Source organism: Trichosurus vulpecula, chromosome 3 (assembly GCF_011100635.1).
Source record: "Trichosurus vulpecula isolate mTriVul1 chromosome 3, mTriVul1.pri, whole genome shotgun sequence".
NCBI lineage: Eukaryota > Metazoa > Chordata > Mammalia > Diprotodontia > Phalangeridae > Trichosurus > Trichosurus vulpecula.
In genome coordinates, this window is record NC_050575.1 from 12,065,016 (window position 1) to 13,063,905 (window position 998,890).

The 998,890-nt window shown below is 40.8% G+C and overlaps 7 protein-coding genes, 1 long non-coding RNA gene and 1 other non-coding gene across 26 annotated transcripts; 6 read left to right on the forward strand and 3 right to left on the reverse strand.

Moving 5' to 3' along the window:
- The first annotated feature begins 27,598 nt into the window (after nucleotides 1-27,598).
- Nucleotides 27,599-340,312, forward strand: EML1 (EMAP like 1). 7 transcript variants are annotated; one of them, XM_036750594.1, is made up of 24 exons: nucleotides 27,665-27,802; nucleotides 185,185-185,367; nucleotides 197,039-197,171; nucleotides 214,486-214,542; nucleotides 218,901-219,035; nucleotides 238,831-238,859; nucleotides 240,157-240,183; nucleotides 243,644-243,773; nucleotides 255,780-255,929; nucleotides 258,208-258,277; nucleotides 273,027-273,137; nucleotides 273,909-274,004; nucleotides 276,236-276,370; nucleotides 279,874-279,973; nucleotides 290,068-290,222; nucleotides 299,517-299,642; nucleotides 301,056-301,187; nucleotides 312,965-313,032; nucleotides 316,651-316,739; nucleotides 329,673-329,770; nucleotides 329,887-329,974; nucleotides 332,750-332,845; nucleotides 336,957-337,087; nucleotides 338,518-340,312. In XM_036750594.1, exons 1-24 carry the CDS (start codon nucleotides 27,772-27,774, stop codon nucleotides 338,641-338,643), a joined length of 2,496 nt encoding a protein of 831 aa, XP_036606489.1. In that variant the 5' UTR covers nucleotides 27,665-27,771; the 3' UTR covers nucleotides 338,644-340,312. The 7 variants fall into 7 exon arrangements, with proteins under 7 accessions (XP_036606493.1, XP_036606489.1, XP_036606488.1 ...); XM_036750592.1 differs by lacking the exon at nucleotides 27,665-27,802 and adding an exon at nucleotides 116,317-116,388; XM_036750593.1 differs by lacking the exons at nucleotides 27,665-27,802; nucleotides 240,157-240,183 and adding an exon at nucleotides 116,145-116,388.
- An 11,580-nt stretch (nucleotides 340,313-351,892) lies between these two features.
- On the forward strand, nucleotides 351,893-627,000 carry EVL (Enah/Vasp-like). Of its 9 annotated transcripts, XR_005009982.1 has the most exons (15): nucleotides 428,590-428,775; nucleotides 520,842-521,010; nucleotides 535,210-535,387; nucleotides 596,948-597,011; nucleotides 604,313-604,374; nucleotides 607,857-608,089; nucleotides 608,985-609,106; nucleotides 609,481-609,541; nucleotides 615,080-615,143; nucleotides 617,608-617,674; nucleotides 617,799-617,861; nucleotides 622,168-622,234; nucleotides 623,261-623,363; nucleotides 626,332-626,453; nucleotides 626,775-627,000. XR_005009982.1 is itself a non-coding variant. In XM_036752868.1 (14 exons), exons 1-14 carry the CDS (start codon nucleotides 352,265-352,267, stop codon nucleotides 626,367-626,369), a joined length of 1,251 nt encoding a protein of 416 aa, XP_036608763.1. In that variant the 5' UTR covers nucleotides 351,893-352,264; the 3' UTR covers nucleotides 626,370-627,000. The 9 variants fall into 9 exon arrangements, 8 of the variants coding, with proteins under 8 accessions (XP_036608763.1, XP_036608766.1, XP_036608761.1 ...); XM_036752868.1 differs by lacking the exon at nucleotides 428,590-428,775 and adding an exon at nucleotides 351,893-352,269 and having other exon boundaries at nucleotides 623,261-623,318; nucleotides 626,332-627,000; XM_036752866.1 differs by lacking the exon at nucleotides 428,590-428,775 and adding an exon at nucleotides 351,916-352,269 and having other exon boundaries at nucleotides 626,332-627,000.
- On the forward strand, nucleotides 375,023-375,129 carry LOC118845122. The gene has a single exon (XR_005010006.1). It is a non-coding gene; the product is annotated as a U6 spliceosomal RNA (small nuclear RNA).
- On the forward strand, nucleotides 468,927-470,005 carry LOC118844864. The gene is made up of 2 exons (XR_005009983.1): nucleotides 468,927-469,008; nucleotides 469,688-470,005. It is a non-coding gene; the product is annotated as an uncharacterized LOC118844864 (long non-coding RNA).
- An 11,281-nt stretch (nucleotides 627,001-638,281) lies between the features above and the next one.
- On the reverse strand, nucleotides 638,282-666,289 carry DEGS2 (delta 4-desaturase, sphingolipid 2). The gene is made up of 2 exons (XM_036751549.1): nucleotides 665,549-666,289; nucleotides 638,282-638,725 (listed from the first exon to the last, which is right to left on the reverse strand). The coding sequence occupies exons 1-2, from the start codon at nucleotides 666,263-666,265 to the stop codon at nucleotides 638,579-638,581; spliced, it is 864 nt and encodes a 287-aa protein (XP_036607444.1). The 5' UTR covers nucleotides 666,266-666,289; the 3' UTR covers nucleotides 638,282-638,578.
- Nucleotides 666,290-794,059: 127,770 nt separating this feature from the next.
- Nucleotides 794,060-835,997, forward strand: YY1 (YY1 transcription factor). Of its 3 annotated transcripts, XR_005009822.1 has the most exons (7): nucleotides 794,060-794,863; nucleotides 802,903-802,977; nucleotides 818,557-818,719; nucleotides 825,127-825,187; nucleotides 827,238-827,396; nucleotides 828,313-829,783; nucleotides 835,429-835,997. XR_005009822.1 is itself a non-coding variant. In XM_036748126.1 (6 exons), the coding sequence occupies exons 1-6, from the start codon at nucleotides 794,167-794,169 to the stop codon at nucleotides 828,493-828,495; spliced, it is 1,338 nt and encodes a 445-aa protein (XP_036604021.1). In that variant the 5' UTR covers nucleotides 794,060-794,166; the 3' UTR covers nucleotides 828,496-835,997. The 3 variants fall into 3 exon arrangements, 2 of the variants coding, with proteins under 2 accessions (XP_036604021.1, XP_036604022.1); XM_036748126.1 differs by having other exon boundaries at nucleotides 828,313-835,997; XM_036748127.1 differs by lacking the exon at nucleotides 802,903-802,977 and having other exon boundaries at nucleotides 828,313-835,997.
- Nucleotides 835,998-848,249: 12,252 nt separating this feature from the next.
- SLC25A29 (solute carrier family 25 member 29) lies at nucleotides 848,250-873,202 on the reverse strand. Of its 2 annotated transcripts, XM_036752139.1 has the most exons (5): nucleotides 873,139-873,185; nucleotides 858,736-858,779; nucleotides 856,117-856,151; nucleotides 853,667-853,750; nucleotides 848,250-850,520 (listed from the first exon to the last, which is right to left on the reverse strand). In XM_036752139.1, exon 5 carries the CDS (start codon nucleotides 850,485-850,487, stop codon nucleotides 849,783-849,785), a length of 705 nt encoding a protein of 234 aa, XP_036608034.1. In that variant the 5' UTR covers nucleotides 850,488-850,520; nucleotides 853,667-853,750; nucleotides 856,117-856,151; nucleotides 858,736-858,779; nucleotides 873,139-873,185; the 3' UTR covers nucleotides 848,250-849,782. The 2 variants fall into 2 exon arrangements, with proteins under 2 accessions (XP_036608034.1, XP_036608033.1); XM_036752138.1 differs by lacking the exon at nucleotides 856,117-856,151 and having other exon boundaries at nucleotides 873,139-873,202.
- Nucleotides 873,203-952,014: 78,812 nt separating this feature from the next.
- On the reverse strand, nucleotides 952,015-952,516 carry LOC118844106 (biogenesis of lysosome-related organelles complex 1 subunit 2-like). Its single transcript, XM_036751927.1, has one exon. The coding sequence runs from the start codon at nucleotides 952,406-952,408 to the stop codon at nucleotides 952,109-952,111; it is 300 nt and encodes a 99-aa protein (XP_036607822.1). The 5' UTR covers nucleotides 952,409-952,516; the 3' UTR covers nucleotides 952,015-952,108.
- Nucleotides 952,517-956,788: 4,272 nt separating this feature from the next.
- Nucleotides 956,789-976,938, forward strand: SLC25A47 (solute carrier family 25 member 47). The gene is made up of 6 exons (XM_036748579.1): nucleotides 956,789-956,938; nucleotides 963,046-963,089; nucleotides 965,033-965,104; nucleotides 966,785-966,967; nucleotides 973,438-973,717; nucleotides 975,731-976,938. Exons 1-6 carry the CDS (start codon nucleotides 956,911-956,913, stop codon nucleotides 976,009-976,011), a joined length of 888 nt encoding a protein of 295 aa, XP_036604474.1. The 5' UTR covers nucleotides 956,789-956,910; the 3' UTR covers nucleotides 976,012-976,938.
- Nucleotides 976,939-998,890: the final 21,952 nt, after the last annotated feature.

Genomic DNA, 998,890 nt, shown 5'->3' on the forward strand with positions numbered 1-998,890 from the left:
GACTCAATAAGAGGGAAAAAATACTTTTTAACTATTACGGTGGTCCAGCAATGAAATGGGTTGCCTTGTGAAGTAGTGAGCTCCCCATCACTGTAGCTGTTCACATAGGGGCTGGCTGACCACCTGTCAGTGGTGTTACTGAAGGGCTCCCTGTACTGGATGGTATGTTGAGACTTCAAAGCTTCTAAGACCCCTTCCAGTTCTAAGATTCCATGATGTCCACTGCCCATCCTAGCCCTCCTATTATCCTATATTGCCCCTCCCAGGGATTCCAGCTCAGCTCCTTCTGTAACACGTAGGATTTAGTGATGCTTACTCCTTGCATTCCCTAGATATTTTCCTTAGTTTTATTACTCCTGTGAGTCAGGCTATGCCAAAGACTCAGGCTCTGACTTGTCTCCTGAGCCACTGAAAAAGTAACGGCCGACTGAAATGGGTTTTCTGCCCATTAAGAGGGCACAAGGTCTTCTAATGGGACATTAGGAGATTGATGTGTACACCGTGTGATGCATTCCTTTCAGATATGGCCCAAAGTCTGCCAGCGACCTCACAGAGGGGGAGAAAGTGGAAGCTGTAGGGTTGTTGTGGTGGTGGTTGTTGTTTAATATGATACCAGCCAAATTTTGTCCCTCTCCTCCCACCAAACCTCTAGTAAGAATGTCACTAATCTGAAAAACAGCCTCAAAGGTAAGACTTGATCAGGAGAATCTCATTATGACAACAGTGAGACCATGAATTTGGGGATAAAAGACTTGATTTCAATCCCAGATCCACCATTTACTGGTTGTGTTACCTTGGACAAGTCCCTCTGGGATTCTGTTGTTGTTGTCGAGTCATTTCAGTCATGTCCAACCCTTTGTGTCCCCATTTCTTGGCAAAGTTACTGGAGCGGTTTGCCATTTCCTTCTCTGGATCATTTGACAGATGAGGAAACTGAGGCACAAAGGGTTAAATGACTTGCCCAGGGTCATACAGCTCGTAAGTGTCTGAGGTCAGATTTGAATTCAGGGCCTCCTGACTTCAGGCCAAGCCCTCTATCCATTGTGCCACCTACCCAGGATTCTGTTTACTTATCTGCAAAAAGAAAAATCTAAGCTAGATGATTTCAAAAATTCCTTCTAGCCCTAAATCCTGTGAGTCTATAATCCCTTTCCTCAGTTACAATCAATCGATGATCACCTCTCTTAATCTTCTTATTAGTAAAAACGGCAATAATAATCTTTGACCTGGTTGCAGCATAGAACTCCTCTGAGAGTCAGGTGCAGCAAAGGAGCTGGAAGCTCAGTAAAATATATACGCATATACACGCAGCCTAACCTCATGAGAGTGTGGAGGTGTCAGACTCAGGGGAAAACTCTCCAGGGTAGCCTCGAGCAGATTAAAGTGTAATTTGGAAATGTTTAATTAAAAAATACATATAAAGAGATATTGTTAATTTGTGGTTTTCTAAGGCAATAAGAATCTGCTACTATTTGAATTTGTCACTTTCAATTTAACACCACCCATGGAGAGGATAGAACACTGGGCCTGGACTCAGGAAGACCTGAGTTCAAATCCCACCTCAGATACTTACCAACTGTGTGACCCTGGGCAAGACGCTTAGCCAAGGGAGGAGAACCTGTAGCCTTGAGACCACATGTGGCCCTGTGGGTCCTTAAGTGCAGCCCTTTGACTGAATCCACACTTAAGGACCTAGAGGGCCACATGTGGCCTCTGGGCTGAAGGTTCCCCACCCCTTCACTTAGCCATTATCTGACTCATTTTCCTACTCTGTAAAATGGGGCTGGTAATACCACCTACCACCCAGGGTTGTGGAGAAGATCAAAATGCAATGACACCTGGAAGGCATTTGGCAAATTTTCAAGTGCTGGATTAATGTTAGCCATTGTTAATATTATACATAATTGATTATATCTGCTTACTTTCTGGTGGCCCTCAGTAACATTTTCTTCAGCAGGGCTCTGGAGAACGTGTCCAGGCTGGGCCTGGAGCGAGCAAGCCCTGAATTCAAATCTAGCTATAGACACTAACTAGCTGCATGACCCTGGGTGTGTCACTTAACCCTGTTTGCCTCAGCTCCCTCATCTGTCAAATGAGCCAGAGAAGGAAATGTCAAAGCACTCTATCATCTTTGCCGTGAAAACCCCAAATGGGGTCGCAAAGACTTGAACACGACTGCAGAACACCAGTGATATAGGGTAGTTTCTGATTCAGTTAATTAGAATTAATTAAATGCATACTGGACTAGTTGCTGCTGCTGGGCATATAAAGAGAAAAATGAAACAGTCTCCACCCTCAAAGATCTCACATCCTATTGGAGAGTCAGCATATACACATGTGAGTGTGTAGAAAATATACGCACAGTAAACACAGGGTAATTTCAGGAGAAGGTACTGGACTGTCTCCAACCAAAAAAATCACTGAGCTCACTTCTAAGAAGACTGTGGCCCATTTGGAGGGCACTTGAGCAATAAATCCATGATTAACTTAAAAAACTAAGATTCTACATTTGAAGGTAACATGGTGAAATAAACACAGCATGTGATTTGGGCACAGATCAGCTAGAGAAGCCCCATTGTTATTCCAAGGTGAGGCAGGGAGAGATCAGTCCATCAATGGCTTTCCTTCATCAAAGAACTCAATTGATTAATCAATAAATATTTATTAAGTGCCTACCTTATGTCAAGTACTGTACTAAGCAATGGGGGACGGGGATTCCAAAGAAAGCAAAAGACACTCGCTGCCTTCAAGGAGCTTGCACTCTACTTGGGGAGGCAACATGCAAACACATCCGAAACAAGCTATTCACACCATAAATAGGAAATCATTATAATTAAGAGGGGTTAGGGAAGACTTCCTCGAGTAGGTAGGATTTTAACTGAGATTTAAAAGAAGCCAAAGAGGTCAGTAGTCAGAATGGAGGAGAGAGAGAGAGTACTAAGCATGGGGAAGAAAATGCCGGAAGCTGAGGTATGGGGCATCTTATCCATGGAACAGTCAGGAGGCCAAGGAAATTGGAAATGTAGGAGGGGACGAGCCTAGAAAGGGTTTTGAATGCCTAATAGAGCATTTTGTATTTGCTCCTGGAAACAATAGGGAGCCACTGGAGTTTGTTGAGCTGTGGGAATAGGGGTGACATGATTGGACCTGTGTTTTAGGAAAATCACTTTAGTGGCTGAATGGAAAATGGATTGGGAAGGGGGAGGGCTTTGAGGCTGGTGGACCATCAGCAGACATTGCAATAATCAAGGCATCAGATGACGTGTGTGTGTGTGTGTGTGTGTGTGTGTGTGTGTGATGGTAGAGTAAATAACACAAATTGAGGGCAATCAGTTGGGGTTTTGGACAGGGAGCAGAGGAATATTGTTCTTTCGGGGCCTTTATGGGGAAGAGGACAAGGTATAGCATGGGGACCAGAGAAAAGCAAAAATATAAACAGATAGAGTTGGACAAGACTGTTCATTTTGCAACGTAGATTAATTTAAAGATGGTGACACCTATGCCACGAGAGGGGTAATGTGGGACCTCTATTTGACTTCATAAAGCTATCCAAGTTACCTCAGAAACTATCCCCAGGACTACGACCAGGACCAGGCCAGGACAATCCAAGCCCCAGAGAACAGGGAGCAAAAAGAAATGTTTAAATGTGGTTATCCTTGTGGTAGATGAGGGCTGCTGAGTCACGTAGGGAGCACCTATGAAGCAATTTTAGGTGCTCATGTCTGTGTGGGATGAGTATATAGGGAGGAGAGGAAAAAAGGAGGAGAAAAGAACAATTGACAAAATCACAGGATCATAGATTTAGAAATGGAAGGGAAATTGGTGGCAATCTGGTCCAATCTCCTCATTTATCAGGTGAGGAAACTGATGACTTTTTATGGCCATGTAAGTAGTGTGTCAAGGACACATACAGAAACAGAGACTGATGAAGCAGTAAGGGATGTTAGAAATATGTAACCCTAGAATGTCACGACTGGAAGGGATATTGTGATCACCCAAGGATCTCATTTTATTGTGAATAAACAGAGGCCCAGCAAAGGGGAATCACCTGCTGAGATGGAACTAGGCCTTAGGCCTCCAGGTTTCCAGGAATTCAAAAGCAATCTTACAAATCACTGACTAATTTGAATAAGTGTCATTGTGGTATAGTAGCTAAAGGAATAGACCAGAAAACCTGGGTTCCAAATTTAGATATTAACTGTGGGATAATGGGCAAATCATTTCACCTCTTTGGGCCTCAGTATCATCGTGTATAAAATGGAGATAAGCTTCAATACTTTGGCCAGATAATGAGAAGACTGGACTCATTGGGAAAGACCCCGATGTTGGGAAATATTGAAGGCAAAAGGAAAAGGGGTGGCAGAGGATGAGATGGATAGATCATGTCATGGAAACAACGAACATGAACCTGGATAGACTTCAGGAGATAGGGGAGGGTAGTGCAGTGGTCAGTGGGACCACCAGGAGTCAGACGCTACAGAACAACAACACCACTTTATAAGACTTAAATATATAAATATGCATTATTACTGATAAAAAACTCTGAGATGTACATTTCCTTTGCAACATTTTTCTCCAGTAGAAAAAGAAATGCCTCTGTTAGGGGACTGTGCCTATGCATAAATTATTTTCAATTGCCGTAGAAATATAGAATATCCAAGCTGGAGGGGGTTTCAGAAAGCATAAGCATTGTGCCCAGTGTCCTTAAGAGGGAGTCATTTGTCGTATCTGAAGACAATCTATAAAATTACAGGAAGCCAATGAAGCCACACCTTCTGTTCTTAAAAGCCTCAAGATAAATAGGCTGCTCTCCAGAGAGCAGCATCATGCCCCAATCTTTGGAGAAAAACACATTACCCCTTTTCTGCTGAGAGATAGAAGGGGGCCAAAGCTAAGGAGCTTTTTTACTTTACTGTTAGTAACCCAGCCTTCTCCAAAGCTCTTTAATACATTAGCTAATTAATCCTGCTGATCTTAAACTATTCAGGCTGTATGGAATCCTTTCCAGCTCCAGGAGAAATGCTTTCGCCAGCTAAAAGGGTTTGGTTTTTTGTTTTTTTCCTTTTCACAGCAACCTGGCTGTTTCGCCATTTGGGCATTTTCCCAGGAAGCACAAACAGCTGGCAATGTGGTGGTTGTCTGAGACAGTCCGGCTGCTTTTCCAGTGGCAACTTCAGCTTTCTGGTTTCTAAGGCCTCTCTGGCCTCAGATTCTGGCTCACTAGGGCTGGAGAGAGAGAATCTCTTAATCTCCTAATCTCATCTCTGTTGTTATGCAAAGGAGGGGCAGTGAGGGTGTTCTGGGAGACCTTTACTCTCCCCAGGAGCCGCCAGAAACAAGAATGCTGCTTCTCCTCTGACCCATGTAAAGCCGAGAAGGCTGAGTGGTGCTGGTGTCGAAGAAGGTCAGGTCCCCCAGCTATAAAGTGTTGGCTGCCTCATTAACCTGCTGCCTCATACTGAGTTTACAATCCGCTAAAGCCCCCAGATCCTTTCCATGTGAATGGCTTTCTAGTAGATCATCTATGTGTGGGTGTACACACACACACACACACTCACACACTATAAGAAATACACATGTGCACATGAGCGCACACACACACACACACATACGCGGCAGCTAGATGGTGCAGAGGATAGAGCGCCAGGCCTGGAGTCAGGAAGACTCATTGTCCTGAGTTCAAATCTGGCCTCAGATACTTCCTAGCTGTGTGACCCTGGGCGAGTCGCTTCACCCTGTTTGCCTCAGTTCCTCTTCTGCAAAATGAGCTGGAGAAGGAAATAGCTCCAGTATCTTTGCTAAGAAAACCTCAGATGGGGTCACAAAGAATTGGACATGGCTGAATGACAACAACAACTACACACACACGTACATATATATATATATATATATATATATATATATATATATATATATATACACATATATGTGTGTGTTATATACACACACACACGTATAGTGTGTATGACAATTTATATATATATAGTGTGTGTGATATCATATATTTGTAATATATGTGCATATAAAAGCGTTTATGTAAAACTGTAAGGTTTGCCAGGCATTTTATGTATTTGATCCTTACCACAACCTGGGAGGAAGGTCCTATTATTATCCCCATTTTACAGATAAAAAAAACTGAGGCTGAGAGAGGTTAAGTGACTTACCCAGGGTCACTGAGGCTAGATTTTAACTCAGATCTTCTGACTCCAGTCCCCGTGCCCTATCCAGCATGTCACCTAGCTGCCTTATACAGCAGATTGGAAACAAAGGCCTCCCTGGCTTCCAGAGTCCTTCACCACCTGGGTCCGTGCTATCTTTTCCAGGCTTTTTTATACGTTATTTCTCTTCACGCATCCTGGCCAAGCTGAAGTGTTTGCCTCGCTGCTCCTTACATCTCCTGTTTCTGGGTCTTTCCTCTGCCTGGCCCTCGTGCCTCTGATGCACTCTCTCAAAGCTTGACTCCAGCACCAAGCCTTTTCATATCCCTGCCACGCTGTTAGTACCCCTGCCCTGCTTCACATTATAAAGGTTGTGTTTATTTTGCGTACGGTCCATATGGGCTTCTCTGTCTGCGTGCTGTCTTGTCTCTTCCAACAGAACATAAATCCCTTGAAAACAGGGAGAGTTGTCATGTTTCATTTTTGTACACCCAGTATCTAACCCAGTGTCTGGCATGTAGCAGCCTTTTAATACCTAATTACTGATTGATTGTAGTGAATTTTCTGAACCCAGGTACAGGACTTTTCATTTATTCATATTACATTTTCCACCGAAATCCTCTTCCACGGCTTTATTGTAACATGGAGGTGACAGTTCTCAAAAGCTATGGCAGGTCCTGAAAATGGGGTAGCCCCAAGTGTGGGCCCAGTGATGAATTGTTGTTTAAGGAGTGGACCAAGTGCAGAGGCTTATCCTAGAAAGGCTGGCAACCAAGTGATGACTTGGGGGCCCATGGAAGGTCGCTGAAACCATCTAGTAGGGTGTGGAGGAGAGGCTGCACAGTAAGTGGATGGAGGGCTGCCCTGGGAATCACGAAGACTCGTATTCAGGGCCTGCCTTTAACACTTGCTAACTCAGTGACCAAAGACCAGTCTCTTAACTTCTCAATGCCCAGATGGCCCTCTAACATTTTATCTTATGGATTCATTGCCAATCTGCTTCAATTTAGAGAATCTTCACTCTGGTAAAATCACAGGTTTGAACCCAAAACAAAGATATGGAAGGATTATAATCTGTTTGAATTATGTATTTGCATAAATAAATTCTAATTTTTTTGAAGTATTAAAGGAACTTTATCTTCTAAGCTTCAGCCCATCATTCTAGCCTACAGAGATCTTTTTATATTCTAAACTTAAAAAGCATCTACTGTGGGCAAAATGAGACTAGGTGCTGGGGAAGCTATGAACTTCAGCTGTCATGATCCTTGTCTGCTTGGAAGTTACCATCTAATCATCCATTTTATTGGCTATCTGTCCTAGCTTTGGCTCATTTCAGAATTGGATAAATATGGTATTTATGCCATCGTCTAAGTCTGTGTTGTCAAACTCAAATAGAAATGAGGAACAAGAGTAGCTAGGTGGTGCAGTGTACAGAGTGCCCAGCCTGAAGTTAGGAAGACTCTTCTTCCTGAGTTCAAATCTGCTACAGACACATACTAGCTGTGTGATCCGAGTAGAGTCATTTACCCTATTTGCCTCGGTTTCCTCATCTGTAAAATGAGCTGGAGAAGGAAATGCCAAACCACCCCAGTATCTTTGCCAAGACAACCTCAAATGGGGCACAGAGAGTCAGACATGATTGAAATGACTCGACAAAAAAATAACCACTAAACCATACATAAAGACACCTGCAGGCTACAAACTGATTTAGTTTTGAAATGTAATGTTATGTTGTATTTTAATTTATTTTGTTAAATATTTCCCAACTACATTTTAATCAGTTCAAAGTGAGCACTGGTACTGGGAAGTGTTGTGGGCAGGCCTCATATTTGACCCCTCTGACTTAGGTCACTGATAAAACTTTGAAGAGAATATTTCCAATGACCAATGACCAAGGCAATGACAGGGCTCTGAACTCCTTAAATGGAGATTTCTCGGCTGGCTAATGTCAGTTTGCTGTTGACTGCTCTTTGGCTTGGGTCAGGGGTAGGGAACTTACAACCTTAAGGCCGCATGTGGCCCTCTAGGTCTTCAAGTATTGTCCTTTGATTGAATGCAGACTTCACAGAACAAGTCTTTTATTAAGGGAATTTGTTCTATGAAGTTTGGATTTGGTCAAAGGGCTGCACTTGTGGACTTAGAGGGCTGTATGTGGCCTCGAGGTCACAGGTTCCCCACCCCTGGATTGGGTTGTTCAACCAGTTTGGATGCTCTCTAATAATACTGTCACCCAGCCAACACTTCTCCACTTTGTCCACAATGGTATTATGAGGGATTTTGTCAAATTCCTTGCTGAAAGGCAGATGTGCCATGTCCAAGACATTCCCCTGATCTATCAGTCTAGTTAACTTGTCAAAAAGGAAATGAGGTTAGTCTAGTATGACTTGCTTTTAATGCTCCTGTAGGGATCATTGCTTCCTTTTCCAAGTGCACAAATGCTACTTCTATGGTAGCACATTCTGGTGTTCCTACCCCCACCCCCAAGGAATTGACCATAGAATGTCAAAATTAGAATAGATTGAATTCAACACCTTTCCTTATTACAGATGAGGAAACTGAGTTGCAGAAAATGGACATGATAATAAATTCCCAAAAGGACAGGGAACTTGCTCATACAAATGTATCCAAATGTGGATATTTGCATTCTCTAAGTCCAATCTTGGTACTCTGAATTTAGGAGCTTAAAAATCTTACAATTGATTCTCACAGCTCATTTGGGGCAGAGATGGGACTCAAACCCATGTCTCCTTATTCCCAGACCAGTGGGAATTTCATTGATACCATGTTACTTCCCACTTACTTTGAGCGTGACTATGGATTACAATAAGTTACAGAGTGATAGAGCCAAACATTGTCCAAGGATTATTAAATTCAGGTCGGAATATTCCTCAGTCAAAGCCTTGTTTAGGGGTAGTGGCAAATGTAGTGAATGCTTTGAGTTCCCATATGTTGGTTGATCCCTGGGTTGCTCATGGGTATTTGGAGGAGATGTGGCTCTAGGCAGCTAAAGGTGAAGAGCCCTGAGACCCTTACATTACATTAGCCCCTAATACATGTGTTAGTCATAATAACTCGTAATTCTGTAATATTTTACAATTCATTCATTCATTTAGCAAATGCACATTATGTACCTATCTGGATTGAGTTTAGATAAGATAAAGTCCCTTGTTAAATTTTATTTTAAAGTTTATTTAGTTTAAAGTTTATTTAAAATGTTTATTTTATTTAATTTTTTTTCAACTAATAAATATTTATTTTCTCACCCTCCAAAATGGGAAAAAATAAAGCTCTGGTAAAAAATTTTCATAGTCAAGTAAAAAAATAAAATTCTACATTAGTCATGTCCAAAAATACAGATCTCATTCTGCACTTGGGTCTAGCACCTCTGTTAGGAAGTAGGTGGTATGCTTTGTTATTTTTTGGTCCTCTAGAATTGTGGTTAGTCAGATTAAGTCTTTCCAAGTAGTTTATCTTTACAATGTTATTTGTATTATTTAAGTTAATCTCCAAATTCTCCTTCTTCCATTGGGCATTAAACCATACAGGTCTTCCTAGGTATAAGGTGGAGGCCAGTACGATTTCCATAAAAGTTGAAGGTCTGAAAGAACAAGAAAACAGACTTGAAATGGGATGGCCATACAGGAGGAACTTGCTTCCTTGTGATCTTCCAGTGCCATTGAAAGAGTCAACTTGGAGGTGCATAAATAAGCAAATAAGCATGTGTGGCATTTAAACATATTGATTACCGTGCAAATGGTTGTAGATGAAGTGGTTTTAATCTTGAATAGCAAATATAGTTTGCTCTTTTTTTAATAGGCTAGAACCTTCCCCTTGTGGTCTGTCTACAATGCTAATGTTCAGGAAAGCTTTTTATTAGGCAAAGATAAATCAGCCTACCTAATAGCTACCATTTATATAGGCTTAAAGGTTTGAAAATAATTTTGTATCTAGATTATCTAATTTTATCCTTATAACAATCGTTAGACTTCTCACCCTTATTTTGTAGATGAGGAACTGAGGCAGGTGGAGGTTGAAGGACCTGCCTAGGGTCACCTGGGTAGTGATTGTCTAAGATAGGATTTGAACTCATTTCTTTCCCAACTCTAAGCTAATTACACCTAGTGTCACAGATTCCAGATAAATATTGGTGGAAATAATAAAGTGAAAAAAAATTTTAAAGGAAAAAGAAAAAAAATGTAAGGGAAAACCCTGAAGACAAAAAATAGATGTTCTTCATTGTAGAAAAATGAGGCTCACTTGCATATGAAGAGGCCAGTGTGACAACAAACTTCCCTCCAGGGTGTAGACTACATTGCTACCTCTGTCCCTTGGCACTCATCTACCAAAGTTTCACAAAAGAGGTGTTGTTTTTCATCCTTATTATTATTTTGGGTTTTTTTTTTTCCAAAGAGGACCAATGACCTCATGGCGCAATGTCTTGACTTGCCAAGAATTGGGTTTAAGTGAGGCAGAGTTGCACAAAGTCATTAGTCTCACTCTCTCTCCAGAGCCATCAAAGTGCAGTGGCAAGACAAAAGCCAAGGCAGGGGGGATGGCCCAGGATACAGTGGATGAGCTCGGTGCCTTTGATGTCTGCCCAGGCTCTCAGTGCTCCACGGCACCTGCTCCCACTGCCTTCGTGACCCTTGGAACAAATTGTTCTCATCCTCCCATTCCGATGGGGGAAGTCTTAACATTCTTGGTGTAGATACGCCCCTAACTCACTGACAGGTTTGAGGTCTGTTGGTTACCCTCAACCTGGTTTAGGAATAGATAGCAAAAATGACTGAACTGAAATTTTTACTTTAAAGCAGGGTTTCTTAACCTTGTGTCCATGAGCTTATTTTTTAAAAAAATATTGATAACTATATTTCAATATAATTATAAAATATAAAATATGTAAATGAAAAATAAATATTGTAAAATAAAATAGATATGCAATAAATTTATTTTAAATAAATAAAATATTAAATAAGAATTTGAAAAAATAAAAATATGAATTTAAAAACATTTTTTCTGAGAAGGGGTTCATAGAGTTCACCAGTTCACCAGGGGTCCATGACATAAAAAGGTCAATAACTCCTGCCCTAAAGCAATATGGATTGGCTTACTAAGGAGAGGGACTTATGAGACAGGAAGAATTTGTCTATAAGAGAGTCAAGACTTCTCCCATCTTCTACCAGGCGATGTCAAATATCTCAGAGCTGAGCTCTGAGGAAGGCCAAAGAAACAAGCTTCTAATGATCCTAAGCTAAGGGTTGTTGCCCTAGCTGAAAAAAGCATGTAACACTCCAGCTGAAGAAGATTGTACAATCTAGCTTAGCTATTGGCCGAAGGTGGTGAAAGACTACAATTGCCTATTAAAGAGTGAGCCTGAGAGACCAGTGAATTGACCCTTTCAGAAGAGACGCTGTGCCCTGAGAAGAACCCAGAAACCAACCAACCTATCTGACCCAGCCTGGTATGGCAGCCTGCCTGGCACCACCCAGAAGCCTCCCTCTGTCCAGTGACTGCCCACCTGAATCCAGCAGCAGTAGAGTGTGGTGAGGAGCCATCACAGCTGCAGAGTTCCCTCGAGCAGCAGCAGATTGGCCCATACAGCTGAAATACCACACCCTAGGAGTACTAAGCCCAGATGAACTGCTGGTCCATTGGAGACACTGTGCCTTACAGTGAGCTGGCTCAACTTAGCCATGGAGTAACCCATAGTAAATGTTGTGGGGATTCTCTAAAGAGAAGGACATTGGGGCTGTGCAGTTCTAGGATTGCGACATGTCTTGGCCATGTGTGTTCCCTACTTGTGTGTCTTATGTTTTTAGTCTGTGCCAACTTTTCCCTACCCCTGGACTCTAGGTAAATACACACACACACACACACTCACATGTGTGTGTGTATATATTTATATGTATGCATACATATGTATATATGTATATACATGTATATATATATATGAGTTTATGCCTCTGGTGTTGGGGAAAATGGTTTGTCTCTACTATTTTTTTGCTATGCCATTTGAGTTAATTGCCTTTACTATAGAATGAAGCTGATCATTAAGGGGAAGCACAATGTTTGGGTTTATGAGCTGCAAGGATAGCCACCCACCCATAGGGTTTCCCCTAGAAACCTAGGAGTAGTAACATCCGCCCCTCTGGGGACACACCCTGCCAGCAGCAGCGTGGTGGCATAAGTGAGCTCCAAGGGGGCATCTCACAGTGTCTCCTGAAACCACTGCCTTCATCATATCTTACAGCCAAGTAATAGAAAGGTTTTCTTGTAGGTAAACTTGGTATAGGGTAAGAGCATTGACTCTGGAGTCAAAGGTCCTGGGTTTGAATCTCACTTGGGACATTTAGCAACTAAAAGTAAGTTACATAACCTCTCCCAACCTTGGACAAGTCAAGTTAACAAGCATCTATTAAGTACTTGCTATGTGTCAAGTGTTTCACTAAAACCCTGTTCTGAAAGAGCTGCCAGTCTAGTGGAAGAGACAACGTTCGCACAACTGTGTAAAACAAGAGATACAAATGATAAATCGGAGATAATTTCAAACTTAAGGCGCTACTATTAAAATGGACTGTGAGAGACTTCTTACAAGATGGGATTTTAGGTGGGACCCGAAAGAAGCCTTAGTTTCTTCATTTGTAAAATGAGCATAAGAATAGCTCCAGTACTTACGTCATGGGTAGCTAGATGGTGCAGTGGATAGAGTGCCAGCCCCAGAGCTAGGAAGACCTGAGTTCAAATCCAACTTCAGACTAGCTGTGTGACCTTGCGCAAGCTACTTAACTCTGTTTGCCTCAGTTTCCTCATCTGTAAAATGAGTTGGAAAAGGAAATAGCCAACCACTCCAGTATCTTTGCCAAGAAAATCCCAACATGGGGTCATGCCAAGTAGGATGTGACTGAAACAGCTCATTAACAACAGTAATAACTTATATTGTCATGAGGCTCATTAAGAAGTGAGGTACATAAAGAGGACTTGCCATACGAAGATTAGTTGAAGGACCTGGGGATATTTATTCTGGAAAAGGGAAAACTTGGGAAGGGCACATGGTAGTTGTCTTATATAAGCATTTGAAGTATTAAGTTGTCTTTAAGTCATAATGGAAAAAAAGATTCATTTTTCTCAGTCTTAAGAGGTCATAACAAGAAGTCGTGGCTAGATAATGAAGCAAATTTAGACTAAAGGTAAGGGAAGGGTCCTAATTCCCTTGGAAGCTAGTGGGTTCTCTTTCAGTGGAGATCTTCGTAAACAGGCTGCATGTCCTTTGTTGGTTATTTTGTAACGTGGATGGCTGCTGAGGTGACTTCTGACTCAGATTCTGTAATTTCTTGAAATTTTTTTCCACTTTCATCAAACACCTTTGTTTTTCAGCAGATGGCCTCACCTGAAATAAGGTTGAGAAGGTTGAAACCATCCACTGTGAGCTTCCTTACCTTCCTTCTTTTAAACCTTAAAACCCTTTGACATATTCATCCATCCCCTCCTTCTTTGCTCTGGTCTCTGAGGAGGAGGTGTTTCTTCCTCTTGCCAAAGCTAATCACTCCTAAGTATTAATCCTTTCTGCCTTTTCTAGGAGATGGCTTCATCAATCATTCCCTCTTCTTTCTTCTCCAGTCTCTCTTGATCTACTGGGTCCTTTCCTGATAGTAATAATAGCTAATACCTTCTGGCTGAGTGGAAAAGGGGTCCAACCACTCAGAGAACAATTTAGAACTATGCCCAAAGAGCTCTAAAACTGTGAATAGCTTTTTGACTCAGCAGTACCACTGCTGGGTTTGTATCCCAAAGAGATGAAATAAATAGGAAAAGGTCCTATATATACAAAGATATTTATAGCAACTCTTTTTGTGCTATCAAAGAACTAGAAACTGAGAGGATGTCCATCATTTGGAGAAGAGCTGAACAAGTTGTGTACATGATTGCGATGGAGTACTATTATGTCATTAGAAATGACAAAGACCACGCTTTCAGAAACACCTGGGAAGACATATTAATCTGATGCAAAGTGAAAAGTGAGCAGAACCAGAAGAACATTGTACATAGCAATACCTATACGGTACTGCTAATCATTTGTGAAAGATTTAACTACTCTGAGCAATACAATGATCCACAAGAATTCCAAAGGACTCATGATAAAAAACAATGCTGTCCATCTCCAAAGAAAGAATTGGTAAACTCCTAGTGCAGATGGAGGCATATTCTTTCACTTTATTTTTCTTGCTTTTTTCCCTGCAGCATAGCTAATATGGAAATATGTTTTGCATGACTTCACATGTATAATGGATAGCATATTTTTGCCTTTTCACTGGTTGAGGGAGGGGCTGGAGGGAGGGAAACAATTTGGAACTCAAAATAAAAAAGACCGTAAAAATATAAAAATGGATAAAATAGCTAATATTTATGGAGTACTTATTATGCGCCAGGCACGTGCTAAGTGCTTTACAACTATTGTCTCATTGGATTCCCAGCATAACCCTGGGAGGTAGGTATCATTATTACAGCCATTTTACCCCATTCACAAAGGGGTCATTGTTCATCCTTATTCCCCCATTTTTTCAAAGAGGACCAATGACCTCATGGGGTGACATCAGGACTTTGTAGGTAACACACGTAGCCAAGGCAAGTCACAATCTTAGGACTGCACAGCCGTAATGTTCTTCTCTCTGGAGAATCCCCACAACATTTACTATGGGTTGCTGCACTGATCAGTTGAGCCAGCTCTCTGTAAGGTCTCCAATGGACCAGCAGTTCATCTGGGTTTAATCCTCCTAGGGTGTGGCATTTCAGCTGCATAGGCTAATCTGCTGCTGCTCAAGGGCACCCTGAAGCTGTGATGACTCCTCACCAGACTCCACTGCTGTTGGATGGGCAGTCACTGGACAGGAGGAAGCTGCTAGGGAAACTGAGGCCAAAAGAGGTTAAGTGACTTGTCCAGGGTCACACAGTAAGTGTTTGAGGCTAAATTTGAACTCAGGTCTTCCTAGCTCCAAGACCAGCACTGTGCCTGTTGCAATGCCTCGATACCCTGATGCATATGAGTGTGGCACTCTTCCTGACAAAGCTTGGACTGGCTGTCATGAGAAGGGACCTACATCTCTGAAGATCCTGGGGGCCGCATTTCAATTCTGGGCAGCAAGAGAAGTGGTCGTGGGGCCCGGAGGATGGAGTTTTTAAAAATCTCATGGGAGAGAGAAGTGTAGAGAGAATTGGAGAGAGAGAATGATAGAAAGAACCATAGCAACGGCAGGGGGAGGTTGGTTTCCAGGAGAATGATTCTAAACCTTGTAATGATCGAAGCCTTTGGTCTGCCACTAGTTATTAGGAGAATCTAGCAGGGAGTGACTAAATTGTGACCATTAGGGAAACCACTGGAATATTGCTCAATTTACTCTACTTTCTGTCCCTCTCTTCTGTTTTATTGCTGCCTGTACCAGGTGAACTCATTCATTATTTAGTGCTTCTTGGCTTTTAAAATTCTTTCCTTACTGGTAACTTGCATTTTTTAAACAAAGTTTTAGTAGAAAAAGATAACTTGTGTTCTGATTTAGTGTTTTTGTTATAGAGAATGTGATAAGGGGTTGGGGGTGGTGGTGAGAGGAATCTATGGATAATTGCTAACACCAAGTTTTACTGGCGGGGAGAACCACTCTCTGGATTTGGCAATTAACGGGTTACCTAAGAATGGGAGCACTTCATGAACTTTGTTTATGATTTATACTTTAAAACTTCCTAGCTTTGCACAGAAAGGAAGCTGCAAAGAACTGGGAAATTTGCCCTCTACTAAAACTCTCATGAGCTAATATTATTATTTCCAAGGACACAGGAACCTTTGTCCCAGAGGTCTCTGCAATTTTCTCCACTTTTCTCCCTACCCCAAGGTGGGAGACAAGGAGGAGGAGAGACCTTGAGAGAAGGTCAGTGGATGGAGATGATAATGATCAAGGAAAATCAATTATACCCTGAGTAGGCCACCAGTGAATGGAGATAGGTATGAGCAATTCTGCCCACTCCCCACAAAGGTAAGCAGATGAAAAGTGCTCTTTATCCAAACTGCCCTGCACAGTGACTTCTGCTGGGTCTCACAAATACGGCCAAAACTTCTCTATTCTTATAAAGCCTTCACTTGGTCCTACCATCCCCTCAAAATGCAGCCCTTTGTCTCTTTAGACTTTCATTGCCAAATTCCTAAACGGTCAGCCATTTCAGATTCTTCATGACCCCATTTGAGGTTTTCTTGGCAAAGTTCCTGGAGTGGTTTGCCATTTTCTTCTCCAGTTCGTTTTACAGATGAGCAAACTGAGGCAAACAGGGTTAAGTGACTTGCTCAAGGTCACACAGCTAGTAAATGACTGAGGCCATATTTGAACTCAGGAGAACAAGTCTTCCTGCTTCCAGGCCCAGCACTCCATCTACTGCCTGAAGTTCCTCAAAGGAATCTTCTATTCTTGCTGTTTCCACTTCCTTACCACTCACATCTGAATTTGGCTCAGAACCCTCCTCTACTAAAACTGCTCACTCTAGCAGTTCTACCAACAATCACTTATGTAGCCGACCAGTGATACTGATAACTACACACTCATGATAACCACATTTACACTAGCAGTTTGTACAAGTCCCATTGAGATGAGTCAGTGCCATGTTTTCTGTGGTGACCAGAGTCTCTCCTCTCTGTGGGGTAGCGTCACTAAAGGTATATGAATTGGAGGAGGTACCCAATCAAAATTAATTCTGAGCCCCCATCCACTGGCTAATCTCATCTTATTTTGACCTTTAGTATTTCAACTAGTCGGTCAATAAACATTTATAACCACCTACTATGTGCCAGGCACTGTGCTAAATGTGGAAGATATAAAAAAAAGGCAAAAGATAGTCCGGGCTCTTAAGGAACTCACATCTGATGGGGGGTAGGGGATAATATGTAAACAACTGTGTACAAACAAGCTAAATACAGGATAAATTGCAATTAACTGAAGGAAGGCACTAGCATTAAGGGGGATTAGGAAAAACTTCCTGCAGAGGGTAGGATTTTAGTTGGCACTAGGAAGCCAAGAGATAGAGTTGAGGAGGAAAGCATGCCAGGAATGGAGATAGCCACTTAAAATGCCCAGAGTCAGAAGAAGGAAAGGAAGCATTTTTTGCATAAGCATTTTTAAGTGCCTACTAAGTTCTAGGCACTATGCTAAACTCCTTACAAAGATCTCATTTGTTCCTCATAATCACTCTGGGAGGTAGAGTATCTTGTTCTAGAAATGCAGGGAGGGTAGTGGTGGTAATGTATAGGGCTGGAAAGGTGGGGGGAGGGGAGCAAGTTATAAAGGACTTTGAATGCCAAGCGGAGGATTTTATATTTGATCCTGGAAGTGAAAGGGAGCCAGCCATCAGAGTTTATTAAGTAGGATATAGTTTGCTCAGGATGCTTTACTCATATTTCCCATAGTATTGGTCATTAGGTGCAGATGGAGGAACTTTGGGATCAAGTCAACAAACAAAGTGTCTACTATGCAGCAGGCTCTGTGCTAAGTCTGAGGATACAAAGGAAGGCAAAATCAGTTTCTGTTCTCAGAGTTCACCATCTAAGGGGTAGACAACATGCAAACAAGTATGTGGGGGTCTCAGCTCACTTAATGCCCAGGGGCTGGAACACAGTATCCAGTAGGAATTAGAACTCAGGGGGGCTGGTGACTTGTTTGGTCAGTGGAGGGTTCCTCCCATCGCATCTGGTCACAGCCAGCTGCATTATGGAATGTGGTTGGTGGAATAAGGAACATGGTTGCCACTGTCCTTACATCCATTTTACCTGGTCCTATTTTCCTCCTTGCTGCCCAAAGCCTCTATTGCAGTAAGGGTGGAAGGGTGGCTGCAGGGTGAGGGGCACTACATTTAATTGCCAAATCTGATAGCTTTTCCTTAATCCACAACCTCCTTGAGAGCTGTCAATGATCTCTTCTTCCTAGATACTCTCTCCTCCTTTGGCTCCCATGACACTTTTCTCTCCTGAATCTTCTCATACTCATCCGTAGAGACTAGGTTGGAATACAGTCCCAGATCCTAGAGTCAATGTTTCCACAGCCACTGCCAGTAATGCAACATTTTCAGCTTAGTTTCTATGACCACACAGCCTAAGCTAGTTTTACTTGTGTATGGTACACATGGAGTGAAAAAAAAATCATGGCCAAGTCTACAACCCAGCACTGCATGACCCTCGATATTTGTTATCGTTAGATTTATGACAGTCAGACGGAGCCTGATGCCGCATTGACCTTTGTTCAGCAGTACCCCTTTTCTGTGAGTTATTTAAGATTCACAGACCATAGATACACACGGCAGAGTTTCCAGGATCCAGGAGATGTGAAGCCCTGCAACTGGAGATCGGACGATCCTGTTTGCCCATAAATTGCTCCCAAGTCCTTTTGTGGCAATCTTTTGGGATTAAAACTGCCCATGTCCTGCTGTTGCTCAGATGGGAGATGGGAGAGTTCTGATGAGATAAATATCATATATTGAATCTCCAGCCTCGTAGGAGTCTGAAGAAAGTGAAAGCAGATTGCAAACTGCAAGGGAGGTTATACTTTGGGGAACTGACCTCGAAAGGGATCAGAATGCTGCCCTCTGTGATGCATGTATCTAATGCTTTTTGATTTGATCGTGGTCTTGCCAGTCTAACTAAATGGTTTAACTATGTGCTTGGCATTTGAGTGAATGTTAATAGCCACATGGATCTTCTCGTGGGTAAAAGGTGACATGAATCAATGAATGATTTATAACCATAGATATTGGCTTAGGATATAGCAGTAGGAACCACAAAATGCCTCAAAGCTGGGATAGTTTTCTGGGGTCCCACACCTCAAGGGTGTGTTAGCCTATCATGTCTGCTTCCACGCCATCTCCTAGATGCATCATTCACGCCTCACCCACATAGTTTACACCCTAATTCAGACCCTCATAACCTTTCCACCCATGAGGGGTTATGTAATACTTCCTACTTGTTTGCCCAGCTTCCAGTTTCTCCCCCTTTGCAATCCATTTTCCACACAGCTACTAAAATCATTTTAATGCAATCTCCTCAGATCAAAAAGCTTTGTGCACTCCCTCATACCTTTAGGATAAAATGCAAACTCTTCAGCCTGGAACTTAAGACCTTCCAAAAGCTGGCTCCAGTCTATTAATTGTGTCAGTAAAACTCTTTGGGCCTCAGTTTCTTCATCTGTAAAGTGAGAAGACCAGGGCAGGTGATCAGTCAGGACCCTTCTTTGTTGTTGTTGGGTCATTTTCAGTCATGTCTGACTCTTCGCGACCCCTTTGGGAGTTTCTTGGCGAAGATATGGGAGCGGTTTGACATTTCCTTCTCCAGTTCATTTTACAGATGAGGAAACTGAGGCAAATAAAGTTAAGCTACTTGTCCAGGCTCACAGAGCTAGTCAGTGTCTGAGGCTAGATTTGAGATCATGGAGATGAGTCTTCCTGACTGCAGGCCTGGCACTACACCACCCAGCTGCCCCCAGGACCCTTCTAATTCTAGAATTATGATCCTATGATCCTACGGCTTCTCAGTCCTTTCATATTATCCCACGACACGCACTGTCTATTCTAGCCAAACTGGATTACTAGTCACTTCCCCAAATTTCACAAGAAGGTGAATTCTTTGAGGGCATTCATTTATCTTTGCATCCAGCAGACCAGCACAAGTGCCTGGCATACAGATGGTGCTTAATAAGTGCTTGTTGATGTGCTGGCTTAGGGAATGACTAAATCCCGTGTTCTTCCCACTGAATTAAATTTAATTGCAACAGAGAAGTTGCTAATGATTTTTTTTTTTTTTTTTGCTGGAGAGAGGTGTCAAGATCAAAGTTATGCATTAAGAGGATTACTTAGGAAGATCGCTGGAGCAGCTGAAAGATGAATTAAGAGGGTGGGGCAGAGACCAAAGGCAGAAAGATGAGTTGGGAGGCTTTAACAATAGGCTAGGTGAGAAAAGATATGTGCCTGAGTAAGGTTGGTTGCTGTGGGAATGGAAGAGGGAGGCTGCCTGTGATACATTATGGAAGCAGAATCCCTTAGGACTTGGCAATTAGATTAGATTAGTGAGGAAGAGGGAAGAATACAAGATGATTTCCAAATTATGAGCCTGGGTGACTGGGAGGATGCTGGTGCTAGTGAAGGAATGAATGAATGAATGAATGAGCTATAAAGTGCTATAGACATGTGAGTAACTCCTATGTCCTGGAGTCTGAGGTCAGGAACCCTGCTGGGAGTGGTATCAGGGCCTGGATCCTGTGAAATCTCCAAAGAAAACTCTTTCTTCTTTGGAGTTGAAAGAGTCATGGTGAAATTAAGAACCTGAAGCATGAAATTTCTGTAATTTCTATGACTTAATTCTGCCCTTCAGAAATGTAACTCTCTCTTTGTTCCTATGATTACTTGGTCTCAGAACCTAAAAGTCTATATTCTATACTTCTGAATAAAATTCACTAGTTCGTGTAACACACTCATCTAATCTGTAGAAGACAACAAATTACATGGATGATTTGAATATTTTTGTGCTTAAAACAGGCTTTTGAATGGTATCTATTAAATTATAGATTGGTATTAATAAAACACAAGTAAAGGGTTTTTTTCCCCAAATGCTAACAAAGCCTATATTTTTAAAGGAAATTTTTAAAGGTTCTATTAAATCTTTTTGTTTTATTATCAAAGCCAGAAGGACTTGTTGACAGAAGGCAGAAAAATAGGGTGCAGGAAGGCATCAACTTACAGAGAAATAATCACTAGTGGGTGAAGAAGTAGGGAAAAGATGGACAAGAGTTAGTGGGACAGTTTGTAAGCTGAGGGGGTGGGGCGAAGCTCAGGCAGAATGACCAAATAAGTACTGAGATCAAAGTGTCATTGACTTTTAGGAAGGTTAGACCAGAGGAGAGAAGACTTAGGAAGAACACAATATAGTCTAGACCAGGAGCGATGAACCTGTGGCCTTGAGACCACGTGTGGCCCTCTAGGTCCTCAAGTGTGGCCCTTTGAGTCCAAACTTCACAGAACAAATCCCCTTAATAAACAGATTTGTTCTGGACTCAGTCAAAAGGCCACACTTGAGGACCTAGAAGGCCACATGTGGCCTGGAGGCTGCAGGTTCCCCTCCGCTGGTCTAGACTATATATTCTAGTATTTGAAGGACTGTCATATAGAAGATGGCCTCAGAGGACTAAACTAGGGATTTGTTCTACTTAGCTTCAGAGGACAGAATTAGTCACAGTGGAGGATGCTATAGGGAGACAGGTTTCAGTCCTGTAGATGGAAAAACTTCCTTGTGACTAAAGATCCTTAAAAGTAGAATGAATAGCCTTGGTCTGCAGGCCTTTAAGCAGCTGATGGCACAGGATTTGGGATCAAGAAGATCTGGGTTCATATCCTGCTTCAGACTTTATTAGTTGTGTGACCCTGGGTAAATCACTGTCTCCCTTTCCTCAGCTATAACGTGAGGATAGCATCCTAGATTTTTTTGTAAGGATCAAATGAGAGAGTATTATAAAAAGCACTTCCTGACACATGGTGAATGCTATATAAATGCTTAGTCCCCTCTCTTTCCGCCTCCCCTTTCAAGCAGAGGCAGAGGGAACACTTGTCGGAAATACTTAAGGAAGGAATCCTATGCAGGTATGTGTTGGACATGATGGCCTGTGATGATTCTGAGATTCTGTGATTTTATGAGTCACATATAAGTTAATCTGCCCTTCATCTCTGCCAACAAAGGGACCTCTGAAAGAGGCAAATCAGTCCAAGGAAGCTTTTTTGATGGACTATTTCCTCTTATCTTGTCAAGTAAATGGTCTGGTCAAGTATCTGGTCAAGTAAATCAAATTACTTCGAATATTCCAATTAATTAATTTTTCCAATTTTTATCTTTTCTTCAATAATTTTTAAAATTTTAGTAGTTTTTTATTTTTTCCAACTACATGTAAAGAAATTTTTAACATTCATTTCTCATTCTTTTTTTTTTTTTTTGGAAGGAGGAAGGTAGGGCAATCAGGGTTAAGTGACTTGCACAAGGTCACTTAGCTAGTAAGTGTGTCAAGTGTCTGAGGTCAGATTTGAACTCAGGTCCTCCTGACTCCAGGGCCAGTGCTCTACTCGCTGCACCACCTAGCTGCCCCAACATTCATTTTTAATAAAATTTTGAGTTCCAAATTTTTCTCCTTCCCTCTCTTCCCTTCCCCCTCCCTAAGATGGTAGGCAATTTGATATAGGTTATATATATGCAATCATGTAAAAAATCTTTCCATATTAGTCATGTTGTATTATTCAACAATCATTAAAGACAGAATCAAATGCAAAGTTGTTATTTCAGACGGTACACACTGAGAGTTATGCATGGCTTCATTTGCTTACGATTGCAAATCACATATTTGACTCACTCTTCTATATTGTATACTATGACCATTATTTTAGGAACCTTATAAGAATGACCCAGTAATGGATTGATTCCTACAAGGAGTTCTAGGAGATAAAATCACTTTCATGAGACTTGGGTCTAGTATCAGTTCTTGTGAATGTCAAGTCATATGTAATAACTAGGAAAAGAGCATTTACTGGCCTTCGATGAATTCAAGCCACCTGGCCTAGATGAATTATCTGTTAGGGAACTGACAGAACCAGCCAGTTGTAATGGATAAGCCAATGTTAGTGAGAGCTAAAAGATCATTGCCAACAGGAGAGGAGCCCTGGGCCTAGAACAGAACCAATGTCCATATTTTTAAAAATAAATAAATAAAAGGAAGATGTGGGATTTTGCAGGCTAGAAACTAGTGATCTTAACTCCCATTCCTCGCAAAAGTCTAGAACATTTTAGTACAGGGTTAGTTTATGAGCATGTAGAAAATAAAGCAGTTATCACTAGAAGCCAATGTGATGACATCAAAAACAGGCCGTACTAGATGGACCACATTTCCTTTTTTGACATGGTAACTAGATTGGTAGAGTGTTTTAGGGAGTGTTTTAGACCTGATATACAGGCGTACCTCATTTTATCGCTCTTTGCTTTATTATGCTTCACAGATACTGGGGTTTTGTTTTTGTTTCTTACAAATTGAGGGTCAGTAGCAACCCTTCAGTGAGTGTCTCTTGTCACCATTTTTCCAACATCGAGTGTTCCCATTGTGTCTCTGGGTCACATTTTGGTAATTTTTGTGATATTTCAAACTTTTTCATTTTTATTATATCTCTTGTGGTAATCTGTGATCAGTGATTTTTAATGTTACTATTTTAATTATTTGGGGGCACCACAACTGAGCCCATATACTGCTCTAGCAACCAGCCATTCTCCCATCTCTCTCCCTCTCTTCAGGCCTCCCTATTCCCTGAGACAAAACAATATTGAAGAATAAACATATTTGATAAAGCAGTGGCAGTGGTTTTGAGAGGATTGACTCCAATTTTGAAAGAAGTGGACAAATTGGTGGCATCACACACTGCAGAGAAATCCTTCATGAAAGGAAGAGTCACTCTATGCAGCAAACTTCATTATTGTCTTAGTTTAAGAAATTGCCCCCAACCTTTGGCAACTACCACCCTGCTCAGTCAGCAGTCATCAACATGGAGGCAAGACTTTCCACCAACAAAAAATAACTCACAGAAGGTTCGGATGATAGCATTTTTTAGCAATAGAGTATTTTTTAAGTTTTTTGGGGGGCGGGCAGGGCAATTGGGGTTAAGTGACTTGCCCAAGGTCACACAGCTAGTCAATGTGTCAAGTGTTTGAGGCTGGATTTGAACTCAGGTCCTCCTGACTCTAGGGCTGGTGCTCTACTCACTGAGCCACCTAGCTGCCCCAATCAAGTATTTTTTAATCAAGGTGTGTACTTTGGTTTTTTAGACATAATATTGTCACATACTTAATAGATTACTATAACAGCAATGCTACTTGCCACTACTATGGCCAATAACACCAGCACACAGGAGGGCTGCTAACACAGGTTCTTTGATCTGCTTTTCTAAGGAAAGCAACTTTAAGGGATTAACAATCTCACTTTAAATAAACATACATATATCATTCACTTAGTTCAGGGGAAAAAGTCAGCACCCTGAACTTCAGAGCAAATACAAACAGAAATTACAAGTATACATTATACAAACAGAGCAAATAAACACAAACCAGTAGACAGGCTTCTAGCTGTCTGTCTAAGCAATACATAAACAGTTACCGGAGAGAGAAGCAACAACATCAGGGTTTTTCAAAGCAGGGCTGTGGGGGGGCCTCCATGATGGCTACCCAGAGTCTCGTCTGGTCAAATCACATGACACTCTTCCAGTGAGGGAGAGCCTCAAAACAAAACGCCAACTTCAGATCTTATATACCCTTCTCAGGGTGGGAGGGTGTCACAACCATGTGACTCAAACCTATGTGAACTAGGCTTTCTTGTTTCTTAAGCAGGTCATCAAAGACTCTTGATTCAATCAAAGAGACAAAGGCAAGACTCATCAAAGACACTTGATTACCTCAGTGCTCAGAAGCACTCAAACGAAAAACAGCAAAAAAGTCCCACTTTGCTTGGCATTACATTTGGAAGGCAAGACTCAAAGGTGCTTGATCACCTTAGCATTCCAAAAGAGAAAACAGTAAAAAAAAAATCCCACCCTCCTTACCATTACAACTACAGAATAGTGTAAATATAACTTTCATTTGCACTGGGAAACCAAAAAATTCAGATGGTTCACTTGATTGAGATCTTTACTTTATTGTGGTGGTCTGGAACTAAACTTGCAATATCTCCAAGTTATGCCTGTAGCTAGATTTCAGGAAAGCATTTGGCAAATTTCTCATGCTCTTCTTGAGGATACTGTAGAGAGATATGTACTGGATTGTAATATAGTGAATCAGATTCAGAAGTGTTTAAAGGATTGGACAGAAATAGTAGTTAACAAGGTAGTCAACCAGTATTTCTAAGAAGCTGAGATTGGTCATCAATGGGTTAGTATCCTCTAATAGACTGGCCCAGGGATCTTTCTTTGACCTGGTGCTCTTCAAACCTTTTGTCAGTGACTTGGTTAAAGACAGAGAAGATATATTTGTCACGTTTGTAAATTACATGAAGCTAGGACCATTATCAAAAATATCGTGCAACTCCTTAAAGCACTCTACAAATATGATTTCATTTTATTCTCACAACAACCCTGGGAGGTAAATGCTAGAATCATCCACATCTTTACAGTTGAGGAAACTGAGGCATGCAGAGATACAGCACTTTATCAGTGTACCACCTAGCTGCACGAATATGACAAAATCAGATTTCAAAAAGATCATGTTAGAACAGTGAGCCACATTTAAGAGATGAAATTTAATAGGAATAAATATACAGTTCTACTTCGATTCAAAAACACTACCTTTACAAGAAACTAGATGAGAATTTTTGTGAAAGACTGGGGATGTGAAAGACTGTCAGATCAATAAGCGCCAATAGTGGCAGCCAGAAAAGTAATTATGTATGAAAACTTGGGCTGCGTTAAAAGTGCCCAGGATGAGGGAAGAAGAGCGTTCCTCTAATCCGTCCTGGCTAGACTGGTTCTGGAGTCCTGTGTTCAGCCGTGTGAGACACGCCTTATAGAGGACACGGACACATCCAGAAGAAGGCCAAGCAAAATGCTAAGACCATTGGAGGCAATATCACATGAAGATCGGCTGCACAGGATATTCGGCCTAGAGAAGAGAAGACTTAGGGGAGATGTGGGAGCAGTCTTCAAGGACCTGAATGACTGACATGTAGAAGAAGGGTTAGTCTTGTTTTTTTCTGATTGGCCCCAGAGGTTAGAAGTAGGACCACTGGCAGCCATTAACAAACAGCTCTTGGCAATTCCATGCCTCCCCACCCCCACTCCCACCCCATCCACCTCAGGATCACAGTCTGATCTAGTTCTTTGTAAAAACAAAAGGACAAAAAAGGTCAGTTTCTTCCACAAAGTCCATCTCACAGATTTCTGAGCCAGTCAGCATGGTTAGCATCAGTGAAACCCATTCTCTGGGAGGCACCAAGGCTCATGACCACACCAGCCATAAGGAAAGGCAGTCAACATTCGAAATAAAGACATTGGTGTGACAGGAGGAACACTGGCCCTAGGTCAGGGGTTGAAATCTCACCCTCTGCTCTGGGGCAAGGCACTTAACATCCCTGGATGGATATCAGTATCCTCATCTGTAAAATGGAACTAGATAACCTCCAAGGTCCCTTCTAGCTCTAAATCTCTGATCCTAAGAAATCAAGATCAGCAAATGCTTTTGACTCACTCCATATTATAAGGTAAATTTCCCCACAGGCAGTACTGTCCATAAGTAGGATGTCTTAATGGGGTTTGCAGGTGTGTAGAGGGGATTCCTTGTGAGGGCTGAGTTAGGTCACATGACTTATAAGCTCTTGCCCCAACCCAAAATTCTGTTGCAGTGGTGGGAGTGGGGGTGGGGGTGGGGGTGGTGTAGTCATGTCTAATTGTTCGTGACCCCATGTGGGGTTTTCTTGGCAAAGATACTGGAGTGGTTTTTCATTTCCTTCTCCAGATCACTTCCCAGATGAGGAAACTGAGGCAAACAGGTTAAGTGGCTTGCCCAGGTTCACACAGTAAGTGTTTGAGGTCATATTTGAACTCAGGTCCTCCTGACTCCAGGACCAGCACTCTATACATCGCATCAAGATTCTGAAGTCTTATGAAAACAATTTGATGGGGGGTGAGGGGGAGAGGCGGGGCCATTTCCAGTCATCCTGATAGCTTGCCCTGGACCCAGATGTCTCTGGAGGAGAGAGTGAGGCTAGTGACTTTGCACAGCCCTGCATCACTTAAATCCAATTCACTCCCAAGTCATGGCATCACCTTCCTGATGTCATGGCCACGTTCAAGAATGAAGGGCAAAGAATGCATGAGTATAACCTTGAGATTTCCGCTTTTCTCTTGGATCTCAGTTTCCTAATGTCTACAGTGTAGGGGTTAGTTTAAGATAATCTCTCAAGTTCCTGGGAGCTCTAAGTCCTGTGATCGCCTATGAATGAGAATTTGTCTTTCCAGCGTCTCACAGGACTCTTGTGAAAAAAAAAAAAAACAACACGAGGTCAAGTTTGAGCATTATGGACATGTGAGTTACTGATATTGCTAATGGTAGGAATACCTGTGTGATTTCAGCAGAGATGGCCCAGATCTTTCAGAGCACTTCAGATTTGTTAGGGAACTTGGATCTCTGCGGGGTGCACTCCCCCCCCCCCACAGTCTCCTCTCTCCTTTAAAGGACATGGGTGCTCCTTTAGAGTCTTTTTCCATTCTAAGGGGTGGCCCTTCTCTCTGAGTAATGCGCCCCTGTGACATTAAAGAGGAAACAGAAGGGGAGGGAGGACAACCGGCTTATCCACCAATAGCCTGCTCTTTTGGCACAAAAGCGCATTCTTATCTTTCCATCCCATAATGAGAAGGCAGATGGGAATTGTTGCTTGAACTCCCTGGGCGGGGATATTTGTGGCCAGGGCAGCTGGAGATATTCAGCCTTTCCCCCCACACTTTACTCACTGGAGAAGTTGCCTGCAGCCGGATTTTTCCCGTGATTTCTTCCCTCTCCAGCTGGGTCCTGCCCGAGACAACTTTTTGCATGATGTCAGACTATGAAGGGCTCCCTGTGGGTGAGTGCCAGGTTTATATTTACCCCGTGGCCCCCAGGCCTTCCCGGGCTCAGGTTGCAAAGTCGAACACCCAGGCTGGCTCAGGGGGTCTGGGAAGTGAACTGAAGGGGGACCAAGGTGTCCCAGAAAGCAAACGGGAGCAGGGGGTAGCATGGATCTTGCAAAGGTTATTTCTTTTTTGTGGTGGGGAGGGGTTACAGTTTGTCTGGGCACAATTCAGGCCCGGGTGCTGTCAACGGCGAGCCGGAAGAAGCTGTTGGAACCTGTTCACTGAGGGAGACGGGCTGGGTTCTTGGTGGGTCTGATTGGGGTCAGAAGGGGGTTGTTTCATCCAGGAGGCTGGGAGAGACCTCCTGAGCAAACACCGCTCTCATATTTGGGATGGTGACTCCTTCTCAGAGCCTCCAAACTGTCATCGAAGGAAGCTTTGATTTAAACCTCTGCCCCACTGCTAGCTGAGTGGGTACTCTATTTTGAGACTATGTCTACACGTTCAAAGGGGAGTAGAGAACTGAGGGCAGTATTAGAAACATTCCAGCCGCACCCCCACCCCCCAACTTCTGCCTGAAATGCTCAGGTAAATGAGACAAACTTGGGGTGGATTTATTATTTGTGTTTGCTTCTTGCCTGAATTATTCCAGATAACTTCAATTATCTAGTTTATCTTTACACGTAAGAAATGGACTGTGTGCCTTGTATATTATCTGAAATAGACTATAAATTCTTATTAGGAAACTTGAAGATTTATAGACCACTTCCTCCAGTTTAAGTACTTTTTTTTTTTTACTGGACCTATGATTTCATCAATATAGGGAACTCCCAGTAGTGAAATTCCCTCTACTGATGCACATTTCTACCTTTTCCTCATTGCGTTGTAAAGGAGTTCTTTATCTGGGGTCCACAAACTCCTAGGGGTGATCAGTTTTCAGGGGTTCCATGAACTTGGTGGGAAAATATTACTTCTTTGTTTCAATATAATTGATTTCCTTTGTAATCCTCTGTATTATTTTTCATACATTTAAAGACATTTTTTTTTTCTGAGAAAGGATCCATAGAGTCCACCAGACTATCAAAGGGGTTCACGACACAGAAAAAGTTAGGAATCCCTGATTTAGTCTTAGAGAGTTGCCTGGGGCACCGAGAGGTTTAAGTGAATGGCCAGGAGTCTCAGCCAGTATGTGTCATGGGTGGGTCCCAAAGCCCGGTCTTCCCAACACTGAGGCTAATTCCTCTAGCTAATATATCATGTTGACCCTTAGTTTAAGTATTATCACGTTTTTACAGATGAGGAAACTCTCAGAGAGGTATTCCTCTCTCAAGGTCAGGTGACTAGAAAGTGTCGGAGCCAAGACTTGAACCCAGGTTTTCTGACTGCAAGTCCAGTGTCCTTTCCACTTTACACCCTTTCTCACAATGACAAAGAGGAAAGCACTTGTGTAATGTCATAGAAAGCCCTGAAAAGGACTGGAAGGCACTGAAAGGTACCATCAGAGGACAAGCGTCATTCAGCCTCTGATTATATACCTCCAGGGGTGAGAAGTTCATTACCTCTCAAGGCATCTCTGTCCATTTTTAGACATTTTGATTGTTAGGAAAATTGTCTTTATTTTGAGCTGGAATCTGTCTCCCATAACATCCCTGCTTTGGTCCTAATTCTGTCTTCTGGGGACAAGAATAAATTAGATCCTTCTACCCTGGGACATCCCTTCAAATGCTCAAAGACAGCTATTGTTTCCTCCCCAAGTGTTCCCTTTTTAAAGTCCAAACACCCCTGAATCATTCAAGCGGGGAGGCAGTTCCTAAGGAACCATGCTCACCTCGGGAACACTTTATAGGGTGTTTGCCCTGCCAGCATCCTTCTTTTAGAACTTACAGTAGATACACTTAGTACAGCTGTAAGATACAGAGTGACAGAGACAGGTTGCTTCTGTTAAGCCCCAGAACGACTACAAAAAACAAACCCAACCACACCAGTCTCATGGGCACTGCAGAGAGGCAGCCTGCTCTCACTCTAGGAATTGATCAGTATAATTGTATTAAGAATGAGAAATTGTTCAGACAGGCCCTTTCCGGCTTTATCTCTCATCGAGCTGACCTAGCAAAGCAGAAAACTCTCTTGGCTTTTTTTGCAGTTGACTTGGCTCAGGGCTTTGGTAGTCTGGGCTCTTGCTAATAAGCGCTATGTTGAGAGGGATATTTCAGGAGTCCTGGACAATATTTAGCCTCCATCTGATATGAATAATGAAATGGATATCAAGTGTGGGCAGCATCATATACCCTGTCTAGCAGCTCCCATGCTTCTCTGTCCTGTTCAAACAGGGGGACTGGAGAGGGCAGTGGGGTGTCCTTTGGGTAACACTGTAGTATAAAGGAAAGAACAGTGCCTTAGGAGCCAAGAGTCCTCTCTGCTATTCCTGGTCCCATCACAAACTGGTTGTATGGTGCTGGGCAACTCACTTCCTGGGCCTTGGTTTTCCAACTCATAAAATGAGGGGACCAAAGGACTTCTAAGGTCGCTTCTCACTCTAACACAGTCTCCCCAAAACCTTGGGGCAGTTTTAAACCAGTTTAAGCTAGCTTAAAACTGCCCTAAGACTTTTGGGACATATGGTGTCCTACGGTTTTGTAATTCAGACTAGTTTCTATTGTAGACACACCCTATAAACAGAGAGATTTGTTTATTTTTATTAAAGGGGGAAAGATTACAAAGGAAATACATGTCTCAGAGTTTGTTGTCTAATGCTTAGTGTTTCAAAGGACTCCACTGGAGGAAAAAAATAATTGGTTCCCAGGAGGGTTGTATCATGTGAAGCATAATTTGTTTCTGGAATTATCTAATTGTTAAAGGGGGTCTTTTCTTCATCATGGGGCTGTGAAATAAGAAAAGATTGTCTGTCATACTGGTCATTTGATATTGTCTCACCCAATTATTGTAAGCCTTTAAAAATGTAGTGCCTTGTTAGTCTGTCAGAAAAAAAAAAGGTAAAGTCAAAGGTATAAACCCAATAGGAGGCAAGGCCACTGAGTTTTGCTGGATTTGATGGAATAGCACGACTAGGGTCATGAGGAAACTAGCATTCCATTTCTAGTAAGAAACATGTGTAGATAGAAAGGTCACTTTGAAATGTAAGCATAAGACAACATTCACAAAATAGTAGAATCCTAGAGTTGTAAGGAAATGAGCAGTAGAGAACATATGTTTACGAAGGGCCTGCTGTGTGTATGTCCCTGAGCTAGCCACAGAATGGGCTACAAAGTGAAATAAGGCACTTTTCCTTACCCCTAGCAGTTTATTAGACAGCCAGGTGGCTCAGTGGTTAAAGTGCTGGGCCTGGAGTCAGAAAGACTTGAGTCCAAATCTGGTCCTCAGATACTAGCTGTGTGACCCTGGGCAAGTCACTTAACCCTGTTTGCCTCAGTTTCCTTATCTGTGAAGTGCGAAATGGCAAACCACTTTGGTATTTTTATCAAGAAAACCTGGTAAGGGGGCGGGGTCATGAAAAGCAGGACACAACTGAATAACAGGATCCTTTTCCGTTAAAACAATAGCCTTCTGTTGTTGTAGGCTGAACCCTGAGCTCAATTCGTATTCAAATTCTGCTACTTGCTGTGGGACCCTGAGTAGATCATGTTACCTCTGGCTCCCAGTTTCCTCCTGCAAAATGAAATGGGTGAACTAGATGACTTCTGAGGCCCCTTCCTGGTCTGACAGTCTATGTTCCATGATTCTAAGGTTCCATCTAGCGCTGGCATTCTATGATTGTCATTTATTCTACTAAGTTAATATAAAGGAGGAAAAACACCCATGGGATGGGTAACCTTCCACTAAAAGGCAAATGGACAGCTCTCGGATGATTCAATTCTATGAGGACTTCAGATTCAGTGGCTAAACGGTATCTTCTCTGTCAGCTTAATCACATACATGAACACATAAGACGCAGTAATTTATCATTCCAAATCTTCTAATAAGTTGAAATGTTTGCATGTAGAAGGAACTTAGTAAGATACTAATGTCTTTTTAACTCGGTATTTTTTTCTGCCTTGGTCCTTTCTTAATGTTGGTCCAAGGGTTATTGTGCATCGATCTGGGTGCCTCTTGGATTCTGAATAGTGGAAAGGATCTGAAAAAAGAACCTGATGAGAAACGAGGTAATGCAGAATAAATCGGACCTCGAAGGGAGCTCAGAGATCCTCCAGTCCAGCGGTTATCAAACTTTGGGTCTCAGGACCACTTTACACTCTTACAGATTATCGAGGACCCCTCCCAAGTGCTTTTGTTCATGTGGGTTATATCTATTAATATTTACTGCATTAGAAATTAAAGCCTCTTCATACTGTTAGAAAAACAGTTTCTTTCTCATGATTGGTTGTAATTGGTTATTGGTTATAATTCTTCTTTACAACTAGACTATTATGTAAATAAGTTTGATGCGAAGGCACATGTATAACCTATGTCGGATTACATGCCATCTTGGGTGGGGAGGAGAGGGAGGGAGAGAAAATCTGGAACTGAAAAACTTGTGGAACTGAGTGTTGTAAACTAAAAATAAAAAATAAAGAAAAGAAAAAGTTTCAACTTCATAGACTTCTTGAAAGGGTTTTGGGGACCCCCAGGGGTTCCACAGGCCATGCTTTGAGAACTGCTACACTAGTTCAATCCCTGTATTTTAATTTTAAAGATAAAGAAACTGAGGCCATGAGATGGAAAATGACTTGCCAAGGTCATACAAATAATTAGGAAAAGATTCAGGACTAAAGCCCAAGTCTCTTGACTCTTAGACTCAGTCTTTTTCCATCAGTGAGGTTGTGTAATTTAGTGGAAAGAGCCCTAGCTTGGAAATCAAGAGACCTAGGCTCTGACCTGTCCCAAGTGCTGCCACTTATTAACCATGTAATTTTGGTTGAGTTACTTTGAGCCTCAGTTTCCCCATCTGTGCAGTGAGGAAATGCCTTCCCTCCAGCTCTGCTATTCTGTGATTCTATGACCTGAATTTGCTCACATTGCCACTTTCTAGTTGCATGATTGGGCACGTCTCTTTGTGTCTGAGCCTCAGGCTTCTTATCTCAAAAATGGGGCTACAACTACTTCTAGGGTTATTGTGATGAGTAAATGTGATAATGGATATGAAAGCACTTTGTAAGTATAAGGAGCTGCACGAATATAAATTATTGATTGTTACGATTAATATTTTATTCCCCTGCTTTCTCTCAACATTTATGTCTTAGAAATGTAGAGGGGGAGTTAAGAAAAGAACACTTGGTTTGAAGTGACTTGACTTAGTGACACTTAATAACGGTGACCCCCTCATTAAGAGGTCACTCGACCTCTCAGCCTCTGTTATCTCTGTGTAAAGGGAAGACAATGCATAGTTGTAAGGAAAATACTCTTTAAGCCCTAAAAGCACCCTAGAAATGTTGGGTACTGGATGGCATTTTAGCCTAATGTACTCATTCATTCCACATCTGTTGCAGAGATGAAAGCTGGTCAAATTCTTGACAGGAGATTTTAATTTCATGTCACTCATTCCACTCGTATAGGTGAATGGCATCCCAGCCACCCCTGAAGGCTGCCTTTGGTCTCTTTTGTTAGGGAATATTGACAGACTGCTTCACTCCACCAGGACCAGCTACATAGATTTCCTGTCATTCTTACATGTAGATGAAAGCAAAACATATCAATTATTTAAGGTCTTCTTTCCCTAGCCAGGAAGATTTCCCTTCTGTGGGAGAGAGAAAGGTGGAGAGTTGGAAGGATGGGGTGGTTCAGTCTGGCTCTAATATCTTATCTGGATACGTGGGAGGTTCTAAGGTGTATTTCCTCACTGTCGCCTATGATTTAGGCCACAGGAATGGGGAACCTGAAGCCTGGAGGCCACATGTGGCCCTCTACGTCCTCAAGCGTGGCCTTTTGACTGAATCCAAACTTCACAGAACAAATCCTTTAATTAAGTCCCTAAGGGTCTACCTGAGGACAGCACCAAATAGCAGTTCTAAAAAGTCAAAGGGAGAAGGAAGCTAGTATGGATTTCTCACCCTGTTTAGTGATCTATAATGTAATCACAGATCTAGTGATCTGTAACGGTCTGGATTCTCACTGGTGGATCTCAGATGTCAATTTTGAATGAGGTTGTATTTGGAAGATGGCAGAACCATGGGGTTCAAACATAGGAAATTCTCCATATTATTGCCTTATCTTTCTTCTTCTTATTTTATTTAGTGAAAATTATGGTTTCAGAAAGACAGCAGAAGTCAGAATCTTAAAGCTGGATGGAGCCTTGTTCGCAGATTGTCTAACTTTTATGAGTGAGAAAACAAGTGCAGAGAGGAGAAGGGGTCCCGAGCCACACAGTGAGTTACTGACAGTCTGACCAATCCACATCTCCCCAAGCCAGGGATATTTCTGCTATGTAAAGCTTCGGTTTTCTCTTAAAAAGCAGAACTCCCTGGAAGGGAGCATTGGTAGCCAAAATGTTAACAGTACTCTATATGCCCTAGGGAGTACGAGCTTATGGAATCCTCCCCTGTGATTTGGTTTAAATCAGAGCAGAGCTGAGAGAGAAAAGGACAGAATGGGGAGAAGAAAAAAAGAGCTACTGAGGGGAGAAGAATGTGAGGTGGGGAGACGGGGGTACCAAAGCTCATCTTTAGAGGAGGGTAGATTTAGGGTGACCTTAGAGGCTACGCAATTCAACAAGTCCATTTTATAGTTGAAGAACGTAAGACCAAGATCTTGTGAACTGTCTGGGTCCTAAGGGCAGGTAACACCTACAGTGACGAAGGAGGGAATGTTCCCTGAGCCTTTAGCAACCCTAGATATTCTTTTTCTGAGGAGGAAGGGAGCTATTCTGCCCTTGCATAATACTGTAAGCCCTTACACATCTAGGATAGGAGTTCTTTTTCTTAGATTAATTAATTTTTAGTTTTCAACATTCACTTCTATAAGGTTTTGAGTTCTAAAATTTCCCCCCCCCTCTCTCCTCTGCCCTCCCCAAGGTGGCATGCAGTCTGATATAGGCCATACATGTGTAATCATATTAAACAGATTTCCACATTAGTCATGTTGTGAAAGATGAATCAGAACAAAAGGGGAAAACCAAGAGAAAGAAGAAACGAACAAAAAAAGAGAAAATAGTCTGTTTTGATCTGCACTCAGACTCCATAGTTCTTTTTCTGGATGTGGATGGCATCTTCCATCATGAGTCCCTTGGAACTGTCTTAGATCATTGCCCTTCTGAGAAGACCTAAGTCTATCAAAGCCAGTCATCGCACAATGCGGCTGTTACTGTGTACAGTGTTCTCTCGGTTCTGCTCGCTTCACTCAGCATCAGTTCATGTAGATCTTTCCAGGTTTTTCTGAAATCTGCCTGCTCATCATTTCTTATAGAACAATAGTATTCCATTAAATCGTATACCCTAATTTGTTCAGTCATTCCCTAATTGATGGGCATCCCCTCAACTTCCAATTCTTTGTAGGGCGAGAGTTCTTAAACTTTGTGTTGTCTTGAACCCCTTTGGCAGTCTAGTGAAGCCTATGATCCCTTTCTCAGAATAATGTTTTTAAAGGCATAAGACAAAATACACAGGATTACATGGTAAACCAATTATATTGAAGTACAGTTGTCAAAATAGTTTTCTAAAAACAAGTTCATGGGCCTCAGGGTAAGAATCTCTCATCTATGGGAAGATGGGCAGCTGGGTGGTACAGTGGATAGAGTCCCAGGTCTGGAATCAGGAGAACCTGAGTTCAAATCTAGCCTCAGACACTTACTAGCCATGTGACCCTGGGCAAGTCACTTAATCCTGTTTGCCTCAGCTTCCTCATCTGTAAAATGAGCTGGAGAAGAAAATAACAAACCACTTCAGTATCTTTGCCAAAACAAAAACCCAGATGGGGTCACAAGGAGTCGGACACAACTAAAAATGACTAAGCAATAAATGGGAATATGGCGTGTGTCAGAGGTCTTGCCCAAAGGTCACATGGGTAGCAAGCGGAAGAGCGAGGCTACTCTATGCAGGCTCTCTGACACCCACGTCCATACTACATCATGCTGCCCACCTCCTACAACCTTGTATTTGAGCATCTAGGATAATGAGGGAGCTAGAGGCCAAGACACAGAAGTATCAGTGGAAGGAACTGGGGAGGTTTACGCTGAAGAAGAAAAGACTTAGGGCAAGCATGAGCCATATCTTCAAATACAGGATCATAGAATTTAGAGCTGAAAGCAAATTTTGAGATGATCTGTTCCAACTAGACTCCACTTACGAGATTCAGAAAGGCAAAGTAACTTGTCTAGGACTATCCAGTGAATACCTAACACGACCTGAACCAGAGCCCAGGTCTTCTGTTTCCCAGTCCCGTATGTCCTCTGTCTACTGCACCAATGCTGCTCTCAAGGGTCATTGTGTGTAGAAGGGATTGTTCTCTTGTTCCAGGAAACAAGACTAAGATCAATAAGAAAAAGTTCCAGAAAGAAAGATTTTTGCTCAACCAAAGGAGGTGTATTCTCACGATCAGGGCATGCAGAAATGGAATGGGCAGGGAGGGGCAAACTGGTATATCAGGAGCCAGGAGAAGATCTGAGCTGTAATCTTGGTTCTAATATCTATTAGCTGCATGACCATGAGTAAATAAATTGACCTCTCTGAGCTTCATTTTCCTCATCTATAAAATGGAGATGATCAGATTTGTACTGCCTGTCAACTGCTTTGAGAGGAAAACACTTTGCAAACCTTAAAGCACTATTAAGAAAATGTGAATTCTTATCCTCACTCCCAAGGTTGTGAACTCTTCCCTGAATTCCGTTCCCTTGGGTCACTGCCAAAACAAAGGCTTCAGCAATGAAGATTCAGAACAAGAGGAATTCAAGCCTTTTTAAGGTGATAGGAGAGGCAGGAGGGGCTCACTTAGCTCCTCTTGGGACACTCCTGCTACATATTAGACAAGCTGTCAGTTTGTGGCCCCCCACGCTCCCTGTCCCCACATCTTGTTTCTTGACCTTGAATCTTAACTCTCCACAGCTTGGATCTCTTTTCTGCATTCTTTTGCATTTCTTTTCTTTCTGTATTTTACTTTCTTGTACCTGATTCCTAATTCTGCCTTATCCCCTTGGATTTCCAAAATCCCCAACACCTTGGTATCTTCTCCACCTGACCTTTGATCTATGCTCACTTGGGTTCCAGCTCGCACCCTATCCTCCCTTCCTCGGGAAGGCATTATCTGCCTTCTCCCATCCCCAATCCCCAACTGCAATGATTGCTCTAATCATCAGCATGATGAGCTAAGTATTACCCAGACCAGCTGGTTGTTGGAAAGGACAGTTGTATTACCTGGTCCTTTGACGAATAGTACTTAGCCACTCTAATGCACCTTGATAATATAACGCTTCATTATCATTAATTACAAGACAGATCCATGCTCCCACTTGAAGTGCTTTCTGAGTGAGCTAGTTGGAAAGCTGGCTAATGCACTGGGCTTTAGTAAGAGGCATGAAGGCAGCTCTTCAATATTTATTGAGGACTCACCCCGAGTGAAGCACCACAGGGAAAAGGCAACCACTTAATTGTGTTTCTGCTGGGCATTTTCCCAGTGGATCTGAGTGACTTTGGAGAAGTCATTTCACTCCTGTGGATCTTAATTTCCTCATCTGTCAAATAAGGAGGTTGGGGTAGATAATCTCTAATGTCTCTTCCAGCTCAAAGTCCTGTGATCATGCCATAGACTTCTCTTTACTCCAGGGTGGGAAGGACTATCAGAGGCTTTACGATACAATGAAAACCTCATCTAACCGTGTTGTCGAGTTTGGGCTCTAATTTGCCACTAATTTGCTGGAAGTCTTCAGGCCAATTACTTAGCCTCTGGTCTCAGTTTCCTAGTCTATAACATGGGAGCAATAATATTTGTACGCCCTAATTCTCAGGGTTATGAGGGAGGGAAAGTACTTTGTAATCAGCAAAGTGTTTTATATCATCCCTGCTGGGAGAATGCAAGAGGAGCTGATGGAAAGAGACCTGGAATGGGAATTTGAAGAATTGTGTGGTCTTGGCCAAGTTACTTTCTTTCTCTGGGCCTGCTCTCTACTATTTAAATAGAGGGAATGATGTTTGCCCTTCTTATCTCACAGGCTGTGGGAATGATCAGTATACACACCCAGCGTGGGCATCTTGCAGCCAGTGCTGGTTGGTATTCCACACCCTTTCTGCCACTCCCCACGTGCCCTCAGCCTTCCACATCTTACTTTTGGTTTGGGAGTTGGCTCCTAGAGCACCATTGCCATAGGAAAGGACCCACCATTCTACTGCCCAGTAGTTCCATTTCCCAGACCAAAAGCGAGGCTCTCCTATCTGTGTCCCATCTCCCCATTAGAATTGAAGATGCTTAAGGGTAGAGACTGACTCATTTTTGTATTTATATCTTCTCTGCTTTGTGGCTGTGCCTGGCACAAAGCAGGCACTTAATAGACACTTGATCATTCATTCAAACAAGGCCTCAACCTCCTTTGGGTCATAGACCCCTTTGGCAATTTGGTGAAGCCTGGGGACTCCTCAGAATATTATTAAGTTTTAAAAATCCAATATATATGATTATAAATGAAACCAATTATATCAAAATAGCTTATTAAATTATTTTTTAAAATTCTATGGACCCCAAGTTAAGAAGCTTTGCTTTTAAAGTTGTAGGACCTGGAATCTTTATATCCTAGAACATTAAAAGTGGCCTTTGAACTGAAAAATGACTTAGAATCTTAAAACGTAGAATATTGGAGCTGGAAGGGTCCTTAGAACCAGAACAGTAGCCATTCCAAGCAAGTTCCACCTTCCCCCCACAGCTCGATCATTTATTCCACCACTGGATAATATGATAAAATTTCCTGAGTTGCTTGTTGTGGTTGATATTGTGAGTCAGGGCTGGCTCTGAATCAATAAGGTTAAGAGCCGTAGGAAAAAGCAGACCCCAAAGATGCCGTGCCCAGAGGGCTCCGGAGGGAGGCTCTTGAGCACAGTAAAAAAGAATGCCCTGGACAGTTAGAGCTTTGCAAGGGAGAGTCTGAACCAGCTGCCCCCGCTCCCACGGGACAAAGCCAGGAGCCATGCCAGCCGTCATCCCATAAGTCTTAGCCAAACTGCCAGGCACAGAATTTGCTACAGCAAATGACCTCATTTCTGAATAAACATTTCAGATCATAAGGTTTTAAATCTAGAAGGGACCTTCCAAGAGCATCCAGTCCAACCTTCTCTTTTTAACATGAGGAGACTGACACCCAAAAAGGAGAACTGAGTTGCCTGTGGGATTTAGACACAGGCTTCCTGATTCCAAACCCCACACTCTTTCTACTACAGCAAGAATTCTTAGCCTTTTTTTTTTCTGTCACAGACCCCTTTGCAATCAAGTGAAGCCTTTTCAAAATTGCTTTTAAGAGCAAAAAAAAAAAAAAAAGAAATAGATTACAAAGAAAACCAGATATATTGAAATAAGGTGCATTTTTCCCCATCTGATTTCACAGACTCCATGAAATCTGCCTGTGAGTTTATGAACCCCCACATTGAGTCCCTGTTCTATACCACATTGAGAATGGTCTGGTTTGGAAAATTCTGACAGCAGTGGAATGGGATGAGGGCACAGCTAGCAGGCAGGGCCAAGCATAATAGTACCCGGTTTGAATCTTGACTCTGCCCTTTCTAGCTAAGTGACCTCCATCAAGTCACCTAACATCTCTGGGCCTCAGCTTTTTTATCTGTAAAATGAGAAGATTGGATTAGATGATTTTTAAGGCCCCTTCCACCTCTGTTGTGGGGTATTAGGTAAAATTAGGAAGATATGGGTCACAGAATCCTAGAAATAGTTGGAAGGTACCTCGGGGACTGCCTAATGCAACCAATACCTGAAGAATTCTTTTTATCACATACATGACTGGTGGTTATTCAGTCTTTGCTTGAAGGTCTACAATGAAAGAGAACTCATCAACATCCCAAGGCAGGCCATTCTACTCTTGGGGGAACTCCCAGGGTTTAGGAAGCTTCTCCTTATTTCAAGCTGAAATTTGCTTCTGTGAAATTTCTACCAATTGTTTCCAGATCTGCCCTCTGGGGCCAAGCAGAACAAGTTCAGTCCATCTTCCATGCATATAACAGTCTTTCAAATACCTGAACACAGCTAACATGTCTGCCCTAAGTCCTTTCTCCTCTAGGCTAAACATTCCTTCAATGTTTAGTTCCTTCAATGGTGTCCCATTTGGCATGAATTCAATGCCCTTCACCTTCCAGTCACCCACCTCTGAATACGTTCCAACTTACTAATCAACATTCTTCCTAAAGTATGATGCCCAAAACTAACCAGGATGCTCCAGGTATTGGTCTATTCCTAGCAGCTATGCTTTTCTCCAGGCAGCCTAAGACTGCATGGGCTCTTTCAGCTGCTATGTCAGGCTGCGAACCCAAAACCAGCTTGCAATCCACTAAAACCCTCAGAGCTTTTTCAGACAAACTGCTGTACAACCATGCCTTTCCCATCATGTGCTTAGGAAGTTGATTTTTTGAATAGGAACAATATATTTTACATATATCCATATTAATTTTTATCTTGTTAGCCCAGTATTTTGTCATGTCATTTTTTAAAAAAGCTTTTGTCTTTTGTGTTTTGGCCATCTTTCTGAGCTTTACATCATATGCAAATTTGACACAAATGATATGAAATTTATGCCTTCGCTCAGGTCATTGAAAAGCATTTTAAGTAATATTTAAATAACACAAATAATATTTTAAATAATATCTGTGGGCATAGATTTTCAGGGTGCTTCACCAGAGACCTCCTGCCAAAGCATTACTGAATCACAAATGACTACTCTTTCAGTCCATTTATTCAACCAGTTAAGAATCAACCTACTTGTGCTATCGTCCGGTCTCTATCTCTCTATGCTTTCCACAAAAACAGCACAAGAATAAAAAGAATTATGTTTTATAAAGCATATAGAATTAAATTCATGATCTTGGTGACATCAGTTAGCAGCACACTCTAGCCAATCGAGCTAGTGGGCCACTCAGTCACATCCTTCCAAGTAACTGGTAGTGCATGACCATGGCTAAGTTAATATTTCCGAGTTCCAGTTTCCTCGTCTACAAAAAAGAGATAATACTACTTGTAGGACCCGTCTCACTGGATTGTTGTGAGGACTAAATGAAACAATATATGTAAGGCCCCCTTGTCACTCTCGACTATTACTGTCATCCTATAAAGAAGTCTTATATGGTCTTGATATGTACATTGAAGACAACTTCATTTTTCTTCCAAAATGTTTTATCGATACCATTTGCTTTTACATCAGGTATTTCCAGATAAAACTCTAGCGCCACCACCCCAATCAGCATTGAAGGTCTCCTTGTAACAAGGAAAACCAGTTCATTCAAACCAGTTGATATACTGACTATGTCTGCCAATGTGTATACAATATTCTATACTCATAGTCCCTCACCTCCCTGCAAAGAGGAAGGAGTCTGTCTCATCATCTGTCCTTAGAGTCACTTTCTTGGAGGAAGTACTTTAAAGCTATCAAGTTGAATACTTAAAAATAAAACATACAGTAAATCTGATGGGATCTTGTGTTCTCAATAGCTTTCAGTCAATTGTATGGCTGTGAAGATGGGTCTGACACATTTCATCTAGGAACTTGTATAATGCTTTTATCGATACTAGGCTGTCCATGATATTAAAAACTCATCTTTTTTAGCACCAATAGTCTTCAGGTATTTGAGAATCATGAAACATCACAAGTTCTGGGGAATAAATTTCAGGTAACCCAAAGGGCAAAGAAGAAAATCATAATGGTATAAGCAGGTCATATAGCATCACTGACGATCACTTGTGCACAGGAAGTGACATAAAAGTTATCATGAAAGAAATGAATGAGCAGCAGAATGAGGTAGGTTATTCATGTAGTGAGATAATAGGTGGACAGTCCATGAACTAGAGGTCAAGAGGATGACGTATTGGGGCAATTTTTTCTGAGCTTAATTTGTGGATGTGTTGTGGTCTACGCAATCGGAGGGAGTTCCCACATGAATAAAATCATGCATCCATTGAAGAATGGAAGTCTAGACTCATCAAATTTACAGATGGCGTAAAGCTCAGATAGTTAACATGTTGGTTGGTCAGTAGAGTCAAGATCCAAAAAAAAAAAATGTCAACAGACTAGAATGATGGATAAAATCTAATAGAAGGACATTGACTTAAAGATTTTGATGGATTTTCTCAGTGTGGGCAGTCCCTCTTTTTGTGCAGATTCCAATTTATCCATGTTTTATGCATCTTTAATGATTCTTTAATGTTGTTTCTGGAGTGCAAGTAATATGTGGCTTACACCCAGAACACATCTTTCCATCGACCTTTTGTTCAGTCTTTTCAGTTGTATCCAACTCTTTGTGGCCCCATGTGGGGTTTTCTGGGCAAAGATCCTGGAGTAGTGTGCCATTTCCTTCTCCAGCTCATTTGATAGATGAGGAAGCTGAGACAAATAGGGTTAAGTGACTTGCTCAGGGTCACATGGCTGATTTGTGAGGCCAGATTTGAACTCAGGTGTTCCTGACTGTAGACCCATCTATCACACCATTGACCTTTGGGTAACTTACAATTCTGATTCTTATTAGGTTGTAGTATTTCATGATTTATAGCCGTATAGCATTACCAAGAGAATACTGTTGCTAAAAATGTGCTTTGGCGACAGACATGGGAGAATTTCCCAAGAATGAACTAAGGCACTCTTATCCTCTTACCTGATTGATATGAGAGAAGCCTGAGTAGACAATTGGTTCATTTGGTATGTTTGATGCTACTAACCATAAAAGGTGTTGGTTCAACCTCTATAAAGGCCACAGAAGTTCATATATTTTTACAGAGGTGACATATTTTTAAATTGTACCTCTTGTAGGTAACTAACCTTGTGAATAAATTAATTTTAAAAAACAATCATGAAGTGCTTTTTAGTGCCAGGCACTATGTTGAGCTCTAAAGACTAAAAGAAAAGACACTTCCAAAGCTCTAAGACTTTATAGTTGAATAAGGGAAAACAGTATATAAGGTACTGGTGGCCAAGAAGGGGTGCTTTGGACCAGGAAATCATAGGAATGGTGAATGGAATCCTAGAACAAATAGTCTGTATGACCTTTCCAATAATGGTAGCGTTGATTTGATCACAATTCCCAAAATAAGAGGTAGAAGGTGGAGAATTTGGAGAAAGCATATGTGGGCAGCTATATAGCATGAAGAACTCCAGAGAGCATCAGCAGGGGCAGAGGGTGGTGGGTCTGGGTGGGGCTGGTTATGGAAAACTCTCATGAAGCAGAGCGCAGAGCTCTGGTATGGGAGCTGGAGAGCCAAGTAGGAGGCAGGAGATGTGACAAGGAGATGTCTGAAGGGACCCTTGTTTTGGGTCTGAGGAGGGCCAGCAGTGTTCTGAGGCTCAGTTTGGTCAGCATAATGTCATTCACAACTACAACCATCTGGAGGACATCACCATCTATCAGAAATCTCTTTGCTCATCATAGACATCTGCCATCACTGTCAAACAGTTTTAGCAAGTATGTGTATAGCCCATGTGCCAGTTCACACTAGCGCTTTCTGGACTCGAGTTGATGTTTGGGAGGTATGTACCCCATGTGCATTGAGCCCCCATTCCTGTAAGAAATGGTTACCTCTAACGTCAACTTGGGTCTAAATATTTAGTTGTTAATATGTTAATGGAAACCTAGGAAAACCACACTATAGAAGCAGCAAGAGTATTTAATTGGACAGAGAAGGAAACAAAAAACATTCTCAGGAACTATTTCCCAGATAAGTACGTTCCTATTGTCCTTCTTCTTTCCTAGTATGATCAGAGGAAGAAGCTTCAGCCCAAAGACTGGGAAATCCACTGTTTATAACTCTTACTCTGCAGCTTTCTTCAGTCTCTATCTGCCACTGGCAGACCTTGAAAGTTTCCACAACATGGCTAACTCACCCATGTTGTTGACGTTTAGTTGTTTTCAGTCATGTCTGACTCTTTGCGGCCCCTTTTGGGGTTTTCTAGGCAAAGATACTGAAATGGTTTGCCATTTCCTTCTCCAGATCATTTTACAGATGAGGAAACTGAGGCAAACAGGGTTAAGTGACTTGCCCAGGGTCACACAGCTAGTAAGTGTCTGAGGCTGGATATGAACTCAGGTCCTCCTAACTCTGGGGCTAGCACTCTATCCACTGCACCTTCTAGCTGTCCCTAACTCACCCATATCATAGCTCAACCAGTCCCTGTTCATCTAGTCAATCCTTGGCTCTATATTTGATCGGCTCTAGGACTTAGGGACCCTTGTCATTCCCCCTTTGTGCTTCTATTCCCCTTTCTCTTCCTTCCAGCTGCTTGCTGTGACATCTCCTTGCTGCCATGTAGCATCTTGTGGGAATTTGAAGTCTCTGCCCTTGTCATAAGGGTCTGCAGGGGCTTCATGGGGAATATGATTCTCAAGTCTGTATTTGCTACGCAGCACATGGGGAAAGGTCACAGGACTAAGAAATCCTGAAAGACCCTCAGAAGCCATTTAGTCCGACCCCCTCATTTTACAGGTACAAAAACTGATGTTGAGAGAGTTCACACAGGTCATTAATGAGAAAGTCAGGAATCAAAACTTACTCCAAAACCAAATGTTCTTCCCTTTGTATCAGGTGCCTCTAAAGCTAGGTTTTCCCTCAGCTTTCAGTTTTCCTGTTTTATGACTTACGTAAGATTGATACTCAAAGGATTCTTGAAAAAACTAATCACTCTGGTCGCATCATTCATATATGATTTTAACATAAGCACAGTAGACATCTTTTTAAAGAAGCATTTTACTCTACCGAATTAAATGTTAAGTGGGTTTCTGTGGTCCGTGTACCTCTTAATTAATGGCATGATTGTGAGTGCTTTACAGAATTATCCACAAGAGCTTCCCTGTTTCCTTTCCTTTTTGTTCCCAGGTATACTCTTGATATATTCATTGACAGTTCTCACAAAGATTTTGTAGAGAGGGGAAAGTAGGTTTGGGGTTGGCAGTTATATCTTATGGGTTGCCTTCTAAAAAAAATAAAGGTACCATTGCTGATCTTTTCCATTCTTTTGGAATTTCCCCCTCATCGATATAGCTTAAAATCAGTCTATGAACGCCTTTAAACTACGTTGTCTCTAAGCTTCCCTGTATGTATTTATTCAGGTTTAATCACTTTATAGAGGAGGGAACCTAAGCCCAAGGTCTAAACTCAACTCAACTCAGTGCTCCTCCCATTACACTATAAAGCCTCTCTTAGATCCCTCTTCCGTGTTGCATCTGTTAATGTACCCAAAGGCCCCAGTCATGTTGCACCTAAGTTTTCTCTTTTTCACACTAGACGTTTGAGGTTCCCCCAGCTCATCCTCACATCCTTCAACGTCTGGCTCTTCATTGAGCCAGAACCATTTTCATCTTGGTCACTTTCCTCCGCTCTAGTCTGTCAATGTCTTTTCTCAAATGTGGTACCCTAAACTTTTTTTTCCTCTTTTTTTGGAGGGGGGAAAGCAGGGTAATTGAGTTAAGTGACTTGCCCAAGGTCACACAGCTAGTAAGTGTGTCAAGTGTCAGATTTGAACTCAGGTTCTCCTGACTCTAGGGCCAGTGCACTACTCACCCCGCCACCTAGCTGCCCCAGCACCTAAACTTTTGTAAAGGACATTATCATTCTATATATTCAGCTCAGTTAAACATTCATTAAGCCCCTACTCTGTGCAAAGCACTGCTGATAGAGAGAAAGGCACACGTTCACCTCTCAAGGAGCCAACAATCTGATTATTTAAAGGGGCACAGGGGGAGCGGAAAGGCTTTGGTTCAACAACAGACCACCTAGGTTCAGTCCTGGTTCCCATAGTAATCAGCCGTGTGACCCTTGGCAAATTACTTCATTGTTCTTCGTCTTGATTCCCTCAAGACTAAAGTGGAGGTGGAGGGAGGGGCATCGGGCAGCTGGGCGGTGAAAGTCACTTAACCCAGTTTGCCTCAGTTTCCCCATCTGTAAGATGAGCTGGAGAAGGAAATGGCAAACCGCTCTGGTATCTCTGCCAAGAGAACCCCACGTGGGTCATGAAGACACGACTGAGCTGAACAGCAAAGGGGAGATAATGAGATTTATACCCTTGAGAGGGTTGTCATTGTTTGTGAATTTTAAGGCACTATAATTTATTTTTACAATGGGGAGGACAAACAAACAAATAACGATGAAGGGAAAAGGGAAAAAGGATTTATTAATGTGTGCCAGGCACTGCGCTGAGAGCCTCACAAATGGCATCTCGTTTGGTCCTCTCAAACCTGTAATGTAGGTACTAGAATTGTCCCATTTTACAGATGAGGAAAACTGAGGCAAACAGGTTAACTTGCCCAGGGTCACACAGCTAGTAAGTGTGTGAAGCTGGATTTGAACACAGATCTTCTTTACTCCCAGCCCAGCCTTGTAACTGCTGAGTCACCTACCTGCCTCTAACAAGGAATAGGGATCTATGTGCAGAGGAGAAGTCTGAGCCAAGTGCTGAGGGGAATTTGAGAAAGGAGAGATGATTTCTCACTTGAGGTGCTGGGGGAGGGTTTCAGGCGAGGCTTCTTAGAGAAGGTAGCAATTGAGTCTGGCCCTTGAAGGAACCTCAGAGCAGCTCCAGCTGATAGAAACAGGTGTGTACAGAATCCATTCCAGGTGTGGAGGACGGTGTAGGCAAAGGCCTGGAAGTGGGGAAGGGCAGAGAGAAGACAGAGACTGTGGAGTATTCCAATTTGACTAGAATGTATGGGTATAGATATATACATATGTGGAGATATATCACATATATGGAGATGTATGCAGACACAAACATATCCATATACAATATACATATGCATATAAATATACACATGTGAACACATGAATTTTAAAAGCTGTATACATATATACATGAACATGTATACGTGTACAGATACATGTATATGGCATGCATATGCACATACACATACAGGGTGTTCCTCAAGTCTGGACACACAGGCAAAAATGCATATTTTCAAGAAATGAGATGAATGAAATTTTCAACATTTTATTTAATTGGAATATTAACAAATAACCTCTTCAGTATCATTGCCATCATTTGTGATGCAAAGGTTGATGCACTTTGCAAGATTCATGTGAACTCGATGCAGTAACCCTACATTGCTGTCAGTTACAGCCCATTCACTTGGACTTGCGTCCAAGCAAGTGGGTCGCATCTGTGATTTCCATGGAGGACACCTTCTCCTTTAGCATACCCTAGAAAAAGAAGTCGCTGAACAACGCAGAGTCTTTGGTGAAATGGTTAATGAGATGTTAATGAGATTTCCTATGTGTCCAGATTTTAGGGACACCCTGTATGTATATATCCATTTTAGAAATTCAGATTTTCATGTAAGACTTGCATAAAGTAGGGCTTGCTCAATGGTGGGATTCAAATGAATTAACAACTGGTCCTCCACAGAACCAAGCAGAGGCACCTCTGACATGGCTAGTGCAGGCTTCGCCCCTGCTAACAACCGGTTTGCCGAACTCAACCTAAAATTAGGTACCGGTTCTACTGAACCGGGGGGAGCCGGCTGAATCCCACCACTGGACTTGCCTCTATTTTAGTGACTAACTTTAGATTTCTTCCAAAGTTGGTACAAATTCACTTTTTCTAAACCAGTGATGTCAGGCTATAGTTTAACAAAAATCTAATTATCACCATCTTGAGTGTCATAGATAATTTGAAGTTTTCAAGTATGTGAAGCAAGTGATGACAAGACTCAAATCTATTCCTCATGGGAGGGGGAAGAAAAAAAAGCAGAGGTTAGAGGGGGCAGGAAGTCCGTCCTGCAACACAGACTGACGACACAAAAGAGGGAAGAATAAGTTAGACCATGGCTAATATTAAAGAATAAATTTCAAACCCTCTTCATTAAAGGCTCCAGTTCAGGCTGTGGCCTTTCCAAGACAAAAACAAGCCCCTCAGGTTTCATTATTTTTGCTTTCAGTTGTCAGTAGACATTAGTGATGGAATTTGAAGCCATAGACAAGGTCTCTACCCTGTAATTCCCATATGAAGTGTCTGTGAGAAACCCACCCCCACCAAGGGACTTAACCTGAATTTGATTCCTCTCCCTCAGCAATCTGTTCTTATTAGTCACAGCTTAGTAGGCCTTTTTCTATCTTGCTCTGTTCTTAAGACCTAATCCCCTACATCCTGTCCCTTTTCTCAGCTACCTCCCTTCCGGCCTTGGTCCAAGAATTGGAGACAAGGATGGATGACGTCCTGCTGAAACCCACCTTAAATCCATCTGTTAAATCCAACTTACAAACTGATTCATTGAGGTATAATGAATGGGGGCAGCCAAGTAATGGCAGTGAATAGAGAACACCAAGCCTGAAGTCAGGAAGACCCAAGTTCCAATCTGACCTCAGATACTAGCGGCATGACGTTGGGCGAGTCACTTAACCCCTGTCTGCCTTGGTTTCCTCAACTGTAAAATAAAGATCATAACAGCACCTACCTCACAGGGTTCTTGTGAGGGTTGAATGACATAATATTCATAAAGCTCTTAGCGCAGTGCCTAACACATAGTAGATGCTTAAGACCTAGGTTCAAGACCTGACATTGACATTTATGAGCTGTGTGACCTAGAAAACAGTCAGTTCCCCTTTTTTGAGCCTTAGTTTCTTCACCTGTAAAATGGGGATAATACTTGTACAACCTACCTCATAGGGCTGTTGTATCATAAAGTGCTGTAGAAATGTGAGTTATAAAAAAAGTTTTAATTTAAAAATTTAAAAATAAAGAATGTGAGTTATTATCTCACCACCACCATCACTACCACCTTCTTGCTACAAATAAATCGATCTCACTTTCCTCTGACCTCTGGCATTTAGAGTCTGTGCTGCATAGTTTAGCTCCATCTTATGTTGAGGGAAGGGAATGCCTGTGTCTTTTACTTTACGTGTATTCTCTATAGAGTCTAACACTTACATGGACATGTGAAGCAGGGGGTGTGTAAGGAAGAGCACTGACTTGGGAATCAGAAACGAGGGTTAGTCTCAACTCTGCTAATGACTCCCTGGGCCGTGATTTGGGGCAAAGTCATTCTCTGCACCTCCACTTTCTCCTTTGGCAATTGAGGGGGCTGGAGGTTATGGTCTGATTCTCAGATGGCTCTTAGCCTTGACAGTTTGTGTTCACGGATTCCAAGGGCCCTCACAATTCTGACAGTCTATATTCAACCAAGTACCTCTTATATGTGCCCTCTGGGGAGGCAAAGACAGAAACAAGAGCCCTAGCCCTCAAGGAACTTGCATTTTACTGTTTTAAGGGGCTTTTTTAGGCCTAACGTTAGAATCTCTAATAAAGGCAGATTGGTGGTATAGTGGATGGACCACAGGGCCTGGAGTCAGGAAGATCTGAGTTCAAATTCAGCCACAGTCACTTCCTAGATGTGTGACCCTGGGCAAGTCACTTAACCCTGTTTGCCTCTGTTTCCTCATCTGTAAAATAAGCTGGAGAAGGAAATGACAAACCATTCTAGTATCTCTGCCAAGAAAACCCCAAATGGGGTCATGAAGAGTTGGAGATAACTGAAATGACGGAGCAATAACTGCTGCCCTTTGGTAAAGGTCCGCAGAGCTGCTCCCAGCCTCCATGTGCATGACCATCTACCAGGGCAGCCAGAGGTGAGACCCATCTTCAGCCCAAAATGGGAACGCTGCCTCCTCTGTCTCCTCATGGATAATCCCATCCTTTATAAGGAGATAACAGGACATAGATTCATTTTTGCACTAAGTTTAACACCTTAACCTTGTCTTTACTGTTATCCCCCCTTACTAATCTTGGAGGGCTGGAAGGGAATATGGGGTCCAACTACACTGCTGCAGTAGGGGAATCCTCCTCACACTACTATGTCTTAGTCCCATAATAGGCACTGGGGAAAATACAGAGAAATATAGATAGATAGATAGATAGATAGATAGATAGATAGATAGATAGATAGATAGATAGATAGATGGGTGGATGGGTGGATGGATAGATAGATAGATGGATGGATTGATGGATCAATGCACGGATGGATGGATAGATGGATGAATAAATAGATACATAGACACATATATATTATATATTATAATATTATTTATGTAATATATTACATATCATAATATATATTATTTATAATACTTATAATTATATGTATATATATATAAAATATTCCTTATCCTCAAAGAACTTACAGTCTAGTTTGAAAGAGAAAATATAAATCCACAAAAGAATTGACAAAACTAAGGCAGTCCACAAATATTAAGAAGCCACTGTGCTAAGTTCTGGGGAGACAATGGTGAAAGAGATAGAGTTCTTGTCTTCGATAAGGTTATAGATTACTAGAAGAATATAATACAGACAGATTTATATGTGTACGTATATATGCATATATATATGTGTGTGTGTGTGTACGATAAATATAAGACAAGGTGTTCTGGGCTGGGCCTAAATCAGTCCAGTCCAGTGGTTCAGCCTCTGGATTTGAAGAAAATGAGACATTCTATAGATGATCAAACATTTAACAAAGCAAAGTTCATTTAATAAAAGTTCTGAAAGGATAGTCAGCAAGGCTATAGCATTGGTTCTGTTGGGCATGGCTGCCCACACCTCCATTTTGCTCCAGTGTGCCTGGTGAGAATTGTGTTTCAGTGCTAAGGAATGCCCAACTCCTCAAACTCCTGGGTTTTTATACTTAAGTGACCAGGAATCTAGATCAGTAGTTAGAGGTTTAATCCCCTGGACCAATAGTTTCAAGGATAATTCCTTTGCCTTTTAAGGAAAAACGAGCTTACCTACATGGAATAGAAGTTGCTCCTATGGTGCAGTATATGACATTTTTCTGAAGACCATTGACCGACTGCAAAATTTCTTAAAAATGGTGGTGAGGAGGGTGAGCGAATTAGAAACCATGCTATCTGAGAGTTAGTTGAGGTAATTAAGGACAGTTAGCCTGGAGAAGAGAAGACTAGGGAGACAGGAGAGATAGTATCATTGGCTTTAAATGGCTATGACAGGGAATGTGGATTAGACTTACCCACACAGCAGAACTAGGAAAAACGGTGGTAGGGAAAGGGGAGGGGGTTAGAGAAAAGCTTCTTAACAGTCAGAGCTGCCCACAGGTGGAATGGGATGCCTCGCCTCATGGGAAAGTGAATGAATTGCTCCCCATGGGAAGGTTTTCAAACAGGGGCTGGGTAATCAGCTGTTAGACATGTTGTAGGTTAGATTCCTGTTCAGGCCCTGCTTGGACTCAGGTCCTTTCTGACTCTGTGGTTCTCACATTTCTGTGGATTTCTTCATTTTACAGAAGAGGAAGCTCAAGCCCAGATGCTCAAAGTGGTTTCCTTAAGGTGACGCAGTCGATTAGCATTCGTGGTTCTAAATTATTTTCTGTTTTTCACTCTACCATTATGCCTTTTAAATAATTTTACCTAACAATCTAATCTGAGATCTATAATTAATGCCTTGCTTTTTTTTCTGTCTCTGATGAATCCCCATTTCTCTAACCTGCTCCTTGACCCACAGTCCCTTCCTCGGAGATGAATAATGTTCCTCTGTCACCTATTTAGGCTTGGGGTCAGGGACTGGGCAGTCTTGGTGAAAAGGAAGACAAAGTGATGCTTTCTCTAACAACAGGATTGCTTTGAAATGTTTCTCTATTGAAACAAATGAGGTGAGATTCCTGAAGACGTGTTTAAATTAGACTGAGAGGCCTCTAAACAGTTTGCTCTAGGGAGACAGAGACAAATTGCTATCTCTCCTTGAGTGTGAGGCCCAGCCAAACAAAATGTTCACTTACAACTTTTTGTTCAGGGTTTTAATCTGCCCTGGGTCTACTTGGCCCCTATATTTTAGCCACAGTGACGTTCAGCTCCCTCTCTAGCATCAGGTGACTATGAAATATGGTTCCCAGGCAATGAAAAGTGAGGAGAAAGAAGGAGCTTGGGAGTGGAAAAGGGCACCCTAACAGGAAAAATTTATTATAGAAAAAGTTGACTAGCTCTGACGTTCCATGTTCTATGATTCTAAGGCCCATCCAGCTGTGACATACTGTGTTCTATGATTCTAAGGAGCCTTCCAGCTGTGACATTGTGCTCTATAATTCTAAGACCCTTTCCAGCTGTGACATTGTGTTCTCTAATTCTAAGACCCTTCCAGCTGTAAACACTGTGTTCTATTATTCTAGGGCCTCTTCTAGCTGTGACATTGTGTTCTATTATTCTAAGGTCCCTTTCAGTTGTGACATTCTGTGTTCTATGATTCTAAGGACCCTTCCAATAGTGACATTCTGTGTTTTATGATTTTAAGTCCCCTTCCAGCTCTGATATCCTATTAGCCCCTGTTGGGGCAAGTAGCCAAGTTGATCATTATAGAGTTAGCTGAAAAATGTACCCCCAGATAAGTAGGCTGAATTGACTTATCAGATGGGCTTATCTAAGACCAACAATTTAAAGCTTAGGAAAGGCTACAAACACATAGGACTCAGTTTGGTACAATTTTATGAGGAGTTGCTCATATTGGTAGTAACTTGCCAGCAAGTTCAAATGCTTCTTTAGTCTGGTCCTTGTTGAAAGAGAGAGAGAGATGGAGAGAGATGGAGAGAGAGAGAGAGAGAGAGAGAGAGAGAGAGAGAGAGAGAGAGAGAGAGAGAGAGAGAGAGAGAGAGAAACAGCCAAGCTCTACAAATGGGTCTGGATTGGTTTTTTTGGTTAGTTGTGTTTTCAAAGAAGAAGTCAACAGGAACAGAGATTGTTGATAAAATTATTACCAAAAGCAGGAGTGAGGGGTTCTGGACTGTTTGCTTGATCAAGGTATGACAGGGGTTAGTAGTTTTTCCTGACTGTGGCTTGTTCTCCTCTCCCCTTCCAGGCACAAGATATATTAAATCCTTTGGGGTAATGACCCCAAAGTGAGTTTGTGGTAAAGGGCCAGAGCCTAAGGTCTCTCTCTGCCTGTGGTTCTTCCTGGTAATAGAACGTTAGAACATATGTTGGAGAATAGTGGGAGAGACATCAGACAATACAGTGGTATGTGAGTTAATTGGGACAAGGCAAAGCAATCAAGTTGTTTGACTTATACAATAAACCATATACCTTTTAGGGTTTTGAAAAAAAACTTGCAATATATCATTCTTTTTCTGCAGGCACTTGATTTTTACCTCATTCAGCACTGAGTTCACAAGATTTTGACTTATTCTCTAATTCTTCATCATGAAACCACTATCATGTTGGACATTAAACTTACCTTTAACAAACATTCCATTTTCCCAAGATTAGCTTTGATTATACCCCATAGGTTTTCCAGAATTTCCAGATCACTGATTCATATTTATCTCTATCTCCATTCCTTTCCAATTTTTTCAGTCATGTCTAACTCTTTGTGACCCCATTTGGGGGTTTCTTGGCAAAGATACCAGAGTGGTTTGCCATTTTCTTTTCCAGCTCATTTTATAGATGAGGAAGCTGAGGCAAACAGGGTTAAGTGACTTGTCCAGGGTCACACAGTCAGGAAGTATCTGAGGCCAGATTTGAACTCAGAAAGATGAGTCTTCTTGATTCCAGGCCCCATATTCTATCCACTGTGCCACCTAGCTGCCCATCTTCATGACTGAATTTCTCAGAATGTTGCTCTGCATGGGATTGTATAAGGTCACACCGCATTATTCCATCTCTATTTGGGAATTTCTGTAATTATGACATAATTTCACTTTCAAATATATTGATACACTTATCAGATTTCATCATTCCCTCAATTGTATTAAGACTTCCAAGCTCATTGGAAGTGAAAACATCCCCCAAACATTCATAGGAGTGTAAGGATGTTTTACAGTCTGATGAAGATCTTATAGGCCCACTGGGACTTCTTCTAATAATGTTTAGCATAAACAAAATGAGACAAGATGGTGGAGTCATAGATAGGTAGCCTGTTGTCAGGAAAAGATCTGAGGATTTCAGTGGACTAAAGCTCAAAACAAGTAGCAGTGTCATGTGGCAGACAAAAAAAAGCCAATAGACCACGGTGAACAGCCTTACTGTCAGATATAAGGAGATGATGTTCCTTTTGTACTACACCTAGGTCAGACCGCAGATGGACTACTAAGCTCAGTTTTAGATGCCATAGTATAGGAAGGACATTGATAAGCTTGAGAGGTTTCAGAGAAGGGTAACTAGAATGGCAAAGGCCTTCAGGTTCATGTTGCGTGATGATCACGCAAAGAATTGGGGATGTTTGATCTAGAAAAAAGAACAGGGGTGGGAAAGGGAGTATTTTCTCTTTCCAGGGCTGTTAATTTCCCTTAATCGTATCAGCCTCTTCTTCAGAGAAGTATAATGCCTTGGCTAAGGTCATGGTTGGGACTTGAACTCAGATCTCTTGACTCCAAGTCCAGTATTCTTTGGGGTTTGAGCTCATTGATCTATTTTCCAATATGACTCAGAACTGGTCTTTTAAGTCCTAGTTTCTGGGACTAGCTCCTGCTCAGCTTTGTTGTTTTGCCTGAGCCTCAGTTGTAGAAAGCTCTTTAGTCAAGTCAACAAACATTTATTAAACACCTACTATATGCCAGACACTGTTCTAAGCACTGGAGATATAAAGAAAGATAACAAGACAGACCCTGCTTGGAAGGAACTCATTGTCTAATGGGGAAGACAACACATAAACAGCTATATACAAACAAGATATCTCTGGAAATAATGCTCAACTTAATTGATTAATTTTTATTTAATATTCACTGTCATTTAAGAAGATTGGGAAAGGCATTTCAGAGGGGGTAGAATTTTAGCTGTGACTTGAAGGAAGCCAAGGAATAGAGGAGGGAGAGATGAAATAGAAGAGAATTCGCAGCATGGGAGACAGTCATTTAAAATGCCCTAAGTTGAGAGAGGGAGTATTTTGTATATGGAACATCAAAGAGGCCAGTGGCACTCAATTACATAAGTACATAGAGGGAAATAAAGTGTAAGAAGACTGGAAAGGTAGGAGGGGGACAGGTTATAAGGGGCTTAAAAGTCAAATAGAGTAATGCATATGTATATATATATATATACATATACATACATATATATACATATACATACATACATATATATATACATGTACATACATACATATATATATGTACACATGATTTTGGTAGTAATATGGAGCCACCATGAATTGAATGGGACGGGATATCCATACTTTCACTTTAGGGAAGATCACTGGCACGGTTGAATAGAGGATGGACTAGAAGGCAGAAAGAATTAAGACAAGCAGACCAAACAGAAGGCTACTGCAGGGATGGTGATGATGATGAGTGAAATGATGATGGTGGTGACAGTGAATGAGGAGATAAGGGGACATATTCAGGAGATTTTGCAAAGGTAGAATTGACAGAATTTAGCAACAGTTTGGACATGCGCAATGTGACATATTGACGAATTGAGGATTATAACTATGTTGTGAGCCTGGTTGACTGGGAGGATTGTGGTGCCCTTCACAGTAAAAGGGAAGTTAGGAAGGGGAAAATTTGGAGGGAAATATGAGTTCAATTTTCGATATGTTGAGTTTAAGATGTCTAGAGGACATCTAGTTCAAGACGTCTAGTAGGCAGTTAGAGGGATGAGACTAGGGGTCAGGACAGAAGTTAGGGCTGGAGAAATAGATTTTAGAATCATCTGCGTAGACATAGTAATTGAATCCATGGTCAGAAAGGTAGGGAGAGAACCAGGATAGAGTAGTGTCACGAAGATCTAAAGAGAAGAGAATATCAAGAGGGAAAGAGTGATTTGACAGCGTCAAAGGCTGTAGAGAAGTCAAGAAAGATAAGGACTGAGAAAAGACCATTCAATGTCTGTTGTAACTTTGGAGAGCAGAGTTTCAGTTAAATGATGAGGTTAGAAGGTAAACTATAGAGAATTTTGAGAGGTGAGTGAGTGGAAAGAAGTGGGAGCATTAACCGTAGATGGTCTTCTCAAGGAGTTTAGCCACCAAAGGGAGGGGAGACATTAAGATGATAGCTTGCAGGGATGGATGAATCAAGTGAGGGGTTTTGAGGACTAGGGAGACATGGGAGTGTTTTTAGTCAGAAAGGAAGTATCTAGTAGATAGGGAGAGATTGAAAATTACTGAGAGAACAAGGATGATAGAGTGGGCAACCTTTAGGAGAAAATGGAATGGAATGGGATACTTGTGAATGTAGAGGGATTTACATTGGCAAGAAGGGCCACCTCTTTATTTGAAACAGGGGTGAGGAGGAGATAATGGAAGAAGGCACTTAAGTGATATGAGACAAGGATGAGGGAAGGAGGAAGCCCTCAGCAAATGGCCTCAATTTTTTAAGTAAAATGAGGCAAGGTTCTCAAATGAGAGGGCAGGGAATGGGGAGTAACGGGAAGTTTGAGATAAGATGGAAAAGTTTGGAAAAGCTTTGGTCAATGAGATAGTTTTGTTAGTTTTCCAACAGCCCATGTAGGAACAAAGTCAATGTGGGGGAAAGTGATCCAAGACTGAGGTTTGGCAGAGCAAGATCAGTAGTATAACTAAGGGGCAAGGGACTCCAGAAAAAAAGATAGTGTAGAGTTGAACTGGCCCACCAAGAGGTAAAGATGAGGAAGGTAAGAGAGTTTCTAGTGCAGGAGTGAGGTTCTGGGAGAGAACTGAGGGGCTGAAGGATTGGAGGTCATGATGCTCTTAGGCCTTCATTGGAAATTCCAGTGGTGGACTCTAGGTCTCATCCCTACTTCTTCCTTTAAGTCTAATCTGTATCTCCTATTGTTATTGATTTCCTCCAAGTTAGCACCATCAGTGAGTGAAGATTGGAAGATGAATTTGGACATTTGGGTGGGAGCAAAGGATGAAAGACAAATGCAAAGGCAACTTGATGTCTAGGCAGAGCATGTAGCCCTCAGTGGGGAAGGTTATATCAGGATGACTGGCAAGCCTCTCTGACCCACCAAATCCTTGCCCCAACCTTAATTAATGATTCCTGAAATTCCTTCAAAGGAGACAAGGTCTTCTATTCTATAGTGAGAGCCCAAGCTTATTATGTAGACTCAGATAGAGTTTAATACATAAGGGATTTGAAATATCTATTTATTTCCTTTAATTCTTGTTTTGTTCTATTTTGGTTTTTTGCTTGTTCGTTTTCTCAGTTGGCCCTCTTTTAATCACTGTAGGACGACTGTGCTGCAACTTGGGATGTCACCTCTGGGAGTTGCTGTGGTCAAAAAAAATCCCCTTCCACTTTCTCCTTTCTTTCCTTCCTCCCTTCTCTCCCTTCTCTCCCTTACTCCTTCCCTCCCTCTTTCCTTCTTTCTTTCTTTCCTTCCTTCCTTCCTTCTCTCCCTCCCTCCCTTCCTTCCTCCTTCCCTTCCCTCCTTCTTTCCTTCCTTCCTTCCTCCCTCCCTTCCCTCCTTCTTTCCTCCCTTCTCTTCCTCCCTCCCTTCTCTCCCTTCCTTCCTTCCTTCCCTCCCTCCTTCCTTCCTTCTTTCCTTCCTTCCTTCCTTCCTTCCTTCCTTCCTCCCTCCCTTCCTTCCTTCTTTCCTTCCTTCTCTCCCTCCCTGCCTTCCTCCCTCCCTTCCTTCCTTCTCTCCCTCCCTTTCTCCCTTCCTTCCCTCCTTCCTTCCTTCCTTCCTTCCTTCCTTCCTTCCTTCCTTCCTTCCTTCCTTCCTTCCTTCCTTCCTTCCTTCCTTCCTTCCTTCCTTCCTTCTTTTCTTCCTACAGCCAGCCTAGACGTGCTCAGAGTTAGAAGAGAGCTAGGCTTGAATCCCAGTTCTAATATTCACTAGTCATAAGGCCTCTCTGGGTTTTAGTTTTCTCATTCGTATAATGGATTTAATAATTCTTCAATTCCTACCTATATTGGGAATCAAGATGGGCTCTTAGCACTTATTCAACCAAGCATCCTTGAAGAATTTGGCCTTTGTTTCCTTGATTAAATTAGGAGTCCTTGATGACCTCCTTGCCTCAAGGGAAAACCTAGTTTACATGGGTTTGAGGACATGTTTGTGACATCAGAGGCTTTTGGACCACGTGGGTTTAAGTCACATTTTTGTGACAATTTTAGTTCACGTGGGTGAGTCGCATGTGTGACTCACCTTTGGCCCTGAACAGGATATATAAGCACAGAGGTTGGCTTTCTCTTTCGGAGATCTGAGCCACAGCAGGAGTGGAGCGTGACTCTGAGCCAGCCATCGTCAAGCTCCCGACTGAACTCAGATGTTGATGGTTCCTTGGTAACTATGAATTGTATTTAGTCTGTTCATAAATGTGTTTGTAATTTGTGTTTGCTCTGAAGTTCAGGGTGCTGGCTTTTCCCCCTGAACTGAGTGAATGATATTTGTATGCTGGATTAAAGGAAGATTGTTAACCCCTTAACATTGCTTTCCTTGGTAAAACAGATCAAAAGAACCTGGGCTTGCAGCATTCCTGCTGTTGGGCTTGTGTTGGTTTTTCACCCCCACAGCAGCTGCTAGCCAAATTGTTGACACACTACCTCACAAGACTTTGGGAAGAAAATGCTTTTGGGGCCTTGGATCAGTATAGAAATACGAGCTGATAACTTTGATTATCTTTTCCCAAAAGCAGGGTTTGATGGGGGAGGACTGAAGTTTGAGAAGAAGGAAAAGCACAGAAGGGGTGTGAGTACAGAATGGGCAAAACATTTAATCTCAGAGCTGGAAGAAATCCTAAAGATCATCTAACCCAACCTCATTTTCCATATGAGGAAACAGAAATACAGAAAGGGAAGGTGACTTGTTCAAGTTTTTACAGAAAGTGAAAACTAGAGCTCTTCTGCATAGATCTTTCTTCTCCTTCTCCTTTCTTTCCTCCCTTCCTTCTCTCCCTCCCTCCCTTCCTTCCTTCCTCCCTCCCTCCCTTCCTTCCTTCCTTCATCCCTTCCTCCCTCCCTCCCTCCCTTCCTTCCTTTCTTCCTTCCTTCATTCCTTCTTCCCTCCCTCCCTTCCTTCCTTCCTCCCTCCCTCCCTCCCTTCCTTCCTTCTTCCCTTCCTTCCTTCCTTTCTTTTCTCCCTCCCTCCCTTCTCTCCCTCCCTCCCTTCCTTCCTTCTTCCTTCCTCCTTTCCTCCCTTCCTTCCTTCCTCCCTCCCTCCCTTCCTTCCTTCATCCCTTCCTCCCTCCCTCCCTTCCTTCTTTCATCCCTTCCTCCCTCCCTCCCTTCCTTCCTTCCTTCTTCCCTTCTTTCCTTCTCTCCCTCCCTCCCTTCCTTCTTTCTTTCCTTTCTCCCCTCCTTCCTTCTATCCCTCCCTCTCTTCCTTCCTTCCTTCTTTGCTTCCCTTCCTTCCTTCTTTCCCTCCTTCCTTCTTCCCTTCCCTTCCTTCCTTCCTCCCTTCCTCCCTTCCTCCCTCCTTCCCTTTCTTCCTTCCTTCCTCCTTCTTCCCTTTCTTCCTTCCTTTACTTCACTCCCTCCTCCTTTCTCCCCAAGGTACTCTGTCCTGGTTCTCTTCCTACCTTCCTGACCATTCCTCAGTCTCCATGCAGGTCATTCAATATGCAGGTCACTCAACAACAAAAATAAGCATAGGTCAAAAAAGGAGTTGCCAGGTTCTCAGGTGATCCAGGAGCTGCTCTGAATGATGGCAGCACTGTTTTCTGAGATGTGTTTATCCCCCATGGCAGTTCTAAGCCCCATCACATTTGTTTCTTCCACTGAGAGTAGTGCTGACTACTCAGTGTTTATTCAAAACCAGAAAGACAAGCTCAGATGCTGTCATGGGTAGGAAAAGAACAGGGTAGGGCCAGCATCTCTCCATATTGTGACAGTCTTAAATGATTGTTAAATTAGGAAAACTGTGTCAAAGAGAGACCAGAGACGCAGCACCGGGACCAGCCGATTCAGTGATGTTCCCATCTTGTGAATCACACATACATCCTAGAGCTACAGAACTAGTGGAACAAGCACTAAATTGACAATAAATCGATAATTAGACTGCTTTACACAAATTGTTCCTCCCACGCCCACTTCAATTTAATGCTCTGTGCAGAGAAACAGCATAGTGGCACGAATATAGGAGCTGGTCTTGGAGTCAGGAAGACCTAGTCTTCAAGCCCTGTCACATAAAGCAAGCCCAAGCAAGCAGTGGGTGACCCCAAGCAAGTCACAACCTCCTAGTGCCTCCAAGCAACTCTCTAAGACTATAAGTTATGGAAGGCTTACCGATAGGTGCCCAGGAGGGGAACTTCCCAAACCAGTGAAGCCTCAATCCAGATCCTCCCCACGTTTTCTCCTCTTCTTCTTCCACCCCCAAGATCACAGTTTTTCTGTTCCTGTTACCTGTGAAATTTGATACTATAGCCCTTTCATTAGGAACCTGTAAATGACACTGAAGTCTCCACAAAATTTTAGGATGTCAGAAGCAGAAGTTTCCTTGGGTCTCCTTAGAAACCACCCACCCAACCTGTTCATTTTTAGAGATGAGGATATCGAGCTTCAAAGTAACAAAGTAGTATGTCAAGGTCATAAGGTAGTCAGCAGTCTATTTTAAAGTGTAGAAGATATGTGGAAATCATCTGGTAGAGGAGACTAGGAGATCCTTCTGAGGAGCACGTATTTTCTTTTTTTAAAGTTAAAATTATTTTTTAACATTTTTTTTAATTTTGACTTCCCAATTCCCTCGCCCCTCCAACTTCCTACTCAGCCCATTGAGAGAGTAAGAAATATGATACCTATTAGATGTGTGAAGTCATGCAAAACATATTTCATATCAGCCATGTTGCAACAAAAAAGCAAGAAAAATAAAGTGAAAAAGTGTTTCAACGTGCACTTATTTTCATCAGTGTTCTCTGGAAGTGGATAGCATTTTTTTCATCATGAGTCCTTTGGAATTGTCTTAGATCATTGCATTGACCAGAGGTGCTACATCTTTCACAATTGATTAGTGTGCCAAAATTGCTGTTACTGTGTACAACATTCTCCTGGTTCTGTTCACTTCACTTTGTATCAGTTTATGGAAGTCTTTCCAAGTTTTTCTGAAACCATCCCCTTTGTCATTTCTTACAGCATAACAATATTCCATCACATTAATATAGCATAACTTATTCAGCCGTTCCCCAGTTGATGACCATCCTGTCAATTTTCAATTCTTTGTCACCACAAAAAGAGCTGCTATGAATACATTTGTACACAGAGTTCCCTTTCTTTTTTCTTTGATCTCTTTGGGATTCAAACCTAGTAGGGGTATTGCTGGGTCCAAAGGGTATGCAGTTTTATAGCTCTCTGGATATAGTTCTAAATTGTTCTCTAGAATGTTTGTGTCAGTTCACAACTCTACCAACAGTGCATTAGCGACCCTATTTTTCCACCTCGCTTACAGCATTCTTCCTTTTTCTTTTTGGTCATGTTAGTCAATCGGATAGCCGTGAGGTGGCACCTCAGAGTTGTTTTAATTTGCATTTCTTTAATCAGTAGTGATTTAGAGCATTTTTTTCCCGTGACTATTGATAGCTTTAATTACTTCTTCTGAAAACGGCCTGTTCATATCCTTTGACCATTTATTAGTTGGGAATGGCACTTATTTTTATAAATATGGCTCAATTCCACAAATATTTAAGAAATGAGACCTTTATCAGAAAAACTTGCTGTAAAAATGTTTTCCTAGTTTCTAATCAGGTACTTTCTAATAATCATTATTTTAACCTACCAGCCACTCACCTGCCACAAAAGATGGGGGTATGTGTGGGTGGGGGTGTCTGACTTGCTATGTGACCTTGGCTAAGTCACAGCCCCTCTTTGCGTCTTAGTAGTTTCTTTATCCATAAAAATGAAAGGCTTGGATTAGACCATCACTGAAGTCTCTTCCAGCTATGATATTCTTTGTTCCATGACTCTATGAAACTTTCCAGCTCTGATTTTCTATGACTTCAGACAGCCAGATCAGTAATTCTGGCTCCAAAATGAGAGGTCAGAATTTATTTTGTTTGGGGTGGGGTTTCTTTTGGGATTTGTTTTGTTTTGAGTCTCAAGTTAATTGTTTGACAGAATTAGAAGGCAGGAAAATACTTAAGGTTGCCTTAACTTTTATTTCCCTGTTTTTTTTTCAATAGTCTAACCTTGCTGAGATTCAGCCTGTGCTTATGTTGGATTGATAGATTTAAAAATAATCACTAGGTTTTCTCCTTTGAGGCCCAGGAGACTTAACATTCACCTCTTCGGAAGTTCACAACTAAATACCCAGATAACTGACAGGTATTACTGATACTCTTGTATGCAATATAATACAGGAGGTGCCCGCATAGAAGATAAGAGGACTGTGGGTTAAGAAGTACAATTGGAGCCTTTCACTAGCTAGAGGGAAATAAACCTATTGCTGGACTCCATTTGTGTTTGCAAATTCCAGGGAGAAAAATGAAGATTCTACTTTAGAATGAGAATGCCAAAGCAGACTCAGAATAGACTCGTAAGACATAGAACTTCAGAGCTAGACAGGCCCTTAGAATGTAAAACATGGACTTTCAGAACAGGTAGTGCCTTAGAGATCTTCCACTTCACACCTTATTTTACAGACTAGGAAACTGAGGCACAGAGAAGGGAAATAGTTGGCCCAAGGTGACATGGCACAGTTTAGTGACAGAACCAAGACTAGAACCCTAGGTATCCTCACTCCCAATCTAAATTTTTTTCCCTGTGTATTTTCTCTTTAATATTTAGTTATTCTGGTAATTTAAGGGAGACAGACTATATCAGGGATGAGACTACTAAAAAAACCTCAAAGCTTTGGAATGTAATATTCAGAAAAGAAAATATTTGGCAATATAATTAGCCTGATTAAATGGCCCTCCTATTAAAATAAGAGGTGATCTAATTGTGATCATCAAATGACAACTATTGTTCCCCAGGTGGCGGATAAAGCTTCCAGAGCTTTCGGTTACAACATAAAATGTTAATATGTCCATTTTCAAGTGAATCCTTGAATTGAAAGATAAAGGGCGTCGAGCATGAGGTGTTATTACAGGCATTGGAAAGAGCTGTTAATCACAGTATCACAGACTCATTTCCTCAGGAGATTTTATTAAGTGACATGATGAGTGGCTTCTGATGTTGAAAATTCTCTTATCCGTATGCTGTTTAGTTCAAGTACTATCTGGAGTACTGAGTTCTTTGCCTAAAGACAGCTCAGTCTGCATAATACAAAAGCAAAGCAATTTTCTTTCTTTTTAAAAAAATAATTTAAAAAAGATTTTAAAAATATAACCTGCCCCTCCCATTGCCCCTGCCTTGAGCAAATCAAACACACACACACACACACACACACACACACACACACACACACACACACATAAAACCTTCATTACAGACATGAATAATAGTCCAGCCAAACAAATCCCCATATTGGGTATGTTTGAAAATGTTATGTCTCTGTATTTTAAGTTCATCTCTTTTGTGGCAGGAGATACATGGTATGCTCTGTCTTCAGACTTCTGGACTTGATCAGCGTTCTTTACTTCTGCAAAGAATTGTCTGACAATTAGTTTCTTTAAAAACCTTATAATTGTGGGAATTTTCACATTACAAACAAAAGATCAGTCTCAGGACCATCTCGAGGAACCTCAGTGGGAAGGAATGTCAGTTGTCTCTGGACAACTGTTTGAGAGTGATTTTGGCTACACAAATTTCTGAAAGTTGTGAAATATTAAGACAAAATGTTATTATACTGATGACTAAATAGAACCTAGCTCCCCACCTACTGCTTGCTAGAGAAAAAATATCCTTTTAAAGAATGATAATAATAATAATAATAGCTGGAATTTATATAGTGCTTTAAGGTTTGCAAAGCTTAAAGTGTGCAACATATCTTAACTCATTTGAACCTCACCACAACTCAGAGGCAGCTGCTATCGCCATTCCCGTTTTTACAGATGAGGAAACAGGCTCAGGGAGGTTAAAGTGACTTTCCCAAGGTCATAGAGGTAGGGAGGGACTGAGTAGAATTTAACATCCCACAAACTAGTCAATGGGAAAGCCGGGACTTGAGCACATCTCCCAATCCAGACCTCAGAGCCTATATGTCTGACCTCTGGAGTCTCCACATGGGAGAGTAATAGAAAGGTCCAAGAGGACTTAGAATTCGGGCTGTGGGTGAAATCATTGACAATAATACAACTGCTAGTGAGTTCCTGATGTATCATCTTATTTCTCATTAAGATAAAGAAACTGAGCGCCACAGAAATTAATGATTTATCTAAGGTGGGAAGCCAGGATTTAAACTCATGTCCTTTGATTCCAAATCGGGCATTCTTATCAGTTTAAATTTTATGATTATTTGGCCAAGAATAGACTGAGTTTTAGGGGCAGCTAGGTGGCGCAGTGGATAGAACACAGGGCCTGGAGTCAGGTTGATTTGAATTCAAATCCAGCCTCAGACACTTGTTGGCTGTACAACCCTGGGCAAGTCACTTAACCCCTATTTGCCTCAGCTCCTCATCTGTGAAATGGGGATACACTGGAGAAAGAAATGGCAAACAGCTCCAGTATCTTTGCTAAGAAATCCCCACGCACAGCATGCTATGGTCCATGGGATCACAAAGAATCAGAAACAACGGAACAACAACAGCATTGAAACTCAATGATTTTCATTATCCATAAATAAATAAATATTGTACACCAAATAGGAGGAAGGTTGATAACACACCTATTTAAGAAAATAAATAATCACTTTTTTGCTTGCATAGCTCTGCCCTTTATGGATATTTACCAGTTAACTAACTAATTACAGGATATCAGAGCTGGATGAGATCTCAGAAGTCTCCTAGTCTAACCTCTATCTGACTGAGCATCCTCTCCACTGGGTCCCTAACACTTGGCCAACAAGGCTTTGCTCCAAGATCTTTAGTGAGGGGGAACCCTCTCTATCCCAAAGGAGATCATTTTGCTTTTCTAGAGCTCTAGGTGTTGGGGTTTTTTCTTTATATCAAGCCCAAATCTGCCTCTCTGAAGTGTTTGTTCTCTCCCCCTGTTTCCGACCCCTGAAGCCAAGTAGAATAAGTCTTGTGCTTCTTCCATATTCTTCCCCAATCTTTTCTTCTCTAGGCTAAATATTCCCAGTTACTTTAATAGATGGTCAGATGGTATGAGATTGAAACTTTTCCCTGTTCTGATAGCCATCCTCTGAATGCTTTCCATTTACCAATGCCATTCCTAAAACCGGGAAGTCAGCACTGAATACAACATCCTCCTTGGTGGTCTGACCAGAACATAGTACACCAGGCCCATCACCTTTCTTGTTCTGAATACCACTTGCGTTAGCCTTTGGAAGTGCTATATCACACTATTGACTCCAATCAAACTGAATTCAATAAACATTTTTAAGCAATTCCTATTTAAGCATATCTTTTGGGGATATAAAGACCAAAAAAATTAATTCTTTGCCTTCAAAGCATTCTACTAGGAAAATGCAACATGTAAGCAGATAACCAATCAATTAATAAACATTTATTAAGTGCCTACTTTGTGCCAGGCACTGTGCTAAATGCTGGGGATACAAAAGGAGCAAGAAAATGCCTGCCCTCAAGCAGTTTATAATCTAATGGGGGAAACAACTTGCAAATAAATATGCACAAAACAAGTTACATATAGGATAAATAGGAAATAATTAACAAAGGGAAGACACTAGAATTAAAAGGAGTTGGGGAAGGTTTCCTGTAGAAAATAGGCTTTTAGTTGGGACTTAAAGGAAGCCAGGAGGCAAATAGAGCAGAGGAGGGAGAGCATTTCAGGCATGAGGTTCAGCCAGAGGAGCATAGAGATGAAGCATCTTGTTCACTGGATTAAAGAAAAGGATAATGTGAGCTGGGAAAGAGCAGTAACAAGTAGGGGGATCAGGAAGGGTTTCCCATAGGAGGAAGGCCATAAACTGACCTTTAAAGGAAACTAGGGATTTAAGAGGTGGAGGTAAGGATGGAAGGCATTCTATTTGTTGAAAGACGGCTTATACAAAAGACATCGAGCTGGGAGATGGAATGCCAAGTTTAGAGAACAGCAAGTAGACCATATTGATTGTCATGGAGAGTGCGTGAGCAGAAAGTAACAAGAAATAAACTTGGAAAGGTATTTATATGCCAAATCACAAAGTCTGCATTTTATCCAATTCATTAGGGAGCCTCTGAAGGCTCTGGAGCATGGGAAGATTCTTTTGCCAATCATATGGAGGACAGATTAGAGAGGGGAGGGACTGGAAGCTGGGAGTCTAATTGGAAAGCAATTACAGTAGCCCAGGCAAGAGGGGACTGACCCTCATCACTAATGAGGATGGTGGCTATGAGTAGAGAGAAGAGACGTATGCGATATGTTGTGGAGACAGAACAAATAAAGTTAAAAACTGGCATCGTATGTGATGTTGCACAATTGTGGAAGTCCCCCTCTCTTCTTCCCCCACCTCTTCAAAGAAGTTGGGGAGATGTTTTATATCTCTTCTTAGGAACCAAGCTTGTTTTTGATAATTTCACAATACTTAGTTTTGGTTACTTTGTGATTATTGTTCCTTCCATTGGCATTGCTATAGTCAGATTGCCTGGCCCTGCTTACTTCATTTCAAATCAGTTCATGTAAGTTCTTCCATGCTTCTCTAAATTCATCATGTTCTTCACTTCTTATAGCATAGTAAGATTCCATTGCATTCACGTACCACAATTTGTTTAGCCATTCCCCAATCAATAGCCATCCACTTTGCTTATAGTTTTTTGCTACTGCAAAAAGTGTCATTATAAATATTGTGTTGCATATGGAACCTTTCTTTTTACTAATGACCTCACACTATTCTATACCCATAGTCTTGCACTGCTACAAAGAAGGATGGGGGAGAGTACATCCTCATACACCCTACTTCAGGGCTGAGCTTAATCATTATAATTACGTACTATTCGATTTCAAATCTTTGTTTCATTTACACTGTTGTAGTTTGGATGCATAGTTTTCCTGAATCTGCTTAATTAACTTTACACCAGTTATAAATCTTCCCATACTTCTGAAGGATTTTTTTTCATATGTAGATTTCAGGAGTCATTTTTTTTTCTTTTTATAGTTATGGCTGGAGAATCTTGTCTTTTTTAAGACTTATATCCTTGATGGAAGCTGTGTGTTCTGAGTTCTTTCATGCGGACAAGGCTGTCTCTAAGAACCTTTGTTCTTTTCAGCACCTTTATATAGCTCTTTGCCTATCAGTGCTCCCCTCCCTGCCCCCTCATTCCTCTTTGGAATTGATTCCATTAATGTTGGGAAAAAAAACCCAAAACAAGGCCAAAACTTCCTTCATTACCCAGAGCAGGAAGATTTTCCTTTCCAGTCTTCTCTTTTTGACAAATTATGGAACATAAGTAGTTCAGCTGGTCCAATATTCACAACTACTGCTGGGAAATATACACAGGGAAATCTCATTAGGGGTGAGGTAGAGGGGAGGGATTGTAATGCATGACTTCTTTCTTCCTATATTCTTTGGCGCTTCCCTCCTCCAGAGCCTCAGCTCCCTTGAGATAAAAGATCAGAGACTTGCCAAGGGTAATTATTTCCACCCTAGGTTTTCTAGATCCTTTTAAGAAAATGATTTATAGCATCAGGTAAATGCATGTATTGGAGGTGGGGATGTGGAGGTAGGAGAGAATTATCATTTCTAATTTTTTTAAATTATAAAATACTTTTAAAATTTTATAATTACATGAAGGTTGTAAACCCCTACTCCACCCCACCCCCACTCCAAACTGGGACTTACTGAAATAGACATATAAGTAGGTAATATGTTTTTAGGATCATAGATTCAGAATTGGAAGAGACCTTAGAGATAATTTAATCCAATCACTTTTCAGATGGAGAAACTGAAGCTCAGGGAGGTTAAGTGACTTGCCTAAGATCACACAGTTAGTAAGTGTTAGGGATAGGATTGGAACTCAGGTCCTCTAACTCCAAATCCAGTACAGGTGAGTGTGTGTGTGTGTGTGTGTGTGTGTGTATTTTTTTCTTTTCTAAAATGTATTTATTTATTCTTAATTTTTAACATTTACTTCCATAAGATTTTGAGTTTCAAATTTTCTCCCCCTCTCTTTCCTCCCTCCTCCTCAACACAGCCTGTAGTCTGATATAGGCTCTACTTATGCATTCATATTAAATAGATTTTCACGTTAGTCATGATGTAAAGAAGAATTAGAACTCATGGGAGGATCCACAAGAAAGTAGAAACAATGCAAAACGTGTGTGTGTGTGTGTGTGTGTGTACGTGCGCGCATGTCTGTGTCTTTAAAGGGAAAAAAACCCAATGTGACTCAGCATGGTCTAATGGTGAGAGAATTGGATGTGGAATCAGAATAAATGGGTTTGCACTACTTATTAACAATGACTTTGGGCAAGTCATTTCCTGTCTATGGGTTTGTTTCCTCCCTTGTAAAATAAAGGGGTTCTATAGGGTGATCTCTAAGGGCCCCTCAGCTCTAACTCTATAACTTGTGATCTAGTTTTCCTAAAACTGCTGAAATTCCTTCAAAAATCTTTCACTTCCTTCATACATCATTTTCTCCCAGGTGCTTATCTAGATATCTTCTCAACAATGTTTAGTAACAAAGGCTCTCTCTCTCTCTATGTCTCTCTGTCTGTCTCTCCCTCTTTTTCTCTGTTTCTTTCTCTGTCTTTGTCTCTGTCTCTTTCTCTTTATTAAGGCAGATTCTGACAGAAGAAAAAAAATCTTACCCTGGTGATTGCTCACCTCCACTCTAAGACGAAATGACTTTGTAGCTAATAAGAATTCACATATAGTTTTACTGTTGGCTAATTAGTCAAGCAATAAGAATTTATTAAGAGCCTACTCTGTGCCAGGTACTCTGACAAAAGAAATGTTTTCAGTGGCATGTTGAGGAGTCCTTGCGTATAATGTAAAGAACACTGAAATTAGGGTCAGAAATCCCCACTGAGGCATTTACTTGCTGTGTGATCCTGGGCAAGTAATTTAGTTTCTCTTAATCTTAGTTTTCTTATCTGTCAAATAGGATTAATACTTGTACTACTTAACCCAAAAAGTTTTTTCTCTTTTTTTACACAAAGAAAACTTTTTGTAAGCCCTATAGCATTATAGAATCATGAATTATTATTATCATGCTTCTTGGTTTTCCCAGAGATTAGTGTATATACCTTCATGATTATACAGAGTCTTTGACCAAGAACAATTCACTAATTTGATACAGTCTTTTCTCCTGTTGACAGACCTGATCATTTGCAGTGTGGTAGGGAGCAGAAAAAAGACTTATTCAATTTGGTGTGAGACAGGTTTGGGTTGAGATGGGATACTGACTTTGGAGTTAAAGACTTTGGCTCAGATCCTACTTGTGTCACTAGCTATGTAACCTTAGGCCTCTCTGGCCTCAGTTTCCCCTTTTGTAATTAATTGAATGGACTTATAATGACTAAGATTGACTCTAGAGAAGAGATGGAAAAATATACTTCCTTCTTCCTGATGGTGAGATGGAGAATTATTAGTGTGACATGTGACATATGCTGTCGGACACGGCAGTATATCAGTTAGTTTTCCTTAACTTTTCTTCTCCTTTGTTACAAGGGACAGAAAATCAACTCTAAGATTTCTTTGGGGCCTAATTCTTAGAATCTTGAAGTGGGGATAATAATATTGGCTCTACCTGCTTCACAGTGGCATTATGGAAGGGGGACAAAAGCACTTTCTAAGAGCTATAGAAATGTGATCTGTTTTCCTGGTAGACTATCACTTCTTCAAAGATTCCCAGTTGTTCTTTGGATTGCTTTTCGTTTGGTTGTCATAGTCAATCTTTTCAGATGTCAAACATCCAGCAGAAGTGGCTCAAATTCTAAATTGGCTTATTTACGGGAAACCAATTCTCCCTTTGGGGTGACCTTGGAGTCCTAAGCTGGTTCTTATGACATCATCTTAATGCTGTGGCTTCAAGGAAGCTTAATCAGAGTAGCAAGTATTTCCAGTGGGCCCCTGCTATAACCTTCACAGGAGAAAAGAGGAGCTGGGGGAGCCCAGCTGTCTCCATCGCAGCGTTCTTCAAATGCCAAATGATTTAGCCGCCAGTTTCTGAAGCAAGCATCCCGATGCCTATGGTGGCTATTCCTGAAGAACCGGATCAGCTGAGCCCCTTTGGAACTTTGGGATCCTTTGCAGGTCATTGCTTCTAAAGCTTGTTTGGGTCAGGAGTAGTTCAGTTGCCATGTTAGCCCCACCCTTTGTCCCCCTGCTTAGAGGTCTCAGGCAACACGAATCCAGGGACTGAATTATTTAGACCTGTTTCGAGAAAGGAACTTGTAAAACAGGAGCAGGTGTGACAGTATAATATTCAGGAGGATCTCAAGTTGCTTTATGTGCTTCTACAGAGATCTTATCATAATAATGGTGCTCTTCCATATTTCAGGACTCTGTGATTTCATCAGTGCAGGCACACCACAGATGCATACCACAGTGCCTTGATACTTTAGTAGATCATCTTTGGTGGTAGCCATGACTGGGAAATACTTCCTTCTATAGCTGGCCTGGTAATAAACCTCTGCAGACTTAGTCTGGTTCTCAGATGATAGACACAGTGGGCTGCTGCTGGGCTCACGCTCAAAGCATTCCTAATTTAGTAGAACCTGTTCCTATGAAAGCCAATGGCGGCATTCACAAGAGGACTTTAAAAGAATAATGATAGCAGGAAGAGGGGAAGAAAGTCTATTTTTATAGCACCAATAGTGCCATAAAAACTCCTTTTCTGATAACAGAGGAGTAGTCTGGGGTATAGCAGGAAAGAGAGCAAGATTTGGAATCAGAAAATGTGGGTTTGCATTCTGCTACTTATAACTTGTGTGCCTTGGGCAAGTCACTTCAGATTTTTCATCTGTACAGTTAGGGAGTTAGGCCAGATGATTTCTAAGGTCCCTCCAGGTCTACTATGACCCTACAGATCAGTGATGCAAATAATAACTCATATTTTTATCAACAGGTTGGAGGGAAATGCATGTGTTTCTTGTCTTGGGGTCATGAGATCTAGGTTCAAATCCTAGCTCTAAGCCTTGATACAGATTACAGAACCTTACAGGTTAACTCAGAGTTAACACGTTTACCTGAGATTTGGTGACCTATGAATCCTTGGCTTTGTGACTTTCAGTTTCCTGACCTATAAAATGTGAGCCAGAATCCATACCTGTTAGAAACAAACATACTTGTACTATGTGCCTCATACATAGGGGGTTATAGTGAAGAAAGTGCTTATAAACCTTAAAAATGCTATAGAAATGTAAGTTATTATTTTATGATGGCTGTAAGGTTTGGGTAGAGAAGCAGGATGCCAATATTTCTGGAATTCATAGTGCTTTCCTCTGAAACAAACCTGTGAGGTAGGTAGCCAAAGATTATAACTTTCCAGAGGATGAAACTGAAGCTCAGAACATGGAAGCCATTCACCCAGGACCATATGGGAATCTAAGATCGTTGCTCTTTCTAAGAGAGATCTTATTCCTGTATTAGGATTTCTATTGAATATGGATTAGGTAAAGATAAAAAAGGAGTGCCCAGGACGAATTCCTTATTTTTGGTGATATTTCACAGCTATATCTGTTTGTGAGTTTCTCAAAAGGATAAACAGTTTTGTTTGACCTGAGAGCAGTTGAGGCTTCTCCAATCTTGTACTTAATTAGGGAAGAGGGACAGGTGGTTCTTAGGCCAGGGCTGTAAATCTATACCCGGCTGCAATTGCATTAATGGTTTAAGTTAATTTAAGAAGAAGGAGGATTGTTTCAGTATCTAAGGTCAGGAAACAGCAGCACTTGTTATGCAGGAGGAAAAGAGGAGAGGAGCCATTAGAAGAAGAAAAGAAACAGTATTAGGCTCCTTTCTTTACCTATGCTAGCTTGCCGTGGCACCATCTGGCAGTAAAGTGAAAATTTGAATAATACAAGCGATGAGCAGTGGGGTCTGGGCTCACATGCTGTCACTTAGACTAGTAGCCAGGCTTTGGGAGTCACCCCACCCAGGCACATGTGTGCAAGATCTCTGGAAGAAATGCAAGCCAAAGAAAATTAGCCAGTGATGCTAATTGGGGAAAATGAGGGCTTTCTTTCAACTCTCCAGCTTAGCTTTTGACATTTGTTGGTCCATCTAGTCCAGGAAAACTATGCAAGCAGTTGATTTCTTTTGACAAGCCTGGCATGTATTTGTCCTGATTCTGTGTGATCTTGGGTAAATCGCTGCCCTTCTCTGGACTACAGCTTCCTCCTTTGTAAAAGTGATGGCGTCAAATTAGATAAGCAGCAGCTTAGGATCAGTGAAAGCAATATTTTCTAAATGCACCTGCCCTGTTTTCTCCTTTTCAGTCACAAACCCAAATAGCTGTCCATCTTCAGCATCTGTGCATGATCTTGGTCTTACTATACCGGGAGGGAACATTAGAAACAATATATAGTCCAATCTCCTCATTTTGGAGGCAAAATGGCCTGTGGCCATGCAGGGTAATAAATAGTGGAGTCAGAATTTGAACCTAGGTTCCAGAGCACGGGGCAAACAGGCCTTTGTCCTGAGTTGTCTTCTGGGGCCAAACTTCCTGAGTGGTAGGAGAAGGGGAAGTGAGGAGTGGACTCTTCTTTACGGTCGGTACCTAGCCTGGAAATCCTCTGCTGGCAGCTGTGACTGGGAAGTACAGACACTCCTCCCCAGGTCTTGTCATCCCATCCCTCCCCTCAGGGGAGATTTTACTCTTGCATCCCCCACTTATTATACTATTTGTAAGATCTCAGCTACACCAATTACCTTCTCTGGGCATCTTTTCCCTTCTGTGAAAAATGAGAGTGGGCCAAGATGAACTTTCAGGTTCCTTCACTTTGGTATTCTGAGATTTTGAACTACAAGGTTCTATGAGAATTTCCAGTTTGCAAAATTTTGGGCCAAATTGACTCATTTAGCTGAGTGGGTGGAGGTGGTGGCAGGAAATTCAAATATTTTCTTTTTCTTTTTTTTCTCAAATGGCCTCAAAGCCAGCATTTTAAAGAAAACGGATAGTTTGGATTTCACTGAAATATAAAGAGTCTAGAAAGTTGACTAAGGTAATTCTTCTATAAGTAGTCAATATTTCCCAGCAGAAATTTACAGTGTCCAGTTAGCTAAAATCAGGCTGGAAGATCCTGTTCAGTTCAGTACAACATACATTTTCTAAGCACCTTTTACATATAAGTTATTGTTTTAAGTGCCGGAGATACAAAGATATAGAAACTAAAAACAAAAAAACAGAATTCCTGCTTTCAAGGGGTTTTAATCTACTGTGGATCTGGGCTGGATAATAGGTATGTGTACAATTAAATATGATACAAACAGATACGGAGAAATTCAGATGAAATACTCTGGGTAAATCTGAAGAAGGAAGGGTTGTTTACATTTGGGGGATCAGCAAAGTCTTCATAAGGTAGTGTTCCTCAAAGACAAAGATCACAATGGGCAGAAATGAGGAGGGAGCATGTCTCAAGTACAGCGGGGGACCTTCTGTGTTTTTAGGGTGATGGGAGAGGATAGGAAAAAACTGGAAAACAACTAGTCTGGAAAAGGGAAAGCCTGGATTATAAATATGTGAATTGAGGCTTAAAGGGAAGGTTGGAACAAGGCCATGGAGGGTTTTAAATGTTAGGCTAAGGATTTTGTATTTTTATAAGAAAGTTATAAAACAAAGTTTTTGTCTAGCAAACTCTCCCTCTCCTAGTCTGGACTGCCTCTCTCCAAGGCAAAAGCCCCTCCTATCACTCCCTGCTCTCTTTTTTCTTCACCTCAGCCAACCTATTTCCCATCCTCCTTCGGTTGTACCCTTTGGAATCCCTGTTCTACTGTGAGCAACCTCCTCTTCATCTTAACCCCGCTTCTCTTACATTCTTTCTGTCTTGCACTTAGACAAGCTTGGCTTCCTACAGAAGATACTACCCTTTCTAGCACTAGGTGTTCCTTCTGTTATGTTTCTGACTTACTGAACCAGGAGTAGGAAGAAGCATATTGTTCCTCATTGCCACTTCGGGACCCTTCTTTTTTTTTTTTTTTTTTTTTTTTTTTGCTGCCATCACCCAGCAACTTCTTCTGAGAGTGAAAGATTTATTCCATCATTTTTGTCAACTTGTTCAGATCCTTGTTGCTGTCTTCCAAATCAATCTTCTCTTTTCCCTTCCTTTCTCTTCCCTTCTCTTCCCCTCCCTTCCCTTCTCCCCTCCTCTCCCTCCTCTCCCTCTACCTCTGTCTCTCTGTCTGTCTGTCTCTAGCTCTCTCTCTCTCTCTCTCTCTCTCTCTCTTGCTCTCTCTGTCTCTGTCTCTCTGTCTCTTATCCACACACTGACTCCAGTTAGTTTAACTATCACCTCTGTGGAGATGACTCTAAATATTACCACAATAGTCTAGGTTAGAAAAAATGAGAACCTAAACTAGGGTGAAGCAGCCATATGAAAGGAGGGGAGGAGAGGATGACGGAAATAGTGAGGAAATGGAAATCTTACAACTTAGCAATTGATTGCTGTTGGGGAAGGGAGGAAGGAGAAGGAGAAATAAAAAAAAAAATTATTCCTGTTAGGGGCCAAGGTTAAATGTCGTTATGATGAAAGAAAGAAGTAACCAGTGAAAGACATGTTAAAGAGAAAGAAAGAGTGATGGCTCAGAGTCAGAGGACCTGGGTTCAGATCCTGCTTCTGATGCACACCATTGTGTAGCCACAGAGGTCTATCATGATGAAGTAGAGAGAGTTCTGGACTGGAAGTGAAAAGACAAAGAAGCCTTGGAGTGCCAGTCCTGCCATGTACAAGCTAAGCGACTTTGGGCAAGTTATTTGCCTGTGTAAACGTGGGGATGTCCCTTAATCTCCTTTGGCCTCGGTTTTCATCATCTGTGAAAGGAGTAAGCTGTGCTAGATGGTGTCAGAAGTCCCTTCGCACCCAAGATCCATGACCCTATCAGGTAGAAAAGGCAGTAGTCTATTCCTTCCTGGAAAATGTTCCTGGCAATGGTATATACCAATTATGGAGACCATTCCTTAATAATAATAACCGCTGACACTTATTTAGCACTTTCAGGTTTCACAAATTCCTGTTACGTGCGTTGTCTCATTAGAGCTTTACAATAGCCCTGTGAGGTTGGTGGGACATATTATGATCTTTGTTCTCTATGGGGAAATTGAGGTTTAAAGTGGTCATAAGCAACCTCACTGTGGTCACATAGCTAATAAGGGTAAAGATAGGACTCAAACCTGGATCTTCCTGACACCTAGTCCAGTATCTTATCTACTAAGTCACACTTTCTCTAATTCCCTGAAATGCAGCTACACAGTAAACAAAACAGATGCTATTCACAGAATCTTTTCGCTTTGTGACCTCGACCCCAGGTCCTCTACCAGGAAGCTTATAAGCTTACTGACATTGTTCTCATTTGACATAAGGAAATATGCTGATTATAGTGGGCAGCTGGGTGGTGTAGTGGATAGAATGTTGGTCCTGCAATCAGGGAGATTCATCTTCCTGAGTTCAAACCTAGCCTCAGGCCCTTACCAGCAGTGTGACCCTGGGCGAGTCACTTAATCCTATTTGTCTCTGTTCCTCATCTGTAAAATGAGCTGGAGAAGGAAATGGCGAATCACTCCAGTATCTTTGCCAAGGAAACCCAAATAGGGTCCTGAAGAACTGGACACAACCGAACAACGACAACTGATTATAGTACAATAGGCAATTGGCTAACAAAATGCAAGATGATTCACGTTTGTGTTGCTTATAACCAAGAGGTGATGTAGGATTTATTAACAAATCACTGTCATGGGTTTCATATGTAATATTTTAATGTTGTCATTAGAAAAAAAACCAACATTTTATGTTTAAAACCCCTGAAATCCAAATTCACAGAAAACTAAAATGTCAGAGCTAGACAGGACCTTAAAGGTCATAAGTCCAACTTCTTTATATGATAGATAGGGAAAGCAAGGTCCAGAGATGAGAAATGAGTTGGTTAAGATCCCAAGGCAGAGCCTGATTTCTCTGACTCCTCTTCTAATGCCTTTTTCCATACACCAGAGTTTCTTCCCATAGGGTAGCATGGAGATCTGCCCAAACCTCAGACTTGCTGATTAAGGAGAGCATTTTTTAAGGCCACACACAGCTAAACATAATAATCAGAATGAAAAAAAATATAGCTACTTTTTCCTGGAAGAGATTTATCAGGGAGAAAGTCAGAGTAGTTGATAAACTGGACCTAGGCCTCACTCAGAGTGGAATAAGCCCAGATTTTCCAAATCCTGTCAGTTCTTTTTTGGCATGTACTAGTAACTCAGGCCTTCTTTATCCCAAAGTGCCTATATCATGGGGCAGCTAGATGGTGCAGTAGATAGAGCACCAGGCCTAGAGTTAGGAAGACTCATCTTTGAGAGTTAGATATGGCCTTAGGCACTTAGTAGCTGTGTGACTCTGGGCAAATCATTTAACCCTTTTTGCCTCAGTTTCTTCACCTGCAAAATGAACTGGAGAAGAAAATGGCAAACCAGTCTAGTATCTTTACCAAGAAAACCCCACATGGGTCAAAGTGTAGGACACGACTAACTGGAACAGAACAGCCTATATCATAATGTCCTGGTGCATCCAACCATTGCGTGTCCACAGAGACATCATGGTGAAGTGGAAAGAGGTCTGGACTGGAAGTGAAAAGACTAGGCTTAGAGTCCCAGTTCTGAGTCAATGTCTCTGAGCATCACGTAAATGTAAATTATTCTCAGTAAAATAAGGATAATAATACAATACCTATTGGGCTCTTTTAAGGCTCAAATGAGTTAACATATGCAAAAGTCCTTTTGTAAACTACAAAGTGCTATATGCCACGAGCTCATATAATTATTTGGAAATCTCTGATTTTTTATTTTTGAGTTGAATGTGAAATCTATTTCAATGAACTTGTGAAAATGCTGTGAAAAATCGAAGTGTTACATGTATGTATATGCATTCTGAGGACATCTAGAGCTGTATTGTAATGGGATTTTCCACAAAGGCATGAATTCCAGAGGGTTTTCATTAATTTGGTTCTTCAAACATATGGCTGGCGCTAACTGTCAGAAGTAGACATGCGCAATTGTGCACTTTTTCTGAGGAAATTTATATGTATGTATATATATATATGTATATATACATATATATATATATGTAATTTAAAAAAAGAAATTACCAAGCAATGCTAAGTAAGGGGATGCAGGCTACACTCAACTCAAAGCCATAATCTAGTATCTTGTTTCTCTTAAGTCCTTTAGCTCTGTCTAGATCCCGTCCTTTTCTGAGGACTATTTTTGACAGACTATAACAGAACTCAGAAAGCAAGGATTATTATGAATATGCAAATAAGTCTTCCGAATCCATTATTTATGATACATGGAGGTGCTCTAAGAAGTAGGACAACATAGAAGAAGGCATGAAATGTATTTAAGCTAACAGCAACAAGGTTCGCTTAAGAGGCTTTCTTTTAAATTGGTGATTTGCAACCTCCCCATTCCCCCCTTAACATTAAATCGTGTCATTTCTAGTGTGGCTTTTGTTTGCTAAATGTCAGGCTCATTTTTCAAAGAAATGAAGAGTTTCTCTTAGAAAGCTGATCAGTGCTTGGTCTCCACAACAAATGTCGAACGCTCAGCATGAGCTAATTGCAGCACCGAATGGCCAACTTTGATGTAGCATTATTTTGAACAAGAATTGTTCAGTGGAAATTGGTGGGATTCTGATTCAGTCTCAGTCCTTGCTCCAAGCATAATAGCTTACTGAAATGAGCTGCCAGACATTTCCCGAAGTCCCTAAAAATAAAGCTGGCACTCTCAAAGGGCCAAACCCAAACTGGCCTTCCTGGGTTTTAAAATTTGCTGAAATAAAAAAATATTTTGCCTAAAAATTTCAATTTGGGTTCATTCTAAGACATCTCTTTCTTTTTTTTTTCCTATCTAATATATTGTCTTGAAAAATAAATTAATAATCATTTACAAGTTTAGAAAAAATCCTTGGAAGGCTATGGAAACCTCTTTAAAAAGCACATTAAATAATTATGAGGAAAAAGACATAGCATTGTGGAATGTTGGCCTTATATTCTGAGAAAATAGAATGTCAGAGTTGGAAAGAACCTTAGTATCATAGAACATAGAATGCTGGAGTTAAAATGTATCTTAAGATCACAGAACATAGAACGTTAAAGCTGGAGGTGGCCTCAGCATTCAAGTGGTATAAGAGTACAACAATCAATATTCTACAATGGGGGTGGGGGTGCTAAAAATGAATGAAGTGATCTGCCCAAGGTCACACAGCTAGGAAAGGAGAAAGTCACTCCTGTGAGACCACAACCAGGACTTCAGAAGCTGACTTTTGAGCTCTGTTTCCATTTCTGCCTTTGAGGGGCTGTGATCTTGGACACATCAGAAACTCTCTGCACTTTGTGTTGATGGTCTGGGAAATGGAGATAAAATGGCCTCATGCTTCCCCATTGTAATGTCATGCAGCATTTTTAATTAATGCTTCTAAGAGACTTGGAGATCTCTTGGCAGAGAAATGATGGAAATAAGAGTGTTTCATTGATATGAACGTATTTGATCCCAAATGTTATTCATTTTATATCCTGTACTGCTTGACTTTGCATTCATTTCTTAAGCCTTTTATTAACGTTTACAATATTTATGTCAGGAACATCTCAAGTAAATACCGATCATGGGTGTCTGTGTAGGAGTTGTCCTTCACTCTATAAATATCCTTATCTACATAGTAAGGGAGGCAGGAATGGGTAGGGGACCCAGGCATACACTGCTAATAGATTCCAAAAGGCCTTATGGTGCCCATTGGAACAAGCCTCTCTTTCTTCCTCTTTGTCCTGGGCTTTGGCTTGCTTGTAAAATATCTTTTCTTGTTAGTCTAGGAAAATAGGACTGGCTTCAGGTTATTAATCATTCTCCCTGCTTGTTATTTCTCCTGCTTATTGCCTTGGGCTGACTAAGGAAAATAAAAGATCTCAAGTTGATCCAGTCTTGTTTTGTACCAGGGACATGACTTCATACCTTTCAACTCCTCAAGGTGGAGGAAATAGATATATCTACCATTTTCATCCAGACTGTTTTTTCTTTAAATTTCTATTGCAGTAATATGTGTGTACATATGTACATATATACATACATACATGTGTGTATTGTGTGTGTATGTATAATATTTTATGTAATATTTATCATGCACAAAATAAGAGTTAGTGGCTGTTAATTTCTTTTCCATAACAATGCAGTAACAGTAGTGAATGAATTAGACAGAAAACCCAGCAGGAAGAGAGTACAATTTATTGGATATTACAATGGCCACTGTAAAATGCTTCTGATTACAGTTATCTAGGTGGCTTTCCCTATCCAGTCTCTGCCCCTTTCATGGGGAAGAGAGCAAAGGGATCTCAAAGAAGTTGCTCAGTTCCTAGAGTAAGTCTGTTTTGACTTGGGGGCAGGAGGGTGGAGGGTCTCACCAATCGTGGCCTGGTATGTTGGTCTGCCAGCATGGCCACAGCCCCACCCACCACTCCAGCTGTAGCTACAATGTGGCTCTGAGCAGCAGCTGTCATAGTCTTTGTAGAGAGGGGTAAAGGAATTTAAATGCTCAACTTTGCAAGGTCCTTCAAGTGTCAAGATGGAAGATGACCTCAGACTTGCCTTGGCTTCCTCTCTCCTCTTTCTACACACACACACACACACACACACACACACACACACACACACGTATATGTATGCATTCCTAGCATATATATTATATTCTGTGTGTGTGTGTGCGTTTGGAAAGCATATCTATGGCGATGCAGAGCTACATTTATTTATAAAAGGGATAGGAATAAGGACTGGGCCAGTGGTTTTCATTGGTATAGGGGAAGCTCCTGGTGAGAAACCTTATCTCCCAATGTAGGCCATTGCTTTCTCTACAGTTCACAGCCATACAAAGCTGCCCAGAGAACTCACAAGTTAAGTAACTTGCCCAAGGCCACCGTATCAGTAAGGTAATAATGACGATATAGATAATAATTGTCAAAATGCCTCTGCGGCTCTGTATCGCACAGTAGACGAGACTCTCCACACAGAAGGCAGAAGAAGTAAACCATTTATTCAGACACCAGAGACCCAGATCCCATAAGCCATCCGCCCCATCCATCATAACAGCAAAGAACTCAATATACAACATCACAGCATGGAGCCTCGTTATCCCCAAACCATCCGCCCCCTGCTGGGGCCTTCCCAGGAACAAACTCACTCACAGCCACCACACGTCTGCTCTCTTTCCCTCAGCTCTAACTGTTCTAACTGCTCTCTCAGCATTTGCAGTGACACACTTTCCTTTCCCTCTCAGCAAGCTCCTCCCACCACACATGACTTAGGCTTCCTGTACTAATGGATGGGAAAGATCTTCAAATCTAAATTGCTATTGCAGTCACACAGCCTCAGAGTTGGACTTTACCCTGTATCTTCCTGACTCTGGGCCCAGCTCTCCAGACATCGTACTAAATTGTCTCTCAATATTCTCTTATGGTAACACTTAAAATTATTGATTTTTTATAATAATTTTAAACTTTCTAACCCAACATCCATTTATTAAATATTTACTATGTGCAAAGCACTATGCTATGCTGGGAATACAGGGACCAAATATGAAAAACAGGGCTGCCATCAAAAAGTTTATATTCTGATGAGTAGGTTTATACAACATATTTGTGCGTGCACGCTTACACACACACACACACACACACACACACACACACACACAGAGGTAAGCAAATACAAAATAATTTGAATATTGAGCAAGCACTAGCAGCTGGAGAGGTTAATCCAAAAAGTCTTTGTGTAAGAGGTAGACCTGACCTGAGCCTTAAAAGAATCCAGGGATTCTAAGAGGCAGAAGTGAGGAAAGAATGAATTCCAAGCATAGGGACGGGGGTGGGGGAAGTGGGAAACAAACTGTACAAAGGCCCAGAGAAATGAGATGATATGTCAAATCCTGGCAAAAGCTAGTGGGCCAGATTGGCTGGAAAGTAGAATGTGAAAGAGAATAAAATTAAATGTCTGGAAAGACAAGTGGAAGGCAGATTGCAGAGGGCTTAAAAAAGGAGTGTGTTTTATCCTAGAGGCAATAGGGAGCCACTGAATATTTTTGAGTGGAAGTATGTGATATAATCAGATTTGTTTCTGGGGAATATGGGAGAGGGTCGTGGCTGGAGACAGAGCCATTAGGAGGCGATTGCAGTAGTCCAAGCCTGACTAGGCTTATTGACTGTATGAGTGGAGAAGGGGAAAGGTGTCAGAGATACTGTGGAGATACGATAGATGAGACTTGGAAACTAATTGTATATGGGAATTGAGGATGACTCCAAGCTTGTGGACCTAGATAACTGAGGTGGTGTTACCCACAACAGAAATAGGGAGATTTGGGGAAAAAAGTATGAGTTTTAGAGAAAATAATATTGAGTCCTTTTTACATGTGTCAAGCTTGAGATCCTAATGTAATATTCCAATGAAGATTTCTATCAGGAAATTGATGCTTAAGTCCAGGAGAAAGATGAGAAATGAATCTGTTGATCTGGGAGACATTTGCATAGAGATGATAAATGAATTATCAGAAACCGATGAGAGCACAGAAAGTGTAAGACAGGAGAGAAGAGGGCCTAGGACAGACCTTGGTGGGTGTCTATGCTCATGGGTGCCAGACAGATGATAATATAGCAAAGCAAAATGAAGAGAATTCAGACAGGTTGGAGAAAAACCAAGCAAGAATAGCATCACAAAAGTACAGAATGAGGAAATATCCGACAGAAGGGGTCTTGAATGTCCGAAAAGTTGCAGACATCGATTAGAATGAGAACTGAGAAAAGGCCATTGTATTTAGCAATATTCATACAGACATACATTATAAAACACAATGGGCTCTAATGTAACCTATTCTTATTACAAATATTGATCAATCAATAAACATTTATTAAGTGCCTACTATGTGCCAGACACTGTGCTAAGTGCTGGAGACACAAAAAGAGGCAAAACATAGTCTCTGCCTTAAAGGAGCCAACGATCCAATTAATGGGGGAAACAATATGCAAATGAGTAAATATTGAGCAAGGTATATACAGGATAAATAGGGAATCGTTAACAGAAGGAAGGCAGTAGAATTAAGAGGGGTTGGGGAAGGCTTCCAGTAGGAGGTGAGATTTTAGTTGGGACTCAAGAAAGCCAGGGAGGTTGGTAGTCACAGCGGAGGAAGGAGAGTGTTCCAGGCGTGGGAGATGGCCAGAGAAAATGCCCGGGGCCGAGAGATGGAGGGTCTTGTTCATGCAACAACCCGGAGGCTGGTGTTGCTGGACTGAACAGTATGTGGTGGACTAGGCAGAGAGATTGAGAATCATCAGCATAAAGACAGTAGTTAACTTCATGGGAGTTGATGAGCTCACCAAGTGGGGGAGTATAGAAGGCAAGGAGAAGGGGCCCTTGGCAGAGCCTGAGGGGCCCCTGCTTACCACTTGTATGACTTTGGGTAAGTCACTTAATCTTCCTTGTCCTCAGTTTTCTCATGGATAAAATGAGGGGGTTGGACTACATGGCCTCTGATACCTCTTCCAGCTCTAGATCTATCTAGATGAACATCAGCTATGATTCCGCTTGGGTCAACTGAGGCCCAGACAGGAAAAGGGTCTTACCTAAGTTCACACGGCAGGTTAGTGACGTATCCAGGACCAAAGGGCAGGTCTCCTGACTGACTCTCGTGGCTTATTCTACAAGGTAAGGACTTACTAATATCACTGGAAATCCTATGGATAGAGCCCAGGGCCTGGAATCAGGAAAGCTGAGTTCAAATCCAGCCTTAAGCACTCCCTAGCTATGTGACCTCGGGCAAGGCGCTTAACCTGTTTGTCTCAGTATCAGGAGATAAAAATAGGAGTTACCCCCCAGGGTTGTTGTGGGGATCGTGTGAGGTCATAAGTGCAAAGCTGCTTAGCACTGTGCCTGGCACGTAGTAGGTACTCTATAAATGAGAGCTATTATTATTATCTGCAATTATATTTTGCACGAAAGCCTAGGAGTAGTCAAGTTTGAAATCATTTTTTGCTGTGGTGGTTACTGCCAGCTTCTGCCTTCAGAGTGTCAGTAGCCTATTTTATCTGGCCTTTCTCTAAGATGTGCAATTTATGGGCTCAGATGTAGTCACTGATTCTGCCAAAAAGCACAGATGCCGGCTTTCCATTAAATTCTTCAGGAGCGGAGCGACAGTGATTTTATATCATTGTTTAGCATGTAAAAGCTGCTCATGGCCCACAATTCTGAATTAAGCATTTATGTATCATTGCCCAAATTTATGAGAAAAGCCTGTCAAGACTTTATAGCCTGGCTTTGCACAGAATAGGGCTTCCATAAATATTTATTGATTTGGTTTGATCTTTTTTTGCCCCAGTTTTGCTCACATTATGCCTTCCTCCTGAAATGACCACCTCACCCTGCCTATCCTGAGCTTACTTACCCTTCAAGGCCTAGCTTGAGTCCTTTCTTGACCACTGTAGTTCCTTCCTCCATTAATTAATAGCTCACATTTGGAGAATACTTTAAGGTTTCCAAAGCACCCCAGTTACTACTCCCCTATGACATAAGTGGTTTTAGTATCCATTTCTACAGATGAAGATACTGTCACTCAGAGAGGTAAGGTCACTTTCTCAGAATCACACGCAGAGTTGGAGCTTTCAAACTCAAGTCTCCTGAGGTCAAGTGCACTCTGGCCACTACCGTATGTTGAATTTCTTGAAGCAGTATTGAATGACAGTAGTCTTGAGTGTTGTTTCCTCGCATAAATGTCGATTTCCTAACTATATTTTAACATCCTTAATAGCATGGACTATTTATCTCTTTAATTATTATTATCATAAAGTGATAATAACATTATCATCATAGGATCATAATTAATATTATCATAAAGTCATACTTTAATAATATTTTAAATTATTTTTATTATAAAGTTCTTGAAGGTTAGGTCTATGTCTTATACTTCTTTTATAATTCATCTCTTCCAATGTCTACCACAGGGGTGGGCATACAGTAGGTGCTGAATAAATGAACCAATAATTCTTTTTTTTCCTTTCTTTATTAGATTTTTTATTTTTAGTTTACAACACTTAGTTCTACATGTTCTTGAGTTTCAAATTTTCTTCTCTTCCCTGCCCTCCCCCCACCCCCCCAAAATGGCATGCAGTCTGATATAGATTCAACATAAACCTACGCATTAAACTTATTTACACAATAGTCAAGTTGCAAAGAAGAATTATGACCAATGGAATGAATCATGAGAGAGAAGAAACAAAACCAAAAAGAGAAGAGGAAAAAAAAGAGAGCGAATAGTTTGCCTCAGTCTGCATTGAGACTCCATAGTTCTTTCTCTGGATGTAGATAGCTCTCTCCATCATGAGTCCTTTGGAGCTGTCTTTGAACCTTGTATTGCCGAGGAGAGCCAAGTCTATCAAAGTTACTCATCACAGAATCAATGTCTGTGGTTGTGTACAATGTTCTCCTATGAACCAACAATTCTTATGCTAGATCACTGATGATGGATATCCTTGTGGACAAGATGGAGAAATGTGGTCTAATGTCTATAGTTCTGTGGATCCATTACTGGCTGAATAACTGGACCCAAAAAGAGGGTTGATTAATTTAGGCTCAGTATCGCCTTGGAGTTGTTTCTAGTGATGTGCCACTATAGGGGTCTGTGCTTAGCTCAGTTCTTTCTGATAGTGCTGTAGAATAGAGAAAAGAGCAGATGTGGGTTCTAATCCCCCAAAATCTAAACCTATATTAGTAACACTAGAAAAGGCAGCCCAGAGAGTATCACTAACTCCTAAACTCCATAACTTATACCATTATGCAAAGTCTATAGGAGTATCATCAATACACAAACTGAGGGGGATTAAAATGGAGCAAATGGGCTTTTGCAGATAATACTCAAAAAAGAACCACATCTTTACCATTTCATGATTGACAGAGAGATATAGAGAATATAAGAGCCTACAGTGTTGGCTGATTATTAAAATATTTCATTCAATAGAAGAAAATGCTAGCTTACAGGCTCTTTTACAACAAAGTATCTCCTGTCTATATGTGAAAATCAGTTAAGATTCCTTGGAAGATAGAGAAGAAATAATCCTGTTCAATACCCTTCTGATACTAAATATCAGGCGAGTCATAAATGATGGATATATATGTCAACCAAAGATAACCATAACTGCGATGGAGGAGATCCAATGTAGAGCCCCAGGTTGGACAACAAGCTGGTCCAAGAGTTGAACAACAGAAGGAGAATGGGTTATATTGCCTTTGGCAAATTGCAAAGGCCATTTAATGACTCTAAGCTTCCCATGAAAACACAGGCTCGTCTTTTCCACACAAACAGGCTGGTGTTACCATATCCTATGCAGACATGGAATATAACTGCTTCTGAAAAAATAAAAGTTATTATCATCCAGAGAGTAATGGAGAGCAGTAGAGTGAAGGTCAGCATGTTGCTGCATATAATGAACTAGGCTCTCTGAAGGACAGGAGCAAAAAGTCAACATGGTATATGATAGAAAAAGAAAATGGGCTGCTCATGTTCCAAAAATGAGGGGTGATAGAGGGTCAGAGTACTCCACTGGTACCTTCACAATATGGGAGAAAAAGAGGAAAGCCTCTGGGATGTAGAGTGGGCTTTCTGTGACAAACTTTGGGGAGAACATGAAGAGTCACACAGTATGGGAAGGAATGGATAACTTGTGATGTGTATCATTAGAGAAAATTCTGGAAGTAATTAGAGCACAGATTAACTTCTATATTCAGAATTATGGATTTAAAAACAGCAAACACTCTTAAATTCTCTCTGGAATCTTCCAACAGTGAGAAATTCTTCTGACTATATATATATATATATGTATGTATGTATGTATGTATGTATGTATATATATATATATATATTACACACATACACACACACACAAACACACATACACACACACATATAACATACACACACACAAAAATATACAAGCACATTTTGTTAGTGTTGCTGCTGTTTAGTTCAGTTGTGTCCGATTCTTTGTGACCCCAGGCCCTTCTGTTCTCCACTATCTCCCAAAGTCTATCCAAGTTCATGTTCGTTGTTTCCATGGCACTGTCTATCCATCTCATTCTCTGCCATCCCCTGTTCCTTTTTCCTTCAAGCTTTCCCAACATCAGAGACTTTTCCTATGAATCCCACCTTCTCATTATGTGGCCAAAGTATCGAAGCTTCGTCTTCAGTATTTGACCTTCCAGAGAACAGCCTGAAATCATTTCTTTAAGTATCAGCTGATTTGATTGTGCTACCACAGACACATATACATGCATATATGTCTATATAATGATTAATATGTGATATGTGTGCGATGGTGGATGCAGGCAGTGTAGACTTTCCCAAGTGTTTTCTGCAAACCTCCAGGAAGCAGGGTATTGCTTTAATTAATTAACCAGTGAGGGAAGCCTTGACTGACCTAGCAAATAGGAGGACAAGGAGTCACCATGTCCCAAGACCCTGGGCAAGTCATTTTATCTCAGATTCTTCATCTGTAAACTGAGAATAGTAATAGCACCTAGTTCCCATAATTACTGTAAGGATCAAATGAAATAATATTCCTAAAGGGCTCTGCAGACCTTAAAGTGCTGTATGTGTATACATGTTTATACATACATAGTGGCAATTATCGTATGGAGCGGGACATAGATGATACAGAATTACTTTAGTATCGTTAATTACTAAATCATATTAGTATCATGAGTAATAAAGTATTAATTAGTAGTCTAATACTAATTAGTATTATGATGCTAAATTACGTTGGAATCATACTTCAGTATGATTACCAAAATTACTAAAATGGGAAAATCTCCAGGGGCAGCTAGGTGGCACTGGCCCTAACGTCAGGGGGACCTGAGTTCAAATCCAGCCTCAGACACTTGACACATTGTCTTACTAGCTGTGTGATCTTGGGCAAGTCACTTAACCCCAATTGTCCTGCCTTCCTCCCTCAAAAAAATGGGAAAATCTCTCATCTCTGCTCTCAAGGCTGTATTTTCACTTTTGAAGTGAAAGTGCCTTTCTTATTCATGCCTCTGTATTGTTGATGATGATGCAGGAAATGCACACCATTGCTACACACATTTTATTGTTTAAAGAAAAAAATGAGGATGCTTGTTAAAAGCTATTCTGTGGAGTGCTCAGTCCAATGGCCTCTCGCCAATTTTCCTGACCATATGCACCATATTTGGGGCAGAGGAAAAGGTTTTCGGGATTAGTTATGTGTCTGGAACCCCTTTTAGGAGGTCAGTATTCTATATGAATTGGAGGACAAATAAATGTTGTGGAAGAGAAATTTGTTCTGTCTTAGCAGATGATTTAGCTCTCAAACACTGCTTTGCACCAGACTTGACTCTCCCTGGCAGCATTGACTCCTGTGGTTCTGGGCAGAGTTTGCATCTCAGCTCTTGGCCTGGGTCTCAGCTCTGGCTGGTCCTGTACACATCAGATAGAAGCTCTCACAACTGTTAAAGACGGCCCTGCTGCAAGTGACAGCCTGAGCTCCACTATGGCTGCTTGCTCTCTGTGGCTGGGGTGTCCAACAGTCAGGTGCCCGTGGCTGTGGTTCAGCATCTCTCCTCTTGTAGAGCTCTCTTTTCGTTCTGACACCACAATCTCATAGCAAGAAGTCTTTTCCAGGGCAAAGAATGAGGCGATCTTGGGAAATATATACCTGAAAACATTTGCCCATTTTCTCATTGATCTATTTCTTTCAGTCAAAATTTCTGGGTGGAGTGGGGCTATCAGGAACACTATGGGTGCGTGCATTTTTTCTGAAGTTGGCAGCATTTAAAAGTAGATCCCAAAAGATAAGCAGCTGACAACTGCCATCATATATCCTCTGTTTCTAGAACTACAGCCAGAAAACATGGATATGTGATAAGTGAATTAATCATCTCCTCTCCACCTCACTGTCTTTGCTCTGCTCAAGATATAAGATATGGCTTGGCAGCACAGAAAGTAAAAATAGGAAATTAAGAGTAAATCTGCTAGCACTACTTTTTCTGCCATCAGTGTAGAACATTAAACTAAATTTCACTTGACAAGTGTAGCAAAGTACCACAGATTTTTTTTAAATTGAGGCATATTTTTTAATTAACAGAAAACTATATTCTTTCTCTCCCATACTCTACTCTATTGGGAAAAAAAAATAAAAGAAAAGAAACTCATATAACAAATGCTCATGGCTGGGGGAATCAATTGGATGTGCCCAAACAATATCAGTCTCGTTCTGTACCTTGTGTCCAACACCTCTGTCAGGAAGTGGATTGGATGCTTCACCATCACCCATCTGGAATTGTGGGTGGTGGTATCAATCAGTCTTTCTGGCTTTCAGAGCTGTTTGTTTTTACAATGTTGGTATTGTATAAATTCTTCTCCCTGTTCTTCCCATTTCATTCTTCATGAGCTCACACAAGTTTTCAAAACTGTTTTATAATATTCATGTTGTAGTATAAATTGTTCTTCTGATGCACTTACTTCGCTCTGCAACAGTTCATACATCTTTCCATGTCTGTTTGAAATTATATTTTTTCTCATTTCTTACATCATAATAGTATTCCATTACATCCATATATCACAATTTGTTCAGCTATTCCTCCAAAAGAGCTGCTATAAATATTTCTGTACACACAGGACCTTTTTCCTCTTTCTTCAATCTCTTTGGCATATAGACCTAGAAATGGTATAGCAAGCAGGATTCACTTTTTATGCAGACTTTCAAATTGCTTTCCAGAAAGATTGGGTCCATTCAAAACTCCACCATCATTGCCTGTTTTCCCACAGGTCCTCCAACACTCATAATTTTTTTGCCAGTTTGATGGGTATGAGGCAGAACCTCAGAAGTGCTTTAATTTCATTTCTCTAATTATTAGTGATATAGAACATTTTTCATATGGTCATAGATTTGTAAGAATGAAAATCCATCTTGCGATCATAACTGGAAATCCCACATAATTTTTCATGGGAAGAGGTATTTGGGGTTTAGACTTTTTCCTTGTTCTCCAATAACATTTGTGGGATAAATGGGATAAGAACTTTGAAGAACCCTATGTACCTACCACTTGTCCTAAAGAGGAGGGGAGCATCTGAAATAAGCACTGGTCATTGAGACAGAAGGCCTGAATTTGAGTCCTAACTGGCATTTACTAGCTGAATGTTTTTGAGCAAGTTATTTCACTTTTCTGATTCTCAGTATCTTTATCTGTAAAAATGGGGATTATGAAAATTGTACTTTTTATCTCATGGAATGGTTGTAAGAAAAGTGCTTTCGAAGCATTAAAGTACTCAAGAAATGTATTATCATCATTGTTATTACATAAAGAAATACATTGGCAGCAAAACTATAAAGTTGGCAAACTGTATCTTCAGATTCTCTCATTCTATTCCCTGTGCCCATCCACTTTGAAGACCCAGCATTCTCATGCTCTTTCCCCAGGAATGGATTTGACATGAATCATTTATACCTTGGCATGAATATAATTCAGTGAGATTCTTTGCCTTAGGCTGTTTATACATTAAGCCTCATCTCTTTGCCTCTATTAATAGAATTTCAGGCATGGGAGAAGCTGGAGGGTGTTAAAGGATGGAGTATAGGTCTGACAAATTCCATAGAATAAGTGGGCATGCATGGGTAGAACCATTTCTTGAGGAGAGTGAATTATGGCAGAATCATGGCAATCATACCAGGCTACACACTACTAGCAGCTAAGCAGTGACTCAGGAAGGTGGCTAACAAAAAAAAGAGGCTACAGTATCATTAGTGCTAATAAAAAGACCTGGAGGCCATATATGTGTAATCAACCCAGTAGGCCCTATGTCTGATCTAGGCAAAGGCATAGGGTTCAATTCACCACCTTCAATTGTCCTTTTGTGGCTTCTTTACCCTAATAAACTTTGGAATCAGAAGACGAGCTCTAGTCTAAGTTCTTGCTCTAATAAGGAGAGATAATAGCTGATTTTTATATTGCACTTTAGGATTTAGAAAGCACTTCTTTTTATCCATCATGTCTTTTGGTTTTCACAAGCTGGAAAGTATCAGATAAGGGATTGAAAATAAAGTATTTCTGATTCTGGTGCTTATCAGGCCACAAATTCACATATGTGTGTATGTATAAACATAGAAATATGCCTAGGTATAAAAATATGTGTGTGTGTGTGTGTATACATACAGAGAGAGAGTTGTTGTGAATCCCATTATTGTGAGAGTCAAATGCCTTAGGTGGCAGAGAAGTGGATTTGGAGTCATCTTGAGACCTAGGTTTGAATCTTGGCCCTGCTCCTTACTCACTGTGTAACACTGGCTTTGAACCTCAGTGTCCCCATCTATAAAATGAGATGTTGGACTAAATGATCTCGGGAGTCCTTTACAATGCTAAATTACATAGCCCCAAGTCTGCCTTTATCTGAACTTCCAGAATACATCAGGATGCATTGTAGCTTCAGCTTCCACATAGAAATAATGGCAGCAGGTGGGTAAGTTGACAGACGGGTAGCGTTCCACTTGATGAGCATGTTTGCTGCCACCCAAGAGGCATGCCAAATGTAGTGTTGTAAGAGAGCCAGAGCCGCCTATCACTGTATCTAGGAATCCATGACACTGAAGCATGAGAAAAATCCACTTCTCAGAGCTGCGGTCAGCTACCTTTTTGAGCACCAAATGCAAAAAAAAAAAAATTGACTAGAAGATTCTTTTTGTGGGGTTAGATGTGATGCAAAAGAAGTAGAAGAAATAGTTTCAGCTTTCCAGGACCTGGCAATCCGATGGAGTGACAGAACACACACACACACACACACACACACACACACACACACACACACACATATCAAAACACAATAAAACACATTAACAAATACAGATGAAGGTAAATTCTGTTCGACATAATAGCTTCTGTTGATTTGGGACTTCACATGATCTTATTTCATCTGCACAACGACTTTGTAAACGGGTAGCATATGTTTTGGTGTAGATAGCGAAGAAAACCAAGGCTCAAAAGACTTACCTGATTTAATGAGTGATGAACTTAGATTAGAACCCAGGTCCCCAGACCTTGCCCAATGCTCTTTCTACAATATACTGCTTCTTTAGAGATACTGTTCTTCTGACAGTGTAGTATGGAAAACTGAGTTTTCATTATGGAATCAGGGAGATGGATTCAAAACCTGCCATGATATAAGCTGGGTGATCAGAAGCAAGTCATGCCATTCTCTGACCCTGTTTCCTCCTGGGTAAATCGGGGATAATAACACTTTTTGTCCTTGTTGCATGAGGTTGTTTTAAGTCTAGAACAAGTAAATTTTTATAAAGGCTCCTGCATGATTCTGAATAATGAGTTCATTGCTCTGGTTATTCCCTCCACTGATACTGATTTTAATTCTCCCCCACTGATGTGCTGCTGTGGCTGAAAATTAATTTCCTGAGAAGGCAATATTTTGCTTAACATGAATCTCTCCTTAGCTGGGCTGGCTTTTGGACAGATGACAGATATACAGTCTACCACTAAAACCATACTTTCCAGCTTATAAAACCCTCCTGAGTGGGTGAAGAGCTTGTACTCTCCTGGCATAGCTTTGCAAGCCCTGGTGTACCACCCTGAAGGAGTGTTGTTGCCGCTATCATAATCAAAATAGAAAGGTCTTTCCTCAAAACAACCTTATGAGGTCCTCCTGGTGGGAAGAGCTAAACAAATCATGGTATATGAATGGAATGGAATATGATTGTGCTATAAGAAATGATGAAATGGACAGTTTCAGAGGAAACTAGGAAGACCTTTATGAACTCCTGCAGAACCAATTCAGCAGAAATAGAATGGTCTATACAGCGATAACAACATTAGCAAGAGAAGCAACTTTGAAAGACTTTAGAAATCTGATCAACCCAATAATAATCAAATAATAATCCACAAGTCCGAAAGAATGAAGATGAAACACGCCCCTCACCTCTTGACAGGCGATGAACTTAAAAAAATGTAGATGTGTATCTTTGGATACTACTAATGTGGGAATTTGTTTTACCAGACTATGTATATATAGAGAGAGGGATTTGTTTTAAGTTGCTCAATGGGGCAGGAAGGTGGGAGGAGGGACAGATTAATAAAAAATACTTGTTACCTGAAAAATAAAAATAAATTAACAAAAAAGAAATCTCTAGATAGGAGTTTCTGTACCTCTATGAAGTTCAAAATTTTCGTTAAAGGAGATGCTTATTAAATCTGCAAACTTGTTTCCTATTCCCCCAAACCCCACTAAAAACAACCCTAAATTGCTGACATAGGTATTACAAATACTATTATGAATCTATTATCACTTTTATAGGTGAAGAAATCAAAGCTCAGAAAAACAAAGTAACTTGCCAATAGTCACAAAGCTACCATGTGACAGAAGAATTCGAGCCTAGGTTATAGGATCATAGGATTTAAATTGGAAAGGAAGCTCAGCTATCATTAAGTCTAACCCTCTCATTGGACAGATCAGGAAGCCGAGGCTTAGAGAAATTGCCACTTGCCTGGGATCATACAAGTAATCAGCAGCAAAACCAGGATTCAGATTCAGGCCCTCTGACTGGTGGCCTAATGGTTTGTTTTTTAAACAGCTTGTTATCTCTCATGATGATGGAATCAAACTTTTGAGTTGAATGTGTTTTTCCAAGTGTGTCAATAACTCGTTTTAATATTGCTTGAATGAGCACATTTATGCTTGCGGAGTCTTCCTCACAGGATTCTTGGAAGTGCTTTGTTAACCCTAGATTGATGGAGAAATGTTCTTTATTAATGTTGTCATTGTTCATCACCATCACCATCATCATCATCATCATCATCATCATCATCATTATTATTATTGTAGTAGGTTCAACTTGGTTGTTCCGAAAGCAAGAAGCATCTCATCGATCATATTTCTGCTTGGAGTCTTCTGTTCCTTTATATGTGTCCCGTACAGCTTCTCTGGAAGGCTTGCAATCATATTAAATGAACTGATAATTGAATTTTAACACTGTTTATGTTTAATGAATAGCTCTTTTGTCGCACTAGACATGAAAATGGGCTTTATTTGCTATTGAGATTCTATTTAACATGTTAACTATACACAAAAATTAACATCAATAATTTATATCTGTTGGCAAAGAGGGAAAAAACATTTAAAGTTTAATGAGGGCAGCAGTTTCCCATAATTCCCTTCGACTGAATAAGAAGACTGCTAATAGATGGTCAAAGTTTTTAGGAAAAACAAAGAAAAGGCCAATGTCTGAATTAAGAAAAGTGGTCTTGTTCTGCAGCAGATTGATATAGGCCCTTTAAGGGACTGACAGGTTGTCAAGACTAATACATCACTTTGGTAAATTTACTTTGAATGTGTAATGTATTTCCATTGGAAGGCAAGTTTTTCAAAAGGGCTTTTCAGTGGTTCCGCTGAGCTATAGACTCCTAAGTCCTTCAACTTATCTTATCTTACCTTTGCCTGGATATGAAATTAGCTGTCTGACTTTGGGCAAGTCATTTAACCTCTTTGCACTGTCATGTATCAGTTTGTCAAGAAGGTAGAACTGAGAAACTTCAGGAGGTTTTGTGTGAACGTGTACACACAAGATGAGAGTATATACACATATTCCCAACATATCCACCCAGTCCAGGCTAGATCTCTACTTCATTTTGTATTGTGTTCTGAGACAAATGGGGACAGTTCTTCCAAGTGTTTTCTTATTTTAAGGGACCACCAAATAAGCACTTTCATAGAGTGTGTTCTTCTAAGGGAGACCTGCACAACTTGGCATTGGGCAGGGGCCAAAATTAAAACAGGCTAAACTTCTTCGGGCTGCAGATGGGTTCTTAGAGGCTCACTTTCCAAGTAAAGGTATAATTAATGATTAAACTATTTTACAAATAAACCATATTACAAAAGGGGAAATTTCAATTAATATCAATTAATTATACTTATTACTTAAGATTTTATTTATCGTGAAATTACATCAATGTTAAAAAATTACTTTGCTAAGTGATACAAGTTATAATATATTTTTCAGGTTTCCTTACCATTTACACTTAGGAGCAAAAAAAGATAAGACTCTCCCTCTTCTCAGACTAGAGACAGACTGATGATGGTTGGTTGTCATGGGTCACATGACAAACAAGAGAAAGTGTTCAGTGGCAACCCACTTGCCAAGTTACATGACAGGCACAGTAGTGACTAGTAGAAGGTGGGTTAAGCAGGCACCGACAAAGCACTAGTTACATCTTTTTTATTTACATCCTCTACATTTTTCTCCAGCTGCCCGAAATCCTTTGGCAGGCAGCAAGTGGCCTGTGAACGGTATGTTGTGCAGGCCTGTTCTAGGACTTTCTTGGTACCATACCAGAAAAATGGATTGGAAGTGAAAAAGTTTACTTACAGAATCTGAGAGTTATGAAAAGAGCTTCAACAATCTCTAGACCATCCTGTACCCAAGCTGTAATATCCTCCGCGACACCCGACATATGACCAGTGTGGTATACTAGAAGAACACTAGATCTGGAGATAGAAAACCTGGCTTTGACTCCTAATTTACTACCCATGATCTTGAGCAGAAACTTCCCCTAGAGGTACTTCTGTTTTGTCATCTGTAAAATGAGGAAGTTGAATTGTATACCTTCTATGGTCCCTTCCAACTCTAAGATTCTATTATTTCTCTTAACGCCTTCCTTCTTCTTTTGAAGACTTCCAGTAAGGGGAGGTGAGAGAGAGGGGGCTTACTCCTTTATCTCCTGAGCTAGTCTGTTCTGCTTTTGGGCAGCTTCTAATCCTAAGGAAGTTTTTCTTCAACTGGAAACTCTCACTATAAGATGAGTTCGACTTTTTTTTTGTCATTCGATTGATCAAAGGATCATAGATTTAGAGCCAGAAGGGACCTTAGGGGTCATTGGGTCCAATACCCTCCTTATACAGATGAGGAAACTGAGTCATAGAGAGGTGAACTTACTTGTTCACAATCAAGCACTATGTCCACTACTCCATGCTGCATCTTGATCAGTTGAACTGGTTGTTTTGGCATTGTGTAAGTGCAGCTAAAACAAAAATGTGTCTGCTTTTGAGTGAGCAAACAGCCCAGAGGATTCTGTTCCTCTCTCTCTGCTGCTTAATCCATTTTCCCTCTCCAGCCTCCTTTACATGTTTTGTGTCTTTATAATTATGCAAACCAGAAGCGAAAGATGACAATTTTAAACCATTTCTGGAGTAAACATATTCCGCACAGAGTTTTTAGCAGGAATGCCATTTATTCCTAGGGTACAACGGACAAATGAGCAGATGTCTCCTCCTATTCTTCCACCAAGGCAAGTGAGCCTGTGTTGCATTTTGCAAAGGTTAAAGTGCTTCTTTGTAAAGGAATTCTTCTCAAAGCTTCCAAGAAAATCCCATTCCATAAGAGCCAAAGAGAGGTTGACATTCAATTTTTTCTTCTTCTGCACACAGTGCCAATGCCATGTGGGAGGGTGAAATCAACATTTCTGGATTGCTGGGTGATAGGGAAAAGGAAAATAGAAGGAACCATATTGGGGCTGGCCCAAGTACAAATTGTTAGATGGAATCTGTCCAAATTTGTACAAAATGTTAAGAATTTTACTTAAAGTTTTCTAACTCAGTTTAAGTGTTTTTAAAAGTGATAGATAATAGGTGACATTTATTTCAAGTTTGTAAAGCATTTTACTTATATTAGCTCATTTCATCCTATCAAACCTGAAAAGTAGGTACTACTTTGTCCCCATTTTATAGGCGAGGAAAGTGAGACAGACAAAGGTTAAATGACTTTCCAAGGGTCACAGAGCTAGTAAGTATCTGAGGCAGGATTATTGTTTTAAATCCCCAAATTAAGTTGTTATATGCATAGAAAAGAGAGACAGCTGGATGGCTCACTGGATAGAGCACTGGGCCTGGAGTCGGGAAGACTTGAGTTCAAATCCGGCCTCAGATGCTTTCTAGCTGTGATCCTGGGAAAGTCACTTAACCTCTGTTTGGCTTATCCACTGGGGAAGGAAATGGCAAACCACTCCACTGTCTTTGCCAAGAGAACCTCACGGACAGTATAGTCCAAAAGAGTTGGGACACAACTGAATGAGTCGACAACATTTATATTGGAAAACAGTAGGATGTAGCAGTAGAAGCAGTGGACTTGAAGTTTGAAGGCTTAGGTCTGTACCTGGTCATGAAACTATTGACTGTATCACCTTGGGCAAGTCACTTAACATCAGTTTCCTCCTATGTCAGGAGAGGATAACGACACTTGTACTGCCTACTTTACAGGGTTGTTTTGAAGGGGAAAAGGCTTTGTAAACCTTTAAGCACTATAGGAGGTAGCATAGTATACATACTACTTATTCACCTTAGATGAATTGTTTCACAGGCCAGAATTTCATAGGTTTGGGAACTGCGAAAATCTTTAGACAGGATATAATTCATCTTTCCTTATTTTACAGAGGAGGCAAATAAGCTCTAGAGAGGAAAAGTTACTTGTCCAAGGTCACACAGCTAGTCAGTGTTAGATCCAGGATTCAAACCCAGTTCCTCCGACTTCCAATCTAATTCTCTTTCCATGACATCTCTACCTCTAAGTGTTTTCATCTGTAAAATAAATGTTTTGAATTAGATGATCTTTAAGGTTCCTTCCAGCTCAAAATTATATAATCCTGTATGTTGAGTCATTTCGGTCATATCCAACTGTTTGTTATCCTATTTGGAGTTTTCTCGGCAAAGATACTAGACTGGTCTGCTATTCCCTTCTCCAGCTCTTTTTTCAGATGAGGAAACTGAGGCAAACAGCATTAGGTGACTTGGCCAGGGTTACACAAGTAATAGTATCTGAGATTGGATTTGTACTCATTAAGATGAGTTCTTATTGATTCCAGGCCTGGCACCCTATCTATTGCACTGCTTAGCTACCGATAATCCTATATAAATGTGAGTTAAGATAATCCTTCCGTCTGAGACTCTCATGATACAAAGAGCCCAAGGATACTTTGGAGAATTCTCATGCTTTCTTACTGTAACAGGCTACTGCTTTCATAGTAGCTACTACCCAGGAAACCAGTGGCAATATTTGCATGGTACTTCCAGTGAACTAAGGTTGGTTTTCTGCTTGTATAGGCACCAGTTACAACATTATAAGAATAAGTGGTATGAAAGGGAGGAAAACAAAACAGAAATCCTTGACTGGGAAAACATTAATCCCCAAGATGTATGTAAATTTCCAGTCACTGACAGTTCCTAGTACGAGGGTTCCTCTTGCAGAAGCCCTATACCACAATCCTTGAATAAGCCCATAGCTCCCACTAATTGAAGGGGAAGGGGGAGCAATGGTGGCATTTCTCTCTCTTTCCCCAACTTTCTGCTGATCTTCAAGGTTCTCTAAGTACACCCCTTTTTCAGTTGAGGTCTGTGGGTAGCTGTTGAGTCTTCTCATCTTTAAATGCCATCTCCCCAGTGTGAAATGAAGACAAAAGGCTATTCAGTCCCAATGTGAATCTGCAGTGTGATGTGGCAGCCAAAGAAGCCAATGTGATTTCAGGCAGCTCTAAAAGAGACTTTGCTTCTAGGAATAAAGAGGCAATAGTTACTCTGTACTCTGCTCTGGTCAGACCCCATCTGGAGCATTGTGTTCAGTTCTGTGCATCACAGTTTAGGAAAGACACTGATAAAATAGAAAGCATCCGGAGGAGCACAACCAAGATGATGAAGGGCCTTGGTTGATGTCGTATGAAGATTGGTTGAAGAACTGGGGTTGTTGAGCTTAGAAAAGAAAAGCTGGGGGAGATGTACTTGAAGGGCTGTCATGTAGAAGAAGAATTAAGTTTGTTCTAGTTGGCCCAAGCAGGCACCACTAGGAGCAATGGGAGAATGTTGCTTAGAGGCAAATTTAAGTTTGATATCAGGAAAAACTCTCCATCCATTAGAGATTTCCAAAAGTGGAATAGGATGCTTCAAGAGGATATTTCTGGGCCACTCATTCCCTAAACCTTTCCAGCTTGGTAGGACCTATCAGAACTCGAGTTACATTGATAGTCTTTGAAAGTACAGTCACCTCCATGCCCTGGAGAAGCATCTCAGGAGGAAGTTTGAGGGTCCCTATTATTACAGGGGCTGAATAACTTGGCCTAAGTCCCATATTTAGATAGCGATGGAGGTAGAGCTAGATACCTGACTCTTAGAGTGGTGCTCTTTTGAGTGGACTCTGCTACCCTTCTAGTTCTTTGTCTCTCTCTTTGCATGTCTGTCATTGACTCTCTGTCTCAAAGTAGAGGATGTGGCTCAAGGAAGGAGAGAGAGATGAAAAAAAAGTGTGCTGAAGTGATATCTGCAGCCACCGTAGATATTATTAGCAGGCTCCTGTCAGGGAGTGTTCTCTCCTTCCCTAGAAGACTTCTAAGCCTTTTGGTGCCCCCTTTCTCTTTGCACTCTTCAAGGGATTTAAAAAGCTGCAGGTTTCAGATGTTCCAATTTGGTCAAGCTAAGGCCTGAAAGCTAGCAATCTATGTGATGAAAAAGCAGAAGTATGTCATGGCCAAAGAGAGGCCTATCTCTTTTCCTTTAATAAAAGCTCTTACCACATGTATATCCACAAACAGATGCAGGCCATCAGAAGTTTTAAGGCCATAGGAGCAGGAAGCCAAGTCTGGCCTTTGTCTTAAGGATCTGGAGCTTCTCCCTTCTGTCTCTTGCCTCCTACGAGGGCCAAGTCTTGATGGAACAACCAGATCCCTTTTTCTTGGTCCTATTCTCAGTAGTTTTTAGTAGAGGTAGTTTCTAGAGCATGGTGGTTCTAGCTTTCATCAAAATTTCATGCCCAATATTCTCTCAGATCTTGATTCTAAGTCTTTCTTTAGCTTCTCCTGCCAGATAATCCAGGGTTTCTTTAGGGCTATAATTTGTTCACTTTCTTCTGTCTTTGGCAAATGACCCCTTTTTGAAGGCTTCAAACTTCTTCCCTTGAGCCATGTCTATACTTCTGATGGCAAAAAGGAGCTCTAGTTCTCTTTATACCAGAAGTTCTTAAGCTGGGGTCTGCAGAAAGGTTTCAGGGGGGTTGTGAATTTGATTTTATTTAATATTTAATGACTATATTTCAATATAATGTATTTCCTTTGTTACCTTATGTATTTTATTTTATGCATTAAAAAATGTTATTTGGAGAAGGGATCCATAGGTTTCATCTGCCTGACAAAGAGTTCCACGACAAAAACATTAAGGTTAAGGACCCCTGCTTTCAACTAACCAAATGGAATTTAGAGAGTGAGAACTCATCTCATTTGGTTTCTGTAGACCTACACATAAGTCAATATGATTAGCAAAGTCTGTAAGTTAAATCAATAAATTCATTTTGTTGAGTGCAATTTGACAAGGGATAAAGACTGAGAGGAAGCAGAATGCTCTGAGTATACAAATCTAAAATCTTAAATCGGAATATAACTAAGCACTGACCCACAGCAATCTTCTTTTTTCCACATCATCTGGTCAGTACTCAGATTGTTGACTCCAATCTTTCCTTGATTCTCCTCCAATCTTTGACCACTCCTTAAGTCTCCTTTGCTAAATCATTATTCAGTTTTTACTTGGAGTATATTTTGCCCTACAAATTGGTGTACTATAGGACTCTATTGTTTTCCCTTCTAAGCCCTCTCTTGATAATCTCATCAGTTCCCCAACAGTCCTATTACCAGCTCTAAGCAGATGGCTTCCAAATTTACATGTCTAACTTTATCTCTCTTCTGACCTCATCTCATATCACCAAGTGCCTGCTATATATCTTTACCTGGGTATCCCATATGCAACTCAAACAACTTAAAACGGAACTTAAAGTCTTCGCTCTCCCCTTAAACACACACACACACACACACACACACACACACACACACACACACACATTTCTTTCTTTACTCCTTTCTTCCTTACTCCCTGTTTCCATCAAGGGTACCACCATCCTTCTAGCTACAAACGTTTTCGATCTTGGATTCATCCTTGACTCTTAACAGCCCTTCTTGCCCCAATCCAATTAATGGCCAAGTGTGGTTGATTCCACATCAATAACATCCAAGTCCCCTCCCTTCTCTCTACTTACATGGATACTACTCTAATATACGTGCTCTCCAGTGGCTTCAAAATTGGTCTCCCTGCCTGCACTATCTCTCCTCCTGAATCAATCTTCCACACAGCTACCACATTAATACTCCTAAAGTGTATTTTATCATGTTAGTATCCTATTCAAGTTGCTTCAATGACTGCCCATTGCCTCTAGAATAAATTATTAACCTTAATTGGTACTTAATGCTTTTTGCAAACTGGCTCCACCCTGCCTTTCTAGAATTATTTAATATTTTCCCCTTCCTTTTTCCTTGACTTTACATTTCAATCAAACTAGTTTACTTGCTGTTCACTGTACATGACATTCCATCTCCTACTTTCAGGCATAATTGTACCCTGTGCCTGGAATGTATTACTGCCATTGTTCCCTCAAGGTTCAGCTCAAGTGCAGACTCCCACATGAGCCCTTTCCTGCTTGGTACATTTGGTAGTTTTCCTCTCCTTCTGAAGTTACTTTGTATATATTTTAAATTTACTCATACCTGTAGATGTTTGTGTATGTGCATCTGTGTATATTTTTACACGTATATGCCTGTGTATTTTTATCTGTTGCTACTCTTCCCTCACAGGCCATTGTAAGAATAAAATAAAAAGGCCCCATGAACTTTCAATTCAGCAAACATTTTGCACCTAGAGAGGCAGTGTGGTACAGAAGAAAGAGTGCTAGATTTGGGTTTATATTTTGCCTCTGCCACTTAATACTTGTATAACCTGAGGCAAATTACTTATCCTCTCTGGACCTCAGTTTTACCATCTATAAAATGAAAGAACTGAACTTCCCAGGTTCCTTGAGCTCTAAATCTATGATCCTGTGACATGTGCAAGGTCTTGCATGAGGCACTGGCATATAAAAATGAATAACAAATTCCCTGCCTCCAAAGACCTGAGAGATCTTAGAAACATGGAAATGCTCTACAACTATTTCTCTTTGGTTATGAATACAAATATTTGCCTTAGAGCCTTTCTTATGCAGAGGACTCACTGAGAACAATGAAAGCCCTGAATAAAGCTTTTTCTTTCTGTGGTCTGTCCTCTCTAGGATTGGTCCCTCTAAAAGCCTTGACCGCTAAATATATCTAGTACGCCACCATTATAATGCTGCTTTATGGAATTGGGAAGCAAGTCCCTACCTGTCACTTGCTTCATAAAGGCATCTGGTGCATTCAGTTAAAATGTTGCTCATATGGAGAACTCATTGTGTTTATCATTGTGAAGAAAAAGATTGCCAAACTATTTTAAGGAGGAGGTGGGAGGAGAGAATGTCAGAATCATAGAAGAACAGAAAGAGAACTGAATCTGGATTGAAAAGACCTGTTTAGGATCAGACCCTGCATCTGACCCTTGTTACTTGTGTGACCTTCAGCAGGCCACTTGGGAGCTCCCTGAAGGACATTCCTTTATATGTGAGATGAGTATATTGGACTACATAGAATTATGAGTTCCCTTCCAGGTCTAGATCTATGATCCTGTGAATATCAGAGCTGGAAGGGACTTTAGAATCCTTGAATCATAGAATATCAGAGCTATAGGGACCTAAGAATTAGAGAGCACAAAAGGATTTAAAAAATTGATATCTTTTTGGTTTTTTAAAGTCATTTTTCAGTTGTGTCCAACTTTTCGTGATCCCATTTGGGGTTTTCTTGGCAAAGATACTGGAGTGGTTTGCCATTTCCTTCTACGGATCATTTTATAGTTGAAGACACTGAGGCAAAATAGGGTAAGTGACTTGCCCAGGGTCACAAAGCTACTAAGTATCCAAGACCAGATTTGAACCAAGGCCAGATCTTCTCAGGAAAATGAGTCTTCCTAACTCCAGGCCTGGCACTATATCCATTGTGCCACCTAGCTGCACACCTAGTTTATCTTTTGTTTTTAAATTACCTATATTTCCCAATATATCTACCTTATCTCTCTCAACAAGGAGCTATCTCTTATAACAAAGAATAAAAATAAAAGACAGAGGAAAAAATCCAGAAAAATCAACCAATACATGATGCCAGCACTTAAAGGGACCCTAGAATCATAGAACAGAGAATGGCAGAGTAGCTAGGAACCATAGAGATCATCTAGTCAATTCAACGCGACAAATATTTATTAAGATCCTCTTATATGTGCCTACCATTGAAGCAACAGGAAGAAACATTTGTATCGCTTTGGCTCCCAGTTTCTCATCCATAAAATGAAGGGTTCCATTCAGCTCTATGATCCTGTGGGACTTAATGATTGGGACAAAGGAGTGATGTGATCCGACTTGTGTAGGTGGAAGACTGATTTGGTAGCTGTGAAGAGAATGAGGAGGAGCAGTAGGATACTATTATAGTAGCCCAGTTAAGAGTTGAAAAGGACTTGATCTGGAGGAGTGACTGTGTGAATGGAGAGAAAGGCATAAACGAGAGAAATGTGTGGAAGCAGACTTTAAATGATAGCAACTAATCTGGATGTGGTGAGGGTGAGGGATAGAGAAGAGCAGATATCCAAGGTTTTGAGTCTGGTTAACTACGCTGATGGAGCAATAGCATTCAACAACTGGCAAAGGAGGGTGGGAAAGTGCAAAGGCTTACAGAATAGGGAAGAGGATGAGTTCCATTTTCGACATGTCGAGTTCGAGGTGTCCCAGGACATTCAGGTAGAAATGTCCAAAAAGTAATTGTAGAAACAAAGCAGGAATTCATTGGAAAAAGTCCAACTGCTTCATTTTTCAGAAGATTAAACGGCAGAGCCATAAAATGACTTTCAAAAGTCACAGTTTTTTTAGTAGCTTTGTGTACCTGCTTCTACTAAAGAAGAGAGAACTCTTTATTACTTTTTAAAATATATGCATCAACTCATATGCAAATCTAGGATGTCATTTAGAAGAGCAGATGATTTCCCAAATTAATCTCCTGAAGTTGAAGCCCCTCCCGGAGGTGACTGATTAGAGTCTTTGTTTTTTATAATTTATGTGGCAATGAACCTATTCGACAAAATGTGCCTGGTTCCCTGGAGATGGCCCTCTTCACTTTAATTGCATTGGGTCCCAGTAAGGAATTTATTACAGCAAGAGAAAGAAAAATGAATGGCTCAAAGCCTCCATTGTTGTTGAGCAACAACCCCTGACATTATTGAGCTCCACTCCCGATCCTGGAGCTGTCCCTGTACATCTGCCTGCTGAAGGGATAGAAACAAAAATGCCTGGATTTCCCTCTATTTAGAGCATCGGTAATTGGTGCTTCTTTTGCCTTTCTTGAACATTAATTGACATTTTGCTTAATGGCCAAGACAAAAATTCAGGTGATGCACTGTTTATATAGTTCAACTGATGTCCCTTACTTTGAATAAGGATTAAGGCCTTTGGGAAGATTGTCTTGGAAATAAAACAAAAATTTTCATTTGGAGGGAAACTTAAAGATCATTCTATTCAACATGCCCAATTTGGAGATGGGGAAACTGAGGCTCAGAGACAGTTTTTATGGGTACATTCTTCCCCTTTGTTTCTACCAAATCACACAGATGCATCTAGCAGTATGATTTAAAAACATCACCTTATCCGTTTTTGTCACTGTTGTTGTTCACTTGTGTCCAACTCTCCAGAACCCCATTTGGGGTTTTCTTGGCAAAGATACTGGAGTGGTTTGCCATTTCCTTCTCCAGCTCATTTTACAGATGAGGAACTGAGGCAAATGGGGTTCAGTGACTTGCCCAAAGTCACAGAGCTAGGCAGTGTCCGAGGCCAAATTTGAACTCATGAAGATGTCTTCCTGATTCCAAGGCCAGTGGTTTCTATCCACTGGGCCACCTAGCTGCCTACTCTATCCACAATCCTATTCAAAAGACTACTTCATTTAGATGACAGGAACATATTGCTAGAACGGACCTTAGAAATTATCTTAGTCCATTACCCTCATTTTACAGATAGAAACGTTTGGACCCAGAGAAGAGACACAATTTCCTCACTTTCAATCATTGTGCAGGTGATATTTTTATTCTAATTGATTCTTTTGACCATCTGTGACAAGAAAATATTTCATTACTGTCAATATTCAGTTGTACATTAATTATCACTTTACCCTAGCTTACCCTACATTTAATTAAATTAAATTAAAAATCTCATAGGCATTTATCTCAACACCTATACTTACCAGCTGTTTGACCTTGGGCAAATCACAGCTTCTCTGAGTTTGACTTTCTTTTTCTGTAAAACAAGAAAGTAAATCAGAAAGTATTTTTTCCATTTTTCTTCTTTTATAGAAAAAAATGGAAGCAAAAACCTTTGTGCTACCTACCTTACACAGCAAAATGCTTTAAAAGCCTTAACGTTCTATACACGTTAGCTACTATTATTCAAGGCCTTTATAGACATGGGTTGTTGTTATTAGTGGTTTACATCACTCAATGAGTAATTGGCAAACCTAGGTCACTTTACTCTCCGTCTACTAGTCTTTCCATCATACCACACTGCTTTCCAAAGCAATCTTTTTTAATTTTACCTACAACAGGTAAGTACATAGCTTCTTATCTTTTTTCATCGCACCTACCCTGGGGGGCTGTGATGCACACAGCAACATAATACTTCTATTACCCACCCTTTCAACATGCCTTCATTCCTCACAGCAATACATACTGGACCAGGAGCAAAAATGGTTTGAGAACCACTGCTTTAAGTAGAATAAGTTGTTGATATGTATCAATGGAGGAGATTTTCTCCTTGGGACTTCCCTATACCCATGAAATCATAGAACCAGACTCCTATCCTCAAATGTGCAAAATATTGTGGTAAGGGTGTATGGGAAATAAAAGAGTAATTAAGAAAATTTAAAATATATTTTAAAAACCTATAGAATTCATTAAAATAATTTGGTATTATGGAAAAAGCACTGGATTTAGAGTCAGGAAATCAGCTACTTGACCTTGGGTCATCCTTCTGTGGTCCTCAGGTTCTCTCTCATTTGTAAAATGAAGGAGATCAGACTAACTGAAATTTAAGGTCTCTTCCAGTTATAAACTGCTATACTGTGGTTTCGTACTAGGTTTTGATATGTTTCTTAGCATTTTATGACCACATTAAATGGTTATTACATAATACATAATTAATATAATCTTACATAATTTAATAAGAGAATACATAATGTACTAATTTTACTCTGAGGAATTTAAATTAATTTTAATTTGCTGTCATTATTAATAATGGACATAAGTAAGTCTATCCCTTTTCCAGGTAAAAATGGCTTTTCTACAGTTATTTCCTAGGTATCTTATTTAGTTAGTGTTTGTCTTTTTCAGGACTATGACATAGTTTGACCATATATAAGTATACTTTGTTTTAAGCAAACAAAAAATAAATACACAAAAATGTCAATTTTTATCTTGACAAATTATAAGTCTTCACTTTGGAGAAAGATTTATAAGATTTCTTTGCTTTTCTTATGCATTGTCCTGAGATGTGAACTGGATTATAAAATTTTGATTTGAATACAAATTTTCAGGCACTCATTTATTATTCAAAAGTCATCTTATTTATTTATAGTAAGAGACATTCTGTATAAAGAATCCTTAGCACACTTAAAAATATCTTTTTCTTTGACTTTTCTACCTCCCTTTCTATTTCAAAGAAAGTACTATTTCTTTCTTTCCACCTTTGCCCTTAATCCCATCCCATCCCATCCTGTCCTTGCTCCTATAGATGGAAGGAGAAGGGAATGAGAATTTACATAGAGCCTACTATGTGTCAGGAACTGTGCTAAGAGCTTTTTCCAAATATAATTTCATTTGATCTATGGAACCTTAGTACATAAATTATCTGCTCTCTCCATTTCATTTTTGATTTATTCCTCTCCAGTGACTTCAACAAATATGTTCAAGCCTCTCCTATCTTTCAAAAGCCTTCACTTAACTATAATACTCCCCTAAGTTACTATAAAATCTTAGGTTGGAAGTGGCATTGGAGATCCTATTTTTTTACATTCTTTTACTGCAGGAATCCCTTCTAAAAGTATCCTTTTCAAGTAGTCAAATAGTTTGTACTTCAACACTATCAGTAACAACTTACTTCCTCACAAGGTAACCCATTCTATTTTTGACCATTCCACCAAATTCTTATATTGGACCGAAATCTAATTCATTTGTAATTTAGGAACACCGTTCCAGACTTTCAAGAGATCTGAGAAGTAATTTAGTCTAATCCCCACATTTTACAGTTATAGAAACTGAGGCCCAGGAAGGTTAAGTGATTTGTCCAGGGCTGCAGAGGTAGTATTGGGATGGTTGGGATTTGAACCCAGGTTCTTTGACTCCAAAGTCATGCTCTTTCCCCTATACCATGTCCACTCTCCTTCTTTCTATCCATTAGTTCTACTCTTTGGAGCTCCAAAGGATAAGTGCAATTGCTTTCTTTCCCACAACAGCCCTTTAAATATCTGAAGACATCTATCACGTTCCCTCCTCTCTCTCCAGTCCAAAAGGTTTTCTCTTCTCCCAATTATATAGTCTTAGTTCATTCAACCATTCCTTATGTAACATAGTTTCTAGATACCTTGCCTTCCAGGAGATCTTTCTTCAGAAATGCTGATTTGGTAACATCCTTTCTAAAGTGTATAACCCAGACTGAATACAGCATTGCACTATGACCAGGGCAGAGTACGATGGGATCATTAGTTCCCTTGCTTTTGGACTTTGTACTTGATCAATACAGTCTGAGATGCATTAATATTGGGGGTAGCCAATTATACTCAAACATATTGAATTTGCAGTTCTAAAATAGCAGTTTCACATGAACTATTGTTAAGTGATGATGTATACTTGTGCTGTTCATTTTTTGAAACTATGCCCAGGATTACATTTATTGTTCTTGTTGATTTATAAATAACTTTCCAGAAAATCATCAGTTTTGATTTCCTATCTCTTCCCTTTTCACTGCCAAATTTCTTCAGAGTATCCTGTACTTCCTTTTCAATTTATTCAGTATCGCCTTCGATTGCTTGGCTATTGCTTCACCTTCTCCTAATTCTGCTAAAAGCCCAAGATTGCTATTACCATTTAAATCCTCCATGTTTTGGTATCTATCTATTTCTCAACCCTTATTTGCCAGTCCTCCTCTTGTGAGGCAGAACACCACAATGTAAAGAAGGTTGGATTTAAATTCAAACAACCTGGATTCAAATTATGCTGCTTCTAATTACTTTCCTGTGTCACTTAACATCTGGGGCCCATTTCCCTCATTTGTAAAACTTTTAAGGTTCCTTCCAATTGCATCAATCCAATTGATTCCTATAGCAACCCTCCACCTCATCCAAACAGGCCTATTCAATATACCTATCCTATCTCCATGCTTTTTGCTTTCATTATCCCACCATGTTAAATTGTTCCTAGTAAATAGAACATTGAATTGGGATCAGGGTTTGAATTCTGGCTCTGTTACTTATTACTAGCGTGAACTTGGGCAAATCACTTTACTTTACTAGATCATAGCTTCTTCAAATGAGGTTGCTGGGCTACATGATCTCTATTGGTCCTTTTGAGCTATAAATCATCTGATCGCCTTTTTTCCTGACTCATTTAAATCCTCTCCTTTTCTCAAGGTTCAACCCAAGACCTACTTGCTAAGTAAAGCTTACCACTCTCTTCTCTAAACTTCTGTAGTACTTACTGTGGTACTCTTTTTGGCACTTAGCTCATACTACCTTTTAGTTATTTATATGCTTATGTGAATAGCCTTATCTTTTTAATTCTTTCAGAGCAAGAACCCCATTGTATACTTCTTTGTATTCAGTTCTGTATATATTAATAATGATGATAACAATGAGGTATAATTTCTAAACTTTAAGAAATAGAATATATGTCTGGGTTAGCATCATAGCTAGAATTTGAGACTAATAAACACAAACTTCAGAAAGGGTTTCTTTAATATTTGTTAATTTTTTTTTGGAAAAACAGATCAATGATGGGGGCTACTAGAGTGGTAGAAAAAAAGAAAAGAAAAAAGGTAATCTCAAGGGGGCTTTTCTTTAAATTTGTTCACTGCCCATTCTTTTCCCACTTCCCTTAGTAGGTTGATCAGAGACATATGAATCAGGCTGAATAACTGAGTTTCAGAGAAAGGCTTAGAAAGTATCCTTGAAGATTTCAAGGTCTTGCCTGAATGAATGTTGTCTTGAACAGAACTAATAAAACTCTAAAATCATCCTTTACTAGAACCTGTAGATAGAGGCTATCACTCTAGCAATGTTAGGAAACTCACATTCATATTATGCTTTGAGGTTTACAGAACACTTTCCTCACAACAATCCTGTGAATATTACTACACCCATTTTATCAAAAAGGAAACTAAGAAAAAGAAATTAAATGACTTTCCTATTGTGCTATGGCTGAAGGAAAGATTTAAACTCAGGTATTCTCACTTCAAGTCAAGTGCTCTTTCAACTTCCTAATGTTTCCCTTTAGGCTTCTTTCCTTCAAACATTACTTGTTTATTACTTTGAAATATCAAGTGGGGTCCCTTGGCACCAAGACTTGGGAAGGCTTTCCTTTTAGTTTGTAAAATTTAAGAAAAAATAACTTATACCAAAAATCATTTTGAAAGTATATATGAAAATACATTGACTCAGAGGACATCAAGAGTCAGTACTACTCAAATAAACTAGTCCAGTTTGTACATAAAGAAGAATCTCTCCTATAACCCCAACAAATGATGGCCCAGTCTCTGCTTGAAGACTTCCAATGATGATGACTTCACGACCTTACAATCAATTACACCTTTTTGACATTCTAAATATAAGGAAGTTTTCCTTGCATGGGCCTAAGATTGACCTTTCTTTGATTTCCTCCCCCACCCCACCTTTATTCTACCCTCTAGGGCTAAGCGAAACAAGGTGAATCTTTTCATATTCCAATCCTTCAAATACTTAAAGACTCTTATTATGCCCTCCCTCAAGGATTTTTCTTCTCTTGGCTAAAAACCCCTAGTTTTTACAGATGACTAACATACCATAGGAAGCTATATAATGCTAGAAAACGATTTTGAGTCTTCTCACCATTCTAGTCATTATCATCCTTTTAAGTGGAAAACAGGAACATTAGTGCTATTTTATAAAATTAAACTTATATTTTAACATTAGACTATAAACCATTAACGCTGTGCTATTAAAAATAACAAGCACTTATAAAGGGTGCAAAAGAAAATCAATTAGGAAAATACAAAATTTGATTATAAACCTAACAAAACTCTCCCAAATATAGTATTTGAAAATTTGAAAAAGCTGATAATCAAATGAAGCTTAAAGACAAAATAATGTATTTATTTCTGAATACAAAAGGAATAAAGTTTTATATTAAGTATAATTACATAAGGTAACCTGCTAGAGCTCATGAGTTAGATTGAACAAAGAGAGAAGTTCTCCTCAACTGATATCTCACCTGGGCTTGGGGTCCAGGAAGTGGTGTGGGGTTCAAACTTGGTAGGAGCTAGGAAGATTAGGGAGACAATGGCTTCCAACAACACTTACTACAAAGAAAAGTTATTTGTCCACAAGCATTGTACTATGTCAGGAACTATCCCTCTTTGTCAAAAGGTACAGGGAGGATGTGGGTGTGGCCAGCATGTAAACAAGCAGTTTGAAAAATGGACTTTTACCATGGCTTTTATGACCTGAAACGAATTTACTTCTGTTTCCTAATCAATTGGCTTCCACTAGCCTCGGGAAGTTAGGTATGTTCTAACGTTAGGGAGTCTCAGGCATGTATATATTGTACCTCCTGAATAATCTGGTACTAGCTACACTCATGGCCTACCTAGCTCATTTAAATATAGTTCTCCTAAAAGTAGTATGGTAGAATTGATGTCTTGAGGGGATTCCTGACACAGAATTTTTGGATTCTACTTCTTTCTATAATTTTGGGCATGTTTGGAAAGCAAAACTTTCAGAGTGCATCAAGTGAACTGCAGAATTTTTCTATTTTTCAATTTGTTATTTATTATTTCAAAACTGGTCCAGATATCAGATTCAGTACATATTTTCCCTTTACTTTTAGTCTATCTTAGTCCTTCTTTAAGCATAGTCCTTTAAAATGTGTTTTAGCATTTTAAATTTGTCTTAGTAAATGTCTATATTTAGATACGTAATTACAACAGAAACTACATTTTTTCTATTAACTTTTCTTCATAGTGTATCTTCAGAGTTTCGAGTATTATACTGTCATTAATCAATCAAACAAAAGCATTTATTAAGGAAATCTAAAATATAATATGAGGGAGTAAAAGCAAGTATTCTTAAATATTATGCTAAAGATATATAAAAAATTTTGTAGTTGAATAAGCATTTTGAAATCTATTAATTTATACTTATATCTGTAATCTCATTGGTGTGGGTACTTCTTGTATCCATGCAGATAGCAGTCCCTTTGATGCTTTTTCATCTTGTGGATTCCTTCTCCATGTCCATTTGTAAATCCTTCCTAGATCATCCACCCTGGAGGCCTTTCTCTGTTCTATAAAAAAAAGTTTTGGGTGCACCAGAGCAGCATTCCTCTGTTGTTACTCACTCTTGATAGGTATCTTTTTTTTTCTCACATGGATCTTTTCATATGTCATCCTGAGTAAATTAGAAGCAATGATAATGTCATGTTTACTCAATTGTGAGGTTGCCTGCTGGCTAAACATTTTGAAAGATAAAAGAGCAACAATGATTGCTTTGAATTCGCCACTTCCCTCTAGTTACTATTAAAATTTATAAATTCTATTTTTAGAACCATATTGTCTTATCAAGAATAGCTTACTGAAAATAAATCTCAGTTTATTATGTAAGAACTTTTGTATATATTGAAATTTTTACAAAGTTCAAAAGCTGTGTTTTTCTGTTTCATACTTCTGTTTTTTAAAAAATAAAATTATAGTTGCTGCAGAAAGCCTTAACAAAACTTAAATTGTTTTTGCTAGTCTCCTCATTTTCTCTGCTATGAAGAAGGAGAAACATCCTATAAGAATCCAAGCTGGAAGAATTGAGAGGGTTTATAACAAGGACAAAAATTGTTCCAACTGCTTTCTTCCTTGCCCAACCATCACACATACTCTACTGTCATACAATCCTAGATAGGAAGAAACTTTAGAAGCATTCTAGTCCAATTCCTACGTGAAGTTTAGCTTCTCTCTAAAGATACCCCCAACAAGTGGTCGCTTGGCCCCCTGCTCCAATAATTTCAGAAACAGGGAACTCATGTCTAAGGCTGAGAATGGGCAATTCTGGCTATACACCTAAGCATATACATTAATGTTGGAAAAGATAGCAGGGACGTGGATGAAAGTTACAAAGGAACACATTGGCTTGAGGTAAGGAAAAACTTCCTAAAAATTAGAGCTTTACAGAAGTAGAACAGTGTGCCTTGAGAGGTGGCAGTTTTGCCCTCACTGGAGGTCTCCAAGTAGAGGCTGGATGACCATTTGTCAAATATGTTACAGTGAGAATTCTTTTTGTGTATAGGTTGTTCCAGATGGCTGCTAAAGTCCCTTCCAACTCTAACATCTGTGATTCTGTGATTAGGATTCTCTGAGGCATTGTGTCCAATTCTGTGTCATGGTTCAAGAGGAACAAATTAGAGTGTGTCCAGGGTATGGTTCCTAGCATGGTAACTGGCCTGGGGAAAAAAAAGTGCTAAAAGTCATGGTCGAGAAAATGAAGAAGCCTGGAAAAGACTTGGTGGTGAAAGGTGAGGCAGCATAGCTGTCTTCAAATAACTGAAGGACTGTCCCATGGAAGGGGTCAGACTTGAGACTGATAGGTTTAAGTCACAAGAAAACAAGTTTCTGCCTGATATACAAACATATGTAAATGTACATGTATATATATATATATATATATATATGTATACATACACACACACATGTGTATATATATGCATTTGCTAAGCATTTGAACTATCCAAATATGGAACTGGTTACTTCACAAAATCCCTATCCCTGGAAGTATTTAAACAGAAGCTGGAAGGGATATTTTAGAAAGAATTACTTCATCTGATGAGAGGTTAGCCAAGGTAATCTCTAAGTTTGTATGATTACTTTTAACTTCATATGATGATGCTATCATATGAATTATATTGTTAACAACACATATAGTATAATGACAGATTCTAGTGAATTAACTTTAAGCACTACACTGACTGAAAATTTTGGTAGCGTTCACTTAGATGTTTTTACATTAATTTTCATGTCTCTAGCTTCTCCCCCCCTACTACTTTTCTTCAAATAGGAACTACATAATTGTATTCTTTTTCCTCCTTTCATATGTTGCAAGAACACTGCTATTAATGCCACTGCAAAGCTGTGTTTCTATTGTGCACTGTCTCAGACAGTATGAATCATTTATTACAAAGATAACATTTTTTGAGGGTAAGTAAACCTTAAATTATTTCAAGCTGACTTGAGTCTTCAGTTAAAATGTTTGGGCTTCTAAATCACACATTATTAGTGAAGTTTTCATAGATTTTTCTTGAAAGTTTTCCACAGAACTATTTTTATGCTGTGTAGATTATACTTAATTAATATAACATGAAGATCCTTATAATTATGCTAAATTTTGCTCTTTTAGAGCAAGAGATTAGTATTGTGCTAAAAACATTTCACACTCTCGATTTAGAGGATAATAATACTTTCTATTTTAAAGGCATTTGAACTAGGTGCTTAAGTGCTTTGTGCTTTGTTTGTAACTGTATACTAGTAAAAAATAATTCTCATATAATACTTTTCTGTTTCATTCAGTAGTAATATATTTTCTATCTTTCATTCGTGAATTTCCATGTTAAACTTTCCTAGTGGCAATCTATGTACCCTGACATCACTATGAAAAACTAGTGACACTATCGTGTTTAAATGATATAGTATCTTAAAGAGTTGATCATTCAAATCTTTCATCTGAAAAATTCAAATATGATACTTTGAATTTCCTTATAGTGAAGATTCAACATTTCTTCTATATTTTACTACTTCATTGGATCTCTGATCCCATGAATTTCAGCAGCTTAGTCTATCCATCTTTTTTTCATTCTCTGTGATTCTTCTTCATAGATCAGTTACCAATCCACCTACCTTGTTTTGTACATTTCTTTGCATTTCAGTTGTACTAGTAAAGCTCTGTGTTTCTTAACCCCTGCTTTTACATCTACTAAATGTTGTCTCTTATACTACCACTAAGTCACAGCCTTCTTGTATACATCATTCTTTTCCGTTGTTCTTTGGGTATCCTACAATTCTGATTTTTTTGGATGGTGTCCTAAGATTCACAGTCATAAAGTATTTCTGGGAGAACATTTTGATTGAAGGGATAGGTCTTTGCACTAGGGATTAGCTTACAATAATTAAAAGTACTGCATGATTTCCTAAAATGCAATCCTAAATGCTCTCTTCCTCCTATTCAGTCCTGAACCCAAATAGACATCATTCGGAAGTAAGTGGATAAATTGGCCATCCAACTGTGTATGTATAGGTTGGTCAAAAGGCAACTTTTGGTACCCCTCTTGTCACTGATTTCCATTCGGTAAATTTTTCCAAGAATAGTTTACAATCAAGGTAAATATCTTTGTCTTTTTTTTCCTCCATTTACCCCTTGGTAACTCATTCAAGCTTGTTGATATCACAAATGTTAAAAGTGCAGGCTTCTTTTTTTCTATTTTGCTCTAATTGATGGTCTGACTACAAATTCTGCTTCTGATATGACTCCCAAATCACTAATCAGTCATTTCCTGCATAAGACTGTTAATTCCCTTTTTTTCTGATATTGTCTAGGGCTCACCACATAAAGTATTTTCTGATCCTCCTTGAAGAAAGTATTCATTCTCTATAAATGTTAAGGTTACTGAGTAGTCTTTAATCATTTGGCCTCAATCATTTGAGCAACATGGCCAAAATATTTCTCACCATCCTCCCCTGTGCCTACATTTACACTGAAGTTACTGAATTATCAAAAAATATTGATTTGGGTTGGAGCATTTTATGGCTCTTCGTAGCACACTAATCTATCTGTTGTCTCCCTACCTCACAAAATGGCCAGAAGCTTTCCTAATATTCTTTATTTGCTTTATTCATTTTACTTCCAGTTGTTTCGACCTTGAGTTGAAATCTTGCTGGAGGGCACCTCCTCACCCCCACCCCCACCTCCAAAGCACCCACTACACACTTCCTCCAAATTTTCTTAGTTGGGTTGCAGGCACTACAAAGTCCAGTTACCCAGGTTTGAAACCTCAATCCTCCCTGACTCTTTCTTTCAGTCACTCTTCATAGCCAGTGGCCTTGAAGATTTCACCCAAACATCATCTCTCCATTTGTTCCTTTTTCTCCTTTCACCTCTTTCCTGGACTATCTCAACAGTGTTTTTGGTATTTTCCTTCCTTCCATTCTCTTTCTTCTCTCTCTGTTCCACAATTACAAATTAATATTTCTTTAAACATATGTCTAATTAACTCACTTCCCCCAACCAATTAAAAAAAAAATCTTTGGCAGTTCTTTATTACCTCCAGGATAAAACAAGACCTATTTAGTCTGGCACTTACTTTACAACACTTTTCTAGCCAAACTAGCCCACTAGCTGAGCCAGAACTCAACAATTCCAGCTCTCCTTCCTGGGCCTTTACCCAGGCAATACTCCTAGTCTGGAATACTCTCCCTCCTCACCTTTGCCTCTTAGTAATTTCCTTAAAAGTTCAGTTCAGAGGGAATGCTTTTAAAAAAAGAATACCTAGAGTTATTCTAGCTCTCTCCTTTCTCAAATTATTTTCTATTTACATATCTGCTCAGACTAGATGCAATGCTAATACATTATATACAGTCAGAATATTACAAAATGATTAGGAGGTACTGTTTTTCATTGTCTTTTTCCTTTATATCGTCCCCCACCCACCTAGCACTTTGAATAGAGTAAATCTGTCCTTTATCACTCTTTGCACAGTACTAATTCGAGTTTTACAGTTAACACGTGGTTGCCCATTTTGAATGAAGAAATCTGTAAGGGCCCAGGAATCGGGACCTCGGGAGATTGATGTCAGAGGGCCCTTCTCCAAAGCATCATTTCTGCAATTTACACCCCTCACCTCTTTCCCCGCCCCCGCCCCCGCCCCAGCTTCAAGAGGCGATGCTTTGCAAGGAAGATAACCTTGCAAACAAGCAAAGGCCAGCTCCACCCGACTTGGCCAAGGCTAAAGTTGGGCTAAACTCGTGAGAAAAGCATCTTAGGAGGCGTCTGTTTGTGTCCATGCTTGGTGCTGGAAACGATAAAAATGGCTTCCAGGCTGGGACTGGGGCTCTCGGGGATTTTGGTTTTTTAAACAAAGTATTTTTGTACGAAGAGGAAGGTCGGCCACCGGTGCTCCCAACTGGGCTCTGGGCGGGGCGGCTCCCGGGCCCCGCCCCACCGCCGGGGGCCTCGCGCGCGGGCGGGCACGTGCATCCCCAACGGTCCCGAGGGCCCCCTCCCTCCCCTGGGGGGCGGGGCAGGCCCCGGATCCCAGCGCGAGACCCCATCTCGGACCCGCGGCGCTGAGGCGAGGCTAGGCTCGTGCTTGGCCGTCCGCCCTTTGTCTCGCCGCCCCCTGTACGGCAGTTCCTCCAGTCCTCGTAGAATGACTGAGGGTGTCTTCACCCCCTTTCCTTTGTTCTCTTCACACACGCTCCCCTCAAAAAAGGGGGGGAAAGCTCGTTCCTACTCCCAGCCGCCATTTGCACTCCTCGCCCGGGGCCGGCCAGGCTGAGGCCGCTACTTCACGCGAGACATTCCCCAGCGCGCGATCGGCCTCGGGCCGTTACTCGGGGAGAGAGCCCGGGCCCAGCGCTGCGGGCTCTCGTGCCCCCTTCAGTACCTGCCGCGCCCCAGGGGGAGGAGGCCAGGGGGTCATTCGGGCCCCCTTCCCCCTCCCGCGCCGTCTCCTCACCCCGTACGTGCCCACCGGGCTCCCGCCTACCCGCTCCATCTCGCCTCCTAGTTCCCCCACCCTCTCGCGGCCACCCCGAGCCCGCCCCCTCCCGGGCAGAGCCGGTCTCTTCCCAGCCCGGGCCGGCCTCGGTCCTTTCCTCGTTCACGAGGCGGGCGGGCGGGCGAGCGGCCGCAGCTGCCCTGGGAGAGCGCGCGGCGGCAGCGGCGGCGGCGCCGGCGGGGTGAAGGAGGTTGCCATGGTAACCGGCAGCAGCAGCCGCCACAGCAGGGCCGGCCCCAGCCCCAGCCCTAGAGCTCAGTGTGTGGGTGAGAAGCGGCGAGAGCGGCAGCAGCGGCGGCGGCGGCGGAGGCGAAGGCTCGGCACCGAGTAGATCGGGAGCTGCCCCAGCTGCAGGATGGAGGACGGCTTCTCTAGTTACAGCAGCCTTTATGACACTTCCTCGCTGCTCCAGTTCTGCAACGGTAAGGAGAGAGGAGCCGGCGGAGAGCCGCGGGGGACTCGTGTGTTTGTGTACACAAGCACGCGCGGGGAGGGGTGGGGGGTTCTCCCTTTGCTGCCCCCGTTCCCCGCCCTTCCACACCCCGCGAACCTCTTTTCCCGGATCCCCCATCCATCTCTCCCTGCTGCGGTGTCCCCCGGCAGGGCGGGAGCTGGGAGAGGACGGCGATCTCTCGGGGATTCTGGCTGTAAACCTGGTCTTGGGAAAGAAAAAAAAAAGAGGGAGGGAAGGCGAGCAGGAAGGAGCTTGGAAGCTGTTGCGGCGGCGGCGGCGGCGGCCGCTGCTTGCTTCTGCTCCAAGACTGGCTTCTCTGGAAAGGGAAAGGAGCCGCTGAAGGAGGTTAGTGGGGAAGGGAGGAATGCTCCTTGGGCGACTCGGGGGAGTGCTAACTAACCCGTCCCACCCAGGGAAAAAGCAGAAACTTCTTCCCCGTGTCCTGGTTAAGGCAGAGGGAAAGTTTCGTTCACTTCAGTGGGAAAAGAAATGTTGGTTGCCCAAAAAAAAAAAAAGTTGCATTTGGCTCTGGCGTTTTGAGGAAAAACTTGGAATTTTCTATTAACACTTTTACTGTCCAGCATCCCAACAAGTGACCGCTAGGCATTGTATTCGTGGTGTTGTGTCGAACTGCAGGAGATAAAGTTCGTGACATCCTCTCCAGCCCCTCCACGGCCTGTGGAATAACCAACCACTCCATCCCCGTGACGTGTAAAAAGCCACTGCCCACTCACTAAATCTGGTGCATTTGACACGTGTATAGTTTATCCAGTCTCATAAGGGGGGTGAATTCTTATCTGAAGTCTCATAGTACAACTGTCATTAGTGCCTTAAAAAAAAAAAAAAGCATAAGTTGCCGGTGATATCCAGTTCTGTTCTTTGAAATTCCTTCGGTATTTATCCCAAGACTTTTTGGTACTGAAACTTTAATAAAAATAAAAAATATAGATACTCAGTATCCTGGCATATTTCTTAGCAATAATCCTTTCAGAGTGTAATTGACGCACAGGAAAGCTAAAATAGTGATTTGGAAAATTGGGGCGGGGGGGGGCGGATTAATAGAAAAGAAAGTTCAGGGCATAATGTTACTGTTTTAACAAGAACATGTTGCTTTTTGTGTATTTTATGTATATTCATTTGGAAACTACTGTGGTAAAAGAGCAGAGAAACAAATCATTTAATATTAACAAAAAATGAATGCAAGAATTAACTTACTAACCAAACTTCAGACAAATCTATTTGGTTACATTGTTCTTCATGAAATAACCCTTAAGTAAGTCTAGACGAGCATTCAAGTGATTTTTGTGCAATAGATTCTGTTTGATTCTTAGAAGCATGGAAAAATAAATTATAATCTATTGATACTGTATGTTTTTGAAAAGTGATCTTAGGCTCTTGAAGGATAATTTAATAATGAAAAACATGTTCACAGTACTCTGCACTTTTCTGGAACATTATGTGTGAAAAAATATATATAAAGAAGTGTCATGCATATTTTCTACATTTGATTTATTGCTTTAGAAATGTTTCACAGAGTGTTTGTGGGGTTTTTTGTGGCTATGATCCTGTAAATCTTCCTTGACTATGTAGAGCAATGAAAACAAACCTGATTCCCAGCTTTCTTGGATTAATTTGTTTTATTTTTATTTCAGTGACAGAGAACTTTCTCGTTATAAAGTAATTTATGTATTCAATTTTGACTTCTTTTATAAGCACTATCATAATTAATCTCTAGATATAAGAACAAGTATTTTTTCTGCATATATATGTACACATATAATCATATAAGTATATACATAATATTTATCTACGGGTCAGACTTCCATATCCTTCTGAGGAGATTCATCATGATTGCGTTAAAAAATGGCTAGTTAATGGGTAACCCAAGTGCTTCAGTGAGTTGTGAGAAAGATATTTTTGTAAACTTTAAAATATATTAATTATTATAATTACTTCCAAATAGTAAAAGAATGAATGAAAGATTTCCAGCAACTCAGGTGGATTATTAATAGAATATTTATGTAAAAACATCTGCAGGAATTCCACAAGATGAAAGAATGTGCAAAAGTTGTGATCAGTAGTGAGAGAGTCCCCAGACCAATGAGGTCACAAAGTTCTATCTAAGGCTGTATGCTGCATAATGTACTAAGCTATTAGTACATCATTTTCATATTAATCACATGTTACCTCCTAAGTGATTTAAGGAGTTCCTGTTTGCTCTGTAATGGAAGATAAGTTTTTATTTTATTCTAACTTAATATCTATTCCAGTGCAGTAGATTCCATGTGTGGTTTCAACCTTAAAAAATGAGGGAAGCTTGAGGAAGGTTAATAATAGTTGACATTTATCTAGCTTGCTCTGGTTCTTAAGGTCCTGGAGATAGAAGAGTTAGAAGGGACTGCAGAGATCATTTGATCAAACCTCTTCATTTTGCAGAAGATGAAACTGAGTCCCAGAGAGGTATTCATTTGCTCAGAATCATATAGGTAGGAAGTGTCAGCTAGGATTGGAACACAGGTTCCCTTGATTAGCCTGATGGTGAAGTGCCAGGAGTCAGGAAGACTCATCTTTCTGAGTTCAAATATGGCCTCAGGCACTTACTATCTCAGTGACCCTGGGCAAGTCACTTAATCCTGTTTGCCTCAGTTTCCTTATCTGTAAAATGAGCTGGAGAAGGAAATGGCAAACCACTCCAGTATCTGTCAAGAAAACCCCAAATGGGGTAATGAAGACTCAGACAACAACAATTTATATCCTTAGTAGACATAAATACATTCCTTGGTAGCAATCAAAACTATTTATCTATGAAATTTTGTGACTTCTTAATTTATTGACCAATTAAAAGATTTACCACATAAACTGAAAATATATACATTTTTTACTATGATGAAACTATTATGGCCCTTCCTATGATGTGTAAAAATATCGCTAGAAAATTATACATGTGTTATTTCAGGTAAGAAGGAAGTTTTGCTGTCATTAATATCTAAGTGCAGAGGCAGTATGTCATAGTAAAGAACTTTTCTTGAAACCAGGAAGACCTGCGTTCAATCCCTGCTTTTGAAACATGCATTATATGTTATCTTGGACAAATCATTTAACCTCTCAGTGCTCTCTGTGTAATTCTCTAAGATCCTGTGTTTCAGAGAAGGGGCTGAGGACTTACATTGGTAGAGGATGTTTCCTCATCCTGGGGTTTTTTTTTTATACCGGTGAAATCACTGGTCTAGTCCCTATCCTTAATATGCCAGCATACTAATTGAGCAGTGTGACTTAGAACATGACAATGAGATGAGATATTTTTCTTGAAAGTTTTAAAAAATCTTTCTTAATATTTTTGCCTAATTACATGTGAAACAATTTTAACATTTTTTCAAATTTTGAGTTCCAGATTCTCTCTTTCTCCCTTCCCCCCTACCTTTAGAAGCCAAGCAATTTGACATACATGTGTAGTCATGCAAAACACATTTCCATGTAAGTCATTCTTTGCAAAAAAAAAAAACCCCACAGGAAAAAACCCCAAATAAAGAAAGTAAAGAAAAAGTATTTTTGATCTGTATTCAAGCTCTACCAGTTCTTTCTCTGGAGATGGACAATACTTTTCACCATAAGTCCTACAGAATTGTCTTGGTTCATTGTATTGCTGAGAATAGCTAATTTATTCATAGTAGATCATCATACAATATTGCTGTTAGTGTGTACAGTGTTCTCCTGGTTCTGCTCATTTCACTTTGCATCAGTTCATCTAAGTCATTCTATGATTTTTCTGAGAGCGTCGTGTTTATCATTTCTTAAAGTTCAATAGTATTGCATCACAATCACATCCAATAACTTGTTCAGTCATTCCCCAGTCGATGGACGTCCCCTCAATTTCCAATTCTTTGCCACCACTAAACGAACTGTGTGCAGCTCCCCAAAATATTTTTGTACACATAGATCCTTTTCCTTTTTGTTTTTTAATCTCTTTGGGATACATTCCTAGTAGTGGTATTGCTTGATCAAAGGGTATGAATGGTTGTGTAGCCCTTTATAGTTCCAAATTGCTCTCCAGAATGGTTGAATCAGTATACAACTTCACCAGTAGTACGTTAGTATTTTAATTTTTCCACATCCCCGCCAACGTTTGTCATTTTCCTTTTCTGTCCTGTTAGCCAGTCTAACAAGTATGAGATAGTAGTTCAGAGTTTTTTCAATTTTCATTTTCCTCATCAGTAGTAATTTAGAGCATTTTATATGACTATAGATAGCTTTGATTACTTTGTCTGAAAACTGCCTCTTCATGTCCTTTGACCATTTATCAATTGAGGAATGACTCTTACTTCTATAGATTTTACTCAGTTTTCTATAAGTTTGAGAAGTGAAGTCTTTATCAAAGAAACTTATTGTAAAAAAATTTTTTCACAGTAATGATTACCAACTATGTATTTCCCTCCATCCTATTTTCCTTTTCCATTCTCAATAGTGTTTTGCTTCTGACTTTCACCTCCCCCAAACTTCTCCCACCTTCTATGAGCTCCTTCCCCTTCTCTTATCCCCTCCTGTTCCTACTTTCCTGTATGGCAAGATAGATTTCTGCAGCCAACTGAATGTGTATATTATTCCCTCTTTGAGCCAATTCTGATGAGAGGTACATGTGCTCCCCTTCCTGCTTCCCCCATCTACCCCTTCACTGTAAAATCTCTTTCAGGCATCTTTTATGTCCAATAACTTATCCCATTCTACCTCTCCCTTTCCCTTTCTCCCAGTGCATTCTTCTTTCTCATCCTTAATTTTATTTTTTTAGATAATCATACCAACACATTCAACTCCTTCTAAATACCCTGATAATGAGAAAGTTTTTAGGAGTTATAAATGTCATTTTCCCATGTAGGAATATAAACAGTTTAACCTTATCAAATCCCTTACAATTTCTCTTTCCTGTGTACTTTTTAATGCTTCCTTTGCATCTTGTGTTTGAAAGTCAAAGTTTTGTTTAGCTCTGCTCTTTTCTTCAGCAGTGCTTGAAAGTCCTCCATTTCTATTTTTTCCTCTGAAGGGGGAATGTCTATTTTTTCCTCAGTTTTGCTGGGTAGGTGATTCTTGGTTGTGTTTCTAGCTCTTTTGCCCTCCAGAATATATTCCAAGTCTTCTGATCCTTGAATGTAGAAGGTGCTAAATCTTGTGTTATCCTGACTCTGGTTCCACATTATGTGAATTGTTTCTTTTTAGCTGCTTGCAGTATTTTCTCCTTGATCTGTGAGGTCTGGAATTTAACTATAATATTCCTGAGAGTTTTCATTTTGGGATTTCTTTCAGGAGGTGATTGGTGGATTATTTTAATTTCTATTTTACCCTTTGGTTCTAGAATATCAGGGAAGTTTTCCTTGATAATTTCTTGAAAGATGATGTCCAGGCTCTTTTTTGTCATGACTTCCAGGTAGTCCAATAATTTTTAAATTATCTCTCCTGGATCAATTTTCCAGGTCAGTTACTTTTCCAACGAGGTATTTCATATTTTCTTCTATTTTTTCATTCTTTTGATTTTGTTTGAATGGTTCTTGATGTCTCATAGAATCATTAGCTTCCACTTGCCCAATTCTAACTTTTTAGGAATTATTTTCTTCAGTGAGCTTTTGTACCTCCTTTTACGTTTGGCCAAGTCTGTTTTTCTTTTTGTTACTTATTTCATTTTAGTTTTACACTTTAGGGTATTTTTTTCCAGTTACTTGTAAAGATAGTTTTTGATGTTCACTTTTGTAGGATTTTGAGTTCCAAATTGTTCTCCCTCCTTCCCTTCTCTCCCTCCTCCCCAAGACAGCAGGCAATCCGATATAGGTTATACATGTACAATCATGTTAAACATATTCATATTGGGAAAGAAGAATCGGAACAAAGGGAAAAAACATGAGAAAGAAAAAAACAACAAAAGAGTGAAAATAGGATGCTTTGATATGCATTCAGATTCCATAGTTCTTTCTTTGGATGTTGATACAGCATTTTCCATAGTGAATCTTTTGTAATTGTCTTTGATCATTGTATTGCTGAGAAGAGCTAAGGCTATAGTTCTGTCCCTGGTGCCAGCAAAGGGACCCCTGTAAATCTCCTTCTGACCCATTGTCTGATCCCTTTACCATCAGTATGCTCAGAGGTCTGGAAACTGCCACTGCTGCCATTGATTCTATTGCCCCGAGGCCTGCCTTTGGTTTGCTTGGGCTGGGTCTGCACTGTGCTGGACTGTACTCCTCCCTCACCCTGGTGCAGCAGACCTCTCTTGCCAACCTTCTGAGTTGTCTTGGGCTAGAAGATTGTTCCACTTCATCTTTTTGTGGGCTCTGCTGCTCTAAAATTTGTTTAGTCAGTACTTAAAGGTATTTTGAGGGGTTTGTGAGAGAGCTTAGATTATCCCTGCCTTTACTCCACTATCTTGGCTCCATCGGCATTCATCTTTTCTGAATTATTTTTGTTGGACTTGGTGGTCAGTTGAGTAGGAGTAAAATTCTGAAATTCACTTAGCACTGTTCATGAGTTTTTTGTTTTTCTTTTCCTCCTCTTTAATGATACTGTCAATGCAGTTTTATAAGAATATATAAACGATGATGTCTGAAAGTCCAAATTATTTCTGCTTATTATTTGTATATAATGTACATAAGTAACAGTGAAGTAGAGAAAAATCACTTAAATTCTTTCAGTAATAATATATTTACTGTCTTCCATGTGCCAAGCCCTCCCCTAGGTACCGGGGGAGAAGTAATACAAAAATAATTAAGATACCTGAATATAAATGCCCTCATGGAACTACTGATCTTGCATGAAGATCTGAAAATGCATAAAGCACAATAATTATATAGCAGAATAGAATAAGATCCTAAAAGAAATAAAAAGTTTTGTGTTGGGTCCAAAGAAGGAAAGGTAAAAATAGCTAGAAGTTCAATTTAATAATATTGAATTCTGATACAGAAATTCCAAGGATGAAACTAGACATGTCTATGAACACAAAGAGCTCACAGCTTAGTGTGAAGAATAAGATTTGCATACATAACTATAATACAAATTAGAATATAATAGGTTTGCTGGAACAATCCAAAGAGAATAGTAAGAGATTTGAGTCTTAAGGAGTGAATCATTCCTGGCTGAGGGGAAGGGAGGAAAATAAGCTTTCACGAGGGAGGTAGTACCAGAACTATCGCTTGAGGAAAAGAAGGATTTTGGCAGGAGAAATGAGGGGAGGAAAGGAGCCCATTCCAGGAATAGGGGATGAGAATTATGAATGAGATTATGAATAGTGTCTTTTTTGACTGAAACATAGATTATGTAAAGGGGAGTTGTATGATATAAAGCTAGGAAGATGCAAAATGAAGATGCAAAATTCAAGCCGGATTGGGAAAGGCCTTGAATACCAGGCTAAAAATAGTTTATTCAGCAGGCACTGGGAAGCCATTGAAGTTTTATGAATCTGTGAAGCGATATGATTAAAATTATCCATTAGAAAGATTTTTCTGGCTATGAATTCAGGATGAAGTTAAGAAGGGGTACCTAGAGGCCATGAGAGACTAGAGGCAGGGAGAATAATTATTAAGCTATCATAATAGTCTACTCAACATGTAATCAAGTCCAGAACAAAGGTGGTGACAATGACCAGGAAAGAATGGTGTAAATGTTTTTGACAGTCAACAGGCATTTATTAAGTTCTAGGCACTATGCTAAGTGCTGGGGATGAAGAAAGGGCAAAACAGTCCCTGTGCTTAAGGAGTACACACTGTAATATGAGAGACAACACGTAAATAATATATTTTGTGTGTGTACATATGTGCATATGTTATGTACATTATATATTATATACATATATGTGTGTAGGTATACGTGTCTGCATAAATATGCACATATACATACAATAGTTGGAAAGTAATCCAAGAAGGGAAATGCTAGGAACTGGGTGGGGGGACCTGCTGTAGAAGATGGGACTTAAGCTGAGGTTTAAAGGAAGGCAGGGAAACAGAGAGGCAAAGGTGAGGGAGCTAGGGACAGCTGGCGTAGAGTAATATATAAATGCTAGCTATAAAGAACAAGGGCAGGGGTTGAAGTGTCATATCTGGAGAACTTCAATAGGCCAGTGTAGCTGGATCAGAGAACCTAGAGAAGGTTAGAAAGGTAGGAAGGGTTCAGGTTGTACAGTGTTTTAAGTGGCAAACGCTGGAGTATCTATTTGATCCTAGAGGTAAGAGTGGTTTGCTGGAGCTCACTGAGCAGGCAATGACATAGACCTTTGGTTCAGGGAAAACAACAGCAACAAAAACTGCCTTGGCAGCTAAATGGAGAATGGGTTAGAGAGGGAAGAAGCAGGGAGACCAATTAGTCGGCTATTTCCATAGTTCAGGAAACAATGAAAGCCTGAACTAGGGCTGTGGCCACGTAAATGGAGAGGAGGGGATCAATAGGAGAGATGTCAGGAAATGACGAGTTTTGGCACTGGATTGGATGTGTGAGATAAACAAGGGTGAGGAGTCAGGGATATCACCAAGGTTGTGAACCTGGGTAACTGGTAGGATGATGGTGTTCTTGAAAGTAATTGGGAAATTGGAAAGAGTGGGCTTTGGGAAGAAAGATGAGTTTTGTTTTAGACATGTTGAGTGAGAAGTGTCACAGCAGGTAATTGGGGATATAGGATTATAGCTCAGGAGAGAGACTAGGGCTAGACATATGAATCTAGGAATCATCTTCATAGTGATGCTAATTGAATCCATGGGAGCTGATAAGATCACCAAGTGGAATAGCATAGAATAAAAGAATGAGGGATCTAGGACAGAGTCTTGGGGGACATACATGATTAGTAGGTATGACAGGATGAAGAACCAGCAAAGGAAACTGAGAAAGAATGATCGTGCAGATAGGAGAGCCAGGAGAGAGATGACTCACGACTCAGTCAGGAAAGAGTACCAGGAAGAGAAGGTGATGAATAAGGGTAAAAGGCTATGGATAGTTTAAGATGGACGAGCACTGAGAGAAGATCATTATATTTATCAACTAGTAGATTGCTGGCAACTTCAGAGAAAGCAGTTTTCTTGAATGATGAGTCCAGAAGCTAAATTACAGAGGGTTTAGAAGAGAGTGAGGGGCAAGGAAGTGGAGATGCTTAGCACAGTGGCAGGCACAAAATAAGTAAAAAAGCGCTTAATAAATGATTATTTGTTGTTGGCAGACTGTTGACTCTCTTAAGAAGCTAAGCCATGAAAGGGAAGAGGAATATAAGATGACATCTAATGGGTAGAGTAAGATCTAGTGAGGGTATTTTTTATAGATAGGATCATAGGTAATTCATAGGCAGCTGGGAAGGAGCCAGTAGATACGGAGTTACTGAAGGTGAGTGGGGGCAGTTTTCGAGAGAAGGTAGAAGTAGATTAAATCAAAGGTTGGCCTTTGCAAGACATAGGGCCATCTTTTCATTTGAAGCCTTAGTTAAGGAGGAGATGTTGTATTGTGTGGGGGTGGCTTGTCTGCATGAGATGAGATGAAGAAAAGGGTAGAAGGGGAAGCTCTTGGTGAATGATCATACATGTTTTTGGTGAAGTATAAGGTGAGACCCTCAGCTAAGATGGTGTGGGGGGAAGGGGTGCTGTGAGAATCTTAATAAAAATGAGAATGTTTGGAACAGCTGCTGTGTGGAGTGAGTTTGCAGATTGATTGGGAGGGAATAGAATGATTTGCCTCGCTATAGTGAAAGCCCAGTCAAGATTAGATAACATAAATTTATAGTGGACCCAGTTAGCATGGTGTTTATCATTTCCAACAGCTCCATTGGCAGCATATGAATCAGAATGAAGATTGTAGATGATAGGAGTAATTCAGGTTTGGGGTTTGGCAGAGTGGGGTTAGATATAAGGGTAGGGGATAGTATAGAGTGAAGTTGGGTCACCAGTGTATTATGACAGGGAATGATGGACTAGGGAAAAACTGAGGGGTGGAAGGAATAGAGGTCACGGTGAGAACAAAGAACAAGGTTAGGGGGTTGTAAGGCATGGGGAAAGATGCAATGATAAAACATAATCAGATAAAGGAATTCGGAGTTTTCGAACAAGTGGAATACTTGTAGGCAGTAGCCTTCAAAGGTCTGGCCTTCTCTGTGTGTAGCTTAGTTAGAGTTGAAGAATAAGTTATGAGAATTGAGTAGATTGAGGAGCTTGAAATTTAGCTATTTGAAGGAGTATCCATATGTAATTTGGAATCTCCTATTATGAGGGCAGGAGATAGGGAAGAGATGAAAGCTATGAACTTGTTCAGGAAGTAAGGAGATTGCTACAAACAGCCACCAGGAAGTGCATTGGGTGATAAACTTGAATAGCATGAAATTTAAAGGAGGAGAGGGTACTTAGTGAAGAGAGTCTGGTAATGGGGAGCAAGGAACATTTTTACTCCCTTATCACATCAGGAGGAAATATGAAATAGTGTATCCTGTACTGGAAAGGGTGATAGTGAAGATGGTGTTATTAAGAGGGAGCCATTTCTCAGTGAGGGCCAGAAGATGGGGGGAACGAGAAAAGAAGAGGTTTAAGATGAAAGGAAGTTTGCAGGAATTTTAGAAGGTACAGTGTCAGGGGTAGGCAAATCCGGAGTGGGCCCTTGGTGGGGTAGGGTTGAAGTAGATAGATATGAGGTAGGTATGAGTTGAAGGTGGGGAATAGGATTTGTTTATAAGCAATCAAGGGTTTAGAATTATTGAGATGGGAAAACCATAAAGGAATGGCAGTGTGTTAACCATTGAGTAGTGAGTCTAGGCAGAGTGTCAGCAGTTGGAGAGAGAGTTATTTATAGAGGCCCAAGATTAGCCCAGGGTTCTCACTTGAGGTTCATCATCCTGAAAAATGTTGATATTGTGTCTTGTGAGATCCTAGGAGTCTTACCTCACAGTAAGCAGGAGCAGGTGGAGGTATAGGAGCCCATTCAGAAGGGTGGGTGTGCTTTGCTTGTCCCAGATAAGACCCTGAAGGGCAGGAGATGAAAGAGGTCATTACCTCAGAGAGCAGCCCAGACTAGAGTTGATTCTGGAGTAGGGGCTCATTGAAGCAGGCAGCTACCCCTGGTTTGTGGCACTGGAAATGTTCCCAGAAGTCTGCAGGGACACTTTCACATTGGAGGTTATAGATAAGTCAGAGATAGGTTGATAGACTTGGCAAACTTACTTTACATATTTTTCTACAAATGAATTAATTTTAAAGCCTTTCCCAAGTGACATTTAGTGGTGTGCTTAGTTTATGCAGTTCATCTTATTCATAGGATAATTTTAAGAATCAGAGATAGGATGGAACTATAAGAAAAAGTTTCCTTTGGGGCAAAAGTGAATGCAAGGTGATGATTCCTTTCAAGAGTGGATCCTTTGGTGTGATCCATTGAACTGTCACATCAGGAGAATGCTGTACTCAGTTAGAAGCTGAATATTGATCTTGATAATACCTGTGAATCATCAAGTGCAGTTCAAGCTAAGCAGATGATCACAGAGAATTAAGCCAAACACTTGGGAGTTTTGCTATATAAAACCAAACTTAAATTTGTTCATTTTTTTATTTGAATATTTACATTAAAATGATATGACTAAAAATAGCTCAGTTAGCTATCACATTTCCATACATTCAAAATGATCTGTAGAGTTTACAGTGGTGGAAACTACAAAGGTCATGGTATGGTTTGGTGGAGAGAGCACTAAACTTCCTAGAACCCAGGCAGAGCTGGGGCTGAACCCTAATTCCAACACTTATTAATAGGAGGGGATTAAGGCAAGCAGATTACTTCACTGAGCTGAGCCACAGTTCCCTCACCTGGAAAATGAGGATAAAAATATTTGTGATATCTGTTTCACAGGGTTGTTGTGAAGAAAATCTTTTATAAATCATGAAGCACTATAAGCAAGGTGTCATCATCGTTACTTGTTGTTACATTTGAGTCTGGATCTTTAACTTCATTGGCGTAGGGAACTTCCAGTGAGGAAAGTCCTGCCAGTGCAGTTGTATTTATCATCTTAGAGAGTTGCCTAAGGCCCTTAGAAGTTAAGTGACTTGCCCAGTGTCAGCTAGCTAAAATGTACCAGAGGTAGGTCTTGAATCCAGGTCTTCTTCATTCTGAGGCTGGTTTTCCGTTATACCGTATTGCCTCTCATTGCTAATTAATCAATTAATGATAGCTAAAATTAATTGTACACTAGAAATTTGCAATCGTTTATAAGTCAACAGACAATACATAATACAGATACTGCCCTTTCCTCCCCGCCCCCGACCATATGCTTGAGAATTCAGCACATTACCTGTACTGGAACCAGAACATCATTACCGATAGAACTAGTGCCCCTAACTACCTAACCATAAACCTAATCCAGAAAAATTTAAGAACAGTGTTTCTAATAGATATTCCCGTGCCAAACACTCATAATCTCCAAACTATATGAAAGGAAAAGGTTTCAAAATACAAAAATCTAGTGGAAGATATTAGAACCACATGGGAGCAGAAGAGGTACATATCATCCTATGAAGATGCTTTCAGTCAATTTACAAGAGATGCCCTTAAATTCCAATACTCTTATCAGTTATGAAAAGCAGATATGCATAATAGTCCAGAGTTTTAAATATAAAACAATAATAACAAAATAGCAACTTCTCTTCAAACCATTTCTATCCAAACTTCATCAAAAAAGATTTTAAGAAGTACTGCTCCTCTGCTTAACAATAAGCTTAAATGCATACTCTTACTGAATTAGTTTTGGCTCCTGCAGGAATTATTTTAATGTCAAGGCACAAAGCAGAAGGCCATATGTCAGACTTTACCTCATGTGCATTAGTCCAATTCTACACTGGCTCCTGTTTCTCCCGTTTAAGAGAAAAATAAAGTTCAGTGTAGTCATCTTCATTAAATCACCACCATTATTTAATTTTATTCTGTGATATAATAATCTTGAACCACTAAACTATAATTTGGGAATCTAGAGCTAGTACAGTGAAATATAATAGAAAAGCACTAGACAGTGCCTTGGAGAAGACCTGGAACCAGGGCCGTATTTTGCCATTGACTAGCTATGTGAGTTTAAGTAAGTCGTTTAACTTTTCTTACTTTAAGCTTTGTTGTCTGTAAAATAGAGATAGAGACTACACCTGTGATTTCAGGTTCCTAAGAAATTCCTAAGGAAACTCTATCAGTGTATATTGACCCCACCTTTGCAATATACATATATGTGTGTGTGTGTGTGTGTGTATGTATATATACACATATATGTGTGTGTGTGTGTGTGTGTGTGTGTGTGTGTGTGTAGTCTTAGAGTTGCCTGCTGGAGGTTAAGCAATTGTCCAGAATCACACAACTAGTGTATTATTTTGAGTCAGTTTGAACTTGGGTCTTCCTAGCTTTGATGTGAATTCTATAGCTGCCATGCTGTGCTGTCTCTTTGTCTATTAAAGAAAGATACTTACACTACCTACCCCTTAGTGCTTTTGTAGTGAAAGTGCTTTATAAACCAAGATTATTATTTTCACAGATTTCAGGATTGATGATGGCTTTTCATGAAAACAAATAGCTAGAAAGTTATTCAATAGATTTAATGAACTTAAGTGAAGAAATAAGCATTCAGAACTCAAAATACTACGCACTCACCAAACTTCTCCTCCTCATCCACATCCTTCCCATCCTGGAGAAAACTACCCCTTACACTCTGTCCTTATCCTTTTCTTCTGGTCGCTGCCTCCCTCAACCTGCCCTCCCTCTTATTGCCACCCTCCCTTTCTCTTAGCCCCTTCCCCTCCAACTTCCTGGGTAAGATGGATTTCTATACCCAACTGGAAGTATGTATATATATAAAATTCTCTTTTTGAAAGCATTGCTCACTCTACCCCAAACCTTGATTTTCCCCTCCATTGTAAAATCTCTTCCTTGTGTGCCTGTTTTGTGTGAGAAAGTTTTCCTCACTCTTCCTTTCCCTTCCTCTTTCTCTTAGTACATCCCTCTTTCCCAGCCTTTCAGTTTTCTTTTGAGATGAACTCAACATGATAGATTCACGACCATGCCCCCTAAGTCAGCTCCTTTTAACTGCCCTAATAATGATAAAGTTCTTGGAACTTTATCATCATGTATCATTTTCCCATTTGGGAATGTAAACAGTTTAACCTTTTTAAAGTTCCTCATGATTTCTCCCTCTTTTTTTAATGCCTGTCTTGGGTCTTGTATTTTAATTCCCATCCCTTTGAAACTCCCTTTTACGTGTTGTTCCCCATTAAAATCAAAGCTCCTTGAAGTTGGGAGTTATCTTACTTCCTTATATTTATCTTTCAAATTCTATAGGTGCTCAGAGGAATGGGGGTATCAGATGAAGTCTGGAGGGAAACAGGGAAGGCTTCATAGAGAGTGGGACTTGAGCTGGGTCTTAAAGCTGAGTTTACAAATTCAGAGCACTATTTTTGTACCAGAGGATGTCGGGGTCACAAAGAAATATGATTTAGCTAAAGTCCTTGAAAAAGATGTCACTCTCTTGAGCTCCATCCCCACATCACCAGATCCCTTCTTGGACATTTTAAAGTGTATATTCAGGAGGCATCTCAATATACCATGTCCCTAATAGAAGTCATTGATCTTTTCCCCAAAACCCACACCTCTTCTACTACTATTTGGGCATCACTATCCTCCTTGTCACCCAGATTTGAAACCTTGATGTTGTCCTTGACTTCTCACCCTACCTCCCTCCACATATCCAATCACTTGCTAAATCTTGTTGATTCCGTCTCTGCAACTAATCATCTCTTGCCTGGTCCGCTGCAATAGTCTCCTAATCTGTCCTTTTGCTTTAATACTCTCCGAAGTCCAGTCCACACAGACACCAAAATAATTTTCCTGAAGCATAGGCCTGATCACATCACATTCATCACCCGTCCATTTTCCCCTGTCCCCACTCTTGTATGCTCAATAAAAATCCTATGGCTCCTTGTTTATTAGTCTAGGATCAAACTCATCTGTTTGACTTTTAAAGCTCTTTACAAACTATCTACATTTCACATCTTACACATTAATCCTATCTGCAATCCAGCTATATAAATACATCTTACAAATTTCATTTGTAAAATGTTTGTCAACAAAGAAGCATTTTTATGTGTTTAGAACTCTGTTGTGAAGTTTATTATACATTCTGATACCCCTTATAATGCTAAGAACAGTATAATGAGAAAAGGAGAGACAAGGAGAGAAAGAAATTAACTTTCCACTGGTTGTTTATCTGCTGAAATATCAAATTCCAAATGCTCATCCATTACATGATTAAAGTGTGAAACAAGCCCCCTATGAATTATCAGGTTGATGTGGGGAATTTAAGATGAAATAACTGAAGAAACAAGGTTCAAGCTTCCAAGTATTTCCATTTATTAACCAATTCATGCCAATTTCCTAACAAATCAAGGTCAGGCCCCTTTCACAGCTTAGAACTGGAGCCTGCATACAAAGGGAGACAGATTTTTATGCTATTAAAACAATTAATCAAATAAGATCAATTAATTAAAAGGAAACACTTAACTAGGAGACAACATAAGGTAATTGAGTTCTAATTGGAGGAAAGATTAGGGACTTTCCAAGTAGGGAGAGTGAGAGTGAACAAGAACAATTCCCTGAAATCAGAAAGAGAGGTGTCCCACTCCCCTCGAGTGTCTGTGAAAAATCAAAGGAACATGGAAACAATAACTGTTTGATCAGTATGGAGTCAGTTTTCAGATAAGAAATATGGGTTGCTTGAGACATACAATTGTGAGAAAACTCCTTGCATCAATCTTAGGATTTGATCAGTTTTCTGGTCAACATAACCAAGTCCTAGGTCCTTAGTTAAGGGTCTCTAAACAGTAGGTAAAGGTAGTTCAGCTTCCCAGCTAAGCTTCCCAGGGCTAAGTTCAAACAATGCAATAAGGTTTTATCCCAATTCCCACAATTGAATAAAATTTTCTCATGAGACAGAATTTGGGCTAGAGCAGACCCATGATTGAAGAGAAAGGGAACTGAGATAGCTCCAAAACAAGATGGAGTCAGTGTGGTTCATTCAATTCCCACAAATAACCACTTGCTGTCCTAATCGCCTGAATTCCCTCAGATATGTGATAAAGATGATGATTTATTAACAGTATATCACTGAATGAGTCCTTTGGAATGTCATCACTCAAATCTCTATTACTTTCGATGATTGAAATCCCTGCTCCACACCTTAGAACCCCTCTATGCTTATTTGCTTTTCTTTTGCTCTAGGCTCTGATGGGGAGGTAGATCATCTTGTGAAGACCAATCTCACTATTTGTGCTCATGATTCCACTCCTGTTTCTTCTAGTTTACCTCATTCCTTCTCTCATCTTCAGTTTATTCCTATATATTGCTCTTCCTACTGCTTCTACAAACATACCCTCTTGGGCTTTCCTTGTCCTTAAAATAATCTTTATATCAACCTGCCATCCCTTCAAACTGTATACAGTTTTGTGTATCTCCTTCCATTCTCTGCCCTGCTGAACCCTTGGAAAGAGCTGTTTATGCTTGTTGCCTCAATTTGCTCAGCACTACTCAGCCCCTTACTGTCTGACCTTTGACCCTACCACTCACAAAATTGGTCTCTTAAAGGTTACCAATGATCTCTCCAAAATATTGTTTATATTGGTTTTCTGTCACTCGCATTTTCTAATATATTCCTCCCCTATTCTGACCCAGCAAACCATCTTTTGAAAAAAGAAACAGAAAGCAGATTGACAAAACCAACTAACTTAAATCAACCATGTGAAGAGTATTTTTGAAAATAGTCCTCCACGTCTTTTAATTTCTCAGTATTGCTAGTTTATAATTTTGTATTTTGATACTATTTTATAATGATTTTACCTTGTTTTATTGTATTTTTTCCTTTATGTTCTTTTTTATCATTTTGTCTGGTTTATTGATTTTTTGTTAAATGTGTTTTGAAGAATCACCTTTTAGCTTTGCATATCATTTCTATAGACTTATTCTTTTCCATTTTTTTCATTTCTCCTCTGATTTAAAGATTTCCTCCTTTCCATTTCTTTTAGATTTGCTTATTTAATTTCTAATTTTGAAAAACTGAATACTCAGTTCGTCAAACTTCTCTTTTTTCTTAATGTGTATTTTCAGAGAATTTTTCTTCTGATGAATGCTTTGGCTGCATCCCATTTTGTTTTGTCTTGTGGTCTCATTGTTATCATTGTCTTTCACATAGTTATTTGTTGTTACTATGATTTTTTCTTTGATTCCCTCATTATTTAGAATGCTATTCTGAAGTTTTCATTTGGATCTTTGTCTTTTATCTGTATTCTCTGTATTAATAACTTTCTTGCATTAATGTCTATAAAAAGGTATGTATAGTTTTGTGGAAAATTTTGCTTTTTGTATTTACTCATAATTTCTTTATACCTTAGTAGATGTTCTGTTTTTGTAAAGGTAACATGAAGTGCTAAGAACCATATATTCTCATCCCCATTCAGAAGATATCTTAAGCCTTTTGGCTTTAACTTCTCAAAGAGTTTTTGCAGTTCTATTTTCCATTTGTTTTTCTTTCTATCATTCAGTTATATTTCTCTAACTTTAGCAGAGGAGTATTAAAGTCTCCTGCTATTATTGTTATTAATGTGTCTTTTTGTAATTTGTGTAACTTTTTCTGAATTTGGATGCTATGCCATTTAATCCATATATAATTAATTTGATAATGGTTTATTGTCTATAGTTCCTTAAAGCATAATGCAGTTTCCCTGTTTATCCTTTATTACGGTAAATTCTTTTTTTTTGCATTGAATTAATTTATACACTAGTCAAGTTGTGGAGGAGAATTATGACCAATGAAATGAATCATGAGAAAGAAGAAACAGAACCAAAAAAAAAAAACCCAAAAACAAAGGAGAAGAGAAAAAGGCGAGCATGAAGTGTGCCTCAATCTGCATTCAAACTTCATAGTTCTTTCTCTGGATGTAGATAGCATTCTCCATCGTGAGTCCTTTGGAGTTGTCCTTGCACCTTGTGTTGCTGAGAAGAGCGAAGTCTGTCAGGGTTGGTCCTCACGGAATCCATATATCTGTGGCTGTGCACAACGTTCTCCTGGCTCTGCTCCGCTCGCTCAGCATTATGTCGTGTAGGTTTTTCCAGGTTGTTATGAAGTCCGTATCATCCCCATTTCTTATGGCACAATAGTATTCCATTACCTTCATATACCACAGCTTGTTCAGCCATTCCCCAATTGATGGCCATCCCTTTGATTTCCAATTCTTGGCTACCACAAAAAGAGCCGCTATAAATAATTTTGTACATATGGGTCCTTTTCCCGCTTGTGTGATTTCTTTGGGATACAACCCTAGAAGTGGTATTGCTGGGTCAAAGGGTATGAACATTCCTGTGGCCCTTTGGGCATAGTTCCAAATTGCTCTCCACAATGGCTGGATCATCTCACAACTCCACCAGCAATGTAGCGATGTTCCAATTTTCCCACATCCTCTCCAGCATTTATCATTTTCCTGTTTTGTTATTTTAGCCAATCTGACAGGAGAGATGTGGTATCTAAGAGTTGTTTTGATTTGCATTTCTCTAATCAGTAGTGATTTAGAGCATTTTTTCATATGCCTATAGATAGCTTTAATTTCTTCCTCTGAAAACTGCCTGTTCATATCCTTTGACCATTTCTCAATTGGGGAATGGCTTGTATTCCTATATATTTGGCTCAGTTCCCTGTATATTTTAGAAATGAGGCCTTTATCAGAGATACTAGTTATAAAGATTTTCTCCTAATTTTCTGCTTCCCTCCTAATTTTTGTTGCATTGGCTTTTTTGTACAAAAACATTTCAATTTAACATAATCAAAATTATCCATTTTGCATTTTGTAATGCTCTCTATTTCTTGTTGGGTCATGAATTCTTTTCTTTTCCATAAATCTGATAAGTAAACTATTCCTTGCTCTCCCAAATTACTTATAGTATCAGCCTTTACTCCTAAATCATGAACCCATTTTGACTTTATTTTGGTATGTGGTATAAGATATTGGTCTATGCCCAGTTTCTGTCCTACCATTTTCCAATTTTCCGAACAGTTTTTGTGAAATAGTGAATTATTCGCCCAGAAGCTGGCCTCTTTGGGTTTATCAAAGAGTAGATTGCTATAGTTGTGGACTTCTACACCTTGTATTCCTATCCTATTCCACTGATCCACACCTCTGTTTCTTAACCAGTACCAGGTAGTTTTGATGACTGCTGCTCTGTAGTACAGTTTAATATCTGGTATGGCTAGGCCACCTTCTCTAGCATTTCTTTTCATCAATACCCTAGATATTCTAGATCTCTTGTCTTTCCAGATGAATTTTGTTATTACTTTGTCCAGCTCAGTAAAATAATTTTTTGGTATTTCGGTTGGTATGGCACTGAATAGATAGATTAATTTAGGTAAAATTGTCATTTTTATTATATTAGCTCCGCCTAGCCATGAGCAACTGATATTTTTCCATTTATTTAGATCTGACTTTATTCGTGTGAAAAGTGTTTCATAGTTATGTTCATATAGGCCCTGGGTTTGTCTTGGCAAATAGACTCCCAAATATTTTATGGTGTCTACAGTAACTTTGAATGGAATTTCTCTTTCTATCTCTTGCTGTTGGGCTTTGTCAGTAATGTATAGGAATGCTGAGGATTTATGTGGGTTTATTTTATATCCTGCAACTTTGCTAAAGTTGTTTATTATTTCAAGTAGTTTTTTACTTGATTCTCTAGGATTCTCTAAATAAATCATCATATCATCTGCAAAAAGTGATAATTTAGTTTCTTCTTTTCCTATTCTAATTCCTTCAATTTCTTTTTCTTCTCTTATTGTACAGCTAATGTTTCTAGTACCAAATTGAATAGTAGGGGTGATAATGAACATCCTTGTTTCACTCCTGATCTTATTGGGAATGCATCTAGCTTATCCCCATTACAAATAATGCTTGTTGATGGTTTTAGGTAGATGCTATTTATAATTTTAAGGAAAGTTCCACTTATTCCTATGCTTTCTAGTGTTTTTAATAGGAATGGGTGTTGTATTTTGTCAAAGGCTTTTTCTGCATCTATTGAGATGATCATATGTTTTCTGCTAGTTTTGTTGTTGATATGGTCAATTATGCGAATAGTTTCCTAATATTGAATGAGCCTTGCATTCCTGGAATAAATCCTACCTGGTCATAGTGTATTATTCTCATGATAAGTTGCTGCAATCTTTTTGCTAATATTTTATTTAAAATTTTTGCATCAATATTCATTAGAGAAATTGGTCTATAATTTTCTTTCTCTGTTTTGACTCTACCTGGTTTGGGTATTAGTACCATATTTGTGTCATAAAAAGAATTTGGTAGGACTCCTTCTTCACCTATTTTCCCAAATAGTCTGCAGAGTATTGGAATTAGTTGTTCTTTAAATGTTTGATAGAATTCACATGTAAAACCATCTGGCCCTGGAGATTTTTTTCCTAGGGAGTTCATTGATGGCATGCTCAATTTCTTTTTCTGAGATGGGATTATTTAGAAATTTTGCTTCCTTTTCTGTTAGCCTGGGCAGTTTATGTTTTTGTAGATATTCATCCAGATCTCTAAGGTTGTCAAATTTGTGGGCATACAATTGGGCAAAATAATTCCTAATTATTGTTTTGATTTCCTGTTCGTTAGAGGTGAACTCACCCTTTTCATTTTTGATACTGGTAATTTGATTTTCTTCTTTCTTTTTTTTATTCAAATTGGCCAAAGGTTTATCAATTTTATTGGTTTTTTCATAAAACCAGCTCTTTGTTTTATTTATTAATTCAATAGTTTTCTTGGTTTCAGTTTTATTAATCTCTCCTTTGATTTTCAGTATTTCTAATTTGGTATTTAATTGGGGATTTTCAATTTGCTCTTTTTCTAGCTTTTTCAGCTGTATGCCCAGATCATTGATCTCCTTTTTCCCTATTTTATTCATGTAAGCATTTAGGGATATAAAGCTTCCCCTAAGAACTGCTTTTGCTGCATCCCATAAGTTTTGGTATGTTGTTTCATTATTGTCATTCTCTTGAATGAAGTTATTAATTGTTTCTCTGGTTTGTTCTTTGGCCCACTCATTCTTTAGAATTAGATTATTTAGTTTCCAATTAATTTTTAGCTTATTTTTCTATGGTTCTTTGTTACAAATAATTCTTATTGCATCATGATCTGAAAAGTGTGCTTTGACTACTTCTGCCTTTCTGCACTGGATTGTGAGGTTTTTATGTCCTAGTACATGGTCAATTTTTGAGTATGTGCCATGTACTGCTGAGAAGAAAGTATATTCCTTTTTATCCCCATTCAGTTTTCTCCAGAAGTCTATCATATCTGCCTTTTCTAAAATTCTGTTTACCTCCTTAACTTCCTTCTTATTTATTTTGAGGTTAGATTTATCAAGTTCAGAAAGGGGGAGGTTGAGGTCTCCCAATATTATAGTTTTGCTGTCTATTTCTTCCTGTAACTCCCCCCTCTCCTCTAAGAATTTGCATGCCTTACCACTTGGTGCATATATGTTAAACGATGATATTGCTTCATTGTTTATGGTGCCTTTTAGCAGGATATAATGTTCTTCCTTATCTCTTTTAATTAAATCTATCTTTACTTTTGCTTTGTCTGAGATTAGGATTGCTACACCTGCTTTTTTTACCTTAGCTGAGGTGCAATATATTTTATTCCAGCCTTTTACCTTTACCCTGTGTGTATCCACCTGTTTTAAATGTGTTTCTTGTAAACAGCATATTGTAGGATTATGGTTTTTAATCCATTCTGCTACCAGCTTCTGTTTTATGAGAGAGTTCATTCCATTCACGTTCAGAGTTATGATTTCTATCTGTGTCTTTTTCTCCATCCTATTTCCCCTGTTTATGCTTTTATTTCTCCCTTTCCCCTTCTCCTCCTCAACAAAGTTTTGCTTTTGACCGCCGCCTTCTTCAGTTTACCCTCCCTCTTTATTCTCCTCCCTTATCTTACCATTTCCCACTTGCTACTTCTCCCCTCCCTTCTGGCCACCCCCCTCCCTTTTTCCCCCCTTTCCCTCCTACTTCCCATAGGTCAGGTTAGATTTCTAAACTTATCAGGGTATGTTATTCCCTTCTTGAACCAGATCAGATGACAGTAAAGCTTAAATACTGCTCTTCTCCCTCCCTTCTTTCCCTCTACTATAATATGTTTTTGTGCCTCTTCATTTGGTGTAATTTACCCTTTTCTACTACCTCCTTACTTCTTCTCTCATAGCCCTCCCTTTACATCTCTTACTTATGTTTTTTTTATCTTTACATCAGTTAATTTATATGGGCATTCACAATCTATGTGTATCCCTTTCAATTGTCATAATAGCTGTACCATTTTCAAGACTGATATATATATGTATATATATATACATATATATATATGTATATATATAACATACATAAGATGATGTAATTCCACGTAAAGATGCAAACAACCTGCCCTTATTTGTTAATAAGGTTTGTGGGGGTTTTTCCCCCTGGTTGCTTTTTTATGTCTCTCTTGAGTTTTGTATTTGGAGATCAAATTTTCCATTGAGTTCTGGCCTTTTCATCAGGAAGGTCTGGAATTCCCTTATATCATTGAATGTCCATCTCCTTGCCTGAAAAATTATGCTTAGTTCTGCTGGGTAGATGATCCTTGGTTGTAGTCCCAGCTCCTTTGCCCTTTGGAATATCATATTCCAATTTCTCCTGTCTTTTAATGTGGAAGCTGAGAGATCCTGCGTGATCCTGACTGTACTTCCACAATATCTGAATTGCTTCTTTTTGGCTGCAGTATTTTCTCCTTGAGTTTATAGTTCTGAAATTTGGCTATAATATTTCTTTGTGTTTTCAGTTTGGGATCTGTTTCAGGGGGTGATCGGTGAATTCTTTCAATGACTATTTTGTCCTCTGGTTCTAGGACCTCTGGGCAGTTGTCTTTGATAATTTCTTCGAAGATACTATCAAGGCTTTTTTTTCATCGTGGATTTCTGTTAGACCAATAACTCTTAAATTGTCTCTCCTGGATCTATTTTCCAGGTCAGTTGTTTTCCCAATCAGATATTTCACATTTTTTTTCTATTTTTTCATTCTTTACTTTTTGTTTTGCTACTACTTGGTGCCTCGTAGATTCATTAGCTTCCACTTGCTCAACTCTAATTTTTAATGAGTTAGTGTTTTCGTTTACTTTTTCTTTATCTGATAGCAACTCCTTGTTTATAAAAATCTGTAGCATAGTAAATTTTATTCCAGTCTCTTGCTTTTATTCCATAGGTTTCTTTTTTTAGTTGTGTTTCTGTTGTGCAACAGATGATTGTTTTTTTGTTTATTTTTTCATTCTGCCACTCTTTCCTTATATCAAATTATTTAATATATTCACATTTAAACTTATGATTGTAGGCTTGTGTTTTCTCCATTATTTCTTTTGTATTAATTTTTATTACTTTTAAGAGAGTATGTTGTCCCTATGATTGGTTTTGCTTTTACTATTTAATGTTAGTCTGTTCCCACAAACTCTTTGCATTTACTTCCCCGATCAACCAACAGGCATGCATTAAGCGCCTACTACATGCTAAGTATTCCACTAGACACTGAGGATAAGAAGACAAAAATGCACCAGTTCCTGCCTTCAGAGAGGAGACAATGTGTACTATGTATGTGTATAGATATGTTTGTATATGTGGGTATAGATGTGTATATGTATATATACATATATGTCATATGTATTTAAGGAAATAATACAAGGAATAGTAATATAAGGAATGCCTTATTGTAGAAATTGTTGCTCGAGCTTGATCTTTATGGAAATAAGTGATTCTACAAGATGGAGAGGAGTAGGAGTATATTTCAGTCATGTCTCTCAATTAAAAAAGGCAATTCACGATGAAAGTAAGTTGAATGGAAGCAGTGTTATATGATAGGAGTCACTGTGTACCCTGAGTTATGAGGCTTAGCCTTGTCCCTATCCTTAATATGACTGATTTCCATTCTCAAGACTGTTTTGTTGTATCCTTGTTTAATGTCTCTTCCCTCATCGCTCTGAAGGCTGGCTGCTCTTGAAGTCTCATGCATCCTTTCACTTGGGATGGGACAGTGTGTAGGGAGGTGTACTTCTTTCTAAGGGAAGGTATTCTTCTAATGTGCTGATTCCTCCCAGACAAAATCCATCCCAAGCTCTCTTTCTCATACTACAGGCATACATTTTTTAACTATAGAAATATTCTTTAGTTAGCATCCTTTCTTTTCCTCTTTTAGGGCATGAACATGTTCCTTGTACTTCTTTTATCCCAGTTTACCCTATCTGTTGCTTTTATCCTATTCTCTAATAGCCATCACTACCGTTGCAAAACTAAAGAAATTGCTATTTCTTTCTCGTTCTCTTATGGACTTGGAGGAGGTAAATTACCCACAACTTTCTGTCACTTAGCTCCCCATTCATACAATTTCCTATTCTCATTACCTGCTACAAAAAATAATGTGTCAATTATAGGATCACAGGGGATTTAGAACTTGGACTATTCAACTCCTTTTTTTTGCTTTCCATCTCCGATTCTTTCTCTTTCAGTGTATAGCCATTTAGATGCTTTTTGTCCCTCAGTGATCTGTCTTTGTTCTATTTCTGAATAGATCCTTCTTTTAAAAAAATGCCTTTAAGCCAGAAAGAATTGGATTCATCACTTAATTATTTTCCCTTGGTAATTGTACTTTTCTTTCTTGTGTTTCTGTTATTGGTAAATTGAATAGTCTGCTTAACACCAGGGAGGGTGTTTTGGGAGTGTTTTGAGAAATTGTTCTTTTGGGCTGCAGCTTATGTTCCTTGCTTTTGGGATTATACTGTTCCACGCTCTTCTCTTATATTTAATGAATATGGAATAATCCTTGATTATTTGAATTGACTTTCTTTTGACTACTTGACAAATTTGTTGTTCAGAATGTTAAATTTAACCATTTTTTTAAACCTTTCAGTTGGAAATACAGATTTTTTTTCTGGAAGTGACTTGTGGATTCTTTTAGTCAGTTCTTTGTTGTTTGTATTAAAAATTGTCAAATATTTCTTGTATTGTTTCCTGTAGAATGATATTGATAAAAATGAGATTTTTAATATTTGTTTTATTCTTCTAGAAAAACTGTGATCTTTAAAGTATCTATGCTCATTTAATCATCAAGGTCAGTTGACTTGAATTATGTAAAATTCAGGTCTTCTGCTAACTTTGTTGTCTTTTTGTTCTTATGCAAAATTTCTTCCATTTCAGCATTTTTGTGTTTCAAATCTGCTATTTTTCCTCTCAGTGTCTGCTTCTTTGAAAGGATTTTCTATTGTGCATTTAATTTTTCTTCCTCTGCTATTTCCGTTTTTAATTCTGCATTGAGAGCTCTGATTTCTGAGTTAAATTCATTCCTCATTCTTTTAAAAATCTTATTTCTCTTTTGAAATATTCCACAGTCTCTTGAAATTTTATGATCTTTGGGAGTATCTGCAAGATTCTTTCTCAACAGTCGGTCAGTCAGCAAACATTCATTATGTGTCTACTACATGCCAGGCACTGTGCTAAGTGATAATGATACGAAGGAAGGCAAAAAGAAAGTCCTTGCTCTCAAAGAGCTTACAGTTTAATGGGGGATACAGTATGATGCAACTATATATAAACAAGATACATACAGGATAAATTAGGGGGAGGCTCAGAGGGAAGGCACTAAGATTAAAGAGTAGTAGAAAATGCTCCTTGCAGACTGTAGGACTTTAGATGAGGCTTGAAGGAAGCCAGGGAAGCCAAGAGATAGAGATAAGGAGGGAGATAGTTCTCAGCAAGTTAAAACATTCAGAGTTGAAATATAGAGTAGAAGGAATAACAAGAAAGCCAGTGTCACTATATTGTAGAGTATGTAGAATGGAGTAATGCATAAGAAGACTAGAAAGATAGGAGAGATTTAAGTTATAAAGGGCTTTAAAATCCAGAGGATTTTATATTTGATCCTGAAGAGACTAGGTACCACTGGAGTTATTGAATGGGGTAGGGCAGGAACAGGAAGAGGAGGAATATGGGGATGTGGTCATAGCTGTGTTTAGGGAAGATCAATTTGACATCTGAGTGGAGGGAGACCAACCAGTAGGATATTATAATAGTCCAGGTTTGAGGTGATAGCCTGCAATGGGGTGCTGTCAATGTCAGAGAGAAGGGGACATATGCATGAAATGTAACAAAAGTAGAAGTGATAGAACTTAGCAATAAATTGATAATAGGGGGTGAGAGAGAGAATGATGTGTCAAGGATGACACCTAAGTTGTGAAAGCCTGAGTGACTAGGAGAATGGTGGTACTGTCCACAATAATAAGAAAGTTAGGAAGGGGGGAGGGGAAGGTTTCATAGTGAAGGTAATGATATCAGTTTTGGATATGTTGAGTGTAAGATGTCTGAGATACAGTTCAAAATGTCTAGTAGGCAGTTTTCAGATATTTTTGGTTCATTTTTCATTACAGTATAATATCTGTTCATAGTGCTTTGTACTCTTTTAAAAAAATTATCATTCTTTCTTCTTTTTTATGCTCTTCTCTGCTGGGTCTCTTGAGCTTTTGGTCTTTTATTCTTTCTTTTATATTCCTAGTCACTCTTCTTTGGTTTCCATACTTATCTGGCTCCTTTCTTCTTCCACTACTTTACAGTTACTTTAGTCTGAGCTTTTGAGTTTTCTCAGCCTTCTTCAGTTGGGAGTGTGGGTGGATCAGTCCACTTGGGTCCCTCCCCTGAGAATATTCTAGGGAAAGGGGGCTAGCTCTAGGTAATGTCACAAATTCTTTTCCCCTCTAGTTTGTGGATCTGAGTGCATTTTGGATCTTATACCTCATGTATCTTCCCCAACACCTCTTTTGGTCCAATAGCTTTCTTTCCTTTTTGGAGCTAGGATAAATCAGTATTTGCTCCCTTTATGAGGTGAGGGGGAATTCTAACTTAGTCATTGCAAAAGGAGTGGTCAGGGAAATGGCAAACCGCTCCAGTGTCTTTGCCAAGAAAACCCCATGGACAGTGTGGCCCACAGGGTCACAAAGAGTCAAGTACAGCAACAATTCTGAGTCATAAGGAAGTTAAGTGATTTCCTTGGGATCACATGACTATAAAGTGGCAGAGCCAAGATTTTAACTCAGTTGTCTGATACTAATATTCTTTCCATTATACCACATAGTTTCCCTAATAAGTTAACTTACTTCTGTAGCATCTTAAGGTTTTATGAAATGCTTCTCACCCCAACCAGCACTATGGGGTAGGTGGTCTAAGTATTATTATCCCTATTTTACAGAAGAGGAAACTGAAGTTAACAGACTTTATGTGTTTTGCTTGTCCATCGTCACACAAATGGTACATTTTGCAGCTGAGATTCAAGTTCAGGTCTCTTGATTTTAAGTCCAGCACTCTGTCTTTTAAGTTCTTGAAATAACAATTGCTTGTTCAGTAACCAAAATACAGTGGGTATGATAGTGAAAGGGTGAGATTATGATGCTCTCATTTTAGCTCTGATACTGTAATTGATGGAATCAGACAATCAGAACTGAGTGGGAACTGGGCTTGTATACCTTCTTGAATCAGTGCCATTACTATACGCCACTCACTAAGTAATTTGTATAAAGGAAAAAAGCTGTCTCAGAACTGGAGAGAGATTCTTAATGGCATGCATTGGAGCAAGCATGGCATTTTCAGCATATTTTTGAGGAGTAAAGGGAGGACTGAGCTATAACAGAGAAGGGAATTATTGAGGAGAGTTATTGGTTCTACAGGCAAGACAGTCTTGGAGCAAAGGACGTAGACTAAGGGACATCCCAAGAAAAGGTTAGTTCTTTCCCCAACTTCCCCTCCCAAAGTCTGTTGACCCACAGATACTACAGTATAATCTGCTATTTTGTTACCCAAACATTCTCTATAAACTGACTTTTACTTCAGCTGCAGAGAAGGGATTAACTAGAGAGCAATATAAATTTAAGATTAGGCAGAGAGCTCAACCTCTGCCTAGGTGTTAGGAATTTTTCTAACTGAGGTCTAAGAGCAATTGAGTGAACTTAGAACTTTTCCTTTAAAATAAATTCCCCAGAGCCGAAGAGGAGGGAACTAAATAACTTGAGAAAGGAAACAGCAGGTACAATAAAAGCCTTGATTTTTCAATTATATGAACAGGAGGCTTAGAATATCTTCTATACTCTTTAATATGTCTGAGATTGCGCATTTGGAACCATTGACTGATATAAATGTTTGATGACAACATCTCATTCACAATGATAAGAGTAATAATCAGATAGTTATTATCTTGAAAGCATTATATGTAATTTTTTTTCTTTTTTGAGGGAAGGGAAAAAGCATTTGAGAAATATACAGGGTTGGTTAATAAATATATCTTGAAAATCAGCATGAAAGATAGGTGTTTTTTTATAATTAATTATCAGTCAGTAAACATTTGTGAAGCACCTACTAGATGCTCCCCATAGCCAATCATTTGTCATTTCTACCACTATAACATCTCACATATATGCCCCCTTCCCTCTTTTCTGACACGACAACTGCCCTAGTGCAGGTCATTATCACTCATGCCTAGAATATTGCAGTAGCCGTGTAACCCTGGGCAAGTCACTTAAACTCTCATTACTCTAGGCAACACTCTAAGACCATAAGTTATAGAAAAGAGCCCAGCCTGCACTGATAGAGGGAATTTTTCTTCTAGGAGTTCCTTTTACCAAGTAATAAAGGTCCAGTTCCTAGTTTCTGTCTTACAGAAAATATGGTGCTACTTGCTGAGGGAAATAAAAAGGTATATAATGTACTGTCTGCCCTCATGGAGTTTTCTCCATATAGGGCATTCCCAAAATCTGAACGCGCAGGCAAAAATGCGTATTTTCAAGAAATGAAATTTTCAGCAACATTTTATTTAATTGGAATATTAACAAATAACATCTTCAATTCATTTGTGATGCAAAGGTTGATGTGCTTTGCAAGATTCATGTGAACTCGATGCAATAGCTCCACATTGCTGTCAATTGCCCATGTGTCCATAGTTTAGGAACACCCTGTATTTCAGGGAGTTTGTAATCAAGTAGGTGCCCAGCCTTGAACTTTTTCACCGGTCCAGTGCTACAGTGAAAAACACAAGGATTAAAAGTTGTACATCTTTTGGCACCCTGGCTTGTACCTTTCAAGATACATACTGGGTTTCCTGGTGTTTGTCAGACTTAAGTGTTTAGTCTGAAATTCCTACATTCCCTAGTTAGATACACAGCCTTTGGATGGAGAATAATAAGGGTGAGCGAGATTCTCTGATATGGCTTTGGTTTGCAGCAAGTGTCCCTGAGTCCACTTGGTCCTGAATCTGCGTGTTCTCCTCGTATATCTCAGTTATAGCATACTGTATGTTATATTCACTTGGAAAGGATACTAGAAGGGGTGGGGAACCTGCAACCTTGAGACCACATGTGGCCCTGTAGGTCCTCAAATGTGGCTCTTTGACTGAATCCACTTAGTAAAAGGATTTGTTCTGTAAAACTTGGACTCAAAGACCATACCCAAGGACCTAGAGGGCCACATGTGGCTTTGAGGCCACAGGTTCCCCACCTCTGGAATGTGTATGAGAGTAATGTGTGTACTGGGCACATTAAGATGATTCAGTTATATGGATCCTTTTTGATGTTCAAATGTTACAGTGACTTTTAAGTTTACCAGACTGTTACTTTAACGTTCTGATGAATCAGCTGTCTCATCTATGTGGGTACTTTTGTCAGTGATGCAGATTGCAGCCTATCTATACTGTCTCATCACATGCTACTTTTTTTCCATGTCTTCCTTTACATTTAACACAGAAATTCTCTTCCCCCCACTCCACTTGGGGAATCTTTGGCTAGCTCTTTTAACATTGTGTTAACATTAATATTCAGATCCTATCTTTTGTAGAAGCCCTTTCCTGGCCACTGCATCTTCCTAGGTGCTTATACATCCACTAATGCATGTGTGGTTTATTCCATTAGGCTCTTCTTGTTGGCAAAGTACCAAGTGTTGATTCTATTCCAGCTGAGTTTTATGAGACTGGGGGTCCACTGTTCATACAAAAGCTAACTGAAATTTTCTGGGTTATATGGCAAGAGGATGTTATCCCCCAGGAGTTCAGGGATGGCTTTGTTGTCCATTTCTATAAAAACAACAGAAATAGATTGTCTTGTGTCATTGCTGGCAAAATTCTTGCCAGAGTCCTCCTTAATAGGCTGATCCTTTACCTGGAATATGGTCATCTATCTACGTGAGAGCCAGTGTGTCTTCAGAAAGGGCTGAGGAACAGTTGATTTGGTGTTTGTTGCCTGACCACTCCAGGAGAAATGCCAAGAGCAGAATAGAGGTCTATACAAAACATTTGTCAATCTGACCAAGGCCTTTGATACTGTTAGTCATGAGGACTTACGGAAAATTAGGGCAAAATACGTTTGCCCAGAAAAGTTCATCAGTATTATATGTCAGTTTCATGACAGCATGTTTGCCTGGGGTTCCGGATAACGGACAGTGTTCTCAGGCTTTCCCAATCACCAATGGAATGAAGCAAGGCAGTGTGCTTCCTCCCATACTTTTTTAGCATGATGTTTTCTGCGATGTTGTCAGATGCCTTCAATGAGGACAAACATGTCATCAGGTCAGCTACCGCACTGACAGTAAATCACTTAACTTGAGAAGGCTACAAGCCAAGACTAGAGTGGAAGGAGTTAGGGCATGACTTTTGGTTCACAAATGATTGTGCGCTCAATGCAGTCTCTGAAGCCGAGAAGCAACAGGGTATGGATCAATTCTCTGCTGCTCGTGCTAATTTGGCCTCATAATTAATACCAAGAAAACAGAGCTCTCCACCAGCCAACATCACACTAGCCAATGTGGAACCATTGGTTACAGCACACGGAGAAATCTGTGGTTAAGTTCACTTACCTTGGCAGTACACTTTCCAGGAATGTCCACATAGATGATGGAGTTGATGCACACGTTGCCAGAGCTAGTTCATGTTTTGGAGGCTCTGAAGGGAAGTGGAGGAAAGAGAAATTGGACTGCCTCCCAAACTGAAGGTCTACAGAGCTGCTGCGCTGATCTCATTGTTGTATGCTTATGAAACTTGGATAGTCTACCATTGCCGTGCCAGGAAATTAAATTGCTTCCATTGGAATTGTCTTAGGAAGATTCTGAAGATCACCTGGCAAGATAAGGTACCAGACACTGAGGTCCTTTCTTGAGCTAAGCTGCCAAGCATTCAAACTCTCCTGCAGAAAGTGCAACTCTGATGGGTTGGCCACATTATTCAAATGACAAACGTACATTTGCCTAAAAGTATATTATGGAGAAGTTGCGAAAGGAAGGTGCTTCCATGGTTGTCAGGAGAAGTGATACAAGGATGCTTTCAAGGTCTCTCTGAAGAATGCTGAAATCAGTTGTGTAAAATTGGAGACACTGGCAAGGCCCACATTAAAGACGGTGCTGTGCTCTTATGAGTGATGCAGAATTGCAGTAGCTCAAAAGAAGTGTAAGATGTGCAAATTTAGAGACCTCTCTACTCCAAGTGTTCATATGGACTGTTTGTGCACAGCCTGTCGCAGAGCATTCTGAGCTTGTACTGGTCTGATTAGCCACAGTCAGACACACTACCTTGACTCCAACATAGTGATGTCATTTTGGTCCTCTTTGAGGATGAAGAATAACAACCAACCAAGTTTATTCTCATAAAAATTTGAAGTGATGAGAAAATACACATATATGTTAGTAGTTAATGATACTTTTTCTCTTTCCTATTTTTATAATAATAAGATATGAGATTTTTTTCTACTTTATATCTTGAGAACTGATCCTTAAGAACTTTCAGCAATTGTGTTACAGCATGGACCTCTCCATATAAATTTGTTCTAGTCAAGTTGCTTTTACCATCTATGTTTTCTTCAATGACATTTCTATTTCCACATCGGGGATTGTAATGTTAGAGTCCAAATATCATAGCTTTACCATCATTAACAGGGGAAGAGTTTATTGTAGAAATTATTGTGGTCCTTTTTTCCCTTTTTTCATCATCCTTTCATTTTTATTCTTTAATACCCTCAGGATGATTTTACGTGGCCAAGTATCTTGTCAAGTAAACTTGATTTTCAGCAAACTTATTTATCTTCCACTGCTACTTATTTTTTGGGGTAGTACTCTTCAAATCTTCCATTATCTTCCCCTCTCAGATCTTACACATGAGTTCATATTCAAAACCAGTGTGAATTTTGCCTGTCATGCCCTTTCATTTGACAGAATCAGCTCTCTACTGGTTGAGGTGGTTTCTAGACTCTTGATCTTATTTTTGCATTGATTTATATCAGTTAAATTTCCTTTTAGTAAGTAGTAATAGCCTCTGTTGATGTATACTCTTTTATCTACTTTCCATCTTCCTATTTTTACTATTTTCTTCAAACATACTATTGATTTTTTTCTTTTTTTCTAATGAGATAGTGATCTGATTACATAGGCAGCTGATTAAAAAATAACTTTACATCAGTAATCAATCATTTTCTGTCTGTTACATATACTTTTTTAATTTTGTGGTGTTATTTGGTGTCTAACATCCCGATTCTCTTTTGAAGGAAGTATTCATGATGTATAGGTGTGAAATTTTGATGTAATCAAGACCTAGGCACTTCTTATTTCTTACTCCTCTTTCTCACCATATTTTCCAATACTTTTATCATCCTTTCCTATATTCATCTTTGGATCAAAATCATCCAGCATTAAAGTATATGTTGATGTAAATTTGGCACATAATAAGTGAATCTTTCCATTGAATTTCTCTGCATTTGTAATAGATATTGGTACGGAAACTGCAATTGTGTTCTTGTTGATTATCAACTCCTTTATTTGCCTCTCTAAGGATAACTTGTGAGCTGTCCTGCAACTTCCTTATATCTTCTGATTTCATTTATAGTGAAAAAGTCAAGACTGATACGACTCAGCTCCTCTGGAAGTGTGTTCTCTCAGCCTTTGGACCAAGATCTCATATTTAAAGTAGCAGTGCCTTAGCTTGTATTTACAGATGGTCTAAAAGCTTTGCGGTTCTTTGTACCCCTCGTTCTGTTTCCCCCACTGTCACTACACATGCACAGGGGGACCTTAGGGGGGGTCATTTTGTATTTTTCTTTTTTTTCATGAGTTGCCTGCCATAGCCAAAGAATTCATTGCTATGTGGCTAGCCCATTGGTGATGAGCTACTCTGTACTTAGCTTGGCAGTTCCTCAGAAAGTATTCACAGCCATATCCAGATTGTTAGGCAGTCAAATAATAGTTATAATGATTGATAAGTCTGTAGTGTTTTAAGGTTTACCAAGAGCTTTCCACATACAACGTGAGGTAGGCTATGTATCCCAGTTTGAGAAAGAAACTGAAATAAAGCAACTTCAAGGAAGTGAATTAACTTGTCCAAGGTTGGACAACTAAAAAGAATCAGAGCCACAATTCAAATTCATGTCTCTTGACTTCAAATTTGGTACTCTTTCCTGGCCATATCCACACCATGCTGCCTGAATTGTGGTCATCGTCTTCATTTTTCACTTTCCCTTACTTCCCCTAAAACCTTATACTTCTACTGCTGGGATTCTAGGCTCCGATAAGCAAGCCTTTATCTTGCTGGGAGCCATGGTTCCATGCCATTTCCCAGTCATCTCTATACTATGTTGCCATAGGTTACCTTCCCTTTTTCTAGCTTCCTTTATGTATTGTCCTCCCCCATGAGAATATAAGCTTCATGAGGGCAAGAATCTTGTTTGCTTGCATTTTTGTGTGTGTCCCCATTGTTTAGTGCAGTGCCTAGAATGCAGTAAACACTTGGTAATTGCTTTATCCATTTCCTGAATATATCTATCTCTGCACAGCCCTACCAGAATTAAATGTACAAAGAGAAATTCAGAATTTTTTTTGCAAGAGTTAGTTATTAATCAGTTAATTATTAAGCCCCTACTCTGTATAAATTCCTGTGGTAGGTAGTATAATCACAGTCCTTATCCTTATCGAGTTTGTTGACTTTATTATAAGGAATAAGTGAAAGATAAATTTCAAATCTGTTTCATGTACTAAAAAAATTTTGATTTTTTAAAAAAATTAGTATTTTGTGATGGTTATTAAATGAATAAGACAGAAGTTCTGCTTGTATGCTTTTTTCTTCTCTCAAAGGTAAAATCAATGAAGCACAGGGTCTGGCAGGTTCTACCATGCAGTAAGGGCAGCTAGGTGGTACAGTGGTTAGAGTACAGGACCTGAAGTCAGGAAGATTTGCATTCCTGAGTTCACATTTGACCTCAGATACTTACTAGCTGCATGACCCTGGGCAAGCCACTTAACCCTGTTTGCTTCAGTTCTTCATCTGTAAAATGAGCTGGAGAAGGACATGGCAAACCACCCCAGTATCTTTGTCAAGAAAACCCCAAATGGGGTCACGAAGTCAAATACCACTGAAAAATGACTTAGCAATATCACTACTAGTCCTATACCCCAAAGAGATCAAAGAGGGGGAAAGGACCTGTATGTACAAAGAATATAGTAGCTCTTTTTGTAGTAGCAAAGAATTAGAAACAAAAGAGAGTACCTGTCAATTAGAGAATGGCTGAACAAATCATGATATTCAAATGTAATGGAATATCATTGTTGTAAGAAATGATGAGTGGTACAGTTTCATGAAAAAAACTAGGAAGACGTGTATGAATTGATGCAGAGTGAAGTGAGGACTAGGAGAATAATTTATACAATAACAACAAAATTGTGAAAACAAAAAACTTTGAAATACTTAACTCCCATAAACTCAATGATCAACTAGTATTCCGGAGTAGTGGCCTCCAACTCAAATAGAAATAGGCTACTAAATAGTACATAAAGATCCCTGTGGGCACACATTGACTTGGAAAAGCACACATTAAAATTATCTGTGTTTTACTGTATTTTATTTATTTTGTTAAATATTTCTCAATTATATTTTAATTTGATGTGGGGCTGCACTTGAGAGCGTTGTGGACTTCATGCAGCTTTCAGGCCGTGTATTTGATGCCCCGATCCACAGACCTGATTAAATACTCTACTTATTTCGTGACAGAGGAGATGGAATCAGAGTGCAGATTGAGACATACTTTTTCTTGGACATGGCCAATGGGGGAATTTTCTTTACTTGTCGTGCATATTTGTTACTGGGGTGCGGGGTGGGGAGGGAGAGTGACAAGGGAAAAAATAGATTTTGTTAATTAAAAAATTAAATTTTTCTATAAATATGGATATTCTCTTTATGAATGAAAGCAGAAAATATAAGCAACTTGCAGCTAGGATAAGGATATCTCACAGGCTTTCCTTAGAAAGGCAAATAAAGGAATTGGGGAAGATGATTTTATTACGAATCCAAAGTAACATCATTTCAGGGACATTTGATCATTTTGCCTTGTAATGCTAATGAGCGTAACCAAGACTGTCTTAAAAATAATTATATATTAATTACTAATATTCATTTTATAAGATGTCATCTTATTTAAAAATCTATGAAGAACTTGATTAGTGCTTCATTATGTTACTGAAAAAGTGGATAGAAGAGAGATTAGTGAAAAAATGTGGCCCAGAATCAAAAAATGAGTGGCTAGATCTAGGCTTATAGAGTACATAGAAACTTTTTGTGCCATGAATACGGTCTTCAAGAAGAGAATTATAAGGTGCTAGATATTGTGAGCCCTAAACTATAGAACAAAAAGGAAATGTATATTATACAAGAAATGACAAGTTACTGATATGGAAGTCATTTCCAAATCAGTTGTATATAGTCAAACCATTGACTTGTTAGAGGAAAAATGGAAATAAATACCAAATTAGAAGAAAGGAAAATGATGAGAATATATACCATGCAATTAAAATATTTTCAAACTGACCGATTTAAATGGTCCATTGACAATTAAAAATGGATGACATAATAGACTGATGTAGCCTATCAGCATTTGCTTAAGAAAAAGTTTAACTGATATGAAGCAGCCACTATGATGAGGTTGCCACAGGATGGTATGAACTCTTTCATCCAGTAGAAACACTTGATCTTTGTGCTAAACAAAGAGATATTGGCAACATTGATTTAAATATAAACTCAATGTTAAATTTTTATGAATGAATGCCATGAAGGATTCTGAGCAGTATCACCCACTGCCATGTCCTAGAGCAAATCATTTAACTTTCGGGAGCCTCAGTTTCTGTATCTATAAAATGATGATGTTGGACTAAATCTCTAATTTCCTCTCTAGTTCTAAATCTATCATCTCATGACTTCCAAAGACAGTGAGAGGTGATGGAAAGAAAAAATGGATTTTCAAAAAGTTTGACATGAAATCCAATTAAGCAAGATCATCCCAAGCTAATTGAAAGATAAATTAAAAAGAGGGAAATATAGAGAAAAAAATAAACGATGATTTGTCATCATTCTTATAGCAGGCTATTTTCTCCAAATATGAAGATACCATATTTGAACTCTTAACATCACAGTGTCTAATTTACTACTTGAGCAAGTAGAAGTGACAATAAAGAAAACAAAGATGGAAAGAGCAGTTAAATTGTATCAGGAATATGTATAGGGCATCTGTGCTAGAGGAAATAAAAATTTAAGGGCATCAAGATTTAAGATTTCTGAAAAAGATAAAATAACAAAAATTTGGAAAAAATCTCTCTTGGCAATAGTAATTTTTTTAAAAAAGCATTTGATTTGTTAGAACAAAATGAAGCCTTGAAACTCTCCTCCATCAAGGTGTCTTCCATGCAAATTTCATTAACATAGGTGAGAACTTAATTAAATTCTCTCATTAATATCAAGCAACGGCAATAAAACAGGTTGACGTTTGCTAAAGGTATTTGTCACTGTCATGTAAAGTATTCTGTAAGGAATCCAATTACAAAAGAAATTTGTAGATTGTGTAGATGTCAAGGCCTTCTAGGTAATGTTTTTGTAGATGACATTGCACTGATTGTACCAAACCCTGGAACTTTGCAGAGCTCCTAAATATGATTCACAAGCACTTGAGACTGGTTTGACAATTCATACAGGAAAAAAAAATAGTGGATGAAGAATACCTATTGTTCAGACAATGACATAAAGTTGGATAGATGCCTATTTTGTTGGTCCAGTGTGTGGCAGCACATAATAAATGTTTAATAAATGCTTGTTGATTTCATTCATTGGTAAATATATCTTGGATAGGTAGTACATATGGACAAATTAGAAATCAAATTCTTATGTTATCTCCTGGTTAATTGTTTGCTTTTAATTAATTGGTCTTATTTGATTAATTGTTTTCAAGGTACAAAAGTCTGTTTTCCCTGTATTTGGGGTCCAGTCCTAAGCTGTGGAAGGGGCATGGTCATGATTTGTTAGGCAATTGGCATGAATTGCTTAATAAATAGAAATGCTTGGAAACTTTAACCTTGTTTACTCAGTCATTTCATCTTAAATTCCCCATATCAACCTGATAATTCCTAGGGGGCTTGTTTTACACTTTAATCATGTAATGGATGAGCATTTAGAATTTGATATCTCAGCAGATGAACAACCAATGGAAAGTTAATTTATTTCTTTCTCTGTCTCTCTTTTTCTTACTATACTATTCTTAATATTATAATGGGGATCAAAATGTATAATAAATCTCACAATGAAGTTCTAAATACGTTAAAATACTTTCACATCTTGTATTAAAAAATCCAATTTTCTATTCAGCTATTCAATTCAGAATTTGAGTTCAGCATTACCCTATAGTTGGCAAAATAAAAACACACTGCTTTCTACAGTTTAAATAACTTGTGTCCAACTATCAACCACTCTTTTTGGGTATTGAATTTATGCAAGCATTTTAGAATTACAAATTCTACATTAATTAGCTAATTTGCTCCTCACAGCTGCCCTCTGGGTTAGGAAATGTAGATGTTATCCCCATTTTAGGTGAGGAAATTGACAGTGAAATAAAGTGACTTGCCCAACTAGTGTGAGTAGTAGGGATGGAATTTAATGCAGTCTTCCAACTCTAAGTTCAACGCTTTTTCTACTAACAAATTATAAGCTACTAAGTGTCCTACTACTTTTAAATGATTTATAAAGCAAACAGACTCAAAGGCTATTTTGAAATAGAATAATTTCCCCTTTCTAACCAATGCTAACATAGCAGAGAGTAGGTTTTGGGGAGGTAAGCCAAAGAATCCCTGTCATTCTTTGCCAAAAAACTGAGCTATAGTCACCTTTTCGGTGATTGAGTAAATTAGGTGCCACACTTAAAAAAGGAGGTATTCTCTAGTTAGTCTAGCCGTATCCTATTTAGATATATATCTTTATAGAGGATTAATCATACTGCACTTCCCAGGATTGTGGTTATTGTTTAAACAATCCAATATGTTCTAAAAATGCCCATTCCTTTCCATCATGTGTTTCTCTACCAAAAAAAATTATAACAAGTGAAAACCTGTTGTAAGAAAATATTTGAATTTTGATTAGGTAGTTCAGGGAAGGTGGTATTAAGGATAGGCATATTTATTGCCTCAGCATTGTTTTTTAGATATATATTGTTTATTTTATTTTTAATTTACAACACTCAGTTCCACAAGTTTTTGAGTTCCAAATTTTCTTCCACCCTTTACCCTCCCCCCCTTTCCCAAGATGGCATGTGATCTGATATAGATTCTACATATACCTTCACATTAAACTTATTTTCCCAGTAATCAAGTTGTAAAGAAGAATTATAACCAATGAAATGAATCATGAGAAAGATGAAAAAAAACAAAAATAAAATAAAATTTTAAAAAAGAAGGAGCATATAGTGTGCTTCAGTCTGTATACAGACTCCGTAATTCTTTCTCTGGCTGTGGATAGTCTTTTCCATCATGAGTCTTTTGGAGATATTTTAGTACCTTGCATTGTTGAGAAGAATCAAGTCTATCAAAGTTAGTCATCACAGAAGCTATGTCTGTGGTTGTGTTAAATGTTCTCCTGGTTCTGTTCCCTTCACTCATCATCACATCATATAAGTTTCTCCGTGTTCTTATGAAGTGCATCTGCACCTCATTTCTTATAGCACAATAGTATTCCATTACGTTCATATACCAGAATTTGTTTAGCCATTCCCCAATTGATGGGCATCCCCTTGATTTCCAGTTCTGTGCCCCCACAAAAAAGCTGCTATAAATATTTTTGTACATGTGGCTCCTTTTCCCCCTTGTATGATCTCTTTGGGATATAGCCCTAGAAGTGGTATTTCAGCATTGTTTTAAACAAAAACTCAAGGAGTTTAAATTTATAATTGAATTATTTTTCCTTATTGTGGGAAAATGATACTTTTTCTAAGTTTGAGCAAAATTATATCAACTTCTTTGGAGCTTTAAAGTTTGCAAAGTGTTTTATTCATAAGAACATTGTAATGTGGGTAGTGAAATTATTATTATTCCCCATTTTACCAGTGGGCAAAATCAGTCTTAAAACAGTTAAGTGATTTGGCCAAGTGTATTAGCAAGGCAATAAACACAACATCAGCAATACTTGTGAATATCCCTGTGCATTTCTGTATCACAAAATATGAGAGCCTCTCCATTTGGAAGGTAGAAATAAAACGTTTATTCAGATACCAGAGGACCAAATCCCACAACCAATAATTCCAACCCATCCAAGCAGCAACCAACTCCCCAAACCAGTAAGCCCACTTTAATCATAACAGCAAGGAACTTAAAACACAGTATCACAGCATGGAGCCAAGCCATCCCATAAGTCTTCTGCCACCCTGCTGGGGCCTTGCCACCAACAGTCACTCACAGCAGAGCCACCACATATCTGCTCTTTCCCTCTTTTCTAACTGCTCTCTCAGCATTTCCTGTGACACACTTTCCTTTTCCTCTCAGCAAGTTCCTCCTACCACATGTGACGTAGGCTTCCTGTGATGTAAGCAGGGCACATGGCCTATTAATGGGTGGGAAAAATTTTCAAGTCTAAATTGTCATTAGATTTGGCCCAAAGATCTTTCTTATCTACATAGGTCCATGGGGCAATCAATACGACTTTTGGGATAACTCGTGTCAACAGAACTTTACAACAATATAACAGGGATAACACAAAATAAGCATATAAAACAATATCATCATTCCCCCCCTTGAACAAATGGGGCTCAAAATCTTGGGATAAAGGGTGAAGGTCTCATCCTCCATAGCTTCTTCCTGCTAAAATTGGACGTAGAGCTGTCTCTGCCCCAAGAGATCAAGAGTCTCATTTGAGAAGTCAGTTCTTTAGCTGGCATGCAGAGCTTGATCGATGCCAGGTCCAGGGATGACACATCACAGTCATGGACAGGTCCAGGGGTGACATCCAGGGATGACATCTGGCTTAAGTGATCAGGTATCTGCAGTTGGATGATACTAAGCCTGCAGGAAACAAATCTCACAAACAAATTTAACAGACAAAAGCCAAAAAGAAACAAGGAAATTATCATAGCCTCATTCCTGATAGAATACATGAGTCGAGAATACAATTCGATAATCATTTTCTCCTGGATAAACAGTTGTTACAGTATTATCTTTCCCATGTGCTATAATTTCTGCAGCCTCTGGAACATCATCCGGATTCCTTTTTACCCAGACTTTAGCTCCCAATATTATTCTATAAGTAGAACCAAACCCTTCATTTCCTCTGATAGTTATCTTGGAAGGAGGGTCAGTTTTCGCAAGGGGTGTTGTTTTACAAGGACTAATAATCACTTGAATTATTGTATCATTTTTACAAAACTATAGGTTCTTTGCCCAAATTCTGCAATGTCACAATAATTTCTCCTTCATAATTAGAATCTATTACTCCAGCCAATACATGTATTCCCCAAACTGCTAGTCTTGATTTAGATAATATCCATCCAAAATGATTCTTAGGGATTCTCATACATATTCCAGTAGAGATTTTTCTTATTTATTTCCTATCCAACCAAAAGTCCTTTAAACAATGTAAACCATATCCGGCCAAACCAGGTGTTCCTGGATACAGTGGTGGGACATGTTGCTGGGTACAGTGGCGGGACATCTTCCTTCACAGTCCAATACTCAATATTTGAGATCTTATTTGTTCACTGTTTTTTAATTTGCAGATTTGGGGTCATCATTCTGGCTAGAAGTATACATCGTCCTAATGGTCTGTTATTCAAATTATGTAAAGCAGTAAACAAATTATCCTTCTGATGTTCATACAAATTATTAGAACTTCACTTTCTTAACTGTTCTTTCAATAATGCATTCATTCTTTCAATTAACCCAGATGCTTGTGGATAATATGGTATATGATATATCCACTCTATATTGTTTAACATACAATATCTCTTCATTTCATTACCTTTGAAATGTGACCCATTGTCACTTTGAATCTGCATTGGGGTTCCATAATATAGACTTATAATATCTAGAGTTTTACAGGTGTTCTTCTGAGTTGCATTCTTATAAGGACAAGGCACTAGTATACCTGAATAGGTGTCAACACAAGTACATATAAATTTATATCCTTTGTCTTGGGGCAGTGGTCCAATGTAATCTATCTGCCAAATCTGAACTGGAACTTTCCCCTTGATGTTTCTCTAGTTACTACCCTGGGAACAGTTCATTCCTTTTCCAATTGACATATATAATATTCCTCTGCTACTTGTTTTAACAATGAATGAGAGATACGAATACCTTGATCTTGTGCACATCTGCATGTGGCCTGGACCCCCAAGAGGCCTGCCATTTGGTGGACCCATTTTGCTAGGACCAGTTCATCAGGTGGTGTCAGAGTAGGGACAATATGTTCAGTAGCTATCTTTGCTAGTTGATCAGCATATGCATTATACTCACGTTCTGTTGTGGTGAGGGCCATGTGAGCATCTACATGAAAAACCGACAAATTAGCAAACAAAGACATGTCCCATATATCTTCCCATAATTCTTCACCCCCAACTTGTTTACCATGAATTTCCCAATTTTGATTTTTTCAGATTGGCATCCATGCAGCTAACCCATTAGCTACTACCCACAAATCAGGGAATATATGACACTGTCCTCCTTTCTCTGTTTTAATAGTTTGATGTACTGCCATAAGGTCAGCATATTGGCTACTTCCACCTATGTCAGTACTTTCCAAAGTTCTCTTAGTACGTAGGCTACTGCTTTCCAATGTCTTTTATGGCCCAAATACTTTGTTGTCCCATCAGTAAACCATGCATGTTTCTTCTTTTCTTCAGTTAATCCATCATGTCCATCATTCCATTTTACCCAAGGATTGTACCAACTATTTATTGCCTTGGTTCAGGGGGTTTATCATTTCCCACATGTTTGCTATAGATTCATGTAGAGCAGAAACTCCACTTCTACCTGTTTTTGACCTATTCTGAATATACTATTTCCATTTAATTATGCTAGCCTTTTGTGCATGTCCAATTCTGTGAGATGTTGGGGTACTCATTACCAGGTCATAATCGGAAGTCCAGGCCTTAATATCACTTCATGGCCCAGAGTCCGTTGTCCAGTCTCTTCCAAAGCCCAATATACAACTAACAATTGCTTTTTAAAAGGTGTGTATTGAACTCTAGATGAAGGAAGTTTCCTAGACCAACATCCTAAGGGTACATTTCAGCTTTGTTGTTCTTGCCGTAAACTCCACTTCACATAGTCATCTTGTACAGTCACTTGTAATTCCACTTTGGACCATTTTGCATAGTCCGTAAGTCCAGAGCCAATTGTATAGTAGCCTTTGCTTCTTCAGAACTTTACTCTGCTCAAATCCCCAAATTCATACTTTTTCCTAGTAACTTTATATAAGAGTTGCAAAAATCTGTCCCAAATGTGGAATATGATGTCTCCTATATCCAAATAGTCCTATAAACTTTTGGGCCTCTTCCTTATTGGTGGGAATAGGAAAATCCTGAATCTTTTGTTGGGCTTGTGGGAGAATTTCTCAGAGTCCTTTATTCCATTGTATACTCCAAAATTTTACAGTTTGAGCTGGCCCTTGAATCTTTGCAGGGCCAATTTCCCATTCTTTGCTTTCCCATTCTTTGATTTTCATGTGCTCAACTAAAGTGTCAAACTCTTCTCCACTTCTTTTACATTTTCTCCCTGTAACATGATATCATCTATGTAGTGGGTAAGCTGTACACCAGATAACTTTAATTCATCCAAATGTTCAGCCACCATCGTATGACAAATATTTGGGCTATGCAGATATCCTTGTTGCAGGCATGTAAAAGTATATCGTCAGCCCTGCCACAAGAAAGCAAACTGGTCCCATCGTTTAGAGTCTATTGGGATCATAAAGAAAGCATTGGCCAAATCAGTACCTGCATACCAAGTCCCACCATATTTCTGGATCCTTTCTATTAAGTTAACAGTATCTGGAACAGCAGCATACAAGGGAGGAATCACTTTGTTCAGTTGTCTATAATCCACTGCCATTCTCCGTGTTCCTTCTGACTTTTGGACTGGCCAGACAGGGTTATTCCATTGAGTGGTTGTAGGGACTAACACTCCTGCCTTAGCATATTCCTTTATAGTACTGGCAATTTCATCTTGCCCACCTGGCACATGATGCTGCTTCAAAGTAATTACTTTAGAAGATTCAGGTAAAATGATTGGGTCCATTTTTACTTTTCCCACTAAGACTATATTAATTCCCATCTTCCTTACTGCAAATTGATATCTCCCTTCAGGTAAATTCAGAGTCACAGGGAGCCAAGATGGCGGCTGGTAAGCAGGAACTAGTGTGAGCTCCGTACCGAGTCCCTCCAAATGGCTCTGAACCAATTCTAGAATGGCAGAACCCACAAAACAGCAGAGGGAAGCAGGGCTCCAGCCCAGGACAGCCTGGATGGTCTCTGGGTGAGCTCTATCCCACACGGAGCTGGGAGCTGGGAGCTGGGAGCTGGGAGCTGGGAACAGAGTGGAGCAGAACCCAGCCTGAACGGCATGGACCATCCAGACCAGAAGCCAGGCGGAGGGGGCCCTAGCGCCCTGAATCAGTGAGCTGCAGCAGTTACCAGACTTCTTAATCCACAAACACCAAAGACTGCGGAGAAGGTTAGTGGGAAAAGCTGAGGGAGTAGAAGGAGTTGGAGGTTTGGCTTCCAGCCCCAGGGGCAGCGGAGGTGGGGCAGCTACAGCTGTTGTTACTTCAGGCTCCAGGCCCACCTGGTGGGAGGAATTAAGTGGCGGATCAGAGCAGGAGCGCATGGCCTGCTGAAGATCTAAGCCCAGTCCGGGTTGGGGGTTGGGGAAGGAGCAGTGCTGGTGTGGCAGAGCTGGCACCTCCCCCCCAAACGTGGAACATAGAACTCTGTAGTCTACAAGCAGTCATACCCCACTGAAAAACTCAAAGGTCAAGTTAGTTGGCTGGGAATATGGCCAGGCAGTGAAAACGCACCGAGATTCAGTCTCAGACTTTGCATTCTTTCTTTGCTGACAAAGAAGACCAAAACATACAGCCTAAAGAAGACAACAAAGTCATAGAGCCTACACCAACAGCCTCCAAGAAAAACATGAACTGGTCACAGGCCATGGAAGAGCTCAAAAAGGATTTGGAAAAGCAAGTTAGAGAAGTAGAGGAAAAATTGGGAAGAGAAATGAGAAGGATGCAAGAAAACCATGAAAAACAAGTCAATGACTTGCTAAAGGAGACCCAAAAAAATACTGAAAAATACACTGAAGAAAACAACACCTTAAAAAACAGACTAACTCAAATGGCAAAAGAGCTCCAAAAAGCCAATGAGGAGAAGAATGCCTTGAAAGGCAGAATTAGCCAAATGGAAAAGGAGGTCCAAAAGACCACTGAAGAAAATACTACTTTAAAAATTAGATTGGAGCAAGTGGAAGCTAGTGACTTTATGAGAAATCAAGATATTATAAAACAGAACCAAAGGAATGAAAAATGGAAGATAATGTGAAATATCTCATTGGAAAAACCACTGACCTGGAAAATAGATCCAGGAGAGATAATTTAAAAATTATTGGACTACCTGAAAGCCATGATCAAAAAAAGAGCCTAGATATCATCTTTCCAGAAATTATCAAGGAGAACTGCCCTGATATTCTAGAGCCACAGGGCAAAATAGAAATTGAAAGAATCCATTGATCACCTCCTCAAATAGATCCCAAAAAGAAATCTCCCAGGAATATTGTCGCCAAATTCCAGAGCTCCCAGATCAAGGAGAAAATACTGCAAGCAGCCAGAAAGAAACAATTTGAGTATTGTGGAAACCCAATCAGAATAACCCAAGATCTGGCAGCCTCTACATTAAGAGATCGAAGGGTTTGGAATACGATATTCCGGAGGTCAATGGAGCTAGGATTAAAACCTAGAATCACCTACCCAGCAAAACTGAGTATCGTGCTCCAAAGCAAAATATGGATTTTCAATAAAATAGAGGACTTTCAAGCTTTCTCAGTGAAAAGACCAGAACTGAATAGAAAATTTGACTTTCAAACACAAGAATCAAGAGAAGCATGAAAAGGTAATCAAGAAAAAGAACAAGAAGAAGAAATTGCAAGGGACTTACTAAAGGTGAACTGTTTTGTTGACATTCCTACATGGAAAGATGATGTGTATGATTCATGAGACCTCAGTATTAGGGTAGCTGAAGGGAATATGCATACATATGTGTTTATGTATATATATGGGTAAATGTGTATGTATGTATATATCTATGTGTGTATGTGTGTGTATATATATATGTATGTGTGTGTGTATATATATACATATATATATATATATATATATATATATATATATATATATATATACACAGAGAGAGAGAGAGAGAGAGGGAGAGAGTGGACACAGGGTGAATTAAAGATGAAGGGAAGATATCTAAAAGAAATAAAATCAAATTAAGGGATGAGAGAGGAACATACTGAGAGAGGGAGATAAGGAGAGATAGAATGGGATGGATTATCTCCCATAAAGGTGGCAAGAGGAAGCAGTTCTGTGGGAGGAGGGGAGAGGGCAGGTGAGGGGGGAATGAGTGAACCTTGCTCTCATCAGATTTGGCCTGAGGGGGAATACCATACATACTCAGTTGGGTATCTTACCCCACAGGAAAGAAGAGGGAGGAAGATAAAAAAAATGGGGGGGATGATGGAGGGGAGGGCAGATGGGGGTGGAGGTAGTCAAAAACAAACACTTTCGAAAGGGGACAGGGTCAAGGGAGAAAATTCAATAAAGGGGGATGGGTTGGGAAGGAGCAAAATATAGTTAGTCTTTCACAACATGAGTATTGTGGAAGGGTTATACATAATGATACACATATGGCCTATGTTGAATTGCTTGACTTCTTAGGGAGGGTGGGTGGGAAGGGAAGAGGGGAGAGAATTTGGAACTCAAAGTTTTAAAAACAGATGTTCAAAAACAAACAAAAATGTTTTTGCATGCAACAAGAAAATAAGATACACAGGCAATGGGGCGTAGAAATTTATCTTGCCCTACAAGAAAGGAAGGGAAAAGGGGATGGGAGGGGAGTGGGGTGACAGAGGGGAGCACTGACTGGGGAACAGGGCAACCAGAATATACGCCATCTTGGAGTGGGGGGGAGGGTAGAAATGGGGAGAAAATTTGTAATCCAAACTCTGGTGAAAATCAATGCTGAAAACTAAATATGTTAAATAAATTTTAAAAAAAAAGAAATTAAAAAAAAATTCAGAGTCACACCTTTCAATATATCTATTCCAGTGATGTATTCAGGAATAGGTACAGTGACCATGGCATATTCTTTCTTAGACAATTGTCCAATTTTCATTGTTAGTTTGACTTATCTGCCTAATTTTTCAGCCCTTCCTAGTCCTGTGATAGTAATAGGAGTTCCATGCCTGAACTTGTCAAGATTTCCATAAATCAAGGTGGCCTCCACCCCAGTGTTGATAAATGCCCTAGTTATATTATTTGATCCATTTTTCCAATATGTAGTCAGATTAATATGGGGTCTGTAATCCCTTTTGTGCATTTCTTTATTCTGAGTTGGGGCTCAGCCTATTTCCTAGTCTCCCTGAAGATTCATGATTCACTTGGATACAAGGGTTCAAGATCTGTAGGATTTGTAGGGGGCAATTCTTGCTTCTCTATTCTGTCTGCTATTAAGCCCTTTATCTTTGTACTTTTCGCATAGTTCATTAGTTGGAATACCATCTATCATTCCAAAATCTACCCCTGCTCTCAATAGAGCAGTTAACATTGCCTTTCTTGTCACTCTATTCTGCGTTTGCATGTGGGGGCTATTTACTCTTTTCCCTCAAGGAAATTCATCTTTTCCCCAGTCTTCTAAGTCACTTGACTATGAAATCTTATCTAGCCCCTCTGAAAGAGGGTACACTCCTTTCCCAATTCGTGGAGTCAGAATTAGGTTTTTATAAGTAGGAAGACCTGTCTTACCTATTAAATTTCTATAAGAGACTCCCAAGGGAGTATTGTAGTATGCATCTGCATTGCCCATCATAATAGCAGTCTTCATTACCACCTCCTTTAACTTTCTTATACAGCTCCTAAGTGAATACCAGGGCTTATCTGCACTGGACTTCATAGAATCAGTAGGATACTCTCTGTTACATCATTCTGCTGCTAAAGATAACAGACTAACCATCCTGTTACCCCTTGCAGATGATAATCCCTAAAAGTTTGCTGTACAAAAGGATTCTGACTAATGCTTATAAATATCCTACAGTCCAGGCTGTCCGCAGATATTCCTATGGCCCCTTCATCACTGATTCTCACAATCCAAGATATTAATGATTCTCCCATTCCTTGGATAAGCCCACTCAAGATGTCTGTGATTTCCTGCTGTGTAAAATCCTCTAAAACCTGTCTGAACACTTATTTTCTTGGATTTCTTGACTCCTTTGCTGTGTGGGGCACACCCCTGTCTGAGGAGCTGGATCTGATATTGTATCATCCTCTGACTCAGAAGCATCATGCCACAAAGTGTCATTTTGTGCCTCAGCTCCCAATATTGTATCATTTTCTCCTGACTCTTCCCCTGTCACCATGGCAACCAGACTGGCAGCTAGATGACCTGGGCTGAACTCAAATGCCTTTTTTACTTCCTTGGCTTCCTCTTTCTTCTAGCCAAATTAACAGCAAAATCAGTCGATTCCTGAACAATAATCTGTTCTTCTGCCACCCGAGATTCCCTGTCTTTCTGTGGTACAGAAATACTCTCATTAGAGCTAGATGTCTCTCTAATTGTGAATTCTCTCTATTAACAGTCTTTCTCTTCTTTCATATATAATACGATATGCTGTGAGCAAAATCCAGTCTTGTCTAGAGAGTGCTGTTGGCAATTCTCTCCCTGGCTTAACTTTAATTTCTTGCAAACATCTTTTTAAATCTCTAGGTTCTCCCCTCTGTAGCTTCTGTTCCCAGTTTTCACACAGTCCTGTTCCAAGGGACCATTCCCTTGCTAGGGAGGAATAAGGTACCTCATCCCATCCTGGGATAACCATTTCTTCCTCTAAAGCCCTTCCACCTCCAAATAGAGATCTTATATCTTGAAATCCCGTCCTCCTAGTCACCAAATGTATCATAAGGCCATAAACACAACATTGACGATAACTGTAAATATGCCTATGTAATTCTTTATCGCAAAATATGAAAGACTCTCCATATAGAAGGTAGAAGAAGTAAAACATTTATTCAGATACCAGAGGACCAAATCCCATAACCAGTAAGTATTGCCCATCCAAGCAGCAACCAACTCCCAAAACCAGTAAGCCCACTTGTAATGGTAATCAGGGCAGGATTTTTTGCTGTTCTTCTCTTAAGTGCCTTTGAGTTTGGCCTTTGTTTGAATGGGGCAGGTAAAGTGGGATCTTTTGTCTTGGAGTGCTTCTCAGCACTGGGGTGGTCGAGAGTCATTGATTTGTTTATGATTTGGTGCTGGTGGTTGGAGCTTTCTCATATTCTAAATGCTAAGTTGGCCCCAGTCCCCAGGGTCCTGAACAGGGTATATGTACTGGACAGTTAGCGTTTGATTTTGGGGGGTACACTCATTGAAAGGGTGACAATACTCTGGGCAAGCCATTGAAACAGCTCCCCGCCCCGGCTTTGTAACCCAGATAGATGTTGGTGTTTCTCTGGTAACTATGTATTGCTGTGGATAGACTGGTTTGTGTGATTTGCTCTGTTTATAATGTATGCTTGTAATTTCTGTTTGTATTTGTCCTGAAGTTCAGGGGGTGATCTTTTCCCCCTGAACTAAGTGAATGATATATACATGTTTAATTAAACTGACATTGTTAACCCCTTAAAATGCTCTCCTTGGAAAAGCAAATCAAAGAACCTGTTTTGGCAGCCCTTCTGTGTGCTGTTGTAGTTGGTCTTACACAGCCATAGTAGTTGCCAGCTACATTGTTGTTACACCACTTTATCGTAAGAGCAAGAAACTTAAAACACAATATCACAGCATGGAGGCCTTCCCAAAAACACACTCACAGCACAGCCATGTCTGTTCTTTCCCTCTTTTCTAACTGCTCTCTCAGCATTTCCTATGACAGACTTTCCATTTCCTCTCAGCTAGCTCCTCCCTCCACATTTGACTTAGGCTTCCTGTGATGTAAGCAGGTCACATGGCCTATTAATGGGTGGGAAAGATCTTCATATCTAAATTGTCATTACACCAAAGTCATATGATTAGCAGGTGTTAGAGCCAGGACCCAAGATGACATGTTTCTGATTCCATGTCCATTGTTTATACAGTGCCAATAACATGAAGATAACCAAGATGATGACTGAAAATTCTTGTAGATAATTCCGGTTATTCAAAGTAAATTATTTTCCATTTTAAGGTGGTGATTTGAGGCAAGTGAAATTGAATTTATATGAATTGAATATTTTGCTTTATGTTATGAAAGTCAGTTCAACAAATATACATGGAAATATAGAGATAAATAAGACAGTCTTAGTCCTCATAGATCTAATACATAGTAAAACGATATGACACAAACCCAAATACTTCGACCAGGATCAGTGCATAAGAGAGTTGAAGTGCCATGCTAGATCTGAGCAAGAAGAGATCATCTCAGGTATGACTTATAGAAAAAGTAGCAGTTTAGCTGCATCTTGAAAACTGTATGGAAATTCAACAGTAAAGGCATTCTATATGACATGAATGGCATGAGCCTTTAAAGATATTGGGGTAGGAAAGTCCAGAACATAGAAAAGGAGCAAATAATTCAATATAGAGTTCAGAGTATGTGATTGAAATTAGGGTGGGCTAAGGCCAGAAATCAGGATGGCATCTGACTGAAGAAAACTTTGAGTAATAGGACTTTTTCCTTTATTCACTAGACAATAAGGTGCTATTAGGCCCTATGAAAAACAAAAGCTAAAAAAATGAAACCTGTATAATTGCTAACCTGATCAGCTGCCTAATTCAAAATTTACTAGTCACAGAAACCTTCCTTAGAAAATTAAAGTCATAAGTTATCAATTTAAAATTAATAATTATCTATCCCCAACTATTAAAAAAGAAAACAAAAAAATGAAGAACAACCCCCAGTGTATTTGTTGCATTCATTTCCTTGAACAATGTCTTGTCTTATTGCGGCTACTTCTAAGGGGTTAGGTGCTCCAGTCCTGGGAAACTGGAAAGTCCTGGGAAGATGAAGCCGTTTTCAGTTTCATCCAAATCCTCAAGGTCTGAAGACCTTTCATGAGTTATGGTTTATTGTAAGTAGTATATAGCAATAAAGACAGGTTGACTACATGTATTACAAAATAGCTATTTTAAGTGGTCAAATCGACTATTTATGTTTTGTATAAATAACATACTTCTAAGTCCTGTTGCTCTCGGTCTTATTTAACTTTGTAGATACATTCTTCTTTAGTCAGCAGTTGACAATTATAATCAATCAATCTATAAATAAACATGTATTAAAGTACCTATTGTGGATATATGTGTGTATATGTACACACAATAAAGTATATTTAGTATATATACTACTCTATTTTACTATATGTACTATATATAGAGTAGTATATACACTACTCTATATTACTGTATTCTGATGGAGAATACAGGATACATACACACACACACACACACACACACACAAAAGAGAATAGATACAAGCTACTTTGGGAGGAGGGGCACTAGCAAGTAGGAAAGATTTCATGTAAGAGGTGATCCTTGAGCTGCATTTTGAATGGAAAGAGGGCTTCTGTGCTGTGGAGTTGAGGAGGGAGTACATTCCAATCATACAAGATGGCCAGTGGCAATGATACTGAGCTGGGAGATGGATTGTCAGATGTGAGGAACAGAGAGAAAGCCAATTTGGCTAGATCTCAGAGTGTAGAGGAGAGTAGTGAATCTGGGGAGATCGGTGCCAGGTTGTAAAGGGCTTAAAAACTGAACAAAGGAGTTTATATTTTATCCCAAAGAAAATAGAGAGCTATAGGGGCTGATTCAGTAAGGGATTGAGTTATACTGTGGATCATCCGGCTCAAGCGTAACAGAGCACAATGCTAATGGACCAAGGTTGTGGATCATATTGCCAAATGGTCCACTTAGCTGTGAATAAAGGAAAACCCTTAGTCTTAGGGCACAAGACTGCACCAGAAATTTCATAGTTATCTTAGAAATTCATGTCCTTTTTCCAGATGATGAAGGAAGGAAGGAAAGAAATACAATTAATGAGCACATATTATGTGCTAGGCATTGTGCTGTTATTATCCCCATTTTAGAAATAGAAACTGAGGCAAATAAGTTAAAGGACTTGTCCAGGGCTTAGTATCTAAGACTGGGTTTGAACTCATATTCCTAGCCGCAGGTCTAGAACTCTGTCTACTTTACCACCAAGCTGCTTGATAACTAGGAAAGAACATGAGATAAAGATGGTTGAACGTGACTCATCACTGGTGTTTGGAGAGAGGAAGAAACCTTATAGTTCATGTCCAATTTTATGGTGACTCAGTAATGTTTTTGAAAATTACCATATAAATAAAATTACTATATATTACAGTGTGACAGCAATATTCTTCCTTATTATAATCATTTACATATAATAGTTGCTAATTATAAAGAATTTAAAGTTATCTTAGACTGAATTCTATGGAATCCTGGTGTTCCTTTAGGTATAAGTAGGCATTCTGTGAGAAATATTCTATACTAGTGATATGATATGAAATTTCATTATGTGAGACAGCATTTTGGTTTGAAAATGGGATTAATTTTTTCTATCTGCTCCAAAGCTTGTCTGATTCTATTTTATCCTATTCCCCTGGTCTCCCTGGGACTAACATTTATGGGCTGTAGCAATATATTATTAGTACCAAAGTGTTGTGTCAAGATTATTTTGGGAAACACTAAAGATTCTACATGGATGTGTTTATCCCTTCTCCCTTTTTTAGTATGTAAATATTTTAATCAAGGTCATATGTTTTGCTTTGTAGTAACCTTGAATTATGAAAACATATGTTTAATGTACTTCAGGTACAGATTGGACTGGATCTCAAGTTCCCTCAAGCTTTAACATTCTGTATTAAAAGGTTCCCTTCTGCATTGGCATTCTATGGTTCTCTAATTCTATGAACCTTATCCATTGAAATTTGTTTTCCTGTGGTTAAACTTGGCTCTATAAGTAATGTGTGTGTGTGTGTGTGTGTGTGTGTGTGTGTGTGTGTGTGTGTGTCACAAGTTAATTAATTTAATAAAAGTTAATGAACTTGTGAATAGTTACTTAACTAGTTATTGACTGAGCCAGTACTAGAACCCAGGTCTTCACTTTGTCTCCTGTATTTTCTACTATGTCAAACTGCCTTTAGCTGTGATTTTTGTGTTTGTATTGTAAATTAGAAATTTGAGTAGCACCATATCTGAGCAGTAATCCCTTAACTGCTAAATCTGATCACCTCCTTGATTTCTATTCAGCTGTTCCATGATGTCCTCCTTTGGCTTTTGTGACATTTGTTGCTCTCTCTCAGTTTTTCTTCCATCTGATCTCTCTTTTTCAGTTTCCTTTGTTGGATTATAATGTATTTTCTATTCCTTTAACATGAGTTTTCCTTGTCACCATCCTGAGTTCTCTTTTCTGTATATAGCTCTCCTGGTTCAGTGAAAAATCTCCTCACAAACAACTGGCACTAATCTGTCTCCTAAACTCTTAACCTACATCATCCACTACCTGTTCTTCACCTCCTACATGTGCATTTGGCATCTCTAATGTAGTGTGTCCAAGCCAGAGCTTGTTATTTCTGCCTTCCAACTATCTATGGTTTTTCTCCCTATATGCTGTCTTGCTTGGTGATCTCAACAACACTCACCAGTTCAATTATCATCTGCATGCAGATGATTCTCAGATCTGACTTCTAGTCTCCTATCATAGCTTCCTATTGAACATCTCAAATTGGATGTCCCATAAATATCCTTAAACTCATCCTTAAACCCTTAAACTCGCCATAAGCAAAACTGAACTCATTATCTTCCCTCACAAGTTGCACCACCACCATCACCCCAGTTACCCTGGCATGTAACCTAGGTGTCATCCTCTCTTCTTCACTCTTACAAACCTTACATCTGTTGCCAAATCTTGTGGCTTCCACCCTTCACAACATGTTTTTTACATGTTACCTTCTCTCCATTTACACAGCCACCATTACAGTATAGGCCTTAATCACCTCATGCTCATACTGTTCCAGTAGCTTTCTGTTTGGTCTGTCTGCCTCACGTCTCTTCAGTTCCTGGAGGCCTCTCCCTCCTCACCTCTGCCTCCTGACTTTTTGAGCTTCCTTCAAGACTCAGCTAAAATCCCACCTTCTACAAGAGGCTGCCGCCCCTCCTGCCTCTACTAGTACTTGCCTTCTGAGATCTTCTCCCACTATTTCATACTTAACTTGAGTCTCAGATGAAGTTACCATTGTTGACAAAGCTAACCCTCCTACATGCCCCCTCAATCCCATCTACTCCTATCTTGTCTAACAGACTTCCCCAACTGTTAATTCCTACTCTCTCTCTAATCTTTAGTATTTCCCTCTTCTAGTTCCTTCTCTGCCGACTACAAACATGCCCGTGTCTCTTGTATTCTTTAAAAAAAATTCTCACTAGATTCCTCTGTCCTGCTAGCTGTCCTCTACATCTGTCCTGAGCTAAATTTTTAAAAGCTGTCTGTACTCAGTGTTCTCATTATCTCCTAAACCTGTGGTGTGTCAAACTTAAATAGAAATGGATTTCTATTGGTCCATAGTGACTTAGAAAACTACAAATTAGCATTTATCTGTTTTATATTTTTATTTGCTTTATTAAACATTTCCCAAGTACATTTTAATTTGTTTGAGGCTGAAAAACTAGAAGCTATTAGGAGGATATTAGAATAGTACAAGCAAATAGCCCTCCATACTTCATCCTTTCTTACCTAATTCTGAGGTCTTAATAGCATCACTCTTTTATAGCATAATCAAACAATATTTAAAATGATCCTGAATCATTAAGTAAAAATTAGATTATCTTGATTGTTGTTCTCTATTTCAAGAAGTCAGTGATATCTATATTATGTTTTAGACAGATTTTCTTCCAAAATGTTGAAAATTTTTAAATTTGCTGCTTAAAGGGCAAATTAATTTGGCAGATTCAGCTATTCAGATTTACATTTTTTTCTTTATTGGTTACATTTTATTGTATGTCTATCGTCAGAATTAGTCCTTTTTTCTATTCTCATATCTTCCATGAAAGCAAAGGATCATCTTTTCAATAGTTATGTTTTTCCAGTGTTGCTATATGGCAGAAAGATGTGGAATACCATTGCCTCCAAAGAACTAAGGGCACAGAGGAGATATAAGCAATCTATAACATATATCCAGTGAGGAACAATGAAGAAGCTTTGGAGTAAAAGATGTCATCGAGAAATTGTATGATAGGAAGAAAGGATGGGCTGGTCACATGACAAGAGCAGGGAATGATAGGTGGACAGCCAGAATGCCCCAGGGATACTCTGGAGATATCAGGAGAAAGGGAAGAACACTTCCACCATAGCATGTTGAGTAGATTTCCCACTCCCGCATGGTGAACTTTGGGGATAACTTGGATAAGAATTGCACAGAATGGGCTGACATGGATGTGTCACAGTCTGCATTGTTATAGAGAATTCTTGACTTTATGAGATCATAGATCTATCTGAGTATTGAGCATATGTTCAAATTTGACTTTTAATGGTGTTGCATAGGACAAGAAGCAGGACTGAAATCAGAAAATGTCACAACTAAAATAGCACTTTTCAAGTAACTGCGTTTCCAAGAAATTGAAGAAACATGTCTGTGAGTTTGCAATTCTTTGCAAATATTATTAAAAGCCAATAATATGTAAATATACTTTGAACGGGGGTGGGGGGCAGCTAGGTGGCACAGTGAGTAGAGCACTGACCCTGGAGTCAGGAGGACCTGAGTTCAAATTTGGCCTCAGACACTTGACACACTTACTAGATGTATGACCTTGGGCAAATCACTTAACCTCAATTGCCCTGCCTTTCCCCCTTCCCCCCAAACAAATATATTTTGAACACTTTTCTTTTTTAGTGTTTAAGAAGTGTGTCAGTCGTAGAGGCCAAGTATTTTAAAATGTTTGGAAATGTGGTTTACATAGAGCGAAGCAGATACTTACCAAGTTAAATATGAGTGGTAAACTATTGGAGTCATGTTATATTGGTTCATCGCCCACTCTAGCATAGACTGAGCATATTTACTCTGAGCATATAACTAGAAAAAGGTTTGTATCAATGATACAAACATCAGTACGCTACCTTTGGAAAAAATATGAACCTCTAGTTGTTACATTCAAGCTTTCCTCTATTGCTTACTCGAGCAGTTTTTGCTGATGAAAAACGGGTTCTGAATTTATTTTGGGGAGGATCACATTGTACTTGGTAGGTGGCAGAGTAATTACAGAAATTGCTCTGACATGCTGAAGAGGAAGTTTAAGGAGAATTTTAGAGAATGTCAAAATTACTCCCATGGCTACTAGATGAAAGTCCACCTTCTTTATCAGAAATGCTTTCATTCGTTCAAATGAATCTTTTTTGTTTAAAAAAAAAAAGCTAAAACAAGCTAGAGAGGCAGTACTAGATTGAAATCAGGACAATTAACAATACAGTGGGGTGGAAAGAGCACCATATTAATAATCAGATTCGATTTCAAATCCAAACTCGAGTATATACTAGGTATGTGACAGATCATTTGGCCTCCTTGAGTCTCGGATGCCTTACCTGTAAAAGGAGGGTTGTAGCGCCCCGCTTCCCAGCGTATTTGAAAGGCTTATCCAAATGTGAGCTGTTATCCTTATTCACCCCTTTCTTTTTCCAGACTGAGGATTATGTGGCAGTTTATCTTGCCTATGAATAAGTAACACAGTAATAACTACTTTCTTTGATTTAAAAATGTTTTCCAAAATGCCTGCTCAGTCCTATTGAAGAGGGGTAAGAGAAGTTTATTGTACAATACCTAAAAAAGGAGCAGAGAGTAGTTAGACCTTGTAGAAAGGTTTTGTAGATTAGATAATAGCTCTGTTTCTTTCCTACATACTTTACTTCTGAAAGACACACATAAGCTGCATGTTTTAGTTCTTAAATAATATATATTCACTTATATAAACAGACCTCTAAATTCATATCACAAAGAAAGCTTTCTACTTTAAATATTTTAAGGATCGATACCTTAAGGATCCATCCAGTACTTTAAGGATCCATGATTTCATTAGTAAGGCTACTCTTTCTAGTGGTAATACAAATCACAGCTTCCATTTGCTCCAGGAGATAGCATTTATTTGGTTGTGTGGCTCTACCCCTGCCCCAAATCAACTGGTGGCCAACTTCCTGATGATGAGCCTCTCTAAACTTAACCAAACTGTCTTTACATGATAGATATACTACCTTTTGCTGGACCTGTACTCAAAGCCTTTCCACCTGTGTAAGACCTGCCTGAACTTGAGCAGTGCTCCAATTAATTTGGCACTCCTCTGAGAACCCTAGGTCACTTGTACACCATGAGGAGACATTAGAATGGGATTTTAATATGCTTTAGTAAGCTCTAGCTTAAATATGATTTTCTGGTAATTTCTCTTAGACATGTAATAATCTATGAGAATTTGTAAAAATATTCAAATAACAGTTTTGGAACTTTTATTCTGACCTTTAAAAAAAGGTTAGTCTCTTATAGAAGGGAATAGAGACTGTAACAAACAAAACTATCATGTGGAGTAATGGAATTGTTTTAAATGGAAATTAGCTCAAGAGAACTTCATACAAAAATGTTGTGGGGGTTTTTCCCTAGTGAAACTTAAGATCAATTTTCCTTTATTATTTCTCTCATTTTTTTATTGAGTTCAAGCAAAAATGGCTCTGGAACAAAGCCCTGTACTTTTATTATTCTTTTATTTAGTGTGGACTATTACACAGGTAAATAAATTAGCTGCTTTTTTGTAATTGAAAGAAAGTTTTGAGACTTAAATTTATTTTCTTTAGGTTCACTGAAGTCATCTTCAGGACAACTCCAGTAGCAGATAGGACAATGGAGATAATATGTACTTTATCCTATTTCTACTTATAGGCCTCTCTCTTTTGAAAGTCTTTCATTCTACATAGCTTGATGATTGAGTGTTTGGTATGGAGACGTCTATTAAAAGCACTCTTCTTAAATTTTTTATACTTTAATGTTATGTCTAGGACATTATTATTGTCTCTGTTATATATTATATACATAATATCTGTTTGTTGAGAAATTCTTTAAACAGCTATCCTCAAATGAGTACTAAATGCAGGAACATCTGTTTCCAAATACTAGTATTGATTTATACTTAGAAGTTTATAAATACATCATCTGGCAATAAGCTGGAACCAATGACAACTATAATAGTTCCAATATAAAAATGACAGAAATGTAAACTAATACTTCAACCCTAATATATTTCCCTAAAGGTATTTCCTTAAGTTTTTTCCACTCAGAACACTCCTCTTGCCCATACAAACACCACATATACACCAGTGAGTCTCATTTTTACTTTTTCTTCCATCATGGCCACTCATTGATTCTTTTCTTAAATTTTCTATAGAAGGCCTGGAATGCTGGAGACCTTCTGTCTCTCTAGATATATAGTATGTACCACTGTAGCATTCTTTGTTGTTACATAAACATCCTGCATTGTTTTCTCGTCATAAAGGTCTTGATTATGGCTCTTATACCATTCATCTTGTTCAGTTTATTAGGTTTCATTATAGATGTGGATTAGTTCCTCTTGTAGTTTTTCAGTTTATTGCTAATTGGACAAATATCAAACATTAACAGCACCAACAGTTAAATTAAGATTTGAAGATAGTCTAAGCACTGTAAGATTCTTAGCACCCTCTACTCCTTTTTCTGCCACTTTGCTACCATTGATACCTTTGTGGAAGAAAAGAAAGAAGGAAATAAGAAAGGAAGGAAAGAGGGAAGGAAGTAAGGGAGGAAGGGAAGAAAGAAGGAAGGGAGACAGGAAAGAAGGAAGGAAAGACGAAGGAAGGAAAGACAGGAGGAAGGCAGGGAAAATTTACATTTTAAGTACTAGTAAGTACCTGCCAGGAACTGTACAAAGTATTTTATAAATATTATCTCATTTGCTCAAACCCAGCAAGATGGATTCTATTATTACCCGATCTAACAGATGAAGAAATTGAGGCAGGCAGAGGTCAAGTGACTTGCCTAGGGTCACATAGCTATTAAGTACCTGAGTTTGGATTTGAACTCAGGTCTTCCTGACTCACGGCCCCACACTTTATCCATTGTACCTCTTAGCTGCCTTTGTGGAGCAAAGCCATAAATTGTTTTGAATTCTAATTCTGTCTTCCACAGGACCGTGATCATATCAAGTACTTAATAAATGTTTGTTAAATTAATAGACTCCTAGAGTAGGTAGTGATTTCATTGCCACTGGGAATTTTCAAGGTAAAGCTGGATAATTTATAATAAGTAAAACATATAAGTACATAAATAAAAAATAATTTGTGTCACTGTATCAAAACAAGAAAAAGCACTCCACCCATTGCCTAACCTTATGGTTATAAGACTTGCCTTAAATAGAAAACACAGTTTATTGTAAGGTCCATACTTAAAACCTTCCAGTTTGATGGAACCAGAACAAAGCTTACACTCCACTGGCAAGTCTGAATTTGAGGGGAAAGTTAAGAATTTGTTGCAATATGTTAGGCAGTACAGTATCTTTCCTGGAATCCTCGCTCCAAGGTCACTGCAGTAAACAATGTGAAATAATTATGTCTGAAAAGGTAGGAAGGAACAAAATCATGGAGGACATTAAATGCCATTTCAAACTTCTGGGTTTGTTGGAGATTGCCACCTATACCTGAAACTTGGGACAAACAAAGTAGAACAAACCCTGGGTTTATTTCTTGGTACCACAGGGTAAGAGTAGAGAAAGTATCTCTTCTTCCTGGTTCAGTTCATGGTACCCACACTGCGGCTGAACCATGATTTTTCATTGTCTGGACATAACAGGAAAGAGTATGCAGGAAAGAGAGTAAGAATGCCCCAGTGTGGTAGTTTTAAAAATCTTAGGTTCTTTTTTTATTTTGTAAAATGTTAAAATTTTGGTAGAATATACCCAACCAAGAGTTGGCAGGAGAGCTGAAGTGTCACTAGCTGATTGATGTCCGAGCGAAGTTACTGTTTTCGATTCTACATTCTCATAAGAAAGAGGTCATATCTACCTTATATACTTTATGGCATATAATGTTTTGATATTTGTTGTAATTCTTTAGTTTCGAAAGACAAACAGGTCCCAATGAGAATGTCTATTTCCTCTTATACATTCTCTGCAATTCCTGTTATTAGTATTTAATAACCTTTAATATACATGTGTTGGCCTGCCTGGTTGGATGCCATTGATGTGGCTAATTGAGATGTGATGTGATAGAGCCTTTATTTCCACAGTAAATTTATATTTGTATCTGAAAATTAAACATTATGTATCTCTTGTGCTTTAAAAATAGATAAAATATGAAGGTTTGGGAGGCATAAAGGAATTTTTAAAGAAATATTAGTACCTGAAACAAACAAATTCATAGAATAATAGAATCTTAGATTTGGAGAGGACTTCAGAAGGTATTTACTCCAAACCTTTAACATACCTGAGAAGTGATTATCCAGCTTCACCTTGAAAATTCCCAGTGGCAAGGAAATCACCACCCACTCTAGGAGTCTACTAATATAACAAATATTTGTCAAGGACTTGATATAAGCAAGGTCCTGTGGAAGACGGAATTAGAATTCAAAGTAATCTCATTTAATTGATTTCAACCAAAAAGAGCTATTTGGACAATTATAATTTTTAGGAAGCTTTGAACTGAATTCTTCCTTATAGTAAGCCAAAGTCTTCTTTCCTATAGATTCTACTTATTCTTTCTTGTTCTTCCCCATGGAACCAAGGAGAATAAAATTGTGATTCTTCATCAACAAGACAGCCCTCCATACATTTGAAGTCAGTCATCATCTTCACATAAGTCTTTTATTTTTAGGTTAAACATCTCTGCTTCCTTCCTTGTGGAATAAGGTTTTTTTTTAATATTCTCACTAACTTTGTCATCATCCTTTGGACTAACTATAGTTGATTGGTTTCTCTTCTAAACATGTAGCACCCATACCAAGTCACAAGATATGTAGTGACCAGACCAGAGTATATATGGATTATCATTTTTCTCATTCTGTGCACTATATTTTTAATGATGAAGTATAATATTAAATTACCTTTTTGATTGCTAGAACTCATAATTTACTTTCACATAAACAGCCACATATCTCCTGTCTTCTGCTTATGGAGTTGATTTTCAGATCTTTATCTCTGTTCAATTATAATAAAAACTAGCATTTATTTAACATAACTCATTTGATCCTCAAAGTAGGTGCTCTTGTAATCCCCCTTTTACTGGTCTTCTTGATTCCAAGCCCAACACACTATTTACCATGCCACCAGTTCTATCTTGTTCAAGTTAGCTCACCATTATTATGACTTATTGAAATAACTTTGGACTCCAATTTTGTCATCTGCAGTATTTATATATGCTGTTGTTGCTCAGTCATTCAGTCATGTCCAGTACTTCATGACCCTGTATAGGGTTTTCTTGGCAAAGATACTACAGTGGTTTACCATTTCATTCTCTAGTGAATTAAGGCAAACAGAGGGTAAGTGACTTATCGAGGGTCACGCAGTTAGTGTCTGAGGCAGGATTTGAACTCAGGTCTTCCTAATTCCAGTCCCAGTACTCTATCCACTGAGCCACCTAGCTACCTCTACCTTATACATAGTAGGTACTTAATAATTTTTTTAAAATTTACATTTTAATTAAATATCTTTTTTGAATTATAAAATATTTTCTCTTTTTTCTACCTCCTCAATGAAAAATTATAAGGAAAACTCTTGTAACAAATATGACAGTCAAGCAAAACAAATTCCTACATCAGTCATAAATGTTCATTGAATGCTGTGTTTTAACTATCCCCTTCCCTAGCTTCTTGTCATCTAGAATTTAATATAGAATCAATGCTTTCATCCAAGTGACTGATAAATATGTGGAGCAGAAAAGAGTAAAAAATCAGAGCCCTGAAAGCACTCTAGGATGCCATCTAGTAGCATACTGGATACAGTAGGATACAGTAAGATACATCATTACATTTTTGGCCTGCTTAGTAAATCAGCTCTTAATCCACCCAATAGAACTATTTTCTGGCTCATATGTCTCCACTGCATTTGCAAAAAAAAATCATGAGGAATTTTCTTAAATTTTTTTATGAAGTCCATATATTTTATGATCATGGCAAGCTCCTATTTTACCAACCTAATCAAAATAGGAAATGAAGTTGGTGTGATATGCTTAATGAAATATGTATCTTAAAGGATGTATCTTGTGTATTTTAAGGGATGAATCAGGCCCTTTTTAATGTTTACAAAATATTTCTTTAATAATCTATTTAAAAAATTTATCTAGAATTGAAGTAATTTCAGTTAACTTACTGGCCTATGTTTTGAAATAGTCACTTTCTTTTTCTGAAATTGGGACATTTACCTACCTTCAACTGCTTTAGGGTATCTCTAGTCTCCCATGAATTTTTGAAACTCCTAGCAGGTATTCTGCAATCACATCTGCAAGTTTTTTTGTTTTTGGTACCATCTAATGCTGTTTGCTTATGCCAGAAGACCTGAATTCATTAAGGGCACCTAGGTATTTTCTTATCTTTTTGCTTAGCTTGAGTTTCAAAAGGGCCATCCCTTGACTCACTTCTTAAAGAGGCATATTCATTGAATGGCTGTTACCTCACTCTAAGTGAGTACATGAAAAGGCCTGAGGCTAAAAGGGTCGGGGTCTCCCATTGCATCCTGAGTCATCTCCAGTCATCCTGATGAATATCAGGTCACTGGACCCAGATGGCTGTGGAGGAGAAAGTGAGGCTGATGACCTTGCACAGCCTTCCCTCCCGCAAATCAAAGTCAACTGCAAGTCATGTCATCATTTCCCTGATGCCATGGTTCTCTTCGAAAATGAAGGAGAAACACAACTACTTTATTTAGCTTTATATTTTTCAATTAGAGCACTTGTTTCAGTTGAGGGAAAAAAGAAGAAAATAAATGAGTGAAGTTGTGCTGTCAGTGTTATCTCCCCACACATCCCAAGCAGGGAACCTATCCCTTCATCTTCCTTTTGACCCCTGCATAGCTTAAATAATTTCTTTTTGTTGTTTCTAGCATTATCACAAGCCTTAGATCATGCTGGACTTTAGTGTTCCTGACACTGTTCTTCACATATATGAATATGTATATGTGTGTGTACACATGTATTTGAATATATATACACATATACATAGCATTATTATTAAGAATTAACAGTCATCAACAAACTTGAACCTTTCAATATATGAGGGACAAAAAAGAGGAATGTGTAAGAAATCATAAACTTCTGTTACATACTTTGTTTTATTAAAGTATGTATTAAATTTAATACAGTGGTAAAACAATTGCACTATTTGTGTCCCCTTCTGAATTTTTTTCTTTTGAATATTTTAAATGTTTTATAGCTGCTCTTTTATTTCTCTTTTCTTTTGTTTCTCTCACTACCCTCTAACTTCCCTGCCTTCCCCCCACCCCCACCACCTTTATATCAATCAATCAGTAAACCAGCAAGCATTTATTAAGTACTTAATATGTACCAGGCATTGTGTTGAGCCTTGAGAATACAAAGACAAAAGTAAAACAGTCTCTGTTCTCAAGGAATCTATATTCTAATGAAATTATACACATACATAAAGTCTCTACAGAATTCCAACAAAGTCAACACATTGGCCATATCTGAAAATGTCTCATTCTGTGCTTCTAGCCCACTATCTCTCTAGTCAAGAGGTGGGTGGCACAATTCATCATTATGAGTCACAGCATTCTGTAGTCTTTTTAAGTTAGTGAGTCCTTCAAGTAAATTCTTCTCTTGGTTCTACTCATTTTCTTCTGTACTATTTCACATAAATCTCCCAAGGTTTTTGAATCCTACCTGACAGTATTACTATCTTTTGAATATTAACATCATAGCTTTTTAAGAATCCATTAAGCTCTTAATGCTTAAAATTGTGCAAAGACTTTTGGGCCATCTTGCATTTAGTTATATTCATGCACCACAATTTCTTCATCCATTCCTCAATTGATAGGTACCACCTTTTAAAGTTCTTTGCTATAACACATTTATATTGCAGTTATTTACCTTATCAAATGCTGCTTTACCCTCTGTCTTTGATCTCTTTGAAGTATATGCCTAGTGGCAGTACTGTAAGATTAAATCAATCAAAAACATTTATTAAGCACCTGTTATGCTCTACACACTGTGCTAGGTGCTAGGGAATACAAAGACAAAAGCAAAAATAAATTATTCCTTCGAAGAGTTTATAGCCTGCCTGGTTGGGAAAATATGTACATATGTAGGTATGTGAAGAATAAATACAGGGTGATTGCATGGCGAAATAGGGAAAGGCCACATACAAAAGGTGCTGCTTGAATTGAACCTTGAAGGAAATTGGGGGTTTTGAGAGATGAAGGGAGGCATTCCAAATAGAGGAGGCATCTAATGTAAAAGTCAAGGTTTTATTATTCATTTGTATTCTTCCTTAGTCACCTGCCCTTCCTTCCATCTCTTGTATGTGTTCTTTTAAAACCTGAGTTGGCTGAGGAGTAATATACCTGGTTGGCCAAAGTAGTAGGTTTGAGTTCTCATCAGAATCTACAATAACTACATTGCCAGAATCTTGTTCTTAAGTGCCTCCCTTATCCCCCTTTAATTGACTTGCCTTTTAAATTATTAGAGCTCATACCGGTATTATCTGTTAATTCTTGAAAATCTATGGAATATGTAATTATCAACTATGTTGGAGGTTAGAATAGATGAGTTGTATTGTCCCATTTAACTCTAAAATTCTGTAATTCTGTGATGCTCTGGAACTCGATGGCCTAAACCTAGAGTAAGGGGGTTGGGGATAAGCATTAACATACTACCTACTTTGTGCCAGACACTGTGCTAAGAACTTTACAAATATTATTTAATCCTCTCAATCACACTGGGAAGTAGGGGCTGTTTTTATCCCCGTTTGAAGAAACTAAGGCAAACAGAGGTTAAGTGACTTGCCCAGGGTCACACAGCTAGCAAGTGGCCAGACCATGGATGGATAAGCCATTTCACCTCTCTGGGCCTCATTTTCCTAAACTGTAAAGTAACACGATTAGGCCTAGATTGCCTCTAATTTTTTTTTAATTTAAATTTATTTATTTAACATATTTGGTTTTCAGCATTGATTTTCACAACAGTTTGAATTACAAATTTTCTCCCCATTTCTACCCTCCCCCCCCACTCCAAGATGGCTTATATTCTGGTTGCCCTGTTCCCCAGTCAGCTCTCCCCTCTATCACCCCCCTCCCCTCTCATCCCCTTTTCCCTTCCTTTCTTGTAGGGCAAGATAAATTTCTACGCCCCATTGCCTGTGTATCTTATTTTTTAGTTGCATGCAAAAACTTTTTTTTTGAACATCTGATTTTAAAACTTTGAGTTCCAAATTCTCTCCCCTCTTCCCTTCCCACCCACCCTCCCTAAGAAGTTGAGCAATTCAACCTAGGCCACACATGTATCATTATGTATAATCCTTCCACAATACCCATGTTGTGAAAGGGTAACTACATTTTGCTCCTTCCCAACCCATCCCACTTTATTGAATTTTCTCCCTTGACCCCGTCCCCTTTCGAAAGTGTTTGTTTTGATTACCTCCACCCCCATCTGCCCTCCCCTCCATCATCCCCCCCCTTTTATTTTTTTTTTATCTTCCTCCCTCTTCTTTCCTGTGAGATAAGATACCCAACTGAGTATGTATGGTATTCCCCCTCAGGCCAAATATGATGAGAGCAAGGTTCACTCATTCCCCCCTCACCTGCCCTCTCCCCTCCTCCCACAGAACTGCTTCCTCTTGCCACCTTTATGTGAGATAATCCACCCCATTCTATCTCTCCCTATCTCCCTCTCTCAGTATGTTGCTCTCTCATCCCTTAATTTCCTTTTATTTCTTTTAGATATCTTCCCTTCATCTTCAACTCACCCTGTGTCTGCTCTCTCTCTTTTACATATATATATATATATATATACATATATAAAAACACACACACATATATATATATACACATACATACACATACATACATATACACATAGATATATACATACATACGCATTCACCTATATATATATATATACATAAACATATATATGTATATATATATATGTATATATGCATATTCACTTCAACTACCCTAATACTGAGGTCTCATGAATCATACACATCATTTTTCCATGTAGGAATGTAAACAAAACAGTTCAACTTTAGTAAGTCCCTTGCAATTTCCGTTTCTTGATTACCTTTTCATGCTTCTCTTGATTCTTGTGTTTGAAAGTCAAATTTTCTATTCAGTTCTGGTGTTTTCACTGAGAAAGCTTGAAAGTCCTCTATTTTATCGAAAATCCATATTTTGCCTTGGAACATGATACTCAGTTTTGCTGGGTAGGTGATTCTAGGTTTTAATCCTAGCTCCATTGACCTCCGGAATATCGCATTCCAAGCCCTTCGATCTCTTAATGTAGAAGCTGCCAGATCTTGGGTTATTCTGATTGGGTTTCCACAATACTCAAATTGTTTCTTTCTGGCTGCTTGCAGTATTTTCTCCTTGATCTGGGAGCTCTGGAATTTGGCAACAATATTCCTGGGAGATTTCTTTTTGGGATCTATTTGAGGAGGCGATCGATGGATTCTTTCAATTTCTATTTTGCCCTGTGGCTCTAGAATATCAGGGCAGTTCTCCTTGATAATTTCTGGAAAGATGGTATCTAGGCTCTTTTTTTGATCGTGGCTTTCAGGTAGTCCAATAATTTTTAAATTATCTCTCCTGGATCTATTTTCCAGGTCACTGGTTTTTCCAAGGAGATATTTCACATTGTCTTCCATTTTTTTCATTCCTTTGGTTCTGTTTTATAATATCCTGATTTCTCATAAAGTCACTAGCTTCCACTTGGTCCAATCTAATTTTTAAAGTATTTTCTTCAGTGGTCTTTTGGACCTCCTTTTCCATTTGGCTAATTCTGCCTTTCAAGGCATTCTTCTCCTCATTGGCTTTTTGGAGCTCTTTTGCCATTTGAGTTAGTCTGTTTTTTAAGGTTTTGTTTTCTTCAGTATATTTTTCAGTATTTTTTTGGGTCTCCTTTAGCAAGTCATTGACTTGTTTTTCATGGTTTTCTCGCATCCTTCTCATTTCTCTTCCCAATTTTTCCTCTACTTCTCTAACTTGCTTTTCCAAATCCTTTTTGAGTTCTTCTATGGGCTGGGGCCAGTTCATGTTTTTCTTGGAGGCTTTTGTTATAGGCTCTATGACTTTGTTGTCTTCTTTAGGCTGTATGTTTTGGTCTTCTTTGTCACCAAAGAAAGAATCCAAAGTCTGAGACTCCATCTGGGCGCGTTTTCACTGCCTGGCCATATTCCCAACCAACTAACTTGACCCTTGAGTTTTTCAGTGGGGTATGACTGCTTGTAGACTAGAGAGTTCTATGTTCCACGTTTGGGGGGGAGGTGCCAGCTCTGTCACACCAGCACTACTCCTTCCCCAAGAACCCCCAGTCCGGACTGGGCTTAGATCTTCAGCAGGCTGTGCACTCCTGCTCTGATCCACCACTTAATTCCTCCCACCAGGTGGGCCTGGGGCCAGAAGCAGCAGCAACTGTAGCTGCCCCACCTCCGCTGCCCCCGGGGCTGGAAGCCGAACCGCGAACTCCTTCCACTCCTCCTTCCACTCCCGCAGCTTTTCCCACTAACCTTCTCCGCAGTCTTTGGTGTTTGTGGGTCGAGGGGTCTGGTAACTGCCGCAGCTCACATATTCAGGGCGCTAGGGGCCCCATCCGCCCGACTCCAAGTTTGGTTGTTCCACACCACTCAGTCTGGGCTCTGCTCCACTCCGTTCCCAGCTCCCAGCTCCGTGTGGGATAGACCTCACCCAGAGACCATCCAGGCTGTCCTGGGCTGGAGCCCTGCTTCCCTCTGCTGTTCTGTGGGTTCTGCCGTTCTAGATTTGGTTCAGAGCCATTTTTTATAGGTTTTTGGAGGGACTCGGTACGGAGCTCACTCTAGTCCCTGCCTACCAGCCGCCTTCTTGGCTCCGCCTTCGATTGCCTCTAATTTTAAGACTGAATCCTATGATAATCCCTTACATCTTATAATATTTTATAGTTTCCAAAGTCCTTTCACACATATTATCTCATTTGATCCTTAAGAATATTCATCAATATCACAGTAACTCATATGTTGCACTTTATGGTTTACAGCACACTTTACATCCATTTTAACATCTATGTGACCCAGTAAAGGTAGGAGTAATTATCTCTGTTTTATAGATGAGAATACTGATGTTCAGAGGAATTAAATACCTTGCACTAAAAATCTAATAATAGTATAATTAGAATTCTAGTTAACTAGCATTGTAGTAATAAGAATTCTAGTGATAGAATTATTAGTAATAGAATAATAACATCCAGCTTTTCTGACTCCTATTTCAGTGTTCATTTACAATATCATGAATGGTAAATAACTCAATGGCAATGACAGAAGCAAGTGTGAAAATGAAGTAGATGGAACAAAAATTTGAAGTCCTACATACCTTAATCTCTTCATGCAACGGAAGCTAAAGTGATTTATGTCATATGATTTTAGAATAAATCTATTTTTGCATTTCATTTTTATTTAATTTTCCTAGTTTGAAAGAGGTATATGAATATAATTAGTATAAATTTCTTCTATTTTCATGTCATAGAACTGTGACTTTATTGGTTTGGATACTGCCTACATCAACACAGATTAAAACTTCCCCATTCAATGTGTTAAATATTCATTAAATAGTGATTATTTAATGAGTTTGTATGACCAGAAAACCCCAAGAAATTCATTACCAGGTTGCCAATTTCCCAATGACAAGTCTCTCCAAACCTGACCTAGTCTTTGCACAACACACATATAGCTAAGCCTTTACTCAAAGCCTTTGTAGCTTGGTGGGACCTGGTAAAGCTTTTGTTCTGCTGGCATAATATTAGAGTGCCTTGGACCATCCCCAATGTAGGCTGAACAGTAGGAGGAAAATTTAGTAGAAGAAATATTTCTTGGTCTAGTTTGGGGACATTTTGTCATATTTTTGTATATCATTTGATGTAGATGACAGTGCTTCTGCTGCAAGTAGCATGGAAGTAACTGATCGGATTGCTTCACTGGAGCAGCGGGTCCAGATGCAAGAAGATGACATCCAGCTGCTCAAGTCAGCTCTGGCTGATGTAGTCCGACGCTTGAATATTACTGAAGAGCAACAGGCCATGTTGAACAGAAAAGGCCCTACCAAAGGTAAACATTTCAGATATATGCATTGTAACATAATTGGTCTGTATGGATTCTTGCTGTATTTTGAATGGACCATGCTTTTAAATTGGCAAATTATTAAAATGTCAAGCGCTCTATATTTAAAACCCTCTAAAAGTCCCCAATGACCAAAGTACAGCATGATTTTGTTTAGATTTAAAGTGAATTCTAGCTATTATACATACCCTTCATCGTGATAAGTGTACCATAAATAGGTCTGTCTCTTTGGGGAATATTGTCTTGTCCTCTTAAAAAGGTGAGCTCCAACTTTACCACCTGCAATAAATCTTCCTGATTAATGTCTACCAACTCTAGGGATGATAATAATAAACATATTTTAAGTTTCACAAAAGCACTTACCTTAAAACAATCCTGTGAAGTTGTTTATGCAAGAATTGCTAACTCCACTTCACAGATAGGGAAACTGAAACTTAGGTAACTTGCCCGTAGTCACATACCCTAGCCTCAGGACTCAAGACAAAATGATCTGACTCTGAATTCCATCCTTTTTCATTGTACCATAATCATTCCCTTACTATGGTATGTCCATTGAGCACTTTATGTGCTCATTTTATATTGTAACTTTCTTGTCTTACTTGTCTTTCCCATGTTACTCTGCAACTGTTCTCAGGTTATTTCGTTTGTGTATAATTTGTCTCCATGTCTAGCTTATAAACTATACAAAGTTATTTTCTAGGATTTAGGTGGTTTTTTTTTTAATCTTTGAACTCTTGTCAGCTTTTCCTTCCTTCCCACCACAAATACCTAATAGGGTATTCTGCAATTTTACAAGTTTTCAATGATTTTTAGTGACCATTTTCCACCCTTGAGTCTCCTAGAATATAACACATAAGGAACACCATTTTATACTTAAATAATTTCTTTTACACTCTTACTGAAAAATTTGAAAATAGGATTTTATAAGAGGTCTGTCCTGTTATTACCGTACGATCCACTTTTTATTTTATTCATTGTAAGAATTTTGCCAGAAGAACTGTCCAATGTAACGTCCCCAGAGGGGGAAAGGTGAATATTAGCTCACAGATAATTTATGGCTAAGAATTTTTAAAATTCAGGCAAACAAATAAATATAAAAATGTTTAATAAATTATTTCACAGAATATGTATATATATGTTGAAGTTTTATTAAAATTATTGGCTCCATTTTTACATATTTGTAGTAAATTAATTCTTTCTTTCAAGGTAATTATTACTAGGTACACAAGGCATATTTCTAAAATTTCAACATTTCTTTTAAGTTTTTTGATTTGCCGTACCAAAATATAAAGTAATGTACAACCTGGGCTATTTTAAATGCTTTTGTTACTACTCAACACTTCAGGAACAACATATAGTGATCATTGCTGCTTTGCATACCACATATACGCTTGGATTCTAAATGCTTATATGTCTTTCGTCCACAGTTTTTCCTTTAAATTAATCTAAGAATTAGCATAAAATATTAGTCCTAGGAGGGTTGTTTGAGGAAATTGCTCAGATATTTCTTTGAGTTATGAGCAAGTTCTCATTTAAAAAAGAATACTTCTATGCAAAATTATTTTTTAAATATTTTAACATTAATGAATTCAAAGTACTTTGTCCAATTTAGCCTTGCATAAATGGAAGTGAGTTAGACAAAATGTAAAAATATTATACTAGGCAATAGTATATTGGCAATACTATAAAAAAATATGAAGTGATGGTGATGTCTCAGTGACTTAGAAAGTAGAATGAACTGTCTTACAAAGTAGTCATCTCCCCTTCACTGGAGGCATTTAAGCAGAGAGTAGATGACAGATTGTTAGGAACGTTACAGAAGCAGTTCATGTTTCAGGTAAAGGTTGTTCTAGATGACTTCTGGGGTCCTTTCCAACTCTAAGATTTTATCGTTCTCTGAGTGGAGCATGAATGTTCTTACTTAACCACTATATGTTAGTACAAATTAGGAAGAAAGAGAAGGTTCTTACTCAGCAGAAACTTTTTCTTGCTTTTCTTCCTGATAGAATACAGACAAGTTCATTTGAAGAGAGCTTTGCTCTTCTGGGAAGCTGATAGCTATGATTTTGCTGCCTGATCTATCAAATAAAAGAGAGGCCTTTTCCCCCTACTCAAGGGAAAATTTAGAAGGACTCGTTATTACCACTTTTTATTGTTTTGTGATATGTAGGCTGTACTTTTGTGATATGGATTTAAAGCATATTACATGGAGATTTTTCTAAGTTTTCAGGCTCTGACCTGAAATCCATAGTAGCCAAAGGGATCTGAAATGGAGATTATATGATATAGGGGCAAAAGCATTTGATTTAGAGTCACATGACCTATATTCAAGGTTGAGTTCTTCTCCATACTGTCTGTGAGTGTGGGCAAATCGCATCACCTCTCTTGAGCCTCAGTTTCCTTCTAGCTCTAACTCCTATAAGCCTGTGATACTCAATCCTTAGAGTTACATGGATTCCTTGTACAGAGGTATTATTAACTTTAACTATACAAACAGTATGGGGTTTTATATCATAAATAGGGACTTTATAACTCAAACAGAAGGGGAAAATATTGCATTATTCCTCACACCACAGTGTGTCTGTTTTTGGATTTATTGTCCAAAAAGATTTTCTAATTTTTCTTGCTTTATATAAGTTCATTAAAGTTTGGTATGGCTTCTTTCCTTTCTACTTATACTTCCATTTACAAATTATCTGTTGCTGTTAATATTAATAGCCACATTAACTCATAGATCAGAATATGACTAAAAAAGCATCTGCTAGAGAGGCCGATAAACATGTCAGTCCTGCTGTTTAGGTAAGACAGCAAACCAGCACAATCTGGAAAATACACTAATAGCTGCTGACCACAGCGTAACATAACTGATCTAGTAGCTATTACGTTAACATATAACTCATTACTTGTCATATTTTAAATCATATTTTAAAAGAATTATTAAAGTTAATCCAATTATAAACAATATAATTAATAGGCAAATAAATTAATAAATAAATAGGTGCTCCGGCTAATTCAGTCACAACTACAATTTAACAGATTCAGTTCAGCAGATAATTTGATTCCTGCCATATGTAAGGTAATGAAATCAGTCCTTGCTCTTCCTTATATTCGATTGTGTAAATATAAGGGACAACTTCCTAATGATTACAGGCGTCCAGAAGTGGGATGAGTGGCCTTGATTAATGGTGAGTTTTCCATCATATGAGGTCTTCGCATGTTTAAAATTTTGAGTGAGGGGCAGAGTTCCTGTTTAGATATGGGCTTGACTAGATGGCCTCTAAGATTCCTTCCAGCTGATTCAGTCACTTGAAAGGGAGGTCCCTTTTATTCAGGATTAGATTTGACTTTCTAACTAGTCTGGAGTATAATATGATGCCTTTAGCTTCACACTTCTATGAGATGCTAAGCCCACAAGGCTCTACCAGAATTTGTTAGGTCAGAAGACAAGACTCAAGTCTCCAGCTCTTTGCTGTAAATGATATTGAATGTTTAATTTATTTTTGGAAGAGGAAAAGGTGAAGATTGGTGAGGAAATGACTCATGCTCCTGGTTAACTAAAGTAAAGGCTTTATGACAAAATGCAGTGAGGGCCAGACTTTTCTTCTATTTTTTTAACATTATTGTCTTCCTCTTTCCCCTTAAACTAAATCTTTTGAATGAAAAATAATGTTCCCTTTTTCTTTGTTACCTTTATTTGGAATGCTAGATTTTTATCAGTTTTTTAATCATTAGTTGCCTCTCTGTTTAGGTAACGGCAGCTCTATAAGGGACTATTTAAGTACTAGACCTGTTACTTCACTGATGTAAAGAATTTCTCGATGAGGACGCTTCTTCTGGATGAATACATGTCATAGTCTTAGAAAGTTGCCTAGAGCACTGAGAGATTAGGTGAACTTGCTCAGAGTCATATAGTCAGTATGTTTCAAAGGCAGGTTTATACCCAGGTTTTCCTGACTTTGAGACCTCTTGTATCCACTATACCATGCTGGTTCTACAGGAGACCTATATTGAAATATAAAAATATTGTTGATAACAGCTAATAATCATTTTAATAGACCTAGACAATAGATATTTTTTAAAAACTTAAAATTCTTATATAGCTTTTTAATGCAAATTTAAATGTCAAATTTCAGAAATTGAGAATGAATTTAATTAACATGTTTATGTTGTTGACATTAAAATTAGTTTTATATATTAGTTATTATATTATTAGTTATTATATTATATATTTATATTAGTTTCATTGTACTTTAAATTACCATTTCTCCACCTAATCCTCATCCATTTCAATTTCATAAAATCATTTTACCTCGGACAGAGTATCAATGTAGGATAAAAGTTCTTAACATGTAGAAGAGATATGAATCTTTGTGAAAGGGCTAGACCTAGGTCTTTTATATTTAATTTGACTTTAACAAGGGTGTCACATGAGACTGTCATCGTCTGACCTGCTCCTGGATCCTCACCACTCATGTGACTTAAACAGAAAACATTTTAGCATCAAATTTCTGAGTCAAAACTCTATCACAGAATGCTAAAACCCAGAAAGATTTACTAAAATGTCCAGTTGTTCTGGTCCACTACAAATATTCCACACTGCCCAAAATCCTTAATGCTTTTTCAAATGAGGTTGACCATAAATGCATCTCCATAATCGCAAAAACAGAATGTTGGCATTAATTTTGAGAAATACTTACTTTATTACACCAAGGATCTGTGATTTCATTCATGTGGGTACTTCCATAACTGATACAGATCACAGGTCCTCAGTGACTTTAGTAGATGCAGGAGTTCCATCAATGTTCCAGCTACCTCTGTATCTTAGCTGTAAACAATCTATTCTCAGGAACTTAAGTCTCCAACCTGTGTTCAGAAAAGGAAAGGGAAAATCAGAAGTCACTTCAGAATTGAAGGTCCTAGGACTCCACTTTTGGACTTATCATGGGCTTCTATGAATCACTATTATAGCTTATCTTAGGGCAGGATGGAGAAATTATTCTTTCCGCCCTCCCACTCCTTCCTGCATATACCTTGCTGCATTCTTATCTGGAAGCCTAGAGAAGGGAGAACACGGGAAACTGGCATCTCATCTCAGCTTTACCTATCATGAAGGAGGGATAGTTCTTCTGACCATAGTCCGTTTTCCCTGATTCTCGGGGAACATCACCAGTCACAGGGAACCAATCAGATGAGCTCCCTGTATCTTCTTAGCGATGTGCAAGAGTACATGCATACCTTCATTAAAGATGATCTCCCAGCCAACACCCGTATCCAATAATGTATTCACATTGCTAAAGTTACTGATCAGATTGATCAGGGGTTCCCATAATCTCTCTTACGTTAGGAAATGTTGACAAGGTGGGGCACATGCAGAACAATGGCACCAAAAACCATGCCATTTGAAGATCAGTTTAATGATGATAATAATTATTGTAAAATAACAGTAATAATAATGATATAGCGCCAGTAGCACCTGGGCCTGTGTTTTCGCTGGTGCAGGCAGCTCAGAGGCAAGCAAACTTTCTTTACAGTACAGGTTAGCACTTTCTCTGCACCTTGAGTCATGTGGAGTTGCCTAGAGCGCTGAGAGAGTTGACCTTGCCCAGAATCACGTAACCCACTGTGTGTATATCAGATCTTCGGGGCTTCAAGTCTAGCTCTCTATCTGTTATGCCCTTTGTTGTTCATTCACTTACTTCAGTTAAGTCTGACTCTTCATGACTCCATTTAGATAATAATGTGGTTTTCCATTTCCTTCTCCAGCTCATTTTACAGACTAGGAACTGAGGCAAACAGTGACTTGCTTGTGGTCATGTAGCTAGTAAGTGTCCTGAGGCCATATTTGATCTCAGGGCTTTCCAACGCCAGGGCTGGCACTCTATCCATTGCACTGTAGCTGCCCCCATGCATGCCCTACTATGCCATGCTGCCTTTCAATACTACTATATTAGTAATGGGTAACATTTATATAGTGCTTTAAGATTTGCAGAGTTCTATACATATGTGATCCTGTTTAATCCTCATAATTTCTGTGGGGAAGGTGTTATTATTTTATCCATCTGCAGATGAGGAAAAAGAATTTGAGAAATTAATAGACTTGTCCAGGGTGCTGAACTAGTAAGTATCTGGCGCTGGTTTCTAATTCAGGGTCTTCGTAACTTCAAATCCAACCTCTCCTTCAATTAAAGGAACTAAGGATATTTAACCTAGAGAAGAGAATATTAGGAGTGATTTCTAAATATCTAAAGAGAATTCATGTTTAAGAGAAGGAGATTAGGCTTACTGTGTATGTCTCTAGTGGATAGAACTAAGATCAAAGAGAGATTATTGGTTCAAAATAAGGAAAAGCTTCCTAACAATTTGAGCTTCTAAATGATTTGAGCTGCCTAGAGAAGAAGGAAATTCTCTGTGACTCAAGGTTTTCAAGAACTACCTTTCAGACATCTTGAACTAGATGTCCCTAGACATCTTAAACTCACTATGTCCAAAATGGAACTCATTGTCTTTCCCCCTATGACCTCCCCAACTCCTACCTTCCCTATTGCTGCAGAGGACAACAGCATTTTCGCAGTCTCTCAGGTTTGCAGCCTAGGAATCATGCTGGGTTCTTCAATATCTCTTGATTATATCCCCTTCCCTACTCTGACACTACCACTACTTTAGCATAGGCCCTCATCGCCTTATACCTGGATTATCGCCATAGCCTGCTGGTGGGTCTATCTACGTCAAGTCTCTCCAAATTCCACTCCATCCTCCATTCAGACACTAAAGTGACTTTCCTAAGGCACAGTTCCAACCAAGTCACACACACCCCCACCACTCTACTCAATAAACTCCAGTGACTTCCTGTTGCCTCCAGGAATAAGTAAAAAATACTCTGGCCTTCAAAGCCCTTTACAACTTAGCTCATTCTTATGTTTCCAGTCTCCTTACAGTCTTGCTCCTTGATACACACTCTTCTGCCTAGTGACACTGGCCTCCTGGCTGTTCCACAAATAAGAGACTCCATCTCATTGCTTAGGGCATTCTCTTTGACTATCTCCCATGCCTGGCATGCTCTTCCTCCTCCACTCTGACTACTTGCCTCTCTGTCTTCCTTTAAATTCCAACTAAAATCCCATCTTCTACAGGAAGCCTTCCCCTCAACCTCTCTTAATTCCAGAGTCTTCCTTCTGCTAATCATCTCCTGTTTATCCTGTATATCACTTGCCTTGCACATATTGGCATCCCGTTTCCCCCAATGGATTATAAGCGTCTTGAAGACAGGGACCATTTTTTGCCTCTTTTTGTATTCCTAACACTTAGCACAGTGCCTGGCACCTAGTAGGCACTTAATAAATGTTTATTGATTGTTTGATTGAAGAGGCCAAATGACCATTTGTAGAAAATGTTGGATTAATTGATTAAGGTTTAGTTTATATGGCCTCTAACATTAAGAATCCTAGTTTAGGTATAGAAGAATTTATTAGTCTGCTTTGGATCTTCATGATTTTTGCTGCCCTATTACTTTCATACAAATGAAATGAATAAAAAACATTAATTACTCATTATATGCCAGGCATTCCTTAGCTCTGGGTTTATTGATACAAAACCAAAGATAGCCCTTGCCATCCAGGAGCTTATGTTGTGATGGGAGAAACAACACACATGGGGGAGTGATATCAAGGGAGAGATACTTGGTTCAAAAAGTTATAAGTACAGAGAGTGAGGTCACAGGGCTGTAGATTGACACAACCTTTTTAATTCATTTGGTCATAGTTCATTGTTCCAGACCTAGAAAGCAGGTGAAGAATTCCTTCTTAGATATGGGGAAGAAGCAGGGAGAAGGAAGAAGGGAGAGGATGGTGTGAAGAAATTCTTGTAGTGGTAAGGAGGCTTGGAGATGACCAGAGAGGACGGAGTGAAGTGAAATACGACTGGAGCTTTCTTGAAATAGGATTTTAAGAAAGGCAAGTCAGCAGTCAGGGGAGTGAAGTTCTTCCGAAGTTCTTCCAGGGCCTGGTCTCAGGCGTTTGGTGAGGAGGCTACAGACAAAGTAACCAGATAGGAATGACAATCTCATTTTTTAAACATATAGTACTTTCATTTGATAGAATCCAAATATTAGAATTCCCCTCTCCCTTTTTTGGATTACCAGATCCTGGACCCTCAAGAAACAAAATAGCACCTAAAAACTTAAGTACTGAAAAGAACAATTATTTCACTGGTGTTGGTACTCTCTTCACAGAAGCAGATCAAAGTTCCTCTGTGCTTTAATAGGTAATCTTGTTAAGTTGTTGGGGCTAAAATCTTTCTGTGACTTGTTGCCCAGGTCTCTGGTGATGAGCCTTTCTGGCCTTAGCTAGATTGGTTCTTCAATAAGCACATCACCTAGCCCATATTTAACTAGGCTGGTTGTTGGACACAGGAATACAGCCTAGTCCACACTCAAAACCTGTCTTGGCAGGATCTACTAAAACCTGTGCTCTGCTGACATAGCCTTCAAAAATTCATAATAAGATAATATTATAATAATTCATAAAAATTCATTTAAAATTTCATAAATAAATGTCATAATGAGGCACTGGAGTAGGACAACAAAGCTTCCTTTAAATAAAAAATTCAGAAATCAAAATAACCCATAAGATCTTAGAAACTAATACTTCTTTAATTTTAGCTGCTTCTGATAAGTAGGAAACTGAGTTTTGTGCCTTTCATAATGGTTTTTTGCTCTGTAAAGGATTGATCCCTAAAACATGATTGTTCATGAATAAATCTTTTTACTCAGGTATGTATGGTACTTGTTCACATTTGATACCCTATGATATTTTTAGATCCTTCTATATTTGAGATTCTTCCTTTTCAGGAAAAAACCTCTGCTTTTGGTGGTGAGATTTTATGAATTAAATGACTTAATATTTACTTATTTTGATGATAATGATTGATAAAATAAAAATGAAGGTAAAATTGTATATCTGATTAAAATAAAAATAGTGGTAATGGTTCATATTTAATAATAATAATAGTGCATTTTAGATGATGATTAATTTCAAAATTCTTTCCTTATAACAACCATATGAATGAACTAGATATTGCAATTACAATTTATTATTTACTATTTTGCACATAAGGAAACTGATGCTCAGAACCATTTTGTCCATAGTCACATGACTAATGAGTTCTATATCAGGGGTTTGAACCAATGTTTTCTAACTCCATGTACAGTTCTCTTTCTACTGGACTATAAGACAGAATAATTAGGCCCTGCCCCAGTGGGAGCCTTTCCAACTTCATTGTTATTCTGAAAGTGTTTTCTAGTAAAAAGGCTCTCCTTCCAAGCAAGATGATAATGGTCTTCAGAAAGAGAAATAAGACTAGAATCAAACTGTTCACTTCCCCTGTTTCCCTTCTCCCGGAGATAATGTAAAAATTTTGAAAGGGAGCCACTTTTTGATATTTGAAGATTACACATTCCATCAGAAGGTGTTAACAGTCCAAACCATGGCTGTTTATCCATCTCTGATTGTTTTGTACTCACTATTTCTTACTAATTAAACATCTTGTTCTTTCTCTTTGTGGCTCAGAAATTTAACCTGCAATCTAACCAATAAAAAATACATTAAAATGCATCCTTTTCTGGAAACAAGATTCTATTTCCTAATAAAGTGTCATTGCCCTTTTTTAATGTGATGTCTTCTCTTTAAAATTATAAAATTATATAAAATTGTAAAATACATCCTTTTGATGTTAGTGGGCAGCTTAACAAAGAAAACTAAACAGAAGGTATTACAAATATATATTGTATGCACATATTTTCATGGCTTCAAAAGTCTTATTCTTTTCATTTCTTTATTTTCTTGGGTGACTACAATTAGGATGCATTCATGCTGTCCTTTCTTGTTTAAAACTGTTGCTGGGTGCCCCTAGGATTTGGAATAGTGCTTATATAGAATATATATTGGATTGAGGAAAAGACAGATGATGATCAATTGGTAAATCTCTAAAGAACCAATTGGAAGAGTAGGTATAAACTTCATAGGGTATCATTAACTTGCCTGCTTTAATCTATGTAAACTATCTAGGAACATTTTTAAAGTGTAGGTTTTTTTGGATAAAGCAAGAATGGCATTTTTTCTCCTGGCTGTGAATCTTAAATTTTAATTCAGGGAGAGATGTTTCCAGGGAAATTGGCTTCTGGAAACCTTCCAAAACAAGAATTATTATTTGTAAATAGATGGAAATGCAGCATAATTATTTTTAACATTTCCATTTATAATCGGTACATTTATAAATAAAAATTTGGTTTGTAGATTTCTGTTTACTTAATTAAATTAAGGTCTCTTTTAGTTTTGACCTTATATGCTTTATGATTTTAGTATTCTTTTTATCTCTTATAGTCAATTGTCCGTGATCCTAAGGCTCTTTACATTCTTAGATGCTATGTTCATGATTCAGTTTATCCTAGTATAAACTTATATGCATTTTCTAGCTTGGACAAAAAAAAGGGTTTGGGAAAAGTGTGCTGAATGATGCAGTGTGTAATTTCTTTCTTTTGAGACTTCAGTTCATAGTTTTTCAGAGAGGAGCCTCTGTTTAAAATTTAGAATCAGTTTTATTTATTTTTGTTTTCCACATTATGTGGAAGGTGAGTGCCCACTGAATGTATGACACTTAGCTAAGTCTTACTTTCTTTTCATTTACAACAATTTTGATTAGAATCCACTTCTGTTTCCTTAGGTGATTCAAGTAATCTCCATATTTACTCCATATTGTTAGTTTTTTAGAGCTAGTTATAGAGATTTGTAATCAGTCATCAGATATTTGCAGAGCATTTAATACATGCTCGGTACAGTGCAAAAAGATAAGAAAAGGAACGTTATCACTGAGTGCACAGAACAGAAGTCTAAGGTTTTTCTTGGGGTGGAGAACCTAAGTCCTTGAGGCCACATGCAGCCTTCTAGGTCCTTGGGTGTGGCCTTTTGGACTGAGTCCAAATTTTGTAAAACAAATCTTTTTATTAAGGAGATTTGTTCTGTGAAGTTTGGATTCAGTCAAAGGACCTAGAGGCCCACATGTGGCCTCGAGGTCACAAGTTCCCCAACACTGTATATGCATAGGGAATGGAGCATATGTGATGATCTGGAAAATTAGACTGAGAAGGAATGGTCAGACAGGTAGGAGGAAAATCAGAGGGATTAGTGACATGAAAGCAGAAGAAAGAATCTGGGAAGGAGGGTTGGGAAGAGGGATGGTCGACAGTATCTAAAAATGCAGAAGGATCAAGGAGAAAGAATGAGACTCTGGCCTTTCCTGAGTACCTCTTATCATGTACCCAAAATGGTTGGTGGTACCCTCACCTTTCGGAATTTTAAAATTGTGGCTTTATAAGAATTACCCTGTTGGTTCTATAGGACATTTACCATATTATACATAATAATGGATTTATGAGTTTAAATTGAAGCAATTCTGTCTATACAGGCAAAACTCATTTCAAACAACTCATTTTAAATGTGACACTAAATTTATTCTGAATTATTTCTAACTCAGATCAATGAGATTAATTAAACTCTTCTGGTGTCTTTAATGTATATATTTTTTGACCTCCCCTATAACCCATATAAAAAATATATAATTACCTTCATGCAGCAAGCTCTGATTTTATTTTCTGCTTATATTATAGTAAGACCCCTCGTACACACACTGCCTTTAAGAACTACTGTTAATAATGGAACTGTGTTACCAAAGAAACCAAGTGGCTCTCTACCTTCCCCTTCAGGGGCCAGGAAAGAAACCGTTTCACCAGCAACTAAAAGGTAGGCAAAAACCAGAATTATATATCAATGCATTAAATGCTCCTTGAAAAACTACTAAATCTATTAAATTTTTAATTGAGTGTTATTTTCTCTTTTAAAAAAATCACACCTTAAAAATAATAGTCTAATAGTTAAAGCTTATAAAATGTTTTAAATATTCAGTGATATGTCTTCTTCAGCAAGTATTAGAGTATTTCCTGATCATCCAATTCTTCTTTTTAGAAATCATTATTTACCAATTAAATATTGTCCATTTAAAGCTTTTCTTTATTTTTTACTTCAAATTCTCTTTGCAGAAAAAGGTATGCCTTATATATGAATAACCTTAAAATTAAAAATCAATTTTTTTACATAGTCTATATTTGGAACAAGCCATTCTATCTAAATTATGCTAGTATTTGGTTTTTACCTGTGTTAGTAGGTAATTGGAGAGTTTAAAGTTGTACATAACAGCTGAAGGACCAAACTCCAATATTCTTAGCCTGGATCTAGTATATATTTTCTTGTGAGTCCTTTTATTATGTCATAAGTTATTTCACTACAAATTTATGTTTTATGAGCCCATTTCTCTAAATTTTGAGGGTTTGGAAAATTAAGTATGCAATGAATTGTCACTAATACGTTATATATGTTAATAATGATATTGCATAGCCATAATAATATCAATAGTAGCTTATATTTATAGAAGACTTTATGGTTACATAACTAACCTTACTAGGTGGGACATGTGAAGAACACAATGATATCACATAGGCATGTTGACGTTATGTCATTTGATCTTCACATTAGCCATTTAAGTAGCCAGTATAGATATAATCTCCTTTTTTGCATTTTAAGATATGAGCTTCAGAGACTTAAAACCAGGTCTTCTTCTACATCAGTAATAATGCCTCATGTATTTATGTAATGGTTTAAAATTTAAAAGACTTTCTTAAAAAAGCCTATTAGGTTGAAAATAATAAATAGAATTAACCTCATTTGTAGAGGAAGAAACTAAAGTTCAGAGTTTGTGGCTTGATCAGGGCCACACAGCTAGGACTCGTCAGACTGGATCTTCTAACTCCAGGGTTCTTTCCATGATGTTACAAAACATCTAAAAGTCCTCTACTGCAGTTCTGTTTCACCGAGTAGTGTATGTTAAGAACACAAGTGAATTTGCAGAATCTGTCAAAGGGAACTCTTTATTGACATTGACGGTTTTGGTTTTGTCGTTATATCCCCAGTGCCCAGTATAGTATTGGACTCAGGTACTTAAATGATTGTTCAATTGAAAATATTTATCAACTGCATAGAGTATTCACATATAGTGCATGAATTTCTGTTTCAGTGAACCAAAAGGTACCCTAATGGCTTGAAGAAGTTGTTTAAGTCCTTGATTGAGGAAATGACTTAGACCCTGGAAAATTAGAACCTGGCTCAATGATTGCATTTTCTGAACATAACAAGCTACTACATGAAGAACTGTTCTGTGTCAAAGAGTTTTTGAGCATACAGGTGCACGTCTTGAATGAATAATACACACATTTTAAAGAAAGTCACTTGATCTTAGATATGGATAGTCTTGCCAGTTAGTTTTCTAAATGCTTATTAAGATGTACTTTTTGGAGTAGCATAACTAATAAAAAGATGAGCTTGCCTCTGTAAGAATGGGCAAAATGATTTGAAAGTAACTCTGAACTCTTTTGGGAGACATTTGGAATATGTAATAAAGGAAAAAATCTTTTTTTGAGGATAAGGAATTAAAGCAAGGCAATTTCTAACTAAAAGTGACAATTTAGATATTTATCATGTTTTGGTATTAATGGTCGTTTGATATCACATCTTACTGGCTTAGGCACTAGTAGATGCTTTAGAGGCATATTTAATCATATAATATTTCCAGCCACATGGCATCGTGGTAAGGGCAATGCTTTGCAAACTGTAAGGAGGAATATAAATGTTAATCAATATCAGTCAGTAAACATTTATTAAGTACCTATTATGTGCCAGGCTTGTACCAACCACAGCTAAATGTGAGTTTACTTTGATAAAGGCAGTTTAGCATGATAGAGAAAGAAGTAACCTTGGAGTAAGAAAGACTAAAATTCAAGTCCTGCTTCTGCTAGCTTTGTTAATACTGGCAGGGCACCTAACTTCTGGGGCAAAACTATAAATTACCGATGAGTTATTGATCCACATTGATGAAAGCAGATCTGTATTTGGAATGTTGGAACTGTCTTGTATATATTCTGTGTGTGGATGTGTACTCCTTACTTCAAGGCTGCCTCTGCACTTCTTGGGCCATACTGCCTCTGTTGAAACAATAATAACTCACATTTATATGGTGCTTTGTAGTTTATGAAGCACTCTCCTTACAACATTGTTATGAAGTAAGATGCATGATTAAATACACCTCGGAAACACTATCGTTTAAGACAACAGGATATGAGATTAAATGACAAGGGTAGCAACACATGATGCCTTCCTAAACTGTGACTTTTAGTTGGAAATTATCTTATTTTAATTACCTGCTTTCAAAAATATTTCTTTACCGCAGATTTTAAGTTTAGAATCCTGTGTTTTCAAATTATAATGCTCTTCTTATAATGGCAAAGAATTGCATGTTTATTTTTATTTGTATGTTTATATATGTTTATGTGTATACATACACATGTATGCATATACACACATGTTTCAGTATTTCTGTGATCTCATCAGTTGTGAATATTACCTTCATTGGTGCACTGAAGATTTTTGAGCAGAAAATTGACAAAGGGAGTATTACCATAAAGGAATACATTTTGTAAAAAACATATTAATGAAGAGGAGTGTGCTGGAGTAGTAACTAAGTATGACTTTAGAGGGTTTTCATAAACCTTTTCCTTCTTTCTTTCATTTACCCTGATGTTCATGGATTGTCTTGAGGACTCATGTGTAATTGCAGTCTGAGAGTACAGCAAGAGGAAAAGGCAGCAAGGGGGATGAGCTAAGTAATACAGTGGGTTATTTAGAACCCTTCTGTGACTTTCCCACATGACCATTCAACCTTTTCTTGACCCTATGGTAGCCATCTTCTCTGCCCCTTATCAATTGGCCAGTCTTTTAATGTCACAGAAACCTAGATTTCTCCTGAAGACACTTTATCTCTTCTTACCCTCTCCAAGGTTAACTTCTCCATCTCTCATCTCTCTTGATACACAGGTGCTGGAGGCCATAAATTTGGTTCTTATAATTCTCATTTTTCTTTTAAACCACTCAAGAACCACATGTTGTTATTTCTACATTCTCCTCAAATTCCAACAAGTTCTCTGTCTCATGTTGGATCTTTTTCCTTAGTTTTGCAGTATTTATTCTAAGATGCCTAAACTCCTTTATTAGATCTGAAGACTTTATTTCCTTTTGCTGTTGATGTTTTCTATTGATTTATCTGTTTATATTCAAGGTCTTTGAATTTTCTTCTTAGATCTTTAGTAATTTCAGCCTTTTCCCCTTATTTTCCCATATTGCTAGTTTTCTAACTCCTCCCCCCTCTGATGGTGGTTTCCCTGGAAGCTGTATCTCAAAGCCTTTCAGCATCCTTCTATACTGGACAATTCATGGTTCGCTAGCCTAGATCTCTACCACAAGTGAATTTGGGGGGGTTCAGAACTGAGCACAGCTGGATACAATAGTGGAGGGCCACATAACCCCCCCTTCTCAAATGCACTTGAAAAAGGAAGACCGGGGTGGGGGGCAGAGCCAATATGGCACTGTAAAAGGAAGGAACTACTGGAGCTCTCTCACAAATTCTGTCAGATAAACCTAAAAAAGTGAATCTGAGTAGATTTGAGAGAGTTAGAAGCCACTAGTAGACTGAGAGGGGTAGGAGCATCAGGAACATGGATCCAGCACCAGACCAAACCAACCGGGAACAGCAGAGGAATCCAGCCAGCACGCTGGTGAGCGAAAGCCAGAGCAGGAACAGGCCCAGGGAGGAAGTACTGGCTACGGCCTGATCAAGCCCCAGGCCTCTCAGCCCAGGACAGGAGCGCAGAGCCTGAAGCTGCGGGAGCAGCTAACCCCGAGGCCTCCAACCCCAGGCAAACGCAAGGGCACCAGACCAAACCAACTGTGAATGGCAGAGGAATCCGGCCAGCCTGTGGGCCTGGGAGAGCTCTGGGTGAGCGAAACGCCAGAGCAGGAACAGGCCCAGGACAGAAGTACCAGCTACAGCCATGATCAAGCCCCAGGCCTCTCAGCCCAGGATGGGAGTACAGTCGGAGTGCAGATCCTGCAGCCGCGGGAGCAGCTAGCCCAGAGGCCTCCAACCCACAGTCTAAAGGTTTGAAACTCACCTTCTTGGATTCCCTGTAGCCAGGATGTACAGGTAAAACGGCTCATATCCCTCCCTTGAATAAACCCAGAGAATAAAACCTCAGGAGAAACAGAGGAGCCAGAAGGGGGGCTTCAGTAGTGAGAGAAGTGGGTGAGAGGGCCCTTCCTGTGGTGGTGGAAGGAGACTAGTGCAGGAGGAGAGGTGTCCCAGCAGCCCTAAGCAGAACAATGAGAGTAACTGAGCCCCAGGGGGTGGAGCTAACTAACATCAATGCCAGGAACCCAGACTTGGCTTTTCACAGCCAGGGGAAGTGGCAGACACCAGAACAGACAAGAGATGAGACCACCCATTCTGTAGAACAGTTCTGGGGAAGAGGAGACCCCGCAGCAGTCAGACCACCCCTCCCCCATGCCGCCCAAAACCAGAGGCCATAGCCCATAAAGGTAGATCCCAACACAAGAAACTTGGGACGGAGCCCCCTGAGTACCAGGAGCAGAGATCCAATTCAGAAACCAGGAGGGGAAAAAAAAAACCACTGTGAAAAGGAATAGCAAGAAGCTTTCAAAGATGATAGATTCATATTATGGAGACAAGGATGATTAAAATACCATTTTAGAAGAGGACAGCATGTATACTACACCCACATCTGAAACCTCAAAAGGGAAAGTGAACTGGTCTCCAGACCTAAAAGTATTATTGGAAGAACTCAAGGAGGACTTTAAAAACAAAATTAAGGAGGTAAAAGAAAAAAATGGAAAAAAATTCAATGAGGAAAACAAATCTTTAAAAGGTAAAAAAAAATCAGGGAACTGGTTAAGGAAAATCAGAATATAATTGGAGAAAATCTCATTGAAAAGTAAAATCGAGGGAGGAGGAGCCAAGATGGAGGCTGGAAAGCAGGGACTTGCGTGAGCTCCCCACCTGGTACCTCCAAAAACCTGTAAAAAATGGCTCTGAACAAATTCTAGAACTGTAGAACCCACAAAATAGCAGAGGGAAGCAGGGTTCCAACCCAGGACAGCCTGGATGGTCGCTGGGTGAGGTCTGTCATGCACGGAGCTGGGAATGGAGGAGAACAGAGCCCAGCGTGGGCAGCAGCAGGACCAACCATACCAGGAATCAGGCAGAACAAGCCCTAGTGCCCTGAATCAGTGAGCTGTGGCAGTTACCAGACTTCTCAACCCACAAACACCAAAGACAACAAAGCAGGTTAGTGGGAAAAGCTGCGGGGAACAGAGTGATAGGAGTTGGTGGTTCAGCCACCACCCCGGGGCAGTGGGGGTGGTGCAGCTACAGAACTACAGCTGCAGTTGCTTCTGGCCCTAGGCCCACCTGGTGGGAGGAATTAAGTGGCAGATCAGAGCAGGAGTGCAGAGCCTGCTTAAGATCTGAGTCAGGTCCAGGCTGGTGGTTTTGGGGGGAAGAGTAGTACAGGTGTGGCAGAGCTGGCTATATAGAAATAGCTCTGAAAACAACAGTGCATCCCCTCAAGCTAGGAACAAAGTACTCTTTACTCTACAAGCAGTCATACCCCAACGAAAAACTCAAGGGTCAAGTAAGTTGGCTGGGAACATGGCCAGGCAGTGAAAACACACCCAGATTCAGTCTCAGACTTTGGAATCTTTCTTTGGTGACAAAGAAGACCAAAACATGCAGCCAGAAGAAGTCAACAAAGTCAAAGAGCCTACATCAGAAGCCTCCAAGAAAAACATGAACTGGTCTCAGGCCGTGGAAGAGCTCAGAAAAGGACTTAGAAAAACAAGTTAGAGAAGTAGAAGAAAGATTGGGAAGAGAAATGAGAAGGATGCGAGAAAACCATGAAAAACAAGTCAATGACTTGCTAAAGGAGACCTAAAAAAATACTGAAAAAACAATACCTTAAAAAATAGACTAATTCAAATGGCAAAAGGGCTCCAAAAAGCCAATGAGGAGAAGAATGCTTTGAAAGGCAGAATTAGCCAATTGGAAAAGGAGGTCCAAAAGACCACTGAAGAAAATACTACCTTAAAAATTACATTGGAGCAAGTGGAAGCTAGTGACTTTATGAGAAATCAAGATATTGTAAAACAGAACCAGAGGAATTAAAAAGTGGAAGACAATGTGAAATATCTCTTTGGAAAAACCACTAACTTAGAAAATAGATCCAGGAGAGATAATTTAAAAATTATTGGACTACCTGAAAGCCATGATCAAAAAAAGAACCTAGATATCATCTTTCAAGAAATTATCAAGGAGAACTGCCCTGATATTCTAGAGCCACAGGGCAAAATAGAAATTGAAAGAATCCATCGATCGCCTCCTCAAAAAGATCCCCAAAAGAAAACTCCTAGGAATATTGTCGCCAAATTCCAGAGCTCCCAGATCAAGGAGAAAGTACTACAAGCAACCAGAAAGAAACAATTTGAGTATTGTGAAAAGATAATCAGATTAACCCGAGATCTAGCAGCTTCTACATTAAGGGATCAAAGGGCTTGGAATGTGATATTCCGGAGGTCAATGGAGCTAGGATTAAAACAAAGAATCACCTACCCAGCAAAGCTGAGTATCATGCTCCAAGGCAAAATATAGACTTTCAATAAAATGGAGGACTTTCAAGCTTTCTCAGTGAAAAGACCAGAGCTGAAAAGAAAGTTTGACTTTCAAACACAAGAATCAAGAGAAGCATGAAAAGGCGAACAAGAAAGAAAAATCGCAAGGGACTTACTAAAGTTGAACTGTTTTGTTTACATTCCTACATGGAAAGATTCATGAGACCTCAGTATTAGGTTAGCTGAAGGGAATATACGTGTGTGTATATTTACACACACACACACACACACACACACACACACACACACATATATACACACACACATTTGTATATATGTATATATACACACACATTTGTATATATGTATATATACACACACACATATATGTACGTACGTATGTACGTATATGTATATGTATGTATGTGTAGGTGTGTATATATGTGTATATATATATATATATACATATATATATACACACCTGTGTGTGTGTATAGATAGATAGACAGAGGGCACAGGGTGAGTTAAATATGAAGGGATGAGATCTAAAAATATAAAATCAAATTAAGGGATGAGGGAGGGAGAAAGGGAGAGATAGAATGGGGTAAATTATCTCGCATAAAAGTGGCAAGAAAAAGCAGTTCTGTAGGAAGGGAAGAGGGGGCAGGTGAGAGGGAATGAGTGAATCTTGCTCTCATCAGATTTGACCTGAGGAGGGAATAATATACACACTCAATTGGGTATCTTACCCCACAGGAAAGAAGGAGGAAGAAGATAAAAAGGGGGGACAATAGAAGGGAGGGCAGATGGGGGAGGAGGTAATCAAAAACAAACACTTTCGAAAAGGGACAGGGTCAAGGGAGAAAATTGAATAAAGGGGCATAAGTTAAGAAGAAGCAAAATATAGTTAGTCTTTCACAACATGAATATTGTGGAAGGGTTTTATGTAATGATATGCATGTGGTCTATGTTGAATTGCTTACCTTCTTAGGGAGGGTGGTTGGGGAGGGAAGAGGGGAGAGAATTTGGAACTCAAAGTTTTAAAAAACAGATGTTCAAAAAAAAAAGTTTTTACATGCACCTAGGAAATAAGATACACAGGCAATGGGGCATAGAAATTTATCTTGCCCTGCAAGAAAGTAAGGGAAAAGGGAATGGGAGGGGAGTGGGGTGACAGAAGGGAGGGCTGACTGGGGAATGGGGTAACCAGAATATATGCCCTCTTGGAGTGGGCAGGAGGGTAGAAATGGGGAGAAAATTTGTAATTCAAACTCTTGTGAAAATCAATGCTGAAAACTAAATATATTAAATAAATTAAATTTAAAAAAAATTATAAGTAATAATCAGATTTGTAATTTCTCATAACATTCACATATTACATCATATTAACATACCACAACTTATTTAGCTATTGCCCAACAGATGAATACCTAATGGATTTCTAGGGCTTTGCTACTAAAGAAAGTAGTAGTATAAATATTTTGGTGTATATTTCTGTTTATAATTGACCTTCTTCAGGTTTATGCCTGGCATAGGAATCTCTGGGTGAAGGGTATGGACATTCTAGTCTCTTTTTCTCACATAATTCCTAATTGATTTCCAAAATGGTTGGACCAAAACACAGATCCAGCACTAGTGAATTAGTGTGCCTATCTTTCCACATCCCCTTCACCGTTCACTACTTCCATATTTCATAATCTCTCCCAATTTGCTGGGAGCATGGTGAGATCTCAGCATTGTTTCGATGTTCATGTCTCTTATTAGTGATTTGGAGTCTTATTTCGTATCATCATTAATAGTTTGCATTTCTTCTTTTGAGAAATATATATGCTTTGATCACTTATCAGGGAATGGCTTTTGTTTTTATTTATTTCTCTTAGCTACCTTTATGTTTAGGATATCTGATACAAAAGTCTGATAGACTTTTATCAGAGATATTTGATTAAAAATAGTTTTTTCCTCTTCAGCTGCTTCATTTTTATATAATTCAGTTCCTGGTTGCATCATTTTTATTCATGTGAAAGCTTTTAAATCTCACGTAATTGAGGTATATTTTATGTTTTATGATTGCCTTTATTCTTTCTTTGGTTAATAAGTCACCCCCTAGCTATACTTGAGGAAGGTACTTGATCTGCTTCTCTTCTAAATTTTTAGGGCATGACATTTAATATTAAGAACATATCCAGATTGAGTTTGATATGTAGTGTGAGATATTGATCCAAAACCAGAAGTTTTTAGCTTTTTTTTTGTCGTGGACCCCTTTGGTAATCTGGAGAAGCTTATGGGCCCCTTCCTAAAATAATGTTTTTAAATGAATAGAGTACATAGGATTAAAAAGGAAACTGATTATGTTGAAATAGTCACCAAAATATTTTTTCAAAAGTTCATAGACCCCAGGCTAAGAAACCCTTGTGTAAACTTAATTTCTGTCAGACTGATATCCAGTTTTTCCTGAAATTTTTGTTGAGCCTAGTGAATTCTTATCCTACATGCATTCCTTCAGTGTTTTGTGCTTTTTTAAAGACTTAGGTATTATCAGCAGGAGATTTTCTCTTTCTGTCCTTTCCTTTGGGCTGTGAGGATAGGGATTCTTTACTATTAAACATTTTCTGCTCAGTGCTACTACGTAAATATAAATTCAGCTGAACAAACGTTTATTAAAATATTCTCTGTGTACAGAGCATTGTGTTTTGTTGTGGGGAGAATACAAAGTTTAGATAAAATGAAGTTGATTAGAATACAAGTTTGGTGATATTTAAACATTAAAAAAATCTGTACTGTCATTGTCACACATGAGCTCTTGTAGACTACTATAGTAAGTAATGTGACCTAGCTATTTACTTAAGGGAAAAACTGTGGCATCTGGACCAGTCTTGCTTGCAGCAGGTAGAATTAGGTGATTCCCTTTAAGCAAAGACTTCAAACAAATAGCTAGCCCAAGAGGCAAATTTGCAAAAAAGAATCAATCAGACCCTAAGAGAACAGACAGTGGCTGTGGCCATAAATCAAATAGGATACATGCATAGTGCATACAGACTATTATATTAGTCTTACTGCATAGTTCTCTTTAAACTACATTAGCATCTGTTAATCATAAACACTTTTAGCAAAATTAGTCATAGGATAATAGATTGAAAGTTGAAAAAGGACCTGATTGGTGATATCAACCACCTTCCTCATTTTTCTTAAAAGGAAACTAAGGCCCAGAAAGAGAAAGTAACATACTCAAGGTGACACTGGTGGTAAGTGATAGTGGTGGAAGTCAAACCAAGCTCCTCAGGCTACAAGTCCGTGATTCTTTCCATTGTGCCATACTATAAAGGAAAATGAATTATATTTAAATAAAAAATAAATAATAATAATACTTTAAGTATATTTAATTTTTTCTTCATAAAGATTTTAAAGATTGATACAAAAGACTTTTTTAAGACAATAATAAATTTTATTTAATCTGGCATGATAGGCCTCTGTGGTACTTTTCTAGTTCTAAAATGCTGTTGTCAGTAGATTAGAAAGATAGAAAGCTAACATTCATGTAGCATCTTACAGTATACAAGGCAATTCACATATATTATTTTATGTAATCCATAATGGCTGAGGGAGTCTTCGAGCTAGGTCTTTGGATTTCAAATCCGCTATTCTTTTCACTTTATCATAGATCCTTCTTGATATATTAATTGCCTATAGTAACACTAAACAATTTTAAACCAAGAAAGAAACAAAGGATTCAGTTTGTAAACTCAATGAAAACTATGCCTTCATTTGTAGAACACTGTACGTAGGTATGGAGTGAAATACAAAGTTTAGCTTAGTTATAGCCCCTACTCTCATAGACCTTACTGGTTGGCTATTTAAGGTCATGACATTCATATATTATTTTGTATTATGTTTATTTGTATATAACTCTAGAAGAGAAGTAGAAATTAATTACAATCCAAACTCTTCAAAAATCTGTATATCCAAGATGCTTAGTTTTCAAATAGTAAATTTTTATTTTCTTTGTTTTCACTGACTTCTCTGGGACTTTCTTTGATTTGAGTTCCCAACTTTTCTGAAACTAGGAAAAAACAAATAATTTACTACTATTAGCTTTATGGAATTCTACAGTTAACTCCCTTAAAGAATTAGAGAAAAATGGATCAGATGATTGTTCTTGACCTAAATTGCCTTATTGTGGTTGATATTTAGAATATGGCAAGAAACAGCATATGCATTTTGGATGTTAGGATTAATTTATACTATTGCCCAAAGCATTTAAAATATATTAATGCACTTGCTTGCTATAATTTTTCTGTACTGGAGTACTCTAGTAGACGCCAAGTGTGTGCATGCATGCATGCTTTATCTTCAATGTTTTCTTTAGTGCTTGTGAAAAAAAATCCATTTGGAAACAGTCCAGGGCACGGTGGTTGTGCTTTGTGTTGCCAATTGTGACCTGGATTTGACTTGGTATCCTTGGGAAGATGTTGTTTCCATTAGTCAAAAGGAAAAAATCCCGGGGAAGATACTGCAGGTCATACCTTGCTCAGTGGGGATGTTGACACAGTCTATAGAATAGCATATCCATTGGCTTTTCTATTTTAAAAAAGAGAAAATCAGTCATTCTCACAGCTTAGAAATAAAACATCACCATAGTGCAAAACTATACGACTAGAGGATAAAGAAGAAACTGATACAAAAGATAGCATTCTCTAAAAAAAAACAGCAGATCTATAAAGAGTATGAAATAGTATGTTAAATTTCTTTTTGAGACAACCAACCAAAAGTTCAGCTTGTGAGAATTATTAAGTCAGATCATGTAACTATAGAAAAACCAAAATATTCCATTTGTCTTTTTTGTTGTTGTTTCCAAATTACTTCACTAATGAAAGGGTTTTTTAAAATTTTTTAAATTATTTTGAAAAATAGATGTTAAATTTGGCTTGTGAATATTTTCAAGAGTCACTTTATTGAAGAAACGTTTAGTCAGTGCATGAAGGATACAGTCCCTGCTCTCATAGAATGATATACAAATTATTGTTGTTGTTCAGTCATGTCTGATTCTTTGTGACCCCATTTGGGGTTTTCTTGGCAAAGATACTAGAGTAGTTTGCCATTTCCTTCTCGAGTTCATTTTACAGATGAGGAAACTGAGGCAAACAAGGTTAAGTGACTTGCCCAGGGTCACACAACTAATAAGTATCTGAGGCTGAAGTTTAACTGAGGTCTTCCTGGCTCCAGGGCCAGCACTCCATCCACTGCCACTTAATTGCCCCAAGTACACATAACGAACTATTAAGAGTGTTATAGAGTGTGTAGAGAGGTGGAATGTGCTATGTGAAGTCCCCGAGGAAAAGGTCATTATAGAGAAGGCAGGAGTGAGGATAGAGATCAAAAAAGGCTTCATGTAGGAGGAGGCATATAATTTGGGCTTTAAAGATGGATCTGAATCAACAGGTCTGTTATCTTTTACATGTGGGTAAGATGAATTGAATAATTGAATTCAAAACTGGTTGAATAACTTGACCCAAAGAGTAGTTCTTAATATGTTGATCGATATCATCCTGAAAGGTCTTCTAAATGGTGCCACCAGGGATCTGTCTTGACTTGTCCTTAATCCTGTGTTGTTAAGCATTTGTATCAATGATTCTAATTGAGACATCCATAGATACCAGGCTTACCACATTTGAATTTGATAATTTTGTAAATGATAAAGATTGGAAAGATAGCTAATGCATTAAATGACTGTATTAGAATCTAAGTACATCTATAGGTTAGAAGAATGGGGGTAAATCTAATGAGATAATATTTGGTAGAGATAAAAGGGCCAGAATGTGAACTCAGATCTGTCTGGTGCCAAGAGTAGCTTCTGTCTGCGAAGCCACATTTCTTGGAGAATAATGGTGTTTAAAAATGGATCTTGGTGTCAAGAACAAGCTTGGAATCATGGAAGTTCTATGCCACTTTCTTAAAGGCAATCCATCTTCCTCTCTTCCTCTTTACTTCTAGGCTCCACTCATTGTTTGTTTATAGCTTCTGTCCCAGCTACATATGCTGGTTGAATTACTAAATGGATTGCCCATCAGACTGTGTGTTAATATGAGTAAGTTTATTTTTACTGCATTTATTGCAATGAAGCAATCAGAAGCATTTTTTAAAGCCTGCTATATGCCAGGCACTATCCTTGATACAAAGACAAATGGCAAAAATAAAACAATCCCTATCCTCAAGGAGCTACATAAATAGAAGCATTACATAGCTTAAAGATTTACAAAGTATTTTCCTCCAAGAATCCTATAATATAATACGTATATTATAATCCCCATTTTATATGTGGGGAATCCAAGGCATGGAGAAATTAAATGAATGGTCCAATTAAAAAAACTGCCCAAGGTAATTTAAAGGTAAAGCCAGGACTTGAACTCAGAATCTTCTGACCAAGTCTAGCACTCTTTCTACTCCATGGCCAACCACGCAAGGAGAGAGTGTGTCAGGTATCTCTTGACAATGCAAGATATCAACTTGCATGAAAAATACCAGCAGTATGAAGTGGACTTTAAGCTCAATGTGAGCAAGATCAGAGTGTGGTATTTTTAAAAAAAAATTAATAGGATTTAGTAGAGGCACAGTGTAAGGGAGCACTAGCTCCTTCTCTTAGTCAGACTGTATCTGGAATGTTATGGTTCAGTTCTGGATGCCATATGAGCAGCCAGCATGGTGACATTATTGAGAACCATGCCATACCAATTGGGATGTTTAGTCTGGACAAGAGGAATCTTAGATGGAATGTGAAAATTGTTTTTAAGTATTTGAAGGACTGTCATGTGGAAGGAGGGATTAGATTTTTTCTGCTTTACTACAGGATAGAATTAGGAACAGTGGGTGGCAATTAGAGACAGATTTTAAAACTCTGTAAAGACTAACTTTCTTAAAACTAGAACGGATTACTGCAGGTGTAATGGACTCTCTGTTTTTGGATATTTTCAAGCAGATCTTTTAGATAATTTGGAAAGAGTTCGTAAAGGGGACTCCTATTCAGAAAGGTGTTAGACTAGATGGCTTCTGAGGATTTTTCCAATCCTGTGATTCCAGGAGGGAGGGAATCAGGCACAGGGAACATTAAAATCTGCATGTGTCTATCTCAATATGTGTGTCAGAGTAATAATATAGAATTCTCAGTTCCTCTCTTTGGGCTGAAAAGATTGGCAGTATAGCCCTATGTTTCAGCAATCCAGCTAGCAGCTGCTGTGGGGGTGAAAGACCAACACAACCCCAACAACAAGAACGCTACCAGCACACTGCAAAAGCACAGGTTCTTTTGATCTGCTTAACTAAGGAAAGCAACGTTAAGGGGTTGACAAGCTTACTTTAATTCAGCATACAAATATAATTCACTTAGTTCAGGGGAAAAAGTCAGCACCCTGAACTTCAGAGCAAAATACAAACATGGACAGTCAGACCAAATACGGATTCATAGTTACCAACATCTAGGTTCAGCCCGGGAGCTCATAACGAGGGCTGGCCCAGAGTCACGCGCGCCACCACTGCTGTGGGTAAGAGTTCCAAAGTAGAGAAAGCCAATCCCTGGTTTTATATATTTTTCAGCGTCAGGGGTGAGTCACACATGCAACTCACTCATGTGACCTAGAATTGTCACAGAGAGGGGACTTAAACCCACATGGTCTAAAAGCCTCTGCTGTCCCAGATGTGTCACTCAAACTCATGTGAAAACTAGGCCCTCCCCTGAGTTAGCCCCACCTTGGGCCCCACCTTAGTTACCAAACCACACCCACATAGGTTTTACACCGAATAGGGATTTGGGCCTGGGACTTAGCACCTAGTAAGGCTCAATGAAATACACTGAATTACTCAAAGGAAACAAAAGCCAAACTCTTCAAGGGCTCTTGGTTGAACTAAGTGCTAAGAGCCCATTTTGCTTACCAACACACCCTGTGAGTTTCTTATCAGAATTTCTCGTACAATTCTCTAGAGGAACGAGGCTTTCTGCTAAATCATTTGGCTTGGGAAACAGTGTGGTACAATGGGAAGACCCAAAATGCAAAGTGGAAGAGCTGGGCTTCAGATCCTTCTTCTGACCCTTACTTTCTGGGACCTTGAACAGGCATTGAATCTCTCTAGGGGTCGGTTTCCTTATCTGGAAAATGAGGGGTGTTCTCTGAGGTTCTCCAGTTCTAAATCTATGATCTTACTGCCATAGGCACATCCTTAGATACGTGCTAGATAAGAAAAGCCCTTGATACAAGCCTAAGATCAATCCTTGATACTTTAGGAAAATAATCTCATTGTTTGACACTAGTGCCAATTACCACTGCTTTTATTAACAACAAAATCAGGTTCCTCTTTTTTGCTGAAAACTTGGAAAATGGCCTATTGCCTTAATTTAACAGTTTATCAAGTTTTAGCTTTAGTTTTTTGTAACAACAGTGTTGCTTGCAGCTGCTGTGGGTATGTAAGATCAATAACAACAGCACACCAGAGTGCTGCTAGCGGAGGTTCTTTGATCTGCTTTTCTAAAGGAAAGCAACTTAAAAGGGATCAACAATCTTACTTTAATCAAACATATATACCATTCACTTAATTCAGGGGAAAAGTCAGCACCCTGAACTTCAGAGCAAATACAAACAGAAATTACAAACAGAGAAAATAACACAAATCAACAGACAGGGCTTCTGTCTGACCAAAAGCAATACATACATAGTAACTAGAGAGAGAAGCATCAACATTTGGGTTTTCAAAGCCAGGGGGCTTCGTAATGGCCACCCAAAATCTCATCTGGCTACATCACATGAACACTCTTCCTATGAGTGAGCCCCAAAGCAGAATGCTAACCTCAGAGTATATATACCCCTGTTCATGGTCAAAGGGCATGACAAACAACCCTCACGACCCAGGCTTATGTGATTCAGGCTTCCCCATGACTTAAGCAGGTCACATGGGGCTATTAATGGATGAGAAGATCTTCAAATTAAGCAAAAATACATTAACAATACTGTTTTATGTTTTCAATTTCCAGTTATGAAAGTTTGAGATATTTTTCTAAGAGTTTTGGAAATACAGATTTTGATTCAAAATTATCAGAATGAAAGATATAGTGTTTCATATAATGTTCATTATGGTTTGTAAGTAAGAATTTTCCTCTATCTTCTGGTAGTTAGCTTCTCTTTTGTTGGTATTATAATTTATTTTTATGTATAACATTTAAGGGAAGGAAGAGGAATGGAATAAGCATTTATATAACACCCATATGTGCCAGGCACTGTGCTAAGTGATCTTTATAAATATTATTTCATTTGATAAAAGCCTTGCAAGGTAGGTGCTATTATTATCTACATTTTCAGTTGAGGAAACAGAGGCAAAGTCGCTTGCTCAGGTTCATGAGGCCAGGTTTAAAGTTTAGACCCAGATCTCTATCCACTGTGTGACATAGGCTGTTCTGAATTGGCAAAATCCTTGAAAATTGATACACATATAACAGTGTGATATGGCAAAAAGAGCACTGGACTTTGGAGTCAAGTGAGGCAGGTTCCAATCTCAGTTCCAACATCATTTGACATTGGAAATGTCATTTTACTACTCTAGACATGGTTATCTGTATGAAAGTAATTCTTGTACCCTTCATCTCACAAAGCTGTTCTAAAGAAAATGTTTTGTGAACCTGAAAGCACTCTCTAATTGTGGTGTTATTGTTGAAGTGGATAGAACCCTGGAGTTGGAGTCATGGAGATCTGAGTTCCAATGCCATTTCAGACTAACTCGTGACCCTGCACAAGTCACTTAAACTCTTATAAGCCTCATTTATAAAGCACTTTGTGCAACACTTAAAAAGCTGTGTAAGTGCCAATTGTATTATTATTATGTAACATAAAATATTGTAATAAGTACAAGAAGTTATATATTCAGGCCTTTAGAAAATTAGTTTTTGTGAGGAGGGATGTTTTCTCCAAGTTTCTGTAGCAAAAATACTTTACTTTAAAACACTAATGGAAATTTATTCCATTAATCTGAAATTTTTCACATACCTATGCTTCTACTAAAAAAAAGAAAATGACAGTTCACCCTCTTGCTTTCCATAGGGAAAATAGCTTTTCTGATATTCCCTGCCATTTATTTGATTTGGCTTCCTATAATACTTCTTACTTGCTACCTTTGTCTAAGATGTCCTCTCTTGAAGCTTGATTTTCTATTCTTAACTTTGAGATTTAACAAATCCTTTTTGATTTGCAGGAGACTTCAATTGCAAAAAGCTGTTATTTTGTTTCCAAAAGATTGGAGGGGGGAGGGTGCCTTGAACATTTTAATGCAGGTGTTTGCATGATAAAAATGTATTTGTATTGCATTAATATGGTGGATCATATTTAAGTCTGTGAATTCAGGCCAATTCTTTTTGTTTTCATGTTTGTGTTTTGTGTTACTGGAATTTATTTGTACCTCTCACCTTTTTATAGTGTTACTTACTTTATTTCTGCTTTGTTTCTGTGCCTCTTGAACATAGATTAAACAGATCTGTGAGTCTTCTCAGTGCATGTAAACTGAATAAAACAACTCCAAGGTGAGGGCTTATTAGATGTATGGTAGTTTTACCTCCTAGCTCTTTAGATTTTCTTTACCTTTTAATTCAGTAATTTGAAGTAGCCCTTAATGAACTATTTCATCACATAGCTGTCCTAAGTATTAACCTTTACTGTTTAAGAAATTTTAAATGCAGCTATCAAAATAAAGGTTTTTTTTCCTATATGCTACAAAAATTACAAGTGATATTAACTTAATAATAATATTAATATTCCCTATTAAATTTCTTAGGTATTATATATTGATTTTTCATGATTATAAAATAGCTAAATATCATTTTTATCTACAAGATATAGTTTAGAGTTTTAAATAGTAAACATTTGCTACAATTCTCAGATTTCCTGTGAATTAACAAATGTTTATTACAAACAAGAATACTGGTGAAACTAACTCAGAAAGTCTCCTTTAATTCTTAATGTTCCGCTGATAGAAGTGGCTTGTCCAGTGGTATACTATAACTAAGATTCACCTTATGGAGTCTTTTGCAGATTATATGTTTTTCTTAAGTTTAATTCATTTCTCTTCAATCTTTTCTATAATAACAACTCATTTCTGTAGAGCTTTAAGGTTAAATTAGAAAGTACTTTCTTCCCAATTAAGCAGGTAATGTAAGTATCATTATCCTCACTTTACAGATGAAGAAACCAAGGCTTACACAGGTGAAGTGACTTGCCGAGGGTCACACAACTAGTAAGTATTAGATCCAGAATTTGAACTCAAGTCTTCCAACTCTAAGACCAGTACTCTTTCCACTACATTATTCTTCCTATCCTGCTATTTATGATTCCTTAGAACCAGAAATTGCCTCAGGGCAGTTTGCTCAGGAGATGCCACCACGAATTAGAATCTAAGAAAACCTAGATAAACTCTTTGGTGGAGCTCAACAGATCTTGCTCAATATTTGTTTTAAATATTTATTGGCAAACCATCATATTTGAGTGTCCAGTGTTGTAGTAGGGAATATAGGTTTTAAAAAGAATAAGAACCTGACCTTGCTCTCAAAGAGCTTATGGTCTTGAACAAAGCGCAGTGTGGTGGAAGAAGTGCTAGGCTTGTAGTCAAGAGACTTGAAGTCCATTCCCTGCTCTGACATATTAGCTGTGGATCATGGATGGACAAATCACTTAAATTTTCTGAGCCTCAGTTTCCTCATGCCTAAAATAAGGATAATGATCTTTGGGACATCTACCCCATAAAGTTGTGAGGGTGATGCCAAATAAACCTTAAGGTGCCATTTATTTGTTGTTAAAAGTTTATACTTGTCTGTTTCTATTCAAACATTAAAATAAATCAAGCCTGTTTTCTGTGACAAGAAAACAGTGTTAGCTATCCATTCAATAAATGTTTTGGGTACATGTGTGGTGGTGGAAGGAACACTAGACCCTGGGAGCCAGGAGGCCCAGGTTCAGTTCCTGGCTCTGCTACTTACTAGCCATGTGACCTTACTTAAAGACTTAGACTGCCTGAGTCTTAGGTTTTTCATCTACAAATTAGTGGAGTAGTAGAATAGGACCAGATGATGGATGATAATATATAGAATCATAGACTTAGAACTCTAAAAGAATTTAGAACTCATATAATCTTGCTCATTCATTCTACATATGAGTTAGTTGGGACCCAAAGAAGTTAAGCGACCTAAGGTCACACAGTGTGACCCTGTGGCCTCAGGGCCACGTGTGGCCTTCTGGGTCCTTGGGTATGGACTGAGTCCAAGTTTTACAGAACAAATCCTTTTATTAAGGGGATTTGTTGTGTGAAGTTTGGATTCAATCAAAGGGCTGCAGTTGATGACATAGTGGGCCACATGTGACCCCAAAGCTGCAGGTTCCCCACCACTGGTATAGACAGTGGCAAAGGAAGAATTTCAGTTTATACCGTTTGATTCCAAATTCATTATATTTTCATTCTTTGTTCATTCGTGCACTACGCTGACCACTCTAACATTTTGTGATTCTTCTACATATAGCTCTCTGCTAAGTGCTATGAAACATACAATTTTTTGCCCATAAGCATAAGATGCTCAAATTAGAAGGAGAAATGCAACATACCCACAAATAACTATAAGGCAGTATTTAATAAATTGTAAGTTGAGGTGCATTTAAAATGTCAGTTCAAAGATCACTTTTCACATTCCCTACCAGTCTCTAACCTATTGAAATTGTTCTCTCCCCTCAAGAATGAACTTAGGGGCCATTGCCTTCATAAGGCTTTTCCTTCCTCTAAATCTTCCTTAGATGAAAGTGATCTTCTCCTACTCAAATTTTCTAGAATACTTTGCTTTGACCTCTTCTTTACCTGTAAAACTTTCTAATTTGTATCATACTCGTGTTTATATCCATTCCTTTCATCATATGTCACCTTTTATCTTTGAATCCTCAACACCTAGCATAGGACTTTGCATATAGTAAGTATTTAATAATCATTTTTACATTTAATTTAATGTGATGAGATGGCATGTTTTTGATTGTCATTACTCTCAAATATTATGTGGTCATCTATCAGTTCAATCTGTATTCTTTGTTATTTTTATACTTAATGACCCTAGATAAGCTGGTTCAGTTGAACCCTTCCTACATCTCATACAGGTTTCAGTACTACTAAAATCTGCTAGGCTGAGCTTGGGACAATTGTCCCTTCTGAAACCTGCTTGCTGCCCAGTGTGAATAACTGTATTGCACCCCAGCTTTATCACTTGCTTACAAGTTACCTCTTTCTTTCTCTGAGTTATTACACAGTTAATTCCTCTTGCCTTGAGTGCCCTCCTTCCTCCTCTTCACAGATATATCCCTCTGGTCCTCAGATGCTCAGTGTATAAAATATCGCTTATTTGTAAAGCCTTCCCAGCTTTCCTAGACTCAACCCCAGCAATTCCAGGAACCTCAATTACTGTTGGTGCTGTCCTTAGCAGAAATCTCAAAACTCTAGATTGTGAGTGCCGGAAGGTACCTTAGAGATTATTTACTCCAACTGCTTTATTTTACATATGGTAGGATCATAGATGTAGAATTTTAAAGGACTTCATTGAGATCATTGAGCTCAGCCTCCTCATTTTAAAACTGATGAAACTGAGACCCAGAGAAGTTATGGAGAAGTCGTGTGACTTTCTCAGGGTCATAGCAGGGTCCAAGACTGGACTTAAATCTTAGTCTTCTTTTCCCTATGTTCAGTTGTCTGTCTGTTATACCATGGAGGAAATGAGGCTTTGAGAGTCATGAGTCATGTTTTTAGAGTTATAATTTAAATGTAGGGCTTCTGACTCCAAGTCCAACTATAATTTCCGCTATACCAACTTTACAGATATATTTTATGTAAGGAATATATTACATATTGATATGCAACATTTACATGATTATGTTTGCATTTTAGTCATTCTATTTGTGTTTACCTTATACGTCTTCAGTGTATACATGGCTTATTATTAACAGCAAATAATAATTTATATTTATGTAGCATATGAATGTTTATAAAGCATTTTCCTTAACCCCTTGAGGTAGATAGTCACAAAGGGGTTAAGTTGTTTCAGGGTAGTACATTTCTTCCGAAACTTCCCGTAGCATTTCATATACATTGTGTCCACTCAATAAACAATGAGGATTTCACCTGTCCATTGGCTTTTTACTGTAATAACAACATTACTGTCATTACACAGAAGGCATTACATACCCATCTTTTTCACGGGAATTCTGGAAAGCACTATGTCCCTGAAGTTTGAGTTTTAGAATGGCATCCTAGTATTTAGAGCTGGAAGGCACCTTGGAGATCATCCAGACCAAACATCTTCTTTTATAGTTCAGAAAACAGGTGCCCAGAGAGATGAAGCAGTTTGCTTAAAATTAAATAGGTAGAAACTAAGGAGAAACTATGATCACACAGGATCTATCAGCAGTTCTGTTATTGGTTTAAAAGTGCCAAGTATAGGATATTTATACTCTTAATTCCTATAAAAAGTATTAAGATATTTCAAGGTCTTCTTTCAAGAGATTAATCAGAGAAACAAAATTAAAGAATTACGTAAGGGTCACTTTAGTATCCAAACATGCCAGATGTTCATAGCAGTTCAGTTCACATGTGCATTCTAATGTTTGGACTGTATCATTAGCTAATTGTAAGTGGCAGAGATGGGTCTTCTGATTTCCAGATCGGTCCTCTGCCCCACCATGTTTTAAATGTTCAGGTGGAAAACATTCTGTATACCTACATATAAATGCCAATCATCATTATTTGATAGTATTTTTTAATGCTTTCTTGCTTTCAGAAATCAAACTAATGTAACCCACTTAGTCTGTTGTAGATGCCCCTTTGTGTAGATTTTATTATAACTTGCCTTCCTCTTTTTAGCACCATCAAAAGAACCAGCTCTAGTGAACGAGTATCTCCAGGTGGCTGGAGGGAAAGCTATGGAGATTCCAAAGGGAACCGTCACCGCACAGGATCCACCAGCAGCTCTTCTAGTGGTAAAAAGAACAGTGAGAGGTAAGGGACCTCTTTGCTCCTGATTCCTATGATTAATCAGAGAAATAACATTTTGGGGCTACATCAGAGTTGCTTTAATATCCAGAGGCTGTGTGCTCTTCCCATCGGCAAGCTGGCTTGGGACAGGTTACTTAATCTCTCTGAACTTTTTTTCTCCTATCTAAAGTGATTAGGCCATGTGGCCCTGGCAAATCACTCCCGTGTCCCAGGACAGTCTGTAAGAGTGCAAATTATAGAGCAGATGTCATTCTACACTGGTAGAAGGAATATCCTTTTCAGGAGTTTTCTACATCAGTGAGAGAGCCAATCCAAACAAACAAAAATCAGTAAGTCAATAAGAATCTATTAGGCTACTGTGTGATAGGCGCTGTGCTAAGCTCTAAAAATACAAATGCAAAAATCAAACAACTGTTAAGGGTCTTACATTCTTTTGAGAAACACTCCATTTGGGGCAGCTAGGTGGTGCAATAAGTAGAGCGCTGGCCCTGGAGTCAGGAGGACCTGAGTTCAAATTTGACCTCAGACTCTTGACACACTTCCTAGCTGTGTGACCTTAGGCAAGTCACTTAACCTCAATTGCCCTGCCTTTCCCGTTCCAAAAAAAAGAAAGAGAAACACTCCATTGTCAATATCAAGATCAAATATAAAGTCCTCTGGAGTTCAAAACCATTCATAACATGGCCCCCTTCATCCTTTCCAGTTTTCTTATATCTTACCTTTACATACTCTAAGGCACTCTATCTCCTGACTTCCAGGCGTTTTCTCTGGCTCTTCCTCATGTTTGGAATTCTCTCCCTCCTCATCTCTACCTTCTGGCCTCCATGACTTCCTGCAAATCCCAGCTAAAATTCTACCTTCTCCAGGAAACCTTTCCTGATTTCCCTTAATTTTCATGCCTTCCATTATTTCCAATTTATCCCACGTATATCTTGTTTGCACACAATTCCATGTTCTCTCCCTCATTAGACTGTGAGCTCCTTGATTGCAGGGGTTGTGTTTTGCCTTTCTTTGTATCCCCAGTATGTAGCATAGTGCCAGGTACATAGTAAGTCTTTAAAAAATGTTTATTGACTGAGTGACCTATACATATATAAGTTTATATGGAATAAATTTAACATAAGTAGTTTAGGGAGGTGTAGAGTCTTAGCAGTTTAGGACAATCAGGAAAGATTCTTTTGTTTTAAATAAGTTATTATTGATTTTTTTTACATTACTATCATTTTCCCCAATGACAGTCATCCTTCCCTTTCTCTTCCAGAGAGAAAACAAAAAGGGAAAAAAAGACTAGAATTATCTCAGTAGAAATAGGGAAATTCAGAAGAGGGGTAGTTTTTTGCTGGAGGATGGGGGGAACAGAGCAGAAATGATAAGGATGAATCTCTAAGGTCCCTTCCAACTTTAATGCCTATGGTCCTATAAATCTGTGACTTCTGTTATGTCCGGGCTGCTGACAACAAAGAAAGATCCAATCAAACAAATTTTTTAAAAAACCTCATATTTTCAGCCTGCAGAAATATGTTTAATAAGAGAAATATCTGGTTTTAGTTGTAATATATATCATCACTGTATATTTGCTTAAGTGTGTAGAACTTTGCCTTTTTTTCCTAAATCAGTGTTTCCAAATAGGGTACCATAATTGTTCATCTACCCTATTTTAATTTGTTACTAATTTGATGTAAAATTTAACAGATTATTTTAAGTTTAATACTAGAAATTCAAATTTATGTTCATTTGTTATAGAAAACAAAATGTTATGAAAATGGCAATTTTGACAATTAAAATAAATGAAAATTGTCCAATTATGTAAAAACCACTGCATAGTGGACTTCTTGGTGAAACTCCATTAGCCTTGATTTTTTAGTATTTTTCCACTGGAACCATTTTTTTATAGACTATGATAAACACATATAAGGTTTTGTTCTAATAGCAGTATCTATTGAATAAAAGCCAAATTGGGGTATTTCTAATAGCTTGCATAAATATTGAATTTTTGATGTCATTTAATTGGCATAAATATAACTGTAGCACATTTCTTATGTAGATGAGACCAATTTCATTATGTACATCTGGGATGATGCCTAATTGCTTTCTCATTTTAAATGATAGCCACATGTACCATTGATGAAAGGATTTCATACACATAGACTAGACATGTGTTTTTTTTCTTCAAATGTTCATGTCGAGAGAAGGCAGAGTCATAAAGCTATGACTCTAAACCACAAGCTGTCAGATTTCCAACTTTGCTAATCTGTTTCGATATATTCCTGTAAAAGATGTTTATAAATGTGTTCACTTTTATTCCTAGATGATACTTATAGACCACTTTTGCAGAAATTTTGAAGCTTGGCTATCACTTTTTCTGAGTGTTGGATATGATTTATTTGTATATTGTATCAATGCTTCATTAGTAAGCTAAATAATTGGAGTGGTCTAAATACAACTTGCTTTATTAGTGTGTTTCTTATCAGAGGATTATGATAACAAGATGGAAATACCGTGTGAAACCTCTTAGATATTGGTGTAGTTGAAATGGGCAAGTAAACATGAATTAACATGGGGTATTGTGTGACTGAAAGTCGTTCTCTGAATTCAAAAGGAAATTTTGAAAGGTGGACTTTGAAACATCTAGATCCGGGTAGTTTTTATAAACTTGGCTCTTTTTTCTGCGCAGCTGATTCTTATTAAGGATTTCCACAGGAATCTCTGTATTGTGCAGACTTCAGTTCTGTTTTATCTTTGAAATCCCACAGCTTTTGCAAATGCAGTGAGTAAATATTTCCATTAAAGATCTTTATAAGAGGATTTAATTAGATTTTTGAAAAGTATACTAAATTAGGAAATTTTGATTTTAGGATGATGAGCTTGAGGAGACTAAAAACAATTCAAGCAGCCTAAAGTTTGTTTTGAAACATAGTTTCTCTTTTTCTACCGGTGCTGGGAACAACTGAATTGTTGTGCAATTGTTACCCATGGTTGTTGTAGGTTGATCAGGCTACTTGCCTTCAAATACTTGCACCAAAAAAGAGTTACCTTCTCCTGATATTATGGTCATTAATAACATAGTTTTTACCTTGATCATCATCATCCCCTGAAGTCTTACTTAGATTCCTCATCATGGCTTGGAGTGACCTTGGTTTCTCAAAAGCAGTCTTAATAGAGTACATGCTCCAGTGGATTCCTTTCAGCTGGAAAGGTTTTGAATATTGCCTCAAAAATGGGACATGTGTCTTATCATCCAGGGATCAGACCAGCAAGCTCATCACCAGAAGATTGGCCACAGCAACTTGGAAAGATCTCCTACTAAGATGTGGAGGGTTTGCAGTTTTCTTTGGTAGATGGCTTCCCCATATTGATTAAATGTGAAAACCTCATAGTATTAAAGTAATGATGATAATAGCTAATGCAAAGAATTCTTTAAGATTTACAAAGCACTTTTCTCACAAACTCCCTGTGATGTGATATGCATGACACATAGTAAATGCTTAATAAATGCTTGTTGCTTAATGAATAGTATAAGCATTATTATATCCATCATATCCGTGAAGAAACTAATGCTTAGTGAGTTCGAGTGGCATAGCTAGTAGATGTCAGAGCCAGGTGTTCTGACTCCAGTTCTTGCACTCATTTCTCTCCATCACTGCCCAACATCACTTCTTATTTATGGAAGATTTCTAGAAATCACACTGAGGTGGCACTTGGAACCCAGGACTTCGTGACTCAGAGACCAGCTCTCTATACATGCTATCCCTATAAAATAATGATATAGTATGTAATCAAATTAAAAGCAGGTTAGAAAAAGATGCTTCACTTTTTTTTAACTGACTGGGTTATTTTTCATTTTTTTATGTTTTCACTCAGTTAATAAGCATTTGTTAAATGCCTGCTAAATGGCATACACTCTACTAAGTTCTGAGTGTACAAAGAAAAAGTAAAACAGTCCCTGCCTTCAAGAAGATCACTTTCTAATTGAAGAGACATCATGTATGGTGCACGTAGAAGTTTTTACAAGCAATATATAAATCAGATACAAGGTTACGTGGGAAAAGAAGCCATTAGCAACCAAGAGGAACAAGAAAGCACTCCTGTAGAGGTTAGCATTTGAACTGAGTATTAAGAGAAACCAGGATTTCCAAAGGGAAGAAATAAAGAGGGGGAACATTTTGGGTATTGGGTGTTAAGTGACTACAAAGGCATAGAGACTGGAAATGGAATGTCACATGTGTAGAACAGCAAATAGGACTTTATGGATGGACCATAGAGTTTAATGGGGAGAAATGTGTAAATAGACTAGAAAGGCAGGAAAGGGCAAGTTTTTGAAGAGTTTTAAATGCCAAGGGAAGGAGTCTATATTTGATCCTAGAAGTAATGGGAACCACTGGAGAACTTATTGAGTGATCAGACTTGGTTCTTTAGGAAAATAATCTTAGCTCCTTGGAGTGGCTACCTGGCACAGTAGATAGAGCACTGGGCTTAGAGTCAGGAAGACCTGAGTTCAAATACAGGCTTAGACACTTACTATCTGTGTGACCCTGGGCAGATCACTATATTAGCAAGGCAATAATTGCAATATAGACAATAATTATGAATATGCCTATGTGGTTCTGTATTGCAAAATATAAGAAACTCTCTGTATAGAAAGTAGAAGAAGTAAACCATTTATTCATATACCAGAGAACCAGGTCCCAAAAACCAATAAGTCTGACCCATCCAAGCAGCAAACAAATTCCAGAACCAGTAAGTCCACTTTATAATAACAGCATGTTTTATAATAACAATAAAACATGACATCACAGCAGGGAGCTGAGCCATCCCATAAGCCTTCCGCCCCCCTCCTGGGGCCTTGCCACCAACAATCACAGCCACCACAGGTCTGCTCTTTCCCATGACATACTTTCCTTTTCCTCTCAGCAAACTCTTCCCACCACATGTGACTTAGGCTTCCTGTGACATAAGCAGTTCACATGGCTTATTAATGGGTGGGAAAGATCTTCAAATCTAAATTGTTATTACAATCACTTAACCCTGTTTGCTTCAGTTTCTTCATCTGTAAAAAAGAAAAAAGAAAAAAAGAAAAAATGAACTGGAGAAGGAAATGGCAAGTCACTCCAGTGTCTTTTCTAAGAAAACCCAAATTGGGTCACAAAGAGTTGGACACAACTGAAACAACCAAACAACAACAACAGAATTGGAGCATGAAGATACTTGAGGCAGGGAGACCAAACTGTAATGGTAATCAGGGTGGTGCTTTTTGCTGTTCTTCTCCTAAGTGCCTTTAATGATTCTGGCCTTTGTTTAAATGGGGCAGGTAAAATGGGATCTTTTTGTCTGGGAGTGTTTCTCAGCCCTAAGATAATGTAATGATAATCAGGGCAGGACTTTTTGTTGTCTTCTCCTTTGAAATGCTGAGGTAATTAAGTACCTTTGATGAGTCTTGCCTTTCAAATGTAATGGCCAGCAAAAGGGGACTTTTCACTGTACTTAGTTTGAGTGCTTCTCAGCACTGAGGCAATCAAGTGCCCCGGGGGCCCTGAGACAGGGGCTCACTCATGGAAGGAGTGTTGAGACTCTGGGCAAGCTGTAACTGCCCCCCAGCTTTGTAACCCAGACAGATAAGATGTTAGTGCTTCTCTGGTAACTATGAATTGTGATTTGAGTCAGACAAGATCTGTTGATGTTTGTAATTTTTGTTTGTATTTGCCTTGAAGTTCAGAAGGCTGATCTTTTCCCCCTGAACTAAGTGAATGATATATGTATGTTTGATTCAAGAGAGTTTGCTTTCTTTAGTAAAGCAGATCAAAGAACCTGTGCTAGCAGCCCTTCTGTGTGCTGGTGTTATTGGTCTTACACACCCCTACAGCAGCTGCTATCCACATTGTTGTTACACAAATAGGAGATTATTTCCAGGTGAACAGATGATTAATACCTAAACTAGGATGGTAACTATGTGAGTAGAGAGAATGAAATGAAAGTATGAGATTGATGTTGTGGAGATAGAATCAATAAGGTTTGGTCTCAAGCATTAGACTTGGAGTGAGAAAGACCTGCTTTCACATTCTGCCTCACATATTTACCAGTTGTGTGGTCTTGGGCAAGTCATTTGACCTCTCCAAGCCTCAGTTTCCTCATCTGTAAAAGGGGTCATTAGGCTTGACAGCCTTTCAGGTTACTTCAGGCTTAGATCTAAACCTATGACTATATATGTGGTACAAGTAAGAGAGAGAGGTCAGGGATAACATTGACATTACAAACTTGGGTGATTGAAATTATGGTGGTGCTCTCTACAGTAACTGGGTATTTTAGGGTACTAGCTATCCTAATAGATAATTTACTCTGATCACTCTCATCATTCCTTCAGCATTTATACCAGATTTTTTTAACCCAGGATCCATGGACACCCAACGTAGATTTCAGGAGGTCCATGAACTTAGATAGGAAAACAATTATATCTCCATTTTCACTAACCTCTAATGAAATTTAACATTTCCTTCAATTATGAATGTAGGCAACAAACTGCAGTAGTATTGGGCTTTACCAGACTGCCAAGGAGGTCCATAATGCATAAAAAAGGTTAATAAGCCCTGGATTACACAATATTCTAGGTAATGATGCAGGCAGTTGTTTATGATATCCCAAATATGGGGAAAATTCATTGAGAAAGTAAGCAATTAGTAATTGATTAAGGACTTCATATATGCCAAGTACTGTGCTAAGTACTGAGAATACACAGACAGAAGTGAAACAGTACTTGCCTTCAAGTCAGTCAGTCATTAAGCATTTATTAAGCACCTACAGTGTACCAGTGTGCTAAGCACTGGGAATGAAAAGAACATCAAGACCCAGTCCCTCTCTCTCAAGGGGTACACAGTGTAATGGGGAGACAACTGTTTACTGGCATTGTGTATACATGATAAACTGGAGTTAATCCATGGAAGAGAAGGTCTAGAATTAAGGGGCTTTTAAGAAAGGCTCCTTCAGAAGGTGACATTTTAGCTGGAACTTGAAGGAGAAGAGGAGGGAGGGCATTCTAGGCATGGAAAGCAGTGAAGCTGCTGAGTCAGGAGATGAAGTGTCTTGTGTAAGAACAGGAAGGATGCCAGAGTTCGTAGGGATAAGGTATAAGAAGCCTGAAAAGGGTAGGAGGAGGCAAAATTATAAAGAGCTTTGAATGCCAAATAGATTTTATATTTGATCCTAGAGAGAATAGGGAGCCGCTGGAGTTTATTAAATAGGGAGGTGATATGGTCAGGCCTGTGCTTTAGGAAGATCAATTTGAAATCTGAGTGGAAGATGGATTGTAGTGGGGAGAAATGTACATAGAAAGGAAATTCTAGATAACCTTGCAGTCGAAGGCACTAGGAGCTGAGAGAACTAGGAAAGAACTCCTGCAGAGAGAAATGCCTGAACTAAATCTTGAAAGAAAACAGATTCCAAGAGGCAAAAATGAGGAGGGAAAGCATTCCAGTCATAGGCAACAGCCACTGCAAAAGCATGGAGACTGCAGATGGAGTTTGGGAATGACAAGTAGGACATTGTGGTTGAATTATAGAGTATTTTTTAATTTTTCCCAAGCTGTTAGACTTGTTTATATAAGTCTTCCAGTGAAATGTAAATAACCATAATAGATCATGTTTTAGAAAGTAATTGCTTTTCTTACAACCAACGAAGTAGGTAGGTACCAAGGTACAGAGAAATAACATTATTTGTGTAGTTACATTTCTAAAATGTTGGTGCCAGAACTAGTGGCCAAATCTTCTAAGTCCAAATCTAGTATATTATCATTGTACCACTGTCTCCATATAGAGTAGGAAAGTGTTGAGGGGGAGGAGGGGGTGAATGTCTTTGTATCCCTCTCTCCAACAAAAGTAGGGCAAAGTTATCTAGCTAATAGGCAGTCATTAAATGCTTCCTAAATAAAAAAAAAAAAGATTTTTTTTTTTTACATGATAGAGAAATGTAAAAGTTAATCTGCAAAGTTTTCCATTCACTTCTCCAGTTTTATTCTAATATATAGCTTAGGCCTACTTTAAAATTAATATTAACTACATCTTAAATAAATAGATCACAATTCTATTTTTCCTCCCCTCTGAGTACATTATATACTTTTATCAGTTGGCTAAAATTAAAATTAATTTAAAACTAAAATCACCTTTATTAGTCTAAAGTCCTCCAATTTTGCATTTGAAGAAAACATTACATGAAAGAATAATGCAATGAATATCTTCCCCAAATTTCAGAAAAATAAAGTTTTGAAAAAATATGAGTTCTTACCAAATGACAAAGTATAACAAACACATATGATAAATATTAAAGTTTTATAACTAACTTATAAGTAACACCCAAAATGTATAAAGCTAAATAGTACCACCTAGTGGCCAGTAGTTTTAAATTATATGTGCTTTGACATGGCATCAAACTATCAGAATAAGAAAAGATCATAGAATCAGAGATTTAGAACAGAAAGGGGCTTAGATGTCATCTAGTTTAAACCTGGACATGAAGCATAAATCCAAATATTCCTTTACCCCCAAATCTGAGTTTAAGATCTATGGAAACATGTTTTCTCAGTAAACATATGAAAGTATTCCTTCGACTTACGAGTTTTTATAATTGACTCTTTGTCCTATAATCAACTATTGATTGGTAAAAAATGAAGCTTTTGTTACCTTTGATAATAATAGTTTTAATGCTTTAAAAAGTGGGTTAATTTAAGTAAGTCAAAATTAAACTATTCTAACATTCAGTTATGAGCAGAATTCAGAGCATGTAGTTTTATCCATTAAAAAGGGAAATATTCACATTGGAATTATTTGTTTGAATAATATATGTATAGAAGCTTTTGTATCCATTAAGAATCTCTATTATACGGGGGTGGAGCCAAGATGGCAACTGGAAAGCAGGGACTTGCTTAAGCTCTCCTCCAGATCCCTCCAAACACCTGTAAAAAATGGCTCTGAACAGATTCTAGAGCTGCAGAACCCAGAAAATAGCAGAGGGAAACAGGTCTCCAGCCCAGAAGAGCCTAGATTGTCACCGGGAAGGGTCTATCACATGGTGCTGGGAGCGGAGCACAGTCCAGTGTGGGCCGAGCCAGGGCAGACCAGACCTGGAGTCAGCCAGCTGGAACAGGCCTTGGGGGCATGAATCAGTGAGCTGTGGCAGTTACCAGACTTCTGAACCCCCAAACGCCAAAGAACAGGTTAGAAGGAAACTGGAATTGAGGTCAGAGCAGTCCAGTCACCAGCCCTGGGGCTGGCAGAGGTGGTACAGCGGTGGCAGTGGCAGCAGCAGGAAACTCTTGAGGCTGCTTCCAGAGCTACAGTATCAGCTGCTTCCCAAGTCCCTGGCTCAGATGGTGGGAGGAATTTAGCAGCAGATCAGAGTGGGAGTGCAAGGAGCACTTTGTGGGCACAAAGGTAGATTCTCTTGCTCTGCCCTGCTTGGATCTGGATTGTGGTCCTGGTTGGCAGTTCTTGGGGGAGGAGTGCTGTGGTGACAGAGCCTGGAGTGACGGTGGAGTAGAAGTAGCTCTGAAAACAGCAGTGCTTGGACCTTAAAGCTTGGGACAAAGTACTTTCTGCTCTACAAGCAGTCATACCCTGACAAAAAACTCAAGGGTCAAGTAGTTGTCTGGGAGCACGAACAGGCAGTGAAAACAGACTCAAACTCAAACTCTAGATTCCTTTTTTGGTGACACAGAAGATCTAAACATACAGCCAGAAGAAGTCAACAAAGTCAAAGAGCCTACATCAAAAGATGCCTCCAGGAACAATATGAATTGGTCTCAGGCCATGGAAAAGCTCAAAAAGGAGTTGGAAAAGCAAGTAAGAGAAGTAGAGGAAAAATTGGGAAGAGAAATGAGAGTGATACAAGAAAACCATGAAAAACAAGTCAATGACTTGCTAAAGAAGAGCCAAAAAAAAAAATACTGAAGAAAATAACACCGTAAAGAATAGACTAACCCAAATGTAAAAAGAGCTCCAAAAAACCAGTGAGGTGAAGAATGCCTTGAAAGGCAGAATTAGCCAAATGGAAAAGGAGGTCCTAAAGACCACTGAAGAAAATACTACCTTAAAAATTAGATTGGAGCAAGTAGAAGCTAGTGACTTTATGAGAAATCAAGATATTATAAAACAGAACCAAAGGAATGAAAAAATGGAAGATAATGTGAAATATCTCATTGGAAAAACCACTGACCGGGAGAATAGATCCAAGAGAGATCACTTAAAAATTATTGGACTACCTGAATGCCATGATCAAAAAAAGAGCCTAGACATCATCTTTCAAGAAATTATCAGGGAAAACTGCCCTGATATTCTAGGACCAGAGTGTAAAATAGAAATTGAAAGAATCCACCAATCTTGAAAAAGATCCCAAAAAGAAATCTCCTAGGAATATTGTCGCCAAATTCCAGAGCTCCCAGATCAAGGAGAAAATACTGCAAGCAGCCAGAAAGAAATAATTTGAATATTGTGGAAACACAATCAGAATAACACAAGATCCAGCAGCTTCTACGTTAAGGGACTGAAGGACTTGGAATATGATATTCTGGAGGTCAATGGAGCTAGAATTAAAACCAAGAATCACCTACCCAGCAAAACTGAGTATCATGCTCCGAGGCAAAATATGGATTTTCAATAAAATAGAGTACTTTCAAGCTTTCTTAATGAAAAGACCAGAGCTGGAGCCAAGATGGCAGCTGGAAAGCAGGGACTTGCGTGAGCTCCCCACCACATCCCTCCAAAAACCTATAAAAAATGACTCTGAACAAATTCTAGAACTGCAGAACCCACAAAACAGCAGAGGGAAGCAGGGATCTAGCACAGGACAGCCTGGATGGTCGCTGGATGAGGTCTACGGTGCACGGAGTGGAGGGGAGCAGAGCTCAGCGTGGGAGGCAGCAGGACCAACCAGACCAGGAGCCGGGCAGGACAGGCCCTAGCACCCTGAATCAGTGAGCTGTGGCAATTACCAGACTTCTCAACCCACAAACACCAAAGACAACAGAGAATGTTTGTGGGAAAAGCTGCGGGGAACAGAGTTCACAGTTCAGCCACCGCCCCAGGGGCAGCGGGGGAGGTGCAGCTACAGAACTACAGCTGCAGTTACTTCCGGCCCCAGGCCCACATGGTGGGAGGAATTAAGTGGCGGATCAGAGCAGGAGTGCAGAGCCTGCTGAAGATTAACGTCAGGTCCAGGTTGGTGGTTCTTGAGGAAGGAGGAGTGCTGGGGTGGCAGAGCTGGCTGTATAGAAATAGCTCTGAAATCAACAGCACATCCCCTCAAGCTTGGAACAAAGTACTCTTTACTCTACAAGCAGTCATACCCCAACGAAAAACTCAAGGGTCAAGTAAGTTGGCTGGGAACATGGCCAGGCAGCGAAAACACACCCAGATTCAGTCTCAGACTTTGGAATCTTTCTTTGGTGACAAAGAAGACCAAAACATACAGCCTGAAGAAGTCAACAAAGTCCAAGAGCCTACACCAAAACCCTTCATGAAAAACATGAACTGGTCTCAGGCCATGGAAGAGCTCAAAAAGGAGTTGGAAAAGCAAGTTAGAAAAGTAGAGGAAAAAGTGGGAAGAGAAATGAGAATGATGCAAGAAAACCATGAAAAACAAGTCAACAGCTTGCTAAAGGAGACCCAAAAAAAAAATACTGAAAAAAATATTGAAGAAAACAACACTTTAAACAATAGACTAACTCAGATGTCAAAAGAGCTCCAAAAAGCCAATGAGGAGAAGAATGCCTTGAAAGGCAGAATTAGCCAAATGGAAAAGGAGGTCCAAAAGACCACTGAAGAAAATACTACCTTAAAAATTAGATTGGAGCAAGTGGAAGCTAGTGACTTGATGAGAAATCAAAATATTATAAAACAGAACCAAAGGAATGAAAAAATGGAAGACAATGTAAAATATCTCATTGGAAAAACCAGTGACCTGGAGAATAGATCCTGGAGAGATAATTTAAAAATTATTGGACTACCTGAAAGCCATGATCAAAAAAAGAGCCTAGATATCATCTTTCAAGAAATTATCAGGGAGAATTGCCCTGATATTCTAGAGCCAGAGGGTAAAATAGAAATTGAAAGAATCCACGGATCACCTCCTCAAATAGATCCCAAAAAGAAAACTCCTAGGAACATTGTCACCAAATTCCAGAGCTCCCAGGTCAAGGAGAAAATACTGCAAGCAGCCAGAAAGAAACAATTTGAATATTGTGGAAAAACAGTCAGGATAACACAGGATCTGGCAGCTTCCACATTAAGGGACCGAAGGGCTTGGATATGATATTCCAGAGGTCAATGGAGGTAGGATTAAAACCAAGAATCACCTACCCAGCAAAACTGAGTATCATGCTCCAAGGCAAAATATGGATTTTCAATAAAATAGAGGACTTTCAAGCTTTCTCAGTGAAAAGACCAGAGCTGAATAGAAAATTTGACTTTTAAACACAAGAATCAAGAGAAGAATGAAAAGATAAACAAGAAAGAGAAATCATAAAGGACTTACTAAAGTTGAACTGTTTTGTTTACATACCTGCATAGAAAGATAATGTGTATGATTCATGAGACCTCAATATCATAGTAGTTGAAAGGAATATGCATATATATATATGTGTGTGTGTGTGTGTGTATACATACATATACATATGTGTGTGTCTATGTATGTATATATAAATATATACATACACACACACACACACACACACAAAGGGCACAGGGTGAGTTGAATATGAAGGGATGATACCTAAAAAACATCAAATTGAGGGATGAGAGAGGAATATATTGAGAGAGGGAGAAAGCGAGAGATAGAATGGGGTAAATTATCTCTCATAAAAGTGGCAAGAAAAAGCAGTTAGTTGGAAGGGAAGAGGGGGCAGGTGAGGGGGAATGAGTGAATCTTATTCTCATTCGATTCAGCTTGAGGAGGGAATAACATATACACTCAGTTGTGTATCTTACTCCTCAGGAAAGTAAGGGGAAGGGGAAAAAGGGGGGATGATAAAAGGGAGGACAGATAGGGAGAGGAGGTAATCAAAAGCAAACACTTTGGAAAAGGGACAGGGTCAAGGGAGAAAATTGAATAAAGGGGGACAGAATAGGATGGAAGGAAATATAGTTAGTCTTTCACAACATGAACATTGTGGAAGTGTTTTACATAATGATACATGTGTGATCTATGTTGAATTGCTTGCCTTCCTAGGGAGGGTGGGTAGGAAGGGAAGAGGGGAGAGAATTTGGAACTCAAAGTTTTGAAAGCAGATGCTTAAAAAAAGTTGTTTTTTGAATACAGCTGGGAAACAAGATATATAGGGAACGGATTTCCAATTCTTGGCTACCACAAAAAGAGCCGCTATAAATATCCTTGTACATATGGGTCCTTTTCCCACTTGTGTGATTTCTTTGGGATACAACCCTAGAAGTGGTATTGCTGGGTCAAAGGGTATGAACATTTTTATAGCCCTTTGGGCATAGTTCCAAATTGCTCTCCAAAATGGCTGGATCAGCTCACAACTCCACCAGCAATGTAACAATGTTCCAATTTCCCCACATCCTCTCCAGCATTTATCATTATCCTGTTTTGTAATTTTAGCCAATCTGACAGGAGAGATGTGGTATCTAAGAGTTATTTTGATTTGCATTTCTCTAATCAGTAGTGATCCAGAGCATTTTTCATATGCCTATAGATATCTTTAATTTCTTCCTCTGAAAACTGCCTGTTCATATCCTTTGACCATTTCTTAATTGGGGAATGGCTTGTATTTCTATATATTTGGCTCAGTTCCCTGTATATAAACATAATAGAAACACTGCCTGGTACTCTGTCTAATCAGATTTCCGCTATGATTCCTGATAATGATAAAGTCCTCGGGGGTACATGTATTATCTCCCAATATTAGAATATAAACAGTTTATCCTTGTTTATCCCTTATGATTGCTCACTCATGTTTACCTTTTTTCTGTTTGTTTCTCTTGATTCCTGTGTTTATATTTCAAAGTTTATACTCAGCTCTGGTCTTTTCATCAAGAATGCTTGGAAATCTATTTTACTAAAGTCCGTTCCCCTCACCCACCCATAGGTTTATACAGTTTTGCTAAGTTACTCCTTTTTATAAACCCATGTCCTTTCCTTTCTAGAATATTGTATTCCAAGTTCACCACTTTTAATAGTGGTGATTCCTAAATTATTTGTAATCCTGATTGTGTTCTCTTAATGCTTGAATTATTTACTTCTGGCTGTTTATGGTATTTTTTTCTTTTATCTGGAAGTTTTTGATTTAGGCTAAAATATTCCTAGGACTTTTTATTTTGGGGTTTCTTTTAGGAGGTGAATGACTGGTATATTCTTTCCTTTTATACTTTGCCCTCTGGTTCTATGAGATCTAGGCACTTTTCTTTCATGATTTCTTGAAATGTGATGTCTAGGCTCTTTTTTTGTCATGGCTTTCAGATAGTCCAATGATCCTTAATTTTTTTCTCCTCAATCTTTTTTCTAGGTCAGTTGTTTTTTCTATGAGATACCTTATATTTTCTTGTATTTTGACTTTCTTTTAGTATTTCTTATTGTCTCATGGAATCATTAGCATTTAATTCGGTCACTTCTAATTTTCAAGGTTTTTTTCTCCTTTGGGTAAGGTTTTTGTACCTCTTCTTCCAAACTATTAATTCTCTTTCCAAATCTTTCTTCCATAGCTCTCATTTCTTTTCCTATTTTTCTCTAGCATTCTTAACTCTTTTTTTTAACTCTTCATCTCTTTTAAGTATTTTCTTTGGACTTGTGCCTGTGCAATGTTTTTCTTTGAGGCTTTGCCTGTAGATATTTTACGTTCATTCTTTTCTTCTCCGTTTGTGTCTTGAAATTTCCTGCCACCACAGTAGCTCTTTATACTGGGATTCTTTTTTATTTGTCTGTTTGTTTGCTCATTCTTCCAGTCCACTTTTTGACTTTGGACTTTGTATTAGGGCTAGGCTTTGCACACTTCTGGGGGAATCTCTAAACTAAGATTTTGAATGTTATGCTATTCTAGGATCTCAGGGATAGCTCAGGCTGGGGATCTGCAAACTTGCATTGCTCCTAAAGTGGTCTGATAACAAGGCACCTGAACTCCTGGTCTTAACTCTGCAAGTTTCTGACCTGGGTTTGGGTCTACATAGCATTCCTACTGTCCATGGTTGGAAGTTCCAGTAGACTGTTGCTAGACTCAGCCACTATCCAGACAACTGGAAATCTCTGCTAATTCAGAGTGACAGAACTGCAGCCTTTGTTCTGGGATTCCTTCCCTGTTTATTCCATCTTCAGGTTTCACACTGGGCTGGAGAACAGAACTAAGACCTTGCTCAGCTCCTAGGGTCAGAGCCACACAGCCACTCTTTGCTTCTGAATTTGTTCCTAGATTAGTACACAGCCTAAGGCTCAATCCAGAAGCACCACTACTAGGCAGAAATCCCCTTCTCTTGGTCCCCCTGGATCTGTGGTAGTAAACAACAGAACTACCACTTGGAACCTTTTCCCAAATATTTCACAAAGTCAGGGTATTCCTTTATGAGTCTGGGAACCAGTCTTGCCTCATGTGCTGAAATGGTACATCCCTGGCCAGTAGATACTATATATACTGTATATCACTATAATTTTTTTCTTGGGTTTTTGATTAAGACTTAGTTTGGTGTATTTTCAAGATCTCCTTGGTCAAATTGTGTTGGAAGAACTATCTGAAATTCTCCTTGTTGCTCTGCAATCTTAACTTCACCCATTTATTTTTTAATGTATTAACACAACATTTACTTCAAAATTGAGAGAACATCTGTGTGTGTCTGTGTGTGTCTGTGTCTGTGTGTTTTATAACAGTCACCAATTTTAAGAAATCATCATTTACCAATATTTCTCTTTCCCTTTTAATTAACTGCATTCAATTAAACTTAATACTTATTAAATCCCTATTATGTGCAGAGTACTATACTTAATTCTAATTAATATATTAAGTTTAACTATAGCATTGTCCCTACTTTCATGGAGCAGGGAGATGTGGCACATATATATGAAATTTTGGGGAGGGTCCAGACCTGTGATTTCATTGGTTAGGGAACTTCTGATTTAAAGAAAAAGATCCCTCTTTATAGACCAGCCCCTGTTCTGTAATTTGTATTCTTTAAATAGTTGTTATATCATTAAGGCACAATTCATGACTTCAGAGATAACCATGAATATGCCTGAATGGTCCAGAATCGCAGGATATAAGGAATTCTCTAAGTAGAAGGCAGAGGAGTTAAAGCATTTGTTGAAACTCAAAAGTAGCAGACCCACGGACCAGTGTCCCCAATTCGACATCCTGGCAAGAACCTTCCAAAACCAGTATGCCCATCTCATAACAGTGACCAGGAGGACACAGAAAAACATTATGGCAGCAAGCCAAGCCATACTGGTGCTTCCTCCCCAATGCCAGGGCCCTCCAGCAAGAAGACCACCCACTGGCCTCAAGCTCCTGCTCACCACTCTCCAGTCTCCATGAGGGTCAGTCTTGCTTTTTTGTAGTGCCTGCTGCCATTGTCACCTCTTCTGCCACTTCCACCACAATCTCCAAGCTGTGTTCCAGCTAGCTGACTACTTCCTCTCTCCTTCAGCTCTTAACTGCTCTCACCAACTGCCTCACAACTGCCTCTTAGCTGTGTGCCAACCATTCAGCAAGCTTCTCCCACGACAGGCTTCATGTCATCACGTGGACCAGAACTCAGGCACCTACTATTGGCTCCAGACCTAGCCAGTCCCCTGAAGCCCTGCCCCTGAAGCCCACTCAGATGGGCGGGAAAGATCTTCCCATTCACTGATTGCCTTTACAGTTGTCCAGGGCACTGTGAGGTTAAGTGATTTGCCCAGATTCACACAACCAATATGAATCAGTGGCAGGTCTTAAACTCAGGTCTTCTTACTCTGAGATGGGCCCTCTATTTAACAATGTCATACTCATGATTAGGGCACAGTAAAGGAACAAAATGTTTTATGTGAGGTTCAAGTAGGCTGGTGAAAGAGTTCTTACTATATGTATGTATACAAGTGGGTTTTCTGGAGGAGATGCCATTTTAATAATAATATCATCTTTAAAGATAAGTAGGAATTTAGTAGACAGCAAAGATGCAGGCATAGGAAACATCATAAACAAAGAAAAGAAAATGGAAAAATGTGTGTTGGGGGAGGGGTAATGGTGGTATTCATGAGAAATGGTAAGTAGTCTAGTATGAATAGGCCATAGATTACATGGAAAGAAATAACATGAGAGGTTAGAAAGATACCATGATGAAGGACTTTGAATCCTAGCCTAAGCATTTTACATTTTACTCTTAGATAAATGCTCTGTGTAACAAGATCTGTGTACAAAGGAATTAAGTCTGATAGCTTCTAAGGGATGTTTTGGAAGGGTGACAGAGAGGGCAGGTAACCATACCTGTTAAGAAACTAGTGCAGTAGTTATGTAGGTATTAATGGAGGCCTATATTAGCATGGTGGCAGTAAGAATCAAGAGGAGACAAATGTGAGAATGATTGTGTCAGAAGGAGGACTTAGTAATTAATTAATAGTAATTACTAAGAAGGACTTAGTAGTTAATTAGACATGAGAGGTGAAGGAGGGAAGAGTCACAAAGAACACAGGGTTTCAAACATAGGAGACTGAGTAAAGTGAAAAAAGGAGGTTTAGAAGGAAAAGTAATGAATAGTTGATGAATGAAATGTTGAATCTGAGGTACTTGTAGGACATTCAGGTAAAATTATCCTGTAATCAATGAATCATTCAGCACTTTTAAAGCCTGCCATGTGCCAGGCACTGTGCTAAATGCTAGGGATACAAAAAGAAGCAAAAGACAGTCCCTGCCTTTAAGGAGCTTACAGTCTAACATACAAACAAGTATATACAACACAAGCTATATACAGGATAAAGAGGAAATAATTAGCAGAGGGAAGGCACCAGAATTAAGAGGGGTTGGGAAAGACTTCCAGTAAAAGATGGGATTTTAGTTGGGACCTAAAGAAAGCCAGGGAGATCTGTAGCCTGAGCAAGAGAGAAGATAATTCCAGGCATGGGAGATATCCAGAGAAAATGCTCAGAGCCAAGAAATGGAGTGTCTTAAATGTGGAACAGCCAGGATGCCAGTGTCACTAGATCCAGTAGTACCTGTAAAGCAGTAAAGTGGAAGAAGGCTAGAAAGGTAAGAGAAGGTGGGATTATAAAAGTCTTCGAATGCCAAACAGTATTTTGTATCTGCAGCTGAAGGCAATAGGAAGAAGTAGGGGAGTGACTTGATTGGACCTTTGTTTTAGAAAAATCACTTTGGTGGCTGAATGGATCAGATAGATCAGGAGGCACAGAGACTTGAAGCAGGCAGGTCCATCAGCAGTCTATCAGAATAGTCCAGACATGAGGTGATAAAGGCCTGTACTAGAATGGTGGCAGTATCAGATGAGAAAAGGGGGCATATTTGAGCGATGTTATAAAGGTGAAATCAAAAAGCCTTGGCAACAGAGTGGATATGGGGCGTGAGAGAGATTAAGGAGTTAGAGGTTGCACATTAGTTACTCTCTATAGTAATAGGGAAGGGTAGTTGGGGGTAAGGTAAGGGAGGGTTTACAGGGAAGTAATGAGTTCCATTTTGAACGTGTTGAGTTTAAGATCTGAATATCTGAAAGGTAGCTGGAAATGTGAGATTGGCAGTCAGAAGATATGTTGGGACAAGATAGGTAGATTTGAGAATGGTCAACATAGAGATGGTAATTAAATCCAATTAAACTTAAGTGTAGACAGAGATATGGTCCTTAATCTCAGAAGGCAACTCAGAACTAGATACATAAAGGGCTTCATCTGCATAAAGGTTATACCATTGGTAATTTTTTTTCCTTTTTTAAAAAAAATGTTTTGTTGATATAATTTTTATGTTATATATATTTTACATTATAATTAAGAAATTGCTCCAACTCTATGAGAAATCTCTTGTAACAGAGTAAAACAATTAAGCAAAACTAACAACATGGTGACCTTATTTGAAAGTGCATGTTACATTCCACATTTATAGCACCTCCAACTTCTCTATTTGAAACTTCTAAAAAATTAACAAATCAATTTTCTCTCCCTCCCACTCCACCCCTCCAATAGACTAAAAAGAAAAAAAACAAATTTCTTGTAACAAATATGCATAGTTAAGTAAAACAAAATCCCTCATTGTGTACAAAATATGTCTCATTCTGCACCATTAAATTGTTACCTCTGTCAGGAGGTTCATCCTTTAAAATCATGAATAGTCACTGTGCTGATCATAGTTCTTACAGCTTTCAAAGCTATCTTTAAAACATTGTTATTGTATTGTTTGTATGTATATATGAAATTTGTAAATACTTGGGTATACAAGTATACTTTATGTCATTTTGTATACTCGTTGTATGACTTATTCTCCTGGTTCTGTTCACTTTATTCTTCATAAGTTTATAAAAATGTTTAAATTGTTCATTTTTAGAATGTTGATATCATGCTATAAATTATTTTTCCTTTACTTTGCGTCAGTTCATGTCTTTCCACATCTCTTTGAAATCATCTCTTTTCTTATTTCTTGCAGCTCCATGTTACCACACTCATGTACCATAACTTCTTCAGTTTATTCATTAGTAATAATGAGAGCAAAGTAAATTTATTCAACCTTAAAGCAAAATTAATTACTGCAGCTGATGACAGTAGATGCTTATTATGCATGTGGGATGGATTCTATCCCAGAGATTCCTTTTAATATTTATACGTATTTTCTGTTTCACTTCTGTAGCAAACCCAAGGAGCCGATCTTCAGCGCAGGTAGGTCTGGTTTAATTTTACTTTATGTGCGCTTGCCTCCTCAGATCTAGAGAGATTAATAAGAACAAAAGGTTTCAGAGGCATAGCATTTGAGCATTTCACCCTTTTGTCACTGAATTCACTGATTAGAAAGTCTATAACATTTGTATGTTGGCAGTTATGTAAGACAAGTATACGATGTCGGCTTAGCAACCAATCATCAAGTAACTCAGATAATAATTGGTACTCTTTTTTTGGTCATTAACAGCGAGACCAAGATTTTAAAGGTTCTAGAGACTCTTAACCCTGTAATTGGTCCCTTTCCAAACTGGATTTAAGGTACTTTAATTTGGCAATATGGGGGAAGATTGAATTGCCACTGCCCATGCTATAACAGGTTTCTATGTTGAAAGATGAAGGGCTTCTGTTTCCTTTGTTACTAACTAGGCTTCTTTCATAAACATTTGCATTTCTTTAAAAGGGGAAGCTTCTGATGCATCAAATTATAACCTTGTCTAAAAGTAACTTTTTTTGCCTTTTGATTTCCTATACTGCACACTAATAGTTAATATATACCTGTATACATCTATTTTTTTCTTTTAACACATTTCATAATAAGGGAAATGCTACTTTAGTGTATTAACCTTATTTTAAATTGCATTGAAAATGCAAACACTCTTCTTAAGTATCCAAGTTAAAGAAACTAATTTTACCTTTTCTTAAAATAAATTTATAATTAAAATACAGTTTTTTGAAAAAATTTTGTCAGTGTACATTCTATCATCCTCCACTGACATCCTTCTCTAATGCCTCATCAGAGTGTGGAGGCGACCCTGGTTTCTCATAGGTAATTCCAGGGGAGTGCAAGCTCTGCCAAGGTTCTACCAAGCTTGAAAGTCTTTGTGTATGGCCCGGCAATGGACTGTGTGTCTATGGTCTGAGGATCAGACTAACTAAAAGTTCAGAGAGGCTTACCATCAGACCACTGACCATCACCTGATTAATTTTTTTTTCTTTGGCCATAGTCATTTATTAAATTGTCTCCTAAAGCATGGAGGGGCTGTGATCTGTGTTGGGTGATTTGAATACCCAAGGTGATGAAATCACGAATCATTGAAATATATCATGGGCACCTCAAAGAGCTTGGTATTCAATACACTTGTAACCATCCCTTGAATGGTCAATATTTAATCAATTGACAGGGTAGCCTCTAACTGAAAACAGGTGAACAAGTGATAGAGCAGGGATCAGGGCAGTCTTGTTGTACTTGAACATCTCTTTATCAAGCACTTCTGTCTCTGTCTCTGAAATCACAAAGGGAAACGCCGTGTGACACACTGCAAAGGTAGGCTTCACCTCTGAAACCTCATAGCTCTCTGAGCAAAACTATTACCCAGGCTACAGAAACTTCCTTTTCATACAGGCAAACACAAAGTCTTCCTGTATGAATTTTTTTTTTGCAATACAATCCATTTCAATTTACTTTGTTAAAAGCATTCATAAGTGTCTCCTTGGATATGTTCCAATTAGAGGCTATAATTTGGATCTTGGTTTATCTTGGCAGATACTAGGAACTTAAATTTAAAAAAAAAATTCTTAAGAGAGCTATATGGCAACCCCTGGATGCCCCATTGTGTTTGAAATTATATCCTGCACTTCTGCTGAAATATCCCTACTAAAAAGCCTGTAAATTTGGTGGTTGCTTGCTGTTGTTCTAATGTATGCCTGAAAAAGCATTGCTTTTCCCTTGCTTCTTCTCATCAGTAGAGATAGATTCTCTGAATTTTCAATATACAAAACCATCTATGAATACATTCAGTACTTTAAACAGTAATATAGAATTTTTCTATAAATAAGCTTAAATTAAACATTATTAATTACTATATAAGATATTTGTACACTTCATAAATATTGATTCTATGCATACATAATTTTTAATGTTGTGGGAATGACTTATTTTTTCCTCTTTCCCCAAACTTCATTTTATTAGGGTATTTTTAAACTCTATTCATAATTGACCTCATTCATTAATTCATTTCATCCAGCAAACATTTATTCCTTAATGAAGAATTAATTGGATTGGCCTTCATTCCTAATTCCATTGGCCTAGAGTCTCTAATTATTTTTACTTCTGTCACTCTAGAATTTGGTGCTTCTAGACCCTATTATAATGTTAGCCATTAGTTTATTGAATCTAGCTTTTTTGTTATTTTTTTCCAATTTGCCTGAACCAAAATTTCAGTTGACCAAAGCAGTTCTTTTTCATAACTATCTTGATAATTTTTCACTTTTGATCACTAATATCGCTAATATCACTTCCCAAGTTTGTCTCTAATATTAAGTCTGAATGTCAATATTATTGATATAAGCATAATTACTGGCACGTTAACCCTTAGTATACCATATTTTCAGCATATGATGCCTCAGAATATTTAGATTCATGAACACAATTTAAAACCATAATTTCACACTGAATTTAATGAGTAACTTGAGTGACAAATATTTGATCCCAAAGGGCAGTTTCAAAACAAATTTTCTATTTTTCTTACATATGATCTATAGTAATCACCCATGAAATTAGTGTCAGTAAAAAAGTATTTGTTGAGTGCGTACTCTGTAAGCAGCACTGTATTCTGAGGAAACTAGAAGACTGTGTTTGCCCGCATGAGATTAGAACTTAGTTCAGGAGTTTGACTAATACATAATAATGACGAAAACAATACTGACAGTGGTACTCACACACACTTATATAGTGCTCTGTGGTTGATATAGCACACGTATTATTCCCCTCATTTTATAGATGAGAAAACCCAAGCTTAAAGAGTTTAAGAAAGTTAACCAAGGTCATGCAGTTGGGCAAACATTGGAGCTAGGATAGACATGCAAGTCTTTAGACTCCAAGATCAGTGTTTTAATAGACACCATATTATCTTTCATTTATCAAAGAATGTAAGGCCATTCAATCATAATTGTGGTAAGTTGAAAGAGATTTTAAGTATTGGAGTTTATATTCAGGAAAAAAGGAAAGCCAGTGAGCACTAGAGATTCAAGCCTTAGGAAGCAGCTAGACTAGATAACCTCTAAGGTCTCTTATGAACTCTAAAATTCCATGATAAACAGGAAAATCTTCCAGAGGAAACAGCATTTAAGTGTGGCTTTAAAGGATTTTGGCAAACAAGGAATTCCAAAGGATGAGCAAGTACACAAAGGCAGGATGGAGCATAGTATGTTTGCCAGATTATACGGCGACCAACCTCATCAAAATAAAGCATCTCCGTTAGGAAATAATGTCAAAAATGCGCCTAGAGTAAAAGACAGGCAAGGGAGTAGACTTGATACAGTAGAAAATAACCAGAGAGAACTTTTGGACAGATGGATAACCCAATAAAATGAGGGCTAAGGAGGATTATCAGCCTGGCATTAGCATGAAGGGTGAAGGTGAGAAACAGTGGAGTCATTAGGAAGCTGTCACAGTAATTCAGTTCTGAGAGGAAGAGGGCCTTGGCTAGAAAAATGGCAACGAAGAGTAGAAAGGAAGGACTGACAGTCCTGGAATCAAAAGACTTGACAGGAGCTATATGAGGATGAAGAACATGGAAGAACATTCAACAACCAAATTAAATATGTAGTATAAAGTTTTTATCAAAGAGACTTGAAGCACATGTACAAGATATATTAAGATTACGCTGTACGTTTGCTTAAAGTTTAAACTCAAAAATCCTCAAAACTGGCAAATGAATGTAATTTGCTGAACATTATGCTTTATCTTAGTCCATTTTTATAAGAATCTTGCCCTTCTTTTTCCACTGTGATCATGATTACTCTGTATATAATTACTCACACAATGACTGTTTAAATTGAGTGAAAGCTAGGTGACTTCTTTGATATAATGATAGAGCCATAGAAATCAACAAAAGCATAAAAATCAGAGGCTGAACAGACTTCTCCAGAAACAAACAAGATAACTGTCTAACTGGGCCTGACCAGGTCCCCAAAGTTCTTATCAGAGCTACATATCACTTCTCAACCTTTTTGAAGCAATTGATTTTCAATTATTATTCATTTTTGTTGTTATTCTCTGGTACAGTATGTCTATACAAAATCCATTTTCTTTTAGCAGTGTTTATGCCTGTCCTAAAAAATTGAATTTCTTGAGTATCTTTTTCTTTAACATTTGTCTACTTAACAGGTTTAACATCTTGTCTGTGGTTCTTCTGGCCCTATTTTAACTTTCACTTGAGCACTTCTCTTTTCTTTCTGCATGTTTACTAGCATGGTATCTCTGCTGATGGTTGTGTTCTTATATGATGTTAAAGGTGTATCAGAATTTATCTTTGCATTGAGATATAACAAATCAATTTAATTATTAAAAAGTAGTTTGTTCATCAGCATATGAAAGATTAAATTGCAGTCAGTTTTAAAAATTAACTGTATTTCTTGAGTTAATTGTAATTTTTGCTTTGATGGCATTTTTCTCTGTACTGATGACAGAGAAAGTTGAAGTACTACAATGTCTCTTTGGAAATATCATTTGAGTCTATTGTATTTTTAACATTTATAATATTTTGTTAGAAAATTCTAAATTATATGATTTATTTATATGGTAGAATGTCAAAACAAGAAAACTTAAAGCAAACTTGTATTTCACTATTTTAACTTTTTTCTTGTGGAGTCATTCAGTGAGTATCCAATACATTTAAAGTTTTCATCTTTAATGTATAGATATGTGATAGAGGGTGTGAAGTTTGTTTTTCAATTTTATTTGTGACCTAGATATTACACTGACATATTTGTACTTTTTATAGAGGAGGGATACGTAAAAATGTTTCTTCGTGGACGCCCTGTTACCATGTATATGCCCAAAGAGCAAGTGGAATCTTATAATTTGGAAGCAAAAGTAGAACTACCAACCAAGAGACTTAAACTGGAATGGGTGTATCCTTTATTTGTCTGTTATCATGTTAGAAGTTATGAGTTGGTTGATGTTCATTTTAAGTTTTACTTAGATTTTTTTAAAAGGTTTGTAAAATTAAAAGCTCAATTCCATCAAAAAAGTAAAAACTTAATTATGTGTTTTCATCACATTCAATTCAGGTTAGTAAAATAGGCACTTAACACAGTGTTTTGAAAATATACCCTGATATAGTGGATAGAACCCTGGATCTGGAATCAGAACTCAGTTTGAGTCTTGACTATGTGCCATTTACTACTTTTGTGACCTCTAGAGTTCTTTTTCCTCATGTGTGAAATGCCTTTGGACTAGATCAGCTCTGAGATTCCTTTTAGCTTCACCATTCTATGAAAAGCTCTTGGTTTATAGAAAAGCTGTTTTGTTCACTAAAATGGAATATCGCTTTTTTCTACTTTAGTACATTGAATAAAGATTTGCCTTTTTTATAAAAATAACATTAAAATGACATCTATTAGAGTCAAGATGATATATATAGTAGATAAGGCCCAGGATTCAGAATCAAAAGATCTAAGTTTAAGTACTAATCCTAACATTTGCTGGCTCCATGGCTATGGGCAATATACTCAAACAAACTCGAGTTTTAGGTTCTTTATCTGTAAAATAGAGGAAATAATATTGTCATTACTTACCTCGCAAGGTCATTGTGTAGAAGCTTTGAAAATATTAAGGCACTATATAAACATATTGTTTTTGCTTTGTAGTGATCATGATTATATTCTTAGAAAGAATTTTTGTGTGTATTAAAAAGCCTGTCAGTATAGTTTGTTCAGTCTTGTTTCAGTCATGTACAACTCTTCATGACCCCGTTTGGGGTTTTCTTGGCAAAGATATTGGATAGTTTCCCATTTCCCTCTCCAGTGCATTTTACAGATGAGGAACTGAGACAAGCAAGGTTAAATGACTTGTCCAGGGTCCGACAGCTAGTAAGTGTCTGAGGCCATATTTGAACTCATGAAGATGAGTCTTCTTGATTCCAAGCCCAGTGGTCTGCCCACTACACCACCTAGCTTCTCCTTCAGTGTTACTAACCTTATTTTCAACTTTTCAATAAAGAAAATCAGTTAAGCTCTTAAAAATAGAGGGAAAATCTTTTTTTTACTCTAATTTAGTTTATTTAATATATTAAGTTTTCAGCATTGATTTTCACAAGAGTTTGAATTACAAATTTTCTCCCGATTTCTACCCTCCCCCCACTCCAAGATGGCGTTTATTCTGGTTGCCCCATTCGCCAGTCAGCCCTCCCTTCTGTCACCCCACTCCCTTCCCATCCCCTTTTCCCTTCCTTTCCTGTAGGGCAAGATAAATTTCTACACCCCATTGCCTGTGTATCTTATATTCTAGTTGCATGCAAAAACTTTTTTTTTTGTTTTTGAACATCTATTTTTAAAACTTTGAGATCCAAATTCTCTCCCCTCTTCCCTTCCCACCCACCCTCCTTAAGAAGTCAAGCAATTCAACATAGGTCACATGCATATCCTTATGTATAACCCTTCCACAATACTCATGTTGTGAAAGACTAACTATATTTTGTTCCTTCCTAACCCATCTCCCTTTATCCAATTTTCTCCCTTGACCCAGTCCCTTTTTGAAAATGTTTGTTTTTGATTACCTCCTCCCCCATCTGCCCTCCCTTCTATCATCCCCCCTGTTTTATCTTCTTCCTCCTTCTTTCCTGTGGGGTAAGATACCCAATTGAGTATGTATGGTATTCCCTTCTCAGGTCAAATCTGATGAGAGTAAGATTCACTCATTCCCCCTCACCTGCCTTCTCTTCTCTTCCTACAGATCTGTTTTTTCTTGCCACTTTTATGCAAGATAATTTACCCCACTCTGTCTCTCCCTTTCTCCCTCCCTCAAGATATTCCTCTCTCATCCCTTAATTTGATTTTATTTCTTTTAGATATCATCCCTTCATATTCAACTCACCCTGTGCCCTCCCTCTCTCTCTTTCCCTCTCTCTCTCTCTCTCTCTCTCTCTCTCTCTCTTTCTCTCTCTCTTTATATATATATATATATATACACATATATATATATATACACACACACATACATACATATATACATATATATACACACATATACATATATACATACACATATATATGTATATGCATATTCCCTTCAGCTAACCTAATACTGAGGTCGCATAATTCATACACATCATCTTTCCATGTAGGAATGTAAACAAAACAGTTCAACTTTAGTAAGTCCCTTGCGATTTCTTTTTCTTGTTCTTTTTCTTGATTACCTTTTCATGCTTCTCTTGATTCTTGTGTTTGAAAGTCAGATTTTCTATTCAGCTCTGGTCTTTTCACTGAGAAAGCTTGAAAGTCCTCTCTTTTGTTGAAAGTCCATATTTTGCCTTGGAGCATGATACTCAGTTTTGCTGTGTAGGTGGTTCTTGGTTTTAATCCTAGCTCCATTGACTTCTGGAATATCATATTCCAAGCCCTTCAATCCCTTAATGTAGAAGCTGCTAGATCTTGGGTTATTTTAATTGTCTTTCCACAATACTCGAATTGTTTCTTTCTGGCTGCTTGCAGTATTTTCTCCTTGATCTGGGAGCTCTGGAATTTGGTGACAATATTCCTAGGAGATTTCTTTTTGGGGTCTATTTGAGGAGGCAAGCGATGGATTCTTTCAATTTCTATTTTACCCTCTGGCTCTAGAATATCAGGGCAGTTCTCCTTGATAATTTCTTGAAAGATGATATCTAGACTCTTTTTTTGATCATGGCTCTCAGGTAGTCCAATAATTTTTAAATTATCTCTCCTGGATCTATTTTCCAGGTCAGTGGTTTTTCCAATGAGATATTTCACATTGTCTCCCATTTTTTCATTCCTTTGGTTCTGTTTTATAATATCTTGATTTCTCCTAAAGTCACTAGCTTCCACTTGCTCCAATCTAATTTTTAAGGTAGTATTTTCTTCAGTGGTCTTTAGGACCTCCTTTTCCATTTGGCTAATTCTGCCTTTCAAGGCATTCTTCTTCTCATTGGCTTTTTGGAGCTCTTTTGCCATTTGAGTTAGTCTGTTTTTTAAGGTGTTGTTTTCTTCAGTGTATTTTTCAGTATTTTTTTGGGTCTCCTTTAGCAAGTCATTGACTTGTTTTTCATGGTTTTCTTGTATCACTCTCATTTCTCTTCCCAATTTTTGCTCTACTTCTCTAACTTGCTTTTTCCAAATCCTTTTTGAGCTCTTCCATGGCCTGAGACCAGTTCATGTTTTTCTTGGAGGCTTTTGTTGTAGGCTCTTTGAGTTTGTTGACTTCTTCAGGCTGTATGTTTTGGTCTTCTTTGTCACCAAAGAAAGATTCCAAAGTCTGAGACTGAATCTGGGTGTGTTTTCGCTGCCTGGCCATATTCCCAGCCAACTTACTTGACCCTTGAGTTTTTCAGCGGGGTATGACTGCTTGTAGAATGAAGAGTACTATGTTCCAAGCTTGGGGGGATGCTCTGTTGATTTCAGAGCTATTACAGCCAGCTCTGCCGCATCACCACTCCTCCTTCCCCAACCCGGACTGGACTTAGATCTTCAGCAGGCTCTGCACTCCTGCTCTGATCCTCCACTTAATTCCTCCCACCATGTGGTCCTAGGGACAGAAGCAACTGCAGCTGTAGTTCTGTAGCTGCACCACCCCCGCTGCCCCCGTGGCAGTGGCTGAACCGTGAACTCCCTGTCCCCAGCAGCTTTTCCCACTAACCTTCTCTGTTGACTTTGGTGTTTGTGGGTTGAGAAGTCTGTTCGCTGCTGCAGCTCACTGATTCAGGGCACTAGGGCCCGCTCCTCCCAGCTCCTGGTCTGGTTGGTCCGCGCCGCCCACACTGGGCTCTGCTCCGTTCCCAGCTCCATGTGGGATAGACCTTATCCAGAGACCATCCAGGCTGTCCTGGGCTAGAGCCCTGCTTCCCTCCGCTATTTTGTGGGTTCTGCAGTTCTTCTCTGTTGTCTTTGGTGTTTGTGGGTTGAGAAATCTGGCAGCTGCTACAGCTCACTGATTCAGGGCACCAGGGCACCCTCCACCTGGCTCCTGGTCTGGTTGGTCCGCGCAGCCCATGCTGGGCTCTGCTCCGCTCTGCTCCCAGCTCCGTGCATAAAAGACCTCACCCAGCAACCATCTAGGCTGTCCTGGGCTGGAGCCCTGCTTCCCTCTGCTATTTTGTGGGTTCTGCAGTTCTAGAATTGGTTCAGAGCCATTTTTATAGGTTTTTGGAGGGACTTGGCAGGGAGCTCACACTAGTCCCTGATTTCCAGCCACCATCTTGGCTCTGTCCCCCCAATAGAGGGAAAATCTTAGTGAATATGGCCATTAATTAGTGGAATTTAGGCTTATAAGTAAAAGAAAGACCCTTCTTTTTAAAAATAAGTATACCCTGGTAAGATTAATCATTTATGTCCCTTGAAGAATGAATTTTAAGTGATTTGGGAAGTCCAGATGTTCACAAAAAGAATGTTTTTCCCATGAATGAAAAACCCAGGAAGGGCAGGAAGAACATGTTATATAGAACTCTAAAAAAATAGTAATGCCCGAAATGGTGAGTAGACAATGCTTCTTTGAAGTACTATTAAATGTCCAAAGTTCATAGAAGTAAAACTCAAAATAACAAATAAGGTGCAACTTGTATTGGTGAGGCCTAACTCAGTTCACAGTTAGCAAGCAATGAGACATTAGGAAAACATAAAATGATTTTACTAATAACAAAGGATTAAAAAAGATAATTCCTAAGGTTTAAAAGAGAGAATATTTAAAATGGATACTCCCTGACATCCCTAAATTTACCATAGGAACAGACCTCACTAAGTCAAGAAGGGATTTCTTGTTTGTTGTTAGGTCATTCAGTCATGTCCAATTTTTTGTGACTCTGTGGACCATAGCATGCCAGACCCTTCTATCCTCCACTATCACTTGAATTCTATCCAAGTTCATGTTTGTTGTTTTCTTTGGTTTTTTTTTTAATTCCGTATTTATTATTTTTTTTTCAGCATTGATTTCCACAAGATTTTGAGTTACAAATTTTCTCCCCATTTCTACCCTTCCCCCCCACTCCAAGATGGCATATATTCTGATTGCCCTTTTCCCCAGTCAGCCCTCCTTTCTGTCCCCACTCTGCCCCCATCCCCTTTCCCCTTTCTTGTAGGGCAAGATAGATTTGTATGCCCCATTCCCTGTATATCCTATTTCCCAGTTGCATGCAAAAACAACTTTTTTTGAGCATCTGCTTTTAAAACTTTGAGTTCCAAATTCTCTCCCCTCTTCCCTCCCCACCCACTCTCCCTAAGAAGGCAAGCAATTCAACTAGGCCACACATGTATCATTATGTAAAACACTTCCACAATGCTCATGTTGTGAAAGACTGTATTTCCTTCCATCCTATCCTGTCCCCCTTTATTCAGTTTTCTCCCTTGACCCTGTCCCTTTTCCAGAGTGTTTGCTTTTGATTACTTCTACCTCCATCTGCCCTCCCTTCTATCATCCCCCCTTTTATATCTCTTTCCTCCTTCTTTCCTGTGGGGTAAGATACCGAATTGAGTGTGTATATTATTCCCTCCTTAAGTCAAATCTGATTAGAGCAAGATTTACTCATTCCCCCTCACCTGCCTCCTCTTCCCTTCCAACTAACTGCTTTTTCTTGCCACTTTTATGTGATAATTTACCCCATTCTATCTCTCCCTTTCTCCTTCTCTCAATATGTTCCTCTCTCATCCCTGTATTTTATTTTAATTTTTTAGATATCATCCCCTCATATTCAACTCACCCTGTGCTCTCTGTCTATATTTGTATGTATATTCCCTTCAGCTACCATAATACTGAGGTCTCATGAGTTACACACATCATCTTTCCATGTAGGAATGTAGACAAAACAGTTCCACTTTGGTAAGTCCATTATGATTTCTCTTTCTTGTTTACCTTTTCATGCTTCTCTTGATTCTTGTGTTTGAAAGTCAAATTTTCTATTCAGCTCTGGTCTTTTCACTGAGAAAGCTTGAAAGTCCTCTATTGTATTGAAAGTCTATATTTTGCCTTGGAGCATGATACTTAGTTTTGCTGGGTAGGTGATTCTTGGTTTTAATCCTAACTCCTTTGACCTCTGGAATATCATATTCCAAGCCCTTCGATCGCTTAATGTAGAAGCTGCTAGATCTTGTGTTATCCTGATTGTTTTTGTACAATACTCAAATTGTTTCTTTCTGGCTGCTTGCAGTATTTTCTCCTTGATCTGGGAGCTCTGGAATTTGGTGACAATATTCCTAGGAGTTTTCTTTTGGGGATCTTTTTGAGGAGGCGATTGGTGGATTCTTTCAATTTCTATTTTACCCTCTGGCTCTAGAATATCAAGGCAGTGTTCCTTGATAATTTCTTGAAAGATGATATCTAGGCTCTTTTTTTGATCATGGCTCTCAGGTAGTCCAATAATTTTTAAATTATCTCTCCTGGATCTATTTTCCAGGTCAGTGGCTTTTCCAATGAGATATTTCACATTGCCTCCCATTTTTTCATTCCTTTAGTTCTGTTTTATAATATCTTGATTTTTCCTAAAGTCACTAGCTTCCACTTGCTCCAATGTAATTTTTAAGGTAGTATTTTCTTCAGTGGTCTTTAGGACCTCCTTTTCCATTTGGCTAATTCCGCCTTTCAAGGCATTCTTCTTCTCATTGGCTTTTTGGAGCTCTTTTGCCATTTGAGTTAGTCTATTTTTTAAGGTGTTATTTTCTTCAGTATTTTTTGGGTCTCCTTTAGCAAGTCATTGACTTGTTTTTCATGGTTTTCTTGCACCACTCTTATTTCTCTTCCCAATTTTTCCTCTACTTTTCTTACTTGCTTTTCCAAATCCTTTTTGAGCTCTTCTATGGCCTGAGTTGTGGTATATGAATGTAATGGAATACTAATGTGCTGTAAGAAATGATCAGCAGATAGACTTCAGAAAAACCTTGAGAGACTTATATGAACTGATGATGAGCTAGGGGAGCAGAACCAGGAGAACATTATACACAGTAACAGCCACATTGTGCGATGACTGACTTTGATAGACTTGGCTTTTCTCAGCAATGCAAGGTTCTAAGACAACTCCAAAAAACTCATAAAGGAAAATGCTATCTGTATCCATAGAAATAATTATGGAGTCTGAATGCATTGTGATAAGTGTAGCATTTATTTTATGTAAGTGGGGTTCCTTTCTCTTTAAGAAGTCTGTTTTGGGGATCATTATTGGTTTGGTTTTGGTGCTACGTGAAGCCTATAAAAGGCCTATACATACTATGGGAAGATGACCTCAAGAAAAGCCACAATTTGAACTGCGGTGCTGCAGAAGACTTTTGAGAGTCCCTTGGACAGCAAGGAGATCAAATCAGTCAATATTTAAAGAAACTAATTCAAGCTAGTCACTGGAAGGTAAAATATAGAATTTCCAATTCTTGGCCACCAGAAAAAGAGTTTCTATAAATATTTTTGTACATGTGGGTCCTTTTGCCATTTGTGTGATCTCTTTGGGATATAGCCCTAGAAGTGGTATTGCTGGGTCACGTTTATAGCCCTTTGGGCATAGTTCCAAATTGTTCTTCGAAAGGGTGGGATCAGTTCACAACTCCACCAACAATGCATTTAGTGTTCCAATTTTCCCACCTGTTCTCCAGCATTTATAATATTCCTGTTTTGTCTTGTTAGCCAATCTGACAGGTGTGATCTGGTCCCTCAGAGTTGTTTTGATTTGCATTTTTCTAATCAGTAGTGGTTGAGAGCATTTTTTGTATGACTATAGATAGCTTTAATTTCTTCCTCTGAAAACTGCCTCTTCTTATCCTTTGACCATTTCTCAATTGGGGAATGTCTTGTATTCCTATAAATTTGTCTCAGTTCTCTATGTATTTTAGAAATGAGGCCTTTATCAGAGATACTGGTTGTGAAAATTCTTTCCCAGTTTTCTGCTTCCCTCCTTGGTTGCATTGACTTTGTACAAAACCTTTTCAATTTGATGTAATTACAATTATCCATTTTGCATTTCATAATGTTCTCTATCTCTTGTTTGATCATAAGTTCTTCCATTCTCCATAGATCTGACAGGTAACTCTTCCTTGCTCTCCCAGTTTGCTTATAGTATCAACCTTTATATGTAAATGATGTACCCATTCTGACTTTATTTTGGTATATGGTGTAAGATACTGGTCTATGCCCAGTTTCTGCCATACTGTTTTCCAGTTTTCCCAGAAGTTTTTGTCAAATAGTGAGTTCTTATCCCAGAAACTGGAGTCTTTGGGTTCATCAAACAATAGATTACTATAGTCATTGACAACTGTGTCTTGTGTACCTAACCTGTTCCACTGATCTACCACTGTTTTTTCTCCAGTACCAAGTAGTTTTGATGATTGCTGCTTTATAATACAGTTTAAGATCTGGTATGGCAAAGAACCCTTCATTCTTAATGCCTCAAGACAAAAGGCCTTGCCAGCTACTCAATTTCTGATCCATCTCTGGTCACACTGAGAGGCTTCCAGGTAATGTGATTAAAGACTCGTTTGCCTGGACTAATACTGACATGTTTAATAGTCCAAAAGAGTCTGGTTGGCTTTTTATGCAATTCTGGAGTGCAAAAGCTTTTCATTGTATTTACTGATCACTCTTTGGTCTGGTGCATTTTGGTTTGTTTTGTCTTATTTTTTGCTTTTTGCTGGAGTAGTTATGTGGGAGCCCTGCTGCCTTTCGCCATTCAGGCAACCCTCTTGTCTGGGCCCTATTCCACTTCTAGACAACTCTAATTATTTTTCTTATGTTAAGCTGAAATCTATCTCCCTGTTTCTTCCATTCACTGGTCCTAGTTGAGGGGCACACAAAATAAGCCTAATTTATCTTAATGTGACAGGCCTTAACTATGTAAAGGTAGTGATCATGCCCCATCTTAAAGTTTCTCTTTTATAAGCTAAATGTCCCTGGTTCCATTAACCTACTCTTATTTGCCATACTTCCCTTTTACCATCCTTTGGGCATGCTCCAACTTCCTAAAATGTAATATCCATAGTTCGTTCAGCACTATCCCTTGACAAGTTCTCTTGGTTCCCAGTTCTTTGCCACTACAAAGGATTTGCTATGACTATTTTTGTACATATAGGTTCTTCCTGTCTCTTTGATTTCTTTGTGGGTATAGGCCCACTGGGGGTATTGACAGATGAATAAATATAGTTAGTTCAATAACTATGTGTATAAGAAGACAACGAGTTTTAGATATCAGTAAGTGAAGTTATTTCATTCTTTTTTCAGTCAATAGAATTTCATTTGGTTGACTCTAATGGGAGAAAATAATAGTAGAAACAGTTTTTATTCTACTTTCAACTAACTTTTAAGGAAAATTTAATGTAATTTTTTGGAACCTCACAAAGTAATTTTTAACTGGATTTTTGTGGAGACTTAGAGGAATTTTAAATTGTGTTTTTATTATTAAAGATAAAGTTATATCAATCGAAGAAATAAATTAGAATGTAATAAGCAATGGAATCAAAACAGAAAGTAATAAATACTTTATTTTCAAAGAATACCTTCACCACCACCAAAAAAATCATGCATCTATAGATTCTAAAATCCTGTTTCATCCCAGGTGAAGCTAAGTGGGGAAAGGGCATGGTTAGACCATCATCTCTCAAGAGCAGAGACCTCACATCTGACAAACTAATATTTGCCAATCCTAGAACTTTGTGCTTCTTCCTCTATGTTGTTTTCTTGACATTGCTCGGTAACCCTAAATTGTTGAGTTTCTTATACTATTGCCCACCAGCCTTACTAGTATGTTTCCTTTTGACAATTGGCCAGATTTCAGTTAAGTTTTTAGCTAACATATTTTACTGAGATGGAAGCAGCTGGTAACAAACATCCTTGGAAAGGTCTGGAGTGTACTTTCCCAAAAATCTTCAGGGGAAGAGTAGGTTTGGAGTATGATGTTAGTATGATGATGAGATACATGTAAGGAGATTATATATGGCTAAAGAGTAAACTCACAACTCTTTATTAATAAAAGACCTTTGTTGAGTCCATATGATATTCATCTCTTTTATAAGGGGTTCCTACTCCTTGAGGTTACTTTCCTCCCCAAGTGGCTATCTTTCTCTTACTATCTGTTTCTATGTTTGTCCTTGATGTGTCTCCTGGATGCATCATCTTCTGTTGGTCCAGTCTCTCTGATACTGTGGTCAGTAAATGCAGGGAATGGTAAAGAGTATTGACTGCTTTGTATCTAGAATAGTCTAACGCTGAAATTCCTCTAGTCCGTTTAACATCTCCGGAGGATTGGTTAACTGATCGTGATCTTCCTTTCTTGATCTATAAAAGAGGCTTATGCCTCACAAAAGTATCACAGGGTGTAAAAGATCTTAATTACAGATTGTAAAAACTGAATCATACCCTTATATTGATGAATTGAAGTAGAGGATATATAACCTCTTCTTATATTCATCAAGACTCTTTCATAGAAACGAGATCATAGCTTCATGTTTTATTTGAGGCTACACACTTACCACCTTTTAAGAAAATTTTATGAACAAATCTTCTGTTAATTGTTATGGAGAACCAATTCTGTGTGAATCTTAGATTAAAGATTAAAGAACCATTCCAGTTAGATGTGAATTAGTGCTGAACTCAATCCCATTAAGTGTTGAAGCAGTGCTTGGTTGTAGATTTCATACTGTAAGTTTGTGTCTGTAAGTAACACATAACTGGAAAGCTCCTTAGTGGGAGCTGATTAATAAACTTTAATATTTACTTCCCTGGGTCCTAAGGCTTAAATAATTATTGTAATACAAGTGCTTTGTAAACTTAAAGAACTTTGCCAATATAAAAGACTTTTATGAATCCCAGTTATTAGTAAATAGTTGTTGAATTGAATAGATAGATAAGGTCTTCTCTACCGTCTCTCCTAGTTATTTTTTGTTGTTGTTAAATAAAATATCCAATTCAACAAATATCTAAAAGTCCTCACTGTGTAAAGTCCGATATACGTGTGACAAGCGAAGAACACAATAGTCTCTTAAGCTCTCTTTGGGTGCTAATAATCAGCCATTTGATTTAAAGCAATGACGAAGAAATATAACACCAAAGAGATGAGGTTCACAATAGGAGCGAAGTGAAGGGGAGGGACGCAGAGGACAGTAGTTCAGGATGATGGAAAGAGGACTACCCTGGGATTCGGGTATCTTGATTTCCAGTTTGGGAAGGAAAATGGGAGAAAATATAGTTAGATGCCCTATTGTTTCTCAAAGTTCAAAATGGCACAGTCAAGTCTTCTCTCTAAAAGTTTAAAGATTCTATAAAGAAAAGGAGTAGAAGATGATTTGGAATGAAGTATAATTTAAAGCAGGAAGAGTCTAGAGCTAAATGCAAAAAAGAAAACAGTAGTAGAAAAGAAAACAAACTTTGAAACAGAATTATTCCAAAAGTATTGACAGAACAAGTTTCAGAATGTAATCATTAGTAATTTAAGACCTGATAAAATGATATGATAGAAACCAAAACAAGCTTAAAATAAATCCTGGTTGATGAAATTCCTCCATCAGGCAAAATTCAAACTATACATAAAAATATTAAATACCTGATACTTTCCTCCACATGTATCTGCTATTCTGCTGGTAAACTAGAAATAGTTCACCTTTCAGTGATTACAAAAGTATTTGCTTCAATAAGCTTTTTAAAAGGAAAATAATCATGTTAGTGATTTGATTGTCTTATGTAGTTATAAAATTAATCTTTTTAATTAATATATGTTTCAAAAAATAATGTTTCCAGATTGTGGGGAAAATGGGTTAAGGTGTAAAAAAGTAAACTTTTTGTAGAAAAAGTGTTAACTGATAGTTTCCTGTTTAGCAATTGTATAATTTATGCCCCATTCATTCTGTGTCAGAATAGAATTTTTTAGCTTATTAACAGTTAAAATTATTTTAATTAATAATGAACAAATCTAAAAGAATGTTATTTCACCTTGACCTACTAATAAGCTATGGGTATAGGGGACGAGATTGTCGTAACAACCTATACCTACTTCCAACAGGTGAAACTGTATATTTCATTGCATCAGTAGTAGTGTTATACAATGTTGAAGAACAACTTCAGAGACATTATACTGGTCATAATGATGATGTGAAGTGGTGAGTGTTCAAATTTTTCAATTATCAATCTATGCTTTAAGACTTTAAATTGCTTCAGTGACAAAAGTTTTAAAATAAAAGTTGTTAATATTGGGATTAATATGACAGGCAGCATTGTGTACTGGAAAAAACACTGGGCTTGGAGTCAAAGACAGGTTAGAGTCAAGCCTCTACTGTTTACTGGGAGGATAAGTCACTTTACCACTATTAGCCTCCACTTCTTCATATGTAAAATATGAAGCATGTGTAAGCATGATAATGCTTATGTTACCCACTTCAGAGGGTTTTTGTAAGGAAAGAGCTTTCTTAACTATGAGTCTCTAAACATCAGAAATGTGAGCAGTTGTGTTATTGTTGAGAAATAGCAAAAAGGCAGGAAAGAAAAGGATCAAATGAAATAATATTTTTAAAAAAAGCTTTTTATAAGCCTTAAAGTATAATTTAAATGTTGCTATTACTAACATTATTATATAATTATTATAATTATTAAACTAATCGTGGTAAATTAATCATGGTAAAATCATTTTCTATCAAACTGGAAGATCTCTTCCACAAAACTGAATCTTTCCTATTAGCTACCAGTGCCCTTGTGCCACCCTGCTTCCCTTATGATCATAGGTCAAGTAAACAGATATTTATTAATGCCTACTATGTGCCAGGTACTATGCTAAGCCCTTGTGTTATGTGCAACTGACAGCACAAGAAGCTACTGCTTGATATTTGTTTAACAGCCGTCTAGAGGCTGTTTAACAGTATGGACTAATTTCTTTTTTTGTAGTAAAGATATAACACTTGTGTTGTTTTGATATATGATGAATAAACTACTATGTGGCTAAGATCTATATTTCCTTTAAATCCCTAAATTTTACATCACAGTCTAATGACAATTTAAGCATTTGACCATTCAGAATATTAAAGAGACAGTGTTGACTTTTTAAATTATCCAGTAAACTGATGCTCAGAGAGTGATAGTGTGCTAGAACTGGAAGGGAACTTTGACTTATATTACAAAGAGAATGAGCTCTAAAAGTAGAGGCCCACAGAACATAAGTTCTAGAGAGAGTCTTGGAATCATAGACTATAGCTTGTAAAAGTAGAAAGGGGCTTTTGAGATCAACTAATCCAGCTTTTCCACTAACTAGCTATGTGATCTCAAGTAAGTCCCTTCACCTCCATGGGCCTTAGTTTTCCCTTATACAAAATGTTTCCACAGCTAGTTAGTTAGTGGAAGAACTAGGATTAGAATTTAAGCCTTCTGAATCATGGTCCAGTGTTCTTTCTACTACTCTTCCATTGAATGCTGACCATGTGCCATTACAGCTGTCATCTTTATTTGTATTTACATGTCCTTATTGTGACTTCCCAGTGGATTGTGATATCCTGAGGAAATGGATTTTGTCTTTCTTTTCATTGGTTATTCTCCAGTGTATCTAAGCTCCACATAATGATTATTAGTAAATGTATTTTACAGACTAATCATATTAGTAGATCTCATATTTAAAATGTACCTTCTAATCTTAATTTTAGGAGTATCTGGATACTTCATGGAGTATTTTGAGCCTTTTGAATTTAAAAATTAATAATATTTTTCAAGTTAACATTTTGAAAATAATTTTTGTATGAGAGAAGTGAAAGTCCTTCTAGAATTGGTTTAAAAGAAAAGAAATTAATCATGGATGATGGCCAAGTTGATAGGAAAGTTATTTGAAAATATTTAGTGAAATTGGAATAGCCAAATACAAGCTTTTTTGCAAAATGTTCATAGGCTCGTAGATTTAGCTCTGGGAGGAAATTAAGTTATCTAGTTCAATACCCTCATTTTTACAGATGAGAAAAACAAGGCCCAGAGAAGTGATTTGCCCAAGGTCACATAGGTTCTAAGTGGCAAACCCAGAATTTGAACCCAGATCTTATGAGTCCAAATCAAGGATTCTTTCCACTGCCCAACCATTATTGTTTGATAATAATATGGTTAATACAGTTTAACTAAATGGCACTATAATAACACTATGAAACCTCACCATAACATCATTCATCCAATCACTTATAATGAGATGTGATAGTGAGGTACAAATGAGAGAGTAAAACTGTTTTGGGTAAAAATTAATAACTTTAAGTTGAAGTATGCCTATAATTTATAGTCCAAAATGTCTGAAAACATTTAAAATTATTTATAATCCGAGTTGATTTAACATTATGTACAGATGAATTATATTTGGAGTAATATAACTAAAGCTTTTTTTAAAGTATACATTTTTAACAAATATTCCTTTTCTAGCCTAGCAGTTCATCCTGATAGGATCACCATAGCAACAGGCCAAGTTGCAGGTACATCTAAGGATGGAAAAGTGAGTTGATATATTTTTCATGTAATCAAAATAAATCAGTATCAGGCAAGAATTATCTATTGGTACTATTGAAATAACCTGTTTAGTTGTTATTTTATTCAGTGGCTGTTTAATCACTTATTAGAACCCAACTTTAATTTCTGATAAAAAAATTTCCAGACATTTAAGATTAAAATTATCTTATCCATGAAGTCCTTATCCTGTGCCTCATTGTGGCATAGAGGTGATCCTGGGTTTCCAAAGTCTATGTAAGTAAAGAACAAGCTCTGATAGGTTCTAAATTACTGGCGTGCTTTTGTGCATGCTCCTAGCATTGACCAGCCTGGCCAAATTCAGAGGTTGATCACCAGTAGTTTGGCCACTTGGTGATGAATTCTTTGTCCATGACCACCAGTGAAGCAAAGAAAATATAAAATGGCCCTTAGTTTTGTACATATTCCTTCTATTTCTATAATGATGGTGACAGTGTGACAGAAAAGGGGACAGTGACTTCTAAGTTTTGACTGTCTATAAACTATAAACAGGTATTGCTACTCTAGGTAGTCAATCAGTAAACATTTATTAAATGCCTGCTATGTGCCAAGTACCATTTTTGGTGGGGAGGAGCAGTCAGAAAGTGAATGCTATGGGAGTATTAAGGATAAAAGGCTGAAATATCAAATATTTTGAAAGGAAGAAAATTCCATTAAAACCTAAAGCTGAAGCAAATAAATCAACAGAGAAAAATCCTGAAACTAGAAGGAAGGGTAAGTACCAAACCTCAAAGAAAGTATAAAATTTTCTTTAAAAATATTACAAGAAAAAGGAAAGTGAACCAATGCCTAATGAAATAAAGAACCCTGTGGAATCTGAGGAGAAATGTAATAACAAAAAATTCTAGAATTGCTCAAAAGAGATATGAAATCTCTAAGAAAAGAAATTAAGAAGGAATAAATGTCAGAATTTATAGCTTTCACAGCAGGCATAATTAGCAGATTAGAAAAAACTTGGATCCATAGAAGCTGGTTTCTCCAAAGAAGTGAAAGAGAAAACGACACATTTGGATTGCAGATATACTGAAGTGGAGGAGAGCAAAAGACAGTATTGTTAAAAGAATATATGATTTCTATATAAGCAAACAGCATTGACCTCAAAAATAGGCTGTGCAAAAACAGCTTAAGTATTTTAAGCCTCCCAGAAAAAAAACTTGGCAGGTTGAAAAGCCTGAATACTATAACACCATAAATAATATAAGAAAATTGCCCAGAACTTCTGAATATGGGAAAGAAAGCTCCATTCAAAAGAATTCACAAATCACTTACAGGAAGAAAAAAACAATAATAACCGAATACTTCAAATTCCAAGACACACAGTGATTAAATTTAATCATTCCAGCTACAAGCAACAAATTCTTCAAGTAACCAGCAGACCTTCAAATATAAATGCAAGGAAATGTAAATAACTCAAGATTATTCTTCACCTCCTTGAAACCAAAGGAAAGAATGCGTATTCTGAAAAGCAAAGGAGCTAAAGATGCAAATAAAAATAAAAATTTCCAGAAAAAGACTGAGCCTATAAAGACTCATAATATAAAAACATAAAAAGATGGACATTCGAGAAAGGAGAAGCATTTGAGTAAGCCCCCCCAAAAATGAGCTGAATATTCAAATTGTAAATACACCCAGATGACAGAAACCAAGAAACCCATTAACAAGGAAAGTATAAGTAATAAAATATGTATGGAGATTTCCATAGACTATTTTTAAAAAGGAAAATGTTAGGGTCTTGACCAGCAAGTTGCCCTATCTCAGGACGCAATGATGAGGCGGGAGCAATGATGGTTATAACTCCGATTTATTGGAAGCCATTATCCATGTTTATAGGGTTTTGCGCTACATAAGCAGAAGCAGGTGTTCAAGGGGATGAAAGCATGGGAAAAGAGATGTGCTTCAGTAATGTATTGTTGCACTTAGATTAGTAGCGATATCTGGTGGGAAGAATCTGGATTATTGTAAACTATGCTGCCTACAAGCATATGGGAAAACTAGGGCTGTGGTAAGGTGGTTTCCACAGGAGTATGGGAACAGGAGGGGAGTGCTATTCTACAGTAACAGGGAAGGCTGGGAACAGGAGGGGAGTGCTGTTCTACAGTATCTAAGGAGGCCTGGGAAGGCTCGGGCAGGATACAAACTGATTATCAGAACTGTATGAGCTATGTGAGGCACGGGGCAGGATGCCCTTGTAAAGTATCAAAGAAGTTCCCATTAATTAAAGCATGTTTGTGTTAGGCACTGGTTCAAGAGTATTAGGTAGTGGCCAGCTGTATTCCTCCTACTGGGCTTGTGAGTCCTTGGTGGATGGACTCTGCCTGCATGAGAAAGGATGGCTATCAGAGCAGGAGGGGGGTGCTGTTAGGGAGGCCGCTAGGGACGGAAGTCTTTCCTCCGGGCGCCTACCGTTCCAACTCCTACTAAGCCTGTCTGGTTTTACCCAGGAAACAGGCCAAGCGCTAGGGTCCAAGCAGCCCCGGGGTTGTCACTAACTCCCTACAGGAAAAAGTCTGATCTTTAAAAAAAAATCATTAGATTTCTTAAAGTACACAAGAAGATAAAAATGCAAGTAGAATGGAAGAAATAGAAGTAAAAGTAGAGAAACAGAACTGAAGTACCATGTAATAAATCCCAAAATCCCTTATAGGTGAATCAGTCAATCAGTAAACATTTTGTTAAGCCCCTACTTTTTGCTAGGCATTTTGCTAAGTGCCAGGAATACAAATGCAAAAGAACAGTCAACCTTGCCATCAAGGATTCTTCAGTCTAATGGGAGAAGACATAGAAACATACAAAAGGAAGCTGAAAAATGGGAAAAGAGGAGGGCTGAAGGTATTATGGAGGTCTAGTCCAAGGAATAAGAAATGAAGAGATGGCTGACCTGATAGCCCTCTTGAAATGGAAACTTTGGGGGGAGTTCTTCGCTGTACCTTCCAGCCCTGCAGTCAGAGGGACAGAAGGTTCTGAGAATACTGAGATATGAGTACCAAAACTGGTACAGACTTGCAGGATGACAAATATTCCATGATGAGGTTTCCTTGGGGCATAGAGTGTAGTCCAAGGAGTGCGGACTGGTGAAAAATGAAATCAGCATATTTTGTGGGACAAAATTCAGAGTGGGAAGATGCATAAATGGGGAGAGTGTGATATACTCTTATCAAGTCTGTGAGTGAACAGTGAAGGGCTAATAATCCCTTGGGTTATACTAGAAAGAGGGGAATCACAGAAGAGATGGATTGAAGCTGGGGGAATATAAGAGAGATGTCTTAAATGAATGAGAGAGGGGTTCCCAATAAAGATCAAGTACTCTCAAGGGGAAGTGTTGTGTGGCTGCAATGAGAAATGGAGGCCTTATGCTGAATTTAATGCATAGGTTGTTGATACACAGGGACATCATCTTCTTTCAGAGTGTTGTACCTTCATTTTTAACATATTGCCTTAAGAGAAAGGAAATTGGGACTCCTAAAAACAACTGGCACACAGGAGGGTGAGAGGTTGTGAACCTAGAAATGAAGCAGCATGGGAAGGGCACAGTAGCACTGGACGATGTGATTTGGTAGATGATAGTTTCTACCATGATGCACTGCCTCTATCCACATTATATCCTTCATAAACCAATACTTCTGAGAGTGAGGCATAACATAAAAAAGGACAATAAGGCAAGACCTATAAAGGCAGTAACAAAAATTGGTTAAAAGAAGGAGCTCAAATCATATGTTTGCGACCTTTAACTACATAAGGTATATTTAAAAAGTTAAAGAAAAATAAATATATAAATCATGAATTAGGGAATAAAAGTTCAGAATATATAGAAAAGGAAGAGAATGAAGATAGCAAAGCAGAGAAATTAGGAGTTAGAGGAGAGGATAGGAGAAGGGACTAACCATCTAGAGAAGGAAAAGAAGGCATAAAATAGATAACCAAATGAAAGAAAAATCAGTGATTGAAGTTGAATCCCAAAATGAAAGAAAAAGTTGACTGAAGGGGAGCTGGAGGGGAGGAATATCTTATGGAAACAAGATTTCATCAAAGTAATTAAGCAAAGTGAATTCATAGGGACAAAGTACTGACTTGAAGAGGTAAGGGAACAAAAAAATGTTTTCTTAAAAGAGAGCAGTACTAAAGACACAAATGGAGGAAAGCATAAATCTTATTCTCATAACTTAAAATATTAATGGATTAGACAATCCAGTAAAATGAAATAAAGTTGAGAGAGTGAATAAGAAAACAAAAACCCACAATTTGTTACTGACAAGAAACACATCTAAATAGCAAAGACATACATAGGATCAAAATAAGAGGCTAGAACAAAATTTACTATTCATCAAATGAATTTTAGAAAAGCAGAAGTTGCTCTCAGAATATTAGAAAAAAATTAAAATTCCCAATATCTACAGGGATAAATAAGGAAATTGCATTATTATTAAAGGAACAACAGACAATGAACCAATATCAATATAAAGCTTATATGTACCAAATGATATAACATCCAGATTCATCAGGGAAAACTACCCAAATTGCAAATGTGCAAACTCCAAGAAAATAATGATAGTAGTAGGAGACATTAATATTTCTTTTTCAGAGGTAAACAAATTTAAACTTTTTTTAAGATTTAAAATTTAGATTAAAAATGGATAAGATAGAACTGAACAAACTGTTGAAGAATATAAAGCTAAAAGATTTTTGTTATCTTCTAGATGGGAACACTAAGGAATACACAGCAAGTAGATATGACAAAGAAGAAATACTAAACATACCCTTAACAGATGACAACATAGTAAAGGTGATCCATTTGGGAAGCGTGAACAAAAAACGCACACACCCAGCTAGAGACTGAATATTGAAATCCTAACCAGTGAGTAGGTCAAAGAACAAATCATAAAAAACTATGTGAAAGATAATTATAAAGACGAGACAACATAACATTTCTAGGATTCAACTCAGAGGAATAATTCTATGTCCCTAAAAACATACATTGAGAAAATAGAAAAATAAAAGGATTAATGAGCTGGGTATATATTTTGCATAGTGAAAAAGCCAACAAATAAACCTTAGGTAACCATAGAAGAGGAAATCTTGAAAATTAGAGGAAAAAAAGATCATTTGGACACCAAAAAGACTCTCTAGACTTGATAAAAACTAAAAACTTGCTTTTTTTTAAAAAAAAGACTTAAAGTTGGTGAACCTTTAGCCAATCTTATTAAAAATGAGGTAAAAATTAAACTAGCTTCCCGATGAATAAAAAAACACTTATTAATTGCTTATGTGCCAGGCACTGTGCTAAGCACTACGGGTAGAAAGAAAAAGGAATGGTTATCCTTGCCTTCAAGAAACTTACATGCATGGAGCAGGCAGCATGTAATAAATCATAAAATAAAAAATAAATACAGAGTATAGGGTAATAGTTGTGGGGGGTGGGGTGGAGGGGTGGAATCAGAAATAGAACTCAACAACCAACCTAGTATTTATTACATCCCAATACACAAATTACCTGAGAATGAGCTCTCTATTTGACAAGAACTGCTAAGAAAACTGGAAAGCCGTCATAGAAATTAGACATCAGACCAGCATCTTATCCCATGTTCCACAAAAATTCATAAGGGTTATGTGACCTATTAAAGATCATACTAGCAAAAAATTAGAAGAGAAGCATATCAAATATTTTTCAGATACATGAAGGGGATGAATCCTCGTCCAAACAAGGGATGTATATATAAAAACAAGATAAAATAAATAATTTTGTTTACCTAAACAACTTTATACAACAAGGATAAAAATAACCTCTGTTGATTAGGGGGGAACAACCCCAAAACTTTGCATAATTCTTTCTGAAAAGGGCCTCATATCCAAGATATGAGGCAGCCAGGTGGCTCAATGAATAGTGTTGGACCTGAAGTCGAAAAGTCCTGAACTCAAATCCAACCCCAGACGCTCACTAGCCGCGCGACCCTGGGCAAGTCACTTAACCTCCGTTTGCCATAATCTACTGGAGAAACAAATGGCAAACCTCTCCAGTTTCTCTGCCAAGAAAATTGCATACGGGGTCAGGAAGAGTCAGACATGACTGAAAATGACTGAACAACAACAGCGATTCAAGGTAAACAGACAACTAACAAATAAGCAATTCCTTAATAGGTAAGTGGTCAAAAGGATATGAACAAATGGTTTACTAAAGAAGAACTGAAAAGTGGTAGCAATCGTGTGAAAAAATGCTCCAACTTGCTAATGATAAGAGAAATGCAACTCCACACAACCTTGGCAAAGATGCTAAAATATTAGAATATATGTGTTGTGAGTTTGGGCAGATAGGTACACAGTGCATTGTTAGTGGAGTTGTGGATTGGTCCCATCATTCTGGAAAGTAATTCATGATTGCTCAGAGGAAGTGAGTAGAAAGTCCATAACCTTCGGTGCACAATTTCCATTCCTGATAAAGAAAGGCCTGTGTATACAAAAACATAGCAGCTCTTTTTGTAGTAGTAAAAAATTAGAATAAAGTAGATCCCCATCAATTGGGGAATGGCTAAAACAGAGCCCCACTGGTACACAAATGGAACAGAACATTCATATGCTGTAAAAACAAAAAACCAAAACAGTGAACGTGATGAATGCAGGGGAGGATGAAGTAAAGAACCAGAAATAATAAACACAGTAACTGCAGCGATGTAAATGGAAAGTACAACAACTAAACAGTCAAACTAAATATTTCAAAATTATAATGCAGATTTTCTGACAGGTTGATCAGTGTTACAATTTTGAAACGTTCGGTTTAACTGTTTTATTGTTGATATACTTTCCGTTTTCTTTCTCTTCTCTTTCATAAGGGATGCCTCTCTGGGAGGAGTTGAGAAGAAGAATTCCATGGGAAATGTAGGTGATGTGAAAACAAAAGGAGATCAATAAAGTTTATCTTAAAATCTTTAAAAATGGCAGGTCACAAAATAATCATCACTGCTACAGACTTATCATGTCATAAAGAAGTTTACCCAGTTTAAATCAACTACCACAGCAAACTACAAAAACCACCTCAGTTAGCAGAGAGAGACTTGGTAGCTAAGGGCAACCTAGTTTAGAACATAAGTTTATTTGTAAAATCTTAGAGGACAATGGCAGAATATTGTAAATAATATATTGCCTCATAAAGGAAGAAGCACTGGAAAGAATTTTTTTTTTAATTTGACAAGAAACTGAGCTAAACATAGTCAACCTGGGGGCATGTAGGGATGAAACTGTAAAGAGGACAACAAACATGAAAAGCGGATAAGATCTATGATTATTTTTATAACCAGCTCTTTTTTCTGTCAATGACAGAGAAGCCACCACATTTCAGCCCTAACATTATAGTCCCAGAGGTGCTATATAAGGAAATGGAAATGAACCGAAGAGCACAGAGATGAGACCAACAGCTGTATTAGGTCAATTATACATAGAGGAGTTTGATGCTGGATTGACACAATGTGGGGGGTATTGAAGGATCTCTTCTCAAAGTATATAAAGAAAAGGAAAGATAAACAGCTTGGTGGGGGAAATCCTAGATATTCTTGCCCAAAAAATAGGCAATGAAAGCAACAATAATATCAGTGCATGTATTTATTCTTCCTTCTCTACAAAATTTTTTATGAAAATAATCTCTGCTCACGTCAGAGGCATCTTTGACCAAGGTCTGAGAAAGGATCGTTCAGGCTTTGGGGAGTGATGATCTAGAGTAGCTCACAGCATTTGTCACACAGCTTATTGAAAAGCGTGGAGAATACAAAACATGATAGCTCTTCACATACTAGAGGACAGCTAACACGCCCTCCCCCAAGTCTTATCTTCTTAGGCTAAACAGCTCTAGTTCCTCTATCAGATCCTCATTCGGCCCTTCACCATCCTAGCTGTCCTCATGCAGACTACCAGCATCTTGTTATTGTCTTTCCTAATATGTGGTGCCTGGAACTGAACACGGTACTGCAGGTGTGATCTGACCAAATCTGAATATGATGGGATTATCATGTCAGTTATTCAGGACACTATAATTCTCTTAATGCAGCCCAAGTTTATATCCGTTTTTGAGGATATCATGTCACACTGATGACTCAAATGGAACTCATTGTCTGCCAAAACTCCTAGATCTTTTTCATATGAACTGATATCTAAACCCTACCCACCAATGTTTCACTTACAAAGGTAATTTTTAGGACAGAGGTGTAAGACTTTTCTTTTATCACTTTTAAATTTTACCTTTTTAATTTCAGCCCAGCGTTGTAGTCTGAGATCTTTTTAGATCCTAATCCATGATCACCCAGTGTGTTAACTGTCCCCCTGGCTTTGCGTCATCACCTCTGCCAGCTCTTTTGGGGATCTAATATTAAGTTTATCCAAGCCTAGTGACTTGAAATCATCCAGGATAGGCATATCACCTTCTTATCATCACTATCACCTCCCTTGTCTTAAGTCATTTTTTTCCTGTTCCAAAAAGGTTTTATTTTTTCTGCTATGTCTTTATATTTTGGGAGTGTTTTATGGTTTTTAAAAAATATATTTATTGGGGCAGCTAGGTGGTGCAGTGGATAGAGCAGCAGCCCTGGAGTTCAGATCATGCCTCAGACACTTGATGCTTACTAGCTGTGTGACCCTCGGCAAGTCACTTAACCCCAGTTGTCTCACCAATATCACAGATGTATGTATAAATGTATATGTATATATGCACGCATATATGTGTAATTTATTTTTAACATTTTAAAATAATTTGAGTTCTAAATTCTTTCCCTCTCTCTCATCCTCCCACACTCACTGAGAAGGCAAGCAATATGGTATCAATTATACATGTAAAATCATGCAAAACATATTTCCATATTAGCCACATTGCCCCCAAAAAAGGCAAGAAAAATAAAGAAAGTGGGAGAACTATGCTTCAGTTTGCACTCGGAGTTCATCGTTTCTTTCTCTGGAGGTAGAGAGCGTTTTTCATCATCAGTCCTTCGGAATTACCTTGAGTCGGTGTATGGATCAGAGCGGAATCTCTCACAGTTCATCCTCGATTTATTTTTACACAGCTGATCGTGATTACAATATTGGTGTTACCACGTACAGTGATCCCCTGTTTCTTCTCACTGCACTTTATTGTTGTCGTTCAGTTGTTTTCAGTCATGTTCAGCTCTTCGTGCCCCCATTTGGGGTTTTCTTAGCAAAGATACTAGAGTGGTTTGCCATTTCCTTCTCGAGCTCATTTTACAGATGAGGCAGACAGGGCTAAGGGCTCTGCCCAGGGTCACAGAGCTAGTAAATATCTAAGCCAGATTTGAACTTAGAAGGTTTAGTCTTCCTGACTCCAGACCTGGCACTCTATCCACTGTGCCTCGTAGCTGTCCCACTTCATTTTGTACCAGTTCATACAGGTCTTCCCATGCTTTCCTGAAACCATCCTCCTCTTCATTTCTCACAGCGCAATACTCTTCACTTACAATCACATGCAACAACTTGTTCAGCCATTCCCCTTAATTTCTAATTCTTTGCTGTCACAAAAAGGGTTGCTATAAATATTTTTGTATATATAGGTCCTTCTCCTTTTCTTTTTATCTCTTTGGTTGCAGACTTAGTAGTATTGCTGGGTCAAAGTGTATATACCGTTTTATAACCCTTTAGGCATAGTTACAAATTGTACTCTAAAATGGTTGGACCAGTTTACAACTCCACCAACAATTGATTAATGTACCTATTTTCCCCCATACCTTCCAACTATTGTCATTCCTCATAGGTATAAGTTGGTAGCTCAGAGTTGTTTTAATTCACATTTCTCTAATCAGTAGGGATTTGGAGCATTTTTTCATATGACTATAGATAGCTTTGATGTCTTCTGAAAACTACCTTTTTGTATCCCTTGACAATTTATTAATTGGGCAATGGCTCTTATTTTTATAAATTTAACTCAGTTCCCTTTATGTTTGAGAAAAGAGGCCTTTATCAGAGAAACTTGCTGTAAAAATTTTTGATATTATTTCATTGTCTATGGTACCTTTTATCAAAATGTAGTCTCCCTGATGATCTCTTTAAGTTAGGTCTGTTTTTGCTTTTCCTTTGATTGAGATCATGGTTCCTAGCCCTGTCATTTTTACCTCAGCTGAAGCATAATAGATTCTGCTCCATCTCCTTATTTTAATTTCATATATCTATATCTATATCTATCTATCTATCTATCTATATATATATAATCTGTTGAATTTTGGATTCTAAGCCATTCAGCTATCTGCTTTCATTTTATGGGTGAGCTCATCCCATTCACCGTTATAATTACTAACTATATTTGTCTCCATCCTATTTTCTGCTGTTTATCCTTCTCTCTCTCTTTTTGTCCTTTCCCTCCTCAACAGTCTGATTTGCTTGTGGCCACTGCCTCTCTTAATCTATCCTTCCTTTTATTATTCTCCTTCCCTTTCTCTTATCCAGTTCCCCTCTTACTAACCTCTTGGGTACTATAGATTTCTATACACAACTGAATGTGTGTGTGGTGGGAAGGAGGAGGGTGGTGGCGGTTCTTTACTTTTTCAACCAATTCCAATGGAGCTGAGGTTCAAGCCTTGCCTGCCACCACCACCCATCTCTCTTCCACTGTCAAAGCTCTTCCTTGTGTGACTTTTTTATGTAAGATAATGTTCCCCATTCTACCTCTTTCTTCCTACCTTTTCCCAGTGCATCTCTTTTTCTTACCTCTTTGCTTTTTTCTAGATTATCCTAACATATTTGCCACGCTTGTGCCCTCTCTCTATGTAGACTGCTTCTAACTGCCTTAATAATGATAAAGTTCTTGGGAATTACTTATATTATCCTCCCATATAGGAATGTAAAGAGTTTCAATTTATTGAGTGTCTTATGACTTGTCTTTCATGTTTGCCTTTTTATGCTTCTCTTGAGGTCTTGTGTTTGAATGTCAAATTTTCTATTCAGCTCTGAGCTTTTCATCAAAAATGCTTGGAATTTCTCTATATCATTAAATATCCATTTTTTCCCTTGAAGGATTATATTCAGTTTTGCTGGGTAGGTTCTTTTTGGTTATAATCCTAGCTCCTTTGCATTCTAGAATATCATACTGAAAGTCATCTGCTCCTTTAACATGAAAATTTCTAAATCTTGTGTGATCCAGACTATGACTCCACAATATATGAATGTTTTCTTTCTGGCTGCTTGTAATATTTTCTTCTTGATCTGGGAGCTCTGGAATTTGGCTGTGATATTCCTGGGAGTTTTCATTTTGGAATCTCAGGAAGTGATTGGTGGCTTCTTTCCATTTTTGTTTTACCCCCTGGATCTAAGATACTGGGATAGTTTTCCTTGGTAATTTCTTGAAAGATGATATCTAGGCTTTTTTTTATCATGACCTTCAGGTAGTCCAATAATTTTTAAATTATCTCTCGATCTATTTTCAGGTAAGTTGTTTTTCTAATGTGATATTTTATGTTTTCTTCTTTTTTTTCATTCTTTTGACTTTATTTTTATTTTTTCTTTGTCACATGGAGTCATTAGCTTCCAGTTGCCTAAGTCTGATTTTTAAGAAATTATTTTCTTCAGTGAGCCTTTCTACCTCTTTTCCCATTTGGCCAATTCTGCTTTTTAAGGAGTACTTTTCTTCATTAATTTTTGTTCCTCTTTTACCATTAGGCCAATTCTATTTTTTTAATGTTATTTTCTTCAGGGGGTTCTTTGTGCCTCTCTTACCAGGCTGTCTCTTTTCATAGTTTTCTTGCATCGTTCTCCTTTCTTTTCCCATTTTTTCCTCTATCACACTTATCAGTATCTTTAACGCTTTCAGAAATTCTTGTTAGGCTTGGGTCTAATTAGCCTTTTTCTTTGAGGCTTTAGTTGTATCTGTTTTCACATTTTTGTCTTCTACTGAGTGTCTTGGTTTTCCTTGCCACTGTAGAAGTTTATTATTGTTGAGTCCTTTTTTGCTGTTGTTTGCTCATTTTTCCAATCTATTTCTTGACTTTGAACTTTGTGTTAAAGTTGGAGTCTGCTCACCTGGGGCTGAGAGGCACTCTTCCAAACTTCAGGCTTTATTGTGCTGCTGTTTTCAGAACTAGTTCTGGGGGTTTGCAAGTTTTTGGTGCTTCTAAGGTAATGTGATCCAGGGAAAGATGTGGTCACTGCCTTTCTGGTCTCTACTCTGATCTTTACCAATGAAGGACCCCTGTTCCACTGCAGCCACAAGCACTAGTGCTCCTCTTGGCCCTGGAACTGTGACCAGGTTCCCCTGCTCCTTCGTGATCAACCACAAGCAATCCTCTTCTCCCTGCAATTTCTACCCAGATCTTCATATGGGTAGTAGAATTGTCACTTAGTGCTAGCTGTCTGTACAAAGGGTTCTGTGTAATCCCTTTCTGACCAGTTGTCTAACACTCTTACTGTCTCTGGGCTGAGAGCCCCCAAAACTAGTGCTGCTATTGCCACCTCCTATCCACCTCCAAGGCCCACTGTTGGTACTGCTACAACAAGTACTCTGGATTAGCCCCACTCCAGTGTCACAGACCTTTTCTGCCAACCTCTTTAGTAGTCTTAACCTAGAAAAATATATGACCCTGACTTTTTGTTGGTTCTCCTGTGCCAAATTTCAATTTGAAGTGTTAGTTTAAAGTTGAGAATGTTGGGAGAGTTTGGCTGGATTGCTGCCTCTAATCCGTTACCTTGGCTCCACCCTCCTCTCAGTCAGTTTTTTCTTTCCAATCAAAGATCTTGTCAGGGAAAAAAAAATAAGAGTTGAATATCCTTACTTTTCTTCATCACGCATTATCATCTTCCCATCCCCCTTTTAGCAACCATCCTATCCCTTCTTTCATCCTCTTCTTTTGCTGTTTATGGCTACAAATCGTTGAACATCAGTTTCCAAACTATTCAACTTGCAGATCATCCAAAGGTCAATGAAAATTTATATAGTGGGCATGTATAATCTGTAATATATTATCATTGAAGATTTATTTATGTAGGAAAAGCAGCATTAAGGATGTCATCAGAGAAATGTATGACTGCAAAAGAAAATGAACCAGTTGTATGGTAAGGATCAGTGGAGAGCCCACATGCTATATTAGTATCCATATAGTAGCAAGACATCTGCAGTAAGGCCCCCAGGATGTTGGGGGCCTTGTAGAGAACACGAGTAGCACAGGATGAGATAGTGTTAATGGGTGGTAATCTGCATAGTCTGAGGAAATATCCATATCAGTGATATCATAGAGCTATTAAAGTATCAAAATTATTGTGATTTTTCTCTTCCCTCCAATATAGCTTAAAACAGCTCTATTCAAACCAATAGACTTTAATTTAAGAACTAATTTGAATAGAATTAAAGTTGGTTTCAAGTAGCATTTATTTTTAGCTTTTGTAATGCTTCTCTAATATTATTTCAGATAAAATCCTTAATATAAGATTTCTATTTTGGTGGCTTACATATTACCTTGAGTCATATTGAACTCAGTTTTGAAAGCTTTATAAAAACATAGAATTTCTTCCAGTAAAAATTTGAGAAAATAATTTGTTGAAATGAAAAACAAAAAAAATTGCTTCTATTGTTCCTTGGTGACTTGCATTTCATATACCACGTACAGTGGATCAAAATCCTATGCTGTCATAAGATCATGGTGTCATAGTTAGACCTGGAAGATCTAACTTAGAGATCTCTAGTTTTAATTATATGAGTCCACCCTCTACCAACAAAAATAAATCCTTCTATGTCTTAGTAAATGGTTTCATGAATATCCGTGGCCAGACTTTTAATGGTGAGACCTGTCATTTTATAGGTTGATCCTCAAGAGATTGAGACAGACTGTCATCCAAACCATAATCGGAGATCTTCCAGTTTGCCAGGCCTTGTAGAACTGGTTTCCTCTGGCATAGTCTTCCTAAAACCAGATTTACCTCTGTATCACAAGGATGGTAATCAGATAACCTGGAAAATAGCTGATTGGCTTCATGCTAATCATAAACAGAACTCTGAGTTTAATGTTAATGATTTGCTTTTGGGATTTGTAAGTGCTCAGGAATATTATGCATTTCATAAACATGATTGGGAATGGTGGTGATGAACTTCACCATACTCACTAACAATATGATGCCTAAGAGAATATAATACACATAAGATTTAATTTTTCTTGTCATTATTAATTTTAAGATTTTATCATCCACATGTGCAAATCAGTTTATATCCCTAAATTCGAATAGTCAACAAAAATAGGCAGAGCAAATTTTAAAATTAGGAAGAGGGGCAGCTAAGTGGCGCAGTGAGCAGAGCACTGGCCCTGAAGTGAGGAGGACCTGAGTTCAAATGCGACCTCAGACACTTGACACACTTGTTGGCTGTGTGACCTTGGGCAAGTCACTTAACCCCAATTGCCCTGCCTTCCCCCCTCAAAAAAAAAGTTAAAAAAAAATAAAATTAGGTAGAGTTCACCTAAAATTAACTAGCATCATAGGATCATCAAATTTTAGAGTTAGAATTCATGAATTATAAATTATACCACACAGTCTTTTCCTTGACAATAAATAAATGTCATATTTGGTGATAGCCTCAAAAAATAATGAGTGTGTGGCTTGTGTTCAAAAGGCAGATTTATAATATTTTAATTAATCATCAGGCCACTTTATCATGGTTAACATTACTGTTCAAATGATCTTTGAAATTCCTTCAACTTCAAGAAAAAGCATAGACAAATCTATCATAAATTGGCATCTCTACATTTTTGTTTTAACAGCATCTACCCCCACATGTACGCATCTGGGATTCTGTCACATTGAATACACTGCATGTCATTGGAATGGGGTTTTTTGACCGAGCAGTCACCTGTATTGCTTTCTCTAAATCTGTAAGTATATAGGTAATGAGATTGATTGGATGTTTAACAATATGGCATATACTTAAATCTATGTATTCTTCAATATATTAAACATAGACTTAAATATATTTGTATGTATTCCATGCCATAGTGTGTGTTATTCTATATTAATCTGTTCCATACTATAGTATAGTGCCCTAATATTCTATACTATTCTATATACTGTAGTATGGATATATTTTATACTTTGCATGTATGTATTCTATACTATAAATATTAGGATATGCCATAAAGTTAAACATTTATGTGTAAATCTAAGTACAGGCTTCTTCCTTTTTAAGGAGGGCTGCTAATGTGAATTGGAAACCATCTTCCTTTGGGCACTGGGAATCAAAATTACCCTTCTTTAGCCACTTAAAGCTAAAGGGTGCCCCATGCATGGCTCTTCTCCTCCTTTCCCCTCCTACACCCTCATCATCCTAATTTTTTCCCTGCCAGCACCCCTTCTAGCTAATTAAGCAAGTGCCAAAGACACTGGATAATGCAAATGCTGTATTGAGCCAAATATAGGCCACATTCTTCCTCCAAGACTAGCTTGTTATAAAAGTCAAAATGTGGCCTATTATGAATATTATTTTTCAATACATTTTTCCATGGCAAAGCAACTTCATTTTACAGGTATGACCCATACTCTCAAAATTAGCCATGATTTTAAGATTAGGAAACTTTATATTTAAAGGAAAGCATTCAACCTTTTTCATATTTATTTGAACTTTCCCTCTGATTACCTTTGTTTTTCAGAATGGAGGAAGTAATCTTTGTGCAGTAGATGACTCCAATGACCATGTGCTTTCTGTGTGGGATTGGCAGAAAGAAGAAAAACTGGCAGACGTCAAGGTTTTATCCCAAATTATTCATTCATTCGTTTGTTTGCACTAGGACATTATTCCCCATACATGGTGCCAACTTACCAGATCTCTTCTCCTTTAGACTTAAGCACCTTCTTAACATTTCTGTTTCTCATAGTAAGCTGCTTATTCTCCCAGACATTCAGATGAGACATCTTGGAGTCATTTTTGCTGCGTTCTTTTCCTTCCAAATTCAGTCACTGTCTTGTACATTTTTCCTTTATGATATCCCTGAGAATCTCCCCCTCTTTCTATTCCATTTGTAACCACCAAGAAAGATCATTGATAGAATAGAGCACATGAAAGGGTTTTCAGTGTCTGGAAATGCCCACTGGTTTGTCCTTTACCAGACTGCGGCTTGTAGGATATATATCTAGCCCATGTACTTTGCTGAACGTGGAAAAAAGTGCTGCTCCTCCAAAACATTTTAATAGAATTTTCATTTTTGTATGATCATGCAAATATTGATATATATATATATAGATAGATAGATATAGATATAGATATATTGATCTGAATTCTACTTTTCCATCAATAGACACCTCAATAAAGTTGTTTCTAATGAAACCTATTCCATAATGATTTTTTTAAATTTTCATTTATTTCTCTTGGACTAACCTAAAATTCATAAATTATGCCATGTAGGCTTTTATTTCATTATGTGTTCATTATGTTGTTCTCTGGGTACTTAATATCTGTATATTTTATTTCTGAATTTAATTATAAACTATTTGAGAATAGGCTTGCCATTTCCTCCCTTTCTTACTCCCAATGCCTGGCAGAGTACTGGACAAACAAAAAGTATCTAGTAACTGATAATAGTTTTTCATTCTATGAATGCTGGTTTACACAATTTTATAATTTATTGTGTTAGTTTGAGGGAACAATATGATTTAAAAAAATAAATTCTAGTTATTAAATTTGCTTTTGAATAAGCCTTTTTCTTTCTTATTCCTCTTTAAAAAGTAGGTTTGGGGGATGTGTAAATATTTTTAAATGAGATTATTAAAGCAAAACTAAAACAGCATTTTAAAAATATTTGCATGTTCATACATAAATGAAAATTCTATTAAAATGTTTTGGATGAGCAGTATTCTTTCCCTAGCAATATACAGGGAAGAGACAAAGAGAATATTCAAAATACTTGGATATCTAAGGAGTTAGAAAACAAACATTTGTTTCTAGCACTTACTAAATACAAAACTTGCTATTTGGGGTATGTTTGATAATGAAAGAAAAGTTTGTTGCTTTTTTTAGTGTATCCTAAGCTTTTTAGCTATAGCAGATACTTTATTTAGAAAACATTTTTTAGTGTAGAGAAAGGAGATAATTATTTGCATTCCTTACAGATATAATGTAGATAAACGGGTCCTATGTTTAGAGTGAGATCTGGTTCCAGATCCTGGCTTGGCCACTTACTAGTTGATCATTCACATGATTGTGGGCAAATCATTTAATCTCTATGCTTTGGTTTCCTCTCCTGTGAAATTGAGGTATTATTTATGCTAATTACCTCACAGTTTTGTTGTGACAAAAGTATTTATAAACCTTATTGTGATTAGTAAATGTGAGCTATAGTTTGCTCTTTGGGGCAGAAGGGTGTGTTCTAGACCTGTGATTTCATCCCCCTGGGGAAGTACTCTAGAACATTCTGATACTCATGCAGCTGAGCAGCTCATCTGTAACTTAAAGCAAACAGTTCTTATTGCCTGATAGTCATAAGCCCAGGGAAAACATTTAACTGAGCTTTTGAAAAGTAGGACATGACATACGAAACACTTTTCCTTCTTAGAATACATTCTGAGTGACTCATTTTAACTAAAAAATCTGTATTGTTGTGGTTTTGTGGAATATTGGACATAGGATTAGAAGGGGTCTCAGAGCTGATCTATTTCAGCACCCACACTTTATAAATGAGAAGACTGAGGATCGGAGAAGTGAAGGTCTTACCCAAATTTTACACAGGTGGTCAGGAAGAGTCTGAACAAGGTTCTCTAGCTCCAGATCCAGTGTGGCTTTCCACTGTACCACACTGCCATCGATGTATATTATTCTGATAACTTATGACATACATATTATATGACCAATTCAATTAAACAAGACAACAGAAGGGAAAGGAATAATACCATTAATTAATTGGCTTTCCATTTGTAGTTCAAATTCTCTATGTTTAATGTTTAATAGGATTCGATGCATTCAGTTTTTACATTTTTCTTGAAGTGTTCTAATGAAGCTGTATTTGCTGCTGACTTCCACCCCACGGACACAAATATTATAGTTACATGTGGAAAATCACATCTTTACTTTTGGACATTAGAAGGAAACTCCCTTATTAAAAAACAAGGATTATTTGAGGTAAGGTTAAATTACATTTTTTCTTTTAATAAAATGAAATGTAATGACTGAATGTGAAAGAAGTAATTAAGATCACACTTACTGTGTCTGACTTCTACTATAGCACTTAGCATTCTGTTTTAATTTTATCTTTCTTGTCTAATATTGTGAACGGGTATTTCAAACTCAGCATCCCCAAAACAACTCATTCTCTTTTCCTCAAACCTACCTTTCTTCTGAATTTACCTATTGCTGTCGTGGCACCACTGTCCTAGTCACCTAGGCTTGCTCCCACATGTCTGATCAGCCCGTCCTCACCACTTGCCTCTCCCTGACCCTGGTCCAGGCCCTTGTCTGCTGTCACCTGGACTAGTCACTGGTCTGTGGTTTCCCTGCCTCGAGCCTCACTCGACATTATCCACAAAGCTGCCAAATTGATTTTCCTAAAACATATTTCTGTCCATGTCATCTTTCCTCCCCAGCTCAGTAAACTACACTGGTTTCCTGTCCCCTCTAACATCAAATATAAGCACCTCTATTTGGTGTGTAAAGCTCTCTACAACCTAGCCCTTTCCTACCTTTCTGAAATGTTTACACATTACTACACAGATTCTGTTAACAGCTATCCTGGATTGTTATTTATTATGCCTCCTTATTATGTATTCCTCACACAGGAAGTTCTGTCTCCCTTTCCCTGCCTTTGTATCAGCTGTCCCTCATGCCTTGGATACATTCCTTTTTTAACCCCTACCTCTCAGAATCACTGTTTTCTTTCAAGGATTAGCTTAGACAGCATTTTCTGCACAAAGACTTCCCTGATCCCGCCTCCCAGTGGCTAAAGCACTCCCTCCCCAACTCCCTTTTTAGCCATTATGTGTGTATATGTATAGATGCAAAGCACATAGACGAAGTATTTATGTATACATGTGTACTTGTATGTGCCTATGTTCCCCCCACTCTCTCTGGTGTAGGCTCCTGGAAGGCAGAGACTTTTTCACTTCTATCCCTTTACTCCTAGTGCTTAATGTAATGCCTGACAAATAATAGATATTTGGGTTGATTAATTGATTGATTGATTATGTCTGTACTAAGTCAATAAGTCACTTCTAATCTCCAAGAATTGATTCTTTGAACTTTTCTAAATAGTGGATTTGAGATTTTCATTAGTCCTACCACACTTGGATTTAAAGAGAGGGAAGTTCTAACTTGCTTTTCTATGTACAGGTAATATGATTAATAGTGAAGAAAAGGAAGTGATTTTGAACCCCCATTTGGGGCAGCGAGGACCAGAGGCCTAGGAGAATGATTTATTGTAGGTGATTACACTAGTATGTTAAGTAAGAGGCCCTGTAAAATTCCATGAACTAATAAATTCTCTTGTGTGTCTTTTCAGTGCTTTGAAATATAATCTTTCGTATCTCTACCTGTTGAAATACTTCTCTTCCTTTAAGGCCCAGTATAGGCATTTCTTCCCCCGTAAAGCCTTCCCTGATCTCCCCCTTGTCAAAAATAATTTCCCCTTTTCTAATTTTTTAGAGCATATTGTCTGGATCTCTCCTTTGCCCCTTCACTTTACTGTTTACCATATGTCTCTGTGCACATATGCTTTAAGGGCAAGACTGTGTTACTGTTTCTAGTAGAATGCCATGTGTATATTAGGCACCCTAAAAACATTTGCTTAACTTAATTGAGAAAAATAAAACAAAAATCATTGGCAAAAATTAAATACAAACCAAATATTAAATGATGACACTTTCAAAAAGAAACTTGAATGTAAGTCAAGTATCATCTTAAAGATTTTCTTAGCTCTGTGTTTGGAAGACTGAATATGAATATAGTTTCTAATTTTAAGGAGTCGCTTCTGGTAGTATTTGCTAAATCACCTCCTTGTTAGTTATTGATTTAATAATCAGTACTTTAGAATCAGGGTCTTCTACCTCTGACTCATTCCCAGATATATTCCAGTGATGTATAAGTTTAAATTGGAAGTGGCAAACTCATGGGTGGCTTTTCCCAAACAGATTAAAATGTAATTGGGAAATGTTTAACAAAATAAATAAAAATAACCAATACAACATATGTAATGTTAATTTGTAGTTTCACAATGAATAGGTAGCCATTTTTATTTGATTTTTGTCACTACTGGTTTAGATGACTGGCAAGTGTTGGGATGTCATGGAGGGTTACTAATGAAAAATATTCTAGAAACTTGTTTCTTTGGGGTTTTATTGAATTGGTACTTGAGAGGAAAGAAAGGAATGATAAGGTGGGGTGGAAGACGGAAAAGAATAGAGTGAAAAATGCTGAGGCAAAGCATGGAATGTCTCAGATCTAATCGCTCGTTACCAAAGATCCATTAATGAAGGAAGAAAAAGTAGAGAACAGGCACATTAAGGAAAGTAGTCTGGGGACCCACGTACAAAAACACCAGGGGGGAAGGTTCTTGCTTTCAATGCTAGTCTTGTTCTCTGCCTCCATTCTTTTAAGGAGTTAAAAAAATTTAGTGATATTTGCTTTTTAGGCTATGCCTCATAATTCCCTTCAGTTTCTCTCCTTCACAGAAAAGCCAATACCTTCAGTTTGCTAATTATAATATGTTAACTAACACACTGTAAAGACTATCAGGTTACAACCTATATTGTAGGCAGAACTATAAGTACACAGTATAGTTAGAGTCCAGTATTGTCTATTTTACATATTGTCTTAAATAAGGCTTAATAAAGTTAAATAAGAGTTCTCAAGTTTAGTTAGAAAACCAATTCAGATCTTTCACTTGGAATCTGTTTCCTCTTTCTCATTTTACCCAACTTTTGTCATCAAGTTGGGATATTCTCTCTCAACTTCTAGAATACTAAGAAATAAAGATTCTTTCTGCCTTTAATCTCCAGGAATTCAAAGATGTCTCATATCTTTCTTGAGTGTTAAGACTAACTTAGCTTCCTCCAAGACTGTTCTTTCAAGTCCTATTCTGATTTCCCCAGTTCTGTCCAGAAGTAATCCTATCCTTCCGTTTAGATTTCTTCACTCACTGCTTTGTCTTTCTTTAGTTATTTTGTTCACATGATTCTCTTCCCGCCTAATTCAATACTAACTTGTTTGTTCCTTTATTTTCCTGCAATTGTTTGATTGTTTCTTGTGTCAGTTTAGCTCTTACATTTCAAACTGACACTTGCAAATACAGGCAGAAGTGATGCTATAATGATACCTATGCAGGAGAATAGCACAATACAAATAAAAGCCACTTTTAAAAAGTACTTCAATAGCTCTTTAAGAGTTTTCAGTTGCAGTGGTATAAGTAATCCCTCTATCCCACCCAGAGTAAAATTCCTCTGTAATATAGCTTCTGGTCTTTTATGTCACTGGCGCCAAAAATATCTATCACCTTATAGCCAACCTGGTAATATATGTATAATTTGTTAATTTGAGTTTCACAAAAATTACGTGACAACAATTTAATTATGAGATTAATAACATACTATAAGACAGTCTCTTAATTTAAAATATATGCTTTTATCATTCTGTAGAAACAAGAGAAGCCAAAGTTTGTCCTTTGTGTGACTTTCTCTGAAAATGGTGATACCATTACTGGAGATTCAAGTGGCAACATCTTAGTTTGGGGAAAAGGTAAGAGAAATTATTTTTTTTTGAGAGAGAGGATTTTGCCTTGATACTTCAAAAAGTAATAATGTTATTAATACAGTGAATTTTAAGAAGTATTCTAACGAAGTCCAGTCTGATTTTAAGGAAGATTCTGTGTGAAATTTAATGTAAGAATATTGGTAGTCAAATGCCAAATTAAATGGGGAATTAAAAAGCATTGGGAGGCAGTAAGACATAATGGGTAGAAAACTGGCCTTGAAGTCAAACAAACCTGAGTTCAAATTTTGCAGATAAAACAAACTGGCTCATTACTCTAGTAATGGGTTAGCAGGCTTGTCACCTAACCTCTCAGTGCTCCAATCAACTCTCTCAGACTACAAGTTGTAAAGAAGGGGTTGATTCCCATTGTTAGAGGAAGTTCCTTCTCAGAGCTCCCTCCCCTGAGGAAATCACAGGTCTAGTTTCAAAAAAGATGAACAGCACCATATAATTGGAGGCATTAGAACTATGGAAAATTATGGATAAGACTTGTGACCAAGTTTTGGTTTGCTATTCAATAGAATTGATAATTCAATTAAAGGCAAGGTGGCTTAATGGATAGAGGGCCAACAAAATGCCAGAAAGACCTGGATTCCAATCTTGCATCTGATACATGATAGCTGTGTGACTATGGTTAAGTTCCTCTCAGTGCCCAGGCAACTTTTTACAACTATAAGTACAGCTCGAAAAGACCTTAGAAGACATCAAGTCCAACTCCCTCATTTTACAAATGAGAATACTGAGGTACAAAAGAGCTAAGGATTTGCCCAGAGCCATGCAGATAATAAATATCTGAGGTGGGATTTAAATTACTGACCTACCTGAAAGGATAGTTTCTCATTGCTCTCGGGGCAGAGCCAAGAGGGACTCCACTAAGCTCTCCCCCAAACCCTTCCAAAACCTTTAAGTAATGACTCAAAACAAATCCTAGAGCAGCAGAACCCACAAAAAGATGGAGTGAAGTAAATTTCCATCACAAGGCAACTTGGAAGGTCAGCAAGAAAAGTCTGTCACACCTGGGTGAGAGTGGAGCATAGTCCAGCACAGGCTGTGCCAGTGCAGTCCAGGCCCTAGCACACCCCGAGCAGGTCTCAAGGCGACTGAATCACTGGAAGCACTGACAGTTTTCAGACCTCTCAATCCACAGAAACTAAAGACAACTCAGAAGGTCAGCAGGTAAGATCCATCACAACTGAGTGAGAGTGGAGCACAGTCCATTGCCATGCCATCACAGCCCTGGCCACAGCAAACTAGGAGCAGGCCTTGGGCGTGATTGAACCAGCAGTGACAGTGGCAATGGCAGAGGCTACTTCTGGAGCACTCAACCCAGATGGTAAGAGGGTCAAACCACTTGTCAGAAGGAAATTACAGGGGTCTTTTTGCTAGCACTGAGGCAGGAGTCTATTGCTTTGCCCACCCATACTCGATTTTGAGTCCCAGTCCAGTGTAGCAGTCCCAGGGTGAGGAGGAGCACTAGCGTAGAAGAGCTTGCAGCCACAGTGGAAGGGAGACCCTCCTCACAGTACCAGAATAGAAGAGAGTGCTTCAGACCAGAGTACAGGCCAGAAGAGTAGTTAACACCTCTCCTTACATCATCATACCACCTGGGAAGAACTGAAAACTTATGGGACCCTAGAAGTATCTCTGAAAATAGCTGCACAAAACCCTTGAAGCTTGGGACAGTATGCCCTCCACCCTGGAACCAGGGTCCAACTTTAACAAAGAGTTAAAATTCAGGTAATAGGTTGGGAAAATGAATAAGCAATGGAAAAAAACTCTGACTATAGAAAGTTATTATGGTGACAAGAAAGATCAAAACACACACTTAGAAGAAAACAAAGTCAAAGCTCCTACATCCAAAACCTCCAAGAAAAATATTAATTGGTCTCAGGCCATGGAAGAGTTCAAAAAGGATTTTGAAAATCAAGTAAGAGAAGTAGGGGAAAAATTAGGAAGAGAAATGAAAGTGATACAAGAAAATCATGAAAAATGAGTCAACAGCTTGGTAAAGGAGGCACATAAAAAAAATACTAAAGAAAATAACGCCCTAAAAATCAGATTTTGGCCAAATGGAAAAGGAGGTCCAAAAGCTCACTGAAGAAAATAATTCCTTAAAACTTAGAATGGAGCAAATGGAAGCTAATGACTTTCTGAGAACTCAAGAAACAATAAAACAAAACCAAAAGAATGAAAAAATAGAAGACAATGTGAAATATCTCATTGGAAAAACAACTGACCTGGAAAATAGATCCAAGAGAGATAATTTGAAAATTATTGGATTACCTGAAAGTCATGATTAAAAAAAGATCCTAGACATCATCTTTCAAGAAATTATCAAGGAAAACTGTCCTGATATTCTAGAACCAGAGGGTAAAATAGAAATTGAAAGATCACCTCCTGAAAGAGATCCCAAAAGAAAAACTGCTATTATTATTAACTAATATTATAGCCAAATTCCAGAGTTCCTAAGTCAAGGAGAAAATATTGCAAACAGCCAGAAAAAAAAAATTCAAGTATTGTGGAGCCACGGTCAGGATAACACAAGATTTAGCAGCTTCTGCATTAAAGGATTAGAGGGCTTAGAATATGATGTTCCAGAAGGCAGAGGAGCTAGGATTACAATGAAGAATCATGTACCCAGCAAAACTGAGTATAATCCTTCAGGGGAAAAAATGGACACTCAGTGAGATAGATGACTTTCCAGCATTCATGATGAAAAGACCAGAGCTGAATAGAAAATCTGACTTTCAAATACAAGACTCAAGAGAAGCATAAAAAGGTAAACAGGAAAGGGAACTCAGAAGGGACTTAACAAGTTTAAACTTTTATATTCCTACATGGGAAGATGATATTTATAACTCATAAGACCTTTTTCATTATTAGGGTTAATATATAGACAGAAGGCACAGGTGTGAGTTGAATATGAAGGGATGATATCTAAAAAATAAAATTAAGGGGTGAGAGAGGAATGTACCAGGAGAAGGAGAAAGGGAGAGGTAGAATGGAGTAAATTTTCTCACATAAAAGAGGCAAGAAAAAGCTTTTACAATAAGGGGGAAGTGAGGCAGGGCGAGTATACCTTATTCTCATCATAATTGGTTCAAAATGGGAATAACATACAGGCAGCTGGGGATAGAAATTCATCTTACCCTACAGGAAAGTAGGAGGAGAAGGGGATAGGAGAAGGGGGAATAATAGGAAGGAGGGCAAATTAAGGGAGGGATTAGTCAGAAGCAAAATACTTTTGAGGAGGGACAAGGTGAAAGGAGAGAGAGAGTAGGATAAATAGGAGGGGGACATAGGATGGAGAGAAATACAATTAGTAGTAGTAACTAAAAAAAAATTTTGAAGCACGTTTCTCTGATAAAGGCCTCATTTCTCAAACATAGAGAGAACTGAGTCAAATTTATAAAAATAAGAGCCATTCCCCAATTGATAAACAATCAAAAGATATGATCAGTTTTCAGGTGATGTAATAAAAGCTATCTATAGCCATATGAAAAAGTACTCTCACTCTCTATTGATTGGAGAAATGCAAATTAAAATGATTCTGAAGGACTACCTCATACCTATTAGATTGGCTAATAGGACAGAAAAGGTAAATGACAAATGTTGGAGGGGAAGTGGGGAAAATGAGACATTAATGCATTGTTGGTGGAGTTGTGAACTGATTCAACCATTCTGTAGAGCCATTTGGAACTATGTCCAAAGGGCTAAAAAACCATGCATACCCTTTGACCGAGCAACACCACTACCAGCTCTGTATCCAAAAAGTGAGAAAAAACAGAAAGGAAAAGGAGCTATATGTGAGAAAATATTTATAGCAGCTCTTCTGGTGGCAAAGGATTGGAAATTGAGAGGATGCCCATCAACTGGAGAAAGGCCGAACCAACTATAGTATAGTGATGGAATATTATTGTGCTAGAAGAAATGATGAGCAGGATGCTCTCAGACAAACCTGGAAAGACTTACGGAAGCTGATGCAAAGTGAACTGTACTGTGTACAATATTGTAAGATGTTCAGCTGTGAATGACTTAGCTATTTTCACAATACAACAATCTAAGACAACTCTGAAGGACTTATGATGAAAAATGCCACCCATCCCCAGAGAAAGAGCTGATGGTGTCTGGATACATATTGAAGCATACTTTTTTTTTGCTTTATTTTTCTTGAGTTCTTTTGTCCATGTTTTCTTTCACAGCAAGACTATTATGGAAGTGTTTTGCCTGATCACCCATATATATAAGCCTCTCAGTGAGGCAGAGTGGGGAGGGAGGAAAGGAGAGGATTTAGAACTCAAAGTTTTAAAAACAAACATTAAAAATTGTTTTTACATCTAACTGGGGGAAAATAAAATACTAAATAAATAAAAAAACAAAAATTAATAATATATTTTTAGAAGGACAGTTTTTATACAGGGAGTTCCCTATACCAGAGACGATGAGTGGTGTAGTGAATTCGGATAGGAAGACCTGAGTTCATATTTGGCCTCAGACACTCACTGGTGTGTCACACCTAGTGCATGATCCTGAGCAAGTTACCCAACCTTTGTGTGTTTCCGTTTCCTCAACTATAAAATGAGGATAATAATAGGACCTGTTGTTCAGGGTTATTTCGAGGACCAAAGGAAATGATCTTTGTAAAAGTGCTCAGCACAGTGCCTAGCAAGTAGTAGGTGCTGTGTAGGTGCTTATTCCATTGCATTCCCCACCAAAGAAACTGCACATCTGGACCAGATAGAAACCTTAAAATATTTACTCAAAAATTACAAGTTGTAATTGTAAAGAAACAAGTTGTTTTAAATCCACAGTTATAGAATTATTCAATTCAGTGAGCATTTAATAAACACCTATAATGTATAGAGGACAGATGTCAAATTCATATTGCAGGAATTCTTCTTAGAACTATATGTTCAAACCATAATAAAGATGATATGCCATAATGCTTAAATTCTTTGATATTTCCTTACTTGATACTTGTGTTAAGATCATAAGTCATCAGTGCCTACCTGTCCTTTTCAGCCCTTCTCTGTCTTCCTGTAAATTCTACCCTGGAGAACCACCCAGCATGCTAGGGGCCTTCCTCTCGATCTCTTAACATTGTAGAGATACTGATGAAATACACAGACTCTATCATTTATCCCTCCTCACTTCCAGACAAACTCATCTTTTTTTCTGGTCATACATCTCTCTATTGATCTCCCTTATACCACTTCTGCAGAATTCTTCTTTGGTAATATATTATAGCCTGCTTGAACCTAACATGTGCTACTCATTTGGTGGACCCTCAAGTTTAATTATGGAGTGACTGCTATTTTGTGATTTGCAGACATACAAAATGTTATTGCTAAATAAAAAAGATAGGCTTTTGTTTGAGGAAAAAGTTTGGAGTAATTAAAAGTACTTTCCATTTTCCACCAATCAATCCAGTTCACCCTTTTCTACTTATCATATGCCATGTCTGTCTATGATACGTGTACTGATAGTCCACCCAAAATGCATATCATAATCTAGGTTATGGGGCTTCTTCATTGGTTTTTCCTATATGACCACTTAGTCCAAACTCTCATAAAAAATAATCAGTCTAATTTAGGAGACTGTAATATTCCAGGACTTGATGCAATTCCCACAGTGTCATCCAGAAACAAGAGCATCTGGAAAATTCACCATCTAGAGGGAGCTCTTCTACTTGGACTCCGCACAAGACACCCTCCGTGATCCGATAAACAGCTTTAATAAACATGTGTCTTCCTGTTTGATGCTTTGGTTGATATTAATAATCAGAGGGATCCTTGAACAAAGTTCTCTGCTCTTTGTGATTTTGATGTATCAACAGAAAATACTTTGTTAGAAGAGAAATATTAAGATAGTATTTGCCATAGGAAATCAAATGCTTTTTTGTAATTATCGAACAATAACCACAGTGGAATCTTGTGTTCTCTAGATTCTTCATTCAGCTGCGTGATGTAGATGTTGAGGGGCTGGATATTAGAACCCGTGTTGTTGTTGTGTTTGTCCTTTGATCTTGAGGAGGACCGTGACATCATTGACTTGGATTTGAGGGAGGGAGGGCCGCGCAAGGTCACCAGCCTCACTTTCTCCTCCAGAGCCGCCTGGGTCCGGTGGCCTGATATTCACCAAAACCACTGAAGATGGCCCAGGATGCATGAGGAGACCCTGGCCCTTTCAGTCTAAGGTCTTTTCAGGTTCTCATTTTGGGTGAGGTAGCACCCCATTCAGTGAATAGGCCTCTTTAAGAAGTTAATCAAGGATATGACCACAATTACAAAACACTTCTCACACAAATGAAGTCAGATCTAAATAAATAACATCAGTTGTTCATGGTTAGGCCGAGCTAATATAATAAAAATGACAGTTTTACCTAAATTAATTTACTTGTTCAGCGCCATACCAATTGAGCTACCAAAATTTATTTTACAGAGCTGGATAAAATAATAACAAAATTCATCTGGAAGAACAAGAGGTCCAGAATATCTAGGGAATTAATGAAAAGAAATGCTAGGGAAGGTGGCCTAGACATACCAGATATTAAACTGTACTATAAAGCAATAGTCATCAAAACTACCCAGTACTGGCTGAGAAACAAAGTGGTGGATCAGTGGAATAGGTTAGGTACACAAGACACAGTACTCAACGACTGTAGCAATCTTTGATAAACCCAAAGAATCCAGCTTCTGGGCTGAGAATTCACTGTTCCACAAAAATGGCTGGGAAAATGGTGTGGCAGAAACTGGACATAGACCAATATCTCATACCGTATACCAAAATAAAGTCAAAACGGGTTCATAATTTAGAAATAAAGGCTGATACTATAAGCAGTTTGGGAGAGCAAGGAATAGTTTGCCTGCCAGATTTATGGGAAAGGGAAGAATTCATGACCCAAGAAGAGATAGAGAGTATTATAAAATGCAAAATGGATAATTTTGATCGTTAAATTGAAAATTTTTTGTATAAACAAAGCCAATGCAACCAAGATTAGGAGGGAAGCAGAAAATTGGGAGAAAATCCTTACAACCAGTGTTTCTGATAAAGGCCTCGTATCTAAAATATACAGGGAACTGAGCCAAATTTATAGGAATAAAAGCCATTCCACAGTGGAGAAATGGTCAAAGGATATGAACAGGCATTTTTCAGAGGAAAAAAAATTAAAGATATTTATAGGCATGTGAAAAGGCTCTAAATCACTATTGATTAGAGAAATGCAAATCAGAAGAACTCTTAGGTACCATATCTCTCCTGTCAGATTGGCTAACGTAACAAAACAGGAAAATGATAAATGCTGGAGAGGATGTGGGAAAATTGGAACGTTAATACAGTGCTGGTAGAATTGTGAACAGATCCAGCCATTCTGGAGAGCAATTTCAAACTATGTCCAAAGGGCTATAAAAATGTGCATACCCTTTGACCCAGCAATACCACTTCTAGGGCTGTATCTCAAAGAGATCACACAAGTGGGAAAGGGACCCATATGTACAAAAATATTTATAGCTGCTCTTTTTGTAGTAGCAAAGAATTGGAAATCAAGGGGAGGCCCATCAATTGGGGAATAGCTAAACAAGTTGTGGTATGTGAATGTAATGGAATACTATTGTGCTATAAGAAATGGGGAAGATATGGACTTCATAAGAACCTACAAAGACCTACATGATCTGATGCTGAATGAGAGGAGCAGAACCAGGAGAACATTGTACACAACCACAGACACATTGATTCTGTGATGACTAACTTCGATAGACTTGGCTCTCCTCAGCAATACAAGGCTCAAAGACATCTCCAAAGGTCTCATGATGGAGAGAGCTAGCTACATCCAGAGAAAGAATTATGGAGTCCAAATGCAGATTTAGGCAAACTATTTGCTCTCTTTTTCTCTTCTTTTTTGCTTTTGTTTCTTCTCTCTCATGATTTATTCCATTGGTCATAATTCTTCTTTACAACTTGACTATTGTGTAAATAAGTTTAATGCGAAGGTATATATAGAATCTATATCAGACTACATGCCGCTTTGGGGAGGAGGGGGGAGAGAAGGAAAGGGGAGAAAATTTGGAACTCAAGAACATGTGGAACTGAGTGTTGTAAAATAAAAATCTAATTTAAAAAAATAAATAATTGAATGAAGTTGAAGGGGGAAAAAAAGAAGTTTAATCAAAAAACTGAAAAAAAATCAAATTGGGAGGGGAAGACCCTCAGGGTTCCTGCCCAGAAAAGAAACAGTTGCTATTTAGTGTTTACATTCACTCTGTGCTAGGAGGGCAGGGACCTACTGTCCAATCTATGAGCTCCAGAGTGAGTTGGGTTTAAGGCTTGGTTTTTGAGAAAGAAATTTAGCCAGTAAACCCAAAGTTAAGGAGGTAGCCTTTGACCATCTAAATGTACCTTCCTTTGGGCAGAGCTCCCTCAGGTAAGGAAAGGAGAGGAGAGGCTACTCACATGTTGTTTGTTCTTCATTCTCGAAGAGGACCATGACATCAGGGAAATGATGACATGACTTGCAGTTGACTTGGATTTTAGTGAGGAAGGGCTGTGCAAGGCCACCAGCCTCACTTTCTCCTGCAGAGCCATCTGGGTCCAGTGGCCAGATACTCACCAGGACGCCTGGAGATGGCCCAGGCTACATTAGGAGATCCTGGCCCTTTTGGGCTAAGGTCTTTTCAGGTTCAGGCTGGATATAGCAGGTACTAAATAATATCATGAAAAAATTAAATGACTTGTGTTTTTAACATAGAATTCAGGCTTCATCACTCACCTGGACTGTTGCAATAGCCCAATAAATGATCTCCCTGCTTCCAGGCTCTTGCCTCTGCAGTCTTTCTCAACACATTTTCCAAATTAGTCCTCCTAAAGCATAGGTGTGAGCACATTAGTTCCCTGCTCAAAAATCTTCAGTGGCTTTCCACTGTTTCTAGGACCAAATACATTTTCTCCAACATGATATTTAAAGCCCTCTATTGTATGACTTCAGTCAGCCTTTCTAGACTAATTTCCTATTACTCCCTATCACAAACTCTACATTCCAGCCAGACTGACTTTACTAGCTTTTATTGAACTGGGCATTCCGTTTCCTGTCTCTGTGACTTGGTAAAGGCTGTCCTGAATACCTTGAATGCTCTCCCTCTTCACCCCTTTTCAGAATCCCTAGTTTTCTTCAAAGGTCAGCTTAAGTGCCACCTCCTACTCAAAATAATATAGTTTTTGTTATACCTATTGTTAATGCCCTCTCCTTTCTCATTATTTTGTGTTTATTTATCTATACATGTTGTATCCCCACAGAAAAAGGTAGGCTTTCAGAGGACAGAGATTTTTTCATTTTTATTTTTCTATCGTTAGCATCAAGAACATTGTATTGCACAGGGAGTACTCTGGGAATTGCCTCCTCCCTTCAGAAAATGCTACCTAAGAAAGCAGAAAGCCCCCTGAACTCTTACCTTTATTCCCTTTTTATCATGCCTCATGGAGCAAAATGTAGAGGAGCTATTGATTCATGGGGATTGAGCTGCCACCTGACTTACAGGCCCATCCCACTTGGACCATCAGCTATAGGCAGATTTCATTAGTTTTCTTGGAGTTTCTCTTGGATGCCTGCTTGATAATTCCTCACAGTGAAGATAATTTTTCTTATGTCAGTTGATTCTTTGTACAGTAAGCCCCTTTTCCTCTTCTACACTTTATCGTGTACTGCATGAGAGGCCTGGGAGGTCGATAGCTCTGTGGAGTAGAAAGAGTGCGAGCCTGGACTCGGGAGTCTTGGTGTCACATACCAGTTTTGACATTTGCTAACAGTGTGATCATAGGCAAATCACTAAACTTTTCTGAACATCACTCGCCTCCTAAATAAAATGAGAATAATATTACTTGTACTCCCTACCTCAAACAGGTATTGGGAGGAAATTACTTTCTAAACCATAAAGTACTATATAAATGTAAGTTACAGTGAATTATGTTGTAATAGTGTGTACAACCAGCGGTTTGATACTCCAGAATAAAAATTAAATAATGTTTGTAAATGGCCAAATGTATTACATTAAATAATGCCCTAATTACCTTTTTCTTCGTCTGTGTAGGTACAAATCGAATAAGCTATGCAGTCCAAGGGGCCCATGAGGGAGGCATTTTTGCACTTTGTATGCTAAGGGATGGCACACTGGTATCAGGAGGAGGAAAAGACAGAAAGCTCATCTCTTGGAATGGAAACTATCAAAAACTTCATAAAACGGAGGTTAGTCTATAGAGCTTTTAACATATGGTTCATTTTGAACACAAAAGTGCCTTTTTAACATAGTCTTTCACTTTACTGCAGTGGTTCTTTCAGAAAAAAAATCGTATGCCTTTATAACCATGAGGAAGTTGAATAGGGATAACAAATGATTTTTGTAAAATCATGGTTTGGGGCTTTAGTGTGACTAATAAATCTTTAAAATTTGGAGTTGTTATAAATTTATTATTTCTAAAATTTTTATAGTGAACTAACAATTTAAATGTGGTCATTATTCCTATTTTGTTCTATCTGTGGAGAAAATTTCTACTGTTTTCACTTTGTAGACGTTATTACCTCCTTTGGTGACCCAACTCCTTACTTAACAATCACTTAATTCTGTAATTTATATTATCATCTTAAGGCTGCTTAATGCAGTTTCATGCTCCAACAGAGTTTTAACAAGTAATTTTATCTTCCTTCTACATATTCACTAAGTGACCTCCCCCACACTCAGGGAAGATGTGAACCCAGGTATACAGCGATATCAAAGGAAAAATAGGTCCTGTTTACCCCTAAGAGGTTCTGAGCGGGAGGCTAGAATGGGGAAATTAGAGAACTTTGCAACATCTTCTCAGTGAGGTTTCACCACATGGATTCATTGTACATGAGAGTCTGTTACAGCAAATTCCAAGTAAGTTGTACTGAAATTTTATGTTTCAGCTTCTTATTTTAATTTCCCAGGAGGAACTCTGAATTGGGCCATTGCCTCCTAAGACAGTAGACAACAGTGGAAGCAAAAACAAATCTACACAAGCTTGATGACAATGATAATAGTAACTAGCATTTACATAGTTCTTTAATCTTTGCCACGTACTCTCTTTATCCATATAAAATCTCATTTGGTTCTTGCAATCCCCTGATGACCAGGTATGAGAATGTTATTATCACCATCATCACCATCGTCATCTTTGTGGGGAAGCTGCCATTCCGTCTGAGAACCTGTGACAGAGGAGAGGAAGGGGGAGCATGGTCTGTGAGCTACCTTAGATTTTAGAACAGAAATCAGAGAGTTCAGAAAAAGAACAGCTTGGATCCCATAGACTAAAATTCAGTAGAGGAAGTTAGTATAAAAGGCCTAGAAACCTATTAACAGTGAAATTCTGAAAACTCAAGGAGAAACAGTTCTGATGAAGAAAAAGGAAATTATCTACAGAGGCCAATGTGGCTACAAAGAGAAATCATTCACCAACTTAGAGCTTTCAAAGAAAAAAACTTGTATAGAAGATTGGAAGTAAAGGAAGATCAATGGAGATGTGAGCCATGGTCTTCTGAGTACAAAAATTCAGTTATCTGAGTCGGACTCATAAAGTTAAGGACAGCAATAATTTTTTTCCTTAGTTGTGTTAGAGAAAAGAAGATATTCGAGATGGGATAAAAATATTGACATAGCACGATGATAACTGTCTACCCACTCACTTCTTCATTTGTATTTTCCCCCTCAAGGCAAATAACCTTTGGAGTGGAAAAGACAAAACAAAAATAGCTAATAGGAAATTGATAATCCAGGGAAATAACAAGAAAGCATTTAGCTGCTTTAAATGAGTTCAAGCCATTAGACTCAAATGGACTGCCTTGTGAAGTAAAAGTGGCAACCATGATTGCTGAGCAGTAAAACTCTTAAAGAGTGATCTAAAGATCACTCTTTAGTGATCTTTAAAATCTTGTGGAGAACCAGAGAAGTGTGGCAGCCCTGGAGAAATAAAAATGTCATGATTTTTTAATGATGTAGAGAGTAGAGTCTAGGAACTCTGAGCCTCTGAGTTTGACTGATTCCTGGCAGAATTCTGGAACATATTAAAGGAAACGTCTAGAAAAAGAAAGTGATCTTTTAGTGGCTACTTTATTTTTTGATGTGGTTACTAATGGTGGATCACTGGGAGTGTTTTAATTTACTTAGAATTTAGCAAATTGTTTGGCAAAGTTCCATGTGCTTTCCTTGTGCACAAGATAGAGAGAATTGGGAGTAATGATAGTGTTCTGTTCAGTCATTTTCAGTCACGTCTGACTCTTTGTGACCCCATTTGGGGTTTTCTTGGCAAAGTCACTGTAGTGGTTTGCCATTTCCTTTTCCAGCTCATTTTACAGATGAGAAAAACTGAGGCAAACAGTTACATGCCTTGCCCAGGGTCACGCAGCTAGGAAGTGGCTGAGGACAGATTTGAACTCAGGAAGATGAGTATTTCTGACTCTATCCATTGCACCACCTAGCAAACTTCATTCCTTGACTAGGAAACAAACCTGGGCTACAGCAGTGAGAGTGCTGAGTCCTATGATAGTGTGAGTAGTTATATTTGGAATGGCTGGATAAATGGACCTTGGGAGTAGTAATTAATTCAGTTTTTCAGCGTCAGCTTGGAAAGAGGTCTTTACTAATGTCCCAGAGATATTTATGGTTGAATATTTATGTCATTGAGTTAAAGTCATAATGTGTTTATCATAATTGCAGAATGCACAAGACTCAGAGTGACAGCTAACACATTGGATGACAATTAGAATCTTGATGAGCTAGAAGATAAAAAGATAATAATAAGATTAAATTTCTAAGAATAAGATTCCTTTCTTGGGTTCAGAAAAATCAGCCACGGATTCAAGATGGAAGAGGTTTGGTTAGATCAGGGCTTCTTAAACCTTGTCCACTTGCAACCCCTTTTCATGTTTTGGCAGTGTTTATTGGTGTCCTGAGGCCTGAGGGAATGCACAGTGCAAGGTGCACATGCTTTGTGTTCAGAACCAAGGCTGCTGCAAAATTGCTAGATGAAACACGGGCAAGTGCTGCGAGAAACACATTGGATTCATTACACATTGGATTTTTAATTAATTTTTGGTCACTGTATGTTCAAAACCTTTTGCTGTTCCCAAATGTTTTGTGACCCCATAAGGTGTCCACAATTTAAGAAGTGCTGGAGATAGTCTTCCAAGAAAAAATTCTGAATGTTTTCTTAGACTTTATGCTCTGTATGAATCATTAGGGTGGCATGTTAGCCCAAATAGCTATTATAATCATAGGATGCATTATGAGAGGAGTAGTGTAGGCACACATGTCAAATACTTGACCCACAAAACTCCAGAATGTGGTCCAAACCAGATTAAAATGCACTTGAAAAAATTTAACAAAATAAATATATCAGAAAACATCGATTACATTTTAAAACTTATGTCAGCACCGGGATGCTTATATACAAATTACTGGCCACTATTTCTATTGGAGTGTGACACCGCTGGTAGAGTAATAATGCCATTGTACCCTGCCCTGGGCAGCCCACAGCCTGGAGTATTATGTTCATTTCTGGGTAGCACGTTTTACGAAGGACATTGATGATGTTTGGCAGAACTTGAGGAATGGTGAACACCTCTTGTTCTGTTTTGTCGTTCAGTTGTTTCTGTCTCGTCCGACTCTCCATGACCCCATTTGGGATTCTCTTCATGTGGTTTGCCATTTCCTTCTCCAGCTCATTTTACAGACGAGGAAACTGAGGCAAACAGGATGAAGTGACTTGCTCAGGGTTTAGTAAGTGTCTGAGATGAGATTGGAGCTCATGAAGATGAGTCTCCCTTACTCCAGGCCTGGCACTCTATCCACTGTGCCACCTAATCCGTCCAGTGTGGGTATCCAGTGGTACCAAAAGAAACAGCTTCCTATTCTGGGTCTAGAGAAGTGTGCAGTATAATTCACTTGAGGATAATTCTGGGCTCGTACTTGCTCCTACCTGCATCCAGGTGAAGTTGGGTGTTTGGAATGACCTTTGACATACCCCAATCAGTGAAGCAACTATTACTGTCTGACGACCAAAACATTTCTTGGGCTGTGCAAAGCAATTCTTCTGTAAATGACCTGAAACTTTAGAATCCAACGACGAATGCACTGATTACTAGTTTAATAAAACCCCTGAATTCACAGCTCTGATGTGTGATCTTTCCTTTTCTTTCAAACCTAGTGCTGCTAGGATTTCATTAAGGCTTTTTCCCCCTCCCTTATTGAAACTGTGATTGTTTACTTACTCCCTCATATATTCAAAGTCATAGTTCTTTCTAACTGCTAGAGAAGCACCAGGTGTCTTCCCTGGAACTACCTTAATGCCTTTAAATAAAATTTTAGTTAAACACAATTATAAGTGCGCTCGTCTGGGCCACGTATATGTTTAGCACAAAGTCACAAAAGCTTGTAATTATGCAAACACACACAAAACCTTTGATTTTCATCAGTGTAGAAACTTGTGGCAAGGGAACTCCCTCAATAGTGTACATCACAACCCATTTATGTTTTCCTAGAGAAGTCCTACACTCTTAAGCCTGAGGTTCTGAGAGGGTAAGTGGCTTCCCCAGGTCACCCAGCAAGTACACATCCACTCTGTCGTGCTGCCTCTTATAAAAGCTTTCAGTTTGTAGTTGCCTGAATAGGCCAATGTGAACTTTTCTCACAGTGTCTATGAAACAGAACTTACACATCCTTAAGGAGGCTGCGATATATGGTACATGAAAACCACAATTCACCTTTTATAAAAAGTATTTTTCTGTATCCCAATTATGTTGCCTGCCTTTAAGGATAGATAACAGGTGGCCAGGATTTTCTCATGTAGCAGGACCTTTTAGTTGGCTGATTCCTAGGACAATCATGCCATGCCCACCCAACTCAAGTTCTCTTTGCTGCCTTACCTGACTCTTGAATTTCTGGTTATCTCCTTAATTCTTCATAACCTACACAAGTATTAACATATCAGTATGCTCCTCCTGCCTGTGCTTGTGCTTTCACACATCCAAGATGTGAACTAAAAGAAAACCATGAACTCCCACCACTGCCCACGGAACAGAATAGTTCTTTTCCATTTCGCTAGAGCATTTGGACTTAGAGAAATAAATACCTTCTCCCTGAAGGCCTTCTCACCCTGACCCTAGGTAATCTTCCCCCTTATCAGGATCAGTAAGAAGATTAACTTCTTTCTGTTCAAATTCTCCTTATTGCTAGAGTATCTCCTCTTTTAAACAGGTAGTCGTCACCTCTCTAAGGTGGCAGCTAGGTGGCACAGTGGATAGACCACTGGGCCCAGAGTCAGGAAGACCTGAGTTCAAATGTGGCCTCAGACACTTCCTAGCACTGTTAGCCTGGGCAAGTCACTTAACTTCTCTTTGCCTCAGTTTCCTTAACTGTAGAAAAAGGATACTAAAAGCACCTACCTCACATGGTTATTGTAAGAATCACATGAGGCGAAATTTGTAAAGCACTGAGAACAGAGCTTAGCATTTAGCTTTCTGAGAGTCCACACTGTTTACCACGTTCAAACATGGTGCTCACGGGCTCCATTCATCGTATCAGATGTGTCCCTGTCAGTGGGTAGTGATATTGGCACAGGTGTCCTACCAAATATGATTCTGTTTGTGATGCCAAACCGTCACTACTACGATCCCTATTCATGACTTTCTTTTCTCTGCCATGTCTCATAGAAATCCAGAGTCACAGTTACACAGCATCAAACGTAAAGTATTTCCTCCCATTGCTTATCTCCAGCAAGTAGTTATGGCATTTAACTCTTTGTGCTAACACAACCTGACTCTGCTCTTTCCCCAGTTAAAGCACAGGATGTTCATTAAGCCATACTCTAACTTAGATGCACATGGCACCTCATTACCCTGGATCCCAGAAGATCAGCTTTGTTGTGGTTTACTCTCAAGATACAGCCATTAACGTGATCAGGAGAGGCCCTACCCATATTTCAGGCAGAAGTAAGCTCCATGCACTTGCTCCCCTTTCTCAGATTCACATCTCAGCTCTGCACCATTTATTCACTTTAGAAGTGATAGATTCAGTGTCAACATCTGTTTCTTAGAGTCCGACTTATAATATAGTTTTAACAATGGTCTGTACTCACATAAAAAGAAAATATTCCCTGTGCATTTTCCTGGAGTACAGTCATACTTCAGACTCGTTAATTCTTCATTAGTACGAATTATCAAGAATTCTCCCAAACATCGTATTTTTAAGAATACCATTACCTAAACCAGGGCGTCTTAAACTTTTTCTCCTCGTGACTCCTTCAGCACTTCTTAAACTGCGGGTTGAGAATCAAAGTTTAAGAAGCACTGAGCTAAACAATCTCTTGGAAAAAACTAAACTTAGAAGCAGATAATTTTACATTTTTATAGGACTAGAATGCTTAATGTTCTCAGATTATGGGGTCTATTTTTCTATACTTTTTTGGTGAAATCCCATTTGTTCAGTTATGGTAAATGTGCTTTCAAATGATTTCACTGAAAATTTAGAGTATTTCAAATGTTGAACACTTCATTAAACTATCTACTTGGATCCTCTTCCAGTGACTCATCATGGCAGAGGTGACCCTGAGTTCTCCAAGGCTATGCCAGTGGAATGCAAACTCTGGCAGATCTTGCCAACCTGGAAAGGCTTTGAAATCGTAACAGCCAAGGGACTGTGTCTGTTGTCAGAGATCCAGCCCAGCCAAGTTAGGAGTGGCCAATCCTTTAAACTCTCAAGAACTGTCTGCTGTGTTGTTGGAAAGTTGCATTCTGTGATAGTGAAGAGATTGCCCACACTGACAAAATCACAAATAGTTAAAGAATTAAATTTTATTTATCTTTAAATTTATTTTATATATTATTTATTCAACTTATTTGGTGAATCTGCCATATAATTTATCATTTTCATTTATACTGTTTAGAGTTATTATAACAATATGCTATATTTTGCTAACACAAAGCAACACAAAGTAGTATTGCAGTCAAGAAATATAAAGTACATATCTCCGTTATTGATGCAAAATCTTCAAATATGTATTCTTTATCCAAAGATCAGGCTGTCTCATTTCAGAAAGGCTCATCGCTAGGGTTAGCCATTAGGTGTCCAGCAGGTAACCACAAAAACTTACAAACTATCTACTAATATATAGAGGAGGGATGAAAATCTGCTTCAGTGAGAAATAGAGAGGATCACGGCAAGTAAAAAAGGATAACTTTGATCACATTAAATTAAAAGGGTTTTACACAAACAAAATCAACACATCCATGATTAGAAGGAAATCAGGGAACTGGGTGAGGGGGGAATTTACAGCAAGTTTCTCTAATAAAAGTCTCATTTCTCAAATATATAGGGAACTGAGTCAAATTTATAAAAATAACAGCCATTCACCAATTAGTAAATGATCAAAGGATATGAATAGGTAGTTTTCAGATAAAGAAAGCTGTCTATAGTCACATGAAAAAAATGTTCTAAATCATTATTGATTAGCAAAATGCAAATTAAAACGCCTCTGAGGTACTACCTCATACCTATCAAATTGGCTAATATGACAGTAAAGGAAAATGACAAGTGTTGGGGAGGATGTGGAAAAATTGAAATACTAAAGCACTGTTGATGGAGTTGTGAATTGATCCAACCGTTCTGGAAAACAATTTGAAATTATATTCAAAGGACTTTAAAACCTTATATATTCTTTGACCCAGCAATACCACTACGAGGTCTACATCCCAAAGAGATACCCCCCAAAAAAGGAAAGGAAAAGTGCTTATATGTACAAAAATATTCATAGCAGCTCTTTTTGTGACGGCAAAGAATTAGAAATTAAGAGGATGCTCATCAACTGGAGAATGGTTGAACAAGTTGTGGCATATGATTATAATGAAATACTATTGTACTATGAGAAATAATGAGCAGAATGGTTTCAGAAAGACCGGTGAAGACTTACATGAACTGATGCAAAGTGAAGTGAGCAGAAACAGGAGAACATTGTACACAATAACAGTAATATTGTGGCGATGAGAAAATGTGAAAGACTTAGCTATTCTGATCACTAGAGTGATCCAAGACAATTCTAAAGGACTCATGATGAAGAATGCTAGTCACCTTCAGAGAGTAAACTGATTAACTCTGAGTACAGATTGAAGTATAATTTTTTACTTTCTTTATATTTCTTGATTTTTTGCAACATGACTAATATGACAATACATTTTGCATGATTTCACATGTATAATTGATACATTGCTCTGCTTCTCAATGGATGGAGGAGGGACTAGAGGGAGAGAATTCAGAACTCAAAATCTTTTAAAAACAAATGCTATGAATAAATAAATAATGATTTTTTAAAATCCGTATCAGTGGACCAAGAATTCACATGAATAAAATCAGTCAATAAGCATTTATTAAGCATTAATTACAGGGCAGCTAGGTGGCACAGTGAGTAGAGTACCGGCCCTGGAGTCAGGAGGACCTGAGTTCAAATCCGGCCTCAGACACTTGACACACTAGCTGTGTGACCTTGGGCAAGTCACTTAACCCCAATTGCCCTGCCTTCCTCCCTGCAAAAAAAAAAAGTATTAATTACTCTTTGCCAGGAACTCTTAAATTCAAGAGCTACAAAGAAAAAGCCTTCAAGGAGCTTACATTATAATGGGGAAAACAACATGTACACTTCTAGGTATATACAAGACCCTTTCCAAAAGCCTTTAAATTTTAATATTTATGTTTACTATTAGCATAATAATATTACTCCAGTGCCTCTTTGATTTCATTGGTGTAAATATTCCCCTAAATGCTGTGGAGTGCAACCTATCCATGTCTGCCCGTCCTATATAACTCTTATATGTATATGTCTGTAAATCTGCCACAGTAGTCTGCCCTGAGTGTCAAAGTCGATATTATTCAGTTCATCCTGTATTATGTCATTCACTTAGCAAAGATTATATTCCCTGGCCAGACTTTCAAGACCCCATGGATCGCTCTGAAGCCACAGGGAGGTGTATGACTAGGGCTTTGTGGAGCAAGACATTTCTGATATATCCACGTATATTTGTGTGTGTGTGTGTGTATGATATACATATATGTATACACACACACATATATATGTATATATGTATTTGATACTACAGTAATATACTATGGTATATTCTTTGAGTATGATCTTTAAGTAAAAGGTCAAAGTATAAAATCAATAGCATTTTGTAACATTAGAGTTTAAACCAGAAAACTCTCTAACTCCTTCCACCGCCCTCCCCAAAAAAGGCTCATTTTGTTGGTTCTTTTAGAATCAACCATTTGGAACTTTCAGATAAGTAACATTTTAAAAACAATTTGGGATTTTGATCATTTGGTCATTCGTCACATATTTGAGTGAAGTATGCCTACTAGGAAGACACCTGTCAGGCACTCAGATAATGAATACTAGACATACATATTTTAAATGGTTATGTTTTGAGAATAACTTTATGAAATATTTAATTTTTGTTTTCATATGCCTTTTTTAAATGCAGATTCCAGAACAGTTTGGTCCAATAAGAACGGTAGCTGAAGGAAAAGGTGATGTTGTCTTGATTGGCACTACTAGAAACTTTGTTTTACAAGGCACTCTGTCAGGGGATTTTAATCCGATTACCCAGGTAAGTTTCAACCTGGGTAAGTCAACCAAACATTTTATTATTTTAAGTTGTAATAGAATACACTATGAGGCAGTATGGTATGGAAATAAATCACTAACCGGGAAATTAAGAAGTTCAGGTCCTAGTCCCAGCTCTGGCTTTCTAATTTGATTTGGCAATCAACCTTGTAACATTTCTGGGCTTCAAGCTCCTGACACGTAAAATGGAGAGATTAAACTAGTTGACTCGTAAGGTCCCTTTCTATGCTGAGATTCTGAGCCTAGAAAGAGTTAAATTTATAGCGATGTATCATTCTTCTCTGAGGCACCAACATTCCCTGGTTCTCTGCTGGTTTGCCTTGGAGTTATCTTTGACTCTTCCCTTTCTCAAGCTAATCAGTTACTAAGTCCTGTTGATTCCCAGTCTGTAATGTGCCTTGCATCCATTGCTGTCCATACCCACTGCCACTCTCCTGGTAAAGTTCTGACCACCAACTGCCAAAGTGTTAATACAATATATTGTCTGCTTAAGGTTAGGAGTTATTCCAGCCTCCAATCTTATCTTTCCAATACATCCTTCATATACCTCCAGAATAATCTCTTTATGCATGAATCTGGTCATATTAATTCCTCTAAAAAGTCATCAGTGGCTTCCTATAGTTTAACAAGTAAAGTTCAGACTGTTCTGACTAGCGTTCAGTGCCCTCACCTCCAATCTGAATCTACCTCATTTTTCTAGTCTTATCTCACAAATTAATCTCAGGTCTCCAGAACAAGGATGCATCTTATCTTAAATCCTTTTTATATACTATTTGTTCCTGCTGAAATGGACAACTCTCTGGCCCCCAACTACAAACTGTGCTCACATGTCTTTACTTGGGATATTCAGTTTATATGGAATGCTCTCCTTCCCCTTCTCTAGAATTCCTATCTATCTTTTAAAGCTCAAACTAAATGTCATTTGTTCTATGAAGCTTTCTCAGATCCCCTCCACCACCAATATCTCATAAAGTACTTTGTTTTATAATTCTCTAATGTACTTAATATGTAATATTGGGTGTTGTGTTTATCTGTATTGATGTCTATTCCCTCTGCTAGACTGTAAGCTTCATGAATTCAGGGAACATCCCTTATCTAAATTCAAAATCTTCCCCAGCGTCTAACACAATGAGTTCATGATATATTTTTGTGGCTGTCCAGTTTCAGATGATAAGTACTTCTACTACCTATTTCACAGGATTGTCGTTAAGAAAAACACTCTGGAAATATGAGATATGAATAGTTTATAGATTATAAACTGAAAATGTAAATTTTGAAAGAAACTGAAAACACAAATGCAAAGTGTGCTATGAACCATGGTTAATGACATACTAAAACTATCATTTTGATTTCATTACTTTATAAAATAGTTTCTTTTTCTCTTTATTTTTTGTAGGGTCACACCGATGAACTCTGGGGGCTCGCCATCCATTCTTCTAAATCTCAGTTCTTGACATGTGGGCATGACAAACATGTTACACTCTGGGATGCAATAAGTCATCAGCCTATCTGGAGTAAAATAATCGAGGTAAATGCCTGCACAAAGCTAGTATTTGTGTTCTGACTTACATGTTTACACATTACAAAACATATTGTAATATATGAATTGTCTTAAATAATTTTTGCATGAAAGTAAAAGTTTTCATTTGATTATAACCAGGGTTTAATTTGATGAATTTCTTTTAAAAATTCCTTTCTTAATAACCTTGAGTCACACATACTCTGTTTTGTAATTTGGAAGCTTATCTTTGAGCTTTCAGTTAGGTAATAAATTATTCTTTTCAAGAGAATATGTTAACTATAAAGTTCTACAACTGAAATTTGACAAATAGATTAGGTATTTCAAAGTGGCTAAAATAATTTAGAGATAATTGTTGTGAATTTATGTAGCCCACATATGCTCTAAGGATCCTTACCTCAACTCCTGATCTCACAAATGAGACTCAAGTCTACAAAACAAAGTTACATCTCCCCCCATCAGAGTTCTGTGGATAATTCTTTTTTAAAAAAATTATTTATTTAATTTATTTAATATATTTAGTTTTCAGCATTGAGTTTCACAAGAGTTTGAATTACAAACTTTCTCCCCATTTCTACCCTCCCCCTACTCCAAGATGGCATATATTCTGGTTGCCCCATTCCCCAGTCAGCCTTTCCTTCTGTCACCGCACTCCTCTCCCATCCCCTTTCCCCTTCCTTTCTTGTAGGGCAAGATAAATTTCTATGCCCCATTGCCTGTGTGTCTTATTTCCTAGTTGCATGCAAAAACTTTTTTTTTTGTTTTTGAACATCTGTTTTTAAAACTTTGAGTTCCAAATTCTCTCCCCTCTTCCCTCCCTACCCACTCTCCCTAAGAAGGCAAGCAATTCAATATAGGCCACATGCATATCATTATGTAAAACCCTTCCACAATACTGATGTTGTGAAAGACTAACTATATTTTGCTCCTTCCTAACCTATCCCCCTTTATCCAGTTTTCTCCCTTGATCCTGTCCCTTTTTGAAAGTGTTTGTTTTTGATTACCTCCTCCCCCATCTGCCCTCCCTTCTATCATCCCCCCTTTTTTATCTTCTTCCTCCTTCTTTCCTGTGGGGTAAGATATCCAATTGAGTATGTATGGTATTCCCTCCTCAGGTCAAATCCAATGAGAGCAAGATTCACTCATTCCCCCTCACCTGCCTTCTCTTCTCTTCCTACAGAACTGCTTTTTCTTGCCACTTTTATGTGAGACAGTTTACCCCATTCTATCTCTCCCTTTCTCCCTCTCTCAATATATTCCTCTCTTATCCCTTAATTTGATTTTTTTAGATCTCATCCCTTCATATTCAACTCACCCTGTGCCCTCTGTCTATATATACGTGTGTATGTGTGTGTGTGTGTGTATATATATATATATGTATGTATGTATGTATGTATGTATGTATGTATGTATGTATATTCCCTTCAGCTACCCCAAATACTGAGGTCTCATGAATCATACACATCATCTTTCCAGGTAGGAATGTAAACAAAACTGCTCAACTTTAGTAAGTCCCTTGTGATTTCTCTTTCTTGTTTACCTTTTCACGCTTCTCTTGATTCTTATGTTTGAAAGTCAAATTTTCTATTCAGCTCTGGTCTTTTCACTGAGAAAGTTTGAAAGTTCTGTATTTTATTGAAAGTCTGTATTTTGCTTTGGAGCATGATACTCAGTTTTGCTGGGTAGGTGATTCTTGGTTTTAATCCTGGCTCCATTAACCTCCAGAATATCGTATTCCAAGCCCTTCGATCCCTTAATGTAGAAGCTGCTAGATCTTGTATTATTTTGATTGTGTTTCCACAATACTCGAATTGTTTCTTTCTGGCTGCTTGCAGTATTTTCTCCTTGATCTGGGAGCTCTGGAATTTGGCGACAATATTCCTAGGAGTTTTTTTGGGGGGATCTTTTTGAGGAGGCGATCTGTGGATTCTTTCAATTTCTATTTTACTCTCTGGCTCTAGAATATCAGGGCAGTTCTCCTTGATAATTTCTTGAAAGATGATATCTAGGCTCTTTTTTTGATCGTGGCTTTCAGGTAGTCCAATAATTTTTAAATTATCTCTCCTGGATCTATTTTCCAGGTCAGTGGTTTTTCCAAGGAGATATTTCACATTGTCTCCCATTTTTTCATTCCTTTGGTTCTGTTTTATAATATCTTGATTTCTCCTAAAGTCACTAGCTTCCACTTGTTCCAATCTAATTTTTAAGGTAGTATTTTCTTCAGTGGTCTTTTGGACCTCCTTTTCCATTTGGCTAATTGTGCCTTTCAAGGCATTCTTCTCCTCATTGGCTTTTTGGAGCTCTTTTGCCATTTGAGTTAGTCTATTTTTTAAGGTTTTATTTTCTTCAGTATTTTTTTAGGTCTCCTATAGCAAGTCATTGACTTGTTTTTCATGGTTTTCTTCCATCATTCTCATTTCTCTTCCCAATTTTTCCTCTACTTCTCTAACTTGCTTTTCCAAATCCTTTTTGAGCTCTTCCATGGCCTGAGCCCAGTTCATGTTTTTCTTGGAGGCTTTTGATGTAGGCTCTGTGACTTTGTTGACTTCTTCTGGCTGTATGTTTTGCTCTTCTTTGTCACCAAAGAAGGATTCCAAAGTCTGAGACTGAATCTGAGTGCTTTTCACTGCCTGGCCATGTTCCCAGCCAACTTACTTGACCCTTGAGTTTTTTGTTGGGGTATGACTGCTTGTAGAGTAGAGAGTACTTTGTTCCAAGCTTGAGGGGATGCATTGTTGTTTTCAGAGCTATTTCTATACAGCCAGCTCTGCCACACTAGCACTCCTCCTCCCCCAAGAACCACCAGCCTGGACCTGACTCAGATCTTCAGCAGGCTCTGCATTCCTGCTCTGATGTGGCACTTAATTCCTCCCACCACGTGGGCCTGGGGCCGGAAGTAACTGCAGCTGTAGTTCTGTAGCTGCACCACCCCCGCTGCCCCTGGGGTGGTGGCCAAAGCATGAACTCCTTTCACTCTGTCCCCCACAGCTATTCCCACTAACGATTTCTGTTGTCTTTGGTGTTTGTGGGTTGAGAAGTCTGGTAACTGCCACAGCTCACTGATTCAGGGCGCCAGGGCCTGTTCCACCCACCTCCTGGTCTGGTTGGTCTACACTGCCCATGCTGGGCTCTGCTCCCCTCAGCTCCCAGCTCCATGCGCGATAGACCTCACCCAGTGACCATCTAGGCTGTCCTGGGCTGGAGCCCTGCTTCCCTCTGATATTTTGTGGGTTCTGCAGCTCTAGAATTTGTTCAGAGCCATTTTTATAGGTTTTAGGAGGGACCTGGCGGGGAGCTCATGCAAGTCCCTGCTTTCCAGCTGCCATCTTGGCTCCTCCCCCTCTATGGATAATTCTTTAATGCCTTTGGTTCAGGCCCCAACTGATGTGCTCTACCCCTACCCCATTCTCCCTGTCCCAGATTATCGGTTGAAGATCAGTTTAGTTATCCAGCTTTAAGTAACTTTTTAGAAAGAGATATTTATATGGAATGGAATATATTTATATGGAATGGAAGATAAATGTCTGTGACACACTCTTGCAGAAGTATATAGAGTCCAAGCAAAAGTGGGCTCAAGCTTTAGAAAGCACATGTGGTGAAGGGATAGCTCACAGCCCCTGGTTTCTGTAATCCCTTTCCTCCCATTTTGGGATACCCAAGAAGTTCCATTTAAGCATGATGAATCTGCATTCACTTCTTCTTGGCTCCTGATGGAAACACTGTCATCAGTTGATTGAGGGATGCAGCTAAGATACTGATAGGAATGGGAAGTCCAAAATTCTTTAGACCTTTAAAGCTTGCAAGGTTCTCCTCTAGACATAGCAGGCACGAGGGACAGGGAAGACACTTAGTCCAAGGCCAGAGCCAAGGCCTCTCCTTTCCCCTCTTCCCCCCAAGCTAACTGGTTCTCAGGAGATTTAGTTGAACTCCATGTTGACTCTAACCTTTCAAATGAATCCAGTTCTAACAAGCTTGAGAATTTATAGATATTTCCTGGGGTGTAGCCAAGTTTCATCAGCATACCCAAACACTGTTCTTGTGCAATATCGCTTCATACTATAGGTTCAAAGACTTTTTGTACTTAAGCAAAGATTCTTAAAGTAGTACCCAAGAACTGGGGGGGGGGGGGGCAGGCTTTTTCTTTGTATTTTATAACTCCAGTATAATTTGTTTTCTTTGTAATCTGATGTATATTATTTTATATACATTTTAAAAAGTTGTTCTGAGAAGTTTTTCACCAGACTGCCAAAGGGACCCATGACAAAAAGGTTAAGAACCTTTCTCTAAAATTTATGATTAATTTATTTATTGAGATTTATTCTCAGCTAGTTAGTGCATCAAGGCTAAAATGATGTGAGATTATTCTGACCTTACCTTACATCTAAAATTATCTTTGAATGGGTTAACTTGAAACTTAAAACTGAAGTAGAAAAAATAAAATTCTACTTGTAGCTTCAATGTTTCATACCAATCACAGAATTTCAGAATTTGAAGGGCTCTAAATGGTCTTTTAGTCCTCACCTATACCTTAAAAAGAATACTCTCAGTTATATTAACCAGAGAAGAGGTCATCTAGCCTTAGCATAAAGACTTCTAATAAGGGAGTCTTCAAGTATGATGTTGAAAGTTAATGGTGATGTGTATTCTTCCAACTTTTATGGATGAATTCTTCACAGGGGATTTAAATGGTTGTTGCACATCAGAACACTAAAAGAAGTATACTCTTAACCACATATCTTACTACATATCTTTCTACTTGAAAGTTTTCATGGTATATAGCAGAAATCACATTGGTTTTGGAGTCAAAAGTTCCAGGTTTAAGTTTTAGCTCTGCCACTTCTTAGCTGTATGATTCCGTGGCCAAGTTCCAAGTCATTTCACCTCTATGAGCCTCACTTTCCTGATCTGTAAAATGGGGTAATTACCTCAGATGATAGTTGTAAAGCTATTGTTTTTAATAATGGGTAGTACAAGCTCATTGATAAAGCAATACAATCATATAAAGCTACCACATCAAATTGCCACTAAGGAAAAAAAGGGTCAGGATTGCCACACTTTTAAGAAAAGAATTATAATTACCTCTTTTAATTAGGAAAGGGTATTAGGGAAAGAATGTGTGTGTTCAGTACATAGATTTAACAAGATTTTGTCAGTGTGGAGATTTTAACCCCACTAGCAAAGATACAACCCGAATCTGATGTTGGAAGAGACTTTAGAGATAAAATGAATCACAGAATCTCACTTTGGAAGGAAACTCACATAGGAATGTCCTCACTAACATTGTGCCAGCTTTTATGTGAAAATCTCCAATGAATAGGAAACCACTACCTTTGGAAAGAGTCAACTTGACTTTTGCATAATTCCAGTTGTTAGGAAGTTTTTCCTAGTGTGACTTTGTGATATTTTGTAGTCTCCTAACACTGTGCTACTTTAGGTCCTGTAGCTTGAGTGTTTTCCTTAAACCAGCCCAAAGATGCGCCACCATATCAGTAGTTTTTAACTTGGCATCAAAGAACTCTCCCCTATCCCCACAAGGTAACTGGATATAATTCAGGAAGTCTATGAACTTGGATGGTAAAAAAAACCAAAGTATATCTTTATTTTCACAAACCTCTAACTGAAATGCACCTTTCAATTATGAATGTAAGCAACAAATTGCAGTAATAATAGCTGTACCTACGACTTTTGTCACCAGTAGAAATCACATCATCTGTGTGGCAGATATCTTGAAATATTTACATTCATCAAAACTTCAAAATTTCTATAGTTCTTATACTCACCACTAAATAGCAAGTTATTGTAGTCTTCCTATCTACAGACTGTATTTCAATATAATCAGTATCCTTTCTAATCCTAATTAAAAAATATTTGGAGAAGGTATCCACAGATTTCATCAAACTGCAAAAAGGGTCCATGATACAAAAACGGTAAAGAACCTCTGCACCCTATTATTCAGAGATGGAGGGTAGTATCAGCCTGGCTGAACAGATGACACCCTGTTTGAGCCAGCAGCCCATGGTCTCAGTTTCTCTCAGGAGCGTGCTTCTCATAGCCTTCCTAAGAGGCAGCAGTAACAACACTGACCACCAGGTGGTAGTGAGTTTACAAAAGCCTCAGGTGTTTGCCACTGTAACCAAGCCCACACTTCATAGAACTGCTAAGCAATTTAGATTAACCTCCAGAATCAATTTGGGTCACGTTGTATGTCATTCAAATTTTTTCTAATTTGAGCAATTCTAAACCAATGTTTTTCTGGACTCAAAAGGAATTACTTGGCAAAAAAAAATCAGCGTAGGGGATCAAATGGAATATTGTTCAAAATATTAAAAGATGAAATCTACTCTTTCTACATAGCTTATGAAGCCCCTTTTCCTAGGCTCCCCTCTTTCTTATCCACACCCTGAGTTCAGAGATTTGGTTAATCTACAAGCACTTATTAAGCATCTACTGTGTTCCAGGAACTGTGCCAGACAATAGGGGTACAAAATGAAATATTCCCTGCCCCCCAAGGAGCTTTCGGTCTTAGCAAGGAAGATGACATATTTGTAAATAAGTATGAACAACATATATACAAAACAAATTGTGAGGATGAAGAAAGGTTCATGTAAAAGATGATGTTTGAGTTGAGTTATGAATGAAACAAGGGCTGCTAAGGAGGCAGAAGTGAGCAGGGAATTTATCCTCACATGGGAAGCAGCAGTGTGAGGAAGCAAAGACAGCGAGGTCAGTCTGACTGGACTGTAGAGTGTGGAAAGGGGAGCAGTGTTAGGTTGGGAAGATAGGTTAGGGCCAGATTATGAAAGACGTTCTAGCTAAACAGAAGTGTTTATGTTACTCCTAAAGGCAATAGAAAGCCATTGAAGTGTATTGAATAGAGGAGGAAATGGCTAGATTTATACTTTTGGAAAATAACTGTAGGAGGTGCGGAGCCCAGCTGGCACAGGTTCACTGGTGCTGTCCCAAATTCCAAACAAAAATGATTGCCTCAAAACAAATTCTGGAACTGCAAGACAAACAGAAAGATGGTGAAAGAACTTTCTAGCCCAAGACAATTTAGAAGGATGGCAGGAAAAGTTTGTCTCGCTGGGGTGAGAGTGGAGCACGATCCGGTGCAGGCTACACCTCCGCACACCAACAGCAGCCTTGGTGGTAACTGACTCAGGAGCAGCGGCCTCCAGAGGACTCAGCCCGCAGATAGTAAGAGGACTGAACGACTGGTCAGAAGGAGATTACAGGGGACCCTTTGCTGGCACTGGGTGCAGGACTCTGTTGCATTGCCCATATGTGGTTCGGGGTCACAGCCCCAGGGCAAGGAGGAGGACTAGACTAGCAGGGACATTGGTCACAGTTCCAAGGCAGAAAAGAGAACTTTGTGGTCACAGACCCAAGCACGGGCCAGACAAGCAGTGACCACACTTCTTAGATCATACCACCTTGGAAGAACTGAAAACATGTAGTCCCCCAGAACTGACTCTGAAAACAGCAGCATAAAAAACCTGAAGCTTGGGACAGTAGCCCTTCCACCAAAGGAGCAGAGCCAACTGTAACATAAAATTGAAAGGCAAGAAATAGGCTAGAAAAATGAGCAAGAAACAACAAAAAAGAATATGACCATATAAAAATACTACGGTGACAGGAAAGGTCAAAACACAAACTCCTAAGACAACAAAGTCAAAATAGCTACGTGGAAAGCCTCAAAGAAAAATATGAATAAGTCTCAGGCCCAAAAAAAGAATTCATGGAAGAGCTCAAAAAAAGATTTTTAAAATAATTTTAAAAAAATAAGTAGATGAAAAATTAGGGAACGAAATGAGAGTGATATAAGAAAATCATGAAAAAAAAATCAACAACTTGGTAAAGGAGGCACAAAAAATACTAATGGAAATAATACCGTAAAAAATAGAATAGGTCAAATGGTAAAAGAGGTACCAAAGTCCCCTCAAGAAAAGAATTCCTTAAAAAGTAGAATTGGCCAAATGGAAAAGGAGGTACAAAAGCTCACTGACAAAAATAATTCCTTAAAAATTAGAATTGGGCAACTAGAAGCTAATGAGGCCATGAGACATCAAGAAACAATAAAAAAGTCAAAAGAACAAAAAAAGAGAAGAAAATGTGAAATATCTCATTGGGAAAACAACTAACCTGGAAAATAAATCAAGGAGAGATAATTTAAGAATTATTGGACTACCAGAAAGTCATGGTCCAAAAAAAAAAGGATAGAAATCATATTTCAAGAAATTATCAAGGAAAACTTCCCTGGAATCCTAGAGCCAGAGGGTAAAATAGAAATTGAAAGAATCCACCAATCACTCCCTAAAAGAGATCCCCAACTCAAAACTCCCAGGAATATTATAGCCAAATTCCAAAGCTCCTAGGTCAAGGAGAAAATATTGCAGGTAGCCAGAAAGAAACAATTCAAATGTCAGGATCACGCAAAATATAGCAGCTTCTACCTTAAAAGATCAGAGGGTTTGGAATATGATATTTCAGAGGACAAAGGAGCTAGGATTACAACCAAGAATCACCTACCTAGCAAAACTGAGTATAATCCTTGGTGGGGAGGGGGAAAATCTATGTTTAATGAAATAGAGGAGTTTCAAGAATTCCTGATGAAAAGACCAGAGCTGAATAGAAAATTTAACTTTCAAATCTAAGACTCAAGAGAAGCATAAAAAGGTAAACAGGAAAGAGAACTCATAAGGGATTCAGTAAGGTTAAACTGTTTACATAATTATATGGGAAAATAAGACTTGTAACTCCTAAAATCTGTATCATTATTATAACATTCAGAAGGAGTATACATAGACAGAGGGCATGCATGTGATATGATGGGATGATATCTAAAAAAATAAAATTAAGATGTGAGAAAAACGGACGCACTGAAAGAAGGGGGAGGAGAAAGGTAGAATACAGTAAATTAGATCACGTAAAAGAGCTCATACAGTGGAGGGGATGATGGGAGCAGGGGTAGAAGGTGGCAGACAACATTTGAACCTTATTCTCATGGCTCAGAGAAGGAATAACATATGCACTTGGTTTGATATAGAAAGCCTTTTTACGCTACAGGAAAGTAGGAGGGGAAAGGGATAACAAGGAAGTGGTGGTCAGAAGCAAAACACTTTTGAGGAGAGACAGAGTGAAAGGAAAGCCAAAGAAGGGTAAACAAGGGGGAAAATAGGATGGAGGGAAATAGTAAACATAGCTGTAAAAAAAATTTATAGCAAGTTTCTCTGGTAAAGGCCTCATTTCTCAAATGTATAGAGAACTGAATCTAGTTTATAAGAATATAAGTCATTCCCCAATTGATAAATGGTTAAAAATATGAACAGGTAGTTTTCAGATAAAGCTATCTGTAGTCACATAAAAATACTCTAAATCACTATTGATTAGAGAAAAGCCAATTAAAACAACTCTGAGATGCCACCTCACACCCATCAGATTGGCTGATATGACAGAAAAGTAAAATGACAAATATTGGAGGGATGTAGGCAAATTGGGACATTAAAGCAGTGTTGGTGGAGTTGTGAACTGATCCAGGTATTCTGGAGAGCATTTTAGAACTGTGTCCAAAGGCTTATAAAAGTGTGTATACCCTTTGACATAGGTATACCACTACTAAGTCTGTATTCCAAAAACATTTTTTTAATTTTTATTTTTAGTTTATAACACACGGTTCTACATAATTTTGAGTTCCAGATTTTCTCCCCTCCTTCTCCACTCCCTCCCCAAGATGGCATGGAATCTCATATAACTACCACGTATAACTTCACATTGAATTAATTTATACACTAGTCAAGTTGTGGAGAAGAATTATGACCAATGGAATGAATCATGAGAAAGAAGAAACAGAACCAAAAAAAAAAAAAAACAGCCCAAAAACAAAAGAGAAGAAAAAAAAGACAAGCATGAAGTGTGCCTCAATCTGCATTCAAACTTCACAGTTCTTTCTCTGGATGTAGATAGCATTCTCCATCGTGAGTCCTTTGGAGTTGTCCTTGCACCTTGTGTTGCTGAGAAGAGCGAAGTCTGTCAGCGTTGGTCCTCACGGAATCCATATATCTGTGGTTGCGTACAATGTTCTCCTGGCTCTGCTCCGCTCACTCAGCATTATGTCGTGTAGGTTTTTCCAGGTTGTTATGAAGTCCGTATCATCCCCAAAAACATTTTTAAAAAAAGGAAAAGGACTTACACGCACACAAATATTTATAGCAGCTCTTTTTGTGGTAGCAAAGTATTAGAAATGAGGGGCTGCCAATCGAGGAAGCTGAACACGTTATGGTATATAATTGTGATGAAATACTGATTCACTCTAAGAAATGATGAGCAGAATGCTTTCAGGAAAACCTGGAAAGATTTACATTAACTGAGACAAAGTGAAGTGAGCAAAACCAGAATAATGCACCCAGTAACAGCAATAATATATGATGAACCATGAAGGACTTAGCCACTGTAAGCAATACAGTGATCCAAGAGAATTCCGAAGGGCTTTTGATAAAAAATGCTATCCACCTTCAGAGAAAGAATTGATGGAATCTGAATGCAGATTGAAGAATATATTTTTTCTTCATTTTTCTTTGGGTTTTTTGGTCTTTTTCTTTCACAACATGACTAGTAGGAAATATGTTTTGCATGACTGCACATGTATAACCTGTATCAAACTGCTTGCCTTCTCAATGAGGGGGACGTGGAGAGAGAGTGGGAGAGAATTTGGAACTCAAAATTTTAAAAAATGAATGTTAAAAATTGTTTTTACATGTAATTTAAAAAATAAAATATTTAAAATTTTAAATAAATCACTTTAGTAACTGTTGGGAAGATGGACAGGAATAGGAGGAGACTTGTGGCAGGGAAATCACTTAGGAAGCCATAGCAAGGGCGTATTCTTTTGATGAATCAGCAAAGGAGACTAAGCGTAGTGTAATTGGGTAGTTTATCTTAAATAAGATAAACTGGTAAAGTTTTCCTATATGAGACACCATCTCTGCCTTTCTCTCAAACCTTTTACTTGTCCTGGATAAGAACCTGTCTTTCAGCACTGGCCTTCATTCACCTTACTTTCCTGTTTCCAAGGCTTCAAGGCAGTATGGTTATGTCTCTGTGCTTCCCCTTGTGATTCTGGTCAGTAGCCATTCAATCCCATCATTTTCATGACTTCTAGGAAGTCCCAAAACATGGGCAGTGGAAGGAAGAAAGCCAGTCTTAGATGCCTTAATATACACATCATGGCCTACCCTATCTATCATGCAGCTTCCTACCCCAGAGTATACTAAGGGCTGGACAGTTTCCATTGCCCACTTTCTGCTTTAGAGAAAATCATAATATTCTAATTTCTGGTTTGTCTCTCACAAAATTTATTATGTATCCCTCTGTGGAATCTTCCTGGAACCTGGCATCTCTATAGATACAATAAAAGCAATAAAGAAAATACTGCCTATCTTCACATTAAAACTAAATCTGTCTCTTAGCACCTGTGCCCATTGCTCCTAGTACCACCACTGAGACCCAGAGATAGAATGTGGTTTTTCCAAGATTACACATAGTCATCACTACCAGAGCCAGAACTAGAAACAAGGTCTCCTAACTCCTAATCAGGAGCTTCTTCCACTATACCCCCATTGTTTCTTCCTGAAATATGGCATCAATCTACATGAGTAAGAAAAAATTTCCTCTTTGAAAGTATTATATTATGGTATGATCTTGCTAAGGCAATAAACCCTTGTTTTTATTTGTTTAATGTGAATAAATTTTTCTGAATGTTAATTTATACTTCCTTTAAAATATATTAGGATCCAGCACAGTCTTCTGGTTTTCATCCTTCAGGATCTGTCATTGCAATCGGAACACTAACTGGAAGGTAAGACTAATATGTGAATTTCTTTGTGTTTCAGTAACTCCGAAAATGAGATTTCTCCCAGAAATATAGACCAATTGAGCACTTGATTGCCTCTTTCTTAGTGTCTATTGGCTTTACCAAGAACCAGGTACAAACTCACAAGCAAAGCCCAGCATTCATAATTAACTTTTTTCTTGTTACCTTCTTATAAAAAACCTTTTCACCACATATTCTTTATTGTTCTTTGTTATTATAAGAAGGGGTTGCTAAGTTTTCAAGCCAAATGTGTTCAGTGTTTATTTCCCTGCTGAAATATAACAGTTGGGATTTGTCTTTATGGAAGCAAAAATGATAGAGAAATATTAACCAATTTACCAGATATTAAGGAGCCTTGTTTCAAGATTGGAGTCTGATAAGCTCGACAGAATATTTTATGAGACTACTTATTACATGCCTATGACTCAAACCAGGTTTTGCCAGATTCTTGCCCTGACTTTGGGTGTGCCTCTTGATAGCTTTCAGTGGACTATATGTAGTAGTGTATAGTGATGACAGGTGAGGAAACTGAGGCCTAGAGTTGAATGTAGGAAGACTTAAGTTCCCTTAAACCTAGAGCAACCCTTTCAAATTGTCCCTTTGGTTCCTAGCCTTTGCATTGGCTTAAGGACATATTGGCTGCCAATAGATTAGTGTTTTAAATGGGTGTGCTATAATCGGCTTCACTCTTTCTATTCAAGTTTTTAAAATAGTGCAAGTTAGAGAGTTTGTTAAAGGTGAAATGGTTATTATAGATAAACAATGTCAAAAACAATAGCTCATAGGATTTAGAGTTGGACAGGAACTTAGAGATTATCTGCTTCAACAGCCCCTTCATTTTACAGGTGAGGAAACTGATATCTCAAGAGCAGAAGTGAATTAATCCCACTAAATTATACTGTCTTTAAGTTTGCAGAATTTTCCTTTAAATGAAAAGAAGAATTAATTAAAGTCTCCTTCCCATTTTAGTTCCTGTATTTGGCAGCAAATGCCTCTCTAAATGACACTGTTTATCACTATCCCTTGCTGGATACTCTCTCCTCTTTAGTTTTTGTTAACATTGCTCTCTCCTGATTCTCTTCCTACCTGTATGAACACTCTTTCCTAGTCTCCTTGGCTGGATTTTCATCCTGGTCGTAGCCAAAATGAATATGCCCATAAAGGTTTGTCCTGACCTGTCTCCACTTTTCCCTCTATACTATCTCATGGTGATCTCATCAGCTCCTATTGGTTCAGTCACCTCAAAATAGATGATTCCCTCGTTAGTATGTGAACTCCTTGAGGTTAGGGACCATGTTTTGGCCTTTATTTGTATCCCTAGTGCTTAATACTGTGCATGACATAATAAAAGCTTGATGACTGACTAAATTAGCAGCTATACTAGGAAAACTCTGGGTGGGGAGGGGGAAGGGGGGAAATGTACAAAATTCTTATCTCCACATGAGATTATAAGGATTCTGTGTAGTCAGCCAAGGCCTCAGGAGTGTGGGGGGTGGAGGAGGGAGGGTGGCAGGGAGCAGGCTGCTGCAAAGTCTTCATCCATCAGAATTATATGATTATCAATCTAGGGCTAAGAGGCAATCTAGAACAATCAGAGGCAGTCTAGACCAACCACCTCATTTTACAAATGAGGATACTTTGGCCCCGGGAAATTAGATGACTTACTCTAAATTCACTGGAGGTAGGGACAGCAGTGCAACAAAGATGACTTCCCTTACTTTTTTGTTTTGTACAATGAAGGTCTCATAAATGATATGTACTAGTAAATTTTTCCTCGCTTCCCATAAAGTCTATACAATTAATCCTTGGAGAAGCAAGATATTATCCATTATGTCTGCCTTTGGATTCTTTCAGCATTGTAACTGGTTGAGGCAGCTAAGGAAGGAGAAAAGAAAGGGGCAAGTGATCTTGACTCATACTCATGGCTAACTTTAAGTCTCTCCCAATGGAGATAAAGGCCTTGATTAAACTCTGAAAATATTCCTGGAGCCTAAGAGTTCATCTCTGACATAGGGGTCCATTAGCTTACAACAAGGCTCTTGAGAAAACAAGGAAGAGAGATACCCTATGTTTGTTCCTGACCTAAATTTCTGATTTGACTTTTAACTGTGCTGAGCCAGTCTCTAGAATTTAAAACAGTGGTTCTCAAATTTTTTGGTCTCAAGACCCCTTTACCCTTAAAAATTATTGAGAACCCCAAAGAGCTTCTGTTTATGTTAGTTACATGTGTTGGTACTTATATTAGAAATGAAAACTAATAATTTTAAGCATATTTACTTATTCATTAAAATGACAAATCCGTTACATGCTAACATTACATTCTTATGAAAAATATCTATATTTTTGAAAACAAAAAACATAATGAAAAGACATTGTTTTACATATTTTTGCAAATCTCTCTTATGTTCAACTTAATAAAACATAGTTGGGTTTTCATATCTGCTTCTGTATTCAATCTATTGTTGATATGTTGTCTTGGTTGAAGCATATGAAGAAAATTCAGCCTCACACTGATATGTGGTTGGAAAAGGGGAAGTTATTTTAGTTGGCAAATAATGTCTTAGTACTATTATAAAATTAATTTTGAACTAGAGGAACCCCTGAAAGGGTCTTAGAGACCATACTTTGACAACAGATAGTGAAGCATGCTATAAGTGCAAGCAATAATTCACACAGGGACTTTCGTTTAGTATTTCTTATATTGGAATATTTTGCATCTGTGGGAAGTGCAGGAGGTAATTACCCAGAGCTAGAATGGTCCAGTAAACAGGAAGTGACTTGCTCAACAGCTAAGATTTAAACCTAGGCTCAGAGTTTTCTGACTTCAAATTTAGTGCTCTTTCTACTGAAGAGCCGAAAGCAGGCCTGAGAGTCTAGTCCTTATTTAAGGAGAGAGATGTGGAACCACTCTGAGTTGTGAAGTGCTTAACTAATGACCTCAGTTTCTCCACTTGTAAAAAGAGGGAATTCAATTAGATAATCAGTTAGGTTCCTTGAACCTCTGAAATTCCACATTTCTATAATTAGCACAGTAGGAATGTTTTCTACAGACTTAACTTGAATAATTTCCAAATTTTAAAAACCCTTAAACTATGTGACTACTTTATACTTTTGAACTGAGTATATAAAATTAGTTTGAAATTTTGTGTAGTATGAAAAATTTTTATTGGATTTTAACCTATAAAAATATTTAATTTGTCCCAAATTGGTACATATTTCCCAGTCCCCTTCCTGTCAGAAACACAATGACAGTTCTTATTTCCTTTGTGTGTTTTTTTCTTCAAGACATACATTTCTGTATTGATTTGTTTCTTAGAGAAATATATTTCCATGTTGAGCATAAAAGATAATTTTATTACTCAAGAAAATAATCCCTATTTAGGTTGTAATACAAAAAGCAGAAAAGTAATATGATATTACTAACCAAGTAGTTTCATATTGTTAGAAAATGTGTATGTACAAAGCTACTTGGAATAGAGATCTAGAGATCTTCCCTTTTACAGTGAACACAGTTATTGTGATTCAGTGATTAAGCTAAATAAACCTACTTTAAACTCTTTCTTATGTAAGAACTTAATGCTTTTTTCTTCTGTTTTCTAACAGGTGGTTTGTGTTTGACACAGAAACAAAAGATTTAGTTACAGTGCACACAGATGGAAACGAACAGCTGTCTGTAATGCGTTACTCACCAGGTTGGAAAAGAATTCTCTGTTAAAACTTGAGCCCATTGAAATCTATGTGGAATTGCTTCCGTTTAAACTTAAAAGACCTGTCAAGCTCAAATTTAAATGGTGCTTGCACTTGTTTGGGGTCCTGATAGACTCTTCTCATTCTTCTAGCTCTTTTCTCTCACTTAGTTCTGAATAAAGTATATGTAGATGAGGACTTTTCAGCAGGAATTTGACAAGTCCTTTTTTTAATTTTTAAAAAATTGTATTGAATTCTCGGGTTTTATACTCTAGTTTTATATAAACCTTCTCTCTAACAAAGAAGAACATTCAAGGACCTATTCACATAGCAATTCTGCCTGAGTGTACACACAACATTCTGAACAAATAATCCCTCACCTATATACTGAGAGGAAGTATATCAGCTGCCCTTTGGGACCAAGATTAGTTACCATATTGAATCTGAAACCATAGCTGCCTTTTAGTCTTGTTTTCATTTACGGCACCGTAGTCACTATGTATAGTTCTTCCTGATTCTGCTTTCTTCACTATTTGTCACTTCCAAGAAGTCTTCCCATGTTTTTCTAAATTGTTTGTAGTCATCATTTCTTACAAAGCAATGATATTTTATTATATCCATACACCACAATTTGTTACATTCCCCAAGTGATGGGGAATTATTTACCTTTTTTTGCTATCACAAAAAAATGCTGTTATGAATAACTCGATAAGGGGAAAGTCACAATTTTAATTTTTGCTCTTGTTGACTCTTCCTGAACCCATGGACCATAGCACACCAGGCCCTTCTGTCCTCCACTGTCACTTGAAATCTAAGTTCATTTTCATTGTATCCATAACACTATCTATCCATCTCATCCTCTGCTTTCTCCTTTTCCTTTGCCTTCAGTCCTTCCCATCACAGTCTTTTCCAAGGAGTCCTGTCTTCTCATTATGTGGCCAAAGTATTTAAGCTTCAGCTCCAGTATTTTCTCTTCCAGTGAATAGCCTGAATTAATTTCTTTAAAAGTATTGACTGATTTGATCCTCCTCCCCTCCCTCAAGGGAAAGTCTTCTCCAGCACCATAATTCGAAAGCATCAATTCTTCCACACTCAGCTTTCCTTATAGTCCAGATTCTCACAGCTATGTGTTGCTATTGGGGAAAAAATAGCTTTGACTATATAGACCTTTGTTAGCAAGGCGATATCTCTGCTTTTCAGTATGCTCTCCAGATTTACTATAGCTCTCCTTCCAAGGAACAAGCATCTTTCAGTTTCATAACTGCAGTCACTATTTGCCAGAGGTCTTTGAGTGTAAGAATTTAAAATCTGACCCTGCTTTCGTTTCTTCTCCTTCTATTTGCCAGGAAGTGATGGGACCAGTTGCGAAGATTTTAGGGTGTTTTTTTGGTGTTAAGCTTCAAGCCAGCTTTTACATTCTTTTATATTCTTCACTTTCTGCCATCAGAGTGCTGTCATCTGCATATCTGAGATTGCTGCCGTATCTCCTGACAACCATAATTCCAGTGTTTGATTCATTCAGCCTGGCATTTTGCATGATATATTCTGCATATAAGTTAAATAAAGTAACAATATACAGCCTTGTCATATTTCTTTTCCAATCTTAAACCAATCATTTGTTTCATGTTTGGTTCTGTTTGTTCTTGACCTGTATACAGTTTCCCCAGAAGACAAGTAAGATGATCTGGTACTCCCATCTCTTTGAGGGCTTGCCATATTTTGTTGTGATCCACACAGTCAAAGGCTTTGGTGTAGTCAGTGAAGCAGAATTAGATGTTTTACCGGAACTCCCTTGGTTTCTCCAAAATCCAGTGAATGTTGGCAATTTGGTCTCTAGTTCGCTGCCTCTTTGAAAACAAGACTGCTCTTCTGGTAATTCTTGGTTCACATATTACTGAAGCCTAGCTTGCAGAATCTTAAGTATAATCTTGCTGGTATGTAAAATAAGTGCAATTGTTTGGTAATTTGAACATTCCTTGGCATTGCCCTCCTTTAGGATTGGGACGTAAACTATCTTTTCCAAGCCAGTGGCTACTGTTATGTTTTCCAAATTTGCTAGCATATTGAGTGCAGCACTTTAACAGAGTCATCTTTTAGGATTTTAAATAGCTCAGCTGGAATTCCATCATGCCCCAGCCTTATTGTTAGCAACACTTCCTAAGGCCCACTTGACTTGATTCTTTGGGATGTCTGACTCTATTATTATTATGATTATCAGTGATGTTAGGATCTTTATTGTATAGTTCTTTTGTGTATTCTTGCCCCTTCTTAATCTCTTCTGTTTCTGTTAAATATCTACTGTTTTTGTCTTTTATCCTTTCCATTTTTACATGAAACTTTCCCTTGATATCTCTAATTTTCTTAGAGATCTCTTGTCTTTCCCATTCTATTGTTTTCTTCTATTTCTTAGCATTGCTCATTTAAGAAAACCTTCTCTCTCCTTGCTCTTCTCTGGAATTCTGCATTCAGCTGGGTATATATTTCCCTTTCTCCTTTCCCTTTCACTTTCCTTCTTTCCTCAGCTATTTGTAAGCCTCATCAGACAGCTGTTTTGCTTTCTGGATCTTCTTTTTTCTTTGGAATGTTTTTTGTTGCTGACTCCTGTACAACATTGTGAACCTCTGTGCATAATTCTTCAGGCACTCTTATCTGCCAGATCTAATCCCTTAAATCTATTCGTCACCTCCACTTCATATTCATAAGGGATGTTATTTTGGTCATACTTCTATGATTTGATGGTTTCCCCTACCTTCTTTAAGTCTGAATTTTGCAATAAGAAGCTCATAATCTGAGCCACAGTCAGCTCCAGGTCTTGTTTCAGCTGACTGTATGGAGCTTCTCCATCTTTGGCAGCAGAGTATATAATCAGTCTGATTTCTCTGTTGACCATCTGATGATGTCCATGTATACGATCACCTTTTGGGTTGTTGAAAAAGAGTGTTTGCTATGACCAGAAAGTTATCTTGACAAAACTCTGTTCGTCCCTGCCCTGCTTCATTTTGTACAAGACCAAATTTGCCTTTTATTCCAATTATCTTTTGATTGCCTACTTTAGCATTCCAATCCCTATGATGAGTGTGACATCTTGTTTTGGTGTTATTTCTAGAAGATGTTATAGTTCTTTGTAGAACTGATCAATTTTGGCCTCTTCAGCATTAGTGGTTGTAGTGTAGACTTGTATTACTGTTTTATCAATAATTTGGAATTTTTTAAATATGGAACTCAAGTCTTCTGAATCCAAATATTTTTTCTTTCTACTTTGAGATTCTCCAAAGATAATTTAATGGCCAGAGTAGAACTTTTTATGTACCCTGGAAAATCTCAATTAATAGTATTTCTCAGTAATTAAGAATGTTCTCAAATATATGGAGGTGGGAGGACAGAGGGGAAATAAGATGGACTGGTTATGTAATTGGAGTATAGCATAACTAGTGGACAATCCATGTGCTCCATTAATAGTTTTAGAATGTTAAGAGAACATAAGTAAGGTCCCCACCACAGTGGGTGGACCCTTGTGGCAAACAGGAGAGGAGGTGAACATGATTAGCACAAGATGGGAAGACATGGAGAGGTTGTATTCTGCATCATTGGAGAGAATGTCCTCATCAGTAACATCACAGATGCATTTGAATATGTAATATTCGGGTCAGAGAAGGCCCTTGGAAACAACCACATGTCTTACCTGCTGTCATTTGCTAATGAAAAATTTCTCTGCTCTTTGGCTAGAGAAATTTTATTTCTTCTGCTAAGGACTTGCCATGCAATGATAATTACAACTCTCTAGCACTTTAGAAAGCACTTTCTTTACAACAAAACTTATGAAGTTGGGTTTTGCAAGTGTTATTTTCATCATTTTACAAATAAGGAAACTGCAACTCAAAAAGATCACTCATAATTTGAATTTAGATCTCTTGACTCCTAATGTTATACAAGAATCTCCAAAGAAAACTAATAGTCATAGTACTCCCATTTCATATTTTTTTTAATTTTGTGCCCTCAAGATATTTGCTCAGCTAAACCTAAATAAGTTTAATACTAGCTACTGGGTTGATCTTTTCTCCTTCATATTGGAGAAGAGTTCAGCTAGTTTAAACGTTATCAATGGCCCATTTCATAGCATGGTTCTACTATGACATGTTAATTCATTTCCAACCTCAGTTTAGATTTTCCTATCATCTTTTTCTCAGTTATTTTGAACCTTTAGATTCTTTGAGAAACTCTTCACTCTTCTAAATTGGAAGGAAGCTCAGAGATCACTAAGGACATTCCCATCATTTTATCGATTAGGGAGATAGAAGTCAGAGAAAAGAAGTGACTTCTCTAAGATTACACAGAGCTAGGAAAGCAGGAGAGCCGATATTTAAATCCAGATCCTCTGATGTAAAACTCAGTGCCTTTTCTCCTATACTACAATGCCTTATGGCTCTTCCTCTGTAATCTATTTTCACTAGAATATTTTTATTTATTATTTTCTACTTATGGTAGTAGATTACTCATTATAAACTTTTTTTTAATCATCAAAACCAATAACCTTTTCCTGGAGGCCAGGAATTCCTGTTCAGGGAGGGCTGTTGCAAGTGTATAAATATAATATTTTGATAGATACATAGATAAAATGCTATTCCAAGCCTTCCTTCACAGATTCCCCTATAACGTTCCCCAATACTCTCAGCAAATGAGGAGCAATATAGACAGTATATACAGTATCCAGTCACTTCTTAATGCCTTTTACTCTTATCTATCAACAAGTATTTGTTAAGTAGCTATTACATGTCAGGCACTGTACAAGGCTCTAGGCATTTAAAAAATAGTGAACAGTCGTGTCTCTTGAGAAGCTTTTTAAACATCCACTTACAGAGGTCAATATAAAATAGATACACAATCATTCTGGGCGAGACTGAAGCTGAGGGGTGCGGTGGGAAAAAAGGAGGAATTCAGAAAGGTTACAGCTTTGCTTTTCACTGTCAGGGCATGAGAAGCGGGGTAATGTGTAATAAGGCCAAAAGGTAGAGTGGAGCGAGCCCATAAAGGGCTTTAAAGGTAAAACAGAAGATTTATATTTGGTCCTAGAAATAATAGGGAGCCACTGGAGTCTGAGCAGGTGAGTGACAAATCAGTGTGGGAGGAGGCAGAGCCAAGATGGCAGAGAAGGGCAGGGATTCGCCTGAGCTCTCCCCCAAACCCTTCCAGGTACTTTTAAAAATGACTCTAAATAAATTCTAGAGTAACGGAACCCACAAAAAGACAGAGTGAAACAAGTTTCCAGCTCAAGACAACCTGGAAGGTCGACAGGCTGAGAGAAGAGTGCAGTCTGGCTCAGGCTGCACCAGCACAGACCAGGCCATGACAAGCCCGGAGCAGGTCTCAAGGTGACAGCATCACTGGCAACAGGAGTGGTTTCCAGACTTCTCAGCCCACAGACCCCAAAGACAACTTAGGAGGTCAGCAGGAAAGGTCTGTTGGACCTTGGTGAGAGGGGAGCACAGTCCAGCGCAGCCTCGACCTTAGCAAACCAGGAACAGCCTTGGGAGTGACTGAATCAGCAGCGGCTGCGGCTGCTTCTGGAGCTCTCCTCCCGCAGACAGCAAGGGGACCAAACGGCTGGTCAGAAGGAGATCATGTGGGTGTCTTTGCTGGCACTGAAGCAGGGCTCTTTTTGTTCTGCCCATACTTGGACCTGGGTCACAGACCTGGGTGGGAGTCCTAGGGCAAGGAGGAGCACTAGCCTAGCAGACCTTGCAACAGCAATGGAGGGGGAGCCTCCTCTCAGGTTCAGGATAGAAAAGAGTGCTTGTGGTCACTCAAACCAGAGCACAGGCGAGGATAAAAGCAAACACCTCTCCTTAGATCACACTGCCTTGGAAGAACTGAAAGCTTGCAGGTCCCTAGAAATATCTCTGAAAAGAGCTGCACAAAACCCCTGAAGCTTGGCACAGTTCACCCTCCATCCTGGAAGCAGAGCCCGACTTTAACAAATAGTTAAAAAGTCAAGAAATAGGCTAGGAAAATGGGCAAACAATGGGAAAAAACTCTGACTATAGAAACTTACTTTAGTGACAGGGAAGATCAAAGTACACACTCAGAAGAACAAAGTCAAAGCCCCTACATCCAGAGCCTCCAAGAAAAATATCAATTGGTCTTAGGCCATGGAAGAGTTCAAAAAGGATTTTGAAAATCAAGTAAGAGAGGTAGAGGAAAAATGGGGAAGAGAAATGAGAGTGATGCAAGAAAAATCATGAAAAATGAGTCAATAGCTTGCTTAAGGAAACCCAAAAAATGCTGAAGAAAATAACTCCTTAAAAAATAGACTAACCCAAATGGCAAAAGAGGTCCAAAAAGCCAATGAGGAGAAGAATGCCTTAAAAAGCAAAATTGGCCAAATGGAAAAGGAGCTCACTGAAGAAAATTATTCCTTAAAAATTAGAATGGAGCAAATGGAAGCTAATGGCTCTATGAAAAATCAAAAAATCATAAAACAAAACCAAAAGAATGAAAAATAAAAGACAATGTGAACTATCTCATTGGAAAAACAACTGACCTAGAAATTAGATCCAAGAGAGATGATTTGAAAATTATTGGACTACCTGAAAACCATGATCAAAAAAGGAGCCTAGACATCATCTTTCAAGAAATTATCAAGGAAAACTGTCCTGATATTCTAGAACCAAAGGGTAAAATAGAAATCGAAGGAATCCACTGATTACCTACTGAAAGAGATCCCAAAATGAAAACTGCCAGGAATATTATAGTCAAATTCCAGAGTGCCCAGGTCAAGGAGAAAATATTACAATAGCTAGAAAGAATTCACATATCATGGAGCCACAGTCAGGATACCACAAGATTTAGCAGCTTCTATGTTAAAGGATCAGAGGGCTTGGAATGTGATATTCCAGAGGGCAAAGGAGCTAGGATTATAACCAAGAATCAGTTACCCAGCAAAACTGAGTATAATCTTTGAGGGGAAAAAAATGGATATTCAGTGAGATTCTTGAGAGAAGACCAGAGCTAAATAGAATATTTGACTTTCAAATACAGAATTCAAGAAGGATAAAAAGGTAAACAGGAAGGAGAAATTATAAGGGACTTAATAAGATTAAACTGTTTATATTCCTGGATGGGAAGATGATGTTTGTAACTCATAAGACCTTTCTCATTAATAGGGTAGCTAGAAGGAGTATATACAGACAGAGGGCACAGGTGTGAGTTGAATATGAAGATATGATAGCTAAAAATATAATTGAGGGGTGAGAGAAAATGTACTGGGAGAAAGAGAAAGGGAGAGGTTGAATGGGGTAAATTATTTCACATAAAAGAGGCAAGAAAAAGTTTTTACAGTGGAGGGGGAAGAGGTGAGAGGGAATGAGTGAACCTTACATTCATCAGAATTGGTTTAAGGAGGAAATAACATACACACTCAATTGAGTATAGAAATCTCTCTTACCCTACAGGAAAGTGGGGGGAAAGGGATAAGAGAAGGGGAGGGTGATAGAAGGGAGAGCAGAATGGGAAGGAGGTAGGCAGAAGCAAAAGACTTTTGCGTAGGGACAGGGTGAAAGGAGAGAGAGTATAGAATAAACGGGGACAGGGATAGGATGGAGGGAAATATAGTTAGCCTCTCACAACATGACTATTATGGAAGTGTTTTGCATGACTACACATGTATAACCTGTATCAAATTGCTTGCCTTTTCAGTGAAGGAGGGTGGGGAGGGAGAAAAGGACAGAATTTGGAACTCAAGATTTTTAAAATGAATGTTAAAATTGTTTTATATGTAACTGTGGAAAAATAAAATACTAAACAAAATAAAATATCTTTTAGAAAAAAATTGAAACAGAAGCAAAAATTATCTGAGGAAAAAAAAGAAAATCAATTTGGCACCTGTGTGGAGGATGTGTTAGAGTGGGGAAAGACTTAAGGCAGGGAGACCAATTTGGAGACTGTCAATAGTCCAGATGAGAGGTGATGAGACCCTGAAATAGGGTAGTGGCTATGTGAGTAGGAAGTAGGGAGCAGGGCAAGAGATGTTGTGGAGATAGCAACCACCAGATTTGGCAACTGATTAGATAGGAGGGCGAGAGAGAGTCAGAAGTCAAGGGTAATGCTGCGGTTGCAAATTTAGAAGAATAGAAGTACCTGTCAGAAGCAGGAATATTCAGAAGAGGCTTGAGTTTTGGGGGAAGGGTAAGTTCTCTTTTGAATGTGCTGAGTTTGAGGTGCCTAGGAGATGTCCAGTAGTCTAACACAAGACTTCTTAAACTTTTTCCACTTGCACCCTCTTTTCCAGGTTGCTCAGTGTCCGTAGGCATTGTGTGGCCTGAGGGCACAGGCAATGCAAAGTGCTGTTTGTTCGGAACCAAGTCTGAAGTAAAGTTGTGCTATGCAACATGGGCAGGTGCTGCCAGAAACACCTTGGATTCATTACACATTTGATTTTTAATTAATTTTAGGTCATTGTATGTTCAGAATCCTTTTAGTGTTGCCAAATTTTTCACAACTCCATACAGGGTCGCGACCCACAGTTTAAGAAGCACTGGAATAGATAGGTCGCAATGTATGACTGAAGCTCAGATGTGAGGCTAGAGCAAGATGTATAGGTCTGATAGTCATCAGCATAGTAATTAAATTCCTGAGTCAGTAAGGTCATGAGATAGTGTAGAGAAGATTCTAACAAGAGAATGTGCATTATATCCTAGAGAAAATTGGGAGCCCCTGAAGGTTCTCAGGCATTCCTGTATTTAAGACGTAGAACCTGAAACTCAGAGAGGTGAAGTAAATCTTCCTCAGTGACGGGACTGGAAGCTAGGCTTTGCGTCTGAGACCAGGGCTCGCTCTACTACGCCATGCTTTCCTCCTGTCCACCCTGGGTATATTACCTCAGATAGAAAGACAAACCATGCTGCATTTTGGTAGATTTCAGACTCCATTCAAAACATAGTGACGATGTTGGTGGCACATTTTTCTCTAAAGCTATTTTAAGTCTTATCCTTCTGTTCTGAGTCAACTGTCAAACCACTGCTCCACTGGTTGCATAGGCCCAATTCTTTGAGTTTCATGTTGGACAGAATATTGACCCATTTTAACCAGAATTGTGCTTAGAAATTCTCTAGTCCACAAGAGGGATGAATAGTGAAACATGGAGAAAAAAATAGTTTAAAAGAGAAGGATGGTCCATGTCTAGTCTTTCATCAAATAATCCAGTATGAATTTGCAACAGGAATAAAAATAGAGTTGAAATCGAAAAGCTTTGGTTCAAAAAAGTCAAGATTAGCCCTGATGTTCGTTTAACATTTGGCTAGACCCTGCGTAGGATGCTTCAACAAGACTTTCTGAAAGAGATCTCAGAGGTCATCTAGTGAACTTGCTTTATTTTACAAAGGACGGAACCGAAGCCCTACGAGGGGAAATAAGTTGTAATCACATAGAGAAGCAGAATGAAGATTGGGACCCAAGTCATCTGACTCCAAACTGGGTGCTCTTTTTGGTACATTGTGCTGATGGACTAGCACTATTTTGCTTGGATCCCTCCATCTCAAAAGAGGCAATTCGGTTTCTGATCTTAAAAATAAAGATACATGGAAAAGGAATAATCTGTAGTAAATACTTCTATAGACCAATATTTTTCAAAGTGGGGAACACTGGGAAGTTAAAAGTGATCACAATATAGTTCATCTTGGTGTATGGAATTCTCATAAGAGTTGTTACATGGAAAGGTTAGAGAGAAACTAAGAGGGTATCTGTGTATCTAGCAAAATGGTTGGTGTGGTTCAGAATAGTAACCAGTTAGTTCCTGAAATAGAATGAGGAGGATTCTAGTTATTGCTTGCTATTTTTTTCAGCCAGTATATTCTTACTTATTTAACAGTAGCACTATATGGCTGGTTTATATTCAACAATCTAAATATAGGAACTTTAGTGCTGGTGGTGATGGTGGTTCAAAACAATCACGTTTATAAAACACATTCTAGACCTCTGAAACAGTTGAGGGCTCCATAGCTAAAGAGATAAAAGCACCTTTGAGAGGTTCAAAGAAGAGCAAGTTAAAAAGGATTCAGGTGTTGGACCACAATGGGGTGATTTACTTTGAACAAAGGAAAATAATTAAAATTACTGACATAATGTTAACTTTACAACTTTTAACATCTTTAAAAGCCTTTTAATAAGTAATAAGCCCTCCTCCTGCAGTCACTTGTTTTACGTAATTTGGCGTTGAGTTGAAAAAAATTTGACAAATGCTTTCATTCTTTTTCATGAAACCATACTTCTAGCACATTGGATATTAAGTGTGCCTTTGATAATCAGCCCATTTTTCCATGTCTAGCTTCAATTATAACCTATAGGTTTTCAGTTAAATCCAGCGAGTTCTCAAAACAGTGAAACATTATCATTCCCTCAATAGGGATAAGACTTCCAGACCCATTAGAAGTTTAAAAAAAATCCCCGAAATACTTTTTCAGTGGATACTTTACAAAGTCTAAGAAAAATGCCTAGATTTTATAGGCTCACCGAGACTTTTGACAATGTGTTTAGTGTAGGCTTGAATGAAATAATAAGTTTTGTCAGTAAAAATTAGCCTTCTTCAATCTTAAGTACTCCAGACTTTGTATTGTCTTACCCATAACAAAGATGTTTTCTCCCAAGAAATGGTTAGCCACTGGGTTTTGGTTTTGTTACTGTTACCGTTTTTTCCTAGTCTTCTTGGTGTTATCTCCACTTCCAGAAGTCTACACCACATTGTAAAGGAATCAATAACAACCCCTCCAGCTTTCAGGTCCAACTGAAGTTCTTTGTTTTGTGAGGATTAATTAGGTTCTTTTGCAGTATGATCAGTCTTGGCATTGGTTTTTTTTCTGCTACACTTTCCTTTGCATTTCATCAGGACTGCTCCCGTTTTGTTATGGACTTGAATGATCCTAGAAATGCTTGACTTCACACCAACAGTCACTGCAATGTCTGGAGCAGTCAATGAAGTGTGTTCTTTAAGAGCTACAATTTCTGCATGTTTCCTTTGAGTAATACCCCTTCTTAAACACCACAGAATTAACAACAAAAGAGAGCAATAAAACATTTATGTGTGGCATAAAATCTGGTACTCATCTGACAAAGAAAAGGAACAAGTATTTATCAGGCACTTACTGTGTGCCAGGCATTTGCTAGGCAATATTATCTCATTTGATCCTCCCAACAGCCCTAGGAGACAGGTGCTATTATTATCCTCATTTTACTCTTGAGGAAACTGAGGCAGACAGGTTAAATGACTTTCACAGGGTCACATAGCTAGTATCTAAGGCTGGATTTGAATTCAGATCTTCCTGCCCCAAGCCTCATACTCTATCCTTTGTGCAGTCTTACTTCCTAACTGTGAGGAAAACCATCTTAGTCCAGTTTTATCTGGTCAAAGTCAGGTGTTGAGTCAGTAAAAGTACATGCATGACCACAGGCGTCAAAAAATGAGACCCCATCAAAATTTTGCCTGGGCAAAGTGATCTACACTGGCCACAACATGAGGAGCAAGGGCTGGACAACAGAACAAGGGAGGCTATGCAATTTCCCCCAGAGATCTGGCTTCTGTCTCTTCATCTGTAAACTGAGAGTACAACTGTGTGATCTAATGCTCCTCCCAGCTCCAACATTCCACCAGCTATGATTCCAAGTTTTTCTAGCTCAATTGCTTTTCAAGTGTTTGAATATCAGGGGTCTTGGAGTCATGTTATATCTCTTTTAGTAGGAAGAAATAATCTGATACCATGAAAAAGACTCAGGACTTGGAGTCAGTAGGCCTGTATTTGAACCCTGATCATGGCCTGCACTAGCTGTGTGACTGTGGACAAGTGGCTTAATTTCTCTGAAACTTTGTGCTTTCATCTATAGGACAAGAGTAAGGATGCTTGAACTTTCTAAGAAGGTTGTTTTGAGGAAAGTCCTTTGTAAACCTTTCAAATGCTATAGAAACATGAGTTAATAATCCTATCTTCCTTAGTAGCTGGTTTAGCCATCATATAAGGGAAGTAACTCCAAAAGAACATTATCTAATTCTCACATGAGCAGTGAAATTCCAATTACTTTCTAGAAGCATATTGAAAATTCTCTCATTTCAAACCATTGAGACACCATTAATTGGAGTATCATAAGAATTTGACTAACAATTATTTAGATTATGAAGATCTAAGTCTAATGGAATGAACTAGAAATAACCCAGTCTGGAAGTCAGGGTGCCTGGTTTCTAGTCCAGACATTGCCAAAAGCTAATTGCATTTTCTGAAACAAATTATCCCTTCAGAGCCTTAGTTTCCTTATATCCCTAATAAGTTAGTTGTACTTGTTCTCTGAGGTTCCTTATCTAAAAAGGTCTATGATCATGGGTCATAAAATTAGAGTTAGAAATTAGAAAATTAGAAGAGACCTCAAAAGCTACCTAATCCAACCCCCTAATTTTTAGATGAAGAAATTGAGGCTTAGAGAAGTTAAGAGATTTGCCCAAGATCATGCAGCTCATAAGTGTCAGAGTCCCATGACAGGTAAACTAAATCTCAGAGAGGTAAACTGACCGCCTAAGTTACAAGTAGTTGATAGCAGAGCTAGAATTGGAACCCAGATCTTCTGATTCCAAATTCATTGCTCTTCTTACTCCAGCACAAGTTTCCAGAAGTAGCTAAAATGTGAGACTAATGTGAAAGGTCAGGATAATCAGGGTGGTTTTTTTAAAGCTCTGATTCTTTTGTCCCTTTTTACCAAGGATGACTAAGTGGATAATGTGTCAAAGGTAAGTTATTCCCCAGAAATAATTTATACTTTGAAAGAATCTCGTAATTATTCATAAGAGAAGAAATAATTGTCTTTGGGGGATTTTGTTTAAATCTGTTAAAGAAACTGTAATCGTAGCCTTTATAAATTTATGGTTTTATACTTGAAATGTAATTATAATACACTTGTCTCTATAGATGGAAATTTTTTGGCAATAGGCTCACACGACAACTGCATCTATATCTATGGTGTTTATGACAATGGGAGAAAATATAGTCGAATTGGCAGATGCTCAGTAAGTACCTTTCTTAGTTTGTAATAAGTAAAAATGAACTATTTTCATAGTCTAGCTACTTTGAATTAAAAATGTACAATGTCAATGAAACTAACAAAATTCACTTCTCTTTGTAGGGTCATTCCAGCTTTATTACTCACTTGGATTGGTCTGTTAATTCTCAGTACCTTGTATCTAACTCAGGGGACTATGAAATTCTCTATTGTGAGTAAAACGAATTCTTTTGGGTAGAAGTGATATATGCATTTCCCTTCAGGATGTGTAGCAAAGATAGAAACGCATTGCTTTGCTATGTGATGTGGAACAAGCAGACCATCTCCCCTCTCGTGGCCTCAGTTTCCTGATCTGCACAATGATGTAGTTGAATGAGGTGACCTCTAAAGTTTTTTCCAACTCTGACACCTTGTGATTCTTTCATGCCAAAAATGCCTTCCAGCGGTGGCTTTCTATGGCCTCTGATTCTAGAGGTTCAGCACTAACATTCCAAGGTTCTATGTTTCAGGATCCCTTCTAACTCTTATAGGATAGGACTTTGATAGATTGTCACTAGCTAATTAAAGCATTACACTTGGGCAAGAAAGAAAACAAAGTTGTTCCAGTAGGACATTAAATATTCCTTCTTTCTGCAGACAGCTCCCACTGTGGCAGATGGGATAGTAGAGGGTCAGCCTTTGGCTCAGAAAGCTCAAGGAGTCCTGTCTAACGTGTACAGTCTGTGTGATCCTGAGCAAGCCATGTAACATCTGAGTACCCCGGGCCATTCTCCTAAGATTATAAATCGCACAACATGCGCTGATCTGCTTTGGAGCTTCCGTACTAGCAGTTATATATGCCAATAAAATCACAAAAGTATGAACTATAGAATACCCAGAACTGAGGGAGATACACAGAAGCCAGCTGGAGTGATGGGGAAAATGCATGCCCTGCATGTAGTGTGATACAAAAGAAAGAAAGCTCGATTTGAAGTCAAAGGGCCAGGATAGGGTGGCTTCATTCTTTGTATTTGTATCCCCGGCACCCAGCACAGTGCCTGGCCCAGAGTAGGTGCTTATTGACTGACTAATTGAATTTTGTAATCAGAATGTGCAGGTGCAAAGATCTAGTCATACTCTACATTCTCTTTCCTCCCCAATAACTAACATGGTGAAATATATTTAAAATGAAGATCAAAGGCTTCCTTAAAGGAGATGTAATGACCCAAGAAAGGGCAGCAAAAATGGTGGATGTGGAATGGGAAGGCCAGGCAGCAAGTTTTCTTGCTAATATTACTAAAAAAAAAAAGACATAGCATTCTTATCACCCATTGATAGCGCCACTTTTCCCCTATCTATTTTTCTGTATTACTGCCTTATGCTTACAGCAGCACTATTCCTCCCATCTCTCTCTCTCCAGCCCTATACCACTAGCACATCCTGGGACCAGTACTTGTGCTCTGTTGGGCCTTTATTTGAAAATGTTCCGGGCAGCTAGGTGGTGCAGTGAGTAGAGCACGGGCCCTGGAGTCAGGAGGACCTGAGTTCAAATCCAGCCCTCAGACACTTGACATACTTACTAGCTGTGTGACCTTGGGCAGGTCACTTAACCCCAATTGCCCTGCCTTCCCCCCTGCAAAAATTTTTTTTAAATTTAAAAAAAAAAGTATTGGTGAACATGTACAGTGCATGGATAGAACTAAGAGCTAAGCAAATTGAGGACTTGTTGGATAAGTCTTGTGCAATGTTCTTCCTCTAATCAATTTTAGTTGTGAGTGGGCAATGACATTAACATGAACAACCGACTACAAAGATTGAACACTCGTGAAATGCTGGCTGATGTTGAATGTTGTAATCAAATCAAAGTTCAGCAGAGTTAATATGTCACACATTTAACGTTATGTATAAACTCTATTGTCCTGTATGGTAATTATGCACACAGAGGGTGAGTGGTTCCCACGAATGACTACGACCCCAACTTTTGTACCGTTGAACCAGTCATTTCTAGAATTGGCTAGGGGGAAAGAAAAGACAAACTAGACAGATGTAGAAGCTACTCCTTAGTCCCATTAAAGTTCCATAAACTAGAGGGACCCAAATTTCTCCCTGCTCTAGGACTTACAGACTGGGACAAGAGGTACTGGCTATCAAGGATACCTGCCCCCGGATTTTGAAAGCCGGGAAAGAACAAGATTCCCAAGTCACACTTGGATTCAAACAGGGCACCTAGGAAATGAAAATTGGCAGCTTTGGCCTTAGGCTCCAAGGAGGAAGCTAGTAGGAAGGGAGGATGAAGAACAGGAATGAATTCTTCTTTCCAGCCCAGAAGGGAGTTAGTTGGGCCACAGCTTTCCTCTCTCCTCTTGCTTCCATGGGCTGGCTTCTAGAAGCAGCAGTAGAAAGAGTACCAGGCCTAGAGTCAGGAAACCTTGGTTTAAATACCAGTTCTAATACTTGTCAACTCTTTTACCTTACCCAAGTAACCTTACCTCCTGAGCCTCAGTTTCATCTTCTATAAAATGGGAAATATAACACCTCACAGAGTTCCCTTCTAGAACTTGTTATAGAGTAACTCTTAGAAACAGGATTCAAAAGCAGGTCTTCTGACTCCAAGCCCAGTATTCTTCTTAGGACATTATGCTGCTTTAGGAGAAGATGGACCTAGGTAGGGGGAGAGGACAGTGAGAAAACTGTGTTATCTAAATGGTATAGGAATGAGGAGGCCAGAAGATGGGAGGGGGCCACAGGAAGAGAGGTGAAAACTAAACAAGAAATGGCCTCATACTTAACTCTGAGCGATTTAGGTTAGGTATTAGGAATGATTTTTAATAGAGAGTACTGGTACTACATGGTACTCAAAGGGGTTATGAAGCCCCTTTCTGGGGAGCACAGCTAGAAATTCATACCTGAGGTCGTGAAGGCGAGGGATGACTCAAGTCCATTTAGTGTTTCAGTTCATCTCTTCTCTTCAGAGCTTAACCTTCAGTTCATTTCTTTTCTTTTTTAGGGGTCCCTTCTGCATGTAAGCAAGTTGTAAGTGTGGAAACAACCAGAGATATAGAGTGGGTCACCTACACCTGCACTTTAGGGTTCCATGTCTTCGGTAAGTTTCGTATAAACTTTAAAAAGCGAGAATGTTTGTCCATTCATTTTCCAACAGCTTTTTTAATCAATGCAGGCCATTTCTCTGAGGCCTTGCCTTTCTTCCCTTCACTCTCTTTCTTGATCTCCAAGCCAGGCTGCACCACTTGCTTGCCTAAACTAACTTGCAGTCCTTTCTACCCCAATTAGCCATTAGGGTCAGAATTTACCACCAGGATCCTGGAGAATTCAAGTGTACTAGGTTTATCTAGCTTTCGTGTCTCTCCCCTGGGACTTCTGCAGCCTCCTTCCTTTGAAGAACCTGAGAAATGACTGAGATTTCTTAGATCCAAATCAAGATGGACACACTAGGTGATCTTACGTCATTCTCTCTATAGATTACTTAGCTACATTGGATTGAAATTCTTGAAATGGGATATTTCACTTCTTTATATTTCTTATCTTCAAGTTCTGTCAGTTCTGTCCCCTGGCATGTCATATCCGTGCCCATCTCTCCGTGGGGCTTGTTGTTAACTTGTCAGGAGCAGCCATCACTTTATTTTTGTCCCAGGGCCATCTCTTCAAGAATTAGGTTGGGAGGCCTCCTCACCGCTAAACCTACTGTCACACATAGGGATTATGCCTTTTGTCACCGACCCATCTTTGAAAGTGAGAGCACCTCAGCCCAGCAGTGCCAACAAGTGCCCAGGTAGGTAGAGACCATGGCTGATAATGAGGGTCTTGCCACAGTCCTTAGTCCTTTCATCATCTCTTGACTCAGCGCTGTGACAGAATGGATTTGGAGGCGAGCCTGCTGTCGTGTGGAGGCACGACCTGTTCTGCAGCGTTTCACTAGCCCATGCAAGAAAAAACAGCAGTGCCTCAGCCTTCCATAATCATCAGGCTCCTGGCAGTCCGGACCCCGTCAGGACCAGGGCCTTGAACACCAAGCCAGATGCTTACAGCTTCTGCATACTGGACGTCCTGCATCATCTTGGGATGAAGCAAAGGAGCTGGAGCCAAAAAGAAAGTTAGTCAGGCTCCTGTGGGGCTGATCAGATATTTCCCAACTCAGACACCTGGCCAGATTATTCTTCTAATTCACCCTCTTCTTCCTTGATTATTGGAGAGAAAACAACAAACTGACCCTACCCTCTCTCATAGTCCACTGAAAGATGGCCTCAGTCATCTGGTTTTTCCCCCAGCCTGTGGTTTTCAAACTCTAACCTGCTCCCCCCAATCCTTGTGATCCTGAGTACAAAAAAAATTGCCATGCTACCAGTTTGTCATCTCTCAACCCATCCCTCTCAGTCCCACCTCTCCCCCATCCCTGTTCCTTTCTACCATTGCCTTCCTTTGAGCTCTCCCAGATCCTCTCGTCCTAGAGCTCTTCCTCTCACAGCCTTTCTGCCTTTTCACATCCGTAGAAAGAAGATCCCCCCCCACATTTCTGGCTACTCTTTAACGCAGTAGATCTCTCTTAGTCCCCAGCACAGTGGGCCGGATGATAAAGTAAACGTACTCCTTGATCTTACTGCCTTTTCTAAATTAGCCCCTTTGCCACCATCACTCAGCAGACTGTTTTTGAGATTCACTCTGTTTGTCTGTATCATCCTGTTCAGGTCCTTGTGGTAACTTGTTAGTCTCTAGGTCACTCTTTTTCAGAGTCTTCCTCTCCACGCCAACTCTTTCCCTTATACTCAGGAACTTCAGTGCACATATTGATGGCTCCTCTAACATCTAGCCACGTGATTTATCAAATCCATGTTACCACTGTTCCTTGAAAGGGTGTGCTTCCATTCACAATCCTTGTGATGCCATGGCTCCCTTCCCTCACTACTACTATATGTGTTGTCTCCCCCTGTAGAATGTAAGGCCCTTAAGGACAGGGCTTGTCTTCTCTAACTGTATTCTTAACAGCTAGCACAGTTCCTAGCACATTATAGGCACTTAGTAAATACTTTTTATTCATTTATTCATTCATCTGATCAGATTCTAGGCTCAGTTATCATCTCTATGCAGATGACTCCCAAATATAATACATGAATGTTATTTGCAGATTTTATATGTGTATGTGTGTATTCTATTCATGTTTATGTATATATGTATGTATGTATGTACAGAGATGGGGTGAGGGGACAGTGGGGAGCGAGAGAGAGATCTCAAGTCCTAATCTTTGTAGCCTGAAATTGTCACCTGTCTTGTAGACCAGGACACTGCAGATACTCATCTAAAATCTAACTCTTCATCTCCCACCCATACTAACCAACCCTGCCCCTCTAGACTCATCTAGATCTGCGAAAGCGCCAGCATTCCTCCAGTTTCTCAGATTTTCAGCCTCTCTCATTCCCAGTACGCAAGTTTCCAGGTCTTTTTTATTTTACTGTCACAGCATAGCTCACATCTTTACCCTCTTTATCTGCTCCTGTTGCCGGCAACCTCATTCTGGCCGTCTTGCCTGGACTGTGTTATGATAGCCTCCTATTTGGCATTTTTCCATCCTTTCTCTCTCCACCCCACTTTCCTCAAAGCTGCCAGATTAATCTTCTTAAAGCTCAAATCTGACCATATCACTCCGCTGATCAAAAATTTTAAATGACTTCCTATTTCCTTTTTAATAAATTTCAAATTCCTCGGCCTAGTATTTAAAGCCCTCCTCAAACTGGATCCAGCTTACCTTTCTAAACTTATCCCACATGATCTCCCTTCAAATTCACTATCTTCTGTCCAGATTATCCTGTTTGTTATCCCTCTCTCTTTCTTAGAACTCTCACCTTCTGTCAGGGATGAGTTTGAGTACCATCTCCTCAAAAATCCAGAGAGCGGTGCTCTTCCCTCCTCAAAGTATCTTTATTTACTTACCTATGCACAGATTGCAGATTGTGTGAGTGGAATGACTGTTTTCTTTTTTGTGTCTTTTTATCCTCAGGGCCTTGTATATTGTAGGAGCTTAATAAATGTCTGTTTTACAGAATTGAATAGAAATCTTTGCAAATTAGAAATGAAAGTCCTTGTCTGTCCTACAAGGATGCTATGAGGGTCTAGTGTACATTGTAAAAGCACAATATGCATATGTTGTTTCAGTTACTCAGATTTAGTTCTTTCTGATGTGATATGCTTGAAAGTATAGTAATATATTACAGTGATTTAGAGAGGAAAATATTTATCATTTATAAATCACTTTGTAATTATTAAATGCTTTTACTTTTCAGTTGCTCATTTGATCTGCCCAGGAACCCTGTGTGATAAGCAGATCAGGGATTATTATCCTCAATTTATATAATTAATCAACAAGAATTTATTAAGTGGCAGACACTGTGCTAGTAACTAGGGGTACAAATACAAAAGTAAGATAGTGCTTTCCCTTAAGGAACTGACATTCTACATATGAAGAAACTGGGACCCCTAGCGAGGAAGTGATTTGCCCATGGTCATACAGAGCTACTGAGTAACAAAAACTGAAACTTAACCTAGGTACTATGGTTTTCTGAGTCTAGTGTTCTTCCCAGTGTAGCCCGCAACCATGAGACCCTATTCAGCTACTTAACCAGCTGTATGACCTCAGATCCATCCTTTTCCTTCTTGAATCTCAGTTTCTCCATCTGTAAAACAAATGGATTGAACTATATCACCTCTAAGGTCCCATCCAACTCTAAGAGCCTTTGATCTAAAAATCTGCCTTCCAAGTCATAATGAATAAAAAAGTCTTGAGTCCCTTGGCAAGATTTGCCAAAGCTGTTAAGTCACAAAGTAAGGCTGGGGAACCTAAAGCCTAAATTTCACTTGGAATTAAATCCTTAGTATCAAATGTGAAACGTTTCTCCACCCCATGTGGCAAATGTGAACCCAAAGGTGTCACAGAAAAGAGGTTACAATATGACCCCTTGCTCCTGGGGTTCCAAGTGGCTTTTATTTCTTGGTTGATGTTAAGAAGCCTCTCCCTCCATGATTTTTTGAAAATAGGCTAATGTGGAAAGATGAAAATAGGAGTAGAACTGGGGCTGGCATTTGCCTTCTGAAGTCTTAGATCCAAGGCTGGATGACCATATTTTTGCTGGCATTAAAGAAATGTTAGTTTTAATGACACAAAAGAGTAAGTATATAAAATACGTCAAAACTCTGCTCTATTTCAGGAGTGTGGCCAGAAGGCTCAGATGGAACAGACATCAATGCTGTTTGTAGGTCCCACAAGAGAAAACTTTTATCAACTGGTGATGACTTTGGCAAAGTACATCTCTTCTCTTATCCCTGTTCACAGTTCAGGGTAAGGTGTTGCTTTAATAACCACATTAATCTCATCCTTACTCTTCAGGAGAAGTTCAGTAATTATCTAGCAAATAGGGAAGGATTGATGGCTTGGGACCTTTTCAACACCCTTATGTCTTACCACATAGGGATTTCTGTCTTATTTGTGTCTTGGACCCTCCCTGACTGTAGAGTCTCTTTCTGCACATTTTAGACTCTTAGCTAGGCAACCATCTGCCAGAATTTGGCAATTATTCTGCCTAAATTCAAGGATGACCCAGAGCAGACAGTCTGCAGCTTTCTAAAACAACCCACGCACCCCACCACTACAAAAATCACAAAGCATTTGAATGAATAAGAAAGATTGTGCTTCATGTTGTCATCGCTGTCATTATTATTCATAAAACAACGGCTGGCCATGTTACAAAATGTAAACGGAGTTCAGACTGTTCCCATGTTTATGCCTAGTACCTCGTACATAGGAATGCTTAGGAAATGCCTTTTACATGGAATTGAATTGGAATGTTTGCAAACTGAAGGGAGATGAAAGCCCTAGCCTTTCAGAGCAGTTTAAGGCTGATAGCTCTGTGAGGTGGAGAGTATGAATGTTATTATCCCTTTTACAAATGAGGAAATGGAGAAAATACTGGGAAGGGAACAAGCATTGATGAAGTGCCTACTATGTGCCACACACTGTGCTAAGCACTTTACAAATATTATCTCACTTCGTAGGGTTCAGACTAGATGACTTTCTGAGGTCTCTTTCAACCCTGAGTTTCTCCTCTATAATAACTGATGGATGGAATATCATAGTATAGTAGGAAGCGTGCTGGATGTGGAGTCAGAGGACGTGAGTTTGAATTCTGCCTCTTCTGCTTCTCTTCTAGAGAAGGCTTTACCGGTCCCCCTGAACATAAGTACCTTCCCTCTGTGGATCAGCTCCACCTCACCCTGTATATATTCTTTTCTGGTACATAGTTGTTTCCATGTTTGTCTCCCCCATTAGACTGAGCTCTCCAACAGCTGAGATGACTTTCGCCTTTCTTCATTTCCCTGGCACATGAAAGGTGCTTAATATAGATTTAGTGATTGGTAGCCTACCTTGTGACCTCGGGCGAGTCACTGTATCTTTGTGAGCACTGGGGTGCGGGGGTGGGGGGGGCGCAGCTAGGTAGAGTCAGGAGGACCCGAGTTCAAATCCAGCCTCAGGCACTTGATACTTACTAGCTGTGTGACTCTGGGCAGGTCGCTTAACCCCAATTGCCTCCAAAAACATGTAGTACGGTGGTCTCAGGCTCCAAATTTATGATCTCCCCATCATGTTATAAACAGTTATGCCACAAACAAGGCAGGGTGCACTTACTTCTTAATAAATGTCTGAATTTAATTGAAACATTGGCAATTATAAATGTTTTATAAGTAATATGTCACTTTCATATTGCTTTGTAGGCTCCCAGCCACGTATACGGTGGGCACAGTAGTCACGTAACTAACGTAGATTTTCTGTACGAAGACAGCCATCTCATCTCCACAGGTGGAAAAGATACAAGTATTATGCAGTGGCGAGTCATTTAGCACTGAGACACATTGGTAACTGTGTAAAGATGTCCTGTGTAGGCTGCATGTTGAAGATCCTATGTGCAGCTGAGCTTGGTCACTGTGATTTTTTGTTTTGTTTTGTTTTGTTTTTTAAAAATCTTACAAACCTCAGGAAGACTTTGCCCTCCACCAGTTACCTTAGCTTAGTGAGTCAACATGTGTCACTTCGGGGAAAACAATTTCTATTTCTTCTTTTTGTTGTATGATATATAAAACAGTACAAAGTTAATATAAAAATGACTCCACAGTTTACAGTACAGTGATCACAGCAAAAGTAACTGGTAAATACTTAGTAACTTTTCTATACTCTACAGAAATGGTCACAGAATGCCTTTTAAAATAGTATATCTATAGAAATGTATATGTTCTGTACTAATTCACCATCCACACTACATAGATCTGCCTGTTTCAGATATTTATGGTAATACCGAGGTATTGGATTGTGGCTGTTGTTGATTAACTTGTCTGAAAAGAATAAGCCAACCTAGAAGCTGCCAAGTGACTGGCTAGTGCAGTTGGATGCGGGCATACCACACGGGCTAGAATTCAGTGGTTCCTCCAAAACAGGACACTAGGCAAAGCATTACACAGGGAATGGGCTGCATAGACATAATGCACAATGGGGCAGAGGTGCCACGTTGCAGTGGTTTTGCGACATTGTGGTGGGGTTTTGTTATAATGTGCTAACGGACATGATTGTGAAACGCTGACCTCGGGGTGACGTTATTTGTGCTATGCCTGTATTTTGTTTTATTTGGTTGCATTCTTCAAGGTATGGCATTAAAGTCTCCTGGGCTGGGAGGAGGGGGAGAGATAAGGGGATCATATCTCTTTTTTGTTAAGCAAATTCTATTCCAAATTAATTTAAATATATCAGCAGGGTATGCAAGTATTTAATTGATTCCTATAAACTGTACTGCCTAACCAAACTAAAACCAACCTTTTAACATGCATATAAATCATATGTTCTGTGTAACCAACCACAAGCCCATTAATGGTTGAGACATGTAACTACCGTAATCTGTGTATTAATTGGCATGAAATGGTATCGTACTTGCATAGGACTTTAGCAGTTCATGATAAATGGCCAAGGCTAGGCTCTCCTTTTTTATGCTTATGGATATTGTATATTTGTATTTTAAGACCAAGTAGATCAAGTGAAAAGGATCTCTTTTTAAGTGTACCGTAAAGCGATAGAGGAAAATGGAAGTCTTGAAAGGCTACATGAAATATTAATGTGCAACTTCTGGTCCCTGTCTTTTGTGCATGGGTGGATATTTATAGTATGAAATAAGATTGTGGTTTGCAATGACGTAATAATGGAGTTGGCATAAATTGTCAAGAAGGCCTTATCAATCTCGATTGTGTGACACAGATTGAAATTTATTGTTTACATTGGGGAATGTATCTAAGATTTTAAAATAGAAGAGTAATTAGCAGACTCTTAAAAGATAATATTAAAATTTTTGCTTGTTCCAGACAAGTAAATGTGTTGAATTCTTTGATCTCTCCAGCACTGGTTTTTTAGAGTGGTTGATGAAATACAAGAAAATAAATACATTTGGAAGCATTTTTTATTACTACATCTCCGGCCTGCTATATTGAAAGTGCAGGTCACCAATAAACATCATGCATCAAAAAGGAATTCATTTGTTCGTATCTTTACTATCTCTCTGTTTATACAAATGAACTATCCATGATCCAGGAAACTAAAAGTGAATTTCTTACCCACTAGGTGGCTCAAATGCAACTAGTCTTATCCAAGCCTTCCTAGTAATTACTGAAATTCTTTAGTTGTTAATAGTTGTTAATATGGCAGTGCATAAATTGCAGTTACTTGAATTATGAAGTTAACCATCACCTTCATAATGTCAGTTTTCATACACAGACTGTTGGAAATCTTCCATTCACATGGATCACATGCTATGCTTCAGGATATTGGGAACACTTATTGGATTTCATGAGGTTGGAGACTGATTTCAGTTTTCTGGCCTTTATATATGTAGGAAAGTAATACAAAGTAAGACTACAAAGAGGTAAGATCATAGATTTAGAATTGAAAGAGAAAAACCCCCTTTCTATAAATAAGGAAACTAAGGTCCAGAGAGGTCCTGTAACTTACCCACAATTACACAGCTAGTTTGAAGCAGGATTCGAACCCAGATTCTGGGTCCAATATTTTATCCATCGTCTCACTACAATGCTGAGTTATGGAGGACACTGAACTCTAAATTGTGGAGTTTGAATATGTTCATTAGGCAAAAGGGAAAGACTGAGGAGTAGGGGAGTGGCAAGACTAAGTGTGCATAAAGTACATTAATCTGGTATCAGAAGGAAGCATGAAGTAAAGAGGAGAGAAGATAGATATGGGAAGACTTATGGGTAGGCTATTTCAGCGGTCCAAACGAAAGGCAAAGAACACACGGACCGAGTTGGTGGCGATGGTGAAAATAGAAGGGAGGGGCAGAAACAATAAGTATTTCATAGGAAGATGCTGGGAAGTTGGAGGAGTAAGAGATTGGAGGGAACTTATTTTGACAAAATCCCACTCATAAATTCCCAAGAGAAACAAAAAAAAATTTGAGGAAAAAGGAACATTTTAAAAAATGAATAAAATTCTAGCATAAGGGAAAAAAAAGTAAAAGAAGCAAAGGCAGAAACACCAGAGGGAAAAAAGATACTGAAGCTATACCGGTAGTGGCATGCAAAAGAAGGCTAAGATTTTTTTCAAGCCACATAGTAAAGTCACCAAATCAAGAAACAAATGAAATTAGCAAAAAGTTCACAAGATGAAATGAAGGGGGAATGAAATGGAATTAAAGAATCTCAGAAAAGATGATGATGAAACTCAACAGATTAGAAATGCCCTTAGAGAATACTAACAAAATAATACATTCAATTAAAAACAAACTCATTTCACTAGAAAACAGTGATGGAAATGGAGAAGAATCAGAAAAACAAGTCCCAAAATTAGCTCAATTAGAAACATTTAAAAACTATGCAGAACTTAAAATGAGAAAGGGCTGAGATGATGGAGCCTTCAATTTATTATTTTTATTATTTATACAAAATAATAAATCTGTACAAGGTTTTTAAAAAGTGAAATAGTGTTGGCAGATTTAACTACCAGAACCCCAACTCCCAACCCATTGCATGTGTGTTGCAACAATCCGGCTAGCAGCTGCTGTGGGGGTGTAAAACCAACAACCAGCTCATAGAACGCTGCAAGCCCAGGTCCTTTTGATCTGCTTTACTAAAGAAAGCAACGTTAAGGGGTTAACAATCTCAATTTAATCCAACATACAAATATTCACTTAGTTCAGGGGGAAAAGCCAGCACCCTGAACTTCAGAGCAAATACAAAAAAAATTACAAACAGAACAAATACAATTCATAGTTACCAAAAAGCATCAACATCTGAGTTCACCTGGAGGGCTATTAACTACAGCTGCCCAGAGTCTCCACATTAGCACACCACCAAGAGTGACAGCCCCAAGCAAATAGCTCTGTCTTCTCTTTTTATGCACTCTTTAGCCGTCATCAGACGTCATCTGAGCGACCAGAACTTAAGTTCTTACTATTGGCCCTGGTCTTAGCACCTCCCTTCATTAGCCCCACCTGGAGCCCCACCTTAGTTACCAATTCAATCAAGAAGATAAAGGCCAAAACTCTTCAAGGGCACTTGGTTGAATAAGTGCTAAAAGCCCATCTCGATCGTCAATACAATGTGTTACATTCAGAGAGTGCAGGAAGACCAACATGTCTCAGGGTCCAACAGTAGATGTCCCATGGCTGTGATTTACCCTTAACCCCTCCTAACTCCACAAGAGTCAGCAGATGATGATTTTCTGAACCAGGGAAAGGAAAAAAAAATGAATGCAAGATGTGGACAGATATGGCCTCCACCCAGGACAACAGGCTAAAAGGAGAAAAGTACTAGGAATCCAGCTAAGGTGAATCCTCTCTCCCCCACCCTCTAGGTTACTCAGAGTAGGGACTCATCCAAATCAATCCTTATTATGTCCCTAATTTGGAGAAGCTAAAGTCCTGGTTGCTCAGTGTTTTGGGGTCTGTGCAGCAATGTAAAGAGGAGGAACTAGTGAGAAAAGAACCCCAAGGTGAGAAGGAGCTGAGAATACAGGAGAAAGGCTAAAAGTTCAAGAAAGGAGCCTGAATAAAAACCTTGTTCATAAGCAGATAAACAATAAAGAGAAACGAGAAAGAAGAAGGAGGAAGAGAAGGAAGAGGAAAAAAGGAGTCATACAGGAAGAAACCAGGTTACGTTGAACAAATATTGTAACTTAAAGCCCAGAGATCATGGAACAAGAAACTCTAGAATGCTTCAAAAGAATAATTGATTTTTTTAAAAAAATTGGAAGAAATTTAAGTGAAAAATTAGGGATGACTGCAGAATTTTAAAACAGCAGAATAGGGGGAAATATATGTGATGAAAAGTATCTCCAAAAAGTTCTGAGAGAGGATAATGGATTTTAAACACAAAAATACTAAGGTAGAGAGGAAATTTTTCAGAAGAGAAACAAAAGAAAACAAGAATTCTATACAAGCCAAAGCGACTCACTTTGAAGACAGATGGTACAGAGATAGCTTATGGATCATAGGTCTCCCAGAAAAGCAGGACAAATGAAAAATCCTGGCTGCTATACTGCAAGAGAAAGCGAGACTGCCCAGAACTTCTGAATATAAACAAAGCGGCGATTAACTGAATACATGTATCACTGACAGGAAAAAAAATATACACACTTCAAATTCCAAGGCATATAATTATCAAAATTCACAATTTCAATAAAATTTGCAAGAATCCTGAAGAACTCCAATTATGAAAAGACAATAGAAGGGGAGGAGAGGAAGAAGATTTCAATTAATGTAGGATTCTGCATTTTAAGAAAGAAGAGAATAGTATATTCCCAAAGCAAAGGAGCTCAGGCTATGACCCCAAAAGAGCATATCGTGCCAACCTGAGCCTAATAAATGAAAAAAGATGGGGTTTCAACAAAAGGGAAGTATGTAAACCATCTCTAGGGGGGAAAAAGATGAGATATTGAGCACCTAACCGAGCACTATGGCTAAGCACAGGATAAAAAGAAAAGCAAAAGGCAGTCTCTGTTCTCAAGGACCTCACGGGCTAACAGAGGAGACAGCATGCAAACGTGTATGTATGTATATATGCATACAGAATAAACTGAAGTTAATCATAGAGGAAAGGCTTCTTCCAGAAGACAGGCTTTCTAGCTAAGACTTGAAGGAGTTCAGAAGGTGGAAATGGGAGGGAGAGAGTTCTAAGCATGGGGAACAGCTATTGAAAACCAAATTTGGGAGATTGACTTATATGAACAGCAAGGGGGGCAGGGGGGGGTCACTGGGAGCAGTGTCACTGGATTGAAGAGAACATGGATGGGAATTACCAAGGGTCAGATAGCTAATACATATCTGAGGTAATATTTAAGGCAAACTTAATTAGGCAAAGGGAGGGTGGAAGAGTTGAATTAATAATATGGGCTAAAGCTCCTGAGCCCTTATAATAAATCAGTAGCTTGTATTGGAGACAATAAGAGAGTAGGAAATTGTACAAATTGGGAGAGGAAATGAGGGATAAATGACAGGAAAACAAGGGGTGTGCACCCCTACCAAGTCTTTAAACCAACAATGAAGGGATAATGCCTTTTGGTTTCTCAAAAACAAATGGAGGTGGGTCTGTAGGAGAATGGAATAAAAGAAATGGAGCTGAAGGAGTGAAAAAGGGGAAGTGGGGAGCAGCCTAGAGGGGGAAAGGAAAGAGTACCAGGAAAGAACATTCTCATGGGAAAGACACGTCTGCAGTAAGAGACTGAACTTCTAATAGGTTTTGCACATGTGGAATTTGCACATTAAATGACCATCTTTTCTGAGGAAGGGTCATACCACCCTAGACCAAATCCCACCTGAGGGGAAAAGACACATGATTCCCCAAGAGCACCTAGCATCCATAGTGGTAAGGTGTGTGTGCCCAGGGCGGGGCACAGCATGGGAAGAGGAATCAGATAAGTTAATATGACCTTAGGAATGACAGAGTTAAAACTGGGTCTCATAACTTGAGACACTATTCAACACTGCTTCCATCCAACATTACCTTCTTCATGAACTGATATTTCTAAGAGTAATGAACAGAGGAAAACAGGGAGGATAGAAATGCAATAACAGAGGAGAGCTCAAAACTGGCACTCCAGAAGCTTTACTTTCATAAGGGATGAAGAATATAGCCCATAAATCAGAAAATAGCATTTGGAATTGACAAACAGAAGAGAAATGATGAAAAGGGCAAAGCAAAGGAAAGTTTGTTGGGAAAAGAGAAAAAAATGTTACTTAAAGTAAGAGATGGGAGGAAAGGCAGGAAGGGAGGATTTCAACTCAACTAGACAGAGAAAGAAAGGAGTCAAAAAGAGAGAGAAAATAGAGAAAAAAATGGATGTAAACAAAAATAAAGAATCCAGAAGAAAACTTCCCCCAATAGTTTAACTTATTTGTGATATCACCGATGTGGCTGCTTCCTCCAATAAGTACAAATCACAACTCATCCATGTGTTCTCATTCCTGCATCTCTTGTCCATGTTCTCATATAGAACCTCCATGAGGGGTTCAGTGAATTTGCTTAAGTGCACCTTCTAGATGTCTAGATAATATGTGGACAAGAATGGAGCACTCCATCTGTTCACAGGATATCCTCTCTTGATATAGGACTGATTCAGCTCTTTTTCTAGTCCACATACATAGGTCACTTTTCATATGCGACTTCTCTTTAGTTTATGTTTTAGCATATACATAACCGCCATGAGCTTCTCCATTTTGCCCTTTGAGCAACCATGAACTTTAATTATCTGTAAGTTCTGGTGATCTATGACACAGGGTCATGTAGCATCAGTGGAAAAAATATTGATGTTTAAAAGATAAGCCTTTGTTCCAGGGAGGAGCCTGGAGTACTTAAAATGAATGCACAAGTTCCCAAAGTTGATCCAGTCTCCTGTTGAGTTATGTCTTCAGTTCACTGTCTATTTGCAACGTCTCCTCAGCCCTGTGTGGTTTGTCCTTCATTCTCAAAGAGGACCATGACATCAGGAAGATGTTGCCATGACTTGCAAGTGAATTGGATTTAAGTGAGGGAGCTCTTCAAGAGATGTGTACTGATGAACCAGTTCTATGGATTGTCCAACGAACTGGGTATCATAATCTTGGTAACAGTCATTCTTCACTTGCTCTCTTCCTTTTTGGGTAATTCAGCAAAACTCTTTTGAGTAATTATTCATCTTATTTAGGAAGCTCTGCAATGTTCCAGTGCTTGGTGCAATGAGCAAGATGCCATCCATAAAGGGTATATGTATATGACCTCACCATCTATAGGAAATCCTTCTTCCCATTGGACTCTTGTGTTGAGCATCTTCCATGATGGCGGCCAGCATCTTTAGTGGACATGTCCCTTTTTTATGTATGCCTCGTTTGATATTAATGGTCTAATGATCATCTAATAAAGTTATTTCTTTTGTTACATCTCCCAAAGAATCACAATGCTTTTTTTAAGTCAACAAAAAATAAGCGGTGGTATCTGGTATTTTTTACTCTTTTCAGCCAAATCTGATTGTAAAGATGTGGACTACAGTAGAATAGAATTTGAAAAAGCCTACACATTCTCTTCTGAAATTTTCATCAAGGGTGCCCCATGTAAGCCTAGAGATAGATTGATTGATTGATTTAAATAAAGGCACTAGATACACCAAAATATTTATAGCAAAGTTTTTTGTAGAAACAAAGTAGATACCAACTGATTGAGGAATGGCTCAACATGTATTATATGAATCTGATGAAGTAGTAAGATACCATAAGAAACATTAATATGATGAAAACAGAAAAAAACAAAGGATTTGTAAGAACTGATAGAAAATTAAATAGTCATAATCAGCAGAATAGTATACATAATGACTTCAACAATGTATACGGAAAGAGGAGATGATTAAAAGTAATACCAGCAGAGGGTGCTTCTCAGTGTTTGGTGGCGCAGCAGCCTCGGGTCCTGGCACCTTGGAACAGAGGTCACCATGAAGGCCTTTATGACGACCCTGGCAGGTAAAACTATCTTTTTGGAAGTAGAAACTAGTAACATTATTGTGAATGTGAAGGGCAAAATCCAGGACGGAAAGGGCATTCCTCCTATTTGCAGATAGGCAGATGGAAGATGGTGATTACCTATCTGACTACGCCATCCAGAAGAAATCTACCCTTCATCTGGTCCTAACTCAAGGGTGACTGTCAATGGTTGAATTTATTATGAAAGCAGTAATGGTATTGTTTTGCACTCATAGCCCATTGATGTCTTAATATCTAGCTCTGAAATTGCCAAGTTCTGAATCTGACAATTGAATCTAAACTAAAACTAACAAAGGATTTTGTGGCACATTAAAAAAAAAAAGACAATAGCAAAACAAGTGAAACAATCCTGTGAAAATATAATGACAAATCTGGACCTCAAAGAAGATCTATGAAAAAGCATTTCTCCACTTTCTTTGCAGACATGGGGAAATGTGTATGTACAATATCAGCCATTTGCAATGTATTGGTTACTTTTGCTGAATTTAGATAGCTGAAGAAATATTCAGTGCTCGTGACTAGGTCGTGCCAATATAATAAAAATGATAGTACTGCCAAAATTAATGTATACTTTTAATGCTGTGCCAATCAAATTACCAAGGGAATACTTTATAGAACTTGATAAAAATGAAAACATTAACTTGGAAAAACAAAAGATCTCTAATATCAAAGGAAATGATGAAAAGAAGTAGGGATGAAGCAGGAATAGCACTTCCAGACCTCAAACTATTATTTAGGGGGGAGAAATCCTTATTTGATTAAAAAAAACTTCTGGGAAGCAGTCTGGGAGAAATTAAGCTTAGATGAACACCTTATACCGTGTTTCACAATACATTCTAAATGGAAACATGACCTTAATATTAAAGATCATGTTACAAACTACCCTGAGGTTTTACCTCGCACCCTACAAATTGGCAAAATTGACACAAGTCAATGTTGGTGGAGTTGTGGAATGACAGGCACGCTAATGCATTGTTGGTGGAGTTGTAAGATAGTGCAACCATTTTGGAAAGCAATTTGGAATCATGCAAATAGAGTAACTAAAATGTCCATACCCTTTGAATCAAACTCCATTACAGGGCTTATCCTCAAGGAAGCCACCAATAAGAAGAAAGTCGTTATATTCACCAAAATATAGCAGCGGTTTTTTGTGTGTGAGAGCAAAGAATTAGAAAGAAATTAGATGCCTATTAATTGGGGAGTGGCCAAACAAATTGTGGTACGTGAATGTAATGGAATATTACATTCTATATTAGTTATATTACTGTGCTGTAAGAAATTCTGTGTGGTGAATATAAAGAAGCATGAAAAGATCCATAAAACTGATGCAGAGTGAGGTAAGCGTCAAGAAAACAATGTACACAGTCACTACAACAGTGGAAAGGGAAATAACAACTACATACCAAAAGAACTGATTGAAGATGTATGAGAAGACACTGCCAACCGACCCCCTCTGTTAAGGCAGAAGATCCACAGGCGTCACACCTTGGGTGAATCCAAAAAAAAGTAAGAATTGTAACTATACTATCAGACAAAGCCAAAATGATCATTCATAATACATAATTCATGTAAATTAATATAAATAATATAATTCATAATATAAACAAGAGAATTACTTTAGATTTAAAGGAACCAGAGGCAACAAACTAGTATCGATATCCAATGTGTATGTTCCAATTGGACGAGCCTAACGGTAAGATAGCAAAAAAGAAAACAGAGAATTTAACAAAATGTTAGAGAAGTTAGAGCAAAAAGTTGCATTGCATCATCTGAATGGGACCACTAAAGAATATGTGTGTGTGCGTGTGTGTGTGTGTACCTGTATACAGATATATTTCTTGGCACTACATGGCACTTTTACAAAAATAAGCCGTGCACTGGTGCAGAAGTTGTAAATAAATCTTAAAGGGTAGAAATCCTAGGAACATTTTTAATAACTGAGCATTTTCCCTGACCAAGTCAAGAATTGTGCAGAAATGACTTCAGGTCTCAGTGAGGGTAGATCAAGGGGAACCTTTAACTGGCCCTCTGGCTACTTTTCAATCTGGGTTATTAAACTGGTTAAGTCCATGATACAACATAGTATTGGAAGTCACATAGAAAGCTGGCTAGATCTTTTCCGACCCACTGGCTGCCTATTTTATCTTTCCTTCATGGACTTACAGTTCAGATCTAGGAGCTATTTTCTCCTTTGGGATCTCATTGCCCAAATAATTTCTCTCATCTCCATTCTCTCATCAGAAGTAGATGACAGGCCAGGTGATCAGTAGCCAGGGGTCGGCTTTGAGTCAGGTGTCCTCAACTCTCCTGGCCTCTCAAAGGTTCCCTTCCCCCAGATGTTTCCAGTCTCTATCCTAGGCTCCTAGGGTCAAGGTTATTTTTAATCAGGATCTTAATCTTAAGCATGGAAAGCTAACAAGACTGTAAATGAACTTTTCTTTTCAGTGCAGCTGCCCTCAAAAGTACCTGGCACATAGTGTTGTGGTTTCATGATGTGCTATGGTGGAACCACCTCAAAGAATTCAGTCAGACCAGCAACGTCAGAGAAAGCAAGATGGATTTTTATAGGGTAAAGATGCAATTACATAACGGAAATTATGAATATTTAAAAGGCAGGAGAAGTTTATTAAGAGATTAGGTAAGAGGGGAGGGGTTCCAGTTACAATGGAACTTCACATGCAATTACCCACAATGCATATGGAAAAATGCATGGTGGAGGGGTATGTATGATAATGATATTATAATAAGCCTCTCTATGTCATAAGTTCGCCTAAAGGACAGCTTTTGCTATTACTGAGCAGGTACCTACTTAGGGAAAGTCCCTTCTATTGTTTTGGGGTCCACATCCTGCTTGGGCATCCTGGTGCTGCTGCTTTCTGATTGGCTGAGTATTGTGGTCCTGTCTGAGGCTAGATGGATGTGGTTGAGTGCATGGACACAACTGCTGTTTCTGTGGGAAATATGAGGAATGGGTCTGGGGGCAGTGGCTAGCTAGAGGCAGTGGCTGGGATCCCATCACGAGGACATGCCCGCTGCTCTGTGAGAAATATGAGTTCATGGACACACCTGTTGTCTAGTGAGCAGTGAGGCATATATGAAGATGTTAGGATATTAAGTCGGGGTGGGGGGTGGGAATGAGTGGCTAGGTAGGGGTAGTGGGCCTGCCATTCAGTGGGGCCCATAAGGAAGTTAGAATATTGGGGCTGGGGGCAATTTTATTAGGATTCCATCAATAGTAGGTGGTTAATGAATATTGGATGACAAAAGTAGTCTGAGCCTATTTTTCTGCCACCCCCACCTGCTTTTTACCCCATCCAGAAATCCTTGCAAAGTTAACTTATGTGCCTCTAGCTCTTCCTACTTAATGAAGACCTACTCCATTTCCCTTTGCACTTTACTAAGAGTGATGAGGCCACAATCCCTAGACTTTACTTTTTTGGTAGCCAAATCCATGGTCATGCCCCATTCATGAAACATCTTAATCTCAGGAAATTATAGGGATACATGACCAATAAATCAATTAACACCCATGTAATATATAAGCTTTCACCTTATCTTGCCCAGAACCAGGCCTCTAAGTTACTTTACAGACATTTCCACCTTGCCATCTCTCTTGATACACAGTTTTGCATCTCCATGGACAACTAGATGTCTCATAACCCTCCAAAATTTAACAGGTCCAAGACCCAGGTCAATATCTACCCCTTCCCCAAGTCTTACCCTGTTCTTAACTTTCCTGTTACTCTCAAGAGCACCACCGTCCTCACAGGCATGCGAGCTGTCAACCTGGATGTCATCACACTCAACCCCTTTGTGGCACATTTCTCCAGTAGGCTCCTGTTTGTTCTCTCTCCCTCGAGTCTCTGCCCAATCCAGTCCATCCTCCACTCATCTGTCAAAATGATCTTCCTAAAGTAGAGGTCTATTTTAACCCCATTCATTAAACTCAGTGGCTCTCTATTGCCTCCAGGATTAAAGACAAGATCCTCTATTTGACATTTAAAGTCCTCAAAACCTGGCCGCTTCTTTTCCAATCTTCTTAACTTTTTTCTCTCCTCCGTTTACTCCATGATCCAGTGACACTGGCCTTTCTATTCCTCCCATTTAACTCTCCAAATCCCAAGTCTCCATCTTTTCACTGGCTGACCTTCATACCTGGAAATGCTCTTCCTCCTCACCTCCACCAAGCTTCCCTGGCTTTCGTAAAGACTCAGCTCAAATCCCATCTTCTGCAAGGAAAACCCTTCCCAGCCACACACTGTTAACGCTGTCCCTCTAAAATAACCACCACTCACATTACATATTGTCTCCCCAAACAAAATGTGAGCCCCTTGAGGGCAGGAACCATATTTTCTTTGGTTGGTTTGGTTTTTTAGTGAGAGCAAAAAAAATGTTTATACCATTAATAAAAAAAAATAAATTTTAAAACATTGTTTATCTCATATTTACCAGATACTTTTAATGTTTATATTGTTTTTTAGATTATACATTTATACATAGATACATATTAGATTATACATTAGATGTCCAGTGGTGCATGTATATGTTACAAATAAATATGCATATATCGGGGTGCATTCTCAAAAACTTTGATCCAAAAAGTTTGGAGATCAGTGGAGCAGATCATCTATAAGGTGTCGTCTGTCCCTGACATTGTGTGTTCTGTCGTTCCAAGGTCGCTTCCAGCCCTCACATTTGGATTCCAAATCCTTGATGTTCCTTGAATACATTAATCGAACTCATCACCTGGGCTCTGCACACCTTGGGAGCGGGGCAGATCAGCTCCCCGGCCCCTACTTACCCATTGAGCCTTTAAAGCACCCTTTAGCCTAACTCCAGTAGAGCCCGGTGTGGCCGCGTCCTTGGGGTGTCCGCGCCCGGGACCCTGGGCGTGCCCCACTCTCTTCCCTGGCCTTGTCCGCGACCTTTAGCTCTGAGTTCTGGGGTCTCCTCCCCCCCCACCCACCTTACTCTCTCCTCGGGGCCCGACTCGCGGGGTGGCTTTGTGCGCTTTTCTTCTGCCCTGGGGAGTGTCCCCCCGATTCCCCCGCGAGGCCCAGGGGAGCGTGCCGCTCAGAGCCCGGCGAGGCGGGGGGAGGGGACGGGGAGGGGACACCCACGCGCGCGCTCATAGGAAAATGGCAGGGACCGGGCCGGGGCTGTCAGCTGCTGGAACCCGTGGCCGCAGCTAGCAGCCCGGGGTCCCTCCCCCAGCCCCAAATCAGCCAAAGGACCCCCGCCCCCACGCCACCCGCGCCCGCGATGAGCCATCAGCGTCCTCCCAAATCCAGCCAAACGCCGAGTCGCCGCCACCGTAACTACGCTTGGGGCCGGCTCCCGGACTAAAGCCCCCGATCCGTCCAGGCTCTCGTCCCTCGTCCCTCCGACCCCCCGCGGCCGCAGCTGCCAGCGGGGCCGCCCCCACCAGCGCCCCCGCGCCACCCGCAGCTGGCTCTCCGGGCAAAATGAGGTGAGCTCGTCGGCCCAGGTGAGGGAGGAAGGCCTGGGCGCTGGGCGGGCGCGGGGGAGGGAGGCTCGCTCCCGCAGCCGCAGCCCCGGCCCCGGGCCCGCCGCGCGCCGGGGAGCCTGGGCGGCCCAGATCCCGGAGCTGGGCCCGGGCTGGGGCCGGGAGGAGTCTGACACATGTGGCTGTGTTTGGCAGGGGCCCGGGCTGGGGGAGGCTGCGGGGAGGAGCTACGCTCGTGGCCCCACCCCCCGCCCCGCCCGCGGCCTACGTCTGTCCGGAGTTGGCTGACTTCCAGCGGGGGGCTGGCTGGGCCTGGCCCAGCCCTGCCCGGCGCCGGGGGGATCCCTGGGCGGGGGGAGGCAGGGCCCCCGCCCCTTCTCCCTGGCCTCCCCGCCTTTACTGCCCCGGGGGCGGTGGTGGTGGCGGTGTGGGAAGAAGCTCGGGCATGTTGTCACGGTTGGCGCAGGGTGGGTCTCTCACACCTGGAGGTGGGAACGTTTCTGGCAGGTCGGACTGCCACATGACGGCTGATGTCATCGCTTTCTGCCGCTTGACAATGAAGGGCAGATGGCCATCCAGGGGCCCTCTCTGAAGCTGTCCCTCTCCTTGGTCTTGTGGCCTTCGCTTTCCCTTCCCCGTCCTCCCTTCTGCTCTATTTGATTGTCTTCTCCCCCGTATTTCTCTGTTTCTGGGTCTGTTTCTGCTGCTTTATCTCTTCTGTAGCGATAAGTTTATCTCCTTCAGTGGTTTTCCTTGGTCTTTCTGTATCAGTCTACGCCTCTGTGTGCTGGTCTCTGCGCATGCCTTTCTCCCTCTCCCCTTCCATGTGTACTTGTCTCTCTGTCCCTGTCCCTGACTTCTGTCTGTGCCTATCTCTGATTCTCCGTCTCTATTTCTCTGTCTCTGTGCCTCTCTAGGTCCCTGTTCTCCCTGTGTATATGCTTGCTTTTGTGTGTGTTGGTCTCTATATATTTCCTCTGTCTCTCCATGTGAATGTCTATTTTTCTGAATGTATTTCTGTCTGTCTGTGTACCTGTATTTCTTTGTCTGTGTCTCTGTATATGTGCCTCTCTATGTGAGGCTGCTTCTGTTCGTATGTCTGTGATGCCTTACTCTTTCTCACCCTGCCTTTTGGAAGGGTGGGGGTTAAGTTGAAAGGGACCTTATCAGACAGCATATAGTGCAATTCCTAACTGAAGAATAATCCCCTGGACAAAATACCAGACAAGAGATCAATCAGCCTTTGCTTGAAGGCCTCTAGCTGGGAGACACTCATTCCACTTTTGAATACTTCTAATTGTTGGGAAGTTTTTCCTTATATCAAAATTAAATTAGCTTCTTTGTAACTTCTAACTATTGCTACCTCTCCTCCAACTCCTCTCTTCTACCCAGTTAAAAATGGAGAGGGAGATGGGAGGTTGGAGAATGTTGCAACAAATAATCATCTTCAGAAAACAAATCCACACAGAGGTCATGTCTAAAAAATACTGTATGTCTCTTTCTTTTTTGTTGTGTGTGTATATCTCTTTCTTCTTTGAGTCTATCACCCCTCTCTCTGAAGGTAGATAACATGCTCCATCGTAATCTGGAGAAAAGGTTAGTCATTGCATAGATCATCATTTTAAGGCTTTCAAAGCTGTTCTCCTGGTTCCATTCACCTGCATCAATGCATACAATCTAGGATTTTGCTATGTTTTTACACTAATCTGTCTGTGTGTACACTCTTTTGTCTGGTTCAGATAAAAGTGAGGTTCATCTGATGCCTACTCCTCCCTACCTCTTCCTCTGTGCTTGTGTACTCTTTGTGTGCACCTCAATTATGAGAAATAGAAAGCTCTACCTCTTCCTCCTTCCTAAATTGTTTTGTTCCTTTAACTGCCTTTTCTCCTTGCCCTCTCCAAACTCTAAGAACAGAATTGTGCTCTGTCCTCTGTTTTTCTTGTTTATCTTCAAAACCTTTTGAAAACATTAAGGTTCTGAAGGAACACTTGTTTCTTCTCCCCATTAGGATATTAGCACTATATTGAGTCATACAGACTAAAGCACATATTCAAATAAATTTACTTTTCCGGATTTCTCTGGATTCTCACATATGCATTTCAAAGTTCCTACTCAGCTTTGGTCTTTTCATGAGAAATGCTTGAAAATCCACTATTTCACGAAAGGTCTCCCTCCCCACCACCTCTCACCCCTGACCCCATAGAATTATACTCATCTTGGTTAGGGGTAAGGTATTCTTGATTGTAAGACTATATCATTTGACTTTGGGAATATTGTATTCAAGTATTTTCTCTCACTTTTAGTAGAAATTGCCAGGCCTTGTGTGATCCTGGCTGTAGTTCTTTGATAGGTGAACTTCTGAATCCCTGCAGTATTTTTTGTGGTTGATGTTGGAGCTGTGCGTATTGGTTATGACATTCTTGGGCTTTTCCTCCTGAGGTTTCTTTTAGGAAGTGTTGGCAGATTCTTTATATCTTTGTTCTCTAATTCTGTTAGATCTGGCCAGTTTTCATTTATGCCTTCTTGAAATACAGGATGCCCCAAAAGTCCTAGTGCAATTTTAAGCCTTAATAGCTTTTATTATATAATATAGTAATAATAGCTTATATTATAGCCCTATAGGTTACATAATGTATAGGCTTTTTCCTAAAAATCATGGTTTTCAAGGAAGCCACTGATTTTTATCTTTCTTTGTCTTGTTTTTCAGTCAATTTTTTTTATATCAGATATCTTAAATTTTCTTCTATGTTTCCAATCATTAATTTTGTTCTAATATAGTTTTGCTCCCTCATGAAGTCATTGATTTCTGTATGGCTTATTCTAGTTTTCAGGGATTCTATTTCTCGGGTAAGGTTTACCACTTTCTCTTCTAAGCTATTTATTGTCCTTCCAATTTTTTCCTTCAAAGTTTTATTTATCTCTTGCTTTATTTCTTCTAGATAATCAAGTCCTTGTGGATTGTCCTTTTTTTCGCCTTTGAGTCTATGCTTGAAGTTGTCATGGAATTTCTCCTTCTAGGTTGGATTTTTGAACATCTCTAGAACTGCAATAATTTTTTACGCTGGTCAGTGTCTTCCTTGGTTTACTCATCTCTCCAGCTTAGATTCCTATGCCAAGGTCATGCTCCGCCCCCTGCTATGTTTTTTTTTTTCCCTTGGCTAGCTGACCTCACACCAGTTGTTTGTTTGTTTGTTTGTTTGTTTGTTTTTTGGTAAATAGTATTTTTTTCCAATTCATTTAAAGATAATTTTCAACATTCATTTTTAAAAGACTTTGAGCTCCAAATTTTTCTCCCATCCTCCCCTCCCCCCTCTCCAAGATGGCAAGCAATCTAATATAGGTTATGCATGTGCAGTCATGTCAACCATATTTCCACATTAGTCATGTTGTGAAAAAGAAACAGAACAAAAGGGAAAAACCATGATAAAAAACCAAAAAAGTGAAAATAGTATGCTTTGATCTGCATTCAAACTCCATAGTTCTTTCTCTGCACAGCATTTTCCATCATGAATATGTTGAAATTGTCTTGGATCATTGCATTGCTAAGAAGAGCTAAGTCTAACATAGTTGATCATCGCACAATAATGCCGTTACTATGTACAATATTCTCTTGGTTCTGTTCACTTTACTCAGCATCAGCTCATGTCTTTCCAAGTTTTCCTGAAATTCACCTGCACATCATTTCTTATAACACAATAGCATCTCATTACATTCATATACCACAGCTTGTTCAGTCATTCCCCAATTGATGCACATTCCCTCAATTTCAATTCTCTGCCACCACAAAAAGAGCTGCTGTAAATATTTTTGTACTTGTAGATCCTTTCCCTTTTTTATAATCTGTTTAGGATACAGATCTAGTACTGGTATTGCTGGATCAAAGGATATGCACAATTTTATAACCATATAGTTCCAAACTGCTGTCCAGAATGGTTGGATCAGTTCACAGCTCCACCAACAATGCATTAGAGTTCCAATTTTCCCACAACTTCTCCAGCATTTATAATTTTCCTTTTCTGTAATATTAGCCAATCTGATAGATGCAAAGTGATACCTCAGAGTTGTTTTAATTTGCATTTCTCTAATCAATGGTGATTTAGAGCATTTTTTTCATATGACTATAGAGAGCTTTGATTTCTTTGTCTGAAAACTACCTGTTCATATCCTTTGATCTTTTATCAATTGGGGAATGGCTTGTATTCTTATAAATTTGACTGAGTTCTCTATGTATTTGAGAAATGAGGCCATTATCAGAGACACTTGCTATAAAAACTGTTTCCCAGCTTGCTGCTTTGCTTCTAATCTTGGTTGCATTTGTGTTGGTTGTGCAAAATCTTTTTAATTTAATGTAATCAAAATTATCCATTTTGCATTTCATACTGCTCTTTCTCTTGTTTGATCATAAATCTTCCCTTTCCCATAGCTGACCAGTAAACCATGCCTTGCTCTCCTAATTTGCTTAAGGTATCATCCTTTGTGTCTAAATCATGTTCCCATTTTGACCTTATCTTGGTATACGTTGTAAGATGTTTCTCTAGACCTAGTTTCTACCACACTATTTACCAGTTTTCCCAGCAGTTTTTATCGAATATTGAGTTCTTATCCCAGAAGCTGAAGTCTTTGGGTTTATCAAACAGTAGACTACAATAGTCATTGGCTTCTGTGTCTTGTGTACCTAATCTATTCCACTAATTATACCTCTCTGTTTCTTAGCCAGTAGCAATCTAATGATTGCCACTTTATAATATCGTTTTAGTTCTGGTAAGTCTAGGCTACCTTTCTTTGCAATTTTTTTCATTAATTCCCTTGATATTCTTGACCTTTTGTTCTTCTATATGAATTTTGTTATTATTCTTTTCTAGTCCTACAAAATCATTTTTAGTAGTTTGATGGTACAACACTGAATAACTAAATTAATTGAGGTAGAATTGTCATTTTGTTATATTAGCTCGGCCTACCCATGAGCGGTTGATTTTTTTCCAGTTGTTTAGATCTGACTTTATTTGTGAGAAAAGTGTTTTGTAATTAGGTTCATGCAGTTCCTGGGTTTATCTTGGCAGGCCTGCTATGTTTTCAGTGGTGTGCATGGCTTTGTTTCATCTTGTCCCGTGGCACCTAAGTTCCTGCACTGACCTCCGCCACCACATTGTTCCATTGTTTAGCCCTTTGTGCATCTTTGAGGTTCGGAGACCTTCAGGGCCCTCTGTGGTATCTCAGAACAGCGTGTAAGAAACTCAGAACCCCATGGTATCCTGGCTATCCCAGAGGCTGCCAGTCTGGGTGGCTTTTCAGACTCTGGCTCTGGGGTTTTTTATTATATTTCATATATTTGTATATGTGTATGTATACATTTCTCCTAATTATGTATATATTTCTACCAATTACATGTTAAAACAACTGTTAACATGGGTTTTTTCTTTAAGTTTTGAGTTCCAAATTTATCCCTCCCTCCCCTCCCCACCCCCACCCCCGATCAGATATAGGTTATGCATTTGCAATAACGTAAAACATTTCCATATTAGTCATTCTGTACAAGACTTGAATAAAAGAAAAAAATGAAAGAAAATGAAAAATAGCATGCTTCAGACTATAGTCAAACAATGTCAGTTCTTTCTCTGGAGGCAGATAGTGTGTTTCATCATTAGTCCTTTGGGATTATCTTGGATCATTGTATTGCTGAGAATATCTAAGTCATTTACTTAGCTTCATCAAGCAATATTGCTATTACTGTATATAAACTTTCCCGGGCTCTGTTCATTTCACTTTTTATCAGTTCATGTAAGTCTTTCCAGGTTTTTCTGAAATCATCCTACTTGTCATTTCTTGCAGCCCAATAATATTCCATTACAATCGTATATCACAACTTATTTAGCCATTCCCCAATTGATGGTCATTCCTTTGATTTCCAATTCTTAGCCATCACAAAAAGAACTTCTATAAATATTTTTGTACAAATAGGTCCTTTCCCTACCCCACCCCACTCCCTCTTTTTTATGTCTTTGTGATATAGACCTAACAGTGGTATTGCTGTATCAAAGGATATATACAGTTTTATAGCCCTTTGGACAAATTGTTCTCCAGAATGATTGGATCAGTTCACAACTCCACCAACAGTGCATTAGTGTCCCGGTTTTTCCCACATCCCCGCCAACATCCATCATTTTCCTGTTTTGTCATATCAGCCAATCTGATAGGTGTGAAGTGGTACCTAAGAGTCATTTTAATTTGTATTTCTCTAATCAATAGTAATTTAGAGCTTTTTTTCATATGACTATAGATAGCTTTGATTTCTTTGTCTGAAAACTACTTGTTCATTTCACTTATCAGTTGGGGAATGACTTGTATTGTTTATAAATTAGACTCAGTTCTCTATATATTTGAGAATTAAGACCTTTATCAGAGACGCTGTAAAAATTCTTTCCCAGTTTTCTGCTTTCCTTATAATTTTGGTTGAATTGGCTTTCTTTGTACAAAATCTTTTAATTTTATGTAATCAAAATGATCTATTCTACATCTCATAATGCTCTCTATCTCTTGTTTGATCATAGGTTCTTTCCTCATCCATAGATCTGACAGATAAACTCTTCCATGCTCTCCTAATTTGCTTATGGTATCACCATTTATGTGTAAATCATGTACCCATTTTGACCTTATCTTGGTATACAGTGTGAGAGGTTGGTCTATACCTAGTTTCTGTCATACTGTTTTCCAGTTTTCCTAGTACTTTTTATCAAATAATGAGTTTTTCTTCCAAAAGCTTAGATCTTTGGGTTTATCATATACCAGATTACTATGATCATTTACTATAATGTAATTTGTTCCTAATCTATTCCACTGATACACCACTCTATTTCTTAGGCAGTACCAGATTAACAATCAGATTATTACCACTTTATGATAGAGTTTGAGATCTGGTACGGCTAGACTGCCTTCCTTTACATTTTTTTTCCGTTGATTCTCTTGATATCCTTGACCTTTTTGTTCTTCCAGCTGGATTTTTTCATTATTTTTTCTAGCTCTATAGAATACTTCTTTATAGTTTTATTGGTATGACACTGAATGGATAGATTAATTTAGATAGAATTGTCATTTTTATTATGTTGGCTCAACCAACCCATGAGCAGCTAATATTTTTCTAATTGTTTGGATCTGACTTTATTTGTGTGAAAAGTGTTTTGTAATTGTGTTTGTATAGTTCCTGGGTTTGTCTTGGCAGGCAGACTCCCAAGTATTTTATATTGTCTACAGTTATTTTAAATGAAATTTCCCTTTCTATTTCCTGCTACTGGACTTCATTAGTAATATGTAGAAATGCTGATTATTTCTGTGGGTTAATTTTGTATCCTGCAACTTTGCTAAAGTTATTAATCATTTCAAATAGTTTTTAAATGATTCTCTAGGATTCTCTAAGTATGTGATCATAGAATCTGCAAAGAGCAATAGTTTTGTTTCTTCATTGCCTATTCTAGTTCCTTCAATTTCTTCTTATTATTACTATGGCTAACATTTCTAATACAATATTGAATAATAGAGGTGATCATGGGTATCCTTACTTCACCCCTGATTGTACTGGGAAGGCTTCTAGCTTATCTCCATTACAAATAATGTTTGCTGATGGTTTTAGATAAATATTACTTATATTCCCTATGCTCTCTAGTGTTTTTAATAGGAATAGGTGTTGTTTTTTGTCAAAGAATTTTTTCTGCATCTATTCAGATAATCTGTGGTTTCTGTTAGTTCTGTTATTGATATGGTCAATTATGTTGATAGTTTTTCTAATATTGAACCAGCCCTGCATTCCTGCTATAAATCCCACTGTTGTAGTATATGATCCTTGTGATAGATTGCTGTAATATCTTTGCTAGTATCTTATTTGAATTTTTTTGCATTAATTTTCATCAGGGAAATTGGTCTATAATTTTCTTTCTCTGTTTTGGCTCTTCCTGGTTTAGTTGTCAGCACCATATTTGTGTCATAAAAGGAATTTGGTAGGACTCCCTCTTTGCCTATTTTTCCAAATAGTTTATTACTACTGGAATTAATTGTTCTTTAAATGTTTGGTAGAATTTGCTTGTGAATCCATCTGGCCCTGGGAATATTTTCTTAGACAGTTTATTGATGGCTTATTTAATTTCTTTTTCTAAGATTGGCTTATTTAGGTATTTCATTTCTTCTTCTGTTAATCTGGGTAATTTTTATGTTTTAGATGTTCATCTATTTCATTTAAATTGTCAAAATAACTGGCATATAATTGGGCAAAAAAGCTCCTAACAATTGTCTTAATTTCCTCTTCATTGGTGGTGAATTCACCCCTTTCCTTTTTGATACTAGTAATTTGGTTTTCTTCTTTCCTTTTTTAAAATCAAATTAACCAACACTTTATCTATTTTATTGGTTTTTTCATAAAACCAGGTTCTAGTTTTATTTCTTAGTTCAATGGTTTTCTTACTTTAAATTTTATTAATCTAACCTTTGATTTTCATGATTTTCAATTTGGTATTTAATTGGTGGGGGGGTTAAGTGGTTCTTTTCCTAGTTTTTTTTTTCAGTTTGCAAGAGCAATTAATTGGTCTATTTAGAGATATAAATTTTACCCTAAGTGCCACTTTGGCTGCATCCCATAAATTTTGGCATGTTGTCTCATTATTGTCATTTTCTTTAATGAAATTATCTATTGTTTCTATAATTTGTTCTTTAACCCATTTATTTTTTAGGATTACATTATTTACTTTCCAATTAATTTTAATCTATTTTTCCTTTGTCTATTTTTAAATGTATTTTTTTTGCATTGTGATCTGAAAAGGATGCATTGACTATTTCTGCTTTTCTGCATTTAGTTATGAGGTTTTTATGTCCTAACACATGGTCAGTTTTTGTGTTGGTGGACATGCTGCTGGGTAAAAGGTATATTCCTTTCTATTCCCATTCAGTTTCCTCTAGAGAGCTATCATACCTAACTTTTCCAGAATTTTATTTACCTATTTAACTTCTTTCTTGTTTATTTTTTGGTTAGATTTATCTAGTTCTGAGAGGGGAAAGTTGAGGTCCCCCACTAGGACAGTTTTATTGTCTATTTCTACCTGTGATTCATTCAATTTCTCCTTCAAAAATTTAGATGATATACCATTTGGTGCATATATGTTTAGTATTTACATTGCTTCGTTGTCTATGGTACCTTTCAACAAGATATAGTTCCTTCCTTATCTCTTTTGATTAGGTCCATTTTTTCTTTTGCTTTGTCTGAGATCATGATTGCTATCCCTGCTTTCTTTGCTTAAGCTGAAGCAGGCTAGATTCTGCTCCAGACCCTTACCTTTACCCTGTGTGTGTGTCTCTGTTTCAAATGTGTTTCTTATAAACAACATATTGTAGGATTCTGGTTTTTAATCCATTCTGCTATCCACTTCCATCTTATGGGTGAGTTTATCTCATTCACATTCACAGTTATAATTACTGTGTATTTCCCTCCGTCCTACTTTTTTTTCCTATTTGTCCTTTCTCTCCTTTCAACCTTTCTCTACTCAACAGTGTTTTGCTTCTGTCTACTACTTTCTCATGTCTGCCCTCTCTTCTTTCAGTTCCCTATCTTCAGAGAACCTAAGTACTTCTCACCATTCTGAAGATTTCTAATGACTCTGGGGCTTTCTTTTGGGAGGCTTCTACTCTAGCTGCCTCCAGAACCAGAGCCCTGCAGGCACAAATGCGTCTCTGGTCTATCTCTGCCTCCCCAAGAGGCTATCCGTGTGTTTTCTAGTACTGATTCTAGCTTTGTTAGCATGACCTTTTCCTATTGCCCATGGACTTTTTGTACAATTCTGAGATGGAAGAAGACATTATTATAGTTTTTCATCTGATTTGTTAACCATTATTCAGTTTGGTGTAGATTTTTTTCTAGGGTTTTTCCTAGAGAGGTCTATGGTCAGTAGCCAGCCATCATGGCCAGAAGTCCAACTCAGCACTTCTTACAAACCCTCCAGTCATCTGGGCTTTCATCTCCCTATTACCTACTTTTGTTTTGTTTCTTCTTATCCAAAAGTCATTTCCCTTTATAGGGAAAGCAAAAGAAAATAAGAGGTAAGCAGTTCAACCTTCTCTCTGCCTTTTCTGTCCCAATCCTATCCCTTTGATGCTCCTCCTTTACCCAATGTAGCTTTGAGAGGAAAAACCACAACAACAAAAACCTGTTTTTGTTACTCTTAGGTTTTCTCACTTATTTCCTAAGCTTATTTTGAGTTTTAGTGCTCATAACAGTATTGGTACAGGAATATACTAAGCTCTTGTGTTTATACTCTTTTATACTCCTGGTTTCCAGGTTAAAAACAAGCATGATGTTTTTGTTTTTAAGGTTAAGTTTATCAGTGAGTTCCCTGGCATCTTCATCAATCCCTTTACACATTTCCCCCATCTTCCAGCTCATCAGAATTGTTTTTCTTTGTGTTTTCAGAATTTAATTCTTGAGAATGCCCTAGCTCCTCTTGGCCTTACTTTCCTTGTTGACCTTTAACCCCTGGAATACTAGCTCTCTTTTCTCAGGACCCACTGGAGTCTGCTATTCCACATTCTAGGTTATGCGTCATTCATTCATTCATTCACCACGTATTTATTAAGCTTGTGCTTAATAAATGTGCTAGGCATTTGCTGGGTATTGGTTCATATTTTTCCTTCTTTGTCACAAATTACAAGATAAAGAAATGGAATGATCTCTTCCCTTCAAGATTCCGATCATTTTTACCCCAACAACCAGTTCCTTTCTGTTAGTGAGACTCCTATCCAAAATACAAGTTCCTCCTTTTTTTGGTTCCTGTACCTTTTAAAGGATGAAATAATAATTAAGAATGTGATAAAATGATCAACTGTTCTAGTTTGGTAGAGAGAAGACCAGCAGATGTTCATATAATTGAAGTCCCCCATCATTACTATATTATGTGTATGTGCCAAGGTGGTGATTTGTTTCCTGAACTCCTCATCCAGAATTCTTTTTTTAAGTGGTCTGTAGCACATGCCCATGACAATATCATTTAAGTTGCTTCCTCTAGTAATCTTTTTGCCAAATGCTCTTTACCCTACCCCTCTTCCTCTGACTCCTGGATTTCTTTACATGACTATAAATGCAGGAGTGGTATGGTACAGTGAAAAAAGGGCAGGATTTCATGTCAGCGAATGTGGGTTCCAATTATGACTCTCCTACTTAAGTACCTGTATAATGTTGGACACATCCTTAGCCTCTCTGGGTTTCACCCTCCTTATCTATAAAATGAAGGGGTTGGATGGAGTGACTTCTCAGGTCCTCTCTAGCTCAATCTACTTTGCTCTTGTTACTATAAAATACTAGCCCTCCCCTCTTTGTAACCATCCTCTTCCTTTGAATATTGTTCTAGTCATATTGTTCCAGTCGTATTCATCCCACCAAATCTCAGTGACATCTATAATGTTGAATTAAATTCCTTGTGTTAAAATCTCTGCTTCACCTTTCTTCTTTGTCCATACTTTGTGCGTTTGTGTCTTTCTCTATTCCTTTTCCTATGTCTTTCTACTCTTTCTCTCTGCATTTCCTTTGTGCCTTGCTCCGTGTGTATGTCTGTCTCACTCTTCTCTGTGTCTCTGTTTTTCAAATCATCTTGTTTTTGTGTCTGTGTATTTCTCTCTTTATCTCCCTATCTTTGTATCTTTTTCTTTCTCTATGTTTACATGAAAGTGGCATGGCCCACTTGGTGGATGTCCCAGGAGACCCCTGAAGGGCTGCCTTAGTGATAATAACCCATAGCTGGGTTGTTTCCTATTTTTTGAAAGTGAACTGATTGATTAATTGATTACCCATCAATTGAGCATAATATATAATTTAGCCACCGTATGCATCTATCCTAAGCTTATGAAGCTACCATCCAAGTGATTTCATCAGAGGGAACCTAGGACTCATGTTCTTGCTGTCCCTAGCTTTAAGATATAATATATAATTTAGCCACCATATGCATCTATTCTAAGCTATGAAGCTACCATCCAAGTGATTTCATCAGAGGGGACCTAGGACTCATGTTCTTGCTGTCCTTAGCTGGAAGATATACATTTCTTGCCAGAATGCTCACCACAGACTGTTAGGTTACTTCTCTTCCTAAAACCTTGGCTATCAAGTACTGAAGGCAGAGTGGGTGCACTAGCTGAGATTCAGTATTTATCTAGACACATGAGGAAAATAACAAGGAATATTATTCTGAATTATGAGAATTATAGAAATATCTATGCGTTCTTGGGCCTCCACCCACATTTGTCCAGGAAATGTTCATCTATCTGATTTATTTTCTATATTCACATTACACAGGCAATCCATACATACTATGACCATATACATTTTATTAAAAAATGAATAAGGCATTTGTTAAGATCTTCTTCATGGTGTGCTCATCCTAATTGCCTCCCAACTATCCTTTCAACCACCTTCAACATTCCTGGGAAAATAGGAAAAAAGGATTAGGAGAAGGAGTTATGTGTTTGGAGTACCCTGAGATCAATTCTGCACACAATTAGAGAAAAGGGGGGAGATGGGGAATTGGCGAGTGTCTGGAATCATTTTCCCAGCTTGATCTCACCAGCAACTGAGATCTCCTGGTAACTGCTGGTCCATTCCCATTCCATCCCAGCCCTTAAGGTCTTACCACCCCAATATTTTGGAGCTGTATCTCCCTCAGCCATTGCAGTTCTCTAGGAGCTATCCACACTCTGCCTTCTCTTCATTGTACCTCAGCTATAAAGGACCAGTGCCTGTCCCACTGAGAGATCTCAGCACCAGCTTCTCTGCTCCTGGCTGTGTGAAAGGAATTGAATGGAGCTTGAATGAGAAGACTGGTGGTCTGGAAGGCTTTCCCAAAGGCAAAGCCAGTGACTGATCAAAAGGATGACACCCAGCTTGTACATCCATACTAAAAAACATTTCCTACTATTTATGCAACTTCACCCCTGCCCTGAATCTACTCAATTACTTTCTGCTTTCAATAGCCTGCTGACTCGGTTTCCCTAGTCACATCTCTCATGTTCTCTCCAACTTCCAGAAAGATAAAATGCACCATAAGCCTTGCTCAATCTCTTTCTTGTCTCTTTCTCACTGTATCTTTCTCTTTGTGTGTTTTTCTGTTTCTTTTATGTCTTCCTCTGTGTGTGTTCCTCTTCCCTTTTGCTATATTTCTTTCTTCCTCCTCTCCATCTCTGTTTCCTATCTTCCTCTCTATCTCTCCAGATCTCAGTGTGCCTCTCTGTTTCAATACCTCTCCCTATGCGTATCTCTCTCCTCTGTACATCTGTCTTTGTTGTTTTATCTGTCTCTGTGTATTTCTCCAAGGTTTTTCTTTGTGTATATGTACGGATTTCTCCCTGCTCTTATCTATTTGTCTCTATCACTGCGTATCTCTTTTTCTCTCTGGGTCTGTATGTGTCTCTCTCTATGTCTCTGTGCATGTCTGTCTGTCTCTGTATGTCTGAGTGCCCTTCTTGCCCTATCCCCCTTGCGTGGTCTAATGGTCACACGGGTAGTAAATGTCTACGTAAATTTCAGCTATTGTAATTGGAGCCGATTCTCTGTACATTGGTGTGTCTGTGAATGCCAGCTCTGCATGGCGTCTGAATAGAATATTCTGGGAAACATTCATCCTTGGCACTTTGTCTCTGTCTGTCTTCCCTGCTCCCTTAAGATAAATGAGATGATGGTGCTTATTTTTGCAAGGATTATTTGAATATTATGTCTGGTAGAAGCTGGGAGAAATCTCTGTCATGATTGGAGAATATTAATTGCTGCCTTTGTGGAAGCTATGATATGAAATCAGAAGCCTTTCCATTTCCTTCACTGTGATATACTGGGTCTGGATTCAGGGGAAACATGGGTTTGTCTTGCCCCGGACACCTGCAAGCTGTGTCACCCTGGGCAAGTCACTTAACCTTTCTGAGCCTGAATTTACTCATCTATGAAGTAAGAATAAAACCTGTGGTAACTTCTAGGATTCTTGTAAGGACCAAATAACATTATATATGTGTAAAATATTTGTAAAAATTAAAGCTCTATATAATTGATTTCTAAACTTTTAAAATTATATACCTTTATCAGTAAAAAATGTTTTTGAAATGTACTCCAAATATCTGTACATTTATTTATAAATTACATATATATACCACCATATTAATAATCATTTACGTTGTAAAACATATGAAAATTTTGAAAGATGAGATAAAATGAACTAATATTTGATCATGGAGGATATAGGGAACTACTGGAATTTATTGGGGAGGAGAACAGAGAAGTTAAACCTTCACATTAGGAATATCAATTTTTATGAGAACGAATTAGAATATAGAGAGACTTGGGTCAAGAGCAATTAGAAGGCTATTGCGATAGTCTAGGCACGTGGTGATGTGGGCCTGGACGAGGCTGGCGGCTGTGCGGATAGAAAGGAAGGAATAGGTGTGAGAGGTGTGGTACAGGTAGAATCAGCAAGACCCAGCACCTGATTGGTCATGAAGAGGGAAAGATGGATGGCACAGATGTGTATCTGAGTGACTAGAAGGGTGCTGGTGCCCTCGATAGAAACAGTGATGTATGAAAGAGGAGTAAGTCTGGGGGGAGATAAGGCACTGAGATGCATGGTTCTGATCTCTGCCCATCCATGTCCCTCATCCTGTGCAATTCATTCTGACCCACGACAAATGAAAAGAGAGAGTTTTTACTCACCGATCACTGTCTAGGAGTATAGAAGCTGCCACAAGATGCCTTCCCCTGCCACCAAGTGATCTGAGAAGTAGGGAGGAAAGGGGAAGGGGGGAGGAGAGCATGGAATTTGGTCTGTGCATTTTCTGGAAAAGTGGCCTGAGTCATAAATGATAAGTGCCCAGAGGTGCCATGCTTCAATCAGAAGGGCATAAGTTGAGAGCCCCCACAACCACTGGAGGCCAGGGACCAAGAAGGGAAATAGCAAGCGATGAAAGGAAGTTGCGAGTGTTGGGGAGATAAATCCCTCTATTGGTTTATCTTATGGGAAGGATGTAAGCCATGTTCCCATGCTCCCATTGGATACCCCTTGAGATCATGTCAAGGTCCCCTTGGTGTCATGCTTTGGCCCACTGAAATGCAGCCTCCCACGCACATACGCAAGCTACGGAAACATTAACTATTATGATAATTACAATGGATTCTTCATATGTGTGGGTCACTGTGCATGCATATCTGCATGTGTATGTATGTAGAGAATACTCTGAGGAATGAGTTAATTTTAGGAAAGATCCCTCAACTCCCTTGCACGTAATTAATTCAAATGTACAGCTGCTTGCTCAGGTTAGTACCATAAAACACTATTTTGGATGCAGATGGTTTTCTCTTTCTCCTTCTCTATTTCTCCCTTCTGTTTCCTTAATTGTTTTTTGATGAAAATTTTCTTATAACTGGTCCCTTTAGAATACAGCATTACTTAATTTTTTGATCAACAAGAACATAATTCATTTTATTTCCTCCATCTCCCCACCCCCTACACACACACACACACACACACACACACACACATACACACACACATTCTTTCGAAACAAATACACAAAAAATAAAGTTATAGAAATGGAGAGATTCCAGTGCTTAATGGAAATACAGTCCTTCCTTCATTGGAAAAGAAGTGTTTTTGAACTGTCCCTGACAGTTTGTGGCTCCAGCTCTTTTGTGAGAGTCTCTAGATTAATGTATATGCTGATGACAGTGAGCTCCCTGTCATTAGTATTTCCAGGGCTTACCATAGTGCCTAGAACATAGTAGGCACTTAATAAATGCTCATTGACTGACAAGTAAATCACTTGGATCCTCTTGGAGCATGAAAACATGTTGTCAGTTGGGATGGTCCCTGAATGACATTTACGAATATACTTTGGTTCAACAATGAAAAGGATGTTTCCTCTCCTCCCCCTGCACAGTTTTGGTTTTCAACTCTAGGATGGAAAACTAAACCACCAATCATCCTTCTAGTTTGGCAGATTAAATGACATGGTCCTACTTCATCAATGAATGCCTTAGATGTTACATCTCCAAAAGTGACTTTTTTTTTTTTGCAAAGAGACCTATTTATCTAAGTCTATAGCAAAACAGAAGCAGCTCTCCCTTTGAGACAGAGGTAGGTTGGCTCAGCAGAGAGATATCAGGTATCATTTATCGCCTAAAGAGAAATGGCCTAAAGTCTCCAGGGTAGCAAGCTGGGCATAGGGACACAATGGAGACTGCCGTCTCCTCTCAAGTCACCTTCTTCTCAGTCTCATTCTCGCATCAGCCATCTGAAGCGAGGTTTGGTGTCATCCGTATTCTATCTCAGGCAGCTAGGTGGTGTCACCGTGCACAGAGTGCTGGGCCTGGAGTCAGGAAGACTCATCTTCTTGAGTTCAAATCTGGCCTCAGACACTTAACTATCTGTGTGACCCTGGGCAAGTCACTTAACTCTGTTCGTCTCAGTTCCTCATCTATAAAATGAGCTGGAGAAGGAAATGGCAAACCCTAAATGGGTCCCAAAGAGTCCTACGTGACTGCGTAACAACAATATTCTGTCTCAAGGCTGGAAGTCAGAGACACCCAATAGAACCTGAAGAGACTCAAGAGATTCCAAAGGGACTGTCGAGCCTCCAACAGCCCGGCACTCTCCTCTCTCCGGCTCTCACCGACTCCACCTGCCCCTAGCAGGCACGGGGCATTAAGAAGAGAGGCCCAACACAACTGCCTTCAATGGTGCCATGAGAAGGGTCCTGGCTTCCCTATGTGAAAGACGCATGCAACAAAATGAACTGGACAGATGCTAGAGGGAAGAGATCTAGAAGGGAACTGGAGTCTGTCCAACCCTCCCAGAAAATGAAGAAACCCAGAGAAGGGAAGGACTCACCTTAAAGACAGTAAATGGCAGAGGCAAGGTTAGAAGAGGGGTCCTCTGGGGCTAAGCCTGCGTTCTTTTCCACTATACTGTCATTTCCCTGATGTCATGGTCCTCTTTGAGAACAAAGGACAACCTGTGAGTAGCCTCCCCCTCCCCGCTCCCGTCCCCTCCCCTTTCCTCTTCTTCGGGTTACTGGATAGATTTCTTTCTCAAAAACCAACCCTTAAACCCCACTCACTCTGTAGCTGGAAGATTGGACAGTAGGTCCCTGCCCTCCTGGCAAAGAGTGAATGTAAATACTAAATAGTAACTGTTTCTATTTTGGCCAGGAGCCCTGAGGGTCTTCCCCTCTTTTTTTTTTTTTTAGATTTTGATTAAAGGGGCCATCTCTTGATTAACTTCTTTTTTTGTTTTTTTTGGGGGGGGGTTGTTTTTTGCAGGGAGGAAGGCAGGGCAATGGGGGTTAAGTGACTTGCCCAAGGTCACACAGCTAATCAGTGTGTCAATTGTCTGAGGCTGGATTTGAACTCAGGTCCTCCTGACTCCAGGGCCAGTGCTCTACTCACTGTGCCACCCAGCTGCCCCCCTTGATTAACTTCTTAAAGAGGCCTACTCATTGAATAAGCACTACCTCACTCAAAGTGAGAACCTAAAAAGACCTTGACGTAAAAGGACCAGGGTCTCCCAATGTATCCTGGGCCATCTGCAGTCACCCTGGTGAATATCAGGTCACTGGACCCAGGTGGCTCTGGAGGAGAAAGTGTGACCTTGCACAGCCCTCCCTCACTCAAATCAAAGTCAACTGCAAGTCATGCCATCATTTTCCTGATGTCATGGTCCTCTTTGAGAACAAAGGACAAACACAATCACTCAGACCAAATAAATATAAACGAAAATTTGAACCCAGATTCTCTGTCTCCAGAGCCCATAATCTGGCCACTGTGCCACAGTGATAGAGATATGGAAGGGCCCTGGGGCCCAGAGAGTCCTTCCCACAAGGCTCCATGCTCACACCAACCCACCAACCCAAATTCATCCCGAGAGAAGCCTGACCCCAGAAGGGAGGGAGAATCTGACTTTTGTCTCTGGTTCTGTCCCCACACCACAGTGAAACTCTGAGGAAGTCTCCAAAACAAAGCTCAGCTGTGGCTTCGGTCTAGGACCTCTCCAAAACATGGGTAAGAGGATTCTGTCTAGGAAACATACTCAGTGTCCAACGTGGCTGTCAGGTATAGGACCACCTACTAAATCACATCCCTACTAAAAGTGCTGAAAATGTAAAAAGACACAAACGTGCCCAAAGAAACGCAGAAAACATAAACCATCTCAAATAGCTCTTTCTACTTGTTATCCTTCCTTCAGAAGGGAATAACAACTTTCTGAGACTCCTGAACAGACCTGCTGGGGTGAGCAACTGCCAGACGATCCATCTCCTGGCCCTGGGGCAGGATAATCTGCAGGCCTTCAGCTACTACATCCTTCAGGCAGTGCTCATCTCTCCTTTGAGAAGGACTCGAGGGGCAGGTAGGTGGCGCAGTGAATAGAGTACTGGCCCTGCAGTCAGGAGATCTTGAGTTCAAATCCAGCCTCAGACACTTGAGACTAGGTGGGCAGGTCACTTAACCCCGATTGCCTCACCTCCCCCCTCAAAAAAAAAACAGAGAAGGACTCAAGAATTCTTGAAAATTTCACACTCACGAGGGAATTACTAAGGCTGATATCTAGGCACCTGGGAAGTGCAACAGATAGATAGTGTTAAATTCAATTCAGGAAGACCTTCGTTCAAATTCTGCCTCAGATACTTCACTGTGTGACCCTGAGCAAATCACTTCTGTTTCCTCAACTATGAAGTTCGGATAATAACAGTACCTGCCTCAAAGGTATTGAGGTAAGTGAGGTATTTGGAAAGGGCTTTGCAAAACATCATCATCATCATCCCTTAAAATCTGTGGTCTGAGAAGCAAACAAAAGAAGACAACCAGGGTGGGAGCGGTTGCTGTTTGTCATGTTCCTACATCAAGGGATCCCAGTCCATGTAAAAGTGAATATTTTCTGAGGGAGAGAGGAACGATCGCTTCACTTCTGCTTCCTTGGAGTCCAGGGATACCCTCGGTGTGTACTTAGCTAGCCTGCCACAGAATCTGGCTCTCCCTCTGCTCCTCAGATTTGTAGTGAGAGCAGAAATGTTCCCCCCACTCCTGCTTCTGACCCTGATCATCTGTCCTCTTGTAGCTTAAATCTGTGGAGAGCAGGATGTGGAAATGAAGCCCCAAAGCCTGCAGCAGGATCATAAGCTTCTGCTAGATGTTCTCCTCTGCTCTGTTTGGGAATGTTAAGCATGTATATCTTGACCACACCCAGACTGGATGTTTTCTCAGAGGTGATCCTCAATTCGCCAAGACCTCTGAGGCAGCCTGGTTTAACAGAGAGAGCACTGAATTTGGACTGGAAAACCTGAGCTCAGATCTGGCTGAGTATGGTGAGGCAGATAAGTGGCTCAAGAATAGATTGCTAGGCCTAGAGTCAGGAAGACCTGAGTTTAAGTCTGTCCTCAGACACTTTCTGTCTGACCCTGGGCAAGTCACTTAACCCTGTTCACCTTAATCCACTGGAGAAGGAAATGGCAAACCACTCCAGTGTTTTTGCCAAGAAAACCCTTTGTCTTTACCAAGAAAAACCACATTGGTATGCCATGGTCCACAGGGTCATGAAGAGTTAGACATGATTGAACAACAACATGTGTGTGACACTGGTCTAGTTACTGTGCATCTCTAAGCATCAGTTCCTTCACCCGTGGAAACATGAGATTGGACCTGTTAGTGTCTGAGGTCCTCCTAAATCTAAATCTATGGTGCCAGGTACCAAGCTTTATAATTTAGAGTATTTTAGAGTTTATATTAAACTCAACAGGGCAACATGACATTTAACAAATATTTTATCATTTTAATTAACTTTTTTACTTATTCCTTAGTGGAAATACAAAGGCACCCCAACTCCCTGTATGCTCCAGACCCAGAATTGCTTCATCTCATTTTGATCTCAATGATATATGGGAAAAATTCCAAATTCTCAAAATTATAAGTGTTTAGGAGACAGACCTGATGAGGTTCTTTGAGTGGGTAATCATTTCAAATTATAATTACTAAATAGCACTAAAAATTACAATGTAATTATTACTTAGATACTTTATAGATTTATGATTTTGTTGGTGTTGGTAATTCCTTCATTAATATGGACTTTAACAGCTCTGTGGTTTGGTAGATAGTCTCTAAGAACTGCTCTGGCTGAAAATTTCATCACTTAGAAGCCAAGTTCATGATTCCCCAAATTTGACTACGTATCTCCTTTAAGACAGAAAGACAAAGCATCATCGTCAGAGAAGAAGAAGAGGATTACTGGAACAGAACACTGCATACATTGCCGGATAACATTTTTGTGCTGGGTGATTTTTATTTAGTTGCTTTTTCTTGGTCACAAAGGAAGGGGCTAGGAGGAGGTTGGCATAACTAAGATTTTTTTAAAAGACATAAATAAAATGCAAATATATAATTTTGCCCATACTTGGAGCCTTTTCCACTTCAAAGGATCCACGATTACTTTGTTTCTATTCTGTACATGTTTTACATGTGTGCATAAGTGCACGTATTGTCTTCCCTGTTGAAATATGAAATCCTTGATGTCAGAGACTGTCTCACTTTTGTCTTTGTATACCAAGGGCTTAGCAGGATGCTAGTGTGTGATGGTCAATAAAGGCTTTTGACTAATTGATTTGTTGATAGGACTTAGCAGAACTTGAATCCTACTGGAATAGCCTTTAAGAACCTCGGGCTGTATCCATGCCACAATAAGACATTAGAGTGGGACTTCAGTAAAAAATTAAGCAGTATTAATAAGAGTAAGTTTAACAAATCTGCTTACAGACACTCGCTAGCTGTGGGACCCTGGTCAAATCACTTAACCCTCTTTGCCTCAGTTTCCTCATCTGTAAAATGACCTGGAGAAGGAATGGCAAACCGCTCCAGTATCTCTGCCAAGAAGATCCCAAATGGGGTCGCAAAGAGTTGGACATGACTGAAAAATGACGGAACAACAACAAAATAATGTAGTAAACTAAGAAAGGGATTGATTTGGGTACAAATATAAGAAAGACCATTCTTGCCCTCAAGTAGCTTCCAACCTAATGGGAAGCAACAATCCACAAAAAGAATGTGAAAACCTGGGGTGGGGGAGGGGAAGACAGCATCCCATGTGGAGATCTTTGGCCTGGGCCCCCTCCTTTAAAGAAGATTTTGGACCTCATGACTCTACTGTTTAATCAGAGAGGCGGAGGTACTAATGAGATGCAAGTATCAAAGCTGATTCAGTCTTACAGGATAATGAAATATTGAACTAAATTTTTTTCTGATTCTTTTGGAGAGAGAGAAAGAGAGAGAGAGAGAGAGAGAGAGAGAGAGAGAGAGAGAGAGAGAGAGTGAGTTACAGAATCTTTATAGTCTATTTTCCCTTCATTCCTGTTTTTATTTCATTTTTTCCCATAAGATTATATTTTGGTCCTTCAAATGAATTTTGTTATTATTTTGTCTAGTTCTATAAACTTCTATGCTTTAGAGCATAATATATGCCCTGTATACTCTACAACTATAAATCTCTCGGTAGCTACACTGGCATAGCACCAAATTTAATAAATTAACTTAGACAGTGTTGTCATTTTTTATCATATTGACACAGACCAACCATGAGCAAGGAATATTACTCCCGTTATTTGTCTTTCTTTGTATCTTCAGAGTCTTTTATAATTATGTGTGTGTGTATATATATATGTACACATATATAACATACACACATACATGCATACACATGTATACATATATGCATGTATGTATGTCTCAAATATGTCTTGGTAAATTGACTCCTAAATATTTTATGTATTTTGTAACTATTTTCAATGGAATTTTCCTTTCTATTAATTCCTCCTGGATCTTATGGTTGCTGCATAAAAATACTTTTACTTTATATGTATCTATTTTGTATCCAACTACTTTGCTGAAGTTATTGCCTCAATTAGTTTCTTTGCTGATTCTCTAGGGTTTTCTAAATCCATTGTGTTGTGACTGTTTTTGTCATTTTGCCCAAGAACTTAGCAGGTGCCTTACAGATGGAGCTTAATAAGTGTTTGTGGAATTGATTTAAGTTTCTCCATTTTGTCCAGAAGATTATCATAAGAGACTTTGTCATATGTACTGCTAAAACTTGGGTTATGGTTATGGCATTCCCCTAATCTACTATGCTAGTAACTCTGTGGGGGAAAAAAGAGCCAATGAGATTATACTGTCATGAATTTTTTAAATCCTGATTTATTGTGATTAGTGCTTCCCTTCCTAAATGTTCATGAATCATTCCTTTAATAATCTATTGTAGAATGTTACCTAAAATTGAAATAAAGCTTACTGATATCTTTTTTGAAAATCAGGAAAATGTTTTCTCACCCCAGTTCTTTAGTGTCTCCCCCATTCTCCATGTTTGTTTGTTTGTTTGTTTTTTCCCCAAAGCTCAACAACAATGACTCTACAACCTTATCCATAAGCATTTAAGTGCCCTGGGACATGGTGCATCTGGTCCTGGAGAATTTAATTCCGTGAGAATAGCTAGTTGTCTCTAAACATACCCTCACTCAACTTGGATTTCCACACCCTATTAATTTTTGTTTTATCCTTCCCACTCTGAAGATTATTCTCCTTCCTAGAGAAAAGAAAAACAAAAGCAGGCTAATTCTGCATACTCTTTTCATCTACTGTTATCTCACAAGCAGCGATTCTAACCCTTTCTTTTTTGCTCCTTTTGCCCCCAGCATAGCTTTAAAAATTACCTTTTTGTTGTTGTAGGTGCTTGCTTTGACAGCATATATTCTAAAATTGGAATGATACAGACAAAATTAGCATGGCCCCTGCACAAAAATAACATGCAAATTTGTGAAGCATTCCATCTTGGTGGCAGGGGATACAGCTGCGGGGTGCACTTGATGGAGTGCCAGGCCTGGAGTCAGGAAGACTCATTTTCGGGAGTTCAAATACAGCCTCAGACACTTATTAGCTGTGTGACCCTAGGCAAGTCATTTAACTCTGTTTGCCTCAGTTTTCTCATCTGTAAAATGAGCTGGAGAAGGAAATGGCAAACCACTTCAGTATCTTTGCCCCAAATGGGGCCACAACGAGTTGGACATGACTGAACAACATTGTGACATCCTATCATGACCAGCCTTCGCCAAACCATGCTATTTCCTCTGTGCCTAATTCTTCGTGACTCCCATCAAATTTTACTAATTCTGTGTATCAACTTTTCTGGCCTTCTTAGGAGCTGAGAGGCTAATGAGCCTTAAAGAGTTAACACGTGATAGTGGTTTAATGCCTTAATCCTTCTTGGATTGCATTTTAACAGGAAACTTGAGCAGGTTATGGTAAGAATTTCAGACATTTAGGAGGCTGGTGGGAAGCATATTTGGGGGCAAGAGGACTTTTCACATTCACGCCTCAAATCAGACCCCTTCGGCAACTGGTTACTAAAACTAGATCTAACATAGGACTTAGAGAAAACAAAATCATTTCCAAAATGAGGGCAGGAATTCTCAAATTGCCAAGGGAGAAGTCATGTAGATATGGTTTTAAATACATGCCCAGTTCAGTGTGTTGAAACTTTTATGAATCACTTTGACCATACCCGCCTGTCAGAGAATCCATCTCTGTCTGGGTTTTCAAATTCCATGGCACCATCCCGTGAGATTAGCTGTTCCAATGCTAACTAAAGGACTAAGAACTAAGGTGATTGTGAGAAGGGTAATAAAGTTTTTATTGCCAACCAACCTTTTTTTAAAAAAAAATGTCATAAACAAAAGAGGGAGTACAGGAAAGTGTACATAGCAATGGATTCCGACTGCAAAGTCTTAGTGGTAACTGTGTGACCTTGGTCAAGTCACAACTTTTCTGGGATTCAGTAAACTCTGAAAAATGAGGGGCTTGGATTGCATGATCCCTAAGACTCTTCTAACTCTTAAGTCCTGTGATCCTTCTGAATAGAAGAGAATTTAGAGTAACAACTCATAGAAACACAGAATCTCACATCTTCAAGGAACCTTACAGATTAAGACAATCTCATCAGATTAGACCCCTTCTCCCAAAGGAGCAGAGGGAGAACTAACAGACAGAAACAGCCAGAGTGACTGATGAAACCATGCAGAGTTATAACCACTAAACACAAAATACATTATACCAATCCATGCATGCATTCTTCTCTGGCTTACTTCTGAGTGGCATATTCGAAGGTGCATGGGGGTCCGCCTGCCTATATTGATTCAATTATAATAGTTTCTGACTCCTTTTATTCCCTCCTGAATGAGAAATAGGAGAAGTCTGAAGGTTCAGAGGTCACCCATGGTCAGTCTACAGTTCTGGCAGAGTTGGCTTCTTCCTAGTTGGGCCTCATGTGTTCCATAACATGTCAGAAATTAGGACAAAAGGGAACACAATAGCCGTCTTACAGGCTGGTGTATGTCCTCATTATACTCTTTAATATCAGCAAATTACAACCAGATGAGTTCTTTCTGAACCTGAGCTGTGTCTTTCTTGTGAATGTATAGAGTTCGTTCAACATGGAATATAAGTATGGAAAAGGCTTTAGAATCATAGAAACAGAGGAGGTTAGAACTGGAAGGAACGTCAGAGTCGTGATTAGAGACAGAAAGGATTTTATCCGGTCCCCTCAATTCGCAGGTAAAGAAATTGAAGCTTTCCCAAGGTCACCGAGTACGTAAGTAAGAAAGCTAGGACTGGATCCTTGAACTTTCAGTCCCGTTCTCTTTCCAACACATCACAGTAAGTTGAAATGGAGTAGAAAGAGGAGCAGCTGGGTGGTGCAGTGAGTAGAGCACTGGTCCTGGAGTCAGGAGGACCTGAGTTCAAATCTGCCCTCAGACACTTGGCACACTTACTAGCTGTGCGACCTTGGGTAAGTCACTTAACCCCAATTGCCCTGCCTTCCCCTCTCCAAAAACAAAAATGGAGTAGAAAGGGCCTCGAAAGGGAACCAAGAGGGTTTGGATTTGAACTCAGCTCCAATGCTTTGCGTGTCTGAGCTTTAGTTTCCCTACCTGTAAAATGGGAATAAAATTTTTACTACCACATATATAAAGCTGTTTGTAAACTTTAATTGCAATAGACATATGAGCTGTGATAATCGTCACTAAGCCAGATTAATCTTCCCTGGTTTGCTAACAATCAGCCTTCTAGCAAGAGAAGAGATTTCCTGGATTTAGGATTGAATCTCAAGTAAACCCACGTTTGAGATTTTTTTCAGCTCCAACCTTCTAGAGAGAGATGAACATTCCTCCTCCCTGGGAGAGAAAATAGGATTGTGCACCCCTCTCTGTCCCCAGGGCCCAGCACGTGAACCAACACAGAGCAGGACGTGTGTGCCTGTCAATGTGTGCTCCCGACGGATTTGTGAAGCTTGACTTGCTGACTCTTTTTAGCGCAAGCAGTGCCTTACATAGTCTAAAAACCTTCTATTCCTCAAATAAAGACAAATTAAGAGAGAAATTAAGAAATTCAAATCCAACAAATATTTGTTTAGTAGTTACTATGTACAAAGCACAACAAATTTAGATTGGATGGGGTCTAAACCTCATAGATCTAGGTTTCTGGTTGGAGAGAGAAGATGCAAACACAGATAGAGTGCCTGATATTACGTGAGAATTGCATTAGAGTTACCCAAAAAAAAGTGTTATGTGAGGTCAAAGGGGAAAGTTACTATGGGGAGAGAGGATCCAGGAAGGATTCATGCAGGTGGTGGCATATGGGTTGGGTCTTAAAGGACGGGAAAAACTTAACGGGCAAACACTTGCATAGATAGCTGTGGTGTTCCAGTGGGCAAGGTTAGTGCAGAAGCTTAATTAATTAGGTAGTTGTCCACAAAAAAAAGGAGGTAATAACAGTGGTATTCATGTCCTCAATCAGGAGCCAGGCTGGGTTCATTAACAGTGAAGGGTTGTAATTTTAAAAAAAATTTTAAATTATAAAAAAAGTGAATGAATTTGAGAAGCATCTAACGCTGGATTTGAAAAACATACCTAGATTAGAGAGAAGATCAGCTTGCACATGCTGAGGTGATAGATTATTCGCTAGTGAGGCTAGAATGTGCTAGATCCGGAGCTGCTTCATGAGTTAGTCAATAAGCATTTAGTAAGCACCTACTACATATTGTGCTTTTCCTTTCTCGATGAAGAAGAATAATCTTCAGAGTGGGAAAGATAAAACAAAAATGAATAGGGCATGAAAATCCAAGATAAGTGAAGAGAGAACTAGCTATTCTCAGTGAATTAAATTCCCCCAAACCAGATGGACTATATCCCAGGGCACTTAAGTGCTTGTGGATAAGGTTGCAGAGTCAATGTTGCTGAGCTTTGGGGAAAAAACAAACATGGAAAATGGGAGATACACTAAAAACTGGAGGAGAGAAAACATTCCTGTGTTCCATCCTGCCCAAGAAGTTTCCTCATCCTGGAAGTTTGCTCTGCCCCTGTGGTCCCTCCTTCTGATTGACTGACTACCCCAAGGTCCTCCATTTTAAGAAGTGCCCAGATCAGATGTGTCTTCATTCTCCTCTGGGCTCTAGTCCTGATTCTCTAGACTTTCTCTACCATACTTCACTCCCTTTTCCTTCCCCATGCCCTTCTTAGCTTCCTTTTATGTGTTGCTTTTCCTTAGTAGAATATAAGCTCCTTGAGAGCAGGGACTGCCTTTCTGTTTCTATTTAGGCTCCCAGCACTTAGGAAAGTGTTGGCACATAGTAGGCATTTAATAAATGTTTGTTGACTTGTCTTGATTCTATTATGCAACATAGAGAAAGAGACATTCTAGTTAATGGAAGGCTGCTGCACACAACATGCATAGATTTCCAATTTTCAAAGTATCAGTGGGTGTCAATGCAGGTTAAGCCATTTTCTTCACCTCATCGCTTTTGTGAATCAGTTGGAATATTGAGAAGTTAAATGACTTGCCAAGGGTTGCCAGCCAGCATAAATCAGAGGCAGGCTTTGGACAAGGCTCACTCTATATTTACCATACAATGTTAATCTCTGTCTCTCCCAGTTTTTTTCCTGTCTCTCTTAAATATGATGCCCTCAACTGGCCGCAATACTCCACAAGTGACTTGATCAAGGCACAAGACTGGATATTATCTCTGGACTTCTGTTAATGCCACTGAAAATCATGTTCTTTTTTTTTTTAGCTGTCACATCATACTCTAGGCCGATATCAGGCTTGTTGTCTGCTAAATAATTCCAATAACAACTCATATTTATATAGCACTTTAAGCTTTGTAAAGCATTTTTAAAATTCTATTTAATGTCATTGTATTAGTTTTGGCCCCATCTTGCTAGAATGCCCAGATCTTTTTGAATCTTGATTCTGTCATCCATATGACACATCCTAATGTCATCTGCAAAAGTGGCAATCATGACGTCTATAACCTCATTGAAATCATTAATAAATATGGTGAACAGAATGGAGCCAAAGGACAGGTATCTGGGGCATTCCACTAGAGAATTCCACTCCCTCCAGGTTCACCCTAGTCCATTGATCATTACTTTGGGGGTTTAGTTATTCAACTAACTACCAACATTCCTGATTAACATTCAGCCCACATCTTTCCAAGCTGGCTACAAGGACACTGTAAGACTCTCAGGACACTTAGGCAAGAGCCCTGCTGAAAGCCATATATGACTAATGTACCCCTCATCCACCAGGCACTCAAATATAATAACAGTAATTGCTGGTGGGTCTAGGGGGCTGGGGTCCCACAAACCTGTCTCATTAAGGGGCCCCTCTTCATTCTAGACCCGGGTAACTGAGACCAGGTTTAGTCCTGGAATTTCCTGACCACCTAAAGGAAGGGTTAGAATCTTTTTTTATATATCCCCACCCAAAGCCCCAGAAAAAAAAATTACCTAAAACTTAAGTTTTAGCTCACTTCTAGGGATGACCCCAAAGGTGGGGAAGTAGAAAACTACTTGGTGGACAATGTAGATCAGATATGGGACAGTTATTATTTCCTCTGCACAAAAAAATGCTTAAAACACACAAGACTCACAGGCTATTATTGATAAAGACTTAAATGTGAAGCAGTAAGCTATAACTCTTATTATGCTTTCCCAGGATATGGAAAATTAAAAACAAAATATTTTATAATACTGCTAAATAGGCATTTCACCTTCATTTTGGTGTTGTACCCTCTGAACATGTCCCTCAAAGTCCATGTCTTTGGTTAAGCCAGGCCAGGGGTTGAACTCCTTTTGTTAGAGGAGTGAAGGAATTGGAAATTTTTAAACTGGAGATAGCATTTGGGGTAGAAATGATAACTATCTTCATTTATCTGGAGATCCCTAAAATTCCTTCTGATTCTGCCAGGTATTCAAGCATGGAGGCCAGAGTACTAGAGAGAAGTCCGAGGGCCTAGACTGAATCCTGGCACTGATACTTTACTCTCTCGACACTGGTCATTTCATACCTTGACCTTTGTTTCCATACTTATAAAATGATGAGGTTCTACTAAATGGCCCCTAAGGTCCCTTTGGGCTCTAGATACTATTACTAAACACTCCATATTGTCCTTTCCAGATCTAAATCCAATGAATACTATAATTCAGGGGGCAAAGAGGAATTCATTTCTAAAAATAAAAAAGGTAAATTCAGTAAAGTGGCTTGTCCCTAATTCAAAACCACTTAGGTTCAATTCTCCACCCTCCACAGAGGATTTCTTTCTTTTCCCATGAAAGGAAGCAATCATTTGTCAAACACACCTCTCTCACACACAATTCACCTCCCTCAAAGAGACTCATGGTTACTAGCACAGACCAGGGTCTTCACAGACCCCTGGACTGGAAAACCAAATGTTTCTTCAATGCTCTATTCTCTGAATTCAAACTTGTTCAGGGTTTAATTGAGTCCCTGCACTGAGTTTGTCAAAACATGATAAAACTAGATGGGCAAAAAGCCAAAGAATGGCTGTACATCGGACAAGGAGAATGAAAAAGCCACAAAGGAGCAGGGTGGCAAAGGGGTGGTTTTCACTACTGGGCGTTTCATGAAACCTGGAATGGAGACCAAGTGCTGCTGCTAGTTCCTCACCGTCATGTGTCCTTGGGCTAAATACTCTGGATGTCAGCATTATCACCTGTCAGATGAAGGGATTGGATTAAGTAAGTAATCTCTGTGATCCTAACAGTCCCAGATGCTATGAAACCTTCAAAGTTCCTCCCAGCTGTGAGGTTTACTCTTCTTTGACTTCCATAATTGCTCAAAGACCACTAAGAGCCATGGAATGAGGTCAATTAACTTAGAATGGATCATAGTATCACAGGACTTAGTGATGAAAGGGACCTTCCATATCATCTATATCATCCCCTCTCTCCACCACACTCTACTTCTTCCCTCCCTCCAAGGCTAAGAGAGATTAAGGTCACACAGGTAGAAAGGAAAACAATTCCAAATTCCAACGTCAGCCTTGTGACTTTAAATGGGATGAGCTCCTATATCTCTGGCCCAGCTCTATCCAGAGCTAGATTCATCTGTGGAACTTGGGAAGTACTGAGCAACTGTTATTAAAGATGCCCCTAATCTGCAAATGCAGTGAACCATTACCAGTTATTAATAGCTTAGCTCAAATCATCTTTTCAGCCCTAGACACCAGGAAAGAGCTCATCTTGGCTTGAGGTGGGCCTGGATGTTTGAAGACTATTCCAGAGGAATTTGAATTCTGATAGGCCTTACCAAGCCAGGAAGGCTTTAAGTAAGGGCTCAGTGATGGTTGATATGTCTGTGGTCCAGAGATTGGCCTCATTAAGCTTGGAGAGTCCATAATGTGACTGGCTGGTAGGTCCGTTTGTTTGTTTTTATTGCAAGAACTACTGTAGTGTAGAGGGTTTCGTGATGTATCCACGTAGACAAAATCCTTAAAATAAGCATTCTTAATCTAGAATCTGTGAACTTGTTTTCTAAAAAGCATGTTGATAAGTTTTAATATGCTTGGTTTCCTTTATAATCCTATGTATTTTACTTTGTGTATTTAAAAACATTACTCTACAGAGGGATCCATAGGCTTCACCAGTCTGCTAAAGGTATCCAGGATGCAAAACAACTAGGAGCCCCAGCCTTAGAGTATTTAAGTTTTAGCCCTATCAGAGAGCGGCAGCAAGACAGGGAGGAGGTTAGCCTAGGATGAGTGAGTTATTGTTTTTAATGGGACTGAAGGTCATCAAGAAAGACCTGAGTGATGGAAGAGTTCAGGGAAGGGCAAATCCAAGGGGCAACGGGAAGACTGTGGAACCCATGGGGTATGAGGAGTGGAAGGACAAAGATGAAGGGCAGAACTCTTTGGACCTGCATCAAAACCTTCCAGGCTTACATTAATCTATTAATAAATACCCTGCATCTCATTATTCACCCAATTATGAATTCTAGCTGCATGATCGTCTTGTCCAGAGATGTCAAATGCAGGTAGACTGCGTTTGCTGTGCTACCAAGTACCCCCAGAACCAGATTAAAATGTAATTGGGAAATATATAACAAAATAAATAAAAATATAATTTTGTTATTCAGTCATTTCAGTTGTGTCTGACCTTTGTGAACCCATTTGGAGTTTTCTTGACAAAGATACTGGAGTAGTCTGGCATTTCCTTCTCCAGTTTATTTTGCAGATGAGGAGCCGAGGAAAACAAGGTTAAGTGACTTGCCCAGGGTCACACAGCTAGGAAGTGTCTGAAGCCAGATTTAAACTCAGGAAGATGAGTCTTCCTGACTCCAGGCCTGGCACTCTATCCACTGCACCACCTAACTGCCACTACCCCAAATACTATAGAACATAGATAATGTTAATATATGGTTTTCTAAGTCAATATGTGGCAAGATTCCTTATCATGGTTTCTTAAATCCAGTTTCTATTTGAGTTTGACACCACTGATCTAGCCCGTAACAATGACTTGAAAGATTCTTGCTGAAACACAAGTATAAAACTGGGATCATCATTTTACCATGCTAAATATTATTATTAATAAGAATATGTAAATCAAACTTTACCCATTTTCATAATTTAACAGTGACCTAGAGAGGAGATTCTCCTGTCTCAAAATGTCCTTGCCTGTCAGCACAGATTAAAGCTCAGGGCCCATCAAGAGACATAAGCTCAGTTCAAATTCACGTTATTTTCATCTTCAAGAAATGATCTCCCTCTTTTTAAAAAAAAACAGGATTTATTTTTATTCCTTCTAAACTTTGGGGTGGGGAGGGCCCATATCCTTACTTTTTTTCTTACACTTCTGATCTAAATGCTTCAAATACTGGGGAGGAACTTTATTTGATCTGTAATTTCCTAAGAGCTCAGTTGGACTCTTCCTTTCTGATTCCTTTCTGAAATACGTCCTCTCATGACTCTGGTGGAAAGTATTCCAGACTGGCATTTGGACTTCACCAAAAAGAAGGAGGGAAGGGATGCTATGTTTGGTGGTGCTGCTGTTTTTCAAAAGAAAGTTGTTCTCATTCCAAAGGGAAGTATGTTTAATATCCTCGGGCCAGCTAAGTGGCTTGGTGGACAGAGTGCTGAACCTGGAGTCAGGGAAACCCAAGTTCAAATTCTGCCTTAGCAATGTTGATACTAGCTATGTGACCCTAGACAAGTCACTCCACTTTTGCCTGCCTCAGTTTTCCTATCTATAAAATGAGTATAATAAAAGCAACCTTCCTAAGGCTGTTGTGAGGATAAAATGAGATTTATAAGGGGCTTTGAGAACCTTAAAAAATGCTGCCATTACTTGTTATCATGACCATCTAGAAATTTGGACAAATAATGCCTGAACTGCCTGACTCTCAGAGGTGTGAAAAAAGCACTTTGTAAATCTTAGAGAACCACAGAAAAGTGAAATGTTTTATTGATACTCTTCCTTAGTTATGAGATTTTCATTTTCTGGGCAACAGAAAACTCACTTAATTCTTCTATACCTTGTAATATGACCTTGGTCAAGTCACTTCCCTTATGATGGCCTATTTCTTCCTCTGTAAAATTGCTAGGTTGGACAAAACTAGTAGTCTTCAACTTAAAGTGTATGCCTGTTTAAAATTTATAGCATTCATCTCTTGCTTTTGTTATCTCTACAGCTACTGCTATGTGACCTTGGGCAAGCACCGTCCCCTACTCAGTTTCCAGATCTGTTGAATGAAAAGGCTGGAGAGTAGACAAAGCCTTTTCCAGCTCTAAATCCTTTGAAGATAGTAGCCAGAATGGTGAAACACCCATCAATGAAGGGCAGAAACAAATTTAGGGAAGTAACCAAAGAGCACTGGGTTGAGAATTGGGAGATCTGGCTTCTAGTGCTATCTCTTCCCTTACTTTTCAATGTGCCCTGATCTAGTACACTGTATAGCCAGGCACTGCTTGGTTGAGGTCACTGGTAACCTGTGCCTATCCTTTTTCTTTACCTATCCCTGAAGTTTGCCTTGGGGTCATTGCTCTGTGGTTGCCTGTCTTCTCAGTAAGGGAATTAGACTCCTCAATGTTTCATTCCACCCCCATCTTGAACTCCTAAGGAACAAAACCCCTTTTGGCTCTAATCTAGGCATTCTAAAACTGCCTTCCTCCCAGGGGAAGAACCTAATATGCAATATGAATCAGAAAAGGAATGATAAGACACAAGCAAGAAAAATATAGTCACTACTTTAAAAGAGCTTTTATTGTAACAGAGGAACATAACATGTAAAAGGGTGTTGGATATCAGGAAGGAGATGAAGAGATGGGCTCCCTGACAGGGCAAAGTAAAAAGCCAGAAAGTCAGGAGCAGAGCATGAATGGTCTAGACTAGACACTTCCTTAGAGGGTGATTCTGGGCAGGAACTAGCTAATCAGAGAAGGGTATCTCAGGAGCTAAGCGATCGATTCATAAAATGATTAGAAGAGGATCCAATAATGGATCACTACTGGTAATCAATTAACTACTAGTCAGTCAATTGAGAGACTAATAGTCAAACCTCGGTGGGATGTTTGGAGACTTGTTCTTTTCAAGGGCTACTAACTAGCTATTTGACCTCCTGTGAGTATCATCTAATCAATGGCCCCAAGACTTGTTCTGTCTGGTGACCTCTTTCTCTGTGGGTGCCATTTTTCAGGCTCCTTATTCCACCTCTACCTTGGATTCCCAAGGAACAGAACCTTATTATTAAGGTGAGACTTAGAAAATAGGGATTTTTAACCAAAAGAATGTTTTATATCCAATGTGATAAAAGCGTAATTTTATGATAAAGAAATAAAAAATATATGTCAAAATCTCATGAACTCAGTGCCAAATAGTATAAAAAAAAGTGCAGCAAAAGAAGATTTTTTTGCATATTACATGTTTTTAATATTAAAAGATGTGGTTTATTATATGTCTATAAAAATTACTTATTTTACTTTGACCTGAGTAATTATTGTGGAGGGGGGAGTGGAGAGTAGTGATAGAAAAAACTAAAAAGTATCAACAAAACATTTTTGAAAATACACAGGGGAGAGCAGAAGAAATTTCATAAGGGAACACGGACAAGCCAATGTTGGTAGTACCATATTAAATTTTTAAAATTACTTTTTAAAAAAAGGAACATACATATACATAATAGAAATTCAGTTTCATGTAAAATATTCTCTTCCTTTTCTTAATTTATGGAAATGATTTAGTTGGGGATTACTGGGAACTCCAGGGTGAAATTCTTAGGGAACCTGCAACTTAATGGGGGTGAGACTGATGCTTACATACAAAAAGGACAGCGAAGGAATCTGGATAGGATTAAGGAGAGGTAAGCAGTCTGGGGTGGGCCGCCAGCTGCCTTCCTAGTGAAAGGACTATCATGCTCTTTTCTTTTTAGGGGTCCAGGTCCTATCATCCCATCAGAAATAATAATTTTGTTGCTGTTTTCAAAATCAGTTTTTTAAAAGAAAATATGAAAAAGACAAAAATGAATGAATGAAGATTGAGAAAAAATAATTTTTAAATGACCAGCAGAGCGAGTGTGAGGGAAAACCTCTTTAAGCAGCCATTCCCATTCCCCCATAGTGCTATTGTCTTCTCTCTAAGATTATCTCCAATTTATCTTGTCTATGTCTTGTTTGTACATAGTTGTTTCATGTTGTCTATCCCTATGCCCAGCCTCTACCAGTCACTCCCTCAACTGGCATTTATTAAGGCACATAGTAAACGACCAAACACTGCATTATGCTCTAGGAATACAAATACAAGCAGAAAGAAAAATAGTCCCTGCCCTCAAGGAGCCTACAGTCTAATTGAGGTAAACAACATATAAATGGGAACTGAAGTGGGCAAAGGGAAGGTTCTGGGTGCGGGGAAGAGGCTTGGACATGGTAGATAAAGTCCCATGGAGATGAGCCAGCGATATGGTGTGGAGAGCAATGAATATGGTTGGCTTGGGCCTTCTTCTTAAATTGAAGGTTCAGCCAATCAGAACATAAGGTCTCAGGCATAGCAGGTACTTCCAATGTGAGGTGTAGTCCAAGAGTGGAGTGTACTCCTCGAGAGCTGGTCCTATTTATGGTTGGGGTTTTTTGGGGGAGAGGGGTTTAGGGTCTTTCTTTGTATCTTCAAACACTGTGTGCTTGGCACATATTAGGCACTTATTAAATGTTTGTTGACTTGATCTCAAAAAATCCATAGAGAAAAAAAAATGCTACCTTACTACAGCAAAATCTGGAACTGCACAGAATAAGGAGCAGCTGGAAACTCAGGTTTGATAAAGAAATCAATGAATTATTCAGACCACTGGGAATCATGCAGACCCATGTAGCAGACCTGGAAGATCTATCACAAGGTAAAAATCTCAGGATTATTAACTTCCCAGAAAATCTAAGGGGAAAAATCAGAACTTTCCTAAGTATCATCAAAGAAAATTTCCTAAAATTGGCAAAACAAATAAAAAACCCTGAAAAGTAAAAAGACACAGGACTTGGACAAACAAGAAATTAAGATTTATTTCGTATAGGCATTATACATGAAGGTTCTGTAAAGTCTTTGAAATGTATGTTCCTTCCACAAATGCACCCTAACCCCCTTAGAGCCCAATAGATAGGTTTTTGATAGTTCCTGTAGCCAAATGATTCATTGCACTGCTGTCAACCTGGCAATGCCTACAGAGGCTCCTGTCTGAGCTTAGCAGGCTTCTCCTCAAACAACAGAATGCAACATTTAAGTCCGACCTCAAAATAATACCACAGAACTTTCCAGAGCAGAGCATGCTCTCCATTTACACAGGAGTCTAGTACTTAGGGCAACCTCCAAGCCCCAATGAGGTATTATAGTAACTAACTTCTCTCTATTTAATGCAGTTTGCCTAGACCCATCATTATTAACTCCAAAGCCACAACAACAAGGAAGAAAAATACTACAAATTTCCACAAATGCACAAGTCAAACTGTACCAAAGAACAGTAACAAGGATCACAGTAGACTTTTCTTTTTTTACATATACATTCTTATTAAACATATATTCACATTAGTCATGTAAAAAGGAATTAGAATGAATGGGAGAAACCATGAGAAAGAAAAAAGCAAAACAAAAAGAAAGAGAGAGAGAGAGCAAATAGTATGCTTCAATCTGCATTCAGACTCCAAAGTTCTTTCTCTGGATGTGGATAGTATTTTCCATCATGAGTCTTTTGGAATTGTCTTAGATCCCTGCATTGCTGAGAAGAGCTAAGTCTATCAAAGTTAGTCATTGTAAAATGTGCCTGTTACTGTGTACGGCGTTCTCTTGCTTCTGCTCATTTCATTTAGCATAAGTTCATATAAGTCTTTTCAGATTTTTGGGAAGTCTGCCTGCTCACATTTCTTACAGGACAATTGTATTCCATTACATTTATATACCACAACTTGTTCCGCTAATTCCCCAATTGATGGAAATCCCCTCAATTTCCAATTCTTGGCCACCACAAAAAGAGCTGCTATAAATATTTTTGTACCTGTGGGTCCTTTTCCCATTTTTATGATCTCTTTGGAATACAGCCCTAGAAGTGGTATTGCTGGGTCAAAGGGTATGCACAGTTTTATAGCCCTTTGGGCATAGTTCCAAATTATTCTCCAGAATGGTTGGATCAGTTCACAACTCCACCAACAAAACATTAGTGTTCTAATTTTCCCACATCTTCTCCAGCATTTATAATTTTCCTGTTTTGTCATGTCAGCCAATATGATTGGTGTGTTGTGGTACCTAAGAGTTGTTTTGATTTTCATTTCTCTAATCAATAGAGATTTAGAGGATTTTCTTATATGACTATAGATAGCTTTGATTTCTTCCTCTGAAAACTGCCTGTTCATATCCTTTGACCATTGAATAACATGAATTGACCATGAATCACACTAGACTTTTCAAAGAAAACAAGGGCAAAGTGGAAAATTTGAAATACACTTATAAGATTAAGAAACATGGACCACGAGTACAGAGCTCTCTTACCAGAAAAATACACTCATGATGTGCTAATAAAATGGAAGGTGGGTGAGAAGTAAGCAGACTAAAATATTTACAGAGACAAGTCTTCCAACAACAAGAAAGTCTAGCAAGAGATAAACCTCCTAACTGAAAAGATAAGTATTTAAAACAATTTATTCTTCTCAAATCAAAAAGTTATTAACAACATATGAAAAGCCTTTTGGCCACGTTAATGGGCTAAATAAGTTCAGAAGGGTATTCCCAAGAAAACAGAAGAGATGAGGAGAGAGAGACAGATGGACAGACAGGCAGACAGAGACAGAGAGAAAAGAAGGAGGAGGAAGAGGAGGAGGAGGAGGAAGAGGAGGAGGAGGGGGAGGAGGAGGAGAAGGAGGGGGAGGAGGAGGAGGAGGAGGGGGAGGAGGAGGGGGAGGAGGAGGAGGAGGGGGAGGAGGAGGAGGAGGAGGATAAGAAGAAGAAGAAGAAGAAGAAGAAGAAGAAGAAGAAGAAGAAGAAGAAGAAGAAGAAGAAGAAGAAGAAGAAGAAGAAGAAGAAGAAGAAGAAGAAGAAGAAGAAGACAGCTAAGAGGAAGAGACAATAATCCCAAAATGAAGCGACAAAAGGAAAATCAGAAATCTACATAGTTCATCTAGACCTGTGATTTTGTTGATGTAGGAAGCTAGTAAGGAAACCTCCTATATTAATGTATATCAGTAACTTTTTAGGAACTTAAAGCATTAGAAAATTTCTTGGGGCTATTGAGAGGTAAATTCATTTACTCAGGGTTGTTGTTGTTCAATCCCTTCAATCACGTCCAACTCTTTGTGACCCCATTTGGGGTTTTCCTGGCAAAAATATTGGAAGCATCTTCCATTTCCTTCTCCAGTTCATTTTACAGATGAGAACGAAAGCAAGAAGGATTCAGTGACTTGCCCAGGGTCGCACAGCTAGTAAGTGTCTGAGGCCAGATTTGAAATCACGAAGACGAGTCTTCCTGACTCCAGGCCTGGCATTCTATCCACTTCTACACCTAACTGCCTTGCTAGAGTGACACAAAATCTGTAAGAGGCCAGATTGGAATCCAGATTTTCCTGTCTCTGAAGCCCACATGTTATCTGCTACTCCATGTGGCCTTTCAAGTTTGGATTAAAAATAGAAATAATAATTTTTTTAAAAGGATATACTCCTTTACAATACAATAACCAAAGAAAAGACAAATCCTAATTTTAGATACATTGGTTTTGTTTGTGCAGAAACTTTTTAATTTTAGGCAATCAAAATTGGCATTTTACCTCCTGTGAACCTTTTTTGTTTGGTCATGAACTCTTCCCCTCTCCATAGATCTAACAGATAAACTATTCTATGCTTCTATAATATACTTATGATATAATCCTTTATGTATCAATCATGTTCCCGTTTGGAGCTTATTTTGCTATGTGGTATGAGATGTTGAGCTACACCTAGTTTCTGCCAGATTGTTTTCTAGTTTTCCCAACAGATTTTGTGAAATAATGAGTTTATGCCTGAATAGTTGGGATCTTTGGGTTTAACAAATACTAGGTTACTGTGCTAATTTGCTTCAATATATCATATAACTAAACTATTCCACTGACCAACTACTCTATTTCTTGTCCAGAATCAAATTGCTTGGACAATTATGGCTTTGTAATATAGTTTGAGATCAGGTACTGCTAGGCCTGCTTCTTTTCTATTTTTTTTAATTGGTTCCCTTGATTTCTTGACCTTTCGTTCCTCCAGATGAATTTTATTATTTTTTTCTGGCTCTATAAAGTAGTCTTTTGGTGGTTTAATTGGTATCTGAGTAAATACTAAATAAGTAAATTAATTTAGGTAGTATTGTAATTTTTATTATTTTGGCTAAGCCTTCGATGAACAATTAATATTTCTCCAGTTATTTAAATCTGCTTTTATTGGTGTAAATTGTGTTTATAGAGTTCCTGAGTATGTCTTGGCAGGTAAACCCCCAAGTATTTGATATTGTCTGTAGTTATTTTAAATGGAACTTCTCTTTCTATCTCTTCCTGTCGGGTTTGGTTGGTAACATACAGAAATGTGGATGGTTTTCGTGGGTTTATCTTATATCCTGAAACTTTGCTGAAATAGTAAATTGTTTCAATTAAGTTGACTTTCTTGGGTTCTTTAAGTAAGTCATCATATCATCAGCTAAAGGTGATAGTTTTGTTTCCTTTTTGCCTGTGTTTATTTCTTTAATTTCCTTTTCTTGTCTTCTTGCCATAGACAGCACTTCTAGTGCATAATAGAAATGGCCATAATAGACATACTTGCTTCACTCCTGATCTTATTGAAAAGGCTTCTAGCTTGTCCCTATTATAAATAATGCTGGTTCTTGGTTTTCGATAGATACTACTCGTCACTTTAAGGAAAGCTCTGTTTATTCTTAGGCTTTCTAATGTTTTTAATAGAAATGTGTTGTATTTTGTTAAAAGTTTTTTTTCTGCATCTATTAAAATGATCATATGATTTTTAAAAATTGTTAATAGGGTCAATTATGCTTATATTTTCCTAATATTGAACCATCCCTGCATTAATGTATAAATCCAGCCTGGTTATAATGTGTGGTCTTTGTGATATATTGCTGTAATATTCTTGGCTGCTATTTTATTCAGCATTTTTACATCAATATTCATTCAGAGATGCTTGAATTTGTTTACTAGATATAGAAGCCTTATTCCTTCTATTCTTACTGTTTTTCCTATGGATTTATCTGTTTATGTCTAAGGTTTTTGAGGGAGTTTTTTCTTCCTGAAATCTTCAGCAATTTGGGGTTTTTCTCTTATTTTTTCTCTTACTCGCTTTCTGACTCCCTCTCCTTTGGCTGTGTGTTTTTTGTTTTATTTTGCGGGCTGGATCTCAAAGCATCTCAACCACCTCCCATGCAGTTAGCCCCAACTGACATTTGAGTGGTCAGAACTGGCCCTAAATGGGCCAGCTCTTTCTCTTAAACTTGGTGGAGTCTTGAATGACATCCTGCCCTGCCAAGTACACACAGACACACAGACACACAGACGCACACACAGACACACACACACACACACACACACACGCACACACACGCACACACAGACACACACACACTGTCCTGTCCTGGTATCTGCTTCTTGTTCTTTGGCCTGGTACCAGCAGTTCAAAGCTTGGTAGTGCTGGTGTTATAGAGCTGTCTGCCGTGGCACCAGCAGTTCAAAGCTTTGCTACACTAGACTTCAAAAGTATGACCCCTGGCAGGCGTTAGCTCCTGAGGAGCTATAGCTGCCTGCCTGGCTTTTGCATCCAGAGCAAATTCCTGCAGCCTGGAGCTGTAGTCTCCACACCACTGGAAAGAGGGTTGGGGGATCAGAGTTTGGAGGAAGATTTTGTTGTGAGCCTGTGCCCTGTCCTTGAGTCTGCCGGTGTAACCTTGCTGCTGCTGGTGTGGCAGGTGGTAGAGGGATGTTGAGTGAACTTAAGGGGAGTGAGAATCAGTTCATGGGTTTGGATTGTTTTGTTTTTTACCGTCTTTTGGATTCTGAGTGTCTTAGAGCATGGAGAAAGCTTCAGTTACTTTGTCTTTGGTGCATGATTCCTGTTTTGGGAAGGTTTGAGAGGACATTGGGATCAGGTACAATGTCTACTCCTTTGTCTTGTTGCGCACATGACCAAAAAGACTATTATCAGTATTCATTAGTGAAATTGGTCAATAGTTTTCTGTTTTCTCTCTCCTTGGTTTAGGGATTAAGGCCATGTTTGTATCATAGAAGGAATTTGGTAGATGCTCTTCTTTAGTTATTTTTCCAAACAGTTTATATAGTAGTAGAATTAATTGTTCTTTAAATATTTGGCAGAATTTACTTGTGCAGCAGCTAGGTGCTACAGTAGATTGAGCAACAAGCCTGGAGCCAGGAAGACCCTAGTTCAAATATGGCCTCAGACACTTACTAGCTGTATGACCCTGGGCAAGTCACTTGACCTTGTTTGCCTCAGTTTCCTCACCTGCAAAGTGAGCTGGAGAAGGAAATGCCAAACCATTCCAGTATCTTTACCAAAAAAAACCAAAAACCAAACCCTAATGGGGTCATGAAGAATTAGACACAACTGAAATGAGTAAACAACAGCAAATAATTGACTTGTAAATCATCTGGTTCTAGATTTCTTTTCCTTTGGGAATTCAATCATGGTTTGTTCAATTTCTTTTTCTAAGATAGGGTTATTTAAGTATTGTATTTCCTATTCTGTTGATCTAAGCAATTTATATTTTTGTAAATTTTCAATCATTTTATTTAGATTGTCAGTTTTATTGGCATATAGTTGGGTGAAATAGCTCCTAATAATTGTTTTCATTTCTTCTGCATTAGTTGTCAATTCACCTTTTTTCATTTTTATACTGCTAATTTGGTTTTCTTTCTTTTTTAAAATCAAATTAGCTAATAGTTTATCCATTTTACTTTTTCTCTAAAAATAGTTCTTAGTTTTATCAGTTCAATTTTTTGTGTTAATTTTATTAATTTCTTTCTTTCTTTTCAAAACTTCTATTTTGATGTTTAATTGGAGATTTTTAATTTGGTGGTTTTCTAAGGTTTTTAGTTTCATGGACAGTGCGTTAATCTATCTTTTCTCTCTTTTATTCATGTGAGCTTTTAAAGATAAAAAATTTCTCCTAAGTACTACATTGGCTATATCTTATAAATTTTGGTATGTTATCCCATTGTTGTCATTATCAAATTACTGATTATTATCAAATTGTTGATTGTTTCTATGATTTCTTCTTTGACCCACCTATTCTTTAGAATGAGTTTTTAATTTTGTTTCCAAATAATTTTAAATCTATGATTCAAAGGCCCTTAACTGAATGTAATTTTATTATAATATGGCTAGAAAATGATGGATTTAATATTTCTGTTTTCCTGCCTTTGTTTGTGAGGTTTTGTTGACCTAATACATGGCCACTTTTTGTGAAGATGCCATGTATACCTAAAAATAGGCATACTCCTCTGTAGTGCCATTTAATATTCTCCAGAATGCTATCATATCTAACTTTTCTAAAATTCTATTCATCTCTTACACTTCTTTCTTATTTATCTTCTAGTTAGTTTTACCTAGTTAGTCGATATGTATTTATTAAGTGTCTGCTATGTGCCAGGTGCTGTGCTAAACTCTGGGGATACAAAGAAAGGCAAAAGGTAGTCCCTGCCCTGGAGAAGGTCACAGTCAAATGGGAGAGGCAACAAAAAACTATGTACAAACAAGATATATATAAGAAAAATTGGAAATAATCAATAGAGAGAAAACACTAACATTAAAAGGGCTCAGAAAAGGCTTTAGGTAAAAGGTAGAATTTTGTCTGGGACCTGAAGGAGGCCAGGAGGCAGAGATGAGGAAATATTATTCCAGGTATGGGGGACACCCAGTGAAAATGCTCCAAATCTGAAGATAGAGGGTCTTGTTTGAGGAACAGCATGGAGGCCGGTGTCACTGGATAGAGTATGTGGGGAGGGAAGAGTAATATTTAAGAAGTCTGGAAAGATAGGAAGGGGCCAAGTTGTAAAAGTCTTTTAATGTGAAACAGAAGATTTTATATTTGATTTGGGAGGTGATACGGAACCACTGGAATTTACTGAATGGGGGATGAGGGAGTAATATGTTCATGAGCTTCAAGAATACCTGGAATATTTCCCAAAATTGCTATACATCCAGTAATGTTCATCATTACTTGTTAATCAACTCAAAAACATTGGAAGTAGCTTAAAAGCACACAACTACTCCTTGTTCTAACAAATAAAGGATGAGGTTGTGTGCACTGTGTCAAAAATCACTCATATGTTTTTTGATTTAACAATTTTTAGGGACTTTACATAGGGGGGATTCAACTGGGAGCAAGATGGAGATTTATTTGATGTGTCGAAACAAAATTTACCAATAATTTAAAAAACGACAGCAAAGAAATAAAGATGGCCAGGGGGGCAACCCAAACCAAAAAGAAGTTATAGAGAGGCAGATCTGTAGTTGATGTAAAGAAGATTTTCCTTATAACTAAAGCTGTCCACAAAAAAAAAAAAAAAGATGAAATGGCCTACCTCAAGAGATGATGATTTCACCAATACTGAAGGTCTTCAAGTAAAGACTAGAGGTCTGCTCATCAGGAATGTTGTGGAGGGGATTTCTGTTTAGATACCTAAACTAGAAGACTTCTGAGGTCCCTTCTAACTCTGAAATTCTCTGATCAAATGGTCCTAGATTCAGAAGTAAAGGGAAACTTAGATGTCATCCTGTCCACCCGTTTCATTTTATAGATGAAGCATCTGAGACTTAAAAAGTTTAAGTGACTCACTCAAGATCACACAGACAAGTAGCAAAAGTGGGATTTGAATTCAGGTCCAGGTCCTCCCATTTCAAATTGATCACACCCTAGTTCACAATTCTAGGCCTAGGATACACAGACAGGTTGTGTGCGGTAGAGGAAGTAGCCACACTAATCAGATTCATCAAGACGTGGAAATAAAATTATTCTTGTGTTTTTTGCTTTAGATTGTAGGTTTCTTGAACGATGAGACTGAGTCTTATTTTTTTTATCTCCCTAACTTTGTATGTAGTTAAATCTTAAAATAAATTAAAAATTAAAAATGTTTTAAAATCTTTAAAATGTTTCTTAAATTATCTTGATTTAGAATTATCTTAAGTATAATAAAGCTTGAATGACAAGCAGTCATTTTCTATGTTAAATATAAAACAAGAGACAGGGGTTTAGATAACATCAAAAAAAAGGTTTCACTTAGGAAGGAGAAGTGCTTAAATGTAAGCTATTATTTTGTTGTTGTTGTTTTCTTTCTTTCTCTCTTTTTGGCAAGGCAATCAAGGTTAAGTGACTTGCCCAGGGTCACACAGCTAGTAAGCATCAAGTGACTGAGGTCAGATTTGAACTCAGGTCTTCCTGACACCAGGGCCGATGCTCTATCCACTGTACCACCTGGCTGCCCCTTATAGCCTAGTATTTCTTGAAAAACATGGGGCACACACAAAGTATTTTGCTATATGCGTTCCTTTGTCTTCATTTAATCTTGTTTGCCAATATAAATCATGGTTTTTCTTCAGAGGCAATGTGGAGTAGTAGAAAGAGCCTTGGCCTTAGAATCAAAACACCTAGATTCAGATCCTGGCTCTAGCATTTACTATTTATATACATAGGTAAGTCAATTCAGTTCTGCTTGGTTTCCTCAGCTGCAAAGTGTACATTTATATGCAAGTACATACATACTTGCATTATCCATTTCGTAGGGTTATAAAAAGTAAGATGTAAAATTGAGTAAGCTATAAAATAAATAATAAAGATTAAATAAAAAGTAAAATATAAAATTGAGTAAGATATAAAATAAATAACAAAGATTAAATAAAATGTAAAATATAAAATTGAATAAGATAAAATAAATAATAAAGATATAAATAATAAAGTAAGATATAAAATAAGATATGGGTTTTTTATTATTGTAAACATGAGCTACAATTATAATTAGTAGCTAAATAATGCATTCTAAATAATGCAAGAGTATTCTATTCCTCACTATGGGACACCCTGTATATTAAGTTATTTTCATAAGCACGTGTTCCAGATTCAATGCTGATCTCTTTAGCAATTTTGGCATTTTTACATCTTCCAGTTTATGATGAGCCCCCCGGAGAAGAGGGCCACCAGGCTGCCTAAGGGGTGAATTGGCTCAAGTGGAGACCACAGGATGATTAATTTTCCTTGAACGTGATGTCATTGAACGATAGAACAAGACTCCAAGGTCATGCTATTTCTTCATTTGGGGGGTGGGGTGGAGGTGGAAGGCATAGTGCAAAGAAACAAACACTGAAAAACTCATTATTAAAAAAGTTATCATTGTTAAAACAAAGACCTAAGTTCTATTCCTGGCTCTGTGGGGTGACCTTGGTCAAGTCAACGTTAGTCTTGTCTCCTCAGTTACAATCTGAGGACAAGGTCCAGGAAATTCTCATGCAGTGCCTGGCACTTAATATTTGATGACTAAATGAATTCCTGTTCTTTGGATTATAGTTTCTATATATCATCATCTTGTTTTTTTCTCTTCCTTTTCCTGGTAAGGCTTTCTTGACTAATTTCTGCATATCAGGGTGACATTGGAGCAGCTGCAGATGTGCTTTGCAGGGTATAATTTGGCCTCTTAGTGGGTGCTTCCGCAAGGAGGATGACTGCTGACTAAGTGACCTGATTGAATTCCATCTTCTAATGAAATCATGCCACCAAAATGAGGACGGATGTAAATTCACTCTTATGGTCCCAGAAATGGCCTTAGCATTTCTGTTGAAAGTTTTTCATCTTTTTCTTGGTTGGGTAACATCAACCACTCACGAATGGAAGGACTGAAATTCAAAGTCCTCCATGCCCTAAAACATATGATAATACCACCTAAAACTCATGCAGAGTTCTGCAATTTCTAGAGTTACTCACACTCATCTCACCATCTCTTTTGGACTTCACATCAATATACCGCCTCCTCACATCTACTTCTTTGGATTCCCCTCTTCCTTCAAAGCACATCTCGGGCCAAACAGTAGCACTTGACTGTGATGCCTGCTGCTGGAAGGCTGAGGCTGGTGGATCACTTGAGTTCAGGAGTCCTGAACTACAGGACTACAGAGAGAGCTGCTCAGGTGTTTCACAGTAAATACAGCACAATATGATGAACCCCCAGGAACAGAGAGCCACCAGGCTGCCAAAGGAGAGGCAAACTGTCCCAGGTTGGGAAAATGAAGCAGGTCAAAGCTGCTATGCCATTCAATATTGGGACATGAGTGACTGCTGCACTTCCAGCCTGGGCAAAATAGAGGCGTGTTAAGGAGTTTGTACTTTATAAGCCAAGGGGAGGTATAATTGATTCATTATTTTAGGATGATTAATGTGGCAAGCAGAGTGTTCCAGAGAGAAGGGAAATAAGGATTGATGTTTCTGGAGGTGATTCAGGTGTGGGATGAGAAGGACCTGCTAGACATTTCATGGACACAATCGGAATGGAAAGGAAACAATGGCTCAAGGCGGCATGGCCAAGTGGGCTTCCTGAGCTTCTGTTCCCAGGTTGCCCATCTCCATTGAAACCTTAATGAAGACTCAGTGAAAAGGAAATAACTATAGGTTCCATTTCCTAACACCGTGCCTTTGCAAATGCTGTCCCCCATACCTAGAATGAACTTCTTCATTTCTTAAGATCCCTTGCCTCCTTCCAAACTCAATTATTGAAAACTCCCAGGAATATTGTAGCCAGGTCCCAGAGTTCCCAAGTCAAGGAGAAAATATAGCAAGCAGCCAGAAAGAAACAATTTAAGTATTATGGAACCAAAGTCAGGATAATACAAGATTTAGCAGCTTCTACATTAAAGGATCAGAGGGCTTGGAATATGATATACCCAGAGGGCAAAGTTGCTAGGATTACAGCCAAGAATCACCAACTCAGCAAAATTGAGTATAATACTTTGGGGGGGGGCGAGGGGGAATGGACATTCAGTGAGATAGAGGACTTTCAAGCATTCAAGTGAAAAGACCAGAGCTGAATAGAAAATTTGACTTTCTAATACAAGACTCAAGAAAAGAATAAAAAAGTAAACAGGAAAGGGAAATCATAAGGGACTTTAAAATGTTAAACTGTTTATATTCCTACATGGGAAGACGATATTTGTAACTCATAAGACCTTTCTCATTGCTAGGGTAGTTAGAAGGAATATATATAGGCAGAGGGCACAGGTGCGAGTTCAATATGAGGGGTGATATCTAAAATATAAAATTAAGCTGTGAGAGAGGAATATACTGGGAGAAAGATAAAGGGAGAGGTAGAATGGAGTAAATTTTCTCACATAAAATAAGCAAGAAAAAGCTTTAACAGTGAAGGGGAAAAGGGGGAAGATGAGGGGGAGTGAATGAACCTTCCTCTCATCAGAATTAGCTCAAAGAGGGAATAACGTACACATGTAATTGGTTCTAGAAATCTATCTTACCCTACAGGAAAGTAGGAAAGGAAGGGGATGGGGGTGGTGATAGAAGGGAGGGAAGATTGGAAGAGGGATAGTTAGAAGCAAAATATTTTTGAGGAAGGACAGGGTAAAAAGACAGAGAGAATAGAATAAATGGGGGTAGGGGGAATATGATGGAGAGAAATACAGTTAGCAATAGTAACTGTGAAAAAAATTTTTGAAACAAGTTTCTCTGATAAAGGCCTCATTTCTCAAACACATAGAGAACTGAGTCAAATTTATAAAAATATGAGCCATTCCCAAATTGATAAATGACCAAAAAATATAATCAGTTTGCAGATGAAGTAATCAAAGCTATCTATAACCATATGAAAAAATACTCTCACTACTGACTGGAGAAATGCAAATTGAAACAATTCTGAGGTACTACCTCATACCTATTAGATTGGCTAATAGGACAGAAAAGGTAAATAACAAATGTTGGACAGTATGTGGGGAAAATGAGACATTAATGCACTATTGGCAGAGTTGTAAACTGATTCACCCATTCTGTAGAGCAATTTGGAAATATGCCCTAAGGGCCACAAAACCAGACAAATCTTTTGACCTAACAATACCACTACTTGGTCTGTATCCCAAAAAAGATTTTAAAAAAAGGAAAAGGACCTATATGTACAAACATATTTAAAGCAGTTCTTTTCTGGGGGTAAAGAATTAGAAATTGAGGTGATGCCTATCAATTGGGGAATGGCTGAAAAAGTCGTACATCATTATGATGGAAGCCTATTGTACTATAAGAAACGATGAGCAGAATGTTCTCAGAAACACCTAGAAAGACTTTCATGGGCTGATACAAAGCAAAGAGTACTGTATAGAAAGTAGCATACTGTCAATCAGCTGTGAATGACTTAATTATTTTCCAAATACAACGATCCAAGACAACTCTGAAGGACTTATGATGAACAATGCTATGCATCCCCAGAGAAAGAACTAATGATGTCTGAATACAGATTGAAGCATATTTTTTTTTACTTTATTTTTTTGAGTTGTTTTGTCTGTGTTTTCTTTAACGACATAACTACTATGGATATGTTTTGCATGATTACACATGTATAACCTATAGAATTGCTTGCCTTCTCAATGAGGAGGGATGGGGATGGAGGAAGGGAGAGAATTTAGAACTCAAAGTTTTAAAAACAAATGTTTTTTAATTAATTTATTTATTTTTAGTTTTCAACATTCACTTCCATAAGATATCGATTTTCAAATTTTCTCTCTCTTCCTTTCCTCCCCCCTCCCTAAGACAGAATGCAATCTGGTATAGGCTCTACCTGTGCATTCGTATTAAACACATTTTCACATTTATCATGATGTAAAGAAGAATTAGAACTAATGGGAGGAGCCATGAGAAAGAAGAAACAAAAACAAATCAGCAAAAGAAAAGGAGAGCAAATAATAAACTTCCATCTGCATTCAGACTCTATAGTTCTATCTCTGGATGTGGATGGCATTTTCCATCATGAGTGTTTTGGAGTTGTCTTCCATCCTTGCATTGCTGAGAAGAGCTGAGTCTATCAAAGTCAGTTATCACGCAATGTGGCTGTTACTGTGTACAATGTTCTCCTAGTTCTGATCGTGTCACTCAACATCAGTTCGTATAAGTCTTTCCAGGTTTTTTTCTGAAGATTTCTTGCTCATCATTTCTTATAATACAATAGTATTCCATTGCATTCATATACTATAACTTGTTCAGCCATTCCCCAATTGATGGAAATCCCCTCAATTTCCAATTCTTTGCCAACAAAAAAGGAGCTCCTATAAATATTTTTGTACATGTGGGTCCTTTTCTCATTTTTATGATCTCTTTGGGATACAGCCCTAGAAGTGCTGGGTCAAAGGGTATGCACAGTTTTATAGCCCTTTGGGCATAATTCCAAATTACTCTCCAGAATGGCCGGAGCAGTTCACAACTCCACCAACAATGCATTAGTATTCAAATTTTCCCACACCTTCTCCAGCATTTATCATTTTCCTGTTTTGTCATGTTAGCCAATCTGACAGGTGTGACATGGTACTTCAGAGCTGTTTTGATTTGCATTTCTCTAATCAATAGTGATTTAGAGGACTTTTTCATATGATCATAGATAGCTTTGATTTCTTTTTCTGAAAACTGCTTGTTCATATCCTCTGACCATTTATCAGTTGGTGAATGACTTGCATTTTTATAAATTTGACTCAGTTCTCTATATATTTTAGAAATGCGGCCTTTATCAGAGATGCTAGTTGTAAAAATTCTTTCCCAGTTTTCTGCTTCCCTCCTAATCTTGGTTGCATTTGTTTTGGTTGTGCAAAAACTTTTCAATTTAATGTAATGAAAATCATTCATTTTGCATTTCATAGTGTCCTCTGTCTCTTGTTTGGTCATAAATTCTTCCATTCTCCATAAATCTGACAGGTAAACTATTCCTTGCTCTCCCAGTTTGCTTATAGTTTTAAAAACAATGTTAAAAATTGTTTTTACATGTAACTGGGGGAAAATAAAATACTAAATAAATAGAAAAATAAAATTGTTAAATTTTTTTAATTACCACCACCACCATGACATTTACATAGCACTTTAAGGTTTGCAAAGTGATTTACACATCACATTTTATTTTATCCTCAGAACAATCCAATGAGTTAGATGCCATTATAATCTCCATTTTACAGATAAGACTAAGAATGAGAACCACTAATTGACTTGCCCAGTGTAACACAGCTAGTGAGTATCTGATTTGAACCTCAGTCTTCCTCACTCTTGCTGGTCTTCCAGCCTCTCTCCAATATGTCACCTAGACTAGACATTTCATCCAGTATTTTTGTAACCTCAGAAACAGTCAATTTGGACTTGAAACCTTCTCCATTCTCTTTTGGTTTGGGAGGTGGAAGGGAGGAATAGAAGTAATGCATATAATCTGCAAAGAGGCAGGTTTCAGTTCAAATATGGAAGTGTTAGGAGGCAGCTTGGCTTGGATCTAGTTGACCCCTGACATATGCTAGCTGTGTGACTATGGACAAGTCATTTAAATTCTTATTGCCCTAAGAAAGTGTTCTCAAAATTACTTTGACATTGCACCCTTATCAATTAAAAAAAAAGTTTCCTATAAACTATGTGCATGTCCTACTGTACTGTTACTTTATGAAATATAGACTAAATAGATGTTAAAAAGGAGATTAAGGTAAAACAATTTTTAAATGTTTTGTTTTATTTATTAATGGGGCAAAAACCTTTTTGCTCTCACTGAAATGTTAATTTTTTAGTAAGAACAGTGTGCCTAAATATGCTTTATTATTATAATTTTAAAACTCTGCATACATGTCCTGGCAGATAGGAGAGATTTATAAATAATAATTGGTTTTAGTAATTAATTATCCAGTTAATTTGATTTAAGTAGTTAGCCAAGCATGTAAATTATCCTAGCTACTTTATTGAAAGATATGCAAGACAACAGTCAATAATAGGTCATAAGTCAGTGAAATGTTTATATTAATCAGAGTGATCTCTTTTAGGTTAGGGATTGAACCTGTGAGTTCATTGGCATGGGAGCTCCAAGGTGAGAAAATTTCTCCTATCAATGCAGGGCTGCATCCTTTTTGCCATTGGCTTAGTTACCTACAGTGCTGAGAAGTAGTGACTTCCCCAGGGTCACCCAGCCTATATGTGTCAGAGGCTGGACTTGAAAGTCAGGTCTTTCTGGCTCCCAGGCCATCTCTCCATACTGTTCCACACTACCTTCAATCATGCTTTTTATATGGTTTCCTTGATGGACTTGTTTTAGTACATACTTTATTTGAAATTACTTGATACTACTATTACATTTTGCTTGAATGTCTAGTTTTATACAATTCTATTCAGATGACAGGAAGAACAGATATTCTCTAAGCTCTGTTTGTCACCCCCTGCTTCTCTACATTTCAGTAGTCTGTCCTCCTAGCCTGGGATGCACTCCGTCTTCATCTCATGCCTGACAAAAGGCTTTTTACCCCCCCTTAAGGATGAGCTTAGGTGCTACCTCTTCCTTGATCCTCCTAGTTGCAAGTTCTTTTCTCCCTAAATTTTTCTTGAGCTCTTTGTACATTGACCTTGAATTCATCATAAACTGCCCTGAATTATACTTATTTCTGTACAGAATTGTATCTTTATCTTTGTAGTGTCAAGACCTAATCAATAAGCATGTATTAAAAGCTCTTTATGTGTTAGGTACTGTCCAAGGTGCTGGAGATAGTCATACAAAAGTGACACCAGTTCTTGTGCTCACAGAACTTAAACTTTGTTAGCTCTGGGGAGGGGGATGCAAAACAAAGAACATAGACAAAAGGAAATAGGGTGTCATGTATGGGGAAAACTAAGTGTTGCTGAAGAAATAATTGCATGAGGAAAAATAATATGTAATCAGCTTGGAAAGATAGGATAGAACCAAACCAACAGAAGACTTTATATTTGATCCTAAGATGTTAGAAAGCCAGTGAAGCTTCCTTTTGAGTAAGGAATGAGATAATCAAATGTTGAGGAATTTTGGCCAGTGTAGGAGGAAGATGAGCCATTACTGTATCAACTGCTTTCTTGTAATATCTGATGAATGCTTTCTCCAATAACCAGGAAAATGGGGGAGGTAGGGTTTACTCTTTAGCCATCGATAGTCTCAAACACTACATTGAATAGTAGTGGTGACAATTATGATAATAATACAAATTTAGTCATTTTTGGCTCTATAACAATTCAATGTTTTAAATCACAATACTTTCTATGAAAAGGTACATAAATGTTGTAATCTAATTATTCTAAATCTTCATTGATAAGTTGATGTACCTCACATGGGCCCAGGAATTTTGCAATATGTTTTTTTTTCATCAAATTGTTTATGTGGACAGAGTGGTACCCACAAAAAAAGTGTTTACCTAGAGTGCCCAAACACCCTAGGGATAGCCCTGGGCTGGAGAATGCACACAGATGAGATACTGAACCTATAGTCAGTCAACAAGTATTTAAGTGCAAACTACAAGCAAATGTGCTAATGAATGGAGATATTAAAAAAAGCAAGAACATAGTCCCTGCTCTTCGAATGGGGAAGAAAGCATACAAATACAATAGAAGTAGAAAGTAATTTCAGAGGAAGGGAACTCATGGGGTTGGGGGAGAGGTTAAGAAAAGTGTCCTGCAGAAGATATTATTTGAACTGAGTCTTGAAAGAGACTAGGGAAGCCAGGAGGCAGAAGTGAAGGGACAGGACATTTCAGGCATGTGGAAAAGGGATAGGGTTGAAACACAAAATATTATTACAAGGAACAGAAAAGAGGCCAGTCTTGCTGGATCCTAGAGTATGTGAGGAGTCAAGAGTAAGAAAATTGGAAGGGCAGGAAAGGCCAAGGTTTTGGAGGACTTCAAAAGCCAGACGATTTTTTATTGGATCTTGGAGGTCATAGGGAGGCATTGGGGCTTGTTGAGTAGAAAGGTGGCATGATTAGACTGGCAGTCTAGGAAATTACTTTGAAAACTAAATGGAGGATAGATTGGAGTAGGAAGAGATTTGAAGGAGGGAGACAAACCAAAAGGTTATTGCAATGGTCTAGGGGTGAGGTGAGAAGGGACTGCATCAGAGTAGTGGCTGTGTGAGAAAAACATTGTAAAAGAGATGTCACAAAGGTAGAAATGACAGAAGTTGGCAATAAATCAAACATATGGAAGGAGTTAAGGATGACACTAAGGTTGTGAACCTGAATAACTGGGAAGATGATGCAGCCCTCAACAGTAATAGGAAAGTTTAGAAGAAGAGAGGGTTTGAGAGGAAAGATAATGTGTTCTGTTTTATACATATTGAGTTTGAGATGTCTGTGGTGCCTGTAGTTTAAGACATCCAATAAGTAGTTGGTGATGTAGGACTGGAGGTCAGGAGAGAGGTTCGGACTGAATGAATGCATCTGGGAATCATCTGCTTAGAAATGATCATTGGACTCCCAGGAGTTCCACCAAACTAGAAAGTATAGAGGGAGAAGGGAAGAGGGCCAAGGACAGATCTTTCGAAGTCACTCAGGGTTAAAGATCATGTCCTGGAGGAAAATCCAAGGCAAAAAAAAAAAAAAAAACCAACCTGAGGCTAGGTAAGAGAAGGACCAGAAGAGGGCAGTGTCACAAAAACCTAGAGAGAAGAGTATGCAGAAGAGAGTGATGAATAGTGTCAAAGGGTGCAGACAAGTGGAGAAAAATGAGAGTTAAGCCCATTAGATTTGCAATTAAGAAATCATCTATAACTTCAGAGAAAGCACTTGCAGTGGAATGATGAGATGAGAAGCCAGACTGCAGAGGATTTAGAAGAGAGTGAGAAGAGAAAAGTGGAGGCACCATTTGAAGATGGCTTTCTCAAGGACTTTAAATGCTAAGAGAAGGAGAGATATAAAGATAATGCAAGTCGAGCTGGTCAGAAAAAGTAAGAGTATTTTTAAACATGGGAGAAACATGAGCATGTTTCTGGTCAGTAGGAAAGCATCCAGTAAATAGGGAGAGATGAAAGATTAGTGGGAGAATGGAGATGAAAGAAGGAGCAATCTGGAAAAGGTGGGATGGAATAGTGTCAGGAGTGCATGTAGAGGTGTTAATCTTGCCAAAGAGATGGGCTAACTCTTCACATGAGACAGGTGTAAAGGAGGAGATACTGGAGGGAGATATCTGAGTGGTATGAGATAAGGAAGAGGGGAAAAGAAAGAATTCTTAGCAAATGACCTTTTTTCTGTTGCTGAAGAGGCAGTGTCTTCAGTTGAGAGGGTAAGAGTATTGAAAATGGAATAAAGATTTTTAATGTTTTATATCTAAGACTCTTCCCAGTGTCTGACTACTTGACACAGTCTGACAATCAGTAATGTTATATATTTATGAGACAGAAGTATATGTTGAACATCTACAGGTAGAGAAAATGAGTGGTCTTTTGTGATATCCAAAAAGTTCATATTGCCCCAAGATATTTACATACACATACACACACACACACACACACACACACACACATACCCTCCTTTGGCATATGAAATTCTTGCATTCAAAATTCATTCTTTTGGGTTGCCTCCTGAGGTCCCTGTTAAACTGCAAATGCTCCTGGGAAGAGTAACATGTTCAGTTATTATTGAATAATTAACAGCATAGCAGGAATTAGCCTAGCAATGTGAAGCAAAGCATGCTGTACCTGAAAGAACACTGTCCTTGAACAGGATTAGCTTGAAGGCTCCTTTCAGGTCTCACATCCTTTGGTTCTGTCATTCAAATGCCCTTTCCCCAGCTCTGGTATTCTATGCTTTATGATTATAAGGTCCCTTCCTACTTTAACATTCTATGCTTATGGAATAGGCACATTTTAATAGGGGGAGGTGAAAGTTTAGACTCTGGATATAAGCATTCAGTAGCATTCAGTAACGATAGTAATACTCAGGTAGGCACACCTGAGAAAGAGGACAAAGCAGAAATAAACAACATACAAGGTAAAGTAATGAAATCTTAGAATTATAGAACCTCTGAGAAGAGAGAGACTTGAAGGACCACCTAGTACAATTCAATGCCCAAATCTCCTCTAAACGATGCCTGACAGGAGATCATTACCCGTTACTTGAATACTACCTGATGACAAGGAGCTGACCACCTACCCAGTAAGTCCTCTTTGTTGTTAGATAGTATTGGCTATTACAAAGTTCTTCCTTATATCCAGAGATGTGCTAGAGCCAGCTCTTACCAAAAGCTAATTGTTAAATTTTCAGTGTGACTATTTACACCTGGGAAATTGGTGAATATTATAAATTGGGACTTGATTAATTATTGTGCTAATTTTCTAGACTTGAGAAAACAATTGAGAAAATGTCTGTTTGCAGATTAGCATAATTCAGATTAAACTTAAAAGTGTGTCTAGCTTTTTGGACTCCCCTGCCTTGTCATGGTAGAGAGGCTTGCATAGCTCAGTGAAACTATGAGCTATGCCATGCAGAGTTACCCAAGATGGACAGGGCATAATGGAGAGTTCTGACAAAAGTTGGTCTACTGGAGAAAGAAATGGCAAACCACTCCAGTATCTTTGCCAAGAAAACCCCATGGACAGTACTGAAATGGTAAAAGTGATGACATCAGATGGTCAATCCCTCAGGTCAGAAGGTGTTCACTACTCTATTGGGAAGAGCAGAGGGCAGCTACAAGTAGCTCCAGCATTGATGAAGTGGCTGGGCCAAAGCCAAATGAAAGCTCAGCTGCAGGTATGTCTGGCGACAAAAGAAAGTCCAATGCTGTAAAGATCACTATCAACCTATAAACTAAGGTAAGATAGATGTGGTCAAACAGGAGATGGAAAGATTAATCATTGACATCTTGGGTGTCAGTGAACTTCAATGGACAAGTATAAGTAAATTTAATTCAGATGATCACTACATATACTACTGTCAGCAAGAATCCCTTAGAAGAAATGGAGCAGCCCTCATAGTTAATAAAAGGGAGAGAAAAGCAATACTTGAGTATAATCTCAAAAATGACTGAGTGATATGTGTTTGAAGCCAAGTTCAAACCTGTTCAACATCAGAGAAATACAAGTCTATGTTCTGACCACTGATGCAGAAGAGGTCAAAGTTGATAAGTTCTATGAAGACCTACAATGTCTTCTAGAAATAACACCAAAAAAAAGATGTAACATTCATAATAGGGAATTGGAATGCTAAAGTAGAAACTCAAAAGATAATTGGAATAACAGGCAAGTTTGGCCTTGGAATACAAAATGAAGCAGGGCAGAGATGAACAGAGTTTTGTCAAGATATAACAAACACTCTTTTTTAACAACCCAAAAGCTGATTCTACACATGGACATCACCAGATGGGCAATATGGAAATCAGATTGATTACATACTTTGCAGCCAAAGATGGAGAAGCTCTATACAGTCAGTTGAAATAAGACCTGGAGCTGACTGTGGCTCAGATCATGAGCTTCTTATTGCAAAATTCAGACTAAAATTAAAGAAGGTAGGGGAAACCATTAAATCATAGAAATATGACCTAAATAACATCCCTCGTGAATATGAAGTAGAGGCGATGAGTAGATTTAAGGGATTAGATCTGGCAGATAGTGTCTGAAGAACTATGGACAGAGGTTCACAATGTTACACAGAAGTCAGCAACAAAAAACATTCCAGAGAAAAAGAACAAGAAAGCAAAATGGCTATCTGATGAGGTTTTACAAATAGCTGAAGAAGGAGGAAAGCAAAAGGAAAAAGAGAAAGATATACCCAACTGAATACAGAATTCCAGGGAATAGCAAGGAGAGATAATAAGGTTTTCTTAAGTGAGCAATGCAAAGAAATAAAGAGAACAAAAGAATGGGGAAGATGAGATCTTGTCAAGAAAATTAGAGATATCAAAGGGAAGTTTCAAGTAAAAAATGGCATGATAAAAGGCAAAAATGGCAGGGATTTAACATAAGCAGAAAAGATGAAGAGGAGGCAGCAAGAATACACAAAAGAACTAAACAAGGAAGATCTTAACATCACTGATAACTACGATGGTGTGGTTACTGATCTCTACATCTCCAGACTTCCTGTAACATGAAGTCAAGTGGGCCTCAGGAAGTATTGCTAACAACAAGGCTAGTGGAGGTGATGGAATTCCAGCTGAGTTATTCAAAGACCTAAAAGATGATTCTGTTTAAGTGCTGTACCCAATGTGCCAGCAAATTTGGAAAATCCAACAGTGGTCACTAGATTGGAAAAGATCAGTTTATGTCTGATTCCCAAAGAAAGACAATGCCAAGGAATGTTCAAATTACTGAACAATTGCACACGTTCCATATGCCAGCAAGGTCATGATTAAGATTCTGCAAGCTAGCTTCAGCAATATGTGAACTGAGAATTACCAGAAGAGCAAGCTTGTTTTTGAAGAGGAAGAGGAACTAGAGACCAAATTGTCAACATTCACTAGATGATGGAGAAATCAAGGGAGTTCCAGAAAAACATCTAATTCTGCTTTGTTGACTACACCAAAACCTTTGACTGTGTGGATCACAAAAAAGTGTGGCAAGACATCAAAGAGATGGGAGTACCAGATCATCTTACTTGTCTCCTGAGGAAATTTTATGCAGGCCAAGAAGCAACAGTTAGAACCAAACATGTAACAATGGATTGGTTTAAGATTGAAAAAGGAATGCAACAAGGCTGTATATTACCACCTTATTTATTTAATTTATATGAAGGGTACATCATGCAAAATGCCAGGCTAGAGGAATCAAAAGCTGGAATTGTGGTTGTTAGGAGAAATATCAATAATCTCGGATATACAGATGATACCACTCTGATGGGAGAAAGTAAAGAGGAATTAAGAAGCCTCTTGATGAGGGTGAAACAGGAGAGTACAAAAGCTGGCTTGAAGTTTAACTTAAAAAAACCTAAGATCTTGGCAACTGATCCCATCAGAAGAAATGGAAATAGTCCCAGATTTAATATTCTTGGGCTCCAAGATCACTGTGGAGGGCTACTGGAGCTGTGAAATGGAAAGACACTTGCTCCTTGGAAGGAAAACTACAGCAAATCTGGAGAGGCATAACTAAAAAAGCAGAGACATCACCTTGCCGACAAAGGTCTGTATAGTCAAACTATTGTTTTTACCTGTAGCAATCTATGGCTGTGAGAGCAGGACTATGAGGAAAGCTGAATGCATAGAATTGATGCCTTCCAGTTGTGGTGCTGGAGAAGACTTTTGAGAGTTGCTGGAACATCAAGGAAGTCAAAGCAGTCAATGTTAACGAAATTAATTCAGGCTATTTGCTGGAAGGTCAAATACTGTAATGCTTCAGCCATATAATGAGAAGGCAGAACTTATAAAAAAAAAAGACCCTGATGTTAAGAAAGATTGAAGGCAAAAGGAAAAGGAGATGGAAGAGGATGAGTTGGCTAGAGAGTGTCATGGAAGCAACAAACATGAACTTGGACAGGCTTTGGGATAGATAGGATTTGGGAGGATAGAAGGACGTGGTGTGCTATGGTTCATGGGGGTCACAAAAAGTCAGACACGACTAAATAACAACAAAGCTTTTTGGAGAGCCAGATACAAAACGTTTATCAGCACATCCCTGCTTACAATGTTCAGAAATCTATCTTCTTGCTACTTTTGGTCCCAGTTCTCAGTGCAGAACAAATAATAGACTGGAGTACAAGGCTTCTCCTTTAGCTATCAAAAATGACTGATTTTTGTGCTCCGGAATGTTCTTACTAAAAAGCTAGTCCTCCCCTGATTAGATGTCATATGAAGTTCAAGCATTCAGTTCTGGCTGTATATTTTAGGAAGGACATTGACCTACTGAATGCAGAGTTTTCAGGATAACAGAGACATAACAGTCAGTTTTGACAGCTAAGGAAAGTTTTCCTAGATATGCCTTCAAATTTATTTTTTATAATAACTTCAGTTGGGGAAAGGGTAACCTAAGAACACAAGGCACCATGAGGGAGGAAACTCTGAAATACACATGGTCAGGAGAGGGAGAATATAGATCATGGGCTCCTTGGGGCTTTGTCTTCTAGATACCTTGAGACCAGTTTTGGGGAGAAAGAGTTATGGAATGGAGCTGGCCAAGGAGAAAACTTACTTGGGTTACAATTGAAGGAGAAGCATATCATTTGCTAGCTTCATATTTTAATTGATTGTTCTTACTAATTAGGTGCTAAGCTTAATTGTTTCTATCCTGCTTAAGGTCTTGAGTGTTATCAGTGTCCTTTGAATTTTGGCACCCTAGACAAAGGCCTAGTCAGGATGGCATAATTATGATTGAAGGATTTCTAGGGGCCTGGACTCTATGACATATGAGAATTGTGTAAGAAAACTGAGGGAGTAGGAAATGGTTAGCCTGGAGAAGAGAAGACATAAGAGGGGACTTGATTCCTTCTATAATTTTTGTTGTTTTCAGTCATTTCAGTTGCATCTGACTCTTCATGACCCACTTGGGGTTTTCTTGGCAAAGACACTGAAGTGGTTTGCCATTTCCTCCCCCGTCCTTCTGTAATGCAGAGCACTGACTTTAAAATCAGTTGACCTGGGTTCAAATTCCAACTCCTATTAACTGTGACTTTGAGGAACTACAGCACATGCACTTCATCTCTCTTCCCCTCTGTTTCTGTAAAATAAGGATTAAAATAACAGTTATCATGTATATAACATCTGGAGGTTTGAAAAGGGCTGTACATATATTATTTCCTTCTACTCTCATAGCAACTCTGTGAGGAAGGTGCTTTTAAGAGATAAAGTGACTTGTCTGTGATCACACATCTATGAAATGTCCGAAGCCAGAGTCTTACCCAGGTTTTGTTTGTTTGTTTGTTTTGTTTTTGGAGGGGGGGAGGGCAGGGCAATTGGGGTTAAGTGACTTGCCCAAGGTCACACAGCTAGTAAGTGTGTCAAGTGTCTGAGACTGCATTTGAACTCAGGTCCTCCTGACTCCAGGGCCGGGGCTCTACTCACTGTGCCACCCAGCTGCCCCACTTTCCCAGGTTTTCTTGACTGCAATTCCAGCCTGTTATTGAGGATGCCATGCTAAGTCTTGTAGTGATACTTTCACTGTCTGACTTCATTGAATTGCTGTAAAGAAATCATTTTAAACCTCAAACAATATTTAGATGTTGTTGTTATCATATTTCTATAGCTTATGGTCCTTGACCCACATTCTTGTCTTTAGTCACCTAATCAAGTCCAGATGTCAACATTGCCTTTGGACCAGAATGCAGTCCAAAGGGGTCTTGGGCCTGTGCTGCGGCCTGATTAAACAGAGTGAAAACATCGGGGGCTGTTGGGGCCTGATATTGTATTTCCTTGTCCTATCGGGCACTTGGCTGGCCCATAGGGACAGCTATTTGCATTACTTTCCACATCAGAGAATCATTTGACCACATCTGCAGGTCTCCAGATGTTGATGCATCTGCCATCCTAGATAAATCATGGAGATCTGAATATTTTAATCTACTTCCAGACCAGCCTTCTGCACTCTAGGAGATGGTCAAGAGAATATTCCTCAAGGCATGGACTGAGTGATAGTCACTCAATCTGGAACATCTTTTTTGCCAAGCTCCCACTAACCCAGATGTTGCTGAAAGGAAAGTGTCAGATGCTAGGACAGATTAGGCAAATTCCTGCAGAATGAATTTACAGACTGGATTTCTCAGGCTTAAGCCAGTAGTTCTCCTTCTTCTTTGTGAAAAGTGCAACGTAGGGTTACCGAAAGAGCACCCAAGAAATCAATCAATCCTTTCATTCATTTTAAACTTTTGTGAATCACTTACTATGTGCATTGTCCTAGGCCTTCAGGTAAGACACAAGGATAAATAGGAAATGATAGTCTCACCAACTTGTAGGGAGATAAGACATATACATAGATAAAGATAATGCAAATTCCTTTCACAAGCAAACTTCTAGCAAAAGTTGTTTGTACTCACTTCTTCCACTCTCTTACTTCTCAACCCTTTTCAATCTAATTCCAGTCCTACTCAACAGAAAGTGCTCTCTCCATGGTTCCTGGTGATTTCATTAACTGCTAAACCCCTTGGCTCACTGCTTAGTCGTTATCCTACTTGACTGACCTCTCAACCACTATTAACACTATGGACAACCTCCTACTCTTACATACCCTCTCCTCTACTGGTTTCTGTGATGCCACCCTCTCCTGGTTCTTCTTCTTCCTATATCATCACTCCTTCCCAGGCTATTTTCCTGGCTCATTATCCACATCTTGTCCTTGTATAACTGTTCCCCAAGGTTCTGTCCTAGGATTTCTTCCCTTCTCTCGCAATACTCTTTCCCTTGGAGAGCTCATTAATTCCTATGAACTCACTTATCATCTACATCAGACGTTCTTAAATATTTTTTTGGCAATCTGGTGAAGCTTAGAGACTCCTCAGAATAATGTTTTAAAATGTATAAAATGAAATGGATAGGATTACAAATGATACTAATTATGATGAAATAAAGCTATCAAAATATTTTTAAGACAAAATTCATGGATCCCAAGTTATATACCCTTGTTCTACACAGATAACTCATATATATATACATATATATGTACATATATACATACACACACATAGCACACAGATATACACATGCATACAAGCATACATGTGTGTTTATACGTAAGTACTGTGTGTATATGTATACATATGTGTGTATGTGTGTGTGTGTGTGTGTGTACACACATATGTCCTGTGTTGCCAAATGCCTGTTGAACATCTCCAAATGAATATCCCTGTAGGCATCTAAAATAATGTCCAAAATGGAAGTCATTGTCTTCTCCTCTAAACGTGCCCCACCTCTGAACTTACCTATTTTTGTGGAGGGCATCACTATGCTTTCAATCACCCAGGATAACAACCCCAGCCATCCTTGACTCTTCTCTCATATCTAATCAATTGCCAAGTCTCGCTGTTATCTCCACATCTCTTCTGACTGTCCCCTTCTGTACACTCATATTGCCATTTTTTCCATTTGGGCCCCATTATCCTCTTTGCTGAACTGTAACAGCCTCCTCACTGAGCCTCCTCTTTTCTCCAATCCAGCCTTCACACTGTTGCCAAACCAACCTTCTTAAGGCATAGACAGATCTAACCATGCCACCCCTGCTCAAAAATCTTTAATGTTCCCTATTGCCTCTAGGATACAAAATCTTCAGCCAGTTTTTAAAAGCCCTCCTCAATCTGGTTGCAACTTAACTTTCCAGATTTCAAATATTATCTTCCTCCCTTTATGAGCCCTTCATTCAGGATAAACTGACCCTCAAGAGAGTCAGCATGATGAAGTGGATAGGGCACTGGGCTTAGAGTCAGGAAGATCTGAGTTCTAATCCTGCATCAGACATGTACCGGCTCTGTGACTCTGGGTAAATCTCTGAACTGATGAACTGTTTCTGAAACTTGGCACTCCATCTTCTATATCTGTCTGTCTCTTTGCAAGACTGTGCCCATGCTGAGAATGTCTTCTTAACTTCCTGGCATTTTTACTGTCAATCAGAGTTCCAGCTCAGTTGAAACCTTTTCCATGAAGCCTTTCCCAATCTCCCCAATTATGAGTGCTGACTCTCTTTCTTCCAGTTCTCTTGTAGTATTTGCTTGTTATTTGGGTGCGTATTTTATCTCCATCACTCCAACAGAATAAGAACTTTGTGAAGGCTGAGACTACTTTTTTTAATTTTTGCATTCCCAGCATCTAGCAACAGTACCTTACACATAGTAGGTGTTTAATAAATGTTGAATTGGAGTACATGATGCTATGAGATCACAGAGAGGAGTGGGGAATGTGGGAATCAGGAAACAACTTACTGAAGCATTGACTATATACGGAACAGTGTCCTTGGCGCTATAAGAAAAATAAAATTTAGATAAAATATACCTGTTGGCCCTATGGAGATTTTCATTTAGTAGTCAAATAAAGCAAACTCAGATGATTACAAACCACAATATTATGTGATAAGTGGCCCAGAAACACACAAAACAAAGTGCCAAATGAAGGGAATTGGAGGAAGAAGAGTCTTCCCAGTTCCAGGTTGTTACTCGTTGGGTCATGGGGTAAGGAAATGGTATCCAAGCAGGATGAATTCTATTTGCACTTTAAAGACTAAGTAGGAATTCAGCAGGTAAAGAAGGGAGAGAGGGAATTAGATTAATAGGGGAAAGTGTGAACACAAACATGGAGGCAGGAGAGAATAGCGCATGCTCCACATTCTAGATTGGCTTAAGGAGAGACAGTTTTTTGAAGAGTCAGCATTTTAGCTCCTCTCATGAACTCAGTCCTAAGTTTGTCAAGAGAAATAGACATGGTTGGTCAGTCAACAAGCATTTGTTAAGCACTTACAATGTGCTGGGTCTCAGATCTTAAGGAAGTTCATTGGGGCAATCTAGTTGAGAAAACAACACTACCATATGTGATACAATTCAAGGATCTTTGTTGTTGTTCAGTCATGTCCAACTTTTCATGACTCCAGTTTTGGGGTTTTCTTGACAAAGATACTGGAGTGTCTTGCCCTTTCTTTCTCCAGCTCATTTAACTAAGGCAGAGTTAAGTGACTTTTCCAGGGTCACACAGCCAATAAGTGTCTGATTTGAAATCGTGAAGATGTCTTCCTGCTTCCAAGTCCAGTGTTCTATGCGCTGCACTACCTAGCTGCCCTTCACAGTTCAAGTACAGAATAGTATAGAAGCGGGTGCTAATTGTGTATAATGAACAATAGGTGGAAAACACCTTCTGGCATCCATTCTTTATCCTCTCCTATCCACACTCCAAATAGAACCAGATTGTCTTCCTTGGGTATAGATATATTTAGGATTCTCCTCTGCTCAAAACTATCCACTAGCTCCATATTTTTACCAAGTAAAACTTAAAACCTTAGGTCCAACCCACTTCCTTTCTCTATCAAATATTACCGTGCTCCATGTACTCTATACTCCAGCAAAGCTGTACTACTCGCAATCCCGGTGACACATACGCTGAGTTCTTCCACAATTGTGTCTTTACTATAGTCAGTACTTTGGTAGCCTTCCTGCTCTGACTAAACAAAAATGAGGAGGCCTGAATCTCCTGAGCTATCAGGCTGAAGGCCTGTGTTTTTCCCAAACATGGGAACTTTGAATATCAACTATGTGTGAATCAGTACAAGTCCTTGAACTCTAACCTGCGCATTAAAGTCCAGACTTCTCCCTCTCCCCTCCTGCCCCAATGCCTAGTCCTTCTTGACCCAGGTAGTTGTTGTTCAGTTGTTTCAGTTGTTTCCAACAGTACATGCCCCCATTTGGGGTTTTCATGGCAAAGATACTGGAGTGGTTTGTCATTTCCTTCTCCAGCTCATTTTACAGATGAGGAAACTGAGGCAAACAGGGTTAAGTGACTTGCCCAGGGTCACACAGCTAGTAAGTGTCTGAGGCTGGATTTGAACTCAGGAAGATGAGTCTTCCTGACTCTAGGCCCAGAGCACTGTCCGCTGTACCACCTAGCTGACCCAGATAACAACCCTATGAAAAACCCACTGGGCTTTAGCATTCTTTGGTGCTGCCTTCCATCAGGCATCTCAATCAGCCTTCCTCTCTAACTGCCCCCCTGGTATTGTGAATATTCCCCCTCAATGAAGCTTCCTAGCTTCTCTCTGCTGGCTCTCATCTTGTGCTGTGTAGCTGTGCCAGTTGTTTTGTTGGGGTTTTTTTCCCTTAGAAGCATTAGCCATTGTTGAGGACTGGTACTAACAGGCTCAGCAGCCACTTTTGGCTCCATCCAAAGGTACGGCTTAGAGTTGGGACTGAGGAAACTCCCCACTTCCCTCTGGTGCTGGGGCTGTGACTCCAGCCCTGAATTGTGCATCACTTAGTCACTTCCTTTGGGCAACAGAAGTGACACAGAAGAGATTGCTGCCTCTTCCTTGTACTGTTTCCTGGCATCCTCAAACTAACTCAAACTCTATTAAGAGAGCTCTGTGCCTGGAGTGCTATATCCCTGACATGTCCTCTCCCACATGCTGGATTTCCACGTATCCTTTCAAAGCGAATGGAAACACCACCTCCACCTCTTCACCTCCTCCACGGAGCCTCTCTTGAAACTCCCAGTTAAAAAAGATCCTTCCCTCCCAAAACTAAAAGTATCACTTTGCATTGTTGGTCACTTTGCTATTGGGATGGAGGCATTATCTCATTGGTGTGGGTATTAGTATTGGTAATTATGGTGGGACTTTTTTTTACTGTTTTCTCTTTTAGAATGCTAAAGTAATCAAGTACCTTTGATTAAGTTTTACTAGGTGCAAAGCCCCAGGCACACACCCTTTTGCTGATTAGGTGTGAAGCCTTCGGACCCTGAACAGGGTATATAAACTCAGAGGTTAGCATTTTGTTTGGGGCTCTCACTCACTGGAACAGTGTTGGTGTGGAGACTCTGGGTAACCATTGTTAAGAGCCCCCCAGCTTTGAAGAAAACCCAGATGTTGGTGCTTCTCTTTTTGGTAACTATGTATGTGATGTCTTGATCAGACAAAGCCTGTCTGTTGAATTGTGTTATTTGATCTGTTGATATCTTCTGTTTGTAATTTCTATTTGTATTTGCTCTGAACTTCAGGGTGCTGGCTTTCCCCCCTGAACTAAATGAATGATATAAGTATGTTTGATTAAAGTGAGATTATTAACCCCTTAAAGTTGCTTTCCTTAGAAAAACAGATCAAAGAATTTGTGTTGGCAGCTCTTGTTGCTGGTCTTGTTGGGTCTTACACCCCTACAGCAGCTGCTAGCAGCATTGTTGTTACAGGTACTCTTTTCATCAGTGACATCTGCAACTCCTCCACACATCCTCCTCCATCTAGACCAGAGGTTCCCAAACTATTTAGCCTACTGCCCCCTTTTCTTTTTTTATAATTATTTTATTTATTTTTCATTTTCAACATTCACTTCCATAAGGTTTTGAGTTTTAAATTTTCTTCCCTTTCGTTTCCTCTCCCCTTCCTAAGACAGTGTGCAATCTGATATAGGCTCTACTTATAAATTCACATTAAACATATTTTCACATTAGTCATGATGTAAAGAAGAATTAGAACTAATGGGAGGGACCACAAGAAAAAAGAAACAAAACAAAACAACAAAAGAAAAGAAGAGTAAATAGTATGCTTCCATCTGCATTCAGACTCCAAAGTTCTTTTTCTGGATGGGAAGAGCATTTTCCATCATGAATCTTTTGGAGTTGTCTTAGATCCCTGCATTGCTGAGATAAGCCAAGTCTATCAAAGTCAGTCATCACACAACATGGATGTTCCTGTGTACAATGTTCTCCTGGTTCTGCTGATTTCACTTAGCATCAGTTCATATAAATCTTTCCAGGTTTTTCTGAAATGCACCTGCTCATCATTTCTTATAGCACAATAGTATTCCATTACATTCATATACCACAATTTGTTCAGCCATTCCCCAATTGATGGACATTCCCTCAATTTCTAATTCTTTGCCACCACAAAAAGAGCCACTATAAATATTTTTGTACCTGTGGGTCCTTTTTCCCATTTTTATGATCTCTTTGGGATACAGACCTAGAAGTGGTATTGCAGGGTCTAAGCTACCCCTTTTTCAAAAAAAAAATTACTCAGTGCCCCTTTGGAAATCTACTTTCTTTAACCCTTTAATGTTTTTCTTTAATTTGTGTCATTTCAAAAAAAAACAATTTTTTAAAATGTTATGTCTTAAATTTAGTAATTTATTGTAAATTTGTGGAGTTTTTCCTGCATTGAAATTTTGATGACACAATGTTATCATATAGCATCATATTGTAAACAAGTCATTACATGCACATATTCCTGGCAATGCATGCTGGACTTCCTGACATTGTACAACATGCTTGCCACTTGCTTGTTAAGACCTGTTGGTGGACTTGACCACTGATCGGTTATAACTTGCATTTAGTGTGTTTATTTGGAAAATAATATAATCACTATGACTTTAACTCTGTTATGCATCAAATGAAACAGGTACGAATGATTTCTCAAAATTTTCTTCTCTTCTCTTCTTTCTTTATGCTTCCACCCTTATGTTTCAACAATCCAGCTAGCAGCTTCTGTAGGGGCGTAAGATCCATCCACAGAAGCTGCTAGCCGGATTGTTGAAACAAATGGCGTAGTTGGCAGGATCTGCCTTTAACAGGAAAGCATGGCGTGTTGGGGTACTGGGTTGGTTGAATGTTTCCCAGTTTTTGGATTGCTCTTTGTACTTGGAGTGACTATGGTTCTGTGCAGCCTCAGAAGCAACAAAGTCCTGAAGGAAAACAGGCCGGTGGAAGTGCTGGGTGTGGTTTCCCAGGGGCCAGGAGCAGGAGATAATCCCTTCTTCCCAGGGCTTAAGCTGATAAGCCTGGCCCTGGAGGACTGTGCTGAAAGGGTAAAAGTCTTGAGATTATATTGTATATGGAGTTTTGAAACAGGAGTGGAGAATGGCCTTGGAGAGTTGGAGAATGGCCTTCCTACAGATTTGGCAGGAGGGGCTAGTGAGAAAAAAGAAGCGGACTGCAGCTGCCAAAATACTGACCCAGACAGAGCAGAAGACTGCCTGCATTAGAACTTTGGAAAGGTGATAGCAGTGAGCTGCTTTCCAGCTGACTTTGGTGAGGTGAGCACAAAGATGGGGAACCACCTACATCAGGATTCCAGAAGAAGCCAGGTGAGGCCAGCTGGAGTTGGAACCCAGGAGCCTGAAGTCCAGCCCTGGGGCAAGATGGAAACTTTGCAACAAGGCACTGAGTCTGCCTTTTTGGTCCCTTCAGCTTGGGCTGCTTGGGATCCAGGAGGGAGGCATGGATTTGTTTTTGTTGGGGTGGGGAAAGTGCCTTGGACCCCCAGGGACCCCACCCTGTTGACTTTATTGCCCAATCCTCCAGACTTGGAACCGGGGACTGGAACTTAATGGGGAGAACAGACTCTAAAAGAACTTTGTTTGGACTCTTTCTTTGAAATTGGGACTTTGGGTGCTACATGGAAGCCTGCAACGGCAGTTTGGGGAGGAGATATCCCCAAGAGAACTCTATTTGTTTGTCTGTTTGCTTTAGGACTTTACTAACTAAAGCATGCCTGTGCCTCAGGGTACTGGGAAAAAGCCTGCAATGGCAGTGTGCTGCTGAAGAAGCACTTTATTTGGACACTTTATGAGCTTAAGAGATTAACTTGCTTTGACCTAGGGGTGGACATTTGAATAGTCAACAATTATTTTGGGAATGATTGATTGAAGAAGTTATCTTGCTGGGACCTAGGGGTGGGTCACATTTGAATTGTAAACCAATATTTGGGAATGTCACTGAATGATATGTTTGCTTTATTATGAATGATATCTTTTAGTTTCCTTCGTAATTGGGTCACAATGTAGGTTCTAAGATACATGGCTGATTAGATCATGTATCCTAGAACAAGGGGTGGAGTGTAACCAGAATGGCCTTTGTTTTCTTTGAGTGACTCAATTTATCTCATTGAGCCTTACTAGGTGCTAAGCCCCAGGCCCAAACCCCATTAAGTATTAACGTAATCCATGTGGGTGTGAACCTCCCAGGGTCCTAAGGGGAGGGGCCAACTCAAGGACCAATCACCAGAGCCTGAGCTCTGGTGATTCAGATGATGTTTGATGTCTGAAGCCCTATAAGAAAGGAGGACAGAGCCATTTGTGAGGGGCTCTGGAGATGGTGTTGATGAGGAGACTCTGGGCAGCTGTAGCTAAGGAGCCCTCCAGCTTGTAAACCCGGATGCTGAGACTTTGTTGAACTCTGGTAACTATGTGTTGGGATTTGAATCAGACAAAGTCTGTTGATGTTTGTAATTTGTTTGCATTTTGTTTTGAAGTTCAGGGTGCTGGATTTTTCCCCTGAACTAACTGAATGATATTTGAATGCTGAATTAAAAGTAAGCTTGTCAACCCCTTCACCTTGCTTTCCTTAATTAAGCAGATCAGAAGAACCTGTGCTGTTGGCAGCTTTCTGGGTGCTGGCTGTGGGTGAATCTTATACCCCCACAGAAGGTGCTAGGCAGATTGTTAAAACACCTTATTTTTATTTAAGGCCCCCCAATTGCACCCAAGGCTACTACCATCCCCCCGGATCATTCCAGCATCCCCCAGGGGGTGGTATCACCCACTTTGGGAACGTGTGATGGACATCTGGACCCTTCTCCATGTTCCCCTTGAAATCCTCCACATGGAATTCCCACAGTACTCCAGAAGCCTTCTTCTCCATTTCTTAATGTTACTTGGGCATTTATTGTGTATTGCTTTGTATTATAGTTATTTTTATGAGTCTTCCTAGTATGTAAGCCCCATAAAGAGAGCACCTAACTTACAGGAGGTGCTTAATAATTAATCATTGATTGATTACTCAATGAAGGCAGAGACTGTGTCTTTTTGTACTTTGTAGCTCCTTGGTTCCTGGTGTTGTATTCATCACCCAGGAGGCATGTAATAAGTATTTATTGAATTGAACTGAGGAAGATAAGGGAGAGCTAAGTATTTAATTTCCCGTATAGTTGAGTACTACATGTCAACAATGTAATGGAAAGAGCCCTGGATGTGGAATTAGAGGACCTGAATACAAATCATGGCTTGGCTAATTATTATATATGTCACCAACTCACTTGTCTTCTCTGGGTCTCAGTTTCCTTATCTATAAAATGAAGGGATTAGATCAAATCAGGGGTCCTTAAGTTTAGTTCTATGAACTTATTTTCTAAAATATTTTCAAGCTTTATTTTAGTATAAATGGTTTCCTTATTATTCCTATGTGTTTTGTTTTGTGTATTTAAAAACATTATTCCAAAAAGGATCTATACGTTTCTCTCAACTAAGAAGGAGTCTGTGACACACAAAAGAATAAAAGAAGAACCCTTGGACTAAATGATCTTTAAGGGTCCTTTTCATCTCCAAATCTATGATCTGCCTCTGATAAATCCTCAGTAACATTTGCTCTTTGCACATCTCCCAGGTGACCTAATAACCAGCTGAGATAAGGAATTGTGTGAAAGCCCTCTGGACAATGTCCAGTGCTGACAAAAGAATGATTTGGGCTGACAATCTTGGCACTTATAAAGCTGATGCTCATATATGTTGCATATGTCCTGTGCTTCCACATTCCCATCTGCCTTTTCAGCATTATCTTCTAATACTTCCCATTATGTGTCCTATGTACCTGCTAAACCAGATTACTCATCATGCCCTCCCTTCCCATCCTACCCTTTACCACCTTTGTACTTTGGATTGTCTGTCTTTGAAGTGGACCAGCTCCACCTGGGGAAATTTTTCTTTCCTAAAATGTCCAACTGAACTATTACTTTTTCCATGAAGCCTTTGATAATTCCCTCCTGTTCAATACCTCACTCATTAGAAATGATTTTTCCATCCTGGGATCTTTCATTATTCTTCGTTTGGAATTCTCCTATGTGCCGACATTTTAATTTGTATTATAGTCATCTATACACATATCTTGTCTCTGTGAGCTATTCTGTGAGGACTTGGAGTTGTAATTTGGACTTGAGTCATGCACGAAAAGAGTCCATACTCACTCATTTGGTGAAGGGTGTTTATTGGCAAGGACACTCAACAGGAACCTGTACACCTCAGCCCACAGTCATCTCTGGACCCAAGAATATCCAAATGCTGATATACTTTTTGGGCAATGCATCATCTCTGAGTGGGAGCCAGCTGGTCTTCCACAAAGGGATGGAATGGTTTTTTGGGAGGCTGGAAAAGCCAGTGTCACAGATTTCCATAGTGTTGCAGCTTGGTCTGAAATTGGCCAGAATTAGGAATCGTTTTCTACCTTAGGACTCTCTTGTTCAAAGTGGGAAGTACCCAATGTATAAGTTTTACATAGTTTCTAGTAACATAAGTCATAAAAAGTCATAGTCTGAACCAGTCATTAGCATCACAAAGTAACCTAACGCTAAGCAAAGCATTACAGTCCGTTCCAATAATGATCAAGCAATCCAGAATTCTCTGGTGGGGGCTCTCAAGCAAGAGCACGCTTTTTCAGTCATATTAAAATCCAGTTAGTGACGTCATAAAGTACCTGCGAGGCAGGGGAGAGATTATGCCGGGCACCATCTGGCTGATTGTGGGGGAGGGGTTGCCTGTCTTTGGATCTCTGGTGCTTAGCATTGCACCTGACACATAATAAGCATTTAATTAATGATTATTGACTGACTATTATTTGGACCAAACATAAGATCAAGCACAAGAAAGAAACAATTGCAGGAACTGGCCAGTTGGGGACCCATGAGTGGGGGCATGCTATGTTTCATTAGTCACATAGGCTTATAGTGACCAGGTGTAATACCAATGAAGTTGGGACTTTTTAACTGTTTTAGAATGCTAAATTAATTAAACATCTTTGATTGAGTCTTACTAGGTGCAAAGCTCCAGACCCAAACCCCTAATTACTAGGTGCTAAGCTTATGTGGGCGTGAAGCTCCCAGGGCCCTAAGTGGAGTTGCTAAGACCAGAGCCAACAGTAGGAGCCTAAATTCTGGTCGCTCAGATGATGTGTGATGAAGGCTAAAGACTATAAAAAAAGAGAAAACAGAGCTATTTGTTGGAGGTTCTCACTCCCAGAGGAGTGCTGGTGAGGGCCTCTGGGCAGCCGCTGTAAGAACCTCCCGGCTCATCCAGATGTTGTTGGTTTCTTGGTAACTATGAATTGTATTTGGTCTGTTTATAACGTATGTTTGTAATTTGTTTGTATTTGCTCTGAAGTTCAGGGTGCTGGCTTTTTCCCCTAAACAAAGCAAATGATATTTGTTTGTTGGATTGAAGTGAGATTGTTAACCCCTTAATGTTTCCTTCCTTAGTAAAGTAGATCGAAAGAACCTGTGCTGGCAGGGTTCTTGTTGTTGGGCTCGTGTTGGTCTTTCACCCCTACAGCATCTGCTAGCCAAAGTGTTGCAACACCAGGTCCTCTGAACAGCAAGACACCCCTATTAGATCAGATGTGTAATATAATGGTAAAAACCCTGGACCTTAAATCAGAAGACCTAGGATTGAGTTCTTCCTCTGACCCTGACTAACTTTGTGACCATAGGCCTCAGTTTTCTCACCTGTAACCTGGGACTATACCATTTGCCCTAATTACTTACATAGTTGTGAGAAAAGCGCTTTGCAGTATGCCATAGAAATGTGAGTTGTGATGATGATGAGTGATTTGAGCACGGGGACGATGGATGTCTTGTTTATCTCATACTGCCTGCAGTTCCAGGACAATATTTTGTACATCATAGGGGATTGGCCTGTATCGGTATAATGTGACATAGTTAAATCAAATTCATGTGTGCCCTCTGAGCGAAAAAGAAAAGAGAACAAATGTGGTCAATCTAATATTTACTGATACCCATATGACTTTGTTAGACATCTGGAAGGCAGACTCTGCTTTGCCCTTTTCTTCCAGATGTGGACACAGACTGAGCTTTCTACTTCCTACTAGTGTGTTCTCTGGAGGTGACCTAGGCTTCCAGGAGTACTGCTCTAGTATCCTTACCTTAGACCGTACCCTATGCACATCTGGTATCCTCCAGTATCTTTAACTTAGCCTGTACCCTGTGCACATCTGGAAGAGTAATTATTATTTTTAGACAATTCTATCCAGACATCCTTATTTACCAGACTGACACTCCAACCTAAGATGGACCTTAAAAAAAAGAAAAGAAAAAAAAAACTTTCTAACAATTACAACTTTTCGAAAGTGGCATGGGGAAACTCAGGAGTTTTCCTTCACTTGAAGTCTTTGAGCAAAGGCTGGATGACCATTTATGAAATCAATTGTAAAAGGGACAGACTGGTTGACCTCTCAGGTCCCTTCCAACTCTGAGATTCCATGATTTTAATGAAAAAGAATAAATAATAGAATTTTATTCAGTAAATATTTATTAAGTGCTTGCTACGTATAAGCCCTGTGCTAAATATTAGAAATATAAAGATAAAACAAGATGTAGTCTCTTCTCTTTAGGATTGTTGCTGTTCATTCTTTGTTCTCAAAGAGGAGCAATGCTGTCAGGAGGGTGATGTCTTGACTGACATGTGAATTGGATTTAAGTGAGGCAGGACTGTGCAAAGCCATCAGCCTCACTTTCTTCTCCAGAGTCATCGAGGTCCAGCGGCAAGACATAAGTCAAGACAACTGGTGATGGTTCATGCTCTTTAGAAGCTCCTAATTTAAAGGAGGGGGGAGGAGATAAACCATGTTTGCAAACAAGTATGATACAAGGTCAAGTATGATAAGCAATAAGGCAGAGGTACAGATAAATTGCTCTTAAACAAATTGGGAGAGACAAAGATCACTTGCAGCTGGAAGGATCAGGAAAGACTTCATGGGTGAGGTGGCACCTTGTCAATACAGACCCAGGCCCAGTAGAAGGGAATAAGAAGCTCCCAAGAAGACAATAAAGCAAACCATGCTTACTGAACAGACATGTTCATGAAATAAAAGGTAGTCAGGGAGAATGATGGAAACAAGGCAGATCTTCTGGGCTCTTGCTTGGAATAGACACCCATCTAGGGCACCCTCTTTCAAACCAGTAAAGTCTGGTGGGTTTTTACAGATTCTTAGTTGGGTCTAATAGAATAAACCAGAATAAATGGCTGGAGGAAGAGATCAAGGAGCCTGAACTATGGACTGGTGCTGATTCAGATGGGGGGGGTGGGGAGGGAGAGGAGAAAATTCCTGGGACAGGCAAAGGGTCTTTGGGTTGTTGTTGCTGGTCATACACTTACAGGGTAACTGAGCTTCCCTGACAGGGATTTCTGGGCTTCTTTAGTTAGCTGGTCAGGCAGGAAAATGTATTCTTTACGCACTTCAACTTGAACTTGGACTTCAAGAATCATTGCATCTTCTAGGTCAAAGGGATTGTAAAGGTTATACAGCCCACTGATGCCACAACATCACCACCAAGGGGCCACTTGACCTCCTTTTAAATATCTCCTGGGGTAAGGAATCTCTGCCTCTTGAGGAAGCTCATCACACTGTGGGGCAGCTAGAATTATTAGGCAGGTTTTTTCCTCATCTTTATTTGAAATCTCCCTTACTCCAATTTGCTGCTTATTGGTCCTAGTTGTGTAGCTAAGTGGCGCAGTGGATAGAGTGCTGGGCCTGAAGTCGGGAAGACATCTTCCTGAGTTCAAATCAGGCCTCAGACACAGTAGCTACGTGACCTTGGGCAAGTCCCTTAACCGTGTTTGCCTCAGTTCCTCATTTGTAAAATGAGCTTGAGAAGGCAATGGCAAACCACTCCAATATCTTTGCCAAGATTACCCCAAGTTGGGTCATATAGAGTTGGACACAACTGAAACAACTGAACAAGAACAGTCTTATGGAATAATACAGAACAAATATAGGCCATCCTTCCCCTTGATGACCCCTTATATATTTGTAGACATGATCAAAATCATCATGCTTTTCTATATTTTTCACACAGATTATTAGCTGCCTGAGTGAGCTGCTACCTTTTAGACCTGGCTTTTATTTTTATTTTACTTTTTATTTTAGTCCTAGAAAGTATTAAAAAGAATAGGTGGAAATGTCAACTCTTCAGTATATATGTTTTCATGTGGTATCCTACATTAAATCATAAGCTCTTTGAGGGCAAAGACTGTCTTTTGCTTCTTTCTGTGTCCCTGGCACTTAGTATAGTACCTGGCACATAGTAGACTCTTAATAAATTGATTGATTAATTGGTCTCAGGAAATCCATTCTTCTCCTGTCTCTCCCAGACCAAACAGAAGAGTTCCCAGTTCTGTATTATTATGTTCAAACCACCTTGCCCCAGTGCCTTACCATTCAATCATGCTTTTGCAGTCTCTCCTGGGCTTTTAGCCATGCATATCAATGTTTGCCTCGGGTTCAGTCCTTGCCTTGCTAGTTCTATCATATTTCTATAATGACTCATCTGACAACAGGTGGATTGGGGTAATGAATTTAATTATACTAGTTAGCATTGACTGACAGTGTCATGGAATGAGAATTAGCTCCTCCACAGCCTTCCCCTGAGGACCAGTCTTCCTAAATATTCCCCTTTTACAGAAAAGGAGACTGAGGCACAAAAATGAAGTGCTGCCCATTTCACACACTTGGAGCACGCCCTCCCGAATCTCCCAAAGGTCATAAAACTAGTCAGAAAAAGAAGTGAGAGAAAAGCTTGGTCTTTGGTCTTCCGGTCCAGGCCATGGCTACCCCATTGAGAGGCCAGATTTGGTCACCCCTCAACAAAGCATATTTTCCAGGAAAACACGGAAAACTGCTTGACAACTTGAGATTTGAAGTTCCTACTCTGCCCCAAGTGGTGCTAGAGAAAGAGTTATGGATTTAAGGTCCAATGACCCAAGTTTGAATTCCACCTTGTGTCACTTAGTATGTGTGATCTTGAGCAAATCACCCACCGTGTTGGGACCTGAGATTCCACATCTATAAAATGAGAGACAAGATGATCCCCAAGGGCCTTTCCACCTCCAAATCAGTGATTCTGTGATCTCCCCTACCAGCAGCCTGCCCAAGGTCACGTAGTGAGTTTGTGAGAGAGTCCAGAATAGAGCTCATCACTCCTAATTTAAGTTTCTCACTATCAGAGCTGCTGGGAAAAGAAGGGTGGAGTAGCAGAATGAATGCTAGCTTAGGAGTCAAAGGCTAGTTTCAGCTCTGCTTCTGACTAGCTATGAGTCATCCCTACCCCCACCCCCTTCTCTGGGTCCTAATTTTCCCACTAATTCTTGGCATTTAAGTTTTCTCTCAGGATGTTGTGGTGCTGCTCAGTAGTTTCTGACTCTTCATGACTCCATTTGGGGTTTCTTGGCAAAGATACTGGAGTGGTTTACCTATCGTTCCCTCCTCCAATGGATCCATTTTGTCAGGTAATCAGAGGTTAAGTGACTCACCCAGGGTCACACAGCTAGGAAGTACCTGAGGCTGGATTTGAACCCAGGTCTTCCTGACTCCAGTGCTCTATTCACAGCTACCTGCCTGTCCTAGGATATTAGACCTAGTGATTTTACTAATGAAAGTACCTAGCCAATAAGGAGGCTCGGATTAGAGTCACAACTCAGGGCCACAGGCTCTTGGAAAATTAGACTTTAAATATTCACATTTTAACAAATTTCCCAGTCTTCTTTTATCCTGAAACAACATTCTGAGTTGCTTGTGGTTTTACATAGTGATTGGGAGTGATTGGGCAGCAACAAAGGTGTAAGAAATAAAACTCAGAATGACGTTTAAAATTCTTTATGTGATTGCCACGGATCCCAAGGGAAATTGTTTCCTACTAGGCTATGTTTGCATCTGAAGAATTCGGGTAGGCTCCCGCTTTCCTATATCAGCCTGAGCCTGGGTGTTTGCTCTAAGTTTACTGAGCTTTTTTCTTTCCTTTTTGGAGGGTGGGGATGAGGCTATCACCATCACCATCACCATCACCACCACCACCACCACCACCACCATCACCATCACCATCACCACCACCATCACCATCACCACCACCACCATCATGGGTAATGGTGAAATTTGGCTCTGGAGAATTTTCCATGACCTTATCTAATTATACGTATATGATCATAGAAACATTGAATGTCAGATCTGAGAGGAATCTTAAAATCACACACAAACACACTCGTGCACACACATAGTCCTTGCTCCGTATGTGTGCCCTTATTCCTCCTTGCCTCTTCTTGAGCTTAAAAAGATGGGTAGAGATTCAGTAATGGAATGAGACACAGCCAATATTCCAAGCAGAGAGAACAATCGAGCTGAAGGAGGGAGTTAGGAGAAAAGATTGGAAAGGGAAGGCCATTGAGGCCAAACCTCTCATGAGTCAGAGAAGGCGCGGACTAGTGCAGAATCACAAAATTCGACTCATAAGCTTCGGAGGCAAAATTGGAACTCCCGCCATCTGGGTGGTGCCAGATTGCAAAGGACGCTGAGTCCTAGGGAAAGGGTCTTCACTTGAGAGACAGGAGGTAGTGAGTGGAGGTTTAAGAGCAGAGAAGGGACACGACCAGCCCCCTGCAGAAGCACCAGATTTCTGAGGATTCTTCCCAAGTCGGGCAGGGTGAAAGCATCCCCCACTACCATGGCTAGCCACACTACCCCAGTAAGTCCAGGGAGCTGCGGCCGGGTTCCCCCAATTAGCCCAGCAGATGACAATGACAAAGGCTGGCTTCTCCTTCTCCCCCAACCCCCACCTCCCTTAGAGATGCAAAGCCCGGAGGGGGAGGCGTGGTGGTGAAACCAATGGATCTGGGACTGAGCGCGTGGCCCAGGCGGGTCCTGCCCAGAACCTGCCTGCCACCGCTGGGGAAGGAGGCAGCTCCCAGGGTGCTGCATTCATCAGAACTGCCGAGCTGATCACATGGTTTTCTTCCTGCCTTCCCCGTTAGCTGCTCCTTGTCAGCAGCTGGCGGAGCCCGAGGCCGCAGGCCAGTGTCTGCAGAAAACCTTTCCCGGCCCTACGTTGCAGAACGCCAGCCTCCTGCTCGCGCTCCCACCCCCGCGCCGCCGCCAGCCCGCCTCGCCAACTAAATGGTTTTCCTCCGTGCCAGGGAGATTACCGTGGATCCCAAGGAAGCTGCCTCCTACTAGGCCATGTTTGCATTTGAAGAATTCAGGTAGGCTCCCGCTTTCCCGCATCAGCCCGAGCCTGGCTTTTTGTTCTAAGCTTATTGGGGGGTTTTCTTTCTTTTCTTTTCTTTCTTTTCTTTTTTCTTTCTTGCTTCTTTTTTGCTGTGTAATGACACTCTGGGATCTGGCTGCCGTTGCTGCTTCCCGGCAGGGCTGACTTTAATATTTGTTGGCGGGTTAGACAGGGTTTGGGGAGATTAGGGTTTGGGGGGTGGGGGCGGGTGGGGATGGAAAGCCCGGGATCCAGGGAAAGGATGCTAGCTGAAGGCTGAAGTGATAGCTAGATGACTGATTTTTCTGGTGCACGGATCGCTTGGGATCCACCTGGATGCCGGTGCGGGGCTCTGAATACCAAACAGCCCAGCGTCGGGCCACCCTTTGTCAAACCCTGGAGAGAGTGATGCTCCTTTTCAAAACAAATAAATAAAAGGGAGGGGGGAATGAGAAGAATGCTAATGGTGGTAGCTGAAGCCGGAGAATTTTGGCAAGTCTGTAGAGCTGAGATTTGGCTTTGACTTCATCAGATGTTTGTTATTTTTAATAATAATCTCCTGGCCGGGGAGCTCCGGGTGAAGCCTGTTGGAAGGGTTTTCCTAAGCAGGCTTTCTCTTTGCTGTTAGTAAGCGGTTCAGCTGCTGCTGCAGTTATTAATGTTCCAAATTAGCTTCTTTTGTGAAGCTGACTTGCCCCCTCTTTCCTCAGAGAACCCATCTCTGAGTATCAGTGTGGGAAGGGTAGTTTGGGCGAAATGAAAATTAAGGGGGGCAGGGCTGAAAAGCCAAACAGACAGATTCTGTGTATGTTGCCACCTCTTGGGTCTTATGAAGGAGTGTGTTTGCTGGGATTCCTGACCTCTGCAAGCCTCTGGTTTTCTGAGAATGATTTACTCTTTATTTTTATGCAAAGCCTAAACGTTAAAACAGCTGGAAAGACTAGTGACTCAGGATGTCAGAACTGGGAGAGAACTTAGAATCATAGAACATGGAATGTTGGAATAAGAAGGGACCTTGGAATCACAGAATATGAAATGTCAGAGCAAGGAGGGACCTTAGAATCATAGAACATGAAATGACAGTGCAAGTGGAACCATAGATGGTATGACCGAGATGGAAGGACCTTAGAGATCAACTAATCTATTACCTCATTTTACAGATGAGGAAACTGAGGTTCAATGAGTTTAAGTAATTTATCTAAGGTCATACACCCAGGAAATGGCAAAGTTAAGATTCAAAGGCAGATCCTCTGAATCCAAGTGCCTTGCTTCCAACCCACCAGGACTCTGTGACAGCCTTACAGCCATCCTCACAAAACCTTTTTCTGATCTCCCAAAATGCTACAACCTTAGCCCTTTACTAAAAATAATCACAAAACAACCACCTTAGTAGCTGTAATAATTACAAGAGTGAGTGAGGGAATGAATGAAAGAGGGAGGCACCCTTTCATACAGACGAGTTACAAGATTGGGCTATAGATGTCTTTCTATAAACTTGACTCTTAAGATCCAAGGATTTCAGTTTCTGTTGTCTTTAAGAGGCTTGCTCCTTAAAGTTGGAATTTGGAAAGGCTTATTCTTATGGGTGGAAAGAGGTTCTAGATGGTGAGGAAGCTCTGATCTTACTGCGAGGGCTATTTTCTATAACCAATGGCAGAAATTAGGACTGGTGGCATTTCACACTTGCCAGCAGGTTTCTTTGGCCTGAGTGAAGGGGTGTTCCTGGAATCTGTCAGAATGCTGTGTAACCACAGTTGCCAGAGCAGTTAACCATAGTCCGTTCAATGATAACAGCACTCATTTGACAAACATTTATTAAAGTACCTACTGTGTGCTAGGCACTTAGGGAGACAGAGACAGTCCGTGCCCTCAAAGTGCTTACCTCTTTTAGTCACTTCATTTTAGAGCTTGAAAGAATCTTTTGAGATTATCTAGTCTAACTCCATCTAATCCTAGTCTTACTTGTTCACCCAAGGTTACACAGACAGTGAGTATCAGAGACAGGAAATAGCTAGTAAATGGTGAAGTGGAGATTCAAATCCAGATCCTTTGGCTTTAAATCTAGAGTTTTTCCATTATAACATACTGGCTGGGGTGGGGAGCAGGGGGACGGCACATATAAAAAAGTATTCAAACCTTTTTCCACTCTTAAAGGTCCTACCAATGAAGTAAATTTGGTCCTAATGCTCAGAACTGGGGAGATGATTCTCTATATACTCTGCCCTGGTCAGGCTACACCTGGAGAATTGTGCTCAATTCTGGGCAACCCGTTTGAGAAAATGTTCATTGACTAAAAATTGGGAGAGCTTCCAGGAAGGTGAAAGACACCAAAATCAGTCTGAATGAATCTTAACTGAAGGAACTAGCGTGCTTAACCTTGAGAAGAGAAGACAGAGGTGGGACAAGAGGGATTGGTGTGAGAAGGGACGTGAGTATTAGTGGCAGGTGTTTGAAGGACTCTCATTTAGATGAGGGACTTGTTCTGGTTGGCCCCAGAAAGCAGAAGCAGTGGGTGGAAATAACAGATTTAGGTTTGAACTGGGGGGTAGGGGGAGAAAAAAGAAACCCTCTGAACAATTAGCGTAATAGAGGTGTAGGATGGGCTGCTATTAGAGGTAGTGGGTTCCTCATCACTGCAAAAAAATCTTCAAGTACTTGTTAGGGATTTTATAGAAAGAATTTTGGTTATGGATCATAGTCAATGAACGCTCAGTTCTACAACTGCAAAGATTCTATGAGTCTGAGCTCACAGTGTAGTCAGAAGAATACAACAGGAGCATTCCCATCTGTCAATATGCATTTATTAAGTTCCTATTATATGCAAAACATCCTGCTAGGTGCTGGGAATACAAAAAACTGTCTCTGCCTTCAATTCAATAAACATTTATTGAGCACCTGCTATGTACCAGGCACTGAGCTAAGTACTGGGGACACAAAAAAGGCAAAAGACAGAGACCCTACCATCAAGGAGCTTATATTCTATCAGGAAAAGCAACCTATAAATCTATAAATGTATGCAGAATAAATAAAAGGTTATTCAGTAGGGAAGAAGGCACCAGCAGCTGGAGTGAAAACTTCTGAAAGGTAGAGCTAAGCTAGGAGTGCATTCCAGGAATGGAGGGTCAGTCTATGCAAAGGCACAAAAACTGGAAATGAAATTTCATGTGAGGACAGATTTACTGAACCATAGTATGTGAAGGGTAATATATAACACTACCTTCACCAGGTAGTGAAGGGCCTTAAAACTATATAAATAGGGGAGATTGTATTTTATTCTAGAAGGAATTAGGAGCCATTGGAGCTTATGTAGTAACTTAGTCAGAACTGCTTTAGAAAAAAAATCACCTTGACATCTGTGTGTAGGATGGATTAGAGTGGAGAGTCATTCAGTCAGTCAATAAATACTTTTTAAACACCTAGAATGTGCCAGGCAGAGACAGACCCTGTTCTTGAGGACCCCACAGTTTAATGACGGAAACAACATGTAAACTATGTACAAACAAGCTGCCCATAACATAAATCAGAAGAGAAGGGACTAGAATAAAGGGGTATCAGGAAAGGCTTCCTGTAGAAGATGGGGTTTTAGTTGGATTTAGGCCAAGGAGTCCAGGAAGCAGAGAGGAGGAGAGAGAGCCTTACAGGCATGGAGGATAGCCAGAGAAAATGCCTAATGTCGGGAGATAGAATAGCTTGTAAGAGGAGGTCAGTGTCACTGGATGGCAGTCAGTCAAAAAGCATTTATTAAGTACCTACTGTGTGCCAGGCAATGTGCAGAGCCCTGAGGATACAAAAAGGGCAAAAATCTATGCTCTCCTCGAACTCACAATCTAATGATGAAGTAGAGAATTGGGAGGAAGGAGGTTGATGGGTATAAGATAATCTGAGGAGGGGTCATTAGGACTTGAACCAGGGTAGTGGCCTTTTGAATAAACAAAGGGGACAAACTGAAGAGTTAGAGAAGTGAAACTGACAAGATTTGGCACCTGATTGTAAGTGTGAGGTGAGGGCAGGGAATTAGGCTATAAACCTAAAATCACAAGACCAGCATAAGTAAGAATATAATTAAGGGCTTAATAATAACTCCCATTTCTATAATGCTTTACTGTAAAGTGTTTTCCTCACAATAACCATGTGAGACATATAGGGCAAACAATATTATCTCAAATGCCACATAAGGAAACTGAGGTTCACAGAAGAGAAAGAACCTGGAGGGAGTACTGGAGAGAGAATTCATTTTCAGGTTGTTACATTGCTTATTTTCAGGTAAGATTTGGAGCGCATGGCCACCGAAGCCCATTCCAACTCTGTGCTTGTGTGATTCTAAGCTCCCAGTCTAGTCTGAGAGATATAACATGAACACCATCTTTCATGGGTCAGAAGACTTCGGTTCAAATGCCACTTTGGGGACTTACTAGGTGTGTGGCCTTGGTCAGTAACAACAGGGATGACGCACATTTCTATAGTGCTTCAAGATTTACAAACCACTAACCTCACAACAGCCCTGTGAGTTTGGGAAAGCAAAAAAATATATATTATCCCCCTTTTACAGATGAGGAAATTAAAACTGAGAGAATTGAAACCACTTTCTTGTGGTCACATAACTAGGAAATGTCCAAGACCAGATTCAAACCCAGGTCACTACATAATTTCCAAGATTAACTTTCCAGCTTTAACTCCTATGATGCTAAGGGACTTGCCCCAAGTCACACAGCTAATAGGGAAGGGAACAAGTATGAATTAAGCACCTACTATGTGTTAGACCACGTACTAAGTGCTTTAGAAATATTATCTCATGTAAGTCTGAGTCATGATTTGAACCTCCGTGATGTCATTCCAAATCCAGCAGGTCTTTCTGTCCCACTGTCCCCCAGCGAGGATTGGAGTTTAGTATGTAATTTCCCAAGTTCCACATGAGACTGAGTGGCTTCATATCTTGACTCTCCCATTTATTTACAAATGCTTGTTGACTTGATTCGACTCTACTGAAGTACCTGTGTGACCCTAGACCCCCATCTATAAATGAGAGCTAAATTTGTTCAGTTCTTTCTCAGCTGTGTCTGACTCTTCTGATCCCATCTGGGGTTTTCTTTGCAAAGATACTGGAGTGGTTTGACATTTCCTTCTGCAACTCATTTTACACAGACAATTAGGGTGAAGTGACTTGCCCAGGGTCACACAGCTGTTAAGTGTCTGAGGTCTGGCTCTCTGTGCACTATGGCACCACCTAGCTGCCCCCTCTCAACCTCTCTACCCTTTAGCCTTTGTATTTGAAAATGACAGGGATTGCTGCGGTGGTTGTGTGGATATCATTGGAAAGACCTCTGTGTGCGTGTATCCAACTGTCTTCATGATCCAATTTGCTTGGTTTTGAGCATCTCCATTGCAGGTCACATGCCTTCTCTGGGCCTCGGTTTCCTGATCTGTAAGATGAAGGGAGTGGACTCAATAACCTGAAGCCCCTTCTGTCTCTAACTCTAGGACACCATGATCCCAGGTGTCAACTGTGTCAATAGCATAAGAGCGGTGATCACTCATGGGGCTCGCAGGTGTAGTAGTGTGGTCCTGGCTAAAAGGAAAAGGGAACCCAGGAGTTGGGGGAATATTACAATTCTTCAATCAGTTCATTGACTCCAATGCCCATATTCCTTCTGGGGTTGTTGAAAGCTTCACTGTGCCACAAAGCTGTGTGGGAAGAAAGGAAAGAATGCTGGATTTGGATTCAGAGACCCTGGGTTCAAGCTCCAGCTCTGCCACGTGCCTCCTTTGTGACTTTGGCTAAGTCACTTCACCTCTCTGTGCCTTGACTTCTCCATCTGTAAAATGACAGCTAGGTGGCAGAGTGGACAGGGTGCAGAGCCTGGAGTTAGGAAGACTCATCTTCAGTTGAAATCTGGCCTCAGACACTTATATGTGTGTGACCCTGGGCAAGTCACTTAACCCAGTCTGCCTCAGTTTCTTCATCTGTAAAATGAGCTGGAGAAGGAAATAACAAATCACTCTAATATCTCTGCCAAGAAAACCCCAAATGGGGTCGCCAAGAGTTGAACACAACTGAAAAATGACTAAACTGAACTGAACTGAACTGAAAATGGGCATCTGTTGTATCTGTAGGGTAGACCAGATGACCTCCAAGGTTACTTCCAACTCTAAATCCTGTGATGCTCTGGCATTATTGTAGAAACCATACTTCTAGTGTCTTCTAGGAAGATGGGGAAGAGGGAAAGCTTTTGAAATGGGAACTCTTTACTTAAAGAAAGCAAAATGTTTGCTCTTGTATCACTAAATGATGAGCACCTTCTCAAAAGCTGTTAAAATCAATGTCATAGAAAAGCACTCGACGTAGGTTCCTCAACCCCAAAACAAATTATTTAACGTCTCTGGGCATCAGCCTCCTCATCTGAAAAGTATTGGATTAGATGGACACTACTAAGTCAATGATACTGTTATTCCTACAAATCCCTGCAACTTCCCCCATCCCCAATGATTAATCACTTTGCCTAAAATTCAGTCATTAGCAATTCAAATGATAAATTCCCTGAGGGCTTGGAATCAGGAAGACTTGAGTTCAAATGTGTGGTAGGCACTAGCTGTGTGACCTTGAGCAAGTTACTTAGCGCTGTTTGCCTCAGTTTCCTCATCTGTAAAATGATCTGGAGAAGGAAGTAGCAAACCACTCTAGTAGATTTGCCATGAAAACCCCAAATGGGGTCATGTCAGACTTAACTGAAATGACTCGAGAACAACCGGTGCTGTACCCCAGGAAGTACTTGATAAGTATTTGTTGAACTGAATTGAAATAGGGTGATCTTATAAGGTCCCCTTTAGCTCTCAGTCTATGAAGTCGCTTGACTTCTGTCTGCCTTAGTTTCCTCATTTGTAAATTGGGGACAATATAGCATCCATCTCCCAGGGTTGATGTGAGGATTAAATGAAATATTTATAGACTGCTTTCAGACCTTAAAGTGCTATGTAAATGCTAGTTGTCATTGGGGAAAGAAGTTTACTTTATGATACACATAAAAAGATGAACCCTCTCTGAGTCCGCGTTTCCTCATCAGAATAGGTGAGAAGAGATTGTCACTGAGGTCCCTTCCCTGTCAAGCTTGATGAAGCTCTGATCCTGTAACTAATAATGTCAGGAAGTATCTGATGCTTGCAAAGAAGGGGCATGGAAAAGATACATAGGAGGTGAGAGAGGGGAGATGTCAGTGTGGGTCTGGGATGGTCATAAAATGCTTTAAGAAGGGAATGAAATTTGATTTTGGTCTTGAAGAATAGGTTGGATTTGGATAAGCTGAGAGGAGTGGGAGGGCATTTCTAAAAGAGGAAATGGTGTGAGCAAAGCAGAGGAGGTGGGAAAATACAAAGTATATTCAGGGGTCTGTGAATAGACTGTACAGGGAAGAGAGCAGTTTGGTGGCCATGTAGGCTTTCTACAGGATTAAGGGGAGGCAGGTCTGGAAAGCTAGGTTAGAGTTGAATTATGGAGGACTTTGAATGCCATACTAAGGAATGTGGATCTCCATCGCTAAATTCAACATCTCAATAATCAGATAACTTACTCCTGGAGGCACTGAGGAGCTGCTAGAAAGTCTTTCAGCAGAGGAATAGCATGATGAAAAGAGTAGCCCATTCAACCTTTGGTCCACATTGGTTGTGGGAAAATGGATTAGGTTGTTAGTGCTTCAGGTGTATTTCACTCACTTTCTATGAGCAAGTGATAGATGAAGGTTGCCTCAGACAAACTGAGACCTGGGAAAGACCTTAACTTGAAAAGACCAAGGTCTCCCACTCCCCCCAGGGCCATCACCAGGGCCCCCAGGGCCATCACCTGTGCCTTACACACTAGACCCTGATGACTCCAGAGGGGAGAGTGAGGCTGATGACTTTGCACAGCTCTGCCTCACTTAAATCCAATTCACTTGCAAGTCAAGACATCACCACCTGGTGTCATTGGTCTTCTTCCAGAATGAAGGATGAACGACAAAAATTATCTTGTAATTGGATTTGTTTAACTTGGAAAAGAGAAAATATAGAATCATGATAGCTATATTGATGCATAGTCTTGGATCCTTCCACCATCCCCAAGTCTTTTCAGCAGTGAGCAAGTGTAAGATAGTCTTCAGTTGGAGTACGGTGATGTGAGAGATGTGCCCAAGGGTGGGATGGTCTGGGGGGGTGGTGGTGGAGAGAGAGACAGAGAGAGAGAGAGAGAGAGTGTCTCTCAGCCCAAGGGTAACATGATGTCATGTTAACTAATCAGAGTTGTTCTGAACACTCCACTTCCAAAGGAACATATAAGCCATCTAACTCACCACCATGATTGTCTTTGGTCTAAGAGACAGCCAAATTACCATCCTTTTCATAATAAATGTGCTGGCCTTACTAATATGATGATCAAATTACCCAGAAATTATATCTCTCAGACCTTTTTAATTGTCATGCTGATGGGAAAAAAATTGATAATAATAAAACTTTTAAGGTTTCCAAAGTACTTTACATATATTATCTCATTTGAGCCTCATAATAATGCCGGGTGAATATAATACACATAGAATATTTTCATCCCTATTTTACCTGTAAGGAAATAAAGCAAAGAGAGGTTAAGTGACTGACCCATGGTTATACAGCAATTAAGTGTCAGAAGTATGATTTGAACCCAAGTCTTCCTTACTTCAGGTCCTGTATGATGTGCTATCTCCTATAAACTGTCTCTAATAGAGGTGACCTTGCCCTTTTCATGCCCCTTGTTATGAGGCCTATGCCTAATGTCCCTATATGACCCTGGTGTGTAGGACAGGAGCAAGTATAAGTCATGCTCTAATTTAGGGAGTGCTTATTAGCCAAGAAGGAATTGTGATAAGGGGGCCCCCTCCTCTAAGAATGAGATCTACCTGACCTCCCTCTCTTTCTCAAGTTCATTGGCTCAAAACTCAAGGACAAGGGGCTTGGAAGGTAATAAATGAAAAGTTAATAATATGGTAAAATGAACATGATGTGACAAATAGATTCAGACCTTAGCTCTTGACCACTGTTGATATGGAAATCAGCCATCTAAGGGAGATGAAGGAAATTCTCTGCCATTTACAGGCTGGGAGTTGTTTAGATGTGCTCTGTCTGGCTTGTTTGTGACGTTAGAGCCATGTCCTTTAACCAAGTGTTGGGACTTTCACCTGTGCCTTTAGTTAGAAGGCCCCCTCTCTTCTTTTTTCTACCATTCTTCCCTCATGGCTTCTGAACCAAGTGGCTGAGTGCTCTTTCAGTGATTCACAGAGCCTCGGAGTTGTAAGGGACTCATCAGTGGGAGTTTGGTGATACAGGAGATGTGTTGTACATTTGAAGTTCAGTTTGGTCTTGGAGTTATGGGATAGTTACATAGCTACAGATAGTTACATAGAGAGTTAACCATTATGAGTTCAAGTCAATGTTATGAGTTCTGAGTCAAAGGTCATCTAGTCCAATACATACCTGAGCAAGAATCCTCTAAGATACTCTGATGAGTTGCTTGTCTCCAGAAGGCAGAACTGTAGGCCAAGTTGGCAGTGACTTGATTTTGGGCTTGGTGTGAGGATGTAAGGAGGAACTTCCTATCAATTGGAAGTATCCAAAGCTGGAGTGTGCTGCCCTTGGGGGATGGGGGAAGCAGTCACTGGATGCTTTTAGGTAGAAGCTGGATGGACAGCTATCATGGATAGCCACTACAGCAATTTTTCAGAGAGAATTTTTGGCTAGGTATTTGGTTTGGGTTGAACTGGATGACCTCTAAGGTACCTTCCAACTCTGAGATTCTATTTTTCTTTCTATAGTTCCCTCAGAGGTCATCTAGTCCAATTTATATCGGTAAAAAGAATTCTACAATTTTTTTTGTTGTAGTTTATGTCTAATTGACTTTATAGGTAGAAAGCATTTAAATTCATAAATGTGTTGTATTTTCAACATGCAAATGATTTTATGTATATCACATTATCAGTATATCCCACACCAATCTCACGTAAGAATGTACTTTGTCATGATCAGACCACATATTATGTTATATCCCGGGTGCCATATATTGGAAAGGACATTGATAAACCATAAAGTATCCAGAGGATGATAACCAGGATAGCTAAGCCTTATTATAAATTAAAGGCAATAAGGATGTTTAGCCTGGAGAAGAATTAATTAAACGAATAATGGAGGGACATGATAAGAGTCTTTAAACATTTGAAGGGCTGCAGTGGAAGTGATGAGATGTAGACTATGGGAACCCCACTGAACTCCACCCTGAATCTTCCCACTTGATATGGCTTTTCAGGCCCAAATAGCCTAGTCTAGCCTAGTCTAGCCTTTGTTTGTCTGGCTACCTCTGGACTGCCTTCTGGCTGTTTCCCACCCTTGATCCTGATCAAAATATCTATACCCTAGCTCTGTTACCCTAGCCTTCTGTTGTCTTTCATCTCCAGGTAGCCTTCAGCTATTTCCCACTCTGGAGTCTGACCTCACCCCAGTCACCCCAGTCCACTCTAAACCCCTCCTCTAGTCATCCCAGACTACTCAAGACCACCCCTCAATCCCTCCCATAATCTTTCTGTATATAAATCTCATCTTGCCTCCATGAAGGTGCTCAGATTCAATCTAGCTCAAATCTGCCCCGCTTGTAGCATCACAAATGGTGAGATTTTCTTAAGACAACCCAATATGGCAAATCCTTAATAAACATTGTTTTGTCTTGGCTGAGAAGGCTTGAGTCTAATTCATTCAGCAGGATCTGGCATGTAGGTATTTTGGGGTCTTGAGCACCCCTCAACCCCAAACCTCATCAGAAGGATTGAACTTTCCCACGTGGCCTCAGAGGTGTGAACTAAGACAAGTGGGTGGAAGTGAAGAGGTTTGGGGTTGAGGGGTGCTCGACACCCCAAAGTACCAACACACCGGGTTCTGCCGAAAGAATTCGACTCAAGCCTTCTCAGCCAAGAGAAAAGACAAAGTTTATTAAGGATTCACCGTAATGGGTTGTCTTAAGAAATCCCACCCTTTGTGACACCTGTTTTCACAAGCAGGCCAGAGTCAATCTACTGAGCTAGATTGAATCTGAGCACCTTCATGGAGGCAAGATGAGACTGGTCAGGTGGGAAGTAGCTGAAGGCATAGATATTGATAGTATCAAGGGTGGGAAGTAGCTGGACAATAGAGGGCTAAGCTAGGCAGAGACTTGGGCCCAATGATAATGCAAGGCCCATGATCTTAGGGGAAGGCCAGATCCAGTTGGAAGACTCAAGGAGAGTTCAAGAGGGCTCCCAAAGACTGTACTCTAGGTTCAAGGGGGTTCCCAGAGACTGTGCCCTCATCAGAAGTTGAAAAGAGGTAGATTCGAGTTTGATAACATGGAATTTTAATAATTAAATTATTGATATAATGTTAATAATATAATAATATATTAATATAATTAATATAATGATAATTAAAGCTCTCCTGAAGTGGAATGGACTGTCTTGGAAGGGAGTGGGTTTCCTATCATCTTCAAGCAAGCTATAGGTTGGACTAGATGAGGTCCCTTCAAAGTTCAGAGACTGACTGTGAATTCAGTTTGATTTATAAACATTGATTAAATCTCTACTTCATTCAAAGATTTTTAAAAATTTTTAAAAATCACATAGCCCCTACTTTCAAGGAGATTTTATTCTACTAGGAGGGTAAAACACATACACAAATTGTAGCAAACAATTGTGTAGCACACAAAGAAATATTACAGAATATTACAGTATTCCCATACTTTTGTGGTTCACAGTACCCTTAGGATCTCAATTTTTCCACGACACCCATAGGCCAAAAGAAATACCCACAAGTTCTATTTGTTAAATTGTTAGAACCAAACAAATTAATAAGTACTTGTGCTAACAAACTAGTAACTTTTTGGAAGAATACACAACAAATTGAAAGAAAAGGATAATATTTTTACTCCACAAAGACTTACTAATGAGATTGGTGTTCCTGTGGGGCACTGCCCCACTTCTAAAACCTTGGAATCATATTGGATATCGCCATCCTCATTTCCTGTTCCCCATTGATCTTGGATCTGGGCTTGCAACCACCAAAAGTGCAGCTTCACAAAGATAGGACATGTCATCTGAGAAAGCTGGAGACGTTATTGGCAGAGCCAAAAGTACAAGTAAACAAAAACATACCTTAAACATTAGAGCACGTCATAGAAAGAAACGTAAGTAATCTAATATTGAATTACCTCGAGCTAGGAGCTTGTGTCCGACATCAAGTATCACTTGTTTCCCTCAAAAATTTAAATAATTAGGGGAGTCCCTGTGAGTTTGCTTCATGCAAGGGTTGGGAACCAGGATTATAGACTAAAAGCTCTGTAAGGAGGGCTCAGGGGTGTGTGGGACAGGATTTTTAAATAATAGGAGAGACATCCTTAGGAGAAACAAAGTAAATTTATTTCACAAACCTTTCAAGATTTGGGCACACCTCCGTAATGGAGGAGGCGAGGTAAAAGGGAACCTGCCTTCATTTATACTCTTAATGAAAAGGATTCCCACCCACCTCTATCCCTTCTCACCATTGGCTGGGAGGTGGGCTTACAGTCTAGGTGCAAAAACTACAGGGAGGACCAAGGTTGATCCGGTCCATTCAGGTTTTTTCCCTATCAGAACTCAACTGCCAGGGTGGCGTCTGAAAGTCTAGGAGAAGAAATAGGGCGGCGGGGAGGAGAGACCTTCCTGGAGCAGAGAACAGATAGCTCACAGGAAGTTCATTATCTTCTCACATCTGAGAGAGAGGGAGAAGGGCACGCCCACAGTTCCAGGCCCTGACCTTCCAAGATCACAAAGCCAAATCCCCAAACCTCTCCTACTCCCTTGAACACACCCTGTGAAGTGTTCACAATTATCCATCCCATTCAGGGGAAAGAAAGTCCCTTCAGCCGGGGCGAAGGCCTCAGTGAAGGCAGGAAGGGGATGGCCCAGTGAGATCAGCTAGTACCTAGCAAATAGGTGCTTCATACATTTTTAGATCATATTGGAGCAATGATAATAACTAATATTCCTATAGGCAGAACGGTGCTGATAAGTGTTTAATAGTGTTTTTTAAGTGTTTTTCTGAAGGAAAAAAGGGCCCACAGCAGTTTTCAGTTTAACATCATCACCCTAACTTTCTTAAGGCAAGCAATCAACAAAATAATTAATAAGTCCCTGATTTGTATCATTTGATGATTTCTGAGGCGTAAATGCTCACACTGAAAATTTAACAATCAGCTTTCAGAAGGAGCATAGCCCCATGTGCAGGTTACAATAAGACAGTTTAGTTTATATTTTAATTCTTAGGCAATAGGGAGCTTGGGGGGTTGAGGGGGGAGGGGAGCTAAGTGGCAGAGTGGATAGAGCAAGGGGCTTGCAGTCTGGAAGACCTGAGTTCAAATGCAGCTTCAGAAACTTCCTATCTATGTAACCTTGGGCAAGTCATTTAACCTCTGTTTGCAGCTGGAGAAGGAAATGGCGAACCACTCCAGTGTCTTTGCCAAGAAAACCCCATGGACGGAGGTCCACAGGGTCACCAAGAGTCACAACTGAAACAACTGAACAAAAACAACAAAAAAGGCTTTTATGTAAGGTAGTGACCTTGTCAGACTTGTTCTTTAGGAAGATTGCTCTACAGCTCAGTGAGAGACAGATTGGAGAGGGGAGGAGGAGGCAGACAACCAGATAGAAGGGACAGGGACTGTGAAGTGATCCAGGTGAGAAGCACTGAAGGCCATAACTAAAGCGCAGGTAGCATTAGTAAAGGCGAAGGGACAAGATACCAGAGCTGTTGTAGAGGCACTTAGACCAAACCTAAATAGCCTGTTTCAGAGATGCAATATATAAATATGATAAGATTTAGAGCTTACACTTATATAGTACTTCATTATCTACAAAGTGCTTTTCTCACAGAAATATGGACAACAAACAATACATTTGTCTCTATCTTCTGTAGTTTTAAATATTTTTCAATCAATGACCAAAGTTTGATTAAACAGCATTTTAAGGCTGACCTTCCAATTATAGGATTGTATGTTATGTCAATTTGAAAAAAGACCTGAGGCTGACAGTCACGAGATCCACATTCTAACCCAGGCTCTGCCACTCATTTCCCACTGATGAGGTTTGGGTTTGAGGGGTGCTCTAGACCCTGAAATACCAACATGCCAGGACCTGCCAAATGAATTCAACTCAAGCCTTCTCAGCCATGGCAAAACAAAGTTTATTAAGGATTTGCCATAATGGGTTGTCTTAAGAAATCTCACCATTTGTGAAGCTTGTTTTCACATGTGTGCCAGATTCAATTTACTGAGCTAGATTGAATCTGAGCGTCTTCTTGAAGGAAAGATGAGACTTATGTACAGAAAGATTGTAGGAGCGATTGAGGGGTGGTCTCGAGTAGTCTGGGATGACTAGAGGAGGGGTTTAGAGTGGACTGGAGTGACTGGGGTGAAGTCAGACTCCAGGGTGGGAAACAGCTGAAGGCTACCTGGAGATGACAGACTATAAGGGAGCTAGGGTAACAGAGCTAGGGTATAGATATTTTGATCAGGATCAAGGGTGGGAAACAGCCAGAAGGCAATCCAGAGGTAGCCAGACAATGGAAAGGCTAGGCTAGGTTAGGCTATTTGGGCGTGCAAAGCCAGATCTAGTGGGAAGATTCAGGGTAGGGTTCAAGGGGGTTTCCACAGTCTAAACCTCATCATCATGTGTTCTTAAAAGAGACACCTCATTTGTCTAGAACTCTTTTTCTCTCCACCTGCAAAATGGGAGTAATAGTCCCTGTCTTGTTTTCCTCACCAGGACATTGTGAGGACAGGAGAGAATGGAACTGAGACTTCTTTTAAAAGCTAAAAACATTATATAACATAAAGCCCTGTTATTATATATGCCTTTAATAGAGAATCCAAGTTGTATAAGAAATAAAATCTAATCTCTCTATTTCCTTCTTGGCCTTTATCATCCAATCTAAATGTCACTTGCTCCAGAAAGTTTTCCCTGATCCTATCCCTAACTTTGGTAATGATCTTTCTTTCCACCATTGGACCTCTTATAGCATTTTGTTTGTACCCCTTTCTAATGCACTTCCCATGAAATACTGTACATTGTAGTTATCCATTTATGAAATGAGCCTATTAGATCCTAAACTCCACAGAGGGCAGAGACAATGTCCCATCTAAACTTTGTATCTCTCCTAGCATCTGGCACAATGCTGTAAACATATTGAGTGTTTAATAATGGTTGTTGAATTTGATTTCATTTAATTATGAAATGAGTTTCCCGCCACTGGAGAGTTGGGGGAAATGTTAAGATATGCACTAGGTAAGATACACACTGGGCAGCTAAGTGGCACAGTGGATGGAATACTGGGTCTGGAGCCTGAAAGATTAATCTCCCAGACTTCAAATCTAGCCTCAGACACTTACTAACTGTGTGACCCTGGGCTCACTTAACCCTGTTTGCCTCTGTTTCTTCATCTGTAAAATGAGCTAGAGAAGAAAATGGCAAAACCACTCCAGTATCTTTGCCAGGAAAATCCCAAATGCGGTCACGAAAAGTCAGATATGATTAAAAAATGTTTGAACGACAACCAAGATAAACACAGAGAAAAGGACAGGGGCCCTATCTTATAGGATCATGTGTTTAGATTTTAAAGGGACCTTAAAAGTCACCAACTCCAACCCCCTTCTTTTATAGATGAGGAAACCCAGATTCAGAAAATGTAGGTGACTTCCTCAGGATTAGCCTTACATTGGTCTGTTATCTCCAGGTAGCCTTCAACTACTTCCCACCCTTAATCCCATTCTTCCTTATCCTAGTCCCATCAAGCTCCTCCTTAGACTCCTCCTCAAGACCCTCCCTAACCCCTCCTCCCATCACCCCCAGGACTACCCTAGATCCCTCCCACAATCTTTCTGTATATGAGTTTCATCTTGCTTCCATGAAGGTGCTCAGATTCCATCTACCTCAGATGGAATCTGGCCCACTTGTGAAAATAAGCGTCATAAATGATGAGATTTCTTAAGAGTCAACCCAATATGGCAAATCTGTAATAAACTTTGTTTTTCTTTGGCTGCGAGAAGGCTTGAGTCGAATTCACTTGAGCAGGACCTAGAATGTTGGTATTTTGGCTTCACCCCTAAAAACATATGGTTCCCTAACCTCATCAACATGACTTGCAGTTGACTTGGATTTGAGTGAGGGAGGGCTGTGCAAGGACACCAGCCTCACTTTCTCCTCCAGAGCCATCTGGGTCCAGTGACCAGATACTCATCAGGATGACTGGCCCTTTTAGACTAAGCCTTTTCATGTACTTCCTTAAAATGAATTAATACCCATTCAGTGAATAGGCCTCTTTAAGAAGTGAGTCAAGGGATGGCCCCTTTAATTAGAAAAAAAGAAAAAAAAATCAAGCTGGGAGGGGAAGACCCTCAGGGTTGCTGTTCCAAAGAGAAAGTTACCATTGACATCTAGTCTAAGCCAGGAGGGCCCAAAATATAGCCATTAAGTGGAGCTTGGGCAGGGACCTATTGTGGTTCAATCTATGAGCTTCAGAGTGAACCAGATGTAAGGTTTTGTGAAAGAAGAAAGGGAGAGAGGGAGGGAGGGAAGGAAGAAGGAAGGAAGGAGGGAGGGAAGGAAGGAAGGAATCTAGCCAGTAAACCTCAAGTAGGCAGTTCTGGCCATCAAAATTTGCCTTCCTTTGGTGAGGAGAAGAGGGAAAAGGAGAGGACAAGCTGAGTTACCCAGCTAGCTGTCTCCCCATTCAGGCAGCTAGCTCTACTCACAGGTTGTGTTTGTCCTTCCTATTCATAACTGTTTGTCTTTGGAACAGCAACCCTGAGGGTCTTCCCTTCCCAGTTTGATTTTTTTTTTTTCCTAATTAAAGGGGCCATCCCTTGACTCACTTCTTAAAGGGGCCTATTCACTGAATGGGCATTGCTTCACTCTAAGTGAGTACAGTAGAATCTCAGTTTTCAAATTTAATTCATTCCAAGATTCTGTTCTTCATGCGATTTGTTCATGTTGCAAAGAGAATTTTCCCATAGGAATAATGTAAAGTCAGATGATCAGTACCACATCCCCAAAAATATTCAAATAAAAATAATTCTTTATAATTTTGAGTAAGTTTTTTGTCCCTAATATACCAGAAATACAATAGCAAAGATTAGTACACAATATAAACCCAAAATAAAACAAATTAACCTGCACTTTACCTTTGAGAAGAGTTGTGGCTGGTGTGAGGGACATGAGAGGGTAAAAGAGGAGGAGGAAGAAAGGTTATTGCTTGGAAGGAGAATCTCCTTCCATGAGAACATCTGGGATTTCAACGTCGGGAGTGTTCTCTCTTGTGCTACTTTCACCAAAAGTAAGATTAACAGTACTGCCTTCATTTATTTTTCATTTTTTAGAATCACTTTCATGTTTAGACTCACTGATTTTTTTTTCTTTACATCACTTATGACTAAGAATCTGTCTAATGACACTTGTTTTTGATGTTTTTTCAGAATGTCACAGAAATGTGACATTGCATTATCATTAAAAACATTTGTGGCTCTCATTGCTATAGCCTTTGGGTGACGTTTTTCAACAAAATTTTGTGCTTTTCCTCACATCTGATAAACCTCCCTAATCTCACTTGACATGAGGGATTCCCCCGACCTCTCAACCTCCTCCTCAGATGAGATCTCCTCCCCGATGAGATTTCCTCTCCAACCTCACACTGTTGCTCCTCATACAGATCCATCAGTTCTTCCATCCTCAGCTCCTGGCTTTGTTCCTACACCTGCTCTTGAATGTCTTCAGCATCCACCTCCAGTCCCTTCCCAGAGGGTCAATGCCGAATGAGGCTGATTAGGCCGTATACCCACCTGAGGTTCCTTTGTTTGACATATGAAAGCGAAAAAACCCATTGCCCTAGTTGAGCGTCATCTCTTCTCGAGCCATTCAAGTCCAAACATTATGTTCGTACTGTGAATTTTTGTTCGTCCTGCAAGACAAATTTTGCAAAAATTTTTCCTTGTCGAGCGAAGCATACATATACCAGGTTACTCGTAAACCAAGGTTCTACTGTACATGAGAAGGCCTTAGCCTAAAAGGGCCAAGGTCTCCCATTGCATCCCAGGCCATCTCCAGTCATCCTGATGACTATGTCCTGCCTCATTCAAATCAAAGTCAACTGCAAGTCATGTCATCATTTCCCTGATGCCTCTTTAAGAAGTGAGTCAAGGGATGGCATCTTTAATTAGAAAAAAAGGAAAAAAAAATCAGACTGGGAGGGGAAGACCCTCAGGGTTGCTGGCTAAAAGAGAAACAGTTACTATTTACTATTTACATTCACTCTGTGCTAGGAGGGCAGGGACCTATTGTTGTCCAATCTTTGAGCTCCAGACTGAATTGAGTATAAGACTTGGTCTTTAAGAAAGAAATCTGGCCAGTAAACCCCAAGTTAACAAAATGTACCTTCTTTTGAGCAGAGTACCCTCAAGTGAAGAGAGGGATAGGGAGAGGGAGGATACTACTCACAGGTCGTATTTGTCCTTAGTTCTCCAGGAGGACCATGACATCAGGAACCTCTAGTTCGTATCCCTGCCAAGTAGTCACCCAGCTTTCCTTTGGACCCCTTCACTGACTAGGAGTTCAGTCGTACCAGAATTCCACTGATGGACGGCTCTGATGCTTCCAGAAACCCGTCCCTTTGAGGAGGACCAAGAGTAGGCAGGACAGAGGGCTGCCCCACAGCTTTCAGCCCCAGCTCTGCCATTGCTCATAATCTTTGGCCTTTGGAGGTTGCTAAAAACCTAAGAAGCCCTGGAATGAGGGGTGGATTTAGCGTCGTGAGACCTAGGTTAGCATTTAATCTGCTTCTTACCAGCTAGCTAAGTTATTTTACCTTTTTTGAGACTCAGTTCTCTCTTCTGTAAAATCGGGGTTATGGAAAGGAAAGTGCGTAGTAAACTCTTAAGCAGTATAGTAATGCAAGTTGTTTTTGATCACCTTTATTATCAGCTTCATTTATTCAGATCCCTTAGTGGCACAGTGCTTAGAACACTGGCCCTGAAGTCCAGAAGACCTGAGTTCAAATGTGATCTCAGATGCCTACTAGCTGCATCACTCTAGGCAAGTCATTTAACCCCTTTCAGCCTCAGTCGTCTCATCTGTAAAGTGGGGATAAGAAGAGTGCCTGCCTCCCGGGGTGGTTGTGAGGATAAATCACATCAGGCAATATCTGGCAAGGGCTCTGTAAACCCTGAAGCACTAGAGAAATGCTCACTGTTACTATTATTCAACCAACATGAACCAAGCTAACTAATCTGTACCTAGGACTGTGCTAGGCAGTGGGGGATGAAAAGTTTAGATATAATCTCTGCCCTCCCAGAGTTTAGCTTGGCAGTATTAACTGATTGCCTGGTATCCTATTCCTCTTCTCACCCTAGTCTAGCTTTGGTCTAGCTCACAGATAACAATAATACGCAGCGTCACCCATTAAATGCCTGAACAAGTTGCTACACACAGTGCCATATGAGATCCAAGCTGCGCTCCCAGAACACATTCCATAACTGAAGGAGTGTTTGTCCTCAATGACGTCATCCCTTTTCCTGGAGAGAGGACGCATTCATAGCCACGTATGTACCTTGGAGTCTATCCAGAAACGTAAAATGAATACGGTGCTTTTTGGGGTTATTATTGCTCTGCATGTGATTCCAAAGATGCATCAACATTGGTCTCACCATCCCAGGAGGAGGGCTGACTACATCTGCCTCACTGGTTGTCTTGGCTGAATGAAACTTCGATGATATCACGTCATGGGTGGGCAAGAAGCAGGGAGAAATCAATCGGAAGATTTTGCCACAAGCACACTATGAGTGGAGCCTAGCATAGTGGATGGAGCGAGCATCAGACATGCAGTCAAAGAGATCTGGGTTAGAATCAGACACCTACTAGTGGTAATAAGCCAGCCATTTAATCTCTCAGGAGCCTCCATTTTGAAGAAACAGCATGATAACAGTAATGATGCATCTAACATTTACAGCAAAGCAACAACTCCGTGAATCAGGTGCTATTAGCATCCCCCTTTACAAATGATGAAACTGAGGCGGAGAGAGATTAAGTGACTTGCCCATAATCACACAATGTGTAAAGGTACGAGGCTAGATTTGAACTCAGGTCTTCTCGCCCTCAGCTCCCAAGCTATATCTACTGCACTACCTACCTATCCACTGGTGTAGGGGAAAGAGGTTTAGCTTTAGAGTGCTAGGACCTGGATTCAAAATCCTGGCTCTTCCACTTCTGCCTGGGCAAGTTACTTAAACTCCCCCAGCCTCAGTTTCCACATCTGCAAAGTGAGAGGTTTGGACTAGGTGATTTTGAATGCCTTTTTCTAGCTAATCTATGATCCATGGATTTGTCTGTAAGATGGATGTAATAATATTTGTGCTACTAACCTTACAGAGTTATTATAAGGAAAATGCTTTGCCATCAAAAAAGCATTTGAGAAATATGAGTATGTAAGATTACTGTCAAAGGTATTGCAGCAGAGAGGAAGGCAAGGGTAGAAAGAAATAGTTGTAGTACTTTATGGAAATTAAATCATGAAATTGTAGGGTGTCCATTCTTTCTTAAAAAAAGGCCTCCGTAATGTCAAGTTCAAGTTCTTCAGCCTGGACTTCAAGGACCTATGTGATCTGGCCCATTCTCTTTATAGGACAATAGGGTATAATCACACCTATTTGGAGTAATTCAAGAATACTTCAGTGATCTTTGAAAGAGTGGGGGAAATGGTACATGGTCCCATGTTATTTGGCACATAGTACGTTCTTAATAAGTGCATATTTGCTAGGGTCTTGACCAGCAAGTTGCCCTATCTCAGTACGCAATGATGAGGCGGGAGTAATGATGGTTATAACTCCGATTTATTGGAAGCCATTATCCATATTTATAGGGTTTTGCACTACATAAGCAGAAGCAGGTGTTCAAGGGGATGAAAGCATGGGAAAAGAGATGTGCTTCAGTAATGTATTGTTGCACTTAGATTAGTAGCGATATCTGGTGGGAAGAATCTAGATTATAGTAAACTATGCTGCCTACAAGCGTATGGGAAAACTAGGGCTGTGGTAAGGTGGTTTCCACAGGAGTATGGGAACAGGAGGGGAGTGCTATTCTACAGTAACAGGGAAGGCTGGGAACAGGAGGGGAGTGCTGTTCTACAGTATCTAAAGAGGCCTGGGAAGGCTCGGGCAGGATACAAACTGATTATCAGAACTGTATGAGCTATGTGAGGCACGGGGCAGGATGCCCTTGTAAAGTATCAAAGATGTTCCCATTAATTAAAGCATGTTTGTGTTAGGCACTGGTTCAAGAGCATTAGGTAGTGGCCAGCTGTGTTCCTCCTACTGGGCTTGTGAGTCCTTGGTGGATGGACTCTGCCTGCGTGAGAAAGGATGGCTATCAGAGCAAGAGGGGGGTGCTGTTAAGGGGGGCTGTTAGGGACGGAAGTCTTTCCTCCGGGCACCTACTGTTCCAACTCCTACTAAGCCTGTCTGGTTTTACCCAGGAAACAGGCCAAGCGCTAGGGTCGGAGCAGCCCCGAGGTCGGCACTAACTCCCTACACATATTGACTGACTGATTGATACAATATTAAAGAAAAACACTGTTCTGGGTTTTAAAAAAAGTACTGTAAGTCAATGAGCTTAACTTCAATTCCTGGACAAATTCTTTCTGGAACATGCTATTCAAGGGATGGTCAGTGATCATCTAGCAAACCAGGCACTGTTCATTGAACTGTGAATTAGTCCCACCGTTCTGGAAAACAAGTTGGAATTTTGTGACAAAAGTTATGAATCTATGCACTTTGTGTTAAAAATCCACTACAGGGCATATACCCCAAAATGAAATACAAAAAAAAGGTCCCATATCTATCAAAATATTCATAGCAATGCATTATATGGTAGTACAAAAGAAAATGGAAGCAAAGTGAGTGCCCATTGATTAAGGAATGACTGAGTTAATTGTGTTGTATATATTAATGAAATATTATTGTGTCCTAAAAAATATGAAGAATTCAGAAATACATGGTAAGGTATCCATAAACTGATCCAAAATGAAGAAGTATCAGGAGGATGGTATACACAGTGAATTTGGTCATGTATGGGAAAGCAACACTAAAAAGCAACTAAACTCAAATTAATTGCAACGGCCACTTTAGTCGCAAAGAGATTATGAACAATGCTTCTCTTGGTAGAGAGGCAGAAGATTATGGATGTGAATGTTGTGTGCATTGGCAGAATCAGTAGATTTGCCAGTTGGTTTTAAAGGACTGGGTTTTTTGTTTGTTTTGTTTTTACTACAAGGGAGGTAGATACAGTGAAAGAAGGATATTGTCAAGAAATAATTAAGGTGCAAAACTCCCCCCAAAAATCAATAAAAATTTAATTTGAAAAAGATACAGACAAAAATAAGAGAACAGATGATGTTAGAATAAAATTATTTTTTGACAGGCCTATCAGACTGGTACGTCAGGAAAATGTTGAAAATTGTATAATATTTAGATTTTGAAATCTTTTATGCTTTACTTTTGGATAAGTTGGAAGGATATAAGCTAAATGGTAGTAAATTGGATGGATTTAGAAATGATTCAATGACCAAATCCAAAGAGAAGTTGTTAAATAAATGGTAGATGCCAACTTAAAATGAAGGCTCTAGTGGATTGCCTAAGGGATCTGTGGATGTCCCTGTCTTGGTTTCTAATTGCAGATAAAAGTGGCTTCTCCACAGTTACGAATGATCTCTCAATTGTCAGATGCAGTGTTTCTCAATCTTCATCATGCTTGACCTCTCTGCAGCATTCAACACTGCTGACCACCCTCTTCTCCTGGATACTTTCTCTACTCTGAGCTTTCAACACTGCTCTCTCTTGGTTTTCTTCCTGACCATCTTCTTTGCTGAATCATCAGCTATGTCCTCCCGCTCCCTAACTATGGGTGTACTCTAAGTTTTTGTCCTGGTCCCTCTTTTCTTCTCTCTCTACACTTTCTCTTTGGTGACCTCATCACTTCCCATGGGTTCAATGATTATTTTGATGTGTATGACTCCCAGATCTAAAAATATAACCCTGGTCTTTCTTTTGGGCTCCAGTCTCACATCATCAGTTCCCTATTAGATATTTTAAACTGAATGTCCAAATACCTACTGGGCATTTCAAATTCTACATATCCCAAACAACATCCCACCCAAAACATATCCCTTTTCTAAATTTTCCTATTTCTGGCATAGGTGGCATCATCGTCATCATCCTTCCAGTCAGCCAGGTTCACAATTTTGGAATCACTCTCAATTCCTCATGCTCTCATCTCACATACTCAATTTGCTTCATTCAATGTATCATTAATTCTGCCTCCCTCTATATCTCTTGCATTTGTTCCCTCTTCTTCACTCATTCCACCACCACCCTAGTTCAGTCCATCATTCCCGCTTCCCTGGACTATTGCGAAAGCCTTTTACTTAGTCTCCCTGCCTCATCACTTCCTTCTCTAATCTATTCTGCATAAAACTGCCGAAGTTATGTCTCTAAAGCTCACATGTAACCACACTGTTCTGTTCACTTAGTTCCAGTGGCGCCTTATTGTTTCTAGGATCAAATCCAAACTCCTAAGACTCTACATAAGCTGGCTCCTAAGCAGCTAGGTGACACAGTGGGGAGAGCACTGGACCTGAAGTCTGGAAGACCTGAGTTCAAATGTAAGCTTACACACTTGCAAGTTGTGTGACCCTGGGCAAGTCATTTAACCCCTGTGTGCCTCATTTTCCTCTTCTGTAGTATGTGGTTATTTCACCAACCTCCAAGGGTTGTTGTCAGGATAAAATGGGATAATACTTGTAAAGTACTTCACAAATCTGCTAGCTATCATTGTTACTGTTATTACCTTTCTAGCCTTATTTCGCATTACTTCCATTCAAAGATTCTATTATCCAGCCAAATTAGTCTTCTCGTCATGTCTCACAGGTGACATCCCGTCTCCAATATTCATGTACAAGCATTCCCCTTTATAGCTAAAACTATAGCTAGCATGTAAGCCTTCTTTCTGCATGCCTCTTAGAATTCTTTCAAGGCTCAGCTTAAATACTACCTCTTACACGATACCTTTCCTGATCTTCTCCCCCCAGTTTTTATTGCCTCCCCACCAAAATTGCTCTTTACATCTATTGTATCCATCTCTCCATCTATATGCATGTGTGTGTGCCTATATACACCTATATGCCATATATACTTATATCTATGCATATTGTCTCTCTAATAGAATGTAAGCTTCTTGAGGGAAGGGCTATTTGTTTTTTGTACTTTTATACACCCAGAACCTTGGACAGCACCAGGACACAGAGGGCATTTGATGCTAGATTGATGCAAAGATTAATAATATGCTAATAAAATTTTCAGATGACACAAAACTAGGAAGGAAAAGTTAATGTACCGGAGGACAATCAGGAGGACCAAAAAAGATATTGACAGATGAAGACATTAGGTTGAAACTAAGAAGTTGAAATTTAATGAGGAAATTTCTTAAATTGTTACGCTTTTGAGTTCAAAGAATCATCACAACTACAGGTTGGAGGAGACATAGCTAGAGAGAAGTTAGGTGGAAAAAGACCTGGTGGTTTTAGTGGACTACAAGCTCAATGTGAGTAAATAGTAGTACACGATAGCTAAAAAGCAAAATCCATCTTAGGGCATTTTAATAAAAGTATAGTGCCCAGAGCAGGGGAGGTGATAATCCTGTGGTACTCTGCCCTAGTGGGGGACATCTAGGTTACTGGTTCTGATTCTGAACAATACATGCTGTAAGACACATTGTCAAACTTGGGAGTATCTGGAGTAGAATGACCATAATTATAAAAGAACTCAGAACTATGCTCTACAAGTACCTGTTGAAAGAACTGATAGTATTTATCTTAAGGTGGAAAATCCTTAGCGAGGAGTTGCAATTCCAGTACCCAAATATCTGGAGGGTTTTCATGGGGAAAAAAGGTAGAATAATTCTGTGTGTCCCCAGTCAGGAGAAATTATTGGTAGAAAGGTGTCAGCTAATTTCAAGGCAGAACTTCCTAGCAATCAGAACTGCCCAACAACGGAATGGGCAGTCTCGGGGGATACTAAATTCCCCATCACTGGCCATAATCAAGCAAAGACTGGATGACTTCCAGTTAGGGATATTGGAAATAAGGTTCCTACTTCAGCTGTGGTGAGAGTAGATGTCCTCTAAGAACCCTTCCAATTCAAATCTTTGATTCTGTAATAATGACAGCACTGCCTCTTGCTTCTTACAGTTAATAAGCATTTTTTGAATTAATACAAAAAACTTTATGTGAATTATTTCTTTTAGAATATATTTTTGTTTCATTAAATATTTTCCAATTACATTAAAAATTTGAACATTCACTTTTTAAAAATCTGAGTTCCAAATTCTCTTCCTCTCTCTTACCCTAATATGCATTGTTTCTATTTGATCTTCTTATGAGGCAGATGGTGCAAGTAGGTTCATTCCCCACTTTACAGACTTAATGAAGAGAGAAAGTGATTTGTCCAAGGTAATAAAGGTGCCTGTGACTTGTATTTCATGCCTGTAGATATCCAAATGCATCTATGATCTCATTAATGTGGATGGCCCTTCTCCACCCCCAACAATGCAAATTGAGACACATTCATGCGGGTCCATCCTGTACAGTTGTTCTCCATATATTCACAAAAGTTCCACTGAGCATGCCCGGACTTTTCCTCAATTTCTCTTGATACTTAGAGGATACCTGCAGTCTACAGACTGCCTCTTATTTATCCTTTGCTCTTGCACACAAGGATTCCCATTTTCTTTTTTGATCATCATATAATTCTTCATTGAAATTCTTTACTCTGGCTCTTGTTTGTACATCTTTATTTGCCATGTGATACAGCTTGCTCACCCACCATGTGCTTCACTATTGTCCTCTGAGGGAGAGTCCATTTTAATTTTTTAAAAACTATAATGTTCTGTGACTTGCAGCAGTACTGTCAGAATATTGGTATATTTGTTTCAGGGAAAATTTGAGGAGTTATAGGATTTAGGGAAGAAGGAACCTTTGAGATTATCTAGACCAATCCTCTATTTTTGCATTTGAGAAGTTGAGGCTCTACACATGGGACATGCCAGAAGTTTCATAGGCTCTGCCTAAGGGATTTGCAGATAGATAGATAGACAGACAGATAGACAGAAGGACAGACAGACTGTCCAATGTAAACATTGTAAGCCTCATCTGCAAGGTAGGAGTTGGTGGACCTGCCCCAGCAGCTGGTGGTGCTGCCCCTGCTGGAGGGGCTGCTCCTGCTAGCACAGCTGGCCCAGCTGAGGAGAAGAAGAAAGAAGAAGCAAAAAAAGAAGAATCCGAGGAGTCCAATGATGACATGGGCTTTGGTCTGTTTGACTAAATATTTTTTGTAACATTAAATAAAAAACTTGACTCCAAAAAAAAAATGACAGAGAGAGAGAGATAATTTTACTGATACGCAAGCTCTGCAGGTGGTCTGTCTACTTGAGTGTCAAAATCTGCATAATAAACATTATTCATCCACTTGTGTGTGTGTGTGTGTGTGTGTGTGTGTGTGTGTGTGTGTGTATAGTCATGCCAAATTCCTTTTGAATCTCATCCAGGAGATCCTATAAGGTTTTAGTACTTGATGCAAACCATCCACAAACCTGAGCATCTGGAGGATCTCGCCATCCACAAAGAATTCTTCTTCAACTTGAACTCTTTATGAGATCTCTTCCATGACACTGGCAAACACAGACCAGTGAGCACACATCTCCCTGTTTTATGCTTCACCCTTTAAGAGGGTAATTGAACAAAGTTTTCCTCATGTTATATCTTTCAAGGAATCTTCCATAATTTTGATATATGGAAGGGATCTCCTCCTTTGAGGCAGTATTTTGCTTTACTGAACCAATTTTTTTTTATAATCAACAAACAATAAACAGTAAAGTATTATACTCTCAGTCAATTGTGTGGTGGCAAAGACGCCATCTAATATTCTCATCCATTATTCAGGGTATGTAAGGGTTATTCTCATTAATTTTTTTAAGATGGGAAAGTAGGCATTTAGGTCAGTAGTTGTGGATGTTTTCTCAGTCACCTTATTTTGGTATTAATAAGGCCTAACATTTTTCCGTCTCTTTGGTGTCTTCCCCTCTTTCAGGCACCCTGAGACACTGAAGATATTGCTTCAATACATTCCATATTGTGTTGACTCTATTACTTATCTCTTCTGTGTATACTTGGTCTAATTCAGATACTGTCCCCATATTTATTCTCTTCAGTTTTCTATCAGTTTGTCTGGGTCTGTGATGTTCATTTCCGTGTGTAATGGCTCCATTATCCTTGATGGTAAATTGCTATAGAGATCAGTTTAAAAAAAAAAAACCTCTAAAAAGGTGAAATTTTCTTTTGCTGTAGGTATTCTTGGAGTTTGTTTCTCACCTTCTTTTTTACTTAAGAGGGTATATTTTGACTCCTTCTCCCACAGGCCATTAGTACCTATGTACAAGCTAGTTGGCCAAGTTAAATGTGTGGGCTTATGGCCATCTAGAATGGCATTTTCCCTCTGTAGAAATCATAAAATCATAGATTTAGAACTGGAAAAGATCTTCCAACATCTCATTTTACAGATGGAGCTAAGATGCTAAGAGGTTAAAAACTGAGGGCCTAGGACTTGACAAAGGTCACTTTACAGGTAGTAAAGTCACAGAGGTAAGATTTGAACTCAGGTTCATTCTTTCCACTACACTAGGAGTCTGAAATGCAGCCTAGGAGCAGCAAGCAGCCTGCTAAACTTCCCAGTGCCCACTAGAACCAAATTAAAATGTAATTGGGAAGTGTTTAACAAGATAAACAAAAATACAACATAAGTAATGATGATTTGCTATTTTCTAAGTCAATATGCATCACACAAGGATCCATTCTATGTGAATTTGTCACTACTGAATTATACCATGAAAACTAAGGAGCCATACACACACTATCCCAAGAAGATTACAATAAATTTTTCCAAGAACATTGGAAGAACTGAAGATCCTTACCAAAATGTTTCTCCAGCACCCACCTTGCAGTTATTGTAAGGATCATTATCTGTATAATATCTGTAAAGTGCTGTAGTTCTCTCTCTTTGTCTTTTTCATGACCACCACCACTACCACTCCCTCCCTGATTTCTGGTGCCCTCAGACTTCCCTTAGTCACACTGACCTTTCAGGGCAGGGCCAAATGCTCTACAAATTTTCTAGCCCTGTCCATCAAAACTGAACTGTCCTTGGTCCTATCTTGTAAGGGCCCTTATAACTGCAGAGGCAGAAGACTGTAATACAGCTAGGCATTGAAGAGCCCTGGGTTTAGCTCTAGATCAGCCACAAATAACTATATGAGGTAAGTCACTTTATATCTCTGGGCCTCAGTTTACTTGTCTGTAAGATGAGGAGGCTGGAGAAGATGACCTCTAAAGCTCCTTTTAACCTTGGTATGCTCTGGTGGTGTGTTCTAAGGGATTTTCTACCCCTAAATTAGCTGAGGACTGAGAATGCTCTGAAAACTAAAAGCTAAGAGACAAAAGCGAAAGCTAAGAAAACTGATGGTTTTGTGTTCTAAAATCCCTTGGGTACAAACATTCTATGGTTCTTTTATCCTAAGGCTCCTTCTGCCTCTGACATTCTAGGATCCTGAGACAAGAACTAATGTGGTCACTTAATTCTAATGGAGGTATTATGTTTAATAGAGATAGTCCCATTTTAACAGCAGTCTTCAGTACCATAATTTGATTCGGCAAACATTTATTAAATGACCACTGGTGGAAAGAAAATATTCCCTTAGTGGTGAGACTTTCTAGTCCTCAAGGCAGACCAGCTGGGGACATTCTTTTGGCAAAGAAAACTACTGGTCTGCCCTTGCAAAATCATAAAACATTAAAGATATAAGGGACCTTGGCATTTTCTAGCCAAACTTCTCACCCTTTGTAGGAATCCTCTCTACAATATACCTGACAGGTGGTCAGCCAGACTCTGCTTGCATGCTTCCAGAGATTGGGAGCTCACTAACACATCCTACATTTACAGCTGGCCCTGTGTATGAGCAACAATCTGTCACTTGCCAAGAAGCTGCCACTATGCTCCCTGAAAGATCTGTAGTATCAATCATTCATTAAACATTCATTCAATAGACATTTTATTTAACAAACATTTACTCTTTGCAAGGCCTTATTCTTGTGCTGGTTATAGAAAGGCAAAAATAGATATGACCCCCATCTTCAGAGAGCTTAAAGTCTGGGTGAAGAGAAAGAAATGCTCTGGAATCAACATCTCAGAATCTAATGTCACCTTATCCAACCTATGACTAAACAGAAATCTTCTCTACACAGTACTTGGCACAAAGTAGGTGCTTAATAAATGTTTAGTGATGGAATGGTCATCCAACCTTTGCTTGAAGCCCTCCACTAAGGGGAAAACCATGACCTCAAAGGGAGCCAGTTCAACTTTTGCATAGTTCTAATTGTTAGGAAATATTTTCCTTATGTTGTCTCTGTGACTTTCATCTGTTTCCCAAGTTCTCCCTTTTACATTCAAGAAGGTTATGTTCCTCCCTCTTTTACATGGCAGACCTGCAAATATTTGAAGACAATTATGATGTATCCCCTAAGTCTTTTCTTGTCTAGGCTTACATTCTCAGTTACTTCAAATGATAGTCTCATGGCATGGAGCATCCTGTGTTTTCTCTCCATCCTGCTTGTCCTCTTTTGGATATGCTCGATGGTGCTCTTCCAAAAATGTCACATCTAGAACAGAGCAGGGTGCTCCAGGTGTGATCAAACTAGTGCAGAGTACCCCAGTACTCTCTTCTTCATCCCAGACATTCAGTTTCTATTCATGCAGCCCAAGATCAAATTAGCTAACTTGGATCCTGTCATACACTGACACTTAGTGAACTTGCAGTTTACTAGAACTTCCAAATACTTTTCCCATAAAGTGTTGTCTAACCATACCTCCCTTATCTTCCACTTCTATCATTTATGTTTTAATCAAGGTATGGAACTTTACATTTGTTCCTATCAAGGGTCATATTATTTGATTCAGCTCATTTTTCTGACCTGTGAATATATTGGGATCCTGATTCTTTTATCCTAAACCTTTTTGATATCATCTATAATGCCTTCTGAACCATCCAGAAAGGATTCAGTGGAGTTTTAATGTTAAATATATTTTACAATATTCCAACTCTGAAAATTGGGAGTTCACAGATGCTATATAGGGCAATACTCTGTTGCAAAGAATATGCAGTTAGCTAGAATGCCAAACTTCCCAGGGATTTTAGGTAAAAGGTAATTTATTGTATAAGTCAAGAGGGATCTCATAGTTCTCTGTGTGAAATTGAAAACATATTTGGAAACAAACCATTTTTCAAAGTCAATATGGTATGGGTTCATATCAGGTTACAAATGCCATTCTTAGAGCCACAAAACATTAGAGTTGGGAAGAGCATTAAATCATAGAAACTAGAAAGGACATTACAAATCATTTAACCTGATGTCTCATTTTACAGATGGAGAAACTGAGGTATAAAGTAGTTATGCAATTTGTCTATGCCACATAGTAGTAGTTTCCTCGTAACCTTCGTGTGGGAAGGCTCTTATATAACACAAAACACTCAGATTCTGAGGGGGTATGGCAAATAGAGCCTAGGATTTGGAGTCAGGAAGACCTGGGTCCAAATCCTACCTCTGATACTTACTAGCTGTGTGACCCTGGGCAAGTCCCTTAAGTCCAGTATTGTAGGCAATTCGCTAAGACTGTAAGTTGCAGAGAAAGTGTCAGACCAAAGTGGTAGCAGTTCCTTATCTGGGAGTTCCCTATAACCAATGAAATCGAAGGTCCAGTTTCTGTCCCTATCCTTGTCCTTTTCCTCCTCCTTCTCCTACTCTTCATCATCCTTGTCTTCCTCCTCCTCCATCACCATTACCATCATCATCATTCATATTAGGGACTCCTTGTGCTAATTTCTCATATCTGGATTATCGCCCCTACCTGGAAAATCTGGGAACTTTACAATGTGGCGGCACCTCCTAATGTGTCGTTACCACCTTCTTTTGGTAAGCTCCCCATTCATAAAATTCAAAAAAAAAAATGAAAACTGGCCAAAGTAAAGAAATAGAGCTCACAGCTAAACTCATGGAAAGAAGCAATGCCAGCCCACGAGGCTCTCCCCAGGAGCCTTCATGGCCTTGGTCTCTTACAGTCATTACCTGGGCAGGGAAGCTCCCAGCAGGTGTGGCCTAGAGTGCAGCTTCTTGGTACGTGCCTCTTCTCAGACTTTACGCCCCAGCAGGTGTCACTAATAGGTGTCACTAGAGAGCTAAGGTTTCTCATCTGCATTGTGTACTTTGGGGCTGTGCATGCAGTTCTCTGCAGGTGGCACCTGGTGTCCTCAGCAGCATACTTCCATAGGTGAGGGAGGAGACCAGTCCCATAGCTGGAGGAGGAGGGAAGGGATACTTTAGAATTACGTTCATGGGAGACACTTAGGTGCAGTTCATTGAATTCAATTCATTTTTATAAATGAGGAAGCATAGTTTCAAAGAGACCATGGTTACATAGCTAGCAAATTTTGCAACCAGGATTTGAACCTATAACTCCTAACTCCAGGTTCAATATTCTTTCTATCCCTCTACGTGCTCCCTCTCAGATAAGAACCTCTATGTTCCTGAGGGAGGTATTGATTTCCTCCCTACCTGAGACTTTTGAACTATAATCATTTCACTGACAAGTATTTATTAAGCATTGCACAGAAGTCTTATAGGGCTAACTTGAGGTACCATTCCTTCCCTCTAGGAATTTATAGCTGAGTTGTGAAGAAAAGGCATGAATTCATAATCTCTTAACTAAATAGTAACTGTTTCTCTTTTGGCCAGGAACCCTGAGGGTCTTCCCCTCCCAGTTTGATCTCTTTTTGAGTTCTGATTAAAGGGGCCATCCCTTGATTAACTTCTTAGAGAGACCTATTCACTGAATGGGCATTACCTCACTCACAGTGAGCACCTGAAATACCTTAACCTAAAAAGGCCAGGGTCTCCCAGTGTATTCCTGGGCTGTCTCCAGTCATCCTGCTGAGTATCTGGCCACTGGGCCCAGATGGCTCTGGAGGAGAAAGTGAGGCTGGTGACCTTGCACAGCCCTCCCTTACTCAAATCAGAATCAACTGCAAGTCATGTCATCATTTCTCTGATGTCATGGTCCTCTTCGAGAACACAACCAACAGGTCTTTCCAGACTGTATTCTCTCTCCCTTCCAAACCATACCTTTTAGCCAGAATAATCTTTATGCATATATCTGGTCAAGATTTTTTCCAACTCTCTGCTCCAAGTTTCCTCATTTCTGTGAGGACACCCTAACCCTAATTTCCCTTTTGGGGGAAATTAATTGGTCCCAAGAATTATTCTACCATGATCAACTCAGTTTAAAGAGAAGAGAATTTAAAAAATGATTTTTCTGTCTCCAGGGAAGTCCCTTCTCATAGGCCAAAGTGATCTAATTGGCAAAGTGAGAGACTTTCTATTATGTTCCATCTACTATGACTTGGGAATAATTGTTATGACAGATCTCTTGCAAAAAGGGCTTTATGCAGTCATCACAATTTCCATTGACCAGGGAAGAGTATAGATGGATAATCATCTCCTATTCCTGGAAGCTTGGCCTCTCTTCATACAGTCAAAAATCACATTAGCTTGACTGGCTGCCACATTATACCATTAATAGATATCGAGTTTATATCCCACTACAATCCCCAGATCTTTTATAAGATTAAAAAAAAGGCTAGTCAAACATATCCCATCTCATATTTGTGAAGCTGATTTTTTTAAACTGATGTATGATGCTTCACATTTGTCCTTATTAAATTTTAGCATTTATGTTTCTTAAAGTTCTTCCTTAGGCACTAAGAAGCTAGCTCAACCTCACACAGAGTATAGTTTTTGAAAGTTGGACTTGAACTCAGGTCTCTGAAGCCAGCCCTTGACACACACCAGTTGCCTCTGGCAGCTGGCTCAGACAATAACAGTTATCAATCTGCATTGGCAGAGGGAGTTTCCCCACTGGGAAGTCCCTTCATCAATGAAATCACATTTCTGGATCCCCTACCCCCACCGCACACACACACACAAGTTTATCTTACATGTGTTAAATTTAATTCAATAAACATTTATTATGCCATTTATGTTTCTATTTATTTTTCTCTTTTTTATATTGTTGGGGATTTTTTTGGAGGGGGAAGGAAGGACAATTGAGGTTAGGTGGCTTGCCCAAGGTGACACAGCTAGTAAGTGTGTCAAGCATCTGAGGCCACATTTGTACTCAGGTCCTCCTGACTCGAGGGCTGGTGCTCTACTCACTGTGCCACCTAGCTACCCCCATTTATTATTCTCTGTACCTAAGTTTCTTCTTCTGAAAAATAGCAGAAAGGGAAATTAGACTGGGTTTCCCAGAGATTTAATCTCCACTGGTCAATCACTGTTTAAGGTTGACCAGGATGATTTGAGGTTCTCAGCCATTGACATGGCCCTCTTCCTCAGAAATACCCTGGAATCATTGGGTAAGAAATAGGCCAAGTCAACATCCCTTCCTCCCTAACCAAAATAACAATAAGAAAAATGGATTACAAAATTCATTTAAATTTAGCACTCTTCCATTTGCAAAGTGTTCCTCCCAATGGCCTTGAGGAGCAGGCGGTCTAAGTATGGTAATTCCTATTTTAAAGTTGGGAAAACAAAGTTAGAGAAGGGAGGAAACTTTTAACTTTGCTAAGGTCAAATAGCTATTAAGTATCCGAGCTGTCCAAACCTGTCTCCTGACTCTCAGTCTACTGTTCTTCCTGAAGAGGTCTAAGCAAAATGATGATGGTAGGGAACCATAGGTTTCTAGGGGTGCTCGAGACCCCAAAATACCAACACTCCGGGTCCTGCCGAAAGAATTCGACTCAAGCCTTCTCAGCCAAGGAAAAAGACAAAGTTTATTAGGGATTCACCATAATGGTTTGTCTTAAGAAATCCCACCCTTTGTGACACCTGTTTTCACAAGCCGGCCAGATCCAATCTGAGCTGAGCTAGATTGAACCTGAGAGCCTTCATGGAGGCAAGATGAAACTGGTCAGACTCCAGAAACCAGGAGAATGGGATTAAGGGTGGGAAGTAGCTGAAGGCATGGATATTGATAGTATCAGGGGTGGGAAGTAGCTGGACAACAAAGGGTGAGGCTAGGTAGAGATTCAGGCCTAATGATAATGTAAGGCTTATGGCCTTAGGGGAAGGCCAGATCTAGTTGGAAGATTCAAGGGAGAGTTCAAGGGGGTTCTCAGAGACTGTACCCTCATCACTCCCACTATATTCTTCTGCTTTTTTTGAGAAAGGGGCTGAAATTTTGCAAAAGAAGGGTTTGGACTAGAGCAGTGTTGATTAACTCAAATAGAAACAGGGGTTATTACGCTGTACTTTAAGATTCACGTGGGTGCATATTGACTGAAAAAAAACCCACACATTAACATTATAGTTTATTTCTTTTGTTATGTATTTCCCAACTACATTTTAATCTGATTTGGGCCTTGCCCAAGAGAGTTGTGAGCTGCATTTGACAATGTGTTTGACATCTCTGGACTACATGTCTATCTCTGGCTGTTGTTTGAGGTGATAAAATCAACCTTGCTAACTGTGAGCCACCCTTCCAATTAGTCAAAACTTCCTTCATTCCTCTCTTTTGCCACATAGTAAAAATGTCAAGATTTCCTCCAATAGTGTGTCCACTCATTGATCCCTGGACAAAGATCTTGCATCTGAAATGTCACTAGGTAAATTAAAGTTAAATTTAATTACTGGATGGTCTAAAAATTCTGCAATTCTTCTGCCCCTTTCCCAACACGTTGTCACTATAACTAAAGAAGCAAATGGATCAGAAGCATATAGGATGGAAGATTGCTTTGTATTTTTCTTTGTTGCATGGAATACCATGGCCAAGTGGTGTGCCAGGTGCCCAACCCTTTGGTGATGAGTCTCACCATGTTTAGTTAGGTTAGTCCTTGAAAACCAGATTCAGTCTGTTGCTCCTTGATACCTTTTTAGCATGGTAGAGCTCACCATCCTGTGTCAGAGCCTTAAAGAACACAGGGCCTCCCAACACCACAATGAGATATCAGAATAGGATTTTGTAAAATACATCCCTCTTTTGATCTTAATAGCCTGGGGTCATCAAAAGAAGTTACTAGCTCCTATATCACAGAAGGAAATTTGTATGATTCTGACATATGCATGGCAGATACTGTGTGGGAAGAAAACCTTTCATTCTTCTGAATTAAGTCATTTTTTTCAAATGGTCAGCAAATAAGTAGAGTCTTATATTCTCTACAATATTTCATTCAATTGACCATAAAGATATGGTTGGCTGTATGATACAGTGTGTGAAAGCCTGCCTTCTTTCTTTCAAGAGGTGAGACTGAGGATGGACTCATTTGATGTATTGCTTAGTTTCGTTGAGTTGCTTTTTTTCATTTTTACTCTTTGTTATAAATGATGGTTTGTAGGGTAGGCGAGTGGGGAAAGAGGTAGTTGGAACTGAAGGTGATAGAAAACAAAAAGATCATTCAAAAAACAACTAATGCTGAACCAAACCTTGATCCCTGCCAAAGCCTGCTTATTCCCTTATCACGTGTTCAAACATGATGCTCCTACTGTAAATTATTCTCACTAAAATTTTGTAGAGATGTAAAAGTAGGCAATGTTATTAATATTTTATTGCCTCTTTTCAGTAATAATTAAGCTTGAAGGTTTTTGGGGTTTTTTTTTTCCCCATTGCTTTCATTTTCCTTCCCTCTTTAAGATTCAAAGTTGCATCATCTTCAGCAAAGACCTCGGTGTATATTGGTCTAGTCCAGCTATTTTTGTTGTTATTCAGTTGTTCGAGTCATGTCCAACTACTCGTGATCTCATCGGGGGTCTTCTTGGCAGAGATACTGGAGTGGTTTGGTGTTTCCTTCTCCAGCTCACTTTACAGATGAGGAAACTGAGGCAGACAGGGTTAAGTGATTTGCCCAGGGTCACACAGCCAGTAAGTGTCTGTGGCCAGATTTGAAGTGAGGAAGAGGAGTCTTCCAGACTCCAGGCCCAGTACTTGATCCACCTCAGCACCTAGCTGCCCCCCAGCTATTCTTACTGTCTTTGTTTTTTCATTGCTACTCTTCTTTCCAAATGTGGCACACAGAGAGTAGAGATGTTGAGTCCAAATGTGATAAATGCATTGTGACTGATAGTGAAATAGTTTGTTATAAAAAATCTATACAGATCTTTTCCATTTTTCAATTGTTTGTTATCCTCCTTCCAAAACACCTTTGAGTTGGCTTTGCTTAGTTAGATTGGTCTCCAGACTTCAAGATTTCTCACTGTTGTATGAGGTAATATGGCTTATAATCCTTGACTATATTTTATAAGGTTTTGCAACAGTTTATGATTAAAAACTAGTATCGCCCTAAGCCATCGTAGCTTTCTTCTTGGCAAGGACAACAAGTATTTGCTTACTGATGTAGTTTATAGTCTGCTTTGGTCTCCTCTTCTCAATTAATTTACATAACTTGAACTTCTTTAGGAAATGGTTATAATCTGTATCATGTCCATTTCTCTCTCTCCCTCTCCTTCCCTCTCCCTCCCTCCCTCCTCTCTCTCCCTTTCCTTCCCTCTCCCTCCCTCCCTCCTCTCTTTCTCTCTCTCTCAAACAGTTTATTTAAAAATCAGGATGGAGTTGTTTTCATTATACTAAGTTTTTTTTCTCATTTTTTCCTTTGTACTAATTTATGTTTTATGTTTTATTTTTACAGTAGAAATCAGTGGTCAGATATTATAAGGCTGATACAAGAATGACTCCATATAAGAAACAGTAATTTCTTATCTGTTAAAAAAGTTTTCTTGTTCTTCGTTGTTTACCACATCCCATGGCTCATGACTCCTTTGTAAAAGAAAGCATTCATGATACATAGATAGGAGCCTTTTTTTCCCTGATGATTTAGCCTTTAGACTCATTTCTTTTTAATGATTCATTTTTTCCATATCATCATCCTTCTCTATTATTAATTAACAAAAATTAATAATAGCTGACAGTGCTGTAGTACTTTAAAGTGGGTGAAACACATTATTCACCTTGTTTTATTGAATAGTCACAATAGCCCTATGACGTAGTTACTCTAGACATTGTCCTCATTTCACAGATGAAGAAATAGACTCAGAGTTTCCTAATCTCGTACCTAGAAAGTTGAAATGGTTGGATTTGAGATCAGATCTTCTTGGCTCTAAGTCCAGTGCTCATTGCTGTATGTATCAGTTCTTCTCCAGAAAGGATCAGATAGGGAATCCTCAAGATAAGTTTACAAACACTGATCAGATTTCCTCTTAAGGTATACCCTCTGCTTTGTCTCCCAAGTAGTACAAGCCATTCACAGACTACTTTTTAAAAATAATTTTTAACATGTTTTAAGTTATATATTTATTGTAATCAGTAAAAATTACCTTCGCTTCCTTCCCATACCCCCAAAATTGAGAATGGGGAAAAAAAGCAAAACTCCTTTTAAAAACCTGTGTAGTCAAACAAACAAATTTCTGCATTGGCCATATATATTTTTTAAATACATGTTTCATTCTTCACTCTTTCACCTCTGAGGAGCGGGGTAGCATGTTTAGTAGCATTAGTCCTCTGGAATTGTGGTTGGTCATCATGCCGATCAGCATTCCCAATTCATTCAGTTATTTGTCTTAACGTTAGTTGTAATTGTACAAATTGTTTTCCCGGTTTTATTTATTTCATTCTGTATCATTTCATACAACTCTTTGCAGGTTTTTCTGAAACCCTTCCCTTCATCATTTCTTACAGCACAGTAGTATTGTATATAACGTTACATCTCAGAACTCGTTCAACCATTCACCAATTGGTAGGCACTCCCTCAGATCCCGATTCTTCGCCACCTCAAAAAGAACTATAAATATTTTTGCGTACTGTTAGTTTAAGTTGGTTTTGCTTAGGACTCATCTCTCATTTGTGAGAGATTCCTCTGATTCCCTCTTCTCCTTTTTCTCTTTTCCCTCCTATTTCCCTGTTGAATGAAATGTATTTCTGTATCCAATTGTACTTGTGTGCCTGTATATTCTTCCGTGCTTCACCAGTTCAGATGAGACCGAGGTTCAAGTGTCAGCTACTTCCTCCTTCCCCCTCCTCCGTGATTGGATAGGTATCTACTTGTACATCCATGGGTGTTTGGGATGTTCAGGGAGGACTAGCACCTCTGGCGTGAGGGCTTGCTGAGCCCTTTTCAGGGCTGCTTATTGACCTTTGCTGTCCACCTGGCACTCAACTCTCACCTGTGGCTCCAAAAAGCTGTAGCATGTGGAGTGGCCACACCCCAGTAAACTGTCTCAGCAGATGGGCTAAATGAAGTTGATGACCCATTGGTGAGTTAACATTTGAAGACTTCCCCCAGTGGAATGGGCGGATGAGAACGATGGCCATGAAGGTGGCTGAAGCAAGCACTGTGGAGCGCTTAGAACATGATCAGACATAGAACGTGCCAAGCCCACCAACTGCATCCTAGGCCATCCCCAGTCATTCTCTCTTTTGTCTTGCCACTGGACTTTGATGATTCTGGAAGGCAACTCAGCCTCACTTAAATCCAGCAGCACCAGTCAGGACTTCACCCTGTGATTGAAACCAAATGATAAGCAACAACTTGTACACCCTCATGATGTGAGATAATTATATCTAACATTCCTTTCTCTCCCCACCCCCATCCTGTGTATTCCTTTTCTCTTCTTCTATTATTTTCTTAAGATTATCAACACGTAACAGAACCATTCCCACACCTTGTCTAATTGGACTCTTCCTGTGGCTCCTGATAATGACAGACTGATTTAAAGAGAGCATGTGTATTATCTCCTCATATTTGAATGTAAGTAATTTGTCCCTCATAATTGTTTCCCTACTCTTGGCAACCTCATGCACATTTTCTTAGCAAAGATACTGGAGTGGTTTGCCGTTTCCTTCTTCAGCTCATTTTACAAATGAGGAAACTGAGGCAAACAGGATTAAGTGACTTGCCCAGGGGTCACCCAGCTAGTAAGTATCTGAGGTTAGATTTGAATTCAGCCCTTCCCAACAACTCCAGGCCTCCTACTCTATCCACTGTACCACCTAGCTGCCTTCATTTGCGTTTACCTTGTCACATTTCTCTTAACTCTGTGTTTGAACTTTAAAGTTTCTATGCAGCTCTAGGTTCATTTTCTGCCCAGTAGCATTATACTCAGTTTTGCTGCATATGGCTGGTGGAATATCATATTCCAAGATCCCTGCTCTTTTATAGTAATAGCTATTAATTCATGTGTAATCCTCCTTGATACTTGAATTCTTTCTACCCACTTGTAGACTTTTTTCTTTGGCCTGGAAGCTCTTAATTTTGGTAATAATGTTCCTAAGAGTTTTCATTTTGGAGTTTCTTTCAAGAGGTGACCAATGGATTCTTTCTATTTCCACCTTTGCCCTCTAGTTCTAAAAGATCTGGAGTTTTCTTTTAAGAGTTCTTGAAATTTGATATTTAGGATCTTTTTTATTTTGTAATGGCATTGAAATGATTCTTTTTTATCTATTTTCTAGGTCACTTGGTTTTGCTATAAGATACCTTATGTATTTTATTTTTTTCAACCTTTTGACTTTGTTTTAATCTTTCTTGTTTCATGGAGCCACTGGATCTTCTGGTCCATTCTAATTTTTAGGGAATTTGTTGCTTGAGAAAGGTTTTGTACCTCTTGTGCCAAATGGCTAATTTCCAATTTTTTCTTCAATAGCTCTTACTTCTTTTCCAGTTTTTAAATTTAGCACTCTCATTTGTAGGAATTCTGGTTGAATTTGTTTCTAAGATTTGTTTTTCTTTGAGGCTTTGCATACAGATGTTTTAGAGTATTCTCTTTTTCTGGGTTGTATCTTAAGCATCTCTGTCACAATTGCTTTTTATGGTGGGATTCTTTTTTTTTTTTTTGTCTACTCTTTCTTCCAGACTACTTCCTGATTTTGGATTTCATATAAATGCTGGCATCTGCCGGGCATTTCTGGAGGAAAGGACTGGACTGGTCCTGCTGATACTTTCTTGAGGTATTGAGTGTTATGTTATTTCAACATCTTAGGGACAACTCAGGCTAGGAACCTGAAAACTTTCAGTACTCCCAAAGTAGTCTGATCTGGGACAAAGTCTGATCACTGCCCTCCTTCTCTGAACTCTGCAAGTTCTTGACCTGGGTTTGGGTTTGAGCAATAGTAGGCTGGAGCTAGACTCAGCCATAATCAAACAACTGGGAACAGTGACAGAACTGCAGGCTTCCCTTTAGTCTGAAATTCTTGTCCTCATTATTCCTCTGTAGGCTTTAGACTAGGTTAGAAGCTGGAACTAGCACTTTGCTCTGCTCCTGGGGTCTGAGCACACAGCTGCTGCTTGCTTTCTGAACTCACTCCTCTTTCAATGTACTGCTCCATACTCTGGAGAACAACTCCTAGGCATAGTCATTCTCCTTAGTCTGTCCTGGATTTGTGACCCAGAGACTTGGTAGTGAGCACCAAAGCTGCCAGTCGTGTTCCCAAAACCAGCACTCCAGGTCCTGTATGGGTTAAGAACCTCCTCCTGCTCAGGGACACAGACTCTCTTTGCACTAGAATGCTCTATGCATTCCCAAGATTCTAATCAAACCCCTTTTCCATTGTCCCCAGACTTCTCTCTATGTCAACGTGGGCTATAAAATGTGACTCACTGTTACTTTTTCTTGAATTTTCCCTTCAGGATTTGATCTGGTGCATTTTCTTGATCTCTTTGGAGGAGTTGGAGAGGGGGAGAGGAAGCTCACTATATTTCTTCCTGTTACTCTACCATTTTGGCTTTGTGTTCCTTTCATAGACCATTCAAGACACTGAAGGATACCCAGGCATGATATACAAGCTCCTGACTATCTTCCCTGAATATACGGCAGTGGGTTCCTTACAACTCTGGGACCCATCACTATCCCAAGTTCAGTGTGGGTTGCCTTAGGGTACTCATGGTTATGTATGAAGTTGTGTAGCCATCAGCTGTGATCAAATAAACCCAACCACATTCTTGGAAGGGGGTGTGTCAATTACTGCCCTATGTAAGTGTAGCAGTGGATAAAACACCAGGCCTGGAGTCAGGAAGATTCCTCATCCTGAGTTCAAATCCAGCCTCAGACTCTTACTAGTAGTGTGACCCTGAGCAAGTCACTTAACCCTGTTTGCCTCAGTTTCCTCATCTGTAAAATGAGAAGGAAATGGCAAACCTTTCCAGTAACTTTGCCAGAACATCCTAGATGAGGTCACAAAGAGTCAGACACAGCTGAAAAATGACTGAACTGTCCCTAATCACTATCCATATAACTTTCCCAACCAAAGAACCCCTCCTTGGCTACCATTACCCTTTGTCTCCCTGTTTACCTTCCCCCATTAAAATGTAAGCTTCTTGACCCAATGGAAATCTTTGCTTTTTTTTTTTTTTAACTTGTATGCCTAGCACTTCACATAGTGCTTAGTACATAGCAAATGTTTTTTATATGCTTTTTCATTCATCCCTTCATTCATTCATACTACACTGCCAAGAATGGAAGGTATTCTTCAGACCTCCGGTTAACGATTTTTTATTTGTATCTTTCTTACATGCAAGGTTTATTTTTCAGGAATCATTTAAGTTAAGGTTGGATGAAGAATATACTAAACGATTCTTTACAATCTCTTCTATTCCTGTATTTTACCTATGGTTAAGGCTTTTTGCCATGGTTGCCCATCTTTCTCAAATAGTGAGCAAACCGTTGACTTAAAAAGAGACTTGTATAGATGCACATACACAAGTGGTCTTTAATTTCATTACTGCAGAGAATTTTCAATGTGAGATCTACCTCTCCCAATGCAGATTGCAACCCATCTTAAATCCTATGGAATTACCAGACTCACATAGAGATTATGACTTTTACAGGATCACGCCCCTAATATGTTCGAAGGCATGTTTTGAACTGAGGTCTTCTGAACTCCAAATCTAGTACTGCATTCACCACATCGTGCTACCACGATACCTGACCACCATTCCTTCACCACCATCAACGTGTGTGTGTGTGTGTGTGTGTGTGTGTGTGTGTGAAGTAAAAATCTCCTTGGCACATACCAAAAAATTTCATCCTTTCAATACCAATATTCTTCAAGTGGAGAGACAAAGTGGCATGGTGGGCAGAAAGGCAATCTTGGAGTCCAGAAGACCTGGATTCCAGTCTTGCCTCTGGCATATTCTAGCTCTGTGATCTTGGGCAAATCACTTAATCTCTGAATACCTCTGGTAACTCAAAGACTTTAAGTTGCAGATCTCTACTGGTAGAGTTTCCTCTAGGAGAGTTCCCTACCCTAGTGAAATTAGAGGTCTATTCTTAAAAAAAATTTTTTTTTCAGGTAATGCTCTATGGTTGTGAATTATATATCACCATAATGTACAAATAATCAAAATTCCAGTATTCCCACTGATGCCTCTTATACAAGAAGTGTAGAAAACTTCTAAGAGGAAATGAGTGGTTGATTGGAAAGGTTAGGTAGAAACAGCAAGGGAAAGCCCAGGTATTTATTGCACTGGTATGCATGAAATATTAAGAGATATTGAGAAAGACCTGCAGGGTGGATCCTTTCTAGAAGGTCTGGGGGAACTGGACAAGAATAGCGTAGGATGGGGGAGTGGTTGGATTGCACCATTAGAGTTTGCTCACTGATGAGATTACATATCCATGGAATTAATGAGATCTTCTACCAGTCCTACCCTGCTACTTCTTCTGTTTGACTTTTAAAGCTGTCCCTAACTTGGTCCCTTCCTACCTTCCAAGGCTTTTTACACCTTGTTCACTTCCCCACCACACACACACACACACACACACACGCGCGCGTACACACACAATCCAGTAACAGGAGGCTCTTTGGTGTTCCTCCAACAAGAAACTATCTTCCAGTTGTGGCATTTTCACTGGCTGTCCCCCATGCCTGGAATACTGCCTTTTTTCTGCATTTAAAAGAATAGCATGGTCCTATAAGAATGATGGCCATGTTAAGCTGTTAAGCATAGGATTTAGTCAGAAATTTGGTTTGAAATACTGGCTCTACCATTTATTATTTGTTTAACCTTGGAAAAGTAATTTTATTTCTTTATTCCTCTATTTCCTCATCTGCAGAATGAAGGGGTTGATCTCTAAGTTCCCTTCCAGATCTAATTCTATTATCCTATTATTATGAATAACCAGTTGGGGGCAGAGCCAGCCCCAAGCAAGGTCTCCTGATCTCCATCCAGCGATCCCATGTTCTTTTACTACATTGCACCAGAATGCCTCCATCTGCACTGGTTGTTGACAGACCTATTTCACTCTCCACAAATGTGTTGAAAAGAAAAAAGCCAGATCACATCCAATGAAAGTGATTCATTACTGAGATGTTAACGTGATCCTGAATTAAATAAGCCATCTGAGTGATGATGCCAGAAATAACAGTCAGGACATTTGGACAAAGATAAAAAGGTTTCTTTTTTTTTAATTCATTAACATGTGATTTTATTTCCTCTCAGCCCAGACTGAGGGACGAGGCAAACCATCTGCCTTATTCATAACAGCTTCTGTTGGACAAACTGGAAAAGAGCAATGGTGTTGGAATCAGAGGAAGTTTGTACCAGAACAGAACCACAGAAGGTTAGAAGTAGGAGAGACCTTAGAATCAGAGAACATAGACTATCAGTCAAAGGAGGCCGACTGGCAACCTAGCAAGCGTCTAGATCCACATCCCCATTTTACAGATGGGGAAAGTCCCAGAGAGAGGAAACAGCTTGACCTAGGTCACATAACTAACTGGGACAGAGCTAGGAGCTAACCCCCAGGACTTTTTATTTCATTCTGGTTCTCTTTGCCCTACTTCCACCAAAGGCTCTCCCCTTCTCCTTCTCATGGATGGACCTTCTCGTGGCAGGATAAGGCCATGGAATCTCAGCACTAGAACAACAGCAGCAAAGACATACCTCATTTTATTGATCTTTGCTCTATCGCACTTCACAGATAGTGTATTTTTTATAAATTGAAGGTTTACGGCAACTCTGTGTTGAGCAAGTCTATCAACACCATTTTTCCAATGGCATGTGCTCACATCACATCTCTGATAAGTCACATTTTGGCAATTCTTGCAGTATTTCAAATTTTCAAAATATTATTGTATCTAGTATGGTAATATAGGGTAGGGATTATATCTGTCATGCTAATCTATGATCCGTCATCTTTGATATTACAATTGTAATTGTTATGGGATGGCACAAACTATGCCCGTATGAACCTAATCGAAAGATACGTATGCTGTGACTGCTCTACCAACCAACCATTCCCTATCTCCCTCTCCCTGGGCCTCCCTATTCCCTGAGACACAACAATATTGAAATTAAGCCAATTAATAACCCTACAACGGCCTCTTAAGTGTTCAAGTAAAAGGAAGAGTCAAGAGATAGGGCAAACTTCATTGTTGTCTTATTTTAAGAGATTGCCACGACCACCCCAAACTGCCTCAACTACCGCTCAAGCCAGCAGCTATCAACTTTGATGCAAGGCCCTCCACCAGCAAAAAGACTATGACTTGCTGAAGGCTGATGGTTAGCAATTTTTAGCAATAAAGGATTTTTTAACAAAGGCATGTACCTTGTTGGTGTTTTTATGTAAACCTATCAAACACTTAATAGACTACAGTACTAGCATAAACATAACTTTTATATGCACAGAGAAAACAAAAAATTCATGTGACTTACTTTATGGCTATATTCACTTAATTGCAGTGATCTAGCATTGAAGCTACAGTATCTCCAAGGTATGCCTGTATTCATAATAGCTCATAACTCTTAATGCATATGGAATGATTGGTAACTCTCAATTGGTATGGATTAGTATGGATAATACTAATTACTAATAATTAGTATGTATAATGAATCTCTTAAAGTGGTTGTGTATTCAAATTTACACCCTTTGAAGTTATGATTATTTGTAATGTGTGATTTGATTCTTTTTACTGTTGTTCAGTCATGTCTGACTCTTTTTGACCCCATGTGGGGTTTTCTTGGCAAAGATACTAGAGTAGTTTGCCATTTCTTTCTCCAGTTCATTTTACAGATGAGGAAACTGAGGCAAACAGGGTTAAATGACTTTCCCAGGGTCGCAGCTAGTAAGTGTCTGAGACCAGATTTGAACTCAGGAAGATGAATCTTCCTAAATCCAGGCCTCGCCCTCTACCTACTGTGCCACCTAGCTGCCCAAAGGAAATATGCAGTACAAATTCAAATAATTCAACCACTTCAAGAAAATTTACCATCTGCACTGATTGACACCTAGATGTATTTCATTTGATTATGACAATTGCCCAGTGAGTAAGAGATTCCCATTTTACAGTGGAGGAAACAAAGGATCACTTACCCAAGATCGCGTACTGAGTCAATAGCAAAGCTAAGAATATAACCAAGTGGCCTAATTGTCCATCAAATGCTTTTTCCACCATAGCAAAAGTATAGACAGATGTACACGAAAGACAGCCTTAGAGGGGCAGCTAGGTGGCTCAGTGAGTAGAGCATCAACCCTGAGTTCAAATGCAGCCTCAGGCACTTGATACACTTACTAGCTGTGTGACCTTGAGTCACTTAACCCCAATTGCCCTGCCTTCCCCCATCAAAAAAAAAGAAAGACAGCCTTAGAAATATGCAAGAATGTTGGAGGCAAGAACCCCTTAGGAAATACAACATAGAAGAATAAGGAGTAAACTGTACACCCTACACTGACCAAAGAGTATGGGACCCATTTCTCCATGGAACAGCAAGACGAGTTTGTCATTCTTAATAAAGGAATTTTACTTGGAGAGAAAAAAACAACCACCAAAGCATGTATTAGAATTTCTTGAGATTTATGGGCAATTTCTTCTTTTGCTCTTGTGTCCAAGCTATTCTCATTGACTCCACTCCCTTCACCCCATCCTCTGGTAACCTTCCTCCCTCACTTTGGATTCAGTCATTGTTAACAAATCACTTAGACTTCATACCATAAAAAAGTAAAAATTTTAAACAAAAAAGGGATTACAACATCAAAGAAATTCAGTAACCATCCCCCCAAAGCCATAACTCCAAGTACCTGTTCTTGTCCCAAACCCTCAGGGAAAGAAGGGTGTGAGTCCAAACTTTTCCTCATTTCTGTCCCCAGTTGCTCCAGTAGATGGGTTAGGTCATCATGGAGGTTTGGTGGCTTTTAATAAACCTCCCATCTCCTCAATGCACCGGGAGTTGGGGATTATCCCAGTTACTGTAGCAACAATGTTACTAGCACTGCTGATGGGGTGTAAGACCAATAACACCAGCACACAGAAGGGCTACTAACAAAGGTTCTTTGATCTTCTTTTCTAAGGAAAACAACTTTAAGGGGTTTGTAATCTCACTTTAATTAAACTTACATATATCATTCACTTAGTTCAGAAGGGAAAAATCAGCACCTTGAACTTCAGAGCAAATACAAACAGAAATTACAAGCAGAAATTATATAAACAGAGCAAATAACACAAATCAACAGACAGGTTTCTAGCTATCTGACCATAGTTACCAGAGAGAGAATCACCAACATCTGGGGGGCTCCTTAACAGCTACTCAGAATCTCCACACCAACACTCTTCCAACGAGTGAGCCCCCAAGCAAAAACTCTCTTCCTGCAGTTCTGAGAATTCTCGATTCTTGATTCTCAATTCTCAATTCTTGATTCTGAGTTCAATGGCTATCCTCTGGGTTTGTATACCCTTTTTCAGGACCCTGGAGCTTCACACATCTTGTGACCTAATTAGCAAAAGGGTGTGGGCCTTCCTACAAACAAAGGCAAGACTCAGTCAAAGGGGCTTGATTGCCTTAGTGCTGAGAAGCACTCCAAAAGAAAAGACGTAGTCCCACTTTGCTTGCCTTTACAGTTACTCAAGGGAGGAAGTCTGTAGAAGAGTTGGGCTGGAACATAGGACATTTCAGTCCTTTGCCTATGTGTGTTGGTGGTGGTGGCGGTGGTGGTGACACTGTTCAGTTGTTTCAATCATATCTAGCTCTTTGTGAACGCATTTGGAGTTTTCTTGGCAAAGATATTGGAGTAGAATGGTTTGCCATTTCCTTCTCTACCTCATTTCATGAGGAAACTGAGGCAAACAGGGTTAAGTGATTTTTCCCAGGGTCATACAGCTAATAAGTGTCTGAGGCAGGATTTGAACTCAGGTCTTCCTGACTCCAGGACTCTATCCACTGTGCCACCTAGCTGTCCTATTCCTATGCATAGCTTTTAGAAAAACATGACCTCTGTCAGCACTGACCCTCTCCAGCTCTTCCTCCACAATCTTGACAACTCAACATGATATGAAAAGGTGACACTCCCAAGTGTTTGTCATCTCTATGTAGGTGTCTCCTGGATCATTATAAATAAGCCTAGACTATTGCTTCTGAACTCACGTTCTATATGCTGAAATGCTTATCGTATATAAAAACCTAGATCTCCTTTTGCCAACTCAAACTCAGCATTTCAAAATGGAACTCACTATTTTCTCCCCTAGACCATACCTCCCTCAAACTTCTCTTTTCCTGCTGAGGTCACATCGTCCCTCCTGGTTCACAGGAAACTTTCAGGTTCACAACTTTAGACTCATCCTCTTTTCTTCTCTCTCCTTCATTCACCATTTTGAATCAGTTACTAGATATTATCCATTCTGCCTCAACACCATATCATACATCTGCATTCTACTCCTTCTTTCTTTATTTACATTGCCTCCATCACCTCCATTCTATTACAACAGCCAAATAATTGGATTCCAAACTTCCAGCCTCTGCCTTCTTCAGTCTGTTCTCCACTTATCCAAGATAATCTTCCTAAAGCACAAGTGTGACCCTACAGCAGCCCTGTGGAAAACTTGGTTCAGACACAAGCAATGGGAGAAGCCCAAGTTTTATAAACTATGCTTCCACCACTAGATCTATCATCCCATGATCCTATTATTAAAAATAGGTCTCATACATGAGATACTAGATACTGAGTATCTGTATCCAGATATTAGATACTGAGATGCCAGGTACCATGAATACTTCCTTCAAGAAGAGAGTAAGGACTCTCCATGCCAGAGATGGCATGCACCAAATAATAGCATAAAAATAAATATGATTATATTTTGACAGGAAGTAACCAGTTACCAACTTGAGAGTCATGTAAAAATCAGCTGTCCACAGGCAGTTTGACTACTGATTTACTAAAGCAAAGTTCAAAATTAATATCAAATTATAAGAAAAAAATAAGTGAGAATACATTAAGGCAACTCTAACCATTTACATAAGATGTTGTTCCCCAATTGCTAAGTAGTCAAAGGATGTGAATAGGCAATTTTCAGAGGAAGCAATCAGAGCTATCAATAGCCATATAAACAAATGCTGTAAATCATCAGTAATTAGAGAAATGCAAATTAAAGCAAGTCTGAGGTACCACCTTATACTCGTCAGATTGGCTAAGTTGGCAAAAAAGGGAAATGACAAATGCCAGAAAAGATGTGGGAAAAAAAGGTACACTAATGTACTTTTGGAGGAACTGTGAACTAGTTCAACTAGTCTGGAAATCAATTTTGAACTATGCCCAAAAGACCATTAAACTGTGCATACCCTTTGATCCTACAATGCCACTACCAGGGATAAACCCCAAGAAGATCAAAAGGGCCCAAATACACAAAAATATTTATAGCAGCCCTTTTTTTGTAAATAGTATTTTATTTTTTCCAATTACATATAAAGATAGTTTTCAACAATCATTTTTTAAAAGATTTTAGATTCCAAATTTTTTCTCCCACCCTCCCTTCTGCCCTCCCTAAGACAGCAAACAATCTGATATAGGTTATACATATGCAAGCATGTAAACATATTTCCACATTAGTCATATGGTGAAAGAAGAAACAGAACAAAAGGGAAAAACCACAAGAAAGAAAAAAAAAGTAAAAATAGTGTGCTTTGTTCTGCATCTAGATTCCATAGTTCTTTGTCTGGATATGGATAGCATTCTCTATCATGAGTCTTTTGGAATTGTCTTGGATCGTTGTATTGCTGAGAAGAGCTAAGCCGACCATAGTTGATCATTGCACATTGTTGCTATTACTGTATACAGTGCTCTCCTGGTTCTGCTCACTTCACTCTGCATCAGTTCATGTAAGTCTTTCAAGGTTTTTCTGAAATCTGCCTACTCATCATTTCTTATAGCATAATAGTATTCTATCACATTCATATACCACAGATTGTTCAGCCATTCCCCAGTTGATGGGTATTCCCTCAATTTCCAATTCTTTGCCACCACAAAAAGAGCTTATAGCAGCCCTTTTTGTGGTGGCAAAGAACTGGAAATGAGGGCAGGAGAGGAGATGCCCTTCAATTAGGGAATGGCTGAACAAGTTGTAGTATTTGAATGTGATAGAATACTATTGTGCTATAAGAAATGATGAAAGAGACAGTTTCAGAAAACCCTGGGAAGACCTGTATGAACTGATGCAGAGTGAAGTGAATCAGGAGGACAATGTACACTGTAACAGCAATATTGTGGAGATAACTGCTTTTCAAAAACTTAGTAACTCTGATCAATACAACGACCCACCACAATTCCAAAGGACTTATGCATATGCTATCCACCTCTAGATAGAGAAGTGATGGACTTAGAGTACCAAGGGAAGCATATTTTTTCACCTTTCTTCACTTTTTCCTTTTTTCTTTTTTTTTTTTAGCATGGATAATGCAGAAATCTGTTTTTCATGACTATACATATTTGTAATAGATTTTTTTCCCTTGCCTTCTCATTGAGTAGGGTAGAGTGTATGGGAAGGGAGAGAATTTGGAACTGAAAAAAAGTCTATACTTTAATAAATAAATAATATGCTGTTGCTTTAAAAAATACAAAATGGATGAGAGAATAGATGCTGAAATAGACCATCATTTTTTTTTTCTAAAGAAATTTAATTACCCCCATGGGAAAAAGTTCACAAGAACCACATTGACATCACCAGAAGACATTGATAGCTCTCTCGCATCAAGGCATAAGTTATACTTCCACATGGATGCCCTGTCCATATAAGCTCCTTTCGTTAGGGTTTTTGCCATACATATTCCCTAAGTGAAGGTGTCCTGATGTGTATCCATTCTTTCCGTGCATAGAGTGTGTATTTATCTTATAATTTTACTTGTTTCTTACTTATATCTTACTTGTTTCTATACTATTTCATAAAATGCCTTTGCTTTTAACTAATCAGTTGACTAATAAAACTAAATTCATGAAAAGACATATGAATAATCAGAAATATTAATTGCTCATGGGTAGACAGAACCAATATAATTAAGATGACAATGCTACTAAATTAATTCATTTATTCAGTGCCACACTAAGCAAATGATCAAAGGATTACTTTATTAGGGCTAGAAAAAATGATAAAAATTCATCTGGAGGAAGAAAGCATCAAGAATCTCAAGGAAATTAATGAAAAAAAGGTAGAAAGGAAGAGAACCTACTTGTGCTGGATCACCAATTATACTACAAAGCAATTATCATCAAAATAATCTGCAGATTAAGAAATGGGGAGATTGACCAGTGGAAAAGTTTTAGATATGCAATATACAGAACCAAACAAGAATAGTAGCCTGGTGTGATCTTGTCATCACAATGACCATCCACAGTTCCAGAGGACTCATGATGAAACAGGTGATCCATCATTAGACTGTCAGTTCTTCAAGAGCAGAGCCTACCTTTTACTTTTTTGGTATCTCTAGCACTTAGCACAGTCTGGCAAATAGTAAGTGCTTAATAAATTAAGGTGACTTGATTTATAAAAAGTAGTATGTTATAAATTATTTTGTAAAAAAATTAATAAATAACTTAATTAACTGCAGTGATAAAGAGTCGACAGACTCAGAGTGCAGAATAAGACATAATTTTTTTTGCCCATGACCGTGCAGGAATTTGTTTTCCTTAACCATACAGGTTTGCATTTCTTGTTTCTCTGTTATGATAATGGGGGCAGGAAGGAAGTGGGGGTGGGGAGAGAAAATAGATCTTCTTTTTTTAAAACTTAATTTTTAAATATTACTGCGGTCCTTGTGGAAAAGGTTTTTGAGTAAATGGGTATTCATAAGGCATCTTGATTCTAAGTGGATTTTCTGGGGGACCCATATATAAGAAGGAGTTTCCAAGTACTACAAAGATCCAGAAAGAACTTTGTCTGACAATCATCCAGTGATTAATATCAAGTGAGGAATAATGCAAGGAGAAACAATTACCGGCAGGTTTTGGCACTGTCACGGAGACTGACCAGTGCAAAAGCCAAACAGAAGAAGGATCCCTTATAGATAACCAAATGAAATTGTGCAGATTGACTCCTTGCCCGGAACAATGTGGAACCTCCAAAACAAGATATACATAGCTACACACACACACACACACACACACACACATACACATATACACACACACACACACACACACACACACACACACAAAATCACCCAAAGGATTTTATCTAATCATTCCTACTGGAAAAATCAAGTAGATAAAGTGAGTTTTAAGGATAAAACATAGAGTTGGTTCATCAATAAATATTTGCAAATAGAAAGTGAGCTGGGTTCTGAATTTAAAAGAAAGAGTAAGACAAGTGAGATTGATTTGGGGAGATCTTATAGTGAATTTAAGACCCTAAGCTTCTTCCTGAAACAAGGATCCATCTTTCTAACATCAGTATTCTTTTGAAGATTCTGTATGGCTGTGAGACAGGGGTGTGCTGCAGCCAGCTCTTATCAGTGAGAGCCAGTTGCTACATTTTCAGTGTGAGCATTTATACCTCAGAAATTGGCAAATGGCCAAATCAAGGCTTAAATTTACTGTTTTGTTGACTTTCCAGAATTAAGGAAGTGACGGGAAAACATTAATAATTCAGATTAGACTTACAAGTGTGTTATGTATACTTTTTTTTTTGAGAGCCAATTGCTTAACATTTACGAGTTAGCTGCTACCTGCTAGCTGTTATTCATGGAATACTATAGTCTCTACAGAATTAAAGTTGAGGATCTCCCAAAGGGAAGCCTGTGCACAGTAGGTTTAAGTAAGCTAGCATACATTACCAACCAAAGAAAGTGGCGTCAAGATGCCAAAGAGAGGTATGATTAGAAAATGAGGAGACCTAATAAAATAGTGAGACCGATGGGTTGACAGACAGTTCATGTGCTCCACTGGTATATATATAAACTCAAGAGAGCTAGTAGAACGTCTCCAGCATATTGAGTGAACCTCCTGTTTAAAGTCTACAGGAAAATATGAACTAGAGTCACATGGGATGAATTATGATGTTTGTGACAAGACGGAATGCCTACATTGATGAATTAACAGAGGTTTTGCCTACATTGATGAATCAACAGAGATTTTGAAATATGTTCAAAAATAAAAAAATTATACCTGCCCTCAAGGAGTTTACAGTGTAGTAGGAAAGATGAGGGCTGTACTTAGGTATAATGATTCACATATTTATAGCACTTGCATGTTTACATGGCATATGATTCACAACCATGTTACCTCCATTTTATACCACAATCCTATGGCTAGAATGTGTGAGAGACTCAGGTGTTCCATATCCTGATGGTCTTTCCAAAGTGATATGTTGCCTTTCCCTATATACATAATAAAAATAATCCCAAAATTTAAAATGGGCTATGTACAAAGGAGGTATTGAACAGAACGACCTGACAAAGTCACTGAGAAAATAATCACTTCTACTTGGAGGGATCTGGGAAGGCTTCATGGAAGAGGTGCAAAGATGGTAATAGGTTGTGTGAGATGGAAGGAAGAGGGAGATCTATTTCAGTGTTGGAGGATGGAAAGTACAATACGCAAATATGATGGAGGAAAAGATAAGATCAGGAACAGTGAGTTTACCTCAACCATATTGTTTACAAAGAGGAGTACCATAAGATAAGTTATTGATTAATTGATTGCATTTCTATCCTGTGTTGCCTTTCAGGGTAACAAATTCCATGCATTTATTCTCTGAGTGTGATGTACTATAGCTTAGGATTGAGCCTAAAAACGAACTCCTTCTCCATTCACATAGGGGCATTAATGGTGCTATCCTGGCAAGTTGCAGTTTCCTTTTATCTGTTACTCATCTTCCATACCTGAAACTAATGTTTTCCTATGCCCATTTCTCCCCCCACCCCCACCTCCATCACAATCTTAATCTATTAACTGTCCTTCTCCTCAATAAAGCTGTCCCTTCAGGTAGAAGTGATCTCTCCCTTAATGAATGTGCAACACCACTCTGATCCTTCCTTTGTACTACCCAGATCCCTGTTTTCCATTTTTTTCCAAATACACATAGAATATTTGAAAAACTGATACCTTTAAATACAGCAAAGTTAGAAATTAATTTCTAAAGACCTTGTCCTTGCCAGATTTGGGGAAATAAGATATTTTTAATGCAGGTCTTTATTCACACTACAAAAAAATTATTTTTCAAATAATGCTTAAATATCAAATTATAAAATAAAAATTATATGAAGTACAGCAATAACATAAGTACTACATATCGACATCTGTGGGATGCAAAGTAGTAATCAAGGGAAAATCTGTAGCCCAAATTCACGCAAATAAGAGAGAAGAAATTAGGTTGAATATGAGGTTAAAATAATTAGAAACTTAACCAATTAATATATCAAAAGTAAGCCTAGAGGGGGCGGAGCCAAGATGGTGGCTGGAAAGCAGGGACTAGTGTGAGCTCCCTGCCAAGTCCCTCCAAAAACCTATAAAAAATGGCTCTGAACCAATTCTAGAACTGCAGAACCCACAAAATAGCAGAGGGAAGGAGGGCTCCAGCTCAGGACAGCCTGGGTGGTTGCTGGGTGAAGTCTTCTGTGCATGGAGCTGGGAGCGGAGCTGAGCCCAGCATGGGCTGCGCAGACCAACCAGACCAGGAGCTGGGCGGAGCGGGCCGTAGCACCCTGAATCAGTGGGCTGCAGCAGTTACCAGACTTCTCAACCCACAAACACCAAAGACAACAGAGAAGAACTGCAGAACCCACAAAATAGCAGAGGGAAGCAGGGCTCTAGCCCAGGAGAGCCTGGATGGTCTCTGGGTAAGGTCTATCCCGAAGGGAGCTGGGAGCAGAGCGGAGCAGGGCCCAGCATGGGCAGCATGGACCAGCCAGACCAGGAGCCGGGCAGAGTGTGCCCTAGTGCCCTGAATCAGTGGGCTGCAGCAGTTACCAGACTTCTCAACCCACAAACACCAAAGGCAACAGAGAAGGTTAGTGGGAAAAGCTGCTGGGGACAGGGTGATAGAGTTCGTGGTTCAGCCACCGCCCCAGGGGCAGTGGAGGTGGGGCAGCTGCAGAACTACAGCTGCAGTTGCTTCAGGCCCCAGGCCCACCTGGTGGGAGGAATTAAGTGGTGCATCAGAGCAGGAGTGCAGAGCCTGCTGAAGATCTGAGTCCAGTCCGGGTTGGGGGTTCTTGGGGAAGGAGGCATGCTGATGTGGCAGAGCTGGCTGTAATAGCTCTGAAATCAACAGAGCATCCCCCAAGCTTGGAACATAGTACTCTTCATTCTACAAGCAGTCATACCCTGCTGAAAAACTCAAGGGTCAAGTAAGTTGGCTGGGAACATGGCCAGGCAGCGAAAACGCACCCGGATTCAGTCTCAGACTTTGCATTCTTTCTTTGGTGACAAAGAAGACCAAAACATACAGCCAGAAGAAGTCAACAGAGTTAAAGAGCCCACAACAAAAGCCTCCAAGAAAAACATGAACTGGTCTCAGGCCATGGAAGAGCTCAAAAAGGATTTGGAAAAGCAAGTTAGAGAAGTAGAGGAAAAATTGGGAAGAGAAATGAGAAGGATGCGAGAAAACCATGAAAAACAAGTCAATGACTTGCTAAAGGAGACCCAAAAAAATACTGAAAAATATACTGAAGAAAGCAACACCTTAAAAAATAGACGTGAGTTATCAAATGGCAAAAGAGCTCCAAAAAGCCAATGAGGAGAAGAATGCCTTGAAAGGTGGAATTAGCCAGATGGAAAAGGAGGTCCAAAAGACCACTGAAAAAAATGCTACCTTAAAAATTAGATTGGAGCAAGTGGAAGCTAGTGACTTTATGAGAAATCAAGATATTATAAAACAGAACCAAAGGAATGAAAAAGTGGAAGACAATGTGAAATATCTCATTAGAAAAACCACTGACCTGGAAAATAGATCCAGGAGAGATAATTTAAAAATTATTGGACTACCTGAAAGCCATGATCAAAAAAAGAACCTAGATATCATCTTTCAAGAAATTATCAAGGAGAACTACCCTGATATTTTAGAACCACAGGGCAAAATAGAAATTGAAAGAATCCACTGATCGCCTCCTCAAATAGATCCCAAAAAGAAATCTCCTAGGAATATTGTCACCAAATTCCAGAGCTCCCAGATCAAGGAGAAAATACTGCAAGCAGCCAGAAAGAAACAATTTGAGTATTGTGGAAATATAATCAGAATAACCCAAGATCTAGCAGCTTCTACATTAAGAGATCGCAGGGCTTGGAATACGATATTCTGGAGGTCAATGGAGCTCGGATTAAAACCAAGGAATCACCTATCCAGCAAAACTGAGTATCATGCTCCAAGGCAAAATATGGATTTTCAATAAAATAGAGGACTTTCAAGCTTTCTCAGTGAAAAGACCAGAGCTGAATAGAAAATTTGACTTTCAACCACAAGAATCAAGAGAAGCATGAAAAGGTAATCAAGAAAAGGAAATCACAAGGGACTTACTAAAGTTGCGCTGTTTTGTTTACATTCCTACATGGAAAGATGATGTGTGTGATTCATGAGACCTCCGTATTAGTGTAGCTGAAGGGAATATGCATATGTGTGTGTGTGTGTATGTATGTATATGTATATGTGTGTGTGTGTATATATATGTATGTGTATATATATGTACATATATATATAGGGAGAGAGAAAGGGCACAGGGTGAGTTGAAGATGAAGGGATGATATCTAAAAGAAATAAAATCAAATTAAGGGATGAGAGAGGAATATATTGAGAGAGGGAGGAAGGGAGAGATAGAATGGTGTAAATTATCTCGTATAAAAGTGGCAAGAAAAAGCAGTTCTGTAGGAAGGGAAGAGGGGGCAGGTGAGGGGGAATGAGTGAATCTTGCTCTCATCAGATTTGACCTGAGGAGGGAATACTATACACACTCAATTGGGTATCTTACCCCGCAGGAAAGAAGGAGGAAGAAGATAAAAAAAGGGGGGATGATAGAAGGGAGGGCAGATGGGGGAGGAGGTAATCAAAATCAAACACTTTCGAAAAGGGACAGGATCAAGGGAGAAAATTCAATAAAGGGGGATAGGTTAGGAAGGAGCAAAATATAGTTAGTCCTTCACAACATGAGTATTGTGGAAGCGTTATACATAAGGATATGCATGTGGCCTATGTTGAATTGCTTGACTTCTTAGGGAGGGTGGGTGTGAAGGGAAGAGGGGAGAGAATTTGGAACTCAATGTTTTAAAAACAGATGTTCAAAAACAAACAAAAAAAGTTTTTGCATGCAACTAGAAAATAAGATACACAGGCAATGGGGCATAGAAATTTATCTTGCCCTACAAGAAAGGAAGGGAAAAGGGGATGGGAGGGGAGTGGGGTGACAGAAGGGAGGGCTGACTGAGGAACAGGGCAACCAGAATATATGCCATCTTGGAGTGGGGGGGGAGTGTAGAAATGGGGAGAAAATTTGTAATTCAAACTCCTGTGAAAATCAATGCTGAAAACTAAATATATTAAATTAAAAAAAAAGTAAGCCTAAAGTAGCCACTAGGATTAGAGAAGTAATTGACTAAATAGAAAACAAAAGAACAATGGGGTAAAATGAAAAGGCTTTTTTTAAAGACTAAGAATTGATAAAACATTATCGAAGTTCACCAAAAAGATGAGAAGAAAATCAGTTATCCCAATCAGAAATGAGAAAAGGAAAAATACAACAAATGAAGAAATAAAGAAAATCCAAAGAGGCTTTTATAGAGATATATGCCAATAAAACTGAGAAGGTAAAAGAAATGAATAAATGTTTACAAAAGTATAAAACACCCAAATTGGCAAAATAGGAAAAGAAATAAACTAAATAAACCTATTTAGAAATAGAAACTAATAGACTGTGTTCTCAAAAAGTAAAACAAAAACTTTAGGACTAGATGGCTTTACAAAAAGAGCAAAGAATACGTATCACACACACACACACACACACACACACACACACACACACATCACATACATTTTTTCCCCTTTTTTTTAGGAAAGGCAGAATGGTGAAGTGGGTAGAGAGCCAGTCTTGCAGTTAGAGAAACCTCTATTATATACTGGTTGTGTGACTCTGAGCAAAACATTTAAACCCTCAGTATCCTCCACTAGCTTCAACTTGAAGAACAAGTTGGAGATATACAGTGATAGAGGGAGTTTCTTTACTGGGAGTTCTCAGGGAAATCACTGGTACAGAGCAAAAAAATAACAAAAATTCTGTGAGAGAGAGACAGAGATACTACTCTACCTATTCTTTTTTGGAGTCCAATGTGATCCTGATCCCCAAACCTGGTAAGGATAAGAGAGAGAAAGAAGACTAACTATGAAACAATATCATTAATGGATATGGACATAAAAATAGTGTCAAAAACAATACTCTTAAATAAAGTACTGTCAAATGTAAACTGAGATGACTTAGAAGAAATTACGAGTCCAAATAGATATCTAAACAAAAACTTTTGCATGACAAAAAGCACTGCAGCCAGAATAAAAAGAAAGAGACTGGAGGGAAAAAAAATCTTCACAATAGACATTTCTTATAAAAATCTGACACCTCAAATCTATTAAGAATTGACACAAAGTTATTAATAAGATCTGTTCCCAATATAGTCAAAAGATATAAATAGTAATTTTCAAGATGAGAAATGAAAATAATACTCATTTTGAAAAGTAGGTAAAATCTCTAAGAAACACAGAAACAGATTAAAATAACTTGGAAATATCTCATTACACTCATCAAATTAGCAAAGAGAGTTAAAAATGAAGAATGTTCAATGCTAGAAGGAGGTGCTATGGAGAATAGGTACACTATCACACAACTGTTAGAGCACAATTTGGCACAATTTGTTGGAAAACAGTAGGTATTTAGACAACAAATAAAAACTACAAAGTATGTTTGTAGCCTTTGAGCAAGGATTTCCCGATTTGGACTATACTCTGAGAACCTTATTGACCATACTACTAATGAAATTGCCTAGTTCTGAAGTAGTGTGGCCACATCTTCACACAGAAGGAGAGGAGGAGAAATCTTAAAGTCTCCAAAACCATAGCGATAGCTATATTTGTCAGTTATTCCTTTTTTGTCTTTTTTCCAGTGTTTCTTTGTACTTAGGCCATCAGAGTTCATATTTTCTGCACACTAAGAATCTCAGGAAGAAGAAGCAAATGAACTTATAAGGAAGCATCAAAGTACTGGCAAAATATTAAAATCCTCTCCCTGCCCTGAAATATACAATATTAAATGATAAATGTACCATAGAGGTGAAAACAAAGTACCACGTGAAGTCCAGAGGGAAAATACGTACCAAATTAGGGAGGGGGATATGGGGACAAGGAGGCAGCAAGGTGGCTGAGCTCAAATTCATCCTCAGGCACTCACTACCTGTGTGACCCTGAACAAGTTACTTAAGCTCTGTTTGATTGAATCCATTGGAAGAGGAAATGGCAAACTCCTCCAGTATCTTTGCCAAGAAAATCCCATAGATAGTATTGGCATGCTCTGGTCTACAGGGTCACAAAAAGTGGGACACAGCTGAACAACTGAACAACATGGGGACCAGGCAAGGCGTCTTGAGGGAGGTTTGAGTTTAAATTTGAAAGATAGATAGGAATCCAACACGTAAAACTGATGCCCAGAAAGTAGAAATTACTTGCCCAAGGTTACCCATGGAGTGATAGAAGAGGTGAAATGCACAGGGCTCCCCAGACTATTAACAACATTTCTCTCTTTTGTTCACAGTTTCTGTATTTCCCTAAATCCCCAAATGTTCCTTTGTGTAAAGAGGGAACCATTCCAACTCTTAGAATTTTTGTTTTATTTTTTGAAAACAGTCTATTTAATTTCTATTTCTTAAATAGGTTTATTTAGTTTATTTCTTTCCTTTTTTGCCAATTTGGCTGTTTTATACTTTATTAAAAAAATTATTATTTTTTGTAGGGGGAAGGCAGGGCAATTGGGGTTAAGTGACTTGCCCAAGGTCACACAGCTAGTAAGTGTGTCAAGCGTCTGAGGCTGGATTTGAACTCAGGTCCTCCTGACTCCAGGACTGGTTCTCTACTCACTGCGCCACCTAGCTGCCCCTGTTTTATACTTTTGTAAACATTTACTCATTTCTTTTACCTTCTCAGTTTTATTGGCATATGTCTCTGTAAAAGCCTCTTTTGATTTTCTTTATTTCTTCATTTCTTGGAAGTGCAAGGTGCTAACTGTCAGTATAGATCAGTGCTGCCTTTCAGGAGGTGGAGGAAGTGATAACAGGGGGCTTTCATCCAGCCATCTCCAATTTTTCCTTACTGTTGTAGAAGGCAGCACTTCTGAAACATCAAGCTCAAACCCCCAAAAGAGAAAACTATGTTTAGAGATTTGTTCAATCTTTTCTCCTAGTATACTGTTTTTAATTGCCCCTTGAAAGTAATGGACATATGTCATTTGAGGAAGGTCCAAACAAATGGTGGTACATAAATGTAATGGAATATTTCTCTGCTATGAGAAATGATGAATGTGGTACTTGCAGAGAAGAATGGAAAGGCCTATATGAACTGATTCAGAGTGGAGTAAGCAGAATAAAGTAAATAAGAGATACAATTAACAATGACGTGTAAATGGAAAGATCAATTACCACAAAACAATTGAAAATGAATCTTTCAGAATTGCAAAGAATAAGCATGGTCCCAAAGAAGAAGTGAGAAGACCCCTCCTCTAATTCCTTCACAGAGGTGGGAGGTCCATGGGTAGGGAACACTGCATATATTTTCAACATTTTTGATTCTATTTTTGATTGGTTTTGCTGATTTTTTTCTCTCCTTTATCCTTTTAAAAAATATTCTTTGACCTATGGGATGATTTTTGGGGAAATGGACAGAAGAAGGATATTAGGAAAAATATAAGCAATGTAAAAACACAAGATAGCAATAAAAATTTATTCTAAAAAAGATCATGCTGGTCTATCTTCAAGAATGGTCTTTGAGACGTAAATGAACTGATGCTGAGTGAAGTGAGCAAAACCAGAACATTGTACACAGTAACAGCCACAATGTGCGATGACTAACTTTGATAGATTTCTCTCTTAGCAATGTAAGGATCCAAGACAACTCCAAAGGACTCATGATGGAAAATGCTGTCCACATTCAGAAAAAGAACTATGGAGTCTGAATGCAGATTGAAGTATATTATTTGCTCTCTCCTTTTTTTTTTCTTTTTTTTTTTGTTTGTGTCTTCTTTCTTGTGGTTTCTCCTATTGCTTCTGATTCTTCTTTACAACATGACTAATGTGAAAATGGGTCTAATATGAATGTATATGTAGAGCTTATATCAAATTACACACTGTCTTGGGGTGGGGGGTGGGGAGAGATGGGGAGAAAATTTGGAACTCAAAATCTTATGGAAGCAAATTTTGAAAACTAAAAATAAGTAAATTAAAAAAAGAAAAGACAGTCTTTGACAGCCAGGCAGGGAACAAAGGACAGTGAGAGAAGGCTGGCCAATGGAAAGGTTGCAGATAGCATCTAATGATCACATGTTGAACCATCTTGGTAAAGGCTTTTAAGGCATTTCATGGCAGTAGAATTAAAAATATGAAGTAACACAAGAAGCCCCTAGGCAGATTCAATTTCCACTCTAACTTTCCAAGCCTTGGCTGAAATTCTAAAACTAAAAATAGTGGAAGTTGATGGTAGCTTAAAAAAAAAAAAAGCAACAAATGCTTTAAAATAAAGGGGTTGACTCAATGATCTACAAGATCCATTCACCTGTTGGTTTGTGATCCCATGCCTTTCCTACAGGCTTGCTAATGGTGATGAAAACCATACAGTACTAGGGAAAACATTAGACTCAGAAGCAGGGGATCTGGATTCAAGTCCTGACTTGGCCACTACCGGGATTCTGAGCTAATCACTTTTGCTTTCTGAAAGTCAGTTTTCTCTCTCGTAAACTGGAAGGGGTTAGATTAGGTCATGTCTAAGATTTCCTCCAGCTCTGGCATTCTATCATTCTTTGATCGCTCAGTTCCTTCTCAACTCAGTCTATGTTTTATCTAAAATAGCATTCTAAAATCCCTTTCAAATATGGCATTTTGTGTCTTCTAATTCTAAAGTCTGTTACAGCTCTGACATTCTGTGTTCTATACCTGAAGTCCTATCCAATTCTGATACAATGTTCTATGACCTGTGTATCTGGCCCTGACTTCTGATATCATACACCCAGATAAAGTGTTAAGTACCTTTCATTTATCTCTATAGCTTGTGCCCAAACTCAGAGCTTCCCCTTAATAGCATCATAATTCAAACTAATTTTCTTCCCCACTAAAGGCCTTAGGTCTCCTGCAAGCACCCAGGCTAACAGGCATTTTGAAACAGGTTTATCGTTTCAAATCACAGGTTTGTTGAAAGCAAGGAGGAACATAAATTTTAAGCTATTAATAAAATGCCAATCTGTATCAATGGAGGGAATTTCCCACTGTGCCTGGCACATAGTAGGTGCTTAATAAATGTTTATCTCGTTTTTTTCCTATTTACCCTTCAACCCACATGGTTCACTGACCCAGAAGTTCCTGCTGGGTGCCTTCTGCATATGGCCTCAGGTTTTATGCCCCCTAATGCTTCCATTGCTCCCGCCAGCTATTAATCATTGTTTCAATCTACTTCCCAAATGGCTTGGTCTCACCTCTCAGTGGTCAGAATCATGTTCCCCCTCTGCTTCTCTCGGTTCTATCGTTGCCATCCCCTCTTCACCGTCTCTCTCCAGTATTATAACGAGATAACCAGGGTTCTCATGACTCTGGGCCACTTAACGCAGTTCTGTCTCTTTTTCACACACATCCCAGAGCCCTGCCCTGTGCACAAAAGGGCTTCTTCAGGGGGATGTGAATTCCTTTCCAGCTCCCTCCACTCAGCTTCTCCTGGGCTTTCACATCTAGCTGAGTTAGGGCAGTTAAATCACGTTCCCCTTCCCTACCTCAGTGCTCAGTGGGCAGTTTTCATTGAGATTTTTTTTGGGGGGGAAGGAATGACACTTTCCATTTACCTTTTTGTCTCCTGGGTGACCAGTGCCATGTCGTACCCTGAAATTCAGAGCAGCCTCAAGAAGTTACCAGAAACGTGAAAGATAGAAGAACAAAGATGGCAGCCACTCCAGTAGCCCTACTGCAATACGAAAGAGACACATAATTCTAAGGTCCCTTCTAGCTCTTATACCATATTACCTGCATGATCTATGATTAACAGTTCTCACAATCTGGCAGCCCTGCCGGTACTGATTCAGCCTGGCTTTCTCCTGAAACAGACAACATTTCTTTCTATCCCCACTGCTAGCCCCTGGGCTCAAAGGAGCCAGATAGTGAAAAGGAACCTGCTGGAAACGTTACTGAAATTAATCCCAGTATTTCTAGCTCCCCTTGGAGCCTGGTTCCTTTCCCAACCTCCACCATTACGCCCCTCATCAGAGATGGGAAGGAAATGACTTACCCAAGGTCACATAGTAAGTGACTGGTAAAGCTGAGACTAGAACCTAGGTCCTCTGACTGCTAGTGCAATACTCTTTGCACTACACCAATTAGTCTCTCATTTATTCTAAGGGAGCCTTTTCAGAGTGTGAAGGTTCTTTAGAGAAGGTCTGAGAAAGTTGATTTTCACCTACCACCCGCACAGACTGTGAAAGGCAAAGGAAGTGTTTGGTGAAAGTGAAAGCCCTGTGCTGCAGAAGTGTTCATTGGTTGGGCCCTCTGAGCCTGTGTAACCAACAACAACCAGCCCACAGAAAGCTGCTCACACAGGTTCTTTGATCCACTTTACTAAGGAAAGCAATGTCAAGGGGTTAACAATCTTACTTTAATCAAACATATATATATATATGTATATATATATATATGCACTCACTTAGTTCAGGAGGAAAAGCCAGCAACCAGAACTTCAGAGCAAACACAAGCAAATTACAAATATGCACAATATAAACAGACCAAATCACAATTCATGTTACCAGGAAAGCATCAACACATAGGTTTACACTTAAAATGGCTGCCCAGAGTCCCATGCCACTCTTCAGTGACTGAGAGCCCCAAGGGAGAATGCCAACCTCTGAGTTTATATATCTTGTTCAGGGTCAAAGGGCGTCACAATGTGCGACTCAAACACACATGACCTAAAAGCGTCACAAGCATAGGACTCAAATCCACATGGCCCAAAAGCCTCTGGCGCCACAAACACGTCACTCAAACCCATGCAAACCAGGCTTTCCCTTAAGGCAAGCAGGTCATCAAAGATTCCTAATTTAATCAAAGAAACAAAGGCCAGACTCATCAAGGGCACTTGATTAAATAAGTGCTCCAAAAGAGAAAACAGTAAAAAGACCCCACCTTCATTAATATTACGAAGGCCCATTTTATTTCTGTCTTTAAAAAATCCCAGGTGCCTAGAAGAGTGTCTGGCACAGCAGAGTGACTTGTGTCTTTGTCGTTCACTCGTTTTTTGGTCATGTCTGACTCTTCGTGATGGGGAGTTCTTGGCAAAGATATTGGAGTGGTTTGCCATTTCTTTCTTCAGCTCATTGGACAGATGTGGAAATTAAGGTTAAGTGACTTGCCCAGAGTCACACAGCTAGTTAAAATCTGAGGCCGTATTTGAACTTAGGAATAGGAGTCTTCCTGACTCCAGGACTGGCACTCTATTCACTGTGCCTCCTAGCAGATGTCCCTGATATGAATAACAGAACCTCTACCCTACCCCTTCAAACTCCCACACAGAAGCTCAGTGTACAATATAAGGTATTAAAGCGTATTTCACCTATCACAGAAAACCCAGAAGATGTGAAGGACAAGAGCCCAGCAGACCAAAATATGTACACACAAATAGCCCATTAGTCTCATTCAGCAATCCTTTGGGAAGAAACCACGGTTTGGGGACTGCTGAGCAAACAGTTCCCCTTCCCATCAGACCTACAGTGTCTAAGAAACTCACAGTAATAACATCTGCAAGATCCAAATGTCTCGATCCAAATAGGCTGCTTGAGACCTTCACGCTCTCTGTCTCACACATCTGAATTGCACCCCCTCCTCACCTCCTCTTGGGACCCCTAGTTTCTTTTGAAGCTTAGCTCTCAAGTGTCACTTCTTTTGTGATGCCTTTCCTAATCCCCCAGCTGTTAGTATACTCTGCCCAATGACATTGTATTTATTTTAAATATGTTTTATATAGACTTATAAATGGACCTATTGTCGTGCTGCTAGGTAGCACAGTGGATAGAGTGTCAGTCCTGGAGTTAGGAAGGCTCGCCTTCCTGAGTTCAAATCTGACCTCAGACACTTACTAGTGTGTGACCCTGGGCAAGTTACTTAACCCTGTTTGCCTCAATTCCTCGAACGTAAAATGAGCTGGAGAAGGAAATGGCAAACCATTCCAGTATCTCTGCCAATAAAACCCCAAATGGGGGTCACAGAGAGTCAGACAAGACTGAACAACAAGTACGTATTGTCTCTCGATAGAATGTAAAGTCCTTGATGGTAGGGCTTTCTTTTTTCTTTTTCTTTCTTTTCTTTCCTTTTTCTTTTTCTTCCTTTCTTTTTTTCTTTTTATTCTCTCTTTTTTTTTTTTTGGTCTTAAGAATTCCAGGTGTCTAGAATAGCATCTGGCACATGGTAGGGAATTAATCAATTGATAAATATTTGTTAAGCACCTACTATGCTCTGGGCATTAGGAATACAAAAACAAAAATGAAATAGGCTCTGCTCTTGAAGAGACCCATGAGGGAGATGATGTACAGATTTGCTGATCTATAAGTATGTACAATATATACAGAATAACGTACGTGTGTGTGCATGTGTGTGTGTGTGTGTGCGTACACACACACACACACACACACACACACATATATATATATATATATATATATATATATATATATATATATATATATATATAATGTAGTTTAGGAAAGACGATAGTAGCACTTGGAGTGGGAGTCAAGAAAGGCTTCCTAGACAAGGTAGTGCTGGAGGTGAGGTTTGAAGGAAATAAGGAATCCCATGATGTGGAGGTGAGAGGGGTGTGCATTGCAGGCATGAGGCGTGCCTAATGAGAAAGGACAGAGCCAGGAAATGGAGTACCATGGGAGAGGAATAGCAAGAAAGTCAATTGGCTAAATTGTAGAGCGCAGTATGGGGAGGAATCTTGGAAGCTGGGTTGAACCCAGGCTGTGAAGACCTTTAAAAGCGGAGGACTTTGGAGTCGATCCTAGATGTAAGAGAAAGCCACTGGAGTTTATTGAAAAAGGGAGAGATGTGATCAGACCTGAGCTCAAGGAAAAGCATTTGGGATCTTTATGGAGGCTGGATTGGAGCAGGGAGTGCCTAGTTGAGAGATTTTTGTACCAGGCCAGGAGAGAAGGGATGAGGATCTGAAACCCTTATTGACTGATCTATTGAGCTTTTCACACCATGACATTCAATTATTCATTTATAAAAACAAGAGAGTTAGATGAGATGCACTCTCTAGTCCCTTCCAGCTCTAACATGCTGCAATTTTTTTTTTCCCTCTGGGTGAGACAGGAAGACAGTTCCACTTAACAGAGGGTTAATTGTAATTAGCCTCTGGTTAATTTAAGTTCTGCTGAAGTTTTTTTGCACTTCGTGCTGTCAATGGGTAGCCACATCCTCTGCGATTGTCTAGGCAGGAGGAGAGGCCCCTGTGGGGTGGTTGACCACTGCTGGCCACCATGCACGGTCAGTCAGGGCTGTAGCTCCATGCAAAGGGTGCATCTCAAGCATTTCTCATTCCCAGGGTGCTCACTTTCCCAGCACTTTAGTGCCCTAGATAGTGCAGATTTGCTGATCGCTCTGTTGCTGCATGTTTAGCTGACTCGGTTGCAAACAGCATCACGAGAGATATTTCTGTATATGTGACAGCCACTTCTTTGTCTCCATATGGTCTATAAATGGTTCCCTTGTCCCTGCTCTTCATAAGGTTTAGGCTTATTGCCTGGAGCCCACCATTTATAAAAAGCAAGAGGCAAAGGGTTCCTTCCTCTGAGGATGGAGTTTGATATTGCTAGGGCTGCTAATGGGAATGGGAAAAAGGAGGGAGGCAGAGGAGGGCAAGGAGGAAAGCTTCGTACTCGAAAATTTAGAAGAAAAAGAGATGTAGTTGCAAGGTCTTTCCTACATAGGTTAGAGTATCTTGTCCTAAAAAATGACAGCTTCATGTCCTCAAATCATAGAATGTCAAAGTTAAAAGGGTCCTTAGACTCATTGAACCTATAACTTCTGCACTGCTAAAGGGCCTTGGAATCATGAGCTCAGAAGGGCAAAGCAAGGACAAGAACCTGGTCACTTGACCCTTTAGCCCTCTGATCTTCTCATCATGCCAAGGTATAGGGGGGCAGACAGGTTCTCTTCTAGATTCTACCACTAGCTACTGCTATAATTGTGACCAAGACATTTCCTCTCTCTGGGTTTTAGGAGATAATGATCCTTGTCCTGTTTCCATCCCAAGGATGCTGTGAAGCTGAAGGTGAAGTTAGGAGACCTATCTCGGTTCTAAAATTAGCTGTGTTAGCTTGGGTTCCTAGACTCAGTTCCCTCCTCTTTAAAATGGGGGTAAAACATTCACTATCTCCCTCACTGGATCATTGGGAAGAGAGCACTCACATTTCTTTAAGGCTCTATGGTATATAAAATGCTTGTGGTGATAAATAGATAATGGATGAGACCACAGTTTGAAAAATATAAAGGACTATACGAATGGACAGGATCGTAATAGTATTATTATCATCAGAATAAGAGGTAGATGATGACCTTTCTGTAATGGTCATTGAAGGTTGGATTTTTTTTTCATGTTTCTTAAATAGAAGGGTTTTTTTAAGTGTTCTTGGGAAATGTTAGGAAATGTCCATTTAAATACAGCCCTGATTCACTGACGGTGTGCCTTTGAAAGCCTTCCTCCTAATGGGACCTGAGGAAGACTGCTGATGACAGTGTGTCAGGAATAAGCAACATTTCTGAGATGCTTTGTCTCTTCAATAGCCCGCACACACTCCCAGTGACAGTCAAAGGAATAGACCTGATTTTCTCTGTGACTTTTGACCCCTAATATTCCAAACTTAAGTTTCAGATAATAGCACAAAGTACAGTGGATCTGAGTTCTAGTCTCTGGCTCTGCCACTCATTCCTATGTGATCCTGGACGAGGCGCTCCCCCTTTCCTCAACTACAAAATGGGAGTAATATTAAATTAAACTAAATTAAATTAAATAACTCGTGAAGTGTTGTCAGAATCAAATGAGCTAATGTATGTGAAAGACTCTGGAAGCTCTGAAGCAGGCCTGAACAACATGTGCTTGCAGCCCACCAAAGGATTTAGGGCAGCCCGCAAAAAACTTAGAGGATGTACAAGAAAGGAAAGATGTAATGAGTGCTTTGTCTGTGCCCTGCTTAGCCCACCTTCCTCTGGTCACTGCTGTGCCTGGTGGGTGGCCACCGGCCACTCTCTCCTGTTTGTCACCCGACCTGGGGCGATCAACCATGTCAGCCTGTCTCTAGTCTGAGAGGAGCGAGAGTCCTGTATCTTTGCTGTGTTTTTGGTCATTACTGTGGTTGAACGGGGACAAAGTGAGTGCAGCCACACGCCAATGCAGCTGATGCCAGCGATGTGATGAGCAGCCACAATGCAAGGCCTTCTTCCCCTCCCTTGCTGCACAGCCCAAGTTACGTGAGTCTCTGGCACTCTTTCCAAGGTCAGACCCTCAGTTCAGTATTTCTTTATATGTGAGCAGTGGCTGTGGAGATCTTTTTGGTTCTAACATTAAAGTTTTTGGGGTGACTTTGTAAAATGGGTGATAAAAAGAAATAGGAGATCAAATCAGAACATAGTGTGTTTAATCTGAAGTGGACAAATAAATACTTATTTACTTACATGAGAGACAAAATAATGTGCCTTGTTTGCCAAGAGGTAATAGCCGTTCTGAAGGAATACAATCTTCATCACCATTTTGGATCAAAACATTCCAACTTAAGCAAATTGGACACCAATGAAAAACAAATTAAAACATCCAAATTGTTGAAAAATCTCAGGAGGGAACAATGGTTTTTAAAGAAAGTAAACTCAAAAAAAAAAAGAAAGTAAACTTAGAAAATGAGGCAGCTACTAAGGTTAGTTTTCAGATTTCTAAAGAAATTGATTTCAAACATGATTCCTGAGTACGATAAACTGCTGACAAGAAGTGTAATGCATCCCATTAACTAAATGTAAACAGTAAGCATGCCTGAAAAATGTCTTAAAGCTTGTACCACTTAACAAAGTAATTTTTTTAAACATTAATGTGATTTCATAATAAAAATCTTAAGTAATAAGTGTAGTTAATTAATATTAATTGAAATTTCCTTTGTTAAATGTGGTTTATTTGCAAAATAATTTAATCATGAATTATACCTTTACTTGGAAAGTGAGCTACTAAAAGCCTATCTGCAACCTGAAGCCTATTTTAATTTTGGCCCCTACCTGCTCTGAAGGTATGCTCTGAAGTAAATATCACAAATGGGTGGGGTATAAAGGGAAGAACACTAGAACTGGAGTAAGAGTTCAAATCCAGCTCTCCTAGTGCAACTATGTGACTTTAGTAATAGTAATAAGTAGTATTTACATAGTGCCTACTATGTGCCAGTTACTATGTGACAAATATCACAAGTATTATCTCATTTGATCTTCACAACAGCCCTGGGAGGTAGGCGCTATCATTATCCCCATTTTAGAATTGAAGAAACTGAAACAAACAGAGGTTAAGTGACTTGCCCAAGGTCACAAAACTAATGGATGAGGCTAGATTTGAACTCAGGGCTTCCTGACTGGAGGCCCAGAAATCTATCCACTACACCACCTAGCTGCCATTTGAACCTCTCTAGACTTCAGTTCCTTAATTTGTAAAATGACACGGATGGACTACATTGCCTGTTAAGGTTATTTCCAATTCTAAATTCCATTGATCCTCAAGAAATCTGGGTTTAAATACCAGTTTTAAAACTTTATGGCTTAGATGAATCACTTCTTTTTCCTTATCTAAAAAATGATAGTATCTATGCCATTTCCTTATCTAAAAATGGTAATAACATCTGTACCATTGAACCCATAGGGTTGTTTAGGGAAGGTCAGCAGTCCACAAGGATAATTAGACTGCTATTCTAACAAGCAGACTCCATTTTCTCCTTGAAGAATTTCCTAATTGCTCCCATCCCAACCAAGAGAGAATGAAAAGACCCAGGCCCTTCATTCTAGCTCTGTCACTAACTTTGTGACCTTGGGTGAGTCACTTCCTCCTTCTTGGACAGAGTTTCCCCTTCTGGAAAGTGAAGGGCTTGGACTAGATACTTCTGAGCTCCCTCACAACTTGGGGATTCTAGCATTGTCTCTGCTAGCAGGTGTTCAATTCAGCTTGGTTGTTGATGGCTAGCCCTAACATCCCATGTGCCCCCCTTCTACAAACCCTCTTCATTTCAGTGCCTTCCTCCACTAACTATTTTGTACTCATGCTGCATATGGTTTGCTTCACATATATTTGTTTGTGTGTTGTCTCCTCCATTAGACTCCTGGAGGAAAGGGATGGTCTTTTGTCTTTTTTTGTATCCCCAGCACCTGGCACATAGTAGGTGCTTAATAAAGGTTTATTGATTTTTTTCTACAGAGGCTTAAGGATTCTTTGCAGTTATTCTGTATATTACATTGGTAGGAGAAGCAGCCATCTGTATAGCATGCTCTGAAGAACCTTGAGAAAGAACCATTTGCCCCAAATGTTCCTTTATCAGCCTTGCCACTGAGTCTGAAATTCTCACCAGTAGTCAATCCCTTGAGTTAATATTTCTTCCTAAGTACCAATGTTCCCCAGAAGGACCATTCTTCCTGGTTCCCACACTAATAACACTAATCTTTTACATCCCTATAATGATTTACAGCTAACAAAGTGTTTTATGAAAGTCCTTTATATAAAGTCATTTACAAAGGACTTTGACCTTTGTAGGGCACTTTATAGTTTATAAAGGGCCTTAAATATTTACAATGAGCCTAAGAATTTACAAGAAAACTTTACAGTTTTCAAAAGGCCTTGCCATTTACAGGACATTCTAAAGTTTACAAAACTTTACTGATTAAAAGGCTTTCATATTGACAAGGATTTTTACAAATTAACAAAGGCTTTCTAGTTTACAAGGAGATTCACAGTTTTCAAAGAGCCTCACCATTTTCTAAGAGCTTTCAAGTTTACAGAATGCTTCCTATCTCCATTTCTATCCTCACAACAATCGCGTACTACTTAATGAAGTTCTTATACACATATAGTACTTTTTAAAAATCTATCCTATTTGCCTGAGCTCTGAGAGAGAGCTCCAGATTTCATAGCACATGAAGTGCTGAAAATAGGGCTGAAAGTAGAGTAGATGATCAGTAAATAGTAATGGAATAAATAAAATAATTCGTAAGGCCAGCAAGATCAGTATTGTTACCGCATTTTACAAAAGAGAAAATAGAGACTCAGATAATTGGGTTAATGGGGAAAATGTACTTGGAAGCAGAAGACTGTGGATCATATTTGTCTCTTCCACTTACCAGACCTTTGACCTTGAGCAAACTGTTTCATTCATTCATTCAATAAACATTTATTAAGTGCTTACTATATGCCAGGCACCTCTCTGAACTGAAGAACTAGATAAGTACTGGCTATTTTCAGGTTATCAACAAATAAAGTACTTTATAAATGATATCTTTATCTTATATTGTGCTTAACGAAGGGCAAAATAAGGACTGGAACCACAAACATCTAAGCTTTTTATTCCATTTAAGGCCACTACTCTTCATTTCCAATGCCTTACCATGGCAGCGAGGTGACCTTGGCTTCTCAGAAAATACGCCAGTAGAGAGCAAGCTCTGGAAAGGCCTATCAAATAAGAAAGCCTTCAAGGACAAAATGGCAGTCAACTCTAGTGTCTGTTCAACATAACCACCAGCCATCTAAGTTCAGATTCTGATCACAGAAAGTTGTCCAACGGGTGATGAATTATCTGAGCTACGGAAGGTCCCCAAACTACCTTCTAAGGTATAGATAAACTGTGGTTTCCACTATAGTAATAAAACACATGTGGATGGAAGCCCAGATCTTCGTAGTTTTGAGTAAGCCACCTGGCCTGGGCTGGGGTGGAAAGAATTGGGAGACCTTGAGCAGGTGGGGGGTAAGGGGCAGGGAAGGATAGCTTGGAGAAAAAGATAAGGTGCAGAGGTAATGGGTAGGAGAATGCCCAAAAGTGTACTTTGTCTTCTCAGAAGGTAAAATTAAATTAGTCCCTAGGATACCTGGGATTTTCTGATTCTCTAATTCTGAGATTTGCATAAGGCCAGCCTCTTGGGCGCTTTTTCTTTGGCCTGTTCCTGAATGGCTCAGTCAACATGCTCTTTACCTCTCATCCCAAATTCTCCATTTTGAATCACAGACTATAGAACATCAGAGCTAAAAGGGTCATTAAGAGTTCATCCAGTCCAGCCCCCTCACCTTCGAGACCCAGAGAAGGGAAATGACTTGCCCAAAGTCAAACACATAATAAATAGCAGAAGCAGCATTTGTACTCAGGTCCTCTGCCCCCAAATCCAGTGCTCATTCTCTGACATTATGCCACTTCCTGCTTGAGTTTTCCTTAAAAGGCTTTATACAAACAAAAACTCGTTAGCCTATAGTTTCTTTGACACACTTGTTTGGCATGTGGTGAGATTCATGAGGTCGCTTAACGATGCGAGGGCAGGAAGTGAGGTAGACCACAGGGTGCACTGTACAGAAAAATGAAGCCGTGGCAAATTCCGTCTCCTGTTGTTAAGAACGTCCCATTTCCAACCCCTCTTTTTTCCTTCCCTCCCCACCTCCAATGTCTTATATAGAGCGTAGAGCTGGAAAACACCTTAGAATTTATAGCAGCTCTTTTGGTGCTGGCGAACATTGGAAATTGATGGGATGCCCATCCTCCAGGGAATGGCTGAACAAGTTATGGTATACGATTGTAACAGAATATTATTGTGCCATAAGAAAGATGAGCAAGATGCTTTCAGAAAAACCTAGCGTGAATTATATGAACTGATGCAAACTGAAGTGAGCAGAACCAGGAGGACATTGTACACAGTAACACCAATATCGTATGGTGACCGGCTGTGAATGACTTAGCTATTCCCAGCAATACGGAGATCCAAGATAATTCTGAAGGACTTGTAGTGAAACAATGCTACCCACCTCCGCAGCAAGAACTGACGGAGGCTGAATGCAGATTGAAGCTGTTTTTTTTTTACTATTCTTGGATTTTTTGATCTGTATTTTCTTTTGCAACTTGGCTAATATAGAGATGTGTTGATGAGTGCACATGTATGATATCAATTGCTTGCCTTCTTAAGGAGGAGAGGAAGAAAGAAGAGAGTGTGGACCTCAAAATTTTAAAAAACAAATGTTAAAAATTTTCATTTGCATGTAATTGAGAAAGTTACAGCTAGATGCTGCAGCAGATAGAGTACCAGTCCTGAAGTCAGGAAGACTTGAATTCAAATTCAGCCTCAGGTGCTTACTAGCTGTGTGACCCTGGGCAAGTCACTTAACCCTGTTTGCCTCAGTTTTCTCATCTGTAAAATGAGCTGGAGAAGGAAATGGCAAACCGCTCCAGTATTTTTGCCAAGGAAACTGCAAATGGGGTCATGGAGAGTCAGATATGACGGAAATAACCGCAACAACTGAGAAAATAGAATAAACATTAAATGTTGAAGAAAGAAAGAAGGAAAAGACCTTAGAAGTCATCTAATCTAATTGCCTCATTTTTAGGAGCCTCAGGCCTAGAGAATACCTCACAAGCAGCAAGTAATGGAACCATGATTTGAATCCAAGTCCTTTGTCTCCAAATCTAGCCTTTTTTCCCCCCACAATATTATGTCGCCCCTCTAAACAAGCAGGTTCTTCCCTATGTCAATCACACGGTACTCAGACAAAGGATCAAGCTGCCCTCTTTCACACATTAGGGAGGAGGGATGTTTTGGTTTCTGGTGGTACCCTCCTTGTCCCACAGAGGGTCTGCTTAGACCATGAATCTGTTTTGAAACAATAACTGATTAATACCCAATAGTCTGAAGGTGGTAGAAAGTCACAGAATCTCAGAGGTAGAAGAGGAGTGAGGCTAGCTAATCTAATCCATGCCTAGAGAAGAACCTCTCCTAAAACCTATCTAACAAATGATCCTCCAGCTTTTGCTTGAAGACCTCAGTAAGGGGGAAATGCACTCTCTCCCATGCGGTCCATTATGCTTTTGGACAACTCATAATTGTTAAGAATTTTTCCCCTATCTTAAGCCTAAATGAGTTTCTTTCAAACTTTCACACTTTCAAGCCAAAGAAAATCAAATCCATCCTATCTTCTTGTAATAAGCCTTCAAATACTTTGATTACTATCATATCCTCCCTAAGTTTCCCCCATTTTCATTAACAGATTCACATAAGGCAGGAACCTGAAGGCCTTTACCAACTAGATTGCCCTCCTGGACACATTTCAGTCTATCAATATCCTTCTTGAAAGATGGTCCCCAAATCTGGACACAATACTCTAGTACAATCCAACCAGGCAGAGTCCATTAAGCACTACCATCTCCCTGCTCCTGAGCATCACAACTCTCTTAATGCAGCCAATTGATTGCATTAACTTCCTTGGCTATCATACCATAATGTTATCTCATTGAGTATGGTGTACACTAAGATCTCCAGATCTTTTTCAGATTAATTGATTGATAAAAAATATTGTAGAGCATGCAGCTGGCATTGAAAAATGTCAAGAGGGCACAAAATGTGATGATTCAATATAAGCTTTTTAAAATTCCTGAATAATGAAAGGATGACAATATTACATATATAGGTACATAATATATATCATATAATATATAAAATAATATAATAGGGTGACAATAGTAACATTTCTGGGGATATCAGTCCCTATTTATTGAATACCTGTTCTGTGCCCACTCTTACACTAGGTGTTGTGGAATATGATCTAATCTGACTGCACAGAGATTACAGTCTAGTTAAAGAGAACACACGTGAAAGACTTAAGGATTGTCGGAGCTGTAAGAGATCTTAGAATTAACAGCAACATTGTTTTAAGAACAACTTCGAGTGATTAAGTCATTTTGACTATTTATTATAAATACCCAAATGAACTACAAAAGACCTATGAAGGAAGAAATTATCTGCATCCAGAGAAAGAACTGACGAATAGAAGTATGTATAGAATGATTTTGTGTATATATACTTATTTGTGTCTAATGGTAGCCATCTCTAGGGTGGGGAGGGGAGGAGGAGGAGGGAAGAAAAAAAGGGAAAAAAAGAAATTTACGTGATAACTTTATTATGTTTTTTAAAGAACTAGCAAGTTGTACACGATAGACTTGCAGTTTCATGTGCAATTATCTTTTTTATTATACTATAGAAACATTATTTCGTTCCATAAATTAAAAATTAAACAAAAATTTTAATCATAGAACATAGAATGTCGAAGCCAGAAAAATTTGGGGATAACTTAGTCCAATCTCTTTACTTTATGGATGAGGAAATTATTATAACAGAAAACAGTAGTGGATTTGGAGTCTAAGAGTATGAACTTGAATCCCAGAATTACTACTTGCTAACTGTGTAACCTTTGGCAGTTGACTTCTACTCTTTGGGCTTTGGTTTCCCTCTTCTGTAAAATGAGGGAATTGGACCAGATGATCTGTATGCTCCGTTTGAAGTTTAAATAAAGTTATCCCTTCCACATGGCAGCAGTTAGAAGCATGGTGCCCCTGTGATCTGGAAAATCCCCATAAAATTTTTTGGCCCTCCTTTTGTACCAGAGAAGAAGTCTGAATTAATTATGGTATTAAGAGATAAAATATGTGGATGGTATACAATATTACATGTATATTTTACGCATTTCTGAGTTTCTAAACTTTTTCTGTGTTGTCCTTTGGTCTTCGTGTATTGTCTATGGCTTCCTCAAAATTCCCCAAAAAATTCCCATTTAATTCTTTATTCCAGCCCAAGATATATCAAAACTGCTATGGGGAAAGTTGTAATGCAGAAGGGATAACTGTGCTATGAAACTGAGACTTAAAAGAGATATCAGGTGACTTTCCCAAGGCCACAGAGAAATAGCGGGTGGTAGATCTGGGATTCAAAACCAAGTCTCTTTCACAATCTTCCTCTGTTAATGATGCTTCAGGAAGGGTACTAGTAAATGTGTGTTAGCTAGAATTGACAATGCGATTGACTGCTCCAAGCCAGGTAAACTAGATCACTTGGGGACATGGCTAAGATGCAATGAGACAATGACCATCACTTTTGATGATTCCAGGGTCAGATTAGATGTAGTGGACATACATTAGTCTATACCCTCTTGAATGTGTCTCTCCAAGAAACAAAAGTGCCTACCGTGTGTGCTTAATAACTGTCTGTTGCCTTGCATTAGTTGCCACACTATGTGAAGGAATGCAGTTCTGAGGACTGAGTTATCTGAACTGAGACTAAGGAATCAAATGTTCTTTTAAAAAAAACACAGATTTTACTGATGCCTCTTGTTTTTCTTTATATCATCAAAATTTTCCCCAATGGCCTGCCTCCTTTCTCTCCTAGAGGGCTACTCCATATAATGAATAATATTGCTAGGACAAAAAAAAAGAAAAAAATAATCAAAACTGATCAACGTATGGCCAAAGTCTTAAAATATTTGCAGTGTTCACAATCACGAACCTCCGACTTCAGCAAATGAGAAGGCTTAAGGTGTCTTCTTTGGAGCTGTGCTTATTCTTTGTAATTTTACAACTGATTTTTTTTTTTTGTGGTTCTTTCCATTTACCTTCTAGTCATTGTGCACATTCTTTTATTGGTTCTTCTTACTGCACTCTGCGTCAGTTAACATGCATCTTCCCATTCTTCACTGTATTCATTATATTGGTCATTTCTTATAACCCAGTACTATTCCATTACACTCATGGACCACAATTTATTTAACTCTTTCCCAGTCAATGAGCATCTACTTTGCTTCTAATTCTTTGCCATCACAAAAAGTGCTGCTATGAATATTTTTACATACATGGGGGCTTTCTTTTCATCATTTACCTTGGGGTTTATGCCTATTTTGGAATCAGGATCATAAGTTCTTGCCAGTGTTGGAGATGAGGGATAAAAAGAGGAAATAACTCCCCCTAAGAGAACTTGGGCATCTTCCTGTGATGGAACCATCGGTGACCACTCTTATCAGAGAGGGAGTAGTCGCTGTCTGATGCCCTTGGAAATGTCATGATGCCCAGGTGACTTATTCTCGTGAGTTTTGGTTTTGGGAGACAGAAAGGAAGACATCATACTAACCCAAGTGTCTAGGATGGGGACATCATAATACCCAGTTAAAAGCATCCCAGAAATTTTCTTTATATTATTTTCACTGTATTATCAAAAACCAGCCCAAATCACAGCCATATAAACCAAAAGATTTTACTTGCTTGAACAAAGGGAAACAAAGTCAGATTGCTCAGAGTAAGCCGTATTCCTCTTGGGCAATATCCATCTAATATGTTGCAAACTCCACAGAGATAGGCTGTCTTCCTCACTAGGAGCTGTGTGACTCCAGACAAGTCATTATCTCTCTGAGCTGCAGTTTCTTCATGACTAAAATGATGTGCTTGTTGGGAGGACCGTGCGAGATAATGGATGGCAAATTCTTTACAAATTATAAAGTACAACATAATATGAACTATCATCACTAGTGATCTTTGTAGATCTGTGTAGTCCTTGCTGTTTAATAATCAGCAGACATTTATGAATTACTACTATGCGCCCAGGTACTGTGCAACGCACTAGAAATACAAAGATTATATATAGTGAAGCAGGCCCAGCACTCAAGGAGCAAATGTTCTATGAAAACAGCAAAAGGCATGGACATAATTTGGGGAGGAGGGGAAGAGGTAAGTGCTAGTCTTTCCTGACCTTTTTCATGGGGAGGGAAGTTGGGGATCAGAATCCCTTGGAGGTGGTACTTGAGCTGGGATTTAAAGGAAGCTCAGATTCAAAGACGGATGGGAGCCAGTTACTGTGAAGGCACAGAGAAAAGAGATGACATTTCAGGTGTGAATATTTGGCAAGTAGTTCAGTGTGGCTGGACCACAGAGTGTGTGAGGGAGGAGGAGAATGCAAAATGGGCCTAGAAGGGGAAATGGGAGAGGAAGCGTGGTGAGAGGGAAGATGCACCAGATTGTGAAGGCAGAGGATACAGGTTCAAAACCTAGCTCTTTGCAAAAAAGAGAGAGTTTTATCACCTCATTGCTTATTCCGATTCCTTCTATTTCTTTTTCTTCTTTTATTGCTATTGCTAGGATTTACAATACAATATGAAATAAATAATCAGCAAGCATTATTTGTAACAGGGATAAGCTAGTAGCCTTCCCAGTAAGATCAGGTGTGAAACAAGGATACCGACCTCAGCCCTTTTATTTAAAAGGGAAAAAAAGATTATGCTTACTGAGTTTCTTAGAGAATAGAAGAATTACAGAATCTCTTAGTTGGAAGAAATATCAGAGGTCATCTAATCCAGGGGTTGGGAATCTGTGGCCTCGAGGCTGCTGGTTACCCACCCCTGGATCCAGCCGGACCAAGTGGCCTCTCTCCATAATAATCTTCCAAAAGCAGTCATCCAGCCTTTACTTGAAGATATGGTCATGAGGGTATGGGGGTGAAGAGAGGGGGTGGAGAGACCCATGACCTCCAGCCTCAAGAGGGAGAAGACAAGCTCTTCTTACACGCCCAGTCCGGCTATGACCATGTGGTACCAAACTCATGGATCTATTCCTGGTATTTAAGAACAAAGTTGGAACGGCCCCCTAGAGGTCACATAGTACTACGCCTTCATTTTGAAGAGGAGAAAACAGATAGGAACTGAGACAACCAGACCTGCCCCAGCTAGTAAGTGTCTGAGGCCAGATTTGAATCTTCCTGACTCCAGACCCAACGCTCTATCTCCTGTGCCACCCAGCTGCCCCAAGTTACTCATCTGTAAAGTGGGGATCAGAATAGCACCTGCCTGACAAGGCTGTCGTGAGGATCATATCTGACAGCCTATGTGAAGTGTTTTGCAACTTTAAAGTGACATTTAAATGCTGGCTATTCTATGTCTGAGCATCCATCTCAGTAGTGAACGGAGCAAATGAGAGCTTTGACATATGTACGAGTGAATATTGGATAGAGAAGAGAAGGGACACTGCGCAAATGTGCCGTCCATCTTTCCAGCTCCCTTAATGATACAATAAATCTTTCCAGGTGGCACCACAGTACCCCAGGCATGAGATCAGGGTTCAAATTTCTGCTCTGTCACTTGCTAACCTTGAGAGGTTGGGCAAGCCTTTCTCTGGGCCTCAGTTTCCTCTCGTGATTTAAGAGATTTGGACGAGATTGCTTCAAAAGTGCCTTCAAGATGTCAAACTTTTTTTTAACCAACACTTCCTTTCTACCTTCCCCATTACCCCCAACACCTGAGACCAGCAGCCTCAACATAAATAAGATAACACTCGCCTAGCCGGATTTCCGGATGAGATCTCTAGTTTGCCCTCTCCCACACTCGGAGACTGGGGAGCTGTACTTTTGTTTCTCTATTTTCTAGCCCCGAGTTTCAATTTTTAACTCGGGGCCATTTCCCCTTTGTAGCTAAGCTCTATTTCCTTTTCCTGTTGGGTTTTAAGTCGGGTCTGCACCAGAGCTGTTGCCTGTTTAAGGTGCCAGGTCTCCACTGAAACTCAGCCCCAAGTATCAGAGGTGAAAGTCTTGGCACTGCCTGAACTCAAGACTTGTGACCATGGCGACAGGGTGAGTATTAGACCTGGGCCTGGGGAAAAGGAATTTTAGCACCAATCAAGTCTAGACTGTTAGAGTGGGAAGATTCAATAAGCATTCATAAGTGCCTATCATGTTCAGAGCATTGTGCTAGGCTCTGGGGAGAGACAAGGTTTAGAGAAGAGAATTCCCAGAATTACAAAAATATTCAAAGCCAAATGGAGCTTTATTCTGAACCAAGTACAGAGTCCTCATTTTCTAGAGAAGGATATTGAGAACCCCAGAGGTGAAGAGATTCATCTAAGGCCATAGCACTGTATACTGCCAGAGGCATAATTCAAATCCACTCTTCTGTCTCCAAGTACATCATTCAGGGCTTTTCCTGTGACCCAAAACACAAAGCTATTAAGTTATAAAATTGAGACTCCAGCCCAAGTCTCCTGACCCTGTATTCTATGTCTCTCCAATGACTTTGGTGCTCAAAGCCTTCTTTGTAAAGTGAGTTCACTGTGCAGCTAGACAGGGTCACAAAGATGGCAGGAAGAAAGGTTTAATCTACCTCCATGTCTGGGTACAGAGCATGGCTGAGGCATCACAGCAGCATTTTCCAGAATGTGGCCTGAATCTAGGAGTGGGGAGGTGGGGAGGGACTTGTTTAATCCTAGGGAGGGTAAAATTGGGGAGCAGCATGGTTTTCTGTAACAACAAAAATGCCATAGAACTTTCCTCTAAAAAACTAATTCAACAAAACTATGCTAAGGAAGGCACCAATCTTGAGCACCGAGGATACAGAGATAAAAAGAGACCTAGGCCTTGCCTTCGAATCGACAGGAAGGAATCAATGGGTACATAAACAACCCTGGTGCAAAGGAGGCCAGATCAAGGCAAAGCAGTCAGAAATTTGAGGTGGGGGCAATCACTTTGGCCTGGGAGAGGAAGGTGGGGCACAAGCAGGGACAGACTTCTTCAAAGAATTTTCTTGTTTACAAGCCACCATTCCTGCACTACTCTGGGGTCGAGACTCCGTGTCCTCTCTCCGACAGGGAAGAATTCCTTTCGACTGTATTCCTTTCCCCCCAATCCTTGGAGGAACAAAGTAATTATTCCCTTTATCTGTATAGGGATGTGGAGTTCCCAAAGCACTCTCATACCCAGGATTTTATTGTATCCCCGCAAATAGCCCTTTTTACAGATGAAAAAACTGAAGCTTGGATAGTCAAAAGGGGCCCTGGCTTCCTTAGTTGTTAAAAAAGAAAATAAAGGGAGGGGGAGGGGAGGAGGAAAATAAGGAGAGGAAGGAATATGGAGAGTTGGATTGATCTCCAAGTTTCCACCCAGCTCTTCGACGCCATGATTCTATGGTTTTCGAGGTCCCTGCTGGCGCTGGTAATCCGTCTCCTATTATTCCAAAGCCTCCTAACATTTTTTGCTTCTGTTATTTTAAGTTCTTACATTTTATATTCTCTCATTCTGAAGCCTCTTCTATCTGCCATTTGCATGTTCTGTGATTCTAAACCCCCTACTAGCTCAGACGTCCTATATTTTATGATCGTAAGGCCTCCTTCTCACTGTAAAATGTTAGGTTCTGTGATGCTGAGGTGTCTTCCAGCTCTGGTATTCAGTGGTTCTGTCATGCCCAAGGTTAGACGTAGCAGTGGTTGAGCTAACACTAGAACATGACTCCAGACTCCTTGATGAGTGACTGTCCTCTCCAAGTACGCTGACAGATGAAGGTTTGCGTCTGTGTCGGCTTCGTGCTTCTGGGGGGCCCAGCTTGCCTCCGTCCTTGGTTTGTGTGAAAGACTAGTCAAGTTCACATGGTCAAAGAACACTAACAGTTATCCACATTGTCGCCTGAAATAAATTGGGGAGGCTTCCGTCGGAAAGGGATGGGAAAACTGACCATTTCTTCCTTTCTGGATACTCTTCCCCATTAGAACCGAACTCCAGTCATGGAACAATTCTAGGCACTCAGAGCTGGAAGATGTCTTAGATTCATAGAACATAGAGATGCAGAGCTAGAGGGAGCTTAAGAGGTCTAGCCCCGAGACTTCATGATACCGATGAGGAAACTAAAGACTTGTTGGATGCATCAGCTTGCTGGAAGCCAGACACTGGGAAAGAGGCAGAGAACCCGGTTCTTGAGAGCAGAGGCCCAGCAGCTTTTGTACTGTTGTCCCACCTTCCCTTGGAATACGGTTTATGACGAATCGCTAAGAGAGACATTTCAGGGATTAGGAGACATCATTTCTTCCCTGGACTAGGATTTCCTTTGGTAAAGTAGACCTGGGTCTCTGAGAACAGCAACCATTTATTAAGCACCTCCCAACTAGGAAGCACTATGCTAAGTGCTGGAGCAGGAGATTACAATGTTTACATGATATATAGCTCCTGCCCTCTGGTATTGCACAGATCAGAAGGAGATGATAACATACAGGGGCACCCAGAACTAACTATAGGAAATAGGGGCACTTGGTAAGTCCATTTGTTGTTTTTGTGCAGTCTCTTCAGTCATGCCCAACTCATCATGACCCCATTTAGGGTTTTCTTGGCAGAGATACTGTAGTGGTTTTCCATTTCCTTCTCCAGCTCATTTTACAGGTGAGGAAACTGAGGCAAACAGGGTTAAGTGACTTGCCCAAGGTCACATAGCTAATAAGTGTCTGAGGCCAGATTTCAACTCAGATCTTCCTGACTCTGGGCCAGAAATGCAAAGAACCACATGTGGTATGAGGAAGGTCTTTGCTGAACAGGAGGAAATGGCATTTGGACTGGGCTTTAAAGGAATTTAGTAGACAAAAGGCGAGAGAGTGGGCATCCTTTGCATAGGTAATGGTATAAGCAAAAGTAAGGAAGCTGGAGAGTATAGAATGTATTGGGCATTGGGGGGATTGGGTGAGAGGAAGGAAAGCACGGCTTGGATTGCAGGCAGAGACTGGTCCAGTTTGGCCAGAACCTAGAATTCACCAAAAGGAGAACTCTATAAGACAGAGCCGGAAAGACAAAGTGGTACCAGACTGTGGGTGACAATGAATGCCAGAGAGAAGGGTTAGAACTTGAATGATTAGGCAGTAGGGAGCTATTGAAGATTTTTGAGCAGAGGTAATATATGACCAGCTCTGAAGAAGGAAGCAGATATTTCAGGGGAGCTGTTGGGAACAGTTCAGAAAATGGAATTTCCTTAGGTAACTTTTATCCCTATGCAAGATTGACCTTTTCTACTACTTGTCTATTCCATTTTTTTTTCACCATCTGAAGGCTTGTCAATCAGTGACGGGCAAAACGTTTGCGAATCTCCCACCCGGATGGGGATATCTCTGACACAGAGATGCCATTGGTCGAGAAGCTATTTTTGGTTGTGAAGTGCAAAGTCTTATTTACGTTCTCTTTTCATGCCAATCAGTTGTTTGATACCAAAATACATCAAAAGTTTAAAAAGAATAGTCAGTATTTAATCTTCCCACTAATCCCCAGAGGGACTACTAACACTCAATACTAAAATCTTGGAAATTCTTCAACTATGCTTTGATTTCTTAGTAATCATCCACATCTGTCTAGGGCTCGCCAAATCACTTTCACATCCACTAGGTGACTTGGCCCTCACAGCACCCCAGGAATGCGGCAGGGAAGGGATTCTTCTTCCTGTTTTAGAGGAAATTGCAAATCGAATCACTGAAGGTCTTCCCCAGGATCACACGGCTAATTGAGCCACAGAGCTAGGTCTCAGATCCTCTCATGCCAAGGCCATGGTTCCAGGCATTTTCTCTGGCTGTCCCTCAAGCCTGGAATGCTCTCCTTACTCTGCTCTGATGCCTGACTTCCTGGCTTCTTTTAAGTTCCAACTAAAACCCCACCTTCTTCCCCAACCCTCTTAATTCTTGTGCCTTCCCTCTGTTAAGTATTTCCTGTTTTATCTCGTATCTATAGCTTGCTTTGTATATATTTGTTTGTCCCCATTAGATTGTAAGGTCCTTGAAGGCAGGTACTGTCTTTTGCCTCTTTTTATATCCCCAGTGCTTTGCACAGTACCTGACACATAGTAGGCACTTAACAAATGTTTGTTGATTGATTGACTAAGCTTTCAAGACCTACGAAGCTTCCTCCTTCCACTCTATATCATTTTTGTAAGTTACTATATCATTTTTTCCTGACATTTTTTAAGCACTCAGGGTCAGTAGCATAAATTTGGAGGCAGTAGAATGCAGTGGAGCAAGTGCCTGAATCAGAGACAGGCGACCCAAGTTCAAGTACAGGCTCAGCCCCATACCATCCATGTGACTGAGTCATTGAACCTCTCTCTGATCTTCCTTTTCCTCCTCTATCAAATGTCCTTTATGATACTTACGTCACCTCTCTTCTGCAAGGAGAGAGGCACAAGGGAGGGGTTCTTTACGGCTCTTTTTAAAGCTTATCAAAAAGAGTTGATAATTTTAATGTGCTCTAAAAGTATGGGCTTTTGGAATTATGATAGTTGTGCTGTGGTAAATGAATAACCTCCAGAAACATTCAGAGCAGCAAAGCATACGTGGGTAACACACACTACGGCTTGTGCCTCTGGTCCTCCTTTCATACCCAAGTTTAAGTAAGACCCTCTGTGTTGGTTATTGGTCAGTGAAAATTTTGCAGAGTTCAACAAATCTTTTTTTTTTATTTTTAAATTTAATTTTGTTGTTATTTTAAAGTTAACGTACATGAGCAATTTTATATACAAAGGACAGGAAAGGAAGATTCAAGTCAGCAAGCATTATTATGTGAAACCGTGAATCTCTGTTTGTACAGCTTGCATCTTAAAAAAAAAAAATAACAAATTCAACACATTAGTTTCAAAGCTGTCCTGCTTTTCTATGTCTCCTCCTGAACCTCTGTTCAGTTCGGGTCTTTCCAGTTCTAGCTTCACTCCATCGCTCATCTCTGCCTCCTCTCTGCCCTGATATAGGCAGGCTCTTATCACTTCGTGCTTAGAATATTAAAATTTCCTCCCAATTGGTTTCCCTGCTTCCTTCCTCCCCCTCCAATCCATCCATCACTCAGCTGCCAAACTGACGTTCTACAGGGTAGATATGACCTCTACACATTAAATGCCACAGGCTCCCTATCACCCCCACGATCAAATATAAAATATTGTGTTTGACGATTAAAGCTCTTCCCAACCTGGCCCCTTCCTACTTTTTCCAGTCTTCCTGCAAGTTGCTCTTTCCCATGTACTCTAGGAACACTGGCCTTGCCTCTACAAGGGGGCATCATCATAGTATAGGGGAAAGGGCCCTGGACGGCACGACAAAGGACCAGACTTCGAGACACTCCATCTCCTGACCCTGATCCTTTTCATTGGCTGTCTCCTCCTCCCCCATCCCCACCCTCCCATGCCTGGAATGTTCTCCCTTCCTCATCTCTGCCTCTTGGCTTCCCTGGCTTCCATTAGGACCGAAACCACATACCATCTCATACATGAGTCTTTTCCTGGTTCCCATCCCTGCCTGTTCCTCAAGTGCTTTCCCCCTGAGAATGCCTCCCATTTAGACTCTGCACATCTTTTATGTATATAATTGTTTAGATATTGTCTCCTCCATTACAATGGAAGCTCCTTGAGGGCTGAGATCATGTTTTTACCTTTCTTGTATCCTCGATGCACATAGTAGGCACTTAATAAACGTTTGTTGACTGCCATGACTGAAGCACCGCAGCACAGTAACCAGAGTGTGTGGCTGCAAATCTATCTCTTACTGTCTGTATGATCTTGCACACACAAGCACTTCAGACCTCAGTTTCCTCATCTGTATCATGAGGGGGTTGGACTAGATCATTGGTCAAACTAAAATATAAAATCAGTATGCTAGCCACATATTGACTTAGAAAACCACAAATTAATATTATCTACATTGTATTGCATTTTTATTTATTTTTGTTTAACATATCCCAATTTCATTTTAATCCAGTTCAGGCCTCACTTGAGAGTTTTGCTGACTGTGAGTTTGACAACTCTGGATTAATGACCTCGAGCCTCTATTTATCTCTAGAACTATGATAACACTATAATTAGTTGATTTTGATTTGTTTCTTTTCATTGAGTGCAGCTATATGGTGTTGGTTGGTGCCTTAGGGAAGTGGGTGGATTTCTCCAAACAGAAACTCCCTTGTGGGCAAAGTAATTGAGGAAGTGAGGCTGTGGGTACCCTGATTGTGGGGCAGGATGTCTGGGTGATCTTGGCTCAGCACCGTAGTCCATGATAAATCCAAAGGATTCCCCTTTCATAACAACACTAGAAATGGCAGCCTCACCACCCCCCTAGTCCAAGATTCTGCCTCTACCAAGGTCTGTGATCACAGTGCAGGGGAAAGAGCTCTTCATGACAAAGGACCAGACTTCAGGCCCCAGCTCTTCCACCAGCAGGCTCTGTGACCCTGGGCAATTCACTTCCTCTATATTATTCTCAGTTACCTATCTCTAAAATGGGAAAAAGTAAATACATGCACTACCTCCCTCATGGGGTGGTGGGGATGAGAAGAGAGGACGGATCGAAGCACTTCCTAAACTGCGTACCACCACGGAAGTAAAAGCTATTGTTATTAGGTGGTTCGATTTTGTTTTTTGTTTGGGGGGGGGTGTTTTTAATTTTTTATTCATTTTGAACTTAAATACAAAAAGACAAAAAAAAGAACATTCCCGTGTACACAGCACAACATAGAGGATTCAACAGAAAACCATGAATTTCCATTTCAGACTATTTACTTTTTCAAAAAAGACTATATAATAAATACTACACTTTGTTTCCAAAGTTCCCCTCCTTTTCTGTGCTTCCAAGCTTGTTTTTGCCCTTTACTGTGCACTTTGTTTTTTCTCCCTCCTTCCCTGCACCGCCCTAGAACTAAACACACACACACACACACACACACACACACACACACACACACCCCATATCTACTTAGCAGTTCTTTCTCTGGAAGTAGATAACATCTTCCTTCGTAGGTAGGGCCTTTGCAGTTGGTTTGGGTGTTTATGATGCTCAAGATGAATTAGTCATTCAAAGTCGTTCTTAGGATGATATTTCTGTTGTGTTTATAATGTTATGTATGTGTATATTTATGTTATGTATACGTATATGTTATGTATAACATTCTCTTGATACCATTCATTTCACTTTTGGGTGGTTAGATTTTGGGGGGAAGCAATTGGGGTTAAGTGACTTGCCCAGGGTCACACGGCTAGTAAGTGTCTGAGGCCACATTTGGACTCAAGTCCTCCTGACTCCAGGGCCGGTGTTCTATCCACTGAACCACCCAACTGCCCCTTAGATTTTTTTAAATGTTTTTAAAATGACATAATATAAAGCACTTTGCAAACCTTAAAGTGTTATATGCACATTATTTGTTATCATATACATATGATATAGATACATTATTACTAACTGTGGTGGAAAGTGCACAGGATTTGGAGTCAGTGGACCTGAGTTCAAATCCTGTCTCTGTCATGTGCTGCCTGTATAACCTGGACAAGTTACTAACTACCCCTTCTGAGCCCAAATTACTTATTGATTAGATGAAAGGGTTAGACTAGTTGACCTCTAAGGCCTCTTCCATTTCTAAATATGCGATCTATGTCACCCTCAGTGAAAGCATAGGAGGCCGCAATCCACCCTAGCAGAGGGAGCACATCTAAGTGAGACGCCACCCTCAATGCCAGGGTGCCTGCCTTGTCCCACAGAACTAACTTACACCTTTGTTTCATACGCCTCTCTTGGACCTCATCATCTAATGTCGTAACAGCGACGCTGCTTGCTGCTACTGTGGCTGTGCAAGGCCAACAACACCAGCACACAGAAGGGCTGCCAGCGCTGATGCTTTGATCTGCTTTTCTAAGGAAAGCAACTTTAAGGGGTTAACAATCTCACTTTAATCAAACATGCATATATCATTTACTTAGTTCAGGGGAAAAAAGTCAGCACCCTGAACTTCAGAGCAAATACAAATAGAAATTACAGAGACAACATAAACAGAGCAAACACACACAGTTATCAACAGGCAGGCCTCTAGCTGTCTGACCAAAGAATTCCATAGTTACCAGGAGAGGCACCAACATCTGAGTTTTCAAAGCTGGGGGGAGGGGGGAGCAGGGCAGGGAGCAGGGCTCCAGCAGCTACCCAGAGTCTTGTCTGGTCAAATGACACCACACTTTTCCAATGAGTGAGAGCCCCAAACAAAATGCTCACCTCTAAGTTCAGCATCAAAACCATGTGACGCTTCTTCAGGCTTCACAACCATGCGACTCAAACCTATGGGAATTAGGCTTTCTTGTTTCTTAAGCAGGTCAAAGACTCTCGATTTAATCCTTTAACTATTTCATGTTTATTTCACATTTATTCTGCATTTATTTATCATATGTCCGTGTATATTTAAAAATAAATAATATTAACCCCCTTCCTCCTTTTTCTCCTTCCCTTCCGCCATCCCCCGTAGCATGTAAGTTACTTCAGAGCTGGAATTGTTTCATTTTTTGTCTTTGTGTCCCCACCGTGCCTAGCACAGTGTTTGGCGCATGTTGTTTGTTGAGTCACGTCAGTCAGGTCCAACTCTCTGTGACCCCATTTGGGGTTTTCTTGGCAAAGATACTGGAGTGGTTTGCCATTTCCTTCTCCAGATCATTTTACAGATGAAGAACTGATGCAAACAGGGTTAAGTGACTTGCCCAGGGTCACACAGCCAAATCTGAACTCAGATCCTCCTGACACTTCATCCACTGTGCCACATAGCTGCCATATGATTGGCACATAATAAATACCTAAGAAATGCTTGTTGATTGGTTGATCAGGATCATGAGAGAACTAGAAACCCTATCCTATGAGAATTGCTTAAAGGAATTAGCAGGGAGGGATATCATTCTGGATAAGAGAAGACTTATTAGCAAGGACTTAATTACTATAATCAAATGTCTTCAAGGCAATTAAATTTAGAGGGATTAAATGTGTTCTTTGCCCCAGAGGACAAAACTAGGGCCAAAGCCCAGAAGTTACAGCAAGAAGATATTCTCTCCCTATGAGGCCCCACTACCTAACATTTAAAGCTAAAACAAGTGAGATCTCCATCACTGGAAGTATGCAAGCAGAGACTTCTTTTCCACTTATCTGGGCTGCTATAGTGGGGACTCATCAATGGGGCAGAGTTGGACTAAACATACTAAGCTCTCTTCCAACTCCGGATTCTATGTTTGTGACTCAGGTTGTCCAGGGATGTGCTCCAGAGAAAAAATGAACGTTTTAAAATCTCAAAAGAAAACATGCTTTTTTTTTTGCCTTCTCAGTGTCTCAGGGCTGTGAGGACAAGTCTCAATTCAGCCCAGTGGCTAAACGCAGGCAGATTTATTTTTATAAACCACTGGCTTCTCTGAGCAAACCACTTTGTCCTCAGCGGGGGAGGTTTGTTAACTGATGGGTTTCAAGCCAGATTTTCCAGAGTTACATTTGGCCTCTCTTATGCTTAAAGTAAACAAGTCAGGGCTTTCCAAACTCATTCTTAGAGCCTGGGCTCCCTGCCTCCTCTGATTTTATTTGCAGGGACATCCTCTACTGTGGCCAAAATAATAATCGTCCCTCACTCCTCTGTGCATTGCTTTACAATTTCCAAAGTAGTTTTTTACACTTTCCAAAATACTGGCACAATCTTATTTTATCCCAAGTGCGAGCCCTGTGAGGGAAGCAGGGCATATAGTACTAGTCCTACTTTACAGATAAAGGAATCAGAATCTAAAATCAATTTAAGCAAGAATTACATTGTACAGTCACTTAACTAACCCTCACTGGTCCTCAGCTTAAAGCCGGTCACAACCTAGCCAGAACTACCTTTCCAGGGACATCAGTCCCCTTCATCCTCATGACAGTCTGGTCAAACTGGCCTTCTAGCTGCTCCTCGTCCGTTCCCCATCGATCTCTGTGTCTATGCACTGATTCCCTGCCTCCCTCCTCTTCTCTGTCTCTTAGAAGCTTTCATCTCCTTCAAGACTCACCTCCTGGGCCTGTTCTTTCTAATTCCTAATCTCTCTCATAGGCTCCCTTCTCTCCTCTGACACTGTAACCACCCTGGCAGCTCTCATCATCTCATACCGGGGCTGTCACAATAATCTTCTGGCTGGACCTCAAGCCTCTCTCCACTCCAGTCCGTCTTCTATCCGACCATTAGGATAATCTTTCTAAAACAAAAAGCTAACTACACGCACACACGCGCACACACACACACACACACACACACACTGCATACATATACATACACACATCCCATTCAGTTAAGTGTTGTCTATTTTCCTCTAGGATCAAATGTAAAATCTTCTGTTTGGCTTTTAAAATCTTTCATAACCTGACTCTCTCCTGCCCTCACAGATAATCAGCCTCACACTTTATTCCCCTTCATATACTGTACGATGAGGGGAAGCCAGATGGTTAGGGTGGTATAGGGGCCTGGAGTCAGGAAGACCTGAATTTAAATCCACCCTTAGATATTTACTAGCTGTGTGACCCTGGGCAAATCGCTTAACCCTGTTTGCCTCAGTTTCCTCATCTGTAAAATGAGCTGGAGAAGGAAATGGCAAACCACTCTAGTACCTTTGCCAAGCAAACCACAAATGGGGTCACAGAGAGTGAGTCACGACTGAACAGCAGCCACTTGTGATGAAGTGACATTGGTCTCGGTGACGTTCCCCACACTGGACGCAGCATCTCTCCTCTCTGTGTATTTTCATCGGCTGTGTCCCATGCCTGGAATGTTCCTTATCTGTGCCTCTTACGTTACCTGGCCTGCTTCAGGTTCCAGCTAAATTCAGTTGTTGGGTTGTTGTTGTTTGGCAGGGGCGGGCGGGGGTAGGGGGGTCACCTTTCTTTGTCTCCTCAATGCTGGGCACAATGTTGGCCCATAGTAAGCATTTAATAAATGATGCGGCGTGAGTGCTCTTTTCTCGTACCACAGAAAGAAGTGAAGTACGGCCCAAAGCCGTGCAATAATCAGGGCAGACTAGACCCTTATTTATAGGGACATCCTATGGGGTGGTCAGGGCTTGGAGAGAACACAGGCAACTAGATTGAGAATCAAAAGACCTGGGTTCAAATCCTGGCTCTGCTACTTAGAGCCCTTATGTCACCTCAGACAGATCATACACCCTCTCTGGCCCTTCCTGTAGAATAGCAGAGCAGGACCCTGTGATTTCTAACATCCCCTCCGATTCCAAGTCCGATGATCCTACTGATGATAACACATCCAAATGTCAGACAAAAGTCTCACATAATCCGGGCCAACACCACCCCACCGTAAACCCCCCACCCACCCCCACTCCCCTGCTGACACACTCCAGGGAAGGAGCAAAGAGACCAGACGGCATCAGAATGACTGGTTCACATTGCTTCTGAGGAGCTGAGCATTTCTTTAGAAGAGCCGTATCTCTTCAGAGCCCTCAGGAAGGAAGGAGCCAACCTTTCTGAACAACTAACTGGGTTTGCCACTTTAAGCAGCAAACCTTTTTCTTTTAATATTTTTTTTCTTCTGGAGTAAAAATCTTTCCAAGATGGATCATCTACACCTCTGCCATTTGAAAGAAAAGGAAGACTCTTTGAACTTTTCAAGTCCTAACCTTCTCTTAAAGTTATACAATAAACAGCAATTTTTACCCCGTATTATCACACTGATGCCAGTGAGACCGGCTACACTATGTGAAGGGGCTCGCACCCTCACTGAGCCAGAGGCTGCTGTGTTTTGTGATTTCTTATGTTTGCTTTTGAGTGTTTCTGACGCCTCCCACCCTTTCAGTTGTCACTTCTCCCTCTCTGGGGGAGGGGGGTGGGGCACCCAAAGCAACTCTGTTCTCTTACCTCTCATTCCCTGTTTCTAAATGTGCTATGGACTGGGAAGTCAGATCATTCAATCTGTTAGAATTGGGTATAAAGTAAGAATTAATAGGATCTGAGTGAGAGACTGATCAAATGCATGAGTTTTGTGCAGGGACTTTTGTGACATTGCTTTCTTGCTGGTCAAATGCATCTTTCCTTTCCTTTCTGTCTCTGGGCTACATTCTGAAGCTATATGGCCATTGGAAAGCAGAGTTCTGGAGAGACAAAGTGTTATGATAATGCCTCTATCTTGTGAAGATTACCTGTTCACATTATTATCTGTTTATCTGAAAATACTGGGCCAGGGCAGCTAGGTGGTGAAGTAGAGAGAGCACTGGACCTCTTGTCAGAAAGACCTGAGTTCAAATCCATCCTTGGACACTTATTAGCCATGTAACCCCGGGCAAAGTCACTTAAGTCTGCCGCTCGACTGAGACATCTATAAAATGATGATTTTGCAGATAATTATAACACCTAACCCCAGGACTGTTGTAAGGTTAAAATGAGGTAATATTTGTAAAGCGTACTATAAAAACACTAGTTATTGTTATTAATGGAATCCTAGAATCATTAAGTCTTGGAATCTTAGACTTGGGTCACCTTAGAGTCACAGCATCTCAAGGTCGGGAGGCAGTTCTTAGAGGTTATATAGTTCAACCTCTCAACCTTATTTAGGAATTTCCTCCATTACATCCCTGACATCCAGATGGACATTTCTTGCTTTTTAGGTGGTGTAATTGTGAGAAATTCTCCATTTATGTTGGTCGGCCTCTCTCCTGATTCAGGATAGAGAAGGGATAAAGGGAGTTTGATTGGTGGTCTGATGTCTGTGTTTTCTTCTGCTCCCCAGTGAACAGAGTATTTGCCAAGCCCGGGCTTCCGTGATGGTCTACGATGACACCAGTAAGAAATGGGTGCCAATCAAACCAGGACAGCAGGGATTCAGCCGGATCAACATCTACCACAACAACGCCAGCAATACCTTCAGGGTCGTGGGAGTTAAACTCCAAGACCAACAAGTGAGTACCCATCCACACCCTATGTAAACAGATGAAAACATTAGATAGAAGACATAGAGACCCAGTAAGATCTCTGACGCCAATTGTCAGCCCAGTGCATCAGGCTCTAGATGGAAAATCCTAATGGTCTATAGGATCTGAGAGTGTCCACCTCATTAAGCCAGGCATTCACTCTGCCAAGCCCCGGGAATGCAAAGAGAGGTAAAAAGGAAAAAAAAAACCAGTCCCAGCTCTCAAAGGGCTTACAGTCTAATGCAGAGATGACATGAAAACGGCTGTGTACAAACAATATAAACACAGCATAACTGAAGATAATCACTACCTTGGTGGCAGATCTGGTAGATGATAGAATCTAGCCGGGACTTGAAGGAAGTTAGGGAAGCCAGGAGGCAAAGCATTCCAGGCCTAGAGGACTGTGTCATATGAGAATGATGATACTTGACCCACCCGCTCCCCAGGGTGGAAACAATGCATGCAAAGTGCCTTGTAAACGTAAAGCACTACATAAATGTCACCTCTTACTTTAACTTTCATTGGAGCCATCTCTTTGTCTTCAAAGATCAATTATCTTTCAAGAGTTTGTTGAACCCAAGTATCATCTGTTTCTAGATGAGACTGAGTAATAAAACCCTAACCATCACTCCACTTGTTGACACTAAAGGGTTTAAATGTAAGTATGTTTTTATGAGTCACTCCCTTTCCGAGCCAATCCCCCTTGGCTATTGAGAAAGGGAGAGAGGCCCGCCCTCCAAGGACCGATCTGTCTCCACTGACACCTCACCTCGGTGAGGAGACAGCCAGCTCTTGCAGGGACTCATCACCAGAACACAAGCCACCTGCTGATACATTTTTTTGCAGCCACAGCAGCTAATAAGGACCATGGGATCTGTGCTGGTAGAAAGAAGGCGCATGTGAATGAAATCACAGATGATTTAAATTCTCTAAAAGTAGAGATGGACAGCTACGTGGCACAGTGGATAGAGCACTAGGCTTGGAATCAGGGAGACTTATCTTCTTGAGTTCAAGTCTGCCTCAGACACTTGCTAGCTATGTGACCCTGGGCAAGTCACTTAACCCTGTTTGCCTCAGTTTCCTCATCTGTAAAATGAGCTGAAGAAGGAAATGGCTAAACATTCCAGTATCTTTGCCAAGACCTCAAATGGGGTCACGAAGAGTCGGACAGCTGAACAGCAAAAGTAGAGACGAGGTCGCCCATCCAAGTAGGGAGGTTAACCCTGAATAGGAGGACCATTTGGAAACTACCAGTTGAAATGTCTTGACATAAAATGTAGCCTTTTCTCTGCCAGACAACCATCTATAAATCAACTCTAGTTAATAATTATAGTTACAGTTAAGTCCCTGCCAAAATTATCAGGGTCATGAAATCCTCAAACTGGAAGAGGCCTTAAGGACGGACCACCTGGTCCCACCTCATCATTTCACGAATGAAGGAATTCAGGGCCAGAAAGGGAAGGTGACCTACTGAAGGTTACACAGAAGTTTAGTGGTAGAGCTGATGCTAAAGCCTACTTCTCCTGACTCTCATTCAGGATTCTTTCCTCATTTCCATCAGTTTTCTCGCCCCAGACTATGTGCTGAGCCCATTAAACAGCTACATTTTCTCCTCACGTGGCCTCAGTGCCCTGAATTTCAGCAACTGCAGGGGTAGGGACCAAAAGCTGGGACCCAGGGATGGGAAGATCAGGGGGAAGGATGAGGATAAATGTAAAAGTCCAATTTGTGGTGGGTCTGTCCTTCCAGTCGCAACAGACTCTTCATTGATCCCACGTGGAGTTTTCTTGGCACAGGACTCAGAGTGGTTTACCATTTCCTTCTCCAGCTCATTTTACAGATAAGGAAACTGAGGCAAACAGGGTGAAGTGACTTGCCCAGGGTCACACAGCTAAGCATCTGAGGCTGGGTTTAAACTCAGGAAGATGAGTCTTCTTGACTCAGGCCCAGCACTCTATACCTGCCCTAACAACAACAAATCATTCTTCTCACATCCTTCCCCTTCTGTCCACTCACACAGCCACCACGCCAGTTCACCCTCTCCTTATCTGGACCAGTGTAATGAGCTCTTAATCGATCTCTGGGCCTCAGGTCTTTCCTCCCTACGAGTCAATCTCCACACAGCTGCCAAAATGCATTTCCTGAAGTGCTGGTCACTCTGTTACTCAATAACCTCACCATTTTCTCTGTCTGGCATCGCAAACTCTTCACAGCTTGGCCTAAACGTACCTTCCCCATCTCATCATCCATTTTTCCCCTTTATACCCTCTATGGTCCAGCCAAACTGCCTTTCTTACTGTCCCATCTCAATTTCTCTGCTTTTCCATAGTATCTGTCATCTGTTCCCAGAATACTCTCCCTCCTTCCTGTGCTCTTAGAATCCCTAATTTCTTTCAAGACTCGGGTCAAGTTACATCTTCTACATGAAGCCTTTCCTGCTCCCCTCCTCCCCCACAAAATTACATTCTTTTTTGTATATATTTTCTATGTGCCTGTATGCATCCATGTCTGTCTCCTTTAAATGAACATAAGCTCCTTGAGGGCAGGGACCATTTTTTCTTTGTCTTTGGATCCCCCCCTCTCTAGCACAGTGCTGGCTGCAGATCGAGAATTTAATAAAAGCCGACTGCTTGATTTTCTCTGTAAAATGAGGGTCCTGGAACAGGTGTTCTCCAAGGTCTCTTCCAGAGAATCATGGGGCCAAAGATGGAGAGCTAGCCTTACAATAAGGAAGATCTCGGTTCAGATTCCACTGGTTGTGTCACTCTAGGCAAATTACTTATTAGTTGCCTAGGAGACTCCCTAAGACCAAAACTTACAAAGCAGATGTAAGAGGGGTCTTAGAATCAGAGAACATAGATAGCACTCCAAGGTAGCTGGGACATCATATGGTTCAGCGTTTCACAAACTGTGGTCCAGAGACACCTAAGGGCCCCTGAGACTCTTTCAGAAGGTCTGTGAGATCAAAACTATTTCCATAGTAATGCTAAGATGTTTTCATTTCTAACATGGTAAACACACACACACACACACACACACACACACACACAAGCTTGGGGCAGGGAAGGGCTTTCTTTTAAGTGTGTAAAAGGTCCTGAGACAAAAAAGGTTTGAGAACCACAGATCTAGTCTAATGCCCACCTCCACCGCCAATTTTACAGATGAGGCAACTGACCAGTTTACAGGTTACGGCCAGTGTTCAGGTAGGCCTCTTGTACGCATCATGCAGATCATCTAAATGTTAAACCGAATGATCATTGAAAGACTAAAATGATATGAGGTGAAGAACTCTTCTTAAGCCCATCCCAAACCCAAATAGACCAAAATGCTGAGTTCCCAAGCACATGATGCATAGAGGACACTATTCAGTAACTACAGCTGAACACCTCCAAGGAATGGGGGATTCACCTTCTCACAAATCAGTGCATTCAACTGTCAAACAATTCCCCCTATTAGAAGTTCCTTCCTTACATTGGGTGAAAATCTGGCATCGAGAAGAAATGCCTGTAATTTCTACCCACTGGTGCTAGCACTACCCTCTGTAGGCACATAAGAAGCCCAAGGGACAGCCGCTCCAGACACATCTCTTGTTGCCCCCGAGTTTTCTCTTCTCTGGGCTGAAAATCCCCCGCTCTTCCAAATGATTCTCACATGGCATGGTTTATGGAAACTTGACCGTCTTGGGAGTTCTTTAGCTAAATCCAGAAGTCGGTGGAGGTGGAGCAGTTATTCAACCATTCAGTCATGTCCTGTGGACCACAGCATACCAATACTGTCTACAGGATTTTCTTGGCAAAGGTACTGGAGTGGTTTGCCATTTCCTTCTCCAGTAGATTAAGGCAAACAGAGGTTAAGTGACTCACCCAAGATCACACAGCTAGTGCGTGTCTGTGATCAAATTTTAACTCAGGTCTTCCTGACTCCAGGCGCAGCACTCTATCCACTGAGCCACCTAGCTGCCTCCAAAGACAGTGTAGAAAGAGCATTAGGTATGTTGTCAAGAGAACTGAGTTCTAGTCCTGTCGCTTATTAACTGTGTGACCTTACTTATTTCACTTCCTCTTTTCTGGGTCTCAGTCTCCTTCTCTGTAAAATAAAAAAAACTGAACCATATGGTCTCTATGGTTCCTTCCTGGTCTAAAAATCCTCTTCTACCTGGTCAAAATTCTCCATGAGTATTTATTCAGAACAACTGAAATATTAACCTGGGAGCTGGGTGAGGTGCTTGGAATAACAGTAAAGCATGATTAGTGACAGTTGAAAGAGGGAGCATGGCCTAGTGGCCGTGACTCAGAAATGTGGCCTCAGAATCAGCATCACGTGGGTTCAAGCCTTGCCTCTGATGTATGCCAGCGGCATACAGTCACTTAGCCTCTTAATGACTCTAAGCTGCTCTCAGTACAACCCCACTCATTTCCAAAGTACCCTACTGCTAACAAGACGCTTTTTTCACAACAGCATTAAGAGATACGTAGTACAAGTATTAACTCTTTCCCGTTTTACTAACAAAGAAACGAAAGTTCAGTGGCTTGTCTGTCTAGGTATCAGAGCTAGACTTGAACCCCCATCTCTCAATTTCAAGACCAATCCTCTTATAGCTACGCCTAATTTAAAATTCAGGGAACAGGAGTAAAAATTTTAGATGGCTCTTAACCTCCCCAGCAAGGTCTTTTTTCCAACTAAGAGCGAGAGAGGGCATGGCAGGTATTTGGAATAAACACCCTTTTTGCCACCTTCCCATCTGGGGTTTATTTTTAATCTTCAAAGCCTCAGAAAAGAACCTGAGGATGGATGTGTGAGTACATCCTCCACTTGAGCATCACAGATTTGGGACAGAGGCAGAGACAACCCATCTTGTGTGGGTTCTGTTCGCTGGATAAGCCCAGCATTTACTAACCCCTGGAGAGCAGATGATCTAGTGGGGCCCAGATGGCTTGGAGACAGTGGCAGGAAACTTTCCAGGGCATTGTGACTTTGACAGAGAAAACTACAGCTTTGGGGTTTTCTGTTTCATTTTTCAATAAGGACCTTAAAATCTTGGGCTCATGCAGTTTGGGAATTTTAATAATAATGACAGCTAACATTTATATAAAATTTATCATGTGCCAAGCATTCTACAATCATTTTCTTATTTTTTCCTCACAATAATCTTGGGAGATAAGTGCTGTCATTAACCCCAAACAGAGGCACACAGCTAGTAAGTGTCTGAGGCTAGATTTGAACTCAGATCTTCCTGACTCCAGCCATCAAGCTCCTAACTGCCTTATGCCTCATTTTAGCTTGAAAAGGGAGCTCTGTGACTAGATGCCTGCCTTCGAGGAGCTTACAAAGAGTATTCCATAAGAAACTCCTTCATGTGAAAGACCAATGGTTACTTTTTATGCCATTGGAACTTGTGGAAGAAAATCCCAGAAGGTACCTTAGAACCATAGAACCAAAGAATGGCAGAAATGAAAAGGGCCTTGAGGCTATTCATTCCAACCCTTGCATTTGACCGATGAGGACATAGAGACCTAGAGAGTAAGAGGGACTTGGTCAAGGTCACACAGGAAGCCAAGCGACAGAGCTGCCACCAAAGCTCTGGCTTCTTCACTCCCAGGCCGATGTTCTCTTCGCCACACCCGGCTTCCTCTCTCTGTGGTGGCTGATTGCAGCCAGCATCTGTCAAAAACATCTCAGGATGATTCTGAAGCATGAGAACTGGAAACCAAAGGAAGAGGGCCATGTCATCAGACTAAACTTGAGAGCTAACTATTCCCCAAATTCCCCTGTTCCTGCATTTTCCAGGCACCTTCATATGCCTCTAATGCCTTCTGCCTTCCAAGATTTGGCAATAGAATTCCCTCCTGTTCTTCCAGTCCAGGGCCAAATGCTGCTACCTCTGAGATTTTCCTCCCTGCTAACCAGAAATACCCTCTCCTTTCTCTGACCTCCACTTTGTAAGACTTTTTTTGAACACTTTTTTACATTCTGCCTTGTTTTAAAGTCTCGTGTGTGTGTGTGTGTGTGTGTGTGTGTGTGTGTGTGTGTATTTTCCTACTAGACTGTAAGCTTCATGGGGGTCAAAAACTGTGTTTCAGTCATCTTTGTCCCTCCAACCCCATTCCCAGGACTAGAACTGGACCTTACAGGCAAAGGGTGTTCAGTGAATACCTTTTACATAATGAATATGCAGAAACTTCCTCCATTTGAAGATAAAGACCAGGACAACCCTGCCCAGTGGTGTTAACAACAGGAGTTAGGGGTGGAGGCAGGGTGAGGGCTGTATGCCAGTAACATCTGCCAATTTCCAAGGTGTAAATGCTCACACTGAAAATCTAACAATCAGCTCAAAGAGACTGTACCAGCCCCAGCACACCCCTGGCCCTGCCCTGGTGTATCATTCAGGAACACCTCACACTGACTACACTTCGAGGGAGGATGTAGAGAAATGCCAATGCCAAGTTATGGTGGCGGAAATCCAGACCAATCAGAGATTAAGGGAACTTCAAAGATCATCTGGTCCATCCCCTCCTCCTACAGATTGAGAAACTGTGACCCAGAGACAGACGCGACTTGCCCAAGGTCACACAGCAAATGAATGGCAAAGCTACAGCCTGACCCCAACACCCACCACTTCTCTTGCAAGAAATAATCACTAGGCCCCCAAACCGAAGGCATCCTAACTTGTCCAGGCTTCAGCTAGGCAGAACAAATAGTGGGCCTGGAAGCGGTGAATTAAGACCTACAGGCTTGGGGCACTAGTCTGCCTTGCTTCTGAATTATAATGGTGGTGCTGCAGGCCTGCCGGGGTACATCCCATGGGGAGGTGGAACACGCACAGCCAGTCACACAGCAGATAGAGTGTTGGGCCTGGAGTCAGGAAGACATGAGTTCAAATCCACCTTCAGAAACTTACCAGCTGTGTGACCCTGGGCAAATCATTTAGCCTCTGCCTCAGTTTCTTCATCTGTAAAATGGGGCTCGTGATAGCAGCCGCCTCCCAGGGCTGTGAAGGTAAAGTGAGCATTGTAAAGTGCTTAGGGCACCTACTGAGTGCTGCGTCAGTGTTAGCTGTTGTCACCGCGGTGGTGATCGTTACTAGAATGTGCCGAACAAGTCGTGGAGAGAAATCACAAGAAGCAAGTGAACAGGTCTGCACTTATAGTCTAGAATGGAGGGGGCAGACACGCGGCCTGCGCACCCCTCAGGGCCCTCTGAACCAGATTAAACATAGTGGGGAAATAGCTAGACCATGAGGGCAGCGGAGCCTGAAGGCAGGAAGACGTCCCGAGGTCAAATGTGGCTTCCCATCCTTACGAGCTGCGTGACCCTGGGCGAGTCACTTCACCCTGTTTGCCTCATTGTCCTCGTCTATAAAATGGGCTGGAGAAGGAAATGGTGAACCACCCCAGGATCTTTGCCAAGAAACCCCCAAATGGGGTCGCAAAGAGTCAGACACAGCTGAAACCACTGTACCGTGTGTGTGTGTGTGTGTGTGTGTGTGTGTGTGTGTGTGTGTATGTGAATATGTATGTGTGTGAATGTGTATATTATATGTGAATGTGTATATTATATGTGAATATGTGTGTATATGTGAATACGTATATGTATACGTATGTATTGTGCATGTGTGTATGTACATATATGTTTTTGTGTTTCCCCAGTCGCTTCAGATCCTGTTTTCAGTCGTGTCTGACTCTCTGTGTGTGACCCATTTGGGGTTGTCCTGGCAGAGTTACTAGAGTGGTTGGCCATTTCCTTCTCCAGCTCATTTTACAGTTGAGGAAACTGAGGCAAACAGAGTGAAGTGACTTGCCTAGAGTCATACTGCTAGTAAGCATCTGAGGCCAGATTCGAGCTCAAGAAGATGAGCCTCCCCGACTCCAGGCCCAGCACTCTGTGCACCATGGTGCCACCTAGCTGCCCACAGATCCCTACCTATTATTGTCATTAGAAAGCCAGGAAGCAGCCCGTTTCATCTCCCCTCAGGCTGAGTGAGCAGCCATAGCAGAAAGCATGGAAATGGGCATCTATCTCTTCTTGGGCTGTTCTGTCCCCCCGGAAACCTCCCTGGGATCGTCATTCCCAGAATGCAGGGGTGCCTGGACTCCATTGCTCAGGCTGAGCGTTTTCTAAGGGACCTTCAGAGTTTTCAGAGTAGCTAACATCTACAGACCACCCAGCCCTGGTACCATGGAAAGAGCACTGGACTGGAAGCCGGGGGATCTATCGCTCACTTCTGTATGACTTTGGAGAAGTCACTCACCCTCTCTAGTTTTGGTTTCCCAATCTGTAAAGTGAGGGGGTTGCACTAGAGCGCTGTCATCAAACTCAAATTAAAATGTGAGCCTCTAAATAGTACGCAAGTGTCCGCACAGGCCCCATTTGACTTAGAAAACCACATGTTAACATTATCTGTGTTCTATTGTATTTTTAAAATATTTCCCAATTGCATTTTAATCTGGTTTGGCCCATGTTGAGGCTTCTGAACTAGATGAGGGCCCTTCCAGCTCTAAATCTACGGCCCGTGTCATATTGACAGACAATAACATATATAGACTTCTTCTTCTTGTTCGGTCATTCTCAGTTGTGTCTGACTCGTGACCTCATTTGGATTTTCTTGGCAGAGATACTGGAGTGGTTCGCCATGTCCTTCTCCAGCCCATTTTACAGATGACTTGTCCAGGGTCTCACATCTAGTAAGTGTCTGAGGCCAGAGTTGAACCCAGGTCTTCCTGACTCCAGGCCTGGTGCTCTATCTACTGCACCACCTAGGCCTGGAGTCAGGAAGACCCAAGTTCAAGTCTGGCCTCAGACACTTACTAGCTTCCCTGTATAGGCTTGTCCAAGTATATTGTCTAGAGCTGGAAGGGGCCTTAGAGCTCATCTATTCCAAGCTGCTCATTTTAAAGAAAAGGAAACTGAGGCCCAGTAAAGTGAAATGATTTGTCCAAGATCACATGGATATTAAGTGTCAGAGTCCGAATTTGAACTCAGTTCTTTTGCCTCCAAATCAAATGTCCTTTCCTCTACTTCATACTTCACAGCATACAAGGAAAAAATAAAAACTTAATGGCCATTTAACCTGAACTTCTTCCCGTTGTGGGAGTTCCTACAGAATTCCCAACAGGTGGTTTTCTGGCATCTGCTTGAATACCTCCAGTGACAAAGAGCCCTTCCTAATGTTGAGCCTGTATCTGCTTCCCTCTAACCTCCTCCCTTTGGTTCTCCCCCTCTCCACCTACTGACCTCCCTGCCTTCCCTTAAATCCCAACTAAGCCTTCCCGAGCCCTCTTAATTCTAGTGTGTTCTCTCTGTGGATTATTTCCTATTTATCCTAACTATAGTTTGTTTTGTATATAGGTGTTTGTACAGCGTCTCCCCATTAGACTGTAAGCTCCTTCTGGATAGGCACTGTTTTTTGCCTCTTTTTGTATCCTTAGCACTTAGCACAGGGCCTGGCACATAGTAGGCACTTAATAAATGTTTATTGATTAATTGGCTTTCTTTCTGACCTTTGCAGCTACACAGAACAAGTTTAACACCTTTGATCTTGCCATCATCCACAACTGTACCACCTCTTTGTTCAAGAATTCTGAAATGCCCTTACCTGACCATAATCTATTGGCTTTTCACCTCCCCCTTTGCCTCTCCTTACATAACCCTGCCCTTCCTCTGCCATGCTGTGACCTCCAGTCTCTTGACCCTTAAGTTCTCTGCCAAGCCATTTCCCCTACACTAGCCACTTTTTCCTCTTTTCCCTATCTTGACCCCTTGGTGAACCAATTCAATTCTACGCTGTCCTCCTCTCTTGAATCCCCAGCCCCCTTATCAAATCACTGACTGTGCCCAGCCCAGCCTCACCCCGTAGATCACTGCCATCATTTGTTGCCTTCACTCCTACACACTAAATGAAGGTGGAGAAAATCATGCAGCTATTCTGAATCCACTACCGACTTATATTACACAAGCTCAAGTGGGCTCTCACTGCTGCTAGGCAATCCTACTATACCTCCCTTATCAACTCACTATCTCATTCTCAAGAGCAGCTGGTTTTCCTCTAACCACAGATGTCCCTCAGGGTTTAGTCCTAGGTCCTCTTCTCTTCTCCCTCTATACTACTTTACTAGGTGATCTCATCAATTCCCATGTATCTAGTTACCATCTTTACATTGATAATTCTCAAATCTACCTTTCTTGCCCCAATTTCTCTCCTGACATCCCACTGCCTTTCAGACATCTTTAAGTGGAAGTCCAGTAGACATCTTGAATTAAAAATATCCAAAAGAGAACTCGTTTTCTTTACCCCAAACCTTCCCCCCTCTTCTACCTTCTCTATTACTATGGAGGCCAAAACCATGTTCCCAGTCCCTCAGACTCCCAATCCAGGAGTCATCCTGGATTCCTGGAAAACCCCCCTTCCCCCATATCTAAGCTCTTGCCAAGGCCTGCCAATCTTTGCACTTTTTCTCCTCTGACGCTGCCACTCTAGTGCAGGCCCTTGTCACCTCACACCTGGGTTTCCATTTCCCCACCTGTAAAGTGACTAGGTGATCTGTAGGTTTTTTCCAGCTTTCAATCATCTGGCCAGCCCTGATCAGCTTCTCAAACCCCTATGCCTGATGGAGCCTATCCATGTCCTGTCCATCTGATAGTTCCCCTACTCAGCCCCAATCCTCATCCTCACAGCAATCAGTCAAAAAACATTTATTAAGCACCTACTGTGTTCTAGCCATTGTACAAAGTACTGGGGATACAAAGAAAGTTAAAGACAGTCCCTGCTCTCAAGAAACTCATCTAGTAGAGGGTACAACATGCAGACAACCATGTACGAATGAAATATAGACAGGATAAACTGGAGATAATCAACAGATGAAAGCATTGTTATTAAGGGATTAGGAAAGGCTTCCTGTAGAAGGTGAGATTTTAGCTGGTTCTTAAAGGAAACAGGAGATGGAGGTGAGGAGGGAGTGCATTCCAGGCATGGAGGACAGCCAGTGAAGATGCCAGAATCTAGAGAGGAGTGCCTTGTCCCAGGAACAACACAGAGGCCAATGGCACTGGATTGCAGAGTACATGGTTGGGAGGGGAGGGGTAGACAGGGACAGGGTTGGGGGGGACCGGGGCTGAGTTAGTGTAGAAAGGCTGGAAAGGTGGGAGAGGGGACAAGGCATGAAGGTCCTCTGTTTCTAGAGCCGTCAGTTGTGTTATGGTTTCCAGCCCCAGGCCTCACCTTCTCCCCTTATACCTCACCAGTAGGATTCTCTCCTTGGTTCTACACCAACCTGTGGTGATTTATCACCGTTTGAATTTGTCTTCCCCCTAGCACCTGTATGTTGTAATTTCCTCTCACATCACCACTCCCCACGTGTTTAAGAGAGCGTGCCACTTTCTATAATTATCTCCCTTTCTCCAAAGTTCCCACAATAATGTCTGAGTGAGGTAGGTATTCAAATTAGCCAGGACTGTTCATCAAAAGATCTATGAGAATGAAAGGGGAACGGATCGTATATTCCACATAGCACCATAGACGACTGCAGGAGAGGAAAAGATTTATAATTCCCACACAATGTTCATTTGAATAAGTGTCTTGGGGCAGCTAAGTGGTGCAATATTTAGAGCTTTAGCCCTGGAGCCAGGAGGACCTGAGTTCAAAATCCAACCTCAGATACTTATTAGCTATGTGACTGTGGACAAGTCCCTTAATTCTGTTTGCCTCTGTTTCCTCATCTGGAAAATGAGCTGGAGAAGGAAACGGCAAATTGTTGCCAAGAAAACCCCAAGTAGGGTCACAAGGAGTCAGATGTGACTGAAATGACTCAAAAACAACAGCATAAGTGTCTTATCTCCTCCATACAACATTCATTCAATGAGAGTTTATTAAGTACCTACTATGTGCCAGGAGCTGTGATACCCTGCCACCCCAAAAATGAGGTTTATTTTAAGAAGCTTCATTTTATTGGTTCTAAACAACATGTACATAGATAAAACTATTAAATATATACAGAAGAATTTTAGGAGGGGAGCCATTAGCAGTTGGGAAGACCAAGACAGGTCTCATGTAGGAGATAGGCCTTGAGACTTGAAGGGAGTGTAAGAAATGGAAGTAAGGAGGGAATGTATCTAAATGTGGTGGGTAGCTGGAAGCGAAAACACTGGAACAAAACAGGATATGGAATGTTGTGGGACTAAGGAAGAGGAATAAGTCAGTTTAGCTAGTATTTGCAGGATGTGAAGGGGAACCATGTGCATTAAGCTTGGAAAGGTAGAATGGATTCAGATTGACAGGTTTTTAATTCCAAGTCATTTATATTTTATCCTGGAGGCAATCAGGATCCTCTGAAGCTTCTCCAGCCGAGGGACGACATAGTCAGAGCTGTGCTTAAAGAATATCAACTTGGCAGTTGTATGGAGGGATGCATCAGAGAAGGACAGACGTATATGATGTAGGGAACTATTACAGTAGTCCCAGAAACGGTAGTGAAGGCCCGAGCCAGAATGGAAGTGACCATTTTAATGGAGGGGAAAGGGACTCATGCCAGAGATGTTGTGGACATGGAACTAATGAGACTCGACAGCTGGAATATAGGGCGGGCCAGAGTTGAAGGAGAGGGAAGAGTCATGAATGACTCCGAGCTTGCCAACATGGGTGATTGAAAGGATAATGGAAGCCTAAGCAGAAATAGGGAAGTTAGGAGGGGGGTGGGGTAGAGGCAAATAATAAGTTTGCTGAGTAAATGCCCTTTAGGTAGTTGGTGATGTGGGACTGAAGTTCAAAAGAGGTTGGGGCTGGATATAGAGAGCCAAAAGTCAACTGCATGGAGATAATCATTGAATTCCTGGGACAGTGGTGGGATCAACCAGAAAGGGTGTAGGGAAAGAAGAGAAGGGAACCCCCAACAGAGCCTTGGGAGAGCCTTGAGTTAAGGGCTAGGATGGCTGATGATCCAGCAAAGGAGACAGTCCAGACCAGTGGGGTGGCCACCAAGAAAGGGTAGCATCATACAGAAAAACAAAAAAGAGGGAATATCCAGGAAGAAGTGACCAAATAAATAAGTCAAAAAAGATGATGACTGAGAAAAGTACAAGAGCTTGAATTCCCTGGAAAGCCCCTTCCTCCTTTTCCCCCAACCATAGAGATCACTTCCTCCTCCTCTGAATTCCTCAAGCCCTCACACATTACATTCCAAGCAATGGAAGTGGTGTTACTAAAGGCACGGGGACAAGAAATTTCAGAACAAAACTGGCCTCTGGACAATCTTGCTAGATTGGAACACAGCCTGCTTGAAGGAAATAGCAGGAGATAAGGACGACCTGGTACATTGGAGGCAGATTTGACAGAGCCTTGAATGCCAGGATTGGGAGTGATAGTTTTCTGTGAGTAGGCAGTGGAAAGCCTTTAGTAAAGGTCTGTGTGTCAATGAGTGGCATGATCACAGCAGTGCATTAGGAAGATTACATGGGTTGAAATGTAAAATGGGCCTACAGAAGAAGACAGACTGAAGGCAGAGTCATACTGCGAGAAGTCTAACAGAATAAGTTTTAGCAGTCAGTCAGCAGGCAGTTATTAAGCATTTACTGCAGTGTTCACTGGCATTATTACTCGTGCCTTTTGTCATCTATTTATGCGTCACATCATTTTTCAAGTAAGCATGTGAGCTTCTTGAGGGCAGGGCCTGTGTCTTGTGTGTGTCTATATATATAAATGTAATAGAGCCATCGTTTTTTGCATACATATATATCATTGATTTTGCCCACATATATCTTTGTTTTTGCCCATAGCACTGAACCAAGGGCCTTGAGTAGAATGGACACTTAAGTATTCATTGAATGAAAACCTCAGAGCTTAAAGGGACCTTAGATTTTAACTACAACCCTTTCCCTTTATAGATGAAGAATCCGAAGCCCAGAGAGGTAAAGGAACTCACCTAAGGGCATCCAGTCAGTAACTGGCAAAGCCAGGCCTTAAGCCCAGGTGCTCTTACCCCAACTAAGGTCCAAGTCTGAAAGCCTGCCCTCTCTTGCTTCCTACTGCCTCCAGCCCGGTTCCTCAGGCTAGAACATCTTCCCCTGGGGCTCCTCAGTCTAGCACTGGCTTGTACAGGCAGCAACTTGCCTACTTTCCTTCCACCCTCCCTGTCTAGTTTTATTTATTTACTCGTGTCTTTCTTCCCTCTCTCCCCGCCCCCCCCCCCCACCTTCCAGGTCGTGATCAATTATTCAATTGTGAAAGGGCTGAAGTACAATCAGGCTACGCCAACATTTCACCAGTGGCGAGATGCCCGGCAGGTCTATGGCTTGAATTTTGCCAGCAAGGAAGAAGCGACCACCTTCTCCAATGCAATGCTCTTTGCTCTGAACATCATGAATTCCCAAGATGGAGGTAAGCAGCTCTGAGGGTTTTATGTGGGGCCATTTTCCTGCCCTCCTGGGGCTTTCTCTACTGGGGCTGAACATCGTTAACTGGAATTCTAGGCTGAACTCACCTTAAGAATACCCAAGAAGGGGGAAGGGAAGGAAGAATGAAAGGGAGAGGTGGAATTTCACTTGTCACGCGTGAGAACTATGTTTGATTGCTAGCTGCCCATCAAGACCTATTTATACATGCTTCCTGTCATCCTCTTCCCCACTTTCTGGAGCATAGAATTCCCAGGATGAGACTGGACAAACTCCCTCAGATGAGAAAAACAAAGTATACTTGTGCAAAGTCATATGGGTAATTAGTGGTAGAACCCAAGTTATGGGGGGATAGTTTTACAGTTGAAAGAGACCTCAGCGGCCATCTAGTCCAACCTAGTAATTTTACATGGAATTTTGTGAATTTTACAAATGAGGAAACTGAGATCCAGAAAGGTCTAAAAAAAAAAGCTAGTAAATGTTGGAGGCAGGATTTGAACCCAGGTCCTCTAACTCTGGAGCATTTTCTAGTACGCTACTTTCTGAGTCCAAATCCTACGTTCTTTCTGTATGCACAGGACTTGGAACAGAGTAACAGAATGGTGTGTCCTTTGTTGAGAAGGTGGGAGGTGGTAGAAGGAGAAGGCGGCATTCTGGGACCCCAGCAGCCCTAACTCCATTAGCCTGTAGATGTGTTCGAATGGAGAATCTTGTGGCTGGGGCTTCTGCTACTGAGCTGGAGAGGGTAGTGCTTTCCCGCTGGCTGGTGTAAACATTACCATCAATAAAATTGAAGCTTATAGTGGAAAATCATTGGCCCTGAGCCTAGACGAGACAGGAGACAGTGAGTGGGGAACGTCACGCCCGCTGTCTCAGCGCGCAGCCCCCATATGGTTATTTCAGGACTTTTACAGATATAGAAAGCACTGCCTGCCCACATATCTACCCAAGACTTGGTGGGTTTCCTACGACCTTTGAAAAGTTTCCTTTAAGCATCTAACCTCTTAGCCCTGCAGCGCTCTGGACCTTCCTCACTTAGAGATGCTTTAAGTTTTGGACAACAGTTACATGTACTTGGTCAGAGGCCTCTCAGACATTGGAGGGGCAGACGTTGCTGGTCGGGCTCGAGGTGAATCAGCTTTCCTATGCAGTGGGGAGCTTAGCCGCCCAAACCTGAGAAGTGAGCCTTATCTGAGAAACTCTCATCTGTCTTCTGCAAATTAGCTCGTGAGGGAAAGAGCGGAAAAAACCGTTAAGGGGAAAAAGTCAAATAAGTGGTTCATTTAAAAAGGGAGGGGAATAGAATGAATGACTAACCAGTTACCGCGCTCGTTAAACTGTAGCTCACCATCAACATGAACTCTTGCAATTATGGCCATCCGGGTGAAGCGACTTGCCCAGGGTCACACAGCTAGTAAGTATTAAATGTCAGAGGCCTCATTGGAGCTCAGCTCCTCCTGACTCCAGGACTCCTGACTCTTGTGATCATATTATATTAATAGTATGTGGGGCAACTAGGTGGCGCAGCAAGCAGAGCACGGGCCCTGGAGTCAAATCCGGCCTCAGACACTGGACATGTGGACTAGCGGTGTGACCTTGGGCAAGTCACTTAAGCCCCTCTCCCCTTTAGCTTCTCAAACTGTAAGACAGGAATACTAGTGACACCTGCCTCACAGGGTCGCGGTAAGGATCACATGAAACGATACAGGCAGAAGCAGCTAGGTGGCACCCCGGACGGAGTGCTGGACCTAGAGTCAGGAAGACCTGAGTTCAAATCCAGCTTCAGACATTCACTCACTGTGTGACCCTGGGCAAGTCACCCATGTCCCTCAGTTTCCTCATCTGTAAAATAGAGATAAATCAGCACGTTCTTCACAGGGCTGTCGTTGTGCGTAAAAGGCTTCGCCGGCCTCAAAGCGCTGCAGTAAAAGCATGTCCAATCTTAAAGCACCGTGTAGATGTTAGCTGTTGCTGCCATCGCTGGCGGTATGACCGTGTGCAGGCCACTGGGCCTCAGTGTGCTCCGCCGTAAAACCTCCAAGGTCCTTTCCCCCTCTAGACCTTGGATCCTGTGGCGATAAGCCCCGCCACGTTTAGCTCAGCCGGTCCTCGGGGGATAGCCGGAGAGTCCATCGCTAGGCCTGTGTTTGCGGCCTCTCCGGCGTGGGGCGGATCCCTGCTAGCTTTCCATCCTCTGACCCCGCTCTAGAGGCCCCAGGAGGATCTCTGCCTTGTGGAAGGCAGTAGAGGATTCCAGAAGCGAATGCTCACCTGGTGTGGCAGAAAGAGTACTAGACGTGGATTGAGACGACCGGGCTTTGACTCGTGCCCCTTGCTACCTGTGTGACCGCCTCTGTAAGGCTCGGTCTTCTCGTCTGTAAAATGGATGCAGTCGTACTTGTGCGGAGGGGCAGTGTTCCCACATAATGGAGAGAGCACCAGCCTTGGAGTCAGAAAGAAGTAGGGTAAAGTCCCGTTTCTGGCCCATCCTGGCTGCGTGGTCCTTGATGAGTCTCTTACCTCCCTGGTGCCCCCAGGCAACTTTCTAAGACCATAAACAGCAGCTTTGGGAAGTGGAAAGAGAATAAGCATTTGTTAAGCACCTACTATGTGTCAGATGCTGATGGGGAAACTGGGGCAAACAGGGTTAAGGGACTTGCCCAGGGTCACACAACTAGTAAGCGTCTGAGGCTGGATTTGAACTTAGGTCTTCCTGACGACAGACCTGGTGCTCTATCCGCTGCACTATCCAGGTGCTTCAAGTTGGGAGTCCACATTGGTAGAAGGAGTTTCCTCACTGAAAGTTCCTGTCTCAAAGTTTTTGTCCTTTTGTCATCACAGCGCCAGGTGACTTTTGGACAGCTCTTAATGAGGGGAATTTTTTCCTTTGTTTCTAGCTAAAAGCTGCCCCTCCTTTTGTTGCTGTTTTTGGCTTTCTTTGTATCCCCAGTGCCTAGCACGTAGTAGACACTTAATAAATGCTTGTGGACTTGACTCTGTAGCATGTAGTCCCTGCTGCTACTTCTGCCTTCTGGCACCAAGCAGAGCAAAGAGCAGCATCGGCATCTGTGTGCAGGTAAGATGCCGGACGGCCCATCCAGGGTCTGCGTCATCTAAAACCCCACATCCTTAAACCAAGCTTCTTTTAAACCAGTCACATACATGAATACCCAAACATCTCCCAGTGTCAGCCCAAAAGTCACTTTGTATTTTAACTATTTAAATATCTCCAGGCGTGAAAAGGAGGGTGATGCAAACAGTCACCAATTTGAGATTCATCTGGGAGGTGCTGGGTTGATTTCAGAAGCTAGCATCCCTTTAAGACAACTGGGTAGAATGGCCTTGGTTGTTTTCAGAATGGAAATGACACCTTTCTGGAGATAGCTCACTTGGGTATAAGGAAAAACTTCCCGAAAACGAATGCTCTCCAAAAGTGGAATGGGCTGCCCCAGGAAAGTTCACTCATCCCTGTAGGTCTTTAATTAAAAGGCTGGGAAAAAATGGAGTTCATATCTCACTTCAAACACGTACTAGCTGTGTGACCCTGGGAAAGTCACTTGATCCTGTTTGCCTCAGTTTCCTCTTCTGTAAAATGAGCAGGAGAAGGAAATGGCAAACCACTCCAGTACTTTTGCCAAGAAAACCTCGAATGGGGTCATGAAGAATTGGACACAACTGCATATATATACCAGATGTCACTTTAAATCTTATGGTAAGGAAACTCCTAGGAGAGAGGGACAAAGTAGCCCCAGGTTTTAATAATCAAAATCTTAATAACAGTAATAACTTTTACGTAGAACTTTAAGGTTTGCAAAGCGCTTTACACATATTGCCTCATTTGATCCCCCAATAACCCTGGGAGATGGGCGCTGTTATCATCCTCATGAGGAAAATAAGGCAGACCAAAGCCAAGTGACTTGTACAAGGTCACACAGCTGGTAAGTACCATGGACAGAGACAGTGGTACGGTGGAAAGAATACTGAGCTTGGAGTTATAAAACTAAAATGCACATTCTAGCTCAGCTACTTACTGCCTGTGTGACCTTGTACAGGTGACTTAACTTCTCTAGGACTCGGCTGCAGCTTCTGTAAAATGAAGTGTTGGACTGAATGGTCCCTTTGGGGTCTAAAGCCTTCTGTGGATACAGACGGGGGAGTAGGGAGGAGCTGGAGGAGAGAGAAATGACCACGGCTTAGGAAGGAAATTGCAGTTGGTGGGACCTTAACATTTTCTTTGTTGGAGGTTGGGGCCATTTTTGGTGCCGGATCCTGGCCAACTGCCTGAGTGAGTAAGAAGGAGTTGGATAACAGGGAGGTAATTTAATCTATCCCTTGCCTGGGTGAAACCCAAGTGCTACAGTGACCAAGGCTCTCTGCGTCTTTTGGGCGGTGGCTCTTTACAGATAAACCAGATCGCTTAGTGGAAGCTGAGTCATGGGGTGCAGGCTTTGGGTAAAGCCCTCCTAGTTTCATGCAAAGTTCAAGGGTGGTTTCTTTGGTCATAGCCCTGACACCTCATTTTCCCCAAATAGACCATTTAGGTGGCTGATGGCTTCGTCTCTGAGATCATAACCCTGTTCGGCAAATATTTCCTGACAAATATTTTCACAGCTACCTGTGAAATCCTATACTTGACACAGAACCTGCTTTCCAAGAGTTCACAGAAAGAAGAGACATTCAACCAATCTAACAGGCATTTATTAAGCACCAGTCATCATAGGGTAGTGAATAGAGAAAGTCAGGAAGGGAAAAGTTCAGGCCCCACCTTTGCCTCATACTGGCCGTGTGTTGAGTGGAGTCATGTTCAACTCTTCTTGACCCCATTTGGGGTTTTCTTGGCAAAGATGTTGGAGTGATTTGCCATTTTTTTCCCCAGTTCATTTTACAGATGAAGAAACTGAGGCAAATAGGGTTAAGTGTCTTGCCCAGGGTCACACAGCTGGTTAATGTCTGAGGTCAGATTTGAACTCAGGTCTTCCTGATCTGGAGCTGTACCCACTGCAACACTTGGCTGCCTGCAGGCTGGATGGCTCTGGGCAGTTTATTTAACCTTCTCAGTTACCCCCAGCAAGTCTCTAAACCCAAAAAGTTGCATTACAGTTGCAAATCTGCATTGGTAAAAGGGATTCCTCACCTGAACCTTCTCACACCAATGAAATTAGAGGATGGTGCTGCCTCTCCCAGAAGGGCCAGGCAGGCACTCTATTGGGCTGCAGAGTTCAAAGACAAAAAGGAAACCATTCCTGCCCTCCTGGTGTTTACATTCTAATGAGTTATACAAATAGCTTCTGTAGAAGATAGCTGGTATGTGAGATGTTCAGGGAAAACCAGCACCTCTAGTGGGAGGGCTGCTGAGCCCTTTACAAGGCTTCTCGTCCACCTTTGGTGTCCACCCAACTCTCACCTCTGGCTCCAAGAAGCTGTAGCATGCCCCGTGGCCATACGCTGGGAAAACAGGTAACATTGTGTTAGCAGATGGGTTAAACCAGGTTGAGGGTAACCTGACCTCAGACCCATTGGTCAGTTAGAGAGGATGGCTACTCCGAGCATGAAAAGACTCCCCTCCCCCGAGATTCCCTTACCCCCACCCCAAAGAATGGGTAAATGAGAACAATTTATGTATTTCAATGGCCATGAAGGCAGCTGAAGCAAGCTCTGTGGAACACTTAGAGCTTGGTCAGACATTGAAGACATCAAGATCATCCACTGCTTCCCCGGCCATCACCAGTCATCTTGACTTTTGTCCTGCCACTAGACTTCCAATGACTCTGGAATAGAGTGAGTCTGATGGCTGCATGCAACTCTGCCTCTCTTAAATCCAATTCGAGCTCAAGTCAGGACATCACCCAGTGACGACATTGGTCCTCTTCGAGAGGAAAAAAATAAAAGAACAACCATAAAAGAGATGTTAGTGAGGCTGTATGAGGATGCAAATCAATTTCCCTTTCTGAGCCCCATTTCCCTCCTCAGTAAAATGAAGGAGATGGGTAAGTTGATGGCTTACATCCTTTCCAGCCCTGACATTTTGTGTGTCTGTGATTCCAAGACCCCTTCCGGTTCCAGTTCTATAAATACTGTGTGTCTGAAGAGGCCTGTGGGCTGTCTCACCACTTCACAAAAGTGAAGTTAGTCACCAAAATCCCTGTCTGTAGACAGAACCCCTGAGAAATCCTGAAAAGACTGGATCTCCCTCAGTTACCTCTTGAAGGAATCTACGACGAGAGTGAGCAGGGGTCTTTGTCAGCCATCTGTTCACAAGTTATATTCTTCCCATCACTTTTGTCAGCATCCCTTTCAAGTGTTCTGGGAACTTCTATTTTCAGTTAGTGACCTCTTCTTCCTGCACAGTCTTTCTCATTCTCCAAGAGTGTTTTGTTCTTTGGAGACTAAGGAGTCAGTTGTGGTTTTAGCTGGTATGGGCTGGGTTTTGTGCGTACTCCATGGGGTTATTTTATCTTTCTAGAATCAGAGCATTTCAGGGCTTAGGAGGGATGAGCTTCATCATATACCAAAGTAAATTAACCAGTCCTTTCTTTCTTCTTCTGCCTTGCACATTGGTGCTTCCTAAGTCACGGTTGGGGGCAGCTAGGTGGCACTGGGCTGGGCATCAGGAACACTCATCTCCTGGCTTTAAATCCAGCTTCAGATACTTACAACCTGTGTGACCCTGGGCAAGTCATTTAATCCTGTTTGCCTCAATTTCCTCATCTGTGAAAAATAAGGTGGAGAGGGAAATGGCAAATCATTCCAGTCTCTTTGCCAAATTTCACGGCCCCAAACGAGGTCATGAAGAGTTATATGCAACCAAAAGCCGCTGAACAACAGTGAAAGTAATGGTTGAGTCATTCTGCTTGGCCCTGAAAAGCTGAACTGGGAACAATCGTGGAAGGCAGATTAGGGTCCAATGTGGGAGAATTTCCTAACGATCAGAGCCATGGGAGAGTGGAAAGCCCCTCCCAAGAGGCAGTGCCGTGACGGAGAGGTTGGAGGGTCATCCGTCAAGGATGCTATAGAGAGAATTTCTGTCTTTAGGAAGTTGGCCCAGATACTATCCAGGGTCCTTTCCATCTCTAGATTCAGTGATTCCATAAACTGTGACATTATCATGGCTGGTTTGATTTCTCATTTCTTTCATCTCCTTCTAAAAATCCTCATTACCTGTGGTTATGTTAAAAAAAAAAAACAGTTTGCTTTGGAATTCCACCAAGACCCCTGAGATACTCACCACAGTACTGCAATGCATTGAAAGAGCTTTGCCTTAGAATCAGATGGAGTCTGTGTTCTGATGCCCAGTGAAACTGTTATGGTCCTAAGTTTAGTCATCTGAAAAACGGGGAGAACGGTACTCTACCTAACTCACAGGACTGTCGTGAGAAAAATACCTCGTAAGTCTGGACTTGCTTTGGAAATGTCCATTATAATCATCATTATTGTTAGTGTCTCATGACCACGGGGAGCACAAAGGCTAAGCAGGAATCACTTCTTTCCCCTGTAATAGCTGGGTTTCCCAAATATCATATAAGTGGTAGCATGGAGTGATGGCTCGAGCACCGGACGTGGGAGTCAGGAAGGCCGTAGAGGGCGAAGAGGAGCGAATGCTAGGACCAGAGTCAGAGCGGACCATAATTCAAATCCAGCCTCAGACTCCTGCTGGTTGTGTGACCCTGGGCAAGTTACTTGACTTGTGTCTGCCTTGTTTTCCTCAACTGTAAAATGGGGATCAGACTGGCACCTACTTCCCAGGGTTGCTGTGATCATCAAATGAGATATTTGTAACGTGTTTCACACAGAAGGCACTTAATTAATGCTTATTCACCTCTTCTCCTTCCTGCCCCACCCCATCTGTAAGATGAGGGGCTTGGACCCCGTTGATAGCTTGTTGGGTCCCCTCCATCTCTAAATCTATGATCCTGTGATTTTAGGTACACAGTAAGGTCAATGTTTTCTAAATCAGATCTTATTTTAAATGCGTTGAAGGATCTGGATACTTAAAGGAGCCCTAAGGTGGATCCTTTTACCAAATGGACTATAACTTTGTCAAATTGTCTAATGTATCTGATTTTTGAGTTGTATTTTTTTTTTAGTTAAGGTCTATAAAAAGTAAAATCTAGGGGCCGCTAGGTGGCACTGTGGATAGAGCACTAGCCCTGGAGTAAAGAGGACCTGAGTTCAAATGTGGCCTCAGACACTTACTAGCTGTGTGACTGTGGGCAAGTCGCTTAATCCCAATTGCTTCCAAAAACTAAAAAAAAAGTTCTTTAAGAAAAAATAAAGTGATACCTAGCTGTGTTTATCTGATCCCCTGCCCTAAATCTCCCTCGTATGCTTTTGTTAACTTGTGTGTAAATATTAGACATGAGGAATTCGGGGTGATCTCACTGATACTATTAATAACCTGCTTATGTCAAATCACCAAGTTATTTCTTGGTTATTTCTCGGTTATTCCTAGGCACAGTTTCCTTGAAGAATTAGGCTGGAAACTAGCCAAGGCCTTGTTCGTAAAACTTTTTTTTTTAGTTATCAAAATATTTCTTTTTTCTTTCCAATTAGTTTATTTAATTTTAGTTTTCACCATTCACTCCTACAAACTTTTGAGTTTTAAATTTTCTCCCCCTCCCTTCCCTCCCCCCTCCCCAAGATGGCATGCAATCTGATAAAGGCTCTATATATACATTCTTATTAAACATTTTCACATTAGCCGTGTTACAAAGAAGAATTAGAATGAGAATTCACAAGAAAGAAAGAAGCAAAACAAAACAAAAAAAGAGAGCAAATAGTCTGCTTCAATCTGCAGTCAGACTCCATAGTTCTATCTCTGGATGTGGATGGCATTTTCCATCATGGGTCTTTTGGAGTTGTCTTAGATCTTTGCATTACTGAGAAGAGCTAAGTCTATCAAAGTTAGTCAAGGTACAATGTGGCTGTTGCTATGTAAAGTGTTCTCTTGTTTCTGCTCATTTCACTCAGCATCAGTTCCAGGTTTTCCTGAAGTCCACCTGCTCCTCATTTCTTACAGCACAATAGTATTCCGTTACATTCATATACCACAACTTGTTTAGCCAGTCCCCAATTGATGGGCATCCCCTCAATGTCCAATTCTTGGCGACCACAAAAAGAGCTGTTATAAAATTTTTGTACGTGTGGGTCCTTTCCCACTTTTATGATCTCTTTGGGATACAGCCCTAGAAGTGGGATTGCTGGGTCAATAAAACTTTCAATAAGTGGTTAGAACACAAGATGGTATAATGGGGGGAAAACTCCCTGACTCTGGAATTACTGGATCTGGGTTCAAATCTCCCCTCTGACACTACAAGGCAAGTTTCCCAAACTCTGTGGATCACAGTATCGTCATTTTTAAAGTGAAAGGGCTGGACTAGGTAGCCTCTGAGGTTCCTTCCATCTCTACGTCTGTGATCTTCTTACACTGTTCCCTCCTCTTTCTACCAGTGTGACAGGTTCCTTCTTGGCCTTTCCTGGGGAATGATTCAATTCACTTAAACAAATATTTATTAACGCTGCACCCCCCCCACCCCCACCACCATGCGCAAGATCCAGTGCTAGGTGCTGTGGACATTAAAATACATATGAAAAAAGAGGCAGGAGATGAAAAATGATACAATTAAATGATGATAGCTACAAGAAGAAGTTCAAACAGCCTACAAGTGGATGTTGTTTTCTTTTTTTTTTTTCCTTCCTTTTTCTTTTACTTGAAAGAGTTTAACTGCAAACTGCAGTTAATTTAGAAAATGATCCCTAAAAGCCAAGGACAAGCCATACCAGATTAACCTCATTCCTTTTATTGACAGTGCTGCTAGACTGATCAGGAGAATGATACACAAATAGAACTGCAGCAAAGCATGAGATTAAATCTGTCACTTAATCCTGGTGGACAAAAATGAATAAATAAAAGAGACATAAAGGCTGGATCACAGGAGAGTTAGGCTCAAAATGGTTGAATGACTGGTCTTATTGATGGCTTTCTGTCGGTTTGTGGGGGAAGTCTCCAGTGAATGGCCCCAAGGATCAGTCTTTGGTCACAGCTCTTCATCATTTCTATCAGTGACTTGGATGAAGGCATGAAGGGCATGCATATCACATTTTCAAATGACACAAACCTGGGAGAGATAATCAACATGATAGACAACAGAATCAGCATCCATAAAAGATCTTGCCAGGTTAAAACAATATTTGTTTGTTCAGTTGTTTCAGTTGTGTGTGACTCTTCATGACCCCGTGTGGGGTTTTCTTGGCAAAGATACTGGAGTAGTTTTCCATTTCCTTCTCCAGCTCATTTTATAGATGCAGAAACTGAGGCAAACATGGTTAAATGATTTGGCCAGCGTGGCCAGATTTGAACTCACAAAGATGACTCTTCTCACTCCAGGCCTGGCACTTTATCTAGCTGAAATTTAACAGAGGAAAATGTAAATTCCTATACTTAAGTTTTTCAAAATTTTATTAATGTGTTTTATTTTTACATTACAAACATTTCCAGAAAATCCGTATTCCATGAAAGGTCTAGTAATGAAGTGTAAAATTTAAACCCCAAATAACAATACAGTGACCTCATTCAGAAAATGCAACAGTTCATATCTGAAGCACATACACTCCCATTCAAAAATAAAACCTGATGAACAGAAATCTATTTCCTCCACCTCCACCCACCCCGAGCCCATTGGGAGAAAAAAAGAAAAGAAAAAGAATTTGTAATAAATGTGTATAGTAAATTAAAACAAATTCCCTCATTGGCTGTATACAAAAATATGCATAATTCATTCTAAATTCATTACATCTCTGGAGGTAGATAAGACATTTCTTCATGGTTCCTCTGGAATCATGGGTGGTCAGAGTTCTTGGATCATAGTTCTTAAAGATTCAAAGTTGTTTGTCTTTACAGTTTGGTTGTCATTTTATAAATTGTTTTGATTCCGGTTGTTTTATTCTTCATCAATTTATTTACTATCTTTTGGTTTTGTTTATTTTACTCTGCATCAGTTCAAGAGATCAATAAAGATTTATTAAACATCTACTATGTGCCAGGCATTGTGCCAAGCCCTGGGGATACAAAAGAGGGACAAAAGATAGTCCCTGCTCTCCAGGAGTTTACAATCTAATAGAGGAGACCGCATACAAACAAATATATACAAAACAAGCTGTATACAAGATAAATAGGAAATAACAGAGCAAAAGCGCTAGAATTAATAGCAGTTGGGAAAGGCTTCCTGTAGGGGATGGGATTTTAGTTGAGACTTAAGGGAAGCCAGGAGATCAGTAAGCAGGAGGGAGAGCATTCCAGGCATGGGAGAGAGCCAGAGAAAATTCCTGGAGCTGAAAGATGGAGCAATTTGTTCATGGAACAGCTAGGAGGCCAGTGTCACCGCGTCGGAGTATATGCAATGAGGAATAAAGTGTGATAAGACTGGAAGAGGGGGCAGGTCATGAAGGGCTTTAAATGCTAACAAATTTTATATTTGATTCTAGGGGCAATAGGAAGCCGCTGCAATTTGTTGGGGGCGGGGAGGGGGGTGGAGTTGACATAGTGGACATGTACTTTAGGAAAATCACACTGATGGCTGACTAGATTGGGGTAGGGGGAGACTTGAGACAGGCCCATCCACCAGCAGGCAATTACAATAAATTACTTGTTAGGTGGTGAGGGTGGCAGTATCAGAGGAAAGAAGGTGTATTCAAAAGAGGTTGCAAAGATACAATCCACAGGCTTCGTCAACAGATCGATTATGGGGAGTGAGAGATAGTGAGGACTTGAGGGTGACTCCTAGGTTGTGAGCCTGAGGGACTGGAAGGATGGTGTGCCCTCTACGATAAAAGGTAAGAGTAATTGGGCGGGGGGAAGATAATGAGCGCCATTTTGGACGTTTTTCATTTACAGTGTGCACTAGATAACTACACCGCCAGTTTGAGATGTCTGAAAGATGGTTGGTGATTGGCAAAGAGATTCATACCAGCTTTTCCACATCTCCTTGAAATCATCTTTCTTCATTTCTTGCACCACAATAATATTCCATCCCACACATAAACTACAGCTTGCTCAGCTATCCCTCAGTTGATGGGCATCCCTTTAGTTAAAAATCAGTATATATACGAGTATAATGCAGAGGAGGCATGGCTGGACAACCAATACATAAGAAAGCGATCCAGGGGTTTTAGTGGACTACAAGGTCAATGTGAGTCAATAGTGTAATATTAAAGTAAATCTATAACTAGCAAGTTTGGCACCTGGGGCACAAAGCAAGCAAATAAACTTTATAAGATAAATTCCGTCGAGTAAGGGGGAAGGGGGAGATTCTAGAACACCAAAAGGCAACCACTTAGGGGCAGTATAGTAGGACAAGATACAGAGCAGGGCATAATTGAGCCGGGGAGAAGCTCAACTGGGTTATAACCACTGGAGGAGGAGGAATATGACCTGTAGCTTCCTGTTTAAAATTTCTATTCTTGCTAACTAAATGCTAAGGTCAGTTTTTTCTACACTGGTAAAAAAAAATAGAAATTTACCAGTGGCCTCTAAATTTTGGTGCCCTGGGGGAAAGGCCAGGTTGCATTTTCTCTATTTGTGGAAGTTAAAAAAAAAAGTTAATGTCATTGTAGGTTGTACTAAGAATGTTATGGTATATGGAACAAGGGCCGTGAGAGTCACACTCTGCCGTCCTCAGACAATAAAGAAGTATTCTATTCAGTTCTTGTCATTAAATTTTAGAAAGAACGATGATAAGCCGGAGTGTCTGCTCAAGGAGGCTAGGTAGCATAGCGGACGGCCCCTAGAGTGGAAGTCAGGAAGACATCACATCCTGCCTTAGAGACGTAGTAGCTGCATGATCCTGGCAAAGTCACTTGACATCTCTCAGGTCTCCTCCTCTGTAAAGTGGGGACGATAGCACATACTTCACAGGGTGTAGGCAGGATCAAATGACATAATATATGTAAAGCATCTTGCAAAACGAAAGTGCTACATTGGTTTTAACTATGTTCATTATTATTATTATGTACATTAAAAAGATGCTCAGAATGGAGAGGATGTTAAAACTCATGCTCTGTCAAGGTCACTTGACAGTTCCCAAGGAACTGGGAATGTTTAGCCTGGAGGAAAAGGAAGGCTTGAGGAAAGATGTGATAGCTGCCTTCCAGTATTCAAAGGAAATTCACATGGAGTCGCTCATTCAAGCATTCTTAAGCCCCTGCTACCTTGGCAAGTCACTTAACTCTGTTTGCATCTGTTTCCTCACCTGTAAAATGATCTGGAGAAGGAAATGGCAAACACTCCAGTATCTCTGCCAAGAAAACCCCAGATGGGGTCATGAAGAGTTGGACAAAACTGAAAAATGACTGAAGATGAAGAATTTTCTAAATATTGTGCTAGGCACTGGGAATATAAATTCGAAGAAGTAGTCCCTACTCACAAGGAAGAGGCGTTAATTAGGCTGGTTCTGCTTGGTCCCTGAGAGCAGTAGAAACAATGGATAGAGGTTGCAGACAGGTAGATTTCTGGTGGATTTGAGGGAAAACTTCCTAACAATTAGAGCCAGCCAAAAGGGACAGGGACTGACTCCCCTGACAGCGTGATCCCCTCACTAGAGGCATTTACCTGGTGTCTCCATGGCTGGTAGTTAGAGAGGCTGTAGAGAATATTCCTCTTCCATACAAGTTGTCCGAGGTGTGGCCTCTGAGTTTGCAGTGATTCTGCAACTGGTTTTAGGTCTTTTTAAAGAATCTTCATTTAAGCTGGGCATATACCTATATTCTCAGCTAACTAAGGATCGAGGCTGGTGGATCTCTTGAGCTCGGGAGATCTGAGTTGTAGTGGCCTAAGGCAATCAAGTGTCCACACTAAGTGTGATATTAATAAAATGATATCAAATTACTTACCATCTTAGGGAGGGGGGAGGAAAAGAGAAAATTTGGAATTCAAAATTTTATTTAAAAAATGAATGTTAAAAATTGTCTTTACACGTCATTGGAAAGGATAAAATATTTTAAAACAATAGTAACCTAAAAAAATATTAATATTATGAGTCCACGGTGGTTGGGGGGAGAGGGGAGGAGGGAAGGAAGGATCAGCAAACTGTCTAAGGAGGGTTAGAACTAGCCCAGGTCAGACACAGCAAGTCAAAGCTTCTGTGCCAATTAGGAGTGAGACTGGGGCCCGGAGCAGCCCCTGAACTTCCAGCCTGGGTAAGATTGGAAGACCAGGTCTTTTAAAAAATAATTAAGATCATAATAATAGCGAGTGTTTCTACACCTACTTCGTACCAGGCCCTAAGCACTTTACAAATGTAATATGATCTCGTTTGATCCTCGTTACAGCCTTGGGATGTAGGGGCATTTATTATCCCCTTTTGACAGTTGAGGAAACTGAGGCAAATAGAAGTTAAGTGACTTGCCCAAGGTCACACAACTAGTATCTGAGACCAAATTTGACCTTAAGTCTCCCCGACTCCAGCACTCTACCCACTGTATCACCTGTCTCCTAAAAGAATGAACATTTAGAGACGTAGTAGCAGCGTGATCCTGGCAAAGTCACTTGACATCTCTCGGGTCTCCTCTTCTGTAAAGTGGGGACGATAGCACATACTTCACAGGGTGTAGGCCGGATCAAATGACGTAATATATGTAAAGCAGCTTGCAAAACAAAAGTGCTACATTGGTTTTAACTATGTTTATTATTATGTACATTAAAAAGATGCTCAGAATGGAGAGGATGTTAAAGCTCATGCTCTGTCAAGGTAAAGTGAAGGAAGTCCTTTATATGTGAGAAAAAATTATTTCCTGGAATTGATTAATTGGATATTAGGGAAAAAGAAACTTGTCATCCAGTCATTTGAAAAATAATTACATGGCCCTGCAAGCTATTTCCTTACAGAGCCAATCAGTTCCCTTCCCTGGGCTTCAGTCTCTTCCTCTGTAAAGCACAGGATGGGAGAGAAGGACGATGAGGACCAGATGGTGTCTAAGGCTCCCGACAGCCCTGCATTCTGTGGTTCGGCTTGAATTTCCACAAATATTAAGCAGCCATGTCAGAGCACTGTCCTCAGCCCTGGAGAAATCAAAAGATTAAATAAGACAATCTCTGCCTTCAGAAAGCTTACAGCCTAATGGGATGATACACAGATAGATAAGGACTGTAGTGGACAACATGGGAAAGCAATGTATCAGAGAAGAGCCAAACAAATTATGTTTGCTTGAGGTCTGTTAGGTAGGTAAGGCCCGAGTTGGTGCCATGTGTAAGAAGAGGAGCGAAGACTTCTGGAGGAGGTATCATTTGAGTTCGGTTTTAGAGGTTAGATAGGAATTCAACAGGTGACAATAAGAATGGGCATTCCAGGCATAAGGAGGGGGGGGGGCGTGTTGAGGGAGTGGGACAGGATCCATGTTTAACTGACTTGGAGTTGAAACCTTCGCTATGTGTTGTCTTCCTCTAGATCAGGGTCTGTTTTACTGTGCTCTATTTGTCTGCCTAGGACTTAGCACAGTGCTTTGCACAAAGTAAGTTTTTTTTTAATGTCTTATTCATTCATTCATTCATTTGATAGAACATATTTACATCTCACTCGCCTTCATCACACCTAGAAATCACAATAACCTTCCACCTCTCTGTGTTAGGCATCCAATTCTGATAACCCCCTGAAAGAAACAGGGGAACTTTTACTACTGGAACTATGTTCTGCTAACTCTGCCTGGGAGTCCAAAATATATAATAATAAGAAGAATTCATGTTTTTATAAAGTTTTAAGGTTTATGAAACACTTTTCCCATAGCAACCCTGCAACGGAGTTTGTAGAAGTGTTATTATTTTTGCAGATGGGGAAACCGAGGCTCAGAGAGCTGAAATTGTTTGTCCAGGGGCACAGCATTAGTAAAGGTCGACCCACAGATTTGAACCCAGATCTCTCAGAACTCTAAGTCTACTGCATTTTCCACTACATCACAAGAGCCAGGTTCTGCCCTCGAGGAGCTTACAGTTTGAGGACAATAAGAAACGAAGACAGACTAGTACTTGACTGCATGAGAGAAGCACAAAGTGCTCTGATGGTCCCAAGAGGGGAGGAAATAGCTTGGGATGTGGGCGGGGGGAGGGGAAGGAAAGGGGCATCAGGAAAGGCTTCGTGGAGGAGCTGGCAATTTAGATGGACCTTGAAGGATGGGTAGAATTTCAACTGGAAGAGCAGCTGCAAGTATGAGGAGTAGTGGTAGAATCAGGGGAGTGGGGACCGCAAAACAGAGGCAAGGTTCAAAAAACAACATTCTAGTTTGACTGGCATGCGAAGGGGAACTCTAAAGTGAGCCATCTCAGAAAAGTTCTTGGGTACCAAACTGAGCCATTTTGTCCAGTAGGCTTTGGGACTTCACTGAAGGCTTTTGAGCCACACTCTGATCTGATCGACCTAGCTCTGCACTGGGGAGGGGACTCTAGAACCCATGATGGGGAGTGGGGGCAAGAGGCTGGAGGCAGGAGCACTAGATAGAAGGTGATTAAAATAATCCATGGGAGAGGAGATGAAAGCAAGAGCTAGAGTCTAGTCGGCAGACTCGGATCCTGCCTCTGATACTGGCCGTGTGAATGCAAGCAAGCCTCTTCCCTCTTGGAGTGGCAGTTTCTTTCTCTATTTAAAGGGAATACCACTGCTTATACTGCCATCCCATAGGATTGCTCTGAGGAAAGTGTTTCAGGAACCTTAAAGCCTTATAGAAATTGACTGTTGTTATGACACTGGTGGCTGCAGGTGTGGTGAGGAGCAAAGAGATGCAATAAATATTGTAGACCAAGGGAGTGGGAAGGACCTGGACATTTGTCGTAATTATCTTAGTTAATATCGCCATGCAGCTGTTTCTGCAAAAGCCAGAACTTGCCCTCTGCTGCAAGACAACAGGCGGCGTCTTTATTATCATCCTGCATAATGTACAGTGAAACTCATCAATAATGTAACCTCCCGGCCACATAACAGAGACCTCATAAAGCGAGATCCATGTGCTGTGGGCTGGAAGAACTCTTTAACCCTTTGTATGGCCGATTCAATTGGCTAACTCCCCTGCCTTCCCTCTGCCTCAGTGGGAGGAAGGGAGGGAGGAAGGAAGGAAGGAAGGAAGGAAGGAAGGAAGGAAGGAAGGAAGGAAGGAAGGAAGGAAGGGAGGGAGGGAGGGAGGGAGGGAGGGAGGGAGTAAGGAAGGAAGTAAGTAAGTAATGAAGGAAGGAAGGAAGGAAGGAAGGAAGGAAGGAAGGAACTTTCTTTACAATTTCTAGTGAAGAAGGGAGAGAGGGAAGAAATGAAAGAGGGAGAAAAGTAGGAGGAAAGACTTATCAAACGCTTCCTACATGCTAGGCAGTGTACTAAGCACTTTACAAATATTGTCTCATCCAATCTTTTTTTTTTAGTTAATTTATTTGTTTTTAGTTTTCAACATTCACTTCCATAAGTTTTTTTCTCCCCCTCTCCCCACTCCCTCCCCAAGACAGCCTGCAATCTGATATAGGCTCTACATATTCATTCCTATTAAATGTATTTTCACATTAGTCATGTTGTATAGAAGAATTATAACAAATGGGAGAAACCATGAGAAAGGGGAAGAAAACAACAAAAAAGAAAATAGTCTGCTTCTCTCTGCATTCAGACTCCATAGTTCTTTCTGGAAGGGGGGTGCTATTATGAGCCTCATTTTGCCCTGAAACTGAAGTGGACAGAGGTTAACTGACTTGTTCAGGGTCACACAGCTAGTGTCTGAGGCTGGATTTGAACTTCGGATCCTCCTGACTCTCGGTGTAGCACTCTGGCCATTGTGCTACCTAGCTACCTCAAATCCCATGATGCCATACTCTTCAAAGAATCACAAACTGTTGGAGTTGGGAGGAAAGGGAATAAGCATTTATAAAGCACCTGCTGTGTGCCAAGCACTATGCTAAGTGCCTTTTCCTCCTTTTTACAAATATTATTTCATCCCCATAAGAACTCTGTGAGGTGGGTGCATTTTACAGTTGAGGAAACTGAGGCAATCAGAAGTTAAGTGACTTATCCGTGGTCACACAGGAAGGGACTCACCAAATTTACAACTCAGATAAAGATAGAGATCACATGATTATCAAGTCCGTAGACGAAATACTGCCAAGAGAGATACTTAATATGACAGAGGAGAGTCAGTTTCCAAAAAGATTTCAATAGGCTAGAACCCTGAGATGAATCAAATAAGATGAAATTAGGGATGGAAATAGGAACTGGACCTGGTGATTTCATTGGTATGGGGAACTCCCAGGTGAGGAGGCTAGTGCAGGTCACAGCCTTCTCTGCAGTTTTTAGTAACTCTCCTAGCCTTGCCCAGGATCACAGAAGGTGGGGCTTAAGGCCAGTTCTTCCTGCTTTGGAGGCTAGCTCTCCATCTATTATACCACTCTCTCACACAACGATGAGATTAGGTAGGGATAGATGCATTTGCACCTGGCAGAGAACTGGCTACATAGAACACACTTGAAAAACATCTCCAGATTTTAGCACGTTGCCAGCTTGATAGGAGCCAACCATGTAACATGATAGCCAGGAAAGCTTGGGCTTTTTGTGTGTGTGTGTGTTAGCTAAGACTTTTAGGCTACAGGGAGCAGAGAATGCAGAGTGAGGGAGGAAGAAGAGAACGATGGTCCCTTTGTACCACCTGCCCTGGCCAGAGGTCATCTGGAATGTCGGGTTCAGTTTTGAGTGCCACATTTTAGGAAGGACACCGGCAAGCTAGATAAAGATAACAAGGGGGAGTAGAGCCTTGAGATTCTGTCATAGAAGGATCAACTGAAAGAACGTGGGGAATTTCAGGAGGGCTTAGAGAAGGCTTGTTTTAGCTATCTTCAAGTAGTTGAAAAATTGCTATGTGTGGAGAGCTAGGTGGTGCAGTGGAGAGATCACCAGCCCCGGAGTCAGGAGGACCCGAGTTCAAATGTGATCTCAGATACTTACTAGGTGTGTGACTGGGTAAATCACTTAACCTGGATTTTCTCCAAAAAAGAAAAAAAATGCCATGGGAGGGGGAGGGGAAGGGATTAGATATATTCTAATTGACTCCAGAGGGTAAAATTAAGACAAATGTGTGGAAGCTTCAGATTGGTTAGATTCTTGCCTAAAAACATTTCTCAATAATCTGGAATTGGCTGCCTCGGGAGATCACGGGCTCTCCCTGCCCTTCGCTGGGGGTCTACAAGTACACGCTGGATAACCCTTGTCAGGAATGTCATAGAGGGGATTCCCATTCTGGGCCAAGATGGCCCACCTTCCAGCTCTAAGGTCATGTGAGGGAAGCCATCTGGTTGCCGGGGGTCAGACAGAGAATGCTGACAGATGGTGGAAGCAGGACCAAAGCTACACTCGGGAAAGATGAACCACCTGCTTCACTTTTTTCTCTAACAGCGGCCCTGTGCACAGTATAAATCACCATTTTCCTTTGCACAGAACTAGTAAAACACTGTCCAAGTATGAAATAGAGCAGAGAGTAAGAGATTCATTCAACTGTCAGAGTTGGAAGGGACATTATGGAATATTGACTTTGGAGGAAGAAAAAAAGCATTTATTAAACACCTACTATGTACCAGTTTAAAGCACTGCTAAATGCTTTAAAATAGGATCTAATTTGAGCCTCACAAGAACCTTGGGAGGTGAGTAGTATTATTAAAATGCTTTTGTCTGGGGCAGCTAGGTGGCACAGTGACTCAGAGCACCAGCCCTGGAGTCAGGAGGACCTGAGTTCAAATATGACCTCAGACACCTTGACTAGCTATGTGACCTTGGGCAAGTCACTTAACCCCAATTGCCCTGCCTTCCCCTCTCCAAAAAAAAATGCTATTATCCTCATTTTACAGTTGAAGAAACTGAGGCAATAGAGACATTAAATGACTTACCCAGAGTAAGTATCTGAGGCTGGATTTGAATTCAAGTTTTTCTTTTTTTGGAAATAGTGTTTTATTTTTTCCAATTACATGTGAAGATAATTTTCAACATTGATTTTTTTTATAAGATTTCAAGTTCTAAATCTTTCTCCCTCACCTCCCCAAGACAGCAAGCAATCTATTATAGATTATACAGAGGCAGTCATATTAAACATATTTCCACATTGGTCATGTTGTGAAGAAAGACACAGAACAAAAGGGAAAAACTATAAGGAAAAAACATCTAAAGAGAAAGGCAAAAGATAGTCTCTTTTCTCAAGGAGCTAACCTGCAATGGCGGGGGGAGTATCCCTGCCATGAGTTAGTTATGTCAGTGAATAAGTCAACAAGTATTTATTAAGCACTTACTGTGTGCCTGACACTGTGCTAGGAACTGGGGGTGCAATTATTAAGAATGAAAAAACTCCTTCTCGGAAAGAGCTTACGGTCTAACAGGAGAAACAAATCCTAGGTGCCGACCCAAAATAATGATAATAATACTAAAGAGAACGTTCTTATTTGGTAATCATTCCTTGGAAACACGAGAACCTGGAAGTCATGCATGATTTCTCTATTGGGAAGTTCACAGTATTATTTTAAGAAAGATACTCCACAAAATGTAAAATCCTTACACTGGATTACATGCCATCTTGGGGGAGGGGAGAGAGAGAGGAAAAAAAATTTGGAACCCCAAAACTTGTGGAACTGAGTGTTGTAAACTCAAAACAAAAAATAAATTTATAAAAAATAATAAAATGTAAAATCCCAAAGATAAGCACATCCCAGAGAAACAAATCCATTCAAAAGAACAGAAGGGATCACTATAAGTTGTAAAGGACACCTGATCTAGTCAAAGGAGAGTGAGGAACATAAAGAGCTTGAATCTCCAGTGACCCATTTCTGTCATATCCATGTAGGAAAAGGAAACTGTAAGGTGGCCGAGCATGAAATTGTGGCGGGCCACTAGTAACTTAATGGAGTAGAAAGAGCACTGCGTTCTGAGTCAGTGGACTTTTAGGTTTGAAATGTGATTCTTCCAAGTTCGTCACTTCAATCTCTAGAATTCATTTTCCTCTTTTTGAAAAAATAAGGGGATTGGATGAAACAATCCCTAAAATGCCTTCCTGCTCTATTTTTTTTTAAACTTAGCCTATATTTAAAATAGACAAAGTATAGGCAGAGAGATGGCACAGTGGTAGGAATGCTGAACCCAGAGTCAGGATGACTCATCTTCCTGAGTTCAAATATGGCCTCAGACACTTATGAGCTGTGTGACCCTGGGCCTGGGCAAGTCACTTAACCCTGTTTGTCTCAGTTTTCTCATCCATAAAATGAGCTGGAGAATTAAAATGGCAAACCACTCCAGTATCTTTGCCAAGAAAACCCTAAATGGAGTCACAAAGAGTCAGACACTGCTGAAAAGCAACTGAACAGTAAAAGCTCTGGGATCCTCCTCCTCCTTTCCCTCATAGAAGGAAGCTTTCTAAAAAAATTTTTTCCTTAATGGTATTTTTTCCCAATTACATGTAAAGATAGTTTTCAACATTCATTTTTAAAAATTTTTGAGTTCCAATTTTTTTCTCCCTCCCTTTCCTTCTCCCCAAGACAACATGCAATTTATTATAGATTATACATGTACAATCATGTTAAATATATTCCCTCATTAGTCATGTTGTAAAAGAAAAATTAGAACAAAAGGGGGAAACCACAAGAAAGAAAAAAAAGCAAAAAAAAAGTGAAAGTAGTCTGCTTCAATCTGCATTCAGACTCCATAGTTCCTTCTCTGGAGGTGGAATGGCATTTTCCATCACAAGTCTTTTGGAGTTGTCTTGGATCATTATATTGCTGAGAAGAGTTCAGTAATTCATAGTTAATCATCGCACAACGTTGCCGTGGCTGTGCACAACGTTCTCTGGTTCTGCTTACTTCACTCAGCATCAGTTCATGTAAGTCTTTCCAGGTTTAAATTTTTTTTTAAATAAAATAGCCAAAGTGCCCAACCTGAGAGCAGTGATGATCTGATTGGGCTCTGCCTTGAACAGACCCCACATGGTGCAGTCTGTCCAGTCCTGGACACCACATTTGAGGAAAGACACAATAAGCTGGAGAAGATGCAGAGAGGATGGCAATCAGGATGGGGAAGGGCCTTTAGATCATAATGCACAGGGATAGGTTGGAGGACCTGGAGATGGCTAGCTAGGACAAGGGAAGGCTTAGAGAGGAATTTGAGAGCTGCCCGAAAGTATTTGCAGAAGAGGGATTAAATTCATTCTGCTTTGTCCCAGGAGGAAGAACCAAGAGCAATGGTATAGACATTGTAGAGAGGCAGATTTGGGGCTCAACATAAGGAAAAATCTGCTAAAATAACTATTCAAAAGGAGAATGAACTACCACAGGAAGCAGTGTTTCCCCTCATTAGAGATGTGCAACTTAAGTCAAGTCAAACATGTATTAGGTGCCTATGGTGTGCGTGGGGTGTGCTAGATGCTGGATATACCAAAGTGAAGACAGTGCCTGCCTTCAAGGAGTTTACATTCTACTGTGGGGAGTGGGGGTGGGGAGAGTGGCTATGACAGGCACTCGAATATGTAAATACAGTTAAGGAAGGTGAGGGAACTAACAACTGGGTGGAGGGGGCCAGGAAATGCCATGTGGAGGATGCGATATCCAAGCTGACTCTTGAAAACACAAGTTTCTGAGAGAGAGAAATGAGAATATCATTCTCCCAGAAGTTAGAATATCCATCCTCCCAAGGCAGGATAACTGTTTCCTGAGGGTGTAATCTAGAGGGATTTCCCAGGATAGGTACAACTGGGGCTGAGTGGCCTGGGGGGGAGGGGCGTCTTCCAGAGCAAAGATTCAATGAACTCAACTCTTCCCACCTCAGGTCTAGTACTCCAGTCTTTGTTGATGTTCAATTGTTTTTCAGTTGTGTTGGACTCTTTGTAACCTTATTTGGGGTTTTCTTGGCAAAGATACCGAGGTGGTTCGCCATTTCCTTCTCCAGCTCATTTTACAGTTGAGGAAACTGAGGCAAACAGTGTTAAGAAACTTGCCCAGGGTCACGTAGCTAGTAAATGTCTGAGGCCAGATTTGAACTTAGGAAAGTGAGTCTTCCTGACTCCAGGCCTAGCAATCTATCCACTGTACCAACTAGCTGCCCAGTATTCTAGTCACCGGTCCTCATTTACCATCCTGTTTAATTTAGTTCATCTAATTTAAAAAAGAAAAGTTCAGAGTTTTGTGCAACTCACTCATATAGAGAAACATAACTGAGGTATGACAGAGCACCATACCTCCCAGAGTTTTTGTTCAGTTAGAGGGAGGGAAAGTGCATATACTGAACAATAATGTACAGTGAAGGATGAGACGTACATTAGAACAGTGGGAGGAAAGTGCTATAAGAGGGAGCAGGGAGAAAAGGGCATCATGGATCAGGGTGTGAAGTTAGGGAATACTCCCTAGAAAAGGTGCCGTTGGGTTTGAGCCTTAAAGTTCGTGAAGGAATTCAGTAGACAAAAGCAGAGTCTTGTCAGACATTGGGAACAATGAGAGCAAAGACAAGAAACTACAGGGGATGGCAGGGGAAGTGGAGGCGGGGAGAAAATAGCGTAGCATGGTAGGAACTGTAGAGTATATTGAAGGGGATAGCATTGAAAGCTAAGATGGTGAAAGATTACGGAGGACCCTGAACGGCAAGCTAAGAAATTTGGGCTTGACTTGGTGGTTTGATTTATTTGATTTGATGGGAGGAAGCCGCTGAAGGATTTGAGCAGAGCAGCAGCACAACCAGACCTGTGTTTTAAGAAGGCTGGTTTGGTAGTGGTACGAAGATTGGAAGGGCCTGGGAGTATAGACAGGAAGACCCATTGGGAGGCTGTTGGAATGATCCAAGCAAGTGAGTGAGGACCTGGAGTAGAATCATGGAGATGGGACTAAGAAAAGAAGGGATAGTAGGAGAGAGGTTATGGTATGATGCTGAGATTTCTATAATAGAGAACAAGAACCTGGAGAAAACAAGTAACAAGGAGGAGCAGCTTTTGGAAAAAAGTAATAAGGTCGGTTTGGGGCATGCTCTATTTGAGGACATTAAAGTGGAGGTATCCTGTAGGCAGTCAGAGATGGGGGGGAGGGTCTAGAATTTAGGATGTAGGTCAAAGCTGAGGATATAAATTTGAGAATAATTTATACCAATATTTCTGAAATCCCTCTTTACACCCTGAAAAATTATTGAAGACCTCCTCCCAAGAGGTTTTGTTTGTATGGATTCTCTCTATCTATATTGCCATATTTCATAGAGATTTAAACATCTTAGTATTGTTATGAAAGTAGTTTTTTTTACCTGAAAGACCCCTTGAAAGGGTCTTGGGATGTCCCTAGGGGCACCAGACAACATTCTGAGAACTGCTGATCTGCATAGAGGTATCAGTTGAACCTATAGGAGTGAAGAAGATTGTCAAGAGATATAGAATAGAGAAATAATATTACAGGACCAAGAATATTATTTGGGCAATACTTCCTGTAAATTATAAGAAAGAGAATAAGGAAATGGCAAAAGAGACAGAAAAGGTAGGAGTAGTAAGAAAGACAGAAGGAAAACCAAAAGAATGTAATGTCTGCAAAGACAAGAATAGGAGAGTGTATCCAGTAGACAGGATGGTCAACATTATCCATAGCTACAGAGAAGTCAAGAAGAATGAAAGGTCTTTGGATTCCATAACAAAGGCATTGGTGGTCTTAGAGCAAGTATTTTCAGTAGAGTGGTGAGAAACTAAACTAGATTACAAGGGATTAAGGAGTGAGTGTCTGTTGGTGGAGCTGTGAATCAGCCATACTTGAGAGCCATTTGGAACTACGTCCATAAAAGTATTAAACACTGCATACTCTTTGACCAAAGAATGAAGAAAAGGACCCATATGTATGAATAAATATGTGTGGGTGTGTATAATGGGTAATATATACTTACATATATATGTTTGCTTTTAAGGACGCTTTTCCTCTTTCTTTGATCTGTTTAGGGTATAGATCTAGTAGTGGTATCACTGTGTCAAAGGATGTGTGTGTGTATCTGTATGCACACACACACACATACACGCACACACACACACGCACACACACACATTTGTTGTTCAGCTGTTTCAGTCGCATCCTACTCTTCATGACCCCATTTGAGGTTTCCTTGACAAAGATACTGGAGTGGTTCGCCATTTCCTTCTCCAGCTCATTTTACAGATGAGGAAACTAAGGCAAACAGGGTTAAGTGATTTATCCAGATTCACACAGCTGGTAAGTGTCTGAGGCCTGATTTGAACTCAGGTCTTCTTGACTCTAGGCCCAGCACTCTAACCATTGTACCACCTAGATGCACTATATGTGTGTGTGTGTGTATGTATATAGGCATGTGTGTATATGCATGTATAATAATAGATAAAGCTATACAGATCTCCATATATGAATATAGAGATCTATCTATTTGGATAGAGAGATAGATGGATGGATGGATGGATGGATGGATGGATGGATGGATGGATGGATGGATAGATAAATAGATAGAATGATAGATGTCAGCTCTCTTGTGGTAGAAAAGAACTGGATACTAAGGAGAAATGCTCATTAATGGGAAAACGGTTGACCAACTGAAGGTATATAAACATGATAGAATACTAATTTACTATAAGATGCTATGAAGAGGACGGTTTTGAAGGAATCTGGACAGACTTGCATGAACTGGTGCAGAGGGAAATGAGCAGAATCAAGAGACCAATTTTTACAGTAATGACAACGTTGTAAAGACTTGAAAGGAAGACTCGAGATCTCTGATCAATGTGATGACCAATTGGTAACGTAACGTAATGTAATGACCAATGATAAAATATACTAACCACCTCCTGACCCAGTGGTGATGGATTCAAGGTGCAAATTAAGACTTCGATTTTTTTTAACAGCCAATTCTTGGATTTATTTTGCTTGGCTGGGCATATTTGTTACAAGGGTTTTGTTTTTCTTTTTCATGGAGTGAGGGGGATGAAGTAGGAAGGAGAGGAGGTGGATTTTCATTCATTGAAAATAATTAATTTTTTTTATAATTAATTTCTCAAGATGGGAAGATAAAGGCCAAGAGTATAAATGACCCTCTAAAGAAGTATCCTATTAACTGAGGATTTGCCCAGTCTCAAGATTACTATAAAGAAACTTCTCTGGAGGAATATTTCCTCCTTGTAAATGTCCAGTTGCCCTGAGAAACCTGTGGCTGTGTGGCATTCAGCCTAAGTTGGGATCCTTGAGACTCTGAATCCAGCTTTGTATACACCAAACATTAGCAACTTTTTCTGAGGGATAAAAGCTATTTGTAGTAATCTTTTCAGGATATAACTTTTTGAAAAGCTTCATTATGCATATGTACACAAAAATGTGTGTTCCTACTTTTTTTTACTAGACCTGGGAGTTTTTTGGTATATGGGAGCAACTGGTAAGAAAATCCCTCCATCAAGGCATATTGACACTTGAAATATCATTATGTTTCAATTACTATCAATATCATCTGTACTGGTTTACACATTTTTGTATTTATCATACAGATTAATACAATCTTCAGAGTCACCCAGGTTCAAACCCTCAGAATCATCACCCCTAGCTTAGACATCTAACTGATTCCCTTACCTCCAGTGTCAACCTTCTCTAGCTTATCCTTCCCAAAGCTGCCCAAATACTCTTACCATTTCCTTGATCTTTTTCTGTCTTCTCCCAGCTCCATGTATTCATGCATGCTTTCCTCCTCCTCTTGGGTTGGTTCCACCTATTAAAATCTTCCTCTTCCTTCTAGGCTCACGCAGGGACCTACTATGTTCCATGGAGCTGTCCCTACTACCTTCAGGTGAAAGTGGCTTCTCCCTTTTCATATTACTTAAGAGTACATTATCTAAACCCCACCTTCCCTTTGGTCCTATCACTCTACCAAGTAACATTCTTATTAGCACATGTGTCTTCTCCCCACTCCCTCCATTAGATTGTGAATTTCTCAAGGGCAAGAACTATGTAGTGTTTCATACTTTTACCACCAGGAAAAGGCAAAGGCCCTGTGCATGTTAGGTGTTTAATAATTGTCGAATTGAATACAACACAATAGAAAGACCAAATAATAACTATTGTCTAGAGAAGGCCCCTTTCCTGGTGTACAAATATAGTTCAAGAACTGGAGAAAAATTCCTTTCCTATCAGAACATTGGTATGATAAATTGATCAGAGTGGTTAAATGTCACCTTGGAAGAGAGGGAGAGTGTGGTCCTGAGAAGGATGGGTTATGGGTCAGGAGTGACCAGGAGGCAAGAGAAATGTATCTGGGCTCTCAAAACACACCCAAGGGCTTCTTGTTGATGGTAGGATAAAATGAAGGCTCTTCTGTTGGACATTTAAGCCCTTCACATCCTGGCTCCCACTTACCTTTCTAGACTAAGTGAACATTAGTCTCCCTGACATATTCTGCTTTCCAGCCAAATTGGCCTGTTTACTATTCCTCTTATGTCACATTCCATCTGCTTTCTCACTGTCCTTACGCAGACTGTATCATCCATACATGGAATGATCTCTTCACCTCTGCCTCAGGAACCCTCAGCCACCTCCTAGAAGAATCCTTCACTCTGTGTGTGTGGGTGTGAGAAACAGAGAGGCAAAGAGAAAGAGAGAGACAGACAGACAGAGACAGAGAGACACAGAGAGAGAGACACATAGGGAGAGAGACAGAGAATTGGTGTGGGCTCAGTGAATATTTGGTGGTTTTTCAACCTCTACTGATTCATTTCCCTGTTTTCTGCAAACTACAGAAAAGCAAGTTGTCAATTAACCAGCTAGTATATAACTTGGCCTCCAAGTGATGCTACTATCAAGCCAACAGTCAAGTCATCAGAGGCTATTCAATGTGCACTGTGCACTGACACATACAAGGCCATGGGATCTCCTCTGTTCACTAGAGTGTCCAGATTACAAATTCTTAAGTGATTCCTTCTCCTACCTTCCCAAGTTGCCATAGGTCAGAGACCTTGGGTGTTAGCCTCAATTCAATATTGATCTAAGGGGAATAAAAAGGGAATATTGTTCTAGAATACAAATATTATGAAAATGTCTACTTGGTAAATCCTAACTTTACATTTGGGAAATTTGCCTTTCATCAACCGACCTTTCTCAAAAGTCAGGTAATCAACTTTTTAGTGGCCACGTTATTTGTTTAAAAACAATAAAGTAAATAATTATAAGTAAAACTGCCACATTAAAAAAAACATCAAAGCTGCATTGTCCCATCATTTCCCTTCCCATAACCCTTCAGAAAATCCAGCACATGGAGAGAGAAAAATAAGGGCAGAAATTCCATGTTTTAAACTCACTGATATCCACTAAATAATTGGACAAGATAAAGGGAAAGTATTGGAGTTTGGGAGTGGCTTCCCACCCAGACTTAACAGGGTTGGAATTTCATGGCAGCTACTAGTCCCATTTAGTTGCATTCAAGCCTGGTCTCAAATTCCTGATCCATCTTACTTCCTCAGTGCCTTAGCCACATCTCCACTCCAGCTCTCTGCCATCACCATCACAATTTCAGACTCTTTTCTTCTGGCTGAATGAAAGGAATGGAATAGAATGATGAACTCTGTCTGTCTGTCTGTCTCTGTCTCTGTTTCTCTCTGCCTCTGTCTTTATCTCTGTCTCTCTCTGTCTCTGTCTCTCTCTATTCCTGTCTGTCTCTGTCTCTGCCTCTGTCTGTCTGTCTCTGTCTTAAAACCCATATACAATTCCTATTTTGTTCCAGTCTCAAACTCATTGACAAGTAGTCCCAATTGTGGATATACTGCATACTCAGTTTCTCCTGTAGCAGGATTCAAAGCCCCTCCAACTCCCACAGAAATGAAGTGCACAGCAAACCCTCCTACATTCCTCCCCTTAGCTATAGATTTTATAGTCCCTGAAAAATTATTTGAGGTATACTTAAACATCTGCAAATATACATTATAATCATCATAATGAACATGGATAGTTAATATACCAAGGATGATTATTCTGACACCACAAGTATTCACAAGATGTGAGTGCTTTGACATCATAAGATGGTACATAGTGCCATCTGTATCACACCCACATTAAGATTACGTGTCACAGATAGGGCATGATACAACCCATCATTTAACAGGATGCTTCAAAAACTAAAAGCTGATGATATACAGGTGTAGCCAGAATGGCCTTTGTTTTCTTTGAATGACTCAGCTTACCTCATTGAGCCTCTGGACACTGTGGCTTGCTCTTCCGGGGCAGGACCAGACAACTTCCTGTGTGATGAGTCATGGGGCTGGCTGAGGGGAGGTGTTGACGGCTGCGTTAGGGGGAGGGGCCAAGTCAAGAACCAATCGGCCCTGGTCGTTCAGGCGGTGCTTGATGATGTCAAAAACTCTATAAGAGGGGAGAGGACAGCTTGAAGATCCTCTCTCTTCCTTTTCCGGTTGGAGCCAGCGACAGTTACAACGACAGTTACAGAGGCAGTTACGAGAGTTACGTCAGTTACAGCCACAGCCACAGACACAGCTGAAGCAGGAGCTGCCAGTAGCAGAGCTGACCTACGGGAGAAAGCTGAACAAAGACTTCAGGCCATTACAGCGACAGTTACAGCGACAGTTGGAGCCAGAGGCAGTTACAGAGGCAGTTACGACAGTTACGTCAGTTACAGCCACAGCCACAGACACAGCTGAAGCAGGAGCTGCCAGTAGCAGAGCTGACCTACGGGAGGAAGCTGAACAAAGACTTCAGGCCAGTGGGTAATCTTATTACTACTAGAGGGGGAAACATGATTTTGCTTTACGCAATCATGCTTCTCTGTAGCCTCCTGGTTACTCTTTCAAGGCGTACTTATTGGGCCTGGAAGCTTTTGATCAATATATCAAAATGGGGTTGCTGGTTCATGGGTTGGTTACTGTGGAGCCTAAATAAATGTTTTGATTCTTCTGCCTTCTACTTTGAGAGTTTCTTATATCCGGCGATTCCGAACGTTTCAGACATGTTTATGATCCTATTTGAGATTATAAACTCTGCCCTCCTAATACATTTGGCGACGAGGATGGGATCGCTAGGTATAAGATCTCTATTTAGAAGCAGAACAATTCCAGAGGAAGAGATGAATATCCCAGGATGGGAGGATCCATTTTATTCCTCCCTAGCAAAAGAATTGGCTAAAAAAGCTGGACCCTGTGAAAACTGGGAACCAAGGCTACGGAGAGGAGATCCTAGGGATTTGGAAAAGTGTTTACGAAAAGTTGGGATTCAGTCAGGGGCATCACTATCTAGGCAAAGCTGGATAGTGTTATCAGCCTACCGGCTAGTATACGAAAGATTGAGATTAAGTGAAAGACATGGGGGCACTCCTACCCCACAGGAAGAAGGGGAATCTCAGATAGCAGGAGACCAAACTGACTCAAATGAGAACTTTTCTATTAATGTGGCTAAGAGCAACAGGAGATCAAAAAAGCCCAGAGTGCATTTCAACCCAGCCCAGAAAGAGCCTGACTGCCTGCTTCGTCCTAGCCATGGTGGCAGAGGAAGTGAGTGGGGAGAAAATGAGACAATGTTAGAGGCTGAGGCACAAAACACTACTGGGGTTCAGGATGTGCCTCACACAGAGAATAGGAGATGGTTAAATGATCAGACAAGGGCTCGACCCATACAAAGGAGGAAGACAGAAACCCGAGGTGAAGATTCAGTTACAAGGGAAATTCAGGAAGATTTCTCACCGCAAGAGGTCACAGATATTTTGAGTAGATTCAGCCAAAGAATAGGAGAACCATTGATATCTTGGATGGTAAGACTCAGTGATCAAGGGGCCAGTAGAATATCAGTAGATGGGACAGACTGCATGAGATTCATAGGTATCAGCCATGATCCTCTAGTTCAACAAGCTTTTAGGGAACATCATCAGCAAGGAGATGGTGATAGCAGGACTACTCTGTTGGCATTAGCCGCTGTGGGATGCAATAAGAGATATGATACTGATTCTATGTGGCCCACTGAGCACAGACCCTGGTATTCACTTAGAGATTGTATCATGAGACTAAAGGAGGAGGTAATGAAGACTGCCATTATGATAGGAACTGCAGACAAATATTACAATGATCCAATGGGACTGCCTCATAGGAATTTAATAATTAGGACAGCTCCCCCTGCTTATAAACAACTAATTTTGAATTTATTACTTGGAGAAGTAGGGAGCCGTCTTACAACAGTGATAAATAAAATTTTACAGTTATATGACTTAGGTGACTGGGGAAGGGATAGATCTCCTCGAGAGAGAAGAGTGAATAACCAGCAAACTTGGCGCCAAAGGAGAGTAACAAGGAAAGAAATGTTTACTGCTTTATTGAGAGCAGGGGTAGGTTTTGAAATGATAGATGGAATTCCAACCAATGAATTATATAGAATGTACAGAGATAAAGGCCTTGATAACAGGAGAGATAGGGAAATCAGAACTGCTCCTGCAAATGCTACAGATGTTGAACCTTCATACCCAAGTGAATCACATGAAAGGGAATACTAGGGAACAGGCCGAGCCCCAGTCCAAATTAAGGAAATACACAGGCTGGATTGCAGACCTCACATTAACTTGACTATATATTGGAAAAATGGGTCAAGTACGGTAACTGAGGCATTAATAGATACTGGGGCCGAGGCCACCCTTATTTATGGAAATCCAGACAAGTTCAGCCATGGAACTCCTATTACCATCACAGGACTAGGAGGGACTGAAATATCAGCCAGACAAGTTAAATTAATGATGAAAATTGGACAGTTGCCCAAGAAAGAATATAGTGTGGTTATTGTGCCTATTCCTGAATACATCATTGGAATAGACATTTTGAAGGGTATGACCTTAAATTTACCTGAAGGGAAATACCAATTTGCTGTGAGGAAAATAGGCATTAATGCAGTCTTAGTGGGGAAAATCAAGATGGATCCAATCACTTTGCCCGAACCTTCTAAAATAATTACTTTGAGGCAATATCGTGTGCCAGGTGGGCAAGATGAAATTGCCAACACTATAAGAGAATGTGTTGAGGCAGGAGTGTTAGTCCCTACAACTACTCAATGGAACAACCCTGTCTGGCCAGTCCGAAAATCAGATGGAACATGGAGGATGACAGTAGATTATAGACAGCTGAACAAAGTGACTCCTCCCTTGTATGCTGCTGTTCCAGACACGGTTACTTTAATAGAGAGAATACAAAAACATGAAGGGACTTGGTATGCAGTTATTGATTTGGCCAATGCCTTCTTTACAATCCCAATAGACCCCAAGCAATGAAATCAGTTTGCTTTTACTTGGCAAGGCCGACAGTATACATTTACACGCCTGCCGCAAGGATATATTCATAGCCCAACTATTTGCCACAGGATTGTAGCTGAACATTTGGATGAATTAAAGTTACCTGGTGTACAGCTTACACATTACATAGATGACATCATGATACAGGGAAAGAATATAAAGGAGGTGGAGGAGAGTTTAGCATTATTAATTGACCATATGAAAAGCAAAGGATGGGAAATCAACCCCGCAAAGGTTCAAGGGCCAGCTCAAACTGTAAAATTCTTGGGGATACAGTGGAATAGAGGACTGCGAGAAATTCTCCCACAAGCTCGACAAAAAATCCAGGATTTTCCCACCCCTACCAATAAGAAAGAGGCCCAAAAGTTCATAGGGCTGTTTGGTTATTGGAGACACCACATCCCACATTTGGGACAGATTTTAAAACCCTTGTATAAAGTCACCAGAAAGAAATATGAATTTGACTGGGGACTTGAACAAAGTAGAGCTTTTGAGGAAGCAAAGGCTGCTATTCAATTAGCTCTAGACTTATGGCCTATGCAAAATGGGCCAGTGGAGTTACAAGTGACTGTATAAGATGACTATGCAAATTGGAGTCTGTGGCAAAAACAACAAAGCCGAAGTGTACCTTTAGGCTTTTGGTCAAGGAAACTGCCCTCATCTGGAGTGCAATATACACCTTTTGAGAAGCAGCTGTTAGCTGCATATTGGGCTTTAGTAGAAACTGAGCAACTAACTCTGGGTCATGAAGTGGTATTAAGGCCTGGAATTCCAATTATGACTTGGGTAATGAGTACCCCAGCTTCTCACAGAATTGGACATGCACAAGAGGCAAGCATAATCAAATGGAAGTGGTATATTCAGAATAGGTCCAGAGCAGGCAAAAATGGAGTTTCTGCTCTACATGAATCTGTGGCGAACATTGATACTGAGAGCAATGAAAAGCCCCTTGAATCTAAGCAACAGATGGTACCATCCTTAGTGAAATGGAATAATGGATATGACGGACTAAATGAAGAACAGAAGAAACATGCTTGGTTTACTGATGGGACAGCAAAATATTTAGGACAGAAGAGACATTGGAAAGCAGTAGCCTATAACCCCTGTACAAGGAGAACTCTGGAAAGTTCTGGGATAGGTGGAAGTAGCCAATATGCTGAACTGATGGCAGTGCATCAGGCCATCAGAGCAGAGAAAGGAGGACAGTGTCATATATTTACTGACTCGTGGGCGGTAGCTAATGGATTAGCTACGTGGATGCCTATATGGAGGAATCAGAATTGGGAGATTCATGGCAAACAAGTTTGGGGTAAAGAGTTATGGGAAAATATATGGGACATGTCTTTGGTTACAGATCTGTCAGTTTTTCATGTTGATGCTCATGCAACCCTGACCACACCAGAACGTGAGTACAATGCACATGCGGATCGACTAGCAAAGATTGCTACTGAATGTATTGTCCCTACTCCGACTCCAACTGATGACCCAGCCTTAGCAAGATGGGTCCACCAGACTGCTGGCCATTTAGGGGTCCAGGCCACCCATCGATGGGCACAGGATCGAGGCTTAAGCACCCTGCACTTTCCGGTGACTGCCTAAGCATGTAGCATTCTTGGAATTCCTGCCAGCTTGTTAAAGAAATGACCTCTGGAATGGGACTTTTTGGGGGCAGGGCCATCTCTACATCCAATTTCAGCATGAAGAAGCTATGGAAAATGAGACCTTCACCCCTCACCCCAAGATTTTGAGCCCCAATCGTTCAAGGGGGGTGGAAATGATGATAGTGTTCTGTTTACTTATTTTGTGTTATCCTTGCTGTGTTGTTTTATTGTTATGATATTATTGATCCTATGTAATGGATACAAGGATTTAGGGGTGGACATTTGAATTATTAATAATTATTTTGGGGATGATTGATTGAAGAGATTATCTTGCTGGGACCTAGGGGTGGATCACATTTGAATCGTAAACCAATATTTAGGAATGTCACCAAATGATATGTTTTGCTTTATAATGAATGATATGTTTTAGTTTCCTTTGTAATTGGATCACAATGTATGTTCTAGGATACATGGCTGATTAGATTATGTATCCTATAACAAGGGGTGGAGTGTAGCCAGAATGGCCTTTGTTTTCTTTGAATGACTCAGCTTACCTCATTGAGCCTCTGGACACTGTGGCTTGCTCTTCCGGGGCAGGACCAGACAACTTCCTGTGTGATGAGTCATGGGGCTGGCTGAGGGGAGGTGTTGACGGCTGCGTTAGGGGGAGGGGCCAAGTCAAGAACCAATCGGCCCTGGTCGTTCAGGCGGTGCTTGATGATGTCAAAAACTCTATAAGAGGGGAGAGGACAGCTTGAAGATCCTCTCTCTTCCTTTTCCGGTTGGAGCCAGCGACAGTTACAACGACAGTTGGAGCCAGAGGCAGTTACAGAGGCAGTTACGACAGTTACGTCAGTTACAGCCACAGCCACAGACACAGCTGAAGCAGGAGCTGCCAGTAGCAGAGCTGACCTACGGGAGGAAGCTGAACAAAGACTTCAGGCCAGTGGGTAATCTTATTACTACTAGAGGGGGAAACATGATTTTGCTTTACGCAATCATGCTTCTCTGTAGCCTCCTGGTTACTCTTTCAAGGCGTACTTATTGGGCCTGGAAGCTTTTGATCAATATATCAAAATGGGGTTGCTGGTTCATGGGTTGGTTACTGTGGAGCCTAAATAAATGTTTTGATTCTTCTGCCTTCTACTTTGAGAGTTTCTTATATCCGGCGATTCCGAACGTTTCAGACATGTTTATGATCCTATTTGAGATTATAAACTCTGCCCTCCTAATACAACAGGTACACTTGGTACTTAAGCAAATAAGTGTGAATAGAAAAATAAACAGATACCTAACAGCAACACTACATAGCTAACAAAACATAAGCAACAAAAACCAACACTTAATTAGCAGGCATATATAGCAACAGAACATATGTAACATTGGTATACTAACACTAACATGTATAAGGAAATAAACATGAGCAGCCAAGAATACCACAAATAATAATATATGCAAAAATGTATTACGTGCACAAGCATCAACAGTCTCATCTGATGGTTACATGTGTAATCATTTCTTGCAACATCATAAGTCGGTTTGCTGACAAGTCAGATGGTTCTAACTTGTTTGTGACCTAAGGACCTTTTCTGACCCTAGACCTGAGCTGATTTATAGTACAAGCTGATGGTCAGTGACCTCAGACTTTCAGGCCTTCATTCTAGAACCTGAGATTGTAAATGGCCCAAACTGACTTCCAGCATTTTAAAACTCTCCAGAGTGACTGTGGTACCCCAGCAGTTTTCATAGCGAAGCACTAGGTAGGAAAAAAGGTCTTTGTAGGTTCAATCCTCTCCCCCTCTGAAATGAGGTTTCCTTCAATCTGAGAAAACTAGTTAGTTATAGTACACAGTATCTTCTTTACCAAAGCACACCTTCTGAGCTACAGTCTGAATCAGATAGTCCCTCTATGAATGATGAGGGGTCTCGTCTCCATCATCCTTTTCTTCCTACTCAGTAGAAAGTCCACCTAACTTCCCTGTGGATAGTGGGTGCTTATAATAAATTGTCTTTTTAGAGTTCCTTTACTGCCAGGGCTATTTTGCAACTAGGCAAATCACCTTGGCTAGTTGGTAGGTTCCTTTTAGCTGATCTGTAGGCTGAGAGAAATACTGACTGTAAAGATTTGCATCTTTTTCATCTTCGGAGATTTCAGAGAACACATCAATAGGTAGGAATGGGTTTTACCCAAGTATCTTTGCTGTCAGAGTTTGCGCTTATGCAACAGGAATGCCATCTGTGATGCCAATGAGATTTCTACTCCAGTCACAGTGTTCCTAACATGTACATCAAGGTGTTTAAATGCTCAGCCTATGGGCCTCCTTGGGAATGGTAGGGTGTGGTTCTGGACTTCCTGGTTCTTGCTAAAACCAAAATTTCCCCGAGCAATTTGCTCTCAAAATTTCTGCCTGGGTCAGAATGGATCCCAGTGGGAAATCCATAAACTGAGAAAGATTTTCACAACGCTTCAGCAGCTGTGGAAGTTTTCTGGTTTGTAGTTGGATATTCCTTTACATAAATTGTGAAATGGTCAGTCACTACGTAACTATGACTTCTGTTTTAACTATCTCCTTCCAGAGAAAAGAAAGTCAATGTACATAAATTCCAAAGGTTTGTTGGTAGTTATACTCCCTAAATACACAGCACAAATTGTTAGAATTTTTCTTTGAAGACAACAAGCGCATCTCGCATATACTAGTGACATCTGACCTCTTGGGCCAACAGAATTAGTTTCTTACTAGCTCTATCAAGGGTTCTTCTTGAAATCTATGTCTAAAGTCATCATGTCATGTCTTCATGGCAATAAAGTGACGATGGGCCTTGGCTAGTACCAATTGCCTCCAGGGGTACCACATTACAGTCTAGTGCAAAATTCCATTGCACAACTCTAACTTCTTCCATTATCTCAATACTAAAGTCAGTCAGTCGACAAGCATTTATTAAGTGCTTAATATGTGTCAAATACTGCGCTAAGCACTGATGACATAAGAAAAGATAAATATACTGTCTCCACCCTCATTTGCCCTGGAAAGATGATGAGTAAATAACTACTACGTGCAAAATAGAGAGAGAGTATACAGAAGATACCACCATCACATTAGTGTCAATGTGAGCTTCACAACCGAGATTCTCCAACCACATTACTCTTCCCTGGCCAAACTTATAGTTGGCTAGTACTGCCACCCATCTCTAGCAGGGACCATCCACTTGGCAATGGTCAAAACACAGGTCAGTGGTTCATTCACACTTGAATTTTAGCTCCATTTGCATGGTCCTTGAATTCTCCGTAACACTGACAGCAACAGCCTACCTCGAGGCAAAGAACTCTGGTCTGTGTTTGGGATATGAAGTCTCATTGTCAGTAAGTCCTCTCCTAGCAAATCCAATTGCTTTCTGATGACCATCACTCTCTTGGTACTGGACTGCACCCGAGCCTTCCAGGATAATGGCCATATTCAGGGTGTAATTTTCTCAGCTCTTTCTCAAATCTAACATGTGTAAAGCACTTCACTGAATCCTTAAGAGCCTGTTCATATTGGTGAATCAAGTGCTCTCAGAATAATGGATCCAGGGCAAACTGGCCTGTCTTGCTTTTCTGCTTCTGGTTTTTCAGTAATAACTACTAAATCCTAGAAAAGCCCATAAGTCTCAAAAGTTCTTTGGCTATCACCAACTGAGAGATACTTCTATATTCAATGAGTTACTATTTACTCCTCACTGAAATACTTTGTGGTCCACCCATTAGACAGAAACTACGTAAAACTGATACTTGTCAATCAACAGCTTCAGACCATATTCTTCTCACCCATCCCTCACTTCTCTAGGCCTCAGCTTATGTTCTTCCAATAACTTTACAAAGACAATGAGGTCATCTCGATATACTAACACTTCTATGTAATTCATGTCCCCACTGCCTTTCTCTATCAGCATTGAAAAGTGGCAAGTAACTGTATGATGTCTTAAGGCAGAGGTGTCAAATACAGGCTGTGTTTTGGGCTACCAGAATTAGATTAAATACTGGGAAATATTTAACAAAATAAATAAAATACAATAAAGCATAGATAATGTTAGTATGTGGTTTTCTAAGTCAATGTGCAGTGTATGAGGATTCAGGGCATATACTTAAACTAGTAAAATTCCATCTGGATAAATGAAAGCTGTCTTCTCTTTTTCTCTCCCTCTCCTGGGAATCTGATAGTGCCTAATGTGTTAATCAAACACTGAGAACCTTTGGCTTCCTAGCAGACAATCTAGGTCATCTTAAAATTTTAGTATGGGGTACTAGTTCAATTTATTCTCCTGTTCAAAGTTTATTACTCAACACACATTAGGATTTTCCCATTATCCTATCCCACTGCTACATGACACATAGGAACTACGATACTAATGCTCATTCAGATGGTTTCTGAGGTCTTCCATCACAGACAAATCTTTTTAGAATACCCTCAGAAAGGTCAGGAGTGAGTGAGATGCATTCTGTGAGTTGTTCCTCAGGTACATCCCACATCCGAGTCTTAGAATGACAACATGCCTGTCCTACTGAACCTTTCCCTCATCTAATCCTATTCTTCACACTGTGTCCTCAGTTAGCAAAGGGGAAAATCTTTCTCTGTTCAACAAGTAAACTGGTTCAACCCAGACTAGTCCTTATAATCCAGAGTCCAACCGAGCCAGCTATTTCTGGGGGCAAATATGTGGACTCCAGCACAATTCAGAGGCAGCCACACTCTTCTATAAATTTATGGGTGCTTACTCTGTGGGTACTATCTGGTACCACCATGAAGAGAGGACTAAACCTGGTAGCAACCCATGTCTTAGTTTTCTTAGAACAAGAAGGCTGCTATTCCCCTTTATCCATTTGTCACTGGACACACCATAATCATCACTGGATAAGCCTGATCAGGTTGTTGAGGATTTGGGGGGTTTTGATCCATTTGCCCCAAAGGACTTGGTGAAGATTTACTCTCAGGTCAACCTATTTGCAGGATTTTACCTTTGAGGCTATATGCTGGTCAGCATCTGCTCTTAGTTAAGTGAGCCAATTGCTAGGCATCCTTATCACCTATTCTGTCTTTGTTAAAGAAGGATTTTCCTTATGAGCCAGATGGACTAGAGAAGGTTGACTAGAAGGGAAAGCTATGACCTTGTACTGTACCTTGATGGCCTTGGGTGGTTACACAATCTGGAAAACTGTCATCAATAGCTTTGGTAGGTGACAGCTGCCCCTCCCCACCACCACCCACTTTAGGTTCCTCCAGGTGCTTGGGCACCAGCTGTATCCAGTAATAGGTAATCATAGAATATGTCCTGTATCCGGGACATAGGTAATCTCTAACACCACCTCTGAGATCATGATTCCAGCAGGGAGGAAAACAAGGGAGGAGCCCAAGAAGAATGCCTCTATTCCTTCAGGGACGATTAAAAGCTCCATAGTAAAGTGAGTAGTAGTTGGGTTGACTGGCATGAAAATCCATCGATGCAGCAAGGAAGCCTTTAATAAGGAAAGTCCTTCAAAATGAAGATACAAGTGGTGATGGAAGCCTGAGGCCTCTTCACTGTAGGAGTTCCCTGATCATCTGGGCCCAAAAGCAGCTACAGGAGGAAGGAAGCTTGGACTCCAAGGGCCTGGGAGAGGTCAGCGGTGTCTGTCAGGATCAGCAGCCCATGCCAGACTCGTAGAGCCAAGAGCCCAGCCACACAGTAAACATTGCTCTTCTCCCACCTCCCCGTGATTCTCCCTCAAATGATAATCATGAGCGGTCTCTAGAAACAATCATATTCTTTTAATTCACTCGCTTCTGTGCAAGGTCCTTTCAGTCCAAATGAACCTTTTGTTATTGAATCATTTCCGTTGTGTCTAACTCTCCGTGACCCCATTTGGGATTTTCTTGGCAAGATACTGGAGTGACTTACTGTTTCCTTCTCCAGCTCGTTTTACAGATGAGGACACTGAAGCTAAGGGGTTAAGTGACTTGCCCAGGGTAACACAACTAGTAAGTGTCTGAGACTGGATTCGAACGCAGGTCCTCCTGACTCAAGCCCTGGCTCTATCCATTGAGCCACCCTAGCTGCCTACCTAGGGATGGATGGAAGAACAAATAGGGAAATTGAATCTCATTGAAGGGAAGTGACTTGCTCAAAGTCAGAAATCTAATCCAGGAGTAGGGGCAGAGCTCTGGCTTCTGCTTCCATGGTCTTTGACCCGACGTGCTGCCTCCAGCTAAGGTACAAGATTCTCCACAGAACCTTTCAGGGAACTCACTGGCCCATAACACCACAAAGGCCTTCAGCCTTGGAGCTAACTCAAGGCTTCTGGAAATCTTCTTTCCACTGGAGATTTCTGGGGGTTTTTGTTTTTTGAGGGGGGAAGTCAGGGCAGTTGGGGTTAAGTGACTTGCCCAAGGTCACACAGCTCATGTGTCAAGTGTCCGAGGTCACATTTGAACTCAGGTCCTCCTGGCTCCAGGGCCGGTGCTCTACTCACTGTGCCACCCTGCCCCTCCACTGGAGATTTCTCCCCCTTCCTCTCCAATATTCTCCACAACCACTATCCCTCCCCTGCCACCCACCTCCTCCCCTATCCCACTCCCAAAACAAATAAACTAGAAAAAAAAGAAAGGACTTCTTTGAATCTCAGTGGGAGAATGTCTGACCTGCATGGGCTGCTGAGGTGGTTGGTGATTTCTTACAGCACCTGAAATGCTTTCCCAGGTGAGCATGAAACAGGAAACCCAGTCCTCTGCGTAGCCTGCTCCGTGGAGGATCTCATCTGCCCAGATGACTCTCTCTGGTGGCCACCTAGATTGGGAGCCTGAATTGCCATGTACAGTTTCTGAATTTCCCTTCTAATTTTTTTTTAAACCCAGTGAGCAACGAGGCCGCTGGAATCCTATCGTAAGCTAAAATGTGTCCATAAATTCATCCGTTCATCAGTCCAATTATCATGACTCACAGTGCCCTGAGCTGCCTGGCACGTTCTCAGCCTCTTCAAAGGCTTCTAGGCCCAAAGCCTCTCCCAGCTTCCTTACAGGTATCTTCATGTGTGTCATATGACTCAAAGATGCCCTTTGTCTCTGACATTCTATGTTCTGTCAAACTCTGCCAATAAATGGCCAAGCTGCTCACAGAGGTTATAGGCAAAACACCTGATCCCGCACACGTCTAGTTTCTCTCCTCCAATGGAATAAAGAAGGCATTTTGCCTATAACGTGTGGGAGCTCTTTGGTCACTTATTTTCAGAGGTCAACAGCCCTAAAGATTCCTCTCAGCTCTCTATGTGCTATGATCCCAAAGCAACTCGCGGCCTCTGACATTCTACGTGCTCTGATTCCAAGGCACCTTCCCTAAGCAGTGCCATTCTATGTTCAACTCTTCTAAATAAAACCCCTTCCAGCCTTGATCATCTATCTGTATTCTGTGTTTCTAAGACTTTATGCTAAGCACCTCATGCATGGATGGCAAGGATGGTATGTGGTGCTCCAGGTAGTTTAGAGGAAGAAGAAGTAAGCATGAGCTGGGTTGATCAGGAAGCATTCTATGTCAGCAAGGGGCATTTGATCCAAGGGTAAGGAACCTGTGGCCTCGAGGCTACATGTGGCCCTCTAGGTCCTCAAGTGGCTGCACTTGAATCCAAACTTCACAGACCAGGAAGTTTGGATTCAGTCAAAGGGGTGCACTTGAGGACCTCTAGGGCCACATGTGGCCTCCAAGTTACAGGTTCTCCACCCCGATAGACCTTGAAGGGTATGTAAGATTCTGACAGATGAAGAGAAGAGAAAGGACTTGATCCCAGGTAGGAGCTTCTCTCTGAGCAAAGAACAGGAAGTTCATCAGCCAGTTTAAATACCATGCCAACTGGAGAATGGTCTGTGTTAGATTAGTAGGAAAAAAAGTAGGCAGGAACCATATTTTAGAAAGTCTGCTGGTTTTCAGAGGGCTGTATAGAATCAGAATACCTGAGCTGGAAGGGACTTCAGAAGAGAGTACCTAGTACCTAGAGAGTACCTAGTTCTCATTGAAGAGAACAGAAAACTAAAGCCCAGACCCACGGTCACATGGTCAGGTGTTCAGGACTTAATCCTCTAGGCAATCAGGGGTGATGGTGGGGGCAGCAGAATGACAAACTGCCTTGGAATAATAGTACTTGATAAATATTTGTTGGTGGGTAGAGGGCAAAAATTACAGAATAAATTAACTTAGCTCATGAAGGACTGAGTGGCTCTGGGTGCTGAGAATTCTTTGGTGTGAATAATTAGGGCATCAGGACATTTTCCAGGAAACTATAACATGAACTAAGTTATTAAGCGCCATCGTAAGGCTGAAATAAGATAATGAGTATAAAGCGATTTGTAAAACCTTAAAAGCATTGTGTAAACGTTAGCTATCATTGTCATTCTGGCCAAGATTCCACAACGTCCCCAGCAAACACAGTTTTTATTTGCCATTCTCGTCCCCTGCACGTTCTGCCCTGGCTAGCATGCCATGGCAAAGGGCTGTCTGTGACGTGTTTTGTGTTCATATAACGAGACTTTGGTTATTTGGGCCCTCTTCATCTCGATCTGTGAGGCCTGGCTAAAGTTCACCTTTGTACCATCCTGAAGAAAGCATGATGGGAAAATGATTGTGCATGCCTTCCTCCAGCCTCACGTAGCACAGTGTCCGTGTCTACCTTTCATGCTCTTCCCGTAGGGACTTTGCTGTGCTGCATAGTTATTGTAAATTCGCTTTGATACGTCCATCTGTGGTTTCATCAGGGTGGTTCCTTCTGCCAATGCAAATCTTAGGCTCTGTTTCCTCCATGCCTTCGGTGACTGTTTCATAAGATAATGAAGCAAGACAAAAGAAAACAAACAAACAAACCCGATAGCCAACCTTCAGGAATGAGCCTCTGTCCACACTTAGCTGGCTAATCCTCAGATGGCAGAAACACAGCCCATTGCTCAGTTCATACTCAAAGCCCTTCCAGCTTTGTTGGAACTACCAGACCTTATACTCTGTGGAGAGAGCTTTCAAAACTCGGAGTCACCTTCGTGCTGTGATAAGGCCCAGGAGACACACGTCAGCGGAGGCTTTTTGTAGTGCTACAACTATTGTAGAATTCTGGCGTATTTGTGTACATGCAGAACCACCATCCCTGATATGCACACCTAGTAAGCTGCTAGCTTCTTAAGGGCCAGACCGTGTCATCTCAGTTTTTATCTCTCCTGGAACCAGGGCTCATGGCTTTTAATAAATGTCTGTTGAATGAATATATGAATGAGAATAAGAAATAAGAGCCCCTCCCTGAGTTCCTCCTACCCCTGGAAGAAGATTGCTCGGTTGTTTAGACCAAGTTGCCAAACCCTGTGTGCTTCAGCTTCCTCCCACACCTGTCAGGAAAGGTCTTTGGTGCTGTTGTGCTCTCCAAAGAGAGTGGAACGATGATAAAGCCAGGGGAGAGTCTCGGGGCTGTGACTCACCATCCCATGCTCAGGGCATGCTGTCACACCAGTCAGCTAGGCATGTGGTAGGCCAACCCAAAGTCTGGAAAGTCTCATACCTGCACTTGCTTTCCCTGGGGCACAGTGTCCGTGAAATACTGGGTAAAACAACCCTACTTAATGAATCCATGTAAACCCAAAGTTATGATGAGAAGAAACCACATGGAACCTCTGGGAGTGTTTGAGGAGAGATACAAATCGTAATGATTGTAGAGTCAGAGCTGGAAGAAGCTTCAAAAGTCTCACCCCCGTTTTACAGATGAGGAAACTGAGGCAAACCACAATTAAGTGACTTGCCCAGAGTCACACTGCTGGTAAGTGCCTGAGGCTGGATTTGAACTCTAATCTCTCTAACCCCAGGCCCAATGTAAGGAAGCAGACTATCCTACCGACTACACCAAATGTAAGGGGGCAGATTTTTCCTGCCTTAATTATGCCAAATGTAGGGTGGCATACCCTCTGAGAGAATGCTGAATACTGAGATACCAAAATAACCAGCTTGGTTATTAATATGTTTTATTAGGACTAATTAGATTAATCGGGAGAAGTTTACTCACAAGAGACCAGTCGTCCTGGGCGGCAGCAGGACAAAGTAACATCGTGGATCCCTGTACCATCCCCAGGCCAGGTCAAGTGTTACATGGAAACAAGACAAAGAAGGCCAGTTTTCCTATGGGATAGTTGGAGCTTCCTTGGCTGTTTCCATTTACTCAAGGTAGTTTACAGCACACCCAACGCTCTAAGCACAGCTAGCTAGGGAACCACCTAGAACTTGAGTTCTTTGACGATAGGGACCCTCATTTTGCCTTTATGTCCTTAGCACTTAGCACGATCTGTGGCAGGTTTAAGTATATTTTTATATGCATTTATAATCTGTTTCTCCCATATCCACTCCATTTAACAAAAAGAACAGAAAAGGAAGTAAAGAAAAAGAAAACCATCATCATAAAAATGGTCCGGCCAGTCCCCACATTGGCCATGCCTGGGTATGTGAGCCTCTCTCTACATTTTAAGTTCATCACCACTCTGTCAGGAAGTGATTGATGTGTTTCATTTTCAGTCTTCTGACCTCGTGTTTTATGATCGCATCGATTGAGTTCTAAAGACTTTCACAGTTATTTTCCTTACAATGTTGTCCTCATATAAATTGTTCTGGCTCTAAGCTCATTCCACTGGGCATCAGTTTGCAGAGGTCTTTCTAGTTTCCATTGAAACTCTCCCTTTAATCATTTTTATGGCATGGTAATTACATTCATATAAGAAAATATGTTTAGCCATTCCTCAATGGGAGAGCCCTCAAAATTTCTAAAATTTGAGGGCATCGAGGTACTTTTCCTCTTTCATTGATTTCCTTCAGGTTTAAATCTATTAGTCATCCTTATGTTTTTTTGTTGATGAAAATGTTTAAAGATATAAATCACTAAGCAGTTTATACCTGAAGGAGATCAAAGAAAGAGGGAGAATAGCCATGTAAGCAAAAATATTTATAGCAGCTTTTTTTTTATAGTAGCCAAAATTTTGAGTTGAGCCTACCACTAAAAAAAACACCATAAAAATCAACAAATCAACTAAATACAAACAAAATAGAAATTCTGAAAATTCTGAAAGGGCTTGACAAAACTGAGAACAAAAATTGTTGAATTGTTCCATAAAAAGCAGGGCCTTTAAAGAAACTAATTAAACAAGCCATTAGCTGGTCTGATGAGAGAGTGAGAGTGGACAAATGAGAGTACGAGAGAAAAAAGAAAACCAAAATTTCTATAGTAGAAGTTTAAAAAGGGCACTCCCTAGAAATTAAATTATCAGAAGCCACTTTGTCCCAATTATATCACCAAAAAATAATCCAAATGAAATGGATGAGTAGTTAAAAAATATAAAATACCCATGGAATAAGAAGAAGAGATACAGAATTTAAATAAGTTAAAGTCAGAAAAAGAAATCAAACAAGCCATAAACAAACTTCCAAAGAAAAAAACCCAGGAGAAGATGGATTTACAAGGGAATTCCACCAAGCATTCAAAGAAGAATTAACCACAATTTTGCAAAAATTGTTTGCAAAAGTAGGGAAAATGGCATCCTACCATGTTCCTTCAACAAACAAATATGGCCCAGATGCCTAAATAAGGGAGCAATAAATCAGAGAAAGCTAACGATAGACCCAATTTTTAAATGAATATTGATAGAAAAGTGTCAACTAAAGTGTTGCCCAAGAAGTTATAGCAACATATGAAAATTCATATACCATAACTAGACTGGACTTTGTCCCAGGAATGCAGGATCGGTTCAATACTGGGAAAACTATAAACATAATAAATCTTGTTAGTAACAAAACAATTGAAGTCACATAATTATTATTAGTAGATGCTAAAAAAGCTTTTGACAACAGATGGTATCCTTTATAAAATTCTATTTTTTTTAGTTCTAGAAAGCATAAGAATAAACAAACTTTTTCTTTATGGTAAACAAAAAGCATAAGAACAAATAAACTTTTTCTTTATGGTAAACAGTAAACCAAAAGCTAACATCATCTTTAATCAAGAAACACTTTATCCCTTTTGACTGAGGTAAAGCAAGGACAACTATTATCATCACTATTATTATTTAATAAAGGCAAGAAAAAGAAATTGAAGGAATAAAGATAAACAAAGTTATCACTTCTTGCTACTGACATGACAAATTACTTAGAGAACTCTAGAGATTCAACCAAAAGTTAAGAAATAATTGACAACTTTAGCAAAATACAATTACTTCTTCCACATTGCAACTTTCCCCATTGTAGTTGCAATATATCCCAGGTTGGCATAAGAAATTAAATGGGAATTTTGGGGGGGCTTGCAGAAGCTCAAATATTTTTGCTCACATGCAAAGGCCGGCAAATGACACAGAAAAAGTTTAGAAACTCAGAAATGCATAAAATATGTGTATAGTATTATACAATGTCAACGTATTTTGTCTTTTAATACAATAATAATTCAGACTTCTCAGGTACGAAGGGGAGGCCAAAAAGTGTTATGCGGATTTTCCCAGACTGTGGGGGCCCTGTACCTCTAACCTCCATGATGTAGAGAAGGGGTAGCTGTATTAAGCTAGGAAAAAAACCCACAGAAATCATCGACATTTTTGTATATTGCCAACAAAATCCATCAGAAAGAGAGAAAAATAAATCCCATTAAAAATTACTACAGATATATACTATATCCACATATTTTATGCATGTATGTATATACATATGTGTATAAAATATCTGAGAGTTCACTTTTTAAGGCACACAAAGGAATTAAATGAATACAACTACAAAATATCTACAAAAATAAAGAAAACTTAATAATCTATGCAAATGATTCTCAGATCTATTTATCTAGTGGCATCCTGTAGACATCTTAAATTATCCTTCCCACAAAATCCTCCCCTCTTCCTAACTTCCCTACTACTATCAAGGCTACCACCATCCTCCCAGTCTCCAGAGCTCACAATCTGGGTGTCAACTCCCCGCTCTCCCTCACACCCGTATCCAATCTGTTGCCAAGTACAGTTATCCTACCTTCAAAACATCATTCACGTGTGTCCCCTTCTCCCCTTTGACCTTTCATGGAGTCAAAACCCTGGTACATGCCCCCATCACCTCATGCCTGGACTATTTCAATAGCCTGCCGGTTAGTCTTCACTGAAGATTCTGCAGTAGTCTGCTTGATTATACATATCTGTTAAAAGGAAGAGCTTTTATTGATAAGAACGGGATGTTGGTGATTAAAAAAGAATGTCAATGAAACATTTTTAAAATACACAAAAGACAGTAGAGGGAAATTCAGATGGAGACAGAAACAAGCAAGTCCATGGTACGCATAGACATGTGCATACATATATCGGTATTTTAAAATAAGCCATATATTATTAATTAATAGCTTCCACTTTTCTGGCCTTTATAGATGAAAATGTTTATCTTTGTTAATAATTTTCAAGTTCATTGAAAAAAATGCAGATAGGAAGCCAGGCAACATCTATAGACAGATAGGTGATGTGACATTCTGTTAACTCTGGAATCTGTGCTCCTGCATTGTATGAAGGCAGGTCTGCAAGCCAAACGTTTCCCTGTACTATATTAGAAGCCGGTTTTGGATAGGAGAGAAGGCTTGAGGCTGGGTAAGGCAGTACCCTGCTTAGCCTGCCAAGATGAGAAGACCGATAGCAGGAATCCTTGGAAGAAGAGACAGCCTTCTTTCCCTGGCAGGAAATAGTACTACCTTCTTTACTTATTCAAAACACTGAGTACTTACTGAATCATAATTCACCTCTTAATTATCCTGTCTAATAGAGGTGGGTAGGGAGATGAGTAAGCCAAAAGCATTTCAGTTTGGCCCTGTGATAGATTATAATATTAGAGCTATAAGAAACTTTAGAAAAATAAAGCATAGGGCTTGTTACAGTTTTTTGTTTTGAGTTTCTTTTCTCTTTTCTTTTTTTCTTTCTTTTTTTTTCCTTTAATGGGGTATAAAGAAGAAGGGGGTAGCAATGGTGATGCCAAAGAAAAATTAGAAAAGAAAAAAAGAGGAGGTCCATTGAAACATTGTAAAAAGTATACAGAGGAGAGCAGAAAGAAACATAGACAAACAGGACAGTTTTGAAAGTAACAGGTTGAATTATATAATAATACATAGGAGACCTGCTTCATTATTGGTCTTTTAGAGTCATGGTTGGTCAATGCAATGACCGATATTTTTTTTAAAAGCAACCAGTATGGAATAGAGATTCGTGGTTTTATATACAATCCTGTTTTCCTATTCTATTTTGCATATACAAATATCTTTTCTTTGATGTTTATTAAGTTCAGATGGATAATACTCAAAACTAAGAGCTGAAAATCCCATAGAATCCCAAGACTGTAAATGGCAAGGTTGAGGCAGACTAACATGGCACGGTGGGAAAAGCAGTGGGCTTGAGATCAGAAATGACATAAATTGGAATCCTGGCTCTGACGCACAAACAGCCTCAATCAGGAGACTCAGGTTCGAGACCCGCTTGTTGGTGACCACTGACTGGTTCTCTGAACTCTGCTTTCCTCTCCAGTCAAATGGGGACAGTAATACAGGTAAACCTCATTTTATTGCACTTTGCTTTATTGCTCTTTGCAGATATTGCATTTTTTGCAAATGGAAGGTCTGAGGCAGCCCCGGGTCGAGTGGGTCTGTTGGCACTGTTTTTCCAACAGCACATACTCACATTGTGTCTCTGTGTCACATGTTGGTAATTCTCACAATATTTCAGACTTTATTCATTATCATTATACCTGTTATGGTGATCTGTGGTCAATGATCTTTGATGTTACTCTGGGAATTGTTTTGGGACACCACAAACCATGCCCGTGTGAGGCAGCAAACTTAATTGATAGCTGTCGTATGTGTTCTGACTTCTTCTTCACCCACCAGCCATTCCCCATCCCTCTCCCTCTCCTCTGCTCTCCCTCTTCCCTGAGATTCAACAGTATTAAAGAATATTACATAAACTTAGTTGACAAAGCAGCAGCAGCTTTTGAGAAGATTGTCTCCAATTTGGAAATACGTTCTACTGTGGGTAAAATGCTATCAGACAGCATCACAGGCTACAGAGAACTCTTTAAGAAAGGAGGGGTCAAGAGGCAGCTAGGTGGTGCACTGAGTAGAGCTCCGGCCCTGGAGTCAGGAGGACCTGAGTTCAAATTTGGCCTTAGACACTTGACACACTTACTAGCCATGTGACCTTGGGCAAGTCACTTAACCCCAATTGCCCTGCCTACTCCCCTCAAAAAAAAATAGGAAGGGTCAATCGATGTGGCCAAATTGCCACAGCCACCCTATCCTTCAGCAACCACCACCATGATAGTCAGCAGCCATCAACATCTAGGCAAGATCGAGTGCCAGCAAAAAGATTATAACTTGCTGGAAGCTCAGATGATGGTTACATTTTTTTAAGCAATAAAGTATATTTTAATTAAGATATGTACATTTTTAGACAATACTATTATGCACTTAATAGACTTCAGTAAAGTATAAGCATAACGTTTATATGTTCTGGGAAACAAAAAATTCATGTGATTCGCTTTGTCATGGTGGTCTGGAAATGAATCCAAAGTGTCTCCAAGGCATTGCTATACTTGGACGAGCCACTTCACAGAGTTATATTGTGAGAAATATATATTTTTGCAAACCTCAAAAATGAAATTTTTTCTTTTCTTTTTTTTTACATTTATGCAATTCTGTTTATTTGCCATTGTACCATCGACACTCCAAAGGCATCTCAGAGGCTAGATTTTGTTCGATAATAATAATAAACATACATTTTTACTATTACAAGTATGAGATGTCAAAATTAGAAAGGACCTTGGAACATAGGACATGGAATGTTATAGCTGGGAAGGACCTTAGAAATCATCCGGTCCAAGTGTGTACTGTAATGATGAGGGTGAGGATGAGGAGGAGGAAGAGGAGGAGGAGGATGGTGATGATGCATTTCTATAGCGCTTTAAGGATTTCAAAGTGATTTCTACAATAACAGTCCTAAAGAGAAAACAGAGGCCCAGAAAGGGATAGCAGCTTGCTCATGACCCACCAAGTTGGTCTTGAACCCAGGTCCAGCTCTCCTTAGTTGTCTCTGTTGAAGGCTATGGGAGAACAAAATTACCTCTCTGGTTGCCCTATATGTATTCCTTGTGATCTTATTAATATTCTCTAATTCACTTTGGATGAGCACACACCCCCCCCACTGTAACCAGAGGCAGGTAAATATTAGGAAAGGATCATGGAGAATAGCAAAAAACAAAAGAAAACAAAACTAAACTAAAAAACCCTCAGTGCAGATAATACCAGCTGAACAGAGGAGAGTTGATCGCATCCATGAGCACAGTGTAATAGCAGGAGCCAGGAGCCCCAGTCCAATCCCGAGAAGTGGGCAGCCTGGCCCTTTTAGCCCAGACAGGTTAGCTGATCGGCGGTAGATCCCGCTGCCTGGGTTTCCCTGGAATTCAGCCAGGGAAGGGAAGAAAACTCCTTTTGGTCCCTGAGGAGCCAAATGTCTGGGCTGGCAGCTATGCTGAATTTCAGGTCATTTGATAATAGGAGCGGAGAGACTCACAGCTTCAGCAATAGTTATCGGGGAGGATTTTTGACACAGGGATATCTGGAGTTCCATTAGTATTAGTACGGCATTGTCATTGTTACAACTCACATTTCCATAGCATTTAACCGTCTATCGCATGATTTCTGCAAGAAACACAAGAACTTGATGAATTGGGCCAGTTGAGTACTGGTCCCCAGTTTCCAGGTTAAAAAAAAACTAAGAGAGGTATGACTTGTCCATCATAGAATCCTAGATGTAAAGGCAGAAGAAACCTCAGAGGTCATCTAGGACAGCCTTCTCGATTTCTCCATCAGCCATTGAGAACTAAAGATGTTTCAGTGACCTGCTCGTAGTCACACAGGCAGACAGAATTTGTTCTTGACGTTTGGATTCCGTCAAAGGGCCGCACTTGAGGACCTAGAGGGCCACATGTGGCCTCGAGGCCGCAGGCTCCCCACCCCGATCTACTCTCTCTGGGCCCATTTTCTTGCCTCTCTACAGTGAAGGGCTGAGACAGTGATTTCTAAGCTCCTTTCAGCTCTCACATCCTATGATTCTAAGACCCCTTGAAATTTTGGAATTCTACAGCTGTAGGAGCGAGGGACATTGAAGCTGGAGGAGAGAAGATTTAGCAGGGATGTAGTCACAAAGTCGTAGACCCAGAGCGAGGAGAGACCTCAAAGGCAGGGAAGTGCTAGAGCCCAGGCTCAAAAGAGCTGTTCAATTTTTAAGTGTGAGCCTTTACACCTGGGAATCAGACAAAGGCTGCAAATCAGGGCTTGAAAAACAGATGGAGAAAAAGTTAAAAATTTGACCTCAGTTAACTTAGTAGCTGTTACTTAATCTCTTAAGCAAGTTACTTAATCTCTGTCTGACTCAGTTTCCTCAACTTTAAAATGAGGATCATAATAGCACCTACCCCCCTCCCCCCAGTGTTATTGTGAGGATCAAATAATATTCATAAAGTGCTTAGCACTATGCCCAGCTTTCTTCCTTCCCTCTTTACCTCTCTCTTTCCTTCTTTCCCTCCCTTACCTCTTTCCCTTCTTTACTTCCTTCCCTCCCTTCTTTCCTCCCTTTCTTCTGTCTTCCCTTTCCCTCTCCTTTCCTTCCCTCCTCCCTTGCCTCCCTGTCTCCTTCCTTCCCTCTTTCCCTCCCTTCACTCTTCCTCCCTCCTTCCCTCCTTCCTTTACTCTTTTCCTCCCTAATGGATATTAAAAGTGTGCCATGCATACATCGTTCTTTTCCAGAGAGCTGGTTGTTAAAACATCTATTGGTACATGACTGCTCCAAGACCGCCTAGTTTAACCACCTCGTTTTACAAATGATGGGAGTGTCAAATGTGAAGAGCTTTCACATTTTGCTCCGCTTGGCCTCACAGAGCTCAGCCAAAATGGGCAGAAATGGAAAGGGGCAGATTTTGACTCCATTTAAGGAAAAACTTTCTAATCAGCGGAGGTGTCAAAAATTGGAGTGTATTAAGGCAGAGAGGGTGTAGTGAGGTGCTCATCACCAAAGGTCTTCAAGCAGACAACAGGGCTTTTATAGAGAGTATTTCTGGACAGGCTTGGGTTAGGATCAGGGGACTCTGAGGTCCCTTCCAAGGCATCCTTCCATTCTGAAGTTTGATGGATCCATGAGATCAATCAATCAAATCCCAGCCAGTTGAGAGAATGAAAATGGAAGAAGAGAACAGGCATAGATTAATAAGCATAAACTTGTAGGAGGAAGAGGGAGGGAGGCGATAGTGGATAAACAGGACCAGAGAGAACCCAAAAAAGAAGAGCTACAGTGGGGACGAGAGGGAGGAGAAAAAAGTCTGAAACTCAAAATCTTGTGGAAGTGAATGTTGAAAACTGAAAGTAAATTAATTTTAAAAAAAGAAAACTACAAAAGAACAGATGGAGACATTAAACAATTATCCATTGAATACTTCAGTTCAGCTTGTCCACTCTTCCTTTCTAACCCAATATTTTGCTATTTCTTGTCCAGTTTTCCTCTGGTTGGGGGGCATGGGTAGGTAGAATGAGAGGGAGAAAGGCACAAGGAACCCGCTGCCCCTGGGTGCAACAACCCCTAACGCTACTGTAACAGGTGGACAAGCTGATCCCCATTGAATCTAGCTTTCTCCCTCCTTTGGGCCCAGCCTGCAATGCCCATGGTGACTGATAGAATCACACAGCCAGGTTTCCCATAGGCTCATTCAGGAACCTCATGAAAGATTGAAGACAGAGAAGCACATTTGACTGCTGGGCCCAAAGTATCAGTTACCCATTGGGTAATCCAGCCCCAGGTGGAAGGGGAGGTAAGTGCCGAGGATGAGGAAGCAACCTGGAGGATTGTATAGAGGGAGGCCCTGGACCCTGCAAGCTATGGTCAGCAGGGAGTGGATCTTACACTGCGTCTGCTTCTGCCACTGTGACTGGATCATTCTCTGCCGAGTATCTTGTAGGTGACAGTCGCTTCCGCATCTCCTTCCTGTTCCTCTGTTGGCCTTGACTTGCCCGCCAAGCCGCACCTAGGGGAGGGGTATGTGTCTCCCCCCCAGGGGTCCCAGGTTGACATACTAGAGGATCATAAAGGTGCTGTTTTGCTGGGATACATGAGCAGCAACTCTTGGATTTTTGTTCCATTGGGTGGAGGGAGGTAAGGGATGGGAGGGAAGCATTTCAAGCCTGTTTGTCATTAAAATAATGAGCTGGTTAGGAAGGGAATGGAGAAATCCTGAGCATTTTATGAGAACATATTCCGACATGGAGTACAAGAATATGAAATTGGGTTGGGAAGCGTGGGAGAGAATTTATGGTGGCAGGTACAATAGGAAAAGCCTTAACCAAAAAACTGGGGTCCAGTCTTGGTTCTGCTACCAGCTGGCTTATGACTTTGGACAGGACTTTTCCCCTTCCTGGACCTCAGCTTCCCCATCTGTGAAGTGCAGTAGGTGATCTCTAAGGATCCTTCCACCTCTGACCTTCTATGTTCTGTGATTCAAAGGTTCTTTCCACCTCTGACAGTCTGTGTTCTATGGTTCTCAGGCCCTTTAATTGAAGTCTCTGCTGACTTCACAGAGAATTCAATGTAGGAGATAAAACTGTTATCTTTGCTGTGGAGAAATAAGAAGACGGATCCATTTCTCTTGGATTTTGTTTTGGTACAAATAGATGGTGATCTCTAACAGGAACCAGCTGCCCCCAGACTCGCTTTTACAGGAATTTTTCACTACTAGCCTTTGGTTACCCATTCCCCCAGAGGGATCCCGTTCAAGAATACATGGAAATGAACCGTAACATTTTTCAGTTGATATGCTATATCTATTTCTTTTTATTGTTGTGGTCGTTAGCTAGTACGGGAGGGAATACATTTCTGTGTTTTACAGAATTATGTTTAATAGACGTGTTTTCCCTTCCCTCACTGACTATGTTATTTCCTACTTACAAGCAAGAAAGATGCCCCGTGCTGTGTGACCTTAGGGAAGTTATTCATCTCCTCTTCATGTTGGTTTCAAACTCTGACAGTCGACAGATCTGTGATTCTAAGTTCTCTTACAACACAAGCATTATATGTCCTATGATATCTAAAGTGCCACTCTTCTAGTCTTGTTCTATGATTCTAAGGTCCCTTGCAGCCCGGACATTCATATTTCTATGATTCTAAGATGCCTTCTCACATTCTGTGTTTTATGGTTCAAATTCTCATATCAAAATGAATTATTATGATGATGAATGTTCTCTCCATTACACCACACAAGTCTCTTCAGATAGAAGAAGATGGTTCATTGAATATTTTGCATAAAATCATTCCCATAGAATCAGAATAACAGAACCTCAGAGTTGGAGGGGACTTTCAGAGACCATCTAGTCCAACTTTTTTTTTAACTGGACCTGTGATTACATCAATGTAGGAGAAGCCTCCAGTGAAGAACTCTTATCTACCAGTCCAATCTGCTTCTGTTCTTGAACTTGGGTCTAGGGAGTTTCCTACGGACAGAGAGGTCCCATGATTATCTCAGGGCTACACACAGCTAGTATGTGTCAGAGGCAGGATTTGCACCCCCATCTCCCCAACTCTGAGGACAATGTACATCTGCTCCTCCACACTTCCCCACTCAAGTCTTCACCTATTTTGCAACTTTGCCCAGCACTGGCCATCTTTGGAAATAAAACCAGGATACTGAACAGGAAAGAGGAGATAAAATAGGAAAGATTCACATGGCTGCTCCGGTGCAGCTGCGATCCCCCAGTAACAGGTGGCAGACCTGTTCACCTGGTTGCAGTTACAGAGGCGTTGAACTGAGCCAATGCTGAATTGTTTTTGGTACTCCCAGAAAGTCAGGTCCATCTTTTTGCTGCTACCTTACGGAAAGATAAGGGATACCTCCAGAGAATGGAATTCCACTCCCATGGTTTGGAAAAAAATCTTTGCTCTTAGAAAGATCTTCTCTATGTCTAAACTCAATCTCTCATGTGTGTGTCTGTGATTGTGCATCCTCTAGTTCTGACCTCAAGGAGCAGGAGAACAACCGTATCTGTCCTTGGTTAGAAAGAGGTTCACGGAGTTAAACAGTGTCCCACTCATTCCACCCCACAGCAGGAGGAGGGGAAAGGAAGGGAAGGGAGGTCTTCTTCAGAGGCCACTAGGCTAATTGGCAGCTGCTTTGAAGCATTAAGAGCTTTCACTGCCACCCAGAAAGGTCCTAATGAAAACTCATAGTAGGGCACATGGAGATTGAACCACCAGGATCAGCAAAGCAAGCAGAAATTTACACCTTTTTTTAAAACTTTTTAAAAACTTGAGGGTTGTTCTCATTGAAAATAATAAATGTGGGGTAGAAACTTAAATCATAGAATGGTAGCATGGTGTAGAATGGCAGAAAGAGCACTCTGGATTTGGGGTCAAAAATATCTGGGCCCCAGAGAACTAACGAGGAAACACACTTCCTTTCCCTTGGCAGACAAGTTGGGGACACAGTCGCTGTATCTGCTGGGTTATTTAAATGTTTTTCTTTATTAGAAAACAACATGGGGAAGGGGAAGGAGAAGAGTAGAATGACAGTTCCGTAAGAAACAAAAAATATTAAAATTAAAACAAAGAAAGGGAGGGAGGGAAGGCATTGAGAGGGAGAGAGAAAAAGATCTGGGCCTGGATTTTACCTTTTGGACTAACTAGCTGTATGACCTTATATGAGTGATTTCCCTTCTCTGGGCATCATTTTCCTAATCTAAACTAGATGTTCTCTAATGTGTTTTCCTGCTGTGCTAATCTAAGTTTTATAAGTCTAAGACACCTCCGTCTCTGACATGCTACGCTCTTCGTGACATCACTGTAATACAGGCGGCTCCCACTTTAAGTACATCTAGTATGTGATGAGTGACATTTACAACAGAGATAAATTAGGGAATATTTCATTTAGTTGTGTGTTTTTTCAAAGATTGTTTCGATTTACAAAAAGAAACTTTTTATAGTACATTTAAAGTATGAATAGTTTTACAAAAAGCTTCCTATTGTTATTCAAATAGCATCATGTTGAATATTTTTATAAAATCATTAATTACTCCCTAATTTACACCATACTCATGAACTCATTTGTAAATTTTATTCTTTCTACATAAAGCTTCTTGCAGGCACAAAGTCCTCCATCCCCCCTCAAAACTTTGATACTTTTCTATGCAATATGTGGGACAAATGTCCACCTGTATCAGTGAGGCAATAATCACAATATAGATGATAATTGTCAAAAGGCCTGTGTGGTTCTGTGTGACAAAGTGTGCCAGACTCTCCACATAGAAGGTAGAAGAAGTGAAGCATTTATTGAGACACCAGAGAACCACATCCCACAAGCCATTTACCCAATCTATCAGAGCAGTAAAACATTCAAAACACAACATCACAACATGGAGCCCCGCCATCCCAAAACCTCTGCTGGAGTCTTCCCAAAAACAAACTCACAGTACAGCTGAGTCAGCCTGTTCAGCTCTAACTATCATGATGGCAGCCATTAGCAGCCATAATTGCACTCGCGTTGTCTCTCTCTCTCTCTCTCTCTCTCTCTCCCCCTCTCTCTCTCTCTTTCTCCCCTAGTGCCTTTGCTTTTCAAGCTTCTTTTGCATAGTATTTATTGGTTTTTTCTGTTCTTTGGGCTGCTTTGACTCCTTATATCATTTTAATCTGTTTGGCTTTTACTTTTAACTAAAGATATCAGGGATTCCTGATCTACTTTGTTTTCTGGATTCCATTCCACCTGTTTCTTTTTCATTCTTTTTAATTAAGTGATAGAGTGTCCAGGTTTTTTTCCTGTACTTGCCAGCTATCATATTGGTGTAATCTCCCAATATCTTTGTGTTAGGCTTCAATAGTTTCTCAGACCACTTCTGCCATGGTGGTATTTGAAACCCATCCTTAGGAGTACTCCTAGATAGCTTTATCTTTCCTCCTATGACCCTTACCATGACAACAGCCACATATACTCTCATAAACTGTTGTGTGCAGGTTCTAAAATGTTTTTTAACACCCTCTGTCAAATACTGTGCTCATTCATGATAGTCAGAGTAGATACTAGTTTTTTTTTTAATTATTCTGTCTGGGTATAGTAGGCCTATTAGTTGGATTTGTGCCATCAAACTAAGAATGTGCTTTTCAAAATTCCAATCTCCTTTCCAGAATATTTGTGACATCAGCATCATTTTTACCATCTGTTTCATCGTTAGGTAGTGTTCCTAGAATTTGCATTGGGTAGATTTTCAAAACCTTCAAGTTCTTTCAATTTATTCCTCTTCAACTATAAGTTACTCCTTATTTATGCTTTTATTTGTCTAATCTAGGCTGAAGAATGAAATTATTTCTTACAATTGCCCTGAATCAATCTGCCATATATTGGCATGTAAGTTGAAGCCAAGGATGTCATTGACAAAAAGCAGACCAAAGCTTTTGCTTCGTCCCATTTTTGTTATGCTATAGGACTGACATTTAATAAAAGCATTCTTATCGTCAGGCTATTTCACACATAGTTTGCCTGCATTAGTGGTCAGTGCCTTCTGTGCTGAAGCATTTCCAGCATGTGGGAGATTGGTATTTCTGATTGTCCTCTTTGGGTCCAAAACATAAAGGAGCATCACTGACTCCTCCATCAGAATCACCCTGGCCTACAACTTTATGCTGCCACCCATCTATTTCTTAGATTCATAGAAGCAATGATGTCACACTTTCTGGGGTGCTAACCCAATCCGTAGTATCACCAGAGCCCAATGGACCAGCACTTCAGGGATCCTACCTGATCCTCACAGCTACCGGAGTAGGGTGTAGATTCTGGATGGCATTCCCATTCCCCCCCTCCCCCATGACACAGACAATAGATTGAGCCTTGAGGAGTTTGTTGTGGTTACTGTCATCATCTTCTGGTATTTGAAAGGCAATCAGATGGAAGAAGCATTAGATTTGGTTGACTGTGCTCAGAGGACACAACCAAGAGCAGCTGCAAAGAAACAAATCCGGCCTCAGACACTTGACACTAATAGCTAGGTGACCTTGGCCAAGTCATTCAACCCCAACTGCCTTGCCTTCCTCCCTCAAAAAAAATAAAAAAGAGAGAACAGGGACTTATTTTTGCCTTTCTTTGCAAGCCCAAGGCTTACATAGTACCTGGCACATAATAGGCACTTAATAAAAGCTTTTGACTTGACTTAACATGATTTTAATTAACGTGATTTTATTAACATGATTTAATAATACAAAGAGAAATGTCCTAAAAAAATCAGAGCCATCTGAAAGTGGAATGATCTGCCTTAGGAGGTATTGGGTTCCCTATTACAGTAGATATCCGAGTGAAGACTGGATGACCACCTGCCAAGGACTAGGTCTCCTAGATTCCTCTTCAGATGCTTGTTGGACTAGATATCCTCTGAGGTCCTTTCCAACTTTAGGATTCTGTAATTCCATCTTTTGGCCACATCACACCCCCTACTCTGGTGGAAAGATTAACATTTTAATCAACCAGCTGTTAAGGATTTCTGTGGCCAGAGCCTTGAACAGGTTTGTGTGCCCTCAACCATGGATTCACCTTTGTTTCTTTTTAACCAAATGGACTAAATCAATGGGTTACTTTGGCACTAGGGATAGACATGCCCAGGCAGCTGGATGGTAAATGGGGAGCGGGCCCTTAAATACAAGAGCTATGACTTGCCCTAAATACCTCATCCGTACAGTCCAGATAAAAGTGTAAGACAACATGGTGCAAAGGAGACAGCCCACACCCGAGACTCACCACATCTGGGTTCTGGATTCAGCTTTGCCTCTTAATCACTGCATAAACATGGGCATGTGTTTTCTCTTTGTTGGGCCCCAATTTCTTCTTCTGTGAGATTAGAGAGTTGGACCAGATGGTGCCTCTCAGCTCTGACATTCTGTGATTAAGTCAAGCAGAAACTGCAACTAGAATCGCTGAATTTGAGAGTTAGAGCAGCCTCAATACCTTTGAAGTCCAACTCACACGCCAAAGGAATCCCCACAATACCATGCCTGACCCATGGTCATCCAGCCTTCGCTTGAAGCCCTCCCACAAGGGAGAAACCACCTCCTCCCAAGGCTACGCATTCCACTTTGGGACAGCTTGAATTGTTAGGGACTTTTTCCTCACATTAAGCCAACATTCACCTCTTTATGGTTTCTACCCATTAATTCTGGTTCTGCTCTCTGGGGCCATATCAAACTAGTCTACTCCCTCTTCTGCAGAACAGCCCTTTAAAGCCTATAAAGACAGCCACAGGCTCTCCCCTGAGTCTTCTCTCCCCAGATCTTTCATCTGATCCTCACATGACACAGACTTGAGACTCTTCACCACCATCCTGGTTATGCTCCTCTAGACACTCTCCAGGTGCCTTCTCAAACTCCAGTACCTAGAATTGAACATAGTACTCCAGATATGGTCTAATTAGGCCGAAACACAGAAGAACTATCACCTCCTTATTCTTGGAAGCTCTGCCTCTCAACGCAGCCCAAGATTACATTAGCTACATTGAGTCATCAGTCGGAAACTCTAGATTTAAATCCTACCTTAGTTATTTATCATCTTAGCATTTACCAGGCCTAGAGTCAGGAAGACTCATCTTCCTGAGTTCAAATCCAGCCTCAGACACTTACTAGCTGTGTGACCCTAGGCAAGTCACTTAACCCTGCTCAGTTTCTTCATCTGTAAACTAAGCTGGAGAAGAAAATAGCAAACCATTCCAGTATTTTTGACAAGAAAACTACAACTGGGGTCACAAAGAGTTGGACACAACTGAAAATGATAATTACTAGGCAAGTTACCTTTCTTGGCCTTATTTTTCTCCTCTATTAAATGGCAATAATTATTAACCCTGTCTCCCTCCCTGGGATGTTGAGAAAATCTAATGAAAAAATGTCTGTGAAAGTGTTTTTTTAAAAATAGAGTACCAGCAGTCAATTCAGCAGAGCACAGTTAGTAGTCTTTACCAAGGGCCCAGAACCACCATAGATGGTAGGCTGAGAGATTACAGTTACCTAAAAAGTTGGATTAATTTGACAAACAACGTTTTCTAAAGTTCTCATAGGTTACCACTTAGCAATTACTTTTAAAGGGGCCTGTTCCAATCCAAAACAAATAGGAAAAAAAGAAAATTGAAATTGAAAGAAAACAAAAGTGACCCTACATGTGGCAGTCATGGTGGAACTCCCTGTGTTCACGTAGCCGCCAGCCAACAAGTATTGATTAAGTGCCAACTATACATCAGGCACTGTGCCTAGTACTGGGGATACCAAGACAGGCAAAAGACAGCTCCTGCTCTCAAGGAATTCAGAGTCTAATGGGAGAGACAATATACAAACAATTATGTACAAACTAGATGGATAGATAGATAGACAGATAGATAGGAATTCAGAGTCTAATGGGAGAGACAATATACAAACAATTATGTACAAACTAGATGGATAGATAGATAGACAGATAGATAGACAGACAGACAGATACAATGAGATATATACTTATAGAGAGATATACACATATGAATTGGAAACAATCTCAGAAGGAAAGCACTAGCACTAAGGGTGATTGGGAAGGCTTCTTGTAGAAAGTGGGATTTTTAGCCAGGCTTCAGGGAAACCAGGAATCTGAGATGAGGAGGGAGAGCATTCCAAGCATGGGGAAAATGTTGGGAGTCAGAAGGTGGAGTTTTCTTTTTGAGAACAGCAAGGAGGTCAATGTTACTAGATCCTGGGGCATGGGTGGAAGCAGGCCGGGATAAGGTCTATGATGACTGGAGAGGTAGGAGGGATCCAAATTATGAATGCCTTTGAATTCCATGCAGAGAACTTTACATATGATCTTAGAGATAATAGGGAGCCACTGGAGATTATTGAGGTGCGGGACGACATAGTCGGACCTGTGCTTTTTGACAGCCAAGTGAAGGATGGATAGAAATGAGGGAGAGGTTTTGCCTTCCTTTCCCTAAGTCCAGGACACTTGTCTCAAACCTTGTTACTAATTTCTCTCTGTGACTTTAGATGGGTCACTTCCCTTTTTTGGTTCTTAACCTCTTCATCTATAAAATGGACTACCAGACAATACCTAGAGTTGCTTCTAGCTCAAATGTTCTATGGTTCCATGAGTCTAAAATCCCTTCCAGTTCTATTATTCTATGGTTCTAGAATTCTAAGGATCTTTCTAGCTCTGATGTTCCATGTTGTATGGTTCTAAAGATGTTTCTGACACTCCATGGTTCTATGAATCCACGTTCTCTTCCAACTCTGATATGCTCACACCAGGATTCTAAGGTCCCTCTGACACCTGGAAGTTGATCATTCTAAGACCCCTTCCAGCTCTGACCTTTTTCTAAGATCACCATGAGATAACCTTCTGTTGAAGGATCTGCCATGGACTTCTTGGTTGGCTTTAGGCCAGAAGCGTCTGTTCTTAGAACACGATAGTCTCTACGTGGCTTCTCAGGAAACATGCTCTATAGAAGAGCACATCGGGTGTTTCTCTGATGAAGGGCTGTGGATGTTTCCAAGCCCTAGAGCACCCAACCATATTCTAACCTTGGTACTCCAAAGCTTGGCCTTCACTTTGCTAATTCTTAAACTATTCTGCTTCTCTCCCCAACAGGCCCCCCCTCTCAGCGCCAGGTGCAGAATGGCCCTTCTCCTGATGAGATGGAAGTCCAGAGAAGGTAACTTGCTCTACTGTGCCCAGATTGGCTGGCACAATGACCTGACAGGCAGTCCCTCTAGTCCTGGGGCAGCTGTGCCTGACTGGTGGCAACAAGGGTCAACTGGAAGTGATGGGGTAATAGATGGGGAGTCGGGAGTCGTTTTTCAGTAGTGTCCGACTCTTCATGACCCCATTTGGAGTTTTCTTGGCAGAGATACTGGAGCGGTTTGCCATTTCCTTCTCCAGCTCATTTTACAGGTGAGGAAACTAAGGCAAAGTTAAATGACTTGCCCAGAGTCACAAAGCTAGTGAAGCGTCTGAGGTCGGATTTGAACTCAGGTCTTCCTGACTCCAGGTCTGGCGCTCTAACCACTGTACCCGCTGGCTGCCCCAAATTCTGAGCACTAACCCCTCAGTACCTCAGCTTCTTCATCTGTAAAAGAGAGATAACACAACTTCGTAGGAGTCATTTTCTTTGGCGATAATTTTAGTTGTTTTTGAACTAGACTGAAGGTTTCATTAGTGTAAAGAACTCCTGAGGAGCAAACACCTTCTACCAATGAAATTTAGCGCCCGTTCTGCGACTTACCAGAGAATTACCTCCGACACTGAATGGATAAGAGACTTGACCGACGTCATGCGAACAGTATGTGTCAGATACAGAACTTCCCTCGCTCGACCTTTAATCTCTAGTTTGGGAAATCTAGTAAGTAATCTTCCTATTTCTGAGGCTGCCTCTCTATCGAATGCACTGAGATTTTTCAAACTGCACTGCCAGGAACCCCGAAACACCTGAGTCTGTCCGTCTGTCTGTCAGTCTGTTTGTTTGTTATAAATGAACCTTGGGTTGTTTGTGTGCAGCCGGGTGGCTCAGTGGATAGAGTGCCAGGAAGACTTGAATTGCAATCCAGCCTTAGACACTTACTAGCTGTGTGACCCTGGGCAAGTCACTTAACTTTTGCTTACCTCGATCCATTGGAGAAGGAAATGGCAAGCCACTCTGGTTCAAGGGATTTGGACACAACTGAACAATAACAACAAAGTTGTTTGTTAATGTGCATAAAAAATAATAGCTTTAGGGTTTTGTTTAAAATGCAGGAAATATTTGAGGACCCCTTCACTATACGCCGCTCCCTCTAATTGTGTTTGGAGACCCAGATGTGATAGAATCAGCAGAATGTAGAAGAAGGAACCCTGGGCTAGGGGTCAGAAGGTCCGGGCTCTACTCTGCTAGACTAGGATGCAACTAATTTGCTGTATGACCTTTAGGCAAAGTATTTCACACACATACACATACACCCCAGCCTCAGTTTCCCCCTGTGTAAAATGTGGGTATTGAATGAGGTGCGAAGGGCCCTTCCCAGTTCTGACTTTCTGTCAGGACTCACTATTAGTGAGGACTATGAGTACTGATAGCAACACCCATTTCCATTGAGCTTTGGGAAGCACTTTGCCCACAACCCCCTGTATTCCCATCTTACGAGCTGTGCGGGGTGAACAGTATCATGCCCTTGAGTACATGGCTCACAAGTATCTCAGATTCATAATCAGGTCTCCCGACATCAAGGCCCACACTGTTTCATGCCTTACTACTTTTATTAGAAAGCAGGGATAGAGCCTTTTTTTTCATTCTTATATCTCCCAGCCTTCCACAGTGCCTAGCACTTAAGCAACATTTAATAAATGTTTGTTCAATGAAAGTTATGGTTCTGGAGTATGGACAACCAGCTGCAAAGGGGGAAAAGAAAACCAGATTATATCCGTCTAAATCTACATACCACTTGGTTAAACATAGGTTAATTAGAGCTGATTGTAACAAGAATTCTTCATGGTTATGGGTGCTTTCAAGAGACCTAAGTTCTGACCGTGGATTCTCCTCTGGCATTCTATAAAACCTTAAGCAGAATCACTTAACCTCCTGTGCCTCAGTCTCCCATCTTAGCTGCATCACAGAACTGATACGAGGCCCTTCAGAGATAATGAGTGTGGAAGAACTAAAAAGAATAAGGCTTTATACATGTTCTAGCTCTCACCATTATCTCTCTTCAGTTTCCCAACCTAGAGGGGAAGTGATCTGTAGGTTTTCAAAGGGAGAGAATTGAGCTCCCTCCCCTCAGCACTGGCAAATGGAAGATTTTCATACATGCAAACCAGGCCTGAAGACTACTTGTCACATCCTCCACCAAGCACGATGCTAACTGGGTCATTTATTTATCCAAATGAACACACACAGTAATGCTATGAGGTAGGTGTGCCAAAATTAACCAATCCGCTTGACGTTTTATAGCAGCTCAGCCTCCTCTTCCAGATAGCCGCAGGCTAAGGATGCACCTAGGAGTAGTATTCTGAAGATAAAAAAGAACATGTTTGGAGGGGGTGATAACCCTACCCTTGGCATCACCCTGTCTCTGCCACTGACCTGCCACAATCCAAACTGGATGTCTCTTACGAGGAATTTGTTGTCGTTGTGGTAGAGTTCTTTTTCAGTCGTGTCTGACTCTTCCTAACCCCTTTTGGGGTTTTCTTGGCACTGACACTGGAACGTTTTGCCATTTCCTCCTCCAGCTCATTTTGCAGAGGAGGAAACTGAGGCAAACAGAGTTAAGTGACTTTTTCAGGGTCACACAACTACTGAATGTCTGAGGCCAAATTGGAGCTCAGGTCCTCCTGACTCCGGGGCCGCTGTGCCACCTAGCTGCCCTTCTGATGAGGAATGTGAAGAGAGCCAGTGCCAAGCTATGGCAGTGAGGATAATCATGGAGCCATAGGCTCTTTAGAATTGAGAGAGGGACAGCTAGGCGGTTCAGTGGATAGAGCGCTGGCCCTGGAATCAGGAGGACCTGAGCTCTAGTTCTTCCTCAGACACTTAGTAGTTGCATGACCCTGGGCAAGTTACTTAAGAAACCTAAGAGGCCACATAAAGGGAAGCTGGAAAGTGGGGGAAAGTGGGTATGCTTGGAAGGAAGTGGCATGGAGACCTAGTTCTGGGCAAGATAAGGCAAAAGGTCACCTCCCAGGGCCCGGTGTCCCAAGGAGAGAGTCCACCCCTCCTCCCCGTCACAATTAGGGGATAAGGATGAGGGCTGGAGGCATGACACAGAGGAGACCAGTCCTACCCTCCCAATAAAGGCATCTCTTCTACAGTATCCCCAGTAAATCATTTTACAGTCTTTGTTTGCACACCTCCAGTAACATTGGGTGCCCTCTCCCTATCAAGGCATCCATTCCTTTACTGAACCACTCTGATTGTTAGGAATGTCCTACTTCTCCAGGGCTGACTGTGTGACCTTGGACAGCTTTCTTCCATCTCTGAGTCCTGATTTCTCCCTCTGGACAATGATAGGGTTGGGCTAGATGATTTCAGAGGTCTCTTCCAGACCTCAGAATTTTAGAACATACGGACCTCAGAGACCTCGATCTACTCTGACCCTCTCGTTTTACAAATGAGGAAACTAAGGCCCAAAGATGTCAAGTGATCCAGCTTCACAAATCGGTGACTTCATCCTCATAGGGCTATATCCCTGTATGGTAACTCCCCGCACAGAGGCAGGTCTGAATCATCTTACAGATGAGAAAACTGAGTTCTTAAGTGACTCACTTTGAGAGCACAAAGCTAGTCAGTAGCCAAGCCAGAATTCAGACCCAGAACAGTTTAATTCTGGAGATGATGACCAGACTTCACTGCCAAACACTTAGATCCCTTCCTACTCATTAGGCACGTGGTCTGCACATCTGACTTGGGCACTGTTTTTGCTCTTTGGTGCTTTTTTACCCCAATCAAGTAGCAGACCAAAAGTCTGGCAGCTCGGGGGCTTCTTGGGGAATTTGTAGCCTGTTCCTGTGGCTGAGGGGCCCTCTAGTGGGTGTTCTGTAAATTCCAGGGCTCATAAAGCAGAGGGAAACCAAGAAAATTGTCAACTGATAGCCCTGCCCTCCCACCAACCCCATTGTTTGGAACGTGAAAAATTAATGTTAGCGAAGAGCTTAGAAACACCTAGTCCAGTCCCTTGGTTTACAGAAGAGAGAACAGGTTCAAAAAGGAGAAAATACGATTTGGCCAGGGTCAAGTAGAGCCAAGATTAGAACTCAGAACCCCTGCTCCGGATCCAGATGCCATTCCCTCTACATTTTTGGTGTGGTGGTTTTGTTTGGTTCTGGGATTTCATCACTGGAATTCCCCAGGTAGTAACTCCTTTACATAAATGAAGACAAACCACTCTCTGTAACTCCTAGTCTCAGGGAGTGGCCTGGGATGTGAAAAGTTAAGTGGCCGGTGGAGGGTGAGGCAGTAACTCACAAGGGCAAGCGAAAGACCAGCTGGAGAGGTGGGGACAGCAGATGGGGCCTGAGAGGGTATGTATAGTGAGGCGGAGGGCACACTTAAAGGGGCGGATCATTTCTCCTTCTCTCCAAGGTCTTCTTCCCTCCAAAGTATAGTCACATAGCTAGTATGTGACTGAAGGTGGATTCTGACTCACCACAAAGGGCAACCCTTAAGGCAGCTAGGTGGCACAGTGGATAGAGTCCCAGACCTGGAGTCAGGAAGACCTGAGTTCAAACGTGGCCTCAGACACTTATTAGCTGTGTGACCCCAGGCAAGTCACTTAACCCCTGTATGCCTCAGTTCCTCATCTCTGAAACGGGGACATACTGGAGAAGAAAATGGCAAACCACTCTAGTGTCTTTGCTAAGAACATCCATGGGGCCACTGAGCCAGACATGACTGACTAATAAGAAGACAACCCTTCATTTCTCACAGATGAGGAAACCAAGGCTCAGAGAGGTCAAGGGGTTCCCTCAGGGTCACACAGAGAGTCAGTGACACAGCTAGGATTCAAACCAAGATCCCAAGTCCAGGAGTCTTCCCACCATACCGTGCACATTGCTCCAATTTAATCACAGAATATCAGAGCTAAGAGAGACTTGGAAATCATCAGGTCCAGCTCTTTTGTTTTACAGAAAGGAGGAAGCTGAGGCCTCACAGAGACCAAAGTGATTTTTTTTCACGGCCATACAGAGCATTCATGACATAGCTGTGACACTGTGACACTTTCATTAACTTAACAGAGTCTGAGTCAGGACAACTGGGTCCTTTGGCTTGGCTGTGACCTTGGTCAGGTCACTTCATCTGTAAAATAAAGGGATTGGACCAGATGACCTGCAAGGTCCTTCTAGATCTAACATCCTAAGGCTCCTTCCAATTCTGATGCTGTGTTCTATGAGTTGTCTTGTCCTTCACACTCAAAGGCTACTTCGCACCTTCCCTCCCCAAAGTCACGTAGATAGCAAGAGCTAGAACTGAATGACTGAGTCATTCAGGAACTTAAAAATTATTGCTTATAAATTAGTAACACCATCGTGGGATCCTCATCCGATGGCTCATCGTGGCACAGAACTGACCCTGGCCTCTTTGATGTTGTGCTCAGAAGTCCCAGAAAGTCCTACCAAACTGGAAGGACTTCAAATACAGGCCTGGTGACAGACTGCTTGCCAGCTGTCTGAGAAGACAGGGAGCTCACCCATAGCTTCTGGGTGACAGATATTTTTCAGCCAAAGACCGCCTATGATGGCTCAGTGGAAAGGAAGCATCTGCGTGTCATCGAGGCCACCCTTCATTTTCACCTGGGAGGAAACTGAAGCTTCAGTGGCCAAGTCACTTGTTTGAGGGAATATCAGGAGTTACTGGCAGAAGTGAGACTAGTACTTCAGGAGCCACAAAGGAGAGGAAAAAACTGGAGAGCACGAGTTCTCATTCTTTTCTCCTTTATGAGATGAGAGGGCCGATGATGGTGATGGTGATGATGATGTTGGTGGTAGCTAGCAATTTTATTTATATATATATATATATATATATATATACATACATATGTGTGTGTGTATGTGTGTGTGTGTGTGTGTGTATAAGGTTTGAGAAGCACTTCATAGATATTCCTTCATTTGATGTTCAAAACAACCCAAGCAAGAAGGTGCTGTTATAATCCTCATAGGAAAATGAGGCAGAGAGAGGTTAAGTGACTCACCCAGGGTCATACAGCTAGTAAGTATCTGAGGTCACATTTGAACTCAGGTCTTTCCAGATCCAGGTCCAACATTGTACTCACTGATCCACTTCATTGCCCAGAGAGTTGGACATGGGTCTTCTGAAGTATTGAATAGCATCGCCTTATGTTCTGGTAATGGTTGATAAATTACATAGTCCTTCCACATTTATCATCTCCTTTGATCAATCCCGGAAGGAGGGACAGATCCCCGTTTGGCAAATAAGGCAACTTAAGATCCGGAGAGATGAAATGGCTCACTCAGGTTCACACAGCGAGTAGGTGGTAGAGCTAGCACTCAAACCATGGGTTCGTGGCCCCCAGTACAGTGTTCCCCCTCCCCCACTATATTCAACTACTTGAGAGACACTGACATAATGGTTAGAACACTGGCCTCAGAGTCAAGACCTGGATTCAAGTCCTGCCACTGACAAATACTGACTGTGCCACCTTGGGCAAGTCATTTAACCTCTCAATGTCCCTGGGAAAATCTCTAACTGCAGGATAGTTGTCAACCTTCATTGGTAGAAATTCCTCACCAGGAATTTCCCACACCAATGAAATCAAGGATCCAAACCTCTTCCCTCGTGGATTTTTTTTTAAAATCATGCTGCTTTTTGAAAATTGAAATGGGTGGGGAACCTGCAGCCTCGAGGTCACGTGTGTTCCCTTAAGTCCTCAAGTACAGCCCTTTGGCTGAATCCAAACTTCACAGAACAAAGCCCCTTTATAAAAGGATTTTAATAATAAATATTTATTTTATTATTAAATATTAAAATAAAATTTTAACATTAAGAGGCCACACGTTGCCTCAGAGGCCACAGGTTCCCCACCCCTGAAATAGAGGCTTAGAATTCATGTTCTCCTTTGTGGGCTGTAGCATGGACAAAGACCTTAGAAACCCTCATTTTAGAGATTTGAAATAATCTCCTTTGTCCAGGGCTGCAGAGATCAGAAGGGGCGGAGCTAGGATTCACCCAGGCCTTCTGGCTCCAAATCCAACATTTTTCCCACCGTGCTAGCCCCTCCTGCCCTATATTCACACTGTGCTCTTGAGTCCATGTCCACAGGGACATAGATATAAACATGCTGATGCTTTGTATGCAGCGGTGGGGAGGTGGTGGGTCGCATCACCTTTTATTAAGGGGATTTGTTCCGTGAAGTTTGGATTCGGTCAAAGGGCCGCACTTGAGGACAGCATGTGTCCTCGAGGCCGCAGGTTCCACACCCCTGGATTAGGGCAGGGGATGGACACAAACCTGAACTGCTCTCTTTCTTTCAGGCAAGTGATGGAACAACAGCAACAGCGTCAGGAGTCCTTGGAGAGAAGAACCTCAACTCCAGGTGAGGAAGGCCTGGGGTTATGGAGATGCTGTCCATCGATGCTTTGCCCTGGCCTCTCTCCTCTCTCTGAGGCTTGGTTTTATAGTGAAAGAAAGGAGCGTGCTGTTGTAGAAAGTGCTGGATTTGGAATCAGAGGACCTAGGTTCAAATTTTGGGCCCCCCACTTCCTACCTCTAGGCCTCAGTTTTCTCATCTGGAGTATATGATCACTGGGGTCCCATCCAGCTCCGCAAGTCTGTGGTCTCAGCACGGCCTCCTTGTGAAGAAACTAGTTTGGGTTTTTCCAAAGCTTAGAGGGAAGCAGATAGGGAAAAACCTAGGAAGGTCAGTTGGGTCCCTGCCATACTGACCTTGAGAGATCATTTTGGAAGGGAAGACTCCTTTCAGTTGGCACTTCCTTTCAGAAGCTCCCTCAGATTGCCCCTGGCCACAGAGACACCTCCACAGCATCCATACACCCGGTGCTTAACATAGGCCTCATGGTATTGTTCCTTGTCTGCAATATAGACTCTACAACAGAGGTTCCCAAACTTATTTAGCTTACTGCCCCCTTTTCAAAGAAAAATTACTCAGTGCTCCTCTGGAAATCTACTTTCTTTAACCCTTTAACGTTTTTGTTTTTGTTTTTGAAATTTGCATCATTTCAAAAATATATAAAATATATTTTTTAAATGATGCATCTTAAATTTAATAATTTATTGTAAATTTGTGGGGTTTTATCATGTTATAAACAAGTCATTACATATTCCTGCGGATGCATGCTGGACTTCCCAACAATGGGCAACGTACTTGCCTTGCCAACACTTGCTTGTTAAGACCTGTTGGTCAACTTGACCCCTGATTGGTTATAACTCGAATTTTGTGTGTTTATTTGGAAAATAATGTAATCATTATGACTTTAACTTTGTTACACAGCAGATGAAACATGTATGAATGGTTTTTCAAAATTTTCTTCTCTTCTTTTCTCTCCTTATGCTACTACCACCCCTCTAGATCGGGCCAGCACCCCTCCAGGGGGTGGTATCGCCCACTTTGGGAAACTGTGTGAGTCTACAGTATCCATCAAATACATACATTAGCACCTCAACTAGAATATAAACTACTTGAAGGCAGGGACTCATGTCTCCACTCTATCTTAGACCAAGCTCTCATCACCTCCTGCTGGCCTCTTACAATAGCCTCCTAATCCACTTCTCTTCTGCAGTTTCTCCCCCTCTCCAGTCCATCCTATATGTGTTGCCAGTCATCTACTCAAAACACAGGTCTGTTTGTCAAAAACTTTCAATGGCTCCCTTTCACATAAAAAGTAAAACTCATGCTAATTAATGCTTGCATTGAAAGCCCTTCATGATGTCACTCCAACCTCCTGTCTTTGCTGCTTTATGACCCCTCTGGCCCTCCTTCACATACGTTTCTATCCTGGGGGATTCAAGATATCCAGCTTACAGCCTGGGCTTTCTAGTTTCTGTGCCTTTGTTCCCGTTAGGCCCTATGCATAGAACTGCCTTTCCCTTTTGAACTGGATCTTATGAAATCCAAACATCCTTTGATATCAAGATCATGATGTTCCTCCATAATCTGATCTTCAGCAAGAATCAATTAATCAACAAACATTTATTAAATACTTGCCCACAGGCACTATACTAGGTAATAGCAAGATGAAAATCAAATGGTCCCTGCCCTCTGTGGGATGCCTCCTTCTTTTGGACTTTCCTAGTACTTTTCCCTTGCATCATAGTGATTTGTATGACCCTGGGCAAGTCACTTAACCCTGATTGCCGCCTAAAAAGTTAAAAAAAAAACTTGAGGCATATCAATATGTCATTTATTATGTGTCTCCATTTTCCAATAATTCTAGTTCAATAAAGCACATGAAACTCAAACTTTGCTAAGCAGAATTCATTCAATTAAGATTCAGTTCTACTCTCTCTCATCTCTTGCACTTATTCTGTATGGTCTTGAATAAGACACTGCAGTCTTCTGGGCCTCAGTTTCCTTATCTGTAAAGTAATAATGTTGGACTAGATAATCACTAGGCCCCTTCCAACTCTGATGTACTATGTTCTGTGATTCTAAGGCCCTTCTGGCTCTGGATTCTGGATCCTGATGCTCCTTCCAGCTATGATAATCGATAGTTCTATAATTAAGTGATAGTATAACATATTATCATATTGTGTTGTGTATCGTATCATAATTGTATGAAATACATTACATGATTATATGATGATCTATAGTTTTATAATTATAAAGTCCTTTACTGCCACAACATAGAACGTTCTGACTTTAAGACTCCTTCCTGACGTGACAATCCATCTCCTGTAATTCTAATGGTTCTTCAAGCTTTCGTGTCTACATTCTTGCATTCTAAGGTCCCTTCCAGCGCAGATATCCACAATTCTTTCATAAGCCATTTACCCACTTCCAGACCTCTTCATACAGTACACGCTCTCCTAGGAAATTCTCTGCCTTTCTGTCTGTCTCCGTGTTCCGAACATCTGTAACCATTATACTCAAGACCAAGGAACCATCATGCTCTGGGCGGGACCAATAGCCACTGCCTACCCAGCACCGTACTAGGCACTTTGGACAGATACAAGTCTAACAAAGTCCCTACATTCAAAGAGCTTATTAATCAAAAAAAAAAGAGCTTATTAATCCCATTTCCTCATTTCCTACCTGACTAACGTTCTGGAATTTCTCCAATTTCTCCACCGTGCCCCCCCCATCAAGCACCTTTCCCTTACACACATACCCCCCACCTTTCAGTTTCCTTTTGTGCATTATCTCCCCTTATTTTACCATAAGCTCTTGGAGAATAGGAGCTTTCTTTTGTCTCTCTTTTTTTATATTTGTATCCTCAGAACTTATAGCACAGTGCCTGGCACATAATAGGCACCGAATAAATATTCATTAACTATTTTATTTACTATTGCTCTCCCACTAGGGAGACATAATTGGAACCCAAAATTTTTCATTCACAACCAACACCACGCAAGCAAGTTTATGATAATAGGGAGACTGTGTGGTAGGGTGAAAGGATCGTTGGAATTGAGAGACCTGGGTTCAGATCTTGGTTCCTACGCTTACTAGATGGATGATTCTGGACAGGTCGTATCGATCTGAGTCTCAGTCTCTGCCTCTGTGAAATGAGGATAGGAATACTGGGGCTACCTACCAGAGGGTTGTTGGGAGGTGGTTGCACTGTAAAATTTGAAGGATTCTAAAAAATGTAAGTGATTATTATTGTCATGGTGGCTATTAATAATATTATTATTTCTGTCCATACTCTGTCCCTACATTCTGAGAAGTGAGAAGGAAGGGAGTGGTGGGGGAGGGAAAGGAGAGATCTCAGAATGCTTCTTTAAAGAGGTTGCTCTTGTTTCTCAGAAGGGAAATTTGACCTTCCGGGGTCTTTCCCAGGGATTCAGGATGGAGATATTGAAGGAGCTTTGCATTACTGACCAGGTATTTTCATTTCGTAGGTCCCATCCTCCCCCCAGGACACCCCTCGTCCACAGCCACTGCCCCCGTACCTTCAGGAGGGCCACCCCCGCCCCCACCCCCGCCAGTGCCCCCTCCACTCACAGGGGCAGCACCACCTCCACCACCACCACCACTGCCAGTAAGCGGGGTGCAAAGCGCCATCCACGATGATGCTTCAGTGTCTGGACTTGCAGCAGCCCTGGCAGGCGCAAAACTACGAAGAGTCCAGCGGGTAAGCGGGGGGACTTACTGTGTGAAAACCAGCCCTGCCTGGTTCCTCCTGTCCCATCTCCCTATAAATTTTCCAAAAGAACTTCAGGAATGAGAGGTGAGACCATAGCAAATCATTCCTCCTCTGCAATAGGGGTTGAACTAGAAAAAGCACTGGATATGTTGTCAGAGAATCTGGATTTAAAACTCTCTGTGTGACCTCGGACAGGTCACAGCCTCTCTGGGACTCAGCTTCCTCTTTCTAAAGTGGGGGGATGAGACTAGGTGATCCATCTCTGAGGGCCCTTTCAGCTCTGACACGCTGTGATTCTGTGGATGGTATCCGTGAAGCTTGGCTGCTCACTACTGCAAAAGGTTCAGTTGGGTTCTGTATTCTCCATCCTCTGCCCTGGAGATGCTTGTCCCTATCAGCATCCCCTCACAGCTCAGTAGGCTGCTGGCTGGACCAAGCTCCATTGTTCACTCCACCTCTAGCTTGCTTGATTTGGAGCCAGGAAAACCTGGGATACTTATTAGCTGCCTCAGGCACTTACTAACCGTGTGACTTCACTTCTATGAGCCTCGGTTTCCTCATCTGTAAAATGAGGGGATTGGATTTGATGATCACCAAACCTTCCTCCAGTTCTAAATCTGTGATCTTATTAAGTCTCCGTCCTCTTCTGAGCCTATTTGCTGTTCTTTACAATGAGTCGTTGGACCAGGTGATCACTAAAGTTCTTTCCAGCTTATATTTTATGTTCTATGAGTCTAAGGACCCTTCCAACTCTGACATTCCATAGTTTTGAGTGATCTAGGGTCACCAATAATTTCTCTTGCCAGTACTACTCCCTCTCCTCTCACCTCACCCCCAAAACCCATGCCCCTGGCCCCTGGAGTATTATCTTCTCTGTCTTTAGCCAGAAGATGGTCCTGGGGTTTCCAGTCCCAGTGGAACTTCGAAGTCAGAAGCCAACCGGACGAGCAGCGGTGGTGGCGGGGGAGGCCTCATGGAGGAAATGAACAAACTGCTGGCCAAGAGGTTCGTGGGCTCGGGCCCTGCGGGATCTTGGGAACAGCACCCCCTGCCCTCAGTGGGACCCACACTCCAGCCCCACTCCTGAGGCATCACTCCGGTTTGACTAACCTATAGACTATGTGGCAGCTGTAACGTGAGATAAGGCTGAAAAGGCAGGGCTCCCTGAGAAGCCTTGTTGCTGCTTTGACCAAACTCGTATTTCACCTTGCACACCTTACCCATGAGAGACTTAGCCCTGAGAGACAGCGTGGCCAGCACCTTCCCCAAGCTGTGGCCACCCACAGAGGAAGCTTTGAGCCTGAAGCAGCATAATGGGGTGTGGTCATGCAAGAATTTGGAGTGATTAATATGCACTGTGTCTCTTTTCCCCTACCTAGGAGAAAAGCAGCATCCCAGACTGACAAGCCAGCAGATAGGAAGGAAGACGAAAGCCAAACCGTAAGCATTAACGCTGTCTCCTACAGGACTTCTAAGTCAGTTCCAACACACTGAACAGAAGCAGAGGCAGTGTGGTGTGTGTAGGAGAAAGATCCTCAAACTTATAAACCAGGAAAACTGGGTTCTTCCCAGTCTTCTCAGTCTCAGCTCTTCTTCTTACTAGATGGTTGGTCTTAGATAAGTCCCTTTCTTCCTCTGGCTTCAGTGTCTCCATCCTTCAGATGAAAGCATTAGGTAAAAGTCGCTTCTGGTACTAAATCCTTAGTCCTATGACCTCTTGTATAGGAGGTATGAGAAGTCAGACTATCTCTATCCAACTCCAAAGACACACAATTAAGTGTCTGGGTTTTAGGCACCAGAAGAGATACAAAGCTTGGTTAAGAAGCAGTCACTATCAAAAGACAGTTTAGAGAGCTATGATTCAAAGTAATGTGTTATGACTTAATCAGAAAGACCCAAGCAGAGTATTGTGTGAGGTCCAGGGGGAATAAGAGCAGGGAAGGCTTCCCCAAAGAAATGGCATTTTATTTGGGCTTTAAAGAAAGTACAGCCTATCGACAGCTGAAAAGAGGAGAGGGAAGGGAGGGGAGGAGGATGCATTCCAGGCTGAGAGAAGAGCGTGCGTCTGTAGGTGAAGCGGATCATATAGCAAGGGGTCCGAGAGAATGCTTTGCCTCTTAACAGAGGTTAACAACCGAGGTGTCGTAGTAAAATAGCATGATGGAAAATCGAAGGCACGGTCTGCCATCTAGATATCAATTTTGTTGGGCCTGCCACCTCGCTAGGGCATCCAGGCAAGTGAGTCAGTGCGAAGCTCTTGTACCATCAGACCCTGTGAACCCTCTGGGTTTCCAAGACTTCATGTTGACAGAATTATAAAACCAGGAGAAGGGAAGCTCCTCCTGGGCATAGAATCTAACAATCTTAGAGAAATTGGCCTGCTTCCATCTCTGGGAGGGTCTGAGTTGGGCCAATTAGGAATGAAGTGTAAAAGAGCAGCGTAGTACAGTGAAAAATCAAATCAACAAACATTTATTAAGTGCTTATTGTGTGGCTCAGTGGACAGAGCGCTGGGCCTAGAGTCAGGAAGACCCGAGTTCAAATCCTGCCTCAGACACTTACGAGCTGTGTGAACCTAAGCAAATCGCTTAACCCCGTTTGCCTGAACCCACTGGAGAAGGAAATGGCAAACCACACAAGTATCTTTGCCAAGAAACCACCCCAAGCACAGTATGGTCCATGGGCTTACAAAAAGTTGGACATTACTGAATGACTGCACAAGAACAATGAATGTGCAAGACATTGGGCTAAGCACCAGAAATACAAAGAAAGGGGAAAAGATGGCCCTGCCCTCCAGGAGCTCACAGTCTAATGGGGGGAAAGCATGTCAACAACTAGGGAGATATCACATTTATCTCATGTGTATATATATATATGTTATAGTGTACTTTATTTTGTGTTTATGTAAAGAGGGAGAGAAGAAGGGAAGAAGGAGTAGAGAATGTAGAGAATGGGAGGAGAGAGACAGGGAGAAGAAAAAGGAGGGGGAGAGAGAAGGAAGAAGAGAGAGGAGGGAGAGAAAGAGATCAGAGAGACAGAGAGAGATAGAGGGAGAGGGACAGAGAGACAGAGAGAGAGAGAGAGAGAGAGAGAGAGAGAGAGAGAGAGAGAGGAGTAGAGAATGGGAGGAGAGAGAGAGAAGGAGAGGGTGAGAGAGAGAAGAAAAAGGAGGGAGAGAGAAGTGGGGAGAGAGAAGGGGAGAAGGAAGAAGAGAGAGAGAGAGATCAGAGAGATAGAGAAAGGAGAGACAGAGAAAGACAGAGGGGGGAGAGAGAGGGAGGAAGGGAGAGAGAGAGAGAGAGAGAGATGGAGGGAGGGAGGGAGGGAGAGAGAGGACCCAATCTAGTCTGTCTTCTGAGCTCCAGTCCTGTATCACCAACTGCCTGTGGGCATCTCAAACTTGAATGTCTGGCAGACGTCAGAACAGAGCTCATTATCTTTCCACCCCAGCCCACCCCTCTTCTGAGCTTCCCTGCTTCTGCTGAGGGCACCAACCTAGGTGTCCTCACTCTACCTTAGCCCACATATCCACAGATGAAAGTTACTCTGAGAGAGGAAGACAGTAGTAGACATGAGAGAAAGAATAGGTGGAATTCGACCTGAGTCTTGAAGGAAGCCAGGGGAATTAAGAGGCAGGAAGGAGAACATTCCAGGCCTGGAGGACACACAGCAAATGCAAAGACGCAGGAGTATTTGATGACTTGCTGGTAGATCAATGTGGCTAGCTGGTAGAGCAGCCGAGGGAAGCCAGTGTAAGAGGACTAGACTGGGGTCGGATGATGAACACTGGATTAAAGGTCAGGGCCTTGGTTCCCATCCCATCTCTGCCACCTCTGTGAAGAATCACCTTCCCTCTCTGTGCCTCCTCTTCCTCATCTCTAAAATGAAGAGACTGGCCTAGACAAGGCCTCTTCCAGCTCTAAATCTGTGATATGATGCGAGGATGCAGTTCAGTTGTTTTCATTTTACAGGTGACAAAAGAGAGATCCTGGATGTGATTTGCCTAAGCTGACACTGTGAATCATAGCAGGGCCAAGACAGAAATCCAGGCCCCTTCACTCCCAGCCCAGCGCTATATCTAGGGCACCACAGGGCCTCCCTTACATATTAGAATAGTCAGAAAGGACCAAAAGATCAGGTAAAAGCTTTAGCTCTGAAAGCCCAGTTCCCGAAGTAGCACAAAGTCCCCATCCTCCCCAGTTCTTCACCCTCCACCCAAAAAACACAGAAGGAAACTGAGAAGCAAACAAAATGCAAAGCGTTCCAGGGGGTATTTGATTACGCCAGGCAAATTTGAGTTCCAATGGTGGATCACAAATGATGACCTGAAGGGGGTCAGGAGAGGAGACATTGTTCCTGGGGGTGGATCCGGGGCAAGGACCGTGATTAATTTATCGTCAAATTATTTCTTTCACTTTGGGTCGCCTTTTAGAAGCCAGCTTCCTTTTCATATTCCACACAGAACAGGAGCGCTTCAAAGACACCTTATAGACGCTTCATAAGGTGTTTCATGTCATCCTTGGTACTGTGCCTGCAGACACCAAGTGAATGTTGGTGGCCTACTCACTCTTGGTTATTAAAGGTGTTGATTCATGCTTTTCCCCTCTAAGAAGGGGGTGGGGGAGTGGGAAGGGGGAGAGAGACAGAGAGACAGAGACAGGGAGAAATTCATGTCAAATTCCACCTTCCCCTTCTATCTAGTCTCTCTCTCTCTCTCTCTCTCTCTCTCTCTCTCTCTTTCTCTTTTTCTCTCTGTATGTGTGTATGTATATATATTTAGAGAGATGTCTATATGTATAAATATATTACAGATGTATGTAGAGTTAGATATATTATTTATATATTTATTTATAAGGTATAAATATATTGTCTTATATTTTATATATATTAAATATTTAATTAAATTTAATTAAAATTAAATATTTAGAGAAAGAGAGAGAATACTTAAAATCCCTAAACACCAACATTTATCAGTGTAGACGTCACCATCATATTGAAATAATTATATACGTCTACATGGATAAGCATTTATTAAGCATTTACTATGATTTGATCAAATGAGATAATTCTCAAAGAGCCCTTAACGCAGTGCCTGGCACAATGTAGGCGCCATATAAATTCTTCTCCCCTTCCCTTACACCTAGGTTCCAGGCATTACGCCAAGGCAGACCTGCACAACTTGGCAGTAGGTAGGGGCCAAAATTAAAATAGGCTGAACTTCTTCGGGCCACAGATAGGTTAAATCAGAGACAGACTGAGGGTGGGTGGTTGCTGCGGGTCACGTGGAGACACAGGAGAGTGTGCAGTGGCAACACTACAGTTTTTGCGGGTTGCCTGAAATCCTTTGGCCGCCAGCAAGCAGCTGGTGGGCTTTATGTTGGACTTAGAGATACAAAAAAAGGCAAAAACAGCTCCTGCCCTCAAGGAGCTTACATTCTAATGAGAGCTAAAGCCCCATTCAGGCTTTTACGTTGTGAGTATTCCTTTAACCAGGGCAGATCAGAGCCCTTCCACAGCCCTTTTCAGCCTGCTGTGTTCTTGTTCACACATTCCCATTCACGTTATGTAGAGAAGCTATGGGAGCCGACCCTGTGAGAAGGCCTCCCAGAGCTCTCCTTTGAATTGAGACTGTGCTACTGTCTGTCACAAGGCACCTGCGAGGTGCAGTGGATAGAGCACTGAACCTTTTTGGTTTTGCTTTTTTGGAAATAACATTTTTTTCCAATTACGTATAAAGATAGCTAGCAACATTCATTTTTTATAAGATTTTGAGTTCCAAATTTTTCTCTCTCCCTTCCCTCTCCCCTCTCCAAGAGAGCAAGCAATCTGAACTTGAGTGCAAATCCAGCCTCAGCTACTATATAAATTTTATATATAGCTATAGATATAAATTATATATATTTATATATAAATATAAATGTTTATATATAAATTTATATATAATATATAAATTAATTGTATCAACATATATTTGTATATTGCATTATATATTATATATGTATTATTATATTATAATATAGTGTGTTATGATAATTATATATTATATATTATGTATTCTATTATAACATGTTATATAATATGTAAGAGATTCATGTGTTAAATATATTTTAATATAATTTTATATAAGCTATATAAATTTCATATATGTGTATATCTAGCAAGTCACTTAACCTCCGTTTACCTCAATTTCCTTACCTGCCTCAGAGGGTAGTTGTGAGGATCAGACAAGACATTTGTAAAAGTGCTCAGCGCAGCGCCTGGTTCGTAGCAGGTGCTATATAAATGTTTATTCCCTTCCTCGTCCTCATGATGTAACTTAGTCATCTCTTCTAGTCATATACGTCCTCAGTAATGTCACTTATACAAGTTATTACAATGCAGCCAGCATATACCTTTATTGGGCACAAGCAGGATACAGAATGTTCAAGCCAAATGGACCCAAAAATGTTGGGTCTCAAGCCCAGGAAACGGGCCCTTGATTCAGCTGCTGAAACCACTGGCTAGGCACCAGCTGCAGGGTGTGTAGGGACACGAGGTAGCTTAGATAAGATTCATCCCTGCCGTCTACAGACTGGGCCTTGGATAGGATTGAGAGAGGAAACTCCTGCTGCCGATGCAGGTCAGCGCCTCCTCTGAAATTCACAGCTTGGAGAGCACCAACTTTACAATTACGAGCTTCGAATGGTTGGGACTTGTCCAGGTTCACTAAAGCAATATGTGTCAAAGGGAAAACTTGACAAAGCCAAGATTTTCCTGGCCTCGAGGCCAGGTCTCTCTATATATTATTCCACGCTTCCTCTTGGAACAAACAATCTCAAGGTCTATAGGCCTCATTCGTCGAGGAGATCAGAGAACCAGCTGCCATAATTGTCCTTGACGCTGCATCCCATTGGCCCAGGCCTCACGGACTCACTTGTGTGAGTAGCTAAGGCCGAAAGCATCCAGACGCTGACAGGGTGTCCTATATTTTGTTTTCAGGAAGAATCTAGCACCTCGCCTTCCCCAGGGACCCGAGGGGCTGGACAGCCACCAAATGCCTCAGGTAAGCACAAACTGAGCTGGCCATAGAAACCTTCTTCCCAGACAACCCTGCACTCCTTCTGATGGAGACCTTCATGAGAGAATCCAACTAGGAACTGGACTACTGTTGGCCCTCCACCTTGAGGTATATTCTTAAAAAAACACCAAAAAGCAAAGGTCTGTATTATGAAAGGACCTCAGTTGAAACATAATCTTAATTTTCATTAGCTGTTAAAGACCCCAGAGTATAAAATGTTAGACATGGGAAGGACTTTTGACTCACTGAGCAGAGAATGCCATCGAGTAGGAAGGAGCTCAGAGCTTGAGTCCAACTCACAAAAGCAAATGATCACAGAATCTTAGACCTAGAAGATCCCCTAGAGTTTACCTAGTTCTATCCCATCCCTTTACAGATAAGAAAACAAACAGCCTAAGGGAATAAATGACTTGTCTAAGGTCACACAGCCCAGAAGGGGCAGAGCCAGGCTTTAAACCCATCTTCTGACACCAGAGCTCTATCCTTTCTGCCATGCTTATTTAATTTTATTTTAGTTTAAGTTTCATTGACGCCCTTTGTTTTAACGTCACATTGCTTTTCAAATACATCCGCAAAGCTTGACTTGGAACAAAGTAGTGTTTGTTGTTTTGTTTAAGTTGAGGAAACCAACCAATATCAACTGTGTCTGAAAGCAAAGGAACATCTTACATCTGGAGTCCCTTGTTTGCCATTAAAGGAGGAAAAGAGCACCATTTCTTTTCTTTGGAGCTAAATCATCATAATTAGTTTTTAATTCAGTTTTGGTTTGGCTAGGTGGTTCAGTGGGCCTAGGGTCAGAAAGACCTGAGTTCAAATCCAGCCTCAAATACTTACTAGTTGTGTGACCCTGGGCAAGTCACTTAGCCCAGTTTGCCTCAGTTTCTCATCTGTAAAATGGGGTTTATAAAAGCACCTACCTCCTAGGGTTATTATGAGAATCAAATGAGATAACAATTGTAAATAAAATAATACCCGGCACGTAGTAGGCACTTAAAGTTTTTCCTTCCTTTGTTGTTCTTTCTATTTACATTGTTATAATCTTTACATCCGTTGTTTTACTAAATCTGCTTACTTACCATGCATTAATTCATATAAATTTTCCCATGTTTCTCCGAATTCCTTATATTCACCATTTATTATACTGCAATAATATTTTGTGGCATTTACTTACCGTGTTTAGTTCCCACTGTTTCTAGTTCTTTGCTACAACAAAAAATGATACATATGGGACTTTTCTACCTTTTACTTCCTTGGTTATTTTCCTTGCAGAGAAGTCTCTGGGTTGAAGAGTATTTTGTTATTTTTAATCACATCATTCCAAATTGTTCTTCAGAATGGCTGGGCCCATTGACAATTCCACTAACAATGTATCAAAGCGCTAGATTCCTCCAAGCCCCTATCCCTTTGATTATTTCCATTCTTCAGATCTTTACTAATTTTCTGGGTGTGAAGTGAACTCTGAGTTACTTTTATTTGAATTTCTTTTATTATTAATGATTCGGAAGAATCTTTCCTGTGGTTGTTTGCGATTCTTCTTTTGAGAACCACATGTTCATAGACTTTGACTACTCATCCATTGGGATATGGTTCCTTGGTCTTATATATTTGTGTTAATTCCCTATCTACAGCTGGAACATCAGACCTTTATTGGAGGTAAATGACGTGAAGACTTTTTCACCCAATTCACATTTCCCCTTTTTATCCTATGCAACGGAGGACTGGCCGATGAGAATCGAGATCTTATGCATAGCTGTATTACTACTAGCTGCATTGATTTTATTCATGCAAATGCTTTACAATATCAATGGAAATTATTTGTTTTACCTTTTGTAGTCTCCTCTATCCTTCTTCCCCTAACCACACTTAATTATTAATAATTAAGGATATGGCCCATCCACTTTACTTTTTTTATGATGTGACCTTTTTATGTTTAAGTCACGTATTCCATGAAGAGAAGCAACATGATGATGAATATCCCTCCAACTATTTAAATCCTTTGCTTCTGTAGACAGTTTCATAATTTATTTAAGTCTTCAATGTGACTTGGTTTGATTGACTGCCAGGTATTTTATGCAATTTGGAATTATTTTGAAAAGTGAAGGCCAAGGTCAGGGAAGTAGCTTAATCATACTGTTTAATGGGCAAATGGATGGAAGCTAAAAAGCAGGTTCAATATATTTTTTTAAAATGTTCTAACAAATGGTACTGTCCAGTTGTAGAACTCTAGAGGTAGTAAGTTCCCAGTCACTGAGGTATTTAAGTAGATTCAGGGATGTTGTAGACGAACTTCATGATCTGGACAGGAGTTGGATCTGTTGCCCATACGTTTCGAGTCCTGTGATTCTCAGATTCTGACTGGTGCTTCTGAGGCAGTCATTGCCAAGTGGTGGGCTTAGGTATTGAAGAATGGAGGCTAAGAAAGGACACGCTCTTTGATCCCACCCTACAGATCCTGGGAAGAAGCCCTGGGAGAGGAGCAATTCTGTGGAGAAGCCTGTAGCCTCATTACTCTCCAGGTGAGCCGTGGGCCCTTCCTCAAGCCAGGGAGGGCCATTTTGGGGCTGGTCCAGGGTGGGGGTGAGCGAGAGGGTTCAGCAAGCCTTGCTCCAATCCTCCTATTTGTCTCCTTCCCTTGCTTAGAACCCCGTCATCGGCGAAGAGCCCCGAAGCTAAGAGTCCCATTCAGTCACAGCCACACATTAGGTACCGAATGGCCCGTTCCCCGTGTTCCACCACCCCCCCTCCACCTATCCTCTGAGAGGTGGAGTTCTTCTTGTCTGCTGCCACCTAACTAACACTTCTCCCTTCCCACTCCCAAATCTCCCGTGTCTACGTCCTCTAACACCTTGCTCCGGGGAGGGTTGTTCTCTTTATTCTATCTAACGCCTTTCTGGTGAACAAGAATGGGAATGTCCACGAAGACCTGGGTTTTCATGGAACATTAGAGTCAGAAGAGACTTTAGAAATCATTTAGTCCAGCCCCCTCATACTTAAAGTAGGGTTCAGAGAGGGGAGGTCACTTACTGAAGGTCATATAGCAAGTTAGTGGCAGAGGTTACACCAGACCCCGGGTTTCCTGCCTCCTTAGGCCAGTAATCTTTCCTCTACACCGTGCAGCTAGAGAAGGAAATACCAGGGCCTTGGTCACCTAGAGGGTACCTAAGTCAGTCTTTGGGAGGTAAGTTACAGAGAAAGAATTTGATGTTGGGAGGTCTCTCACTCACTGCTTTCCATGTAGCCTGGTGGTCCTCACTTCCCTCTCTGCCTCATCTTTGTCTTAGGTTCTCTATGCAATCTTCTCATTCCCAGATTTACCTTATTCAGATGGAAGCAGCCAAGGTTGATGGGAAGGGATGGAGGGGGGGAAAAACCTTTGCTTTTAGAGGCACATTTATAATGTTTACCTGGGAAATTACCTGAGAAGATGATTCCATTTCTGCATACACTTGTATATAAAACCTCCTGTGGCCACCTGTACAGTTTCACATTTGAAGCCAAGATCTGCTTCCTACAGGACCTTGAACACTTCTCCTGTCGGATCCTCAGTTTCCTTGACAGTAAAATGAAGAGGTTGGGCTGGATGTTCAGAGATCTCACCCAGTTCTAGATTTATGATGTGGTCCCTGAAGAAGCTAGTACCCTAAAGCCATTGGGAATGGAAATCTAGGATGCATCTCCCCTAGCTTTAGACTTGCATTCAGATTCCTCCTTTGTGTGACTGTGGACAAGGCAATTAACTTCCATGAACCCGTTTCCTCATCTGTAAAGAAAGAAGAGTGCTAGACAGTCTCCGAGGTCCCTTTCAGTTCTCGATCTATGATCCTATGTCTAAAATAGTCCCTGTTGCCTTCTATGGTGGGAAGAATCAGGGAATAGCTATGTAAGACTTGTAGAAAAAGAAGAACCCTTAGAGTAGGTGTTCTTAACGTGGGCAGGAGAACTTGGATGGGAATTTAGCATTTCCTTCAATAATTAAAAAAAAAAAACTCTGAAAAGGAGTCCACGGGCTTCAATAGACTGCTAAGGGGATCCATGCGATAAAAAATGGTTAAGAACCCCTGCCTCAGAGACGTATTAGACGTGTGACCCTAGACAAGTCACTTAACCCAGTTTGTCTCAGTTTCTCATCTGTAAAACGAGCTGGAGAAGTAAATGGCAAATCATTCCAGTATCTTTGCCAAGAAATCTCTAAATGGGTTCACAGAGAGTCAGATATGACTGAAAATGACTGAACAACAACAAAGGTTCAAACCTCTCGTTTTACAGTCCCAAAACCTGAGGCCCAGTGTGGAAAAAGGATTGACCCAAGAACACACAAGTTAAGCCTTCAAAGATTTTTTGTTTTAAAAGCATGATTCCTGTCCTCTCTGAGCTTACACCTTTGGTAGAGACAGTGAGAGAAGGATAAAAGAAACTAGTGAGCATTATGTCCACTCAAACCTAAAAGGATCCATCTAATCCAAGATTCCCTCGATTAACCAAGATTTCTTCCTACAATGCACACAACAATGACCCTCCAGCCTTTGCTGTAAGACCTCTAGTTTGGAAGAACTCCTTCCCCCCCCCACCCCCCACAGCACTCTGGGACATCTCTAATGATTAGGACTTTTTGCTGTACATTGAGTCTAAATCTGCCTTTTGGCAATTCCTATCCATTGTTCTTTTTTTCTGACCTTTGGAATCAAGCGGAGCAATTCTGCCAGATCACTCTTTTACCAGAGAACTCTCTTTTTCCACCCCCAGCCCCCACCCCTAATCTCCTCTTTCCCAATGCTACACTCCTGGTTCCTTCAACACAACCTCATACGGCCCTTCACCCTACTGAGTCCTCCCCTCTAGAAGCACTCGGCTCATCAGTGTCTTCTCTAAACACAACGCTGCACCTATGGTCTAACCAGGACAGAATTTCCCTTTGCGTTGGAGGCTATGCCTCCCTCGATGTAGCATAACATGATGGTTTTTCAAATACTTCTTATTACTGGGTTTCAGCTGCCATGTGACATTGCTGATACATATCGAACTTCCAGTTCACTCAAACCCCCAGAGGCTTCTCCTCCAAACGGCTAGCTGGCCCCATACAGCTCTCTAAATCTTGTCATTGAGAAGCTGACCATTCATCCCTATTTTTATCCCTATAATTTCATTATAGAAAATTTGGCTGCTTTATTATCCTTGGATCCTGACTCTTCATTCAGAGTGTTAGCCATTCTTTCTAGCTGTGCATCATCTGCAGATTTGCCAAGCTTTCCATCACATGGGGTAATATATGCAAAGTGCTTTGTAAACCTTAAAACACTGTATGTTATATGTTAGCCGCTATCATCATTAGTATTATTATTAATTATCTTCTAATGCTTCCATCCAAGCCATTGATGTAAGTGTCAAAGAGTACAGAATCAAACCCAGGTTCCTCAGTCATCCCACTGGGGACCGACTTCTAAATTCGCTTTGTACCATTAATTATTTAGGTCCAACCATTTGAGCAGTTTCAAGTCCACCAAACTCTACTAAGATTTAGCCTTTATCTCTTTACTTTACCGTAAGATTAACATGAAAGATTTTGTCAAATACTTAGCTAAAATCTGGGCAAACTGTTATCTGCATAATTCCCCCTATCTCAGTCTCAAACCCCAACAAAAAAAAAGTCAACTTGGTCTGAAATGACTTCAGTGACATTCTGTGGCTTCCCTGTGATTATCGCTTTTTTTCTAGATGTTCATTAACTATCCTATTAACAATTAATTTTTTAATTGCCAGAAAGCAAAGTCAAGCTGACTGGCATACAGCTGGAAGAATTCACCTTCTTTCCTTTTTGAAAATAAGTTACCTTAGAAAAAAAATCGGTTAACTTTTCTGCCCACCATACCTGTTGTTAAGGTAATTTGGGCAAACCCAGCTATCACACAGTCCCACAGAGTGTCAGCCAAGGCCTGCCTCCAAAACACAAACAATGTGAACCCATACCCCTAGAGTCTCTCATCGTCCACCAAGCCTTTTATCCAGCTCTTCATCTGAACCCCAATGCCGGCACTAGCAAGGACCCTCTAGCCCTGGGATTTAGGAAGAAAGGAAGAGAGGATTATGAACTCACTGCTCTGGGCAGCCTCAATGGGAGTCTTGTTCCCAGATTTCAGTGGCCACAGTGCCCTTGAGGGAGCCAGACCTTGTAGGTGAGTACCAGAGAGCAGAGAAAAGACGAAGAGAAAAAGCGAAAAACCTCAAGTTTGTAGAAGCAAAGAAGTCTCCTCTGTCACGCCTGGGAAATGGGATTGAAAGCCAGATACTGACTAATCATAGCCAAACTCTAGATTTTTGCTAATAGTAATTAATATGAATGGTTAATTACTATTAGTAATATTAAATTATGCCATTAATGATTGAATTTAATTTATTATTACCACGTCACTAATATATCATGTTAACTTATCAATATTAAATGTTACTATTTGTTATTAGCGACATAATTGCTAGCTATTAAGTGCCCTTGGTGACTAATATTACTACAGCTGTACTGCATTACCACTACACAGATGAGTCCTAGCAGTAATATTCATTACTAACTATTAGAACTAAAGTAATGTTACCACTAGTAATGCTACAATTGCACTGAGCTTACTTTTCTCACACAAGCAGTGATCTCTTGTTTACAGATGAGGAAACCAAGGCTCAGAGAGATGGTATGGCCTCTCTGCCCAGGGGTTCCCTGGCTATAGCTCCATCACTCTTCCCACTAGGCTATATTATACTTGGGCTCCCATCTCCGCTCTGCCACTAACAAGCTGTGTGACCGTGGGAAAGTCACTAAGAGTGGTGTGAACCAAAGCCTGGAGCTCCGAGGAGTCAGGACAAGGACAGCTTAGTTTCACTCGACCTTGGAAGCACTACGGTTGGACAGACAGGAGGGCATGTAGGTCCCGGACATTGGCTTCCCATGTGTCATTAAGGGGTCCTACAAAGGAGGTCCTGTGCCCTTCCCTGTTCTACCTCCTCTCTCCCCTCCCCTTCCTAGGATGAAGCCTGCTGGTAGTGGCAACGAAGGTGCTTTAGATGCCTTAGATTTTGACCGGATGAAACAGGTAAGTGTCCTTTCCCCTCACCGCCCCCCCCCAGAAGGGAGGGGAAAGAGGAAAAGGAGGAAAAGGGGCAGGGGGAGAAAGAGAGAAAGAGAGACAGAGAGACAGAGATAGAGAGATAGAGAGAGGGAGAGAGAGAAAGACAGAGATAGAGAGAGGGAGAGAGAGAAAGAGAGGGAGGGAGAGAGAGACAGAGAGACAGAGAGACAGAGATAGAGAGATAGAGAGAGGGAGAGAGAGAAAGACAGAGATAGAGAGAAGGAGAGAGAGAAAGAGAGGGAGGGAGAGAGAGACAGAGAGAGGAAGAGAGAGAGACAGAGAGAGGGAGAGAGAGACAGAGAGAGGAAGAGAGAGAGACAGAGAGAGGGAGAGAGAGACAGAGAGAATGAATGAATGAATATTAATAACTCAAGAACTGAAGCTCACCCTGCCCCACCCACCTCCTGGTGCTGGTAAAACAGGTCCTGTCACTCACTTCTCAAGAAGCAGACAAAGGAGAAGAAAGAGGAGTCTATTCCCAGGGAACTAAATGTTATACAATCAGCTCCTCACACCAAATCAAGAAATCCTCTCCATTCAGGGAACTGCTCTTCTCTTTCAACATTATTTAGTGACTCTCTTTTCTTTTTTGAAGCTGCCATCAGTGTTGACTTTAATTTGATTTTTTTTTTTGGTGGGGGGAGAATTAAAGAGGAAGGGTGAGGACAACCCTAAGCACTTCACAACCCCTAGGAAGTGTTCAGGTCCTTCATAACCACTAAAGATAGTCCTGGAGTACTAACAATCCCTTAGGGAGCCTCCGGAGCCCTTACCTCCTAAAGCCGCCCTGGGTTCTTTACACCTCACAGGGATATCCCTAGATTCTTCAGCCCTGAGCCTCATATTTTCAGGTGAAAGAAACAAAACCCACGCTATCCCCAATGTCAAGCCTCATTTGATCTTCTGGGGAAGTAGACTGGGCCAAAGGCATGAATGGCCACACATTAACACTGAGTTTTTTATTCTTGTTTTCTTTCCCATCTTACATAGGAAATACTGGAAGAAGTGGTCAGAGAGCTACACAAAGTCAAAGAGGAGATCATTGATGGTAAGGACCCCAGGCAGGTCCTACTGAATAGAAATTGGGCCTCAGGTGAATAGGTTTGATCTGTTTCCTATAAAACCATACGGCAGGGTTTGGCCCATGAGTTGGAAGAACCATAGGGAAGGACTCTGAATCTTAAAATATAGAATTTTAAAAATAAAAGAAATGGATCTCTGAGAATGGGAAAAGGGAGGGCTGCAGAGAGGAAATCTGATCAATATAAAAATAAAAGAAATTGATAAATGTGCATATGCCATATAGTTATATATAACACATAATATGTACTTTATGGTAATATATGTTATGTACATAGATAGATAGATAGATAGATAGATAGATAGATAGATAGAATGCAAATATGTATTCCAAAAAGAAATGAAAGGGGCTTCAGAATCATAAACCTGAAAGGAATTTTATAACAGAAACTATCAAAGATGGAAGGGACCTTAGAATGAAGAATCATAGGAGGTCAGACAAGGACCACAGAACAGAGAAGACCTTAGATCATAGGCTATAAGGTCTTGGAGGTGGGAGGGATGTTAAAAATCACAGAACATACGATGTCAGAAGTGGAAAAGATCTTAGAACCCATCTATCTATGCCAGCTCCCTCATTTTATAGTTGCAGAAACTAAGAAATGAAGAGGCTTTAAGGTTTAATGAAGGAGGAGAGTAGAAAGCCCATTCTGGAGTTATCCCAAACTCTGCAATTCCAAATAAACAGGTCAATAGAGTTAGCATGAGAACAAAAGGTTCCATCAATATAGATTTATTGAATCTGCTAAGAGCCCAGCCCTGAGCCACGCCCAAGAAACAGGCCTAAGGCCCCTACCCCAAAGGCTGACTGCCTGTTTGAGGGGGTGAATATATCAAAGAACACCTCCTAGTTGAGTTCAATAAGGGCTAAATGAGGGGAGATGATTTTAAGGGCGAAAGGGGCTCAGAGCAAAGAAAACACAGGGATCAGAGCAGAAAGAGGCCTCATTTTACAGATGAGGAAACTGAGGCCCAGAGAGGGAAACAGATTGGTCTAGGGAGTGTCAGAGGCCAGATTCCAGCCCGAGTCTTTCAGCTGCAAAGCCAGTGCTCCATTACAGCCAGTGGACATCAGGAAAAGCTTCTTGGAAGAGGTGGCATTTGCATTGGGCAAATCAGGGAATGTTAGAGTTTGAAGTAACCATAGGAATTATCTAGTCAGACCCACTCATTTTGTGAATAAGAAAACTGAGACCCATAATGAGGAAGTAATTAGCCCAAGGTCACATAATAAATCAGTAACTAGAAAGATCCTGGGTGTCCTAGCACCTCTGAACTCAGTCCTGGTCTTTCCCCATATTGACTTCCTTATATCAGCCTCAATAAAGCATACTTCAGAAGGCAAACATGGTGGGAGAAAAAAAAGAAAAAAATCCCAACACAATTCATTATAAAACCACATCCTGTAGGAATCAGTTTGAAACAGAGAATAGACATTTAATGGATGTGTATTGATTGATCATAATATACCATGTAATTTTATCTGTGACACATCTACCCTTGTGGAGAGGAAACAAATGATCAAAGCTGCCGAGACTAAGATAGAGCCAGGACGGTTGCCAGCTGGAATTATCTAGCCAAGTCCTGCACCTCAACAGAGAAAAGCAAGTCTATATATAAATGAAGAGAATGAAACAAAGCCCCAGCCCTCTCCACTCTGATGCCTGCTTTCCCACATAGCTGGAGAAGCAGCTGCACCCCTAGAGGACAGGATGGTGAGATGGGAATCAGGAGAACTTTGCTCCGGTCCTGGCTCTCTCCCTTACTAGCTGTGTGACTTTGAACAAGTTATGTGACTTCTCTTAGCCTCAAATTTCCTCCTCTGAAAATGGGGATAATCATTTCTGCCCTGCCTCCCTCACACAGCGGTGGGACAATAGAGGTAAGGACTATACAAGTATGAGCAGGAAATAGTGACCCTCTAGGTCCTCGAGTGTGGGCCTTTGAAGGAAACTTCACAGAACAATGAAATTTGGATTCAGTCAACGGGCTACACTTGAGGACCTAGAGGGCCACAAGTGGCCTCGAGGCTGCAGGTTCCCCACCTCTGGCTTAAAGTATTTGGGACCATTACCACCATTATCACTGCTACTGCAACTATGGTTTATGAGAAGTATGAAGAGATTAAGCTAAAAGAAAGGGAATGAATAGTCTGGAATTTTCCTTCTCTTTTCTTCAGCAATTCCCAAGATCGATCACTGGAGCTCATTCAGTTCCTGGGCTCCCAAAGGGGGAGGAAGACAGGAGAAGTAATGTTCATTGGCTTTGCCCAGATATCAGACTCTGATTCAGAGAGTTAATAAGTTAAAAAGGGGAGGGGGAGAGATACAGAATCCCAAGAGGGAAGAATCACTAAAAGTGAACTATTAACTCTCCCCAGCACACGCCCAGTATTCCTTCCCTTTTCTGTCCTGCCCTCACCTAGCCTCCCCTGGCACCAGCTGGATCAACCACAGAAGCTGATGGTGTGTTTGACTGGCAGGCCTGATAGTTCTCTGGTCCTTTGGCGGCTCTTGGAGTTCAGGGAGTTACGAACAGAGGTCCTTCTGGGTTCTCTCCAAGAATAACAGCTAGCTTCTATATAGGGCCTACTAGACCTGACACCCACTAACCATGTGGTCAACTTTCTCAACTATAAAACAAAAAGATTGGACTAGAAGATCTCTAAAACCTCTTCTGGCCTTGACCTTATAGCTTATGATTCTGGAGTTCCTTCTAGATCTAGAATAGCTCACATCTTTATAGCACCTTACAGTTTGCCAAGTACTTTTCCTTTAAAAGGTCCAGTGAGGTAAGTAGTGCCCCTATCCTCATCTCCATTTTACATATGAAGAGGCTGGTTTACCCAAAGCCACTGAGCACATCTGGATTCCAAATCCTTGTCCCTACACCACACTGGACTCTCCCATAACACCATCACTGAGACTCCTAGGGGGAGCCTCTGCTGGCTTCTGAAACAGTTTCTTCCTTTGTCCCTACAGCAATCCGGCAGGAGCTGAGCCGGATCAGCACGACATAGTGATGGGCCAGCCTCGAACTGGCCCAGGGATTCCAGCCTGGCCCAGGACTCTAGGAAGACTGAATCATCTCACAGGGCACCAAGGTGCTCCAAGGGCACTTCCCACCCCACCCCCTCACCCCACCCCACCCTCTACTCCTTGGTCCAGAATCCCTTTTTATTAGCAGACTCAGCACATGGTGAAGCTTTGCTGTCTGAGATTCACTTCATTTAAAAAGTCTTAACCTAAAGGAAAAAAAATTTAAAAAAAAAAAAAGGATTTGAAATTCCTGGATTTTCTCAAGCCCACCTGACACTGCCCATTCGGTTGTTTGTTGCCTTTTTTGTATTTTGTATTTGCTTATCTACGTGTAGGATATTTCTTTTTAGTGGTAGAGAGGACATCAGGAGCTGATTGCTTCCTAGGTGACAGAAGGGCCCTGGGCCCAGCCATCAGCAGCTGAGGAGCATCTGCCAACAGTAAGAGGACAGTTGTCACGAGCGGGGCCCCACCTGGAAACACAAAGGCAGAGGCGCTTGGGGCGCGGGATGAGTGGGTGGATTCCAGGGTCTCACAATATCCAAACGGTACGTCAGTGCGCCGCAGTATCTGTGTTCATATGGGTAATAAACTGTTTCCTGTCCACCCAGAGCGCTGGCTCTTGGCGTCTTGGCTTTGTCTCATCAACCATAAAAACATCAGCTAATATAATGGCAAATGTGTCCCATTTGTACTGACCCCTTCCACATGTCAAAGCATTTTCATCTCATCCTCACAAGGCCTTCATTATGTAGGTGAGGGCATGCCCTTTCCATTTTCTGGATAAGAAAACTGAGGTCCAGAGACAAGAAACAAGAGATTTTAGAGTTAGAGAGGCCCTTAACCATGCTCTTGGGTCTAGACCAGCCCCCTCATCTTACTGAAACAAGGCCAGGTCACACAGCTGAGAATTATCAGAGTCAGGACTGAAACTCGGGTCTCCTGATTCCAAATCCAGAAATCTTTCCACCATACTTACCTCTCTAGAAAGAAAAAGGAAGAAAAAAACCTTTGTGTTTCTAATAAACTTTAAGATCAGCCAAGCACATTTCCTCATGATAATCCTGCCATCATTTATGTGGTCATTGATTTAGAGCCAGAAGGGGTCTTAGAGGTCATCCGGTCTAACCCCCTCGTGTTATTTATTAGGAAACTGTGAGCCATAATTCTAGGGACTTACCCAAGGTAATACAGCCAGTAAGAGGCAGAGAAAGAGTTTGAACCCAGGAATTCTGAGTCTAAATCCATACAGTCTCCAAAAAACCCCAACAACTCGACATTACCCAGAACTCAATAACTGACTGTTAGAAATCGCGTCGTTTCATATGTTGCTTATACCACCCTGGGAGGTAGATGCCATTCTACAAATGAGAATTGAGGCTTAGATATGTAAAGGGATTTCACATGATCACACATCTACTTAGTACAAGAATTCTTAAGCTGGGTCCAGGGACCCCTAATGAGCCCGTGGGTAGATTTCAGTGGGTCCCTGAACTTAGATGGGGCAGGGAGGAGTACATCTTTATTTCAACATAATTGGTTTCCTTTGCAATCCTGTGTATTTTGTGCATTTAAAACCATTATTCTGAGAAAGGGCCCATAGGCTTCGTCAGACAGCCCAAGAATGGTGAAGAACCTCCGCCTTAGTGTATTCTTATCATGGCCAACTTGCACAAGGCTGAAGCTCAGAAACAGGAAGCGGCTTGCCCATCGTCAGCCAAACTAATCAAGGGAAAAGCTGGGATTTGAACCTAGATCTCCCGTCTCTAGGACAGAAGCCAGCTAGGTGGTGCAGCGGATAGAGTGCTGGGCCTGGAGTTAGGCTCATCTTTCTGAGTTCAAATCCAGCCTCCACACTGGCTATGTGACCCTGGGCAAGTCATTTAACCCTGTTTGCCTCAGATTCCTCAACTGGAAAATGAACTGGAGAAGGAAATGGCAAATCACTCCAGGATCTTGGCCAAGAAAACCCCAAATGGGGTCACAAAGGGTCGGACATGGCTGAAATGACTGAACAACAAAAACTCCAGTTTCCAAGTCCAGCATTCTGGGTCAGAAGAAGGGGACATTGGCTGGGAACAAAGGTGATCATGGAAGGTTTCCTGAGATGGAGTCCCTGCAGCTTTGACCTCAGATGCCAAATTGAGAGGGCCCTGACAACACCTGCTGTCTTGAAGCAGCCTACATACCACAGAGTTTAGCATCTAGGCAGTGGTCATGATGAGTTCATAGGAAGCTGGCACATGGTGGGCTGCTTGGTCCCAGAGTAGCAATGGGAAGACCAGAGCCCCAAGGCCACCCTCACTTTCTTAACTGAGGGTGTCCTTCCCACTGCTTATCCTGGCTGTGGTTTCTAGGACTTGCCCTGAGTACAGTGATCCCTTCCACATCACCACTCTCCGCAATGTAGTTTTGCTGTATCATGGGTCAGCATAAGAAATTAAATGGGAATTTGGGGGGAGTTTTGTGGAAGCCGCAGATAATGAGGGAAGGCCAGCAGACAACACAAAAAGTTTAGAACCTCAGAAATGCATGAAATACGTGTATGATCTTACATAACATTAGCACACCACAAAAGAAAAAGAAGAAATTCAGACTTCTCTGGGACAAAGGGAGGGCCAAAAGATTGTACATGGATTTTGCAGGTGGGGTGGGGGGTGGGCAGGTAAGGGATAACTATAAAGATTCCCAGAAACAGCTTTGCCTGGAACTCAAGCTTCAAAGGTTACAGGATGTTTTTTCCACCCCCACTACCATGCATGGAATGGCCCTAAGACATGCTATCTTCCTTATTTGAGCCTCGGACAATAGGGCCGTTAAAACATTACTTAGAAAGAGGTCTGATACCAGCCACAGATCCCTACAAAAGACTTTGATCAGCCCAGATGAACATTCCCTGTGGGGAGTCTGACTGAAGGAGATGAGTGGTCAGAGTTGTCAGAGATGAATAGTCGACTGAACCTAAAAGAGGCAGTCTTCCTATCCGTAGCCCACTGAGGCAGCTAGATGGCATAGCAGATGCCGGGAGTTGGTAAGACCTGAGTTCAAATCTGGCTTCAGATACTTGGCAGCTCTATGACTTTGGGCAAGCCAATTAATCTCTCTCTGCCTCAGTTTCCTCAACTGTAAATTGGGAATCAAAATGACCTCTACCTCCCAGGGACTTTATAAGGCTCAAACAAGATAATATTTATAAAGCTCTTAGTGCAGTGCCTGGAACATAATAAGTATTTAATAAATGCTTGTTTCCTTCCTTCCCTCTCTGCTGAATAGAGGTCCAGGTCCTGCCTTTTCTTCATTCCTGAGGTTATTTGGCCTTTGATTCTTTAGGAAAGAATCGCTCAGGAAAAAAAGTGTGAATCATACCTGACAAGGGCCATCCAGGCAGTAGCCCATCTATTACTTTAATTTTTCTTATTTTTTTATTTATTTGGGGGGGAGGGGTAGGGGAAGGCAACTGGGGTTAAGTGACTCGCCCAGGGTCACGCAGCTAGTAAGTTTCTGAGACCAGATGTGAACTCGGGTCCTCCTCACTCCAGGGCCAATACTCTATCCGCTGTGCCACCTAGCTGCCCCCTCTCCCATTACTTTAAGAAAGATTCTTGGTGACCCTAGTTTTGTCTATCCCCAAACAGGAATTTCCAGGCATCTCCCTACTTCCCAGTGCTTCCCTATCTGGAGTGATTATCTATAGAACATAGAATGCCAGATTGGCAAGAGCTCCTAAAAATCAGCTGGTCCAACTCCCTCATTTTACAGATGGGGAAACTAAGAGTTAGGAAGGGGGGAAATAACTTGCCCAAGGTAAGAGAGGCAAAGCCAAGCAGTTGAATCCAAAATACCTACACCTCCCTCCCCAAAAACGTTCTTTTTCATAGCATCTGACATGGTATCGTAGCATCAATATGGCGCTCCAAGGTTCTCAAAGCACATAACGTAGACGATCTCGTTTGCTTCTCACTCTTTGCTGTTGCTGTTCCTCCTTCATTTTCTAAGAGACCAATGACATGATAGACGTGAGCCCTGAGAGGTCGGTGCCATTTTTAGCCCCACTGTACAGATGCGGAAGCTGAGGCAAGTAAAAGTTCAGCGATTTGCCTAAAGGTCACAAGTATCTGAGGCAAAATGCAAATTCTTGTCTTCCGGACTCCAAGTCCAGTGCTCTATCCAGCCGCCTACAACCTCTCCCTCCTCACTATTGTTTGGTTATGTCCCAGCTCATTTCTATTTCTCTCCACCACCAGCTCCACTCCTATTAAACCAAAGCTTCCCCTTCCATGGCTCTTCACTGTCAGCTAGCTTTCCCAATGGAAAGGGAAAATTAAATAATGGTAGCATCACCCAGACATTTGAATAGCATCTTATTTCGCTAAGATGCTACTAGTTAACTAGAGTCATCTGTCTCTAAATCCAACATTCTTTTAACTACTAATTCAAACGAGGGGTGTTCCGGAGGACCAGCGCTTCTGGTGTGGGGGCTTGCTGAGCTCATTCACATTTGGTGTCCACCTGTCACCCAACTCTCACCGGTGGCTCGAAGAAGCTGTAGCATGTGCAGTGGCCACACCCCAGGAAAACTGTCAGGGGTGTATGGGCTAAACCAAGGTTGAGGGTAACCTAGGGGTCTCAAACCTGTTGTTGAGTTAGGGGGATGTCTATCCCAAGCACATGAAAACTTTCCCTGGTAGGATGGGCAGATGAGAACAATTTGTTCCAATGGCTGAGAAGGTGGCTGAATCTGGCGCCATGGAGCGCTTAGAGCTTGGTCAGACATCAAAGATGCTGAGGGCAACGGCTGCATCCTGGGCCATCGACAATCCTTTGGCTTTTATCCTGCATTGTACTTAGATGACTGGAAGAGAAAGCAAGGTTGACAACTTTGTGCAACTCTGCCTCGCTTAAAATTCACATGGAAGTCAAGACATCACCATCATGTCATTGGTCCACTTGGAAAACGAAAGACCAACAATGATTCAAACTAAAGAGTTTTTTGGCTGAGGCCCCTGTCTTATCAGTCTCACCCCTTCCAGGGTATCAGAGCCCCGGGGAAAACAAAACTGAAATCCAAAAGAAAGAGTTAAAAGTGGTAGGATTTCCAGGTGGCTGAGGATAGAGCTTGGGGGTTGGAGGAGGGGAGGGTGGGAGGAGCTGGAGGGAGGAGAGATTCAATATGGCTCTGGTCACACCTTACACTATGCTGGCTCATCATGAAGCCTGCCCCACTCTCCCCAGGGGCCCTCATACTGCGGCAATGCTAGGACTGGGGAAAAAAGGACTAGACCAGGGATGGGGAACCTGAGGCTTTGAAGCCACATATGGCCTTCTAGGTCCTTGAGTCCACGTTTTACACAAATCCTTTTATTAAGGGGCCTTGTTCTATGAAGTTTAGATTTAGTCAAAGGGCTGCACTTGAGGACCTAGAGGACCACACGTGGCCCATCCCTGGACTAGAGCCAACAGGCAGCATTGTGCTAGTAAATGTTAGCATCCAGCTGTTCAAAAAGCAGGACATACTTTTAATTTAATGTGTTTTATTAGCGTTTTCTCCACCACTCTTGTTGTTCAGTCATTTTCAGCTGCGTCTGACCCCTACTCTTCATGACCCCATTTGGAGCTTTCTTTGGCGGTGGTTCTTTGGAGTCGTTTGTCCTTTCCTTCTCCAGATTATTTTACAGATGACTATTGAGGACCTTTCCAGCTCTAAATCTATGATCCTCTGATCTCAAGTACTACTGACAGACAACAGCATATATGGACTGGTTGTTCAGTCATTTTCCGTCATGTCCAACTCTTTGCGAACCCATTTGGGGTTTTCTTGGCAAAGATACTGAACTGGTTTGCCATTAGCTTCTGTGGCTCATTTTTACAGATGAGGAAACTGAGGCAAATAGGGTTAAGTGACTTGCCCAGGGTTACACAGCTAAGTGTTTGAGGCCAGGTTTGAACACAGGAAGAAAAGTCTTTCTGACTCCAAGCCCAGCATTCTATGTACTGTGCCATCTAGCTGCCTCTATCACTTTCTTAAGTCTAGACAATCAGCAGAATAATCAATTAAGCCTTAATTTGTAGCATTTGCCGATTTCTGAGGCTTGAACTGAAAATTTGACCATTGACTTCTGGTTTGATGCCGCGTCATGGCTTTGCTGGTTTCTGCTGTGCCAATTGCCCTAGGAGAAAGGTAGCCTTGGAGATACCAGACTTTGTCAGCGTGTTGATGGTCTAGGGGTGGAAAACAGAAAATGTTACCATCTATCCTGAAGGAAGAAAGGACCATCTAATCTAAACAGATTTTTGTCCCTCAGCTTGATTTTTGGGCTTCATGACTTTTGTTACCCCTGGTGCCCCTCAAAGAATAATCCCCACCCTAGTAGGCCATTAGATGTACCATTAGAGGAAAGAAATCTATACAAATAAAAGGATTAGAGTCACTCAAGAGTTTAGAATAAGGATTAGTTAGCTAATCTACATTTAAAGGGCAAGAAATAATAAAAGATAATGCTGAATCTCCCCATTCAAATTTATTCCAGGGTGTAACCACCTTCAAAAGCAATCTTCCCTTCCCTCAATTATATACATTATACATAGATATAGATACACATACATACATATATACATACGCATATACATAGATATACATATACACATACATATTTTTATATATATGCATATATACATATGTAAAATAACTCGGAAGTCATCTCAGAGGAAAGGCATTAGTATTAAAGGTTACCACGAAAGGCTTATTGCAGAAGGTGGGATTTTAGCGAGACTTGAAGAAAGCCAGGGAAACCAGGGGGCAGAGATGAGGAGGGAGAGAATTCTAGGTATGGGGCACAGCCAGTGAAAACACCCGGAATCAGGAGATGAGTGTCTTGTTTGAGAAACACGGAAAAGGAACGGCAAGGAGGCCCATGTCAGCGGACTAGAGAGTACCTGGAGGGAAATGAAGTGTAAGAAGACTGGAAAGGTAGGAAGGGGCAAGGTTATCAAGAACTTTAAAAGTCAAACAGAAAATTTTATATTTGATTCTGAAGGTGATTGGGAGCCATTGGACTTGGAGGGGGAGAGGGGAGGGGAGAATGATTGTCAGACCTGTGCTTTGTGATCACTTTTTTTGTTTTGTTTTTGTTTTGGGGAGGCAATCAGGGTTAAGTGACTTGCCCAGGGTCACACAGCTAGTTTAGTTTTTGAGACTGAATTTGAACTCAGGTCTTCCTGATTCCAGGCCTGATACTCTATCCGCTGTGCTGCCTAGCTGCCCCAAAATGAGAGCTGGTGGAGTATGAATCAAGATTTGAGTTTAAATCCTACCTCAGGCATTTTGTTGTTGTCGTTCAGTCATTTCAGTCATGACCTACCCTTTGTGACCCCATTTGGGTTTTTCTTGGCAAAGATACTGGACTACTTAGCCATTTCCTTCTCCAGGTCATTTTCCAGATGAGGAAACTGAGGCAAATAGGGTTAAGTGATGTAACAACAATGTGGCTAGCAGCTGCTGTAGGGGTGTAAGACCCAACAAGAGCTCCCAGGACAGGTTCTTTGATCTGCTTTTCTAAGGAGAACAACTTTAAGGGGTTTACAATCTCACTTTAGTCAAACATACATATATCATTCATTTAATTCAGGGGGGAAAGCCAGCACCCCGAACCTCAGAGCAAATACAAATAGAAATTACAAACAGAAGATATCAATAGATCAAATAACAATTCAACAGACAGTCTTTGTCTGATCAAGACATCACATACACAGTTACCAAAAAGAGAAGCACCAACATCTGGGTTTTCTTCAAAGCCAGGGGCTCCAGCAGCTACATTGGACCAGAGTCTCCACACCAACACTCTTCCAGTGAGTGAGAGCCTCAAACAAAATGCTAACCTCTGAGTTTATATACCCTGTTCAGGGCCCAAAGGCTTCACACCTAATCAGCAAAAGGGTATGAGCCTGGGGCTTTACACCTAGTTAGCAAAAGGGTATGGGCCTGGGGCTTTGCACCTAGTAAGGTTTAATCAAAGGCATTTGATTACTTTAGCATTCTAAAAGAGAAAACAGTAAAAAAAAAAGTCCCACCCTAATTACCAATACAAGTGACTTGCCCAGGATCACCCAGCTAGTAAGAGTCTGAGGCCACATTTGAACTCAGGTCTTCCTGACTTCAAGCCTGGCACTCTATCCACTGTGCCACCTGGCTGCCCTTAAGATCACTTTGACAACTGAGTGGGGAATGGGATGGAGTAGAGAAGAGACTTGAGGCAGGGATATCAACCAACAGGCTATTATAATAGCCCAGGCATGAGACGATGACCAGGGTGGTGGCAGTAACAGAGGAAAAGAGGCATGTACCCAAGACATCGTGAAGGGAGGATGGACAGAAGTTGGCCAGACATTGGATGTTGGGGAGACAGTGTGATGGATCATGTAGGTTTCAAGCCTGGGTGACTAGGAGGATGATAGTACCCTCAACAATCAAAGATAGATTGGGAAGAGGAGAGTTTAGAGGGAAAAGAAGGAATAAGTTTGGGATGTGTTGAGCCAAAGATGTCTGTGGGACCTCCAGGTTGAGATATCCAATAGGCTGTTGGAGATTGTGAGACCAGGCATCGGTTAGGATTGGATAAATAAAATCACATTATCATGAATCCATGGCAGCTGATGAGATCACCAAGCAAACCTATAGAGAGAAAGGAGAAGAGGAGGACCTAGGGGAGAGCCTCGAAGGACACCCATGATGACCTGCTGAGGCCTAGAGGATGGCCCAGCCAAATGGCCCAAGAGGAGGAGAACCTGGAGAGAGAAGTGCTTCAAAAACCTGCAAAGAAGAGAGTTATCAAGAAGAAAGTTATCAGCTGTGTCCAAGGTGGCAGAGAGGTCCAAAAGGATGAGGGCTGAGAAAAGGCCATTATAAAATAGGCTGTAAGAACTTTAGAGTATGAAATGTTCAAACTGCAAGGGATCTTAAAATGAAAGAATGGAGGTTAGAGCTGCAAGCGTTCTTAAATACCCAGCCCCTTCCTTATATAAGAGACCCCTCTACACACATTTCAGCCATTGTTTAAATATCTCCAAGTGAGAGAAATCACAGTCTTGAAATGCAATCTATTCAGTGGCTGGTTGGCTCTAATTGTCTTTCTTATATTAAGCTGAAATATTGAACTGGACCTTCTATCCCCTACTTTGAGCAAAACAACTTTAGTCCCCCTTCTACAGGACAACTAGCCTTCAAATGCTTAAAGACAGTGATGGTTGATCCTCTCAAGTTTTTTCTCCTCCAAGCTCCCCAATTCCTTCAACTTATCCTTACACAGGAGGTGATAATGTCTAAGGCGGTGAGGGAAGATCAGCAGCGGCTATTTGAGGGTTACTGAGTCTTGGGAGGAGCAGCGTCCACTTTGGATTCTCAGATAACTACCTGGGACCTGGTTCTTGTGTTGAATCAAAAGGAAGAGGAGTGATCCAAATGTGGATTCCTGATTCCTCTGTCATGGGCTGACTGTCAGATCAACAGCAGGTCACCCAGCTGCATTTGGTGGGAAAGGGGAAGTGTGGTCTCCTCCTTCTAGATTTTTATGGTCTTGTTAGTAATAAATTCTTACACAGGACCCTTCTTATCTCCAGCCCCACTCTAGTTTGGAATGTAGAGTAGGAGGAGAATAAGAGGGAGTCTAAACCCAGAGAAGGACACAAGGACCATAGCTATTCTGCTTAGGTTGGAAACAAAGCCTCACGGCCATCCCCTCCCCATCCCACCCTCCTTATAAGTATATCCCACAAACACGGAAAGTTCAAGACTGGATTTAATTGTTTTATTTTAAGTCCAGAAAACTTTCAGAAACACACGAGTTTCAAACATTCATTGCATTTGTTTTTCACAGGATAGCTCTGGTCAAAGGCCTCACAAGCCAGACAGAGTATCCAGTGGAAAGGCCCATAGGCCAAGTTGTTGACATTTTTCCTACCCTTTCATGGCTGGTGACCCTGAGAATGAGCTCCAAAGAATTTTTGGAAGCTGCTCTGAAAAGCATAAAGTGATATATAAACATAAAAGAGAACATTAGGTTCATAAAATATCAGAACTGGAAGGGAGCTTAGACTCATGGAATGTAGAATGTTGGAGCTACAAGGAGTTTATTAACGAGATTCAGAGGTTCGAATTGATTCACTCAGTCACCCAGTATATTAATGGCAGATCCAAGAATCAAACCAAGGTCCTTTGCCTCTGAGTACAAAGACTTTTTATGACTGGGGACATTTACAAGAATACAAATTCCATCTCAAAGGCTATTTCTTCAGGTGCTGAGAAAAGGAACAGCTTAGGTCCCTCCCCTTCAGTGCCCAGTTGTTACAGTAGCATCCTTTGGGGAACAAAGGGGAAGTTGGATCATAGGCTCAGGTTTACAGCTCTATGGGCCCTGGGGTCCCATGCTTCCTATGCCACAGCAGTGGCCATCTACTGTTGGTGATAAGGGAAGAGGACAGTAAGAAGCTAATGACCTTTTAGAGGATTCCAGTCTCATAATGTTAGTGGAGGCCAACCTTCTCGCCCCCTTTTCCCAGGAGGCCCCGAGCTGGCCAGGGGTCAGATCCTCTCAAGAACAATCCTTCCCGTGTTTCTATACCAGCAATGACCCTTCCAAGCAGCTGGTCTTCAAGTAAGGAGAGGTGTTTTCTTTTGTCTGGCAGTCATAAATCATAATAGGCTGTTTGGAAATCCTCGGCAATATCAGAAGAAAGAAATGAAGTTGGCCACCATCAGAGTTTAAAGAATTCAGTCATCATGGAAAGGGAATGCAGCCCTGGAACCCTACAACTATGAAATGTCAGCACTGAGAGGGGCCTTAGAGAGAATCTATTCTGATCACTTAATCTTATAGATGAGGAAGCTTGAGACCCAGAGAGGGGAAATTATTTGTTCAAGGTCGCACAAGGTTCTGGTGACAGTACAGGAATCCAGACTCCTGCCTTTGAACCCAGAGCTTTTCCACATCACCTTTCACTGGACTCAAAATGACCCTGCCCAGGGTTCCTTCACAGAGAAACCGACTTCAATTTGCAGGGGTCAGAGTGCAAAGAAGCCTTTGTCCCAAGAAGTGGGCTGATGTCTATGACTACCCGGCTACCCAGGAGTGACCTAGGTGGAGCCACATCCACCAGCCCTAGGGGCCACAAGTTAGGGGTAAAGGAGTAGTATGATATGAGAAGGCACAAAGCACTCTCCCTTTTCCACTAAGTGCCTATTACACTGCCATTATAACTTCATTCCTTGGAGTCTTTAAAAAAAAAATGCCCCCTATTCAAATGAAGATACTCTGAGGAAGCAATGCGAAGTAGAAAAAAGTAGAAAAAAACATTGGCAAGGGATTTGGGGTATTATGAACCAGATCTGCCAGCAGAGTGAATGTATTGCTGGAACTCTCTGGGCCAGGATTATCTCTAAGCCCTGCTCCCCGCCCCCTTCCCTTCCAGGGCTCTGATATCCTGTCTTGGATGAATCTAAGGTCCCTTCCAGCACTAATCTTCTGCCCTAGAGACCAGCTATGGCACGTGCTCAGAAACAAGAAGCCAAAAGGCACTGGGGGAATGAAAATGTGTCAAATTCTCATGAGGCAGAAAAATATTCATAACCCAAGAAGAGCATAAGTTTCACCCTTGGGGTCCTTTAGTAAGGAGCCCCAGACCACCCCTGGGCAAAGTTACCATCCTATCCCACCTCCTCCTGGCCACCTTCAGGATACTGGATTACAGAATTTAGAACCGGAAGGAACCTTGGAGAGGACGTACTTAGTCCAACTCTCCCACAACTCTGGTCCAGAACGGAGTAAAAGGAGGAGAGCCAGGACTCAAACCCAGATCTTCTGACCCAAAACAAAAGTTCTTTTGCTGCTACATCAGTGCAAAGGGAGAATTCTGTTTTTTCTGCTCTCTTGTTTCTCAGGACTGAAGCAAAAAGTCCAGCGGGTCATGGGAGATGACCCCCTGCTCAGAGTATAATGGGAGCTTCCTGGAGGCAGGACAGAGTGGGTGGGGTTTGTTGTTTCTGTTCTATTTAAACAAGGACACATTCCAGTATTTTGGCCATTTCAGATAACCAGCTCAGGTTCTACCATTCACATGGAGGACTTCTGGGCCAACCTTTTTTTCCAGGCTAGTTAGGTCCCAGGCCCAAGTTGGCCCTATCAATCGAATGGAAGGTAGGTTAGAAGTCTTTCGATGCCTTCGTGTAGACCCTCTTTGTCCTTGAGGCAGGCCCCATGGTGTCTTTGAAGACAAAGTCCCAGAGAACTTGCACCCAGGAATGGTGGTGGGGCAGGTTGTCATAATATTCAGGGGCAATTTTCCGCACCTGGAGAGGAGAGAGAGGAAAGAGTCAGTCAGAACCGTACAATGCTACAGCTGAAAAGAATTTAGACAGGGCTGGGGAACCTATGAAGTTTGGCTTCAATCAAAGGGCCACACATGGTATCGAGGTGGCATCGAGGCTGCAGGATCCTCAGCCCTGGTTTAGAGAGTATAGGATTTAGAGCTGAAAAGGACTTCACCGATGACCCAGGTGATCATTTTAGAGATGAGGCCCAAGGTCACAGACAGCCAGTAGCAGAGCGAGACCTGAACACAGGTCTCCTGACTGCTATTCTTGGACCGTTTCTGCTACTGTCTCCCCCAGCTGACTTCTGAGAAAGGCTGACAATCTGCACTAGCAGCCAGCCAGTCTCCCAGCAGGAACCTTAATTTCCACATCTATAAAATGGGGGAATGTTGTAAGGAAACATGCTTAAAATCTTAAAACCCTTTAGAAATGTCACCTGTTATTAGTACTTTTAATGTACTTTGAACCTTAATACAAGGTGTGTATCACACATGAAGAGAGAATTGGAGTGAATCATACCTCTCTATGTCCAGGCCTCTCATACCTAATAGGAAATAGGATCCAACCCCTTCACTTTACCTGTCCAAGGTAACAAATAAGGCGGCAAACAAGCTGGGGCTAGAACCTAGGTTCCTTAATTGCTAGTCCAAAGCCCTTCCAAAGCAAAGATTGCAGAGACTGTGCATGGATCTACCAGTCTCCACTCCCCTCTACATCATTCTGCTCTTTCAGCGCGGAAAACATAAGACTTTGGAAGTACAACGGGATGAAAAGGTGGTTGGAACTTGAGAGTGGTCTTCAATATTTCAGCGTCTAGCCCAGGGGTGGGGATCCTTCAGCCTCAAGGCGGTGGGCAGCACTTGAGGGCCTAGTGGGCCTCGAGGATGCAGGTTCCCCTGGGTTAGCCTATGAAATAAGGATTAGATTTGTCCAGCTTGGGCCCGGAAGCAAAACAACGAACAGTGAATTGGAGTTGCAAAGAGGCTTAATGTAACAGAGCTAGCCTCAAAGCAGAACGGCCTGCCTTGGGAACATAGCAGGTTCCCTCTGTCATTAGAAGTTGTAGGAGCTGGGCAGTGTAGGGAGAATTCCCGTTTAGATACAGGTTGATCTCCGCGGTCCATCTCAGCTCTGAAATCCTACTTCCTTGTGTACTTTTCCCCAACCTATCTATTCTGATGACACTCTGTTCTCAAGGTAAAGTGACTGGTCTCCAACATTTTATACATCAGTGGGAATGATCCACTGTAGGTCCTGTAGGGGCCATGTGGTAAAGCAGAATTAGCACTCAAGTTGTAGTCAGAGTATGTGGATTTAAATCCCACTTCTAATGATGTCCACCTATGGAACCTAGGACAAGTCACTTAGCCTCCCTGGGCTTTAGTTTTCCCATATGTCACATCAGGAGGTTGGACTAGGTGGCCTCTGAGATGCCTTCCAGCTCTAGGAGCCTATGAGCCCTCACCCAAGGGCTTTGTGCTTTAAGCTTGGCCTATGAGTGTGAAAGGTTTGGCACACTCATCCTTCCTTTTCTGTGGCTTCTAGAATCCACAGTTGCCACTGTCTATATACAGTAGACAGTCTAGACCATCGGTGGTCCCCAAGGAGCCTGAGCTATCCTAACTCATGGGTCCAAGCCTGACTTAGGAGTGCAAAGTGGTGTCAGATAGTGACAAGAATAGTATTCAGGAGAGCTCAGAAAAGTCTCTTCTCTCCAGGTCTCTGTGTCTTCCTCTGTCCCACACCAGTAGCACCAATCACTCACATCATCTACCACTTCAAAATTTACAAAGCTCTGTCCTTACAACACCACTTTCAAGTGGGACAGTATTTGTTTTTGTTTGGTTGTTTCACTCAAATCCGACTTTTTGTGATCCCAATTGGAGGTTTACATGGAAAAGTCACTGGACTGGTTTGCCATTTCCTTCTCCAGCTCAAAACTGAGGCAAACACGGTTAAGTGACTTGCCTTGAGTCACACAGCTAGCAAGTATCTGAGTTCAGATTTGAACTCGGGTCTTCCTGACTCCAGGCCTAGAGTTCTATCCACTGTACCACCTAGCTCCCTAACGATGGTATTATGATCCCCATTTTAAGGTAGAAAATTGAGGCCCCAAGAGGTATAATGACTTGCCTTATGCAAATAGTTGCATAGCTAACATCAGAATTCAAACCTAAGTCTCTTTACCTCCAGATCCAACATCCTTTCCACTTCATAATGTCAATAAGAACTTTGGACCAAGTAATCCCTGAGGTCTTCCTAAGAAAGCAGGTGGTGCAGTGAAAAAACCCTTGGACTTGGAGTCAGAGGACTAGGGTTCAACAAAAGTAAGTCACAACAAAACTGCTCCCAGTGCAATGAACAGTCTTGATTCCAACCCAATCTCTTCCACTGAGAGAGGGGCATGATATGGATATGGAATGCTACAGTGTGTTTTGCAACAGTTATTGGTGTGTGTGTGTGTGTGTGTGTGTGTGTGTGTGTGTGTGTGCGTGTGTGCGTGTGTGCGTGTGTGTGTGTGTGTGTGTGTGTGCATGCATTTTAACCTTTAGATTTTAGTTCTTGGACCTGGCATAGACTAGCTGTGTGATTTTGGATGTCAGTTTTCTTAACAATAAAAAGAAAGAGTTTTAAAATAACTTCCATGATCTCCCATAACTTACACAGGGTAAAGAACATGCAAGGCTGTTATCAGGAGAGTACTTTGTATCCTGTAAAACACTATATATGGGAATGCTACTTCCTACCTATGTGACCTTTAGGCAAGTCATTTGACATCTAGGTGCCTCAAGTTCTTCACCAGTAAAATGGAAGGGCATTTGAGGTCCCTTTCCAGCTCTGAATCCCGAATGGTAGCTAATTCTCTTTGACTAAGAACAACCACCCTTCCAGATTTAAGCCCCTCCCAATCCTACCCTTCTGAGGAGGATTCCAAAGGAGCCACCTTTCCCCCCTTGGCCTCCCTACCCTCCACCCAGGCCTCAAGGGAAACTGGGAATTCAGAATGGGAGTCAGGGGTAAACTCTGGACCCCGAGGGAGGGAGTTCACTTGCTTGGTGGCTTGCTTCCTCATACCTTGCCTCTGGACCAAGTGGGATGGCTCCAGAGGAGAAAACTATGCTAGCAACTTTGCACAGCCTCCTTCACTTAAATCAAATCACTTGCAAGTCATGGCATCACCTTCCTGATTCCGAGAATGAAGGGCAAACAACCACCATCCTGCCGCTCCAGTCCTTTCCTTTCAGTGTTTTTAGTAGGTGTTCCCAGCTTGATCTGCCTCAGTGCAAAAACCAAAGCAAGCCCCTGGGGCTATTTACTACTTCCTCAGAGAGAATTTTTATTGGACAACTGAAATAACTCAGCTGGAAGGAAACTGAAAATGGAAATTCTGTGCTCTGTAGAACATAGAATTTCATGACAAATGGGAGAGGACTTAAGAGCTCACGGAGGACTATGCTGGGTCATCTTTGAGGAACTCTTCCCCTTCCCCCAACCTTAGCGCCCAGCCTAGGGTTAGGCACAGAACAATAAATACTTCAGACATAAGGAGAATGTAGGGGCTGGAAACAAACAACAAATTTTATGAGCTCAACTTCCTCATTTTGCTGATGAGGAAGCTGAGGTTCAAGGAGGGGATGTGACTGGGCCAAGGCATTAGGCAAAAGCTCCCTCAAATCCCTGTAGATGAGATGGAGACACTGGGGTTGGATGACATCATAGCATCAGAGACATTCAGACTCTGAGAGTTGAAAGGAGTCCTAGAGGTTTAGTTTATTAATGGGAAAAGCTGATGCATGTAGACCCTGATTTGGCAGGACCCTCTCCCCACTTCATGATATCCTTGACAAGTAGTCAGATCACTAATTCCATAATTAGGAATTCTGGCCATTTGAGAAAATTCAGATAAAAGGGTGAAGGAATGAGATGGGCATGAAAGAAGGGCAGCTGTGTCTAATGTCTGACCATTCCTGTGTGTGACTGAGGACAGTGGTCACTGAAGTTGAGAAGAATGAGGAACTGGGGGAACATGGTATTGAGGGGGACAAGGCTTGGGGTAAAGAAAACTGTGAGCCAGCACTAAGCTATAGGGTAGGAGGGAGAATGACCTGGAGGTGTGTAGGTGAAAACAGTAAGAATCTGCACTCAGGAAGCAGCAGATTTCCAAGGGGGGGAACGGCAGCGATTGTTCGCCCTTCTTTCTAGATGAGGACCAATGACATCACTTAAATTGAATTTAAGTGAGGCAGAGCTGATCAGAGTCCTCAGCCTCTAATCATGGAAGTCCAGTGGTGAGACCGTGGCCTGAAATGCAGCGGGTGACCTTGGCCTTTCTAAATTAAGGTCTTTCCCAGGTCTCTGTTGAGTGATAGAGGATGAACACTGACAACAAGCTGCATGCCAATTCCTCTTCCTTGTTCTATGCGTCAGGAGGTAAGAGAAGGAAGGTGGTCTTAAGGAGTGAATGCCAGAAGAAAGTGAGAGGAAGAGAGCTAAGCTGAAGATGAGTTTGATAGCCAAAAGGGAGGGTACAGTGCAAAATGAAAGCAAAAGAGCATGGCCTGAGGATGGCCAAGGTTTCATCTATTCGTGAGAGGAGCTGATGCTGGCAGGTCCCCACTAATCTGTTCTAAGGGATCAGGGTTTGCCTCTTTGTCCCTTAATGATGCCCTGATGACATTAAGGATTTTTGTCTGTTAACTCACATGGAGCCTGCAAAGTCCATTAAACCCCACAGATCTTTTTGAGATAAACCATGATCTGGTCCAGCCTCCTCATTAAGTACTTGTGACATTTTTAAAAAATCCAACTGCAAGATTTTAGATTAAGTCCAGTGGTGGGACTCAAATAAATTAACAACTGGTTCTCCACTGAACTGAGCCGCCACCACCACCATTGACTGAGCCCCGCTAACGAGCAGTTTGCCAAACTCAACCTAAAATTAGGTACTGGTTCTCCTGAACCGGTGTGAACTGGCTGAATCCCACCACTGAATTAATCCCTTATTAATTTGATCTCATTACATTCAGCTCCGTGCTCTGTCTCTAGTCTCTGATAATCTTGGATCCTCAGTCTGTCATCTGTTGTGTTACCTCTCAGTCCCATGGTGGTGTCTGTCATCCGCAAATTTGATAAGCATACCATTTCTGCCTTTATCCGAGTCTAGGTATGTTCCAGCTTGTCCATATCCGTTGTTAAACGTTGTGCCTATGAGTGAACTCCAATGTTCCAGATGTGATCTGACCAGGACAGAGGACATCTAGACTAAAACCTTCATCAATCTGAACTCTAGATTTGTACTAACCCAACCTAAGATTGCTTTTGGTTTTCTGGCTACACATTGTACTGTTGATTCAGATTGAATTTACAAGCTACTAAAATCATCCTCTCCTTCACATGAGCTATTATCCAACCAGTTTGCCATTAGGTGACACTGGAAGTGGGAGGATTAATGCTAATAGCTCAGTGTCAACCTGGAGAGAAGTCTCTAGAAAACACCATTACTGTAGAATAGTCAAGATTTTTACCAGTGCTTTAAGATAAAGGCATAGATAGCCCAGAGCTAAAAAGGGTAACTAATGTATTAGATGGCAGAGTCGTGGCCCAAAAAGATTTCAACTGGTTAAAACAATGGACTTAAAAGATGAAATTTTATGTGGAAAAAAAAAAGTAACACCCTGCTCTAAAGATAAAAAAAACAATAGGGTGTTGGAAGTGTTCTAGGAGATGCTAACGGATGTCTTTCATGTATATTACAGAGGGAGTTGGAGTAGGGAGTGGAGTAAATTACTTTTAAGGGACCTTGGAATACTAAGATTCTATGATTACAAGATGGCAGAGACATGTCAACAGGTATGTTTAGAACTGGTGGAATTAAGGCTAATGGCTCAATGTCAGTTTGAAGGGAAACCTCTAGAAAACACCACAGTATTGTGACTTGTTTGGGAATTTCCCACCCAAGTTATGAATTTCTAATCGTTCTTCAACTAGTCTTAGAAGCTCAACCTCAGGGGCAGCTAGGTGGTGCAGTGAAAGGGGCAGCTAGGTGGTGCAGTGAATAGAGCACTAGCCCTGGAGTCAGGAAGACCTGAGTTTAAATCCGGCCTCAGACGATTGACACTTACTAGCTGTGTGACCTTGGGCAAGTCACTTAAACCCAATTGCCCTTCCCTCCTCCAAAAGAAAAAATTAGAGCCATAAAAAAGAAGCTCAACCTCAGCCTCATGTCAGGGGAAAGGGAAGCAGAAGATCTGGGTAATCCACAGCCTTAATAATAAAACCAGTCTTCCCAGCACCCTTGTCTGCATACTAGGCTGTCGTTCACCTCGGACAGCTCCAGGGTGGTAAATGAGGGCACTGAAATCAGGTAAAACTGAGGAAACTGGCATGTAAGTCACCTGACCATTCTTTCTTGGTCTCCTTCGCTGGATCCTCTCCCAGACCATGACCTCTAACCACACATATCCTGGGCCCTCTTCTCTTCTCTTCTCCCCCTCATTTGGTGATCTCATCAGCTCCTATGGATTTAATTACCATCTTCATGCTGATGATTCTCAAATCTACCTATTCTGCCTCAAATTCTCTGCTGACCCCCAATCTCACACCCAACTGCCTTTTAGATATCTTGAACTAGATGTCCAGTAGACATCTTCAACTCAATATGTCTTATTATATTTCCCCCTAATACCTCCCCCCTCTCCTGTTGTTCAGTCATTTCAGCTGTGTCTGATTCTGCACGACCCCATTTGGGGTTTTGTTGGCAAAGATACTGGAACGAGTTTGTCATTTCCTTCTCGGGAGTTAACTTAAACAGGATTAAACAACTTGCCCAGAGTCACACAGCTAGTAAGGGTCTGAGGCCAGTTTCGAACTCAGGAAGATGAAGTCTTCCTGACTCCAGCTCCAGCACTCTGTCCACTGCACTACTTCCTACCTTCTCCATTACTGTGGAAGGCAACACAACCTGTGAGTAGACCGAGCTGCCTGAAAGAGGAGCCCACTAGTTGGGTAACTCAGCTCATCCTCTCCCTCTCCCAAAGAAGGTAAATTTGATGGCCAGAAGCTGCCCACTTAACGTGGGGTTTACTGCCTAGATTCCTTCCTTCCTTCCTTCCTCCCTTTCTTCCTTCTTTGCTTCCTTCCTTCCCTCCTTCCTTCCTCTTTCTTTCTCCAAGTTCATTCCGAAGCTCATAGATTGGACCACAATAGGTCTCTGCCCAAGCTCCACTTAATGGCTGTATTTTGGGCCTTCCTGGCTTAGGGTGAACTGGTTTCTTTTTGGAACAACAACTCTGAGGGTCTTCCCCTCCCAGCCTGATTTCTTTTTTTCTAATTAAATAGGCATTACCTCACTCTAAGTGAGTACATGAAAAGGCCTTAGCCTAAAAGGGCCGGGGTCTCCCATTGCATCCTGGGCTATCTCCAGGCCTCCAGATGAATATCAGGCCACTGGACCCAGATAGCTCTGGAGGAGAAAGTCAGGCTGGTGACCTTGCACAGCCCTCCCTCACTCAAATCCAAGTCAACTGCAAGTCATGTCATCATTTCCCTGATGGTCCTCTTTGAAAACGAAGGACAGACACACAAGAAGGCAACACCATCCTCCCAGTCCCTCAGGTTTGAAATCTAGAAAGCATCCAGAATTCCTCACCATCTCTCACACACACCCCACCATACCTTACACACCCCGCCCCTGACACTGTCATCACTCTAGTGTAGGCCTTCATTACCTCACATCTTGATTACTGTAAGTCTGCCTGCCTCAATTCTCTCCCCACTCCAATCCATCTTCTTTCTATTCAGCCACTAAAGTGACTTTCCTAAAGTGCAAGTCTGATCACGTCACCCCTACCCCTACTCAACAAACTCCAGTGGCTCCCTATTGCCTCCAGGAGGAAATACAAAATATATTGGATTGGCATTCAAGGTCCTTCATAACCTCCCCCCCACCCCCACACCATCCACACTCCCCTCCCTCTCTGGTCTCCTGTTGCCTTACTCCCTCACAGGTACCTGCCAAATCACACTGCTGACCCGCTGAGCTTGGGAAGCCTACTTGCAAAGTAGGAATATCGAATACTCCTGGCTATTCCACAAACAAGACACTCTGTCTCTCAGCTACAGTCTTGTCTTTCTGGCTGTCCCCCATGCCTGAAACACTTTCCCCCCTGCACTCCAACTACCCCCTGGCTTTCTTTAAGTCCCAACTAAAATCCCACCTTCTACAGGAAGCCTTTCTCAGCCCCTCTTAATTCCAGTGCCTTCACTCTGTTAATTATTTCCTCTTTATTCTGTATATAGCTTGCTTTGTTTGCATGTAGTGGCCTTATTAGATTTTAAGTTCCTTAAGGGCATGGAGTGTCTTTTGCCTCTTTTTTTTTTTTTGTATCTCCAGTGCTTAGTAAAGTGCCTGGCACATAGTAGGTATTTAATAAATGTTTATTGATTGACTGATAGGACACCAGCTTGGGACTTTGTCAAGTGGCAGCCTTCAAGGATCCCAGAGAACTCTTTGGGGTACCAAGTGCCCCTTTTCAGGGGAGGATAAAATGAGGGGGAAAGATTTTAAGTCATCCCTCCTCTTCAGGACAAGAGGACAGCTGAGGAAAGTCAACTCCTCCTTATGGTTTTAATGAATCAACCTAATTTGGTCTAATTTGGTCTCTCTAGAAGGAATTCTAAACAAGCATGGTGTGCCAGGAATTGTATGCACGTTACACTGGCAATCTCCTTCATATGCCCCAGTCCCTTAACTCCAGTATTGGCTCCAATTCTTCCCAGGAGCAAAAATAGGTTAAGAGTGAGGCTGTGGAGACCAGTTGGTCTCAAGACTTACAGCTGACTCCACCAAAGACTTCTGGTTTCTAAAGAGCCCAGACCTAAGAGTCAGGAGGGCTGGTTCTGCTTCTGGCCAAGCTATTAATTTCCTGTATGACCCTGAGCAAGTTTCTTCCTTTTTTCTGGGCCACAATTTCTTCATCTATAAAATGAGGCCAGCAATCACTACCCTGTCATGCCTCCTTCACAGGGCCACTGAGAAGATGAAATAAGCCCTAGAAGGGAATAAATCAGAAGTGTAAATTATTCTTAGGCTTACCATCATTTTATTTTGTCTAATTATACCCTTGGTGGGAGCTGCTGGGGGCATGGAGGTGGTGAGGTCCTCTCTATTTTGGAAGACTAGTCCTATTTTTCTGAATTTTAATCAGCCACCAAACAAGAATGAGAAATATCCTAGACTCTTCAGAGAAATCTCTGCTCTGGGAGATAAGGAGAGAAGGAAGGTATATGCCAGAGGCCTCAGTAGTGCCAGAGTTTGGGTTTCTTCCCAGTACTCTGTTTCTTCAAGTACAGATGTTTACAAGAGAAGTCTTTGTACATTTGCCCAGCTAAAGCAGCCCAAAAAACTTTTCTAGCAATCTCTCCCCATCCCCACCCAACTTAAAACACTGCCCTGTAAACAAACAAAAGGCCCAGTGTCTCCAACAGAGCAAGTCAGCAAGGAAACCTTCAAATTCAGCTCAGCTTTGGCTGGGTCTGAAGTTCAGCTCCATAGGCTTAGTAGTACCTTAGGACATAAGACATGCCCTCAATCTGGGACAGGTAAAGGTAGAGTGGGCAGGAAGAAGAGGAAAGAGAGAAACATCAAAGAGGAGTTCTATTGTTAAAATAAGCAACGTCTTCTTCCCTAGTTATGCTAGTCTGGAAGCCAAACAGTACGAAGCGAGGGAGTATCACTGCCCATCTCCCTTTAGCTCCAAGAGCCTCAGAACCATAGAACGTGGAATGTCAGAACTGGAAGGCCCCCAACCCACAGTGCAGGCAAGGTAGTTCTTTTCTGCCCATGGATTTTCTCTTCCTCCAAGACAGGAAGGAACTACAAATTCTATGAGCTTCCTTGGCTTCTTCTAAGAGAGGAGGGAGTTTCCTTGGCCCATCCCCCCTGAAGTGTCCAGAAGTAGGCTGGGTGAGTGGAAAAAACACTGCATTCAAGGCGTAGCTTTGCCACTTAAAATACCGCTTCGGGACCTTGGCATTTGTTAGCAGATTGCTTGCTGGAAGGCTTATTAAGAGACATACTGAAGATAATTGCAATGCTGCTGGGACTTTTCTAAAGACTTCATTGTTTTTTCTCCTTGAGAATCAGGAAAGCCCACATTTGGTTGGCCACAAGGCTATTTATTTTAAAGCTTAGCATGAAAACATATTGAATGAATTTCCAATTCTGGAACCCAACTTTACTCAGGATTAAGCAATTAGTTAAAGAATCAAGGTCCAAAGGATCTCTGCAAGGTCATCCTAGAATTTCCAAACTAAAACTCGGTAGAACACAATCTACTGTGAGTTCTCATCCTTACCTTTGTCCCCAAGTAAATTAGTCTGGTTGCTGACGAAGACACTTAATGTCCTAATAATAATCTTTGGTACAGCTATTTAACTTATCCATATTGAGAAGAAAGGGACTGCTAGGTGGCCCAGTGGATAGAGTGCTGGGCTTAGATTCAAGAGGGCCTGAGTTCAAATATGACCTTCATCGCTTACTAGCCATGTGACCCTGGATAAATTACTTAACCCTGTTTGCCTCAGTTCCTCATCTGGAAAATGAGCTAGAGAAGGAAATAGCAAACCACTACAGTATCTCTCCCAAGAAATCCCCAAATAGGGTCACAAAGAATCAGACATGACTGTGATAGAATCCTAATAAAGCTGTTCCCACCCCCAATATTCTAACTTCCTTATGGGCCCCACTGAACAGCAGGCATGTTCTGATTTAACCACACAATCTGTCTTTAACCACACCACAGGCCCCCAGACTCAATACAGCCACTGCCCCTAGATCCAATTCACAGATTCGAACAGGTATGTTCTTCTTGTATTCCATCATAATCACATTCTCCATTTAGCCCAAGACAGAACCGCAATACCTAACTATCCATCTTGACCAGACAGGACCACAATAGCTAACCAAGCGGAGGGTAGCACGACCAGGATGTTTGACCACCAAACCATAGAAGGGACCCTTCAGCCATTACCTAATCCCTTGACAAATCCCTGCTGCTTTTTTAATATTCATAATTTCTGTTATGCCATTGCATCTTTACCCTATAAAAATGCTTTCTCTAAGAAAATTATAGACCTATTTCCCTAATGAATATTGATGCAAAAATTTTAAATAAAATATTAGCAAAAAGACTGCAGCAACTTATCACAAGAATAATACACTATGACCAGGTAGGATTTATTCCAGGAATGCAAGGCTGGTTCAATATTAGGAAAACTACTAGCATAACTGACCATATCAACAACAAAACTAGCAGAAACCATATGATCATCTCAATAGACGCAGAAAAAGCCTTTGACAAAATACAACACCCATTCCTATTAAAAACACTAGAAAGCATAGGAATAAGTGGAACCTTCCTTAAAATTATAAATAGCATCTACCTAAAACCATCAACAAGCATTATTTGTAATGGGGATAAGCTAGATGCATTCCCAATAAGATCAGGGGTGAAACAAGGATGTCCATTATCGCCCCTATTATTCAATTTGGTACTAGAAACATTAGCTGTAGCAATAAGAGAAGAAAAAGAAATCGAAGGAATTAGAATAGGCAAAGAAGAAACTAAATTATCACTTTTTGCAGATGATATGATGATTTATCTAGAGAATCCTAGAGAATCAAGTAAAAAACTACTTGAAATAATAAACAACTTCAGCAAAGTTGCAGGATATAAAATAAACCCACATAAATCCTCAGCATTCCTGTACATTACTAACAAAGCCCAACAGCAAGAGATAGAAAGAGAAATTCCATTCAAACTTACTGTAGACTCTATAAAATATTTGGGAGTCTATCTGCCAAGACAAACCCAGGGACTACATGAACACAATTATGAAACACTTTTCACGCGAATAAAGTCAGATGTAATAAATGGAAAAATATCAGTTGCTCATGGTTAGGCCGAGCTAATATAATAAAAATGACAATTTTACCTAAATTAATCTATCTATTCAATTGAACTACCAAAAAATTATTTTACAGAGCTGGATAAAATAATAACAAAATTCATTTGGAAGAACAAGAGGTCTAGAATATCCAGGGTATTAATGAAAAGAAATGCTAGAGAAGGTGGCCTAGCCATACCAGATATTAAACTGTACTATAAAGCAGCAGTCATCAAAATTACCTGGTACTGGCTGAGAAACACAGTTGTGGATCAGTGGAATAGGATAGGTACAAGATGGAGAAGTCAACAACTATAGCAATCTACTCTTTGATAAACCCAAAGAATCCAGCTTCTGGGCCAAGAATTCACTATTTCACAAAAACTGCTGGGAAAATTGGAAAATGGTAGGGCAGAAACTGGGCATAGACCAATATCTTACACCATATAACAAAATAAAGTCAAAATGGGTTCATGATTTAGGAATAAAGGCTGATACTATAAGTAATTTGGGAGAGCAAGGAATAGTTTACCTATCAGATTTATGGAAAATTCATGACCCAAGAAGAGGTAGAGAGCATTACAAAATGCGAAATGGATAATTTTGATTATGTTAAATTGAAATGTTTCTGTACAAAAAAAGCCAATGCAACAAAGATTAGGAGGGAAGCAGAAAACTGGGAGCAAATCTTTACAACTAGTGTCTCTGATAAAGGCCTCATTTCTAAAATATACAGGGAACTGAGGCAAATATATAGGAATACAAGTCATTCCCCAATTGAGAAATGGTCAAAGGATATGAACAGGCAGTTTTCAGAGGAAGAAATTAAAGCTATCTATAGGCATATGAAAAAATGCTTGAAATCACTACTGATTAGGGAAATGCAAATCAAAACAAAACAACTCTGAGGTACCACATCTCTCCCGTCAGATTGGCTAAAATGACAAAATAGGAAAATGATAAATGCTGGAGAGGATGCGGGAAAATTGGAACATTGTTACATTGCTGGTGGAATTGTGAAGTGATCCAGCCATTCTAGAGAGCAATTTGGAACTATGCCCAAAGGGCTATAAAAATGTTCATACTCTTTGACCCAACAATACCACTTCTAGGGTTGTATCCCAAAGAGATCACACAAGTGGGAAAAGGACCCATATGTACAAGGATATTTATAGCGGCTCTCTTTGTGGTAGCCAAGAATTGGAAATAAAAGAGATGCCCATCAATTGGGGAATGGCTGAACAAGCTGTGGTATATGAAGGTAATGGAATACTATTGTGCTATAAGAAATGGGGAAGAGGGGACGGAGCCAGGATGGCGGCTGGTAAGCAGGGACTGGAGTGAGCTCGGTACCGAGCCCCTCCAAAAACCTATAAAAAATGGCTCTGAACCAATTCTAGAACGGCAGAACCCACAAACCAGCAGAGGGAAGCAGGGCTCCAGCCCAGGACAGCCTGGATGGTCTCTGGGTGAGGTCTATCCCACACGGACCTGGGAGCTGGGAGCTGGGAATGGAGTGGAGCAGAGCCCAGCCTGAGCGGCGTGGAACATCCAGACCAGAAGCCGGGCGGAGGGGGCCCTAGCGCCCTGGATCAGTGAGCTGCGGCAGTTACCAGACCCCTCGACCCAGAAACACCAAAGACTGTGGAGAAGGTTAGTGGGAAAAAGGTGGGGCAGCTACAGCTGTTGTTACTTCCGGCTCCAGGCCCACCTGGTGGAAGGAATTAAGTGGCGGATCAGAGCAGGGGTGCACAGCCTGCCGAAGATCTAAGCCCAGTTCGGGTTGGGGGTTGGGGAAGGAGCAGTGCTGGTGTGACAGAGCTGGCACCTCCCCCCCAAACGTGGAACATAGAACTCTGTAGTCTACAAGCAGTCATACCCCACTGAAAAACTCCTGGCTGGGAGTATGGCCAGGCAGCGAAAACGCACCGAGAGTCAGTCTCAGACTTTGCATTCTTTCTTTGGTGACAAAGAAGACCAAAACATACAGCCTGAAGAAGTCAATAAAGTGCAAGAGCCTACACCAAAAGCCTCCAAGAAAAACATGAACTGGTCTCAGGCCATGGAAGAGCTCAAAAAGGATTTGGAAAAGCAAGTTAGAGAAGTAGAGGAAAAATTGGGAAGAGAAATGAGAAGGATGCGAGAAAACCATGAAAAACAAGTCAATGACTTGCTAAAGGAGACCCAAAAAAATACTGAAAAATACACTGAAGAAAACAACACCTTAAAAAACAGACTAACTCAAATGGCAAAAGAGCTCCAAAAAGCCAATGAGGAGAAGAATGCCTTGAAAGGCAGAATTAGCCAAATGGAAAAGGAGGTCCAAAAGACCACTGAAGAAAATACTACTTTAAAAATTAGATTGGAGCAAGTGGAAGCTAGTGACTTTATGAGAAATCAGGATATTATAAAACAGAACCAGAGGAATGAAAAAATGGAAGACAATGTGAAATATCTCCTTGGAAAAACCACTGACCTGGAAAATAGATCCAGGAGAGATAATTTAAAAATTATTGGACTACCTGAAAGCCATGATCAAAAAAAGAGCCTAGATACCATCTTTCACGAAATTATCAAGGAGAATTGCCCTGATATTCTAGAGCCACAAGGCAAAATAGAAATTAAAAGAATCCATCGATCGCCTCCTCAAATAGATCCCAAAAAGAAATCTCCAAGGAATATTGTTGCCAAATTCCAGAGCTCCCAGATCAAGGAGAAAATACTGCAAGCAGCCAGAAAGAAACAATTTGAATATTATGGAAAAACAATTAGGATAACACAGGATCTGGCAGCTTTTACATTAAGAGATCGAAGGGCTTGGAATGCGATATTCCGGAGGTCAATGGAGCTAGGATTAAAACCTAGAATCACCTACCCAGCAAAACTGAGTATCATGTTCCAAGGCAAAATATGGATTTTCAATAAAATAGAGGACTTTCAAGCTTTCTCAGTGAAAAGACCAGAACTGAATAGAAAATTTGACTTTCAAACACAAGAATCAAGAGAAGCATGAAAAGGTAATCCAGAAACAGAAATTGCAAGGGACTTACTAAAGTTGAACTGATTTGTTTACATTCCTACATGGAAAGATGATGTGTATGATTCATGAGACCTCAGTATTAGGGTAGTTGAAGGGAATATGCATATATACGTATATATATGTTTATGTATATATATGGGTGTATGTATGTATATATCTATGTGTCTATGTATGTATGTGTATATATATGTGTGTATATATATGTGTGTGTATATATATATATATATATGTAAAAGAGAGAGAGTAGACACAGGGTGAGCTGAAGATGAAGGGAAGATATCTAAAAGAAATAAAATGAAATTAAGGGATGACAGAGCAACATACTGAGAGAGGGAGATAGGGAGAGATAGAATGGGGTGGATTATCTCGCATAAAGGTGGCAAGAGGAAGCAGTTCTATGGGAGGAGGGGAGAGGGCAGGTGGGGGTGGTAATGAGTGAACCTTGCTCTCATCAGATTTGGCCTGAGGGGGAATACCATACATACTCAGTTGGGTATCTTACCCCACAGGAAAGAAGAGGGAGGAAGATAAAAAAAAATAAAAGGGGGGGATGATGGAGGAGAGGGCAGATGGGGGTGGAGGTAATCAAAACAAACACTTTGGAAAGGGGACAGGGTCAAGGGAGAAAATTCAATAAAGCGGGATGGGTTGGGAAGGAGCAAAATGTAGTTAGTCTTTCACAACATGAGTATTGTGGAAGGGTTATACATAATAATACATGTGTGGCCTAGGTTGAATTGCTCAACTTCTTAGGGAGGGTGGGTGGGAAGGGAAGAGGGGAGAGAATTTGGAACTCAAAGTTTTAAAAACAGATGTTAAAAAAAAAATTTTTTTGCATGCAACTAAAAAATAAGATACACAGGCAATGGGGCACAGAAATTTATCTTGCCCTACAAGAAAGGAAGGGAAAAGGGGATGAGAGGGGAGGGGGGTGATAGAGGGGAGGGCTGACTGGGGAACAGGGCAACCAGAATATATGCCATCTTGGAGTGGGGGGGAGGGTAGAAATGGGGAGAAAATTTGTAATCCAAACTGTTGTGAAAATCAATGTTGAAAACCAAATATGTTAAATAAATAAATTTAAATTAAAAAAAAAAAAGAAATGGGGAAGATACGGACTTCATAACAACCTAGAAAAATCTACGCAACATAATGCTGAGTGAACGGAGCAGAGCCAGGAGAACATTATACACAACCACAGATATATGGGTTCCGTGAGGACCAACCCTGACAGACTTCGCTCTTCTCAGCAACACAAGGTACAAAGACAATCCAAAGGACTCACGATGGAGAACGCTATCTACATCCAGAGAAAGAACTATGAAGTTTGAATGCAGATTGAGGCACACTTCATGCTTGCCTTTTTTTCCCCTTTTTTTTCTCTCTCTTTTGTTTTTGTTTTTGGGGTTTTTTTTTTTGTTCTGTTTCTTCTGTCTCATGATTCATTCCATTGGTCGTAATTTTTCTCCATAACTTGACTAGTTTGTAAATTAATTCAATGTGAAGTTATACATGGAAGATATATGGGATTCTATGCCATCTTCGGGAGGGAGGGGGGGAAGGAGGGAAGAAAATCTGGAACTCAAAATTGTGTAGAACCAAGTGTTGTAAACTAAAAATAAAAAAAAAATTAAAACTTGAAAAAAAAAATGCTTTCTCTCACATTGCTGATACCTCTTGGAACCTAACCTGCTTCTGAGGGGCGTCAATCCTCAACAAATGCCTATACTTGGACTAGAGGTGGTCTGATTCTGAATTTTTTGAGACAGTGCCACCACGACGCACCATGAAACCACAACACTAGAATCAAATCACACCTATAACATGACCTACGTTACCTTGGCAAAGTTATTTAAACCTCGTGGTGCCTTAGTTGGGGAGCTAAGTGGTGTAGTGCATAGAGTGCTGGGCCTGGAGTCAGGAAGACTCATCTCCCTGAGTTCAGATCCAGTCTCAAACACTTCCTAGCCGTGTGGCCCTGGGCAAGTCACTTAACCCCATTGGCATTAGTTTCCTCAACTGTAAAAAGATCTAGACAAAGAAATGGCAAACCCCTCCAGTGTCTTTGCTAAGAAAACCCCAAATGGCGTCACAAAGAGTCAGACACAACTGAACAAGTGCCTTAGTTTCCTCGTATGTAAAATGAGGAGATTAAACTAGATAGCCTCTAAAAACACCCCCAGTTCTAAGGCCTATTCTTCTAGAAAATGTATGAGTGAAAATATAAGAAGGGACAACCACGTGTCAAGAATGGGGGATAATTAGGGGTGGCTAGGTGGTGCACCAGCCCTGGAGTCAGGAGGACCTGAATTCAAACCTCAGACACTTGACACACTTACTAGCTGTGTGACCTTGGGCAAGTCACTTAACTCCAATCGCCCTGCCTTCCCCCCCCTCCAAAAAAATGGGGGATAATTAACCAATAAAGACCCCAAATATTTCACTGTTATTCAGTTGTGTCCAACTCTACATGACACCATGGACTTTTTGTTCATGAGGTTTCATTTGGCAAAGATACTGAAGCTGTTTGTCTTTTTCTTCTCTAGTGTGCCCTCGTTTTACAGATGGAGGACTGAGGCAAATAGGGGTTAAGTGACTTAAGACACAGTTAGCGTCTGAAGCCGAATTTGAACTCAGATCTTTCTGGCTCCAAGCCTGGTGCTCTATCCACTTCATTACCCAGATACTTTGATATTCCATTAGGATCCTTGTAACGTCAGAAGTAAAACAAGAAAGGAACCTAGCAGAGTGAATGAAGACCCCTCACCTCCATCACAAATTTTGAGGGGAATCGCATAAGTCACGCTCGATGAGGTTGGCAGGGACTGATGGATTTATAGCGGCATTCCTGGAGCAAATACCCAAATTTCTAAGATCCCAGATGCATTTGAGGTTTGAGTAACAATGAGTAGAGGCAGAGTTTCTCTCTTACTCCTGTTTCTTACTTAGAGAAGGGTGATCTTTCTTCGTCTCTCTTTCTACCGCTATCCCTGCCCCATGCCCCCTCCCCACCAAAGGAATTCAAAAACTAACTTGCTTTTTCCATCCAACCAACCCAGGCCGACGAGACTAGGATCTTCATTGCTTTGTTTCATCTTCCCAGAGATCCTTTCAATTTACTATTAAAGGTTTTGAAAGCTAAGACCATATGCAAGGTAGGGAGTTACCTGACTGAGCCAGTTTTCATCCAGATGACCAATGGTCAGTGTCCTTGTCCATCTGCTAAAATGTTTCCATGGTGAGGATGACATTTATTTTAGTAAATCTACATTTCTCTTTTCAAAGATGGACCTGAGAATAAGAGTCCTTAGGTACAATTGACTTGAAGAAATTTGTAAAAGAAAGGTCCATGAGGAGAATCTTACTAACAGTGATTGCCTTCGCCTTTCTGAATGTTGGTTTACTGACATCCTAAATGAAGATAAGCATCTTGTATCACTTTCTTACAGGGTTATTTGTGAGGGAAACACTTAGTAAAAGCATGCGAGAAATGGGAGCTGTTTCTATTGAGAGGGGTGGTAGTTGGGAAGGGGGTCCCAGCTGCCTCAAACAGTACATATAGCTTGGGTATAGCAAAGGAGCCCACATTCCCAGTCTGGGAACTATAAGTAACAGGCCTGGCTCCAAGCATCGTATCCATAGTTGGCATGGGACAGAGCAGGATTGCAAGGAACTAACAACCGACCCAATTCCCAGCTAACCCAAAAACGCAGGGCTCAAAGGAAGGAAGGAAGACCAGAGACACAGAAAGAGATGACCTCTAAAGGTCAACAGCTTCCCATTTACTGCAGGTGTGGAAGTGGAAGTTGGAAGTTGGATGACTACCTGTTAGTGGTATTTATTATAGGGGAGTTTAGTTATTGGCTGAACTAGAAACTACTAAGATCCCTTCCAACTCTCAGGTTCTGTGATTCTACAAAGGATGGACAAAGGATTCACAGAGAAGGATGGCAGATTTAGAGCTGGGATAACAGATGAAGAAACTGAGTCCCAGAAAGAGGTGAAGTGACTTACCCAAGGTCACACAGGTGATATGTGGCAGACTTGGGATGGGCAATCAGAGGATTGGGAACTAGAAGGACTTCAGGTATTATCTCCTGTAATCTCTTCATTCTACAGAAGAAGAAACTGAGGCCAGAAGAAAGAAGTGGCTCTATGTACATGGAAGCGGCAGTTTAGGAACGCTGGGCTCATAGCTCTAAACTCGATGCTCTTGCTACTACGCCACACCTTGGGAAGAACTTAAGAGGAAAAGGGAAGCACTGAGAAAAGCCAAAGACTATAGCAACCTTTAAATTAAGCAGAGCTGGGCAGCCAGGTGGCACAGTGGATAGAGTTCCAGGCCTAGAGTCAGGAAGACCTGAGTTCAAATCCAGCCTCAGACACTTCCTAGCTGTGTGACTCTGGGCAAGCCACTTAACCCTGCTTGCCTCAGTTTACTTCTCTGTTAGATGAGCTGGAGAAGGAGATGGCCAACCACTCCAGTATCTTTGCCAAGAAAACCCCAAATAAGGTCACAAAGAGTCAGATAACAACAATCACAAACGACAACCATTTCATTCCTCACTTAATCTCTCCTGTCATCCCCTGTTCCTAGGAAAGGTTGATTCTCTGAGCAATGGAATTAGCTGAATTAAGCAATGAAGAATTTTAAAAACTAAGGCGCAAGCAACATGTTCCCTTTGGGGTATTCTTCAATCAGCCTTAAAGCCTCTTGACCTGATTTTGTCCTTATAGGGACTGTTCAATTGAACCCCCAGGCTCTGTGTAATCATTTTCACTCTTTCATCAGCTTGGATGGATTTAACTATCATTCTCTATGCATAGCTCTCTCTGTATGTTAAATATATAGAGATATATAGATTTTACAGAGACGTGTGTGTATGTGTGTGTGTCGCCTCTCCCTCACAGGGGTCTGCTCTCTTCCTTTAAGACACAGCTCAAGCACCAATCACACAAGAAGCCTTCCTCACTCCCCCAACTTCCCTTCTAAACTACATTTAAGTTGTTTGTATATATTTGTATTTACTCATTTAATATTTAAGCTATATACATTTATAATTGTGCTTGCCTCCTCATCAGAATCTAAGCTCCCTTCAAGTAGGTATGGTTTTTCATTCATCACATCTGTATCCCCAGTGCCTAGGACATACTTCTTCTTGTTCAGCCGATGGGTCTTCTTACCAAAGGTACTGGGGTGGTTTGCCATTTCCTTCTGCAGGGGATTAAGGCAAACAGGTTAAGTGACTTGCCCAGAGTCAAAGAGCTAGTGCCTGAGGCCACATTTGAACTCAGGTCTTCCTGACTCCAGGTCCGGCACAATATCCATTGAACCAGCTCACTGCCCCTGCAGCACACAGGAGGACTTGATCAATACTTTTGGATTGACTGAGGTCAGTTCAGCTCAGATGGAGCCCTGCTTGCGGGTCTAATCAGCTCACTTGTCCCCAAATGGGTTAGGAAGTTTTTCCTTACATCTAACTGAGAGATTAAGAAGAAGAAGAAGAAATAGCATTTCTATCACACTTTAAGGTTAGCAAAGCACTTTACATATGTTATCTCAACAATCCTGTGAAGTAGGTGCTATTGGGGGGGGAGGGCGGGCAGGGCAATTGGGGTCAAGTGACTTGCCCAAGGTCACACAGCTAGTAAATGTGTCAAGTGTCTGAGGCTGGATTTGAACTCAGGTCCTCCTGACTCCAGAGCCGGTGCTCCACTCACTGCGCCACCTAGCTGCCCCGAAGTAGGTGCCATTAATATCCCCAGTTTATAGATGAGGAAACAGAAGTTAAGTGAGTTGCTCAGTCACATAGACATAAGTGTTTGGGGCAAGATTTGAACTCCGGTCTTCTGACTTCCTGACTTCCAGTCCAGCACTCTATCCACTATATATAAAAACACAGAAGAGCATCAGAGAAATGCAAAACAAAATGCCACTCAAGGTCCACGTGGGAAGGTTGGCTTGGGGGGCCAGAGACAGCCGGCAAACGGCGGTGGGAGGAGAAATCAGCAGGGGTTTTGTGGTATTTACACTCGGCTTTAATGGGATTGGCAGAAATTGAAGAGGTTAAGAGGGGAAAGAGTACAGACATTGACTTGAGCATCGATGATGTTGGGAGCAGAAGCATAAATGCCAGCCAGGGTAGGGCGTGGAGAGCAGTCCAGTTTGGCTGGAATACAGATTATGTGGGAAAGCATGCCCAGCGTTGGCAGGGTAGCCATAACTTTTTAATGGTAGTAAAACAAAAGTGGCAACCTACAAGTGAACCACGCCAGAGTGGCACAGCAGATAGTGCTGGCGTGGAGTCAGGAAGACTCATCTGCCTGAGTTCAAATCTGGCCTCAGACACTGTCTAGTTGTGTGACTCTGGGTAAGTCGTGTAACCCTGCTTGCCTCTGTCCCCTCATCTGTAAAATGAGCTGGAGAAGGAAATGGCAAAGCACTGCAGTATCTTTGCCAAGAAAACCCCAAATGGGGGCACAAAGAGTCAGGCCACAGAAACGAATGAACAAAAACAATAAAGGTTGTGATACACTTGTCACACACTCACGAAATACTTCTAAACACATCTGGGAAGCGTCTAGATTCTCAGACGTTTAGTGCATAAATTTTGTTTAGTTGTGTGTGTGTGGGGGGGGGGTATTATCTTGTTTTCCATGAATGTCTGGCACGTTGCAGTCCTCAAATGGGATTACCTTTGTTGTGTTGGCACAATCAGTGGCTTCTTATACATTCAGCAGCAACACTTTAGAAAGTTTTATCAGCCAGCAATATCTTCAGTTCACAAGTATTCAAAAGTCAGATGCAAGAAAGGATTTAAATTTAAATAGATGAATAAATATATAAAATGCATTTTATGTCTTTATATATTATAAATTATATATTTATATGTTATAAAATATAATTTATAAAATATAAATAAATATGAATATAAAGATTGAACTTTGGTGGTTGTAGGGTTAGTGATTGCTTATTGAATTAGTTGTGATGTTAGCACTGCATGTGCTGCACATGCTCTGATTTTATTAAGGTTAAAAAGCTGAATTTCAGAGTCTCCTCTTCTCTGTTACTCTCCCTTGCAGCCCAATATTAGGTGAAATAAATAAAGATTACTTTGTAAAAAATCTCTGATGTTGCTTTTGCCTCACCAATAGGAGAATTTTAAGTTTTTATCCTAACTTTCAGTACAGATAAATTGTTTCATAGAAATACACTAACAGCTTTTTAGTGGCTCAAGTCAGTGGCAATTTAGATAATGGTAAGGCTGGATTCGGAGTTGAAAATTCCACATTTGTCTCCAACCTTGTACATGTTCATGACCTCTGTTTGTGTAAAATGAGTGGGAGCTGTTAGATAATCTTTTAAGATTCTATCCAACTTTTACTGACAGAAAACAGAGACACGGGTGATAAAAGGGGATGGGTATATGGTAGAATTCAGGCTTGGTCCTATTGGACTTCATGCTGACATGGCTTGGGGAGTTATTTCTACAGTATATAATCCAGTTTGTTAGCTTTCTTTAAGAGTCCAATTCAACTCTATTCTAGAAACAAGTTATTAAGTACCTATTCTACATTCCTTATCAAGATAAGGCTGGAAAAAGGAGCTGGCATGGGGCCAAAGCCTTGGCAGAGGGTAAAGAATGATGAACTTTCCCCCTGACTAGATGAGGCCAGCCTCCTGACTCATTCAGTCACTGGCTCACAGGATTTCCCTACACTAACAATGCACTACATACCTCCCATAGGACCCCCTTCACAGGCAACAGGTGCCAAAGCTGGCCAACAGGTTTCAGATCCCTCAGGAGAGTAACCCTGCCCAAGTTTAATGAGTAACTCACTTGTCCTCAAAAGGAGCAGGGTGAGGCCTAATATGCTGTAAGTGGGGAGAGGGAGGTGGGATATAATTGAAAAGGGAAAGGGGTACTCAAAATAGAAGGCAGCTTTCAGAAAACATAAACAAGGGAAGCAGCCAAGGTTTGGGGCAAAGTTCTCAGGTGCACCATGGAAAAAGCAAAGGGTAAAAAAGGAATGCATGAGACATTTGCCAAAATGCTGCTCCCCTATCCAAATTTGTTGCCTCCAGGCTGCAATTCAACCGACAAGACTCAGCATAGGCAAGAAGAGGAAGAAGTCCTGGTCTGTGAGCCAAGAGACCTGGGTTCTAGTCCTGCTTGCTTACATGATCTTGAGCAAGTCATTTCTCCACTCTGAGCCTCTGTCTCTTAATCGTTAAAACAAAGAAAATCCACGGAGGAGTAGAGAGAGAGCTATTGGAGCCTGCTTCCAGACCAGTTCCTTTGGCCATCAGTGAGGAAAGTAACCCCTGTGTGGAAAAGGGGACCACCATCTTCACCACCAACAACGATCTCCACTGGAAAACCGCCCCTATAGGTGAGTAATCCCAAGAGCTCCAGGAGTGGAAGCACCCCATCCCAAACCATTGGCCACCCCTTGCCCCGCCAACCTTAGCCATCACCCAGGCAAACAAAGCAATTACCGAAAACCCAGAGAAGAGAGTTCTTACCACCAAAGTCCTTGCCACTGTCAAATGGTTCAATATGATTTTATCGGTGGAAATAGCACGAAAGAAGCATTATCATCTGCTTTGTCACTGCCCCATGATAGGCGTGGGGCCTTTCCATCTGACTTGCAGCTGAAACCTCCACTATAGGTCGTCTCCTCCTGGCCTACAGGGACTGTCCTTTTCTATGTGTGTGCCCCAGCACTTAGCACAGTGCCTGGGCATTCAGCCAGCACTTAATAAATGCTTTTTCATTCATTCATTGTTGGTAATTGGCAATATTTTCATGAAGTTTTTTAAATAGAAATTTTTTAAACTACTTTGACACTTAAGGACTTCTATCGTGACACCTATCGATGTGCTTAAAAGGGGATCTTATTGAATTGCTGCGGCTAAAAAAATTCATCCCCACCTTCTGATGATGAGCCTCTCTGACTGAAAGTGAGAAATAACCAGTGAACTAGGAAATAAGTAAAACTGGGCCATTATAACGTCTGCCTCTTCAAATCGGTTTGTTAATCATAGCACGGATGGGTTAGTAAAGTGGCACGGTGGATACAGCACCCACCCTAGAGTTCAAATTGTTAAAACTGGGGGGTACCTTGAGTTCAAATCCAGCCTTAGGTACTTACTAGCTATGTGACCCTTGGCAAGTCACTTAACCTCCCCACCAAAAACTCAGAGCATGGAGGTGATCCTGAGCTCTCATCAGAGTCCAATGAAAAGAACACCAGCTCTGGACATGGAGAAAAGCAAGTTTAAATTCTGCCTCCACTCCATCCTAGGATGGCGTAACAACGGGCAAGTCACTCAACCTCAGCTTCCTCATCTGGGTGACTGACTGCCACAGCTCCTTCCAGCTCTCAATCTAATGCCCGCATCAGACCGAGCACCAAAAGGAAGAAAGCAGATCCCTGCCACAGAAAATGTTGGACTCTCTAGGTCTGACTCCATATGGCCACATCCTTCCCCTCCTCTTCTCCATTCCCACAACCACCACCCTCATTCAGGTCCATGTTACCCTTATTCTTGGACTATTATAACAGCTTCCTACTTGGTCTCCCTGCCTTTAGCACCCCCTCCCGTCCCCGGCCCACCCCAATTCTCCAATCCATTCTTGACATCGCCAAATTGGTCTAAGACATAAACCTGAACGTATCCTTCGGGCTGCTCACAGGCCTGCAGGGGTTCTCTAACGCCTGTAAGATAAGATAGAAATTCTTCAGCCCGGGACTTCAGGCTGTCCATGATCAGCCTCTCTTACCTCTTTCAGCTTTCACTTCAGCTGGTTATTATTCATGACCCCCAGAGACAGTTAGGTGTCACAGTGAATAGAGCACTAGGCTGAAGTCAAGTTCAAATCTGGCCTCGGAGGCTGTGTGGCCCTGGGCAAGTCAGTTAAGCTCTGTCTGTCTGTCTCAGGTTCATTCCCAGAAGACTGGGATCATAATAGCACCTCCTTCACAGAGCTGCTGTGAGGATCAAACAAGGTATTTGTAAAGTGCTCCGTAAGCACATTCGATGTTGTCATTTGGTCATTCCGGTAGACCCCATTTGGGGGTTTCTTGGCAAAGATACTTGCCATTTCCTTCTCATACAGATGAGGAAACCAAGGCAAACAGGGTTAAGTGACCTGCCTAGGGTCACATAGCTAGGAAATACCTGAGGCTGGATTTGAACTCAGGCCTGCCTGACTCCAGGGCTGATGCGCCACCTAGCTGGGAGCAAACGCATAGTAGGTGCTTAATAAATGTTTGTCTGTCCCCACCCTACCATGAGCCCTGTTCTCCAGGCAAATCAGGCTCCGAGCTGTTCTCTTGCCTCTATCCATTCACACAGTCAGCTTCCAGTGTGAAGATCTTTCTCTTCCTCCAAGGCCTCAAAGTGGTTTCTTCTCTTGATTCCCCTAACCTCTCTTCTTCCTCAAACGTTTTTATTCTTATGGTCCTTGGCCAGTATCTCTCCTCTGGCCCTATCACATCCCACCTTGCATTGTAGATCACAAACTTAGATCTGAAAGAGACCTTATCTTATATTGTCTAGTCCTGTTCTCTCATTGTACAGATAAATAAAGAGTTTCAGTGGCTTGCCAGGGTAATACGACTAGGATGTAAAAACTAGGTTTTCCAATGCCAAGTCCAGCAATGTTACTTATTGGTCTAGATGTCACAGCCTCCTATTTGGTTACAACAGAGAGCACATCTTGAGGGGCAGTATGACGTCATGAAAATGGCGGAATTGGCAATGTCGCCTCATGGAAAGATTTCAGACTTTCCCTCCGGATGAAAATGTGATTGGGAAATGTTTAACAAAATAAATAAAAACACAATACAATATTCATAATGTTCATTTGTGGTTTTCTAAGTCAATATGAGGCAGCAGGAAATCATTTCTATTTGAGTTGCACACCACTGGCCTAGTGGATTTGGCTTGGAAGGAGAAAGACCTGGATTGGAATCCTACCTCGGATCCCAGCAGTATGGCCCTGGGCAAATCATTTAATCATTCTGAGACTCATCTGTAAAATAAGGAGGCTGGACTAGAGGACCACTAAAATCTCTTACTGCCCTAAATATATCATCCTTGGGGAAGCTAGGTGGCGCAGTGAGTATGGCACCGGCCCTGGAGTCAGGGGGACCTGAGTTCAAATCCGGCCCCAGACACTTGACACATGTACTAGCTGTGTGACCTTAGGCAAGTCACTTAACCCCAATTGCCCTGCCCCCCCCCCAAAATATCATCCTTTGATCCTAAATCAGGAGACTTTGGTTCTAGCACTAATTCTAAGGCATACTAGCTCTGTGACCATGGGCAAGTCGTTAGCATTTCTGAGCCTTGATTTCCGCACCTGTAGAATGAGGAAAATAACCATCCACCTCACTGGGGTCAAGAAAGTGCCTTATAAATCTCAAAGGGCTAAATGTTGTTATTATTAGCCTTTAAAAAAAGAAATCTGGACCTATAATTTTATCAGTAGGAGGAATTCCTGGTGTGGAAGGTCCTTTCACTGATAAGATCAGCAGTTCATCTGTGACATATAGTCTTCATATTGCTATCATGATGCTTCGTTACATATATATGACATTAATAGAATTACGTGCTATAATGATCTTAAGTATTAACACAGTTATTACGAATAATATCAGAGCTATAGTTATAGTTAGGTGCTATCCTAGTGGCTTACCCATAGTATGTCTAATAAATTTCTGTTGAAGTGAGCTAAGTCGGCTCCCTCCCCATACTCAGCACAGCGTGACTGAGAAAGTTTCCCCAAAGGTGCCCCACCTACCGTGGGCAGATTGAAGCCTGAGATACTGGGAAAGTCATGGTGCTCCATGTGGTAGCCCGCATTAAAGGTTAACCAGTTGAGGGGCCCATAGTAGGAGTACGTCTCATAGCCCTTCAAGTACATATAGTGTTCCGCAATGAAGTGACCGGAGAAGGGGTGTATTCCCATACAGAGGAGGGTGCCTGCGATAAAGTACACAATCGGCTTCAGCCCCCAGAGCATATAGATCACAAGGTCGACGGCAAGCTGGGTCAGCGCATTGTAGATCTCCATCTGCGTGATAGGCAAGGGGTTTACAAAGAGTGGACGCAGGGCATAAAACAGTGGTTGCAAGAAGAGCCAGAGGAGCTTCCTCATCGGAGTGCAGAAGAACCAGCACTCAAAGTCTGTGGGGATGTCCACATCCAGCTTGTCACCCCCCAGGTAGCGATGGTGATCAATGTGATACTTCTTGAAGGAAGCCGAGTATGGCAAACCAACGGGGAGGTTGGCGAAGACTGCAAACCAGCGGTTCCAGTGAATACATTTGTTGCCAAAGGCCACGTTATGAGAGACATCATGGATGGCCAGGGTCAAGGAGTGGTTCACACAGCCCCCAAAGGCATAGGCCCAGAAGAAGACCCATCGCCAAGACAAGTCTTTGACCAGGTAACAAGCGCAGAACTGGGTCAGCACCATGCAGGACACAATCCATTTCAGGTGTGGATCTGGGCCCATTAGAGATTTGATGGCTGGATACTTAGCTAAAGGGGAAGACAGAAATATTTTCAAAGCAAGAAGAATCAATTCATTGCACCTTGTGGATAGTGGACTTTTGTAGCGAGCCCCCAAAAACAGTGCAAATTTAATACATTCATTTGGCATGAGAACAGGAGAACGTTAGAATTAGAACGGGTCTAAGAATGATGAAACCATTCATTCAAACATGCAAGTGTCTCCTGAAGTGGTTCTCTAACTTTACCCTTCTCTACATACTTCACGATACAGTAATATTGGCCTCATTGCTATCACTCACAGGTGACACGCTATCTCTCAGTTCCAGGCCTTTTTACAGGTTGTCCCCCACACTAGAAAGCTCTCGCTCTTCACCTCTGCCTCCTGACTTCTCTGGCTTCCTTCATGACTCAGATCAAATCTCACCTTCTACAAGAGGACTTTCCTGCCCCCCCCCAAGGTTAATGCCTTCCCTCTGAAATTACATATGAGTATACCTCTGTAAGAAACCAGAGGAGGAGTTTTGTTTCCAAGAACTAAAGGTGTACTTCCCCCCACCCCCACCCAGCTTTAGCAGAAACCAGGCCTCAAGGTCGGTCAGGTCAGAGGTCAGAGGCTTGTACCCATGTGCATGCTTTTTGAGACGGCAGTCAGGGGAATTAGAGAGGTCAAACCCCTTAAGCCAGTTCAAGCTTATCTAGGGTCTGGTCATGGTCAAGAATCCAGGCCTGTTGATTTGCATAATTTGCATATGTTAAAGAGGACAAGTAGGGGAAATAAAAGAATGTAGTTTAATCCTAAACTAAGACAAGGAAAATCTAATTAACTTCACTTTTGCTTCTGTATCCTTATTATCCTACCTGTATAAACTGTATAACCTAGGAAAACTATGTAAAAAAATAAAGATTGTAAACTAACCATAGCTCTAGCAGGAGTGGAGGGAATGGTTACCCCTGCTCCTGCAGCTGTATGAGTGTGAGTGTTCTTGTGAGCACTACACCCATTCTCTTTACACAGACCTTCCTAAGGTCAAGTGAAGGGAAGCAATGAACAGCGGAAGCTCATCTGGGCTTATTTCTGGATCTTGCCTTGGGGTGTCCTGTGATCCCCACTGCTGCATTAAGAGGGCAACCATTCCAGATTCCCTTGGGGAACCCCGTGGTCTGCACAGCCTTCTTAAGGGGATATCACTTGGGTCTTCCGACCACAGCCTTCTTAAGGGGCCATCACTCGGGTCCTCCTTAGGGTCTGACCCCTAGGAGGCCCTGTGATCCCCACAGATTAAGGGGGGGATACCATTTGGCTTTCCCCTGGGAGTCCTGTGGTCTGCCCAGCCTTCCTTAGGGATTATCACAGGGTTCTTCCTCAGGACTTTGGCCCTGCCTAGGAAGTCCAGTGATCCCCAAAACCATGTTTCTCACACCTCTATACACACACATGTACACACGTACATAGGCAGGCTGACTCCCTGTTGAGTAGAGTGTAAAGGGAGCGGGTTGTATTGGACATCTTCTAAGGTTCCTTCCAACTCTGGATTTCTGTGACTCTGAGATTTTGGAAAATGATTTTAAAATGTTATGCAACCTTTCTCCTTTCTCTGAGGTGGGAGATGATGGGTGTGGTCTACATTTACTGCTAGGTATGTTGGATGCATTTAGTTGTTCTTGCTAAACTGTACTTTTTTTTATCTTTTATAGGGAATGGTTTGCTGTGGTTGGGGGTAGGGAGAAATATTCTGAAATAAGTGTTGTTAAGACAAAGATAACAACAAAAATTTGGTTAAAATATTACATGCTGATATATGACCTATATCAGATTGCTTGCCTTCTTGGGGAGGGGAGAGAGGAGGGAGGGACGGAGAAAAATTTGGAACTCAAAATCCTATAAAAAAAATGAATGTTGAAAATCTTTACATGTAATTAGAACAAATAAAATGCTATATAAAAAATAATTAAATGCTGAGTAAATGTGAAGTGAAGGCAGTTCATTGCTGTCCTCATTGAACTTTGGCCCGTACTTCAGTGTTCCCCAGTTTTCATGGCTTCTCTGCCAACCATCCCCACAGTCTCTCACTGTGATAAGGATCTTTCTGATGTAGCACACCCAGGTCAAGAACACGCAAATAGGCAAGACGGGACAGAGAAGAGGGAGATAAAACAAGCTAGAATAGACGGAAATACAGATTTGTCTTTGTTATTCAGTTGTTCAGTCATGTCCGACTCTTGGTGACTCTCTTCGTGACCCAATGGATCCCAGTACTCCAAGCCCTTCTATCCTCCCCTGTCTCTTCAAGTCTGTCCAAGTTCATGTTTGTTGTTTCCATGACACTCTCCATCCATCTCATCCTCTGCCGGCCCCTTTTCCTTTTACCTTCAATCTTTCCCTACATCAGGGTCTTTTTCAATGAGTCCTGTCTTCCTGTTAAGTGGCCAAAGTATTTAAGCTTCACTATTTGACCGTCCAGTGAATAGCCTGAATTAATAGATATAGGTATGGACACGCCAGTTTCCTATAAATCTTGTAGCAAAGACATACATATTTGGCTGCTGCCCATCCCATTGACTTCCAAGTGTCACCACAGAACTCCAGCACTCAAAGGGGTTCTCTCTCATCGGTCCTGAGTTCTAGTCTCACATTGCTATTGAGACCTATTGGCCCTTCGAGGCTGAATATCTAGTAGGCATCTCAAACTTAACATGTCCATAATAGAACTTAGCATTTCCCCCCAGGAAAACCCACCCTCTTCCAAAGTGTCTCATTTCTACCAAGGGCCCCCCAACCCTTCTATCCACACAAGTGGGCAGCTTCAAAGTCATCCCTGACTCTTCATTCTCACTTCTTAGCCCAATTTATCTAATCAATTGCCAAGTCCTGCCTGCATTCACAATATCTCGTCTCTGTCCCTTTGTCTCTACTTATCACCTCTGACTGGACTATTACAATAGCCTCCTAATTGGCCTCTCTGCCTCAAGTCTCTTCCCCTTCTAATTCATCCCTTACACAGTTTCCTAAGTGACATCCCTAAAGCACATGTGTGTCTATGTCACTCCCCTGCTCAATAAACTCCACTTTATTATCCCTTTTACCTATAGGAACAAACATGAATCCTCTTTTGACATTTAAAACCCTCTATAACTTGACTCCAACCTACCATTAGACTTTTTTATATATTAACTCCCGTCTGTGCACTCTTTGGACTAGCTAAACCGACTTTGCTATTCTTCGAACATTAGCTTCCATCTCCTCTCCGAATGCCTCACATAAATTCCCCTCACTTCCCCTCTTCCCCTCTTAGAACCTTTAACACACCTCAAAGCTCAGCTCCAATAGAGCTTTCCTGATCTTCTCCTGCCCCTCCCAGCCCAGCTAACAGTGCCTCCCGCACACACACACACAAAATAAAATTACCTCATTTATTTTGTATACTTATAACATGCACATTGGAGAAGGAAATGGCAAACCGCTCCAGTATTTCTGCCAAGAAAACCCCAATTGGTATCACAGAGATATGAACATGACTGAGAAAGACTGAACAACAACCCATACATACTGTCTCCTGCTATAGAACGTAGATAAAGATAAGAGACTTTCATTTTTTTCTTTGTGTCTCCAGCGCCTGGCACACAGTAGGAGCTTAATAAATGCTTCTTCATTGATTGATAAAACCAACTTTAGCAGGTATTAACTGCTTCTAACAAAGTAGATGTAAACTTTCCTTTGGAAAGAAGCCAGAGGTTATGGAACTTTCTAAGGCTAGAAAGATTAGAGCAAGGGAAACACCCCTGGCCAGCAAACCTGGGGAGGTTGAGCAGGTGTGCTATAGTTAATAATGAAGTGGAAGAACGGCCAACGATATTGAATGCAAACTAACACACACCTACTATTAATGATCCTCAACTCATAGGGAAAACAAAAAGGCCCTGGCCCCTTTGGCAAGTACTGGGAACACAGGAGGATTAGCCTTCCCACTCCAAGCTGACAAAGTCTATTCCTGGGGCCCAGGTCACTGCTGCTTCCCACCTTTCCCAGTATGAGCACTAATGGTTTTCCCATGAGACTGTCTTAAGATAGGCCAAGCTCCCCAGTCGCACCTCCACCAGAAGGCTCCTGATGAGTGAGAATTCTCTATATCTAGCCAAGGGTTCTTGTCCTGGGACCCATGAATCTCTGGGCTCTATAAATAGATTTCATGAGCTTGGATGGAACCAAAATTACATCTTTGTTTTCACTAACCTCTAGTTAAAATTTGTCATTTCCTTCATTTATGAGCATATGCAACAAAACATTATTCTGCAAAGGGATCACCAGACTGCCAAATGGGCAGCTAGGTGGCAATAGATAGAGCACTGACCTGAGACTGGAAGACTCATGATCAAATCTGACCTCAGACACTTACTAGCTGTACAATCCTAGGCAAGTCACTTAACCTTTGTCTGCCTCAGTTCCCTGAACTGTAAAATGGGAGTCATAATAGCACCTACCTCCCAGGATGGTTATGAGGAGCAAATGAGATAATATTTGTAAAGCACAGTGCCTGGCACATAGCATTGCCTTCTCCCCTCTTCTATAACACACAAAAAGGTTAAGAATCCCTGATCTAGCCCCAGTCAGACCCACCATGCCACTCCCTGCCTGGTCATCCCATGAAACAGAGCATACCCTTCCTTCTACTTTCCACCCTTGGGAAGAATAATCAAACCAACGCTACATTTTCTAGAAAGGACACAATAATCAATCAATCGCCCTATGGCTCCACTCATCCTTCTCATGACTTCCCAGACCAAAACACCCCTCCCTGGACACCACGACCCTACATGTGTTGTCTTCCCCTATTAAATTGTAAGCTCGTTCTGGGTCTGCTGGGACAGTCTTATTTTTTGTATTTGTATGCCTTACATTTAATATAGTTCCTGGTCTATAGTAAGTGCTCAATAAATGGTTTTTCATTTATTCTTTCAAGTCCCTCATCACTAGTGATCTTTAAGAAAAATGTAGCCTCGTTTCTCAAATATATAGAGAGCTGCGTCAATTTTATAACATAGAGAAAACTGAGTCAAATTTATAAGAATACGAGTCATTCCCCAATTGATAAACGGTCAAAGGCTATGAACAGGCAATTTTCAGATAAAGAAATGAAAGCTATCTATAGTCATACAAAAATGCTCTAAATAACGGTTGATTAAAGAAATGCAAATTAAAACAACTCTGAGGTATTACCTCACACCTATCAGATTGGCTAATGAGGCAGAAAAGGAAAATGACAAACGTTGGAGGAGATGTGGGAAAATTGGGACACTAAAGGACCATTGATGGAGTTGTAAAATGAGCCAACCATTTGGTAGAGCAATTTGGAACTACACCCAAAGGGTTATAAAATCATGCACAACCTTTGATCCAGCAATACCACTACTTGGTATGTATCCCAAAGAGATAAAAATTTTTTTTAGAAAAGGAAAAGGACCTATATGTACAAAAACATTTATAATAGCTCTTTTTGTGGTGGTAAAGAATTGGAGATTGAGAGGAAGACCATCAATTAGGGAATGGTATCACTGTGGTATATGATTGTGATAGAATACTATTGTGATATAAGAAACGACAAACAGGATGACTTCAGAAAAATCTGGAAAAACTTACATGAACTGATGCAAATTGAAATGAGAACCAGGAGAACGTAGTATACAGTAACAGCAATATTGTACAATGATCACCTGTAAATGACTTAATTATTCTCAGCAACACAATGATTCAAGACAATTGTAAAAGACTTGTGATGAAAAATACTTTCCACCTCCAGAGAAAGAACTGATGGAATCTGAATGCAGATAGAAGCAACCTTTTTTTATTGGGGACTTTTTGGGATGTTTTTCTTGGGACTTTTTTTGTCTGGCTTTCTTTTACAACATAACTAATATGGAAATGTTTTGCATGACTGCACATGTATATAACCTATATCAAATTGCTTGCCTTCTCAATGAGAAAGGAGAGGAGAAAGAGAATTTGGAACTCAACATTTTAAAAAATGAATGTTCAAAATTGTTTTAGATGCAATTGGAAATAAAATAAAATATTTTTAAAATGTAGATGGCCACTTGTTGTGTATGGTTTAAGAGGAAATTTCTGCTGCATTTACAGACTACACCACATGGTCCTGGAGTTCTTTTTAAACTGTGATTTCATAGTTCTGCTCCTAACTCTCAAAGATGTCTCCTCTCTCAATTCCTATAACACTCAGGATCACATACTGTCCAACATTTTTCTTTGTCTCATGTGTAGATCTTGTCTCCCCTGTTAGACAAGGAACTCCAAAGAGAACAAGTCAACATGCATTCTTTCAACTCCTACAGTGTGCTAAGGGCTGGAGATACAAAGAAAGGCAAAAACAGTCCCTGCCCTCAAGGAGCTCACAATCTAAGGGAGGAGACAACCAGATTTAAGAAGGGAAAATAATGGAAGAGAAAATTGCCTTAAGGAGAGCTGTATTCAAATTCCTGCTGTGTGAGGAACTAGAGAGGAAGGAGTGGTAACAGTCTCATGCTTCAGAGCTTCCCTTTGGAACAGAGACAAGACTTCTGTTTCACACCTGGCTCCTAGTTCTGCCCTTTGGCTCCAAAGAGACAACTTGGGCTTAATGTCAGAAAAAGTTTCCTAACAATTAGAGCTATTCAAAAGTGGAAATGGGCTGCCTCAGGAGGGAATGAAAGCTGGATGGCCATTTGTTGGATATGTTGTAGAAAGGACTCTTCTTCAAGTAGAGGTTGGACCACATAGCACCGAGGGGTCTTTCTCATTCTCAAGTCAACAAGCATTTATTAAGTGCCTACTATGTGTCAGGCACTAAGCACTTCGGATAACAAAGAAAGGCAAAAAAACCAAAAAACAGCAAGGACCACACAGTCTGTGATTCGCGATCTGAAAAATCTATGATTCTAGGACCATGAGCAAACCAATTTCTCTGAGCTTTAGTTTCTTAATCTGTAAAATGGGGGAGGAAGTAGGGAAAACAAGCATTAATTAAGCGCCAATTCCAGGCACTGTGCTAAGCACTTCACTGATAATCATATTTGATACTCACAACAACCCTGGGAGATACGTGCTACTACTGTTCCCAGTTTTATGATTGAGGAAACTGAGGCAATCAGATGATTAAGTGAGTTGCCCAGGGTTATACAGCTAGTAAACATTTAAGGCTGGGTTTGAACTCAGTTCTTCCTGACTTCAGGCCCAGCATCCTATTCACTGGCTACTGGGTTCTTCCATAACGACATTTGCATTACCTACCTCACAGAGTTATGAGGGGAGTGATCGGTAACCCTAAAAAGGCTGTAGAGAATACAGCAAGACTTTTAAGGATCTGGAATTGTTCCAGGTTGAGTACATCCCCCGCTAACACAGATCCCCCTGTGACTTAGTAGATGATCTTTAAGAATAGCCACGGGTGAAGGATTCATCAGCCTGAAGCTCTGATGATGAGTGCTTCTGACCTTAAGTTGGCTGGGACTCAAGACAACTGAGAGATGGTCTATTGCTACTTGAGTCATTGAAGATATTTCAGACCCGCAGAGCCGTTGACATGTTGACGTGGCTTTTGGAAACCTTTGGCGAACAAGGTACGTGCTGTAACCTCTGATGGAACGAGCCCCTCACACAGAAACAGGAGTTAATTGAGTTTTTGTCTCTGTATCCCTAGCATCTATCATAGTACCCTCAATCCGTCGACAAACACCCACTATGGGCCAAGACCAGAGTTTGAATCCTGCTTCAAACACTTTCTAGCTGCAGGACCCTGAGCTTCTCCTTTCTCAGCCTCAGTTTCCTCATTGGTGAAGCAGGAAAAATAATAATGCAACGTCTTAGGGTTGTTATGTGGATCCAATGAAATCAGGTATCTAAAACACTTGGTAAACCTTCAAGTATTATATAAATGTAGTTATCTCCCGTATACTCAGTGATAGGATATGTGAAGATAAAGAATCAGTAAATGAATTACCTCCTTCTCCTAAAGTCAAAGGACCCTTATTACTTAATGGTGGTGATCACTCTCAAGAAATCAAATCTCTAAATCTAAACGTAGACGTACGGGGTATCTCCTTCCCTGCTAGACTTTGAACAGGGAAATGTGTCATCTTTGTGTCTCCCTCGGCCATGCTCCCCACATGCTGAACACAGGCTCAGACACACAATAGGAGTTTTAAGTAAAGAATTCCTATCTGACTGAGTCGAATGACTTAAGGTGTTGTAATGGCAAGCAAAGTGGGACGTTTTGTTGTCTTCTGTTTTGGAGTGCTTCTCAGCACTAAGGTGATCCAGTGCCTTAGAGTCTTGCCTTTGTTTGAATCACGAGTCATCGATAAGAAACACTATATACGATGTGGTGCTAGTCTGATTAGAGATCTTTCCCACACCCTTTTGCTAAGTAGGCACTAAGTCTCAAGGCCCCAAACAGGGTATTTATGCTCTGAGGTTAGCATTTTCCTTTGGGGGCTTACTCATGTGATTTGGACAGACAAGACTCTGGGTAGCCATTCCCCCAGCTCTGAAAACCCCAGATGTTGGTGCTTCTCTCTAGCCTGTCAGATAGCTAGAAGCCTGTCTGTGGATTGTGTTATTTTAGCGGCACAGTGGATAGAGTGCCAGGCCTAGAATCAGGAAGACTCATCCTCAAGAACTGAAAGCCAGCCTCAACACTTGCTAGCTGTGTGACCCTGGGCAAGTCACTTTGCACTGTTTGCCTCATTTTCCTTATCTGGAAAATAAGTTGGAGAAGGCAGTGGCAAACCACCCTAGGACCCCAAAAGGGGCCAGGAAGAGTCAGACACAACAGAACAACAAAAATATCAGCAAATCACTTAACCATTTGAGTCTCTACAAAGAGGACAGGGATGACTAAGCTATACTCTCATATTTGGGGAAAGTACTTGACTAGCCTTAAAATATTCTAGATATATAGTGCTTTTATCTTATCTAGATTTTATTTGACAGTGACTAGCATGTAATAGGTGCTTAATAAATGCTTCTTGACTGACTGTGGACTGAGTTGTTTAAATTGATCCAATATCTCATGTGGTCCTCACAACACCTTTTGCCCATCTCACAGTGGGGTTGCAAGGATCAAATAAGATTGTAAATCATGGGAAAATAAGTCAGAAGACCTGGAAAAATATCTAAGAGCAGCTCCCCATTTTGCAGAGGGAGAAAGTGACCTCCAAGAAGATTCAGAACCATGCCCCAAAGGCTATAAAACCATGCGTACCCTTTGACCAGGCAATATTATTACTAAGTGTGTATCTCAAAAAGATTTTTTTAAAAAAAGGGAAAGGATCTTTATAGCAGCTCTTTTAGTGGTGTTAAAGAATTGGAAATTGAGGTGATGCCCATTAATTGGGTACAAGGTGTGGTATATGATTGTGAAGGAATACCATTGTACTATAAGAAATGATGAGCAGGATGCTCTCAGAGAAACCTGGGAAGACTTATGTGAACAGATGCAAAGTGAAATGAGCAGAACCAGAACAGTAACAGCAATATTGTATGATTCTCAACTGTGAATGACTTAGCTAGTCTCAGCAAAACAATGAAGATCCAAGATAATTCTGAAGGACTTATAATAAAAAAATGCTATACACCTCCAGAGAAAGAACTGATGGAGTCTGAATGCAGATTGAAGTATTCTTTTTTTTACTTTATTTTTCTTGTTTGTTCTTTTGTCTGTGTTCTCTTTCACAAAATGACTAACATGGAAGTATGTTTTACATAACTCCACATGTATAACCTATATCAAACTGTTTGATTTCTCAATGAGGGGAGAGAGGAGGAAGGGAGGGAAAGAGGGAGGGAGAGAATTTGGAACTCAAAGATTTTAAATAAGCACATGTTAAAAATTGTTTTTACATGTAATTGTAAGGAAAATAAAATACTAGGATAGCTAGGCAGCAATGTGGATAGAGCACTATCCCTGGAGTCAGGAAGACCTAAGTTCAAATCCAGCCTCAGACACTTACTAGCTGTATGAGACCAACTTGACCCAACTGCCTCCAAAAAAAATTTTTTTTAAATTAATGATTAAAATAAAATAATAGGGGCAGCTAGGTGGTGCAGTGAGTAGAGCACCAGCTCTGGAGTCAGGAGGACCTGAGTTCAAATCCGGCCTCAGACACTTGACACACTTACTAGCTGTGTGACCTTGGGCAAGTCACTTAACCCCAATTGCCCTGCCTTCCCCCCCTCAAAAATAAATAAAAAATAAAATAAAATAAAATAATAAAATTAAATCTTAATTTAAAAAGAAAGAAAGAACGTGATATCCAGGGAAGGGAACTGGCCTGCTCTTGCTCTCACAGCAGATTTGTGGCAGAGCCAGAACTAGAATCCAGGTCTCCTAACTGTCCAGTGCTTTTTCTACTACATGATACAAACGTAAGACACAATTATTTTTCTGATGAAATGGTTTGTACTGATGAGAAGAGAGTAAGATGCCCAAGACCTTCCTTACTCTTCATTTCCAGATAATAAATGTAATCTTAATAGGGGCCTTTCCGGCCTCTCCTCCCCACCTCTGGAGCTCTCTAGCCACCACCCCCTCACCCATCAGGGCTTCATTGAGCCATTAAACAAACATTCACTGAACTTATTATTGACATGTCAACTGAGGTTGAACCCAGAGGTGGAAACAGCAGGACAACGGAGAGACAGAAGTCCTACAGCAACTCATTGCGGAGAGATATTCCAAACAATCTGGGGCTATAGACCCGGAAGGGACCTTAGAGATCTTTTTTTCCAACCCCATCATTTTAGAGATGAGGAAAATGTAATAGCAGTTTAGATCTGAAGCTCTTTCCCACCCATTAATAGGTCGTATGACCTGCTTACATCACAGGAAGCCTAACTCACATGTGACAGGAGGAGCTTGCTGAGAAGAAAAGGAAGTTGTGTCACAGGAAATGCTGAGAGAGCAGTTACGACAGTTAGAGCTGAGGGAGAGAGAGCAGACGTGTGGTGGCTGTGAGTGAGTGTTTGGGAAGACCCCAGATGGCTTTGGGATGGAGCGATTCTCTGCTACGACGTTGCGGACTTATTGGTTACAGAATCTGGTTCTCTGGTGTCTGAATAAATGGTTTACTTCTATTTTCTACATGGAGAGTCTCGTATATGTTGTGATACGGAACCACACAGGCATGTTGACAATTATCATCTGTATTGTGATGGTTGCCTTGCTGATACAGAAACTGAGCCCAAGAGGAGGAAAGATTTGCTCAAAGTCAGAGAGACAAGGAAGGCAAGACTAGAACTCCTGTGTCTCAGCAGCCAACCCAGTGTTTTCCCTATCACTCTTCTGTACATTTTCCTTCTTTCCTTCGGCTATCCCGTAAATGACCTTTCTAATGTCTTCTCAGACTTTAAAGGATTAAAATATAGCAGGCCACAGCCTCAAGTCCTACCCACAGCCGGGGCTTTTGCTGGAAACTATTTGTCTCTGTCTTTATTAGGGCTCAGGGTACTCTCTGAAATTCTCAGAGGGATTTTGCTAAGAGCTATTTGTCTCTGTCTTTAGTGGGGCTCAGGATATCCTCTAGAATTGTCAGAGGGATTTTGTTAACACTCCTAGTTGTCCTCACATAATCTCTTGCTCAAAAGATGTTTTCTTGAGTAAGACACATCCAAGGGAATGGAGACTGGTACTCCTCCTTCCTAGATTCTCACTCTAGGGGTGAGATGCTTATACATGGAGAAGGCAGGGGACTGTGGCCTCTCCAGGAGAACTGAGTTCCACAGTTCATTGGGTCCATCTCAGAGTTGGGAGAATCTCTCCTGCTTCTAAATACCTAAAAGATAAGCGGGTGACTCCCCACTAGGTCATAGACAATAAGTCATGCTTGTGGTTAGGAAGTTTTGAAAAGGAAGTGAAGAGTGTGTTACCTGGCCTGGTACTCTTGAGGAGAGGGAGTGGAGAGTCTAAGCTCCAGGGCTCCAGAGGTAAAGGAGCTCCAAGCTAAAAGCCCACTATGGTTGACCAGATGGAGGAGAGTTAGGGTGAGGGGGGTGGGGAGGAAGATGTTCCTTCTGATGCTCTGCCCTACAGTCTTAGATGAGGAAGAAGACGAACATTAAGACTAGCAAGAAAGGCCACAACCACACCCAGTGTTCCAACTGTATCCGCTGCGTGTCTGAGGATAAGGCCATGCAGAAGCTTGTCGTCCAGATTGTAGCCTCCATGACCCTCAGGGACATCTCCAAGGGCAAGGCCCCTGACTCCTCTGTCCTAGCTAGAAACTATAGGTGAAACTACGTTACTGTGAGAGGTGTAATATACTGCAAGGTGGTGAGGAAACAATTCTCGAAGGCATGAAAAGATCCAACACCCCCACCCCACTTGAGACCTGAGGGTGCTTCCCCAGAGCTGCTCCAAAGCCCATGAAAAAAACTAGCTGCCCATCAAGACAGAAAGGAAGGAGAGAAAGAGGGAGATGGGAAGAGAGGGAAAGGAGAAAAGGGAAGGAAGGAAAGAAGGAAGGAAGGAAGGAAGGAAGGAAGGAAGGAAGGAAGGAAGGGAGGGAGGGAGGGAGGAAAGAAGGAGGGAAGGAAGGAAGGAGGGAAGGAAGGAAGGAAGGAAGGAAGGAAGGAAGGAAGGGAGGAAGGAAGGGAGGAAGGAAAGAAGGAGGGAAGGAAGGGAGGGAGGAAAGAAGGAAGGAAGGAAGGAGGGAAGGAAGGGAAGGAGGAAGGAAGGAGGGAAGGAAGGGGGGAAGGAAGGAAGGAAGGGGGGAAGGAAGGGAGGAAGGCAGAAAGGAAGGGAGGAAGAAAGGGAGGAAGGGGGGAAGGAAGGGAGGAAGGAAGGAAGGAGGGAAGGAGGGAAAGAGGGAAGGGAGGAAGGGGGGAAGGGAGGAAGGAGGGAAGGGAGGAAGGGAGGAAGGAAAGGAGGAAGGGAGGAAAGAGGGAAGGGAGGAAGGGGGGAAGGGAGGAAGGGAGGAAGGGGGGAAGGGAGGAAGGGGGGAAGGGAGGAAGGAGGGGGGGAAGGAAGGGAGGAAGGGAGGAAGGGGGGAAGGGGAAGGAAGGAAGGGGGAAGGAAGGAAGGAGGGAAGGAAGGGAGGAAGGGGGGAAGGAAGGGAGGAAGGAGGGAAGGAAGGAAGGAGGGAAGGAAGGAAGGAGGGAAGGAAGGGAGGAAGGGGGGAAGGAAGGGAGGAAGGAGGGAAGGAAGGAAGGAGGGAAGGAAGGAAGGAGGGAAGGAAGGAAGGATGGAAGGGAGGAAGGATGGAAGGGAGGAAGGATGGAAGGGAGGAAGGGGGGAAGGGAGGAAGGGGGGAAGGGAGGAAGGAAGGAAGGAAAGGATACTAGAGGGAGCCAGGTGTCAACTCAAGATAACAAATAATTTCTTAACAATCGGAGCTGTCAAAAGCAAAATACACTGCCATTAAAGAGAGTGAGTACCCCATCACAGAAAGTTTCCAAATAGAAACTAGATGACCCTCTATTATGGGGGCTGTGGAGGAAATTTCAGCATTGGAAGAAAGGTTGGGCTAAATGCCCTTCGGGATCCTAATTTCTAACTTGGATTTTAGGAGCAGGAGAATTTCTGTCTGGAGTCTCTACCCTGCTGACTCTATAAATCCTTCAAGGTTGTAGCTCAACCCCCTCTCCCAAAGCACTCCAGGCCTCTCTAAATCCTCTGTCTCAGAGCTCCTAGAACAGTCAGAACCATACACCTTTACATTTAAGCACACTACAGTTGTGGCACAGGCATATGTCATCTCCCAAGCTAAACTATGAGCTCCTTGAGGAAAGGGGCCAGCTTTCTTTTGTAACTTGTAATTTATAAAAGGGCTTCCTCATTAGGTAGGAAGTTCCCCAACATAAACATAGCGGTTGTTCAAGCAAAGGTTAGGTGATTGTATATCAGAAATGATGTTAAAGTAGTCCTGCTCCAAGTAACAGGCTGAATGAGAAGATCTCTGGGGCCTACGACACAAAGCACCAAACAACACAAACTAGTGCCTCAATGTATACAATTATCCCTTCCACATCGTGGGGGTTAGGGATATAACGTCCCCTCTCACCATCTGGAAAATCTGCATGAAATTTTTTGGCCCTCCTTTGATACCAGAGAAGAAGTCTGAATTTTTTCTTTTTCTTTTATGGGGAATTTACAGTACAGTAAAATTAAGTATTTGCCTCTGTATTGTCTGCTGGCCTTCACGTGTCATCTGAGACTTCTGCAAATCCCCCTCCAAATTTCTTATGTCGACCCGTGATATATCAAAACCCAAGGGGGGAGTCACAATGGGGAAGGGACAACTGTATTTGCTGGTTTAGTGACTCTAGATCAGCATTCTGCCTTTGATGGGGGGTGGGAGGGTAAGGACAGTTTGAAGAGAGCCCAGTTTTCATCACAATGTTAGAATGTGGTGACAAGACACCATCCACAACTTCCAATAAAAAATCATTGTTTTTAGCCATTATTATGTAGTAAAAGATCAACCTAAGGCAAGACATTTCCCCTGTATGTGTGTCATTTTCCTTGTGTGTAAAATAAGGGAATTGAATAGGAAGGAGGGAAAGAAATTAGAGGCAGATATCATCTCCAGATAAGCAATAACTTCCTTATCATCAGAGCTGTCCAAAAGTGATATACACTGCCTTTGGAGGGAAATGAGTTTCCCATCATAGAAGGTTTCCTAATAAAGTCTGGATGACCCTCCATCATGGGGCCTGTGGAGCAAATTCTAGCACAGTATATATCCAGGAGAACTCAGGAACAACTTTCTTTGGGAAAAAGAAGCTGGAGGAAAAAACCAAGTCATCATTCAAAATGATATCATGGAATTATAACATCATAGCAACAAGTATTTATTAAATGCTTTGTGCCCAGATCTGAGACAAGTGACAAGAAGAAAACAGGAGACAGAGAAGATATGACGTCCTTGAGATTAGAACACAAATACAGTGTGACCTTGAGTAAGATGATTAACCTCTAAGGGCCTTAATTTCCTCATCTGTAAATGATGGAGACTGGGTATTTGTAAGTTCTCTTCTATCACTAATAATCTATTAAACATCATTGTATGACACTTATTGCATAGGGGCCAGACTGTAGAGTATAGAATATAAAAGTTGCAGGAGAAGGTTTAGTGGAGGAGATGGGCCTCCATCAAGGCTGATCGAATTTGACTTGGTGGGAAGGAGGATTTGAAGTGTAAAGGAAACTTAATAAAAGGCTCAAACAAGCCTGGCTCAGAGACAATGTCCAGAGAAAAGGTTAGATAAAAATCATAACATGCCAGAGTCAGAAAAGACCTTAGAATCATAAAATACAAGAGTATCAGCTCTGGGCACAGCAGAACTGTGATCTCTCCACCGGGGGTACTCCCATGGGTGCAAAGTGGCAGTTCACAGAATTTCAGGATTGGAAGGAGCCTTAGCATCCATCTAGTCTGACCTGTGCTGAAAGAAAATCCACAGAACAACATGCCCAAGAAGTGTCATGAACCCTCTACTGAAAGAGCTCTCTTTCTAAGGAACAGCCTCGTCCATCACCTCTGGCACTAATTGTTAGGGAGGTTTTCTCCTGTCACTAAATCGGAATTTCGCCTCTTTGCATCTTTTACCTACTGTTCATGGTTTTGCCATCCAGGGTCAAATGGAATCTCTTCAACATTGATATGTCCAGAATTACAAGGTGCAAATTTCTGTACCATGACCTGCTAAATTGGCATTGGACTTCTCTGCCACCAAACATGGTGGGTATGACCTTGCTGCTCACTAGGCTCTCCTAACTTTAATCTAATTGTTTACTCAAGCCAAGGGTTCCAGAAGTGGAGGGAGAATTCTCTTTCAAGCTGAAAATAAGGAATGGACTGCTCTTAGTAATAAAAGCACTTCTAAAAAAAAGTAAAAACACGCAAAGGCTTTTAAAGAGGAGACAAAACCCAGGATAAATGGTTGGGACCAAAGACCTAGGGCAGGAGTTTTTAACCTAGAGTCCATGAAATTGTTTTATAAAAAATATTTTGAGAACTGTTTCAATATAATTGGTTTCCTTTGCAATCCTCTGTATTTTTTTTTTTCATGCACTTAAAACATTATTCTGAAAAGGGGTCTACAGGCTTCACAACCACAAAAAGGTGAGAAACCCCTGACCTAGAGCAGCTGTTCTCAAGGAAGCCTCAGAGTTCCCAAGACCCCTTGACAACGTCCTCAAAGTCAAAACTACTTTTATAATAATAATATGATACTTTCATTTCTAATGCAGTCAATATTGATATGTATAGCCCACATAAAGAAAAGCTACTGGTTGGGGCGGGGGAGTGTCCTCAGTAAGTTTCAAGGGTATAAAGAAGTCCTGAAACCAAAATACTTTGAGAACCACGCAGCTAGATTCATGTTGAGAGGAGAGTCCAAGGTTAAAGTAACATTTCCAGAAACCAAACAGGAGCATGTAAGAGAGAAGCAGTCGTGATTTAATTAGTCAATCTTGCTTACCACTGTTGCCATGCTAGAACTGTGTGCTGTTAATGGTGAGTATTCTTGAAAATAAAATAAATATTCATAAGTATTTACATATATTATATACACATATGTATTTACATATTCCACAATAAGTATTTACATAGTATTTACATACTATATGTAATTTATACAAATCTAGTAAGTGGTATTTTAAGAAATAAGTTTTGGAAGCAAAATAAGTTCTTAAATTGGCAATTATGATACACGACTCTATATAGTTTTGTTAACTTTGCCATGAGATGAATGTGACATTATTCAAAGGCTACTCAAAAATGTTTGCTGATATTTTCCAGTATTTGAATATTCACTGTAGACTATGTTTCTTGGTAAATACTACAAAACTTAATATTTCTAATTTATTAAGCGCAATTTTTTAAAGCTATCCATTACAATGAATAATATAGAGGCAGCCAGATGGTTCGATGGATAGACTGCTAAGCCTGGAGTCGGGAAGACCTGAGTTCAAATCCAGCCCCAGAAACTCACTATCGGTGGGCAAATCGCTTACCCACTGTTTGCCTTAACCCATTGGAGAAGGAAACAGCAACTTGTCTTGTATCTTTGCCAAGAAAATCCTCACATAGGGTCATGAAGAGTCAGACACGACTTAACAACGACAATAATAAAGAGTATGAAGAATGTTGGAAGTGTTTTAAGACAGATAAAGAAATCTATTTGATTCATTGCAAGATATGGTTTTTTATCACTGTCACAATATATTGGTTCATAACAATAATAAACCATGCAGAAAACCTCTGAAAGTGTTAGCATAACTATTACAAAAAATGATTCACTGTTGATAACAAAAATCTTATGGGAAGTATAGAACACCTTATTTCAGCAATTCCCAAGAATTCCTGGAAATTCTGATTTCTCATTCCTGAATCCTAAAGGTTACTATCTGTTGGGAATTTGGAAACACGAATCCGGCCCAATTTTTTTTCCTTATTCAGTTCTAAGCATGGTGTAGGGCTTGCTCAAGATACAGGAAATGGTGGGCTAACCCAATGACTGATCATCATAAACATAAGCTGGACAATAGCCATTCTTTATCCACTTGAGCCTTGGGGTGGGCTACATGACTCAGCCAATCTATTTTAAATGACCATGGAAATCTTTGAGAAGGTATTCTGGGGCTCCATGCAATCAGCACAATGTCAGCTGCAAATAGGAACACCTACCTCATCATTTACAAGAAATCTGTTTCCTATTTTAACTAGACATAGGACTTCATCCCCTCCTCTGGCGTTGGGCCATCCCAGAACTCATCAGGATTGCCAGTGGTAGGAAGATCCACCATTACTAGGAGCATGCCCCTACTCCTTTGCCTTATCTGGCCCTGCACTATCCCAGGTTCCATCGGAAAAACCAAGGAGGAGAAAATTCTCTACTGCTGGGGTCACTCTTCCCTCCTTGACCTCTCCCCAGCACCAGGTGACCCCCAAACCCATCCAGACTGCTTGACTGCTTACGTGGCTTGAATGAAATGAGACTCACCAACTCTATTCCTTATAGTAAGATGGAGAACTACTGCACCTTACCATATGCCCTGCCTCCTGAGGCCCTCCAAGCCTTACCTGCATGCCCCTGGCACAATTGTTTTTATGTAACCTTAGGACCCTTGGGCTTCACCATCTATCCTGCTTCATCACCCTTAGGACTTCCATGCCTTTCCAAGCACTTTGTAGCTGAACTTTCTTTTATATGTTTTCTCCCTTAATTAGAGTGTGAGTTCCCTGAGAGCAAGGGCTATCTCACCTTTTCCTTTTGAATTCTCAGCACTAAGCACAGTGCTGGGTACACAGTAAGCACTTCATAAACATTTTTCAATCATTTGTCCATTCACATGCATCTCTGTTCTTTGTTTTCCTCAAGAATGACACTCAGAAAATCTTGGAGGGAAACGTTCTCTATGGATACACAGAAGGCTGAATGATCTTGAGAAATAGGAGGAGGTGAAAGGGAAGGGAAGGGATGGGAACAAACATTTATATAGCACCTACTAGATGCCAGGCACTGTGCCAGGTGCTTTATAAATATGATTTCATCTGATCTTGATGACAACCCTAGGAGGTAAGTACTATACTTATCCCCTTTTTACAGTGGAGGAAACTGAGGTAAATAGGAATTAAGTGTCTTGCCCAGGGTCACACAGCTAGAAGGAGTCTGAGGTCAGAATTTTCTTGACTCCACCCCAGCATTCCATCCACCATGCCATGGGGCTGCCTAACGTTCCTGGAAGATCCCTATTTTGACATCCCTTGTTAGAAGCAGTTGGGTGGCATAGATAAGAGTTCTGGACTAGAACTCAGGAAGGCTGAGTCCAAATCCTGCCTCAGACATTTACTAGCTGTGAGTGCAGTCTCTTAACCTTTTCAGCCTCAGTTCCCTCACCTGGAAAATGCAGAGCCCCTACCTCACAGGACTATTAGGAGAATTCAAATGAGATAGTTATGAAAAAGCACTTGGTAGACCTCAACGTGCTATATAAATAAATGTTAGCCATCGTCATCATCATCATTATGTCTTTAGAACCACACTTTGCTGTACCAACGCTTTTTTGTAATCAAACAATGGACATAGTGAGATCTTCTATTATCTATACCTCTGCCAGTTGTATGATTAGGAGATGTAGTCTGAGCAAAGTATGTGCCCATTAGCTGGGAAATGGTGAAATAAATTGTGGCATATTATGGCACCACAAGGAACAATTATGGGTTCAGAAACATAAAAAGACTTATTTAAACTCATGCCCAGTGGAACCAGGAAAATATATATGACTACAACATGTAAATGGAGAAAATTAATTCAAATTAAATAAAATGGTTAATGCTAGTTCCAATTGATGGATGTTAAAACACAGTCATTTCCTCTGTTAGGAAATAGTAAAATATAAGTAAAGAACTTGACACATTCTGTCAGATTTTTTTTTTGCTTGTTGAAGAGAAGATATGAATTGGTGGATGTTTACTGAAAAGTGAATATTGTGTCAAAATAAAGCACATCGGCACTTTTTAAGGGGAAAAAAAAATGTGCAAAATCATTCCAGATCCCTTTTCATGTTTTCATCTAGAATGACCTTGATACCTGAAATAAGAAAGTAGACACATGGGGCTAGATAGAGCTTGAAGGTACTTTAGAGATTATATGATTCACTTCTTTATTTTACAGATGATTCCCCCAAAGCGGGGAAATTAACTGTCCATAGGCACCTATGGCGTTACTGACAAAGACGGACAAAAGTAGTAAAAATGTTCATTGGCTGATATATTTGCTATATGTGTGATGTAACAGAAAAAAACATAGTTAAAAGCATCTGGGTTCAAGTCTTGACTCTGGAACTTACTCCTATGACTCGTGGCAAAATAATTAATCTCTGGGGGCTTTAGAGTCTCATCAGTACGCCAAGTTGGACAAAATAGGTAACAGTGTTCAGTCTCCACTTTGATTGGGGTCTAGAATCATAGAATGCCAAAACTGAAAGGGATCCTAGGGCATAGAATATAGCCCTGTGTGTTATATAGCCCAGCTATTCTCCAAATATGGTCCTTGGACCCAAGGGTCCCTAAGGTCAAAAACTAGCATCATCATCACCATGGCTAGCATTTATATAATATGTAAGATTTGAAAAGATCTTCATAAATATTATTTTATTTTCACAACAACCCTGAGAAGTTGGCACTATAACCATTCCAACTTTATAGATGTAAGAAATGGGAGGAGGAGTTTTGTTTCCACAGAACTAAAGGTGTGCTTCCCCGTCCTCCCCCACCCCAGCTTTAGCAGAGACCAGGCCTCAAGGTCGGTCAGGTGAGAGGTCAGGCTTGTACCCATGTGCATACTTTTTGAGAAGGCAGTCTGGGGAATTAGAGAGGCCAAACCCACTTGAACCAGTTCAAGCTTATCTAGGGTCTGGTCTTGGTCGAGAATCCAGGCCTACTGATTTGCGTAATTTGCATATGTTAAAGAGGGAAAGTAGGGGAAGTAAAAGAATATAGTTTAATCCTAGACTAAGGCAAGGAAAATCTAATTAACTTCACTTTTGCTTCTGTATCCTTATTATCCTATTTATATAAACTGTATAACCTAGGAAAACTATGTAAAAAAACAAAGATTGTAAACTAACCATGACTCTAGCAGGAGTGGGGGGAATGGTTACCCCTGCTCCTGCAGCTGTATCAGTGTGAGCGTTCCCGTGAGCGTTATACCTGTTCTCTTGGGGAATGTAATAAAATGCCTTCCTCTGCCCACTCTGGTCCTGAGTTCTTTGGATGTGAATGGGCAAATCACACGGATTTTCCTAAGGTCAAGTGAAGGGAAGCAACAGGCAGCGGAAGCTCGCTGGGCTTACTCCTGGATCTTGTCTTGGGGTGTCCTGTGATTCCCCACTGCGGTGTTAAGAGGGCTACCACTCTGGATCCCCTTGGGGAACCCTGTGGCCTGCACGCCTTCTTAAGGGGCCATTGCTTGGGTCTTCCTTAGGGTCTGACCCCTAGGAGGCCCTGTGATCTCCACAGATTAAGGGATGGCTACCACTTGGTCTTCCTCTGGGAGTCCTGTGGTCTGTACAGCCTTCCCTAGGAATTATCACAGGGTTCTTCCTCAGGACTTAGGCCCTGCCTAGGAAGTCCAGTGATCCCCAAAACCACGTTTCTCACATAGATGAGGAAACTGAAGAAGACAGAGGTTAAGTGACCTGCCCAGGGTCACACGGCTAGAAGATGTCAGAGGTCACATTTGAAAACAAGTCATCTTGACTCCAGGTCTATCTGACTACTAAAATATTCTTCCCTTTTCTAACTGCATATCCTGTGAGGTTGAATTCTCTTCATACACTTCAACCAAAACAACATACCACAACAGACTGAGTGCAGCAGCAGATAGGAGAATCCAGCTGTCTTAAATTAAGCCAGACAATAAAGAGATTTGCAAAAATACGTAAAACAATGGCATTCTTCTCATTAAATTTTTTTGTTTTAAAAAATAGCTATTTTTCATAAACATATATCATTTATGTTAATAGGTTATTACTTCCAAATGAATCAATAGATAATTAAAAGTTTATCGGTTTTAATTTCTAATATGGTAAATATTGATAGATATAACCCACACAAATAAAACTTCTTTGGGGTCCTCAATAATTTTTTAGAGTGCAAAGGGGTTCTGAGATCCAAAAGTCTGAGAACTGCTGATCTAGCCCAACCACTTTATTGAACAGACGGTGGTCTTAGAGATCAATCAGCCAACCTCTTCATTTTACAGGTGAGAAAACTAAGGCCTAGAGAGACAAAGGGTCTGGCCTGAAGTCAATGAAAACCAAAGGTCTCTGCCTCAGAGTCAACAGCTCTTCCTCCTACTTACTAGAATATGAATGAGCTCCTGCTGGAGGAACTGTTCAACTTTTTTTTGTTTTCCCAGATACTTAAGCAGGTACTTAAATAAATGTCCATTGATCGATTTACAAAATTAGAGATGAATTTGTAACCACAAAAAGCTAAAAACAAACCAAGTGCCCAAAGAACGGGAAAGAGCTAAACCAATAGAGATCTAAGAATGTGATGAGATATCATTGCCCCACAATCAACACTGAAATGAAGAATTCAGAGAATCGTGGAGACACTGGCACCAAGAACACCGAGAAAGGTCGCCTGGCGTAGTAACAAGAGTGTTGGACCTGAAGTCAGAAAGACCTAGGTTCAAATTCCACCTGTGGCCCAAATTATTTAATGTCTCTAAGCCTCAGTTAGGAGAGTTAGGCCTCTAAGGTCCCTTCCAACAATAAATTTACAATTTTATGCTCTGATGCTGAGCAAAAAGAAAAACAAAACAAAACAAAAACAGACATAATGACTTGAATATAAATAAAATTTGTAAATGAAAACAGAATTCAGGTCAAACACAATGGCAAACATTAGTGCCAGGTTACTGAGCTTTAAACACCCAGGCTTCCTTTTGATTACACAATGGTAAACTAAAAGAGTGTGAAGTTACATGTGCTGATGGTTAAAATTTCTATATTAGCTAGCTTAGCTTAGCTTTTATTTTTAAATGAGAAGGCAAACTAAGAGAGGTTATTTATTCAAGTGATGTGTCCAAAAGGTATCAACAAAAATTATAATTTTATCACTGCAAGGACATCAAACTATCTAGATGGTCCATCTCCCTGCCTTCAGATAAATGAGATTCTTAAGGATTTCTGAAGGTCCTTTCTTTTTTTCACTGATCCTCAAGGAACAATTTAGGGTCACATTTTAATGCTAAGTTTGGCTGTCCACCACAAAGGCAGAGTATCTGGCAAGTACAGGATCATAGATTCAGACATGGAAGGGACCTTAGACCTATCAAGTGCAACCCACTCCGTACAGATGAGGAAATCAAGGCAAAAAGAGGTGAAGTGACTTGCCCAGTGAGTGTCTGAGGCAGATTTGAACTCAGGTTTTCCTGACTCCAAACCTAACACTCTGGACACCTGAAACACCCAGATACATAGTTGGCATTCCATAAATATTTGGTAACTTATCAACAGTGAAAGCACAGTGGTTAAGAACACACATTTGAGGATAGTGTTACTGAGAACATTCTTCAGCGAATGAAAGGTAAAATATTTTAGTTCAGTCTAAATCTAGAAAATTCTAGAACCTATTATTGAAGAAAGGGAACAACGGCCCATTTATTTGTCATCTCCAGGTTTATAAAGTACTTTTCTCATAGGAATCCTGTCAGGTAGGTAGTGAGAACACTGTTTTTCTCCTTTTGCAGGCGAGGAAACAGACCCACAGAGGCCAAGGTAAGGATGCATCTTTTTTAAGTGTGGGTGCTAGGATTTGAACCCTGATCTCAGTCTACCAATATTTCTACTATTCATAGTTTGGCCAATTCAGAATTGGACTGATACAAAAAGCGAAGAAAAAGAGATGGGTGTCAGCCTGGGTCACTGTGCTGTGAGTGCAGCATTTCTAATGAGGACTTTGAGGAAAGACTAAATGGCGTCAAACTTTGCTATCGACGTTATAACTGAGGTAAAATAAGGAGGTGATGCCTCGGTAGACACAAGAAGCATGAAACAGATACTGATACCTCCCTATTTCTTGCATCAGTGATACACTGAATAATGTATCTTCCTTGAGATTCCAAGGAGTCAACAGGCTATGTTTATGGGATAAAGGTGATAAAATGGTTTTTTTATATGAGACCTTTGATTTCATTGAGAAGTCCCAGGGAAGACATTTTCTCTCTCTGTGTAGTTTGTCAACCATTCTGCAACTCTGAGAATTATGACCCTTGCATAGGGTCCCCAAGCTAATACGTGTCCCAGTCAGGACTGAATCCAAAACTTGCAGATTCTTAGGCCTGCTCTCGATCTCCTTCACCACACTGCCTCTTGATAATAATTCACATACCTATGGTGATTTATTCAACAAAACATCTCCACTTCATAAACTGGCAAAATAATGTCCAGAGAATTTAGGTCATAGTAAACACAACCCAGTGAGGAAAACAGGGTCAGTATTACCAGGCTATTTTGCAGATGAGGACTTGCAGAGAAAGACTTGCCTACAGTTATTTTGTTGTTGCTGGGTTGTTTCCGACTCTTCATGACCCCATTTAGGGTTTTCTTAGCAAAGATACTGGAGTAGTTTGCCATTGCCTTCTCCAGCTCATTTGACAGATAAGGAAACTGAGGCAAGCAGGGTTAAGTGACTTGCCCAGGCTCACACAGCTAGTATATGTCTGAGGCCAGATTTGAACTCAGGAAGCTTTCCTGACTCCAGGCCCCAAGCTTCATCCACTGAGTCACCCAGCTGCCCAAGTTACACAGACAGTTAATGGCAATTCTAGGACTTGATCCCAGGCCCTCAGAGTCCAGATCCAGTGTCTTTCCCACTAAGCTACACTGTAAGTGAGTCATATGGTCCCTTCCAGCTCTAAAGGTCAATGTCCAAGTAGGTTATCAACACGATTTTATCGAAAACAAGTCACGCCAGATTAACTTAATTTCCATTTTTTCTTTTACAAAGTTACTAAACTGGTAGATCAGGGAATGCCCTTGATAGCTAACTCCTCATCACATGCTAGTCTTGCGGACCAGAAAAAACTAAATGACACCACGAGGAAGTCAGTTCAGAACTGTCCGAGTGGCCAGACCCAAAGAGGAACATCTGTCTATGAACCGATATCAGCCTGATCTGCTTCGAGGAGATGGAGCGAAAAAGAGCGAGACACCAAGAGTGAGAGTCACTGGACCTCATGAGAGATGTGCTGTGGAGCTTCCCCGAGGGACCCCGAGCGAGCCCCTCTAAGCCTCCTCGGTAACATGAGAGTTTGGGCTGGCTGGCTGGTTTTTGTACCGGACGTGAGTCAGTGTGGGCAGCTAGGCAGCACAGTGGAAACAGCACCGGGCCTGGACTCATCTTCCTGAGTTCGAATCTAGCCTCAGATGCTTACTAGCTGTGTGACCCTGGGCAAGTCACTTAACCCTGTTTGCCTCAGTTTCCTCATACGGAAAATGAGCTGGAGAAGGAAATGGCCAACCACTCTAATATCTTTGCCAAGAAAAGTCCAAATGGGGTCACAGAGAATCAGACAAAACTGAAAAGGCTGAACATCAAAGAAGTCAGGGATTGTGTCATTTTCAAAGTCTCTGTCTCCCAAGAGTATAGGACCTTACACGCTGTAGTTACTTAAGTGTTTGTTGATTGGAATTGAACTGAAAAAGGAGGAACGCAAAAATGATGGGGGGGAGGACAAAATGAGACGAAGATAGAAGAGTCGGACATGACTGGAAGACAACCGAACAAAGTTCTCTGCTGTCCTTAAAGTTTTAAGTGTGTATGTGTGTACCTGCGCACACACACACACACACACACACACACACACGTGTGTATACATACTTGTATAGGTAACATATACACATATACGTGTGTATATGTGTGTATATCATATATATAATATGTTATTTATACATATAACTGGCGGCTATTATTCAATAATACAAAATGGGGAGGGGGAGGAGTCAACAAGTAGGTAACATCGGATGACAGAGAAAAAAACACACCTTGAAAGGCTCAAATCTTGGGTCAGGTCTAATAAGACAAGATTTAATAAGGATAGAAGTAAAAGTCATTAATGCCTGGATTTTTTTTTAAGTGCAAGATAGGTGAGGCCTGTGGATAGTTTTTCAGAAAAAAAAATATTTAGGTTTTAGCAGATACTTAATTGTGTCTAATATGCTTCTAGGCTGCATTGTGAGACATACAAACACCTAGGTCTAAGATGGCCATAGTCCTGCTGTTCCTCTCCCTGGTCAGTCCATCTTTGGAGCATTGTGTCCAGTTCTAGGCACCACATTTTAGAAGGGACCTTGATAAGCTTGAAAGGGTCCGGGGGCGGGGGGGGGGGTGACCAGAAATGTGAAGGGCCTGGACACTGCCATGTACAGGGCTGAATGAAGGAACTGGAGAAAAGACTTGGGGGAGGGTGTGGCGCAAGGAGAACATGGCCACATCTTGAAGCATGAGACAGGCAGATGGGTAGCAAAGGAACTAAACTGGTTGACCCCATAGAGCAGGCCTCAGAGCAACAGACGGAATTTAGATTTTAGGCTCATTCTTGGTGTGTCCTCTCCCCTCACTTCTCTTGGAATTCCTAGCTCTATTGAAGGTTTACTTTAAGTGCCACCTTATACATGAGGCCTTCCTGATCTTTTCGTGCCTCTCGCCTATTTACCCCAAACCCTAGAAACTTCTTTGTATATATTTAAAATTTACTTATCTATATCTAAAACTTATCATTTTTGTCTTTATAGTAGCCCCAGTACCCAACATAGTACCTGATCACAAGGAAGCAGAGGACCTACCTGTGTCCCATGAGGGCAGCGAGCAGACCTCTCCCCAGAACATACTACGTTGTTTTGGGTTTTTGTTTTGCTTTTGGTTTTTTTGGAGGCAATCAGGGTTAAGTGATTTACCCGGGGTCACACAGCTAGTAAGCGTCTGAGGCAGTGCTGAACCTGTGCTCTAACCACTGTGCCACCTAGCTGCCCGCCTAGATGCACCAAAACCTTAGAGCTCCCCTAGACTGAGTTGTGGAAACAGCGGAAGGATATAAAAGACAGATCAGAGTCCAATTCTAACATAAAGTCCAAAGTCCAAAGTGGAATGGAGGAGGCAGCTAGGTGGCATAGTGGATAGAGCACCGGCCCTGGGGCCAGATTGGAACTCAGCTCTTCTTGACCCCAGGCCCAGGGCTCTGACCACTGAGCCATCAGCTGTTTCTGGGTAATATGATGGTGTCTATTGTAGACAGAGCTTTTCAGGAGCAGTTTGAATCCAATGGCTTCTAAGGTCTCTTCCAACTTCCAACTTAGATTCTATGATCTCTGATGTCCCTTTCACAGATCTAAGATTAGAAGATTCCCAGCCGAAAGGATCTTAGAACCACAGCACACAAAATGTCTGAACTGAAGGGGATCTTGGAGACAATTTAGGCCATCCATAGACAAGGAAACTGAGGCCAGGGGAGGTTAAATGGTTTATGTCCAATGAGCCATCGAACTTTGTTAATATTTTTTTTGCATGTTGCCTTCTTTTAGACCATGAGCTTCTTCAGGGCACGGACTGTATCCCCAGCCCTTGGCACAGTTCCTAGCTTCAAAAGGTACTGGCTCCTTCCAGATCCCTTACCAAGTGAAGATTGCTTTCTGACCCGAAATTTAGAAGCTGTAATTAAGAATCAGAGTCAGCTGGAAGCCTTGCTCTGTCCTCTGCAGCACCGTACAGCACGTGAACTGAAAGGTTGGACCTGGTGGCAGCGCTGTATCAGCGCAGTCCGCTTGCCTTGGTCAGTAATTCACCATCCATCAGGACCAGTGCAAGCACATGGAACATACACATACAGGCAGGAGGCTTTTGTGCCCCTTGGGCCACGTCCTCCTTTCACGTTCCTACTGATTGCAGCACACCCTGACAGTCTACAGATGCCTGGATAAGGGAGCCAGACCGGGCTTCTAATTCCGGTTCTTCCCTCAGCTCACTCAGTGACCTTGGACAAGTCATTCCCTTCTTGAGGTGATAGTTTCATCCTCTGAAAAATGTAGGGATTGTACAAGACAGCCTCTAAGGGTCCTTCCAGAGCTAATATGACTAAGTCTGAGTATAAGCATTAAACAGACTAAGTTTTTTTTTTTGGGGGGGGTGGGAATAACAGAAAACTTTTTTTTTCCAAATTGGACATATGACATTTAAATAAATTAGTAAGATTCATAAATTAGTAATTTACTAATTGGTAATTACAATATTAGTTTTATAATTAGTAAATTAGTGCAGACAGAATATGCCCTAACTACAAAAGCCAGGAGGACAATTGTGCACTCTGAACTACATTGTCTTTCTATTTAATAGAAATATGACACTATACTTTTTAAAGATACCATATGACCCTGGGCAAGTCACTTCACCCTGTTTGCCTCAGTTTCCTCATCTGTAAAATGAGCCAGAGAAGGAAATGACAAACCACTCCAGTATCTCTGCCAAGAAAACCCCAAACGGGGTTAGGAAGGGTCAGTCACGACTAAAAAAACTCAACAACAACAAATTCCCTTAAGATTTTTCTTGTACATGGGCAGTTCTGTCCTTGCCTGCCTCTTAGTAAGTGTGCTGGGTTTTGCACAATCCCATCAGTTGGAAGAGGGTCAGTGTGTGGGTGTTTCAGTGAGCAAAGCAAAGGGAGGGGTTATGTAATAGCACTAGGTCAGGAATCTGAAGCCCAGGGCTTATGGCCTATTGGCTAGGCCTACTAGAGCTATGTGACTCAGGACTCCTCCCTCCTTTCCTTATCTTGGAGAGAGGACAAAAATCACTGCCTCTCCCGCAGGGCGGTTTTGAAGATCAGAAGAGACGATTATAAGAGATGATTTATAAAAGCCCTTTGGACACCCAGTGTTGACCAAAGGTGGAGTTTCCTGCATAGGGCTCCACTCCCAACCTCCCCTCTCCAGCCTCAGTTTCCTCTATCAAATGAAAGAGTAACTAAATAGCTGTTAAAGGACCTTCTAATTTTAAGACCAACACCTGAGATGGCATAGATTTGACCATTCATGAGTGACAGAATGTTAGCTGCAAGTGGCCGGTGAAGACCTAGGGAGATTGGAGACACTGCCTTGGTAGAGGGAGACTCAATGCCGGGGAAGAACTCAACCAGAAAGATTCTCTATTCCAGCAGAGATTATCATGCCCTCGGTGCCAAGAGGTCTGTTTGGATCCATAATAGGGATAATCATCATAATTAATAATAGTTATCATGTATATTTAACTCTAATGTTTGTGAGGCACTTTACAAATATTACCTCCTATTATATTTACTATATTATAATTTTTCAGGCATGTCTGACTCTTCATGACCCCACTAGAGGTTTTCTTGAAAGTCAAATTTTCTATTCAGCTCTGGTCTTTTCACTGAGAAAGCTTGAAAGTCCTCTATTTTATTGAAAATCTATATTTTGCCTTGGAGCATGATACTCAGTTTTGCTGGGTAGGTGATTCTTGGTTTTAATCCTAGCTCCATTGACCTCCGGAATATTGTATTCCAAGCCCTTCGATCTCTTAATGTAGAAGCTGCTAGACCCTGTGTTTTTCTGATTGTGTTTCCACAATACTCAAATTGTTTCTTTCTGGCTGCTTGTAGTATTTTCTCCTTGATCTGGGAGCTCTGGAATTTGGCAACAACATTACTAGGAGATTTCTTTTTGAATCTATTTGCGGAGGCGATCGATGGATTCTTTCAATTTCTATTTTGCCTTGTGGCTCTAGAATATCAGGGCAGTTCTCCTTGATAATTTCTTGAAAGATGATATCTAGGCTCTTTTTTTGATCATGGCTTTCAGGTAGTCCAATAATTTTTAAATTATCTCTCCTGGATCTATTTTCCAAGTCAGTGGTTTTTCCAATGAGATATTTCACATTGCCTTCCATTTTTTCATTCCTTTGGTTCTGTTTTATAGTATCTTGATTTATCATCAAGTCACTAGCTTCCACTTGCTCCAATCTAATTTTTAAGGTAGTATTTTCTTCAGGGGTCTTTTGTACCTCCTTTTCCATTTGGCTAATTCTGCCTTTCAAGGCATTCTTCTCCTCATTGGCTTTTTGGAGCTCTTTTGACATTTGAGTTAGTCTATTTTTTAAGGTATTGTTTTCTTCAGTATATTTTTCAGTATTTTTTTGGGTCTCCTTTAGCAAGTCATTGACTTGTTTTTCATGGTTTTCTCGCATCCTTCTCATTTCTCTTCCCAATTTTTCCTCTGCTTCTCTAACTTGCTTTTCTAAATCCTTTTTGAGCTCTTCCATGGCCTGAGTCCAGTTCATGTTTTTCTTGGAGGCTTTTGTTGTAGCCTCTTTGACTTTGTTAACTTCTTCTGTCTGTATGTTTTGGTCTTCTTTGTCACCAAAGTAAGATTCCAAAGTCTGAGACTGAATCTGGGTGTGTTTTCACTGCCTGGCCATGTTCCCAGCCAACTTACTTGACCCTTGAGTTTTTCAGCGGGGTATGACTGTTTGTAGACTAAAGAGTTCTATGTTCCAAGCCTGGGGGGATGCGCCAGCTCTTCCACATCAGCACTCCTCCTTCCCCAAGAACCCCCAACCCGGACTGGGCTTAAATCTTCAGCAGGCTCTTCACTCCTACTCTGATCCGCCACTTAATTCCTCCCACCAGGTGGGCCTGGGGCCTGAAGCAACTGCAGCTGTAGTTCTGTAGCTGTCCCACCTCCGCTGCCCCCGGGGCGGGGCGGTGGCTGAACCTCAAACTCCTTTTTTTCACTCTTTACCCAGCAGCTTTTCCCACTAACCTTCTCTGCTGTCTTTGGTGTTTGTGGGTTGAGAAGTCTGGTAACTGCCGCAGCTCACTGATTCAGTGTGCTAGGGCATGCTCCGCCCAGCTCCTGGTCTGGTTGGTCCACCCCGCCCACGCTGGGCTCTGCTCTGCTCCACTCTCAGCTCCGTTTGGGATAGAACTCACCCAGAGGCCATCCAGGCTGTCCTGGGCTGGAGCCCTGATTCCCTCTGCTCTTCTGTGGGTTCTGCAGCTCTAGAATTGGTCCAGAGCCATTTTTTATAGGTTTTTGGAGGGACTTGGCAGGGAGCTCACACGAGTCCCTGCTTTCCAGCTGCCATCTTGGCTCCGCCCCCTGGAGGTTTGCTTGGCAAAGATACTGGAGCGGTTTGCCATTTCCTTCTCCAGTACACTAAGGCAAACAAAGATTAAGTGACTAGCCCAGGGTCACACAGCTAGTAACCATCTAAGGCCACATTTGGACTGAAGTCTTCCTGACTCCAGGTCCAGCGCTCTAGCCACGGTCCTGCCTAGCGACTGAAATCCCAGCATTTACAGCTGATCATCTACTCCAACCGCATCACTTTACAGAGGAGGAAATTAAGGGCCAGGGGAAGGACTTGGCCAGTATGAGATGGGAAGTCAGGTCTTCTAATTGCAAATGAGTGCAGGTTTTTTTTTTCTACACCCAGGGCAAAGGCACTAAATTAGAGATGGAACAACGTGAATGGAGACAGCAGTTAGGCCAGCACAACAGGATCATGGAATACACAGAAGACTGGAAAGCGAGGAAGGGGAGAGGTGGCCCGTACTGATCTCTAGTAAAATCATTTGGCATCTGCGTGGATTGGAAAAGAGTAGAAAACTTGGAGGTGGAAAACCAATTGAGAGGCAACTGAAACAGTGTGGGGAAGAGGACCCGAGCTACAGTGGTGGCTGTGTGAATGGAGACCAAGAGACATTTATAAGTGATGTCCTAGAGGTAGAAATGGCAAGATTTGGTATTTGATTGGATATGTGGGGTGCCTCCCTCTAACCTCTCCCCACACCAATCCATCCTCCACTCAGCCACTAAAATGTTCTTCCTAGAATACAAGTCTGATCATGCCATACCCTCACCTGCCCACTCGATAATCGCCTCCAGGAAGAAATACAAAATACTCTGGCATTCAAAGTCCTCTCTAACCCTGGCTCCCTCCTACCTTTCCCATTTCTTATGCCTTATTCACAACATAAGTTCTTTGATCCAATGACATTGGTCTCCCGGCTGTTCCACAAACAAAACCCTCCGGCTCTCAGCTCCCCCGTACTTGGAATACTCTCCCCCTCTGCTCTGACTACTGACCTCCCTGGCTTCTTTAAGTCCCAACTAAAACCCAGTCTTCTACAGAAGACTTCTCTAACCCCTCTTAATTCCAATGCTCTTCTTCTTCTTCTTCTTCTTCTTCTTCTTTTTCTTCTTTTTTTGGCTTTCTGGCAGGGCAATTGGGGTTAAGTGACTTGCTCAAGGTCACAAGGCTAGCAAATGAGTCAAGTGTCTGAGGCCGAATTTGAACTCAGGTCCTCCTCACTCCAGGGCCAGTGCTCTAAGTTGGAAATGTCCAATAGGCAGTTGGTGATGTAGGATGGAATTCAGGACAGAGTCATAGATCTGAAAGTCCTTTGCATAGAGAAGATGGTAGCTGATGAGATCACCAAATGAGAGAATGTGGAGAGAAGGCACAGGAATGAAGATCTATTCAAAGAACCTTCTCCTTACGTGGCCAAATTATTTAAGCTTCAGTATTTGACCTTCCAGTGAAAAGTCTGAATTAATTTCTTTATGTATTGACTGATTTGATCTCCTTGCTTTCCAAGGGACTCTCCAAAGACTTCTCTGGTACCACAATTCAAAAACGGTTCTCAATTTTCCCTATAGTCCAATTTTCACAGCCAGATATCACTACTGGAAAAACCATAGCTTTGTCGGCAAGGTAATGCCTCTGCTTTTTAGCGTGCCGTTCAGATTTGGCATAGCTTTCCTTACAAAGAGCAAGAATCTTTTAATTCCATGGCTGTAGTCACCATCTGCAGTGATCTTTGAGCCCAGTAATACAAAATCTGACACTGCTTCCATTTCTTCTCCCTCTATTTGTCAGGAAGTGATGGAACAAACCAGTTGCCAGGATCTTAGGTTTTGTTTGTTTGTTTGTTTTAGGGTTAAGTGACTTGCCCAAGGTCACACAGCTAGTACATGTGTCACGTGTCTGAGGCTGAATTTGAACTCAGGTCCTCCTGACTCCAGGACCTGTGCTCTATTCACTGTGCCACCTAACTGCCCCTAGGATCTTACTTTTTTTGATGTTAAGTTTCAAGCTCCTGTTTTCTTTCACCCTCATCAAGAGGCTTCTTAATTCCTCTCAAAAAGGATAGGGGTTGAAAAAAGGCCATTTAATTTGGCAATTAAGAGGTCATTAGTAAATATGGAGAAAACAATTCAATTGAATGATGAAAGTCGGATTGGAGAAGTCAGATTGGAGAGGAAAGTGAAGAGGGAAAAAAAGGCACAGCACAAATACCTTTTTCAAGAAGTTTAGCTGAAAAGTGGAAGAAATACAGGATGAGACCTAGCAGGAACGGCAGGAGCTGGTCACTCAGAATATGAAAAAAATCTACCACCACATAGGTCATATAGTCTGCCTCCAGGGCGGGGAACCTGTAGCCTTGAGGCCACATGTGGCCCTCTAGGTCCTCAAGTGTGTCCCTTTGAATCCCCTTAGGATTTGTTCAAAGGGCTACTCTTGTTCAAAGGGCTACACATGAGGACCTAGAGGGCCACACGTGGCCTCAAGGCTGCAGGTTCCCTACCCCTGGACCCTGAACCCAAACACTCTTGCTTAAAGACCTCTAGGGCAGGGCTGCCCAACCTCAGGTTTTTATTGAAACAACAGACAATATATTTTGATTTGCCATTTTAGTGAGAGCTCTGAGGTAGCATTTATGTAAATTTCTATGCTTGTAGGTAGGCAGGCCACATGCAGCCTGCAGCCACATTATGGACAGCCCCGCTCCAGGGAAAGGGAAAGCTCCATTCAGATAGCTCTAATTATTAGGAAGAACACTGATATACTGGTGTGCTTCCAGAAGATAATAACCAGGATGGTAAAAGGCCTTGCAATCATGCTATATGATTGGAGCCTGGAAAAGAGAAGATTGGAAGAGGGGTGGGGACAGGTGAGACAGGTGAGCTGTCATTTCTTCTCCCTCCCACAGCATTTCGGTGGGTATGGCTCTGATGCATTTTCACACAATTATAGATATCCGGGTTTGTGACCTATTTCCATGCTAGACTGGAAGTTCCATGAGGGCAGGGATTGTGCCTCCTAACTACTTCCTCTGCTCTCTGCACAAAGCAACATTTTGAAAATGTTATTCAATAGATTAGATTTGCTCATGAATTCAAAACATCCCTGCCCCAATCTGAATTTTTAGCTGCCAACAAGTGAGAAGAAACTGTTAGGTAGCAGTAAGTCCCCAGGATGGAAGCCAGAACACCTGAGTTTGGGTCAGCAGGAACTTTCAAGTTTCAGACCTTTTCCCATTTTTAATGAACTCTGAAATTCTATTGTTCAGTGATCCTAAGATCCTGCCAACCTCCAACAATCCTTGGTTCTAGGCATGGAATTTTTTTAAAAGGAATCCAAAAATCATTCAGCTTTGGCAGAAGCCATACAAGAGACTTTCTATCTCATTTTCCTTAGTCAATATGCCTGACCAAGGCATGATAAGATGTTCACTGTAAGAGCCAGAGAGGAAGTGGCCCAGTAGTCTAGGCATCAAACACACCAGTTTGTTATTCAAATTTCCTAGTAACATCTTCTCTTATGGAACCATAGAACTTCAGAGCTAGAGAAGATCTTAGTATCAGAGAAGCCTAGAACATTAAAGATGAAAGGAATTTTTTGTTTTTGTTGAGTCATTTCAGTCAAGTACAATTCTTCGTGACCCCATTTGGGGTTTTCTTGGCAAAGACACTGGAGTGGTTTGCCATTTCCTTCTCCATAAAAGGAGCTTTAGAAAGGTTTTTTTTTTAAAGTCCAGACCTGTGATTCTCATCAATGAGAACTCCCAGTGTGGAAATTTCCTCCACTTGGCAATGCATTTTATTAGTGTTTCCTGAGTCACTTGAAGATTAAATGGCTTGTCCAGGGTCACATATGTAGCATGTGTCAAAGGCAGGACTTGACCTGAGGTCTTTCTGACTTCAAGGCTAGCCACTCACTATTTTTGTTAGAATCACGGAACCATATTAGAAATAGAGGGGACTTAAGACATAAGTGAAAATCATTCAGAGAGAGAAGGAAGGAATGACTGTCATCTAATCCAACCCCCTCACTTTACAAATAAGGAAACTGAGGCCCATAAAGGTTAAATAACTTTCTCGAGGTCACACAGTAACAGGGCCAGGATTGGATCCAAAGACCTCCAACCTCAAAGCCAATCAGTTAGCCAATAAACATTTATTAGGTGCTCACCATGTGCCAGGCACTGTGCTAAATGCTGAGATTACAGATAAAGGCAAAAGACAGGCCCTGCTCCAGAGGAGCTCACTTTCTAAGGGAAGAGACCACATGTAAACAACCATTGACAAACAAGCTATATAAAGGATGAGTTGGAAATAAACAAGAGAGGGAAGTCAGTAGAATCAAGAGGGATTAGAAAAGGTTGCCTATAAAAGGTGGGATCATAGCTGGGACTTGAAGGAAGCCAGGAGACGGAGATGAGATCGGAAGTATTTCAGGCATGGTATCACAGCCAGTGAAAATGAAAAGCCCCAGAGTTGGGAGATGGGGTGTCTTGAGAAAGGAACAGCTAGGAAGCCAGCGTTATCAGATGGTGGGGGCAAAGAGGGAACTGGGCAATTGTTACAGGGAGGTGGGGTGAGATGTAAGAAGACAGGGAATTTGGGGGTGCGGATTATGAAGGACTTTGAATGCCAAACAGAGCATTTCATATTTGATCTGGAGGTGATTAGGAGCAACTAAAATTTATTAGGGTTTATCTTGGCCTCTTTGGAACCAGAAGCTGTTAGCTTGGTACAGCTCTTTCATTTGGAGCCATCTAACTCAAATCATTGGAATAGGCTGGGCTGAAGTTTATGAAGTTTAAGCCTTGCATGATCTATAAAGAAAGGGTTTGCTTTGCAAGTGAATCATTGAAACCAAAATGTTTGTAAGACTATTTAAAACCACTTAACATTAGACTAACATGATTTAACCCAGGGGTGGGGAACCTGCAGCCTCGAGGCCACACTAGGTCCTCAAGTGCAGCCCTTTGGCTGAATCCAACTTGAGGACCTAGAGGGCCACATGTGGCCTTGAAGCTGCAGGTTCCCCACCTCTGGTACTTTAACCTGTGCCAGTTCTCTTTCCACTGTACTACAATACTAAGCCTGTTGTTTCACAGGAGGAAATGAAGATCAAAGAGGAAAAAAGATCTATATATGCCGCCCGAGATCACCAGTTACCTGTTGGACAATTTGAACCGGATGTCCAACAGGCATCTCCAACTCAACACATCCAGTTACAAAACTCATTATCTTTCCCCTAAAACCCACCCCTCTTATGAACTTCCTTTTTACTGTTGAGGGTACCACCATCCTTTCAGTCACCTAGGTCCACAAGTTCCATGTAACCTTTACTCTTCACCCACTCAACATAACCAGTCAGGTGCGAATTCTATCCTTTCCACCTCCAGCCTCTCTCACGTCTTTCTTCTCCTCCTCACTCATAATCCCCAACCCTAATTCAACCCCTTATCAAACTGGACTATTGCATTAGCCTCCTAAATCGTCTCTCTGCCTTGTCTCTCTCTACTCCAACCCATTTTCCACACTCCAACCAAAGAGATTTTCCTAAAGAAAAGTTCTGATCATGTCACCCTATTCCCTCCTGCCTCACCCCCTCACACACAATTCAATAAATTCTAATAGCTATCATTGCCTCTAGGCTCAAATACACACACACACACACACACAGAGAGAGAGAGAGAGAAAGGAAGAGAGAGACTCCTCTGCTCAGCATTTAGAGCTCTTTTTGACTTGACCACATCCTAATTTTCCATACTCTTTGTATCCCATTCTCCTTCCTGCTCGTTGTGGTCCAGTCCAATTAGCTTTCCCCACGCATGCCAATCTATCGTCCATCTTCATGCTTTTGCGTGGGCTGTCCTCCACACCTAGGATGACCTTCCATCCCACCCCGGCCCCTTGACATTCCTGGTTCCTTTCAAGACTCCGCTCCTGTGCTATGTTTTACATCCCAAGTCGTCTCCCATCTCTCCCCAGTCCCCTACCAGCCATTATCTCCTTTTACTCTTCTCTAAGGTTACCTTATATGTTTTGCATATATGTGTATGTTCTTTCCTCCATTAAAATGTAAAGGTAGGAACTGTTCTTTTTTTTCCCCCACTGCCTAGTGCTGTGTCTGGTATATGATAGGTGTTTAATATCTGCATATTGATTGATGGTTTGTTTAACCCAGAGTCATACGGAGGAATCAGTCAGTGACAGACTGAAGTCTCCTACACCCAAGACCAGGGTAAAAAATACTCATCTCTGCTGCTTCCTTTCTTTCTTTCTTTCTTTTTTTGGGGGGTGGGGGGTGGGGGAGATAATAATAGAATTCAATAATAAAAAATAATAATAAAAGAATAGAATAATAGAGTTGTGAGAATCAAATGAGATGATATTTGTAAAAGCACTTAGTATAGTGCCTGGAACACAGCAAGCACTAAATAATTGCTTATTCTCTTTCTTCCTTTCTTTTTTTGGGGGGTGGGGGAGATAATAATAGAACCTACTTCACAGAGTTGTTGTGAGAATCAAACGAGATGATATTTGTAAAAGCACTTAGTATAGTGCCTGGAACATAGTAAGCGCTAAATAATTGCTTATTCTCTTTCTTTCTTTTCTACCCTTAGAATGCCTAATAGAAACTAGATAATCAGCCAAGCAGCCACTACACACTCAGGAAGCAAAACCCTTTTATCACCAACTATAATGACTCCCATTTCCACAGCACTTAAGGGCCGAGTTCCTCCATCAAAACAAACCTGTGAGGGAGGGAGGTAAGTGAATAGTTATCCCACCTCAGAAGAAAGCTGAAAGGACCAGAAACGGTCCTCAGCAGAGCCAACCCAGTATCGGGCTTGGAACTCTGAGGCCTCCTCTCCCCATTCTGCTTCCTGTACAGAATCTATCTTTCTAAGACTGTTGAGTACCAATGATCTCATGATGGTATGAACTGGATTTAAGCGAGGTAGAGTTTAGAAAGCCTACGGGCACCCACTACATTAACGGTCTAGCCCTTCACGCACAGCTGAAGATGGTCATTCACCGGCCTTTACTCCTCATAGGCAAACTGAAAGGCAGAGTCACTGTGAATAACCACGTGGAAGCTTCATTGAAGACATGGAAGTTCACAGAGTCATCTCCAACACTTAACAATTTGTCTCTAGCTTCTCACTCTTTCCCAAAGCATAGAACCAGTAAGTAAGGGAATGTTCCCATCCTAAAGCAACCTCCTAGGCTGGGATTCTCTAGGGCACCTCCTGGTCACCAATCTTCAGGGTACCAGTGCAGGAACTGACTTTTTCCCCAATCCGAACTCTATTCCATACTGATTAGATAGAACTAAGATCACTAAGAACTAAATGTGCGGCAGAAATATAATTCTCTGTATTGCTGAATTATAAGCAAAAAAAAAGTTTGGGTTTATTGTTGTTTTTGTGGTACCTTTTCCTTTTCTTACCCATTCCCATTACTCATACTCATTTTAATTTTTGGCTAGAAAAGGATTCAGAAGCCATTTGGTCTAACCTGGGCTGGATAAATATTCCCCTGTACAACACATCTATTCCTGAGCTTTCCCTGAAACTAAGGAGAGAGAAATCCAGTCTCTATCCTGAATTCTGGTCTCTCATCTTGCACCAGCTTCTAGACAGCTCTATTTGGATGTCTCATGGGCATCTCAAACTCAACATTTCCAAAACACAGCACATTGTCCTATCCTTCCTCCAAACTTCCCTTTTTCTTTTTGTTTGGGAGAGGGGAAGGCAGGGCACTTGGGGTTGAGTGACTTGCCCAAGGTCACACAGCTAGTAAGTGTGTCAAGTGTCTGAGGCTGCATTTGAACTCAGGTCCTCCTGACTCCAGGGTTGGTGCTGTACTCACTGCACCACCTAGCTGCCCCTAAACTTCCCTTTTTCTGTTGAGGCTACCATCTTTCAGCGACTCGTGCCTGTAACTTCAGAGTCACCCTTAACTCCCCCTTATCTCCTATATCTGATGAGCCATCAGCTTGAGTCCAACCCCCTTTCTTTATTCATGCAATCATTCATCCTGGTGCAAAGCCTGGACTATTGCAATAACCCCATACTTGGTCTCCAGATTCAATGCATCCTCCACGTAGCTGCCAAGATGCACCTAAGCCACAAGTCTTGTGTCACTCCCATGCTGCCTCCAGGATAAAATTACAGAACCCTTCAGTGTCTCCTTTAAGGCTCCTCTCAATCTGGGTCCCACCTATTAATTCAGATCACTCCCCTGCATACCCTCATGTTCCAGACCCACCCTGACCTGACCCTCATTTCTCTGGTCAACAAACAAGCCATCCTGGCCCAATGGGGCCATGAACTATCTCATCTAATTCCTCTTAGAGATCACTTCGATTCTTCTGCTTTTGCCTAAGTCTCTCAAGGCTCATGGCCTCCATTAGACTGTGAAGATCTTGAGAACTGGGAATGTCTTTGGCCTTTCTTGGTATCCCCAGCATTCAGTATAGTATGCAGAAGGGGCTTAATCCATGCTTGTTGGCATGGCTAATATAAATATATAAACATATTTTATATGACTTCACATGTATAATAGAGATCATATATTGCTTGCCTTCTCAATAAGTGGGAGAGGGGCAGGTGGAAGGAACAGAATTAAGAGCTCAAAATTTTCAAAAATGAATGTTAAAATTTTTTGCACGTAATTGGGAAATAATTAACAAAATAAATAAAAAATATAGAAGAAAAAAATTTTAAATGCTTGTTGACTTGACTTAAATAACTGCACATCAGGGGATGCACTCTTCTTTCTCATGTTTAAAGTACATACGTATCCTCCTCAACCTCTTTTTCTCCTTCCCCTTTTATCTTCCCATTTTTGTGCTGTCACCTCAAGAAACAAAGCCAAACAAAAAAACTTCTCAATTCTATTTGATCCTGACCCTGGTACTAAGTGGTCAGTGACATACTAATGGTGTTATCTCCATCGCAGAAAGGGAAGACCTAACGCCTGGAAATAAAGATAAACTTACTTTTTTTTTTTTCAAATAAAAGGGTCATCATTCTCTAAGTGCCTCTGACATTAGTAGGTGTATTACCCTGGGTGAGTTATTTCACTTGAGCCTCGGGGGATTTTCTGTTAGCCAGGTAGGTGACAGAGCCCGGGACCTCAAATCATGAAGAAAGTGAGTTCAAATCCAATCTCGAATACTAGCTCTATGATCCTATGCAGCCCCTTAACCTCTCTTTGCCTCAGTTTCCTCCTCTGTAAAATAAGGAAGTGGGACTTGATGGTCTCTAAGCTCCTTTCCAACTCTAAATCCATGATGCTATGATCCCTCCCAGAATCCATGCAAAAGTCTTCATGCACCTTTGCTCAATCTAATTAAATCTGCTTTTCCTACTCAGGACAAAAATAAATTATGTTTAATTTGATTTAGCAAACATTAATTAAATAGCTGCCATGTGATAGGAAGACAGGAACAGAACATTTTTAGGGAGCTTCTAATCTAAAAGCATGAATAGGGTCCCCCACCATGGGGTGGGGATACACACATAACTATGATACAAGGGAGTGTGAAATAAGTGTAAAAGAGAGATTAAAAAGTACTGCGAGAAATTTAAGGCACTTTCATGGGGTGGGGAAGGGGAGAGAGAAAGGGGAGTATGTTGTGATGGTCTGGGAAGGCTTCTTGGAATCGGTGGCTAGAGGGAAGGGGGAGACTTCAGGCCAATCAAGTACTGCCAGGGCACGTGAGCAGAGGGGCAGAAACAGGAGAGGGCAAGATGAGCATGGCTGACAGAGCAATCTAGTTTGGCTGATACTAAAAGTACCCATGGGGAGATAATATAAGATCAGAGTTTAGATCTCAGAGGGTCATTAGGGATGGTATAATCCAAACCCTTCATATCACAGAAGAAAATGGGCTCAGAGATGTTGAATAGTTTGTCCAGGGACATGCAACTGACAGCAGGTACAAGAATCAAACCTAGGTCTCCTGGCTCCAGGTCCCAAGTTCTTTCCAACACAGCACAAGTTAAATCTGGAGAACTGCAATGGAATCATTGATCCATTCAACAAATCAAGCCCTCCTGTAAGCTGACTATTGTGCTCAGTGATGCCAAAGAGAAAACAGTGTCTGCACTCACAGAGGTTAGTCTAGTAGCCAGACTGTGGAAATCCTTGAATTTCAAGGTCAGCAATGCAATTTTTCCCCCGTTTGGGTTAGTCACTAGCATAGTGGATGAATTGCTTGGTATCTTTTTTTCTCTAGTACAGCCATATTTCAAGTTTGTGAATGCATGTGTGCCTGTGTGTGTATGTGTGCATGTGTGCGTGTATGTGTGTGTGTGTGTGTTCAATTTAAGTTGGCTTTTGAGGCTTTTTTGGTCTTCCATTGTCTCTGTAAGGAAAGGCGTTCCAAGTTCCAAAAGGTGCACTCCCAAAAGAAATCTTGGAACGTAGCCTGTTTGGGTTTGGGGGCTGGAGACAGCCTGTGGTGCAGCATGGAAGAGACTGGTTGTTCCCCCTTTTCTGTTCCGTGCTCGTGATGTGACATCACTCTGATTCAGAATTCTCTTTTTAATATTGACAAATACAAGGCAGGATAGGAAGCAAGGGGCTTTTTGAAGTATTTCTCTTATTTTGGATTCCCAGGCATTTTTGTCTTCAGTGTGGATCACTCCACATGTGAGGCCTTGATAAGTATCCTTTCAGAGAAGTTAACAGCACCCCACCACCACCACCAAAAATAGGAAAAAGCAGTGGGGTGAAGACAAAAGAATACCTAAATTCTAGCCTAAGCTCTGCCACTAAGGAACCTGAGCTTCCTTCAGTCTCATCTCTAGCTCTCGGTTTCCACATTTGTAAAATAAATAAGTTGTTTATACTTCTTTTCCTGACATTCAAGGCCCTCTACGATCCAGCACCACCTTTACTTTCTAGGTTAGACAAAAGACCAGGGAACCTGAATCAGGAGACAAGGATTTGAATAGCTTTTACTTACTACCTCTGAGTCCAGGGCAAGTGCTTAATAAATGTCAGGAGAAGGGAAGGAGAAAAAGTTGGGGACCAGAAGCTCTCTATAATCTCTTCTAACTCTTGCATCCAAATATTCTAGGGTTTATATCTACATCATGAACATCTCCCCACGATTCCTCAACCAAGAAATCTTGCTTCATCCTGTCTTGTATTCTCCCCCAGGTATTTCTTATTCTCAACAGTATTCGCCTTTCAATTAAAAACAAAAGAAGAAGAAAAGACGGGGCAGTAATCATCATGATAATAATAACCATGATGATGGTAATTAACAATAACAATGCTTTGCAAAGTTTGCAAAGTACATTAGTACATTATTTCATTTGAACTGTACAACAATCTTATAAGAAAAGCACTACAGGTGCCTGGAAAGGCAAGTTCTGAGGCAGATTTTTTTTTTTAAGTTTATCAAATATTTTGGATTTTCTGCACATGCCAAAGGTAACATTTTAATTTTTTTTACATATTTACTTTATATCAGAAATTTTTAAATTTTTCTACCATTTCAAAATTTTGAGTTTCGAATTCTTTCCCTCCTGCATCCATTGAGAAATTAAACAATATGATACTCATTATACATGTGAAGTGAAATAAAATTTATTTCTATGCTAGACAGCTGTTGCAAAAAAAGACAAAGAAATTGAAAAAATATGCTTTACCTGAGGCATGTTCTTTAAAAGGGGAAGGTCTAGGGGAAAGGAGAAGCCATTCAATAGGCGTGAAAGTAGAAAAAGTTGAAATAATAATTATTTAAAAAAGCAAACCACATATTGGAAAGAGCGCAGAGATTCGCCTAGAAGGAGGAAGGAGAAATACTGAGACAGGACAAGTGTTCCCAGGTTCCCATTGCCCCAGCATCAAATTCACAATCTTTAAAAAGGGTCTTATCACTTCTCATGCCATTCAATTCATCCAGAGGTGATAAAGGGGAAGGAAATAGTATCTCTGTCTTTGAGGATCTTTTTTTCTAGAACTATCTGTGATGAGATTGTATTAGAAAATCTTTAAAGACTTTCCTAACTGATATTCATTGGTTCTACAATCAAAGTTTATTTTGTCAGCACACTGAGAATTCTCAGAAATGACTGATGACCAACAAGTTCTCCCACTATAGCCATCTTATAGTACTAGACCAGAAGCTGGGTAGTATAGTGGACAGAGCCCCAGGCCTGCACATCCAGCCTAGCTGTGTGACCCTGGGCAAGTCACTTACTTCACCGTGTTTGCCTCCATTTCCTCAACTATAAAATGAGCTGGAGAAGGAAATGGCAAACCACTCCGGTGTCTTTGCCAAGAAAATCCAAAATGGGGTCACAAAGAGTCAAAAACAGCTTAAAAAATGACTAAACAACACAACTAGTCTAGCAATAATAATGATTGAAACATTTGTCCTTCTCTATCACCTTTCACTGTAAGTGCTCTCAGAACCTAAATCCAGGGCCTTAGGACCTAAGCTGCTTGGTAACAAGCAAGATTAGGACCATAAAATGAGAGCTAGAAGAGGTCAAGATAAGCACTTCTCAAATAAATTATGCCATAAAATATTTTTTTAGCTTGAATTGCACTCATAGGACCCAAAATGCTGGCCTGGGGTGACATTTTATGTTCAGTTGCATCTGACTCTTTGTGACCCACTATGGGGTTTTCTTGGCAAAAATCCTGGAGTGGCTGACCATTTCTTTCTCCAGCTCGTTTTACAGATGAGGAGACAGAAGCAGAGTTAAGTGACTTACCCAAGGTCACATGGTCTGAGGCCAGATTTGAACTTGGGAAAATGGGTCTTTCTGATTATAAGCCCAGTGTTCTATCCATTGAGCCACCTCACTGCCCCTAGAAGGCTATGTGGTTATGGAATCCCCTGTGTAAAATAAAAGGGAAAATTTTGAACAAAAAATAGAAAGAAAATAAGCTTCTTTTATTTAAAAAAAAAGCCTACATAAGTGTTTTTTATATGATTATTAGAAAAATATTCCCATATAAGGTTGCCCCAACAAATAACCAAAGTCACCTTAAAGTCCCAAATACCTAAGCCTAATAAATTATGTCTTGAATGGAAATAATATCATTTGGCCAATTTGTAGCCTTGCTCCTATGGAGAAGACTACCTCCTATGCCATCACTTCACCAAATACTATGGAATCAATTAATATTAGGTATGATATTATCTTACATAATTTCATATTTAAGAAAAGGAAATAGTGCTAGAATAGAAATCCTATTCGACTCATACGAAACAGAGGGTCTCTGTGGAGCCAAGTTTGGAGAACACTGGACCACACTCGCCTCCTCATATAAAGGACAAGATGACTGAAACCCAGAGAGGGAAATGGCTCACCCAACACAAGCTGAAGGCAAAGCTACCACTAAAACCCTAGACTTTATGGACCTCTAGAATCCCAGCCCAGGGTTCTACCACATTACCACAGTTTATTCTCCCCACCACCACCGTAAGACAAGCTTTCATCAACTAATGTCAGAATTATTATGATAGCTTACTATCCAGCCTCCCTGCCTCAAATCTATCCTAACTCATACTACCAGAGCCAGACTCCTAAAATACAGTTCACCATGTCATACTCTCCTCAAAACCCAACAGTGATTATTGCCTTCTGAGTACAAATACTTTGCTGTAGCAATGAAGCCCCCCCACCCCTCGGCTCCACAATCTGATTCAACTAGGCTTGCATTACTTACCTACCATTCATACCCTCTCTATTTCAGGTAAACTAATCTAGTAGCTTACCTGCAAACTCATCCCACACTCTCCTATGTCTTTGCTCGTGCTATCCACTACTTAAAATGCCTGATCCTATCTACTTGTTGAAATCCGTCCCATCCTTCCAGGATGACTCAAATACCTCATCTTCCATGAAGCCTCCTCTAGTTCCCCCAGCCAGAAGTCATCGACCCCTCCTCTCAACTCTCAGAATACATGGCCCATGCCTATTTTTTGCATGACTGTTCTACTTTTGCTTCATATTTCAGGATATCTTGTCTCCCCTGCCAGAGTGTGAGCTTCATGAGAACAGAAACCCAATCTTAGGTATCTTTCTATCATCTGAAGCACAGGGGGGTTTGCAAATATTAAGTGCCCACTGCTTTTGCTCAATGAAAAAAATAAATGGAATGGTAGAGAGGGGAAAGGGGCAGGACACAGATGTATGTTACTTTTTAAATGGTGTCAGATAAGCTCTAAATGGATACATGAATTAGACATAAAAAGTGAGATCATCGACAAATTAGAAGTGCAAGGAAGAAATGAACTTTTTGATCTATGGATAGGGGAAGAGTTCATAACCAAACCAGGGGGAGATAGGACCACAAAAGATAAAATCAATAATTTTGATTACATAAAATTAAGAAGTCCCTGCACAAACAAAACCAGTGCTAAAACTGGAAGGGAAGCGGTTAACTGTGGGGGAAAAAATCTTTGCAACAACTTTTTCTTGTGAAGGTCTTATTTCCAAGATATATAAGGAACTGATTAAAAATTGTAAGAATCAATCAGCAAACATTTAGTAAGCACCTACTGTATGTCATGCACCGGACTAGTCTCTGGTGATGCAAAAAGAGTCAAAAGACAATCTCTGCCCTCTAGGAACTTATAGTCTAATTGGAGAGACAGCATGCAAACAGATATATAAAAACCAAGCTATGTACAGGATAAATAGGAGATAATTAACAAAGAGAAGGCACTGAAATTAAAAGGGATTGAGGAAGGCTTCCTGTAGAGTGGGATTTTAGTTGGTACTTAGAGATAGCCATTCCTCAAATTACAAATGATGAAGAGACATGAATACTTTAAAAGGAGGAAATCCAAACTATCCACAGTGATACAAAAATATTCCAAATCCCTAATGTTAGAGAAATGCAGTTCCACCTTACACCCAACAGATTGACAAAGTTGACCAAAAAAGGAAAATGACACATGCTCGGGGGGGGGGGGGGGGGGGGGGGGGGAGTGGAAAACAGGCATATTAACACACTAAGGTACAGCCATTCTGGAAGACAATTTGGAGCTATGCCCCAAAAGTCCCTAAACCACCTTTGCCCCAGCAATACTTCTTCTTATTTAGTCCGCCCCCAACTTTTCGGGACCCCATTTGTGGTTCTTTTGGCAAAGAGACTGCAGTTTCTCCATTTTACAGATGAGGAAACTGAGGCAAACAAGGGTAAGTGACTTGCCCAGAGTCACAGAGCTACTAAGTGTCTGAGTCTTCCTGACTCCAGGCCCAGGACTCTATCCACTGCCCCATCTAGCTGCCCTGTCCAGTAATGCTGCTACTAGGCCTATACCTCAAAGAGGCCAAAGAAAGAGGGAAAGGACTCACATGAACAAAAATATTTATAACAGCAAAATATTTATAACGGCTCTTCTTGTAGGAGCAAAGAAATGGAAACTAAAGGGCCCCCATCAATTTGGCGTGGCTGGAACAAATTACAGTATGTGAATGTAACAGAGATGATGAAAGGGACAATTTAAGTGAAACTTGGGAAGACGCAAGCTGATATAGAATGAAGGGAGGGCAGCAATTTGTATAGAGACAAAAACACTGTAAAAACAAACTTCAAGAGGCTTAGGAATTCTGACCAACATAATGACTGACCATGATGCCAGCGGAGCAAGGGTGAATTGAAGCACGCTACCTTTCTTCTAGCAGAGGGTAAATAGATTCAGGATGCAGGATAAGGCCCGTGTTTTTGGATATGGCCAACCCAGGAATTTGTTTTACTTGATTCTGCAAGTGGTTGATGGGGGAAGGGAAAGAAAATTTATTTTGTTCATTTAGGAAAAAAAACACCTTAATTTCAAAAGACTTCTAAGGGATGTCCTCGAAATACTGGAGCTGGAGTCAGGAAACCTTGATCCTAGCTCTGGTGATTACTAGATGTGTAATTGTGAGTAAAAGAGTACTGAACTTTTCTGCAACTCAGTTTCTTGTTCTGTAAGATGGAGATAAGTATACCTGCCCTATCACCTACCTCACAGAATTACCCGGAGGAAGCACTTTATAAACCTTAAAGCAATATATCAGGCACCGTTATTATATAATTAAAATAAACACACAGAATGAGATCAAAAGGCTACCAAGAACTCTAAATATAAAACACTATGGTTTGTTTGAAGGCAAGTTACAAAGAAACAATGTTTTCACAAAACTCGCATGCAGTAGAACTGACGTCATGTCACCTAAATATTAATTCTTGGGCATCTTATTAAAAGATTTCTTTTAACTGCTTTGGCAAACAGAGGAGACAAAAGTCCCAAAGAATGGCTTTAAGTCAGCCCTAGACAATTTCTCTAAATGTTAGAGGCAAAAATATCCCAGAGGCTGCACTTCCTCACCCTCTTCAAGCGAACACACCCATGAAAACCTTTCAAAAAATTTTAAAAAAATAATAAGGATGTGTTTCAAGTTTTCCTATTCTTGCCAATTTCTGGTCATTGTTCTACCACGTGTTTACAGATCGGAGTGAATTTGGTGGGGTGGGAGACAGGAGGAGGCAAAGAAGGGAAAGGAACACACATAGCTCCCCCAGACCCTCTATACCCACCTGGTGCCTTGCTCCCACCCCTGCACACCAGAGTCACAGACCCACAAAGGCACCCACACATAAATACACACACAAGTACGGTGTCCTGAACCCACACAGCCTATTCACCACCACCCCGCTCCATCATAGCCCTACCGAAACACACTGACCCAGGGGCTCTAATCTTCAAATCCCAATAAGCACAGATATGCTGCCAGAAAACCGACCCCAAAACCTTGTCCCCAGCAAGAGACAAAGTGAATAGAAATACCAAAAGTCACTGGCGTACAGCCCTTGTCTGGGGTTCACATAGATGACTAGTCACTTCCCTAAAGTCTCCCCGGCAGAACTGGCTGATTCCCTGCCTTAGCTCAGCCCTGGGTGGTGAAAATCCGAGCCGACCTGGCCACTCCTGTCCTTCCCCAGCCTCCTATGCCCCAAGGTCCGATGACCCGGAGGGAGGGGGTAGGGCTCCTGGCTGCTACACCTGCGCAGTGAAAAGGGTGGTGGACCCAGTGACTGCCAGCCGGCATCAGCTCAAGAGTTGGGGTGGGGCAGGGAAGGGAAAGAAGAAAGGATGACCAGGATTCTGTTTTTAACTCCCCTCGCCTTCCGTGCGGTCCCATCCCATGGGGGAGAGTGAGAAGGGAGCGAGGAGAGAGGGGGAGAGAGAGGGAGAGGGAGGGAGGGAGAGAGGGGGAGGGAGAGAGAGGGAGAGGGAGAGAGAAAGAGAGAGGGAGAGGGAGAGGGAGAGGGAGAGGGAGAGAGAGAGAAATATATATACGTATATAGAAAGAGAGAGAGAGACAGAGACAGAGAAATATATATATATATATATGGAGGAGAGAGAGAGAGAGAGAGAAGAGAGAGAGAGAGAGAGAGAGAGAGAGAGGAAGGGGGATAAAGGACCGAAGTCCCAGGTAGAGACTTCGATTCAGAGGATCCTCAGGTAGAAGGGACCCTAGAATTCATCTAGCCCAACGCTTTCAGTTTATAAATGGGGAAACCGAGGCTGAGAGAAATGAGCAACCGAAATCGCGCAGCAAAAGTTGCCCAAGTCCAGGTCCATCCCGACACCGCTCCAGGCTCTAGGTCTTCGCCTACGCAACCCTCTGCCCACCCACCAAATATCACCACCAGCGTGCTTTCACCGCTATTCCCTGACCCTGCCAAAGGGTTGGTTTTTTTTTCCTCCTGGAGAACCTGTTGGAACATTCCACTCGACATAGGTGATCCCTACTTCCCTCTCCCCCCAGCCCCAGGCCCACCGTGGGAGACCCTCCTTGGCCCGCCAGGTACCTACCCAAGATCTCCTTGCGTCGCTGGGTGTGGGGCTGATCGGTGTAAACCCACTCGAAGTTTCCCCGGGTGATCCTGTTGCCCATGGCTGTTAGGAACGGTGAGGAGGATAAGCTAACTGGAGCGCTAGCCTGTGGCCCCTGGCTGGGCGGTGGGAGAACACCAGTGTGCACACCTTGGGCACTAGTGGGCAGCCCCAAACTTTTAAGATCTGAGCACACCTGTCGGGGCGGGGCCGGAGTGGGGCGGAGGCGGGGCCAGCTCCCGTAGCTGCCCAGGAAGCTCGGGCGCGGAGATGCTTGCTCTAAGCTCGGGTGACGGCAGCGAGAGGCGAGGCACCCCCTGGAATGGAGGTGGGAAAGCTCAGACGAGGACCAGATCGTGGGCTGGCCGCGACGCGGGACGCCAAGTCACTTTGCGGACCTGTCTCCCGGTTAAAAGGAGAGGATTGGCCGAGCCGATCTCCAAGGGCGAATTCCAGGTGTGCGGTCCTGTGTTCTACGAGTTCTGACGTTCTACGGGTCTGCGTCCTTGTTCTGGGCCCCGGGGCCCGTCTCTGCCTTTCCGGGGGTTGCAGGTGGGAGTTTTTAACAATGATCTTATTTCACTAGAATTACCTCAATGAACTGAAATAAACTTTTTTAAGGGGTAAGATTGTGCACCTACTTGGGTGAGGGGGTCCACGGGTACCTAGGGGAGCGGAATGCTTTGTCTGATCTGCGTACTAATGTAAGAAATAATTGTTGGCTTTTGGTGTTGGGTGCTGAGATTCTGTTTTGTTTTTAGCATTAATATATCTGAGGGAACTGCAATCTGGAGGGCTTATAATCACAGCAGAGCCAGGAAGTCCTGACCAAACCTCACCATTAAATCTCGGCACTTCCATACCTTTAGACTTTTGTGAGTTGTGACTGAGGTTTCATTGGTGAGGAGTCTCTCAACACTTAATTACTCTGGTTCCCAAAGCCTAGGTCAGTACCTGGTCATAGGTAGATACTGAAATAAATGCTTGTAGATGAATTAGCTGGACAACAACAAAAATACTGGTTCACCTGATTGTAATCTATTCTGTTCTATTCACAGAGCACCTTCTAAGTGAAAAACGGTGTTCTAGGTTCTAGGGAAAGGCGATGCAACAAGCAATCCCTGGCCTGAGTTTCATTCTCCTGGGGAGGGATGAAGGGGAAGGAATATAATATTTATATAGTTAGGTAAATAGACCATGATTTGAGGAGGGAGAGGGTGCTAACAACTAGGGGGATCAGGAGAGGTTTCATGAAGAAGGTGAAACTTGGAGTTGAACCTTGGAGGAAGTTAGGAATCATTAACAGAAAAGTGCATGGGGTGGGGGATGGGGGGGGGTGAGTGAAATATCAAGTTCAAGGAATAGCAGTTAGGGTAGTTTGGCCATAAATAAGTGTATGAAGGGGAGTAACGTGATGAATATAAGGGATGAGAGACTCTAGGAACCAAGGCTTTCTCAGGTTGTAAGCCTATGTGACCAGAAGAATGGCAGCACCCCTAACAGAAAGAGAGAAGGGTAGGTTTGGTGCACAGGCCAATGGCGTAGTTCAGGTCCAAGACTGGAATGAAATGAGATAATTGTGCAATATTTAGCAGTTAAATAAAAGATGTTTATTTAACCACAAGGATATATCACTTGACCACAACAGAAACAAGCCTCCATATCTCCATTCAGAAACACCTGGTCAGTCAGCAGGACAAGAAGGGGTGGCTTTCTGTGTAAATGGGCCTCCTTTTTCCCTCGGGTGACCCAGCAGCCTTGTCAATAGTGAAGTGACTTGAAGGTTTGCCCCTGGACCACCAAGTCTCAGGAACAACTTCCATGTTTTTTAGAGAAAGAATTAGCCTCCTCTACATGGCCTAGACCTGGATAAGGTTTGGTCTTAGCACAACGAGCAAATAAAGGAGCCCTTGAGACTGTCAAACCCTAGAGAGGGCTCTTCGTACTGCAACAATCTCTAGTCTTCTCTCTTACTTTCACCTCATGTTCTCCTCCTCCTCCATCATTTTGGTTTTTCCCCCTTTTTCAGTTCAATTCCATTCAATAAACAGTTAACTACAGTGTTAAAGGCTCTATATTCTTGGGAGAGACTTTTAAAATGGCACGATCCCTGATTTCTTTGTTGTTCAACTTGTTTCAGTCGTGTCTGACTCTTTGTGACCCCATTTGGGGTCTTGTTGGCAAAGATGCTGGAATGGTTTACCACTTCCTTCTCTGGCTCATTTTACAGATGAGGAAACAGAGGCAAACAGGGTTAAGTGACTTTCCTGGGGAACTCAGAAGTGTCTGAGGTCAGATTTGAACTCATGAAGGTAAGTCTTCCTGATTCTAGGCCTGATATTCTGTGCACTATGGTGCCACCTAGCTGCCCTGACCTCTAGGAGATCACAGTCTAGTTAAGGGAATAGCTATATAGAGTCACAGTGTCTTAGAGAACTTGAACCCATGACATTTTCTTTTAGATCTGCTTCTTTCTACCTGTGTCATCTGGGGCAAATCACTTAAATTCCCTAAGTGTTAGTTTTCCTCTTCTGCAACATGACGGACTAGATGACCTCCAAGGTCCCTCCCTCATAAGAAATCAGATGATAGTATTACTTATAATAATAAATCAGATTCTATTTAGCATAGTGTCTTTCTCTCTCCAGGATCAGGTCCATTCTATTTTGCTTCTCCCTACACTGCCTTTCCCTAAACCCATCTTCTGGAGGTCCAGCACTCAGAGGAGGTTGAAGGGTCTGTCTTGCCTCTTTGCCATTAGCTCAAGCCTCAACTAATTATGTTCCCCCCATTTCTAGTGACCCATTAACTAGCACCCCAGTTCCACTTAACCACTTAACAGCAGATCAGTTTTTATAAAGTGATATACTTCAAGGATTAGCAAGAACAAACACAAAAACTTTCCCTCCACCCTTTGAGGGTATATCCCCTCCCCACTCCCACCACCTCCTAGAGGGGTATTAGACTCACATCTTAGCTCAGTCCCTATATTAGTTCCACCAAATTCAAATCCAAAGCTTCGCTGGGCTAGCATTATAGACCATTGTTCTTCCAGGATTCCCTACTGGTCGGGCTGCGACATCTGCCCTGGAATCTTAGACTCTGAGATCCCCATGACCCCTAATCCTAACTCCTAGGTTGGAGACTCCAGTCCCTGCAGCTAGAACCAAAAAGGAAAGACACAAGTCCCAAACCCCAAGCCTGTTTCTCAGGCCCACATGTCTCAAAGGGTGAGGGGCTATGTGACCCTCGGGCCTTCCCCCTCAACCATATGGTATCAGTTGCTGACACCATGGTGAAGGAGTCCTAATCCTTTAAACGTGAATGTGAGAAAAAAACAAGATAATTTTGAAATACACAGACAGTTCTGGCTATACAGCCAATGGAAAAAGACCATGGTGGGGCAGCACAGAACATCCACACCCACAGCAGATCCCCAAGGCGCAGGTCTCGAACGTCTTCCTCGTGGATGACACCGCTTTGGGCTATCTGGGCGTATGCCACAATCCATTCCACTGCGATGCTTACCACATGCCCTTGAACAACCTATTTCAAATAAATATTGAGCAACGTGGTATAGTGGGGAGAGCTTTACGCTTGGAATAAAGACATTTGGATGTATTTTTTGTTGTCGTTTAATCATTTTTCAGTTTTGTCCAATTCTTCGGGACCCTTTTTGAGATTTTCTTGCAAAGATACTGGAGTGGCTTTCCATTTCCTTCATTTTATAGATGAGGAAACTGAGGCAAACAGGATTAAGTGACTTGCCCAGGGTCACTCAGCCAGTAAGCGTCTGAGGCCAGATTTGAACGGAGGAAGAGTTGTCCTGACTCTAGGCCTGGTGCTCTATCCCCTGGGCCACCTAGATGCCAAAACTGGATATACAGGGTGTTCCTAAAGTCTGGACACATAGGCAACGTGGAGTTATTGCACCGAGTTCACGTGAATCTTGCAACCTTTGCATCACAAATGATGGAAATCCCATTGAAGATGTTATTTGTTAATATTCCAATTAAATAAAATGTTGTTGAAAATTTCATTCATTTCATTTCTTGAAAACATGCATTTTTGCCCATGTGTCCAGACTTTAGGAACACCCTGTAATGCTAGCGGTGTGATGAAGGTGAATCATTTCCCCCTTAGCCCTCAGTCTTCTCACCTGTAAAATGGGGATATGACTACTCATACGGAACACTCTAGGAATGGGAGAATTTAAGGTTTTGCTTTTTGGCTACCAAGGCTTGAGTTGCCTCCAGCTTTAGAATCAGAGTCCTTGTAAAGTTAAGATTGTTGGCCAAGACTTGCAAGAAGCTTGAAATATCAAAAGCTCAGTGAAGCTGCTTCCTCCCATGAGGGACTATCTCTCCGTATCTGTCCTTTCCTTAGGTGTATGTATGTCTCTTCCCAGATGAATGAATGCATTGTTTCTTGTTGGTCCAGTTGCTCCAATGACAGGAGAGAAAGAGAGAAAAGCCCCCCCCCCCCCTCCGCCCTCATCCCAGTCCAGGTGTCTTCCCCACCAAGCACTCCTGAGCCTGTGTACGCCAGCTCTGGAACAGAAACCACGAAAAACCATCCAGCTATTCAAAGCCCTCTGGGTGTAACCAACTTGTTTGCTCAGCCAAATGAGATGTTTCCTTTCTGTCCTGAATCAAAGAGGTTTGCACTTCATAAAGGGATCACACATCTTAGACTCATCTCATTCATACCTCATTAAAACCTCATTAAGTGAGACTAGGACAACCTGAGGAGGAAAACCCTCCCCTTGTTAAAAATAAAAACAAACCTTCAAAAAGAGATTCTCTTAATTCTGGTGAGTGGTGAACAAACAAACATGGCCAAGAGAACTTATCTCCTGGGTATGGTGAAGGAAACAGCCTGTACTGGAAAAAGAATTGTTTGGTTTTTTTTCCTCAATTTTTGAGTTCCAGAGATTTGAAGATGACCTGCCCAAGGTCATCCAGTTATGAAATGTAGAGCAGAGAGAGGGCGAGGGTGGTACCGTAGAAGGAATACTTGTTTGGAAGTCAAGGAACATTTTTGAATCTTGTTAACATGTTGTCAAAAAATAATAAATAAAAGCAATAAAAATAAAGTGAAAAAAATACACTTCATTCTATACTCAGAGTTTATTAGTTCCCTCTCTGAAGGTAGATAGCATTTTTCATCATGAGACCTTCAAAACTGTCTTGGAGTCCATAGTATTTCTCTCTGTCATTAGGTTCCTGGTCTCTGAAACAGGGGTCCTCCTCAAGGACTGTCTGTCGAACCTCAAACTACATGCACGTCTTCTGTTGTTGGCCACGACCCTCTGGCAGACTTTGCTACTGACACCAGTTACCAGTAGTACCTCTGACAGCTTTGATGGCTCTTGTGACCTCACTCCTTGTCTGGACACTCCCCTATAGGATACTCATTCACCTAGGACCAGAAAAGAGCCACAAAAAGAACAGGGGCACTATGTGCTCAGGGTTACATGAGCTGCCAGTTCACCACCACTCCTGCCCACAGCAGGCATCTTCATTTGAAAACTACCAGGGAAATGAGAGATCGAACACTCAAACTTTTATATGTTCAGAGAAGATTGCGGGAAGATGGAGGAGTAGGTCAGAAAACTTTAGTCTGTCTAAATTTCCTCCACAAAAAAAAAGAACATCATCTTAGAGGGAATGTAGAGCCACAGAAATAAACAAAAAAGAGTAATACATTTGTCCTTCCAAAACAAATAGAAAAGATGCCAGGAAAGACCCAGCCTCCTGGGGTAGAGTTTTGGCTAGAGTGAAGTGCAAATACCCCCAGACCTATTCCACTGAAACAATAAACAATGAGCCCTAGGGGTAGCTGAGTTGGGAGACAGCCTCAGTAGAGCTAGTCAACAAACTAGAAATAGAGAATCAAAAATTTAAGGAAGAAAATAACTTCTTGAAAACTAGAACTGGATAAGGTATAAGACACCAAGAAGTAATAAAGCAAAAACTCTCAAAAGAATTTAAAAAAAAAAGAAAACGTGAAACATCTCATCAGAACAGATCAAGGAGAGACAATATAAGAACAGTTGAATTACCCAAAAGTTGCAATAAAAAAGAAGAATCTTGATACAATATTACAAGAAATTATTGGGGAAAAATTGCCTTGAAGTTTTAGAATAAGGAGGTAAAGTCCACAGATCACCACCTGAAAGAGATCCCAGGAGGAAAACTCATAGGAATATCATAGCCAAGTTTAAAAGCTCCCAGGTTAAGGAGAAAATATTGCAAGCAACAAGAAAAAAACTATTTAAATATCATGGAGCTACAATTAGAATCACACAAGACCTAGCTGCTATTATTCTGAAGGACCATAGATCTTGGAATACTACATTTCACAGAACAAAAGGGCTGGGGTAATGATCAAGGGTAACTTACCCAGAAAAGTTAAGTATAATCCTGAATAAAAAAAAAATGGACATCTGACAAACTGGAAGATTTTCAAGTAGCTGTGACAAAAAGAGAAGAACTTAATGGAAAATTGAATATGTAAGATCCAGGAGAAATATAAGGCAAGCATTAAAGACCAATTATAAGGGACTCAATAAGGTCAAACTGTTTACTTCTTATATGTGAAAATGTTATCAGTATTCTTGTAACTGTCATCATTATTCGGGCAGTTTGAAAGAAAGGCTTGGGCTGAGCTGTGTATGATGGGGTGATTCTAAAAAAATAAAACTGCATAGGGAGAGAAAAAGGAGTAATTGTCTCATACAAATGAGGCATGAAAGGAAGAATTCATACAGAAAAAGTAAGTGGAGTGAAAGGGCTGGTGATGCTACAAACCAACTCTCATCAGAAATGGGTTAAAGGGAACAAAATACACATCTAGAAGGGTATAAAAGTCTTCTAAAATTAGAAAGAAATAAGAGGGTGAGGGTAGGATAAGGAAGAGACTTTTAGAAGGGTATGTAAATTAAGGATTAGGAGGGTGAGGGGATAAGGAAGAAACTCTTAGAAGGACAGGTAGATTAAGGTGGAGGGATGGACAGATTAAGGAATAGGAGGCAAGATAGAAGAAAATTAGATGAGTGAGGAGGGATAGGGCAAATGGGAGAGAAGCATAGCAAGGAGAAATTAGGATGGAAGGAAATACATAAAAAGTAATTATAACTTATAATGTGAATAGGATGAATTTACCCATAAAATGGAAACGAATAGCAGAACGGACTAAAAAACTGAATTCAGCAATATGTCACTTTCAGGAAACACAATGAAAAGAGATACACATAGAGATAAAATAAAGAGCTGGTGTAGGATTTGTTATATAAAAAAAGCAGAGGTAAGTAATCATGATCTCAGACAAAGTTAAAGCTAAAATACATTTAATTAAAAGAGAAACACAGGGAAACTACACTACATGTCTTCAATATTATTCAATATTGTTTTAAATCATTTAAAATAACTAGACAGTATAAAATATCTGACAGTATACCTGCCAAAACAGACACAGGAACTACATAAATATTAACATAAAACATTCTTTATACAAATGAAGCCAAATTTAAACATGGAGAAATATTCATTGTTCATGGGTAGGTAAGGCCAATATAATTAAAAAAAGACAATTTTACTTAATGTATTTACTCATTCAATGCCATCTCAAATTACTAAAAAGTTATTTTGCCAAGTTAGATAAAATAAAACAAAATTCATTTGGAAGAACAAAAGATCAAGAATTTCGAAGAAACTAAAGGAAAAAAATATAAAGGAGTACCAGACCTTAAGGTATATTATAAGGTGAGAACATTGTTGAAGTGTAAAATGGGTAGTTTCAATTATTTTAAATTAAAAATTTTGTGTATAAAACCAATGCAGTCAAGATTAGAAGGAAAGCAGAAAATTGGAGGAAATTTTCACAGATAATCTCTCAAATAGGATATTTGATGGACTACAGTTGTGATATCAGAAATGATGAGCTGGCTGACTTGGAAAAACATGGAAACACTCGGACCTCTGAAGGAAGATGTTATCTACCTCCAGAGGAAGAACTGGCAAATACGCATGGCATGGTCTTGTATATATGTATATGTGTGTGTTTATAGATATGACTGTATATGTATATATATTCGTTTAATTCTAGCCTGGGAGGGAAGGAGACGGGGGTGGGGGAATAGAGGGAGAAAAAAAATAAGAGAGTCAATGGCAGAGAACAAAGGAAAACCTAGAAGGAAGCAAAGGAAAGCTGGGTAGCTTTGAAAACAATGTGCATTATTTATTACATAGGTTTTCTTAAAATGGAAATTTATTGTTTTATATTGAATCCTCTCATATGTTCTGCTGTATACATGGAAATGTTCCTCCCTTTTTCCGTTTTATATTTGAGTTTAAAATGAACAAATTTTTTTTTTAAAAACAACTTCTGTATGTTCAAAGCCTTCTGTCACAGCCATTCCTGAATAATCAATTCTTCTGACTCAGAGATTAATAGAAGACTCATCACCACATAGGAGCAGTCCTTCTGCCACTGATTACCAGAAGCAGGTTCACCAAGCTCCCATGTGTTGTCCTGGAGCTAGGAAAACTATGTCTGCTCTTTATAAAATCCATGTAAGGGTGAATCCAAACATACTGGGCCCTCACTACAATATCCACCCATTACACTAGGATAAGAAAGGTATTTCTAAATTCATTCCGAACAGTACTTATCTCTCTTATCAAACAGGCATCTAGACATTAGACTTAGGTTCACCTAAGTCTAAACCAGATCTGACACTGAAGACTTTTTCTGAGATTTTTCAGATCAGTTATTTTTCTCTTTCTCTTCTTTTCTTTCTTTCAAGTCATCAGGAAAAGGGAAGGGGGACAGGGTAGAGTTTGGAGGTAAGTTCACAACTTCACGTCATGACTTCTATTTCCTTTTTTTAGTGCTATTTTATTTTTACATTCAGTTCCAAATTCTCTCCCACCCTTTACTCCCTCTCCCACCTATTAAGAAGGCAAGAAACATGTCTAGATATAATTTAATAAAGATAAACTGAGGTGCAGAATTCAAAGCTTTATATTAGCAGAGCATGAACCTGTTAACAAAGTGGATCAAAATGGCTATCTCAGGCCAATGACACAGAGGAGAAGGCGTAGCATATTCTTCTAAGTATAGAACAAAGAACAGAACTGGGTAGGTGAGGAAGATAATGCAATTAGTTACAGGGCTGGCAGCATCATGAGGGTGAGGACAGCACAACTGGAGAGAAATTGAAAATGAGACACTAGCAATGACCTCCTCCTTCGCTCCTGTGACTAAGAAGTGTTTATTGGATGAGTCTACTACCTTCAAGGTTAGAGAGAGTGGATCAGACTTCTCTGGAGAGCAAACCAGACATACCTGAAAGACAGCTTGGTGGTATAAAGACTCCCTGGGGTCCACCTGTATCCTTCAAGGATAACATATTTTCTTGAGGCAAGAATAGACTAGTGATTAGCAAGAGAACAGGATTTCTAAACTTAATTCATTATAGGCCAGCAAAATTTCTGAATTAAGTTCAGAGACAAAGAATTATGACTTAGGCAGTTGCAGGACAAAATCAATTAATTCTAAATAGAAACAATTACAGAATAGAACCAATCATAAAATGATAATCAATTTAATTTCTTCAATATAACACCCATTACACATATGAAGTCACGTAAAACATTTCCACATTAGCTATGTTGTTCCCCCCCCCCGCCCCAAAAAAGGGCAAGAAAAATAAAGTGGAAAAACAAACCCATGCTTCAATCTGCACTCAGAGGTTATCAGTCTTCTCTTTGCAGGTGGACAGCATTTTCATGAGTCCTTTGGAATTGTTGTGGCCTGTTGTATTATAGATCAGAGCAGCTAAGTCTTTCACGAATCATTATTTCACAGTATCGCATCAGCTCGTATAAGTCTTCCCAGGGTTTTTTTTGAAACCATTGCTTTTGTCATCTCTTACGAGCAGTAATATCCATCACAATCACACACCACAACTTGTTCAACCATTCTCTGGATCTCTGGAATTTGGCTATAATATTCCTGGGAGTTATTTTGGGATCTCTTTCAGGAGGACATTGGTAAATTCTTTCAATTTCTATTTTCTCTGCTTCTAAGATATCTGAGCAGTTTTTCTTTATAATTTCTTGAAATATGACATCTTGGCTCTTTTTTTGAGCATAGCTTTCAGGTATTCTAGTAATTCTTAAATTCTCTTTCATCAACCTATTTTCCAGCTCAGTTGTTTTTCCTATGAGATATTTCACATCTTTTTTTTTTTCTTTTGACTTAGTTTTATTGTTTCTTGATGTCTCATGGAGTCCTTAGCTTCTACTTGACTAATTTTAATTTTTAGGGAGTTATATTCTTCAGTATTTCTGAACTTCTTTTAAAAGCTCTTAATTCTCTTTTTAATAATTTTCTTGCCTAGCTCTCATTTCTTTTCCATTTTTTCTCTACATCTCTTATTTTATTTTTAAAATAATTTTTTGCCTTTTAAAAAAAATCTCTTTCTTTAGTTCTTCGGGGAATTCTTATTGAGCTCTGAGGCTTGTAGATATTTTCAAGTCAGTGTCTTCTTCTGAGTTTGTGTCTTGAGTTTCCCCGTCACCATAGCAGCTTTTCATGGTCAGATTTTTTGTTGTTGCTGTTGTTTGCTCACTTTCCCAGTCTATTTCCTGACTTTCAGTTTTTGGGGGTGTGCTTACCTCTAGGGAGCAAGTAACTATCCCAAGCTTTAGGCTTGTATGTCCTGCTGTTTTTACAACGAGCTCTAGAGGCCTGTATGTTTTTGGTGCTTCCAAGGTGCTGCGATCTGGGGAGACATGTGTTCACTGCTTTCTTTGTCTGCACTCTGGTCCTTACCAGGTAGGACTCCTGCTCTCTCATAACTACAACTCTTCTCCTTCCTGAAACTGCAACCCAGAACTGAGTAATAGGCAATGGAATCGCCAAGTGGCCCCTGGTCTTGTCCCCACTCCAGTGCTGCAGACCTCTATTTCTGTCCTTCTGAGCTGTCCTGGGCTGGAAAAATAACTCGCTCTGAGTTTTTGTTGGTTATGCTGATTAGAATTCTATTTCACACACTTAAAAAAAAAGTTGTTTAGAGGGGAATTGGGAGAGCTCAGCAAAAATATCCCAAATTTTTCTCCAGAATTTTGGTTCTACCTCTCCCACCTGGCCCCACCCGACTTTCCAGCGCTATCTTCCACTACTTTCTCATGCCTCTGTCACCAAGCTCCAGAGTGCAGCAGCATGGACTTGTGGGAATTATAGTCCAAAGGGATAATGTGACAGTCAACATCATAGTGATAACTAGCATTTATATTACACTTTAAGGTCTGCAAAGTGCTTTAAAATATCATCTCATACAACAACCCTGGAAGACAGGTGCTATAGTTATCCTTATTTTACAGATGAGGAAACTGAGGCAGATCACGCAGGGAGCATGAATCTGAGGCAGGATTTGAACTCAGATCTTCTGACTCCAGGTCCAGCACTCTCTACAGTGCCCTGCTTAGCCATCTCACAACATAAGTTCTTCTCACCTTAGAAGGGAAGTTTGGAAAATGTACAGGAATACAAAAGCAACGAAGAAGGAAAGGAGCAAGTGGGTATTTTCTAATGGAGACTAACATGCAGGTGGTGCTGGGGCTGGACTCCTCTTCCTGAGTTGGAATCTACCCTCAGACACTCACTAGCTGTGTGACCCTGGGCAAGTCACTTAACCCTGTTTGCCTCGGTTTCTTCATCTGTAAAATGATAGGGAGAAGGAAATGGCAAACCACTCCAGTATCTCTGCCAAGAAAACTCCAAATGGGGTGACAAAGAGTCAGAGATGACGGAACAACAACAAACATCTGGCAGGGAGGGACCCTGATGTGGTGAAAGCTACACTGAGGTAGGTAGGTGGCGCAGTGGATAGAATGTTAGGCCTGGAGTCAGGAAGGCCTGCTTTCAAACCTGGCCTCAGACACTTACTAGCTTTGAGACCAAGAGCAAGTCGCTTAATCTCTGTGAGAGTTAAAAGGATCGTGGATGTAGTTGGGAGCACTATGGGTTAAACAGATCATGGATGCATGCAAAAAACTCATATTCTCACCAGGTCAAATATTTATGTGCCTAGCACTGGCAGCCAACTCTTTCCTGGGTAAACATTTACAGATCCTGCTTATTTTGACCACATGCTCCTGTTTATGCTGCATATTTTAACCCACTTATTCCTTAAGCAGTTTTGGTAAAAATACATAAACAGCTTAAGAACAAAACCCCTGCGTGTACTTCTGCCATAGTATGCCCTGTTTGCTTGTGGCCCATCACAATGTGCTACTGCATGGATCTCTTGTAAGCAAATGCCTTAATAAATCAAGGACTAATCACCCTGGCTTTGTGTGCAGAATTCCTGCATCACATGAGGATACAATTGGTCACTTTGGTGTCCCAGTCTATAACAATTGACTTAACTGCAGGATTCCTAGAAAATGGGCTGGGGAAGGGAGGAAAACATCAGGAAGATCCTCGAATGACCATCTACAGGAATGTGGGCACCAGCAGTACAACTGTTAGATTCGTGAAGGCCTCCTACGGAGTGGGAGGAACTCCCCTCAAACTCCACAAGGATTGAGTACTCTGCTAGCCAGGATAAAATTGTCAGCTGTTGGCAGACAGATTAGGGCTACAATTCCAAAACTAACTTGGCTGTTACTGTGTCAGTGGGCAACGGTTAACGCTAATCAGGCAAACCACAAGGCCAGCAGTGTCCAGGAAATCCCCCCACTTCCTTCACAAGATTTTCCTAGATCTTCAAAGGGCCCTGACCAGGAAACCCTGGAGTACAGACCCATTTGGCGACCCATTTGAGGACACAGGGACTTCAGCCACCATTTCTCCAGGAACTCTCAATACTCTATGACTGCCCTGGCTGCTGCCATCTATTGAGTCATCAAGTCCATCCTTAGGTTTCTGACCTCTGCTTTCTCCTCTTAGCCATGTGTATAATACTTGCTTCTGGCCTAGTTCACCTGCCTTTTGCCCCAAGGTAGAGGAAGGGCAGTAGGGGAAAAGCCACAACACACAGCAATCCGGGGCTGCAATAGAGATGCCTCCCAATATCTACCAACTAGTGATACTGTATAAATGGGGTTACTGGGTTATAGTACAAATACATAGGAACATTGATTTAAAAAAAAATGGATAAATTTGCATGAAATAATGAAGAGTGAAATGAGCAGAACCAAGAGAACATTGTATACAGTAACAGTAATATTGTTTTAAGAACAACTTTGAGCAACTAAGTCACTTTGACTAGTATAAATACCCAAATTAACTACAAAGAAGCTATGAAGGAAGATGTTATCTGCATGTAGAGAAAGAATTGATAAACAGATGGATAGAATGATTTTATGTATATATATATATATGTTCATGTTTATACATATGCATGTTTTATACATATATATATGTATGTATGTATGTTTGTCTAATGGTAGTCATCTCTAGGGCAGGGGGCTGGGGAGGAGGGGAAGAAAAAGGAAAAAAAAAGAAATTTATAACATAAATTATAAATATAATATGTAAATATATGTTTATCTATAAATATGTAATTATATTACATATAAATATTATAAGTTAAATATAAATTATATAGTTTAAAGGAATAGCAAGTTGTACAAAATAGATTTGCATGTGCGTGTGCAATCATCTTTTTTAATTCTACTATGTTATGGAAATGCTTGTTTTATTTCACAAATTAAAAATAAAATAAATAAACAGTTAAAAAATATCTAGGATCTAGGACCACTCTGCACTTGGGATCTAGTGAACAAGTAGGAATAGATGGAAAGGGGGCCCACTAGAGGTTTGGCAATTCCTTTTTCTTGACTAACACAAGGGAGGGGGGTGGCTTCTATCCTAAGAGTTAGTGCCACAAAAGTTCCAGGCAACCAATCTGGCCAAGATGAGTAAAGTTCATCTTTCAGGAGATGCCAAGGGTCCTGCTGCACTACATAAGAAGGATCAAAATCCCAACCAAAAACTTACCACCAAGTACATTTATCTAAATCTGTTTCTCTGCAACTTCTCATTGCCCTGAGTTCTGCCCTCTGGAATCAAGAGAATAGTCTGATAATCCTTCCACATCATAGTCCTTCAAATAGTTGAAGCCAGTTTTCATATCTCTCCTCCTTCCCCCAAGTCCTCTCTTCTCCAGGGGGTTAAACAATCCCAGCTCTTTCACCCACTTTTTTGTAAGGCATTATTTACTATGGCTCTGATTATTCCTGACTCTACCTGTTTAAGGTCCCTTTCAGAGGCAGCCTGGTGTTGAGGAAAGAATACTGGGCATAGTTTGACTCAAGAAGGCTGGCTTCAAGTTTCCTCTCCAAAGCTTACAACTCTGTGACTGGGGCCATTTACTCTCAAATAAAACTTGGTCTTCCTATCTGTAAAACAAAGATAGGATTATAATACTTACACTGCCTACCTTATAAGACAGCGTGAGTTATAACAATTTAGTTAACAAACTTTTTATTAAGTGCCTACTATGTACCAGGCACTGTGCTACATGCTTGGGATACAAATACAAAAAGGAAGGAAGGAAGGAAGGAAGGAAAGAAGGAAGGAAGGAAGAAAGAAAGAGAGAGAGAAAGAGAAAAAGAAAGAAAGAGAAAGGAAAGAAGGAAGAAAGGAAAGGAATGAAGAAAGGAAAGAAGGAAGGAAGGAAGGAAGGAAGGAAGGAAGGAAGAAAAAGAAAGAAAGAGAAAGAAAACAGAAGGAAGGAAGGAAAGAAGAAGGAAGGAAGAAAGGGAGAAAGAAAGAGAGAGAGAGAGAAAGAAAAAGAAAGGAAAGAAGGAAGAAAGGAAAAAAGGAGGGGAGGAAAGAAGGAAGCAAAATTGATCAACACATTGGGAAAAGTCTGGCATCTCGTGCAGTGTTCCACAGCTTGGGACCTTGAGCAAGGAGAGCATCTTTTCTTTGGAGACAAGCTTGATCAATATAACCTCACAACACTGAGTTTCAATTGTTTTGTTCTTTCTATTTGCCTTGTTGTACTTGTGTATATTATACATTTTCCCAGTTCTGCTAACTTCACTTTATATCAATTCGGATGACTCTATATTTGTCATTTCCTAGAGCACAGTAATATTCCATTACATTTGTGCATCACAATCTGTTCAGCTATTCCCCAGTTGAGGACCATCTATTTGTTTCTAGTTCTTTACTACCACAAAGTCTGACTATAAATATTTAGGTGTAAACGGGACCTTTCTTTTTGTCATTCATCCACCACCTTGGAGTACATGAGTGTATGCTAGTAGCAGAACTTCTTGGTCAAAGGGTATAGACATTTTAGTTATTTGACTTGCATGATTCCAAACTGTTTTCCAAGATGACTGTACCAGCTCCACCAGCAATGCCTTAGTGCACCTGTCTATTTGCAACCCCTCCAATACTGATTCCTCCAATATTTTATCATCTTTGCCAATTTGCTAGATATGAAGTAAAACTTCAGAGTTGTTTGGATCTGCATTTCTTTGGAACATTCTTTCAAATGGTTGTTAATAGTTTGCAGTTCTTTTGAGAAATATATTCAGATCCTTTGATTATCAATATTAAGCAATGATATGTGGTCAAAATCATTGTTATTAATGAGTGTAATGTGGATTTGTACTATGGAAGCCTACAAACACTTATAGAAATATTAAGAAATAATTTTTTCTCAGTACCCCAGTCTGAAGTTGTAGCCAGAATGGACTTTGTTTTCTTTGAATGACTCAGCTCGCTTCGTTGAGCTTCCCTGGATGCTGGGGCTTGCTCTTCCGGGGCAGGACCAGAGCTTCCTGTGTGATGAGTCATGGGGCTGGCTGAGGGGAGGTGTTAACGGCTACGCTAGGGGGAGGGGCCAAGTCAAGAACCAATCGGCCCTGGTCGTTCAGGCGGTGCTTGATGATGTCAAAAACTCTATAAGAGGGGAGAGGACAGCTTGAAGATCCTCTTTTCCTTTTCCGGTTGGAGCCAGAGACAGTTACAGCGACAGTTACAGCGACAGTTACAGCGACAGTTACAGTTGCAGTCACAGCCACAGCCACAGACACAGCTGAAGCAGGAGCTGCCAGTAGCAGAGCTGACCTACGGGAGAAAGCTGAACAAAGACTTCAGTCCAGTGGGTAATCTTATTACCATAGAGGGGGAAACATGATTTTGCTTTACGCAATCATGCTTCTCTGTAGCCTCCTGGTTACTCTTTCAAGGCGTACTTATTGGGCCTGGAAGCTTTTGATCAATATATCAAAATGGGGTTGCTGGTTCATGGGTTGGTTACTGTGGAGCCTAAATAAATGTTTTGATTCTTCTGCCTTCTACTTTGAGAGTTTCTTATATCCGGCGGTTCCGAACGTTTCAGACATGTTTATGATCCTCTTTGAGATTATAAACTCTGCCCTCCTAATACATTTGGCGACGAGGATGGGATCGCTAGGTATAAGATCTCTATTTAGAAGCAGAACAATTCCAGAGGAAGAGATGAATATCCCAGGATGGGAGGATCCATTTTATTCCTCCCTAGCAAAAGAATTGGCTAAAAAAGCTGGACCCTGTGAAAACTGGGAACCAAGGCTACGGAGAGGAGATCCTAGGGATTTGGAAAAGTGTTTACGAGAAGTTGGGATTCAGTCAGGGGCATCACTATCTAGGCAAAGCTGGATAGTGTTATCAGCCTACCGGCTAGTATACGAAAGATTGAGATTAAGTGAAAGACATGGGGGCACTCCTACCCCACAGGAAGAAGGGGAATCTCAGATAGCAGGAGACCAAACTGACTCAAATGAGAACTTTTCTATTAATGTGGCTAAGAGCAACAGGAGACCAAAAAAGCCCAGAGTGCATTTCAACCCAGCCCAGAAAGAGCCTGACTGCCTGCTTCGTCCTAGCCATGGTGGCAGAGGAAGTGAGTGGGGAGAGAATGAGACAATGTTAGGGGCTGAGGCACAAAACACTACTGGGGTTCAGGATGTGCCTCACACAGAGAATAGGAGATGGTTAAATGATCAGACAAGGGCTCGACCCATACAAAGGAGGAAGACAGAAACCCGAGGTGAAGATTCAGTTACAAGGGAAATTCAGGAAGATTTCTCACCGCAAGAGGTCACAGATATTTTGAGTAGATTCAGCCAAAGAATAGGAGAACCATTGATATCTTGGATGGTAAGACTCAGTGATCAAGGGGCCAGTGGAATATCAGTGGATAGGACAGACTGCATGAGATTCATAGGTATCAGCCATGATCCTCTAGTTCAACAAGCTTTTAGGGAACATCATCAGCAAGGAGATGGTGATAGCAGGACTACTCTGTTGGCATTAGCCGCTGTGGGATGCAATAAGAGATATGCTACTGATTCTATGTGGCCCACTGAGCACAGACCCTGGTATTCACTTAGAGATTGTATCATGAGACTAAAGGAGGAGGTAATGAAGACTGCCATTATGATAGGAACTGCAGACAAATATTACAATGATCCAATGGAACTGCCTCATAGGAATTTAATAATTAGGACAGCTCCCCCTGCTTATAAACAACTAATTTTGAATTTATTACTTGGAGAAGTAGGGAGCCGTCTTACAACAGTGATAAATAAGATTTTACAGTTACATGACTTAGGTGACTGGGGAAGGGATAGATCTCCTCGAGAGAGAAGGGTGAATAACCAGCAAACTTGGCGCCAAAGGAGAGTAACAAGGAAAGAAATGTTTACTGCTTTATTGAGAGCAGGGATAGGTTTTGAAATGATAGATGGAATTCCAACCAATGAATTATACAGAATGTATAGAGGACTTGATAACACGAGAAATAGGGAAATAAGAACTGCTCCTGCAAGCCCACAAGCCACTCAGACTGAAGGTGACCTTGTGTGATTAACGGATGAAAACTTGTACATTTGGGGAAAGGCTGGGAGGACAATCTTAGTCTCTATCTAGGGTGGGATCCTCTTGGCTTCCTCATTATGTTCCTTTTGAAAAGAAACATTTCCCACCTGAGTTTGGCTCTGATGTTGGATCTTTGCATAACTGAAATCTCAACCAAACTTGAGATGATTTTATTTGAAGAATTATAGTCCATACTTGTCTATTCTTTTTGTCCTTTGTTTTGGCTAACCTTGTTGCTAGTTTTGTTTCCTTCAGGCTTAAGCACCCTGCACTTTCCGGTGACTGCCTAAGCATGTAGCATTCTTGGAATTCCTGCCAGCTCGTTAAAGAAATGACCTCTGGAATGGGACTTTTTGGGGGCAGGGCCATCTCTACATCCAATTTCAGCATGAAGAAGCTATGGAAAATGAGACCTTCACCCCTCACCCCAAGATTTTGAGCCCCAATCGTTCAAGGGGGGTGGAAATGATGATAGTGTTCTGTTTACTTATTTTGTGTTATCCTTGTTGTGTTGTTTTATTGTTATGATATTATTGATCCTATGTAATGGATACAAGGATTTAGGGGTGGACATTTGAATTATTAATAATTATTTTGGGGATGATTGATTGAAGAGATTATCTTGCTGGGACCTAGGGGTGGATCACATTTGAATCGTAAACCAATATTTGGGAATGTCACTGAATGATATGTTTTGCTTTATTGTGAATGATATGTTTTAGTTTCCTGCATAATTGGATCACAACGTTCTAGGATATATAATTTAATTTGAATTATGATTGAATTGTGCATCCTAGAACATTGTGAGGGGTGGAGTGTAGCCAGAATGGACTTTGTTTTCTTTGAATGACTCAGCTCGCTTCGTTGAGCTTCCCTGGATGCTGGGGCTTGCTCTTCCGGGGCAGGACCAGAGCTTCCTGTGTGATGAGTCATGGGGCTGGCTGAGGGGAGGTGTTAACGGCTACGCTAGGGGGAGGGGCCAAGTCAAGAACCAATCGGCCCTGGTCGTTCAGGCGGTGCTTGATGATGTCAAAAACTCTATAAGAGGGGAGAGGACAGCTTGAAGATCCTCTTTTCCTTTTCCGGTTGGAGCCAGAGACAGTTACAGCGACAGTTACAGCGACAGTTACAGCGACAGTTACAGTTGCAGTCACAGCCACAGCCACAGACACAGCTGAAGCAGGAGCTGCCAGTAGCAGAGCTGACCTACGGGAGAAAGCTGAACAAAGACTTCAGTCCAGTGGGTAATCTTATTACCATAGAGGGGGAAACATGATTTTGCTTTACGCAATCATGCTTCTCTGTAGCCTCCTGGTTACTCTTTCAAGGCGTACTTATTGGGCCTGGAAGCTTTTGATCAATATATCAAAATGGGGTTGCTGGTTCATGGGTTGGTTACTGTGGAGCCTAAATAAATGTTTTGATTCTTCTGCCTTCTACTTTGAGAGTTTCTTATATCCGGCGGTTCCGAACGTTTCAGACATGTTTATGATCCTCTTTGAGATTATAAACTCTGCCCTCCTAATACAGAAGTCCTTTTCCAGACTTAATAGAATAAAGGATATTCTGTCAATATATAATCAAATTCCTAAAACAATACCCTCTACTTAAATCCTTTCCAGCTCCCCTTTATGTTTTGTATCCCCCTACTAAAAAGTAAGTTCTTTGAGAGGAAGGACTGTTCTTGTTCTATTGTGTTTGCATCCTCAGTGCTTAACACAGTGCCTGGCACTTGATAAATGCTTAATAAATATTCGCTTACTCTATTTACCTACCAATCTATATCCATTTCTTTCTATCATCCTATCTACCTATCTACCGACCAACCCGTATTATCTGCTTATTTCCAGACCACATAGCAAATGTGGGGCTGTGTCCAGCCATATGGTGACCTACTGCTGAAAGGACTTGGCATTTTAATATTATAAAAAAGATAATGTGCAGTGGAAGTAAGACAGGCCAGTAGTGGCCAGGGCCACTCTCTCCATTGTACGTGGTGCCCTTGCTGCAAGCCTGCTCCTGGCTCCTGCTGCTGCTATAACCGTATCTACCCTGGCAGACGATGCCACACACACACCTCCCCACCCCACCCCCACGCCCATCCCCCAGCCCCACAGAACTCAGGAACCTTTCAAAACTCTCATGGGCACCAACTAAAGGAAAGGAAACACAAAATACAAGCCAGCCTGTTTGGGTCCAGGCTCCAGGTGGGGGGTAACAGGTCACCATTATATTGGGGCAAGAGAAAGACCCTCCCTCTCTCCACCTCCTCCTAAAAATCACATCTGGCCACTTAGAGAGATGCAGGCAAGAGGTTATCAGCTAGAAACTCTCTCTTCTGACATTCCTACCCTTTGCTGGGAGGGGTGGGGAGCAGACAATCAAGGGACCATTCTTTCACATCTTATTAAAAGGGATCTTTCACATCTTATTAAAATACCAAGTCCTTTCAGCAATGAGTCACCATGTCTGAAAGAAGGCAGAGAATGTCTGTCCATGCTTAATACAAACCCAAATAACATGATAATAAATTCCATCTCTATAGTGCTTTATGCTTTAAAAGGTATTTTCTTCTTAACAACCCTATGAGTTTGAATTGATAATTAATTTATGAAATTATGTAATGGGGGCAAGTATCAATGGTTCTTTGGGTACTCATAGGGAAAGCCCATGATGGCATTAGGAAGTGGGGCTGTAAATATATTTCAGTAAGGCACAGAGGGTACAGAAAGAAGAGGCAAAAGGTTCCAAGGTAGACTATGAAGGGGCAGGATGAGATGGTAAAGGGAGACAGTAGCATGGGGAAGAGGAGAGGGAGGAGAGGCAGAGCATACCACTCACATAATCATGGATTAGAGCTGGAAGCACGCGGCAGCATGGACTTGATGGAGACAGAGGAGTGCTGGGGGAGGTGGGGGAAAGAAGCTTGAGGTCTTATTTTCATAGGGTTTTGGGGGAAACACACTAAACTCCTACCTGTGCCACGTTGGGGTTAACTCATTCATGCGTCCACATCATCTTACAATTATCAGTACTTTTTGGTGTTCTGCCGGTCTCACTGTGGCAGTCTGGAACTTGTCCGGGATTTCCATGTTATAGGACCAGAAGGCCCCGACAGCAGCGCCCGGACGGCTTCTGCTGAAACAGCACATACTACCAGGATGTGAATTTTGGTTAATGTGATGTGATAGTTTATAAATCAGGCTCCTTTGACCTTCGGGATGATGTGTATGTGACTTTCAGGTTTCCCCTTCAGCAATCTTACTTCCTGCTATACATATTTCCCTTTGTACGGGCTATTTACAAACTACTATACAGATCTGGGGGGAGGGAGTTGTCCAGGCAGACGATTTTAACACATAGGTAATATAAGCCTTACTATCCCCTCTTTGTAGATGAGGAAACTGAGGCTCAGAGAGACAAATGGGGCTTGCCTAAGGGTCACCAAATTATAACTAGGAAGTGGAGTCAGAATTTGAACCCAAGTTTTCTGACTCCCGGGAAGCATTCCTTCCATCCACCGGGATACTATTACTACACTAGTTTCCTCCTTTTAAAGGGCCACAGATAAATTACCATCAATTCAATAACACACTAAATTAGTTAAATTTCTCTTCAAAATCAGGACTTGACGCTACAAGGGTTATTTAGTAAACACGACAAATTCAGGCCTGTGCACGGGATCCTATGTGCATTTAAAAGGTCAATGGTACTTTAGACCATCAAAAATGGGGTCAATGGCCCCATTTTGTGGCCTGATGATATCTCTAGGTCACTTTCAAAGTTTTGGGATCGAGGGAGATGGAAAACATGCTTCACTGCACATTTTCCCCTTTAAGATTTTTCAAACTCACTGAGCTCCGGATGGAAATATAATCTCAATGCTTTGAATTCATTGGCTTGGAGAAACCAATGAACCTTTAAGAAAAGGAAAAAAAAACTAGAAAGGCCTGTTTGGTTAGCTAGAAATGAATTCTGCGTAAGAAGACAGAACAATGAATGTTAAAAATGTAATGATAATGGTAATAGCTCATATTTACGTAGCTGGTGTTTTATCTTTTATGAAGTTACATCAACAAAGACTTTTCCATCAAGACAGTTAATGTAAGAATTCAGAAATAAAATGGTGAAAGACAAGACTAATCTTAAAAAAATGTCAGTCCAGGCTCCTGCCTGAGAAACAAATTACTGTACTCATCTGAATGTGTGAGGGGTTACTCCTCATCCAGAAGCGAGTGGAAATCGTGGGTATTTCTATTACTACTTAAGGGCAGGGGCTTTCAGGAGGTGGGAGGGAGAAGCACCTTGTGAAGTCGTCACGGAGAACTTGGGAAAGGGGAAGGGGCTGGCAACCTGAATCCGGTCGGTCACTTTGCTCCAAAAGTCACCCCCTCTCTTTCTCACGTTCTCTCATCCTCCCCCTATCTACCTACAAATATGTCCAAATTTTCCCAAATCTTTGAAAAAAGAAAAAGACTTCCAGCTCCCTCCTCTCACTTTTTTTTGTAGGCAATGAATGGATTAAATGACTTGCCCCGGGGTCACATAGCTAGTAAATATCTGAGGCAAGATATGAACTTGGGGCCTCCCGATGCCAGGCCCAGCATTCTATCCACTGTACCACCTAAAAGCCCCCTTTCACTTGCTTCTAAACTTTTCTACTTTCCACTTCTTGATATTCTCAACCCCTTGCAATCTACTTTTGTCTCCACCACTCTCCCAAAGGTCACCAATTAATCAAACCCAGTAACTGTTTTTCAGTCATCTTCCTTGACCTCTTGTAGTTTGACACTGTTGACGGCTTCTTATGACCAGACATGCTCTTTTCCTAGGTACGGTTTCAAAAACCTCCCAGCTCTTCTGTTCTCCTCCCTTTCTAACCAGTCTTCTCTGTCTCCTTCACTGGAGCCTCCTGGGCTTTCCCCAAGGTTCTCACTGTCCAGGCTTTCCCCCATGCTTGAAATGTACTCCCTACGCATTTTAGAATCCAGTTTCTTTTAAAGCCTAATTCAATTGCCACCTCTTACATATTTTCCTAATTCCTCTCCCTCCAGCCGGTCTATCGCTTGAATTACTTCCTATTTACTTCATATGTAATTGCTGGTGCACATGTTTATTTTGCCTAATAGACTATAAGCTCTTTGAGGAAAGGGACGGCTTCATTTTTGTCTCCCCAGCCCCAGGCCTTCGCCAAATGTTTGCCATATAAGTGGTACTTATAGATTGATACGGGCATCTAGGTGGTCTACTGGAGCACTGGGCCTGGAATCAGGAAGACCTGAACTCAAATCTGGCCTCAGACACTTACTAGCTGTCCCTAGGTAAGTTACTTAACCTTGTTTGCCTCAGTTTCCTCATCTGTAAAATTAGCTGGAAAAATAAATGGCAAACCGCTCCAGCATCTCTCCCAAAAAAATCCCAAATGGGGTCACGAAGAGTTGGGACACCACTGAAATGACTGAACAACACAAAAAGTCCTGTTAGTAACTCCACCTCCACAACACTTTTGGCTTCTATACCTTCCTGTTATTTATACTGACTTGAACTACTGCAACAGCCTCATTAAAGACCTTATCTCCTCTAGCAAAACCCACTGTCAAAATAACCACCGTTAAACATAGATTGGATTTTATCTCTCTTCTGCTTAAAAGGCTTCAGGTGCTTGCCTCACTATTGTCTATCGCTGTAAAATATATATTCATTTTCTTGGCTTTCCAGACCTTCCACCACGTGGAGTCCCCCTACCTTTCTAGCCTAGTCTATTCTCTGATCAGACTGGGTTATTCTCTTCAACCAAGCCATACCTTTGCTCACTCTGTTCCTTATGCCTGGAATGCCCTTCTTCCCTTCTTTATATGTTGAAGCCCCACTCATCCTTAAAAACCCAACTCACATGCCAAATAGGCTTGCTCCTCTACATCAGGCAGCGTCAGACTCAAATGGAAGGAGGGAGCACTAAATACTATATAATGATCCTTGCGAACCACATACTAGTTTCGTTTTAAAATTAACATCATTTTTTAATTCATTTATTAAAATATTTCCCAACTGCATTTTAATCTGGTTCAGACAACACTCAGTAATGTTGTGGGCTGCATGCAGTTTGTAGGCTCTGTGTCTGACACCTCTGCTCTACATCATGGCGATGTCATTTGCTGCTCATGCTTGGGCCAAGAACTCCTTTGCCTGGTCCAGGAAGTTGGGATTCTCCAGGAAGCCCTCCTCTGGAGCCAAGATGTTTGGTGCATGAAATCCTCCATCATTCCACCACTGCTGCTCCGTCACAGTACTTCAGCTCCCACCTTGGTCCCGGAAATACTCATTTTGCTCTGTCCGCTGCCATCTCTGGAGCCATGTGGTTCCATCCTCTCCCGGGGCCACGTAGTTCCCTGATGCACGTGGTTCCCTGGAGGGGCCGTAGAACCACAAGGTCACAAAGCTTCCCTGCAGCAAGAGTCAAAGCCTGTCTGTGCCCACCGCCATCGGGTGAATGCTGTTTCCTGCTCTCCAGCCCTCCTTTTAAAGGTTAAATCCAAAGACTTAGCTTGGTCATGTGCTGGCCATAAGTTAGTTATCTTTAATGAGATATAAAATAACCAACAAATACCCAGAGCAATGGAAATTCACACCTTTTGAAGGAAACAGTCATCAATCCCAGAACAGAGATTTTATCCATGTTAACCTTTTCAAAGGAATCTCATGTAAAGTCCTGGACATCCCCTATACTCAGAGAGTCCTCAGTATGGGTTTTGTAACTTCCTAAGGTGTTTATGATGCAACACCATCTATTATAATTATCATCCTTAACCCTCTATCAGAACATAAGCTCTGCATGGGTGGTATCTTGTCTAAACTTCATATGCGGATCCTGCATTAGTGGGTATAGGTAAGACTTCTATTGCTAGACATAAGAGAAACCCAGAAATCCTGCAGAAAAAAAAATCACTAAAATATGAAACAAGGTCAGTAGCAAGAGGATGAATCAGGTAGTAAAACATTCTTTGCACCCAAACACAATACACCTCCAGAAGAGTTGCTATCTAATTCCCCATCCATCTATCTGACTCCCCAGCAAAGCAGGTAGTGAGCAGCTACCTTGTACTCACAGATCCTAGAAGAGGCCACTGGACTGATTCTTTGAGTCTCTCTCATAGCAGAACGAAGAACAGCTAACAGTTCTTTAGTGTGTTCTGGAGTCCTCATCAGTATCCTGAGAGGACACTGGAGACTCAGAACAAAACAGATGCTACCACACATTTTGTCCTCAAATATAGCTCTGGGCCTCGCTGCTAACATGTTTTCCCTCCCCCCCTTGGTTTTCTCAGCCCCACTTCTAGGACCCTCCTTATCCAATTAGGGTACACACCAAGACCATCATCAGGCATGCCGGCTCATGAGGGCCTTTCTCTAACCTAAATCTTCTGGGAAATGTAGCATGATAGACACTCTCACACCCTTCCCCTAGTAAAAATCTGCAGAGCCTGACAATTTTCCCATATGCCTAGGTACATAAAATCATAGACCTAGAGTTGTAATGAACCTCAGGGAATATCTAATCCAACCTTTATTTTACAGATGAGAAAACTGAGGCCCATGGAGGTTAAGTGAATTGCCTAAAATCATAAAGGTAGTAAGGCTTTGGAGACAAACACCATAAACTTTAACTAGCTGGCTGCTAGTGGAGAGTTAACCCAAATACACAGAACATATGCAGGTACATAGAACATTACAAATACATGAATGTTTTATGCAGTAGACTAGACACATGGGCCATACCCAGAAACATAATAGAACATGGAACACACAACATACAAAAGTTGCATGTTGTATAGCAGATACATAAGGCACATGTAGTTCTTTTAATCACACTGTATGACATATCAAGGTTGCATAAAGTAAATGAAATTGAGATCATATGCAACATGATGAGCTTATATACAAAATACAAAACAGCCGCCATCAGTGGATATTATCTGTGCAGCTTGCTATTCCGTTCACCTGCGGGGTGCGTCAGAAAGCCTAATGACATGTAAAGCCTTTGTGGTAATTCACTGCTCACTCTTGGCGGCCTGGAGTCTCACTGCCGAGACCGTGTCGACTCTTACTGTTTCTAAGCCCTATCGAATCACGACCTCCATTCATCATTTGGACTTTTCTCAGTCCTGTTCAGCTCTTTGTGACCCCATCGAGGGTTTTCTTGGCAAAGATGCTGGCATGTTGGCCATTTTACAGATGAACGAACTGAGACGAATGGGGTTAAGTGACTAAGAAGTAGCTGAGGCCAGATCTTCCTGACTCTGGGCTCGGCACTTTATTTACCACACCACCTCCCTCCCCAGCATGGCTTCCATAGGTTGCCTCAATTCCCGCAGCTTGAGGACTGGGAAGGAGAAAGAGAGCTCCCAGGCCATGCCAACTTCTTCTCCCCCATCTATGGCAAGGTCCCCTTCAGTCTGGGACAGCCCTGACCCTCGGCTGGTCAGCTATAGAAGCTCAGGTGGTACGGTGGATAGAGCCCTGGGCCGGGAGTCAGGAAGACCAGGGTTCGAATTTAGCCTCAAGCACTTACTAGCTGTGTGACCTTGGGTCAGTGACTTAACCTCGATTTGCCTCAGTTTCCTCAGTGGTAAAAGGGGCATAATAACGGCACCAACCTCCCAGAGCTGCTGTGAGGATCGAATGAAATCCTATTTGTAAAAAGTGCTTGGCACATAGTAGGTCCTCCTCTCCCTGCCATTGTGCCTTGTCGTTATCATCCAAATTTTGACATGGATCTTTACGTGGGTCATTCCTTGGCTCCCACTGTCCATCTGTGACCAGAGCCCGTGTGGCTGACTCTCCACCGCTCCTACCTTCCCGGTAGTCAAGACCTAGCATGGAGGCTTTCAACTGTAGGCTGCGTCCTGAAGGATGAAAGCGGTAATTCTTCCGTCCTCTGCCCTGGTCGGACCACATCTGGAGCGCCGTGTTCAGGTCTGAGGGCCACGTTTTAGGTGGGACACTGACAAGCTGGAGAGTGTGCAGGGAGAGATGACCAAGATGCTGACAACATTCAACAGCATTCCAGGTAAGGGTCATCTGCAGGAGCAAGGCATATTTAGTTTGAAGAGAAGACCGAGCAGGACCTTACTTTGTGTCACACCTTTCTGCAGTCTAGTGAAACCTATGGCCTCCCTCTCAGAATGTTTTTAAATGTATAAAAAATATATATACCATTACAAAAGAAACCAAGAGCTGGTGATAATAACAATTTTTTTTTCCTATCCAAATCCACAGACCCTCTGAAATCTCTCCACATACCCCTTAGAGGTCCATAGACACCAAAATAAAAACTTCTGACTTAATGGTGATAGTTGTTTGCAAATGGAAGAATTAAATTTGTTCTCCTTGGTCCCAGAAAGTAGGCCCAGAGCAAAGGGTGGACTTCAATATATGGGGGAAAAAAGTTCCAGTCATTCAAGGTGACCAAAATTTGAATAACTGGCCAAGAGAGCTGGTGAGTCTTGGCGGCATCTCACAAATCACATATTCAGTTCATATCCTCACCCACCCAACACGTCCCCTGGGAACATGAAGTTTTGGTCCATGCCTTTCTCTCCACAATAAAAAGACAAAATCCCTCCACTCTCACACGAGTACCCATGCCCGTATATCACCAATTACAGGACAGGTTTTATTTAAGCAACGACAACAGAAAAGGTAAAACAGAAAGGACTTGCACCCAAACCCATAATTTTGGGGATGGGTATGACTGGGTCCCCCTATATTGCCCAGGCTAGAAGAGCAGCAGCCACTTACAGGCTCCCTCCACTGCCAATCAGCACCAAAGCTTTGTCGTGCTCCATTTCTGCTCCTCCTTAGGCAGCCTGGTTTCCCCTTCTTCCCCATTTCCCTCCCCAGGGCTCATCACATTTAATGTTGTGCTTAGTATATACTATCCACACTCAAGCCCATACTTTTTCTTAATTAAAAATTATTTTTTAGGCAAAAAAATCCTATTTCCTTCCTACCTCCCCTAATCCCAAACACATACCTTTGAGAAAGCAAGAAAAAACATAACCCCTACTACAAACGTGTAGTAAAGCCAAACAAAAACACGTAATATTGGCCACATCCAAAAAATATGTCTCAATTTGCACTCCTGAGTCTATTATCTCTCTGTCAGGAAGGGAGTAGCACACTTTGTCATGAGTCCTCCGGAATCACGGCTGGTCACTGCATTGGTCAGAATCCCTAAGTCATTCAAAGTTGTTGTTTTCTATAAACCGTTTCCCTGATCCTGTTCACTTCACTCTGCATTGTGTCTTCCCAGGTTTCTGAATCCATCCCCTTCATCATTTCTTACCACATAATAGCACTCGGTTACATTCATGTACCATAACTTGTTCAGCCATTCCCCATGTTACGGGCACTTCCTCATCTTCCAATTTTTTGCCATTGCAATAAGAGTTGCTATAAATATTTTTGTACATATAAGAAGCCCACAAATCATTAGGGCAACTCTCCTCCCCTCTCTGTTGGGCCTCTACCTCCCCCAGGCTTTTTGCGCACCCCACATGCAATAGGGTTTTTACTAACCTTCCTGCGGCAATTCCTCTGCAGGTATGAGATGCAAGGTGTTAATACTCCCTCTGGTGAACACATCTATTCACCTCCCCAGGTCTGAGCTTGCTACTTTTACTTGTTACCTTATTAATTCTATCACATCTTGTTCAAAGGCAGTCAAGAGGTATGTTCTAAAATTACCTCAAATTTACACACACACACACACACACACACTATTTCATGTACTAATTAGCTCCAAGCTCCTATCTCAGTTTACAGATTTAAAAAAAAAAAAGGAAAATTTATTTTCCCATAAGCTTTTTCCTCTTCTGTCAGTAATGAGCAACTACCTTAGACAAACACTGTTACTGGCTATATAATTTATTTATAGCAACAAACATTGCAAAGAAAAATTTCAACAGTGCATTAGTTGTGAGAAAGATCTCAACAAGCAACATTACAACCAGTGATTCCTCCATGGAAAACTGGAAGATTGGAATCATGGTCCAACGACTCGGTTCTCTCAAGAAAGCAGTTTAAGTAACCTGGGCATTCTTGGCATGTCTCCTCTGCACAGTAAGAATTAAACTCAATTTTCTCAGAATCTCTCTCCAAACTCTGAAAAAAGTCAGTTAACTCTCACAGTCTCTTAGGGCCTCTTTTCTCCATGCCTGTTAACTCTCTGGTTCTCCTCAGGAAAGAACCTCCCTCCATGTGTGCCTCTCACAGCCTATCCCCAAAGATGCCAGTTGGCCCTCCCTTCCCAAGAGTCTATTCCCTCTCTCCCTCTCTCTCTCTCTCTTAAAGTATTATAACAATATCCAAAATCGTTGTGAGATGGGCTATTGAAGGAGGGGTTTCACGTTCTCAAGCCCTTTAAACAAAGGCTGGATGACCATTTGCTGAGAATGTCGTATGTAGAACAAACTCACACTTTTAGTAGAAATTGTGCTAAATGAATTTTAAGGTCCCTTTTATGAAGGTTAAAGCAGAGCAGTGGGTCAGGAACCAGATCAACAGCCAGCACAGCGGATAGGGAAACCATAAGACTGAGGTTAACTCCTACCCTAACCAGGAGAAATCTGTATAGCATATTACAAACACTTAAGCTTAAGCTTTATTATAAGAAGAAGAAGAAAAAGCTTTTAAAGACTTTTGGGGATACCCCATATAACTGGCTTCTAGGCAAGAACCAGTCCCAGGGCCTACAAATGGAAGTAGGAGAAACAAATTAGGGAAACAGTGGGTTGTTGGGAATCAGTAGCATGAGGAAAGAGCCGAGGACAGATCCTGACACCTGAACCAGCTTCCCCAGCCATCATTTTGCTACAGGATACCCCGACTACGTTAGCTGATCCACCACTGAAGGCAGCAGGGTACAGTGGAGAAAGTGCTAGACCTAGGGTAGCATGACTGAGGTCTGAATCTCAATTACAACAAATAATATTAGTCAACTCATTTCATTTCTCTAACGTCAGCTTCCTCCTCTGTGAAACGGGAATAACTATCTCCCTCACAGTTACTGGGAGCAAACTATTTGGTAAAACTGAAAATGCTATAAGAAGGTGAACTATTATTATACGACTACGCAAGCCCTGTGTGAGAGCCTCTTGGGGTTTGCTGATTTTCTTGGCATATCCACCCATACTCAGACCAGTGCCTCCCCAGGGAACACAGAGAAATTTCTTCCCGGTAACTACCACTCACAATACTGAAACTGACTCCCTGTTATTGTAAGCTCAAGGTTCAGGATATTCTAGGAGGAAGTTTAATAAAAAGGGGTGCTACAAATAACCCTTAAATGAGAAAGGATGTCAAGCTGGTCATTTTCATATGCAAATACAAGAGCTCCTCTGACAGGGACGTCCCCAGCGGCTTTGTCCACCGCTCTCTCAGGATCACCAAATCTCCGAGGAAGTGACCTTGGACACCATCTAGTTCTTGTCCACCCTGTACCTGAACCTCCCCAACAAGTGGCCAGTCAGCCCTGCCTGAAGACTCCTAGTGAGGGAGAACCTATCACCTCCTCCCAAGACAGCTACGTGGGGAAGTGGACAGAGCACTGGGCTCAGAAAAAAAAGGCTCATACTCAAGTCCAGCCCCAGACACTTAGCAGCTATGTGATCCTGGTCAAGTCACTTAACCCTGTTTGCCTCAGTCTCCTCCTCTGTAAAATGAGCTGGAGAAGAAAATGGCAAACGACTGCAGTATCTTTGCCAAGAAAATCCTCAATGGTGTCACAAAGAGTTGGACACAACTGAACAACAACTAAAGGTTAGTAGTTTCTCCTTACAGTCCACCTAAAAATTTGTTTCTCTTTTCAAGCAGAACAAATTTAATCTATCTTCCACTTTGCAAAAGTTAAAATATTTACAGGGGACTTTCATTTCCCCCCTCTACTCACCTCCAGTGTTCTCTTCTCCAGACTAAACATCCACACTTCCTCTAATGGGTTCTCATGGCCTCTCACCATCCCTGGTTACCCTCCACTTGATCCCTCCTAGCTTATCAATACCCTTCCTAAAATATGATTTCCAAAACACAATGTTGTCTGACCAGAACAGAATACAGTGGGGCTATCACTTCCCGCATTATGCTCCTCAGTGGAGTATAACTTGCTTTAGGGGTTTGGTTTTTGGTGGAGGGGGCTTTGGGGATGCCACATCACATTACTGATTCATATAGAATTTGCAGATCACTTTATCCTCAGATCTTTTTTTTAAGAACAATTACTAGTCCAATTTATAATTATGAATTTGCTCTTTCAACACAAATATAAAACTTTATACGTATCCTTATTAAATTTTATCTTAGATTTGGCCCATGCAATATGTTAGCTATCTTTCCTAGCTTTGTATTAGTTGAAAAGTTGACAAGCATGTAATCTTTGCCTTTCACTAAGTCGGTAAAAACATTAAATTGTTCAGGGCCAAGAACAGATCCCTGAAATGCTCCTCTGGAGACCTCCTTCCATGGCAGACATCAAACCATTAATGATTATTCTCTGGGTTCAGTCAGTTCCAAGCCCACTTAACTGTAATATATAGCCCACATCTCTTCCCATCTTGACCACGAGGGTAGCATGACTTTGTCAAGTGTTTTGTTAAAATCTAGGTAAATTCTATACACGTTGTCCCATTAATCTACTAGTCCAGTAAATGGCCAAAAAGAAAAAAAAAAAAAAAGGAAGTTCATCTGGCAAAATTTGCTTGTGATACAGCCACAGATATGTGGATTCCGTGAGGACCAATCCTGACATACTGCGCTTCTCTCAGCAACCTAAAGGGGCAAGGACAACTCCAGGGGACTCACGATGGAGAATGCTATCTTCATTCAGAGAAAGATCTGCGAAGTTTGAATACACACTACATGCTCGCCTTTTCTGCTTCTCTTTTGTTTTTGTTTTTGGGGGGTTTTTTTGTTTTTTTTTTGTTTTTTTTTGTTTTTGGTTCTGTTTCTTCTTTCTCATGATTCATTCCATTGGTCAAAATTCTTCTCCACGACTTGACTAGAGCATAAATTAATTCAATGCGAAGTTATACATGACAGTTATATGAGACTTCATGCCGTCTTGGGGAGGGAGGGGGGAGGAAGGGGAGAAAAACTGGAACTCAAAACTATGTAGAACCGTGTGTGGTAAACTAAAAATAAATAAAGAGAAAAAAAAAGTCAAAAAAAAATTTGCTTGTGATAAAGGCATGGTCTTGCTTGGTCTACACAGGCCCAATAATAATATATATAAGAGGCAATCGACCAAATCATTAAAAAAGTATTCACATTTCTGTATCCACTGATCGCCAGTGGCTTTCAAGGGTGTGTGACCTTGGGCAAGTCACTTAACCCTGTCTGCCTCAGTTTTCTCTTCTATAAAATGATCTGGAGAAGAAAACAGCAAACCACTCCAGAATCTTAGCTGAGAAAACCCCAAATAGGGTCATGAAAAGTAAAACACAACTAAACAACAACAGCTCTGTTGTCTTTAGAATCAACCACCACACACATTATGAAAACAAATGGTTTGGAGATTAATGGTAAACTAAATGAATTTAGCATATGTCCCACTACCACCAAACTGCCTTGCCTGTCTTTGTAGCCATTCTCACCATTTGATTTTCATGTTTTCTAAGTCTTCATACTTTGCACAATTCCAAAAGCTATTGCTTTTTAAGGCCTTCCAGCAGCTTAACCCTTTTGTTTTCCTAAAGCAGGTGTATGCTGTTGGTGCTACCTACCACTGCTGTTCTCCTTCCCTTCCCCCCACATATCCCCAGTGCCTTGCTGACTGCCCAGGCTCTTCCCTCTTCCTCTCCCTAAAAAAATAAAAGGCAAGCTTATGACAGGCCAGAGAAGTGCATCGGGAACAAGTAACAGGAGTCTGGGGAGGCAGCTGCCCCTACTGCCACTGAGAAGCTAAGTATAGAACTTACTCAGACCTGCAAGCCTGACTCCCAAGACTGGAAATCTGAGGGGCAAATGAAGAAGGCCACCCACCACCTGGAAAACAGGGCCTTCCTTGCCATCCGCCCTGCCACCCTGCTGCAGTCTCCCCTCCCAGGCCTTGAACCTGACCTCCGGTGACCAGACCCCGTTCCTGACATAAAGGAAAACAGAAATGTACTGACTATATTTTTAATAAAAGTCTTTGCATGACTGTTGTGGGACTGAAAAAAAGCGGCAACATGGGTTAGTGAAGGCAGCCAATGATGTATTTCATTTCGGTCTTTGTAGCTTTGTGAGGCATAAGCAAGACCCTCCCTCTCTTGGCATTTTCTCTGCCTGTCTCCCATGCCTGGAACACTCTCCTTTCCCTGCTCTGACTACTGACCTCCCTGGCTACCTTTAAGTCTCAACTAAAATCTCACCTTTTACTGAAAGCCTTTCCCAAGCCCTTCCCTCTGTTAATTATTTCCTCTTTATCCCATATATAGCTTGCTTTGTATGTATTTGTTTGTATGTTGTCTCCTCCATCAGATTTTAAGCTACCCGAGGGCAGGGGCTGTCTTTTGCCTCTTTTTAGATTATCCCCAGCACTGAAAACAGTGCCTGGCACATAGTAGGTGTTTATTGATGGATCTTTTCCAGCTGTGACTGCCATTAAAACTAAGTATTAAAATAAAATGAGAATCAGACCCTGGTATCACTGTTTCATAAACTGTTAAATCAATACTGTCAAAGATAATGAAGTCTATTACACTGTATGACTCTCAACTAAAAATGTTATTTTAATGAGATCAAAAGGATTTTTAGTGCTATTTATAAAAAAAAACTATTTTAAAATAAAGATTTTTCTCAATTATTTTTCTATTTATTTCTACTTTACCATGTTTCCTAATTTATAGAATATGTTACTATGGTAGCAACATACATAATTTGTAAATAAAAAGTACATATATACTGTGTATATATCAACATATGTGCATGTACATATATTGTGTACATGTGTGTATATAACCTGTTTATATGGCATACAAACACACACCCCTACATATCCCTATGTAGGTATATCCACGTATTTACACACATCTATATATTATATATTCATGTATATACATACTATATGTATATGTTTCTGAATACATATGTGTATATTTATATATATGAGAATACTTAAATTTTTTTATCGATAGGGTTATGTAATCCAAAGAGTTTAGAGACAACTACTCCAAGGTAAAATGGAACAAATCTAATCTCTTCTCCTCCTGGCATCCTCCCAGATGGAAGGCAGATACTACACTCCCACTAAATCCTCACCCTTGCATACAACAATATTGTAAAGACAAACAACTTTGAAAGACTTAGGAACTCTGAGTAATGCCACGCCCAACAACGATTCCAGAGGAATCATGACAACACGCCCCAGGTAGAGAGGAGAGAGACTCAGAGGACAGGTGGTTGTGGTTGTTCAGCCGTGTCTGACTCTTCATGACCCCGTTTGGGGTTTTCTCAGCAGAGATGCTAGAGTGGTTTTCCATTTCCTTCTCCAGCTCATTTTACAGATGAGGAAACTGAGGCAAGCAGGGTTATGTGACTTCTCCAGGTTCACACAGCTAGTACATGTCTGGGGCCAGATTTGGGGCCAGTCAGGACTCCAGGCCCAGTGCTCCAGATCCACTCTGCTACCTGGCTGCTCTAGAGTACACATTAAGATGTATATATATTTTTTGGACATGACCAGTGTGAGAATTTGTTTTGCTTGACAATTCATGTTTGTAAATAAGGAATTTTGTTTTTCTTGCTTTCTCACTGGGGTGGGGGAGAAGAGGGGAGATAAGAGGGAGAAAAGTCAGATCTTCATAAAAATAAGTAGAATTTAATTTAAAAAATGACAGGACCAATTCACAGCTCTATCTACAGTTCATCAGTGTGCCTATCTGTCCTCCTAGAGACCCTCCAATAATTGCAATTTTCCCCTTCTGTTACCTTGTCAAATCTGATGGGTATAAAGTAGAACCTCAGCGGAGCTGAATTTGAGTTTTTATGAGTGATAGGGATCTTTGTTCATGTTGATAACTAGCATTTCTTCTTTTGAAAACTGCCTGCTCATATTCCTTGACCCTTTATCTAGTTGGGACTCAAAAGATCTTTTTGAGAAGGTACTGGAATAACCTAAGGCCCTACAGAAATCGGATTTATCGCCCACCCTTGATCCTACATTTTCATATTAACTTCCTCCCCAGTTAAACACCCAAGCTGTCATCTACATTGGGAGAGTGCTATCCAGGTGCTGCACATATGATAACATGATATGATATGATAATAAGAGGCTCCTACCAGCGTTGTGAGCATATGGGTTGAGAGCCCATATAGATTTGAAGTCAGGAAGAAATGAGTCCTAATCTTAACAAAGGCACTTGAAATGAGTAAGGATGGGCAAGGCACTTAACTTTCTTGGCCTCAGGTTCCACCTCTACAGAATAGTGATGATAATAACAGCACCCACCTCACAGGGTTGCTGTGATTCTCAAGTGAGATAAATGGGCCTTAAAGCTACAGAAACGCTAGCTCTTGTAACAGTTAAAAGCTTCTCAAGAATCACGGTGCCAGAAAGGTTTTACCAGTACCAACAATAACAGACCCTCCCATAACAGAGGTTTACAAATCACAAGGTGCTTCCTTTGGTTCCCCACCCACGAGGACCTTCTGAAGAAGGCCGGTTTTTGACAATGAGGAAAGCAAGACCCCAAAGGGGAAGTCATTTCTCCAAGCACAGTCACAAGTCTAATAAGGGATAGTCAGAACCAGGACCACACATACTCTCTGGATTCCCAATGCAAAAGTCATTTGGCTCCTCCCCTAGTTAAAGAAAGATCCCTTTCAGAGTTTGCAAGCCAAGAGCCCTCTAGGAAAGATGGGTGGGAGGACAGCAGTGAAGGGAACTGGGATAGGCATTTGTTCAGGCGACTGGGGAAGGTGTCATTACTAGATATGACCACAAGGTGGAGTAAGTATGCCACACAGCAGCTCTCCGCTGTTCCAACTCCAAAAAGATAGCCTGGCTTGAACTACAGTTAACCAAGTCCCCTTCCCTTCCGGTACCGTCCCAACTTGCTGGGCTGAGGTTGTGTTGGCCTGTAGGCTAAAGAAGGCACAGGAGCCCTGCCAAATGACAATACAAATCCTAATGATAAAAGCATCAGCAGAGTCGGAACCCCTAAAGTGCCTCTCCTGTTTCTGCCAATGACACACTAGTGCCTTTTGGAAAGTCGTGCCCCCTCTCTGGGTTCTGTCTCTTTGGAGCCCCAATGACTTTCAGCAAAAGTCATTAAGCTATCTATCCTTCATGACCACATTACTGGCTAATAAATGGTTCACTAATTGTACCTGTTCTTTGGAGGCTCATCTGTAGATCGAAAGGGTTCCTAGTTTTCCCTTCTCAGTTTGCCAAAGAAATGACACCAACTGCACACTCACTCTTTTATGAGGAAAGGAAAGGCCTCCTAGTTTTAGGCTCTGGGACTATTTCTTATCTCAGAAAGAAGACACAACCTAGGGGTTTCTATGAACTTTATTAGTTATAAATCCCAATCATTCAGTTTTGGGGGGTGGAGGGGAAGGGGGAGGCGAGGCAATCAGGGTTAAGTGACTTGCCCAAGGTCACACAGCTACTAAGTGTCGAGTGTCTGAGTCCGAATTTGAACTCAGGTCCTCCTGACTCCAGGGCTGGTGTTCTACTCGCTGTACCACCTAGCTGCCCCTAAACCTGGCTTTCTTGATGGATCAATCCATTTTCCTATTACCTCAGCCAGCAAAGAAAATTATGTATAATCAGGATTTTGCTGCACATGCCCAGATCACCTCAGATGGAAGAATTCATGCGGGAGGTGGCAGGGACCTGCTTCTGGGGAGACATTCTGCTTTCCCCTACCACATGGGTGGGTGCTGTCTCTCACATGGGTACCTGCATCTTAAGGGATCGGGGCACGTGCAGCGAAGCCTTGGTTACATACAAATAATCACCAAAATACATGATGTGGGCACAAAAGGTAACATCATAAATAATACAGAGGAGCGAGGAAGAAAATATCTTTCACAACTATGGATAGGGAAAGATCTCATGAGCCGACAAAGGATAGAGAGGTTCATAGAAGACAAAATGGACAATTTTTTAAAAGTTTTTGCACAAACAAAACTAAGACAGTTAAAATTAGAAAGCAAACAATTGGGGGAAATTTTTGCAACAAGTTTGCCTGATAAAGTTCTCATATCTAAGAGATATAAGAAACTGATTCAAATTTATAAGAACAAGCGCCATTCCCCAGCAGATAAATGGTCCATAGATATGAACACACAGTTTTCAAAGGAAGAAATCCAAGCTACGAACAACCACATGAAAAAAATGTTCCAAACCACTGTAGAAATATAAATTAAAACTTCTTTGAAGTTCCACCTCACACCAATCAGATTGGCAAAAATGACTTAAGAAAGGGAAATGACCATTTTGGGAGGGGCTTCAGCACTCTTGGTGGAGCTGTGAATTGGTCCATCCCCTTTGGAAAGCAATTGGGGACTATGCCCTAACAATCACTCAACTGTACATACTGCTACTGGATTTATGCTCAAGAGATCAAAGAAAGCATAAAAGTTTCCATATTTTTAAAACTATAGCAGCTCTTTTTGTTATAGAAAAGAACTGGAAACTAAAGCGGTGCCTGTCCACTGAAGAATGAAGGACAAATTATGGGATATGAACATAATGGAGAATTATTTTACTTTTTAAAAGTACCACCAGGTGGCGACGTGGATCGAGCAGCAGCGTGGAGTCGGCTAGACTCATCTGGCTGAATTCACATCTGGCCTCCCGTGTGCCTCAGTTTCCCCATCTGTAAAAAGAGCTCGAGAAGGAAACAGCGAACCACTCCAGTCGCTCTGCAACAGAAGGAAATGATGGCACAGCTTCAAACAAATTTGGGAAGACGCATGAAGTGAGGCACAGCAAAGTGAACCAAACTGGGAGAACGTATGCAACAACATTGCAAAGACAAACGATCATGAATGTAATTCTAGAAGGCCCGTGGTGAAGCGCGCTGCCTACCTCCTGACACAGAGGGAAAACGACACACACATTTCTGGGCTCGACTGACCTGAGAATTATCTTGTGACAAGAGTTCTGCTTTTTTTATTTCATTAGAAGGCGAGGAAAGTAAAAGGCCTGCCCCCAAAAGAAGAAACAGAAATGAGGGTCATTGAATGTGTCGTTGCCATGGTTGCACAAGAGGGAGCAGAAGGAAGATTAGAAGTGATCACAAACAGGACAGCTTTGAAAGTTACATTCTGAACTTATTATAATTTGTTATTTATTACAATTTACATTAAAAAGGAAAGCAAGGTATATGTGATAAGAGATTTGTCAGTTTCGTAGACAACCCCTTTTTTTGCTGTTCTACTGTGTAATTTTATTTGGTGTTTAAAAATCAGAATAAAAATAAAATTTAACTTAAAAAAGGAAAAAAAATAATCACTGAACCATAGAATATTAGAGCAGAAAAGGGGAATAAAAAAAAATACCAGCACTGAAAGAGATTTAAGAATCACATAGTATACAATGTCAGAGCTGGAAGGCTAGTTTAGAAATCGTCAGCATCTCACTTCCTTTTACCACATACTTTTTTTCGCCTAGATTATGCCCTACTTATGCAAGGTCACCAATAACCCCTTGCTGTCTATTGACTAACTCCACTATAATTCTCTCTAGATCTGCCACATACAACTAGGTAGAAATTCAGAAAAACTGCTTAGCTACAAACCCCAATGATAATAGCACCAGACTGGGAGATGTCAGTTCTAGTCCCTGCTCTGACACTTATTTACTGTGTAACCTTGGACAAGTCATCTCCCCTATCTATGTTACTCCTCCACTATCATAGCCCTGCAAGGCCTGAACAGCACGTACTGGATGTTCCAGGATTCTTTCATTCTCCCTGCCCCCTTTATCAGCTCATTTCAAACTCAGTAGTACGGAATCTCAGAGTTTAGAGGGACCATCTACTGCAGCCTCCCTCCAAATTGTCTTCTAAAGTATCCCTGACAAGTGACCTTCAAGGAGTTCCATAAAGATGGTGACTTGAGAGGTGCCAGCAAAGCCTAAATTCCCTAAAGAATTCCAAAATGATTAAACAGCCCACCAAACAAAATCAGAATAGGCTCCCATCCCATCCAGGACTGTACCGGAAGCACTCCAATCCAGGCAGGAAAGGCAGATGGAGGATTAGCCAAGGTAACTACCAGTAGCACTGTGGGCCACCAGGAAAGACTGAGGTTTCCAGGAGCAAGCGGCTCAGGACCCCTTGGAGAAAATCCTGAGGTCAGCAGACCTGAAAGTGGGAAGAGACCTGAAGCTCCTCACCCAGGGTTGGAGAAGCTGGCCTGACTAGGCACCACTGAAATCTGTTGGCCAAAAGCCAAAAAGACTCAGCACAGAAGTCTGGGCTCCAACAGCTAAGCTGACTCGGTCCAACTGGTCTGTGGGTGCCAAGAGGTGGGCAGACACAATCCAGATGGTTGTAGGATGTGGGTAGGGCATCCACCAGAGAATACACGGATGCCAACAACACCAGGATAGGAAGCTATTAGGAGAAGAACTGAGACCAATGTAACCTGGGGCTAGGGAGTGAGACTTGAAGCCTACAATCTCATCTTCCTCTTGGGACTACTCCAAGAGACAAGCTGAAGCCAACATGCCTTACCAGACAGCACCAAAATGGACTGCAACAGGACGTAGAGCTTAGTCCCAGCTTCAGGTCAGAGGCCAGAGTTGTGAAAAGAGTCAGGGTCTGATTCCAGGCAACCTCCTGGTTGAGCGCTATGTGAGGGAAGGCAGAGCTAGGACCCAACCACATCTAAAAGCAGCGGCAGAGGAGAGGCAACCTGAATACAAAAGGGGCAAGACCTAACACAGTACAGCAATTTCCTACTAACACTTCATCTAGAAACAGGACGTAGCCTTAGCCACCCCATTCATAAGTGTGGGAAAAGATAGGCCTTGGCCATGGCATGAAGTCCCAATTTAGGAAATGAAACTGAAAATGTGAATCAACAGTGGGGGGAAACCCCTTTGAATACAATGAAGAAATTCTATGTGTTAAGAAAAAGTCCAAATAGAAAGAAAGATCCAAGATAAAACCCCAGCAGAAGAAAATTATGGTAGAACCCCAGAAAAAAGAATGGATTTTCCAAGAGGACTACAAGAGTGGATGCAAGAAAACCAGGTCCAAATAAAAAAACATGGACACAATATTTCGAGAAATCGTAAGAGAAAATTGCCCAAAAGTATTTGAAATCAAAGGGGCAGCCAGGAGGCACAGTAGATAGAGTATCTGGCCTACAGTCAGGAAGACTCATCTTCCTGAGTTCAAATCTGGCCTCTGATACTTCCTAGCTATGTAATCCTGAGCAAGTCACCTTACCCTGTTTGCCTCCATTTCCTCATCTGTAAAATGAACAAAAGGAAGGAAATGCCAAAAGGAAGGAAATGCCAAACCACTCTAGTATCTTTGCCAAGAAAACCCCAAATGGGGTCACAGGGAGTCAGATATGACTGAAGTGAAGGAACAATAACGAACATTTGAATGAAAAGGGCAGTCTGAAAATGGAAAGAACCCACATGTCACTTCTGGAAAAAAAAAAAAACCTTTAAATTGAACACACCCAGAAACATTATTGCCAACATTTAGAACTTCCAGGTTAATCATATGCTAAGGAACCACCAGCAGGTTAATATAAAATATGCAGCAATTATATAAATGGAAGAAAAACTTGGGATATAGCGTATCAAAAGCAAAAGAGAAAGATTTACAACCAAGAATAACATGTCCTACAAAACTTGAATGGAACTTTAATAAAATAGAGGGTTTTCAAGCATTCCCAACAAGAAAACCTGAAATGGGCAGATTCTTCCAAAAAGAAAGACCTAGAAAGGTAAACACATTTGAACAACTTCAAGAGGCTTAAATGATGTTCAAATGCTTCCATCCTAGAAAGGGCAGAAGAGAAAACTGTCCATCCAAAACCCCACTGTCTTTAAATGTCAAAGAGGAGCCAAAGAAAAACAAACATGATTTATTTTAAGAGAAAAGGGCCAGGCATGGTGGTACACACCTGTAATCCCAGCTACACTGAGCCTGGCCAACCTCTTGAGCCCCAGAGTTCTGAGCTGCAGCGGGCTACGCTAATGGATTGTCCACATTAAGTTCAGTCCTGATATGACGAGCCCCCCAGAGAAGAGGGCTATTGGGCTGTCTAAGGAGGGTCAAAATGGCTCAGGTCAGAAACATGGCAAGTCAAAATTCCTGTGTCCGTCAGTGGTGGGATCAAGCCTACAAGGAGCTTCTGGATTTCCGACCCGGGGGCAAGATAAGGAGACCCAGTCTTTCAAAAAGAAAAATAATAAAAGGGAGGGGGAAAGGAATATACTAGAGGATGAGATGGAGAGATAATATCATGGAAACGATGAACATGAACTTCAACAGACTTGGTGAGATATACAGGTGCTTGGTGTGCTATGGTCCATAGGGTCACAAAGAGCCAGACATGACTGAATGACTAAACTACAACAAGGCGGGGATGATGAATAAAAAAAAAAAGGAGAGAATCTGCCATTTCTCCTATTTGGCTATATTAGAAGAATAAACACACTTGGAAATTTCATGAATCACATTCAGTTATATCTGAACCAGGCAAAGGAAAATTGAACATACACTCATGAAGAGTTTAGTCTAGAAATATATTCAACTCAACAGAAAAATAGATAGAAACAGAGGGAGGGAAATGGGAGAATGAAGAAAGGGTAGAACTGGGTAGGGAACATTTACAAACAAAACAAGCTTCCGCTACAGAGGACTGATAAAAGGTAGAACTAAAAGAGGAAAATGAAAATTTAAGAACCAGCAATATGACTCTAGACTGGATGAAAAGAAGGACAAAGGACTGAGATAAAAGCACTCCAATTACGGGTTACTAATACTGATTTCATTCCCTTCTTTTCCCTCTTTTTTTCTTGATAGAAGAGGGCATTGGGGGGAGGGGTTGGCAAAGAGAGCAAGCATTATAGTAGGATATGACAGAGCATTATAGTAGGATATGAAAGCAAACAGGTTGAACTCACCCATAAAAAGGATCAGTGTGGCAGACTGGATTAAAGAAAAGAATCTCAAAATATGTTGTATACAAAAAGAAACACACATGAAATATAAAGTTATACAGAGTTTGAATGAGGGGTTGGAGTCAAATCCATTATAGCTCAGGTGATGCAGAAAAGCAGGAATGGCAATCATGGTCTCAAACAAGGAAACAAAAACATGTGGTAAATAGAAAAGCAGAAAAACTGAAGAAAAACTGTGGCGCTTAAAGGCACCATACATAATGATATGATAGCAATACTAAATATTATACTGTATATGAAATATCATAGCATATAAGTGCTTAACGGGTAATAGAAATTGAACTGTAGGGAGAAACAAGCAGCAAAAAAGAATTACTTGGTCCTTTGATGAAGTCTCTTTTCAGACTTAGACAAATCTAGCAAAAAGAAAAATAAGAGATAAATTATCCAAAAAAAAACTATAGATGAAAAGGCACATTCCCCCAACTCTTCTGCAGAGATCATGGTTCCCAGATATAGAACACTGTATGTCACATCAAATTTTTTCAATGTGCTGATGGGTTTTGCTGAGTTTTTTTTCTGTTCTTTTTCCTTCTTTAAAACAATTTTTTGTTATAAGGAACGGCCTTCTAGAAGGGAAGGAAATATACATAATGTAAAAACAAAAGATATCAACAAGAATCTTTTAAAAAGAAAGGTATTAAAAATATGAATAGAATTTAAGAAAAGTTATAAACTCTTTGAGACCACTGAATGGGAATTACAAAGAGTACACCTATCTCAGGTTTACAAGACAACTTTTTAAAGACTGACAATATGTTATGGCATTAAAAAATGTCACAAATGCAGAAAAAGAGTTAATAAACACATCCTTTATTGACCTTGATACAATAAAAATAATAGCCAATAAGGAGAGCTTGAAGAAAAGATTTGTACTTAAACAGAGAATAAGTATACGAATCATAGAAACAACAGATAATCTTACCAAATAAAACTAGAATGAGACAACGTACTGAAACTTGTGAGATAAAGCAAAAGTAAAATTCCTAACTCTAAACACTTCTACAATAAAAGCAAGAAACAAGAAATCAATGAATTGGACACACAGCCAAAGGAAAAAAAAACCAGAAAAACAACGAATCAAAAAAAGCCTTAAATAAAAATAAAAATCGGTAAAGTCAAAGAAAAAATAAAGCTGGAAAAGAAAAGCCAACAGATTAATAAATAAAAAATTGGAGTTTTTTTTAAAGACTAGTAAGATAGATAAACTATCAGCTAATTTGACAAAAAAAAAACAAGAAAACCAAATTATCAAAATAAAAAAAAATGAAAAAGGAGAAATCACAATAAATTAAGAGAAAATAAAGGAAATTACTTTGAAACTACTTTGCCCAATTATGTGTTCCCCAAATTAATAACTTAAATGAAATAAATGACTATTTAAATATATATATACATACATGTGTATATATAACATCCAGATTAATAGAATAAGAAATAGGGAATTCAATCAACTCAATCTTAGAAAAAGAAATTGAGAAAAACATGACACCCAAAAGGAAAAGAAAAAAAAGCCCCGGTCCAAATGGACTTATAAGTGAATTCCACTGACCCTTTAAAGAATAATTCATTCCTATAATACTTTTTTTTTTTGGCAAATGTAGAGAAAGAAGCATCTTACCAAAGCTCTTTTTACAATAAAAATATGGTCCTGATACCTAAACCAGGAAGAGAGAAAGCAGAGAAAGAAAAACAGACAAATGAGCGATCATGAAGCATCTGCTTAAACACTCCCAAAGAATTCATGACATTAAGTGGCAAGCCCTGCCATTGCTGGACAGAACTAATTATTAGAAAATTTTACATACTGAGCCAAAATCTGCCTCCCCACAATTTCTACCCATTATTCTTAATTCTGCCCTTCAGAGTCAAGAGGAACCAATCTAAGCCCTCTTCCCCAAGATGGCCCTTAGGATATTAGAAGACAAGGGTCACTCCTTGATAATCTCTCCCTTCTAGGATAAAGATCTACAATTGTATTAACAGGGTTTAGAGTTCTCTTCCCATGCTGCTCCCTCTTCTATGCCACAGTCTTTGAAATACTTGAAGAAACCAGACAATATCCCTATCTGCGGTAGCCACGAGGCACAAAGATCCTCCACCAGGCACAACTTCCTCTCTTGCCTTCTTTGTACCCCCTTCCCAAATCCTTGGGACACCCAGATTCTATCAGGTGGTTGAGTGGCAGGAAGGCCCACAACTAAGACCACCTCCCCCACCCTTTTACCTTCCCTTGGCACCACACAATCAGGAAGAGAAGTATAACTGCTCACACCTCTCTCGGATGAGACAGGATTCACCAACTCTAGCCTTTCTGGTGAGATGGATGACCACCAGGACCCCTGCATCCTAAGGCCCCCCTGGACTTACCATCGGCATTCCTAGGCACCTTACCTGCTAATGCATCCTAAGGACTCCTGGGCTTTTGCCATTCTCTCCAATGCTGAACCCTCAGGACCTCTGGCTCTTTCCATCTGCCTTGAAGCTGAACTTTCTTTCATGTGCTACCTCCCCCCGTTAGAGAATGAGCTGCTCCAAGGCAGAGACTAAATAGCTTTTTCCATTTGTATCCCAGTGCTTATCACTTATCATTTAATAAATGCTTTTCTGTTTATTCATTGATTTATTCGTTCCTCCGTGAAAATTTTCTGTTTTGAACTGGAAATCATAATAATAATAAGTTAAAGTAATAAGGGGTCAAAGCACTAGCTGTGTCATCTGTTACCCCTCCCACACAACAGTGTGTTAACCTTTAAAAGAGGGAGGCTAAGGCTAAGAACTTGAGACAGCGCAGGAGGAGCTACAGGAAGTATGCGGGAGCCCTTCAATTTACCTCCATCCACTAATTAATTTCATTATATTACATGGCTGCCATGCGGTCTCTAAACCTCCTCTTTTAGCTGATCAATTTGGCGGAGGGCTGACAGCTCCCAACATGTCCCTTCCCTTCTCGCCGGCATTAGTTCAGAGGTACATTAGCTTTGCAGTTACTTTAAACCAAACTATCATCTAGTCCAACCCCCTGATTTTACATGTGAGGAAACTGAGGCTCACCGAGAGGAAACAGCCTACCCAAGGCTGGACAATAAGTCAGTGGTGGAGGCCAATTTCCTCATTCCCCGATTTCCCTAGGTTAGGGAAAAGACCATTTGACTGTTCTAGGGAGAGAAGGCAGGGGAGACACTTTGCAAACAGCCATAAATAAAATCAACGGTGTTTTAGGACAGGACGACTTTATCTATCTCTTTTAAGAAAGAAAAAGACAGCTTAGGCCTGGCCCCTACTTGACAACGTATCCAATCACACCATTAATGGATGGTTGCCAAAGGCTGAAAGCCAAACAAAAGATTAAATCATCACATTTTAAAGTAAGCGATTATAAAGAGGACTCAGGTAGCACACATGGTTCCTATAACAAGTACAAAGTAGGTGATGTTTTTGAGAAATTGGCCTTTTTCAGTCTTTAAAAACACATTCACTTAGATTTTTTTCACACATAGTAAGTGTTCAAGAAGCATTTTAAATCAATTTCTTATTGGTATATTAAATAAAGACATAAAGATAGTGGTGTTCTTCCCTTTCCTCCTCTCCAAGTTTGAGGGGGTTGGATTAAGGTCTAACACCCTCTGGTTTTGTGATTCTAGGTCCCCACCCCCACCCTCTCAGCCCTGATATTCTGTGGTTCTCTGAATCTGATTTTGATTATTCAAATGACTCAAACTGAGGCACAGATGAGAATACAATGTGTGACTGACTTTATGTTAAGGACTCTATTCATAAATGTTTATAAATGTTTGGTCATCTGAGATTTGTTGGGAGAGGGAGGCCTATTGGGTGCTTTTAACAGAATTTATCTTTAAAATACATACACTGTTAATATTAAGTTAATACAAGCAATGAATTCAAAAATCTATAAGCCTGCCCACATGTACTGGGGTAAAAGATGAATCACAGAACAGAATCAGAGAAAGCTTGAGTTGAGAAGGACCTTTGCATCAGACAGAGTAGCTTCCGCAAGGCAGAGAGAGAGAGACAGAGAGAGAGACAGAGAGAGAGAGAGAGAGAGAGAGAGAGAGAGAGAGACAGAGAGACAGAGAGACAAAAAGAGAGAGAGAGACAGAGAGAGACAAAGAAAGAGAGAGAGAGAGAGAGAGAGAGAGAGAGAGACGGGGGGGGGGGGGGGGGGGGGGGGGGGGGAGGGCTTCTCCCAGTCTGGTACTCTGTACAGCAAGAAGACGTACACTATACCCACCAAAGCACAGGGCTGAGAGTCAGAAGACATGGCTGCATTATGGTGTCTGCTACTTATGAGCTATGGGGTCTTAGACAAATTCAACGTGGATCATTTTCTCTGCCCCATCTCTCTCACAGACCAAATGAGATCGCTGATGCTTTCACACTTTGGAAAAAGCAAAGTGCCAGACAAATATGAGCTGCTGTCATTATTCCCACTACATCTGGAAGAAGGATGTGGATGGGGGCAGTTTTTTTTCTTTGCCTCCATAGAAATACACTGGAATCTAGCTCCGATGCTATTATTGTGGGTCCATGGGACCACTGTGCATACACATAGTTAAACATCCTTAATCTGAAATAAAAACCCTCCTGTCATGCTAAGGATTGGCATGACAGTGACCCAAGTCCTCCAGGCTATGCCAGGCCAGCACAAGCCTTGGCATATACTACCAAGCTAGAGAGGCTTCAGGTAAAGGCCCCATGATGAACTGTATGGCCCTCATCTGAGGACCGTCCTCAGATATAATAAAAAAATACCTTACCAGAAGGTTGACTACCAAGTGATGACTTTTTTCAGCCATAACAATTCATGAAGCTCATCTGATGAGGTGTAGAGGAGGCTGCCATCTGTGTTCATGGAAGGAGAGCCTACATACATGAAACTGTAGATGAATATATGAAATGTTTATTAAAGGGTGGCATGGTCTATTATTATATTTCAACCTAAAGCTATAGGTCGCAGATAGTATTCAGCAATAGTTTCCTTTGTAAATAGACAATGTTCTCATTCACTCTAAACTCACAGTGGTTCTCAAGCTTTTTTGTGCCACATACACCCCTCTCGTTCTCGGATAAAGCTACGGACTCTTAGAACAATATCTTTAAAGGCATAAAATAAAACACATAGGATTACAATGGAAACTGAAGGTTAGTTAAAATAAAGATATATTTTTCCCATCCAAGTCCATGGACCACCTGCAATCTATCCATGGACTCCTTGGGGGCCTGTAAGTGAAGAACCCCCCCTTCACTGTCATAGGTCCACATAGATCACAAGAACCTAAAGGTAAAACCCATCACACTGACGATTTACACCTCTCAAACAGCTGCTTGCTCTGGTCCCCAGCTGAACTGGATGGCTTTTACATCATCAACTGGATCCAATGGTTTGTGCCAACAAGCTGTCATCACCTCGATAGACTGATAAAGGGAAAGGGAAAGGGCAGCCCCATGCTGGTCACTATGCACGATAACAGAGCAATAGGCAGGGGGACTGAGATAGTCACAGGGCACAGCACCTAGAAGGTGATGTGAAGGCCCACCCAGTAAACTGATCTTGGCCTATTATGTGCCAATCCTTCCCACAACAGGGTGGCACCAATATGGTGACAAACTCCACTTCATCTATTTCCCGGGGACAGTTACCTTTGCTGGGCCACAAATGGGTGGGACTCCAACCTGATTGCACTGAGACCACCTCACTTCCCCCACCCACCCAAGTCCCTAACAAGAACATACCCACTATGCATTTGGTCTGATTCGCCACTAATAAAGGGATGAGAATGAAAGGCTTGCTCCTGGAACCACCCTCCACCCACCCACCTGAATGAGAGTTCCTTACCTCACCAACAATGGCAACCTGACTCCCAGTACCAAGCAGTCCCAGCTGGACCTGTTAGCTGAGCATGACACAAGCATGGTGCCTTCTGTTCCCCATAGTCCTAGGTGTTAAACCTGATTACATCTAGGTGAGTGCCTCTACTCCAAATAGTAGCTGGACTTAAATTCCAGGAGGTCTGAGGAGGAGAGGGGTAGAGGAATTGGGATAGTTAGGGAAGCAAGTCTTCTTTTCACAAAGTATTTTCAAACTAGTGTGCTAACTGGATGCCCCTCAATTTCTCCTTTATTTACATTATCAGTCATCAGCCAAATCCAAAGCTCCCACCTACTCAGGTCATCTCCTTCCCTTGGCTTTTCTCTTCTAGTCAGACGGGCTTAAGGTCTGCCCAATGAGTGCATAACACACAGTAAAGCCACCATGCAGTCCTACACTGGGGTATGCCTAGTACTAGGGCCAAACAGGGCTTGCAGGCCACAAGCGTCTCAAGGCCTCTGCTGACAGCCTATCCTACCTGATGGATGACTCTTAGGGTTTACAAAGTGTGAAGTCACCATCCTCACTTCCCACAAGAGTGTGGCACCAATTTGGTGACAAACTCCACTCTATTTCCCAGGATGACTAGCCTCCTGCGCCCATTAGAAGAAGGCTGTGAACTACCTCGCAGCAAACCCATGACCTCCAACGTGGCTTGGAGAAAGGACTGCTTCCAACGGGATGCCTTCTGCTTGAATTCCCCACTTAATGGGAGCAGCTCCACTCTACTACACACACACAAGCAAGACAATCCCTCAGCAGACTTTTGTTAGTACTTAACCTAAAACTGGACTAAGTCCCTCCAATTACAATTCTGTGCTTCCATGAAACCATATTTGGCAATGATAAAGCCTGGCTATCTCTACCAGTCAAGTCTCAACAGGAATGAATACGTTCTCAGGGAGAGCACAGAGACTCTCCATGGTGGGGCACGGCATTGGATATCTCCCTCCCTCTTGGACCCAGGGACATAAATATTCCCCCAATTTATCAACCACCCTCCTCCACAGGGACTGAGAGCTCCTTCTGAGACATTCTTCCACCTTCCCCCTTCATCCTAGGATTTCTTGGAAGGAGAGAGCCTCCAGGGTAGAAAGAACTGACAGGAGCTCCAGAACCTTTGACATTTGGATCGATCCTTCATGCTCTGTCTTCGTTAGTACAGTATTTTGCAGAAGTTGATTAAAATGGTCCCCCAATTTTCTTCAGTATCCACAGAAGCAGCCGCAGAACAGTAGCCCACACTGGAAGTCCAGCATCCATCCAACTGTCCCTTCTGGGGTATCCCTCCTCATCCCATAGGTGAGATTTCTCTCATAGTACCTGAGGGTTCTTCACTACCAAGTACTAAGGGCTGGTATTAGGCCACTCCAGCAAACGCAGGGCCTGATCCCTGGCCATACTCCCCCTTCCTCAAATCAAGAGGTTACTCTGAATTCATCCTGCCAATTGCACAAAATTACTCCGAGGTGTCAGATTTGGCAAGAATGAGCTCTCAAGCAACAATCCACTGCTATCCCTTTTAATGTTACCATAGAAGGATACAGATGCAAAGGTACACTCAGAAAACTGACAGCTGAAAGGCAGTTTCCCATCGCCTCTTGGCCCAAACGTCCCCCATTATCAGCACTTCACATAAAATAAGGATTCTGCCAGAACGGGGGCGACTTTTATGCTCTCTCAGCTGCTAGTCGCCATATCACCCCCAAGGGCCAATGAAAACAATTGTAAAAATACTGGCATTAAAGCAAAGGTGATATCATGTGGCTCAGGCCTGTATGTCTCTGGACTTTCTCCCCTCTATCTTTACAACTCCCTCCTCCATTATCTTTACAACTCCCTCCTCCATTTCTATAGAGTTAAATACCTTGTTTATCCATAGAGTTAAATTTCTACTGTCCTTATTCTGATCATAGTGGAGGACACTGCATCATCTGGCCAAAGTACACCATGCTATTCCTGGTATCATCAGTTTGGGATTTTTTTGTTGTTGTCTCAGAAGATGGAAAGGATACAAATATCCACAAACAGTACGGCTCTCATCTGAGAAGCTCAAAGCTTACCAGCTAGCGATGACTAACTCAGAAGACCTCTGACACAAGTAACAGTATGATGTCCAAGTTTATTGTCAAAATATTCAACAAGGAGAGAAATGTTGACGCTCAAGGAATACACAAGTCAGCAGATCGACAGAAGGCTATCCCAGACCAAGTTGTTTAGAGACTGGGCAACTTGCCAGCTTACAGAACTGCTCCAGAGAATGGTATGGATCCTGTAAAGATAACTCATACAACAACCTTTTGTCCATAAGTAGGTTGAGTAGGAAGAAATAAATTATGGATAATTAGCTCAGGAGATTTCAAATAAAAAGAGTGCCTATGCATTGCACAAATACTGTTTAAACAAGATAATCAAGAAAATGACGTTTCAGACGACAAACGTTGTTCGCTAACAACCTTGCCTTGAATTAAGGAAGATTCCAGTAGGACGGAGGCAGCTAGGTGGTGAAGTGGAAGAGCACTGGACTGGGAACCAGGAAGATTCATCTTCTTGAGTTCAAATCCAGCCTGAGATACTTATCAGCCGTGTGACCCTGGGCAAGTCACTTACCCCTGTTTGCCTCAGTTTCCTCATCTGTAAAATTAGCTGGGTAAGGAAATGGCAAATCACTCCAGAATCTTTGCCAAGAAAACCCCAAAATGGGGCCACAAAGAGTTGGACACAGCTGAAATGACTGAACGACAAAACAAACCAGTCAGATGGAGGAGGAGGAAGCACTTGAACCCAGAGGCAGCATCTTGCATGCCTAGGACCCTAGGACTTTAGTACCACACAGACAACCCACAGAACCTAGTTATGCTGATACCCAGCCTGGGCCACCAACAAGTTCAGATTTAGATATGTAGATGGCTAGATATCCCAAATAACAAAGATCATCTCAAGGCATGAAGCGGCTCTCTTCAGGAATAGGAGCAGAAAGGTCTGCAAGTTCCAAGTCCAACTGACCAGACTAACTGATGTTGCTATAGGAGAAGCTGAGGAAGTGATTCCACATGTAGCCAGAAGACACTAGTAATGTTTCGCAATGTACTTTTAAAAAATTTTTATTTTAGTTTTAATTTATGGAATAAAATAAGCATTTCTATAACATATTACAATAAAAAAAGATGATTGTACATGAAGCTGCAAATCTGCTATGCACAATTTGCTATTCCTTTTAAATATACAACAAAATTATCATGGAATATCCTTTCTTCCCCTTCCCTCCCCCATCCCTGCCCTAGAGATGGCTACCATTAGACACAAGTAGGTGTGTGTGTGTATATATACACACATATATATGTATATCTTAATAGGTCTAGTTTTCTCTAAATAAAGATACAATTACTCAATGATTTTTTTCTCCAAAGATAGAGTATAAATGGCAAGATGGAAGTGATTACTTGAACTAATGGATTTTTATAGTTTGTATTGTATGACCTGGGGACTAGAAGTCACTCGAGCCTGAATTGTTTCATTATTAATCTGCATTAATAAGCTCCTTAGAACATCAGAAAGAGGGTGACATGTGAATCTGTGGACCTATGGACCATGACCTGGGCTAAAAACCTTGTATTTACCTGATAATGCTAATAGCTTTGGGGAAAACAAAATGAAACAAAACAAAAAATAACCCACAGCTTGGTCAATTTCTACCCTTACCAGTATCCAGAGAAAAGAGGGGTGTGGCCTAAAGGAAAGTAATGACCCAAACCAAAAAAGTCCCCAGGTATAATACCTATCTATAAACATCTATAACCCCCTAATATTGGAACCCTTCCCTGCAATGTTTCCAAGCCAATGTGACTCAGGCATATGGCCTCTGGTCCCCTTGGAGTCTTGAAGTTAAAACAACCCACCCTGAAAGAACTTCCATTCTCGCCCTAAGGAGACTCATCTGGAGAGTCCAGAGAGTCTGGAGACAAAAAACTTGGGTGGCTTGGAAAAACCAAATAGAGTGGTTCCTTTCTGGGATGTTTTAAATTTGGGTGTGGTAGAAGGCCCTTTACAATCCTGATCTCAGATAATTTTACTAGTATTTATCTCCTTTTCAACTACATGTTCCACTGCCTGGACTGTGCTTTTGGGAGAATTTCATATCATTTGACTTTTAAAATATTTTTATTTGTATTAACCTCCTTTTTCCTCCAATGCTGCTTGTTCTAGGTTTCTTCCCGAAGTCATACCTGTTTTAAGTAGTGGTGATCTCTGGGAGATTTGGGGGGCTTTGCCATTGAAGGTTGGGGTGTGGTAGGGACAGTATTCATTTCACATAAGCTAATATGGTTTCCCTTTAAGTAGGCAATCCTTGGGATTTGGTTGGTCCAGAGATCTAGGGACATAAACTCACTCTATGAGGGGTTGGTGTTCTCAAAGTTTACCAGAGTTTTCACTGACCTGGTGAATTATCAATTCTTATATCACAGTACTGGCCCAGAATCATTTCTCACAATCACTATTCTATCACCTGTGTTGGGGAACAAAACACAAAGCAGAAGCAGCGGCATCCAGGCCTCAAGGTTCCGCTTCACGCTCACTAGGCAAGCACATGTTCTTATCACCATGTGCTATCTCACAATGGCTTTGAGGGCAGGAGGGGCAGCAAGAGGAGCTCCCTGGGCAACATCAGAACAGGTGGAGGGTAAGAGAGGCAGCAACAGAAGCTGTGCCAGCAGTAGACGGATCAAGCCAAGGAACAGAAGAGAACAAAAGCTAGTAGAGAGGGAATTTTCTGCTACCAGGTAAAGGGGAAGTAAGAGCAGGACCTTGCCAGCTGCCTCAGAACACAGTATATTTTTATATATTTTTAAAGGAAGCCATGTCTGATGTGTATGATGAGCACTGCCATGTTCTCCAGGGCAAGGATGGTATTGCCAAAAGATGAGGGGACCTGTGCAGTGGCAGTGGCAGTGGCAGGAGTGGGGAGCGAAAGTGGTGACTGACTTTAGATGATGATGACATTGGCAGTGCATAAAGGACGTGCGGAAGGGTGAGGGAGGGCAGACAGCATACCAGCTCCCAAACTAGGCCCCATGGCATCGTTTCTTGGTAATCAGGAAGCCGCTAAGGTAGAAAGGAGAAGAAGAAAGTGGGGTGCTGAGGAAGGCCTTCATAATTAGGAAGATAGTGAGGAGAGTACCTCATAGCCCCTTCCTTTCTGCTTCCCTCTGCTCCTTTTCCCCCAGTCACCAATCATCTTTGATATGACCCCCCTAATCATAAAGACCAGTAAGGAATGTCTTTGTTATCTCACATTACAAGTCCTTCAATCACAGCACGTATTCCCACAGATAAAGAGCATGCCCACCCAGTTCCTTGGGAGGTACCCCAATGTAGCCGATGAGAGAGTTACCCCTTTCCTCACACTGCGTCTATTTTAGGGCTTGTTTACAAATCCTTTACATTTTTTTTCAGGTTAAATAAAACCTGTCCTATATTTGATGTCTCGTTAGCCTGATGAAAATGAGCTTTGGGCCCTTTTCTTTCTTTTTTTTCCCCCAAAAACATAGCTATGAGCCAAATTTAAATGTTCCTAGGAAGAAACCTTGCAAACCATAGAATTGTTGTTGAAAAGTGTTCAAGACTAAGCCTGGCCTGTTAGCCTAGAATTTCAATTACAAACCACGGGTTCTAGAACATGAGAATATTACAGTCTGCTCTTTTTAAAGATGTTAATATCACATGCTCTAGGCACAGGATAAATTCACACCAAAATCTATATGGAGCAATCAACTAAATACATAGATTCACATCCATAGGGTATCTAAACCTCTGTTCTTATATACACAAAGTTGGCTTTCTCCCTCATTGTTCCAACTCCTAGCCTTCTTGCCGCTAGTTCTGAGAAACATTCAAACCACTTTCACATCTTCAGGACAGATATTCCACTGGAGAAATACATATAGGCTCTGGTAGACATCATATAACCTATAGAAAGGAAAGTCTCAAATAGCTCAGCTTATAGTAGGAAGACAATCTAGTGAGGCTAGGGAACTGTGCAGAAGTGAGGGGAACTAGGTTTTAGTCTCACTTGTATGTAACTCTGTGTCCTTCAACAAGTTACTTCCCATATAAGGGCCTCAGTTTCCTTTCTTGTAAAAAGGAGTTGGACCAGATAATAGGTTTTTAACCTGGACGCTTTAAAAAAATTTTTTTTTGATAAGCGAATTTCAATAAAATTGTTTTCCTTTGTAATCCTACAGATTTTACTTTATACATTTAAAATATTATTTTGAGAAGGTTTCACCAGAGTGGTGGAGGTATGCAAGACACCAGCAAGATGAAGAATCCCCAGCATTTTCTAAAGGTCCCCTCCAATCCTAATGTTCTATGTTCTAAGCATCCTCCTAGTTCTTACATTTTGTGGTATGAGTCAATGGCCCCTTCTGTCCCTGATAGTCTCAGTTTGGAAGCAGCCTGTTAGGCCTATAGGATGCAGAACAAAAAAAAATGTTAAACTACTAATACATGATTCCTCCTCAAAGTGTAGCTTTTTTCCTGAATGAAACTAGTTGGTCTGTGTTCTCAGAAAAGGACGTCTTTATTAAAGCCAATCAGGCTGGGGCAGAAGACAGTAAGTAAGCTGCTGTCTACTTAAATCAGCTTCACCTACATAAGATGCTGCGTTGTTATCCATGGCACCATGAATCTGCTGTCTTTAACCTTGAAGGCACTGATTTGTCTCATGCAATGGTTATCTGGATGAATCTTTTTCCTTCTACACATTTGCAACTAATACAACAGAGGGAATCTTTTTCCATAAATGGCCAATGAACTATGGGAACAACAAAAAAAAAATCTAAAGTTAAATACCAAGGGTAATTTAATTTATGAATTTTCTCCCCTTAGAGTTCACTTTTATAGTAAGACTAGGGAATATAAAACAACTCAATAAATGTCAAATATTTTAAAATATATTTTATTTCTACATTTTGGCTCATTAGAAGGGGAAAGTAAAAAGCAGAGGGAAGTGATGGAAGGAGAGCAAAAGAGGAGAATGAGAAGTGAAGAGTTAGAAAGACAGAGAGGAAAATATACAGAGAGATAAAGAGGAAGGGAAGGGAAAGTAGAAAAAGGGAAAAAGCAAGAAAGATAGACAGAAAAGGAATTAGGAGGAAGACACACAGAAGAAATGAGAAATGTACATAAAATGGAAAAGAGAAAGGAGAGGAAAAGTTAGACTCAAAAAAGAAGAGGGATAGGGAGAAAATGGGAGGGAAAAAAGAGAAAGACAAGGGGATAAGATGCAAGCATAGAGCGGAAAGAAAGATGCAGAAAACTCATGCTTGGGGTAGATGTTGGACTAGGCCAGAGGTGTCAAATAAATACATGACTTACAACACCCCCAAGTACAGACTGAACCAGATTAAAATGTAAATGAGAAACTTTTAACATAATAAATAAAAATACAACCGAACATAGACAGTGTTAACATATGGTTTTCTAAGTCAATATGAAGCAGCAGGGATCCTTATGTGCAATCCTCAGTGGCTCATTTCCATATGAACTTGACACCATTGGATTAGATGACTTCTGAAACCCTTTCTAATTATGAAACAGCAGTAAAAACCGAATTGGGAAAAAACTGTCTTACTTACACATATAATCAATCATCGTCATTCTGATTATTACCACCACCATAATTAGCAACACATATTAAGATCCATTTACATACAATATGCCCCCCAGAAGACAGAAGGTATAATATGTATCTCAGCCGTCAAGGGGCCTTATAATCCAATTGAGGAGAAAGGATATATGCAAAAATACAAAGATACGCATAAAGGAGCATATGAACTAAATGAGTAGTACTGGCAATGAGCAAAGAAATTCAGGATTCAGTCACCCCCAAAAAATCACATAAAGGAGGAAAAGATAAGTCAAACTGGAGGCTAGATAAACTGGATAAACAAACTGGAGGCTAGGCTAAGGATTGCCCATTCTTAACCCAACAGGCACAATCTACTTGAGCACTCTTCTAAAAATCCTGGGAGATGCTCTACAAGATTTTTGATTGCAGTCATTAAATCAAATTTGTACTTTTGTACATATCTGTAATAGACAGAAATATGGACTTGGTTCATTCCTTTATTCTTCACTCACTTATTCAACACGTATTTTGGGGCACTTGAGCAGGGCCTGGTACTTGGTGATCTGGAGAATAGAGAGAGTTAAATAGAGAGATATCCCTGCCCTTATGGAACTTATCACAACTCAGGCACTACCTGCGATACAAAACCTTTCTTGATTCCCCGCCAAATGCTAGTACTCTTTTTCCCAAACTTGTACTTAACAAGTTCGTATTTACTTGTATTTATTCTCTTCTATGTATTGATTCTGTATATACTTACACAAGTATTTGTCTCCCCCATTAGAATGTAAGCTCTTTGAGAGTAAGTAGGTCAGGGGTTAAAAACCATTTTTCCTATCGTAGACCCCTTTGGCAGTCTGGGGAAAACTATGGACCTCTTCTCAGGATGTTTTTAGTAAACGAAGGAAATGATAAATTTCAGTTAGAGGTCAGTGAAAATAGACAAGTTGCTTTTTTTTTTTTCATCTGTGTTCACAGCCCTCCCGAAATCCATACATGATCCAAGGTTAAGAAGCCCTAGAGTATGGATTGTTTTATTCTCTCTGTTTGCATACTTAGCACCTAGTAGAAGACACTGGTAGGTGCTTACTTGACTAACTGGAAGTTGATTGACTGAAAGGAGAGAAGACTCAGTCTCTTAAGTTAGGTGCTTTGAAAGATTCATGATTTGATTGCGGTGGGTACTCCTTCCACTGACACAGACCACCATCTTTTTCTGAGTTTCTATGGCCCCCAAACTCATCTCTTGATTTTTAACTTCATGGCAATGAGCTTCTCTATGCTCCATTAGACAAGGAATCATACAATAGGCACAGAATCCACTTCCAGGATGTATGTGAAACCCTTCCAGCTTGCTAGTACTTTCCAGAGATTGCACTCCAGAGCAGGCTATGAGGAATAAGAAAAGGATTAAGAAGCAGCATGCCATTTTTTTCCCTCTTGGACAAAAGTCCTCCTCCCATGTGAGTCTCATCATGAGACGAAGGTGACCTTGGGTTCTGAAAGGCTAAGGCAACGGAGCTGAAGCTTTGGTAGGGGCTACAAAGCTTGAAGGTTTCAAGGAGTCAGGGACAGACTTGTAGAGTGTGCCAGGACTAGCCTAGCTAAATGTGGACAGAAGCCCACCACTAGAAGACAGGGCATTAGGTAAAGAATCTTTGTCCGTGGCAACCCATGAAAAGTGAATGAGAATTAAAAATGGTTTTTGGACCAGTATGGCTGGCTTCCATTCCAAATATTACAATCTAGGGCATTGTCGGCAAAGGAATAAAGCTGTGTGTGCCAAGGGACAGTCAGATTGGAAAGTGAGTGGTGTGGAGGGGTGTGGGGGCAGGTGGGGAGAGAGAGAGGGAGAAACGGACAGACACTGAGAGACAGAAAGAGAAAGAGTGGGAAGGAGAGACAGAGACAAAGACAGAGCCAGGAAAGGGGGAAGAGAGGAGGGAGAGAGAAAGAGGTACAGAGGAAGGCTGAGGGAGAAAGAAAAAGAGAGAAAGGCAAATAAAGAGGTGATATGGCCCAGCTATGTATTGAACTCTGGTCTAAGAGGGGCTCTATCAGTAATTTGAATCCTACTTCCCCCGCAGAGCAGCAGAGAAACCCAATGATGAGAGGCAGATAAGGTTATGTTCTCACATCACTTATCAGAATAGGGCATTTCCTGAAGAACTCCCAGTAGTTTCTACTTTGAGAACACAGGGTGACCAAAGGAGTGCAGGGGAACTGTACAGGACTAGCTAAGATAAGCACTACCTGTAAATAAAGGTTCTCTGACAACAAAATGATGGTGAAACAAAGGCAGAAAGTTTGATTCAAGTCATTGCAACAAATACAGAGCCCAGAGGGTATTAAAAAGCACATAATTTTAGATTATCTAAAACCATTAATTGTACTGGTTATATTCCAAATGTGACATTTCATACAACGTATAAACAAATAATCCCCTACTGGAAGAAATGAAAATCACCAATATTCATATTCTCACTCGAAACTGGACAATTTTATCCCCTCTGAACTTCATAAATCCAGGGGGTCTTATTCCAGGGAAATAGAGGTCAGTATAAGAACCCAGGGACGTAGGGAGGGACCAACCAAAGCTGGCTGGGGTGGAAGCTGGACCTGGTCTAAAGCCCCAGTTCAGAAACTAAAGCTGCAAATTCGGTACTTGTGAAATTAGTCTCATCTGAGTTTCTCTTGGGTTTCTATCTTAAATTTAGACCACAGTATTTCTAGTAATACTTGGCTTATATCCCAAAAAGATTAAAGAAAGGGGAAAAGGACCCATATGTAGAAAATTATTTATAGCAGTTCTTTTTGTAGTGGAAAAAAACTGGAAGTAAAAGCGGTGCCCATCAACTGCAAGACAGTACAAATTATGTAAATGTTTTGTTGTTCAGTCGTTTCTGTCCTATCTGACTCTTTCATGACCCCAAAGATACAGAAGGCGTTTTCATTACCTTCTCCACTTCATTTTACAGATGAGGAAACTGAGACAAACAGGGTTAGGTGGCTTGCCCTGGATCACACAGCTACTAAGTGTCTGAGGCCAAATTTGACCTCAGGAAGATAAGTCTTCCTGATTCCGGGCCTGGCCCTGCATCCACTGCGCCACCTTGCTGCCCATTGTGATTTATAGTGGCTCTTTCTGGAGTGGCAAAGAACAGGAAGTAGGGTGCCCATCAACTGGAGAATGGCTGAACAAATTATGATCTATGAATATAACATAATATTATGGTGCCCTTAGCAATAATGAAAAGGGATGGCTTCAGAGAAAACTGGGAAGACTTGCATGAACTGATACAGAGTAAAATTAGCACATGAAAGAAAACAATTTTTCTAACATTGTAAAGATAATCAGCTTTTAAAAGACTTGAGGGCTCTGATCAATGCAATGATCCACAATGACTCCAAAGGACCGAAAATGAAGAGTGCCAAACACCTCCTGACAAGGAGGCGAGCGACTCAAGATGGACAAGTTGTACATTTCTTAGAAACAGCCAATATGGGAATTTGTTCTGCTTCACAATGTATATTTGTTATAAGAGATGTTTCTCTTTTTCTCTTATCTAATAAGGGGAGGAGATGAGGAGAGAAAATACATGCTAATAAGTTGAAAAAAAAAGTTTAATATGAGCAAAAAAAAGTTTAAACACATAAAATGACTCAAGATATTTCTGTGGAAAAGACATTATTCTTCATTGTATTCAGTGTTCTCTTCTGTTTTACTTCTATCTTCGGCCTGAGTTTTTGGTTTGGGACTTTGTGACAGACATAGGCTCTATCCCCTCCCGTGCTCTTGGATGACTTGGTCAGGCTATTTAGTCTTTCCCAGGTTTTCACAGCACCGCAGCCTTCAGGGCCCCTCCAGTATAGGCAGGGTACTTTGCGTTTCTAGAATGCAGACTTCTAGTTCCCTCGCTCTCCACAGCATCTCACAAACTAAAGGTTTTGGGTCTGTCGACCTAATCTCACGCTGGCTTCCCTAGTGTTTTCTCAGTGCCCACAATGTTCTGCCTTTTCATGACGCCCTGAACTAGATTGAAAGTTTACTGTTTTCTTTAGAATACTTGAACAATTTTAACTCTGGTAACCTTTTCATATCTTCATATGGGAATACTTAGGGGAGAGTGAGACTACTCTATGACCTTCCATGGACCCATTTCTAAGCAGATGTCTCATACTAATAACTTTTTACCTTGACAGTAGAAATTTCATTCATCCTTCAAAAAGGGGAGCAATCAGCAAGAAAGTTCTATTCTATTTTATGTCTGATTCTCACTAACAGTGAGAAACTAGTAGTTTATACAGAAATGACTGAACTCTGAGAAGAAATGACCACTCCTTCCTAGAGTACGGGATAAAGACTTCTCTATCATGTCAGAATAGTGCGACGTGCAGGTTCTGGTAAAGCAGATTTCAAAGGGTTCAGAGAAAAGACAGGTAGACTCCTACTGATTAAGATGTTAAGGGAGAGTCGGCCCAGGAGGGACAGGAGATGTTCAAGAATAAAATCCTGTGTGAATACGCAAGGAAACAATTCCAACTGCTAGGAAATTTTATATTTTTCTTACTGTTACAAGCACAACCAAAGACAAGATCAATGCTCAGGGAAGCCGTTTGTGAGGATAATCCTGTTTTGACACAGCTACCAATGATAAAGGCAAGAGGTCTGAGGCGGCATAGTGGATACAGCACTCAGTTGGCAGTCAGGAAGATCTGAGCGTGGATCCTGGCTCAGACACTTAATGGCTGTGAAATCCTAGGCAAGTCACTTAATGGCTCAACTCCAGTTTCATCATCTGTAAAAAGGAGGTCTTCAAGCAGAAGCTGCGGGATTCCTCTGGGACATGAGTTGAACTAGATGGTCCCTTCAAATTCTCCAATTTTGTAAAAAAATGAACTTAGCCAAATCAAAAAAAGTGTTGTTTTCGTGAGAAACAGGGTGTTCTGTTATGCAGTGTGAGGCTTTGTCATGCCATTCTTTGTAATGGGATTGTACGGTAATAGCATCTATTTAAAGAGAGCTTTCCAAAGGCTGAATAAACCTAATATCAGTTTTGACTGGGCGTGTCAAAACAGGATTATCCTTATGAATGAATTCTACTGAAGACTTCCATGGGCATCAACAGTCTTTAGCTGTACTTTTGACAAACAGTCAGAAGAAATAAAAATACCACTTCCTCACAGTTGGAGAGATCAAAATGCCCCTTTGGGATTTGTGAATACTAGTCTTCATTTTCTTTTCTACACTAATTCTTCTATTAGTGAAGATTTATCACTGCAATTATGTGAATAATCTGGAATTAAATTCCAGGCAGGATATACTTTTATTTGCTTTCAAAAGAATAAATTTATTTCTTCCAGAGGCTTTTAAGGACAACCAAGAAATTAAGCTCAATAACATTCAGTAACTGTGGAGTCTTGTTAGTGAAAGACTTCCTTTAGGGGCAGCTAGGTGGTGCAGTGAATAGAGCACCAGCGTTGGGGTCAGGAGGACCTGAGTTCAAAGCCAGCCTCAGACACTTGACACATTTACTAGCTGTGTGACCTTGGGCAAGTCAATTGCCCAATTGCCCTGCCTTCCCCCCTAAAAAAAAGACGACAAAGATACATTATTAAATGTTCAAGTCAGCACACTTACTATATGCATAGCCCTATCCTAGCTACAATTTGACATGAGCTCAAGACATGAGCCAATATCCAGTCTAACCCACCACGTCATTCAGGACTCTCTTCTACAACTTGTTCAAGTGCCCATCTACTCTTTTAATACCTCCGAGGGCAGAAAATTCACTTCCTCTTGAAGCAACCCATTGTGCTGCAAGCCAAAATACTGCCTTCTATAATTTCCACCCTTCCAGGATGCTGGTCCTAGTCTATTGTCTCTTCCAGGTACCTGAAGTTAATAATCCTGTCCCTGCCTAAGTCTTCTCTTCTCCATATTAAACATCTCCAGTCCCTTCAATTATTTCTCACATGACATAGCAAAGTGATGTGGTTAAAGAGTACTGGACTTAAAATTAGGAGATCTGAGTTTAAATTCCAGCATTATGCTGTCTACCACCGGGCAGGTCATTTAATTTCTCAGTTTTTTCATCTGAAAAATGGAATTAGATGATTTTAATTACATGCTTACCTCGGAGGGCTGACACTAGGGAAGTTCCTTGTAAGCCTTAATGTACTACTACGGACAATATCAGTACCCTGCCTAATAATGCACAGTGCCTAAAACTGTCCATAGCCTTTCAGAAGAGGCTTGACCAGCATGGGAATACTAAGACTGTTACTTCCCTTGCACTAGACACTTTTCTATTCATGCAGCTTAAAATTTGAATAGCTCACAAAAATTCTTCAAATGATCAAAAAAACTCCATTCCTTTAACAAGCTCACAATGCTGATTTTGCCCAATAATTTATTAAGGAGAGTGGTTGTGGCCAATATGCTATGGTAGAGAAAGCTAGCATGGTGTAATAGAACTAGATTTATAATCAAATCTAGCTTTGACCCTCAGTTCTGCCACTTACCTGTGTGTCCCTTAACAAGTCACTTCCTGTCTAAGGCTCAGTTTTCCTGTCTGTGAAATGAGGATGGTCACCTGCAAGCTCTAATTTTCTATTGTTTTATGATTTGAGAAGTAACAAGATGATGCTCTTCCAGAATACAGAGGCTGAGGATATCATAAAAGATGTTAGCAAGCAGAGTAGCAGGCCCTACAGGAAAACGGATTAAGTTTAGACACTTTCCTGAGGACTGAAGCATGAGTCACTAGAACACATAGAGGTTAAGAAAAGCATAAAACCTCCAATAAAATATTAAGTATTTCAGATATTTTAAAATGCCTTTTGACTGAAGGAATCTTCATGACAGAATGTTACATTCCTAATAATGAGTTCAGAACTATAGACACTGTGTGTATAGAAATTTGCTCATAACCCATAACTTAAAGTTAAATAAATTCTGCCATCTTCAAAATGTATGTAGTTTCATTGGGTTTACTGAACAATCTTTTAACCTTTTCACTTTTATTCTTTAGTAAGAAAATAAAAATCTTCCTCCTATATTGAGTGCTGTGGATTTGTCCTAAAGACCTACAAATTCATAGACCCAAAGAACTAGGACTTTAAAAGGTGCCAGTTCAAACCATTCATTTTATAGATGGGAAAATAGGACAAAAGATGTGTTAAAGATGAACCTCTGCCATCATATGATAAACATGTTAACAGGTCAATTAATCACATTTTTGTAAGTCAGCATGTTGAATATGGTATGCTAATATACTTTATGAAATGAAGCGTCTCAGTCACATTTTAAAATATGCTATTTGGCTAGAAGGCTTCCAGAAGGTGGGGTGTATTTTTATGAAGAATTTAAGAAAAGGAAAAGATAAAAATTTTCCATTATGAATAAAAAGGACTGATCTGTGCCCCACTGAGGTAGTGCAGCCACAAGCGTAAGTAGATTTTTATTCATTGATAGTGGCACAGTTTGCAATTTTTTCCTGTTTTCTGATGGACTCTTATCTCACCATGGGGTACTTTTAATTTTATAAACTGAATGTGTTTGGAACTTAAAAATGCCTCAATTTACCTTAATTTCAATTAAGACACTTTCCTGAGATGCAGGCAAGAGTTCCCTCAACATCTCTTCATCTTTTAATTAATCCACAAGCATTTGTTAAAGGCCTACTATAAGGCAGGCACTAGGAAGTTCCAGGGACACAAAGACATAAATGAAAAGTCCCTGACCTCAAGGAGCCTACATTATATGGGGGTACATATACAAGCAAATATAAAATCCAAGGGACAGGGACTCAACCTATGACTTCCTTGGTATAAGGCATTCCTAGGTGAGGTAATACCTCTACTAATCTGCCACCTTCTCTGCAACTTGCAGTCTCAAAAGAGTTGCCTAGAGCAGTGATATCAAACATAGAAACCGATCCCCATAGCTGCAAACTGACTTAGAAAACCACAAATTAACATTATCCTATGTTGTGCTGTATTTTTAATTATCTCGTTAAAATATTTACCAGTTACATATGAATCTGGTTTGGGCCCACACAGGGTGTTGCCCTCAGATACCTCTTGTCTCCCACACTGGGAAATTAAATGACCAGTGCACAAAGGCAGTGTCATCAGAGGTGCCCCTCGAACCCATGTTCACCTCACCAGCCACTACTGTATGCTGCAGAGAATCAGAAAAAGACTCATGGAGCTTTAGGTGGTAGGACAGAGGAAGGGATGCATTTCAGGCATGGGAGAACAGCTGCGCAAAGGCAGAGATGGGAGATGGAATTTGGGAAAAGCAAGCATGCTAGTTTGGCTGGAGCACAGAATGCATGAGGGATAGTAATGAGCAATAAAAGCCTGGAAAGGTAGGCCAGGGTCCAAGTGTGAGTAGCTTGTGAGATTAAGCAGAAGACTTTCTATTTTATCCTATAGGGATCCAGTAGGGAGCTACTGGAGTTTCTTGAACAGAGGAGTGACACAGTAGAGCTATGCATGAAGAATATGAATTTGGAAGTTGTGTGGAGGTTGGATAGGAGAAGGAGACTGAAGACAGAGAGACCAATTAAGAGACTATCGCAATAGTGCAGGTAGAAAGTGATAAGGGCCTGAACTAGGGTGTTTGTGGTGTGAGTGGAGAGGAGATGAAAAAAAAAGATGTTGCAGAGGTTGAATTGGCAGGACTTCTCAATTGATTGGATATGAAAGGCCCAGCTAAGGGAATTCCAAGGTTTTGAACGTAGATGATTGGAAAAATAGTAGCGTCCTCAAAATAACCACATTAAAAGGAAGGATGGGTTTTGGTAGAAAGATAGTAAGTTCTATTCTGGCTGTGGTAAATTTACGTTACCTATGAGATACCTAATTCAAAATGCCCTCTAACCAATTGGTGATGTGAGACTAAACTTAGCAAAGAGAGCTGAGAGTAAGAGAGAAAGTAGGGCATAAAGATAACAATTTAATCCATGGAAGCTGATGAGGTCACCAAGAAAATATAGAGGGAACCTTGTGGCTTCCCCCAAGTAGGGAAAGGGATATGCCTAATGACCATGAAAAGGAGACTTGAGAAGGTCCCAAACATTGTAGGTGCTCAATACATGCTTGTTGACTGAGTCAGAACTTTAGAACCGGAAGGAACCTTAGAGAGCCCAACTTGTAAATTAGCAACTCACTGGCATGCATTCAGACAACAGATTGATTACCGATCCTTTTTTAACTAAAAGAGCTCCAAATTATCTGCAAGAGTGAATGGATTAAGAAATAGGAGGAGGAAAAACAGGAGAACCAAGAAGAATTCTGTCAGAGAGAGAGAGGGGGCAGGGCAGGGGGGGAAGAGACAGAGAAGAAGGAAGAGAGAGAGAGAGGAGATGGGGGAGGGAGAAAGAGAGAGACAGAGAGACAGACAGAGATAAGAGAGAGGGGGAGAGAGAGGAGACAGAGGGGGAGAGAGACAGAGAGACAAAGAGGTAAAGAGAGAGACAGAGAGACAAAGAGAGATAAGAGAGAAAGAGAGAGAGAGGAGGGAAAGACAGAGAGGGAAAGAGAGAGGCACGTATCAATTCAAGAGGGCGCTCAACAGCATTCAAACTGGGTTAAGAACCTCTTTATTTCTCCTTTCACCCTCACCAAAGCTGACCCTGCCATCTGTGCCCTCACTGATCCCATCCCTTCTGAGACATCTTCAATCTCTCCCTCTCCACTTACTCTGCTCTTCTGCCTACCAACGAGCTCACCACCTATACTAAAACTATCGATCAAAAGTTCTTCTCACTCCAGTTCTCATCTCTTCAATTTCCTTTCACAGATAAACTTCTAGGAATACTCCACTCTTGGTGCTTCCAAATCCTCAATGCAACCCTAGCCCATCACCTAATGCCATATTCAATCACCTTTTCAAAGTTCTCATTCTCTCTGACATCTGAAGCATCTGCCATGGTCATTAATCCCATGTGATAATCTCTCCCATTCTGCCTTCCTATACCTTGTACTCCCTTTGGTCACCTCTTAAGGCTCCTCTTCTTCAAACATCCTAACACAGCACTCCCTAAAGCTTCGTCCTCAGTGCCTGTATCTCTTATCCACTCCCTTTATTTCAATCATGACTTCTCTGCAGATAACTTCCAAATTTACGGTCAGTCAATAAACATTTATTAAGTACCTACTATATGCTAGGCTGGGGATAAAGGTTAAAAAAAAAAGTACTTTCTGTTGAACAATCTATTGAGGGAGACAACACCCAAACAACTACATACAAGTAAGATATAGATAGAATAAACGGCAGATAATCAATAAAGCAAAGGCACTGCCCTCAAGGGGGTTGGGGAAATATATATCTCCTACCCAACCTGTTTCACCTGAATTCAATTTGGATTTCCAAATTTTGTCCCACAAAGCACCTCAGCCTGTCCAAAAATTATCCTCATCTTTCCTCCAAAACCTGCTCCTTTATCTTGGCTTCCCTATTGTGCTAATGGCACTGTCGTTCTCCTGATCACATATGCATGAAACTTCAGTCATCTTTGACTCCTCTCCTTCCCTAACTTCCAAGTGTTACATATTTTACCACAATCATCTCTGTAATCCATTCCCACCTTATCATCTGCATTTTGTGAAACAAAATCTAGTCCCTTATCATCTGTGCTATCCTCACAGCCTGTACTTCTACAATAGCCTAACGCCATTTTCTAACTCATCCTTCACAGCGGCCAAATGAAGTTTCTTAAAAGCACAGGGCCAGTTATCACTCCCTTTCTCAAAAACTTTTAACATCCCACTCTCCACTCCACTTTTAGACATACACACACATCAAATAAAATCCAATCTACTTAGCTTAGCATTCAGGACCCGTCATCCTCTGATATACATACTTTCCCACAATAGTCTTCTCTCACATCATTACCCTTCGCACACTTACACTCTTGCCAAACTGTACACTCACTGTTCCAACATGTCTATTTATTCCCTTCATCTGAAATACTCTCCTTGCACTTTTTTCTACCGGCCAAAATCCTGGCCACACTTCAGACACAGCTCAAATTCCAATTCCTCCAAACCTTTCATGTTCTACAATCTGAAATCACAATCTCCAGAACTGGATGGGGCCAACTATTCTGCACTGACAAGTACGGCTTGAAGACCACCTCCTGTGATGGGGAACCCACTATCTTTCTAGATAGCCCATTTCATTTTTTAGATAATTGTTACGAAGATTTTTTTTTTCTTTAAATCAAGGTGAAATCTAATTCTTTGCAACCTTCCCCACAACTCAAGCTCTGTTCTCTGAGGCCAAGCAGAACAAGTCTAGTTCCTTCTTCTCATGGCAATTCTTCAAATACTTGAAGAGCCATCCATTCTTTCAATTCAAGTTATTTTTAAAGGATCTACTAAATGAAAAAAATTGGGCTTGACAGAGGAATACAAAGAAAAGAATGAAAAAGTCCCTGCCTTCACTCAAGAAACTGCAAACCGATAAATAAATACAAGGTAATTGGATGGGAAAGCAGACACAACTAAAGAGATCAGGCAAGGCCTCCCTTAGGGCTGGCACCCCAAGCTGAGCCTTGAATGAAGTTAGAGGAACAGAAGAGAGAATGAAGGATGTTATGCTGGTTTAAAATATAAGACTAGTGGAGAAAAGGGAATTTGTAACAAACAATATAAATTTTGATGACTGAAATCTAGCGTATCTTGGGATTTATGGGCAGATTTTTTCCTTAAACCCAATTCACTCCGGCTCTCATTTATTGGCCAACAACAAGTCCCAGCCCAAGCCCCACTTAGCGGTCATGGTTTAGGCCCAGAGCAAACGCAGTTAGTAATTGTTTTGGGCCAGAAACCCTAAGGGTCTTCCCCTCCCAGACTGATTTTTTTTTTGAATTAGGTAAAAAAGGCCACCCCTAGGCTCATTTCTTACCTAGCCTTAATCACTGAATCAGCCTCCGTTAAAGCAAGAACTTGGAAAGACTTTGGCTCAAACAAGGCCAAGGTCTCCCACTGCGCTCAGGGCCACCTCCAGTCGTCCTGATCTTGCCACTAGACCCAGATGGCTCTGGAGGAGAAAGGTAAGACTGGTGACTATGCACAGCCCTCCTTCGCTGCATCGTGCCAAGTCAGGACAAGAATTCTCAGTGTCTTCAACTGACTGTTATCAGGGAGTCAGTGCCCCAGACTTCTCACCATCCTCGCAGCCTTCTTAGGAACCGAGTGTGCTCTAGAGCAGAGCTATCAAATGCAATTCAGCACTCTGGGCTGAACCGGATGAAAATGTAACTGGGAAAGATTTAACAAAACAAATACCATGAAAACATGTTAATGTGTAGTTTTCTAAGTCAGTATGCAGCAAGCAAGGCTCTTTATCTGAGTTTAATGGTCTCTTTCTGAGATTAACACGTCTGCACCATATCAATACGCTTAGTAAAATGTGGTTTACAGGCACATGCCCTGACTGGGGCAGAGAAGAGATATTAACTGTTAGTTCTCTTGACTACCATCTCACAGGTGATTTATTCGTGGAAAGCTTCCACCTTTCATACCCCACCTCCAGTTCTTTTTCTACATAAAGTTCTGTAATCATGCCTTCACTATTCCGTAATTCTACAGTTGGCTCTTTTGACACTACATGTACCTCACACTTATTTGTATTATGTTTCCTTTTGTTAGATTCAGCCCATTCTTCTGTCAAGGTCTTTTGTTATCTCACCTCTGCCACATTAGCTATCCAGCCAAACTGTGCCAACTGCAAATATAATAAGCGTGGCATCACCCAAGTGTTTAATGAAAATGTTGAAGGGCAAAGGATAACTATGTAGGCCCCTCCATGTTGCTATCAATACATTAATAATTTGGCAGCAAGCAGCCAGTGAAATTCTGAGTGCAACTAAAACAGATTAAAATCTAACTGGGAAATATTTAATAAAACAAAAATACTGCATAGATAATACTAATTTGTGGTTTTCTAAGTAAATATGGGGCTGCAGTAATCTTTTAGACTTTGACATCATTCATTTCAACCCATTTTAAGTCTACCGAATTGTACTAATATCTATCGAATCCACATCTCTCCATTTTGCCTACAACGATAGTATGTATCCCCACAGATTTCAGCACAAGTTATAAAACAAAGGGAATATCGAAGCTTCTGAGAGAAATACAAAGTGCTAAACAAGTTCCCCAGTAAGGAAGGATAATTATCCTTGGATAGGTTTATACTTGGGATCGGGGGATTCCGCAGTAGCCTGTAAAAGTGTTTTCCCTGCTCAGTACATAGCACACGGTGCTTGTCTCAGAAATCTTCATTTCTGTAGCTGCCAACTACATGTGCCTTGAAGGATCTCGGCTTCCTTCAGCACCTAGCTTAGCTCTCCTGTTTACCCAATGAACCGACAATTAGCCAATCCAAAGAATAATACTGCACCAGAAGGGCAAGTCTAATGTTTTCAGGCATGACGATTAATTAGCAAATTTTATTTTCTTTATATTCCTGGGCACTAATCAGATTCCATCAATTCAATGTAATAAACCACTTAGCCTGACCAATACATGATACATGAGGTGGGTGCGTGGTGTCATTCATGATTCCTAAGGTCTCCTTGAACTCTAAATCGATGATCTAGCATACGATAACTAAACTTTAGATAAATGTCCTCGTAAAACATGCAGGCAGGATAGTTATTATAGTATGATCTTAGGTGTGAGCTTCACAAGCCTAACCACTTGAGATTTACAAGAAAAAGCAGTTATCACAGTTAGTTCAGAAGGGCCACCGAATCTGAATTATCCAGGTAGAGTTCTCACCTTCAGGATTAGTCTCTCAGCGTGTAGACCAAACCCATTTCAATTTTCTTTTTTTGGAAACCCTGGTTGAACTAAAACTTCATCTAGTGTCATGACAGATTTGTTGCTCTAAGTCACTCACTAAAGAGTCAGAACTTAACAAACCAAAAAGTAGAATATCAAACATTTAAAATGTTTTCAAGAAATATTTATTAAGTATATTGCTACAGTTTGTTAAAACTTCAAAGTAGATAATCCATGGATTGGGGAATGGCAAAACAAATAGTGTTGTATGAAATATGATGGAATATTACTTTTCTGTAATAAAACAGTGAATATGAATACAGACACAGAGAAATACATATGAACTGATGCAAACTGAAGCAGAACAAGAAAGTAATATGCACAATAACTACAACAATGTAAGCTGAAAAAACAAAACAACCGAAACCAGCGAAATTATAATGAACAACCTCGGCCCCAAAGAATGAACTAATGACCAAAAAAAATTTATTATTTACTATTGTCAAGTACTATAAGAAGTACTGGAGATACAGAGAGACAAAACAAAACCATTCCTGACCTGAAGATTGAAATCTAACTGGGGATGGGTGGGGAGAACAAAGACAAGAGTTCAGCTGCAGGGGCAGAGAGCAGGCCCCATCTTCAGGGATGCACCAACAGGCCAGAAGACAGCACCCATACCCACAGGTCTCAAGGGCATACAGGACTTGGCAGCCGAGAACCGTGTGGATTGTCTCCAGTAGAATGTAAGCACGGGGTCTCAAACTTTTCACTACGTACCTGCAGCACTTGGTACAGTGTTTATCAAATATGCTTAATAAATACCGCTTCACCCTTTGGATGGTTAATTTTATTGAAGTGCTTTTTATTTCTTATAAAGGAAGGTTCCCAGGGAGGGAACGAGGAGGGTGCTACATTGGGAAACGTAGATAATATTAAAAACAAAACAGTAAAATATATTTTTAAAATGTTGAGCATATTGCTAGATTGATTCCATTTGCTAGAGCAGCGGTCCTAATGTGTGGATAAAAGCTTATATCCAATCTTTCTAATGTGAATTAATAAGCTAAGAGATTGATTCTACAAAGCTAAAACAATCATAGGATCATATATTTAGAGTTTATCTAATCCCATCACCACAATTTACAAATGAGGAGACATTTCCCATTAACTGAAGTGACTTGCCCAAGGTCACGTAGCTAGTAACGAAAAAAAAAAATCGATCTTAATATACTGCTAAGAGGAAAGGGACTTTTGTGGTTATATTTTTGTTATACTAAACCATGTGCTTTTCTGTCAGTTGAACAACTATAAAAATAGGGTCTCTGTTGCAGAAAATTTTTAGTGACATAAAACTTAAAAAACAAAGGACACATTAAACAGTTCCATACAAAGTATCCCAAAAGAGTTCATTACTGTCAAATAAATGACAGAAAACATGCTGGAAGAGGTCAAGAGGCAGTTCAGTTCAATTATACAAACATTAAGTGCCTGTTGTGAGCAAAGCATTAAACTAGTCACTGTGGAAGTTCCAAAATTTAGACAAGACATAATCCCTGCTCTTGCGGAGCTTACAGTCTAATAAGCCATATAATACAATACCGTCTACTGCATGCAAAACTGAGTGGTAACACAATTTAGATGAGATACTTCCCTGTCCCCAAGAATTCACTATTAGGAAAATAAGCCTCTGACACAGATCCATTAGGGTTACAAAACAAAGTGTTACACTGTTTGAGGATAAGACTGTTACCAAAATCACCAGGAAGTAGGAAGTGGCATTTAAGCAGTTTTAAAAGGGAGGGAAGAGCATTCCAGGTATACAGTGTAGGTTTGGGGAGTCAACTAGTCCTGTCTGGCTAGTGTCAAGTGTGCAAAGGGAAGAAATGAGAAGCCTGGAATGGTGGTAGGGCACCTAACAGCAGAGTGGCTTGAATGCTGGTCCAAAATTTATAACTTCACTAGATAGGAAATGGGGATCCAGTGAAGATTTTTGAGAAAAGTAATGTCATAACTAAATCTATGCACAAGATTTCTTGGCAATGGTGTAAAGGATAGGTTAGGAGAGGGAAAGGGTAAATGAAGAGACACAGGTAAGTCACTTCAGCAGGCTAGGCAGTGGTAATGAGGGCTTGTATTATTGTGGGAGAAGTGGAAATTGAAGGAGGGACAGAATGAGAGCTGTTATAGAAATGGAATTAACAGGACTTGGTGACTCCTTGGATGAAAGGCGATGCCACTGACAGAAACAGTTAAATCTGGAGGAAGGTAGGTTTAGGACAAGAAAAAAAAACAAACTTATCTTTGGGTATGACTAATCTGAGGTGCCATAGGGACATTCAGGTGAAGAGGTGTCGTAGGCAGCTGAAGATGACTGTCTGGAGCTCTGAACTGGAGGTAAGGTTTGAGATCATCTGCATAAAGGTGGTAGTTGAAGCCTTGGGAGTAAATGAACTTGTCAGAGGAGAGTAAGAAAAAGACATCAGATCAATCATCTTAGCCTACAGAAGAAACACACACATTCATAACCTGGTTGGCTCTAAATCTGCAACTTACCTTTTTCTCCCATGTAAGCTCCCTTTGTAATACAGAATACAAAAATATTTTCCACAAGACCTACATGTCAAGGGCTTTTTGGTGCTAGGCTCCACAAAGTTGCTTTTATGGGCAGAGATAAAACATTCCAGACTGCCTGGGAGAGTATTAATTTATGGCAGTCTGTTAAGGTGATGACAGTAAAAAATTATTTCATCTCAGTATGGGTTTTAACAGCTATCATCATTCAATTTTTTCACTCGTCTATGATTAAATATTATTTAGGTAGGTATTGTCAGGACCATTCCCATTTTATAGATAAGGAAACTAAGTCTCAGAGTGGTGAAACCATTTAATCAAGGTCACACAGCCAAAAACAAGAATGGATGCGAGCCCAGGGCTTAAGACTCCAAGTCCACTACACCATACTACATTCTCATCCATCATTTTGCATTAACAATTTGGGTGTGTCGATAACAGATATTATACATAGCAGGGATGGAGTAAGAGAACCCAATGTTTTCAAAGGAAACTTATCTTCCCAACTACAGCTATACGGAGAAAAACTATAATTTAGACAGCCATTGCTCTCTGGTCAGCCTTCACATACAGGATTAGCTCTGAAAGGGCTTAAAAGAGTTTGTGGAGTCCAACACTCTCATTATACAGATGAGGGAACCGAGGCCAAAAAAGAGTACCTTTGTCAGAGGGCAATAGTAAGTGGCAGAGCCAGAATTTGAACACGAGTCTGAGTGAATGCAGATGGACAGTGGGCTCAGAATTAAGAGAAAAAGACTGGCTTGAATTTGGAGAAATTACTCAGTTTTCATTTAGTCACTTAGGAAATAAAAATTCTCCTTTGAGTTTTATCTGTGGAATATTTAAGCAAAATTTACAAGTTATAGTCTGGCTGACTTTATTCACGATTTGAGCTTGCCAAATTGAGTGGGTGCAGAATACCAAAGGGAATTTATTAAAATTTAAATAAAGGATTCAAGTTTGAAAACTCAAGTTTCATAAAATTAAAGCACTTTTCTTTCACACCTCTTAAAATCTCCCACAAGATCTAAATGTAGGCCCTATTTGAATGTATTAAGTATATCACAGATTAAAATTTTAGCATCTGAATCCCTGACCTTAGCCCCTCTGAAATCCAGAATTCTACAATGTTATATTAAAGTTTTTACTTAAGAATAGGATCGCAATAAAAGGAATCAATGTACAAAAGTACATGCTGCTCTTCCATAAGTAAAGCAGGATACGTATATATTCTCTCTAGCTGAAGGAGATTGGATCCAAAAACGTGCATACCCCCAATAAACCCCCCCCCCCAAACCAGTCATGGCCCATTACTGCAGATTTTGTCTGGTTCTATCACCTTATTTTTATTTCTACATGTCTTCTGTTTACAATCAAGTTGGCTAACTGCATAAGCAAAACAGATCGTTGCATAATAGAAATTCAGGACAAATGAAATGTAATTACTTTCACTGTGCCTGGAAAAGAAAGTTGATATCCCTGTAACCTATAATTCATAGCACCATGAAGACATATAGCATTAATGCTGCTGAATTAATGTTGAAAGGGGGTCATTAACTGTACTTTATTGGCTGTGACACAAAAGGTAAGGAACATTTGAGATAGCAAATTTAATTTTCAGCCATAGGTCTAAGAATATATTTGGAAAATGTATAAAGATGACTTAGGGACAAACATATACAATACGCAGGCTAACTATTTATACTGGTGACTTTTCATCTTTCAAAAAAAGATAACTGATTACTTAGTGCAATACCAGGCATTATATTCTCGATCACAATTAAAGGAGACTCCCTGAACAGAGAAGCTTACAATCTAAATCAAAGAACAACAGTATCATGAAAGTGAGCGTAGGTAGGAAGACTCGTCTCTTAAAACATCAATCTTACTAAGGCAACAATTTAAGAAATCCAATGGGAACAGCAGAAATTTTATTTACCTTGTCTTTAGCTGGGGAGAGAGGATTGATCTGTATCACTGCCATCTAGTCCCCTTAAAATTTCAGGAATTTTTTAGTATAAACTTAGGAACTGCTGCTGTTGCAACCTGCTGCCAAATCACCCCTCTTTCCTGAGGAAATTTGGAGCAAAAAGGCAAACTGAAGCACTGAACTGACAAATGTACAAGGGGTATTTCTTATGCAAGAACATTTTATTTGAGCAGCAAGGTCCAGAGCCAGAGAGAAGCTCTAAGGTCTTAGCCTCAAGTTTAACTTAAAGCTGCATAACATCATCCAAAAATGAGTGCTGTTCCAACGAAAAGATAAAAAAATTTCTATTTGCAAACAAATATGTAATATTATCGTTCTAGAGCTAGAGCTGGACCAGAAGTCACTAGTCCAAAGTCCTTGTCAGATGCAAGGAAAAACTACATCAAAACCTTCCTCTGCAATAGGTTTATATGCCTATGAAATACCTTTATATGAAAATATCTATTTTCCCCTGAGTATCTGAATTAACATTTAGTGACATGAGCTGATGGTTTAGAACTTACTATGGGAAGAAGAGGCAATGTATGTTTTCTCATAACACAACGGTGATCTCAAAAAATCCTGGAAAAACTCAGTCATTGTTGGTGTCAAATGCTAAGTTCAAGTTTCCCTTCATTGATGGTCCTAAGAATCAGGGCAGCCAACTTTTCTCGTTGTACCGTCCTTAGTTCACTTTTAGGCAAGGCAGCTATCTAGCGAGGCCAAGAGAATGCCAGACTTAGGAGTCGGAAGGTCTGAGTTGAGTCTAGCCTCAAACGCTTACCGTGTGACTCGGGACAGTGTTGTCGTGAGAATCTATAGAAATAATGTTATGCCAGGCAATTTGCAAACCTTAAAATGCTCCGCAAATGCCAGTTATTATTATTCTTTTCTGCTATGAAAATGATCTTTCTCCTGAACGGCTGATTAATTACCATGAGGCTCAAAGAAATCGATAACACCGCTTCTTTATTAATGAAGAACAACTTTATCATATCCTGGATGATGGCTTGTTATACCTTCCAGTAAAATACTTTCATTTGGTTACATCTGTCTCAAAGAAGCACAGAGGTGTTTTATTTCCTTACTATCACAGCGGTAAATATCATAAATGTTACACCTTCACATGGTGGTTTTTCCAAGGCACCTGAATGCACGTCTACTCTTTTCAAACTGGGTTCAAGTGCATTCACCATTAAAATACTGATAATCAGTGTTGCAGCCTATGAAGTAGCATCACTGACTTTTATTCTTTTTGCTTTGAATTCAACTTTAGCTGTATCTTCTCAGACTTTTTTCAAGATGTGATCGTTGTAAAGCTTTACACATACACTCGTGTGAATCCTGAAGGGCCGTTCTGGTCTTATGGAACTTACCAACAAGTGATTCCAAAGACCTTATATAAGCATAGAGTTTTGAATTTCCTACATTTTCCCCAGAAGAATGACAGCTATCGCCTTCTTCACTGTCAATGTGCAAAAATGTTAATGACTGAATCGTAATACATAACAATGACTAAAGTAGCTTTATATGTCTCCCAATCACGCTTAGAGATATTGTTAAGTAGAATCCTTTACTCTGAATAATATCCTGCTTTTTGCTAAGGAACACACACACACACACACACACGCACGCACGCACACCCCATCGAGACAATAGTACAACGCAATATGGCCAACAAATTCCAGTGAATGCGTATAGTACATGAGTATTTTTTAACATACTTCACTGCCATCATGTCATCTGCCACATTGGCTGTTCTACCTTTCCTCTACATTTACTAGTTGAATTTATAGTTATTGCCTGGAAAACACTATCAATGGGACCACGCTCTCCGCTATGCTTTTCTAATTACACCCCTCGTAACAATTTGATTAGCACGTAAATAATCTAGTTCAGAATCCTCAATCTAAATTATTCGGCTTAAGTCATCCCAAACTGGCATATATACTTTGCAGACCATACACTATTATTTCATATTCTCATATAAAGATTTCTGAGATCTACTACTTCCACGTGTACAGTTTGCAAAAGACGGATCAAATTCAGCCTCCACTTCTCTCAAGCCTGTAAAGTTCCAGTTAAGGACAGACAGGGGCCACAATGGCCGGAGCGCTGCACTTGGGAGTCAGAATACCTGACTTACTGGCTAACACTGGGGCAGATGACTTAGGCAGTCTAAGCCTATTTTCTCATCTACAAAATGGGAGATACCAGTAGTACCTAGGGTTGTTGTGAGGATGACCTAAGTAATACATGTTAAAGTTATTTGCAAACCTTTAAGTGGCTTATGAATGTTAGCTATTAAGTGGCAAGCTAAGCTTTTTGTTGGTTTCACTAAAAGCTGCAATACTGTTCCGATTTCAGTCTTCCCTACTATACTCACTTGAACGAGAAACAGAATCTCGGCTTAGTTATCTAATTTGGTTCTTGAATGACAGCTTTGATTATTCAAATGTCATCGCGGCATACATACCCTTAAGTTCCTTTCTACATTCCAAATGAAATTTCAGCAGTCAAGACAATCCAGAGACCAAAATCAGAAAATTAGAGATTTAAAACTAGAAGGGATTTTAGGAGTGTCATCTAATCCAATCCTTTATTTAAAAAATGAGAAACAGATACACAGAACGGCCAAGAGGTCTGCCCAAGATCAGACAGGTACTAAGTGGCAGAGAGTCAAATCCATTTCTTTTGTAATTCCAAATCCAGTACTCTCTGCTATAGCATATTATGATCTACAAAGTTTATCCTAGAAGAGGTGGACATCTCTTACTGCTGTAGGCCTGGCTATTTGTTTTTCTTACTGTGAGGCCCTTTCTTTTATAGCCAGTCAAATAGCAGTCAGTTTTCAATCATTTTAAACTGCTCTTGGAGCTTTTATTTTTCTCTTCTGACATTCACTTTCAAAAGTCCTCTTCATTTCTAAAAGCCCTCTGAAAAAAACAAGACTATCATTAGGCAAATTCTTCCCTTTGAATGTCTGGTATCACTCTGAAATTCTTTGTACCCATTGCTTGTGCTCATCTTAGGTATTACCTACGTCAGGGCTCAGCACAGTGACTCTGCAAAAAGCTGACACCCACCTGGGGGACTTTAAGGTCATTCCATAACCTCTCTGGGCGTCAGTTTCCTCATCTAAGGACAGGAGAAGTGGAGATGAGACGATCTCTTAATTTCCTTTGCCCCTTGATAATTTCTCTGTGATCACTATCTTTATCTCACAAACTTTGGCTCTTTCGTTTCATTCTCTTCACTCCTTCTATTCATGCAGTGAGCAACTACTGTACCCCCCTCATTAAAATGTTGCTTGAACCCGGGTGACCAAAACCACATACCTGGTGCCCAGCTCTCCGGTGACAGGCCTCGCCAAACTTGGGCTAATTCTCGGAGCCTGTCCAAGTGGCCCAAGCTACACTGGAAACACTACGGCACACTTTCCAAGTCCTGCTTTGTGTGTGGCAACATATCAGGACTGAGAGGAAGATGTTCACAGCAAGGGAGCACGAAAACCAGTTGTCCAGGATGTTTTTTGTTTTTTTTTTTTGCAGGGGAGAAGGCTGGGCAACTGGGGCTGTGTGACTTGCCCAAGGTCACACAGCTAGTAAAGTGGCACATTTGAACTCAGGTCCTCCTGACTCCAGGGCTGGCTCTACTCACTGCGCCACCTAGCCGCCCCCGATAATTCTCAATTTACAGGTTTTAGAGCTCCAAAAGATTTTAGATATTGTGTAATACAGCCTCTTTGTTTTACTGATGAGCAAACAGGTACAGATCGGTTAATACGCTAGGCCAAGACCACATAATGCTAAGTGGAAGAGTCTGGATTCGAACCCGGGATCTGATTCCAAATCCGGTATTCTCTGATAAGAAACAGAATTCCCGGTTTTAAAACCTCTTACCTACATATTCATGCCCAAATATCACCAAAATTATCTGCAAATCACTGGGGCGAGGGGGGGGGGGGATCCTGGAGCTATCGTGCTTCTACGGAATGTTGCCTAAACCGTTTACCACCTTTTTAAAGCGGTTTCCCTCTCCGCACTCCGCCCTCCTCCCACCATGATTCAGCGGCTCTCCGCGGAACCCCCAAGGCACCTACGGCGGAGCTGAGGCTCGGTGCCGCCACGACCTGTATGGGTCCATCGCCACGGCTTCGGATGAAATCCGGAGACGGATTCCCCGCCGATGGGAGCCTGGCAAGAATCCGATCAAAGGCTCGGCTATGAGCTCCACTGAGCCAACAAAGTTGCCGTCATAGGGCGAGGACAAACTTTTCCATAGCTTCCCTTCTGCCTCCCCCCTCCCCTTGTACTCCCCCCCCCCCCCCCGAAAAGAGGCAGCCGGCCCGGCCTCCCTGGCGGCCTACTCTGGCCCGATCCACCCTCTCTCACCTCACGGTCCCGGGCCCTCCAGCCGCGGAGCTGCCGACTCACCACCCCGCCCCCTTCCGTCCTCCCCGGGCCTTCCCGCTCCCGCCGCCGCCGGAGCCCCCGCCCCGAGAGCTCCACACCAAACCTTGCCCAGACCCGCTTCTCCACATCGAAGGTGGCGGAGGAGGGAGCGGAGAGGCGCGGCGAGCGGAGCTTCCACGACCGACGGCCGGGGAGAGGACGGGAGTGCGGGAAGACGAGCCGCTCAGCGGGCGGCGCAACAACGCCCCGGTAACCGAGCGCAGCCCGGAAAGCCCAAGGCAACACGTACGCCGGGCTGTTCCAACCGTTGGGGGCTGGGAGGAGCGCAGGGAGGGGAGAGCGCTACGAAAAGGAGGTGGCGACGTCGACGCGCTGACGTCATGCGCAGAGAGGAGGCGGGGTGATCCCCCTCCCCCTCCCCCAATCCAGGCGGAGCAGGGGGTGGGTGGGCGGGGTCTAAATCACCGCAGCCTGTCACAGCAAACGGCGAGGTCGGTTGGGGGGGGAGGGAGGAGCCAACGAGAGTGAGTGAGAGACGCGCGGAGGGAGGGGAGAGGAAAGAGCGGAAGTCTCGCGAGGCGATACCGGAGCGAGTGTGGCGGCGGCGAGATTTGCAGTCGGGCTGAGGAGTTGGTATTTGTGTTGAAGGAGGAGGCGGAGGAGGAGAGGAGGAAGAGGGGGGGAAAAGCCCGGAGACCCGGCCCGAAGGGTGGGGTGGGAGGGGAGGGGGGGGGCAGCAGCCTCTCCAGCCCGGACGAGAAGCCCGAGCGAGCGCGGAGCGAGAAGGGGCACAGAGAGCACCGACAGCCCGCCCGCCTGCTCGCCCGCCCCCTCCCCCTTACCCTCCCTCCCCCTTCCCCAGATTCCCCCCCCCCCACCTCGCTCGCTCCCTTCCCTACCCCGCGACCGGCCGCCTCGCCCGCCCGCAGCGGAGGAGGACGCGGAGAGCGGCGGCAGCGGCCGGGGCAGGCGGCGGCGGCCGAGGCTTCAGCCATGGCCTCGGGCGACACCCTCTACATCGCCACGGACGGCTCGGAGATGCCGGCCGAGATCGTGGAGCTGCACGAGATCGAGGTGGAGACCATCCCCGTGGAGACCATCGAGACCACCGTGGTGGGCGAGGAGGAGGACGACGAGGAGGATGACGAGGACGGCGCGGGAGGCGGCGGCGGCGGGGGGGGCGGCGGCCACGGCGGCCACCACCACCATCACCACCACCACCACCACCACCACCACCCGCCCATGATCGCGCTGCAGCCGCTCGTGACGGACGACCCCAGCCAGGTGCACCACCACCAGGAGGTGATCCTGGTGCAGACCCGCGAGGAGGTGGTGGGCGGCGACGACTCGGACGGCCTGCGGGCCGAGGACGGCTTCGAGGACCAGATCCTCATCCCCGTGCCCGCGCCGGCCGGCGGCGAGGAGGACTACATCGAGCAGACGCTGGTCACGGCCGCGGCGGCCGGCAAGAGCGGCGGCTCGTCGTCGTCCGGCGGCGGCCGCATGAAGAAGGGCGGCGGCGGGGGCAAGAAGAGCGGCAAGAAGGGTTACCTGAGCGGCGGCGGCGGCGGCGGGGCGGGCGGCGGCGGCGGAGGCGGCGGGGCCGAGCCGAGCGGCAGGAAGTGGGAGCAGAAGCAGGTGCAGATCAAGACCCTGGAGGGGGAGTTCTCCGTCACCATGTGGGCCTCAGGTGAGCGGCGCCGGGCCGAGGAAGGCGAGGGGAGACGGGCCGAGGCCCGGGCGACGCGTCCCCGGCTCCCCCGGCCCCGGGGATGTTTTTGTTTTGAAGGGAAGCCATGTTTTATGTGTGTGATGGGCGCCGCCATCTTCTTCGCCAGGGCAAGTATGGCGGCCCCAAAAGATGGCGGGGCCTGTGCGGCGGCGGGGGCGGCGGGGCTGCTGGGACCCGTCCGGGGGGAAAGAAAGATGGCGGCGCTGGCGGTGTGGAGGGGACGTGGGGGAGGGGGGGCGGGCGGCGCGCCGGCTCCACAACTAGGCCGCAATGGCGTAGTTTCTCCGAGAGGGGGAAGCGGCCGAGAGGGGGAGGGGGGAGGGGAGGAGTGGAGGCGGGGGGTGGGGCCGGGCCCTGGGAGGAGGTGGGGGTGGGGCGGGGGCGTCTCGCAGCCGCTGCCTGCACGCTGCCGCCCGCCGCCTTCCCCTCCGCGCCCCCACCCTCGCCCCACCTCCTCCCTCCGCCCCTCCCGCCACGCGCCCTCCGCGTCCGGCCGCTCCAACCCTTGTACTCCCCTACCCGGCGTCCCTGCGGCCTCGGGCGGGGGGGGGGGCCTCCCCGGGTCACCGTTACCCCGGGGGGGGGGGTGGAACCGCCGCATTGTTCTAGCAGCGGCTCGAGGCTCCGCTTTCTCCTCGTCCTCCTCCCCTTCCCGCCCTCTGCCAGCGGGGGCGGGGAAGGAGCGGAGCGCCGCCTGCCCGGCCTTTTACCCCGGCGGGGGCTGCCTGGCCGGCCGTTCTCCTCGGTCCGGTCAGGATCCTTGGGCCCGGAGGGAGGCAGGCCGGGGTTCTCTTGGCGATTAGATGACGGCGCACACACCGCGGCCCTGCCCCCGGCCCCACCCCCTCCTCGGGGTGAGAAGAGAAGGGGCGGGGGAAGTTTGGCCCCTTTGAAGTTTCCCCCAACTCGTTTGAGACCCGGACCATCCCCCGGCCGCGGTGCCGCCGAAGCCCCCTTTCCGCAGCACTTTGTATTTTTCCCCAGTGCTAGCGTGTCTTCCCCTCCTCTTCGTAGTAGCGCAAGCTGAGGCTTGGTTTCGACTTAGGTTGAAACGAGGTTTGGAAATGAAAATTAACAAAGTATTAGCGCAATTTTTGCTCATTGAAAATACTTCAAATTAACGAATAATTCGGCTTTGGATTTAAACAAAAAGTTTTCTGGGAAAAGTTAGACGTGTACGAGGTGGTTTTGCTCTAAGTCATTGGCTGTTCACACCGCCTTTCGTACAGCCGTAGTGCGTAGCTGTATGGCCCGGCAGAATGGGAGGATATTAAAATAGGGACCACGGTCGGCAATGGTAATTCTGCATCTGAGGTTTCAAGGTCGACGCTAAATCCGCCCTTTTCCGCCCCGCCTCCCCCCAAGAAAACCAGCGCACAGTAGTTTCTCTTAAATTGCCCTAATTTAACTTTTCAATCAGAGCAGAACAAGCGATGGATCAGAGACTAGAATGTGAGACTGGCTTAGGTCTGCCCGGTGAGAAACAGTTAATAGAACTGAAGCCGGTGTGGGTGGGGGATTCAAGAGACAGTCGGACTGTGCCCGAATCTCTTAACATAGGTCATCACTCACCTAGAGATCTTGAATTCAGAATGCCCTGGGGAGGTTTTAGCAGCCCCACTTGTGCAGAAGCTGGATGTTTACAGAAATCGTGCTTACCAAAAAAATGCCTTTTTTTTTTTGTTTGTTTAATCGGGTTTCGGTTGTTACTGATGGGGGTCTTTAAATTTAATTTAGGGACTTCTGGGCTGTTAGAAATCTGGATATAAATTGGTTTGCTGATTTTAATGTCTTCCATTGAATATTGCCTAAATTATTGGGGGATAGATAAAAATGACGTGTATAAGTGAAATGAACTTTCATATAGTGTAATTCTGAAGTTGTGCTTACTTACTTGAAAGATATACAACTGTACATACGCGCCTAAAAACTAGTGTGAAAAGTAAAAATTGCAGGAGAGGCAGCTATTAGAAAGTGGACTTGGAGTCTATGAAGACCAAGTTCAACTCTGACCTGATACTAGGCCATGTAACTGAACAAGGCGCTAAACTCTATTTTCTTCTTGTGTAAAATGGGAATAATACCTTGTTAGGGTCATTGTGAAGTACAGAAAGTACTATATGAGCCTCAATGTAACAGTAGCCGGCATTTATATAGCACTTAATATGTGCCATCTCATTGGTTCCTCATGACAACCCTGGAGGTGAGTGCTGTTATCCACCAGGAAACTGGAGGCCGACTGAGGCCAAGTGACTTGCCCTAAATCTCCATGCTAGTGAGTAGCTGAGACTGAATTTAAACGCACGTCTTCCTGATACCAGGCACAGCCCTCGACCTGCTGAGACCCAGCTTCCTCCTTTGTAAAACTGGTAGAATATTCTTTGTTAAATACTTAACCTCGGGGCATCCCTATGATCTGAGTATGGCGTCTGTTTTTACCAGTGAGGAAGCTGAAGACTTTGAAGAGATGAGTACAAAGCGTCAAAATTTGTATTCTAACCCGACTCTGACTCCTAGACCAGCAGAGAATGCCTCCAACTTTGTATTTGATGAGACAGGCCCAGTGGTGCAAGGTTAGCCTGACTGAAAGTCAACTAGCAGAAAGGTTGAGGATCTTAACTGTCTTAAGTAACTGAAGGTTAATTATCAGCATTTTAAAAACATCATTTTCCCTTTGCAGGTGGCTATTCACACAGTTACACAACTTAGGATTTATTTTAATGTAAATTTCTACAGTGTGGGCCTGTAACAGCCATAAGCATACTGACAGTTAATATTAGATGATGATAATATATGGCATTTTGCTTCCACTGACATGTTTTGCGGTAGACTATCCCCCCTCCCTCTGCCTTTTGTGGTTGAGCACATTACCGAAGAAAAGCTAAATGGTTTGTGGTCAGCAGGGCATGTCCTAAGTTTCAATTCATGATACGGTTTTCTTCTTAGAAGTGGGATAACTTGAAGTAGAAACATGAGTGAGGACATGATTAAAACATTCCATTGTTTCACTAAATGTAGACAAAATGTAAGCTTGGATTTAGGATTTTTTTTTAATTCTTTAAACCTTTAGCATAATATTCTGCATTGGGATTGACTAAAAGTCATTTTGGTCCAGGAACAATAGTTAACGTTTCTCAAATGCTTTTAAGGTTTACAAAGTACTTAAAACAGTCCAGTAAGATAGGTCATGTTATTCCCATCCTATAGATAAGGAATTCTTAACCTGGGGACCATGGATAGATTTCAGGGGAGCCTGTTTATTTGGATGGCGGAAATTATTTTTCATCTTTATTTTAACTAAGCTGTAAGTGAAATTTAGCAGTCCTTTCCATTTATTTAAAAACTCTCAATTAGGAAAGGGTTCATAGGCTTCAACAGACTGCCAGTGGGGCCCATGGCACAAAAACAGTGCAAGAACCCCTGCTACAGATAAAGAATTATCCATGGACAGGATCCTTGTCCATAATCACATGAACAATAGTGGTGAAAAGTCAGAAAACCTAGACTTGAATCCCATTGTGCCACTTAGTGCCTGCGTGACCTTGCAAGTCATTTACTCTTCTCTATACTACCCGTTGTCTTCATCGGTAAAGTGAGAGGACTGGACCAAATGACCCTCTGGCATCTCTTCTAAATCAAGATTATAATCATAAATTAGGGAAGAAGTAAAGGAGTCTCAGGTTTAATATAGCAGAATGCCATTTGCAGTAGAACTCTGTCAAGTATTTGGGAATCGATTATCCAGGTTGTGCATTAACCCGTATCTCACCTGCCTGCTGCTGCCATCTGCGTGCCTTTACCAAGAAGAAAGAATCTTGGAATCCTCTGAGTTAGAAGACCCCAAAATGTCTGATCTACCCCAAAAGCATCATTTTACAGTGGCCAAAACTGAGTTTAACTTGCCCAGGGTCACACAACTAGTTAAATATGAACCATCCTTTTTTATTAGTACAGCAGATTTAGAATTGTAGCCTCAGTGACCATCCACAGGCACCAGTAGAACCTGTTAGGCCCTAGTTCTTGGTTCTTCTTTAAGAACAACCTAGAAGAGTTATGTATTTTGGGCAAATGCCTTAGTCTCACAGCGTGGTGGGGTATTTTTTGTTTGGCTTTTTTTTTTAACTATAGTTCTTAATCACAGTTCAATTTAGGATATTGTGAACAAATTGCTTTTGACACTCTTAAAATGCTTTTTTCTTATGGATAATTAAAACAAATATTTCAGTGTTATCAAATTTAGAACAATTTAAAACTTATATTGGGATTCTCCAGAACTCATTTTCTGTTCTAAATATTGAACCATTGGCTTAGTGACAAGTGGAAATCCCATAATTGATAGAATCACTATATCTTTATTTGAAGGAAAGCTGTGTATCTATCATCTGTGCAACTAGATATTGAAGTGCTTTGTGTTTGAGTTGAGTTAAGGGCTATTAGCGATCCGGGGATTCTTAACGTTTTTTGGATTGTGGATCCTTTTGGCAGTCAGGTGAAGTCTTAGCAGTCTTCAGAATAATGTTTTTAAATGCATAAAATACATAAATTACAGAAGAAACCAAATTATTGAAATACTTTTAAAAGCAAACTTAACTAACCCCAAGTTAAGCATCCTTTAATCATACTGATGAAAGTGAAAACTCCAGGATCAGTGACTTTCTTTATTACGTAGAACCCACATCCTTTGCTTCTATCGTGTGTGTTGAGTTGTGTATATAAAAAAAAATGAAGATGAAATGCATGTCCCTCTGTGTTTCAATTAAGTGCAATCTAATCAGAAGGATGCTGCATATGCTTTCAAATGAAACTGTTACATGGTCAGTTTTTCCCAAACTTTTCACTGTTGCGTGTGTTTGTGCAAGGGAGAGTATAGGATATGCTTGAACAAATTGAGTAAATTAGACTTTTCATTTTCAAAAGAAAGTACCTGAGGTCAAATCTTTTCTTAAAGGAAAAACCTACTACTGTTGACTTCATATTTTTTGAAATGTTAAATCTCACCTCCCTTACATCAACAGCAAAGAATTTGAATTATGAATGAAAAGCTGTAGGGAAAAATAAATATAACACATGGAGAGGAGGCTACAAATTACAGATCTGTTAAAAAATATTGTCATCTAATCACTTCAACATTCATTTATTATTCCTTATTTTGTTGTACTCCTTATTATGCTTTCCTTTTCACTTAGCTGAGCTATGTATCACCAAGCTATGTGAGCATTGGTGTTTAGATATGCCAGGCGTTTTGATTCCTGTGACATCTATCCAAAAATCACTTCTGGAGGAAAAGCAATCAACTACATAACAGATTTCTTACCCTCTAAAGCAGTTTCCTAAACAGAGGAGTAAGGTTATTTGATGTCTGAGCGAGTTGCTAGAATTAATGCTTGCCTTCTCCAAGGCTTTAGCCTAAGATTAGCATTTTAGACCTTGGTAGAAATTGGTTCAGCAAGTAAGTAGCAAAGTAAATTTTAGGACTGAGGCCCCTTGAATTCTTATCCCTCTGAACCACTCTCTAGGTGTATAGTATTGAAAGAGGATCAATTTCACTTCCTAAGAAAAAGACTGAAAAATAGTTTTGTAACTTCAGAGGTTCAAAATTTAGGTAAATGTAAAACTCAATGGGTACTTAATTGAAAGTTTAAAATAAATTGAGTCAATTCATCAGATTGAATTGCACGGTTGGTTAAAATGTTAGCAAGAAAAGTTGACAATCCTCTCGTATTTAGGATATATATCCAGTGCTATAATCAGATTTTAAAAAAAAATTAATTTGGGAGGCAGTGTGATACACTGGGAAGAGCTTTAAATTTGGAGTCAGAGACCTGGTGTGGCCTTGAGCAAGTCACTCAGCCTCTCTGGGGCTCCTTTTTCTCCTTTGTAAAATAGACGGTAGATTAAATGACCTCTAAATTCGATTCCTTAAGCTTTATAATTTTATGATGCATTTTATTTAGATATGTCTGAAATACCAGTTAGAGTAAATAAATGCACAACTTAAATTGAACCAAACATTAAACTGAAGAAACCTTCACTCTGGCAGTAAGGGGGAGGCATTTCTGGAGGGAAAATGGATTTAGATAAGGCTGGAAACAAACCACTCAATGTAAATAGATTGGAACTTGAATCTGAGGCCTGAATTCAAATTCCCCCTTGTCACATAGCACTTTGTGTCATCTTAGGCAAGTTATCTAACCTTTCAGCTTCAGTTTCCTTGTCTGTAAAATGAGACTTTGGGGAGTAGATGGACTCTGTGGACCCTTTTGGCTCTAAATCTATTATGCTAATATATTTAAGTGTATACTTGAGTGCATAGTTTCTTTTTTATTTGTTCTTTTTTAAATATCTGATGGATGCTACCAGAGGGTGTGTTTGAAATGTATTGATATAATCATTACCTCTTCACTTCAGGAAAACGCAGAGTGCTGACCTAGGAGTCAGAAGAATTGGGTCCTGTGGCCAGCTCTTATAACCTGTGTTACCTTGAAGAGGTCACTTAACCTTTTGAGATCTTAGTTCTTCTCTCCAAATTAAGGTTATTGGATCTTTGAGGTGTTTACCAACTGCTAACTGAAGATAGATTGATAATCTCTTTAATTTGTTAAAAAAAAAAAAACACACACACACCTTAAAACAGCATGATTTGGCCAGAATGCTGTTGGGAGGACTAGTACTAGGTTAAGTTACAGAATTCCAGAACCTCTCCAAGTCTATGTAATCTGAGAGAACATGTATACATGTGAATTGCAAGTAGTGAAAAAACTAGAACTATGTTGTCTCAAAAAAGAGGGGCAGCTGAATGATTATTTAATGAAGCCATATTTATGTCTATCAATTCCATTAAACATTTACTAAAGATATATTGTGTGCTAAGGAGTGGTTGTTGCTAGGAACACAGAGATACAATCCAGATCCTGCTCTCAAGTAGCTTGTAATTTCATGGGGGTAGGAGAGAGGATGTACACAGTTAACCATAATACAAGGCAGGATGAGAAATGCAAAAGAAAAGAGGAGTAAAGAATTTTCAGCTGGGGATCAGGTGCTCTCCTTTCACAGACCCTGAGTTGGAAAAGATCTCAAAGGCCTTTTTGGTCCTATCCTTACCTTAACAAGGATCTTCTCCACAAGATAACCTGACCAGTATGCTCATCCTACCCTTTTTATTTCATTCAACAAGCACTCAATTATTAAGTACCTCAAAGCATTTTATATAAGGTACTGGGGACAAACAAAACTGTTCCCTGCCCGCAAGGAGCTTTTTTTATTTAATTTGGAGAAACAATACAATATGATTGTAGTGGAGGGGAGCACTGACTACTGAGGGATTAACGACATCCAGTGAAGGAGAACCTGTTATATTCCAAGGCAGTCTAGTTACACTTCAGAATATTTCTAATTGTTGGAATGCTCTTCTTTATATCAAACCTAAATTGTTTGGAGTTTCTGTCCTGTAGGTCCAAGCAGAAATAAGTCTTGAGCATTATAGCTCTTCACGTACTTGAAGACAGCTATCATATTTCCCCCCTGAAACTTGTCATCTCCTGGCTAAACATCCCCAGTTCCTTCAACTAGTAACATATTCTTGAGGCCCTTCACCGTCTGGGTTACCTTTTTTTTGGATACTCTACAGCTTATTCATTTGTCATTAAAATTTGACCCTCAGAACCAAACAGTCTTGCCTGGTCTATTATAAAAGCCTTACTGGTATCCCCACCCTTTTCAAGCCTTAACCTTAGATCCTCACCAAAATAATGTTTCTGATGTGTAGACCTGATCATTATACTCCCTTATTCAAATCTGTTCAGTAGTTCCTTGTCACCTTTAGAATAAAATGTAGACTTTCTATGCTAGTTTCACAGTGCTCTATAAAGTGGCCCCAAACTTAGTTTCTAGCCTTATTTCACACTATTATCCTTCATGTACTCAGTGTTCCAGCCAAACTGGACTAATAGCCATTTCATGGTCTCATCTTGCCCTTTTCCACCTCTTCATTTGCACAGGCCATACCCCATGCCTGGAACAGACTCCCTCCACATCTCCGTCTGCTGAAATCCTTCTCTTCCTTCAAGACTCAGGTCTGGTTGTCAACTCCTTCCGTGAAGTCTTTCTTGTTTTCTTTACCTACCCTCCCCCTCCCCCGTTCCTGTCTATAGCTAGAAGTGATCTCTCCTACACACTTAACACATTTTAACTTGTATTAGCTAGTAAGGATAGAAATGCAGTATTTTGTTCTCTCTCAGTTTGTTCAATAAGATTGAAAGTCTTGTTTCAACTGTTAGCATTGCTTTTTAAAAAATTTTTGCAACGTTAATTTGAGCCACAAAGTGTTTGCAACAGTAATTTGTGTTTGTCACTAGTGTAAGATAAGGCTTTAGACACTGTCCTAAATGTTTATGATCGATTGATGCTTACATATATTGAGCATCTAGTTTTTGCATGGCACTGTTAGCCGCTGTGGGAGACGCAAAGACAGAAAACTCATTACCTTTCTCTCAGAACTTGTCTATTTGGAGAAACAGGCTGTACTCCTAAAGGTGGCTGAGAATACCAGAGTTTAACAGATACATACGAGAAGCCACACAGGTAGTTCAAGATCAATAGGTGGTGTCCTTTAATAGAGAGAAGTTAAGGTAATCCAAAAGTTGCTTGATTCTGAAATGGGGCTTTCTATTTGTTTGCACGTCTAACTTTTTTTTATTGGTGTCTTTTGTTTTTCCATCACTTTCATTTCCAAATACATCCTTCTTCCCTACCAGTCAGTCCTTGAAACAAGGAATAAAGAGGGTATTGGGAAAGCAGTTCAGCAAAACTAACCAATAACCCAGTTGAAATGTGCAACATGTGGCCCTTATTCCTCCCCTCCCCCTCCTTTTACTAAGGAGAGGGAGTGCCAAGCTTATTACCCAGCAGGCTCAGCTTTTTGTTCTTTCCATTTATGTTGCTGTCATTTGTGTATATTGTTTTGCTGGTTGTTATATTATAGAGGATCAGACATCTAGAGCTGGAAGGGATCTTAAAAGCCTGATGAGTTCTTGCCATGCTTTTCTAAATTGTTCATTTTCCTTGTTTTTTACGCCACAGTAATAGTCCACCAGGATCACATTGCATTTTGTTGTACCATTCCCCAATTGATAAACATATTAGTCATTTTTTTTAAGGTTAATTTCAAATTGCTTTCTAGAATGGTTTAGACAAATTTACAACTCTATCAGCTTAATTTCCCTGTATTTCTACAGCCTGTCCAACCTTGACTGTCGTTATTCATTGTCATCTTTGACAGTTTTCTGTGTGTAAGATGAAACCTCAGGGTTGCATTTCTCTTACAAATGATTGGGAGCCATCTTTATATGGTTAATAGTTTGCAATTCTTCTTTGAGAACTGTTTTTCATTTCCTTTGGTTTTCTGTTCATATTAGTTTCCTACATATCTTGGATTTTAGATCCATATCAGAAATACTATTTGCACTTGAATATCCTGAAATTTAACAGAATATTCAGATATTCTGGGAATTTTCTTCAAATGAGAAGTATTATTTAGGATAGTAGAGGGCTGACCTTGTAGTTGGGAAGACCTGAGTTCAAGTTCTACCTCTGACACATATTGCCCATCTGCCCATGAGCAAGTCATTTAACCTCATTATCTTCTTCCTCCAAATCCATGCCTCATCCTAACCCTCTTTCTGTCAAGGATACTACCATCCTTCCAGTCACCCAACTTTACAACCTCTTAGTCACCCTCAACTCTTCATTCTCCCTCAATACCACCCCCCCACACATCAATTTTGTCAATTCTACTTACATAGCATCTTTTGCACCTCTCTTCTTTATTCATACATCTACCACCCAAATTCAAGCCCTTGTAAACTCTAACCCTTCTCCAGTCCATCCTTAACACAAGTGCTAAATTTGGTAAAACCAGCTACACCTGCATACTCCCTGTTCAAGATTTAGTAGATTTCCTTTTTTTTTTTTTCCTAGGATAAAATCCACATTTGTCAGGCATTTAAAGCCTTTCACAATCTTAACTCTATAACCTGTCTTTCTGCACTAATTTCACACTCTGGTTCAGCCAAACTGGCCTGTTCTTCCTACATATACACATTCCATCTCTTGGTTTTTGCCTTTGCACACACTGTCCCCCTAAGCTTGGCATGTACCTGCCCCTCACCTCTGCCTCACAGAATCACTAGTTTGCTTCAAGGCTCAGCTTCAAGTGTCATTTCCTACAAAAGACCTTTTGGGAACTCCCTCTACTTTTTTTGCATATTTTTTTGTATTGGTCTATCTGCACTGCACATTTTTACCCAATATAATGTGAGTTCCTTCAGGGCAAGGACTGTGTTCATTTGTCTGTGCTTCCTCAGCTTCACAAGTAAAATAGGCACTTATGAAATGCTTGTTGAATGAAGGGTCCCAGGCAGTTCCCTATAGCTTTGCTATAGACAAGTCTTTAGATGTTCAGTCTCCATACCAGGAGTTCCCTACACTGATGAACAAGTCCTCATGAAAAAACTTGTAACAGGACAAAACTAGGGGCAAGAGTGGAGATTTCCAGTTGCCCCTGGAAGTGCCATAGGACTTCAGAGGAGAGAGATTGCTGTGCATGTGATTGTCAGCAAAGACTTCCCCAGGGAGGTTAGATTTTGATAAACAGAATGAAAGAGAAAAGAGACTATTTTTGGATTGAGGACATAATCTATATGACAATACCAGGGTTAAGAGGAAGATGTCAACAAAATTCAATTAAAGTTTTATCAAAAGAAATTAATAGTCTTTGTCCTCAAAGCACTTATAATCCTCTGAGGATGACAGAAATGAAATGACGGTGCTATGAAAGATTGAAGGGAGAGAAAGATCACTTCTAGCAGAAGTGGAATAGGGAGGGTTTTGTGGGGAGGTGCACCAGAACTGAACCTTGAATGGAGGGATTTTAATAATTGATAATTTTGGTTTTTTATATCATATATCTTGCCCTAAATGCCCACCTTACAAGAAAGAAGTTAAAGAATACATAAACCAAGTTCAGCATGTAGATGAGGTATTCCACACCCATAACCCTCTACTTTTTTAAAGAAAGGGGGGAAGCACATGCTCATTTTCTTTCAGAGCTAAGCATTTCATTTCAGGTTTTTTGCTGTTAACTTTTCCATTTACATTTTTGAGGTATGTTTTCATTATTTTCTTTCTACTTTAACTTCACTTTGCATCAGTTTATATAGTTTTCCCCTACTTCTGTTTTCTTCATTTTCATGGTTTCTGGCAGCTCAGTAATTGTCCTTTCCTGTACAACTGTTTATTTAACCATTTCCCAGTTGATGGGCATCTGCTTTCTTCACATTTCTTTGCTACAACAGAAAATGCTCTTAATATTGTGCTGATTACAGTTTTTATCTTTGACCTCCTTGGATTAATCCTAGTAATATCTCTTGGTCAAAAAGAAATGGACATTTGCAAGTACAGTCGTAAAGAACAATGAATACAAAGGGTTCAGACACGTGAGAAGATCTGTATGCTCTGATAATGAAATTAGCAAAAGCAAATTAATTTGTATAATGAGATTATGACAATATAAACAGAATTTAAACACTTTAGAACCCAGTGATCAGTTGTCATGTCAAAAGATCAGAGATTGAGAACTAGAAGGCCAAGGGTAATTGCCCTTACCTCACCTGCCCCATTTACAAATGAAAAACTCTGGCTCACACAGTGAATAGTTGAGGTGGTACTATTAGTGAAATGTCTCCTTCCTCTTCTGGTAGTCTGTTGTTGTTTAGTACTGTGAGTTTTTGTGACTCCATTTGAGGTTTTCTTGGCAAAGTTACTGGAGTGGTTTGCTATTTCCTTCTCCAGCTCATTTTATAGATGAGAACCAGTGGCCAACAGGATGAAGTGACTTGCCCAGGGTCACACAGCTAGTAAATAACTGAAGCCAGATTTGTACTCTGCCTACTGCACCATCTAGCTGCAATGGCCTAGCAGTACAAAATGAGGCAAATAATTGTCGATAAATTGCTTTTTTAAATTATTATACTTATTGTAAGGGAGAGAAGACCAGAAAGCTAGTTGGGAGCTGAGCTGGATTATATAGGGCTTTGGATGCCAGGTTTGAGAAGTTTGTGCTTTATTGGGGTGGAGGTGGGGAGGTAGAGAGCCATCATTAAAGATGTGTGAGCAGGTTAGTTATATTCGACTTCTGCTTTAGGATAATTCCTTTGGCAATATATGGAGGTTGTATTAGAGAGTGTATGATTCTGAAGCATTGGTGTTATTTTAAAATAGTAGGGTGTTAGCTGGGGAAGTAGGAAGGGGATAGATTCTGGTAAGTAACTTCTTCAGCATGGGAAAGTATGGTGTATTCTAGGTTCAGTATGGAAATTAGAAATGGATTGTCCATTTATGCCTATCTATTTATCCTGCCTCTTTTTCAATAATTTCATTGTCCATTAGTAGTTTGGCCACAGATTAGAACATGCTTACTGATGAGGCCAGCTACAGAGAACAAGTTGTTCATGGTCATAAAGGGAGTTAACCCAAAAGCATCTATCTATCTCAAAAATATAACAGAATGGATGAGTTAATGAAATCTAGCAACCTTGTTAAGGGGGCTCAAAGTATGTGTCCTGTGTCGGAAGGCAGTTTGCTCTGTGCTATCTTCCTCATTGTTTTAGATCAAAAGTTAAATGAATGACTTTTTCACTAGCCATACAATAAATGTTAGGGCATATCTATCCGTTTAAGCACATCAGTTTCAGTCCAGCAGGGCAAGAGTCCCCAAGATGTCTGTTTTTATCCACAGTTGGTTATGGTAGAACCATTAGTCTTGGAGTCAGCATTTGGGTTCAAGTACGAACTTCAGACACAGCAACAGTGGGATATGGGGCGTTTCACCCCTAGCAAGCTAGTGTTTCTTCATGTGTAACGAAGCTAACTATTTTGTACCTACTAACTTCAACTATTTAGGCAAGTGTTTTGTAGATCATAAAGAACCATATGAAATGTGAGCTGCTCTTATCTCCACTCTGATTACCCTTCCCATTTGCTACTAGAAAATTTGAATCAGCCTTTGTTGCCATCCATAAAACTGGGAGAAGTCAAATGTGCCTGACTCATACTGCCTCCTTAATATATGCTTGTTGATTGACTGAAAAAGTGGCTAAAAAAAAAAAAACTTGGTTATTTTCTCTCTCCCAAGTTGGTTGATCCATGATGTGTAGACTAAGAAACCTGTGATAGGAGATGTTAAGTGACTTGCCCCAAGGTGATCACAAGGAGTAATACTCCTTAGGTACTACTGTAGGAGATTAGCCAAGATATGGTGGGAAGGAGGAAGCGATATAGAACACTCAGATCCATTATACTCTTCAACTAATATCTAACCAAAAACAAATATCTAAAAAGAATGCCAGACTGAATAGTGATCAGGAATTCTGCAGTGAGTCATCTTTCTGGGTCAGAATTATGAATTCCACCCCACTGACAAGTGACCAGGGTGGGAACTATGAACAGGTAGGTTGGAATCATCAATTCATTGCTCAGAGATGCCAGCTAGGCCAGCAACACTAGAGTTGCAGATCACTGGAAGAATAACTAAACTCTTCCCCTCCCCTCAAAAAAAAAAGACAATAGAACTATTATCAGGCTATAACTCCCCAAGAAACAAAACTTTTTAAAAGAGGAGAATAATTCTGAAACACCTAAAAGCAAAACCTCAAAGAAAAATATTCTTGGCCATAAAACTGATTTGAATTCCTAGAAGTCATGATATATGAGTTATAAATGAGTTTTTTTAAAAATTTAAATGAAATAACAGCTTTGGAGGACATTTGGGGCAAAAAATCAACAGCTTAGCACAAAAAGTTCAAAACCTTGCCCCAAATAACAAACTCCCTGAAAACCAAAGTGAACCAAACAGAACTTTATTATTCCATAAGTCATTAAGAAATGGTAAAGTCAAAAAACTGGGGGGAAAAAAAAAGAGGAAAATAGTATCTCATAGCAAAAACAACTGACCTGGAAAATAGATCTTCAAGGAGAGGTAATTTAAGAATCACTGTTTTACGTAAAAGCTATGACCAAAAGAAAAAAAAACAGCTCAGATGTGTTTCTAGAAACTGTTAAAATAGAATCCACCTGTAACCTCCTGAAGGGAAAAAAAATTTGAGTACTGAGGAACCACAGTCAAGATCACACAAGATTTAGCAGCTACCACAGTAAAAGAACAGAGAGCATGGAATAAGCTATTTTAAAAGGCAAAAGATAAAGGCATCATGATGATGATGATGATGATGATGATGATGATGATGATGATAGTAGTTAACATTTATATAGCCCTATGTGCCAGGCCGTGTACAAAGTGCTTTACAATTATTACCTAATTTGATCCTTCCAACAACATTTGAAGATAGGTACTGTTATCCTCATTTTACAATGAGGAAATTGAGGCAAATAGGTTGAGTGATATGCCCAAGGTCACATGGCTAGTGAGTATCTGAGGCTGGATTTGTTCTTAGGTGTTCAGCACTCTCTCCACCTAGTTTACAACCAAGAATAAATTACCCAGAAAAATTTAACATAATCCTGCAGAGGTAAATGGATCTTAAATTAGATGCATCTAAGACATTCCCAGTGAAAAGACCAAAGTTGAATAGAAGCTTTGAAATACAAACACTGAGATTAGAGGAATGTAAAAAGATAAATGCAAGCAAGCAATCAGAAAAGACTTTATAAGAAGTGTTTGCATTCCAGTGTTAATACAAGCATCCTCTGAGGGGAAAAATGTCAGCTAAATTCATAGAGGAAATCAGATAAGATGGATGGATTGGGAGTAATTTGTGTGATGTTTTCATCTTAGAAGGAGGGGAGGGGAAGATATAACAGGAGAAGAAATGTATCTTACTTAACTGGAAAGAGTGCAAGTATAAACAATCAAATGTTACTTAAACTTTACTGTTAACTCGGAGTAAAGTAAGAGCCAGGAGAATAATTTATATATTTTAAAATTGTGAAAAATAATTTTGAAAGATTTTAAAAATCCATTGAAATGATCAACCATGATTCCAAAGGACCTGCAGATTAGAATGCTGCTTGCCTCCTGATAAAGAGGTGATAGACACAGTAAAATTTGTATTTTTGGACATAGGCAATGTGGGAGGTTATTTTGTTTGACTTGAACGTTGTTTGCAGTAATTTTTTTTTTAGTGTGTTCAGTTTGTTCACAAAAATAGATAACTACTTAATGTCTGCCTAGAAATAATTCATTCGGGTTACTTATTACTGTTATATAATTTTTTTAAAGGGGACTTTAAATTTGGGTAAAATAATTTGATGATTCTTAGCCTTAGTTATCCAGGAGCTCCATGTTCCTCAACAAAGTTTTTCATTGGGAAGTGAATTAAGCTTGCAAACATCAACCAATAGAGAAGGTAGTAATACATAGGAAGCAAATTGAAAGAGAAGAAACAATTTCTGAAAGTGTAAGAATAATATGATCTCGTTCAAAATGAAGCTAAGTGGACAGCTGCAAATGAAACAGCATGGGAATAGGTAGGAGAGGATTTATAAATGTGGAAGTCTTATAAGTAGTTGTTAGCATGGTTTAGTGGGATAAGCACTGGTTCTAGAAACAGAAACCTGGGTTCAAATCTTAATGTGCTGTATGTTTAACTTGTTTAAATTATTTCTCTTCCCTGGGTTTCAGTTTCTTTATCTGTACAGTGAAGAATCTCTTTAAATGAGCTTTAGATCCTTCCATACCTAGAGCTATAAGCATGTCCTTCTGGTAGACCATTCCTTGTCTTATTTCACATGTATACTATTAAGAATGTCTTGTAAACTAGTTGTCTGTTATAGACAGACAGAAATCAAGTTAGAGTTGATATGATTTGGGGGAATATTCTGTCGATAATGAAAATAGCTATAGAGCACTGGACCTGGAACTCAGGAGGACCTGAGTTCAAATCCGGCCTGAGACAGTTGACACATTTAGTAGCTGTGTGACCTCGGGCAAGTCACTTAACCCCAATTGCCCTGCGGGGCGGGGGGGACCCATACTTAAAAAAAATAATAATAAAAATAGTTTATGTAACATTTTAAATCATTTTCCATCAGGGCAGCACACCAAGCATTGACTAAATAAAGCCAATGTTCTTTGTCAACAAGTACAAATTACTATTTTACCTTAAGTGTATGAATAGCTAGTTCAAAGTTTAATATCAAATAAGAACATTTTAGGCAAACATAAATTCTTGCTATTCCATAAACAGCACAATATTGACACAAAAGGATGATAAAGGCCCTTCCCTGAAGAAGTTTGTAATTTTTTTTCTTTCTAAAAGTTTTATTGATGCCTCTTGTTCCATTTCTGGGCTGTACACATTGAGGACCTCCCTTACAACAAAGGAAATCAGAACCAGCACATCTATCTACAGTTTATAAGATACTCACAATCTCTGTTGGGGGGATGGCAGGGGGGAGTGCAGGCAGATAGCTATTACTGCACTTTCCCTTTTACAAAGAAAAAGGTAATACTGGGAAAAGATTTAAGGATGGAGAAAACTCTTTTCATAGAGATGGTGATATCTAAAGTAATTCTTGAAAGGAAATACTTACCAAGATAATTTATTGTTATATAGCACCTTAACATTTACAAGGTATTTTACACATCCTTATAATATGCACAGTAAGGCACAATGTTGTACTAATTAACTGGGACAAAGTAAAATACTTTGGTTGCATGGAAACCTTATAGCTTATTGCATCTTTTTTTAAATTGTAATATGAATAATATTTTTGCTGCAATCAATTCTTTTACATGATTTGACATTGTGTTCATAACATTTTCATTTAATTGTTTAATTCTTCATCAAACTTTTTATTTTAGACACATTGCTGTCAAAGCATGTTTTTTATCTCCATCTCAGATAAATTTCTTAACCTTTTGTGATGTGTGACATGGTGTAAAGCAGAGGTTCCCAAACTTACTTGGCCTACCGTCCACTTTTCAAAAAAAAATTTTTTTTACTCAGTTTCTCTCTCCCCCCATATCTATTTTCTTTAACCCTTTAACTTTTTTGAAATTTGAATTTCAAAAAATATATTAAAAATTTAAGATGTATCTTTAATAATTTATCATAAATTTGTGGGGTTTTTCCTGCATTGAAATTTTGATGATAGAATATTGCAGCATGTAACCATATAGTATTGTATTGTGAGCAAGTCATTAGACACACATATTCCTGCTGATGCATGCTGGATTTCAGGACAACATGTGACACACTCACCTGTCCGCACTTGCTTGTTAAGACCCGTTGGCGAATTTGACCACTGATAGGTTATAACTTGAATTTTGTTTGTTTGTTTGGAAAATAGCATAATCACTACCATTTTAATTCTGTTATGCAGCAGATGAAACGTGTTCGAATAGTTTTTCAACATTTCATTCAAAGCCTCGAAATTGCACCAGAGGCTACTACCACCACTCCCCTGGATCCATCCAGCACCACCCAGAGGCAATATCACCCACTTGGGGAACCTATGGCTCTATATTATAAAATTGTGTCATAGTATTCCATCTCCAATTGGAAAATGTGCTTCTCAGGGTAGCAATCTTTTCAGATTATCATTCAGTAGGGATAAGACTTTCAGGCTCGCTGGGACAAATAAACCCTCAAAACATTTCTTTGATCTGAATATTTTCTGGTCTGAAGATGATAAGATTATGCAGGTTCATTCACATTGGACAACATCTGACAACAGTTTTGGTATCACCTCGAGTGAAAAACTGCATTTTGTCAGCTAGTTTTTCTCATTTTGTAGTATTCCATTCTTTGTATCGTTTTAGGGGTATTTTTTTTTCTTCCTAGCAGTGGTTAGCAGTTGTTTGATTACTGCTCTTCTTAATTACTTAATTACTGCTCTTCCAACTTCAAGAAGTCTACACCACACAGGAGAGGAATTAGTAACAACTCCTCCATCTGCCCAGACCCTCTTAAGGTCTTTGCTTGTTTTCTGAGGATTAATTAGGCCCTTTTGCAACAGTAAAGAGTTTGTCCGTGCTTGGTACTTGACCTTAGGCCTTTGTGCTTCAGAGCAACCGATCAATCGTCTTTGATTTTGGGCTTGAAGATATTTTGAAGCATTTGACTTCCCCACACCAACAGCTGCTGCAATATCTCTAACGGTCTTTGAAGGGTGCTATTTAGGAGCTACATAACTTTTCCACTTTTCCTTGGAATGTTGTTTGTTTTTGTTTTTTTATTAACACCACAACAGAAGAGCAATGAAACGTGTATGGCACAAAATCTAGCATTCAAATGACCAAAAACTAAAGGTAGAGAAATCATGTTAATCCAAATCCTGGTTAAGTCAGATAATTTTAGTCAGCCTGATGTCAATAGATGTGACTATTGCTATCAAAAGATGAAGCCATATTAAAATTATTGCTGGTCTCAAGTAATTTGCACACCATCATAGTTACTGCTGTTCTTAGAAGGATAGAGGTAAAGCTTAAACCTGTCAGGAACTCATACCAATGTAGCTAATCTGCAACTTAGTGTCTTAGCTGCTTTTTTAAAAAAAAAAACAACTAAGTTGGTATCAGAGGTGGGACTTGAACTCAAGTCTTTCTGGCTTTTTTATGTCTCTGCCTCTGTTTCTTCTTTGCCATAGCTAGTTCGCACTGCAGATGTTATCCTTATTTTACAGAAGTGCTCTTTGAGACTGGAAAAGGTTGTGATTTGCCCATTGTCACTTGTAGTGTTTGAAGTGGGGTTTGAAGACGGGTCTTCCTGAGTAGTCAGAAGAGATGTGTGAACCAAGGACTGGAGACAGGTGAACAGTTCAGGAACAAAATCGTGGGAATGGTCTAGTTTAACTGGATTGAATAATATCAGAAATCAGGAAAGGTGGATTTGAATCAAATTATGGAGGGCTTCAAAAGCCGGGATCAAGATTGAAGGAGTTTGCGCATTGAAGACATGTTGGGGGTGGGAAGGTAATTGGGGTGACAAAATCAAGGTTAGCTTTAGCAAACAATCTCTTGCTGAGACCGGAGGGCCCACATTACCTCTTGGCTGAACTATTGCAATCGCTTTCTCGTTATTTTCCCTGCCTCTAATTTGTCCCCTTTTCCACTTGGTTCATCCATAGTTGCCCCTGGCCGCAAAGTGATTCCTAAAGTTCTGGTGTGACCACATCTGTCACTTTTGGCAAAGAGTCTCCAATGGCTCTCTTTTGACTCTGGGATCAAATACAAAGCCTCCCTTTCTAGGCTTATTACACATTACTCCCTTTCAGTCACTCTACAATCCAGCCAAAATGGCCTACTTGCTGTCCCTCACCCACATACCATTCCTTTTGACTTTGTGCAGGTTGTCCTTCATGTTTGTAATGCACTCCTTCCTTGGCTTCAACTTTTAAACACCTTAGCTCATTTCAGAAACTACCTCCTATATGAGTGAGGTCTTTCTTGATTTTTCTCCCCCACCCTCCTACCCCCCCCCCCCCAATTTTTTTTAACCACCTTCTAGTACATAAAATACCTTTAAGGCTAGATACTGTTTAGACTTTGCCTCTGTATATACCAGCTTCTATCACTGTGTCCAAGATGTTTTAGATGTGTAATGTCTATACTTGATTTAGTTGATAAAAAAGATTGCCCTGTATTAGTGAGAGCCCAGTGAAGTTAAAATAAATTTGTAATGAAACCAACTCCTTAGAGGGGTTAGATATTATCCAGAATTCCAGACTAGATCTTCTGCCTTGGCCCTGCTTAACAGTTTCAGCAACTTTATTAGGCAAATCACTTAGAACTCTATGAGCTTCAATTTCCTTGTCTGTAAAACAGTCTTGCAATACCTCCCTGACAAAATTATTTTGTGGGTCCCATTTGTGTGTGTATTTTTACTGTTAGCATAGGTACATTTTTGGTAGAGGAATTTTTCACCTATGACCATGGCATATCTGTTGTATGTAGAAAGATAATATAGTACTTAAATAAGTCTGTGGTCTTATTACTGTGGATTGAGTCCTTCTAATGATTTTAATCAAATCTCATCCATGTTGGGTAAAAGAATATATCCCCAAATATATCCAGTTCAATCCCATTTGACTGATTTTTCTGTGAATTTGTATAGCTTTAGAGTTTATGATAGATAAATATCATTACCCTGATTATAGACATTAACATTTCATTATAATTTTACATTTATTAAACCTCAAACGCACATCCTATATTTTCTTGAGCTTGAATTCTGTGAATTCCTTAGAAATAGGATATGTAAAATATATGTTCATTAACAGCACATTATCACATCTCATGTTCACTTTAGGGAGTTATGAACTAGAAAGGAAGAAAAACAAAATTATGTGAAGGAAGAGAATTTAGAATTTTATGACTGACCATATGAAATACGAACCTAATGGTTCCTTCATCTTAAAGCTAGCTGAAGTTAAACAATTTTAGACAGATGTTTCTATCCTGTTGTTAATATACCTTTTGGAAAATTCATTTCTTTCCCTTGGCAACCAGTCCCTTTGTTTAACATCTATCAGGAAATATCAAATAAAAAAGCTTTAATGCTACCATTTAATCCATTTTCTTATACAGTGCCCACATCACATGTCTAATTAAGTACCCCTTTAACCTTTTCTGGGTCAAATCATCTAGGTTCTTTTTGTCATTTTCTCAAAGGTGACATCCATATGTTGTTCCATAGCTTGTAAAAGCACTTGGCTCATTTGGACCTCACAGTTCTGTGGTGCAGTAGATTCATGCATTATCACCCCTGTCTTACATATGAGAAAACTGAGGTGCTTGAGGCTGATGTACCACTTAGTCCATTTCTCATGTTGTTTATTTCCATACTCTGTTCATCTTAATGACCCTCTATCCCTTCTCTCTATGAGCATGTGATGATAGTGATAACCTGACAGATGCTAGGAATAATTTGAGGTTTATTTTACTGTTCTCTTTATTCCAGTAGTGCACAGGCCCTTCTGTATGAATGAGAGTCAGGTGTTACTGTGAGCCAGTGGGGTTGGGGGGAGGAGGGAGGAGAGGAAGAAAAGAGATAAGTGGTTGTGGAAAAATTGGTTCCCTTTCCCCAGTAAGGATGTGTCTGCTTGTGGCGTGAGGTAGAGGAATGAGAAGAGGTAGGGTTAGGTAGCCATTGCCAGGCTTCTCCCCGGAATTAGAGTTTAGAACGAATGTAGTTGGTTTTTTTTTTCTAGCTGCAGGTACACTTACTAGGAACTAAAACAAATATATTTAAGCTCTTTGGTGTGTAACAGGTATTTTGCTTCAGTGCTTAGAATGGGAGTGAAGATGAGTTGGATGGGAAGAAGGGGATGCCAAAGTAGCATTCTGAACTATTACCTAATATTAAGGAATTTTCCTATAAAAACCACCTTATGCATGGGAAACAATATAGCATATAGAAAGGGAACTTGGAAATGTATGTTCATATTCATGAACATTTTACTTAATTTTGGTCAACATACTTACCCGTTCTCGGCCTCGGTTTTTTAGCTTTAAAATGGGGATAATAATGCTTTCTTTAACTTCATTCCTCTAAACCTTAAAAGTATAATATAAATGGGAACTTTTAGTTACATTTTTTTAACTGTGAACAATTTTTTAATCCAGGAATCTATACTCCACCTAATGTTTTTAATTCATTGTCCCTAACAGCAAAATAATAACCTTGGGGCTGTATATGTATTTTTAGGTGCATGGGCCAGGTCAAACAGTGCAGTGAGTTTGAGGGTATCATTTCTGAGGGAGTAAGTTGCTTTGCTGAGGAAAGGATTCTTAAGCTAAGGACTTTGAAAGAAAAGGTGTCAATAGGTTTATAGGGAAGAATGTTCTAGGAAAGGGGAAAGTAGCTAGGGCCCAGGATCAAGAACTTCATAAATGGTCCACTATTGAGTTGCCTGTAGAGGACATGAAGAGAAGGCGCAGTAGATTTGGGATTGTTTTGATTGGCAGGCTAAGTTGTGGGGTTTTTTCCCTTAGTAGGGACTAGAAATCACTGAAGTTTCTACTAATCACATAAGTTTTAATATTATTTTGGTAGCTGTGTGAAGGATGTGCTGACAAGTGTGAGACTTGAAGGGAAGGAAAGGCTTTTCAGATTCTGCTGCAATCACTAGAGAAAGATGAAAGCAAATAGTTGGGGGAGGGAGGATTTGAGAGGGAGTTCACAATTAATTGGACGTAAATGGAGGGAGAGAGAAAAGTTAGGAATAACTGAGGTTTTAAGCCTGGGTGATTATAAGGATGACAATGCCACAACAGCAAGGGAGAAGTTAGGAGGGGCAGGTTTGGGGATAGAAAACCAAGAAAAAGGCTAGTGTAGCCCCTGTGGTTATAGGCTTCCTTAGTAGACATAACCTTCCAATAACTTCCAAAACTGATTTCCAAATACAAGAGCTCTTCAGAAGATGCAAAAGATATTTTGGATTGGATACATAGAATGGGGCCACATTCAAGGTGGGGGGAGCCTTTAGAGGTTTTTTATCTTCTAAAATAAGGGTGTCATGGATCATGATGGATACAGAGAATGCCTTGGAGCCAGGAAGACTTGGGTCTGGTCTCTGATTTGTACTGGCTCTGTGTCCCTTGGGCAAGTCACTGAATTTTTCAGTGCTCTAGACAATTTTGTTAAACTCGGAAGCTGTTACCTAGATTGGTAGTGATTTGCCTCACTAGTAGTTACCTATAATCAATAAAATCATGGGTCTAGTCCCTATCCCATTGGGTTTTTGTTTGTTTGTTTGTTTTACACAGGAAAGTGGGTGTACTACAGTTTTGGGTCTAAAGATTATTAAGGAAAGTATTTTTGCAGAACTTAAACAACTTTGCAGTTATTTTCCAAGAGGGGAGAGGAAAGATGCAAGAGATTTCAAGGAGATTTGCCAAGACTTGGTGAATGGGCATAGGAAATAATGGGGAGGAAAGGTGATTGGGTTTCACATGTGTTGGATTGGAACTTAGTTTATGGCAAGATACTCCACATGCAGATGTCCTATTAGTAGTTGATCATTATGGTCGAGTTATGCTAGTTAAAAGGAAGAAGAGAGTCTTCCTTCTCTACCCCCAAACCTGAAATGTATCTCTCATAGACCAAAATGTGATTTATTTAAATTGTTATCCTATGTATATATCATCATTCCTATTTCCTGTCCCTCACCCTCAGTCATCTCTGGGTATCTGTAAGCTTCTTGAGGGCAAGGATGGTTTTATTTTACCGATCTTTACATCTCACACAGTTGATACTACAGTGCCTTATTATATAATAAGTTAATGCATTATTAATTTAAAAGGCCAAGAAGAAGATTTCTTACTAGGAAAATTAAAGGAAGGGAATTTTTAAAGGAGTGGAAATGGTGCTCATTATAATGGAGAGGCAGATATTTTAAGAATCTGTGCTTAGGAGTCACTGAAGTAATATTAAAGAGAATGATGACTGTTTGGAAGGGGGAAGAAAAGATTTGTTGAAAACCAGGGGGTGGGGGGAGGTAGTGCAGTTTCAATAGAGGAAAGAGATGACAACAAAGTCTAGATGCTGGTTGCTTTAACTTTGAGAAGTTAAAGCAGTTTTAACTGAATCTACACATCTTTATAAATCCTAGGGTAATCTCATAATGTGTTTCAGATGATAAAAAAGATATTGACCATGAGACAGTGGTGGAAGAACAGATCATTGGAGAGAACTCACCTCCTGATTATTCTGAGTACATGACAGGCAAGAAACTTCCCCCTGGAGGAATACCTGGCATTGACCTCTCAGATCCTAAGCAACTGGCCGAATTTGCTAGGTAAGTCACAAGAATTGTGCCCCCCTGCCCTTTTTTTTTAAATTCAGAAAATAATTTTCCCTTAGGTTCTGGCCAGCCATGATATTTACTGTGCCTTAGTCGCCTTTATAGTTTGTATTATTGTACTGGGTAAACTTTGAAAACAAAAGTGATCAGTTCTGTTTTAACAAGTGTGCTAATGTATGTGGCAGCATTTTGGATCCTTTGAGGCCATAGAATAGAGAAAATTTTCTCCCTTATAGAAACCAAAAATCATCCTTTACCATATTAACTCTGCTGTCTTAATTCTGAATTTTGAAAGTATTAGGAGTAGGGTTTAGGAGAGTGGGATCATAGTCCCATATCTGTTGACTGATTCTAAGGAGTTATTCAACCATTCTGTGCCTTGATAAGACATTAGTGAAATTCTAGAATGTTTTGGTCACATCAGTAAGCCAGCATGGCCTGATCCCTAACAACACAAGCAGTTGACTGGAAATCTCTAGGTCAGTAACTGGTGAAAGGTTAGAAGAGATCTAGACCAAAGTCCATATATACAAAGGCCCCTGCCTCAGATGCTGTAGCTACTTTTGTGACCCTGGGCTTATCAACGTGACCTCCTAGTTTCAGTTTCCTTACCTATAAAATGAGGATAATATATGCACCTGTTTCTCAGGGTTGTTGTGAGGATCAAGTGACGTGATGCCTTTAAAGCACTTTGCAAACCTTAAAAATATTTAAGGATATTTAGGAAGTCATATAGTATATGGAAAGAGGGCCTAGTCCAGGGGATGGGAACCTGAGGCCACGTGCGGCCCTCTAGGTCCTCAAGTGTGGCCCCTTGGCTGACTTGAAACTTCACAGAACAAATCCCCTTAAAAAAGAATTCATTCTGTAAAGCACGGCCACACCCAAGGACCTAGAAGGCCAGGTGTATTTTTGAGGCCACTGGTTCCCCACCCCTGACTAAGCTCTAATACTTGCTGAGCTTCAGTACCTTCAGTTTCAAATAAAGATAACAACTTGTACATCTGCCCCAAAGAGTTGTCATGAGACAATCCAACTCATGTGCTTTGTAAACTTCTAAAGGGTTATTACCACTTAGCTGTGGGAAGGCTCTGTGGAGCAAGAAGGCACAGCAGAGGTTATTCAGGCTTCTGGTTTAGTGATATACTTTAGCACTTTCAGCCCAGTGAATTGGTAACCAAGCTTTGGCTAATCGATGCTTAGGGGGACTAGAAAGCGCTATGTTAACATAGCGGTGGCAATAATGACTTCTTGATTCCTTCTACAAGCATCATCAGGTAAGTTGAACCGACTTACCAATGGTAATCAAATATAGTACTTTGCAGCTTGCAGCAAGATACTGTTGAAGAGCACTAGTGTAGCATGTATTAAAGGGCTTTCTTTGTTGGGCATTCTACAAGTATTTCTCTTCCACATTATGACAGTAGGTAGGTATAAAGCAAGTTTAAAGCTCATCACATTGTAGAGACATTATCTGAAAGCTTTTTCTTGAACTTGGGGCTTTGGGGGACAGGAGGTTAAAAGAAAGAGACTCCTTTATTTCTAGGTTTTTGTACATTTTCTATATTTCTAGTTTTCCTTAATGCTCCAGGTTAAAAGTGATCTTCCCCTCTGGAGAATTTAACATAGCCCTTTGGTTATGTATGTGTCCGGTTTGTTTTTCTACCTTCTGGTCTTAACTACCTATTATGTTGTAAACTGAAGCTGGTCTTACTGATCTACATATCTCCCTTAGCACCTAGGATTTGCTTATGGTAATAGTTTAATAAATTCTTGTTGGAATGATGAATGAATCATGAGTACATAAATTGTACTTATATATTAGAATTATTTAGATGCATCCTAAAACAATTAGTAATACCATCGGTTACAGAACGCAGTTACTAATTCATCCAAGTAAATTGATTAATAAACACTCCTTGCTTAGAGCTTTAGGTTCTGATTCAGGGGTGTCACCTTTATAGCTAGCGTGGGCATGGGAGGTAGCCCACATTTACAATTGTGCCGTTGATGACTGATGAAAATAATTATGACTCTTTGAGAGACCTAGTATAATATAATAATGATCCCTCACATTTCTATAACATTTTATAGCTTACACATTGGTTTTCCTTAAAATCATCTGTGGAAAGGCAGAACAAATGTTACCCATTTTACAGATGGGGAAACTAAGGCACAAAATGGTGAACCAACTGATCTGTTGTTTGGTAGCAGAACTAGTACTCAAAGAAATGTCTTCTGATTCTAAGTCTACTGCTATTAATCACTATGACATCATCATAGAGACAGGTGAAGGTGTCTGATCAGTGGTAGAGAATAGCATTCATGACTGAATTGCTCCCTTTGGGCAAAATTGCAAGACAGCAAATTTATTTGGGCCTATTTCACCTCCCTTTTCCACCCCATCCTCCATCTCTGCCACCTGCTGTGTAGTGCCTTTGTGCCTTGGCACACCATGTTGCTTTCCATAAACTACCCATGCTCCAAAATTGTCTTTTGTTTTTGAGTGGAGTTGAGGGGAAATGGGGGGGGGGGGGGGCAAGATTGTGTAGTTTGAGACTCATTTTCTTCAAGCCAAAAAGGAAGTCAAGTGATCTGATTAAAAGTGATACATATTGAGAAGTTTGACCAATAGGATCTTAATTGGTATATCTTGAGCAGGAACAACTTTTTACAATTGGGGAGGGAGGAGGGGTTAAGAATCTTTAGTGAATTGTGGCCCTTGGTTTGCCCCTAATTTAGTTTAAGTAATTTGTATTAATTTTTGGCACAACGGGACTGCAGAAGTTTGTTCTCTGAGCATCCACCCAGGCAATTTACAAATTGATAGTGAGTCAGTAATATTTTTTATTATGTCAAATACAGACCCTATCTAATTCACAAGATTGTACATAAGATTAGACGTAAGTATTTAAGAGTGTTGTTAATTAAGAGCAAACCGTTAATTAAGCATATGTTTTACTATACATTTTGGTTTCTGGAATGATTTGATCATGAAGCCTTTTATCAAATATTTCATCAAAAGCAATGTCATTCTTTACATAAATAAGTGTTCTACAAGAGCTTTTGGCCTACTAAAATGGTCCAAGGATCCCCAAAATGTTCATAGAATCTCAGGGCTAGGAGGGATCTTAGAAGTCAACCAACCTAATGAATATAAGCTTCTTGCGGGCAGAGATTGTAATTTTTTGTCTTTTGCATCCCTGATTTCTTGCTTCCTAATAGGTACTAAATCATTGCTTTGTTGGATTGAATAAAAGCCCAGTAGCAGGAATCGCTTGACATCCCCACCAGACCACACCACTACCTTTGCTTGAAGATCTCCAGTGATTTGAAACTTAACTATCTCAAAAGGCAGCCCGTTGTACTTTTAGACATCTCAGATTCTTAGGGAAGCTCTTTAGTGCTAAAAAAAAAAAAATCTAATATCCTGTATAACCCATCCATTGTTTCTACTTGTCCCATAAAGTAAGCAGAATGAGGCTGAGATCAATGACAGTATGTGATGACATAATCAAAAGACATCGAATATTCCCACTAACTTCTCATTCCTTTCTCAGGCTTGAACTTCTTTCTAAAATACCGTGACTCTAGAAACTTATTAAACTTAGTTCCATTTCCCTGGCACTAAGATGACCTTTTTTGCAGCTTTAACTGTGTTTGTTTCAAGAAGCCAACTTTGCCAAACCAGCAATACATATAGTTTCATGGAGGAGAAATGTTCCATTTTAAGCTCGTTAAAGAAATTCTGGTTGGATTTCCCTTCCCCAATTTTATATAGCAGATTAGAGATCTACTAAATAAGATGTCTTTTCTGCTTGCTTGTTTCTTTTGTCTCAGCCTCAGCTCTTTACTTGGTAATGGTTTTCACTTTCAGATAATTTTGGATGATTATTCCTTATGAGCCCAAGAATCTATCAAGTTTGAATTTTATTTCTGGTACTCAATTGTAATTGCTTCCTAGGTAGTTAGAAAAAGATCCTTCATTAAAACACTCTTAAAGGAAGTAGATAGTCTAAGTAGGATTATATGATTTGAGTCTTTATCTAATACCATTTTAAAAATTAAAATTAATAATTAAAAATCACCCCTCTTCAGAAAATGGATTTTTCTTGTTTTCTACCAGACTTTATAAGATCATAAACTCTTTAATTTTTATTCAGTCAGAATGTTTAATTGAGATGCTTTAAGAACTAGATTTCTGTGTGAATCCAAGAGTGCATTTTAAAAATATATTTCATACTGAAATTGATTCTTCCGTAACCTAACAAAAAACCAGATGACTCTTAATTAAAGTCTCCTGGATGTCCATACTGTGTCTCCTTTCCTCTTCTAACTAACTTTAAATATTTTTTGTTACTTTGATTTCATTTTGAAGCCCACAAAACTGAAAAAAAGCAAAAAAAGTTTGTATAGGTTGGATGTTTTTGCTAATCCAGAGGGAGAAAGTGGAGGTTCTTCATTAAAACTAGAACTTTTAAAATTTGGCTTTTATCAAGTTTCAAATTTGCCCTCTTTATATTTGAGTAAAAATATCATAGTATTTTTAATTTATACTATTTGCACTGACTTCTAAGAATTAGCAAGTCTGGATCCAACCTCCAGGTGGAGCAGTGTTACAAAAAATCTTATACATATATATCTGTTAAATATGGATACAGGCCCAAACCCAGAGATTTATGAGTCTTTGTTATAGAACAAAGCCTAGTACAGGGGTAGGGAACCCGTGGCCTTGGGTACAGCCTTTTGAACTGAGTCCATGTTTTATAGAACAAATTCTTTTATTAAGGGGATTTGTTCTGTGAAGTTTGAATTCAGTCAAAGGGCCGCACCTGAGGATCTAGAGGGCCACATGTGGCCTCAGGTTCCCCACCCCTGACCTAGTACAATATTTAGAAAACATTTGTTAATTATAGGGATAATCCAGTTATCAAGACTTAATAGCCATTTCCTTAAATGTACCTACCTGTATGGTTTGTAAGGTGAAAATATCTAGGTATACAGTCCCTACCAGGGTCGTTCAGACTGCTTAGTCTAAAAACTTGCCTAATTCTTTCCTTAATTTAGGAATCAGCCAGAAATCAAAGAGCTAAGGGTTATTTCTACTCGCCCCAAAGCAGGACGCTGTGGTGATCTTTGATCTCTGTTTCTGTCTACCTCATTTGGCAGTAAGAATCCCCATGGTGACAGCTGATGGGGTTTGGATGTTCGTTCAATTTTGTATTTATGAAGTGCCCAACCTTGAGCTGCTCTGTCACCACTGCCATGGCTTTTATTAGCGTAACACTGTGTGTATGGAACAGAAAGCACCGGATTTAGTCAGATCTGGGTTTGAGTCCTGATACCACCATGTAACTAAGCAAATCACTTCCCTTCTTAGGATCTTTGTTCCTTTCTATAAAAATGAAAATAGTAACCCTTGCACTGACAGGGAAAAGTACTTTCTAAGTAAACTGTAGAGAGCGTGTGGAAATAACTTGTTCCTATAACATTTTTTTTTCTTTTGAAGTCCACACTTCTTACCAATTCTTTTCTGATTCTCTACTTGCTGACCTAAAGTTTATAGTGGAAAGTCAAAATTAAAGAAAATTTTCTTCACTCCATGGCCTGTGTTACAGGTCATGTTCCCCTTTTGTCAGAATTTTTGGTTACTGAAGCATCAGTTTCTATTTGTTTTTCTGTTCTGATTCTAGGATTCCATTGTTGTTTAACTTAAACTGGATAAAAATCTGAAATTTTTCTGTGTTGAATACATACCCAATAATGTCTTTTATTATAAATCAGAGGGAAGAGAGGTGAAAATCAAGCCTATATCATTTAATAAAACCTTATGGTGCTTGACTTAAACTGGTACTAGCAAGCCTACTACAATTAGCTATCTGCTGGTGGATGTCCAAAGGTGTGTGATCAGATGGTGAAGGGACTAGAAACTGTATTGTGGGGGTTATCGGAAGGAACTAGCAGTGTTTGCACTCAGAATCTGGGGGAGAGGGGTGAGTAGGGTGTGAAATGAATGATCATTATCTTTCCTACAGTCATGGAGGAAGAGAAATTAGGCTTATTCTGTTGATTCAGAGGCAGAATGAGGAACAAGGAGTGAAGCTGCAGAGAGGCAGATTTTGACTCGATATAGTTTAAAAACAAACTTTTTCAAACCATTCAAGCTAAGAAAAAGTAGAATGAGCTGCCTTGGTAGGCCGTGAGTTGTCTTACTACTGGAGGCTTTATCGGGGATGTTAGAAATTCCTGTCCAGGTTGGTCTGGGTGTCCTCTGAGGCCCTCCTACTCTGAGATACGGTAGCTCTATGGTTTTTATATTAGGATAACATTTCAGGGAATATGATTTATTTCAGTTGAGCCTACCCACTCCTGCAAATGCCTGTCTCTCTCTCTTTTGTAAGAATGAAGCCAAGAAAAATTAAAGAAGATGATGCTCCAAGAACAATAGCTTGCCCTCATAAAGTAAGTAATGCTAGGGGATTGATGGGAGTTTGGTGATAATTGTCATTACATTGTAGAATGTCGATTGATTTTTTTTTTAACAAATTTACAGTTTTTCCATTTTCCTGTTGACAACACTTTGCCCCTAGAGTTCTTTTGTTGAAATAAGGAGATTTGACTTATCTCTGAATTGGATATTCTCTTTTTCATGTAGATAGCTTTTTGATGTAGCTCTCTTTTCCTCAAAGACCATTTTAGTTAAAGAGGCCTGCTTTGTAGCCTCAGTCTCTTTATTACTTTATATTCATATACTGTTATATTAATCCTTCTATCAATATTTGGAAATTACTCAAGTGATACTAACCTAATATTTATCTTTACCTCAAAGTTCTGATGAATTACTGAGACACTGGGGTTGTTCTTCTCAAGCTCCATGATTTTCAGTGACTAATCACAATCTTTTCACTTAGGATGTGAATTTCTGTGTTAAGTTAGTTTCCCAGGTCAGACAAAATAGTCTTGAAAGTAGGCTTGTAATCAAAGCCATTGTAGCTTGCAGTAGGTCTTCCCCAAAATTAATTCTCTGCTGGCATATCCTTTGAAGACTTAGGGTCAGATCCATTCCTCAGGAAGTCACTGGAGAAAGATATGTTAGGAGATACATAACTTTCCCAGTTTACGTGAGTTTCTGATGTGATAGACTTGTTTTCAAACTTAACTCAAATGTGAATAATCTGATTAACAATAAATTTTTTCATGGCTACTATAGGAAAGTGGTACAAATAGGAAGTTTTAAAGGTGCTAGGAAGAAATCTGAATTTTGAGTTAGACACAGAAGTTGGCAAAGTCATAAGATACAGAAGGAAGATGTGTAAATTTAGCTTCAGCAGAATCATGTATTATATAATTCAGTACTCACAGCTTGTGTTTCCCAGTCTGACTTGACTGAATTGATGTTGAGATTTGTAAGTGGGAAAGGACTTCCATTGAAATCAAAAATGAATATAGAATTTAAAATAGTGTTGCTGAGTTTCTGTCATCTCATTTCTTCCAAAGATGTTTAAAAGCTCTAATTTCCCAAATAGCTACTTAGTGGCCAAGGCGAAATGACTTTGGTTCCTTCAAACCCCCAACCTCAACTCTGCTCACCATATACCACCCTTTTTGTCTGAGAACTGTTTTAATGGTTATTTATTCTGTCCTTCTATCATGCTGTTTTATCATTTTTCCAACCACTCCATTATTTAGCAACAACTGCAGAAGAAATTGTTATTGACACGCTTCTTAAGCACCACACGTTCATCAGCCTCAACATGCATTGCGTTGGTAGTCAGTTTGTCTGCTTCTCTCTGTTCCTCGTGTCTCACAGAATCAATTTCTTCTGTAGTTGCTATTCCTTGGACACCCTCTTGCTTCTTTCTCTGTCGAGAAGGGGAAAGAGGCAAAGAGAGAAGAAAGAGGGAAGTAGGAGATGGAGAATGACAAAGACTATGGGGCCCACCAAACGTAGTGGTGGAGTGCCATCATTTTAATTCCATTTCTTTATCAGTGCTTCTTTCTATTAATACTTTTGTGGACAGCAGATTTGGGAGAGACAAAGACAGTAGACTAGACAGAGAATCAGGAGACCTGGGTTCTAATCCCAGTTCTGCCACAGATGAGCCATGTTTCCTTGAGCAAGTCATTTCCCTTCTATGGGCCCCGGTTTCCTCATTTGTAAAGTAAAAGGGTTAAACTGCATGAAAGCCTTTTTGGTCTCTAACATTCTGTAATTTTATCTTGAAATACCACATTTACCATTAGAGAAGAGAATAGATCATAAGCTTTTGAAACCATTGATCTTTGTAAAGTAAGTTTTATTGTAATTTTTAAGTAATGTAAGAATTGTGGGTTGGAAAAAGTGAGCAGACTTTTTGAGGAAAGTTTTATGTGGTACTGCTCATTTTGGCTTGTTTTTTTTTGCAGGGGGAGGGGGGGTTGTTTTAAGATGACAGTAGTTACTATCCTAACAGGATTTGAATAGTTAAAGAATATGAGGCAAAAATAATCAAGTTTTTCTCTCTGCTTTAAGGGATGCTCAAAGATGTTCAGGGATAACTCTGCCATGAGAAAACATCTGCACACCCATGGTCCTAGAGTCCACGTATGTGCAGAATGTGGAAAGGCTTTTGTTGAGAGTTCAAAACTAAAACGGCATCAACTGGTTCATACTGGAGAGAAGCCCTTTCAGGTATAGCCAATTCTTTTCTTCTGTCTGCTTTGTATAGTGCTAATAGTAAGTGGGCTGGATGGCAGCATCAGTATATTGTATATATTCTGAAATAAACCAAATGAACCATGGTATTGTTTTTTAGCATTTATCATTTTATAAGGGTGACCTTAGTTTTTTGTTTTTCTTTTTGCTCCATCTGTAGCTAGCTCACTACATTTGACCAGGTATTTGGGGAATCTATTGCTAGGGGAGAAAATGGCCATCTTCAGTGAGAGGGAATCTATAGTTTTGTCTTTGTGCTATGGTTTAGGAATATTTAATAGCTTTTCAAGATGTATTTAAGAATTCTTTTCTGCTGTGTTTCTTACCAAGATCATAATAAATCATTTATGGTTAATTCATTTAACCATATGTGGACGTGTGTGTGTGTGTGTGTGTGTACCTTTTTATAATCTATAGCAGTAAGCTTAATTTTTGTTTCCTTGAGGTTATCCTTAATACAGAATTTAATAAATGGATAAATGTACTTTGGAGTAAAAGGCAGGAGGATTTCAATCTCTTGAGATTTTAGTATTAGAAATTTTTTATTAAACTGCTAAGGCACTTGGTATAATTTAGTTTCAGGGAGCTAGGTAATTTGGTAAAACTTTTGCCAGCTTGCCAGATATTCAAACTGTATTTCAAATTAACATTCAGATTGGGCTACCTGTATACAATACGAAATGGGTCAGTTCCTTGCGATCCCTGTCCAGAAAGCATATAATCGCACTAGAGTAGCTGTGTAGAAGACAGTGGGCTATAGAGATATCTGATTTCCTTAAAGGAGAGTGAGCCACCCCCACCCCCAGAGAAAAGCAGAAGTTTTGTTAGCCCAACTCCCAGGGAACTGTCAAAGTTGCTGAACAGTTTTGATATGTGGTCTTTCCTCTGACAGTGCACGTTCGAAGGCTGTGGGAAGCGCTTTTCACTGGACTTCAATTTACGCACACATGTGCGAATTCATACTGGAGACAGGCCCTATGTGTGCCCCTTCGACGGCTGTAATAAGAAGTTTGCTCAGTCAACTAACCTGAAATCTCACATCTTAACACATGCTAAGGCCAAAAACAACCAGTGAAAAGAAGAGGGAAGAATGTTCTCGAACTCGAAGCATCTTACAGGAGTATGATTGGAAATAAATATGCCTCTCCTTTGTATATTGTTTCTAGGAAAGAATTTTTAAAAAAAAAAATTGAATCCTACACACCTAAAGGACATGTTTTGATAAAGTAGTAAAAATAAAAAAAAAATCACAAAACAAAAAAAAAAAAAACAAAAAAAATCTTTTAAGATGACATTGCTAAGATGCTCTATCTTGCTCTGTAGCCCAGTTTCAAGAACACGGTGTTTTGTAAAGTGCAGCCCCAATAGGAGGCTAATTCATGAACTCGCATCAAAAAGACAATTCTTTATACGACAGTGCTAAAAATTGGACTTCTTTTCACATTCTTATAAATATGAAGCTCACCTGTTGCTTACAATTTTTTTAATTTTGTATTTTCCAAGTGTGCATATTGTACACTTCTTGGGGATATGCTTAGTAATGCTATGTGTGATTTTTTCCGGAGGTTGATAACTTTGCTTGCAGTAGATTTTCTTTAAAAGAATGGGCAGTTACATGCATACTTCAAAAGTATTTTCCTGTAAAAAAAAAAAAGTTATATAGGTTTTGTTTGCTATCTTAATTTTGGTTGTATTCTTTGATGTTAACACATTTTGTATAATTGTATCGTATAGCTGTATTGAAATCATGTAGTATCAAATATTAGATGTGATTTAATAGTGTTAATCAATTTAAACCCATTTTAGTCACTTTTTTTGGAAAAATACTGCCAGATGCCGATGTTCCGTGTAATTTCTCTTTGCCTGTTCAGTTACAGAAAGTGGTGCTCAGTTGTAGAATATATTGTACAGGCATTGACTTTTTATTAACACCCAGTATGTACATCCCATGTAATAGAAAGGACAACAATAAAATAGTGGTCCTAAAGGAAGAAGATGGCAGAAAATGATCTGTAAGCACAGTCCTTTTTTTTTTTTTTTTCGTCCAGAATAATAATTCTTAAGCCTCCCAGAAATTAGAAGCTAAATAAAGCTACTCAAGTTTCCTTTACTTTTGCATTCAATTACAGTGATTTGTGATGAAAGCGGTGCCTGAAATTTGCAGACCATTGTATATTTAAGATCTGCCTACAGTCAGGATAGGTAATGGGCATCTTGGGTTAGAGATACTTGAGCGCTCCTCAATTCAGGATGGTTGAATTGTCCTTGGTGATGTATTTGTTCTTTCAGCACCCACCCCTGCCATGGCAAAGCCACTCAATGAAGCTGTGTTGACAGTGACCATCCTTATGTGCTTTGTCGAGGTAAGATATTCCCAGTGGCATTTGGGGTCTGCAGAGGGGTTGGAGGGAGGGCAGGGGCGGTGAGGCAGTGCACAGAAGAGATTGGGTTACTCATTACTCCAGTGAGGTTGTATATTCAGACCTTTATTTACAGCCTTGAAGTTGCCTTCAAGGTCATCAGTGAGCCTTTGAGCCTTCCCCTTAATGTATTTGTTTCTCCTGTAAAGGAATGGGCTGTTTCTAAGCCTTTGTTCCTCTCTCCATTAAAGTCTTTCAATGCTAGTTTCCTCACTGGTACCAGTCAGAGTCACTGAAGAACTGGTAACCTGCATGCTTCCGAATAGACAGTGAGTGCAATTTTGCAAGGTGACTATCATTAGACTGTTACAAAATTGTACTCAGGGAATATTTTACCTCTCATGTTGTAGGTATGATTATAATCTCGGAATTTTTATTCAAGGAATAAAATTAAGTATCAGACACATTGAAATATTTTTTACAAACTGCCACAATACAGTAAATTCCTTATCCAAACAGCCAGATGCTTTTTTCTATGTCAGTGCTTTTATGAGAGACTGAAACAAGTAAAGTAGCTGTTATCAGTGATTTCTTTATTGAAAAATAATTTTTAGGCTATATCAGGGTTAATTGATTCAGTCCATCTATTCCATCTCCTAAACTTTCTACATGTATTGTCCCATACAATAATCATCACTTAGACTTTCGCAGGGCCTCAGGGTCATCATAAGTGCCTTCTGAATCATTAAGAAAGGTTAGGTTGATTTTAGTATTTTGGTGGTATATGAGAAATAACTGTGGACTAAGTGGATTTAATTATGTAATTAACATTTTGCTTCATTTACAGTCACTAATTGATCCAAACCTGCTGTCATAATACTCTTTTGGTGATCATTTAAATAATAGTAGTGGTTGTCCAATGGTTAGGCCCTATAAGGGTTCATGTTAGCTCGATGATTAGGGAAAACTGGAAAGGACTTTAGAAAGCTATTCCAATCCACTTACCTCACAGTTGAGGAAATTGAGGCCCAAAGAGAAATGACTTCCCCAAGATCACATGGCAGGTTTTATCTCCTAGTCCAACTTCTCTCCACTTTAAAGGAAGGAATAAAAATCTCAGGCAACCGCCTTTGACTCCTAGGTTGCATGTTTTATACCAGGTAAAATTTTAATACTCAGTTAATCATACCAGTGGGAAAAAAATCTGGGCTGCAAGTTCAGAGATGTGTGTGTGTTGGTCCTTGGTTTTGTCTGATTTACTATGTGACCTTAAGGATATCACTTCTGCTTTTTGAACTGGAATTTCCCCCTCTATAAGATAAGGGAGTTGGAATTCGGTGTTCTAGGTTCCTTCCAGCTTTGGAGTTCTGTGTTCCACAATCCCATTCCTCAGCTTTTCGAGATACATAAGACTTTACTGTATTTGGCAGTATGTGTAAGAAGTAAGCCCTTGGATGGATTTCTAACTTAAAACTGTGTGCTGGCACACATGATACTATGTTCTGATTAGACCTGAGGCACAGAGTCCAACTTATTAATGTAATATAAAATGGTTCATACTTTCTGACCATCCTAAGGCTTATTCGTGTCTGTGTGAGGTCATCAGAATTCCAACTGAGCCACTAGTTTGCTTTACTCTTAAATCATAGTTAAATTTTCCATTCATCAGTCCATGTGATAACTCTGGAATCTCACCATGACTGAGACCAGGTTGCACAAAGATCCATCTGCTTAATTATACTCATTAGAGCTCCTTGGAAAGGGGGTCCAAGACAGGCCCATGTTTATATAAAGCAAATCTCTAAGGTAGACCTTTTTTCCTCTGTGCCTTGTTAACCCCTGGGCATGTCTTGAACCATCTTTTCCAAACAACCCTTCCTATTCTCATAGACTCCTTTAACATTGTATGCTGTTCCAATTTATCTTGTCCATATGGGAAGTGTGGATTTGTTTTTTAGGAAGTTTCGTGTGGGGATTGGTAGAAATAATATAACGAGTTCTTTTAATGGGATTACAGCAAGTTAAAAAGTGATTGACAACCTTGAAAAAGTAGTGGTTCTTTAGCTTTGTTGATCTTGAATTGTGCTGCTTAGATTTAGATTTATAATTGCTAAGAATACTAAAACTGCTAAAGGGCTTCTGACAGTACATTTGAAGATTTGACTTGATTTATGATAGCCCCGTTCATTTTCTTGTCTGTAAACAGATAGAAATGCATGTTCTAGGCTATGTGACAGACTCCAAAGACAGGTTATGCTTCATCAGATGTTTATGGTCTTGAATTTCTGGCTCCTGCCTTTTTGGACAGAGAATTAGCCTCTTATAAGGTGACAAATGATCAAACCCGAAAACTTGAGGAGTTCAAGAAAATGATTGGTCTGTAATTTGTCCCTTTGGCAGAAGTTTACAAACGGGAGTGATGAGAAGGGCCTGTCTTAATTATTGCAGAAAATAAACTTGCAAGCAGTTTTGAGTGAAATGACTGTATTGGTCTACAAAACTTGACTAGGTAGAGGTCCTTTCTTATCTCTTCCTGAATGTATACAGAAGAATTTGATTAGCGAATTGATTTGTATGCAAATAATTCTGCTAATGTACCTTTTGGAGTACTTCAATAGAAATGCCTCATATGTGCATGATGCTGTGCTAAGCCTGCTGTGTCCCTGTCCAAAAATCTTAATTTATTGTGAAGAGTGAATAGGTATACAAGAGAATACAAATTAAAGTATGAAAAGTGCCTAAGAGGAAGATAAAGAGCTACTAAATAAAATGTGGGGAAGGTCTGTTAAACTGTTAAAAAGGTTTAAGTATTTTCTGTTGTGGTTTTTTTCCTTCTCTTACTAACCAGCTTGGTATTTGTAGATCAGGTTTAAGGTAACCTTCAACCCAGCATGCCCAAATCTATGATATTCCAGGTATATTAGGATTTGCTGAATATTTGTTACCCAGTTTGAGACATAGTCATTTGAACATGTTTCTGAATCTATAACCTTTTACTGATCTACTTCCACTACAAGCTCATTCCTATCCCTACCATGTTCTCTTGGCTCCTAAGGAAGGTGGCAGCGGCCCAGTTTATATGATCTTTTGTGCGATGCCTGCGATTCCATCTCTGTTGACCCCCATAGGGAAAGTGATTGAAACTCAGAGGCCATAAGTAAAACATTGAATAAGTGTCAAAGACCTGAGCTGCTTTTCTAAGCTCTAAGCCTTTTTCTTATAAAATGGGCTTTTCCTTCCTGGTTCAGGCAGCAGCAGACCAAGGAGAGGCTGCATGACTATGTTCCTGTCCAGACTTCTACAAAACCAATAGTGATGCAAAACCTAGACTGGCCAAAAATTTTGAGTCTCCCTCTGCCAACACCTTCAGTATCACAGGGACCTTAAATATTCAATAGCTGTTAAAGCACCTATCATGTATGTACAAAGTCCTGGAGGGGAGATAGGCTGTAAGAGAAAATGAAAGGGACATCTCATCTAACCCCATCTTTTTTTTTTTAATTATTGAAAGCTTCTTATACCACTTACTTGGAATTAATGGGACAAACACCCATCATATAGATGAAAATAAGGTACAGAGAGGTGAAATGGTTTTTTCCCTAGGTTATATAAGTAAAAAGCTGGGATTGGAACCCAGAATCCTCTTGACTCCAAATTTCTGTTCTCCATGTTGTGGTGTTTCCAAGAGACAACTCATACACATAGGCACTTCTATACAAAGTATATATAGTATGGATGAAAGGCATTATAGGTACATGGTACTTTTCTATGGAGGATCATTTAGGGTTGGGGGCATATAAGAATTCCTAGAGGAGGCAAAATTTGTTACCTGGCTTTGAAAGTATAGTAAACATTCCAACAGAAGGGGCTGTAGAAAGGGTAGCATTAGCCAAAGTGTAGGAGTGGTGAGGAAGTGCTACAATATACAGAAGAGATCAGGTGGTTCATTTTTGCAGAAGAGGAGAACCCATGGAAAGGAGTGCTATGAAATGAGGCTGGAGAGGTAAAGAGTACCATAGAGTGGAGGCCTCTCAGCACTGGACGGAGATCGCTAGACATGACTAGGTTTTTACTTAGGGAAGGTGGCAGCAAGAGCAAAATGGTTTGGGGGCGGGGGGAGGATGGCCATGTAAACACCCTGTTACACTATTTTAGTGTTCAAAAATTGAAGTAATGATCCTTGCCCCTGTGTTAGGGTGATGAACTAAAGGGGAAGTCAGAATGGAAGCACTGGGTCCTTGTGTAGTTTTGTAGAGAACAGAAAGGGGTGTACTAGATTCAGAAAACTGCCTGATCCTGTGTTGTTTTGTTTTTGGTTTTTTTTTTTTTTACAAGACTGAGCTTAACCTGTAAGGGTCTTTAATGCCAGTTATATTAAAGTACACCAGAATTCCTTAGTAGTCAGGGGATTCAGTCAGCAAACCTCAGGCATGTAAAGCTTATTGGAAGGTGCCCTGGATCTGGAGGTGAAAGGCTTGGCTTCAAAACCTGACCGTAGCTCCCCTGACCTTATGGGGTTTTTTTGTTGTTGTTGTTGTTGTTTAAGTGACTTGCCCAAGGTCACCCAGCTAGTAAATGTGTCAAGTGTCTGAGGCCGAATTTGAACTCAGGTCCTCCTGACTTCGGGGCCGGTGCTCTATTCAATGCACCACCTAGCTGCCCCGACCTTATGTTTTAAATGTGGATGTAGCGAATGGTTCAATTCTTAGGTTTCTCCTGAATCTGGTCGAGTTACTGTATAATTCTCTAAATAGACGGGGACCCCTGAGTATAAAGTCCTAATACCTAAAATACCTGTTTGAAAGGAAGAAAATTAGTATCCAGTAATGAATGCCTCAAAACATCTGTGGTTTTCGGCCAGGCAATGGCAAGTTTCTTTGTATCGAAAGGAGGCGGCTGGCTGAGAAGACTTATTCTGAATCCTCTGTGACGTCAGACAAACTTTGTAAAATGGGGGTGTTTGCACAACCTACCTCACAGGGTTGTTGTGGGGAAAGTGCTTTGTAAACCTTAGAGTGTCGAGTAAATGAGTTGTTATCCCTGTGGGCACTCCTTCCACACATGCAGATCAAGTAAGGGCAGGTCTACAGGAGCTTAATCATCTATTGGCAAAACCTGGTGATAAGAATGCACTTGGGCTGTTCCTCAGACAACAAACACAGGTTCTGAGAACAACAAAAAAAAAACCTGTGCCATGGTGAAATGTTGGAAGAGGACTTTAGTGAAAGACTAAAAATTAATTGCATAAAATTATATTAAATAATATATACGTGCTATGGGGAGTTTGAGGTTTGGGTTTGTTTTATTTTTTGATGGGGTTAGATTTTTGTTTGGAGGGTTTGGGGGGATTTTTTTTTTTTAACATTTTCTACTTACAGTTAGGATCACATGTAATTATCCTATTAAGAGAACTAATCATAGAGAAGAATACTAAAATTTGAGAGAACTCAATCTGGTTTCATATGCGTCCAAATTAGGACAATTTCAGAAAATAGCTTTTGTCTGGACCCAGTGTAGTTCTTTGTCATTGTTTTATAACTTAATGATATGCAAATAACAAGTATAGTTGCATGTCTAATTATCTTGAAGCTTTAAGTCATTGAAATTCCAAACCAGAAAAAAAAATGACTGATTTTTTTTTTCCACAGCCTAAAAGGTTTCTCCTATGTTGACTACATTTCATTCTGTATTGAAGAATTTACAGGTCAAATCTGTAAAAGACAGCATTTGAATGTTGAGTAGGATCTTCATTAATTTCTATTGGATGACATTTGTGAGTGCCACATGATGTGTCAGGATCAAGGAATGCACTTTTTTCGTTACTGAGGGAAGGGTAACTACTGAATCATCCAACTGAATTTTTCTTCCGAAATCTGGAGGCTTTTATCACCTGGAAATAGTAATGGTTTGATTAGTTAAACCAGGTCATGGAGAAATTCCATTTTTATCCACTTTCTGGTGACTACTACAGGCCACAATTCAAGGACTCGAGCGGTGCATCTCCTGTGCATTTTTCCTTTAAGCCATTTCTGGAATTTTCCTTGGTTTGTCATTAGCTCATAGATTGTAGCTGCAGAAATACTATATTTGAAACATCTGCATCAAGCATTCAGATGACTTTGCATCAAAAGAAGCATTTAGCTATGACTCAGTTCTAAGCATCAAGCATGTATAACCTGGCCCTATAAAGTACAATAAAGAAAGAATGTTAAGATTTTTAAGGCCTGCAATTCTCATTTGTTCTTTAATCATCTAATCAGATCTATTGATTTGCTTATTTGAATTCATTTGTTCATATGATGGACTAGGAAGGGACCTTGGGCAACCCAGAATGGGAATTTCCTCATGTAACCTTTCAGCTTCTGGTGGAAGGCTCCAAGGGATGGGCCTTCATATTTTCCATATTTCCGTCTATAATTTCACTCAATTTTTAGAAAGCTCTAAAGTGTTTCCCCTAATGTGGAAAGGGATGCCTCCACAATTTAAGGAATAATGGATTTAGGGACAGACAGGACCTTAGAGTTAATTATTTAATCATTCCCTGGAGTCAGAAAAATCTGTAAGTCCAGCCTCCAGTTATGTCATCTGTAAAAGGGATAAGGACAGCACCTACCTCCCAGTGTCTTGAGGATAAAATGAGGTAATATTTGTAAAACTGTAGCATGTGCTAGTCTTATAGGGCTTTAGTTATTACTGTTGTTAATATATTACAATTAAGGAAATTGACCTAGAGGTTCAGTGACTTATCCATGGTTCCAAGTACATTAGTAGGTAGGAGAGCCACAATCTGAACCCACATCCATTGCCTATCCCACTAGTTCTTCCAAACCTGTCACCCTGCAATTGTCTAGATCAGTTCCCTAATTTTTGAAGTTTGAAGCCTTCGTTCTTAATTTGCATTGGCAAAGAAACTCTAGCCCAATTTCCTTTATCAATGGTCAACAAATTCTTCCTTTGTAGCCAACCAAAACCCTTCCTGCTGAGTCTTGAGTTAAAAGGAAAATCATTTATTCTAAAAACGTTAACAAGTTTTACTGCTAGGCTCCTTTATATGTAGCTGAAAATTTCAAATCTCTAGAGCTGCCCCTGTAATCTTGTGATACAGGATCACATGATAAAAAATGAGGGGTTTTGTTGGTCTGCAAGCTCAGTGCGAGTAATGCGACAGCTGAGAAAGCTAAGCAGTAAGACTTCATTAAGAGAGGTGTGGTGTTCAGAAGTGAAAGAACCGGTAGTGCTTCTATAGAATCTGCTCTGGTTCACCTTGGTTTGGGGTGTTTTAGGAACAGCACTGCTAAGTTGGAGAATACCTAGGGAAGGCACCCAGGATGGTAGAGATGCTGACGGTCATGCTGTCTGGCCCTGAGGATACTTACTCTAGGTAAGAGTTGAGTTAAAGAAGATAGGACATCTTCAAGTATTTAAAGCACTGTCCATGTGGAAGAACCCACAGACTTGTTCTGCTTGGCTCTCAAGGGCAGAACTAAAAAGCAATGAGGAGGAAAAGTAGCCATGAATTGCAGAGGCAAATTCAGGCTTGATGTAGGGAAAATTTCCTAACAGCAATCCAAAAGTGGAACAGGTTGCCTCCAGGAATAGCTTGTAGTCAATGGAAGACTTTAGGAAAATGTTGGATAACCCATAGTCAGTAAACATTTATTAAGCACCTACTATGTGCTACACGCTAGGGATCTATTCAGTTGTTTCAGACATTTGACTTCATGACCCCATTTGGGGTTTTCTTGGCAAAGGTAACTGGAGTGGTTTGAAATTTCCTTCTCTAGCTCATTTTATAGGTAAGAAAAATGTGACAAACAGGGTTAAGTGACTTGCCGGGGATCACACAGTGTCCAAAGATGAATTTGCCTGGTGGCAGGCCCTCCCTATATGCTAGGGATTCAAATACTTTTTTTAAGCATCCCATCCCTCAAAGAGCTTACAATCTAATGGAAAACACACAAAAAGAAAGCTGAGAAGAGGAGGAGAGGAAGGCATAGTGGAGAAGTCAGACGTCCCAGCAAAGTGCAACCAAGTAAGAAGTGAGTTCCGAGCTGAGCTCCCCCCTTAAGTGGAGGTTTTGGAGTGTATGACCACCCTTCGATTGTGGGATGATGAGGTTTTTCCAATAATAAGCTTCCTGAGGCTGCACATTAGTGCAGCCAGGTGAGAATTGACCGCTTTTAAGCAATTACTGATCAGAAAATCTCTGAGGTTCCCTTCCTCAACTCTGAAATTCTGACATTTCATAGATGCTCCATCAAAATCAATTTCTCCTGGAGAAATTGAGAAAAAATGTTTTTTAAATGTAAGATACCAAAACGATTTGTTACCCTGTTAATAATTGCTGCTCCTTGATCTATATTAGGGCTGTCCAAAATGTAGCCCCCACAGTGATTTATGCGGCCTGCCTACAAGCATACAAATTTACACAAATGCTTTAGTAAATGAAGCTGAGCTACCGCAGAGCTCTCACTAAAATGGTAAATCAAAAGATATTGTCTGTTGTTTCAATAAAAACCTAAGGTTGGACAGCCCTGATCTATATATTTCCTTATTTCAATGGATGCATCAGGTAAGAAAGGAGTGCTGGGGTGGCAGTTAAACATAATTATGGTGCATATTTGTATTATTTTTATTGAAGGAATATATAGCCATACCACTTTGGTCCATCTCTAGGTATACAGAGTGGTATAGAGCAGAGGCACCATCGCTATCCTGGAATTTGTTGCTGTTGCTCAATTGTTTCATTGGTCCTACTTTTTGTGACCTCATTTGGGATTTTCTTGGAAAAGATATTGGAGTGGTTTGCCATTTCCTTCTCCAGCTTATTTTATAGATGAGGAAACTGGGACAAACGGGTAAGTGACTTGTCTGGACATACAGCTAGGAAGTGTCTGAGGGTGGGTTTGAATTCAGGAAGATGTTTTTGACTTGGCCAAAGTGGGAATTTGTTTTGCATAACTATACCTATACCCACACCCTCCCCTAGCCCTCCCAACTCCCAGGAAAGCTGGAAAGAAAATAAATGCTTTTAGATTTAAGACACACATAATTTAAAAGCAAATAAGTCAAACTATATAAAAAAAAAGCTATGGTGCTTTCTGGCTCACTAAGCTCAGTGCCCAGCACCTAATAAGCTCTTAGTAAACGTTGATTGATTGATTGATTGATTAACTGATTATAGGGGTCAGAAGAACTTTTTGTTCTTTCTGTAATTCCTGAAGGGTAGATGGAACTCTATATAAATAAGATTAAGTCCATAAACTTGAGCCTAGGTCCACAAAATACTGGCGTTATTAGCTTTCCAACTAAAGTGAATGTGCATTTGATCCAAATATTCCAATGTACTAAGGGTTTTCCCAACAGCCTCTATTTCCAGTCTGCCCAGATAAATTCTTTCTTCCCTAGGTACTTTTTTAAGCAGCGAAACAAAACTAAGTCATAAATCTGGAGGGGGGAAATGACCTTAGAAGTCACTTAAAGATATCTGGCACCCTTATTTTACTAGAGGAATGAACTAAAGTTCAAAGTAATTTTCCCAAGGTCACAAACCTGACAAGAGGCAGAAGCAAGACTCAAATGCAGGTCTAGGATTCCTTCCATTCCTCCTCTTTGTTTAAGTAATGGCCTTCTCACCATTCCCAAATCCAATGAGCTTCCCCTTGAAAAGGAGAAAAACTTAAGCAAAACCAAGGGATACAGAGACTGCATCCCATTCCCTTTCTATTAATAGGGCACTTAAATTTTTTTCCCTCACAAGGGAAGGCCCACACCCTCGCTAAGACTAACACTGGCCCTTCTCGACAAGACCAACCCCTTGTATGTACTCTCGACCTCATCTCCTATTTCCCAACAGATTGCTCCTTCTTTAATCTTCATTCTGTCCATATGTACTGGTTCTGCCCTGCTGCCAAGCCCTCGCTGGACCCTCATATCCCTACAGGCTATGAGCCTATAACTCTTCTCCCTTTCACAATCAAATTCCTTAAAAAAAAAATTCTGCATTTGTTGACTCCACTTCTCACTCTTTTCTAAACCCTCAGCAATCATCATTCAACTGAAACTGTTCTCTACAAAGTTACTAGTAACCTCTTACTTAAATCTAAAGCCTCTTCTCAATCCTCTTCTTCACCTCTACATCATTTGACACTTTTGACCATCTTTTCCTGGTTATTCTCTTCTGTTTTTGTGACTATTCTTTCTTGGTGTTCCCAACTTTTCTGTTTACTCCTCAGTCTCTTTTGCTGATCATCATCCATGTTATATCCCCTAACTATAGGTGTGCCCCAAGTCCCTATATTATACCCTCTTTTCTCTCTCCCCCCGCCTGCCATCAGTTTCTGTAGGTTCAATTCTGATCTCTCTGGAAAACTCCCAAAACTACACAACCTCTCCCTCCAGAATTCCAGTTTCATATCACCAACTGCCTGTTGGGTATTTCAAATTGCACGTCACATAGACATCTCAAACTCAGCAAGTCCAAAACAACTCATCAACTTTCACCCCAAATTCCCTCTCCACCCAAGCTTCTCTTTTGCTATCAAGGGCAGCAACATCCTTCCAGTAACCTAGGTTCACAATCTGTGTTGTCTTTGATTTCTCTAACTTCCTCACCCCACATATCTAATCAGTTGACCAATCTTGTCCTTTCTACTTTCACAAGATCTCCTACATGTCCTCTTCTACTCACACAGCCACCATCCTGATTTAGCCGCTTACAACTTCTCATCTGAACTACTGCAGCAGCCTCCTAATTGAGATTCTCGCCTCAAGTCTCTCCTGCCTCCAGTCCATCCTCCACACTGACAATGACCAAATCATCTCGCTGCTCAATAAACTCCAGTGGCTCCCCTTACAAACTCTAGCATCAGATATAAAATTCCTTCAAACCAGCTTGCTTAGTGGAGCACATTCTTGATTATATTCTCTGCATAATGAAATTTTCATGTTGGTGTTTGTCAAGTTCAGAAAAAAATTTAAATTGAAGTTACGCATATATTACATGTACACATAAATTACATATATCCACTGTAACAAATGTGTACGAATGTACCCTTATGTATATGTCCTCCGTTTGGCATTAAAACTCTTCAAGCCTGTGCCCACGCTCCCTTTCCAACATCACTCCCCCTCTGTGGTCCAGCCAAAATGAACTTACTGTTCTCATACATATCACTCCTCTGATCTCTGCACTTTTAGGGTTTTCCCCTATACCTGGAATGCACTTCCCCCTCACCTCTAACTCGGTTTCTAAGACTTGGCTCAAGCGCCTCCCTCCATATAAGATGTTTCCTGGTCCTTCCTGGCTATTATTTTTCATCTGTTTTTTACATGCCTATATATATGTAGGATGTCTCCCCCATCAGAATGTAAGTAAGCTCCTTGAGGGCAGGAACTGTTTCACTTTTGTTTTTGCACATCCAATGCCTTGTACAGTACCTGGTACCCAGTAGGCACTTAATAAATGCTTGTTAATTAAAAGTGTTGTCATAATTTGTTATATTGTGGATCTTTGTATCTTTCTTTGATTTCCTTGGAATATGTGTTCAGTAGTATGTAGTCCACTGTTGTAAAGAGCATCGTTCTGTCCATGACGCCACCATACTTCTAGGAGAAATGTCGTAGGGTAGGAAAAAACCACTGGATGGAGTTAGGTGTCTTGGGTTGTAATTTCAGCTCAGAAACTCTCTTGCTGTGGCCTAGGGCAATTCAGTTCCACTTTCTCATTGTTGTTCAGTCTTGTCAGACTCTTCATGACCCTGGTTTTCTTGGCAAAGATACTGGAGTGGTTTGCCATTTCCTTCTCCAGCTCATTTTGCAGATGAGGAAACAGAGGCAAACAGGGTGAAGGGACTTGCCCAGGGTCACCCAGCTAGCCTAAGACTCCATTTGAACCCAGATCTTCCTTACTCCCAACAGTTCTCTGTCCAATGTACCACCCAGCTGCCACTTTCTAAGTCTCAATTCTTTTGTCAAAATAGTTCTGGTGTATAACAGTGTTTTTCAATTGACTACCAATTTTCCAATCTGGAAAGCCGATTTTAAAAAAAAAGATTTTATTGATCTCTTTATTGATCTTGTTTTATCTTTATTGATATCTTTGATACCATTATCACTTCCCCCTTATCTCCCCATCCCATCACATTGTAATATAGTAAAGTGTTAAGACCGACAGACATAGCAACTTGATCGCACAGTATCTGCCACATGTCATGCGACATCCATAATCTAGCACATCATTACTGAGAGGAGGACATGAATATTGTCATGGACTGGTTTGTTTTGGGGGTGTTTTGTTGTCTCTGTATCCCCTAGTGCCTAGTACGATGTTTGTTGACTGATCATTAGCTTTCCAGGGCTAAGATGAGTCGTTCTGTTTAATCAGAGTCCCGCTGCCTTTTACTGTCGCTGTTACAGGCATTTTGTCTGTTGTTCTGATTCTGCATCAGTTCTTTCCGTGGTTCTCGAAATTCCTCCTATGTATCACTTCTTACAATGCAATATTATTCCATTAGGTTCACTTAGCACAAAGCACCCATTGTTTCCAGGCTTTTGCTACCACAAAAGGTGCCATTAGGAATCTATGAAGGAAGGGAGGAAGAGAAGGGAATAAGCATTTCTATAATAGTGTACCAACTATGTGCCAGGCACTAGGCTAGGGTTTTACAAATGTTATCTCATTTGATCCTCATAACAAAGACATAGGAACTGTTATAATTTGCATTTTACAGTTCAGGAAACTGAGGCAAACAGAAGTTAAATGACTTGTCCAGGATCTCATAAATAGTAAGGGTCTATGGATTGATTTAAACTCAGGTTTTTCAGTCTGTTTATGTGGCTTATTTAAAGGAAGGCCTAAAAGGGAAGAACATGTATCTTAATTGGAGATATCCAAAGGAAGCAAGAGGCAGAGACCAAAACAAGGAAGAGGTACTGAGGCAGACTAATGATCCCTGCTAAGGCCAGACCAATAAATACCTTCAATCTAGGACAGCCCTACAGCCTTCCCAAAAGGGGACTAAACCCTACAAACTAAGAAAGCCCCCTGACCTTCCTGTCACTGAGACAGGGACCAGGGCCTCCAGAGCAGAACTGGGAAGGAAGGGATAGGGAAGGGATACAACCAGGGAGCCCTAAGAATGATAGGCTTCAAGCCATGGTGGGAAGGGGGAGTCTACCATAAGCCAGGACTTCTTACTCCATGCTTCAAGGCAACTCCGGTGTCATGGTAGCTCCATGGATCACGGAAGGCTTGGAGTAAAGACAGAATCAGGAATGCTCTAGGGAGATACCTAGTGATACTTTTAATAAACTCTGTGGTTTAATTGGAAAGCACATGCCCATGTCTCCCCCATCCTAAAAAAACCTTCACTTGATCCTTCCAACCCCACTGTTGTCCTATATCTCTTCTGTCCTTTACAAGTGAGCTCAAAAAATGACTTCTGACATCTCTCTGAAACTCCTCTCTCCAAAGTTACCAGTGATCTATTAGTGGCCAAACCCAGTGTCCTTTTCTCTGTCCTCATCCTCCTTGACCTCTCTGCAGCCTTTGACACTGTTAATCACTCTTCCTTGATATTCTCTTCACACAAGGTTTTCAGGACACCACTTTCTCCTGGTTCTCAGGCTACCACTATGCCCACTTATTCTTTGTTTGATTTCCTAGAAACTCCTCCAGATCTCACGCTTTAACCATAGGAGTCCTTCAGGGTTCTGTCCTAGGTCCTCTTCTCCCGCTATGCTACTTCACTTGGAGATTTCATCAGCATCTGTATGCTGATGATCCCCAGACCTACTTACTGATGATCCCCCAATCTCTCTGACCTCTAATCTCATGTCTCCAACTGCCTTTCAGACATCTTGAATTGGATATCCATCCAGTAGACATCTGAAACTCAGTATGTCCACAACAGAACTCATTATCTTTCCCCCTAAACCTTCTCTATTACTGTAGAGGGCTACACCGTCCTCAGACTTGAATCCTAGGAATTGTCCTAGATTCCTCACTATCTCTCACACACCATGCCCACACCATACCCAAGCTGTTGCCAAGACCTGTCAATTTCACCTTTGCCACATCTCTCAAATATGTCTCCTCTCCTCTCACACCACCACCAACCACTCTGGTGCAGGCCTTCATAGCCTCAGACTTGTTTTATTGCTGGTATGTCTGCCTGCTTTAAGACTCTCCCTGTTCCAATCCATCTTCCATGCAGCCACTGAAATCATTTTCCTAAAGCACAGGTCTGATCATATCAACCCCTTCCCCCCCAACCAAATAAACAACAACCCCAAAATGCCGGTGGCTCCCTATTCCCTCCAGGATCAAACATAAAATGCTTTCTGTGGTATTCAAGGCCCTTTGTAAACTGGTTCCCCGCCTTAAACCCTGCCCCAACTTTTTACACCTTACTCCCCCACACTGGCCTCTTGGCTATTTCTTGAACCAGATACCTCAGGTCTTGGCTCCAGGCATTTTTTCTGGGCTGGAATCTGTTCCATTAAGTCCTAACTAAAATCCCATCTTTTACTGGAAACCTCCAACCCCTCTTAATTCCAATGCCTTCCCTCTATTAGTTATTTCTTGCTTATCCTGTATAGAACTTGATTTGTATGTATTTGTTTGCATATTATCTGCTCCATTAGATTGTAAGCTCCTTAGAACTATCTTTTGTATCCCCAGAGCTTATCACTGTGTCTGGCACACAGTACCCAAGCTTAATAAATGTTTCCTGATTATCTCTCCAAAGCTTCTAACCACTGAACTCTCTGGGGCCAATCTTAACAAATCTTCCTTAGAGGTGGCTGGGTGGTACAATGGTTAGAGTATTGGGCCTAGACTCAAGAAGACCCGAGTTCAAAAAGAATGATACAAGGTAGAAAGTGATAAAGGCAAAGAAAGGGATCTAAGTCTCAGAAAGAGGAAGTGATTTGTCTGTGTCCATTCAGATGATAGACATGTACTTTCTACTATACCACATTGCTCTACCATGCAAAAGAAAGATGGGTGGGGGACAGGGGGTTAAAGACTTAAGCTGAACATCTCTAGTTTCCCTCTTCATAACCTGTTACAGATACAACGTCCACAGAAGAAATGCGGGCTATTAATACTTTCGGCCCCTAGTTCTTGATTCCTCTGGCTCACTTTTTTTCTGGTCGAGGTTCTGTTCTACAAAAGGACAGGCAGATGGTTTTACTCACTTTATGCACTCATTAGCTTATTAACTTCTGGGGGAATAGTGAAGAGGTAGCCCAGAAGGAGCAGAGAGCAGAGTTTTGGTAGGAAGCAATAAGAGACATATTTGGCAGATAAGATTAGATTTATTTCACTTGGTCCCACAGGGCAAAACTAGAACCAAGGAGGTATATTTTGACCCATTATATTACATACCATCCTAACAATCACTTGTCAGTGGTTCCACAACCAGGAAGGGCAGAGCCATGATTAAAACCTAAGTTTCTGTACTTCTGGGGAAGATTTAAACAGAGGTTGGGTGACCATTTCTTTTTTTTTTTTTCAATTAACAAGCACTTATTTTTTCTCTTTCAATCCAAAAAGGTTAAAAACCTTGCAATAAATATGTATAGTCAGGCAATACTAATTCCCACATTTTCCATGTCTAAAAATATCTTACACTAAATCCATCACACTAGGAGGTGGGCAGCCTAGATTGTCATTGTCCTTTGGCATCATAGTTGGTCATTGTATCGATTTGATTAGAGAGCTGAAGTCTTTCCAAATTGTTTACCTTTATAATGTTGTTACGGCATAATTGTTCTCCTGGTTCTACTCACTTCATGCTGCATCAATAAAGAGTTTCCCCAGGTTCTTTCCAAAACCATGACTTCCATTTCTTCTAGCAAAACAGAATTCCGTTGCACTCATATATTACACCTTGCTCAGTCATTCATTACTTGGTTAATAGACACCCCCTTAGCTTCTGGTTCTTCGTCACTAAAAAAAGAACGGCGATAAATATTTTAGTACATATGGGTCCTCTTCCTTTTTTTTGAAATATAGGCCTAGAATTATCACTAGGTCAAAGTATGCACAAAACAGCAACAAAAAATGGGTGTTAGGTAGAAGCCCAGCATTGCTCTAATATGCAATTCTTTATTATTAGCGATGGAGCATGTTTTCATATGCTTTTTGATAGCTTGGATGGTCTGCTTTTGAGAAGTGCCTAGTCAAATCTTTGGCTATTTATCAGTTGGGAACTATGTTATTCCTATAAATTTGAAGCCATTCCTCATACCAGATCATCATTTCTCAAGGATGTTGTATGAAGTATTGTGGTTGTTCAACCATTTCCAACTCTTTCTGACCCCATTTGGGGTTTTCTTGGCAGAGAAACTGGAATGGTTTGCCATTTCCTTCTGCGGCCCATTTTACAGATGAGGAAAGTTAGGTAAACAAGGTTAAGTGACTTACCCAGGGTCACACAGCTAGTTTAAGTGTCTGAGGCCAGATTTGAATTCAGGAAGATGAGTCTTCCTGACTTCAGGCCCAGTGCTCTATCCCTTTCCCCCTACCTGCCCTTCTTTAGGACTAGATAACCTGAGTAAATCTTCACAGATAAAATCCAGCTACCTGTTAGAAACCAACCCGTCAGGACCTCCTCTGAAGCCTGGCTGTAACACTCACCAGCTGTGTGAATGTAGGCAGAGAACTTAAATTCTCCAGGAGCTTGTTTCATCTGTAAAAAGATAAATCTCATCCTGCTCATGGGGCTGTCATTATAAGGAGAGATCTTAATAAATCTTTGGGTGGGCTATACAATCTGAGCGACGATTGTTAATGGAAGAGAAGCCCCGCTTTCAAGGCAGAGCCCTAAGCCAGACATCTCAGAGCTAAGTGAATATCAGAAGCAAGTTTGTATGAGAGGTTCAGGACTCAGCTCAAGGCCCCATCCCCGGTACTCCAGGCAATCTGCCCTCTCTAAATACTGCATTTGGGAATACCAATTGTAACCACAGTTTACTTTTAGTTTTCTTTTATCACTGCTCCTAACATAGGCGCCTTAAATCGCATGAATCTTTGTCCCAGGAACACTCTCAGAGAGGGGCCAAAGTCCCTCAGAATTAACCCTCTTCCTTTTTTAAGTCAAAATGTCTCATAGAGGAAAAGGTTTTTAGCCCACCTTCCTGCAGGCCTCGCCCCTTGGGAACGATGACACTATCTCCCTTGTTAAATTTCCAGGACCACCTTACAGGGCTGTAAGGAAAACATCTTGTACACTGGAATGCATCAAATAAATGCGAATCCCTTAGTCTGGATATATGTTCAAATTGAACAGTCATTAAGAACCTACTCTATGAAAGGCTGTGTCTACTACCTGTAAAATATGGAATATAAGAGCAAGTCCCTACTCCAAAGTAGTTTTGAATTTAACAAGGTTGGTGAGTACAAGGCAAGTGGGCCAAGCAAAATGCTCAGAAATTTGAAGGTGCAGGCAGATTTCAGGGATGTACAAGAGAGGAGGGTAAAAGAAATGGCCTAAGGTGAGCCTTGAAGGGAGGAACTGGAATGGTCAGAAATTGAAAGGGCAACAGAAAGGCTGTGCATGCCAAGTCCAGGAGAGGGCTAGAAAAATGGATTCAACCAGATCTTGAATGAGCCTTGAATGACAAACTGTATTGGCACAGGGAGCTACTGTAGGATCTCGAGAACCTATAATCCAGGGGAAGCCTTATGAAGTAGGTGCACAGTAGATTTCCACTGTTTTGTCATCTCTACTTTTCAGATGAGGAAACTGAAGAGAGAGGTGGTAAGACCAGCCTAGAGCAACACAGCAGAACATAAGAGACGCTGAACGTCTGTCCACAAGATTTGTGGTCGAATCCTGGCTCTGCCACTAAGGAAGGGTTTTCTCAAATACAAAATGCTCTAAGGTTATTTAAAAACAAAACTAAATGCTGATTTTGACCCAACTGCTCAGATGAGAGGAATGCCCCTTCTTCCTCCACCCATCCTTTTCTCGAGAGGTCCAGGGGTCAGCTATTCCATAGTCAGATCCAGCTGCTGAGATTAGCTTTGCCAATCACTTTAAAAAAAAATCATTCCTTGTAATATATAAGGACCATTCCTCTGGGCATAAGAGCAGGTAGGGATATATTTAGAAACGAAGGTGATATGGGAGCTGTGTTTTTCTGAATCCAACAGTAGCTCTCTGCTGAATGACCGTATTGGATACCACCTCCCTTCACTGTATTATACAAAGTACCGGAAGCTGAGGAATTGAGAAGCCAACTGGTCCCAAATAAATAACACAACACAACTCCTTTCCTCAAGGAGACTTGGGGGCTACATGGGGACAGGACGTTTTAATGCCTCATCAGATCTTGGTTTCACTGTTTTGTTATAAAAGAGGGCTCGACAGAGTTGGGGGGTGGGGTGGGAAAGTGTAATAGTACGCATATCCAGAACTGACCAGTGTAAAAAAAGGCATCAATAAATTTTTTCTAAGTCTTAAAAAATTTTTTATTGAGTCTGTACAATAATTACAGAGTATCTTACAAAGATATCACTGACTTGCGTACATAAACTTTAGGTGACACATTGCACTTTCAGCATGAACCTCAGCGGGAGCCTACACATGGCCACAACATCCCTCTCTGCCTTCTGCCGAATATTTGGATCCAGAAAATAAGTGTCTCCAGCACAATTTCTGATAGTGCAAATTGCTCTTAATTGTGTTTTCTTAAAATACAATGTAAAGAGGACCCATCCCCTCAACTCCCCAAACCTGCCCCACGTCCCCTGCACCTGTCACCAAGAGAGAGCCATTTCCTTGCTTCCCAGGAAACAATGTGGCTGCAGCTCATCCCCATCATCAAAGTATTTGCATTAACAAGGCTTATTAGATCCTCAAAAAAACGAGAATGCCGCCGTTCAGACAGCAATAAATGCAAAGATTGCCAGAGTCCACACTTGATACAGTACACTTCTCAATATGCCGAAGCCACGTCTACCTACATCACTGTGGGCTTACGGCCTGAAACGCTCATTCAAAATGTCCAGTGCAGGGGGTGGGGGTGGGGGTGGAACTCTCATCCGACTCCATTAGTTCTCCCTGTCCCGAGTTTAACAAGATAAAAACGTTAGCTGACTTCATTATCCATGAAACACCACCATGTTACTAAGGAAGGGTGGAAGAGGCGCCGCCTTGCTGGGCACTGATGCCTAGGCCTCTCTGCTTGGGCACCTCGCTGCGGTACTGCTCCTGAGTGAAATGCTTGCTGACCCAGGACCATGAATAAGGGGAAGAGTTTCTTAGCCTACAGAGCCAAGACATCCTCTGGGGTAAGAAGAACAGGAAGCCAACAACATGCCTTGACTGTGAGTCCTACAATTTAGTTTGGGAAAGACCACAGGCATCACCAATTCCAACACCCTCATTTTATGATAAAGGAACTGAATCCCATGGAAGAAGTGAGTTGCACAAGGTCACACAGGAACAGAGGTGACATTCAAACCCAGGCCTGACTCCAAATCCTTTGCTCTGATCACATGATAAAGCTCTCTGAACCTAAGGCTCAGAAAAATCAGATGGGCCCAACCTAAGAAAGTAAAATGTGACCAGGCCCAAGGACAAATGGCCTCCAAGCTCTTCAAAAGTGCTGTAGATGTGACCCCCTTGGAGAAGGGTTGGGTTGATTAAAATCCTGGAAAGAATCTGTCAGAATGCTGGCACAGGGAGAAAAAGAATTCACTCCGGTGTGCCCCAGAATCAGAGGTGCTTAGAACAGAGGTGGGGGGTTACATTCCCAAGAAGCAACAGAAGGAAGGGCCGTGTCACCAGGAGGGATGATACCCAGGCTCCCCAGAGGACACGATGGTGCCCAGGCCAAGTCAGGTGAAAAAGCTTAGTAGAGTTTGTTTATATAGTTTTCTACAAGAACAGGCATTTACAAAAAATAGGAGAGGGCCAAGTCCAGCTCTGAGGGGGAGAGGGCCATGTCAAAAGTGAACAGCAGACATCCCGGGGCTGGGGGCAAATCTTTACAAGCTGGAAGGCTGAGGGAGGGTGGCCTCACACTCTGTCATCACTTCCTCAGACCGCATGTACATCAGGAAAATGGTGACAGTGGCAAAGGTGGCTGCATTGACCGGGAAGGCCCGCAGCAGGGTGGACGTGAGGCCCCGAGTGAAGACCCTCCAGCCTTCCACCTGATAACTCTTGCGCACACAGTCAAGGATGCCGCTGTACTGCTGGACGCCCTGCACACCATCTGCCTGGAGACGGGACTTAATCACGTCCATGGGGTAGGTAGAGAGCCAGGACACGATCCCAGACATGCCACCCGCCAACAGCAGCTTGGGCACCACAAAGCTGTCCTCAGGCTCGCAGCCCAGCGAGCGGGTGAGGCAGTCGTAGGTCAGGAAGTAGAAGCCAAAGCTGGGCGTCTCCCGGATCAGAGTGGACACCATGCCTTTGTTAATGCCCCGCAGGCCCTCCTGCTGGTAGATCTTCGCCAGGCAGTCCAGGGAGTTTTTGTAGGTCCTTGTCTTCAGTTTGTACTCGCCTGTGCCTTGAAGCTGCATCCGAGTCTTGGCCAGTTCCATAGGGCAGCAGATCACACACTGGATGGCGCCTGCAGCAGACCCAGCCAAGAACTGGTTCATGGGGGTGTCCTTTCCCAGGGCCCGGATTGTGTTGCCTTGGACCCCAAACACAAAGGCATTGATAAAGGTCAGGCCCATCATGGGTGACCCAATACCTTTATACAGGCCAAATACCTATAAGTAAAACAGAAGAGGAAAAAAAATCAGTGATGGAGAATGGTGGTGGTAGTGATAAAAACTGCCCACGGATGGAGAGAGTTACCCTATGGTGGGGAAAAAAAGCCCAAAAAACAAACCCTGAATAAAAAAAAAAATTTAAGCCCTAGGCTAAAAGTCAGAAGGCTTGGGTTGATGTCAGGCTCCACAACCACCCCACTCACTGCCATGACCTTGAAGAAGCAGCCTTCTCTTTCTGGTCCTCAGTTTTATCATCCATAAAATGGAAATAGTAAAAAAAAACATAAGAACAAAAACCAAGGATAATTGTAAGGATTAAGTAGATAAGCATTTAGCAGTATATGAATCAAAGATTCACAGAAGTGTCGATGCCAAGGGACTTTACAGAGTTCAATCTCTTCCATTTTGACAAATGAGGAAACTGAGGCTCGGAGGGAAGAAAGTTACTCAGTGAGTTAGTCAAGGTGCAGAGTCTAGAATTCAGGTTTTCTGTCTAACTCCAAGCCCGATGCACTCTGGAGCCATTAACACAGCGGCACACAAAAGACAAAACAAGCTCGCCATCTCTGTACTCTGACGGTACCCCTCTAATGACTCATGACACAGGGCACGCCAAATTATGGTATTGTTAGAGGCCTTAAAGATGAGTCACATCTCCAAAGTCTGGTAGACAGGGTGGTGCAGTGGGAAGACCTCCACATTAAGAGCCAGAGACCCTAGGAAGCAGGATCACATGGAAGATGGCTTCCGTTAAGTCCCAACTAAAAGCCTGCTTAATTCCAGCTCCTAGGTTAATTACTTCCTATTTATCCTACACATAGCTTGCTTTGTATATTTTTCTTTGCAATGGGTGTCCTCCATTAGATGGCAAGCTTCTTGAGGGCAGGGACTGTCTTTTGCCTCTCTTTATATTCCCAGGGCTTAGGAGGAGGTGCCTGGCACTTTGCTGCTGTGTCATTTTTCACTTGTGTCTCACTCTTTTCGACCTTGTTTGGGGTTTTCTTGGCAAAGATACTAGAGTGGTTAGCCATTTCCTTCTCTAGCTCATTTTACAGATGAGGAAACTGAGGCAAACATGATTAAGTGACTTGCCCAGGGTCGCAGAGCTAATAAGTGTCTAAGGCCAGATTCAAATTCAGGAGGATAAGATGAGTCTTCCTGACTCCAGGCCCAGCACTCTATCCGCTGCACCGCCTAGCTTCCTGGCATTTAGTAGGGGCTTAATAAATACTTCCTCAACAAAGTTATTTTATGATGGGATGAACGGCGGCCTTCCAGAGAGGGATTTTGCCTTCACTAGAGGTCTTCGGAGCAAAGGGGTGGAGGACTCTTTGCTGAGGGTATGGTGGTGGAGTTTCTTTATCCCACTGAGTTAGGTGGGCCTGAAGCTACAGAGATGAAGGGACATAAAGATAAGTGTGCAGGGGCTTTGTATACTTACTCAGATACTTAAGAGCTGTGTGACCCTGGGCAAGTCACTTGACCTGTTTCCAATGGGGATAATAGTAGCCCTCTCCTTCTCAGGGTTGTTGTGAGGATCCAATGTGAGAATGATGAGCTCAGTCTCTTTCTCTCCCGTGCACATTCTCCTCATTTGTTTCTCAAAATCCACTACAGCCTCCCTCCTCCACACAGCCTCAGCTACCAGCTCTATAATCTGTCTCTCCACATCACCTTGTCTGTGTATATGTCACATCTACCATTAAAATGTAAGCTCTTTACTTGTGCACCGTATGTGCTGTAAAAAAAACCGACTCCCATGACCCAAGCCTCCTACCCGACTGATAGAGAGGTATGTTAAAATGAGCATGGCTTCCCCAATTGAGAAATGGTCAAAGGATATGAACAGGCAGTTTTCAGAGGAAGAAATTAAAGCTATCTATAGGCATATGAAAAAATGCTCTGGATCACTACTGATTAGAGAAATGCAAATCAAAACAACTCTTAGATACCACATCTCTCCTGTCAGATTGGCTAAAATAACAAAGCAGGAGGATGATAAATGCTGGAGAGGATGTGGGAAAATTGGAACATTGTTACATTGCTGGTGGAGTTGTGAGCTGATCCAGCCATTTTGGAGAGCAATTTGGAACTATGCCCAAAGGGCCATAGGAATGTTCATACCCTTTGACCCAGCAATACCACTTCTAGGGTTGTATCCCAAAGAAATCACACAAGAGGGAAAGGGACCCATATGTACAAGGATATTTATAGCGGCTCTCTTTGTGGTAGCCAAGAATTAGAAATCAAAGGGATGCCCATCAATTGGGGAATGGCTGAACAAGCTGTGGTATATGAAGGTAATGGAATACTATTGTGCCATAAGAAATGGGGATGATACAGACTTCATAACAACCTGGAAAAACCTACACGACATAATGCTGAGTGAGCGGAGCAGAGCCAGGAGAACATTGTACACAACCACAGATAATGGATTCCGTGAGGACCAACCCTGACAGACTTCGCTCTTCTCAGCGACACAAGGTGCAAGGACAACTCCAAAGGATTCACGATGGACAATGCTATCTACATCCAGAGAAAGAACTGTGAAGTTTGAATGCAGATTGAGGCACACTTCATGCTCGCCTTTTTTCTTCCCTTTTGTTTTTGGGTTGTTTTTTTTTGGTTCTGTCTCTTCTTTCTCATGATTCATTCCATTGGTCATAATTCTTCTCCACAACTTGACTAGTGTATAAATTAATTCAATGCAAAGTTATACATGGTAGATATATGAGATTCCAGGCCTTCTTGGGGAGGGAGGGGAGAAAATCTGGAACTCAAAATTATGTAGAACCGTCTGTTGTGAACTATTTAAAAAAAAAATGAGCATGGCACTAGATCAGGATTCAGTCTATTGTTGCTGTTGATTCTCTTCAGTTGTGTCTGACTCTTTGGGACCCCACGTGGGGTTTTCTTAGCAAAAACACTGGAGCAGTTTGCCATTTCCTTCCCCAGCGCATTTCACAGATGAGGAAACTGAGGCCAGCAGGGTGAAGTGACTTACCCACAGTCACAAAGCTAGTAAATGGGACCACAGTCCAGTGATTCTGCCTCTAAAACAGAGACAACAAGACTTCTGAGGGCTGTTGTAAAAAAGGTGCCCACCACAAAGCACTGAAGAAACGTGAATTATGATTACTTACGCTTTCTTGCTTGATAATGGACTGAAAGCAGTGGAAAGTCCCTCGGTAGAGAGGTTTCTCTACACTCTGAACCTGGAGGCGTACCTAGAACAAAAATTCACAGTGAAAAGGTTTGACAAGCCCAGGGAAAGGCACACAGTTTACTTGTCCTCTGTCCTTAACATCTACGGCACTAGGGAGGCCCACATGTGGCCATCAGAGAGCAGGAGGTGGTGAGAGCCACTAGGTGGGTTATTTTATGACTAAGGTAAAGAGGGTCGGTGGGGGCGCACAGGGGTTGTGCACAAAACGTTTCATGGGGCTTGAATGGGAAGGAAGTTAACAGGAAAGTGCTCTTGGTGAAAGCATAGCCCTCCCTTTGAGTTTGGGACTCTGACTGGGCACTGGAGTGGGAATGTGTGGCTACCCCTTGAGGAGTCCAAAATCAGGTCCTGAACCGTTCAGAACCCCTCTTGTTTTCTACTGAGCCAATAAATACTTGGGCCCCTTAATGGTTCCCATTAAGAGTGAGCCACTAATATCCATTGGCTACCACTACATCACCAGAGAGGCCTGTGACAGTACCTGCTCTCAGTTTATTTAGCTGTCCTCACTATGAGGATCAAAATGGTGCTTTTCTTTTTTTAAAGGGAGGAGTAGAGGCTAGGAAGAGTAAATACAGCATGATTTATTGTTCTCCTATGCTCAACAGTTTGGTTTTGCCAGGAGCCCCTATTATAGACATCAGACTCCCACCCCAGTTAAAAAAACTTATTTTTAAGGAGAGCATGGTCAGGACCAGACTGGATTCCACAGAGCTCCCTCAGAGAGGCTGGCTTTAGACTTCAGCTATCAGCAGCTGGGAGGAGGAGGTTCCCCTATAGACAATACACCCCTTTTGGCCCTGGGGCTTATCTCTACTCTTGATATGCATGTTTTTTAAAGTTGCAGAGATATGGAGAAACATTTCCTCAAAGCTTTATTTGTGTGTGACTGAGGTGGAGGCCACCCTGCCCCCACCCTTCCTCCAGTATTTCCAGAGCCAGAGCACTGTATTTGGAGACTGAGGACAACCTAAGATTAAATCCTCGGCCTTCCCAGCCTCAGTTCCTCCTTTGTAGAGTGAGTGAAGACTTCCAGCACATCCTATCATTTTTACTGGGTTGTTAGGGTTTATTTTTAACTATTCCTTTAATTTTCTTTGGCAAGGTCTTTTCCTGACTTATCGTTAGCATTTGGTTCTGAAAGAAGTATGGGAAGGCCATCTATCCTATCTTCCGTGGACAGACTAGAAGAAAATACAGTGTGTCCGGAGCCAGCGGAAGGATGGGTCCCTTCACCTGACCTTCCGAGCTAATAGCCGTCCTGGAAAAACTAGAACCTCAAAAGGATTCTCATAACCCTACTTTTTAGGGAAGATATTACATGGTACTGGTGTATGTATGTGAGTGTGTGGAGGGGCAGAGGAGATGAGGATGAATTTTTAAAAATGCTTCTTTAACCTCAAACGACCCCCATCCCCCTCAAAAAAGCAGCTCTGTAGGTCAGTAACTCCATGAAAAAAAGTGTGAGTGTGCATGTGGACAGTGTCCCGAGGAAATGCCCACATGGCGCATACCAAACAGTAACAAAAGTTAGATTCTATGAAGATGCATCTAAAGAAAGGGTCACTGTGTGGCTTAAATTTAAAAAATAAAAGAGCTGGGTTTTACTTCTGTGTTGGTTTTGAAACATAATGGGATTTTCTGTGGGGCGTTTTTTTTCCACTAACATTCTGAGGGTTATTTTAATTAAAACTCCCGTGAATGAGAACATGCTGTTCCTTCCTAGAGAAAGGGCTTAGAAATACTCTGGGCTGAGGAGGCTCCCAAGCCCTGATCACTCTCAAGCCAGGACTTCATGACAGGCTGCCGAGTCTGCTAGGTCAAATTTGCTTTAAAATGGGGCAGAAAACCTCCGATCTCCGAAACAAACTACCCTTTCTCCAAAAAGCAGCCTTGAGGTTCATTCATCCCCATCCCCAACACTCCCTCCAATCCAAGTAATCCCCCTCTCCTTCCAGGTCCTGATGCACCCTAATTATGGCCATCCCAACTCTGGGTTGGAGGGAGAAACAGGGTTCAAATCTCAAGCATTGGAGGAAATACAGTTTAAGTGCTCTAAATAAAGGGTGTGCAGAAATCAGTCTAATCAAATTGGTAGTGGCAATCGTGCTGCCAATTCCCCCAGGAATTTTTTTTTGGGGGGGGGGTGAAGATGACTTGGAAAACTGGGCTGGTCAGTGGAGGTTCTAGCCAGGCTGGGATGCTCTCCCTACCCACAACCCTCCACCCCCAATTACTAGTCCGGGCTTGGGGGCGCCTGGGAGGAAGGACTCCGGGGGGGTTTTATGTCCGTTCTGGGCACTAATCATACATTCTGGGAGAAATTCAGACTGAGAGAAACAGAAGGTTCACCTGGTCTGTACTTACTAGGTAACTCTCCAGTGATGAGGCTTATCTCTCATCTACAACAAAGTAACACTTTTGCTGTTATAATGAAGACAGCCCTGGGCTCAGAAAGTAAAGGCAGTTAAAAAGCAACAGAACACATTGTAACATCACATCAAACACACAGGGGCGGGAAGGGAAGGGAGGGAGTGGGAGCGGGAGCAGTGGGGGAGGACCCCTGATCCAATCCGAGAGGCCCCACCCTGTTCAGCCTGGGGGTCCGTAAGGGGAATGACAAAAGCCAAACTATTCACGTCATAAAAGGGATTTCAAGGATTTGTTCCTAGATTAGCCAACAGGTGGGTGGGGAGGAAACAAAAATTTAGTTAAGCCTGCCCAGGCCCTAGGCTAGAAGGGCAAGAACACTGGATTTGGGGCCTGGAACATGAATTCAAATCCAAACTCTAATCCTAATGTCCAAATCATTTCAGGTTTTAATTCCCTTAATTAAGAGGTTGGGCAAAGTGACCTCTAAATTCTCTTCTGGTTCCTATGAGCTAAAGCTGAAAATAATGCTACGTTTAATGGCCATCATAGGGAGCCAAAACTTAGCCTACATATAAAAAGGAGGTATATACTGACTGGTCTTAAGAGCCAGCACACCCGGGTTCAGAGCTCTGCCACTTACTAGCCTAAGCTTTAGTTTCTTCACCTATTCCACAGGGGTCCTTGGGGAGAAAATCACTTTGGTAAGCCTTAAAAACTTACTTGGATTGAGTTAGTATGTTGGTGGTAAAGTACACTGGAAGGAAACTGTCCAGGAAAAAAAGTGGGGCAACCTCACTAGCATACTGATTAGTGAGGGAGATTTTCAGAGGAAGCCAATTTTTAAATAGAACTTTCTGTTTGGCAAGCATCTGTTTTTGAGAGAGGAAAAGCGAAATGATTTGCATAAGGTCACCCAGCTAATAAGTGTTAAGGACCTTTCTATACTATACTTTTTAAGCTGTTTCCCAATTTACAGAAAGTTGAAAGAACAGGAAAATTCATTTTGAATGACTTTTTAAAATAGGATTTCAAGAAATCGATTGCCTTCCACCCTGAAACCCATCATACCCCGCTATGAGGAACTAGGTGTCTGGTTTAGTCTGAATGGGGGCTAACAGATGGGAGAATGCTTAGGGAGACCAGAGTAAATAAATATTTTGTCTCCTCTTTCTGCAAGGGCTTCAGGTTATCAAAGTAATGGCTGTAATTTTCTTTAAAACCAAAACCCCTGAGACTTTACATAAAGCGCATGTTAAACAACAAAATATCACATTCAGGAAACATAAAATGCGATTGAGCTTGCAAGTTTAAAACCTTGCTCTAACACTAAGCCTCAGTTTCTTCTTCTGTTAAATGAGGAGGACAGTTTTTGCACTATCTACCAGGTCAGAAAGGATGTTGGGGATTGGGAAGAAACCTTTCAGCAGAAAAGCAGAAAAGTAAAAATTCTCTTTTCTCTTCCCCCACACGAGAGGGGCAAGGACTGAGGGCCATTTCCTGCTTTCTAAAAGCAGCTATCAGGGAGTCAAAGCTAATGCTAATTCAGGATCAGAAATAAGCCATTTATTCATGGTTCCAGCTATGCAGGTATGCCTTTCTAAGAGAATCTGAATGTATGGACCAGGATGATGAATATGGAGCGGCCTCTGGGCTTTGTTAAGGCTACCCCTTGGGTTCTTTGGGCGACCCCTCACCTCCAAACATCTAATATATGATCTGACTTGCAAAAAAGTTTTAGAAATCGTGATAACCTAACACAAGGTAGGCCTTGGATCAAAATTAGGAAATATGCCTTTTTAAGCCCAACAAAAAAACCACCTATGCTTTAGTTTCTCATTAGTTTGGCAGAAAGGAAGTAAGGAATTCTTGGTTTTAGCTTATCACTGGACCTATCAGATACATTTTCTTCCTTCCTTTAAGGAACTTGGCTTTCCCTGAAGTGGGTAGGGGCTGGGAAGGGGAGGGAGGGAGTGATACAGTCAGATAATAAGAGATATGGATTTACCTTTTAAGGGTTTGGATTGTTTTCCCTGAGGTTTTCCCCAAAGTTTCTCTTTGATCCCAGGCTGGTCAGATATGGGGTCCTGAGGGTAACCCACTTAAGCGTTTAGCTTCCCCTTCTCCCCAACAACAAAAAAAATAAAACTTGGCTGAAACTCTATGGTTTTCACCTTCCTGAAAAGTGCATCAAAGAAAGGCTTTCTCTAGGGGCTTGGAGAGGTGCCTGGGAAACATCAAAGACTAGAACGGGCTTAGCTAAGTCAGTGGGTTCTTCCCAAAAGCATGTCAGAGATCTTCACAGCAACTCGAACTCAAGTTTTTCAGAGTGTCCAGGACCTCTAGACTATTTCAAATGAGAATTTATAAATGACTCGCCCCCTAAGCAGTTTTAGATTTAAAACAAAGTCTTGATAAGATGGTTTCTCCAGGTATACACTTGACACCTCTCCAAAGACACCCAGAAAACACTTTCATGCACTTCAGGTAAAAATGAAAAAAGCTGGAAAATTTCCCCTGAAATGTTGTTCCCAATCTTCCCCAGTTCCCTTTTTCGGTGGGGCTGCCTTCTGTGCAAATTCATTTTGTAATTAAACCTGTGGAAAAAAACCTCACCTTAACGGTGTCAAAGGGATGTCCCACCAGCACACCTGCGGCACCTATGAGGAACATAAGAACAATGGAACTGTCAAGCAGACGGACACATGACTCCCCAGGCCTCCCCACATTTCTAATTCCCAAGGAGGCTCAGACTGGTAGGAAAGAATCTCTGGTAAAATATAGAAGAGAGGTCGAGTCCAGTTGTGTCAGACTCATGACAGGGGGAGGGAAGGGTTCTTGGCAAAAATACTGGAGTGGTTTACCCTTTTCTTCTCCAGCTCATTTTACAGATAAGGAAACTAAGGCAAACAGGGTTAAGTGACTTGCCAGGGTCACACAGCTAGTAAGTGTCTGAGGCCAAATTTGGTCTCAGGAAGATGAGTCTTGCTGACTCCAGGCCCCACATTCTGTCACTGTGCCTCTTAGCTGCCCTAAAGGGGGCACTGAAGGTGAGACTGGAATAATGGGTCAAAGGCTGCCCCAATCAATTATCAACCCTCGTCCATTCTACTTCCTCCACCTCTCTCGTATCAATAGATGCAGTGGAATGAACACAGGCTCTGAAATCAGAGGTTGTCATTATTCAGTTGCTTTCAGCCCTGTGGCTTTTCTTGGCAAAGGTTTGCCATTTCCTTCTTCAGCTCATTTTACAGATAAGGAAACTGAGGCCAACAGGGTTAAATGACTTGCCCGGTTCACACAGCTAGATCAAAAATTCCATCTCTGAAGCTTACCTACGTGACCCTGAGCAAGTTACCTACCTTCTCTGGACCTCAGTTTCTCCATCTGTATCATGAGGGGTTGCGCTCTATGGCCTCTGAGGTCCCATTCAAAGCCTTTTACTTTGACCCAGACTTCTCTGCCCAGGAACACACTCCACACATCTATGTGTCCCTTCCAGCCAGCCTTTTCCTATGCCTAGGATGTGTTCCCTCCCTGCGTGGACCCTCTACCAGTTGAATTCCTACTCATTCTTTAAAGTTGACCTCAATACTTCCTCCCTCAAGAGGAGGCTTAGGGGCAGCTAGATAGAGTGTGGGCCTGGAGGCATAAAGTTCAAATCCAGCCTCAGGCATTTACTAGCTGTGCGACCTTGGGCAAGTCACTTCACCCTGTTTGCCTCAGTTTCCTCATCTGTAAAATGAGCTAGAGAAGGACATGGCAAACCATTCCAGCATCTTTGCCAAGCAAAAACCCAGATGGAGTCACAAGGAGTTGGATACAACTGATGGACAACAATTAAGTTTCCAGTCATCAGCTGGTTAGCTGTGGATGAGGAAATCAAGTCCAGCCTCATTTGTGCTACCTGCTAGGCTGTGATCCTTCTACCTGCGGTTTATCAATAAGATTTTCTTACCGGACACTCTGCTATAAAAAGAAAGAGGCCTCACAGAAAGTGACACAAGGTTGTTCCTGATCAAATATTTGACCCGCTACCATCAGCAACAGACATCAGCAGCATACGGTACAGAAGCTGAGGTACCCAGGTGCCCGTGTCACACACACACACACACACACACACACACACACACACCCCTCTGCAATGCCTTCTCTACCTCACCCCTTTGATGGAGATTCTCATCACCCTTCAAGGCCCAATTCACGTCCCACCATCTCTTCCTCAGGCTCTTACTGTCTATGCAACTCAAGCATCTATTACCACAGATATCCCTAGATGGTCAGGCCAGGCAACCAACACTCGCCAAACACTGTTAACCACTAGAAATACAAAAACTCCGCTGGAAACACGTTCTAACGAGGGACACAATAAACACACATAACAGATAAACACGTAATAAGCTGGAGACAACCACAGAGGGAAGGCTCTGGCGAGCATGAAGGGGACTTGGGGATCTACTTGGAAGAAAAGGATTTTAGTTGAGACCTGAAGGTGGAGGTGAAGCTTGGGGGACAGTCTGGGAAAAGATGGGTCATGATGTGGCAGGAACAGCGGGAAGGCCTCAGTCACTGGATGTACATGCAATGAGAGAATAAGGTAGAAGAAGTCGGGAAAGAAAGGGAGGGGGACGAGTTTATATAAAAGCCTAACAGGATTTTCTATCTGATCCTGGGGGTGCCAGGGGGCCAACTAGAGTTTATGGAACAGGGGAGTGACAGGCACTTTAGGAAAAATCACTGATAAAACGGATGGAAAAGAGATTAAAGGAGGAAGAGACTTGAACCAGGTAGAACAATTAGGAGGCCATGGCAACAGTCCAGGTATTATAACAACAGGCACGACCATTAGCATTTATATGTATGTACTTTAAGGTTTGCAAAGTGCTTTATAGGTTACTTCCTTTAACATTAAAGGACTTCTCTAGGGTCACACAGAGGCCATTACAGTAGCACTGCTGGCATTCATAAGCACTTTAAGATCTGTAAAGCACTTTACAAATATTCTCCTTTAAGGCCACTTGTCCAAGGTCACACAGCTGGTAAGCCTCTGAGGCTGTATTTGACCTCAGGCTCAGGAAAATGAGGGCCTGCACCAGGGGAGGGGCAGTGTCAGTGGAAAGAAGGGGGTGTATGCAGTAGAGGTGTTTCTGTTGTTGTTCAGTCTGGTCTCTTTGTGACCCCGTAACACACCAATACTGTCTATGGGAGGGGGGAAGGCAGGGCAATTGGGGTTAAGTGACTTGCCCAAGGTCATACAGCTAGTACATGTGTCAAGTGTCTGAGGCCGCATTTGAACTCAGGTCCTCCTGACTCCAGGGCCGGTGCTCTATCCCCTGCACCACCTAGCTGCCTACGCTACAGATATCAGAAAGGTACAAATGACAGGGCTGGTCAACTGACCGGATGTGGGGTGAGTGAGAGTGAGGAGCTGAAAGTGACCAGGAGGGGGGCCTTCAATAGAAACAGGGAAGGCTGGTTTGTGCGGGAGGCGTGACCGAGAGCTGTCTGGGGCGTGTGAGTGTCCGTACGCTTTGGCTTTCTCCCTAGATCCTCCAGACATGAAATCTCTCAGGTGGAAGGTGCTTATTACGGAATAGCAAAACACCGAATGTCAGAATTGGAACAGACCTGGCATTCCACCATGTCCAGGAGTCAGCAAGCTCCAGCCTGCCAGCCTGGGGGCCAAATCTGGGCCTATGAAGGCCCTACAAAAACAGCGGTGGGGGATGGGGAGTGGGAGAGGGTGGTCTAACCACAAACTCTTTCACTGGAGAAGGAAGGACAACCAACCAGGAGTAGCTTAACTTGTGACTGTGGTCGGTAGGGCCTGGGGTCATCAGACCTGAGTTTAATTTCAGCCTCAGACACTTTGGAGCTGTGTGACCCTAGCCGAGTCATTTTACCTGTTTGAAGGTAGAGACCTTGCAGAGTTGTTCTGAGAGTAGAATAAGATATCTGTGAAACACTTAGCACAGGCACACAATGGACACTATGTAAACATCGGCTTTTATTATTATCACAGATTTGTCCAAGGTCACATAGTAAACGATCCCCTTCCCTTTGTTGTTTCAGTCCAACTCTTTGTGACCCTGTTTGGGGTTTTCTTGGCAGAGACACTGGAGCGATTTACCGTTTCCTTCTCCAGCTCATTTTACAGATGGGGAAACTGAGGCAAATAGGGTTAAGCGACTCCACCAAGGTCACACAACTCTTCTGTGGCCAGATCTGAATTCAGGAAAACAAATCTTCCAGACCCCAGGGCCTGGTGGTCTATCTGCTGTGTCACCTGGCTGCCCACCATATATCTGTTTCTGTATCTATATGCAGGATAGATTCAAAATAATCTACAGAGAGAAAGCCCCAGAATTAGGAGGTTTCTCACAGAAGGTGAGATGTTAGTTTCCACTTAAAGGAGGCCAGGGAAGCCTGGACGCAGAGATGAGGAGGGCGGATATTCCAGGGATGGGCGGACAACCAGCATGAAGGAACCTTTGTCTGTACCCCTTTGCTCCTCTGTAAACGAGAGAGCTGGAGCCGCAGGGTTCTGGAAGGTCCCTTCTGGCTCTAAATCCTCCGCTCCTAAAAACCTCTGGCCCATCATTCTTATTAGCGTCTCACTGCTCCAGCCCCGCATTAATAGCAACATTGCCTCTAACTTCTGCTCCCGCTCAGCCCTTTTCAGTCACGTTGGACAATTCGTGACCGCGTTTGGGGCTTTCCAGGCAAAGATACTGGGGCGGTTTGACATTTCCTTCTCTGTGCCCTTAACTATCTATCAACATTTATTAAGTGCCTACTATGTGCCGGGCATCGTGCCAAGTGCTAGGGATACCAAAAAAACAAAAGACAGAAGGCTCCTGCTTTCAAGGAACTTAGGATCTAATGGCGGAGACAACATACAAACAAATCTATACAAGGTGAGGAGATAACGGGAGCTAATGAACAGAGGGAAAGCAAGGAATTAAGAGCTGGAGTAAATCTCCACGTGCTTTAGTGCTTTATTTTTAGGTTCTCCGGCAGGTGGGGTCGGGTCAGAGTCTACGGGAAGCAACAGGAATATATAAAACACCAAAATAAAATTCAGTAATAAAGTTGAGGGGAAGCCATTGCCACCCGCTGTCCCATGGCCCCTCCCACCGAAGAGTGGAAATGGCCGGCATCTGGATGGCGCTTCAAGGTTTACAAAGCACCGCACGCATTACACGGTTTTTTTTAATCTCCACGACCCCGGGAAGTAGGTGCTATTTGTATTACCCCCATTTTACAGATGGGAAGTCAGAGGCTTGGTCAGAGTAGCTCGGTAACTTTCCTAGGGTCACATAGGATTAAGGCCAAGGGCACATTTCAACTCACTGGCCACTTCCAAATCCAGCTCCACGCTGCCACCTAGCTGCCGGACAGGGAAGTGTAGATGCAGATCATCTTACCGGGCCACTCCTTAACTGCTCAGCCTCTTGCAACAATGTTTCCTTATTATGTGTTTTGAAGTCAATTACCTGTGAGAAAATTCCTGGCAGGTGGAGCAGAGGTTAGAGCCACTGGGCCCGGACAGGTTGGTTTCTTACAGGAGTGGCAGTATTCCATGTCAGAGGGTTAGTAGGCATAACAAATACACCAGGTGCCCTCGGTGCCTAACCTGAAGCAACATCTCGAGTGGGGTGCCAACCATGCTAAAAATGGAGGCAGCTAGAGTTAGGAGGCTGAGCCTGGAGTCAGGAAGGCCCAAATCCAGCCTCAGATACTGTGTGTGTAACCATTGGCAAAGTCATTGCACCTGACTGCCTCAGTTTCCTTAACTGTAAAATGGGGATTAAAAATAGCACCTAACTCCCAAGGTTGTTGTGGGGATGAAACTAGACAATTCCAGGCACAAAGTAGGCACTTATCGTTTCCTTTATTCCTCAGTTTCCGCACCTACCCCCCATGGTCATTGTGAGGATAACATTTGAAATGCTCTTTGCAAACCTGCCAGTGCTATATAAATTCTAGTTATTATCATTAGGGGTGTTATTCTATTCCACCTGTTACATTACTCAGTTGTTTGTTTGTTGGGGTTTTTTTTTTTTTGAGGCAATCGGGGCTAACTGACTTGCCCAGGGTCACATAGCTAGTAAGCGTCTACCCACTGTGCCACCTGTATTACTTGTTCTTTTTGGCCCCAAAGATCTTGGGGCAGTGGGTGGATGAGGCAAAGAGGTAAGCTGAGGCTTGACGTCATTAACAATTACAACTGTCTACAGGTGAAGTGCGTTGCAGTGAGAGGTGGGCTTCCTGATCCTTGGTGGTCTTCAAGCAGAGGCTACATGGCTGCTAGTTGGTTTTTTATCACGGAGGATTCTTTTGGTGCATAGACTGGACTAGATTGTGGCTACGGTCTCTTCCCCCTCCAAAATTCTGTGATTCTCTGATTTTATCTGCCTCAGTGGGAGTGCCCAGCCCAACGAAATCAAAGACCTTTTCACATATGGAAGTAAGTCCTTGAAGGAAGAGACCGAATCCCATCTCCAAAGGCCTCCTCTAGTAAAGATAACGGGTCAGAGCACTGGACACTAATAGCTCATATTTATATAGAACTTCAAATCAGCATTACCTTTCTCAGAAAGGACATAACAGTCACTCTAGGATTCCACCAGAGACTTCCCTGAACAAACAGCCCTCCCTATATAACTCTCTCCTACATAGATTACCTTCTTCATTAGAATTTAAGTTCATTGGGAGCAAGACACTGTCTTTTTTTGCCGGGCACATAGTAAGTCTTAAATGCTTTTTCATTCATTCATTCATGACACAGCAACTAAGTGCTGGAGCTGGATTGCAGCTCAAATTTCCCTCCCGACTCTAATACCCCCTTCTATCCATGAATGCCTTCAGTAACAGTAACAATCACTGAATAGTTACCTGAGCACCGAAAAGCCCTCTGAGGTCTTCTATTCCAACCCTATAATTTTGTAGGTGAGGATACTGAAGCCCAGAGATCCAATGACTGGCCCCAGGTTTGAACCCAGTTCCTCATTCCACATCCAGCACTCTGTTACCACACTGCCTCCTAATAGATCACCTTCTAGAGCTCGGTAGTATAGGCGTTTGTCCCATTTTGCAGAAAAAGAAATGGAGGTGCAGGGAGTCAGCCAATAGTCACACTGCTGCTTTCAGAGTCGGGGCTAGAATTCCCATCTGCTAACTAGACCGTACACCTCTCCCAGAAGCCTTTATTTGATTTGTTTTTGGGGGGAGGCAATTTGGGTTAAGTGACTTGCCCAGGGTCATGCAGCTAGTAAGTATCTGATGCCATGTTTGAACTCAGGTCCTCCTAACTCCAGGGCCAGTGCTCTATCCACTCTGCCACCTAGCTGCCTGCAGAAGACTTTTAAAAAAAGAGAAAACTGGACCAAAAAAATGTTCCTGGTCACAGGAATTTAAAGAGGCGCCTACTGTGCAATTTAATCTTAGACAGTCGCCCAGGGTCACATAGCTAATCTGGCATCAGCACAACTTGAACCCAGATCTTACTGACTAGAAGGTAGTTTGTCTTTATCAAGATGCCCACAGCCTCCTGGGGATCAGTGCCCATTATGGCGCCCAGCCGTGTGTGAAGGGAGACATAGATGGGTCACCGTTTCCGTGCTAGATTATGATCTAGGCTAGGCTGAGGAATCAAAGCAATGTCTTGGCCTAACTTCTCCATTCCGCTCTATGGGCTGATGCTGGGTGTGGGCAGGAATGGTAACTGTGTTGGGGGGTGTATTCTTGTGTAATGGGAGAGGGGGATGGGACAGCTCAGAGTCTGCAGTGTATGGGGGGAGGGGCTGACTCCTAATCTAGTTATGGGCTTATTAGAAGACTCCTATGAGGTGATACACGAGAAAGTGCTTTGAACATGGTAAAGCGTTTGGGAGAGAAGGGCTCACTATGATGCCCAACCCAGCATGGGACAGAAGTGCGTGTCCCCTAGTGCTTTGCCATGGGGATGACAGAATAATTAAGGAAACAGAAAAAACATAATCCCATAAACCAATGGGAGAACCAAAGTATGTCAGGCTGACAGTCAATGGTCTTCACTGAATAGCAGAGTCGTCTCTACCCTCAAGATAGCAATTATGAAGTGGGATCCGGGTTCTAGACCTGGTTCTGGGTGACCTTAGGCAAGTCACTTTAAATTCTCCAAACCTCAGTTTCACCATCCATGCACTGGGACCATAACAAGAGCTATCACTTATAAGGTGCTTTATATAGGGTAAAATAGGGACATAGTGGAGACGCTATTTCTTTTTACAAGATGAAGAAATTTAATTGAGTGGATAAATGATTTTCCCACGAACATACTATTTATGTCAGAGGTGGGATAAGAACCTAGATCTCTCCCGACTCCAAGTCCAGAACTCTGTGTACTACGACCAAGCCGGGTCACAATGCTGTAGTGCTAATTTAACCTTTTTTTAAAAGAATTTTTTTTTGGAGGCAATCAGGGTTAAGTGACTTGTCCTGGGTTAGGCAGCTAGTCAATGTCTGAGGTTGGGTTTGAACTCTGGTCTGGTGCTCTACTCACTGCGCCACCTAGCTGCCACTAGCTGCCCCTAATTTAACCTTAAAGAATGGGCATTTTGGGGGTGGTTAGGTGGCACAGTGAGTAGAGCACCGGTCCTGGAGTCAGGAAGAGCTGAGTTCAAATCCGGCCTCAGACACTTGACACACTTACTAGCAGTTGCCCTGCCAAAAAAACAAAAACAAAGAAAAGAATGGGCATTTTCTTAGGACGATGATGAGAGATAGGTAGTTAATAATCAGCTTAACAGTCATTCCTGTTTTGCAACAGAAGAAAACCTGGGGCTCAGAATCAAAGCATCTTGCCCTGGACCACAAAGCTAGTAAGTCCTGAAGCCAGGTCTCCTGGTTCTAAGTCTAGAGTTAAATTTTTTATTTTATTTTTTCTAAGTTTTATGGATGTGCTTTGTTTTTATATTACATACATTTACAGATCACCCCCATTCGTGTAGCCAAGCAAATTAATTATATCAAACTAACAACACAGTAGCTTTGTCTAAAAATGAACCCATTGTTCCAAAAAATAATAGAAATCTATTTTCTCTCCTTATTTTCTCTCCACATCCAATAGAAAAAAAGAAAAAATAAATTCCTTGTAACAAATATGCATAGTCTAGTTTACACTTGCTGTATTCACAGTAGATGTGTGTGTGTTCCATTCTGCACTCTAAATCTATCGCCTTTCTGCCAGGGAGTGTTAAGTATTAGTCCTCGGACTATGGATGGTCACTGACTACAACTGCAGTTTTCAACATCGTTGTGGTCACCATTTAAATGGTTCTCGTGGCTCTGTCCACTTCATTCTTCATCAGTGTACAAAAGTCTTCAAAATTGTTTGCTTTTACAATATAGATATTATAGTAGGAGTCGTTCTGATTCTTCTCATTTAACTCTGTGTCAGTTCATACAAATCTTCCTACATCTCTTTGGAACCATCTACTTCTTCAAGATTCACCATATGACACTACTCCACAAATTATTCAGCTATATTCAACTACTGATGGGCATCTCTTCAGTCTCCAGGTTTCTCCCACTAAAAAAAATTAGGCTGCAAATAGTTGTTCCCATCTAAGGCCTTTCCCTAGCTTTGGGGTGGGCCAGGGAGTGGCTCACAGGCCTAGCGGTTGTAGAGCTGAGCCCAAGGACCACTTTTCTCGTCCCTTTTTGTGAATAAATCCAAACTGCTTTCCTGTATGGTTGTAACCATGTACAGGCCCACCAACATTAACGTGCCTATTTCCCTCCAACATTTATCATTTTGGTTCTGCCGGACTATCCTAAGACTAGAAATACCAGTCTGCCTTCCCCACAGGATTTTTTTTGAAATCCAAAGACATTAGATGTGCATGGGTTTTGAGGGAAAAGCTGATAATGTTAATCATCGTGACCTCCCAAAATCCTAGATTTAGAGCCCGTGGCCGTGTAATCCAACTCCTTAATTTAACAGGTGAGAAAACTTGCTCAAAGGGACTTGTTCAAACTCCCATAGGTTAGTTAAGAAATAGAGGGAAGATTCTGTCTGACTCATGTCCTCCCTGCAGCCTGACTCAGCCCACGAAGTTCATTGGCTGTCTAGGACCTTTAGGGCTTACAGTTTGGCTTGGACCAACTCCCTGTTCCTCCCTTTGAACCATCTGTGCCAGCATTACTGCCCCAGATAGTGTATTCACGTAGAAGGAGAAACTTTCTACTTTTTGCTGTTCGGCTGTGTACTAGTCTTCGTGACCCCATTTGGGGTTTCCTTGGCAAAGATACTGGAGTGTTTGCCATTTCCTTCTCCAGCTCATTTTACAAATGAGGAACTGAGGCAAATGGCGTTAAATGATTTGCCCAGGGTCACACAGCTGATAAGTATATAAGGCTGGATTTGAACCTGGGAGATGTCTTTTTTCAGCCCAGGCCCAGCATTCTATCCACTGCAGTTTATTGCTGAACTTCTTTGAACACCCCAAGCTGGTACCTGATACCTCTTGGTTGGGCTGTGAGCAACGGGGTTAAAGAAACAGCAGTTAGGACAGCATATCAAAGTTGGGACTGGACCTTGAAATTATAGGCCATAAATGATCACAGCTGGGAGGGATCTTTTAGAAAACCCTAACATGTTAGAATTTTGAGCCAGTTTCGTATACAGAAAAGACCTGGGGCAGGAGACCCGGACAAGAGATGTATCTGGGTTCCCTTTCATCAAGGACTCTTACTAGCTGTATGAATTTAAGCAAATCCCTAAACCATTCTGAGCTTAAGTGGCCTCTTCTGTTAAATGAGCATGGCACCTGCACTAACTACATTCGGTATTGGGTTTTCAAGAAAGCAACTTTAAACATTAGAGTACCAAATGTCAGCTACCATTATTTGACAGATGGGGCACCTAAGTTCCAAAGGGGATACGTCCTTTGTCCACGAAGACTCGGTGAGGGTCAATAACCCAACAAGAAGCCAAGTGTCCTAACTTCTAGACAGGGCTCTTCCTAGGACATCCTGCCGCCGCGTACATCGATGAATAAGCAGCTCTGCCTGTATCTGTAGTCTCCAAAAGGCAGCTTTTGTTATTAATTCTATTATAATTCTAAAAATTTTAAAATTTGTTTTACTATAATTTACTCTTAACTTATACTTACTATGTACTCAACTTTACTTATAATTACTCAACTCCTATAGGAGTACGGTATTTTAAGTTTCTGGAGCATATTAGTTCTTCTGATCTTACCAGCAGCCCTGGTGACATGGGGGATTAATAATCCACGGCCTACCAGTTGGACAGATGAGAAAACTGAAGGCCAAAGATGGAAGGTGACTTGTCCAAGGATCACAAAGCAACACTTAGTTGTACATCAGGAATCCATCCCTGGTGTTTCCTTCAGCTTTCAGAGCTCTCCCCTGGACTGTGTGGAGACGTGGAAGGGATATGGATTCTAGCCCTGCCTCCACCATCGATTAGCAATACAACTTAAAACTGACAACAGTTTTCTAAGAGCTGATGTAGATCCATACAGGATGTCCCAGAAGTCTTAATGCAGCTTTCTGCTTAAAACAGCAGTGAGACTTTGTGGGGATACTTTGTATAGTACTATAACACATGAAAACCAGTTTATATCCACTCTCTCATTTGGTCTTCACAACCCTGTGTAGGCATTATAAGTAATATTCTTTTCTCTCCCCCCACTAATAGTATTTTATTTTTGCAATTACATGTAAAGATAGTTTTTAGCATTCACTTTTTAAAATTTTTTTTATTAATTTTTTTTAAGTTTATAACACTCATATTTTGGTTGCCCTGTTCCCCAGTCAGCCCTCCCCTCTATCACCCCCCTCCCCTCTCATCCCCTTTTCCCTTCCTTTCTTGTAGGGCAAGATAAATTTATGCCCCATTGCCTGTGTATCTTATTTTTTAAAATGTTGTGAAAATCAATGCTGAAAACCAAATATGTTAAATAAATAAATTGCATTTAAAAAAAAAAGTTTATAACACTCAGTTCCACAAGTTTTTGAGTTCCAAATTTTCACCCCTTCCCTCCCGCCCACCCCCCCATGGCATGTAATCTGATATAGGTTCTACATATACCTTCACATTAAACTTATTTTCCCAATAATCAGGTTGTAAAGAATTCTATCCAATGAAATAAACCATGAGAAAGATGTAACAAAAACAAAAAGAAAAGAAAAAAAGAGAGCAAATAGTTTCAGCATTCACTTTTATAAGAGTTTGAGTTCTAAATTTGTTTCTCCCTCCTTCTTCTCCCCCCTCCCCAAGATGGCAAGCAATCTGATATAGCCTATACACACACAATCACATTAAACAGTAATATTATTTTCATATTAAAGATGAAGAAACCGAGGCTCAGGGAAGAAACCTGCCCCTCATGATGACACAGCCAAGTAAGTGTCAGAGGCGGCATCTGAACCTAGGTCTTTCTGACTGTTGAGTCTAGTCCTCTATTCACCATGCCATACTCCCTTCTTCCTTCAACAGTTTAAAAGTTAACTACTAGTTTTTTTCAAGCTTTTTTTTTTAACTAATTACGCCTAATTCTATGAAAGGCACGGTATTATAGAAGAAATAATGAGGCTTGGGAGTGAAGGAGACATCATACATAGTTTGCCCTCTCGGCTTCTTTCCGGCTGCCCTCATCTCCATCATGAGCTGTCTTTCCTAACCAGAGGACCACTCTTGGTTAATCCTACCGTCTCCACTATTGTCTTCTCCTGGCCAGTGGAACAGACTCCCAGTCTGTCAACTCAATGCCCTCTTGACTCTCAAGAAACTGCTAAAGGTCTTGACCATCTGATGCATGGCACTCTGGGAATCCAGAGGCAGAGAGTGTTTCCGGTAAAGAATAAGCCATGTGGCTTAGCTGATGAAGAGGGATGCTCGCTGCCACTGTAGGAAGAGGGCCAAGGACCAGGCCGAACAACAACAGACCAGATGCCAGAGAGTGGAAGGAGACAACTCCCCCCTCTCTCCTTGAAGGCAAACTCGCTGCTAAATCAATGCTTGGTCTGTGGCTCACCGAGGAGGTGCCCGGAAAAAGAAAAACCAATTCTGAAAGATATAATAAGGTCACTGTCCAAAGCTTGGAGCAAGTGCCAGCCTGGACTGGGAGGCGTCACGTGGCTTTCCTGCAAAGACTCTGAATCCCACCTTCCTCTGCCAATCTTTCCCTATTCTAGCTGCAAATATAATTTGCTTTCTTTAAATAAGGCATAATGCTAACTTCAAAATGTCAGGGCTGAGAAGGAGAAGACTGGTGTGACCTTACATAACCCCCTTCATGTCCTAGGTGTAAAAAATAAAAGGTCATCTCGGAGATGCTTTTCAATTCTAAGTCCCACCATGCAGGCCATTTTATGTGACTTCCTTTTCCTGGCCATTCCCCCCCACCCCCCACCCCCCAACCTCCCTCTGGCTGCAGATGTCTGAAGTCAATCAACTGAGTCCTGAAGAGGGGGAAAATGGACAATTCCTGACTCTAAGTTAGAGCCCGGCAGAGTTGTTAATTCAATTTATATCAGTGAGGGGAAAGGGGCCGCTTCTTTTTTGGGAGGGATGGGGGAGACACCAAAACAAAACCTAGTCGCATTTGTAGAAAGTTCTGGAGCTCCAGCCGGAGACCTCACTCGGTTAGAGTTAAGAAACCTGAAGACAGGAAGTTATTTATTCATGTGATCTACGGTCTGAAACTCCAGCTTCTTCTTCCCCTCCCCCTCCAGCTCTAAAACCCTTCTCAACCAGCCACTCTAGGAGACTTGATTTCACTGGGTCCTTTGACTAACACTGCCCCCTGAAAGCCCAGTGGGATGGCTATGGCACCAGAAAACTTAGGGGAAAAGAGCTACTGATGGTACAGAGACAAGGGCTAACTGCATTTTTCACGAAGTCATTTGTTGGCTCTCAAGCAGCTTCCTAAGACTGGCTACCAAGTTAAGAGAGGGGAGGGAAGTGGGTAGGAGTAAAGAAAGGAGTTCTCACAAAGGCATCCGTAAGCTGGATATTTGGCGGGCGCCTAATAGGTGCCTGAGACTCTAACTGTAATGAAAGTTAAAATTCAACCTTAAGTGTGATCTTCCCACATTAAAAAGCCTTAAAATTTTCTAGTCCAGTCCCCTCATTTCACTGGAAGAAAAAGGAGAAGCGGACAGAGGAATTTAAATTAAGCTACACTGGGTCTAAAGCGCCCTGGAGAGAGGGGGTGCCCCAGCTTTACACCCACCTCGCTTATCGCCCCTCCCAAGTATCTGGGCAACTTCGCCCTGGGGAAACGGGGTTTTAAGGAAAGGCGCCCGGAGAAAGCTGGAGCCCCAGTTTTATACACCGACCTCGCTTATCGCCCCTCCCAAGTAAAAAAAAGATCTGGGCAACTTCGTAGTGGGGAAACGGGGTTTTAAGGAGATGGGGGGAGCGAGCGTGAAATGGGAGAGCCCTCGGAACTAAGCCTGGGGGATGGGAGAGCCCAGAGGTGCCACCCGAATGCTTCAGGGCGACAAAAAGATGGAGGATCGGGCTGCCCGGGGTGACCACCCGCCCCTTTGCCCCGGCAAAGCAACGGAGAGCCCCTCCTGTGAGCGCCGTTCCACGCCAGGTAGGGGCAAAGTTAGACTCGCGGCTGGGGTGGTGGGTGAGGGGAGGTGGGGCATTCCCGGCCTCCCAAGCTGAGGATGCTCGGAATGCAGTGGGGGAGGGGGCGAGGCGCTGCTGCTGCTGCTGCTGCTGCTGCTGCTGCAGCTGCAGCGCGGCCGCCTCCCCTCGCAGCCCATTGTTCGCGGAGAGCTCCCCGGCTCCCGCCGGCGCCAAGGCCTGAGTCCCGCCCGCGGCCCGGGGAAGCCCACGCACGCTTCCAGCTTCACCCCGACCCCAGCAAGCCGGGAGGAGCGGGGTGCACGTGGAGGCCTCCTTGCGTCCCGGGAAGGCACACACCCACCCCACCCACCCGAGCCAGGTTGTCCGCCCCTGCGTACGCCGGCCCCAGCTCCCCTACTCACCCCCAACGCATCCTGCCAAGAAGTCGAGCGCCATCGCCGGCCTCTCTCCGGTGCCAGGTGCAGCGCCTTCTGCTCCGGGCCGCCTCCCACCCGCCCCACCCGCCTGGCTCCGGGTGCCCGGCTCGCCAAAGGCCGGGGGACAGGAGATGCGCCGCCTAAGCCCCGAGCCGCCCTCCCCCCAGCCCCGGATGGAGCCTCGGCTCGCTCCTTCCTCGCTGCTCGGCCGGGCTCGGTGCTCCCCTCGGCTGTTCCGGCGGCAGCAACAGCAGCAGCGAGCCCCGCCCGCCTTCCCCGGGAGGCCCGGCCCAGCCCCGCGCGCCCTGTCCTGCACAGCCCCCGGTGCGCCCGGCTCAGCTCGCGCCGGGTTCCGCTTCCAACAGGGAGAAAGCGACCCCGGGCGCCCAGCTTTCTCCAGCGCCGCTCCCCGGGCCCGGCGGGGAGGGGAAGGCACAGCCAATCAGCCCGCAAGGTGCGGACAACACCCCAGGCCGGGCCCTGAGCACCGAGGCCCGATTGGCTGGAGCACTTCAGGCTGGAGGAGGCGAGGGGTGGACGTGGCGGGCGCGGCTGCGGAGGGGGGCGGGGGGCCGCCAGCTCCCGGGCTTGCAGACAAAGGAGAGGCTTTATGCTGGTGGGCGGCTGCCCGGCCGGTGGGGAGCACGGAGGGGGAGGTGCAGAGCGGGAAGGCCGTGTACCTGAGCCCCCTTGCTCCGGGCTGGGGTGGTGGGGTGTCATTCCACGGTCCAGAAATGGAAAGTGCCCCGAGATGCATTTAGCCTACTTAGAGAACAGGTTTGTCGAGGGCTTTAAGGTTTGTATTAAAAGTGCTGCCCTCCCCCCAACCCGGGGTTGTGGGCGGAGTAAGCATCCCTGCCCCGATTGTATGGAAGAGGAAACAAACCCAGAAAGCTTAAGATGCTTGGCCTAAGCTATAGAGCTAGTAAAGCGTCGGAGCGGGGTTGGAGGGGAGACGGGAGAGACAGAGAAAGAGATGGAGTAGGAAGATAAAGAGGTGGATGACAGCAGAGAGGAGGGAGGGAGGGAGAGACACAGAGAGACAGAGACAGAGAGAGACTGAGTGGAAGATGGACTGGAGTAGGGACAGACTGAGACATCAAGACCAGCCAACTTTAGGGTCCCTACCAGGGTGGTGTTGACGTCAGCAGAGAGAAGAGTATATATATGAGAGGTGTTTTGAAAGTAGAAATAGCAGGACTTGTCAACTAGTCGTAGGGAGGCAGAGAGAGGCAATGAGGAATCCACGCTGTCATGTACATTTCAAGCCCAGGTGACCTGGAAGATTAAAGCATCCTCCACCGTAACGGGGAGTCAGGAACCAGGGGAGGTGTGGGGCGGGGAGAGTAATATAATGAGTTTAGTTTTGGACGTGTCGAGTTTAAGATGTCTGAGGTGTTCAATAGACAATTGGCTATAGGAAATGAAAGTCAGGAAAGAGATGCGTTGTTATTCTTGTCTGACCCTTTGCGATCCCATGGGGGGTTTTCTTGACAGAGATGTTGGAGTGGTTTGCCATTTCCTTCTCCTGCTCATTTTAAGTGGCTTGCTCAGGGTCACACAGCTAGTCAGTGACTGAGGCTGGATTTGAACTCATGAAGATGAGTCTTCCTGGTTCCAAGCCCAGGGCTCCATTCCCTGTGTCACTAGGAAAGAGGTTAAGACCAGATAAATACATCCTAGAATCATCTGTATGGAGATGATAGTTGAGGTTACCAAGTGAAACAGTATAGAGGGAGAAGAGAAAAGAGACACCCAAGGTTAGCTGAGTGTATCCTGGATGGTGATCCAGTAATCCAGATGATCCGTGATCCAGAGTGAGAAAGAGTGGTCAGACTGGTAGGAGGAGAACCAGAAGAGATCGATGTCTCAAAAACCTAAAGAGGAGAGAATATCCAGAAAAAGACAGTGATGCGCTTCGTGGAAGTCAGTAAGGATGAAGACTGAGAAAAGGCCTTTAGATCTGGCAATGGAGAGATCCTTGGTAATTTTGGAGAAAGCACCGTAAGTTGAATGATCAGGAGGTTAGAAGACTGACTGCAGAGTTAAGAAGGGAGGGAGAGAAAAAGAAGTAGAGAAGTCGATTGTGGATTACTTTCTCTTGGAGTTTAGCCAGAAAAGGGAGAAGAGATAAGAGGATGATAGCCGGCTCGTGGATAGATTAAAGGAAGTTTTTTGATCGTTTGCCATTTAGGATGGAGAGCTGTAGGCCGTAAGAAAGCGACGGATTGTCAGGGAGATTGAAGAGAGTGGGGATGATGGACGGGGCAGTCTTCTTGTAAAGATGAGACGAAATGGAACCTCTTGTCAAGGGAGAGGGGTTTACCTTGGCAAGAAGAAGGACCTCCTCTTCATGGGAGATGGGGGTGAAGGAGGAGATAGTGACAGAAAGCACCTAGGTGATGTGAGAGGAGGAGGAGGAAGAGGGGAGAAAAGGGAGCTTTTGGTGAGCGGTCTCAGTTTTTTCAGTGAAATTTGAAGTGGCGTTCTCAGCTATTGCTTAGAGATCATCCCTTTCATTTTTCTTCTGTCAATTCAACCTTTCATGACACTTGTTTGTGTAGATGTAGTATCCTCCTATAGATAACAGAATGATGGAAGTAAAGTGTAAGAGAACTGGAAAGGTAGGAAGGGGCCTTAAAACTAAACAGAGGAGTTTATATTTGATCCTGGAGGTGATCGGAAACCACTGGAGTTTATTGAGTAGATGGTGTATTATAGTGGAGGATAGACTACTTGAGGCAAAGAAGCTATTGTAATAATCTAGGCATGAGCTGGTGAGCGCCTGTACCAAGGTGGCAGCAGTGTCAGGGGAGAGAAGGGACATATACTAGAGATGTTTAGAAGTGACTTGGTCAAGGTCATGCAACTGGTTAAGGTTGGAACTAAATTTAACTTTCACCCTAGAGGAAGTTAAATCACAACAGGACTGGTGGGAGGGGAGGAGAGATTAGGTGGGCTGGAGGCAGTGGGTGCTGAGTTAGACTCCCCTATAAGGATGCAGGTATCCTATCCTGTTTTTCTGATATTCGTTTCTCAAAACCTATAAAGAGAAGGCTGGGCCTGCCAGTTTTCCCCAGGATCAGGATGTTAACTGATTCTCTATGGCTGAGAATATAATCTGAGGCAAAGTTGCAGCTTTTCCAGCCTGTGCCCGAACAAGAGCCAGATCTCTTTCTTGGGGAAAACTTAATGAGCATAGAGGAAAGCTTTGCAAGTGCTGGCAAGGACCATCTTAGAGAGGAGGAGATGAAAGTGTGGTAAAGGGAAGTGACTTGTTCTTGGTCACACCCATCATAACTATTTAGATTTGAGTATTGTTTTTAAGCCTCTTTTCAAAACCACCCCGTGAGATAAATTGAGGTGTGAAGTGATTTGCTCACCATCACACAGCTAATTAGAGGCATTTGAAGCTATGTTGATCTGGCTCCAGGTCTATCACTTTAGCCTCTATAGCCACCAGCTGTGATTCCACCATTCTCCCTCAGAGACCTGTTGAATTTGAATAGCCCGCATAGCAAGCAGCCATCTGGACTGCCATTTTTGGGGGGGGCTGAGGAAACACCTGAGGGTATTTCTTGGGCATTAGGAAAAGTAGAATTTATTTTTAAAAAAAGGAGGGGAGCAGAGGTGTTTTCCTCTTAGAATCATGGCTTCATGGAACTAAAACATCAGGGACAAGTCATTCAGAGAAAAACCAGGGAAGAATTCAGGACTGAGGTCTAGGGAGAGCTGTGCCCAGTGGCTCAGAAGGATGAGAGAAGAAAGCTACTCCTGGAATCCCAGGGCACTGACTGTTTTCTGAGCTATGGAGGTGTGCTTGACTGCTTAAACTCACCAGGATGGTTTTCTTTATGTGAAAGTGAAAGTTAATCCTGGATTGCAAAATTATTCTTGCTCCAGGGAGGAAACTGTAAGAATCGCCCTAGGAGATTGTGAATCAGGGTGATTGGCATGGGCCCAACTCTTAACTCCCACCTCCTACTATGTACATTCAACTCACCCTGTGTCGTGTGTGTGTGTGTGTGTGTGTGTATGTGTGTGTGTGTGTGTGTGTCCGTGTCCGTCCATCCTCTTCCCTACAAGTTACAGCTAGGCTAACTTGAGATGCCTCACAGATCAATAAAAGCTTATTGATGTGGTAGTTTCAGAGTCAGAATCTGGGCCCTGAAGCTGCTGCCACTCCCTACCTTCCTTCTTTTCAGGACGAGAATATTCTGTTCTGGGAGTGGCTGAGAAAATCAATTCCTAGGATAATAAATTTCCAGCTGGAAAGGACTAATTCAGTTAAACAAATATTTATCAAGATTTATGGATAGACGAACAAATCATGAAAAAACAAGAGATAGAAAGTAATATGAGGTATAAAATGGATAATTTAGATTACATTAAATTAAAAAAAGAAAGTTACATGATAACATTATTACATATTTAAAAGGAATAGCATGTTGTACACAGTAGATATGCAGTTTCCTGTGCAATCATCTTTTTTTTTTTCTATTCTATGTTATGGAAAGGCTTGTTTTATTTCTTAGGTTCAGAATAAAATAAAATTTAAAAAAACATTTATCAAGCATCTAGTGTGCAGAGCTGGTGGGTGGTGGAGTTAAAGTTTAGATGAGACAAAGTCCCTGTGTTCTTGGAACTCATATCAGAAGACATACTCTAATAGCTACAATACACAAGAATACACTATAAGTGCTTACAATCATTGGGCTGTTTGAGATAAAAAATTCTACAAAGGAAGAGTGACTTTTGAATTAGTCTTTGAAAGTTGAGAAGGAGTGCAATGCACAAAAGAGAGTATTCTGGGACTATGGAACAGAATTATTTGGGGGATGGAGAGTAGTGCAGTTTGATGGGAGATTTAGAATGTATGAAGAAGACCAATATGTGATGAGGAGGGTAGCCCAGCTGCAGTTCCTGGAGGAAATTCAAAATTTAGATAAGATATCATCCTTGTTCCTCCTAGAACTTACAGTCCAAGTAAAGCACATTTGAGCTTTGAGCAAAAGTGAAAGATGTCTTGATTTATGCATTAAGAAGACGACTTTTGAAACTATATGAAAGCTAGATTGGGAGGAGAGAGCAGAGATAGGAGGACCAATTAGGTATTTACTCAAGTAGTTTCAACAGGTCATTTTTAGGAGCCCATATTAGGTCTGGTGACAAAAAAAAAAAGAGAGTAGAATATGCAGAATTGGATGATTTGGGAAGTTTGTGAAGAGCTAGGAACGGGAGCTAGCTAGAGCAGTTTTTAGTCCAGGAAGTCTGTGAACTTTTTTTTTTTTTTAATGTTTTGATAATTTGCTTTTAACGTTTTTTTTTTAAATAGTACACTTTGATCTATATTCAGATACCATCAGTTCTTTCTCTGGAGACGGATAGCATCTTTCATCTGGAGTCCTTTGGGACTGTCTTGGATCACTGTATTTTGATAACCTTATTTCAATGTAATTGGTTTCCTTAGTAACCCTCAGCATTTGGGGGCATCAAGGTGGTGCAGAGGACTTGGACTTGGAAATACCCGAGTTCAGCAGCGCCTACCATAGTCACTTACTACTGTGTGACCCAAGTCACTCACCTGTCAACCTCAGTTCCCTAATCTCTGCCATGAAAATAATGCTATCATCTACCTCCCAGGGTTGTTGTGAGGGTCAGGTGACAAAGGATGGGAAGGCGCTTTGCAGGCCTTTAAGTGTGCTCTATAAATACTAGCTAATAGAATTTTAAGTCCAATCACTCAGCATTTAGTAAATGCTTTCAGCCCATCTGCCAAGACAGTTTTACTGGGGTGTGGCCACTGCACCCCAATACAGTTTCTTAGAGCCACAGGCGGGGGTGACGTGTGAACACAAGGATAGAAGGGACATGGATCTTGCTCAAGGAACTTCTAATCTAATAGGGGATAAGAATATATTAATAAATAACTGGGGAAGGTGAGAAAAGTACAAAGGAGAGGTTTAGGCAAAGGAGGGAAGGAAATAGGCATTTATATAGTACCAACCATGTGCCAGGCTTTGTGCTAAGCACTTCACAGATATTTCTTTATTTGAACCTCACAATAACCCTACGAGACAGATGCTGTTATTATATACCCGTTTTACAATTGAGGAAACTAAGGCAGACAGAGGTTAAGTGACTTGCTCAGGGTCACACAGCTAGTAAGTGTCTAAGGCTGGATTTGAATTTAGGTCTTCCTGACTCCAGACCCAGTGGTCTATCTGCTGAGCCACCTACCTGTTCCAAAAGGCTTTGAGAAATTTGAATAGAGAGGTTTCCATTTCTGCTAGGCTGAAATGTTACCTGAGTTGGACTTTTGAAGAAAGAAGATTCAGGAGACTTGGGGTTATTATCATGGGATGGTAGTATCAGAAGATCTAGGCTTATGGAAGGTGGGATACTTTCTATACATCCTACCTTTGTGAGATCAGGCCAGTGGCCTCCTTTCTTCAGCCCTCGATTTTCTTACTTGTAAAATCAATCAATCGATAAACATTTATTAAGCACCTCCTGTGTACCAAGGATGGCTAGGTGGTACCATGGATAGAGTGCCAGGTCTGGAGTCAGGAAGACTCACCTTCCTGAGTTCAAATCTGGCCTCAGATGCTGACTGCCTGCATGACCCTGGGAAAGTCACTTAACCCTGTTGGCCTCCGTTTCCTCACCTGTAAAAAGAGCTGGAGAAGGAAATGGCAAACCATTCCAGAATCTTTGCCAAGAAAACCCCAAATAGCCTCATGAAGAGTTGAACACGACTGAAATGACTGAATAACAACAAACTATGTAGCAGGGACTGTGCTGTGCTCCCAAGATACAAAAGATAGTCCCTGCCCTGGAGAAGTTTATATTCTAATGGGGAAGTTGAAGTAGGGGAACACTGGCGGTCCTTTCCGGCCCTATCTCTGTAGTGTAGATGGGGGTGGGAGGGAGGACTAGCCCATCCCAGGCATGGCAGTCCAGCATAAACATGGTGGAAGCCAAGAAAGGGCAGGGCAAGAACAGAATGGAGAGTAATCCTATTTGACAAGACTGTAGAGTTGATGAAAACAATAGTGTGGGAAAGAATGGAGCCCTGGAAGTTTCTCTTTGCTCTACACCTGTTGAGGCAGGATGATTGAGGGGGAAGAGCACTTGGGAGTTCCAGTCTGGGCTGCACTTTTTGCTAAGAGTGGGGCCTCTAGGCAAGCCATTTCCTGGGTCCTGATCTTAAATTTGCTAATCTGTAAAAAATGAGGATTAGACTAGAATATGATCTCTAAGAACTCTTCTGCATCTAAATTCGGTGATCTAGTGACATAATCCCACCCTCTCCTCCTTACTTTATCCCTCCAAGATCCCACTTCTCTGAACTCCTGGCTGCCTTCCTGAGACTCTTTTCCCAGGGTTCAGAATGACCTCCTCTCTTCATCACTTTCTCAGAGCTCTCCTAGGCCCAAAGCCCAGTTCCCAGGTTTGTGAGAGTAAAGGATATATTCAATCTGATGATCTCTTTTACAAAGAGTGTGACTGATAACAGAATAACATTTACTACTGGTTGGGGGGGAGGAGAAAAAAATTCACATTTTAGGAAGTGCAGGCTCAAGCCAATGGCAGTAGAGAAAAGTAACTTCAAATACTTTAGGGTACCCTTAGAACCCTGGAGAAGAGATGTAGCCATCTTTGCTCTAAGCCAGTGAACAAAAGAGTGAAATAGACGTGTATGCATAGCAACGCAAAACAGGTTCCCCCATTGTTGTGGTTCAATCATTTCCTATTCTTGTGGACCATGTTGTTCATGGGGTTTTATTGGCAAAGATACTAGAGTGGTGTGCCATTTCCTTCTCCAGTGCATTAAGGCAAATTTACGCAGGGTTCCATAACTAGCAAGTGGCTGAGGCCTAATTTGAATTCAGGTCTTCCTGACTCCAGGCCCAGTACTGTATCCACTGAGCCACCTAGCTGCCCACTGGCCATGTCCACATCTTTTTTTTTGGAGGGTAGGGCAATTGGGGTTAAGTGGGCCATGTCCACATCTTGAGTCAAGTCCATCTTTCAGGAGGTGGGTAGCATTCTTCATCACTGATCAAATGGAATTAGGGTTGGTCGTTGCAGTGATCAAAAGAGAAACTTGTCTGTCTTCACAATGTTTAGCTGTTGTATACAGTGTTCTCCTGGTTCTGCTCACTCCACTCTGCGTCAGTTCATACAAGTCTTCCCAGGTTTCTCTGAAACTTGTCTTTGTCCTGAAGGCCACTCCCAAGGTTAACTCCTTGCTCCTTAGGCCATTGAAGCTGAACTGGCTGCAAAACTTAAACTCTGAGATACTAGAGTACCTCTACACTTGCTCTCCTGAACTTTGGAAACTCGTAAGGTTGTCATCTTCCATCTTTTCACCGGCAATGGAAAAAAACAAATACTGAGGCAAGTTTGTGAAATATAGTTTTGGGAGCTCGGATGTGAGCTATAGTTTTGGGAGCTCCGTGCCTTGAACTTGGGGGGAGTCCTCTTCTGAATGATCTAATCTGAGAATACCCTTGGGGTGTTACATATGGAAAGGGAAAGGGAATAAGCATTTTTATAGTGCCTACTGTGTGCAGGCACTGTGTTGAGCACTTTACAAGTATTATCTCATTTAATCCTTACAACAATCCTGGGAGGTATGTGCAGTTATTATCCTCACTTTACAATTGAGGAAACTGAGGCAGATGGCAGTTAAATGCCTTGCCCAGGGTCACACAGCTAGTATGTATCAGAAGATGGATTTTAACTCAGGTCTTCCTGACTCCAGGCCCAGGACTCTATCCACTGAGCCACACAGTTGCCTCATATGTATACTCATGTACATGTTGGTTCTCCTGATAGAATGTAAGTTTCTTTGAGGGCAGGGACTATTTCATTATCTCTGTGTTTCTGGCTCCTGGCATAGTACTTGGCACACAGTGGTTATTTAATGATTTATTATTATAGTTGGTGGGAAATTTATCCTTACGTTGAAATGTAATCTGCCTTTCTAAAGCTTTCACCCCCGGCTCCTAGTCCTCTACTCTAGTGACTAGCCCCTTTTGCACTAGCTAGTCCTTCAGAGGCTATCTCTCTTAAATCTCCTCTCACCTAGGTTAAGCAAAAGATCCTTCAACAGATCCTTTCAGAGTGAGTTTTTACACACCCTAGCAAAACCTCAGTGTCCTCAGGACAGGATACAACCCAGATTGCAAATACCTTGTCATTCCTAAAATTTTCGAGACTCCTAACAGTAGTCCAGATGTGGCTTGACCAGGTCAGGGTACAGCAGGATGGTCACTTCTCTCATTCTTATCATTATGTGTCTGTTAATTCGGCCTGAGTTTCAGGTGAACTTCTGTGTCACACTATTAAGAGGGGCATGGCCCTATGGAGGTAACAGGATGGTTGGGAAGTAAGACTTGGACACTGCAAGACAAGACAGTATGTTATTTTCTGTATAAGGAATTAAGGGAAGGCTATTTTCTACAAGCAGGGGAATTGACCTGTGAACATGACAGATGCTGACATCTTCTATTCTGTAGGTAATATATGAGAGCCAGGAGAAGCAGGACCTTTAATCTAGCATTAGACCACCTTACTATTAAAGATATGAGAGCTATGAGGAAAAGGATCAAGAGACTCAGGTGTCTCTTTGTGGTAGAGTATCTGAGGGTGGGGTTGGAGGGGGCTGTTTACCTGGCACATAGTAGACAATAAATGTTTGTTAAATACATAAGTGAGGGACTTTCCCCACGTTTGCAATCTTCCATGTTATATGTCTCCCTTGGAAAGCCTGGCCTGCTGTCATGCTGGATCACAAGGCTATGATGACAGCTGTGTCCTTCATGACATCTACTGAACCCTTGTCTGTTCTCTTGGGTGTACATAGCAGAATTCATATTATTTGATGTTATGGAGACCAAAAGGATTATTCAGGTCGAATTTAATTGATTTTCAAATTATGAGATTGCTACTGAATAAAGTAAAAACCCCAAATTTAGCAGCAGCATTTTTAAAAAGTCTTGATTTCTTTTCTTTGGGAACGTATCAAAAAACATAATTCTCAGTGTTCCGCTCAATATGGCCATTAAGAGTATAATTGTTAATAAGAGATTTCTCAGACATCACAAGTAACCAGAAGTCTGTAGCCTTGAGACCTGAAGACATGAAAAGCTATACCACATGGATTATAGAACTGGGACTAGAATCACAAGAAGGAGAAAAGTTTATAAATAGACACATGTCAAATGTCCCAGTAAAAATAGAGCCGAGCAGGAGAGACACTATGAGGCACTGAGGTGTAGGAAATCTAAGGAGAGTGTGCCTTCACTGAGTTTGTAGGTACATATGCCAGCTGGGTTGGAAATGACCAGATGAATTCATTCAAGCACTAGGCATTTGATTTTTAATTGGGTCAATTCAGTGCAACCACTGGTTATTTTGAAAATAACCTAGTGAATCAGTCTAATAACCCATTATTCTGAAAATAAACGGGTGAATTCAGCCAAGTAACTGTTATTTAAATAACCGGGTAAATGAAATCTAGTTATTCAGCCAGCTCTAGGCAATCCTCTAAGACTGTAAGTTGCAGAGAAGGTTCTCCAGCTTGCATTGGTAGAGGTAGGTCCTTCACTATGGAGCTCTAAGCTAATGAACTCGGAACAAATCTCTGTCTAATTCAAACAAATTCCCTTTATTAGCAAATAACCAGTTTCTAGTCAATTCAGTTAATATTTATTAAGTACCTATAGCAAAGGCAGCTAGGTGATGCAGTGGATAGAATGCCAGACACTCACTAGATGTGTGATCCTGGCAAATCACTTAACCCTGTTGCCTCAAAAAAAGGCCTTTACTGGGAATACAGTAAGTCAGCATGCTCTGTTTAGCACAGAGTAGATGGAATGGGCGAAATGGGTGGATGAGAACAGTTTGTTCCAATAGCCATAAAAGTGGCTGAAGCAGGCATTGTGGTATCTCAGGGTTGTTTTAATTTGCATATCCCTAATCAATAGTGATTTAAAGCACTTTTTCATATGACTATAGATAGCTTTAATTTCTTCATTTGAAAACTGCCTGTTCATATCCATTGACCATTCATCATTTGGGAAATGACTTGTATTATAAATTTGACTCAGTTCTCTCTATCTTTTAGAAATGAGGCTTTTATCGGAGACACTGGTTATAAAAATTGTTTCCCAGGTTTCTGATTTTCTTCTAATCTTGGTTGCATTGGTTTTGTTTGTGCAAAACCTTTTTAATTTAGATATAATCAAAATTATCCATTTTGCATTTTATAATGTTCTCTATCTATTGTTTGGTCTTGCTTATGGTATTACCCATAAACCTAAACTCATGTACCCATTTTGACCTTGTCTTGGTATACAGTGCAAGATGCTGGTCTGTCTAGTTTTTCTCATACTATTTTCCAGTTTTCTCAGCAGTTTTTGTTAAATAGTGAGTTCTTATCTTGGAAGCTGGAGTCTTTGGGTTTATCAAACAGTGGATTACTATAGTCATTTACTACTGTGTCTTCTGTACCTTATTCCACTGATCCACCACTCTATTTGTCAGCCAGTACCAAATAGTTTTGATGATTGCCGCTTTATAATACAATTTAAGATCTGTTACAGCTAGGCCACCTTCCTTTGCATTTTTTTTTTATTAATTCTCTTGATATTCTTGACCTTTTGTTCTTCCAGATGGATTTTGTTTTTATTTTTTCTTGTCCTATAAAATAATTTTTTTTTGTAGTTTGAGTGGTATGTCACTGAATAGATAAATTAATTTAGGTAGAATTTTCATTTTTATTATATTAGTTCAGCCTACCCTTGAGCATTTGATATTTGTGTGAAATTTATTTGTGTGAAAAGTGTTTTGTAATTGTGTTCTTGAGTTTGTCTTGGTAGCTGGACTCCCAAATATTTCATATTGTCTACAGTTATTTTAAATGGAATTTCTCTTTCTATCTCTTGCTCCTGGGCTTTGTTGATAATATATAGAAATTCTGATGCTTTATATGGCTTTATTTTATATCCTGCAACTTAGTTAAAGTTGATAATTATTTCAAGTAGTTTTTTTAGTCGATTCTCTAGGATTCTCTAAGTATGCCGTCATCTGCAAAGAGTAATAGCTTTGTTTCTTCTTTGCTATTCTGATTTCTTAAATTTCTTTTTCTTCTCTTATTGCTAAAGTTAACATTTCTAGTACAATATTGAATGTAAAACAAGGGCATCCTTGTTTCACCCCGGATCTTATTGGGAAACTTCTAGCTTATCCCTATTATATATAATGTTTGCTGATGGTTTTAGATAGATACTACTTATCTTTTAAGAAAAACTCTATTTATTCCTATAAGAAGCCCATATTCTGGGGAAGACAACTTGCAAATAACTATGTACAAATAACATATGTACAGGGTAAATTGGAGGTAATCTCAGAAGGAAGGTACTAGCATTGAGGGGGATCAGGAAATGGCTCTTGCAAAAGGTAGGCTTTTGACTGAGATGTGAAGGAATCTAGGGAAGTCAGGAGTTTGAGAACAGGAGGGAGATCATGAAATGGTGAAAATGCACCAAGTTGGGAAGTAGGGTGTCATGTGGGAGGAACAAACAAGAAGACCAAGGTCAACAGATCTGGAGTATGTGGAGAGGAATAAATTATTAGAAACTTGAAAAAGGTGGGAGAGGACTAGGTTGTGAAGAGCTTTAAAAGCCAAAGGATTTATGTTGGATTCTGGAGGTAACAGGAAGCCACCGGAGTTTATTTAGTAGCGGGGGTGACAGGGTCAGAACTGAGCTTTAGGGAGATAGCTGAGTGGAGAATGGATTGGACTGGGGAGGGGCGTGAGGCAGGGAGATCAATGCTAGGAGATCTTTTACTGGAAGCCTTCCTACCTCCTCTTAACTCTAGTGCCTTCCCTCTGTTAATTATTTCCTATTTGTCCTGTACATGGCTTGCTTTTTATGTATTGTTTGTGTGTTATCTCACCTGTTAGATAGTAAGCTCCTTGAGGACAAGGACTATCTTTTGCCTCTTTTTGTATCCCCATTACTTGCCCATAGTAGGTGCTCAATAAATGTTTATTGATGAGGAACATTATAATTGGATAAATATAATTAAAAGAATTTTTTTCCCAAAAACAATTTCTGCCAATCCCCAGCCAAGTTTCATGGCTCTTGTATATGTAAATGAGTTAAAGTTTGAGAGGGACACACACACACACACTTTACAAGGGGCAAATGGGCCATTTCAAGATAGGGAAGGGGGTGAGGTGGGGCAGCTAGATGGTGCAGGAGCAATGGCCCTGAAGTGAGGAGGACCTGAGTTCAAGTTCAAAATCTGGCCTCAGACACTTACTATGTGACCCTGGGCAAGTCACTTAACCCTCATTGCCTCCAAAAGAAAAAAAAAGATAGGAACCACCTCTTTATTAATCTACACATGAGCTATTCATGAACTATTTTCTGAGATTTTCCAGAGTAAATTCAGCTTAGGAGATGATCAATTTTGACCTGGAAGGGACCTTAGCATCTACATAACCTGAACTCATTTTATGTATGAGCAAATTGAGCATAGGGAGATTCAGTGATTTGTCCAAGGAAGAGGCATATGTGAGATTGAGACCCTTGTCCATCATTCTTCCCAGTGGGCCATGCTGCCTCTTAAATACGAAAGAGAACGATGAGATAATGAGAGAGAGAATGAGCTGTTTTGGGGTCAGCCTCCAAAATCGGCCCTTATCTTTGTGAGCCCGGAGGGTGGCTCTGGGCATCTATAAGAAGTAGAAAAGACAGAAGTTGACATACGACAAATACAACCCAGCCACCGCTGGCTCACTCCCTGCCCCACTGTACTCGTTAGTTAAGTACTGCGAAGGATGACTGCCCCAGGTTCAAGGTAGTCTGTGGGCCTCTACTACTAAAACTAGAGTTCTTGGACTCTTACCTTGACACAAGTAGCTCAAAGCAAAGGCATTTACTAAAATGACATAATAAGGAAACAGAACAGCTCAAGCCTGTAAACCTGGGCTATGCTTTCCCACAAATTTACCCAGTGTCATCAGAGACAGTGGGCACGCATGGGGGAGACGAGAAAAGCATCCTTGTAGGAAATGTGTTTCCGTAGTGTACTTGTGCAAGGAGGTGCTGCTTACATCCCCAATGTGGCAGGGCCCCGACATCTTTGCATTACTCCTTGTGGAGTGGGACATCCCGACTGGAAGAGTTGCTGCCCTGGGTCTTTGGTTCTGCTCCTAGGATGAGTGCCTGGCTCTGATAGCTATAGTCTCTACCATGTCCCACGTCAGGTTCTTCCAAAATCCTGGCCTAGGGTACTGCTAAGCACTGTTGGGATAAACCAGAACCCATACCCTAGAACAGGCCAATACAACATATGGCCCGAGGGCCACTTGGGACTTGCCCAAGGATTTTGAGTAGCCTGGGAAAAATGTAGAAGATGTAAAAAAATAAGGATGTAATTAGTGCTTTGTCCGTGGCCCCGCTTAACCCACCTTCCTCTAGTCACCATTGTGCCTGGCAGGTAACTTAGCAGGTGGGTCAACACTGTGCACTGTCTCCTGTTTGTCTCATGACCCGGGGCGATCAACCATGTCAGTCTGTCTCTAGTCTGAGAGGAGCGAGAGTCCTGTATTTTTGCTGTGTTTTTGGTCATTACTGGTGTTGAACGGGGACAAAGTGAGTGCAGCCACACACCAATGCAGCTGATGCCTGCTATACAATGAGCCTCAACAAAGTGAGGGCTTCTTCCCCTCCCTCACTCTGTGGCCACCCCGCCCCACCCCAAGTTACATGAGTGTCTGGTGCTGTCTCCAAGGTCAGACCCTCAGTTCAGTATTTCTTTATATGTGAACAGTTGCTGTGGAGATTTTTTGGTTCTAATATTAAAGTTTTTTGGGGGGGACTTTGTAAAATGGGTGATAAAAAGAAATGGAAGACTGAATTAGAACACAGAGTATTTAATTTGTAGTGGGCACATAAATACTTGCTTACTTATGGGAGAGACAAAATATTGTGCTTTGTTTGCTGAGAATAGCCATTCCTAAGGAATACAATCTTCGTCGCCATTTTGAATCAAAACATCCTTACTTAAGCAAATTGGACACCAATGAAAACAAATTAAAGCATCCAAATTGTTGGAAAATCTCAGTAGGGAACAATGGTTTTTCAAGAAAATACACTCAGAAAGTGAGGCAGCTACTCAGGTTAGTTTTCAGATTTCTAATGAAATGGATTTCTAACATGATTCCAGAGTATGATAAACCAATTGCTGACAAGAAGTATAATACATCCCCCTAACTAAATGTAAACAGTACAAAAACCTTGAAAATGTATTGAAACTTGTATCATGTAGCAGAGTAATTTTTTTAACATTAATGTGATTTCATGGTTAATAAAAATCTTAAGTAATAAGTAAAATAAGCCACTACAAACCCATCTGTGGCCTGAAGAAGTTTAGCCTATTTTAATTTGGTTCCTACCACTACCAAGTTGCACAGGTCTGCCCTAGAATCAGCAGTGGTGTGGTCTCCCAGGCCTGCACAGGCCTGAGCAGGATCCCAGCTCCAGGTGCCAGTTCTCATTCTTTGCTTGACTCAACTCAATTCTGCAGTTAGACTCTGCCACGTGCTTCTGTTTCCAGATTCTGTTGCCACTGTGGAGGGGGAGAGGACAGGAAAATCTCCTTTCTGCTCACGTTTGCTGTGTTGTCCAAGAAAGGAAAGGGAAAGGGAAAGAATCAACATCTTAACAGCTGAGACTTTCCTCCATGGCTGGTCCTCTTCTCAAATAACTAAGAAACTCAAATGCTAGATTGCTGGCAGGATCTGCCCCATCCTTTTTCAAAACTCACCAAGGCTAGCTCTGCCCACAAGCAGGTCTGTTGTCTCTGCCAATCCTCAGCCACGTTTCCTGGTTCTTCTATTCACAAATGTGCTGAAGTTTGAAAAGGATACACATAGCCTTTACAAGGTGCAAATGGGCTACTTCAAAGTCTGAACCCTTATATATCCATCATCCTTTAATTTCACCAAGTGAATTGGGAGGATTCCGTGATTAAGGGTACCGTTGATCTATCTTTCACCACATTCTTGCTACAAATATAAAATTTCCAAGCATGAGACTCCACTCTAGGGTCACAATTTTTTTATATTAATTCATTTTCCTCCAGAGTTCATTGGATTTTTTTTTCAATATGGTACACAGAAAATTCTTTTAAGTATTTATATTTGTTCAAGTATATTGTTTCCTATAGACCTTATCCAAGGATGGATCCCACCCAGGCTGAGGAGCTTCCATAGCACCAGGTAGGACTTCCCAAGCTGATTAACAGGAAGAAAAGTTGTGGCTGGTTAGTCCTCACTGAGGGAGTGCTAGAAGCATCATCAGTCATGTAGAAGATGGGTTCTAGTTGGCAGGGATCCAGGTTTCTGAGCCAGTGGGCCAGAAGTAGGAGGGATATTCAGATCAGAAGCATAAACAGGTACCATAGCTCAGTATGTAAGGAAAGAGCTATGGCAGCCTCAGATCAAGGAGAAAAATCCAGCATTACAAGGACAAAGACAGTCTGAGCTCAGCATAGAGACCCAGACAATTTGCAGTACTCAGCTCCTTATTGGCCAATGCATGTTTTATGACTCAGTGTGTGAGGTCAGCCGTGATTTATAACTTCCCTTGAATGATCTTCAGCCAAGTAGTCCTATTGTACTATAAGCAGCAGTTCCCTGGACTCCATGAAACAAAGGCCCATCATTTAATACCAATATTCTTTAAAAGAAGAATTTTTAAAAGAATTTTCTGTTATTCTGAATTTCATAAACACAATCAAATGTGAGCTTTTCAATATAGAAACAACAGAAAGAGCATTGCATATGTAACCCTGAATCTCTGCTATTTCTAACTTGTTTTCTTTTAATAATGTGCACATTCATACATAAATATGTATCTGTATGCACATATATTTATATATAAAAATATATAATTATTTACACACACATTTTTATATGTCTTTGTAACCATCTATTCAGACAGGTCCCTTTAAGCATCTCTGTGCTTACCTGTTTATCCCTTTGAAACTCCTTCTGTTCTCTGTATTTTTTAAACACCTCATTGATGCTGGTTTCTTTCTTTTCCTCCTTTATTTAGCATCACTATCTTTAGCTTCCCTCTCACCCTACCTAATTCCACGCAAAAGACCCTCTCACAAAAAATAAACATAGTTAAGCCAAACAAATTTGCACCTTGTCCATGTCTGAAAATGTATATCTCATTGTGGACCTCAGTACCATCACCCTCTGTCAATATTTGTAAAGCATGGAGGCTTCCTCATCAGTCCTCTGGGGCTTGTGATTGGTCATTGTGTTGGTCATTAATACTGGCATTTCGTGTCTTGGTGTTGTATGGCTGGGAACCATGGAACTCTATAACTCCACAGATCTGAAATTGAGAGTTTCTGAGGGAAAATGGATATAGGCCTTTTTTATTCATCCTTCTTGACCTCTCTGTAGCATTTGGTGTGGTCAACATTCTCCTCCTCCTGGATATTCTTTCTTCCCTCATTTTTTTTTCTGCCCCTGTTCTCCCCTCTCCCCTTGCCCTGCCCCATATCTATCTAAGCACTCCTTTCCTTAGCTGGATTATCATCAGTGCCCCATCCTCTTTATGTGGTTTGTATCTCAGGGCTCTATTCTGCTCTGTGTTCTCTCTTTTCATTCTTTCTTGAGCTCATCAAGTCCCATGTATTCAAAAAATCAGTTCTATGCATATGACTTCCAGCCCTCATTGCTCAAAATAGAATCATTATTCCTTCTTCTGTCCCAAAGAAAAAATCAACTCCATCCTCTTCCTAACTTGTCTGCTTCTTTTGAGAAACCACCATCTTTCCAATCACCTATATTTAACCTCAAAAACATCTCTGACTCTTCCTTCTCCGTCACCCCTTCTATTGTAATCAGTTGCTAAAACTTATTGATTCTGCCTCCTCAGCATTCTTGTATCTGTCCCCTTCTCAGCACTCACACAGCTACCACCCTGCTTCATGCCTTTATCTTCTCTCACCTAGACTTATTGGAGTAGTTCCTGAGAATTTCTGATAGCTGCTAGTATCTCTCTTTTCAAATATACGCTACAGAGATGCCCCAAAGTGTTCCTTAAATATACATCAGAGCGTGTTACTCTTGTGCTCCAGAAACAGCACCTCTCTCTTACCCACAGGATAAAATAAAAACTTCTCCATTCGGCTTTTAGAGCCCTTCTCAGTGTAGCTCTAAGATACCTTTCCCAGAGTATTGCACATTATCCTTCAGGCACTCTGTGTTCTAGCCAAAGTGGCCTCCTCGCTGTTCCCTGTATAAGACATTTCATTCTCCTTGGTAGGCATGGATGAGTTGTAATCTGCATTATTGAAGAGAATGTTGTGGCTGAGCCAACAAAACTTTAATTTCTGCAAATCTTTCCACAATGCTGGTCTTTGTGGTTCTCTACCCATTTTTTTATTATGTATGTAAGACTTTGGCTTTGTTTCTTAAATTTTTTGTAACTCTAAGGGCTATCCTTCTTCCTTCTGAGGAATGAAATGAACTAATATTGCTTTTTTTCGGAATATATACATGTGGAAGGGAGGAAGTTTCCCTGTCAGCCTCAGCTGATATAATCATAGAATATAGTCTTTGTTATATTTTAATGTGTAAACAAGTTATGGTTACATAAGCCTTATTATCCCTTTATGAGATTTGAACTTGTGGTCAAGGAGAAAACAATCATTTGGTTGAACAAATAAGCTAGTCATGCCTCTTGAAGTCTTAAGTAGTGGGAAGAAGTTCAAAAGTTCTGAAGTTCCAGTTCAAAATTTGGAGGCAGTTGTGAAAAGCTAATTCTGCATTGGAAGAGAGGGCAGCAAGGTAAAAGGGTGTTTTCTCCTCTCTCATCATCAGCCATATCACTAGAGCAGGGGTGGGGAACCTGCAGCCTTAAGGCCACATGTGGCTGCCTAAATCCTTAAGTGTGGCCCTTTGACTGAATCTAGATTTTACAAAGCAAATTGGTGGCCTTCTCAATCCTTAAGTGCAGCCTTTTGGCTGAATCCAGATTTTACAGAACAGAATTTACAGAAAAAGTTTCCCCCTCTTGCATTAGAGTTTTTGAAGCACTAGGAGACAATGCATTCACCTGGGAACAGGGACACACATCTTAGGACAGACAGAGAGATGCAGAGAGACAACGACCCAAAGGAGGAGACAGCTTCAGAGGGCATGAACCACTATGGAAGAGAGGAATGCTGGCTACAGCCTGAAGAAAAGAGAAGGCCTTGGGAGCCTAGATGAGTGGTCCCCAAAGCAGAGGCACTGCTCCCCAAGGGAGCGCAGGCCATATAGTAACAAGAGTTATAAGTAACTCTTTGCTGCTCACATATCCCATAGATGTGCCTCACTACTGTAACAACAATGCTGCTTGTAGCTACTGTGGCTGTGTAAGACCAACAACAGCAGCGCACAGGAGGGCTGCTAGCACAGGTCCTTTGATCTGCTTTTCTGAGGAAAGCAACTTTAAGGGGTTTACAATCTTACTTTAATTAAACATACATATACCATTCACTTAGCTCAGAGGGAAAAGCCAGCACCCTGAACTTCGGAGAGAATGCAAACAGAAATTATAAGCAGAAATTATATAAATAGCAAATAACACAAATCAGTCTGTCCATAGCAATACATACATAGTTACCAGAAAGAGAAGCACCAATATCTGGGTTTTCAAAGCCAGGGGGCTCCTTAACAACAGCTACCCAGAGTCTCTTCTGGTCAAATCACATGCCACTCTTCCAGTGACTGAGCCCCAAGCAAAATGCTAACCTCGGAGTATACATATACTTATTCAGGGTCAGAGAGCATCACAACCATGGGACTCAAACCCACACGACCTAAGCCTTCCCTTGATTTAAACAGGTCGTCTAAGACTCCCCATTCAATCAAAGACTCTTGACTGAAACAAAGGCAAGATTCAAAGCACTAGATTGCCTCAGCGCTGAAAAGCACTCCAAAACAAAAGAAAACCAAAAGCCCGCCCTGCTTGCCATTACAATTACCTTTGTACCTTGAGTCAGCAGGGTGTTCAAGGAGGACTAGCACGTCTGGTGGGAGGACTTGCGAGCCCTTTTCAGGGCTGCGCATCCACCTTGGGTGTCTTTTTGGCACTCAGCTCTCACCTGCGGCTCCCAGAAGCTGGAGCATGCACGGCAGCCGCACCTTGGCAAACCGCCTTGGCAAAGGGGCTAAACCAGGTTGAAGGTCACTGCCCATCAGTGAGTTAGGGGGATGTCCACTCCACGCATGTGAAGACTTCCTCCAGTGGACTGAATGGATGAGAACGATTTGTTCCAATGGCCATGAAGGCGGCTGAAGTCGGTGCTGCGGAGTGCTTAGAACTTGGTCAGACGTTGAAGATGCCAAGGTCATCCGCTGCATCCCAGGCCATTGCCAGTCGTCCTGACTTTTGTCTTGCCGCTAGACTTTGACTTAGAGAGAGCGAGGCTGGCGACCTTGTGTAACTCTGCCTCACTTAAATCCGATTCACCCGCGGGTGAAGATATGGCTCTATGACATCATGGATCCTCTTCCAAAACTAAGAACAAACAACACCTCAGGTTAGAGCTTGCTACCCCGCAGGAGCTGTGTGTATTTCTGATGGAATGCACTCCAGGGGAAATTTTGAGGTGGGGAAATACTTTGTGCCAATTATTCTTACAGTAATACCTTAGTAAATAGCTTCTTGTTGTTGGAGAGTCGTTTTTTCTGTTGTTTGCCATTTCCTTCTCCAGCTCATTTTTACAGATGAGAAAACCGAGGCAAACTGTGTTAAGTGACTTACCCAGGATCACACAGCTAGAGTCTGAGGCCAGATTTGAATTCAAGAAGATGAGTCTTCCTGACAGCAGGCCTGGCACTTTATTCACTGTGCCCCCTAGCTGCTAAGAGCTAATTATGACTATTGTTTGATTGTTAATAAAAAAAACATACCAGCGGAGACTTGTGATCTCCAATAGTAGAAATAGCCACCCAAAAGGTTATTTCTAGAACTCACATGTCACACCCACCTTCTTCGGGACTCAACCTGTGAATATGAGTTCAAGCCGGGTTAGTAGCCCACAGGTGGTATGCTACTGTGTGTGCATGCATTCACATTTATACATAGCTATATTGACAAATAAGGCCTTATTAGTATCTTTATGTAGAGCTTTTTGTATAGGAAGTTTATCTCTTTCCTTTCCCTTCTGCCCATATCTGAGTTAATTATGCAATGTCAGGCAAGTGGCCAAAATATAGCCTTAGTGATCCCCATGTTTTAGCCCCACCCAGTCTTTGGGTACTGTGCTCAGCCAGACTACAAGAGAGGGTAAGATCCTTTTAGGACTACTTCCATCACCCAAAGACTAACCCCATCATCTGAGGACTAATCTTTTCTCCCAGTGATGCTGTAATCGGGAGAGACTGAGATGACACTTATCCTACCTCCTCATGAAATAATCTACCAGTCAAGATTGTCTTACTTTCATATGTAAATTGTTCTGCTACTAACTAGAAAATCAAGCTGGAGCTTGGATTGGGGGCTGGTCCCACTCCAACTGCTCGGTGCCTTGGAGTGCCAATAAACTCCTTTTGTCTTGTTTCTTGAATTTGTCTTTAACTGACCTTGGTGAAGCCCAAATGAGGATTTTTCTTTTAACATAATATTTCACATAAAGAATCCTAGGAGGGGGAAAAACGTAAACAACCTCAGTGACACTTTTGAGAAATAACCCAGCATTGACCAATAACGATCCCATAGATAAAGTCTTCCTCTGGTCCCAGATAGCCCTGTAGCACTTGGTCTTATAGATAAGACCTTCATGTCCTGGGCTAGCCCATGTTGAGTAATGAAGGAACATTCCACTTTCATACTCTCATCTTCTGCAACCAGTTACTTTCCTCAAAGATCCCAAAGCATAGATCTGGGAAGAGTAACAGATGTCACCATCCTAGAACCTTTGAAAAGGATTTTAGAGTCTCTACTAACATGTCAGAGATAGGATATTTCCTATACAGAAAAGGAAAACTGAGAAGCCATGTTTGGAGCTACCACACCATGACCTCAATCTGGGTGCTGATTTGGAGGCCTCCCATATTGCCCAGGCCTGTCTCCAGCTGTTTTAAAGAATAACCTTTAGTAAATCTCCATGGGATGTGGATGTCCTGTGTGTGGGTTTCCTTTTCCTTTCCTTTGTGTGGGCACTTGGGTTACCACATAATCCCTGGAGAGGGAGAAGTTTTTTGCCTCCAAATAAAAGACTTGGAATGAGTAGGAGACAGTGATCATCTCATTTTCAAATTCCTTGAACTCAGGGAGAACCTAATGTAAATACCCAGATCAGGGGTGGGGAACCTCTAGGTCCTCAGGTGCGGCCCTTTGACTGACTCCTAACTTCACAGAACAAGTGCCCTTAATAAAAGGATTTGTTCTGTAAAACTTGGACTCAGTCAAAAGGCCGCACCCAAGGACCTAGAGGGCCACTTGTGGCCTGGAGGCCATAGGTTCCCCACCTCTGAAATGGGATCAGGGATCCATTCTGGTCTATGAGCAGCAACATGCAAATATTTTGGACCTTGTGATTTTATTCTTAATTTTGTTTATTTTTGTTGAGATTAAGTTTATTTTAAAATTTAATTTTATTATTTTTCAATTAATAAGCATTTATTTTCTCTCCTTTCCCCCCTCCAGTTGAACAACAACCAAAAAAAAAAAGGAAAAAGAAAAAGAAAGCCTTTGTAACAAATAAGCATAGTCAAAGCAAATTTTTTCATTGGCAAGACTGTCAAGTTTATAATCAAAAACATTATTATTTTAGAAAGAAGGACACGATTCATGAACTCTCTGAGTTCCGGTTCTTACGTCCATATACTTAGCTCTAGGGTGACCTTAGGCAGTCATGTCACAGACTTTCTGAACACATGGTATATAACGGGAAGAGCGCTGGCTTTGGAGTCAGAACCTGGATTCAAATTCTACCTCTGCTTTACAAGCTGTGTGAGCTGGAGCTTGGTGGAAGATTAAGTCATCTTTCTGGGCCCAAATTTCCTTGTTTGTATTTTTTTTTAAATAAAAATTTGAGAAGGTAGGATTTGTTGCTATTGTTCAGTAATTTCAGTTGTGTTTGAGTCTTTGTAACCCCATTTAAGCTTTTCTTGGCAAAGAAAATGGAGTGCTTTGCCATTTCCTTCCCCAGCTCATTTTATAGGTGAGGAAGCTGAGACAAACAGGGTTAAGTGACTTGCCCAAGGTCACAAAGCTAGCAAGTGTCTGAGGCCACATTCGAACTTGGGTCTTCTAGACTCCAGGCCCAATACTCTGTCCACTGCACCCCCTATGCATCTAGAGCATCATTTTAAGACACAGGTTTTGGTTCAGCATTAGATTTGTTTTTTTAAGATCATATCTTTTTGTTTTATATAACTTTCATTTCTGAATATCTTTGGAAATAATTGTACAAGGATAGAATTAGAAGATCTCTGAATTTCCAAGGTCCCTTCCCTCTTTAAATCTCTGATTCTCCCAGAGATAAGAGTTTCCTTGCCTATGTTAAAGAAGAATGGTAATTCTTAAATTACCTGACCTGAGAGAGCCCTTTGTAAATAAGGGAGAAGCATGGAAGCTTGGCTGATCTTGGTGTCTGTAATTTTTCTTTCTTTACTCAAGTACAGATTTTGTTGGGTACCCATTTTCTCCGGGCTCAACCATGACCTTCGTGCTTGTCCTTTTTTGCCAATCTATTTTTTGACTCCCCCCACTTCTCCTTCCTTGTCCTTGTTCACTTTGTACTAGCTGCTCTAGATCCTCCTCCTTCTCCTCCCCCACCTCCTTATCCTCCCCTGCTCCTCCTCCCTTTTCTCCCTCCCCCCCCCCCCTCCCCCCGCTCCCCTCCTCTTCAGAGCCACCTCTTAATTCTCAGGAACTGAGACTTTACTGTTGTGGAACTTCCTTCTTTGGCCAGACCTTCTCCACGGCACTATATCCCCTCAAAACCTCAGCCAATACCATGGAAATGCTGCTACATCTGGCCATTACCAATTCACCTCATTCTCACTCTGTGGGGGGAAGGGTGAATTGGCAAGGCAGCGGGGTCAGGGGGCAACATGTCCAGCTGGCACCATAGTTAGTCTTCTGCCTTCTTTAGGGAGTTTTCCCTATCTAATTAGGTATAGCCAAATTGCTAGAGGGCTGAGTTTAGAATTAGGAAGACCTGTTTTCAAATCCTACCTCAGCTACTTGTTAGTGGTGACCTTGGGCACATCACTTAAACCTATATATGCCTCACATAAATCCCTAGGACGTATATACCAAGATGAGATGTGCCCGTACTTTGAAAAGAACAAGGATCCTTCATGCATTTGTCATAGAGTTTAGTAGAAGAGACTCGTTACTATCATCAACTAACCCCAAAGTATCCCTAGAACCTCAGTTTAGAAAAGGACTTTACAAATCATGTTCTCCAACAGGAATCCTCTCTATAGCACGGGCACCTGGCATGGAGTCTCTGCTTGCACAACAAGACTTTGAGTACTTGCAGACAAGTATCATCCCTACCCCAACTCCCACCCTCCAAGACTTCTCCAAGTTAAAGCTCCCGAAGTCCTTCCTGAGATGCTCATATGGCATTAAGGCTTTGTCAAACCAGAAGCCAGAAGCTGTTGACAGTCATCCTGATGAGGGAACCAGCTTCTCTCATCTTTTATGGTTGCTGCTTTCATAAGCAGAGCTAGCCCAGCCTTTGAGGCTGGGGTTTTCTAAACTAGACCTCATATGTCTAAACTGATTGTGTTGTCATGAGGCAATTCAAGGGAACCAGGCAAGGGAGAGAGATCCACGTATAGACTTTCTCTAGGAGTTTCATTTGTGCTCCCCTGTGCTGGTTGTGTGTGTTGCTGGGGACAGTGGCCTGCAGTGAGGAGGTGTACTGCTGTCTTCTGGAGCTCTTAAGGCACAGAAGACTCCCAGGGTCCCAGCGTTCAGATGATCAGTCATCACAAAGTCGGTGACATCTCTGTCCTTTTTTTCATTTTTTTAAAAATTAATTTATTTTTAGTTTTCAACATTCACTTCCGTAAGATTTCAGGTTTTAAATTTTCTCCCCCTCCCCAAGATGGAGTGCAATATGATACAGGCTCCACATATACATTCATATTAAACATATTTTCATATTAGTCATATTATAAAGAAGAATTAGAACCAATGCGGGGAACCACAAGAAATAAGAAACAAAACAAAAAAAGAGAGAGAGTGAATAGTATGCTTCCATCTGCATTCAGACTCCATAGTTCTTTCTCTGAGTCTTTTGGAGTTGTCTTAGATCCTTGCATTGCCGAGAGGAGCTGAGTTTATCAAAGTTGGTCATTGCACAGTGTGGCTGTTACTGTGCACAATGTTCTCCTGGTTCTGCTCACTTCACTCAGCATCAGTTCATATAAGGCTTTCCAGGTTTTTTTCTTAAGCCTACCTTTCCATCATTTCTTATAGCACAATAGCATACCATTACATTCATATACCACAACCTGTTCAGCCATTCCCCAATGGATGGGCATCCCCTCAATTTCCAATTCTCGGCCACCACAAAAAGAGCTGCTATAAATATTTTTGTACATGTGGGTCCTTTTCTCATTTTTATGATCTCTTTGGGATACAGATCTAGAAGTGGTATTGCTGGGTCAAAGGATATGCACAGTTTTATAGCCCTTTGGGCCTAGTTCCAAATTGCTCTCCCTAATGGTTAGATCAATCCACAACTCTACCAATGATGCATTAGTGTTCCAATTTTCCCACATCTTCTCCAACATTTATCATTTTCCTGTTTTTTCATGTTAGCCAATCTGATTGGTGTGATGTGAATACTTCAGACTTGTTTTGATTTGCATTGACATCCCTGTTCTTAACAAGCCTTCCCTATACTCTTCCCAAAATCTACCTCAGGGTTTACTGGACCTGACAATTTAATCTTCTCCTCGTACTCCACCCTATTGGGTAAACATATCTCTTTGTTATTAATCAGTACTGTTCTTCCTTTTTCCTCTGTAAGACATAGCATTATGACCTCTGAAAGTATATGAATGTACTATACTGAGAGACAGCTGGTGGAGCAGTAGATAGAGGGCTGGCCCTGGAGTCAGGAAGACCTGAATTCAAATCTGGATTCAGACACTAGTTCTATGATCCTGGACAAGTCACTTAAACTGTTTGCCTTAGTTTCCTCTACTGTAAAATAGCATCTATCTTGAAGGTTTGTTAGGAGGTTCAAATGAGATAATATTTGTAAAAGCACTTAGCATAGTCCCTGGCATTTAGTAGGGGACATAGGAATGCTTCCTCCCTTTTCCTCTCCCTCCATTCCCTTCCCTCTCACCCCCCAAAGTAGGAAGGAAGTTGTTTGGTATTTGGCCAGGTTTATAGAGATCGTGGCCCTCTTAACTTGGCCGTGGAAATGGTGAGAAAGACACATGTGATGAAAGTCACTGTGAATATTTGCCAAAGAGCCTCTTGGTAAGGCTGGAAAGATATGCAAACATTCTATCTGTTTTACTTAGTAGGATTTGTTGAATTGAAAGAATACAAAGACAAAAATGAAACAACCCTTGAGACTTGAAGGTACTTACATTCTCCTGGGAGGAAGGAGAACAACAGAGGCAAGTAAGCACGAAGTATATAGAAAATAATACAAAATAAAATTTAAGGCAGAGGGAGTGCTAATAGTTGAGAGGAATCAGCAAAGACCTTTTGTAGAAGGGGATACTTGGGCTATGCTTTGAAGGAAGCTAGAGATTCTAAAGGGTAGAGATGAATCAGGAGTGCATTCCTGATATGAAGGGAAAACATGCAAAGGCATGAAGGCAGGAGGTGGAATGTTGGGTATTTGGAACAACTTGGACCAGTTTAACCGGAACCTGCCCAAAGAGTATGCTCACACTTGAGAGATGTGAGTGGAGGGATCCAGCTTAGGGCTTCATAGATATAGATACATCTATCTACACATCTCTAGATCTATGTAGATAGATATAGCTACGTTGCTAGAGATATCTGTGTCTATATCCATCTATCTATCTAATCTGTCTAGATCTTGCTCCCTAGAGTGGTGCCAGCTAATCTCTCTCCCATGCAGAGGGAGACCGTGGAATGTGGGATTAGGATTAACTGACAGAGGTTGCGCAGCATTTTGTTGTTGTTGTCTGGTCGTGTCTGACTCTTTGTGACCCCATTTGGGATTCTCTTCATGTGGTTTGCCATTTCCTTTTCCAGCTCATTTTATACATGAGGAAACTGAGGCAAACAGGGTTAAGTGACTTGGCCAGGGTTACACAGCTAGGAACTGTCTGAGGCCAGATTTGAACTCAGGAAGATGGGTCTTCCTGACTCTAGGTCCAGCGGTCTATCTGCTGTACCACCTAGCTGCCTGTACTTTGGCACAATTCCAATGTGTACTTAAAAACATGCACAGAAGGGCAGCTAGGTGGCTCAGTGAGTAGAGCCCTGGCCCTGGAATCAGGAGGATCTGAGTTCAAATTCAGCCTCAGACACTTGACACACTTACTAGCTGTGTGACCTTGGCCAAGTCACTTAACCCCAATTGCCCTGCCGAAAAACAAACAAACAAACAAACAAAAAAACATGCACGGGTATTGTTTCCTGGCTGCTTCCCTCATGAAGATGAAACTTTTGATCAGACGCTGAGATGGAATTATTCAAAAAGCACTAATCAGCCAAGCCTCCTCCTCCTCTCCTGTTTGTCCATGTTCCGGTGAGGAGGACTATGAGCTTCTGGGTGGCTGGGGTGGAGAGAAGTCTTTGGGCCTTTATCTCTCCATCCAGGCTGTTACCACATGGAGCACATGGCTCTGCTCTTGCTTTTATCTCCGTTGAGTCTGCTTTGAGGCTTCAGCCTTCAGCTTAGCCTGTCTGGCCTTGCGGCTAGAAAAGGGCCATCTGCAACCTTAGGGCACTGGCTCTCTCTTTACCCAAGGCCGTTGAGCCGAGGGTCTGCTCAAGCCTCCCTGGTGCAGGCATCCATCTGATTTCTTCAGACACTCTTCAGTCTGGGGACACGTTTGCAGTTTCACCCCATCACCTCCCTTGTACTTTTCCTTGAATGCTTAGCTTAAAGGCTTTTCAGACTTCTGCCTTTGAGGAAACTCTCAATACCAGTTAGAATGCTTGGCTTCACTGATCTATGCCTCAGAGTTCGTTTGTTCAGGATTCTTCCTCATTGGATTATTTAGTGCTTTCCGTCTGCATAAGAGGCAGAGTGAGGTGGAGATTGGTTACATTTATGATACAATTACCCTGGGCCCTAGACACAAGGTTTCCTTGGAAATGGAGACCTGATAATTCTCCCAGTGAGTGATATTCTTTGGTCCCGAGGATCCTGGGAAATGTAGTTCTGGACACAGCCCCTCCTGTCTGTACTAATAAATCATCTTGTTCCATTTGCCAGCTCTTCCAAACCTTTACCACCTCACTTAATCTACACAGAGAGATAAGAAGGGTCTAGAGCGAATGGAAATCTCTCCCGAGGGTTTTGTGATGTACCATGTAAAGAATAACCATATCTCTTACCAGGTCTGGAGGTGACCTGTTTGTTCCTGAATTATTCTTACTTGGAAGTGGTGGAATTTATTCTTCTTTATGTTTGTATTCCCTCACTCCTCCTGTAGGTTCAGTGAAGTCTAATGAGATGCCTAGTTGCTGTTCAGACAGGATGTGTCTCCATTACTTAAGAACCCATGAGTTTGATGAGTTCAAGTGGGTGACTCTCTGTGGATGGTGAATTAGGGTCACTCACTGAAGCAATTTAAAGAGGGCCTCTCTGTGTTCTAGGAGTTTTAAACTTTATCAGTTTCTCCTTATTTTGAAACTCCTAGGTAAGAAGAGAACCAGAATAGCTTATTTAAAAAATGTCCAGGGTCGTGAGATGGAGGAGCTTCTTTGAGGAAAATCCAGGAAACCAGTGTCACCACATGAAGAGGAATAAGGTATAAGAAGACTGGAAAGGTAGTTATGAAGGGCTTTGAATGCCAAAAAAAATTTTATATCTGATCCTAGAGGTGATAGGCAACTAAGTAGAACTGATTGAATAAAGGAACATCATGGTCACTTTAGCAAGATCAATTTGACAGTTGAGTGAAATATCATCTGGAGGGGGGAGAGATTTGAGACAAGGCAAGCAACCAGAAGGCTTTTGCAATAGTCCAGGTGTGAGGTGATGAAGGCCAGCACCAAGGTGGTGGTAATGTCAGCAGAGAAAATGGAGTATATACAAGAAATATTATGAAGATAAGGTCAACAGGACTTGGCAACATATTGGATAGGGTGGGGTGTGTGTGTGTGTGTGTGTGTGTGTGTGTGTGTGTGTGTATGTGTGTGTGTGTGTGCGTGCGCGTGCACGCATGCACGTGTGCAAGTTGAGGATAGCACCTAGATTGTGAGCCTAGGTGACTTTATATTTTAGATGTATGTATACACACGTACAGTAACTCCTTCATATATGTGTATGTCTATGCACATGTGTGTGCACACATACACATAAAGTCCTTACATATGTAAGTGTAGCTCTCTCTGTCTCTCTCTGCATCTCTGTCTGCCTCTGTCTGTCTGTCTGGCTACCCTGGCCCCCATTCCCTGAAGGCCGGGAGTGTTAGACTTTTACCCCTCTGCCAAGGTTCTCTGGTACACTTAAGGGGACGGAGGGGTGTCTAGGCTCTCCCTATTGAGAGTATTCCCTCAATTATAGGGGATGGTTCCTTGCACTGCAGTCCCATTTAGCCACTAACGGTCAGATTAGCTTTTCCACAGAAATATTTACTTCCAAAGGAATTATCACAAATATACAAACTCACTCCCCCAACGTGTGGGAGGAATAATCCTCCTCCCTGCTTTGTACCATTTAAGCCTCTGGAAGGGGATTAGGCTCACAGATTAGTTTAGTTCCCACACAGCACTGTCCCAGTTGCAAGTCCAGTCCTTGGGCTCCAGGCCCTGGACCCTTGGCTTCTCAGGGCTTCCATGCTGGGATGACTGGCTGGCTGCACTGTCCCACCTCCAAGGTCACCATAATTTAAACTCCTGGTCCTGCGGGGATCACCTCCAGCACCTAAAACAGAGGAGGACAAACGAAACAAAACAGAAACAAACACCCCCAAGCCCAGTTCTCAGAACCAGGGTAAAAGAGAGGGAGCAGGGGAAGGAAAGACCTTTAATGGCATTCTTGAGCTGGGATCTTCACTCTCTGAGCACAGTAGTTGAGAATGACTGAAAAGAGAGGGAACGGCTCCTCCTCACTAGTTTTAAAGATGCAGGCAGCCCATCAAAGAAGGTTAGCGTTACCTGTGTGGTAAGGGACCAAGAGTTCTCCAAGTCAGGAGTCTAGACATGCTCCAAAGGTCCCTCAAGGTGACTCCTTGTTAGTTGAACTGGGCCTGCCCAGATATGGCCTGGTTTTACACACACACAAACGTGTATACATGTATATATTATATGTATTTATATGTGTCTATACAATCGCACACACACGTACACTTATATACTTCCCCATTAGAAATGTAAGCTTCTTACAAATGGAGATTATTTCATTCTTTGTATTTGTATCTCTAGTGGTTCTCACAGCCTCTGGTACATGGCAGGTGCTTAATAAAATGCTTGTCAATTGATTGATAAGACCTTGCTCCCCAACAATTACAATTCTGGAACATCCAAAAAGGAGAGAAGTTTCCTTTACCAAAAGGAAAATCTGTGAAGTCAGTCAGTCAAAAAACATTTGTTAAACACTTACTATGTGCCAAGTACTGTGTTACAACACTGGGGGTACAAAGAGACTAAAAGAAACCCACAGTCCCTCCCCTCAACATTCTAACGGGAGACAGCATATAAACAACTAGGCAGACACAAGAAACAAACGTATAAATAAAGGAATGAATGTATGAATGAATAAACAAATAAACACCTGGAGAGAAACAGAAATCTAACGGCCTTTTCTCAGTTCTCATCTTTTTTTTTCCTTTTGGGGGGGGCAATTGGAGTTAAGTGACTTACCCAAGGTCACACAGCTAGTCAGTGTGTCAAGTGTCTGAGTCTGGATTTGAACTCAGCTCCTCCTGACTCCAGGACCAGTGCTGTACTCACTACGCCACCTAGCTGCCTTGTACTCTTGTCTTTCTTGACCGCTCTGTAGCCTTTGACACTGTTAATCGCCCTCTTTTCCTTGTTACTCTCTTCTCTTTTGGTTTTTGTGACGCTCTTCTAATCCTGTGCCTCCTCTTACCTGTCTGACCATTCTGTTCCCTTTGCTGGCTCTTCATCCGGGTCACGTCCACTAACTGTGTGTGTCCTGGGCTCTCTTTTCTTTCCTTCCTATCTCTCTTCTACTACTTCACCTGGTGATCTCACCAGCTCCCAAGCGTCTGATTATCATCTCTATGCTGATGATCCTCAAATCTGCCTAGATCTATCCCTAACCTCTCATCTCATCTCCAGTCTCACTTCTCTGACTGCCTGTATCACACATCTTGAACTAGATGTCCTACAGACATCAAACGTTCGGCGTGTCTAAAGCATTACCTTCCCCCACCCCCCAAACTCTCTCCCATTTTCTGAACTCTCCCTTATGGTGGAGCATCACCATACTGCCAGTCAATCAGGCCCACAGCCTGGGTGTCACCCTTGTCTCCTCACTGTCCTCCAACCACTTTTCCCCTCCATCCAGTCAGTTAAGTCCTGGTCTTTCTATCTTTGTAACATATCTCATATATGCCCCTTTTCTTCTCTGATACTGCCACGACCCTCATCACTCCACCCTGGGCTATGAGAAGAGCCTTCTCATTGGTCTTTCTGAAGTCTCTCCCTAACCCAGTCCATCTTCATTCAGCCATCAAATTGATCTTCCTAAAGCACGTCACACATCTGACCATGCCACTCCCAGTGGCTTCCTGTCACCTCTAGGATCCAATATAAAATTCTCCATATGATTGTGCAAGGATCAGCTACAAATGACTTTGCTCTCTTCAGCAATGCAATGATCCAAGACAGTACCAAAAAACTCGTGATGGAAAATGCCATCCACATCCAGAGAAAGAACTGATGGAATCTGAATGCAGATCAAAACATAGTATTTTCACTTTCTTTGTTTTTTTTTTGTGTATCTGTGTGTGTGTGTGTGTGTTTCCTTTTGTTGTTTCTTCTTTCACAACGTGACTAATGTGGAAATATGTTTTACATGATTACATATGTATAACCTGTAGCAGATTGCTGGCCATCTTGGGGAAGGGGAGGGGAGGGAGGGAAGGAAGGAGAAAGAAAATTTTGGAACGTGAAATCTTATAAAAAATAAATGTTGAAAATTGTCTTTACATGTAATTGGAAAAAATAAAATGCTATTAAATTTTTTTACATATTAATTTTTTATTTTTAGTTTGCAACATTCGCTTCCATAAGTTTAAAATTTTCTCCATCTCCCTCACCTCCCCTCTCCCCAAGACAGCGTGCGATCTGATATAGGCTCTACAACTACATTCATATTAAACATTTTCACATTATACATAATGTATAGATAAATTAGAACATATGGGAGGAACCATGAGAATATTATTAAATTTTTAAAAAAATCCTCTGTATGGCATTCAAAACCCTTCATAACCTGGTCCTCTCCTGCCTTTCCAGTTTTCTTGTACCTCACTCCCTTCCATGTAATCGAAGACCCAGTGACATGAACATCCTTGGTGTTCCTCAAACAAGACACTTCATCTTCCAACTCTGGGAAATTTCACCTGTTATCTACCATGCCTGGAGCTCTCTCCTCATATCTGCATACTGGCTTCCTTGGCTCTCTTTTAAGTCCCAGATAAAATGCCACTTTTTCTTTTCTTTTAAATTTATTTTTTATTTTTAGTTTACAACACTCAGTTCCGCAAGTTTTTGGATTCCAAATTTTCTCTCCCTCCCACTTCTCCCCCCAGCCCCGCAAGATGGTATGTAATCCAACTTAGGTTCTACATATACTTTCATCTTGAACTTATTTACATAATAGTCCAGTTGTAATGAAGAATTATAACCAATGGAATGAATAATGAGAAAGGAGAAATGAAACAAACAAAAAAAAAGGCAAAAAGTTTGCCTCAATCTGCATTCAGACTCCATAATTCTTTCTCTGGATGTGGCATAGCTTTTTCCATCATGAGTCTTTTGGAACTGTCTTTGAACCTTGTATTGATGAGAAGAGTCAAGTCTATCAAAGTTAGTTCTTACAGATACCGTATGTCTGTAATCGTGTATAATGATCTCCTGGTTCTGCTCCCCTCACTCAGCACCAGTTCTTATAAATTGTTCCAGGCTATAATGAAGTCCGTCTGCTCCTCATCTCTTATAGCACAATAGAATTCCATTACATACCACAATTTGTTCAGCCATTCCCCTATTGATGGGCATCCCCTTAATTTTTAATTCTTCGCCACCACAAAAAGAGCTGCTATAAATATTTTTGTACATGCGGGTTCCTTTCTCACCTGTATGATTTCTTTGAGATACAGTCCTAGAAGTGGAGTTGCTGGGTCAAAGGGTATGCACATATTCGTGGTCCTTTGGGCATGGTTCCAAATTGCTCTCCAGAATGGCTGGACCAGTTCACAACTCCACCCAACAATGTAATAATGTTCCAATTTTCCCACATCCTCTCCAGCATTTATCATTTTTCTGTTTTGTCATGTTAGCCAATCTGACAGGAGAGATGTGATACCTAGGAGTTGTTTGATTTGCATTTCTCTAATCAATAGTGATTTAGGGCATTTTTTTGTATGCCTATAGATATCTTTAATTTCTTCCTCTGAAAACTGTCTGTTCATATCCTTTGACCATTTCTCAATTGGGCAATGGCTTTTATTCCTATAAATTTGGCCCAGTTCCCTGCATATTTTAGATATGAGGCCTTTATCAGAGACACTGGTTGTAAAGATTTCCTCCCAGTTTTCTGCTTCCCTCCTTATCTTGGTTGCATTGGCTTTGTTTGTACAAAAACTTTTCAATTTAACATAATCAAAATTATTCATTTTGCACTTTGTAATGCTCTGTATCTCTTGTTGTGTCATGAATTCTTCCCTTTCCCATAAATCTTATAAGTAAACTATTCCTTGCTCTCCCAAATTGCTTATAGTATCAGCCTTTATTCCTCAATCATGAACCCATTTGGACTTTATTTTGGTACACAGTGTAAGATATTGGTCTATGCCCAGTTTCTGCCAAACCGTTTCCCAATTTTCCCAGCAGTTATTGTGAAATAGTGAATTCTTAGCCCAGAAGCCAGATTGTTTGGGTTTATCAAAGAGTAGATCGCTATTAAAATGCCACTTTCTACAAGAAGCCTTTCCCTCTCCCCTTTAATGCTAGTGCCTTCCTTCTCTTGATTATCTCTAATTTATCCTGTTTATATCTTGTTTATGTAGAGTTGTTTGCATATTGTTTCCCTCATTAGACTGTGAGCTCCTTGAGAGCATGAACTAGCCTTTGTTTGCCATTGTTTTGTATCCCCAGCACTTAGCCCAGTGACTGACTGACACGTTATAGGCACTTAATAAATGCTTATTGACTTGTTGTTGACGCAATAGATGCCATAAAGTTATATAAAGTAGTTATACATAGAAGTATAGATACTATAAATATATAGTATTTATGTGTATACTATATAATATATATTACTATATATTAGACACAGTATGTATACATACTGTAAGTATATAGTATGTATACATAATATAAATATATACTATATATTATATATCGTGTGTATGTATATGTGTATGTGTGCATGTATATGTGTGTGTGTGTGTGTGTGTGTGTGTGTGTGTATAAGTTTGGGGAAGGCACTAGTGGTTGGGGGAATCAGGAGACACTTCACATAGATCAGTGTTTTAAGGGAAGAGAGGGACTCTATGAGGCAGAGGTAAGGAGGAGGTACCTTCAGGAAGACCTCTGTTCAAGTCCAACCCAGACATTTACTAGCTGTGTGAACTCTGGTCAAAGTCATTTAACTTCCCTCAGCCTCAGTTTCCCCTTCTGTAAAATAGGAATAATTGTAGCACTTGCCTCACAGGGTCGTGAGGACCGAATGATATTGTATGTGTAAGGTGCTTTGTAAATCTTGAAGTACTATATAAATGCTAGCTGTTTATTATTATATAAAAGCAACCACGAGAAGGCTAGGCTGACTAGATTTCAGAACGTGAGAAGGGTAGTGATGGCCAGTGAGGTGGGAAGGATAGACTGGGGCCAGGTTGTAAGTTAGCATTCCTATGTAGAATCCCAAAGGGAAATGCTAGAAGTACCTTCACATATATCATTTTTAACGGCAATATCCATTTATTTACTTGCCCCAGAGCAGTTATAAAATGCCAAGATGCGCACATATCCTTAGATGCATCAGAAGAAGACATGCAGAATCTACTAAATGAATTGTAAAAGGTAGCACCAGGATAGAGCATGGGACCTGGGATCAGGAAGACCTGAGTTCAAAGGTGGCCTCAAATACTTAGTAGCTGTGAGACCCTGGGCAAGTCACTCAACCTCTGTCAATGTAATAATGTAATAATATCACCTGCCTTCCACATCTGTGAGGACAGCATGAGATTGTATTTGTAAAGTGCTTTGCAAACTTTAAAATGTTAGATCGTTGAATATACAAATGGTATTATCAGGGAGGAAGCTGAGTGCTATGTAAATGCTTACTCTTCATCACCATCGTCTGACCCTAGAAATGGTGTCATCAGGGAAGGAGCTACTCCTCTCATCTGGATCGTCAGGGGAGCTGAGACGATTCTGGGGGACTGGCCTAGCTCAGAATAAATAGCTAAGGCAGGCCTGATGAAAAGTGATTAGAAAAGAGGTTAGGAAATTTAGGGTGGTATAGTCCAAGATTGAGTCAGTTCCGCGTTTATATGTCTTGCTAATGACCTCATCCTGGCATAACATTTCCAAATGTACATCTTCTTTTTTTCCCCGTGTTAATAAATCTTAAAGAATACTCTGGTTGTCTGCAATGTCAGCTGTAGAAGAGAAAGAAAGAGTAGCCGAATGGGAACATCTGCTAACAGTGGTGACAGATGGCAGCCAGTGGTGGTGATGGTGGTGGTAGGAAGAAAATTAGGAATTAGACAAGGCTAACCTCTGAGTTCAGGGGTTAGGAGGTTTCAGGGATCAGAAGAATTTAAGAAGCAAAAGGTGAAAGCCTGGGGGTAGAAAGCAAATGTCATCTGTACCATTACTGTTATTGCAAGCTGACTGTGGATGAGTGAAACCACATCGTTATACCTTCCTTCCTGCCAACCTTATCTCAGCATCCATATATGCACCAGCCAGCTTACCAAGATGGTTTATGAACAGAAGAAGCTGCTTAACTCTACACAGAGTTCTATTTAATCTATAGACTGTCCCTTCTTCCCCTTACTCTGACCTACATCTTGCAAAGCTGGCAGGAATGTAGATGGCTCAGGGCCAATCCATCTCCATATAAGGGAAAAAGAGCTCAAAGCTTATGTGGTTATTCAAATCATCTTTACATGGGAAGCTCAGCACATATTAATCCTTATTTTGCAGATGCAAAAACTGAAAGGAAGAGATTTGCCCACAATAGGAAACAAATATGTTTAGGCAAGTAAAACAAACTCATTGGTCGTGTCTGAATACAAGTGGTTCTGTACCTCATCTAGTCTGCTAAACCAAGAGGTGGAAGGTATGTTTCATCGTCAGCATTTTCAAGTCATAAATGGTCTAGGGTTCTGAGGTCTTTCAGAGCTGTTTCCCTCACATTCTTTATTAGTGTTGTGGTCATAAAGTAAATTGTTCTCCTTGTTTTGATCATCCCACTCTTCGTAAGTTTTTACAAGTCTTCTTAGCTTTCTTTGAATCAGTTATATTCCTCATTTCTTATGGTACAACAAAATTCCAGTACATTCATATACCATCACTTGGTTCAATCATTTCCCAGTTGATAAATATTCATTTTGTTCCATTCCTTTACCACTACACAAAGGGCTTTTATAAATGTTTTGATACACGTGGGTCCTTTCTGTCTGTCCTTGATTGGCTTCCTTGGGGCACACTCCTAATGGTAATATTAGTAGGCCAAAGAATGTATTTTATTTATTGACTTTTGGGGTGTAGTTCCAAATTGCTTTCCACCATGGCTGGACCACTTTACAGCTCTACTGGTAGTATATTTGTCTTTCCATAGACCCTCCAACAATTGTCATTTCCCTTCTCTGTCATTTTTGCTAATGATAGATATGGGGTAGAACCTTAGAATTGTTCATTTGCATTTCTTTACTAATGACCTGAAGCATTTAAAAATATGACTATTGATAGCTCAGAGTTCTTCCTTTGAGAGTTGTCTGTTCGTATTCTTTGACCATTTATCAATTTGGGAATAGCTCTAATTTTTATAAATTGGAATCGGTTCCTTACGTATCTTGTATAAGACATTTTTGGGCCAAGCCTGACTCAGGCCAGGACCCTATTAGTTCAGGTTTAATGCTAGCACCATGAGGCACTCATAAGTCATTGAACAGTTAATTAATAAAATGAGGTTGACTTAGTCTTAACATAGAAAGGCTATTCAACAGTGATACAACAGTACTTAGCCTGGTAGATGTGGCACATCTCCGACCCTCCTTGTCTCCATATGGAAACATATCTGCTCAGTAGGACAAGGTATAGTAGTTGAGTGGTCTTGGGGCATCAACCAAGTCTAAGAGGCACAGAACCCACTTGCATGGACTTTTCTATGCCCCTATATGCCCAGGAAGCCGCATTGGCATAGCCAGGGATCACCACGAGGCTTCATCAAAGGGAATATAACTTGAGCCTTGCCCTACTCTTTGGGATAATTTTAGGAAAGATCTAGTTTAATCCATGTGGCGGAGGAGAACCCTAGTGGATATTGGTCCTATCACAAGGCATGAGTGAGATGTTGTTTTGAATCTAATTCTAACAGACTGCTTTCTAGGTTTCCATGTAGTTTTTGTTGAATCCTTTGCAATCCTTTCAGTGAGTCCTTAAGGACTCTCCATATCTAGTTGCTAGGGTTTATTAAATGCCATATGACTATGTTCATTTGTTTCTGTGTGTTGTATACCTAATTTCTTCCACTGATGAACTTTTCACTTTTTTAATCAATACCAAATTATCTTGATGATTACTTATATATGGTAGTGTGAGATTGTGGGGCCCAAAATTGTGCAATACTATATAATAAAAGAAACCGAGGTAGAGCTCTGACCCCATCAATGAATGAGACCTCATCTCTTTCTTACGATCTGAAATGCCCCCTTTTCCTATGGACTTACTTTTAGAGTACTTGCTACCCAGACACACAGAAGAGGCAAAATAAAATACTGAGTCCCATTGATTAATAGAACTTGATTTTGACCCTCCAGGAGGGCCAGAAATGATGCATTAGTATGAGTGGTCACAGCAGGGGCAAGGTAAGGATCATCTCCACCAAGTGATTGTAAGATGGTCTCCTCGGGTTAGGCAAGAGAGGAGGGTCTGGAGGTACAAAAAGTTGGGAGACTTTCCATATCACATCAAGACATCACAATGGGCTTGGTCATGCACTCATCACCCAGAAGGGTGGCTTCCTCTAGTCAGCATTCTTGTGGTTAGTTAGGCATGTGAACTTTGTAACAATCAGTGCTGAGTTTTAGCTTGTAGTTTAAAATTTGGAGCCTATTATAAGAAAGAATCTATCTCACCTAATTATCCCTAACTATAATATAGGCAAAATATGTATTAATGTATGTAATTCCTATATTAATATTAGGTGACTAGACTGACTAAATGTATATGACTATTACTGGATAAATATAACACTAACATTCATTTACTCTTACAGAATCACACCAAATTAATTAATACTAATTGGGGCAAAATAGAGGGCTAATTGAAAGCATCTTTGTCAAGATCTGGGTCCTACTAGGTTCCCTTTCTTTCCATCTTTTTTTTATTACTTCCTTTGAGATTTGTGATCTTTTGTTCTTCCAGATGAATTCTGGGTCATGTTATTTATGGGTGTTTTGTGTTTTTAGTCCTGTAAAACAATCCTTGGAAGTTGGTATGGTATTGAAAAAAAGTAAATTAATTTAGGTAACATTGTCTTTTTCGTTACATTAATTAGAGCTCAGTCATGAGGTTAAGATCTCTCTAATTATTTTAGGTCTGTATTATTTTATAAAGCGCGTTTTGTAGTTGTGTTCATGTAGTTCCTGTATGTGCTTTGACAGATAGATGCCCAAATATTCTATACATTCTGTAGTTATTTTGAATGGAATTTCTCTTTCAGTCTCTTCTTGATTTTATTAAAATATAGAAAGGCCGGTGGTTTTTGTATGTTTATTTTATACCCTGCTACTTTACTGAAGTTATCGTTTTAAATTTTTGATAGATTGATAAGTTTCATTGAATGAACTTTGTAGATGGGTACCAATGAGATGGGAGAAGATTCACTTCTTGTTCTCCAAGACTTGGACGGAGTAGGCACTTAGTAAATGTTTATTGATTGGTAATTTCTTATGGCACAATAGTATTCCATTACATTCACATACCATCATTTATTTACCCCTTCCTTAGTTATTCAACATCCTCTTACTTTCCAATTTTTTCCTCTGTAAAAAGAACTGATGTAAATATTTTTGTAGGTGCGAGTTCTTTTTTACCTTCCTTGATCTCTTTTGGGTATAGGCCTACAAGAGCTAGAATCTTTGTTTTGTGTGTATTTTCTGTTAATAGCTTATTGTAATTCTTTTAACTGATAGCATTTCTTCATTGTAGTAAAAAGGTGGGATTCTCCCCACCACCACCACATTTGCTCATGTCTACAGTTTTAGTTCTTGAATCAGGATATGGTGGAGGAGTGACTAGGCCAGGTATTATCCACACTGTGGTCTTTGCGATAGTGTACTAGGGCTAGGTTCTCCTTCCCCTATAGTCTAGAAGTCACTAGATGTCTGGTTAGGAGATTCCTTGCCTCCAGTTTCTGCCTTCTGCCATAGCACTGGCGTGGGCTAAGAGCACTATACATTGCCTGGAATCTACAACTTCCTTCTTTCTTCTGGAGTTTCCCTAATGGGCTATGCTGTTTGTCAGTTTCCCTAGAGATCTGCGGCTACAGGCTTTGGCACCTGAAGCTGGAATGACCCTTCTTAGATCGTACCGGTTTTAGTGTGGTGCTTTGGAACATCACTGGAGCCTTGGTTTCTGGCCGCACTATTTTCCTGTGTAGACATCTGTTCCAGGTCTGGGATTTCAGGCTCCACCCTAGGCTTTGGCACTTGGAGCAGCCCCAAGACAGTTGGTATTGGCTTTAGACTGACCTCCTGAGGCATTCCCAAAACCCTTAGATTCATTGTCCTTGGCCCCTCTTCCCCTCTCCTTTCCTTCCCCTCCTACCCAGAGACCTCAGTCACTGAAGCATCCTTTCTTTTATGGGCCAGAGCAGCTAAGTGGTATTTTTCTTTGGCTATAGAGTTTCATTTGGTGCTACCTTCTACATGAAGATTTTCCTGATCCCCCAACTGTCAGTGTTCTCTTACTCAAATTATCTCATAATTAACTACTTTGCATTTATTTTTATTTATATTTATTCTGTATATGCATATATGAATGCTTATTATTTTCCTCATTAGAATGTAAACTCCCTGTAAATAGAAATTGTTTTGTTCTTTGTGTCACCATTGGCTCACAGTAGGTGCTTAATATATGCTATTGACTTACTGATAGATGCATTTTTAACAAATATTCCTCAGGGGAGTTGGGTCTGCCTAGAGCCTTTCATGTGGTGATCTTAACCACAAGCCCCATTATTTATCATTCAGAAAATACTTGTGAAGTGTCTACTGTATGCAAAATTACCATATGCTAGGTTCTAGGAAGGATATAAAATTTAGATAAAATACTACCCTTCTCTTATGGAACCTATAGTCTTATAGACACAGATTCTTAAACTATACCACATTTTACCGCATAATTGTCACCAATTTTATGCTAAACTTTTGCAAAATGTGGGGTGCTACCATTATATGAAGCTTTTAAAAATTGTGCTGGTATTACTTAAAAATCATTTATTACTGAGCTCTTTGGGGCAAGATTAAGATGCATGGAATACTTGTGAATATATATTAAAATTGAATACTGACAATGCACATAGGCTCACAATGCACTGGTGATAAATGTATTTCCATATGCCGCTGTTGAATACATTGCTGCTCTGTTTACCTTTTAAGCCATGTGACAAACAGAATTATGCCATGCGGTGATTATGTGATGAAAGGTTACAAACCAAATACTGAAAAAAGAAAAGAACAGGGTGCGACGATTATGCGGTGGGGATGATTGTGCAGTGAAGTACAGTATACTATGCCATAAGTGCATTAGAAGGTTATAAAACCCAGTGCTAGGTGAGATCTGAGGAGGAAGGTCATTACTAGGGAGGGAAGGGAGTCTCGGTAATCAAAGAAGGCTTCTAGGAGGAGGTGGCATTTAAATTGAGCTTTGATGTATAGTTAGTGTTTCTGTTTCACAACTTCATCTTTTGTGGGGGCTTTAGTTTTCACAAGGAAGCAGTTAAAAAGAGTGTTCGATGCTGGAAAATGAAAATGTAAGAGGTTCTTGAGGACAGGGAAGTTGTACCATGCTGGGAATGCTCTGGGGGAGGAAATGATACAGTCATTTATATATACATATATGTGTATGTATGTATGTCTTATAGCTTCTAGGTTTAGCCTCTACCCTTTTTTCTTTCTGTTTCCTTGAAGAGCTGGGCTTCCTGATCCCCGTGTAGGTGATGGCAGGAGAGCAGCTGCTATCCTGGCATTCAGCTTTCTCACTGGTCTCCTTTACTTCCTCTATTTCAGTTCATGATCCAGGGGCGGGGTTCTCAACACATACCTCTTCCCTTCATCTCCTCTCTGACTGATGCCATGGTCCTCTTCCAGGATGAAGGACACAGAACAATAACTTCTGTGAACTTTGGGTGTGGGAGGTGCAGAAATTCCCCACTTTGCCGCTCCTAATGAGGAAACTCCCTCCACCTGTGCAGATCAGCTCTTGCATTGCATTTCATAGTTTTGGAGAGCGGCCGAGGGCACATAGAGGTTAAGTGACTCGCCCAAGTCATGGTTTGCTTCATGCACCAGAAGGATTGTAGTGAGACACAATGCTCAATTAGTGCGACATCTTGTGGCTAACTTAGGTATTCTCCCTAAATGGCTAATTAATACATTGACAAGCAGGCTGTCCTTTTGTAGACTCGGGTATGGCGGCATTAAAATTGCATGACCCAAAGGCACCAGGGAACGTGCCACAATGGTTGCAGGTGCCCCAAAAGGATGAACAGAAGCGCAAATATTTGTTCAAAGTTTGTTTTTTAAAAATTGAGCCAGTAAATAGAAAATCAAAGACAACCTCCACACCCAGATGAGGCATTAGAGAAAGACTTTAACTGAGGAGGTTATATTACTTAAACATTCAAATGGATCTGTGATCCATTAATTGGGAACCTTCTTCCAACAATGTGAGTCCCAAATCATCCATGCCTACCTAGCTTTTATGACTCCTCCATGTCCTCCCTTATATTCACCACAAGGGGTCCTTCTAACATACTGGAGGCTTTTCTTGCTTCCTCCTGACATTGCATTTATGCATTTATGTTTTAACACTCATAATACCTAATACCAGTGGAACACTGTAGTGGTCCCCTTCTCATTCCTCTCCCTTGCCGCATGACTGAGCCATCTTCTCTTCCTATCATATATTTCCCCGATGACCGTTCTTATCCCTTGTCTTCAAAGTTACATTGGTTATACGTTGGCTTATATTGGTTGGTTTGCTTGGTTATATGTGACAGACTGCTCACATCTCTTATATACCTCCCCATTGCCCTCTGTGTGATATTAATTTTTAATTCTTCAGAGACTGTTACACTCCATGCCTTATGTCCAATAGCAACACTGGTAGAGTGTTGGTTTTAAAAAGATGGACTTTTTGCTTTCATGTGAAGCTGGGGGTCATTAAAGGAGTTTTTCCCCAAGACAATCTTCTAGTGTTCAATTCCTGGCCCATTTGTTGTCTGTCTGTATTTTCCTTCTGAATATATACATATACAAATCCCCACAAGCAGCATGGGATGGGGGTTTGGTGTATGGCTTAAATGGAGGCAGAATAGATATCTCTAACCTTTTCTCCCCACTCCACTTCCTCTCTCCAAGGGAGATTTTTTTTTTTTCTGCCAGGAAGGGAATTAGGAGGTTGGGGCCAGAAGGTTGGCCCTTCTCCCCTCCTTAGAGAGGGCTAGAATTATATCTATATACTACTTTAAATATTATTAGTGTAGGGGGGCTTGTTTTCAGGGTTAATCTAACTTCTCATTGCTATTTTCATTGTTGGGGGGAAGCAGGATCCTTATCTTTATATCCAAGGTGTGACTCCCTTACCTCCCCCCCCCACCCCCCCACCCCCCCGCAGATACCATTTCACAATTAACACATATAGTGAATAGCAAAGAAGCCCATTTATCCAAACTGGTAGCAGAACAGAAACCAAAGAAGATATACATAGAAAAATATATACAAACAGGGTAAAGGAGCACTCCTATTGGGAGCAAGATAACTTGGCTCCACCAAGAGAGAAGGTTCTGGGTCTCCCTCAAGGGGAAACTCCCTGAAGTCTCTAGTGTAGCAAGCTGGGGATAGGGGCATGGGGGAAATTGCAGTGTCTCTCGTGTCTTCCTTCAGGAACCTGAAATCAGGTTTGCTTCTTCCACCTTCCTTCTGGAAGCCTGGAGCCTGAAGTACCCAAAGCAACTGCAGACCCCAAGGGAAGATTGGAGAGACTCTCTCCTCTCCTGCTCTCACCAGTTCCAGTCTCACCGCTCACACGGGGCAGAGCATTCATTTCTACTAATGAAGAGAGAGCACATGTAACCCCAGCCCCAAAGTCCATTGGCCTCATTGTTGGAAATGAAAAAAAAAAAAACCACATACATACACACACACACATAATACGTATGCATATATGTACATGTATACCTACGTACGTTTATTTAAGACATAACAATATATATCTCATATATGTTGGGGTTAATAATTTTTCAGCCGTGTCTGACTCTTTGGGTATTTTGGGGTTTTCTTGTCAAAGATACTGGGAGTAATTTGCCATTTCCTAATCCAGCTCATTTTACAAGAAACTGAGGCAAACAGGGTTAACTAACTTGCTAAGGGTCCCACAGCTAGTGAGTGTCTGAGTCTAAATTGGAACTCAGGTGGATGAGTCTTCCTGACTTTAGGCCTGGCACTCTATCCACTGTGCCACCTAGCTGCCCCTATCTCTCATATATATACACACATACATATGTGTATATGCATATACTTTTGTATACATATATAGTTATGTATATGTATATGCATATGTGTATATAAACATACATGTTTTCTCTAAACACATGTTCCCCAAAAGCATCACACTATGCCAAATTACATAATAAAACCATGGGGCTTATGAGGAAAAATGGGGTTGGGAAAACAATGCTCAAAACTTCCTTGCAGACATTTATTTAAAAAAAAAGATGGGAACCTAATAAAAATGTAGCAGTTTTACATATATAAAATGGTTAAGAAATCTAGAAATACTACAATAAATAGTGGCTACACCTGCAGGCTCTGCTACTGTCCCCATTCCTAATGGACCTGTCTTGGTAAGATCCCTTGACAGCTGGGCAGGCTGCTCAGGGTCAGAGGTCTCTTCTGCCCACAGCCCCTACTGCACCAGAACATAGACAGTAAATATGGCGCCATATGTTGACAAAGACCTGATATTGGCTTGGGAAGTGGGCATCAGAAGGGTAGCAGCTTATGAGTTATCATGAAGTGGTACAGTTCTACGTTTTCAATATTTCCTGGAGAAGAAATTACACACAAGCAAACTGAAATTTCTGTTACGTTCAAATTGTTCCCTAATACATCAGTTGTGTTGGGACAAATATTCATTTTCGAAAACAACATTATAGCAGAAATGATTATACTTAAGGACAAATTCTATAGGTTTTTCCACCCAATTTAATGACAGAATCTGGGAAACAAATATGCTTCATCCATTTAGTCTTTACTGTGTCAAGCCAAACGATTTTGAGTGGTAAACAGGAGGTTCTGCAACATTTCATTCTATAGTGCAAGCCTTGCAGCGCTGACCCCCACAAACATAAATATCTGGATGACCTTACCATCCACAGAGAAAATCTTTTCAACTTGAACTTTGCACTGGATGTCGTCCATCATGGTAGTGAACAACTTTGGTTAGCATACACCTCCCTTTTTTATTCCTTGCCTGATATTTACTATCAGAATCATTGAACAGGGCTATTTTAGTTGTTATGTCTTTCAAGGAATCTTGAATGCTTTTGATTTGTGGATGGGAGACACCTTGTGGGGAAAGAGTTTCTAAGTAGCATTTTACCCCACTGAGTCAAGAGCTTTTTTATTATCAAGAAACAATAGGCACAGTGGGTTCAAATATTCTCTATATCTTTCAGTAAATCAGACATGGTAAAGATATGTTCCAGTGTTGATTATCACTTGTAAAAGTTTGCTCGTTCTTTAAACATGCCCTCTTTGAAGATGCTTTTGATTCATGTTCCTAAAGAAAACATTATTCCAACAAGGAAGTGAATTCTGCTCAAGACCAAGTAAATCGCTATTGCTGTAATTTCAGGAGAGGGATACCAAGGCTGAAACATAGACTTTAACTTCTCTCCCTAAAGAGTTTCCACACAGATGTTTTTATACCTTGCATGCAAAGGAACAAAATGTTTATCGGTTAAGACACAATTTACAACAAATAGAGAAAAAATAGATCTGAGTTTCACCAAAGGAAAGGGGCACCAAAGAAGGGACATTTGTCCTGACTGAATTATTTACATTTGTTATCAGCCAGATCAGGCAAAATTAGAGCAAAGAGCCTCTTACACTTAAAAAAAAATTCTGAGGCTAATTAAAAATGATGGCTTTTTAGATCTTAATGTCTAGGTATCTCACAAGAAGATTTTGTATAGATGGGAGAGTAGGTACATAGTGATTAGTTGTTATTTTCTTGGTTAGCATTTAAAAATATTAATAAGGTTTTTGGTAATTTGCCCTACTTAGATATTTTGCATATCAATCCTTAGCATCTTTACAATTGTGTCTTTCCAATGTGGTTCTACTCTCTACTGGCTTGGCTTCATGCGGCTGCTTTTCCTATCTTTGTTTTCTTTAGTAACATTCATTCCTCTCTTAAGAGCCGCTTCACTACTATAATGTTAGGGTCCACCTGTCCTCAATGGTGAAAAGTTTGGCATTGTAATTTTTGCAGATCTTTTCTTTTCTTTTTTGTGCTTGTTGTGACCCTTCCATTTTCTATCCTTAAACGCCCTTGGGATGACTTTGCTTAGTTGGCTCTCTTTAATATTCTTTAAGCTGGTTTTGTTCTCCACTGCTCCTTTTTGCTTTATGAGATGCTGTTGCTTATAATCATTCTTTTTTCTTTGTAAAACATAACAAACAAGTTTGGTTTTTTTTTTTTAAACCAGTATTGCCTTTGGTCACCATCTTGTCCGCTTGACAAGTAAAGTGTTGACTAAAGCTCTGTATGGGCTCTTTTGATTTATTTGTTGTGGCAATAGATTTGTGATAACGAAAGTTCTTTATAAAATTTTTCTGATTGTTGTCGATATTTCTGACGTTCGGTTCCCATTTATCATTGTTGATTACTTGTTTAGACAACTCAATATTGAATTGTTTCAACTGCGTCATATCCTTTTTCTCATTTTTTCTTCTTGCTTTTTATTCATTTTAATCTTTGTCCTGACACATTGTTGGTCTGACAGTTGTCTTGGTCAGGGATAGCTCCCACACCGATAAGAAGTCTCTTCCTGCCCATTAAAATATAGTGTAGTGGGGTTTGCCACATGTCCAGATCACCTAACATGGAAGCATGATCAGCACGTGGGAGACATCAGGATCTGTTTCTGGGAGACAAGAGGAATAGTACACGTGTGGACTTTCTGCATTGCCTTACCACCTGGCTGGGAGCAGCAAATTGGCTGCATGTCAGAAACTGGCAAAACTACTGTGTTGGAGATAGTTTCTCTCTTTTTTCTGGCACTGTCCTGGGGTGAAAGACTCCTTCATTCACAGAGGTATCACTGTGTAATAATGAGAGGAAGGATTGTCGGCTCATTACAGTACTTTTTGCAGATCTTTTTCATTTTTCTAATATTTGTTGAGTTCTCTCATTTATTTTCATTATTAAAAGCTGTTGGAATGATTTTGCTTAATTGGCTTTCTTGCCAAGCTTTCTTTAACCCGATATTGCCCTCTCCCTACTGAGGCCCTGTGGTCCCAAGAAATGGGCTTGGCATTTTGCTCTGCTTCCTCTGTCCTTTTTAGTCCTTGGCACAGGCAGGGAATAGAGTTCCCCAACCTAAGAGCTCAAGCCATGGGAGGCTTGGAGCCCAGGATTCCAAGCCTGACCAAGTTGAAGTCAGACCATCAGGAAAGTCCTAAGAAGCCAGGGTCCTGGGACACAAGTCCTTGGAATAAGCTTTGGACTTGAATTTGGTGGGACTAATGCTACCTAGGAACCAAGTTAAAGCATGAATCCTCTCCCTAGAAACAGAAGTGGTATGGCGAGAAATTATGCCCCCAAGGTGTTAGGGGAAATATTTGTATGTTTACCCTTGATATACCTTTGAAGTTAATATTCTTTTATAAAAGCTAATCTGACTACTAAGTAGTTAAATAAAATTGGGTTCCTTTGACCCCCTAAAATTGGGAGAACATCATGGGCAGGGGAGACTTTAGCCAATGTCAGAGAAGAGAGAGACACTTCAGCCCTGTTATGATATAGGACAACTCTGGAGGAGGGGTGAAATTTAAGACTTCTAACCTTGAGACAGTAGGAGGCCAGAGAATCACTGTTGTAATACTATATTTTATTAGATTAATCAGAATGTTATTAAGGTTAATTATCAATATTAATGATTAGCAATGTGTCTTTATGGATAGAGAGATTCTCTTGGAGTCACGGAAACCTGGATTCAAGTCTCCCTGCCTCTGATACACACTAGCTGTGAAGCAACTGTAAGACTACAAGTTGTAGATCTACATTGGTGGAAGGTGTTTCTACATGGGGATTTCCCTATATTTATGAAATCACAGGCTGGGATCTTAAAAATTCAATCTTAAAATGAGGGAGAATTATTGTGTAATTGTCATATGATGCAGCAAAGGCATCGCTGTCACTGGATTGGCAGCACATATCTGGGATTCTGCCTAATTTATCACTAAGCCAGGCAACTACCTTGTGCAATTTGTACACAATGAGTTGGCGTTTGGAGAAGGGGAGAGGTGACCCCGTCATTTATTGGATCCAAATATCACTTGCTCTGATCTGTAAAAATTTTCTAGAATAAATTCAGACTTGGAAAAACAGGATGAGATTAGGTAGGGGTCAAGGAACCAGAGGTGCATTCTCTTTGGTAATGAAGGGAAGAAAGACTGTCTTTCCTCAAGCCATGCCATTTAACCTTAGCATGAGTCTTTTTTTTATTAATTTTTTTCAACGAGCAAAATTTAGTTTTCTTTCCCTCCCACTACCCTCTTTTCCCAATATGGCAAATTCAAAGAAAGAAAGTAAGAAAGAAAAACAAAACCCTCATAACAAATGTATTTAGTTAAGCGAGACAAACTCCAACCTCATCCATGTTCAAACATCTATGTTTCATTCAGCATTTTGGGTCCATCATCTCTCTGCTGGGGCAGAGCTTCCCAGGGAGTCCTTCATCAGTCCCAGATCTAGCCCACCCACCTGCTTGTGGCCTCCTCCCTCCTGGGTCTTTCCAGAGAGCATTTGTGAACCCCAGATCCAGGCCTTTGGCTTCTATCTTTGTTCCAGAGTCTTTTCCAGTTCTCTGGAGGCAGTTTCCGTATCAGACTCACCTCAAATTGCCAGCTCCTGTTTCCTGTTTGGACTTTCCCAGGCTGTATCTTTACCTGTTCCAGCTTGCTAGGAGTTGAATTTTTCAGGATTCAACATGTCCATCTGCCACAAGGTTGGACAGCAGAGGAAAGGCCCTGTCTAATCTATATCTAATCACCTGCCTCCCTCGACAGACTTGTCTTTAGCCACCGGAGATCTGCTGGTGGTTAGCAGATTCCTATCTGATCATTCTTCTGATGTCAGGGATTCTAAACCCCAGGATGTCACTGTGTAATCCCTATTCCCTTTTCCCCACTGCCTGCTCTTTACCCCCATCCGCTTCACTTCTCCCACAATATTCCACTCCAGATCTACCTACCCCTTCAGCTGTGCCCCCTGCAATGCTGGCTCCATAGTTAACTAATGTCCTTTCATTTGAACCTTTTATTTATTTATTTATTTTTGGCTCTCACAGGGACCAGATTCCTCCTGATGGCAAGGCATCCCAATCTACCCTTTCTATCACTCGTTATGCTTTCATTCATACCTCCTGGTTGTAGCAGGGAAGGTGGAATACTCCTTACTCTCTGTTTCTGATTCCAAGCTCTCCCCGTGCCTACCATCACTTAGTAACCTCTCTTCCTTGGAAGTTCATTCAATCCATATTTAAAACCCAATCAAGACTCTGGTAGCTGTTATATCTTAACTCCCAGGACACTTTCCTTCCTTCTTCAATGAACGCAATGCCAACATCAGTCTTTCCGCTCCCGCACTCACCACCTAGGGGACTTCAATATACACATTGCTACTTGCTCAAACTTCTTAATTTCCCAGTTCCTCAATCTGATAATTTCCCATGACCTACTCCTCTACTCAACCTTAGCTATGCATGGATGATCAAATCCACAAGAGTTCTACTTCAATGCTCATTAACTCTGAAATTCCTCTTTCTACACTTTTATCATGCTAGCTTTCCTTCTGCCTTAAGGATCCTGATCCTATGCTCCATCCACACAGTGGCTTATAATCTTTCTACCCATCAGTTCTTTCCCAGGCCATCACCCCTGCACTGCATACACTCTCCTCTCATCTTTATTTTGATCACTTGGTGAACCAGTTCACATCTACACTATCTACACTTGAGTCCCTTTCCATTCTCCACACCCCCATCCTATTGCCAGTCGTGCCTTACCAAGCTCCAGCCTTGGATTACTTCCACCATCTGCTACCTTCATTCCTGTTTACGTGCTGCTGAACAGAGCTGGATAAAATCATAAAACTCTGCTGATTTGATCCACTACAAATTTGTTATATAATCTCAGCTGGAACCTCACTGCAGTAAGGCAATCCTTTATCATCCCCTGATTTGATTCATTATCAAAACTCATCTCAGCAACTATTTCGAACCTTTTCATCCCTCCTCAAACTTTCCTTAGCACTTCTTCCCTTCATCATCTCAGCTGGGAATCTTGACTCATAATAAATTGACAACATTGAGGGCATTCTCTGAGAGCTCCAGCTATCATTTCATTGCTCAGATGTCTTCCTCAATATCTCCTCTTTCATCCCCACTCACATGTAGAGATGTCCCTTATTCCTTGCCAAGGCAAACCTCTCTACCATGTACCCTTGATCCTATTCCATCCATCCTTGTCTGTTCTATCACCCTCTCCATCATCTTCATTCTCTGAAGAACTTCCTCTCTGAGGAGCTTTGTAATTGATTGTGGGCCATGGGAGACATTGGCACAGGACTGCCCAGCATGGTGCGCCCGCAGCAAAGGTGCTGAGTTCTATGAGCGAAGCAGAACTGCAGTAGCTAAAAAGAAACATGAGACACACCAATTTAAAGACTTCTCCACCCCAAATGTTCATGTGGATTATTTGTTCCTGACCCATGGTATAGCCTTCCAAGCTCGTATTAGCCTGATCAGCCACAGTAGGACATGCTGCATCTTGACCCCGACATAGTGATGTCGTTTTGGTCTTCTCTGAGAACAAAGGACAACAAGCATTCAGTTATCTTCAATCTCTCCCTGTCTACTGGCTTCCTCCAGGCTGCTTACTAGCATGCTCATGTCTCACTCATCCTTAAAAAACAAAACAAAAACCACTAGCTGTTGTCCTATATCTCTTCTCTTTTTAGTGGCAAGGCTCCTTGGAGTAGCACTCTTCCATTGGTACTTGTATTCCCTCTCTTCTCTCTCTCTTCTACATTCAGTTATCATTTAACAGAAATTGCTCTCTCCAAAGTTACTGATCTCTTAATTGTCAAATCTAATGTTGTTTTCTTAATCCTCATCCTTCTCAACCTCTTTGTGGTCTTTGGGACTGTCAATCAATCTCTTTGCCTTGATATTGACTTCTCTCTAGGTTTTCGTGATACTGCCCTTTCCTGCTTTTCCTGCCTGTCTGAATGCTTCTTCGTGGTCTCCTCAGCTGCATCTCCAGCCAAGTCAATCCCACTAACAGTGGGTCTATGCTAAGGCTCTGCCCTTGGCCTTCAGCTCCTCTCTCTATACTCTTTCGCTAGGGGATTTTATCAACTACCATGCATTTAATTATTACCGTTATGCAAATGATTCTCATATGCATTTATCTTTTCTGCTGACCTCCAACCTCACATCTTTAGTTGCCTGTTGGACATATTGAATAGGATAAGTGCCTTCCCTCATTTGATTATTGTATTAATAAGGCAATAATAATAATGTAGATGTTAATTGTCCAAATGCCTCTGTGGTTCTGTGTCACAAAGTATACGAGACTCTCCACATAGGCGGTGGGAGAGGTGAACCATTTATTCAGACGCCAGAGAACCACATCCCCCAAGCCATTTATCCAATCTATCAGAGCAGTAACGCATTCCATACATAATATCACAACATGGAGCCTCTCCATCCCAAAACCTCTCTGACCCCCTGCTGGGGTCTTCCCAAGGACAATCTCACAGGACAGCTAAGTCAGCCTGTTCAGCTCTGTCACAATGGCAGCCATTAGCAGCCATGACTGCTCTCTCTCTCTCTCTCTCCATTTCCTGTGACATAACTTCCTTTTCCTGTGAGAAAGCAGGTCACACGGCCTATTAATGTGTGGGAAAGATCTTCAAATCCAAATTACTACTACCACCTATATGCAATTTATTCGCACATGTCGTTCAGTGGTTTTTCAGTTGTGTCCAACTCTTTGTGACCCCATTTAAGGTTTCCTTGACAAAGATACTGGGGCGGTTTGCCATTTCCTTCTCTAGCTCATTTTACAGATGAGGAAACTGAGGCACCCAGGGCTAAGTGACTGGCCCAGGGTCACACTAAGTACATGTCTAAGGCCAGATTTGAACTTGGAAGGATGAGTCTTCCTGACTCCAGGCCCAGAACTCTGTTTACTGCACCTCTTAGCTACCTCTGTTTTTGCACATAGTTCACTGTATATTTGTCTTGACCATTGGACTGTGAGCTCCTTGAGAACAGGGATTGCTATTTTCTTTCTCCTTATCTCCAGCACTTAGCACAGTGCCTGACATATAGCAAGCACTTAATAAATGTTTGATTGACTGACTGGATGTCCTGTAGACATCTTAAACTCGATGTGTCTAAAATGGAGTTAATTACCTTACTCTGTGCCTCCCTCCACGCCTTCCCCTCTTCTAAACTCCCTGTTACTATTTAGGGCACTACCGTTCTCCCAGTTACCTAAGTTCCTGATCCTTTTTCCTCCTTCCTCATGTTCCATATTCAGTCTGTTGCCAAGTCCTATCATTTTTACCTTCATAATATCTTTCATGTTGGTCCCCTTCTTGAGTCCTGGTGCAGGCCATCGTCACCTCATGCCTAGGGTATTACATTCATCTGCTGGTGAGTCTGTCTTTCTCAAATCTTTCCCTTCTCCAACCCAGTCTTCCCCTTGACTTCCAAATCAATCTTCCTAAAGGGTGGGTCTGACTATGTCATTCCCCTACTCATTACCTTCCAGGGTGGCTCCCTATTATCTAATTTATATTTATTATTATACATTCTGCCTGGAATGTATTTATTTGTGTGGAATTGACACTTTGAGAATGGGGGGGTGGGGTGGTAAGGGAGGATAAAATCAAATCAACGACAAAAGAAATAAAGTGGCTTGTTCCATGTAATAGTGAATGGTAGAGACTGAATTAAAACTCATTTTTCCTAACTACAAATCCAGTGTTCTTTACGCTAGATTACATCCGTCACATCCACTTTGGGAGTTCTTAGGTGGCTTTCTTGTTTATTTTCAGTGCAAAAATTATTTTCCCTTACCTTCCTTGAGAGAGAAGAGACTGGACGGAGGGCAGAAGAGGTATCAAATAGAGTAGTCACTAAATAAGAATTAGTTATTAATTTATATTTTTCATTATTATCTTATTTATTTTATATTCCCTTGCCTTCCTTATGTAACAACAATGCTGCTAGCAGCTGCTGTAGGGGTATAAGACCCAACAAGACCAGCACACAGAAGGGCTGCCAGCACGGGTTCTTTGATCTGCTTTTCTAAGGCAAGCAAAGTTAAGAAGGAGTTATATCCTGTTCAGGGCCCGAAGGCTTCACACCTAATCAACAAAAGAGTGTGGGCCTGGGACTTTGCCCTAGTAAGACTTAATCAAAGGCACTTGATTACTTTAGCATTCTCAAAGAGAAAACAGTAAAAAAAAGTCCCACCCTAATTATAGATACAGCTTGAGAGAGAAGAGACTGGACAGAAGGTAGAAGAGGTACTGAATAGAATAGTGACTAAAGTGTGTTTAAGTGTTAGTTAATTATCTAGGGTCAAATAGAAAATCCTCTGTTTGGCTCTTAAAGCCCTTCACAATCGGGGCCCTTCCTACTTTGTAGTCTTCTCCACATACTCTACTATCCAATGACACTGAACTTGCCTTTCTCAAACATAATAGTCTCTGTCCTGACTCCATGAATTTTTACTGAGTGTCGCCCATTCCTGGAATGCTCTTTCTCACCTCCACCTTCCAGCTTCTGCAGTCTTTCATGACTAAACCCAAATCTTACTTTCTGGTATCTATTTCCCCACCCCTACCCTATTCCCCCATTACTAGTGCCTTCCCTCTGAGATTACCTCAGTTTACCATGTATATTTCTTTTGTGCGCACACACACACACACACACACACGCACACAGAGTTGTTTGCATGTTGTCTTCCCCTATTAGAAGAGAAAGGGAAGGGAAGGAAATAAGCATACACATAGCACCTACTATGTGCTAAGCACATTTTTACAAATATTATCTCATTTGATCTCATTAGATTGATTATCTCCTTAGAATGTCCTCATCCTCATTCAACAGAGCAAGGACCATTTTTTGCCTTTTTTTGTATCCCAAGCACTTAGCACAGTGACTGGCACAGAATTAGTCCTCAATAAATGCTCATTTACCTTATTTATTTGTGTAGTACAGAGAATGTGCAAGTGTATATTAAGTGATAATTGTATGGGAGCAAACAGTAAGTACTATAGGAGGTCAGGAATACAAGTGAGGTTTTCTTTGACCTAGGACAGAGGTGGGGAACCTGCATGCTCCAGGCCACATGTGACCCTCTAGGTCCTCAAGTGGGGCCCTTGGACTGAATCCAAACTTCATAGAACAAATTTCTGTGTCCCACCCTTGACCTAGGAGTTAGACAGCAAAAGTGCCTTGGAGCTCATTTTACAGAGCCTTAAAGGAGTAAAACTAGGCAGTGAGGTGGTGCAGTGGATAGAGCACCAGGTGTAGAGTCAGGAAGATTTGAGTTCAAATCTGGCCTTAGACTTTTATTAGCTGTGTGACCCTGGGCAAGTCATGTTACCCTGCTTGCCTTAGCTTCTTTATCTGGAAAATGAGCTGGAGAAGGAAATGGCAAAACACTCTAGTATCTTTGCCAAGAAAACTTCAAATGGGGTTGTGAAGGATCAGCTATGACTGAAAATGGCTGAACAACAACCACCACAACACAACACAACAACAGAGAGAACAGAGTGACTTGTTCCATGTAATAGATAGTGAATGGTAGAGACTGAATTTAAACTCGTTTTTTCTAGCTACAAATACAGTGTTCTTTACACTAGATTACATCCATCACATCCACTTTGAGAGTTCTTAGGTGGATTTCTTGTTTATTTTCAGTGCAAAAATGATTTTCCCTCGCCTTCCTTGAGAGAGAAGAGACTGGATGGAGGGGAGAAGAGGTATTGAATAGCATAGTTACTAAATAAGTATTAGTTATTAATTTATATTGTTTATTCTTATACATTCTGCCTGGGAATTCTGTGTGGAAGTGACACCTTGAGAATGGAGGGGGGGGTGTGGATAAGGGAGGATAATCCCCTTGAAGCACAGATGCAAAGGCAAGAGAGGACAGAATAGAGTGCAGGGATAGGGCAGTATGATCCCTTGAGGGAGTAGTTACCATGTTTAGGGAAGAATTTTCAGTGCAGTATCAGGAAGAGGTTTCAAAAAATCAAAGCTGTACAATGAGATGCTCTGGGTCAATCCAGCAAGCATTAAGACCAGTCCTACAATTAAGACCCACACCAGGTAGGTTGCTAAAGAGGTTATGGTAAACCACTTTGCCAAGCATCTTTGCCAAGAAAACCCCAAAGGGGGTCACGAAGGACACAGCTGAACACCAAAATGTTTAGGTCTCTGTACTTGGTTTTGGGGTACAGAGACAAAAAAATGAAATTGTTCCTGCCCTTAAGGAGCTTCCATTCCCCTGGGTGGTCTTGAGTTCTCCATTATAGGAGGTATTCAAGCCAAACAAGAGGACCACCCGTCAGGGACACGGTAGCCAAGCTTTCTGCTCAGGTCTAAGTCAGCCTAAATGAGTTTGAGGTATCTTTTGGTAGAATGGAAAGTGCACTGGGTTCCAAGTCTGATAATCTTAGATCTGTTCCTTCCTACCTCCGGCAACTTTTATATTTTCCCTTATCAACTGAGTGGATGTCAGTGACTCATTCCCTGAAAGTTGTTTCCCAAAAGTGTCTTTCACCGGTCACAGGAAAATAGGTGAGAGGTCAGCCCTCTTCCCCCGGCCAGGCTCAGGTACACGCAGTGCCCTTGTCTTGTGTTTGGACTGCCTGCCTGCATTCTTTCACCCTCCACCCAATTGGCTTTTTGTATTGGTGATTCCACAGCATGCCGAGCACAGGCTGTCTGTGCGTGCTGTTCTCAAAGTTCTGTTTTAACCATCTAATACAACAAACAGCAAGCGGCTCCTGAGTTTCCTTCTCTGTGCCCAGCTCTGGGCTAGGTGCTACAGAGAGACAATTGTGTCAAACTTCATCTACTCCGTTAAGATCGCCGGGGCTGCTAACGATTTTGCTCTTGCCTGCTCATCTCCAGAATGTAGAACGATTCTTTGAAAACAGTAGGTGCTTAATAAATAGCCCTGAGTGGCTACCTGAGTGAATTTGATGTCACTTCCCTCTGAGCTTCAGTTTTCTCATCAGTAATAATAAAAGCTGACATTCACATATAATTCTTTAAAGTTTGCAAAGGGCTTTAAAAATATCGTCCCATTCGATCCTCACAATAACTTTGGGAGGGGAATGATAGTTTATTCACTAAGATCTTGGGGTTTTGGTTTAGGTGGATAGAATGCTGGGCCTGGAGTCAAGAAGAGCTGATTTCAAATCTGGCCTCAGATATTTTCTTTTTTTTTAAATTTAATTTATTTATTTTCAGTTTGTATTCTCATTTTATAGATGAGGAAACTAAGGCAGAAAGATTAAGTTGTCTGAGGTTGGATTTGAACTCAGATCTTCCTGGCTGCAGGAGGCAACTAGAGAGCTCAGCGGGCAGACTGCTGGGCCTGGAGCCCGGAAGATCTGAGTTCAAATCTGGATTCAGACACCTACTAGCCGTGTGACCTTGGACAAGACATTTAACCTGTGTTGGCTTAATCTACCGGAGAAAGAAATGACAAACTGCCCCAATATCTTTGCCAGGAAAATCTCACGGACAGCGTGGTCCAGGGAGGCATTAAGAGTTGGATGCGTCTGCGCAACGACTTCCTGCCTCAATCTGTTACAGCGCCTAGCTGTTGACTAGGAAGCTCCAGAGTTCTTTCCACCTCTCATTCTGTGATCATTCTGATCCTAAATTCTATCCCTTCTCTGAGCCTCAGTTTCCCTCTTTGTTGAGCTCAGGGATGCAGCAGCTTCTCTACAAAGGGACGCCTTTGTTTGGGATCTGAGCCCTTGACAGACTGAATTTGGTCTGGGAGGAATTTGATCTCCTAAAAGAAGGGTCAGCCTCCTTTTCTCACATTCTTTGGCTTGTTACACCTCTGTCTCAGTCCCCTAAGAAAAAATTCCCTAAAGTTTAGGTTTGTCTCTTTTGGGTTTTCCTCCGTCTCTTCAAAGGTTGAAGTAGAAAGTTATTCAATGTACCACGTAAATCAGATATGGGACAGGTATTTATTTCTGGCACAGAAATAACTTTAGAACGAAGACCCACAAATGTGCAGTGACAGAAAACTTAAACAAACAGCAATACCTACTTTGCATTTGCTACACTGCCTGGTTCCAACTCCTGGTGTCACTACCGCATTCCCTATCCCCACCCTACCCCCTTTCCTGTCCCCTTTTGTGTAGTGTCTCTCCCCCCACCCCCTTTCCCCATTAGACTGTCTTTCTTTTTCCTAATTGTATCCCTAGCATTTAGCACAGTGCCTGGAACATAGTATCCAATTCAGTAATTCAATTTGATAACCATTTAAGTGCCTACTTTTCACCATCCTGATGATATTTCTCCAGATGACTGAATGAATAAAAAAAACCATTTAGTGAGCACTTACTAGGTGCCAAGTGCCGTGCCAATTATTGGAGATACAAACACAAAAGGCAAAATAGTACCTGCCCTCAATGAGTTTACAATCTGTTTGGGGAATTTAGCACGTGTAGTATTGTAGCTGATTAATTTCAGCTCATCAATAACCCCTTGGCCATGCCCCAGACTGAAGACAATACTCCTTATGTGATCTGACCAGGGCAAGAAAAGACCAGACTTTCATTCTGCATACTGTATGGGACAGAAATTTTAAAATAATAGGAGAGACATCGTTAAGAGAAACAAAGTAAATTTATTATACAAACCTTGCAAGACTTGGGCGCACCTCCATAAGGGAGGAGGCAAGGTAAAAGAGAACCTTCCTTAATTTATAGTCTTAATGAAGAAGATTCCCACCCACCTCTATCCCTTCTCACCATTGGCTGGGGTGGGTGGGCTAAAACTACACGGAGGACCAAGATTGATCCGGTTTGTCCAGGTTTTTCCCTATCAGAACTCAACTGCCAAGGTGGCCTCCGAGAGTCTAGGAGGAGAAATGGGATGGGGGAAGGAGAGACCCTTCCTGGAGCAGAGAACAAATAGCTCACAGGAAGTTCATTATCTTCTGACATCTGAGAGAGAGAGGGCATGCCTTCCCAAAATTACAAGGCCAAATCCCAGAACCTCTCTATTAGACATACCCTGTGAAGTCTTCACAATTATCCACCCCATACAATACTGTGGTTTGTTTTTGCTGTTGTTTCGGTCCAACCTTTGATTTCTTCATTATATAGAATTGCAGGTGAGGAAACTGCCTCTACCCACATTTGTTTTGTAATTTGTTGTTGTTCAGTCGTTTTAGTTGTGTCTGACTCTTCATGACCCCATTTGGGGCTTTCCTGGCAAAGATACTGGAGCGATTTGACATTTTCTTCTCTAGCTCATTTTACAGATGAGGAAACCGAGGCAAACAGGGTTAAGTGACTTGCCCAGGGTAACACAGCTAGTAAATGTCTAAGGTGAAATTTGAGCTCAGAAAGATCAGTCTTCCTGACTTACAGCCTGGAGCTCTATCCACTGGGCTACTTAGCTGGCCCTAGGATGACTATGGTGATGTAATTGAAATTGTCCATTTCAAGAATCCCATTGGTACCCTTGATGGAATGATGGAGGTGAAGGGAAATTCCACCGAGTAGAGTGGATGCTCTAGTAGAGTTTAGAGAAAGACACGATGGCAGATGAAGAGGCTTGGAAGGAGCAGCTGGGGTCTGTGTTGATAGAGGGAGAACCCTCACTGAGGAAATCACAGAACCTTTTACATGCTCTTTGTCCTGGGTTGGAATAAGAGGAGCTGGCTTTGGAAACTGCCTATGTCACCACACGCAAGTCACTTAAATCTCTCTGAGAGTGAATTTCCCCATCTGAAAGGAGGGATAGTAATACATTAAAATCCATCCAAAGTAGTAATCTTCCTCACAGGACGTGGATGAGTCATTCAGTCAATAAGCATTTAATAAGTGCCTATTGTGTGCCAGAGGCATATGGGGTGTTTAGGAGAATTAGCTCCTCTGGTAGGAGGGCTTGCCAAGCCCTTTTCAGGGCTGCTTATTGTGTTTGCCTGTCATGCAACTCTCACTGTGGCTCCAAGAAGCTGTAGGGTGAGCAGTGGCCACAACCCAGTAAAACTGTCTCAACAGAAGGGCTCAACCAGGCCCAGGGCAACCGACAGTCTTCAACCTCATGGGTAAGTTAGGAGGCTGTCCACCCTAAGCATGTGAAGACCTCCCCTGGTGGACTGGGTGGATGAGCTGTGAAGGCGACTGAAAGCAGGTGATGTGGAATGCTTAGAGCTTGGTCAGACATCGAAGAGGCCAAGGTCATCCACTGCCTCTCGGATGGTTGCCAGTTGTCCTGACTTGTTTTGCCAGTGGACTTCAGTGACTCTGGGAGAAAGAGTGAGACTGATAACTTTGTGCACCTCTGCCTCACTTAAATCCAGTTCACCCATGATCCCGTGATGGTGGGACATCAGCCCTAGAGAGGCTCACAGTCTAATGGAGGAGACAATAGGCAAACAGCTATGTGCAAACTGAGATAGAGACAGGATAGATTTAAGATAATCAATATCGTATAGGCACCAGTAGTGCTAGGCATTGGGAAAGGCTTCTCACACAAAGGCGGGATTTTAGCTGGGACTTGAAGGTAGCCAGGGAAGCTGGGACACAGAGATAAAGATAAAGAGAATTCTAGGTGCGGAGGAACTGCTAGTGTGGAACTGTGGATTACAGAGTACTTGGAGGGGATGAAGGTCAGAGGGGGCTAAGTTATAAAGGGCTTAAAAGTCTAAGCAATAAACTTTATAGCTGACCTTGGAATAGAAGAGTGATATAGTCAGACCTGCATTTTAGAAAGATCACTTTGATAGCTGAATCGATGTTAGACTGGAGTGGGGAGAGACTTGAGGCAGGGAGACCAGCCAGGAGGCTAGAGCTAATGAGGCCCTACACCAGAAGAGTGGCAGTGTCAGAGGAGAGAAGGACTATGAAGAAAATGCTTCAAGTAATGTAGAGATGTGCATGGTTATTAATTATTACCATGTGTCCAGCTCTGTGCCCGATGCTTCTGGAGAGACAAGGGGAAGAGGAGATACGAGTCAGCCCTCTTAGGGCTTCTTGTTTTGTTTTGTTTTTTGGCAGGAAAATTGGGGTTATGTGACTTGCCCAAGGTCACACAGCGAGTAAGTGCATCAAGTGCCTGAGGCCGATTTGAACTCAGGTCCTCCTGACTCCAGGGCTGGTGCTCTATTCACTGCACCACCTAGCTGCCCCAGGGGATTATGGTTTTTAATCCATTCTTCTGTTTACTTCTGTTTTATGGGAGAGTTTATCCCATTCACATTCACAGTTATGGTTATTACCTGTGTCTTTTTCCATTCTATTTTCTTCCCTGTTTATACTCTTCTCTCTATCCCTTTCCCTCCTCAACAGTATTTTGCTTCTGACCACTGCCTCCTTCAATCTACCCTCCCTTCTATCTACCCCCTTCCCTTTTCTTTACCCTTTCCCCTCCTACTTTCTATAGGGTAAGATAGATTTCTATACCCAATCCAGTGTGTATGTTATTCTATCTTTGAGCTTGGCCAGATTAAAATACTTCTAAGTCACTTTCTTTCCATAGATCCTCCAATACCTTTTTATAAAGTACATCAGATTTTGCAATCTCAAAAATTCTTTCCTGGTGTGCTTCTGTGGGGGCAACAGAACCTGGATTATATATACACATATACATGCATCATGTATATTTTATATACACGCATATATGTGTGTGTGTGTATAAACATATAGGAGAGAGAATAGCTATACTCAAGAATAAATCTGTTAGAGTTTTTAATCATACAATTAAAAAGATATGGTCAATACTTTTGTTGTAAGCCCTTTAGTTTTAATAGGCCTCTAGGTACAGTGATTACTGTGGAATAATAATATAGCCCTGGAAGCACTGCAGGATCAGCTGAGATTATGTAACGTAACTTTGTGGTGGGTGGAATAAACTGTTATAACTATCTAGATCAATTCTCAGGCTTTCTATATCCAGGATTCCAGAATGAAGTATCTTCCTGCTTTTGAATCTTTTTTGTTGTTGTTTGTGACCTTATTTGGGGTTTCCTTGGCAAAGATACTGGAGTGGTTTGCCATTTCTTTCTCCAGCTCATCTGACAGATGAGAAAACTAAGGCAAACAGGGTTAAGTGACTTGCCCAGGGTCACACAGCTAGTATGTGTCTGAGGACAGATTTGAACTCATCAAATTGATTCCAAGCCCAGTACCACCTAGCTTTGCTTACACACATCTAGAAGGCAATACTACTCCCCTCTGTTTGGTCTCTCTACCTTCCAATGAATGTTTATCCCTGTCCTTTGAGGCCTACCTCCTTCTACATCTATCAAGCCTTTCTTGATTGCCCCAGACCACTGTGATCTATCCCTTTTCTGAATTCCCGAAACACATAATCTTTTGCTCACATTGAATTAGCATTTGTTCATATACTCTTTACTTTGTGTCCTAATTGCTTCTTTGTCTATCTTAATTCACAGCAATGAACTCTTCCTATGTACTAGTGTATGTAGGGCGCTGTTGATGGGGTATAGGATCTGGGAGCCCCCTTGAATGCTCCTTGAAAATCTTCCCACTAGATGAGGTGTTTGCCTGAGGCCATGAGCCTTTCATTATCACCAGGCCCAAATCTTTGTTACCCTTAACCTAGCCTAGCCCTCCAGTGTCTGCCTAGTTTCCACTCTGGGTCTTATAAAAATGTCAATGCCCAAATCTGTTACCTTTAAACTAGCCTAGCCCTACGTTGTCTGTTATCACCAGGTAGCCTTCCACTGCTTCCCACCCTTAATCCCATTCTCTTGGTTCCTGGAGTCTGGCCTCACCCCAGTCCCATCAAGTTCCTCCTCAGACTCCTCCTCAAGACTCTCCCTAAACCCCTCCTCCAATCACCCCAGGACCACCCTAGATCCCAGCCACAATCTTTCTGTATATAAGTTTCATCTTGCCTTCATGAAGGGGGTCAGATTCCACCTATCTCAGATGGAATCTGGCCCGCTTGTGAAAACAAGCATCACAAATGGTGGGATTTCTTAAGACTCAACCCAATATGGGAAACCTTTAATAAACTTTGTTTTTCTTTGGCTGTGAGAAGGCTTGAGTTGAATTCATTCAAGCAGGACCCGGCATGTTGGTATTTTAGGGTCTTGAGCACCTAAAGAAACCTATGGTTCCCTGACCTCATCATCGTCACTTTTGGCAGAGAAGACAGGATCTGTCCGTGGGTGTTGTCATGCCAAAAGAAGGGACCAGAGAGCCTGGCCCTTGCCTCTTGAGTATTGGTGGAGAAGACTGGCCCCAAGAGAGGGGTGCAACAAAGATGGCACCCCCAGGTAATGGCCCCAAAACAGTTGTGCCACATGCTGCCGAAGAACCATGGGGCAACACATAGGGATAGTTAACATTCCCTAGAGATGGAACATGCTGCTGTCCCCTGCCCTAGCTGCCCCCTGTGGCCAAAACCCTGTTCACCCACATTAATGACTGCTCTGGCTATTACATGTCCATTCCACACTGCCTCTATAAGGATGAAATTTTTAAAAAAGTTTAAAATAGAGTAAACAGGAAAATACAAATATGCAGATGACTGTGCAAGTCATGACATGGTGAGATCATAAGAGATCTAAATAGGGAATATGAAAAGGGAGTTGTCACTTCTATTGGGGAGACTGAGGAATTTTTCATGGAGAAGATGCAGGTGTTAATTAAACAGCTTGTGAGTTCTATATTATGAACAGTTATGAAATTATAATAAATGTTTGCAATGTTGTTGCCTTCATTAGATTGTGAGCTCCTTGAGGTCAGGGATTTTTTTTTTTTGGTCTTTCTTTGTGTCTTTAGTGTTTAGTACAATGCCTGGCCCACAGGAGGTGCTTAATTGCATTTGTCCTTAGTTCTTGAAGAGGACCATGACATCAAGGAAATGATGACATGACTTGCAGTTAACTTGGATTTGAGTGAGGGAGCGCTGTGCAAGGTCACCAGCCTCACTTTCTCCTTCAGAGCCATCTGGGTCCAGTGGCCTGATATTCACCAGGATGACTGGAGATGGCCCGGGATGCATTAGGAGACCCTTTGAAGTCAAGGTCTTTTCAGGTTCTCACTTTGAGAGAGGTGAAGCTCATTCAATGAATATGCCTCTTTAAGAAGTTAGTCAAGGGATGGCCCCTTTAATCAAAAACTCAAAAAAAAAAATCCAACTGGGAGGGGAAGACCCTCAGGGTTTCCACCCAGTTACTATTTAGTATTTACATTCACTCCGTATTAGGAGGGCAGGGACCTATTGTCTATGAGCTCCAGGGTGAGTTGGGTTTAAGGCTTAGTTTCTGAGAAAGAAATCTATCCAGTAAACCCAAAGCTAAGGAGGCAGCCTTAGGCCATCGAAATGTACCTTCCTTTGGGCAGAAGCCCCTCCAGTACAGAGGAGATAGGAGAGGGGAGGGAGGGGAGGAGGAGGTGCTTAATAAATGCTTGCTGACTCGAGAAAGGAGAAAGCATACTTGATCTGGGGTCCGAGGACCTGACTTCAAATCTGGATTCTGCCACTGACTTACCTGTGAAGTCTTGGGAATGTCACTGCTAGCCTCTCTGGCCTTGTTTCCTCATCTGTAAAATGAACGGGTTAGAGGGGTATTCTGTAATTTCTAAGATCTCTGAACGCTCTAAATCTTATGATCCTATGAACTGAATTGTTACAAAAGAGGTGCTCAAGAGGAAAACATAAAGCCTTCTGTTCAAAATAGCTTGGCAACTGTCTTGCCTAAAAACAGGGACTGAGAACGAGATCATCCTCTGATATCCTTTCCAACCCTGCAGTTCTAGGTTTCTACAGAAACATGAGATTGTGACTCTAGTACTTATGTGACCCATTTGAGGGTTTCTTGGCAGAGATAGTGGAGTGGTTTGCCATTTCCTTATCCAGCTCATTTCACACCCTGTTTGCCTCAGGGTTAAGTGACTTGCCCAGGGTCACACGGCTAGTAAGTGTCTGAGGCTGGATTTGAACTCAGGTCTTCCTGACACCAGGCCCAGCTTGCTGTTCACTGAGCCACCTAGCTGCCCTTGTACTTATGTGACCTTGAAGAATAATCATGATAATAAGAATACACTAAACAGATGCCTTCATTCTGAATAATCGTAATATCCAGAGTACACAGAGACCTTTCTTTTTTTTAATTAAAAAAAATGTTTATTTCCAGTTCTGAATTCAATCCCTCCCTCCAGCTCCTCCCCCATCCACTGAAGAGGCAAAAAATACATATGAAATCTTGTAAAACATATTTCCATATTATCCAGGCAGGCAGAAGAAATAAAAACCACAGAGGAAAAAGAGGAGGTAAGTATCATCCTTATAGAACCATCTTCTACTGGGCTTGTAGCAAGATGTTTTAAATGACTCTATGGAAGATGAGCTTATTCATTTAAAAAAAGATGAGCTTATTCATTTAAAAAAAGCCAACATTTTATCTATTTGTGTAAAAGTCCACCAGACATTTTGGAGGCAGCTCAGTAGATTGAGTGCTGGGTCTGGAATCAGGAAGCCCTGCATTCAAATCTGGCCTCGGACACTCCCTAGCTGTGTGACCCTGGGCAAGTCATTTAACCTCTATTTGCCTTAACCTGTTGGAGAAGGAAATGGCTAAGCACTCTAGTATCTTTGCCAAGAAAACCCCGTGGACAGTATTGGCATGCTATGGTCCATGGGGTCATGAAGAGACAGACACGACTCAACAAATGAACAACCACCACCAAAGATTAAATATGAAAGAATGAGAGCAGGATATTGATGTGTTGTTGGTCAGTTTCTATCTGAATTCCATAAAAAAGGCTAGAAAAATGAGTTGCTGCTATTACTACTAATGATAATTATAAACATGTCATCTCTTCTGAGTTGAAAAGAATATGGCTTCCAAGCAAAAGAGGGAGGCAGACCACCAACATGATATTAATCTTTTTATGTATACGGATGACATCCAGTTAACTCTTTTCACAATAAAATGTCTTTATCTCACAGAAGCTTTCTCTTATATCAAGGTATCACTTGAACTCCAAGCAAAAAATTTCCAAAGTATGTGATGGAAGAACAGAAAATTTGAGTTCAAATCCAAATGTCAAAGAAAGAGAACTAAGGAACGAAGGCAACACCTATAATTACCTTGGTCTTCTTCTTTAAAAAAAACAAACAAACCATATTATGCATAAAGGAATTAAGAAGAAAGCTATGTCTGTCTATATCAAGAGACTTACTGACATCTTGAAACTAAAACTCAATGAGAACATGATTAAAGTAGCTAACACCTTCCTAATACTTGTCTTAACCTACACTTTTAGTAAAATAAAATGGATGAAAATGGATTCAGAAAATATTCAAACTGAAACCTGTCCAATATTAAGGAAACACAGGGTCCATTGCTCTAAGGCAACTACAGAAAGAATGACATGTCCTTGCAGAAAGGAGTATTGTTAGGTGTTCTCAGATCAAGTTGATAAAACAGGTTTACAACTTATACAGAATGCTTCTGGGACAGCCAGAGTTTCGCAGAACAATAGTGAAAGCTGATGATAGGCACAGGCCATGAGCATGCTTATCTCCCGTGTAATTACTATTAGTTTAACTCCAGATGGGTTCCATGAAATGGAAAAGATCCAAGAGTGAAATCAAAAGACGCTGCTTGGATAACATCCATATGAACTCAACCACCAAGGTCAACAAATAAATCATGAAGATTTCTTTACAAAAACAAGGCCAGGTCATTAACCAGAAATAACAGAAAGGTCATCTTTAAATTTTTTTTTAAATTCTAAATTTAAAAAACACTCCTTTTCACAAAAGAACATTTCCATATGAAAACTAGAACTGAAAAGGAGTTCTATAAGTGAACCTGTGAATCTCTACTACATTCATCTTGCTTTTATTTTTTAGTACATAATAAATGTAATGTGTTACTTTCAAAGCTCTCATGAGATGATGATGGCCTGAGCTGGGGTGGTGGTTGTGTGACAGGATAAAAGGGGATGGATTCAAGAATTAATTTGAAAGTTTTCTACCTTCAAATGACAAGATTTGTCAATGTATTGGTTGTGTGGTCTGAGATCCAGAAACTGAAGGTGACATCATGGATAAAATGGTGATGACATTCAGATTAAAAAGAATATTGGGGAAAGGGTGAGATTTGAAGAGAAAGATAGTGAGTCCTACTCTGATCAGTGCAGTGACCATCATCCTTCAAGATGACCTCTTATCTGCCTCCTGTCGGGGAAGTAATGGGTTGAAATTGCAGAATGACACATTTCTGAGTGTAGCCAATGTAGAAATTAGTTTTGCTTGCCTATGTATAGTTGTTATGAAGATTTTATATATAGACATCTATCTATATCGATATCTGTATCTGTATCTATATCTATGTTTATATCTGTGTCTGTGTCTGTATCTATATCTATTTCTCAGTTTTGGGGGGAAAAAAGGAAACTAGGGATAGGATCATCAAAAAAAAGGAAGGAAAAAGGGAAACAAAAGAGGATCATTAAAATATGTTTTTGAAATATACTGAAGAGAACAGAAGGAATGACGTATAAGCAAGATAGCTTTGAAAGTGACATATTGAATTTATTAGACTTAGAATAAGTGCATGCCATACTTATTAACAAGCATGTTATACTTAAAAAAGAAAATCACACTACATATAGTTGAGACTCATGGTTTTATGTACAACCTTTTTCTGTTCTACTGCGTACAAAATGCTCATTTTGGTTGCTATTTGTTAAGTTGGGAATTTTTTAAAAAGAAAAAAAGTAGATAATGAATTCTGTTTTGGATGTGTTGAGTTTGAGATACCTACAGGAAATCTGGTTCAAAATGTTCACTAGGCAGTTGGTAATATGGGATTAGATGGCTCAGCGGTTAGAGCACTGGGTCTGTAGTCAGGAAGATCCAAGTTCAAATCCAACCTCAGATACTTATTAGCTGTGTGACCCTGGGCAAGTCACTAAACCTCTGTTTGCCTTAATCCACTGGAGAAGATAATCCACTAGCCTTGCCAAGAAAACCCCATGGTGTGGTCCACGGGGCCACAAAGAGTCAGACATGATTGAACAACTGAACGGCAACAACGTGGGCCTGGAGGTCAAGGGTCAGAGAGTAGGCACGGATATGTATGGTGTTTCTGGGAGTCAGATGTGTACGCACGCTGCTTAAACTCATTTGAGCTGATGAAGTCACCAAGCTAAGGGATGTGGTGAAGAGAAGAGGGTCCAGGACAGAGCCCCGGGGCACACCAACAATTAGCGGACGATATGATGATATGAAAGATAATACAGCAAAGGAGACCAAGAAAGAGCTGCCAGACAAGGTTGGAGGAGAACCAAAAGATACCAACGTTATGATAACTCAGAACAATGTTGTGATGGCACATAAGAGTATCAAGAAAGAGAGGGTGGTCAACAGTGTCAGATGCTGTAGAGAGGTCAAGAAAGATGAAGACTTAAAAAAGGTCATGGTGTTTAGCATTTAAAAGATCATAGACTCTTTGTAGAGAGGAGTTCCCATTGAATATATTCGGTGATTCAGTAATTCTATCCATTAGCATCAGATCTCTCTATCTAGCTCTAGTCTCTTTCCAGGCTTCCAGTCCCATATCACCAACTGCTTATTGGACATTATCAATGGAATGTTTCATAGGCATCTTAAAATGAGCATGGCTAAAAGAGAACTCATTTTCTTCCTTTTCCTCAAAATCTTCCTTTCTTTATAACTTCTCAGTTGAAAAAGAAGAGGAAAAAAAAAGGAGGTGACAGAATAGGTGGAGGAGAGGAAAGAGGAAGGTAAAGGAATGGAAAAAGAGTGATGATGATGATAAGAAACAATGTGACATAGTAGATAGAACACCAGCCTTAAGAGGGTCTAGGTTCGAGTCCTACTTCTGCCTCATACGGGCTATATGATCAAGGGCAAGTCACTTAAGTTCTCAGTGCCCCAGGAAATTCTCTAAGATTATAAACATCAGGGCAGATGTTAATTTGCATTGATAGAGGGAGTTTTCTCAGTGAGAGTTTCCTATACCATTTAAATCATAGGTCTCCCCTCCCCTAAAAATGATAATAAATCCCCAAAGAATTTTCAGATACAATATCTCTTTTGATCTTACAAAAGTCATGTGACTTGTGATAGGTATTATTAACTCTACTTTATAGATAAGGAATCTGAGGCACATGAATAAGCAACGGATATTGTGCCCAGGGTTAATGTGCCTCATAAAAAAGAAAATTGTCCATATCTTTTGTTTTCATATCACCTCCATTTCCTAATGTATTCCTCCCTTCATCCTCTCATAGAACTATAAATTATAATAATGAATAATAAAAAGAGGAAGATGAAAAAGTAAGCAAAACTAATCAACATATCCAAAAAAGTCTGGCTTACCTCTGCAAAGAAGTAAGGAAGGTGTCTTCTGTGATGCCAAGCCTGGTCATTAGGATTTTGCAGCATTTAATTTGCATTGTTTTTGTTGTTGTACTTCCCATTTATATTCTTGTAGCCATGAAAATTGTTTTCCTTGTTCTACTTATTTAACTTTGCATTTGTTAATGTCGTTCTCTTCATATGCTTCTCTGTCCTCGTTAGTTTACTGTTTCTTAGAGCATAGTAATATTCCATTACAGTCATGTACTACAGTTTATTTAATCATCCCACCACACCCCAATATGTGGGTATATAATTTGTTTCCAGTTCTTCAACACTACAAAAAGGGCCGTTATAAATGTTTTTATGACTATGCAACCTTTTTTTTCTTGGTTATTGACCACAGGCATGCTTATTCCCCAATGGTCAAAGGATATGAACAGGTAGTTTTCAGATGAAGAAATCAAAGCTATCTAGAGTCATATAAAATGCTCTAAATCACTGTTGATCAGAGAAATGCAAATTAAAGCAACTCTGAGGTACTATGTCACATCTATCAGATTGGCTAACATAACAGAAAAGGAAAATGGCAGTTGCTTTAGGGGGTGTGGAAAAATTGGGACACTAATGCACTGTTGGTGCAGTTTTGAACTGGTCCCAGCAATACCACTATTAGGTTTATATCCAAAGAGATCAAAAGAAAGGGAAAGGACCTAATTGTATCAAAATATTATAGCAGCTCTTTTTGTGGTGGCAAGGAATTGGAAATTGAGGGAATTACTGTCAGTTGGGGAATGCCTGAACAAGGTGTGGTATATGATTGTGATGGAATACTATTGTGCTATGAGAAATCATGGATGTTTAGAAAACATGTTAGAAAAACCTGGGAAGACTTATATGAACTGATACAAAGTGAAGAGAGAAAAACCAGGAGAATACTGTATACAGCGATAGCAATATTGTAACAATGATCAACTGTGAAAGACTTAGCTACTCTGGTTAAGACAATGATTCAAGACAACTCCAAAGGACCCATGATGAAAAATATTATCTATTTCCCATGAGAGAACTGATGAACTCCAACTATAGATTGAAGCCTACTTTTTTTGCTTTCTTTATTTTTCTTGCTTTTTTGTGTATTTTTTTTTTTTACAACCTGGCTAACACGGAAATATGTTTTATGTGACTTCATATGTATAACTGATATCATGTTGCTTGCTTTGTCAATAGGTAAGGGAGGGAAGAGGTAGTGAGAGAATTTAGAACTCAAAAATTTTAAAAGTAAATTTTTTAAAATAAAAAAATGTAATTGGAAAATATTTCAGGAAATAAAAAAATATAATTTTTAAAAATGTATGCATAGTTCCAAATTTCTTCTTGAATAGTTGAACCAATTCACACCTCTGTTAACAATGCATTGGTATATTTGGCTTTTCACAGCTTCTGTAAGACAGACTTTATTTTGTTATCTTTGCTAGAAGATGTGCCTCTTAATACAGAACTATTGTCTATTCAATCTAGATTTAGCAAATAAAAAAAAATCAAAGAAACAAGGATGGAAAAAAGGGCAAAGGTATCAGAATTTCTGATAAGCTTGGAAAAGGGACACAGAACCAAAACAACTTATTTGCTTAATGGTAGGGTATACAAATATTCATGATAAAAGATAGGGTGTGATAGGAACAAAGGAGAAAAGCAAACAGAATGCTCTAGAGAAATTTGAAAAGGGAGAAATAACTTTTATGTGTGCATAGGTTAGGGGGTGAAGTGAGTGGGGATTGAAACAGGGAAGACTTCATGGAGAAGGTAGCACCTGAATGTGGCATTACAGAAGAGGATTTCCATAGGCAGAGATGAGGTGAAGAGGCAGTACATTCCAGGCATGGGTACTGCTCACTGGGTACATGGGTACAGGCAAGAGAGTGCAAGACAAGATTGGGAAAAGCTACTAGTCCAGTTGCCTTGTTCGAGTCAGAGCTATTAGATTAATAAAGCATAGAATAGGAGAGTCAAAAGGGACCTTAGAGATCATTGATCCCAACTGTCATATTTTATAGTTGAGAAAAACATGGTCCAGAGGAGTTAAAGGACTTTAGGGTCCCACAGATAATATGTAGAAAAACTGAGATTTAAACTTAGATCTTCGAAGTCCAAATATACCTAGTGCCTTTCCAGTCCTTTCCTGGATACTCCCAGAAGTTTCATGACTTGTCAAGGTCAAATATCAAAACATAGTAAGTGCTAGATCTGGGACAAGACTCAGATCCCCTGTGTATTCTCCATCACTGGGAATTCTAAGTTATTTGATAGAGTTGAAAGGGAAAATTAGGAATTGGCTGTCTCTGTACAAGCAATGGAGGTGGGAAAAGATGAGAATCCTATGAGATCATCCTCATCATCTCTATACCCCATAGACCCATCTGCCTTCTCCTACTTGGACAGGATGCTAAATCATTAATTTCCTATTTGAAGAAGTGGTTATTTGGTTTGTGGTTTATTCTTAGGCTCTCGGGGAAGGTCAGTCCAGGGAAGCAGGTCGGGAATGTATTTCCAGGGGCTGTTTTTCAAGCATGGGCTGGCTGGCCCTTGGCAGTACAGAGTGACCTTTGTCTGGCTATTGATTGAGGGGGTGGCCCAGCCACTGGCCTGCCCATTGGTTTCAAGGCAAAATATCAAGCAAGAGAGGCAGTGCCAGCTGCCACGACAGCGGGCACCATCTGGACGGGGCCAAGTCCAAAACCCTCTCCTTGTTTGTCTCATGCTTAGGGGCATCACCTTTTTTTTTTTTTGCCTCAGAAAAGTCACAGAATCTTGAGTTGGAAATGGGCATCTAACCTATGCACAAACAAGAGTCCCATCTCCAAAGTACCCGAGAAATGGTCATTCAGCCTCTACTTGAAGACATCTAGTGATAGGGAAAAAACTCCCTTCTGAGGCAGTCTATTCTATATTTGGGCAGCTCTCATTATTCTATGGAGCTGGAATCTGACTCTCTGTGATTTCTACCCACTGCTCCTACTTCTGACTTGTGAAACCAAGCAAAACAAGTCTTCCCACATGACAGTCCTTCAAATACTGGAAGACAGCAGTCATATCCTTCCTGTATCTCCTCTGGTCAATGTTAAACATCCTTATTCCCTTCATTTGATCTTGACACGGCATGATCTTCAGCCCTCTCACCATCCAGGTTACCTTTCTCTGGATGGCAGCCTCTTGACATCAAGTCAATAAGCATTTATTAATTGACCGCTTTGTGCCGGGCATTGCGCTAAGGGTTGGGAATACAAAAGCAGAAACAGTCTCCCCTTAAGGAGCCTACATTCTTATCAAGGGGACAACATGAAAACAATCATACATATAAGATATACAAGGGATAAATCGGAGAGAGTATCAAAGGGTGCTACAAATATTAAGTAGGACCAGGAAGACTTTTCTTTAGAAGGTGGGATTTTAGCGGACACTTGGATGCCAGGAAGCAAGGAGGCAGAAGACAAGGAGGGAAAGAATCCCAGGCAAGGTGGATAGTGAGTGAAAATGTATGGAGTTAGGGCAGCTAGGTGGCACAGTGAGTAGAACACCGGTCCTGAGTTCAAATCCGGCCTCAGACGCTTGACACACTTATTAGCTATGTGACCTTGGACAAGTCACCTAGCCCCAATTGCCCTGCCTTCCCTCCTTCAAAAAAAAAAATGTATGGAGTTGGGAAGAGTGTCTTCTTCAGGAACAGTGAGGGGGACAATATCATTGTATTGTAGAGTACGTGGAGAGGAATGAGATATTTCTCAAAATGTGGCCACAAGGACTGACCCTAGTATTTGAGGTGGGATCTGATAAAGTGCAAAGTCAAGCTACGTAGGCAAAGACATACATGAGAGTGTAGGATAGTAGAAAGTTTCATCGTCTTCCTCAGTCTGGATCCTCTTTTAATGTAGCCTCAAGTCACATCCTTTTTGTTTGCCACACCCATGGATGTATTATATTGAAGTTGTAATCCACAAAAACTCCCAAATTTTTCTTATGGAAATTTTTGTCTAGCAATACTTTCCTTTCTTGTAATTGTGCGGTTAATTTTTTTTTTAAAATTCAAGTACTAGAGGAATTTACATTTTTTCCTTTTAAAATCCCATCTTTTTTTTTTTTTAATTTGGCCCATCAATCCAAGCTGCCAAGATCTGTTTGGATCCCAACTCTGTCATCCCTCCTACTTCATTGATTCAATTCACAACTCAACTATAATTTATTAGTTCTCTGCTATTTACCAGGTACTCCGAGAGGTACAGGAAGTAACAAAAACAAAGACGAATCAATTTCTGCCTTCAAAGGAGTATAATAACATTCTACTGGGGACAAACAGCCTGTACGCAGATAAGTAAATGCAAAGTTAATAAGAAGTAATTTCAGAAGTGGGGAGCCTTAACATCTCAGAGAATCAGAAAATGCTTCATGTGCAAAGAGGCATTTGAGCTGAGCCATTAAGGGAGCTGGGAATTAGCAGAGGCCAAAGTGAGAAGGAAAACATGCAAAGGCACAGAGAAAGGAGACAAAATATGGCATGTGAATGGGAAACAGTGAGTAGGCCAGCTCAGCTGGGACATAGTATATATGAAGAGGAGCAGTGTGAAATGTCTGGGAAAGATGAGGTGGAGCCATATTGGGGAGGGCTTTTAGTTCCAGGCAGAGGAATTTGTACTTTATTTTAAAAGCAGCAGAAAGCCAGAGAGGCTTCTCTGGGGAGTAGTCTGCACAGAGACAATAATTAAGCTGATGGGAACTGAGATCGCTGAGAGAGAATGTAGAGTGAAGGGAGAAAAGCATGAAATGAAGATTGAGCAAAGAAGGCTGAGAAAGAATGTTCAGACAGGTGTTGTTGGTGTCATGAAATGTCATCAAAGTCCTGGGAGGAGAGAGAATCCAGGAATAGGGGGTGGTTTCTTCATTTCCAAATCCAGTGGCCTTTTCTCAGTCCTCATTCCCTTCTGCACCCCACCCCCATAGACCCATTCTTTGTAACAAAGATGTTTTTAAAAAGAGGAAGAAAAAACATTTTTTTTTCTTTAGCAAAAACAATCAGCATATGAAAAAAATCCGATGTTATATGCAATGTTCCTGGGTGGGGAGGTCCTTTACTCTCCATCATGGTATACTCAAGAAGTGCTCCTTAGCCATGATTAAGTTCCTTTGCTGCACACCTTGGCTCTCCATGTCGATGTTGAACTTGAGACACTGTTAGGATACTGATGGAAAGATGAGAAGTCCCAAATCCTCTAGAGTCTAGACCTAGACTCTTCAAAATGTGTAAGATCCCCCTATGGGCAAAAAGTGGGGAAAGGTGGAGAAGGAGACCTAAGTCAAGGCCAAGCCCTGGCCTTTATTCTCCCCACCTCTCCAATTACCAAGAAATTCCTACTCAGGGATTCTACTGGAAGGCTATGTTCAACAGGCAATCTCAACATCATGACACTTACATGAAAACCAGGTTTATCACAAGAGAAATGAACATGTGTGTGGAACCCAAAGAGTTCACAATCCTTACAGAAGTTTGCATATTTATGACAGTACAACAAAAGGAGGGGGAGAAAACAGGAAGGGGCATGGCATGGGAGGGGGAAGGTACAGTAACTTCTTCTGAAGGAGAGTAGCGAGGCAATGGCAAATGCCACATTCTTTTCCCTTGGGAACCTCCAGACAATGAAGATAGGAGGGTCCCTTTATCTGCAGAGGACCCCAGCTGTACAAGCATTTTTCCCAGCCTGGCACAGACTAGCTGGCTGTCCTCCCAAGGACACACAGGGAATCCAGATTGGGGTGCAAACAACAGATTATGTCAGCTTCATCCTTGAAATATTCAGGGCCTCCTGCATGCTTTGGGTCCAATGTTTCTAGAAAATATGGCAACTCAAAAAGACAAGTTCAGGGGACCCCTTAAGAGCCCTCAAGACGACACTAGGTCCATTTTCTGGAATGACTCTAGTTTTCAACCTGCTTGATAATTTATAGACAACCCCTAGGGCGTGGCCAAGTTTTCTTAGTCTGCTCCAAACGCTTTTCCTGTGCAGTTTCGCTCCAGTTTTAAGCACTTCTCTGCATTTAGTCTAAACCTAGGATATGATTTATTGACTTTTGGAAACCAGTAATACAAAGTAACTCTGAATAGTGGGATGGCTTCAGATTGTAGAAGACCCTGAAAGCCATGTGGAGGAATTTCAACATTCAACGTTCAACAAACATTTTATCTGAAGTGTGCTATGTAGGCAGAGTTCTATCCATAAGGAAGATGTCTAGCAGCCCTTGAAGGATAGACTGGGGGCAGGAGAGAGTAAAGATGAGCCCTGTGAGGCGGCTATTGCAATTATCAAGGCTGGTAACAGTGAAGGTTTGTACAAGGGAGATGGTAGTAGGACTAGGGAGAAGATAGATGGCAGTCTTCCTGTACCATCCCCTCCCCTCCCACTACCACTGCTTCCTTTCCTCTCATTCCTTTTGTTTCTAGTTCTACTTTGTATAGAAATGATGGAAGTCTAAGGTGGATAAAGCTGTGGGTGAATTCCCTCTGGGCATATTGCTCTCTCTCTTTGAACGGGTGAATAAGCATTTTTTTTAATAAATTTTAATAAATGCTGGATGAATTTGAATTGAATTATTCTTCTTTGTCTTTCCCCATGCCTAACCCAGGATCTCCAATTAGGATGAGGAACAGATGGCTGCTTGCTGATTAAGGTGATAATAGTGATCTGAGAACCTAAGGAGACAATCAGCCTTGTGGATTGGGTGGTAGTGGCGGGGAGAGTTTCAGTCAAAAAAATTACATTTTCATTGTTGTTTGAAATCAGGAAAGTGGTGTTTTAAAAAATTAATTTCATTTGTCTTTTGACTCATTATTTAATAAAGCGTTTTTAAATTGATTTCAGCGTTGTTAAGTTCAATATAAATTCAATACTTTTTATTATTATTAGGCCTTGTATATAGTAAATACTTAAATGTTTGTTGATTGAATTGCTAACTTCATTGGTTTTTGAGACTTAAATCACTCTTTTCTCTGTATTCGGGCAGGCACCAAAGAATCTACTTTCAGACTGTACTTTTTAGGCATATGGACTAAGACACACTGATGTGTATATGTATGTATGATATGTACACACACATATGTATATATATATATATATATATATATATATGCAAACATGTATATATGTAATTCTTCCCTGTGACTGACCCAATGCCTCAATACCACAGGCAGGGTACTATAATAGAATAATATTGGATATTTTATACCACATTACATAATAAATTCAAAAGGGTTATGTGATGTGAATATTAAGGATCATACCACTAAAAAATTAGAAGTACATATACTTTTCATAGCTATGGATGAGAGATGAAATCTTAAGAAACAAGGGATAAATAAATGTTTAAAATTATCTTTATATGTATTGGAAAAATAAAATACTATTTAAAGAAAAAAGAAGTAAAATACTGTTTAAAGAAGAAGGAAACAAGAGATAAAGGCAACTGTAAAAGATAAAATAGATAATTTTGGATGTAAGTGTAACCCCAGTCCCATCAGTATGGGACTATCCCTTCACTGGTAGAGATGCATCCCATGGCCTGCTTGAGGGGCTGGGTGGAGTTGGCAAGAATGAAGGAGTCAGAGACAAAGACAGAGTGAGAGAGAGAGACAGAGAGACAAAGAGAGACAGAGACAGAGACATAGAGGGGCAGAGAGAGACAGAGAAGAGAGAAAAATTCTTTAGTTTTTTTTTTTAACCTTCTTCAAGCTGGAGAGTCTCTCTGGGCTCTGCAGTCTTTTCCAGGTTCTCTTCAAGTCTCTAAGTCCCTCAGACTTTGGGGGCTTCTGGCTTCCATCTTTAAGAGAAAAGATGAAAGATGCTAACCCCACTACAAGTTGCTGAAGGAAAGGACTCTGAGAAGAAGCTGAGATGAGAGGAGCTGGCAGTCTCCATTATTTCTCACCTTGTGCACTGGAGACCACGGGGAATTTCCCCTTGAGGGAGACCTAGGACTCTCTCTTGTTTGAACTGTTTCACTCACCCCCAATGTTAGAGCTACTTCCGTATCGTGTGTATTATCTAATATATAGTCTCTTGTGCATACTTCCCCTGACTTCCCTTTTTGCTACTGATTTAGATAAATGGATTTCTTGTGTTCATTATGGAACTGGCATTTGGTGGGAAAGGAGTCAAACCTTGGGTACAAAGCTTGGGCTCTTGCTCCCCTCCTCCAATTAATGAAACAGTGATCAGAAATCATATTGAATCTAAAAACCATATACTCTAGATCAGGGGTATGGAACCCGTGGCCTCGACCACATGCGGCCCTCTAGGTCCTCAGGTGTGGCTTTTTGACTGAGTCCAAGTCTTATGAAACACTTTGTTCTGTGAAGTTTAGATACAGCCAAAGGGCCACATCCAAGGACCAAGCGGGTCACCTGTAGCCTCAAGGCCACAGGTTCCCCACCCCTGCCCTAGATTAACAATATTTAAGAGAGCAGATAGATATAATTCTTACCAGAAGCGGAATGGTCTCCAACCCCAACCTCCTGCTTTCCCTCCTGGCAAGAAATAAAGTCTCCTTTAGAGAAGGGTATGGGGAGAAGAAGCTAGAGATGTCTCTTCTGCCTCTCTTTGAGCCATACAATGACACCCTTATTTATAATTTTGGTTATCTTACGGTCATTATTCTTTCCTTCTATGTTGTTTTTTGCCATAATGGATATTGTTTTCCTGCCTCTCCTAACTTCACTTTGCATTATTTCATGTAAATCTTTTCACGCTGGGTGGGGGCCAGCGCTACACAAGAAACTGAAAAAATTTTTGCACAAACAAAATGAACACATCTAAGATAAGAAAGGCAACAAACAACTGGGAAAAAAAAATCTTGGTATCAAATACCTCTGATAAAATTTTGATATCCAAACTATATAGGCAATTAACAGAAATACATAAGGCCAAAAGCCATTACCTTAATAGAAAAGGGGTCAAAAGATAAGTACAAAGCATTCTCAAAAGAAGAACTGAAACTTACTTACAGTTATATATATGAAAGAATGTTCCAAATCACTAAGAGAAATGCACATCAAAACAACCTTCTTTGGTTTCACCTAGCACCAAACAAATGGGCAAAGATGACAAAAGACAGGAATAATCAATATCAGACAGGAACACTGATGTATTGCCGATGGAGCTGCACCATCATTCTGGAAGGAAATCTGGAATAATGCAAATAAAGGAACTAAAATGTTCAGAGATGGGATTCAGAGAGTTGGCTGGAGAGTCCTTGGATTAGGAGAGTCACCTGCTAGGCACATGCCCCAAGGAGGTTATTGACAAAAAAAAAAAAAAACCAGCTTCATATACACCAAAATATCTATAGCAGCACTTTTTATAATAGCAAAAAAACCAAAAACAAAGTAATGTCAATCAACTGAGGAATGGCCAAACAAATTGTGGTACGTAGATGTAATGGAATATAACTATGCAAAAGAAAATGTGAAAATAGTGGAGTATGAAAAGACTTACACAAAGTGATGCAAAGTGAAATAAGGAGAGCCAGGAAAACAATATACATTATGACAGCAACAACATAGAAGGAAAGGATAACAACCACAAGAGAACCAAAACCAAATGTGGTAAAATTATAAAGAACAAGTGTGGCCCCAAAGGCAAGATCCTAGAAGGCACCTCACCTTCTGTTAATTTCCTTTTTTTTTTCATATGTTGGCATTTATTATTTAAGTTCAAGAACAGGTTGTGAAAGGGGCGGGTGTGGGAGGGCCTAGAGGAGAGGGAGGGAAGAGACAGGGAGACTAGAGTCTCTCCTCCGTGTCTGCTCTAGACGGGGTTGATCCTGATTTCTGAGCCTTGGTCCAGGGCACACAATGAAGCACGCGATTAAGATGAGGTTGGGGGGTACAGGTTTAGGAAAACACGGCAGGGGTGGGGGTGGCCAGAGTTACACATCCAACCAGAGGTGGGGGCTGGGATTCTCCTTGGATCAGCAGCACAGCTTCTTTTTAGGAATTGAAGCATAGTGATAAGTTCCATCCCACTTATTTCAGCTCTTATAAAATATTCTTGTAGTTAAAAGTCTGAGCTGAAGAATTCTTTCATCGCCTCTCTAACTTCTTGTACTTTGCTTCTAGTTTCTTTGAATATGCATCCAATTTGTAAGCTGCCTGCTCAAGAGCTGCTACTTGCTCCTCAATTAGAGTGATCTGATCCAGATAAGGCTGAAGTGCTGCATATTTCTGGTTTAAGTCCTTTAGGTTTCTACTTATGTTTACTGCAATATCTTTCATTTCTAGATACTTCAAGCTAGTCAGTTTGTTCATATTTTCCAGAAGTTTATAGTCTTCACTGGTAGCTGTGAGCTCGCCCATCAGGTACATGGCCACTTTGGAGAACATGTCCTGGCACAGCCCCGTGATGTCCGCCTCGGCGGGCTCTGTGGCCTCCTCCGCTGTCTCCACCACGGCATCGTCTAGGCCGGGGAAGGGAGGTAGGAGAAAGGATGGAGGGAAGGATGGGATGGCGAAGAAAGAGGAAAGGAAAGGGGGAAGGGAGGGAAAGGGAGGGGGAGGGAGGGGAAAGGAGAGGGGCAAGAGTGGAAGGAAAGGGAGAAAAGGGGCACCTTCTGTTAATTTCTAATTAGGCACTGAGTCAGGAGGTTCTAACTCTGAGCCTATTAGCTGAAAAGGTACATATTCTGAGAGGTGACCTTTTGATTTGGGGCCATGGATCACTGAACTGTGGCAGTTACCAGACTTCTCAACCACAAACGCCAAAGACAACTGAGCAGGTCAGTGGGAAAACTGCTGGATCAGGGCAAGACAGCTGTGTGGTCCAGCCCCAGCCCCGGGGCGGCAGGTGGCAGATGTAGGAAGCTCTGGCGGCTGCTTCCAGAGCTCCTGGCCCACATGGTGGGAGGAATCAAGTGACAGATCAGAGCAGGAGTGCAAGGATTGCTTTGGTGGTGCAGAAGCAGGGTTCTCTTGCTTTGCCCTGCTTGGATCTGGGTCGCAGTCCTGCTTGGTCGTTTTTGGGGGAGGAGGAGTGCTGGTGTGGCAGAGTTTGTGGTGACTGTGGAGTAGAAGCAGCTCTGAAAACAGCAGTACAAAACCTCTGAAGCTTAGGACAAAGCACTCTTCACTCTGAAAGCAGTCATACCCTGACAAAAAGCTCAAAAGTCAAGTAATTGGCTGGGAAGATGAGCAAGCAGCATGAAAGGCCTTAGACTATAGAATCTTTTTTGGTGACAAAGAACATCAAAACATACAGCCAGAAGAAGTCAACAAAGTCAAAGAGCCTACATCAAAAGCCTCCAAAAAAAATATGGATTGGTCTCAGGCCATAGAAGAGCTCAAAAAGGATTTGGAAAAGCAAGTAAGAGAAGTACAGGAAAAATTGGGAAGAGAAATGAGAGTTTTGCAAGAAAATCATGAAAAACAAATCAATGACTTGCTAAAGGAGACCCAAAAAAATACTGAAGAAAATAACACCTTAAAAAATAGACTAACCCAAATGGCAAAAGAGCTCCAAAAAGCCAATGAGGAGAAGAATGCCTTGAAAGGCAGAATTAGCCAAATGGAAAAGGAGGTCCAAAAGACCATTGAAGAAAATACTACCTTAAAAATTAGAATGGAGCAAGTGGAAGCTAGTGACTCTATGAAAAATCAAGAAATTATAAAACAGAATCAAAAGAAGGAAAAAATGGAAGACAATGTGAAATATCTCATTGGAAAAACCACTGACCTGGAGAATAGATCCAGGAGAGATAATTTAAAAATTATTGGACTACCTGAAAGCCATGATCAAAAAAAGAGCCTAGATATCCTCTTTCAAGAAATTATCAAGGAAAACTGCCCTGATATACTAGAACCAGAGGGTAAAATAGAAATTGAAAGAATCCACCGATTTCCTCTTGAAAAAGATCCCCCCAAAAAAACTCCTAGGAATATTGTAGCCAAATTCCAGAGTTCCCAGATCAAGGAGAAAATATTGCAAGCAGCCAGAAAGAAATAATTCAGGTATTGTGGAAACACAATCAGAATAATACAAGATCTAGCAGCTTCTACACTAAGGGATTGAAAGGCTTACAATATGATATTCCAGAGGTCAAAGGAGCTAGGACTAAAACCAAGAATCACCTACCCAGCAAAACTAAGTATAATACTTCAGGGCAAAATATGGATTTTCAATGAAATAGAGGACTTTCAAGCATTCTTGATGAAAAAATGAGAGTTGAATAGAAAATTTGACTTTCAAATACAAGAATCAAGAGAAGCATGAAAAGGTAAATAGGAAAGAGAAATCATAAAGGACTTACTAAAGTTGAACTGTTTTGTTTACATTCCTACATGGAAAGATGATATTTGTAACTGATATTTGTAAGTAATATATATATGGATATATATATATATATGTGGATATATATGGATATATATAACTATAACTATATACATATATATGTGGATATATATGGATATATATAACTATAACTATATACATATATATATGGATAGATAGATAGAGGGCACAGGCTGAGTTGAATATGAAGGGATGATATCTAAAAATTAAATAAAATTAAGGGGTGAGAGAGGAATATGTGGGGAGGATAAAGGGAGAAATAGAATGGGGTAAATTATATCACATAAAAGTAGCAAGAAAAAGCTGTTATAATGGGAGGGAAGAGGGGGCAGGTGAAAGGGAAGAGTGAATCTTGCTGTCATTGGATTTGACTTAAGGAGGGAATAACATACACACTCAATTGGGTATCTTACCCTACAGGAAAGTAAGGGAGAAAGGGATAAGACGGGAGGATGATAGAAGGGAGGGTAGATTGGAGGAGGAGGTAGTCAAAAACAAACACTTTTGAAAAGGGACAGGGTCAAGGGAGAAAATTGAATGAAGGGGAACAGGACAGGATGGAGGGAAATATAGTTAGTCTTCCACAACATGACTATTATGGAAGTGTTTTGCATAATGATACATGGCATAATGATTTACATAATGATGCGTAATGGCCTATTTTGAATTGCTTGCCTTCTCCAGGAGGGTAGGTGGGGAGAGAAGAAAGGAGAAAATTTGGGACTCAAAGTTCTAAAAACAAATGCTCAAAAAAAAAGTTGTTTTTACATGCAACTGAGAGATAAGATGTACAGGCAATAGGGTATAGAAATCTCTCTTGCCCTACAAGAAAGTAAGGCGAAAGAGGATGGGGTGGGGGGAATGGGGTGATAGAAGGGAGGGCAGACTGGGGAAAGGAGCAATCAGAATATACGCCATCTTGGGATGGGGGGAGGGTAGAAATGGGGAGAAAATTTGTAACTCAAAATCTTGTGGAAATCAATGTTGAAAACTAAAAGTATTAAATAATTAAAAATAAATTAAAAAAGAAAAAAAGGAAATGAATTTTGTTTGGTCAAATTGTATTGTCTCTTTGTGATGACTATTTCCTTTTTATGATGTTGGATAACTGCAGCATTAATTAGGGATTCTAAATTTTTTTCCAGGAATCAAAGTTGAGCTTGCCTGCCTATGGTTTGCAGACTTTACTGTCTTCCCTTTTTTGAAAAGTAAGACATTTGGAGATGAAGAATTCTTTAGAATCTCTCCTGTCCTTTCAGAGGTTACTGAGAGGGGCTCAGCCATCTCACCTGCCAGTTCTGTTAGCATCCTTCCATGTAGTTTTATCTTGCCCCACTAACTTGCATACATTGAGGACAACCAGGTTTAGTCATTGGGTTTAGTCATTTTTATTCTATTCTTAGTAGTCCAAAGTCCATTCTTCTTGGCAGAAAAAAGTAGAAACAAAGTCAGATTGAGGATGCCTACCTTCTCTCCATTGTCCATTGTCATCCTCCCATCCACTCCAAGCAGTAGCCTGTTTTATCCCTTCTTTGGTCTTCTTCTTCTTCCTGACACTGGTATCTCTGTGGACCTTAGCTTTTCTTGTCAGTTTCGACTCATTTTGGGTTTTCAGCTCCTACTGATACTATTTTTTCCGGGACCGGGACTGGCCCAGAGAGCAGCAACCAGAATCTCAGGTTTGAAATGATTCCAAAGTTGTAGTTGTTCAACTTAGGTTCAATTTATCGTGCTCCAGGGATAGAATCATCAAATGTCAAAGTTTAAAGAGATTTTACCATACTGAGTCCCTCTGACCCATCCTTTGTGTATAAACCATACGATGTCAGAGTTCAAAAGGTCCGCAAACGAATTATAAAACAATGTTAGTTCTCAGAGGGACCCTAAAACATAGAACATAATGTTTAAATTGGAAAGAGCCTTGGAATTAGAGTGATCCTTAGAATCATACATGGTTTCTTGGATGGCCTCTTGGGGTGGAGGACCCTGGATGTGGAATCAGAGAACCTGGATTTGATCATTCCTTTTCTATTTCTTTACCACCTGAGTGACCTTGGACAAGTCACTCAGTTTTCTCATCAGTAAAATGGGAGAATTGGACTCTAAATCATATGACTTTCCAGAAGGAGTAAAGAATTTGGAATGTTATAAAACACATAACAAGGTGCGGTGGGAGGCAAGGGCTGGCTGACTGATTTGACTTTTGATACTCTTTCCCAAGACCAGGTCTCTGGGAGGCAGGCAGATTACTGGGTGCAGGAAGTCTCTGGGTGTGAGAGTTGTGAGCTGCTGGCTGCTCACCACCTTGGATTACTCATTGACAATGTTCCTGGAATTGTTTCTATTTTTCTTTTCCCACCCCATATTCATGAAGGGCCACACAGTGCATTCACCCTCCTTTGTGTATATAAGACCTGAAGGGAAGTAGCAAAAACACTGTGGCTATCCTAAGGACCCAATTCCTGGCCAACTAAAAGGATCCTGCCCCTGGGGCTGAACCTCTTTTCCACTTCTGAACAGGAAACAGCCCCCTAGATTGCAGATGGATTTCATTGCTGGAGCCATTGGAGGTAAAGAAAGAAAAAGAAAGGAAGGAAGGAAGGAAGGAAGGAAGAAAGAAGAAAAAAGTGTTAAGAATAACTGAGAACAGTCAGTTAGGTAGAGTCCTGGACAGTATTTGCATAGAAAGTGTTGGACTGTGTGGACAGAATTAAGATCCAAAGAGTTTACCTGATATTTCACAGCTGGCCAAGACCGTCTGGGAAACCATCATGTCAAGCAATTTGTTTGACGTTTGATTTAGAATCATATACAATAAAATGTCAGCGCTTAAAGGGGCCTGGAAAGCTCTTCCTTATTTCTGTCTCTTGGGTTTCCTGGGCTTCCCTCAAGTCCCAACTAAAATCATTTGTATAGGAAGCCTTTCCTAGTCTTTCTTAATTCTAGTGCCTTCCCTCTGTTGGTTATTTCCAGTTTATCCCTTCTATAGTTTGTTTGTACATAGTTATTTGCATGTTGTCTCCCCCATTAGACTGAGCTCCTTGAGAGAAAGGACTGTCTTTTGCCTTTCTTTGTATTCTTAGCACGTAACACAGTGCGTAGCACATAGTTGGTGTTTAATAATTGCTTATTAACTGACTTAGAAATACATAACATAGAATGTCACAACTGGAAGAGTCCTTGGAAATTACAAAATATAGAATGTTAGAGCTCAAGTTTTGGAGCTGGAAGGGGCCTTAGTGCCTGCAGATTTTACAGATCAAGGAACTGAGGTCAGTAAGTGAGATAGTGGCATCGTTTGTGTAGAAAGAGTATTGGATTGGGAGTTGGGACACCTAGACTCTGGTCTCTTCTCTGCCACCAATTCAGCATGTTCCCCTAGACAACTCACTCCTCTATGGGCTTCAGTTTTCTCTTCTATGGAATGAATGGGGTAGTTTGGCTGAGTGATCTCTAAGGTCCCTCCTAGCTCTGATTGTATGAGACCATAACTCTCTATCACATACAACTTGCTTAAGCATATAGGACATTTAATACGTTAGTGCACACACAGCCTTGTTTGTCTGTGTCCCCTTCTGAACTTCCTTCTGCTCTCTTCTGGGAATTTTTTTAATGTTTCATTGATTCTTCTTCTTCTTCTCTTCCTCTTTCTCTTCCTCATTCCCCACCACATCTCTTCCCTTTCGAAATCAAATGAAAGTCATTCTGAGCAACGAATGATTATAAATAAGCAAAACAAATCCACACATGGGTTGTGTCTGAAAATGTAAGTCTTAACTTCAAACCTATAGTCTATCACCTCCTCTTTGCTAAGGGGTGATGTATTCATGACTTGCTTCAGTCAAGTTCTGAAGTCTTTCAAAGTTGATTTTCTTTACATTATTACAGTCATCGGAAATTGTTCTATTGATTTCGCTCACTTTACTCTGTATCAGTTCATACAAATTTTCTCAGTCTTCTTTGAATCTGCATCTTTTGTCACTTCTTAAAGCATAATAATATTCTAGTGCATTGATGCACCTAACTTGTTCCACCTTTCTTCAGTTGATAGATACTCCAATGATTTCTCCCTTTTTTGGCATAAGAAAAAGTGCTGCTATAGATATTTTTGTCCATAGAGGCCCTTTGCCTCTTTCTTTGATCTCTTTAAGGGTTACATGCCCAGTAGCAGTATCGCTGAATTCAAAGAATGTGCAGAATTTAGTGAATTTTGAAATATAGTTCCAAATTGCCTTCCAGAATGATTCAACCCATTCACAGCTAAGAGAAGATTTAAGGGAGGATATGATGTCTGGCTTCAAGTCTATGAAGGGCTATTAAGTGGAAGAATGAATGGATTTACTCTATTTGGGGCCAGATAGTGGAACAGTGAAATGCGAAAAAAATCACAGAGATTTCTGCTCAGTAGAAGGGAAAATGTCCTAACAATAGGAGGTAGCCAACAATGAAATGGGTTGCTTCAACAGATAATTAATCAAGCAATAGGCATTAAGTACTAATTGTGTGTCAGGCATAGTACTAGGTTGTAGAGATCCAATGACATAAATGGAATGGTCCATGCCCTCCACAAGCTTCTATTCTGTTGGGTCATAGACAGTAAGTTTTCTGTCACTTGAAATCTTCAAAAAGAGGACTGATGGATAATTATCTGTAAGGCATTTGAGGAGATTCCTACTTTGAGTAAATGTTGGGTTAGATTAAATCTATGGTCTCTTCTGACTCTGAGTCTGAGTAATTCTATGACAAATGATAAAACTGAGACCCAGAGAGATCACACAAAAGCCAGATTCTCAATTTATCCAAAATGTTGGGGTTGAGGGACTTCTGTACACCCCCATCTGCTCCCACTCCCTCCATTCCATGCTGTGGAAAGACCGGTTGCAGAACTGTGATACAGAAAGCTAAAGATCAGAGTTGGGTAATATCATTCAAAATTAATGCCAAATAGAGGTGCTAACCTGACAATTCTATTTTAAGTAAAAGAAATAGTGTTATGTCAGGTCAATATTTGCCTTGTGAAAAACAGATTGATTTTTTTAGGACACTGGGGTTTTTGGAGGAGGAGCCTCCCCAAAGAATGAGGGGAAAGGGCCATGATTCCAAATGTTAATGATCTATGATCTTAGATGAGGTTATCAGTGGAAAGCTGCCAGCATTCGCCAGGGTGATGACTGTGTGGTATAGCGAAATGACTTTGAATTAAGAAATCTGTCTGGGGAAAAGGGTCCTCATCCCAATTCTGCCAATGACTCACTCTGTAACTTTGGACAAACCATTTTTACTCTCTCCGAGCCTCAGTTTAATCAGATATAAAATGAGGGTGTTATACAATTCAGGCTTCAAGGTCCCTTTCCTGCTCTATAAGGTTTATGTGCTAAAAAAAAATAATAATTAAAAGTGCCTTCAGTATTATTTCTGGGAAATTGGTTTCCCTCTGAGAAGTGTTATGTCTCTAGTACAGTGGGTTTTCCTCATCTCTCTGCTTATTTACCTGGGGGTCAGAGTTATTGAAAAAAGCGGGGAGATGTGATTCTCAATTGAAGTAATTTACTCATAGATAGTGGAGTTTTAATTTGTTAATAAGGTGTTTTTGTTTGAGACATGTGACATCTTTGAGTAAATCAGAAGGGGATTGCTAGGTGACCTTTAAAAGACAGCTTGTGAGTCAGGGAGACCTCTGGAGGAGGGGGAGGCAGGAAGAGATTTCTTTCTCTTCTTCCCACTGGCCATGGCCTCTATCAGCAATTTGAGTACAACAATTTGAGTGCTTCCTCCCCAGCTCACAAGTTCATCAGTTTGAGAGACTCGGAAATATGCTTGGAGTAAAGACACATACTACAGGCAGAAACAGATACAGAAAAACAGTCATTCCAGGAAGGAAAAAGCTTTGAACAAGGAGATGGCTGTGGACTCAAGAGAAAGACAGTCCTGCCTGGCAATCAAGCCATGGAGAGAAGTATGACCTAGGAGCCCAGCTAAGCAAACTGTCCAGCGAAGCTGCTGAGTATAAGGGAAAGTTTCTAGAGGACTCTATAAAAAGAGAAAAGACTTTGATGTTCTGCAATACCAGTAGTTGTGAGCTGCCTTAAACACATCTGTTTCTACTACCATTATATTTGTGCCTTTTTCTCTTAGAGCAGTGTATGTTTCTGTAAGAGTGCACTCCAGTTTTTGGGGAAGAGGAGATGTTTTGTAACTACTGTTTTACTATGCCATCTTAGTCAGCAAATGCCTCTGCTAAGAGCCAAAGGTGTCAGCTGGCTGACTGTTTAAAAAGAAACATGCTGGTAGGGGCTTGTGAGCTGTAGTACATATTACCAGGATTACCCCTAGGACCTCAGGTGGAAGCCATCCTCTGGGTTTCTAACCTGTGAGGGTGACAGCCTAATTGAGAGGAGTAGTCCAATGGAATGTTATACCCCAATGCAACTTGATTTCCTCAGCGTATGCACTTATTCCATGACTCCAGGATCGTAGTCCCTCCATGTCTTTTTAGAAAGTCTTTGTGAATTATAGCCCAAAATTTTCATGATCAAATAGATAATTCCCTTGTGTTAGGCCTTTCTGAACTTTTTTATGCTTGGGAATTTTCCATGAATACTTTCATGTCTCTAGTCTGGTCCTCAGAGGACAGACTCAAAATCTGAGTCTGGGCCCATACTTGAATCCTTTCCAACTTGGTAGGAACAGCCAGAGGTTGTGTCCCGTTGAAATAGTCTTGATATACATTGGCACCACAGTGAGGTATCAGAAGAGGATACCAACGGGTTCAGGAGAAGGAACTGCCATAGAGTTGTGATTTGTGGCCCAAAACTAAAGCTCTGGATTTACACAAACTAGGTCCCTTCCCTTCCCCCTTCCCATTTCCCTTCCCTTCTCTTCCTTTCTCTTTTCACTTCCTTCCTCCTTATCTCCCTTCCTTCCTCCTTGCCTTCCTTCCTTCCTTCCTTCCTTCGTCCCTTCCCTCTTCCTTTCCTTTCCTTCCTTTTCCCCTTCTTCCCCTTACCTTTTTCCTTCTTCTTTTAAAGGTCAAACACTAAGTAGCTGTGAATTATCCATCTTCATTCAGAAAGGCAGCATATCACAATGAATACCCTCCTACATGAAACCTTTCTTGATCCCCTTCCCTACCAAGAAGTAGTCACTCCCTTCTCTGTACACCCAGAGTGCTTTCTTTTTATCTCTATTGTGATCCTAATAATAAAAAAATCCTGATAATTCCTATTCGTGTAGCATTTTAAGGTTCACATAGCCCTTTCCTTAAGGCTGCTCAGTAAAGTAATTAATGTGTCATCCTCATCATCTTTTTACAGATAAGGAAACTGAGGACTGATTGTTTCCCTAACTATAGAACAGGCTCGTGGCTCTTCATGGCCAAAAGCTCTCACTGCCCTCAACCTCAAGACATTTCTCTTGATCCTCTAACATCCATTGTGTGACAGTGATGATGTTCTGGACAAGCATCCTGCTGGGGGTGGGCACCAGAAATGAGCATCAGGGTGGTAGCAACAGTTAAGGGCGGAGTTGCTTTGCTGGGGCTTTGTATGGATGGGAAGCATGAGGGACTCTCCTCGAGTGGGTAAGGTGTCTGTGCTGGCCTCAGCACCTTCAGTGCAGGCTTACCCTGGTTTGATCAGCACATCAGCCCGACTCTCCTGCAAGTTACAGGCATAATGCAGCCTCGTTCTGCTTGTCATTCCACTTGTCGAGTTAGGAACACAGGGTAGAAGTTCCAAAGGGACAGGTGCGGTCTTGGTGTTTAGATAAAGTGCTTAATGGTCTGAGCCATGGACCAGGCCGCCTCCTACTCAGGGTCTCCAAAGTAAAGTCTAGATGACACCTGTCAGGGGCTTATGGAGGGGAGCCTTGTTCAAGCGAGGGTTAGACCACAGAGGTGGCCTTCTAGCTCTGGAGAGCCTACGAGTCTGAGACTGTGTGTAGGAAGGAGTGGGAAGGTGAATGGCAGCTAATTGCTAATTAATTACTAATATGTATATAGTGCTTACTATATTCCAGCACTGTGCTAATCACTGCAGTGATAATAGCTAGCATTTATAGAGCACCTGCTGTAGTGCTGGGCACTGTTATTATCTCACAACAACCCTGGGAAAGTAGGTACTATTATCATCCCCATTTTACAGATGGGGAAACTGAGGCAAACAGGTGTTATGTGACTTGCCCTAGGCCACACAGCTAGTAAGTGTCTGAGGTCAGATTTGAAGTCAGGTCTTCCTGATTCCGGGCCTGGCACCCAATCTACCGCACTACCTGGCTTGCTGTGACTCAGCTTTTGTAGTTCTGGATTTTCCCCATCTATCTTCCCTAGTGTTGTTTGGCCCTCACTCTGGAGTGCTGTGCTTGTGTTCCTCTGGAAGTCTTCTGTGGCCTATAATTGGGTTCCATACTGCTGGGGAACCAGGACAAAAGAGGTTGGAGTGATGATGACATATCCTGCAAGTCCAACCTAGGAAGGTGGGAGGAGGAGGATGCCTGAACTGAATCGAATAATTGGGGAAGATTCCCTAGAATCGAGCATCTTCCTGACAGACTGTGACAGGGGCCTCTAACTCTTTGGGAGTCCTCACATCTCTCTGGTCTCTTTAATAAATTCCTCTAAGGGAGTTAATAGGTTAAGGAATGATGTGCCATTCATCTGCAAAATTTCTGTTTCTTTCAGGTGTCTGTGGCGTTGCTGTGGGTTACCCCCTGGACACAGTGAAGGTACTTTAATTCTTGCCCTCAAGTTGCCCTGAGTCTGCATTTCATTGCCCTTTCTTCCTTACTTCTCTATCTTCAACACGTTTGTCTCAGTAACAGTCGTCATTTATTTATCTATCTATCTATCTATCTATTTATTTATTTGGTTTTTCTAGAGGGGAAGGCAGGGCAATTGGGGTTAAGTGACTTGCCCAAGGTCACACAGCTAGTAAGTGTGTCAAGTGTCTGAGGCCGGATTTGAACTCAGGTCCTCCTGAACCCAGGGCCGGTGTTCTACTCACTGTGCCACTAGCTGCCCCAATAGTCATCATTTGTTAACTTAGCTTACTGGCATAGGATTGTAGGATTTAGATCTTAAAAGGACCTTAGAAATTATCAAACTCTACCCTTTCCTTTTATAGAGGAAAAAAACTGAGGCCCATAGAAGTTCAGTGGTTTGACCAATATCCATCAAGTAATAAAGATCAGAACTGAGACTCAAGCCTATGTTTCTGAGACCTTTTCTATTTGCTAATTGTGTCAGTTGGCTGACTGTTTAAAAAGAGGCACACCAATGGGGGCTTGTAAGCTATAGTACATCTCACCAGGGTTACCCCTAGAACCTAAGGTAGAAGCCATCCTCTGGGTTTCCAGCCTGTGAGAGTGACTACTTCATTGAGAAGAATGATTCAGTGGGGGTACTCTAGTACTCTTTTCTAGTACTCTTTTCTAATACTCTTTTCAGTTTGGTCCTCTCAGTACTCCATCACCTGTTTTCAGTTGTTAACATTAGTTTTTATTCACTTGTTCAGACTAACCCCTTTTGACAGCCTAAGCCAGTTCATTTATAAAATTGTGGACTCTCAGTTAGATGGGGACTTCAGAATGTCAGAAGGTCCACTTGCCCCCCCTCCACTCTTCTCCCTCTCCCCAAGAGTCATTCATTCAGCCTTGAGTTGAACATTTCAGTGATGGGAAGGCCATTACCTGACTATTATGGAGTTCTTCCTTCTATTTAGCTGAAGTCAACCTTCTTGTAATTTATACCCATTGTCCCTAGCCGTGGCTTCTTGAAATATCCAGAATCAGTCTATTCTCTTTCTTCCTTCAGTCTTTCAGATAGCTGAAGACAGCTCTCAGTTTGTTTAAGTCAACACTTCTCTACGCTAAACATAGGACTACAGATTTTGAGCTGGAAGGGACCTTAGAGGTCATTCAGTGCAAGTCTCTTATTTTACAAATGAGGAAACTGAGGCCCAGAGAGGTTTAGTAATATGCCCAGGGTGACACAACTAGTAGGTGTCTAGGGTGGAATTTAAACCTAGGTCTTCCTGGCTCTGTCCAGCACTATCCACAATCCCCGCTCCATCTCCAGTTCTGTCAACCAGTGCTAAGAAGACATGATTTCTAGTCCTCTCACAGTCTTGGTGGCCCTCTGGACATGTTCTATTTTGATAATGTCCTCAATAAAATGTATCACTCAGATCTGTACATAATATACCATATCTGGCTGGGAACAGTGGCAATTTCTAGCCTTTGAAAATTACTTTCTCAGAATTTAGAATAGAAAATATAATAAAATTGAATTAAAGAACTGCTATTTCTTTTATATCTCCTGTTTGTGGGTTTACAATAATACCCATAATAATGATAGCTAGCACTTTACAGCTCTTAGTGATTTTCAAGGTCTCTTACATATGTTATCTCATTTTATCTAACTGATGAGATGTCATTTCACTGTCCAGGACTTCTGGGGCTTTTCCACGATTCCTCACATTCCTGCCTTTCTTCTATCCTAAAGTCTCTGAAAGCTCTCTAATTCCCTTACCCTCTATGTCTCTTCTCCTGGTTTCACTGATGTAGAAACAGAACTTACAGGGTATCATGGGGTGACCCCTCAAGTCCTGAGAATCCTTATCGTTGCTTCCTTGGGTCCAGTGAGCTCTAAATCATCTCCTCCTTTACAGGTCCGAATCCAAACTGAAAAGAAGTATACTAGCTTCTGGAACTGTGTTCGAGAACTATACAAAGCAGAGAAGGTAAGTCTATGCCCTTGGTTAGTATAGACATTTCATTTAGGAGTTTGTTTCCGCCAGAGGGCAAATATCAGTACCATTTGAGAAGGACACTCACTGTCTTCCAGCCTCCTCCATCTCCCGACCAAAGGGTAGTTTGCCAAGCTCATTTTAAAATTCAAATGAATTAGGTTTTGGTGGGAAAGCACTGAGACAAGATTTTTCCTTCTGAGATGAATAATTAGCAGTGATGGTGAGATGGGTCAGTGGTTAGAGCGCTGGGCCTGGAGTCAGAAAGACCCGAGTTCAAATCCAACCTCAGACACTTACTAGCTGTGTGACCATGGCCAAGTACTTAACCTCTATCTGTCTTAATCTGTTGGAGACGGAAATGGCAAACCACTCCAGGATCTTTGCTGAGAAAACCCCATGGATGGGGTTTGTGACCATGGGGTCACAAAAAGTTGGACGTGACCGAGCAGCTGAACGACAACAAATTAAGTAAATCGATCCTCAGGAGAGCCCTGTAAACTCCTATCATTCCCAGTTTGCAGGTGGAGAAACTGAAGCCCAGAGAGCTCAGGGTCACACAACTGATAGGTGCCTGAGATGGGATTCAAGCCCGGTACTCTAATCAGTCAGCCATGCTACCTCTCTAAAGTCAATGCAGTTCAGAGAATTGTAGAGTTAAGAGCTTTATTCATCACCCCGTTCAACTTCCTGATCAAAGAAGTACTGGCTGTCCGCAGCATCTTTGATGGAGGCAGGAGGAGTCATTCAGCCTCTACATCGGCACTTCCACTAATGGGCACTTACTATTCAGTGACGCCTGCGTTCTTTCCTTTGTTTGGATCACCTGCGTTTCTGGAGCACAGATGGTGGCTAAGACCCAGAGCTAAATGCTCTAGGAGGAGTGGGCAATGCTGTTGTTACCCAGTTCTAGTTAAGGCAAAGTTACTTTCCATCATTCAGTCAATAAATATTTGTTAAGCACCTACTATGTGCCAGGCACTGAGCTGAACACTGGGGATATAGAAAGAGGCAGAAGACAGTCCCTGCCCACAAGGAATTTATAACCTAATGGGGGATAAACAAGCAAACTGGCTTCCTCACCTGGAAGTTCACTGTGCCAACAGAATCAGAGGTCAGTCCCTGTCTCTGTGGTAATAACATTTAGTCTCTTTGGACTACATCCCAGTTTTGTTTTCAGTTATTCCTTCTATAGAGTTATCTTATTAAGCCCTTACTGTGTGCTGGGGCATTGTGCTAAGCTGTGGAGGAGGCAGGAGAAAGACATTTGGTGCCTGTCCTCAGGAAGTCAGCTGTGAGCACCCATTGACTCAAAGACGAACCAGAAGGCAATAAGAGATAGCGTGATGTGGTATGGTATCTCCTCCGTTAGAGTGTAAGCTCCTTGAGAGCAGGGACCGCCTTTTGCCTCTTTTTGTATCCCCTACTATGTACCAGGCATGGTGCCTGGTACATAGTAGGTACTTAACAAATGCTTTTATTGATTGATTGATAAGAACAAGAATCGATGTCTGAGGTACATACATTAAATGCTCTTAGAGATTAGCCAAGGGAAGGTCCCAATGGGCGGAAAGACTAGAAACTCTGAATCAGGAAGTCAGCCTGTGACTGATACTTTTCTAACCATCTCTCGATCTCTCTTTTCTTCTCTTTCTTCTGGTTTCCTGGCTCCAGCTCTCTGGCTTCTACAGGGGGCTCTCCCTGCCAGTGTGTACAGTGTCTCTGGTCTCCTCAGTCTCCTTCGGCACCTATAGGCATTGCCTTTCTCACATCTGCAAGCTCAAGTACGGCAATGCGGCTGTGAAGCCCTCCAAAATGGACATCACCCTTTCAGGATGTGCCTCTGGCATTGTCAGGGTAAGTGGGGGTGATGAGGGTTTGGGGTGAGAGGTGCTCGACACCCCAAAGTACCGACACGCCGGGTCCTGCCGAAAGAATTCGACTCAAGCCTCCTCAGCCAAGGCAAAGGACAAAGTTTATTAAGAGTTAGCCAAATAAGCCTGCCCCAAGAGATCCCACCCCTTGCGGACGCCTGTAAGGAAAAAGGGCCAGACCCATCTGAGCTAGATTGGGTCTGACCAACCTCATGGAGGCAAGATGGAGACTATATACACAAAGGTTGTGGGAGGGATTGAGGGGTGGTCTGGGGTGACCAGAAGAGGGGTCTAGGGAGGGACTTAAGGACGAGGTCAGACTCCAGGGTGGGGGAAATAGCTGAAGGCTATATGGAAATGACAGACCATGAAGGGCTAGGGTAACAGAGCTAGTGTATAGATATTTTGATCAGGATTAAGGATGGGAAACAGGATTAAGGGTGGGAAACAGCTGGACAATAGAAGACTGGGCAAGGTAGGCATTTGGACTTAATGGTTATAGCCTCAGGCCAAGGCCAGGTCGAGTGGCAAGATTCAAGGAGAGTTCAAGGGTTCAAGGGGTTCCTAGAGACTGTGCCCTCATCATTCCCCCCTCAAACAAATGGGACCCAAATTCTTTTGGGGTCAGGGACGAAGGTCTCAGCTTCTGGAATTGCTTCCTGCTGACAAGGGGCATAGAGCTGGCTTGATGGGTCCAGTTCAAGGGGTGCACAGTCATCTGGAAGTTGATGGCTTGGAGACTGGAGGAGACAAACCTGGCAAGGAAGTTAAGCAAACAACAAAACAGACAGTACAGGAGTACAGAGAAAGGACAATATCCCTGGTGGGAATTAAAGATGACTATTTCATACCTAGCTCCCCTAACCACTTGTTCTGCTTCGGGGTTCAGGAGTGTGTAGCACATCCAAATTAGGTCGGGGATATCTAAAAGCAAGGTTTGATGTTTGGTGAGCCTGTGGTTAGCCAGGCACTGGTGGCCCTCTGCTTCCAGGGTGCTCTGGCAAGGCAGAGCTTCTAGGGGCTGGTCTGCTAGAGGCTTAGAAGCTTCCTCAATTGGAATGGCTGTAGCAGCCAGAGAATCTAATTGTTTTGGAAAACAGGGGTCAGATCCTAAGGACTGGATTAGAATTCCCAAAGCCTGTCCTCTCCTTCCTTCAGCAGAGTGAGTGAAGGGTTTTTCTAGATTAGGTAAGGCTAATGCTGGAGTGGTGGTCAGTTTAGTTTTCAAAGTCCCAAAAGCTTGTGCTGGGTAGGGGCCCCACTCTAGAGGGAGTGAGTCAGGGCCTTGAGTGCCAATTAATGGTTGCAGCCCCTCCCAAGCCTTGGACTTAATTGGATATTGAAGGCAATGGAGGGGAACTATGGCTGGGGTGGCAGAAGTAGCTTGCCCAGGAATTCCCTGATCCCAAACAATTGGCTCAACCCTCTCCCATGCCTCTGGGGGAACATGGGGAGGTCTGGGAAACAGAGGGAAAAGGGAGTTATGAGGTTTAACTAGAGAAAATTGGCTTCCCAATTTCACCATCAGGTCCCTTCCCCAAAAGGCAGGGGCAGAGAAGGAGTGTTCAGACAACAGATCCTTGATGCCCATGACCTGATGGGTCGAGGGGCATGTGGGGCCAGAGCCATTAGTTAAAACAAGAGAACATAGCCGTGATAAAGTGGGTAACCTTACCTTCTGCCTCGATTTTGCCCAGGGCTCCGCGAGAGAGGTGGAGAAAGTGGGAGCACAGCCAAGCCTCCAGTCTTGAGAAGACTGGAGGACAGGGTGCTGGGAGGAGGCTCTACCACTTTTCCAGCCTCGGGGACATGCTGGGCATGGTCCTGGAGGCGTGGATCCTAGAGGCTTCTTCCCGGGGGGCGCCCTAGAGGGGCACTCCTTAGACCAGTGACCCTCCTTGTGACATCGAAAGCAGGTTTCCCCTTTGCCAAAGTTGCCAGAAGCACCCTCCGGCAATCTCCTGGCCATGGCAGCTGCCAAGAATTGGGCATGTTCTCTGTCTCTGGCTTTTTCCTCTGCCTGGACTAAGTCTCTATCATTGAACACTCCGAATGCTGTCTCCAGTAATTGGGCCTGAGGTGTTTGGGGTCCCATTGCCAATTTCTGCAGTTTCCTCCTAATATCTGGGGCAGACTGATTAATGAAATACAAGTTAAGTATTGCCGCCCCTTCAATAGAATCAGGATCCAAATTTGTATACTTCTTAATAGCTTCTACTAGCCGGGCTTCGAAAAGGACAAGGTTTTCTTTTTCTCCCTGAGTAATCTCCCTAATTTTTTGAAAATTTATTTGCTTTTGAAATGCAGTTCTTAGGCCTTCTAACAGGCAAATTACCATATGGTCTCTCTTTTCTCTATCCTCACTCCTTTGATAATGGCATCCTGTGTCACTAGTTGGAACAGCAGCTATTCCTGGGGGATAGTTTATGGGGTTATTGCTAGCCAAACTGTCCCCAAATTTTTGAGCGTGTTCCCATATTCTCCTCTTCTCCTCAGTGGTACAACAGGTAGAGAAGAGGATATGCAAATCACACCAAGAAAGTTCAAATTGTAGGGACAGATCCCTAAAACCCTCAGTAAACTTAGTGGGATCTTCTGAGTATCTCCCCAGTTTTTCTTTAATTTGGATGAGATCTGAAATGGAGAATGGAACATGCAATCTCCTTGTCCCAGCAGGGGAGGCAGGCATTTCCCTCAGGGGAAAAAGCCTTGAAGGCGCTGTGGGACCTGGAGCTTGGGGCTGAAGTAGATTAGACTGCAAGGCCAAGGCATCTGCCTGGCAAGGGAGATCAGCTAGTACCTGAGGAGGGGTAGAGGTCAGAGGGGAAGATACCCCAGAGACCCAAGTGGGTGCTACCTCAGAGAGAGGGGCTAGGGGAGGAGATATTGCCGTGGCGGCAGGGCCCGAGGCTGGAACCTGAGTAGGAATTGCCTTGGGGGTAGGGCCTGTGGTGATAGATGTTGCAGGGCCTGCAGTAGAGGCAGGGCATAGGGTCCCTTCGGCTGGAAATTCCTTTCTCCTTAGTAAAGGAGAAGTTAGGAGTAATTGTCGGGAGACAAACAAAATAAAACAAGAAAACAAAATATACAGAAGGTACATGAAACTTTCCCAAATTCCCAGCGCCGAAACAATTGAAAGGATCTGGCACATGCTTCCGGATGGGGCATCCGTCCATGTCCTTCGACATGACCACTGGACCGAGAAACACCTGACAGCGTCAGGTTGACCACGACAGCCTGGCTGTCTGACTCACTGAGACCATTGGACCAAGCTGTCCGACTGGACCGAGAACCACCTGATAGCGTCAGGTTGACCACGACAGCCTGGCTGTCTGACTCACTGAGACCACTGGACCAAGCTGTCCGACTGGACCGAGAACCACCTGATAGCGTCAAGGTGACCAGGACAGCGTGACTGTCTGACTCACTGAGACCACTGGACCAAGCTGTCCGACCCACCGAGAACCACCTGATAGCGTCAGGTTGACCAGGACAGCGTGACTGTCCGACCACTGGACTAAACTGTCCAACCCACTGGGACCTGCTGAGGTCAGGCCCGAGAAGCACATCCAAAATGTTTGAAGAGCGAGGAGGGAGATTGGGAGAGGGGGAGGCTCACATACCTTCAGTCTTGGCTGGAGAAGAACTTGAGATTAGCAGTGCTTCCCGGTTCAGGGAACCATAAATGATGAGGGTTTGGGGTGAGAGGTGCTCGACACCCCAAAGTACCGACACGCCGGGTCCTGCCGAAAGAATTCGACTCAAGCCTCCTCAGCCAAGGCAAAGGACAAAGTTTATTAAGAGTTAGCCAAATAAGCCTGCCCCAAGAGATCCCACCCCTTGCGGACGCCTGTAAGGAAAAAGGGCCAGGCCCATCTGAGCTAGATTGGGTCTGACCAACCTCATGGAGGCAAGATGGAGATTATATACACAAAGGTTGTGGGAGGGATTGAGGGGTGGTCTGGGGTGACCAGAAGAGGGGTCTAGGGAGGGACTTAAGGACGAGGTCAGACTCCAGGGTGGGGGAAATAGCTGAAGGCTATATGGAAATGACAGACCATGAAGGGCTAGGGTAACAGAGCTAGTGTATAGATATTTTGATCAGGATTAAGGATGGGAAACAGGATTAAGGGTGGGAAACAGCTGGACAATAGAAGACTGGGCAAGGTAGGCATTTGGACTTAATGGTTATAGCCTCAGGCCAAGGCCAGGTCGAGTGGCAAGATTCAAGGAGAGTTCAAGGGTTCAAGGGGTTCCTAGAGACTGTGCCCTCATCAGGGGCACCACTGGCCCTCTGTTCTCAGGAATCCTGGTAAAAGTGGGAGAAATAAATCCGTGAAGCTTTAGAGTCCTACAGAAAAGGATCCCACTGGTGTTTGTAGCTTCTAGCAAGCAGTGAGGTCATGGGATCATAGAATGTCAGACTTGGAAAGGGCCTTAGAGATCAACTCAGTTTACTGGGTTGCAAGTGAGTAAACTGAGGCTCAGAGAAGGGAAATCTGAGGTCCTCCCGCCCCCATGCCCCCATTAGTCATAAGGTTAGGATTAGATCCTTGGCCACTTGCCTGACTCCTGGTCTAGGGCTCTACTTTAGCAAGGTACAAATTCTCATCAAGTAGGAGGTGGGAAAATGATTTGGAAATCTTTTTGGTTGAGTTGATCCAATCCTGCCTAAAGGTAGGGGAATGGACTTATTGACCTGAGAGTCAGTCAAAGGCTAAATGACTTGTCCAGGGTCACACAGCTGGTAAGTATCTGAGGCTGGATTTAAACTCAGATATTCCTGACTCTGGGTCCAGCACTCTATATACTGTGCCACCCAGCTGAAACGTCTAGCCTCTATAGAACCAAAAAGGCAAGTCAGGGAGCGTGATGTCCTGAGCTTCCAGTGAGCTACCACATTCCTTCCAGGGTTGCTGCAAGGATCAGATGATGTAGCATTTGTAAAGCACTTAGCCCTGTACCTGGCACATAGTAGGCGCTTAACAAATGCTCGTTTCCTTCCTTTCCCTTCCCATCCAGTTCAGAGTCTCTTTAATTGAGAAATCCCTCTCTGACTGATAGGTTTCTGAGCTAGCTGGATTAGAAAAGGAGCTTGGCTCTGGTTCATAGGAGAGAGGGCTCACTTCCTCACCAAGCCACACAGACATAGCTTCTCTTCTCCAACCAGCCAGGCTCTGGGACAGACCCTGGCCCCTTGTCTTGTACTCAAATACTTATAGTCTGGTTGGGGAACCATAACATGTATGTATGAATGGACCACTCCGTAGGAACAGTACCAGATCCATGTTACCCACAATAAAACCTTTGTGCCGCAGTTCCCATTTCCCTAGTGCTTAAAGTTAAAACAAACAGATTCATTTTGTTTTTTTTATATTAGATTTCTTTCCAAATATATCCTTATCTGTAAAATGAAGCCATGGGGCTAGATGACCTATAAGGTCCTTACCACTGTTGTCTATGTTCCTTCATCCACCCAGGGAATAAAAGGTTTTTAATAAATTACTTTCTTCATTACACCCCTGGGAAGCAGAAAGTACAAGTATTCTCCCTTTTTAACTAAAGAAAAAACTGAAGTTCAGAGGGTCCAGAGAATTTGCCTAAGGTTAGGTGAGTTATATGGCTGGTCAGTGTGAGAGGCAGGATGCTGGCCCAGGTTCTCTTGATTTCCAGCCCAGGACTTTTCATCATTAGTCTGGGCTGTAGGAAGTGGCTCCAAAAACAGGAACTGGGTGTGGTGGAGGAGTAGAGAGAGGCTTTAGAAGCTGCTTGCTTTTGGAATGACCTGCCCATGTCAAGGCCTCTGGGATAAACTCTGGCAGTTGGAGGTCTCCAGGCTGCTCTTGCGCTGATGGACCCTGCCTTTAACTAGGTCTCTAGTGTACGATCCGGGGCAAAGTCAATTAACTTCTCTGAGAATCCTATTGAAAATGGGCACGTTGTGAGAACATCCATGTGACAACAGTGTGAGAAGGCAGTAACAGCAAGCATTTCTGGATGCTTTTCGAGTTTGCAAAATGCTTTCCTCAAAAATTCTGTGAGACAGAGATTTTAAAAAGTACATTTTTTTAGTGAACAGAAATCTGTTTTCTATGCCAACAAATTCCCCTTACTGAGAAAAAGAAAAAAAAATCTCATAACAAATATGTTTAATCAAGCAAAACAAATTCCTGCACTGGATAGTTTAAAAATGTGTGTGTGTGTGTGTGTGTGTGTGTGTGTGTGTGTGTGTGTGTGTGTGAGAGAGAGAGAGAGAGAGAGAGATAGGGTTTTTGTACAAGTACTTTTATTTCCATTTTATAGATGAGGAAACTGAGACTAAGATTTAAGTGACTCAGCTATTAAAGGTCAGATGCTTGGTTTGAACTCAGTCCTCCTCTGACTCCAAGGCCAGCACTCTTTCCACTGCACACAGCAGTAGTCTTATTCTTGGCTTTTCCTTTGATTTCCCAGGTCACACTGACATCCCCTACCGAAGTGGCCAAAATCCGACTGCAGACACAGAAACAGCGTCCGTCGATAACTTCTACATCTCCCGGTGAACTCCTTCCCCCACCCAAGTACCAAGGTCCCCTGCACTGCCTGAAGACCGTGGCCAAGGAAGAAGGCTTGAGAGGCCTCTACAAAGGCAGCTTGGCGTTGATGTTCCGAGATTGTAATTCCTTTGCCACCTACTTCCTCTCCTACTCCATCGTCTGTGAGTGGCTCACTCCAGCTGGGCAGAGTCAGCCAGGTAAGGCCCACACTCATTCAGCAAAGACTGACACTGACTAAGCATTTACTGTGTGCCAGGCACCGGGCTGGATTCTGGCGGCACAAAGACAGCTCATCCCTGCCCTCAAGGAGCTTACCTTGTTGGGGGGATGGTAACAATAGCTGGCATTTACACGTTGCTTTAAGGTTTGCCGAGTGACTGCAGATCTTATCTCATTTTGTCCTCACAACAACAGGTTCCATTATTATCTCTACTTTACACACCCAGAAACTGAGACAGACTGAGATTAAGTGATTTGCCCAGGGTCACATAGTTAGTGTCTGAGGCTGGATTTGAACTCAGGCTTTTCCTGATTCCAAGGCCAGTGATCTATCCTCTAGGCCACCTGGCAGTAACAACTAGGCTTCAATTAGGAGGTGGTAACTGAACTAAACCTTGAAGGGAGTTGAGGATTTCAGAGGTGGGAGAATGGAGCAAAAGCCTTCCAGGCATGGAAGAGAAGCCACATGAAGGCACAGGGCCACAGAACCTATCTAAATAGGTCATTTTAGATGGAATGTAGAATGCATGTAGGGGGATTATGGGAAATAAATCTGGAAAGGCAGGCATCTGCCAGTACGTGGAGGGCTTTAAATGCTAGGCTAAGGAGCCTGAATTTTATTTGACATTCAGTTGGAAACCACTGAAAATTTCTGATCAGAGGAGTGTGTGACATAGTTGACTTTGTGCCTTAGGAAGATTATTTTGTTAATGATGTGTGAGAAACGTGTTCATTCTAGAAAGACCGATGATACTCGTTGTGAAGCCAGGAAAGTTCTCCTTTTATTTATTTTACATTCCTAGCAAATGGATAGCTCCCTAATGGAGTATGCTTGCTCAGACAAATGCAAGGCTTTTTATGCTGTTCCCAGTTCGAATTTCCTCCCTTGCTCTCCGTTGGCTAGATGAAACCTCCTGAACCACCCGCTTCATGTTCCCCCTTAAACAGCTCATTAAGCATGCGTACAACCTTTTGACCTTTTACTTAATCAGAAACCTGGTTCTGCTAGGTCACAGCTGTGATTAGAACCTGTGATCTCTGACTTCTATCCTATTATCACTCAAAGGTGGGGGTAGTTTTAATCCTGTGGAAACAGAATTCTTCCTTTTGTTTCTCACGGTGAGTCAACTATGACTAAATTCATTCTTAGAAAGACAAACAAAATTAGGCTGCATGTGAATGTTTATTTCCCTTAAAGCTTTCAGAACATGCATTTAGAGATGTGTATGGGAGCTCATTGTAGACAATGAACCCAAGAATGGACAGACCAAAGAGACCTTGTATCTTCAAAGCAATTCCCTCTCACCCTTCTTTTGCTTCCTGGCTCAGGATGCCTATGTCAGCTAAAATTACAATCTTCATATGTGCTGACTGCAATATGAAAAAGGAATTTTCTTAATTGGATAGGTTGTAAATACAATAAGACAGGAGAAGTGTTAAATTGTCAATTGAAATTCTAGATCCAGGATATCTCTGTTTCTTCTGTCATTCACATGATATAACATAATGTAGCATATGTCCATAAAATACCAAGGTAAGAGAAGTCCCATTATTCAAGATAGTGTCTGGTTCAAGGCACCTTCTCTTTGGTAGTCATAAACAGAAGAATGCTCCTGGTCAGCTTCATCTGGCCTTGTAGTTGCTGACACAGGAAGGGGCCTTTTGAGTTCACTCAGAGAGCAAAGCAAAGCGTATCTGTTATGCCAAAACATGCAAAGCATTGTGGTTGGTTAAGCTCAGAGTGGGCCAAAATGTCTCTCCTGATTGGTCAATCCATGTTTTAGGCCTTTCTCAGGTCTTTGGGGGTTCAAAATAGTTTGGAGTGGAGGTGTACAGATGGTAACTGAAGTGGAGAAGGGAGAGATTAGAAAGTGGCAGACCAATTAGGAGGCTATTGTAATCATCCAGGTGAGGAGGCTTTGACCTAGAGCAGACCCTTTCTCTGTAAAATGAGTGCGATGCTGAGGGCCTTCTCTGTCTCTCCTTTGCAGACATCCTGGGTGTGCTGTTCTCTGGCGGCTGTGCGGGTGTCCTGGCCTGGGCCGTGGCCACTCCCATGGATGTGATTAAGTCTCGCCTTCAGGCTGATGGACTGGGCCAGCAGCGGTACCGAGGATTCATTCACTGTATCGCACAAAGCGTGAAGGAAGAAGGAGTGAGGGTCTTGTTTAAAGGACTAGCTCTGAACTGTTGTCGAGCCTTCCCTGTCAACATGGTGGTTTTTGTTGCCTACGAAGCGGTCTTGAAACTAACCCGGGGTTTCACGACATAACCGACTTCATCATACCCAACGTGCAGGTGGCTCCATGTGTGGATGTGAACCAAGCTGGGGTTAGAGGGCTGGGGTGAAACTGAATTGAATTCCAGACTTTTGGACTCGGGTTATAAGTCTCTAGCAGTAATGGCGCATTCTAACAGCCATTGGCTATGGGAGCTGGAGGATCCAAGTTGGGGCCCCTGAAGTGAATGTTCAGGAGTTGAATGGGCAGCTTCCCATTCCCTGCTTCCTCTTGGGGTCTCAGTGCTGCTCTCTGGTTAGGTTCTACCTCCCCACCAATGATTAATTCAAAGAGACTGAGTCCAGCCAGACTGGACTGTTAGGTCACAAGTCATGAAATGAGTTCTCCATGTCTATCTCCTTGGAAGAGGCAGCTCTCTTTCCCCTGTGACTTCAGCACTGCCCTGTTCATAGGGCCTGCCTACCTCACCCACCTATTAAAAAGCTTCTGGGAAGGACAGCCTGGTTCTTCAGTATGTACATATTGATAACATGTCACACTTTCAGATGTTTTTTGTAAATGTTGTGAGTGTAACCTTTCAGATGTTTTGAACTATATGTAAATAAAATAAGTGTTTTGCATGGTTTTAGTATATCAGGAAAAGTGAGAACTCTAGAAGTCAAGAAGATGTGAGTCCAAATGTTGCCTCAGACATTTGCTAGCTGTGTGACCCTAAGCACATCATTTAGCTTCTCCAAGCCTCAGTTTCCTCATCTGTAAAAGGAGGATTAATAATACCATCTACTGGGTGTGCTATTCTCTGGTGGCTTCCCGGAATTGTAAAGAGTTTTGCAAACCTTAAAGCATTATATAAGTGCTCACTCTTATTATCATGTAATGAATTTTTTGGTAGACCTCAAGGCCAGTATGAGTCATCATGATGTCATAGCCAATAAAAACTAACGTTATCTGAGGCTTCATTAGTAGTTGCAGAATGTTCAGAACAGAGGGGTAAGAGTTCCAGTGTCCTCTATCTCTGCTAGATCACAACTGTAGTATTGAATGTAGGTCTGGGTACCTTCATTTAGGAGAGACAAATGTGGCTAAAGGAAGGAGACCAAAACGGTAAGGAAGGCAGGAGACTGTGCCATATGGGAATTAGTGGAAGGAATAGGGAATGCATAGCTTGAAGAAGAAAAAACTAAAGGAGGATGTGCCAGTTGTCCTTGGCATTTGAAGAGATGTCATGTGGTGAAGGATAAAGAAATGGAAGCTCTAGTGGGCTTGGATAGAGTGCTGGACTTTGAGTCACAAAGACGCGGGTTTGAATCATGCCTCAGACATTTATTGAATGTGTGACAGTGATGTGATGTAGGCAGGTCACAATCTCTCTCAATCAATGAACAATAAACATTTATTAAGCACCTACAACGTGTTAGCATTGTGTTAAGTGCTGGCAACGCAAAAAGAGGTAAAAGACAGTCCCTGCCCTCCAGGAGTTTACAATCTAATGGAGGAGCCAACACTCAAACAAATATATACAAAGCAAGCTACATACAGGATAAATAGGAAATAATTGAGGGAAGGCCCTGGAATTAAGAGGGGATGGAGGAAAGCTTTCTGTAGAATATGAGACTTTGGTTGGAAGCCAGAGAGGTCAGCAGTTGGAACCAAGAAGGAAGAACAGAGGGACAGGCAGAGAGAGAGAGAAAAAACAGCCAAGAGATGGAGTATCTTGTGTGTTGAACGGCCAGAAGGCCAATGTCACTGCACTGAAGACTATGGGTCAGAGAGTGAGCTATCAGGAGACTGGAAAGGTAGGAGGGGACTAGATTATGAAGGGCTTTGGAGGCCAAACAGAATATTTTGTATTTGATCCTGAAGGCAACTGGGAACCACCTGAGTTTTTGAGTAAGGAGCAATGTGTTGGATCTGCTTTTTAGGAAAATCCATTTAGTGGTTGGTTAGAAGATGGATTGGAGTGAGGAGAGACTGGAGGCAGGCAGACCCACCAGCAGGTTGTGACAATCAATAATCAAGGTGTGAGGAGATAAGGGCTGGCACTAGGGTGGTGGTAATGTCAGAGGAGAGAAGGGAGGTTACTCCAGAGATCTTGCTAAGGTGAAATCCATAGGCTTTAGCAACAGATTGGATATGGCAGGGGTGAGATAGTGAGGAATCCAGATGACTCCTAGGTTGTGAGTCTGGGGGACTGAGAGGATGGTGTTGCTCTTTATAATACTAGGGAAGGTAGGAAGTAGGAAGAATTTAGGGGAAACTTAAGGCGAAAATGAGTTCTGTTTTGGACACACAGAGTTTAAGATGTCTATTGGACATCTAGTTTGAAATGTTTGAAAGGCAGTTGGAGCTGTGAGATTGGAGGTCATCTCCTAGTGATAATAATTAAATCCATGGGAGCTGATGAGGTCACCGAGGGAAGCAGCATAGAGGGAGAAGAGAAGAGTGTGCAGGATAGCATCTATGGTTAGAAGGCATAATCTGGAGGAGGAGCTGGCAAAGAAGATGGAGAAGGAGCAGTCAGATAGGTAGGAGGAAAACCGGGAGAGAGGTATTCTGAAAACCTAGAGAGAAGAGGGAGAAGGAGAAGGTGATCGACAGTGTCAAAGGCTGTAGAGAGGTCAAGGACAAGGAGGATTAAAAAAAGGTAGTTGGATTTGGCAACGAAGAGATCATTGGTCACTATGGAATGATAAGATCAGAAACCAGATAGTCAGGGGTTAAAAAGAGAGCAAGAGTTGAGAATGCAGAGGCAGCAATTAAAGGCAGCCTTTCAAGGAACTTAGCTACAAAGGGCAGAAGAGATACAGGAGGACAGGTAGTGGGGGTGGAAGGGTCAAATGAAGGTGTTTTTTCTTTTGAGATGGGAGAGATAAGGCCTTGTTTGTAGGTGGTAAGAAATGAATCAGCAGAAAGAGACAGATTGAAAACTAGTGAAAGAGTAGGGATGACAGAGGGGGAAATCTGTTGGAGTGGAAGAAATGGAAAGGGATCACTTAAATTGAGAGGGGTTAGCCTTAGTAGGGAGTAAGGCCACTTTATCATGTGAAATAGGTGAAGGAGGAGATAATGGCAGAAGGCATCTGAGTGGTAGGAGATGAGGAAAAGGGGAGAAGAGGGGCTCATGGTGAATGGCCTCATTTTTTTCCTGTAAAATGATGAGGCAAGATTCTCCAACCCTCAATTCCCTCATCTGTAAAGTTAAGAAGGTAGACGCGGTGTTCCCTGAGGTTTCTTCCATCTTTAAATCTAAGATCCAAGGATGCTATGTTCTGTTTCACCCCAGAGAGCAGAACTAGAAACAATGGGTAAAAATGATAGGGAGGCTATTTTTTAACTCCATAGAGCCAAAAGTGTCTTGGCAATCAGGACTGTGCAATAATACACCGTGCTGCCTCCGAGAGGGTGATGATGATAATTATGGCAGCTGAGATATTGCTTTAAGGATTGCAAAGCACTTTCCCTACACCTCAGAAAGGTATGTACTGTAAGTACTATCTCTATTTTACTATTGAAGAAACTGAGGCTAGGAGATGTTGAGTGACTGACCTAAGGTCAAACAGCAATCGGAACTATGTGGATTTGAATTCAGTTCTCCTGAGTCCAAGTTCTTCACTCTTTCTATGACAGCACAACAATGTAGTGAGTTTGCTGTTGCTGGAGGCTCTCTTGCAACATGTCAAGGATGGATCATCACTTTTCAGGGCCTTGGAGTAGATTTCTATCTGGAGCAGCACTTGTTGCTGGGGTCTCTTCCAACCCTGGCATTGATTTTGTGACCTTCCCATGGAGTCAGTGCAGTTGCTGGACCTAAAAGCAAAGGAGCCTAGACTGTTCTTAGGAGCATGATCAGCAAACACAGAACTACCTAGCGGCTCATTTGGCTCCACATGAGTTTGCTTGGACTCACGTTTTCCAGAGGGCTTGCTGATCAGTGGAATAAACACTCTGTCACCCTATAAAAGAGACTCCAAATGTCACCCTGCACTAGGAGAGTACGCTATCTGCACAGATGACCAAGAGGTGGCAGATGGAACCCGATGTTCTCTCTTTCCACAAGCTTGCTCCTCCGCTCTTGAGATTAGCGTTGACTAGAATACAGCCAGACACACCCCTCTGGCGCTGAGGGCTTATTCCTTGTGGTACATTGGAAAGAAATTTGGAGTTAGGAGATCTGACTTTGAAACTTGTCATGACACTTAGTAGTTGTGGGACTCTGGTCAAGTTACTTGCCTTCTCTGAATTTCAGTTTGCTTTTCTGCAAAATGGGTATAACTTTCCCTATACTTCCTATGTCGCAAATTTGTGAAAATCACACGAGATAGTGTATGCAGAGGTCTGTGCTGGGTCCTAGGAAATACACAAAGTCTAACTAAGGCATGGTTTCTGTACTCCTGAAACTTAGGATCTCTTAGTGCTTTGTCAACAGTCAGGTGTTTCAGAAATGGGGCTATTAAAAAAATTGGGAAGAAAGTAGCTGCCTGTTGATGATGGAAATGCTGCCCAAAATGGGGTATAGGAATGCCATGGGACATCAACATACTGTGAGAACTGACCAAGACGGAAATGCAGTGGCGTGTGAATTGATGCAAAACAAACAAAAGACAAAACTAGGAAGAGAGCCTATACACTGACTAATATAATAAGAACAGTACTGAAAGGCAGCTGACCTCAGGTTAACTACATTTTGCCAATATTCCAGGGGCACCGAAGCACCCCTCAATTTAATTCAATTCAACTAGCATTTATTAAGGGTCTGCTATGGTCAAGGGGTATATAGTCTACTGGAGGGGTAGGGTGACTGATGGAACACTGTGATTGGGAAAAAGCAATTTGTGACTCATGTTTGATAACTAATAGCATTCAAGAGCGGAGTGCAATGGAGGCTGCCAGTTACTAGCTTTGTATACACAGGACTGAACAGGTCAGGGGTTTAAATATCTATTTAGAACATGAGGGTATTCCCTAATTGGAGGCATTGAGCAAGGTTCAGAGAATCTCAATGATATATGTTGTAGAAGTAGGATGACTAGGACTTGTTAAGTGATTGTTCATGGAAGCTGAGGGAGAAGAAATAGTCAGGGATGACTCTAAGGTTGAGAACCTGGGTGATTGGAAGGATGGTGGTGTCCCCCACAGAAAGAGGAAAGTTTTGAAGACACATGGGTTTGGTAGGTAGAGACAAAGAAGACTGTTGTTCTTTAGTCGTTTGTCATGTCTAATTCTTTGTGACAAAGATCTTGACAAAGATACTGGAGTGGTTTGCCATTCCCTTCTCCAGCTCATTTTACAGATGAGGAAACTGAGGCAAACAGGGTTAAGTGACTTGCCCAGGGTCACATGGCTAGTAAGGCCAGATTTGAACATGAAAAGATGAGTCCTTCTGATTCCAGGCCTGGTCCTGTATCCACTGCCTCACCTAACTGCCGAATATTGTGTACACTGACTAACAGATGAGGTCACGGGCCCTTTGGTGTTGCTTAACTGTTTCTCTGTTACAAGAGGTTAGGAAAGTTCCATGGTGGGGAAGGGGGTATATCAGAAAATGAATTTAAAAAAAGATTCTGGACCTGTGAAAGATTCCCTTTCCCAGGGTGAATCAGTAATTGCTCTGAAACATAGCTTTAGGGAGTTTTCTGGGTCACGCAGAGGTTAAGTGACTTGCCTAGAGTCACATAGACAGGGCCTGAACTCAGGTCTTCTGTGCCCAAAGATTGGCTCTGAGAGACACGTGCTATTGGTTGCCTCTTAGGAAATGGTTTTGAGTAAAAAACAAAAGGTATCAAAAAAAAAACTTTACAAAAATGTTCATTTGGAAAAAGAAAAATGTTCTGAGCATAACCAGGCTCCAGAGACTCATGGGAGCTGCAGTCTAAAAAGGCAGTGTGGCTTCCTTTGGTTTGGACCACAAGCTCCAAACAGTAGGGTGGACTGCCATTGGGCTGGAAGTTTTTAGCTGAGCCCAGGAGACAGGAGAGCAATCACTGGTTTTGGAAACTAACCTTGAGAGATGATGATGCAGGGAGAGTTCTTTCCTCTGTTTGCTGTTAAGTTGATTAAAAACAAATTTGTAGAGAAGAGCTAAGAGAGAGGCAAGGACTGATAGGATTGGCTTTTGGCACTTCTGAAGATCAGCCAAAGGACAATGAAGATTTAACTCCCTTCTCCTCTGTCCTCTGTGCTCACGATTAGTCTGTGTTTTTTACGTTATTTTTTTTTCCTAATTTTTGACCTTTTTATAATTCTTGATTTTTGTCTCACCTCCACCTGGAAGTCCTATAAACATTTTAAACTCAACAGGTCCCAGACTGAATTCACTATCTTTCCTCCCAGACCTTCCCCTAGGCCTAACTTTCTTCTTATTGTGCAGGACATCGTCTTACCCTCCTAGGCACCCAGGCTCAAAACCTAGGTGAGCATCATTTCCTAACTCTCTCTCATCCCCATATCCAATCCGTATCATGCCTTGTTGATTCTACTTTCATAATATCTCCTCTGACGCCACCACCCAGATAGAGGTCCTTCTCACCTCATGCCTGGACTGCTGCAATAACCTTCTGGTTGAGTTCCCTGCCTCAAGTGTCTTCCCATTCCAGTCATTCCTCTACTTAGTTGTCAAATAGATCTTCTGACAGTGCAGGTCTTACCCTGTCCCCTCCCCTACTCAATAAACTCTAGTGGCTCCTTATCACCTCCAGGACCAAATATAAAATCTGCTTTTGGCTTTTTAAGCCCTTCATAATCTGGCCCTCTCTTGTTGCAGTTTCATGGTGTGTTGTAGGGGTTGTCTCGGATGAATTCACAGACTCAGACCACCTCCAATCCAAGTAAAGGCATTTATTGAGAGTGACGCTTCTCCAGTGGGCTGAGTTCCAAGAGAAACCAGCAACTTCAGTAAGATAAGACAGGCAATTTTATAGTGTAATGATGCTGATTATGCGACAGAAATTATGAATGTTAAAAAGGCAGGAGGGGTTTGTCAGGGGATAAAGAAGTAGGGGAGGGGTCCTGGCCTTGGTGGAGCTGCACAATATATGATAATGATATTTTAATAAGCCCCTCTATATCATAAGTTTCCCTAAAGGACAGCTTTTGCTATTTCTGTGCAGATCCCTTCTTAGGGAAAAGTCCCTTCTAGTGTTTGAGGGTCCATATCCTTCTTGGGCTGCTTTCTGATTGGCTGGCTATTGTGGTCCTGTCTGAGACGAGACGTGGTTGTGGTTGAGTGCATGGACACACCTGCTGTTTCTGTGGGAAATATGAGGAATGAGTATGGGGGCTTGAGCATGCCTGCTGTTCTAGTGAGGCAGTGAGGCATATATGAGGAAGTTAGGATATTGAGTCCAGGGTGGGGTCAGTGGCTAGATAGGGGCAGTGGGTCTGCTCTTCAGTAAGGCCTACCATTAGCTCTGTGGGCCTGTGGTGTGGTTAAAGCCAGATTGTGTGGTTAAATCAGGACATGCCTGCTGTTCAGTGGGGCCCACAAGGAGGTTAGAATACCGGGGCTGGAAGCAGCTTTTAGTAGTGCTTGTTTATATGGTAAGCACTTCATAAATGCTTGCTGACTGACTGGTAGAAAACTATGATTGGGAAAAAGCAGTCTGTGACTCATGTTTGTTAGTTGATAGTATTCAGGAGGGGAGTGTAGGAGGCTGCCAGTTACTAGCTTTGTATACACAAGACTGAATAGGTCAGGGGCTTAAATATCCATCTGAAACATTCGGGTATTCCCTAACTGCACACCTGGAACAAAGTTGAGAGAATCTCGATGATTTATGAACAATTCTTCTAAGCTCCTAAAAAGCAGAGGAAGAAGAATCAAATAATTCTGGACTATGTCCTTAAGGTAATTGGTGAGCCACAGCCAGGTGGTTTATATACACAAGTGTCTCAGTAAAACTCTGATCACTAAGGCAAGGGAGAATACAGTATAGTAGAAGAAGGGAAGGTCATATCTCATAGGTAAACTAATAGGAGGAGAGAATTGTGGTTTGGTAAGAATCTGCCCTATCCATATTCTTATGGTGGGAAGGAAATCTTCCCCTCAGACAGCCAAGCCTTCCTCTGCAGCATCATCTGTTGGTCATGACATTATATAAGGTCAGGAAGCTTTTTTGGTTCCCTACTGCTTACTCATTAAAGTATAAACTCACTCTGGCATTGAATGCCTTCCACAATCGGTCTCCAATATTCCTGTCCAGCTCTATCTCATACAACTAAAGCAGCAGTGTGGTTGCATGGAAAGTATTATACTTGTAGTCAAAAATGATCTGGGTTCTGCTGAAGAAAAACCTATTAATACAAATATTGTTTTATAGGGTTCTAGTGTGACAGAAGCAAATTTTTTTAATTTGGCATAATCTATATTCAAACCACTTCTATCCTGAAGAGAGATTCAAATTGGCATGGTCTCCCGTGCCCTCTGACATAGCTCTCTACCTGAGACAATTTCAGGTAAGTAGGATCCCTAGATGAGCAGCCCAGTGGATAGAGGGCCAAGCCTAGAGTCAGGAAGACTTGGGTTCAAATTTGGCTTTAAATACTTACTAGTTGTATGATGCTGGGCAAGTCACTTGACCCTGTTTGCCTCAGTTTTCTCACCTGTAAAATGAGCTGGAGAAGAAAATGGCGAACCACTCCAATATCTTTGCCAAGAAAACCCCAAATGGGCTCACACAGTCAGACACGACTGAACAACGACAACAACGAGGATCTCTAGAAAGAAAGTGGTGCAATGGATAGATTGTAAACTCTGTTTCCTCAAATGTAAAATGGGAATAATAGTCCCACTGACCTTTCTAGGGTTGTTGTGAGGAACAAATGAGATAATATTTACAAAGCACATAGAACTGTGCCTGGCTTATAGTAGGCTCCCCACCTCCGCTCCCGTGTGTGTGTGTGTGTGTGTGTGTGTGTGTGTGTGTGTGTGTGTATACATGCCCCCCATATAAATATATATATACACATATACACACACATATATGAATATATATACATATATATGTACATATAAAGTAGGCACTATATAATTTATTTTTATATTATAACTATATAAATTATATGTAATATATTAAATATTTATCTTTTTGTCTGGTTAGTTGTGTCCAACTCTTTGTGACCCCATTTAGGGTTTTTGGGGTTTTTTTAGCAAAGATACTGGAGTGGTTTGCTGTTTCCTTCTCCAGCCCATTTTAGAGATAAAGAAACTGAAGCAAATAGGGTTAAGAGACTTTTTAGCTCACTTTTATGTATTATCTTCTACCTTTTCTAGGGGCTTTTCCCAAAGTCTGGAAAGGGCTTTAGAGGAAATTATTATTTTTTAATTTTTTTTTTTTGTGAAAAGAGAGGTTGTGAGCCTTAATTTCCTCATCTGTCAATAATTGGGGTTCATAATTGCTGTATTATTTCTGGCACTGGGTTGTTAATGAGGATCAAATGTATGTATGTAGCTGTCTTATAATTAACTACCCTTCACAAATTGTAATGGTAATATAAATTTGAAGATCTTCCCATCCATTAATAGGCCCATGTGACCTGCTTAAGTCACACCTAAGCCTAAGTCACATAAAGCCTGTAGTGGGAGGGGCTTGCTGAATGGATGGAACAAGAAGGGTGGAACAGGAGGGAGGAAGTTGGTCAGAGCAGTTAGAGCTGAAGGAGATGAAGCAGGCCAGCAGGCAGCCAGCTGTGAGTGTTTGTGGGACGGCCTTGCCCCCTGAATTGTTATTGTATATGGGTTTCTTTGTTGCTGTGATGGATTTGGCTTTCTGGTGTTTGAATAATGTTTCAGTTCTGTCCTCCATATAGAGAGTCTGTTACATTTGGTGATTCAGAACTATGCCAGCATATTCGTAGTTGCCGTTGGTGATACACAAACTAGTCAAGCTGGACTACGCTCTGATTCTCCCATTGACTTTTCTCCATCTATGTGGCTTTGCTCATCACACTGCGTGAGACAACTCAAGTAACAGAGACTTCTCATAGAAGCAAAAGGAGAAAAAGGAGTCTTTATTTACCATCTCAAGAGAAACAGAGGTCTTCAAACCCATAGACAATAGATAGGGAGAGGCGGGGCCCAGAAAGCAGAACTTAGTTATATACCTTAATGCAAACAACCCCCACCCACCACTGACCTTTACTCTCATTGGTGGAGTTCAGGCTCACAATCTAAACACGGAAATTAACCCAGGTACAAGGAACAAGGAAATGCTAATTTAGCCAATACCGATCCTTACTTGGTGAGGACATAGTTCAGGTGATTTTTAGTAACTCAAAACTTAGGCCTAGCTGTCAATCAGAAGCCCTGAGCCATGCCGTAAAGTCCTTGCCTCCATTTATCCTACTCATTTCACAGAAAGGCTGAGACCCAGATTCCATGAGAGGTCTTCACTATCCCACTCAATACCAAGCCTGGAACATACCTTCACCACCCATCCCCTCCCCCACCTTCTCCAGTTCCTATCTCTATTTAAGCTTTTCCTTTCAAGCCTCCACTGTTATCATCCTTCTGCTCAAGGACCTTTCCCACTGACAGAGATCTCTCTACCAAGCATTTATCTCATTCTGCTTTGTATCAAGTTTATTTGCATATTGGTCCTCCACCTTTAACTTGCCTTCCCACCCCTACCCCCCAAACAAATTATAAGCTTCTTAAAAGCTGGGCCCCTGACCTATCTATCCGTCTATCACCATCACAGGTCACAAGACTTTGTCCCAGAGGAGGCACATAATACATATTTATGGAATTGACGGGGTATGGGTCCGAGACCTTTTCCCCTTACTCCAAAAGAATGAGTCCCATTTGAACATAGGCCCTGGAAACCCTGCCCTACCCCCACCTTGAATTCTCCCTGAATCTTCCCACTTGATCTGCCTTTTCACGACCAAATCTGTTACCCTTAACCTAGTCTAGCCCTCCATTGCCTGTTACCTCCAGATACCTCCCGCTGCTTCCCACCTTTGATCCTATCAAAATCCTATTCTCTTGGTTTCTGGACTCTGACCTCTAGTCACCCTGATGAGGGTTCGGGGTGAGAGGTGCTTGACACCCCTCAGTACCGACACACCGGGTCCTGCCGAAAGAATTCGACTCAAGCTTTCTCAGCCAAGGGAAAAGATAGAGTTTATCAAGAGTTAGCCAAATAGGCCTGCCCCCAAGAGATTCCACCCCTTGCAACGCCTGTAAGGAAAGCAGGCCAGACCAATCTGAGCTAGATTGGATCTGACCCCCTTCATGGAGGCAAGATGGAGATTATATACACAAAGGTTGCGGGAGGGATTGAGGGATGGTCTGGGGTGACCAGGGGAGGGGTCTAGGGAAGGACTTAAGGAGGAGTCTAAGGAGGAGCTTGAAGGGACTGGGATGAGGTCAGACTCCAGGGTGGGGGGAAATAGCTGAAGGCTACATGGAAATGACAGACCATAAAGGGCTAGGGTAACAGAGCTAGGGTATAGATATTTTGATCAGGATTAAGGATGGGAAACAGGATTAAGGGTGGGAAACAGCTGGACAATAGAGCACTGGGCAAGGTGGGCATTTGGGCTTAATGGTTATAGCCTCAGGCCAAGGCCAGGTCGAGTGGGAAGATTCAAGGAGAGTTCAAGGGTTCAAGGGGTTCCCAGAGACTGTGCCCTCATCCATCCCAGTCCCAGACTCCTCCTCAAGATCCTTCTTAGACTCCTCCTCCCATCACCTCAAACTTGCACCGTGTTTCTGTATATAAGACCCATCTTGCTTCCATGAAGGTGCTCGGATTCCTTAAGAGTCCAGTCAATGGTGAGATTTCTTAAGACTCTGTCCAATTAATAAACTTCTATTTTTCTCTTTGGCCGAAAGAAGGCTTGGGTAGAATTCATTTGGGCAGGACCCGGCATGTGGGTATTTTGAGGTCCTGAGCTCCCCTAAACCTCAACAGAATTGCCTGGTCCAGAGATATGGTTTATAGAATTACTTTCAATATCTCTCCCTGAGAGTTTTCCACAAACTGGATCAGTACATGGAGATTGCTATCTTCAGCCATAAACATTCTTCATCTGCTTTCTACTTGCTGTTTTCTATTCCTGTTTTCTAGTTCTCATCCCTGACTAGTCTAGCTTACTGCAGCACAGTTGTGGGGTGCTGGGAAGGGCTCTCAATTTGGAGTGAAGAGAATGGATTTGAAGACCTGATTCTGCCACGTAATGACAGGGTACTGGCCCAAGCCAAAACCTTTGCCCCTTACCCCAAAAGAATTTGGGTCCCATTTATCTATGGGCCCTGGAAAACCCCACCTCGAACTCTCCCTGAATTTCCCCACTTGATCTGGCATTCATTCGCCTGAGGCTATAAGCCTTTCATTATCCCTGGGCCCAATTCTGTTACCCTTAACCTAGCCCAGCCCTCCATTGTCTGTTATCTCCAGATTGCCTTCGGCTACTTCCCACCCTTGATCTTATCTGAACCGTATTCTCTTTGCTCCCAGTGTCTGACCTCTAGTCACCCCAGCCTACTGGCCCCGCCCATCAAGATCCTCCCTGGACCCCTCCTCCAGTCAGCCCAGACTGCTTGGCCAACCCTAGATCCCTCCCACAGTCTTTCTCTATATAAGATCCATCTCAGCCTCCATTAAGGTGTTCAGATTCAATCCTGTCCACATATGTTAGCTTTACAAACAGTATGGTGGATTTTTAATAACCTTTTTCTCTTTGGCTGAAAGGAGGCTTGGGTCAAATTCATTTGGGCAAGACCTTGTTAAACCTGAAAGTTGGTTAAAGGAGGCAAACAGAGCTAGGTGATAGAAAAGTTGTTATATTACTTATACATTTATTCCCTTTAAACACAGTGAACAGACATACACGTATGGAGTTGAACCAGAGAAAGTCTGACTGACTTGCGCAGAAGAATGAACAGGTTTTTATATTTTTAGAACAGTCACAATTCAGCATGTTTTTGTGTTACTCAATTTTATGATCCCCATGTATGTTTAACCACAAGACAAATATTTTTCTTAATGGAATAGGTGTGTAAATACAATAAGATAAAAGTGTTGACTAGGGTCAGTTAAAACTACAACCCAGCGTTTCTGCGTTTCATTGACATTCCATAACAGTATATTCCCGTAAAATATTAAGCGAGGTACTCTTCCGGGATTAGGGTCTCATCCTTTAATGGTTAACGGGGCGGGGGAAAGAACATTCTTAGGTCAGCCGGATCTGGCCTTGTTGACGGAGAAAAATATTCTCTGAGCAAACTTTAGAGAACAAAGAAGCCCAGGTCCAGGCTGTTCTTCAAGTGGATCATTAATTTAGGCTCTGGGTCTTATTGAAATTACAAAAATGATATAAAATGGTATTAAATGTTCCTCAACCTGCATGTCACTATTTCAGGGTCCCAGTGATGAGGGTTCGGGGTGAGAGGTGCTTGACACCCCAAAGTACCGACACACCGGGTCCTGCCGAAAGAATTCGACTCAAGCTTTCTCAGCCAAGGGAAAAGATAGAGTTTATCAAGAGTTAGCCAAATAGGCCTGCCCCAAGACATCCCACCCCTTGCGACGCCTGTAAGGAAAGCGGGCCAGACCAATTTGAGCTAGATTGGATCTGACCAACTTCATGGAGGCAAAATGGAGATTATATACACAAAGGTTGTGGGAAGGATTGAGGGGTGGTCTGGGGTGACCAGAGGAGGGGTCTAGGGAGGGCCTTAAGGAGGAGTCTAAGGAGGAGCCTGAAGGGACTGGGATGAGGTCAGACTCCAGGGTGGGGGAAATAGCTGAAGGCTATATGGAAATGACAGACCATAAAGGGCTAGGGTAACAGAGCTAGGGTATAGATATTTTGATCAGGATTAAGGATGAGAAACAGGATTAAGGGTGGGAAACAGCTGAACAATAGAGCACTGGGCAAGGTAGGCATTTGGGCCTAATGGTTATAGCCTCAGGCCAAGGCCAGGTCGAGTGGGAAGATTCAAGGAGAGTTCAAGGGTTCAAGGGGTTCCCAGAGACTGTGCCCTCATCACCAGCACCCCTAAACCTCAACAATACCACTGGTGTCAGGGTCTTGGATAAATCCTGCCTCAGTGTCCTTAGAATGAAGAGGCGGCCTATATGTCCTCTAAAGCCCCTATAACATATCCGTAAAATGAAGGATCTGGATAGTCTTCTACCTCTCAATATCCTCCGTTCCTCTGATGGACTTGAGTCTTGGCTGGGACACAAGCTGGGTTACCTGGGACACATCTTTCCCTTTCTCCAGCTCTGTACAAAGGGGAAAATAAATCCTACCCTGCCTATTTCAAAAGGTTGTCCTGGGGATTAAAGGTGATGAGGTGTAGAGTGCTTGGTTAAGTGGTATAAATAGTAGCCGTTATGTTCATTAGAGTGCGCTGGGCTGGGGTTGCTATGGGTCAACACTGAGTCTCCTGCTAATGAGCTATGCATGTGCTTCTTCAGCAAGACCAAGGCCTCAGAAAATAACAGCGGCCGAGAGTGATAGCCCTGGAACTCCTGCATTGGGGATGAGCGTGTTCTAAACCTGGAATTTGGCTCCTTGGCATTTTTACCACCACTCCCCCACCTCCCCCATCTCAGATATGATTTCTAAAATCCCTCCTGTCATCAGGAATGTGTTTTTTTCCAGAATTTTTCTCCTTAGAAAGTGACAGAGCCGCGACCTTCAGGACTAATCAAACCCAGAGGGAAAAGACATCTTATAAAACTTGTATAAGATGTAATAGTGGATAGAAAACTGGCCTTAGAGCCCAGCCTCTGACACATATCACCCGTGTGACCTCAGACAAATCACATGGCTTCCATGTGTGTTGAGAAGCTCTCTAAAATGAGTTAATAATAATTATATACATATAATATGTATATGTATACACACATCTATACATACATACACACATATGCAGGCTCTACATATATCATCTTATTTGATCCACACAGCAATCCCATGAGGGATTACAGGATTACAGATGAGGAAACTGAGGCTAAGAAAGGTTAATTGACTCAGGACCTCATGGCTGATAAGTGCAGGGTTTGAACCCAGGCCTTCGTGACTCTAGGCTAGTACTCCATCCCCCATGCTGCCTCTCTCCCCCTGAGTTGCAGATTGATCATATGATGATGATCAAGGATTTGGAGGGTGTTTTCACAGCATGAGTTCTCCATGATGATTAAATCACAAGTCCAGATAAAAAATTAAGTACAATTCAGACCCAAGTCTTGGTCTGTATTCTTTTAGAGGCTATGAAAATTGTACAAATTTCTGAAAAAATAAATAATTGATTCCTGACATATCGACTCTGAAAATAACGCCATAATGAGGAAAAGATCTGTAGGCAGTTTGACTAGTAATTTTGGTGCCCAGGGCAAGCAGCAAGAAGCATGTTCTTTGATCAGTTTTCTAAGAAAAATTTAGTTGAGGGGAGGGGAGCCCCAGGCACACCCCTCCATGAGGAAATTGAGACCTAAGGATTCCAAGGGGCCTCCTAGGGTGGGGACTGAGAAGAAGGAGGTCACCTGGGGTGTCATGGGTGGGTGGGTGGTGGGGGAGATTGCCCATCTAGTAGCTTCCTTTTTTTAACAAATTATTTTTGCTCACAAGGTAAATTCCTTTATTCCTAGTGTTGGCACTCTTTAAATTTCAGTGCCTTGAGGCAAAACCCTTATCTCCTGCCCTAGTTAAGATTCTGGCTGCTTGGACTAATGACACTGAGAAGAAAAATAGGCTCATCGTTCTCACCTTTTGAAGGACTGGAGGAATCTTCTAGGCCAAACCATACCTGCATAAGAATCCTCGTTGTAAAATTTTTCACCAGAGAGCATCCAATTTCCCCTTAAAGACCTTTAGTGACAGGAGATTTCCCCAGGCCTGGGTTTCCTCATGGGTAAAATGAGTGGGCTGTACCAGTTGGCCACTGAGGTCCCCTCCAGCTCTAGATCTGTGATGCTATGTTCTTCCTATGAACTCTCTGTCATAATAATGATAATGATTCACATGTCCATAGAGCCTCGCAGATCAAGAAGCTTGTTTTAAACAACTCTGTGAGATGGGTAATGAAGGTATTATCGTGTCCACTTCACAGATGAGGAAACCGAGGATGGGGCACAGGAAACGGCTTGCCTAAGGTCTCAGCTAGTAAGTGGTAAGACCAGATTCAAATTCTGTGAGTGGTCTGGGAACTATCTCCAGCTGCCCCCTGTATATCTCAGATTTACAAAGTTCTTTAATGACAATTACTTCATTGATTCTCAAGACTCTGTGAAGTAGACAGTTCAAGTCCATTTTATAGGTGAGAAAATCCAGGCTCAAGCAGAAACATGAATTGTGAGTTCTCCAGGTGAGTAAATGGCACAGCCAGGACTAAACGTCAGGTTTTCAGTCTACACATCCTCCACATCGCTGCTGTATCCGTGACCTAGCCCAGACTCTCACTGACAGAGCTGGAAGCAATTTCAAAGGATGTTGTCTAGCATATGTAATTTTGTGACCATGAGGATTAGCCTCTCTGAGCCTTAGTTTTTTGATATGTAAAATGGGGATGATAATATCTATTAACAGTCAGTCAGTTAAATACTTACTATGTGCCATGCACTGTGCTAAGGACAGTCCCTGCCCTGGAGGAGATCACAATCTTTATTGGGGGAGACAACAAGCATGTACAAACAAGCTATATACACGATAAATAGGAACTAATTTATAGAGGGAAGGCACTGTAACAACAATGTTACTTGTAGCTGCTGTGGGGGTGTAAGACCAATAACATCAGCACACAGGAGGGCTGCTAGTACGAGTTCTTTGATCTGCTTTTCTACAGGAAAGCAATTTTAAGGAGATAACAATCTTACTTTAATTAAACATATGTATATCATTCACATTGTTCAGGGGAAAAAGTCAGCACCCTGAACTTCAGAGAAAATACAAACAGAAATTTCAAGCAGAAATTATAAACAAAGAAAATAAACACAAGTCAACACACAGGGCTTTTAACTGTCTAACCAAGACAATACATACATAATTACCAGAGAGAGAAGCACCAACATCTGGGTTTTCAAAGCTGGGGGGCTCTTGAACAGCTACCCAAAGTCTCATCTGGCTACATCACACAAACACTCTTCCCATGAGTGAGCCCCAAAGCAAAATGCTAACCTCAGAGTATATATACACTTGTTCAGGATCAGAGGGCATCACAAACCTCATGACCCAGGCTCATGTGACTCAAACGCACATGACCTAGGCTTTCTTGTGACTTAAGCAGGTCATCAGAGACTCTTGATTCAATCAAAGGCAAGACTCAATTAAAGGCATTTGATTGAGAAGAACTAGAACTCCAAAAGAAAAAAACTGCAAAAAGTCCCACTTTGCTTACCCTTATAGGCTAGAAGTAAGAGAGTTTGGGAAGGGCATCCTGTGGAAAGTGGGATTTTAGTTGTTACGTGAAAGAAGCCAGGGAAACTAGGACATGAAGATGAAGAGGAAGAACATTTCAAGCATGGGGGACAGCTAAAGAAAGTGCTCCGAGCTGAGAGATGGAATATCTTCTTTGTTGAACACCAAGGACCACTTGTACTTGGTGGAGTGTAAGGTGTAAAAATACTAGAAAGATAGGAGAGGGATTTTGAATACCAAACAGCTGATTTTGTATTTGATCCTGGAGGAAATAGGGAGCCACTGGAGTTTACTGAGTAGAAGGGTGACATGGTCAGACCTGTGCTTTAGAAAAATGCCTGGCCAATGGGGTGTAGAAATTGATCCTGCCGTACAAAAAAGTAAAGGGGAAAGGGATAAATGGGTGATAGAAGGGAGGGAAGACTGGGGAAAGGGGCAATCAGCATACATGCTATCTTGGGTTTGGAGGAAGAGAGATGGGGAGAAAATATGGAACTCAAAATCTTGTGGAACTGAATGTTGAAAATCAAAAATAAACAAATAAATAAATAAATAAATGAATGAATGAATGAATGAATGATAAAAAAACAACCCAAAGAGCTGGGGGAAAAAAAGAAAAATGCCTGGCAATGAGAGTGGGGAGAGACTTGTGGGAAACAGACCCACCAGTAGGCTAACGAGGAGGGCCTGCACCAGGGTGGTGGAAGTATCAGAGGAGAGAAGGGGACTATTCAAGAGATGCTGCAAAGGTGACCTTGATAGGCCTCTGGAACAGCTTGGATGTGGGGGTGGGGTGGAGCGTGAGAGTTAGTGAGGAGTCCAGAATGACTCCCAGGTTGTGAGCCTGAGGTCCAGGGAGGATGATGTTGCCCTCTACAGTAATAGGGAATTAGGAGATGATGATGAGTTCACTTTAGGACACGTTGAGTTTAAGATGTTGAGTAAACATCCAGTTTGAGATGTCTGAAATGTCAGACTGAACCTTTCTGGTGAGACTGGAGGCCAGCAGAGAGGTGACATCAGGACTGGTAGATTTAAGAATCATCTGTATAGTGATGATAAATGGAGTAGTACAGAGGGAGAAGAGAAAAGGACCCAGGACAGAGCTCTGTGGGACATCTACAGTTGGAGGGCATGACCTAGATGAGGATCCAGCAAAGGAGAAAGGTGAAGGGGTCAGATAGGTAGGAAGAGAACCAAAAGAAAGTAGTGTCCTGAAAACCTAGAGAGCATCAAGGAGAAGAGAGTGTAACCAACAGTGTCAAAGGCTTCCAGAGAGGTCAGGAGGGACAAAGATCGAGAAAAGGCCAATGCATCTGGCAATCAAGCGATCACTGGAGAGAGCAGTTTTGGTGGAATGATGAAGTTGGAAGCCAGATTGAAAGCGGTTAAGAAGACAGTGAGAAAAGAGGAAGTAGAGGCATTTATTATTGGGGGAGATAGGATGGAAGGGGTTCACTTCTGCTGGTAGAAGGGTTTGCTTTGGTAGGAAGTAGGGCAATCTTTTTGGGTGAGACAAGGATGAAGGAGGAAACAGTGGCAGAAAGCCTTTAAGTTATAGGAGATGAGGAAAACAGGAGAAAGCTCATGACAAGTGGTCTCAATTTTATATATAAAATATGAGGTAAAATTTTCAACTGAGAAGATAAGGGAAGGCAGAGCCACGGGAGGTGTGAGGAATTACTGTGGAAAATGAGTTAATAAGGGAGGTAGAGTAGGATTTCCTAGTAGCAGTGAGGGTTTGGTAGAGGTTGTGTAACAGAGATTTGTGTTGAACCAAGGCAGAAGGGCTGTGTCGTTTTCTCCACTTTTATTCAGCAGTATGTATGTAGGCACAAAGCAAGACATAGTGGGAAGTTCGAAGGTTGAGGCTTGGCTAGGTGTAATGGATGATATGATAATGAGATTAGGGATCCCAGAGAGGAGAATAATGTGGAATGCAATTGGTTCACCAAGAGGTTAAGATGGGGACAAGAGGAGAGAGTGGCTAGTGCATTGGAAATGGCCTGGGGGAGAATTGAAGGGTCAAGGAATTGGAGGTCATGGTATAGATGAAGAGAAGGGCTTTTTAAGGGAAGGCAGAGGGAGAAGTTAAAAGCCAATAAGTTATGGTCAGATAGGGGGATTTCAGAATTCTTGAACTTGGAGGTGGTGCATTTGTGGGTTATGGCAGGACCAAGGGTATGGCCATCTTTGTATGTGTTTGAGGTGGGATAGAATAGGTCATGGGAAGTGAGTGGGTTGAGGAACTGTTTCAGGTGTTTGATAGTCAGTATGTATGTTGAAGTCCCTAAGTATGAGAGCAGAAAAGAAAAATTGTAAGTCATGTACCTATCGCATTCATTGAGGATGTGAAGGGAATAACCTGGAGGTCTGTAGACCAGCTATCAGGATTTTGACTGTGTGGTAGTTATGAACAGCATGAATATCAAAGGAGTAAAGGAGTGATGGAAGTGGGAAAGGGAAAGGTTTAGAATAAAGGGAAGTTTGATGCCTATGGACAGGCATTCCACTGGGCATGAAGGAAGGATTGGGTGTTTGAAACTTTGGGGTGGGAGGGTTGAGGAAGATAGGCATAAGGAATGAAGAGGTGGTGATGGGAAATGGGGTTTGAATGATGAACTACAGGGGTTCAGAATCACTGGGATGTGAAGGATACGACCAGGTGTGAGAATGTTCATTGTTGAGGATACCATTCCACTCTCCAAAGGAGGCTACAGATCTGGCTGGAGGCAAGTGTAGTTTGAGATGGGAGACACATGGTCAGATGGTCAGATGAGAAGTGCAACTTCACTATTCCTCTTTCTTCTGATGGATGGAGATTAGATAGCAAAGGTGCAGCCGGAGATGGAAGTCCAACTTGCAAGGTGGGAGAAAGAACTTCCCACCTCACCTACTTTCCTTTTCCTCTTCTCTCAAAGGCCAGGTGCAGCAAGAGCTGGAGGTCCAAGGGAAAGCTTCTCCTTTTTGCACTGGAGGTTCTCCAAACCTCAGTTGGGAGATTGGACTGGCAGCTAGCTGGAGGTGAAAGTTGCCTTATGCTGGCACAAATGGAAGTCATTGCTTTGGGGAAGGGACAAGATGCTTGGGGAAAGGGCTTGCTGCTTCCCTGGGGTGGGGGGAGGAGCAGAGGCGGGGGATGACACACTGTGCCCATCCAGAGATAGAAAGTTAGTGGAGTCAGGGGAAAATTTGACTCCTTTTCTCACCTGAGGATTTTTATTTATTTTGTTAAATATTTCCCAATTACTTTTTAATCTGGCTTGGCCCACTTAGGAGTTTTGTGAGCCACATATTTGACACTGATGACCAGTAGCACTGAGAAATTACTAACTTGCCCAGGTTATATAACCATTATATGTGTTAGGGGTGGGACTTGAAACCAGGACTTGCTGCTGGTTCTGTATCTACTATGCTAAGCTGCTTGTCTCCTTAAGGATAACCCTTCTGCAGTTTCTGGTGGTGATGAACTGGTCCAGATTAGCCCCTATGTTACTATAAACAAATCTATATGACTCAGTCATTTGTTTGAGGCTCCTTTCTCAATCAGGCATGACCTGGATGAAGATGTAGCAAAGGAGACTGGGAAGGAGTGGCCAGACAGCTAAGAGGAGAATTGGGAGAGAACAAGGCTGGGAAAGCCTTGGGATGAGAGAGTATGCCAAAGAGGGTAATCAATAACGTAGTCTGCAGAGAAGTCGAGATAGAAGAGACATGAGAAAAGACCATTAGATTTGGCAATTAACAGATGATCAGCAACTTTGGGGAGAATATTTTCAATTGAATAAGTCTGAAAGTCAGAAAGCAGAAGGTTTAGAAGAGAGCAGGAGGAGAGGAAATGGAGGAGCCGACTGTAGATAGATTTCTCAAGGAGTTTTACTTCAGAAAGGGGGAGAGACATAGGATGGTTGGATCTAGTAAGAGGTTTTTAAAATTTATTTATTTATTTATTTGGTTAAATATTTCCCAATTACATGTACAATTTTTTTTTAAATTGAGTTCCAAATGCTCTTCCTTTCTCCCCTCCCTTGCCCCTTGAGAAGGCAAGATGATGGCAATTATACATGTAAAGTCAGATAAAGCATATTTCCATATTAGCCATGCTGAAAAAGAAAACACACCGATATAAACACAGACACAGACACATATATCCCAAAGAAAAATAAAGGAAATTAAAAAAAAATGTTTCAATCTGCACTCAGAGTTCATCGATTCTCTCTCTGAAAGTGGAGAGCATTTTTCATTATGGGTCCTTTTGAATGGTCTTGGATCAGTCTTGATCAGAGTAGCTAAGTACTCCACAGCGGATCATTACAACATTGCTTGTTACTGTGTACAGTATCCTTTCTCCTGCTTCTGCTTCTATTGACAGTTTTAATTATTTTTTATTTTTTAAGAATGAGGGAGACATTAGAATATTTATAGGAAGCAGGAAAAGAGCTAGTAGACAGGGAGAGACTGCTAGTGAGAGAGAGGGGATGATAAAAGGGGACATCTGCTGAAGATGCAATGGGATCAAGGATGCATCTAGATGGGTTTTCCTTGGCAAGGTTCACCTCTTCGTGTGAGTCAGTGAAGGAAGACGTGGTGGGGAAAATGCTGAGTGATGAAAGATGAGGAGGGGAGAAGAGGGAGCTCCTAGTGAATAGCCTCAATTTTTCCAGTGAAGTATGAGATTAGGTTCTCAGCTAAGAGTCTGGCTTGAGATTCTGCCAAGGGAAATTTAAGAAAGGATTAAAAGATTTGGAAAAGCCATGATGAACTGATTAGGGAGGCACAACAGGATTGCTTTGCTGCAGTGAGGACTGAGTTAAGATCATGCAATATAGTTTAGTAGCGGGCTCAGTCATCACAGTTGTGTGTTTCTCCAGTTCCATTCAGTAGCACATGAATAGGAGTAAAGGCACTAGATGGTGGGAGTAATCCAAGACATGATTGGCAGTAGGATAAGGAGACAAGGGACTTGAGTAGAGAGGATGATGTAGGGTTGAATTAGTTCACTAAGGGCCCGAAAGGGGGTAGGGGGGAGAATGTGTCTGGTGCAAGGGAGATGGGTGGAGGGATTGGAGGTTCCAGTGAGGATGAAGATGGTTAAGGGTCCTAAGACAGAAGGGAATCTACAATGACAAAAGATGTCCTGATTGAAGAACTTCAGAGTTCATTAACTTGGATCATTATTATTGGATTTAGAGTTGGTAGAGACCTTAGACATTATCAAGAATAACCTCTTCATTTTAAATGACAAGGAAACTGAGGCCTACAGATTAACTAGTTCGAGGTCATGCATTCAAGTGACAGTAGTGGACCAAATATGAAATGTTTCCCATAAGCAAGTTTAATGATTTTAATTTGGCCTCCCTAGAACATTGACTTATGTTCAAACAAACCAATAAACAAACAACAAAATAGCCCACATCCAAAGGTGACAGATACAAAGCTGCTTCTTTTTGTCTCTGGTTTGAAAGGGAATGTGGTGTAGTGGTTAGAGTACAGGGAGTCTGGGGGCCTGTGTTCAAATCCTGCATTAAACATTTATTAGTTGTG

Excerpts from the sequence above, each read along its gene's own strand:
- EML1 (XM_036750592.1), top strand. The coding sequence starts at position 116,322 with ATGGAGGACGGCTTCTCTAGTTACAGCAGCCTTTATGACACTTCCTCG. Across the intron at positions 316,740-329,672 it reads TGTAATGCGTTACTCACCAG|ATGGAAATTTTTTGGCAATA; the intron begins GTTGGAAAAGAA and ends TTGTCTCTATAG. Across the intron at positions 332,846-336,956 it reads TTTAGGGTTCCATGTCTTCG|GAGTGTGGCCAGAAGGCTCA; the intron begins GTAAGTTTCGTA and ends GCTCTATTTCAG.
- EVL (XM_036752864.1), top strand. The coding sequence starts at position 428,753 with ATGTTTGCATTTGAAGAATTCAG. Across the intron at positions 609,107-609,480 it reads AACAAACTGCTGGCCAAGAG|GAGAAAAGCAGCATCCCAGA; the intron begins GTTCGTGGGCTC and ends TCCCCTACCTAG. Across the intron at positions 615,144-617,607 it reads ACAGCCACCAAATGCCTCAG|ATCCTGGGAAGAAGCCCTGG; the intron begins GTAAGCACAAAC and ends CCCACCCTACAG.
- DEGS2 (XM_036751549.1), bottom strand. The coding sequence starts at position 666,265 with ATGGGCCCAGATCCACACCTGAAATGGATTGTGTCCTGCATGGTGCTG. Across the intron at positions 638,726-665,548 it reads CAGGCTTCAATCTGCCCACG|GTGCGGAAAATTGCCCCTGA; the intron begins GTAGGTGGGGCA and ends TCTCCTCTCCAG.
- YY1 (XM_036748126.1), top strand. The coding sequence starts at position 794,167 with ATGGCCTCGGGCGACACCCTCTACATCGCCACGGACGGCTCGGAGATG. Across the intron at positions 818,720-825,126 it reads CAACTGGCCGAATTTGCTAG|AATGAAGCCAAGAAAAATTA; the intron begins GTAAGTCACAAG and ends CTCTTTTGTAAG. Across the intron at positions 825,188-827,237 it reads CAATAGCTTGCCCTCATAAA|GGATGCTCAAAGATGTTCAG; the intron begins GTAAGTAATGCT and ends CTCTGCTTTAAG.
- SLC25A29 (XM_036752138.1), bottom strand. The coding sequence starts at position 873,172 with ATGGCGCTCGACTTCTTGGCAGGATGCGTTGGGG. Across the intron at positions 858,780-873,138 it reads CTTGGCAGGATGCGTTGGGG|GTGCCGCAGGTGTGCTGGTG; the intron begins GTGAGTAGGGGA and ends TGTTCCTCATAG. Across the intron at positions 850,521-853,666 it reads CCATTATCAAGCAAGAAAGC|GTATTTGGCCTGTATAAAGG; the intron begins GTAAGTAATCAT and ends TTTTACTTATAG.
- LOC118844106 (XM_036751927.1), bottom strand. The coding sequence starts at position 952,408 with ATGTTCTCCAAAGTGGCCATGTACCTGATGGGCGAGCTCACAGCTACC.
- SLC25A47 (XM_036748579.1), top strand. The coding sequence starts at position 956,911 with ATGGATTTCATTGCTGGAGCCATTGGAG. Across the intron at positions 965,105-966,784 it reads AACTATACAAAGCAGAGAAG|CTCTCTGGCTTCTACAGGGG; the intron begins GTAAGTCTATGC and ends TCCTGGCTCCAG. Across the intron at positions 973,718-975,730 it reads AGCTGGGCAGAGTCAGCCAG|ACATCCTGGGTGTGCTGTTC; the intron begins GTAAGGCCCACA and ends TCTCCTTTGCAG.